Source organism: Phasianus colchicus, chromosome 16 (assembly GCF_987193195.1).
Source record: "Phasianus colchicus chromosome 16, bPhaCol1.hap1.1, whole genome shotgun sequence".
NCBI classification, from domain to species: domain Eukaryota; kingdom Metazoa; phylum Chordata; class Aves; order Galliformes; family Phasianidae; genus Phasianus; species Phasianus colchicus.
In genome coordinates this window covers 15,704,912-16,575,000 of record NC_143451.1, presented here as the reverse complement: position 1 = coordinate 16,575,000, position 870,089 = coordinate 15,704,912, and the positions used below count along the sequence as shown (strand labels likewise).

General features: G+C 39.7%; 16 protein-coding genes, 6 long non-coding RNA genes and 1 other non-coding gene across 99 annotated transcripts; 10 read left to right on the top strand and 13 right to left on the bottom strand.

Annotated features, from left to right (window-relative positions):
• Positions 1-3,326: 3,326 nt before the first annotated feature.
• Positions 3,327-7,580, bottom strand: LOC149915800 (uncharacterized). The gene is made up of 3 exons (XR_016471591.1): positions 6,350-7,580; positions 4,701-4,852; positions 3,327-3,609 (listed from the first exon to the last, which is right to left on the bottom strand). It is a non-coding gene; the product is annotated as an uncharacterized LOC149915800 (long non-coding RNA).
• Positions 7,581-13,007: 5,427 nt separating this feature from the next.
• LOC149915799 (uncharacterized) lies at positions 13,008-20,682 on the bottom strand. Of its 4 annotated transcripts, none has more exons than XR_016471592.1 (5): positions 19,695-20,682; positions 14,765-14,860; positions 14,105-14,175; positions 13,831-13,968; positions 13,008-13,274 (listed from the first exon to the last, which is right to left on the bottom strand). It is a non-coding gene; the product is annotated as an uncharacterized LOC149915799 (long non-coding RNA). The 4 variants fall into 4 exon arrangements; XR_016471595.1 differs by having other exon boundaries at positions 13,008-13,195; XR_016471594.1 differs by lacking the exon at positions 19,695-20,682 and adding an exon at positions 15,343-15,410.
• Positions 20,683-23,032: 2,350 nt separating this feature from the next.
• LOC149915798 (rho GTPase-activating protein 32-like) lies at positions 23,033-49,106 on the bottom strand. 12 transcript variants are annotated; one of them, XM_090151399.1, is made up of 26 exons: positions 48,958-49,106; positions 47,287-47,450; positions 46,980-47,207; positions 45,192-46,879; positions 43,410-45,092; positions 42,644-42,812; positions 41,910-42,029; positions 41,714-41,806; positions 39,878-40,050; positions 39,277-39,354; positions 38,538-38,615; positions 37,731-37,853; positions 37,538-37,615; positions 36,803-36,884; positions 35,956-36,099; positions 35,298-35,400; positions 34,609-34,741; positions 34,009-34,091; positions 33,550-33,657; positions 33,050-33,195; positions 32,348-32,549; positions 31,411-31,556; positions 30,028-31,220; positions 26,951-27,057; positions 25,962-26,053; positions 23,033-23,251 (listed from the first exon to the last, which is right to left on the bottom strand). In XM_090151399.1, the coding sequence occupies exons 7-23, from the start codon at positions 42,025-42,027 to the stop codon at positions 30,793-30,795; spliced, it is 2,316 nt and encodes a 771-aa protein (XP_090007525.1). In that variant the 5' UTR covers positions 42,028-42,029; positions 42,644-42,812; positions 43,410-45,092; positions 45,192-46,879; positions 46,980-47,207; positions 47,287-47,450; positions 48,958-49,106; the 3' UTR covers positions 23,033-23,251; positions 25,962-26,053; positions 26,951-27,057; positions 30,028-30,792. The 12 variants fall into 12 exon arrangements, with proteins under 12 accessions (XP_090007525.1, XP_090007522.1, XP_090007528.1 ...); XM_090151396.1 differs by having other exon boundaries at positions 46,980-47,192; XM_090151402.1 differs by having other exon boundaries at positions 46,980-47,177.
• A 73-nt stretch (positions 49,107-49,179) lies between these two features.
• On the bottom strand, positions 49,180-71,590 carry LOC149915797 (rho GTPase-activating protein 32-like). 10 transcript variants are annotated; one of them, XM_090151480.1, is made up of 27 exons: positions 71,276-71,590; positions 70,852-71,175; positions 70,248-70,545; positions 69,310-69,455; positions 67,910-69,119; positions 66,239-66,402; positions 65,932-66,159; positions 64,144-65,831; positions 62,362-64,044; positions 61,596-61,764; positions 60,860-60,979; positions 60,664-60,756; positions 58,828-59,000; positions 58,226-58,303; positions 57,487-57,564; positions 56,680-56,802; positions 56,487-56,564; positions 55,752-55,833; positions 54,905-55,048; positions 54,245-54,347; positions 53,556-53,688; positions 52,956-53,038; positions 52,497-52,604; positions 51,997-52,142; positions 51,295-51,496; positions 50,358-50,503; positions 49,180-50,167 (listed from the first exon to the last, which is right to left on the bottom strand). In XM_090151480.1, the coding sequence occupies exons 11-27, from the start codon at positions 60,975-60,977 to the stop codon at positions 49,740-49,742; spliced, it is 2,316 nt and encodes a 771-aa protein (XP_090007606.1). In that variant the 5' UTR covers positions 60,978-60,979; positions 61,596-61,764; positions 62,362-64,044; positions 64,144-65,831; positions 65,932-66,159; positions 66,239-66,402; positions 67,910-69,119; positions 69,310-69,455; positions 70,248-70,545; positions 70,852-71,175; positions 71,276-71,590; the 3' UTR covers positions 49,180-49,739. The 10 variants fall into 10 exon arrangements, with proteins under 10 accessions (XP_090007606.1, XP_090007604.1, XP_090007609.1 ...); XM_090151478.1 differs by having other exon boundaries at positions 65,932-66,144; XM_090151483.1 differs by having other exon boundaries at positions 65,508-65,831; positions 65,932-66,144.
• Positions 71,591-82,223: 10,633 nt separating this feature from the next.
• LOC149915796 (uncharacterized) lies at positions 82,224-85,543 on the bottom strand. Its single transcript, XR_016471596.1, has 4 exons — positions 84,926-85,543; positions 83,441-83,733; positions 82,747-82,842; positions 82,224-82,277 (listed from the first exon to the last, which is right to left on the bottom strand). It is a non-coding gene; the product is annotated as an uncharacterized LOC149915796 (long non-coding RNA).
• Positions 85,544-107,991: 22,448 nt separating this feature from the next.
• On the top strand, positions 107,992-136,245 carry PDXDC1 (pyridoxal dependent decarboxylase domain containing 1). 3 transcript variants are annotated; one of them, XM_090151806.1, is made up of 23 exons: positions 107,995-108,342; positions 114,781-114,857; positions 115,514-115,576; positions 116,222-116,305; positions 117,191-117,337; positions 119,103-119,292; positions 121,358-121,426; positions 121,883-121,961; positions 122,716-122,800; positions 123,629-123,677; positions 123,783-123,884; positions 124,010-124,135; positions 125,732-125,782; positions 126,915-126,978; positions 128,137-128,225; positions 128,931-129,036; positions 130,133-130,304; positions 130,904-131,022; positions 131,532-131,653; positions 132,327-132,419; positions 132,502-132,598; positions 133,367-133,471; positions 134,360-136,245. In XM_090151806.1, the coding sequence occupies exons 1-23, from the start codon at positions 108,322-108,324 to the stop codon at positions 134,620-134,622; spliced, it is 2,373 nt and encodes a 790-aa protein (XP_090007932.1). In that variant the 5' UTR covers positions 107,995-108,321; the 3' UTR covers positions 134,623-136,245. The 3 variants fall into 3 exon arrangements, with proteins under 3 accessions (XP_090007933.1, XP_090007932.1, XP_031462584.2); XM_031606724.2 differs by having other exon boundaries at positions 107,998-108,342; positions 114,784-114,857; XM_090151807.1 differs by lacking the exons at positions 132,502-132,598; positions 134,360-136,245 and having other exon boundaries at positions 107,992-108,342; positions 133,367-133,459.
• Positions 136,246-136,495: 250 nt separating this feature from the next.
• On the bottom strand, positions 136,496-144,464 carry NTAN1 (N-terminal asparagine amidase). 6 transcript variants are annotated; one of them, XM_031606730.2, is made up of 10 exons: positions 143,741-144,464; positions 142,297-142,399; positions 142,147-142,212; positions 141,431-141,539; positions 140,223-140,296; positions 138,860-138,913; positions 138,035-138,088; positions 137,641-137,738; positions 136,961-137,074; positions 136,496-136,803 (listed from the first exon to the last, which is right to left on the bottom strand). In XM_031606730.2, exons 1-10 carry the CDS (start codon positions 144,290-144,292, stop codon positions 136,624-136,626), a joined length of 1,404 nt encoding a protein of 467 aa, XP_031462590.2. In that variant the 5' UTR covers positions 144,293-144,464; the 3' UTR covers positions 136,496-136,623. The 6 variants fall into 6 exon arrangements, 4 of the variants coding, with proteins under 4 accessions (XP_031462590.2, XP_031462592.2, XP_031462594.2 ...); XM_031606732.2 differs by having other exon boundaries at positions 141,440-141,539; XR_016471784.1 differs by having other exon boundaries at positions 136,716-136,803; positions 136,961-137,090.
• Positions 144,465-145,860: 1,396 nt separating this feature from the next.
• On the bottom strand, positions 145,861-159,849 carry RRN3 (RNA polymerase I transcription factor RRN3). 3 transcript variants are annotated; one of them, XM_090151808.1, is made up of 17 exons: positions 159,446-159,849; positions 159,107-159,163; positions 157,963-158,052; positions 157,748-157,877; positions 157,220-157,279; positions 155,481-155,544; positions 154,948-155,017; positions 153,309-153,407; positions 152,811-152,906; positions 152,234-152,369; positions 151,184-151,314; positions 150,048-150,178; positions 149,290-149,474; positions 148,632-148,740; positions 148,034-148,186; positions 147,508-147,595; positions 145,861-146,208 (listed from the first exon to the last, which is right to left on the bottom strand). In XM_090151808.1, exons 1-17 carry the CDS (start codon positions 159,641-159,643, stop codon positions 146,050-146,052), a joined length of 1,956 nt encoding a protein of 651 aa, XP_090007934.1. In that variant the 5' UTR covers positions 159,644-159,849; the 3' UTR covers positions 145,861-146,049. The 3 variants fall into 3 exon arrangements, 2 of the variants coding, with proteins under 2 accessions (XP_090007934.1, XP_031462589.1); XM_031606729.2 differs by having other exon boundaries at positions 159,551-159,848; XR_016471783.1 differs by lacking the exons at positions 145,861-146,208; positions 147,508-147,595 and adding an exon at positions 148,293-148,376 and having other exon boundaries at positions 148,075-148,186; positions 159,446-159,786.
• Positions 159,850-162,240: 2,391 nt separating this feature from the next.
• LOC116237593 (transmembrane protein 238) lies at positions 162,241-166,163 on the bottom strand. Its single transcript, XM_031606887.2, has 2 exons — positions 165,474-166,163; positions 162,241-163,140 (listed from the first exon to the last, which is right to left on the bottom strand). Exons 1-2 carry the CDS (start codon positions 165,869-165,871, stop codon positions 163,131-163,133), a joined length of 408 nt encoding a protein of 135 aa, XP_031462747.2. The 5' UTR covers positions 165,872-166,163; the 3' UTR covers positions 162,241-163,130.
• RSL1D1 (ribosomal L1 domain containing 1) lies at positions 162,241-174,962 on the bottom strand. The gene is made up of 10 exons (XM_031606870.2): positions 173,855-174,962; positions 173,633-173,772; positions 173,278-173,416; positions 172,553-172,701; positions 172,323-172,424; positions 171,629-171,722; positions 171,412-171,540; positions 170,457-170,660; positions 166,163-169,092; positions 162,241-163,140 (listed from the first exon to the last, which is right to left on the bottom strand). The coding sequence occupies exons 1-9, from the start codon at positions 173,888-173,890 to the stop codon at positions 168,754-168,756; spliced, it is 1,332 nt and encodes a 443-aa protein (XP_031462730.2). The 5' UTR covers positions 173,891-174,962; the 3' UTR covers positions 162,241-163,140; positions 166,163-168,753.
• A 1,924-nt stretch (positions 174,963-176,886) lies between these two features.
• GSPT1 (G1 to S phase transition 1) lies at positions 176,887-204,352 on the bottom strand. The gene is made up of 15 exons (XM_031606869.2): positions 203,627-204,352; positions 193,356-193,403; positions 192,950-192,991; positions 191,990-192,217; positions 190,906-190,939; positions 189,350-189,427; positions 187,054-187,234; positions 186,551-186,705; positions 185,206-185,346; positions 184,351-184,444; positions 183,949-184,029; positions 182,276-182,449; positions 181,763-181,852; positions 181,372-181,540; positions 176,887-180,725 (listed from the first exon to the last, which is right to left on the bottom strand). Exons 1-15 carry the CDS (start codon positions 203,919-203,921, stop codon positions 180,673-180,675), a joined length of 1,863 nt encoding a protein of 620 aa, XP_031462729.1. The 5' UTR covers positions 203,922-204,352; the 3' UTR covers positions 176,887-180,672.
• Positions 204,352-211,504, top strand: LOC116237582 (uncharacterized). 4 transcript variants are annotated; one of them, XR_016471501.1, is made up of 5 exons: positions 204,547-205,375; positions 207,113-207,165; positions 208,558-208,669; positions 210,369-210,438; positions 211,340-211,504. It is a non-coding gene; the product is annotated as an uncharacterized LOC116237582 (long non-coding RNA). The 4 variants fall into 4 exon arrangements; XR_004168762.2 differs by lacking the exon at positions 207,113-207,165 and having other exon boundaries at positions 204,352-205,375; XR_004168763.2 differs by lacking the exon at positions 207,113-207,165 and having other exon boundaries at positions 210,369-210,555.
• Positions 211,505-212,596: 1,092 nt separating this feature from the next.
• Positions 212,597-291,159, top strand: SNX29 (sorting nexin 29). Of its 3 annotated transcripts, none has more exons than XM_031606888.2 (21): positions 212,597-212,799; positions 218,891-218,955; positions 219,749-219,801; positions 221,712-221,836; positions 226,318-226,498; positions 228,298-228,368; positions 229,199-229,447; positions 230,792-231,161; positions 231,986-232,104; positions 234,314-234,395; positions 234,813-234,895; positions 239,012-239,075; positions 240,326-240,454; positions 241,815-241,897; positions 249,984-250,090; positions 252,854-252,970; positions 254,042-254,097; positions 255,399-255,480; positions 259,334-259,474; positions 271,374-271,513; positions 287,743-291,159. In XM_031606888.2, the coding sequence occupies exons 1-21, from the start codon at positions 212,793-212,795 to the stop codon at positions 287,870-287,872; spliced, it is 2,454 nt and encodes an 817-aa protein (XP_031462748.2). In that variant the 5' UTR covers positions 212,597-212,792; the 3' UTR covers positions 287,873-291,159. The 3 variants fall into 3 exon arrangements, with proteins under 3 accessions (XP_031462748.2, XP_090007416.1, XP_090007417.1); XM_090151290.1 differs by lacking the exon at positions 287,743-291,159 and adding an exon at positions 284,373-284,449; XM_090151291.1 differs by lacking the exons at positions 271,374-271,513; positions 287,743-291,159 and adding an exon at positions 261,760-261,890 and having other exon boundaries at positions 212,599-212,799.
• LOC116237383 (uncharacterized) lies at positions 284,829-303,411 on the bottom strand. Of its 3 annotated transcripts, XR_016471574.1 has the most exons (8): positions 303,061-303,411; positions 302,091-302,151; positions 294,426-294,646; positions 292,848-293,077; positions 292,409-292,476; positions 289,339-289,466; positions 288,746-288,819; positions 284,829-284,915 (listed from the first exon to the last, which is right to left on the bottom strand). It is a non-coding gene; the product is annotated as an uncharacterized LOC116237383 (long non-coding RNA). The 3 variants fall into 3 exon arrangements; XR_004168718.2 differs by lacking the exon at positions 284,829-284,915 and having other exon boundaries at positions 288,748-288,819; positions 292,848-293,131; XR_016471573.1 differs by lacking the exon at positions 284,829-284,915 and having other exon boundaries at positions 288,748-288,819; positions 294,521-294,646.
• LOC149915795 (uncharacterized) lies at positions 302,735-384,427 on the top strand. 10 transcript variants are annotated; one of them, XR_016471569.1, is made up of 5 exons: positions 302,962-303,005; positions 366,406-366,495; positions 368,484-368,579; positions 379,738-379,903; positions 384,274-384,427. XR_016471569.1 is itself a non-coding variant. In XM_090151312.1 (4 exons), the coding sequence occupies exons 1-4, from the start codon at positions 302,965-302,967 to the stop codon at positions 384,302-384,304; spliced, it is 258 nt and encodes an 85-aa protein (XP_090007438.1). In that variant the 5' UTR covers positions 302,962-302,964; the 3' UTR covers positions 384,305-384,427. The 10 variants fall into 10 exon arrangements, 4 of the variants coding, with proteins under 4 accessions (XP_090007438.1, XP_090007437.1, XP_090007439.1 ...); XR_016471567.1 differs by having other exon boundaries at positions 379,738-380,228; XR_016471568.1 differs by lacking the exon at positions 384,274-384,427 and adding an exon at positions 380,096-384,263.
• Positions 319,117-365,907, bottom strand: CPPED1 (calcineurin like phosphoesterase domain containing 1). Its single transcript, XM_031606529.2, has 4 exons — positions 365,583-365,907; positions 357,511-357,729; positions 340,309-340,731; positions 319,117-327,694 (listed from the first exon to the last, which is right to left on the bottom strand). The coding sequence occupies exons 1-4, from the start codon at positions 365,644-365,646 to the stop codon at positions 327,462-327,464; spliced, it is 939 nt and encodes a 312-aa protein (XP_031462389.1). The 5' UTR covers positions 365,647-365,907; the 3' UTR covers positions 319,117-327,461.
• Positions 384,428-385,087: 660 nt separating the features above from the next.
• On the top strand, positions 385,088-542,761 carry SHISA9 (shisa family member 9). Of its 2 annotated transcripts, none has more exons than XM_090151299.1 (5): positions 385,088-385,553; positions 386,525-387,118; positions 394,038-394,165; positions 524,389-524,544; positions 542,365-542,761. In XM_090151299.1, exons 2-5 carry the CDS (start codon positions 386,595-386,597, stop codon positions 542,733-542,735), a joined length of 1,179 nt encoding a protein of 392 aa, XP_090007425.1. In that variant the 5' UTR covers positions 385,088-385,553; positions 386,525-386,594; the 3' UTR covers positions 542,736-542,761. The 2 variants fall into 2 exon arrangements, with proteins under 2 accessions (XP_090007425.1, XP_031462845.1); XM_031606985.2 differs by lacking the exon at positions 385,088-385,553 and adding an exon at positions 385,663-385,808.
• LOC116237657 (uncharacterized) lies at positions 429,275-737,303 on the bottom strand. 22 transcript variants are annotated; one of them, XR_016471546.1, is made up of 17 exons: positions 737,203-737,285; positions 678,005-678,164; positions 676,843-676,930; positions 662,371-662,525; positions 660,719-660,871; positions 653,487-653,575; positions 613,904-613,998; positions 608,428-608,616; positions 600,423-600,531; positions 600,146-600,322; positions 594,973-595,059; positions 590,894-591,001; positions 585,920-586,018; positions 584,542-584,648; positions 460,577-460,764; positions 454,444-454,525; positions 443,742-443,866 (listed from the first exon to the last, which is right to left on the bottom strand). XR_016471546.1 is itself a non-coding variant. In XM_090151307.1 (11 exons), exons 7-11 carry the CDS (start codon positions 600,464-600,466, stop codon positions 585,952-585,954), a joined length of 483 nt encoding a protein of 160 aa, XP_090007433.1. In that variant the 5' UTR covers positions 600,467-600,531; positions 608,428-608,616; positions 613,904-613,998; positions 653,487-653,575; positions 660,719-660,871; positions 662,371-662,525; positions 737,203-737,291; the 3' UTR covers positions 584,655-585,951. The 22 variants fall into 22 exon arrangements, 2 of the variants coding, with proteins under 2 accessions (XP_090007433.1, XP_090007434.1); XR_016471549.1 differs by lacking the exons at positions 676,843-676,930; positions 678,005-678,164 and adding an exon at positions 635,989-636,041 and having other exon boundaries at positions 737,203-737,291; XR_016471551.1 differs by lacking the exons at positions 676,843-676,930; positions 678,005-678,164 and adding an exon at positions 471,488-471,587 and having other exon boundaries at positions 737,203-737,291.
• LOC116237640 (uncharacterized) lies at positions 724,521-737,314 on the top strand. Its single transcript, XR_004168772.2, has 3 exons — positions 724,521-725,931; positions 730,264-730,419; positions 737,230-737,314. It is a non-coding gene; the product is annotated as an uncharacterized LOC116237640 (long non-coding RNA).
• Positions 737,315-746,948: 9,634 nt separating this feature from the next.
• On the top strand, positions 746,949-760,165 carry ERCC4 (ERCC excision repair 4, endonuclease catalytic subunit). Its single transcript, XM_031606961.2, has 11 exons — positions 746,949-747,168; positions 747,687-747,867; positions 750,537-750,732; positions 752,033-752,240; positions 753,158-753,338; positions 753,672-753,800; positions 754,377-754,487; positions 755,433-756,024; positions 756,249-756,341; positions 756,866-756,978; positions 757,370-760,165. The coding sequence occupies exons 1-11, from the start codon at positions 746,995-746,997 to the stop codon at positions 758,101-758,103; spliced, it is 2,712 nt and encodes a 903-aa protein (XP_031462821.2). The 5' UTR covers positions 746,949-746,994; the 3' UTR covers positions 758,104-760,165.
• Positions 760,166-768,221: 8,056 nt separating this feature from the next.
• MRTFB (myocardin related transcription factor B) lies at positions 768,222-839,657 on the top strand. Of its 5 annotated transcripts, none has more exons than XM_090151283.1 (17): positions 768,222-768,373; positions 769,909-769,961; positions 786,127-786,293; positions 806,231-806,296; positions 811,583-811,638; positions 812,199-812,274; positions 813,234-813,395; positions 813,790-813,971; positions 818,833-818,970; positions 820,407-820,654; positions 822,220-822,373; positions 824,523-825,548; positions 827,004-827,159; positions 829,763-829,921; positions 830,187-830,324; positions 832,269-832,329; positions 834,292-839,657. In XM_090151283.1, exons 3-17 carry the CDS (start codon positions 786,140-786,142, stop codon positions 834,828-834,830), a joined length of 3,315 nt encoding a protein of 1,104 aa, XP_090007409.1. In that variant the 5' UTR covers positions 768,222-768,373; positions 769,909-769,961; positions 786,127-786,139; the 3' UTR covers positions 834,831-839,657. The 5 variants fall into 5 exon arrangements, with proteins under 5 accessions (XP_090007409.1, XP_031462570.2, XP_090007412.1 ...); XM_031606710.2 differs by having other exon boundaries at positions 813,787-813,971; XM_090151286.1 differs by lacking the exon at positions 818,833-818,970.
• Positions 839,658-844,061: 4,404 nt separating this feature from the next.
• Positions 844,062-844,133, top strand: TRNAT-CGU (transfer RNA threonine (anticodon CGU)). The gene has a single exon. It is a non-coding gene; the product is annotated as a tRNA-Thr (tRNA).
• A 1,209-nt stretch (positions 844,134-845,342) lies between these two features.
• LOC149915794 (uncharacterized) lies at positions 845,343-849,312 on the top strand. Of its 3 annotated transcripts, none has more exons than XR_016471566.1 (3): positions 845,343-846,287; positions 847,017-847,288; positions 848,516-849,312. XR_016471566.1 is itself a non-coding variant. In XM_090151310.1 (2 exons), exons 1-2 carry the CDS (start codon positions 846,116-846,118, stop codon positions 847,187-847,189), a joined length of 345 nt encoding a protein of 114 aa, XP_090007436.1. In that variant the 5' UTR covers positions 845,343-846,115; the 3' UTR covers positions 847,190-849,312. The 3 variants fall into 3 exon arrangements, 1 of the variants encoding a protein (XP_090007436.1); XR_016471565.1 differs by having other exon boundaries at positions 848,108-849,312; XM_090151310.1 differs by having other exon boundaries at positions 847,017-849,312.
• The last annotated feature ends 20,777 nt before the right edge of the window (positions 849,313-870,089 follow it).

The window sequence follows — 870,089 nt, the reverse complement described above, 5'->3', positions numbered from 1 at the left end:
TACCTTGGGAAGTAGAACAGGGTTACCCATATTCATTACAATCTCTGAACTTCATTTATGAATGCTCTGCCTATCAACTCTGTATATGGCACAATGCTATTTCTAGGTGCAGCATCCATATGAGGCACAATACAGTTTACAGGCATAGCATTACAGATTGCATTGTGCCACATATTCAGTTTACAGGTGCAATATACACTTACTCCATTCAGTTTAACACACATGGTTTACATATGTCAGATTAACCACAGAAAGGTCACAGAGCCTCCATACCACATTAATGACATTACATTTTCAAAAACATTATATATTCCAATCCACCTCAAAAGCAGTTCATATCTCAGCCCATCCAAAAGGAAATGCAAGTCTCAGACTGGCCGGGAAGGAAGGCAAATTGCCTCCAACGTCCCTTGGGTGTTGCTTACAGGGTTGGGTTAGCCCTGCGGTAAAAACTAACAAAGCAAAGCTAACCCAACCCCGTAAGCAAGGCAAAGCTACAGCCAATTTGGTTGAGATTGATTGCACATGCTGAAATCAGCACAACTCTCATCACGGCCACAAAGGGGCGCAAGTCTCAAAGTGGCCGGGAAGGAACACAGCCTCCAGCGGCCCTTGGGCATTGGTTACGGGGTTGGGTTAGCCCTGCGGTAGAAACAAACAAAGCAAAGCTAACCCAACCCCGTAAGCAAGGCAAAGCTACAGCCAATTTGGTTGAGATTGATTGCACATGCTGAAATCAGCACAACTCTCATCACAGCCACAAAGGGGCGCAAGTCTCAAAGTGGCCGGGAAGGAACACAGCCTCCAGCGGCCCTTGGGCATTGGTTACGGGGTTGGGTTAGCCCTGCGGTAGAAACAAACAAAGCAAAGCTAACCCAACCCCGTAAGCAAGGCAAAGCTAAAGCCAATTTGGTTGAGATTGATTGCACATGCTGAAATCAGCACAACTCTCATCACGGCCACAAAGGGGCACGAGTCTCAAAGTGGCCAGGAAGGAACACAGCCTCCAGCGGCCCTTGGGCATTGGTTACGGGGTTGGGTTAGCCCTGCGGTAGAAACAAACAAAGCAAAGCTAACCCAACCCCGTAAGCAAGGCAAAGCTAAAGCCAATTTGGTTGAGATTAATCAACTGTACATGCTGAAATCAGCGCAACTCTCAAAATGGCCACAATGGGGCACGAGTCTCAGACTGGCCGGGAAGGAAGGCAAATGGCCTCCAACGGCCCTTGGGTGTTGCTTACAGGGTTGGGTTAGCCCTGCGGTAGAATCAAACAAAGCAAAGCTAACCCAACCCCGTAAGCAAGGCAAAGCTAAAGCCAATTTGGTTGATGCAAAATGACTGCAAAGCCAATTTGATTGATGCAAAAAGTCTGCAAAGCTAAAGCCAATTTGGTTGACATAAATGATGCACATACTGAAATCAGCGCAACTCTCAAAATGGCCACAAAGGGGCATGAGTCTTAAACTGGCTGGGAAGGAACACAAAATCACATGAGAAGGAAGGATTGGTTGGCATGGAAGTAGAAGGGCCCTAAGGAAGGGTGTGGGTGGGTTGGATTTGCTAGGCTGACGCCAATGGGGTGAACTATAATGAGAACAAGTACTGCATTCCACACATTGCCTGCAATGACCTTGAGCAGTGGTAGGGGCTTGTGGCAGAGTGAAAGGAAGACTATGGGAAGGGAAGAGACCAGGAGATATGAGTAACAGCTCAACTGAACTAAGCTGGTGGTGAGTGTGGGAGGCCTGGAAACAGCATGGCATCCCAGGGGGGAAGTCATCGACTGGAAGTGTCCAAGGCATCTTTGCCTGCAATACAGAGAGACACACTTTAGAAAGAGGAACGCCAAGACACAAACAGCGCTCACCATAAGACCACCCCCCACAAAATGTGCAAGCAAAAGACCACCCCAACAAATGGCTTAAGATTAAGGTTAGGAGTATTTAACAGGAAAGATGTAGGATTATTTTTAGTATTACTAAATACTAAAAGGTTACAGATAAGTTTAGTGCACCATTAGAGGGTAGGTTCAGGGTTAATTTGGACAGCTAGTATAGTTATCTATACAGTCATGCTTACAATTAGCACTACATTTGTTGTTCAGAGCTCATTAAGGTTGGGGTGAAGATATTACAGTTAGGGTTATTAGGATCATGCTCAGAGTGACTGTTAGGGAAAGCGTAGGCAAAGGCAAGAACACTGAAGCAAACACCAAAACAGAGTGCAAAGGTATAGACAGTACCCAAGAGAGGGCAACATCAAAGGCAAGGCTAAGTCATGGAAAACAACAAAGAAGGCCGCGTCAGAGGCCGGGCCCAAAGAGAAGGCCGCGTCAGAGGCCGGGCCCAAAGAGAAGGCCGCGTCAGAGGCCGGGCCCAAAGAGAAGGCCGCGTCAGAGGCCGGGCCCAAAGAGAAGGCCGCGTCAGAGGCCGGGCCCAAAGAGAAGGCCGCGTCAGAGGCCGGGCCCAAAGAGAAGGCCGCGTCAGAGGCCGGGCCCAAAGAGAAGGCCGCGTCAGAGGCCGGGCCCAAAGAGAAGGCCGCGTCAGAGGCCGGGCCCAAAGAGAAGGCCGCGTCAGAGGCCGGGCCCAAAGAGAAGGCCGCGTCAGAGGCCGGGCCCAAAGAGAAGGCCGCGTCAGAGGCCGGGCCCAAAGAGAAGGCCGCAGGGAATGCCAAACCAGCACAAGACTGAAGAGAAGGCCGCAGGGAATGCCAAACCAGCACAAGACTGAAGAGAAGGCCGCAGGGAATGCCAAACCAGCACAAGACTGAAGAGAAGGCCGCAGGGAATGCCAAACCAGCACAAGACTGAAGAGAAGGCCGCAGGGAATGCCAAACCAGCACAAGACTGAAGAGAAGGCCGCAGGGAATGCCAAACCAGCACAAGACTGAAGAGAAGGCCGCAGGGAATGCCAAACCAGCACAAGACTGAAGAGACCATTACATAGAACGCCAAAACAGAGGGCAGGGCCCAAGAAAACGCTGCCAGGAACGCCAAAACAGAGGGCAGGGCCCAAGAAAACGCTGCCAGGAACGCCAAAACAGAGGGCAGGGCCCAAGAAAACGCTGCCAGGAACGCCAAAACAGAGGGCAGGGCCCAAGAAAACACCGCCAGGAACGCCAAAACGGAGGGCAAAGCCCAAGAAAACGCTACCAGGAACACCAAAAGCGAGGGCAGGACCAAAGAAAACGCTACCAGGAACGCCAAAACAGAGGGCAGGGCCCAAGAAAACGCTACCAGGAGCACCAAAATGGAGGGCAGGGCCCAAGAAAACACCACCACAGACACCAAAACAGAGACCAAAGAGAATGCTGCAGGAGATAATCAGGCAAAGAGGAGAGGAAAGGGGAACACAGAAGGAAGAGAACGGACAGCCTGTAAGGCACGCTGAAATGCAGAAATGAACTCCGGGTACCCTACCTTGTGTCTTACTAAGTAATGGGTAAACATTGCCCTTACCTCTTGGGCAGATTATTACCGTCAGCAAAGTTGGCTTCCGGGGCATCGCAGGAAATGCAGATTTCTGTTCCTGGCTGTTCTCATGAAGAGCCACAGATTGCTCTGTGCAGTTGTTATGGCACTCAGGAGTGCCACAGCTCCCCGCTGCCACCTGTTGGACACAATACAGTAATGAAGGCACTATCCCACATATGCAAGGGCTGCACCCTGTGCACACAACTTATTAACAACAACAACTGTTAAACTAACTATGACTTCTTTTCTGCACTACGATTGGGATGAAGGTTAATTTGACAGAAAACAAGGGGTGTTATTTTTATTGCTGCATTTCGGGTTAGAGACATTTTTTTTTACATCAGGCTAAGGGTTAGGTTTACAGATGCATTGCAGGTTAATGTAATTATCATTAGAGTTCCCATTAAGCTAGGGGTTCAGGTCAAGATCAAAATTAACGCTGCCTCCCAGCCAATCCCAGAGAGCCAAAGGCAAAGGCGTGCCAAACTGCCAGGACAAGCAAAGGGAAATCTGAGGTAAAGGCAAAGCAAACAGCTAAGGCTAAGGGAAGGGCAAAAGCAAGGAGAATGCCCAATGAAAGGCTATGGTGAGGGCAAGGGCAAGGAGAGCACAGCAGGGAAGGCCAACGGCAAAGGCCAACAGAACACAGCAAGAAATGCCTAGGTGAGGGCTAAGAGAACATGGCAGGAAGTGCCAAAACAGGAAGCCAAGAGGATGTGGCAGGGAACTCCAGAACAAGTGGCCAGAGAGAACATGGCAAAGAAAGCCCATGCAGAAGGCCAAGAGAAGGTGGCTGGGTAGGCCAAAACAGGAGGCCAAGGAGAATGCCACAGGGAACGCCCAGGCAATGGCTATGAGATGGCAGGAAATGCTGAGGACAACAGCCAAGAGAACAAGGCAAGAAATGCCAAAACACGAGGCCAAGAGAACATGGCAAGAAACACCAAAACCAAATGCTGAAGAGAATGCAGCAAAGAAAGCTAAGTACAATGGCCACGACAATGGGGCACAGAACACCAAAACAGGACAGCAAGAAAATGCAGTAGAGAAGGTCTAGGGTAAAGAGAAGGAGAACACTGCAGTGAAAGGCCAGAGACAAATAGAATGTGGGAAGAAAAGGACAGGCAGCCTTTGGGGTACCCTAAAATGCAATAAAGAGCTCCGGGAGTGCTACATTGTACCACGCTACATAATGGGTAAACATTGGTGTGCGTACGCTGCCCTTACCTGCTGGGCAGACAATTACCAGTCAGCAAAGTCGGCTTCCAGGGCATCCCAGGAAAAGCGGATTTCTGTTCCAAGCTGTTCTTATGAGGAGCCACAGATCTCTCCGTGCAGTTTTTATGGTGCCCGGGAACACCGCACCTCTCCGCTGCCACCTGTTGGACACAATACAGTAATGAAGGCACTATCCCACATATGCAAGGGCTGCACCCTGTGCACACTGCTCTAATGATGTCACAAAGGAGCATTAGGGATAAAATTAATGCTATTTGTTGGTTTGAAGTCACAGTTAGTTTATTAGTTTAACAATTGCTTTCTGCACTACGATTGGGATGAAGGTTAATTTGACAGAAAACAAGGGGTGTTATTTTTATTGCTGCATTTCGGGTTAGAGACATTTTTTTTTACATCAGGCTAAGGGTTAGGTTTACAGATGCATTGCAGGTTACTGTAATTATCATTAGAGTTCCCATCAAGCTAGGGGTTCAGGTCAAGATCAAAATTAACACTGCCTCCCAGCCAATCCCAGAGAGCCAAAGGCAAAGGCGTGCCAAACTCCCAGGACAAGCAAAGGGAAATCTGAGGTAAAGGCAAAGCAAACAGCTAAGGCTAAGGGAAGGGCAAAAGCAAGGAAAATACCCAGTGATAAGCTATGGTGAGGGCAAGGAGAGCACAGCAGGGAAGGCCAACAGCAAAGGCCGAGAAAACACAGCAAGAAACACCAAAACAGAAGGCCAAGAGAACATGGCAAGAAATGCCTAGGCAAGAGCTAAGAGAACATGGCAAGAAATGCCAAAACAGGAGGCCGAGAGGACGTGGCAGGGAACACCAGGACAAGCGGCCAAAGAGAACATGGCAAAGAAAGCCGATACAGAAGGCCAAGAGAAGGTGGCTGGGTAGGCCAAAACAGGAGGCCAAGGAGAATGCCACAGGGAAGGGAACGCCAAACAGGACGCCGAGGAGGACATCACAGGGAACGCCCGGGCAAGGGCTATGAGATGGCAGGAAGTGCCGAGGACAACGGCCAAGAGAACATGGCAAGAAATACCAAAACAGAAGGCTAAGAGAACACAGCAGTAAATGCCTAGGCAAGGGCTAAGAGAACATGGCAGGAAGTGCCAAAACAGGAAGCCAAGAGGATGTGGCAGGGAACTCCAGAACAAGTGGCCAGAGAGAACATGGCAAAGAAAGCCCATGCAGAAGGCCAAGAGAAGGTGGCTGGGTAGGCCAAAACAGGAGGCCAAGGAGAATGCCACAGGGAACGCCCAGGCAATGGCTATGAGATGGCAGGAAATGCTGAGGACAACAGCCAAGAGAACAAGGCAAGAAATGCCAAAACACGAGGCCAAGAGAACATGGCAAGAAACACCAAAACCAAATGCTGAAGAGAATGCAGCAAAGAAAGCTAAGTACAATGGCCACGACAATGGGGCACAGAACACCAAAACAGGACAGCAAGAAAATGCAGTAGAGAAGGTCTAGGGTAAAGAGAAGGAGAACACTGCAGTGAAAGGCCAGAGACAAATAGAATGTGGGAAGAAAAGGACAGGCAGCCTTTGGGGTACCCTAAAATGCAATAAAGAGCTCCGGGAGTGCTACATTGTACCACGCTACATAATGGGTAAACATTGGTGTGCGTACGCTGCCCTTACCTGCTGGGCAGACAATTACCAGTCAGCAAAGTCGGCTTCCAGGGCATCCCAGGAAAAGCGGATTTCTGTTCCAAGCTGTTCTTATGAGGAGCCACAGATCTCTCCGTGCAGTTTTTACGGTGCCCGGGAACACCGCACCTCTCCGCTGCCACCTGTTGGACACAATACAGTAATGAAGGCACTATCCCACATATGCAAGGGCTGCACCCTGTGCACACTGCTCTAATGATGTCACAAAGGAGCATTAGGGATAAAATTAATGCTATTTGTTGGTTTGAAGTCACAGTTAGTTTATTAGTTTAACAATTGCTTTCTGCACTACGATTGGGATGAAGGTTAATTTGACAGAAAACAAGGGGTGTTATTTTTATTGCTGCATTTCGGGTTAGAGACATTTTTTTTTACATCAGGCTAAGGGTTAGGTTTACAGATGCATTGCAGGTTAATGTAATTATCATTAGAGTTCCCATTAAGCTAGGGGTTCAGGTCAAGATCAAAATTAACGCTGCCTCCCAGCCAATCCCAGAGAGCCAAAGGCAAAGGCGTGCCAAACTGCCAGGACAAGCAAAGGGAAATCTGAGGTAAAGGCAAAGCAAACAGCAAAGGCTAAGGGAAGGGCAAAAGCAAGGAGAATGCCCAATGAAAGGCTATGGTGAGGGCAAGGGCAAGGAGAGCACAGCAGGGAAGGCCAACGGCAAAGGCCAACAGAACACAGCAAGAAATGCCTAGGTGAGGGCTAAGAGCACACGGCAGGACGTGCCAAAACAGGAGGCCGAGAGGACGTGGCAGGGAACGCCAGAACAAGCGGCCAAAGAGAACATGGCAAAGGAAGCCAATGCATGAGGCCAAGAGAAGGTGGCTAGGTAGGCCAAAACAGGAGGCCAAGGAGAATGCCACAGGGAACGCCAAAACAGAAGGCAAAGGTATAGACAGCACCCAAGGGAAGGCAACATCAAAGACAAGGCAAAGTCATGGAGAACAACAAAGGGAAGGCCTCGCCAGAGGCCGGGCCTCAAGGGACAGCCTCGGGAATGCCAAAATGAAGGACAAGATCAAAGAGAATGCCGCAAGGAACACCAAAACAGCACAAGACTGATGAGACCATTGCACAGAACACCAAAACAGAGGGCAAAAACCAAGATAATGCCACAGGCAATGCCAAAACGGAGGGCAGGGCCCAATAGAACAATGCAGGGAACGCCAAAACGGAGGGCAAGGCTCAAGAGAACAATGCACGGAACGCCAAAACGGAGGGCAAGGCTCAAGAGAACAATGCACGGAACGCCAAAACGGAGGGCAAGGCCCAAGAAAACACCGCGAGAAACGCCAAAACGGAGGGCAGGGCCGAAGAAAACAATGGAGGAAATGCCAAAAACGGAGGGCAAGGCCCAAGAAAACACCGCCAGGAACGCCAAAATGGAGGGCAGGGCCCAAGAAAACACCGCCAGGAACGCCAAAATGGAGGGCAGGGCCCAAGAAAACACCGCCAGGAACGCCAAAACAGAGGGCAGGGCCCAAGAAAACAATGGAGGAAATGCCAAAACGGAGGGCAAGGCCCAAGAAAACACCGCCAGGAACGCCAAAATGGAGGGCAGGGCCCAAGAAAACACCGCCAGGAACGCCAAAATGGAGGGCAGGGCCCAAGAAAACACCGCCAGGAACGCCAAAACAGAGGGCAGGGCCCAAGAAAACACCGCCAGGAATGCCAAAACACTGGGCAAGGCACAAGAGAATGCCACCACAGACATCAGAACAGAGACCAAAGAGAATGCTGCAGGAAATAACTAGGCACAGAGGAGAGGCAAGGGGAACGCACAAGGAAGAGAACGGACAGCCTGTAAGGCACGCTGAAATGCAGAAATGAACTCCGGGTACCCTACCTTGTGTCTTACTAAGTAATGGGTAAACATTGCCCTTACCTCTTGGGCAGATTATTACCGTCAGCAAAGTTGGCTTCCGGGGCATCGCAGGAAATGCAGATTTCTGTTCCTGGCTGTTCTCATGAAGAGCCACAGATTGCTCTGTGCAGTTGTTATGGCACTCAGGAGTGCCACAGCTCCCCGCTGCCACCTGTTGGACACAATACAGTAATGAAGGCACTATCCCACATATGCAAGGGCTGCACCCTGTGCACACTGCTCTAATGATGTCACAAAGGAGCATTAGGGATAAAATTAATGCTATTTGTTGGCTTCAATTGTTAAACTAACTACAACTTCTTTTCTGCACTACGATTGGGATGAAGGTTAATTTGACAGAAAACAAGGGGTGTTATTTTTATTGCTGCATTTCGGATTAGAGACATTTTTTTTTTACATCAGGCTAAGGGTTAGGTTTACAGATGCATTGCAGGTTAATGTAATTATCATTAGAGTTCCCATTAAGCTAGGGGTTCAGGTCAAGATCAAAATTAACGCTGCCTCCCAGCCAATCCCAGAGAGCCAAAGGCAAAGGCGTGCCAAACTGCCAGGACAAGCAAAGGGAAATCTGAGGTAAAGGCAAAGCAAACAGCTAAGGCTAAGGGAAGGGCAAAAGCAAGGAAAATACCCAGTGATAAGCTATGGTGAGGGCAAGGAGAGCACAGCAGGGAAGGCCAACAGCAAAGGCCGAGAAAACACAGCAAGAAACACCAAAACAGAAGGCCAAGAGAACATGGCAAGAAATGCCTAGGCAAGAGCTAAGAGAACATGGCAAGAAATGCCAAAACAGGAGGCCGAGAGGACGTGGCAGGGAACACCAGGACAAGCGGCCAAAGAGAACATGGCAAAGAAAGCCGATACAGAAGGCCAAGAGAAGGTGGCTGGGTAGGCCAAAACAGGAGGCCAAGGAGAATGCCACAGGGAAGGGAACGCCAAACAGGACGCCGAGGAGGACATCACAGGGAACGCCCGGGCAAGGGCTATGAGATGGCAGGAAGTGCCGAGGACAACGGCCAAGAGAACATGGCAAGAAATACCAAAACAGAAGGCTAAGAGAACACAGCAGTAAATGCCTAGGCAAGGGCTAAGAGAACATGGCAGGAAGTGCCAAAACAGGAAGCCAAGAGGATGTGGCAGGGAACTCCAGAACAAGTGGCCAGAGAGAACATGGCAAAGAAAGCCCATGCAGAAGGCCAAGAGAAGGTGGCTGGGTAGGCCAAAACAGGAGGCCAAGGAGAATGCCACAGGGAACGCCCAGGCAATGGCTATGAGATGGCAGGAAATGCTGAGGACAACAGCCAAGAGAACAAGGCAAGAAATGCCAAAACACGAGGCCAAGAGAACATGGCAAGAAACACCAAAACCAAATGCTGAAGAGAATGCAGCAAAGAAAGCTAAGTACAATGGCCACGACAATGGGGCACAGAACACCAAAACAGGACAGCAAGAAAATGCAGTAGAGAAGGTCTAGGGTAAAGAGAAGGAGAACACTGCAGTGAAAGGCCAGAGACAAATAGAATGTGGGAAGAAAAGGACAGGCAGCCTTTGGGGTACCCTAAAATGCAATAAAGAGCTCCGGGAGTGCTACATTGTACCACGCTACATAATGGGTAAACATTGGTGTGCGTACGCTGCCCTTACCTGCTGGGCAGACAATTACCAGTCAGCAAAGTCGGCTTCCAGGGCATCCCAGGAAAAGCGGATTTCTGTTCCAAGCTGTTCTTATGAGGAGCCACAGATCTCTCCGTGCAGTTTTTATGGTGCCCGGGAACACCGCACCTCTCCGCTGCCACCTGTTGGACACAATACAGTAATGAAGGCACTATCCCACATATGCAAGGGCTGCACCCTGTGCACACTGCTCTAATGATGTCACAAAGGAGCATTAGGGATAAAATTAATGCTATTTGTTGGCTTGAATTGTTAAACTAACTACAACTTCTTTTCTGCACTACGATTGGGACGAAGGTTAATTTGACAGAAAACAAGGGGTGTTATTTTTATTGCTGCATTTCGGGTTAGAGACATTTTTTTTTTTTACATCAGGCTAAGGGTTAGGTTTACAGATGCATTGCAGGTTACTGTAATTATCATTAGAGTTCCCATCAAGCTAGGGGTTCAGGTCAAGATCAAAATTAACGCTGCCTCCCAGCCAATCCCAGAGAGCCAAAGGCAAAGGCGTGCCAAACTGCCAGGACAAGCAAAGGGAAATCTGAGGTAAAGGCAAAGCAAACAGCTAAGGCTAAGGGAAGGGCAAAAGCAAGGAAAATACCCAGTGAAAAGCTATGGTGAGGGCAAGGAGAGCACAGCAGGGAAGGCCAACAGCAAAGGCCGAGAAAACACAGCAAGAAACACCAAAACAGAAGGCCAAGAGAACATGGCAAGAAATGCCTAGTCAAGAGCTAAGAGAACATGGCAAGAAATGCCAAAACAGGAGGCCGAGAGGACGTGGCAGGGAACGCCAGGACAAGCGGCCAAAGAGAACATGGCAAAGAAAGCCGATACAGAAGGCCAAGAGAAGGTGGCTGGGTAGGCCAAAACAGGAGGCCAAGGAGAATGCCACAGGGAAGGGAACGCCAAACAGGACGCCGAGGAGGACATCACAGGGAACGCCCGGGCAAGGGCTACGAGATGGCAGGAAGTGCCAAGGACAACGGCCAAGAGAACATGGCAAGAAATACCAAAACAGAAGGCTAAGAGAACACAGCAGTAAATGCCTAGGCAAGGGCTAAGAGAACATGGCAGGAAGTGCCAAAACAGGAAGCCAAGAGGATGTGGCAGGGAACTCCAGAACAAGTGGCCAGAGAGAACATGGCAAAGAAAGCCCATGCAGAAGGCCAAGAGAAGGTGGCTGGGTAGGCCAAAACAGGAGGCCAAGGAGAATGCCACAGGGAACGCCAAAACAGGACACCGAGGAGGATGCCACAGGGAACGCCCAGGCAATGGCTATGAGATGGCAGGAAATGCTGAGGACAATGGCTAAGAGAACATGGCAAGAAACGCCAAAATTAAATGCTGAAGAGAATGCAGCAAAGAAAGCTAAGTACAATGGCCACGACAATGGGGCACAGAACACCAAAACAGGACAGCAAGAAAATGCAGTAGAGAAGGTCTAGGGTAAAGAGAAGGAGAACACTGCAGTGAAAGGCCAGAGACAAATAGAATGTGGGAAGAAAAGGACAGGCAGCCTTTGGGGTACCCTAAAATGCAATAAAGAGCTCCGGGAGTGCTACGTTGTACCATGCTACATAATGGGTAAACATTGTTGTGCATACGCTGCCCTTACCTGCTGGGCAGACAATTACCAGTCAGCAAAGTGGGATTCTGGGGCATTCCAGGAAATCCAGCTTTCCGTTTCTAGCTGTTCTCATGAAGATTCACACATCTCTCCATGCAGACGTTACAGCACCTGGGAGAACCACAGCTCCCAGTAATGCTGCACAGTAACGAAAGCACTACCCTGCATACATTGGGGGGCTGCACTCTGTGCATGATGCTGCTCACCAGCAGCACAGTAGCTGAGAACAACACACAAGAAAAGGCTCAAATACCCAATAACACTTTTGCTTCCATCTCCTCTGATACCTGCTCATTATATACAGCCCTCATCTTTGGCTGTGCAGGTGGGGATTGAGAAAGCAATGCCACCCCCACCAACAACCTCCCTGCCCCACACTGAGAGTCAAGATAGGGTTTGGGATCACCTGAGGAACCTGAACATCCAGGAGTCTATGGGTCCCAATGAAATGCATCCCAGAGTCACGACGGTATTCGCTGATGCAGTCAACAAGCCATTCTCAACGGTATTTGAGAAGTTGTGGCAGTCAGGTGAAATCCCTGGTGAGTAGAAAAAAGGCAACAGCACATCTGTTATTATGGATAAAAAGGATGACCCTGGGAACTATCAACATGTCAGTCTCACCTCTGTGCTGTGAATGATCGCAGAGCAGATCCTCCTGGAAGTGACTCCAAGGCACATGTTCCAGTGCATCACCACCCTGAGTGAAAAACTTCCTCCTAATATCCAACCTAAACCTCTCCTGTCTTAGTTTAAAACTACTCCCACTTGTCCTATCCTGATCCACCCTCATAAACAGCTGTTTCCCCTCCTGTTTATCCACTCCCTCAAGTACTGGAAGGCCACAATGAGGTCTCTCCAGAGCCTTCTCTTCTCCAGTCTAAACAAGCCCAGTTCCCTCAACCTTTCCTCATAGGAGAGGTGCTCCAGGCCTCTGATCATCTTAGTGCCCTCCTCTGGACCCACTCTGAGAGTTCCAAGTCCTTCCTGTGCTGGGGGCTCCAGGCCTGGACGCAGTTAAGCAGATGGTGCCTCATGAGAGCCGAGTAGAGGGGGAAAAGAAAAAAAGAAAAAAAAAAAATCACCTCCCTCTCTCTGCTGGCTGTTCTTCTTTTAATGCAGCCCAGGATATAGTTGTCTTTCCAGGATGCAAGTGCACACTGCTAGCTCATGTCCAGCTTCTTATCCACTGGGATCCACACGTCCTTCTCTTCAGGGCTGCTCTCAAGCGGTTCTTTGCCGAGTTTGTATAAACATCTGGGATTGCCTCTTCATCAGTGACATTGACAGTGGGGGTCAAGTGCACCCTAATGACACTGAGCTGTGGGGTGCAGTGACACACCAGAGGGATGGGACACCATCCAGAGAGACCTCAATAGGCTGAGTAGTGGGCACTCAGCAATGTACCTTCCCAGCCCAGAAAGCTAACTGGCTGCTGGGTTCCACCCAAAGATGCGTGGTCAGTAGGCAAAGGGAGATGATCCTGCCCCTCTGCCCTATGCTGGTGAGGCCTCACCTGGAGTGCTGTGTCTGGATTTGGATGGCTGCAGTGTAGGACACAGACATAGAGCTGTTGGAGTACATCCAGAGAATAGCCACAAATATGAACCGAGGGATGGAATGCCTTTCCTATGAAGAGAGAAAATTGGGGCTGTTCAGCCTGGAGAAGTGAAGGCTCTGAGGTGACCTGGTAACAGCCTTTCAATACCTAAAGGGAAAAATGAGAAAAAATTTAGGTTAGATATAAAGAAAATCTTGTGAGGGTGGTGACACAGTGTAACAGGTTACTCAGACACATGATGGATGCCTTGTCCCTTCCAAGGTGAGGCTGGGCCAGGTTCTGGGCAACCTGATCTAGCTGTATCACAGAGCCTCTCTGGACCAGTCCCAGTATTCAGCAGACCAGGGACCTCACTTCATCACACTGTTGGGAACCAGAGCTGTAGAGCTATTGAATGGGGGACAGGGGATGGAAGGAAGAGGGATGGGGGTTTGGGTGTCATAGAGATTAGGAAACTAATAGGATCTCCAGACAATTAGGATGGAGATATCTGGGGTGATGCTGAGTACAGTGGTCCAAAAGAGGACAATCCTTGGCCTTCTATAAAGATGAAGTCAGATCTGCTGTTCAAACAGAAAGGACTGTAGGATCCCAAGGTGGTCAGTCACAATGTGCTCTGAGAACAATGCCTGGGGATCCATTACCATTGACAAATTTGTAAGGGAGATATGGGAGAGAACCAGACAAAATAGGAACAGAATACCTGTTATCACTATGCTTGAGTGGTGCAGACCATATTAAGCACAGTGAGGATGAAGCAGATGGCCACTACGTTCTGGGAGTGTTCTTCAGGTCCTGGCCGAAGCACCTCACTCTATCATCAGCCGTGTAGTGCAGCAGGCTGGGAAAATAGACCCCATAGAGAAAGGTGAGCCGCCTGCAACCCATTTGATCCCTAAGTGAGCTTCCCACAGCCATTAGAAACCTGCCTGCATACAAGCTAGTGCACAAACACGGGGCTTGGAATGCTCTGTTACCTGCTCAGTAGATCTCAGAGTGCTTACACCCCTGATGAGACAAACTCCAGCAATCCCTAAACCCCATCAAGCTAAAAAAAAAAAAAAAAAAAAAAAGATCAGCTGATTTATTACATGTAAGGGTGCACAGAATGCCTTTAAACAACTTTGTATGCTTGGAAGCAGTGGATAACACTCTTAACTACAGTCGTGAAATAGGATGATAGAGGTGCACACAAACCATGTTTGGAGCCCCAGGTTGGAGATCATGCTATAAGAACCATGAAATGGTGAACAGAGATGGAACCAGAAGATAACAAGCTCAGAAAGATTTGCTTAAAAGACCTGGAGAATGAAGAACCTCTTTATGGAAAAGGATGTTAGCTCTGGGCATTCCCACAACAGCAATGCTCAGTCAGCTAACCAGCATTATCCTGAGGCTGATTGAAGCATTCCAGAAATGAGGGAGCAATGAAAGAAAGAAACACGTGTCAGTCCTTCAATCACCATATCAGAGAAAGGAAGATAACACCTTCATCTCCCTTAGAGAAGAAAAAAGGGCATTGTGATGACAAACATGCAAATACAGCTGCTCTAATCCAGTTTGGGGTCCCCCCAAAAAGGTGGAGCTCACAGCCCTGAAATAAAGAAGGAATTACATGCCCCGTTCCAAATACTCACCCCACTCTCCCAGGGAAGCTGCCGCCAGGATGCTGCACCTATGGCTGCCAGGCCTTAAATGTAGTCAGGATACCCCCAGAAGGGGATATCACAGCCCTGAAATAAAAAAAAAGAATAAGTTACCTCATTCCAAGGATGAACACTCAGCCCACACTGCCAAGGAAGCAGTCTCCAGGTAGAGATGCTGCCCTTGTGGCTTCCACCCCTTAAAATGTGGTCAGGATACTAGAGGAAAAAAAAAAAAAAAAAAGAGAGAAAGAGATTACAGCCCTGAAATAAAGAAACCACTTACCCCCTTCTCAAGAACCAACACTTGCCCATGCTCCACAGGAGACAGTCTACAGAGATAAACGCTGTCCTTACAGGTGCCAGCACTTAAATGTGGTCAGGATGCCCCCAAAATGGGGCTGAAATAAGAAGGAATCACTCGCCCTTTCTCAAGGACCAGACCTCCCCCCACACTCCCAAGGAGACAGTCGCCTAAGATAGATACCACGTTTAAGGCTGTCAGCCCTTAAGTCGGGGCGAGATCTACCAAAAAAAGGAGAGATGCAACCCTGAAATAAAGAAACACTCACTCTGTTCTAAGGGTTCACTCCATGCTCTAAAGGAAACATTCACCAGGTACAATAGCTGCTCATCCTGCTGTCAGACCTTAAGTACGGTCAGGAACCCCCCAGAAGGGGAGATTACAATCCAACAATGAAGAAAGAATCAGTTACCCTATTCCAACAACAATCACCCCACACCATAGAGAAAGCAGTCTCCATGGAAAGATGCTGCCCTTATGGTTTCCACCCCTTGAAAGTGGTCAAGATGCCAAAAAAAGGGAAAGATGGCAGCAACTTCAGTAAAGACAAGGCATGGCAGCAACTTCAGTAAAGACAAGGCATGGCAGCAACTTCAGTAAAGACAAGGCATGGCAGCAACTTCAGTAAAGACAAGGCATGGCAGCAACTTCAGTAAAGACAAGGCATGGCAGCAACTTCAGTAAAGACAAGGCATGGCAGCAACTTCAGTAAAGACAAGGCATGGCAGCAACTTCAGTAAAGACAAGGCATGGCAGCAACTTCAGTAAAGACAAGGCATGGCAGCAACTTCAGTAAAGACAAGGCATGGCAGCAACTTCAGTAAAGACAAGGCATGGCAGCAACTTCAGTAAAGACAAGGCATGGCAGCAACTTCAGTAAAGACAAGGCATGGCAGCAACTTCAGTAAAGACAAGGCATGGCAGCAACTTCAGTAAAGACAAGGCATGGCAGCAACTTCAGTAAAGACAAGGCATGGCAGCAACTTCAGTAAAGACAAGGCATGGCAGCAACTTCAGTAAAGACAAGGCATGGCAGCAACTTCAGTAAAGACAAGGCATGGCAGCAACTTCAGTAAAGACAAGGCATGGCAGCAACTTCAGTAAAGACAAGGCATGGCAGCAACTTCAGTAAAGACAAGGCATGGCAGCAACTTCAGTAAAGACAAGGCATGGCAGCAACTTCAGTAAAGACAAGGCATGGCAGCAACTTCAGTAAAGACAAGGCATGGCAGCAACTTCAGTAAAGACAAGGCATGGCAGCAACTTCAGTAAAGACAAGGCATGGCAGCAACTTCAGTAAAGACAAGGCATGGCAGCAACTTCAGTAAAGACAAGGCATGGCAGCAACTTCAGTAAAGACAAGGCATGGCAGCAACTTCAGTAAAGACAAGGCATGGCAGCAACTTCAGTAAAGACAAGGCATGGCAGCAACTTCAGTAAAGACAAGGCATGGCAGCAACTTCAGTAAAGACAAGGCATGGCAGCAACTTCAGTAAAGACAAGGCATGGCAGCAACTTCAGTAAAGACAAGGCATGGCAGCAACTTCAGTAAAGACAAGGCATGGCAGCAACTTCAGTAAAGACAAGGCATGGCAGCAACTTCAGTAAAGACAAGGCATGGCAGCAACTTCAGTAAAGACAAGGCATGGCAGCAACTTCAGTAAAGACAAGGCATGGCAGCAACTTCAGTAAAGACAAGGCATGGCAGCAACTTCAGTAAAGACAAGGCATGGCAGCAACTTCAGTAAAGACAAGGCATGGCAGCAACTTCAGTAAAGACAAGGCATGGCAGCAACTTCAGTAAAGACAAGGCATGGCAGCAACTTCAGTAAAGACAAGGCATGGCAGCAACTTCAGTAAAGACAAGGCATGGCAGCAACTTCAGTAAAGACAAGGCATGGCAGCAACTTCAGTAAAGACAAGGCATGGCAGCAACTTCAGTAAAGACAAGGCATGGCAGCAACTTCAGTAAAGACAAGGCATGGCAGCAACTTCAGTAAAGACAAGGCATGGCAGCAACTTCAGTAAAGACAAGGCATGGCAGCAACTTCAGTAAAGACAAGGCATGGCAGCAACTTCAGTAAAGACAAGGCATGGCAGCAACTTCAGTAAAGACAAGGCATGGCAGCAACTTCAGTAAAGACAAGGCATGGCAGCAACTTCAGTAAAGACAAGGCATGGCAGCAACTTCAGTAAAGACAAGGCATGGCAGCAACTTCAGTAAAGACAAGGCATGGCAGCAACTTCAGTAAAGACAAGGCATGGCAGCAACTTCAGTAAAGACAAGGCATGGCAGCAACTTCAGTAAAGACAAGGCATGGCAGCAACTTCAGTAAAGACAAGGCATGGCAGCAACTTCAGTAAAGACAAGGCATGGCAGCAACTTCAGTAAAGACAAGGCATGGCAGCAACTTCAGTAAAGACAAGGCATGGCAGCAACTTCAGTAAAGACAAGGCATGGCAGCAACTTCAGTAAAGACAAGGCATGGCAGCAACTTCAGTAAAGACAAGGCATGGCAGCAACTTCAGTAAAGACAAGGCATGGCAGCAACTTCAGTAAAGACAAGGCATGGCAGCAACTTCAGTAAAGACAAGGCATGGCAGCAACTTCAGTAAAGACAAGGCATGGCAGCAACTTCAGTAAAGACAAGGCATGGCAGCAACTTCAGTAAAGACAAGGCATGGCAGCAACTTCAGTAAAGACAAGGCATGGCAGCAACTTCAGTAAAGACAAGGCATGGCAGCAACTTCAGTAAAGACAAGGCATGGCAGCAACTTCAGTAAAGACAAGGCATGGCAGCAACTTCAGTAAAGACAAGGCATGGCAGCAACTTCAGTAAAGACAAGGCATGGCAGCAACTTCAGTAAAGACAAGGCATGGCAGCAACTTCAGTAAAGACAAGGCATGGCAGCAACTTCAGTAAAGACAAGGCATGGCAGCAACTTCAGTAAAGACAAGGCATGGCAGCAACTTCAGTAAAGACAAGGCATGGCAGCAACTTCAGTAAAGACAAGGCATGGCAGCAACTTCAGTAAAGACAAGGCATGGCAGCAACTTCAGTAAAGACAAGGCATGGCAGCAACTTCAGTAAAGACAAGGCATGGCAGCAACTTCAGTAAAGACAAGGCATGGCAGCAACTTCAGTAAAGACAAGGCATGGCAGCAACTTCAGTAAAGACAAGGCATGGCAGCAACTTCAGTAAAGACAAGGCATGGCAGCAACTTCAGTAAAGACAAGGCATGGCAGCAACTTCAGTAAAGACAAGGCATGGCAGCAACTTCAGTAAAGACAAGGCATGGCAGCAACTTCAGTAAAGACAAGGCATGGCAGCAACTTCAGTAAAGACAAGGCATGGCAGCAACTTCAGTAAAGACAAGGCATGGCAGCAACTTCAGTAAAGACAAGGCATGGCAGCAACTTCAGTAAAGACAAGGCATGGCAGCAACTTCAGTAAAGACAAGGCATGGCAGCAACTTCAGTAAAGACAAGGCATGGCAGCAACTTCAGTAAAGACAAGGCATGGCAGCAACTTCAGTAAAGACAAGGCATGGCAGCAACTTCAGTAAAGACAAGGCATGGCAGCAACTTCAGTAAAGACAAGGCATGGCAGCAACTTCAGTAAAGACAAGGCATGGCAGCAACTTCAGTAAAGACAAGGCATGGCAGCAACTTCAGTAAAGACAAGGCATGGCAGCAACTTCAGTAAAGACAAGGCATGGCAGCAACTTCAGTAAAGACAAGGCATGGCAGCAACTTCAGTAAAGACAAGGCATGGCAGCAACTTCAGTAAAGACAAGGCATGGCAGCAACTTCAGTAAAGACAAGGCATGGCAGCAACTTCAGTAAAGACAAGGCATGGCAGCAACTTCAGTAAAGACAAGGCATGGCAGCAACTTCAGTAAAGACAAGGCATGGCAGCAACTTCAGTAAAGACAAGGCATGGCAGCAACTTCAGTAAAGACAAGGCATGGCAGCAACTTCAGTAAAGACAAGGCATGGCAGCAACTTCAGTAAAGACAAGGCATGGCAGCAACTTCAGTAAAGACAAGGCATGGCAGCAACTTCAGTAAAGACAAGGCATGGCAGCAACTTCAGTAAAGACAAGGCATGGCAGCAACTTCAGTAAAGACAAGGCATGGCAGCAACTTCAGTAAAGACAAGGCATGGCAGCAACTTCAGTAAAGACAAGGCATGGCAGCAACTTCAGTAAAGACAAGGCATGGCAGCAACTTCAGTAAAGACAAGGCATGGCAGCAACTTCAGTAAAGACAAGGCATGGCAGCAACTTCAGTAAAGACAAGGCATGGCAGCAACTTCAGTAAAGACAAGGCATGGCAGCAACTTCAGTAAAGACAAGGCATGGCAGCAACTTCAGTAAAGACAAGGCATGGCAGCAACTTCAGTAAAGACAAGGCATGGCAGCAACTTCAGTAAAGACAAGGCATGGCAGCAACTTCAGTAAAGACAAGGCATGGCAGCAACTTCAGTAAAGACAAGGCATGGCAGCAACTTCAGTAAAGACAAGGCATGGCAGCAACTTCAGTAAAGACAAGGCATGGCAGCAACTTCAGTAAAAACAAGGCATGGCAGCAACTTCAGTAACACATGAATCACTCACCACTTTCCAAAGGTCTGCATTCACTCCCAAGGAGACAACCCCCAGGTAGAGATGCTGCCCTTACTGTTCCCAGCCCTTAAATGTGGTCAGGGAGGGGGTGGAGCCAAGGTCAGCCCTATCTGGTCCCATAGGTGAATTGCTTCCACCTGTGCTCACAGGGCTGGCTACACCCTTCACCAGGTGCTCAATCACTGCTTCTGGCTGTGAACTAACTGTTCCCATAAGGCCTGAAGCAAAAAAAAAAAAAAAAGACTAGTAACAAGCTGGTGATTGGATCTGCCTGTCTGGCAAGGGGAGTTTTATCAGTGGATGAGCAACAATGGCACGCATATTTTGATTCAACTCTGTCCTCAAAGGCAATTGGTAAAATTGCCTGACTTTCTAAAATTGGTGACTCTGCTGGTGACACTGGGGTGACACTGGGGTGACATTGGGCTAGGATGATGTGGGGGGGTGATGCTGAGGGGTGATGTTGGAATATCATGGGGGGACATCAGGGAGTGATGTTGGAGTGATATTGTTGGGGGGAATGTAGTGGAAACCCTAAGGTGTGGCTTGAAACAATAATTGAGAAGGGACAAACCAGAGGAGCTCAGGTGCACGAAACGCACCTGAGTGATGAAAGGGGTGGATCCTGGCTCCACCCCCTCCCAGGCCTCATTTAAGTGTTGTCAGCAGGAATGAGCAGCTTTTGCTGGAGGTCCCTGCTTGCTTGAGATCTTCTAAAGTTAAGCAGATTTTGTTCCTTGTTTTTGTGTTTATAGCTGCCGTGTTTAAGCAAGTCCTCACTCATTGCAACCTAGGACTTACTTTTTTGCTATTGTTGTTGCATTTTCCATCATGTTGTAGCATTACAGGAGATAATTATTGGTGGGGGTGATGTTGGGGTTTTTTTGAGTAGTATTGTTGGAGTGAAGCTGGGAGGTTACATTCCGATAAGACTAGGATGGTGTTGGAGTTTCACTGGGGGGTGACATAAGGGAGTGATATTGGGGTGACACTGTTGGGGTGACACTGGTGGGGGCACACTGGTGTGACACTGGGGTGAAACTGGGTTGAGGTTGTGCAGTGATGTTGTAGGGTGATGTTAGAGTATCTCTGGGGGATGAGATGAAGGAGTGACGTTGTTGGGGGGGTGACATTATTGAGGTGATGCTGGGAGGGAAGTGAGGGAGGAATCAGGAAATGACGTTGGGGTGATGTTGTTGGGGTGACAAGGGAGAGACGTTGGGTGGTGATGTTGGGGTATCACTTGGGGTAACATCAAGGAGTGACATCGTTGGGGTAACATTACTAGGAAGGATATTGGGCTATCCCTACCCTAAGAGGGGTTTCAACAGGGAGTGACGCTGCGGTGATGTTTGGAAGTGATAATGGGGAGTGCTGGTGGGGTGTGGCTGGGATTGACATCAGGAAGTGAAGCTGGGGGGGTGACACTGGAGTGAAATTGGGATGATACAGGGATGATATTAAGGGGTGACACTGGGGGTGATGTTGGGGTATCACTGGAGGAAGTGATGTTGGGTTGATGTCGGGGAATGAAGTTGTGGGTTGATGTTGGGATATTACTAGGGTTTAACATCAAGGAGTGATGTTTTGGGGGGATGTGGGGGTGACGCTGGGGTGATGTTAAGAGTGACGTTGGGGGAGACATTACTGGGGTGAAATTGTTGGGGTGACACTGGGTTTATTTTGGGGAATGACATTGAGAGGTAATGAGTATGACTGGAGGTGACATCAGGGGGTGATACTGGGGGAACGTTGTTGGGGTGATACAAGGAATGACACTGGGGTGGCACTGCTGTGACAGTGGGGTGATATTAGGGAGTAATGTTGGGGGGATGAGGTTGGGTTATTGCTGGGGGGGGGTTCAACAGGGGGGTGACACTGGGGTGATGTTGTAGTATTACTGGGGGCTAACATTGGGGATACTGGAGAATGTTTCTGGTGTGTCATTCTAGTGACAAGGGTGATGTTGGGGCTTTTCTGGAGGGAGTGACATCAGGGAGTGAATGCTGGGTGGTGATGTTGTTGGGGTGTTACGTTGGGGATCTAAAGGCCCCTGACTGAAGAATGATCCTGGAATTGAATAAGGTATTTTGGCAGTTTTAAGGGAGTTGATATTTGTGGCTGTGGCTGCAAATGTTTTGTGGAGAGTGCTATCCTTGGTATTTGGTCTTGTTCTTGCAAAGACTTGTTTCCCAAGTTGATGTTCCACTTGGGCTCTGTATCACACGCTGGCCGCATGGGTACAGCATGCAAGCGGAACAAACCCTACAGACCCTGGGGAGAATGAAAGCAGGAGAAAGCACGGAAGTGCACTTTGAAGTGGGGGATGCCGTGCTGGTGCTGCCAATCGAATCTACCGCTGGCATGTTCCTTCTCTCTCCTCTTCGGTGACTTGCCATCTCTCAAGGGTCAGATAGTAATAGCACACCTGCTTAGGGAGATTCTGCTTCCCACTTAATGGAATTATCTAACATTTCAGAGAGCGACACTGGAGGAAGTGACACTGTGGTTGTGGTGGAGTGATGTTGGGATATCAATAGGGTTGACATCAGCAAGTAGCACTGGGGTGACATCATTGGGGGTGATGTTGGAGTACCACTGGGATTTAACATGAATGACTGATGGTGGGGTGAGAGCGTTGGGGTGACACTGGGGGATGACAATGTTGGAGTGACACTGAGGGTTGATAGTGTGGTGATGTTGGAGGGTGACATTGTTGGGTTGATGCTGGTGGGTGATGTTGGGATGACAGAGGGGTGATATTAAGGAATTACGCTGGGGGAGTGATGCTGGAGCATCCTTGGGGGGTGACATTGGGGTGTTGGGGCTGATGTTTGGGGTGAAATAGGTAGGGTTTGGGAGTAGAGTTTGGGGGAAAATAGTAACGATTTGGGGCTGATACTTGGGATGAAATAATGAGGTTTTGGGAGCTCAATTTGGGGTGAATTAGCAAGGACTTGAACCTGGAGTTTGGCGTGAAATACTGATGGCTTGGGGCTGGAGTATGAGGTGAAATGGGCTTTGGAGCCTATTCGGATGGCAGTTTTCAATGTAAAAAACATGTTCTTTACAGTTTCCTTGCAGGAAGAGGATAAAGAAACTCTGCTTTCATGCAGGAGGGGATACAATATACCTTCAGCAGACTCCCACTATTGCTCAAGCCACCTCACTGAACTTTGACAGAAAGTTTCACTGCCTTAGAATGTGAAATTGTATCCATGTGTAGATATTTTAATTGCAGGCACAAACCTTGGAAAGGTGGGGGAAGTGGCAGCAGCACTAGATGACTCAGAAATTGAGATTCCACCTGCAAACTGTCAGGGACTAAGTAAAGAAGTAAAATTTTAATGCAGCAAAGACCAGCAAAATTGTGCAGACTTGACTGAACCAAAGTGAAGATATGTGAACTAGTGTGAACAGAAGTGAAGCCGTGCAAAATTTTACAAAACCATGTGAACTTCATGGAACCTCAGTGAAGACCAGTGATCCTGTAAAGTCTTCAGTGAACCAGGGCGGACTTCTGCAAAGCCCAGTGAAGACCCACAAACCTGTACAAAGATAACATGAATTTGCACAGACAATACAAGTAAACCAAGTGAAAACCCACAAAATTGGGCATCCTTCGGTTTATTTGGGTTTGGAATTCTGGCAATGCAACCCAACTGGATAAGTCCCTTGTAGACTGGTAGTATTTTCTTCACAAATAATGAAATCTGAATCAGTAGGACATTGTTCATGCCCTATTACCTGACTCTTACCTTCTCCTCCCCTGGTTTCTCATTGCCTGAGTACTTCAGGTTCACAAAAGATGAAAATTAAGAAAAAAAGAAAGAAAAGAAAATAAGGGGAAAAGAAAAAGAAAAAAGGGAAAAGGAAAGAGTAAAAAAAAGATGTAGAAAAAGAAATAGAAAAAGAATAATAAGAGGAAATAGAAAAGGAAATAATTAGAATTATAAAAAGAAAAATTATTAGAAAAAAAAAGAATTAGAACAGGAATAGGAAAAAGACAAAATAATTGGAATTAGGAAAATAAATAGAAAACGAATTGGAAATAAACTAGAAGAAGAATTGGGAAAGGTTGTGGAAAAAAACTGGAATTAGGAAAAAAAGAACTGAAATTAGAATTACAAAAAGATAAAGGAAAAGAAAACTAATTAAGGAAAACAATTAAGAATTAGAAAAAGATAAAAAGTAAAAGAATGAAAAAGAATTAGAAAGAGTAAGAAATAGAAAAGAAACAAGAAAAAGGAAAAGGGAATTCTAATTATAAAAATTATTAGAAATAGAAACAGAAAAAGAAAATAGAATTAGAAAATGAAAGAGAAAAATAATTAGAAAAAGAAAAATGAAGAATTAGGATTAGAATTGGAAAAAGAAAAAAAATGGAAAAAGAATTGGAAAAAGAACTAGAATTAGAAAATGAAAAAAGAGTGAAAAAATAAAAAAAAACATTGGAAAACGAGTGAGAAAAAGTCTAGAAAAAGATAAAAATAGAACTATGAAAAATAAAAGAATAAAAAAAGAAAAGAATTAGAAAAAATAGAATTAGAGAGAAAAACAAGAATATGGATAAGAAAATGAAAAGAAAAGGAATTGGACAAAAAAGAACTGAGAAAATAAATGGAAAATAAAATAGATGAAGAATTGGAAACAGAACTGGAAATGGAATCAAAACTGAAAAAAGAATTGGAAAATGAAAAAGAAGAGAAAGGAAACAAAAGCACTAGAGCAAGAGAAAGAATATGAAAAGGAATTAGAAAAAGAAAAACGAATGGATAAAGAAAAAGAATTAGAATGATAATTGGAAAAAGAACTGCAAAAACTGAAAATGCAAAAAGAAAAACCTGGAAACAAAAATAATTAGAAAAAGATTGAGAAAAATAAAATGAATTAGAAAAAGGAAAAATATAAAGAAAAAAATAGAAAAATATCAAGAATTACAATGAGAAGTAGAAAAAGATTTAGAATCAGAAAAAGAAAAGAAACTGATTCAGGAAAAGGACAGAAAACATCGAAAACAAATTTTAAAAAAGAATCAGAAAAGAATTAGAAAATGTAAAAGAAAAAATCTGAAATAGAGAAAATGAAAAGGATGTGGATTGGGGAAAAGATTTGGAATGGGGAAAAGAAAAAGAACTACAATTAGAAAAAGAGTTGGAGCTGGAAAAAAAATGAAATAGAAAAAAGAAAAAAAAGAGTTGGAAAAAGAATTAGAGAAAGAAAAAAACAAGGAGTAGAATAAGAATTAGAAAAAGAATTAGAGAAGTCATTAGAAAAGGAGAAAAGAAAATGAAAAAAGTATTAGAAAAAAAACAAAGTATTATAAAAAGAAAACGAAGAATTAAAGTTAGAATGAGAAGTGGTAAAAGGAAACGAAAAGGAATTGGAAAAAGAAAAACAATGAAAAAAAGGAAATTTAGAAAAAAAAACTAGACAAATAATTAGAATTAGACAAAGAAATAGGAAAAAAATGGAAAATTATCCAGAAAAAGAGAACGCAAGAACTACAATTAGAAAAAGAACTGGGATTCAAAAAAGAAAAAAAGGAAATAGAAAAAGGAAAAAGACTTGCAACAGGAAAAAGAAATAGGAAAAGAATTAGAAAAAAAAATAGAAAAACAAAATAGATTAGAAACAGGAAGAAAAAACAGATTTAGAAAGAGAAAAAGAGAGATTTAATAAAAGGAATGGAAAAATAATTGGTAAAGGAAAAAGAAATGGAATGAGAATTGGAATGGGAATTGTAATATGATGAAGAAAAAAATATGGAAAGGAATATGACAAAGAAAAGGAACATAATGAAGAAAAAGAAAGAAAATTGGAAACGGAAACAGAATTGGAAACAGAATTAGCAAAAGAAAGAATTAGAGGAATAGAAAAAGAATTCAAAACAAAAAAGAATTGGAAAAAGACTTGAGAAAAAAAATTAGAAAGAAAAATAAAAGGAAGTAGAAAAGGATATAAAAGAATTAGAAAATGAAAAGGAGAAAAAAGAAAAAGGTAAAAAGGAAAAGAAAGGGAAAAAACAAATTAGAAAATTATTCAGAAACAGCAATGAAAAAAATACAAGGAACTGGAAAAGGAATCAGAGAAAAGGAAAGCATTACAATTAGAAAGCGAATTAGAAAATGAAAATAAATTAGAAAAAGGGGGGGAAATAAAAAAAAAAAACACGAAAGAGAACTGGAAAAGAAGAAGTTAACTCTAGAAACCCCAAGTCATACACGGCCCTCACTGGAAGCCTGTTTTGGAGCCTACCTCTTCTTTTTGCATCTCACTTGGTCAAAGCAGAGCAGTCAGCATTTGGGTCGCTGTAGCTCCAATGAGGCACAGATTGACAACATGAAACACTAGAAAAGAGAAACAAGAAACACTGCATAACGGCAAGAAATGATATTAAACCCAAAAAGAAAAGAACAAACCCATGTTTGGTAGGAGTGGCAGAAGCCGCAGACATCCCATTGGTAACTGGGAGCCTAAGCCAGCTACTGTGGACGTGATGAGTGTTGGTCAAGCTAGAGTTGAACTCCATCAGGGTACGTTTGGACTTTGTGAGCCCTAGAAGACAAGGAGAGAGAAGGAACCAGGCGGCGGATGTGAGAGGCAGTGCCAGTGGAGCATCCCTTCAAGGGACACTTCTCCTGTCTCACCCAGGACAGCTTCTCTCCTGTTTTTTTTTTCTTCTCAGGGTCTGCATGCTTTGTTTTGTTGGCACACCGCATCTGCCTGGCCAGAGAGAGATATGGAGACCAAGTGGAACACTTGCTTGTAAGTGTATGGTGTGGAAGATGGTGTAAAATAAGAACATCTGGTGAACACAAAGTGAGCACGAGGGACAACCAATGCCATGAATATAGAACCTCTACAAGCATGGGAGTGGCCTCAGGGGTCAACATAGCTAGTCGGACAAAATAAGGAGTGCATCTTGGCATCCATCTATGGCTCTGGTTTCCTGCTGTAACCACCAAGAGCCTCAGTACTGTCCTCACACGGCTCAGAGGGCCACAGTTCTCCAATGCTACCTGTTGAACACAAGACAAGATCTTCTAATAAGGATGAAGGAATCACCCCTTCAAAGCATGTGGGCATGTCTAATACTGCAACCCAAAGAGATCAGGAAGGGCAATAGCATCTGGAGTCTCCAGTCCTGGAAGGAGAAAAGAAACCTCCACATGAGATACTAAACAACACGGGTTAGTAAGACTTAGGTGTCATTCTAGAAACCACAAGTCATACACAGCACTCACCCGAAGCCTGTTTTGGAGCCTACCTCTTCTTTTTGCATCTCACTTGGTCAGTGCATAGTAGTCTGTGTTTGGGTCATTGTAGCTCCAATGAGGAGTCAATTAACAGCCTGGAAAACAAAGGAAAGGAAGAGAAACACTCCATAATGGCAAGAAATGATACTGAACCCAAAAAGAAAAGAACAAACCCATGCTATTTGGGAGAGACAGAAGAGCTATTAGTACTGACAAACAACACAAGATGGGAGCAGAAACAACAACATAAAATACTCACGTTATTAGTTCTAATGCAGAAACAACATTCCATTCCTACATAAGTACACAAACACTGTGTAACTGCACAAAATGACCATGACCACTTTTGAGGAGCATGCTGCTCCATGAGAGCTCATGCAGTGGGAGAATGAGGAAAGGCTGAATCCAGGTCCATGATCTCTTTTGGTACCATGTGGGGTAGCTTCTGGAGACTGCAGGACTCTGGCATGACAAGCAGCCCACAGGCAGGAACAGGATAGCATCAAGATCTGCTAGCGAGGAAGAAAAGGAAATCCCTGAATCTTCTTTCTCCACAAGCATTTGGGATTCTTTCTTCTTTGCAGGAAAAAAAAAACCAACTCCATTGTGATTCAGTCCCAGCACAATTATTAGGTATATGGTATGTACCAAAACATTGCATATTGTTAGGACAAAAGCTGTGGCATAGTTAGTGAGAGGATCACAAGTAAAATTAACTAGATGTCACCAAGATTAAAATTCTCTTTGAAATTTGTTTGCATTGTCCCAAATCACCTTTCAAAATTCAGTGGGTAAAGCATTTCTTTTACCTTCCACAACTTAGAGCTAGGGAGACATTATTTGAATTATGGCAAGTGCATCTACAATTAACTGGTGGACTTTTTATATTAGTTCTTTCCCACTGAGATAATACACTAGATAATAACTGCTGATTTGTTCCCAGTGCTGATAGGGAAAACTGCAGGGGTGTAGCAATGCACATAGATCACTTGTTAATCTGACACCCTAGTTTTATTCTTTATCCTGCATCTCTCCGGAGTTGGGGGCAATCGGCCAGTGCTATCCTGGCCCCATTCATTTCCTGAATGCATTTAATCACTGTGTTTAACCATGGTTGAAAGGGTTAAGCCTCTGTTAGAATTAGAATTCAGTCCCATATGCCCAGTACAGCAAATATGGGCATGGCCCCATGAGCAGCCAGTGACTGTGATAAGGTCATCATAAGCAATTACAAAAATTAAACTGAAGAAGATTCCTGTCCAAAACAGTGACTAATGATACCATGGGGATCCCAGAGAAAGGAACAGAGCGAGAAGGGAACATGTGAGGCACAGAAATAGGATCAGCATTCATTAGCATTTGGAAAACAAGAGAGAACTTCCCGGTTCCAAAGGAACCAAGGTTAGAGGAAGCATAACTGGAAAAGAAAACAAAACAAACATGAAACTTCCTGGTCCCAAGTGAAGCAAAGTTAGAAGGTAGGTGAAATCCAGATAGCTAATTATGTACATTTCCTCCTGATCATCTTGAGCCTTTCAGATGTATTTGTTAAGAGTCTCCCTGAGGGTTAAAGGGACAGGACCAGTGTGGGGCAAATCAATCAACACTAGTTGTCCTGGGGAGTAATCATCCCAATAATCAGCTCTTTGAGTAAGGGACCACAGGGCACAGTGGTTGCCAGTGGTGGTCCCCAGTAACCCTCTGATTCCTTTTCAATCAACAGGATCTGATCTCCCACTGTTAGTGGCACTTTCCACACATACTGATTTCCTAGGTGTGTAACCAAAATCCTTCCTTTATTTGGCTAGTTCTGTAGCAGAATAGGGAGACCTTCTCGATACAAACATCAGAATACCCACTTTCAGTCTCTTCATATGCATGCCCAGTTTCTATCAGAAGGCAGACAAGGATCACCAGGTTTTCTGATTTGTCTTTGTAATTAATTCCTGCAAGGACTGAATAATTTGGGTTTCTGCCGTGTGCTGTTCATTGTGGATCTCTACGACAGCAGTAAGAGCAGCTCCTGGAACTGCACAAGTGATTGATTTTCCCTTTTCCTCCACCATACGAGTTTGCTTGTGGAGGGAATCTATATGATCCACAACTCCCTCTAAGTTGGGCCAATTATTCTGTGCCCAATTCATCTCCATGGGGGAGAATTTGGCACCATGCTTTTCTAAGAGGTCAAGGAGCGGATTCCTGCCCTCATTCCTTTTTTTTCTTAATTTCCTTTTTTTTTTTTTTTTTTAAATGATCATGACTCAAAATGAGGAGCAATCTCTTTGGGGGGGCAAACACATACTATCAAAGTCTCAACAATTTACTCCTTACACCCCCAAAGTGTACACACATACTCTCTTCTACCCATAGGACACTTGCTGCTACCACCTGGACACATTCAGGCCAACCTCGAGATACGGGGTCTAGTACTTTGGACAAATATGCAATAGGCTTTCTCTAAGATATTTATAAGCATTGTTGGAAATAGCCAAATAATTTTCCAGGACAGTATCTCTTATCTTTATATCTATCTTTATTTGTAATGGCGGGCCTCCTGCAAGCAGGAGAGCGCAGAGAAAACAGTGTTACATCTTTTATCCCCTACTGCCCGACCCTTATCTCTGTCTTCTCTGGCTCTTCATTGGCTGAGTACTGCAGGTTCACACTCTTTCGCAACGCTTCACTAATCGTACCAATACCAAATAAACACAAATCCTTACCACCCAACCACAAATATCTTAATTGGTCGACTGCCTTCTAACAACTGCTTTCTTAACAAACATCTGGTCGTAACTTTTGGATGTCTGCTTTACAACATAGACATAACCTCTTAACTGCTTCATTACCCCCCAGCATTTGTGCCCTTTGCACTGGGTCATTGTTCAGGTCATCCGTCTGTCCTTGCTTAGAGATAAGCTTGGAAGGAGGACAGAGGGCAGTATCTTGGAGCCTGCCTACGGCATCCTAACGTTCCCACAGAATGGGACAGTTCTGCTTTGTGTAAAGGCCCCGACTACTTGAGAGTTTGTTCAATGCACTTCACTTCTGCTGGCCTAATGAACAACCTTACAGTACGTTTCCCAGGTCAGAATACTATCTCTCGGTGCTGCCCGGACAGCTCCAGCTGCCGCCGCGCTGTCCTGCGGGGCGGCCCAGGCGGCAGGAGCGGCGCTCTGCGAGGAGAGCCGCGCCTCCGACAGCCGGCTCCCAACGCTCGCTCCCGCGCACGGCGGCTCGGCCAACGGCAGCCGGCGGAGCTACCGCGGACCAAGGAGACCCCGGGGGCGGGGCGGCGCCGCCGCTGCCCAATCAGAGGCAGGGGGCGGGGCAAGGGAGATGCTGCTCAAGGTGAGCTCCTCCTGCCGCAGCGTGATGACGACAGGTCTGCACGGCCAGCTCCTAGGTCGGGAGCCAGGAATGGACACGGCAGGAGGAGAGAGGCGTTAGGGAGCAGCCGAGGCTTCGAAATGCATCAAAAAGCCCTGAAAAGCATCACAAAGCCACAGCCAGGAAGCTCGGGATTATCACGAGCAGCATCCAGGATGCTAAACATCATTTGCTACCATACCAGATGGTAGCTGAGCTCTCGCTGCAGACGTCCCAAAGCCAGACAGAACGGGAACAAACCCAGAGCTCTGCTGCACGCACCCCACAGCCATCGCGTTGCAAGCTGGCGTGCCTTGCTCTTCGTTGCATTCGTCCCAGTCTCTGTGAATGAAGACTCGGAAGGCAGTCAAGGCGTTGATTGAGCACCAGCGTGCTTTTATTATTATGTAAAAGACAGGAGGGCGTGAGAGGTCCAGGGTAAAGATGGGACTCATCCTCTCTTGTCACGGAGAGAGTGGCTCAGAGCTCTCAGTGCTGCTGCCCGGTGCCTGGGGCTGGAGGCCTGATTCTAAGTCCCCCTCCAAGAGGCTCGGCTTCTCCTCAGCGACGCTGACCTGCTCCTGCGTGGAGGTGCTGCTGTCGGGGCACTCGGACTGTGCTTGGGCTGGGCTGCACTGCAAAGGCACTGGGTCACAGTCCAGGCTGGTGACTGTGGTGTCCAGCAGGCTCAGGTCAGCATCTTCAGCACAGCCGGGAGAAATGAGGGCGTGAACTTGGATGAGCTCCTTCTCTCCATCGCTGTTGCTATGTGGAAGGCTGTCATCTGAACCACAGTGACTCATGCTTCCTAAGAGCCCTCCATCGATGGAAGCACACAGCGCACCATCGCTACTTGCCCCGGCTCTTCTGGGTAGACAAGGGCTCGATTCACCTAGGAAGGATACACAGGGGTTAGTGTCAAACTTTCACAAGCTGAATTATGAAAGTGGCTCTTGATCAGGGGTGATCTGAAGATGCTAGGTATAGGTTGGAACGCTAGGAGGAGATACAAGTCCACTTGTATGGCATGAATTCTATGTCGCTGAAAAGCAAGGCTTTGAAAGCTGGATTCGCACCCTTACCTGCCAGCACCACGACTTCCGTCTCTGAGGGCTCCCTGGGACTGCGCTGCAGTCGGCGTTTGGCCACAGAGGATGGTTTCCGCAGGCTGAAGCAGGAACGCCAACTGCCAGCTGGTGATTCCTTCGTCTTGCTGGGTGGACGTTGTCTGGAGAGAGAAAACAGTGACTGGTGTGAGTCGTGCGTGGTGCGGGGTGAGGGAAGAGCTGCACTGAGCTCTTGCCAACAGTTGCTTGTTCCTGGCACCGCCTGGTTTCTGCTGAAGCACAGCTTAGAAACTCGCTCTCTTTCAAGCAGTTGAGGATGGTTCCACTCCTATAGCTCAGCCCTGAAGTCTTGCTGGCTAAATTCCCCTAAACTGTGTCAAGCAAGATGCAGAGCACGTGAGCAAAGGCTCCGCGGCTGTACAGGACAGCATCTAAGGGATGGCTCTTCTGGAGCCAGCAGGCGTAACTGCTTTCTGAGGAACCGTGCAGCCATAAAGGAAATTCAAAAGCACCTCTGACTCTGACATCAACACCTCGTCGGCCCCATCTCACCGCCAAGTTTAGTTTCTAGTGCCAGCAAGTCTGACCAACAGCTCTGCTTAGAGGAGAACCGGAACTGGTTTCAGGCATGTGGCCCCGACAGCTGGAAAACCCCAACGTTTCAAGGTAGAGCCAGCTCAGGCCAGGGTAGACGTCAGCATGGCTTTATACATCTCGTGACTGCGTGCCCAGCAAGGAAGGAATGGCAGCCTCGTGTGGCTAAACCGAATATGTTAGTTGAATCTCAGAGTCCAAAGGGAGCAGAGATTCACTGCAACAATTCACTTCAGGCACCGTTACTTTAATTTAGCTTCCACATGTTTTGGCGCAAGAAATAATGGGGGAAAAAAAAACAACAACACAACCCACCCAAACAATGATGATGGTTGCTGGAAAACAAAGTCCTCTTTACCTTTCAGATGGAAAGTTGATGATTGTGTGGAATTTCCCCTGTACAGCTGTGGGGCCTTCTTCCACTTCTATGTCCCTGCTCTGTGTCACAACGGAAGAGCTGCTGTGGCCTCGCCTCTGAGCCTGTGCCTCCTCCAGGGTGAGCAGCTTTGTGGCAGGAGAAGACACCCACGCAGACTTGGGCCCTGAGAGAGAACCGTGCCCTGTAAGGGAAAGCCACAGGTAAGAGCGAGGATCACAAAGCAGCACCACAGCCATCACAGTTCTGGGGGAGATGCTATAGTTTTCTCAGACCTGCTTATCTGAGCCACTAGAAGAAGAGGAGGTCAGAATAAGCATGTGGTCAGAGGAATGTTTATGGCAGAGGACAGAGTCATAATTAATAAGAGCAGCTCACTGTATCAAAATGGGCAAAGAAAAACCCTAGAAAGCGGGGGCAGGGAACTCAGAAAGCTTCACTGCCACACTTTCATCAAGCTTCACCTGCATGCAAAACATCGTAACGACAGTGACGTTTTTTTTCTCATTGTAAAGTTTGGACTTGGACATTCTCAGCATCCAGCAACAGGATGCCAGATTCTAATCTAAGCCCAGAAGTCTGCTGTCCCCTCGATAGAACAAGTGTATTTCAAAGATCTTGGAGAAGGCCTGGATTTGATCAAGGTGTCTGATCAAGATAAAGCTCATGGAGGAAGACACTCACCTGCTCCATCTGCCATGTCTGATCCGGATTTGGAGCAGAAGAGGACATCTGCGTGGTTGATGATGAATTCCACCACAGCCGACTGCGTCTGCAGTTCCATGCAGGCGGCTCTTCCGCTGGCGCAGGCAGACTCGTTCTGCTGTGATCTGTAGAAAAGGCAGATTTTAGCAGTCATTTATCCAAGATCCAAGTTTCCCCAAGTCTGGATTGTTGCAGCCAAAAGCTGTCAAATTGGGCTCCGGAGGCTTCTGCGGTGATGCCGCTGAAGAAATTCTCCTGGATGGTCAAGGACACACCAGTCCCATCTAAACAAGAGGGCAGAAATTGTCATCTAGAAATTGTGCCCGTGCGGTTGGAGAACAGCCCAGGCTCTTGCTCTGCCGTCAGCCACTTACTACAGTGTACAGGAGAAGAGCACATTCGACGGAGAAAAAGGTAGATTGCATTTTTTGCCGGAGAACAGATCCAAGCAGTGTGTTGAAATGGAGAAAGAAGTTTACCTTAAGAGGTTTGGAGCCCACACAATCGCTAAGTTCTTAGCGTGCATGTTTGTCACGGAACAGTTCCCGGCTAGACGAGCCAAGTGTCTTATCAGGTATTCCAGTGTCCTGGAAAATCAGAGAGGCAAATATTCAGCACCAATGAGCACGCGGTGCTGCGGTTCACAGAGCAAAGCCTCAATGCATGTTATTGCTACTGTCACTGAAGATGAAGTAGATCCAACTTGACTAAGTGCCACACTGTGGCACCAAGCCCCAGCACAGCACAGCTGCAGCCACCAGCTGCACCAACTGTGCCCCCGTGCCCAGGAACCGACCCAATAAATTAACCCCGTGTAGCCTTAAACTGCTTCAACATACGCAGGCATCATGTTGCCAGCATGAGACAAGCCTGGAATCACACCACTGCCCTCTGAAGTGCAGCATGGCTGAGCTCAACAGAGTGAGGGCAGCACTGACCTGTAGTGAGGAGCGGGCAGCTGCTGGATGACGTCCTGCATTCTGACCAGCTGCTCCTCATCTGTAGCGGCACCAACAGCCTCCTGGAATAGTGCAGAAAGGGACTGAGACACAAATCAGTCTAGATACCTGCCACAGGGTCGGGAACTATGGGGACAGCGTGCTGTTGGTCTGCGCCGAGACAGATTTTACGCCTTCCAGGAGGCATCTGGGGAACATAGCGGCACGCAGCTGGTGCCATCAAGGCCAAGGAGTCCAAGCAGCGGGCCGGTTTACAGCCTGATTGCGCAGCTCAGCTCCTCAAGCTTCAAGTGCACTTTGCTATCAATCCCACTCCCATTCTATAAATACTTGGGGAATAGAAAAACAAAACAAAAGAAAAAACAAAAAACATGAATTCTCTCAAGCTTTGTGAATATGGAAATAACCGCCTCCTGGGACCACCAAAAATGGCATCCATATGATGCATGATGTGGCAAAGACATACGAGTAAACCCCACGGGGCTAACAGAAAAAGGGCCTCAGAGCTGGGGCACTGCTGCAGCCATCTCCCAAGAGGCCCAGGGAAGAGGTAAAGGAAAGACGTTGCCTTGTGCTTACCGAGAACTTGTCATACAGCTGGTCGGTCAGCAGAGGGTTCGGGAGCTCCCTGAAGTACATTTTGCAGACGGAGCTCACGCTGTGAGTGTCACGGATGGTTAGCTCAGGAATCTGCTCAGACTCAAATTCTTGGCTGGAGAGAAGGACACAAAAACAGGCGGGGGGGTTGAGAAAGAGGAAAACAAGTCAAAAGCCACACCAAATATAATCAAGCATTGGAAGGGCTTCCCGATTAACAGGAGAAAATGAACACTCAGTCACCAGCACCACACGAGCCATGCTGGATGAGATGTTTCCAAAAGGAGACCTTTTCGTTTTGCTAAGGCATTTCCCGTGACTCTGACAACTGGCTGCCTAGTCTACAATCCTAAGCCAGGAGCCCGGAGCAGCAAGGAGGAGTGTGGGCTGCTCCAAAGGGCTCTGCAAACAGGAGGAAATGGGAATGAGAGCTGGCAGCGGTGACACCGCAGTCCCCCACAGCCTTCCAGTGCTCCGAAGGACAGAAGGAGAACTTCCTGCTCCAGCAAGTCTGCTGAACGCCCCGTGTTCCTATCAAACAGTGACAAGCCTGGCGCACCACTGCTGAGCGCACGCTGCCTGCACAGAGCTGCCCCACGGCGCAGGCCTCTGAGCACCCACAACAGGGCACGCGCCCCTACTGACCGCTGTGTCAGTCGCAGCACTCTTACCGCAGTCTCTGGATGTTGGACGCGACGCCGGACAGCCGGTATATCCCTTGCACTACGCCGTGCTGCTCAATGAACTCGGCGCAGCTCTGGAGGACCTGGGGGACTAAAGAACACGTGCCAGCGGTTACTTGAGCTCCTCATTCAAGTACTGGTTCAGGCTGTGCTCCTGTCAAATCTCATCCACTAAGCCCAGCCAGGCTACTGCTTAGTTCTTCCTTACAGAAGAAAGCTGTCCAAGACGAGGAAACTGGACAGACGTGTTCCTTGCATTCAAGAAGTGTAAGGACCTAGGAATCAGCCTGGAGAAAGTAATTCTGGGGAAGCCGGAGACACTGCAAGTCCCACCACAGCTCCCATGGGAATGAAAGGAGGTGGGAAATCTCATGTCCAGGAGAGCAGGGAAACATATGCAGGACACTCCTTGGCCAAAAGGCTTCCCTTCTTTTCAGGCTAGCGTGGGATTGGCTTACAGGCTTTGGTTTAAGCAAATACAAACGTGCTTGTCTCTTAAGAGCATTAGCCTCAGTTTATCTTTCAGCCATCAACTTCCATTACACGTTTCTCCACCGGTACCAACCTGCCCCTTTGCTAGATATGACCTCCCTTTCATCTTTAGATGCCCAACAGAGGAAGATCTCAGGAACGGGCCGTCCCTTACCATCGCGACCAGAGTGGAGAAGATGCTCTCCCAGGTCACAGCCAAACACCCTTTCCTTCTCCACCTCCCGCTCTTTCGGTTTCTTTGGGCGGGCCTTCACCAAGGAACGAAGGAAGGTGACGAGCTTGCCGCGTTTCTTTGGCACTGCACAACAGGAAGAAACCAGTTCATTTCAGGTTTGGCTCAGTTGGACAAGGCCGAGCATAACACATTCTACAGAGCACGTCAAAACGGGAAGAACATTAACAAGTACATAGAAAAACGGATTTTCTCCCATCCCTGCAGGAGGAGCCAAAGGCCAGGTTGGATGGGGCCCTGGGCAGTGGGGTCTAGTCTCACATTAGATGTGGAGGTTGGTTGGCAGCCCAGCCTGAGGCAGGGGGGTTGGAACTTGATGATCCTTGAGCTCCCTTCCATCCCAAGCCATACTAGGAGGATTCTATGATTTCCCCAAGTCCACTCATAAACACGGGAGGATCGGGCCAAATCTCTGCGCGTTCCGATGGAGTTTAATGCACTCCTCTTGCTTGGCTTGCTCAACTTGAGGATTAAGGATCCTCTTGAAAAGTCACGTTCCGATCAAGCATATCACTAGCACAACCAGGCCTCTAGCTGTCCACCAGGGACACTGGCTGTTCTCAACCTCGTACTGACTCGCAGAAGAACTGCCTTTGCCCTCCTTCATTCTCATTGCCTACAAAACACCAGCCATATGCCCCATGATATGCCTGAAGGATCATCAGCACAGACTATAACACGGGATGGATAAAGGAGATATTAAACACAGAACACACCCAAAAAGAGACGCCATTTTGCTTCCCTGCACCATCAAATGTAACATCTGTACCTGGCTTTGGCACTGAACTGAGGAGAGACTCCGGAATTTTTCCATTGATGAGCTCCACGCACTCACTTGGGAAAAATCCAACCTGTAACAAGAAAAAAAAGAGAGGTGCACTACTGAAGGCAGCATTTCTCAGGCCTGAACTGTTCAACCAAAAGCCACCTAACATTTTCCTCGGAACGTGCTTGCCTGACGCTCCGTAAGACTATCCAACAAAAAGTGGCCTGCATAAAAGTAATAATTATTCAACATTTGCAGCCAAAAGACCTACAAAACAAATAATTGCTTCTGTAGAAGATGTAGAAGAAGAAAGTTCTTGCTGACTGAGATGCAGCTGCAATAATCCCCAGCTCCGAGCTACCCAGCGTTCTGCAGCCAGCAGCAGCAACAAGCACGCGGAGGGTCTGTTACCCTACCTCAGCTGACAGGCAGTAACTTCCTAAAAGACACTAACTTCACGTTCTGCATGGGTGCAAGCAAAATACTCTGAGACACTGAAACACTGTCTTAGCTGCTGCATTTCCAAAGGTGGGGTTCAGTGGCCGTGACCTGATGCATATTGTGAAGGCTCTTGCTTCTAAGTGAGTTGAGGAGACAGTTTCCTACAAAGACCATCTCTGACACCGACACAGGGAAAATGTTTACATCCATGAGCCATCCTGTGCAGGCAGCGCAGCTCTTAGCCGAGATTCCCGACCTGACCGAAGTTGCTCTCTCAAGTCTGAAGCTTGTGCCTACCTGAAAGCCATGCTTGCCTCTCCACCAGGGGGTCAGCTCCTTTGGTGGCATATCAGTAACGCACACGATGTCTCCCACCTGCAAAAGACTGCAACCTCACCAAACATTCTGAAGGTATCTGAGAATATTCCTGATGCGTTCACACCTTATACTCTCCTGTACATGACAACTAGGAACGCCCTTAACTGCTTACCTCAAAGGAGAGTTCATCCGGTGCCTGGGCAACATATCTCTTAAGAACACGGGCAGCAGCAACAGCTGGAATATTTACAGGAGACTCCTCGTGGATCAGCAGGGGCTTCCCATTGTTCTCAGTCTGAAACAGAGAGCACAGGCCATGGTGAGGAGCTGAGGACAAACGAGGACAATTTCAGAGCAAGGAGCACATCTGCAGAGAAAGATCCTTATCATGAGTGCTTAACAAGAAACTGCAAGTCTAATAACAGCTGTTTCTCTTCCTGGTGTGCAGCAGTATGGCCAGGCAATGTAAAGATGCGTCTCTCTCTACCCAGACTAAGAGGACAAACACCCCAACCGAGAGGACTCCTGGAGTTTTATAAACTTGCCACGCTTGCAGTACTGTCTTGCCAAAGAGGAGCGTAAGAGTCTGCTTGCTTCCTGTAACCTATTGCTTGGAGACCTCAGCCATGGACTGGACACAGGAGCTGGTCCACTGACCCAATCCTTGGCTCACTACAAGTGCCTGCTTCCCTTAACTTACTGAATATGAGAACTTGGTCTTTGGGTGACAAAATCCAAGCAGGATGGGGAAAAAGCTTCTGCATGTTTATAACGCTCGATCTGATTCTGTCGGTACTATAACGTCCACGGCCATCTAGATGCTCGTAGCAAGGACATGAAGCTTTTCAGGCAGCTTTTCAGTGACACCGATAGAGCTGGAAGGATTCTCCCTCTCTTGAAAAGCAGGAGAGCTCATCTGCAGCTCACTCTGCCGGCTCAAGTCAGCAGAACAAAGACCAATCAGAGCTTCATACTCTACCTCCATTTGTGCCAGGTCAGGCCCACAGCTGATCTCGCTGCACGCGATGCCCATCACAGCAGGCACGACAAGCTGGAACTGAAAAGAAACACACTTCTATTTTCTCTGTTCACACACCACGGTATGGAGAGACTTCTTCAGAACTACCCTCAGTTACCCACTGGCATAGGCAGGTGTTCTAGAAACAACCACTTTGTTCAGTCACTTCAAACGAGACAGCCTATTACGCAGCAGTTTACCAAGTCGCTATCCCTCTGCTAGCAGATGGGGACTCCGGCACAAAGCAGCAGATGCGCTTGCTCAGAGCACTCCGACAGCACAGTAGCAGGGCAGTGAGAGGAGTCACTGCTGGGGGTGGATCTGCTCCCTAGCGCCCGGCTCCCACCAGTTCACCTCCAGCGCCGGCCGCAGCCTTCCACACGGATTTCCTCTGCTTGCATCTCTGCTGTGCTCCCCACAGCTGTCGTGCGCACACGCAGCCGAAGCACGCATGCTCATGGTCACGTTGTGCAGCCCTGCACAAACCGGGACTAGGACTCCTTGCCTAAGGGATTGGTTTCCTAAAGACTAGCTGGTCACAGCATCACAGACAGCATCCTTCTGAGGGCTGAGCTGGAGGGAAAGTGGAATAACTCTACACGTGACCAGTGTCCTGTCAAGGCTGGATGAGGCTGTGTTACTAAACACGGTGCGACGCAGGCTGCAAAACCACATGGGGGGGACAACGTGTGGCACATACCAGGCAAGAGATCAGAACAAGTTCCTTGAAGCCGCAGCCGTTTCTTGTCACTTTGCTCTGTTCTTCCGCGAGCAAAAGCTGCATCAAAGGAGAAGGCAGAGGGCGGGGAGAGGAGAGAGAAAGAGCTGATCAGTGAGCTTGCACAATTTAACAAAGAAGACAAGGAAAAAGCCCTGAGACAAATGCCACCTCTATGCTTTGGAATGTAGCTACTGAGTGAAAATTATGTCTGATGGTCAAGAGTAAGCAGCATGACACCACCAGCTCCGCCAGCCAGCAGCTTTCAACACCTCACTGTCCACCTGTCTATCTCACACTGTCTCAGCTTACCTACAAGATGCTGCACAAGACGGTGTGAAAACGAAGGTACTCAGTCGATGCACAAGTGCAACAAGCTAGCTACTCAGTCAGAGCTCAAGCGCTCCAATGAAGGGACGCAGCAGGCACTGCTCCTCCCCTCATTCTAGCTGCTTATGACATCACTAAGGGCCACCAGGCTGCTCCACCATGACAGACAAGGTGGGGAAGCAAGACCACGTCACAAGACCAGAAGATTCCAACACTCCAACATTCTAGAATCAGAGGGCGGTTGGAATTCTACCTCAGCCAAATCCTGGAGAAGCTGGCACGGGGTCATCATGACCAAAGCGCAGGACCCGGCGCTTGCTCTTGTTGAGCCTCGTACAACCGGCCTCAGGCCATCCTTCTGCAGGGCCTTCCTACCCTCGGGCAGATGGACACTTCCTCCCAGCAGCATACCTTGCAGTGCAGGGCCTACATAAAATCCACACTAGAGTCCTTTGTTTCATTCAAGAGCACGTTACAGCACGTATCTATTTCACCGTAAGGAAATCAAGGAAGAGACGGGAGAAACACAGAACTGCTACGAGACTGCTATATACATTTCTTTCCCAAGTGGATTTTTGCCTTTTTGCTTCCAGGATGACCTCATTTTGTTCTCCCCTTCTTGTGGGGAAGCTGCCTCCAGTTCCTGAGGTTCAGGAGACAGCATGAAACACGACACTAAGACAAACGCTTGTCGTGGGCGAGGGGTGGCTGTGCTTTGCCAGGCATACGGCGGGGCAGTAAGTGCCACACGGCAGCCCCAAGCCAAGCCCTGCATTCAGTCACTGTGGCCACAGCTGGTGCATCGCTGCCAGAACGTATCCCAGGATACAGGTGGACGCAGGCACTCCTGCTCCTTCTGCAAAGCCATCCTCTGCAGAGCCCATTAGGTGCTGCTCAGTGCTATGCCAACCAGGCTCCCGTTTACTGCAGCCCTGGGATAAACACGCGTGTACTCTTCTGTGCAGCAGTGAGCTCCAGGGATGAAGCACAGAGGGTAAGCCAACAGAATCTACTGCTGACTCCATCAGCTCCTTCTTCTACCAACCATGGGCAAACACTGTGAGACAGAACATAAGGGGAAAAGCACTTCTGCTCACACGCCTGCAATGGAATTCAAAACAGCTATTGCAAGAAGAGCTCGTAGGGTAAACCTAGCCTCAGAGACACAAACACACCAGGTTCCAGGAAATAGCATGGCACATTGTTGATGAAACGCTGCTTCGTTGCTTGGAGAGCACGCAGCATGCCGCTTTGACAGGCACAGCAGTGCTGCGACGTCCAAGCTGGGCACCAAAACCTCTCCAGCATCCCTGGCCAACGCTGCCAGGGAAATGCAACACCTGCATCCCTATCTGGCTTACGGCACACACACTGGGGGGCTGCCTTAGTCTCAGGTGGGAGGGATTTTTCTTCAGAGTATCTGGTATGATGCTATGTTTGGGTTCTAGGAGAAAAATCACACTGAGAACACCCTGATCTTTATAGTTTCTGACAAGCAAACTTGCACAGAGCCAAGGCCATTCTCAGCAAAGCTCTCAACAAGGAGCTGGGAGGGAACTGAATTAAGACAGCTAACGTAAACTGGCCAAAGGGATATTCCATACTATATGCCATCAAGTGGAAGGAGTTTTGAAGGGGATGAGAGTACATCTCACTCTCTTTTATTGCTTGGCGGCTAACTGGACAGTGGTTGGCGGGTGGTGAGCCATTGCTTGTACATCACTTGCAATACATTCATATATATATTCAGAACTACTTTTATCTCAAAAACATGAGTTTTACTTCTCTTTTTCCACCCAACACTCTCCCCCATCCCACGGGGAACAGGGGAGTGGGCAAAGGACTGCGTGGTGCTGAGCCACCCACCGGCTTCAACCACAACAGGGCCGCGGGGCAATGGGAGCAAGCACAGAAATAAAACACAGAAACTCGCTGTTCCTTGGGCTCGTGGCTGCCACAAAGCTCGTGTTTTAGTGATGCAGAGTACTGTATCTCCAGCTATTGTGCGTCTTGTTAACCACAAGCTCAGCTATGAGCTGTCACCACAAGCAAAAGATAAATGTAAACAAAGGCTTATATCCACACGTACCAATCTGGGTGTGAGCAATAAAAGCCCATTGGGCCATGGACAAGGCAGGCAGCACATAGGCAGGAAACAGGAAGGAGTTGAACTCCAGCTCTCCTACACAAAAGAAAGGGAGAGCACCACGGGAGGAGTTACGACACAGCTTCAGAGCTTACAGAGCCCTGAGATTTCCAAAGAACGGTGCCAGGGTAACTCTCACCATTCCCACGCAGGGGTCTTCCCAGACACTTCAGCTGCTGACTTCCACTTCCTCTGTCATGTGTAGAAAGTCCAGGTGACAAATGCTCATTTCGTCTGGGTAACGCTTCCATGGTCATGACTGAAAAAAAAAAAAAAAAGCAGCATGCAACCCCATAAAATGTACCTTTCTGCTCTTTCTGTCAGCACAACATCTAAGATGAGCATTACACGTCCCTGCTACTGATTGAAAATTCATCCAAGCCTATGTTCCACACAGCTTCATCTCAGTGCCAAAAAGAAACACGTAAACAGATGTTCAGAGGATTCTTTGTGCAGATAAAAGTGCAGGGTGCATATGTATTCTCTTCAGTAATAAATATTAGTTTAGAATCCAAAGGTAACTTTTCAAGAAGCAGTATGAAAGAAAGGTCAGTCAAAAGGAAATACGTGATTTTCATCTATTTTCATCTAAAAAATCCTTGCTAAACCTCTTCCCATCAAAAAGAAAGCATGCTGGGCATTCTTAGCAGCAGCTCAGAGGACATCTTGCACCACAAAATGCAGCACATGCTTTTTGCTCACAGGCCCCTCATGTCTCTAATTTGTGTCAGATTCACTCAAAATGACCACGTGGACCAGAACAGCCATTTGGTTCTGCTGAGGTAGGAACCCACTGCTGGGATGTCCCACAGTCCCGTTTCCCCGCTACTTCCAGCCCTGGGGGGAAAAGGAAGAGCAACTGACTTCACCTACCCAGACTTCTGCATGGTCTCACATCACACAGAGAAGCATGGTGGAGAGCTCTGGTGGCTGAAGAAATCAAGGTTGCCTCTAAGATCCTGCTTTAAATCCACATGACTTACTGCCCATAAGATGTGAAAGACAAGGTTAAGGTCCATCCAATCCCTGTGGATGTGGCTGCCTGCAAAGACAACAGTTGCCTGCTCTTCAGCAGGGTGATGCTCACCCAGCAAAGCACTCACCAGCACATGTCTTTCATAGAAACATAGAATTAGCAAGCTTGGAAAAGATCTCCAAGATCATCCGGTCCAACCATCCACCTTCCACCAACATTTCCCACTAAGCCACGTCCCTCACGACAACATCTAATGTTTCTTGAACACCTGCAGGGATGGTAACTCTATCACCTGTCTGGGCAGCCCGTTCCAGCGTCTGACCAGTCCTGTGGAGAAGTTTTTCTTAACATCCAACCTCAATCTCCCCTCATGCAACTTCAGGCCACTCCCTCCAGTCCTATTATCACTTACACAGGAGAGGAGGACAACGCCCACCTCAACACAACCTCTCTTCAGCTAGTTGTAGAGAGTGAGGAGGTCTTCCCTGCGCCTCCTCTTCTCCAGACTAAATAATCACAGTTCCCTCAGCCGCTCCCCATAAGACTTGTGCTCTAGATGCCCTGCAGCTTCACTGCTCTTCTCTGGACACATTTAAGGCTTTCACTGTCCTTCCTGTAGTGAGGCACCCAGAACTGAACAAAGTACTCAAGGTGAGGACTCACCAGTGCTGAGCACAGGAGGATGATCGCTTCCCTGCTCCTGCTGGCTCCAGTTCTTTGCATTGCACTTCCAATCTAAACCGTTCCTTCTGCGGTAGCGCTTGCATCCTCAGTTAGGGCTGGAGCTCAAGAGGTCAACACAACAGAAAGAACACAACGTGCAACTGGAAGACATGACTCAAAGCTCACAAGAGTCAACTCTCTGACCTTGGGCACAACTCACAAACCATGAGCCAGGCCTTGCCAACTTGGCAGATCTGAGCATGCCAGAGGGGATCAGATCACAAAGTGTCCATTTCAGTTGCAGCTTCATGTAGGAAAGAAAACCAGCTAACAGGCGTGAATGAATTCACTCACAAGCTGCACAATGAGTCTGTTCTTCATTAAAAAAACCACATGGATTCCTAATCCAAAAAGAGAATGGCAAGAGTTAATACCGATGGAAGAGGTTCCTGGTCCGAAGCCTCATCCTCTTACCCAACTTTCCTTGCCTCGTACTCTTCCCCAACTCCTGGGCGATGCCCACAGGCTTAAATTCAGACCTCAAATTCATAGGACTACTGTATAATCAATGAAAATTATATAAAGGAATTTTATATAATCAAATAATATTAAGATGTTATAATAATGAAATCAGCAAGAGAGTTAGGCACAGCAAGACAAAGAGAATAAATAGGATGCTTACCCGTGTCGTGGGCTCGCTCAGGAAAGACCAGTGGAGTGGATCTTCCGAAGAGAGAGAGATCCTTCCCCACTGGTAGATTGTATTATATTGTATTATTTTGCATTCCGATATCATAGTTAGTAAAATAAGTTTACCTCCATAGATTGTTGCCGCTGTTTTTTTCCTTTTCCCCCTTCCTTCCCATTTTGTGGGGCCAGGCCGAGGGTGGGGAGGGCAGGGGCCTACTGCCCCCTGTCACGGGCATAAACTGATCTAGTTAATTCCATGACACTCATCAAACCAGATTGTCTCAGTCGAAGGATGGTATGCTATCGCTCTCCACTTGCTCGGGTTGCCCTTGCTGGACCCATCTGTATACCAGGCATCTTCAGGGATAGGATATTTCCTCTCCTGAACGGGACTCTTCTCTGGTGGAGCGACCAGTGTTTCTTTTGGTGCATCACAATGATAGGTCACTGGGCCTAGGATCTTCTGAAGCTCTTCTTTTAAGGATGATGAAGACAGACTGCTCCTTTGGCTGAGGTAAGTGACCCATCATGCCACTGTTTGTGCTTGGGCCACCCCTGTCTTAGGAAGGTGGGTCAGATCTTTCACCCACCCCTGAATCTGCAGAGTGGTCTTCACTATAACTTCAGCCGTCTGGGTTATTGGCTCTACTGCCTGTAATGCTGAATAGGCAGCCAATAACTGTTTTTCAATCATATCATATCTTTCTTTTGCTCCATGCCAGACCTGAAACCAAAAACCAATGGGGGTCCGAACAGAACTCTGGCGTTGCCACAGGCCCCAACCAAAGCCATCTTGAGTAACGTGGACATCCAACTCAGCTGGGAGGGTAGGATCGAATATACCCAATGCCTGGGCTTGCAGTAAAATTAGGTCTCTCATCCCTGCTGAGAATTTGACCAGATCCGGGCCATCAAAGGCATCTTCATAAATCGCTTCCCTTACACCTAATTCACAGATGTAATTTTGAAGGTTTTCCATGGAGGACCACATCCCTGTATGTAAAGGAATATCAGATTGATTGGGCCATACCATACAGCAGGCCGCCATTAACCATTCTATTATAGAATGGTTTTCATCATTGTATTGATTACCTGCATATAATCTCTGTCTAAGAGCAGGATGGACGGTCATTGTGGCCAATTTGGCTATTTCCGGGCCATTCATCAGAACACTTTCTGCCCCAGAATCCCATAGTCCAAGCTGGCACACTTTCTCTAGCTTTCTGCTTAAATCGTTGGACTAAGTCCATCAGTTCTGTTGCTGTGTACGGTCGGGCTGTTACATGCAAGTGGGTTTGAACGGGGGGCCACTGATCAGGCGGCACCCCCGCCGATCTGTCCTGTACCTTTTTTGTTTTTTGAGTTATAACAGGACGGACTTCTAGTGCATCCGTCAAAATTGGAGATTCAAGGTCAGATTTAGATTGTTTATTTTCCTGATCAACACAGTCCGTTGATTCAGGAGCCTGGTCATTGTTTATTGAAATATTACAGACTTGACCTATTGGAAGATGTAGAATTGGGTTTTTTCCTGTTAATATGCCAAGTTCCTGTTCTAACTTTTCAATATGATCTTTTAAAAGTTCATTTTCGTTCACTAAAGTATTATTCCTTATTTCAGCATTATTTAAAGCATTTAAGAGTGGCCATGCCACTGTAGAAGCAGCTAATTGTCTTTCTCTTGTGACTAATGTATCATTGCCTAGTCCCTGAAAGTAATCTGCTAGGCGATATGGGGAAACATTTCCCACAACACGTAGAGGACCCCATTTTTCAATGATAGTTGACAATTCATAATAAGGGGATCCCGCAAATCCTGGCATCTGCCCTGGAATTATTTTATCTAGGGGGGTAGTGTCCTCCCCCTTGAACATTTACAGAAATTCCAAAGAAAGGACATAGTGTAAGTTTTAGTATATTCGGCTTGCCTGCCTGGCTCACCAAGTGTATAATCAATGAAAATTATATAAAGGAATTTTATATAATCAAACAATATTAAGATGTTATAATAATGAAATAAGCAAGAGAGTTAGGCACACCAAGACAAAGAGAATACATAGGATGCTTACACATGTCGTGGGCTCGCTCAGGAAAGACCAGTGGAGAGAATCTTCCAAAGAGAGAGAGAGATCCTACCCACTGGTAGTCAGCTCTTAAATGGGTCTAGGAGAGGTGGAGCCATGCTCCACCCCATCCTGCAGCACAGGTGAATTCCATTCACCTGTGCTCCCAGGGCTGACTCATTGCTCGCCTCAGGTGATAAATCAGAGGTTCAGGCCGTGACTCAGCAGTTCCCATACAGACTCCTTTCACAGGACTCAGTCAAAAAGGATGTCACACTTGTTCCACACACTCAAACTGACTGAGCAGTGGTATCACAGTCACTTAAAACACACAGAAGCATCCAAACCCAAGCATGCACATTCCCTCCTGTGTTACTAGTGCCCACAGCTCACCTTCACACCTCTGGGGATTTCTGGCGTTTTACACTGATGCAGCCTCACTATAGCTCCATGGGTGTCACACAAGGCCTGCAGGACCTCTTTCTCCACAAACCCCATCTGCAGGCACTGGTTCATAAGGCTCACCACCCACCCTCCTGAGCAAAAGCAAGCACTAAGAATGAGAGCAAAGTGCACTGGATTTGACCTGGCCTGGTCCCCAAGCCTCAGTCCTGCCAGACATACCCCGGTGCGTAGACTCATCCCCAACATCTGACTGGACATTGTCATTCTGCAAACGCCCCATCCCAGCAGCAAGGGATCAAAGCATTGGGACAGCTGAAACAAAAATGTCATGAAAGTTTCCTATTGGCACTGATCAAGAACACGTCTACCCCTGAGCAACAGGATGGGAGACAAACAGCAGAAGACAACCAACCTGCAGAACCCGCTCCGTTGGGGTTGGTCCAGATGTTTGTATGCTCCCTTCCATGGCCCAGGCCAAGCTTGCTGAGCTGCTCCTCCTTTGTGCAGGGGGAGAGCGGCGCAGATGCTACGTGGTGGCTATGCACAGCATGCCTTTGACTTGATTCTCCTCTCTCCATCTTCCAGTAGCAAGCAGCATTTCAAATCTCTCCTTGCAAAAAATCACCTAGGTAAAAAAGAACTGGCAATCTTGCTTTTAAAGTTTCCTTATTTATACAACTTGATGCTTTAAAGCACAAGCTCACCTAGCAATCACCTACCTTAGACAAGCCCAACCTGCAAGGAAAAGTTATTCTTCTGTGTCTGCAGACTTTGCACACATTTCCAGGTGCAGTAGTCAGCCCAGTTCTCAGCACAGCTTTACCAACCACAGAAACCCAGTTTACGCCCGCCGTGCTTTTCTCTCATCTGAAACGCTGCATTGCTGCAAGAAGCAATGAATAAAATCACAGAATCACAAAACTGGGGTTGCAAGGGAGCTCCAGAGATCACTGAGCCCAAGCCCCCTGCAAAACGGGCTCCCTAGAGTAGGCAGCACAGGAAGGGCGCCCAGGAGGGCCTGGAATATCTCCAGAGAAGGAGAATCCACAGCCTCCCTGGGCAGCCCGTTCCAGCGCTCCGTCATCCTCGCCGTGAAGAAGTTCCTTTGCATTTTGGTGCAGAACTTCCTGTGCTCCAGTTTATGGCCATTTCCCCTTCTTCTGTCACCACAGATCGCTGAAAAGATTGCAGCCGTGTCCTTTTGACTCCCACATCTAAGATATTTATAAGCGTTGTTGGAAATAGCCAAATAGTTTTCCAGGACGGTTCTCTGATCTTTGTATCTATCTTTATTCCCAATTGCAATGGCGGGCCTCCTGCAAGCAGGAGAGCGCAGAGAAAACAGTGTTACATCTTTTATCCCCTACTGCCCGACCCTTATCTCTTTCTCCCCGGCTCCTCACTGGCTGAGTACTGCAGGTTCACACTCTTTCGCAACGCTTCACTAATCGTACCAATACCAAGTAAACACAAATCCTTACCACCCAACCACAAATATCTTAATTGGTCGACTGCCTTCTAACAACTGCTTTCTTAACAAACATCTGGTCGTAACTTTTGGATGTCTGCTTTACAACATAGACATAACCTCTTAACTGCTTAATTACCCCCCAGCATTTGTGCCCTTTGCACTGGGTCATTGTTCAGGTCATCCGTCTGTCCTTGCTTAGAGATAAGCTTGGAAGGAGGACAGAGGGCAGTATCTTGGAGCCTGCCTACGGCATCCTAACGTTCCCACAGAGTGGGACAGTTCTGCTTTGTGTAAAGGCCCCGACTCCTTGAGAGTTTGTTCAGTGGACTTCACTTCTGCTGGCCTAATGAACAACCTTACAGTACGTTTCCCAGGTCAGAATACTATACCCACATTGTTTAGAACATTTAAAGTCTGTTGCAGCTTTGGGAGAAAGAATTGGTCACGTAATTCGGTAACTATGTCTCTAAAATATGTTACCTATAATGCATATGGTAATCTTCCTGTCCACGTCAGCTATTTCTAAGGATATGTGACAGCTTCATTCTTTAGATCAATTGCCCTTTTTCAATGTTCAGTGCAGAAACAACACTTTCACTTTCCACAGTATACGGTATTCTTACTTTGCACATCAGCTATTTCTAAGGACGTGCTACAGCTCACTTCTTTAGATCAACTGCCCCTTTCAATATCCAATGCAGAAACACCACTTTCACTTTCCACAGCATTTACCAGAACCACAGAACGGCAGGGGGGCTGAAAAGGACCACAACGATCATCCAGCTCCCCAGAACCCCCACACCCCCTCGCAGCCGCCTACAGCCTCAGATCTCGCTAGATCCCCCCCCGTCGCCTCCCTGCAGCTTCCTGGAGCCCCGCACGGCCCCCCTCCCCGTCCCGGGACCGTTCTCCCGCACACCTCCGGCACAGCTGTCCTCAGCACTCGCTCCCGTCGCGCCGCGGCTTCCCTCTCGGTGCTGCCCGGACAGCTCCGGCTGCCGCCGCGCTGTCCTGCGGGGCGGCCCAGGCGGCAGGAGCGGCGCTCTGCGAGGAGAGCCGCGCCTCCGACAGCCGGCTCCCAGCGCTCGCTCCCGCGCACGGCGGCTCGGCCAACGGCAGCCGGCGGAGCTACCGCGGACCAAGGAGACCCCGGGGGCGGGGCGGCGCCGCCGCTGCCCAATCAGAGGCAGGGGGCGGGGCAAGGGAGATGCTGCTCAAGGTGAGCTCCTCCTGCCGCAGCGTGATGACGACAGGTCTGCACGGCCAGCTCCTAGGTCGGGAGCCAGGAATGGACACGGCAGGAGGAGAGAGGCGTTAGGGAGCAGCCGAGGCTTCGAAATGCATCAAAAAGCCCTGAAAAGCATCACAAAGCCACAGCCAGGAAGCTCGGGATTATCACGAGCAGCATCCAGGATGCTAAACATCATTTGCTACCATACCAGATGGTAGCTGAGCTCTCGCTGCAGACGTCCCAAAGCCAGACAGAACGGGAACAAACCCAGAGCTCTGCTGCACGCACCCCACAGCCATCGCGTTGCAAGCTGGCGTGCCTTGCTCTTCGTTGCATTCGTCCCAGTCTCTGTGAATGAAGACTCGGAAGGCAGTCAAGGCGTTGATTGAGCACCAGCGTGCTTTTATTATTATGTAAAAGACAGGAGGGCGTGAGAGGTCCAGGGTAAAGATGGGACTCATCCTCTCTTGTCACGGAGAGAGTGGCTCAGAGCTCTCAGTGCTGCTGCCCGGTGCCTGGGGCTGGAGGCCTGATTCTAAGTCCCCCTCCAAGAGGCTCGGCTTCTCCTCAGCGACGCTGACCTGCTCCTGCGTGGAGGTGCTGCTGTCGGGGCACTCGGACTGTGCTTGGGCTGGGCTGCACTGCAAAGGCACTGGGTCACAGTCCAGGCTGGTGACTGTGGTGTCCAGCAGGCTCAGGTCAGCATCTTCAGCACAGCCGGGAGAAATGAGGGCGTGAACTTGGATGAGCTCCTTCTCTCCATCGCTGTTGTTATGTGGAAGGCTGTCATCTGAACCACAGTGACTCGTGCTTCCTAAGAGCCCTCCATCGATGGAAGCACACAGCGCACCATCGCTACTTGCCCCGGCTCTTCTGGGTAGACAAGGGCTCGATTCACCTAGGAAGGATACACAGGGGTTAGTGTCAAACTTTCACAAGCTGAATTATGAAAGTGGCTCTTGATCAGGGGTGATCTGAAGATGCTAGGTATAGGTTGGAACGCTAGGAGGAGATACAAGTCCACTTGTATGGCATGAATTCTATGTCGCTGAAAAGCAAGGCTTTGAAAGCTGGATTCGCACCCTTACCTGCCAGCACCACGACTTCCGTCTCTGAGGGCTCCCTGGGACTGCGCTGCAGTCGGCGTTTGGCCACAGAGGATGGTTTCCGCAGGCTGAAGCAGGAACGCCAACTGCCAGCTGGTGATTCCTTCATCTTGCTGGGTGGACGTTGTCTGGAGAGAGAAAACAGTGACTGGTGTGAGTCGTGCGTGGTGCGGGGTGAGGGAAGAGCTGCACTGAGCTCTTGCCAACAGTTGCTTGTTCCTGGCACCGCCTGGTTTCTGCTGAAGCACAGCTTAGAAACTCACTCTCTTTCAAGCAGTTGAGGATGGTTCCACTCCTATAGCTCAGCCCTGAAGTCTTGCTGGCTAAATTCCCCTAAACTGTGTCAAGCAAGATGCAGAGCACGTGAGCAAAGGCTCCGCGGCTGTACAGGACAGCATCTAAGGGATGGCTCTTCTGGAGCCAGCAGGCGTAACTGCTTTCTGAGGAACCGTGCAGCCATAAAGGAAATTCAAAAGCACCTCTGACTCTGACATCAACACCTCGTCGGCCCCATCTCACCGCCAAGTTTAGTTTCTAGTGCCAGCAGGTCTGACCAACAGCTCTGCTTAGAGGAGAACCGGAACTGGTTTCAGGCATGTGGCCCCGACAGCTGGAAAACCCCAACGTTTCAAGGTAGAGCCAGCTCAGGCCAGGGTAGACGTCAGCATGGCTTTATACATCTCGTGACTGCGTGCCCAGCAAGGAAGGAATGGCAGCCTCGTGTGGCTAAACCGAATATGTTAGTTGAATCTCAGAGTCCAAAGGGAGCAGAGATTCACTGCAACAATTCACTTCAGGCACCGTTACTTTAATTTAGCTTCCACATGTTTTGGCGCAAGAAATAATGGGGGAAAAAAAAACAACAACACAACCCACCCAAACAATGATGATGGTTGCTGGAAAACAAAGTCCTCTTTACCTTTCAGATGGAAAGTTGATGATTGTGTGGAATTTCCCCTGTACAGCTGTGGGGCCTTCTTCCACTTCTATGTCCCTGCTCTGTGTCACAACGGAAGAGCTGCTGTGGCCTCGCCTCTGAGCCTGTGCCTCCTCCAGGGTGAGCAGCTTTGTGGCAGGAGAAGACACCCACGCAGACTTGGGCCCTGAGAGAGAACCGTGCCCTGTAAGGGAAAGCCACAGGTAAGAGCGAGGATCACAAAGCAGCACCACAGCCATCACAGTTCTGGGGGAGATGCTATAGTTTTCTCAGACCTGCTTATCTGAGCCACTAGAAGAAGAGGAGGTCAGAATAAGCATGTGGTCAGAGGAATGTTTATGGCAGAGGACAGAGTCATAATTAATAAGAGCAGCTCACTGTATCAAAATGGGCAAAGAAAAACCCTAGAAAGCGGGGGCAGGGAACTCAGAAAGCTTCACTGCCACACTTTCATCAAGCTTCACCTGCATGCAAAACATCGTAACGACAGTGACGTTTTTTTTCTCATTGTAAAGTTTGGACTTGGACATTCTCAGCATCCAGCAACAGGATGCCAGATTCTAATCTAAGCCCAGAAGTCTGCTGTCCCCTCGATAGAACAAGTGTATTTCAAAGATCTTGGAGAAGGCCTGGATTTGATCAAGGTGTCTGATCAAGATAAAGCTCATGGAGGAAGACACTCACCTGCTCCATCTGCCATGTCTGATCCGGATTTGGAGCAGAAGAGGACATCTGCGTGGTTGATGATGAATTCCACCACAGCCGACTGCGTCTGCAGTTCCATGCAGGCGGCTCTTCCGCTGGCGCAGGCAGACTCGTTCTGCTGTGATCTGTAGAAAAGGCAGATTTTAGCAGTCATTTATCCAAGATCCAAGTTTCCCCAAGTCTGGATTGTTGCAGCCAAAAGCTGTCAAATTGGGCTCCGGAGGCTTCCGCGGTGATGCCGCTGAAGAAATTCTCCTGGATGGTCAAGGACACACCAGTCCCATCTAAACAAGAGGGCAGAAATTGTCATCTAGAAATTGTGCCCGTGCGGTTGGAGAACAGCCCAGGCTCTTGCTCTGCCGTCAGCCACTTACTACAGTGTACAGGAGAAGAGCACATTCGATGGAGAAAAAGGTAGATTGCATTTTTTGCCGGAGAACAGATCCAAGCAGTGTGTTGAAATGGAGAAAGAAGTTTACCTTAAGAGGTTTGGAGCCCACACAATCGCTAAGTTCTTAGCGTGCATGTTTGTCACGGAACAGTTCCCGGCTAGACGAGCCAAATGTCTTATCAGGTATTCCAGTGTCCTGGAAAATCAGAGAGGCAAATATTCAGCACCAATGAACACGCGGAGCTGCGGTTCACAGAGCAAAGCCTCAATGCATGTTATTGCTACTGTCACTGAAGATGAAGTAGATCCAACTTGACTAAGTGCCACACTGTGGCACCAAGCCCCAGCACAGCACAGCTGCAGCCACCAGCTGCACCAACTGTGCCCCCGTGCCCAGGAACCGACCCAATAAATTAACCCCGTGTAGCCTTAAACTGCTTCAACATACGCAGGCATCATGTTGCCAGCATGAGACAAGCCTGGAATCACACCACTGCCCTCTGAAGTGCAGCATGGCTGAGCTCAACAGAGTGAGGGCAGCACTGACCTGTAGTGAGGAGCGGGCAGCTGCTGGATGACGTCCTGCATTCTGACCAGCTGCTCCTCATCTGTAGCGGCACCAACAGCCTCCTGGAATAGTGCAGAAAGGGACTGAGACACAAATCAGGCTAGATACCTGCCACAGGGTCGGGAACTATGGGGACAGCGTGCTGTTGGTCTGCGCCGAGACAGATTTTACGCCTTCCAGGAGGCATCTGGGGAACATAGCGGCACGCAGCTGGTGCCATCAAGGCCAAGGAGTCCAAGCAGCGGGCCGGTTTACAGCCTGATTGCGCAGCTCAGCTCCTCAAGCTTCAAGTGCACTTTGCTATCAATCCCACTCCCATTCTATAAATACTTGGGGAATAGAAAAACAAAACAAAAGAAAAAACAAAAAACATGAATTCTCTCAAGCTTTGTGAATATGGAAATAACCGCCTCCTGGGACCACCGAAAATGGCATCCATATGATGCATGATGTGGCAAAGACATACGAGTAAACCCCACGGGGCTAACAGAAAAAGGGCCTCAGAGCTGGGGCACTGCTGCAGCCATCTCCCAAGAGGCCCAGGGAAGAGGTAAAGGAAAGACGTTGCCTTGTGCTTACCGAGAACTTGTCATACAGCTGGTCGGTCAGCAGAGGGTTCGGGAGCTCCCTGAAGTACATTTTGCAGACGGAGCTCACGCTGTGAGTGTTGCGGATGGTTAGCTCAGGAATCTGCTCAGACTCAAATTCTTGGCTGGAGAGAAGGACACAAAAACGGGCGGGGGGGTTGAGAAAGAGGAAAACAAGTCAAAAGCCACACCAAATATAATCAAGCATTGGAAGGGCTTCCCGATTAACAGGAGAAAATGAACACTCAGTCACCAGCACCACACGAGCCATGCTGGATGAGATGTTTCCAAAAGGAGACCTTTTCGTTTTGCTAAGGCATTTCCCGTGACTCTGACAACTGGCTGCCTAGTCTACAATCCTAAGCCAGGAGCCCGGAGCAGCAAGGAGGAGTGTGGGCTGCTCCAAAGGGCTCTGCAAACAGGAGGAAATGGGAATGAGAGCTGGCAGTGGTGACACCGCAGTCCCCCACAGCCTTCCAGTGCTCCGAAGGACAGAAGGAGAACTTCCTGCTCCAGCAAGTCTGCTGAACGCCCCGTGTTCCTATCAAACAGTGACAAGCCTGGCGCACCACTGCTGAGCGCACGCTGCCTGCACAGAGCTGCCCCACGGCGCAGGCCTCTGAGCACCCACAACAGGGCACGCGCCCCTACTGACCGCTGTGTCAGTCGCAGCACTCTTACCGCAGTCTCTGGATGTTGGACGCGACGCCGGACAGCCGGTATATCCCTTGCACTACGCCGTGCTGCTCAATGAACTCGGCGCAGCTCTGGAGGACCTGGGGGACTAAAGAACACGTGCCAGCGGTTACTTGAGCTCCTCATTCAAGTACTGGTTCAGGCTGTGCTCCTGTCAAATCTCATCCACTAAGCCCAGCCAGGCTACTGCTTAGTTCTTCCTTACAGAAGAAAGCTGTCCAAGACGAGGAAACTGGACAGACGTGTTCCTTGCATTCAAGAAGTGTAAGGACCTAGGAATCAGCCTGGAGAAAGTAATTCTGGGGAAGCCGGAGACACTGCAAGTCCCACCACAGCTCCCATGGGAATGAAAGGAGGTGGGAAATCTCATGTCCAGGAGAGCAGGGAAACATATGCAGGACACTCTCCTTGGCCAAAAGGCTTCCCTTCTTTTCAGGCTAGTGTGGGATTGGCTTACAGGCTTTGGTTTAAGCAAATACAAACGTGCTTGTCTCTTAAGAGCATTAGCCTCAGTTTATCTTTCAGCCATCAACTTCCATTACACGTTTCTCCACTGGTACCAACCTGCCCCTTTGCTAGATATGACCTCCCTTTCATCTTTAGATGCCCAACAGAGGAAGATCTCAGGAACGGGCTGTCCCTTACCATCGCGACCAGAGTGGAGAAGATGCTCTCCCAGGTCACAGCCAAACACCCTTTCCTTCTCCACCTCCCGCTCTTTCGGTTTCTTTGGGCGGGCCTTCACCAAGGAACGAAGGAAGGTGACGAGCTTGCCGCGTTTCTTTGGCACTGCACAACAGGAAGAAACCAGTTCATTTCAGGTTTGGCTCAGTTGGACAAGGCCGAGCATAACACATTCTACAGAGCACGTCAAAACGGGAAGAACATTAACAAGTACATAGAAAAACGGATTTTCTCCCATCCCTGCAGGAGGAGCCAAAGGCCAGGTTGGATGGGGCCCTGGGCAGTGGGGTCTAGTCTCACATTAGATGTGGAGGTTGGTTGGCAGCCCAGCCTGAGGCAGGGGGGTTGGAACTTGATGATCCTTGAGCTCCCTTCCATCCCAAGCCATACTAGGAGGATTCTATGATTTCCCCAAGTCCACTCATAAACACGGGAGGATCGGGCCAAATCTCTGCGCGTTCCGATGGAGTTTAATGCACTCCTCTTGCTTGGCTTGCTCAACTTGAGGATTAAGGATCCTCTTGAAAAGTCACGTTCCGATCAAGCATATCACTAGCACAACCAGGCCTCTAGCTGTCCACCAGGGACACTGGCTGTTCTCAACCTCGTACTGACTCGCAGAAGAACTGCCTTTGCCCTCCTTCATTCTCATTGCCTACAAAACACCAGCCATATGCCCCATGATATGCCTGAAGGATCATCAGCACAGACTATAACACGGGATGGATAAAGGAGGTATTAAACACAGAACACACCCAAGAAGAGATGCCATTTTGCTTCCCTGCACCATCAAATGTAACATCTGTACCTGGCTTTGGCACTGAACTGAGGAGAGACTCCGGAATTTTTCCATTGATGAGCTCCACGCACTCACTTGGGAAAAATCCAACCTGTAACAAGAAAAAAAAGAGAGGTGCACTACTGAAGGCAGCATTTCTCAGGCCTGAACTGTTCAACCAAAAGCCACCTAACATTTTCCTCGGAACGTGCTTGCCTGACGCTCCGTAAGACTATCCAACAAAAAGTGGCCTGCATAAAAGTAATAATTATTCAACATTTGCAGCCAAAAGACCTACAAAACAAATAATTGCTTCTGTAGAAGATGTAGAAGAAGAAAGTTCTTGCTGACTGAGATGCAGCTGCAATAATCCCCAGCTCCGAGCTACCCAGCGTTCTGCAGCCAGCAGCAGCAACAAGCACGCGGAGGGTCTGTTACCCTACCTCAGCTGACAGGCAGTAACTTCCTAAAAGACACTAACTTCACGTTCTGCATGGGTGCAAGCAAAATACTCTGAGACACTGAAACACTGTCTTAGCTGCTGCATTTCCAAAGGTGGGGTTCAGTGGCCGTGACCTGATGCATATTGTGAAGGCTCTTGCTTCTAAGTGAGTTGAGGAGACAGTTTCCTACAAAGACCATCTCTGACACCGACACAGGGAAAATGTTTACATCCATGAGCCATCCTGTGCAGGCAGCGCAGCTCTTAGCCGAGATTCCCGACCTGACCGAAGTTGCTCTCTCAAGTCTGAAGCTTGTGCCTACCTGAAAGCCATGCTTGCCTCTCCACCAGGGGGTCAGCTCCTTTGGTGGCATATCAGTAACGCACACGATGTCTCCCACCTGCAAAAGACTGCAACCTCACCAAACATTCTGAAGGTATCTGAGAATATTCCTGATGCGTTCACACCTTATACTCTCCTGTACATGACAACTAGGAACGCCCTTAACTGCTTACCTCAAAGGAGAGTTCATCCGGTGCCTGGGCAACATATCTCTTAAGAACACGGGCAGCAGCAACAGCTGGAATATTTACAGGAGACTCCTCGTGGATCAGCAGGGGCTTCCCATTGTTCTCAGTCTGAAACAGAGAGCACAGGCCATGGTGAGGAGCTGAGGACAAACGAGGACAATTTCAGAGCAAGGAGCACATCTGCAGAGAAAGATCCTTATCATGAGTGCTTAACAAGAAACTGCAAGTCTAATAACAGCTGTTTCTCTTCCTGGTGTGCAGCAGTATGGCCAGGCAATGTAAAGATGCGTCTCTCTCTACCCAGACTAAGAGGACAAACACCCCAACCGAGAGGACTCCTGGAGTTTTATAAACTTGCCACGCTTGCAGTACTGTCTTGCCAAAGAGGAGCGTAAGAGTCTGCTTGCTTCCTGTAACCTATTGCTTGGAGACCTCAGCCATGGACTGGACACAGGAGCTGGTCCACTGACCCAATCCTTGGCTCACTACAAGTGCCTGCTTCCCTTAACTTACTGAATATGAGAACTTGGTCTTTGGGTGACAAAATCCAAGCAGGATGGGGAAAAAGCTTCTGCATGTTTATAACGCTCGATCTGATTCTGTCGGTACTATAACGTCCACGGCCATCTAGATGCTCGTAGCAAGGACATGAAGCTTTTCAGGCAGCTTTTCAGTGACACCGATAGAGCTGGAAGGATTCTCCCTCTCTTGAAAAGCAGGAGAGCTCATCTGCAGCTCACTCTGCCGGCTCAAGTCAGCAGAACAAAGACCAATCAGAGCTTCATACTCTACCTCCATTTGTGCCAGGTCAGGCCCACAGCTGATCTCGCTGCACGCGATGCCCATCACAGCAGGCACGACAAGCTGGAACTGAAAAGAAACACACTTCTATTTTCTCTGTTCACACACCACGGTATGGAGAGACTTCTTCAGAACTACCCTCAGTTACCCACTGGCATAGGCAGGTGTTCTAGAAACAACCACTTTGTTCAGTCACTTCAAACGAGACAGCCTATTACGCAGCAGTTTACCAAGTCGCTATCCCTCTGCTAGCAGATGGGGACTCCGGCACAAAGCAGCAGATGCGCTTGCTCAGAGCACTCCGACAGCACAGTAGCAGGGCAGTGAGAGGAGTCACTGCTGGGGGTGGATCTGCTCCCTAGCGCCCGGCTCCCACCAGTTCACCTCCAGCGCCGGCCGCAGCCTTCCACACGGATTTCCTCTGCTTGCATCTCTGCTGTGCTCCCCACAGCTGTCGTGCGCACACGCAGCCGAAGCACGCATGCTCATGGTCACGTTGTGCAGCCCTGCACAAACCGGGACTAGGACTCCTTGCCTAAGGGATTGGTTTCCTAAAGACTAGCTGGTCACAGCATCACAGACAGCATCCTTCTGAGGGCTGAGCTGGAGGGAAAGTGGAATAACTCTACACGTGACCAGTGTCCTGTCAAGGCTGGATGAGGCTGTGTTACTAAACACGGTGCGACGCAGGCTGCAAAACCACATGGGGGGGACAACGTGTGGCACATACCAGGCAAGAGATCAGAACAAGTTCCTTGAAGCCGCAGCCGTTTCTTGTCACTTTGCTCTGTTCTTCCGCGAGCAAAAGCTGCATCAAAGGAGAAGGCAGAGGGCGGGGAGAGGAGAGAGAAAGAGCTGATCAGTGAGCTTGCACAATTTAACAAAGAAGACAAGGAAAAAGCCCTGAGACAAATGCCACCTCTATGCTTTGGAATGTAGCTACTGAGTGAAAATTATGTCTGATGGTCAAGAGTAAGCAGCATGACACTACCAGCTCCGCCAGCCAGCAGCTTTCAACACCTCACTGTCCACCTGTCTATCTCACACTGTCTCAGCTTACCTACAAGATGCTGCACAAAGACGGTGTGAAAACGAAGGTACTCAGTCGATGCACAAGTGCAACAAGCTAGCTACTCAGTCGGAGCTCAAGCGCTCCAATGAAGGGACGCAGCAGGCACTGCTCCTCCCCTCATTCTAGCTGCTTATGACATCACTAAGGGCCACCAGGCTGCTCCACCATGACAGACAAGGTGGGGAAGCAAGACCACGTCACAAGACCAGAAGATTCCAACACTCCAACATTCTAGAATCAGAGGGCGGTTGGAATTCTACCTCAGCCAAATCCTGGAGAAGCTGGCACGGGGTCATCATGACCAAAGCGCAGGACCCGGCGCTTGCTCTTGTTGAGCCTCGTACAACCGGCCTCAGGCCATCCTTCTGCAGGGCCTTCCTACCCTCGGGCAGATGGACACTTCCTCCCAGCAGCATACCTTGCAGTGCAGGGCCTACATAAAATCCACACTAGAGTCCTTTGTTTCATTCAAGAGCACGTTACAGCACGTATCTATTTCACCGTAAGGAAATCAAGGAAGAGACGGGAGAAACACAGAACTGCTACGAGACTGCTATATACATTTCTTTCCCAAGTGGATTTTTGCCTTTTTGCTTCCAGGATGACCTCATTTTGTTCTCCCCTTCTTGTGGGGAAGCTGCCTCCAGTTCCTGAGGTTCAGGAGACAGCATGAAACACGACACTAAGACAAACGCTTGTCGTGGGCGAGGGGTGGCTGTGCTTTGCCAGGCATACGGCGGGGCAGTAAGTGCCACACGGCAGCCCCAAGCCAAGCCCTGCATTCAGTCACTGTGGCCACAGCTGGTGCATCGCTGCCAGAACGTATCCCAGGATACAGGTGGACGCAGGCACTCCTGCTCCTTCTGCAAAGCCATCCTCTGCAGAGCCCATTAGGTGCTGCTCAGTGCTATGCCAACCAGGCTCCCGTTTACTGCAGCCCTGGGATAAACACGCGTGTACTCTTCTGTGCAGCAGTGAGCTCCAGGGATGAAGCACAGAGGGTAAGCCAACAGAATCTACTGCTGACTCCATCAGCTCCTTCTTCTACCAACCATGGGCAAACACTGTGAGACAGAACATAAGGGGAAAAGCACTTCTGCTCACACGCCTGCAATGGAATTCAAAACAGCTATTGCAAGAAGAGCTCGTAGGGTAAACCTAGCCTCAGAGACACAAACACACCAGGTTCCAGGAAATAGCATGGCACATTGTTGATGAAACGCTGCTTCATTGCTTGGAGAGCACGCAGCATGCCGCTTTGACAGGCACAGCAGTGCTGCGACGTCCAAGCTGGGCACCAAAACCTCTCCAGCATCCCTGGCCAACGCTGCCAGGGAAATGCAACACCTGCATCCCTATCTGGCTTACGGCACACACACTGGGGGGCTGCCTTAGTCTCAGGTGGGAGGGATTTTTCTTCAGAGTATCTGGTATGATGCTATGTTTGGGTTCTAGGAGAAAAATCACACTGAGAACACCCTGATCTTTATAGTTTCTGACAAGCAAACTTGCACAGAGCCAAGGCCATTCTCAGCAAAGCTCTCAACAAGGAGCTGGGAGGGAACTGAATTAAGACAGCTAACGTAAACTGGCCAAAGGGATATTCCATACTATATGCCATCAAGTGGAAGGAGTTTTGAAGGGGATGAGAGTACATCTCACTCTCTTTTATTGCTTGGCGGCTAACTGGACAGTGGTTGGCGGGTGGTGAGCCATTGCTTGTACATCACTTGCAATACATTCATATATATATTCAGAACTACTTTTATCTCAAAAACATGAGTTTTACTTCTCTTTTTCCACCCAACACTCTCCCCCATCCCACGGGGAACAGGGGAGTGGGCAAAGGACTGCGTGGTGCTGAGCCACCCACCGGCTTCAACCACAACAGGGCCGCGGGGCAATGGGAGCAAGCACAGAAATAAAACACAGAAACTCGCTGTTCCTTGGGCTCGTGGCTGCCACAAAGCTCGTGTTTTAGTGATGCAGAGTACTGTATCTCCAGCTATTGTGTGTCTTGTTAACCACAAGCTCAGCTATGAGCAGTCACCACAAGCAAAAGATAAACGTAAACAAAGGCTTATATCCACACGTACCAATCTGGGTGTGAGCAATAAAAGCCCATTGGGCCATGGACAAGGCAGGCAGCACATAGGCAGGAAACAGGAAGGAGTTGAACTCCAGCTCTCCTACACAAAAGAAAGGGAGAGCACCACGGGAGGAGTTACGACACAGCTTCAGAGCTTACAGAGCCCTGAGATTTCCAAAGAACGGTGCCAGGGTAACTCTCACCATTCCCACGCAGGGGTCTTCCCAGACACTTCAGCTGCTGACTTCCACTTCCTCTGTCATGTGTAGAAAGTCCAGGTGACAAATGCTCATTTCGTCTGGGTAACGCTTCCATGGTCATGACTGAAAAAAAAAAAAAAAAAAGCAGCATGCAACCCCATAAAATGTACCTTTCTGCTCTTTCTGTCAGCACGACATCTAAGATGAGCATTACACGTCCCTGCTACTGATTGAAAATTCATCCAAGCCTATGTTCCACACAGCTTCATCTCAGTGCCAAAAAGAAACACGTAAACAGATGTTCAGAGGATTCTTTGTGCAGATAAAAGTGCAGGGTGCATATGTATTCTCTTCAGTAATAAATATTAGTTTAGAATCCAAAGGTAACTTTTCAAGAAGCAGTATGAAAGAAAGGTCAGTCAAAAGGAAATACGTGATTTTCATCTATTTTCATCTAAAAAATCCTTGCTAAACCTCTTCCCATCAAAAAGAAAGCATGCTGGGCATTCTTAGCAGCAGCTCAGAGGACATCTTGCACCACAAAATGCAGCACATGCTTTTTGCTCACAGGCCCCTCATGTCTCTAATTTGTGTCAGATTCACTCAAAATGACCACGTGGACCAGAACAGCCATTTGGTTCTGCTGAGGTAGGAACCCACTGCTGGGATGTCCCACAGTCCCGTTTCCCCGCTACTTCCAGCCCTGGGGGGAAAAGGAAGAGCAACTGACTTCACCTACCCAGACTTCTGCATGGTCTCACATCACACAGAGAAGCATGGTGGAGAGCTCTGGTGGCTGAAGAAATCAAGGTTGCCTCTAAGATCCTGCTTTAAATCCACATGACTTACTGCCCATAAGATGTGAAAGACAAGGTTAAGGTCCATCCAATCCCTGTGGATGTGGCTGCCTGCAAAGACAACAGTTGCCTGCTCTTCAGCAGGGTGATGCTCACCCAGCAAAGCACTCACCAGCACATGTCTTTCATAGAAACATAGAATTAGCAAGCTTGGAAAAGATCTCCAAGATCATCCGGTCCAACCATCCACCTTCCACCAACATTTCCCACTAAGCCACGTCCCTCACGACAACATCTAATGTTTCTTGAACACCTGCAGGGATGGTAACTCTATCACCTGTCTGGGCAGCCCGTTCCAGCGTCTGACCAGTCCTGTGGAGAAGTTTTTCTTAACATCCAACCTCAATCTCCCCTCATGCAACTTCAGGCCACTCCCTCCAGTCCTATTATCACTTACACAGGAGAGGAGGACAACGCCCACCTCAACACAACCTCTCTTCAGCTAGTTGTAGAGAGTGAGGAGGTCTTCCCTGCGCCTCCTCTTCTCCAGACTAAATAATCACAGTTCCCTCAGCCGCTCCCCATAAGACTTGTGCTCTAGATGCCCTGCAGCTTCACTGCTCTTCTCTGGACACATTTAAGGCTTTCACTGTCCTTCCTGTAGTGAGGCACCCAGAACTGAACAAAGTACTCAAGGTGAGGACTCACCAGTGCTGAGCACAGGAGGATGATCGCTTCCCTGCTCCTGCTGGCTCCAGTTCTTTGCATTGCACTTCCAATCTAAACCGTTCCTTCTGCGGTAGCGCTTGCATCCTCAGTTAGGGCTGGAGCTCAAGAGGTCAACACAACAGAAAGAACACAACGTGCAACTGGAAGACATGACTCAAAGCTCACAAGAGTCAACTCTCTGACCTTGGGCACAACTCACAAACCATGAGCCAGGCCTTGCCAACTTGGCAGATCTGAGCATGCCAGAGGGGATCAGATCACAAAGTGTCCATTTCAGTTGCAGCTTCATGTAGGAAAGAAAACCAGCTAACAGGCGTGAATGAATTCACTCACAAGCTGCACAATGAGTCTGTTCTTCATTAAAAAAACCACATGGATTCCTAATCCAAAAAGAGAATGGCAAGAGTTAATACCGATGGAAGAGGTTCCTGGTCCGAAGCCTCATCCTCTTACCCAACTTTCCTTGCCTCGTACTCTTCCCCAACTCCTGGGCGATGCCCACAGGCTTAAATTCAGACCTCAAATTCATAGGACTACTGTATAATCAATGAAAATTATATAAAGGAATTTTATATAATCAAATAATATTAAGATGTTATAATAATGAAATCAGCAAGAGAGTTAGGCACAGCAAGACAAAGAGAATAAATAGGATGCTTACCCGTGTCGTGGGCTCGCTCAGGAAAGACCAGTGGAGTGGATCTTCCGAAGAGAGAGAGATCCTTCCCCACTGGTAGATTGTATTATATTGTATTATTTTGCATTCCGATATCATAGTTAGTAAAATAAGTTTACCTCCATAGATTGTTGCCGCTGTTTTTTTCCTTTTCCCCCTTCCTTCCCATTTTGTGGGGCCAGGCCGAGGGTGGGGAGGGCAGGGGCCTACTGCCCCCTGTCACGGGCATAAACTGATCTAGTTAATTCCATGACACTCATCAAACCAGATTGTCTCAGTCGAAGGATGGTATGCTATCGCTCTCCACTTGCTCGGGTTGCCCTTGCTGGACCCATCTGTATACCAGGCATCTTCAGGGATAGGATATTTCCTCTCCTGAACGGGACTCTTCTCTGGTGGAGCGACCAGTGTTTCTTTTGGTGCATCACAATGATAGGTCACTGGGCCTAGGATCTTCTGAAGCTCTTCTTTTAAGGATGATGAAGACAGACTGCTCCTTTGGCTGAGGTAAGTGACCCATCATGCCACTGTTTGTGCTTGGGCCACCCCTGTCTTAGGAAGGTGGGTCAGATCTTTCACCCACCCCTGAATCTGCAGAGTGGTCTTCACTATAACTTCAGCCGTCTGGGTTATTGGCTCTACTGCCTGTAATGCTGAATAGGCAGCCAATAACTGTTTTTCAATCATATCATATCTTTCTTTTGCTCCATGCCAGACCTGAAACCAAAAACCAATGGGGGTCCGAACAGAACTCTGGCGTTGCCACAGGCCCCAACCAAAGCCATCTTGAGTAACGTGGACATCCAACTCAGCTGGGAGGGTAGGATCGAATATACCCAATGCCTGGGCTTGCAGTAAAATTAGGTCTCTCATCCCTGCTGAGAATTTGACCAGATCCGGGCCATCAAAGGCATCTTCATAAATCGCTTCCCTTACACCTAATTCACAGATGTAATTTTGAAGGTTTTCCATGGAGGACCACATCCCTGTATGTAAAGGAATATCAGATTGATTGGGCCATACCATACAGCAGGCCGCCATTAACCATTCTATTATAGAATGGTTTTCATCATTGTATTGATTACCTGCATATAATCTCTGTCTAAGAGCAGGATGGACGGTCATTGTGGCCAATTTGGCTATTTCCGGGCCATTCATCAGAACACTTTCTGCCCCAGAATCCCATAGTCCAAGCTGGCACACTTTCTCTAGCTTTCTGCTTAAATCGTTGGACTAAGTCCATCAGTTCTGTTGCTGTGTACGGTCGGGCTGTTACATGCAAGTGGGTTTGAACGGGGGGCCACTGATCAGGCGGCACCCCCGCCGATCTGTCCTGTACCTTTTTTGTTTTTTGAGTTATAACAGGACGGACTTCTAGTGCATCCGTCAAAATTGGAGATTCAAGGTCAGATTTAGATTGTTTATTTTCCTGATCAACACAGTCCGTTGATTCAGGAGCCTGGTCATTGTTTATTGAAATATTACAGACTTGACCTATTGGAAGATGTAGAATTGGGTTTTTTCCTGTTAATATGCCAAGTTCCTGTTCTAACTTTTCAATATGATCTTTTAAAAGTTCATTTTCGTTCACTAAAGTATTATTCCTTATTTCAGCATTATTTAAAGCATTTAAGAGTGGCCATGCCACTGTAGAAGCAGCTAATTGTCTTTCTCTTGTGACTAATGTATCATTGCCTAGTCCCTGAAAGTAATCTGCTAGGCGATATGGGGAAACATTTCCCACAACACGTAGAGGACCCCATTTTTCAATGATAGTTGACAATTCATAATAAGGGGATCCCGCAAATCCTGGCATCTGCCCTGGAATTATTTTATCTAGGGGGGTAGTGTCCTCCCCCTTGAACATTTACAGAAATTCCAAAGAAAGGACATAGTGTAAGTTTTAGTATATTCGGCTTGCCTGCCTGGCTCACCAAGTGTATAATCAATGAAAATTATATAAAGGAATTTTATATAATCAAACAATATTAAGATGTTATAATAATGAAATAAGCAAGAGAGTTAGGCACACCAAGACAAAGAGAATACATAGGATGCTTACACATGTCGTGGGCTCGCTCAGGAAAGACCAGTGGAGAGAATCTTCCAAAGAGAGAGAGAGATCCTACCCACTGGTAGTCAGCTCTTAAATGGGTCTAGGAGAGGTGGAGCCATGCTCCACCCCATCCTGCAGCACAGGTGAATTCCATTCACCTGTGCTCCCAGGGCTGACTCATTGCTCGCCTCAGGTGATAAATCAGAGGTTCAGGCCGTGACTCAGCAGTTCCCATACAGACTCCTTTCACAGGACTCAGTCAAAAAGGATGTCACACTTGTTCCACACACTCAAACTGACTGAGCAGTGGTATCACAGTCACTTAAAACACACAGAAGCATCCAAACCCAAGCATGCACATTCCCTCCTGTGTTACTAGTGCCCACAGCTCACCTTCACACCTCTGGGGATTTCTGGCGTTTTACACTGATGCAGCCTCACTATAGCTCCATGGGTGTCACACAAGGCCTGCAGGACCTCTTTCTCCACAAACCCCATCTGCAGGCACTGGTTCATAAGGCTCACCACCCACCCTCCTGAGCAAAAGCAAGCACTAAGAATGAGAGCAAAGTGCACTGGATTTGACCTGGCCTGGTCCCCAAGCCTCAGTCCTGCCAGACATACCCCGGTGCGTAGACTCATCCCCAACATCTGACTGGACATTGTCATTCTGCAAACGCCCCATCCCAGCAGCAAGGGATCAAAGCATTGGGACAGCTGAAACAAAAATGTCATGAAAGTTTCCTATTGGCACTGATCAAGAACACGTCTACCCCTGAGCAACAGTATGGGAGACAAACAGCAGAAGACAACCAACCTGCAGAACCCGCTCCGTTGGGGTTGGTCCAGATGTTTGTATGCTCCCTTCCATGGCCCAGGCCAAGCTTGCTGAGCTGCTCCTCCTTTGTGCAGGGGGAGAGCGGCGCAGATGCTACGTGGTGGCTATGCACAGCATGCCTTTGACTTGATTCTCCTCTCTCCATCTTCCAGTAGCAAGCAGCATTTCAAATCTCTCCTTGCAAAAAATCACCTAGGTAAAAAAGAACTGGCAATCTTGCTTTTAAAGTTTCCTTATTTATACAACTTGATGCTTTAAAGCACAAGCTCACCTAGCAATCACCTACCTTAGACAAGCCCAACCTGCAAGGAAAAGTTATTCTTCTGTGTCTGCAGACTTTGCACACATTTCCAGGTGCAGTAGTCAGCCCAGTTCTCAGCACAGCTTTACCAACCACAGAAACCCAGTTTACGCCCGCCGTGCTTTTCTCTCATCTGAAACGCTGCATTGCTGCAAGAAGCAATGAATAAAATCACAGAATCACAAAACTGGGGTTGCAAGGGAGCTCCAGAGATCACTGAGCCCAAGCCCCCTGCAAAACGGGCTCCCTAGAGTAGGCAGCACAGGAAGGGCGCCCAGGAGGGCCTGGAATATCTCCAGAGAAGGAGAATCCACAGCCTCCCTGGGCAGCCCGTTCCAGCGCTCCGTCATCCTCGCCGTGAAGAAGTTCCTTTGCATTTTGGTGCAGAACTTCCTGTGCTCCAGTTTATGGCCATTTCCCCTTCTTCTGTCACCACAGATCGCTGAAAAGATTGCAGCCGTGTCCTTTTGACTCCCACATCTAAGATATTTATAAGCGTTGTTGGAAATAGCCAAATAGTTTTCCAGGACGGTTCTCTGATCTTTGTATCTATCTTTATTCCCAATTGCAATGGCGGGCCTCCTGCAAGCAGGAGAGCGCAGAGAAAACAGTGTTACATCTTTTATCCCCTACTGCCCGACCCTTATCTCTTTCTCCCCGGCTCCTCACTGGCTGAGTACTGCAGGTTCACACTCTTTCGCAACGCTTCACTAATCGTACCAATACCAAGTAAACACAAATCCTTACCACCCAACCACAAATATCTTAATTGGTCGACTGCCTTCTAACAACTGCTTTCTTAACAAACATCTGGTCGTAACTTTTGGATGTCTGCTTTACAACATAGACATAACCTCTTAACTGCTTCATTACCCCCCAGCATTTGTGCCCTTTGCACTGGATCATTGTTCAGGTCATCCGTCTGTCCTTGCTTAGAGATAAGCTTGGAAGGAGGACAGAGGGCAGTATCTTGGAGCCTGCCTACGGCATCCTAACGTTCCCACAGAGTGGGACAGTTCTGCTTTGTGTAAAGGCCCCGACTCCTTGAGAGTTTGTTCAGTGGACTTCACTTCTGCTGGCCTAATGAACAACCTTACAGTACGTTTCCCAGGTCAGAATACTATACCCACATTGTTTAGAACATTTAAAGTCTGTTGCAGCTTTGGGAGAAAGAATTGGTCACGTAATTCGGTAACTATGTCTCTAAAATATGTTACCTATAATGCATATGGTAATCTTCCTGTCCACGTCAGCTATTTCTAAGGATATGTGACAGCTTCATTCTTTAGATCAATTGCCCTTTTTCAATGTTCAGTGCAGAAACAACACTTTCACTTTCCACAGTATACGGTATTCTTACTTTGCACATCAGCTATTTCTAAGGACGTGCTACAGCTCACTTCTTTAGATCAACTGCCCCTTTCAATATCCAATGCAGAAACACCACTTTCACTTTCCACAGCATTTACCAGAACCACAGAACGGCAGGGGGGCTGAAAAGGACCACAACGATCATCCAGCTCCCCAGAACCCCCACACCCCCTCGCAGCCGCCTACAGCCTCAGATCTCGCTAGATCCCCCCCCGTCGCCTCCCTGCAGCTTCCTGGAGCCCCGCACGGCCCCCCTCCCCGTCCCGGGACCGTTCTCCCGCACACCTCCGGCACAGCTGTCCTCAGCACTCGCTCCCGTCGCGCCGCGGCTTCCCTCTCGGTGCTGCCCGGACAGCTCCGGCTGCCGCCGCGCTGTCCTGCGGGGCGGCCCAGGCGGCAGGAGCGGCGCTCTGCGAGGAGAGCCGCGCCTCCGACAGCCGGCTCCCAACGCTCGCTCCCGCGCACGGCGGCTCGGCCAACGGCAGCCGGCGGAGCTACCGCGGACCAAGGAGACCCCGGGGGCGGGGCGGCGCCGCCGCTGCCCAATCAGAGGCAGGGGGCGGGGCAAGGGAGATGCTGCTCAAGGTGAGCTCCTCCTGCCGCAGCGTGATGACGACAGGTCTGCACGGCCAGCTCCTAGGTCGGGAGCCAGGAATGGACACGGCAGGAGGAGAGAGGCGTTAGGGAGCAGCCGAGGCTTCGAAATGCATCAAAAAGCCCTGAAAAGCATCACAAAGCCACAGCCAGGAAGCTCGGGATTATCACGAGCAGCATCCAGGATGCTAAACATCATTTGCTACCATACCAGATGGTAGCTGAGCTCTCGCTGCAGACGTCCCAAAGCCAGACAGAACGGGAACAAACCCAGAGCTCTGCTGCGCGCACCCCACAGCCATCGCGTTGCAAGCTGGCGTGCCTTGCTCTTCGTTGCATTCGTCCCAGTCTCTGTGAATGAAGACTCGGAAGGCAGTCAAGGCATTGATTGAGCACCAGCGTGCTTTTATTATTATGTAAAAGACAGGAGGGCGTGAGAGGTCCAGGGTAAAGATGGGACTCATCCTCTCTTGTCACGGAGAGAGTGGCTCAGAGCTCTCAGTGCTGCTGCCCGGTGCCTGGGGCTGGAGGCCTGATTCTAAGTCCCCCTCCAAGAGGCTCGGCTTCTCCTCAGCGACGCTGACCTGCTCCTGCGTGGAGGTGCTGCTGTCGGGGCACTCGGACTGTGCTTGGGCTGGGCTGCACTGCAAAGGCACTGGGTCACAGTCCAGGCTGGTGACTGTGGTGTCCAGCAGGCTCAGGTCAGCATCTTCAGCACAGCCGGGAGAAATGAGGGCGTGAACTTGGATGAGCTCCTTCTCTCCATCGCTGTTGTTATGTGGAAGGCTGTCATCTGAACCACAGTGACTCGTGCTTCCTAAGAGCCCTCCATCGATGGAAGCACACAGCGCACCATCGCTACTTGCCCTGGCTCTTCTGGGTAGACAAGGGCTCGATTCACCTAGGAAGGATACACAGGGGTTAGTGTCAAACTTTCACAAGCTGAATTATGAAAGTGGCTCTTGATCAGGGGTGATCTGAAGATGCTAGGTATAGGTTGGAACGCTAGGAGGAGATACAAGTCCACTTGTATGGCATGAATTCTATGTCGCTGAAAAGCAAGGCTTTGAAAGCTGGATTCGCACCCTTACCTGCCAGCACCACGACTTCCGTCTCTGAGGGCTCCCTGGGACTGCGCTGCAGTCGGCGTTTGGCCACAGAGGATGGTTTCCGCAGGCTGAAGCAGGAACGCCAACTGCCAGCTGGTGATTCCTTCATCTTGCTGGGTGGACGTTGTCTGGAGAGAGAAAACAGTGACTGGTGTGAGTCGTGCGTGGTGCGGGGTGAGGGAAGAGCTGCACTGAGCTCTTGCCAACAGTTGCTTGTTCCTGGCACCGCCTGGTTTCTGCTGAAGCACAGCTTAGAAACTCGCTCTCTTTCAAGCAGTTGAGGATGGTTCCACTCCTATAGCTCAGCCCTGAAGTCTTGCTGGCTAAATTCCCCTAAACTGTGTCAAGCAAGATGCAGAGCACGTGAGCAAAGGCTCCGTGGCTGTACAGGACAGCATCTAAGGGATGGCTCTTCTGGAGCCGGCAGGCGTAACTGCTTTCTGAGGAACCGTGCAGCCATAAAGGAAATTCAAAAGCACCTCTGACTCTGACATCAACACCTCGTCGGCCCCATCTCACCGCCAAGTTTAGTTTCTAGTGCCAGCAGGTCTGACCAACAGCTCTGCTTAGAGGAGAACCGGAACTGGTTTCAGGCATGTGGCCCCGACAGCCGGAAAACCCCAACGTTTCAAGGTAGAGCCAGCTCAGGCCAGGGTAGACGTCAGCATGGTCTTATACATCTCGTGACTGCGTGCCCAGCAAGGAAGGAATGGCAGCCTCGTGTGGCTAAACCGAATATGTTAGTTGAATCTCAGAGTCCAAAGGGAGCAGAGATTCACTGCAACAATTCACTTCAGGCACCGTTACTTTAATTTAGCTTCCACATGTTTTGGCGCAAGAAATAATGGGGGAAAAAAAAAACAACAACACAACCCACCCAAACAATGATGACGGTTGCTGGAAAACAAAGTCCTCTTTACCTTTCAGATGGAAAATTGATGATCGTGTGGAATTTCCCCTGTACAGCTGTGGGGCCTTCTTCCACTTCTATGTCCCTGCTCTGTGTCACAACGGAAGAGCTGCTGTGGCCTCGCCTCTGAGCCTGTGCCAGACCTTGTCAACTTGGCTGATCTGAGCATGCCAGAGGGGATCGGATCAAAAAGTGTCCATTTCAATTGCAGCTTCATGTAGGAAAGAAAACCAGCTAAAAGGCGTGAATGAATTAATTCATAAGCTGCACAACGAGGCTATTCTTCATAAAAAGACCCACATGGATTCCTAATCCAAAAAGAGAACAACAAGAGTTAATACCGATGGAAGAGGTTCCTGGTCCAAAGCCTCATCCTCTTACCCAACTTTCCTTGCCTCGTACTCTTCCCCAACTCCTGGATGATGCCCACAGGCTTGAAGTCAGACCTCAAATTCATAGGACTCCTTTCACAGGACTCAGTCAAAGAGGATGTCACACTTGTTCCACACACTCAAACTGACTGAGCAGTGGTATCACAGTCACTTAAAACACACAGAAGCATCCAAACCCAAGCATGCACATTCCCTCTTGTGTTACTGGTGCCCACAGCTCACCTTCACACCTCTGGGGATTTCTGGCGTTTTACACTGATGCAGCCTCACTATAGCTCCATGGGTGTCACACAAGGCCTGCAGGACCTCTTTCTCCACAAACCCCATCTGCAGGCACTGGTTCATAAGGCTCACCACCCACCCTCCTGAGCAAAAGCAAGCACTAAGAATGAGAGCAAAGTGCACTGGATTTGACCTGGCCTGGTCCCCAAGCCTCAGTCCTGCCAGACATACCCCGGTGCGTAGACTCATCCCCAACATCTGACTGGACATTGTCATTCTGCAAACGCCCCATCCCAGCAGCAAGGGATCAAAGCATTGGGACAGCTGAAACAAAAATGTCATGAAAGTTTCCTATTAGCACTGATCAAGAACACGTCTACCCCTGAGCAACAGGATGGGAGACAAACAGCAGAAGACAACCAACCTGCAGAACCCGCTCCGTTGGGGTTGGTCCAGATGTTTGTATGCTCCCTTCCATGGCCCAGGCCAAGCTTGCTGAGCTGCTCCTCCTTTGTGCAGGGGGAGAGCGGCGCAGATGCTACGTGGTGGCTACGCACAGCATGCCGTTGACTTGATTCTCCTCTCTCCATCTTCCAGTAGCAAGCAGCATTTCAAATCTCTCCTTGCAAAAAATCACCTAGGTAAAAAAGAACTGGCAATCTTGCTTTTAAAGTTTCCTTATTTATACAACTTGATGCTTTAAAGCACAAGCTCACCTAGCAATCACCTACCTTAGACAAGCCCAACCTGCAAGGTATCTACAGCCTCCCTGCGCAGCCTCCTCCAGTGCTCCATCATCCTTACTATGAAGAAGTTCCTTTGGTGTTGGTGCGGAACTTCTTCTGTTCCACTTTATGGCCATATCCCCTACTTCTGTCCCCAGAGACCTCTAAAAAGTGGTTGGCCACGTCCTTTTGACTCCCACACTTAATATAATAAGTATTAATCAGATCCCCTTTTAGTCTTCTTTTCTCAAGGCTGAACAGACCCAGGTCACCCAGCCTTTCCACACTGAGGAGGTGCTCCCGGCCCTTTATCACCTTCATGGGCTACTGCTCGACTCTCTCCAGGAGAACCCTGTCATTTTTGTATCAGGGAACCCACAACTGGATGCAGTACTCCAGGTGAGGCCTGACCAGAGAGGAGCAAAAGGGGATGATCAGCTCCCTTGCTCTTTTTAATGCACCCCAGGATTCCATTGGCCTTCTTGGCTGCCAAGGCACACTGCTGACTCATGGCCAACCTGTCATCCACCAGGACACCCAGATTCTTCTCTGCAGAGCTCCTCTCCAGCATGTCACATCCCAGCCTGTACGGATACTTGTGGATATTCCTTCCCAGGTGCAAGACTCAACACTTGCTTTTGTTACAGCTCACCTGGTTTGATACTACCCAGCTCTCCAGCCTGTCCAGGTCTAGCAGCACAGCCTTTTGGTGTGCCAACCACTTCACCCGCTTCGTCTCATCAGTGTACTTACAAAGGGTGGACACTAACCCCCTCACCAATGGAGGTGACAAACATATTGAACAAGACCATGTGAGAAATACTCAAAAATTTCAGGTTAGGCAAGAAACTTAGTGATAGCAGCAAAATTTATTTGTTATTGCAATACTGGGCTCACATCCCCCATTAGCAAGGGAGAAACTGTGCACCAGTCAGCGAAATTCATTCCGTTCTATACTCTAAACCGAACGCAGGTAATGCTCTCCTGGCACTCGCTCACTGGTTGAGCATCTCAGGCTTGCAATCTCCCCGATGCTGTTGCTATGATACATTTCCAATGAGATCCATTACCAACCTGTTGTTTTTCGGTAAGTTTTGTACTTCTCCATGGAGATATGAGGGCCAGATTTCCAAGAGTTCTTAAGAAACTTATCCTTGGCTTCAAGAGAGGGCATCTCACCTCTCCCTCCCAAGTACATCAACCAAAACAACACTTCATACGTTGATACTCCCAAGTCTTTTCTGGGAGCGGTTCGTATTCTGAGAAGGGCTACAGGTAAACGCTTTGGCCATGGTCATTTGGTCTCTAAAATCCATTTTGACAAGCGCTTTGTCAGCATCTGACCGATCCATCCTACTTTCTCTGAAGAAGGAGGGTGCCGGTGAGTACGGAACTCCCGCTTGATTTCTAGAGTTCTCATTAGCTCCTGTAGGACTTGTGAAGTAAAGTGGTTTCCCTTATCTGAGACGATATTCTACGTGATCCCATATCTAGGGATCGCGCCCAGGTGTAGAGTCCTTAGCGCAGAAAAGACAGGGACCTGTTGGAGCACCCAGAGGACCAAGGGTAAATCCTGCCTGACCAATCTAGCGGCCGTCTGTGATGGTGTCACTGCATCAACAGCCAAGTGAAGAACCACTGATATCATCCACCTGGACTTCAGCAAGGCCTCTGACACAACATCCTTCTTTCCAAATTGGAAGGATACGGATTCGGTGAGCGGACCGTTCAATGGACAAAGAACCGGCTGCAGCATCGAGTCCAGGAGCCAACGGCTCCGTGTCTGGATGGTCATCGGTGATGAATGGCATCTCAAAGGGGTCCGTGCTGGGGCTGAGACTCTTCAGTATCTTCGTCAGTGGCATCACCAGCGGGATCGAGCGCACCCTCAGAAAATTTGCTGACGACACCAAGCTGTGGGGAGCAGTGACACGCCAGAGGGACGGGACGCCAACCACAGGGACCTCAACAGGCTCGAGCAGCGGGCACAGACAAACCTCATCAGCTTCAACAAATCCAGGTGCAGTGTCTTGCACCGGGGATAAGAGAACCCCCCACTACCGATACATGCTGGGGAATGAAAGGGCTGAGCCTAGGCCTGTCCTAAGACCTGGTGGACGGCAAGCTGTACACGAGCCAGCAAAGTGCCCTCCCAGCCCAGAAAACCAGCCACATTCCAGTCTGCACCAAAAGATGTGCGGTCAGCAGGTGAAAAGAAGTGATCCTGCCCCTCTGCTCTGTGCTGAAGAGGCCTCACCTGGAGTACTGTGTCCATATGAAGAGTCCTCAGTGCAGAAGAGACATGGACCCGTTGGAGCACATGCAGAGGATGGCCACAAGAAAAAAAAAAAAAGAACCGAAGGATCAAACGCCTCACCTGTGAGGACAGGCTGAGAGAGCTGGGGCTGTTCAGCCCGGAGAAGTGAAGGCTCCGAGGTGACCTGGTAACAGCCTTTTGATACCCAAAGGGGAGCTAAAGGAAAGAAGAAGGGAAAATTTAGGTTAGATATCAGGAAAATATCTTTCACAGCAAGGGACAAGGGGAAACATTTTAAGCTGGGGGAGGGAAGATTTAGGTTGGACGCCAGGGGGAAGTTCTTTACAGAGAGAGCGGTGAGGTGCTGGAACAGCTGCCCAGAGAGGCTGTGGATGCCCCGTCCATCCCTGGAGGTGTTCAAGGCCAGGTTGGATGGGGCCCTGGGCAGCCTGGTCTAGTATGAAATGGGGAGGTTGATGGCCCTGCACGTAGCAGGGGGGTTGGAGATTCACGATCCTCGAGGTCCCTTCCAACCCGGGACCTTCTGTGACTCTGCGCAGTGGACCAGGTTGCCCAGAGATGTGGTGGACGCCCTGTCCCTTCCAAGGTGACACGCAGGGCAACCTGATCTAGCTGTGAATGTCCCTGTTCATTGTGGGCGAGTTGGACTAGACCATCATAAATGGTCGCTTCCGACTCTAAGGAGTCTCTGGTATGATACCTGAAGCCATGTCCACAAAGAACATCGATGGCCTGGTGAGCAATCAGGGTAGGTGGGGAAGCCTGTGTGCTCAACAGCTCTGGGGAAACTCACCAAGTAGTCCAGTCAGGAAGATTCACATCAGCCATAGAGCCTCTCTGTGCCAGTGCCAGTATTCAGCACACCAGAGGTACTGCTTCATCACACTGGTGGGTCCCACAGCTGCAGAACTAGCTATTTAATGGGGGTCAGGGGATGGAAGGAAGAGGGGTGGGGAGATTGGCTATCATACAGACTAGGAAACTAACAGCATCCCCTGACAATTGGGATGGAGATACCTGGGGCGATCCAGATGAAGTGGTCCAGTAGAAGACAATCCTTTGTTTCCTATGAATACGAAGCCAGGTCTGCCATAAAAACAGAAAGAACCCTAGGACCCTGGGGTGGACAGCCACAGCGTGCTCTGAGAACTGTGCCCTGACATCTGTTACTACTGACAAATTTGTAAGGGAGGTCTAGGAGAGAACCAGACAAGACAGGAACAGAATACTCGTGTTCAGTATGCTCAAGTAGTGGAGACTGTATTACACTACGTGCGGATGAAGAAAACGGCCACTGGGGCTGGGGGTTTTCTTAAGCTCAGGTCCCAGCCCGATACATGCACCTCACCCTACTACTAGCCACGAAGCTTATTGGGCCCAGGGAGCAAGGCGAGCCCCTTGTGACCCCCATTCCATCTTTAAGTGAGCGTCCTACAGCCATCACAAAACCCACCTGCATACAAGCAATGCACGAACAAGGGATTCGCAGCATTTCATTATCCGCTGCACAGATTTCACAGTGCTTAAACCACTAAACAGAGGAGCCCCGAGAACCCTTAAACAACATCGTGCTGCAAAACAGAACGGGATCCAAAGAGACACGGAACATAGTTTAAATACGTGCCCTTAAACAATACTCAGCACGGGCGGAATTAATACGTGGCACAGGAGACACAGAGGGGACGTGGGCAGAGGACACAGGGAGGACACAGACACAGGCGGGACACGAGGTCACAGAGGGAACATGGAGGGGGATGCAGAGGGTACGCATCATGAAATGGATTGGGACAACGTGGTAGCAGACAAACCGAGTTTGGAGTCTCAGGTTGGAGATTAGGCAATGAGAATCATGAAAGAGGGAACAGAGACTTCACAAGAAGGTATTGAACTTAAGAAGAGTTACAGAGGAAACCTGGAGAACACAGGATCCCTTTACGGAAAAGCGCACTAGCTCCAGGCATTTCCAGAGTTGCAATGCTCAGTCAGCCAACCAGCATTACCTTGGGACTGACTGAAGCATTCCAGGAATGAGACAAGAGCAAAAGAAAGGAATGTATGTCAGCCCCTCCATTACCAGTTCGGAGAAAGGGAGATAACCCCTTCACTCCCTTAAGCAAAGAACTGAAAAGAAAATAAGAACAAGCATAGCAGACATAGCTGCTCCAGTCCAGCTTTGGATCCCCTCAGATCAGAGGGCAAAGATCAAAGCCCTACAGCATGGAACAAAAATCAGTTGCCTCTTTCCAGGAAAGAGCACTCACCCAACAGTCCACAGCAGGCAGTCTCCAGCAAAAGACGCTGCCTTGGGAGCTGCCAGCCCTTAAATGAGGTGAGGGAGGGGTGGAGCCAGGCTCAGCCCCACCTGGTCCCACAGCTGCATTGCTTCCACCTGTGCTTGCAGGGCTGCACCACCCCTCACCAGATGCTCCATCACTGCTTCAGGCTGTGGTCTCAAAGTTCCCATAACGTCATGAATAAAAAAAAAAAAAAAAAAAGTGAATTAGGTCTGCCTGTCTGGCAAGGGGAAGTTTATCACTGAATGAGCAAGGATGGCCCACATATTTTGATTCCAGTCAGATGTCCTCAAAGGCAACTGATAAAATTTCTCATAGGTAGGAGAGCACAGATTTTCATACTGATGCAGCAAGATGCTGAGAAGCTGCATGTGCAGCGAAAAGGCTGCGATTACGGTGTGAGTGGAGCGAGTGCTGTTTGCCAAACTGTCAGGGTCAGCTTATGGCTCCCCAGTGAGAAATGTGCATTACCTACTCACGCAGCGATTAAAGACCATCGTGAAAATATTTTACGATTTGGTGTCCTCAGTGGGTGAAGCTGGCACCTGCCTGTAAGGCACCGTGTAGCCATTGGGCTCCAACATCAATCCCAAACCCCAAAGAAGCAGGGAGGCTGCAGCGTGCGTACTTCGTGCAGCCCCTGCGCTCCTCGAGTCACAGATCACTGACGTACCGCAGGACCCATTTCTGCTGCGGCACGACGTGGGATTGCTGAAGTCACTGCAGATCTGGAGAACAGACAAAGCATCTCCAGAACGCACTCCCCGTACAACTTGCCCACATGCAGGGGGCACAAGCCCCATTTTGGGGGCAATGATCCCCACTTGTGGGGTGCTACCCTCACCCCACTGTCACAGCCATGCCCCGAGGACACCATCACCCCACTGCACATGGCCAGCAACGTCTCCCCGGACTCCATTCCCACAGGCATCCCTGTCCCTGTCCTCAAGCCGGCAACATCGGCATGGAGCAAAGCGGGGCAGGGGGCGTGGGAGGACTTGAGGGGACATGAGAGGGCACATGGGGACACAGGGACATGGGGGGACACGGAGGGACATGGGGTTGACGCGTGGGGTCAGAACTAGAGAGGCAAGAGGAGGTGGCACGTGGAGGTGACACAAGGAGGTGGCAGGCTGTGCCAGGAGTTTGAGCAGCACTGCGGGGCAGATGAGCAGTGCCAGCCCAACGTGGGGGTGATGGTGACACTCCAGGATGAGGAGCTGCTACTGTTTTTCAAGCAGGTAGGAGTTTGTTATCCATACATAATACTGCACTTGTTGTTTTCTTTTTTAAATCAGTGACAGTATGCGATCTGATCCAATGTCTTTGAAAAGTGTGGTTTCAGGATTGTCAGCTGAAACAGCAGCAGAACACAGGCCGTTGCCTGTGGGGGAAGGGACGGGGAAGGAAGTGAGGAAAGAAAGGAGGAAGCCTGAAAAAGGAATGAGGATGGCACGGGGCGAAGGAAGGGGGCGAGACATAGGGGAATGAAGGGAAAAGGACAGAATAGCGGTGGAGCAGCCTAAAAAGCAGCAACAAGCTCTGGGAGGACTGCAGAGTGCCAGATTCTGTATCGGGTGTGTATCTGTGTGTGTATGTTGTCATTACCTGCCTGGTTTGGGGTCGGGGCTGTTGTTGCTTCTGAGCTCCTGCAGAGGGAAGAGCTTGAGCAATCGGTGCCCATGCAGAACTACAGCATGGGGGAGCGCTTGGTAAGGACAGCCCTGCAGCCCTCAGCTGGACGAACTTCTTCCGTGTGTCCAGACTGTGAGCTGTGCAGCCGTACCTGGCTGCACCGCTCCAGCTCAGAGTCCGCTGCCTGAAGCTGCATCTTTGCTGCCTTCCCTCCTGCCCAGAGCCTCGAAGCTGCTCCCACAGTCCTCTGCCCACCCCCAACATGCCAGAGAAGACATCTGGCAGCGGGCTGGAGGAATCCCAGCACCCTGTTTTCCTTCTGCCCGCAGCTCTCTCCTCCTCTGCCACACAGGGCACCAGCCTGCAAAATGGGAATGGTCGGGAGGAAAGGGAGCACTGGCAGGAGCGACTGCTGCAGCTGGCCGGGGGGGTCTGCGTCCCCCGTGCCCTTGTGGGCTATCTGTCCAGCTGCAGGAGGACCAGAGAAGGGCAGATAAAAAGGTGCAGCTGAGCAAGCAGTGGACCTGCACAACTCTCTGGCCATCCTCCCGATGGCAGCTGTGACACATCGATTCTTTCCATGCAGCTGAATTCATGTTTTCCATCTGTAAACTTAAGTGGAGAACTGCAGGTTTTGTTAATCTTTGTGGAAATGATGTAACGGTCCCCAAGAATCTCAGAACTGCAACTTTGTCTCTGCCTGCGTAGACCTGCTAGGGCCTAAAACTACCCGTTTTATGGCATTAAAAAGAATAAAAAGCCAAAAATGAAACCTGGAGTTGAAGAAAGACCTTGGAAAAAAACACATTAAAATGTGAACAAGACAGAGGCTGAGCAAACGTTAATATAGCCCAGTGCTTTCTGCCAAAGTGCTTTATTTCGTTATCGTTAAATTTGCCGGGCAGTTACATTTCGGTATGTGAATATTTAGAAACAGTGCAATGGATGCTGGCAAAAACGAGTCTGTTTTCTTTTTTAACAGATATTCATAAGCACTTAGCACAGCTTTCCGGGGTCTGGAGTAGTTTCCCTTTGTTTTCTTCGTCTTTTCCCCCCGCTTGTAACTTCGCGCTCTTCCCCCGTCATCACAACGCGGAACGGATCGCCACGGCCTGCGCCGCGGGTCGCCGGCAATGCCGCCGGAGTTCTTCCCGCGGTCTCTGCTGCCACCTCGTGGCCAATGCGCGGAACTGCCGCTGCCCGCTGCTCAGGCCGGCAAGCTGTACAACGCATGCGCGTACAAACGCGGAAGTGGCGTTTTAACCGCTCTGCGCCGCTAATCCGCCGCTCTCTATGGTGATCAGTCCTCCAGGTAATAGCGAACACGCGCGCGTCAACTGAAAGATAGCAATTGTTTCGACAGACCACTGCGGGGACGGGCAAGCAGCCGATTCTCGGAGCGCCGGCTCAGCGATAATTTCCCCTTCTAATCCAGGATGCCCCTCGTCTATTTCCGCCGATTTATGCCCGAGCCCACCCGGGAACGGACCGGGTCGGCTCACGGCTGCCCCTCAGCGCCTCGTGGCACCCAACGTGCTTGCCGCCGCGGTGGAGGAGCAGACGTTTGGGGCTCCAGCCCCAGCCCTGCACCGCAGCGTTCCTGGAAAAGCAAGTCTCGCGAGAGCAACGCACACGGGCCAAGCTAGGCACCGCGCACGCGGCAGTCTCCGCACCGCACTACGCAGGCGCGGTTCTCGAGACAACAGCACGGAGTACGGACGCGCGATTCATGAGAAAGCACGACGCATGCGCCAGTGGTTTAAAAAAAAAAAAGAAGAAGAAGAAAAAAAAAAGCGCTACGCGCGCACTGGATTCTGTTCCGAACGGGGCATGCGCCGCACTCTGCCCGCCACGGCGCATGCGCGTGGCTGTGCCCCGCAATGCGCGTGTGCCACGTGCTCTGCGCGCGCGCCAGCCTCGACGCCGCAATACGCACGCTTTCCTCACGGCCGCAAAACGCACGCGCCGTCGTTTGCAGCGCCTTCAGTACGTTCTCGAAGCAGACCGGGGCATAAAACCGCCCGAGGAAACAGACGAGGAGCACTCTGGATCGGAAGAGAGAAAAGTGTCGCGGAGCCGGCGGTCCAAGTATTGACTGCTCACCTGCATCTCAGGGCTTCGAAGAAATGCGTGCGATTGGAAAGCTTGTGGCGCATGCGCACTACTTCCCGGGGGGACCGAGCACCACTTCCGCGTGCCTGCGCGCACGCGCCCTGCTGCCTGCGGCGACGTAGCGACGCTGCCGCAATTCTGCCGATTGACCGCGTGGGGGCACCAGAGACAGCTGAAACAACCTCGATGCAGTTCCCCCGATTGGCCACGAGGGGGCGCGAGAGATCGCGGAAACAACCGCGACGCACTTTTGCCGATCGGCCACGCGGTGGCACCAGAGACCGCGGAAATCACTTCGCCGCTAGGACTGCTGTGGGTCTGCACCAAGCCATCGCCAGCCCGTTCTCTCTTTTGATGGCAGAGGAAAAACACAGAAGGGAGAGGGGGGAAGGGAAGACGACAAAGACAACGAAGGAAATCTTCGACAAACCCACCAAACCTGCGCTCAGTGCGTAGGGGTACTTGTCAATAAACAAATAACCAGCAAATTGATGTTGTCAAGATTTTTATTACTCTATTTTTTGCAGCCAGCGTCCGAGGTAATGAAAAACCTCGTACGAAGCGGGCAGATGCGTGCAGCCAAGCCCTGGCTTGGAACGATTAACCACATTTGGTTTTGACACCACGTTTGTGAGAAACACTCAAAGCCAAAAAATTCAGGTTAGGCCAGGATCTCAGTGATAGCAGCAAAGTTTATTCGTCATTGCAATAACAGGCTCATGTCCCCTATTAGCGAGGGAGGGACTGTGCAACAGTCAGCGAAATTCATTCCGTTCTATACTCCAAACCCAACGCAGGTAACGCTCTCCTGGCATTCATTGGTTGAGCGTCTCAGGCTTACACTCTCCCCGATGCTGTTGCTATGATACATTTCCATATAAGGTCCATTACCAACCCGTTGTTCTTTCGTACGTTTTGTACTTCTCCATGGAGATACGAGGGCCATATTTCCAAGAGTGAGCACATGCGTTCTGTCCTGTGCTGGGCTCTCTTTCTCCAGCCCGCATCTTTGCCTTGTTTTGCACCTGGCTCACTTCTACCCCAGTCAGAACGCCCCCAATCTTGAACTTTCTACTCTGTTCAACAGCTTTCTTAGTGGAAGGAAAACAGCTATTTCACAAGAGGGTTATAAGTTCAGTGAAGGTCAATACTACGTACCGAAAACACTAAAAGCTTCTACTGCAAAAACACAACCTACCTTTCACAACCAGACCCAGAACCAACCCCCAAGGAGCGCCGCCACTCACAGCTCTCCACCCGCACTCTGCACCGCCGATCACCGCCCCCTGAGCTCAGCCAGTAAGCCAGTTCTCAGCCCACCTCGTTGTCCACTCATCTATCCCACGCTTCCTCAGCTTCATTTGCAGGATGTCGTGGGAGACTGTATCAAAAGCATTGCTGAAGTGAAGGCAGACGACATCCACTGCAGCAGCACCTGAAATGGTCCATCCCACTCGGGCTGAAGCTTTGATTCCTTACACGTGCGTGTTAGGACCCAGCCTCCAGCACAGAATGAGGGCACTAGAAATTCCAGAGGTGGAGCTCGAGACAGCAGTCCATGTCCCTTGAGGGATAACAGAGAAGCAGACAACCCGAGTATGTAGTTCTTAGGAAACTTATCCTTGGCTTCAAGAGAGGGCATCTCACCTCTCCCTCCCAAGTACATCAACCCAAACAACACTTCATACGGTGATACTCCCAAGTCTTTTCTGGGAGCGGTTCGTATTCTGAGAAGGGCTACAGGTAAACGCTTCGGCCATGGTCATTTGGTCTCTAAAATCCATTTTGACAAGCGCTTTGTCAGCATCTGACCGATCCATCCTACTTTCTCTGAAGAAGGAGGGTGCCGGTGAGTACGGAACTCCCGCTTGATTTCTAGAGTTCTCATTAGCTCCTGTAGGACCTGTGAAGTAAAGTGGTTTCCCTTATCTGAGACGATATTCTACGTGATCCCATATCTAGGGATCGCGCCCAGGTGTAGAGTCCTTAGCGCAGAAAAGACAGGGACCTGTTGGAGCACCCAGAGGACCAAGGGTAAATCCTGCCTGACCAATCTAGCGGCCGTCTGTGATGGTGTCACTGCATCAACAGCCAAGTGAAGAACCACTGATATCATCCACCTGGACTTCAGCAAGGCCTCTGACACAACATCCTTCTTTCCAAATTGGAAGGATACGGATTCGGTGAGCGGACCGTTCAATGGACAAAGAACCGGCTGCAGCATCGAGTCCAGGAGCCAACGGCTCCGTGTCTGGATGGCGATCGGTGATGAATGGCATCTCAAAGGGGTCCGTGCTGGGGCTGAGACTCTTCAATATCTTCATCAGTGGCATCACCAGCGGGATCGAGCGCACCCTCAGAAAATTTGCTGACGACACCAAGCTGTGAGGAGCAGTGACACGCCAGAGGGACGGGACGCCAACCGCAGGGATCTAGACAGGCTCAAGCAGCGGGCACAGACAAACCTCATCAGCTTCAACAAATCCAGGTGCAGTGTCTTGCACCTGGGACAAGAGAACCCCCCACTACCGATACATGCTGGGGGATGAAAGGGCTGAGCCTAGGCCTGTCCCAAAAGACCTGGTGGACGGCAAGCTGTACACGAGCCAGCAAAGTGCCCTCCCAGCCCAGAAAACCAGCCACATCCCGGTCTGCACCAAAAGATGTGCGGTCAGCAGGTGAAAAGAAGTGATCCTGCCCCTCTGCTCTGTGCTGAAGAGGCCTCACCTGGAGTACTGTGTCCATATGAAGGGCCCTCAGTGCAGAAGAGACATGGACCCGTTGGAGCACATGCAGAGGATGGCCACAAGAAAAAAAAAAAAAAAAAGAACCGAAGGATCAAACGCCTCACCTGTGAGGACAGGCTGAGAGAGCTGGGGCTGTTCAGCCCGGAGAAGTGAAGGCTCCGAGGTGACCTGGTAACAGCCTTTTGATACCCAAAGGGGAGCTAAAGGAAAGAAGAAGGGAAAATTTAGGTTAGATATCAGGAAAATATCTTTCACAGCAAGGGACAAGGGGAAACATTTTAAGCTGGGGGAGGGAAGATTTAGGTTGGACGCCAGGGGGAAGTTCTTTACAGAGAGAGCGGTGAGGTGCTGGAACAGCTGCCCAGAGAGGCTGTGGATGCCCCGTCCATCCCTGGAGGTGTTCAAGGCCAGGTTGGATGGGGCCCTGGGCAGCCTGGTCTAGTATGAAATGGGGAGGTTGATGGCCCTGCACGTAGCAGGGGGGTTGGAGATTCACGATCCTCGAGGTCCCTTCCAACCCGGGACCTTCTGTGACTCTGCGCAGTGGACCAGGTTGCCCAGAGATGTGGTGGACGCCCTGTCCCTTCCAAGGTGACACGCAGGGCAACCTGATCTAGCTGTGAATGTCCCTGTTCATTGTGGGCGAGTTGGACTAGACCATCATAAATGGTCGCTTCCGACTCTAAGGAGTCTCTGGTATGATACCTGAAGCCATGTCCACAAAGAACATCGATGGCCTGGTGAGCAATCAGGGTAGGTGGGGAAGCCTGTGTGCTCAACAGCTCTGGGGAAACTCACCAAGTAGTCCAGTCAGGAAGATTCACATCAGCCATAGAGCCTCTCTGTGCCAGTGCCAGTATTCAGCACACCAGAGGTACTGCTTCATCACACTGGTGGGTCCCACAGCTGCAGAACTAGCTATTTAATGGGGGTCAGGGGATGGAAGGAAGAGGGGTGGGGAGATTGGCTATCATACAGACTAGGAAACTAACAGCATCCCCTGACAATTGGGATGGAGATACCTGGGGCGATCCAGATGAAGTGGTCCAGTAGAAGACAATCCTTTGTTTCCTATGAATACGAAGCCAGGTCTGCCATAAAAACAGAAAGAACCCTAGGACCCTGGGGTGGACAGCCACAGCGTGCTCTGAGAACTGTGCCCTGACATCTGTTACTACTGACAAATTTGTAAGGGAGGTCTAGGAGAGAACCAGACAAGACAGGAACAGAATACTCATGTTCAGTATGCTCAAGTAGTGGAGACTGTATTACACTACGTGCGGATGAAGAAAACGGCCACTGGGGCTGGGGGTTTTCTTAAGCTCAGGTCCCAGCCCGATACATGCACCTCACCCTACTACCAGCCACGAAGCTTATTGGGACGGAAGCTTATTGGGCCCAGGGAGCAAGGCGAGCCCCTTGTGACCCCCATTCCATCTTTAAGTGAGCGTCCTACAGCCATCGCAAAACCCACCTGCATACAAGCAATGCACGAACAAGGGATTCGCAGCATTTCATTATCCGCTGCACAGATTTCACAGTGCTTAAACCACTAAACAGAGGAGCCCCGAGAACCCTTAAACAACATCGTGCTGCAAAACAGAACGGGATCCAAAGAGACACGGAACATAGTTTAAATACGTGCCCTTAAACAATACTCAGCACGGGCGGAATTAATACGTGGCACAGGAGACACAGAGGGGACGTGGGCAGAGGACACAGGGAGGACACAGACACAGGCGGGACACGAGGTCACAGAGGGAACATGGAGGGGGATGCAGAGGGTACGCATCATGAAATGGATTGGGACAACGTGGTAGCAGACAAACCGAGTTTGGAGTCTCAGGTTGGAGATTAGGCAATGAGAATCATGAAAGAGGGAACAGAGACTTCACAAGAAGGTATTGAACTTAAGAAGAGTTACAGAGGAAACCTGGAGAACACAGGATCCCTTTACGGAAAAGCGCACTAGCTCCAGGCATTTCCAGAGTTGCAATGCTCAGTCAGCCAACCAGCATTACCTTGGGACTGACTGAAGCGTTCCAGGAATGAGACAAGAGCAAAAGAAAGGAATGTATGTCAGCCCCTCCATTACCAGTTCGGAGAAAGGGAGATAACCCCTTCACTCCCTTAAGCAAAGAACTGAGAAGAAAAATAAGAACAAGCATAGCAGACATAGCTGCTCCAGTCCAGCTTTGGATCCCCTCAGATCAGAGGGCAAAGATCAAAGCCCTACAGCAGGGAACAAAAATCAGTTGCCTCTTTCCAGGAAAGAGCACTCACCCAACAGTCCACAGCAGGCAGTCTCCAGCAAAAGATGCTGCCTTGGGGGCTGCCAGCCCTTAAATGAGGTGAGGGAGGGGTGGAGCCAGGCTCAGCCCCACCTGGTCCCACAGCTGCATTGCTTCCACCTGTGCTTGCAGGGCTGCACCACCCCTCACCAGATGCTCCATCACTGCTTCAGGCTTCAGGTGCTTCAGGTGATCTCAAAGTTCCCATAACGTCATGAATAAAAAAAAAAAAAAAGTGAATTGGGTCTGCCTGTCTGGCAAGGGGAAGTTTATCACTAAATGAGCAAGGATGGCCCACATATTTTGATTCCAGTCAGATGTCCTCAAAGGCAACTGATAAAATTTCTAATAGATAGGAGAGCACAGATTTTCATACTGATGCAGCAAGATGCTGAGAAGCTGCATGTGCAGCGAAAAGGCTGCGATTACGGTGTGAGTGGAGCGAGTGCTGTTTGCCAAACTGCCAGGGTCAGCTTATGGCTCCCCAGTGAGAAATGTGCATTACCTACTCACGCAGCAATTAAAGACCATCGTGAAAATATTTTACGATTTGGTGTCCTCAGTGGGTGAAGCTGGCACCTGCCTGTAAGGCACCGTGTAGCCATTGGGCTCCAACATCAATCCCAGACCCCAAAGAAGTAGGGAGGCTGCAGCGTGCGTACTTCGTGCAGCCCCTGCGCTCCTCGAGTCACAGATCACTGACGTACCGCAGGACCCATTTCTGCTGCGGCACGACGTGGGATTGCTGAAGTCACTGCAGATCTGGAGAACAGACAAAGCATCTCCAGAACGCACTCCCCGTACAACTTGCCCACATGCAGGGGGCACAAGCCCCATTTTGGGGGCAATGATCCCCACTTGTGGGGTGCTACCCTCACCCCACTGTCACAGCCATGCCCCGAGGACACCATCACCCCACTGCGCATGGCCAGCAACGTCTCCCCGGACTCCACTCCCACAGGCATCCCCGTCCTTGTCCTCAAGCCGACAACATCGGCATGGAGCAAAGCGGGGCAGGGGGCGTGGGAGGACTTGAGGGGACATGAGAGGGCACATGGGGACACAGGGACATGGGGGGACACAGAGGGACATGGGGTTGACGCGTGGGGTCAGAACTAGAGAGGCAAGAGGAGGTGGCACGTGGAGGTGACACAAGGAGGTGGCAGGCTGTGCCAGGAGTTTGAGCAGCACTGCGGGGCAGATGAGCAGTGCCAGCCCAACGTGGGGGTGATGGTGACACTCCAGGATGAGGAGCTGCTACTGTTTTTCAAGCAGGTAGGAGTTTGTTATCCATACATAATACTGCACTTGTTGTTTTCTTTTTTAAATCAGTGACAGTATGCGATCTGATCCAATGTCTTTGAAAAGTGTGGTTTCAGGATTGTCAGCTGAAACAGCAGCAGAACACAGGCCGTTGCCTGTGGGGGAAGGGACGGGGAAGGAAGTGAGGAAAGAAAGGAGGAAGCCTGAAAAAGGAATGAGGATGGCACGGGGCGAAGGAAGGGGGCGAGACATAGGGGAATGAAGGGAAAAGGACAGAATAGCGGTGGAGCAGCCTAAAAAGCAGCAACAAGCTCTGGGAGGACTGCAGAGTGCCAGATTCTGTATCGGGTGTGTATCTGTGTGTGTATGTTGTCATTACCTGCCTGGTTTGGGGTCGGGGCTGTTGTTGCTTCTGAGCTCCTGCAGAGGGAAGAGCTTGAGCAATCGGTGCCCATGCAGAACTACAGCATGGGGGAGCGCTTGGTAAGGACAGCCCTGCAGCCCTCAGCTGGACGAACTTCTTCCGTGTGTCCAGACTGTGAGCTGTGCAGCCGTACCTGGCTGCACCGCTCCAGCTCAGAGTCCGCTGCCTGAAGCTGCATCTTTGCTGCCTTCCCTCCTGCCCAGAGCCTCGAAGCTGCTCCCACAGTCCTCTGCCCACCCCCAACATGCCAGAGAAGACATCTGGCAGCGGGCTGGAGGAATCCCAGCACCCTGTTTTCCTTCTGCCCGCAGCTCTCTCCTCCTCTGCCACACAGGGCACCAGCCTGCAAAATGGGAATGGTCGGGAGGAAAGGGAGCACTGGCAGGAGCGACTGCTGCAGCTGGCCGGGGGGGTCTGCGTCCCCCGTGCCCTTGTGGGCTATCTGTCCAGCTGCAGGAGGACCAGAGAAGGGCAGATAAAAAGGTGCAGCTGAGCAAGCAGTGGACCTGCACAACTCTCTGGCCATCCTCCCGATGGCAGCTGTGACACATCGATTCTTTCCATGCAGCTGAATTCATGTTTTCCATCTGTAAACTTAAGTGGAGAACTGCAGGTTTTGTTAATCTTTGTGGAAATGATGTAACGGTCCCCAAGAATCTCAGAACTGCAACTTTGTCTCTGCCTGCGTAGACCTGCTAGGGCCTAAAACTACCCATTTTATGGCATTAAAAAGAATAAAAAGCCAAAAATGAAACCTGGAGTTGAAGAAAGACCTTGGAAAAAAACACATTAAAATGTGAACAAGACAGAGGCTGAGCAAACGTTAATATAGCCCAGTGCTTTCTGCCAAAGTGCTTTATTTCGTTATCGTTAAATTTGCCGGGCAGTTACATTTCGGTATGTGAATATTTAGAAACAGTGCAATGGATGCTGGCAAAAACGAGTCTGTTTTCTTTTTTAACAGATATTCATAAGCACTTAGCACAGCTTTCCGGGGTCTGGAGTAGTTTCCCTTTGTTTTCTTCGTCTTTTCCCCCCGCTTGTAACTTCGCGCTCTTCCCCCGTCATCACAACGCAGAACGGATCGCCACGGCCTGCGCCGCGGGTCGCCGGCAATGCCGCCGGAGTTCTTCCCGCGGTCTCTGCTGCCACCTCGTGGCCAATGCGCGGAACTGCCGCTGCCTGCTGCTCAGGCCGGCAAGCGGTACAACGCATGCGCGTACAAACGCGGAAGTGGCGTTTTAACCGCTCTGCGCCGCTAATCCGCCGCTCTCTATGGTGATCAGTCCTCCAGGTAATAGCGAACACGCGCGCGTCAACTGAAAGATAGCAATTGTTTCGACAGACCACTGCGGGGACGGGCAAGCAGCCGATTCTTGGACCGCCGGCTCAGCGATAATTTCCCCTTCTAATCCAGGATGCCCCTCGTCTATTTCCGCCGATTTATGCCCGAGCCCACCCGGGAACGGACCGGGTCGGCTCACGGCTGCCCCTCAGCGCCTCGTGGCACCCAACGTGCTTGCCGCCGCGGTGGAGGAGCAGACGTTTGGGGCTCCAGCCCCAGCCCTGCACCGCAGCGTTCCTGGAAAAGCAAGTCTCGCGAGAGCAACGCACACGGGCCAAGCTAGGCACCGCGCACGCGGCAGTCTCCGCACCGCACTACGCAGGCGCGGTTCTCGAGACAACAGCACGGAGTACGGACGCGCGCACTGGATTCTGTTCCGAACGGGGCATGCGCCGCACTCTGCCCGCGACGGCGCATGCGCGTGGCTGTGCCCCGCAATGCGCGTGCCACGTGCTCTGCGCGCGCGCCAGCCTCGACGCCGCAATACGCACGCTTTCCTCACGGCCGCAAAACGCACGCGCCGTCGTTTGCAGCGCCTTCAGTACGTTCTCGAAGCAGACCGGGGCATAAAACCGCCCGAGGAAACAGACGAGGAGCATTCTGGATCGGAAGAGAGAAAAGTGTCGCGGAGCCGGCGGTCCAAGTATTGACTGCTCACCTGCATCTCAGGGCTTCGAAGAAATGCGTGCGATTGGAAAGCTTGTGGCGCATGCGCACTACTTCCCGGGGGACCGAGCACCACTTCCGCGTGCCTGCGCGCACGCGCCCTGCTGCCTGCGGCGACGTAGCGACGCTGCCGCAATTCTGCCGATTGACCGCGTGGGGGCACCAGAGACAGCTGAAACAACCTCGATGCAGTTCCCCCGATTGGCCACGAGGGGGCGCGAGAGATCGCGGAAACAACCGCGACGCACTTTTGCCGATCGGCCACGCGGTGGCACCAGAGACCGCGGAAATCACTTCGCCGCTAGGACTGCTGTGGGTCTGCACCAAGCCATCGCCAGCCCGTTCTCTCTTTTGATGGCAGAGGAAAAACACAGAAGGGAGAGGGGGGAAGGGAAGACGACAAAGACAACGAAGGAAATCTTCGACAAACCCACCAAACCTGCGCTCAGTGCGTAGGGGTACTTGTCAATAAACAAAAAACCAGCAAATTGATGTTGTCAAGATTTTTATTACTCTATTTTTTGCAGCCAGCGTCCGAGGTAATGAAAAACCTCGTACGAAGCGGGCAGATGCGTGCAGCCAAGCCATGGCTTGGAACGATTAACCACATTTGGTTTTGACACCACGTTTGTGAGAAACACTCAAAGCCAAAAAATTCAGGTTAGGCCAGGATCTCAGTGATAGCAGCAAAGTTTATTCGTCATTGCAATAACAGGCTCATGTCCCCTATTAGCGAGGGAGGGACTGTGCAACAGTCAGCGAAATTCATTCCGTTCTATACTCCAAACCCAACGCAGGTAACGCTCTCCTGGCATTCATTGGTTGAGCGTCTCAGGCTTACACTCTCCCCGATGCTGTTGCTATGATACATTTCCATATAAGGTCCATTACCAACCCGTTGTTCTTTCATACGTTTTGTACTTCTCCACGGAGATACGAGGGCCATATTTCCAAGAGTGAGCACATGCGTTCTGTCCTGTGCTGGGCTCTCTTTCTCCAGCCCGCATCTTTGCCTTGTTTTGCACCTGGCTCACTTCTACCCCAGTCAGAACGCCCCCAATCTTGAACTTTCTACTCTGTTCAACAGCTTTCTTAGTGGAAGGAAAACAGCTATTTCACAAGAGGGTTATAAGTTCAGTGAAGGTCAATACTACGTACCGAAAACACTAAAAGCTTCTACTGCAAAAACACAACCTACCTTTCACAACCAGACCCAGAACCAACCCCCAAGGAGCGCCGCCACTCACAGCTCTCCACCCGCACTCTGCACCGCCGATCACCGCCCCCTGAGCTCAGCCAGTAAGCCAGTTCTCAGCCCACCTCGTTGTCCACTCATCTATCCCACGCTTCCTCAGCTTCATTTGCAGGATGTCGTGGGAGACTGTATCAAAAGCATTGCTGAAGTGAAGGCAGACGACATCCACTGCAGCAGCACCTGAAATGGTCCATCCCACTCGGGCTGAAGCTTTGATTCCTTACACGTGCGTGTTAGGACCCAGCCTCCAGCACAGAATGAGGGCACTAGAAATTCCAGAGGTGGAGCTCGAGACAGCAGTCCATGTCCCTTGAGGGATAACAGAGAAGCAGACAACCCGAGTATGTAGTTCTTAGGAAACTTATCCTTGGCTTCAAGAGAGGGCATCTCACCTCTCCCTCCCAAGTACATCAACCCAAACAACACTTCATACGGTGATACTCCCAAGTCTTTTCTGGGAGCGGTTCGTATTCAGAGAAGGGCTACAGGTAAACGCTTTGGCCATGGTCATTTGGTCTCTAAAATCCATTTTGACAAGCGCTTTGTCAGCATCTGACCGATCCATCCTACTTTCCCTGAAGAAGGAGGGTGCCGGTGAGTACGGAACTCCCGCTTGATTTCTAGAGTTCTCATTAGCTCCTGTAGGACCTGTGAAGTAAAGTGGTTTCCCTTATCTGAGACGATATTCTACGTGATCCCATATCTAGGGATCGCGCCCAGGTGTAGAGTCCTTAGCGCAGAAAAGACAGGGACCTGTTGGAGCACCCAGAGGACCAAGGGTAAATCCTGCCTGACCGATCTAGCGGCCGTCTGTGATGGTGTCACTGCATCAACAGCCAAGTGAAGAACCACTGATATCATCCACCTGGACTTCAGCAAGGCCTCTGACACAACATCCTTCTTTCCAAATTGGAAGGATACGGATTCGGTGAGCGGACCGTTCAATGGACAAAGAACCGGCTGCAGCATCGAGTCCAGGAGCCAACGGCTCCATGTCTGGATGGTCATCGGTGATGAATGGCATCTCAAAGGGGTCCGTGCTGGGGCTGAGACTCTTCAGTATCTTCGTCAGTGGCATCACCAGCGGGATCGAGCGCACCCTCAGAAAATTTGCTGACGACACCAAGCTGTGGGGAGCAGTGACACGCCAGAGGGACGGGACGCCAACCGCAGGGATCTAGACAGGCTCAAGCAGCGGGCACAGACAAACCTCATCAGCTTCAACAAATCCAGGTGCAGTGTCTTGCACCTGGGACAAGAGAACCCCCCGCTACCGATACATGCTGGGGGATGAAAGGGCTGAGCCTAGGCCTGTCCCAAAAGACCTGGTGGACGGCAAGCTGTACACGAGCCAGCAAAGTGCCCTCCCAGCCCAGAAAACCAGCCACATCCCGGTCTGCACCAAAAGATGTGCGGTCAGCAGGTGAAAAGAAGTGATCCTGCCCCTCTGCTCTGTGCTGAAGAGGCCTCACCTGGAGTACTGTGTCCATATGAAGGGCCCTCAGTGCAGAAGAGACATGGACCCGTTGGAGCACATGCAGAGGATGGCCACAAGAAAAAAAAAAAAAAAAGAACCGAAGGATCAAACGCCTCACCTGTGAGGACAGGCTGAGAGAGCTGGGGCTGTTCAGCCCGGAGAAGTGAAGGCTCCGAGGTGACCTGGTAACAGCCTTTTGATACCCAAAGGGGAGCTAAAGGAAAGAAGAAGGGAAAATTTAGGTTAGATATCAGGAAAATATCTTTCACAGCAAGGGACAAGGGGAAACATTTTAAGCTGGGGGAGGGAAGATTTAGGTTGGACGCCAGGGGGAAGTTCTTTACAGAGAGAGCGGTGAGGTGCTGGAACAGCTGCCCAGAGAGGCTGTGGATGCCCCGTCCATCCCTGGAGGTGTTCAAGGCCAGGTTGGATGGGGCCCTGGGCAGCCTGGTCTAGTATGAAATGGGGAGGTTGATGGCCCTGCACGTAGCAGGGGGGTTGGAGATTCACGATCCTCGAGGTCCCTTCCAACCCGGGACCTTCTGTGACTCTGCGCAGTGGACCAGGTTGCCCAGAGATGTGGTGGACGCCCTGTCCCTTCCAAGGTGACACGCAGGGCAACCTGATCTAGCTGTGAATGTCCCTGTTCATTGTGGGCGAGTTGGACTAGACCATCATAAATGGTCGCTTCCGACTCTAAGGAGTCTCTGGTATGATACCTGAAGCCATGTCCACAAAGAACATCGATGGCCTGGTGAGCAATCAGGGTAGGTGGGGAAGCCTGTGTGCTCAACAGCTCTGGGGAAACTCACCAAGTAGTCCAGTCAGGAAGATTCACATCAGCCATAGAGCCTCTCTGTGCCAGTGCCAGTATTCAGCACACCAGAGGTACTGCTTCATCACACTGGTGGGTCCCACAGCTGCAGAACTAGCTATTTAATGGGGGTCAGGGGATGGAAGGAAGAGGGGTGGGGAGATTGGCTATCATACAGACTAGGAAACTAACAGCATCCCCTGACAATTGGGATGGAGATACCTGGGGCGATCCAGATGAAGTGGTCCAGTAGAAGACAATCCTTTGTTTCCTATGAATACGAAGCCAGGTCTGCCATAAAAACAGAAAGAACCCTAGGACCCTGGGGTGGACAGCCACAGCGTGCTCTGAGAACTGTGCCCTGACATCTGTTACTACTGACAAATTTGTAAGGGAGGTCTAGGAGAGAACCAGACAAGACAGGAACAGAATACTCATGTTCAGTATGCTCAAGTAGTGGAGACTGTATTACACTACGTGCGGATGAAGAAAACGGCCACTGGGGCCGGGGGTTTTCTTAAGCTCAGGTCCCAGCCCGATACATGCACCTCACCCTACTACTAGCCACGAAGCTTATTGGGACGGAAGCTTATTGGGCCCAGGGAGCAAGGCGAGCCCCTTGTGACCCCCATTCCATCTTTAAGTGAGCGTCCTACAGCCATCGCAAAACCCACCTGCATACAAGCAATGCACGAACAAGGGATTCGCAGCATTTCATTATCCGCTGCACAGATTTCACAGTGCTTAAACCACTAAACAGAGGAGCCCCGAGAACCCTTAAACAACATCGTGCTGCAAAACAGAACGGGATCCAAAGAGACACGGAACATAGTTTAAATACGTGCCCTTAAACAATACTCAGCACGGGCGGAATTAATACGTGGCACAGGAGACACAGAGGGGACGTGGGCAGAGGACACAGGGAGGACACAGACACAGGCGGGACACGAGGTCACAGAGGGAACATGGAGGGGGATGCAGAGGGTACGCATCATGAAATGGATTGGGACAACGTGGTAGCAGACAAACCGAGTTTGGAGTCTCAGGTTGGAGATTAGGCAATGAGAATCATGAAAGAGGGAACAGAGACTTCACAAGAAGGTATTGAACTTAAGAAGAGTTACAGAGGAAACCTGGAGAACACAGGATCCCTTTACGGAAAAGCGCACTAGCTCCAGGCATTTCCAGAGTTGCAATGCTCAGTCAGCCAACCAGCATTACCTTGGGACTGACTGAAGCGTTCCAGGAATGAGACAAGAGCAAAAGAAAGGAATGTATGTCAGCCCCTCCATTACCAGTTCGGAGAAAGGGAGATAACCCCTTCACTCCCTTAAGCAAAGAACTGAAAAGAAAAATAAGAACAAGCATAGCAGACATAGCTGCTCCAGTCCAGCTTTGGATCCCCTCAGATCAGAGGGCAAAGATCAAAGCCCTACAGCAGGGAACAAAAATCAGTTGCCTCTTTCCAGGAAAGAGCACTCACCCAACAGTCCACAGCAGGCAGTCTCCAGCAAAAGATGCTGCCTTGGGGGCTGCCAGCCCTTAAATGAGGTGAGGGAGGGGTGGAGCCAGGCTCAGCCCCACCTGGTCCCACAGCTGCATTGCTTCCACCTGTGCTTGCAGGGCTGCACCACCCCTCACCAGATGCTCCATCACTGCTTCAGGCTTCAGGTGCTTCAGGTGATCTCAAAGTTCCCATAACGTCATGAATAAAAAAAAAAAAAAAGTGAATTGGGTCTGCCTGTCTGGCAAGGGGAAGTTTATCACTAAATGAGCAAGGATGGCCCACATATTTTGATTCCAGTCAGATGTCCTCAAAGGCAACTGATAAAATTTCTAATAGATAGGAGAGCACAGATTTTCATACTGATGCAGCAAGATGCTGAGAAGCTGCATGTGCAGCGAAAAGGCTGCGATTACGGTGTGAGTGGAGCGAGTGCTGTTTGCCAAACTGCCAGGGTCAGCTTATGGCTCCCCAGTGAGAAATGTGCATTACCTACTCACGCAGCAATTAAAGACCATCGTGAAAATATTTTACGATTTGGTGTCCTCAGTGGGTGAAGCTGGCACCTGCCTGTAAGGCACCGTGTAGCCATTGGGCTCCAACATCAATCCCAAACCCCAAAGAAGTAGGGAGGCTGCAGCGTGCGTACTTCGTGCAGCCCCTGCGCTCCTCGAGTCACAGATCACTGACGTACCGCAGGACCCATTTCTGCTGCGGCACGACGTGGGATTGCTGAAGTCACTGCAGATCTGGAGAACAGACAAAGCATCTCCAGAACGCACTCCCCGTACAACTTGCCCACATGCAGGGGGCACAAGCCCCATTTTGGGGGCAATGATCCCCACTTGTGGGGTGCTACCCTCACCCCACTGTCACAGCCATGCCCCGAGGACACCATCACCCCACTGCGCATGGCCAGCAACGTCTCCCCGGACTCCACTCCCACAGGCATCCCCGTCCTTGTCCTCAAGCCGACAACATCGGCATGGAGCAAAGCGGGGCAGGGGGCGTGGGAGGACTTGAGGGGACATGAGAGGGCACATGGGGACACAGGGACATGGGGGGACACGGAGGGACATGGGGTTGACGCGTGGGGTCAGAACTAGAGAGGCAAGAGGAGGTGGCACGTGGAGGTGACACAAGGAGGTGGCAGGCTGTGCCAGGAGTTTGAGCAGCACTGCGGGGCAGATGAGCAGTGCCAGCCCAACGTGGGGGTGATGGTGACACTCCAGGATGAGGAGCTGCTACTGTTTTTCAAGCAGGTAGGAGTTTGTTATCCATACATAATACTGCACTTGTTGTTTTCTTTTTTAAATCAGTGACAGTATGCGATCTGATCCAATGTCTTTGAAAAGTGTGGTTTCAGGATTGTCAGCTGAAACAGCAGCAGAACACAGGCCGTTGCCTGTGGGGGAAGGGACGGGGAAGGAAGTGAGGAAAGAAAGGAGGAAGCCTGAAAAAGGAATGAGGATGGCACGGGGCGAAGGAAGGGGGCGAGACATAGGGGAATGAAGGGAAAAGGACAGAATAGCGGTGGAGCAGCCTAAAAAGCAGCAACAAGCTCTGGGAGGACTGCAGAGTGCCAGATTCTGTATCGGGTGTGTATCTGTGTGTGTATGTTGTCATTACCTGCCTGGTTTGGGGTCGGGGCTGTTGTCGCTTCTGAGCTCCTGCAGAGGGAAGAGCTTGAGCAATCGGTGCCCATGCAGAACTGCAGCATGGGGGAGCGCTTGGTAAGGACAGCCCTGCAGCCCTCAGCTGGACGAACTTCTTCCGTGTGTCCAGACTGTGAGCTGTGCAGCCGTGCCTGGCTGCACCGCTCCAGCTCAGAGTCCGCTGCCTGAAGCTGCATCTTTGCTGCCTTCCCTCCTGCCCAGAGCCTCGAAGCTGCTCCCACAGTCCTCTGCCCACCCCCAACATGCCAGAGAAGACATCTGGCAGCGGGCTGGAGGAATCCCAGCACCCTGTTTTCCTTCTGCCCGCAGCTCTCTCCTCCTCTGCCACACAGGGCACCAGCCTGCAAAATGGGAATGGTCGGGAGGAAAGGGAGCACTGGCAGGAGCGACTGCTGCAGCTGGCCGGGGGGGTCTGCGTCCCCCGTGCCCTTGTGGGCTATCTGTCCAGCTGCAGGAGGACCAGAGAAGGGCAGATAAAAAGGTGCAGCTGAGCAAGCAGTGGACCTGCACAACTCTCTGGCCATCCTCCCGATGGCAGCTGTGACACATCGATTCTTTCCATGCAGCTGAATTCATGTTTTCCATCTGTAAACTTAAGTGGAGAACTGCAGGTTTTGTTAATCTTTGTGGAAATGATGTAACGGTCCCCAAGAATCTCAGAACTGCAACTTTGTCTCTGCCTGCGTAGACCTGCTAGGGCCTAAAACTACCCGTTTTATGGCATTAAAAAGAATAAAAAGCCAAAAATGAAACCTGGAGTTGAAGAAAGACCTTGGAAAAAAACACATTAAAATGTGAACAAGACAGAGGCTGAGCAAACGTTAATATAGCCCAGTGCTTTCTGCCAAAGTGCTTTATTTCGTTATCGTTAAATTTGCCGGGCAGTTACATTTCGGTATGTGAATATTTAGAAACAGTGCAATGGATGCTGGCAAAAACGAGTCTGTTTTCTTTTTTAACAGATATTCATAAGCACTTAGCACAGCTTTCCGGGGTCTGGAGTAGTTTCCCTTTGTTTTCTTCGTCTTTTCCCCCCGCTTGTAACTTCGCGCTCTTCCCCCGTCATCACAACGCAGAACGGATCGCCACGGCCTGCGCCGCGGGTCGCCGGCAATGCCGCCGGAGTTCTTCCCGCGGTCTCTGCTGCCACCTCGTGGCCAATGCGCGGAACTGCCGCTGCCTGCTGCTCAGGCCGGCAAGCGGTACAACGCATGCGCGTACAAACGCGGAAGTGGCGTTTAAACCGCTCTGCGCCGCTAATCCGCCGCTCTCTGTGGTGATCAGTCCTCCAGGTAATAGCGAACACGCGCGCGTCAACTGAAAGATAGCAATTGTTTCGACAGACCACTGCGGGGACGGGCAAGCAGCCGATTCTCGGAGCGCCGGCTCAGCGATAATTTCCCCTTCCAATCCAGGATGCCCCTCGTCTATTTCCGCCGATTTATGCCCGAGCCCACCCGGGAACGGACCGGGTCGGCTCACGGCTGCCCCTCAGCGCCTCGTGGCACCCAACGTGCTTGCCGCCGCGGTGGAGGAGCAGACGTTTGGGGCTCCAGCCCCAGCCCTGCACCGCAGCGTTCCTGGAAAAGCAAGTCTCGCGAGAGCAACGCACACGGGCCAAGCTAGGCACCGCGCACGCGGCAGTCTCCGCACCGCACTACGCAGGCGCGGTTCTCGAGACAACAGCACGGAGTACGGACGCGCGATTCATGAGAAAGCACGACGCATGCGCCAGTGGTTTAAAAAAAAAAAAGAAGAAGAAGAAAAAAAAAAGCGCTACGCGCGCACTGGATTCTGTTCCGAACGGGGCATGCGCCGCACTCTGCCCGCGACGGCGCATGCGCGTGGCTGTGCCCCGCAATGCGCGTGTGCCACGTGCTCTGCGCGCGCGCCAGCCTCGACGCCGCAATACGCACGCTTTCCTCACGGCCGCAAAACGCACGCGCCGTCGTTTGCAGCGCCTTCAGTACGTTCTCGAAGCAGACCGGGGCATAAAACCGCCCGAGGAAACAGACGAGGAGCATTCTGGATCGGAAGAGAGAAAAGTGTCGCGGAGCCGGCGGTCCAAGTATTGACTGCTCACCTGCATCTCAGGGCTTCGAAGAAATGCGTGCGATTGGAAAGCTTGTGGCGCATGCGCACTACTTCCCGGGGGACCGAGCGCCACTTCCGCGTGCCTGCGCGCACGCGCCCTGCTGCCTGCGGCGACGTAGCGACGCTGCCGCAATTCTGCCGATTGACCGCGTGGGGGCACCAGAGACAGCTGAAACAACCTCGATGCAGTTCCCCCGATTGGCCACGAGGGGGCGCGAGAGATCGCGGAAACAACCGCGACGCACTTTTGCCGATCGGCCACGCGGTGGCACCAGAGACCGCGGAAATCACTTCGCCGCTAGGACTGCTGTGGGTCTGCACCAAGCCATCGCCAGCCCGTTCTCTCTTTTGATGGCAGAGGAAAAACACAGAAGGGAGAGGGGGGAAGGGAAGACGACAAAGACAACGAAGGAAATCTTCGACAAACCCACCAAACCTGCGCTCAGTGCGTAGGGGTACTTGTCAATAAACAAATAACCAGCAAATTGATGTTGTCAAGATTTTTATTACTCTATTTTTTGCAGCCAGCGTCCGAGGTAATGAAAAACCTCGTACGAAGCGGGCAGATGCGTGCAGCCAAGCCCTGGCTTGGAACGATTAACCACATTTGGTTTTGACACCACGTTTGTGAGAAACACTCAAAGCCAAAAAATTCAGGTTAGGCCAGGATCTCAGTGATAGCAGCAAAGTTTATTCGTCATTGTAATAACAGGCTCATGTCCCCTATTAGCGAGGGAGGGACTGTGCAACAGTCAGCGAAATTCATTCCGTTCTATACTCCAAACCCAACGCAGGTAACGCTCTCCTGGCATTCACTGGTTGAGCGTCTCAGGCTTACACTCTCCCCGATGCTGTTGCTATGATACATTTCCATATAAGGTCCATTACCAACCCGTTGTTCTTTCGTACGTTTTGTACTTCTCCACGGAGATACGAGGGCCATATTTCCAAGAGTGAGCACATGCGTTCTGTCCTGTGCTGGGCTCTCTTTCTCCAGCCCGCATCTTTGCCTTGTTTTGCACCTGGCTCACTTCTACCCCAGTCAGAACGCCCCCAATCTTGAACTTTCTACTCTGTTCAACAGCTTTCTTAGTGGAAGGAAAACAGCTATTTCACAAGAGGGTTATAAGTTCAGTGAAGGTCAATACTACGTACCGAAAACACTAAAAGCTTCTACTGCAAAAACACAACCTACCTTTCACAACCAGACCCAGAACCAACCCCCAAGGAGCGCCGCCACTCACAGCTCTCCACCCGCACTCTGCACCGCCGATCACCGCCCCCTGAGCTCAGCCAGTAAGCCAGTTCTCAGCCCACCTCGTTGTCCACTCATCTAACCCACGCTTCCTCAGCTTCATTTGCAGGATGTCGTGGGAGACTGTATCAAAAGCATTGCTGAAGTGAAGGCAGACGACATCCACTGCAGCAGCACCTGAAATGGTCCATCCCACTCGGGCTGAAGCTTTGATTCCTTACACGTGCGTGTTAGGACCCAGCCTCCAGCACAGAATGAGGGCACTAGAAATTCCAGAGGTGGAGCTCGAGACAGCAGTCCATGTCCCTTGAGGGATAACAGAGAAGCAGACAACCCGAGTATGTAGTTCTTAGGAAACTTATCCTTGGCTTCAAGAGAGGGCATCTCACCTCTCCCTCCCAAGTACATCAACCCAAACAACACTTCATACGGTGATACTCCCAAGTCTTTTCTGGGAGCGGTTCGTATTCAGAGAAGGGCTACAGGTAAACGCTTTGGCCATGGTCATTTGGTCTCTAAAATCCATTTTGACAAGCGCTTTGTCAGCATCTGACCGATCCATCCTACTTTCTCTGAAGAAGGAGGGTGCCGGTGAGTACGGAACTCCCGCTTGATTTCTAGAGTACTCATTAGCTCCTGTAGGACCTGTGAAGTAAAGTGGTTTCCCTTATCTGAGACGATATTCTACGTGATCCCATATCTAGGGATCGCGCCCAGGTGTAGAGTCCTTAGCGCAGAAAAGACAGGGACCTGTTGGAGCACCCAGAGGACCAAGGGTAAATCCTGCCTGACCGATCTAGCGGCCGTCTGTGATGGTGTCACTGCATCAACAGCCAAGTGAAGAACCACTGATATCATCCACCTGGACTTCAGCAAGGCCTCTGACACAACATCCTTCTTTCCAAATTGGAAGGATACAGATTCGGTGAGCGGACCGTTCAATGGACAAAGAACCGGCTGCAGCATCGAGTCCAGGAGCCAACGGCTCCGTGTCTGGATGGCGATCGGTGATGAATGGCATCTCAAAGGGGTCCGCGCTGGGGCTGAGACTCTTCAATATCTTCATCAGTGGCATCACCAGCGGGATCAAGTGCACCCTCAGAAAATTTGCTGACAACACCAAGCTGTGAGGAGCAGTGACACGCCAGAGGGGCAGGACGCCAACCGCAGGGATCTAGACAGGCTCAAGCAGCGGGCACAGACAAACCTCATCAGCTTCAACAAATCCAGGTGCAGTGTCTTGCACCTGGGACAAGAGAACCCCCCGCTACCGATACATGCTGGGGGATGAAAGAGCTGAGCATAGGCCTGTCCCAAAAGACCTGGTGGATGGCAAGCTGTACGTGAGCCAGCAAAGCGCCCTCCCAGCCCAGAAAACCAGCCACATCCCGGTCTGCACCAAAAGATGTGCGGTCAGCAGGTGAAAAGAAGTGATCCTGCCCCTCTGCTCTGTGCTGAAGAGGCCTCACCTGGAGTACTGTGTCCATATGAAGAGTCCTCAGTGCAGAAGAGACATGGACCCGTTGGAGCACATGCAGAGGATGGCCACAAGAAAAAAAAAAAAAGAACCAAAGGATCAAACACCTCACCTGTGAGGACAGGCTGAGAGAGCTGGGGCTGTTCAGCCCGGAGAAGTGAAGGCTCCGAGGTGACCTGGTAACAGCCTTTCGATACCCAAAGGGGAGCCTAAAGGAAAGAAGAAGGGAAAATTTAGGTTAGATATAAGGAAAATATCTTTCACAGCAAGGGACAAGGGGAAACGTTTTAAGTTGAGGGAGGGAAGATTTAGGTTGGACGCCAGGGGGAAGTTCTTTACAGAGAGAGTGGTGAGGTGCTGGAACAGCTGCCCAGAGAGGCTGTGGATGCCCCGTCCATCCCTGGAGGTGTTCAAGGCCAGGTTGGATGGGGCCCTGGGCAGCCTGGTCTAGTATGAAATGGGGAGGTTGATGGTCCTGCATGTAGCAGGGGGGTTGGAGATTCACGATCCTTGAGGTCCCTTCCAACCCAAGACATTCTGTGATTCTGTGCAGTGGACCAGGTTGCCCAGAGATGTGGTGGACGCCCTGTCCCTTCCAAGGTGACACGCAGGGCAACCTGATCTAGCTGTGAATATCCCTGTTCATTGTGGGCGAGTTGGACTAGACCATCATAAATGGTCACTTCCGAATCTAAGGAGTCTCTGGTATGATACCTGAAGCCATGTCCACAAAAGACATCGATGGCCTGGTGAGCAATCAGGGTAGGTGGGGAAGCCTGTGTGCTCAACAGCTCTGGGGAAACTCACCAAGTAGTCCAGTCAGGAAGATTCACATCAGCCATAGAGCCTCTCTGTGCCAGTGCCAGTATTCAGCACACCAGAGGTACTGCTTCATCACACTGGTGGGTCCCACAGCTGCAGAACTAGCTATTTAATGGTGGTCAGGAGATGGAAGGAAGAGGGGTGGGGAGATTGGCTATCATACAGACTAGGAAAGTAACATGCTCTGAGAACTATGCCCTGACATCTGTTACTACTGACAAATTTGTAAGGGAGGTCTAGGAGAGAACCAGACAAAACAGGATTAGAATACTCGTGTTCAGTATGCTCAAGTAGTGGAGACTGTATTACACTAAGCTAGGATGAAGAAAATGGCCACTGGGGCTGGGGGTTTTCTTAAGCTCAGGTCCCAGCCCGATACATGCACCTCACCCTATTACTAGTCACATAGCTTATTGGGCCAGAACAATAAACCCCAGGGAGCAAGGCGAGCCCCTTGTGACACCCATTCCATCTTTTAGTGAGCATCCCACAGCCATCACAAAACCCACCTGCATACAAGCGATGCATGAACAAGGGATTTGTGGCGTTCCATTATCCGCTCCACAGATTTCACAGTGCTTAAACCACTAACTAGAGGAGCCCCAGGAACCCTTAAACCCCATCGAGCTGCAAAATGGAATGGATCCAAAGACACAAGGAACATGATTTAAATACTCAGCATGGGCGGAATTAATAAGTGGCACAGGAGACACAGAGGGGACATGGGCAGAGGACACAGGGAGGACACAAAGACACAGGCGGGACACGAGGACACAGAGGGAACGCATCATGAAATGGATTGGGACAACGTGATAGCAGACAAACGAAGTTTGGAGTCTCAGGTTGGAGATTAGGCAATGAGAATCATGAAAGAGGGAACAGAGACTTCACAAGAAGGTACTGAACTTAAGAAGAGTTACAGAGGAAACCTGGAGAACACAGGATCCCTTTACGGAAAAGCGCATTAGCTCCAGGCATTTCCAGAGTTGCAATGCTCAGTCAGCCAACCAGCATTACCTTGGGACTGACTGAAGCATTCCAGAAATGAGACAAGAGCAAAAGAAAGGAATGTATGTCAGCCCCTCCGTTACCAGTTCGGAGAAAGGGAGATAACCCCTTCACTCCCTTAAGAAAAGAATTGAAAAGAAAAATAAGAACAAGCATAGCAGACATTGCTGCTCCAGTCTGTAGGAAATATCCAAATACTTTTCTAGGATGGTATCTCTGATAAAGCAGATTTTATTTGCAATTGCAATGGCGGGCCTCCTGCAAGCAGGAGAGCACACAGAAAACAGAGTTACCTCTTTTATTCCCTATTCCCCGACGCTTCTCTCTTACCCCCTGGCTCCTCATCGGCTGAGTACTTCAGGTTCACAATCTTCTCGACACTTCTCTAAACATGGAAACACTGGACAAACAAATTTTTGCTGCATAAGCATCAATCTGTAGTTAATTAACTTATTCCACATCTGATCGTTATTTTGTGGATACCTGCTTGTCCTCCTTTCTACAAAGAAAAGCTTGGGAGAGAGGCAGGGGAGTATCCTGGTGCCTGCCTTCACACCCCAACCTTCTCATGGAGTGAGACAGTCCAGCCTTGTGTAGAGGCCCTAACTTCTTTGATGTTTGCTAGATCTTTCTTTTGCTAAGAGTTTCTTATCGTAAGAGAACAGCTCTACAATGTTTTCTAATTCTTAGCACGCTAAACTCGCATTGTTTGGAACACTTAACAACTATTACAGTTTTGCAATAAGGAATTAATCACATATTTCAGTAATAATGTTTCTAAAACATGCCACTAACATATACAGTATTTTACTTCTTAGATCAACTATTTCTAAGGATAAGTTACAGAATACAAATGCATTATGTTCTACTTCTTCAAACCAATTGCTTTTTTTTAATATCAAATGCAGAAACAACACTCCATTCCCACAAGTCCAGCTTCAGATCCCCTCAGAAAGGGGAAGATCAAAGCCCTACAGCAGGGAACAAAAATCAGTTGCCTCTTTCCAGGAAAGAGCACTCACCCAACAGTCCACAGCAGGCAGTCTCCAGCAAAAGACGCTGCCTTGGGGGCTGCCAGCCCTTAAATGAGGTGAGGGAGGGGTGGAGCCAGGCTCAGCCCCACCTGGTCCCACAGCTGCATTGCTTCCACCTGTGCTTGCAGGGCTGCACCACCCCTCACCAGATGCTCCATCACTGCTTCAGGCTGTGATCTCAAAGTTCCCATAACGTCATGAATAAAAAAAAAAAAAAAGTGAATTGGGTCTGCCTGTCTGGCAAGGGGAAGTTTATCACTGAATGAGCAAGGATGGCCCACATATTTTGATTCCAGTCAGATGTCCTCAAAGGCAACTGATAAAATTTCTAATAGATAGGAGAGCACAGATTTTCATACTGATGCAGCAAGATGCTGAGAAGCTGCATGTGCAGCGAAAAGGCTGCGATTACGGTGTGAGTGGAGCGAGTGCTGTTTGCCAAACTGCCAGGGTCAGCTTATGGCTCCCCAGTGAGAAATGTGCATTACCTACTCACGCAGCAATTAAAGACCATCGTGAAAATATTTTACGATTTGGTGTCCTCAGTGGGTGAAGCTGGCACCTGCCTGTAAGGCACCGTGTAGCCATTGGGCTCCAACATCAATCCCAAACCCCAAAGAAGTAGGGAGGCTGCAGCGTGTGTACTTCGTGCAGCCCCTGCGCTCCTCGAGTCACAGATCACTGACGTACCGCAGGACCCATTTCTGCTGCGGCACGACGTGGGATTGCTGAAGTCACTGCAGATCTGGAGAACAGACAAAGCATCTCCAGAACGCACTCCCCATACAACTTGCCCACATGCAGGGGGCACAAGCCCCATTTTGGGGGCAATGATCCCCACTTGTGGGGTGCTACCCTCACCCCACTGTCACAGCCATGCCCCGAGGACACCATCACCCCACTGCGCATGGCCAGCAACGTCTCCCCGGACTCCACTCCCACAGGCATCCCCGTCCTTGTCCTCAAGCCGACAACATCGGCATGGAGCAAAGCGGGGCAGGGGGCGTGGGAGGACTTGAGGGGACATGAGAGGGCACATGGGGACACAGGGACATGGGGGGACACGGAGGGACATGGGGTTGACGCGTGGGGTCAGAACTAGAGAGGCAAGAGGAGGTGGCACGTGGAGGTGACACAAGGAGGTGGCAGGCTGTGCCAGGAGTTTGAGCAGCACTGCGGGGCAGATGAGCAGTGCCAGCCCAACGTGGGGGTGATGGTGACACTCCAGGATGAGGAGCTGCTACTGTTTTTCAAGCAGGTAGGAGTTTGTTATCCATACATAATACTGCACTTGTTGTTTTCTTTTTTAAATCAGTGACAGTATGCGATCTGATCCAATGTCTTTGAAAAGTGTGGTTTCAGGATTGTCAGCTGAAACAGCAGCAGAACACAGGCCGTTGCCTGTGGGGGAAGGGACGGGGAAGGAAGTGAGGAAAGAAAGGAGGAAGCCTGAAAAAGGAATGAGGATGGCACGGGGCGAAGGAAGGGGGCGAGACATAGGGGAATGAAGGGAAAAGGACAGAATAGCGGTGGAGCAGCCTAAAAAGCAGCAACAAGCTCTGGGAGGACTGCAGAGTGCCAGATTCTGTAGCGGGTGTGTATCTGTGTGTGTATGTTGTCATTACCTGCCTGGTTTGGGGTCGGGGTTGTTGTCACTTTTGAGCTTCTGCAGTGGGAAGAGCTTGAGCAATTGGTGCCCATGCAGAACTGCAGCATGGGGGAGCGCTTGGTAAGGACAGCCCTGCAGCCCTCAGCTGGACGAACTTCTCCCATGTGTCCAGACTGTGAGCTGTGCAGCCGTGCCTGGCTGCACTGCTCCAGCTCAGAGTCCGCTGCCTGAAGCTGCATCTTTGCTGCCTTCCCTCCTGCCCAGAGCCTCGAAGCTGCTCCCACAGTCCTCTGCCCACCCCCAACATGCCAGAGAAGACATCTGGCAGCAGGCTGGAGGAATCCCAGCACCCTGTTTTCCTTCTGCCCGCAGCTCTCTCCTCCTCTGCCACACAGGGCACCAGCCTGCAAAATGGGAATGGTCGGGAGGAAAGGGAGCACTGGCAGGAGCGACTGCTGCAGCTGGCCGGGGGGGTCTGCGTCCCCCGTGCCCTTGTGGGCTATCTGTCCAGCTGCAGGAGGACCAGAGAAGGGCAGATAAAAAGGTGCAGCTGAGCAAGCAGTGGACCTGCACAACTCTCTGGCCATCCTCCCGATGGCAGCTGTGACACATCGATTCTTTCCATGCAGCTGAATTCATGTTTTCCATCTGTAAACTTAAGTGGAGAACTGCAGGTTTTGTTAATCTTTGTGGAAATGATGTAACGGTCCCCAAGAATCTCAGAACTGCAACTTTGTCTCTGCCTGCGTAGACCTGCTAGGGCCTAAAACTACCCGTTTTATGGCATTAAAAAGAATAAAAAGCCAAAAATGAAACCTGGAGTTGAAGAAAGACCTTGGAAAAAAACACATTAAAATGTGAACAAGACAGAGGCTGAGCAAACGTTAATATAGCCCAGTGCTTTCTGCCAAAGTGCTTTATTTCGTTATCGTTAAATTTGCCGGGCAGTTACATTTCGGTATGTGAATATTTAGAAACAGTGCAATGGATGCTGGCAAAAACGAGTCTGTTTTCTTTTTTAACAGATATTCATAAGCACTTAGCACAGCTTTCCGGGGTCTGGAGTAGTTTCCCTTTGTTTTCTTCGTCTTTTCCCCCCGCTTGTAACTTCGCGCTCTTCCCCCGTCATCACAACGCAGAACGGATCGCCACGGCCTGCGCCGCGGGTCGCCGGCAATGCCGCCGGAGTTCTTCCCGCGGTCTCTGCTGCCACCTCGTGGCCAATGCGCGGAACTGCCGCTGCCTGCTGCTCAGGCCGGCAAGCGGTACAACGCATGCGCGTACAAACGCGGAAGTGGCGTTTAAACCGCTCTGCGCCGCTAATCCGCCGCTCTCTATGGTGATCAGTCCTCCAGGTAATAGCGAACACGCGCGCGTCAACTGAAAGATAGCAATTGTTTCGACAGACCACTGCGGGGACGGGCAAGCAGCCGATTCTTGGACCGCCGGCTCAGCGATAATTTCCCCTTCTAATCCAGGATGCAGAAACAACACTCCATTCCCACAATTCCCTACTCTTTTTCTTTTGAAGTGTTGATTTCTGCAATTCCTCCCTTTTTAAAGTACAATTCTAAAGACCTCTTCACTTTCCATTTCGTCTAATATCATCATTTTATCCGAGTACGGTGGTGGTTCCACTACTGTTTGCTTCAGCACCAATCCCCCCACGCAGGGGATAATACAGCAACCGATCTAATGCGTCAGACCCTGATCTGTACTGCGCCTGCGCCAAGCACTGGCTCTTAGTGCGCCTGCACTGGACTCTGGCCCGTACTGCGCCTGCGCCATGCACTGGCCCGTACTGCGCCTGCGCCACATTCAGTTCTGTACTGCGCCTGCGCGGAGCATTGTCCCGTACTGCGTCTGCACCAGACTCTGTCCGGTACTGCGCCTGCGCTCGACTGTCCGCTACTGCGCCTGCGCCAGGCACTGTCCCGTAGTGCGCCTGCGCCAGACACTGTCCCGTTTTGCGCCTGCGCCAGATTCAGTCTCGTACTGCGCCTGCGCCTGACACTGTCCCCTTCACTGCACTACGCATGCGCTGGGCCTTAAGGCCACTACCCATGCGTCTGTAATTGCTGAGCACTACGTATGCGCTGTTACCGACACCGCCGTACGCATGCGCTTATTTGACGCAGCGCTACGTTTGTTCCTATTTTGAAAGCGCGCTACGCATGCAACGCTGAACCAATAGGTGTTCCGCGACGCTCGCTTGTGCCGCTGGGAGCAGAAGCGGTCTGTTCCCGGTTTGGGCTCGAGAGTAAAACTGCCCGAGGAAATAGACAACGGACATCCTGCCTTGGAAGGGAGGAGAATTTCGCTGAGCCGGCGGTCCAAGGACTCAGTGCTCGCCCGCACATTAGTGGGTCGCAAAATGTTTACGGGCGCATGCGCACTGTTGCCTGGAGGACTAAGTATAATAAAGATTGATGGATTAGCTGCGCAGAGCGACGCGAACGTACGTCTGCCACTTCCGTGTGGCTGTACGCATGCGTCGTGCTGCCTGCGGTACAGGAAACGACCGCAGTTCCACGAATTGGCCACTCGGCGGCAGCAGAGACCGCAGAAAGAACAACCGATGCTGTTGACGCAGACCTGCAGTGCAGTGCTTAGTGATCCGTTCTCTCGTGATGACATGGGAAGAACACAAAGTTAAAAAAGGGAGAAAAAAAAAAAAAAAAAAAAAAAAGATGAAAAACAAGGAAAATTTCTCCAGATCCAGGAAGCTTGCGCTAAGTGCTTGTGAATATCAGTAAAAAATGATCGAATTGATGTTGTCATGTTTTGGTTTTGTTTTTTTTGCCAGCGTCTCTTACATTGTTTTCAAATATTCAAGCACTAAAATCTAACTGCCGAGCAAATTTAACGATAAGGAAATGAAGGCATTATTGCTGTGCCAGGGGAAGCAGCACAATCCGCCGCGCTGCAGCGCCGGCCATCGTCCACCGCCCGCCGCGGGCGTGACCTGGGGCGGTGTGTGCGGCGCGCCACCTTGCTTCCCGGGAAGGCGGCGCGGGCAAAAAGCGTGCTGCCCTCACCTCCCGTGGGGCCCTCACGGCCTGCAGAGCCCTCGGCTTATGAAAGGATTATTGGCAAAGGTGCACTGTGCGGAAAAGTTACTGAGATGACGTCGAGCTTTGCCGGTGGATCTGTGGTCTGATCGGGACCGTCAGTGCCCTTCGCACAGGACCGGCTGTGGAGCGCTCGGAGCACCCCCTGAAACTCCCGTCGTCCTGGCGGCCAGCCGGCTCAGTACTGAGGGCGGAGCTACGATAACGCCGCCCCGCCGAACGCAGTAACTCAACCAATCGCCGCTTTCGGGCCGCGCTCACTGCGCGTGCGCCCGAACTCGTCACGGCCCCGGCCCCTCGCCAAGAGCGTTCCACCAGCCGGAGAGGGGGAGAAGCCGCAGGGGTTGCTGTGCTCTCCCTAGTCCGCCGCACTGCGGTGGCAGCGCCGCCGCCTCAGCTCCCCCCCGCCTTGCCGCACCGGTGGTCTATGCCGCGCACGGGCAGCCGGCTGCGGGGCGTGCCGCCGTTCCCCAGGTGAGTGCGTTCGTCGTCCCTCCCGCCGTGGCGTCGTCAGCACTGCCAGCGTGGAGCTGGCCCGTGCCGAGGCGGCAATTTCCGGTGGGGAGGCGGCGTGCAGCGGAGGCTCCGCCGGCTATGGACGCGACTCTGGAGAAGGTCTGTGCGGGCGGCTGCCGAGGCCGGGCCGGGACGCCCGCGAGCGGCCGGGCGCTGAGGCGCGGTGGGCCTGCGAGGCGAGCGGCCCGGAGGGGCGAGCGGGCTGCGGCGGTCGCGTCGCTCGATGGGGCGGGAGCCGAGCGGACGGAGCCGGGGCCGGTGTTTGGCGGGAGCTTGGGCTTACGCTTAACGCCTGCTTTGTGTCGAGCGAGCCTGAGGAACTTGAAGCACCGGCGGAGCCCTGCTGCTGCTGTATTTTCTGGGAACGTTAAGCTTCAGCAGGAGAATAGTTGACTTCTTTTATTTCTCTCTTTTTTTTTTTTTTTAATTGTCATTTCATCCTGGAGCTGTTTGCAGCCCCAGGTTTGCTCTCCTGTTCCAGTGCACAAAGCAAATATTCTGTTACAGCGTAAGTCACTGACTAAACTTACACTGTAGTCACTGTGAATCAGTGAGAATCTATCGGTTACCCAGGATCTGTCACACTTGTGCTGGCTCTTACTGCACCTGCTGTGCTTCCTGCAAGGGAACGGGTTGCTCATGCTGTGACTGCTTGTGTGTGGCTCAGCACCGTTGTTGCTGTCTTTGAGACAGTGTTTATTTGAAATAAATTATTTCTTATGCAGTTGAGATCTTAATGTATCCCTTCCTCTTTACATCATTTACCAAGCATGCTTAGTCCTATGTAATCCTTGGAAGCAGCTAGACAAGTGTGAATAGGATGTGCTGTTGTAAGATGAGATGAGTGAAAAGGAAATTCAGAAAGCCTCTTCCTGATATAGTTAGTGAGTTGGTAGCAAAATATTTTGCTATTTTAAATGCAGATGAAAGATGCAGTACTTGAGACTTGGCTTTGGCAGGCTTTAAAAACTTCAGATCCTTACTGGCCCTAGCAAAAATCACACTGACTGCTGCTTATTCAAGAAAGCTTAATGAAGTAACATCTAACTGAGCATTTTACAGTTTAGAGTATGCTCTTTGTTATGCTTAAGTCCAATTGACTTTAAAGAAATGTTGATGCTTTACTGACAAATTTTTTAAAAGTTTTGTTGGACTAGGTCACTGTAAGCAAAGAAAATGCGATGCAAGAATTAAACGCTTAAATTTCTTAATGAAGCCCATGTTTTGGTTATTTGTATTGTTGATGGTGAGCTGTAGTTTGTAAACAGTGACGACTCTGAGAACTAACGTGCTTGATAGTCAGTATACGCAAATAAGTAGATATCCGTAAACTGATGCCATTTGTTTTACTTTTTTTTTTTTATCATGGCTTTTTTGTCTTCGGATGAGAAAAACTGTGGTCCTCTGTATAGTAAATATCATAGTACAATTATTGTCTTTTAGCCACTTAGCAGTTAGTACCCTCATGTGATAGCTGTTGATTGCTGTAATCACTAAAATCTGCATTTTATTTGTTCTTGTGCATGATATGTAAGAAGCATTCTTTCTAAATCAATTTGAAATTCATCCAGGTTGGAATATGTTTATACTTGAAAACTTGTGACCATTTACCTTGTGCCTGTTTAAGGAGTATCAAAATGCACCTGGGTGCCTTTTACTTGAACCACGGATTCTTTTCTTTTTATGAACTTAAACATACAGCTTACTGGAATATCACTGATAAGTACTTTATGCCTTGTATTAAAATTTGTCAATAAAGAAGGCATTTTGGTAGGATTACGTAACTAGCAGAAAGCTAGGGTGACATCAAATGACTACATTTATTAGTTTCATGCAGATTAAGTCTGTAAGTAGAATGTAAATTTCTTGAGAATTGAAAATATTCTGTGATAGGTTTGTGAGGAAAACTTGTAGACTCCAAAACACAGGTCTGCACATCAATGGTCTTTGATTTTGGAGATGAACTCTTTTATCAGCAGACATGGCTTTTTTTTTTCCTAGTATATGAACATTGTGTTTCATAAGAATTATTTTCTTAATGAAATTCAGAAATCTTCTTTGGGTGAACTTAAGATATAAATTTTTCTGGAAGCCTAAGTTAAACTTAAGAAATGTGAGTAGCAGCAGAACTCTTTTTGTTGTTGTTGTCACCATTTGTGTTGTGATTTGTGAGCAATCTTCTGAAGGATTTAAATATTTTAAGTTTCAAGTAAGGTGACTTCGGTTTAAAAAAAAAAAAAAAAAAGACAAATTCTTTACAACTTCTTGCTGTCTCCATGTAGTGGAAATGCTAAGTCGTAGCCTGAAACAATGATGGAGCACCTGGTGGGAAGGCAGGGCCAGCCAGGGGAGCTCAGGTGCATGCAATGCAATGCAGTCAGTTCCACTGAGTGACTGGAATGGTTGGGCCAGGATGCACCCCTTCCCAGCTCTCATTTAAGGGCTGGCAGCAGAGATGAGGGGATCTCCCAGGAGATTCCTACGTACCTGAAGACCTTGCAGGCCTTCCAAAGGTAAGCGGTTTCTTACTCTTATTTCTATACCCCCTGCTGTTTTGTCTGAGTGGATTCTCACTCGATGTGGCCTGGGACTTTGTTGCTCTGCTCTCTTGTTGCACTTTCCATCACATTCCACTCCACAGTGCTGCTTTTCTTAAACATGAAAAAAACAGGGTTTGTCGCTCAGCATGTGATTTCTGTCTCCTGTTACTGCATAAATTACCATGACATCCTTGTAACTTTATGGAAAACATAAGGCAGCAGATGTGCATGCAATTGTACTGTACATTAAGGAAGTGATAAAGTTCAAAAGAACAGAGCCTGTAAGCAGAAGCCTTGTGTTAATATGGTGCCATTTTCATTTGAGTCATAAAACGGCTACTTTTTTTGTTACCCGAGGTATTTCTTTGCCCGTGGAATAAATACGGTGCTCTTATAGGTAAAGAATACTGATTGTTCTTTGAGACTAATTTATAGTTGAGAACAGTATTTATTTTTTAGAAATAAAACTTTTTAATGGGCAAATGTAATAATGTAAGGAGGAAAAGGAGGCACATTTCTGATGAGAATACTGTGCTACATCTGTGGGTCTCTTTGCACACGTGTATTTATGTAGACTGTTTAAAAGCATTCCTTTCTGATGTTCCTTTTCTGTGTACAGAAAAGCCAGCAGACATTCAAAATAAAAGCTGTGAAACACTGGTATTCTCATTTTTTAAATTTATAATTAATGATCAGTTTTATCACAACTGGAGATAAGCACTTCCCCTGTTGCACAGTGACATGAGATGTGAAATACTAACATGATATCTAAAATATTTTACTGTTCAAAGTACTTAAAAATAATAAATTCAGAGCTACGGGATACAAAAGTGTAAGCACAAATCAGGCACTTCCCAAAATTAACTTTAGTGAATTAGATTTTTACATCTTAAAGGCAGTAAATAGTAAAAATCAGAATAAGCTGGTCAATGTCAGGATTTTGGAAGAATGGGAGGTAGAAGTGCTAGTGGATGCCTCCTTAGGGCGTGAAATACTGTTGCGTATTGTAATGCAAATGGAAGAAGGTTCGCCTTACTGTGATTAGTCAGATCCTGTTGATTCCAGGAAGGGGACTGAGTGCAGAATCTAAGACTTATGTAAACAGTTTCAGTTTCTGAGGTGCTTCTGCAAGTAGTGTCCCAGTTTTTTTTGTAGTTATTTCCCTGCCTGCATTTCTAATGCCTGGTCAGCAAAGGAAAAACATACTAAAAAGGCTTTCATATTAATGTACGAAGACAAACTTTCAGCAAATTTGTTGCTTCTTCAAATGTTTGTGTGTTTATCAATCACTGCTGTCCTTCTGTATTGTTCCTTTTCACTTCATTATAGAATTACCCTGATCTGATTGAATAAAATCTTATCTTCATGTCTTTCCTCCCCACTTTTTCTGTATCTTTTGCTCTGCTCCATAAGCCTGTAGACGTTTACAGTGTTTTCTCAAACAGTGGTGGCAGTGGATTTTGACGGTGTGTCTGGATGTGCTTACTAATGTTAGAGATTGGAACTACCACTGGTACTGGGAATCTAAAAAGTATCGGAGCTGAGAAGCACCGTTGCATTCGCTGGGTCACCCAGTCTACTACTTACTTCTGGATGCCTAAGGACACAAATTGAAAGCAGTCACGCCACTCCCCTGTCATTCAGTTCTGCAAAAATTATAGGCCTAAGCAATCACATAAATCATCTCAGACTTGACCAGAAAAAAAAAAGCAAAAATGCGTTTAACACAGTTAAGTTCATGGGATGAAGAAAAATTTAGGGCTGTGAAAATTTTGCTGTGCTGGGTGGAGGGTTGTCTTAGGACTTGGCAGAAGGAACCACAGAGATGAAAATAGTTTTGTTGGGATGATACAAGTGAAGGAGCAAACCCTGCAGGAGGTTAAAAAAATAAAAATAAAAAATTGATCTGGTTGAAGTGTGTTGGTGAAAGGAAGTGACCTGAGGTGGGTCTTTAGTGCACCCTCCTTTAAAATTGTATTTACGTTGTTGTCCAATGAAGCTTTTACTTCTTCCAAGAGGGGTTGTATAAGTACTCACATGGAGAAAAAAGGCATTGAGTAACAGAAGCAGGAGCTTATTGTGTAGGCATGCTTTTAACAACTGTAATCAAGAAGCTAGAAAAAAGACATACCTCATCATAAATAAACAAGCAGAGAAAAGCCTTGAGATTTATAGTTTTTGTCAGGGACAAAAAAAGATAAATAGCTAGAAGTCCTGCATAAACCAAAGCATGGTAAAGAAATCTGAGTTTCCTAGCATAATGCATGGGAAGTTGACCTGCAGTGTATTAGAAGTCATTAGGCATTTGAAAATACATTTAAATGAAAGTTAAGTCTAGTTATAAGGCCCTTCTCCGATAAGATTAATAATTGATTTAAAGTTACTAGAAGTAGGAGAAAAAATAGGTTTACTAAAGCATTTGGTTTAGCTTGTTTCCCATCTACTTCAGAAACTATTGTTGTGAAAATTCAACAGGGAAACCGAAATGAGGAAATGACAGGGAATGCTGGAGAACTGCCTTTTTACTTCTAAGTTTGCTAGTGCGGTCTTAAATTATGTCTTGCTTTTCGTAGGTGACTTTGAAAAAAGAAAAACAACTCTCAAATAATTACTACTCAAGTGTGTTTAAGTATTTCTTAGTTGAACTGGTAATCTAAACAGTAACATCTACAGCAACAACAAATAGCAAACTGACAGCCTATTCAAGGTTTCCCCTGAATTTACATCTGAATGCTGTGTGATCTAAAATCTGCCTTGGTGATATTTTTTAGTGTTGGCTTTCCCATACAGCTTTTCTAGAAGGTAACTGTCTTTTAAAGATAATAGTGTTGAGTTTATCTACTGATCTTGGTCTGTTTTTTGTTTTTTTTCATTGCTTTTTCTTGTTACTTATATGGCAGACGGGCTAGAGAGTTCTTTTTGGTTTCATTTGTTGTTTTTATGAGAATCTGTACGCTATGAGAGCTGACTGTCAGGGTGTAGCGTGCCTTCAAAGAATTGAATCAACTTAACTGAGAATATGGGAATGTCTTTTTCTGGAGACGTGAGTTCTCAGGTGAAATTAAAGGAGAATTTCTAAATCAGATTTGCCACTGAAAGACTTGTATTTAAGATACAATTCTGTTTTCTATTCTCTGTAGAAGGGTTATGGTGTTCCTTAGCACGTTTGTTTTTTAATAGGATGGCATGTGAGATTTTGTATTTAAGGGAATAACTGAGGTTTTATTCATAATGAAGAATGGTTAAGGAAAAAAATCATTCAGTAGGGCTAAAATGGCACATATTTAGTTTTTGTTGTTGTTAAAACGTTATAGCAAGGGCTTACTTGAACACCTTGTGTTTATTTTTTTTCCCGCTCCAATGCTTGCTCTTTCATTCTTCATCATAATCCAAAAGAGATAAGTAGAGATTCCAGAGGATTTTTGAAAAAGTTCTGACTCCTTGTGGTGTTACTGTAAAGTGGTTTATCAGGAAAGACTCAAGCTGAATTGTTAGAAAGTATGCATTCTTTAATAACAGCCCTGGATGCATGGGGGTTACTCTTTTCCTATCATGCATACCTTGCACAAAAAAGTTGTTAGTTTATATGCATTCAGAGGTCTTCCCAGAGCTACCTACGTATTCCACACAAAAAGTTCTGGAACCTCTCATATCTATTCAATGCAAAGTCTGGCAGATTGTCCCTTTCCTGTTCAATAGGAAGACACTGACCCTTCCTGTTATCTAAACAAACTATTAGGTTGTCCATTAAGGGACTTAACAAGCTGCAACTTGTATTGGAGACAAAATCTGTGGATAATAAAATCCACATCACAACCAATTTCTGTTTTGGATAAGTTATTTTAGGTTAATTTTCTGTGTTTTTAATTGTTGAATTTTCTATGTTCTGAATTTTCTATGTTGATACAACATATAATTTCTAAGCAAACATTACATGAGTTTGTAATGAGGATGTTGTGGGAACAGAAGGTAAATAATGTGCTGGTCTTTTCCTTAGCAGATGGTTGACCCTACTCTAGCAGAAATGGGAAAGAATCTGAATGAAGCCATGAAAATGCTAGAAGATAGTCAAAGGTACATACAGAGAACAACCACCACAAAACAATAGTATTTGTGCGCAAGTTCTAATTATAGATGATATTGTTATTAAGCAAGATGGAATTCATTTTTCTGGTATTTTAAGGTCATACTGTATTCTGAAGCTTACACCTACAAAAATTGCTTTTTCTCAAATAATAGGATTTTTTAAAATCTGCATATATATTGTTCTTGCTCTGTAATATTTAGGGCAAATCCAGAGCCTTTTTTCATGTATATTAAATAGTTACACAGTAACAGGAAAGTAACTTTTAATGTGTTAATATATGAGAGTTTAATGTTTTCTGTTAAAGAACTCAAGAAACAAAATGTAGTAGGTCTTTAACTCAGTTTTGGCTAAACTTCTTAGGGCACTGGAATAGTGTGGAGTCTCCTTCTCTGGAGGTATTCAAGACCCACTTGTGCCACCCTGCTGTGGGTAACTTGCTTTAGCAGGGGCTTGGTTGGATTGATGACCCACAGAGGTTCCTTCTGCTCCTTGCAGTTCTTTGACTGTTTCTTTTTTGGTCTCACCTGATTTATTAAACTGTTTTCAGTGAAATAGGTTGCAGACATATGAGTATGTATTTTTGTAAGTCAGGGTCAGCTACAAAACACAAAGTAAATACATAGTTTGTTCTTGTGTCTTTTAGAAAAGAGGAGGAAAATGAAAAGAAGTATGCACGGAAGGATATTCCTGGACCGCTGCAAGGCAGGTAGGCAACAAGTATTTTTTTGATAATGCTCTATAACCATTATAATAGGTATAATATATGTGACACCTCTGAAGGTTTACCAGTTCAGGTACTGCAACAACTTTTGTGACAGTTTCTGTAGTCATGAAGGTAGAAAGTTTACTTCTCCTAGGTAACTGAAGTCACCTGACTGAAGAACATTGGTGCATATAGCTATGATTCAGACTGAATGTTGATATACCTGTGCATAGAATAAAGATTCACTAGAACACACAGCTGGTAAATTAATAACTGAGACTAATAAGGTAGAAAACTTTACAGTAAAAAAAATTCAGTTTGGCACATCCATTGAAAAAACCATATGGAGCTTTTGTGCATATGACAGAAAAGATAATTGCATCTGAAAACTAAGACTTAAATTTTTTGTACTCTTCACTCTGGAAGAGAAAACATTTACTTTAGAAAACATTGCAAAATTTATTGAATTTTTTTTATGTATATAAACCAAATTTCTTTTGGATTGGAGCTACTGAATTTTTTTCTAGAAATGAAAAGCAGTTTGAAATATCTGTGTGTCTTAAATGACCTCCCTGCTAGACAGTGGTGCTAGCTTTGTTGTTGTTTTTAATGTTTGGTGTTTTTTGTTTTCCCTCACTGGTTTACCAGCGGCCAGGATATGGTGAGCATACTTCAGTTAGTTCAGAACCTAATGCATGGTGAAGAGGAAGAGGAGTCTTCACAGGCCTGTCGGTAAAGTCAATATGAATATTTGTATGAGAAAAATACCTGATTTATGCTATGTGATTATTACTGAACTTACACTTTAAAATGCTTAAGTGTATAAAATAGCATGCAAACATGTGACTTTTTAATGGCTACTTAATTACATTCTATAGTGAAGTAGTATAATATGCTGTTCTTGGCTTTCTTAAAATTACAAAGCCTTAAATGAGTTAGGGCTATTGTTAAACTGGATTGTAAAAGGCAATGGTTTCTGATTTGACAGCTCACTCAGCTTTTTCCTTTTTGAAAGTTGTATCAAGTCTGAAAGTCTTACATATCTTTGAATACCAGCAAGCTCTACAGGGAGAGATAGTAATTTTTTTTTAAGGTTTCCATTTTCCTAGATAATTGAAATTACACTAATTTATCTGTAGAATATTATTTGAAGTTAACAATTTAAAAACAGTTTAAAGAAGAAAAAACAAACAAAAAACAGAACTAATGAAAATTTGCCTCTATGTTCATAGGAACTATGTTCCTAATAAGTTTTCTGAGTTTTCTCAGCGTAAGGAGATAAAGGTATTTGTTTAATGAACATTCAAGTCACAGTGCAGATAAGGTGCTTAGTTCCAGCTGATTATAATAAACCTTCAATTAGCATAAGGGTTTTATTTGAATGGGTAAAAAAGAAGATGAGGTGTTATAAGCAGCTAAGGTAAGGGAAGTGTTGTCTGTACTAGCATCTCACTGTGTTAATGCACAACAGTGGGAAGGTGACTGGTATACTGTATTTCTCTCTGATAAATATTCCATGTTAACAAATTCTACCACTACAGCAAAAATACAAACACATAGTTACTGTAATATTCATAACTAGTATTTAATTGGCAACTTCTCTGTTGTGGCTTGCAGACTTCAAAATGTTGGTGAGCAGGGTCACATGGCTCTACTGGGACATAGTTTGGCTGCCTATATATCAATACTGGACAAGGAAAGACTGAGGAAGCTCACAACAAGGATCCTTTCTGATACTACTCTTTGGCTCTGCAGGCTTTTCAGGTGAGTTTCTTTGAAAAAGTTATGTATGACTAGGCAGTAGTAATTCTTTAATACAAATTCTTTGCTTTTTCAGCAAAAGAAGCCTCTCATGATCTTGCAACTAATCTTTGAAAGGTCTTAAAACGCAGAATCACAGAAAGGCCAGGGTTGAAGGGACTTCAAGGATCATGAATCTCCAACCCCCCTGCCACATGCAGGGCCACCAACCTCCACATTTAATACCGGACCAGGCTGCCTAGGGCTCCATCCAATCTGGCCTTGAACACCTCCAGGGACAGGGCATCCGCAGCCTCTCTGGGCAGCTGTCTCAGCACCTCACCACTCTCTTCTGTAAAGAACTTCCCCTGTCATCCAACCAGAATCTTCCCTCCTTCAACTTAAAACCATTTCCCCTTGTCCTGCTGTTACCTACCCTTTTAAAGAGTTGATTCCGCTCCTGTTTGTAGGCTCCCTTTAGGCACTGAAAGGCTGCAATGAGGTCACACCGCAGCCTTCTTTTCTCAAGGCTGAACAAGCCCACCTCCCTCAGCCTGTCTTCATAGGGGAGGTGCTTCAGTCCCCTGATTATCTTCGTGGCTCTCCTCTGGACCCTCTCCAACAGCTCCCTGTCTTTCTTGTACTGGGGGCTCCAGACCTGGACACAGTATTCCAGATGGGTCCTCATGAGGAGGTAGAGAGGGACAGTCACCTCCCTGTCCCTGCTGGCCACCCCCTTCTGATGGAGCTCAGGATACCATTTGCAAGAGCACAGTGCTGGCTCGTGTCAAGCTTTTCATCCATCAAGACCCCCAGGTCCTTCTCCACAGGGCTGCTCTCAAGGACAACCCAACTCTTTTTTTCAGATGCTGAATGGCAGGGCCTAGTTAGTAATATGATTGCCGTAAAAATCCTGTTATGATGGCTGTATGGCAGTTAAGGACCAAAGTACAGTTGCAGAATAAGTGGTTGATCGTTGAGTTGAATTCTTGTTTCTTGAGGCATATGTGTGTGAGGTCTGAGGTACTTTACACCTTTGAAAGATATATTCAGTAAACTTCTCCTTTACTGTTCCTGGATCTAGTTCATTTTTCTTGGTGTGGCAGGTAATACTACTAAAACTTAGAATACAGTGTAATCTTTGATAAATGCTTGTTTCGTCATACGACATAAATATAATGTTCCACAAGAGAAGAATAATGGAAATCATCTGTGTGGGGTTGTTAGAGTAGGAAGGGACTCACTGATTAGAAATTCCTTTTTTCTTCCTGAAGCATAAATAAATAAATAAAAATCCCATTTTGTTACTCATGATACTGTAGCTTTCAAAAAGTCATGCCAGTACTACTGACAAGTGTGTTACTGTAGTGTGTTGTGTGTGTGAGATGAAATGGTTAAAAAAAAAAAGCATTTGTGAACAAATGGCACTCTTAAGTTTTACAATACTACATATTTACTTGTTGCACCAAAAAATGCTAAAGGAAGGATCTCATATGTAAGTTGTTCATTAAATTTACATACCTATTGTTTCCACTGTTGCTGATGACAGTTGAGGGATTGTCCTCAACAGTCTTTGCCTTATCTTCTCTTTATTTTGCTTGTTTCTTACTAATCTCAGCCTGTCTCAACAAAATTTCAATTTCCTTATCCTGCTTGTATGGTAGTTGTACCTTTTGTCTTTTGTGAGCTCTTTCACTGATCAGTATTACTCTAGTTACTAAACTGGCTATTGGTTTGTGGGTGGGTTGTTGGTTGTTTTTTTTTTGGTCATACTTGGCTTTTCTTACAGGTATGAAAATGGGTCAGCTTATTATCATGAAGATGATCGTGAAGGTCTCCTAAAAATCTGTCGACTTGTTATTCACACATGCTATGAAGACTATACAGTAGAAGGATTTAATGTGCTATGTAATAAGCAGCCTGTTATATACATTAGTTCTGCAGCTAGAACAGGCTTGGGCCAAGCTCTCTGCAATCAGGTAAAGTAAATCAGGTGCGGCTCCAATAAAACTTAGCTATCTTCACGTTGTCTATTTGAAATCTAGATTTTAACTAATATATCCAGACTTCCTGCAAGAAACTGGTGCTTTTTACTGTCAACAGTCTTGTAAATTTGCTGGGACCAGTGAAAGTTTCCTCTAAATCTGTGTGTCTGCCTGGGATGTACATTGGAGCTTCTTCAAAATTGTTCCCAGTGCTACTCTGTTGAGTGAATGCATGTTTCCCCAGACAAGCTGAGCAGTCTCTGCAGTTCTCCTGTTTCTTCCACGCATTTGATAGCCATTGTCAGATTGGTATTTCATATGAGAAGATTACTCTCATCTGTGCATTGTCTTTCAATGAACATAATAGATTTTTGTACCTTTATTAAATTATTGTATGTTTCTGAGACTTACTGTCCCAGTTTGAAGAGTTAACGATGCAACACCCCTCTCTCCCCTTGAGAGAAAGGAAGGAAAGAAGAGGAAGAAACCTGATTGAGATAGGAGAAGCTGATTTAAAAAGGAATGAAGAGATAATGCAGAATGATTCAGAATAATAAATCAGATGAACCAAAAAATTAACTGACGGAGAGAGAAAATCAGGCTGAGTCTTTATCAACAGGCCCTCCATGGCTAGCCTCCCAAAAAAGATGAGAGAACTTTCCCCTAGTCTGAAATCGGAAGATCACGTCTCCCAGAGCTGAAACTCTTGTGAAGTATCTGAGGCTGCTAGAAAGCACAGCAGAAATGCACTCAACATTGTGCTTAAGCATCAGATAGCCTGCCATGTGATGTTATGATATGGAATACTGGTAAAACCAGGACACTTAACAATGATTTCTGTGCTTGTTAAAAGAGGGTATGAAGAGAGACATTTTGAACAGTGAAGTCTGGGTGTCAGAGTTCAATTTTGACTCTAGGAGAAGCATAACTTGAGCGATGGTAAAAACAGTAGCAATATTGAGGAGAGGAGAAAGGAGTTTCAGATGTGGCTATACTTTGATGTCAGTGGAATATCTGTAAGCTTGTAATACGAGAATACACTGTGTTAGCATTGCTTTAGTAATTCTGCTTTTCAAAATTATAAAACATAGGCAGAGGTCAACTTCAGTTATTAAAGATGTTGACTGCAGAGAAATAAAATTGGTACCAAAAAAGGAAGTAGACAAGAATAACTTGAAAATTAAGTGGTAAAGGTTATTGTCTTTTCAAGCAAAATGTTGCATGTAGTTATTGATTGAAATTGATGCAAATAATGCTGCTAAGAACTGGTATTTTGGGAACCTTTTGCTTCTGAATACGGACCAGAGACTGCTAATAACACTAGTGCCTCATCTCTTGGTGGTATGGTAATGTCCTTATCAGGTGATCACTGAACTTAAGTGATACTGTTTAAGCTTAGACTGTGATAAGCAGTGTATGTGGTTGTAAAACAATGGGAAGCACAACGGCAGCAGAGCAGCAAGGTCCTAGGCAAGCAGCAAGTGGGGATTTGCTCAAATGCAACGGCTGTGGGCAGAGAAATAAAGGAAAGAAGCTGCTTACATTCAGAAGGCCTCAGGTATGCAGGGGTCTCCAGCAAGATACCTTTGCTTCCAGTGACAACCCTTAGATGAAGTGTGGTCTTACATGCACCTGAGCTCCCCTGGATTGGCCCTGTCTTCCTACCAGGTGCTCAGTCACCACTTCAATCTGTGACTTAGCGTTTCCGCTACAGTACACAGAGTACACAATTGGAACTTTGATTACAATTGAGTAATCAGACATTAATTCCATTTCTGTGAAGTAAAAGTATCTAATTAGAAATGCTATATGCATTTCAAGTACTAAACAGATGTTGACTGTATGGGGCTGTGTTTTCAATTCTCCGTATGCTTTCTTTCCTCTGCTAATAATTTAATCATAAATTTTAGTAAGATCCTTTTCCAGGGTGTAATACCCAGATTTGTATTATAAGGTTTATTATTTTTTGTGTCACTAAATATGTATATTTCTGCAAACTTTTGAAATGATTCTTCTGAAGCATGTCTGAATTGCTCAATTTCCATCATTTTTATTGCAGCTAGGATTACCCCTCTCTTGCATGTGCCATGTGCCTTGTAACACTATGTTTGGATCTCAGCATCAAATGGTGAGTTTGTCTTCCCTAAGAATTTTTTTCATTAATAAGCTTTTTCCTAACAACTTTATTGATGTTCACTCAATTTTTCAGCCTCTTACTCTACCATAAACAAAATTTTCTAAAATACCAGCAGCTTGTGTGTTGGCCTTGTAATATGCTGAGTATTTTTTTTTGATACTTAGTAATACACATTTTAATCCAAAATTTCTAGAATACGCATAGTAGAAGGCATGCTTACAAAGTTCACTATGTATTTATGTTGTATTTTTCACAAAAGCTTTTTTGACCTTAATTTTTTTAACCTTTTGAGAAGAAATTGCAAGTCACAAATGAAGACATAGAGAACACCTTTCATAACTTTAGTATGTTGTCCCTTTTCACTCATAAAACACTTTTCAGTTCAGTAAAAACAAGTCTCTGTTGTTTGGTATACATACTTATATATCTTTTTCTTATTGGTAATAGGATGTTGCTTTGTTGGACAGATTGATTAAAGATGATGTTGAGTGTGGCAAACTGCCTTTGTTGCTTGTGGCTAATGCTGGTAAGTGCTGTGGAAAGACAATAACAAAAAAGCATACTATTTCATGAATATATATAAAATCCAAAATAAAGGTACATTGTCTTAAATAGTTTTGTAGCTGCAGGTCAAGAAATATCAGGAAGTATCTGAATGACAGTGCACTTATCTGTCCAGAGGAAGTTTTATTTACCTAATTCAAAATTGGATTGTACTGCTACAATTATGTCTACATCAGATGGTGCACTAATGCAACTAAAACTCATCTTAACGTGTGCAAATCTTGTTGAGAGTCAATTTCATATTACAAGTAATAATTTTTGATAGATGTGCCATCAACTTTACTTTTAAAATCTGCATTTTTCTCTTGTTAATTAAACAAAACTGCCCATAAAGAGGTGGCTTACTTGCTTTGGACTTAGAAACAAATATACATATCTAAGACATTAATCTTGACTTCCATTCTTCCAGTTGAAGTCATACCTTGAAAATATTAAATTAAAAAAAAAACTTTTCGTATGGGTGCCTAGGTAATTTAGTTTTCGGAGTATTTCTAACATGCACTGGCAAACAAAGCTAGCATCTTTAATTTTATCCAGAATAGCAATTGTTCATATGTCACAATGATATGAATATTGTGTAGTTGACTGTTTTTAAATATCTTCCTTCCTATTCTTGTTTGTGACTTTTCTGGCAACAGTACAAGAGGTCGTCTTATGTAGAGTCCTAATTTGCATGCTTACCCTTTGTTGTTGCATTTTTTTCCTTTCCAACAAAGGGACACCAGGTGCTGGGCACACAGATAAACTTGGACGGCTGAAGGAACTTTGTGAGCAGTATAAAATGTGGCTCCATGTAGAAGGGTATGAAACTTGAGATGTGTATTTATAAACTATATTCTTGTAAAAGTCCAGTCGATGGACAGCACGTAGCTTTATGGCTAACCAAAAAACTACCTTTACTTTTGCCATATTAAGAATTTAACGTGGTTGTAATTTTGTCATTGTATGAGATTGTTTTACGAATACAAGAATAATTAATTGGAGTGATTACTTCAGCATAGGTTATGGGTTACTTTTACTCAGAAGGCAATCTTATCTGCCCTTGCTTTGAAGAGCTTGAAATACAAACAAAAGAGAACTTTATTAGGTAATTAAGGGAAGACATTATACAGTGGTTATTGAGAATGAGGAAGGAGGTAGAAGTGTCATTACTTCAGTGAATGTTGTCAAGAAGGGTGTCACAAGTGCATTATGCAGCATAACTGGAAGAAAGTTTAAACCAAAAGGAAAAGAAATTGGAAGAACTCAGACAATGTTATTGAGCACTCCAGTGTTCTTATATTTTTTGAGCATGGAGTAGAGACTCAGTTTCTCTCAGTATTTCATTAAATAGCATCATATTTGTATGGCTCTGATTCTGAATTGCTGCTGAATTACAGATACAATTTTGGGGGAGATGATTTCCCTGAAGGTTGTCACATTTTTAGGATGAAACAGATCTTTGTTTTTGGGTTTAAAACCTTGGAATTCCAAATAGCAACACCTACTGCACAATTCATTAAAATTTGATTTATGTGTATGAACAAAAATGACCTCTCTTTTCACATTAACATGACGTATTTGAACTGAAGATTGAAACACTCTCTTAATACACACTTAATACGTGCTAATACTGCTTTATTTTTCTAGTGTGAATTTGGCAACTTTGGCTTTGGGTTATGTCTCCTCTTCTGTACTGGTATGTTCTACCATATCTAGAAACCTTATGACACTGTAGACTTTAAGGTCATGATCTAATAAAAATGCATACAGTTTATATTCTGCCTATTGTAATAAAATTTAGGCGGCCACAAAATGTGACAGCATGACTCTTACCCTGGGTTCCTGGCTGGGTCTGCCGGCTGTACCTGCAGTGACACTCTACAAACACGAGGATCCTTCTTTGGTACGTTCAGCTTTTCAGTCACCATTTTCAAGATGTTGAAACGTTAGTTGCAGTTGCCACTAATCTGGCAAAAACTGAGTAATTGAAAAAACGTTAATCACAGTTTTTTTTGTTTTCCTTTTTAGTCCTTAGCAGCTGGGCTGACATCAAGTCAGCCTGTAGAAAAACTTCGTGCCCTGCCACTGTGGCTCTCTTTGCAGTACTTAGGCCATGATGGAATTGTGGAGAGGATAAAGCATGCTTCACAACTAGTAAGCAGCAGCTTGTTAATACATTGATAATGGCCACTTGGCTTCTCTTTGTATGGCCTGGAGAATGTTCCTGAGTATCCTCATGATCTGATTTAACAATCTGAGCCTCTAAGCAGAAACAAAGTTCAATAAGCAGTACAAGTAATATCCAGATAGCTATAACAGAACACTGTTACACTCGGGAGTGTTTTAATAATAGATGTTAATACATATTTTTTATCATTGTGTTGTAGAGGAATCAGCTAGAAACATCATAGTTGTTGACAGCACAGCATATGTTAATATATATCATGTTATGAATAAGTAATGAAAGCAGAACAGCAGTGTTCAAGGGAAGGGTGTGCTGTTAGTTTGTGTATTTTGTTAGTTTTTATGTGTAAAATTCTTAATTCTTGTTCTTCCTAAAAACTGAGTAACCATCTGTCACTCTTCTATATTAAACATTCTGCCTGAAAACTGCTCAGAGAAAGACTTAATTTTCTTTCTCTATTTGGCATGATACCAATTCTTTCCAGTACTTGAAAAGAACATATAAACAGAACGGGGAACAAATGTGTACATGGGTTTATAGTGATAGGACAAGGGGAAATGGTTTTAAACTAAGATGAGAGGTTTTAGGTTAGATATTGGGAGGAAGTTTTTCACACAGAGGGTGGTGAGGCACTGGAACAGGTTGCCCAAGGAGGCTGTGGATGCCCCATCTCTGTAGGCATTCAAGGCCAGGCTGGATGTGGCTCTGGGCAGCCTGGGCTGCTGGTTGGTGACCCTGCACATAGCAGGGGGTTGAAATAAATGATCTTTGAGGTTCTTTTCAACCCAGGCCATCCCATGAATGCAAGTAACAGTAAATTTACAAAGCTTAACAAAAGAGAATCTCAACACATTTCTTCAAATACAATAGCAACTGCACTGTTTTCAAAGAAAGATCATTACTTAAGTAAAATATTTATAGTCCATTTTCTGACACATATTGTATTGCCTTGTTTATATACAAAAATTTGTAGCTTAAAAGTTTTTAAAGAAATTTAAGATTGAGAGAGGGACTAAACGGATGTGGGAAGTGGAAAGTTGCTGTAAAGGTTAGTGAAGAAACTATTGGCATGAAAGACCACAGTGACAAAAAATAATTAGTCATTAAGCTGTGTTGTTGGGTTTTTTTTTGTTTTTGTGGGATCTAAGAGTGATCTTAGCTTTTGTATTAGCCTGTTCATAGTTTAAAACCACACTGTAAGAATGTCTTTTTTGCTAACAAAAATAATTTAGAAAGCTATTATAAACAGATGCTGTTGTAGCAAAACAGTTAATTTTCTCACATCTACACACTGTGCTTTAGTTAGTTGACTGAGTTGTAGTATCCATAGAATTTTGTCAACAAACACACTAAGACAATGAGAAGCATTTTGTATTAGTTGTAACAGGAAAATGTTTTCTATCTCTAGTAAAACTGTTTAAATTTATAAAGAAGAACTGAATGGATCTCCCACATTTCATTGGCTTTTGTTTGCAAATAGAAATTATGCTGGTGACTTCTTAGTTTATCAGAATAATTTTCATGTTTTGTCTTTATTTTGTTTCCCTTCTGCTGTTCTCTTCTAGAGTCAAAGGTTGCTGGAAAACTTGAAAAACCTGGATTTCATTAAAACTTCGGTACAGTATGCATTTAATATTTTTGGTTGTGTATAGTTTAGTCTTTACCTGTTAAAAGATACAAATAACTTTTGACTCAAAAGACATTATCTAAAAATACTATTCCAATGTGGTAATTACTTTGAAGATGCTTGGAATCTTTTTTGGTTAAGTTCAAGTATTCAGTGAAATAATGTAGCTCATTTGTGTGTGACATCAAGATTGTACTTGTTCCTTCACTGTAAATGCTTGCATTCAGTGGAGCTGAAATCCAGAAATTGTCTCCAGACTTTAATTTTTGTTTAAAACACCTTTTGTATTTTCTTGGTAATACACTTATGAAACTGATAATAGGTTTATGAAATCATTTTTCTTAAAGCTCATAGATTCTGACTGCATCTTGTCCATGAGATAATGCTGTAAAACCTGGGAAATTACATGTAAAAGTTATCCTAGCTGACAGTCTTGTAACAGGATTCGTTTTGGAAATTACATCTAATGTACAAATTCCAAGTTCAGTTTCTGTGAGATGTTCTGTTTAACGCACTTTTTTTTTTTAGGATCATTCCAAGCAACAATAATCCTTCTATTGCAAAGGTGTTTTTTCTAGGAGTATTAGTGGCTTTGAGAGTTGAAGTTACTGTGGCACTTGCCCCTTCTGCCTGAATAAGCCTTGCATTTGTAGGACTGTGTCTTTAGTTGCTTACAGAGGTTGCCTAGTGCATCTCTCCTACCCAAAAATGAGAATCAGTTATCTTACTGTTATTCCTGATGGAACTTTCTTGATGTCCCACAATGATTCTGGTGTGATTTTAAAGAAAATTTTCTTTAAACATTAATATCTGAGAATACATAAGGCTAAATCAACATTCTTTACTAAAATACATCTGTTAGTGAATGTGCATGGTTCTCTTGCTTTATGATGATCAAAGTTTAGTTACGCATGTTGTAAATCATGATTTATTTTCCATTGTCTACTGAAATGCTTACTTGCATTCCTGAAGAGTTAACTTCTATTTCTGAGATAGTATGAACAACGTTAGTGCAGTCAGAACAAAATTATCTGCTTTGCTCAGCAGTCTAAAAAATTCTTCACTAGTAAATATTTAAAAAGAATATTTGAAAATACATTTAGCATTTTATTTTTGTTAAGGTTGAAGATGAACTGAGTTCACCAGTGGTGGTTTTCAAGTTCTTCCAGAAGTATTTAAATAGAGGTACATGATTTGCTGCTGGATTTTTTTCTTGGAGGTGATGCTGTATTTTCATTTCTTTGGGTTTTTTTAATAGATAAATTATTAGGTAAGTTATTACTTGGTAGATTATATATAGTGCACTTCTTATCTAACTTATCCTTAAAAAGGTATACTTTTATCTAGTGATAAAACCACACAACTTTTTTTTTTTTAGGTTCTGTATTTTCATAGTGGGTTATTTCTACTATCTTGACTGAAATTTGGACATGATTTTGATCATGAAAGCAGATTAATAATCATCTCCCATAAACTGCAAGCTATGTTTGAAGATACTGATGAGGGAAGATATTCCACTGTTTTTTCTTGAGGCTTCCCTGTTTCTTTTAAATGTTGAGTGGCTAGTTGCAAGAACTGCATTTCTCTCTTTTACTGCTGTTTTCTGTTGCATAGTTTTAAAAATAGCAGAATACCATTAGGAACAGGTCTCTAAATACTGTCGTGGGTACAGAAGCCACACTAAATATAGCTCGGCAGAGAACATCCTTGGATGTGCCCTCCCAAAAGAGAATTTTTATGTCCTCTTGGCTACAGCAGAGGATGTTGTGCTGTTTGTATACACACAAGCGGAGGGTGAGAAGATACCAGGTTGGGTGAGGCAACTGACTACTAGAAAACTTTACAGTTTTGCTGTGAGTGTTGATTTTAATACTGTAGGTTTTTTTGTGATTCACGTGGGGAAAGGTTTTCGTTTTTCATCTACTTAGTGGCATTACTTACAAAGGAAACCTATTCATTTTGGACCAGTAAAATGACTTGCTTCTTACATTGATGCATTTTGTTTGAACAGCTTTACGTAGGCAGAAGTCACCCACCTGAAATATAAGGATGTAAAATGTTTGGCTGCCTTTTCCATATTTTGTGTGTATAAAACAAAAATAAATTGTTAAAAATAAATTTTAAAATGTTAAAACTAAACATTACTGTATGCTATGACAACTAACCTCTAATATTTTTTTGTTTAATAATTCCTCATTAGTCTACTTCATGTTCAGTACATAGTTTAGATGTGTTATGTTACCTAGGAAATGTAATCATCTTTTGTCTAAATTTCAGGTTGTTTTTTTGTTTAATTAAGAAAATACAAATCCCCTTCTGTAATTCTTGTATTTTTGGATTCAGATCAAACACCACATGCTGCACAGACCTCAGCTATTCAGCACTGTGTAATAAGTAATGAAGGACACATTTATGACACTTTCAATCAGTGGGTAAGAATGATTTCCTTTTCCCTCTGGAAAAAGAATAAGTGAAAATTTAATTCTTCCAGGGGTTCATCAGTAATAATAAAGCTTTCAGTCGATAAGCTTAGTAATTATTCCTGATCTGATGTCCTCAGCAAAATCTGCTGGCCATTTTGGATTATAAAGAAAGATTTGCTCTGAAGCAGTTATTTTCATGCTTCTTTTTTTATTTTCCAAATGTAATTCTTACTAACGTTATTACTGCATCTTAAACATTTGGTAGTGTTTTGTTTCGCTTGGGCTTGGGTGAAAATGTGAAAACTTCAGAATTCTTTTCAGTTGTCAAAGTACTCCATTGACAGTGTTTGTTTAGTTTGAGTAGACAGGCTTTTTTTCCTAGCTTTTAGAATTATTTTGGGAAACTTGTGCTCACAGAGCTGAGCATGTAACTATTCTAGAACAGTTACATAATAATCATGGCATACTCAACAATTTTGCAGAAGTTTCAGACTTACAGCTTATGCTGAGGTTTTCATGACTTTAAGTATATGTCCAATCTCTTGTTACTGGCAAGCTGAAGTTTTTTGATGTTTTTTGTTTTTTACCGGAGGTGATTTTAACAAATACGGAAATCTGTTAAGCAAGTAGTTCCCCTGTACAAAGAGTCTAATTGGAGTCAGTGACTGTGAGGTCACATCTGTACATTCCTTTACCTGTGCCTTATCTCTTCAGCTAGGAGAGCAGTTGGCACAGCTGGTTCCTGCCAGTGGGATTGATGTGGTGGAATTGGAAGATGAAGGCACATGTGTGCGTTTCAGCCCATTAATGACTTCTGCAGGTAACATTCACACTACTCAGCCAGTTGTAAAAACTGGAATTTCCTATAAAATTGTACATCAGTCTCCTGGTATAAAATCATATATGTTCAAGAAACTTTACAGTATTGTCCTATTATGATAATTATTTATTTATTTTCAATAAATTATACTGGCTTTATCATTTCAGGTGTGTCTCTGTAGTGGGTGCATTAGAGATGGCTCAAATACTGTACGTGACCTCACTAAATGTGCAAAGACAGATTTTTATCAGTTATATTTGTAAACTTGTTAGGAAAAGCAAGGGAGATATGCACTGTTTCTGAGAGTTATACAAGAAATACAAAGGATAAATCATCCCAGCTTTTCCTTCTCTCAGCTGCTTATCATAAGGAAGAGATGCTTATTGTTTCTACACAGGTGATTCTGCACTGAAGTGGTGCTTGTGTTCAAAATACAACTAAGTAGACTAAATGTTTTCTAAACCTCTGGATTATTTTTGTAATTACTGATGTCAAAGAGAAACAAATCTGTGTTTTGGAAACTGCTGAGAATTTGCTTAAGGTAGCACCGAATACATAGTTTGTTTAGACTTAACAGCTGCATGGAGTAACTTAAAGAGAGCATTAGGATCAGGTGATGAACGGTAGCTGCTTCTAGCTTTTGTAGGGTGGTTTAGGCTATCAGAATGCATGATGTTGATGTGAGAGGATCCGTAGTGTACATGGGGAAACTAGATCTGTAGAACAAAATTGCTTGATGATGCTGTGATTTTTACAGTTTTAAAAGGAAACTACAGGAACTAATTTGTTATCCGTTTAGCTACGTTAAAAGGATTTTTTCTGATGGAGGCTACTGATGTAATGAAATAAGATACTGGCCTTATTAGTTTGTAATATAAGTAATTTTTCTTATTTTTGTGGAATGCTTAGATCAGATTGTTTTGATTTAACAGTGCATAGATAAATGAAAAAACTTCAGTACATACAGATCAAGGTATCTCAGTACTATCTGTAAATTATGATGAACTTAGAGTGGTTTATTTAGATTATTTGTTTAATTCAGACATCTATGCATGTCCATTCACTTTCATTGCATACTAATACATAGGCTCTTTAGTTTTAGGAACTGAAATACAAGATGTTGATCAGTTAGTAGACTGCTTAAAAATGAAGATACCAGTACTGACAAGTACACTGCAGCTGAGAGAGGAGTTTGAGCAAGAAGTGAGAAGAACAGTAGGCCTGTTGTATATTGAAGATCTCAGCTGGCCAGGATTAGGTATTGTAAGGTATATCTTTCAGTATTTTCTTCCTTTTGGGTGGATAGGCAAGCACATTATTGGAAAGGAATAAAGGATCTCTTTGGTAGTGATTTGGGTGTGTGTTGCTTGCGATTATCTGGCTTTGTCCCACTGAAGTGTTTAATTTAAAACAAAACATGCAAACAAGTTTTTTATATTGTTTAAGAAAAGGTGAATTGCTTTTTAAGCAAATTACAGCAGTATTTTTAATATGGGAGACAGCATATTGAATGTAGTGTGCAATGCTGCCTAATTATACTAAGCATAATATACATTCATATCCTTCACTTACATAGTGAATAAAGCCCTTTAAGTGTCTATTCCGGTCATCTGATACAGTCTACTGGGAAGGATTCTGTAAATTTGAAACACTGGAAATAATCAATATGTTACCTAGAAATCTGTTGTATTCAATTAGGTTTGCATTGGCCAGCCTCCCCCTTGCTCCCAACCCTAAATCTCATAATCTGTAAAGTTGTTTATAGCTTTTGGTTTGTAAAATATAGAATTTTGTAGAAACAAGCTAGATCTGTGAGTTTGTTTATGTACTCTAAAGTGAAATTACTATCTCCTGGCTTGATTTGAAGATACAACTATCACAGTGATGGGAAGAATGATGACAATCAAGAAAAAGAATTGGAAAAAATTAACACAGAACTTCTGAAAAAATTAAATGAACTGGAGTCGGATCTCACTTTTTCTTTGGGTAACTGCACTTTAAAAAAAAAAAAAAAAAAAAAGACTATTAGCTTCAGCGCAATCCTGGCTGCATTATGATCTTTCAGCAGGTCACACGTATATAGTTCATTAAAATGCAAAATTACACTGCTGTATATATTGTTAATTTATAATCAACATCTCTAACTGTTCCCCTCGCTCCCTATTTCAATTGATAAATGTTCAGCAAAGCTTGAACAAGTTGTACTGTTTTCACCTACATATGTGAAAACTAATGTATGAGCAACTAGACCTAAAAGGGTTTCTTGCCAGAAGGAATGAAAACTGCAGGAGCACCTCTCTGTAAACTGAAGCTTGTCAAGGAAATCTAGTGAAACGCAGTGTAACCTGTGCAGATTATTGCACTTAATTACTGAAGTGGGCATGTATTATGTGAATATTTAAGGCTTTCTAGATTTGTAAGCATGGGCATAGATAGAATGTATTGCGAACACTTTTCAATATATTACTAACACTTGATTCTCCCAATGCTCACAGGCCCAGAATTTGGAGGACAGAAGAACTGCATTTATATTGGCATGGTAACTGAGGATCTGGATGTGTCGGAGTTAGTTGAAACTATTGCAGCAACAGGCAGAGAAATTGAAGAAAATTCAAGAGTATGTGTTCATAAAATCAAAGAGCATTTCAGCATCTTTTGTTTTTCTGTACTACCCTCAGGGCAGTTTGTGGTGTTTGTTTTGGTTTGTGGTGGTGGTTGTTGTTTTTGTTTTGTTGTGGGTTGTTTGGTTGTGGTTTTTTTTGTTTTTTTTTTTTTTTTTCAAACCTGTTGTTCAATCCCTTTCTGCAAACAATATATCCCCGTGGTACATGGGGTTATTTAGTTTGCTCTGATGACCATCTTTTCCGTTTTTCATTTTGTTTTTATTAACATGCAGTCACAAACTGTTGGCATTTTGGAGGAAGCACCTGTCACCAAGGACTCTGATGTTAAAGCTCATATTAAATTATGCAAATTAGCATTTGTCTTGCACATAACAAAACCATGTCTTTGTTTTTTCATCTTTTGTTTCCCCAGTAAGCTGTTAGGCCTCTGCAGTGTAAAATGTGACTTTTGCCTTCTGGGTGTGTATATATGTAGTTTTAAAAATCCTATGGTCAGTCTGTATGTCTTCTAATTTACAGTAGTAATGAAAGAGTTCTCATAAAATGCAGGTTTAAATTAGAAAAAAAATCTGACTATTCAGTTTACATCCTCAAAGCCTGAATTAAAAATATAATTTCAACTACACATCATATACATAAGGATGATGTAATTTCTGTTTTCATTAGTTGTTGGAGAACATGACTGAAGTTGTTAGAAAAGGAATACAGGAAGCGCAACTTCAGCTTCAGAAAGCAAATGAAGAACGACTTCTTGAAGAGGTAAGGCTATGAAGTTATGTAACGGCTTGTCATGATGTGGCTACCTAGCTCATCAACCAGTCTTTAATTGTGGACTTCGCAGGGGCTGCTACGACAAATACCTGTAGTAGGTTCTGTGCTGAACTGGTTTTCTCCATTCCAAGCCTCACCAAAAGGAAGAACATTTAATTTAACAGCAGGTAGGACTCCCTGCATCTGCAGCCATGTTATGCTGTATTCTAAATGTTTCCAATTTTATACTGAAATTGCAACGCTTTCTTGTGCTGATTGAGTGACATAATGCACCCTTGGGATGTAAAGGAATATGCTCTTCACTACTTCTGTAACACTTCGATGAGATAATCTCATCCCTTGTATAGTTTACACCTTGTTCTTGCATATTGTATCATGCTAAAAAAAGCTTTATTATATATTGGCAATAGAGGAACAACTGCTGGCCAGACATGCTGTGGAAGTACCTATTCTTGGAACAAATGCTATGTGTATAAATAGATAAGCTAGTGGGGAAGACTTTCTGCTGCATTTGGGATCTTATTTTCAATGCACTGTTTTCAAAGTCCTTAGTGAAAAGAACAGTAAGACTTCCTTGGGAATGCTTATACCATTTATAACTAGACATGTTTTCAAAGTGCAGTGATTTGATGGCTTGCAGCTGGGGATGTCAAGCCTTGAAGAAAAGGGAAAACTGAATACTGGGTGTCTACCACTGTTGTGAAGTGAGTGTGAGAGGAACTTTATTCATCTTCTTAAGACTCAGCCACTTTGTCCCCAGTTACTCAGAAACCAGCTACAGTTGAGTGGCAGTTTCAGATTAACTGCAGACGTGCTGTTTCAGAAACCTGCATTAAAAACAAGATTGTTACATTTTTTATATATATATAAATACTGATGAAAAGAGAATTTGTCTATATTCAACTTGCAACTTGCTACTTCCTTTTGACTTGCAGGCTCACTAGAATCCACAGAATCTACGTATGTGTCAAAAGCCCAAGGTACAGGCACTACTCCACCACCAACTCCAACTTCCAGCCTCACAAAGCAAAGACATTCTGGTAAGTTTCTACTTTGTGATTTTATTCTAAAACTTGCTGAAACACCCTGGCCTCAGCACACATCTGACTTGCGTGACACTAGAGAACCTGCATGAATTTCCCTTCTGTCATAATACCTGGAATTAGATCTTAAGTCCTCCCTAAATAATAGGTACAGAATACTACCACAGTCAGTTTTCTAAGAGATTCTCCTAGGAATGTAAGATATTTTTTTTATCCTCCCCAAGGTGTGTGTGAAGTCTGGGGTCTTTCTCTGGAATAGTTGGTGGCAGCCTTGCCTGTCTTAGGAGGTTGGAACTAGGTGATCTTTAAGATCCCTTTCAACCCAAGTCATTCTATGAATAGTGAGAGTGAGTTTAAAAAAAACAAAAAGTAGGTTTAGTAGTTGTGTTTGAAATTAAAGCATAAGTAATATATTATTGTGTATTTGAGCACCTGTCTTTTACTACCTAATACTGTGTTGACAAAGCCGTTCTAGAGTGAAGAGCTATTAAATACATGGCGTTTTCTGTTTAGATATATTAGCAATTAATGTAGATTTGACTTACAGGGAAGCCATAGTTCTGCACCCCTTTTTAACTTCCGGCTGGCTTCTAGCCTGTGATTTTCAGTGAAACTCTACCTTAGTATGACTTCGGAATGGGCTTCTCAGCTGAATTTTAACAGTTTCTGTGTACACAGGATAAAATAACTGGCGCTTGTTGCCTTGCATACATATGTGTAAGTGGAAGCGAGTATTTATAAGGTTAGGGTACAGGTTAGCACCTGAATAAAATCTATTTCTTTGTAGTTGTAAAATTCAAATGCTTTCTTTGAAACTTACCTTCTGTATACTACATTTTACATTTGATGCCATCACTGGTACTGTACTCTTCAAACACTTTACAGGTCAGAAAATTTTTAAAAGGGGTTTCAGAAATTCTGATGCATTTAGTGAGACCAGTTCAGTCAGCCACTGTGATGATCTGGAAAAGATGGCTCAGAGACCCCCAACTCTGTCACCTGGCCAGGAGCAAAGACCACTGGAGACATTAAAAAGAGAGCTGCCCAAGGAGGTGTCACAGGCAACAAATAAAGATACTGAAGACATTCAAAGCAGCGAATCACCAAATGACTGCACAAATGTAGAAGAACAAGGAAATCAAAGATAAAAACTAGACTCTGGCTTTAAGACTGTCCGGATAAAACACATGCCTCATAGGACAGGATATTTTAATGATGCATTTAGAATGTGAACAGTGCCACATACTAGTACAGTAACATAAGTACTGTAACTTACTAACTGGGATTTTGTACACATACAAATTTTCCCCAAACAGGAAAGATTTGTCTTTCTGTACACTTAGTACAGTTGCTTTAATCCTGTACATGTTGGTGTCAACAAAGTTGCAGTGAGATTTATTAACTGCCTGACTGCTTGTAAACATTTGTCAAGAAAATAGGCAGTTACAGTTCCAATAAGACTTCAGGCTTGACGGTAGATACTAATTCAGCAGCCATGTGTAAGATTAAGAATACAGTTGCACCCAAGTATTGTAAATTGATCTTATGTGTATATTTTTAAGAAACTGCTGATTTTTTTTAAACATTTTTATATTGAATATTCAGTTTAGCCTCTTCAGTAAAACAGCTTAGTCATGCTAGTTCTACTTCTGCTTTTTTTTCTTTCAGCATTTTTACAAATAACATTGCCAAGCAGCTGTGGTGCAGTCAGCGTTAGGGATGAATGCCTGTGTGTGTATATACAAGTCACTGAACTGTATTTTGTCATCAAAATACATTTTTTTTTCTTATTCAGGTGAGGCCCTGAGTATAGGACTAAGTAAGTTACTGAGTTTTAAGCAGTTCAGAAAGAAATAGTGCCTCTGCATGCCTAAACGACTTCTTGATTCTACCACTAAAAAAGAATCACCAATACATTTTTTTCCTTTGCATGACACTGGTAACACATGTAGCATCATTAACTGGTCTTTTCTTGTTATGTATTTTTAAAGGTAGTTAGAGTAAAGCTTGGGGAAAAAAAAAGACCCACTATAGTTGTGCTGATTTCAACACTGACTTTTGAATAACTTTCCTAGGGCAGGAGTTGTACAGATTCAGTGAAAATATACAGTTTATTTACACTACAGTGCAAGTTCATAGCATCCAGGACTACTTAAAGCACAAGTTAAGCTTTGGATATGTCAAAAGCTACAATGTGCAGATCTTCCCCCCTGCCCTCACATGATTTAGTGTAGTTGCTTTTCTGCAAGTTTCCAAAGTCTCTTGTGGAAGCAACATCTTTTGGAAAGCTTGCTCTGCAACATGGTTTTTGGAGAAAATCTTTCAATCTACAGAGCTAGACACAGAATAGTTTGCTTTGTTCTTTTTTTCCAAAGGGTGTCAATTTAATGGCTATAATGGTGGCAGGATTAACTTTGATCTGAAAAATGAAGTTTTTTTTTTTTTTTAATAGTAATGTCACCTCATTTGACTTGCAGCATTTAGATCTTGTGGGTGAATTTTGCTCTTGGGGTAACTTATGTAAATCAGAGTGCAATTTTTCTGAAGTGCATAAACAGTTAAGTTGACTAGTCTTCCTCAGTGATTTCTTTGGTGCAATGAATAAGTTAATAAGAGTAATTCGTGGGGATTAAAGTTATCACCACAATGATTATTTTCTAATGTTTTTATATTTGGAATTGTTAAACCAGTAGTTTTGGTGGAATGAGCTTCATTCTTCAGCTCCTATCTGACTGTTTCAATAAAGAATCTTCAAATGATTATTCTAAAGATATATTTTTGAATGAAGTTCCTGTAGAAGTTCCAGTAGACTTTAAGCATAAGCAACTTTCTTTCACTTTGCATAGAAAAAGAGTTTCTCAAGTCCATGTTCATATGGTGACTTCTAGCCTCTGGGTTGCAACACTGCCATTTGTCTGTATTATAGCAGTCTGATCAGCACAGATAAACCACTGAAACAAAAAACAATTACTTCAAAGTAATCGAGGTTCCTACTTAAGTAATGCAGAAGAAACGTTACTTCTGTTGAAATATTTTATTTTGAAAAGCATAGGAACACTACTATCCATGACCAGCAGCATGCTTTTTACAACTTGCTGTTCTTCCGGCACTGCTATGCTTCCCTAGAGCAGCTGATGTTGGCTTCCAAGTTAGGCCTTGTCAGAACAAACCAGTTCCCACAACCCTTCTTCATTTTTTTTGTATATGCGAGGTTTTCTATCAGGAAACAGGGAATGAGATGGAAATGGATGTTCTTTTAAAAATGTTAATGTAGAACGAATGTGGGAAACAAAGTGGGGTGGCTCAGCCAAAGGCGATGTGGAAAGATTCTGAAAAACAAGATGACAGCAAGAGCTGCTTGAAATTCAGAACACAAAAGCTCTCAATTACTCTCACTTCTAATACAATTATTTTTTCCCCTTCCCTGCTGTTGGCAGAGGAGAGCTTTGACAGGCCATACCCATTCTGTTCTCAGCTAAAGAGTACCTGTAGAATCTGTTGATCATCTTGTTCTAACCAGAAATCCACATGTGGGAAAGGCCTCCAGAAATAAGGTCCAATGTGTAGTTGTTCAGTCTTTGCATCATAAATGTTTGTCAGCTGCAGTAACATAGAACTGTTTATAGGGAGCCTTAGAAGTTAGACAGCACTTAAGCAAATGAAAGAGAGAAATGATTTAAGCTGAAAAGCATTTGTACTGCTGTAATGCTATAATGTAATGGAAAGTACAGCAATAATAGTGGAGCGGCACAATCCTAGGCTTCAGCAAATGAGAACAAGAACAAATGCTGCAGCAGTGGATGCAGAAACAAAGGAAAACTGCTTACCTTTGGAAGGCCTTAGGTACACAGGAATCTCCAGAGAGATCCCCTGGCTTCCACTACCAGCCTTTAAATGAGGGCTGGGAAGGGGTGGATCCTGGCTCAACCCTTCTATCACTCAGTGCATTGCATTCCATTGCATGCACCTGAGTTCCCCTGGGCTGGCCCTGCCTTCCCACCAGGTGCTCCATCACTGCTTCAAGCCATGACTCAGCATTTCCACTACAGCTACTACCAATCTGTTTGGTTTTTTTTCCCCTATATTATGATAACTCACTGCCGCTAAGTGGTCTTCTAGCAACAATATCTGATTTGAAATTTCATTGCCCACTTATTTATACTCACTCTTGCTCCTGTTAAAACATGGGCTGAACGCAAATCCTCATCTGGCCCTTTTTCTGGAAAAGTTGCAGGGAAAATCTCTGCTGTTTTTACATTCACAGCTGGTGAGAAATTAGGTTTAAACTTAGAAACAATTTTAATTCTTACCAAACATTGCTTAAAACAGCCACCTCCACAACACTACTATTGTAACAGGAATTTTAGAAGCTGCCAAATACTATTCCTATTTCTCATTGCCCCAGGCCCCATTTTCTTAGAACTTCTGTTTTCTGCCACACCTCCAACAGCAGCACTCTACAACAGGTATTATGTAAACATTAAAGGCAGTGCATTTACTACTAGAATCTAAAAAAATATCCAGTTACAAAAAAAAAAAAACAATTCTATTTTAACTCACCTATTCCATAAATGATTGGAAAATGAATATCCTTCTCTTCTCTGTCATTTAGTTCTGTAAGAAAAAAAGTCAAATGTGTAGGGCATCAGATTTTTTTCTGTACAGAATTCATTCAGTTGTGCATTACCAGAGAAGAATTGAGCTAACGTTGCTTAAGAAGACTGGTGGAAAAACTAACAGACAAAATCAACACAGGATGAAGCCTAAAATGAATATGGAAAAGGCGATAAGGTCAACATTAACATGTTGGCACTTGGAGTAGAGCTCTCATATCACTATATTCAGCTCCAGCCATTCCATTTTCTGTGCAAGCCAGAATCGGCTTAAAAGTCCCAGGAAAAAAAAAGGCAAAACTGCTGTGATGTCAATTTTCAAAAATGCAAGTCACCAGTAACATTTAAATACAAAGGTTATATATGACTTGAATACAATACAAAGAAGAGGAAATAATTATTTATGTGACATCACATGTTACAAATTAACTGGAGGAGTCTATGAACAGTCTAACAACATCAAAGGTCATTAAGTTCCTTTCTCAATTGCCTCTCTAAATACTCAAAACTGTACCGAGGCAGGAAATGGCCTGGTAACATTCACAGGTCCTCCCCAATCTCAACTGAGAGAATCTTTGCTGAGCAGGCTGTTTGACATTAATACACTGTAAATAATTAAATTTAAACATACAAGCCAAGTGGGAGGACGTGTACCATTTATCATTACAGGACAGATTTAAAAGGCTATGAATGGAAATATCTGTACTTTGATTTCAGTAGCTAAAAGTTCTTCAAAAATAAAATAAAAAAACACAAGAGGACATTTTCTTACCTGTTACACAGAAAGTCACTAAATGAACATCATCTGGTTGGAGATCAAATGCTCCTACAGCAACAACAATAGCAGCAATATGTAAGACTGACTGGTGGCAAAGCAGGTGCTGTATATAGACGGGGGGGGGGGGAGGATTATCAGTGTTGCACGCTGCAGAATAGATGGGTAGAAAGTACCTAATACACTATTCATAGATAATGCAACAGAGCAAAGAGTATTTTTCAGGTTTGCTTCAAACCAGCTTTTAGAAAAATTAAAGCCAAGGCTCCTAAACATACCAGTAATTTACAGAGAGTAGCCATTTAAGATGTCAAAAACATGTTAAGAAGTTGTGCCACTTGCTCCTTTTACTGACATTGGTTTAAAGTAGCTCTGGCATCACATCAACTCTGCTTTAGTTAATTGCACATATTTAAGTACTTTCTTAAAATATTATATATATATATATATAGTGAGCAAACCCAGTCTTTCAGTATATATACTTCAGTTCTCCTTTTCCCCATCCCACACTTCAGGAAAAAAAAAGTTCACCTTTTTTCCTGAAGTTCTAATAGAAATAAAATGTTTTAAATTGTAACTGGATACATGAAAACCATGAAGCTGAAAAAACACATTAACCAAAAAATTTTGTGCTGAGCTCTCATGCAATATGTACCATACATAACAGGAATCACATCATAACATGTGAGAGGGCAAGAGGGGCACATCCCACATGACATTTGCCAGACCAAATTCCTCATCCCATAGCCGCCTCCCTCAATACACGCCCCTGTTTCTTCCCAGCTCCAGTGAGGTCAATGCCTCTCTACATTTGGGAAGTGCTTAGCATAAGCCAGGGCACTTGAAATATCTAAGATGGTACTTTATGTTTCCCAATTTGCTTGTAAAGTACCATAACCACTTCTCTATACAGATTTCATGTACAGAAATAACATCTTTCGTCAGGCAATTGCAAAAAAAATGAGATTTACCTCATCACATTAAGTTGAAAAAGGAGTAGTAACTGATCAAGACACCCCCCTGTACTGATTTGGACAGGTGACAACACCTGGGCAAGATCACACATCAGCTTGTCATCAGCAGAGCTAGGAATTAGGTCCAGCTGAACTGCACTCCCATTCTACCCCCTGCAATGCCTGTCAGGAACAAATGAGAAGTTCCTGCTCCACACCTGGCCACAGGCAAGCATCAGAAGTCCAACCCCTCCTCTTCAGCAAGTTTGTAAGTAGAGAAAACACCCTCCAAAATTAATCCCCACTTGTTCCTATTAAATGATGGTGCTCAGATTAGAAGCAGATTTTACCCAAATCCAGTCAGAACTATTTTTTTCTACACGAGAGTGGAAAAAATGTGAACTTACTAAGAAGCTGATTAGTAAGTTTTTGTGATAACTGCCTATCATCATTGAAACCTCCAACTAGGTGCACTTCCAGCCTAACAGAGATGGAATAACAGGAAACAGCAGTTAAGATGACATCCCAAAGTGAATACCTTTACAAAATAATCTCCAGCCCAAACTACAATGCAATCATTAGAGGAGTCTCGCTTGTTAATGGTTGTATGTGTAGCAAACTGTGGTTGGTAATTTTATTTTGAACACTTAGGGATCATTCAAGAAATAGTACAATATTAAAAAAAAAAAATTAAAAACACCTCAGCAAACATTACACACATGCATTTCTATCGAACCCCAAGGTATCTGTGATGGTCAGCATCTCAGTTTTGGACATAATTCAGTAACTACCTCTCAGTTCCCACAAAACAGTGAGCTGAATGTGAAGGAGTTTACTCCCATGGTCTCCAGAACTACTGTAGGCCATACAGCAGTGTTCTTCTCCGAGAAGCGTCTACATAAAGACAGGTGTTGTTTGTGAGCCTTTTGACCAAACAAAAAACAACAACAAAAACAACTACTGACAATACTGGTTTTGGGTGCAAGATCTCAGAAACAATAAAAAAGTGAGAGGAAGCATCATCAATCACCTAGCAAGGCCAATATTCATTTTTCAAAACTGGGCAAGGTAGATCATGAGTTCTAGAGACCACGTCTTCCAAGTTCATGGAGTTTTTGTTCTTATCAAACTACAGAGGCAAAAAAATCTCTACATTAAGGAAAAACCTTGCTAGCCAAAATCTGTTTCAGACTTTTTTTTTTTCGCCCCCCAGCATGGGTCCTTGAAAAATCCCAGACAGATTCTCAGATCTAAAAGGAATTCACAAGACCATCATTTCTCATGAAAAAAACAGAACAACTAAAAACAGTTATTTGGAAAGTTTAGCACATCTGAAATAAAAGTTACTGGGAAACAGTAAACACCAAACCACTCAATGGCATTTTTACAGAGCCGCTATTCAGAACAGAACCACGCTTTAGATCACTGATAGAAAATACCCACAAAAACATTATCAATAAAATAGTTATCATTTTCCATACGGCTCCTTACAGAAATATTTCTTGCACGGTTACCTTGTCTGAACCCCATAAAATCAGATAACAGTTCCACAACTTACAAACTGCAGTTACTTTTGTGAAAAACAGTATGTAACAATTAACAAAGCAAAGCTGACCTTCCATACCCTGTGGTGTTAGAGAAAGATTTTACTGAACTCATGATGAGCGACACCTCCGCTTCTGTGTCTGATCCATCACAGTGTGTCAAGCAGGTGGCTCCGCTGCCTAAGGAAGATGTGAAAAGACAGTGACACTGGTGGACACTGTTCACTACCATAATTCAGATCAACAACAGTGTGCACTACTACAGTAGTGCAAGAACGACACCCCACCTACTCACTTCTGTTAGTTCAGTAGCCTCTGGCGGAAGAGATGTGTTGACTGCACGAGACAATAACATCTGTGTGTGCCCCATTATAAAAATCAGCTAAACAATGACTGGTGCAAACACCTTCCTACTAAGGACCACCTTGCTGTCAGAAATACAGGAAGCCTTTTCCATCAATTCTACATGTGTTGTTATCGCCAAACCCTGCTGACCCAGCTGGCTGAACTCTCTGGCATTCACCCAGCCTGAGACGCTGCAAAGGTAGCCACTAAAGCAGATCAAGTTTACGATCTGTTCATTTAGCAAAGTGAACATGGAACTGGTATACTGAACAGACAAACTCTCTGAATTTACCACTCAGTTAAAGCACCTTGTAACTTTTTGAGATGTCAGTTTATATAAATGAAATTGCAGTTTATTTCATTAATGCAGCATAAACCAGTGATGATCCCAACTGTACTACTTCAGAGGTACAGGCTTTGTGAAGAACACCCATTAAGATACCTGTGTGTCGGAGCACAATTAGGTGACAGGTAGTTGCATCATCTGACCCAAGAATAGACACAGAACCTATTTTAAAGGAGAGAGATTGTGTATGAACTTTGCTGTTGTAATAATTACTCTAGCAGAAGAACTGCTTACATTCTTACATACCATCATTAGGGGTGGTCACTGCAAATTCTCTCTGCTGGACATACAGAAGCCCTTTGGGTTCCACAATTTGGGTAGGCTGACTTCTTAGAAGTTTTGCCTTTTCCTAAAGATAAATGATAATAAAGACTACAGAGGCTGAATTCTCAGGTGTATTTGTCACTTGATACAAACATCACAATCCAAAAAGCAAATGCTCCCAGGTTAGCGGCAAACATGGCATATTTTGTATTTTGGAGGATTCCAAATTTCTAGTTTTTCACCTTCCTGCCACAGATCAGTTAGCTGTTAAATCGCATCATTTCACACACACAGAATACTCTTTCCCTGCTTTATGGAAAGTAAATGGAGGAACAACAGGAAAGGACCAAGCTGACATCACACACTGCCAGAGCAGATCTTGGAATTTTACACAGCACAAAATCATACAGTTGTTAAGGTTGGAAGAGGCCTCTAAGATCATCCAGTCCAGCGGTCCACCTACCACTACCACTGGCCACTAAACCATGTCCCTACATACGTCTCAATATGTATATGTCCCATCTACATATTTCTTGAACACCACCTGGGACAGTGACTCCCCAGTCTCCCTGAGCAGCCTGTTCCCCTGCCCAACCACCCTTTCTAGGAATTCTGTCCTAACATCCAAAGTGAACCTTCCCGGTGCAACATGAGGCCATTCCCTCTCATCCTATCACTACCTGCCAGATTTCCTTCTTTGAAACGTGAAAGTTTCAGCCTCTTGTGGCCACGATCCATTATACTTATTAAGTACTAACAAAATGTAGCTATTAATCATCATGCCTAATTGATGGAAAACCGACCTCCTGGGTTCTGACTGCACTGCTGGCTGGTACCGTGTGCATTTCTATACCAGGGCTGAACTACTTTACTCAGTTTTTATCTGCACTGATTATTTTTTTTTTATTTTTTCCCCCTCTACAAGAACTCAGTTTCCACAAATCAGCACTTTCTTGTGAAAAACAGCTCTCCAACCAGCTCTGTTCGGCAGTTCCTAACCCACGAGCTGCCGTTCTGATTAAAACGCCTACATTCTTAGAACGAAGTTATCACCTCTCCGATGCCGCGTTCCCGACGTCCATCCCCAGCCGCCGTTCACCCCAGGCTCCCTCGACCCGAGGGCACCGACCGCCACCGCCGCCCCGCGCCAGGCTCCCGCCGCGGGGCCGCTACCGCCGCCCGCCTCCACGACGCGGACACGCTTCCTTTCAGCCACCTCGCGCCTCTTTCACGGGGCCGGGGCCGCGCGGAGCCGCCCCACACCAGCTACCTCCGCGGGCGCGGCCCGCCCCGAGCGCCGCAGCGCTCACGTCCGGCCGAGCGACACGGCGCCGCCGGGCCCGCCCGCCCCAAGGCGGCCCTCAGCGAGGCCGCCTCGGGGCGAGAGCGGACAGGCCCCGCGGCGACGGCACGGCCGCCTGCTCACCTCGAGGTGCGGGTGGGCGCGGATCACGCTTCCCGTGAGCCGAGTCAGATCAATCCGCTCCCCGTTAATCAGCAGCGGCATCGCGGAGAACGCCCAGGGCGGGAGGCGGCCGCTCCGCGCTTCCTCCTCAGGGCCGCGCTGGGCCAAGTCGGGCGCCGCCGCGCGGAGCGCTGGGAAATGGCGGCAGAAGCCGCTAAGGGCGGGGCGGCGGCGGCAAGCGGCGATCTGCGCTCGTTCCCGACGGCAGCGGATCGCTCGCGGTGCTTCTACAGCCCTTAACGCTCCGTAACCCCCTCCTCCTTCCCTTCCGTAGTTATTCAGGAACTGTAGGAAACCGTTTTGGAAATGTCTACCATCAGCTCTCCAATTTACAAATAAACCATCCCCCAGCTCTGTGAAGCCTTGGCCCAGAACAATGCCAAGTGGGAGAGGACAGCTCGAGCTAAGGGGACTCTCAACAGAGTGAGGAAAATAAACCACACGCTCTACTTTTCTAATCTCATTTTCACAAAATAAAGTTACAACAGATACTTTCTTCAAAAGATGCTTCATATTTCACAGGGAACCTCACCAGGTGAAGCGAATCTCCTCCTCTGAAGCAGCACTGCTCTCAGATAGAGCAGCACTTACAGAACAGTCCATGTGGCAAAACGCCAGGACCTTCTAGCACTGCTGGTTGCAGCCATACTAAGGCTAACAACATAGAAGAGTCATGGAACCACTAAGGAGCTCCTGCCTGATTTTTTTTTTTAAACAAGTCTCTTTAGCATACTAAAATTGACTCTGCCCCTCAGAACAGACAGTTCAATGCCTGCACATTTTTAATGTTACACTTCGTGTCAAATATCCTTTCTCCTTCCTCTCTCTCCCCCACCCAGTTTTAATGAGACATGGAAGCTCCCGCATCACGTACCTGATACTACACCTTGTTAAGTTTTATAGAGCCTCATTTTGTAAGTGACTGATTGTGTTGCTGAAGACATAAAACTGAAAGAGCAGAAAAAGGCAGCTTCCAGAAAGCATTTTCCTTGCCATGGTTGTGAGAAGGGTACTTCTGTGTCAGGAGAGAGACAATTATTTCAGATGGAAATTACTGTTTAGTGCACAGGAACAACAGTAAAGAGAATTAAAATTAAAAACAAAAGCTAAGTTTAAATTTATACAGTGATTAACAGATCCCACTAACAAATTTTGCAGCATCATCCCTGAAACTACTTTTCAGTCTGTCAGAACAAACATCCCAGCTCTGGATAAGCTATACTACAGAGAGATCCTCAGTTAAACACAAAGCATAGAATTGGCACTCTTTGCATCAGTCTTTATTGGTTCTGAATAAACGCACTGTCTTGAAAGCCTACAAGCTCAGACTAAAAAAGGGCAGATGAACTGAGTCCCACATGCATTAAATTTTCAACTATATGTTACACAAATAACATATTTTCCATTGTTTAGAATCAAGAAAGAGAATGTAATGGTGAAAAAAAAAAAAACAGAAATCTACAGAGAAACTCTTCACTGACAAACAAACAATACAATAACAGCAGAGACATCAATTCCTTTTTACAAGGGATGTGGGTTTGTTCGTTTATATTTTCAGCACTTACATATGAGCTTCAAATCCTGAAAATAAATACCTTCTCAGAGTGCTTCTCAAACACCTCAAATAAAACTATCTACAAATCATGCTTTCATCTACTCATTTTCAACACTTCCAACAATCACCACTTCACATATCAGAACTTTCATAGCTGGAAAAGCTGTGTGTCACCCACACGTTTAAGCAGCAATAACATTTACCATCTGAATACACTCACCACTACCAAGGGCCTTTATTAAGCACTGTTCTCCAAATAGGACAAGCTCAGATATGTGTAAGCAGAATCACTGTCAGAGGGGCTCCCCTATGATGAGATCACAACATTATTTGAAACCAACTAAAAAAGGTCAGCAGAGAACAGTTTAAATACTGATAATTGATTTCTGTGTGATCAGAAATCCATAATAAGAAAGATCAGAATTCCACCCAATATATAAAACCTCATAGAGAAACGTTAGTAAACAAAAGTCTGTAAAGGTCAAGGAAAACTATTAAAAAAAAACCTCATAAGTCATTAAAAACATTTCAATGTGAAATTTGTAAAATATTACTCTATTTATTCTCTACATTTTTCTAGCAGCATATGAATTTATCTCAATATATCCATAGAAAACTGATGATGAAGCATTTGCCAGTTCATAAAGTTGAGCTAAAGTCTCTTTGTGAGCAAAAAATAGCACGCGATTTTTTCTTCCACTTCTAGTTCTCCAGGTCAGTGTGGATATTGCACATGACAGCCTGAAGGAGAGCCAGTGCTGCTCACTGGGCTCCGGGTATTTGACTCATAAGAATTCGGAGTAATTTCAACCACACCCTCATTTTGAGGGGTTTCTCCTTTCAAAAAGTCATCATCTTCATCTTCAGGAGTATCCTGCATGAATTGAAAAGGATCAGTGACAGCAAAAATACATTCCAGGTCTCCATTAAGATTTTACAGAAGTAAAAACTGCTAAAACCAAAAAGGGTATTTCCAAAATAAATTCTGAAATTCATCAAATCTCCTATCAAAACACAAGAGTAAAATCAATAAACTTACCAGTTAACAAAAGGCACATACAAATCTACAACACCATATTTTTCCATGTTATCATAGAAAGGGAAGAAATGAAAAACTTAACATGAGCCAGTTGTGTGCTCTTGCAGCTTGGAAAGCAAATGCTATCCTGGGCTCCATCAGAAGAGGAATGGCCAGCAGGGACAGGGAGGCGACTGTCCCTGTCTACTCCGCCCTCATGAGGCCCCAGCTGGAGTACTGCATCCAGGTCTGGGGCCCCCAGTACAAGAAAGACAGGGTACTAGAGGAGGGCCACGAAGATCATCAGAGGGCTGGAGCACCTCCACTATAAAGACAGGCTGAGGGAGCTGGGCTTGTTCAGCCTGGACGAAAGAAGGCTGTGGGGTGACCTCATTGCAGCCTTTCAGTACCTAAAGGAAGCCTACAAATAGGAGGGGAGTAAACTCTTTGAAAGGATAGATAATGGCAGGAAAAGGGGAAATGGTTTTTAAGTTGAAGGAGGGAAGACTGAGGTTGGTTATCAGGGGGGAAGTTCTTTACCAAGAGAGTGGTGAGGTGCTGGAACAGACTGCCCAGAGCGGTTGTGGATACCCTGTCCCTGGAAGCATTCAAGGCGAGATTGGATGGGGCCCTGGGCAGCCTGGTCTAGTGTTAGATATGGAGGTTGATGGCCTCGCATACGGCAGGAGGTTAGAGCTTCACAATCCTTGAGGTCCCTTTGAACTCAAGCCATTCTACAGTTCTATGAAATACGCAGTTGAGCAAAACGTTGAAAAAGGATAGACATTCCGCAAGAAGGTAAACAAACTATGTAGAAGCAATGGAAGAATGTGGGATGTACTACAACTGTCATGATTAGTTAGGATGATAAGAGTATTATATGTACACTCATTGTGAAGCAACTATCTGCAAAGCGGATGGATCCCTGTGACAAGACTGCATATACACCACGTGGATGCTCAACAGTTGTTTTGTGTGTCCGTACGCATGCACTCTTCCATAGAGGGGCAAAGTAAGGTTGGATAAATTCTTGAAGTTTCCTAGCTGATTTCAGCCACTGTTTATCATGTTTTCTATGCTTACAGTCACTAGCTAACTAAGCAAATAAAAGCAGCTGACAGAGTAGCTATGGAACTGCATTTTATAACAGATTACCCTTTTAATTGGCTTCTTCAGATTCTCTAGATCTTCAGCACTCAGTTCTTCCCAAAACTGATAAAATGGATCAATGGTCTTCTTCGATCTGAAAGTGGAATCAAAAGACAGTGCGAGTTATTTTATTCAGTAAAAATAGTATGGATTAGATTTTAACAATACAATATAAAATGGTTGGAATTCTGATAGCCATCTTCAAGATTTCACAAACAGCTCTGTCCCTATATAATCCCCAATTAATTCCATGAAAGATTACTCTTTATCAGCTTCGCTGATAAACATAAATTAAAATTGTTTGTTTAAGGAGTTCTAATACAATTAGGACTTCTAATCCCTTGTTAGACATTTTCAACAACTATGGTATTTTTTCAAATTCTTTTCCAAATTTTTAAAAGATAATCACAGGTTAAGATACACAATATAAGAAGTACTAAAGCTCAGGAAAGAAAATCAGCTGAGTTTCTTACACATTTTAGCTTACTGTTTGCTACAAGACAAAAATGAACTGTTCATTTATGAACTATACCTTTTGAGCACATAGGGATCAAAGGGGAAGAAACTATCAAGCGGGTTAGTGCACATCTGCACAAAGTCACCCCCAGTGCTGCTCCGAACAACTGGTATAAACTGCCGATTGTTTCTCTCAATAATTGTGTAGCAGAACACCAGCTGGTATTTCCTTTGAAAGATAATAAGGGAAAGATAAGCATTTCTAGCACAAAGATTGCAAATGTTTCAGAAGACATTCAAATACAAAAGTTATTTTTAAATAACATCATTTCTACCTTCCATTTTGGAACTGGTATTAGGTGTTTCCAAGACAGCCACCAGGGGATGTACGTTAGAGTCTATTCTCTTTCTCTGCACTCCTGCAAGTTTTACTCCAATTAGAACTGGCACCAATACTTGAGCAGTGAAACAGTTTTACGGTATTGTAAGATTTAATTGAAACTGAACCAGAAACAAATTTATCCCACCTAGAACATGGGCAAAATTCTGTGTTCTCTTGGATAACAATAAATACTTTGTGTTATATATCTCAAGTTCTAAATAACTGCTGTTATTATACACACACATCCATAAACTGGTATCTAGATGAAACTGAAGTGAAAAAAAAAAGGTACCTTGTAATGGCAGCAAACAAGTTTACGACAGAAGGTATACATATCTTCAGAGGGTTTAGCTGACACATGACAATGCGCTCAAAATTTAAACTCTGCAGATATGACAGACCTTCGAAATAAGAACAATTATCAAATAAACCTATTATATAGAGGTTATACATTGTATAAGCTTAACTGAATTTTTAAGAATTTCCAGTCTTACCACCATGCACAAGATCACATAAGCAAATCCTACATCTCTCTATTACAGTAGTGATCTAGCCTACAGCTTGTCGAATAGAAAAGCTATTCCAATTTATGGCAGATTGCCACAGCTGGGAGACCCTTCCAAAGACACTACATTTACATGGGAACTGAGGACACAGAGACTTTATGGACTGTTATCAACTGAAGACCACATTAGTTCAACACAGCTGGAATTCAAACATGCTCAGCAAGCAACTGGGGCCAGAAATCTAAGTTAAAGACTTATCTGCACTGCTTTCAATGCTGAAGAAAAAGATTATTTAGGTTGGTAGCCCAGGTGTGTAAGCTATCTTACTCCATTTAGAGTACAATGTAAATCTGTCAAATACTTGACTGAATTAACCATCACAAAACAAATCCACAGTAAATCTCGCAAATGAATCCCAACACCTTTCAAACCTGTTATACTCACCTTTCCTTAAGTTTCCATCCAAAAGTTGCTTATGACGGAAAATAAACGTATAGAATGCTGCCTGACATGCAGAATAAAATGGCCCATGGAGAGCTACATCACAGTAAGCATTAGCCCCTGTATCCTGATTATCAATGTATTTATGCATCCAATTAACCAGCAGATCCAGGCACGCTTTTACTGTGCTATAATGGAGAAAAATAATGTGTAAAAATAGATTCTAAAATGGCATAGAAAAGATGTTAAACAAGTATTCAAAGATCTCAGTTACAAAACTGTAATTAAGAAAATTATCACTAGAAATAATAGATTATGTTATGAGCTTTCTCCTTTATATCAGCAGGAAACAAATCAACACATCAGTACTGAAAATCCCAGTGAAAGCACAAGATGCCAGGAGATGAATCCAAGAATGCACACTGCATGGACATATGCAACAAACAATATAAATGCTGAGCTATAAGCAATGTCCAACAAGTAATTCCAATATCAAATTAAATTCACTGAGCCCACACCTTTAACAGCATAAAAATACAGAATGCATAAATACAAAATATAAAGATTTTCATCCTTTTGCTGAAATATTTTCAACGTGTACAAAAAGAGTTGGACACTTGACTTCCCTGTCTCAGAATCCATACAGAATACTTAACATAGATCATTAAAAATATATTTCTGATTATCAGATATACTGAGTATCCATAACTCAGTCCGAAGTCAACATAACCTATCCATGCTCTTATATCAAAACAACATACACAACTGGAATAAATTTAGCTCTTGCTAAGAAGCTGCCAATGTAACTCCCAGCAGTTTGCCTGATCACCGAAGGATTATTCGGATCTTGCAGTTTTTTCCAGAGATGGTCTAAAAACGCCTCAGCCAATCCCTGGAATGAAGATACACAGAAAACATGAATTGTTATAGTAATGACAGTAATATATTCCTAATATTCAGTTCCAACAATTTCCATAGTCAAACCATAGAAGTCTTTAAAAACATTAACAAGATTAACAGGAAGCAACTGTTAACTGCCCTTGGAACAGAAGGGATAGGGGTTATCCAATGAAAATAGCAGGAAGTTGAACTTCGAGAAATACAAAAAGTGGTTCTTCATTGTAAACAGTTACATTCTGAGACTCGTTGGCACAGGAAGTTCACAATACCAAAAATTTATATCACTAAAAAAATTTAAAAAGCAATATGATATCTTCCCCTTGAATTTGCCCATCATGCAATGCTTCTGCAAAGGAATGTCACTTCTGTTCAGGAAGTTACTGAACTATTATTAGAAGCTGAGATGCTATTCTGACAAAACACCATAGTATACTTGCTGTACTCAAGTATTCTTTCCAATACATCTGCTATTCACTGTCAGAGGTCAAGGACAATGCTAAGTGGATCTCCAGCTAATCTTATGCCAAAAGTATGGATGTTTTTATTTTAGAATGTTAAAGAGAAAAGAAGGCATTTCGCCTAAGAGATGGGAAAATGGAAGGAGCTGAACAAACAGTAAATACAAATTCCAAACTGAAGAGCTAACAACACGGTCAGTTTTTTGATGCCGATCAAATTTGTAAGAGCACTATGCCTCAGGTTTAAAAGTCCAACTGACTTCTGCAGAAGACTTCTATTACAACATTCCTTCACAATGAGCTGGTTTTAAGCTACTTGATATTTATGATCAGCATGGGGAAGGCTGAAAATATAGTAGGATTTGAAAAAGGAATAACAGAAGGGAAGGAGAACAAGGATACTAATAAATCCTGATGTACAATCTTCAGAGGAAACACATAGTAATAGCAGAACTATAGGGAAAAAAGCAACTAACTTTTGTAGAAAAGCCGAAGTATAGACTTAAAGACACTTCATTTTAAGAACAGTTTCTACTCACCAATTTTAAGCTACAAATGTGAAATATGAAATACTGTACATGACAAGAAGCATGGGTTGGTAAAATGAGCTTGTCAAAAACAGAAACGAGATCCCGATACAAATCCTTTGTCTTGTTGATATCAAGCTTGCCTACACAACAACAAAAAGAAAACAAAAATGACTCATATCAGGTTTTTTCCTGCCCTCATGTTGTGAAAATGGTATTTCTATCTTTCTGAATCAGGAAGAAATATGTTTTAAAAAAAAAACAAAAACACCACTGCCAAGCTAACTTCTAAGTTTATCTGGCAACTAAAATAAAATGTTTGTAGTAAGACCTTCCAGAACTTCAATTATTCTTCATATAAACTAATGCAAAAAAGAAGTAAATCTGTGAATGTAAGCATGTGCAATACTGACAGACTGCAAAATTTGCAATAATGTGCTACTTCAGAAGAGGCAAAAGAAAACACTAAGAAATAAAACTGCCTCACTAATGTGATAAAGCAATTTTCTAAATATTCTGTTCTAAATAAGTCTAATATTCAGCCCCTTAATAAATGCCAGTGTAAAATTTGTGTTTCTAATAAATAAATAAATAAGTTTTTTTCCTTTAATACAAGTCCTTTACCAATTCCAGCTGGTTCTTCTAACCTACTTCTTGTGTTTATGATGTTCAAAGAATCCACAATTCTAATACTCAAAACAGTACAGCAGAAAGAACGATAAAATACTCTGGTTAATTAGAAAGTATTTCTGACCCCCTGAGAAATTTAGTACCACAATGAGAAAAGAAAACTATTTACTCTTATACCCTGACACATTACATTTTGGGTATGGTGCCATATTTATACAATCAAAATGTCTCCGACTGAAGATCAGGCTGTTAATGTCATAAACGAACCTTTGCACTTTCAGCCAATAAACAGTGGACAAAGCCAGGAATGTGCTAATAGCAGAACTCTACCACTAAAGGGTGAAGGCTCACTTTCTCCTGCTGCAATAGAGAATTCGTCTTACATTTTTCTTATTTGCTAGCAAAACAAGTTTATTGTTCCTGTATTCTTACCATCCACATGGCAAACGTCTTTAATATAGGCAAACAGAATGGTCATCAAAATATCCAGTCGCTCTGCAAGTGGATGGGCCATTCTCTCACTACTGGGAGAGACAACTTTGTCTTCTTTTCTTTCCTCATCTTCCTCCTGGTAGGTAAGATAGTGGTTACACAACCTTCATATACACTATGTCATAAATGATAACTTACTTACAATTATATAGAGAAAAATGAAACTACATCTGTATGTTCATCGTGAAGTTTTTGTTGTTGTTCTTAAAAGCAGTCCTATACAGCTCAGTCTAAGCAAATTTTTGTAAACTAAGTCAATTACAATTAATAAGCTTTACATACAGCTGCTTGTATTTTTTTCGTAAGGAAACTGATGTACTGTACATATTCTGGATATTTATATCATTAAATTCAGCACATGGAAAATACATTAATTTGTTTGTCAGCTACTCAGACTTGAAAATCTGTTCAATTTTTCCTGTTTACAGAGTAGCATCAACAAAGCAATAATGTATCATTACGCTTAAGTTTCAGAGCACCTCAAAGGTAAAAATTCTATTAAAAAAAAATAACCAACCATGTCAAAAAGTCCCTCCTCTGTAGATTTTTCCTCACTATCAGAGTTATTAGCAGCTTCTTCAGCATCTTCAATATCTTGCTGGGGCGTACTAACCTACAAACAAGAAATTAAGTTTTATATGACCATGACAGCAATATGAAACATTCCTGTTTAGAATCATACAATGGTCAGGGTTGGAATGGATCTTTAAGATCAACTAGTTCCAAGCCTCCTGCTATAGGCAGGGACACCTCCCTCTAGACCAGGTTGCTCAAAGTCCCTGAGATTTTTACTCCCCAACCCCCACCCCCACCCCACGATTTCTCCTCCATTCCATAAGGAAGTCAAGGGGTGTGAGCAAACTGCTATGTTGTGCTTAGCTGTCTGCCATGTTAAACCACAATAGCCCTATACTGATGATCATTAGTATGACTGGAATATAATTTTTGTTAAGCTTAATGCTGAAGAGTATTTTAACACCATTCTTCCTTGAAAGATGATACAGAACAAACTTACATCCAACTTTAACAGCTTTTCAACAATAAGTTCCAAAATCTGAAGTCTCAATGTTGGAAGGTACACTGTAACTCGTAGTAGGTTATGAACATAACATTCCTGTAACACAAAATTAAGAGATATCTATAAGAATGGTAACTGAAAGTTACATTCTTTGAAGGATTTTTACAAAATACATTTCCTAACTTGTCATTTAAAGAGATAGATACAGGTCAAAATTTTTTTTTTCCAAGTATCTCCAGCAGAATGACTATAAGTTATCAATTTCCATATGATTTTTTTTTTTTTTAATGTAAACTTTCCCAAGAAAATGAAAACAACAAGCATATTGTTCAGTATTTCTAAAATAATGTCTAGCAGCACTGTTTGAAGTGAGACTAAGAGATCTTCATTTCTAGTTACTATAATAGACAATTCTAAATTCCACAGGTAAGCATCCTTTGAATTATAATCAGAAAACCTCTAACAGATTAATAGACAAGTTCTGTAAGTGAACATGCACCCCCCCACACATCCATGCACAAATGACAAAAATGCAACGTTATAGAGTAAAAACAGTCAAGCTAATACATACAAGCAGGTGAATAGGCACATTTAAGAGCACCACTTTGTGCAGTCTCTTTGTAAGTATGTATTATAACACGACCTTTAATTACATGAGCATATACAATTTTTCAACAGGCCGTATTGCTCAGTGCATATAACGGACAGCACCAGTTTAATCAGAATCTACAAACTGAGAATATTCAGCAACAATGCATGGACCACATATCAATTATGCTCCACTTGAATCCCACCTTGAAAACACAGTTAATTTCTTCACAACATCCTTCTCACTGAAATGCTTAAAAAAAAAAATCCCTTAACATCTTTTGACTGATATCCACCTCATTTTGCAGATACAGATCTGATGCCCAAAGTTATTTAGATTTAAGAAAAAAATAAAAAGTTCTAGCAAGGTGTGCCAAAACTCAGTGGGAGAGGGAAGAAGTAGTTCTTGTTACGTTCAAAACAGCTCCAAAGCTCCAACTAACTTTAGCAGGTAGAGCAAGCAAATGACAATGTATCAAGTTGGAAAGAGTAAATATAAAGAACATACAAGAGCAGTAATCTTTCAAAGTTTCCAGCTTGCCTTCCACCACACAGGAGCATTGTAACAGAGATGTAATAAAACAACGTAGTACCCTACCCCTAACGGATTTCATCTACATCATCCATCTTTCTGTCTGCTTATCAAATTCCTTGTTCTTCCAAAGAATACTATCCAATTTTTACACTGAGACAGGTATCCCACATTCTTCTTACTATACAACTCTGAGACTTATCGTCAAAGAAGTCCATCTTGTGCATTGATTAAGAAAACAATCACGTGGAAAAAGATATGCAATTATCTCATTAAAGAGTTGCATAATGCTTATGCACGGGGAACTTACACATGTTCAGACAACCTTTCAATAAATAGGCACACATGGACATGTATGTTTCTATAGGTAAAGAATTCTTGTAAAAAAAACAAGATTTTTAAACAACATATTCAAAAATCTGCATAAAATACCACCAAGTCAATTGTTACACCATAGAGTGTTTTCCTATATTAAAAAGTGAGTGAACAAATAAATGTAATATTCACAATTCTTACCAGAGTTCTTTCTGATTTATTAATGAAAGGAAAATTTTCCACAAGTATTGGCATAAGAAACTGCAGTGTTCTGCATAGGGGGGGAGAAAAAAAAAATATTTAGGTTGTTATCATGAGAGCAAGCTCCAGCACTATAAAAACAGACTGGAATCAGTTTATTATCTCACAGTAATCTTATTTTAAGGTAAATAATTATATATAATTTGTTCTATTATTGCACAGATAATAAGCTTTTACTGTGGATTTGTTAAAAGCTACTTCAAGCGTGCTGCTATAAGCATGACTTTCCTTGTGTTTACTATTGTTATTAACAGGATTCTCAGCTGCTGATGTCAATTAACATTTCACGAGTGGATATAACATTCTATCAGTTACAGAATGTTAGGAAAAGTCACACAATTAAATTAAGTATTGTATTTCCAATATGGAGGGGAAAAAAAGATCTGTTTATTATCTTTATATCCAAGCTTAATATCTGTTAAAAAAAAAAAAAAAAAAAAAAAGCAAATGAAACCAAGGAATTAAATACTTACGAAGGAACATATTTTGCAACAGTCTGCAATGCTCTGTGACATGTATCAAAATTTTCAGAAAGGTCTAGAGAAAGAAGAAGGTGTTATTATCCATTTGGTTGCAGAAAGCTAACTCAGGAATCAATTAAAACAGTTCATGTCAATTAAACATTTTAAAGATCTCCAAGGAGACTGAATTTACTGGGATTTTGTTGTGTTTTTTTTCCCTTTTCTTTTCTTTTTTTTTTTTTGGCATTGTTTTTGATTTTAAGTTGAACTGCCCAACTACTAAAGTTACCGTGAAAATTAACTCCAAATACAATTCAAGTTATCCCAACAAACAAAGTCTTAATTTGCCACCATCACCAAAGCCAGATATTGTTGCCATACTGCTTACACTTGCCTAACTTGGCAACCCAAATTTACTCCCCCCCAAAAAAAAAAGTTAAAATCAGTGAGAAACTAGATAAAATCAAAAATTATGCCTTATTTAGCAAGAGTTAAAACAAAAACACAAATTATTAGGCTTTTCTAACAATAATGCGGTGAACTGCCTGGGAAATGGTTTTAAACTGGAAGAGAGCAGATTTAGACTAGCTATTAGGAAGAAGTTCTTGAGTGTGAGGGTAGTGAGACACTGAACAGGTAGCTGTATGGGAACTGCTGAGTCACGGCCTGAACCTCTGATTGATCACCTGAGGCGAGCAATGAGTCAGCCACGGGAGCACAGGTGAAAGCAATTCACCTGTGCTGCAGGAAGGGGTGGAGCCTGGCTCCACCTCTCCAAGACCCATTTAAGAGCTGACTACCACTGGGGAAGGATCTCTCTTCTAGAGATCCACTCTACTGGAGTTTCCTGAGCAAGTCCACAATATGGGTAAGCATCCTGTCTATTCTCTTGTCTTGCTTTGCCTAACTCTCTTGTTTATTTCATTATTATAACATCTTAATGTTATTTGATTATACAATATTCCTTGTTTATACACTATCTTAATGTTCTTTGATTATACACTAGCCCAGTGAGGTTGTGAATGCCCTCTTACTGGAAGCATTCAAGGGCCAGGCTGGATGGGCTTTGAGCAAGCTGGTCTTGAAGGAAGGAGCCCCTGCCTACAGCAGAGGGTTTAGAACTAGATGATCTTAAAGGTCCCTTCCAACCCAAACCATTCTATGATTTTTCTTTCCCTTTAAATCCTAACAGTGTCACAAGTGAACACCAGCAGAGTAGCTGCATCAACCCAAGCTGAAGAGAAGTTTATTACAGCATTCAAGATACAAAGGCACAGATAGCTAAATATCTTTTAAGAATTCAATTTGTCTAATCAATAAACAAATCATTTTCATTATTTATATCAACTGCACTTGAGTTTACTACAAGCAGACAACAACAAAAAGCCTTAAGAGTTTCCTAAATAAGCCAGTTTTATTGTGTAAGCAAAACGAAAACAGACAACTCCTCACCATCCTTTGGCTTTGAAACAAAGGACTAAGAATGTTCTCCTTAATGTTCAGCCTGAATCTTAAAAATACTGCAGCAACAAATACCAGTATTTTACAAGTAACAAGGATTGAGTTATAACACCATTGATTCAAGTATTAAAAAAATTCCTGACTTGGTAACTTAAGGATGTACTGCTTCCTGAAGCTTTATATTAACTCCTGTAAAGTAATTTTGCAAAAATAAAGCAACATGCGTTATATATTTCTTTAGTAGAAGTATTACAAAAGCATACGTAAGCCATATTTCCTTCTATACTCACTTTCTTCATCATCATCAGAATCTGAAATGTCCACATCATCTTCTCTGACGGTTATTCGAGCTACCAAAAATGAGATATTATTGGAATACTGTAAAAATTTGAGGTAACAATTCTAATACTTAATCAAAGTGCACTGGACAAAAGTCTTCAATGTGACTAAAACACCAAAATTATCCACAAGACTTTCTGAAATAACAGTCAAAAACTGCTTTAATCAGAGAACCAGGAGGTTCTTGAGAACATCTGACATATCATCATTAGAGCTTCTGATTTTCAGTAGTAACATTACACGGTTCTTTCCCTTCCTAAACTTCTTCAATAAACAGGCTCCGTTACAGTTTTAAGAACCCATTAGAATAGATCTTTTGAAGTCTAGGTATGTAAAATGGCCTGCATTGCAATTCAGTCATTCAAATTAAATTAATCAACAGAAAACAAACAATTAGATTGTGATGTATTATACAGAATTTATATGCGAAAAAATTATTTTGATAAACAAGTAAGAATATTAAGAGGAAAGTAACTTACGAGGAACAAACTGGGATACAATCATGCTCAGGCATGGCCTAAGATGGACAGTTTGTGCTGACACCAGATTGCCAAGAAAACCCAGATATTCTTCCACTACCTCTCGGCTTCTCCTCAGCCATGGTAGTTTCTGAAAGTAAGTAAAGAGCAAGGTGTCAAACAGATGTTTTGAGTACTACACTCTTCACCTCCCTATATAATAAATGAGTATTTACCAGTAAAATGCTGACCAGTTGCTCAAAGTCCTTGGTCAGATATGCAACAGAAGATCGAAATTCATGCAGCCAGTTAATGATCTGGGCATCCTTAATATAAGCAGGAAAAAAATAAAAGCCTATTTTAATAAACAATATGACCAAAAACAACAGGATTTTTTTGAATAGCAAAGCCCATAGAATCACAAGTCAAAGATTAAGACACTAAATTGAAATTATTTTCACACAATCATAGAAGGAATTTCTTGAACTCACACCCTCACCAATGAAAGTTCTTGAACGCAAGAATACACACTCACCAACCAGCAGCCTGTATGGGAAGTTTAAGTGACAAACTGAGCAAGGTATGCAAACCTCATTCACAAAGAATATATCTGTGGCACTTAGAATCCTACTTTCCTTTTGTATTTGCTCTTAGTTTAAGCAGAGGAACAGTCAAGTATTGAAGTAAGAACCAATTCCACAGAGAAATTTTTACATTGATTTTGCTCATACTCCCCAAAAGTTCTACTAAAAAAGATGTATTTTACAGAACGCTATTTAGAAAGAAAAGGAAATCCATATAACATTATCCTTCCTGCAGCACTCTTCTAACAACTGTGTGGCTTAATTAAAAGACCAAAAAAAAAAAGGGAAAAAAGATGCAAGAACACAGTGGATACTCACAGCTGTAAGGAACAGCCCTGAAACTACTCCTCTAACTGCTAGATACATATGAATCTTAATGCTTAATTAACTAAGTTCTCAGCGAGATTTGAAGGAGGCGGTAACTCACAACATAAAGGCACTGACAGTCAGCAGTTATGGTTTTATCTACATTAAGGAATCTGTAGAGACATGCACTACTGACCTAGAAAGGTGGTGTCTGGAAGAAAAATCTCACCAAAAAGCAGTCTCTCACCCTAAAGCAAAGTCAGTATGCATGAGACACCATTTATCAGGACTCTGCATATGAGATATGTGTCTGCTCATAAACAGACAATAGCTGCTTTTCATTACTTCTGACAGTTTCTATGAAGCAAAAAGCAATTATATGTTAACCGATGTTTAAAACAAAGGATTTGCTTTTAAGCACCAGAACGACTTGTGTGGTTACACTCAGACAGCTGAGTGTTAAACCATCAGCCCCATGCCAGCAACTTACCTTTATGTCAGGATCTGATAGCTGATGCTTTAACAGCTCGAAGTCAGTGGTTTCACCCTGGCACGGGGAAGAAAAATAAATGATGCTCGTTATTCTTCTAGAATAAAAAACAAACAAAAAAACATACATAAAGAAATAACAACAAAAAAACCCCACCACGTTTCATTAACATATCTGAACAACCTCAGAGCGTTTAATCACACCGCAAAGAAAGCGAGTGGCAAAGCACGAGGCAGCGGCAGCAGAACGCGCCCCCGAGAGGCCGAGCAGCCCCCCGCAGACATGTGCGTCCGCTCGTTAGCCGCTCCACGCAAGTTTCCACTCGCACGGCAGAATCACCTGGCACCAGCCCAGAGCCTCCGAGCGGCAGCGGTGGGTCAGCACGAGCTCTCGCCGGGACACGTCGCCCAGGCGGAGGGCCCCAGCCCCGTGCCGCGCACTCACCCGCTCGTACTTGAGCAGGATGTCCGTCAGCGTACCCCCGAACCGCACTGTCTTCCTGGGCGGGGAGCTAATGAACTCGTCCCCCGCCAGCATGGTCGCAGCCGCACGCGTGACGAAAAGCGAAGCCACCTCAGCCTCTGCAGCCCCCGCACCGCGCTCCACCTCGTCTCGCGGACGGCGGCGCGCTCTGCCGGCGGCCCAGGCGGCCCTCCGCGCCACGCCACCACACGGCGCACCCGGCAGAACAGCGCCCGTGTCCCACCGGAAGCGGGGACCGCTCCTCCCCTCGCACCATAGAGAGGCGAGGCTGGAAGGGCAGAAACAGCTCCGGCGGTGGTAGCGCGGGAGGACCGAGGCGGGTGCGGCGCTCCGTACTGAGGCGCGGTTGCTGCTACAGTGTAGGGCTTCCTCGGAAAGCAAAAGTCCAGATGTGACCGCAGTGTCACGCTAGAGCAGTCGTTTTACTGAGAGGGGAAAGCAAAGAAGCAAAATGCAGTGGAACCCTCACGATTCTAACAATGGAGTCACGCTGAAGAAGGGCTGAATGCCATCTGAACAAAACAGAATTTGACCCTGGGAAGCAAGCAGGCACCTGCCAGGACCGAGAGACAGTTAAATGTTCCAGAAATTTTTCATCTTTGCCATCGTTCTCCAAACATTCTCAACAAAATACCCCATCCACATTCCTGTCTCAGTGCAGGAACAGATGCTCCTCTCCCACTGCTGAGCACTGCATGCATGGATGGATGCAGTCCCGTTCCTCAGTGCTCTCCAACTGAATATGTTTAAGGATATAACCATAATTCAGAAGGAACTAAAAAACATTAAAACGTTCAATAACTTTCACAGAACACCCTGAAAAAGTACAAATGAAAACACATGTATTCCTTTATAGTTCTTCATAATGTTCAGAGTGTTCCCAACCTTCATCAGTTCAGCCAAACACTTCACTGTTCTGTAGCTCACACAGACCAGCTACAGCAATAAAATGACTGATCTCAGCCCTTCTCCAGCTATAGCACCCGCTGATCCTCTGGGTTGGCCACCTCTGCAACAAGTAGCTCCTCCTCAACAATTTTCCTCCCTAGAAAACCCATCAGTCCCATCAGAGATTGTTAGAAAATTCATTAGTAACTTCCATTTAGTTTCTCCATGGATAAGATGTTTCTATTGAAGTAAAATAAGCCATATATACAGTACCTATCTAAAGAGCCTAACAGCAAGCATTTAACCCTGCTATATGGTTATACGTTAGAGAGTTACATGATCCTTTACTAGTCACATAAAGGAAGTATCCTTTTGAGCTAGCATTAAGGCTTAGCCAGCTACAAAAGACTCATGTATAAGCAACACAAAGCTGAAACTTGGTTACAGGAACCCTTGCCTGTATTTGAACAGTGCAGAGACTGGCCTTTAGGTCTGAAGGAATCTAGACATAAAGCTGTGTTCATGCAATTACACACACTCCTATGTGTGTGCAAGTTATTTGTAATCAACAATGTAAATGTTCCTTGCATGGACTTTGTGCTGCACTGAGCTACAACTGACAAGGACACCAGGAAACTAAGATAACACTAAACATCTGTTAATGTTTAACTGCTAACAATCAAGTTGCCACCTTCTATTTAATATTAATCTTTGTTGTGCGGAATGCAAACAATAGGCAGCATGACAGAGTAACTATTTTATATTAAAAATAATAAACAAACAAACAACCCACATCATAGCTATGGCATTGCTCCACAGCAAGTACTTTTTACCTCTTTGTTTAGATATACATCATTAGTAACATCATGGTACTCCTCTGTGAAGAACACATAATCTTTATTTTTTGATGTGCCAGCTCCTATATTTAAAAATGAAATTGTACATATTGTTCATAATTGTAAACATTGGAATCTCATATAATTAGAGCGACACATCAGCAGCCAAATGACATTCTAACAACCATCCATCACAATCACTAAGTATCTGATACTGGATAGAAGATTCATTGTAACGTGCAGTAAATTTAAAGCCCTACTCAGTTTACTTTGATAATTATAACTGCAACACTAAATTAGAGAAAACTGTCATCAGAGCTAGTACACGAATGGCTGCACAAATTTTGGGTTAATTTATAGCTGCTACTCTACTCACTAGACATTTTACATCTCAAAACTCAGTTTAACAATTGAAGCTACAGATAAGTCAGGAAAAATAACTTTTCAGAACAGAAAAATGAAAAATTGTCTTGGAAAAGACATGAAACCACGATATGTAGGTTTTAGGGAGGAGGGTTTTGTTTGTTTTTTAATCAGACCACTGTAATAAAAATATGGTATCACATTGCAGTTCTCTAAAAGGAGGATACAGCTCTAATTCCTAACACCTGCATTTAGTAAAGAAATTATAGACTTCCACATCTAGTGTCTATGTGAACTTACCAAAAGACTGACAGCATTTGGAAAACAATTAAAGAAATAGAATACACGTAGAAGTTAGTCCAGTAATTTTCAAGAGAACATTGAAAGATATTTAATGGGCTCACAAGGAAATGCGGCCACAGTGTTCTGAGTAAACCCTCTTTTTTTCCTTGTATTCAATAAGGTACAGCATAAAAACAATGATGCTACCATAAATGCCAGTGGTGGTCTCAAACTCTTTGTGTTAGTGCAGAAGCAGAGGAACACAAAAATTTATCACATACATGAGTTTTAGGTAACATTAACTTTAATATTAATCTTTTATACGTGCTGCTTCTAATTTCAATTGCATCTACATATAAATTTGGTAGAATTTTGTAAAGCATCAGAGGGCTTTTTAGTCTACAGTTTCTTTAATGCTTCAGCATTAGAAAAAGTTATTGTATCATAACTGAATTCAAAAGCCTCCTCTTATCATATTACATTATATGTAACTATGAAGAAAGAATTGGAATGCCAGTCACTATTTTTACTTCTGTACTTATAAAACCTCAAATTCCAAGCTATTCCAAAATAATGATGAAACTTCATAAGAGTCACTGTAAATCTTGTATTTACACTATTAACAACTTCTGCATTCATAACTTTGCACCAGTAGTTTTTTTTTTTTTTACACAGGTATTTTAAAAGCACCCTTACAAATAAAAGTATTGCACTGACATCATATAAAATTCACAGTGAGTTTAACTTCCAGACCTTAGAAAAACAGTGCAAAAGCTTTTCACTGTGCAAGAGCTTTTTATCCAAACATTCCCAGGTCATTATGAAAGATACTTATGTATAACATGCTGCAGTTATTTTTTCTGTGAATTGGGTTGGTTTCCTTTTTAGTTCTCACTTCCTGGAAAATCAAATTTAAGTTTTGAAATGATAAAACAAACAAAACAACAATGAAACAAAACAAAACAAAACAAACAGATGTGATCCAGTCCAACACTGCAATAGGTGCATTTGGCAGAGATATAGGTCTATGCACCCACTTCATATAAAGTCCACTGTGATTGCAGAAATTATTCCATATGAAAGAATCTTACTGCACGGAATACGGATTTCTCCTTCCATAATGTGTAGCAGTTTCAATTCTTTTAGAGGCAACAACTTCAACAGGCTTGTCTTCAGCAGATCCTGCAGATCATAATACATTAAGAAATAGTTACTCCAAAGTAGTCTTAAAACAGCCATATAAAACTCTAAATCATACCTTGAAATCAGTCTTAAAAGTACTTTTCCGCATGTTTAACAGCCAGTTGGATCCCACACATGAAAATAAATAAATAAATAAATAAAAATTAAAAAAAAAAACATCAACAGCTCATCTCCAACAGTGACCAAGTGTGGATGTTAAAAGCATAAGATCATAGCATGCAAACATTACCTCTTCAAAATATTATCTCAAATTCCACTTACTGCCCCAGGTCTTGTCCAGATGGAACATAACATCTTCATGTCACTTCTGTTTTTCTTTGTAGCTTTTTGAGTCTGTAAATTCTTATCTGTCACTTTACACTACGTCAAACATGCAACAACTCTTTGATACGTGCTTTGTCATTGGAGGGGTAATAAACAATTGTTCCTTATGCATATTTTGATACCACTTATGACTGTGTAGATGGACTTGAATATTTTATGCTCTGCTTCTCCTTTCAGACTCAAGAACCCTACTCGTTATTCTTTCAGTATAACTCACTTCATACCTTGAGATTTCTCACCCTTCTCACCCATTTCTACTATATATCTTTTAGAAACAAAATCGAAACAGCATGTAGTATTTCACTTACCTTGAACAAGGAAAAAAAAAAAAAAACACACAGCAAAACTAGTAAGCACAAGAACCAAGTGACAAAAAATGCTTAAATGAGTTTCTATAAAGAACAATCTTCCTTAGTAAAGCAACAACAGTTCACTGCACTTCCCCTTAACATCCAGACTTCTTATACGTGTAATTTCAAGTTAATTGAACAGGAAGTTTTTGTAATAGCCAGTATAGTAAGTATAGAAAGTTTGACTTTTTTCTCCCTCCATACTTTCCTTCTTATGTAAATGTGCTATGCGCACAAATGGTTCAGGAATGTTTTCAAAGCTTCAGTGATTCTTCAAGTGATGTTTGAAGCTGGATTCTGACATTGCCTTTGCAGACTCAATAGTAGCCATATTCTTCAGATGACTGAGGTTCACAGTGACAAGTAGCTCAGCTATGAATTCCTTATGAGTTTTGAACTATCTGTTGTAACTCTGCCTCCAAGATAATATGCCAGCTGGCATTTCACTGGTTTTTTTTGTTTGTTTGTTTGTTTGTTTCTGTGTGCAACAAAAGGAGCGTTTTGTGTTGGTAGAGCATGAGCTTCCTTCCTCACAGGAGTTCTAATGGTAGTGCTTTATGCCTATTTGTTACCTCACATTTCAAGTTGTTGTCAACAGTTCAGCAGCAGTCAGGATCAGTTCAGGACTGCAGCCTTGGTATCCTGCCATATGTCAGATCTTCCAAGATTGAAATGCCAAATTCTTCATGCTCATGCATACTTCATTTCATAGAACTATAGAATCCTTAGAGTTGGAAAGGGACCTTTAAGGTCTTCTAGTCCAACTCCCCTGCAATGAACAAGGCTCAAGCTGCAATGCACAGCTCAATCAAGTTGCCCAGGGCTGATCCACCCTCACCTTAAAAGTCTGGGGGATCAACCACAACACTGGGCAACCTGTTCCAGTGCCTCACCATCCTACTTTCCTGTAAGAAAAAAGACTTTTTCCTTACAGCCAACTTAAATCTACCCTCTTTAAGCTTCAAGCCATTTCCCCCTGTTCTGTCACCGCAACATAGCTGCCAGGAGGATCTGCTCCATGATCTTTCCTAGCACAGAGATGAGACTGACAGGTCAGTAGTTCCCAGGGTTATTCTTTTTACCCTTCTTAAAAACAGGTGTGACGCTGTTTTTTTTTCCCCGGTCATCGGGGTCTTCACCTGATTGTTACAACTCCTCAAATATCACTGAGAGTGGCTTGGCAACTACATCAGCCAATTTCCTCAAGACTCTGTGATGCATTTCATAGGGACCCATAGACTTACGGATGTCCTTCGTGCTGGTCTGTTTGATTTTGAGACATCGTAGCCTGCTGTAGGGGGCCTGCTTTGTAGGGGGGTTGGGAGTCGATAATCTCTAGAGATCCCTTCCAACACCTACAATTCTTTGATTCTGTGTGTAAGCAAATTTTCAATTTCCATTATCGTTAGAATCAACTTTTTCTTTTTTTTCCTAATGGACCAATGGGATTAACATAACAAGTTTTTGCTATTGTTACTTTTCGTAAGTTCAGCACGAGGTGAGAGGATTTCCTGCGTTCCCAGACACGAATGACCGATTTTCCCCCAACCCAGCTTTATCACACAGCTCCCTCGGCCGTGCCCACCCCAGCAGGACACGCCTCGGTCCGGCCCCCCGCCGGCCGCCCCCCCCACTCGCCTGCTGCCGTCGGCGGGGCGGCGCGGCGGGCCGCGAGCGCGCTGCAGCTCCAGGTCGGCGGCGCGGCGGGAACGAGACGCGGTGCCGAGAACTGAAGAGAGGCGGAGGCTGAAGCCGTGCACCAAGCCCCGCAGCACGCTATCCCCGCGGCCCTTGGGCGGTGCCAGCCCCACGTCGTCGCGCAGCTCCTCTGGCGACACCTCCAGGTTGCCCGCGTACCAGAACACCCACCAGATGAGGCTGAGGAAGATGCCGATGCCGCCCGCGTAGATTAGCAAGTCAGCGAAGAACACGTCGGCGAACACCCCGGCCAGCAGTACCGCCAAACCCACCGCGTCGAAGGCCAGCGCCAGCCAGAAGGCGGCCACGCAGCGGCCCAGACCTCCGGGGGCCGCCATGGTGGGAGAACGACGGCGCCGCCGCCTCGAGCCGCCCGCACCTGAGGGGGAGGCCGAGGCCGCGCCCCCTCCGGCCGCACCTGTACTCTCGGGGCCCCGCCCCTCGCTGAACCGCCCGCGTCGCGCCCCGCCGCCGCTGAGGCGAGGCGGGAAGACGGCACCCTCGGGAGCGCGCCACAGACGTCGGGCGTTTCTCCCCGGCGTTGAGCGCTCGGCGCGGTGCCGGCCACACGTTCGCGGGGGCCCTTCGCCCAGATCGGGCTTCCGCCCCGTCAGGCCGCTGCCCCTCACCTGCCAAGGACCTCCCGTTGCGAGGTCTCCCGGGCATCGCTTCACTTAACGGCAGAATAGCTGGTGCAGGCGTTGGAGAAGATGGCCCGTAGCAGCTGTCAGCGTTCCGGAGTTGAAGCATCCCTTGCTGATTCCTGCCGTTTCCTGGTGCAGGTGAGCGTGCGGCACTACTGAGGGCGCTCCCACCTGGGCGGCACCAAGACGTGACCCGATGCGAGGGTTTTTGCCTTGGTTAGCCAAACGTGCTGGCACCTCTGCCCAGAAGGGACGCACTCCAAAGGAGGCTGGTGGGAGGGAGCTGTACCGTTCCAGACAGCCCTGTGTGAGTGATTAGGCAGCCTAGAGGGGATAGGATATTCACAACACAGTTATAAAATGTGACGGTCACATAGAGTACACATTTGAGGAGATTGCTTAGAAGGAGCAGTCAGAACACAGCTTCAGAGTAACAAGCAGGCAACAAGTAGTAAATGCAAGTACAGAGATGAACCTGATTTGTAAAAGGTGCAATGTGTGGTGTAGGTCACCTAATGAGAGTGAAGGATCCGGTACGCATCTTTCCACCTTCCAACACTCAAGCACAGTAACTACATACAAGCGTAGGCTTTCCTGCACACGCTCTCAGGAGACTTTTCTAACACTTGCTTAATAGCATGCAACCACTAGTAAGCACGAATACCAGACCGGGGGCAGACACACACACTTAAGAGCATGAGCAGCTTCTACATCTTCGTTACAACGATGCCACTGAGGATAACAGTGACGAAGAATGCAATTGGTTTACTGTAGTTAAGATCAGACACTCTGTTTCAATCATAGCACTTTGTTCACTTATCACTGCTCATCAGAGCCTGCCTGCGTTACCAACACTATTCAATAAAAGGTATCTGTAGAGAGACAAGATGAAATCAAAAGGAAAACAAGATTGAATTAGTTTCTCTTCTTACTAGGCCTCAGTAATAATGCTATTTCTTGCAACATCAAATAAAATACATGGTATTGAAATACAATCCAAAGCAAATAAGACAAAAGATGTAAGAGTTACTAAAATACTACAGAGATGTATACATTTATAGTGAATGAGTTCTAAAAAGCGTACTTAAGTCTCTGTCTTAGGTGAAAGCATGTACCTGTTAACAAGCACAATACATTGCTACCACTACACCACCTTTAATTTCTTTTTAGAAAGTGAAAAATGTATACAATAATTTGTACTACAAAGAACAAACAGTGTACTCTCTCTGCCTTTAGAATTTAATATATTTTTAATAGTGCAATTGATTACTGAAGTCTAGAACTTTCAATGAATAAATATTTGTTATTTTTGTCATTCTCCCTGGAAAAAAAGTTTCCTTAACAGAACAGTTGATTAAGGAAGGAACTACAATGATACATATGGTAAAGAACACTGTGTTGTGTCCCAACCAACAGATAGTGGTCTGATCCAGAATGCATGGTATTTCCCTAAACAGGGGTTCAATTTCAGTCTAACAGCATACAAGCTAAGTTACTACTCCATTTAACAGCTAGCAAGTAGCTACAAGGTGAAATGAAAAGACTAAGAACTGAAGTCTACCATATATTGATGTAGTTACAGAAACATTAAATGCAAATGCCCTTGCAATATATTTTATAGACATATAGATAACGCTCAAAACATATTTTAAGTGGAAAACATTGAAACAAATCAGTTTACTATTACTTCACTACTGTGGTGTCTAGAAACTTAAAATTGACCAGAGCTCTATTCCCCTTGATGTGCAAATATATTAGAAACAACCTCAGTAATTTTAAGCTTTGAAAAGTGAATCTAAGCAATGCAAAGAAATACAGTGGAGACAAAACTGATTATCTTTCGAGTCAAGTACATCCTTGTTATATGAGGCTTAGGGAAAAGCAGTAGTTTTGTCGTCTTAAATGTGAAGAACAGCATAGAGGAAACCGAAGTGGAACAGAACACTTTAACAGTATATAGGAATTACTGAGAAAGATTGAAAAATTGGTAGGAAATAGTAAAGAGAGACAAGCCAGAAGGTTTAAAGACATAGTAATTTAAGAAATTCATGTTTGTAGTTTAAAGGTAAGACTGTAGTAATGAAAATCACAAGCACTGACATTGCTACATGAATGCAGAGTTTAATGAACAAGGAAATCCCTGTGCATTAACTCTAAAACATACACAGAACGTGGAAGTCAGGTGGGAGGAAAAAGCTCATGTAAACTGTGGCTGTGCAGTAACAACAAAAATATAACTTCATGCTGTTCTGCAGCTGAACTTACGCATACAGCTAGACATCCTTCAAAAATAACGTTGCTCAAACACAACAAGCTCTAGAAACCAAAAGATTTAAATTGAAAGATACAGCTGCATCTTTTTTTTTTTTTAAAGATGGAAAAGATATAAGGTAGCAAATGCAGCTAATTAAAATAATGTGTTTATTTGTTCTTCCATTAGAAGGAAACACAAATTAATCATAAAGCCAGTGAGAAAAAGCTCCTAGGGTCAGTTTTACTTAAAAAGGCATTATTTTATATTCATGAAAAGACAGCATAGAATAACTACATAAAATGTTACGGTAGATAGACAACATTCATGATGACTGAGGCCTACACACTTTCTTGGCTGTTTGCTTGGGTGTTTTGGAAGATTTCTTGGATGACTGTGCTAGTTTGCCAGCTTTGTGTGTAGCAAAAGACTTTGCTTCAGGCTTTTTAGGAGTCTTTTCCAACTCTTTTATTTCTTCCTTTGCCACGCTGAGCTGCATGGGTTTTTTTTGTTTTGGTGACATCTGCAAGTCTGCCTGCTCTTCTATAACTTTCTGTTTTGAAGTTTCTGGAGCAAGAAATTGTTTCTTTCTCTTACCAAGTGTTGCTTTTGTTTTATTGACCAGATTGACACTTCTTTCTGGACTTTGACTTGGTTCCTCTTTCTGTAATTATGACATAAAAAAAAAAAAACACCAAGCAACATTACCCTTTCAAATGACAAACATTTTTACTGTTATTGAAGAGATTTAAAAGAGCCATTATAAGTGACAAATGCTTTCTAATGATTACACAATTCCTTAGCCCAAATGATTTACTCATGTATTTTGCCAGAAGTAGAAGGCAAAACACAGAATTAGATCTATGTTTATATAAAAACATAAAATATAAAAATAGTTACAAAGTAAATAAATGGAACAGATACAAGGATGTTCACCCTTCTGGCTAACCAAGTCACTAACTACTCTGCTGGCAGAGCTGAAATCACAGTAAGCTTGCTACATGTCTGGGCTTATTAGATTTGATAGACACAGCTTTTATTCAAAAGCCATATGCAGAGACTGACTGTGCTTTGTATGTGGTCCAGGCATAGTATTCTCTAGAGATATTCCCAAATGAGCATCATGAAAGAGAGTTGCTTTCAGAACAATTAATCCAACTCAACTTCAGCTGTAACCATCCCAGGGCTCTGGCAATCACATCACATGAACTGATCTAGGCCAGCTGCACAACAGCAGCTTGAAGCAAACTGATTTTTTTTTTTTTGTTCTGCTGTACATAATCATAGTAGCACAGACATCCGTTCAGACATCCCCGAATAGATACCTATTAAGGCTATGCTCCAATCACAAATATAAATTTAACTGAGTTGAATTTAGAAGCCTTACAGTTTTATTCATCCCTTGTCTTTCCACTGGGTATTTTTTAGGCACAAGTAATGCAAGTTTGGCTGCTTTGCAAGCATGTTAGCGATGTTCATTACCTCCAGTCTTCATTACCTCCAATATTCACAGCAGTACATATGTACACTGTTTCACTGCAAACTGCTCTCAGTGTATATCATGTGATCATTAATGTTGCACATAACTATTCTAGAGAAGGTGTTATTTGTTTTTCAAGTTCTTCACTACAATTAGATAATACAATAAATTATTATTATTATTATTTTTATAAGAAATTTGGAATTAATCAAATTAATTATTGATTTAATTTCTTAAAGGATGAAGCTCATCTTTAATCATTTTTAACATTCCTTCTGACTTCAGACCTGTTAGATAAGCTAAGCAAAATGGCTGATATTCAGGAAAAGATAGAAAGTGACAAACAGCAGCTTTCCTTTTACAAAGAAATAAAATCAAAAGCAAAGCACCCCCCCATTAACTCAGCTCTCACTTTCGTGTTTTGTTTTGTTTTAAGAAAATATAGTTCATTTGAAGTATGTTAAAACACACCATTCCTTTGGTGACAAATTATTTACATAGTTTAAAATATTTAGTTTTAATTGAAATGTTTAATAATAAACTATTACCTTTAGCTCAGTTAGGCTGGTTATTTGCATAGGCACCAGTTGTGGAATTTCTTCATCATCAGCATGTTCCTCTGGTTCTTGGACTACTTTTTCCTTTATCACAAGCTCTTGGGTAGCAGCAGCAGCCTTATTTTTAGTTGTCACTGTACTTTGTCTTGAATTCACCTTTTTAGCTGCCTTCTTTGGTTTCTTTTTCTTTTCCTTCTAGAATTAATTTGAAGTACTCAGACAAATCCCCATAACATCTCTAAACATATAACAATTGTTTTCATATGTCTAAAAGTAATGCAGTCTAGCAACAAATTGAAATGTTTTTCAATTGACCTAGGCTGGTCAACCATAAGTAAAATATGAAAAAAGATGTGTTACTTTCAGCATAGGGGAAAATTCATAAATAAATGATATTACTGTAAATATTAAAGTTTTCAAAATGTATATATGTGCTACCAATTTGTTTTAGAAACAGAGATGGAATAGACAGAACTCAAAATAAAGGAATAGCTATTGTTATTTTTTAATGTAGATGAAGTTCTCCCTACCCATTCTCTGCAAAATAAGATACAAATATCTAAGAGTGGGAATTATTTACATACCACAATGGACACAGTCTAAATCCATGTATATGTTAATGAATGTAGTTTCAGTAAGCATATATGAATAAACAAATATGAATTCAAGCAAAAGTTCTGAGAATCAATCTCAGTTGAGTCGACTAGAAACCAGCTTATTTCCAGTTTGGGTTATAACCTCTTGGGGGAGTTTCAGTGATTTATTGCTACTGTGTATTGGAAGTGCTCATAGTCAGGAGTACCTGACCCATTTGTAGCCATACTTGTCTTCAATCTACTGCTCAGATTTGTAAACCCAACACATTAGATCTATGCTGCATAAGAAGAAGCCAAAGAACTAGCGGCTCCAATATAGTTTTATGGAAAGTTTTATTTTTAATTGTTACCTCTCCTTGCTTTTTATTGATATTTGGCTCTTTATCAAGCTCATCTAAGTTGGAGATTCGTGCAGTAAAAATTGGAAGTGATACTGATTTAAGTGTCTTCAGGTGAAGAACTTTCACGTTTTTCCAATTCTGCAAACATAAAACAATGTATATTATATAAGTAGTATCATGTCTTCAGCTACATTGTTCATAATTAGATGCAATGAATCTGCAGTACCTTTGGTAACTTCTTAGCAATCACCTCAGCTGCTGCAAAGACATTGTCCAGTATCTCATCAACTTTCATTCCAGTGTGGCCTATACGTGCTGTACTGGAAGTAGAAAAGAGTAATATTTATAAGTGGGCAAGTAAAAACACTAAGTTATTTGTTCTTAAGTATACCTAAAAATGAAAAAAAGCCCACTTATCTGCAATTATCTTGGCCTTCAGACAGGATGGCTGACTACTAAAGAATTCTTCTGTAGTAAAAGTCTACACGTAGTAAAAGCTACACGTATTAACTTTTTTACATTATGAAATGCAACTCCTGCCTTATATTGCCAAGGTAGACTTATATTTAGATCATCTTAGATGCACAATGAATGAAAAAATTCTTGTACAATATTTTGGGAGGAGTTTTCAGCTAATTAAAAAATAATAATGATAATTACTGTTTAAGACCATACATGCTATTTGTCAGTGATAGTTGCCTAGAAATTCCTCAGCTATATAGAAAAAAAACAACTTTACAATACGACTTCTTAGTGAATAGAATTACGATTCTCTTTATACAACTTCAGGTTCAAGATGACCCATACCTAGACTGCTCACCCTTCACCCATTGTTCAAGTTAATGGGTGAAATAACTCAGAATTCCTACAGTTAAGGTATAATAGCTCTTCATGCACAGTATTAAGCTGTTCATACTTACTAACAGCACCCTTTGTTGGTAACCGGTAGTACAGTACCCTGAATATGCTTTTGGAGCTCCTTAGCAAGATTTTTTGCTTTCAAGTTCACAGATAAAGGTGCCCTAAAAAGAAAAAAAGTGAAGGGAACAAGAATTTAAAAAAAAAAAAAATCAAGCAAACTAGCAAACTTTCAGTAGAGCAATAAGATCCTTAAAAATAATTCAAAATGGATATACAGAATTTTACCAACTTTTTCTTTTCATAGAAGTGTTTTCCTAGATGCGAGGGCAAGAGCCTTCTGATTCGGTCATCAGACAGAAAGAGATCAAATCTGTTCAGGAGGCGACGCTTTGCTTCAAAAGGTTTATACTCTTTTTTGAGAGTTTTGTAGGAGATGACCTACAACAAAAAATAACAGCCTAGTTGAAAACACAGCACTGAATATTTCTTATAACTGCACATAATCAACTTGTCTTAACTAACAGTTATAGATGTTTTAGAACATTGAAGACAATCAATAGAAAAAGGACACACTGATTTTCAATTTTAAGAATCAGACAACACAGATCCCTGGCACAGTATCACCAGAACTAGAACACATAGCAACATCTAAACTTAGATAAATACAGGAATAGAAAATATTTTCCTGCTTTATTGTGAGTTGTATAAGTGATTCGATCCAGCTGCAAAGGACTTGAATATTCTGCATTGTAAGTAAAACTGAAAAAGTTCAAATCCAATACTTAGCATTTATCTAACAATTACACCTGAATGCTACAAATATAATTTTAAGTTATTCTGAATAAATTCTGTAGTTTGAAAAACGAACAGTTTGAATACTCAGAAAAATCTTCTGCGAGATTAACCTGGAACCACTGAATTTAGAATATTAAATAGCAGGAAAGAAATCAATTTCCCTTTTCGCTGTTACAAGAAAAACACAGTGATGCTGCGCTGCATCATTATCTCCCTTACCTGGCTAACACTCGTGATTCCATTCTGGGTTAGAAGTTTCCTGTAAAGACTTTCTGTCTGTTCTGCAGACAGATCTGGTTCGTCCTTTGTGAACAGGCACACCTCAGCCGTTTCTGCTCGAATGCCATGGGGCAGCGGTCTACAATAAGAACATGAGACGGAAGGGAGGCAAAAGCGTTTTGCAGAACTAGGCCTAAACTGCTGCGGGCGGGCAGCGCTCAGAGCCAGCCCGGGAGGCGCCAGGATGGGGCCGCGGCGCTCAGAGTCTCCAAGCCCGGAACCTGCACAGCGCTCTTTCCCTAGTCAAAGGACACGAGCACACCCGCAGCCTCCTGGCCAAAGGCACGTTTCTTACATTTTGATTACTTGCGCCACGCGTGGGATCTTCCAGACCGTCACCAGGAGATGCACACTCTCGTTCTCGTTAAGGAGCAGCGTGTCTCCCTTAGCCTTGCTTCTCGCGAAAGCCAGGAGAGCCTTCACCGCCTTCCTCACCTGCAACAACAGTAACAGCCAGAGTCGAGTCGAGCCGAGCCCAGCCCAGCCCAGTCCAGTCCAACCCGCCACCCCTCAGCACCTGCCCACGCTCCAGCTTCTGCTGCCCCTTCGCCATGGCTCCACCAGCACACGTGCAGCCGCCGCGCCTGCGCACCGCCTCTTTCCGGGCACGACTGCGGCCGGCCCGGCCCGCCCCTTCCGCAGGCAATGGCCTTCCGTCGCGCGGGGGCGGGGCGGGAGTGGGCGAAGTTCCTTCCGCTGCTGGTGTGAGTACTGGTGTCAGGGGTATGCTGCTCGTGGGTAGTCTTCAGACGGAGTACAAATCGTTATCTTTACTTCAGACCCCACTGCTCTGTTACTCCTAGATTGCCCTCTTGGTATATCTTTGAGGGTTGGTGGAACACTTGCTGCTCTCCAGTCCTTGGAACCTTTCTCAGTTTCCTTTCACAGCGTTAGAAGCTGTTGTCCTTGATGGCCCCAGATACCTTCAATTCTAGGTGAGCTTTTCTCCCGTGGCAATGCCTACATGCCTGAGCAACGTTTCTAGGTTCCTTCTTTGCAGCCTGTCTTCGGTTTTACCTGTAGTACTGTCCTTTTACACTGGAGTACAGCTATAAGGTCCCTATTTAGCCAAGCCAATCTCTTGATAGATTTTCTTGTTTTCCAGTGTGAGAAAGTGCTTCCATTACGATTTGAAGAGGTTGTCTTCACAGCTCTGCTGCCAGCTTTTCTGAGTACGTTTGCCTTTCAGATCTGCCTCCAATGAGACCCCACCTCCTCGTTGCCAAAATCTCCTTCCTAAAGTCCAGGGTCTGTTCTCTGCTACTCATCTTCCTCACACCTTTCATCATCTCAAATTCCACTATTTCCTTGTCACTGCAGCTGATTGATTATCACACATAAAACCACTTATTCCTTGTCTGTGAGCAGTAAAGGTAGAATTACTGCATCTCTGTTCCAGTTTAGAAATGTATTGACTAATTGGAAACAGCTTAGCTGTGAAATGCTTATGCCACCTAGTGGCTTTACTTATGGCATTATTCCTTCATGTATCAGCATAATTTTCTACACGTTCAGCGTGCTGGTACACAGAGAAAGGAATTAAAATACCCTAGTCAAAAAAAGCTCTTTTATGTAATAATGTTTTCATTATGCTGGTAGCATTCACAGTGGCTTCAAGGCTCCTCCAGCCTTGGTGACAACCTTTGGTAGCAGCGTCAGCGTTGCTTAGTTGCATCTTCATGGTTTGTAATGTCACAGGCATACAGAAAGTAGAAGATTGCACACTATTTGACTTAATATAAGTTGCTGTAGGTAAGTCATATACTGATTGATACTAGTGGAAAAAAATCCTTGAAAATGGAAGTTTCAACTTTCTAATGTGTGATTTTTGAACAAGTAACATAAATGGTTGCTGTGTAGTTGTTGTATGAAGTGTTAGAAAGTTATTGAAGAGTATGTAATCAGGCAGACATTCTTTTCATTCTTTTTAGCATTGCTAGGATTTATGCGTACTATGATGCTAGCAATGGTGTTTTATAATCTGATAATTATATTACCCTTTCTCCTATCTCTGCACAGGCCTTGCAATTTTTTTAGCTGATGTTTTAATAAAACATCAACATATTTTTGTGTGATGTTAAAATAAAACAGAAAAGATGACTCTTTGAAAATAAGCTAGACTTCTGTTGTAAGAGGTGAATGAAGTGTGCTTGAAGCCTGTCTGTACTAAGTCAACATAGCATTATTAAGATAAATTAAAGGGACTGTTATGTCACTATTATTTTGATTTACTATTATTAATGACACAAATTAAAAATTCTCACATTTCAGTCTCATCCAAACACATTTGTTTCCACAGCTTTTTAAGTCCGATGTGACTAAATTTCAGAAGATATAGTTTAACAAACTTAGTAGGACCATTTTCTCTTGAAAGGTGTTTAATATAGTTAATAGAGCTGTCAAGGAAAAATAAGTTAATCCCTGGATAAGAACAATTTTGCTTAGTACATGAGTTGCATGCAATGGGTATAAACTATGAAGGGCATACTTTCAGTTTGGCAAATTCACAGTTACTCATTGCTGTCCCTGCACACTAAACATGCTCTGTTGTAGCTGTCAGTTTAGGTCGCTGCTTACAAATGTGTGTATTTTTCTCTAAGTCGTGTCATGCTTATGTAAATGCCTTGATTTAAAATTACATACTTGCCAGCCATTCTACATTATTACTTAAAAGTTGCTAAATAAGACAGTATTTCTGTATAACCCTAATTTTATACTTTGTCCTGGCAAAAGGGATGTACAAGCAGCAATTATTTCTGCTGCTAACAGATCCTTGAGATTTAAGATTGTTCTTCTACTGTGCATTCCAGAAATTCCAATATCAGGCTTGTGTTCCTCCAGCTTATCAGATGGCAGATGTAAAAATCCTAGATCTCACTTTATAAAGTATACTTTTTGCAACAAAAGCAGCACAAAGAATACAGAAATTAAAAAACAAAAACAACAAAACAAACAAAAGAACAAGAACACTTTATAGAGACTTAAAAAGAAGATCCCTCTGCTACTTCTGGAGTACAAACAGTGTTTTTTAGATTGTGTTCTTCCGCGTAAGTTCAACTGCCAGCTAGATGGATGCTTACATGCCAAGTTATTAAAGAACTACTGTTTCAGGAGAACAGAGGGACCTGTCTTTGTGACACAAGCTGTACAAATTTTTTTGTTAAAATCCTTTGCCTATCATCAGTTCTACAGGCTTAACAAATGACAAGAACTTAGTCTCAAGTACATTCTTTTCATCCAACAGTTTGTCTGTCTTCTATTAGTCTTATTCAGAAGCATGTAGCCTTTTTTTGGTGTCTGTATAGTTAACTGAAGTGAGATGTAGAAAAATCCAACTTACATTGGAAGTTGAGACTTTGATGAAAGCCTAAGTGTTATTAGAAGTTACATATACGCACAACAGATTTCAATTTTGTTAACATAAATTTCCATTTTATATTAGGACTAGACTACTTTCTAACATTTCTTCTGAGGAAAAGAAAGATTTTGTTACAGTTGTAACATGTTAAAATAAACATGAGGAAATAAACAGGTCCACAATATAAAATCTTCAGTAGTAACTGCAGTTTTGTTAGTATATTTTTCTTTAGCAAGTCGTCTGTAGGGTATACAAAAACAGCAGAATAAATAAGAGCCTTTAAGTTTCAGTTCAGGAAGAAGACAGTCTTTTCTGGAGTACATTTCATCTGCTTTAACATCATCATTTAAACACTCTGCATTAAGAACAAAAAGACCAGAGTAATACAGAATCAAATACTTGGGACAATGGAAACAATCTTTTTTTTCCTTAAGTAATATTCATTAATAAACACTTACAAAAACACATTTCTCATAATTAAAAGTTTGTATGGACTGGTACCATAATTGGTCTAAACCAGAGATTCTTCATTGAGCAATCTTTGCTGGGCCTTTATGCCATGAAAAACATTTGTATAGGGGCATAAAGTTCACAATCAGCAAGCATCTCCGTGGATAAGCTTATTTAGAGCAGCCATTTTTCTTACAACACTATTATACCATCATCAGTAGCTCACTTTTAAGAATACAGTTTACTGCCAGAACAAGTGTCTCAGGAAATCAGTACCATCGTGTGTTTGTATATTAGTTCCCAACTGTCTGCAAAGATGACCAGTGTAACTGGAATGATTTCAGGTAGATGGGTGATGGCTATGCTAGTCAAGAGATTGCTGTGCTCAGCGCTTCATTTAGTGTCCTTTACTTCTTGGAAGATATAGAAACAACTAATTTTTGTATTGCAAATTAATTAGTACAGCTGTACACTTTAACATTTAATAATTGTTACATATATCAAGACTTTCATTTAAATGACATACAGGGTCTTAATTTACATTGTTGTTAGTTTTTGTAAGTTACATCATGGCTGTACATTGAAGCCATATCTGTACTATAAACTTTGGCCAATAATCAGGGAGAATAGCTGCAATCCTGATAAGTCCTGCACTGCACGGAAAGGTGCTGCTGTAAATGCAATTATACTGGGGGAAAAAAAACTGAAATCCTTCCTTCCTTCCTGCAGAAACTTCTTCACAGTTTTGCTGGTATAAGTTACAGCCCAGGACCCAGAAATACTCTGCTGGTATCATAGATAATAACAAAGCTGCAATGGCAGTCATCGTAGGGTTGCCTGTAGCTTCAGTTTTGTTTAACATTTAAACATTTAACAATTTAAACATTTTTTGTTTAATTTTTTTTTTTTTTTAGCATTGTGGGTGCAGTTCCTGATTTTTCTTTTTCCATCTTGAAAGCAGCATACCAGATTTTGATAAAAGGAAGTGCTCAAAACAGTAATTAAAAAAATAATAATAATTATATCAGGGAATCAGCAGCTAGCAATTATTTCAATCAAAGCTGCACTTTTCCGCCTTTCCTCTAGATCTAGCTGAACTCACTAATTGTAAAAAAAGAGTCTGTAAAATGTAGAATGGAGGTGTAGTGAAAAAAATCTGAATCTGTAATTATTCAAATATAATGTACTCTTATATCCTCTATTTAAAATGCAGGCAATTTTCGTAGATGTATACATTTTCATATCAATATGTTATAGAGTGTAAGTATTTTATTCTCAAGTATAAACTTAACAGCTTAGTAAATCTAATTGCAATGTGTAGATTCTGTTAATGAACTTGAAATAATTTAATTTCCCTTTCCAGGTGAGGTGATGTTAACTGCATTTATAGAAGTGGTAATCAAATGCTCCAGATGAGTTATGGAAGTGCTAAGAGATGCTATCTACTAGCATTTCAACCCACCAGATAATTTTTCATTTTGATAATAAATACTAACTCCAGCCCCAATATAGTAAAGTTTTACAAATCCTCATTGAGTTTACTGTAAAGAGAAAAATTCCACTGGAGCATCACAAAGTCTTGAAATGCATTTGAACAACAGTAAAAAAAAAAAAAGTTCTAGCAATTTAGGAATTGCATATTCTCCACTAATGGTAGTAAATTTTAAATTCACGAGCTTGCTTCAAGAAAGAAATACAAGACTTATAGAAATCTTAAATTAATCTAGAATAAAAACAAAAGTAATTTTCCTTGGCTTTTAATTTCTTCATTAGTTTAAGAAATAAGGAGTTATGGTTTTTGTTAAGTTAATGGGGGGGAAAAGGTACTTTTAAACTCTGATCTACAAAAAAAAAAAAGCCCAGAGATTTGCAGACATAATAAAATTTATTTCAATTCCATGCATTACGGTAGCTACAAGTGTACTCATATGAAACTGAAGGACAATAACTTCTTCTGTCCATACAATGTAGCTGTAAGTGAAATGAATGGGAATTCCACAGTTACAAAGAAACAAAACAAAAACAAAAAAAAAGAAAAAAACAATCAAAAAAACCCCCAAACCAAAAAACCCGAAAAGGGTAAATCTATTTCAGTTCTGAGTTCTGTAAATTCAGATACAGTCACTAAACTGTGAACTTTTTGGAGGAGGGGTGGGCTTGCCACAATTATACAACTGAAAGTGTTCAAGGCCTTCTGAAGAAGCTCTGACTATATTTTTTACTACTTCCTACTAGTACTCTGGAAGAAAAAAAGCCTTCATCCTGATTGTTAGAATCAGGATAGCAATTGTAGACAGTCCACTTTAAAAGTGCAGCTAAATAGGGTTTAATTCTGCAGCTCCTTCAAGTTGTACTGAGAGTAAGATTTATGCTGAACCAGTTTCACTTCTAATTTCCCAAGAAAAAAGTCACCTGTCCTTACACTGCTTTTCGATATTTCGAAAAGTTTACAGACTATGATTGATTCTGACCCTCCTATATTTCACTCTTAGGGATTTAAATAGTCTTTCTCCCTCAGAACTTTAAAACAGCAAGGATTATCCAGCCCTGTAAATTAAAGACAGGACAAACTGAATAAGTTACATAACTGGCACATTTTAATTGGCCCAGTTCTCCCACAAAATGCAGCTCTTACAAATATTAGTAGGCACTACTGCCACCAATTGTCGTTTTTGCAATTTCACTGATTTACCGGTTGTTGGAATTCTCTGCAGATAAGAATTTTAAAATCCTGGATTTTTATAAAGACAATATGTAGTTCTAGTCTGCAAAATTGACTGTGTCTAATAGTGATGTTAAGTCAACCTAAGTTTGCTGAAAATATTAATAAATGTAAAACTAATGAAAGTGCCACATTAGCACAAATGTTTTTAATTTTAAAGATGCACTAAGCAAAGGAAAGGGGCAAAATGAATTATTTAATTACAAACTTGGTCGAGTGCCTAATTGCCTCATTTAAAACTGTGCGTGTGGGGAGGCTGAGAAGTTTAGAAAAATCCAAGTAACCAAATATCTAGGTTACTGGACAGTTAAAAAGCTAATGCAACTGTCTGGATAAAAAACATTATTCAAAAGCAATTCAAATACTGAAAAAGATTTCAAATTGAATAGTTTTTATTAACATGGTAGTCATCTTTGTAACATGTGCACACACACTCGCACACTCTGAATTATCTGCCTGGAAAAAAAAAGAAAGTCTCTATATGTCAGGGGAAATTAAACATTAAAAATCCATTAGAATTTCATAATTATAGGCAATTATGTCCACATGACTACAAAGCTATTGCCGAATCTTTCCAAGGAAGCAGAATTTGGGAGAAAAAAAATTTTGGGGGGAAATTCAGTGGCATAGCAGAGCTCTCAATATGAGAAAGCTGACATAATGTGGACCTTTGCTGTGAAATTTGTCTTTGCAAAATATGGGGAGAAGTTTATCAATGGGCAGAAAATAAGAAGGCGGTGTGAAGTAGGCTTTTGCAGAGTCAATTTTCCTCACAGTATTACGCGGGGGTCATTGAGAAAAATGCTTAGTCCTTCTCTGGAACCAGTTTCAGAACTTTTCCAATTGCAATGGTCTTACCTAAACCAAGGAGACAAACACTACAGTTACATACACTGTGGAAAAAAATATGCACAATCTCTTAAGAACACAAAAGCTTTCCCCAGAAAGGCAGGCTATCCAGTGTACTAGAAATAATATAGATAATAGGTTTCTGTGTTGTATGATGAAAGCACTTGTATATTTTAAAAGTACAACAGAATAGTAAATACAAATAGTAAAACCTGTTGTTTTCATATTAGAGTATATGTTACAGATCGTGGAAAGTTTGCTGTGTTTGGTTGAGCAGAATGCAAAGCTGAATCCTTCTGCCAGACGTTTATTTCTTTTAAAGATAACAGTTGTATCTTCTTGGTCTCTCAGTAGAAATATTATGATATTTGTATCCTGGGTAGACATTCCAGGATGCATCAGGAGAACAGTGCTCATAGTTTTTCAAATTCAAATTGTCTCAACAGCGCACCTTTCTGTAAATTATTCCTCTAACATAAAACATACTAAGTTCTAGTAAGAACTTCAACCAACAACAGTTTTTATTTACTTTCTGCTGTTACACAGACACAGAAAGTAAACTAGATGTTGAAATTTCAACTAGATGTTGGCATTCTAATGCTTCACTGTCATGCACAATCTATTTGAAATAACTGTATTTTTGCAGCACTCTTACCCTCATCTCTTAAGGTAAAGCGACCCATCTGAGGGAAATCTTTGAATGTCTCAAGGCAGATAGTTCCTGCTGTCCTTAAACGGGCAATGCATACTTGATCTTGTTTCACAAAGCGAGGCCGTGTCTTACTTTTTTCTCCTGTTTTTTTGTCCACCAAGCAGATTAAGGCCTGTAAGAGAGGAAATAATATTTATTATTATTAATAGCTGTGAAAAGAAATAACCACTGCTTTAGCATTAAGACTTACTGCATAAAATAATCCATCTTCACTGACCACACTTTTCAGAAGATCCATGCTAACAGCTACACCCATTTTTAGAACTTTATTTTATTAGTCACTCTAGAGAACTCTTCCCCCCAGTACATTTACTAGATTCATATCACAACTTACTGTTATCTCAACTTCTTCAATACAGGTGTGGATGTGCAGCACAGCGTTGTAACCTGGGCAGATAATGGATTTGTGCTCAATTATCACTATCTGTAAGAAAAAAAAAGTTCATTTCTCCTTTTCTTCAACTCATAAGAGAGCAGAGAACAACTACATAAAGAACTATTAAAATGTAATTCAACACACAAGCATAACATCTTTGTTAGATGAAGACTTGGAGATAACTAAGTTGCTTCTAACTGAAGAATTGTTTTGACAAGATCTTGCTTTCTAGGTTATATGTGTATAAAACTTAACTGAGAAGTTACATTCAAAACAAACAACATTTTTTAAACTCAGACTGATGATGTCAGAATAGGTTTGTACGTTATTGTCAGTTAGTTTAAAGATATGATAACAAATGAGAAGTCTCAAATGAAACTTAAACTGCTAAAAATTAGGTTTGGTGGAACAGGCAAAATATTTTGATGCTTTTTACCCACTTACATGGCAATCAAATGTTAATTATTCTACCTGGGCATCAAACGTGCGTCCAGAATGACACAGGTTGTTGGAATCACAGAGAATAAATCCTGGCAGGATCTCTTCCTCTTCAATTCCCTTCAGTCTGATCTTTAAATTTTCACCTGGGGCTACTGAATCAGTTTCTACATCATCAGAAAGGATTCCAAGAACTTCCACGTTGTGCTTTAGGCAAAAAAATGCAGTTTTCCATTAAGAATATTTTAGTCTGGTACAAAATCACTTCAGTATAATAGGATTTCAATAAATAAACTCATTATCATTTAATTCCATTATATTCAGTTCTGTAAGCTTCAGAAAACAAAACATTTGAGTTATTAGAATTCAAAGCAGTGTTTTTATTCAAAAAGATTTCATTCCATATAATTCTATATCATATGTTCAATAGAAAGAAAGCAGAAAAAAAATACCCACTACGTCTCAAAGTAAAATTAGTTCAAGAATTTACTATGATATGAGAGGGACAATAAATGCATACTGTCAACTAAGGAGAATGCAACCTATATTGTTGTACAGAATCATTACATTCCAAATGAAATAGATGGAATATGAATGTGATCCATGAAATCCTTCAATATCAGAATTCTACAAGATCTATTTTTATCATCTTCTCCAAAAAACAGATGCATGAACGGTCTAAGAAATCAAAATTTATTTCCTTGATCTTTCTATATGCTGTAATGTCTCTTCGGATTTTGTATCTTTACTAGCCAACATAAAACATAGGAGCTTTTTCAGAAAAAGTTCCCGAAGCTTAGGTTAAATACTCATTAACTGCAAAAGCAATTAATAAAAGAAGAATGTCATTAAACACACTGGATATTTCCTGAATAAAAAATCCTGTAATAGTTTAGTTAAACACACTTAGAATTTCTTATCTTCTCCTACTCAACCCCAAAATAACAAGCAGTAGTTTTATAAAAAGCTGTTGTCTGTTAAGTGACCTTAAGAAAGCTTAAGTGATCTTAAGTAATCTTACAGAAGCTGACATACTTTGATTAAGAAATACGAGCTTTCAATTAGCTATTGTACATTTGAGCATCAAGACATTTTCTAGCAAACTACCTCAGTGTATAGAACTGGAAAAAATGCCAGGTTAAATCAAGATGACAAATAGTTAAGAGCAAAATTTCCTTTTTTTTTTTTTTTGTAAGAAGGGAAGGGAAGGGAGGTAAGTTTGGTAAGGGAAGCAAACAAAACCATTAGTTGAGTACACTATACTTGTCTTCTCTATCTCCCAAACTATATTTTCAAATTCTTCATTTTTATATTCTCTTTAGGGGAACACAGTGATTTCAAATAGCAATTTTACATTAAGTAACAGCAGCCTACCTACACAACCTACTCTTAACTAGAGCCATCCCTAGGTCTTTTGTGGGCCCTCTAATAAGTGCAACACAAAACACTTTAAGTAAACTGTTGGTTTGTAGCACAGTAATTTAATTTACAAAAAAGATATAGTGTGAGTTATGAACGCTAAGGAAATAAATGACATGCATACATGTATGCATATATACACCGAGGAATGTCAGTTGTTACTCGAGTCCTTAATTCTTCTCAACTGAATAGAAATTGTTCTGATTTAAAGTAGTAAATAAATATATTTAAGAATCAAGCTATTTTCAGAGTAGTAACATTTTCTAAATATCTAAACTTTACCATACCTTGTTTGGCATCATCACAAGCTGTTGTCCTTTGCAAATTGAACCTGATTCCAGTTTTCCAAGGACCACAGTGCCCATATCCTTCGTGAAAATAAATTATTTCATTAAAAATTAGAAACATTTTTTTCTCAAGAGTCTGCTTTATCATTTTTAGAAACGTTAATTACTTAACCCTATGGAGTTATAAACCACAGCAATACTTGATGTTTTGGAAACCGTTCTCGTGAAACGTTACAGATTAAGAGTCTTAATGTCAGTGACTTACTTCCCCTCTGTCATTATTCCACAGTTGGAAACTGAAACATATCAAAGACAAAACAATATCCTCTAGAAAAACAGTAGTCAATTTACTGCTTTCTGAAAATAAACCACTTGTCTTTTCAATCATCATTTTATTTGTACCTTATATTTATCCACAATTGGCAGCCTGATTGGTCCATCAGCTGAACGGTTGAAGTTTGGCAAGTTATCCAGATACGGAATAAATGGTAATCCACTAAAAGCAGAAGGCATTAGTTTTAATTATACAAGCACCCATCTATTTAAAAAAATACTCAGAGTGAATAAATGCAGTTTCACAAAGGGAAATATTTTCATATATTATTGTTGATCACTGTGTCCTCTAATAGATAGCTATATCCATCATAACATCCCATCATTAGTGTTCACGTTACCCAAGCTAGCACTTTATAGCTAGGAAGTGCACATAGTTATGTCATATTTTAGGTATATTTAACACATTATTCCCTTGACAATCTTGCTAGATACACTTACTGCGTTTTGAATATTCAAAACTCATCAGCTAGTTTCAAATATGATTTTTGTTAATGTTTTAACTGCTATGAAGAATACTGGAAAATATGACTTCTACTATTCCTACTTGTGGCTTGTCACTAATTCTAATATAGTTTCAAGCAAATTTCACATCAAAACAATCAGTCATCCTAGCAATGTGATCAATGCAGCATCACTGATAAACTGAAATGGTAGTAAGGCATTTAATTCCATAAAGGCAGAATTTAATAAATACTAATACTTTTACAGAATCTGCTAACTCCAATCTTCCATGGCTTTCATATTCAGTTAATTACATGGGCTCTGTGTTCTTCCTGCCACACTCATATTTCCTCAAGTACTTCAGCCAATAATCCTTGAATATAGCTGTAATATGCCAAGCTATACTTTCAACTTTCATTGTAGCATTTACTTCTATTGAAATGTAACTAATATGCAAGCCATTGAATTTAAGATACATACATATACCAAGGACAGAATTCGGACTGTTCTTTAAGGTTTGCTCCAGTGAGTCCTGAGCAGGGCATGAAATGAATATCTTTTTTGGGATTAAAGCCAACTTTCTTCAAAAATGGCACCAGTTTCTCTTTACATTCCTCGTATCTATTAAAATGAGCAGTACATCAAGATAAACTTGAATTTTTCAAACATGACATAATACCGTGCTTAACGACAACAAAATCAGCCTTATTTAAAATTCTCAGTAGTTATTTTGTAAGTAGCAAAATTAATAAATCTCAGTGGGCTAATTGCATTCTCTCCCCAATCTTTCAGTACAACTTATTTCTCTGCTCCATAAAATATAACTAGTTTTCTCCCATTGACCGATTAATGGATGGATAAACAGCAACATATGCTAGACAAGCTTTTAAGCAAGAGATATAGGCCAAGATACCAGGACAAAGTAGACAGCTACTGAGATCATTCTGCAGGGTTTCATGCTACTGATGGCTTTGTTTCTTCCCATATTCTATATCATGTCAAAAGACAACGCTGTTTCTCTCTATTATACTTGTTCCCTTTGGTTTCTGCTGAATTCAGTAATGTCAAAAATTCTAGGAAGGTTGGGGTACAACCAAGAGAGAACAACTGGCCTTGCCTTATTCAGTTAGTACACCAAAATGATGTTGTAAGGTTGCATAATCCCTCATAGCTTTTCTCAAAAACTTTCATGATTCTTGACAGCATGGCAAGTTCTTTGACAGCTATTCTTATTGCAGGAAAAACTGTAACCCATCACTACCAAAACATCTCTAGGGAAGGACTAAGTTTCACTTTTTAGCAACCAGCTTAAAGAAGCAAGACAAAAGCCTTAGAAAGACCTAAGTTTTGACACTCAAGAAAATTAAAGCTCTGTAATAACATTTAAGCATTAAGACAGAAAAAGACTCAACCCTTATTACTACATTAATTTAAGGATCAACTTTCTTGTTACAGTTACGTGGCCTGTACCATTGCAAGACTCCCCTCCTCCTTTTCAGAATGCAGTCATGATCACTTCATATATTATTTGCTCATTCAGATTAGCATATAAAACAAAAACTCTGGAGACTACAGGATAGATGAATAAAAGGTGAACTGGAAAATGTTTGTTCTCACCAAACCTAAGCTAGGAGCTTAACAGACACATGGCCAAGCAATCAAGAACTGACAAATTAAACTACATAAAGCAAAATAATTTCCTCTCTGGTTCAGTATGAAGTTTCAAGGTTTCCAGAAAAAAAACATACGACACAAAATAAGTTAAAAAATAGTTTACTTTGATATCTTTTGATGAAATTTTTATTTATTTTAATATTAAACTCACCTTTCGTTACTCCAGTTTACAGTTGGATCATCCATTTTATTAATAAGAACTATTAAATGTTTTACACCTGCTGTTTTTGCTAACATGGCATGTTCTCTCGTCTGTCCACCTTTTTCAAATCCAGTTTCAAACTCTCCTTTTCTTGCAGAAATAACCTAATTAAGAGTACATATTTTAATAATAAGCTCTACAGTTCTCTCAGTAGAACAACAGGCAATGGATAATATTACCTAATCCAAAATAACTTTGGTAGTCAAAATTGATAAAAGCTTGGAAAACATACTGATATAACCTTAATATTATCCATCAGTTTCTGCACTAATATATATAAAAACCACACAGCAATTGTGAACTATTTTAAAAAGCTCTTCAGTTACTCCAAAAGATACTTAAGATTTTTAAATTTTGGTCACGTAAGCCAACCAAATGAGTAAATAAAACAAGACAAAAGCATAATTCCACCGCACATCCAAAACTTCTAGAAGAGTCTAATTTGCCCTTACCAGCACTGCAAGATCAGCTTGAGAAGCTCCACCAATCATATTTGGAACAAAGCTCTTATGCCCAGGAGCATCTAGAATAGTGAAGTGTTTCTTCTCAGTTTCAAAGTAGGCACGACCTACTTCTACTGTTTTACCTTTGTCACGTTCTTCTTGGTTTGTGTCTAGGGCCCATGAAAGGTACCTACAAAAAATATTGGTTTTATATTAATTTTTACTTAAATTAAGTATGAACATTTGGTTATCATAAAATTTCTTTTTTCCTTAACAATTCTTAATCACATAAACACTACCAAACTAAAGCATTTTCAACACCAATAGTGACTTTTTTTTTGAATGTTGAGTTTTACTGCCCAGTGCTAGCTTTCCTACACATAAACCTGTGCAATTCTGAACAACAGTTTTCAATTCCTAAGTTCTCCAAGTATGATCTAACCTCAAATACTACAGCACTGAGCTTCCCTCAAGTTTGAAAAACAAACTTGTGTGGATCGAACACAAAACAATTCCTCTTTTGAACATAATTAACTGTTCTCATTTGCAAGTATTTTTTTGCTTCAAAATTAAGCAGAAGTTGGCTGAAATAGATGTTGGAGTTAAGGTTAGACAAATGAACTGAAGAATAAACTGTCAAAAAAAGATTTTTATTTCAGGCTTTATGAAAAAAATAAAAATCAATGAGCAGAAAATAGAGAATCCAAGTAATACTCAATAAGTAGTAATAATTTAACTGGCTGAAAAACACATTTTAAGTGTAAAAAAACATTTTAAGTGTTAACTGCAGTTTAGTTTAACTTCTCTATTGTCTGGACGATTTCTGAAAAGACAGTTGTTAACTCAGCTGAGCAGTAATCAAGAGATGAAACATCAGGGACTATGCAACTCAGACATTATGTTCAGCTCAAGGGAGTCAGATGATGCACTAAATATTGGGAATTACAGTTATACAGTCACACTCTTCCCTAAGTAGAAGCTAGTTTTTTGTTACTCACTGTAGCCTAGATAGTGAGCTAGATAGCATTTGGCTCGTAACAGTACACGAGATCTTATGCATTATAATCATGCTGTTGTAAACCATGGCTGGAAGATTTCAGCCAAGCTACAGGTCAAGTTTTTCTCAGCTTACAGAATTCAAACAGGAAACCAATGCATGGTAGCTGGATAACAAAGCTTCTTTTGCACTTTTGTTTTTAAGAAAGGAAATATGTCTCTGAAATTTGAACTGCACTAAAGCGTATTTATTTTTAAAATCATAAAGTAAAATTGTTTAAGTTTCAAGACTCTCAACATATAAAACAAAATCTTTCATAATGACAGATGTGCAGTATTTTCTGTTGTATATCAGGATGTACTTTAAGGAATAAAAATAGCGTTCAATTGCTACTCTCTAAAAAAAAAAAAAGAGAAAATCTGTGTCTAAGTTGTCCATCAATACTTAGGAATGTTCCTAAATATTCATTATCACAGCCAACTTGCAACAGGGGAAATTATGCTTGCTTGATACCCCTCTATCTCTCACATATAATATAGTTAATTCAGGTCAGTGCCCACTCCCAGAGAGTTCCATTTCTATTCACTTGCTAACAAAGTTTTTGGCTGCTGCTTTCCAACTCCCCATTTCCCCTGTGACAGCTAAAAATGAAAAGCTTCGAAATAAAATGAATTTTCCAGGAGCTGTTTGACAGAGAACACAGGCTGCCATATGTGCTCCATGTGCGTGTACAATAAAAAAACGAAGAAAACCACACTACAAATAAGACCCCTAAATCTATACATGACAGCATCGTCTTGCCTGTAGAAACTTAAGAACACTAGACCCCACATGCTCTCTCATTTTTCATACAAATAAATGTTAATGCCAGAACTATCCACTTGATCTCTTCTTATAACTCCTACACTGATCTCCATCTCCACACTCCTACAGCTTTGATCTTCATTGTTTAGATTCCTCTCTACTGTTTACAGGTGAAAGACACAAATTGAATAAACACAAGAGATGTTTGAGAAAAACATCTGCCTTGTATTCCTTTTACCAGATAACTAGGTGCTGTTTTAAGATTTAAAAAAAAGAGAAAAAGGGGAAAAAAAAAGCAGCAAAACCTGTTTCAATGTGAATTGCACTATTCAATATAGCCCCTGGATAAAGTAGTACTGTAAAAAAAACAAGTGGTTCCTCCCTTCCCAATCCAAACCCATTTCAGCAGGAAGCAAGTCCTATAGGAACAGAGATGAAAAACTCCCTCATTTTCATCACAATGCAAAGAAAACAGCAGACTATTATCTTCAATCAGTTTCATACCAGGTTTCTCTGTTTTTTTCTTTAGCTTCTCTTTCATATTTTTCAAGTGTTCTTTTATCAACCATTCCTGTCAAATACCTAAGAAAGGAGGGGAAAAAAAAGTAACTTTACATAAACAGGAATGTAGTTCCAAATAGTTAAATAGTTATACTATTCCTACAGATTATTTTGAAGAATTGGATCAATCTGATGTGAACAGCAGTAGATTTTTTTCTCCAGAAGAAGCCACACAATTATTTGTAGGAAGTACACCATCACTGCTTTATGGCAGATAAATATCTTTTGTAAGCCTACTTGTAAAATGTTCTGCAGTAACAAGTTTTGAAAAGAAACTACATCTGACATTTACATATCAGAGAAAGGAGAAACTAAGAAAAAGAATGAAGTGAATCATCTCCAAAATTTAAAAGGAAAATATTTTTTCTCGTTCTTTCTACACATAACAAGTAATCCATTATTTTAGCAGAGATCTTTCAGTTACCAAAACAGGTTGATGAAGACCATACAGTTTTAAAACATCACAACATCCAGCTTTTTCACTCACATATTTCCAACTTATCTTCTAATAATGGTAATCTGCTTAGTTTACAATGGAAAATCAGCAACAGTAAATAGGACATTAATGACAATCTTGGCACGCACCCTTTTCCTTCCCAGCCCCCTACAACAAAGTGATGTTCTGTAAAAATGAAAGACCACAGAAAAATTCCTACCAAAAAAATCTAACAAAACAAAACCCAACAAACTGTTCAGGAACTTAACACATTGGCAGGAGTGTTAAGAACAGAAATTTCCTTGTAGATCGAGAACAGACAATCAGATAATAAAATGCTAATTTGCTCTTCTATGAACTACAAGGTTAAATGCAGGATGAAGCTCCAACATTCCAATTTTGTCAAAACAAAACAAGATGAAAACGCCAAGACAAAGACCTCTCTCTTATGCTGAGAAAATTATTTTAAAATCCCAGGAATACTTTGCATCAGCAGGATAGCATTTATTTCTTCATGCACCACATTCCATATCTTGTTTTTAAACAAACCATAAGATCGAGCTGCATTTATTTACTTACATCCCATAAAGTATTGCATTTTCTAGGCACTATTTTTAAAATAGACTTTTAAAATTACCATTTTAATTTTACATTTTAAATCCAATTAAATCTGATTAAAATCAAATTAAATCAAGTTAAGCCTGCCAATGTTAACACAGGGAATAAGCACTTTTTCTTTTAATTCTCAAGAAAAGGACAAAGTTAACAAGCACAAATAATTTAAGAAGCAGAATGAAAAGTAGTCACACTCTAAAAAAAGCCACTGAGGGTCTTTTTCCCCCATTTAATAATGCATGCTTTTGCTGTTGTTTCCATAAATTGAAACTCTTAAGTTAGATCAGCTGAAATTAAAAAACCTTCACAGACAGTAAATAGTGATGCTTTATCATAAAAATATTAGTCTGATGATTAAATTCAGAAAGAACATAACTTATTTTACTTAATGCACTATAATTCACAAAACAGAACAGCAAATCTAAAAATTTCATTTGAGTTGCCTTACATTATTTGTCCTCCAATAGTTGACTTGCCAGCATCTTAAACAAAAAAACAAACATAAAAATGTTAAGTCATTCACAATTTAAAATAAAATCCAAGGGGAAAAAAGAAAGCAATTATGAACAAAGTAATCTAATTTGCTTCCAAAGATACAATTCCTAGATTTAATCCAAATGATTTTTTGAAACATCTCTCAGTTTCCCTTTTTCCCCCCCCCATGAGTTAACTGTCAATTCATTTACATTAAATTAAAAAAAAAAAATGCTTTAATTCATATCAACATAGCATCATTCGTGACTAAAGAAAACTCACAAAAGGGAACCAGCAAAAGCATGGGGGTAAACGTGTATAAAGCTCTTGTAAAACCACTTTCCTTGCTACCCTTCACTCTTTCACTAACTTCTAGAGGCTGCCCTTTATTTAAAATAGAGATGTACCTCTGACTACTGCCTCACTTTTGTGCAACTCTACTCTGAATTTACCTGAGGACTAAGTTACAGCACTCAATAGTCTAAGCGCTAAGAGATTATACATGTAAAAATATAGAACCCATGATTCAATAGTCCTTTTGTACTTTTGATATCACAAGATTTTTCTGGAGCTTGTTGAAACTATTCAATTGGGATGTTATGCTACAGGTTTTAGGCTTATATTAAGTTGATCTGTTGTTTATAGTTACATAATTTTTTATCTTCTGAAAAATAATTTCTAAATTTATTAACAATTATTAATAGTAAGAACCTCCTGAGAACATTTATAACAAACAGAAAAGAAGCACTGTTTTCTGATTCTGTCCTTTGAGTCACTATCACAGACTTGTAACTTTGGCACTCAGAAGAGCAAGTAGTTGAGAAATCACTAACACAGATGCCATCGTGTCCAAGAGAACATAGACAAGTCTATCCTTGCCACTCTTCCCCTGAAAAACCTGCTTTAAGTTTTCTTCCAAAACATCTTTATTAGGATCAATGCTCCTATTAACCTCAAGGAAGGATGAACATCTGTATCCCAAGAAAAAACAGAATTAATTTCTAATCTTCCCAGATAATACACAGTACAATACATTACTTCCCATCCTTACAACTTACCGACGTGCCCAATGAATACTACATTTACATGCTCTTTTTTAGGAGCACCTGGTGGCGCTACCACAGATTTCGGTTTTGGTATTTCCTCCTCCTCTTCCATCATTTCCTGAGTGCTTTCTTCTGAAGGTCCTGCATCCACTACTGGACCACTTCCCTGTTCTGCTTCACTTGTTTCTTCTTTATGTTCCCATGACTCTTCTGGGGACATCTCTGTCTCTCCATTTTCCACTAAAAATTAACCAAATAGATACACTCAAGCAGATCAAGAAACTAAAAGGAATGACTATTGAGAACAGCCCCTATCTTCAAGATGCAATTAAAAGATATCAATTATCAAGTCTGATAACATCTTTTTATGTTGAAAAGGCAGATGCTCATTTCTGAAATAGTTATTAATAGGAGCTTTTCCACAATCTTGTATGCTAACATCAGAAAACTGTTTCACAGGCAATTAAAAGATCTCTGTTTTAACAAAGCAAAAATCTTATGGGGAGAAAAATTATCTGAAAATCAACAGATATTCATGCTGGTCTGAATCCATAGAAAAATATGTTTAGAAAGAAAAAAAATTAAACCATTATATCCCTCCTTTTCTCAAAAGCCACAAAAATACACGGAGAAAGATACTTTTTTCATGTTCTGATTATTCAATATTATGAACATTTTTCATTAATTGCCATTTCGTATGTTGCATTTCATATGCAAAATGACTTCTGAATAAAACACTGCTGCTTTTTCAATGTAATACAACTGCATCTGTCAATGGATACTTGTGGTCAGTTATCTCTTTGCTAATCTAAGTATAAAGACTTGAATATTAGTAAGGACTAAGACACAAAGGCTCAGTAAAGTACTCTTCAATTTTGTTTGCAATGATTCAGAAAAAAAAACAACAACAACAAAACAGGTGTGGTTATTTTATAAACCTGTTATAGTGAAATGGAACAACTTCCATCTTACCAACAGATTCTGAAATTTCCATGTTAACAGCAGCATTTGAAGCTGGGGGAAAAAAGGAATCATTAAGTATATGTGTTTATCACAACAATATCAACAACATAGAATAATAAACTAATAAATGTGTAGTTCAGATGCTTGGGCAATTCCCTATGCTATTTAACACAACTTTATTCAATTTTAAAAGTTCTGCTTCATGCAACCTTTATGGCCTTCAAAAAACTAGTTGTACCTTAAGTAATGTGCAGAGCCTGCTCTAACACTGTAAACAATCATTGGTAACAGCAGTGATGACAAAGAGAATGAATTTTAGAAAAAGTTCATACATTCAAAAGTGAGATTCTTTGTAATATTCACATTGAGTTGTATTTAATGAAGCTGCACTGCGTTGTCAGAACATAAAAATTACCTTCATAAGAGGCCGTCTGCTCCTCTGGAGAAGTCTCTACAGGTAAACCTGTGTAGAAAAAAAGTTTATTAAAGTACACTGTTGTAACCAATTTCCACACTTTTATATTAAGGATCATTCTTTCAAGAAGTGTATTTAAAGACTACTTCCCCCCACCACCCAGCAGCACTAATTATAGTCTCCAGGCACAAATACTTCCAAAGAGTGCTCCTTCTAAGTTGTAAAAATATACCCGCTCAGAAAATAGTTCCCTATCCCTCAAAGATGCACTAAAATAAAATTTTATTTTGAAGGAAGAAATTTCTCTATTCACAGTATTATACCCCATCCACCTTTTTTGGGAACGCTTGCTGTTTTAACTGTTAGTATCTAACTGATGTTTAGAAACATGAAAACCAGCTTGACTGTACCCAACAAAATGTGTTAGCAGTGTCACAGTGTAGAGATAGGTTCTGCCAGCTTCACCCTATAAGCATACCTACAATACTGTTCTGCCTCCTAAACGTTCCTCCTAAGCATTGAGTATAAGACTGGAACAAGCCTAGGTAGAATAAATTATTAAGGTCTTCTGTAGAGTCACTAGATGATACATTCATACGCCTACTAAATGTGCCAGTCTTCATAAATACTCTAATACAGCCACATTACTTGGAGGGACTTCTCACCTCAAAGCCAGAGGTATGTTTTCTGGATAGATTGTTCAACCTTCTCATGCATTCAATCATGCCACTAAACGATATGCTAAGGTACAGCTAACTATTAAACATACGAAGAGTGATATGCCCACATTAACAGTGCTACCACCTGATGTTTTGGGACATCATTCCACACCATCAGGAGGTATTCTATAATTATCTCTAAAACATTAATCTGTTTAATTTACTTCTGGTATAAATTCAAAACTCTTTGAAGGAAAGAAAAAAACCATTTTTTACTTCAGCCACATGCCAAATACCAAATTCATACCCTCTATTTAACTGTTCCCATCAGCTTTCCTTCAGTTCCACATAAAAGCAGAGATCTTATGGCATTATTTGCTCTATATTCATAGTGGGACCTACAGTGAAAAAAAAATCCCTTTAATAGAACAAAAACATGCAGAAAAGGACCTGATTCTAAGCCTCTTTGCTTTAGCACTGTTTGTGCATTTGCTGCAGACTTCTATAAACTGGAGCAATGCTGAAAAGCTGAAAGAGATCCAGATGACAAAGCTTGCAGGCAGGGTGAATGTGGGTCAGAGCATAACACCCAGTGAGCAGCAGCACGGGCACAGCAACACAGAAGAAAGCATTCAGAGCAAGGTTCCCCACACTCCTGTATCATATTGTTTATGATCTACATGCCAGAGTCCCAGTGCCACAGGATCAAAGCTTTAAAAGAATGATTTGGCACAGTAAGTAAAAGCAGAAGAGTAGACATCTTGAGATTCTTTGCAAGAATTATTATTGCCATTTGAGAACCAGGAAAAATAAAAAATGTCCCACTTGAGCATGGTTAGCAGGTGGCACAGAATTTAAGTATGAACATAAGGCTAATTGTACACATGCAGAACTACTTTCAATACAATGTCATTTCAGCAAGCCTCTGATTTTACTCCCAAAGTTTTTCTCCACAGTAAAAAATTGTTACATGACAGTGTTTGTGTACTTGTTCACAAAGAGAAGATCTACAAGTAGTTTAAAAAGGATAGGAACAGAGTTCATTCTCTTGAGTAGCACTCCTGAAAGCATGTCCATCTGTTAATTTTCATAATCTAAGCAAACTAGAAAAATGAATATATTTTGTGTATGGATCCCATACAGCACTAACACCACACAGCACCAGGGACAAGACCTACTCTTCATTGCCAGAGCCACTGATTAAATTCTGGTCACTTTGATACACAAAGTAGCAGATGTTTTACAAGAAGACTCAGACTTACATAAGACATCTACTGCTCCTTCAAAGCAGGAAAGGAATACAAACTGCTCTCTCAGAGATCATCGTGAAGGAATCAAGTAAAATAGGACTAATCGATTTCAAAAAGAACAGGCATTAAGTGATGAAAAGAAACACCCTTCAGTAATTTCTTTCTTCTGCTAAAGAATTTCAGGTTAAGGCAGGTTATTCTAGGCACTGGTACATCGCAAACAAGATTAGAAAAGAGAAATACGAGTTTAAAGTTTCAGATTTGTCATTTGCTCTATGTGGAAATGACCAAATGCCCTGAAGTATACTTTAAGACAAATCACCCCCCATAGAAGGGATGCAGTTCTACTTCTTAAACAGCTGGGTTGGCACATTGCACTCTTCATCTTCGCATCAGCAGTATTGCATGTGTAACTACTGAGGCAAAGAAGAAGCTGAGCTGATCAAAAACTGAACTACCCCCAGACCCAGCAGCTTTTGGGTGCATCTGCTCTCCAAAGCAATTTATCAGCTGGTAAATGACCACTGCTGTTGCCACTACAGAGCAGACAGAATAGCTCTCTCAGTAACTCAGATCTTTAAGTTCTGAAACAGTCTAAGCAACATTTGGATCATGAGGGAGGGAGGGGACAGAGAATAATTTGGATCTAGTTGAAATAGGCTTACTACCTAGCAGTCAATGCTGGCTTACAGCATGAGCAGACAACCAAACCCCACACAGACCCTGCAGCAAGATGTTTTTGAACAAATTGCTCGTTTCCCCTGGGCAGTAAAAGACAATGTAACACAGTATCTTTAGAGATGAGGGAAGCTGAGGAAAGTTCCAAGCAGCCCTTTGAACTTACCCCAACCTCTCCAATACACTCAAGTAGATATGCAAAGTTTTAAATTTTTGCTTTTTCTGAAAGTCAGTGAAGTAACAACTTCTAAGGTTAATACAGTTCACTATTGTTATAAAAACATTCTATACAGCAAATGGAACACAAAATCTAACACTTCTTCATGGAGCTTAACAATTCTAGATTCTCACCTGTGAGCATAACTCAGATAGGATTCTCATCACATTGGTTAGATTCAAAATGCAGTTTGTGTGAAATGTGGCTTCAAAGTCATTACATGTCTTAAATGATATGAAATTATCAAATTAAGTAATACTTCAAATTCTTGGATTTATGCATGGCTAATAGCACTTAAGTTTTATGCAGCACCCTTTATACTCCATCCCTCCTCAAACTCTAAGTCAGGAACAACAGTTGCATTTCTTGTTCACCACGTTACAGGAGGTGAGCAGTTTATCTTTAGGCCTCTTGAAAAGACAAACTACTAAGGTTCTGATTAAATCAATGCTGAAAGTAAAAGTGTTGTAATCATCTACTGGCCGTCCAAAGTTGCATTTTGCATTTATCTACAGATAGACCATTAGACTTCATGTAATTCAGAGACTAGTCAGAATAAGGTAAAAAAAAAAAAAAAGGAAAAAAGTTTTAACAATATTCACTGAAGCAGTATGCATGATCCCAAAAATGAGTTAAAAATTGTACTATTTTAAAAACAGGATGATTTCTCTCTTTAAATACAGCTGATGACATCCAAAAAAAAAAACCTGCAAGAATTCACTTTGCCTACTTAATTCATATTGTATTCTATTACAGCTGATGCATTTGTTATGTACTACATCAAGTGGTGTACACGCAAGCATTTTTGTTGTACAGTAGTTAAAGTTGCACAAGCAGATCCAATAAAATTGTCATTCAACCTTTGAAAATATTTTTTAAATCTCTATCTAAACTAGGAAGCGAACAACACTGAGAATTTCTGCTTCCTATTTGCCAGAGTACAAAAATTAACTGATTGGTCTGTAAGGATATGCGGTGCTAAAGGGCATGATTTAGAGATGGGACATGGTAGGTCCAGTTGACAATGGGACTCACTTTGAAGATCTTTTCCAACATAGATGATTCTATGATTATAACTACTGTTCAAATACAGTCTTATAGGCAAATTTACGTGATAAGCAGTAATGACAGCTCCATCTTTATGTGAACTGGAATATTTACCAGAAGCACAGAATAAGCAAAAAGCTATCTCCACATAAGCAGATATTGTTCTGCAGTAACTGGCAAATCCTCAGAAGCAGTTAACTGAGCCACAGTGCAAACACTGATAGAATCTGCTATCATGGCTCAAAGAGAAGGTATAACTTTGCTTCCATGCATAGCAGAACTCGGCCCTCAGACTTCTCAGTCACAGAGAGAATTAAGAATCCAGGCTGGTACTTTCAATACAGGGTCAATTAAATGGTTTGTACAACAGAACAAAGAGAGTGGACAAACAAAGCAAATGCAGAAAAAAAAACCACAGAGACAAATTCAGTTTGAAAGAAGTCTTATCTACAAGTCTGAGACTAGACAGCAGTTTTGTTGTTGCCTAGAACAACAAGTTCCTTCCCAGGTATTCCTGGAAGGCTAGAGATAAGAAACGCACCCACCTTATTAATCCCATCACCTTTTGTACTTGTGATTTGAATACCTGATTCAATGTGTATTTACAAAATAGTCCTATCATCACAAAAACTTGAATTACACAAAAAAATGAATTACATTACAGATGTTTTTTTCCCAACTTAAAAAAAAAAAGTGTTACACCACAATAAAACTTAAAGGTCTTTAGTTCTAAAAAAAAAAAAAAAAAAAAAAAAGATATTCTAAGCACAAGTTCTAGAGCTAAATGAAATATTTCATATTCAATATTTTTAAATACACAGAAAGAAAAGATTTTCAGGAGTTTACTGTAGGTAATTCAGTCATTTTCTAAGTTCATTTAGATCTGAAATGACTTTCTTCTCTTCTCTGACTTGCTTCATATGGTAAGACCCAGCTTGAGGAAGAGAAAGTTTTGCCTAGCTTTCAAAATGAACCAATATAAGAGCAGTTTTAATGACTTAGTAATATTCATTTAAACATACCACTTGCTTTGTATTCATAGGATTTTATTACACACTAGCTTAGTAAAAGACCCACCTTTTTTCCTTCCTCAGTAGGGACACACACCTTAAGTTTATCTTATACAAAACCAACATGTTTCTTCGCAACTGAGTCTAAGATAGCTTATGGTGATTTTCAAGAAATACAGTGAAAAATAAGAGTTTCTTTACAGCCAAGTATCTGTGCTGAAACAATATATTGATTTCTCAGACAATCAGAAAAAAAATAATCAAGCTCTCAAACTACTTAACGTTTCCACTCTTTCATGAATATATCTCAAAATCTGTAGGAATAGAACAAAAACCCTGCATATCCCATGGATTTTTACCAAATTAAACTCAGGTCTTAAGATTTATGCATACAAATCACACATTTCAGTATTAAGTCACCTGTCCTAAGCTTTTGTACTGAAATTGTATCAACTTCACTTTCATACAAGCCTCTTCATCATACACATCACTGATCAAACACCGTCAGTTTTATTCCTTCACAACGAAATCGCCTTTTCATCTTAGCTTCAGACAACTACATGCATCTCTTGCTTGTATGTATTGCATCATAAAACTGGAGAAAACCACAAGATTTAGTAAAACTGTACTTCTACTAGAATGCAAAAATTATTCCAAATTATTTCTGTGCGCTCTCTGATAAAACAGCTAAGTTTTAAGATAACACGATGCCTTTCAATATGTTAAATCAGTAAGCTAGCTCAGGATTCCAGAGATATGGTCAGCAGACCGTGCACAGACTCCAGGACAGTTCATCTAATTCACAGCCTGGCTCCTAGCAGTTTGCCTTTTACTGGAGTCACACAAAGACCACAAGCCTGATGAGTTATTCCAACAGGAACAACACAGTGCTGGCTACCTGCCTGCAGACAACTCAGATGTGGACAACCAACACCAGAGTGGCACCCTAACTGCACCTCATATGTACACTATAGCTGGTAATCTTGCAAGGTAGTGCCAAGACATACAGCCTTTCTCCATGCTGTGAAAGAAGATATGCAGATCAGCCATCAAAAGTAGCTGATAAAGGACACCAATGCTCTAAAGACTTTTTTTTTTTTTTAATATATAACTTATACCATGTCTTAGTATTCACATGATAGCACTAAATTTCATTCATGTAAACAATTAAAGTTACAATTATGAGCTATGAACACTAGTGTCACCAGTTCCCTGTATGTGAGGAAATTATCATCATATGGCTACTTAGAAGCTGGTATGAGTAAGCCACATAAACTTGTAACCCATTTAATGCTAGCTCATGAACTATTAGATTTAAACCAAAAAAAAAAAACCAAAAAAACTCCTGGCTCCATACAGGACTTCCCAAAATCAAACCCTTATGTCTGAGAGCACTGTCCAAATGTTCCTTGAACTATGGCAGCTTTGTGCCGGGAGCACTGCCCTTGTTCCAGCACCTGACCACCTTCTCAGTGGGGATCCTCCTCCTAGAATACAGAATGGGGCAAAGCAAGACATCACCAATTTGGAAGTAATTCCACAGTACTCTGGAAATTACAGACTTCAGAATGGAAGCAGGAGATACTATAGGTCCTTCGTTTCTGGTTTTAAGAAGGAAAATAAAAAAAAGAAAAAAGTATGAATGTTCCAGCTAGTTACAGAGTAAATAAAAATGAGAGCAGGGAAAACCAAAACGATAGATGCTACTACGTATACACAGACTGAGAATGCCCAGCTGCTTGAACATAACTATTTCAAGAGTAACCTTTGCAAATCAATATTTACAGGTCTGAGGATAGTTCAAGCAAAATCAGCAGCGAAGAGCAGAAAAATGACGTGTAAAAAACTAACACAGTAAAGCCCATGCAAGGGAGCTGCAATAGGTTTTACCAGAAATCCCATATGCATTCAAGTACTATGACAAAAACATAACCATAATAATGTAAGTTGATGCTACATTTGCTGATGTTTCATTTGGATAAACTTTGTTTGGATTTCAGGTATGAGAAAATTAAAGTGTTAATAATTCAAGAGAGGAAAAAAAAAGTGTTGCAACTTTGTGTCTTAATACAGAAACAAACAAAAATGTAATAGCATTGATTTACAACATTAATAAAACATACTAAGAATAAGTCACAGAACAGCAAAGCTGCGAGGTGCATCTGTGATCAGGAACGTTTAGAGGCATTAGCACAATCATACTGTCATTTCAAGTATCATATGTTGGCTTAATTTAGTTGAGCTTGCTAGTCCAGCAAAAACTTTCCTAAAAGAAGCTTCCCCCTAGAAGCATAATTTGTTCTAGATGTTCTTCATGTGATTCATTGGAAGGCACTCTGTGCTATCTGTTGCAAAGAAAATTTGGAAGCCTCTATTTCTGATGGAACTCCCAGAAAGATTTTAAGCAAATGAGTTTTGACACAGTTTGATAAAAGCAGGTCCTCACAAATATAACATTTGAACATATTTTTAAAGATACGTTTCTTAGGTTCAGAAATTCAAACAATATACTCTTTTTGCTTATAATCAAACAGTAATTCTAAACTGATTCTTAAACTATCTGCAAGCAGAAATTAGCAGTAAGCACTAGCACACAATTTGCTATCAAAAGAAAGCAGAGAAAAAAAAACTAATTTGGAATCAGAAGCTCCATAACTTTTAGAAAAGCAGCATCTCATTCCCTGAATGGTTTTTCTCTGAACATTATTTCAGTACTCTAAACATACATAACAGGATTTTTAGATAAATTACTAAAAATATGAGTTACTGTGTGTAAAAAGAAACACAATGACATACAACTGCCAGATAAGTGAAATCAGTTCTGTGGAATTTCTCTATATCCAATACTAATACTGCACATTGATCTTGATCTACAACACCCTTTGAATTACAAAAGAAAGACAACATCTCAACACAACTCAATATCTCAGCAAGTGAAAGTTCTAAGGAGAAAAGAGTTACCAAAACTTAGGTTCAGGCCACTTAAGCTGACAAACAATTATCTAGATTCTTCTTAAGAGTTCAGATATGGGTCTTACTTAATTCAAAGAAGTATTTATACAGTCCTCAGTACAGGTAATAATTTTTTTTTTTTTAATCCCACAGGATAATAGAAAATGTATATCATGGAACACCTAATTGCCTACAGAAGCAAAAGCAAACTTGATTGCTGAAAAGTGACCTATGATTATACAGTGGTGGTGAATACGTTGTCCCAATTTCTTTCCAGAGCCAGCTCCACCTAGTTCTCCTACTCAGGAAAGTAGTAGTTGTCACTTTATACAAAACACCTCTCAGGACAAGACTGTCAATTACTTTAACAGAGTACAGCATACCTGAAAAAACAAAAACATAGCAAATAGAGTACTCCAGTTAAGAAAAAAACAAATTTATCTCATTTATTAATGAGAGTAGAGAAGAACAGCAGATTTTTGTCTACTTAACTTCAGGGACACTCAAGTCTAATTATAGAAAACTAAAATTATGAACCTCAAAGATGATACAGAAGCAAGTTGAATTCAAATCAGGTAGATCACAGCGCTATATAGAAAATGTACTCTTCAACTAAAATAAAAAGAAAAGCTATCTTGATCACTCCAGATGGCCAACAAGCTTTCAGTAAAGTCACCCTTAGTATCTGGAAAGACAGAAACTTACCATAAACTCTTTAGGTAGCAAAAGAGAGAAGAAAATTAAAGCATGAAGAAATCAATACAATGAACAGGTGAGGAAAAGTAGTTCAAATCCTATTAAAATGCTGGAAGTCTTAGGAAAAAAAAGCTTTACAGAGTGGCTGAAGGGAAAAAAAAAAAGTTCTCCTAACATTAAAAACTCCAAAAAAGTTTTCAGTCAAAGCACCGATTACAAAGTTAAAAAGACTTATATGCAAGGTTGGCTAAAAAAACACACAGAAATTAAATATTACTCAAAGTTGAATCACATGTTTAGAACAGCCTCAAACTTCCTACTCTACCTCTACAGTGAGCCTTACACACCAGTGAAACTTAACACATGTTTATTCTCAACAGGATCCAATAGTCTGTCCAAGGCACTTCTTCAAAGCGTATTTTAATGCATTGACATATTGTCTGCCCGCATAGAACATAAGCTACATTTCTCAATAAAGACCAGGAATGCCTAACAGCTGTAAAAAAACCCACAATCAGTGTTTTCTCTAAAACAGAAAAGGGGTTAACCTAATGTAAACTGTAAAGGATCATATGTGAAAGTTACAGATTTCAGCTATCAACATCAGCTAAGTGTAGACCCCAGTGAGTGCTAGACTCATGTACTAAATCAGCACGCAATGGATGACAAGCCATGATTAACACAAAATCATAAAACACACAGTTTAACAAGTAGCAGTTTTAGTGAAATAAGACTACTGCAATCAATATCTGAAATATGTGCTTATTCCAAACTGTATCAGGAAGGATACAGAAAGATTCTAGGGGAAAAAAAAAAAAAAAAAAACACAGGAAAGTGTTAAACCACCATACTCAAGCAGGTCACAAACTCCTTAGCTGTAAATGTGACACTAATATATTGCCACAAAAATAACCAGCATGTCTGATGTCTGGAAGAACCTTCAGTTTGGAGCTGGAAATTGAAAAGAAGCTCTCCTTAAATATCTCATGTGCAAAGTAAATCTAGTATTAACGCTGTCTGCAAAGCCCTTCAAAATTAAAAGCTAGGCAAATTACAAGTCCTTCCACTGACAGAGGCCAGACGGACAAACCTCCATTTCTTCCGAGCCGTTTATCAGCTTCATGTTAGACTAAAGTTAGCTACTCGATGTGATCTTCAGAAAGACATTTAAAATGTGCGTGAAGCACTGGTGGCAGAAGCAGTGCCATTTTCCCAGTAACACTACACATATTACCACCAAAATCATCAGTCACTGACTCTAGAGGCTGAGTGGCTCATTCTCCCCACAGGCGACCCTTCGCAAGCGAAGGCAGGCAGGACAGGGCACGGGGCCCCGCGTACAGAGCACAGCACCCGCACCAGGGCTCGGCCTCCCACAAGGTCCCCTCTGCTGTACTACCCTCCCCAAGGCCCCACAGCCTTTGGGGACAGGCGAGCGGCCGCCACCAGCCCCTCTCCAGCAGTACCATCGCCCCTCCGGCCAGACAGAGACGCGTGACGCCCCTCGCGAAGCCCCTCTCCAGCGCGAGGCTCTCTCGCGGGCGACACTCGCCCGCCCCCGGGCACTCCGGGCCTAGCGCTGCCTTCTAACCCCCGCCGGGCCGCGAGCCACCTCGCAAGCCAGCGCAGCGCAGCCCGGCTCCCTCACACTCCGGAGGCCCCGCGCAGCCCTTTCCTTCTTCCCCCGCACCGGGCCCGGCAGCCGTCGCCCCGCGCCGTTCCAACGCGGCCCCCATCCCGGCGCCCACCCCGTCCCGCTCACCATGGGGCGGCGGCAGGCCGGGCGGGGGCGACGGTGGCGGCAGGCCGGGCGCCGGTGCCCCTCTGAGGAAGGACGGCACGAACTCGGCAGCGTGCACGTTGGGCACGAAGGGCTTAGCGTTGACGTTCAGCTGCCGGCTGAACGCCGCCCCGAGCAGCTCCTGCTGGGCCTCGGCCTCCGCGGCCGGCGGGGCGGAACCCGGGCTGGCGCCGCTGCCCGTCTCGATGTCCGCCTGATCCCAGCAGTCAGGAGCCGAGTCGCTGCTGCTCCCGCTGCCGCTCCCGTTCGCCTCCATTTTGTGGCTGCCCCACAAGCCCCTGCGGCCCTGAAGCGTCTCCCAGCGTCCGGGGTAAGAGGGAAGCCGGCGGCAGCACCGACTCAGCACTCGCTCCGCCGATTCCGCGTGCACTCCGCCGCCTCGACGCGCTGCTTAGTATGGCCTCCCGCAGTTGCCGTACCCCCTTCTTCCGCCCTCCCGACCCGCCATTTCAGTAGTTCTTAGCTGCCCGGGGCCTCGCCCCGCAGTACGGACCAGAAGGGGTGCGGGAACTGCAATGCCCATCGTGCATTGCGCCACACCACCTCCCCGGAAGAGATGGGAAATGTAGTTATCTGCGTCTTCTGCGTGCTCAGAAACCACACTTCCCGTCAGTCTTGGCGCTCGCCTTTGGTTCGTGCGGTCTCCGCCTGCAGTTTCTGGGGAGATGGAAGGGGTAGTTGGCGCCAAGGCTTCGGCAGAGCCAGAGCTCTGTACGTGCCCTAGCAGCCCTGGCGCCAGCGTTCTCTCAGGAGGTGCTTGTGGCTGCTCCGCGGAACTCTGGGAAAGGCGGTTCGGAAATGCCGTGGGAAGTAGCAAGCTGCTCTGCTTCCCTTATGCCGCGTGGCGGGCGGTTAGGAGCGGCTCGGGCAGCGGTCACGCAGGGCGCTGCGTTGTAGGGGTGAGGAGCGAGTCCTGGGCGCTCCCAGGGGCTGCGTGCAGAGCAGCCGTCGGTCTGGCCAGGCTCTGCTTCTGTCTGAGCTCCGGCCCCGCAGACCTGACTTCTGGGGCAGGTGAAGGCACGTTTCAGTGACGGGATGCATTAGAAGTTGTGAATCTGACATTCTCATAGCAGACTGACTCAGTTATCTGTCATAAGAAAACTCCAGTTAAGCTGGATTAGCTGGGACGTGCCAGGTATTGAGACTTGTGACTGATAAGGTCTGATAAGAAGAACTGCTTTTATACAAAACAAGAAGAAAACCCAACCTACAACAACAAAAAAGGCACTCTAGAAGGAAGTATCTTTGAAAATGAAGGGAAGGTACAACAAGGGCAGGCTGCAGACTGTTAAAGTACTGAGGCTTAAAATTGAAGTGTGAGAATTTCAATTCAGTGCAAAATCCACTGCAGTTTTGGTTGGCACGAATTCTCCTGAGCAGTGTTTATGTAACTTAATCCTGACTGAAGAGCAAGGTGATTTCTGGCTGTACAGCAGCAGCACGTGTGCCCGTGAGAAGAAAAATTCTAACCCATGGGTAATGTAGGTGTTGATTCACAGCTGTGCTTCTGACATGTCATATCTAGGAACAATGCTGTAGTTCAGGACAGCACTTAGGAAAGCTAAAAATTCTCCATCAATACTGCAGATAATGCACTTTAAAATAAATAAATAAACAATATCATTCACAATTAGAGACTACACCTCTGCCCAGTGGAAGTCTTCAAGTACCACTAGCATACCATCACCAGGACTAGAGACCCTGTGAAAGGTAATCTGATTGCTCCCTGGTGCAGAGATCATTTGTAGTTCTCAGGCATAGATTGCCAGGGCTTCTGTTACTCATTGTGGAGTGTAATTAGGAAGATTCTAAATAGTACTGCAGTAACATAGGTGAGAGTTTAAGAAAACTACAAGCAAGTTTCTGAGCTGTCATTTCAGAAGAGAGCAAATCGGGGAAGAACCATACCAGTATCTGGTAAAGGATTTTTTTAAGACACTCAGTACTTCATTGCTTTTTTTTTTTTTAAAAAAAAAAAAAAGCCTTCACTTGAAGACTTGAAGGTGTAGAAATTGAGTTTCTGTTTGTTTGGTTTTTTTCTTTCTTTTTAGAGAACAACATGCAGTTCTATGAAGGGCAGGATGAGAAGTGGGAATGGTATGGTTTTCTCAGGAGATTAGAGGAAGCAGTTATAAGGAAAGCTAGAGAAGTAAGGAATACATTGTACAATTTTATTTTATTTCTTTCCTGCCTGCAAGGCTTTTATTAACTTTTGAAAGCATTGTTTGGCTTTAGCAAATTTCACAAGAGATGAAAGTTAACTAAGTTCCATCAGTTTTTGTGGAAAGAAACAGATGGATAAAGGAACAAGATTTACATTTGTAATTTCACTAAGCTGAGATAGAAATAAAATTCTTTTCCCTAGTGGTAACAACATTTGTAGCAAAAAAATAGGAGCTTATTTGTTACCTCTGTTGAATAAGAGATAAAAAATAGTGAGAACCAAGTGAATTCCACTGGGAACCAAGCAAAGTGAATTCTGCTGACACAGTGGCTTCTTATTGTATGCTTTTTCCATTGTTGCGAGCTTTTAATAAGTCAAGTTTATAGTGACTACAGTGCTGCACTGCAAGCTTGTGTTTTCTGTCTGAGCCTTGATAAAGCCTGCAAGTCAGGCAAAGCTTAACTGGAGGCAGGTGTTACTTTTTCAGAGTAATTAAGATTACTAGCACACGGAACATGTAGGCAGCAATTCTTATGAACACTTTGGCATTCGTTAAAAAGACTTTCTTAATGACAGCTCCCAAATACCAAGTTGTGCTATTTGTTCTCTTCCCTTAGCATTTTTTTTTTTTTTAAAGGAGGGTCACACATACAGAGGCATTCATGTATGTATTACCACTGTTTTCAAAGGAAAAGAATTACTTGTGGTGTCCAACATTCATTCCTTCCTTGTCTGATACTAGTTCCCTAGGTACTTGCTAAAATATGAGCAATTTGTCTACAGAGTTTCAGAAGGGATCAGACGTCCTTCAGAGTCTACAAACCTGTTTTGCAGGCTGTGTCACTCATAGGAATTATGTAAACTCAAACATTACATTTTTAACAGAGCTAGTAGTTTGTTTTTCCACTTAGGAACAGCTGATAAGCAAAACAGAACCTAAAAGGAATCATGAAAATTCCAGTGGCAAAATATATACTGGAATGTAAATGGTGATTGATATTCTCTTTAGGTTTTAAAACATGTGAAGTATTATAAAATCTTTCTTTGTTTAAATCTCTCTGCATTAAAATGCTTAGAATAAATGTGCTAGCTCTTCATTTAACAAATACTAAAAAAAAAATTTCTCAGCGAGAATCACCTATATATATGTGTATTCATCATCACGTCATAACTGGCTTACGTTATCAAAGTGCTCCTCATCCAAGGTTCTTACAAATACATCACACCCCATCAGATATACTGAAGGACAAATTTTTTTTTTTTTTTTTTTTTTTTTTTTCTAGAAGACTTCACGTAAGTTAACAGCTTCAAACAGTTAACTGCTCACAACTAACAGGTAAGGCCAAAACACAGCAGTCAAAGGGGGAAGGAGAGTGATTTTAGGGTACTGGCTAAATTGATTCAGTTTACATTAAGATCAGATCAACTCCTGAACTGTTGTAAAATGGGAAAGGAAAGCATTTGGCTGAGACTGGGAGGAGTACGAAAGGAACAACACCTCCCTTTCTGGTGTGGCAGCAAGCTGAAATGCAACTGACGCACTGTGACGCCATGCCCTGAAACTAAAAAGGTATTTAAATATGTACATTTAGTTATGCACTTAAATGTGCAGCCTGCTATTTAGAATTGCTTTGAAGTCATCTCAAATCTTTAAAAATAAAGCCAAAGGAACAAGTTATTTACCTAAGAAGAAGAAAAGACAAAATTTGCAAGCTAAATTACTAATATTAAAAGAGGAAGAACATAAGATGCAGTGTTTGGCTTTGGAACTGCCATTATAGAAACATAGCTGTTTATATGAAGCATATGTGAAAAGACAATCTCAAAAGGCATTCTGTAAATTAAATTGAGCATTATTTAAAAAAAGCAAGTGGAGTTAGATGCGTCAAAGTCTTTGTGGAAGATGTGGATTAAGGATGTATCTAAATTCAAGCGATACACTCCCCTTGAGGGAAAACTGCATAAGATTTTTTTTCCTCTAAGTAACTTTCATATATTCACTAGGCCTGGCACAGAATTGAAAATACTGAACTATCTTCAGTTTGATTAGGTGCCGGAAAACAATACTTCAAAACTCTACCAGATTTCTTTGCGGGTAGTCCCTGGAGATGTAGCTGCGAACTAGAGAAAACATAGCCACATTATGTTTTGGCATTATGACTTTTTCAAGATCTGAGTCTGTCCTAAGTTTTGCTGGTGTTCTTGAAAGAGTTAAATGAGCTACAAAGAAGCTTTTATGTTTGCACAAGAGCATGTATAATCCAGACTGAAGTATCTTGACCTGGAAATGTATTTTCAATGATTAGTTTGTTGTAACACTGCTATTTTTAACAAACACAGTTTCAGACCTATTACTCTCCCTCTGTTGGACACTCACATGGTGGCTGTATTTTGTTTTGTCTTACATGAAGTCTTTCTTTTAAGATGTTAGACTGGAAGAGCTATACATAAAATTCTTTTTTTGCCTTTCTTTATGTGGCACTGTAGCACCATAAATTCTCTTCCATAATCCAGTCATAGAATTGCACCAAGCTCACAAATCGGTAACCTCAATGCAATTCAGCAACTTAAGTCTTAGGCATTTCATTGTGGTTTGGTGAAGAGTACTTCTGATCTGTACTCCTCTTTTCAAAGCCTCTAATCTAGAGTTAAAGCCTTTCTTTTGAAATAGTTGAAGCACAAACTGGAGGTCTCACAAAGGGTATAAAATCCTTTGTTTTTACTTTAGGAAGGAAAACAACAAGAACAACAACAACAAAACAACAACAACAACAAAAACATAGAACAACCAGTTAAAGTACTGAAGTAGCTGGGAATAAATCTTGTTAAATACAGACCAGGTTTGTGTTCACCCGTTCTTACGCTTTCATCTTATGATTTTGTTACTTTGTTAGCAACATTATGATTAGGACTTCTGCTTCATCACAATAAATTTGCCTTTGTTGATGAGTTTGTTGGATGAGTTTGTGGAGAATAAACATTATGAACATAATAAGTTAATGAGCATAATATGTTTAGATTCTCTGGAAGCAACAAACTGAAACAAATTGAAGCATATTTTGGCTCTCCTGAGATGTATCTGAGAATCTCAGGGGCTGACATGCTGAGTTGACTGAACGACAATGGTAACTTTTAAGTATCAGTCCTTCAGAAGATTTTCTTCCACTGTTTATAAGTTGTGTTATTCTAGTGCAAATGAAATAATGGAGAAAATTTACAACTTTGATTACCATGAAATTTTCAGGTTTTTACCTTGATGTAGAAGTTTTAAGAAGTAGCTAGCATTGAAAGTGGGGCTTATGGTCTAATACAGATACACAAGGCAAGTCCCTAATATCAAGGAGTTCAGCTGCAGCAGATACAGTTTTTCGAGGCTGTTAGTAAAGAATGTGAGACAGTGAAAATCTTGATCTTAGTTCTGAAAATATTCATATACGGTGTTAATGCAGGGTGCTTAGAATGTTGCTTATTCACACCTTTTCTTATTGCATTGATTAAATGACATAGAGAGGTCCAGCTACCATGGCCACTATTGGGCTCTGTAGCATTTCTAGGCTAGATCTCCTGCAATATACAAGAGTTTTATTACATTTATGTTTCACATAGAAATTTTACATGCTATCTCCTGGGAAGTGGCAATAGAAAATTAGTTCAATGCAGGATTTTCATATGCGTCTTCCCCCACACCCCCCCGTTCTCAATTCTCCAAAATTTCACTTTCAGTCTGGTCCTTTCTTGAACCACATGACTCAACAGGAAGGCTTCACCAACCGGACACCTGTCAGACTCATACCCTTAATGACAGCATTCTAACAAGTATTAGTGTATTCCAACCTTCCTTGCACAATGCTTTATATATTGTCCTTAGTAGTTCCATAACTATTTTGGCACATGTAGAATATCAGACAAATAAAAAGATTATCTTCCTTCCCAGAGGGGAAGTTCTATTGTCATAGCTTTTATTTCCTATATACTTATTCTTTTCTGTAATGATTGCTATTTTAATTACTGCTTTTTAAGGAATATTTCTCCCTTAAGTTTTTCATTTTTTAATCTTCTTTAGAGATACTAGATGCATTATCACTCTTCAAAGCAGTGGCCTAATTAAAGTATGCTGTACCAAACAGGAAATATCCACAGTGCTCTTTATTTTGTACTGTGCTGGAAGAAAGTTAAAAAATCTTGTGCCTAAAAATAGCATTGTTCTTTGCTGAATGTAAAAGTTAACGAACACAACAAATTGTTTAATAGCCTCTTTATTATTTTTTTATTAACTGTGTGTACCCAATCCCTAGAACAGCTTATCTGCTTCCAGCCACAGAGTTAAAGCATGCAATTAACAAAAAGTGGATTTCTGAAAATAACTGTTTCAGATAATTTCAGTGCTTTTTTAGGAGATAATTGTCTGTTCCTTGAAGTTCAGTAATTTTTTTGAAGAAAAACTGATGTGCTTTTTTGTAGGTAAATTCATCTCACAAATCTTAAGGACTGTTGTACTGAGGCCACTTAAAAAGGACTTTTTTCTTTGGACTTTTTCAGCAAATATCTTTAGAGAATTAGAGAGGACTGAGACAAAGACTACAGTGCCTCTACTAAAAGACTGAAAACTGTAAGTCAGCTAGCTGTCTTAGTGAGTGGGGGAAAAAATTACATATACTACTCAGAAGATCTGTGTCAGCACAAAATGACCAGTGTAGGAGCACTCTACAGCCAGAAGAATTCCTCTGTGAGTCTTAGCTAATGTTGTTTGCGAAGGGAATGCAACAGCCTTTGCAGAAAACTTTCTCTTGTTAAGTACTATGTAATTGTGCCAACAGAATTTCTGAAGTACAGTCAGGCAAAAAAGCTGCCAGAAGCATTAGCAGAAAAACCCCAAAGCAGTCTCTAAACAAAACTTTGTTGAAGTAATTTTTGGTTACATAGACCTTAGGCTAATGGCCTGAAGGATGAATTTGGTCATCATACACGTAATTATTGACATAATAATGCTTTATTGAGTATATACAGAGATTTCATTTTGTTATCTTAATGGTGAAGCTTAAAATAAGTGCTTTAATTTAATTAATTTATTTATGTGTTTGTCCCAAATTGAATAGTGAAAGACAAAATTCTCCTTACTTTTTTTCAGCAACTAATTCCTGCCACCTAAGTATTACTAATTGAGCACATGTAATGACATGAAATTGGCACTGATAGGGATTTCTGGGAGTATTAGGCTTCTCCAGATGTCAAAATAAACCAGCAGTCAAATTTGAGTTCATGGCAGGAAATGCTTTAGCTGGACGTTCAGTGCTTGGTATGCCTACATTCTGCCAAGGAGACATGTAACTCTAGGTCTTATCGTAACAAAATATTATTGCATATAATTACATCTTAGAACTTTCCCTGCATCTTAAAACTTTCATTAAGACTAGGAACATAGTTGAAACATAATGAAACTTGGATCCTTAAAAACTGTATGTCTGATACAGTGTGACATATATACTATATTAACTTTTTTATAATTACAGACTCTTCTGTGGAGTGGAATGATATTCTGATGGCTAATACTGAAAGCAGTGTGCATACAGATGGAATTACACTCACTTCAAAGTGAAGCATTAATGTATTCAGTGGAAGAATGCACTTGTAGTGACTGCGGCTTGGTAAAACCTCAGTCTGGCTGTGAAACTCGACTTCTATTAGCAGCTACAGAAGAAGGAGCTGCTGTTCCAGTTACTGCAAAATCTTTTGATTACTGCAACTATATTCTGGGTGCTAGGTGCCTATGACAGTGGTACATTTTTACTGCATAATAATAAATCAATTATTCCAGTAAAGCTATTAATACTTGCAGTCAGTGGGGAAGGCTAGTGCATCCTCCTGTTATACTCTGCCTTGAACATTCACTGTTACATTATTTCTAATTCTAGTGTGTCTTTGGTCAAGTATTTCTATATTAGAAATTTATTTATTATTTAGAAACACCAATCCATTTATTGGAATTTTTAATTTCTGGAAGTCTCTGTGTAGAATGGCTCTTCCAGTGTCTTGAGATTCCATCTGCTTATGTGAGATATTTAAATAAATTTGAAATTATGTGTTTCACGATAAAAATCAGATCTTATGCTGAAAATTACTTCAGGCAGACACGAAGACTACATAGCATTCCCAGTCTTGTAAAGCGTAGTTGCAAATAAACCTCTGATGCTTGAAATAAGAACGGCGTATGTCTTTACACCGGACAGTACCTCCGGGTCACGCTGGAGCAGGCTGTGGTTCTGTGAAATGCCATACGTGTAATCACAATGTATTTCCTGATGGTGGAGAATTTAATTGCCAGCCACTTTTCAGAATGTGTTCTATAAAAAATTTGTAGCTGCATAGGTTTGGCCATCATACTCATAGCCAACAACTCTGAAATAGGTCTACAGCACTGTTACAGTTTTTATTATTATTGTATATTATATATATACCTATATATATATATAATATTGTATATTATTATATATACCTAGGAGCCCTTGACAAGAAGACTATGATCTGCTGCAATGCGGTAAGTGTACAGCACTGTGTAAGTAGTGAGACAGTGCCGAGAAGCGAGTGCACAAAATTTAAGAAAATGACTTCATTACGTTGATAGTGGAGGTTGCACGATTCCTGCACCGTTTTTGAAGCACGATCCTCTGCGGCACTGCAGCACGCTGTGACACCCGGCCTCAGCTCTGCCGCGTCCTGCCGCCGCGCGCTGCGCCTCTGGACCTTCGAGGGCTGCCGCCTCCTCACAGGAGGGCGGGAACGCAGCCGCTGCGGGGCGAAGGAGGCCCTGCGGGGCGGAGGCTGCCGGCGCGGAGCTGTGTTTACTTTCCGGGGCGGCGGGGCGGCTTTCCGGGGCGGTGCGTGTGCGGTGCTCGGCCCGGATTGGGGCTGCGCGGGCTGAGGGAGCGCGTCTGGTGGAGGCACGCTGCGAGCCCGGCGGCCACCATGAGTGGTGAGTGTGGGGCTCCTGTGGGGCCCGCTCCGCCGCGCGGGGTCTCTGAAGCCGCCGGGGCCGCGGCGCGCTTGGGCTGAGGTGGCCGCAGGGACCCCCGCCCGGCGAGGCGTGGACCTGCACCGAGGGCCGAGGCGTCTTTCCCTTCCCCGCGTTTGTGCAGTAGGGCTGGGGGCTGCGAGCGGGCACGATGTCTGACAGGCCACGCGGTGCGAGGTGCGGCTCCGTAGAGATGGTGTTGTGCCGCGCTGTGTCTCGCCCTCGGCGAGCTCAGGGCACGCGAGTGATGCTGATCTCCTAGGTTTCCACTGCCTTGGCTGTGCGAGGCCACAGAAAATAAATACTGAGAGAAAAGAAATGCTCAAGAATAACTTAATCTAACAAACGAAAAACTTCATCATGTAGAATTGATGAGACAGAGGAGAAACGTGATGGGCAGAAAAACTGGTTCATAAGAGTATTTAAGGTGTATCTGCGCCTTGAGTACGGTGTTCAGTTCTGAGCCCCTCACTACAAGAAGGACACCGAGGCCCTGCAGTGTGTCCAGAGAAGGGCGATTGAGCTGTGAAGGGCCTGGAACACAAGTCTTATGGGGAGCAGCTGAGCTAACTGGGATTGTTGAGGCTGGAGAAGAGGAGACTGGGGAGGCATTATTGCTCTCTGCATCTCCTTGAAAGGAGGTTTTAGCGAAGTGGGGGTCAGCCTCTTCTCCCAGATAACAAGATGACAGGAGGCAATGGACTTAGTTAAATTACGCAGGGGAGGTTCAGATTGGATATTAGGTAAAGTTTCTTCTCAGAGGGAATAGTAATACACTGGAACAGGCTGTGCAGGAAGGTGGTGGAGTCACCATCTGTGGAGGTGTTCAAGAAAAGGGAAGATGTGACATGGTGTAGTGGTTATGGTGGTGATGGTTGATGACTGGACTAGATGATTTCAGTGATCTCTTCCAACCTTATTGATTCTATTATGTCTGTTTGCCAAACTCAGATGTGACAAGGAGGCCTTGTTTGTGGGGGTATTCACTTGCAGCCCCAGTGTTCCTTACCTGACTTTTGTGTCCCTAAGAGTTGGAGAAATTTAAGCCACTTGACTAGGCCAGCATGAGTTGTTGATGAGTTGGAGGGAAGGATCCTGGTAGTCAACAGATATTTTGCTGTAAATATGACAAGATAACTGGTACCTCATATGTCTTGAAGCACATATTTATAAATGTTTTATTATTAGTTAGTTTGTTTTGCTAAAGAAGGAAGGTGCATCAAAGATACTTTTCATGGCTCTGTTTAAACAATAATAAATTCAATAATAGATTTATTTATACAACTTCGATAATAGGTATCTTCTCTAAACTTGAGTGTTGTCTTTTCTGTTATAGGTTTTTCTTCCATCTTGATTTAAGGTATGGGGAGATTGCTTGCCAAATGTGCTAGGAAAAAAATTGAAGAGCTAACTGGGATAACTAAATGCTGTACTTTTTAGGGTCAGCAGCCGTTACTCAAAATGAAACTGCAAATGAAAACATCTGTAGTTTTCTCTGTTTTATTATTGTGGTAGGCAGAAAATAAGAAATTCTCTTAGAAGAAGAGATGTTTTAAAAAAAAGTTTTGTGGAGAACTGTTAATTGGTGTTGTGAAAAATGCAAGTAACTGTCAAACCTTTCAAACTGTGGGGGAAAAAGATGTTTCTTAAATGCTTCAGGTCTAATTCTGAAGTCCTTAGGAGTCTGTTTTCTCATGAAAAGCCTCAGCCCTTCAGTTCAGGCTTGGAGTAGCCTTCTGCAAATCAGCCTTTGTGTAAATCAGAGCAAAGTCTTTCTAAGAGATGCATCTTTGGGAGCTCCATTTGAATTATGTTCTTTGACTCAAAGGCAAGGTGGCATCTTTTGTGGTGAAAAGCCTTATTTTATTAATATATATATACATTTAATAATGGATTTAGAATTAAAGGACAAAAAAATATTTAATTGCTTAAAAGAAAAAAAAAGTAATAATGTGACATTAAAGCTAGTAATCCAATTGCTTGGCTAATCTACCTGTGTGTAGCCCATGCCAAGACCTATATGAGTTTTCCATTTTGATTAGATGCCAAGCTAAAAAAAATGAATATTAATTTTGCCCTTTGTTAAATATCGATGTTACGAAATACTATGCAGGGTTTTTGTTGTTGGTGATGGTGGTGTTTTGTTTTTTTTTTTTCCTCAGAATAGCATAAATAGAAGAATTAAGGACAGAGGAATGTTTGTTTCCTTTATCTGAAATAAATGTAGCTAACAGTAACGTAACATAAGATTGTTATATGGGGAGGGAATAGCACCATGGTCTATGCTTATCTCCCTACCCAATTTTAGCCCTTAAAAGAGCTGCTCCTGGATATTTGACCTCCTTTCCTAACGGCTACCTCAATATATAACATGTATTTTTAGCTGTAGTATATTTCTAGTGGATGTGAAGGCCACTTCCTGTAGATTTTAGCATTACTTAATACTGCTAATTACTTACTACTGTTTCATTGGGCAGTGTTGAAAAAGCTGAACTTTAAAGGGAAATAATATGAGGTTACTAGATTTATGTACTTGTCAAAAATTAGGCATGTTTTGTGTCAGTTTTATGACAGTTTCACAGCACGTGAAAATAAGGCTTGTTGAGGATGAGGCAGTAGAGTTGTAGTGTAGTACTACAGGGTAGTGTGCAGGTCAGGTCTGGGTTGTCATCTGAACTGGTACTAGAGCAAGCAAAAGCAATTACAGCCTGAGCTTTTATGTACAGGACTTCAAGAGGTATGTAAGAGAATTCTGAATTTTTGTTTTTAATCTGTATTTTATAAATGATGAAGACAACCATACTTGCAAATAATTTGCTGGAAAACCTGTTCTCCTTAGTTGCATAATGAACATCTGCTTTGTGTGTAGATATTTCTGTTACAGAGGCAGGTGCAGCGCACCTGAGGCTATTTTGAACTTTTCGACTGAGTACTAGGAGATGAGAGGAGACTTTTGTTTTTGCTCTTTATACTTATGTTTTCACTTCTTTTTGTCTAGAGTTATGTATGAACTTCCTTTTTTAATCTTTTTTTCCTGTAGTATTCTAAATATAACACCGTTCCAAGTAATCCTTTTTTTGTTTGCCTTATGTTTTGTATTTGTACGCATTTTACTGGAGTTGGATTTTTGCTCTCCTTAATCTATCGGAGGGTATTTTGGTCACTTTGTAATGCACTTGTTATTTAAACAATATAGAACTGATCACACTTTATGTTTTTTTCTGAATATATGCGTTTGCTTAAAGACTTTCTGCGATCTTAACAATTTCCTAAATAGAACAGAATCTTTAATAGAGTTCGTAGAGACTCGTTTTTACCTTCCATCTACCTTGAGTCAGAATTAATTTCTAAAATTTTCAAAAAATTGTTGGTGTACTATATTTTCTAGGCTTATTACAAAGAATAAGAATCTATGCTTTGCTTAAAAAATGACACAATTTCTCAATTTCTAAAAAAAAATTAGACTGTGAAAATTATTTTTGTCTAGAATGAACTTGGTATGTTAGACATGGCAATAGTTGAGTTCTGCAGACTTGCACTGATCAAAAACCACAGCTGCCCTCAGTATGGATGTTATGTTACGTAGGGTACTAACCTTGTTAATAGTAAGGGTGACCTGAGCTAGCTATGGAAATTATTGGTGATAATAATGTGCTGTCATAATTGTTGCTAGTACAAATTTAAGTTCCGTAAGGACAAAATAGACATTACACTGCTCTGAATCTGTATAAACTTAAGGCCATTTGAGTCTTTTGGAACATTAGTTAGCACACTGATTATTTCATGTAGGTTTTCTGTATTCTGTGTTCAGATTCTGGTTTCTTGTTGCAAACCATTTCCATGTTATCAAATAGATACAAAAAGTGTCAGAAGAAACATCAGTTTAAAAACTAACATGGATTGCAGTTGTAAGACAAACTTAACCCACGTACTTAGTATTTTCATTTGAAAAGTTTTTCATGTTGGGAAATTACTAATTGCATGCATTTGTTGTAGTGTAGTCTAAAACTCAATATCAAGAAAAATGTTACATCGTGTCTGCTCTCCCACGTACATCGAAAGCATAAGGCTGTAGAGGAAATGACTTTGAAGCAGTACGGTGTATCTTCCATTTTGCTTATGTTTAGCACTGCTATTTATGGAAGGTTGTAGTAAAACTTGAGGTGTAATTGTTTTCCTTGTTTTACATTATGGGATTGATTATAAGCCAATAGATGAGTAGACGTATGTTGCTGGTTTTTGTCATTCGATGCTTGATATATCAAGTACAAGTTTGTGAAACTAATCTCTGATTTAGCACAGTGTAGAGTAGTAAGGTTTATATGAATTAAGCTTTATCTTCATAGTGGCATAATTGTTTGGAAGTTTGCATGGGAACTGCTGAATCCCAGCCTGAACCTCTGATTGATCACCTGAGGCGAGCAATGGGTCAGCCATGGGAGCACAGTGAAGGCAATTCACCTGTGCTGCAGGAAGGGCTGGAGCCTGGCTGCACCTCTCCTACACCTATTTAAGAGCTGACTACCAGTGGGGAAGGATCTCTTCTGGAGATCCACTCTGCTGGAGTTTCATAAGCAAGCCCAGGATACGGGTAAGTGTCCTATCTATTCTCTTTTTGTTATTATAACCTGCTTTGCCTAACTCTCTTGTTTATTTCATAATTATAACGTCTTAATATTCTTTGATTATACAGAGTTAGAATGCACTTAGTGCCAGGTCTGTCTCTAGTGTCATCTGCTAGTGTTGAGAGTTGTTTGCATCTTCAGCTGAGTTTGTGTATGTTATTTGACTAACAGAACCAAATCTCACACGTCACGTGTCTACACAGTGGGAAGCAATTCAGAATCTGAAGTGTGATTTCTTAAAAATCTCTGTGGGCGCTGTGAAGCTTAGCAGCTAAATTTACATGTTTTTCCTATTACTTTTTTAAACTCTGGCGTCATGTACATCACAGACATAGCTTTTCCATCCCTACTCCCCATCTCCCACATTTAAGATGCTTCCTCCTGCTGGGGTGGGAGTGAAGTGCTTTTAGTAGGGTTCTGAAAATAGAAAATTCTGGGTCGGCACCTTGCAGTGCTGGATGGTGAGAGGAAGGGTCCACTGTCTTTGATGTGCCTCTTTACTGGAGGGTTTAGTATGTAGTGATTGGAGAAGTTCACTCATGCAGAATTTTAATAATTGGCTTTCAGTCTATGCATACATTAGTTAAATTTTCTTTGGGAGAAAAAGGAGAAAAGAATTAACTACAGGCAGGTCAGAGATGGTTTTTTTTGAACCTAAGCTCTGAATGAAGAAATAATAAAGGTGATGTAGATTAATTAAACCACAAATTTTGCATATATTCATGTGAGTTTATAAAGCATGTTTAGACAAGCAAAGTAGTATGCTATTTACTGTTGAAATGGTGGAAAAGTTAAAGATTGTCTTGTATAGTTGCTTGTGTAGTAACAAACTGAATTTTATAGGTATTAATCAGGAAGAAGACTACACTGGAGGCTAAGTGTTAAGGGCTTTTTTTAACAACTGTTTGACAATAATTCCTCTCTTTCCTGTTTTCTCTTCTTTTCTTGTGCTCTAATGATATGCTATACTGGTAGTTGTCCCCATATGAGAATTTATGGGATTGCAGTGTTGACTGCGTCATACATGTAATTCAACAACAACGGCAAAATCTTTAATTTATTTCGAGCTTTGCAATATGGCCCCACAGGTAGCTGTGCTAAGACACCAGGAGCTGGCTATACTGCCTTTATGCTGTTACGTTATACTTGGTGCATCTACAGTATGCCCTGTATCGTGAAACCACTCTTATTAAAATAAGAATTTAGATTTTTTTTCAAATAGTACTTCTGCATATTAGCGAAAGATTACCTGAAACATCAAAATACAGACTTATACTACATCATTTTACTTAGAGAAAATTAATCTATAAATTTAATGGAATAACTGGCATATGAAGAACGTTTTTCACAGCACTAGTGTTGACCACAATATACTTCTCTTAAAATTTTATTTATTTTCAAATAATAGAATTTTGTTGAATTTTCAGGTTCACAAAACAATGACACGAAAAGGCAGTTTCTTCTAGAACGGTTATTGGATGCAGTCAAGCAGGTGAGAAATCCAATCAATATTTCTACACTATTCTCAATATTCTGTATTATCAGTATTGACAATGTTATTGCCTTTTTTTTTTTTTTTTTTTTTTTTTTTACTTTTTACCAGACAAAGAAGAAACCTTGTCTTTTGTACAATACTGCTGAATTTTTGTGTCTGCTAGCAGATAAGTGTTCTGCAGAGCTTCTTTAAAATTGTGTAGACAAGTTATATTTGTAGTACTTATTATATGTCTGAGATAAATTGTGTTCTGTGAGGGCTAAATTGGGTAGCATCATAAAGTATCAACATGGTGGGGTTTCAGTGAAGGGTAAATATGGGATTGATTGACTGATTAATTTTGTATCAACAGGAAGTTAAGCACAAAGAGTATAATAGATTTGATTCAACTTAAAAGAGCAGTAAAGGTAAAAGAATGCCTTGAATGTGAGCTAACCATATGTTTTACAGAGAATAATTCTTCTACAATTGTAGCACTGAGCTGAGTGGGAGCATTTTTTTGTTTCTATGGGTATACATTTAAAACTCAAAAATAGTAATTTTTACTTATTTTTTTTTTCTTCAGATACTGCAGGTATGGCGTTGTCTAGCAAGAATATGTGAACTGCTAGGGTAGTCTGTTAGTGGAATATGATGCTAAAAAGCGATTTTTGGTTGCAGAGTGTATTTTCTAGTAATCTATCTTGTACTGTTTTCTTTTTGTCGTGAACTTTCATTTCCTAAATGGAAATATTTCAGTGTATTTTGTGTCTTAGTGTAACAAAACATTCTAAAAGTCTCTTTGTTGCAGTGTCAAATACGGTTTGGAGGAAGAAAAGAAATAGCTTCGGATTCTGATAGCAGGTAAAGTAGTCCAAGAAATTCTTAATGTACTTAAATTATGCATCACAATTACCTAAAATATAGGGCCCAAAATACTTAATACACTCGAACTCCATTCCCCAAAACAAACAAACAAACAAAAACCCAAAACAAAACAGCAAAATAAAGAACTATGAAAAAAAAGCCAACTTCCAAATAAACACCTACCCTCTACCAGGATGTAGTACAGGTATTCTGTTTCACAGTTAAAAGGAAGTGGAAATTGCATTGATAGTTGTGTGTCTGAAATGTCAGTGTTTGGATTATTAGTGTTATATATTGATATTTGTGAGATAATTTTGAAAATGAAGATACTATGAGAGTTTAGATCAAAATCCAGTACAATCCACAGTTCTCAGCATTTTCTTCTCATAGCCTTTTTTTGTCTTTGAAGTTACAATTTCTTAGAGTTCTTTGTCTAGAAGTCTAGATTTCTCCATGTTTTTCTGTATTTATTTAACACACCTGTAGCCCACTACCTAGTAAATACTTTAGATGTGTGAGATGTATGTGCATGTATATTGGGCATTGCAGAATACTTGATTTTTTTTATTCCATTCTACTAGTGACTAAATTCTGTTAAAAGTGCTGCATGGTTTTCTTGCTTTTGTTCTCAGTGCATGTCATTTTTTTAATAATATGAACTCTTCCCCAGAATCTCATTTCTGTTCTGTTTTTTCAGAATTGAAAAGTCAAGTAGATTTTGGTTTTTTGAGCACGTGTCTGCTAGAATTTCCATTTTCAACAGCACTATGTTTAGCAAAAATCAGTCATACCTACTCAAAATTCTTCTTGAGAATTGTTTAAATCTTATTCTACTTTATTAGTATTGCAACGTAAAGTTTTCATAACATACATGTACTATGGAGCAATACAGGTTTAAAAGCTCTACTGCTCAGCAGATTAAGGTAGATATATGACTTCTGTTCTCTTTTAGTGCTCTTCCTAAGATCCACTGCTTTTTTGTATCCTTGAATGAAACACTGTTGTCTTGGAATCCTGAGGCAGAGTTCTGAGCCACCTCATTAGCTGTTCTTATTTGATTGCTTAATTTTAGTTCAAGTATCTTTTCTTCCTTTTTGAAAGCAGTTTTTGTAGCCAGGTGACAACTTTATTAAAACTTAAGTTTTAAGTATTGTTTATTCACTGCCAAAAATAAAATTTGGAGAAAATCAGTGCAAACTCTGTTGGAGATCTAATTTCCTTTATACCTTAGGCCTTATATTCTGTAGGTTACAATAGTAATCCCTGGTTTGGCAGACTGAGCTTTAAAACTACTCTTGTTAGTGTTACTACTTGTATGAAAACTGGTTTATTAAGTGTATTATTTAAAAAAAAAAGTCAGGAATGTAAAAAATATAATCATAAAGAACAACATTGCTGGAATGTTGTGCTTATTTTCCAATGCTTAAAGTTTCTGAGGGGCATTACAATGTTCATTTGTTTTCCTTGACTTGAATTATAATGTACTAATGCAAGCATCAAAATTGTTAACTAAGTGTATAAAACATTGTAGTATAATTTCAGAAAATAATTTATTGTATGTGTAGTATACTTATGAATATATAATTGCCTTGCATGAAAATTAGGTAATCCAAAGCTGAATTACTGTAGCTAAAAAACACTATAGCAGGTGCAGATAACTTTGTATCACTAATTCTCCTGAATGTAATTTGTGTTCTGGCTTTAATAGCCGTGATAAGACTGTGGGTTTGGCTATGTTGTATTGTTCTGCAAATAATAAGATTAATTCATGCAGAGGATCTTTCATTGTATGTAAAATAAAGGTTCTCCTTTACATTCTCTGCTTAGAGATTTGGAGTAAGCCTGCTCTAGAGAAATGTAGTTGATTGTTTTTTTTTCATGTGATTTGCGTAAAAATTTTGTTGCAGAGTCACTTGCTTGTGCGCTCAGTTTGAAGCTGTGTTACAACACGGTCTGAGGAGGAGCCGAGGATTAGCATTAACAGCAGCAGCAATCAAACAGGCAGCAGGTTTCTCTAGTAAAACTGAAACAGGTAATTCATTAATCATAACTATTCTTTTAAAGAAAAAAAAGAAAAAGTGCAAGGAAGTGGAATGATTTCAAATAGAAGTTTTGAGTGGTGAACCAAGCTGCAGACTGTAGAATAATTGGAATCTCATTAAGGGGTGAAAGTGGTTATTGCTTTCTTAATCTAGTATTTAACTTTCATACTAAGTTTCTGTAGGAGTTTTGGAATTTGAAAATGTGCACTTCCTGTAGTTCCATCATGGATAATATCATTGGCAAGTTTATTTTGACATCTGGTAGGAATGAATATTGTGCAGTTGTGCTGTTTATACTTGAGTAGTTTTATTATTAATGTTATTTTACTCTGTTCTTTAACTGTCATTTTCTTTAGCATTGGAATTATTTGACCTCTCAGTATTGATGCCATTTTAAAAGTGAAACTTCTGTTGCTTTTATTGGGTGGTCAGCCAGGGCAGTTGTTTTTTTATTACTTCTAAAAAAAAAAAAAAAGATTCCTTTATTTTTGTGCCTTCATTTTGAAGCTCACCTTGTTTTTTATCAAAAATATGTATAGATATTCATCATCACTAATTTTGTTGTGAAATTTGACTTAAAATTAATGTTCTATAATTTCTTAGCCAGTATTCACACCTTATGGTTAAGTATTTCTTTTTGAATTTGAAATACGTAATTCATGGTGGGGCTTTTTTGTTTGTTTTTAATACTCTATGTAACTATATGCTTTAATCTCCAAAGAAACCTTCCCATTACACCATACAGTTGCTTTTAATAGGTGTTACCTTAATGCTTTATGCATAAGTTGTTATAGTGTTGCCTTAAATTTCTCTTAACAGTGTCTCCTTTTGATGATAGGGTGAACTGATGGGTCTTTGTGTGCCGACTTTTCTTCTAATAGGTTAAAGCCTACAGGCTTAGCTTTCCTGAGGAACTAAAGTAGTTATGCTTTTAGAGAAATCTGCATTTCTTTTACTTAATAATGGGCAGATTCTACGTTACAAGTAAAACAACTCAGAGGTTTACCGAACCTTTACAGATTTTTTCATTTATTTTGTATGCTTTTATCCTCCTGTGTATCTCATCATTTATCTTTTTATTCTCTTGTTATAGTCTTCATTTATCTTCATAGTTTAAGTTTATGTGAGAATGAATGCTGTAGCTGATATCAAAAGGTGTTTGCATTCCCTGCACAACTTACTTTTAAACATATTAGGGCAGTATTGCTAAAAGATTCTAAATAGCTGAACTTTTCCATTACCTTTGCCTTATTAAAGATACTAGACTTACTGAAACCTTTCTGCTCGTGATACTTTTTTAGCACTTTTTTACTGCACAGATTCAGAGTTTCATAGGCTAATTAAGGTTTGAATCCTCCTCAGGAGGTCTGCAGACCAGCAAACATCTATGAAGTTAAGTGAGATTGTTTGGAGTGTTATCCATCAGGAAACTAGCATTTCCGATTGTGTAAATAATATTCTAACTTGATGCAGTCAAATAAGAAACTATTCTTTAATTGACTGAAATTGAAATGCACAATTGCTGAATGGTGTGAATTTTTTTTTCTTTTCTTTGTCTGAGAAGTTGATGAGCCTGGCTTCAAACTGATCTCTTTGCTGTCTGTGCTCTAAATTTTGGTCATTGTTGCTGATTAATGATTCATTGTGAAATGTTGTAGCTATTGGAACTGTGATAGGAGAAAAACTACATTGGATGTTTTCACAAAGTGATTAATATTTGGATGAGTTGCATTACAAGTTTGCCTATGGTAAAATAATACAAATTGTATTTTACTGAAATTAAAATAAACCGTGCATCTAAATAATATGTATAGGATTATTTGCTATGAAATTTACTATCAGCTGTTAGGACTTGAATTTTCATTTAATTCTACTTTTGAAAAGAATGTGTTCATTTGAAAATGCCACTTGCATCATCTTTTTTGAACAAGTATGTTATGGAAAGACTTTGGGTACATAGTGCCTCTACTTAATTTCCACTGAATAGATTTTGTTTAAAAACTGATTGTCAGAATCCTTGATACCTGTAAATAAATAGAATACCAAGAAACACTAAGTTTCAGTCCTGGCACAAGAGGAAACCTGCTTATTTTTTCTGTTTCTGTAATAATTTCACTTCCTTCTTTTGCATTGTTTTGACTTTTAGCAAGACAGAAAAACAAATTCTAATGTTAATATGAAAAAATAAAATCATTAGATCATTGTCCACTTGATACAAATCAACATTTTATCGTCTACTTTCTTTTTTGGGGTATATATATGTATTTGACTTTTAATGCAGAAGTCAAATAAGCTGTAGTCAAAGGGATATGATATAGGATGCTTTAACGCTCTGATATATTCTGTTGACTTCCTTACTGTTGTACATGTTAATCTGTCTGTTAAGTTCTAGTTCAGCCAAGTATACCCACAGTTTGCATGCCATGTGGTCTTGGGCAACCTGCTGTAGGTGATGCTGCTTAAGCAGTGTTTTGGGTGAGGTGACATCCAGAGGCCTCTTCCAAACTCAGTTTTTTTGTGATTGGCAGTTCTGTGTTTCCTGGATTTCACATTGTCTCATTTAGAACAATTCTGGGTTATTCTTGCATAGATATCAAATCTTATTAGCAAAACTTCTAGTAAATGAGTCTAACCTGTTTGTTCAGTTTTCAAAAACTGTGGCACTGTTGACAGTTTTACTAATCTAATGGCTTTCAGTAGAGATTAATAAATAAAATTGTACCCCCAAATTAGTGTATTTCACCAGAAATCATAACCTGTAGGAAAAACCTCTTTGAAGCCTGACTGCATGCTCTTTATATAGCAGAGAAAAAGGGGAATATCATGGATGACCTTTTCCTGATACTGCAACTACATTAAAATGATTTAGAAATGTGATAAGGAGTGATGGAATCTGTCCATTTTCTCTTTTGCATGTGAATTTTTTCAGTGTCTCCGAGGAAATTTTTTACCCTCCCATAAATGTCGTCTTTATGCTGCCTACATTGAGATTGTGATCAGAAGTCAGCATGATATTTAACGTGATAGTATCCCATTCACTCCTACATTAGAATTTTTCCTTTTTTGTTAACTTACTAAAGAAAAAGTTGAACAATGACCTTCATTAAACTGTCAAAAGGAATGTGTGCTTGTCTTCCGTTGCAGAGTGATGTTTTGAACTTTAAAAAGAATTCTTGGCTTTCTCATATATATTTTTTTTCTTAAAGGCCTGTCTACCCTAAATTCAGTTTCTTAATACATTGCTGACAATATAAATTTTCAGCTTTCAAATACTTAAGTAACTGTAAAAAAAAGTTTTATCAGTGTTTGGGGCAGTGCAAGGAAAGTATTTTTGTGGGAAGAGGTATTGTTGCATTTTATATTAAACACTTGACTTTATCCTCTGCATGTCTGCAAATTATGGATCTACCCATTCTTTTTCTACCTAGATTTTATCATTTCACAGAGAACAATAAAAAAAAGACTTCTAGAAGCATTTTTTTCTTTGCATAGCATATTCCCAGATGTGAATGTGTTTCTTGAGTGAAATACTAGTTTAAATATACTTTCCAACTTGAATATGATTATTTTAGAATGTAGGCTCAAATCCTTCAATGTATTTGGTGTCTTCAGTGAAGTGACAAGTTCTAAGTGCTTATATGACCTAAATTCTGTAGAAATAAATAATGTGTTTAACTGGAGGATTATATGTAGATAGTAAACGATTTACCTTTTTTCAAGTTGTAAAACAATCGGGGAACAATATATAAAATTGCATGATAAATTTATTTTGTTGGGATTTATTCAGTTGGGAATATTGGAGATAACTTATTGTGTGAATTAGTCTTCGTTTTGAAATAATATGTAATGAAACTTGTAAAGTAAGCTTTGATAGAAGAAAGTAAAATGTGTGGGTTGCTCATGAAGTAATGCCTCCTGTTTTGGCTCAAGGCATTAGAGATGGATGTTGGTGGGATGGCAGCAGAGGCTGAACCTTTCCACTACGTTTTGTTGCTGTGCAACAGATGGTAGTAGAGGGACAGTCTGACAAAATGGTGTCTGATATGGAGGTGTGTATGAATGGAGGGTGTGGAATGGAATTCCTCCATATGTGAAAAAATTGCACTCACTGACATTCATGGGGGTGTGTGAATGTGTTCACCATACAATAGATGTGAGCATAGTGAGACAGTAGGTGGTGCATTTCAGCAGTGATAACGACAACATGAAAGGACAGCAATGGTCCAGACAGCCATGTACAGCTGCCACAGCTTGAAATGAAGAGCATCGCAATTTGCTCATCTTTGTGAATCAGATAATGGTGGTTACTGTTGAAAAATAGTGTTTTGATAATTTGCTCTATCAAACAGTGTTATTGTACTCTTTGGATCTGTTGTAGTTTTCACTGAGATAAATAGGAGGCATTACTTTCCGAGCTACCATTGTAGATAAAACGAGCTTACTGTGGTGCTTTTGTTTTGTTTTTCTGCAGAGCCAGTGTTTTGGTACTATGTGAAAGAATTTCTGAATAAACATGAACTACAGCGCTTTTACTCTCTGAAGACAATTACTACAGATATTGGCAGAGGTCGGGCTTGGTTGCGCTGTGCATTGAATGAGCATTCCCTGGAAAGATATGTTCATATGCTACTTGCAGACAAGAATCGGCTTAGGTACTGTATTTGATGTCATTGTAATGCAGGAATTGTGCATGTATTGACAAATGAAATATTGAGACTGAAAAGTCATCAAAATACCAACAGAAAAACCCCACAAGAAATACAACTGTAATAATATGGAGTATTATTTCTATTCTAGTTATCCCACTTAACCTCACATGTCTTTATTTTGTTCATTTTTGAAATTTTGAGTCACTGAGATAGTGGCTTGTGCCCAAATCTATGAGTGACCTGAAACTGGCTTCACTCTTGCATGTGAGAATACACACTTCTATATTCATTTCCATCCACTTTCATGACTTTCTTTCCTGCTCTTTGAGCAGTTGTTCTCTATGATATCTTAAAACCATTATGAAAGAGACTTTGAGTGCCTCCCTCACTAATGAAATCACATAGTATTTCAGCCTTGATTTTGTTATTTCAGTAGTAGTTGCCAGTAGCCTGGTTGGAGATGCTTACCCTGTAATTTAAAAACTCTGCCAGTCAAGCAGTAGGTAGCTACTTCTGTAGGTTACTTGGAAATATTTTTTGAACTTTCTTTTACAGAATTACTACATGAATAATTTATTTTATTGTGAAAACATAAGATACTTTGGATGTGCAAAATACACAAAAATGTTCATTCTTGCCTGAGTCTTACCTTTCCTGCTATACATATTACAATCCTTTTTTTAAAAATCTATTCTAATTGTTGAGCTTGAGCTACTCAGTAAATTCAGTAAAAAAGCTGTATTTCCATTTGCATCAACTATTGAATATACTTTCAGAACTGATCTCTTTAGTACCTTTCAGTCTACTCCAGCTTTCTTGCAAGACAGATTTTGAAATGAAGTCGAATAGAGACAAAGCGAGATTTACAAGTTTTCAGATTTTTGTTGTCAGAGAGATTTGTGATTTGGATTACTTGGTCACTTGGTACTCTGATGCTTGTAACAGTGTATGTGCTGTAGCAAGACTGTCAGCACCCTGAGATTGTACGTGAACCTTGGTTTCCAAAAATGGTTATTGTAGAATACTTAAGATATGTTATCTGAATTCAAGTGAAATTTCCAGAATCAGTTTACATCCTAGACACTTATCTGTTTTGAAAACTTAAGTGAATCTATTATGTTTTATGTAGATTCTGTTCTATTCTATGTTCTATTCTGTTTAATGTAGATTGAGGTCTTTCTTGCTGTCTGTTTTTATGTTTTTTAAATATGAAACCTGATAGCTGAAATACAAGCATCCTGCTCTAAAAAGGACTGGATTTAGAGCAACTAACATTTTGTTCACTGTGAAGTTTCTTCTCCTTCCATCCGAATTCCTAGTTGACCCTAGCAATTTAGGGTAATTGATGTGGTTTCGGGTATTGAAACAGCTTGTCAAAGTTAATAAGATATTTAGGTTGTGTTCATGCATTTTCATGCTTTGTAAATGTCTGGTGACCATAAAGTCAACTGTAATTATTTTAAAACTTATCTATGTGGAATAACAGCAATAGACGTTGACAAACAATTGTGACTACATTTGCAGCACGAACCTCCTTCTCCTAAGTGTTTTTTACCCAATAAAAAGATATGGAGCTACAACCACAGATGAGATTCACTGAAATAGTATTTTATATTTTTCACCTAAAGAAATATGTGTTAATTTACTATGACTGTTTAGACAGTCTAAATATTTCAGAAGTTCAGGGAGTTACTGTGATGTATGTTTGATTTGTTGGTGTAGTCATGCTTATTTTTCAGAGTTCTGAAAGTGGAATGTATTGTAAGTGTTCAACTCAATATTCTTTTCTTTTCACGTAATAGTGTCTTCTATGAAGACTGGTCTTTTATGATGGATGAAGAACGTTCTAGTATGATCCCTACAATGGCAGCTGGTAACACCTCTCTTATACACTACTATTTTGGGAGAACTGTTTCATTTTGAGACATCATTTCTGTTTCAGTTGTAAGGATTTTCTCTGTTAGCTTCTGTGGAGAATATTCATCAGATACACATTCAGGGTAAACAGTAAAGGTATTATGCCAGTTTATGTTATGAATTGTCAAAGTACTGGGTCTAGCTTTTCTATAGGTTCCAGAGTGTTTCAGATGGATTTTATGACCCTTTGCTACTAAGGATAATTTTTTTCTTCCCCTAAAACTATCTTGATTTGAAGAAAAAATGGGTTGCTTTTGACCCAAAAAGAATAAGAGGTAGAATTTTTTTAGTCAGACCCAGAATGCAGATAAATGTGCTGGAAGAAAGAGTAAGACCTGGCAACATACAGTTTAATTTTCTGGGGTTGGGTCTCAGAAGCTGCGTGTTGTTACATTGTACATCATTTTTCTGAGATACATTATCACATGCTTCCCTATGCAAGATAGAATTCACAGGTTTTTATTCATGAAGTAAAGAATCCAACAAATTTTAAAGCTGCAGTGAAGATTTAAAAGTCTGTAAATAAACCAGTTCAGCTGCATATTACATACTCAAAAAGTACTGTGAACTGTATAAGTAAAGAGAATTTCAGAACTTAAACGCTTGAGTAGTATTTAGAAAGAGTGAATGATACGTGGAAGAGAGAGAATTCATGCACAGAGAATGGTAGGAAAATTTGGGGAAAAAATGTTTTACCTGTTAGTGTTGTTATATACCTAGGTTCTATTTCTGTAACTTCTATGTGAAGTGGGGTTTTGGTCTTAATTTTTTCCCTTTTATCTGAAGGTTTGAACTCCATTCTGTTTGCAATCAACATTGATAATAGGGATTTAAATGGACAAAGCAAATGCGCACCCACAGTGTCTGATCTGTTAAAGGAATCAACGCAAAATGTAACCTCATTATTGAAAGAATCCACTCAGGGTGTTAGCAGTCTTTTTAGAGAGATAACTGCATCCTCTGCTGTCTCCATTCTCATAAAACCTGATCAAGACACTGACCCGCTTCCTGTTCTCTCAAAGAATGTAAATGCTGGTAAGCATTTTTGCTATATTGATGTCATTCAAAAACTTATATTAATGTGTGTTTAATTAACTTTTTTTCAACTCAGTTTAATATACTTCTGTGGAAAAAAAAATCTAAAAAATGCATGTGCTGTGCTTACAAAACAGTTGAATGTGAAATTTTAGGTGTGATTGGCTCTTTTTTGTTTTTGAAACTACAGGTATGGATAATAGGAAGTTAATATTAATTTTAGCTTCCTTTTATCAATGCAAGAGGGAAGCTAGACTATCTTGTTGGTGCTGTAATTGTGACCTGAATTTCAACTTCTTACTCATAAGATTATGCCTTGCAGTGTCTGATGTAATGATTTTTCATTTTCAGTATCATTACTTTTGGCATTTCATTAGCCATCTAAACTGTTGTTATATACCAGATTAAAAAAATTTAGCTTGTAGTCTTCAAACAGCACCTAAATTTATAGTCTAATCTCCTATATGAAACAGGTAATTACCACGAATGAAAAATTACTCATAGCTCTTCCTGAACTTTAAATGTGTTAGTGTTGTAACCGCTTTGCAGGGCACCATCACTGACAAGGGCCCTATATTTTAATGCCTTGTAATTTAAAATTAATCAATTAAAATGTGATATTTATTATACATTAGAGTCTTCAGCAGTGTCTGTAGATGCTTTTGCACAGGGTCTGTGGTGATGGAACAGGAAATGGCTTGAACCTTAAAGAGGGTAGATTTAGGTTTAGGTATAAGGAAAAAGTCTTTTACAGTGTGGCACTGAAACAGGTTGCCCAGTGTTGTAGTTGATGTTCCATCCCTGGAGACTTTCAAAACAAGCCTGGTCTAGCTGTGCATGTCCCTGTTCCTTCCAGGGGAGTTGGACTAAGATGACCTCTAAAAGTCTCTTAAAACTCTAAGGACTCTATGATTGTCAGTTTCAAAAGCAATGAAGGAATATTTTATCATCTTTATCATCATTATTTTCCAGGAATATTTCATGTTTTTTTTCCTGTTGTTAGACGTACTCTGAAATACACACTTATTATAGGAGTAGGTGCCTGAAAGGCTTTTTCTCTTGAATTTCATTTTGTTGTTTGTTGAACTATTTTTTCCACTTCCAATTGAATACTATTATATGTGCACCTCAAAAATAATTTTTAAAATTTGAGTTATGTGAAGTACATAAAGCTAAGTTGATAGGTTTAAAGACTGGTATGCATGGAAAGAAAATGAAATGCTTCATTAAATAGATTCTTTCTTCTTTTATAAACTCATTCAGTACATGAGTTCTGTTAATGCAATACATCCTTTTTTCTTGTTTTTCTTTTTTAAAATATGTAAACCTTTATCTTGCTAATAGAATTGAAATATAAGAAAGATCGAAAAAAGAAGAAGAGGGTGACAAATATAATCTCATTTGATGAAGAAAATAATGAACTGAATGTGGGAGATGTCACAAAGACCCCTATTATGGGACAAAGTTCAGAGGAGAGTTTAGATAAATCTTCAGTTTTTATATTACCCTCATCTGAAACCAGTCACGAAAAAAATTCAAATGAGAATGAGAGTAACCACTCGTGGAAAAGTAATTCTGTTTTCATGAATGGAGAGTATGAATACCAGAAACTAGATGTGAAAAGTATTGATGATGAAGATGCAGATGAAGATGAACTATGTGGAAAAACATTAGGAAATAAAGGCACAGAAGCGGAAACTGAATCTTCTGAAAAGTAAGTAATGCTATTGAAGAAACCAGTGGTAATTTTTTCTCTTTTTTTCTTCTACATACGTGGTCACTGGCAAATCTGTATAACTAACAAAAATCCTGGTAGACTTCTTTTTTGTTCTTTGTTTAAACTATTTGGACTAGCTTGGGAATATTTTTCATTTATGTTTCACCTAAAATCAGAATCTTGAGATTTTGGATTTGTTCTCCATGAGATTCTCAGTTTCCAAAACTTTTGCAAAGCTGCAATTCTGACTTACTTGACATTTACTTATTCTTACTGTGATACCAGCTTTAGTTTGGCTTCACAGAAAACCCATATATTTTAAGCAGAGCCTGCTAGTATCAGAGTAATGTTAACCAAGACAAAATCATAAAACTGATAGTTTGGAATAGTCTGATCTTCAAATCATGGAGTTATGGAATAGTTTGGGTTGGAAGGGACATTAAAATCATTGAGCTTTGCCTCCCTGCTATGGGCAGGAGCACCTTCCACTGAACCACCTGTTGCAGTGTCTCATCATCATGGAAAAGACTTTCTTCCTAATGTCTAATCTAAAACTACCCTCTTTTAGTTTAAAAACCATTACCCTTTGTTCTGTCACTGCTCCCTGATGAAGAATCCCTCATCTTTTCTGTAAGCCCACTTTAAGTTCTGGAAGGTTGCTATAAGGAATTCATGTGTGTCTTCTGTGAATTTATGTACATCTGAACTAAGAAATTGGCATGGAGATTGAAATACAGGTTTTTCATGCAGTCACATCTCTGAAAGAAATATGAGCATTGTGGAAATCTTTGTGTAATATTTGTTTTTGTTTTTCTGTATAGGCCTCATGAAATAGTTACATGCAATTCTCAGATATGCAGTTGGACTCCTCTGCAAGTTTTGAATTATGACTCAGCTGTTCTGTTTCCTGTCAGTGCTGTTGACTCTTACTCCCGAACTGGTAAATATTTTAATTGTATGTAATGCCAACAAGCTTTGTAATGAAATTTCTAATATGAAGCAGTGGTTAAGAAGCATGGCATTGTACAAACTGGACAAGACGTTCAAATTTTTTTTTCTAGACCGTAGTCAAAGTTCTTCATTTCAGTAGTCTTATACATAGCTTATATCTAAGCTGGTTAGTTGAAGAGGATTTATCAGTGTGAAAATAGACCAGAGATCTATTGTCATTAAGCTATAGTCTTGTATGCGTGGTGTTTTGCTAATTATTTGAATGGTTGAATAGGAAGTGTCCTTATCCAAATGGTAGATGCCAGTAAGCTGGAAGAAGCTAAAAGTTTGTTTGGTAATTTAATTTGACCTTGAAGATCAGAGAAACTACTAAATATTGAATGTAATTCAATAGAAGCTATCTCTGTATAAACAGGATGAGGAGTGATTGGCTAGAAAATACTTATTTGGAAAAAGTTACAGCGGGTTAGAAGTCCATAATGAGTTAGTAGTGTTGTGCTTCTACACTGAAAGCACATTTCATGCTGAGATGCTTAAATGAAAGAGTCATTTGTAAGTTTATGCTCTGGTGGCCTCTGCACTTTTGGGTACTGCACTTAAAGAATGGTGTGGACCATATCTTGAAGACCAGATCTTGAAGAAAGCAATGAGAAGGGTAGAGGTATGGATAACAGCACTCACTGTGTTTTCAGTATCTGTTCTAGTGTCAGAAACCAAAAAACTTACTCAGAAATATATGGAGTTAATATTTGCTAGCTGTTTATACAATGTTGCCTTCTATAAAACTTTGAGTATGCATTCTCCTTTCAGAGACCAATAGTAACTTCCCAGTGGCATTCAGATAATCTATTTTGATGGTAAAATATGTCATGCTTTTTGGATATGCATCATTTGTTCTGAGAGTTTAAAGAGACCGTTAACTGAACAGCTGTGAAAGTGTGATTTTCTTGTGAATATTATGAGATAAAAATAACATGATTCATGAAGTAATGCTCTAGTGCCCTCTGCTGTATTCTAGTATTTGTACCTCTTAAGAGATGCCAGAGGCTCAGAAAAAAAAAGTTTCATCTTTTTCTAGTTTTCCTGCAAAAAAAAAAATATATATATATATAAATATTTCAAATATATAACATAGTGTTATTTGTTCAAATGAGTTTTCAGAGTCTGCTGTTATGCCTCAGGGATGTGTCAGGGCATATCGTATTTCCAGATGAGAGAGCCAGAGTCAAAAATCAGTTTCCTTGATGGAAAATGGAATATATAGTTAGGAACTTTAAAAACAACAACAACAACAAAAACCAAAAAAACCCCACTTTTCTTCTCCATAGTCATCCTGACATCACTTTGTTTCCCATCATTTTATTTTATTTTTTTTCAGACTTCCTGATTTTTATATTCTACACTAATACTTTTAGCTTGTGATTTCAGGATTATTTTGTGGTATCTTCATAAACTTTACACACTGAGGTGCAGAAACATACATATGTTTGTTTATTTATTCGTTTTTCTTAATACATGCCTAGGAGGAGGAGGATGGTGGTGTTTGTTTCCTTGCAAGTGACCTACCATCGTGGTAGGCCCAATGATGTATATGTTTTGATACTGAACGTTGTAGATCTGTGAACAGATGTGTATTATCCACGCTTTTCTGAGAAATACCTGACTTCTGATATTTGGTTCATAGGTGTGTGTACTAAATATCAAAAAAAAAAAAAAAAAAAAGTTGAAGAAAAGCCATGATACTCTGTTAGGAATGTATAAAGGAATGGCACCTTTACAAGGTTTCAGATACTGGGGACCAACTACACATTCCATTCCTGCAAGTCACAAAACGGATTTGTAATGAGTATCAGATGTCAGATGTTAATTAATCTCCTGGGACTTGTAAAAATAACTTCAATAAAGAATTTCTTCATAACTTTACTGCATCGTTATCGATGTTAAATATTGACATCTATACTATAATAAGTAGTTTTGCTATAGGAAAACTTTTCTAAACTGATGATTGTATTACAATCCTACCTGTGTTAAGGGTGAATATGCAGAAGGCACATTTGGAGAAGGTTTTTAAGCAGTTAAAATTCTTTAGTAAAGGTAAGTTATATCTGGATAAAAATGCAACTATTTTCTTTTTGGTTTTGTTTTTATTTTTAAAATACTGTTAATTTAAGAAAGCTTATGTATGCATTCTGCTTTAGATAAATTGGAGAATGGAGGTGGGCATGAAAATGTTGTTGGTGCAGTAGAACTGTTTCCAAGAAGATCTGATCTTTCCTACAGGTATGTGTCAAACATGTTGTTTTTTCTATCCTAACAACACAAAAAACCCACTACACCTGCAGCATATAGATAGCTGCCAGCTTACTATGGCTGTCTAAAAGATAGCCATTCAGCACTGGAAAACAAACTGTTTATTAGGCTAATCTTGGAAATATTTGGAAAGACAAAAGGTTTTATGTTGTTCGGGTATGTTAACCGTGCTCTTTGTGACTTGTTGATTTGAGCCTTTTTTGCCTGTGCTCTTAAATCAGACAAAACATATCTTAAACGAGAATTCAACATAAGGTAGTTGAATATGTGTTGTTTTATGTGCATGATTATGTTTTGAGTAATTGATGAGAATTCTAGTCTTTTTTCTTAGTTTTGAATTCAGGTTTTTATTTACATTTATTGATGACATTGTACTTTTGTAACTAGAGTGGAAGTCAGTCCTCCAGCTCAAGTGAATACTTTAAGCAATATATTGCCTTCAGCCACTGTGCCCGAATCCATGACAATTAGTAAGTACTTCCTTGATGGATCTAAATTAAAGGAATTAATTTTTCAAGTCCTGTAATTCTTTATTTCTATTTTCATTTCAGTAACATCTGTTTATAGAGGATTCATTTCTTATATGCTGGCGACAATGACTGCTTAAAATAGTTAATTTGGCAATATGAGGTTCATTGCTGATGCATACATTAGCCTCTCTTTCCACAGAACTGCTATAAATACCCTTATACTAGTTGTGGATTGTTAAAAGAATGGTAGTGATTTGATCAGTATCGTTAAATTTCTGCAAATTGCAAAAGTGCAAATGGTTGTTTGTGATATGATCTTATTTGTCCACCACATCCTTCTCTCCAAACTGGAGGGATGTGGATTTGATGGGTGGACCACTCAATGGATAAGAAACTGGTTGAAAGGCCGCAGACAGAGGGTGATCATCAATGGCTCTATGTCCAGGTGGAGGCTGGTAACGAGCGGCGTTCCCCAGGGATCTGTCTTGGGACCGGTGCTCTTTAACATCTTTATCAATGACATTGATGACGGAATTGAGTGCACCCTCAGCAAGTTTGCTGACGACACCAAGCTGAGTGGTGTGGTTGACACAGTTGAAGGACGGGATGCCATTCAGAGGGACCTCGAGAGGCTAGAAAGGTGGGCCCGGGTGAACCTGATGAGGTTCAACACAGCAAAGTGCAGAGTTTTGCACTTGGGCCGGAGGAATCCCAGGCATCCCTACAGACTGGAAGGAGAGGTCCTTGAGAGCAGCCCTGTGGAGAAGGACCTGGGGGTCTTGGTAGACGAAAAACTTAACATGAGCCAGCAGTGTGCCCTTGCGGCTCGGAAGGCAAATGGGATCCTGGGCTCCATCAGAAGAGGGGTGGCCAGCAGGGACAGAGAGGTGATTGTTCCCCTCTACTCTGCTCTTGTGAGGCCCCTTCTGGAATACTGCGTCCAGGTCTGGAGCCCCCAGTACAAGAAGGACAGGGAGCTGTTGGAGAGGGTCCAGAGGAGGGCCACAAAGATGATCAGGGGACTGGAGCACCTCCCCTATGAGGACAGGCTGAGGGAGCTGGGCTTGTTCAGCCTGGAGAAAAGAAGGCTGCGGGGTGACCTCATTGCAGCCTTTCAGTACATAAAGGGAGCCTACAAAGAGGAGGGGAATCATCTCTTTGAAAGGGTGAGTGACAGCAGGACAAGGGGAAATGGTTTTAAGCTGAGGGAAGGGAGATATAGGTTGGATGTCAGGGGGAAATTCTTTACGGAGAGAGTGGTGAGGTACTGGAACAGGCTGCCCAGGGAGGTTGTGGATGCCCCGTCCCTGGAGGTGTTCAAAGCCAGATTGGATGGGGCCCTGGGCAGTCTGGTCTAGCATTAGGTGGAATGGTGGTGGCCCTGCATGTGGCAGGGGGGTTGGAGATTCATGATCCTTGAGGTCCCTTCCAACCCTGGCAATTCTGTGATTCTGTGATTCTGTGATTTGGTGTGCTTTTTGTAAGGCCTAATGGGGCAAAAAAAACAGATCCAGAACTCCTTTTATACTCAGTATATGGTTTGAATATGGAAAATCTGTCCCGAACATAAATATGTGCTTTCTTAAATGGAAATTTTATTTGTGATTGAGGTCTTATTTTCAGTAGTGTTAAGAATTGTGCTCAATGGGATAAAGTAGCCTTTGCTGTAAGAAAGAGACTTGCAGAAGTACTGGCTGTCTATTTACCCCATCTTTAAACCTTCACATAAACTTGCAGAATGAATAATTAGTTCTTAAACTGTCCCACTGTTTAAATACATGCGCAAGAATAGTTTTATTTTTTCTCTCTGTACAGAAAGTTGTGTAAGTGAACTGGTGGATGTGGCTTTGTTCCTGAAGCTCTGGGTTATGTCTGTGTTTTTTTTTAATTATGCCCAAATTTTAAATGATAACTTTTAGGAATACAGAAGTGATCCAGGCAACGTTCACGTGTGAAATTGATTTATGAGTAATCAAAATGGGTGAACACTATGTTATTTTAATGCCATATTCTAATTTAATGTTGACATTGTAAAGGAGGTGGGCTATGCATTTTTATTGGGTTTTGTTTCATGTTTTAGTATAGATCTGCTTTAGTGAGCTTTAAGAAGCCAAAAAATCTTTTCTTGCAATGTGCTTTTTGAAGTGGGAATCTAGTTTGGGACTTTGAAGTCACATAGTTGAAGATGTATATATAGATGGAATTACTGTTGATAGTTACTGTGATGTTTTGATCAATGTATACTTGTGTTTGCTATTATTACAGTCTAATTCTTCTTTTCTAATTTGTTTTAGCTTTTTTTTTTTTTTTTTTTTTTTTTTTTCCAGTAGTAGAGTTTTAATGGGAAACTTTCTGCTTTTATTGCACTTCATTGATTCATTGCTTCATAGACACCAGCAGGGGCCACAGTTGGTCTCTTTTCAGTTGCGTAGATAGTACATGTGTGTAATTGAGACAACCATCAAATACAAGATAAATTCTGAGATGTTCAATTCTTGATATTTAGCAATTTCTAAATGAAATGAACCACAGTAACAGAAGAAGCATAGATGAAATCATTGTTTTTATTCTAGACAAGATTTTTAGGGAACAAACAGGAGAAACATGTCAATCTGTGAGGCCAGTGGAACTATTTGTAAATAATTTAATTATCGTTATAATAAAAATTCAACTGCCTGTTCTTACAAGTTAATGCTTTTCTGAGAGCTGTTTCCAAATATGTTGAACAAAATACTTTTTTCAAGTTTGTTGTTACTGGATGTGGATTTACCATACAGGAACAATTCAGTGCTATGACAAACCCAGACACTGAAGTTTTTTCTGTATTGCAATTAGTGGAAGTCTTATTAAATGGTGAAGCGTATAGCTTGGTTGCATAGAAACTAATTCTAACACAACAATAAAGAAAAATTGACTGCAGTTGTGCAGTGAACAAAGCTATGAGGTCTCCAACGACAAATTCTGAAGACAAAGCTTGAAATAAGTTGTTTTTTTTCTTCTTCTTTTCCTGTTTCCTTTCAGATTTGCTTGAATATACCTAGCCTTTTTTCTCACTCCTTCTGATATGCAGGATAAAAAAACAATGCAACAAAACAGATGTTATGAGAAACTGTGTATGTATTCAGGTGTTCTTTAGAAGCCATTCAAATCTTTAAAGGGCTGCTCTATTTTGTGGATTTGTACAAAATCTGAAAGTCAAAATCTCATTTAGGTTAGATGATTAAGCCGTAATATTTCTTTCTGTAGATTTATAGGAACTAGTAGTAGTACAGCTGTACAATTAGATTGTACTTTTATGATAGCAGCAGGATTCCAAGTGCATGGCTTTGAAATGACACTTTTCTTTATTCTGGTATCAATGTTAAACATAACTCAAAAGAATGCAAGTGAAATACTGACTTGTGTACAGGAAGATGATTCTTAAGTTATCCCCACACTGAAACAGAAGATCTCCCTTGAAATGGTAGTGCAGCTGGAGATGATATTTCTTACAAGTTCAAATAAATTGTCTTAACTTTTTTGTCTTGATATTAGGAGGTAAATTATTTTTGAAGTTATTTATAGGAAGTAAGGTTTCTCTAATAGGAAATAGAATTTGTGATTCTATCATCTTTAAAACAGACTGAGCTTGAGAAGAAATGCCATGAGAAAGCAATGATGTCACCTGTACTCTGGTCTCATTGTAATACTTAGGTGACTGTGTCAGGTTTTGTAGCAAAGAAATTGAGCAATTTCAAGAAGGTTAGCAAGTAATAATGTATTTCATTAATACAGTGAAAAGGTGCTGCATTATATCTTAAGATACCTCATTTGGCTGTGATTGTAACAGCCTCTACTGCAGATAAACTTGTGTTTATATTAAAACCAAATAGAGATTTGATTTGATCGGTACTTCTGATACTATGTTAAATAATAGTTTTCAAATGGTTGCTCAAATAGTGATGAGATCAAGAGAATTGTTAGATGTTTTGTTGAATAGCAAGTGATTTTGACATCATCCTAAGTGTGCTGCTGAAATAGCATCTCCACATACATGACTGTTAGATCTTAAATGTGCAAAAATGCACACAAATTGATTACCATTCCCCTTCCCCTTTTCCCCTTTTTCATCTTCAGATGAACTTCGTCAAGCTATTCTGGCCATGATGAATAGAAAGGATGAACTGGAAGAACAGAATAGGTAATTTTCTTTTTCCAGGCAAGAAGTGCTATATAATTTCAAAATTCTGTTGTCATTCAGTTTCTTTAATGTAGGATGTCCTTTATAAGCTGTGTGTAATCTATCATCTTTATGATGTAAATATTATTTTTATTCGAAAGGTAAGCTTAGTACTTCAGCATTCAACTGTGGAATCAATATTCAACTGTTCACAGTTTTTTTCCTTTGAATTCAGATCACATATAGGTATCTTTGAGAGGTTTTGCCAGTTGTAGGTTTTTGAAATCAATACTTATAGGCAAAAGAGTCTTAAGATGTCATAAGACTTTCTGAATGAGTTAAAGTTTATATTTATGCAAATATTCAAAGCTGTTTGTTTTTTTTTCCCCTTCCAATGTGGAAATAATATAGGACCATTGACAGTGTTACACTGGAAGTGGCTTTCATACATGAATGTCTGTATGTTCACTCTGGCCAAAATAACGATGTAAAATCGTTAAAAATATAAAAATAGTATGTTGTTCATTCAACATACTCACAAACCTAATGTACTTAATTTATTGAAATATATGGTTAAATAAATGAAAATAAAAATATATTGGAGATGTCCTTTGTTACTCTGTAGTAGGATTTTTGCAGTAATTTATGTTTTTTAATAGATGTTTTAATTAAATGTTGCTTTTAAGGTTGAGACTACTGATACGTTTTGCTGCCTCTTCGCCTCCTCACTCCCATAATTGCAAACTACTGCTCCGTTCAACGTAATGTGTTTTGTCTGAAGGACCAAGATGCTTTGGGTTTCACATGATGTTGACCCTTCTTAGCTCATCGAGGCTTTCACACAGAGGTGCATGACAGTGTCCTACCTGTCTCCTTCTGTGACTAATAAACAAATTTCTTTTAGATTATTTCTGGGAAGTAGGAGCTTTCATTGGAGCACAGAAACCAGGTTATAAGTCATTTTCTATTATAGTACATTTTTGAGTGTGTGGTAGTACAGTAGATATGGTAATAGATCGTGCATCTTTATGGGATTAATACAAATGTAATAATAAGCATTTACAACTGGTTTTGATTGGATACTTTTTCCTTGCAGCTTTTCATATCTTTATATAATCAAACTGGTTGAATTTTTTTTTTTACACTGAATAATGAAATTTTAGGGTGACATTACATTAATGGTATCATTTGAACAACCTACTCTGTGATTAGTAGAGTATCCTCTAATTAGTAACTTTAGTTTCCTAACAGATGCTGTTGCCATTTTCCAGATCCCTTAGAAATCTGCTTGATGGTGAGATGGAGCATTCTGCAGCACTGAGGCAGGAAATGGACAATTGGAGAAAGAAGGTAGCAGAACAGGAAGAGCGACATGCCACAAAAGTCCAAGCCTTGGCACGGTGAGAAACATTAAAACAGTCATAAAACTAATAGCAACAATTAGAAAGTAATTCTAAAATAGGAATGAGACTAATGGTAAGAAATAAAAGCTGCAAAAATAGTGGCTAGGTTGGGTGGTTAGATAATGAGTCTAGCAGTGCTGCTAAGGGATTTCAGAAGACAACGGGATAAAGTATCTGTGGTGTTTAATTGCGAGGCAGGAAGCATGTAAGTACTCCTTAGAATTTTTATATTCCGAATAATTTTCACACTGGGCATCATTTAAGAAATACTGAAAAAGAGTAATAATACAAAAAAAACCTACCGACCTCCAAAGACACACATGATTTAGTCCAATCCATTGTTTTCCAGTATTAACAAAATAAACCAGCAACAAACAGTCCTCATTATTTAAAAAAAACAAAACAAAACAAAACCAGTATCTTTTTCTCTTATTTTTGTTCCATTAGCAAATTGATGTCATACAGGTAGGCAGATTTATGGCAAAAAGCATGACTTTCTATGACGTTTTTCAACATTATAGTGTAATTTCTTAGGATGCAATTATTTTATATATACATAAAATATATATATATATAGTGCTATTATAAATTATTTACCTTTTCAGAATTGGGGGGGGAAAAAGAATTTCTGTTCTCCTGTGTTTTTGTTGATTGCTTACTGCAATCTAATATATGCTAACTGTCTTTGGGGTTTGTTATATTGGCTTGAGAGCACTGCTGTGAATAAATGTTAACATTTTTCAACCTCTCTGGGAACACTGGAACAGTTTGCCATCGTCCTTACCTTGAAGAAGTTCTTCTGCATGCATTCATGGAACTTCCTACAGCTGCCTAATTGTGGCTAATAATATATAAGCATCAAGGCAACTAAGTTGATTATTCTTTTGTTTTTGGAAGTTGCTAACAATGGCATAACCTGGAAAGCAATGTGATACTTAATTTAATTTTGGATTGCAAATCTTAATTATATTGCACACAACAGCAACTTAAGCATGTATATTGGGCCAACATATATAATGAGGTCCAGCAAATGTATTTGCATGTGCTTCTGAAGAGTTCTTTATTAATTAAATTCCCATAAATAAAAGTACACCTTTGTGTGTAAACTGTTTTTCAGTTTTCTGTAGTCTGTGTGTTATCTATCTAGAGTTTCATAGTTACTTATAAGTATACTAGAAAACAAATTTGCAGGTACTCTCTGTTGACATATTATTTAATGTGTAAATGTTTTGGTTTTTTATCTTGATGATAAGCTAAGTGAAACCCATTATCACGGTGGTATATTTGTTTCCTCTGAAATGGTCTTCTATTTTGAGAAAACAGTAATCTTTTCTTATGCTGTTCTTTTTATCAACAGAGAAAATGAAGTGCTAAAAGTGCAACTTAAGAAGTATGTAGGAGCTGTCCAGATGCTCAGAAGAGAAGGTCAAGCAGTGGAAGGTAAGGATAAAGGAAAAAAAAAAATCCATGCCCACGACTCTGCCATTGAGACAGAATTTATGGGAGGCATAATTAATAACCAAATGATGGAGGTTGCTCCCAGACTTGTATAAAGACCTACAGTGGAAGAATAGGTAGTGAATAGCCATAGGTCTTCTTTATATGCATCTGCATTTTTTTTTCTGATTGATCTTGAAATGAACTTCTGTGCATAACGGGCTACCCAGTCTGTTTGAGTCCAGATTGATAAGCAGCAGGTAAGGGAGCCTTCAGGAAAGCTGCAGAGGGACTTTTTATAAGGGCAGGTTGCGGCAGGACTAGGGTAAATGGCGTTAAATTTGAAGACGGTAAGTTTAGACTATGAGGGTGGTGAGACAGGTTGTCCAGTAAGGTTGTGAATGTCCCCTCACTGGAAGCATTCCGGGTTGTGCTGGATGGGACTTTGAGCAATGTGGTCTAGATGGAGGTGTCCCTTTCTGCAGCAGGGTGGGAGCGGGGGAGGACCAAGATGATCTTAAAGATCCCTTTCAGCCCAAACCATTCTATGATTGTATAGACCAAATATTTTTTTTGTTGTTGCTAAGGTGCATTGACTCTAATAAGTAGATAGTTTATATGAAAGATAACGAGTCAAGTAATTGACAGTGTTGCCTTTTTCTTCAGTGATCACTGGGGACAGAAGAGTCCCTGACAAAGTGACTTGGAATAGTAATTTTGAGTCATCTTCTGGTGGGACTGCCATCTACAGAAGATGTTTTGAGAGAGGAAGTAGGTGGCTCTTCAGAAACTGGCAATTTTTTTTTCTAATTGTCAGTGTGATGGTCATACAGATGACTATATAAACAAATACTACATAAATCGTGTTCCTAACGGCTTGTAACCACAGTTGTACTTTAAAAATTCCATTAATCTTTAAAAGGATTGTTGTTTGTAAGAATGGATTTTTACTTCTGATGCTGCTGTAATGTAGTGGTTTATATTAAGAATTGTTCACAAAGAACACCTCTTAAGCTTCTTCTAATAGCAGAAATTATCCTTCATTAAATACTGACAATTTCCTTGAGGAGTTCAGGAAAAAAAAATTAAAAATTCCTTGGCTAACTGTATTCTGCCTTGTTTAAACTGTGCAAATTAGTGAATGATAGGTTGAGTCAGATTTTCTTGAAGGGAGATGGAACACTACCAGCATTTCTAAGACTGAATATATGTATGCTTTATGTTCAAAGGATACTTAATCCACCCACAATAATTGCCTGTAATGTTTATTATTAGTGACCAGAATAAATTTGAGCTATGTCACTTGAGCATTGCTTAATTTGTATTACATTCTGAATTTCACATATTCTTTTTTTGTGTAACTGAGTTTTTTTTTCTGCCATTGGTGATTTATGTGAATTTGAGGCTTCTAACTCAGAAGAGTACTTACACATGTAAATAATGCCTGAGTACTAATATATTTAGACGAAAAAATACAAATACTGATTGCTGAAGTGCAATATAGTCAGCACAAGTTCTGCTTTGTGAGAAGTAGAAAACAGTGTGCATTTAATAGTGTGGACATAGAAAAGTGTTAAGAAGCTACTGTAAGAAACAAGTTATTTTTTGCTTTTGTGACCAGAGATCCTATATTAAGTCAGTCATCTGAATAAACAATAGTCTGAACAAAACACAAATATGAACAAACTTCATTAGACTAGTTAGAAACTTAGTGTGTTATGTTTTATTCAGAGATCATGATCACAGGACTTCTGAATCAGCTTTGTATCTTTAAAAATTGGTTATATTGAAAAAGGCTTACACACAGAGTTGGCAAATTGGATCCAAGCTGGAAAGCATCTTCTGGGACAGGTAAAACTTACTCTCTAATCTCCAGCTTCCTCTTCAAAATATTTGGCTTTTGGCAGTCACAATTTGAAGACTTCCAGAAGTTTTCATTGTTTGCCATCCAATGTGATAAATGCTCCTTCTTTTAATTGTGGCGGCAGAAAACAAGATTTTATTTGAGTATATGGAAACATTTTTACAGCACCAGAATTACATCTAGAAACTCAGTAAAATGGTAGCTCTGAAGCTTAATGAAGAAAGTACTTACATAAAGTATGTATCTTTATAATTACTGTTTCTCAGAGACAGCTATCTTGCACGCACTGCTTTGATCTTATACATAGTTTGAGAATCTCTCGCTTTAGTTTGGAACAATACATAAGTCCATTCTCTTTTGGCGATCTTTCTGTCCCATTTTATTTTATTTTCTTAAGGTTCAGTGGTTTCCTTGAACTCTTAGGCCTTATGCTGTATTCAGATTATTGCTGGACTACAGAAGGCATCTTTTAGTTGTTTTCTTCTGCTTTAATCACTCTTAAGTTGACCCTTGTTCCTTAATGAAGAAGTTGATTAAAAGGGCTTGTTGATTAGAATATGTGAATGTTTATGTTAAAAAAAAAAAATTGCCAACTAATAACAACAATGAAAGAACTCACACTGTCTTAAGAAGGTAGATGGATTTAAAAACTGCCATCTAGAAATAGCTAGATAGTAGGATTGTTATTTGTGAATGCAGATTTGCTATACTCTCCATCAAGAATGATGCATAGTAACTATTTTATCCAACATACTTACCTTGCAGTATCTCTTGCATTAATTCATCAGCTATTGCCTTTAATAATTAAGAATGTTTGCATTACTAGAAAGAGCTATTTGTACTTTCCAATACATACATCAATGTATAACTTAATTCAAATTTTTGAATTCTAATTATAGTATAAGTTGAAGTGACCATAACACTTGTCTTGTTCTTAATTAGTTTGTGTTTAATGGATAACAGTACCTTTGCAAGATCTGTTTTGTTGCTGTGTTCTTAGACTGTGACAATTTGTAACAATAGGATGAAGAAACTTCTGATTTCTCTGCTTTTGTCATTTAAGTTGTAACTCTTTTCTGTTTCTTATGTATTAGTCCATATACTCATAGGTTAAGTTTTTTTCCTTTAGCCTTACAGGGAAGTGGAGTTCTATTTGTTTAAACTTAAAAAATACTCAGCCATAATCTTTTCTGGAGTGTTAGGAAATTGTGCTCATCAGGGATAATTAAACTGTTTCATACATCTAATTTCAATACTACATTTTTATCATAATAAGTAATTTCAGTGATGATTTATCTTCCAAATGATATCAGAACTAAAGTCTTCCTATATATACTGCAGGTTTTAGAATGCTATATGTTTAGAATTTCTGTGAAACTATTCTGAAAGGCTCAATAATTTGAGCTTCTACAGTAATTATTTTTTTTTTTTACTACAAATAGAGACGAATCTACATAGTTATACAATAAATCAAATCAGATGCTATTGATGAAAGCTTTTAATAGTGTTTGGAAACTATTGAGTCATGGCCAGAACCACTGGTTGATCACCTGGGAAAGGACCCAGTCAGGCCTGGGAGCACAGGTAAAGGCAGTTCAGTCTTGCGACTGGGAGGGGTGCAGCCTGGCTTCACCTCTCTTAGATGCCATTTAAGGGCTGACTGCCACTGTGGAAGGATCTCTGGTTGGAGATGTCTCTGTTGTGGAGTCCCTTCTGTGAGCCTAGGTCTTTGGAGGTGGGTGAGCACCTTTACTTTTCCTTTGAAATACTCTGTCTGCGCTGGTCCCTTTGCTATTTCATTTATGTTTTGCCCTTCCACTGTGTTAATCTTTCCAGTTGTAGCAAATAAATTCCTAAAACTAAACAGAAGTCACCGTAATAGCTTCCCTTGAGATGACTTGCTGGATGTTCTCTTTTTCTAAAAAATATGTTTATAAATATAATTCCCAAACTTTAGAACTGTGTCTAGTTCAGAATAGCATACCAGCTTTCAAAGTGAGTGAAAATTACTGTAGACCAAACAGATTGATTATTGATATTTAAGCATTAAATTGTAATCTTGATTTCTCAGCCATCAGTAGGGTATAAATGTCTACCACTTTTTAAACCTGCTGAGATATAATAATTCTAGGTTCTGTTTATTTAAGGAGTCCTGTGTTGTGCTCGCTTATCCAAATAGACCCTTGAAGCTAATTGACTAACCTTCTTGAGAAGGTTTTGTAATATGCGGGTGTTAGGAGAAAAACCCCAAAATGCTTTAATCGCATCTGTGCCTTTTTTTTTTTAATGAAGGTTGTATATAGTTTTTTTTACTTTAGGAAAAATCAGTTTTAAAATCAAAGGTGATTTCTGAGAATAAAACACTATTGTAAACTATAATTAGAAACTTGTAGTATATAGCACATCTTTTTCAAGTTTTTAAAACAAAAGTCATTGGGTATCTTGTCCTTCTTATAGAAGAACATGTGGACTTGTTAATGATGGTAGCAGTTAATGGCCTGTGAGGTCTTTCTACCTTGTGGTGCAGGTAGCATAGCCTAGAATTTCTCATGTTGAAGTGCTTTAGTATGAAAAGCGCATATCCTGATCGCGTAAGTTAAATCTTCTTTTTATTTTCAATGCATGACTACTTTTTAAATGCTGTGAACAGAATAGCCTATTAAGATTTCACCACACAAAGTTGTTATTACTTTCTTAAATGATGACAGGAACAATGGGAGTTCTTTACTGCTAGTAGTTTGTTTCTGAAGTTTGCTAAATATGGAAGAAATATGAAGAGATCACTTTTTATCATTTAGTGAATTGATATGACAGAATCGTGGAAAATTTAGGTAATAAAGAAATTTCAAATTAAAAATTATAGTAACCTTAATTTCAAAAAGGGCACCAAGTAAATTGTCTAATAGTCTAAATTGGAAAATGTAGACAGCAGCTTGCAAAAATAATATTGTGTTTGCAAGAAAACAAGGAATAACATAGTTTGGAAAGCACAGGCTAATGAAGGAAAAAAATTAATCTTGAGTTATGCTATGCCATCTGGTGTCTTTCTTTCTTCATCTATCAAAAGCTGTTCACATTATCAGAGTTGTATTTTACGTGAGACCTTTTACTAAGTGTACTTATGCTGCATTAGTGTCAGAAACTTTAAAATAAGAAAGTAAAATGAAAAAAATATATACTTCTAATAATAATTGTTCTTTAGAAATCCTAGATGTTCTATTTGTGTGTCATGTTTTAGTGTGAGCAAGTGTTATAAACTTTCAGTTGGTTCAAACAATGAAATGACGTGTTACTGTACTGAGTAAATACTATCATTGTGTAGAAATAAGTATATTATTCCTTTTTGTCATGGAGGAAGGAGACAAAAGCACTGCACGCTTTCTTTGTAAGAGGAAGGCAGAAAGATATGTATTGATTGTTCAAATTACTATCTTATATCTATTTATAACGATAACAATGACTTAACAAGATTTGAAATGGCTAGATATTCTTGACTATTTGCTACATGGAGGGTAGGGGGTGCATGATGAATTTAAAATAAAATCTTAGTGAAGCTAGTATAGCTTAAGAATAATAAAAAATCACTTACTGAGGATCTGTTGGCAAGGTGCTACCATGTCACTGGTGCACCTCTGTGCACCGTGAGAAATGTCCCTACTCAAGAGGAGATTATGGGTGTGCAGCCAGCTGCTTGCAAGAACTGTCCGGGGGATTCTCAGACTGCTTGCTATTTATGGGGTAAGATGATTGACTGACTCAGTCATACAACTTAGAACTGCTTTTGTGGAACTGGGTGTCTAAGTGCTAGTAGTGAAACCCTGATTGTTATTACTGCCAAGGGCAAGGTCTTTTGCACCTCATTTTCCCCATGAGGCCTTGGGCATAACAACCAGGCTGGTTTGGGGGGGCTGGCAGGAGGGCAGGCAAGGACTGCACCATCACTCTTGTACATTTATAGACAATACCAGATGCTGGAACTAGAATATGTTTGTGTGTCTCTAGTGAACCAGACTTACTGTTAAAAATCTAAATCAGGGAGGTATCTATTAATGAGCAGTGCTTGAACAAATGAGTAACTTCAGTTTCAATCTGGATTAAATAGTAACCTGAAAGTAAAGCCAATTTAAAGCTTGTGAAATCAGATACTTATAAAGGACTGCTAGGTTCTTGTACAGTTTTGCATACTTTACATATAAAAGGTCACCATTTTGTCTCCTTCTTTAATTAAAAATTAATGAAGACATTCCTAGTAACCTTTATGAACCAATAAACATGTGTATTGGTAGAACCGCTTTCAGAAAGAGTCAAGCATTAATCATTGGAATTCTGATCATTACAGAAGGTTTTGATTTATTGTTAATAACTTCTGACTATTAAATAAAAGAAATATGAAAATCAAAGTAAACAATAAAAGAAAATACTGCCTTAAACTTCGAGCTACTTGAAAAATTTTAGTTTAGATTCTTATAGCTTTCTGATTATTTTTTTATATCAAAGCATAAAAGTGAAACATGACTATATGCAAAGCAGTCCAGATACTAAGTAAGTGAATTTGAGAGAACGAGCATGTTAACTGACTGTTCTAACAAATTTATCTGTGGAAAAGGTACTCTGTGATAAAATTAGGGTTCTCTCTGTGCTGGTAGTGGACAAATAAGGAAAACATAGCATATGATTAACAGTCATTTACTAGCCTTTGTGATTGTCACTGTTCTCAATAGCCACACGATTGCAGTTAGTAAATGTTGGTTTGAAGAAACCATGATAAATTAGAAGCTCTGTTATGAAGTAATGCACGCTTTTCTTTGGTAAAATTGATCTGAGCTTCTTATGCCTTTTCTTTCTTCTGTCTTTGCCTGTCATATTAGCTTTCTTGCTGCCTTTGGTTTTTGTTTACTTTGAGTAGAGTAAGTGTAAAAGTAGCTATGATAAAATGATATGTCATTGCTGTAGTCTCCTGTGTTTTTTTTGCAAGTGAGAGATGTAAAAACATAAAGGGAATACTGATTGTGCAGAGACAGCTTTTATCAATTTGTGAAAGTCTTACGCAGAATTGTTGTTTAAGAAAGATCTATAATCAAATTTTATGCTGATAGGAAATGCTGATCTTAGAAGTTTCTATTTGAAGAACTTCAAGCAAGATTTATAAGAATTGATCTTAAAATAGCTTTCAAAATTCACTTCAAATGCTAACTGACTTCTGAATATATATATATATATATACACACACACATATATATATATATACACGCATATATATTCTTATATATTCTTATTTGAAGCTGAAGTCATTTTCCAGGCTAGACAGTATTGAGATGAATTATGGTGTCTTCTACATACTTTATCATGATTTTTTGTGGAGTCTAGATTTTGGAAAATAATAAAAGCATTTATTAAACCTCTCTTCTGTTAGGACTTATTTAGTTTACATGTGCAGACTTGTTTCTTTCTGGAAATTCATGATCTGTGAACATGAGTTGAGTTGGAGTGTGTGTAATTTGGAGACTTACTTAGACCTTCAAGTGATCTTCAAATATGTAAGTGGTAGCTAGGAAGTGGAATAGAATAAAGCAGTTTTCATTCACTGTGGATGAGAAGTAATGGGCTTAAATGGCAGTGAAGCAAGTTTGATTAACTATCAAGAAAACCTTTTCTGAGAAGAATACTGGCATTCAAATAAATTGTGCACAGAAGCATGAAATCTCCTTTATTGAAGGTTTCTGAGAATAAATTAGACAACTAACTGTGGGGAATAAAATACAGCTGATTCTGCTGTATGCAAAGGGATGAAATGTCACGAAGTTTGAAATGTCATTTCTCAGCCCTGTTATCTGTAATTTCTATGAGGCATGAATAGTTCTGTGCAACTAATGTGAAATGATGTTTTGGGAGAGTAATTACAAAAAAGAAAAACAAAATATAAGCTTAGTTTTCAAAGGGCATTATTAGGAGCTGGAGTTGCTATCTATGTAGCTGTAGTTACAAAATAGCCAGATTCTTCTAGGTTTTATTTTTTTCCTGTGAAGATTAGAGAACTTGTCTAAACAGTGCATACAAGAAAGTTCCCTGCAGCATTTTTTTGCAGTATTTGTGATATTGTTTAATATTACAACCAATTTTGATACTTCTAAGAACTGTTTCTTTTAGAACTGCTACTTTGAAACAGTTTGTCATCAATGTTTATGTAATTTAATGTTTTTAATTTGAGGTATCTCTTTGTTTTAGTTTTGCCAAACATCTGGAGCACTGATGGTGAACTTAGTATTCCAGAGCAAAAGCAAGTAGAAAACAATGAGGAACTAGCCAGCTCTTATGAAAGAAAATTGATTGAGGTAAAGTACGCTGCACAACATCTGAGTGATAGTAATGATAACATAGCATTTGAAGCTGTGAATGTTTTCTATCTTTTGCTTTTTTACCCCCATTAGTCTAAAATAAAATTCTTATTTTTGCTCTAAAAATTAAAAGCTTAATTTTCAGACTTCTGTTGTTAAAATGCAAGTTTATTCTTTCAACTTCAAAGCTAATTTAAAGCAATTCACGTGATTGAAACAATAAAGATGTATGTTCATATTTTGTATTAAAGTTGATTGGTATAAAAATGTGATATTGCTTACAATAAAAAAAAAACATACTTGTTTAATTATGTTACCTTTCAACCTAACAGTGATTTCATGTGTCAATTCTGAACTGATTTGTTCTACTGCATTAAGAAATACTGCTTTTATGTAGATTTCTTAAGGTTGCAAGCAAACCTTAAGCAAATTTCTTAAGGTTATAATTGATGATGATGAAGTGGTCAGACAGTAGGTTTCAGGCATTGTATAAGCTACAGTACGTTGTTCACAAGCTTTATTGTATTATGAATTGAACTTTAAAGATTCCTGAGGGCATAATGAAATCTTTTTTTAAACATTCATACAGCTTTCTGATTGGATCTTTTCTGATTGTGTTTAATTTTCATAAAGCTTTACAGTGTAGCTTATGGAGTACTGTAGTATGGAAATTCTTGATGGAAGCTACCAGTTCAGTTGATGTTATCATGTTAGAAAAATTTCCTAATACAAGATTCAATTCTGTAAAGTAACATAAAATTCATTAATTGCAAAAAAAAAAAAAAAAAAAAAGTAAAAATAAAAAAGAGAGAAAGATTATGGATTCATCTTAAGTTTAAATAAAAATGACTTCCCAGATGGAAGTAATGGCATTTAATACCCAAATCTCCTATTAAATATTGAACATTTTTATAGAAATAAATCATAGAATCATAGAATGGTTTGGGTTGGAAAGGACCTTTTAAGATCATCTAGTTCCAACCCCCTTCCCTCTATACCATGTTGCTCAGAATCCCATCCAGCCTGGCCTTCAATGCTTCCAGGGCAAGAGCATCCACAACATCACTGGACAACCTGTTCCAGTGTCACACCACACTCAGAATTTCTTTCTAATATTTAGTCTAAATCTATCATCAAGTTTAAAGACATTTATCCTCATCCTGCTGCTACCTGCCTTTAAAAAAAGTCCTTCCCCAGCTTCCTTGTAGGCCCCCTTCAGGTACTGGAAGGCTACTATAAGGTCTCGTCAGAGCCTTCTCTTCTCCAGGCTGAAGAGCCCCAATTCTTTCAACCTGTCCTCGTGGAAGAGGTGCTCCAGCATTCTGTTCATCTCTGTGGCCCATCTCTGGACCTGCTCCAACAGCTTTGTGTCCTTCTTGTGTTGGGGCCCCAGAGATGTATGCAATACTCCTGGCTGTGTATCATGAGAGCAGAGCAGAAGGGCAGAATCACCTCCCTCGTCCTACTGGTCGCACTTGATGCAACCCAGGATACGTTTGACTTTCTGGGCTGCAGGTACATGTTGCTGGTTCATGTTGAATCTTTCATCAGTCGACATCTCCAAATCCTTCTTGGGGCTGCTCTCAAGCCGTTCTCTGCCCGACTTGTATTCGTGCTTTGGATTGCCCTGGCCCAGATGCAGGACCTTGCACTTAACCTTGTTGAACTGCATGAGGTTGGCAAGGGCCAACCCCTCTAGCCTGTCCAGGATCCTCTGAATAACATCCCTTTCCTCTAGCATATCAGCTGCAGTTTTAGTGAATATTAACATAAATCAGAGAGGAGCTTATTATATTCTTAAATATTCTTATATTCTTTTAAATACTATATTACTTCATATTAAATATTCTTAAATGCAACACCAGACACTTTGAATTGGAATGAGTGGTTAAGCTAGTTTGAAAAATAATTTACCCAGAATTATTGGAATTATTTTATTGCTTTATCTACATATTCAAAACTAGCTTGGATGCCTTCCTGAGCAACCTACTGTAGAGAAACCTGATTTAGCAGGGAACTTAATAATCCCCAGATGTTTCTTCCAACCCCTGCAATTCTGTTATTCTGTGATCTCAGCCTGGAAAGCCTGAGTGGAGTAATCTATCTCCAGAAGGAAAAGTATGAACTCTAAAGAGATTTGGCAAAAAAAAGTCCCTGTGCTATTGCTGAAGTAAAGGATTGAGGTTTATCCTATTCCACTCAGCTCCTATTAATGTTACCCTATAAACCTCTGTATTCTCCTAGTTTTGATGGCTCTTTGAGATGTTGCAAGAGTTGCTGTAACCTGAAAATTATGATGTTTAACTGTATTCCTACTGTAGTCCACTATGCCCACTACCAGGGCCAACCTGCCCACCCTGTTGCTGTTTTTTAACCTCTCCTCTTAAGTGCAGCTTTTCTTGTTACGCCTTAGGAGTGCTTATCTGGTATTTCGTCTATGATTCTGGCCCACATCAACATTCCCTTTTTATAGAGAATGTAGAAAGAAGTTTCCAAGTAAATTATAACAGTAGGATTTTCTAAATGGAGTCTTTTTTCTGTCTTGAAAATAATTCTACAAACTCTTCTTGGCTCATATTTCTTTTCTGTAAGGCTTATAAGCGCCATTGTCCATTCAAGACAAATCCCTTGCCAGATACATTGGGTATTGATAGATAATCTCAGAATTGAAGTTTTCATTCAACTTCATTGTCTAGTAGTTCTGAAAGGAGTAATTTTTTTCAATTTAGGACACATTTATCTCTGTATTATGTTTTTCAGGTGGCTGAAATGCATGGGGAATTGATCGAGTTTAATGAGAGGCTGCACCGTGCTCTAATGGCTAAAGAAGCTCTTGTGTCCCAGATGAGACAGGAGCTAATTGATTTGAGAGGGCCAGTAAGTGTTTGTTTATTAAGTAAGGAATATCATTCTTGACTTAGCTCAAAACTGTTACTGATGTTGAAGTAAAATCTGTATTAGCTTATCAGAAACAGCAACTGGTGAAACATCAACCAAGAGTACCTTATTTGGTATTTTTGATACTTTTGTTCTCTTCAACAGTATTGAATCTAAGGCAGATATGTTCAGAGAATAAAATTGCTTGAAGTATTCAAATATAAGGGTTTTAATTTTTTTAACTGAGCTTTCTTTGAAAGGTTAAACAACATTAAATAATTGATAGGTTTCAAAATATGAGGTCACCTATATCCATAAATCTACAGCGATCAGCAATTGCTGTTCTGAAGTTTTATAATGCACCTAGAGGCAATGAAATTTTCAGTATTATGCTCAGTCATTTAAAAAAAAAACTATGAAAATATGATATTTCTATTCTGTTTCTTTAGTCATTATGCTCACCTTCTTTTCCTCCCTTTAATTTAATGCCTCTCTTTGCATCATGAGCTAAAATCCCTTATTTGAGGGCTGATCCATAAGTAATACACATTTTATTATGTTAGCCCACAACATCAGAGGTGGATGTTAGTGAGATGGCAATAGAGGTTGAAAATTCCCATTTGCTGAGGACTTACCATATCAAAGTTTCTTACAAACTACATTTTAAAATGAAGATACTGATTATGAAATTTCAGTCAATTAAACAATGGATAGCGTCACTAATATTTTTTTTCTAATGTATTTTTCAGAAGACAGTGGCTATAATGGCCTCCTAACAGCTGAATTCAATTTACTCTCAATCTATTATATTTGTCTCTAAGATTCTAAATAAAAAATATTCCAAATGCCTTCCTTTTGCAAAGCCAGATTTGCTCATTCACAAAGTAATTACAACATAAAGACCTTGCAAGTGTGATATGTTTAAACTATTGTGGCATGATTGCTTATTTTTTTGTTTCTTAATAATAGTTTTTATTGGGATTTGCAACTTGAGTTGAATTTTAATTTTCTTATAATATTATATGTAGAAAGCATAATAATCAAAATGTGATTTCTGTTATGTAAATATAGGTCCCTGGAGATTTGAGTCAAACATCTGAAGATCAGAGTCTGTCAGACTTTGAAATGTAAGTTTCTAATATGCATGTTTTATGCATTTATGGGAAAGAAAAATAAGCAAGTGAATAGATTTAATTCCTTTACTATGTTATTTCAAAAAACTGAATTCTCAGATGTGATGCTTCTTTTTTTTTTAAAAAAAAAAAAAAGGAAAAAAAGAAAAGATTGTGGAGAGTTGTACAGTCCATGCCCTGGTATAGTGTTTAACAAAGTTAAACAAGAAGTTTAGATTCGTGAAGATCTTCTTGAAACGTTCATCCAGTGTCCTAGAACTTAATATTCTAAAATAGTACCAAGAAGTTATTGTTTTCTATTGTTTTGATTTTAATAGATGCTAGACTCATAGTGTGATGATCCTTCTTGTCTTCTCATCTCATTGCATACAAATAGCACTACAAAAAAAAACCCAGTAGGTCATCACCTATCAAAGTGGTGTGATTTTGAATGAATATAGCTTTCTATGAATAATGTAGCTGGTGTCTTTACAGTGTAGAAACCTGAAAATTAATTGTGAAGGGAGTGGATGAAAATGGCTTCTCTGTAACTATCCAATGCTCTTCTGTTTTTTTAATGAGCTCACATCTTTGCTGTTGAATGTTATGGACCAAAATTTTGATCTTGTTGAAATTTAATAATTAAATGTTGACTACATTGTTTAAAAAAAAAAAAAAAGCTTCAGTTTTTTTTTCCCAGTTATGTTAATTTTGGGGAACTGTGCTTCTTTGATCTGGGATGGTATTTTTTTCTGTGGTGTGGTGATATCTGGTGTGATGCTGGTTTTGGTTCTAGGAGAAAAACAGCACTGATAACACACCAGTGTTCATAGTTTCTGCTAAGCAGTGTTACATGAAGCGAAAGGCCCAGGGAGCTGGGAAGAAATGGAATTAGGACAACTGACTTGAACTGTCCAAAGGATTATTCTATACTATATAATATCATGTAGAAGGAGTTTTGAAGAGTGGGAGAAATTCATCTTGCTCTCTTCTACTGCTCTGGGGGCTAGTTGGGCATTTGTTAGGGGGTATTGAGCAATTGTGCATCACTTCTTGTATATATTCATATATGTGTGTGTGTGTATATATAGTCATAACTATTGTCATTTTCCTTTTTTCTGTCTTAGTAAATAGTTTTATCTCAACTCATGAGTTTTACTTTTTTTCTGTTCTCTTCCCTGTCTCACTGGGAAGGGGGGGGCTGAACAAATGACTATGGTGCTGATGGCTTAAACTATGACAGGAACTTTGCAATTTTAATGCATAAACATGTTTCTCTGTTTTCCTTGTTTAAAGTACTTCTCTTATCTACTCAGATCAAATCGAGCTCTTATTAATGTTTGGATTCCCTCAGTGTTTCTGCGTGGAAAAGCTGCTAATGCATTCCATGTTTATCAAGTAAGTAATTCTTTTTAACGTGGATGCTATAGGTAAAGTTTCTGACTGAAGTGGACAAAACATGTGCTACTCATACAGGGAATTTGATTCAGTGTTGAAATAATGGAAGAATGTATTCACCAAGCTATCAGGATGGAATGAACAGATGAGGACTGGGAGTAACAAATAAGATAAATGACTGAGCTCATTAATGAGAGTCCTTTTATTTATAATACAGTTTATTTTTGCTGCTTTATCATTTATTTCTCCAATGGCAGAAAATAAAAATGCAATTAATTCTTTGTATCAGCTGTGTGAGAAATCTGTTTGTAATACATCATTCTTGGTATCAGTATTGTAGCATGTTGATATTATTGAGATCATTTCCAATATATTTTGGAGTTCAAATTTTTCTGAGTTCTTGAGGAACCTTGGACATAAAAACTGACTGCTAATTGTGAGAAGTTGTTGTCAAATAAATAAAGGAAGCTGAAATGTGCCAGTTGGAACAGGTGAAGTTTGAGATTTGTTTTCAATAAGTGTAAATTTCAGATATGCTGTTTATGACTGTAGTTAAAGATACTGGGAACAATGCTTAGCCTGTTTAAAAATTAGATTTTATCTGTGAAACTCTTAAGTAGGATGTTAGAATCATAGAATTCTTAGAGTCGGAAGGGACATTGGAAGGTCATGTAATCCAGCTCTTCTGCATTGAACATGGACACCAAAACAAGATCAGATTGCCTAAGGCCTGATCCAGCCTTGCCTTGAAAATCTCCAGGGATGGGGCATCAACAGCAACACTAGGCAGCCTGTTCCAGTGCCTCACCACTCTCACTGTAAAAGACCTTTTCCTTATATCTAACATCAATCACCATCTTTAAGTTTGAACCCATTTCCCATTGTTCTATCACCACAGATTCTGCTAAACAGTTTGTAACCTTCTTTCCTGTAGCTCCCCTTTAGCTACTGATCAGGTCACCTTGCAGCCTTCTCCACACCCTGAGGTGTTGCTGCCAAATGTCACCAAAAAGCATGGACCTCAACCACTGCTTTCCCAAATGAAATTAATCTAAATATATTTGAATCATGAATTGATTTCTTTTTTGTTATTCAAAAGCTAAAGAGGTTTTCTTCATCTTCCCTCCTCTTCTGTGCTGTCTTGTCTACCTCTGCTGGTTAGAAATTACATATCTCTGGAGCATTCTTTCAGTTGATGTTGAGTAGAAGCCAGTGTCGGATTTGGTATTTCAGATTTATTACTGATGCACCAAAGAACTGTCCCTTTTAATTCATCAATATATATTTCTAGCAGAAAATTAAATACCAAATACTTACCATGTGGATTGGAAATGACCAAAAGAGGTGGATATGTCAAATAATGTGGAAAAGTATGAACTGATTGGTAGACTATCTGTCATCTCTCAACCTGGAGTTACAAATTATTCTTCTTAGCAGTATAATCTGGGTAGCTGTATCTCATCAAAATCAATACCAATTTTGCATTTGTACTTCTTAAATCAGGAGTGTATATATATATTTGTTTTTAATTTTATTGCAGATTTTAAAGCTTTTTCTGAAGGGCATTTCAAAACCTTTCCTTCTGTCATGTTAGTAATTCAGTATGTTTCAGATCTCATGTTCAAAATTTGTTTTCTATCCTTAAAAACAAAATGAACAACAAAAAAAGCAGATGTTATGAATGTAGATAGAATGTAGCTCCAGATTAATTGTTAATAAAAGTTTCAACCATCAGATTGTTTCTTTAATTTCTGTTAAAGATTAAGTTTTCCAGACAATCTCAGAAATAAAACTGTGCACTCCTATGGCAAGCAATGTTTTGTAATGAATCTTATTAGATGTGGAAATTTTAAGCAGACCTCTGTATTTGCAGGGTTGCATCACACTCCTGTATCAGAAATTAACTGGCAGCATTTAGTGGCTATAAATCTTAAGAATTTAAAGACAAAATCTAGAAACAGCTACATTTTGTGCTCAGAATGAAGTTACAGCTGCGAGAAGCAGAATAATAAGCACTTGCATCTTAGCACCATCTAGAATTTTCTTTGAAATTAACAAAAACCATCTACTTGTATCAGTAAGCTGTGGATGCTGAAACTGTTAGGTAGTGTATCATTTTAGTGAAAAAGAGAGATAAAATTGGTTGTGCACTTAATTGCATTTATGATGTTCCCTTCAAATTTTTTTTTCATTTGTTTTCTGAAATAGCACCATTTCACAGTAGTAGGTCAACGTCCAGGTAATGGCAGTATATAAATAGTAACTGCAATAAATAATGATAAAGAAACCTTGGCATTTGTGGCATAGAGCTTTTAAAGTTAAATAGGCATTTAGGGATTTCTTTCCTCTTGCACTGAGAATAGTCATCTGAAGATGGAGAGTCCTGCTGATGAGGTAGTTATGTGTAATGGAGTTCAATTTTGTCATTCTCTAGAGTAACACAAGGAAATTTACTTGTTAAGTGGGGGAAGATAAACTTCACTTTTTGGATCAGCATCTAAGAAATCTTGGGGAAGGTATCAGTCTATTTGGTAATTGGTGACAGGGTAAAGGAGGGTATAAAGGACATCAGAGAGGTGGAGATCCAATATTTTGGCACATGAATGAAATAAAACTTGGAAGAAGTTTTGGATCAGGAGTTGATGTTTCTGGAATAAAGAAAGCTTTCACAGGAGGGACATTTAAATGCAGGACTCAGTTATTGGCACTTCATGATCACAGGAGAATTTATAAACTGAAAGGTAGAGAAGGCTTAGAGTACAGTAGCAATCTTTCATATCGTGAAAGGCATGGAGAGATTTTTATCTCTTTCAATATATAAATTAGAGCATCTATTGAAATTACTCGGTTAGAAAACTTAGAAAAATTCTGACAGTGGTTTTCTCCCCAGCATAATTGGAATTTGAGACTTCTTACCTCCGAGTTTGCAAATAAATTCACATGGATCTAAAAAGTTATTGGGCTAATTAAATTGAAGAAAAATCAAGTAAAACACAGATGTTACTTTTTTTTATCAGGAGATCTCTTAAGTAGCTCTATTTTGGAAGATGGACAACATTTCTGGATATATATAGCTATATTTTGTGTTTATTCAAAAAAGAACACAAAATACAAAAATCTGAGAAATAAATTTGAGAATTCACCAGAGAATTTTCTGAACTGTGCAAATGTTGTGATCAGTATGCCTTGCGGAAGCTGACCAGCTGAAGAAACTTGAAGGTCATAATGTAGAATTAACCAAACATGAGTTGCTGTTGTAGTACTATGATAAGAAAGTCTAATGCAGACCTAAAATGGAAATAAGTATGATTAGTAAACCTTTCCTTCCACACCACAGACTCATGCTAACTTATCTTGCCTATAAGCTCACCTAAGTTTATCATCAATAAACATTCTTCTAATGTTTAAATTCCTCTGCAGCTCAACAGACTTCTTGTTTAATACTGACTGATTCATGTGTTTCCTCATATTTCTTTATGTGTTATGTACTTTAAATGGTCTTTCTGGGGGGAGTTCACAGTACCTGAATGCTCCTCCTCAAGCAGGGAGAAAAACTTTCATGGAAATGAAGCCTAAAAGTGGAGGAGAAGAGCAGTATCTGAAACTAGGAGTCTTTAGGGGTAAGGGGTGATGCAGTGGAAGTGCAGTTTGGGATCTGCTCTTCTGGCCAGATGTGCCTGTTGACCTCTAGTGTATATATGAGCCGGCATAGTGTTTTATAATGTTGGCATAGTGTTTCATCAAAGACAGAAATCTGAAGAAGAGAAGGAAAAAATGGATTGCAAGTTAAAATAGTTGAAAAATAGTCTAAGAATTGGGGAAAAAAATTTTCTTTCATGTCTATGTTTTGCAGGTTTATATAAGAATAAAGGATGATGAATGGAATGTTTACCGAAGATATGCAGAGTTCAGAAGCTTGCATCATAAATTACAGAATAAATACCACCAAGTGAGGACTTTTAACTTTCCACCAAAAAAAGCTATTGGAAATAAGGTAATTAAAATAATTCATAATATCAGTAAGAGTTCAGAAAGTAACCTTTCCTTTACACATGCAAAGAAGATGACTATCATTTTCCTTAAATGCACATTGACTATGGGTCAGAGAATTTCTGAACAATTTTTAAAACCTTACATTATCTTTATGGACAGCATAACTACTAGAGCTGTATTTTTAATTTTTTTTTAAAGGGAGAAAGGAAGGGAGGAAGGAGAATTTTTAGAATTCTATAACTTCCTGATATGTATTAGACAAGAAGCCAGGATGTCAGTGCATTATTATCTGTTTTAATGCTAATTTGATAGCATTCTGTCCTTAAACTGAAAAGAATAAAATGAGTTTCTGATTAAGAAAAAGTAGATGCAAATATTCTGGAGGCTCAATGTTACTTAAAAGCTTGGCTATTTATCTGTTGTAGCTACACTAATGTTACAGAGAGTAAAACTGTTCATCCTTTGAAGACCTTAAATGAGAGAAGGTTTTTCCGAAGTACATTATTCAATTCTTGATCACCAAAACTCTAAAATATTTAATAGTTTTAATAAAAGGCAAAAATCTTCAATATACATCCTGAAAGCTGATTTAAGTTATTCATCTTTACAGTGAATAAATAATCTGAAAACTAAATCTAACTATCACAAGTAAAATATGAGGTATTCAAATCATGCTTATAACTTTAAAACTTCTATACTATACCATTGGGTGCTGATTCTCTTTTTAAGTAGTTGCATATTGGCCACTTCAATAAATAAGGAAAGACTTCTTTTAAGCTCTCTTTATAGTCTTTCATCCTAATTACTTTATATACTAATTATTATTTCAGTTACACAATTGATAACTACAGAAGTAACAGTTGAGCAAGTCATTAAAGTTTTTGTATTGCTTTCAACGCGTTAGCTTTGGACAGAAATTCTCCCTTAATCATGTAATAACGCATAATCATTTTCGTCATATCAGGATTCAGTAGTAGTAACTATTTGCTGGGTGCCATCTGGTGCACTCCTGAAAGAGTGCTATGGTGAGATATTAACCAACTGTGTAATTGGTATTGATTAGTGATTACTTTTCTGGCTACTTGCTGTAAAGAGCATGGAAATTACAAAGTAATGCATTTACATCAGTTCCCCTCAGTTTATTATGGAAGCTTATTTCCATAGCCTTTTGTATAGGCAAATTTTTGTCCTAGCAGTAGATGTTTCTGTTCCATGTCACAGTAGATACCTCTGTATTATTCCTAAATGCAGTTTGGGCACTAAGATGAACTGTGTATCTGTGAAAGCTATCCAACAGATCCAGCAGAAATGGTATTATTTGGGACATACTACATTCTGAGATTGTGCAGTGGCCTTGAGATGGTCCTGCTTTCCATGGAAAAGCAAGTTGAAGTAACTGGAATGTATTAAGTTTCAGTGTAAAGTGAACTTATTCACTTGAGAATGTCTGTCAGTCTTGGAATTATGTAGAATTTCCAGTATAGGATGTGAGGTCTTACACCTTAAAAAGTGATAAACATTAGAAGAGAAGTACTCACTCTAGCTCTTTTTCTGCCCTACTTTAAAAAAAAATTTTCATGGGCATTGTTGCCTTGTTGCTTCTTCGATATGCTGTGAAATTTCAGTTGAAGTATTATTTTTCCTCTCTCATATGTTTGCTATACTATTTTTAATGGAATTTTAGCTGTCTTCCTTTATCTAGATTAATCAATATGATCTGAAATTAGTACCCAAAGAGTAGTTTTATAGCCAAATTCTACTAACAGGAACATCCCTCTGCAGTTTAGGTCAGTCTATGACTTTTGTGTCCTTTACAAGTCTTCAGTATTATTAGGTGCCAAAAGAGCACATTGATAAAATAGTCCTCTATCTGTAAATACATAAACATGGCTATTTCTTAAGTTTTGGACAGTGATGTTATGAGCTTTTGCAATCATCCAGTTTGTACTTGAATTATATTATTCAATGCATATCTTCAATACACTTGGCTTGGTACTGTGAGACTGGTGAAGGTGATGTACTTTAAATCAGTGGCATTGAAGGAGGCTTTTGCTGTAATCAACAGCTCCCTTGATACCTGCACTAAGTCTAAGGTGCGTAGGTATTTGTCTCAGATTTAGGGACCCTCCAGGACCTCAAGCAGACACTGTTCTGCGGAGTGATTCAGAGCTGTTACCTGAAGTTGCAAAATATGAGAGCACTGATGAGAAAACTTGGCAGGGGATAGTAATGTAGAAAAGACTGGAGAATTATAGGTTTTAATTCTTATTTTTTTGCTTATTGCAGTAGAAATCAAGAAGATCAGGTTCAAATGTGGAATTGCAGTTTTTGACAGAAAATGAGAAAAGGAGAATTTTGTCTAAAAGAGAACTTGAAGGAATGAGAAAATGAAGTACTTGTTAATAGTTGTCACCAAGTAGAAGGGAAACCTGAAATTAATTAACAATTGTAAAACAATAAAGAATCTAATATTCTTACTGTTTAATATATTTGTGCCTTTTACTGGTTTACCTTAAGATAGAATAATTTATCTTACAATTCATTTCCATGATCTTTCAACAAAATAGATATATAAGATTAGGAAGTAGCCTTAACACTTGAGGAAGCACAGAATACTGTTGTTATGATGTTACCAATTTGTCTAGAGTGAACAGTGAAGGTGAAAGAATACTGCTTTGGTCAAGTAACTTTTTATTCAGTTATGAAGTATGCATGTTTGCCTTTCAGCTTGTTAAAATTATCTTCACTGTCTCAATTTAATTTGCATGTTGCAAGTTAGAATTAACGTTGCTTTGAATCAAATCAAAACAGACAGTTACTGAAGTGAGTAAATTGGTAGGAAGTAATTAGCAAGAATGCGTGTAAAGCTTATATTTTCTTATTTATTTCAGTCTCCATACTGTGATGTTCTACTAATGACTGTTCAGTGCTGTTGCCAACTAATTGGCAAAATCTTTATAAGTAGTCCTTGCAAGAATAAATATTCTTCCTTCAGTTTATTCACATTTTGTGCAGAAACAAGAAACGGTTCGTTCTTTGCATGTGTAAGAAATGTCACAATGAAGTTACTCGTGTTTCTGTACATAACTTTTCTAAATTGTAAATAATTTTGATTAAGACTTACGATTTTTAACATTTTAATTGTTTTGTAATATATGTATTTGTAAAATATATTGGGTGTATGCTTGCAGTTTTTTAGTCCCACGATAGCAGTTTTTTTTTAACTGGTCCTTAGACAATGAAAGAAGAAATATATAAATAGCTTGGAAAGGAATGACTCAAAAATAATGTCGTACGGGAAAGTCTTAGGGAAGGAAGCCACTTTAGGCTTGGATGTTTTTGCATTCTGATTCAGCAAAGCACTTCAAGACATCCTAAAATTTAAGTACATTTGACTTGAATTGAAATCGGAAGTATTGGATATTTGTGTTTTTGTACTTTATGGGATTTAGTTTCTGTGGCCTACTATCCTTCATCAAATTAATTAGTCAAAGTCACACTGTTATAGTGAGCTGTGACTTAGAAAAGTGGAGAGGAAAAAAAGAAAAAGCAAAACTTCTAGCTAATGCCTTTGGGCCAGTACACTAAATAATACTTCTTAGAAGTAAGCTTTGATGTCCGATGTCTTTGAATAGAATTAGTAGAAAATTAGGACTCTTTGGTGTTTCAGAATTGGAACACATTTATCAAAGGGAGAAAGCTTTGGAAATATAAATCCTTAATTAGAAGTGAATAATTTGAAGTTGAGGATTGCTTTCATTAATGCTTACTTAATTTGCTATTGGGTGATGTAATATCTATGCCTGAATTCCACATTGTTCTTGATTTTTAAAGTGATTAGATCTTAATTTTCAGCCCTCTTAGTGAGCTCAACTAGTACACTGAGTTATTTTCATATATTCTCTTGCTTGTGGGTTTTGGAAAAATGATGAGTAATATAAATTTGACAGACATGCTTTTGCATTAGTTTGATTATAAAGAAATGAAAGGGGTCTGTTTCTACTGTGTTCAAACCAGGAAAGAATTCAAATTAATTTTATATATTTATCCATATATGTTAATTCTTTAAGAATATTAATGTGATATTCTATAACCATAAAAGAAATATTGCTCTTTGCATTTATCACGTTACTTTGTAAGTGGAAATCTCTGTTCACAAAGGCACTTAATTATGGAGATTAAGTTAATACAATCCAGTCCACAAATAGGTAATTTAATTGAAGTACCATACTGACGGAAGTAGAAAGAACTTCATCTTTGCCATTAGTATTCTTAAGCTTTCTGTGACTAGAAATTTTCTGTCACTACTATGTGTGCATTAAAGCAGGCTACAGAGTACTTCAGGTTTTGAGTCTTAGGTAAGTTGAAATCCAATGATGTATTTTATTTAAAACTGTGTAGGGCAGAAGCAGTTCTCGTTCCTAGTTTATAGGAGGTGATAAATGGCCATACTGTGTCAGACCAATGATCTGGTCCATCTAGCCAATTTCGCTGTCAGTGTCTGAAGTGGATTTCTGGATTTGTGCAGATCCTCTGAAGCGCTAACTGGAATAGATGCAATTGAGCTTTTATGTATACAGCACTTGGAAAAAGTTTGTTTTTTTCTTTTATTTTTTGGCTGTATCACTGTCTAAGAGAAGAGAAATCAGTAGGAAACCATTATTTTTTATATTACAGAAATTTTGTAGCAAATACTTTATTGTATTATTATAAAATATATTCTAATCTTACTTTGGTATATAGCTTTTTGGGGACTGCTGATTATAGAAGTACTTGGTGTAACTTAATTTTTCTTTAGAAGTGGAGAAAACTGAATATTTCAGATCATGCAAAATGCAGGATACCTTTTCTGAAAGAAAAATTTGGTACTCACTACTCCTTGTAAAATATCTTTACATGCAGGCATTATTAAAAAAAACAAACAGGCAATGAGAATCAATAATAGGCCCTATTAGAGGGTATCTAAATAAAATTTCTATTAAAGGAATCTAGTCTTTTGAATAGGAGATGAATTTTAATTGACATGTTTGTTATTGCTGCAACATAGGCTAATGAAAATGGGTCTCAATTTCATGAAATGTTTTGATAGCTTCTAAAAGCTCCCGAATAAAGAGTAGACTGATATATACTAAGGAGAAAATAGAAATAAAATTTCCCTGCTTGACAGGTGAGCAAAAATGTAAGCCCTAGGGGGGTAATGCTGTAGGCTGCAGTTTTGTATGTGTTTTTTAATGAACAGTTGATTCCTAACCAGTTGATAAATAGACAGGTAGTGAACATTTATGCTTTTAAATAATAAAATATTTAGATGAGCCTGGATTTTACTAGCATAGTGTTACCAATTGAATGTTTCTAGCCGTGGAATTAAGCACAGCACTGAAAACAGATTAGTTCTGGTTTTGTTCTTAAGCTTTCTCTTTTTTGTTACATTTTTTTCACATTAAACACTTTTTCTCAGTGTGGGTTTTGAAAAGGCTTATCCTTTTGGCTGGATGCAGGCTTGCTTGAAAATGCTAAGTAGCTTATGATTAAGGTTCCAGGCTTACACTGAAAAGGAATTCTAGCTGTTTTTATGGGGCTAGCAGAGTTCCCACTGTTCAAGTACGTTTCTACATATCTGTTAACATGCCTGTGCTTGCAGAAGATCTAATCAGCCTGTTACATATTCTAAGAAAGCATGAGTAAAACCTTAGTATGACCAGTTAGCTCATACAATGATATATAAACTACTCTCTTACTCAAAATAAAAAGTAAGTGTTCTTTCAAAAACTATCATTTTGTTGGGGGGGGGGGGGAGTGGGGAACTGACATTTTTGTGAGATATAGATAGAGCTTGCAACTGTTCTGGTGACCAAGTAGTCATCTCCATTGAAGCTGGGCTTTACTGGGCAGCTCTGTGCAATGTGGCAGGAGATGTCCCAAGTATCAAGCAATTAGAAATGCTAATGAAAGTGGTGCTGTCAAACTACTTATCTAAAAGGATTGCTTTCTTTCTCGGATCAGTAAAATGAAGCCGTGGGTAGAGTTGGAAATGAGTCAGCTATTTTGGTAAGAGAAATCCAGAGTAATGATTACCATCATGTAAAAGATCTTTCCTTAGTGAAAAAAGGATTTCTAAAGTGACACTTTTTTGATTTCTTTTCCCTTTGAGTTCCTGTTTGTTTCATTGAGCAAGAAATGTACAGAAAATCACACAGTGGGATAGTCACTTCTGGAAATTCCATGTATTCTATGCTCATGTTTTGTCATGTAATGCTAGTCTTTTTCTGCTGTACAGAAATTGGTTTTACAAGTAGGATGGAAATGTAACTTCAGTAATTTGAAGATGACTTATTTCGGCATAATAGTAATGAAATGATGAGAGTAGATCAGCAATTGATTTAGATCCCATTATAGCTCTGATTTAGTTCCCATTCTAGCTCTGAATTCCAACTTCGTTTAGAGGTGTACAACTTGTAAAGAAAAAGTGATATAACTTTTTAAGGGCTGATTAACCAAAGCGGTGCAAAATATTATGGTTCACCAAAATAATCTTATTTCTGCATGCAAGAGTTCTTCTATAATAGCACTGTTTGGTTTATTTAGGAAAGGATTCTAGATGTGATATTGCAGAGGCTGACACAGCTCTTGTTAAAGTCCCAAGCTATATTTACTTCTGAGTTGAGTTGAACCCTGAGCTGTGTGTTGTTTTTTTTATCCTTGCGCTAACAGTAGGTTAGTTAAATGATAAATGGTATTTAGAGCATCAGAAACGGGGCATTTTATATTGTTTGCAGAAGCAGCAAACCAGAATATGTTTTGTCTGTCCCTAAATCATGGCAGGTAACCATGGCAATCATACCATTTTCAACAGTTGATGGAAAATGTTTGAATCACCTTAAGTGAGCTTCCCACTAATAATGAACAATATCATTGTTTTGCCATCTGCTACATAATAGCAGTCTATTGAAAGACCAGCAGTTGTGTGAAATGATTTGAACTGTAAGCTGGAGTTAACTTAGCCTGTTATGAAGTATTGCACAACACAATAACGTTAAGTTTGGTACATCAGGCTCTGCTGCTTGTTTTTAAAGCTTAAAATCTCTTAACATCTTTTGACAGTTCTATAAGATTTCTATTGTATATTCTCATTCTTAGAAATTTGTAGTTTGGTACTAGTATCTTGTGGGCAGAAATTTTGCAAATTCTCAGTCAAAAACAATTTTATAAAATATTGTGGGTGATATAAATTTCAAATTAAATGAGAAGAATGATGTATTTTCCCAGATGTGCTTTGATGCATCTGCAATCTGAAGCACTTTTGGTTGTTAACTGAACTTTTGTGAACTGTTAGTGAAAAAATATATGCTGTTGAACTGTGGGCTAGGAAATAATTTGGGAGAGTAATTGTGCAGAACCCATAATAGTTTTGTTTTTTTTTTGTAAAATATGCCTGCAAATTGGAGTGTTTATGTGGGTGTGCTAGATCTCATTTAACAATTTGTGTGCAGTATGAATTTATATGAACTGATGGTAAACGTGACCAAGATGCCTATAGACTTATGTCAGAATGTCTGTATTTTTTGTATAAATGAGTCATTGCTAGTTGCTGGATGCTGTCACAGGTTGTAATTCAAGTGGCACTGAATATGTGAGGCTTTCTCTTCAGCCAGAACAGAGCTACCTTTCAGTCAGACTGTAAGTCAGATTCAGCATCTTTACAAAGAGCAGTAGTAACTGTCCATAGGATAGATGAGTGTGTGAAAAATTTGTCTGAACTGAAATCTCAGATCTTAAAATCAGAGCTCCTGTCTGCCTTGAACACCCTTTTGCACCATGTAGTTCTGTGGGTTTAAGGATTGGGCTCATCAAGAACAGACTAGGAGATGTTTTATGTGAAATAGTTAAATTTCTTCAAGTTTGGAGGGAATGTTCAGCTTCCCACCAGACACATTTAGCAGAACTGAAGAGCCAGTTCGCCTTGCATTTTGGTTTTACAATTAGCCAATTAGTTCCATTGTTGTTCGTAAGAAAATGCTTAAAAATGAGTGTTCCCAAAGTGGTTATGGAATGATCCAGTGTTCTACACTGAAATGAAGAAAGCTTATTATAAAATCACCTTTTTTTTGTAATAATTTCAAGTGATATATGGCTTGTGGTCTATAAACAGTTACAGCTCCTGAAGGTATAGGATCTAAATATGCATGAGGATGGTTCTAGTGCCATTTTTGGTATATACTTTTAGGGGAAAAAATAAATTCTGCAGTTACTCAAGTATTTATTTTTATAATCTGTTGACTCCTGTTAGTGATGTCTTTTTTGAAAATAAGCAACATGTGATAAAGGCAGGTAAAATTCATAAGACTTTTTTGCAATTAAAAAGATTTCTTGAGCTATTTATGAGACAAAGAAAAGGCTTTTCATAAGTGGTTAAATGGCTAGCTTGATGATTCAAGAAGTTCGTTCTTCTCCTTGTTAATGACAAGACCTACTAGTTATTCATCCTACCAATTCATTTTCTTCTGTATATTTCTCTTGAATTTCAGATCTTTTAGTAGTAACTGTACATATTCCTGAGAGCAGCTCTCTTTTTGAACCATGTTAGTAACATTGTCAGTGAGACAGTGCTTGCCTTTATTTAGTACTGGTACATGTATGTACTTTCCGGAAAATTTAATATTTAATCTGTGAAATGCTAGAGATTTTTGCAAGGGTAAATGTGTTTGTAATTTGAAAAAAAAACAAAAAAAAGACCTTGTCTCCAGATTACAGGCAGATTGGGCATGCACAACTCCATATATTGAATCCTAAAGAAAGATCTTTGTTATTTTTTGTGTAAATAGATATGCATGTTTTGACAGATAAAATTATGTACAATTGCTGAGGTTATCACAAAGTATTTTTACTTCACTAATAAGTCTGAAACAGCACCTTTCCTTTTAATTATTGCTTGTAAAAATATCCTTTGTTAGTAGGTATATGAAATACTAAATTGTCAAGTGTAGATAATTTGGTCCAGTGGGTTTTATTTACCAACTGCTTTATTTACAGGCTTGTGACAAGATCTCTTTGTACTGCCAGTTAGAGCAGTGACCATGACAAAGTAATTTCTGAGTAGCCAATCTGCTGTTATGAAACCTGTGATGACAAAGATGGACATGCATCTACATTGTTCTGACCCTAGATTACATTGCTATGGATCAGGAAAGTGGGCATGGTAAAGAAAGCTGTGGTAGGGATTGCTCAGTGCTTATTTTGGAGATTAAATTTAGATCAGGCTAAAAGCTTTTTAAACTGTGTTTCAAGGTTGAGTTTAGCTCCTGTGATTTTTTTCAGTATTTCACTTGAAGAAATGGCAGAAAAAAACCTAATTATGAGAACTGGTTAGATCAACTGTAAATAGTAAAAATGGATTCTCCAGGCATCTTCTAGCAGATTAACTAGAAGACTTTGTGCAGATATTATCTTAGTTAGTTACATGTCACGTTAACGTGAGCAATGAAAAATACCTGCATTTGGCATTTTGCTCCTTTGTTTATAACTGAGATAGTGGTCTTGCCTGTGAGAGGGAATGTACTTGTTTAAATACATGTACAGCAACCAGGTGGGATTAAAGAAAGCAGATTCTGCATATGAACAAATTTTAACGTAATTAAAATGATTTCCCCACAAATAATGTTTTTGAGGATTTGCGATCAAAAAGTCCTAAGAATTGAAGAACTGCTAATGATTTTATTACAAATAATTAAAAAATTTTGGGGGGCTTGGTAAAACAACATTGAGGGAAGTGATAAAAACAGAATCAAGAAAGTGCAGTGGGGGATGAGGCTGCTTCTCTGGAAGGGATCAAACCTGAGGCTGCCTCAGTGCTGGGTGCAGGCTTGCAGAGCAAAGTGATGCTCCTCTGTCTCTGTACTACACAACCTAGAGCAGGGGAAAGGATTACTCTATGTAGAAAATGTTCTCTCGGGCCAAGCATCAGTTGGTATTCCTGTGGTTATAGCTTTCAATACCAAAGTTGTTTCACAAAAGTTCTTTTTTTGAGATTGATGTGGGACATCCTGTGACGTGCTTTGCTGTCTTCTGCCTCGTGCAGCTGGCAGTAGCAAATCAGTGTCTCAACTGATGTATGTGGTGACTGAAATCCTTTGAGTGAATAGATAACAAGGCAAAGTTGCTCCTTGAGCTAGCCAGAGAACTAGTAGAACAGGAGAAATGAATATCTTGGTGAAAATTGACTCGATTTATTTATTCCTCACATTCTATTTATTTCTATTATGTGTCAGCACATGTAAAAATTTTTGCTTTAACATTTCCCAACAGCTTGTGTAGACTTCTGTTCTGCACTCTTGTCCAGACTTGATTAGTACTGCTGGGCGTGAGCAAGCTGTTGCTCTGTTCTGACCAAGCAGTGACTGTACTAGGTTGGGGTGCAGGGGTGTGACTGTGGAGTGGGTTGCATGAGGTATGAACAATTCAGAACTTTTCTACATGAAATATTTTCCAAGAGTTTTCAGGCTGCTTTAGTTTTTCATTATTCGGTAAGTCTTTTAATACTAGAAATATTTGCTGCATGACCTGTGGGGGACGTGCATGAGTGTAATAAACTTGCTGAAAAACAGAGTAATGTAAATGATGAAAAAGAAACAGTGAACTATATAACGTGGTTGTGGTAGTATTTGTTTGCTTTCATTTTTCTTACTTCTCTACTGATCTCGATTCTTCTGTGTGTTAACATAACTTTGGAATGTCAAATCAGGATTGGTCATTCAGTAGAAGTTCATGTCTAGAAAACAAGAAACAAGTGTATTTGTATATACTTTGGAATTTTGTGAACTTAAAGAAGCACTGTGTAGCATTTCAATGCCTGTAAAATGAACATCTGCAGCAATTACAATAACAGGCTTTTAAATATTCATCTGCAAACAAAGGTCAAGAGAAAATACATGTTGAAGGTGAAAATAAGCTTACGCTTTTTTAGAATGTCTTTGTTGCCAATATTTGTAAATATGCTTCAGTTAGCATGGTGGATTTTTATAACTCTGAATTTGAAGGTCTACTTTGGGAAATGCCATTCAGAATCTTTTCTCATTCTCTCTGTCTCATAAAAGTATTGCTGTGACTGCCAACTTCTAATGAGATACAAGAACAAAATGTTAGTAAGGGTTCCAGGAACTCTGCAGTGATTGTCCTGAATTCAAAGGAGCTTCCCTGCTTTGATGATGAATTAGTCTGTTTTTCTGAAGGAAGAAGTAATCTTCAAATCTGTATCCCCTGCGTGACTTGATCTTTTTAATATACTGAAATTCTCTGGTGGCATGTCAACTGTATTTACTGTGCTGTATTATTCAGTTGTCTTTTATTTTTGCAAGAAACAAAGAATGGTTTCAATCATATTTTTTACACAAATAATGCAGGCTGAACAGACTTTTTCTACAGAATGCTCTCCTTGTGGGAACTGCAGCTGTCCAATTATAATTTTGACTTTGTTCCTAAAGACCTTACTCTGACATTGACGCCAGGTGATCAGAATGTCTGCATTTTTGAGATGAAGCTTACTTGTTGCCCAATCCAGGCAGCATCTGATGATTTTTGCAGATCTTCTATTGGAAAAAGAATTTTGGTTCACAGAAGAGACATTCTGCCAAGGAAAGGAGTCAGTATCAGTGGATGTTTTTGTGACATGGGTTATTGCTAGGTTGGATGTGACTGTCTTTATTCAAGTGCAGAGTCAAGGTGTTTTTTCCTTGTTTTCATGTTTTTACAAATCACTAACGTATTTCTTTAAACGGAATATACATGGATCATCAAAAGATTAAATTGGATGCTTCTTTGAGCTATTATTATTGATACAGTAGAATTGGAAATTAAAAAATATATATATATTTTCACTACTTGCATTGTTTTGTTCCTATTTTTAGGATGCAAAATTTGTAGAAGAGCGCCGCAAACAGCTGCAAAATTACCTAAGGAATGTAATGAACAAAGTTATTCAAGTTGTGCCAGAATTCACAGCCAATCCCAAAAAAGAGACTCTAATTCAGCTGATGCCCTTTTTTGTGTAAGTATCTGTCAAGTATTCAAGAAAATACTTAGCCTTTTCATCACAACTTAAAATATACTGCCAACATCTCACAAATCTTCAAAACAGTGTTATTTGTTTTTTCTGATAGACAGCATCTGCTCAAATCATAAATGCTTCTGCTATACTTAAAGGAATATATGATGTATGTGCTAACTTTTCTTTATTTAATTTGTGGTTTTGAACAAAATCACTGTGTAAAGCTCTCAACGTGAAGAATATGTATTGATGCAGATTTTTCAGAGTTAGATGTTTTCAGTTTTTTTCTATTTGGGCTTTAAAATTTGTGTTTTAATTTGCTTTTGTGGGTTTTGTGTTTTTGTGTTCAGTTTTATTTTGAGGAATGAGGGTGTATTGCTGTTAGTGTGTACTTACCAAATTAAAAAGTCAAGCTCTTGAATTCTTTCTGGATGACTTTTGCAATCTGCTAATGTATGTTCTGACTTCACTGGTGTTAACTTTGAATGTGTCCAGAAATAATTTAACAGTCTTGGCTGCTGATAACCTGAAAGCAAATCTTTTGGCTATCAGTCACATTAGGATATCATTCGTTAAACCTTTGTTTTGCTATAAACATATGATTTAGAAATACTATAAAGAACTATGTAGAACACTTTAAAAACTGATACTGATGAAAACTTGCTTTTGCAAATGACATTAAGTTTTGCTAATAGATTTAGTACACAGCATACAGAAAATCTATTTATTCATAGTAAGGCATTGTAGTAAATTTGCTCTTCACAAGTCTGTACAGGCTGTGAATGGTTTCTGGGCCAGTTTGGCCCTGATCCACGACTAATGGGGCATGGGGACCCACGGACCCTCACTGTGGGGGAGGAGAAAGGGGTGAAAAGGGGAGAAAAGGCAGGGAGATGGGCCCGAAAACAAACCAGTGGCAATGAGCTAATGGAGAAAACTAATTTGCTAAATACGATATCAGAATGCGCAGTAACACAATATGATCCAATGTAATTGGAATTGAAGCTAAAAAATCAGAGAAAATGAGGGAGAGAGTATCCAAAAGCAAAGGCCTTACTCTTAAAGCTAAAGGTGAGACAGCTAGGGAGCATGCACTGCAGAGATGAGCAGCAGAAGGGACTGCCTTATGAACTGTGAGCAGTTTTATCTTTCCTCCTGAACAGAAAACGGAAATGGAGCAGTGAAAGGTGCCTGGAAAAAAAATCAACAATCCACAGAACTGGAGCATTATCTTTTTAAGTGACAGTGCTCTATATGATGTTATGAAGTGGAATACAACAAAAAAATCATACAACCATGACACAGACTTTGTGCCTCTGTGGTTAGGCTGATTCTCAAAATCAAGATCCATTTAAATTGAAAATGTTTCAGTGAAAGGGTGCATACTTAAGTGGATTACTTGCATGGTCTTATGCAGAAGAGTTTTACATTTACAAGTTCAAGCTTAATTTCAAGAAAGCTGTATTTATTAAAAGATGCATAGGTAAATGGAGGAATGCTAAGTTTTATTTTGTAGCTTTTGTATTTTAAGTTTTATCTGGATCTGAAGAAGTCAAGATCAATTTTAGGAGACACCTCAAGGTTGTCAGAAATGGCACAATGATGTCTGTAGAGTCAAATATCTCACCTTCTTATGAACTCTCTTTATAGAATCAGACTGAAGGCTATAAAGATGAAAATGATCTTGAACGCTTCTAGTCAATGGGCCCATGTATGAGCTTTTTGTTCAGTCATCTTAAAATTGTTTTTCATTCTGGCAAATTCAAAATACATTTGCAATTGAATTTTTAACTCAAATTCTTTTTCTTCCTGTCCCATTATCTTTCATTTTAAAATGATTCTATACAGTTCTGTGATGTAGTGAACTGATAATTCCGCATCAAATTCATTTAATATTCAGCTGTTTTACATGTGCAGCAGAAAAATAAATTGATTGATGTCTGAATAGATGTCAAACAGGTACTATTTAAGCTCCTATATTTTCTTTTGTTCATTCCACACAAACAAACAGTAAAGCAGAGTAACATGTTAATCCAGGTTAGATTTTCCTCCTCAACCTGTTCAACTTCAAGGTACAAGGTTTGTAATAAATTGTTTTTGGGTTTCAAATGTACACAGAGTAGCTCTAGGAGTTATTGTTAGCTTAGCATTTCAGGGGATCATAAAGATATTGACAAAATGAGTATTAATGTAAGATCAAAGTGAACAGTAATTTAAACCATTAGATAAGGAAATACAATGGCTACTCCTGTTAGAAATACTAATTTGAAGTTTTCGCTTGAATAGATGAAAAACAGTTTGTAGCAGCAGTTCATTACTTGGACTGCTATGGATCATTTACATATTTTAACCAAAATGATGATGTTTTGTGTGAGATGATAAACCATGAGATAATACAGTGCCAATGTAAAAAACAATAATGTTACTCTTTTTAAAAAAATCTATCTTTTGTAAGAGTATTTATTACTGTATCTTTTTATTTTGCTTTGAAAGGTGATACTTCAAGAATAGTGTATTTATAACTTGTAAGCCACTTATATTAGCAACAGGAAGGGAAAACCAATTTCTTCTCATTCTTCAATCCTCAATAGTGAATTTGCTTTCTTAGAATCAGCTCTGGGTATTTTTACATGTGTATTAAATACAACTTAGGTCTCATTTTTGTGCATAAAAATAAGTTCTAGGTATGGAGAACTGCACAAAAAAAATTCAGAATCGCTGAATTTAAATTGGAAGCCTGATTTAATGGGTTCTGTCTGTGATGCATGGATCAGTATTCTGCTGATACAAAGAAAAATATCTTAAATTCTTGGGATGAGATGAGTATGTATGGTTATTTTGTCAACAGCTTGCAAATACCAATATAATGTATTGCATTGATACTTGAGTGTCTTGGTTATTGCCATATCACAGGCTGCATTCAAGGGCACTACCTTTTCTTTTTGGAATTGTTTCTTTTGTCAATTTCATAATTCTCATTGAAGAAATGAATTATAGCAGGTTCTCAAATATTCCTTCATATCTTGACATGACAAAAAGATTCTGTTAACAAACGTCTGTGTATTATTTCTCTAGAGCTTTTTCTTAAATAATAGAAACAATAATTCATATAAGAATAGTGCCATTTAGTTGGCTTTGTTGCTTTGTCAATGCAAACGTCTATATTCACATTTTCAAAATTACTTTCGAAATATCCTGCCTATCAGTTAATATTTCATTCAATAGCTTCTCTCCACAGGATATAATTTATTATACAGCAGACACAGGCACTGTTTAAGGATGAACTTAAATCTCTTCACAGAAACGTTTGTGGAATAGTATTTTAAATAAGATCTTTGAATACATAGACGCTAATGTCTTCACATATAAAGATTATCAAAATGTATGATCTAACCCCGAAGTACTGCAAAACAATATCAATGAGATGTAAGGAAATTTTAAATGCAATTTTGAACAGATGAATTTTTCAAAAAGTGAGTCGATGATGGGAATCTGTAAAAGCTGTTGCACCTACATGTGGCTTCTAATAGCATAAATAATTGTTCATCTTATAGGTCCTAAACTATTTCCACTGGGCATATTTTCACTTGATTGCATCCTTTGAAGTGACAGCCTGTGTTACCAGCTTGGTACTGAGTTCAGTATCTCTTCAGCAAATCTCAGTTATGTTCTGTAACAGTAAGCGTGTACTTTGATAAAGAGGTATATCATTTACTCAAAGAAAGTGGGACTAGCATTTGCTTAAGTATGTGAATTTTAATTAGTAAAGCGCCTCCTAATACCTGAAACATGGTAATGAAGCTAATTTATTGCCATGTTAATTGATTGATCTACTCATAAAACCATGTAGACACATTATGCAGCATTTATCTTTCAGCAGAACTGTGTTGCCAAGTGCTGATGATTGTTGAAATAAAAATATCTTAGATATCTTAAAAAAAAAACAAAAAACAAAAAACAAAAAAAACGTCCATGGTAACACCTTTCACAAAGATTGAAACTTAACAGTCTGAATTTTCCGGGATTTCACGGATTATGTGAAATAGAACTTTGATCCTGGCTCTAATATATTGGAAACTAAAAACTTGAATAGCCATTGAAAAAGTCAATCAGGTCTTTGTCAGGTAGCGTTTGTTGCAAATCTGCTGTGCTTTTCCAGATGGTAAGTAACTGTTCCGCATCCTCTTAGTTGGTTTGGACTTAAGGTTTGCAAACTTACTTTTTTTTGTAATGTGTTGATAATGTGGTGAAATTAAGAGCGAATAAAATATGGTTCTTCCTCTCATGATAGCTTTTCTTGCTGTTAGGTACTTACATTTAAGTTATTCTATGTATCGTAGAAATAATGTATGTTTTTTGTAGGCATAATGTCCCAGTATGCTTCTATTTACACTGGTTAATATAATTAAATAACGACATGTAGAAACCAAATTTAATACAAGCAGGTGTCATTTTCATAGCATGTTAGGGTGCACAGCTCAGCATTTAGGTTCTTGTTTAATCTGAAAACAGTGCATAGAGACAGAGGAGCAGTTCTGTTAACTGCAGTGACTTTTCAAGCAAGAACTTTGAAGTGGGGTTTACAGCCTGCAGCAGAGTACTGAAATTGTCTTAAACTAGTAGCTTTCACAAAATTTATTTTGGATGACCGAACAAAAGATATCAAAGACTCAGCAGGTTTTCTGAATGAGATCAATGTGGTTGAAAACTTGAGTCAACAGGGAACTAAAGCCTATATTACAATAAAGAAAATGTGAAATTAGAGCAAACTGAAACATGAATTAGGTAAATGATTTGAAAGAGATGAGTTGATGGTACGTTTTTAATGCTGGAGTGAATTGTTTTAGATGGGGAGCTGTAGGAAAGGTTGACTTATGGACAACAGAGGTTTAGGCTTGTTTCTGCTAGATAGTATCAACTGAGCACAAGAGTTTGAGAGAAGCAGCAAGCATAATTACCAGCAAACAGAATAGATGGGAAAGTATTGGGCGATATGGTGTTGTGGCTGTTGATGTGAATTAATAAAGAAAATAAAACTGGAGAAGGTGGGGAATAAAGAATGAATGAGTAGAGTTAGAATAATGGAGGTGAGAGAGTTTGAAGCAGGTTGGAATGAATGGAGTGAATGTATGTTAGTAAAAAAGATGACAGTAGGAAAGAATGAAATGTTTTCTGCTTGTCTTTTGTGCACGTAGCAAACAAGCCGTTTCATGTCAGTAATGGCAATTTGCTCTTTTTTTATTGGAAATGGCAGTGGTATGAGGTTTAGGATAGACACAGACTTTTTACTATCTGTTATGTAAAAGGTATTTCATCTTTCGTTTGAAAATAAATGTGAGGGGGATAAAGATTCAGCTCCCCATAGGATCTTGGTATGCAGATGTCTGGTGAAGCAAATATTCTGCACTCAGTTGCTACCCCTTGTGCAGAGCGAGGAAGGAGTAACTGGTAGGAAAAGTTCAATTAGATCTGTTACACAGTGATGAATGAACATACAAGCTTATAAAATATTCATGTGTGGGGTGCAGATATGTTCACACTAAACTAAATCTAGATGACAATTTTATTATGATTTAAAGTAGAGATATTTCTGAATCAGGCTACTGTGCTTATTTTCCAAGCTTAAAGTATGAACTACATGGAAATCTAAAAGAAACTAAAACACTTGCCTAGGTAAGGTAATCAGCAGCTTTTCCAGATGCATTAATATGCTTGATTCTAACTGTATTTGTAACACTGATTCATCCTGGCAATCTGTTAGTCTTTTATCTGTGTGTACTGTTGAGTCTGTGCATGTTGTGTAGCTTGCTGGGCTTGCCCAAAGCTTTAGAATTTACCTGTCAACTCAGTTTACTAATCCCTCTTTGATAAATTAGATAGGTATATTCTCTGTTCAGCAGGCTCTAGAGTGGATTAATATGCTCTTTGTAATTTGTATTTATCTCCAAATATAAACCCGAATTAAATAAATAGGATTTCATTTATGTATAGAATGACAAGAGTTGCAAAAGATAACCATAAAAATAGTAAAAACACAATGCAATATGCAATAATACTTCCTATTAACTTCCTAGACTAATTGCTGTGGAATCATAGAATGGTTGTCAAATAATGATATTTGAAACTTTATATTTGAAAGATTGAGGTCTCTGCAGGGTTGGAAAAAAAAAATCTTCTCATAAGCCCATAGAACTTTTTTTTGAATAGCCAAGAAATCTTACCACACATTCCTTTCCTTCAAATGCAAATAATCAAAGTTCTGGATTTTTGTTTGTGTGTTCACAAACAGATGTACAGGATCGGTAGAGGCAGTTAAGTTTAATACTCATGGCCAAAACTTGCACATCCTTTGTGATTGGTTAGGTATTCATACAATATTGTAAAACAATTTCTGGCATAGTAACTTGAGTAGGATTCTTAAAATAAATAAATGCTCCAATAATATACCTAATATAAAATAAAATCCTTTCTCATATATATATATCCTAAATTCTCTAGTAAACAAGACTAGATGTGTCTGTGATAGCTTGACACTGTATTCCCTGGTTGTATTCACTGTATTCTGTCCACTGACGTTTACAGAGGAGGGGTGCACAGAACAATTAGCAACTCAAATAATGAATAGCTGAGGACATGCTAAAACTTTGGGAATATAAGCAAGTACAGATGAAAAGGTTTTTGCTCTGTGTTTAAGCGAATACTTTTATTTGATGTGAAGATAATTTTTTTTTCTCAGTAGATGTTTTTGGAATTACTCAGCAACCCAGAGTACTGAATTATCTCTATGGTGAACAAATACAAAGTGGTAAGACTGATGGTATGTGATTCATTACATGATTATTCTAGGCTGTTTCAAGTACATGACTTCTTTGTCAGTCTGCAAGTTTACAATTCTCAGGTATCTCTGATCCAGCTGAATAATGTTATTTTCACAGAATTTCCCCTTCCTGACACCATTTCCTGCCTGTTAAGTTACATTAGCCACTAGTTAGTACCATCTGATGATCAGACTTGTATATAGATAATTATAAACATGATCTATAGATGGCCATTTAATTGCCCAGCAGTAATAAGTGAAACAAGGTTATATGTATAATAATATAATCTATATAATTTTTCTATAATGGAATTGTGCATTTCATAGATTCCCTTAAAAAATCCTACTATATAGTTTATAATATTTATGTTTCTTCTGCACTTGAACTAGGTTAATCTATAATTATTTGCTAAGGTTCTCTTTATGGAGGTTATTTTAAGAAAATTGCCAACTTTAGACATTTACAGTCAAATATCAGCACATACAGGTGAAGACTGCATAACAACTAGTTCAGGTGATTTATTTTGGAGGGCTAATAGTGAAAGGAAACCATCTCCAGATCTCTTGCAGAAAATAAGTGTACCACCATGAATTGCTTTCAAAATTAATCACGTAAACATCTTGTTTTGTAAGAAGCCATCTGGTCAGTCAGATCCATCTGCAGATGCACACAGATTGCTGTGAGAGCTCTGGAATCCATTACCCTTAGTTACCTTTCCCAATTTCCACAACAGTGCCTTAATGCAAACCCCTTTTGATGACCTGTTATTCCACCATGTACAGCACTAGCTTGGGTGCTCCAAAATCTGATCTGTTTTTTTTTTGGAAAGGCAGAGTACTCGGGAAGCCCACAAAATTTTAAGAAAAATAAATTTTCTGAGATATGTTCTCCATAGAGCTGCAAACAGATTTTAGGTAGATAATATAGCATGAGGGCTCTTCATAGATGGGATTATGTATTTTGAAATTCTTATCACTTTTACTGATTTTTTTTAAATTAGAATTTGAAATGTACAATTAAAGAGAGGAGCATTTATTTAAATATACATTCACAGAATGAATAGAAATTTTTAAATGAAACTGGAACAAAAAGCCCTCACAGATAATCTCTCACTTATTAATGTATCTGGAAATTGCATATAATGCACCTCTGGATACTCTGGAAGATTCTTGAAGACTTACTGCTCTAACAGAGGCTGGGTTTATTTCTATTCCTTAATCTCTGTGCACTGAAAGGAACTGGGAGGCTTCTGACTGACTTTAACCAGTCTGTGTGGCAGAACGTGTTGCTTAAAACAGTGCTGGTCTGGCCTGTGTGACAAGAGCTAGGCAAAACTCATTCTGGAGGTCTATGAGAAGTCCCCGCTTAGAAAAATAATTCCATTAGCTATAACAATGATGTACAAACTAAAAGACTAAAAAGACAAAGTAATAAATTGAATTCATAACAGATAACTCCAGGGTCAAACAACAGCTCTGTTTTATGTTTGGAGCGTATGCTCAAAGAAAGCGTCTTGCTATTTTCAGCTTGAATTCTGTTAGAGAAGCTTCGTATTTGCCAACAAAGCACAGACCATCTGAAAATCTACTTTTTCCACTTTCACAGACAGTTTCAAGACTGTCTATGAAGGAGTGGAAGAAATCAGACACCAGTAAGTGTGTAGTTGATATTCAAAAGCAGGGCCCTTCACTGGGAAACATAATTTAGTGAATTCATCTTTCTAGGAACCAGAGTCTGAGTAAAATATCTTAACAAGTTATCTATATCCCATTACAGTAGGACGTTAGATCTGCGTTCCCTCTTCAGCACATAGATACCTATTGTCTCATCACCAGATTGTTTTTCTGATGTTCTGTTGAATTGAAATGTTATTTTCCCAAAGTATGTGGTGCTGAAAAATGATGAACGATTTGTTTAAGTCAGTGCATGCTTTTATTCCCTACAGGCAGGCACAGGAAGCATCAGTCAAACACTTTGTATTTTGTAGCTGGAAGATCTGGACCTTGTGCAGAAGTAATCAGTCACTCTAGATTAAGGAAAGGGGCCTTTTCATATTGGGTGGTTCTCTGTGACATTTGCAGACATTTTTTTTTGAGAGGTTGGCATTTACATATAGTTTTGGCATAGTGTGTTTATATAATCCATTTCTCATAAATATTACAAACTAAACTCCAAATATGAGTTTATAATGTTAAACCTCCTGAAATATTATCATCTCAGTTGATGAATTTGCTGAGGTGTAGTAGGCAGAGGGGTGAATAAGTATTGAAAAAATGCTGTTATTTAAATCAAAAAGCCTGTGTGTAAACATGCTCACATACGTAAAATGTACATAATTACTGTAGTAGCAGTTTTTTTTAAAACTGGTTTGACTTCAAAAAATTTTCCTCTTCATCTAATTGTTAGATTTGAAGTATTTCAAGAAAACAGAGTATTCTGTAAGGGATATAAAACCCAAGATTATGTTTAATTATTGTTTCAAAGAAAATATTTTGAAGAGAATTTGCTGAGAGATGGAAGTATAAGCTTTATTCCTTTCTCTTTGCACAGGAAGGAGTAATGAATACTTGAGAAAATGTGATTTAGAAAAACCTGTTTATATGTCTTGCATTGCAGTCTTCCATTGCTTATTCAGTCTTCTTTCTGTGTAACGCTGACTGTATTGGAAAAATGGATGCATCCATTCAAATAGACAAGGCAAATAATCTTCATGAGGGAGATGTCCTTATACTTGCATATGTACTTGGCTTTAAACCAGACCATTACTAGTTCATTTATGCTTAACTGCTTCACTTTTCAGAAGGAGGTGGGATATTTCTTTTCCTCATTTTGAAGTCATATTGAAAAATGTTTCAGCTGTCCTTCATGCAAAAACAGCATGAATTAGCCATAGGCCATCAGTGGAAATTCAAAACATCATGTGTTAACCTTTTTTCTTGGCTTTGTTAATCTTCCAGCTCTAAACAGGGCCCACTGAATTTTGTTGTATTTCAGATGCTATTCTTATGATGTATTTTATTATATTTTGCACTGCTGTGATGACAGCAGAATCCATGAATGGTTAGCAGAAGAATTCTGGAACAACTTGGTGTAGTTATTGTCCATTTGTGTATATACTTGTCTATACTAACCTGTCATATCACTTGTCCTCATTGAAATTTCAATAATGAAAGTACTTGTTGCTAATATTTTAGGAATATTCTTGAGTGCTTCAGAAGCCTCCAAATACTTTTTCTATAGGTATGAATTAGACCAAAATTAGATACAGATCATTTCAAAAATGCAAAATGACCTGAACTATTGAGATCTATGCAGAAATAACAGAAATAACTTCATAAAAAGAGTTCATCTGCTGCATGCTTGTTCCATGTGCTTTTTCAGTATGGCCCTTAACTAGGGACAGCATGACTGGATTGCTTGGCTTGAGTATGTCAGGCTACTCCTGTTTATAATTATGTAGTCAGAGTAGCTGCAGATTTCCAAGTTCTCATGCAGATCTGTTCTATAGTGAAATGGGTTTCTTCAATTTGTTCCTGCTAAAATAACATTTTATTCAAAAATTACTGGAGATATTTGTTTGAATATGGCTGATGTCACTGTCTCCAGGAGCATACCAGAGTAATTTTTCTTCATATAATTAATGACACAGTGCCTCAGCAATTGATTACGCTGGGGCACTGTGAAAATTTATTTTCAAATTTAAGTATAATGCAGTCACACGTAAGTGTTCAGTAAAGTTCTTGATATATGGGGAAAAAGAAGCAATAATGTGTGGGTCTGCAGAGATTGCTATTCTCCATAGAAAATGTTAGAAATCTGTGTCTCATAAACAGCTTGCATAAAATTGTTAATTTTGCAACTGCATAATGAGCAGAAGAATCTTTCTTATTAATCCATGTCTCAAATCTCTTCTGGAATTTGATTTGAAGCTGTAAGAACTCATACATTCTTTATAAGAGACTTAATTTATTAGTCTTACTACAGTTTCTGGGTAAGTCATAAGTATACAGAACCACCCTGAATGCCTTACTTCTCTTAAAGTCTTTCAGTAGAAGACTTCTAAAGATTAAGAAGACAAATCCCAAAGCACTAGCTGTTGAGAACAATTAGGCATGACCAAAGGAAAATTAAATGGGACTGGTTTACATTGTCAGGCAGAGTGAATATTTTATCATGTTTTCACTTCTACAAGGTGAGTCAAATACATCTAAATCCTAAGGACTGGTGAGGCCACACCTCGAGTACTAGGTTCAGTTTTGGGCCCCTCACTGCAAGTAAGATATGAAAGTCTTGGAGTGTGTCCAGAGAAGGGCAGCAAAGCTGGTGAAGGATTTGGAACGTCGACCTTATGTGAGGGAGCTGGGGATTATTCCTTCTGGAGAAGAGAAGGCTCAGGTGACCTTATTGCTTTCTAAAGCTACCTGAAGGGAGGCTTTAGTGAGCTTGGGGACAGCCTCTTCTGTTGTGCAACTAGTGGCAGGATAAGAGGGAATGGCCTTAAGTTGCACCAGGGGAGATTCAGACTGGGAATTACTATATGGGAATAATACTACTTTTCTGAAAGAGTGATCAGGTGCTGGAATGGACTGCCCAGGGAGATGGTAGAGTCACTAAGCCTGGAGGTGTTCAAGGAATGTTCAGATGTTGTGTTGAGGGACGTGGATTAGTGAACTACTGGTGATTGGTGGATGGTTGGACTGAATGGTCTTGTAGGTCTCTTCTAACCTTGGTGATTCTGTGACTCCAACAAATTCCTGTGCCCACGTTTATCAAGGCACAGGGCAGCTGTATGTCTAAAAGGAAGAAGTGCTTCATGTAGAGATTTTATTACTGCAGTCAAGTTGTTATATCGCCCATCTAGAGCATAGTCTTCTCATTGTATCAGCATAGCCTGTTGCTCTTTGGGCGTGTACAGTAACATTGCCAAGGGGAACCATAGGCATGTGCTGTACGTGTGTCTTAAGTCTTTCCTCCTGCTGCTTGCAAAATGAAACTGCTCCAAGATAAAATTCTCCATCATCTTGCTCCCTTCTAATACTAGAACTGATGTTTTTAATTTCTTGGTCAATCCAGACCTAATCTTTAACAGAGCTGTTGTTCAGTATTTAACCTGACGTTTTTGTTGTAGTAATATCTTCAGAAATTTCAATATCAAGTTGTGATGCAGGGAAATAATTTTACCCATGTTTTTATATCTCTTCTGATAATAGCTGACTATTTAAACTTCCAAACGCAGTCTTTTGTATTAATAAGTGTAGATCACTGTTTCTCATTAATAGTTAAATTTAATTTCTGCAAAGTTGGGAATGATGACAAGAATGTGCCTCCAATTTGTTTTATGCTTCAGCATGTGGAAAAAAGTATTAACCAGATTAGCAGGTGTTACTAAAGTATACAAAATTATTTGAAGTCACAATCTTAGTCACTGAACAGGTGTTACAACTGATTGTAATTGGCAGAAGGTGCTGAGATATGTTGTACTGGCAGATCAGAATTATTTCTCATTTGATTAATTAGAATGTCTTTAATATAGTATCGGCACAGAAACTTGAATTCCACAAGAAACTGTCAGCAGAAAGTTATGTGATTTATCTGCCTGCTAATGCCATTCTTCATGAGGTGCTTCAAATACTACTACAATTGTTACTGTTTCCAGAGATGCATTTCCATGTGAGATAAGCAGCTTGATCCTGAGCTTTACTGGGCTCCCTGGATGTGCTTATTACTACTAGACTCTGTTCTGATCTCAGACTGGTACAGAAGTAATTCCAATTCCATGTGTGTTACTTTATTTTTATAAGAAACTTCTCTCTCTACCATTATTCAAAAGAGTTGAAAATGAGATGGAAAATAAATTTCTTTATGTAAGTGCTTCTGATGCCATTTAAGAGAATACTGCTGTTCCATGTGCTATGCATGTAAAGAAAAACACAGAAAGCTGGGTTTACATTTTGATACATGTATAATTAAGACATCAATGAAAAGTCTGAAGAAACTAGAAGCTAATTAAAAAGGCAGTAATTTTAAGCTATTTTCTATAGATGCACCTCAGACAGAACTTGACACCTAGACAAAATCAGTGCAACAGGACTGGTATTCAAACAAATGTGAGGCAGATCAATCAGGAATGCTTGAATTCTAAACAATGACCTGGTGGGAAGAAGGAATTGATTCTCAGCTGGTTGCGTTTTTTCTTCAGACTGAGATAAGGTGAGAATGCAGAGAACTTGAGCCTTTAGTACTTATTCTATGGCTGAACAGGTTCATGCATGGCAAACAGGTTCTGGCATGACTGCTAGACTCAGCCTACAAAATTAAGCCCTTTTAGGACTTCAGTGGTTAAGAAGGTAACAGAACAAAAAGAATTGCATGCAGGTATGCTTATTTCTTCCTCCTCAATTCCAAATGCGATTGGCAAAAATAAATTCAAAACGAGTATTTCAATTTCATCTTCATCTGTATTTGCCAGAAGTACTGGCAGGATCACTTTAATGTGCTCATACTTCTGCCCAAGAGCTCACAGATTATCTGTCCATTGGTTTGAAAAGGTGTGTCACGTAGTGCCAGAGACTTGATCATTTGACCTGGTGGCCAGAAAGAGATTGTTAAATCCATTAACATTAGACAGAAATGGAAGAGTAGTCCTTACTTCCTAGTTTATTGCCATGGGTTCTGGGGGTGTGGTTGTTCATTCTTCTCCCAAATTTAGTAGTTAAATTTGCTGGTGTTATTTGAAATTCAGCATCTTAATTTCAAAGTAAAAAGCTAGAGCTGAAATAAGCAATAATTAAATGGCAAGTTCTTGCATCAGTTTTTGGAGTAGTGTGGAAGAGAAGGGGCTTAAGATGTATATTTAGTAATGTATGACTTTTTTTTTTTTAATACTCCAAACCTTTTTTCATCATCCAACCTGTTTCCACGCAAATGTTTCAGGCCAACAACAGCTGAAATTCATTTTAAGCTCCTGTTTGTCTTTCTGTATTGAATGCATCAAGATCTAATTCCTTGGTTATAACCTGCTTTATTTAAATCTAACATGACATAATGATTTGTCTTAGAATTTCCACTGTGATTAAAAAAAAAAAATTGCTTATACATTTAAGATAAATCAGCTGTAATTCTCTATTTCATAAATCTAGTTTGGAAGTAGTATCATTTAAGTTGCAAGAATTACTTGCAATTTTGTTTTTTATTTTACACACATCAGTGTTCATCCTAAGAATGTTATTATCTCAACTATTCCTGTCAAGACAGATTGGTATAAATGAATATCTGATCCTTTTAGAGGAACTTATTTTGCACTTTTTCACTTTTTCATTTTTTTCATTTTAATGATATTTTTTCTCCAGAAGGGAAAAGTGATTTTCCATTGGGTTGGCATTAATGTAATGCTGAGGACGTGCCAGCAGGAGGAGCTTGAGTATTAAAATGTTCATTCAGAAAAGTACATCACCAAGTTACAGTAATTGCACATAACACTGTGCTTTCTTCTGCAATACAAACTACTGTACAGACATAAAGTAGCTTCTGTTGGCCTGACAAAGCTAATGCGCTATCGGCAGCGTCTTGTTGGTAAATTAACCTAATTTAGTTTGAGAAAAGCCCAACCAGCCAAAAAAAATTATTCAGTTGTATCCTTGATATTTAAGAGCTGCTATATCTACACGTTACGAAATGTGTATATTAAACAAAAAAACCCCAACCCTCTGAAACTACTACCCCACGCTGTATTACAAACACTAGAGAATAAACACTGCATGGCAGTAGTTTTATAAATAATATAAAAGCACTGAATAATAATATTAATCTACTAAAAGAATGTTAATGAGCACAGCTGAAATTGAATTCACATGATCAGAGTTTTCTATAGCAAATTAGGAAGTAGTGTTGAGTTTCAAAATAGTGTATCACGGGACCATGGGGTTGGAAGTCCTATTGACCTTGGCAACCAAAAATTAGTAACATATGCTAAATTTTTAGAGATTTGATTTTGTTGAAAATATAGAATGAAAGATCTAGATTGTTATTCTTGTTATTAAAGGAGGATATATGCCACAGTTACTTCATGTGTTTTTTTTATGTAAACGACTCCCTGGTTGCCTAGGAAGACTCCTTTTCATGAACATAGTGAATTTTAATTCAGAGAAAACATCTAACTTACTATTGTAACTATTACTTTAGGCTGTTCTGCAAGGAAAGTTAGACAAGTGAAATACACTACCATTACAAATTGTTTTTTTTTCCTGTTAATGTTATCATCTAAATTGGACAATTTTTTTTCCGTACTGAATTACATTGTTCTTATTACTAAAGTAAATAACATCAAATGTGCACATTGTAGTTCCAAAGTTAATTGCTACCAATGATATCGCTACTCTCTCATGGAAGTGAATTTTCCATTTGATCCTTGGCCTTATTAATGTCTTTTGCCTTGCTATGATCTCTCCCATGAGGGTGTACAGAGTGCTTGAGTGGAGCCTGTGCATGCCTAGGCTTTTTCAGGGTTGTCTGAACTGTGAGGACAGTCGCTGCAGGAAAAGGGAACACAGGGTAATCTTTTTTAAAAGATCTGAATTTATTTAAAATGACAAGAAACCGCAGAAGAGTAGTTCCTCCCTTTTGGACTTATTAACTCACTCTGGAGATAAGTAATTTTTTTTTTTTTAATTTTAGAAGATTATAAAAATAAACTTTATATGCTGTGTAATTTTACGGCCTAGATGAGTTACAAAATGCAAAATTTATATATTAGTTTGTATTTAAGCAGCGTAATTAAAAACCATCTGAAGTCCTCTAAGAGAATGGCAAAAGTACAATGCTATCCCTTTATACTGTAGTTTTCCGAGGAGCGTATAGCCTCTGAATATCACCTAGGTAAGCTTGAATTTTATGTTACTGTTTGTTCTTGAGCTTAATGTACTTCTCAGAGTCTTTTCAAAAAGGCTCATTCATGTAAGGCTGTAGTCTGTTGTGGGTCAGAAGAGATGCAGGAATTCCCAGCAGGGATGTATTGCTACTTCATCGCATAATGATACATCCATCCACAATTAGAAGATTGTTAAGTAGAGTATCATCCAAGCTTATGTCTATTGTGCTTGTACTTCTATCACTTCAAAATGCTTATTTCACCATTTCCAAACTGCAGCTCAACGCTTTATCTTGTAATTTGCAACCTTTCATGAAGAATTGGAAGTTCTACCAGTTCTCATTACTGAAAGAGCCCATTTGTAAATTGAAGTGAGATACCTGTAGAAAAAATGCAGTTCTGTGTAGCTGAAGATGTGTGCTGTACTTCTCGGTCATGTGTCAGGCAGTCATAACATCTGCTTTTTTCATGTTCAAAATTATGACAGAATAATTTGTGTATAACTTATCAAAAACTAGTTACCACTGCCTTTATTTTCTTCCTAGTGATATTCCACCTTCTGGAGAAGCAGTAAGCAAAAACAGTTGCTTGAGAGTGACTACACGCTTCCCAAAACTGTCTCGCAGCCATCAAAGAGAGCCACGAAGTCTGGAACCTCAAAGCGGTGATCTTTGACCCTTTTTCTAATTCTGAGTACTGGCACTATGTACTTTAAGTTGCTCTGTGATTCCTTCCTAGCTTGTATTTATAATTTAAGCTCCTGAAGAGACTACAGCTGCATCAACTTAAATCCTGAAAAAGACATTCATTACTAAGGGTCATATCCTGACTAAGTTCTTTAGAAGTCAGTAATCACTTTCTCAGAAAGAATGAGGGCTCTTCACTAGGGCTATCACACTTGTAAGCATTTCCTTTGTTTTGTGAAGCTTCAGTGCACATATTCTCCTTTGTTCTGTTCAAGCAAATTCCTTGTTTATGTTGTTGTCTTCCTTTGCACATGTTCATTTTTCTGGTTCAGACATGAGTATTATGTCACAATAATTCTCCTTGAAAGAACAGCTATGTTTATCACTACTTTTTATGTCAGTAAAATGTGCTTAAAATGACCTCACTAATTTATAACCTTTTGTAAATAGGAAGAGTCGGAAAACTGTTTTGTGTTTTTTTTGTAAATTATTATTGGGTTTTTTAAAAACTTGACAAAGTAGATGACAAGGGGAAAATGGTACAGGTGGAAAAACAGCTTTTCTATGTTTCTAGCTTGGTATTTTCAATAGATTTCATTTGTAGCAAGTAATTCTTTAAAATCAGATATCATAATTTTCTAGTGAAATTTCACTCTTGATTTAAGGCTGGGTGCAATATTATTAATTCCTGCAAGCCACCACAAAATCAGCAGGGTACAAAATAGTGTTTTCAAGTCTTGGATTATATTTTGTTATTAGCTTGTCACTGTTGCTACAGAGCAGTCCCACATCATTAAGTGTGAATTTGGAATTAGCACTCTTCATTTGTAGAACACTTCACATAGTGATAATTAAGAATTACCTGTAACGAAAAGTGCCTGTTACCAATCATCTGTCACTGAACAGTATTCTGCTATGGTAATACTGTAAGAATAACTAAAAAAAAAAAAAAAAAAGAAAAAGAATTATTACAAGTGATGGAAGTTCAGACAAGGATTAACTGGAATCCAGTTCAGTATCCATTAGTTGCTCTGCTATAGGCAGTCAATTGTGTGTTAACTATTTTCTTCATTAAGTTTAAGCAGTGTACATCCAGATTTTCTGTCAGTTGTATTCTGGTTTTCCTTTGTGTAAGAACATCCTTGTTCTCTGAAGTTTTGTTTTTTAATAATGTTAATTTAAATTTGTGTATCTTGTCATTTTAGTATCTATTAATTTTATTCTCACATCAGTAGATACTGAAATCTAATGTTACCCTGCAGAAAAAAAAAAAGTCACGTTGATGATTAATAAGAGTCTTTACATCAATACTTTACAAACAGCAAGTAATGCCTGTGGGCTGGATCAAAATACAAAATCTGAAAGTGCAGCTTGGGAAATAGCCTTTTTTTTTTTTTTTTTTTTTTAATTAAAAGATGAATTACTGTTGGTGTTTTGTGTAACTGAAATACTTACTGAAGAAGGAAAAAAAGCCAGTAGCAAGTCAACCAAAACCTTTTCAAACTCTTCAGTTTGATGCAATGCTGGCAGGGTAAGCTTTGCCTTCATTGGAAGGGAAAAGCAGCTGTAATGGTGGTCTCACTCTGAAACAAATCTAAATTTACTTTTCTGAAAGCAGAGACTTGGTTAGTAGAAATACGACACACATCCATTAACAATGAATTGCAAGTAAATCTGAACGAAAGCATGATTTGGAATCCTTTGTAATGTATCTGTTCGTCCTTTGAAGCTGTTTTTGTTTTCAGGAAATAATTCACAAATTAAAGGACTTCTTGTTCAGAAAGTTGCAAATGGTAAGATAACTCAATTTGCACAATCCAAATTTAATTTTTTCTAGTTGCTAAGGAGGAATTTTTTTGTCTCCCATTTGACTCTTAAAATTATTCCTGTTCTAGTTCTTTTAATTTTTAATGTATTTAGATTACATAAAAATTCTGAACTTGTTTACTACGTACAATTTGTTCTTTATTAACTTCACCTGAATTGTCTGCTGCTAAGATTACAGCCTGCAAATAGTGTTTGTGATATGAGGTAGTGTAGTGGGTGCAGTACTAATCCATTTAAATACTCATCTGTGGCTTATCTGATCTCAGAAGATAATTTAATTAAGTCTTTCTTCACAAGTCAGATTTCCGCCTCGCTTGGATACTTTGGAAAGGCAATACTTGCATGACTGTAAAGAGATACCTGAGAACATGAATGCCCAAATTTTTAGTATCTCAGAACATTCTAAGATGCTCTGTCTTTTATAAAATTACAACTCTGTCATAAATCCTTTTTTTTTTTTTTATTCATCAAGAACAGGAATGACAGTTAACAAAAGATGACTTGCTGGCATTAAGAATTCCAATATATTGTTCATGTAAAATAGCTGCAACTGCAGCAAAGATTCTATCAACTGGGTGATTGTACCAGTTTCTCTTGTGTCACCTAATTCCATGTGTGTAATTGTCATTTCTGTAGCATATAGTTATCATTTTTTATATTTTTATAATAGCCGAGTGCTCTTAAATCCTTAGATCTAATCTGTGGCTGCTGCACAATGAGTTTATGGGTTCAACCAGGTCTTTCTGGCTGCTCTGGACATCTCTGTGAACACACAATACAGTCTCAGGCCAGTCTGATCCCAGCAGTTGTTCTTTCAAGCTTTAGGCTAAAGTGTGGTGTTTAGAAATTTGAAGTATCATTTCCATTTCATTCTCATTTTATCTTTAGATATACTAGGTTAGTAGGGCTGCTCATCTGCAACCTTTAGAGTCTATTCAAAATAAAATGGCATTACTTTTTAATTTTAATGCTGCTGTCCTGCCACTCACAAAAGGAACAATTTTCTAAGAAAATCAAGGGAGACAAGACATAGATGTTCTGTAAATGCGATCATCTATCAGTATTAATTCCTTAAATATTGACCGTGTGTTTTCAGAATTTCATTTATTTAGAGATTGTTAGTCACTGTAGAGAATGCAGTATACTGACCTTGCTTTTTCCATTAAATCAAGTTTTTCAAGAATAAAAATAAATTTCCAAGGTTTAAATGAGACAAGATATTGGTGTAGTTATAAAGTGTTACATTGATACATTCTTGAAGTCACATTCTTAAAAAGATTAATAAGCTCAAAGCCCATTACTTTTTGTTGGAATATATTGTTGATGTGGTAGCTGAAATCAAATTGTACTATCTTATAGAATCTGCTTTAAGTTTTAAGCCATCATGATTGAATTAATACAAGTACTTAAAGGACATAACGGTATTAAAGACCATTGGCTCAAAATTGTGATGTAATTGTGCTAAGGTGTATTTTTGTTAGAAAAATTGTTTTATTTTATAAAACAATGTGTATATTGGCATGTCTGTGTCAGCATGGTAACTGTTAAATTAATTTGTGAGAACCTGCTAACAAATGGAGTTGAGTGACTCAGAGCAGCAAGCTAATAAGTAAGACTCAGTGAGCTCCAACTGAACTAATGATACTGTTCATCAGGACATACTAATGATTTAAGAAGATGATGTTTTGTTAACAGAATCAGTTATTAATACTTTCCAATATGGATATAATTCTCTTTGTTTCAAAGCAGACAAGGATCACGGTTCTGCTGTAAGTTTGCCATTTCAAAGGTACAACCCTCACACTTCACAACACCCGTGATGTCAAAACATTTTTCATCCAGTGTCTAGTAATTCTGAGGACACATAATCTATACCTGTGGATAGAAATACAGTTATCTGCTTATAATGCCCAAGAGAAATCTGTGGAGCAGTTGCTTAAAAAGAATAGAAACTCAAGAAAGAAGTTTTTTCTCCTTTTCTGTATGTTAGGATATATTTCAGTCAATGTGTTGTATTACAACCTTGAATATTAATTTAATGGAATATTTAGCCCTTTTAGTAGTTTCTTAGTATTATGTATTGAAAGAATCATTTTAATGTATGAAATTACATATACAAATTATACAAATATCAGTTAACTTGCTTTCTGTTTCACATATTGAATAGAAGATGAAAAACTTGCTCCAACATTGTACATTTCATTTATTTCTTGCAGATATCTTACTCTGTACTAACTGTACTTTTATTGTCCAATTATAGATAACATCAGTTGTTTAAAAAAGCTCTTTTTAAAAGTAAGAGATACTTCTAATTAATGATAATGGCAAGCTTTTGTTTAATAATTGCATGAATTTAAACTAGAAAACACCACTGAAATGTTTAGAAGGGAATTTTCCAAATTTACAAATTGCTGCAAATATCAGGATTTTACAATATGTAGATATATCTTTGCACCATCTAAACAAATATATTGCACTGCCATGTAGGAGGAATCAGTTTGCTTAACAAGATTTGGAAGCTGATGTCTGTTGTCATTACAGAAGTTACTGTAGCAATTGTTCTCTTCAGCAGAGTGTCAACAATTTAGGACACTAAAAATCACAGGAATGCAAATTTGATTGAATATATAAATTCTGAAAGGCTGCATTTTCATTTTTCCTGAAAACTGAGATAAATATCTTGTGTATGGGACCAAACCTGCAAGAAAGTGAAGAAGCTTGATTTCCCTTTTGATTTGGAGGAGAAATCTTGGTGTTCCTGTTAAACTGTAAAAAGGATTGTATTAATTCTAAAGCATATATATGTACAGCACTCACTTAAGTATTAATAAACTGTAATACTATTTTAACTTGTTATGCTAATGTTTACATTAGAGAATTTTTAAGAAAATATGTATATATATAATTTTCTAAATATTTTCTTGCATTTTTTTAATATTCTGTGGTAATTTTGTTGTTATTTGGTTGAAATATACTACTTTATCAAGATGAAAATAAAAAATGTCTTTCAGAGCATGTTTACATCTTATTTGGCCTTTTCAGCTGTTTTGTAAACACTTCTGTGATTTGTTCATTTTTTCCTCAGAGTTTGTAGAATTATATACATATATTACTAATTTGTTGAAGTCTTATGTCACCTTATTAGAAGGAGTATTTATTGGCAGAGCAGGGGGTGCCTGTAGATGTCCTTGTTGATTGTAGGTGAGTTGGACTAGATGACCTTTAAATGTCTCTTCTAACTCAAATTATTCTGATTCTATTCCTGTGCTCTTTATTTTATTGAGAAATGATGCATTTGGCAATTCACAATGTCAGATGCTTCCATGTCACATGAAAACAAGCTGCTGGATTTGGCTGCTGCTTATTCCTGTGAAGGATAGCTTTAAATTAAAGTTGTGGTGTACATTTAATCAATTTCCACCTAACAAAAACAACATAGTGTTAGTTAATTCTTCTACTCACAAGACAGTTTGCTGATTAATTAAACTAAAAAATTTCAAGACAAAATTGCTACATGGAAATCTAATTAGTTGCATTCAAAAAAAAAAAATAATAATAAATAAAGACAACTCCAAACTGATGTTTTGACATCCAAATCTTTTAAAATCTTTGGTAGGGTATCTTTTAAGAGCCAGATAAACAGTGCTTTCTAAGAGCCAGATAAATAGTGCTTCAGCTGACTGTCACTATTACATTATTTAAATAAAAATATTTTTGTAGTTCATTTTATTCCTGGTGCTGTTTGCACACATTCAGTACACAATAAATGTTTGTTTTTCTCAATGTCTGAGTTCCAGGTCATCAACTTGGCATAAGATCAGCTTCTTTATAATAATTCCAACTTGCATATACCAGAGCTGTCAAATCCAAGGCCTTTCATTGGGAATTATTGTTTTGGTAAGATTTCACTTTTATATAATAGAGCTTTTTGTAAAAAATATATATATATATTTAATGGTTGGGATAACTCAGAAAGCAAAGAGTTAACCATGGTAATATTATCTGTAAGTGTGTGTGTGTGTGTGTGTGTGTGTGTGTGTGTGTGTGTGTGTATACATACATATATATATATATATATATATATATATATACACATACATATAAAATCTGCCTCCGTATTTTTCCAAGAGCTAATTCATCATGAATTAAGTCTTCGGTGTGTGTGTGAAGTTCAGTGACAGTTTCAACATTTCAATTTCCAGTAGGAAACTAATTTATGAATATTAAGGTTCCCAATTTCATGTGTTATGTAAGTTAAGAGTTAATAATATCTCATATTTTCATCAGAAATATGAATCTTGTCACCACTGATATACTCAAGCAAGTCTCTTTCTTGACTATAAGACCACATACTGTTGTGGTTTTATGATTTTTGTTATCAGTATTCCACATCATCACATCATGTAGTGCACTGGGAGTCTCAGAATAAATGTACTACAGCTCCCAAAAAACTTTGCTTTTCTGTTTCTCTATTTGCTCCCTGACAAATCAGAGTAAGAGCTTTCAGAAGTTTTCAGAAAGTCTCTCATTTTATTTCATTTATTAGCTCCAAACCCAATTAACTTGTGTTTCTGCTACTATAATTAGTAAATTAATACTCCTCTATCTGTTTGTTGCTGCTGGTTTTTTTTTTTTCTTTCCCTCTTCCCCTTTTTGGGCTGCTGAGCCTGCTGTTCCACTGTCATGGACACAGACAGGTGTAGAGATACACTTACACAAAAAAATCTGTATGTTCTTTGTACCATACTCTTTAAACTGCTGTGTTTCTCATATGGAAGCATTAGATACATGTTAATCCTGTGCAGCATACATTTTTAGCTATTCACTTGGATTTATCTTGAAGCAGCTCAAATTCTCCAGTAGGCTTTCGACAAACACAGTTTTGTCCATCCAGTGGTATGTGTAGCTTCAAGCAGTTGATAAGATGCAGTGAATGCTATAATTTCAAACAATATATTAGACATGATTAGCAGTTAAAGAAGCTGATATTTTTTAAGAGTTTTAAAAAAAAAGTATGAATTGGCAAATGATGCATCAGTATCTCTATAATTTTACTATATCAGAAAACACAATAATTGCATATCAGAAAAAAAGGGAAAACAAAAGAAAGCAAAAGGAGTGTAGAAATATATTTAAAAGAAAAAACAGTACTACGGTACTACATCAAACTGCCACCCTATGTTCCATGATGAGATGTAACAAAGTAAATAATGTATCTTTTAGGCATTCTGTTAAGCCATAGGGCCCTCTGGATATGTCAGTAATTAACAAATAACATCTGTTGTCAACTGCTGTACTTAATCAGCATGGGCAAAGTTTTCCTCTCTGCATGACAAGTAGAATATGATACTCTGCTTTTCCTTAGTAAATGAAAACTTCTTTGACCACATCACTTCATGCAAACCCCTGCTGATAAGTAATTAATGGAAAATATGGACAAGCAGAAACAGCAAAGTATAACTGGATTGGCAGTGCAGTACTGACTGAGAGTTTTCACTTATCTTATTTTCAGTCAGACATTTTTCCTGACTCCTTAATGCTGTAACGTATATACAGTTGGCACTGTCAGTGTAGGTGAGCAGTCACTTCAGCTATGCAGAGACGAATGATTAGCTAGTATGTCATTTAAAGGTACAAATCATATACATTAACTCAGATTTAGTGCTAAGTTTATGTCAACATAGTACCTGGCTTGGAAGACAAACTTCAGTACAATGCATCTTGAGTACTACTGCTAGTATGAGGTATCTTGAAAAAGGGTAATCTAAGACCCTGAGTATGTTTTTAACAGAATCAAGCCTCAGAGCTTCTCTCAGTTGCATTAGTGGAAATCATAAGAAGTTGTTCTATATATCTTCCCTGTTTCTGAATCCATTCTGCCCTGAGAAAACCACAAAAGACACCTTTGCTTTATATTCACTTCCTCACCAGACACCATTCTGTCAGATTGCCCCTCAACTGCTATCTGTCACACAGTAATAAAAGGTAATGAAATGTTGGTGGGACGATTTAGCCTACCAGTAGCTGCTTCTGCTGTCACGGACCAACATAGTAAAATATGAAGCTTTACTTTTGGAGCAGCCCTTGAATGTTGCTTCTCTGCACCTTTCAGTTCATTTAAGAAACACAATCAGGTATCCCACTTGAACCATGATCAAAGGTAAGCTTGCTGAGAATACTCACTTCAAGCCAGTCTTTACCCATAGACATCTATGACATCATTTGACCAACAGAGACTCCTTCAGTCTCAGACAAACACTGTAAATATCATTCTCTCCTGTTGCTTGTTAGTTCTTGAGGGAGTTGCATCTAGACTTCTGCTGCCTTGGCCATAAAAAGGGTGCTGAAGAGCTGCAATTGTCACTGAAGCCCACAGAGATGCATTTTTGGTTGCTAAATAGGGGGCACATAAAATGTGGAAAATATTGACTGATCTGACAATGTAATGCTATTTAAGAAACAGAAAATGTGCTAGATAATATATGCAGACATCTCTGTCAAGAAGCCTTATGTGGTTTCACACTCAGTTATGTGTGACCACCTTTGGTTACCATAGCAATTCTCTCTTAATTAGAAACTCACCCTCTGCTCGTGGTCTGTTCTTGTTAAAGCATGGAATTCTGCTGCACAAATAAAGTTTTCATTTATTTATATATTGACAGTGACTTTGCCAAATCAAGTAGTCCGTTTATTTGTCTCAAACACTGATTTCACTTTTAAAGTTCTTCAGTATGTCCTTGACCCACTTTTGGTCTGTGTATAACGAAGTGGTGTTGGAGGCATTAATAACTGAAACATCTATGCAATCAGTAGGGAGGAGGCAGCTGTCTCACAACCATCTGTGAAAGTATTCTGCTCATCCGTGGTCATAGATTAATTCTCTGTGAAATCTTCAGTTTGCATTCAGTTGTGAGCTGACTTTGAAACAGTTTCAAAAGAAAGACATCTCTGCCCATATAGAAGTATTTTATAATTTATGAAGTGCCTTCTTGAACAACTGCTGCATGTATTAAGGCCTGCTTCTGAAGCTGAACAACACTTGCTGATGTGAAGTAGAGAATATTTGTTTTCTCCCATTGCTTCTGCATGTTTTTACTTACTTTACTTTTAATTATATTTCTCTTTATCTTAAAGTATGAGATAAAAGCCTTTATTCACCATATTTTCTCCTCTTATTCTTATTTAGGTGGGGGATTAAGTGATCATCATGGCATAACTTAGCTGTCTATCAAAGTGAAACCACCACAGGGAGATGAGAACAAGTTCCCTGTAAAGTTTTAAGTCAATTCTGAAAGTTGGTCATGAGATCAGTGCTTTGGATACAAACTTAAGACAAAAGATTATGGTGTTAGGCACACACTTGTCATTTTGGGGAGATAGACTGACAGTTCTTGGAGACCAAGAACTGCGGAACAGCAGGTCTCTGAAGTTTAAGTGTAGAACCTCAAAATACAAATACCTCTTTCTATCATAAAACAAAATTCCCAAATTACATGCAAGAACACAAATAACTTATTTTGAGAGAACAAGACCAGAATAGAACACAACTCAGAAATGTAATCAGGCAGCATGTTGATAAGGCCAATGTAAGAACATGCTTAAAAGAATAGAATAGAAAAGTAAAGAAGAAAACAGAATGGATTCTTGAATTACAAGTTTGAGAAAAATTGTTTTTTAACTTTTGATCCACTTCCTCCAATTACTTTAAATATTCAGGGAGTCCAGTTCTTTAACCTGGAGTTCCTGGGCTGTAAGAAGTTCGGGATTGCCCTTTGGAACCTTAACATAAGATATGAGACAACTGAGAGAAAAAATATGAAATTTTCAGCTGAAAACAAAAAATTACCACATCTACTATCTTTCCTTCAGAGCACACAGTGACAGAAGCTAGCTTTAGTATTTATGTAATCTCATCAGTTAGGTTTGAGGACAATGTAGTGTGGATCAATTATTACTATATGCTATAAAACTCATGCAAATGCTAATACCATGTCTTACTAATATCTATAATGCTAATATCATACTGGGATAACAGTAGCAAGAGCAATTGTATCTCTTATCATTCAGTATATTGTACTTTGTCTCTAGATTCTATCCCTGTTCCATCCAAAAATCCCTCAACTTTTTAATTTAATGCTTTTCCCTACAGAGATCTGATACTGAAACTCAGATGCAGGATTTTGAACTGAAATGTAATTGGTATTTGTTTGGTAAATGACTGCCATAGGCAGAAATGCTGTTTTTAACCTAATCTGTTTGAAAACATTCCTCAAACAGTTAATAAATTGCTCTTAAGAAGGACAAGTGAATAGAGCAACAGGAACGTGCCTGTGTATTACTAATTATTTTATAATTACTAATTATGTATTACTATCACACTACAATCAATAACAATTGTTCTCAAGTCAGGTTATTACCTGGAGAAAAACAGCATATTTTAACCTAGTGTCACATAGTGGAGTCAAAAGCTTAGCTGCATACTAAAGAGAGCAGTTACCTTGTACACAGGTAAGTTTTCTAACATTCCCAATATAAAAGAAATGGCATGTTATATTGTATCTCTGTTGTACCAAGATTCTTGTTTTCCACAAGTCTTGACTTACTGAAATAGAATGAGTATGAGAGTCAAATTTTAGGGGGAGAAGTCTGAAAGCTGCGTAGTGTCCAATAGCCTGTTACAGAGAAGAACAATTATTCAACTTCTCTGTTCCTTATTGGCTCTGACTTTCACATCAGAGACCTAATGCTATCAGACTTCTCCTGTAGGAAGGAATTTTATGGAAAGTATCATGAATAACGTAGGTCATTCACACCTTCCTCTTTATTCATTAGGAACTTGTATCCCAATTTACCTTCTCTTACTCTAAAGGAAAAAGCAAATTTTCATGGATAGAGAGCAAGAAGACCCTGGCTTTGACCTCCTGAAAACTGAGATACTTAAGAGTAAGCTTGAACTTTACAGGAATATTCAGTTAGAATGGCAAGTGGGGAAGCCATAGTTGTTTCTCATATGATTTTCTCATTTGTTATCAGAAGCCTCTTAAGGGAAGATATGTTGAAGGACAGAAATAAAAGCAAACATCATTATGAGTCTATTTCCTGAAGTATAGAAGTCCTGTAGGTCCCGTAGTTCTTTTTCCTTCTACTATTTTACTAGCATTTTTAGGTATTACTAATGATTGTTCAGATTTATCTTCATTCTTATGGAAGCAAACATTTTTTAAACTTGTTTTATTTCTTTTTTTTATTTTTTATTTTTTTGGTAATGGACTTCTGCCTTACAAAGACACATTCAGGCTTCAAATGAAACCTGTGCAAGTATTTCTTCCTTCAGTAGGCAATCGGTGAAAAGGATTTCCAAGGAATTTCCAAGGATCCTTAGGAATCAGATCATGTTTCAAGTTTAACACACCTCACTTCTTTAAGGTGGTCATATGTTGCATTGCATGGCAGTAGACAAGAACAGCATAAAAAAGTAATTCAGTGAGAAACGTTGTTCATTCAGCAGTCATACTGTTTGAGCACAGTGGCCACTGGAATAAATTAAAGCAATTTACATAGGTACATAAAAGTCTAGTATGAGATTCCCATTTGTAAAGTGGTGCAATATATTACAGAGGATTTTTAGCATGAAAGAAAGGTTTTAGAAGCAAATCTGAAACATTTAAAGCTGACTGATTGTGCATAATGTTCCCCCCAAAAGAAGTCACCCAAGAAAACAAGGTAACTGGAAGTGCTATTGTAAAAAATATGTGTATATATTAAAACAGTATACAAATGGAAAGCCTATTGAGTACTTAGTTCAATATTTACAGAAGAGCTCATGATCCAGAACTACTTTCAATCAGTGGAACTATGTTTCATTGTCTCCCATTATTCTTCAAGTGATTTTTTTAAAAGATACACTAAATGCTTCAAAAAAAGATCTTACCCAAGTAGTGAATTCAGATATTATTCAGATTTTGAGTTGTACTTGAAAACTTTCATAAATTTCCTGAAGCTTCCCTTCAGTGTAAGAAATAAGTGTTCTTTCCCAAGGAGAACTATATTTATAAAAATAATAATAATAAAAAAAGAACCAGGAATTTCTACTTATGTTTCATGCATTTTTGTATTCTCCTTACGAACATATTTAACACAGTAATAGTTATTGACTGTGATTTCTAAAAATGAGCTCAATGGTTTATTGTATTGGTGAAATCCACATGTAATGGTTTCTGCCTGAGATTCTTGTATTTTCATACATACAAAAAGGCATTTTGTGCTTTTCATATTAAGCGAAGTAGTGTACTTAGTCTTGAGATGTTTTCAGAAATTGTAACAGATGCATTCAACATAAGCATAAATTCTGTAAGATTCAAACGCTTCACAAACATGTTGAAAAAAAAAATGCTAAAAATACTAGAAAAAGTATGCCTTTTCTAAAAAAAAACTTTTGATATATTGTGAAATGTGAATCAAATATGCATTTTCCTGTAAGATTTTGTGCTATATTAGGAATGCTATCTTCATGCCAATGAAGATTTGTTCTTTTTTTTTTCTTGTAAAGCAAATTTCTGTCTTTTTAAAATATTTTAATACAGTAAGTACTTGGAGAGACAACATCATGTAATTTTTGTATGCAAAGATATGGAGATTCCATATTTGTTTGGCCAGATCTTAGTTCCACTTGAGCTCCTAATTTTGTACCTCACTAAGACTACAAGGTTCTTAAGGTTGTGGGTTCCCCTCCCTCCCATGGAGGGAATCATTTAAGCTAAAATGGAACTGTAAGTTAATGTTTTCATATTTTCATCTTTTTTTTTCATGCATGTTCCTCTTCTAAGTTTTAGAATCATTTCAATTTGGGATTATCTGTGTGCTGAAGTAAAGCATCTGTTTCAAGAAGATAAGAGAGGCGCTCACAATGTTCACCTAGAACCACGGTAACCCTCCTTCCATCATACCTATTGAGTAAAATTTGGCCTCAGGTGCAATTTATTCATCTTACACAAAGACCAAGACAAGAGAAGACAGGTAGTAGCTATTACGGTCTTTATGGTAGTCACAGTAAACAGCAACATATTTGCCATTTATATTTGAGTTAAACATTAGTCACAAACCAAGAATACACCATGAAGTAACTGAAAAAGGTCCGTAGTAGTGCTCAGGACAGGAGAAGCATATTTGAATTACAGCTGGTCTGCATAAAAATAGAGAAAAGCAAAACTAGTAGAATTCAATCAGTCTGTTGTGTAAATTAAAATTGCCTTGAGAAAACTGTAACTATAAACTGAAACTATAATTTAGCAAAATTAATATTCATGTAATCCCGTCATCCTTTTTAAATGCTAAAATTAATATTGTTTGGGAAAATAAAATGTTAATCAATATCACACCTGTGAAAATTAGTACTACTTCCTACTCCCACAAGTAAGATCAGCCAAAGGCAGCACCTAAATCTTAATCATGGAACAAAAAACAAGAGCTCTGAGGGGAACCTGGAGTGGTTGCCTAGGAAACAACAACAACAACAAAAATCTATGAATACTGCTGTTAAAAAGCAGTCAAGGTTCACACAAGCAGTACAACTTTGCAAAGGGAAGATTCTGAGAATTTGAGTCTCTACTGAGAATTCTCACATAACAAACTTTTTGAAATACTACCAAATTACTAATGGGTGTGATTCAACAAGGAGCAAAAACTGCAGCACTCTAGATAAACTGAGCTAGTCATCACACCTTGCACACAAATTTTGCATTGTAATGAGTAGCTGATTTTATAACCCCGTCTTTCACATCAGTAAATAAATACTGACAAGAGTCTCACATTGACATATGTCAAACTATCAAATCTATGAGCAGGACATGTAAGAAAATATTGGGAGCAAGTAGTAATGTTCCCCTGTTGTAAGAGGTGGATGGGATGAGGTACTGACAAAACATAATCAAAACATTAATTTTTTCTTTAAAAAAAACAATCATGCACATCATAGTTTTCTGCAGAACAATTAGGAGTACCAGAGAACAGTGACACATTAAACCTTTTTAGCTCAGATCTCCTTGAGTCTTGTTTTAATCAGTGAATGGTTTTGCTTGTCAAAGGCAAATTGAAAGCTCATGAACAAAAACTGAATTTGCAAATTATCTAACTGCAGCATCCAAGAGTCAGCACTGAAGGATGAACTTAACAAATTACCCAAAGTAGCAGAAAGCATGGTGTTTGTTTTTTTTTTAATTTCTCTCCAACCTGTTTGCTGGATGGTATTATAGAAATTTGATGAACTGAAATCATTACTGGCATCTTTCCTATCATCTTTAGCAGTTAGGTGTTTGGGATCAAGGATATCAGTACCTGGAAAGAATCTTTATATTTTGACACTATGGTCAATAAACACTTACCTGTGTAATGTTACAGCTGCAGTGAGTGGTCTCTGAGCAGCAGGCACACGCGTTATCTTGGCTGTGCAGGAGGAAAGGCCATTATGATAAAGCACAATCAGCCACGCCAGCCTCCCTTGCATGTTTTCTGTCATCCTCCTGAGTTTCATCTCCTCCTAGAATATCTGTCAACCCACTGAGATGGGCATTCAGCAAAACTGAGATCTAAACAAAGCAACAGTCATAGAAACGTACCACCAATTCTACATCTAGATCCAAAACACAAGGCCACAATTTTCAGAGCTCCCATAGCACCTGTGCTGGACGAGCCCTGAGGCACTGCCCAGACACAGGCGGCATTTGGCTGCGTGCAGCTGGGGGCGCTCACAGGTGGGAGAGCTCCTTCCTGCCCGAGCTCTGCGGGCATCCCAGCCCTCATCAGATGTCTCAAGGAGGCTTACTGCCATTCGTCCACTGTCTTTTCTGGACAAGATCAAAGTTCTAGGCTTTGTTGATAAAGTTTTCTCTCTGCACAAAGCAGTGCCTCCTTCTTCGCAGCAGAGAAATTCTCCTCAGAAGGTCACCGCTGCTCACAGCTGCCACGCTGGCTGAGGATCAGATTTTACGCAGAACTTTGTCTTCATCGCTCTAAAACCTTTTCATACTTTCCTCCCACGAGCTCCTTTTTTTCTCTAACAAACTTCTCTAAATTAAAACTGCAGTGATTTTTTTTTTTTCTCCCTTCACGGTTTACTAGCTTCACTCCGTAGCAAACACCGCCATTTTCTGCACCTGGCCGCCCCCGTGTGGCCGCTTTAAGAACAAATGGCGCGCGGGCGGGAAGTGCCGCACCGGCAGGGGCGCGAGGCGGAGCGGGTGGCGGCGGCGGAGGCGGATGGCGGATGGCGGGCTGCTGCCTGAGCACCTCCAACGAAGGTAATCAGAGCTGCTTCTGAGGCTCCCTCCTCACAGGTGTCGTGACGGTACCTACGTTTCTCTCAGAATGGCCTGGTGTTGCCCCAGAGGTGCGTGATTTCCCGTCACAGGTGTTTCCAATGCAAGTGTTGGCTGTGCGTGGCTCAGTCACCCTGGGGTGTTGGTGGGGGTTTCTAGAACTGTCTGTCCTTCCAGAAGGTTCCTCAGTACTGCCTTCGTGTGGGGTGGACGCTTACCTCCTTCTACTGACGTCTGCTCTGAAGGACGTTAATAGCAATACTGAACTAACAACAAGGGAAAAAAGAACCCCACGGCTTTTCAGACCCCACACTTGTGTTACTGTGGGGTGCACCCCAGATGGGATAAAAGCTGCTTATGGACAAACGTGTTAGGGGGCAGCGAACCGGTGCTTGTTGGCATGTGGTGTGTCCTGTCCCAGAGTGCTGCCACTGGCCAGGGCAGACAGCTGCTGCTGGTAGCGTTTGGCTGTGGGAAATATCACCAGATGTTTAATGCCTGTCTGCTCAATGGGAAATGCTACTGGACTCTGTAGTGCTCAACCCTTTATGTTGCTTCCGTTGTGCTTGCCTTGCTTCTTTTAAACTTCCTTTACAGACTGAGGGAGAAAATAGTAATTTAAAAGACGAACAGGTGCCAAAATTTATCTTTTGCAAATACTCATTCAGTTTACAGTACATATCACTGAGGCAAGTAAAAAAAAAAAGTCACAAAAAGCCTAAACTATGATAGCACTGCTTTATCTGAGACCTGCACTTGGGACATGATCAGACATTTGAAATCCTGTTGCTGTCAACACAAGCACTAGCAAGGTAGGAAGTTTTGGATAAGATCTCCAGTTGAAAATGTCTTAGGGCAGCAAAGCTATCCTTTGTGCATAAGTCACGGAAAGCATGCTGCTACTGTTAACATCATCAGCCCATTTGCAAGAGCTTTGTTTCATTTCACAGAAGTCTGTAGCAAAATAATTGAATTAACTTCATTGGTTTTTAAGACAGTCACTACTGATTTCTACATACGTGTTGCTGCTACTGATAGGATCCATCAACAAACTTGGAAACCATGTAAAATTCTTGACTCTTCAAACGATGGTAGGAATCTTTGCTCTTTTGCTTTCTATTCTATTCAGCACATGAAGACTGGATACTTTTTTTGCCTCTGAGTTCTCTCTTGGTCTTGTATTTCAGCAGCACTCACCTGTCAAATAGATCATAGAATCATAGAATGGCCTTGGTTGAAAAGGACCACAACGATCATCTAGTTCCAACCCCCTGCTATGTGCAGGTCAGCAACCAGCAGCCCGGGCTGCCCAGAGCCACATCCAGCCTGGCCTTGAATGCCTGCAGGGGTGGGGGGCATCCACAACCTCTTTGGGCAACCTGTTCCAGTGCCTCACCACCCTCCGAGTGAAAAACTTCCTTCTAAAAAAAGATAACAGAGTTTGTAACTGTGTCTGATGTTTCCAGGCCTCACTAGGTATTTGATTTCTGGTGGAACAGAATTCAATTCAATCATCATTTTTAATACAACTTTAGGTAATAGCCCTTCTTAATTCTTAAGCCTATTACATGTATGTGCTAGCAGACTGCCTATCAGCTATGTTTTCATTTGTCGGTATAACACATTTACACATAATTATCCAGGTAAATACAACGGAACTAACTCTATTTCTGATAGAATAGAGAATATCGACTGGAGATGAATGTCTTTCCTGGAATTACACATGAGTGTGCATTAAGTTTACTGTCTTTTAAAATGAGCCCACATATACTGTGAGTAAGGAGAAAGTCAGTAGTAAGGAAAAGAATTTGTAAATATCATTTCCTAATTCTTCATTCTAAATGCTAAATCTCATTACCATTAAGGTCTCAAATAATACACTGTATTGTTATTCCTAAATTGTGATAGTGTATTTTTATTCAGGGCTTACATCACTTTGTAATGCATTATGGAAGATGTCATTCCTTTAAGAAATTTTGCTTTGCCAACAGCCTCTCATGCAAAGCCTGCTTTATTTACAGTGTCCATGTCATGAAAATAGAAAAGGTTGCAAATAAGTCACATCTCTACCTTCCCAATCCTATGTGAGAAAAGTGCTGTCTCATAATAGGAAATGATACAACTACTTAACCACATCATTTTTTGCAAAGCCCTGTAAGCAATTTTCCCCACCACTGTCATTTTGTTGAATACCTGTTTCTTTATTGGGAATAAAATATATATCAGATATAGGCAACTCTATGCTTGAGGGGAAAAAGGAAATTGGAGAGAAATATGACTGACTTTCTTTCACTGTGAAGGTTTTGATAACTGTCCTTGAAAAAAGGAACACAACTCCTCTGAACAGTCAATAGAAAATAATCTCTGTTCAAACCAAGAGAAAGCTACTTAATTTGTTCCCAGAACATGTCAGGGAACAGTGCTCTCCAGTGTATACAGTAATAGAACATCTTTCATAGCTTGTTATTTGTTGGTGGTCGCGGAACAAGATGCCATGTGTTTCAGATTTCTAGTGTATGTTAATAGCACTGATTATTTTTCTTTTTTAAAGAAACAGTAACAACAGAAAAAAAAACAAAAAAACAAACAAAAAAAAACACACCACAGACAAACACACAAGAACCCCTCACTGCTGTTTTAATCAGTAGCTGCATACTCCAAACCAGTAAGGTAACTATTGGCGGTTTACGTAAGAAGATAGTGTGGTGAGCACGTAGAGAAGTCAGATAAGGAAGAAAACCCTCAAAAAACTAAAAAACAAAAACAAGAGAAAAGAAATTGCACTTAGAAAAGATGCAGTGAGTACTGTATTAATCTGTTACTTTTAGATGTGGGAGGATAATTCTTACGTTATGATTCAGAGAGCAGAGATAGTCACAGGCGATAATTTTGTCAGTGAGTATTGATGAGTTGTATTTGTACACACTGGTTGCAAATGATCGAAAACATTATAGCTGTGTCTCTTGTGAAGTGTAGGTGTTTGCATTCCTGATTTTCACAGAACTGCAAAGGCTTGGAGGAAAACAGTCTATGTGCAGGCTTGTGTTGGGTGTGTGTGTGTGTGTGTATGTCTTTCTTTAGCAGAAGCAGGAGTCCTTGCCAAGCTGTTGGGTAATGAATGAACTTGATTGAAGTAGAGAATGTAAAATTTAAATAGGAGAAGAAGGGTAAAGCAGCATGTATTTCTTGAAGGTTAGCTGTAGGTAAGTTCAGAGATTCGAACACTGACTGCTGGGTTCTGGACATGTTTAATATGGGCTGTTATTGCATGCATTGCTGCTGTGTTCTTCTCTGTCTTCCTTTATAGTAACCCAGGACTGTATGCTTGTTTTCCTCCTAATTCTCCTGTGCTGAAGATAGAGGCTGTGCTCGTTTTGGTCATTTTTCCATCTGATTTCTCCTGTACCTAAATTAAATAGACAATGGGATGACTCTTCTGTAGAAGAAACAATTCCACTTGTCATCTCCACACTTCCTCTACATGGAAAACCCATTTCTCTGCCATTTATAGTACTTTTTTTTTTTAAACAAGTGAATTTAATTCTAGATATTAGATTTTCAAAACTGTGAACTGCAGAGTTGTATGCCTGCCATTAGCCCTATTTTCTTATTATTCAACAGTAAATAGAATCATAGAATGGCCTGGGTTGAAAAAGAACACAGTGCTCATCCAGTTCCAACCCCCTGCTATGTGCAGGGTCGCCAACCAGCAGCCCAGGCTGCCCAGAGCCACATCCAGCCTGGCCTTGAATGCTTCCAGGGATGGGGCATCCACAACCTCCTTGGGCAACCTGTTCCAGTGCCTCACCACCCTCTGGGTGAAAAACTTCCTCCTAATATCCAACCTAAACCTCCCCTGTCTCAGTTTAAGACCATTCCCCCTTGTCCTATCACTATCCACCCTCATAAACAGCCGTTCCTCCTCCTGTTTATATGTTCCCTTCAAGTACTGGAAGGCCACAATGAGGTTTCCCGAGAGCCTTTTCTTCTTCAAGCTAAACAAGCTCAGTTCCCTCAACCTTTCCTCATAGAAGAGGTGCTCCAGCCCTCTTAATGGCCCTCCTCTGGACTCATTTCAAGATCTCTGCATCTTTCTTGTGCTGGGGGCCTCAGGCCTGGAGGCAGTACTGCAGATTTGGCAGTAGAAGGGGGACAATCACCTCCCTCTCCCTGCTGGCCACACCTTTTTAAATGCAGCCCAGAACACAGTTGGCCTTCCGGGCTGTGAACGCACACTGCTGGCTGATGTCCAGGACCAGGTGGAACATTCTTGTCCACCAGGACCCCCAAGTCCTTCTCCACGGTGCTGACAGCAAACAGAATTTGTAAAAGGGAAATGTATGATGCAAATTCTCACTTCTGGGGAGATGGGAGAAAAAAGGTAAGAAACTAAAATACCTAGATGTAAATCCCTTCTTGTCCATCTAAATGTATTGTAATGTAAATCCCTTTCCATACTGGTTCTACAGCTTGTTATAAAACATCTTATTGCAACAGCTATATATCAGTGTTGATATTAATTGAAATTTCTAATCACAGAGTGGTGTTTTTGATGACAGCATGCTAGAGATGACAAGAAACAAGAAAGTGAAAATGGAAGGGAGAAGATGGGATTATGTGAAGGCAGACATTAAAGGTTGTGCTATAATCATAATTTTTTCCTTGTGAATGTAAAATTGTAACATCTCCAGTCTACAAAGATAACAAATCAGGTTTGCTTATTTATCTCTGTAGCAGTTATACTGTAAAATGTTTTTTTCCTATTCTCAGACTCATTAGTAACAAAAAAAATGTTGATGCGTTTAATACTTCAAGGCTGACTCTCTGTTCTTCTCAGAATGCTATAGGTTCAAAGAAGCTCCTGGCATGTCCTTAATATTATATTTTTAAACACTTGGCAAATTTATACATTTTACTTGGGATTTCTTTTGTCTTATCCTCAAGAAACTTCACTTTCTCTTGCAAATTCTTTTTAGGTGAAGTAACAGAAATTAGGTGTCTCCATCAAGGAATTTCTTTTCCTTTAAGAAAGTCTGAGGAGGATAATTTTTTATAGGCATTTCCCTAGGTCTTGTAAGCTATGTGGAAATCTGAGTGTGTCTGGTTATCCTTTGAGGATTGTGTTTCATGAGTTTGATTGTCCAAACTCCTTGCTGTTTGTGATTGACCTTTCAAACTTTGTATCTTTTTGTGTTGAAGCATACTGGGAAAATATTCCAGCAAGTTACATTCCTTTTTTTCAGCTTCAGTGCATGCTTGTTGGTAAATAAACGACACTGATTTGGTTGTGTGGATCCACTGCTTGAGGATAATGCCCTACAGTGCAGGATGGACTCATTCCTCAGTCCATTGAGTCCATCTGCTGTTGATGACCACACCAGTGTTAGTCAAAATGCAAAGAGCAGCATCTTGTTGGGTGGCTGTGAAATGGCATTGCTACAGTCTTTGTTTTCTATTAGTTCCATTGAGATATTGTTTTGTGATGCAGTGGAATTAGTATTTGAATGGAAGAATCTTACATTGCACAACTATGTCCTTGTGTTTTCCTTTGGCCATCTGCATGATGTCTCTCTATGCTACATGAATTCTTAGCAGAGAAATGGGTTCACTGTTCCCTGCATCACTGAAGTGCATTTTTCTGGAAAAAATTTTTAACGGGTAGCAGAATATGCCTCTAACAACTGTGTGAGCTCAGTGTGAAGACAGAGAGAAACTCCTTCCGCTCTAATCTTTCCATTACCTGCATTATTGATATTGAATCTTTTCTCCTTTGAATTGGAAAGGGACCGCCTGAATCTGCTAATTTGATGACATATTCTGATGGCTGCAAACAGGGTGAATGAGATTTGACTGAGGAGCATATGTGTGAAAGGCAATACAGTATAGTGCCTATTCTTTAGGAAGACTGCTTTATGATGCAATGAATTTCCAGTCAGTCACTGTTGATAAGTGTTGTTACAAGTGACCTAGAACTTTTGTTTGTTTGTTTTGTTCCTTTTTATAATCAAGCTGGCAGAAGTATTTGCTTTGATCAGTCATCTTTCTATTTTCTTCTTCCTTTACCCTCAGGTACCAGCTTTTATCATTTCCCACAGCTTCATGCGTACAAACACTACAAACAAGTAGTTAGGTGTCTGAGTCATCAGATACAGTTCCTCAGGGAGCCCTGCAGAAGAGAAGCAGATCCTGATTTTTGCTGCTGTTGCTGTGCTTATGTTAAAAATCCTGTGACACTGATCGGGCACTCATTTATAGGAAACAAATTCATAACCAGAAGAAGTAGTTCAGGAAAATCAGAATATTTGTAATGAGTCTTATGTGCAAGCTAAGCAAGAGATACATATAGCAGTAACTCTGGATTTTAAAGCAGAAGTGGGAAATAACTCCTGTCATTAACTACTACTAAATTTGCATATTTATTATATTATGCCAATTAAGAACAGGACTGTGAACAAACTTAATGTTATAACTGACAAGGGATTTTTTTCTGGCTGCTGCCTTATATAGAATCTTACTGCTGTGGCAATTGCTGGTTAGATGCTTTTCAGATGCTGTATTTTCAAACAGCTTATTCCTGGGAAGCATCCTCAAAGGCTTCTCTCCAGATTTGATGGCTCCTGTCATGAGAGAAATTACAGGTTTTGCATCCTTTTGTACTCATTGTACTTTGTATAAGAAAATGTTATCCAAAATGAGATAATGATGAAAGAAACATTTAATGAAAAATCCTTAAAATGTGCATAGACTATCCCTCTTATGATCTGCTGTTTGTGAAAATGACCTTTCAGACTTGTGATGTGTTTATGTTCCAGATGTTGTCAATTATTTTCATTGTCAATGAAAAATTATCTAGGAGCATAAAAATAAGTCAGTATCAACTCAAAGTAAAGTTTTATATATGTATAAAAATATATACTTATATATAACAGTTCATCTGTCAAGAAAGCATGAAGCTAAATAAAGCAACTAAAAGCATACTAATGGAGTTAAAACCAGATTTAACATCAATATCATATGGTCATCAGAATCTGGTGTCCCTTAGAGTTGTTCCCTGGAGCTTCTGGTATTAAGAAAGTGATAAGAGCCTTTAAACTGACCGAACCCCTCGGCTTGTAGTAATTTTGCAATAGCATTGACCTTATATTGCCCAGGGTGCTGGCATTGACGTAAAGGAATCATGTGGAGTCCAGGACAGAGAAAGAAAAGGTAATAAATTTGAGATTTTCCCAGCCTGAGTTGAAATTTACATGGAGGGATGTATTAGCTACAAATTTCAAATATTCCCAGTCTTTCTATTTGTGTGGCTGGGAGAAGCCTTCTGAAGTCCATGAATGCTTTGGTTACCCACTCACAGCAAAGAAATTTTCAAAGGCCAGCATCTCAGTCCACACTGTTAAACAGTGATTTGCCACATCATCCATATCGTGAAGAAAGTAAAGGCTTTTCAAGGCTCATGTTTGGATAGAAATACCAGTCTGTTCTTATTATCCTCTGATTGTAGTTTTCATATCGTGGCCTAATAGCCACCTGTCTCAGAGCTTGTTTAACTTACGATACTGTTGTTTTCTTACAAGGAGAGATCAGTTATTACCTCTTGCATTAATTGATTGGTTTTGGTGCTTAATACGTCATGTAGTTCCAAGACATGTGCACATGATGTTGCCTTCACAATCATCTTCAGGACCATCATCCTAGCCTGAGGCTCTTGAAAGCAGTGCTATCATTTACAAGAGCTTAGTGTGCCTGCGTTGCACTCTCCAGACAGACAAATTTTAAGTTAGTACTGAATATTACCACATGAATTCTCCAAAACAAGTTCTCACTTATAACTGGAAAAAAAATCAAAATTAATGGAATTGTAAAATACATGATTTTGAAATAATGTGTAGGTCTTCTCCCTGTTGTTTACTGGATTTTTTAACTTAGACAAATATAGTGTTTATTCTATGCAGAACTAAAAAACAACAAAAAACAAAAACAAGCTTTTAGTATGTGAAACATGCAGTATTCAGTATGACTGATAAGTGACAGAAAATAAACACAGATCTTAGTAGACAGAGACAAGCCTTTGCAGTTGCAGAGAGATATCCATGGAGTGCTGTGCGGGTCTGACTTGCACTGACACTAGGACGCTGTATTAGCAAATGTAGTCCATATATACGTTAATACTTACGTCTCTTTTTTTTATGTCCTGAGGCAAGAATATAGCTGGGAGAGCATTAAGGAATATATTGCCTTATAATAATAAGTAGCTTATTCATTGTTAGAAGAGTTTAATGAGAATAGCAGCAAGAAGATAAGTAATAAGATACTGAGATTACTCTTAAGCTTTATATAAGTTCTTAAGCTTTATATATTCATTTGCTGTTTGAATTCCTGGTAGTAAAAGTGAATTCATTGGAATTATATAGACAGTATTGACTCAGGGATCATTGTTTGTGAAACAGTGTAAAATGGAAAAGACAGAACATGACATTCAGATTTAAATGTAACAATCTCACAAATTCTTGTGCCACATATTTTGTCTTTAATGGGATGGTAAATATGTAATACTATGAAATGGAAATACTATGCAATGATGTATTGTGTTCTGGCTTGGCAAGAATAAGTTATTTTAGAATTTTATTTGTATTATGACTTGTACATCAAGTTGGTGCTGCTGTCAGTGCGGTAGATTTTGTATTTTATAACTTTGCACAGCAACTAATTATTGTTGAGGTAGTACTCCTGTGTTAGATTTGATTATATAGCTCAAGCTCCTTGACTTCTGAGTTTTTAAGTACAAATATTATAAAAGAAATAACCTGAGAAAGATGTACAAAAAGAAACATTTCGAAAGAATGTATAGTGTTGCGTAATTGGCTGGGAATGTGTTCCTCTTTCAGTAGAAATCTCAGGATACTGTTTGATTAGGCAGGAAGAAATTTTGATTAATATTCAGTTGATAAATATCTTCAAAGGGAAACCAGTTGACAGTATAAGATTATCTTGTAGGTATCTCTGGAGTTAAGGCTTGAGTAAAACAGCTATGGAATGTTTTATGCATCGTTCTGGGTTTCAGAAATAAGAAGTGGGAGGAAATCTAAAAATACAGTTAATAGTATCTAAAGAGAATACATGTATGATACACCTTGACAGAAAATCAAGCAGGTGAGAAATGTTTATTGAATAAGAAAATTATTGGGCATGAGAGTATCTTTCCTGCTCCTACTAAATTTGACATACTGTCCCTGAATGTTTGCAAGCAAACGTCTCAAGAATGCTGTATTTAAAAAAAAAAAAAAAGTAGGAATGAGTCAGGTCCCCAACATCATAATCCAATCAAGCGTTTTAAAGAATGTTCTTTTTTTAAAATGTATTTTGGAGGGGTTGTGAGCTTACATGTTGCATTCAAATGACCTTTGCAGGTTATTTTAGACTAATACTGTGATCAGAAACTTGAAAAGATAGAAGCTAGGATTCATACTGAATTATTACAAAGAAACATGTTAAAGAACAACCCCCCTTTCTCTAGCCCAGCAGAACAGCTTTTGGGCTGTCCATATTGGTCAGCGATGGCAGGAACTGAACTGATAGGTTTTTGTTTTGTGTTTGTTTGTTTTTCCTTCTGTAAGCTTATTCCTTAGGCTACTGTTGTTTCTTCCTGTAAATTATGGTAATTATCGCTGTACAAAGGCTAGAGGAACTGAAACCTTTGACTCTGTAGTAAGTGGTCCTGAGCGTTGAAACAAGAGAAAAGATAATACAATACTCAGTAGCAGGTCTCATGGCTGTAACCTCTCATCTTAGTTCGAGAACAGGAGGCACACAGCTCTGCAGGCTCTGCTCTTCCCACCTGCACCATGCTGAGCATTACTGACAAAGAAGGGAAGCTGCAATTGGCAGAGACTGCACTTTTCTACAGTAAAATTGTATCTACAAGAATGCAAACTTTCAAAAAAATGTTTGTTTTGTGTCTCTGGGAATGAAAATTACCTGGGGAAGAGTGTCAAATAACAAAGTCTTGGAACCTCAGCCTTAAAATGCGTTATTATTGGGGATTTTTAACATTATCTTGCATGTGGGCAAATACCCTAAAGAGAAGAGCGCCATTTTGCTGTGGCTGATTACTTCTCCTTTGAAAACCAAACAAGTAAGGAACAAATGAACAATTCTTCTCTACCCCCAAAACAGCCAATCAAACAACCAACAAAAATCTAACAAATACAACAAACAACAACAAAACCAAGTAAATGAACGTTTAAAAAAATAAATAAATAAAGAAACCTCCTTGGGCAACCTGTTCCAGTGTGTCACCACCCTCTGGGTGAAAAACTTCCTCCTAATATCCAACCTAAACCTCCCCTGTCTCGGTTTAAGACCATTCCCCCTTGTCCTATCACTATCCACCCTCATAAACAGCTGTTCCTCCTCCTGTTTATATGTTCCCTTCAAGTACTGGAAGGCCACAATGAGGTTTCCCCAGAGCCTTTTCTTCTTCAAGCTAAACAAGCTCAGTTCCCTCAGCACCTCATAGAAGAGGTGCTCCAGCCCTCTGATCATTTTATTGCCCTCCTCTGGACCTGCTCCAAGAGCTACACGATCTTCCTGTGCTGGGAAGTAGATTCTTACTAAATATCCTTGTCTCCATTTGCTGTAAAGGACTTAAAACTTTGTTGTCAAGTGGAACGAAATTATCAGAGTAAAATTTCAGGTCGTTGTAGATGTTGGGACTGCTGATATTTTTTTGTAATATTTTGTTCCCGTTTGCCAACGAGGCTTAAATACCAGTAAGCAAAAGGCTGCAAAATAACATGGCTACCAGTTTGGTGAGTCATTGCTTTTTCTCTGACAAAGTGGAACTGTCAGTGGAAATACGATCAGTGGGTGCCAAAATAAGATTTTATTTTTCATGAATATTTTATGCTGGGTGTCAGGGGAACAGGATGTTATGTGCATATTTCATCCTAAGTACATGTTTTGAGCAGGGTTTGGACAGATGACCTCCAGATGTCCCTTTCAAAATAGAATTTTCTGTGTTTTGATGTTTGATGAATGAACAAAGTGTGTCTGGATGTATGAAATGCCATGCAGAAGTGCATTAGCATTTAGTACTAGGCAATGTTCTGATGCCTCTAGAATACTTCTGATATGTTAGTAAGTAAATATCAGAACTATGTTCACAGAGGTCCAAAAAGAACCCACAGCAGCCACATTCTTTGATACAATGATAATTGATTATAATTGTATTAGGTTATGCTAACTTTCATTTGCTTGTTAATTCAGCCATTTCAGGAATCGGAGATCTGTTGTCACTTATCTTGGACAGGAATCTGCATCTGAGAGCCTGAAATTCTTAGGAATTTTATTTTTTCTAATGAAACTTTGCAAACCAAAATGACTGGCAAACCTTTAACTTAACTTGAGATGTGTATGCATATTAGTATTTAAAAAAATTACTAGTAATATGAAGAGCAGCATAACTAGCCACTATGTGACAGTTGTCTAGTTGGTGTGTGAACATGAAATCATGTCAGTAAGCTAAGGATACTTTTTTTTCTCCAGCACATAAATAAATAGAAGTATTATGTATACTTAGCCCTCTAATGTGATTAAGCCTCCACAGGATACCAGGATTTAATGCGTTGGATAGAAAGTTTAACATATAGTATTATGAAATCTTGAACTCATTGTAAAAATAGTACATGTATTTGATTTTTGTTTTTTAAAAAAGTATTGCTTTAAAAAGTTGTCAGGAAAGAGATTACGCAATGTGGAAGATTATGGAAGCATAATTAGTCTGGTGATCTAGCATATGTGTGTAGAATGTACCATTTATTATAGCATGTTTGAAACAAGTTAATTTGACTTTGTTAATCTTTGTTTTGTATAATTGTTACAGCAATGTAATCCAGATTGATTTTATTGTCCAAGCAGCCAAGAAAAGTTGTCATTATTCTAAAATTATAGTAGATCAAATCAGTGAGATAATATCTAAGTGGGACCTTGAAATGATATGGTAGCATCATTTTTCTAGAATCCAAAGTAGTCAGATTTCCCAGAAATTTTTAATTTAGTTGTAATCATAATTAGTGTTCAAATCAGATTAGAATTGAAGTTCCAGATTAACTGCATCCTTAGACAACTTCTTTTTTCCACATTTAGCTCAGATAAGACTACATACTAAGAGTTCTTCTATGTACAACAGGGAAAGCTATTTGAAGGCCATTGATTAGGTTCATCCTACTGGATGGTTGCCAAAATTACTTTTTCCTGAGTTCCTGCCCTATAATTGTCAGTCAACTTGGTAATACTGCAGGTCATCCTCTGTTCAAATAAAAACTAAAATGTCTGAAAATGGGTATTTGAAAGCAGAAATGTGCAAGTATTTTTTGATACGTTTAAATCTTTGTGCCAACATTGGCTGTTGAATGTGCCGTCTTTCTGACGCAGAACCATTTTCTTCCCTCTCCTTGCAATGTAAAAATAACTGACTTTTAAAGAATTGAAGATACTGTGCAGTAGGATTTAGTAAGCTGTAATCACAGACAAAGTAACTTTCAGTTAGTTACTTTAATTCCTATTCCTTTGCTTTGTGTGGCTGTTGTAGTTATTGACCATCTCAGAAAGCATTAGTTACTTGGATACTCTCCTGGTATTTACAATAGGCTCTGAGCTTGCAGCACCCTTTTAAGTGTGGCAGAGTCTGGCAGCTGTGTTAGGATGTGCAGTTCAGTAACTTAGCTTTTCAGACTATATACATTGTATACATGTTTCACTGTCGTCCTTCACATAGCCTTTTCCACAGAGAGTTCTGTTTTCACTGAAGCACTTCAATGTGAGAGCATCACAGCAACTGGTAGGGATAGCAGGCACTCAGCTGACTTTGAAAACCTGGTCAGTTATTTACTGGAACAGAATGAAAAAAACAACAAATGTTTTTCACAGGAACTTTAGAAATGGTTGTGGAATATTTGGCAAATCTGTTGTTTTTTCTTAAGAAACCCTCTTTTTCCATTGGTCCCCAAAATCATCCACTAGGTAGTCAATGCAGAGCACTACAGTGAGGGTGCTATGTTCGTGTGTTTGAGTAACAGTCTGAAAGACATCAAATTTTTGGCAATTTGACTGGTGAAATTGCTCCATTGTCTTTCCTAGAAACATATGTAAATCTTTTTTTCCTCTCTTCAGCCTTCCTTCAGAGTTGTGGAGAGACCAAAAGCACACTGGTTATTGGCACAAAAGTAAATGCTTAAAGCTACAAATTCTTACATCCACAATTGTGGTGAAAAATCGGTCTTCTTAAATAGGAGCAAATTGTGCAGGTCTCCCATATGATCAGGATGTACTCAGCAACAGAGAGTTGTTAATGTTTCCTGTAGCTTTTAAAATCTATGCCTCATTTTGACTGTGGATTCAGTACTTTGAACAAATGCTTTTGTTCTGCAACTCACTCAATCATACAAAATTCTTTAGTTGCATTATATTACCTAGAGTGGAAAGAAGTGTTTACTGAAAAATTGTTATCTGCTGGAACTGAATTATCAGATCTGCTTTTCTTGAGACAAACATATTGAAAAGAGCTTCAGAATGACTTTTACAGTGTGTAAGCTCACTGAAAAGTTAAGTCAGTACTAGTGTGGAGACTTTCAGCTGGCCTTTCTGTAAAGATCATGCAAAGTATGATAGCTGATAGAGACGTCACTGATACATTGTGCTGGATGGAACTATTTAGAGGGTCTCTGTGTCCTAGAATAGGTTTTAAAAAAAGAAGTACAAGAAGGAATTTTCCTTATGCTTTCTTCCTCCATGTGCTCACTTTTACAAATCTCCACAGCTTATAGGAAGATAAAGAGTACTGTGTGTTGTCAGGCAGTTCAGAAGACCGGAGATGTAGTTCACACTAAACTGTTAATTCTAACAGATGATCATCATGATTTACCCATTGACTTCAGCTGTGGAGCACTCTTGAGGGGTAGGGACCTCTTTTTCTTTCAGAACAGGTATTGTAAACCCATGAACCAAACTGACCAAGCTGTAGGATGGGCAGAGGGAAGAACACACATCTGTAGTGTGTTTGATGTCTCAGAGCAGTATTTTGTTGTTTTGCTCTAGGTTTCTCTTAAGCAGTTTCTTCCACTAAAAAGTGAAAAACATGCTGTTCAGAATGAAGTCAAAAGTGTGCGATGGGTGCAGCTCTCAACCTGAAGTGCACTTTCCTGGTTCTTTGTTAATATACAGTGTGATTTATACATAAAGGTGAAGGCAAGTTTTGATAATGAATTTACTGAATATGACGTGTTATAGGATCATTCACAGCTAAGTAGAGACTGTCAGAATTGTTCAACATTCAAAGACCTTTTGCAATCAAATAGAAGTTTAAAATGTTTCCCTTTGCACATAAGCTTGTATAGGTTGCATTTTCTGTGAACTTTTTGGATTATGAGTAATTTTGAAGGATTTTGAAGGATTGAAACTGTTCACTAGTTTTCTCCTGCTGTATTTCCTTTAGAATAAGTGCAGGAACCTTAAGAAAAAATTCAATGACAAAAATCAGTGTGCAGACACAATATCATGATTGGGTAAGGGAATGGTGGTAAATTTGCATTTCAGTTGATATTTTCCAGTATCTGGAAAAGGTTTCTTTGTTCAGATTATATATGTATGCGTGTGTGTAAATTAATAGGTACAAATACAGAACATAATAAAAAGTTATCCTTTTATCACTCTTCTGTAACTTGCTTAAGATAGTCTTGCTGTTCAACTGTTGCTCTCGATTCTGAGGCAGCCTTTGCTTATTCCACCTGTCACTGAAGAGATGAAAAGTTCAGAAGTTTGCAAAGGCCAAGGAAGCAATTTTAAAGTCCTGGAATTGCTGGCTTTTGCTTAGAACTGGGACATTCTGTTCTTTGAATGGCTACTGCTCTTAGTAAAAGCTAATTAGCCAAACAAGTATCCTAGATTTTGGCTAATGCTGGTAATCTCATCCATTAGATATGAGACTGGACATTAACTATAGGGTAAAGGGAGCAGTTGTTTTTCTGATGAGTTCTAGGTGAAAATGTTTGAATGAGTTAATTGATATCTCAAAATCCAAAATCTGTTTGAAGATTGTATTGTCCTCATTCTAAAGTGAATCAGTGTTACCCCATATGTAAGAAACTACAAAGAATTTATCCAACAATTTGTTTGACACATATTGTGAAAGGTGTTCAATAACATACACATAACATTTGATAAACCTTAGTTCTGAGTAATAATGGTCTAATTTACAACTAAGGTAAGGAAATTAAACTACTTCCACATATTTTGCTTGATACTAAATTTTAGATATTAAATTTTCTCAGTCGCTTTGTTTCTTTTATGCTGTGCTTAAGGAAATTTAATGTCCAGGAGCAGAGATGATGACAGACTCACATTTCTGAATACAACTCTTCCATACAGTTTGATACCAGGTCAAATAATCAAAATAGGATATTTTGAAGTATTACTAAAATTTTAATTTCCTCCTTCTTTGATGTCACTTAAAAAGTGGCTAACAATTCAGCACATCAAAATGTTTTTGAATAATATTTCTGAAGGCTTTTTAAGTCTTAATTTGACTGAAACTTGATATTACTTTGCAAAGGCTGTAAGCATATTCAAACTCATAAAGATTTTTTTTTTACTAAAAAGCTGTCTTTGATAAATGGTTATTTTTATCTAGACTTCTAAGTGCATTAAATTGCATTAGTCATGTCTTGTTAAGTACTCATCACTGAAATATTAGCCTCTCAGGGCTGAGGTGATAAAAAGGTGCAATGTACTTGGATACTCAGTCATATGTTACTGTCATGGTACCTGTTTTCAGGGAAGGTCTGTGAGGAAAAAAAAGTCTATCGATCTATCCTTTCTTTCTCTATTATTAAGCCTCCACATATGGGGACACATATGGCTGGACAGTTCCCCACCCTGTTTCTAGACAGAGACACTAATTTAAAATATTGGTATTGAATCTAAGTTGATGCCATTTATATCTGAATCCACAAACTGAGAACCTACTGGAAACTCAAGATGTTCCCTCTGTAGTTCTTCAGTGTGCCTTCCTGTAAGAGTTCCTATGCACAATTGGAGGCTCTTTTAAGTTCCTTCAATTGGAACACTGAACGCAATATATTTTTCTGATAGCCTTAAAGAAATGAGTCAAGGATGAGCATAAACACTGAAGAAACTCAGCTGAGTTTCTCTAGCAGAGAATTAAGGGATACTCATGGATGCAGTATGCACTTGCTAGTTTTTTATTACATTTAAAAGATGTGTATTTCAGGTGTATATTCCTCTTTTACCTTGACAATTTTTGCAAAAGGAGAGACTTCAAACTGTAGCTTCCCCACCTGGCAAACATTCATGCATTTTTAAAGAAAACAGATGACTTTGTTTAGATAAACTCTCCTGTGGCCTTGTAGAGTATCAGGTGGTTCACGTACAAGGCCAGAGAAGGATGCCTGGTGAATGCAGAAAAATTAAGATGCCATCTTTATTGTTAGTCATTTAATTACTCTTAAATTATAATTAGTTTAATTGCAACTATTTCCCCTAAATGCATACAGTAATTTTGACAAGTACGTGCTTCACTGTTCTAATACAGAAACTTCTTTCCATTTTTTTCTGCTAAGGCTCTGTCAGGCAATGTCCTAGTTATAAACAATATCTTCACTATGTTTAAGTCCCCAAGAGGACTGAATCTATACCACATTTAATTAAACTAGGATTGCTATTCAGCAGATCTTAGTGTAAAAGTGAGATTTCTAAGACCTGAGCCGCAGTTGGTGGCTTAAAGTGAAGTGACTTGCACCTTCTAACATTGTAGGAAATACTGAAATAATGCCCCTGGATCACACATCCTGGAGTTTGCATTGCCAACTCTCCTTTACAACTGAATCTTTGAATAGCAGCAAGTTTGTTTAGGAATAGCATGTCTTTGAATATCATTACAGGGATTGCATAATCAAATTCTGTAACAGTATCCTTCCTATGCTTGCAAAACAAAAGAACAGCAAAATTTTATCCTAATGAATATATGGATGGAAAGGACCTTAAATAATTTCTTATTCTTCTTTGCAATTAATTGAGACCACATCTTCTTATTATGTGTGTTACCAGTATCTTCACTGATGATCTGGATGATGGGATAGAGTGTACCATCAGTAGATTTGCAGATAACACCAAACTGGGAGGAAGTGTTGATCTGCATGAGGGTAGGAAGGCTTTACAGAGGGATCTGGATAAGCTGGATTGGTGGGCTAAGGCCAATGGTATGAAGTTCCTGAAAACCAAGTGCACTAGTTCAGGCTTGAAACTGAGCGGCTGGAAGACTGCATGCTGGAGAAGGATCTGGGAGCTCTAGTCAAGGCTGGCTGAACACAAGCCAGCAGTATGCTCAGTTGGCCATGCAACCAAGGGCATCCTGGCCTGGATCAGAAACAGTGCAGCCAGGAGGAGCAAGGAGGTGTTTGTGTACTCGGCTCTGATGTACACAACACCTGTTCTGTGCTGTATTCAGTTATTCCCTTCACGACAAGAAAGTTGTTGAGGCCCTGGAGTGTGTCCAAAGAAAGGCAACAAAGCTGTGAAAGGTCAGTCCGGAACACCACTCTTATGAGGAGCGGCAGAAAGAACTGGGATTGTTCTTCCAGTCTGGAGTTGAGGAGGCTCAGAGGAGACCTTATCACACTCTGCAGCTCCTTGAAAGGAGGTTGTAGCAAGGTGGGGGTCAGCCTCTTCTCCCATATAACTAGCACTAGAATGAGAGATTGTGCCAAGGAAAGTATTCTCAGAAAGAGTGGTGTGTTATTGGAAAGGCTGGTGGAGTCATTGTCTGTGGAGGTGTTCAAGAAAAGGGAAGATGTGGAACTGAGGGAAATGGTTTAGTGGGCATGGTGGTGATTTGTTGATGGTTGGACTACATGATCTTAGAGGTTTTTTCTAGCCTTTATTATTTTATGATTATAGCAGGTGCCTGTTTCCCTGAGGTCTTGAGATCTTCATTATCCATTGTTTTAACAGTCAACAAAAGACCAGAAACAGTAGCAATAAATGTAAGCACATAAATTTGTGTTGCTATAATGTTGTTTAAGAGTACAGAAATTTCATGGGTTATATTGTAGTTGCAGAGGAAGTTGTGTATTTATATTTAATTTCTAGGAACCCAACGGCAAAGCAAAGCAATTAAAATGTTGAAGACTTAAAAATAAATTCCAGAAGCTTCAAGTAAAATACCTTTAGCTGGTTAGTGGTACAATGCATCTTTAATGAGAAATAAATTAGGATTGCATTATTTCTTAGGAGGATAAGGGGAGCAATTAGATGTCTGCACTGATATTAGAGAGCTTAGAAATAATCTAACAGTGTGAGCTGGGAACTTTTATACCACCTAATGTACAGGTAAGAACAGTAGTGAAACAAATAGTTCTGTGAAAGTCCTTCGGGATAAACATTGTTGTAAGTGAAGTTTTGTCATAGTTCCATCACATTTTGGATATGTTTAGGTTCTTCCCTTTGGTATGTACACAAGTCTCACAGTTAATCTATTGCAACAGTGTACCAAATGAAAAGAATAGGAAAAAAATATTAATTTGACAGATCAGTGACATTTATGTTTGTAAATGAATTGAAGTTTGTCAATGCATTTAATGGCTGTGTTAAATTGCTATGCAGTGAAAAGGAACGCTGTTTTCTCAATTGGTCTATTTCAGTTTTCAAATTGGGTCACAGTAACAAATAGCATTCTCCCTCTTTTTCTCTTGTTCTCTTTTTACTCGCTTTCTTCAAAAAGTAACTATAGCAGAAATGCTGAGTCATGGCTTGAAGCAGTGATGGAGCACCTGGTGGGAAGGCAGGGCCAGCCCAGGGGAGCTCAGGTGCATGCAATGCAATGCGCTGAGTGATGGAAGGGTGGAACCAGGATTCCCCCCTTCCCAACTCTCATTTAAGGGCTGGACTGGAGGTGAGGGGATCTCATTGGAGATCCCTGTGTGCCTGAGGCCCTCTGAAGCAGTTTTTCTTCCTTTGTTTCTGCATCAATGGCTGCAGCCTTTGGGCTTGTTCTTGTTTGCTGCAGCCCAGGATTGTGCCACCCTGCTACTACTGCTGTATTTTCCATCACATTATAGCGTTAGTCATAGTTAGTAATTGAAACTAATTATTACTGTGTTGAAACAGTGCACTCTTAACATACTTTTCATAAAGAAGCTTTCATTTCATGCTTTTGTTTCAGAGCTCTGCTCCTTCCACTGTTTTTTTATGATGTTCTGTTGTAAAATTTTTTAAGGAGAACGTAAAAATCTGCAGTCTGAACAAAGTATCCTGAAATGTGCTGAGTAAGTACAGCAGTCCCTGTTGTTGGAAACTTATTTTTGGTAGTGAACCACTTCACTTTTACTGTAGTAAAATGAAATAAATTGGAATTATGCTTTATAGTCATCATATTCCTTAAAAACAACAACAAACAAATAATAGTAGGGAGAACAGCAGAACAGAAAAGCTCGTGGACTACTTTTCTCCAGGTGAATCTCATATCACTCTGACGATTAAAGTTTTGTAAAAAGTCATAACTGCTATCTTGTGAGTCAGAGTAGGCATGCCTTAGATTTTTATTTTGTTTTATTACTGATGTTTGTGCATACTTAAAAGGGCCCAATGGGATCTATGGAGCTGGGAGGAGGAAGTCTGCCCTGGTTTGTACACTGCGCATATTATGGCAGTGGGGGAACCTACCTTCAGGCTATATTAACCAGCCTTTATATAGTTGTTAATAGTGAAAATTAGTCAATATTGCATTGCTGTGAGTATTCATATCTTGATAAATGCTAAAGAGCAGCCACTTGCCAGCAGAGAACTAGCCAAATAGCCTTTGGAGTAGCTAGTGTCCCTCAGGAACAGCAGGGTGGGACTGCTGCCAACTTCCAGCCAAGTGGGCAGCCAGTAGCACATAAGGGGGTCTTTCCTGTTCTGTTTCACCTCCTTGCTGTGCCCTTATGTTCGTTGCTAGCCTTCCAGCTGCATGGAAGGGGAGGCCACAAAATGATAGCTCAGGTCCCAGGCTGTTGACTTCTATCTAGCCTTACTGCATAGAGTCTCACACATCCTATCTTGGATTTAAAACATAACTGTGGGATAAGCCCACAGGTGTGGGATTGCCTGAAGGGAGACAGTAGTATAGAATGTGGAGTCAGGAACTTTACAGACTGCATGTGCAGTATTTGTATCAGCTTCTCTTCTGCTCCTGTTGTGGTGGAGGCCAGCAATGTGACCTGCTGGGAGTGCTGACTGCTTTTTCCAGCTTGGTTTAAAAAAAAAAGAAAAAAAAAAATAGAAGAGTTGTCCTTATGCACTGTGTCCTGTTAATGCCCTCTTGGCTTCAGTGCTTGTAGTGTGCTGAATGAGCCATATTTGTCTATGGTAATATTAGCTTTGTCTGATGTGTATCTGAACACAAGTCATTGGTTTCCTAGCTGGTGGTCTGTTGGTCCCATTGTTGAGGATGTTCCTGGACAGGAAAGTTGCCATATTTAGGACTGGTGATTTTGTTTCTCTGAGCAGTATGAGATAGCTTTCTATGCACCTATGCTTTTTCTTATGTAGAATTGGGACAGAAAGACTTGCATATGCACAGATAATTCCATTACCTATTAATTTAACAAGACTATGCCTTTCTAAACAATGTTTGAGAAAGATAGGCATACATTTGGAAGAGGGATGTTTCAATTGCTTGCTACCCAACAGTGAAATAACAACGCTATCATTTTAACTAGGGTGAGGCTTTAGTGGGTCTCCTAGAGAAGAAAAAACTGATGATTAGTAGAAATGAACTAAAGTATCTGCATTTGACAAACTGCTAATGGAAGAAATTAATTCTAGAGAAACAAATGAAAATGTCAATTAAAAAAAAGTAATGCTCTGAATTAAAAAAAAAAAAAATTGAATAAAAGCTGGGTTTTTTTGCTTTCCTTTTAAAAGAAGTGCTATATATGTTTTTTTTTTTCTTTATTGCTTGAAAATTTTTTGTCTCTGCCTTTGTTTTGTGCTTTTTCTGCAATTTTTCTTTCTGAATCCATAGCACTGGAGCTGAATTTCAAGTAGACAGGAATTTAGTACTCTGTTCTAATGCTTTGTCTTTATTGTAAGTTTATTTTTCCAATTTTTTTTTTTTTTAATGGAGCATCTTCCAATGAAAATGTCTAAGAGCTCTGTGATTGCATTTATCAGCTTTGAATTTCCTAATCTTCAGCTGTCTTGAGTAATGAACACTTACATTTCTTGAGGCTGGGAAGAACAGAATTGGAAGGGGTGCAAACTACTACCAAGACATTGCTTTCTACTAAGGGGAAATCATCTTTATTGCTGAAACATAATCTAAAAAGCTTTTCCAAAACTAATCTGCAGGTCTTTCCTTGTTCAAGATGTGCTTGTTATAACTCTGCCGACTGTCCTTTCAGGATACCATTGGAACAAACTTAAGCATAGTGGATGTGGAAGCTGCTATGTCTTTGCTTGCCTCTGGGTGAAGAGAGTTGCAGTAACAGATTGACATTTTTCTCTTGCTGTTTGTTTTCTTACTTTTTAATAGATGGCTCATCTTTTGCTAAAGAATTTGATCTTCTGCAGGGTGTTAATTCTGCAGTGGTTCATGGCAATCAAACCACTGGCAGCCTAAACCACTCACCTCCTTGATTCCTAGCTGTGCATTCTGCAATCTATCGATGATGGCGGACATCATATATCAGGTTAGAACTGGAAGAGAAGGAAGTTCTTACAAACTGTAAAATATTATTGAATGGGAAATTCCCTTTTCACAGTTTTCTGGTGCAAACTGGTATTTCTACAGGTCAAGAATGTGTATCAGAAATAGATGATGCTAGCGTTTGGCAGGCAAGCTTTCTGATAAGTAAAGTATATGTAAGTATCTCCTATTGCTTTCAATGATATCACTGTGTTCAAATGGCAGTTGCAAAGCAGGATTAATGAGGGTGTTACAGAAAGCAGCTTATTCACAGCATTAGCATTAACTGAAACAATGACATGTTAGCCTTCAAAGTTTTGTGCAGTGACATACGTAGACAGAAGAACTGTGCATTCTTAAATGGTGAAATGCTTGGTTTTCGATGTTCTGTGCATTTGCTTATGATAGATACATCTCTAATTATATGCTCACAGCAGAATTAAAATTGCTACTGAAAACACTAGAAAACAAGTTGCAGTGCAGAGGTAAGAGAGCATTCACTGAAGCAAAGAACAGTGTGAGCATGGAACATTCAGTCTGCAAATTGAGATGGTAGAAGAGGCTTCGCTTCTATCACTCCCCATTCCCATCATAAAATGTCATTTTTCTTTTTATGAGACATCAGGCCTTTTCTTTCAAGAAAGATGCAGAAGAAGCATTTTCTTCAGTTTGTTGTGTACACTTAAACTGGCAAACCAAGAGGTCAGAGGTCATCTCAGCCTGTTAGCTGCCTTCAAGAAACTGGGATGAATTGTGGTCACCTGATGTATTTTTTTTTCCTTTGCCAACAGAAATGAATGAGAACTTGCTCTTTTTTTCATAAGCAGTTTGAACTTCAGTATCACCTTGCTTTAAAGCCAGTCATTTGCTGACTGAGAGTTACCATTATTTTTGGATCTGCAGTAAAGCTGATAGTGTCACTAACATCAAAAGATGTTTTCTTAAATGATAATTAGTGTCTCCATGGGTGGATTGTTTCATAATTTAACACAATATGAGTTATATTTCTCTACATAAATATGATGCATTCTGACCATGAAGACCTCTGCCATTTGTAATTAGTTAAGGCATCCATATTAAGTCATACTAAGAAAATTAATCTAAAAACACTTTTCATTTATGCAGGTAAAAATGCACATTCTAAATAAAGAAGTACTTGGGGTATAAAATATTTTTTAATTGAACTTCATATTTGTACTTGAGCAATATTTTTATGACAGAATGCTATGGAATTTCTTGCAACGTAATGACACTTAAGAAGTGGAAAAAATAATTTACAAATATGAATTAAAATGATGCTTATGCAAACATTTCCACTGTATATTAGTACACTGTAACCATGAAAATAAAATTACAGAGTTCTATAATACCACTACTGTTAATGTCTTCATAGTTGTGGAAAGACTTCCTCCTGAAGTTATGTTTCTAGGACCTATCTCCCAAGCTTCAGATATTCAGTTAAAATTACGTTTAATGAACAGGCATATGAAAAAAGCACTTCCTCCATTCAGCTTTACAGTACTGTGCCAAAGCAGGGAGCGTGTCCTTGCTTGGACTGTCTCAGGTCCCTCTGCTGAACTTCTTCAGCCTTAAAATGTAAACTGTCATGCTGAATAGCAAGTCTGTTCTTCCCTCTGCAAAACATAATATAGCATTATCTTGTTCTTGAAACCTTAATAACCTGTGATTACTAAATATAATCTAAGACTAAATGTTAATTTAAGTCAGTGGTTTCAAAGATATAAAAGTACACAAACTTTTTGTAAAATAATTTTTAACTATTAAAAAGCTAACTGCTTAACTTCCAGTGAAACTTCTTTCTGGGTGCTTAGCTAGCTTTAGATTTTTCACTTCCATTTCCCACATGTTCCCTTGAAAATGAACCTGTGAAAACATTAAACTAATCAAAAGCAGCTGGAGATTAAAAGCAAAATCATTTTCTTTCTTTTTGATTCAGACATTACCTATGCTTAGGTTGTTATCATGAGATGGTAGCTCATGTTTGGTACTGTCCACTTGCAGCTACAGCTGTTACACTGGTAAAAGAAAACAGTTCAAAATACTGCAGATATTTTTAAAATCTCATGAGCCCCCTCTCAAACAAAATGTTGTAACTAAACTTAATGAAATTGAGTCTTCAACACAGTATTTCACCTCCTGTGCTGTATTTAAATGGAGTCTATTATTTTCATTGACTCTTTGAGATTTGTTTCTCTAAAGTAAAAAAAAACAAAAAACAAAAAAACACTTTCTATTGTCTAGAGTGTAACTGAAGTGACTAAATTGATTTTTTTTTTTTCCCCTAATGTCATCTTACATATCAAATGAAAATAGTCTTCAGTTGAAGCATTACCTAGAATTACTACTTACACTCTTGCTATCTACTCTCACTTCCTATCTATTTAGAATATCTTATCTGTGAGGAAAGTATAACATCTCAGAACAGAGAAATGTTTTCAGTGATATGTTATTTTTCCATATTCCTTGTGGGCCTCATTTTACAAAAATATCCGTCAAGAACACTTTTTTTTGTTTTGTTATTTAGGATGATAACAAATGGAGAGCTGTTTGTGGCCATGGTGCACAAGCAAAGATTTGATTTCAAGTTGTGGAAACTTTTTGAAACTCTTCCTGTTTGTCTAACAAATATGGCAAAAAAATCACATAAACTACTTGAGTTAAAAGGGATTTGACGTAGCCTAATTTTGCTTAGCAAGCATATCCATCATATCTTTCTCCAAGCCTTGGCTGCTCAACTCATCCAAACTGTAGTATCTATGAACAATCTTTTCATCTGTGACAAGGACCACTCGAAGTCCGTGTTTATCTTCTCCCAGTTGACATCCTATTGCTGATGAAACCACCATTTCCAGTCCTCTGTAGCACCCTCCAGCATTCCTATGGTAATGTCCTGAAAACACAGCTTTAACGCCTGTTTAAAAAAAATAAAAAGCACATATTTAGTTAGCATTTGCAGTTCATATATAAAATGTATTTGTACTGAAAGGCACTGCTGAAGTTGTATTACACCACTACTGGAGTTGTAGGGAAAATTTGATAGTAAGTACAGGTGTCGTGATTACCTGCAGTACTTAGTGGTTCAAAATTCATGAAATGTAAAGGAAACCATTTAGCTTAACTTGCATTTTAAACAAATAACTAGTTAACAGCAATAAATTGTAGCCATAATAAACGATGAGTAAAAAGAATGTTATGCTCCACTAGCTTTGTTTAGGGTTATTAGATTCCCACCTCTTTATGCTTACAAGGTGTTTGTCATCTTGCTAACCCTTTTGGCTAGAAAGAAGGAATACGCCAGAGGAAATTGATTGATTTAAATTAGAAAAAAAAGTAATAACTGCCTGAAGAATTATGTCATGGAAATGCAAGCTGAAAGCTGTATTTGTTAATTAATATGAAGAAAATTCACTAAGGAGAACTGAAAGCTATTTATCCAAGGCTAGTGGCCTTTAAAAAAAAAAGAAAAAGTTGACAAAAAACATAGATGAGATAATTTTTGATCTTATTTTCAAAGATATTTAGGGTTTAAACAAAGAAACCTAATGTGCCATTCCATGCTTAACACAAAAGGTAACGTGCATTTTGTCCTGATCAAGTGCTAGTGCCAAGAATGAGTCATTCATGAGTTATTATAACTGTTAGTGACAAAAAAAAAAAAAAGCTAGGAACAACTGATTTTTGCCTTCAGACAAAGTAAATCCTGGAAGAGATTATAGGCAACGTAAAAGCAGAGAGCTGTGACTAGGATGACTGTTATAGCTTCACAAGGAAATCCTCATTTCCTCAGCAGAATACCTTCCACCTTTTTGCCCACAGTAGGCTTAGACTCAGTTCACCATCATTAAATCATAGGAAAGTAGGTGAACTTGTCTTAAGACAGTGGGCTACATCTGTCCTTTGCTTTCAGGGGAGATAGACAGTGATTTGAAGACTGATGTAAAATACATAAACGAGGATCAATCTATAGTTAAAAATTAAGCAGCTTGGAAAGCAAAATATAAATTATTCTGCTATGTGCTTGGTAAAAGCTACATGGGCTTTCATATTTCAAAAGCCAAACCTTACTCAGATAGCAAATGACTCAAGATGGAAATGAGAGTGAAGCAACCTTTACACTGAACAGTGGTGTGTGAAGGTCATTGCCAAGTGAAACTAATCTGTAATCCTGTTTATCAGTACTGATTCTTTGTTCTGTGTAACACCCACCTAGCTGGTGTGACAGTTACACTTGTAAGTCAGCATTATAACATGGAGAGCTTGCTCTTGGCTGCAGGAACCAAGCAAAACAGTCAATTTTTTTTTTCCTCCTTGAGAGAAATCCAATAAGAATATCTCAGAAAGTGACAGTGTGACATAACGGGTTCTTTGTAGAGATTGCATGCTTTCTATACTGCTTTTCATCTTTAGAATTACAATATAAGGATGTTTTAAAACTGACACTGAGAGCAAAGAGTTGTTTCTCAGCAGCTCCATGTTGCAGCTTATCGCAGTGACTGTCTAATATAACATCCTTAAGCAATCGAGGCAGAACAACACAGTGTTTCCTTCTCACTGTGTGCGTGTATCCAAGCCTTGGGGCTACACTTGCCTCCCCTCTAGGCCCCCACATTTCTTGCTGAAGGGTCAGGCAGCATGGGCCCAACCAAGAGCTGTTGTGGTGGGGTTGGGTATCCTGTCCAATACAGAAAGCAAAACTGAACTTTGTAGGAACATTATATATGACATCTTACTTGTTAGACTGAGACCTATCTTCCTTTGTCGCAGCAATGTTAAGAGCGAGCCAGCGTAGAGATGGCTGTAAAGGATCTATGGATATAGCATTTTCCTGTCCTTCAAGTACTCAACAAACAACCAGTATCTTCAGTAACATTCTAGACTCTACTCTCAGGCACGTAATTATCACAGGTTTGACAGGATCTTGGTCTTTACCTGCAGAGTTAAGCTGTGGTTTAGTCTCCAAAGATGGAACATCCAGGATCCAAATGTTTGGCTTGCTTGCATACTACACCAGCTAGATTTGTAAAATGTCTTTACTAGTTTCTTCTCGGTAACAGTGCTACTATGGTAATAAATTTTAATATTTTTCACTTTTCCAGCAGGTAAGCAAAACAACTTCAATCTTTGAAAAAGTTAGGAAAAAAAATAACATTCAAAAATCATAGCGAGATGCAAATTGTGTGTGACACTTTTAGTGAGAGAAAAAGTGCTTTGTAAGGGAAATAGGTACTCGTATTTTAATAGAAGCATCAGTGTGTAAAGTAACATCTTTCTACCATCCGTGGAATTTAACCTTTAGCACTAAAAGAAGACCAGAAGTCAAGACTTGTGTCATCACATGTAAACAAAACTCTAATCTACAGTTTTAGTGTAATTAGAAGGATTACAAATAAAAAGACAATGAAACAACTTCAGTTATACTATAAGAAAAAACAAATCTCCCATTGTCTGAGAATTCAGGAGATTTTTGAGGCACCTATCTTAGGCCCTTTAGCCAAAACCAGCAAGCAAAACCAAAACCAGGCAAAAAGTTTGGCCCATGAGTCGCACAGCTTTTTTCTTCTCTGACAAGTACTGCAGCTTCTCCCAGTTATGATTAGCATCTGCAACCTGCCTGCACCCAATAAAGTATTTTGGTAAAGAACTGAAATAGGAGCAATTAATAAATACTGCAAATGTGATTCCTCACCAACAGAGCATGTGATTTAAAAATTATTTTACCTCCTGTTGGCTATGTGAGGCAGACTGCCTTAAGCAAGCTGGTGTTTATGGACACTGTTCATTCAGATTCTCTATTTTAGCAGATATTTGTCATCCAGATCCTGATTCCATTGGATGGGTATTCAAATCTGAAATGCCTTTGTGGATTGAGGTGCTCTGGATCAGCCCCTGCTAGGATGAGTATTCACCTTAGATGAATTTTATTTCTCCCAGTGAAAACTGTTCCCAAACTTCAGTTTTCAGGTATTCTTTACTTTCAGTGTTAGAATTCATTCTTGTTACGGCTGTGTTAGAATCTGTTACATCTTGAACGAAGAAACAAACAGGTCACTGCTGTGTATTAATAGAAGTCTAACTGATGTTTTTTTGTTGTTGTTTGTTTGTTTAACTTCAATAGTATTTCTTTGTTCAGTCAACTGTATTCCCCTCACTTTTATTAGTAAGAATAGGAAAGAAATCTCAACAAATCAATGCAATAATACGGAGATGACAAGCAGGCAATTTACTTTGCTCTTGCTTTTGATCTTAAACATAAAAAGAATCTTAAGATCTGAGCATTCAAATTTAATTTATTCCTTTTAGATGTTTTTCTTAAGTACTACTGACAAGTTGCTAGCAATCCACCTTTGACCTCAGCACACATTCACACACAAAACTCCTGTTCTTCAAACCTTCTGAGAACAGAACAGTGTTTGTCCTGGCAGGCCTTGCTTTAGTAACCTGCTTTAAGATATGCTCAGGTCAGCTAAATGCAATCCAGAAGATCTACAAAGACCCTTCCCAATAAAAAAACAAACTACAAACAAACATCCACAAAACCAAGAAGTAGGGAGAGCACTGATTTGTTTTTCATTCTTGACTTCTGAAATAGCAGTTGGGAAAAGTTTTAATATAAAAGCAGTAGGAAATAGTAAAAAACCCACTGTGTAAATAAATGTCTGGAATGCTTCCCAAGCATTCATTATTTCATTTTTAGGAAATAAATGCTGATTTGAATTTAAATGTGAAGGGAGGTTTTACAGTACCTATTAGTCAAAAGAGCATTATCCATTACAGCAAGATGCTATTCTCACCTAGTAGATCATTCATTAAAAGAAAAAAGATTATGATCAGAATAAAGTAAATAACTGTGCAGACAGCGTTAAAAGGAAATCAAAAAATCCTGTGTATTATGTCTGTGATCATCACAGCCTGATGTTGGACTGCATGACAGTACAAGAACAGACTACCAGGGCAAAAAGGCCTGAGCTGACAAGTCATTTTTGATCAGAACAGGACTGAAAGTCAGGTCATATTCTGGATGGAGAGCTTCAGTGCAACACACCATGTCATGCTTTGTCTGCTCCAAAACCATACCTGGGTCATGCAAACATCTAAAAAATAGATATATACGAAGGTTAGGCCTGCACACAAAACCATAAGAACCATCTATCTGCAAAAATATTAATCTCTTTGTTAAAAAAAAAAAAGGAAAGATTTGAAATTCTGGAATTGATTCTGACCACTCTACAGCACCTCTGTCCCCGTGTAACCCAGAGCAAAATATTAGTCTGAAAGCAATGGAGTTCTTCCTGAAATGTTCTCCACCTACCAATACTAAAATATTCAGTAAAATTTGAAAGAGAACTAGCTATGCCATTGCCTTTAGCACGTTGTCAATATTACTTTCAACAAGAATCAGATGAGGAAAATGGTACATTACATTAAAGGAAACTACATGCTGGACATTGTGCAGAAAGCAGTTTGTTAGCAGGAGAAGGTCAGATTACTTTAAAGGATTTTCTAAGTGCAGCATCTCCTTTCCACCAGTTGTACTCTATCACTCTGATAAACCCTTTTGGAAAGAATTCTGCAGCACTAGGGAGAAGAGGTCAGCGTGATTTTGACATAATTGCACTGCCAAGAGAACAAAGGCATTTAGCTATGCCATGCATAATTCCTAGGAGAAAGAATATGTCCTGGTTACAGCTTATTGTCAAACTGCAGCACAGCAGTTCCAGACTTCCCTCCCTTCCTTGGTACTGCGCTGCTCCTGTATTCTGTGGCATAGACAAATGCTAGGAGGTGGAAGACTGGGCATAATTCCATTTTTTGCAGAAAGGGAACAGGACTGTGGCTCTCCTAACAGCATAACAGACAACCTTGTCTTCTGCAGCGACTCCTTTGACCAACCTTTCAGTTCAAGGAATAGTTAAATCATTATTGCATTTTATCAGACATACACTGGATAGCCCTTTCCTTCCCTGTTAAGGCAGGAGTGAGAGGAGAGAGCACTACTGTAGTACAGGACAAACCTGTTTTGAACCAGCAGCTTTGTGTGTGAGTGAGGGGATTGCCATCTAGGCCTTAGAGCAGGGCAATTTGGGATAACGTGACACTACAGCCCAGCAGAAGTGACAGTATGTGCAGGATGCACTTGCTTTCAAACACCCTGGTTTAAAAGAATAAAATCAAGTGTCATCTTCAGAAGATCTCACATAAAGCTTATTTTGTTTTGTCACAAGCATCAAGTGTCTTCCCACAAAGCAGTATTTCAGTAACAATGATTTGCTCTTTACTGGCAAGATTTCAGATACCAAGTCAAAAGTCTCCAGCTTCTGGTAGTCTGAGCTCTTGGAGTGGCAGAGTTCAACATCTTTAAGGAATAAACAAAGTAGAACAATGCGCATGGCAATATAAACAAGATCTGAAGTGACAGCACATGCTTGTTCACTATATGAATGTTTGGGTAATAAAGTGGGAAAAAAAAGATCTCTAGTACAACAGTAAGATTCTGTAAAGTGCATCTCTTTTCCCAACTTCTTGAAACACTGGATGCTTGTTAGTTTGACAATTCAAGAAATACGTATTGAGTGCCAATTTCAAAGGAAATCTGGATGTCTGGATGTGTTGTTTGCAGAGGTAAACAAATGGGGTAAAACAAGACTGAAAACAATGCTCACATTTACCTTGAAATACTTTTCATGAAGATACACACACCATGGAAACATTTTTTTCCTTACAAAACCTGGATATTGGGCTAGAATTCAGACCTGAAATAGTTAAAATCTCAGGGGTGTCTGAACCTAACTTCTGTAACACATTCCCATGGCGTGTTCCAAAAACCCCCTGAATTCAGAAGTTGTTTTCCAACTCTTTTTCCTAACATAAAAAAACTATTTTGAAGGAGGTTTCTGTGTCTCAGTGCAACTGGCTCAGCCTCAGTTGGAAATGAAACTGCTCAACCCAGCACTACGGACAGTGTAAAAATATAGGAAGAAAATTACCAATATAAAAATAAACCAAAGAAAAGCAAGCACATTTTCCAAATTAGGAAGAGAAAGCCTGGAGTAATCAGCATAGGCAATCAGTAGAATACTTTATTTAGACAGAGCCTTCAATTAAATAAATGCTTTTCTCAGCAAAAGCAAATGAGACTGTAAGAGAAGGCTAAATTAGTGGAATATGAATGACATAATAAATACGTAATGAGTTCAGCACAGACCTTTCTTCTCCTCCAAGGCACTCTGTAGAGATTTCTGGGGGAGAAAAAAAGGTCCGTCTGACTGGACAGATGGCCCAAATTATTACCCTTTAAGTGCTGGCTTATGAACAATTTTTACAATAACTCCAGACACAAACCAATATTCTCTGCATTTCATTTACAAATTCACGGCTTCAGTACAGACTACAGGTGAAGTTCAAAGCAAACAAAAGGAGGTATTTCTTCACATAGCACCAGCTGCAAAAGGGTATCTGCTTCCCACAGATTGCTGTGAAAGCTGAGTTATCAAAAAGCAACTGAACAAATAAAATCACTAACTAGCACTATGTTGATAATGTGATTTAGTAAGTGACAGAAAAATTGTTGAAGATTGGATGAGTACTTGGAAGAAATTTTATGTACTTCTATGCCCTGTACTCTGCCTAAGGACCTGAGAAGGAAAAGCACAAGAGTGGGCAACAGGGACCATCATTCTCATCTAATTATTCTGCTTTTTATGTTAGCTACTTAAGTTAAGTGGCAAAAGTCAGTTTAAAGGAGAATTATTCCTATTTAAAAAAATCACTAGCTTCCCTGATCAAACCAATCGTGGGCTGAAGAAAGAATACATATTAAGCAAAGTTGAACCTATGTGAATTTGCCCCCAAACTGCAGGAGCCAGATAGGAGCAGCAGTGGAGTCAAAATGGAAGCAAAAAGATGAAGAAGCAGTTCTGTAAGGAAATGAAACCAAACTCTCTGAAACACCTGAAACTTATCAGCACTCTTTGGTACCCTTCTGGAGTTTTTACAAGCAGCAAAACAAATCCAAGCAAAGACCTATTATATCCCAAGCTTTGGTAACAGACTTGAAGTGCATGCATATATCCACATGCTTCTACGTGTAGATATGTATTTTTAAAAGGTAGTGTTTCTGGCACATACCATTTAATTCACACGAATAAACTGATTTGAGCACTTCCCTGGAGCATCAGGCACAAACGGACTTTTCTTTATTCCTTCCCGTTGTAGCACACAGCAGTTTTTTAGACTGCTGAACAATGTGGATGGTTCAATAGTAATATCTGTTCTCAGAACAATTCTGCACTCCAAAATGAAGTCTTTTCAGCTTCCCTACAAGAGCACACATTAAGCACAGGCACTTTTTGCTGCACCTCTTTTCTCTCCCTTGGGCAAGTGGTGTATATCATTTTTTCAAGCCTCCAGTGCTATAAAGCAAGTGATAATATTTGGTACTCTTTTAAGGAAAATCTCTCCTGTAACATTAAATTGATTTTTATTTCATTGCTTCACAGCCCTCACATCACCCCATCTGCCAAGGAGGTAATACAGCAACAAACAAGACGTGAAGTAACAGTCACAGCTCTGTTAACAGGACTGTTCAGTGCTCGGGGAGTTCTCAGACTCTGCTCTACAAAAATCCTAATCCCACTAACAGACCTCTATGAGAAGGAAATATTCCATCTGGTAGTTAGGTGTCAGGGCATAAGCAGCCTTTTATTGTAACCCCTCCAGCCTTAAATAGCAACATTATGAAACTATTTTATGCAGCCTTTTAGAAGTTCTGTATTATTTACATTCTTCATCAGAGGTGTTCTCTGAATAATACAGAACAAAAATGTAGAATTACAGCTCTCAGCACGATGAGAATCTTAGTAGAAAACACTACATTGTTAGTAATTATGACCTTGGAAACTTGCAGGAAAACGTCCTTAAACTTGGTTTATCAACTAAAAAAATCCAGAGCTTGATGCAACTGGTGCAAGTGGGAGACAAATTTATTAACCACAGAATATACTGGGTTGGAAAGAAACCACCAGGGTCATCTAATCCATCCCCTGGCTCCACACAGGACCACCCAAATGCACCTCAAAATCCAGCAACTTAGAGCCATAACCATTGCCCTGGGGAGGCTGTTCCATTGCCTCTAGTGAAAAGCTTTTCCTGATACCCAGCTTGGCCCTCCCCTGACGCTGCTTCATAACATTTCCTTGGGGTCTCCTAGTCTGCAAAGTGTATCTATGACAAAAGTTTTCTAGAAAAGGCCCTTACCCGCACTCGTGTTTTCTGTGTAAGCAGATAAGAGGCAGCAAGCACAGCCAGAGGGTGGCTGCAGACCTGGGATGGCTACATAAGCCATTGTGGGTGCAATCTGTAGAAGGTCACTCTATGCTTTGGGTTAATCTTCGTGAATGGCTTATGTGGCCTATCAGTGGAATTTATTTATTGATTCTGTTACTTTCTCAATTTGAAAGTTAAGCTTTCTAAGATATCTGATAGAGACCGCAGACTGGCTTGCTGTGTGCTCTTAAGGATTGAAAAGAAGTTTTTACCAATCAAAACTACAGCCCAGAGGAGAAAACAAACTTCAAACATTCATTTATCTAAGAATAAATGTTATTTAGTCTCATTATGAATTATGCTAAATAAATGTTTTGCAGTATTTCCTTGCTGAATTTCTGAAAAAAAAAAAAAAAGGACAAGTCTGTATCTATCTATGTGTTATGTTGTCATACCTAGGGCATGGTCTTAAAAAACAATGTTCTTATGCAGATAAACATCAGATATCAAACATCAAATTTGGTCACTTTACCTGCACCATGAACACATAATTTCATTATAATAGTAATTCTAGATACTGAAGTTGAAATACGTAAATCTACGTTATCTTAAATACTGACAAAGTGACATATGAGCGAACACTAAGATTACTCACTTGGTGTATAGGCTTTACCAAAATCAAGGTCTCAGTGGCAAGAAGAAGAAAATATTACCCCCGTCTATTCTGATTACACAACAAAGAAAATAGAAAATACAGCATGTTGTCTGGTAACACTCCTCGCTTTAATTTGGTACTCAAATACATCTCAGCTGAGGATGTTCAGAAAGCTGCTTCTCCCTTTAATATCAGTCTTATGTTAAAAAAAAAAAATCTAAGAGGAGCATGAAGCTATTATGCTCTTTTAATGAGTAAAGAGTTACAAGTTACAGCATTTAGAATCACCACATATAATGAAAAAAGACATATAGTAAAGTTAGGTTGTTACTTTTTCCTGTATGTATGAATTCAAGTGTTTTCCACCACGTCTGAAAAATTACTTTGAAGACATTTAGCTGAATTTATAACTTTTCAATTAAAAAAGCTGGATGCTATGAGGATCTTCCTTCCATTATTTTATATGCATTATCTTGTGATTCTGAAACAAGACTCTTGCCCTTGATAGCCAACCTGTATTTATCATCTTGCTCTGAACCATGAATTCTTTTATCAGTTTTGTTGGTGGTAAAGGAGCTATCAACTTCAGTTTTATTCAGCCAAGATCTTAACCTTGTTTGTGGGTTGCTCTGAAAGTGATGCCTCCTAGTTATTTCCATGGAAACTACAGCATGCACAATGAGTCCAGTAACACTATTTGATACAGCAATTCTCACCTGCAAAACACTATTCTTCAACATAATACCACCATGACGTGTGCATTTTCATTATTGATGAACAAGAGCCTGCAGGCAGCACTTGTAAAAATCTGCACCAGTGACAGTGACTGCCACTGTTGAAACACTCACCTACACCCCCCTGGGCTCACAGCCACTGTGAACATTTATGAAGACAGAGCAACTATTGATGAGTCAGTGGGGGCCCTTTTTTCCACATGGAGGAATCCAGTTCCACCCTTTGCTCCACCCTCACTTCATGTCAGGCGCCATTCTGTCACAGTGCCCCTCTGCTGCCATCTGTCACACAGCAACAACGTGTCACGGAACGCTGGTGGGAAGGTTCAGCCTCTGCTGCCATCCCACCAACAGCTGCCTCTGATGTTGGGGGCTGATGTAATAAATCAGGAGGCATAACTTTCAGAGCAGCCCTCATATTTTACTTAATTTGGTAATTATTACTATGTTGTGTGACACGTACTAAGGATTTTCAGTGTCTCAGCAGTTATTCACATGCAACAGCTCTTTCAAAAATCGTCTGTAGATCAGCAAAAACACACATCTTTCTGGTCATAGAAAATGGCTGCAATGGGCTAATTAAACTACTCTTGGATGAGATATGTAAGAAAGAGTACTGCAGAAACTTGAAATTTTAACACCAATTTATCATATTCAAAGAAACAAGGCACACAGATCAGATTTTCAGCTAGACTAGTACCTGAATTCCCTTTTTTTCCCCCCCACAAAGCACACTTCTTTATAACATCACTATAAAATGCTTAAGAACTGAATATGCATTTCACATAGAAGAGTGGACCTCACCTCATTCAAAAACTGTTCACACAACCTTTGACAACTGGGGCTAAACATTTAGAGTTACAGAAATACATTTTCATCAATGTATTCTCAAATGACAAACTGTGCTCTCAGAGTAGATTTTCACTATCTCTGACATTGTTTTTTTCCAAGGACATTACTTGTTATAATGATTTGAAAAAAAATGAGATTAGAAAAATTATTTAGACATGCTGATTAGAAATATAGTTTAACTTTGTGTAGTAGTAATACATATTTACAAGTGCCAGATTTTCAATTTGTAAATATTTATCACAAGGACATGAATTTCTCTTTAATTACCTCAACTGTTAAAGACACTTCTAATGTGAGAATGTAATTCAGTACTTTGTACCAGATGTAGCCTGTACAGCTAGTCTTTTCTCTCTGCTTGCATTGAGGGGATACTTTAACCAAAAACATTCTGTAATGTGTAGTGGTCTTTTCTAACCACTTACATGAGATTTGGGCTCAAAATTTAAAACAATTGCTTCCTGAAGTTGCATACCTCTGAAGCCTCTGTGTAACACCACCATACTTCAAGTATTTGTTATTTCCCAAAAGACCCATTTGACTTAGTTTATGGAAACCCTGAAATCCTTAGATTGTCCTTCCTTCCCCATCTGTCCCTCTCACTTTCTCTCTGTGCGTGGTGGCTCTATGTTTGATACCATAAACTTAAAAGTATCAACACGAAGTCTTGATAACTGGGATAGCTCCAGGTCTGATCCTGTGTTATTAACAGCAGAAATACAGTGCGCACCCTATTAACAGTGTGTTCCCAAAGCCAACAAGCCCTAAAATATACACAATATATTGAATATATTTAAATGTTTCATAACTACATGCTGTTCTGCCAGAGTGGTTGGAAACACTGCAAGACAGCATCATGACAAGCAGCATAGGGAGAGGTGGAGAGTGCGAAAGCAGGAAGTGAAATACTTCTTGAAATAAAGACAACAATCTCCCTTTTTGTGTAATAAAACCAAAATCCTTAACAAAAATACTCGTGACCAAAAATGATTTCCTTATGATATCTTAATACAAAATATAAGGTATGCTCAGGATGTCTCCTTGTGGGAAAAAAAGCAATCTTCTAAGCCTCAAATCTTGAGATGTCAGTCTCGTGAAGAGCCCTCAGATATTTATGAATTTTGGCCCGACTGATTGGAAACAGGAGGATATTCAGAGCTTGGAAATTAGACTGGCTCTGGATGAGTTCTGGCTTAACAATTACATGGTAAATTAGGAACAATATCATATGCAATTGCCATTGTTTGGTAATCCAAATAACTTGTTCTTTTATAGATACAGAGAAAATGACACTGATGCAGTGATGACTGGCTGGCAGGAAATTTTGAGGGACTAGCACACTTCAGAAACATGAAAGCAATTAGCAGGAAACAGTTGGAACAGTGTGGAGATGTAGCTGCACAGTGTACCTGTCCCCATGGCATTGAAGTTTCATCACACAAAGCTAAGGGATTTGCTACAATATTCTCATTCAAAGCATGCTCTACCTGCCTTTTATCCCAGAATTGACCTCTATTAGGAGCAGATAAAAAAAAAAAGGGTGGATCTTAGCAAAGCAAGACTCTTTAGCACTGTATAAATCTGGATGATGCTATAAAATTGGCTCACTGAGAGAGAAAACAGCCTGCAAGGTAATTCTGAATTCTGCTTCTGTTTTATAGGGGAGAAAAAAAAAAAAAATCTGTACTTTTGTTATATGGCAACCTGATCTTCCACTCCTTAAGCAGAAAAAAAAAAAAAAAAATCAGGTTGTCTAGTATTTGCCAGTACTTGTAAATTGAAATCTGTGCTACTTCTTTTAAAAGTCTCTCACTCATTTTTCTTTTCACTCAAAGTTTTAAACTACTTTTGACAGATGCTAGGGTTTGGTCAATAATTTTGACCTAAGAGGAACAAGTCTTATAAACAGTACCCCAAACTTCTTGAAAACAGTACCATGCAAAATTTTTTTTTTTTCCTGGCACTGTAGCCACTAACAATTGGAAGCAAAAATTCATTCAGAGCAAGAAGAACTCAAGAAATTACCTGCTTTATGGAATTTCTCCATTATCTCTTGTCGAACTGATTTTTCCAAGTTGAAATAATCATGGTCTTCATCAGGCTCTCTCAGAAACAGAGGGATGTGCTGAAACACTATTACATGCTTGCATTTATGTTTTTTGGCAGCAGCCAGCTGCCCATTAAGCCATGTGTCCTGAGCTTGCTTTAACTCTGGGCATTTGGAAGAATCGAAGTACAACTGAGAATTCAGCACAAGAAAGAAAACACCTCCTACCCAAAAGCTGAAGTAGTCATCTCCCCAACTCTTGCAATAATTATCTATTGTTTCTCTTGTTGGAGTATTACCAATATCATGATTTCCACTGACAAATACCAACGGGATGTCCTGGTCAGTGTTCTGCAGAACGTTCTTTAGATCTTGCTCTTGGTCCTTTCTCCACTGAGTTCCTATTAAAAAAAACACCACAAAACCACGTTTCACTGTTCATGCTATCTTCTTCTACCTTCAGTGTCTGTTTTTGTTAATGGAAATACCATATACAGTAAGAAAATATTAAGTATAAGGTTTGTAATTATATAGAATAGGGAATATATATTCACTTTATATTTTCACACAGCCCCTTCCCTCCTGCTTTTTGCCCCTCTCCTTTATCAATTACTCAGCCATTCTCTGAAATTTTCATTAAGTAACACTCTGGAGAGGAACCAACAGATCACACAGCAGTACATGACCTCATATTCAATGTTTTGCATGAAAAGCTTTGGCGGGCCAATTCTTGTCATCTATAGTCTGAAAATCTGGTGAAAAAATGCAGCCACACTGGATGGTACGAGTCAGCTTTACACAAGGAAAGAAACAGGTTAAAATGTGGTTTATATTTTATGGTTGCACAAACAAATTTATTCATTTTTTCATTACAAGAACTACTTTAACAGCAAAAATGGAATTACTGTCTTGTGGTGACTTCTTATATGGCACAGCCATTTTCTAGTAAGCATGGCATTAATTTCAAAGAAAGGTAATTGTGTGCTTTACTAGTTTTTGTACCAATATACATATGCAGAGAATTACTACTGAGGTTTTCTGAAACTAGTCCTCTAAGCATGTTCACTGAACGTGCAATCACTAAACAAGTTTAGAAAGCTTTTAAAAAATATATTTTTAATGATGACATTTATTGGAGGTTTTCTAGAGTTACCTTTAAGCACAGAAGCCACTAATACTGCTGTTTCTTATTAATTAAATCTCACATATATGAAGTGTATTTTGTCCTAAAATACATACCATGCTTCTAACATGAGCCTGTTTCACAAAAAATAACTGAATTTGTTAATGAAGAAATTAGAGGAATTTTAGAGGAACTCTGACATCAGAATTACACATTTGCATACAAGTCCATATTCTAGTTTTATAACTCCATATATATATTATACACTGAAATGCACTGCAGGGGCTCCTGTCAAAAAATGTACCAGACAAAATACATTTTTATCCACACTTCTTCAAAATTCTTATGATTAATATTGAGAAATACTTACCCTTGGTAGCTGTTTTTAGTAAAGACTTCAATTCCTTTTCTATTCCCAATAGATAAACCTTGTACTTTATTGCTATTACTAGAATTACTAGAAGTTGACACTTAAAAAAAATACTGAAAAATAACACATCCATACATCTAAATGTAAAGACAAGTGTGAGATTTAATATGTGTTGTGTCAGTTCAATGGAAGGAAATCCATAGTGCTCATCTTTAACTTATGAACAGAATAGAAAGGTGGAGCAAAATCTCTGTGTAACTTAGAAATACTGGGTATATGGCATTTGGAACTAGAGGAAAACAGGTGGGTTTGTAGGATTTGTTAATGTACAAGGTGCATGGTGAGTTTGGGCCATCCTTTTCAAGAAATCCTTATTAGTTCCAGAAAACAAAATAACAGGGCAAGTAACATCTTGAGTTACTTGGAGGAGCTGGGTTAAAAAAAATAATAATAATAATTAAATCAGGTATTTGTTGCTGTCTGTGAGTCAGGAAGCCTGGTGAGAAAGCTGCTTGCCCTGCTTCTCCCCACCTTCCTATGTAAAGAACTGGAAATTTCAATCTGTAAATTCAAAAATATGTTCTGTGTGGGAGGGAGGCGGGGAAAAGATGAAGGGGAAGTCTTAATTAGGAGATGAGTAAACAGATTACACCATGCTAATCTACTTGCAGTCACTTTGGGAAATTTAGATAACAGTTTCAGAGTATAGAGACATATATGCATAAGCTGCAGAAATAATCTGTAGAATTGTGTACACATCTTCCCAGTGGTGAAATTCAAGCTCCAGAGGCTAGATTTGTTGACAGCAGGGCACTGGTTCCCTCATTTAATGCAATTTCTATAGCAACAGGGAGACACATTCAGTGTTTTATTGCAGAAAACAGATTGCTCAAAATGGGAAACAAGGTCTCTGTCCAAAGAGTCTAAGAAATCATACTATGTAAAGATTATTTTAGGACAGTTATATTCCAGCTTGACCTTTCCTTGGTGGAAGGTGAAAACAACTTCAAAATAAGATACCTACAGTGATTAAGGTAGGAAGAAGAAAAGCAGTGTCTCTATTGTCTTTGGGACAAGGCTAAATATTATTTAGTGGCTCCAATGATTATGAAGAACATTTTTATTTGCCAGGTATATTTCTTAAGAGGGTTGGCTAGAAGCAGATAAAAAAAAGTAATTTGGGAAGCATCAGGGTGGATGGAACTTATATTCATTTCTGTTCTGTTTATCCTGACATTATGTGCAGTAACATTTTTAAATCCCAAGCTACACTATGCTGTCTTCACGTTAGGTTCTGTAAATACAGTCTTGCCCTAAGAAAAGCAACTGAATGAATTAATAGCACATAAAGGCCAGTTTGGCTCGTAGGAAAAAGAAAAAAGTGAGAGCTGGTACAGCTGCCTACAGTTTTCCACAGCTTTCTGGCCTATCATTTTTGGAAGCTATGTGAGCAGGAGCACAAAGGTGTGCCACTGCAGAGGTGCTGACATCACATCTTCCTCCTGTAGGTTATATCACTACCTTAACGCTTCAAGTACTCTTCGATTCTGAGAGAACACTTCGATTACTTAAAGGAGTAAAGGCAACCTGCCTTCACTCACTGAAAAAGCAGATTTAAAGAAAGAATGCACTTTTAAAGTATTTGCTGAAGCTGGCTTTAGTCAGCATAAGCAGAATTCACAGATTATTCTGCCAAAGAAATAATCCTCTTGCTGTTAATCCACACTGCAGTCTACTTTGTTATTCCAGAGAGAGCCTCTACAGCAAAGTGTTGGATTTAGATTTTTTTAGACTCCCTAACTATAAAAAGAATTTGAAACAGTTTGCCCCCAAACCATAGCACTGCAATGTGTGCTGTCTGCAACTGTATCTGAGAAAACCCTTCACCTACACTGCCATCATCAGTTTTCCCCCTGAAGTATTTCAAAGTATTCAGTCAATTAATAATAGCACCCATTTATCTACTAATCTGAATTACGAGAGGAGAAGTTACACTGGCATTAGTAGGTGGCACCACCAGTTGTGTCTTGTGTCAGCACAAGGAAGTGAACCCAAAGTATTTCCCAGCACGAAGAGGCTGTCAGCCCTTGCCAGACAAACATGCGTGGCTGGAACCACTGCCACATCAGTCCGGCATTCCAATTCTGTTGTCTTCCAAAAGATGGAAATTCCAGTGAAGCAAATGGACTTTTTGTTTAACAATCAAAGCTATCACCATAAATTCATGGAGAAGATGACTGCCAGCCTAATACAAGGACGCTGCATTCCAGAGAACTTTCTCTCCAGTCATTTACAGAGAAGTCCCTTTCAGTCATCTGTGCGGCAAAAGCATCTACAGCACAGGGTGGAAGTGGTTCAGTGCAACAAGTGCTGCTTATGCTGTTGCTGCCTCTAAACCTCCTTTTTGGTCTGTTTTTTTCTCAGTACTATTTGCCTACCACTTTCGCAAATCTTGGCACAGACATTACTATGTCATGGTTTGCTACAGGAAAAACAACGTGGGTGCACATAACCAAATGTCTAGTAGCAAGTTTAACCTAACATGGCAAAAAAGATTCCTTACTGTGACTGAGTACGCATTCACATCCCCACTGACTGCCTGCCCTGCCCTAAGAACTCTCTGCCTCTGCAGGGCCTTGCTCAGCTGACAGCCAGTGCAGGCACTGTTAGGGTAAAGTTACCCAAGCTGACTACTGCCAGTTTACCAATCACTTGATTATGTAGTGTGAAAATTCCAGCTCCTGTCAAGGAATCTTCACCTTCTTGCCTCATGCCATTCTTGTACTTCCTGAATTCCTTTGAGAACTGATTGAGTTCCCAACCAGTATGGCCGAGAATCTTCCCCCAAAGAAGTGGTGCACCAACTGAATCTACCTTTGGAATTGGTGAGCCAGAGATGGCTCCAATGGAGAGAAGGGATGTAAGGTAGGGCAGGAAACCAATGGACAAGAGCAAGTGGAGGGCAACAGAACCTACAGATTTAGATTTCTTTTGCCTATGTATATCAACCATCAGTAGGACCTTGATTTTCCTCTATTTTATCTATTGAGAAGGGGAAAATTACTCTCTAAATTACATATGAAGAAAATGCGAAAAATGTAGCATAATCATATCCTGTATTTCTAAATTACTCACTCTCAGTTTTTCATCGTATCATACAAGTGTCCCAAACCTTAGAGGAGTTGCAAATGCATTCTTTTCGAAGGAAAATGCAGATTTTCACATAGAAAAAACAAGTTAAAAAGAAAGTTCTTTAACTATGAGCTTTTATGCAAGCAGAACCTTAAAAAGAACTAATATGACAACTGCAATCTGATTAACATCTAACCCAAGAGATGGATTATCAAAGAACAGATAAGAGATAAATTGCAGGTTAAAATACTACTCAAAATATTCAACAGAAATAGTAACTATATCTTATAGAACTAAAATGCAAAATGTCAAAACACCACCAATGAAAATGGAATTTACAAAAACATCTTTCCTTCTGTAACTTATAATGAAATTAGAACTGCTGTGATATCAGAAGACAGATAATTCTTGATGGAAACAACCGCGTGATTGCTATAAACAAACAAATGACAGGTCTGCGTACTCTTGCGCCTTGCAGTTCCTCTTTGTATCACTGCAGCACAGTTACCTCAGTCAGTTTATTTATTTCAGGCACTCTCCTGTTCTTGAAGTGTTGGTCCTTTTGTGGTTTTCATGACTCCTTTTACGTGACATTCAGAGGACGTCCCCTGGTTCCATTCCCATCTTTCTAGGGAAGACGGAAGGGGAGCCCAGGGCCATACTCACAGCATGCTCCTTTCGTGAGTACCTCCACAGAACCACTACCTCTATTCCACTGTGTGACAGTAGTTTTCTCTTCAAAATAGGATTGTTTTTCATCTCCATGGTCATTTTGGCTGTTAGCTCAAGTTTAGCAGGGCTACAGCTAAGCTCATATATCATCCCTCTCAGCAAGTCTCTGCTGATCTCAGTTACAGTCCCCCCCCATTGCTGTGCCTGCTACTTAAGCCAAAAGCCAAAGATATTCCCAACAAGACAGTATCATACAGGCCCCTCCTACAATAGACAGGGCCACTGGTTTAGGAACAAAAGAATTAGTAGGATACCCAGCTCAGTGGGTTTCTTGTTGCTAAGTCTATTCTCATAACTTGTTTTAAGCATAAACAGTGGTTTTTTTTCCCCCTCTCTAGAATCTGCCACAACAAAGCCATGCAATACACTGCATCATTCACACTGATTAAATGCAAGAGTAGGCTGATCAATGCTAATAAAACCAGCACAGATATGTTCTGAAATAGGTTTTCCTGGCTTAGCATGTGCTGTATTAGCTGAAATGTCCTCTCTCTCCTTCAGACATATGCATTTCTAATATTTCATTAACCCCAAAACATTAGTTTTACGATATGCAAAAAAACGTTTAATGTGAAGATGAAAATAATGTAAACATGACTGCATTCACTCATGCACAAACTGCCTGCTCAGTCTAACTTAATAAAGAACCCCATCTCATTAGTGTCCACAGAAAAGCAGGACTGAAATACCCATTTGTCTACAGCCATAAGCAACTGATGTTTTCAATGCATTTGAAACAAGTAATAATCTGTTCTGAGCCACATGAAGGGATCACAGTAAAGAATTTTCCTGCATGAAAACACAAATTTAAACTTTTGGCATTGAAACAGGAACGAGATTCAACTCCATTTTTTGCTAATAATTAAGAATTATTACATTAAAGCAATGACACCCCCCAGATGAATGAGGCAGCCTGTTAAGGGCTCAAATACACTTTGGGTTTCAGTGAACAGCATTCAATGTAATGATTGCAAATGCTGACATTTTTCTGAGTTTTAGCCATGCAGGTGTCCATTTAACAAGCTAATCTGTAGAGTTTACTGTCGAGCCTTCTGCTGTGAAAATAACTCCTATGCTTCATTTAAGCCCAGCTCTGCTCTTCTATCCTTTCTCATCGTAGTTCTTCAGAGCTGTCCCGTTGGGCATAGACCACTACTGCCTTTAGGTTTGTTCTGATGAAATCGTGATAAGCAGGGAAAAATACTGTAGTGTTACAGAAGTTGTAAGAACAAACAATAAAAACAAACAAAAGGTACAATTTTTTTTTCCAATAACTGTTCATTTTTAAGAGCCAAAGCAAGATTTTAATCTTTCACATTTTCTTCTGAAAGACTGATGATCTATGAAATTTTACAGCTTTCTGAGAATTTCACAATATTTAGAGTTTTGTATTGTGTAGATACAAACATGACTAATAAGCCTTTGAAGTGCTAGTTGCTTAAGTCCAATGAAATTGTCCTGTTAAACTAAGAAATGCTTGCAATAAGTATGTACAATTACACAAAAAGAAATGCACTTTTCCTGATGTCTAAGGTATTGTTTAGCCTTACAAAGACATCTTTGCTGTCAGAGCAAATGAATAATGAAAAGGCAGTTAATATCAGCCAGACTCAATGGCTTAAACAAATCATTTGTTCCTTAGAATTTGCTCTCTTAACCCAAATAATCCTTTGCTATTTTGTGACTTTGTTCCACATCCATGTTGGCTATGGAATGTTTGGAGAAGAGCTTACAAGAGAAGCAGGCAATGTGCCATGGGCAGAACAGCCACAAATGGAAACTGGATGCTTTGGACCAATTCCTACCTATTAAAACCATATTTCTTTGACTGTGAATTGGCTTTGCTAAGCTTGAGTCAAAATGATGTGGGCAAGATCTTCTGTCACTGACTTCCAAGGAAGAAGGAAGAAATGGAAGTGCGCCTTATAGAAAGCAATCATGTTGAAACTAGAAATTCAGACAGGGTGATCACAACTGGCAATACCTGAATTACTCAAAGCAGTGAATTCATGCAAATTAACCTATATGTATAGTTCGTGCAATTCCAAGGAAACGAAGGAGGCAACAAAGATTCAGAACACAAAGATACATTCACTGTACAACAGGCCAAATGAATAACTCCTTGTAGATGCCCATTCCATGTATGCATTCTCAAAGGTGCATAAGCTAAGTCAAAACTTTCAGGGCTGAGAAAGAAGCAAAAGGCATCATAACTGGAGAAATGATGTCTTTTACTGTAACAGAAGAAAAATCAATGTTTTCACATTGTATGAAATATATGTAATCAATCTAGTACAATGGAAAAATGCATGGCTTAAGACAGTTGTGTAATTAATCACATTTCAAAGATTTTCATTCAGAGAGTTGTGGCCAGCAAGTTTCCTTATGTGAGCTGTGGATTTGACTATACATTATGGTCTAAAATACAAATAAGTAGATACTTGCTCAAGATAAACACTTTAATCTGACAGCCCTTGCATGCTTGCAACATGAGACTAAAACACATCATCAAGCAGATATTCTCCATGCACAGAGAGCATCTCTTGCTTTCCTGCTCTTGGGCTGATTACAGCAAATTAAATTTCACACTAAGCAGCTCAGAGGCTTAGAATGCTCCTTTAGGTTTAACTAGAATCAGATAATTACTATAGATGTTTATTGATGCAACCACAGTGACATTTTATGAAATCGGTATTATTAAATGTTTGACAAATGCTGTGCTACACACCCGGTTTCCTAGACATAAGTAAGAATAGCATGCAGGTTTGGAAAAGAAAACAGATAAGAATCCTTTTGATTTGGCTCCATCGCACCCAATATATCAAAGTTTTTTTATAACTTTCAGCAGTAATAGAGATGGATGCAGCGAGTTAACTTAGTATATGCTACCTTACTGTCAGGAAACTATCAAACTTAAACACCACACATGGTATTTTAGGTGACTGCAGGAAAAAGAAAGCTCAACAGTAATCATTGACATATATATGATTTACTTAGCATTCAACAAATACAGTTTTTAACTATACCTAATTCAGTATAAACATCTCAACTCCACTGTTTCTACCTAGTACTTAATCTATGGCTTTTCTACTTTGTGCTCTGTTATAAACCTCCACTGACAAAGATTCAGGAATTGGGATTTAGATGACAGTGCTGCTGAAGCTGCATGTGCCAGAGCTGAACACAGCTGCCTCCTCCCCAGCTGCGCCAGGCTGATTAGAGCTTTAAAAAAAACAAAAAAAAAACAAGAAAAACTCGCTTTTGTTACTAAACCAAAGAGCCAGTTAAAAAAAAGTTGGGGCAGAGAGGTGACATGCTTGCAGTCATTTCTCAAAATTGGAACCATATTTTAAGCCTTATATCCATTGATTACCTTTTTTTAAAAAAGAATATCTGTTTGCTTGTATGCTTGTTACATGGACAAATCAAACATCAGCATTCATGCTCTTGCCTTCTACATGAGAGATTTTTTTATTTTTAAGAATTACTGTATTAGTTAAGATTAAACCTTTTAAAGTTATCTCCTTATACACATACTTTCCTCAACAACAGGAAACTTCCTGTTTCTTTGTTTTAATAAAACAGGTTATTTAATAGTAGTTTAGAAGCACTAATAAAAGCAGTTCACAGCTAGATTTACTGCTTTGAAGTCATTTTTTGAGAAAGACACTAAGCATTACCAGCCACTTTTTCCTTTGTAGGATGTCTTCCTAATTCATTCTAGCTATAAGTGCTGCCCTGAAAGTTATGCCTCCTATTTTATGTCAGCCCATGATGTCAGAGGCAGCTGTTGGTGGGATGGCAGCAGAGGCTGAACCTTCCCACCAACATTTCATAACATGTTGTTGCTGTGTGACAGATGACAGCAGAGGGACACTGACACAATGGCGCCTGACATGAAGTGAGGGTGGAGCAGAGGGTGGAACTGGATTCCTTCATGTAGAAAAAATAACCCCTGCGGGCATTCACTGATACTTATGAACACTTATGTAGAGCAAACAGTGGATGGCAGTGCAGTGAGGTACTGCGTGGTGTGTTCTAACAGTAAAGGGAGACAAGCCACATTCTAGTTAATAATGAAGATTTTTACTAACACAGCATGCAGGCTCTTATTCATCAGTAGTGAAAATGCACAGCTAATGGTGGTAACTATGTTGAAGTATAGTGTTTTGTAGCTGAGAATTTGCTCTATCAAATAGCATTACTGTGCTCTTTGTATCCGTAGTAGTTTCCATGGTAATAAGTAGGAGTCACTACTTTTGGAGAGACCTAAGAAGCTGTAACACTACAATGTGATGGACAGTAATAACGGGGTGGCAAAATCTTTGACTGCAGCAAATGAGGATAAACTCAAATGTAGGAGCTGTGAAGACAGAAAAAAAGGAAGAAAAACTGCTTACCTTCAAAAAGCCTCAAGTATACAGGGACCTCCAGAGAGATCCCTTTATCTCCACTGCCAGCCCTTAAATGACGTTTAGGAAGGGGTGCATCCTGGCTCCAATCCTTCTGTCACTCAGTGCATTGCATTGCATTGCATGCACCTGAGCTCCCCTAGGTTGGCTCTGCCTTCCCACCAGGTGCTCCATCACTGCTTCAAGCCATGACTCAGCATTTCTTCTACAATAGCATTAAGATCTTCTATAGGACCTGACATTTCTCTGTATTTTATTCAGTTCACAAATATATAAATGACAGCTTGTGTATTTGCATAGAGATTTCACCCTTGCATTCATATCACTTTTTGTGCACAAAAGCTACCAGAAGAGCTCCAAGTTTCCAACAGCTCTGTTATATGAACAAGATGGTTTGTATCTGATATAACAAAGGACAAGTGCAGAGCTTTGTGGTGCTTTTTTCCTAGAAGGGATGTCAAGCTGAATCAAGTGTATATCAACTGAAAATTGACAAGTTTATACACTAAATGCTTTCAGAATGTTTGGTAAAAAGGTGAAAAGATATTTGCATGCAAACAACTGCACACTTTTAAAAATATATGCTATGAAAGCTAATTTCTCCATGATGACCTCAGTATCAGTTTTAGTGGATCTAAACCAAAAGACAAGCGGAGCTGCTTGGGAGGCACTAGCTTCACCTCTTATTGAAGCCAAATATTCACTCATCTTTTCTAGTCAAGCCCAATACTGCTTTTGAAGGAAGAGAAGTTAAAATATTCACAACAGGGAGGTGCCCTTACTACTGAGAAATAAAATACTTTGATAAGGGCTGTTTACTATGGTACATGCTTTTCCTTTGAAAGATAAGAGCTTTCCTAGAGCTACCTTCTAAGTCAGAGGTTTGTAATTATTTGCTGCAGCCTGTGCTTTAAAAATTATTATATATGCAAACATGAGCTTTGGAAGAAGCTATATTCAGTTACTCAGTGTTCAAGAGAAGCAAAAGGCAGGAATATTCTGAACTGCAGCAGTTGCACACATCTGGGCCCTGGAAAGAGGCTCAAGTTAGTAATTCTCTCAGTGGAGGGAAGGCCTTAAATCTTTATAGTGATCATAACCAGAAATGAAGTCATACGGCTGTCTTTACAACACAGCCATCACCTCCGATGCTCCTCAGCTCTGAAGCTATTTTGCATGTAAATAACTCTCCAGCCTGCATGTCAGAGCTTGTAAGAAGTACTGACTGTATGAAAGCCAGTATGCCCAGCTCATCTTGTGTCCTGATCATCAAATTGTCAAGCAGAAACCAAATGGAGAAATGCTGATTTGAAAATCATGTCCCTTAATTGCTGCCTAAATTTGAACTCAGAATCCCAACATTTGGCACCTGCTCTTGGAAAACTTAGTGTATATCGTTGCCTCTATTATTATACAAAAATACTGTTTGTATGGAAGACAGGATTACAGACTGAAGCACATAATTTTGAGGACACATGTAGCTGGCAGTTTTACTTGCTTTTTGCATAAAGCTCATAGCATTGCCCAAAACTATAATTAGTCAAATTGAGTTGCTATGCAGTATGGCTTTACTGAGTTTTGGAGTGACAGAGAAGAAAAACGTGCAAGATTTGTGGGGAATAAACATGCACTGGAGATGCACACAGACTCCCCACACTGTGTGCAGGGGCAGGGAGCTTGCTGGCTGGCGAGAAGGTCCTAGAAGCACTGGGGACCCAGGAAGCAGTAGGTAGAAAAAGAGGAGCCAAAAACTCCAGTCCACACAGCGAATTTCCATCTAACAAGCTGATAGTAAGACTAGCAGGCCAGAACTGTAGCCCTCCTATGCCAGCATAAAGTACACTACCAGAAGGCTGGTGACCTGCTCATAGCCAGGGCAGCTGCTACTTGTCTGACCACAAAGTGGCAGCCACACCTTCCTATTCTACTGCATCATATTGAATTTTTAGTATTTATTCAATCAAGGATTTGAAATGCCAATCTGCATACACATGCATGGAAGAACACGTGTAAAGTATGTATGTTGACAAGTGAGAACAAGGACAGTGTTTATGCTACCAAGCAGCCAATTATTAAAAGAATATGACAAATCTGTCTGATGTTAAGGAAATGTTTTAAATAGTAGAAATACAAGAAATTCAGGAGACCTTATATTTGGCCTAGTTAAAGAAATTCATATTGTGATTATGATATCCACTAAAATACCATCCTTCCTCACAGACTTCTTTACTACATTATTGCAACCACTTGCAATAATATTGAGTATCTTTGGAAAACTGAAAGGATTCCCCAAACTTTGGGACAGGTTTGTAAGGACTAAATGAAGGTGTAGCACTTTCAGGGCCACTGCTGTGGTCCAGAACAGCACAAGGCAGTTCTAATCTGAGCAAATAAAAAAAACTCCTTGCAGCTTCCCTCCCTCCCCATGCTCTGCCTTGCACAGCTGGGGGGATACAACACAGGTAATTCAAAAGAGCTAAGACATATCATAAAAAAAAAAAACAACCAGAAGATGAAAAGCAGCTGAAATGAGCAACATCACTTAAATGTTTTATTATCTTTAAAGTAAATACAAATCTATGCAAAAAGCCCTGCAACAACAGGCCTCAGGAATAAGTATCCTGATATGATAACGCTAGAAAGATGGACAATTGCTGCTGAAGCTAATGAGAGAAATGGAAGTATAGGCGCATTAATGAAAAAGGAAGAAGTGCTATCATAATTTATTCTGGCATGTAAGAAGAACAGAGACGAAAAAATTCTTATATTGGAATTCAGCTTATTTTAAATACAATGGTTTCGTCTTCTGCCATCATTTACAAAGACGTCTAGATTGATTAGTTCTTAACAGAGGTATATAAAAAATGGAATAGATGGATTATTGAGAGAAAAGTCCTTTGTCATAGCAGATGCAAGGGATGTGGGCATTCTCTTCCTCCTTCCAATGTCTCAGCAAAGTGAATGAATTCTGAAATAGATGTACTCTGCTTCAGAGTACAACACACATGGCTTTTGGCTGCCAGATGCTGTTTTCACTGACATTACCAAGAGCAAAGTTTGCGTTACCAGAGACACATTTGTTTGAGAAATTTGTTATAAAGAACAGATTGAAATCCTTTAATTAAAGCATTTATTAATATAAAACAAAGATAGAGAAAAAAAAAATCTCACTACCTGGGCTTGATTGAAAAGGCTGGTGTTGGACTATTTAGCATATAGAGACCTAGGTAGGTCTCTACATTATTATATTATGCCTTCACTTAAAGAAATTAGTACAAGAATTCACACTGTAGTTCAAGAGCCATAATATTCAATTCTAGTGATTTTTATTTCTTCTAATTAGTGTATTCATACAAATGAATTAAAAGGTGCAATCACAAACATCAGTTGCTCCCGATCCATCATCACATTGCTAACAGATCTAGCTTAATCACATTCTACCAGTTTTTTTGATTACACAAATTATTAGTCAAGTCTCATTTCATTTAGTCTCTACATGGATACATTTTGTTCATCAGAGCTAAGTGAACTTTGCAGGAGACTTGCTGTCTTACTTGTTCTTTCACCCATATAATCAGAACAATTAATGAAAAATAATTAAACACCTGGTCTAAAATTTCATCCCCTGAAGGACTTCACAGGATAGAACTGGCATCTATCAACTCCCTGAGAAATCATTACAAAAATGCAGATTAAACAAGTTCCTCCAAAGGAATTCAGACATATAAAAACAGTACAGGTCTGCATGTTAAACTGAAACTGATATCTGCTGTCCAAGAGCGAGCCTGGGACAGCCTCTTAACACACGTACAAATGGGTCAAACAGGTCCTGGCCACTCACAAACACAGAAGTACTAGGGAGGATGTTAATCCCTGGCAGCCTTGGTTGCAGCAGCCATCAGAGTGGAATTTGTGATCCTGAAGGAAGGAAGGAAGGAAGGAAGCAAATCTGAAGCTTCAGGAGAGCAGACCAGCTTATTCATAGTGAATTGGTAGATGGGATCATGTGGGAGGTAGCTCTGAAAGGCAAGTTTGAGAGAGCTGACAGGTTTTCAGAGACAACCTCCTCCTAACAAGGATGGCCCATCCTGAGGGGAAGAAAAAAAAAGTCTAGACTATCAAGAGAGTGACGTGGCTAAATGGGGAACTCACATCTGAGTGCTGATGAAAAAAAAGACTGAGGTAAAGACAGGCTTGAAAGGAAGAACACTGATAAACTGCCTGGGCGTGCAGGGTTCTTGTTGTGAAAAATGAAGTTCAATGAGAGTTAAAACGAGCAAAGGATGTGGCTGGCTGATGTTACTGCAAAGCACTTCTCTGTTATCTTAGAAGAGTTATTCCATATAGATGGATGGACAGCTGGCTGAACTGTTTGGCACAAAATCTACTGGTTAATAGAAGAGCATAGGAAGGTTTCATAAGCCAAAACAGAAAGTTCCAACTTGATGAGACAAAACATGAAATAATTTTCCAGAGTTATAGAAGAATGCAGTGAAAGAAACACTGTACTCAATCAATTATATTTTGCAGATTACTGTTTTGCCATACTAAGTTATGGTACATTAACTTAATGAACACGAATGGCTTTAGAAGAAAGACTTTCATTATCATGGTGGCTAGGTATAACTTAAGTATCATGTTCAGAGAAATAATTTTTATAACAAAGTTGCAGTTTAAGGTATTGCTTAAAATTCTTGATTATGTACCAGAATATTAGCATTACCAGGAATAGATATCCTATTCTTGATTATGTAATCAAGATTATGTAGTCAAGAAAAACTTCTGAAAATAATATTCAGAATACAAACTACTTTTAATCAGCAGCTAAACACCAAGATACTGACACTGATTACTTCATTGCTCTAATGACATCTGTAATGGATTCCAAGTGTTGTACTTGATTGCTTCCCAGCTGATCAGGATTCTGTTCATCGCTTCTAGTTGCTGGCATTCTGAGATTTCTTGAAGTTCCTCTGCAAAGACTTCAAACTTGCTTTAGATGGAAAGCTACAGCATGTGCTTTAAAACAGTTGTTACATACTCAGTTCTCCAGTATAAAACATGGTAGGAAAGGAATGTTTGGGGTTTTTTGTTTTTTTTTTTTTCATTTTTTTATTTACAGGCAGTGGTTACAAAGCAATAAAATCCAAAGAACCTGATAGACATCAGCCAACAGATCATAAAATATAACTGAATCTCAGCTGACTGTAGCTTTATTTAATAAAGCATGCTGCAATAGTAACAAGGATACACTGCCATTAGCCCTGATTTTAATGTAGTTTTAATATAGCTGATATACACAAGTGATTTAAAAGGTAATTTGAGATACTGAATAAGATACATTTAAGCAAAATTCACAGTTGCTAAAATTAAACAAAAGCCTTATGTAATTTTTAATTGTTCCTACTTAAAAAAAAAAATCCTTCCTTTTGTTGAACTAACATGATAAGGGAGTTATTTTTAGAGAGACTCCTCTGTTGAAATAGCATGGAATAACTGAAGTACCATACAACTACAAACATGCAGTATGAAGGTCCAAACACTGCTGGCTAGAGCAGTGAAACTGTATTTGAGAGGCAATGTGTTTGAGAAATATGACATCTCAAGCACAGTATTAGTACCAGAAAGAGACTTGTCCTGTTTGATAATGGAATATGAGAGGTCTTTTGGCTCTCTTCTTTTTTTTTTTTTTTTTAATCTGAGCTATAACTGATGCATACTACATTTTCAAACTGCCCACAAGAGAATAAATTTAGGAAATCATTCCTCCCTGAGTAGGAAGTCATCCTGATTCGTAGAGTTTAGCATGTAATGTGGCAGAAAACTAGAGAAAACAACTGCAGTATTTCCAACTACTTCAGAAACCATCACTGTGAAGAACTTGGAAAGGTTTCATTTTTAACATCAGGAGATTTCCATTTGATTAAAAAAACAAAACACAGCAAATAAGTTCTTACAAAGCCAACAGTTTGGCTTCTTAATGCCAGTGTCTTGCAACGTCTTATAAATGAACAGCTATTAATAAGTCACACCAAAGAAACTGTCAGAACATACTTCAAGAAGAAGTTGTTAAAATGTAGTGGGGGCTGTCTCACTTTGAAATATATTTTCTCAGGTTTTTATTTAACCTTTTTTGTGATCTGATAGAGTTTCTATTCCAGAGACTGAGAAAAAAAGTAGGAGAAAATTCTCTGAAAAGCCTATTATTTCATTTCCAAAATGCACATCCACATAGTTTAAACTACTGTTTCACATTATTTTAAACACACAGATTCAGATTTACCTCTCTTAAATATTTTTTCTGTCACCCTTGAAGTACCACATTATATCTCTCTGCCATTTGGGCAAATAGTGACAGAATGCTAATGCCGAGACATCTCTGTGAAACAGAATGATTCACTTCTATCTCAGGCTCTCATCAGTTTGGACATAAAAACAAAGGGCTGACTGCAAAGTTGAGTTTATATCTTTACTAGCATAAGACACAACAAATCATTTGTGCAAAACTATAGTAATGAAGTAGGATAAGTATTGTTGGTTCAATTGTGTGAAAGATGCCTAGTACACTCAGATCTTGCTGTGCAGTTAAATGCCAGGAAGCACCATCTCAGGTAGAGCAAAATATGAAGGACTCCCATTTCTGCAAGCTCTCTTGTTGCATCACTGCACTGTCAACAGCATAGTTAAGGCTGTCTGCAGCTGTGCTTGTCAGGGCTAAGAAATCAAAGATGTTTTGCATAGATCTGCTTTTGAGACCACTTGTCAATTTGCAAGATTACTTCCATTCAAGAAGTATTATGAGTCTGTTTTAAAGTTACAACTGTCAAATTTTGGAACCCACCTTCCTATATCCTCTATTGTTCTTCCTGTGGCTATACACACAAAGACACTGATCTCTGCTTCCTACAGCAACATGACAGAATGCTACAGCTTGAATTTGCTGACTTTTAGCATTTTAAGAATTTAAATACTGAAGCAGTGCAACTTATTAAGCTTTAGAAAGAGCTTCACTCACTTTGGATACTCAAAAAGCTATAGCTACCTTTCTTTTTACTTAGCATTGTTTTTCCCAATGGCTAGAATCACTGTTTAGCTTATCAAAGCAATTTGTTTAGAAGAAAGAATTTTAATATGTCCTCTCGAGATGTTTATTTCTAAGTGCATTTCCTCAGGCCTAGCCCTAACCCTGACCCTAACAATCAAACAAACAGCTAACAGAAATGCCCCTCTGACATTAGAGATACATAAAATAAGATGAACAAATGAGAATACATCTCAAGAATAGTCTAAAAAAAAAATAATTATATTTTTTCCAAACACCAAAATAGTAGGATATGAAATGCTATGAAAGCGTATTGTGAAGTAAAGAAAATAGATTTATGATCCCACTCCACGCTTTTAATTGCCTTACCTGGCATTCCATGGATAAGATCTCCACACAACACAAAGAACTTGGGTTTAGGGTTTAGTTTGTTAATGGCCTGTACTGCTTGCTCTGTTAATTTGATTTCTTCTCCCCATTCATCATCTCCACTTTCTGTATTGCCAACTGCCCAAGATTTTATTAGTCCAAATTGAGGATCTGCTCCTTGGATGAAGTAGAAAGGTCCCTTCCATTGGTACTCATCACCTAAAAACAGCAAAAGAATTAAAAACCATAAATAAGTAAATACTGATTTTTCTTTACCTACATAAGTTAAGGCCACATTTAAGAAAGTATAGAATTCTGTATTCATTTCATGTATAGAACAAATACAAAGGCAGAAGTACAAAATTTTCTTCTAATGAGTAGCTGTAGTAAATGAAAGTATATTAATCTAATTACACAACGGTAATTGCAGACTAATTAGAGGAAAACTATGTAAAGAACTCAGTAAATACTGTTGGAAAATGCTAGATTACAACACAGCAGAAGCATATGACATTACATTTCACTCGATTCTTTTAAGATTCCCATAATTGCTCCTTTAGTTAACAAGCTAAAACATACACAACATACTTTACTCTTTACCATTTTCAGTAGGCAGTTAAACATTACTGAGTCAACTGCTTCTGTAACACATTCTCTAGAGTTCAGAGATGAAGCTACTGAATAGAACCAAAGTCAGCAAATGCAAACCCCAGCAACACTGAATTAGCAGCAAGAATGGAGAGAAGTTGTAACTTAAACTGTCAGATAGCTCCCAAAAACTATTAGGAAAAAAAAAAATTCAATTTGTAGAGTCAGTGTAGATGAAGGATACACTGGAGTTTGTTCTGCTGTCAGTTTTCTTGCATACTTCTTTCTTTGATACTACAACACCAAGTAATACAAAAGTGTGATACGTAATACTGGCTGCTACCAGCTATAAACATAAAATGTTACCCTGTTCCCTAAACTTACCTATCAACTCCGAATTAAAGTACAAACCAGTACACTGTGGTTTTTGTAGCTGTCTAAACATATTCATTTGCAACCCAAATATTTCAGAATGGACAACTGGATCTCTTTCCCACTTTTTACTCTTTTGAGTATGTCTAATTCGTATATTGTTTAAAACGTTTAGTTTTATTGATTTTGGTTTTTTTTTCAGTATTTCAATCATCAAAAAGTCATTGACTACATCAATGTATTTGAACCTGAAAAAAAAACCAATACAGCAAAATGTGTCAAATTAGAATATGGGAATACATTTTTGTATAATGTCAGTCTTACCTGAAACAGCTTGAGTCGATACTAGTTTTATCCTCACTAACAGTACATAAGCAAGCAGCATGCCTATCACATGGATTTACTTATGGTTTTCTTTTAAGTGGTCTAGAACTGGAGCTTCTTACATTGTAAGATGAGGGGTATGTTTTTGTCAAGGAAGGTAACACAGCAGGGGTTAGAATTCAGCTGCACTGTGAATATGGATGGGCAGGGATGGAGGAGAAGGAATGTGGGCAACTCCTTGTAGCATGCTGCTGCCTGTTGCTATGGCATCAGATGATTTTGCAAGTTTCTACATTTTAGTTAATGTAACATTTAAGTATCAAAATTACTTATCTGATAAAGTTGTGTGCTAATTCATACTGGCATTCCTTGTTATACATCATAATCCTGTTTTATAGATAGAACTTTCAGATTTTAATTCTGAAATGAACTTTTCCAATTACATAACTTATTCGGAGAAGCGAAATGATCTACCCATGAGTTTTAGTAGCAGCCTTATGGAACTGCTTCAATGGCACAAAGCAGTTTAGGTTTTTATTGTGTGTTTTGCATGAAAAAAATGAAAAATACAACTGTCATAAAAATCAGCTTGTGTGCTGCATCAAAGGCACTGTGCACAGAGAAGTTATCTTAAAGGTTTTGTAAGTGGAAAGTTATAAAGACATGACTTAAAAAAGCTGGCATGAGAAATCCTTTACAACCTATACAAAGGCTGGAAAGAGAAAATCTGACACAAGACCTTGTTGTGGAGAAGTGCTACAACCTCAAACTCATCAAATAGATGCTTAAGGAAAAAAAAGCTGAGATCTCTGAACAAAGTGACCAGACTCTTAACGTCTGTCCCTTTGAGACAGTAACTTGGGAGCAAGATCTACTTACTTTGCATTGATTAATCTGAAGCCAATAGTTTTTACAATAGTAAGCTAAATACAGATACATTTATCTATTTATTTTTACAGGAACCACTTAGAAAATAAAAGTAATATTTGTTTTGAAGGATGAAGTTTCACTTTCAGGCATATGGTTTCTCTCCTCTCCTGAGCCCCTGGGTGGCACAGCAGCTGGTGCAGCTGCAGCAGCCTGGGCAGTGGGATCAGACCTGGAGCCAGGTGATGAGGAGGTGCACCCATAGTGTCTGAGTAGAGAAAAGCAGCAAGCAGACACTGTGCTTTCAGGGAGCCTGCAGAGTGGGAACAAAACAAGTTGCAAGGCCAGAGCAGAGGCTATTCTAATATAAGCTTTGTGGAGTTTTTTCCTCCCCTGCCTTATATCTGTGCCAATACAGTAACTCTGTAGGTTGTAAGCACCTGAATGTTTCCAAGACTGAGCACAGATGCTCCTGTTTGAGTGGGTGGGTGATGGTCATGTGAGGAAGAGAGAGAGACGTGCATAGGAAAGATGAATTTGTAAAGAAGTTCAGTACACAGACAGAACCAAGAAGTGGAAGAAAAAAGGAGAAACAGAAGATGCAGGGGTGGAGGTGGAGAAGAGTGGGGAGAAAAGGAAAGAGATAGGATGTGAAAAGAGAAAAACTGAAAGCAATGCTACAATCCCTTGTGGGAAAGAAAGATAAAAAGGAATAAACTTAAGAAAATGAAGCGGGGGGGAACAGGAGAGAGAGAGGAATCAAGATGATATAAATAACATTTACTTAAAGAATTAGTTTAACTAACTGAGCTTTGTCAAATAATTTACTCAAAAGCTCTTCTTGCATTTTTTTTTTTTTATAATTTATCAACTAGTTACAAAAAATTACAGTGATGTTGAATGCATTTTCTGTATCATTTCCTTATTGCTTAATCACTCCAACTAGATACCCAATTAAAAAAAATAATCCTACCAGTATTCAAACCAAATTGAAACAGCTTATTTATCACATAGTATTTATCAATTTAGCTTAGTACATACTGACTTTCCCACATACAAAGAAATTCCCAGTAGAATTCATGCAAACAAAAGAATACATGGATGTCCACTTTACAGACATCCACTTATCACTTAAGTGCTTCTTTATCAAGAACATGGTTCATTTACTATGAAGTACTATGAATAAAAGAAGAATATCATAAAGAAAATTGTATTAATGCAACAGCAGCGGTGACAGTCAATTGCCAAGAAAAAAGTCCACCTTCTGAAACTGTTCTTATGCCTCAGTTTCAATAGCTTCCCACTCTTACTCCACTCCTATGCACGCCAGAGTACAGAGGATCAGTGCAACATATTTTTGGTTGCATAGGCTGAAAAATGATGCTAGCTTCTAATTTTATCTAACGATTAATTCTGTGAAGGGCCAAAGCAGTCGGCAGCAACATGCAGGAGAAAAGCTCGGTGGTGCATTGTGCTCACAAAGATTCCAACAGCCTAAATGGGACCTGAGTCAAACCTCACCATTTCTAGAAGAGAACAACTAACATCTCCATGTGCCTTTATTTCTTCCCTTTTTGCTCTTTGTAATTTATCTTCCCTTTTCTTCCCCCTTTCTCCAAGGATCACAAAGGCACATACAGGTCACAGCAAGCAGACTCGTGACAGTCCCACAGTACTGGTGGCATATCCAGTGCTTCCCTGGTGGGATTTTCAACAGCAGTGAGATGTACCTTTGAGGCTGGTTTTGTTTTTCCTCTAGACTCTACAACATTTCACAGAAATGAAGCATTTAGAAGTTATTCCTGCCTGCATCTGTAAGTGGACACTATGATACCAGAGGAGAATGGATGTAGGCACACAGCTTGTGCTTGTTCAGTATAACAAGGGCAGTGACAAATACAAAAAAAAACGGTCCTCATTTTCATGTTGGATTTGCCAGGGGACTTAATGTCACTTCTCTGAAAAATCACTGAAGCAACTGAAATGTGGGTTTTTGTCATGTTTAGAACCAAAGATTAAATACTTCTGTTTTGCGTTTCGCAACTTCTGAAACATTTTATTTTGGAAGATAAAGATGGCCCAAGTCCCGGTTCTGCTTTTAAATATGAAATAGCAGGTGTTCAGTACATGCTTTCTTGCTCTTAGTTGTCAGTCTATAAATTACGCCCATGATTTTTTTTCTAGACAAGATTGGATGAAAAGAATATCTTTGGTGTTGTAAAAAAGATATAGGCAGGAAACAAAATGCAATTTTTAATTAGTTTATTTATTTATTAAGTGAAGGCAGTATTTGTACATTACAAACAGAAGAAATGGCAAAAAAATCTTTATTGCAACTGTTTTGCAGTTTACCTTTAAGACAATTTGTTTTCATTCCCCTCAGTCCTGGCATGGCTTAAAAACCAATAAGGTAGTTGCCCCAAACCCTTAATAGTTCCTTGTTTACTATTAAAACATTATCAATAGTTATGGTTTCAAAAAACACCATTATTACTACTTGGATGTGCAAACAAAAGATTTCAATCTAATTTAGTGTTCATTCCTTTTAGCTAGGTTTTCCTGGTGTACCTTAGAGACTATCAAAAGGTGTGATAGTAGAATTCTGCTGACTGACCAAGGGGAATTATTCTCAAATAATTTAAACAATGCTACTATTTTTAAAATATAAACTTCTAAAATATCAAGGTAAGAAACGCCCCCTCAAACACAAACAATTTACGTATACTGAGGGCTAAATCCTAGTCATGCCCACCCCCAAATTTAATATATTTATATATATATTTATATTATAACATAAACTTACTGCAGAAAATAAACTAATTTCTTCAGCCCAAGACTATTGGTGTGAAGGGGGATGACTTGCATAATAACAAGGTGAGGTCACAGAAAGTTGCTCACAGCCCATACAGGATCTGCCTAATTCATATGAGAGTTGGAGACAGTATTAGGGATTAGAATGTGCCAGCTGGGAAGCTGTTCTTGATTTGTTCTGACCAGCAGAAAATCTCACTCAAAAATACTGCGTTGAAGAGCTCTAGAGTGGTAATTATAATATGCAGAGATCCATCCTTCACGTGAAAGCAATAAAAAAGAAACCAACTGCAGTTGTATTTATTTTCAAAGGAAAAGGAATTTTATATATAATCACAAAGCTTTTAAAAAGAGCAAAAGTCCTTAAAGGCAGTGTGGAAACTATTCAAAGACACTATCCCAGAGGTTCAGACCATATGCACAGCATTTTCTGAGGGGAACTTGAGAAGACAAAAAGAATCCAGCCTGACTAACCAGTAAGAATCAAGAACAACTGAAAAGCATATTAAAGCCCTTTTCAGAGGTATGATGAGAGGGTGGACTGCCAGACACTCATTTAGGCTAAAAAACATGCAAGATGCACCCAAAAAGACAAAACAAAGTTCTACAGCCATGTTCATTGCAGAAGAACCCAAGACCAGAATCCTTCCTCACAGACAGAACATGTTTGACTAGAATCATATCTGACATTATTTATTGTGATGATTTCACCTTTCTCACCAGCTCTGATCTGGTCATGACATTCATTTCCCATACACCCTACCAAGAATTTAGACACTGAAAGATTCTGAGGGCATTAGGAGATGCTCCCTCCTGCATCATGCAGTTGCCCTACAACTCTTTTCTCATACATACTGGATACCCTGCAAGAAATACAAATGGTATTTCCTCCACTTAAGGGGAGAAAAAAAAAAAAAAAAAAAAAAATCAACCCAACAATAGCTGATGGCACTATCACTAGTTTAACGTCTTTAAAAAAGTACTCAACATATTTTCACAGAAATTCTCTGTATGGCATGGTATTAGCATTAGAAGTTTGGGGACAGGTAGTGGAGAAGATGACAGAATTTACCCTAACATACACCCCTGTATATATTCAGTATAAGACCAACAAAACTAGTAGACATCTGAAGTGTCTTTTCTGCCTACGTGAAATTACAGAGAATATATTAAAAAAAAAAAAAAGAAAGCCAAAGAATACAGAGGTCTCTTTTCAATAAAGTGAAGAACTGATGTGTGCCTTGCTCCAACACTCTATCAGCTACATGGGTATTTTAGACCTATCTGAGCTTCTGGTTCACGAGTGATATATGAAAAGTGGATCAGAGCACATCTTGTATAAGCAGACTGAACAGATGACTAGTAGGGGATAGGGTGTGAAAACATGACTTTGCAGAAGAGCTTAGAAGAAAAAAAAAAAAAGAAATTAAGCCCTAAGGAGTGATCCTCAAATTGTGAAGGAAGTACTGTGCCAAGCTAAAGGAATGCTGGTAAATGTTTTGTGTGGTTATCTGACAAAAGGAATCATTCCTGGACAATTAATGAATTCTAAGATGGAGGGAAACACCATACACAAACTCAACAAAAAAGGATCAGATTCAATTGATTTTCATTCTAAATAACAAGAAACTTTGCCTCAGTTTTGTTAACCCTTGATTATGTTTTTTTAAACGCTTTGTCATTAAAAGGTTGTGTTGAACTTTAGTCTCTAAAGAAAGAACTAGATAAAACATTAACACAGAAACATTACACTCAGAGATGGTAGCTGGACTATGATAGCTAACACATGCTAAACAAGATTAAAAGCCAACAATAATTGACAAAAGTCTTAACATTACTTGAAGAACATCAAACAACAACAAGTCTTCAGAGGAAAGGGCACCTGGATGACTGATACCTAAAATCATATTTTTTCATCCATGTTTAGGGCAGTTTTCAAGAAATACTTGATACAGTTTTTTCTTAGAGATTTTTACTCTGTCTTTGAACACTCCTTTTATTACAGTGGATGTAACTAAATGGCTTGTCTGTTATTTGTCCCCTTAGTAAACACTACATATCCTGTTCCAAACCAACCAGACCACCCGCAATTATTAACAGGCTGCCAGAATGACTGAATATGTGTACTTCAGATGTTCAGAATTATTGACTTTTTATTTAGCAACAAGTAAATACTTCCAAACAATAGCTAAGAAAATTCCACAAAATTGCTGAGATTGAGTAGCCTTGCCCACCTCATCAAGCCAATACCACGTGTAATTTATAAACAACTGTATGGCAACAGAACACCTTCTACACTGAAAGTACTAGAGGACTGCTGAAGACAGAGCTTGTTACGTGCCTGAGGAGCCCAGGAGAAGATCAGAATCCCCATCCTTACAGAATTCTATGAGTAGTTGAGAAGCACGATGTGAATATCCACGTGTATTTGTTGGCCCATCCAAAAGAGCAGCAGCAGCAGGTGAGAGCCATCTCTGGCCTAGCAGCAGCCTCAATATTTAACTGGCCTACGAGGAGGTGAGTGTGGAACCACGCCTGCTGCCAGCCCAAGTGCGTTGCGGTGCCGTCCCAGCACCAGGCGAGGAACCAGCAGCGGTCCTCCACCCTGAAGGAGGCTGGAGCAGCCCGAGGAAACCAGAACCCACCTCTGTTAAGCAAGCAAAGTACAGGCATACAGCAGCGCAAACATAAAAGCACAGTACAACACGTGAGATGAGAGCGCGCTGCAGGTGCCGCCGGTTTTACAATTTGCGGAGCTCAAGTTCAGCAGCACTGACAAGTACTTGAAAAACAAACAAAAAAAACACTATTCGTTCTAGATCTGGCGTCAGACGTAGCTGGCCTCTTCCCCACGGCAGTGCAGCCGCTCTGCCCCCAGCGCTCAGCAGAGGCCCGGCTGCCGCGCACGGAGGCCGCCCGCCGACAGCCAGCGGAGCTCCCGCCATACGCCTCCGGGCGCCTCCGCACCCCGCCCCCTCCCCACGGTGAGCGCCCACCTGCCGCCGCCGCCTCGCTGCTCTCAGCTCCCCCCCGCGGCGCCCCCCGCCCGGCTGCGCGGCAGAGAACGGAGCCCGCCGGCACACGCAGCCCCCCGCTGGAGTTCCGCGTACCTTGGCGGAAGGCAGTCAGCGTCCTTCCCCGAGCTCTCTGGAACGCGTCCCCCACCGCCGCCATAACGCTCGTCCCCCAGAGCCGTCGCCTCGTCCCGGACCGCCGAGAGAGTGGCACCGCCTCCGCCGGGGGCGGCACCTGGGCGCGGGGGAGGATCCCGGGAAGGGGCGGGGGCCCTGCGGCGCGCGGCGCGGGAAGCGAGCGCCGAGGTGGTGGCTGGCGCCGCCATGTTGGACAGCGGCGGCTCTGGGCGGCGGGCGCCGGGCTGGCTCTGCTCAGCTCAGCGCTGCTGTGGCGTTTCGGTGGCAGCGAACAAACAAAACCCGCCGAAAACCTGCCTGATTTTCTTCGGCTTTTTCCTAACCTGCAAACTGAAGCCTAAAAGCATCAGGAATTTCCTGATCACCTCGAAGGGATGCTTTTCAGTTGAGGTTTCTACCGTCTTTGTCTCAATTTTGCTCTAAAAGTTGCACATAGAATCATTTTCCTGGCAGAATGCTCACAACCCCATTAATCTGCACCTCATGATATGCAGAGCTCAGTGCTGCTTTGTTCAGCATGTGAAATTACTGCAAGGCACTGGATGAGGTTGCTGTCACTGTCTGTAACTCCTGTGATAGGATCATTATTCCATGGGAGTATTATCCCTGAGTGAAAACTGTTTTGTTTCCAGTTTGATTCCAGTTTGTAAACTACTTGATGGTAACTAGATATGAAGCACTAAAGGAGGTCTTTCTATTAGGAAGTTTGTCAATTCCCCTCTTCATGAGGCGACATTTGGTATATTAAGCAAATACGTTGAAATGTGTTTGTCAATTGCAGGTGCAGTCTGTATAAATACCCCAACACCGTCATAGGAATAGGTGATTATGGTCTAATGCTGGAGCACCTCCTGCTAAGAGAAGCAATTGGGTGAGTGATCCAAAGAGATTTTTGACCTTTTCTGTTTCTTTTCAATTTTTTTCTTGCCTGCTTAATAGGGTTGAGCAGTCATATAGCAGATAATCTTTCAAGCTGGATGACTTCAACTAAACGCAGGATGAATTTTGAAAAGTTGAAATGCCATCAAGATCATACATAGAAGTGTAGTGAGAGCACTACTATTTTGTCAAGACAGCCTACTGCAGTTTTGTAGCACAAGGCCATGATTTTGACTGGCACACACAATTTTCTTTTTCTTGACATGGATGTGTTGTGAAAGGCAGCTGTTTTGCTTAAATCAAGGTATGCATGTCTGAAAGCAAAGTGAATCAGCCTTGGCAAAGATGTGGATGGTTACATCCATATGGACTCTAAAAAATTCTAGATTTTACACAAATCTCTGTAATTTCCCAGCTTTTTTTTTTTTTTTCTAGGCATGCATAGGGAGTTCTCTTCTACAATTCTGTTGTCCGTGCTGTATTTGATCTCTTTGCATGGCGGGTCATAGATGAGCCTCGGGATGCTCAGCTCTTTCTAGGTGATGAGTGTGGTGTGCATGTAGATTGCCTGTACTGCCTGCTCTTCAAATGGAATCCTCTGAAATTGCATCTGCATGAGTATTGTCCACTGTGATAAAGGTGCCATGAGAAATTTCCATTTTGTAATTTAAACACATTTTCTTGTGATTTTGCAGTCTGAATGCAGAAATGTTTTAACCTGCAGAAATAAAGGAACATTTGCATATAAATGTGAGAACTGAGGATGAAGGGTGTTTGTGCAGGAAGGGTATTTCTGCTCTCTTCTGCCTCCTTTACTTTGCCAAATTTGGAGTGCACAGTTTTGAAGCTAGGATCACGGACCAACTGCTATAATCATTTTACTATGACTAAATGGTTTAAAGTTACTACAGATCTACGTTAGTTAAATATTTTTGTGGACTTACTCCAGATGAGTCCCGGATAAAGCAGTTGAATTTTGTCATAGGTCCTGATTTGTTAAATGAAGTGTCATGAATATAATGGCACTGAATAAATAATTTTCAAAATACATATCTGGTCTTGTACAGTATAAATTTTAGTATAGTTTAGTATAGTCTTAATGATTTTCAAAAGTTTGTGTGAGCATATTGTGGAGAATGCACCATTCTGGAAAAACATACAATATGTTGAAAATAAGAAAAAAAGAGAAACGGGGTAGTGAAAAGGAAATGTTTGTGTAAGGTTTAGCTTAGTAATGGCCGTGATTAGAACAGGGCAGGTCTGAGGGGTCCAGATCTCCTAATACTTACTGCAGTACATATTAAATCACACTGCCAATTCAAACAGTTCTTAACTTAGAAGTTCTGAAAGAAAACCCACCAGCTGCAGAAAGTGCACCTTATTTCTTGTTGCAATTTAAAGTATGATTATATGCACTTTGAGAAGCCAAAATATAGTACCTATTAAACCATAATTAGTTCTTTTATTTACTATCTCTAATGACTAATTAATATGAAAAGCAACACGGTCAATACAGTGGTTGAAAGAAGAAATCCTTTATCTATCCTTAGCAAGTGATAACAAGATAAATTGGAAAAATGGAAGAATCCAAAAGGTGAAAAAGGCAAAATGGAGTTGATCTAGACATCGGAATTTAAATTACAAAGCACGAACAGATATGCAGATTTGAAAGTAGACCATTTTAATCTTATGCATAGAATAGAATGACTATGTGCCATCTGGAATGCAGAGAATCCAATGAAGGTTGGAGGTGTAAAGAACACACAGCAAATTTTCAACATCTGTTTTCACTGCTTGATACTATAATTTATATCAATTCCTCAAGGAATAAGTTAGAGAAAATAGGGGAATTAATAAAACCTGGTGATATAAAAGGTATCACATCATTGTATTTGTTTAGAGACAATATGGACATACGCAGGCTGAATAAATAAGGCATACAACGTATCAAGTCTATTTTCTGTTTCTCTCTTCTTCCAGTTCCCATAAATGCTGTAACAGGAAAGCATTCCTAGTAGATGTTATCTTTTGGAAGGCCTGGCAACTGACGCCCCTCCTGTTTTTCTCCCTCAACAGGTAACAACTGTTTAGTTTTGAAAACTTAAGAGTAGTAGCTTATACTAGCCCATTCTGTTTTCATCCTATTCCATTGCTAAGAGTAAAAGACTCCAGTGTGATATGGCAATATAAATAAATGTACTAAGCAAAGCCTAAAATGTTACAAAATATGATAAAATATGATAAAACTCAATGTCTGCCCTTTTGATACTCTGTATGGAAAAAAAAAAAGAGTAACTGACTCGGTATTAAAAAGGGTCTTATTAATATTTCACTTTGATATCGAACAGCTTTTCATTTTCAAAGGGTCCACAAAATAAGAAAAAAATGCTTAAAATGTTTTGCACAAAACAAACAGATTGGTTGACCAGGACTGATATTTTCTCACTAGGAAAGGAACAATGATGGCACTGAATTAAGAATTCACAATGTAATTGATTTTTATCTGACTCATTTAGTGTAGGCAGGCTCAATTTGTTCAAGAAACCTGTAATATATTCCTTGAGTCACTGTAACTGTGAGAAATATAAAAGTTGATGTAATAAGTTAAACACATTGTTTAACTCAGTTTGTTTTGCACACTGATTTCCTATTTCTGACACAGATACAGGTTTTGTCTAGGTAAGTGTTGCTTTTTGTAAGATTCTAGTAGATGTCTTACTCATTTTATGTGCTACCAAATGTTCAGAAGTTCTACTTTATTCAGGGTGCCTCTGATTTTGGATTTCCCTATCTTGAGATTGCATTTTCATGTACATACTACTCAATCAGTCACAGCTCTACTGAACAAGAGAGGTAGATTAGAAGAAACTCCTTGCATTAGTATATAATTTTGACACATTAAATTTCTGCTCTTGAAGGGCCATGGAAGTTTGAGTTGTAAGTTTGCACTGAAGCTGCTAGACACAGAAAAAAAGAAACACAGGAAGTCTGCAGGGCTACAGCTAAGTAACAAAATCAAGGCTTTAAGGGAAGTATCCTCCTCCAGGACTATGCAGAAAAGTTGAGAATGACTGCCAGCTCATACTGAACTATCTTAAGAACTTCCTGATTTAAATGTTCTCTGCACATGTTAAATTCTGTGTAGTGTATAATTTCTGATGATCGCTGAGATCTGTCCAGTCACATTTAGGGGGAAATTAAGCATATAAATACATACAAAAATACTATTCAGAGTATATTTTTATCTTCAGAGTACTACAAACTCCAGGTATTTATTGTTTGACTTGGTCTGAGAATAAAAATGAAATATGAGTGCTTTTAATTCACATTTAGATCTAAAACTTGGATTTGTTGGATTTCCTTTACTTTTAGACAAACAGGTTTTACACTAATGTATGAACAAAAGCAGCAGTCTGACAAAAGTAACACTATCTAGTTTGTGCATGATTTTCAGATTCCTTTCTCCTTTGCTGATGACATTTTATTAGAAAAAAATAACCCAGATGATCGTTAGCCACAGTTGCTATTTCTCAAAAAAAAAAAAAGAAAGAAAAAGCAGCAGCAGCAATCCTTCAAGTAATAACATTTATTAAGCAGTCAGAAAATTTAGATGTTTCTTTAACTAACCATGCAACAAGGATGTTCTTGTTTTACTGTTACACTAGTTAACTAAATTTTTTTTTCTTCTTTGAAGATCAACTGTTTAACTAAATATATTTTTGAGAAACATGTACATCACCAAACTGAACATAAAGAAACAACATCAGAATGCTCTGAGAAAAAATAAGTTGTCTTAGTGATTATAAAAAATCTGAGAAAAACAATCCACTGTCATGCCACTTTGAGAAGTTGTAGCTTCTACAGATTGCAGAGTGAGGTTTAGCTGTCCTTTTATGTGCAAGTGGAAACTAAGTTATACATTAAACATTCTTCTTGTTGACTAGCCTTCACAGCCTGTCACTACTGTCCCCTCAACATATAGGCTTACTAATAGATTGCAGATCAGCATTTGATAGAATTTTTACTGTCTTGGAGTCAGTAAAAAGGACTTCTGTCCTCTAAAATCTTCATAGAACTCTTACAACTGTATGTTCCTGTTTGCTCATGTTGTGTTCCAGATTTTACATGTGAAATCTTAAAATGTGAGATCTTAAAATTGACATTACCATCTGTGATGTCACTTGTATAGCAGTCACTGAATTTCATGAAACAGAATGACTAAGAAGCAGGCATCTATTTTGCCATAGTTTTTTATCAAATAAAATGTTTTTCCATAATTGAAGGTGGAAGTGAACAGAGAAGGATTAGGTATAGGAAAAGGCAATTATTCCTATTACAAACCTCTTAGCTTAATTTGTAGGAAATATGATTTTAAAATTAAATAGTACTTGATTGTTTTATGTTTCAGTGTGGGCTGTTTCAGCTGTGTCTAGCACTTCTGCTCCTCAGAACTTCAGGTCCTTTTTTTTCCCATTGTAGTAGATAAGCAGAAGTACCCATTTTTCAATAGTATTATCTCAGCAATAAATTACATTTTGCACTTCTCTCAGGTTCCTTGTCTAAAGATCTATTTATTTATTATTATTTTTCAGACCATAGGTAAAAAGAGATAAATATCAAATCTCAACATAGGTAGAGGCACACAGAGGCAGATCTGTGAATGAAGACATGCACCACAAAACTTTTATTTGCCAAATTAATAATCGATTAAGACAAGATTGTGCCTTCTTCCGTGCAAACAAAATCCACCTGTTTTGCAATAACCCTTCACTTCATACATGCTCCTCCTTCACTGTGTTTGTGAGGATTTTTTTCAAATTTCTTCCAGCTGTATTTATTCGTAACAACTAAGTCACTGGCAATGCTCTGCATATTCCCACTATGATGTTCTTTTAAATATTTTACCCTTCAGCACTTTTCACATATCTTTTACAAATACAACATAGTCCTGTGACTAAGTACAAAATGGCATACTTTATTTCTGATTGAAGAGTGGCTTTTCTGCTCTTTGAATTTCTGTTTCTTTTTAAATAGTGAGGAACAAAACTTTTGTTCTTGGAAATATTCATTGATCTTATCAGTATATTCTTACTTTTGCTGGAAGATGATCACAACAAAGATATTTCCCCTATCTAGCAGGCAAAATGAAGAAATTAACTTCAGTGCCTGCTCCAAATGACATGGAACCGTTAAAGATAGTTTTTGTATTTGCAAACATATATAGTAGAGAATGTAGAGAAGATACGTTGTCAATGGTTTACCTTGACAACTGGGCTGGTTCGGCCCAGTTCTGTGACCAGCTGATCCACTACTTTGTTCTTCAGACATAACCCTATAATCAGATAAACCAATGATCAATGATCATCAGAATTTTGGGGCTAAGTCAGTGTATTATCACTTAGTATCATGGCAATTCTACTAATAGATAAGAATTATATGACAAAGCATGGAAGAGTAAAGTCTTTCACTAAGCTAGTATGTTTCCATTAAAAAACAACTCCCATTAAATTCTTATAGCCTGCCTAAAACTAATCAGAAGTGATCAAGAAAAATACTTGAAGGATTTACATTTACTAATATTTTGGCATATATGTAGCCATAAACTGCGTTAATTCAGTACTGTGTTGTTGTCCAGAAAGGTAAACAAGAAGCTGAAGTTAAATCTTGATATACATACTGATAAAACAGACAATTTGGAAAATAAAGCTTAGGCTTGGAGCTAGAAGATCTTTAATGTTCTCTCCAATTCAAAACATTATATGACTCCATGATTCACTTAGAATTGTCACCTTTTATATTTATTTGAAAAAATTAGTTTCTGTGTGCCTTTGGACACAATCTCCTGGAAACAAAAAAACTATGAAGCCTAGTAATGTTTGCTTATGAGGCATGGTGGAATCATTGGATGCTGTTCAAGAGTGGGTCTGTGAGAAAATTACTTAATGCCAATCAGTAGAAGACTGAAGACCATTTGTCTATACAAACACACTCAACAAGCAGAGATGTTAAAGACTGCATCTAACCTTTGATGAGACCCATTTGACAAAAGTCTGTCTACAAACCTATGGTCTTAAACCTATGGGTGGTCTTCACAGAGTAAACTATGGGAATGAATAAAATGGGAGCATCCTAAAAATAGTGAAGCATGATTAAAATTTTTGTTGAACACAGTGGGAAGGATTCAACAACTATAACATTTGTTTAAATAATTAACTGTGCTGAATTTTTCATGGAAGAGCACAACATTCATATGGTATAATTATTACAGTGTGAAATGCATTTGAATTAGAACAAGATGTCACTGGGTAGGTAAATTCACAGTATCAGGAAATGTCCTCCCCAGGTTCTAGAAATTATGTGCTTAACATTCTCTTGCAGCACACAGTACAGGCTACTATTAATAATATATCCACAGCTGAACATAAAGTATGGAAGGAATATTTAAAATGTTTAATTATTCAAATGAAAGAATTAATTGACTGTGCTTTTTTTTTTTTTTCTTTTTTTTTTCCTGTTCTAAAATATTTCTAAACATTAGAAGAGCTCAGCATGATAGGAAGAGTATAATAAGTGCCTAGGAAGAAATAAAAAATAAAATAAATGGAAGCTTAGAACTTTCCTAATATAGACTGAGACTATAGCATACACTGTGTACAAGCAATCATTTGATGTTACCTACATAAATAAAAGAGATGATATATTTCTATTATTAGAGTCTCCTGAATGGAAAGAAATCAGATGAGAAAAATATGAGCTTATAATTCCTAGTAGAGTGGTGGTGCTTATTAACAACGTAGTAAAGACTCTCACAAAAATGGCAAGATTGCAGATTGGTATTGACCAATTAACTTTAATACCTAGAAAATATAATTGACCTTTTGCCTTTTAATTAAACCTGTATCACATGTGAATTCACAGTAAGGTAGGTGGTTATGCATGTGTCTCTTCCTTATAAATATTTTTTATGTTAATATCTTTTAGTGGATGAGAGAAATCTTTCTGGGCTTTGATCTTTGGTGTTTAGGCTTATACTAAAGGGATGGGGTGTCTCCTTACTCATATTTTACAATGAGTTCCATAAATCAAGATGTTTTCAATGAATGCTGTGACCTTTTGTGTTATCATAGGAATTATATTGTACTCCAGTGAAAACCTGAAGAAAAGCTTTGAATATGTACAAGTAATCAGCGATTGAAGAGCTGGTGGAGTATATCTAGTGTTGGTATAGTACTCGTATTTGTCCTACCACTTGAGATTTAAAGAGCAAAGTGAGGTCGAAATGATTCACATTTAGACTTTCTGTGACAACTGAAAGATGATATTCTGCTCACCAATGAACTTCTTTCTTCGTTTTCTATCTTTACTCATTTACTTATTAATCTGAAGTAGCTTCTTCATCTGTTATTAATGGTTTCTGTTAAGAAAATAAATACAATAGAAAGAAACAAGCAATAGTTTTTCTTATGCTGAGAAGATGAATATGGGATTCAGAGTCCAAATTAAAATTAAATAGAAAAAGGCACCTGCTTACCATCTTCTGCCAGATATTTAACTTCCATTGATGGGCACCATGTGAGACAAAGCACTTAATTACTGGTTGTCATGTTTTCCACTTAGTATGCAGACTTTTAGGTTTATTCTTCTGAGACATCTAACCCTCTATAAATCCTCCATGGAAGGAAACATGATTTAAAAACATCAGTAACTTTTTACCTTTGTGAGTTCTCAAGCAATTCTACATAGTCTAACCTGCTACCATGCCGATTGCTTCTTTGAAAAGTATTAAAGAATTCTGAGTTGTTTAGAATTTGCCAAGGCTGGACGTTTGACAAAATAACATTCAAGATTACCTAGATGGAAATCATCACATTCCATGTTAGAATAGGCTGATGAGAAAGCAACTACTCTGTTTACTTCCCAGAGATAATTTGCTCAAGAGCACATCATATTTAATTGAAACATCATACCAGACACTCTGAAGAAAACAGTTGCGTCCCAGCTGAAACTAAGACATTTACTTATGGTTTCAAGGTTTTCCATCTATATTCCACATCATAACATCATACAGTGCAATGGGAGTTAAAGAGTTAATGGTGCAGTTTCATGACTTGTCGCTGTATCTTCATGAGTTCCATTCTCGTGGATTTAGGAGAGAAGAATGAACTACGACTCTAAGAAGATTTCATTTTGTTGTTGTTTCTGTTTTCCATTTCTGTTTTCCGTTTGGAGGGAAAGCTAAAATGGACTGAGAGTCACAAGACAGCGTTTTTTTTTTTTTTCCCTGGCCACTTTGCCTACAGCATTAGAGTAAGGATTTTGGTTTTGGAAATCTCTCTTTTGCATTTTATTAGCTTCAATTTCAATAATACTATATTATCTCACATTCTGCTACTATATTTAGTAAACTGACTTTGGTTTTATTTCATTTGGCTCATTGCTGCTGTTTTCCTCTTCCAGGCATGTCTCTTTGCCTTTTCCATTTCTGCTCCCACCTACCCCACTCTCCAGGGCGCAGATCCTTGGGTCCCTTCACCCCCTCATCACAGAAACTGGACCAAACTGTGACAATTCATTGATTTTATCAAGGCTGAATGGGGCTTTGGGCAACTTGATCTGGTGGGAGATGTCTGTAAGTCTATAGCAGGGAGGTTGAAACTAGATGATCTTAAAGTTCCCTTCCAACCCAAACTATTCTATGATTCTGTAATTCTATGACTTTCAAGCAAGCTGCAGTCTAAGTTTAAGTATTAAATATTAAACATATAGCTATTTAACAAGGTATTTGCACAAGTCAGTACATCTTCATTCACCTAGCAGGAAGGACGAGGAATCAGTATGGAGAAGCAGCATAAAGTCTGTGCATAAATTCTGTCTGCCCTAAGCCTTCTTTTGAGAATCTATTTGTGGCTGAACTGACTTTTTTATTTGGCTGAATTTCTTTCCCAGTGCAGGTTTTGTAAGCCAGTGGTGCTAAGCTGTAAGGGGGATCCCCACAGTGCAGTTCAAGTCTTGACCACTGTACATAGTCTGTTCATGCACTTGATATGCTACAGTACTTAAAGTGCATCTATATCATAAATAAGGATGAGATGTCTGCTTAGGATGTCTGCTTGGATGCACTGACCTGAAAAAGCATCTGTTACCTTGCTGTCAGCCAGAAATAATGATATCATAAACAAACTAGTACTAAAATTTCCAGTTTTGGCTTCCAGAGCCAGAAGAAATCTGTGTAGTTCTGGTGTGCTTTGGTTTTGCCCTTCTACTCTTCACTGGGCACACATGAATGCTTTCTCTTTATATAATAGAGTGTTTTTTCTTATTTATTTATTTATTTATTTTTACTAAAAACCATTAGAAAATCCATGCTTTTCAAGCTTCTGCCAAGTTGGCTTAATTGGGCTCTTCAGATGAAAAAAACTAGCATAAGGCTACACTAGTAGTCTCAAAGCTCTGATTTTCACGCTTCAGCACTAATTTACTTGTGGATAAACTTTGGTTAATCACATTTCTGCAACTCAAGCAAATAAAGAACCAAATTCTCCCCAGTTGAAAAGAGTCCTGGTCTAATTTAAGTCCATCAGAATTCCATTCTCCCAGTATTTACTATTTTATGTAGCTTTTAAAGTATAATTGTTTTGGAGGCATCCAGGTGAAATACTTCAGCAGATAAAATCCACTAAAAATTAATTTTGCAATGGAAAATATTTTAGTCAACTCCTAGTATACTGTCTACCAGATTCATAAACCATGGATACTGATACTGACATCTGCTTTGCCTGCAACAGTAATTCTTTCACTTAACTCTTGAGAGTACCTTTGTCTACAGATCAAAGATCAGCATCTTGCCCATAGCCACTTAGTCTTTGACTTGCAGTGACCTTGCCAGCAAGGACACAAAGTAGTGCAAGATGCAATGGTATTCTTAGGCAATGCAGCTAATAAGATTTTGAGAACTTAAGTAATTGTGATTTCTATTTAAAAAAGAGTTGGGTAAATATCCTGCAAAAGATTTTGTGAAATGATGCCATTCCTATTTTTTTCACACTTTTCCTTCCTTGGAGAAAGACATTTGTAATATTGCTGCATTCTTACAGTATTTATTTAATCTTCTAGATTAAAAAAAACAAAACAAAACAAAACAAACCCGAAAAACTCCAAACTGCCATATTTGCATAGATCCCATGTAAATAGAAAAAGTGCAAGGTAGGAACACTTTCTCATTGAGCTACTGGACAATAAATCTCACTTGAATAAACATAATAAAGCCGTTCTATGCAAAACTTGACTAAGATGATTGAGCAGACAAGATTGGCATAAAAAAGGAGAACTCACATTTATTTATTAACCAGGTAGGGCTTTTGAGAAGTTTTTTGGTACACTGAAGAATCAAGAGAGTAAAGTGACATAGGGATGTTATTTCTGCAAAAATCGTACACCTCTCACAGTCTAGATGACATCAACAGTGAAGAAAGAAAGCATATGATTTTGCACATTCTGCAAGTAAATTCATAAAGACCAACAAGACTCAATGGATTTTTAGGGCAAAATCATAAACATTTGGTGAGCACCTTGATGTGTGCAGGAAGAGGGAGAAGCACCAGCTGGATCCATCATCTAACTTGGCAATATTGTTATGTTCATCACCATGGTACCTGAACACCTTTACAAGCTCTGAGAGTAGTCACAATTAAAGGATCGTAGAATCATAGGATTGTTTGTGTTGGAGGGCCCCCTTAAACGTCATCTAGTCCAAATCCCCTGCAGTGGTACAGGGACATCTACAGCCAAATCAGGTGGCTCAGAGCATGGTCCATCCTGACCTTGGATGTCTCTAAAGATGGGGCACCAACCACATCTCTGGTTGACCTGTGCCAGTGCCTCATCACTCTTACCATAAAAAGCTTCTTCCTTATATCTAATCTAAATCTCCCCTTTTTTCAGGTTAAAACCATTTCCTCTTGTCCTATCACAACAGCTTCTGCTAAAGAGTCTGTCCCCTTCTTTCATATAGCCCCACCCCCCTGGAATGCTGCTATTAGGTTGAACAGCTCCAGATCTCTCAGCCTGTCTCTGTAGAAGAGGTGTTCCATCCGTGGATCAATTTTATTGCCCTCTTCTGGATGTGCTCCAACAGCTCCATGTCCCTCCTGTACTGAGGACTCCAAATCTGGATGCATTGCTCCTGCTGAGCCCTCACCTGCACAGAGCAGAGGGGCAGGATCCCCTCCCTCAACTTGCTGGCCATGCTTCTTTTGCTTCTTTTGATGCAGACCAGGATAAGTTGGCTTTCGGGGCTGTGAGAGCACATTGCTGGCTCACGTCCAGCTTCCCATCCACCAGTCCTTTTCAGCAGAGCTGTGCTCTAAAGTTCCATCCCCCAGCCTGTATTGGTAGTGGGGGTTGCCTTGACCCACGTGCAAGACCTTGCACTAGGTTTTGTTGAACCACATGAAATTCAACTGGGCCCACTGCTCAAGCCTGTCTAGGTCTCTAGATATGGCATCCTCTTCCTCTAGGTTTCTGTTTGTATCTGACAAAGGATTTGTTAACCTCATTATTACTGTTGTGAAATAAGAAGGTGAAAATAATGAAATTTTCATTTTACTCTGAGGGAGCTGAGATTTGTAATTGTTCCAGTATCATAGGGAATTAACTCCACAGCTGTATGCCAGCTGCCAAGAAAATTTTACATGTGCATGGCAGAGAGACGAGTCTTCTCTTGTCCCTGTGGAGTGTAACTGTAGTGAAAGGTCATGAAGTCAGACAAAAGCAGCCTTCATTCTTACACTGGCAGGGCGCACAAGAATTGCTTAGGATAGATGTAGGCAGGAAGGTAGAGACAAGGATTGCTGATTTTATTGGCTTCCCTAGCAGTACAAACAGCTACCTTCAGCCTATGTGCTACAGAGCTGTCCTTATCACTGCCAGCAGACCATGCCTCCCTTGGGCTTCAATGCGCTGATGGACATAGAAACCAGAGCTCTATCTAAATACATTTTGTGCAGTGTATAGCTATCTGAACTGGTGCTTAAGGGTGCACTGTACGTAAAATACTCCTTAAATATTTCCATATTCCTTCTACATAATATGCATGAGAATCTGACCCTTATCTTTGTTATTTTTTTCTAACATTTTTCTGTGGCTTTTTTTCTTTTTAGATCCTTTAATGTTATTTTTTTTTCTTTCACTATGAATAACATGAACCTTATGCCAACTTTATAAAGTGATCCCATTGCAACCAAAGGAATTTTACATCCTATTAAAAACACCTAAATGAGAATAAATTTGAGGATCAAATCTTGATCCTCACAGTGAAATCTTCTCTCCTTTTAATGGTAATATTCCTTTTAACACTAAAAAGATTTTGTCCTCTGTGTAGAGCTATCAATAAGTAATTAATGACAACCAGCAGACGTAATACACTAAATATCTTTTGCAATAAGATGAAAAGACTGAAAACTGGATACAGATTCAGTCTTTGCATGGAGAGTCTATTTCTGGTCTTGCTATACAAATGTTTTTTTTTAACTTAAGCTAAACATCATGAGAGAAACAAGTGAGATAATTTGGTATTGTGAGATCTCTGCTCTTTTTCACTTATGGTCATTTTGTGTATTGAAATACTTGCAATGAAAAGTGATCTGGTTATTCAGCCATTGAAATAATCTGTTTCTTCATCACATTCTCAAGGCTCACTTCAACTGTTCTATTTTGCACAGAAATTACATGTGATTTCCTTTTTAAATTTAATATATATTTTTTTCCTTTTAAAGAACAATCACTATATTCACAGGGAGAATTCGTGAAACTGTAAAATCATATTTAATATTTCAAGGTGTATATAAATTATATGACTTTAAAGAGGCCAGCTTTCTGTCAGGTGTGTGGGAGTGAATGACAGACTAATTCCCACACACCCCCAAGAAAATTGAAAGTTGTCCTTTTACTAAGTATTCAGTTACAACCGGCCCTAAATACACACCATTTCCATATTATACAGATGTATAATTATTGCAGCTTCTTTACATTTTACTCCCATGTCATTTGCCTATACAAATATGCAGATGAAACAAACCATTCTGAAAACAGTACTCTGATGTGCCAGCATTTTGTATTAAAGTGTTCCACTTTATCTTCATCTCATATTCATGTGCTGGGGAGCAGATATCCTAAATGTGTTATTAAAATTAGATTATATTTAGCAGGTTTGAGATAATCTGCTGTTTTCTATCAGCTGTATAGAACCAAGGAATATCCTGAGTTGGAAGGGATCCACAAAGGACCACCCAAAATTCAAACCATACATCTGAGAGCAATATTGGAACGCTCCTTGAACTCTGGCAGCTTGGGGCTGTAACCAGTGCCCTGAAGAGCTTGTTCCAATGCCCAACCACCTTCTGGTAAAGAACCTTTTCCTTATTCAATCTGACCTTCACCTGACAAGATACTACTAATATCTGCTCTCATCATTGTCTTATACCACTTCAAGATTCCCTAATGTTTTCACATTACAGTTAAAATCCTTTAATTTGTACTGATGTCCATCAGCTGTGGGAAGAAAGTTTATTAAAAATGTTTTTTTTTTTTTACAGAGCACATTATTTACTTTAAGTAGTTACTTTTCAGTGAACTACTGACATGCAAAATGCAAAGAGGATTGGTGTCTTTTCCTTCAAGATATGTATAACACAATGCCTAGACAAATGTTCTAGACAGATACTCGAGGTAATTATAATATAATTGCACTACCTGAGTGCTAAGAAATATCAGTTACGAATCCCACAAACACTAGCACAATTGTCTCTAGAAAGAAAGCACATGAAACTGCATCTAGTTTTCCACCTTGAGATCTTCATGTCACTATGCCTGGTTGATAGATTATGCTGTCCCACTGGCTATCTGCCTGGAGGAAAGAGAAACAATTCCCCTTGGACTGAGCTTTAGTACTTCTCTTTACATTGGCTATCGTGTGGAGTCAAGAGCAGACAGTTATTACCATCTGCCTAAAAGCATGGCCTGAAACTTGTATGTGTATTTGTGCATGTCAACAGTTTTCCAATACATGTGCCTATGTTTAGTCACTGAATTCATTATTGGGTTTTCAAATATGTGACCAGATTTTCAGAAGTACTGACCACTCAGATATCCGGTGATTTTAGTGCAAGCTGTGGTTATTCAGAATCTCTGAGCAAAATCACCCAGTGCAGTTTTCATTTTAAGTCAATAGAAAGATGGGTGTTACATTTCATAGGTACTGGGTTGGACTGTACTCCTTGGCAACCACGTCTGAAACTCTCAGCCAGGCACTTGCATGGTAATCGTGTGAGTCTGATAGTCACATGAAAACTGCAGTGTCACATAATGAAAAAAAGAATCACAGAACTTCAACTGCTATTCCTTTATTGTATCCTTTATTTTATCTGTCTTACCACTTACTTGAAAATCCTGAGTGTCATAGCAGTTAACATCCTTTAAAAATGAGCCTGTCAGAGAAATTTTCTTTTCCTTCTTCACAAATATGAGAATTCCTACATCTATCTGTTATTATTACATATAAGATCCAAAATACTTGGATGAGCATGTTGTGACAGCTATCCATGGATAGCTGTCATTATAACTAAGGCTTATTATCAGGAAAACAAACTAAAAGGGTCTAATGTTCAGTAAGAACTTTTGATTTTCATTTCCTGCCCTAATACACTTTGGAAGACACATAAAATACAAGGTGAGTAAATTCCTTATAAATTATGTAATACAGAAACTTTACATTTCTGTGAAGAGCAAGTTACTCACCTCTGAGCTTTACAGCCCACTTTTAGCCCCTGAGAGTCAATAGTGCTAGAATTGACAGACTATAACTGATTGACTAATTGGACTTCATATACTGGCTTCCATCTGTAGAAGTTCCAGGCCTGGGGAAAGAACATTTTGGTCTACCTTCTAGACACTGCTGCGTAGCTCCTTCGCTGTTCTAATGTATGCCAGAATCTGACAGTAGAGGATTAAAAATTTTTCTCTGCTCTGTCCTCTTTTTTGCCTAAGCAAAAGCTTCTGTATACTAAGGCACAGTATACAGCCTATTATACTGCCTTTAACCTTGAAAATTTTCAATGCTATTTTAGTTCTGTTTAGAAAGGCTTTCTTTCTGCCTTGAAAAGTTGAACTCAAGGGGACAAAGGTAGCTTGGTTTTCATTTGGAAGGCTACAAAAGCAGGTCCACGTTTTTGATCCTCTGTAGCCCTTTTTTCTTTTTTTGGAAACAAGATATAAAGATTTTGCTGTTAAGAGTCTGGAATGATCTGCAGAGCTTTCTTTGCCAGCTGCAATAATCCTTAGACACTTGGTCAATCCTTCCAGATGTAAATTCTGTGGCAATCTAATTTAAAACAAGTAGAAACACACTTAGTTCACTAGTACTCGCAATATTGTTACAATTAAAAAACAACATCAATCTTGCCGAAGAGAGAAAATGACTGGCTGTTTTCCCTGTTCAAAATTAGAGGAGTAGCTGTGCAACAGGCAAATCCGAGGGCACAACTCATTTTTCAGCCACACTGCTGAAAGCCTCTAGTGACATTTTGGCACTTTTCCCTGATGTATACTAAAGACCTTTACAGTATACATGTTGCCTCTTCTACATTTAAAGTACTCCATTTGCCTTCTTAATTTATCTTTTTTTCTTTGTTTGTTTTCTGATTTAAACTACTTCCTTTGAGTTAAACTGAAGGTACAAGAACTGTCAGAATTTCATTAAATCCCTTCCAAACATAAACTCTGTAAATGTCCCCTCCCCCACCTCAACACATACAATTACTTTGGTTTTGGTTTTATAATAAAATGGTCGAGAAAAATACTTGGTGATAAAGGTAATCACTACATCATAGAATTGCAATAATCTGTTTTCCTCCTCAGTGAGTCATGAAAACAAATCATGATCTTTCATTCATGAGGCACCTCATGGCTTAGTAAATTCTCTTGCTAGTGATCCCTTTGCTGTATGCAAGCTGTATTTTAACGACTAACTAAAGAAGTACTCAATATGATGTGTAATGTTTGTAAGATGTTATAAGTTGCTATGAATTCAAGTAGCCTCCTTGTTAAATACATTTTGTTGCTTCTTCAACTCGTGTTGGCTAATGCGTATGTCTCATGTTACCTTATCACTCCACAGCAGACATATTCTAACATTTAAACATTTTAAAAACTAGTAATTGTAAGTATGCTGCCACTTGGCCTCATATAATTATCATCTGTTTTGTTTTCCAGCCATAATACATTTCATGTCTATACATCCAAGTATTCCATTGGAATACAAAATAAATACACAGGAAGCAGACGCTGACTGCTTAATTCCAGTTTCCACATGAAACTGCTTATCACAAAATACTCTTCATAGCAATACTGTCCGAGATCAGGCCGGTCTAGCTGCCATTTCTGACAGATATTCTTGATTATTGAGAGCCTGTTAATAGTGATTGAACTATATGACATTTCTCTGGAATTAATGATTGACTGGAAGACTCCAGTGGCTCAGTGCTTGGCAAAGGACCATTCTCTCTAGCAGGCAATTTTTCCCTAGGAAATACTCAGAGGTTGCATGAAGATTAGTATTATTTACAAAATGAAATAGTGAATTTTAAGCATGATCATTGCAATTGCTCTGTGTTTTAATTGTTCAGTATTCATCAGATTAATCTCCCCTTCAATGTTCAGATTAACATGTGTTATCTTTCTCTCTTAATTTTACTTTTTCAAAATCACTTATTTACATAAAAGCTTGCAAGAATCAGTTTTAATATTTCATACAGGTAAACACAAAACATAACATATACAACACACACATATCTGTGCAAAGTATGAAGGTGTAATGTGTTCGTATAACTTCCACTAAGAAATGACTATACAACAGTATATACATCCCCCCAAAAACCTATTTTCTAGATTAAAATTGTACAAGCAACATTGCCATTGATACACGTGTGAAAGATTCATTGAAAACAGAGAAGTATAAGAGGACTAATGTGCTTTGTAGAAGGTCTGTGCCTACAGGTAAGTACTTCACTTGGCTAAGTGGATATGTGCTTGAGTAAATACATGTTCTGTGGGTTGAAACTTCACGTTCTCAATTGTTCCAGAGGCAAAATACATTAGCTATGGAATTAAACTACAGAAAAAATAAGTAATTATTACTTACTTCAATGCAATGACAAAAGGGATGTCTTTGACAACAGACAGTCCTGATGCTATATTGTGAAATCTTTTGTGTTTCTCAGCTTCATAAAGACAACTGAAATCAAAGTTTATTTACAGTTTTAATTGAAAAAAAAGAAAACAACAAACCTTTAGAAAGTTGTACAATGACCCAATACATGCCCCAGTACTGTATGAAAAGCCTGTTTCTCTCAGTTTTAGTTTTGTTATTTCCGTTGTTACTCTCAATGATTATATATTTTTATCAGGCACATATTTTGACAACTGCACGCTAGGAAAGCATTATAACACACTGCAGCAGGCAAAAAAAAAAAAAAAAAAGGGGGCTCACACTCTAGTCAAGAATAAGTCTTGTTCACCCTTAAAATTCTGAGCCATAACATGGTGAAAATAACTTCGCTAATATTAGTAATAGGAACATAGGACGTAACTAGAGTAATTTATGATTTATTAGGTAATGTGATCCATGGGTTCTGAGTTCAATAGGTCTTATAGTGTCACAGGAAACACTGTTTTCCAAAGAGCTTTGAATAACTCTCCTTTTTTTTTTCTTCCCTAGTTCTGAGCTGTTTCCTAGGACATGCGTTTAGAGTCAGATCCCTGATCTCATGGAACTGAGTCCAGCAGATGTTAGATTCTAGCCTAAATACTTTGTTGCTGTTGCACAATGCTTATGGAAATCCCCAGGAACTTATTAAAACAAGGAACTCATATCACAAGCAGTCAGGGTTATTGGCCCACAGAATAAATCATTTTTGATGCTATTATTTCTGCACATGCATAGCACTAATCATGCAAAATATTTAAGCAGCTTTTAAGCAACCAGAAAAACTTGTATAATCTTATGTACCTGACAACACTGGCCTTTATATGTCTACAGATACAACAGTACGTACGATTCACTTTTGTGCAGTACCTTCAGCACAAATTGCATCACAAAGTGTTAAATAATAAATAACAGCAGAGTGAAGCATACACAAGAGAGGAATGATATGATTTCAGAGGAGACTTGAAAAGGGATGTTGATGAGGTGGAGGTTTTAAGAATTAAATATTAACAAAAAGGCTGGTTTGGCTGAGACCAATTGTTTTCCTCTGCTGAGGAATAAAGGGGCTCTGTGACCTGCAGGAAGGCTTACTGCCAGCCCGTTCGGTGGAATCATCACACTGTACTTGGAGTCTATTTTTAAGAGAAAGCGAAGGATCACAATTAGCTACCGACAGCCCTCTCCAGTTCCAAACGTCTGCTTTGTCCTCTGCCTCACCTCTCTGTTATTTCCTGCTTCACAAACCCTCACGAGCCCGGTTCCTGGAGAGCAGCAGCCACGCAGCCCCTCTCCCTGAGCTGAGGCCATCCAGACGCGTCCCTGAGGAGCGGGGAAGCTGTTGTAACCCCGGCCCACAGTGCTACATCTCGCCATAACGGGCTTGTTTCCTACATGTGGTGGCAGCATAGCATTCAGGATAATACCGCCGCTGTTTGTGCAGGTTGCTGCCAAGGCAGACGGTGGGGATGACGGAGTCAAGCGGCAGGGAACGGCTAGAAACTCTTTCCCAATGAGTTGGGAAATGCTCTGTTTTGGGGAAGTTATTTTAATTCAGCGTCTCGCGGGCAGCCGTACTGCGTCCCCAGAAGCCAGCCCGACCGACGTTGTAACGAGATTTCTAAATAACTGACGTGCAGGGGCAGCTCACGTTTAGCAGCCACACGCGTAGCCCCGCCGTGAGCCACGCAGCACGAGGAACGGCGCTACCTGAGGGCAGCGCGCGTCCACGCCGCGCTCAGCGCAGACACGGCCCCGCGCGCAGCGCCCTGCCAGGACCCGCCCGCCGCTCGCAGGTGAGCGAAGCTCCAGCTGCACCGCCACGCGCGCGCACAGCGCAGCGCTCCTCGCATCCTCGCACTCCGGCGCGCACCTGGGCCTGGAGCCCGCGCGCTGCAGGGGGGCGCGAGACCGCAGCCGCCCGGCGCCGCGCCGCCCCCCGCCCCGGCCGGCCGTTACCCCGGAGCGGCGCGCAGGACGGGGAGGAGGCGCTCCCGCGCTGTCGAAGACGCACCTGTGGGGAGCGCCCACCTAGGCGGGAAGTCTCTTATGTAAGGAGCCCGTGGCGGGGACGGGCGCCTCGGGGGGTTGCCGGCGCGAGTGAAGCCCCGCGGGGGAGGTGCGCGGGAACGGGCGACTGTGCAGAGCGGCGCCCGGGGAAAAGGGGCTGCGCTCCGTCCGCGGCTTCGGGCGTCCGCCGGCGCCTCGGTGCTCAGGCTGGGCCGGCCGGGCCGCCTCGCCCTCGCGCTCCCCCGCGGGGCAGCCCTTCCCCGCCGGCCGCATGCCGCTCCGACCGGCCGCGCTCTGCCCCTCGGCTCGCCCGGCTCCGGGCGGGGGGCTCTGCGGGCGCCGGCTGGGGGAGTCGCGCGAGGGGCCGTGCAGGGCTCGGCGGGGGAGCGGAAGGTGGGCGCCCAGGCGACCGCGATCGGCGCCAGGCGGCGCGAGGCGGCCCCGCTCCCATACGTCCCTCCCTGCAGCGCCCTCGCCCCGGCGCTCCCGCCCCACGCCCCTCTCCCAGCCCGCCGTTCTGCGCTGCCCCGCGCTGCCGCCGCACCTCCGCCCCCCTCACTCTTCCTCCTCCTCCCGCGTGCTGCCTCCCCGCGCTCCCCGCTCCACAAGTGCCGCGCGCTCGCTCGGCTCCTCGGGCGCAGGGAGGCGCGAGGCTGCGGCGCTGCTCGGGGCCCGGCCCGCGCGGGGCCGTCCGTAGTGCTGGAGGCGAACGCGGGCTGAGGCGCGCCCGGCCCTTGACCGAGCCCTTTATGTTCAGCTCCCGGCGCGGCGCAGCATCCAGCAACTCGAGCGGCGGCGGCGGCACTGAGCCGGGGCTGAGAGGCGGAATGGAAGGTTTCGTTCGGCTGCTCTTCGGTTACTTGGTGGCGGACTTGCTTACGCTGGTTTGTCGGGCTCAGGAGAAAGCCGGCCAGCAGCTGGGGAGCTTCGTGGTGCTCTCGGGAGGAAACCACTCCAGCCTCGGGGAACAACTAGACCCCTCCGAGCCCCCTCCCACCCCGGACTTCTGCAGGGGCTACTTCGATGTGATGGGGCAGTGGGACCCTCCCTTCAACTGCAGCTCGGGGGAGTTCATCTTCTGCTGCGGCACTTGTGGCTTCAGATTTTGCTGCAAGTTCAAGAAGACAAGGCTGGATCAAAGCACCTGCACGAACTACGAGACGCCGCTGTGGATGAACACTGGGAAGCCTCCTTCCCGCATAGATGACCCTCTGCACGACCCCACCAGGGATAAAACCAACCTCATCGTCTACATTATCTGTGGGGTTGTGGCAGTTATGGTGCTGGTGGGAATCTTCACCAAACTAGGGCTGGAAAAGGCGCACAGACCTCAGCGGGAGCACATGTCCAGGTAAGGTTGAGCGCCAGGGTGCAGGGTTCCTTCCCCCGTCACTCCTCTCCAAAAAAAAAAAAAAAAAAAAAGCCCACGAGTCCTAAACAATATGTCTACCCAGCCAGGCAGGCTCTATTCTCCTGCAAGGTAACTGAGACCAACTTCAGAGAGTAGGGCTTCTGTGGTTCCCCAAGCTGAGATTATCATAGTGCATGCATATTGAAGAATAATAGAAATAATAGGGGAGTGTGCACACAGAGTAGTCAGTTTTTATCTGCAGCACTGGACATTCTCACCAGTAATATCCAGCAAGTCTTCCCAGATACACTGTAATTGAATAGGAAAAGCAAAAATTCTGAAACCAGAAACAATGAATTATAGAAAGCCCAGTAGGTTCTCTCTTCCAACTGTTTTGAAGCCTGGAAAATGTTTTTAACTTCTCAACTGAAGATGTAAACAAATGTCATCTCACTCTCCCTTTCCAGCTGCAAAATGGTTTTGGCAGGACCTTCCCTACTCCCCCAGCCTTTGAAAGCGTGTGAGCTATTTGTAAAATATCTGAGCTGTGAAAATGAGCCAGGGTAGAAGGGAAGAGGGAGACAAAAAGGAAATGCTATTGTAGGATTTCTTAATGTTTTTTCAGTTACTGTTGAGAATTTAAACACGGAATATGAAGATTTTGTCATGCATAAATGTGTGTTATACTCTATATCGACTGTGTAATGGCTGAGTTACACCAAAGAGAACCTCCCCCACCTAGAGTTAGGCATGCTGTGTGCTCTCTACTCCAGATACAGGCTGCCTAGTGGTGGATAGGCAGGTGGGCAGCTCAGGACAGAGCCCAGTGTCTTAAACAACATATTCCAAACCAGGATTGTCACAGCAGTTCAAAATCAAGGCATAACACATGTGCCAAGTTTGCAGTCTGTCTGATTTTTTTTATGCTAATCCCAAGCACATGAAAGTAAAGCAGATGGGGGGGGGGGGGGGAGAAGGAGGAGGAGGGAAGGCATTAAATAAAGGGTATCTCTCCATTAAAGAGCCTAAATCAACTCCAGTGTCTTGGGCAACTTTAGAAATACAATACAATTAAAAGGATGCCTTCTACTGGGCATGCAGTGAGGCAGAAAGATTCCCCTTGCCCTGGTGATGATGTAGTTGACAATCTTTAAAGCTTAGATGAAAAGTCTTTTGAAATACAGCTCAAGAAATCAACTCAACACCTGGAGCCGTATCATGGCAGCTTATCATGGAATGTACGGAAAAAAGCCACCAAAAACTCCTGCAAAGGCATTATCTGTTCACTAACAGTTATTTGCTATTTATAAACTGGCTGATATGGATACTAATGAGAACAAAACATCACAAATTTTAGTCAACTCAATACTGTGTGTCAGTGGCAATTCTGCAAACTCAGTTTTCTTTGAGGAAGGTGTATTAATCCTTTAGACATTTTGAATATTCTGACTGCAAAACTAGACAATATGTGGATCCCAATTTATTTTTTAAAAAATACCCTTAAACTAAGGGGCTGAAGCTTGTTTTGAAAAGCTCTCGTATGCTTCAGTCTATTTCTGTGGTGTCTTTGTGCAGGCAGTAAGTCAAAGCTTGTAAAAAACAAAAAAAAAAAACAAAAAAAAAACCAAAAAAAAAAAAACAGGACAAAGCCAAGGTGTAGCCATCCCTGCTTATACCTGGCTTAAACAGATCCAACTTGTACTAACAGAAATACTTGCTGAAGAAGCTCTTTGTATTTGCTATCTAAAGTACAGGTGTTAAGTAGTCTGAAATGATATTCTCTCTTCTGATATTCTGGGAGACAGTATTACAAGGGACTAGAAAATATTCTGAAATCCCTGTCATGTGTGCATAAAGATTAGGTTTCTGAAGTGGTTCTTAGAAAGGTCATGTGTTATCCTAATTACTTAACATTGTCTGAGATCTTGTACCTTCCTCACCATGAAAACATTCAAATCAGGATTATAGCAACTTGGAAAGTCATGATCACATGGAAAAACAGTCACCCACTCACTGCACATAATAGCTAGTCATGTTCTGATGAAGCAGTACTATAGCTTTTTTTTTTTCCTCCCCAAAAGTTCTCACACTCCTATTACAGCTGTGTGGGGTGGGTCTAGTATAGCATTACTTGTAAAAGGAATTAATTTGTAAATCCTTTGGGCAATCTAAAAATCTGTTCATTGAGTGAAGAACTGAAGTAACTCTTTTATCCTCAAATGTGTGTTTAACTAAAACGTTCCATCCTCATTTGACACTACTAATACTCTGAAAAAGAAGTTGTAGTACTTAAGCAATAATTTATCTGTTTAAATAGTTAGTAGTACCAGCAATTAAAATAATGTCTGTATTTGTATTCACCTTCTTTTGTAATACTAATTTCTACAATTACAAAAAAAACCCACAACAAACCCAAATCAAAACTAGCACCCCTTATGTTTTTTTCTGTACCAAATCTTATTAATAAGCAAAAATGTAATGCATTGAGAGTGTTAGGTAGGCCAATTGAGAAGTGTAAGTGCTACTCCATTTTGGCTGGCGGCAAAAAACACACATACAGAGAATGATTTGATATCTGTTTCCTTAGCTAAGATTGTCTCCTTTCCCTTCCCTACCCACAGGTACAGGAAATAGTGGAATTCTCTCAATTCTTATGAACAAATTCACCTAAGTAAAGGCTAGTACTGCTTATCAGATAAGGCGATGGATGATGTAAACTGACTTTTTTTATAAGGGCTGATTTTTTTTTAAGTGAACAGGATACAACTGGTGTAAATTAATGTATTTCCATTTTTTTATTTACTATTTAGAAACAGATCTGCACATGAGGATAAGAATGTTGACTTGTAAATAGGGAGCAGGTCTGTGCCATACTTAGTAATTCCTTGCATCATTTCATCTTGAGGTCAGTGGATCTGCTGCTGAAGTAAGACACTCGTGTATGTTAGAACAGAGGAAACTTCACAGAGTTGGTGAGCTTAGTTTCTATTGCCTTTCATTATATTTTGTTTACTTCTATACCAAAACAAACCAAGAACACTATTCATTTCACTGAATTTTCCTGAAGTATTCCACAATGGAAGAACAGTGAGAAAATGTACTTAAACCCATAGCAAAAACAAACAAAAAACCCCACAACAAAACCCAGTGGACAAGGCTATTTAGCAAAAAGAAGTTGCTTCCTTTTCTTTTAAGAAAAAATGCCAAATATAAAACAATTTCTTTCTTTTGCTTTTAAATAAAACGTGGAACTTACTGTTGGCATGGAACTGTAAGTATGGAAGATGAAAGTGGAGAATTAAGTACGGTATTAACTCTGCATCATATATTTCCCTTTAGACATCATATGATAATACACTGTTTATATCATTTTCCCTTTTAAATTTGTTACTTGACATTAAAAGGAGATAAATGTTCCCTCAGCTAATGGTGTTCAGGAACCAAGAAGTAATAGTAGTGTCCAAGTAGAGTAACTCTTCCTTTACTTAAATGCCTTTTAGGAGAATAGGATGGTGTATGCTATCAGATATGGCAGAGGGATTGCGTGTGGCAGTATCATGCCTAAGAGGAAAAGAGAAGCAATCTGCCTCCTGAAGCAGACCTAGAAGCTCTGCTGCCTAGGAGGGCAGTGCGTGCTTGCTGCTTAAGACTTGCATCAATGGGACTTTCAGGCTTTGTAAGATGATGAATTCTCTCTTGAAAATGTGTAGAATAGGCAAAAGCTTTACTTCTTTTCCATGGAGGAGATCTTTCTGTAAACAAAACTACACCTTTGTCTTCTTCTCTAATCCTCATTGGAGAATGTGCAAACAAACCTAGAACTGAACAATATTTACACTCGTACTCCCTAGCTCCCATTGTTTTTTTTTGTTGTTGTTGTTGTTGTTTTTTCAGTGCTTCTGATAGCCTGTTAGCAGCTTTCTGAACATTACGAACCATCTGATCTCTTCTTTTGTCCTTCTCAATGTGCTAAGCTCCTAAGTCAAGTCTTTTGTTGATTATTTGGAAGGCATGTACCCGGGGCCAACAATAGTCTGACTTGCCAAAATGCTGAATCCTACAAAGAAATTATTTCCCTTATGGATTTAGACCCAGTTTTGGAGGCAAAATATAACAACTGACCTTTCATGAAATAACTTGTGTTTCAGCTTCTTCAGGCTTATAACCATAAGGGAAATGCCTGGCTCCACGTGCTTTCTAACATCTGAAAATAGTATTATATATACCCAAAGATAAATCTTATGGCAGAAGAAATCATGAAGTTTTGCAACAGTTGGATAGCCCTGGGCCATATTTAGGTAATGTTTTTCCACTTCTGTAAAACTGCAGACAATGTCAATATATCAATATATAGGACTTAGATATCACTACGTTTTACGTTTCCTTAAAAAATCATTATATATATAGCAATGGTGTGAATAAAGCCCCTCCACACATAAATATCACTTTATAGTAGGACCTACTTTGTATGATGATATTCAGGTGAGAAATGCACAGAGTCTGTTGGCCTATGCAGTATTTTTTGAAGCAAGCATCCGTTCAAGGATACTGCTTTGTACTCCATATGCACTAAACTCTATATGGGCAAATCTCTAGGAAAAAAAATGCAGGTAACTGCATTGCCTTTGTGCTTCAGTAACATGAGCTGCCACACATTTTTAACTCTCCCTGACATCAGTGGAAGATAAGAACAAGCCTTTTGTTATATGAGCTATTCTGCCCTGGGAAGACTGTATAACTTTGGCTAATACAGTACAAACATAGGTGCTGTGTCATTCAAAATCATTAAAAATAGAACTTGACGAGAAGTTCCTTTTTCCTTGACATATTTGCACAGCTAATTCCTTAAAACCTGGCTGAAAAAAAAGCCACACTAAAGCGGTCGAAAACTCAGCTGGCATTTTCACAGTCAGTCAGTAGTTAATCTGTTGTCATTTAAAGTCTATAGTTCACAATATTCAACATCATATTAAGGGCAATGAGGAAAACATTTCAGAAAACCTGTTCTTGTGAGGCTGGGAAATGCTACACTATGTATTATAGATTCACACAATTTTAACTCCCATGATGAAGTTAGGAACTTTGATTGGTGCTTCTTTCCTTTCCCAGAAATGTGTCCATCTGCCTCTGGAAAAAAAAAAAAAATGATTGACATCTTGATGTCAACCATTTTTTTAAAATAAATATTGCATGAATTGACTAGATATTGATAGTTTTGGTTCCTGTTATTCTAAACTGTCTTTTGCAATATAGTGCTTTCTTTTAGCATCTTTTTCTACATACCTTTGTGAGATCTCTCCTAGTGATTTTTTATTTTTCTGCTATGTAGGCCAGCTCTGCAATTTCTGCTGTATAAGCATTGCTTCAAATGGAAGCTTTGCTCTAATACCATTACAAGTGGAGGCACTGCTCTGATACTATTAATCATTTTGTTACTACCTTCTGACCTTTTACAGCATTAAGAGAATATTTTGTAACATGTTGATCACTGTAACTAATATTTAATAACATGATGCTAGCCCTAAACAGATGGAAACATCAGTACCATTCATCAATGTGCCTGCAATCTGAGAGCATGATTTATCTCAGAATTCCTCTCTGTATCTTAAATGAAACAGCTATTTAATATTTAAAAGTACAGTGCTCCTCGATCAAGAAACCATCATGCACTGGAAGCACAGCGCAGGAGCTAGATGATACTTGTTGTGACTTTCACCAGTGAACGTTTATATTTATTTACTTATTAGTTTATAAACCTGGGACACTGTATAATCTGGCAGAAAATTAAACTAAAGTAGGCGCAGTGCTCGGAAGATGCATTCGTTCCCTTCAAAAAGTAGCTCAAGGCATCTAAAAATTAACACCAGTAAGATAAATGGAGGATGCAAATAATGATCAGTGATGTACTGACTTGCATGGAGCTCCAAAGACACTGGTAAGACCCAGTGAGTGTTCCTGTTGCCAGAAGGAATGGTTTCTGCAGGTGGGCTGGTTATTTTTGGGGCACAGTGGTTCAGCAGGTTATTATGTGATGCATACCTAGGGGCTAATCCTGCTCCTAGTGAAATCAATGGTGAAACTCCTTGGCCCAGAGTCAGAGAGGGAGATATTGCCGTGCTGAGATTTTCAAAACTTAAAACATAGCAGGTACATGTGTGCATTCTTACCTACGTGAGTCACACTGGGCAGGTTGTTTGACAGTGGAGCCAGTCCATAAAAACTATGCAAATGTGGGATGAGCCACTGTGTCACACAAAATTACTGCCTGCAGTGCTGCAGAAAAACCCCCACGACCAGCTTCAGGTTGGGCCTGGCCATACTGTGAGGACTCCTCCTGCTTGCTCTCTGCTACTGTAAAGCTTTCATCCTTTTTCCAGTGATGTTACCATGCCAGCTTTGCTCTCTTGTAATGATGAGGTCACTCTTATAGAAGTGAGAAAAGATGTTTTCAGCTGCCTTTCTGAATGGAGAAAGCTTAAATCCCTGATTGTGGATGGTGCCGTGCCTACTGGATTGCTACAAGAAAATCAAAACCGTTCACCTTTGGTAACGTTTTTCATTGAAAATGGTTGAGGCCACTGCACTGTGTGGTGCTCTGTGCAGCTGCGTGTTTAAGAGTTGACTCTGACAGACCTGCTCAGTTTGACTGCAAAGGCACTGTCGTCGAGCACAGGAATGGATGAACTCTGCAAGTCTCAGCAAGCTTAAATCGTGTTTCCATAGAGCAAAGACAGCTGAAGAACTGAGTCTTAGTGAAGTCTCATGATGAATTTGAGTCCCTGATTTTGCTGTGAATAGGAATTGTTTCTCCAGTAGACATTACAATAGACTATCCCAAACAGAAACAACGCACCTGGACTATATTGCAAACAAAGAGATTTTGCAACAGGTTTATTCTGAAATTTTGTTTGTTTTTCAGGGCTCTTGCTGATGTGATGCGACCACAAGGTCCTTGTACAACAGATCATATGGAAAGAGATCTCAACATTGTAGTACACGTGCAACATTATGAAAACATGGAGACAAGACCTCCTCCAAATAATTTACGTAAGTTGCATTATAACTACATTAGTATCTGGAATGCTTGCACTAAAATGATTATTATGAAATGATATTGGTGGATGTCAAATGTGAATATGCAGTACACAGGTTCTGGCAAATTAGAAATAGTTTATCTCGGAATTAGAAATATTTAGATTTCCTGGTGCAAAAAGTGCAGTGCTTACAGAAGACTATTTTGATGGGAAAAAAATGAGTTAGTCTTTGTTTTTCACCTTGTTGCCTTGGTTGACTGTTTTGAATCTTTGTCTTTTTCTAACTGATGTTTTTATTAAGCTCATCAACCTATTCCTTATTCTGTGTTTTTTTAATACTAAAATAAAAATGGCTAAGCTTACAGCAAGATTTAACGAGATGTATCAGACATCTGTAACACCCAGAAAGAAAGTGGTCCCATTGGGGTATCACATACTGGTCATCTCATTATCATTGCCACTAGTAAAATAGTTAAATACATTCCTGAAGAGCATAAAGTTGTATGTAGTTTTCAATTTCCTCATTTTTTTTCTCTAATGGAAATTTGAGAGGAAAACTATTAGGTTTTAAATAATATTTTTGTTTTGTATTTGCTATTATTTATTTGTTGAAGATAAAGTAAAACTACACCTTGGAGCTTCAAAGGAAAATATGGTAACATTTCAAGGGCTTCTAGAACCCTAGGCACTTATTTCTCAGTCTTCTATTATTCTATAGTGCAGATCTTTGTTGTGCTTTGATGTGTTCCATTATGAACAGTTTGACTATAATTTTAATTTGCATATGTTTATGTATATTGTATCCTTCTATATTATATATATGTACAGATACACAGAAGTTACAGATTACATGTTTACAATTTCAAGTTCATTTAAAGAGGATCATTCAGGAAGGAATGGGTCATTAGACAGCAAATGGCTTTATTCTGTGCTGTAGAGCAATATAGTGGAGCATTCTGCTGTATGTGTACTTTTTCCTGCATTGGTATTTGGGTTCTGAAACATTTAAACTGTAGTATTATATTTTTCCTTATCTTTCTATAAATGGAGGAAGCAGAAAATTTGCTTATATTTGGACAAAGAATTAGTTTTGTTCAGAGCAGACAGTGCTGTTATTGAGAGATTTTATTGCTCCCTTCTTTTTGGGTGAACATCGTAAGAACAGGAAGAGAAAGAGAAGATTCATGTGCTAGGTGCACTCCTGGCATTTGTTTTGTGGTAAAGGCTCATGGTGATTTCTTACGCACATGGTTACAGGACAACAGGAGAGAATTAAAGCTGTGACCTCTCATAAAGATTCCATATATAGTGAAGTCTGACATCTAATCTGTCTGCACTACTCAAAGCAAAGTACTTCCTGGGCATGTGCAGCTCTACACTACTGAAGGGGAAATACATGCATACCACAGCATTGCATCCCTTAGTTGCATAAAAGCACAGTTTCTTATGAGGAACTTATGCTTCTCTCCCAATCAAAGGTGCTCTAACTGCTTTTTGCTCCTGTGGTTTGAGGAAGATATGCTCTCTTTCCTCTCTCTCTTTGCTCTGTGTATTTGTTCTTTGCCAATCTCTTCTGATCCTTCCTGTGATTGTGTTTTCAAGCAGGAAGATGCCAAATGCTAATGTCCCTTAAAACCCTTAGTTTCTGTCATATATGGAATGTATATTCAGAATCTCAGTTAAGGAAGGGAGCCAGAAAGTAAATACCTACTGTATTGATTGCATCTGGAATTTTGTAATCTTCATACTGAGGTTTTGCTTAAAACTTTCTATACTGCAATATATGACATACTACAGTGAGTATTTAAACTCTTTAAGTTAATTATATTTTTAATTAAGATTTAAGCATTTGTTCTATAAACTCTTGCACATGTGTCTTTCCACTAAGATGGGCATAATTACAACACCAAAGAAGCAAAGAAGATAAGTGTAATGGTACCTTAGGACCTTGACTCATGGCACCAGTCATCCATACCATATCAATCTCAGAATGTGTCCCTTTAGCACCCATTAAATATGACGCTCTTGCTTCACTGCAGTTTACCACTTAGAATCCCTACTGGTATATTGGAGCCATCTTAACACCCCTAGGTGGTGAAAAGGAGCCAGTCTTAGGACTGCTTCGGAAGCAGTTCAGGCATTCCTGCTATGAATGGAAACCTTGGGAAAAAAAGCAGCAAAGATGGTAGCTGTTTCAGTCTTCAGTCAAATTTATGGATGAAGTCAGTCAATTTTTTTGCATTCTTTAATTAATATTGCATACATTTGCTTGGTAGCTTTGTTTTTGTTTTTTTTTTTTTTTTTCGCCACTACGTTGCCTGATAAATTCATCAAAAATGTGACTAGAAGACCTTGTTGAATTGGTCTGTACATCAAATGTGATTAAAGTGTGTTGAGTGCACGTGCATCACAGTGCTGGAAAAGGCTTTAGAATGAAGAATTATTTAGAAAAATTTCCTTAGCCCACTATCTTAGCAATATGAAATTTTACGGCAGAGTTCTGAGGCACTGTAAGAATGCAGATATTGCTTATAAAAACTTTCTCAATTCAGCATTACCTACTTCTAGTGCTGGAAAAGTGACTTCTTGGGGTATTTTTAGAAGTAAATTAGCAAAGCTGAAGTACAGCTTTCACTGAACTTCTATTCCAGATCTTTACTTACACAGAGAAAATGAAGTACTACAAACTTATAGCATCAGACACTTTGATATATATATTTCAAGTTCTCTTTGCTAAGTTACCACTTTCTACCTACTAGCTATCTCAAATTGAAACATAAAAATTTGATACTAATGTACTTTTCACATTGGTCTGTAGATATGAAGAGGGCAGGAGTAATCTCCTAGGCAGTATGTACCATCTCCATATTGCATCTTTCACAATATTGAAGACAAAATGCTGAAGGCCCAACATTATTAAAATGTTCCAATAAATATTCATTTTCTCTACTGCCCTCTTGAAAAAACATCTTGCTGGTGCTGCCATCCCACACTGGAGGTGTCTCTTCGCCCCCTGCAAAGGGATGCTATGTCAAAATGACAAACTTTGCTTGATCTCTGACATTGAAAATGAGTGTGTTTTTGTCTTTGGACTGTTTATCACCAGAGAGCAAAGGTTTATAAGCACAGCTATTTGCCAAAAGCAATAGTGCAATGGAAGGCCAAAGTAAAATTTATTTTCAGCACCTTCCAGTCTGAGCAAGTATAGTTTGAGTTTCCTGTCTTTTCTTTTCTGGAACTCAGAAAAGAAAAGCCATACTGGGATCCTGGAAAAACAGAGATTTTCTTTTCTGTGCCCAGGTAAATCCAGACAACCTCAACCTTATTAGTGAAGGCTGCTTTGTCCTTAGTGGTTGTAAGTTGCTATAATTTTCTCCTGAAAATGTGCTTTATTTAGGATTACTTTTCTATTATTTTACATCATTTGAACACCTTAGAATGGAACAGTGTGTTGTAAACAAGCAGCAGTTACCTACCTAGAATTACCACATATTAAATACAATTTTTAAAAAAGCATTTGAGAGTTATATCAAAAACAAAACCAAAAGCAAATATTTCTACAGAATTTGAGATCAGTTTTGTTCATCTCTATTTAACTTTCACAGATCTTAACAGAGCAACAGTATTCAAGATTTTTTTTTTTTCCTACTTACTGTGTTAGAGGTCAGCAATTTATTAAACTTTGGATTATAAAACCAGTGCATCGGGATTTAGGAGCCTTTCTAGCTACATGCTTATTTCTGGAAGATGATTGCTGATATTATTTCTGATTCATATTTTATGATGGCAGAAAGAAACACTTATGTTAGAGCTGTCCACGATCACTTTTCCTAATGATCAGTAAAAGCTCAGTTACTACCTTGCACTAAGATATTTAAAGCATTCATGCAGAATCCAGAGATTGAGCTGACTTTAAAGGGAAGTCAGTTTGAGACTAAGGTGAAATTTTCAAGGTGAAATGCTAGCTTTTAGTCAGCTTGACATATATAGGTTATTTCTTCATTTTGAATTTAACACAAAATGTTGCACTATATCAAAATAGCCCATTTTAATACTAGCCAAGGATTTGCAGCACACATGATTAAAACAACTTTTCCTCTTCTTAAATATATGCAAGGGAATACTGTGTTTGCTGCTGTATTTGGTTGTCAGTTCTGGACGCTTGCTCATTACAAATGCTAATGCTGAAAACAAAGCTAAGATGTTTCTATAACTGATGCCTGATAAGGTAATTTTATTCTATTTTTTCTTTCTTTGTTTGCACTGGACAGTTAGAATATAAAGAGGCGAGTATTTTCCGAAGTTCTCACATATTGGAATAAACATTTTGTATCGTGTGATCCTTTGTATTTCCCATGGCTATAATATGAAGCTCAGCCTCTGTTTTCCTGTGAAACCATCACTAATTTGACACTGTGAAAATGCAGTCAGAATTTGCAAGAGTTTTTTTTGCAGTCTTTTTCATCCTTTGTGAATATACTTTTCTTGTTGTTTACTGCAGAGCTCTTTGGCAAACTAATTAACATAAAAATTTAAACATAAAATGATATAGACAAGTTTATGGTTCACTACTGCATTGTCTAGGCATAATTCCTGCTTTTGCTCCCTGGAAATAAGCATGCAGGCTTACTGAGAAACTGGTGAACTACTATCTTTGAAATGCAGAGCTCTTGGAGTACATAAAATACAAACTAATTTACTTACTTGTCTAGTTATGAAGAAGTAGACAATGTGCAGGTATTACGTAATAACAGACTTCTGTTAATAGGGGCTTCAAAACAGTATTAAAAAAGTTGCTCCAATGAATGGATGCAAAATGCAAAGGACTGAGCAGATAACTTCATGCTTTGCCTCATTGCTATCTAGGTTGCTTGATTACAGTAAAATGCTTTTTTAGACCTCATTATATACACAGGTCCAGCCCAGAGGAACTGGACTAATTCTACATAAGTATTAATTGACTGTTACCACCTCACTTAGAAGGATGAAGTACAGGTAGAAAAGCTGACCTCTAGAGACAAGGCTCCAGCCATGTCTTATGAGAGAAGAGATGGAGAACACTAAGTTTCCAGCCAAGAAAAAGCACTGTGACCAAAAGAGAAGTGAAGAAGTACTGCTGATGGAGTGTTCTGAGACAGTAAAGAATGAGGGAGAATAACATGGCCATTAATTGAACAATATACTTAGTTCACAAGAAACTACAATGCTGTGGCAAAGGAAAGGAACTGTAGTCAATAAGCATGGGGAATTTGTTTCCATTTGAAGCCTTAGTTTTCATTAGTATGCAAAAATTAATTTTACCGATTCATAACCTACCCAGGAAGCACCTTAACACTGTTCCAAAAAAAAAAAGTTGGATACTTTAGATAGTTGCTGACCTAAAAGCCAGTAGGCTCAGATTAGCCCTGGAAGAAGACTACTTACTGTTACATTTTGGACAAGGAAAAATTTGACTTTTAAATTACATAATTTACAAATGTAATAATCTAAGAAAAAGGCACAGCACTATCTTAAGCCATGTCAAAACAAATACTGTTTTGTTTTTTTTTTTTTTAAACGTAGTTGCTGATTGAGGTTAAAAACAGCATGCTCCTTTGTCACAACCGTCTTGAGACCACTTTTTAAACCACTTGAAATTAAGTTCTAGATACTGACATCATCAACTGATATTATGGTATCCAGTAGAACTTCAAAGCATTAGCAAATTGATGATAGAATTTGTGTTATTTTTTAATAGATTTTTAAAAAATCAATGAAACTACAGTGACCGTGATAAATATTACAGCTCCAAACCTCCCATGCTGGAAACACAATTTCCCATAGAACTTTCCACAGAAGTGTATCTTTAAATTCATTCCTTTTGCAATCCGCTCACTCACTGTTAAAGACAGTGATGTTTAATCTGTTTTGAATGGTTGTTTAGCCTCATAGTTATTAATATAAAAATGTTAGTAACTTACATTCAGATTTTAATTCAGATTCATGATGCTGATTTTTGAGAACCTTCTTGAAACACCAAAGAGTAATTAAATTCCTTCAATATCCAACCTAATAGTGAGAGCTTCTGAGTTTATTTAGGAAAGATATAACAGCAAGAAAAATGAAATATTTCATTAAGCATTGACTGTGGTACTTCAATTCATTGGGAAAAAAGGTTAATTTTGAAATTGTTAGTATATACTATACACAATAGCTTTTCATTAACAACTACATCTGTCTTCACCTAGATACATTTGCTAAGGCAAATAAAGACAATTGTTGGCATGAACAAGGACTGAGTATGCTGGGTCTATAATCCAGTACAACTTTGAACTTGAAGTTACTGCAGAAGTTCACTGGCTTTCTTCCTTATTTTAAAAGATTTCTTGGTTAGTATGGTTTCATTGGAAAAACCAGTAGGAATTTTGTGTACTTTTCTGCAGTTTTAGTCAGTGAGGTATGTTTTGAACAACAGTAGGTTCATAAACTTTGTTCAATTAACCATTTCCATTAGGACTCAACAGTGAAGTTTTTGCTGTCTTCATTTATTGTGCAATAAGAATAATTAGATTAGATTACTGTCTTGCATCCTATAATTTACTTTTAGTGAGCTTTTAATTCAGATAAGTTTGACATACTGTAATAAAAGTATTCATCACTGTAATACGTATTTGGGAGAAATACAGTTAATCACTGACATCCTTCAGTGGCAGTAATTAACATGGTTATAAAATTATAAAAATTTATAATGAATTTTAAAAGATTGAACGATTAATTTATAAACCAAAAACAGTCATAATACAAGAGTACTGCAGTAACAGACTATTACCTAGTTAGTTCTGAGTCACACAACAGCGAAGATGAAAAGTGCTTACGAAGGATGAGACTTATTTTGATGTAATCAGGTGCAGATTCGAGTACTTTGAAATGCTGCCCAATGGAACAGGGATGTATTTATCATCTAGCAGATGAAAAGTTCATTATTTAAATAGTTCGACTTTGGAAAATAGTTATGCTGTTTCTCTTGAATCCACTTTTACTTCTGTAGCATTATCATAAGTATTTAATAAGGATTTGGTTCCACAGGAAACTGTTATTAAGTATTGGTAAGCCAACACTCACCTGAAAACAAAGGCAATCCTTAGAAGAATAAACATCATGCACTGTTTTGGTGCTTTGCCATGTAAGTCTTACTTGTTAAGCGTTATTAGTGAAGTACTATTCACAGAATCACAGAATTGCCAGGGTTGGAAGGGACCTCCAGGATCATGAATCTCCAACCCCCCTGCCACACGCAGGGCCACCAACCATTCCACCTAATGCTAGACCAGACTGCCCAGGGCCCCATCCAATTTGGCCTTGAACACCTCCAGGGACGGGGCATCCACAGCCTCCCTGGGCAGCTGTTCCAGCACCTCACCGCTCTCTCCGTAACGAATTTCCCCCTGACGTCCAACCTAAATCTCCCTTCCCTCAACTTAAAACCATTTCCCCTTGTCCTGCTCTCACTCACTTTCAAAGAGTTGATTCCCCTCCTCTTTGTAGGCTCCCTTTAGGTCCTAAAAGGCTGCAATGAGGTCACCCCGCAGCCTTCTTTTCTCCAGGCTGAACAAGCCCAGCTCCTTCAGCCTGTCCTCATAGGGGAGGTGCTCCAGTCCCCTGATCATCTTCGTGGCCCTCCTCTGGACCCTCTCCAACAGCTCCCTGTCTTTCTTGTACTGGGGGCTCCACACTTGGACGCAGTATTCCAGATGGGGCCTCAAGAGCAGAGTGGAGGGGAACAATCACCTCTCTGTCCCTGCTGGCCACCCCTCTTTTGATGGAGCCCGGGATACCATTTGCCTTCTGAGCCACAAGGGCACTCTGCTGGCTCATATTCACATTACATCAATTTAGTATCTAAAATTGTATTTTGTTCTTGGATAGATAAGTTGAATAATACTGTTCTCAACATTGCATAATTTCCAGTGCAAAATATTCCCGTTTTTCACCTTAGCCATCAGCAAGGTCCATCATCAGTGCTTCATATCTGTTGCAATTTTTCTTGCAGGAATTCTTGATTTAAAAAACTGATACAGTAAAGAATGCCAAAGTAATAGGATTCATGTTTGGAAAACAACAACAAAAAATCAGTAATCAAAATACTAAAAAAAAAAGTAAATAAAAAGCACCTTTTGCTTTCACGGTCAGTTTGCCAACATCGTCACACAGACAAACTTCACTTGCCTTTTCTGTGCCAAAACAACATTGTTTTTAACTGTTGGCTTACTGGATCATCCTTCTAAAACTCCTAGCTCCCAACCTCATGTTTTGTGTCAAAAATCTTAGATTTATAACAAAAATCATAAAAACAGAAACCTATGTATCAATGGATTCATATCTATGCATTCAGGGGCAAGCATAAACTATTGTAAACTGATTTATCCACAGTTAAACAGACACTTTTATGAATGTTTTAAACTTTAACACTATTTTAGATTTTGAAATGCTGTTGTCAGATTATTTCTCTTCATTTTTTAATGCAGTCACACCAACTTTGCCAACCACAATCAGTAGTAATCAGTTGCAAAGAGTAGTGAAGGCCAGACAGGGCAAGCAGTGGAAACTAGGAAAGCATTCAGAGAAACCAGGAGGCTGGAAGTGGTTTCCAGGTAGATACACCTTCCAACTCAGGAGAGACTGGGAGGCTGTAGATGAGGAAAATGCCCATGCCCTTGGCACGGACAACAACAGAGCCATTCCTGCTTTTCTTCCATGCTCCTGCCCTTCAGCAGCAGAGCTGCTGCATCTGAACAGCCTCTGCCACCTCCAGGATGCAATCCAGGCCTGAAGGCTTTCTGCAGGTACTGAAATCTCAGTGCCTGAGCCCTGGCACAATTTAGGACTGCAGGTGGCAGCTTTCACTTACTGCAGATGCTCTGAAATTTCTCTGGGCACTATAAGAGCAGAGACCTGTGCACAGTGGGGGATTGTTTCATTCAGGTCTCTTCTCTCATAGAATAAACAAGTCCGTGTTTGGGAAGGACCACTGGTCAAAAGCAGACTCAATGGCCAGCAAGGTTTGGTCTATGTAAAATAATATGCTTCTCTGACTTTGCAGCAAATGGACATAAGTTCTTGAACATCCTCCCATTAAAAGGAACGAGGACTACTGACAGTAATTTTAATCAAGAGCTTGCAAAAGGAAACACCATTACTTTCAGCATCAACCAGGAGCTAAAATGGGGAAGACACTCATAATTTGTGTATCTGGCTCTTTCTTTCATACCCCTGAAGGTCCTAAAGGGACAAAGGCTGTGTTAGACACAAAGCAGTTCCTGCTGGGGACAGGGCTGAGGATCACGAATGGCATTGCTTCCTTAAGAGCTCTGCTCTACCTCATCAGATAACTACCTTCATACGGATTTTGCATTTATCATAACTCATCTTTTTCCATGGCCAAACCTCTCCCCCAATTCAATTAGAACAGTTTCAAGTTTATAGTCATAGCTCTGTAGCTGAATTGCCATTAAATACTTTACTTAGTTAGTTAGTTAAACTAACTCCTATAAAGATTTTTAAGCAACGTCATTTGCATTTATAATTCATTACTTCTTAGCCATCCCTTTAAAATTACTTTTCTTTTGTTCTTGCTTTTTCTCCTTGTTGTATATCAAAGAAATTAGGAAAAGAGGTCTGTGGAAAGGAAAAATTTCTCTCATAAAATAAATCTTAATTATTAAGATCTTGCTCTTCTGTTAAGAGCAAGATCTCTTCTATGGAAAAAGATCCATAGAAAAATCAGAAAAAGAAGTCAGCTTACACTCTGTAGGGTAAAACATTTGCAGAAGGCTTATTCATAGATGCTTAATTAAAATAAAGATTTCTTTAAGAGCTGTAATGAGCAGAACTCATGTAGATATCTCCTTACTCTCTAGTATCTGTTCAGGGATTACCTTGAGTCCACAAGTTTGTGCATCAAAGCACAAAACTAAAATTTTACTTCTGTGTCCAGCTTGTTATTCCTAGTCATCCCAAGCTATGATTGTGATGGCAGAATCCAGGGGTCAAGCTTGGATACTGTTTCTAGCAAAAACAGTAACAATTACCAGAAACTTTGGAATCTTGAATATTAAAATTTAAATTGTGCTTCTCTGCAGATGTTCGCATTTTAGCAGATAAATTTTATATACTTTTATTAGGAGGCTCTTTCCCTGACTTGTACATTATATTAATAATTTAGTGCACCCACCTAGGAGTTGCATAATGCCAATTCTTTTTCCAGCTGTGATTCTACACATCTTATAGAGGGGTATAAATAACTGTGTGCAAATGGATTAGCCCTATTTCCTCTCTGGGTAAGCAATTTATAATAAGAAAAAACAATGCTGCAGGACTCTTTTTAAGTGCACATAAATGACATGCTTTATAACATGATGATCTTGCACTGTCACTGTGTGGCATTTTAAAGCCACTGACATTTACTTAAGAAAATCTGGCTAGAAATATTTGGAAGCTACACCTTACTTCCTGTGTGACACCTTATCTCCGTTTCTGCAAATATCGTGACATAGATGAAGATCAACCCTGTAATCAGAGCCATGCAGCTAGAGCTATGCTGGAATCTGGTGATAAACTATCTATCCCATGCACAGAAATCTTCTTCATTCAGATTTTGTAATGATCAGATTTGCTCAAACTTTTTTTTTAGAAAAAAAATACGTGGTCTATGAAAACCTAGTCTCTATGCATTAGTGTTCTGTTTTGCTGGAACTGTTCCCTGGAATAACACTGGTGTTCATTCCTCCTCCACCCCCTTTTTTTTTAAAACCACCTCTCATGTAGTCTACAATGAGCAAGACTGCACACTAGCACCTCTTCATCTTAATAACTGATAAGCAGTAACTGAGGTTCCCCTGGTGTTTCTTGATTTTACCTGGACGAAGAGTAACATGCTCTGGCTTTCTACAGAACCATCTGTTCTTACATACTGATCAATCAGCAAACAGCAGAAAACGACAAACAACTACAGAGTTGGGGCAAATGGGTTAAAAGTTACTACAGGGAGTACCAGATAGACAAAAAATGGCATTAGCTGTGTTCTCTTTTAAGAGAAATAAAACTAGAGTTATTTACTGAGAGCAATAAAATGCTGCAGGGCATTGCTAGCATGAAATTTGGCTTCATAAATCAAATAAGTATTGAGATGCTGCTCTGAGAGCCTGCAATAGTCAAATAGATCCAGTTATCAAAAGTTGGGAATGCCAAATGAAAAAAAAACAAACAAGAAGTATAGAAGGATCTATGGCACAGCCCATCCCTCACTGATTAGTTTTCTATCAATCAGGATGATGCACACTTTGTAGGCTCTTCATTAATTGTATAAGAAAGTTTGAAGGGACTGGAGATGTATCCAAGGATCTATCTTATAGTAAACTCAGGCTCAAAACTTGGCAGATTTATTAATTGCTCATTATTATTGTTTTGACCTTACTTAATGCCGAGTATGCTAGAAAGTTCCAAGTGAAAAATCCAGACAATAGTTAATGCAGTTCAAAAGTAGTATTAACCCTTTTTTATGGCTGGCAATGCTCTTGGGGAAGATGATACTGCACAGTTTCAAGGATGGTAAAAAATCACACGTGTTCAGCTGACTATCATGATTACAGACAGAAGTCCTAATTGCATATTTTTCTGTCTGTATCTCTGTATTTAGAACATTTACTTTCATTGCAGATCTGTGGACTACAGAGTTTGAGATCAGTGCACCCTGGAAGTTGGGGAACTAGTTACTTTGAGAACATTTTTCTTAGACAATTACTGACAGGTTTTAACAATTTTGAAGGAATTAACAGGAGAGAAATAATTTTGTCTTATTTTTCACCCAAGTAAATTAAAACTAGAACATATGCATGTCATACTCTGAAATCAGAGATGTGCCTGAATTCTGGCAGCCACTATGTCATGATCAATACTCTATCATCTGAAGAATCCCTTTAAAATATTTTCACAGCAACTTACAGCCACAGATTTCACTAGATATGACCTGCATGAGAAAATTGTGAGTGGTATCCAGATCGTTTTCTGTCTTGCAGATTTGATAGCAGTTGCAGCTCCTGTTATTCTCACCAGCTTTCCTCTAAGATAGCACTGCATTCTTTCTTAGTATACAGGGTTGAAATGGGCACACACTTTCTCTTGCTTTGAAACAGTTCCTGACACCTCATCCATATAAAAGATGGTGACAGCTTACAGCTGATGAAGAGATGCATTTTACAAGAAAGATGTCAGAAAGCACACAGGATGAGTTCAACTGAAAATGCTTAAGAGACTGTTTTTTGGGGGAAAAGGATTCAGAATTACAGAACTAGGCAATGTGTACCTACATAGCTCACAAAACCTTCAGAGCAGAGAGCAAGCCAGCAGCACAGCCTTTCACTCCTTGGACCGACTATTTCTCATTGTAACAATTGTATTTATTTGTAAATGTTTGAAAAACAAACATATTTTAATTTTCTTTTTAAGCCACAGATAAGTAATATCAAAAGAGAATAAAACAAAAATGAGCCTGAAAATCAGCTCATTTTACAATGGTAAAAACAATTTAATGCTTTACTCAAGTGTGATTCAAAAGCAGTCCAGGCAAAATCTTTTTCTCCCCACCCTGTATCTCAGGGATGATATCATTGTTCCAGCTCAGTCTCTTTCACTTGATCTAATTCTCTTCTAGCAAAGCTTTTCTTGCATGTTTGTGATTCTGCATTTCTGTGCCTGACAGTAGTAATGAAGATATGCCACAGTTAGTGACAAGGCAAGTATTTTAGAAAAATTTCCACCAGAAGAGATGAAATGAAATACCAAATACTTGACATTAGTTTTTGGAAGTGATCACTAACTAGTAAATTTATGTCATGCTCTGTAACTTCAAGAAAAAAACCACAACAGTTATTTAAAGGTCACCATTAGTTAAGAAATAAAATAAAATGGGGAAAAGACTTAAAAATGCATGGGAAAAGATGTTGCTGTTAAAAAGATAAGGATCCATAAGGACAATATGGGAAAAGACAGCATGCATTTTTCTCCATTTCAGCACCCACAATAGCTGAAAAAATTGTTAAGCATTTTTAAAATCTTGAAGTTGTGCTACCTGGTGAGAATACCACATTTTTAAAAAACAATCAATTGTCTTTTCTTACATTCTTTAACAGTGAATGTCTGTATATATTCTATAATCAAATTTGATGTTTCTCTTCAGTCCCCATTCAATTTCCTGAGGTTAGGCCCTTACAGAGTACATATAAGATGCCACAGTATTCATAGCTGCATGCGCTACTATACAGATACGCCCATAGGTCACTTAATATGTAGCACAGAGTACATAATATTCTCAGTGCTCCAATGACGTGGAATCAAAAGGATAACTTGAGAGTAACTCAGTGCATTTTTTCCTCAGCTGCTTAAGCAATCCTCATTTTCCTATCCCTTCTGAGCATCACTTGGGAATGATTTTGTCCATTTGTTTATATATCTTTATATAAATCTAGTAACAAGAAGTGTCTTCTGAGAGATACATTTTCTAATATTATGCACTATCATGTTACTATCATAAAACTCCCTGAACTAACTTCTCATTACATATTCTGAAACAGGCAAATGTGTTTCAGCAGCAACATCATCTTTTGCCTATTACTTACGGTATTTTATAATTGTGGAAGTGATTGGAGCTACAGGTACAGAAGGGTCACAAAATTTGTATCTTCTTATCTTAGGAATTAATGCAAATAACATGTAATTTACAGTAGCATACTGATCTTGATTCAGAAGCACTGAAAGTCAGGTATTGTCTTTCATTGTCTTTGACAGTCTTTGAATTGCATCCACTGTGTTTTAGATAAATATGCTTGAGATGTAATAGTATAATTTGTATCAGTGTAATACTACAACAATTTCAGAAATTTAATACAATAAACACTATCATTGGTTATATAATCAAGGTATTCCCATCTAATAACCCAAGGATGCTTTTAACAATCTATTATATCACTTGTGCTAACATTATTACCTACTCTGGGTACACTGAAATGTAATTTAAAACAGCAACAACAGAGCGCTAGGGATAAGGAAATGCTGATCAAAACCTTAAGGATTTTTGGAGGTCACAAACACTGTAGCAGTATGTTGGGCTGGGAACTGCTGACTGAGGAGTGCTTCCCACTTCCCATCCAATTCCCAGTTACTAAAAAAAAAAAACAAAACACGCACCGCAAAAATTACACTTTGAAAAAGTTAAGAATCAGTACCAATTTGGATCTCCTTTCTGGAGGAGAATGGGAGATGTACAAGCTTTCTAGGATGCATCATACTTCAAATGAGAGTACTGAAATATTTAAAGAAAAAAGACAATGACTATGTATTAAATCATACTGAATAAATTAGTACACCTGGCAGTGATAGCTCAAAAGTCACATAAAAACCAAGTGCAACAAAGAATTCCTTCTACTGGTATGGACATCAGATCTGTAGAAATGATTAGTAAGAGAAACAACCAAGAGGCATCTGTTAAATAGAAAATAGAGCTTTTCACATCTGGATCCCCTGTTTAAATACAGGCATAGTACCAGTTCAGCAATGGCTAGTTTGTACGTCTGCAGCCTAAATTATCCACCACTAGATTTCTAATCCTTTGAGCATTAAATATTCTAGAAAGAAACGAGCCTGCCAGTGTTCTTAATGGTGTCAGTAACCTGCTCTCTTAAGCGGACAAGCTTGCTAAAAACAGAGATGAGAGTGTTCATGAGCAAATTTTTAATTTATGAACACATTTGGTCCTAAGGAATGAAAATAAAAGTCTCTTAAACACTAGAACGTTAAATTGAATTTTGGGTAGAATCATTACTTTGGGGAGCGAATTCTGGGATAGGCCGAAGAGTAGTAGGGCTGTCAAGTGCAATGGGAGCCGCTGCGCCCTCAGCTCTCTCACTGTTACAACATATTTAGGGTGTAACATATTTAGACTCAGTGGCGTACCAAAGTTCCCTTGCTGTGGGAGAAGGGAAAAGCAGATGGGCAAGACAGTGATCCACCAGCAAGGTGCTCAGATTGGTCAGCTTCCATCACCTCTAAGCTATAAAACGCAGCATGTAGGAGAGCTGCATCTTTATGAACTGGCTTCACAGTCATGAATAAACGAGTTTGCAGATAGATCTGTGATCTATAATAGAAGTCCTATAACTTTACCCAGCAGTTTCTGTCACCAGTATGTGGGCTGTGAAGACAAACTGCTGACTGACCCTTCTGTACTGAGAGTTGTATTTCTGGGACTTTTTTTCTTGGATGATGAATGCTTGTTTCATTTATCTTTACTTGCTTTGGTATCATACATTAATACAAACCAGAACCAGTAAAATATGCTGATAATCCTGAGAGTTCTGTTAATCCCTAAGTACTAATAGGAAAAGGGAAAATACTCATGGAAACAGTGTATATTGAAGATTCTGCTTTCATGTGAATGCAACTAACGCTATTCTCTGAAGCTAATAGCTCAAGTAATGATATGAGGAAACTCACAGACAGTGTGAGTGTGAAGGAGGGAGAGAGTGTTGTTTGCTCCATGTTCAATGGGCCTCGTGTAAGAAGCTGGTAGTTCCATCTATTTCTTAGACAGAAGTCTACAGTAGGAAATCCTGATTCTCCCTTCTGCTTGCTACATATCTGAAGTTCAGCAGTGAGACTAAAGGCTGAATTACAAGAGACAGGACTACGCTTTCAAAGCTATTTTGTTTTTTTATTCTATAGACAAATACATGCACATGAATTCCATCCGTTAACTCCTTGAATATCTCCGTGACTGATCAACACCCATGTTTTTCCTGAAGTATTCTGAGAATTATTCTGATAATTCTAGAACTCTGATCTTTTAACAGCATTCACAAACTGATACAAAGAGATTAATAGCATGTTTCTTGAGAGCAAATTAATGCTTTAGAGTTTTCAGTAGTTACCCTAATTTATAAATCATAGACTAGAAATAGAAGACACATAGTTCTAGTTAATTTTTAAAAAGAAATCAAGATGATTCCTACATACTGCTAGTTTATCTATAGCAAACATCTCATGTATGTGGCATAGCACAAACAGGTAGTGAATATGTGGTAGCTTGGTATGGCACAGTTTTTATTACCATTAACTTGAGGTGTCCAGTGATTTTTTTGCTTGCATAAATAATGCATTTCAAAAGCCATGTTGATAAAACCTGGCTCAGGCCATGACTTAGCACTTCCACTAAATCCACCCCTTCGTGGTGTGAACCAATGATTGAGCAGGTTGAAGGTAAGCCCTTTCCATTACAGTGATCCAATATGCTGCAGTGCTTTCCTACAATTTGCCCATTACAGTGTAGACAGACAAAATGTAAGAAATTGATGATTGGTTCACATTTGAGGTTCATCTTCCTTTGTGGGCCAGTACTCCATGGTTCTTCTGGTGGTACATAGTTGCTTGGACCAGGGAAGGTTCAGCTCATGGCAGCACACCTTATATAGACTACAGACAACAATGTCAGTCCCATTCCTGCTGAAGTAAAAGGCTTGGGGTGAGAGGAGGGCCAAGAGTTTGGTGTAAGTTACCAGAAGTTCCCATAATAGCAAAAGCTGCACAGTATTTTTTGGGAACTGAAGTGAGCACCAGAGATTGCAGTCCTTGAACAACAGGAGCAGGAAATTGTCATAGTTGTCCTTGTAACAGTAACCCCAGGTAATCATGGAACCCACAAGGAGCCATGATGGCTGGCGTTCCTTCAGGCTGCTGTACAGCACATTTTGACTGAAGAAAATAGGATGTAAACCAGGATGTAAACAAAAGACTCTCCAGATTTTCCTTTAGTTATGGTCAGCCCTTAAGAACAAGCTCTAAATGCTATGTGTAAAGTGCTACAGATTTCTGAGTCAACAAAAGCTAGTAGCAATCTTTTTTTTTTTAATTGCTATTTTTAATCTTAATACTTCAGTAAAACAATACAATTTAAAATAATTCTTAATGGAAAGTCTCTTTTCATATAAGACAACTGCAAGTGGTATTTGTGGTTTTTTTTCATGAGACAGTTTCTGACTCTCTAGTATTTTCTCTGTCTGGTGTCTAGATCTGTTCAGGTCTATCTTTTTTCTGTCTTCCAATCCTCCTTCCAGTGTCTACATGTGATCCCTTTGTGCATCTGGTATTACTGATCTAATTCAGGATTTATTTTTTTCTCCTCCATACTTTCAGGATGGAAAACACTTTTAACATAGTTGGAATGAGGGACCCGAGCATCATCCCTACTCTTAGTGCTGTAAATGCATACTATAAGAATGGTTTTAGTAGTAGCACTGACTGTCTCTAGTTTGATTGAAAGCTGCTATTCTTGATACATCTGTTTTCCTTGACTTCAGTCAACTTGGGATTGGGCCCTTTGAGAACAGATAAAAGCTAAAAAGATTGCAGTGCCAAAACTGTGTATAGTCAGTAGAGAAAGATGATCAAATTCATCATTATAATGCTCAGCAGTTTGTAAACTCATTAACATTTGCAGAGAACATGCTGTTCTACTTGTGACCTATAGATTCTGGAAAGCTCAGGAGAATTGCCACTCTGAGAAATGTTGATGGCAAAGATACGGGGGGGAAGTACGATGAAAACAAGTAGTCCCATTCCATAGCATGTATGGCAATAGTTAACACAAGCCACAGGAGGACTGTCTCCTCCCAAAACTTCCACATATCTGTCCAGAGCTCTTCCTTAAGTAAACACGTCGTATAGCCAACAGTTCATATGGGAACTTCAGCTGTTTCATATGGGTGCAAGTGCCCCACTCAGTAGGTGCCAGTGATGCCTATACTAACGAACTGTGCAGTATGAAGTAGGTCAAATTAGGAGAGCAATTAAACTAGAATGCAAAACTTTTGGTGTAAGGCCATGTTTATGTTGTGTTAAGAAAGCCATCCTTCCCATATTCTGAACCACTGATGCTTCTTCAAGCTCTTTCTGCAGAGCTAAGCAGAACTAAGCTTTTTGTGGCATAGAGGATGATGAGGGGGCAGTATGCCTTCCATCTGTAGCACACCCACAGGTTTGTTATTGCTCTTCTATTAACGGCATGACAGAATCATTAGCTGTGCAAATTATTTTCTTATGTAAGAAGAGTGTCATACTGTGATGGCACAGGGAGGAACAGTATCTCCAGGATCACTCCTGTATTGATGTCGGTACTGCCTCTACCTGCCAGGCCCTGCTGCTGCTGCTCACCCTGCCCTCACAAGGCTTCATAATCACCTAGTTCGCACTGTTCTGACATGAAAATTTAGTGTGTGGTGCAAACTGTCTTCTAGCAAATCCTGCACTTCTGTTGCTTTTTCCTACTTAGTTCCAGCTGTCTGAGAACCGAGACCTGACTGGTGTATTTGCCATACACCATGCTCTCCCATGCAACACACTACAATTACAACAATCCACTGAAGCTCCTTTGAGCATCCCTTTATACAAAAATACATGAAGATAAAACTATTAGAACTACACAAGCTGTGGAGCAGGCTCATTTTTCTTAAGAACTCAGTGACCCACATGTTTCAGGCACATCCCAGAGAGCCTGTAGTTCAGGTGAGATGTGTCTTCCTGTTCTGTGGGGCTGTGGTGTCACCAGGCATCTTCAGCAATATCTCTGGCTCAGTGTGCTCATTTCAGCCCCTGCCCATTCATCTTTTCCTGCCTCATTACTAAGGAGTATCAACTTCCTCCTTTCCAGCCATTACAACAGCATAGCTGCTTCATGGCTGTCTTCTGAAGAGCTGTTAGGACTTTAACATGACAGAAAAAAACTGTTTCTGTAGTTTAAATCAGATGACTTTCCCTTAACTTCTAAAGTTAAGAAAACAGGGCTGGAAAACACTGGGACAGATCGCTACAACATGGGGCTATGAGCAAACTGTTTTCTGGCATCCCTTCACTTGCAGCTGCAGGCAACTCATTTTCTGTAGACTAAGGTTTGTTTTCAACAATTCTGTGTCCTTCTGACAATGGAATATGAGAGAAATAAGCCTGCTAATCAGATCTGAGCCAGGAAGTGGGCACCCCTAAATTAATGGCTATTTTCTTAAGGACTTTTAATTCCTTTAAGGACCACTGATTTTCTTTCTTGTTGATTTCCCAATTGCTCAGAAGTACACCAAGGAAATCCATTCACATATTTCAGTGTACCAACAAACTTGCGTAGTGGTAAAATAATTGTGAATTAATCCTGTGTACGATCACATATGTATACAGACATACTAGATCAGGAAATTCACCCTAGAAGAGCTAATCAAAGGTTTTAATATGACTAGTTCATTTTGCGTTCATCTTTTCTCTTTGTCAGCTTAAAACAATTAATAAAAATTTAATCCTTCACTGTTTTAGTAATATGATGACTATTTCAGTCATAGCCAAACAAAATAGTATGCCTGCTTGCCCTTGCAGGAATTTTAAATAACTGTTTCAATTCCATGCCTTGAATAAAATGGTTTATTTCCTCAACAACATGAGGAACAAACAAGAGAAATGTGAGGCTTGTGCTGGCATTTTTCTCAATTTTCTGATGTTGTCTTAGAAATCTTTCCATACAAATAATTCTTTGTATGTGCATAAATTGTCTCCTGTGATGAGGTGTTCCTGAGTCTCTAAGAAGCTCTGTGAGGGAGGTGTGGGAGAGGCAGGGTTATAAAATCTAAACCAAGCTTGTGTTTTCTAACTGAAAACCATTAACCTTCATCGAATTGTCAACAGAAGTGAGGTATCATTCCAAAAAGCATAAAAGGAAGAATGGGAAACAATGTGGTGTTTCTTTCACAATCATTTTCATTTATGACCAGCAGAGTACCAGCAATGGTAATGCAAGCCCTGCCAGGGGCAGAGGGATCTATTCTCCAGGGTGACACTTTGCCATCAGAAGTTTTCACAGAGCACAGTGAAAATATGCAGATGTTCCCCTTGCCGTGGAGCCTCTGGACAAAAAGAACTTTTTACACTGTATAAGATGCAAACACAGTTCTTTAAAGATGTACGTCTGTTTTTTTGTCCTTTTTATCTCCCTTTTTTTTTCAGCAGCAAGGCAACCCTCAAAGGAACTGAGTGGTTACAGTGACCACACTGCACAAAGCATATATATCCAGCTTTTCTATAACAATTCTATCTGAATAAAAACAAAAGGCTCCGTTTCCCTTTTTCTGTCCTTTTTTTTCTTTCTTTTTTTCTGTCAAACATTTCTAATGACATTTTTATAGACGTGTGTAACTTCTGAACTTCTGTTATAACACCATTCATAGCATCACAACTGTCGCCATGGAACACACCAATCAGAGAGTACCTTCTTTCCGTGCAGCTGTTCTAACAGCAAATTTCAAAAGAATATAAATTTTAATTAATGGAAAAGATTTACAGCAGGACTTTCACTTAGAATCATCTGATGGATTAGAGAAAGCCCAGTAAGCCATTCATAACTTCTGCCAGGAACCAGACTAATTCAAGACCTAGAGAGCTGAAGACCTCTTCCTTTGTTCTGCACATTGTCAGACTACAAGATGAAGTACTATGACAAAAACAGAATTATAAACCTGCTGCATGTGCTGTCTGGAAAGCTGCCTGCAATTAAGATCTTTTGCCACCAACACTGACAATAAGATTGGGAATAGGAATATTGACCTTGAAATGAAGTCAAGTATAATTATCCTTCAGAATCAAAAACTCCTTGCCTTGAAAAGTTCTTGAATATTTGATGCTTTGTATATATATGTAGTTACTTGATGTTACTATTTGTATTAGTTCTATAAAAAATAACATCACTAAATATTGTACTATAATGTGTATACATAAATATATGTAAATCCCACTTAGGATTCAAAGATTAATTAGATTTCAGAGAAGTTACACACCCATGATCACAACATGAGAATTTTCAAACTGTAGAGTAGAGTAAGGATACGGCACTTGAAAATTACATTATAATTTGTCTGTCAGGACCAGCCTGACATTGAAATGCTCTTTAAGACTCAGACTAATCCATGAGAAAATTGTCCTGATGTAAGACTGAAGAAAGCATGCTTTTTGGGTTGTGCCAGGACAGTGTCACCATGCTAGAGTACTAGAGATTGCTGAGACAAAAAGAAGAAAAAAAGGAAAAAGGCATTACAGATAGCTAATCACTGCCACTGTGCTTCTGCACTCCCTTTTGAAAAGCTAGAACTCTTCCTAGAACTGTGAATACAAGGCTTTATCATTTGAGGTGTTCTTGATCTTCTTACTAAAGACAATCCATCTCCAACTCTCTCTTTTCCATGGATTGTCCTTGTTGCAGAAAATACTACTGATAAATACACAGCACTGCAATCCAGGCACATCAACTAGCTGAACAGACCGAGATCTTTAAGCGTCATGTAAGAGTTTAACAGTTTTGTACAGTAGGCGCCATAGAAGACAGACAGATGACCGAATGACTTAGAGGAAAAAGTCAGAAAGCTTGACTCAATTCGTAAAGTTTTATCACTGATTTCCTAGGTTCCAGTAATGTTTAGCGTGTAATCCTGTTAGTCAGCTCCCTTTCTCATGGTTCAGTAATTTAAAGTCTTTTATTATTTCTTCCTTGAATATGTGGGTTCGTGGGCACAGTGTCACATACTGTCCCAGTGCTCTAAGTGGCTGTGCTACTGCAGCTGGAGATGAGAAAGTAGGTGTGTGGTCAGCATATTCCCATGAATCTGTAACCCTGGCTGCCAGAAGATTCCACAGGACTTCTGTTTGCCAACTGTAATTAACTTTAAATCCGTTATCCTTTCACAAGGGAAAAAAACCCACAACTGTCCTAGGCTGGACCTAAGATACAGCTATATGAACAAATAATGTTTGTGTGTCACTGTGTCTCCTAGAAGAGGCACAGAAATATACTGATCTGTATTTCAGTGAGAAACAGAAATTCTAGTCTGGAGCTGAAGTCAATGAAATAGTCCTTTTCAGAGTGGGAAGAATTTTCTAATTCATAGAAAAAAGGTAAAATGACAATGCAGTAGCTATCTTGCATAATAATTGTGCATAATAATTATATAAGTTAATACAACTTAAAAAAATGCTGTATTCTTCAAACTTTCATGCACACACAGTGCACTACTATTAAACAATACTGAGAATCAAAATCTAGGATGTAAGGGAAGTTCAGAGATGTCCATTCCAACCCTGTGCTCAAACTAGGTCTAAATAGATGAGGTTGTGCAGGGCCACATCCAACTAAGTCTTGGATAGTTCAGTGAATTCTGTAACTCCATTGGGAAACCTGCTGGAGTATTTAACCACTTTTCTGCACATCAGCACGCTTACTGCTTGCACTGATGCATGGGAGCCCTTAGTGTATGTATGAACTCTCACTTTCTCTTGTAGAACTTCATGGAGTTTTGCTGAGCCCATTTTCTCAGCCTGCCCAAGGTGCCCCGAGTAGCAGCCGTGCCCTCCAGCACAATGAACATTCTCTTCAGCCCAGTGTGAGTCAGAAACTTGCAGCAGGTGTGCTTCATACCATGGGCAGTTCAGGCAGTTGTTCATGACATTCACCCACCTTATCTGCTTACTAATTTGGTGATGAGGAGACCATAGTAGACTGGGCCAAAGGCTGTTATAAAAATCAAACTATACAACATCCACTGTCTCTCTCTTTTCTACAGCACAGTATATCAAGGAGAACAGTGAGGCTGGTCAGGCATCACTTGTCCATTTGAAATTCCTGCTGGCTGCTCACAATCACTTTCTTGTCTTTCATGTGTTCAGAAATGGCTTTTACAGAGACTTGCTCCATAACCTCACCAAGGACCGTGGCAACGCTGATCATGAATTTTATTACAATAAATGGTGCCCTCTTGTATTCAGTATAAAAAAAAAGTCTGATACTGAATAAATTATTACAAAAATGCATACTAAGTTTTCAACAGAAATTCTGGCACTACAAGTCTGTGGTTTCAAATATGGGAATAAACTATAAGCCAGTTTGTAGTAAGAAACATCTCAAAGACTGAAGAGGGACGGAAGAAGCATGTCACCAAGTTCAAGAGATAGTCATGAGTCAGTTAATTTCACAAACTGCTATAATGGAGTTGTTTTGCTGCTACTGTGCAAAAATTATTGAGGTACTTTATTAAATGCAGATAAATAGCATCTCATTTCTTTTCTGAGGAAGTATAAATAAGAAACTCAGTTACTAAACACAACGTACACCACCGTTTGTCTTTGGGATTCATCCAACAGAGTGCTGAGCAAACACTTTCTTTGCCTTAACTGAATAAAATTCTAATTAGAGTAATTGAGCTTTGATAACTGCTATGTCATTAAATATAAACTGGCTTTAAACTAATTGTGTTTGCACTATACTATGATTTCCATTAATGAATGTATTAATGTTTATACTCTACAAACACCTTTGAAGTTGAACATTAAAATCTATGCTGCTTAATTTGAAATGAAATGTCCTGTGAGCACAAACCAGGCAGGGCACTACTGGTAATGGTCCTATGAAGGAATACGGTCCGCACCCTCACTGTCTGTGACAAACAGCAGGGTAAGGTGACTGTCAGCTCTTCAGACTTCTGTTCTGGAGGAGGGAGCTCTGTGTTGGTTTCTGTGATGTAAAGCAGAGCTTGTTGTGGATTTCTCTAATTTGGGCCAGCCGCTATCAATCCTGCAAAGTCTGTGATGCAGCCTTGCTAAACTGCTTGCTATAATTGTACTTCTTGTCCCAAAAGCCAAGAGCAGAATGTGACTTATGTATTTTAGATATTATGAAACAGCATCTCTCTGTAAGCTAGAACAATTGTACAGCAACTTTTCACCTGAAAAACAGATCTGCCTGTTTGCTCAGGGAATTCAACTTTACAGACAGATCTTCCTTTTGTACTCTTGGTCTTGCCTGATTTTGTTTCAGCTGCTATTAGCAGACAATAATTAACAAATAATCTTCAGAATTTTTAGTGTAGTTGGACTCATAAATGTCAAGTTTGTTTTGCTGTTGTACATATTTCGCATATCTTACCTCTATTCAATTTCCACTATAAAGCACAATACAAAGTGAAAAAAAAAAAGTACTAATCCTAACAATCTTATTCACTGGCATTTATGGCAGAAGGCAAAACAGGGAGAAATGAAAAAGGAAAAAAAAAACTTTAAAACTTTAACATATATACATATGAACATATATATATGTTACATATATGTGTGTGTGTGTGTGTGCTATTTTCTCATCATTACTACAGTAGGAAAATGGTGCACGTAATGCAAGGTAGAGTTCAAAGAGTATACAGTAATAAAAGTATTGGGAAAAAACTGAATTTATAATCTGCTGCTTTTCCATCCAAATCTATTTGCCTAAAACCTATTTTCAAGAGTTTACATCTATAATTTAAAGAAGAACAAAACAAAACAAAACAATTGATTAATTACATGCCAGCTGATCAATAATGTTTTTCATAACCACTAATTTTCTGATACAAACATGTTGAATATTCAGTGCTGTCACAGGTCTGGAATGGGAGGCAAGGGTAAAAAGATGACTTTTTATCCTAATAATTTTAAACTGCTGGAAATCTGAAACTTCATTTGTCAAAAGCACTAGCATATTTCTGATTTTGCATGCTATGGAGCAGATCTTGTTTCTGTCCTTAATAATTGCTGGTGTTCAATTCTGAGACAGTATTTCTGTTAAGCTTTCTGAGGTTATCCAAGTTTAAGTCACTGACTGACAGCAGACTGATATTTGGATTACTAGAAATTTTGAGTCCTTTTACCTAGGCATCCATTTTACATAACAGGTGTACTTGCACTGTGAACCTAGACCAAAAATAACTTCCCATACAAAATGAGCTTTATCTCCACACTATGGGTCAAAGTTGAACTTCTCCAGGGCTCAGTGCTTGCAGGGAGGCCACATATTTGTAACACGCACTTCACCCGCACAGTGTGACTAACCCTCAGTACTTCTCAGTTATGTGTTTTTGGTGGCTTTACAGTGAAGTTTAACTCATTCAAGTCACTGCATGATACGGTGTCCAAATGAGGGGCATCCACTCCCCCAGCTCCCTGCAATGAATGATGCATCACGCTTTAGGCATGCAGGTAGTCCTCCTGGAAATCTCAGGTGAAAGGCAGAGATGGAGGCACTGCATAGCGTGTCCAAGGCTCTTACAATATGCTGAACTCACGGTGCAACTTCTGTTCATGCCCCTGTTTTTATTTTACCATCATTAGACTTACTGTGTGACATCTCCTACTTGATTGCCAGAGATCTGAAAATCTTGGATGGTATAATTACTTTTTTCCTGCTTAGATGATATTTTTCAGCATCTCCAGGGAAACAGTGGTATAGGAGTTCTAAAATCTCCACGTGGACGTTAACATATAAAGCAGTGGAACTGTCCAGCCACCGAGCATTTAAAGAACGATGATTCAGATGTGCTCAGTGGTACAAGTGAATTCTTCATACCTAGTGAAAAGTCAGGTGGTCTCCACAGGAAGACTTTTCTAGAATTATGCTGTCCATTCCACTAGAAAACTTTGCATAATTGCATATTATTGACTCTTCTACGTAAATTCAAAACCATGTAAACAAAAGTAATACTGTACTTGAACAGGTTATTTTGATTTTTTTCTATGTGCAGCATCTGTTCTGAAGTGCTGTCTGTCTGCATCAATGCCCAGAAGTTTATTTTCAAATGAGTATCTGCATCTGCAAGTCAGAAGACAAGTGTGGCTTATTTAGTTTGCTGAAGTGCTGTATGGATGTCTCCTTAAGTGATCCTTCATGTGTTCTTCAGGTCTGCAAACAGCATAATCCTTGTTTTTAAAGAAATAACTCATGTATACTAGTTCCGGATAAAAATGTAATTTAACTGCAATCTGATGAAAAATATCAAGCCTGCTTCCCTATAGTATTAAATTTTCACCAGAACTGAGTTTAAGCTGCTATTAAAACAAGAATAGGAAAAAAAAAACCTGTGACAAGCATAGTTAATGCAACATAGATTTAATAATTTACAATTTTTTTTTTTTAAATCAGGACACCTGACAACAGAGGTGAATCTAGTTACTGCCGTTTGTGAACTGGTCACATCAGGGTGAGGATGCTTCAAATTTAGAAGGTGGAAGACCAAGAGAACAAAGCTAGGTGGGGTGGAAAATAACACTGTAAAAAGAACTTGAGAGGAGAGAGTACAGGACTTGAAAAGCTGTTCTGGTGCACATCAGCCATCCCATTGCATAACATACAAAAACACACAAAAAAATCTTTTTCTTCTGGAGTGTACAGCTGTCAGGTAGTTAGATAAACAAAATTCTTCACAAATAAAAATAAAAACTTGCCATTTTGAATGGTAGTACAAAAATGAGAAACATGAATGTTCTGTACAATGTTATACAAAGATTAAAGGTGACAAATATTTTCAAGTTCAACTAATTGTCTTAGGGTGAAAATCCTGAGCAGTAGTTTAAATGCTGAATAAAATGATTTGTGACAGAAATTTACTACAAAAGAAAAATTGAAGGAGGCATGTTTCCAGTGCAGGATGCATACAGTTGACATACTGTAAAATTAGTAAGTATTTAATCACCTTATTCATAACATACATACAGGCCTTGCGAGGAGCGGCTGAGGGAGCTGGGATTGTTCAGTCTGGAGGAGAGGAGGCTCAGGGGAGACCTCTGCTCTCTATAACTACCTGAAGGGAGGTTGTAGTGAGCTGGGGGTTGGCCTCTTCTCTCGTGTAACAGTGATAGAACTAGAGGGAATGGCTTCCAGCTGCACCAGGTGAGATTCAGGCTGGATGTTAGGAAATACTGCTTTTCTGAAAGAGTGGTCAGGTGCTGGCATGGGCTGCCCAGGGAGGTGGAGGAGTCACCGACCCTGGAAGTGTTCAAGGAACATTTGGATGTTGTGCTGAGGGGAGGGACATGGTGTAGTGAGTACTATTGGTGATGGGTGGATGGTTGAACTGGATGATCTTGAAGGTCTTTTCCAACCTTGGTGATTTTGTGATTCTGTGAACATATATGCAGTGAGCTTTCTGCAGTTTTCAGTCAGTGTCCCATTTGAATTCATTATTTCGAGCTAAATGTTTCAAAATTTGCAGACAGCTTTCATTGTGTGGTTTTCTATAGTCAGGCACAGTTCATCATCAGTGATTCCAATGGCTAAAGCACGACATCTGGAATATTTACCCCTTGGGGCTTTGCTCATGCTCACAACTTTTTGCCCATTTGTAAGGGAAGACAAATACACAACTTGTGGGAGCCTCAGCTCTTACTGAACAGTCATAATTTGATATTGATCAACATTACTGGTATAGGATTTGACCTCTTTCAGTTTAATGTTTCCAACACCCTTCTATCATCTATATTTTAGGATTATAGCTACTTCTATATATGCACTGCTATTTAGCACTAGAAGGTCTGCTAGTATCTCCTTCTGAATCTAATAGGTACAGCATTATGTTATCACCCAACAGCATGAGTTGGTAGACAAATTACTGCATAGCTTTTCAAAGTTCAGTTGAGGATAATTCAGGTGGGATTGCAAGCCAGATCTGCTGGTAAAAGTGAAGTTTCATCTGCCCTTCGGGCACTGCTCTTACCATGTGCATGCCTTTGGGAGGAAATGAGCATAGCAGATTAAAAAGAAAATAAAGTACCCACCCACAGATTTTCTTCCTTTTATAAAGTATGTCCATGACTGGGGGACTCAGATGTATTGTTTAGCAAATGTAACTATTTTTTCATATCAGCATTAAAAAGAAAAGCAAATTCAATCAAATTTGAGACATGCTAGAATATGATTTCAAGCAGACTGATTAAAGTTTCTCAGTCCAAATTATGATATATATAAATTATATAATATGAAATATTAATCTGCTGCTTTCAGACCAAAGAATCAATGCAAGTTTATTTTCATAGACAATAAATGAAAACAGCTTTATGTAGATTTAGGAAAGTTCTTGGATTTGTCAATTAGAACAACTAAAATCCCACTTCTTCAGAACAAGAACAAGAATATTCCGAACTACACACTCGGCTGATTTTAATTGAATTTTTTAATATAATCTATTTTTTAGCTTTCTTCTTTCAATACTGAATAAAAGCATAAATAATTTAATTAAAAATTAAATTAGGAGTAATCAATTTGTAACAGATTTATTAAAGGATATAATTCCTCTTGCACAATATTGAGTGGCTACAGTTCAGTCCATTTAAAAGACATTCCTACATTACTGTAGTAAGTGATTCTAGAAATAGGACTTGTTTTACTTCCCTCCTAAATTAACAGAAATGACATGCCCTGGCATTTTCTCTTCTTATCAACACATAAAGCTATAGGCATACAGCTCTGCCGGTGTCTTTCCCTGTGGTAGATTCTGAGTCAAGCATTGGACTTCTTGGTGCACACAGAAGATGCTTTCTGTGCTTTAGCTCTTAGACTTGCAGCCCATTTTTTGGCTTAGGAATAAACTTTTCTTTTATAATGCTCCTGGGCATTGAATAAAGGCTTCAGTCCTTGCTCTCTAGGACTTTAAGACTTGAAGTTATGTCCCAGATATATTGTGCTCTTTGTACTCTCCCTGGACAAACCTTGGAGCAGCAAGCATCACCCTGCCTGCAACTGCCTGCAAAGTGTAGCATAACTTCTCACAAAGAGATCAACAGAACTGAGTTCAAGTTTCTAAAACACATTTTATGATCCAGTAACTGAGAAACAGAACTCCAGTGTGGCTTGAAATGGTAGAGAAAGTGAGGCAGAACAATGCAGAGAAAACCAGCAACTAAGGAAGTCAAGACTTTTAAGTGCTGACAAGTCCCATAAACCTATGGCTACACTAGTAAGCTGTTTTGACATCAAATGGTATGGCAGGGCACGTAGCCACAGAGCTGTTTTCATATCTCAAATGGGGTGGCCCCAACCAAGCTGCTTTCAGAAAACATTTTGTCACCTATGCTATTACCTAAACATGTCCAGATCCATGGGACAGCACTGCTGTATCAGAGACTGTACAAACTGGGCAACTGTGTGCTACGCTGCAGCTTAGACAGAGGCTCCATTTAATTTACTGTTACTGTTTGAGAATGTGAAAGATTCACACTTAAGTAAAAAGGAGTTTCAGGCAGATACCAACCAATGCATGTTGGGTCAAATTATTCAGACTTGAGGACAGCACATCATTTCATCTTCCATTTTGGATCAGCTCGTGCTGCTACATTGCGAACACAAGGGAATTACATAGCTTCCACTACCCTCTGGGGCTGGCAATCACAAGAAATCAGAGACATGACGACTATGTTAAGCTTGTTTCCTCCAACCTGCTCCAGTCCCTGCTCTCCTCCTGTCTGTTTACTGCACCATGGCTTTCTGAAGGTCAGCCATCCAGTCTGGAGGGCACAATTTTTTTCCGATTAGGATTTAGCATTTAAATTGCTTTTATTTGTGAGGCAACATTTTTCCTTTTGATCTCTGATTATTAGCTATTCAAAAATGTCACAAATAGTAACCAGCAAAAAAATCTTTTCCTCTGTTTCTGCATACACACACAGTAATTTTTCTTTTCATATTGTTTTCTTGTAAACATACAGGTTGAGGTTACTGGTTCATTTGTTCAGGCAATTTTGCGGATCTCTCCATGACATTAGGGGAAAAATAACTCTTTCCAATTTGTTTGCTTTCCAATCAGCAAAACAGAGACAAAAAAGAGATAATGCAATGCTGCATTAGATTTGCAAGTAGTTTGAAGTCTTATCAGCATTAAATATCTTTTTTTTTCAAAGAGATTTAGAGAGTTCTCAAAGAAATATATAGAAGATTATAAATTTGAAGTAATAGTTTTAACAGGAGAGACAGCAGAGGCTGTATACCTCTGACAACCATAATTGTAATTATGAGCAAACAGTTCACTACTGTTGTCTTTAAAAACAGTCATTGCCTCTACATATCTTGATTAAAAGAAAAGGAATTTTGATACTCATTTATCAATTACATGGAAACACAGGATAACATCAGCTCCAAATTAGGAGTCCAGTTTAAGAGATGACAATACATTTTCCATTTAAGACCTTTAAGCCAATATAGGTTTAATGATAATACATAAAGAAGAAAACAGAATCGTGTGTAGGGTAAGAGCAAGAAGCAGTCTGAAAACCAACTGGGTCCTGAAATGAATGATATTCTCTCCTTCCTGACTTCCATTCACTGCAACATTTTCTTTGAACTTCTAAACATCAAAGAGATGAGCTTACAATTTAAAAAGAGGTGGCAGCCAGTACCTGTGCTTAATCTATAAGAGCAGCCTTACCTCCTTTGGGCAGAAGTCCCATTGAGCTCAAATTCAGTGTGAAAAAGACAAGTAGGTACTGTAAGAGCTTTTGCTTATACTAATCATCATAAGGTGTGTGCATGAGTAATTCCTAAAGGCAGGTTAAGAAGGAGCTAAAAACCTTCACTGCTGGCAGTGTGAACTTGCCAGCTGAGGACCAGCTCCAGCCAGGAGCTAGGCACTCCATGCACATTATCTGCTATGGCAAGTTCCTGGTTTACACACACACTCTTTCTCTTTTAAATATTTTAAAATAAAACATCAAGCCTTTTAATTTTTCTTTTTAAATGACACCGCATTTACAATGAAATAAATGAAAACTAATCCTGAGCTGGGAGATTTTGCCTCCCCCTGTATGATTTTCTGTATTTTCCATTCCTTTTCTAAATGGTCTTACTCTTTTTCACATATTTTTTCAAATAATAAAAACCAGCAACAACAGTGCACACTGAGCATTAACCCACAAACCAAGCAGCCAGAATTGTACCTCATAAAGCCACATTATCTGCTTCCAGGAAAAGGAAATGAATCAGCTAAATAGGGTTCATAAGGGTTCACTTGCTTTTGCTACATCTCTGTTGCTGTTTATAATTCTCAAAGACAAATAAAGAAAAAGGGTCTTTCCCTTTTTTCAGGGCTGCATATTTCAAACACAGTAACTGGAGTTTTAAGTTTTCCATGGTTGCTTTGGGCCCAATGGCCTGACTCCAATGCATACTTTTTATGTTATCCACGTGTTTAAAGCACCCAATTCAATGTAGACTTAAACAAGAAATCTTTGGCTAAGAAAGACTCATCCGATTTTGCAGCTACGGAATAAAACAGGTCTTACACCTGCCCCTTCTCTTCTGAGAGACAGAAAATTGCTGTCAGTGCATCAGGGCCTGACATGCATGGTGCAGATATGTAAATCCAGAAGGAGCTGGAGGTTTAAACTCCTTGCTGCAAAGTTATCCTAATGCACTTCCGCATGCTTTTGAGGTAGATCCCATAAACTACTCCTACTCTAATCTCTGTACATGAAAAAATGCCTTAAAAATACTATAGCACTGCTAGACCTCCCCTCATGTTTTAAAACAGTGTTTGAAAGGGATACAAAAGCTGTACTGTGAAGAAAAACTTCATTAGTTTTTGTTCTTGTTGTCTTGATATACTGATACAGAGTACACAGTTGATACACTGATATAGAGTATGCAGTTCCTGACTAAGCCTAGGCATTTCCATACCAGTGACACAGGACCTGGAGAAATCAAAACTAGGATGCTGAGACAGGTACTAAATTATCATGTTGCCACTTTATTTCAAGCTCTCCTGACACAGAGGTGTGAACTTAGAGAAGGTAAGTTACCGTGATGGGAACACATGAGAGGAAGGAAAAAAATTAAAACTGGGCTACTATAAGCTAAAACCCTTCAAAGTAGTGCAGTAAGACTGGGATTGAGTAGACTTGAACAGACATGCATTCCTCTCATTTGGAGGAGGATGCCAGGATTTAGATCGGATCATGGCTACAGTCTCTGCCATATGAAATCCAGTCTGGATCTTAAGAAACTCTGGGATTTAATCAGAAAATGCAATACTAAATCACATCTACAAGTCAAAGCTGGAGTAAAAAAACAGCTTTCACAGATCACCATCTGGTGATCTTCAACACATTTTTGGTCCTCTTATCCACCCAGGATCACACCTAGGTTTTAGCCAATTCTTTGCTGCTTCTGCTGATCCTGGAGTTGTTATTACTTTCAAAATCACTGTTTGTTTTCATCTACAACTAAGTTAAATAGTGACACACTGCCACAAAAATCCCATTATGCTCATCATAACAAGGATAGGTGGTGAAAGTTCTGCTGGAGATTTCATTCTGGTTCTTGCCTTTTTTTGGTCAGTTGGTGACAGTATGCAACTCTGAGAAAGGCTGTGGGCCTCAAGTGCTTCCAAAATTTTTGCCTCCCCTGGGCAAGGAGATATAGTTCGTCTTAATGGTTCCAGATGGTTTCTAGAGATTAGTATTGCTTAGCTACATTGTGTTGATGATCACTGTCAGAGCAGGCAAGCAGTAATTAATTGATTCCATCTGTGTCTACTTCTGGGCAGAAAGTAATTTCTAATGCCCACTCCTATGACGAAGCAGAGGTCAGATAGGTCATCGCCATTGGGATACCGGTATGTTGAGAGACTGTCTCTCTTTGTAAACACTAATACAGAAGATAAGCTATTGTAATGAACTTACTGTAGCTTGAAGTCTGAACACTGAATATGCAACCCAGCTACACTATAAAATTTTAAGCATTATTTCCTGATAAATTTCACCCAAATACAGAGACTGAAAATAGTGCCTTCTCTCCACTCCTGGTGGAAACATTAGGTCTTCCTGAGTTTGAAGTAACATACACTTTCTATGCATGAGGATATAAAGAAATATATTTAAGTGGAGTGGATTTAAAATATAATTTTGATTAAAAACAAACCAAACTAAAAAATGCTAAGATATTTTCAGAACCTATATTATATTGCCAATCAGAAGGACCTCAACAAACTCAGAAAGTGGGCCCATGTGAACCTAATGAGGTTCTATATAGCAAAGTGCAAGATTTTGCATTTGGGTTGGAGTAAACCCAGCTATATATACAGACTAGGAGAAGAACTCCTTGAGAGCAGCGCTGCAGAGAAGGACCTGGGGGTCCTGGTGGATGAAAAACTTAACATGAGCCAGCAGTGTGCACTTACAGCTTGGAAGGCCAATGGTATCCTGGGCTCAATCAGAAGAGGGGTGGCCAACAGGGAGGTGATTGTCTCCCTCCACTCTGCCCTCATGAGGCCCCATCTGCAGTACTGTGTCCAGGTCTGGGGCCCAGGTCTGGAGCACAGGAAGGATGTGGAGCTGTTGGAGAGGGTCCAGAAGAAGGCACTAAGATAGATGGTCAGAGGACTGGAGCACCTCTGCTACAAAGATAGGCTTTGGGAGTTGGGCTGGGCAGAACAAGCCCAGCCTGGAGAATAGAAGGAAGCGAGAAGACCTAATTGCAGCCTTACAGTATTTAAAAGGGGATTGTAAACAGGAGAGGAATCAACTTTTTACATGGGTAGACAGTGATAGGCCAAGGGGGAATGGTTTTAAGCTCAAGGAGGGAAGGTTTAGACTGGATACTGGGGAAGTTCTTTACACAGAAGATGAGGTGCTGGAACAGGCTGCTCAGAGAGACTGAGGATGCTCCATCCTTGGAGAGTTCAAGGAAGGCCAGGTTGGATGGGGCCCTGGGCAGCCTGGTCCAGTACCACATATGGAGGTTGGTGGTGCTACCTGTGGCAGGGGTTGGAACTTGATGATTCTTGGGGTCCCTTCCAACTCAAGCAATTCTGTGATTCTAAGATTCTATCATATTAACATCATATTAACACATGGTAATATATTTCCATTAAAAAAAGACTTTTCTTCCTTACAGATCCCAAATCTGCTCACTCGCAGGCTTTTCACACAACACCCAGGGTTAAATGCACAGCTAATTAACAGCAATGTTGAAATCTGGCACCACTTAGAATTCTCCTAGAGAAAAAATAAAAAACACCCTAGTATTTGCCTTAATATTGTAAGTGCTTTTTCCCTTCCTTTTGAACATCTGACAAATAAAATACTTGTGTAGTTTTAGTTGGAAGGTCACATCACCTCAGAGGAGAGAGGCACTTTCGATTAAGTTTTACATCTAAACCTGAACGGGAGAACCTCTGTCAGTGACTTATCTTAGGAAATCCTGAATGCAAGGTGCTACAATGAGTATGCTGAAGTTGTCTTTCATTATTATTTTTGGAATATCTGTTACTCTGATAGATTATTACAATTTCATATTCATGAAAGAACAATACACCTTTTTTTCTCACTCTGCCACAATGGTTCCAGTATTTAATATAAGTGAGGATCTTTCAGAGTTCAAAATTCAGAGACTGTTCAAAACTTTGTCTCAAACATCACCACACAAGGTCAGAGTTACAATCCCTATCATATAACATTCATGTTCTGGCAGTATTTTGAATCATTAGACTTATGTAAGCGTATTTATAGAAATTCTGTGAGAGCTCTCTGAAGTAGTATTTTCAGCAGTTGTCATCTTGGCTGTGGGAATTGGGAAGTCCACCACAGAGCCCTGTTCTTCAAACTGATTTACTTGTTAAGGGCAAGATTTGTCCTTACTTCTGTAAGGTAGTTTCTAAAATACAGAATGACACAGTTTTGATTCATTTCATTGTTTGCTTCTACAGATGCATCTCATGGCATCACAAAAGAAGCATTTAAAGGAGAAATGCACATTTTTTTTCTCTTTAGTGAGGGAAGTGTTTCCTCAGAGAAAAAAACCTGCAGGTTTTAGTACTGAGCACAGTCACTGGCCCCAGCCTGACAGGCAAATTTCTCCTTGTGCAGGTTTGCCATCACGGTTTAAGTGAGTCTTTCTGGATATTTTGTACATTTTGAATAGAAGCCTAACCAATTCTGTACGTGGATTCACTTGATCACAAACCTGTTAAGACCAGCCAGGTGGAAATCCAATACTTGAACAAAAGACTTACGCAAAAGCCAGCATTCTTTTTAGCTCATGCTACTGTTTGACACTATTCTGCAGTCCACGCATGAAACATGTGAATATAGTATTTCACTGCAGACCTAGGAATAACTGAAATAAACTTGCAAGTAATCTCTTCTGGCTATGGTGTAGTAACAGCTATCAGATTGAGCAGCACTTTGTATATCACCTTTTGTTTAACAGGTGAGTGCTGGATATATAAATAACTACACCACAAATGCATCACAAAGGATCTTTGGTGATTCACAGACAAAATGAGGAACATAATATGAGACAAGACAGGAGAGGAAACCGCCCACTTTTTGGCAGAACTATTTCCATTCCTCACACTACTCCAGAGCTGGTCCCAACAGTGTGAACATGACCAGAGACTGGACTGCTCGCTCTGCCTAAAAACCCAGCTCTGCTGAAGCTACTGAGAATTCTGCATCCTTCCTCTCAACGCCTTTTTTTTTTTAATAATAAAAAAAGAGCTACACTTTCAATGAAGGCTTTTGACGATTATTAATGAGCTGTTGATTAGAGAAAATTAACATATAGCAAGTTTGTGTTGAGTGCAATAACTCAGGTTTATCAATTTTTATCAAGAATAATAGTTTTTATCTACTTCTGAACCAGCAGGTACCACTCGTACATATGATACAAGTGACATATAAGTTTTTGTTAAACACATCGAAGACAACAGGAATTATCCCATTCTGTCAGTCATGCCTAGAACTCATAGAATCATAGAATAATTTAATGGTTTGGGTTGGAAAGGACCTTAGAAGATTGTATTATTCTAACCCCCCTACCATGAGAAAGGACATCTCCCACTACACCACGATACTCAAAACCTCATCCAGTCTGGCCTTTAAAACTGTGCAAAGCTAATTGGACAACTGTAATCCCATTGACATAAAAATTTCCACAAAATTAACAAAAGGCTAAATAATTTTTTTTAAGACTATCAAAATATCCTCAATAGCCAATGGCTTCTCTACTCACAGAATAATTTATAATTATTACAGAAATAAGCACTTTTTTTCTTATTGCTCTATTTTTTATAATGATTTGTAAAAGGAATCATCTTTCATTTCAGCCTCAAGGCTCATAATCACATGTAAGTTGATTTAGTTTAAATCCTTCATAACATAAGGTAGGTCTAAATGAAAAGATTATGGTACCACATTGAACAAGAAAGCAACGGAAAGCAGGTGTTTTTTAATAGTAGTAATAAAAATCAAATTCCATCTTTTAATTAGGGATTCTTATGGGTTGCTTCTAACTAATAGCACATTATTATTTGTATTACTTCAAAACCAGTAGGGATATAACGTTCTGTCACCTAAAACCATTAAAAACAATTATTAGAATCATTCCTTGCCATTGAGTGAACTTAATTTTCTGTGGTTAAGAATAGTTTTGACTGTAATTACTGGAGATGGCAATGTAGATAACTTAAAGGGCAAACTCCACCACCACCAGCAAGAAGTATAAAGAACTTAATCTAGAATTTCCAAATTGAAAGCAATTGTGGAAATAGTATCAAATCCATAATTTATTTATAACCATTAACATTTTAATTACAAAATAAGAGACATGGATACAGGTATTTTCCTTTTTTCTTTTCAACCTTTTTCTCAACCTTTTTTTTTTCCTGCTTTGGTCATGTTTTACAGCAACTCTCGACACTACAAGAAATATGTCTTTTAAAAACATACCTAAAACCTTACGCCGTTATCTGACACCTGATGTAAACATAGCCAGCTCGTTTAGCATAAGACTTCATCACTTGTTGAAACAATAGCTTGGTTGCTCTTTGCTAATTTAACTAGCGTTTAGAAATTGCAAGCTCCAAAAACATTTTAAACCATGCAAACAGAAGCAGGCTTTAGAAAGGCAGACATAGTCAATCAGATCCTGACAAAAGCAGGCCATCTAAATGCTACGTTTATTTAAATTCTTCACACTCTTTCTTTGACATGAAGGGAGAGCGTTCACATATCCTTCACAGTTCATAAATCTTACCAGGATGCAACAGCACATTAATCAGAACTAGTGAAAGTAATGCAGTCCACAGCTGACTTAATATTCAGAAGGCACTTCTCTGCATTTCTGTGCAGAAGGATGCTTAACCAGTAGAGTATTCTTAAAGGATCCTCCAAATAGGAATCCCCAACACTTGCCTAAACAAAAATGCAAAGAATCTTTTATCAAGGATTTCTTTGCTTAAGTAGTTTCATTGTTAAAACAAACAAACAAACTTTGGAAAATTCCCTGTTACATACTTACATTTAACTTGAGAGTTAATTTATAGCTTCAGTGAAATGTGAGAGATGACATGGAGACATCTGCTTACTGAATATCTTGAAATTAAACTAAAAAAAGAATATGAAAAAGGGTAATAGAAAACAGAGCATTGGTATAGCTTAACACAACTTCATAGTGTTTTCTGCAGTTAGTAGGTAAATTACCATATTCAAGTTTGGGAAGAATAATGGCAATAGGTTCTCTGGCTAGGCTTTCATCGTTCTGACTGATGACTAGAAATCACTCTCAGCTGCCACGCAACGAATTTCACTGACTGTGTGCTCATTGCTTTTTAGAAAAAATCTTTAAGAATTAGATTTTTAGAGTTACACATGATCAGTCATTGGCTTAATCACTGCTTTGCTGTTTTGTGGTTTCCTAGGCAGTAGATATCGCCCTTTAAACTTTTTAATTTTTAATGCAATTTTAATTCATAATCCAATGATATGTGTTTCTGTCATACAGTTATAATTGCAAACAGAAATTGTCCATACAGCAGATCTAGAATGTTTACATGAAGCAGCCAACAACACAGGAAGCTCTGAAATGCTTCTTTAGAACAAGTACAGTTTAAATATTAAGAGGCTTTAAGTAACATAATAATAACAATAATTTAGACTTCAAAGAAACAGTAAGCACACTTAATCCTTGCAGCACTGCACTCCAGTCTGGGTCTTACTTACTGTTTAAAGTATTTCTGCTCTCGTGTCCTTTCCCTTTGCAGCATATTTCCACTTTGCTGCATCATTCTTAGGAATCCCAACTGGTTTTGAGCACATCTTGATAACAGTCACTCTTCAAATTGTAATTTTCTATGTTAACTGCACATTTTCAGTGTATAAAAAAAAAAACTTCTTTGACTTTTCAGAAGAGCTAAATGTAGGTGTAGAACTCGGAATCCACTCAGAGTCAAGGACTGTGCTTCAGAATAGGTACTGCAGTTCTAATAACATGAAAGTAAGAATGAATACAAGAACACCTGCAATTTCTACATAGTATTTTCTATTTAGCAATTTTGTATTCATTGGATTATCAACTGATTATTACCTGGCAGCTGCAGTGCTAACACTCATCAACAAATTTGTCAGTTGGAAAATCACAGAATCACAGAATGGTTTCAGTTAGAAGGAACCCAACCCCCCTTCTAAAGGCAGATACCCCTCCCTCTGGACCAGCTTGCTCAAAGCCCACCCAGCCTGGCCTTGAATGCTTCCATGGAGGGGCATTCACAACCTCACCAGGCTACCTGTTCCAGTGTCACACCACCCTCACAGTCAAGAATTTCTTCCAAACATCTAGTCTAAATCTACCCTCGTCCAGTTAAAAAGCATTTACCCTTATCCAGTTGCTATCTGCCCTTATAAAAAGTCTCTTCCCAGCTTTCCTGTAGGCCCCCTTAGGTACTGGAAGGAAAAAATATTCTTGTTCTTTCTCTGTTATTGTGCCACTGGTGACAGCCAGAATTCCTTCTATAAGAATTCTATGAAGAAATATTTCTAAGGAATTTTTCTAAAGAGAAGGTGTTTCAGCCTTTCCTTAAGCTGAAAATGCTTAGATTTAAGCTAAAATGCCAAGACCCCACCGCTACAACAGCAGCTGAGGGGATGCTGCTCATAAGAGTCACACTTTCTCACATCCTATTAATAAGGTTACAGCATATGCTTCCTAAGGGGCTTGACAACTCTCTGATCTGCTTTACCTTACAGAAAAGTGGAGAATGAACCATGTGCTGATATGGGGGTGAGGGATAGAGGAGCTGTGTCAGCGCTATGACTACTCTGGGTTCCTACTCAAAGAGCCATGCTGTGCAAGGGTGGAGGGGGTATTGACCCCATTCCTTAGGCATTCCAATAAACAACTACATTTATTAAACAAACTGTAGATGAACACCAACCTGTAGTTTAATAATTCCATGGAAAACCACTGTGATTCATATGAATAAAACATGAATTGGCCATGCTCACTTTCCTTGAGCTCTTGCTTTGCATTCTTCCACCACAGTTGCACTATAGCGCTCCTTATACTTAAAGAATCTACAGGGGATAAGAAATAAGCACCTATTATTATGCCAAAGAGGCAAAGCAGCATAGTAGCAAAAAGTTTTGAATATCTATTAATTCTCAGAATCTTTGAATTCTCAGTAAAGTAAGTGTGAGCATAATGTAATTTGGTTAAATTAATGCTCACGTACTTCACTGTCTTCCCATTCTAGGTTGGCTAGGATTGGCTGAGTCTGATTTAAAACCATGGCGCCAGCTAGCTGCTGAGTGGAAAAGTGGTGGAAAGAGTTTTTTTGCAGGGGGTGTGCAGGTGGGTGCAGGAGTTTTCTCAGTTTCCAATTTATGGAAACAGTCAGAAAAGCAGCAAATAACATTCATCTCTGGCAGGTATGTTCTTACACGTGTTCTTTCATGCTTAAAGACTGCAATACCTTTTGATTACTGTGAGGTTACATCTGCTAAATGAAAACCTGTGAAATAACTCAGAAAGTTTTTGTAACATGAGAAACAAAGTTTGATTTTTTTTTCCACTCACAATCCAAGAAAAAAATTTCTCAGATTTAAGTTACTCCTTTGGCTTTCAAGCATCAAATACAGCCACATTCATTCTGATATTAGCTAGAGATAATAAATGCAAGCATACGATTTTAGGTATTAGGACACTAGGAACTGCTTGCCAGAGGTAAAATGGTTTACCTCAGACTGCAGAGAATTAAACTTCAGATTAAATTACTCACAAAAGAATCCTCAGGCTCCAACTCTGATTGTCCTTTGTGCTGTCTAAAGATTTATTCTAGAATGCAAATGAAAATTGGTCTCTGCTCATCTTTTTGCTAACAGATACTCTTTATTGTATCCTTCCTGGTTTTGTTTTTTTTGTTTTGTTTTGTTTTTTGTTTTTTGTTTTTTTTTTGTTGTTTGTTTTTTGTTTTGTTTGTTTTGCTTTTTTTTTTTATTTATTTATCTAAGCCAAAAGTTTGAAAAAGTGAAATAAAAAATCTCTTATTTTATAAACAGGAAGTATAAAATGTTTCTTTCCACCCACAAAGAATGGAATATGTCCACTGCAGCAAATCGTTTGACCGTGGTATCTTTATAGCTAATATGTACAAAGAACAGTGACAGAAGAAGGAAGAAGGGGAACAAAAAAGCTAACAAGTAGCTGCTGTTGCCCAGAAACAGGCTAACAAGCTACAGAAAGGGAAAATTATTAAAAAGAATACTCAAGTCAGATGTTTGAGTTTTTATCTTCTTGGGCTTTTTTATTTAGGGTGCAAAACGTTTTAGAAAATAAAACAATGATAAAGTTGCGTGGATTCAGGGAGCTGTTTGTCAGTGGTTGGTTTTCTGGGGGTTCTCATGTGGAACCGCCAACGTGGGTGGCTGTTACCCACGGCAGCAAACTGCTGGGAACTGTAAAACAGCCATAGCTTTCCTGCTTTCATTTCCTCTGCCAGAGCTCTGACAAACACACAGGGCTGCTACTACCACAAATCTGAACATTTTAAGGATGAACATTTTAAGGATGCTGCTGCCATCCTCCAGTCCTCAGCTGCGGCACTGCTGAGCAGCACGGCTCCCCAAGCTGGGTGCCCCGGCCTTCCCCTTCTCAGCTGTTCCTCGCCGTGACAGCCGCGCGTTGCCCTCTATCCTCGTCACTCAGGTGGCCACCTTCCACATCTTTAAGAAGGCTTTGGCTGGCTCTGGTCACACCTCTTTTTCTGTTTAAGTGCTACCCAAGGGCTAGAAGATGTAGAGTTCTGGGTTACTTTGCACAGGTTCTCTCTTACATCGGTATTTAAAAAAAGGCACTGATGGCATCTGATGACTAGAAAAATAGTTTATTTCTCTTTATCTTCAAGTTGCCTAATTTTTTGTCCTCTCAGAAATCCTGTATGAAGTGGAGCTGTAGATTCTGATTACTAGGGTCTCCTCTAAAAGTCACTGCATGGAAAGCTTCTGATTGCAGAAACTTTTGGATCTGACTGGCCAATAAACCTGAGGTTTTAGAAACAGCACACAGAATGCCCTTCCCTTCCAAAGGGAAAGGAATAAGGCCATGAGAAGGAGGCAGATAAGTTAGTCTGAATTTCCAGCTGGGAGCTGGCATGCAGACAGTCCACTTTACACCAATGTGGTGCTCAAAAGGAGAGTGGGCACCTCATTTAAATCTGCATCATGCTAGTAAAGGAACATAAGCTGGTTTTGAAATTGTTCTCCAGCAGTGTGGAGAAACACCAGAGACAGGAGTTTGGGATCCAGTTCAGAGCACAGGCCAAAGAAGGGGACATTTACAGCATCTTAGAGCAGTTCCCAGAAAAGGAGACAGCACCAGTGGGGCAGGAAGGTCTTAAAGGTATTAACAGCTGTATCTACTAAATCAGCCATCCAGCACAACCATTCCAGTTCCCTTTATAGTACTGACAGTATGAACAGACGTATTTCCTCCCGATGTTTTTCCAACACTAATTTCACAGAGCTAGGAAGTGGGAATGTGTCAGAGAATGGCTCTTCTTGTGTCCCACCATACTGGAGCATGACGGGGGGACCATCCCTCAGGGTCTTGGGAAGGAGAGAAGAGAATGCTGAAGACATGCAACATTTATGTTTGTATTTTTACTCTTTTCCATGTGATGACTCTGTATGTCTCATGGGAACTCCCAAGTGATGAGCCACAAATTCTGGTTGATGTCTGTTTAAACCCAGTTTGCTGTGCTCCTGTAGACTGTCTACTTCAAGCAAAGGCGGTGTATACAAAATATGATGTATTTACTGAAAATGTGCCTTTTTTCTTTGATGCTGCCTGTAATCACATAGCTAGGGAATAGTCTGATGTTTAGATTTTCAAGTATATGGTGGTTATGTTTAGCATATTTGTCATCTTTGCCCTTTCCTGTTGCACTACTTGTGGTCGTAAATTATGTTACAAAAAGAATGAGGACTGAGAGCAAGTCACAGCAGCCCTGAAACAAGAGGCCAAAAAACTAGTAAGGGACTTTTAGGTGGTAGCCATCTCCTCTGAGCCTCCTAGGAGTGATTTCAGATGGCTCTCTAAAACAGTTGCCACTCAGAAGAGAGTCTGGCTATTTCCCATGATGTTGAATGCCCAAAGGGATCTGGTGATGAGCCTAACACATCTTCTAACACATCTTCTTGGGAGTAAGGCTGGCCAGCTGCCACAGCTTCTCCCCTGTGCAGCCATACTTAGTCTCCTGCTCAAGAGAGCTGGCTTTGAGCCCATGGGATAAATTCTTCTCTTGCATATGGAAGCATAAATTCTGAGAGTCTTAGCTGGTTTCAAAGGAGGTATTCCAGATTTACACCAGTTTTCCTATGGTCAGAAGCCAAACTGAGGTCTAGAGAATAAAATAAATTCACACTTTTTGTCAGAATTTATAAGGTTCCTTTACAAAGCTTTCAAACAGGATTTATCCTCTGGTTAAAAATACATTTCAGTTGACTTCATCCTTGTCAGCTATTGAGCAACATCCCCAAAATCGTATTTTGCAGGATTTCTTTATTTATAAATGTTTATATATGTGAACAGTACCATGGAAATAATTTAAACTATAAATTTACTGTCAACTTATAAAAAAATTATTCTTGTTTCACTATTTTTCTTGAAAAATTTTAATAGAGTAGTTTGTATTCTTTTAGGTTAGACTACTAATGCAACTCTACAGTTGCAGATATGAGCTCCAAATATTGGCCTCCAGCAACTATGCACTGATGCAGTGGGATTCTGCTGCTAAGTGTCACTCTATGTTAATTTCTGAGCAGTATTTGTTTCCAAATTTTGTTTTTCAATACTTTAGTCATTAAGATTAGGGAAGTGTAATGATAAACATCGCTTAGGTGTTTTAGGTATTTTCTTTCATTTCCTGAAGAAAAATCCTTTTTTAGATATAAGCTATTCTGTGCTAGAGTTGACATCACCTATAACTCTGTTTGGACAGTATTTGGGAATTCTGGTCATTTCAGAAATACGCTATTGCATGTTAGTGGGTCTGTCCCTAAGGTCGCTTAACACTTCAACCACGTGAGCTGCATTTTCTGTGCTTTCTGCTTCAGGCTACAGAAAGTTTCAGATGGAGCACTTCAGCCTGGTAAAAACATTTCGTTTAGCTCAGTAAAACAAGTGGGGCATGGACACGGGAAGAGGCAATGGGCATGAAGTCAGAACCAAAGGGAAGAAAACTAATCTGAGATACAGATACTAGGAAGGGGAAAGACAGTTCGGGGAAAGAGGATGGAGCAAGGAATTATACTGACTGGTGAGGTCTGTGGAAAAGGGAATGATAGAACTGAAACACGTCTTGAAGACTGAACTGATAGAGACAGAATAGAATTGGATAAGGAAGCTGGAAGTGTTTCTTGTTGCCCTTCAGAACTGCGATCAGATTCAACTCTTGGTGGGCTTTGGCATTGCTAACCCCATCCTTGTAGGTTTGGACAGTACCTCTGTTTTCCTCCTGGGCCACTCATCTCTGCTTCCATGTCTTGCATGCATTTACTTTATGGCCAAGGTCAGTCAGGAGATCCTTCACCCATACAGGCCTCCCGCTGCTTTTCCATACTTTCCTGCTCATCAGGACGGACCACTCTCGAGCTTGGAGGAGGCAATCTCTGAAAATGACACAGAAGAGCTGCTGGAGAAGAAAACATCCTGAACATGAAATGCTGTCTCAGATTATAGTGTGCCATCACATTATAGCCTTGCATCTGTCAAATTTTTTTTGCTGTCCTCTCAGTAACTGAGGCAATTATAGACAGCATATTTTCACAACTATTCATTTCTTATTTTATGGATGTCTGTCCTGAACTTAGACTCTGATTGACAGAAATGCTGAGCACTATTTATTCCAACTGTGACAAATAACAATTTGTAATTTGAACATAAAAAGCTGTATTGTTCTAAACACCATGCTGAGAGCATCTCAGTACAGCACTTCCAAGTTTAGAGAAACTTCTGACCTTCATCTCTCTGTGCCTCAATTAAATACCATCCCTTATCTTGCAAGAGTTTGTGAAGTTAAATTAATTAGTCACTGTGAAGCCCTTAGAGACAGTTGTGAGTGATAAATGAGACAGAAAAGTCTGTGAGATAACTATTTCTCTTCTGAGATGCTTTGAACAGTGAGAAACAAATAAGATTAGTGCCACACACAGCATAAAAAGCATAACAGAAGGTGCTGGGCAGGTTTTTGTGAGACTGTTTACCCTTGGCACTGAAAGAGGCAAGTATCCTTCGTCAGACAATGAGAGACATCAATGCTGCAAGGAAAAATACATTTCATTAATATCATAGAACATATGTTCTATAGAATTACAGTACTGTAATCACTGCAGCTTTCCCAGGTATTTTGTTACATCCCTCTTCACAGAAACAGAGCTTGCTGTAAGTCTAAGTTAGCAGCTTAAGACATGAACACTCTCCCCTGGTATCTTTCATGGAAATCAGATTATTTAGTGCCAGATTTTCAAGTCTGCTCTTTCTAGAAGATGTGGTATACATTTATAATTCAACAACTGCCATTCATAAAGTATGAACTTTAAAACCAAGGATCTAATCCATGCAGTGAAAATTTTGCAGTGGTCAAACCCCAACTGTAACCATGGAGTTCCTGTGGCTTTACAGCACAGTGAAACTGAAGCAAATGGGATGAGTTGGTGAGCATAAAATTCTGGCACCTTTCAAACCCACCTAAACCTGTTTCTCTGACACTCTTCTGTGAGTTCTCTTCACAACTTGACTTCTCTTCAAGTTAGAAATCTGCTTCTGCTTTATCTGTGGCTGGTTTTTTGTGCTGTTTCTCTTTCCTCTGTGCTATTTATTTTGCAAATATGTTTTCCAAGAATAATCATATCTCCTCTCAGCTTTCTTTTGTTGAGCTAAATGAGATAAACTCTTAAAATGCCTCACATAAAATGGACTTCCTGTTCTCTTGGGAATATTCTTTCTGCATTTCCCGCACTTTGAACTCAGTGTTTCAATACAGCTGATCAGAACTGTAGTCTAGAGAATACAGTGACACTGGAATTTCCCAATGGCCATCTGGAAAACACTTTACTGGCACTTGAAACCCTGTACTACCTAGCAAAAGGCATCTGTGGCACACAAGGCTTTACAGATATCCTAAATTTAACATGCCCACATCTGGTATTCCAGCAGAGATGAGTTAGGCTGGGAGCAAAATTGATGGGAGCACAAACAATATGCACTGGAAGCTGGATCTAAAGTCTTCACTTCAGAGTCACAGCAATTCATTCTTTATTGCAAACAAACCAACAAACAAAAACAAACTAAAAACAACCCCAAAGCCAAAAAGAGTACAAAACCATATAATATAGAGGAATATTCTGTAATAAATAAATTCCTCTTAAATTATGATTACTGCCCTGTCAGACTATGAGCAAAATTGTAAAAATGAAATGAGCTTACAAGAAGCCAGTCCCATTTCCACCAAGTGCACCAGAGGGGTGAGGATGGGAGAAGTGGCCTTGCTGTGCCTGGGGCAGGAATGCTGCCGCCCAGCCATCCGCAGTGCCGGGGAAAACCGGGACGAGAAGCCGAGCGAGGCTCTGTGCTGAGGGCCGCAGGAGTAACTGCATCCTTCCTGTGCCACTCTGCAGTCGCCACCACAGGAAGTTTACACTTTTCCATGATGTCATTTACCCCACTGAAATCTGCTTCTCCAAACTGTGACGACTGCCCATTTTCACACAATTAAAGAAGGCCTTATCTAGCAGAAAAAAAGCAACATTTGCACTTGTGCTCACTCCCCTCTGCCTTCATCTGACAACTGGACCAAACACTTGGTGGTGGGACAAAGGGAATGAAAATGCAGTACTTGGAGGAGTCTGGAGCCTGTGCCTTCAAGTTTTAAATGTGACAGGATCAAAAATAATTTTTCATTTAATACAATAGGCATCTGGTTGACACGTTAGGTACTTTGCAGTCTGTAAGACATTGTTAAAAATGTAACCAGCCATGGAGGTTTCAGGAGGAATCAGTGTGTATGGCATGTTCCGGTGGATGACAGAAATAAATCCTTTACATACAATGTCAAAGGCAAAATTCTTCAGCCTACACAGTCACAATGAAAAGCAGGATGATCCTAGGTGAAAAGATATTTTTAAGTCTGTATTACTGTTAAGATTACACAATCACCCATTTGGCTTATGAAAACTGAAGGTACAGAGACGAGAAGACCAAGGAAAGGTCTTCACAGCTTCCCAGTTTATTACGGGCAGCAAAATGTTGTCTGAAAAGGCCATATGGGTAAGAGGACTAAAGAGCGGTGACGTTATCAGACCACGACGAGTATGGGGCATGAAATGCCCTGGATGTGTCTCTTAACAATTGCATGAAAAAAACACATCCTTTAACTCCTCTGTGGGGCTATTAAGAATTTTTATGAATATTTGCAGTGTTATTCCTGATAATCTGTTGTAGTTCTTCACAGCTACCTGAAGATCCCCCTTGTCGCTGCAGTTTTAACGTTGCCCTATTCTGAACAAAATCACACCAAAAAACACGCTAAAAGTAATGCTCTTCTCTCTTAAACGTGCTTGGAATTTCACTACCACGAACATTTTAGAAATTGCAATCTCTTATTACTATCTCTTATTTACACTGGGCTGAGGTACAGAAACGGAAATGAGAAAAGACAAAAATAAATGGCATCATCTTATCTTCAGAGCTGCCCCATGACTCTCCAACCCACACAGAAGACAGCTGGGAGAGCACAGCCAGCCCGAGCAGCTCCACAGCACAGCGCTCACAAACCTTCCATGGGGCAGCTGGGCTCTGAAAGAGAGAAGGCTGTGCTTTGCCTAAAGCAAGGCTGTTCCTTAAATGAAGTCAGCTTTAAGCTCGATCAGGAAACTCCAGCAAAACGGTTCGCTCGTAGGCGGGAAGACTGACGTTAGCACGGCGTTAGGGGCCACAGATGAAACAAACTGCCCCCAGAGGTTAGAAAGGCCTGGAAGCTTTGATGTAGCTGGAGCATGGCTCCTTTGTTTGTAAAAGGCTCCCCTGCGGAGTTTTTGTTTGGGTTGTTAAGATCTGTTTAACTCAAAGAGCTGACAATAAGCACTTGGGAGCAAAACCATCCCTTTGAAAGTCTTTGCTGCTCAACTGCACTGGCCAGCCCTGCCAATTTATAGCTTTGCTTGCTCTTACTGCTCCAAAGGCTGCTTAAGCAAACAATTAAGCTTTGCTGATCACTCAGGGCACCAGAGTGGCAAAATATGCACTTTTTGCATAGCCAAGAACATACTCAGAACAAAAAAGCTTTCTCTCCCCCTCTTTCTCGTGTCTTGTATTAGGCAGCTCAAGGTTTCAGGTTTTAGTAGTCAAGGGCAACCTACCCTCAGCAAGGACTGTACTTCTGGTGTGTGAGAACCCTGGACTGGGAAACATTAGTATTAAAGGAGGGTGTTGGTTTACGCGCAGTGTTCCTTCTGTAAGTCCATCCCTTCTGAATACCTGAGACAGTTCTGATTGCTGATCAAGGTTGCTGCACGCTCCCCCTGCACAGACAGATTTGTTAAGTGCTGCTCATTATTTCCAAAACAAACCAGTACAAACCTTGCCTCCTGCTCGCTGCATTGGCTGCCTGTCTCCTCCCATGACCTAAATGATGGGCACAACGACTTCCTCATCACCAGCTGCACTCTGTGCATTTAATTCTGAAGTAGCAGCAAAGTCTAAAGGCAGAGAATATTGATGTGCTGTTCCTACTTAACACAGCTTCGCAGTGTAAGACTTGGGTTGTACGTGCAAGCAGAAAACATTCTGCTCCAAGGTGTGTGCCGCAGTGCGATCATCAAAACTTATTAGATTGAGTGCACAGATCAGGAAGCTGTTGTGCTGGGTTTGGAGTAACAATATAGAATTAAGAGATGGTTCAGAAAGTTTAACATGTTGAAAAAAATGTTATTCCATTTTGGGGAATGATCGAAAAACCTGCTCTATCAGAGCACCTGATTTTATACGGAAAATATCTTTAAGAGAAAGAAAGGAAGCCAAACTTGAACAAGCTCATTGTCCACTTTTAAACTTAATATCTAGCAAATTCCATCTCTGACAGGTTTTAGACTTCTTTAGATGTCATCACTCCAGCCAGGTCTTACGGACTCACCTTCAAACTCTTCCCTGTTCCACTTGGCTCATGTTGCTGTGGGCAGAACACTGATGGACACAGCGTAGGGACGGAACATCTTGCTTTGGTACCAGTACCACATTTTTTTCTCTACAAACAGGATCACAAAGAAGTGATTGAGAATGATTCTCTAGTCCTTTGCATACATGCATCCAAGGGCCCTAAAATTTGTCCCACTGCTCAAGCTCCTGTACAGATTCCAGTTTACAGCATTTTTTTTTCTCTTGAGAGTTGAAGGATTTATTTCCACTGCAGAAGACAATGGGTAAAAAGTCACTATATAGTAGTTTTTTTTGTGAGAAAAAAAGGAGTTTTGCTTAATGCAATTATTTTATCCTGCCTTTATCTACCTAAAATGGCAGCACTTCATAGAACATTTGGAGAATGCAGGAGGTGTTTTGTGGGAAGTATTAATGAATAATTCACGAAGGATTAAAAATACTTTCTGGTTTTAATTCAGAATCTTTTTATTTTCCCTTGGTTTCCTTCCCTATTTATATTGACTATAAACAAGGAACTTGTTCTAAAATGGTTAGATGAATGGGGAATGAACTGCAGTGAAATAAGTTAAATAATTCCTAAAATAATTAGATAAATTCTAGACCCTGTATTCATACCTAAAAAAAAAAGATTGCTTAGATACTCAGATCATCCACACACTTTGCCACAGCTGCAAGGAATTTGTAGGTGGTGAATTATCTAAGAATCTGCCCATTTTTGGTGGCCTGAGACACTGTTGTTGCCTTGAGCTGTAGCTGAACCTTTCACTGAGATTGGAATCCTCTTTCAGCTTCAATCATCAAGTGTTCCTCTAAAACAGGGCTGTGGAGACTATAGGGAAATGGGTAGGGATGCAAGAACAGATATTACAGCTGGGATCAAATGTTGTTCTGAATCTTTATCAGGATTATCTTCAGCTGTAGTCCTGTAGACAAACTGAGAGGAGCACTTACAGTGCAGTTCTTCAGTGTGGATATCCTTACACACCCTTTTTACAATTATTTTTCCCAATTTACCTGAGCATTTTGAAGATTTCAAAAGACTTTACAGAAAGAAGGTAGCAAGAGAACAGGTAAAACACTGCAGCTCCATAAAGCCCCGACAAGGAGGATTCCAGTCCATTCTGAGTCACATTTACGTGGTACCAAAGTACAAGAAGGATGTTTGAGGGGATATTTCCAGAGGGGTTTCTCCTCTGGCTTTCTGGGGCTATACCTGTGTGTCTGACTCAGCATGGTCAGCTCTGCGATAAGCCAGCAAACACACCATCCTTTTTCTAACTTTCTTCTGTTAAAAACAAGTTGTAATTGGTCACAGCGTCTTGGTATTTTCATATAAAGCTGAAATCAAAAGAAACATTCTGCTTTTACTTCTAGTTCTTATTTCTCTGGTAACGTGATCTAAGGATCAGAACCTTGACTTCAGATACCTTTCAACCCCTAGATTTCAGAAAGGTTTCAGGGTTAGGATTATTTTTGCTTGTTTTCTTTTTCTCACTATAAATACGATGAGCAAAAGGATGTTGCCATGGAGACATTTCATAACGTAGTTAAAGGCACTTGTTACAGTTATGTGCCACAGAGTCATCCTCGTTTATGTCTGAATTATAAAGATGTGCAAATAATCACCACAAAAATATACACAGTCTATTACCTTTCTCAGATGTTTAAAATTCTCATTTAATTTTCAGATGAAACAAATTATTTGGCAGACACTGCATTATTTGAGACCTACACAGTTACAATGGAGGATAATAGCTTATTAAAACCAATACACTTTACACTTACATGAGGTGTCATCACGACCTGAAGTCCAGCTTTGCAGTATGCTGAACTAGAGACTACAAATGAAAATAACAGAGATCTTGTAATCCAATTTTTCCATGGCTACGCCATGTGCTTGTGGTGGACCTGCATAAAATTCAATGGATTTGCTTTGTGTGCTTTCTGCCTTCACAAAAGGCAGGGTTTTTCATGAACTACTGAAGTACAGGGCCACAAAGCCTTCTCTTAGGCAATCAGCAGCCTGGCATGTTAGCCAGGTCTGTGCTGCTTTGACAGCAGCCGAGGTGTTGCTGTCCTCCACCTGGCTTTCTCCCTGAGCACTGGAAGCTCACCTGCAGGCCATGTGCCCAGGCCCTGCTGGGGCTGCCCTGTCCCCTCAATGTGCTCAAGCAAACGAGTGCTTTTCAGCACTCGCTTTTCAGAACAGCAAGTTCTGCTTTTCCTTGAGTTGGAACTTGCAGGCTGTGTGCACTGCCTGCAAGGTTGAGAAATCCAGGGACTTATCTGGAACAGATAAGATGGGCCTGAGTGTGGAATATCTGCAAGAGCTCTTGAGCATGTAAGTCTCTGGCATACCTGCAGCACATCCATACTGCTGGTTTGTCAGGATGGAGCTAGAGGGCTTCCACCAGAGAGAATGAATTTTAGTCAATGTCTTTCTGAAACTAATGCTTTGAGTGGTCATAGTAAGGCTTTCTCACTGGCACCAGAAGGGAATATAATCAATCCTGAGCTTATCATTGCTAAAATAAAACTCTGTGCTGTTCTGAATCCAGTGGGGAAAGAGGAAGCCAAGGTCAAAATAGTACTTTTGGGCTGAATACAGTTGTAGTCTGAAGAGGGCTATGCAATTGCTTTCTTGCCAGCTGACTGGTAGTGTGCACCAACCAGAGTTACTGCAAATGATTAATTGCCTGAAATAAGTCCCCACTTTGAGGTAATGGATCCTATTATGTATCCACACCAGCTAGTGCAACAGCAGATGATGTCATTCCTTGCGTAGGCTCTTCCACCTTGAATAGTGTTTTATGTCAGATTGAGAGAGGGGTCACTGACAGCATTCCTTCAACCAGGACTAACTGCTGGCTCCACAGTTGCCTCAGAACACCAGAACACAGAGAAAGAAGCCCTGCAGTAGCCACAACCTTTTGTTGCCAGGCTCAGGGACTTCCCGAGCTCTAGGAGAACTGCGGTGATTTGATGTATGCTGACCCTCTGTATCAAACAAAAAAACAGGTGTGAGTGCACAAAAACACATCGTGTATTGTTGGCTACAGTTCATCTCTTATTACCAAATATTAAACGTATTGCAGACTGAGTATTTAGTAACAGTCTTCAACTAACATAGCTGAGAGCCAAATGTACAAAAAAATGACACACAAACCCTATTACTTTTCTGAATATACGAATATATCATTAAGAAATCTCAAATATATTTTGAAATATTGTCAGAACATCCACAGCTTCAGACATAACTTTTATCATGTCTTTTTAGTGACAACCGTGGAGTAGCAATCATTTTCACATAGCATAAAAAAGACAAATCCATAGCAGACGTGCATAATTGTTTGGTAAAAAAACTTGCACGTAATCCCAGTAAACTGTCTCGAACATTTGCTATCAAAATTTAGCACAGTGAACTCCGAGAAACAAAAGAGGTTCACATTAAATCTTGGCCAAGGTCAAGAGTACTATCTGATTACACACAGAGACCACAACAGAACAGCAACAGCCCTATAAAATTAAATAAAAAATGTAAGGAGTAAGGAAATATCATGATTTATAGCTGTGCATGGGATTTGTTGAGTGATATTTTCAGGTCCAAACACTTTTAGACCTTCCTGGTTATTTGCAGCCTAGGTTCGGTCTGAATACATTGAATTAGTTATACAGTGCTACAGCTAAAACACTAGCAGGCTGCACCACATTTTTTGAAAGTAACAGGAAAATATTTTAAAATGCCAACTGAATGCAGAGCTGCTGATTGAAAAGAAGAAGCAAATACAAATCAATACATAAATTTTAAAAAGGATGAAGTGACAACAGTGGCCACAAAGAAGAAAACTTAGTCAGCATGATAGAACTTTCCAAACATTCAGAACTTTGTATTTCATATGTAAGCCATACATATGTAAGCCATAACAGCTCACTCCTAGCTATGCTAAGCTATATTTGAAGTATTAAACCAAAGACACTTTGGAGTTAGAACAGAAATGATTAAAATGGATCTTCAAAGGTGCATTTGTGATATATTTTATCTAAGACGGTGAGTCTCAAGAAGGGTTGCTGTGATTTTTCTCAAAATTTTCCATGAGTACGTTTAGAAAGGGACTCTTCCATACAGCACAGAGCAGCAGTTCTGCAGTTTGAGGGTTGGTCGAGCCAGCCCTGGAGCCCACATGGCAGCAGGACACTGCTGGGCTGAGGCGATGCTGGGGCAGAGCACAGCTGGCCGTGCAGCTGGCCCAAAGGTCTGCTTGGTGTGCCAGTGACAACCTGCCTTTTACTCTCATTTACAAACTGCCTTCAAATTATGCCCTCTGAGTTCTGACTGTTGAAACCACTGAGGTATAGTCAAATTGAATTACAGGTTAGGATTTAAACAGGCTGTAATTTCAGTCTTCTATTTCCAACTTCCTACATAATCCTCTACATGTACTTGACAATGAGCCTTTGTCAAACTGACTGTGGCCCAGCTCCCCAGGAAGAGAAGGCAGGAGAAAACCCCTCAGCCTGCTGCACTGCTGGGCCCTGTGTTCCTCTCCTGCTCCCCTGGAGGACAGCGGTGTGAAACCCTGCCCACCTGCAACGGGTGCTCATGTCTCTTCTTCCTCTGCTGTGCAGGTACAGCAGATGTGTACAATGATGTGAAGACAAGAAATAGCCCAACAACAATTAGAAGAGCAAGAAGGAATATGTATTCTGCATTGCAAAATGTCAACCATATTTTAAGATTACTGTTTAAAAACTAATAACTTAAAAAATAGACAACTGAAATAAGCACATGGATGCATTCAAACACACACAGGAATAGACACAAAAGAGAAGCAGGTTACATATAAGGAATTAAGCCACTCCATCTCATGCAAACTTTTTTCAGTTGCACATTCTAAATTGAAAGCATGAGACACAGCGCGTTATGGCGGTACTTATGGGCACACTCACTATTCCCCCTGTGACATATCTGTGTTTTTGTACTCATAATTTCTACACACATGCACTACAGATGTGCCCTATGTTATTCCATTTTAGAAGTAAAGGAAAAGATCATCATGAAGGCATTTCCCTCTCAAATGCAACAGCAAAGACGAAAACACTACAATCTCAGCAGCCATCCATCTTGTGTGTTATTCAGCAGAAACGGCAATGCTTTTCAATGCTGCCTTTTCCTTCTCTTTTTTTACAATTTTTTTTTTCAATTTCCAAGTGCTTTAACAAGTGGGATTGCTGCACGGGTTTGGGCGCGGGCTCCATCCCGTGGTGCAGTGTGTTGCCATGGTGACGCCATGTGTGGTTGCCATGGGGACGGAGGCGGCTTGGCCCCGCTCTGGCTGACACCTGGGGCAGGGATGCGCATGCAGCGGGCACCCAACAGCAGATGGGCTTCTTCGTGGTGTGCCAGGAGTTCTGCTGAAAATTAAGTCGGTTCTTTGTCTGAAATGAGTTGTGTGCTAGTAGATTAATTCTGCAGAAGCAACAGAGCTCTGGTTGCAGGGAGACGGGAGGTGTAAGAGATCAACTGACTGGAAGTCATGTGAGGATTCAACACCAGTGCAGATTTCTGCACTGCAAGGCTTTCCCAATTCTAATGTGTTGACTGAAAGCAGGATTACAGTGGAAGGCTCCAAAAAGAACTGGGGCAGTGAGCAAAAAACATCTTGAAAAGCAGGTTGAAAGGCAACAGCACTAGCATGTAGACTGCACTGCAGCAAGACTTTGAAACAGAAAGGCTGTGGCACGTCGTCTGCCACTCCGCACGCAAGTACTAATCCGTGAGACAGCAATGCTCTCCCAGAGACTACCTCTCAAAGTATGCAATTTCGTTCAAAGCACCAAATATCTGAGAGCTTCAAGAAACCTCATCTCACCAGAACAGCTGCACAGAGAATCACACAATGCTTCCCTTGCCCTCAGGTTCCTCTTCTCCATGAGCAGCTCCATTTCTTCCGCTAACTTTTAGTGGATACTAAACTGTGGGCGGATGGTAAACTCTTGCAGAAGACATCACTAAACTAAATGCAATGAGCCTCTGAAATGGCTCAGGACTCGTAATTGCTCTGACAACACTTCTCCTGGTATTAGGATAAGTAATAACAACAGATTGAAAATGCTTTTGAGGAGAGAAAGGAAAAGAAATAACTGCTCCAAAAGACAGAAAATGAATGCTGCACTAACAGCCAGTGTTTTAGCTGTGAAAAACATTGTTATTACATAATTTTTCCTTCTTATCCAAACAGACTGTTTCAAACAAGAATCTGCATTGGCTGACAATCAATATTCACATCTCCAGCCTCGATTACAGGTGCTCCAAAGTACAGTGTTTAGATAACAATTCTTCCTAAGAGTTACAAAGAAATTCCACGGAACGATTGCAAGTCATTATCAACCCAGCATTTTGCTAGCCTTTCACAAACCCCACCAAAGCAAGCACTGGCACATCTGCACTCTGTTGGAGAAGCATTAGAGATTTTTTAATCCTTGCAAACACCTTCCCCAGTGGAATTTCTGGAACCTTCTTCATTGTATTTTTATCACCTTCACTTTGAATGCAAACTAGATGGTTTCCAAAGCACACAGAAAGGACTGTCCCTGTTTGAGACGCTTGTAACTGAAGGATCATTTCATCTGCTTTAGAGACACCAGCACTACAGAGTTTATAAACAACTTCTTTTTAATGTAATCCAATATAAATTAAGAGTCAAATTAATTTCCTGTGATTAGAAAGCACAGCACTACCACTGAATGTGTTTCTAAAGTTGGAACATTGTCCTTTTAGCATCCCTTATTTTGGCTTTGACAAGACAGCGCAGCTGATGTCCTTTGTGCAACATGACCCAGCCTCAAACTCTCGCACTGCCTTTAGCAATCAGCAGTGAAATAAATGTATACACATGACTCAGTATAACTGTGACTAGCATGCTAACCTCACTCATTCGTTCTGTCTATCGTAGTTATTTCTAGGGCACCACACTATCTGAATGCCAAAAATTGTCCTTGCCAGGAGCCGAACCCACACACGCTCGGTTTCTGAAGGAGTGCAATTTCTGGCACCAGAAAACCACTTCCGTTTAGGGAGCAGACAATTACTGTAAATGGAACAGTGACCTGCATGGTAGCTCCCAACCTGAAGTGGGCTCAACGCAAAATTCAGTAGCACTATTAAGGTTATTAGAGCTTATCCACATTTTTCAATTTTTTCTCCCACCCCCACAACTCATTTTTCCATTTTTGTATCAGAGATAAGAGCCAAAATAGCACGAAATACACTTTTCTTGTAGAACTAAAATCAATACAGGAAATCTGAGGAATAGTGGGCTCCAACTTTAAATCTTGCATTTAAATTGAGTCATTTTCTTGACATTTTTGAGATTCTCACCATAATTCTTCTTAGCAAATCTGAATTTTAAATTATACTCAGAATCCTAAGTTGTGTTACTTTGTGTATAGCAGACACAGGAAAACAAAAACCATGCTTAGCATTAAAAATAATTGGTACTTTATACAAATATTCCCCTAACTTCTGCTGTGTTCCTATTTTGAAGACAATGGAAGAGAGGGATGGAAAATGGGCATAGACTGTGCTCTTATAATTTAAGTATGTTCTAAAAAAAGCTATGTGTATGTCACTGCAGAGCAAGAGGACTTGGCTTCACAGACCTTGTCCACTCAAAGATGACTTTTTATTGCAGAGTTAATATAGTAAAGTCTTTATGCATTACAACATTACCGGAGAAAGGAAACTTGTAGCAGGGGAGCATCTATTTGTTTTCCAGCAGAAATAAAGCGTGCTTTGGGCATTTTTCCTGCTGGGCTCACTATTCAGTCAATCTGTAGCACATGCACACCTTTCCTAGCTTATGCAAAAGTAAGCGCTGTCCTAATTTTCACGTATAGCAATCATTAAGGAGGAAATCTTATGCAAATAAACTGGCATTTCATATATCCAATGTAGTAATGTCTCTGCTACACATATGGTATGACTATTTTAAAAATAAAAATATGCATTCTAAGATACAATGAAGAAAAGCTAGTAATTTTGTTCACAATTTAAAAACACTGAGCAACTCTGAATATCCATCTTGGCTGCAGGTTCTTTCTCTAGCCAGCAGAGTCCTTAAAGCCTTGATGTGGAACTGAAGGGTTTTCTGGGACAGTTATGTGAGAGTTCTAGAATGATGGCTTTGAAACCACCATAAATTTTGACCTGTGTTGCACGTGCATCTCGTTATTTTTTTAACCCTCCACATAAGTTCAGGTGGCACTGTTACAATCAAGTGGCAGCAACAGAAGGATTTATGAAATCACAGCTCTTATGTTTTGATAGAATTTTTGAGATTGATTATGGCAATTTTTACTTAATAATGCACAGAAGTAGTCTATGGAATCACAATCCAACTTGAGAGCTAATAATCAGTCACATGCGAACGTAAGAGGAAAAAAAGAGGTTTTTTGTATGCATTTTAATATACTGCCTGGTAACAATCTGCAGTTAACTTTCCTCAATAATGAGGAATGCCACACTGCTGTGTTGCCCGTGCACTGATACGGCACCTGTGTACAGCACTGTTTGCCCGCTGCACTGGGCTGCAGTAGGTCAGTGCCTGCACTGCGCAGCTCTGGGAAAGCTTACCCATAAATGCAGCTCACCAGGGCACAGGTTGTTCTTTATTAAAGTTGGCATGAGATCAAGTGCCAGGAAAACTGATGGGGTTACTTGTGCTGATTTCAGTGGGCTTTTCTGTAGGTCCCACAAGGAGAATCGGAATTGGCACAAATATAATTTACCTTCTTTTTTTACCATCATAATTTTTCTACCTTAAGTTGCCTTCTTTTTTAATGATATGCTATCAAAGCCTTAGAATTAAACATAATACTGTCCAATAACGAAAAAAAAAAAAACAAATTAGAAAGAGTAACTGAAGTTAAAAAGGGCAGTTGGAAGTTAATGTGTGAGCCTTCTTTGGTGGGGCACTGATGCCACGTGGGCCTGAGCTCGTTCCAGGGCCATCCCTGAGGTGTGACCCCAGCTGGCACAGCAGGGGAGACTGAAAGGGACAGCACTGGATGCCATCACTCTGCACTGACATTCAGGTTCATCATGTGTGCTTATAAAGGTCTGGATGCTGATCAAGAAAATATAATAAACAAACATCACTGTTATATCAAACACTGTATAAAGCAGCTCCAAACCCTACAAGAATGAGTGAAATTTCCTTGTATTCTTAAAGCAGTGTAAAATATTACATTGAATTTTACTTTGCTATGCTCAATAATGTAAAATATATGAATTTAAAAACTACGTGGTATTTTTCATATGTGCACACACCAGGATTACCTGGATACTCCAGGAGAGGCAGGTCAATGACATCAGACAATGATCCCACCCAGATTTTCAGGGAAACCTACTGATCAGATGTGGTTGCTCATAAAAATATTCAATTCAATGCAAGAGGCTGAATAGACAGTAGAGTGAAAATCAACAGGACACAATTACAGCATTAAAGAATATACATTATGCACCAGGTCCAATTCTCTTAACCATGATTATAAAGCAATCTGTAAAATAATGAGTAGTAAAGCAGCCAATATTTTTTTCAGCAGGGAAGCAATTGCTCCATGTGGTTCTGAGTGCCTTTCAGCACTTCTGCTCTATATGTTTAAAAATTCATTTTTAAGAATTGTACAGCTTCCTCTGTTCTTCAGCAATGGAGATTTCATGATGAGGACAATCACTGCTGATGGAACAATCTCAGCTATTACTTCAGCTCTTACTTCACAAATAGAAATTCACCAAGATTATTCTCTTCTTGCATGTCCATTGCAGAAATGCCAAGAAGACAGTTGTTTGACTTTCTGGAATTATGTTATCAATTTGCCTAAATTCAGTATAACTGTTGCAGACATTTTAATTACTGATAAACATGATGCAGGGAGTCAGAGAAAGACAGAAAAATGCAAGATGGTCAGAGAAGGGTAGAAAGGAAGATAATGATGCAAATGCTACTGGGAGGTAAAAAAGAAATCCAACAACACTGCTAAGGAAGATGCTTTCAGAGCAGAATACGTACAAGGAGGAATTAGCAACAGTCGCCTTAATTTGTTACTGCATTACTTTGGAGAGAATAGTTTTATACCAATTATGTCACTCTAAAAGCAGCTGGTTTTTTTTCAGAGGACCCACAGTATCCATCATTAGTTATTCTAGTTGATATTAGGTTGATTTATATACAGCAAATGACATAACAGTAAAGGGGAAAAAAAATCAAATCCCAAGAAATCCAAACTAAATGAACCTCCAACTGACCAAAGCACAGCTCTGGCCAAGGACAGACTGTCACACCAGGCAGACAGAAGAGATGGAGCAAAGCTGTGATGCTGCAAGAACTTGTCAGAGGCACAGCTTCAAAATGCAGCTGAGATCTGTAACTGCTAAGAGAGATGCAGGAGGTGGTCAGGTTGTGGGGGGAAATTGAACCCTTGTTCCTATTCCCTGCATGCCTGGTACTCTTCTGCAGCACGCGCCAACTGGGCTGATGCATCTTGCTGCTTTTACATCCCTGCAGCCTTCTGTATTGAAAAGAGGGACAGGTGTGGCTTCCCTCTTGCTTATCTACAGGAGAGGGGGAACCCTCTGCAGAGGGTAGACGCTGTGGCTCAGCAGCAGAGAGATCTGCGTGCTCCTCCTTGCTTAGATGGGAAGACATGAAGTGAGCACTGCTCATTCATGCGGTAGGTTTAGAACAACAGGTACAAGTGGAATGAGGGATTTGTTAACAGGAAAAGTGTTAGAAGGCTGTGATGTTAGCCAACATTTGATCAAACACTTCCACGTGCCCTGAGCCCAAGGGTGGCAGCCCAGCACTTCTGGACAGCATCCTTTCTAACTTTTGCACTCTAATAAGGAAATCCTTGATTAGTACAGAAAAATGCAAGGTGTAATTTGAGTGTGGCATTTCCATGCATGCTGACTGTATCAGGTTGCTTTTCTCCTCAGAGCAATGTCACTGTTCTTCCCTCAAATATACACTCTCCAAAAATAAGCACGAACTCAATGGTTAAGAATTGATTATGATTCCATTAGGAGCCAGCAATATCTGCGAGTCCTTCCTAATTTAAAGACAAATCAATTCTAAGTATATTAGTACTTCTAACACTTCCAAATTCTGAGTTAAATGCTGCACAAATTACAAAATCCTCAATTATTTTAATAAATCTTGTTTACAGATGACTGTGAAAATCAGTGAAAATGAATTCACTTAGACTAGTCTGCCTGCAGTGCTGACAGAAATAGAACAAATTTCTTTTTACTACAGTTTGGAAAATGGAGAAAAAAGCTGTAATTGAGTATAATCACAATATGCTAGCAGCACATGTTATTTTCTCACTATTAGAACCTGATATGTTTAAGTTTGAGAAAGGAATTACTTTCACAGGAAAGGTTTTTTTCCTTCCATTTGTTATGGAAAATAAACGTTGGATATGATTTTGGTAACATATTTTATTTTAGATTAAAAGATTTATGTTTTAAACACTGTTCTCTGTCTTATGGTATCAATATCTAAGACATTTACTGCACTAGATCATCTGTTGTAATCATTTGTTAATGGCTAGTTACCAAAATACAGGAAGATTCAGCCCAGTACAATGTGAAAAGCCGCCCTCTGTGCCATACAAACCAGTTAAAATGTTTGATCTTGCCTCTCTGGTACGAATCTAGCAGAAAGGCCAGGACGCCACTGAAGTGTGTAAAGAAATGTAGCATGTGGTCATGAGTTGTTAGCAACGCTCAGAAATGAACAGGCTCTCTAATTGGCTGTTGTATGTTGTCCTTATTTTTAACTGTCAGGATCCTACAGGAAAAATGATTCATTTCTATGCTCTCAGTAAACAAGCATGCCAGAGAGGATACTTACTCTTCATGGTCTTTGTAACTGAGTCTGAATCTTTGTGGGTGATTTTCTGATTTGGAGCCCACCACGCTCAGTTTCTCACTGCCTGCTGGAACAAAGTGCACTGGTTTGAGCAATGAGAGCAGTGCAGCAGCACGTTAAATGCTCATCATAAAGTAGAGGAACTGCTTTCCGTTTGAACTCATTACTGTTTCTCCCTCTGAAGCCCAGTTTAGCTGAAACATACTGTACATGACATAATACAGAGACAGTAAGAAAAATGTTGGACTACACGTATATCCATAAATGCGGCAACCAAACCCAAGAAAACTAAATTATATTAGTATTCTTTTCAACTTTCTTCCTGACATGTGTATTACCAGTGCACTTAGAAACCCAAACGATATCCAGGTTTTAAAAAAAGGGTAGAAAACAGATCTGCCTGACCAAAACTATAAGCACCACCTCTCCATTAAAAATCCATATAAATCTCAGGGTGTCTCAGGTAAGTGTGAGGGCAGGAAACAAAGCCTTCTGTTTATACTGACATTCATTAAGAAAATCCCTTTCAAATCTCCATCTCTCTTTTGGGAGATGCCCTTCCTGATTCACGTCTCAGGAAGGAGGATCTCCCAGGAACAGCCTTTGTCATTTCAGTCATGCTGACACTCTTACCGTACAAAGATTTAGAAGGCTGAATCTTTCAATTATTGTCCTCTGGTTTAAACTATTCAATTATTTCAAGTATTGACTTAGCAATTTCTTACTGACCTACTTCCTCCTGAAGCAGATCTGTTGCCAGCACTGCGTCTTTATCAGAAGAGCTCCTTTTGAGGGCTCAGTAAAAATGGTTATGAATATAGCTGGATTTTTTCAAAGTATTTGGAGATTACTTCAGTATACAGGACAGATCCTTTTCTTTCCAATATATGAAAACTGCAGTATCCAATTAATAGCTGACATATTATTGTACGTTGTAGGGCACAGCATATACACACAACTGATTCCTAATTACTGCACAGTGCTATTAACATTATGCTGCCCATGAAATATTACAATTCAAAGGCATTTTAAGACTCTATTTTTTTCTAGGCTTGGCACATCTGTTTTCTTTTGATTCCTGAAACCTGAACCCTGATCTGCAGAAGTGAGGGCTTTGGACATTTCCAGTTTTCCACCTTCAGGAAAAGGATTTGCATTCAAATGAAACAAAAAGAGGAACAGTCTATAATTAAGACACTGCACAAAGAGATTTGTTGATGAAATCTCCCGAAGCTGGTGATATTTTTAAAGGAGTATGTAGCCAAAGAGAGAGTTCACACATGCCAGAGCCTTTCCAGATAGGCATCTGGCAGGATGCTGCTGAATGGCCCAACCGCAACCACTGTGCTCAGCCAGGCTAACTCACACAGACAGAGGGTGAGAGTTAGCTTTAGGTCATGTGAGGCTAAAAAGACCCGCGCTGACCTGATAGCAGTGCTGTGAGAGCTGCCTCTAGTGTTACTATCACACTGAAAAGCTGGACTCCACCAATGTGAACAATATCCTGGTATTTATGATAGCAATGATAGATAGCAAGGGAAAGGAAAGTCAGGGCACCTTGAAATAAAGAGCACTGTACCAGAAAGTTCTGAAACTTGATGCAAAAAGTCTTTTGATTGAATAAAACTCCATCTCTGAGGAGAAAACTCCACAAGGTGTCTAGAGGTGGGAGGAACCCTTAAAACAAGCCGAAGTGACCAAAGTGGTACAGAAGACTGTTCCTTGAATATAGTATGTAAAAAATACTAGGACCATACAGTTAATTCTACCAGATCTCTAAAAAGAAGAGACTATTACTCTGAGAATTACATCTGTCCAGAAAAACTGTGGGACTCCACAGAAGGTGGAGTCACTATGGGGCTGCAGACACACGCACACACTGTGCTGTGAAAACACCACTCCAAGCAAAGACTGTGACAGTTAAGGAACAAAAAGGAATCTGAAACAACAACAAGAACGTTGATATTTAAGTGCTGATGTTTGATGATATGCTTTTTTTGCTAAGAGGACTGCTTTCTGCACTGTGCAGTATTGTGTCTGTGTGTGTCTTTGCTGCAAGTCTGTGACTGCTTTCTGTTGCATCAGTTAGAGGCTATTAAGCTGTCATAGTAGAAAGTCAGAGCATTATCTTTTAAAGAAGCAATTTTTTAACCATTATTCAGGTATTTTCCATCTCCCTGCTATCACCAGAAACACAGGATCCTGAGAAACATTGATTTCTTGCAAAATGGACCCGAGAAACTAATATGGCCTAATTATAATGACAGGCTATAAATTTTTGCAACAGTATTTTTCTGCTACTCATGATTACATAAGCTTGTTTGACTTTCTAACAGAGTCAGAATTGAAAAGAAATAGATGTTGTCAATTGCTTCTATCTGTAACTTCTGTCATACTGACCGAATTTCACAACGATGACTCCATCTGTGCACTGGGCCAGTGGTCCCTGGCAGATCATACTGTCCATGCCTACTGAACAAGAATTTGGTATTTTCTTTCCCAAATAAAATCCTTTAGACTTGCACAGTATCCATCTGTTAGAAGTTAAGACTTTTGAAATCCTGAAAAAATGTAACAGAAGAGTTTGCCAAAGGGACATGAGCAGCCAGGATTTGCACAGCCATACTGTAGCACATACAGGTGGGCAAATCTGTGCAGCACTGATAGAAACAGGGAAGACTGCAACCTACAGATTGTAGTCCCAGCTTTATCTTGCTATGAGACAAATGCCTTGTAAATACATGCAGATACAACTAGTAAGTAAAAAATACTTATTTTAATAGAAATATCTGAAGAAATTCATTAAACACTATTTGACAATTGTGAAATTGTGAATTGTGATGACCTTCTTGGTCATCAAGCAATATCACACGCAGAAAATCTCCATGTTTCAGTTAGATCAGATTTTCCTACTCCCAGACTACAATTTCCCAGTACAGTACCACACATTTATGTTTTTTTCCCTCTTCAAGACTTTGTAAGAAAATATTGCAGTTTTATAAGTTACATGTTTGCAGTTGGAGGAAATCATCTTTTGCACCTCCTGTATCCGAATTATCAGTGTTTCCCAAGAAACAGTATTATGGAACTCTATGAACTGTCTCCAGGATTCTTCAATCAGATTCAGTTACAAGCTCATTTTCTCTCTTCCTGTGCTATAAATGCAGATTATGACATGGCAGTTAGTGTGTTCTCTTGATCCAAACTTTAAAAGTTTTAAATCTAATTTATTTTTTCTGCTGAAGATGCATTAGCCAAAATAGCATAGGCATGTTATTTCGGTAGGACTAAAAAGAATAAAATGTGGAAACAAGTTCCCAGCTTTGTTATTCAGCTATCCTTGACTGTGCTCTGAATTCCCTTCATTTTATTTTATATAATAACTGATCTACAGAAAACTTGGATTCAGGCGAACATGGGAAAGCTGAGACACCAAAATTCACAGTCCCCTTTATACAGGGGGACAGGGCTTGGGCTTGTCCTGGCCATTACCCACCTGGGTAAACAACACACATGATATGATTTTCTTTGAGTGGTGTCTTCATAGTGTGCAGGAGAGGTAAAGAAGATCCGCAGTGGGGTGAGTATCCTACTGCTGAGAACAGGTCACACTTTAAATGGTTTAAGTCGCCCTCTGTCCTGGACACCAGCTAATTACCCTCGTGACCAGACTGCTATTTGTCATCTCCATCTACAGCAATCACTTTGTTCATGTTGGAACATGCTGAATACATCAACATTAAACAAGGCTGTAATTTTTCATCAGAAAGCATTTTCAATCAGTTGTTATTTGCAAATTACTGGTGGGTAACTTGGATATGGGAGAGTTAAGTCTGTTCTCATTTATTAAATGTATGGCAAAGAGAACAGAGAAATTTCTTTGATTACAAAAGCATACCTTCTCACAGAAGACCATTACCTACTCATCTAGATCTGGCTATCACTGTTAAGAAAGTAACTCTGAATGCTCCTCACTGAACAAAAATCTACTTCTATCAAAGTGCAGCAGAAAACACTGAGACAGTTTTTTTCCCTTAAATCCCTTCCTAATGCATGCTTACACTTGAATTATCCCACTTTTCAATTCGTTCAGCAGCTCTCACAGATACTACTTGTTAGTGGATTTATGGTAATCCCATACATTATTAAGAACTCAAGTATTATTCAGCAAATGAGACGTTAAGTATTGTGATATTTGGAATAATATAGTGCAGCATCTTTGAACATCCAGTCTGATCTTCCATGAAACTTTGTTTTTCCAGTTGATACTGGAGGAACTGTACACAGACATTATCTACATTTAGTTTGTATGAGGATAGTGCATACAACAACAGCACAGTGGCAATCCATCTACATAAGGTACACATGGATGATTAGGAGCACAGCCCTGTCCGTCCTGCACTGCGTTACTCAACTCATCAAAGGCATGAAAAGTTCATCCTACAGGCACCTTAAAGTCAAGCAGACCTTGCCTTTTATCTCTGTCCCTCCCTCTCACGTGGCACCTGTAGTTGAATAATACCATTCAGTTTCTTTGTGATATCTCATTGTGGAACATTTCTTAAAACATTATGAAGATCTTCTTAGCTAATAACTGAAGTTCTGCTTTCAGAGAGGAAGAAAATTATTTTACTCACAAACCACGGAGCTGAAGGTAACTTATCAGCTCGTGTAAATCAGTCATGCTCCATTAACTTCAGTGGAACTGGATCAAATTAGCCAAGTTGAGGACCAAACCCTTAATTATTTTCTCAGTAATGAACTCTGACCTTCTACCTTAAGGCCACCAGGTTGTTAAACAGCAGCTTTTCACAAGCAACTGGGATTTCACTCAGAGGAGCTTAGATATTAAATGCCAATTAAAATGTACACTGGGGATTCTCACTGTACATGTGAAACTTCCAGTGCAACATTCAGACTTTCCCTTCTTGCTTAGTTGAAAAGAATTTTTTTCCCTACCTGTATATTTTAAATGGGGTTGCCTCTTCAACCTTATTATTTCTAATTGAAAGTAACAGTTAAAAGAATTCTGATGTGCAGAGATTCAAGATATTCATCTACAAAGGCAAAAAGTGCTTTTGCCTAAATTTAAAATAAATTATTGTGGTCTTTTGGCTTTTCAGAATTAAATATCTCCTCCTATTCCTATTTCCTTAACAGAAATGGCAAAAGAATAAGTGATTCTCAAGGATTATACTTTAGATATATCGACTAGAAAAGCTCCTTGAGCTAGGGTTCTTATTTAGTCCATGAAAGTAGCCACCTGTTCTTCCAGGAGCAGTACAAATAGGGAACGTACTCTAAAAACAAGATAGTGCCACAACGCATTTTTAAACCACAGGCATAATTTATGTCACAGCAGGGTAGTGGGCAGTTGTTTCTTTTTGCAAAATCTGGGATTTTGTCTCTTTTCCTCTTGTCAAGGTAAAGACTATAAAATGCTCCTTAAAACCAACGGAATCCTTTCAAGATTTACATGGTAAATTTAAGTGGGGTCTGAGGAGATAGAACAAGGGGAAATGGCTTCAAGCTTGAAGAGGGTAGATTTAGGTTAAATATAAGGAAAAACTCTTTCACAGTAAGCGTAGGGAGGCACTGGGACAGGCTGCCCAGTGATGTGGCTGTTGTCCCATCCTCAGACACTTCCAAGGCGAGGCTGGATCAGGCCCTGGGCAAACCGACCCAGCTGTGGTGTCCCTGTGCATGGCAGGGGAGTTGGACCTTTAAAGGTCCCTTCCAATTCTAAGGATTCTGTGATTCTTGATGATACCAAGCTGATCAGCACGTCTCGCTTGTTAGCTCTCATGTTCCCATTTTCTCTGTGTGCTCTCCAGTTATTTAACTCTGACTTAAGAAGTTGAACAGATACTTCTATTGCAATTGGACACTATCATTCTAAGACGAAAGGAAAGCACAGGTGCGTTCAGGCCTGCACATGCCTTGTGTGTGGAAATAAGTATCTGGAAATACATGGGCATAGCAGCCCATGAAATAAATATAGCTCCAGAAAAGCCTGAATTAAAAAAAAAAAAAAAACGAAAAAAAAGAAAAAAAAAAGTAAATCCTGTTTTCTGAGTTTTAATAAATGTACCTATCATGGTGCCTCTGGTCTTACCTGTACAAAAGCAGTCTCAGTTAGTTATAAATGATCCATACCAGCTCCTGTTACAACACACATCACTGTGATTCAGCCAAGGTGAAAGGAACGGGCAGTACCAGGCGCTAGACAACACAGACAGGCTTTACATCACATTGTCAAGGTCAGTCCCTTTGGGTTCACTTCTGTCAGCTGTGATGCTGTGTCTACATGCGGAAAGATAAGAAGAAAAGCAAAAGAGAACTACTGAAATGGAGATGCAAATTTAAGCTCTCTCTGACACAGCCTTCAGTGGATACAGTGTGGATACTGTAATTCAGAAAGAAAGATGCTTTATTTGACCACAGAAAAATAGATTTACTTCAAGGCAGTTTCTGATGACAGTATTACAGAAAGGCAGATTTAAATAAATGTATGAACACTGTAGTAAATGAATTGGGTTTAATTTGGCTCCATGTGCCTGCCTAGACATGTTTTTAACTTACACCCTGCAGTGAACATGCAGAATGAAAGATCTTTCTAAATCTTTCTATGCATTTCTCAGACTTTGAGTAAGAGCAGGAAGAAGTGGTGGCAGTCCCATTCAGTGCCCAGTGACTAGAGCTGTGCATGGGGGACTCTGATTTTTAATAAAGCCTGTAATTTTGTACGTGAAACTCTGTGTTGCCCTTTGCACTAACCTAAGTCAGCATTTTACCTTTGCAATTAAATGTGGATTTGACCAATAACACAGAGACAGAGCCCTCAGATCACACAATACAGGAAGTTGCAGGAAAAAAATGCCAGAGTAACTGCAGCACTTCTGCTCTTTTGTGAGACAGGAATCGTTTGCCATGAGCACAACTGCGCGAGGAATCAGCGATGGTCTCACACTGCCTTCCGAACACGGCTTAAGTTCTATCATCTTGGCCACCTAATGGACTTCTGGCATTTTTAATAAACATATCTATGCTGCTTTCTTGCCAATGAGTGCATATTTGTGTAGGCACTCAGTAGCGCTACCAGGAGACTACAGAAAGCAGAAGCAAGACCTCGCAGGAGGCAGGAAGGCCACCTCAGCCTACCCTAAGGAATGGCAGCAAGCAGTGCCACCCAGCTGCAGCGGGGCACCGTCCCTCCCCAGCATGCTGGTGTGAAACCTACTGCTGTTCTGTAGTGCTCTAGAAACTGTGATTCATGCTGCGGACCTTGTGCAGGATACTTTAAGATGCAACAATGAAGTGCTGAGCTTTGCTAAACCTCAAAAGAGAAAGTATCCTGTGTTTAGTATGGGCTGAGAGTCTGCAGTCTGATCCCATTCAGGCTGTTTATATACTCACAGAAAAATACCCTTTATAAAGAAAACTCCCTTGACCTGCCTGTGTTCTCATTTACATTGATTTGAATGAGAAATAATGCTATTATGACTTAAATGCTGAATTCAGGGCAAGCGTGTGGAATATAACCTCCTTTTACTTCAACAAAAATGTTTAAGGCACATCAGAAGACAGGAGACTGAATCTTAATGTAGTACATTACACATTGGCAAGGCAAACCAGAGAGAAAAACAGAAGGAAAGGAATAAAGAGAATGATCCTTGTGGAAGCAAGGTCATTATATAAGATCAATGCCCATTTGGACAACTCACAAATGCTCCAATGCTCATATTGTAATTCATTTGAGTGATTTAAAAGACACTCTAAAATCAATACGTGAACATTCTGTTAATGCTTAAATGGATATAAGGAGTGTGCAAGCTGTTCTCAAGCATGTGACATGGCAAACAGGCAAAAATGTGCTTCACTAATGCCACCAGGTAGAGGCGGACGTCTATATACATGGCCTGTCTTGATTATGCTCTGGAAATGATTAAACCTGTCAAAGCTGAGATCAAGGAAAGGCTCAAAACTACATCACCTACTATTGAAGGGTATTAAATTACTGAGCAACGGAGTTCTTGGAATGGTTTTGTGTTAACTGCAAGGGAAACGTGCTATCATGTGAAAACTTGGGAGAAAAAGTAAAATTGCTCTGTGTATTCATTTCCCTTTGGCTACTTCCACCATTTACCACAACTGTGGTGACATGGGTTTTCTTCAGAGAAAGAAAGAAAACTCTCAACATGGCAACTTTCAGCAAGCTTATCTAAGTACAAAAAAAACCTTTTCTTGTCACATTTCCAGGTCTTTCCATAGAGTTATCAGTACAGCAACAATAACAGCACGCACCATGCAAGGATAGAAATATGTAACAGCAACTGTATGCTGAAAAATTTCAGATTTTCCTATCCAATCAGGCTGTGACATAGAAGCTCCCTACATTTGTAACAGAGGTACAACCACAGTATTTGTAGATATTTGGAACTTAATTTATAGTGTCAATCGCTATAGGTGCTGTTGATTCCTGTTTCAGCAAGCTCTGTGACTGTTTCATTGTACAACTGTACACATTAAAAATATTGAAATAGGACCATCAAAATGATTTTTTTTTTTTTTTTAACAGAAAGATAAATATGTTTGCCAGTCAGTACAGAGACCAAATTTAGCTTGGCTGTACCTATACTGATCCACAGAGAAGTCTAACTCAAATTGCAAAGATATTTTTTCTGAAGTTGCAATTCAGACATGCTGCATATAGTTCTTAGAATTAAATTGGGACAAGAAAAGCAAAGAATTATCAGTTTTGATTAAAATAAAACCAGTTATATTTTTAACTTCTGTGGTTAGTTCTACACTTAATTACCTACCGCATTAAAAGGACATCATATGCTATGTGTTCTACTGTGGAGTGAAATGCTCTTTTTTAAAGCAACAATTAAAAACAAAACAAAACAAAACAAACAAGAAACAGATCAGTTTCAGCCCATGTCAGAGGGCATGTATGCAAGTCAACAGCTGCCCTGAATGAGAAATGCTATTCATGTGTGTACAGTTAGTATCTGCAAGCATTTTTGCAACAGTGAGGGCTCAGAAGTCAGTAATGGGGAGGCTTTCACTGCACATCAAAAAACCCTGCACACAAGATTTGTTGCTGGCAGTGCTCTGAATGCAGGTTTTAGTAGATATTGTGATCACTGCTGGAAAGAAACAGACATCTGACAGTGAGTTTTGGACCCAAATTTTAAATGCAAATGTGTAAATATGCCAATTCCTTCAAGAAGCACATCTTTTGTACCTCCTGAAGAGCTGTATTTTAAGATTTCATTCACTTTCAAAAAGCACTGTTCCTTTTGGAGAAAGACAACTGTAAACATTGTTTAGTCTAGTAAAATGGCTGTTAAATACAGCAAGGCTGATTCACTTCTACCATCACTTCTGGCAGTCATTTACATCTCAAAGTGTGTATTATTACTCAGATCAGGTAATCTTCTACATCCACTTTACTTCACTCTAAAGAGTGGACCTGAGAACTATGCTCTTCTCTTGGGATTTCCTACTTCCTTTCAGTTGCAGTCTTCTACCATAATAAATTTTTTAACGTCATGAAACCTGCTCATTTGAAGAGGCCTTAAAAGAACATCATATTTTTTTATCCTAACCACAGCACCAGTAGAATTTAGCTTTAAATCAAGAGTACTTTTAGTATTCTGAAGGAACGGAATTTTTTTGTCTGTGATTATCTACCACACAAGACTTCATCATTCACAAAATGGAAACCAAATACTACAGATTTTCTGTCTTAGATAAACATTTTAAAGTATGATCAGGAAAAAAAAAAAAAAAAAAAAGACCACTTTATGCCCAGAAAATCTCCAGATAAAATGTCACAAGCATTTTGTTAAAAAAAGATTTCAGCATCCTCTAAGAGTAACCATTTAGTTGCACATGGAGAAGAACACAACACAGAGCAAAAGTTCTCTCTCTCATGCAAACGGATTGCCAAAAATACCTGATTCCACTCAAGGCTAACTGAGGAGCCTTACGATCCTAGGGGAAAGAAATACACGAAAATGAAATTGCACTGGTGTTTGCATTACATAGAATCACAGAATCACACAATGGCCTGGGTTGAAAAGCACCACAGTGATCATCTAGTTCCAACCCCCTGCCACAGGCAGGGCCACCAATCTCGAGGTCTGGTACTAGACCAGTTTCTTTATTTCCTGCCACTGGCTGCTGCCATTCTAGTGCCCTCTGCACCACCAAGGCTCTGTCCTGCTCACTGCTGTGCATCAGGAACTGAGACGGAACGCATTTCAGAATAGTGAGCATCAGCTACAGTTGCAGCCTGATTTGCTGTTAAAGAGCTCTATAGCTAATACGTGTTTTCTTACTGCATGACATCCTTGACTGTATAGCAAATGGCCTACACTGCTGCTCCTCTTATAAGCACATAGGTCAAAGACATTCACAGAATCATAGAATGGCCTGGGTTGAAAAGGACCACAGAGATCCTCTAGTCTCAACCCCCTGCTATGTGCAGGTCCCCAACCAGCAGCCCAGGCTGCCCAGAGCCACATCCAGCCTGGCCTTGAATGCCTGCAGGGATGGGGCATCCACAGCCTCCTTGGGCAACCTGTTCCAGTGCCTCACCACCCTCTGGGTGAAAAACTTCCTCCTAATATCCAACCTAAACCTCCCCTGTCCCAGTTCAAAACCATTCCCCCTTGTCCTATCACTGTTTACCCTCGTAAACAGTCATTGCCCCTCCTGTTTATATGTTCCCTTCAAGTACTGGAAGGCTGCAATCAGGTCTCCCCCAGAGCCTTCTCTTCTCCAAGCTAAACAAGCTCAGCTCCCTCAACCTTTCCTCATAGCAGAGGTGCTCCAGCCCTCTGATCATCTTATTGCCCTCCTCTGAGGAGACCACTTTTAAAAAAAAACAAAACACAACAAAAATTAATTGCCAAAGTAATGCAAATAATTAAACACTTGTGTTGCAAAAAATTCTCATGAGCACAGACTGGCTGTCAGCAGTGTGCACATATCATGAGTGCTTTCCTATCTCAGCACGAAGCTTCATTCTATTTTTCTCCTCCTTTTGTAGGCTTCTCTTTCTGGTCCCTGGAGGTATTGAATACAGCTCCACTCCATGGTCAACTTTCATGTGCACTGTATACTGCTTCTGCCAGATGATTAATGTTCACATTGTTAAAAGTAAATGCATTTCTCTAGCTCAAATTCTATACAAGACCATATTTTTAAGGATGGCAGTTCTAGTTATTTGCAGTTACTAAATGCATTCATCTTTATTTTAAATGACTGAAATTTAATCATAGTGCATGGTGGGGACTGAGAGATTTATTTACTTTGTTAGGCACGATTTATGACAGCCTTATTATGTGAAAGAAAATGACTGCAACTGAAGGTGAATTATTGTGCACAATTTAACCACATAACATCTTAAGCACCTGTAAAAATATACATGGCAGCTTTAAGGTTCTGATAGAAAGAAAGTTTAGATAGCCAATCAGCTGAGGAAAGTAATGGAAGTCTCTCTTGAAGCTCAAGCTAAACCTCTTTTTAGCTTTAAACCAATTCAAGGACTGTTTTTCCTCTTTCTCCATCTCAGATAACGTGGAAAGTTTCTACGTTTCTAAACATGACTTTAGGAAAGATATATTTTAGGATAAGTATTTCAAAAGAATCCCATGTCCTTGGTCACTGGAGCAAGCCAGCACTTCGGGACTGCAAAAATAGAGACATGTGAAGATTATTCCTGAGGCTACCTACTCTACACGTCAATGATTAAAGACAGTTCTGTTACCACTTGTTATTGAAAGACTGATAAAAGAGAAACTCAAAACTGCAGTGCAGTGACAGAGCGCAGTATAGAAGGCAAAGTGTGGGTAAGAACCAGCTGAAGCATCAGCACTTCCCAAGAGCAGTATCTGAATCACTGGGGAGAAAGGAAGTGGATTTTCAGCACAGTGACAATCTCCAACAGCTGGAGCAGATCACAGCGGGACGCTGGTGGCCCGTTATGCAACAGGAGAGAAGAGTGGTGCAATGCAGGCACTGCCTGGCTGGGCATTCCTAGGGGAAGTTGCAGTCACAGGAATTTCATGTTTCTTAGCATCTGCTGATAGAACTTCGTGTAGCCTTCTGGTTAGTTACCGATGAATTAATCAAGTTCTTTATAACTATTATTACCTTGTAAGAGTACTACAACTGCACTTTGAGTGAGAGCAGGTACTGCAGAAAGTCCAAGAATCTTCATTCCTCCCATCTGTAACATCCAGAAGCAATGCCCGTTCTCCTAACGAGCAGACAACAATCACAGATGCCAAGGACAGCTTGATGCAGTACACTGCACACTCCAAGGAATAGTACCACCTGCCTTTTCCTTCTTCCAAAGGGATTTTTATAACTTTGTTTCACTCTTACACAGTACGTTCCTAGCAATCTGCCATGTAAAGAAAATAGTACGGCATGCCTGTTTTTGCTTCTGCTCTTATTTACAGAAGGTGCTTTCAACTGCTGTAAGCCACCAGAAAGGCACAAAGATGAGCAAAACTGTTATTGATGCCTTAATTGTTCAATGACTTGGAAAGGACAGCAGAGGGAGTTTTATCATCTCAAAGTGTATTCATGCTGCCTCGTCCTCGCTGATACGTGCTTTATAGACTACCTCTCGTAAGGGTGAAGAAGTTTTGAAGAGAAGATTTTTTTGAAGAAAACAAATATGGAATACGGAAGTAAAAAAAGTAAAACAATATAATGTATGTGAAGTCTGCAAGTCAAGAGTACAGACTGCATACTGAATAATAAATAACTCAGCAGAGATCACAGTGTGTAAATAAGACAATTACGCAATTTTACCGATTAAGTTCTGGTCTACATCAAAATGAGAGTCATTATTTACAGCTGATATTGAACACTGATAATATTTATGGAACAACATGTTTAAAATGGACTGGAAGAAAACTATTTCCTTGTATAGAGCCAATCAGTCTTGGGTGCAAAGGTAATAACAGACCAAAATATTCTAACCTAGATAAATAAAATGCATTCACATTCTAGGACCCTACTATCTAAGTGGATTAATTACATTTTACAAATCCCAGGGAAATAAAATGGGAGCTGCAATCCGCACTTTTGGAAGTTGTATCATTTTTATCAAGGATACCTAAAATGTTATTTCTAAACTTTAAAGGCAGCTTCAGAAGTTGCATCTTGAAGGAATGCAGCTACTTTAGCCAAACAGCAAGTGACTATTAGGAAGTCACAATTTCTGGCCTCTCTGAAACACAAATCTCTTGTGAGTGCAAAGCTGTGACCTGGCAGTAAATACCTTACAATCTTACTGCTAAATAAGTAAGCATACAATGATGAGGTCTCAGATATTTATTGATTTGAATAATAGTCAGGTGTATCTTGATGACCCCTTTCAGAGTCCAGTCAAAAGATGAGGGCAGTAGCAAAACAAATACCAAGAAAAACTCACTGAATTCTTAAAGAGAGAGACAAAACGTGTCTTCCTCTTACAGTACGTTTAGATGATTAAAAAATGGTGTGAACGTGGGGAGATGATGGAGAACTGTGCCAGACATGGGGTTTCCATTTCAGCAGTAAATCAGTATTTCAGTATTTATTTTTAGTTAGTTTGGCACTGATACAAAAGTTCTGGTGATTTTAATGGAACAATGTTATGGACTAGTTAGAAAACAGCGCAAGCTGATTAATCAATCAGTACGAAGAATCAGCCAATCTTAAAGGCTTAAAAAGCACAGCTTGATGTTTGTCACGCTACATTGGCACTCCAATGTTGGCACTCCAATAGCCGTGCACCTTCATATGCCACTTCTGCCGGCCCGTCTTCACTTGGAGAAGATGCAGCACTGAATAGTTCCTACAGAACACGAAATAATGAAATGAAACTCTGAACCCTCCCTCTTATAATTTTGATAAGACAGTGGATTTTTCCTATTCCAAATTTTCTTTTCTTGTCAAAGCTAACTCTCTTCTGGAGATCTTCTGATTTGATTAAAAATTCATTTTTTCCACCAAATGTATTTTGAAGAAAAAATTCCAGTGGAGTCTGCAGTGAGGATACCAGAAAGATGTATGAAATTCACAGAAGACCAAGATTTATGCAGAGCACACTACATTTGCAGAAAATGTAAACGAACAGATGTCAGACTTACATTTCATCTTTCTATGATTTCATACAGTGGCAAAGACTAGAAATAAACTGGTACAAACAAACTATCCTGAAACATTAGAGAACACCTGCTTCAGAACTTCCTGAACTGTAATTGTGGTTCTGAGATGAACTAACTTGGAAGTTCAGAACCAGACAGTGGAGTCCTTTTTGTCCTATTCTGTCTATCCGAAATAGCCTGTCCATATGGCCAGAAGGAAAATGATTGCTTCAGCTGGGAAACTGCCACTTCTTTCTTCCTGTGGCTGGTGAAGGAGCACAGTAGAAAGACAAGAGGCATCTCCACAGTGTTGCTGTGGCCCATAGATTACAGCCTACCTCTAAAGAGATGCTGACAGAGCCTGCCAGTTGTAATAACCACCAGTTTTGCTGGCAGTAGCACTTCACTCAATCCATCTGTTTGTGCTATTATAAACTGCACTGGAATTTAGAAATTTATATTCTCAGTATCAAAAGGGGGCTGATTCCTCTTCCTTTTTTCTTCCAGATTTTTAATAGATGCAGTAGATTAGTAGATATTTAATAGTCACGTTAATAGCTGTCTTACTGAGATGTGTTATCATGTCTCCTTGTCAAGGAGCAGTACGGGAAATTTTCAGTACAGCAATATTTTTGGTGAGGGACACTTACAAAATAATAAAAAAAAATGTATCCCGATGGAAGCATTTACTTAAACATTTCTCGAATGGAGGAGGTATTGAGGAGGAAAATCCTTTTAGACTGCTCACAATTTAAGAGACTTCAAAAGGTAGTCTTTGAAGTTCAGAAAAGACCTTTGAAGTGTCCAAATAAGCAAAAATGAAAAAAGAAATTAGAGTGTTTAGCACAAAGTACTGAACTTCATTAAGTGCTTTTTTGTCAGTTAGAAAATACTGCTATTTTTGCATAGTGGAAGAAGAAATTAGGGCTATTCTGTTAATAAAGACTTTGAATATCTCTTGGTAGAACTTCTCAAGCTACCTAGGAGCTACAGACTAACATGCTTCTCCATTAGACTGGACATAACACTTTCCTCGTGAAATGTGTCTGACTGTTGGATAGGAATAATAATCCATGTCCTTAGAACGTGATACTGCCCTTGGGACAGAGCGCCTGCTCTCTGCTATCCTGTGGTCCCTTGCTGGCATTTGTTCCGACTGGGGCAGCGCCTGCCCCTGGCACAGACTTGGAACTATGAGCTGCATATGGTCATGCTCTGATAACAATGAAAGCCTGCACTGAGTTCACTCATTAGCACCCTGCTTAAGTGGGAGGTGTACTCAGAGATGCATTATGTTCTGCATTTTATTAAATACATCTTTTCTCTGTTTTGTAAGTGAACAGATTTAGGCTTAAAGACCTTCCTAGACTTTCAAGTAATGAACATAGTGAAGGAGCACTGACAGTATCTGAGATGGAAGCAGTGTACATTCAGTGTATGGATACAAAGAAAACAGGAGCTAACTTCTCCAAGAATAACAATGGAGTCAGCCATTGAGATAAGCCTGATCACAAAGATGCACTACCTGCACTCACATGGCTGGCAAATGCACCGTATGCCCCCAGTACAGCAGGGCTTCACTTTGCCTGGTAGAAGCTATGCTAAATGTGAAGTTTCAAGATCCAGCACTGATACGTTGCCTGCAGTAAACACAACATCCCCTGCAGAGGGCAGATAGCGCGGCATGCCCTTCTTCCTTGTCTATTTAGTCATGATGATGCACTATGGGGGAAGAGGCGAAACAATCTTCCTACAAGAAACCTTTAAAAACAGAACGTAATTTACATTGACAGTGTCTGTCTCTAACTCATTGGTAGCTATGAATACATAAGTAGCTGGTGAATTATTTTGAACTGCAAATCTTTCCCAACCTGTTTTTTCTGCCTGCTTGATAAATGCACTGAAGTTACGTGTTCAAGCTGCTTTGGGCAACTGCTTACATAGCTCCTAATTCCTCCTCCCTTCTGCAAGATGGGATGACTAAATGAGACACACATTGTGACGAAACTACTTCTATTAACAAAGAGAATGCTTTGATTGATGGTCCTCACATTGTATTGCTGCAGCACCTACACAGCCGTGGACTGGAGCTGTCACAAAGCTTGCCATCTAGGAATATAGAAGAGGAAACAGATGGATTCACAGAGTCCAACATAACAGTGAGACAGTGTTTGGTGAAAAGGAAGGGTCATAGCATATCAGCTGCATAATCACTCAAAACTTTCTGTCAACATATGGGAAAAGGCTTCAGGAAGGGATATGAAGGCAGACAACACTGTAGCTCTGTGAGTGCTGTTCAGAAGCATATGCAGATCAGAGTTAATAACAGAACCAAATCTCGTGAAGATCAGATACGCAAAGGTCTAGAAATTGAAGCTGGAAACTAAGATTTCAGAGCATCCAATCATCAGAGGCAAATATCCAGCCCTGACAGCTGAATTAAGGCACAAATCTATTAGGCTGTGCAGCACACAGTATGATTGCTTTTAGGCAACAGCCTACCACACAGGTCTTCACTATCACCCACTCTTAGGCATTTAGTCTTAACACGTTAAAGATAAAGAAGATGGTAGAACAAAAATACTGATTTTGGTAATGCTGGAGGATTTTTTATCATTTCAATGTTTTTCCATATATGCATTACTTTGGAAGAGGTCGTTCCATGAATATTTTTGTCAAAAATAAGCTAGTTTACCAAGTGAACGAGGGATATGGCTATGAATTACATGTGATATAAATTATGTATGTTATATAAATTAAGAGAATTAGAGCAAGAATTTCAGCTTGTGTAAACTGTTCCAGCTCCAGTGACTTCCCATATTATATGCTAATGGAGTATAGGTGACTTTAGACCTGCTGGACCTCACCTGTTGTATTCTAAATGTTTTGGAGGAGCCAGAAGTGGAAACGCTCAGCACTTGAATTTGGCCTGTGGCAACAAATGGGTATTCAGATTCTTCCAGGAACCTGGATCACAAAGAACACCATTTGAAGGACATGGATGATATGGTTTCAGTAATTGCCATCTAATTTCAATCTGCCTCTCTTCATTTAGTTCTTTTTTATTGCATTCCCCTTCCCCAGTCATTCCCATCCCTAGCCTCAGGGAATTTCATACTCTCTCCTTGGCTGGCCCCCTTTTAGTAAGGGCATGCCTTGTTACTTTATAACTCCTTAAGTGGTCCCCTGTCTTTGGGAGCATCTACTTTCCAAATCTGATCGCATCTACTGAGCCCAAAATAAGAATGCATCTGACAGGATTTGTTATGAAGATAAAAACACATAGTTGGACTGGTGACCAGTTGACTGCCAAATAGTCATTTCTCATGTCATCTAATGAAAAAAATTACATCTTCTGTGGAAAAACTAGCCTGTTGAGCCTATTAATCTTAATGCTCTTAAAAAGCTTTGCTTGCAGATGTCTTGATTCTTATGAAATACCAGATATACCTTTCATGTTATTACTTGGAATATTACAGTCAAGTTTGACTTGGATTTAAATTACCTGCAGTTTCATTATTGATTTTAATAACTGCAGTAACAGATTGTGCTATATTTTTTTGGTCAACCTATACATAATTTCATATATATTACACAATACGTAACAGTTTCACTGGAATTGCATTTCTTTTTATACAGCCAAATTATACAGCTCTGACTGCTCAGTTCCTTCAATTTTCCAGTCAGCTATACCTATTTCTTGATTTTCTGAGCTTGCTGAATCATTGCAATGAATGAGTCATGCTCAGCATTATTGCATTACATTGTCAGATGTGAGAAAATAAAAATAACGTCATTTATCATAAACAAAGATTTTAAAATTTATCATATACAAGCAAAGATTATCTATTTTCAGTAATATAGCTCTATATCTGAAACCATCACACACAAAAACGACTTTACTGACTAAAATAAGAGAGTTTATACTCTAACCAAATTATTGACAGCATTAATCCACCATTTATCATTACTGTAGCTTAGAAGCAATTCAGATCCCATGTATTTTATGGGAAAGTGAAGTTTCAATTTGGCATTCTAGGATACATTTTTTCCTGCTTGCACTGATTATGTCCTTCAGGTCACTCTACCTCTGGGAGGTGACTGACAGAACGCAGACAAGGAAGAGAAAGTTACTTGCCTATGTGTGTAGAAAGTTTGTAAGAGTATTTTACACAATTGGCATGCCTAAACTATGCCATTTCCTCGAGACTGAACAGAAAAAATAGTCCTTAAGTGAAATTAGTCTAGTACCAGACCTGGAGATCGATGGCCCTGCCTGTGGCAGGGGGTTGGAACTTGATGATCCTTGACGTCCCTTCCAACCCAAGCCATTCTATGATTCTGTGATTATAAAGATCTTAGTATGCACTGGATGGTTTCCCAGTATCTAATTCTTTCCTGTTTTGCTTATTATTGCTTATTACTTTTGGAAATTTTTAAGCTGTCCAGATGAACTTAAACTAGTTCTCTAGTTCATGTTAGAGTCCGGCTCTTGTACAGTGCAAAGATTCCACTGAAGATACACACACATCCATTTTTAAGAAAAAGGCAAAGGAAAAACACACTGCTTGTCTAGGCTGAAGCTGCCTCATTAAGAAGGTCCTGTGTCTTAGCAAACAGAGATTTTGTATTGTAGGAGGAACACTGGCTTACGTCAGACCTACCAGCCCCATCTTTGTTACGCAGCAGAAGTTTCCAGCCATCAGCACCTCTCGCATGCACAATCTTTGCTCACCCTCTCCACCACACAGGTGTGGGCATGGGACCGCCTGAGCCAGACTGCAGGACTTGGCTTCCGAAACCACCTCTCAGGCTGCTCTGCTGTGGTTCTGCTCTCTTGTCATTTAACAGTCTGCCACATTTCTCAAGGATGTGTAACACATGAGGGATATAAAGGACCAGAGAGATCCTTTAGGAACAAGAAAAAAGGTATCAGATGGCCAGACTCCTCGTCTTGAGGATTACTGGGGTGCAGAACTGAATGAGTAACTGTTTCCTTCCTCCACCTGCAGATTCTCTATTTAACTAGTTGACACTTTACTCAGTCTTCACCTGAAAAGTTAATGAATTGGAAACTCTGGAAAAACAGAAAGTACAACGTAGGACTGTATAACAGATTATCTTACATTATACTCATACTAGCTAGGATAAAGGGCACACTTCTGCATGCTTAGTTTAGCAGCCTTAGTACTATTTTAATATTTTTTCCTCTAACCTATTCTAAAACAAAAAATGTCTCATTAAATGATAATTACCAAAATAAAGATGGTAGTACAAACATGTATAAGGTAAGCCATCCTATATTTGTTATCTCAATCCATAGGTCTTTACCATGCCTAGATTAGCTTGAGATTTATCATATTACTAGATCATTCTCATCTTTTCACCATTTGACTTTCAAGCTTGCTCTGAACCAGAAGAGTGTTTTAGTCCTCACACTTATAAGAAGCATTTCCAAGAAAGACATTTAGTCATAGTCTTTTGTGCTGCCCAAAGTGACAGTTGTAACAGAAGTACTGATATGAGCAAGCTTCTCAGACTTTGACTAATGGCTGACTGCTGACTGCTCAGTTTGTGAAGTCTGAGCTGAGCTACAAACATACAAAAAGCTCTGCAGATATATGAATCAGAGCAAGAGCAATTAGTTTTTAAAAAATCAGAAGCTGTTAAAAATAAAATGTGATTTTTTTGAAGTTAATTGCTCAAAATTATTCATCTTCAGTCCTTGCCCTGTATTTAATCATGCATCAAACCATACATGCATCAATTTTCTTTGTGAAAATAGGCATTTCTGTCTAGCATCTTGATTTGCACGTGCCAGTTAAGGTTTGCATGCAGAGAATAGAAAATGTATGTGAACAGGTCTGGTTACAGCCTGTGACTTAAGCCAGAAATCAACAAAGTCAAACGTAAGAGTCGATAAGCAGCAGAAAAGTAAATACCAAAATATTCATGAAAAATACAGTAGTAAGAGGGAGGACAAACAAACAAGGAAACCATGTGATGTTTAAGTACAGAATGACAATGAAAATAGACACCTCATTGGCTAGGACAAAACTGCACCCTTTGCTAGACAGAAAAGCAATGGCTCGGGAATCTGTTTGCAGAACACAGACATAACACGAACTCAGAGTGGTGGAAGGCAAGGCAGACAGAGCAGTGGGTGGATGGGGCAAGAATAAGCTCAGGAAATTCAGCAAGGATGCAGGTGAGGGACTGCACCCATAGCCAAGCCTCCTGCAGAGCTCTGATGGAAGGGCTGGGGACAGCAGGCGGCTGCGCACACACTGGCAGCGTGTCCTTGCTTGAGAAGGCAGCAGAACCCAGTCTGTGTGAACACCCACCAGTGGGCAGAGAAGGATTTCCTCATTAAATCAGCACTCATCAGGCCACAGCTAGGACAGCAGCTGCTGAACATACAGAACACTTCCCTTTTATGGGAAATAAATTTGTTATTCTGAGAACAGACCACCACCAAAAAAAAAAAAAAAAAACACCAAAAAGCTCAAAAGCTGCAAAATATGAAAGTATTATTGGAGATGTGAACATTCGTCCCTCAAGATATTTTCCCACTTCAGCCTCCTCTCCCCTATGTTTCCACAGACTTTCAGACACTTCATGAAAATAATGAAAAAAAAAAAACACCTTATAAGTTCCATTTCAGACTGAAAACTCCTTTCTTTCTCGTTGCCCCAGGATATATTTGATTCCAATAAGCTACATGAAAAATCTCTTTGGTGTTTTCTGATACCCTCTCTGTCCTGACCAATTTCAAGACGCTCTGAGAACAGCAGTACAGCAAGAGGATATTCAGAGGCACCCTTGCATTCACGGAGCTGAGATGCAGCTGCAAACCAGCGAAGTTCAGATTGCTCCCATTAAGAGTATTTTTTGTTTAGCTTTATTCATACAAGGCTAAGATATCAAGAAAACAGGCACTGGCTGAGATGACGGCTGCGGCTGTCACGGCTGCTGGGCCGCCCCGCTCCCCTCCCCGCTCGGTGTCCGTCAGCGCTCACCAACGAATGTCAGCAGGGGACATTTTTCCGCATGGAGGAATTCAGCTCCAACCTCTGCTTCATACACACCTCCCTGTCAGACGCCGTTCTGCCAGAGCGCCATTTTTTAAAGAAGCAAACTCTGGTTTGGTTCAAATGATTTTCAAGGTGTTGTTCATTTCTGATCCAAAAGGACTGAAGTTGGATATAAAACACTTCATCTCTAGGACATGCTTCAAGGTCAAAAAATGAGCAGTAGCAGAAATAAAACTAAATGCGGGTCCTTCTACACGGACACAAGTTTCAACATTCATGCGCCGCAGAACTGCAGTCTATGTTTGGATGTAAAGAACTTTTTTTTTTTTTAAGTGCAGCCTTTTCATACACTGTGCTAGCTATGGTAAATTTATGACTGAGAACTGCTGATGAGCAGGCAATATATGCATGACTAGCAGGTCTTTCAGCTCCCTGCATCCTCAGCCCGAGGCCTGCACAAGTTCTTGGTGGGAGTTGCATCTTTTTGGGTTTCTCTTCACAATATCATCCCTGCACAGCCTCTTCCTAACTGAAGGAGTTAGTTTCATTGTCTTGCAGACAAATATTCTTTGCTACCACCTGCAGTTACCTTGAACACAGATAAGGAAAGCTGGCGTAAGAGTGGCATAAGAGTCAGGACAGTCACAGAATGTGCAAGCAGCAAATGCTAAGAATTTAATCCTTAACAAGCTTAACTTGGAACATGTAACATTTAAAAGTGTTATTTCCTTTCACTCAAAACACCACTTTATAAATCATTATTACTTTTTATAATTTCTTCAGATATAAAATATTAATGGGCATTTATTCACACAGCAGCTTTGCTCTGAGCACCTGCTCTCAGGTAAGGGATTATAGCATGGAAAAAAGGTTAATTCTCATTTATTAAGGCTGAGGTGATCTAAAAGTTAAAACAAGCACCTTTAAACTCCACACAGACTAAGGTTGTAGGGTTAAGATCATCACTAAGCTACAAACCTATTAAAAAACTGACTCTATTTACAGTGTTTCTGTGCTATTCCTTCTTTAAATCCACAACTGACTCCCTGTTCCCATACAACTTGGTTGCTGGCAAGCTCACCCTCATGCTAACTAACTACAGTGTGAGACAGTGAGCTATCTCATCACTGCTGCGTAAGAAGGAGAGCTAAATCTTCCCTGAAGAGGGCAAAAGGTCGCCACGTGGGCACATGCTTCCAGCTGAGCTAATTCAGATTTCTAAGCAGGAAGCAAAACTCATAAGGCAGGTCTACAGCTAGCAGTGTCCAAGGTAGATCACTGAGTGTAGGACTCGGAGATGTTAATGCACCAGGCAGGCAGACACTTGTGCATGCTGAAAATATGTGAAACCTTCCTACAAAATATTGCACCATTCACAGAGCTCTTTGGGAACACAAATACAATAACAATTAAAAAAATCCCTAAGTTCAAATGCAAAATCTACGTTGGAAGTATTTAAAAAAAAAAAAGAAAAGAAAAAGGAACTGTGATGAGTTTAACACAAAGAAAGAGCTGTGCATATAATTACACCGCATTATCACTAGGGAGCTGGAGTATAAGAAAAATAACCCGACCTTTCTTTTTTTCCTATTCTTTCAAGTTCACTTACCCCTAAGAGGCTTTCTGGTTTGAGAGAAATCCCTATTTTGACTTTTTATCCTAGAATGATGTTACTCTTCAAGGGGTTTATAGCGCTTCTGTGACATTCTATGATAAAATATTATGGGAAGAAATGAATTTTTAAGACAGAAGTAGAAAATTCCCAAGACTAGTTCCCTTCAGATACTGAGGAACTCCAAATTACAAGCAGCTCAACACTGAGAGGTAGGTATTATGATGAGGCTGTTGATACGGGACTTGGAAGACACATGTTTGATTCACAGCATAGACGCAGATCCCTGTACAGCTCAGTAGAAATTACCTAACATATTCAGACTCAGGACCCTATCTGATGGAAGTGAACAATCACACAAGCAAGATCAGAAACTCCAGTGAATACAACACAGTGCTTAGATAAGATGATGAGAATCAAGTATTTCCCTGGATACTTTAGCATTGATTTGGTAGCATTCCTTTCAAGCTAAGTATACAAATATTTCAAAATCTGATCTGGTACAGAAGAGGAGGCACTAAGCTGCTTTGGTGGCAGCCTTTTGTAAGAGCATGTGAAACTTTTATAATCTTGTCTCAGGGTATCAGAGGCACTGCAGACAGTGCTCCATATAAAACCACAGTACTGTATAAGAGATGAGAATGTTTTTGTAAGCGAAAGCAGCAGCCAGCCTCCAAGATGAGGTGAAAGACCCAGGAATCCACAATAAAACAGACTCAAAAGAAAGAGGTAACATCTATTTAGTCTTGAACAAGCGTGAGTTGAGTGAAAATACGATTTCTTACTCACTAAATGTGTACTGTGCAGAGCATAGTAAATGCTTTTCTAGTTTCTAAACGCCAGATTGAAAAGTTACAGCATTTAGAACAAAAATGCAGATGTTCAGGAAGAACTGGTGAGCTGCTTAATTCAGGGGCAATAAATTAACTCATGCTTATGCAAGAGGGGATGTTTAAAGAAGTACAGGTTAAAATAGGACTTGACACACAAAGGGATAAAAGTAACATGGAAATTAAGAAACAATGATGATGGACTCAGTGACCTTTGCAGTTCCAGTAATTACAGTTATTATGTTTCTAAGTTATGCAATTCTCTCATGTTTGTGGCTTGTATTCTATAAATAGGACTGATAGTGTTTAAGTAAATCAGGACTTGAACTATTTCTGGTTCTAAGCCAATAATTAAACTAACATAATTTCCCCAAACCAGCACTCCACATTCTCCCACGTCTGAACAAGGGAATGAGATACAGGCTGCCGAAAATTGAGACAGTCAGACATGAAGTTCCTACCTTGTGCTATAGTCTTCCCATTGTCTATACATGTTTCAGCAGGAGGGTAAATGAGTTGGTGCATTTATTACAGAACATATGGTTGCAAATGTGAAGTTTCAAAGATTAGTTAGGCCTCGAAAACCCATGGATGAGCCCCATAGGACTAATCCAAAGTATGAATATCTCAAAAAGCATACACTTTGGAATTGTTTTTTCCTTTTTTTTTATTTTTATTTTTAACCACTAGGATATACCTCTATAAAACTTTTGGTACTCTTTTTGTGTAATTCAGGCCTGAACAGAAATGCTGTTTCCACTCTCGCATGCTCTGGCATAGATGAGTTTCTTCTGGACAAGAGCCAGGACTGCAGTACAAGTACAGTGTCAGAAAATGAAGCTTTAGACTTTAGACTTCAGATTCTTAAGGGTATCTGGGCACCTGAATATCAAGCCAAAATTCTAGTGCAATTTTCCATCTCTGCAGGTGCTTAGATTCTTAGTCTGTCCCCTGATGACATTTTACTCCTACCAGTGATGCTATGACTACAGCATATAAGGGCACCTGAGGTCAAATAAAGCAGTTTCTCATATAAATGTGTGAAGAGAACCAAGTAGTTCAGCAGAAGCTTAAAATACTAGGAGAAAAACTTGTTTTCTTCTTAATTCTAGTCCAGTCATTTGTTGGAAAAATCCTTTCAGAAAGCCAGCTTTGTGGAGGCTGCCAGTCTCTGTTAATGTTTCTAACTTTTGTTGGAGGGCTGCAGGTGAAGAGCAGGACCGATGGCATGCTGTAGGGAAGGGCCAAGTCACTAAGGAAAGGCTGGAAAGGGCAGGCATGGGAGAAAGAAATTCAGAGATTTCATCTGAAGACAACCCACACTGGGGAGTGCCTCTTCTGCACAGTATGATTTCCAGACCCTCCCAGACCCCTTTCCAGACTAAGGGAAGTGACAGTCCAGAGAACATCTGTGTTGACAGAGCTTCATTTTAACGACGGATTTGGGGAACGAGGGTGCATTGAGATGGTTCAAGTAATAGAGATAAACCAGAATGAAGATTTTATGTCCTCTGTTTCTATGCAGTTTATAAGCATTTTGACTATTTCCAGACCCTGCGTCACCCATAAAGAAATTTTTTAAGTAGTAAATTTAAAATGCAAATAGCATGCTGTGTTATTATTACTATAAATAAATAAAATAAAAAACCATTAATTTCAGTAACAGCTTTCCATTTACAACCAACCATTCTGGAAGTCAGTATTCCAGGACTTCCTGCAGGAAAGTAGAGTCTTGTGTAGTCAGAGAGACTGGTAATTATTCAGTGTTACACATCAAACCGATTTCATCAGGTTTTCATCAGAATCCTTTAAGCAATAGAAAGATGTAAAGATAATCTATGGGGTAGTGTGAAGCATCAAAAAATGCAATCCTGAAAGCATGCGCTCATCTGAAGTATCTCAACTGACCGGGCAACGTCCTACAATAAATCTTACTTGAACACTGGTATGTGCTTCAAAATCCAGAAAGGTCAAATTCACCTACATGGTGAATCTGTCACAACATAATTCTTTATTTTGTTGGTTTTGGTTTATATATATGGCACAAGGAGTATTTCTTTTGCATATTTCTAAGAAATTTGTTTTGATAAAAGCTGAATGCAAAATCCATCGTAACAGAAAATCTGTACAGAAATTTCAAGCCAACAGACATAAAACAGCTATGATATTATTCAACTTCTACTGTCACAAGAGATATCATATGATTCCATACAGACTGGCTCCTTAGTTCAGCAGTGTTTACACTGCTGACACTTTAAAAGAAGAAGGTTGTACACTTCATACCATAGCATTTCCAAACTGACAGAAGCAATGATTTAAAAGAACTACTACAAATATTACAGCTGTCCAAAGACATTTCAGGTAGTGAAACATTAACACTGGGAGATCATTTATCTGCATAGTGCTTGACATTAACTTCTTTTGGCTGAAAAAAAACCCACACAAAACACGACAGCGTGGCCAGCAGGGCGAGGGAGGTGATCCTGCCCCTCTACTGTGTGCTGGCGAGGCCTCACCTGGAGTACTGCATCCAGACGTGGAGAGGAAACGGTCTGAAGCTCAAAGAAGGTAGACTTAGGTTAAATATAAGAAAAACTTTTACAGCGAGGGTGGGGAGGCACTGGTACAGGTTGCCCAGTGATGTTGTCCTGTCCCCAGAGGCTTCCAAGGTGAGGCTGGATCAGGCCTTGGTCAAACTGATCTAGCTGTAGTGTCCCTGTGCATGGCAGGGGAGATGGACTAGGTGGCCTTCAGAGATCCCTTCCAATTCTAAGGATTCTATCGTTTTATGACCCTTGAGATGTTTTTCTGCAAACTGAGAACAAGATTTTCCCAACAGCTCAGTTTCTTTGTACAGTTTTGAATAAATTAACTGGATACTAAGCATTCATTGAGGAGAAAGTAGGCTGATAGCAAAACAAGGCCAGAACCCTACCCCTAAAAGACCTTTTAGCCCGCATTAGCAAATGTTAGAGATTTCTTTAATGGAAAAAATATTTATATTGACACTGACACCTTCCCAAGTATCAACTTTTTTTAACTGATACTGTTTCTCTGAGTCAGGTTTGATTCAGATGCTGCTTTTTATATTCTAGATAAACTGTTCTGTACAGCTGCCACATGCTCCGTAATGAACATTAGGCTCTGATTTGCATATTTCACAAAACAAACAAACAAAACAAGCATAGTAAATGTCAGCAAAAACACAATTTGTCATGAATGAGATTTTTTTTTCATAGTTTCATTTTTTTGGGTAGCCCTGACTGTGAAGAGCATGAGAGAAAGAAGAAGCAAGAGTTAAAACAAAGGTAGCAGCACTTCTGAGAACAAAAGGCACAGCTGTGTTTGGGAAAACTAGGGTGCTGTTCAGACATTACTTATGTTTTCCAACTAAGCATTATACTGAGCATGAGAAGGCTCAAGTCATGTGCACACAGCAGGTACCATCTCACAAAACTCACAGGTCACTGGAAAAACTCATGAATACACAAGTGTGCTTTGCAATAGTTATTCCCCATGTTTTCCTTACTTCAATAGGACTTCTCTGGAATTCCTAATCACAGAAACAGATAAAATAATCTGTTGAAGCCTTTGTCTTTAGTAACATATTCTGCTGTTCTCTGAGAGTGCATTGATAGCAGGAGGAAAACAGCTGGGAATGCTCAAAGACTCCTGTGAAATGGATTTCATCAAGATTTCAGAATTGTTTTCCAGAATATTTGCTACCACTCTATACAGTTGTCAGAGTAGAGTCAGGATAGAGCAGAGGTTTGAGAATGCAGGAGTACATAAGGGGTTTAGGAACAGAAAGGGAAACATTACAGTAATTTTAGCATAGTAGTCCCCATGCAAGAAACAGATAATTAAAACGTATAAACCTTATAAACCTGTACTTTCTGAACCACATGGTCAGATTAGCTCCTTCTGTCTTCCTAGAGCTGCCACAAGAACTCAGAATCACAGAAGCATAGACTGCCCTGAGGCTGGCAGGGACCTCTGGATCCCTCTGGCCCACATCCAGGAGGCCTTTGGAGATCTCCAAGGAGGAGACCCCACAGCCTCTGGACAGCCTGTGCCAGGCTCACGCACCCACACAGCGCTGAAGTGAGCCCGGCTCCATTCTCTTTGCACACTGATCAGATTCCCTTGAGCTGCCTCGTCTCCAGGCTGAACAGCACCATCTCCTTCACAGGAATCCCTTCAGCACCTTCTGTTGTATCTTTTAAAGGATTTTAATAGTATCCAATAATATTTAGAAAATGACCTGATACGATTATGCTATTGAAACTCATAAATGGAAAGTATAACCAGGGCTTGTTCTGTACTGCATGCCGACAGCTGAACTTTAACTGAAAGTGACTTGAGCTAGTTCTGCTACTTGCAGAAGGAGCTTGCTGACCAGCAACACATGTACTTCTATGCTCTTTGAAGGATAGTTGGTGTTGCCATGAACTTTTCCTACCACAAAAAAGAATCTATTTCTGGGAGGATGTCAAAATGTTGCCATGTAATGAAGTGTTGAACTGATGGAACTTTTCTTGGAAATCTGCATCTTTCAACTATTTATCCAAACAAAGGACAAGTAAATTATTTGCAAAATCTCTGAAAAAGTCAATCCGATCAGAAATTTCAGAATTCTGTTTTTCCGTGGTAAACGACACATTTTAAAATGAGAAGCAAAGCTGTATTTGTCAAAATCTGTATGAGTGACTGCACTTAAAATGTGTAAAAAATGTGAAAATGTGGAGGCAATACAGTTAATGAACCATACAAAATCATTTGACAGATCTCAGTTACTGCTGTTTCTTCTAAAGAAAAAAAAAAGGTGTTGTCAGAACTCATATTCTTGAATAATAGTGGCATTTGTACAGATTTTCCTTTGCATTTCTCAAGCTGCCTTTTATTTTTAAACTTAATTTTACCGAAAAAATTCTCTTATCAAATTTCTAGGAATTATATTGAATTAGATAACACGGAGGAAGTCACTGAACAGAGGTTACTTCATGCAGTGTTATGCACCTCAAGCTATCTTATACGACTTGGATAAATATCTCCAGAACTGCAAGATAAACATCAAAGCAGCAAAAAGGTCGTGTCAGTTGCCTTTAAAATTAAGTACTAGCAAAGGCACTCAAAAACGTTTCTGAAAAGAACAGTGGAGCAAAACTAAAATGATGCCCAGATTGATTGAGAGCAATAGAGTGAGACCAATAGGAGCGTTCCTTTACAACATTCACTCATGAAATAGAAAGTGAATCTCATCTTTACAAAACTATTTGATACTGTACTTAATTTATAACATTTGCATTAGTGTTCTCACTGTACACTGCTCCTATAATGGACAAATGTTACAGTTCAACAATTACTCAGATTATTTTTTCTGGAACAGAAGTGGTTTTGTTGAACTTCATCACAAACAAGACAGCACTAAACTGCATGAATGAAAATGTTCATTAAAACTTCATGGAAACACTGCAAAAACCACAACAAATAGCCATGGAAATGTAACACAACAGAAAAAACTGCAAAGTCCACTAAATGCCAGTCCTGGGGGTTGTGTAAGTGATTCATGAAGAACCTGGAGTACAAGCATCACACATGAGGATGCTACTTGATACAACTGCCCTCTGGGAGTCTCTGAAGGTATTACAATAGATTTACTGGACCAATACACATTTCACAGTTACACTTATTTAATTTCTCAAGTGAGCCCTAGAAGAACATTCTTGTTTGAATAACAGAGACAACTTGGAGCTCTAAAAGCTTCTAAGAGTCATGCAGCAGGGAAAGATAGTTAAAATTTAGAATTTATAGTCAAAACAGTCATGTAGTCACTAACCAGATTTGACTGATAGATCATGAAACTACTGTATTCTGCTTTGGGTTCAGAACTTTTTTCTTTTAAATAGGTAGCATGTGCACGGGTCTGTTCTTATTCAGATACTTAGAGTCAAATAAAAATTCAGGTTGGAATGATCTCCAGAGATCTCTGATCTCTGTTCAAAGCAGTTCAATTGAAGTCCAGCTGCTCAGGTCCCTGTCTAGTCAAATTATGAGTGATGTCACAGAATCACACAGAATCACAGAATTGTAGGGCTTGGAAGGGACCTCCAGAGATCATCGGGTCCAACCTGCCTGCCAAAGCAGGTTCCCTACACCAGATCAGCAAATACATATCATTAGTGAAATCAACTAATCCTTCAGCAATTATCTGAGAAAATTCTTGGCTTCTACAGCAAGAGCTTATGCCTGCTTATATTGCAGCCACCTGTCACTTCCCAGAAATGTCAACAGTCACACAAACTCCAAAGCATGAGACTTTCTTCTAAAACTGTACAGGGACATAGAACAATCCAGCTGACCCATTCCACTGATTTGAATATTTCATCAGTACTGAGTGACCCTGTATGGCAGTACAGTGCTAACACCTGGATCCTGTCAGTACAGAATGTGCTGCTTATAATTTGGGATATACTCTCTCCCCCTATTTTCCTCTTTAAAAAGGAAGTATGATGTAAGTTAAGCTGAGGTTCAGAAATGCATATATTTTACTTAAAAACATTCATCTGTTCAAAATTCAAAATAAACTTTATGGGATACAACAGTTTTTGTTTTTTTTAAATAACATTTCTTCAAACTGTATATAATTCACTGAAGTATTCGTACAGCAAACAATGGTTAACCCTTGAAAACCTGTAGAAAAAGATTTTCACACAAAAAAAGGAAAAACAAAATTGAGGTATCACACCCAACACACACTCAAACACACTCACACACATCCACACACACAGGCTGCAGCAAAAGCAGAAAATTGTAGGCCCAAAAGGAAAATGATGACTGATTGTTCTATTCCAAAGTCCAGGTAGCTCAGGAAAAAACAAACAAACAAACCAAAACAACCCCCCAAGAGTCCTCTGAGTAACGAAACTACCTCAAAAAAATTCTCAAGTGCACTGGAGACCTGATCATTTAAACTTTCTGCAAAGCAGCTCCCTGCACCTAAGAAAAATGCAGCCCAAGGTGACTTGTGCAAATATAAGGAGTCAGGAATATTTCCTGCTGTTCCTTAAGTAGACATGAGGGGTGTCCATAGATTCCATTAGCCTTTGATCATGCAAGATACTGCTGGAGTGCTGTCTTCGCCTTGTCACGCAGATTTGGATCCGATGACTGACTCAATTTATGTAGGATATCTACTATTCCCATGTCTCATAGTTTATCTTGGCGTTCTTGTCCAAGCCTAGAGATCCCACAATCTCTCTGGGCATCCTGCTATACTAAATCCTGATCCTAATGGTAAAAGTTTTTTCTCCTAATCCAAATTGCTCATGTTCCAGCTTGTGCCCATCATCTCTTGATCCACTCTTGTCCTCTTCAGAAGAGAGTCAGGCTTCACCTTCTCTCCACTGTACGATCAGGGAGCTGAAGATCTCCTTAACCTTTTCTTCTTAAGGCTGAATAAACTCATTCCTTCAGGCTCTCCTCACAGCACGTGTTCTGTAGGCCCTGAAGACTTTGCTGGCCCTCCGCAGGACTCACTCCCAAATACGAACATCTTTCATGAACAGGAGAGGCCCAAAATAGACAAAGTACTTCAGCTGTACTTTAACAAGTATGAAAAATAGAGGAATAACCACTTTTAAAATCAGTTCAAGTCACTGCACCTGTCACAGATTTGCACGGAAGGCTTGTGCAGCCAGGTCCAGTGGCACCTACTGAACAAGTGGGTTGGTGAAACAACTGTAACACCTTGTGCCTGTAGTCAGAGAGCGACAGGACCACAGGAGACTCCACAAGAAGGAGGAAAAAGGCCTAAGTTCTGAAACAGACACCCCTCACAGGAAAAACTGAAAAGGCAGAGCTATAACTGTCTCTCAGCTTGGACCTTGGGTAGCCTTCATTTTCCTAAACACACGCATCTCCTATCATTTCAGACATCCTGTGGTGTCCTGCTCCTGGCAGAAAGACATAAGGCTTACAGGAGCCCTTTGCTTTCCAGAGAGGCTGCTGGAGGCCAGGCAGGAGACCCTCACTGGCAGAAATGGTGTCTCAAACGGCCATGTGAGGTTGGAGTCAGGATGGCTACAGACTCACCCACTGAGGAGAATTATGACATGTAGTACAGCTGTTCTGAGGCACGTCTTTCCTCTGGATGTTCACAGAGCATGAACCCCACGTTGAACACAGAGAGCCCATTACTTCAAATCCAGGCATAGAATAAGCAAGAAACTTACCAGCTGCATAAATGGCGGTAAAAAGCTGAACTCACAATTCCCTGGCTACAGCAAGCATCACAACTACTCAGTATGACAGCAGATGAAAAAGCAGAGGGATGAGACAATCCTTCTGTAGCTGTTAGCATCCTCTCTACTGCCCCAAAAGGGCCACGTGCCTACGTCAGCCTGGAACTTCAGTTATCACAGCTGATTCCACTACACCAACCCATACCTGCGCATCCTGCACGCTTTGACACTGCTTCAGAGTAATATCATGAAGATATAGCTTCTAAGTGCTTTTGGCAAGGTGCGCAAGGTGCAAGTTGCTACGGTTTAAATGACAGAAGTATTAGAACTGTGCTCTGAATATTTATTTATGTGCTCTATTTATAAGGAGAATCTTACTTCAGAGACCTTACAGCAATCTAAAAATAGTTTGTTCTATATATTTATTCTGTGCAACTTACTGCTTATGTTCAGTTTAACAGTTTACAAAGGATGACTAATACTGAATAGTTCATACAACAGGAAGTCTCACAGACAACACATTCCCCAGTGTGCTCCACCCGTTAAAAAGCTAAGCAATGAGTATAAACTCACAGATAACAAAAAACAAAGCTCTTTCCTTCACCTCTGACCACATTGCCATATCTGAGCAACTGCTAAATGAGCTGAGAATGGGATGCACATGTCACAAAGATGGTACACAAATACGAAAAAAGAAAAAGCACATATCATATTTATCTGATTATCTCACAAGGAACAATTTTACAAATATATCTCAAGGGAAGCAGATGCATTTTTAAAAGTGCTCATCCCTTTGGAGCAGTACTCACAATGATTATTTTTCAGTTTCATGAAAAAAAAAAAATTGAGCATTTTAAATTTCAGAGCTTCAGTCATTTTGAAAAAGATTTTCAATCAGCATAGTTCATTTCCTGAATATATTTTCAGGACAGTAAAGCAAACAGAAAGATGCATCACAGCACAGAAGACAGAAGTATCATCATTACAGCTTTCCACAATTAACAACGCAGCTCATATGGGCTTATATGGCTACAGCATTCCATCACATCTGGGAAGACACACTTTGTATTTTAAAGGCGCTCAATCCTGGAAAGCTCTATTGAAATGTCTGGGCGGACTTGACATTTGTTTTTTTAATTTAGTAAACATTCCTGCAGCAAGTCTCACAACAGTCAGTACCCTCCTCCAGAAGGGAACGGTCAGTATGCTGTAATTCTCAGTGAACAGGAAGCACTTCCTAAGCGTAGTTATCTGTTTAGGTGAAGTTGCAAACATTCTGGTGTCTCTTTCAGGACCACATTCAGACTCAATGTCTTTTTAAAAGAAAACACCCCTGAGGCCATGAAACCATCAGATAAAAGGCAAGGATCAATGAAACTCCTGGGAGGGGTTCACTTCAATTTCGAAGTTAATGAGTTTATTAAAAACTCTTCCATCTAAACAGATGTCTCTTTGAGGTTTTCAGTAATTACTGAGTCACATCATGTTGGCTTTTATAAAATGCTTGGGAAGGGACTTTAAAACTTCATTAATCTCCTGGTCCCATCTTGGCATACTACAGAAATGTCGAAGGGCTGCCAGTCCTCAGTGAAGCAGCGAACTCTGAAATTGCAGCAAGTTACACTTGCAGATCTTGCCCTTCATATTTTGTAACATGCTGGAACACAATCATAAAAATTCAGTCTGATAAACTGCTTTTAATCTAATAAATTATTTCCATTGTAATCCTTAAGGAAATTCAGGATAATACTGATTGAGCTGTTTTCCAGCTCAGAAGAACACCAGTCAGAAAGAAAGATGAGTTCTTGAGCTCAGACTCAAAGCTGAAACCAAGCTGCTATCAGAACAGCAGTGAAAAAACAGGGGGCATTAATCCTGGCTTTTCTTCTTATCTCAATTATTTGTTCCTGTTGTCAACACAATGCCTCCAGCACATTTAAGTGGTGCGTATGGAGAAGCACAAGGGTACAAATTGAGCAGAGTATCCCTTCTCCTTCCCCCTGCCCATTACGGAAGAATTACAACCAGCAGTATGTTTGTCTACTGTTTGTCTCCTGAACTGCTGGGCAAGGATGCGTTTCCTTTTTTTCCTTTCCTTCCAATTCAAATTTGAGATTCAGACAAGATACAGCCTTATGTTTGCAAATGCATACTGCATAAAAGCTCTGCAGCAGTTAGCAACAAAATACGTAAGTCTTCCTATTTGTAGCGCAACGTGCGCTTCTAAGACCTAGCATTTTTACCTTCTTTCATCCACATAAAATGGACATAGTCAACTTTTAGCTGTGAATGAATGATGGCCATCAGCAACAGGACAGATTAGGCTGCTATTCTCTAAACAGACGTACTTACAAACTCTGTTGACCCTTGATAAGGAAATGGTTTCTCTAAGTGACTTAGAGAACGCTTGATATACCTCTTGTGCTTATCAACACAATAAAGCTGCAACTGGCTTCCTAGAATCCAGTCGATTTCAGTGCAAGTGTCCAGCTGCTAGCTGTGGTCAACGAGGTCAAGCCCATCCTCCCCTTGCTTTGTTACAGTAGCTGTAAATCTTGCTAAACAGAGCTTGGGGAAATGCATTTTGTTGAACCTAAATAGTGGAAAGTTAGTCAAGCACATAATTCTTCCAAACTGTACGGTCACTGTCACAGCAGTAGTGCCACAGGAAATGCAAAGTGGTATCAGGCAAGGGAAGTGAAACAAATATTTTGAAATGCTCTCACCGAAAGTTAGAATGACTGCTGGCAGTAACTGCATTTATATGGAAAATGTACACAGACTATTATTTTTTTCTGCTTAAAGACCCTTTCATTTTCTTAGTAAACGTGGAATGCTTGTGGCTTCCCAGTAAACTGAGCAGTTCCCACTAGCATTTGATAATACTGACCTCCAACTCAGATCCCTTTTGCCAGTGACTGTTCAGTTAGCTGTCATTTTCCCTGCTGTCCGCTTGAGCCTGCACAATTATATTTAACATTAAGGAAGATGAACAGAGAAAGGGACATTGCAACCTTTGGTACACTATGACCAACTGAGATCCTTTGTTACATCTGCTTTTTTTTTTTCTGCAGAATTCCTCATTCAATTCTTTAAGCATTACACAGACAAATTACATCTGCAGAGTGAACTTGGAGCTCTTGGCTTCCTGCGCTCTTTTGTTTTCCAATTCATCTGTCTCAGAGATCTCTACCAGTGCCCGTCACCATAGTAACTGAGCACGTTTCACCAATTACATTTGGTGTATTATATAAAACTTAAGATACAGAAAGAAATCTATCAAAGATCTGTAGGAGGGTCTCAAAGATGATCAGCATCTGAAAGTCTGTTCTGCAGTGAGTTCAGCCCCCTGTGTGCCATGTCACTTCGCATTTGTCAGCCATGGGGATTTACGCAAGCCCAGCAGGCATGGTAAGGTGAGATCTGGAGACACAACTGCTGCAGCAGCTTAACCTGCTGGTGACTTGAAAGGCTAAGATCACAGATGAGAAGTGGACTAGGAGGCAGTAGCTGTACCAGAGCACAGAGTGGGCTGTGTACAGAAAAGTATCCTGAGAAGACATCAAGCCCCACTCGCTCTTGGAGACACTGTGGCATCCTGGCAGGAACAGAGCTGCAAGTGTTAAAAAGTGCACTGTTATGACTGCCTTCAGAAGGCAGGATTTTTGTGGAAAGCAGCTCCCTGGGAACTACTGCCACTGTTATGCTGCCACTGCTGCATTCAGTACAGAAAAGAATCTTAACCACTATCATACAGCACCACCTCCTCTTAACTAACTCGCCTTACTTATCATAAGCTCATTGTTGCCTCTACTGAAGCTATTCAGAAGTCATTCAGACCTGCTAAAACTTATACGCAGAAAGAAGGCAACAGAACGTGTTGGTGGTCTCCGCACCACAGGTTCAGTTTAGCAAGGTATTTAAGCACATGCTTGATTACACATGTAAATAACAGCACCAGCTTCAGGCAATTCAATGGAAAACGCCACAGGAGAGCCAGTTCCACTACCCATTCCAACCAGTCAAAAGCACGTGTCTGCTGAAAAATCGCAGCGTAACAATAGAACAAATACTAATGTGAATGTTAATTGCACAATCAGGCTCTGGGTATGCAAAAGCACTGCAGAGATGAGCAATTACATCTACATTACATCTACTCTCACAGGACCCTGATGCTGAACATAGGTGCTGCATTCCCACAACTTGCCAAAAGCTGTAGGAGTGACACAGCTGCTCGTATATTTCAGCTTAACAAAACAGATAATCTCAAGACTATTATTAAAAATTTGAAGTGGATGTAAAAGTGATCCTTAATTAATGAGAATGATTCAGTGTGCGCTTCTGTGGAATACCAGTCTATACTTACTTTTGATCCATAAGAAGAAAAATGTCAGGGCTGAGAAGTACATTGCTTAATTCTTATTTAGGGAATACTTAGAAAAATGATAAGAGGTTGACAGAAAAGTAAATTTCAGTAGGAATGCATGTCAACATTTTCTGCTCAGGCACACAAAGCTCCCCCAGGTATAGCACAATAAGTGCAGGAGAACCAAGTTCATGTGCTTCATGTCTTTCATTAGAAGAAGGTGATTCCTCAGATATTTTAACCTTTTCTGAAACTCCAGAAGTTTTGTATCACAGTAACTGTTTTGATATTTTTAATACCTTTCCTACATAGCCAATTTTCCCGAAGGCAGTATTGTCTGAGCAAAGAAAATGCTCCAAAAGCATTACATGATCTCAGAGAAAACTACAAAGATTTTCTGTTCATCTGTAATTCCCAACTAGTTACACTGAAGTTTTATTTCACAGGAAACAGCATCCACACAGTCAGCATTTACGTAATTCTATAGGCTAGAGTCTGCTCTCGTCTGAGTTCCTTATTTCTGTTGCATAAGCAGCTCTGGTTGAAAGAAGGTGGATTGAAAGAGTTAAATACGGAGGGAAGCAATGGCAGATAAGTGCAGAATCCCAATTACACCGACTAAAGAAAACTGTGACCATTAGACATACACGTGGAATTTGATAGGAAAGTAGTCAATGTAGGCATACACTAACTGTTTTTCAAAATAAAATAGCTTTAGCAGTTATATGTTTTGATCTTCCACATTAGTGAAAGAAGCAGATGTTCTAAGCAGCAAATTTTAAGAACCTGTCTCTGGGGAAAAAGGAACTTTAACTGTGTGTTTGTAAGTCATCCCAACACACAATAAAACAACCAGTCCTGGGTACCAAACACTCCTAGATCAGCATCCAACACCCAGTTTGTACTGGTGTGAAGAATATGCCAGACTCGGGGCAATGAATAGACCCCAGCATGTCCACATAGTGCACACTGCTCAGCAACACACAGAGCAAATGCAGCACTGGAAGAGTGACGGCTAAGATGCCTTTTCTGGTGACAGTAGTAAAAAGGGCTGAAGAGCTTCCACCACTACCCATGGGAGCCTTCCCTTGGTTCCTGGCAGGGAACTGAGCGCAAGTTCAGCACGAAGCTGAACTCAGTTGTTCTCAGCAGATGTGGAAGCTGGACTGGGAAAGGCAGGGCACGTGCAGCAGTGAGGTAATGCCATCCCCAGCATAACCAAGGACTGTGCTGATGAAAACCACTGAGGGCTCAGCTATGGCTGCCACTCTCCTCATCCTTCAGGGGGGAACTCAGGGGGTGCTGCATACAGTCCTGACAACTGCCTGTACAATGCCAGGGATGGGAAGAGGGAAGAGGTTTAGTATCAATAGTCAAAATTGTGCACCCTGATCCTTTTGGTTGCTTTTCAAAACGAGACGTAAGGAACTAGCTGGGGAGCTGCCTGTCCTTTCTTCTGCAAATGGAGAAGAAAGCTGAACCTCCTCCTTTTTTGTTTTCCCTGTATTTCTTGGTATCCAAACCATGGACGGGCCTGAGGAAAAGGGGTTTAAACTTAAATTGGACTTTACAGCAGAGCCCAACTGCAAATGACCATGAAAATAAATGTCTCTGAACACAGCATGCAGGCTTCAGGTACCTGCCTGGGCGCAGTGAGCCCCTAGCAGCAGGAGCTGGTGCTGCACGTGTTATGGTGGCATGTGGCATGGATGGCACCCAGCCCCATTCTGTGCAGCTGCCTCCTGTAGTCATCGAAGCACGTAAATCCAGTTTGTTCACAGACAGTGACTGAGCACAGTGTACTGCTCAAAAAAATCCTCTGACTTGCACTGCAAGTCAGATATCATATATTTGATGTGAAAATTGAGGAAGTATTGAATGCTAACAGCATCACTTTTCCAAATGCAACCAAATGTAAAATATTTTCAACAATTCAGTAGAAAATTCAGAACAATAGACATGGAGGTTTACAACACACCTGTATCTTCTCTGCTATTGCTACCTTAGAAGACCTTCTTAAAACTTTAGGTGCAGGGTATTGATTGGACTGAATTTTACTGCTCAGGAAACACTGACGCTGCCCTTTCATAACTATTCTTTTGTCCTCTGTGGTGAATCATTTGACACAGGTACACCTGGCAGATAAAATGCTGTCACAGGTGGGCTGGTGCTTAAACAGAACAAATGCTGACAAAAAGTCTGGGTGAGTGATTAGATTGAGTTTTAAGCTGTTACACCCATGAAAAGGATTTCAAAAAGATTTCCAAGTCAGAGGGGCTTATCAGTACCCCTGTTAAATCACAGTTTCTAAAGTGCATGTAAGTGCTGCTCAGAAATCTAGATTTACTTTTCCCTTCGTCTTGATTGAGTGGAGAATTGGTCCCTTCATTAGGCAGACAAATAACAGGATGGTTAAACTGCATTGAAGTGATATTTATATTGCCTTGTGTTTCATACGTCTGGACTACACTGGCCGTTCAATCAAGGCTTGACAGCACTACAAAGCAGAGAAGCTAAACAAAATCTGGTATTGTTCACAATTACACCAGAGGTTAGGCTGATTTCCTATGATCTTCCTTATCATATCAGCATTCTTATCACAAAAAAAAAAAGCCAATCTCATTAGATGCAGCCATATAAAAGACAAAAAAAAAAAAGCAAAAAAAAAGCAAAATGCTATTTATTTTTTACAATGAAAAAGACTCAACAGAACAAAATAAAACAATAATAATATGAAGGCTCAGTCCTGCAGGTATTTTCCATCTGCATGTATTGGGAAACAGTAAAGAAAACTATAAAATAACAGAAGTGAAGGACAGAAAGCACTGCTGAAAGGTGCAGATCTAACATGTGCCTTCTGATTCAACTCCTTCCCAAGGCCAAAACCAGGTCCTGAGTTAGTATGTCATCTACAGGTTAACTTTTGCCCACCTGCAGTACACTGCAGGGGTATGTCACTGATAAAGGTAGGGGTTTGGTTTCTTACACTAAAATGTGACTCATTAACACAGAGACAAAAACTGACAGAGGGCTGCTCTGACAAATAAGAGACCAGGGAAGATTAAGAGCACTGGACATAGGCTGTTGGGGCAAGAAGAATTGCAAGAAAATATACTGGAGATGTGAGCAGAATGTTACTTGATCTGTCTTCTTTTTACTGACATGAATTATAACATAAGTCAAAAGATGAACAGATGAGAACCTCCAACAATGCCAACATCAGAGCATCTGAAAACTCAACCAGGGAACCAGATAATTACACTCCTTGTGTGACAGCATGTTACATTTAACACACAGCTCTGGGTGAACAAGTGCAAAGAGCCAAGATGAATACAGTTAAAGAAATGCATGAGAAAATTGCCTTATCTATATTAACTCCTTACTTGCTCAGAAGAGATTTATTTCTCACCAAGCCCTTCCAAAGCCTACTTTTGTTCTTGGAACAGGTATAAGCAAGCAGTTACTTTCCCAGAAATTGATGTGAAACTGGAACATTTTGTTTCAGAAGTTCTGTGTAGGTTGAATAAACTTTCCTGAGTGAGGCTAAGGACCAGTATTAGCATTATTACCAGCTCTGAAGCTTCTGGTTGCTAAGATGCATTGATTTCTCTCAGGAAGCACACTGATTATCTGATATATCTTTCAGAAAAAAATAAGAATGTGAAACAGTCATTCTGAAATTAATAGAATCCTTCCAGTGGAGGAGTTTTGCATTTAGGTGGCACTGGCCCACTGCGAAAATGTCATCCTCAAATGGGAGCCAAAATCAAGTTTGGAGAAATTTGCCATCTCTGGCTCCTACAAAAATACAAGGAACTGGTAATTTGAATTGATTGTAAGCCTTCTGCTATCACTTATAACTATACTTGGCAATGAACAGCATTTGGGGAGCAGTTTGTACACATTCTGCATCACCACAATGAAATCTGTTAAGCAGGTGGAGCCTCTCTGATACTTCAACCTGAACATCCCTGTGACTGATACATACACTGCACCACTGCCCTGACTGCCTCTGCCACCACAGAGATCAGTAACAGCCCTCACTGGAAACCCTCCTCAGTCCTTCACAGCAGGTGGCATTTCGGTGGCTGAGGCACACCAAGAGAGGATGCTCATCCAGGTCACTGGCCAGGGGCTACCCAGCATCTTACAAATGAACACCTTCCCTTGACAGAAGATTTATCAAGTGAGGAACATTTTCAGAATTCAGATCATATAGACATATAAAACACAGGTTCTTTTTTTTTTTGCTGTAAATTTGTGTAGCTGAGCAAATGAGACAGAGGTCCAACAGGTCACATCTTGCTACCTGACATACCACAACAGGGCTATTAAGATTTCCCAGTTGACTTTACTGCTATATTTAACAAACTAAATAGAGAGAACGCTTGACTCAGATCTGAAGAGCGCCAGTGCATTACACACAAGACATCCATGCTAACAAATACAATTTATACCCTGGAACAACACAACAGGATTTTACATTTCACATGTAATTCTCACTACCACTGTAGTGCACTGTTTTTTCACATAAGGGGATTTAAGTAAATAATTAGGACAAAGCATCTCATGTATTTTCACCTCCACAGCTTCACCCATCCATTCCTGTATAGAAATCATCAGTAAGTGACTAGGAAGGTTACTAGGTTGCAAAGCTATTACATATTTTTAAGACATGGGTTTTTCACCTGTGCTGGTGGTAGAAAATATTCACCACGATGTAAGGCCAGTCAGCTGGGGCACTTCTTGCTTTTAGGTCTCAAGCATTCCCACATCCTTTCACTCATTGACACAAAGCAGCAGCCAGACTTAGGCAATTGAGTTACTTTCAAAAGCTCTTAGGTGGTTCAAGAGAAGAGAGGTTTTCTGAAGGAGTGCAGGTGGAGTTGCCTTAGGAATACATACACTATGACACAAAGGTGGCTCAATCCATGTATTTTTTAACATAGGACCTTTCATACGTAGCAAAGAGAAACTAGATAGGTAGATGTGTGTTACCTTCCGTCACAAAGAAAACAAATGTAAGATAATTCAATGAAAGAATAAGGAGGAGGAATATTCTTGCAAGTTTTTAAAACAGCCTGTTCCGAAACAGAATCAAATTGCTGTACACTTTAAACCTGATACGTTGAAGGACGTTGCCATCTTCCTGTGGTCTGTGAATAAGCACATACATAAAAGCCCAGGTCTTCTTTTTTACGTAAAAAGGCAGCAGCATAGTATCTAATGTTGAGTCTTAACCATACTTTGCCAGAAAAACAGAAGGAAAAAAGTACTGAGTTTGAACCTAAGGATATATTTTCCTTTACAGGACTTTTCTGTACATTCTCTGTCTTCTCATAGTCTGTTCTATCCCTGAAGGATAATGTATCGAACAAAAGAATAACAGAGAGAGTAATACCAATAAAGCAAGATGCACAGTTATTCAAACAGAGTGGCTGTCTCTGTTGAGATACTTGCTTTAATAAATTCTAGGAAATCTCTGATAAACAGATTATATGAAATTCAGTACATACTGTTGCCAAAAGAATATCAAATACTGACAGAGGAGCAGGTACTGGACAAATTCCAGTGTTTCTGAAATGTATTTTTCCTACAATTGATTCATATTTATTTGCACTTTGAGATGGCTGTCCCACTTACTGAGACACACGCCAAGCTCCATGAAATGCCTTTCCACCAAGTGTCAGTTTATATGCTGAAGTTCACCTCAGTTCACTGTGTCCCATCACAGACACAGTAATACATCCTCATGAAGGTTTTCTCAGCTTGCTGTACCATGCATGCCTGTATCTATCAGTTCTTACTGAAGGAGTATAAGGGCTGTGTACCATCATTGGAGAAAAGATATTTGTGTATTTCTCTTCCTGCAAAATAAAGGCTAATTATTTGAACATACATATATACTTAGAAACATAAGCCACATTTTTTTTCAGCATGTTGTTATGCTTCGGTAGCAACATTGCAGACTATAAGCAACATAAGAAAACAGGGCTGTCTTCCAGAGAACTTCCCCTTTTTACCTGGGCATGTGATGCAGTACACAGATACAGAGCTCTCTCTTCTTTTAGGTAACAAGAAGTTAGAATTCCACACTAATCCTCTTCTTAGATGGACTATTCCGAGATCAATTATCAATAAAGTCAAATTCTAGAGAGAATGTAGGCTTCACAGAGTATATATTAATTCAGGGGAAGAGGCTGGTCACACACTGACATACCAAACCACATAACCAAGATTATTTCTTATCTCAGATGAAGGAATGCTGGAACATACCAGCAGAATTCCCAAGAATACATCTTCTTGGTTTGGCTAGGAAAAAGTGATATACATGCTAATGATAAAAGCTTAAGAGCCTTTCCCTGTGGGAAATCTCATGGAACACTGCACCCATGTAGTCACCAGCCCACCAAGGAAAAATAATCAATTAGCATACCTTTTTCAGAATCAAGGATGTTGCTTTTCCCCTTACAACACCAGCTTAAAAAACCATCTCTTCTCAAGATAACACCCAAACAGCAACATGCATATGTGATTTCTCTTGGATGATATGATGGACAAAAGAACTGACAGAGAGCTTGCTGAAGCCGATACACGGGAATTAATATATATAATATATATATAGCTACACCTAAATGAGACAAGTGCTGTCCAGAATAAATGTGCGAGCAGAATTTAAAATTCCTTGGGCTGCTGCTCGATGAGAGTGGGAGAATACATGCCTCAGTGGTCAGCAGGCTCAGGTGGAAAACAAATTTCACACCATTTCATTAATTACAAACATGCTAATCCAAAACTTGCTCTCTAGCACCATGCTTAAAAGAAGGAAGCAGAAGTCAAACAGAACTATTCCTGATATTGGAGATGGGAGCATTAGACCCCGCTAGCTTAAGAAGAACCCTAGTAACAGCAGGAGTTTAGACAGAAAAGCTCCCTTTTGTGAGCCATTTTAGTAATTAAGAATATTTATTTCCCTGTATAATTTCTCACGAGGTTTCTTTCTTTTTTTGTTTTTGAATTTATGCAGTAGGCAATCTCCCCATGTCCTCCAAGCCTCAGCCTTTCACTGGTTATCGGCAGAGGGACTGGCAGCACAACAAATGATTTTAGGAACAGCTGAGCACAGGGCTGCACTTCCACCTGAACAGGCCTTCCTTCCTGTGAGAAGGAACCCATGCCATCTCTATCTCCAATAAGACAAGTGTCAGTGACAGGGGAGTCAGAGCATTCACTCAGGATCAAAGTTGATTCAGAACATCCATATCCATATGCTTTCACTGAAAATTAAGATGCACTCTAACATAGCTTGCTATCTTCCAACATTAGCAAATTATAGGTTTTGTGGAGGTACATTTTCAAAGTGAATTGTGCCTATGAGTGTCAATTATTTGCTAATGAGATGTGTAATTCTTAAGTACCGCTTCAAAAACAGACCCCATACAGTTTGAATGCATCCTTGTATTCCCTGTGGGTGAGGCAATATCCTTGTATCTTAGAACTGAGCTGAGAGAAAGAATCATGTTTTCTGTGAGAAAGCCTAAATCACCTATCAGCAGTAGGACAGTAGTGGCTGGTATGGGCAGAGAATGATGATGATACTGTGAGGCTGGAAACTTCTCAGAATCCTGCTTAATTGCAACAAGATGAGAATCTGACTGACATGAGACTGAGAAGAGGTAGAAGTGAATGTGTTGCTATTTATTCTTATATAGGACAGTTCTGAAATTAAGTAGTTGTACTCAGCTGGCAAAGTATGGCCAGAAAAATTATCAAAGAAAAAAAAAGGAAGGAGAGGAGAGAAGCAGAGGACAGGGAGAGAGAAAAGGAGAGACAAAGTAGAGGAAGACTGAAAGTAGAACTACCACAGTGGAAACAAAGACTTGAAATACAGGAGTATTAATGTGGAGATGCATGATCCCATAAAAGGCAACTGAAGGAAGCAAAAATAGAATCAAATAATAAAGTCACATTATTAAATAATGTGACAGTAATTATTTACTTGCTTATTGGCTAGGTGGGTTTGCATTGTAAATATAATTGTATATACAAATTGAACCATTTTGACTTCGTAATAAACAATAACATCTGAGAGCTGAATTTGGCTGCTATGCACTTCATTCAGTGTCTTCTCTTCTGATGTATCACTGTTGTTAGAACAGCATGCCCAAAAAGGTAATAATCACAGGAAAAAATGAGATGTCTAATAATTAACAGCAGAGATGTAATTACACAATGAGTCTGTTTCTTTAGAGAGACTAAAACGTCACTAGAAACAAAGGTTTTATAATAGGCCATTCAAACAAGTTAAATAACAGTGCTTAAAATGAAACTTCTGAAGATAAGCATTTGCAGGTGACTTTGTAACACTGGCTTGTGCAAAACCCTAAGCAGTTCCTGCTTCGGAACTTCTCTCCTGGAGATCTCCATTTTCTCTGGAGGTTATACTGGATTAGTTTTGCAGCACCATCAGAAGAGATTTGAGGAAGCGAGGATCAAATCTCGGCAGGTTTCAAGCTGTTTTGGGGATGAGGCCGAGATATCTAGAAGAATCTCTTTTGAATCACAGCCTCTTCTGAGATTTTGGTATGACCATCATCATATGTCAGTCTCATATGCATCTCCACTCAACACTGGTCTAGGGCACTGCAGCTCAGTGAAATAGAGCTGCTAGTCATCTCACCTCCATTAATACACATTACTCCAAGTCAGCCCACACAGCAGAATTAAGTAATGATACATTTTTAAAATGCATGAAAGGAAAGAAAAAAAATGAAGTTGTACTTGTTGTGAATTTGAAGGTGATAAATGCAGCAGACTGAAGTGCATATATTTATGCTCATTTTCCATTTGCTAACTGTTCTGATACACATAATTTACCCTGCAGAATTCACGCACACTTTTCATAAACAAATAACTATCTGTAGGGTTAGTTCTTTCCTAAGGGCTAATTTAGAGTTAAACTACTCTGAAAAGTTATCTTCGTAAATTGTAGCTAAGGTATGCTATTAAATGTCAGTTGCTGGGGTAAGCTGATTCCTACTGAATATTTATTAAGATTAATTTAACAAGGTGCACTGAAGGAATTATTGAACATTTGAAAAATGTTAATTGATACAATTACTAATAAATCATTCTGACAACAATAAAATCTCTCCCATTCTTCAGTAAGACCATGAATCTCATTATATTTTGCATATGAAACTATGACTGTTCTGTCAGACACACAGTGTTTTTCACACAGCTGTTTTTCAGCTACTGCACTCAAACAGAATGGTCTCATCGAGGGATGCCAGGTAGCATCAGTGTGTAAGTCTGGATCCAGGTAATGCACTGAGCAGCCCCTTCCCGCTGGCTGGCTGCCATTCTGTCTGCCTGGTATCCGGCTGCCCTCAAACTTCCTATTTATGTAACAGGGCAGCTGTGAAGGGCTGCAGAAGGAAGTGCCCCTGGAAATTAGTTTGACAAGTAACGACTTAGGAAACTCCAACATCAAGAGATGAAAAGTTATTTCCAAAGTCCATTGTCAGAGTAGGTTCTCAGTAATCATTCCATTTACACAGACTACTCAGCCATTTTGCCATCCACAAGCAACCCTCCAACACCTACAACAGCTTTTCACAAGAAAATACAACACCTGGGAGCTAGTTTTTTCACTTCACCTTATTCTTCCAGTATTGCTTTGTTTTTTATTCCATTCTTCACAAGTTGCTGTCACATTTGCTCATCCTTCCTCCCTATTTTCCTTCAAGTTCCTTCAAGTTCTGTAACATTATCAATGGGTGCAGTCCTCTGATTTTTCTGCTGGCCTTCCCTTGAAACACATTGTCCTAACATTTGCTTCTCTATTAGCCTATGCCCCTGAAAACACCAGCAACATGATTAATCAGCTACTGGTTTCTTTTCTCCTGCTCCCTTCATGGAAACATTTGGAAGACGATTCTCTGCTGCCCTGGTGACTCCACATCTTGGAGCAGGCAGCTCTGGTGTTTTTTCCTAGGGTAATTCATCATCTTGCTTCTACACACAGCTACTAACAAATCAATCAAGCTCCTACATTTGAATTTACTAGAGGCCTTGGATGGCAGGCTACTCTATTTCAGCCTGTACCAAGAAGAGACACATAACAAAAACAGAATTGTTCCCTCATTTTATTTGAATAGTAGCTATTTATTTTAGAACTGCGTGTAAATCAAGGAATGCTTAATAGAAGTAACATAGTCTCACTGGTGTAGAAATACTTAAATTTACCATTAAATTGAGGGAGAGGGAGATATAAAAATGAGTCCTTGGTGAAAGCAGGATGATAAACTTAGCAAAGATTGACTGCCTATAAACGTTGGTACAAGTAGTGAATATGAAGACTATCAGCTCATTGTAAGAATATGGAAAATAATGCTCTTTTAGGTGGGATGCCACTTGAAATGGCAGTTCTCCCCTGCCCCTGTTATCTATTTCTAAGGACCAAAAATATGTTCTCAGACAAACAAAGGAGCTTTTTGCTCTTCATGGGCATTTACAAAGCTGCTGGCAGAGCTGCACTTCCCTCTCTCCCGCAGCCATGGAGCTGCTCAGCCAGGCGGGCAGCGAGGCTCAGACATGCAATGAACCTGAAAAGGACCCGGCAGTCCCTCCTCAGGGGCCTCACAGAAGAGCTGCTCTGGCACCTGTGCAGCAAGGCCTCGTTATCCTCAATCTCGCTGCACAGATTTTCTGCCATTCTCCCGTTTTTATTCCTTCTAAAGAGAAGTGGAAGAAAGAAACTGCGCAAAATGCAGATCTACATCACTTCGATAGACATAATACTTGCTACTGTTATTCTGACCCCATTAAAATAACTCTCACACTCATGTTCTTGTGTACATTAGTTGAAGAAAAAACCCAGCTGGCTTCCTTCCCACTCAGACACCCAGTCTTTGCAACATGAAAAGAACTTGCTCTTGCAGACTGAGTCACCCCTTCGCAAGGCTGTGCCAGGGTATTTCCTCACCAGCGCCGTCCTGAGAGGGCACTGCTGCCATCACCATGCTTGTGGTGGAACAAAAGGGCCTGAGCAACTCCAGACCACTGAGAAGAAGCTGGCAATGCCCTGTGCTCTTCTGGCACATCCAGGCAGACAAACACAGCCGCTCGCAGCACACCGTGCACACAGAGCCCGGCTGCCACCCACACGGGACACAGCCAGCTGTTAGCTGAGAGGTGGTCCACGGGCCTACAAAGAAAAACCCAGTCTAAAGTGCTGAGAGCATTTAAACTGTGTGTAAACAAAACTCATCTGCCACACAAGCTATGTGCACATTCCATTCACAACAGAGAACCATGCCAACAGCGCATCATCTTCGGTGCACTGCTACAATAAGCAGAACAGGGCTGACCTTTGAAGTAGCCAGAGTGAAGCTCTGGAGACTCAGTGATATGTTCTCTTACAATTACTAGTCTACAAGGTCAGCAGCACACCCCCTATGGCTTCCTGCACAACCCCCGTTACCACTGCACTCTGTCCACAAAAAAGCAGTGGTACATCATCTCCAGAAAAGTGATGAAGTCTAATGACCTAATTATGCCTCTAATGAATTCCATAAGGGAATAAATTCTCTCAGCTACATACACATTTTTTGGAAAAGGACTGATGGTAAGTAAAACAAGAAAAATGTGTTTAGAAAGCCAGTTTCTAGTTGAAAATATTCTCCAAGACATCTTCTCTTGCTGATGAGCCATTATTTGTTTATAGCAACAATATGGGCCCTGAAGCATCCTCGCACACATTTTCAAGAACGTCTCTTCTGCCGTATTTGTTTCTTGAAGCCTGCTCACAGCAGACCTGGCTGCTAAGGCCACGTGGTTCCAGCCACTGGCTGCTGCCATTCTAGTGCCCTCTGCACCACCAAGGCTCTGTCCTGCTCACTGCTGTGCATCAGGAACTGAGACGGAACGCATTTCAGAATAGTGAGCATCAGCTACAGTTGGAGCCTGATTTGCTGTTAAAGAGCTCTACAGCTAATACGTGTTTTCTTACTGCATGACATCCTTGACTGTATAGCAAATGGCCTACACTGCTGCTCCTCTTATAAGCACATAGGTCAAAGACATTCACAGAATCATAGAATGGCCTGGGTTGAAAAGGACCACAGAGATCCTCTAGTCTCAACCCCCTGCTATGTGCAGGTCCCCAACCAGCAGCCCAGGCTGCCCAGAGCCACATCCAGCCTGGCCTTGAATGCCTGCAGGGATGGGGCATCCACAGCCTCCTTGGGCAACCTGTTCCAGTGCCTCACCACCCTCTGGGTGAAAAACTTCCTCCTAATATCCAACCTAAACCTCCCCTGTCTCAGTTCAAAACCATTCCCCCTTGTCCTATCACTGTTTGCAGCCGCTCCCCCTCCTGTTCATACGCTCCCTTCAAATATTGGAAGGCCGCAAGGAGGTCTCTCCAGAGCCTTCTCATCTCCTGGCTAAACAAACTCAGTTCCCTCAACCTTTCCTCATAGCAGAGGTGCTCCAGCCCTCTGATCATCTCAGTGCCCTCCTCTGGACCCACTCCAAGAGCTCCACGACCGTCCTGTGCTGGGGGCCCCAGGCCTGGACGCAGTGCTGCAGGTGGGGCCTCACAAGAGCCGAGTAGAGGGGGACAATCACACAATCACCTCCCTCTCCCTGCTGGCCATCCTTTTTTCTAATGCAGCCCAGAACACAGTTGGCCTTCCAGGCTGCAGGCATGCACTGCTGGCTGATGTCCAGCTTCTTGTCCACCAGGACCCCCAAGTCCTTCTCCACAGGGCTGCCCTCAAGGAGATCTTCTCCCAGTCTGTATAAATACCTGGGATTGCCTCAGCCCAAGTGCAGCACCTTGCCCTTGGCATTGTTGAACCTGATTGGGTTCTCATGGGCCCACTTCTCCAGCCTGTCCAGATCCCTCTGGATGGCTTTCCTTCCCTCCAGCGTATCAACTGCACCACTACATTCTTGTCCTTCACATCTGTATGTATGTGTGCAAGTAAGTAATAAATCTATTCCTTCCTCCTTCATCAACCAACCTGGCACAGCAGGGCTCCTGGAATGGAGACAGTGTCTGGTTTTGAATGTGTAAGTAACAATAACTGCCAAGATTACCTTGTTATTACCCTCATTATCTTAGTCATGTGCATTTTTTTTTTTTCAGGCAGCCTTTTGTTTGCCAGGAAGTATAAGTGAATGTGCATTTAAGAACTAAGGGAGTTGGGGTAGGAGATCAAGGCTGATCCTTATAAAAAAGAAACCTCTGCTCATGAAACAGACTAGTCATGATTATAAACATTTTTCAAACAACTCATTCCCACATAAAGGCTGAAGTAGTAAAGGTCAGCAGAATGGAGAATTATTTCCTATTAAAACTTTGGCTGCTAAAGGATGCTTCTCCAGTGCAATTAGACTGTGCTACTTAATGCGTATGGGTTTTTTTCTGCTTATTATTTGTAGGAAGAATACCCTTATGTTCTGCACTTTGCTGTTGTTTTGGAGATGGTAGCTCCAACACTGAGAAATTCTGCATAGATAGTACTGCTCAGTAATGAATTCCTCCTGTTGTTTACTAGCAGGGGGAAAGACAGCAAGCAATTACAACTAAAAGGAATAAAGTAACTGGAGCAGATTATGTTTTGCACTTGGAAAGGTGATGAGATTTCAGAAATCTCTTTACTTCTGGCTTGAAAAGCTACATATTTCGGCACTGTCTGCCAAGGGCCAGTCTAGCACCAAGCTCTGGCTGTCCCACAGCTCGCTGGCCACAGTGCAGCTGTGGGGCTGGGCATTGAGTGCCAAGGAGATGCCAGCTCAGAGCCAAACGCTCAGTGCCTTACTGATACGCCAGTAGCGCTGCACGGAGCTGAGCTCCCACCCAGCATCTGTGCTGTGAAGCAGAGGGGCTGCAGAGCCAGCTTAGAGTTTTTGCTGCCCATCAGCTCCCTGGGCAGGCAGCTGAGGGCCTCTGCAGATTAGATGATGAGACTGAGAGAAATTCCAAAACCTGCCCATTTTTCATTAGCTTTTGGTTAAAGCCAAGTTGCCCCTGGGTAATGCTTTGATCTTCACAAATCAGCGTTCTCCAGCCAAAGCATTTGTGAACAGCTTTAGCTAAGGCTCCAAATCACAAGTTCCATAAAAGCTGGATGCCTGTCTCCATCAGACTCCTTCAAAAATCCACTCTTTTGAGAACATCATGTTCTTGGGACTCAGGCCTGATGCTGCACTTTCAGGATTAAAGCCCAATGGATTTCACATAGAGAACAAGCAAGAGAGAAACAACAACATTTCTTAAGAGTCTCATCAAATAGCCTGCTTCTAAAGAGTCAGAACAAGGCAAAAACATTAAATTTACAGGAATTTGAAATATTTGCATTCTTAGGCTTTATTTTATCCTTTCTGAAGAAAGAAAAAAAATGCTAAGGTGTTATGCTAGTTAAGAGTGGGGAAAAACCATGAATAATAAATATCATTAATGCCACCAGCAATTAGACTTGAATTGTTCACATGTTTTCTTGTGGCAGTATCAGTGAGAAGAAAAAATAAGCATAAACATGAACTCACATCTGAATCTGATGAATTTTTATACGGTTAGAACTAGTACTCAGTATTTTACTCACATGAAGATCAATGAATTATATTTAGCTGATATGTAATACTGTTCTAATTGCACTTGGTTTGGAAATAAGAACAACTACGTAGGCTACACCAACAGCAATGCATCCTGATTACTTCCATGGGAACTGCAACAGAAACAAAGAGCACAACACCACTATTTGATAGCTACAAAACACTGTTCTTCAACACAGCTACCACCACGAGCCACGCATTTTCACCAGCAAAGAAAACAGCCTGCATGCTGCGCTCCTACAAACCCGCACCAGCAGCAGTAATCTCTGCTGCTACTGCCACTGCTGAAACATTCACAAGCGTTGATGAAAGTCAGTGGGGGCCATTTTCTCCGCAAGGAGGAATCCAGTTCCACCCTTTGTTCCACCCTCACTTCATGTCAGGCGCCATTCTGTCACAGTGCCCCTCTGCTGCCATCTGTCACACAGCAACAACGTGTCACAGAACGCTGGTGGGAAGGTTCAGCCTCTGCTGCCATCCCACCAACAGCTGCCTCCGACATCATGGGCTGACATCACAAAATAGGAGGCATTACTTTTGGAGCAGCCCTCATAATTGGAGACTTATCAGTGTGGAGCCACAGGAGCTTCAAGTTTTACTGCCATGCTTCAGGTCTTTGTACAGGGCTCAGTTAATTTTATGTACTGTTTTGGAAAATAAAAGTAAATTCAGAATTTAAGAAAGCATAGGTTGTATTCCTTTGCATTTTCTCAGAATTATTACCATTCATTACCATTTTTATTTTGGGCTCTTTTTAAAATAAATAAATAAAAATAAATAAAAAACCCAACCATACTCCACATCAGATTTCTGAGAGGGTGGCTGACCTCCCCAGGCAATAACGTATTTTACATTACTCTTGCCAGGCTATATGCTTTCATTTCTATGTATGTTTTAAATTCCTTTTATAGCTGTAGAAATGATACTGATAGCTGTGTTCCATGAAAACACAGACATCCTACAGATAAGCCTATACATGAGCATTATGCTCCAGCACAGAAAACAAGCTACCAGGACAGGGAGCCTGCAGTCCAGTGGCTGCACCAAGGGCCAAAGCTGCTTTGTATGGCCACAAATTCCACAGGTATGACTCAGGAAAGCTTACGCTTTTTCTAGAGTAAATACATCAGGCTTTGTTCCTAAAAAACAAAGCATCCATAGTTCATTCCAAATTGCTTTCATAAGGCACCATTCTCTTCACATCAAAGAATAAGCCATCACAGCAGGAAAAGCAAAATCTGACTTCAGTGTCCATAGTCTTCAACCCTATGTTCTGCCGACAGCACCGGTCTTGTGTAAAACCCATGGCTTTGTCAAAATGGCAGTTTCCTATGAGCCAGGTATGCTCACAGTTACTGGCTATGATGTATCAAGACATTTAAACATGCTTAGTACTATACAGCTACAAATACAGGAGTGGGTGGTTGTTTGGCTCACATATAACTGGTGCTAATGTATGGCAATTGCAGATATTTTACATCTTTAGCACATCTCTCAATCTGTTTTTTGGGAAACAATCATAATAATAACATACAGAATAAATATAATGATTCAGATTATTAACACGTACTGTTACTTACATTTATATGGCTGTCACTGCGTACTAATGATATTGGCACTGATACTGCTTAATCGAACTTTAGAAATAAGAGTGAACTGAATCTAATCAAAGGAGGATAAATAATAAGAACATACTACATGATTTTTTTCCCCAGAGCCTCATGGAAATCTGGGCAACTCCACTGCATAATCAGCATGTGTAGCTGATGGCTGAACTACAAATCACCGAATGCTGAAATAATACTTGCAGGTAGTACTAATGAAACTTGTGAACTTTTGTTTGTTTGCTTTCTAAACCTACTGCATATAACTGGAAGTATCCACCGCTTGGGTATGACTGAGGGTCCTCATCCAGGAAGCACTTCACACAAATGCATCAGATAGACAAAAAGCAGCTGAGCACCTAAAGCTGTCCCATACGGAAAATAAAATACCATGGGTGGAAGAAGGGGCCCTCCCCGCCTGCAGCCAGGCAGGATTTCCCAAGAGGGAATTGTCACCACGCCCCAAATGGCCGCACGTGGTGCCCAACCCGGCTGGGACTGCCGGGCTGAGCAGCAGCACAGACTCCCTGCCACAAACCTGCACTCTGACTCAGCAAACTGCCAGGAGCTGAGGCTTTACAGGTTCACATCTAAAATGCAAAAGCACTGCTTTCTCTCCTCTTGAACCCTCCTGTTACCTTGCCATCCACTTGATTACATCAGTGCCTCAACGTCACGACTCCCCAGGCAGACTGGTGCACAAGGAAAAAAACCATCAGCAACCTTGCTACTAGCAAAACAATTCACCTGTCACAAAACCACAGCACCACTTTCATCTTCACATAAAAACCTCATACTTTAATATCCCAAGGCATTGTGCATATGGCCTACTTGCTAAATCAATGCTTCTAAAAAATAGATACTTCTTTCACTATTTTTTTCCCCCTCAATTTCAGGCTTAAGTGACACTGTCTTTAGTTAAACAAAATCTCTCAAGCCTCTGCTTTAAATACATAGCAACACTACATACAAGGATGAATAGGAGCAAGTGCTGTTGTCTACAGAAACCTTGCTATGTTAGTGACAATAGTCAATATTCAAAACAAAAAGATATTTACATACATCTACAAGACAGGGTGCCTGCAACATCACAACCGTCCTCCACCTTTATCACAGGGAAGGTCAAGTTCTTTCACTAATCTTTACTCAAGGAGACTGATCCATGTAAAATAACAAATCACAGAAATGCTCTTTGTGCCTCTTTGTGAAAAGGAACAGCCACAGGACGAAAAAATAAAACGTAACAGAAAAATTCCATTCTCTTCTTCCTGAATTTCAAAGATGAGAGACAGAAAAGTCCTACTATGTTTTTCAGCTCTGCCAAAGTGAAGGAGTTTCATAATTGACAGTTAAGCATCTTCATCTGCCTTCTGGGTCCATCTTGGAAAAGTGAAAGATCTGACAATTTATTTCAGTAAATGCAATAACTGCTGGCATACAGAGGAAGCATTCTTATGGTATTTGTTCATGGTACAGCTCTCCCCATCTTATTCTGATTGCAGGCAAATCACAGAATTTTGCTGTGGCTTGGAAACACATCCAAGTTTATTCCAAGTATAGTTTGCAAATATTTAATTTGAACAATAAAAAAAATATGGAGGGAATACAGACACACTTCTGGTTTCTAGATTCTGCGTGGCTATTACAACATTAACATCCATAACATTCAGGGAACTACACACAGTGTATATCAACTTTTCTTTTTTCTTCTGATGTTTTTGTTTGTTTGTTTTCCTCCTGAAAGATTCAGGATTAATGAGCATTTAGCAAACCCAAAATAAGTGAGACGTATTGCTCAAGCAAAAAATAAAATACTGTTCTAATGGCCCATCCCGTGTCTGGGGAAACATGCTCTCTCTTAATCTGTCGCTTTATCTAAATTTAAGAGCAAACAGAACTTAACAAAAGCCAAACTCTGTTAAAGATATTTTTTCTCCTTTTCCTGACATGAATTCCTATAAGCACTATAGAATCTAACAAAGCTTTACTGGTTCTTTGCGAATACTAAGTTCACTCATGGTGACAGCTAAGATTCCATTCTTCCAGACCAGTGCAATTAGCATGTGCCAGCTGCAGCAAAATCTGTAAAGACCAATTACTCAAACTGAAAGAGAAATTGCTGTATTGTAACAATTCTCTCTCTGCAAATACAGAAATTGGGAGCAGAAGGATACGAAGTATCAGGTTTCCAAAAAGTACACCAGTGGGGATTCAGCTGAGCTGTCAACGCTGCCAGTCTTTTACACCACAAGCACACAAGGCAGCAGCAGCACAGTCCCAGACTGCAAGACCACCATCACTAACTTAAGGTCTCTTTGTCTTCTCCTTGGAATGGGAGAGAGAGAAGCAAGTTACTTTACTTAACCAGTTAAGCAAAGGGATCACTACGGAATCACCCACGGGTGAAATATGACAGTTGTTTAATAGGTAATGGAAATACTACATAGAGATTAGAACACGATCCCCAAATCCATAATTAAGAGACCGAAGGGAGGATTAGATTATTGCTATGTGATTTACCTTTAATTATACTAGACAGGAACCATTAGGCACAGTATTTCTGGCTGTACGTGTATAATATAGGAAATTTTTCCTTAAGTGGTACTGATTAAGTTGGAGGTAAACCATAATAAACGTAAAGGGAACAGAGCATATTGAGTTTCTGTGGGAAGTCTGAGTTATCACCCATTAGTAAAAGCAGATATTATTTACAGTAACAACTGTGAGAAGCGATGGTTTTGAAGGAATTAATACATGGACATAGCCTTTGGTCACAGAGCAAATTTACAGGCATCCAAATACCAGAGCTTCCAGCAGGCTCCCCTTGGGGAAGGGACAGTGCCCTTTCCTAGTTGGTAAATTCTTCAAACATCAGGAATAAATAAGACTGTATGGGAAAGTTTTCATAATCTGTGAAATGCTGCAAAAGCTCATTGCCTCAGTCAGCCATGCACGGAGCTTCTTGCTCAGGAGCAAAGTCTTCCAGGCAGCTAGCAGCCCTGGAGACGACAGCCTGACCCCACGCACAGCTCCCTTTGACTGTGCTGTACCTACGATTTATTCCAGCTCTTCCAGAGGCTGTTCATTTAAGCTCTCCTAAATGAAAAGCCACAGAAAAGTGGGGCCTTGAGTACCTGGCCAGACTTGACACTAAGGAAGAGAAGGTGAGATCTTGGCTTCGACAAGTTTTAGAGCAAATCATAACTGAAGGAAGTATAGGAAGGCTGCTGCCAGATCAGTTCTGTTACCAATGAGAAAAGGACAGCATACAAATCAGACGTGCCTGTGCTTGCAAGGAATCCATAAAGCCTTGTTCTTGGAAGACATTCTGAGAAAGCTAAAGAGGCAGTCTGCAATTCATTAAAAATAATGTATGCAGAGTAATAGGCCATAGCTAGGAATGTCTGAGAACAGAAGAATCAATTTTACTTTTTCTTTTGGGCCTCTACTTCATTTTTAAGAAGAACTGCACTGTGTGAAAGACTAATGGTTGACAACAGTCTAGACAATATGGAGAAAAAAAATGACAAAAGAGGTCATATTGAAAAGAGACATAAATTGCATCCCCCATTAAGCTGTTAAGTCTACCTTCTGACATTATGCAAGTAGCACTGGGCAGGCACTCAGAATCAGTCCTGGGTGCTGTTCCAATGCCAGAAGGTATCTGAGCTCAACAGCACTGTTAATTAGCACCGTCACTGAATGAATGGTCCCAGCCCTCTTTTCATCACTTTAGAACAGGTAATTGTGGCTATTAAAGGATCTTACATTTGATCTCATGGCACCATAACAAATTGGTGAAACCCAGCATGCTGCATTCCTGTTATATGGGTGAGGGAAACAGTCCAGGTTTGAGAAGTTTCTCTTATTCGTGAAACATCCAGCTTACCTTCAGAAAGGTAAGGGTCTGCAAGATAACAGCTCCTTATTTGGATTTTAAATTAAAAAGCAAAGGAAAATCCTTAAGCCAGAAACATCAGTCATTAGAACATTGCCTCATTCAGGAACGGTAACACTGCATGAATACAGATACTGGAAAGAACAGTTACGTATCAGACTCAAAATAGCGTCCCAGTGATTTAATGAAAGACAGAGCCAAAGCTCAGGGAACTGTCATGGGATAATAATCACTTCACTCCACAGCATCAGGGCAAACACGACCCACCTTTGGTCGCAAGAGACTGAGAAATAATTTAAATTTAACAGCTCATTTTTATTCAGTGGCTTTTGTGAAAAGGGTTGTTGATCTCAGTCACTTTCCAGTGACAACATTACAAAACACAGCTCTCAAAGAGAAACTAATAAGAAGCCTCATCAGGAAGGTCAGAAGGGATGAAGGGGATGAGATGTTCTCAGTAAGGTATGGCACTTCAGCCTGAGGTTAGGGCACACTGGCAATGAGGAGTACAAACAAACACACCAACACAAGCACTGCAGATATAAAAGGTGCCATGACTAATTCATCAGCACTGCATTTGTAAATTAAACAGAGATGAGGTATCACTATGGAAGAATTACTGCTATTCAGTTTCTAAGTACCGGCTATTCAATTTCTAAACACTGGCCTAATTACATGAAAGCAGGTGTTCCTAAACGTTCTGAATTTGCCCAGTTTTACAATTGTTGAACATTTCTAGTTTCACTTCAGCGCTGATCAAAACCATACCCAAGTAAGATAATTTTCAGAACATCAGATCCTCGCGTTCATAGTTCTCAACTTACAAGTTCTACAATGCAGCCATTTTAAAGATTAAGAGAGATTAATGAACGGTAATAAAATAGAGGCCACAAAAGGAACTGTCTAGGAGCTAAGACAATTACTTCTATTTTTTGTAAATTCTGAATAAAAGCAAAGAAGTTGTTCAACAAGGCATTTATTGAGGTCACTTTCTTTGATAACTATTGTAGCAACTGGACCGATCATTATGATGGGAAAGGTGTTACAACAGAGGCATAACAACAGGAGGATCAGCACAATAAAAAGGTGCAATAAAGAAAGGAATGAAAGAAGATTGCTCACCTGTATCAGAAGGTCCGAGGTTCACAGGGGAAAGCTACACGAGGAGGGACCTCCAGGCAGAGATCCCAGCCCAGTGCCGGTCAGCCCTTAAATGAGGTCTAACAGCTGCAGCCAGGCTGCACCCCTTCCAACCGCGCAGCTGAATTGCTCTCACCTGTGTTCCTGGAGCTGACCCGGTCCTTTCCCAGGTGATCAATCAGTGGTTCAGGCCATGACTCAACAGTTACCATACAATGATTCACACTGTGGATGTTTCTATTATAATCAGAAGAGTTCAACACCTTTTATTTTCAACTGACTTGGCAGAAATTAGATGGGAATATTCATAGAATCATAAGTTTGGGAAAGACCTCCAAGATCATCCAGTTCAAGTCTACCTACCGCTAGTATTTCCCCACTAAACCACATCCTATAGCTCAATCTCTAAATGGTTCTGGAACATTTCCAGGGATGGTGACTCCACCACCTCCCTGGGCAGCCTGTTCCAATACCTCACCGCTCTTTCTAAGAATAAATATTTCCTAATATCCACCCTAAACCTCCTCTTGTGCAACATAATGCCATTCTCTCTTGTCCTATCACTACTTATGCAGGAGAAGAGGCTGAGCCCCACCTCACCACCAACTCCTTTCAAGGAGGTGCAGAGAGCAATAATGCCTCCCGAGTCTCCTCTACTCCAGCCTCAACAATCCCAGTTAGCTCAGCTGCTCCCCATAAGACTTGTGTTCCAGGCCCTTCACAGCTCAATAGCCCTTCTCTGGACACACTGCAGGGCCTCGGTGTCCTTCTTGTAGTGAGGGGCTCAGAACTGAACACCGTACTCAAGGTGCAGCCTCATCAGAGTTCATCCTTCTGTTTCTCTTGGCATGCTCTAGAAGGGTAACATATGCCTATAAATTTGCCTTCTCAAAGGAGAATCCTAGAAGCAAGTACAGTGGAGAAAAGAAAGTGATCAGCAAACTCACCTGGTGCGACCATTCTGGACACAGCTGCATCAGGGACGTATCCCCATTCCTGCAGCTTCAGGGTTGTTCAGCGCTGCCATTCTTTGGCAGAAACAAAAAGATATACTGTATATACATTTGCTTCCCTGCGTGGTACATAGAAATAGAAGTATAACTGGCTCCTGAAATGCAGCCATGAGAAGGAACGAGGCAAAAGGATAAGTAAAGCTCCTGTATGACTTTAATGAGAACAAGCACTGGGTCCTGCACTTCAGTCACAACAACCTCATACATCACAACAGGCCTGGGGCAGAGTGACTGGAAAGCTGTACAGACAAAAAGGATCTGGGGGTGTTGGCCAGCAGCGTGCTCAGGTAGCCAAGAAAGCCAATGGCATCCTGTCTTGAGTCAAAAGTAGTGCAGCCAGCAGGAGCAGGGAAGCGATCACCCTTCTGTACTCAGGTCTGGTGAGTCTGCACCTCGAGTGCTGTGCTCAGTTTTGGGCCCCTCACTACAGGAAAGAAATTGAGGCCTGGCAGCTTGTCCAGAGAGGGGCAACAGAGCTGTGAAGTACAAGTATTAAGGAGAGAGGCTGAAGGAATTGAGATTGTTCGGTCTGGAGGAGTGTCAGAGGAGACATTATTGCTCTCTGCAACTCCCTGAAAGGAAGCTGTAGCGAGGTGGGGTTTGGCCTCTTCTCCCAGGCAGCTAGTGATAGGATGACAGGTAATGGTCCTAAGCTGCACCAGAGGAGGTTCAGGTTGGACGTCAGGAAAAATTTATTCTCAGAAAGAGTGGTGAGATACTGGAACAGGCAGCCCAGGGAGGTGGTGGAGTCACCATACCAGGCATTCAAAAAAGGATAGATGTGGGACCAAGGGACATGGTTTAGTGGGCACAGTGGTAACGGGCTGATGGTTAGATCATCATCTTAGTCACCTTTTCCAACTTTAATGACTATGATACTATGATACTAAAATGTCTAGGATAGAATGAGGGACCCAGAAGGCTTCCCTGTCCACCCTTCCAGCGTTAGCAGCCAGGAAGTAGGAGAAGGCTGTGCCCTTCTGCACATGCCTGCAATGATGGAGAGTGCTGGGCTGGGGTGTGTTGGTGCTTGAAGCTTGTTCTGAGGCAGGCTGAGCAACAGATCTTGGATATGCTGACAGGGAGAAGAGGATTGCCAGCCCCTTTTCACTTCTTGTCTTGCCTTTTTGGCTACAGCCATGATCCTGAAGAGACTGCAGAGCCATCTCTAGCTGAGATGGCTGCTCCTGAGCCCAGTAGGCCATCCCAACAGTGAAGCCAGAAGTTGTTTAGGAGCCAGTGCTCTTCTGCCTGGCTCAGGGTCCCTGCTTGGCCAGGCAGGGACCTCACTCGGTGCCAGCAACACTTCTGGACACTGGGACAGAGCAGGGGATGAGCACAGCTCCAAAGCCAGTTATCTTCGCTCTCCAGACATTAAGTAGAGACCAAAGAGTTAGGCTGAATGTATTTTCACAGATTCTGGCACGAGATTGTACAGACAACTGCAGTGAGGATGTCTTCCAGGGAAAGCAGCACTGACAGCTGTAAACGTGAAGAGAAAATATGGCTGAAGATGTCACAGCATCAAGTGCTGTGCAGACTGTAGGGAGAAGGGGGACATAGAAAACATATAACCTAAGGTAATGTAGAACAGAAATAAGCAATAAAGAAGCAAAGGCTCTGAGAAAAACCTAGCAACACAGCACAGAAAGAAATGCAGATTTACCTCTGGCATGGCAGGATGAAACAGGATGGTGTATAAGACATTATGCAGCAAGACCCCTGAGACACCAATCCAACAAAATGGTCCCAGCTGTAGCACTTGCAACACTGATAACAACAACGTTTATGTACACACACGCACAAAGGAAACATTTAGTACATCTATGGCTCACAGCACAAGCGTTCACACTAGCTCACATGCTCAGTCTTATGTGACTAATCCATTCTGACTTCCATCCCTGGATAGGTGAAAGCTTTTTCTAGCTTTCCCTTCATGTCAGCTTCGCACCTTTAAGATTGTTCTTGATAAAGTAACTTGCCTATGATAATGCAGCCTTTTTTGCCTTATTCTCAGATGGGCAGAGCGACCTGTGCCTCGCCTACTGGAGTTATCTTGATAACTGATTTCAGCGAAGTTTGGATAAAAATATTTGCATTTTGGAAAAAATTGTTAATGAGATGAATAACACCCATCTACATTCAGGGAGCTGAAATCTTTTAAAAGCCATGGAAGTTTGCTTCTTGAAAGCACTAGGATTTTCCCGTATTTAAACATACTTCCATCTTTGCTCCTTTAGCACTCCACAAAAGGCTGCTGAAATGCAGAAATAGAAGTAGGTCACCGTTATGCTGCACGTCAGTGTACGTGCGTGGACATTACTGATGGCAGAAATTACAGAAGAAGAGGTTCTTAAAATGATAGCAGGGCTCAGACAGCAGCTATCACAATTGCCTTTTAAGTCTAATGGTTAGAAATAAAAGGGGAACATTACTGAAATACTAAAAGGGAAATAACATTCCTGTTGATAAAGGACTGCCTATGTCTTAGTTACGGAAATATTTTCTTTTTCCTCTCTTTCTTCCACTCCCATACCTACTGTGTGCTTCCTTCAATAGATCTGAATTTTCATTATCAGAAGACAGGATCAAATACTGGGAAGGCAGAGGAAGTCACTTAGCAGACTTCTGTAAGATTCTTAAGTTAATTTAAAATGCTAAAATTAAATAAATGGCATCTAATAATATGATGTTCATTTCCTTTCAAAATTGCCATTTAAAATAAAATTTAAAAACTAAGAATAAGCCCCTTTCATAATATAAATACATGGGTGATCATTTGAGGAAGGAATATAGTTTAAAAAAAAAAAAAGTCAGATATTGCACTTCTAGCTGAAATCTGAAACGTCACCAACAGCTATTCCATTTGCGAGTAATGAGGAAGTTAAAACCAGAGAAAATTAAGACCAGAAGTAACTGGTCTATGAGCAGTGTCAAGTACACAGCAAGAGTTAGAACCAAGACAATCAGCCACACATTGGTGACAAGGCAGTGATTAAGAAGACCTGTAAATTCTGTAAGTCAACAATGCGTGCCTCTTCTTAAATCACAGAGTTTTCCAAGTATGTTTTCTCTCTGATGAGAATTTCAAGCTCTGTAAACAGGATTGAACTTTCAGACCATCTATCTGCAAGGTATGACGATAACCAATTTCCTATGCTGCATGGTTGGAAGTGATTTACTTGAAAGAAAATGAGTTGGACACTAACCAGATTTCTATTTACCCTTACATACTTAGACTACTCTGCATGCATTATTATATTTTAGGTTTCACTTCACAGGCCTAAAGCAAATGAGATGGGATAGGCTGCCCAGGGAGGTTGTGGAGTCTCCTTCTCTGGAGATATTTGAGAGCCGCCTGGACGCCTACTTGTGCAACCTGGTGTAGGGAACCTGCTTTGGCAGGGGGTTGGACTCGATGATCTCTGGAGGTCCCTTCCAACCCCCGCCATTCTGTGATTCCGCGATAAAAATAAGAGAGAAGGAAAAGATGTATCAGATTTATCCCCCAAACACAGCGTATTCTTTTTCAAAATAAGCCATTTGTCTGATCTTCTCTCTTTTTTTTTCCCTTAAAACTCTTGTGCATATATTTGGATAAAACAAAATTATTTAAATAGGAAATAATTTGAATCTAGCAATTATAGAAATAGCACCATGAACACTATTGTAAAGCAGCCAAATGTTTAACTATTATTCTATGAGGTTTGTTCCAAAAGTAATGCCTCCTATTTTGTGATGTCAGCCCATGATGTCAGAAGCAGCTGTTGGTGGGATGGCAGCAGAGGCTGAACCTTCCCACTAACAAAACACCACAATGTTTTCCTCCTGAACTGGGGAGCACACTGTCTTCCATCTACAGAATTTGCCTTTACTCTTAGGACTATCCTCAGGTATGCTGAAGAGGCCTTGTACTTTTTGACAGTAACCACTTAGAGCCCCCATCCCGCCATCTGACTTTCATTAAACCCAAAACAAGAAAAAGGAAGATTATATGTTATGCTATTTATATATATGCTGGTTAAACCAGTCTCATGTCACAGTACTCCACTGGCAACTGGCAATGCCTACAAACTCAGACAATAACATGCTTTAGCATGAAATTAATTGCAGACAGCATGGAGAAAAGGGTGACTGGGGCTCGGACTCGATGATCTCTAGAGGTCCCTTCCACCCCTACAATTCTGTGATTCCGTGAACATTCCATGACATGTTGTTGCTGTGTGGCCCACACTGTGCCGGTAGGTTGCAGAACCCCTCATGAGAGGCATTTTAAAAATAAGGAATTCCTGAGAGGAATATGGGATAAAAATGATAATCTTTTGAGGAGTTAGTCATTTTTATTTCCTATAATGCTACGCAACAGGATAACATGCGTCCCACTCAGTAATCGGTACATTTTGGTCCCCGTCAATCTAAAAGGTAATGAATTACAGCTATTTCTCTAAGAACAGGACTTCAGAGTGCTCTCTGTGAGTTTTTATTTGCTTAACAGTGACTAACAAAATAAAAATGGCACCAACATTAATAAGACTTGCACACGGGCATCAGGGAAGAAGATATAACAGGATACTGTAGCTTTGCAGCAGCACAGTGATGCATTTTCATCTCTAGAGAGATTCAAAGACTGAACTAAATTATTACTATAAAGGAAAAAGCACACTCTTCTCCGCTTCCGGGTCTGATATGTAAGGATGCCACTGGTATAAATATATGCCACTGGGATAAATTCAGGTGAGATGCAGACTTCAGTTTCTCAAACCCCACCTTAGCTGGATTATCAGATACTGAAATTAACCCCAGAGTGCTGAGCAGCTTCCTCAAATATTCGCTTCATCTCCACCTTAAACTTTAACTCTTCAATTGCTTTTGCCAGTGAACAGTGTGAAACACCTGCAGGCAATTTGCTACCTGCAAGCTACAGGGCTGGGAACCAGTAAGCTAGTAAGCTTACGCATAAATAACAAATACATAATAGCCAGTACATGTTTGTTTTTAATTTATATTGTCTAATCCTCCCCTTCTAAACTGTTAATACATTAGGACAGCCAATAAACAATCTAGCGGAATGCCCCAACTAAGGGAATTTTTAATACATTCAGCTACATGAGAAGTTAGACTTGCTGGTGGTCCAGCAGTCATTACGGCAAGAGAACGCAACAAACACAGAAGGCAGAAAAACATTTAGAAGAAATACCAAATATTATAATGTCACCTTTTCTTCAATAAAAATATGATTATGTTTGAAAGAAAAGTAATTTAAATTAAAGTGATAAACTAGCAAAACAAAGGAGCTGAGCTGGTTGGTACATCTTAGCAGACTTTATGAGAAGGTACAGAACAATTTCATTTGCAGAACAACCGATACCTCACCGGAAGGTGTTAAAGAACATTTTTTCTAGGCAAAAAAAAAAAACAAAAAACAAAAACAAAAAACAAACAAACAAACAAAAAAACACCAAAAAACTGTTCTGTAAGTCAAATTTGCTTAATTTATTTTTTCTTAATTTGCATGGCTAAGAGTATTTGCAGTGCTCAAAATGTAGGTAACTGGCGGGTTTAATCAATTTCTCAACTCTGCTACTTGAGGCAAAAGAAGATGAAGAAAATCAGAAACGTGGGTGGGAGAGAGAACACAGCACTGCTCCTCATCCTCCCACAACTTGAGCATTAGAAATTGATATGAAAGCATGGTCCTGGTATCTCATGAGTTCACCTGCTTATTGCTTCCTTAAAGTTTATAATCCTCTGCTCGTGAAGGCACAATGGGTTGCTCTAGAATAATATTAAAATGTCACAAATCCTATCAGATGACTGTAAGTCTCAGGTTGTAACTGTGAAGGGAAAGCACACCTTTACAGGATACAAAAATAACCTTCATAAAAAGAGGCAGTGTGTCACATAATAAAGGTCTACATGGAAAACCAACCTCAGAGCGCAGTGCTTTTGCAATGCAAGAGCTCAGAAAATATTATAAGAGCGTGAGTGCCACAGTACAGCACTGAGGACAAGAGAAATGAAAAACGGGAATGAGGCTTCCAGCCAGTGATATCCTGCTCCCCCTCCTTGGGTGGAAATAAAACTGCCAACCAATTTCACAGAACTCTGTCCCTACACACTTGGAGTCTGATCAGAAACCAGGAGCCCAAACCTGAAACGTAATAAAGTCCCCATCTCCTAAATCACTGTGTTTACAGAAAACGTGGCACCTCACAGCAGTGGGATACTTTGGTTGCCAGCTCTTGGATTAACTGATACACAGAGATACAGTTGTCTCTTTTCCCATTTGTAACCTGTCACTGGCATGATATTTTTATATACATAAATAATTCCACAGATTTAAACATTAAGTGGCACCAGCACATTCAGTAGAAAAGGGGACCTTTCATAGGGACATTATGTATGCTGGACTTAGGTCCCTCGCTGGACTCAGACTGCCACAGCCCTTCTAAATTTCTTTCATGTTTCAACTACTCCAAAATTTGCTATTCAAAGAAAAATGTCTGACAGTTACATAGGTAAGAGTCTGAAGGATGTACACAGAAAAATAAAGAGATGGAGACTTGCACTGTAAAATCAGTGCTGTCCTCATTTGCACTGAAGATAAAAGCACTGAAAATTAAAAGCCCATCTGTTTTCGAGTGTGTGTTGATAGCATTGCCTGCATCTGACAGCAGTACAGCATTGCACCAGAAGGAAATGGCAGTTTTGCCACTTATAAGCTAGGCAAGTGTATTGTTCGAGTGACAACAGCACTCTGACTGCAGGGCTTACTGAAATGTCTCTGCAGCTTACCTCTCCTGGCAGGAGAAAGTCTGCCTCGTAAGTTACAGACAGAGGGCAGAACATTGTGGATTTTGTGACCTGGCTCCTTGACCTTCTTTCCTGCGTCTGAACGAGCGAGAGATAAAGGATTAGCTAAAGAGCTAAGAGACATTATGCCATCCCATCTCTTGCCAGTTTTCAGCTTGAATCAATAGGCCTTTCTGGGGTCAGTCAGCATTACAACCCTGCTGACTCACAAATGCTTGCAGCAGGGGTTACCCTTCACTTCTTTATGCTACACGCTGTCAGCACAGTCCACAACACCATTTTCATAAGGAGTTTAACACCTTTTTGAATCTGACAGCGCACATGAAGATGTACCTGGGCTCAGCATTTTTCTATTTTGGTGAAAAATACTCTTATCTTCAAAAATCTGCTGGGGATATCCACATGTGTAACAGTATGCAACCACTACCATGGGACACAGCAAAAGATCAAAGACTCTAAGCATGTAGAAAATGAATAACAAACATCACTAGACATCAGGAAGCTGGGCGACATTCAGTGGCACATAGGAGAGTAAAGAGCATTAACATGTAGCATGGGGCTACTCCTACAATTGCTAGATAGGACACACAAAGGCAAAAGACAGTATGTTTGATGACAGGCATTTACACTGTAGACTGTTACTTCTATTAAATAGAAACATTTTTTTGCTGGATGAAATGCCATCCTCCTCATCTCAGATCTTTTATGTGATGGTGATTAGACAGGGAAGTTGCCTGTGTTAGAAGAATGTTCTTATGATAAAGTGCATAGACAGCAAACTGGCTAACAGAAAATGTCACAAAAAGTATATGTTGCCTCAGAACTATCATGCTTAGAAAAAATATGGCTATTCACATGACTTGTGCATCACTGATCAGAAAAAAAAGAGCCTGTCTACTGTACGGAACAGAGACAGACTTGCTGATACAAATAGATGCACAGAAACACAACTCCACGTGAGAAAATGAAGGTAGAATTTCATCTCAAAAGCTTCACTGCAAGGCAGAAAGTGGCCAAGAAACGTTATCCATAATGATCAAAGCTTGTCAGGTGAAGAAGGGCTGAAAGGAGCAAAAATATTTACTTTAGGAAAGGAGAAATAATTGAAAAGCAGAAAAAAAAGTATATAAAGTAATGAGTGGTACAGAAGCTGGATTTGGAGGATCTCTTCTTGCTAAAAGACAAAATCAGTCAAATTGCAAGGCAGAGAAATTAGGACTTGATGATTGCAATGCTTTTCAACTCTGGACTTCTACCTGACTGCAAAATCTTTTCCTTAGATTGTAGCTAATTTACCATGAGCTGAAATACCATCTTATGTCTTTGTGGAGAACTGGATCATGAAGATTTACAGCAGTTAAGAAAAAGTGGATTTTAGAAGAATTTAAAGGAGCGTTGTTTTGGGCTGTAGTTTGTACTGCTGTATTTGGGCATTACCTGCACTCCTGCTTTTGGAAGGGATAAGCACACACCTTCCAGAGACTACGATACTGGGGGCTCATGCACCTTCAGACATCTGGTACTGGACAGAGAGTGGCTACTGAAACTAATAAGGTCAGAAATAATATGTATATATCTACATTTCCACAGACAATGCATTATCTAATGGTAGACAGCCTGACTTTGAGGTATCTACTGCAGAACATACCTCTTACTGCTCCTGCATTTATGATCTGGACATGAATAAAAACATCCTTTAAATATACAACTAATGTAAATCTGGAGGAAGAAGTAAATAATCTAAATAAAAAGGCAATGAAAATGGTAAGTCAAGAACTATGAAGAGAGAGGATAAATACACATTTGTTCAGCTGTAAGAAAATGCACACACACACAAAAAGTGTATCTGCCCTGGTACAGATAAGGGATGCAAGAGTAAGTACTGAGGTGCTGAGCTTCACCCCAGCAGGAGACTCTGTTCCATTAAAATAGTCTTATTATCCAGAAAGGAGTCGGCCTCACACGTGCACATTTACAGGCAAAGTCGAGATTTTAAAGTCCCACAGCTTTGTTAGTATCTGGGATTCAGCAGCAAACAGCACCCACACTTTTAATTGGTGAGGCTTGTAGGATTGTGAGCACTGACCTCATACGGATGCAATACTGGATGAGCTGGTTTTTACAATGAAGTACAATACACTCAAGAGCAAACAGAAAAATACGCATGTTGATACAGTGCAGTTTTTGAGAGGATGGGAGCAGATTTTTCCTGGTAATCTCTAATTGCTCAGGTCTACCCTGTTTTCACAACTGTTATTTTCAACGTTAGGTAGTTCAGGGCATATATTTTTGTCTCAAGTATCTGCAAATCTTCAGCTATTGTAACATTTTGCTTTGAGTTCTCCTTTTTTTTTTTTTTTCCACCTTGTGTGAGTGGTAGATTGTGTTTCTGCAGTGGAAATTTCCAGTATTTCTGTATGTGGTGTAGGATAAGTTGTTTTTCACAAAGACAGCAGCTGAACAGAGGAGAGACTGGGGTGTTTCAACCTGCACAGAATTGGCACAGGCATTAGGTAAGGTAATTAGGTACGGTAGGGGAGAGCCTAGCATAGGACAGAATGAGTGTGCTAATTTCGGAAAAACTGTCCTCCTGTCACCATAAAAAGTACAGAACATACCTAAAAACAATAGGTTGGTAGCAGACATTGTATGGAAATGTAACATAGCAACAGCGTAGGGAAGACTGCGAACCAGAGACACTCAACCAATGAGTGCCAGGAGGACCCAGTGGCTGTGTTGGACCCAGGCTATATAATGGAATGGATTTCGCTGATTAGATGAGCAATTTCTCCCTTTCAGTAGGGGGTGTGCTACCATTACTGCAGCAATGAATAAACTGCTCTTCACAGAGATCTTTGCCTGATTAGAAATTTTTGATCTTGAGAGTGTTTCTCACACTTATGATCAGTGAAGACTGAAGACATGTATGATTCAGATTTAAGCAGGTGTATATATCAAGGTACTAAGACTTTCCTTTAGGCCCTGGGAATCAAGTCCATTGAGAATCTCTCACAAATAGGAATCTTTCTTCAATATATTCACTGTGCCGCAGTTTGGCCTTTTGCTCAATTTACTTTGTGCAAATGGTCATTCGAATGAGTAATCTGAAGTGTGCTTTCTACATGGAGACTTCGTCTCGTGTAAGCAGCTGGATGCAAATGAGTGGCAACATGTAGTCTGTGCAGCAGAGAAAGCATGACTGTCAATAATTTTATTGAAATTCTTAATTTAGAAGAGTTCTGGGCTTTTAATCAGAACAGAAGTCAAAGACAATCTGGAAATGAATGACATTTTTTTAGCTTTCTCTTAAAACTCAAACAGAACAAAATCCCAGAAAAATGAATCCTAGTAAAAATGCTTCACAATAGCTGGAAGAAAATAAAGTACACCTAATTCAGTTTCCCCAGCACATTTCTGGGGTAACTTTCTTCATTACCTTTAGAAAGGTGACTGAATAGAAGTGGTAAGAGACAGAAGACAGAAAAGCAATCCTGGTTAACTACACCTTATTTACACTACTTTCCCAAATCCTCCACAGTTGCAAGTCACTTTGGCAGTGAGAGCAGAAATCCTGGTGCACACAATTCTTTTAACACAGTGAAATCATGACATTTTGACAGACTGAACAGTACGACCGCCCTCAAGGGAACTTCATGGTAGTGGTATCAGCAAAGTGCTGATTTAGATCTACTCAGAACAAAATGAGGGAACGTAGTGCTTAAAGGCTACCACTTTCCTTATATTAAAGGTAATGGCCTCCACCTTCTGAGTTGCCATTACAGCCATGCCATCACTCTTCCTCAAAACCAGAGAGCCATCTGAAGGACACCTAGTCTGGACAGAGTGGTCAGCTGTATTAATTATCCAAACTGTATTCTCAACTATAAAGGACTGTTGAGCAATGACTATCGGGCAAGTGATGGCATAAGGCAGTAACTGGCTTCTGGTTTTATATATGACTTCTAGAGAAAAAGTTACCTTGATGTGAAACTGCAATACCTACTGCCAAGGAAAAGGGAAAAACATAAGGATGTAGTGTGAGCTTTGAAGAAATTCCCTAACGATAGTCATGAGCCAGAACTGCACATTCAGCACTGTAACCATGTCTACAGCACAGAACATAATGCTGTGCAAATAACCAAGTTCATCCAGGTATTAAAAGCAATACAACCATGTATACACAGCAGCCTGCTGGAGTCAATTTAAAGTAGCTTGGCTATTTAACTGCACAGAGGGATACTAGTGCTCGGTATTAAAGCAATCTTGGGATAAATTAGACATTTTGGTTTATACACTGAAGTTGTAATGTTTGTTTTAGTGTTCAATTGTTTTGAAAACTTTGTAGTTCAAAAATCTTCTTTATACAAAAGTTAGCATGTACTACTACAATCATTCATCAGCCTTTAGTCATGATATTAACTGCCTGAACCACAGATTTGCTGTACCCTAACTTCCACTTTGTAGTAAGTAGTGTTCTCTTGCATTGAATCTCACAACATAACCTATTTAATCTACAGTGGATAACAATATTAGAATCTTACGCTTATCTGTCTTTTTTTTAATGCTTGTCGATTTTCTTTATTAATACAGATCCACCACAGATGAATAACGTTATGCCAACATCCCCCCTCCTTCCTCAGATGGCACATCAACACTCATATCCCAGCTTGGGACAGATCACAAACCCATACGAGCAACAGCCCCCAGGCAAAGAGCTTAACAAGTACGCCTCCCTAAAGGCAGTTGGTAAGTCAGTAACATCATGCATGACTTCTGCTATCCCACAGCACACTGCATTTTCTGCTGTCAGCTGACATTCTGCTTCAGATTTAAAAATGAAGTCTTGCTCTTTTTGACCACTTCATCACAGAATTTGTCCTTTTTCATATCATGTTAGTTGGAAACGTATAAAAAATTAACAGGGAAACTACAGTTAGAAAATTGTATATAAGAATTGGTGATCGTACGCATATGTCTAAATATTCATTAAAAAAAATGCCATAACCTTCACTATTTTCAGTAGGTTTCACCTACACTGTATGGTGTTCAGCTCCAGTTCTATCTGCCCTCAACATGCCCATGCGCACACTTCAGTAGGTATTTTCTGCATCTATCCGTGCAAATAAGAACAGTATCAGATATGTTGCAGATTTACAGCACATTAAGACACCTGCTGAGTACTTGGCAGAGGAGACAAACTTGAATGCTTCAGAAGTAACAGCTTTCATCGCATGTTCTGCAGAATGTGCATTCATAGATCACCAGAGGAACAGGCCTTACAATGCCCAATGACTAGTGTATCACAAGGGTCCTAACAAAGATCCTGGTGTTAGCTTTTCTTCTGCTACTGGTTATTGTTATCCAGTATTATTTAATAGAATGAGGGGATAACTTCAAATAAACAGTTACGGAGAGGAAAGAGGACAATGGTAGATAACCACAGGAACATAACTTTCACCTCAGAAGCATAAATTTCTTGTATTTTTCTGGAGCTGCAAATACTGGCTGCACATCATGCAATTACAGAAAGCCTTTCTCAACTTACATGTTGAGATTCTGATGGACCACAATTAATGAAGAACTCCTGGGGCAAGGTTTCCACCAAACAGATTTCCACTAACCCTTGCTCAGCTTACACATATGTATGGTAAAATCATTCCTCCATGAATTCAGATTAACATCACACTTGCCTATTTCCAGACAGAGCCATTTGTCTCTGTAAAAACAACAACACAACAACAACAACAACAAAACACCAAAGAAACAAAACCCAGCAGAACAGCGATTTTCAGCTTTTCAATTACAGACTGACATTCCTATCTTCAAACTTCAGGAAAGCAGAGCTCTAACAAAAAGTACATCTAAGTCCCATCTCAAATACTTTCGTTTTGCTTTAGGTTTTAAATACAGACAGAGTAGCTTTTTATTTCTTCTTCAGCAGGTGGCACTGTATAACGATGTGGCAGTTATCACAGATGTACGCACTGACATCAGGTTTCTACTTCAGATACCAGCCTGGGTCAATTCACCAAAACTAAAAGGTGCTTAATCATAACAAACCAGAACTTAAACATTCAAAAGAAACTTCTCTCAACTGCCCAAGAGCCACTAAATGTTCGTTGTTTTTTTCTTAATTATTACATGAAAACTTAGGTAATTCTTAGGTGTCTGAGTACATCTTTTTAAAGCAGCTACATTATAACCACTACACTTAAATCAAGCTTGAAAGATCGCACATTTCTGCTCCAGAATCATATAATGCCTCTCAGAATCTTAATCTAAATTAAACGTACTTTTAAAGGGACGTTTTCTGCCAGGAGGATGTCACCATCTTCCCATGCTTTAACCCTATCAATTCCCATCTCCCGTCTCATTTTTCTTCCTGCAGATGTAGTGGTCTCAGACCTAGTTAGACAAGCTTTTGATTCCAGTGAATTTTCACAGGAAATATAAAAAAATCACTGCATTGTTATCCACTCTTATCAGCAGAAAACACTGGAGATGTTTGAACTTCTACATTCAGAATTCTTTCCTGGCCTTACACAACCAGTTCAAGACACTCAGCATTTAACTGCTTCTAGACTTTCAAGGCCAGGGCGGCTTCCAGACTCACATCATGAGCACCTGTCAAGATCACAAAGCAGTTTTCCCAAGGTCCCAGCCAAGCCAGGGCTTGGGATCATGCAGACACCAAGCTGACCACACCACACATTGCAGAATTCATTCCAGCTTTATCAGACCTCTGAGAGAAAACAGTAACTGTTTTCTCCCTTATCAGGCTCACCACTACAAATATAACCTGACTGCAACTCAACTTTTCAACAAATGAACACAGACTGAGTTCACTGCTGCCTGGTATTCGTGTCAGAGGGCCGTGACATTCTTCACACAATGCCATTTAGAGTCAGATTTACTGAATCATGTAGCAGGTTAATGAGCCCATAAATTTACGTTTATAGATAGCAGCTAGAGGGTACATTCAGTTGCCACAACAGAAATTTAATAAAGGATACGTTCTGTATCTCTCCTTGCATTTGAGGAAAATCACATTCACTTAAGTGCCTCTCAATCTGCACAATCCCATTGTTCAATTATAGTCCAGCATGCTTAATTATCTTTTTTAAGGAGGAGGTGGGTGGCAACAGAAGCATTCCTATCGCCTTCTAGCAACTGGAATTGTACTATATTAATATCACCCATCATAATGTGGCCACAACTGGTAAGAAGTTTAGATAACTGAAAAAGTGATGTTTTACCAGAGGCAGCATTAAATTAACTTCCACACAGTTGCTTTCTTCTGAACTACAGATGTCCTAAAAATTTGGCTGTAAAACTTCTGAAGTGAGCCACTTATGACTGGCTCCTGTGAAAATTCAGATCATGGAAGTAATACATCAGAGTACTCTTGGTTCTGGATCCCGTTCAGGATCAGCATTAAACTCAGTATCTAAAGCTCAAATGTTCCTGAAAACACGACACAGCAGTGCCACTGGTATTAATTTACATCATGTTACTGAAGGAGAATAACCAATACCTTGGAGGTCAAGCCAAGTTGACTCCTAAGAAGCTATTTATAAGCTACATCCTATACTCCAAATCTTACAGCTTAGCAGGGTGCAACACAATGTGTGCATTGCAGAGTGGTTGATTCAGCACAACAGGGGAAAAGAGAGCTGAAAAGGTCAATATGGATTCTTTTTCTTCAAGAAGTAAAATGCTTTTATGTGAGCCACTTCAAACTACACACCCAAATCCTTACACTCTCTATACAAGAGAATATCTTCCTCAATTTGAAGATATGAATTTACTTGTTGCAGCTTCCAGAATTCCTTAAGTACTGACCAGCGACCACTGGTCAAATTTACCTTTTCCTCTTAGCATCTGCTAGCATTTACATCTCTGAATAACAGAAGTACATTCTATGCCTGTTTTATATTCTCAGATGAGTGCTTTAAGAACAACAAGGTAATAGTGAGCTGAGATTTATTCGTTGATTTCCTCACCGCAGCAGAATTTCTCACTCCTTCTACCTTAACACACACACCACCAGGGAGCAATCAGCAGAAAGCAGAGAGCCCTTGTAAATGAGACACAGCAACATGCATTTCCTGAAAGAACAGATAAGAGACCCATCTCCTTGCATCCTTAGCCTATCTGTCTGATTTGCTCTTGCACTCCGTTAATCCATGAGCTGTCCCTTTTTCAGCTAGAGAATTGTTTTTCACTTGTGCTCAACTTCTCCCATAAAGGAATGTCAGAGATTTTATCTGAGGGAAAAGGGTTATCAAGTTCTTACTTAAGCCTTAATCTTACTTAAGATTAGTTCCATCAGAAGTGGTCACTGTTTGGATATTTCAATACTTTGCTCACCTGAGATGACGTGATCCTGGTTTCCTTCAGTGCTTTGCAGTATTTGACTGTTTGTATTAAAACTGACAAAAGCGTTCTTTTCTGCACAAATTATTCTTATTTCCAGTTCATTAACCATGTTTTTACTCTATGCTTAAACGGTTATTGTTCACTTAAGCAATCCAGACATGCCTAATGCTACAAGTGGATGGAGGTCTTGTATATAAACACCCCCGTGAAACTCAAACCCCAGGGCATACAATGTTAGCTCATCACAAATTCATATAGACCTCATTTGGATATTCATTCTGAAAGCATGTACAGTTCAACTTCAAGCTCCATTCTGCTAAACTGTAAGAGCTGGAATCCACCTGGCAGCTTAGTATCAGTTTCTGAGATCTCAGACCGGCCTCACTATCCCATAGTACTAATCATACCTGTTCAGTCACATAGCCAGGCTCACTAACAGTTAATTTTCTTTCCCAAGTTTCACAGAGCACAAAGTGATCCAATTGTTTTACAGTCTCTTGCAAAAATAATACCCCAAATCCAACATTTTAAGCTCCAAAGGACTGGGAGAAAAGATCACTTGGTTGCTGGAGTGATGCATGTAAAAATGGAGAAAATAAATATTTCTGTAATATGATTTTTTATTTCTTTTATAAACTTCCTTTTTTCTCTCTCTTACCCACACATGCATACACAAACCTCTGAGGAACTGACTGGGCATGACTTAACAGGAAATGATCAGTTTAAATTTTTGCCAAAGGATATGCAATGGACAGAATTCCTACCTGAAATTCAAACTGATAAAACTGTCAGTGATGCTGGGAGCTGTAGTCTCCTGTGGGATTAAATCAGATGTAACTGATTGAATACAGTGAAACTGAAGGAGAATATAATTAGGAGCAGTCTCACCATCACATATCAGAGCATACAGCTCATAGCATTTTTTGAAGCTTCACAGTTCTCTGATCCTAAAGGGAAATTAGACAGTGCCCTAGCTCTGCTTGCAGCTGCAAAACTCTGACGTGAGATTCTGCAAGTATGATACTGAAAGAGTAAATATATACTGTTTAGGTCACTGCTACTATTGTAGATAGTATTGCAACTACAAGTCCAAGCAAACAGCTCCCTCAAAAAGCTGAAGAATATGAGAAAATTGTCCAGTTTGTTTGCTCTTCACATCTACGCATACAAAGGAAATCACCGTAAGTTTAAATTTAAGGTGCTGCCTTTAAACCATCCTCCTATCTAGAGGGAAATACGGCGATTCCATCTAAAGCTTCCAACCTTCAATGTCTACCAAAATGACTGTAACTCAGTGCAGATACAGGATATCTTAGGAGAACAGACATGACTTCACAGCTGCCCGTTAGAAGCTGATAGCCGTCTCACTAGAAGAAGAGATTCTGTATCATTCTGTATAGGTTGTTCTGCTGTTTAAGGGGCCTTTATAGAAAGACAGGGAGAGCTGGAAAGAAACACCATAACTGGAAAAGTGACAAGATGCGACAGGGAATTGTACACAGATTCACAGAATCTGACGCAGATGATTTTTAGAAAAAGCAGAGTTACAGAATGGTAGGACAAAGTATGTTTGTGTTACTTTACTTTCCCTATTACCAAACACAATTGTTTCACTGACAGGTGAATACTCACGTTCCTTTGGAAGGCTTAAAAAGGAAATGCTTTCATTTTGGAAAGAGATCTTCAGCTACTAATACTGTACAAAAATGGCTTAAAAAATCTGAGACATGGAAGCAGCTCTCTGGATTTAACACCTCTAAAACAGAGAAGTACAGATTAATGCATCGTTTGTCATATCTAGAGGGTTAATGAGTTATTTTTGGTGTCTCACACACAATGCTAGACTAAACAATCTGCTTGATTCTGCACTAGAGCTATCTCAAGGAAGTACGACATAAAAGTCTGATATCTATCCTCTACCATTATTCACTCGACCAAGTGCAGCCAGCAAATTGGAAGCTTTTGGGTATTCCTATGCTAAGGAGGTCTTCCATACTTTAATCCTTGCTTCTCCTTAAAAAGCAGCACCCAATTGTAAGCCTCACTTCACTGCCTGTCTGCTAGCATTGTTTGCTCACCATTCCATTTCCTGTGAAGGGTGAGTATCAGCGAAGAGTGAGTTATTCCACCAGTGGCTTTCTGCTGAGATCCTCCCAGACTTCATATACAGACTGCCATGTACAGGCTTTTTCTTGCTTTCACTAAATGATCCATTTTTCTTTCTCTTACTCGTTTCTGATAATCATAAGCGCTCTGACATAATGTTAACAAACAAACAAACAAAACAACAAAAACCAGTACGAACCATACTTGGGGATTCTTGATCAAAGTATTCCCCTATTTCCTATAAGCACACTCATTCCTACTTCCAGTGAGATAGCCATATTTTAATGAAAATAAATACATTGCTTAAGCAAGCCCTCAGTAACTTGAGCAAGTTCAACTGCACTGATGACATACTTTCCCATACTTTTCCTTATAGAAATAACATTTTACCATAAAATCTACCAGGCTGGGGAATTCTGCCGTAAGTAATCAGACATGAAAACAGCCATAGCCCATGCCCTCCTTTCGCAAATAAACGGAGCTGTCAAAAGGTAACCCTTCAGGGATAAACTGCTCTTAGCAGAAGCAGCACCTCTGCTGCTGAGAGCAAACTGCAAGCAGAACATTTAGAAGAAGCAGTTTCAAAACTAAAAAAAGATGCTTTAAACATTTTCATTTCTGTTGTCTCATTTTTTTTTTTTTTGAGACTTCAGCAATAAACTGAGTTTGAGAAAACGGAAATGAGTTCTGTCATTCTCTTCTATTTAGTTCTGGCTTCTTTTTCACTTGTTAGGCTGGACTTATGCCTACTGAACTTTTTTGTTTTGTCTGAGTTTGATCAACTACTCTATTTTATGGGGGAGAAAAGAACACTTATTAGGATATATTTTATGTCCAAATCTGTGTCTTCAACTTGAAGCAAATTTTGTTCTTGAAGGAGGTATTTTTTCCATCCATGTTCTTTACAATGGAGAAAGTCTTCTCTTTTTCTTGTTACCAGCATATATTCTGAAACACTGGATGTTAAACCCTCACCAATAAAGTCATAAAAAACTCAGATTACAGACACCACTCTACAATCTGCTTGTAGTTACGTATCAGGGAGAGTTCAAACTCCTCCACTAAAAAATAGGTTGGTTTTCTGGAAACTAGTTGGATTTTAAAATCCCTAGTATGTGAAAATTGACTGATTTGAAAGGAGGACAGCTGACCTACTCAACAGTGTTAGTCACTTAGCTTTTGTAATGTCTTTTGCTAGTTTCCAAGTTTTCTGCGAAGACTGCAATCTTTAGAGTCAACAACATAAAAATAACCAACTTTATTTCCATCTACTGCGATCACTGATGGCCACAGGAAGGAAATGAGTAAATCTAAATCAAGCATGGCTTATTCAGATCTATTTCCATTAAATTTTTTACATGTTATAAGAGGAATGAGTGAAGTGAAACCTTACACTCAGGCTATATCACTATATAAAAGTGAAGCAATAAAAATCAGAGCTCAGCTCAAGCAAAGACCAAGTCTACGAATGTTAAGCAATTTCAATTACAATCCTTCTTAAACATCCCTCTCAATAACAGTTTTACTTTGCTGTATAAACATACAGACATGGGAGCATTCTTGTCATTCTGCAACACAAACCTATTATTACAGTGATTAGCTAAGAGTAGAGGTTGATCACAAAGAATACCAAACCAGTACTTGCAGATAAACTGCAATATTGTGGGATCCCAGTTGTCATCTAGATTTTTGCAGTTCCAGTCCCAAAGTGCACACACCAGTTGTGCTGGCTGTTCTCAACACTCCCATACTGCTAGCTGTGCAAAACCCAGGTCATTTAAGATACCATTTTTGCAATGTGTGTTTCAAACAGTTGTTCATAAAGTGCCACTCAGATGCTGGTTCCCAGTTGCCAAATGATCAGAATTCTAATTTTACTGCTGATCCAAACCCACGCACAGATGGTTTTTCAAACAATTATCAGGGCCCCACAGAATCTGTCACAAGTTCATCATTATTTTTTTAAAATACCTGAAGCACATGGAAGGTGTTCTATGCCCAGTGCGTGGCAGTCGGATGCAAATGATCTCAGAGAGTCAGAGTTAGTTGAATTCTGGAAAAATTCTTGAAGAGAATTTTCTATAATTAAATTAAAAGCTTGTTTATTAGAGGCTCTTGAGAGCTACTTTTATTTACTCAATAGTCTTTTGTGTTGACATTATTCAAATAGCCTATGATCTTCACAAAGTTACGAAGCTACCTTTACAGATTTTTGACAAGAACATCTGTACAGATTTGGCTTGGTAACTACGAGCAGATACGAGGATTACTTGGCTGCAAACTAAGTTTAAGTACAGAATTATTATTATTACTATTTATTCCAACTAAATTCAAGAACTCAAGCAAGAGAAAATTTAACAGTCTTCTGCTTTGTACACAGATATATGTCAATGGCAGTCACGTAATGTTCTTCAGAATTACGCATGAATACCAGCTGAGACTAGTAAGGCAACTGACAGAAATGAAGTTTTTATTAAAAATGAAATATAAATAGCACCAGTTATCTGTCTGCTATTTTGGTTCCGCATAGAATGTTCTAAAGACAGTAAATGAGTTTAATAAAGAAATCACACAGATAAAAGCCACAGAGATCACTGCTGAACTCCTACACATTCACATGGTAATAACAAAAGGCTGGAGGCAGAGGAGGAGGAAGCACAATAACATGATTTGTAATGTGCACAGTTCATTTCTCCAGAAGTCCTTACCCTGCTGCCTTATTTGAAGAAGGACAAGAGGAGGAAAAGAGAAGCAGAAAACAAGAATAATCTCTCTGCTCTACTAACTACAGTACTACAGCATGAATAAAAAACCCCAGATATCAGTCTGTCACATCCTAAACATAAAATTAAGTGCAATTGGTAATTTTTATATTGAAAATTTTGCAAAGCTGTCTATGCTCTGTAAGGTGCTTTCTCTGCAAGGGACCCACTGCAGCACAGGAGGTCAAACTGCAGTGCCGTGCTGCTGATTCTCATTTCCAAAGTGACGACTGCTTGTAACTCCTGGCAAAAAAGGTACAGGTGGGAGCTGAACACTCTGATATGCAGAAGCCTTGTGTGTGTGTGCACTATTAAATGCTCAGGGAAGAGAGCTTCATTACTGATTTTTTCTTGACTGTCAGCCACAAATGTTTTTGCCCTACATGAAGACAACTCAGGTTCTGCTCAGCACAGGCATTAGTTCCGCTCTGCCTTTGGGTTTACCCAAGCTGTGTGAAAAGCTTTTGAAACTGCAAGTCTAACTAGGGTTCAGAGCAATTGCTAGTGAACCCTATTTCTTTTCAGTTTTCAGTTTGACACACATCTCCGCTCTGACAAAAGTTCTGGACACCACTGGCAATTCTTCACTGGGCTTTCATAATAAAGGAAGGAGAGAAGAAAGGGAGGAGGAAAAGCAGAAATGAATGTGTGCAAGTGAAGCAATGGAATTACTTCACAGTTTTTTTGCTACTGCTTAATATTCCACACCTGAAAAGAATTACTTCTAGAAAAATAATAAAAAAGATAACATTTTCTATTGAAACAATTTATGCCATGTCTATTTTTTTTTTTTTTAACTGGCTTCAATCCAAAATGATTGCTGAAAACTCTTTAAAATTTCTGTTAGTTAAAAAACAAATCAAATTGAAGTAATTCTGGCAAAAAAAAAAATAGTTATTACATTACTGGGAGTTTTTCACTTAACCACTGCAATTCAAAGAGCCTGCAAGCCTCACCCTGTAGTTAGAAATAATGGTGTAAATCCAGTGTGCTGCCAGCTAATAGATAGAAAAAACGCAGTTCTAGTTCAGCACCAAACCCACATATTAATTATGTACTCTGAGACCCAAACAGGGTTTATGTGCCCTTATGCAGCTTTCTACATCACAACTAGGAATACGTGTAGCTAATTCAGACTCCTGATAAAGAGTTATAATCACAAGCATACTAAAAAGAAATAAAAATGAAATTCAGTGCACAGAAGAACTGCTAACACTGATGTAGAAGAAAGAAAGTAGACGCCTGCTAAGAACAGCTGCTACAAAAAAATGTGGACAGGAAGACAGCAGCTCTTTCTGTCAATATTAAAAAAGATAAAAATTGACACCTTAAACAAAAACAAACATGCATTTTCACACTGCAGAGCACTGTAAATCGCTCTGTGATGTGACCCACATAACACACAGCCCGCAGTCTCCAGGAACGCCCACTTGCTTTGCAGTCCACTCCCAGGAGCAAGGCTGCATGAGGACTGCCTCGATTACTGCACTGCAATAGTACAGCCTGCTACTGCATGACTGCATTGTTTTTCTGCAAATGTACAACAAAGCAGAGCTCCTGGAACAGTTAGGCAGCCCTGTCCTTAAATAAACGTAAGATCCTCACCAGTCAAGCAATTTCATATTACTGTTGCTGTATAAATGCACTGCTGCACAACTTTTGACATAATCAGACTTTTCCTAATTGATTTGCTTGAGAGGCATTAAAAGTTACTCAGTAAAAAAGCAAGCAAGATGACTGAAGAGGTGGAAGAAGCATTTTAAACAAATCTCCTGAGTGTTAACCTCTGGCTTGGGACAGCATTTTTAGAAAGCATCCCAAACTCTCCTTTACGATAATCAGTTTATGCTGCAGTCACGCTTTATTCAGAAGTTAAGCATGACAGCATGACTCCTCAGATAGTTCCTATTTCAAAAGGCAAGTACTCTGACCACATATAAGGTTTCCAGCAAAACTCTGATGGACTAACATGCCTAACTGAGATAAAATGAAATGAATAGTCCACAGTAGAACTTTTCATATTTATGTGCCATTGTAGATGCTATAAAGGAACATGAACTTAGTGGCCAGTAGGAAAAAATAATGAAAACTCAGATTTACAGTTGCAGGTCACTGGCTCATATTTTCAAAGTAAAACTGAGAGATTTAAATACACAATTCTCCTAGACTTCATTTACAACCTCATCCACTGGTTTAAGCATAGAGCTGGCAGTCATATTTCTTCTCAAGTTTATAATTCACTGCATGATACTAAGAATGCAACTTAACGTTTTGGTGCTTGAGTTTAAAAGCTAAATCACTACAGGGTATGTGTAGCATGATCTTCATCTGTGTGCATGCAACAGATTTCTGGTCTCCTGAAGACATCTACAATTGTAGCATAAATTTAATATGATGCAACCACCTTTTGTTTCCACATTGACACAATCTATTCATTCCAGTAAATCAGAAAAGCTTTGTTTTTCTTACACTGATTAGATACGAGTATTCTGCATTACACTGGTTTCTACATTAGATAAAACGTGTGTGCAAGTGCCTGAAATATTTTGATCAAAAGCAAAACATGGTATCAATGCAACACTCTGAACTGAACTGAACTACAAATACCACAGTTTAATAGCAGCCACGTATACAAAGTCCAACTGGAAAAGTTGTTTTACAGGTCCAGAGAGCAACCTGCATAATCTTACACATTAAATAAATGTTTGAAAGAAGAGAAATAAAAAATAAAAACAGACTCAGCAGTGCAGTGCTGCTTGGCACGCTGTGAGAAGACTGGGGTTTCTGCTCATGCATATGAGCTACTGTTCTGTTCCAGGCAAAAGGAAGTCTGTACGTGAGGTTCCACACACGGTGCCTGAGGAGTCAATCGAATTCTGCCTCAGCATTCCAGCCAGGCAGCAGCCTTTGCTGCCTGCAGCGGATAAAGAGAACACTGCTGAGACTGGAGGCTCTATTTACCAAGCATAATTATATTCCTATTCTAAACCATTCCTAATGCGTTTCAAAACCCAGAAATATTCTGTTCTCTTCAGCCCTTCAGAAACTGTCATAAAAGTTACTGAAAGAAGAAATTTGGGGCCTAAATATTTATGTTTCATGTCTCATGTCATGAAAATCGAATTTTATTCCACCGGGAAAACAAATGCAGCCTTGTGTCTGGAGATGGACAAGCTCATTTCAAACAGTATCTGCAGAAGAAAGGGTTGATATGCTAAGCCTTTTTGTGCTTGGCCTCTCTCCAGGTCACTATAAGGAACAAGTAAATAGATAAGGTGACAAAGGGAACAAAGAGAGGAATAATACAGAGCCACAAAAAGTAGGTTCTACCAAAACCGTAATTAATTTAATGGTGCATTACGTATTTTCCTCCACCTCTATCATTGTTGGGGAATAAAAAAAGAGAGATAATCCACAGATACAACATATTATCATTGTCCTCAGGACTTTCTAAATAAAGCCAAACCAGGGTTAGATATTCTGATGGAAAGAAAGGAAAATACCAGGACAGAAATCAATGCATTGCAGCCTACAGGCCTACTTCTGTGTTCTCAGAGCTTGACAGAAAAACACAACAAAAATTATTTCAAATAACTTTGCCCTTTCTTATATTTCAGCGGCATTTAAAATTATTCCATCTTACATACAGCCACTGCAGTGCCCATGGAAGAAGAGCTTGCGACCAGCCATGGCATAGCTATCTTCTTTCCTCTTGCCAGAGTCATCATGATAAGAACATGATTATGTCTCCCTCCAACATCTGTACTGTCAGTCCCACTGAACACTCTCATTCAAAAAGCATATTGTTAATTGATTTACTCGGTGGAATATACTTTTCAGTTAACATGTTAGATCAAACTCATACCTGAGTACAGTTCATATGAGCTAGTCTTTTCCCTCACCAAAGAAACCAACTTCAGCTAACACACAAATGCCGCTTCTTTGATTTCCACATGAACTTCCACTAAAACTCTCACGAAGAGTTATTTCATAGCTTAGAACCTCTGAACATATTGTTTTAGATGCCAGCTTAGAAAAGAAATGAAGAAGCAATCACACAGACAGGATCAACAACACCAACACCAAAGGCAGCATGGTAGTATTTCCCTGGGCAAAATTCTCGTGTCTCCCAACAAGGACTCACTATCTTTTCGTCTTTCGTTGACTTTTCAGTTTCATTCTTTAGAGAGAAGAGTGTGAAGTTCCAATCGCTTCAGGTCGCTACACTAAAAGCTAAGCAAAGTCATGGCTGTAGAAGCACTATCTTGTTATAAACTGTTAAATTTTAGATACTGATAGCTTTTACTGTTGCATGTCTACAAACAGGCAGTTAGTGTATTTTAGCTGTTAAATTCTGTAACACTGTAGCCATTTCATTGCTGTCATTAGCTTGCTTGACTTATCTCCAGCTCTAAATTTGAAATAGTTTCTCCCTAATAAACCCTTGTGTTTCACAAAGCAGATCTTAAAATACGGTCAGATAGCAAGCAACTCTGTGAAACCTGTGCTGAGAAACAGATCTGTTTTTGTTTTCCAGCTGACTACAAGCTCTCACTGGGACTTCTTTTTTTTTCCTCGATGTCTTTAGAGCTTCTCTAAGGGCTGACCACTTTGCAGACTCCCCTCTCTCACTTCAGAGCTTCCTTCCCATACCTAGGTGCACACTTTCAGAAAAGCTATAGGACATAACTGTCTTTCAGGATTCTACAACACCCTCTACTATAGGTGTAAAGATGTGGTCCAAGGATTCTGAGATCAACAAAGATGACAGATGAGGAAAAGAGTAAAAAAATACTGCTTCAGAATTACCTAAAACATCCTTATTTAGCTTTACTTTCCAAAGAGAAGTGCTTGTAATTGCAATGTTTTACAAGAAAGAGAAAGCATCACATTAATGCACGTTTCACACAATTCTTCACATCATGAGTGCTTACAGGGCCACCTCCATGAGTAATTAACATGGGATGCAGAGTAACATTACACAGCTCTAGGGCCACCTCTCAGCACAGAGAATGTACACTCAAATAAGCACACTGAGAAATCCTGGCCCTATCACAGCAACATTTTCATCCGTTTTATTTAGAGAATAAGCAACTCACTGGTTTATATACTTCCATTATATAATTATGGATTACAAAGAAATGTGTGAAACTTCCAAGATTCGTTACGGCTGGTCACTAGAGAAAGAACAAAGCTTGACTCTTCTTGGCAAATTTAGACAGAACAGTGAAACTTGAATTAAAAAAATCACCATCAAAAACCCACTCCTTTTTGGTCTCATTTGTGATAGGCTAAATTCACAGAAATTTTCATAGGCATTCCCAAGACTTCCCTACCACAAGCAGCTCAGTAGCCATCCCCTTTCTGAACCAAAATGAATGCAAAAACTAAGGCAGAGGTCTGCATCTGCAGGGTCCCAACCTGAGAAATACCATCAATACTGTAATACTCAAGATCATGCTGAAACACAGAGCCGTAGCCACTTCCTTTTGGGCATCGCTGCCTTTACATTAGAGTCAGCCAAGGTGTGACCCACCCGCAGATGACAGACTCACTGCTGTCCTACTCTTACAACTCAGTGAGATTTCCCTATCCAGCAAGGAGCAGCCCAGCTCCTGCTAGTACTCCTAGCCCAGCTAGTCCCCACCCAGATTTACATCCTGAAGAAGTTGTGCTTTGAGGCAGAAGAGAATTCAAGATTATCTATTTAGAAAGACGAAAGAAGAGAAAGCATCTCTTTAGCCTAATAGGGCACTCAGCTGGGAGGAAGGAGTCCTGCTCCTGATCCTTATGCTGCTTCTATATTTTATCGGTTATCCATTTCCTGCACAGCAGGAACAAAAGGCACAGCTCTCCCCCATCCCAAGCATATCCTTTAAAATGCATTTTGGCTTGGAAAACTTTCACATTCCAATTTTTTATTTTTTTTTTCCAAGATGAACAGTTAGAACAGTAACTAAAGTTGTGGTTGTGTTACCTTAAGGGAGTAAAAACCCTACAGAAATACTGTAACAGAGAACATTTGTATAATCAGCTGCCAGGACTGGAGAGAGGGAACACTAAGGATAATGCTCAGAATTAGAATCCTTATTTTACGATTGTTCATTTGGCAATTTTGCAATTCTAATTCTTTATTCCTGTGGCAAACATGACAGTGATATCTTTAAATCCTATTTTTATGATTTATCTACAGAAGCCAATGCAAAAGGCACTTCTATAGTGGCCTTTCATCTGAAAACTCCTTATACTCTGAAAATAGAAATTAATCTTCCCAACACTTAACTACTTCTTCCAGAGCATTAACAGTATATTTTACAGGTGGTGAAGCCAAGGCAGAAGAGCGTTGAGTCAAATACTCAAAGTGACATAATAAACCTAACCTGGTACTGCAAAATGTCTCTGCATGGTTGAAGTCCACATAATATTTCTTGGAGACAGTAAAGAAGAAAAATGAACCTCTTGAGACTCACAGTTGAGTTGTCATCAGAATACTATATGTTTTTCTTGATAAAACACTTGCTACATAAATATGCTCGATATTACAAATCTGAATTTTTCCTAGTTTGAAAATTAGATTCAACAAAACTGTTTCTGTACTGCATTAGCACCAGGTTACGTTGGGGCATAACACAGCAGTATTGTAAAACTCGTAATTCCAGTCAGTATGCAAAAATCAGAACTCTTTCTAGTCTAGTCAAGGCCCTTTTGCACAATTAACAACTTGGTGTCAGCAATGCTTTTTTTTTTTTTAATTGCAGCAATCTAATTTTGCTGCATGTGCCTATGTGTAAGGGTGTGTGTGTCCATGCTGAAAGAAGCCTATTGTAAACAGGTCAAAGTATGAGATAAAAAGCCCAGCTTTCAGTATTAGCATTTAATTTCTAGGCATACGTACGAAATTCTCAGGCCTCAAAAGCATTATCTGATCAGGACAGGCAGAAACAGCAGCTCTCCCGTACTCTGAGTGCCATACAACATGCATCAGACTGTCATCCTTCTGAACAGGAACCATTATTCACCTTGTAATCGATCACTGTTTATGTCACACAAATTGCTGCAGTGTAACTAAGATGAAATTAAAAGCACAAACATGAAATTTTGCTTTCTAGTTACATGACATTAGATTAGTTTTTAATTTTTCCATGCAAATCAAACAAATTTTAATATGAAACAGACATATATATATATATATTAGGTGGTGGACATAACTAACTAGGCTGAATTTAAGTTACATAAGCTAGTGTGACTTTTCATATGCAGAAAAGGTCTAAGTCATAGGGTATAGAAGCCCACACCCCTACCCTTCTGCCTTTCTGATGCAAACATTCACACAAATGAACAGTTGTCTGGATATTCACGGTGCATTTCCTGCAACTATTTTTCTGGATAATTGCTTGACAGCAGAAACACTAATGGGAAGTCAGTAGTATAAAGTGTGTTTCCTTCCCGTTTTTATTCAACTGATATATAATACATTTAGTAGCATTTAATGGATTTTAACTACTTAAATACAATAATCCAATATCAGAACCAGAAAAAATTCTTTGCAATTACACATCTTGTACTGAGATTAGACTAAATGATTATCCATGTTCTGTGAGTTGTTTAAAATTGCAGACACCTGTATCCTAAGAAAAGCATTCACTCACCAATTAAAAAAGAGACAGATGAAGATAGGTAAAGCATGCAAAGCCTAATTTTACAGCACAGACAAGAGCAATTTCAGTTCTTCTAGGAGGAAACATCTCCTTAATGACAAAATTAAGGATTTAAGATCAAAGCCCAGTCTTATAGTCATTACACAAAAAAAATGTAGTCAGGTGATAAACTGCAACTGCTGCTGGTAATATTCCTTCCCCTTGAGATATAAGAAAAGGAGGATATAGAACTAAAGTCTGATCTTGAAGATTAATTCAGTGATCATGGGAATTTCACCACCTTGTATTAGAATCCAGACCAGAGCTAGAGAAACAAATAATCTTTAGTGCCAGAGAAGCCCCCTAGCAATACTCAGGAGGGAGAAAAAGAGGGGTAATACACAAAACCGAGTGCAGGGAATTAAAATTCTTCTCATTATGAAGGCAAGTGCTGAGCTGTATAGACAGAAATGTACAAAACAGAGAACCATCAAGGCAAATGAAGGGAGCTAGCTGTAGTGCAGCGAAAGTGAAATCTCAGCTGACAATATCATATATCCAAAGCACAATACAATACTGATGACTAACACACCACTGCGTTAGTTCATCTATGTATTTGGCCCTGTATTAGATTAAAATCTAGATTTTGAAGAGAATAAATAAACGTTCCTTATACAAACAAACTCTTAAGAAAAAAGATATTAAGTTCCCTTTAAGCTCGTGATACTCAGAGATGCTGGACTGCAATACTAGGCCTTAGCTTCCTGAGTATGATTCATATTTCAAAGCAAGACAAATAAATGCCAGAGCAACAACAATCAAATCTGAGCAAAAACACATACTGGAAGACATGTGTTCAGGAAATTACAGAGGGCAAAATCCTAATCTGAGAACAGCATTTGTTGACAGGGCTATTGCTGTGCATCATAGCGACACTGGGCCCAGAAAATTACGTCAGGAGTCTAAGGTTTTCCTTTTCTGTAAAATCACAGTATAAAACCTAACCTTCAGGAGCCCAAAGTATTTGCAGTCCCATGAAACATGAGCATACCTCCAGCCATTTAGAAGAACTGACCCTGTTCTGCATTCCGCCCCGAGGCATTACTCAACAGAAGTGGTCCACCTCATACTGCAGGGCCTTACAACTGGCCTGGTTAAATGCCCACATCACACCTTGCAGTTAAAGGATGTGCTCTGATGCAACAGGGCATCCCAATACATTCCCGTATTTCAGAGAAAGCCCATACAGTTCTGAACAATTCCAAAGCCTCATATGCTCTGAGAGGAGCAGCAGAGTGATCAACCGAACAGCATACGACTGTCTATACCCTCTGTTCATCCAAAATGAATTACAGAAACCCTTCTAAAAGTGCCTTTTATGCAGAAGCAGTATACATGAAGTAAAATGCACGGGGCATGTCCCCTCAATAATAAATATCAGCATAACCTGAGTGATTTGAGCAGGGACAGCTCACGCTAAACAACACATATACATGGAGCCTAGCATAATGACACCCACAAATATGCTATAGAGAGAAAATCAGGGGTAGGGAGTGGAATGGATTTCTTCTACTGATGCAATGTAACTGCATCTGCTCCACAGATGATCTGTCATAAACTGCTTATCAATTCTTTTCTGCCCAACTGATTTTTTGTTCCCTCCCCCTTTTAAATCCAAACAGCTGACAAAGTCAACGATGACTTCTACACCAAACGCCGACATCTTGCAGAACTGGCTGCCAAGGGGAGCCTTCCACTGCACCCGGTGCGCATAGAGGAAGACAGAGCATACACAATCGACAGTGGCCTAACCAAACAGAACGGGCAGAAATCCAAAATGGCAAAGATACACACGCACCCATTAGGCTACAATTCCCATTACAAGACCTGGGATCCAAACGACCAGTCTCTTAGACGGCAAGCATATGCAAACAAGGGGAAATACAGTATGGGAGACCCAACATTAAGTGACCCACTGACAACTCGGAGTCAGAATTATTTGGGCCCACAGCCATACTTCATAACCAACAGCAAGACAGAAGTAACTGTTTGAGCTTTTCTTTTCCTGTTTTTTGTTTGTTTTTTTTTTTTTGTAAAGAAATCCTTTAAAAAACACATACAAATATAACACACAAACACTCAACTAAAAGGCAAAAAATAAATTTTAAAACAAAAAGGAAAAAACAAAACAAAACAACAACAAAAAAGACAAAAACAAAAACAAAACCCACAGTGGAATGAAGAAAGCAAGCAAGGAAGGAAGGAAAGAAAGAAGGAAGGAAGCTCCACCTGGACATTCTTGGTATCCAGCTAACTTGACCGAAGAGTGAGTTAATACCATTCAGCAATACACACTGAAGGTTGAATTATAAACTCCATTTGTATTTCACAATGGAACACAAACCCTTGTGACTAAATTTTTTTTACTTGAAACTAAAATCCATGATGAGAAGTAGCACAATCTAGAGAAATTTTATGTCTGCTTAACATTTACTCTATGTACCTGCCTTGAGACAGAGGAAGAAGAGAAAACAATACACTGTAATATATTATTTCAGTGAAGAATTTTGTATAAAACCTATTAACAATCACTAGACCCATGAAAAGACCAAACATCTTGGTACAACTCCTAACATCAGTTATCATACTTTCATCCCATTCTATAGAAAGTGCAAAAAATATTTATACAGTAAGAAAGACTCTTTCATGTGGAATTTATGAAGACGGTTACATTTTAGAGCATATACAACCTTTCCGGCTGACAGTATAGAATTCCGAGGGATAATAACAATCAGCAGGAGATTTTGTTTCAGTTTACTTGCTTTGAAATTTTTTGGGATCCTTCAAAATAAGAAGAGACACTTCATGCGACACAGACAGCTGCTGGGGGAATAAGGGCATCAAAACATTCCCTCTCAGTCCTCCTGTTTTCAGGCAGATGGTAACAATTCTCACTTCGAAGACAGTCAGGACTTTTTCTTCACCTATATGTTTTGCCTATCTTCAACTGCTTCAGACTGAAAATAAGCGTGGGTGGTGCCTTTACTGTATTACTATTGTTCAATGACAGTCTTGTTTCTTCAAGTGACCCCTTTGTCCCTTTATGCTATTTCCTCATGTTTTGCTAAGGATGACAAGGGCTCTGCCCTGCTCAGCCCCCTCTGTTTGTCCTGAAGGGAAGCTGGACTACATCTCCAAGCAGCAGTCGCAGTCAGGCTGCACTATTTAGTTAGGCCCCTCCATTTTCCTAGTTTAAACTTTTCTCCTTTAGTCTGTCATTTTGTATTTGCTTTTAGCCATGGTAGTTCTTTCTTTGTAGTTCAATTAAATGTTATATGGTATACTGTCTCTATTGTTTAGCTCTCTATAGTGGTGTTCCCCCTCGGTGGACTATCTAATGCAAGAGTCTATTGGACTAGCCTCAAACATCAAAGAGGTTTGGGTTTAAACTCATCAACTGGATTCATGGTCTCAGCTGAGGCTCTGATGAGATGGATGCCTTGTTTATATGAGTAAAACCACTCTCTAATTGGTCTCTGGTAGCAGCCTCACAGCACCAGGCCTGTAAGGCTTCTGCAAATCCCCAATAAGGTAAGCAGAACTGGGATGGTAGGCAGCATGCTCAGTTTTTCACTTAAATTCCTGCCCTTCCCCCTGACCTGAATCCTAACGAGCTATCTTACTACAGCTGAATTCTCAGTAGCTGTCAGTTATTCCTGAGATAAGTTGTGGAAGGGTATGCAGGGAGGAGTGAGAACTGTTATGTTGTAATAAGAATGTGAAGTGGCATTTCTTACTGTACTCAAGTGACTGGCAGCATTTCTTTTTAGCCCGAAGGATGCAAAGGCTACGAATGTGAAATACAGTTAAATGGAAAAATCACTTTTTCTAACCTATGTTGAGATTGACATGTGTTCTGAGAGCATCAGCATCTCTCCATAAGTGTTCTGCTAAACTGTATCATCATCTATTTTAAGACTATCAGAATTGGACAAAACCCAGGGGACAAATACTTTGCACACAACCCAGACTCTCTATTATCTTACTTTTATTCTTTTAATCTCTATTGCCTTCACAACTGGCTGACTTAATTTGACCCTTTATGGAATGTTCCCGTTAATCCATTTGCTTTAGATAACACTTTACAGCTGCACTGTAATTCACAGAGGTTTCGTGTAACTTAAGCATATTTTATGTGGAAATATTTTAGTAACTGTATGTTCTGTAAGCAAACCTGTGTTAATACTTGTTAACTACAGAGTTTATGATACCAATAATACTTCCTACAATAAAAATGTTTGTTTGTTTTTTTAAGAATGTTTATTTGTAAACATATGTATTCACTATATTAATATGAATTTCTTACCTGGCAATAAAACTGATTCTATGTGAATCCAATATGCTGGCTCATTTGTTAGCTTTTGCCATTGGATCAATTTTTGATTATTAACTGAGTTTCTGGATCTTCTCACTGCAGCCAACAGCATTCACCTCAGCAAAAATGAAGGTGTGACTGCCATTGGTAATCTGGTGAACAAGGTTCTTTGGGAAGTACACACATACTGTATATGTTATGTAAGTGCAAAGAATGTTACACTCAGGGTAACAATACATATAATGCATGCACGCCTTGCAAAGGTCCACGTGCCCTATAAAAATCCAAGCTCGCGCACTTTATCAAAAAATTAGTTTTGAGGAAAGAAAAAAAGGTAAAGATGCACAGGGCCAGATTTTGTTCCTCACGACTACAAGGGAAATTTGCAGTAAGCTTCAACTGCATCCCAGGACTAAAACTACCCTGCAAGTACAGATGAAACACTGGTGTATATTGCTTCAATTTTTTTTAGTATGTTCGCTACCAAGAAACCTGTATGCAACATCTGTGTACCAAGCCAGCTGGGACAGAAAGACCATTTATAGGCTCTCATTACTGTTCATGGCTCATAAACCTGACCACGAACGGAATCTCAGACAAGGAGTGTGCTGGCAACAACTGTTTGCTTTGTTACAATGACGTTGGGTGAGTTTCAGCAGGAGAAACAAGGAATCAGCTTCCTTTCAGCTTTCTCTCCTTGAACTGCCAGAGGGCATTTTCAAATATGTTCAAGTATTCCTCTGTCCACTTCTTTTGTTTCCTCTGTCATACTCACCCCAGTGCACTGCTTCTCTCCTATGTACCCTATCCTTTCAAGTGACCTTCCCACTAAATCATAATAGTCTCTTGGACAAAACAAAAGGCATCTTCTCTGGCTCCACCCTCTGAGAGCTTGCTTCCCTCCACAAGCCTGTGTCACATTCATTTGTCTATCTTCATTTGCAGACGCTCAGTTTAAGTTAGTAAGTTCTCCACTATTCTCTCACTTGTATTCCAGGGCTTGTTCTTACTGTTGCTTGTATAATGCTGATCCTATTCAACTAAGTTTCCTGGGGCATACCTGTTAATTTCTAAACAGTCTGCAGTACTTTTGGTAACTATAGAATTTCATAATGCTTGGTAGTGAGGTCTCCACTAGTAGCAATATCCAGTCATCTTCAATAAAACCTCACTGAAAATAAGTAGTGCTTATCCCATAGACAACCACAGATCTCACTGATTTCTCACAGCTTCAGCTATCTTTGACTTCCCACATCATCCTCTAAGTAACCAACTGAAATCAGGTTTCCAACCTCTCATTTCTCTGTTCCTATCACAGAATCACTAAGGTTGGAAAAGACCTATAAGATCATCCAGTCCAACCATCCACCTATGACCAATGGTTCTCGCTAAACCATATCCCTCAACACAACATCCAAACGTTCCTTGAACACCTCCAGGGAAGGGGATTCCACCACCTCCCTGGGCAGCCCATTCCAGTGCCTGACCACCCTTTCAGAGAAGTAGTATTTCCTAATATCCAGCCTGATAATATCCTCACTTTCTCCAGCTCAATACCCTGATGTTTGTTTTTTCCTCATGCATTAGCCTGAACCTTTTGTCACCACGAACAAGAACTGCATTGGGTTTCCTTCAGTATTTCTTCTGTAAGTCTCCCTGATATTAACTGAGTCTCATTATACCCAATAATGCATGTCATCAAGAAATGAAGGTGTTCCATATACAAAGTTATCAGGTCTCATAACATTCCACATTGTAGCTGCAAATGTTTCAGACTCACTACACAAACAGATCTAGGAAAAGATTCATGCTTTGTTCTAATTTTATAGAATGATTAATGAGTCTGGAGTACTAAATAAACAACCCTACTCCAAAAATCCATTTTACATAAAATCCCGTGCACTTCATTTAAGCCCGGTCTCCACATTTAAAATACATTAAGGATTCCAGTGATAAATATAGTCTTTAATGTAATTATATCATCTAGTGCTGAGGGCAGAGTTTAGTGAGAACCACTGGGGATAGGTGGATGGCTGGACTGGATCATCTTGTAGGTCTCTTCCAACCCTGGTGATTCTACAACTCTATTTTGCATGGATAATTTTATTTTGATAAAAACCGTTAACAGGAGAAAGCATTATTATATGAGTTTATATCATATCAAGTACTATCCATTTCTGACAATGTGATAATAGGATGAGTATCCTCTTACTAAAAAGTGGGTATTACTATTTTTGTGAGTGGGAAAGCTGTATTATTGAGTCTATAGATTACATATGACTTTAGATAATTTTGTCAGCTATTTCAGTATAATAATATTATTAGCTGTGCAGGTGACATGCTAGCTTGGATCTGAAAGCTATTTTCAGCCACAGACAACTGAATGAAAGCCCTATTCATATAAAGTTATAAAACTTGCTCTACGGATTGTTTTTAAAATACTACCATATGGTCCATAAGAAATTGCTTACAGGATACATTTAAGTCCTAATTACAATAATAATAATATTGTATCAGTTCAATATCAAAGTCCCAAAGGAGTAAAATTCCTATTAACACTGTTGGCTATATGAAATATTAGAAAGTACTCAGAAAATTCCTAGGAATTAATCCTCTAGAAACAAGACTGATTTGTAAGAACAAAACCTGAGGTTTTCTAATTGTAGATAAAATCATGGGTTTACCAGCAGTTTTGCACAAAGTTTATAATATAACATATAATGACATTACTGCACAACTAATCTGCAGGTCATTCACAACACTGTCCCAATTTAGAAGAAGTGAACTACATTCACACCATATTCCTAGTAGGTTCAGACCACACTGTCCACCTGAAGAGATGAACAAGATGATTCTTCATGTCACACTCTGCAGTTCCTACTACAGGTAGTCCATAGAAGAGCACAGAAGTCTTATCGGATGGCTCAGGATACAAACGCAATCTCCAATGTCTACCCATAGCATAAATAGCATAAGCAACATTTTCTTGAGAATAGGCTTAACTTACATTTCACAAAGAAGAGATAAAGAAAGAGACTGCACAGTGTTAGTTTACCAAAGGCAGTTCGGATTGTTACTCACAGGGCACATCTCTTGTTGCACTTATGCTCTGCTCTACTAAACTGCACAACCAGTTCAGCTGGCTCTCCTGCTATACGTTGTGTAGGACTATGTTTCAGGAGCAAAATGGCAGATGAGCGTGACCAATGAGGGGATATAAATTTCAATGTTTTATGCTAAAACACAATATCAATTCATGTGAAAAATGTAGTGTAATAGCACGGTAATCTCAGCCTATGGATTGGGGGGAGGCAGGTGAGGGGGTGGAAGTCAGTAAATGCTATTACAGCTAGAAGCCCAAGGGAAATTTTTCTGTGTAAACATCAACATACAGCTCTAATTTGAAAAGTGGTTGTAAAAAACAATTCTTGGAACTCACACCTTATGTTTTAGAGAATCCCAGACTTGAATTTGCTCATTCTGCAAGTAAGATATGTCCTTATACCTGCCAAATTCAATCCAGAATACATGCCTTAAACCAAGACTTTACTCCCCCCATCCAGCTGCACTAATGAAGGTGAGGACCAAATCAGATGTTTATATCCTGTATCTGCAAAAGCTGCCAGCAGACAAGAACAGCTGACAAGGCATAGTAGTAAATGCTTCCATAAAAGATGCACCATAATTATTTTACACATATCACTCAATTCTGCTGGCTTTGTCAGGTTACCAAAACATAAGAGATATATTTACCACTAGTGCCCACAAATCACACTACTTTACGCTGGAAGGAAATCAAACCCAGACCTAGCTCTCAGGCTTTTTTCTATGTCATTAATTGTCAAATAAACATTACCCGAACAGTCTAGGGCTCCCTGAAAAAGGCCTTCTCCATCCTAGGAGCCCACTCTTCCAGCAAGCTAATGGTACTGCTTCTAAAGTAAGGTTTTCAATTCATTTTTCATTCTCCAAGTTTGGGCTCTCATATGAGAAGCAGAAGCTAAGAATTCATGCTTACTTGAAGCTGAAATAGGTCAAGAATTTCAATCTATAAAAGCTCTGCTTCACACAAGTGGGAAGAGTGAGCCACTACCTGTACCTAAGTGCATGAGGCAACGTCATGCTTCATTCATGCTCCTTCACTGATACGTGAAGAGCGTCTTTATATCTATCTTTCTCTGTAGATAACTTGAGGACAATTTTGCATTCCCAAACTGCTAACATTTTATAAAATAGATATTATTTTTCTTTAGTAAAGGTAGAAGAATTATTTGTCTATTCAGGGCTTTAGCTCTATGCTGTTAAACACATAGCTGCACCTTGTCTGTTTAAGTTAACACTAGCTTCCTTTGCTTAGCCAATTTACTTGCATTTAAATTATGATACATCCCTGCCTGCTAATAGGAGTTGATACTTCACTGTCAGAGTACATCATCCAAACCTGCATGCCAAGTGTTGTGTGCATCCCTAGGAATAAATAGGGCTGGGAGCACACCAGGCTTTCAGCAGTGACAATATCCAATTGAGAGAGTACATCAGGCAGTGCTGCTGCATGGTCTGAGGTTCAGCTGCAACCAGGACTGAAAAACAGAATGAATAACTAGCCTTCCAAGTGGTCACTGGCAGGATTATTTTGTGAAGGAAACAACTCTTACCAAGCAGCGGGTGCACCAGTGAAGTCAGTAATGTTGACTGAGCACAATGACCTTCTTTTGTTGGTCTTACTTTCACTCTCCAGTACCTAGGCTCACACTAACATCTTGCTCACAGTCATTATTATGTGAGAAACCTTTGCCAATCTGAGTACCTGTAATACCCCAAAGAAACTGGTCCCCAAGGGAAAGAGCACCTTACCTGTAAGTGTTACATTAAGCAAAAGAAGTATAAAGTCTCATCACTGTGATCTTTCTCCCCACCACCTGCGAAGAGGAACTAGGTTTCGCTTTGTCCCTAACAGTTCCTTACAAGTTAGGGAGAAAGTTGAAGGATGCCTATCTTTCTGTCTAAAGATTTCAGGTTTCCAAGGCAGTGTTGAACTTCAGTAGGGTTTTTTCAGACATGCTCTGCAGGGGTAGTATTGACTTCCGAGCACAGAGACTTCCTGTTGACTCCCTCACACACTATGAATGAAGAAAATCATGCAACTGAAAGACAGACTGGCACTACATCAGTACTGCCTTTACCACATGCCATATGAATTTCACAGGAATCTTCTACTCTTGTTAATTACACAATTAAAAAAATACCTCAAAGCCCCAAAATACAACAGCTCACTCTAAACCTGCCCACTCAGACCTCCCACAGTTCTTATGGATCTGGTCTACATGGCTGAAGTAGCTAATGATGTGTCCTATTAAGTGATTTCAGTGGCTACCTCTCACTACCCATTTCAAGAGGTCAAGAGAACTGTGCAGTATTTTTAAAACTGATATTCCCTGCAACACTTCTACAGTCTTCCTGAGCATCCCCCATCACACTTAACACCTTCCTTGACCTCTCAACTTCTGTATGTATCTATGTAGTAGTGTTTGCATTTATCAAAGATGAATACTGATTTGGAAAAAAACACCTAACTGCCTAGCTGTACTTTAGGGTTCTTGTATCATTTTGAAGACTACAGAATGAGTTGAGTTGAAATGGACCTTTAAAGATCATCTAAGCTGCCAGGGCACACTGCTGACTCAGATTCAAGTTGCCATCAATCAGAACCCAAGATCTCTTTCTATGGGGCTGGAACAGAATTTGGCACTTGCTCTTGTCCAGCTACATGCATCTGGTGACTGGCTAGCCCTCACATTTGACAAGGCCCCTCTACCTTGAGGGAGTCAACAGTTCCTCCAATTTAGTATTGTCCTCAGACTTAGCGTACACTTGAGTCCTGCATCCAGAAACCATCTCCAGATCAATCCTTTCCTTCACAGATTAAGCATCTGATCTTGCAGAGAGAGGTGTGATTTAAAATACTATAAATAAAACGCAAAAACTTAACTTAAATATATTGAATTTTGATGCCCAGTTCAAAATTATTTCCATGTGATTTGCCATCTAGCTTCAAAGAAACTCCTGCCTGTCATAGAGTTAACTAGATCAATTTATGCCCGTGACAGGGGGCAGTAGGCCCCTGCCCTCCCCACCCCCCGCCTGGCCCCACAAAATGGGAAGGAAGGAAGGGGGGGGGGAAAAAAAAGTGGCAACAATCTATGGAGGTAAACTTATTTTACTAACTATGATATCAGAATGCAAGATAACACAATATAATACAATCTAATTGAAATTGAGACTAATAAATCAAATAAGATAATGAGAGAGAGTTCCCGAGACCGAGTCAAACCTGAAAAGCTTGGAACGGCTGGGAAAGCACCTCCAGCACCCACTGCCAGGCAGTAAGAGACCGCCCCACCTGGAAGGGTCAGATCCCATGACTTCCATAATGTATAGGGACAGGTACATAGAATTAGAGCATTAACACTTTAATTCCAGTACGTGATGTTTTGATGTGGAATACTGAAAATCAAAAAAACATAAAACCATGAGACTGCCTTAGAAGTTCTTTCACTTCTAGGTAAAATTTGGTGGCCTACCTGTTAAGATATTTTTTGAGTTGTACACAAAATTAGATTGCCACATTAAATACTGGAACTCTACATTCTGTTTCACTGTGCACAATTTATTTTATGATTAATTTACTAGATAAGATATTATTGTTCACAGACAATAGATGAGTATACAGCTAAATGAGTATTCAGCAGGAAAGCCCTATTTTATCCTCCCCAGATTAATTCATACGCACAGTTATTTCTACGGTTGCACTTCCATGTTAAATTGGTCACGGAAAATTTTATTATATTGAACTCTCCAATATGCACTACAAAATCTATTCTGCCATTTTAAACTTTTTCATAACAAAAGTTTGCAGAAGTATTCTTTCTGTGTGAAGTGACAGTGAACAGGTGGAACAAAGAGAATGCTGCACTTAAATGAAGAGGTGGTATTAAGTCTCTACCAGCCCTAATCCTATTCCCCACATCTATACATAATTACTAGAGTAATTACTGTATAACAACACTTTCTCATCACAAAGTACTGCACTGACTTTGGGTTTTAATTGGTTTTTGTTTCACTGTTAGATTAAGTTTTTGCCTATATCACAATGGCCATAGTCTCATCAACCAACAGAAAACTAAGGAAAAAAGATTATCAAAAATGCCCACTGTATCAAGACAAAGGCTACAAAATTGAAGAGGTGACTAAGGCTGAAACAAGGAAATTATATAGAAATGATATTGCCGCCTGTAGAAGTTAAAAACTATGGAGCTTTTATACCATCTGTTAATTTCCCCTTTGCTTGCTGCATAAGGGAACCACATGAGATACACCATAATAAACAGATTTTTTCCTGTTGGAGATCATAAGTCTCCAGAACCTGTGGCATATATGTTCACTTACACTCAAGCTGTTAATATATAAAAGTGAGAAGGGAACCAGTATTTTTATCAATGTGGAATAGCAGCTGAGACAGACAACACAACCTCCGCAGAGGGACACGTCCATATGCTGCACAATAATGAATGCCAAGAAATAATACAGTACAGGGGCTTCTCCTCGACAATTCTATTCTGTCATTTTAAACACAGGTAAAAAATCTTTGTCCATGAAGATTCTTCAAAAACTGACATAGCATGGTATGTTAGGAAAAAAACATTTGAAAAGACCACACACAACATTATTTCCCAGGCCATTTCTATTACATTGTTATGATGAACCCTATCTCTCTTGCCAGAGCTGCATTCCAAGCCTTACCACTCATATTCTATATTTTTGATCTTTTCTGTTGCTTAGTAAAGGTTTTTGAATTTGCTGCAATTCAAGCCCTGAAGCATGGATGGGAATAAAAAGCATTTTATCTCCAAGCATCCTATTCCAGATTATAGTTTCTACTAATAATCTGCACAGTCTCTCAAGCTGTGTAACATGCCTGTTTCGTTGTGAAGATTAATTTGCATACATACAGAATCCCAATACGCCTTGTGTATATTCCTGTACATAGAGCTTGAAGCCGTGGTGCCCTCTGCTCTCATCTGCATTTATTTCCTTTCAGCAAGGAGGAATATTTGCCAGACAGCTGTTTCATAGGTTTCTCGTCCAAAATCTCAGCAACGCAAGTAATGGCTGACATACACAAACACTGCTGCTGACATTGGTCCACTGATATTTTAAAAACATGGAAGATCATTATTATTATTTTTTTTAAGATATCACATAGTCTGCAACAAACGAATCACACTAATTTACATGGCATCATAAAGGTGCTTGCACTACTTGTGCTTTCGAAACAGTCTCTTGCAAAGATCTTACACTGGAATTAGAATTACCGAACAGGCAAGAACTAGCACTGACTGAGATTCCAACCTGCCTGATTTACATAAGAAAGTCAGCAGTTGCAACAAGGATGCGAGCAGCTTTCAGCTAGGCCTCTCCTCCCACAATTCTTTTAGTATCTGCGTTTTGACCACTTATCTCAATGGACTTCAGCATCATCCTAATAGGAGAAGGCAGATGCTCTGATAGTGACAGTGCCATTTAGACAAGAGCACTTGTGAGAACAGGGCAAGTGTGAAGTCAAGGGGGATCAAAACGTTGACAAGAAAACTGACCTCAGAAGCACAGAGATGGATCTCTTTGTAATGGCTTTGAACTCACTTCATGGGGGTACATACATGATTCCAGGAAAGAAAAGAAAGCACAATCTCAGCTCAGAAGTAAGAGAAAAAAGAACAGGAAAGACTGAGCAGGAATAGAAGGAGATTTCACATTACGTTAAGATCCTACATTTTACTCTCTAGCACCTCTGTGCAGTGTTTCCCAAACCACTTTTCCTTTCTTATCTTGCCTAGACTGGACTACTACAAAATGGGTGCCAACTCCAATATTCAAGTAATAGCTACCAAGCAAATGTGAATGTGGTATTGAATAAGATTTTCCAGGAGTTAAGTACAAATGAGTATTTTCACTTGTAACTCAGAGGACAGACAACAGGATACAATTGCAGAATGCAACAACTTGGGACTGTAAGTGCTCTGTAAGATGTGACTGAAGTTCAGAGGGTGTACAGCACAAGGACGTGAAGAACAGACAAGGTGGGAAATGAAGGGATAGGAAGCTTTTCTATAGAACGATTTTTGGGTTACCATGTCACAGAGAAGATGAACAGCAGAGTTCTTCTGATTTCTGTGCGTTAGCTGGAACACTATCCAGAAATTTATGAATCAACTCCAGCAATGAGAAATAGCAATGTTCAGAAGATTAGAAATTACCAAGGGAGAAAAAAAAAACAAGGATAAAATAAACCTTTATTACTTCAGGGAACATTTCCTCTTTTTATTTGAGGGACAACTTTGGAGACAAATGATTACATCTACACGGAGAGGAGCTGAAAAGAGAATAATAATATACTCCGTTGGAGGAAGAAGAAAAAGTAGTTGGCCTACAGATGATTTAGTTAAGTAGTAGAAGAAAAATCTATTGAATGGCATGGACTGACAAGTAGTGAAATGGACTATATATAGAGGCTGTGGAGTTTCCAGCATTGAATGATTTTAAAGAAACATTGAACTGATTCTGTCAAGAATGATTTAGATATCATTGAATTCATCTTGAAGAAGAAAGATGGACTAGATGATCTTTGAAAGTCCATTACAACTCCTCTAATATTTTTCCTTCAATGCCCACAGCAAACACGGGACACCAAGTCTGTTCCCATAGGAATAGTTTTCTCTCACATTTATTTTACCAGGAAGCAGCAGATGAAAGCTGTAATTAGTAATATAAGGGTACCAGAGGTTTACCCAAAATTTGTTGTTGTTACACTGCAACTGCAAATTGGTGCATAATGTTCTCATGACACAGTATCTAAAAGTGCATACACTCAGGCACACTAAAATGTCTGGAAACAGAGACACTGGAGGCACAGACAATAACACGCTAACTGCGTTATTAGCTATTACTGATACAAACATCTGACCGTAGTTCTTCCATTCCAAGTCTCTACCTGGCAGTCAAAGCCTCTAAGAGGCCAAAATCCTGAGCTCTCATGCAACAAGCCTTTTCCAGATGATGTGGTCTCCGAGGTAAGGAAAGAAGCCACCAAGGTACAAAACTAGGTTTCCAATAACCATAGGTTTCGGCCCCACATTTGAAGAGGACTAGCTATCTCGCTTATGATGCATCAGTTCCTTTTTGTGGTTTTAGTTTATTTGTGGTATTATTTAAAAGTGGGGATAAAAATAATTAGTCTATAATTTCACTATTCCCTGGGACAAGCAGTCTAGCCCATACTATTTAAGAGAGAAAGGAAAAGGATATATCCTCATTTGCTCCCAGCAGAATTCATACACAAACTCTGGTCAGTCCCTGAGAAGCACGCACACAGTTAAAGCCACAACCAGATAAATGCACTGAGAATCTAGGCAACGATATCACAGCGACCAAAAGTAGGCCATGAGATGGACAAATGGGCTGTCAGTACTCCCTGCAGTCATTTGCTGGCCCCTGGCACCAAGATGAAACCATAATGTTTTGTAATTACAGATAAAAGAGATTTTACAGAAGAGATCTCCTAAAAACCCAAACATTCTGAGAACAACAACAACAAAAAAGGCCAGCAACTTGTCCGCATGTTCATTCTTCAGACTCGAGAGCAACCATCAAGACAATTTTTTCATTAGCAGCTGTGCAGAGCTCAGTTCTAGATTCATGTGAAGTCATGAGTGAAATCATGAATCCCATACAAAAAGAAAAATATGGAAAGAGGAGTATTTGAAAATAATATAGCCAGACTGTAACAAAGACAAAACCACAAAACCCTCAAGCTTTGGCATGCAGAAATTACGCAAAAACAATTGCCACAAACAAAAGATACTTTTCAATCATACCCAAAGGCCTTAAATGGGAAGCCTTGTGCCTTTGACAGCACAGAGGATGATCTCATCTACAGAATCAAAGACTCCTCTGGGAAAGATTATAGGGTTTCAAGAGAAGAATTAAGGAAGCCTTATGCATGGTCACATACATAATATAAGAACAGCTTTAAACTGTATTAGAGGATATGTTGTCATGTCTCAACATAAAGGTCAAGACATAAAAAATGTGGCCTAGAGTTTTTTTCTCTGTCCTCCTAAGCCAACATCATAATGCATATGATCAATACTGATCAGTACTCTTAATAATTCCTAGTAATTACCACAGTAACAACTGTTACAACGTTGTCAGTAACACGTTTGAAACAACTAGTCTGGATTTTGTTCGTTGTCCGTATGCAGTCACACAGAACTCACACTGTGCATTAATCCTGCACAGACTTCCTTCCTTGGGCTGGTGTTGCAGTAGTGCTGATCTGTGGGTCACTGGCCCTTGGCTGCAACATAAGCATTTATTAAAATCAGTGTGAGATTGACAAGAGCGACTTCTTTCCTCTTTTGGGAAACTCCACCAATTGAAGCTACTGCTATTACTCACTACCTAAAAAAGCACTATAAAATGAAGTTGAATTATTTCAACAGTACAGATGTGCATGTAAAATGTATAGCCCACAGTCATATAGCACACTTGCATACTTTTTGTTGATGAGGTAGAAAAACAGCTTAAAAATCTAATTGCCAGCATTTGCAAGAGAAAAAAAAAGTTAATCCTTTTTCAGTCAGTTCACCATTAGGTAATGAGAAACACATTTAAGAAAATCAAATTAGCAGTAGTTGTGATTATTTTCATTTGATCCCTCACAGCCTTTCCTAGAAAGTTGAAACAAAATGTACTGAATCCTTTGTAGGACGTAATGTTTCCTCCCAGCATTTTGTTTTAAATGCAAAATACCTTGGCTTAAGTAATAAAAACTACAGACATGACTGAAAACATGCATCCGAAAAAAATAATCATTACTTAGTGTAGAGTTTCACATAAGTTTTGGCCATTAATTTTGTTTTTTAAATTCTGCTGTCAATGATTCTTTGATGTTATTTTGCTTTACAGTTGCTGTTTGTATGAAAACCTTTGAATTTGGTTTTGTAAAACATTATCAGCTTCTTTTATTCTAATTTGTACAGTTGGGAATCCATCTCCCTATACTGTATGAGAAACTCCTACATACATTAAAAAAAAAAAGTACTATTTTTTTTGTTTTGTTTTGTATTATTTTATCACTCCTAGGCAACCATAGTCCAGAGCTGGCTGCATACAATTTTATACAAAATATTGAAAGCACCTCCACAAGTTACCCTGCTAACTTAGAGATAGAGTCTTGTGCAAGTTACACTACAGATTTGGTCACTTAACATTTATAAATGCAAATGTAGAACAGTTATTCAGTTATTTCACAGGGAAACTGCTGATATTTGCTGAGTAATGCTAGCAATCATAATTTAGAGTTTATATGCATAAGCTTGATTCTTGAAGAGAAACAGAGTGCTAGAAGAAGCATAAATTGGATTAAAATTTTAAAAATCATTCTAAGCTGTAAACAAAATTAGCAAAATGCTTCACCACTGATGCCAGCAGAATCAATTTAGAGGTATTTATTTCAAGGAAAGGAAGCATCATGCACCAACCTAATTCTTATAGATACTTCCCTACTGACCTCCAGAAGGATTAGCTCACACCTAGTGACATTCACTCCGAGAGGTATTTAAGTGCATGCCTTACATCTGACAGTAATCTGATAGTTAAGGGCAGAGGCTCTGTACTTAAAGCTAAACATGTTCCTAAGCATCTTACAGCACTGAGCTCTAGCTGAGAAAATACCTTTATGAAACATGTGGAGTTATTTAAATCAAAAGGATAGCTTCTGAGCTTGCTGGATTACTTAATCCAATACAACAAAACTGCTGTTTCCATGCTGAGCTCTTTCTGGTAGAATTAGTTCGTCCAATATTCACTTCTGTAGCAATGCGCCTGTGTTAGAGTAACTGTTCTAACCCCAACGAAAAGAAGGTCTTTCTGTAGTCTACCACATGATGCATGATGTTGTATTAACTTTTTATTTACGTAAGCATTAAAGTAACACTTAGTAGCAAATCCTTGCTTGCACATTCAGTTATTTTCATTTCTACACTCTTCAATTCCCTTCTCCAGTGGGCACACTCTTTTCGGCAAATGAAACAGTCATAGAACAATGAAAGACTTGTCAGTGTTAATAGATTATCTCATTTAGAATAAAGATGCCATTCAATGAACATTCTGAATAGAAAAAGTGCAAGGAAAAGGGAGAGCAAGAGTGTAGCTGCAAAAAAAGGGGGGGGTACACCAAAGAGCCTTTGTCAAAACTCTATTTTAACAGCTGTATTCCGTAAGTTTTCTGAACAAAACTGGTCACTGGTAACAAGCAGCACCATGCACAGCAGGGATTGAAAGGCCTGGGCAATTCGAGGTCCTGGGATCACTTAGAAGACCCTTATAATTTTCCTAATTTGTTGATATATGGTTCCTGTTTGTGTATAATGGTCAATCTTAATGAATTTTTCTTTTCACCAGCAGCCTCTTAATCTAAACAAGCCAATTCTCAAACTGCAAGTACACATACATGCACTTCTTTACGGGGGTGAAGTTGTTATTATTATAGCATTCATCAGAAGAAGAACCAGCACTATCACTGCAGCTAAACGCATCCAAAATGACCCGGCTCTTCATTCGCTGTAACACCGCACGGTATGGCGTACATTGCTTTAAAAACGATGTTTTAAAAGAACTGAAGAAGTTGGAATTTCTTTTTTCTTTTTTCATTTTTATGACTACAAAACAGAAACAAAAGCTATATTCTGATCCTGGTCAGAGCCTCCTCAATTTACATTCCTATAAAGGAAACCTAAAATTTCACTTTGTTGTTGTCACTGCTCATTGGTCGTGACTAATAACATAATCAGCCCATTCTGACAGTCCCCTAAAAATGACTCATAGCCTTCTACCTTGTCTGTGAGTTTTTGTACGCAAGCTTCCTCCTGATTTCACTATTTGCTCTGTTTTTCAGAGGAAAGGTTGACTTTAATAAAATGTTTTCATATCCATACATTATACCTTGCTGAGCTCTTCGCAATTTCTTCTCACCATACTATCTTTTTGTAAGTGACTTTATGCAGCTTGCCTGCTCTCTACAGCTTTGTTAGCACAAGCAGAATATACATCATTGGATGTAACAGCATCTACAGTTTTAATGGAAAGCTGCAACGAAGACAGATATTTCACAAATGTCTAGAAAGATGGATAGCAAGTCAGAAAGAATTTAAGGGAAAAAAATAGACAATATCAATCTCCATAATATAATCCCCTGTCAAGAAACAAGTGCAAACAGCAATATTATTCATGGTTACACCACCATATATTCACTCACCAGATTTGAATGAAGTTCCCATAAGTATAAACGCAGAGACAAAGATAAAAGAAGCAGCTGAAGCTAGTAACTAGAACACTTAAAGAAAAATAAACTGAGATACACCTCCTCTTTTTGTGTGAATGGGAACAATTATTAAATCAACAATTAAATCTATAACACCAGCAGAAGTGCTGAAATAGGGATGAATCAAGGCAGAATGGAAATCCACAAGTCTTCCAATTATGTTTGACCAATTCACCTCAGTTTTGACACGCAGTTATTGCCAATGTGACCTTAGTCCTCTTTTAAATACAGTTTTGAAATTTCTTCAAATTGTATCAGAAGAACTGGTGATTTTTTAGGAAGACAGATGACTGCAAATCTGTATCTCTCTGTGCCAAGGGAAATTTCAAACCTGGGTCACTTGTATTAAAAGGAATCAAGGAGGCCTGTTAAATGATCAGTATGCTGATGGTTGGACTGGATGATCTTAGAGGTCTTTTCCAACCTTGGTGATTCTATGATTACTAATAGAAAACTGTACTGAGGAACAATAGAATTTAACCTGTCATTGTCAGAGTGCTCACAGAGTCACAGGATGTGAGGGATTGGAAGGGACCTCGAAAGATCACCTAGTCCAGTCCCTCTGCAGGGCAGGCACACCAGCATCAGGTCACACCGAATGCATCCGGGAGGGTTTGGAATGTCTCCAGAGTGACAACCACAATGCTGCCCCAAGTGACAGCAGCCCCAAGTGACAGCAACGTTCAGCATGTAATTCCCTGGTTCCAAAAACAAAGCATTAGAATTATGCCTAAAACTTTTCAGAAATTAGCTGCAGAAAATGGCAAAACAGATGATACACCTGAACTGTAGTCCTCTGCCACATCAGAACTTCATCCACTACACTCGCAAGACAGGAAGAGACCAGCAAAGAAACTGATGGGGGTGGCCAGCAGGGACAGGGAGGTGATTGTCCCCCTCTACTCTGCTCTTGTGAGAACCCATCTGCAGTACTGTGTCCAGGTCTGGAGCCCCAGTACAAGAAAGACAGAGAACTGTTGGAGAGGGTCCACAGGAGAGCCACAAAGATGATCAGGGGACTGGAGCAACTCCCCTACAAAGGGAGACTGAGGGAGCTGGGCTTGTTCAGCATGGAGAAAAGAAGGCTGCGGTGTGACCTCATTGCAGCATTTCAGTACCTAAAGGGAGCCTACAAACAGGAGTCATCTCTTTGAAAGGGTTGATAACTGCAGGACTAGGGAAAACGTTTTAAGTTGAGGGAGGGAAGATTTAGGTTGGATGTCAGGGGGAAGTTCTTTACAGAGAGACTGGTGAGGTACTGGAACAGCTGCCCAGGGAGGTTGTGGATGCCCCGTCCATCCCTGGAGGTGTTCAAGGCCAGATTGGATGAGGAACTGAGCAGCCTGGGTTGGTATTAAATGTGGAGGTTTGGTGGCCCTGCATGTGGCAGGGGGGTTGGAGATTTATGATCCTTGAGGTCCCTTCAACCCTGGCCTTTCTGTGATTCTGTAATGTGAAACAACCGAAATCTGCCCAGAGTGGCTTGAAACAAGAAAGCAACCTCCTCTCTGGTTGCCAGGACAGACCTAGAACAGCAAAAACAAATGAGTATTCAAAGACAGATGTGGCAAGCTTACCATCAGTGAAAACAAATAGGAAAAAGACAGTGCCTTTCTTCACTCAAAATGAGCATCTCCTTCTGGCACAGGCAGCTGCAGCCTGGATTGCTCCAGACAAATAGAGGCTGTTTTCTTCTAATGTGGATATTGGGACTGTGTTAGCAACAAATGATATCTATAAAGGCTAAGCTGAAGGAGCAGGAAGGAAATTTTCCTCCATCTTGGGAAAACCATACTAGACACTGCAGCTGTAGCTTTTTTTTTCTTGATAAATGCACAAGTGGCACCAGCTTCTGACAAAGTAGTGCTCATATGGAACCATCTCCATGTCCACGCTTAGCAACTAAACAAGGTATACATTTCACAGAGTAAATGAGCTCATGAGCATCTAGACTTCTTCCAACCTTTCTGAAATACAAACAAACTCTAGAAAGTAAAGACTCTAAAAGCTTTAATTTACAGCAGAATGTATATTAAGCTCAACTTCAAAATTTTGTTTTTCAGGTTCTTTTAATTTCTAACTGTTCTTGTCTCCTCATTAGTACAAAAATGTGCACTTACTCTCACTGTACACCATTAACTGTCAATTAAAATGACATTTCCTATTATTCTTATTAGATGTGGCCTACTGTAATGACAATGTGCAATTATTTACAATTTCTAAGATGCTCTTTGAATATAGTGATCAAGATAAAGGAAGCTCAATACATTTTTACATTAATAATTGCAGGAATTATTCAGAATAATTCAGACCCAACATGCTAACCTTTGCATCAAGTCAAAACAATCTAAGATGGTCCAAAAAAAGATTAAAAGGAACTGAGAGCAATCTTACTGAGCAAAGCCTCAGTTCGGGGATTTCAATGCTTTCAAAACTACATTCAAAGCAAGAAATTTTATGGCAGAACAGATTTCCAAACTTAGTTTTCAAATGCTGAGGTTCATTTTAATTGTATTCACTCAAATGCTAAATCCTGGACAAACACTGTCAAAAAGATTACATCAAATGAGGCATAAAGATTTCAACAAAACACCTGTGCCATCTACGCACTGAAATGTCTGAATGAATACATCTTGAATAATTTTTATTCTTTATATTTTCATAATTTATATTATTAAAAATTAAAGACTGCAGACGTTTAAAGAAGCAGATAAGCCTGAAGAAGTCAACAGAAAGACAGGGTCAAAAGAGGATTAGTATTTAGATTAGAATATTATAGTATCTCACAGAACTCTCACAATGATCAGAGAAACTCAGAAGTAGGAGCAGTTTTGGGAAGAGTAGAACAGGCAAAGCATACTCACCTCATACTCATCTCATACTCCCCTGGCTTCTAACATTTCACAGCTCAGGATCTGAGGTGTAAGGTTCAATATTTCTACTTAATAATTCTCAATGTATTTTTTTTTATTCTGTTCCTCAGACACTTCATACACATTAACTTTTAGGACCCTCAACAACCTGAAGAAAACCATTCCGTCTATTTATATGGCATGAAGAATAAGCCAATTTTTGTTTGTTTTTGCATCTGTATCCCTCAAGTTTCATTGATGTCCTCTGAACATTTGGAAAAATCATCTGGACGTAGGCTGAGATGGAATTGTGAACACAGAATTAACTATTCCATATAGCACTTTCCATCCATTCATTTCATGTTTTACTCTTCTACATTTGATGCTTAAGTGAAAACGTGTATTTTAAAATATAATTTAATTAAAAAAATACGAGTTTAAAAAAAAAAAAGCACAGAAACAATGGCACAGAAATATTGAAGAAATCTATTTAAAAAATGAAACAGCTTGGAATACAAATCCTACTATTCTTAGTAGATCCCAGTCTGTAGTTTTTCCAGTCATGATACACAGACATCTAAGTGGCTCTGGGCTGCCTCCACAGCCTCAGGGATAGTAAACTGAGTAAAGCAAGTCTTTCATTATTAGTTTTAGATCTGTTACATACAGGTGCACTTCTCCTAGTAAATCTAGCCTGCAATTTGGAAAATGAAAATAACTAGCCTGATAAACATATTTCAGTCAAACCAGAGTGGACAACTGTGTAGAGGACGTAGTCACTGAAATTACAGAATTGCAGAGGCTAGTGAGAGCTATCACACATCATTGTTTTCATGTAATATGTAAAAGCGCAAGCATTTTTTACTTGGAAACTGACACGATGCTTTCCCTCTCACAGAGAAGGCTCTAAAATGGATCTCCCCCAATGGCAGAAAGGTGAAATTTTTCTCCACCTATGATGCTGTTGCAGTAAGTTTTCATTCAGTCATCCCTTAGACAGGACTTTTTGAGAACTGATATGAGCTTAAATTTCAAAGCAAGGCAGCCAGAGCAAGAGAAACAAGCTTGAGGCTAAAGATATTACAGTAACATTGGTTACCTTCCTTAATTTCACCCTTAAGAACAGAATCAACTGGCTCTTGGAAGAATTTTTTTTCCAAAGAGGCACTGACATAAGCAAAAGAAAAAACAACTATATCAGTCAATACAATGTAAGTTAATTAGCACTAAAGAGCTTCAGAATGTCAAACTTGAAACAATTAAGATAAATTTTATCCCCTTTCATTACAAAAAAAAACAAAAAACAAAAAAGCCTCAAATGGGTTTGGGAGTTTGGCAGTCATTCTGTAACTGTCAGCCAAGTCATCAGGCATACGATGCTACTTTAATAATGGATAAGTGACAACAGATTTAAAGTCAGCATGTATGTAACCTAGGGACACAGAAGCATTAATTAAATCAGTAAAGGCAGGCAGAAGCCCAAGAGGAAAAGCTGAAAAAGAATTTGGGAAGCACTGATAAGGCATGATTTTCTCTCTCCACAGCATGTGCCTACAGCAATTCAGCCCCTAAGATGCAAGCAAGCTGTGAAACGAGCTATCAGAACACTTGTCAATCATTGGACAAGTTGTATCATGGTCAAAAGGTACTTCTAAGGCCTGCAGGAACATAATGGAATGAATACATGATGCAGGATTATCAGTGACTAAGCAACCGCAATTTTGATTACTGCAGCAAAGAGGCTTAAACAGAAGGGGAGAGTGATAATGGATAAGTGAAGGATTATAATTCTTACTCTTTTCATTTCAAAGCCTTTTCTTGTTTCAATTGCATTTGCTAATTTTTATGTTATTGGAGACTGCATTATGGGAGAAGGAAGAAAAATTGTTAATTGAAGTTAAGTCAGGTGATATTCTTATTTTCAAATTCAGGCCTTGGAAAGCTACATAGGCAGACAGGGGGATGCTCTTATCCCTGGAGATGTCTGGCATCTGAGAAGAAGTGAAAGAGAATGAGAAAGTAATAAGTTACATTAACAAGAATCTGATTTGTTAAATGAATGCAACATTCTTGAAAGGATCAACACTGAATGTGCAACACAAAAATCACTCAGTTCTTTAGAACTGATATGGAACAAAGAGCTTACGGCATGGAGTATCCTAGTAGTCAAAGATTTTTCTTTAGAAGAAGAAATCCTTTAGACTTTTCATATTCAGAACCTGACCGATGATTACAATTTCTTGAAAACTCTTGAATTACATTCTCTACCTCTCCCATTCTTAATTTAAACTGAATTCTTAGTGAATCTGATGGTAATTTACAATCTGGAGAGTATTTGTAAGCTTGGTTTTTGAAGATGTGGAGTAAAGTATAATGCGTACATTGGCAATGCGTTAGCAGAACTACAATTGCCTGAACTCCTGGGTAAACTGCAGGTATTTCCTGTCCAGTCCTAACAGCTGAGCACAGGAGGGGCAGCAGCACTGCAGTCTCCTGGAAGGTCAGCACAAGTACTGCACCTCACTTTTAAGTCCAGAAGGTTTCCAAAGGGGTGTAACTTGCTTTAGAACATGCTCTCACACTTATTTTTCCTACAGATCTCCTGTGATCTGTGACCAAGGCCTAGTGGAAAGAACTACTCAGAACGGCCTATTTATCCACCTCTAAAACAATTCCCATAGTGAACCCTACTTGGGTGCATTTTAAATGACAGATATTTTCCATTCCTTTCTCCACATATTAACACGAGCCAGAAGAGGGTATTTTTTCATATAACTCTCCGCCTGAAGAAGTTCTGTGTGTCAGTTATTGAAATTATTCATTTCTTGCATTTTGTGCTACCTCCCCACCAAACAACCCAAAGTGAAATTAGCACAAAAATGGTGTTTGAAAAAGATATTTCAAATTCCTCGTAATGCACAGAAAACCCACCTGACTCAAGAAATTCACGTAGTTCAGCTTCAAAGCAGAGTTTAAGAGAGAAGTCTTCTGATCCGTACAATTCTTTTATTAGTAAAGAATTTACCTAAGATGAAACTACATCAAAACAATTCCAAGTGCTAATTCCATTCCGCATATGAAGCTGCTCCACCTTCATAAACACAAATAATGAAAAGAGAAACACTGAAAATCACGTGAAAAGGTTCAGTACTCTTACTGCGGATTAATCAATCACCTGGCAAGCATGCAATGAACAACCATGGAAATCTCCAAAGTGTAATAATGGGTAGATAAACAAGATAATACAATTTTGCTCGTTCTGCTGCCACAGCTTGCAAGCAGTCATTTATTCTGGTGATGACAGACATCACTCTCTGGCCATCACCACTACTTAAATAGCTATCCTTCCTATTCCATTTTTTCCCCCAAATATAGATGTGTGCGAAGACAGAACGAAATAATTAAGGTACAGGAAACTAGATCTACGTAATAATTTCAAAAGCAAAATGAAGTCGCCTGAGACATTAATGTAATGCCCTTGGAAAACAAAGTCTGCTTCTGCTAGGAAGAGAAGAGCAAAAGTGTATGAGGTGATGCGTCTTTGACCATAATGTTGTCATCTAAACTTGATTCCTTTCCTAGCTCCTAAAATTGCTAGGAAAGTGCCGAATGCACAAACAAATGGGAATAGTTTATGAATAGAATGTTTATCATTAATTACCTATCTACAGATTCTCATAGGTTGCAGTACAGCTTGTTTTAACATTAGGATTGATGTTATCATTTTATTGCCTAAGCAATGATAAAAGGCACATTCAAATTACAAATGTTTGTTGTTGGCTGAGTGTTTAAAAAGGAGTATTTTCATGTATTCTGAAATACATGAAAAGGTTTTCCTTGTACAACAGTTCTCTAATAACAGAATTGTCTCTGTTTACTTATGCATTTCTTTGGTATCTGATGCAACTCTGAGGAATTTTGCAGCTTAAGACATTACTGCTCCAAACTGTCAATGTCAGCCATTCCACAGACATCCCTTTCAACAGCAGTTTAAAAGAAGATGCCAATCTGTCAGCTGAAGAAGTTAAGAAAGAATCACAGAACACCCCAAGTTGCAAGGGACCCATAAGGAATACTGAGTCCAACTCCTGGCTCCACACAGGATCACCTCAAAGTCAGATCATGTGTGTCTGAGAGTTTTCCAGATGCTTCTTGAACTCTGGCAACTCAGTGCCACGATCACTTCCCTGGGGAGTCTGTTCCATGTCTACCACCTCTCAGTGAAGAACCTTCCTGACACCCAACCTGGCCCAGCCCCGCAGCACAGCTCCCTGCAGCTCCCTCAGGCCCTGCTGCTGTCAACAGAGAGCAGAAATCAGTGCCGTCCCTCTGCTCACTGTGAGGAACTGTAGGCCATGAGGCCTCCCCTCAGCCTCCTATGCTCTGGGCAGAACAAACCCAGGGATATCCGATGCCCCTCAAACACCTTCCCCTCCAGACCCTCTGCAGCCCTCCTGTGGACACTCTCTAATAGTCCTTGTTGTACCGCAGCACCAAAAGCTGCATACAGTACCTGTTCTGGCAATTCCCTCACGGACATGTTAACCAGTGTCTCAAAAGATGGTGATATAATGCCAGGAAATGCTGCAGCAGCAACAATGATCAGAAGTTTTATGCATCCCTAGCATAAATCTTATCACAACAGGGATTTTATGTGTTTTCGCTTTGCTACAGCAAGATATTAGGACAATTAGTACTCCCGTTGAAGTTAATGTGACTATACATACACTTCAAATGGTATTTGCCTAAGTATCTGGACACATTAGGTTTTAATCTCTTATAGAGATGCATTTTTTAAGCAATTCATGTAAAAAATGCTAGAATATACCAACACAAAGTCCCTCTGGGAGACCGCATTAACTAAAACATTTGCATAGTTGACTTGGTCTCTGTTTCTAATGAGGCTTCCTAACTAAACAGATAATAAAAGGATATAAGCCCTGACACCTCCAGATAAAAAATAATTAGTCTCCAGACAGAAAGCACTATTCTCCTGAGAGCTGACTATCCGATGGCTCACAACAGGTTACTCGTACTTCATGGCAAGTATAGCTGCAGTGGGCAGGCAGATAACATGTCTGAACTTCTACAGAAGCTCCTGCATTTTGTTTCTTAAAGAAGCACATATTTAATAAGTGTCCATGCGTCTTCAATTTTGGACTCGTAACTCATCGAAGAAATTAATCTTTGGGGGTCTTCAGATGGCTGGAAGACAGAAGGTTTGTCTACATACAACTATAAATATCACCCTTCATTAACTTTGTACATTTCTCCCCAGGGCAGAAATGTATACAACAACAGTGCTAGCTAAGAAGCTACTGAAGACACTCCTGCAATGTCAGCAAAAACTGAGCACTAGGACGGGGACCTCTCCCACACACTATTCCCTTCTGCAAGGGAATATATTCCTGTAGTTGGTATGATACCAATAGTTCCTAAGACATTAATTTGACGTTTATTATTACCCCACAGCCACAGCAGCAATAATTAATTCTGAAGGAAGCAGTGCCTAAGGATCTGTAAAACAACGCTGAGATACCACTAATCTGACATACAGATACACGCATATATTCAAAATATGGCAATCTGCAATCTGCATCCAAAAATGCAGAACCGATAAATTAAAGCATACCTAAATTTACCCCAATTTTGAAAGAAGCAAAATGTAAACATACTATAAAAGCATAGATTAGCATGTCTAATTCCACATAAATTAGAATATATATCAAAATGTAAAACTGTAATTAAAAGAATGAAGAGGGAATATTAATATGAATTATACACTTTAATGCAGAATGACACAAAACTCTAAACCTTGTTTTCAAAATAGTAAATGAGGAAAAAAAAAATCAGGGAAAAGATTGGTAATAAGTAGTTAAAGTAATCATACAAAAACTACTCATAGTTTCTAAAACCCATTAGGCATCTTCCATTATTGCCAGGCACAGGGAAGGTTTCTTCCTTCACACCTTACAGAATAGAAATAAACAGAATTCTTTTTTGCAAATACTGCCAAATAGATTACTCCTCTGGCTAAAGATAGAAACTGCAACCTCATACTACCCATTTCTCCCTTCCTAATTAAAGCACCTGGAGAACTTCCATTTCTATTAGAGAAAACAGATTTCAGTTTCAAGTTAGAAGTGCAGATATCACACTATTTCTTCATGCCTTATTTTTGTGGCTGGATTTCCATTTCAGTTTACAGGATATTAAAATATTTTCATGTTCTAGGATATGTTGGTCACGAACTGTCTAAAACAATCAGAAATTAAATACTAAGATTTTTTTTTTCCTGGATACTAATGCAGAAGATGTACCGTCTGTAGAAGAATCATCAGCTTCTGTCCAGAAATAATAAAATATTTTTACTTTGAGAAGTGATCTATACACTTGTTTCCAGGGTAAAATTGTTTTTCATTTCACACAATTCCAGCCCCTAAATCCCCCACTTATACGATGCCACCTTGCCTCTGAGGTTGTTATCTATGAAACGAGTAGCAAAAGCATCAGTTGTACGTACTGTGTTGACAAGTGCAGGAGAGAAAAGTTTTATACTTCCTCTACTGTTTTCTCCTGTTTTCTACTTACTTCAGTTTTTCTTCTTTGCTCATTGTTTTTAATCAAAATTTTCAACTATGACACATAGTCAGCAATTCCCATAGTAATTAATCTCTCTGCAACAGGCCAAAATTCCTTTTTTTGTATCACATCAGTTTTCACATTGCTGAGCAGAGCAAACACATTTGATCATTCCCTACTTGACTCCATTAACTGTGCCCTCATTTCATCTCTGGGACAGAGATGATTTTCTACAGTAGCGTCTGCCATGACGTTATGCTTTGACTTCAGGAGAAAAATACTGTTGATAACACATGGATGTTTTAGCTGTTGCTGAGCAGTGCTGCACAGAGACAGGAACATTTCAGTTTCTCAGCTTCTTGTACTGCCCTGGCAGTGAGAGGGCTGAGAGAGCATGAAAGCCTGAATGGACAGAACCTAAACTATCCTATCAACAGGATACTGCAAATCACAGGACACCAAGCAAAAAACAAACAAACAAAAAACCAACCACATAAAAAAACAGTGAGAACAATTCCTGGGAAAATCCACTGCCTGGGAACTAGTTGGGCAATCATATCCTGGGTTGCAATAAGAGAAGTTGTTCTGGAAACAACTTTAAAGAGAAAAATGATTACTTTGCTATATAAAACATCTGTGTTCTTTTTGACCCACTAAGGTAATAATTCTTGGTGAAGCTCACTTCTATTATTTTTTAATTTGTTCCTAGTAAATATTCCTAGCAATAAAACAATACATCAGACTTCCAGATGATTTAAAGATAAAAACTAGCTATACTTCATCATTTAAATCAACGACAACCAAGGCACTGCTCTTCAAAAGGAGCCAATCTAAACAGCAACCTGACAGGCATTTCTTCCAACACAGTATGGACGTGGCTAGATTTCAAAGCCCAGAAATGAGATAACAGGTCTTAGGCATCAGACCATTTTGGGTCGAGTGTCCTAACATGCTAGCAGTTAACTCTTCAAGAGCTAGTTTAAGGTCACGTGGAAGCTGTAAGTGAAATGAGTGTGTCACCCACAGTTTAGTGTCTAGGTTGCTATAGGTGCAGAGTGGTGCAGAGAGGTGACCACCTCAGTAAAAAAGCCTGCAGGATCAAAGCAGCGCCTTCAGCCTAAGACCAATGAACTTCTTTCATAGAAGACTTGAATCAAACTTTGATCCAGAAGTAAATCATTAAGTCACTGTCTTCCAGTGGCACTGCTGCTCCTAAATTACCACAGATGGATCACAATTTAGGCTGGAAGGTGCCTATTGGGAGACTATCTAGACTAGTTTCCTACTTGAGACCTCTACCAATCCCTCCTTCTGAACTTTTTAAAGCATATACAATAAACACACAAAAATACTTCATTAATGTATGTTGTAAATCAATTTAGGGAGATTAAATTCAAGTACATTTTGCTCCAAGTTAAGGGGAAAAAAAACAACAAAGTGCCACTGCAAGCAAGGGAAAACTTGAAATTCAACAAGTAAACATGGAGTATGAAGCATCAGCTTTAAGGCCATACTGGCTTTTCTGTTAGCAGCATAAGTGCACCTAGGAGTTAACACAGAAAATTAAAATGAAATAAATACACTATCTAGTGAACTAACATATGTGGGTAAAGTAACATCTGCCACTTTGTTTATAACAACAGTGTCAAATTTTAGATATGCCAGCATTCATGTGCATGTTCTGATTGAAGTTGAAGAATGTGCTTTTATTTGCTCAATAGAAAATGGAAGATTTTACATATGGCACAGCAGGGTAATGTCAGATCTCAGTGTACTAGAAAAGAAAGGTAGAATTTTCTTCTAGCAAAGAGACAGCCCTTTTCAGAATGGCTGTTAATTGCTTACTACAAAACAGCAGTTTTAATTGATGTGGTTGGGGAACAGAGAAAGAATGTATTTTTGAAGTTGTGACCTACTTTCTATTTCTAAACAAAATTCTAACCATGGAGTAATTAGTAAATTGCACTATATGAGGATTAACCCTGAGAGATAATGTGACTCAGCTGCTCTCTTTGTGTCTTTGTGCCTAACAAAGAAAAAATCCCGGTGTTTTCCAAACCTATTCAGGTCTGCTCCTAGAGAACATTGGGGAAATTCCCTAATTCTTCCTAAGCATCACCTTCAACTTCACAGAAAGCCCTGGGAGTGAAGAATTCCAATTTATGAGTTCCCCTTGTCAAGCAGAAAGATTCTATGCCAAAGCCTTGTTTTGTTTTGTTTTTTTTTTAAGTACAGCAAAAATATGAAGCCTATAGCATGAAAGGGTACCCTTGAAAGAAACTACAAATTGATCTAATGCCTCGTGTCTTCTGTAACTATGTAAACTGTTTGCAAGTAATTATTTGCTGTAATGGATAACAAGTGTTGAAAGCTTATTACAATCCGATTAAACATTTAATAAGAAACTACATCTAATCTTCCTTGTTGTTTGTAAAACTCAACGGTTCACACTGAGATGTACTTTTAGTTCACATTTAGTCCAAGAAAGTTGCTAAAATAATGGAAACAAAACTCTGAAAGCCAATAAAAACATTATTTCCATCTCACTTGTTTGCATTCTTTTAAGATAAATCCTGCCTCAGAAGACTGCTGATGTGGAGTAATTCATTTTGGTTTAAGCAGTTTTCATACTATTTCAACTGCATTCACCTGTGAGACTTCTTGTTCCCCAAAAACAACACACAAAAAAATCCCATTTTCATCTGACTTCAGATAGATAATATTTCTTATGCTTGTTTTCTATGAGGATTAAAAACTGCGTGTTATTGTCTCTGAACAAATAATCGAGATCAATTTATGGTAACAGCACACAGTAAACGCTCCAAAACAAACAGCAAAAGTAGTGAAAACTGCAGTTAAATAAACAACGTTATTACGAAGAAAAATTTGGAAACTGATAAACAGAATTTAACTTGAGAACTGGAATATCAGAAATGTGAGAGCTGTTTGTACAGTGAACTGCTGAGAATAATGACTGATACCATTGTGAAAAATATGAACTTCATAGTATCCCACAGGCAATCCTCAGCTCTTCCTGAAGCTCATTCTGCAGAGCATCCTACTGGTGAAGCAAGATCTTCACAATTCTCAGTGATCTGTTGCACATTCATTTAGTGGTACAAAAGGAAAATTTCTGCACTCCAGGGGTGATGAATGAGAACTATTTCCACTAAAAGGTTGCTCCCAGAGTCATGCAGCCTGGGGGCTCTGGCATTCCCATTTACCAAAAGTCATCCTGATGATTTTTTCTGGAGTGCAAATAGTATGTTGTGCCTACTGCCTGAGTGCTGAAAGCAACGTGCATTAAAGAAGGACCAAAACTCTCAATTCCGCTTACCGTGTCTCACAGGCAGAATCCCACTTTTATGTGGAGAGATCTCAGCATCAGTGTAAAATGGTTTTTGCTTAGAGAATCGGGGAGAGCAAAGTAGCAGACTGAGCCACAACTGCCAAGACCACTGTATAAAGCAAAAAAACAACTCTCTGATGGCAAAACTACTGTTTAGGAAGTTTCTCACATCAGCCCTGAATATTATCTGGAATAGGCAATCACCACTCTTCAACCATATTCTCATTTCTTGGGAGCTTGACCCTCCACTCCTTCTCTGACAGCCTGTTCAAATCAATAATAAAAATGGTCCCAAGATCTCAGTCACTGATATTTTGGTACACTTCAGTTCAGTTTCTTCAGAAGATGTAGTAATCAGTGGCATTTTCAGTAACACATAATATAAATCTTTTTGATAAGAAGTACACCTATGAAAACATTACCCAAATTATTTCAAATATGCTAACTGCTAAATTACATGCGTTCCTTCATATCTTCTAGCTTGCTCATATACTTTCAGGTATGGGAACTCCTTTAATATGAAAGTATATTTACTTTCATAATGCTTACAATTACTAAATATTTCATATTTTTCATAATATTGCGCCAGAAGAAAGTATTGATAACAGTTCACAGATAAATGACTTCCAGTTTACATTCTGTGAGCCCAATCCTACTTCTTGAAGGGTCCTTCATTAAAGGACATAATGGAAACTAATCTGTAACCAGAATAGATTAGAGATGCATTTTGGGATAAGAATCAGTGCTTTTGGGCATGCTGAGGTTGGAGCAAAGGTAGAATGCAATGAACCAGAACATCTACAGCTAGATCTGGTTGCTCAGAACACTCACCCAGCCTGACCTTGAACATCTCCAAGGATGGGGTATCTGCCACATCTCTAGCAACCTGTGCCAGTGCTTCACCATTCTTATAACTAATGACCCTATGACCAAGGCACTGTACAAGAAAAAGATATTTGCCAAGATCTTTCAGTTGCTGAGAAAAACACTGCACTAAGTGCATCTGACCAACAAAAGCCAACATGTGTCCAATAGGTAAAAGTCTTTAAGAGCCTCTTCACAAAACTGGTTTAGTCACAAGCTTCAGTATCTTCGTAAGAAAACTGTTCAACCTTTCTCAAGAATGTGACAACCAATGAAAAAAGCACCAACCAGCGAGATCCCACAGATGGAATCCACTAATTCCAAAGAAAGCATTCTCACCATATACTTTGTCACACTGTAATATTTTATTTTCTTGGTTACTACCATATAGGGGTTAAAAATTGTATTTAACAGCAATTTTCTTCCTTATATTTCCCTTTCATCTAGCTTTTAGTAATTAAGCCCACAAACTTTTCCTTTTTTTACTTAAAGATCTCAGAATGACTAACATATTTCATGTGACTGTCTTCAACAATATCCAAATGACTTCAGTGACCCACAGCTGGCTAGCCACACATGTATTTTGACTGTAACATGGCAGAAATACAAAGTAGCTGTTGTGAGTCAGGGGTCTTGCACAAAAATTATTGTCAGACTCCCTCCAATGACCATTTCAAAAGAGGAAAAATACCTAATCTCTGCTGTGAGTATTCAAGTTGCTTTCTTCTGAATGACAGGTTGATACTGCAAAGAATTATTCTTGCACAGCTCTCAGGAAACTTGCAAGTATGCAATGGACAGCTGTAATGAATGGCACTGTGTAACACGTACTGCCTTACAGAACCCCTACATAATCTGACACTATAACTATAGATTCAACACTGAAGTTTATTCCATCAAAACAATACTTATGAAATTTTAGGAAATGAGCACACTGCAAACAAAACAAAAAATGAAAACAAAACAAAACACCCACCAATAACCCATACACAATTTGCGTGCACAAACTCCCAAGGAATTAATCTTATTGCTACTGAGAATTACTTTCTTTCATCTACCCTAAAAGCCATCAGGGAACTGCTTCACACTGGGAGCTTCTATAATGCAGTATAGTTTTCTTTCCCGATCTGAATACGTAATTTTTTTTAAAAAGTAGTGGAGGCTTCTACATGACAGCAACACGAAGAGTTACATCCAAAGTTATATATTTCCTGTTGTTGACTCTTAGCTCTGGGTGTCAATTTCAACGATTTCTCTGCCATGCATAAAATTGTTACGTATTAATTCATTCAGATGATTTAAAGTATTCACCAGATAGAGGTCTTCAACTGAAAATTTATGAGGTGCCAGGTGAGTACTATTAGTGCTGTACGAGACTATTTGGTAGAGACGTGGGACATGAAAATCTAGGAAAGTGACACACCTTTCTAATTAGAATTGCTAACATTTGACATTTTTATTCCCAAGAAAACTGATTTATTATAGATCCACTTCATTTTGGGGAAAACCTAACGCTAGAAATTCTAATTCAAAGGTAGATTTCTCCAAACACACTGTAGTACAGTTTCTGATCACTTACATAAAACATATATAAATGAAATGCACAAACCCTGTATATCTAAAACTGACTGAGCACCAGAAAAACTGGTCTCCATTCCCCTTCTGATTCTTCACTTTCCACCTGGGACTCTGAAAAGCACTTCTTAAGCAGTCCTTTTAGAACAAAACCAGTAGTTAGAAGAAAAGTATCAATCTTACTACTCAGAGTGATACCAGTGACCAGTACTTGAGCATTTTATAAAAATAAAAAATATGAGATAAGAATTAAGACAGATGACACACATGCCCTTTAAAATTTTTAGAGCTGAGCACAGTGAACAGAGCTGCTTTTACAACTGTGCAAAACCATCATTAAGCACTGATCAGACAGACACGAGATTTTGTTTATCTCAGATATGTATTTTCCTACACCACGGTTCAGACAGTCAATGCTGTTATTTATGGAGAACATAAATGCTTCTGCAAAACAAACAGTGAAAGCAGCTTGTAATGGGCACCAAAGGGACTTCTACTTTCAGCTCTTTGTAACAGCTGCTTGAATAATTAGATTCCAGCACTCAGAAGGCTGAGATTTACTGACTGTGAGAAGCAGTTATGCCCCAAGTGAAGCAAACAACATAAGCAGCTCCAGCCTAAAGACTATCTCAAAGATACTGACTGCCTTCATGAGGTATCAATATGCCAAATTCTGCCTGCACTTGATGCTCAGGTGAATCTTCTGTTGGAGTGGGTTTAGAGTATGCACAGAGAGTGGTGATGGGGAAGGATGATCTGAAGCTTCTGGAACATAACTCACCTTGAACATAATTTACAGAAAATCTTCAAGGAAACAACACAGCAAGAAAGATACAGAAAAAAAAAAAAAAAAAAAAAAAGGCAAAAAAAACCAACCTAGAAGATAATAATAAAACAGAACTAGAAGAATCTTTCAGAATCAGAGGCAAAGAACTAGCCTAGAGGTTCCTTTCACGCTGCCTTTAAATCCAACTTATTGTTGAATATCCCATTAAGAACAGCTGCACAATAGCTGCACACGCATTTCCTATGTATGTAATCTGGGCAAAGACACTTGCAAAGATAATCCATATTATTTATTCTCTTAGCAATTGTTGCCACTTGAAGCTGTTGTTAAGTGACTTTCTGTATTAAGAAGGAAAATTCTCCCATGGTTTCCCAAGGAGAAAAATAGTCTTCAGACATTTGGCACACAGAAATTTGCACCTGCTTTGATGCAGGTGAGACTAGCACAAGTAACAGCACCACAACATAGGATGGAATCTGCTCAGACCACATGCCAATCATACGGCCTAACCATGCAGCTGATTTACCTGTACGCTGCATCACTGTGGCTATTTCCAAACTGTTCATTTCTGAAGAGCTGCAGAAAGCTGTTACAAAACTAAAGCTTTCTAGAAAGCCTTCCTAGACACCACAAATATATATGAAAATCTGCTGAAAGCAACTGGAAGGTGATGGCGATAACAACAGAAAAACAAACGACATAATTTGTGTCATTTTTCACACTGATATTCTGAGATGCCATTTCAAAAGGGTTTATCTTGGGCATAAAGACACATGCTACAGGCCTGGCATAATTATTTAGGATTACTCAGCCACAAATGTTACCTTTAACTGGTTTGTCAGTTGTTACGCACATTCTGACAATCATGCTCAAGAAATGAAGTCTAGGAAGACCTGCACATGTATTTTCTTATAGTGCTGCATATTCACTATTCAAACACAAATCTGAAGAGCAGCTTTTCAGATTTTTATGCTAGTCAAGACATGAAAGAGAAGTGACAAATGCTCATTTGTGAAACACTGATCTTTTGGTTTACTCACCTGGGTTTACTATCGGAAACCTGCAAAGGTACCAGGGTTTAGATAGAGAGAAAATGATATGAAGCACTCAATCATTATCAGTACTTTGTTAACATGCTACGATGTCATAAAAAAATATATACCTCTTGCACATGTTTGTCCTTGACTGCTAATCTAAACTTAGTTTGGATATTCCAAGTCATTTGGAATTTACAAGACTGTAGATGTCACTCATTTAAAAGCATTTTCAGACACTCTTGAGACAAAAATCAAAATTGTTCTGAAGTTTTTCATTGGAGAATTATATCTTTCTGTGATGTCAGAAAGAATTAACACCAACAGACTGCAAAATCCCCTGCTTTGCTACAAAAACACCATTGCCCTGCAGCTGCCAAGTTATGCCCACCCTCTGTGGGCATTTCTTCTGCCCCACTAGCTGGAAGTACAACAGGAAGCCAGTATGTGTTCTGTGCAGCACTGAGCTGTATCTCAGGACATCTAGGACTACTGAATACCAAATAAAAATTACTGATTTGTTCTGCAACAAAGTTAGACAACAAAGTTAGACATTTAACAAAGTTAGAGTTAATGTAAATTTACGTAAGAACAAACACTAGGCTACTTAAGAATTTTAAATTGATAATATAATTTCCAAGGGCACAGCAATGAAGCACCACTGCTTGGAAATAAACACTAATACTGTAGTATTCTTGGCTCTGTGTAGTCACCTCAGCTATCACAAAATAGCACACTACGGTCAGTACAGCTGCATCCAATCACATTTCCTAAGCCAGTCTGATGAATTTAAGAACAAGTACATCAGAGAGAATGACAACAAAAAAACCTAGAAAAATAAATTACATTTACAATCAAGAACCTACTTTTATTGTTCAGACTTGAAGTACCAAGGATGAGAATTTCAGTGAAGCTTTAAAAAACCACACATGCAAATCCTAACGCAGTTTGTTGTCCACACTCCTCTTGACTCCAGTGCCATGGCCATGTGCAACCTGTTCTGCTCCGAGATCTGCACTGCTGTCCCCAGAATGCTCCTCATATTGCTGGCCTTTCAGCACCGATTATTTAACCAATTACTTCAGTTTTAAATACTGCAGCAATGCCTAATCACTATGATTAAGAGATACACATATTGAGAATAATTCATGTATACTAATTCCTGTATTTAAAATGAAGTGAATAAACTTATATTTTAAGCACACTGGCCCCTAATACACGTTAGAAATGATGTATTAATTGTAGTTGCTTTGGATACCTTTCAAAACAAAATAAAACCTGGCTGAAAACATTCCTACTCTACTTCATTTAAAGCAACGAAACCAAACACCTCATTCAAAAAATACTTTAATTTTTTTTAATAAAGAAGTTTACCATATTTGAGAATGACTACACAAATTTTAAGTATCCTAACATGCAAGGACAAATTTTGCTCCAGATTTTAGAACACACAAACGTTATGTCTGTGTATCACCTGTTACCTTGAAACATGACTATTCATTAATGTGAAATTTCACCATTTCCTGTATCATAATATTCAATAGTCAATGCAAAACAAACAAAAAAACAAAAACCCACCAATACTATTTCCAGGTGACAGATGTTCATAACAGTTGAACTATCACAAGGTACCTTTGGGTTGGCAGACTACATAAAAATACTTGTTTAGATTTGCAAACAGCTTGGAAAAAACCTCTTCAAATGCGACTTAAAATAAGAAGGTCCTTCCAGCTAAAGTTTTTAGAAAATAGAATTTAAAAAAAAAAAAAAAAAAAAATCACCCTATGAATCTCAGCTCAGTTTAATTGAAATTAAAATGCTTACTTGAGAATCAATTTTGGGTTGCTCTTCCTCACTATTCACTACCTGCCACGAGTTTCTTTTTTTATGAACCTTTCAGTCATAGCAAGTAAGAGGTCCTAGTGATACCAAAAAGAAAATACGTTGAGCATTTGATTATTTATGGTAATGAAACCTTATTATATTCTGCTAACATCACTAATAAAAATCAAGACAAAAGTATCCCAGAGGATACTCAAAACATGTCATATCAAATAAAATTTAACATAAAAACTACCATTCTGCTTTCTAAGCATAGAATAATTTCACAACAGAAATGAAAATTATTTCAAAGGAGAATGCTAGCACAAGAAGCCTAAGCTAGAGAACGTAAGACTCACAGATTAAGCAAGACTGAGAAATGTAATACGGATGATAGAGCATCTCTGGGGTTTTCACTGAAAAGGAGCATAAGGAACATACAGAAAAATCAGTGTCAGATTAACATCTAGGTACGATTGGACCACTGCATATACTCTGTATTTTTCAATACTGTTTCATCATACTGTGTCCATGAGGTACCTTCCAAATAATAATTATCAAAGAATTAACTGAGCAGAAAGAACTGAGGAGAAAGACATTCAGGAACTCCTGTCAGTATAAGTCAATGACTGAATCTGGCACATCACTCTTAATGATTTTAATGGAGAACAGGCAAGATTTCCAGTTAGTCTGCATTAAGAAGAGATCTGCAGATTTCAAAGGCTAGCAGCACATCCTACCTAGGAAAAAAAATCCAAACAGAAAGAATACCTCCCCCAACAGTCCTGTTTACAATTGTGTCTCAAAGGAGAAAAAAAGTGCTTCACTAAAAAGCAATCAAGAAAAACAGTTTCCTATTCACAAGAGCTAATTATGTTTACTAAAAAAATAAATCAGAAATGACTTTCAGCAAAATGCAAATATAGCAGAGAGAGATAAATAAAACCCAGTAGACTTGCTTGATACAATTTTGCAATCACAGCTTTCAGAAGCAGCACTGAAAAAGAATAGAGAGAAAGCTGCTTTTCAATAACACAGAAATCATATTACAACTAGCCAGCCAACAGAAGCAGAAAATGGGTAACAAGAGGAGGGTGACGGAGTCATAGTGATAAAAGACAAAAAGACCGCAGAAAACACTGATGCAAACAATTATTGGTAAACAACAGATAAAAAACAGCTGAAGGTAATAACTTAGGCTATAAAATGGCTGATAAAGCAGCCCTGCAACAGTCTAATCATCTGCAGTCCCAGGAGTCCCCTTTTTTGTGAAGGGGCAAATTACTCATTGTTTTCATAGAGCAGTAAATTTTGTGCATAATTGTGAGGCGATACACAAGATGCATCCCTCAGGAATGCAGAATATTTACAAGTAACTGAGAAATGGACACTCAAAATGGAATCATAACACAGTTTGAATGGAAAAACTCCCACAGGGAGATTCTTGCAGAGTGGGACTTCCTCATTGTTTGACTCCTCCAGGCATTCCAAACAGCTTCACTTTTATTGGGCCCCAGGCTGGTGATTTCTGATTATTTCACTTCACCTAGATGTGAAGAGGGCTATCACTATATAACAAAATAAGCCTCCCACAGCTAATTGTGGGCATGCAAACATCAGTAAAGGATTGTCAGATATTTGAGCATTTTAACTTACATCCACCCCTGAAGGGAAAGCAAGTATCAAATTTTACAGATAACCAGCTTCCACTGATACAGCTGACCAAATAAACCCCTCAGAGCCCATCTAAGGAGCACATAGATATAGATAAAAGAGCATGGCTGAAGCCCAGAAGAAAATGTCACTACAATACTATTAAAAACATTCTCTTATGCATTTGTCTTCCCTGCATTTAAGCGAAACTCAAGATCTGCTCTGAAAATGCCTCCTATTTTGTGATGTCAGCCCATGATGTCAGAGGCAGCTGTTGGTGGGATGGCAGCAGAGGCTGAACCTTCCCACCAGCGTTCCGTGACACGTTGTTGCTGTGTGACAGATGGCAGCAGAGGGGCACTGTGACAGAATGGCGCCTGACATGAAGTGAGGGTGGAGCAAAGGGTGGAACTGGATTCCTCCTTGTGGAAAAAATTTCATCCATTGACATTCATTGATGCTTGTGAGTGTTTACAGAGACCAAACAGTGGGTGTGAGCTCAGTGAGGCTGTGGGTGGTGCATTTCAGCAGTGGGTCACCTCACCTACTGCAGATTTTCATGAACACGACACACAGGCTCACTGCTGGTGAAAATGCGCAGCTAAAGGTGGTGAGCGTGTTGAAGAATAATGTTTTGTAGCTGCAAATTTGCCAAATAGTGCTACTGTGCTCTCTGGATCTGTTGTAGTTTCCATGGAGGTAAATGGGAGGCATTATTTTCAAAATGATCTGCAGACAGTGGGCCAATAATAAATCGAACAATGCAGCCTCAGAACACAGACAGATGATAAATCTGTTGGAAAGATACTGGGCAAAATAAAATAATTGAACATCATTCTTTGTATAATTAATTTGTTATTAACTGACGTTATTTGCACCTTTCCTCTCAAATTTCTGTCAAGCTTTTTTCAATCACAGTTTCTAATTTGCCTGAAGCCTTGTGAAGCAGCAGCCTGTGCAATAACACAGGGCAAAGCTCCTCCTTCTAACTTCCCAAAGCTCCCTGCTGTTATGTTCTAAATGACTCCTTTTTGCACAGACTCATTCCTCTTTTTTATATAGGTGTTAGAAGTAGAGCCTTTACACTGAAAGACTTTTGTCATCTATATATACAAAACAAAAAAACTGAAGCAAGTGTCAAGGAAAAATCAGAATTCAGATCTTTGAGACAGAATTCTTGTTCTGGCAATAAAGAAAAACATACCTGCACACTACCGTTAACAACAACAACAAAAAATAATGCATCCTCTCTGAACATTCAGTACTAAAACTGTCCCAGATTCTGACAAACAGCTTGCAATTAATAAACAGGAACAGAACAGGAATCCCATCTCTAAACCTCTCTGTTGGGTGCAATATCTGCACACATGTTGATAGGACAGTTCCTTTAACTTTGGTGATTATACTGTAATTGTTTATAATTCTTTCATTCAAAAATTTGTGGAACAGCAATGTTTAATGTACTTTGGCAAAACATATTAAGCATGGCAGAAGACTCAGAGCTATGCAATGGTTCATCATGGGGAACTTGACAAAATTCAGCTTGGGTTATCTCAAAACCGAAATTGACAATCATTCCCTGCCTTCTACTTCCCTAGCTCTACATACATTCCAAGGCAAGCCATGCAAAGCACAACTAGGTGACACTAGGTAATTTTTAGGGACTCAGTAATCAATCAGTCAACATGACCAACAACAGTAACAAAAACAAAAAAGCAACACAATACATGTACACTGAGACCTCATTTGAGGGTTTCAAAATCATTCTTACCACTACATTTCTGATCTGAAAACTGTATATTATATCAAGATGTTGAACAGTTATGCTTGATGGAAAGAACATGGGGTGGGGGTTAGCTTTAAAGCTACATGAAGCATCACTTGGTTATTAGAAGATTTCTGAAGCACAACAGCAGCAGAATTTCCTTCTGTTGAATTATTTTGATCAATGGAAAAATTTGGACATGCTATCTATTGTTCTACAAGGAAAAAAATATTTTTCTGCAGCTTGCTGTGTGCAATTCAGTGTTCTTTGTCACCTTGTGGGTTTTAGGGGTTTTTTTCGTTTGTTTGGATTTTTCCACAAGATGCCTGCCAATTTTGTGGTAGCAGATCTCCTGCAGAAACCGCAAATGGAAAAAGATCTGTAACCTAGGAAGCTTTTTTACACTTGTGCTTGTCAGGCTCTGACTATACAAGAATCAGCTGAAAGAACACTTTCAACTCTCGAATTCCGAAAGCAATTTGAAAACTGTGCAGATACCAAGTCTGAACCTGCTGAGCTTCACTCTTCATGTTTTAAGTCACAGAGGTCCCCCTGTGCAAAGGCAGAAACTTGCCCCACTTGCATATTTTTTCAAAAGCTGCCTAACAGCATTTTCATTGTGCACCCATCATTCAATTAGAGGAATTATTTTTCTGTCCCTCTAATTAACCACAATTTACTAGTTCAGTTGAATTTATAGTGTTTTTCACAGGCTCTTGAGAACTGAAGATCTGAATGTTGCTGTTGCCACATATCAATTGGCCTTAGTTACAGTTGAGTTGTGGCTTGTTTCATTTTGTGAAATATCAGGGGTACCATTAGGATGAGAGGTATGCAACAGCCATTCCAACAGCCTTTGGAACTGGGTTCTGCCACAATATTTAAATCTTCAATGCATATATACTTACATATATATATACATATACATATATATATATATATGCATGCATACGCTTGTTTTATTAAACTTTTCCACATAGTCAAGCATTTAAAGGCATAATTCAAACTTAGAATTACCAGAGCTAGGTGATAAATAAATCCTGTATTTGTAAAACACACAGTTTCTTTTTGATGTCTTATATTCACAGCTTTAAAGAGACGTGCAGCAAAACAGGCCACATATAGAACAACTTATAACCAAGCCACATAAGCATTGGATGCATACATTTTTTACCCTCCTCTAGAACAAGCAGGTTTCTTACTGATATAGCCCTCGTGTATGCCCAAGCCCTCTCTTGAGTTTGCATCTTTTTGTATAGCAACACTGTACAAGAGAATAACTAAAGCAAAACAATAATGGGACTTGAAATAGCTTAAATCACAGTGGAAGTTTAAAGAGTCTGCAGAGGGACCGAATCCCTTTTCTACAGCCATTTGCTCTGAGGGAGGAGGGGGGCCAACAAGTTATACACTATTATATAGTATTTAAATTCCTTTTGTAGTTGTAGTACACCTGCTTACAAGATTATTCTTCAACTCCATGTAAGTGTCTATGCAGGATTTCTCCTCAATGCGGAGTGCAGTCCTTCCCAAATGCTGTAAGGAAAACTTTCACCTCCTCAGTTGCTTGCAAAGTTTAAAGTATGCTAACATTTCCCAGGTAATAAGTCAGCAAAACCATACTGCTGACTTCTTATAAAAAGTCAACCTAAAACAAACTTCGACATTTATTCTCATCAAGTGTTTCACAGCAGTTAAAAAGTCAGATTTTAATCATGAGGATAGTGCTGAGAAGATCGCAGAGTTGCTAAAAAAGTTCTTGAATGCTTTCTTAGGCATAGGTCCAAATAACTTAAGCATTTAATTCCTACTGATCTTAACATAACTCAGGCACCTCTTTTCCTTCACAAATCTGAGACTTCAATTCTTAAGGCCTTTTACTCACGGTGAAAACACACAGCCTATCAGTTGCTAAGCAAGTTCACTCTGGGTCATATTTATGTCAACTTTCATATGGGCAATGCTAGCAACAAGAACAGCTATCATTTTCACATAGCTTGGGGCTTGAAACAAGCTCCCACTTATACAGGAGTAAATTCAGGGTAATTCCATTTACTTCATTTGATTGGATCTGGCCTCTTGTCTCTGACATTGCCTGTGGTAAAAATAAACTGTGTAGCGTAGCTTTTCCCCTCCAAAATAAGACTGCATTTTTAGAATGCTCGCTAAAAAGAATTTAAGTTTTTATGCCATTTACAGAGGTTGCTGGCCTGTCTATATGGATATTTAAGCACAAGCAATCCAGATTACTTTCATGAAGTAAGGAGGGAAAGTTCTGCAGGACACAGGGCTCCCTACAGAATCCCCCCCCCCCCCCCCCCAATGAACACATTTATTCCCTGCATCAGGAAAAAAAAATCAAATGAAATAAAGGAAGTCTAAACACACAACAACTGTAGTTATGTAATCGCAGACCATATTGACAAGGGCAGAAAGAGCTGTGCTAAGGCTTAGTACTCCAGTAGTTTAGAGAAAAAGTCCAATATCTAAACATCTTTCCTAACATGATGAATCATTCTTACTTTTCCATTATTATTTGTTCTGACACAACTATTCCCAATGGCAACATGCCCAGCAGGAACAGGTGTACAGCTGGTCCTGTACCAGGTTACCACTGTCAGCCAAAAAAGGAAGCCAATCTTTATCACTTACAAATTACCATCCATCATCTCTTTAGCAGGGATTCAAAGCTGGTGTATCTTTTGTCATCACTCTTGAGAATTTTGCTTTTTGCAGTATACAAATAATCCATGATAACTTACTTACAGTCCCCTGTGATAATTATTCTTCCTTCTGAAAATTACAGCAACTGGAGTCCTCTGCACCACGGTGCATACTGCATATGCCAAGAAATCAAAGTGTGTCATCACTGTTGATAGAAGGATAAATATAGTTGAAGTCAGATTAATATTTCCAAGATTACTCATTTCTACTTCAAAAGGAGAAGCAAAGATTATGTTCAAAATGACAGCTACCCATCTGGGACTAAAAAAGTCATCATATGGATGCCTTTTTTCTAATTACAGTTAGATTTCTGGATTTAAAAGTAGAGATCTGCTAATTCAAAAATATACTTCCTCCCTCACTCAGGCAGTGCTTTGGTGCTGGTTAATCAACTTAGAGCATTAGGAGCACATCACTTTGCTTTGACTTAAAGTATGAAAAAAAGCACATTCTTAACCTAATACATAATAACCTTATATAGTCCTATTAGATGAAATTTCTTATAATATGATTAAAATAATAGGCCAGAAAAATCTTTAAAATCCATCAGCTTGATACCTCCCTTGACAGAGGTCATGAGATTTTCTTATATGAATTCCTACCATATCTGTATCTGAACTACAAGATGCACTCCTGAAAAACATCCCAATTAGATGAAAAAAATGTTACAATAATATAATTATCATTCAAGGTAGGTTGTAATATCAGCAATCAATTTACATAAATGATTACCTATGTATTCCTACTGCTGTGCAAGTTAATTCCTTTCCACGACAAGATTAATTTTTGTTGTATTTTGTCTACTGGATTAACTGATTAATCCTCTACCAAACTACTGATGGGGTGTATGTATTTATGGACCCTATCACCTTTTGCCTTTGCTTTGATACACTGATAGAGTAGGCTTCTCGACCTTGGGAGAAGTTTTTTATACTTGAACTTATGTAGGAAAAAACAAGCCTCCTCTGAATTCTGCAGCATTTTGCTTTCTTCAGGAACTGTAAACACTACACAATATTCCAGCAGCAATTATAACTGTTTAACTGGCAAGGCTGCACAGCCTTTTCATGCCTGCTTAGCATTTTATAGCATTTATATGCAGACTGTGTTAACCTTTCTATCATCATGGAAGAAATTAACTTCAATCCATAAAGGTAGCTGATGTGAAGAAAACCGTGTTCTTTACCAATAGGGACAAACGCGCTTTTCTAGAAGGCCATCCAAAGCATTCAAGCTGTGCTTGTGACCTCTGACAGAATTTTTTTCAATTTTTTTTTTAATAAATCATTTTTATTTTTTTAAATCCTAGATGTGACCCTTATTCCATCACGAAGCTGGCTTAACATAAGATCTTTTCCTCCAACTATACCACACTATTTAACCATAAGAGCTCCATCCCCCTACCTGGAGCCTTACCTCCAATCACAAACACCTCAGCAGCTCATACTTCATACGCACTGTGAGACCTGGAAGCTCAGCCACACGTAAAAGCCTTCTGTGCACCGCAGCAGCACCCTGCAATGAATACGTCCATGGCCACACAACACATAACACCCCGCTCCCTATTAGCTTGAGATTTTTCTCGTGAATTTTTCCATACTTGCTTTCAGGAAGTAAAACTACAACATTTAACAGAATTCTTCAGATAGGCCAAGCAATCAATACTTTCCTAGAAGAAAGAGCAACCAGATATTAAAATAAAATAAAATAAAATAAAGTATTGGAGCCTTACAAAGGACAAACTAAAATTCAGCTTCATATTCAGTCTAGCATCCATCCCATAGACACAAACAATACTTCTCGACAAAAACTGCAGATCCAGACAAAGCCCCAAAACCTGAGTGCTCTGTGGCAAGGAGGCTGTCTGAGCCCGGGCTGTCCGAGCACGCGGCCGTCTGTCCGAGCACGCGGCCGTCTGTCCGAGCACGCGGCCGTCTGTCCGAGCACGCGGCCGTCTGTCCGAGCACCCGGCTGGCGCACGCACTGCCCGGCCATCTTAGCTCTCAAGGCCCCACTGCGGCCATTTTCCTCAGAAACGGCCTTGGCCGTTCTCTTTCCCGAGGCCGTGAAAGAAAAAAACATAACATAATGGTTCTGCTCTATCTCTCTATTAATTCTAGCTTCAATGTAGCTCTTTAGTAGGTCCTCAGCCATTTTAAATGCTTCTAAAAGCAGCCCTTGCTGCTCAGCACCATGCACAGTACACAGCTCAGCAGCAGACTAGCCCCCTCCAAACCCACAGCCAGGCAGACACCAAGACGCCTTCTCTGACCTCCTTCCCACAGCTCCTACGAGCCGGACCCATTTCCCAAGCCGCCGTGTCCCTCGGGCTCGGCCCGTCCCCGCGGTGCCGTTCCCGCCCTGCCCGCGCAGCCCTCACTCCCTCCAGCCGGCGCTGCTCGCAGTTTTCTAGCAGTTTCTTTGGAGCGCTCACTGCCACTTGCAGCGCCCCCCCCCCACCCCCCCCCTTTTTTTTTCCTTCCTCGCTAAACCTCGGGGAGGGGCAGGAAAAGGAACGTGGGTAGAGTAACACAGGGCATTTCAGTATCTCGTTCCGAATCTGGTTTGGGAATTGAGGTGTGGCACAGAAAGGCTGAGTTTGCTGAGGATGTCTTCTTTTGCACTCAGTTGGAGGACTGTTAGAACGAGCAAAGAAATTCACACAGTGTTCCTACTAAAAAAGCACCTTCACTTATCCCTTTATGCTGCTCTCCCCCCTCACATTAGGGAAAAAGGAGGAAGAAAGCCCATAGAATAATTAGAAGAGCAACAAAAAAAAAATTTTGTCTCTCTGCTCATAAAGGCATTGGCACCGATGAAGTTAAGGGACTGGAACGATCAAGCTGTTCATCTGCAGCAAATATGAAACACAATGAATCATTAAAGCTCCAAAGAAAAAAAAAGATATATTTGAAAATGAACAATAGCGTATGCTCATGCTTCCTTAAAATTAGCTTCAGGCCGCTTGTTTGCATCCCATGATAATACCATGCATGAAATAAAGTGAAGTTTCTATACTGTAAATTTCCTCTAGGAAAGAGTTTAAAAGTACTGAACGAAATGAGCACTGCCAGTGAGAAAATGCATCTGAGGTTCTGCTCTGCCTGACCTGCCAGTAATGCAGCAGCTTCCACGCACTGAATAGGACATCCACTGATTTAAACAGAGAACTTCCTTATGTAGTGAACATGTAATGTGAATTTAGGTCCTACTGATAGAATGCTGTCTTTCTAATTAGATTATAGAATGCTTAGAGCTGGAAGGCACCTTAACAGTCCTTTGATTCCAGTCTCCTTTCCCTAGACCAAGGTGTCCAAAGCCCCATCCAACCTGGCCTTGAGCACTTCAAGGAATCGGTCGTTGACAACTCTGCCAGGCCACCTGTTCAGTGCTTCACCACCCTCCAAGAATTTCTTCCTTACATCTGATCTAAACCTCTCCTTTTAGTTTGAAGACATCACACCTTGTAATGAAGATATGTTAGTAAAAAGGCACTTAAAGACAAATGCAACAGCAGGGTGTGGGGGGGGAAGAGTATATGCATATATATTATATGCATACATACAAAATCTTAAGCATAGACAAAGCATGCATTCTGATCTGTTGACCCAAATTAAACTAATTAACAGAGATACACCCTATTAGGCATACAAAACCATTATGATAGAGACAGTGCTATTGTATACATCTACACCTAAGGCAAAAATGTTTACAAGAAACTACAAAATGAAATTGATGAAATTGTCCATGTGTAACAGAATTCCTGGACTGAATGTCAGAATCCCAGCCAAGATGAAAATCAATATACTTTACCTGAAAAAATTTAAAGCCACTCATGAATTCATGACATTCATGCTTTGCCTTAGCACAGACTTACAAATAGCAAAGTTGTCTGAATACATAACCTGAACAACAAACTTATTTTCTTTCATAAAACTTTAACTGGTAAGGGTGCCCTACATTCAACTTGCCACTGAAATTGATTTCTTAAAAGAATGTACAGCACTATGCAATGTGCTATGTATCATCCATATGAAGCACCACCTCTAACCTGTATTGTAACGGTGATTTTGGTAATAGTCTTTTCTGATATATATTTTTTAAATTCAGTATTAAATAAAATAAAGAAAGGGGAAGAGCCCTGCCTGCATAGAAAAGTACTTGTTGCTATAAATAAGATTTTGAAAAGCTTTACAAGATTTTTCTCTTCTTTTTCTTAGTAGGACATTCTTCCTCTAGGCAATATTCTAAAGTTTTATGATTGTACTAAATAAGGGAATTCTTATATAACATCATATATGTCCATTGTGTTTTGCAGACCTGCAAAGTCACAGATTGGAAAATAATGCACTGTTTAACAGAATGGCTGAACAACAGGGAGTATCCGTCAAGGATTCTGATCTTACTCACAGGAAAGAAAAAAAAATCAGGGCAAGCTGGCAGCTCAGCAGCTTCATTTACAGTGTGAGGACTGGGCTGATACTGATTACCAGTGGGTGGCCTAAGACCTGTCCCTTGTGTAGGGCCAACACAAGCAGAGCTGCTGATTAGGTGATAAAGGCTTCAATGCAGCACTGAGGTGGCAGTGTGTTAACTCCAGCAACCACAGGAAATATCAGATGTCAGCAAGCATAAGGTGCTTGTAGGAGGGCTGGCAAATGAAGGCCTCTCATTAATCTCTTACAGATGAATGATGCCTTTGCTGCATCTTACACAGGTATTAAGGAGCCAGCTTGTCTTATGTTATTATCTAGAGTACAAGAACTTGCACTGAGAGCAGAAAAGCTGCCACTGGAGGTGCACTCCCCTTGCTTCCCAGTGGAATATCTTCTCTAAGACAGCTAGAGGAGAGGAGGAAACTTCACAGAGGGAATCTGTTTATTCTATACAGTAACCTAGAATTTCAGAGTTCAGATAAGTATTCAACCCAGCTTCTAAAAAGAATATACCTTCTAGTCTTCACAAGTACTGATTAAGCTTTTAAGAACTGTAAGTGTCTTAATTGTGTATTTTATTTTTTCACATGCAGATGTATTATTATGACAATTAACAACAGATTTCTAACTTCAAACCATGACTACACATGGCAATTTCTCCTAAGAGTGGATTCCAAACAATCAACAAACATCCACTGAAGAACAACTTCCAGAGTAAGCTATTGTGAAGGTTGAGTCACGAGATCAGAAAGATGAAAAAAATGTTGGGGAATATAACGTGCATTATGATAGTTGCTTTCGTCTGAACTTTATGATAATGTATACAACACTCAAAAGGTGGCCTCAGTAACAATAGCATTATAATGGAATAGACTTTGAAAAATCTACTGCGTATAGTAGATTTTTCCTGGTTATACCAGGAATCCCTGGTTATACCAGGGAACCAAAAAATACTCAAGAATGCCACAATTTGATGCCTTCTGTTTTCTTTGTTTTCACCTTTCACTGCCACTAATTTACATGAATGGAAATGCAACTGGATCAGCAAATAATTATCAAATCCTCAGAAGTAATTATACTCTGATACATTTTTTGAGATGCATACAAAAATTGGCCATGTTATGAAGTATAAAAAATGCATTCAAAATGAATCCTACAGTTTATTCTGAAGTACGGTCCACAATATAAACTTTGAATAAAATGCTGTAAAATGCTATGCATTTACCTTTACTGAGTTTAGAACATTTGATTGCTGCTGAATTATTGCCAATATTGGATTTCGTGTAAGGTCACATAATAGAAAGTTTTCATAATGCAGCAGTTCCAAATGGCTGGAAAAGCTTTATCTAGTGTCCAGTGGCACTACTATGCTACAAGATGTTGTTACACAGAGAAATAGTCTGACCTAGAAAAAAATGATGTTTAATATAGCATTTTGTTACAGCTGTGTATGCAGTATGCCACTAAGAGCTTCTGACCTTTCCTCATTATTTAGAAATATAACCCAAGTGTGGATTTCTATAAGGTGCACAGAGGGCAAGTTCAGTGCAGATTTGTAGGCTACGAGACCAGTAGCTGTTGGTTAGAAGGCACATTTTTTGTTCATTTACTTAAAACGCACTTCCAAACCTTAGTTCAGTCAAACTTAATGAAACGCTAAGGCTACCATTCAAACAGTACATCTTGTAGTCTGGACTATAAGAAGCATCCATTGTTCTGACATCCAGTCACAACTGTAATTTAATAAACAGTCATTTTAATGAAGCATTATTCTTCACTGGTACGTGATTCCTGCACGATAGCCTCAGGTATGGAAGTCAAAGGCTGCCAAAAAACGATAAAGCGCAATGACTGTGCTTTAATACATGATCTTTCAAGCTTCCCTTGGAAATTTAATCAGTTTTGATGCTCCAAATAAACATGTGACTTAACAAGTGCTTGTGCCACTACTCACGTGTATTTAAGCATGTCACATTCCTGTAATTTCTTCTTCCATTTGAGCCCTCTTGAGAAGACAGAAAAAATGGAGAACATAGGAATTCCCCGATATGTCTTATAGTTCCTATGGGATGAGGACAAAAAAAAACAACCATGTACTTTAAAATCAAGAAAGCTGTAGTTTAAAGTCTCTTCTATCTCTTGCTACTACTATACAACAGACCAAGATGAGAAGCACAGTAAACAGGAGGTCATAGTTCCCTTATTTAAGCAATACAGCAATGCAGAAACAATCAAGGAACCAAGAAGTTGGTGATAGAATTGTCCTGTATGTTGTCAGTAGCTTTTTCTCGTAAGATATATTAACAAAAAAAAATAAAATACTTTTCTAGCAGATGGAGAGAAAGGACAGGCACGGTACATTCTCTTCTTAAGGAACGTTCTCTTACAAAGGTGGTTTGACAGATAGGTTTAAGTTAATATATATTACACATTCCTATTGCTTTTAGTAAGGGTAACCTGTTAGCGCAGGATGATGTAACCTACATGACAAGAAGTTTAAAAACTGAGGAAAGATGAAAAAAGATGCAAAATGAAAGAACTGCAGTATGTGCAAGTTACGCTGTTATTCCTACCACCTTTGTCCTCCAGCTTTCGTAGGTTAGAAGTGAAACATGATCTGTGTATAAGTGTGAATATATAATGGAGCCATAGGCAGCAACAGGAGGAGCAATGCAATTGGACAAGTATTTGAAGGATACTTCAAAGGGTTTTACTCTAGAGAAGAAAACTTGATACATTTTTTATCAGATTCTTTTTTTTCCTTCTGGGGTGCACTTGCTAACAATATTCCTTGAAAAAATATTGTACCTTCTTTTCTGTGCATTGAGAAAACTCAGGAGATCAGCAATCTTATATTATTTTTTATTACTAACTGTAAGAAAGTAAATCAATATTGCATTCAAAATTCCAATAGAAATCATTATACAAACTATTTCATTTTCTAATTTTCTTTAATAAATCATTATATTATATTTGGCTGGTTTTTATCTGCTACCTTTAACACAAAACTAGTTGGAAGACCTCCAACTAGATTCCAAATCCACGTTCAGAATGCATACCCACCAGGTTTAAAACAAAACATTTTCCTCATTATATATAAATTACATTTATCAGATGAAACTTCCAGGTTACACAGCTTCATGTTACAGAATTTCAATTAAAATTCTGAACAAAAGGCTTTCCAAATGCATGTCTGCAAATTCCTCCCCATGATGTATGTAGGATTCCAGCAAGGGAGTGCAAAGGCAGATGAAAATGCATTTTCATGAAAAATTCTGGAGCCTTTGCTGCCATAAGCAGAAACTGTTTAATGGGCAGGATCACAAGATGTATGCATTCAGGTTATATACTTATCACGTTAATAGTACAGCTCGTGTCCAAAAATTAAGGGCATAGTGAGTGATGAAAGTCCTGTTACAGGCATCACATGAACTTCTAGATGTGTAACCTCAGAAAGCAGGAAAGAGGTGGGCAAAGAACATTCAACATCATCTTGCTGCATTACAACTTGCTCCATGCCCTATGATTGCAAAACTTTAAGCTTCTACAGCTCTTTATAAACTCAATAATAATGTTGCGAAAACCCCTGTAACTACATTATTTCAATGTTTTTGTCCCAGTATATTGCTGCATGAGAAAACCAATAACTAGAAGCACTTTTCCTTCTACCCCGCATGTCATTCTCTGATACCAGGTCTCATCTTCCTCACTCTACTCTCCTCTTGGCACTTTAAATCTCTTGTCTCTTTGGGGAACCTTTTCTTCCTCTTCTCCTAACAGCCTCTGTAGCTGTATAACACCTTCCTTGTTTCTTTTCATGTGTTTGTTCTCTCAGACAGCTCTCAAAGAAAAGGGCAAGGTAAATAACAATCATAGATTCAAGGCTCCTTTACAGAGAGGCATGAGAACTAGAGATACACACACTTCTGTAATAATGGGACAAGTGTGTCCTGGTTGTAGTTCTACTGGAACCTCTAATTTTGAACTAGACCCACAAAATATAAGCTTGAGAAGATATTTCAGTAATAATTAAGTGTAAAAAATTAAGGATTTTATGAAATAATAATTATTCAATAAAACTCATGCACAAATTATAACATGGTTCAAATTGCCCTAAAGGATCTCTTCCAAAATAAATAAAACCTCAGAATTATATTCCCATATCTAGCTCTGCAAAAATGAAAATCTAACCTCTCTCATTAGTTTACTAAGTAGCCTTTTCTCATTTGCAGTGTCTCAGGAGCCTATGAAACGTGGAATCATGTTTACTTTCAGAAGCCAACACACAAAACAATTACATGAGCTTAGCCTGATCAGTTAATCTGGTGTTTTGTAGTGTCTTCAGTTTCAAACATTAATAGTTCAATGTTCTGTTCTCCAGCATATATTCACAAAAACTCCCATGAACTTGAAAGTCCTTACTAATTACCCTAAAGATATCCATACCATCTAGCTCTGTGATTCACCTCTGTTACTCCTATACGGCCAGTCTTTGTTGAACACCACAACCATTTTGATTTTATCCAGCCCCTCCTCTTTCTCTCCCTGAGAGAATTCAAACCACTGATGTGTTCACTTCAGAAAATAATAATTCTGATGAAGAAAAACAGCTTCCTGAATTGCAGGGTACGAAAGTTCTCCTGACAGAACATATATCCTTTTCCAAAAGACGTAGGTACAAGTTCAAGGTGACCCACTTACTTCAGGGCATATTTTACCCAGTTGATGGGGCTTCTGTAGTGCAATCACAACATCAACTGTTTATATAATCAAAACATAACCCTTCAACCCAAATAATGTGTTATTTTGTGAAACACTAACAAGAGAGCATCATCTGTCCTAAGGGTGAAATAAAGCAAGTGTAAAATTCACACCACATACTCTGGCTGATTTGTACACCTGATCTGGTCTATTATTCTTCATCCCAATGAATCTACAGCACTGAGATTAGAAACGTACTAACCATCCCCCATTAAAGCTGTTGCGTAGCTTTGAAGAAAACTGTATTGATAGTTTTGTGATGAACTTGAAATAGGCAAGATAACAGTATGGTTCTAACTACAGCAGGCTCTTACAAAACAGTGCCTTCTAGAAAAGTACTGCTGATGTCTGGGCTGGTTTATTTAAAACAAGATCAGTTGCAAGCTATTTGTAATTAGTTGTGCACTGTAAAAATTGAAACAGATTAAACTAAGAAAACGCACTGACTTGATGTCTTTAGTTTCTTCTTTAACAGAAAAATGAACAATCCCATGAACTTCAAAATAGCTAGGCAAAAGGAAAAGAAAAGCAAAAACAGTGAGGTGAAAATTTACCTAAAAGAAAATCACATTATTTCAACATTGCTTTCTATCTTGGAAAGATTTTAATGTGAGCAAACCCACTTTCTGATCGACAGATTCCTTATATTACATCCAGATCTCTTTTGTGGTCCTCAGAGATGCAAGTGGAAACAGTGAAAGTGAAAAATATGTCAGTCCTTTTAATATATTAGGAAGTTGAAAATGATGAGGCAATACTTCCTTTTTATCCTGACTTGAAGCTTAATTTAGTGATTATACACTCAAATGACATTTATCTTTCAAACCTGTACTTCTGTGAGAAAAGAAAGTACAAAACTTAGTTTTCACAGAGCAACAATGATGTCAACAAAAAGAGTGACGGCAAATACACAAGATTTTCAAACCACAGCATTGAAGACTTCTTTGAGAAAAGAAAGCATATATTAAAGGTGGTGTTTGTATGTTTATCTGACAGCTGAATCTTTCTTGATTCGAGATTCAATTTTCACAAGTTGGTGTTGTGCTATTTAGTCTTCCTGAGCATTCTGTAAAACTTCTCTGCTGTCCTGGTCCTCATACTCAGATGACCTGAGCTAAACCATTAAATATACCATTGTAGTTAACAGTTTAATAATATGCTTGTTTCTGATATTGTTCCCATGAAAAAAATTCCTGGACTTTTTTTATTTGGAAGATGTCATAATAATGCAGTATTCAGAAAATATCAACATTATTAAATCAATGAAATTACCTTAAATTCTTGAAATGAGAATCACCACATGAACATGTAAACTCATCTCCAATTTGCCTTCTGATGTAAGAATCTGAGGTGGATGTCCTGGAGGCAGCCAGAAGGTGAGAAGTTAGTAGAAACAACAGAATGCTTGGAAAACTCAGTGCAGTTGGGGCAGTACTTACAAGTCAGCTTCTTGCTAAACTATAGAATCATAGAATCATTAAAGCTGGAAAAGATCTCTAAGATCTGCTCAGGGAGGCTGTGGAGTCTCCTTCTCTGGAGATATTCGAGAGCCGCCTGGATGCCTACTTGTGCGACCTGCTGTAGGGAACCTGCTTTGGCAGGGGTTGGACTCGATGATCTCTGGAGGTCCCTTCCAACCCCTGCGATTCTGTGATTCTACGATCTAGTCTGACTGTCCACCTACCACAAATATTGGCACATTAAACCATACCCCTAAGTACAATCTCTGCGCTTTGCTTAAGCACCTCCAGGGATGGTGACTCCACCACTTCCCTGGGCAACCTGTTCCAAACAACTCTAGCCATTTTTTAATATGTATATTTTTATGCGCGTCATGATAAAGTAGTCCTAGATTAATTCAGGATGTCCTTCCTTAGATGAAGTAGAAGCATAGGAACCTAGATGAAATTATATATAACAAAGTATTTATCATCCTTTACTATACTTCTTGATTATCATACTATTGTATTTTATAGTGACAAAACAGTTTCATGAATTAGATCATAAGTCTGTGTTTTTTAAAGAATGGAACTGAAGCCCAAGCTTGTTTACTGAATTATTAATATCATTCACACAACTTCTAAGTCCTTACTAGATTTGGAACGTTATTTTTATCATTCACAATATTCTAAAATTAAAACAGACGCTCTTCAACAATCTGTCAGTAGAGTCTGTGACGTTCAAATAATATGAAGTTCCTATCTTAAACATGTTCCTAAACTGCTGGATCAGGTCTTAATACCAGCATTACCAGGCAACATGTCTACAACATCAAATATAACTTTTATCCTCTGTGAATGCTTCGCATAGTCTGATTTACAGTTTCTGGTCTCCCCCATTAATTACTCACTGTAATTACATGTATATTTGTGCACCATATAGTTTAGCAAAATTTATTTCTGTTCCCAGCTTTCTTAGGCTAAAGCTAAATCTACTATGAAAATTAAAGTTTATGAACAAATGCTCATCTGGAAAGATTTGGGGTGAACAGTTAATCCAAGGGCTTTGTTTGCAATGCATTTCATCATGTTGGAAGGCGATTTCTGTTTCTCAAAGACTTTATCTTCACTGAACCTGTTCAGTGCCAATACCAATCGTTTAAAAAGATTCCCGGTCATGTCACAGTCACTAAACATACATCCCCACACTCCTACACAGGTCAAATCCCACCTATCATGGCTGTTTTATCTGTACTGCACAAGGAAGAGCCTCTGCTCTTGTACAAGGCTTCTTCTTTTTATTTTTTCAATACATATTATCGATGTGGAACTACAATAAAAGGAAGTTATGACTGGTGAAAAAGCCAGAGACTGAGTGTACAAGATGTCCTCAAATGCATCAGTTGAAATTTTCTTTTTTTTACTGGGAAACAAACAAACAAACAAACTTGGCTGTCTCAAATCTGCTTCATTTCAGAATATTTCATAATTGGAATTTAGTGTTATTCTCTTGCCCCTATTATTCTGCATCCTACAAATAAACTGAAAGCGTGATTATTTACAAGGTTCTTCTCAGTTCCTGTCTACTGCACTAGTCACAAGATTTGTTTTAAAGTCTTATCAATAAGCACTCATATTTCTGATTTTACTTATGCGAGGTGTACTGGATACAAGATGTGGCTTATTTTTAAGACAGTTTTTCCCACTGACTGTAATTGTTATATATTTTAAAGCTATTTGCAAAAGTATAGGACCTCCATTTGCTATAAAAGGGTGCAAGCTTTTCCCAAATCAGTAACTAAATTATGAAACAAAATAAAATGGGATTCCACATGGCTACATTAAATCCAGATTTCTTTTCTTGCTGCCCGCAAAAACAACTGTAAGCCTTCCTCCACTATTCTGCTAATGGCTTAATGGCACCACACAACGGATTTGCTTTAAAAAAAATAATACAGTTTCTCTGCTCTTTTAAAAAATTTATCAGACTATTTTCAAAACTTAGAAATCATGGCAAAAAATTATGTCTCATTCATTTTCTGCTTAAATGAAAATTAAAAATGCTATAGAAGACTGGAGTTTAATTTTTTAACTTAGAAACAAAAATCACTACACTTTTAAAAAAATGAGTTTTTAAGAGTCTGCAAACTGCCTACTGTGCCCAGGAAGTTGTGCTTTCTATTGTGTATGTCTATATCAATATAATGACAGCACCATGCTTCAGATCAACTGGATACTAATTACAGATTTACCTGATAGACTGGAATGGCTCCCAAGGAGCTGTTGCACTCTATTTAGCAAATAAGTGATTATCCTAACAGCTACATAAGGACTTGTAAGACTTGTAATGCTAAATAATCTCATCTGGATACCATTTTGTAATACTTTTTTTTTTTTTTTTAAGTTTTTATGAACTTGCAGTAATGCCTTGTAAATATGCAGCTGGACTGCTGCAGATACCTGGAGCTGCAGACACCAGGGATTTCCCTGAACTCAAGAAGTCCGCTTGCAGCCCTTGCAGCTCCCCAAATGACTGATCTTATGCCTCTTTTGGCACTGTGAAATGCAAGAATTTTTCATGTCATGCATTCTTTGAAGTTATGAAGCATAATATTAGACAAAAAACAATCATTCTTCAAATAAACCACTGTGATAAATTGAGAAGTAAAATGGCTAAGAAGTAAAATGGCTAAGAAGGTTCAAAAAAGGTGTGTGGAAAAAATGAACATGTGGAATAAAGCCAGCATGTCTTTAACATACAGATCTGGATTCAAGTAATCTAAAGTATTCATTTACTAGAAGTATGAGGATGGGTTGATTGAATAATTGCTTACAGACTGTAAATATTTTCTACTGATTTTTCAAATCATTGAAGCAGTTCAGGCTCAGATAGAACCCACAGAATTTATTCTAACTCCTACTATACAGCATAAGCAATCCCACTGCTTCACTGTGGGAAGGTGTTACTCAATGTAAACACGGTATCAGATTGTGAGCTGTAATTATTGTTTACACAAACTTGAAAAGCCTTAGAGAAAGACTAAAGAAGACAATTTTTAATGATCCCTCTCCACAGAGGTCATTAATTTGTGTCATGACCTGCTACTTCAAATGTAATCAGTGAAATGTAAGGAATGTTTTACAATCAATATAATTGCCTCTCTAAAAGTAGTAGTAATAATGAATACTCCTACAGTTGAGGCTTGTTAACTCAGTATGGAATATATGATCCTTTCTTCACTTTAAAGTAGGGAAATTATACTAAGCCAGCATCAAGAAGAATTAAACACTTGCTTACACTCATTACGTGTTCTGTTTCAAAAGCATGTGGAATAAAGCATAGTAGCATCAATTGATCCCATCTGATCTGGAAAATCAACACTTATAGTTCCTATTATGACTCATCATTCCCTTGCTCTGTCACTTAAAACAAAGATGTTTTGCTGTTTTTTCATTGTTCTTGTCTTTCAGGTTTTCAGTTCTGGATAATAAAATGTAAATCACTAAAAACCCTGAATAATTTGAAATCTGAAATATGTATTCTGAGCAAATAAATGAAAATTTAACTGAAGTAAATCAAAACACACTATAAAATACACATCCATTTATAAATATTGTATTCAGATTACACCGTGGACTGATTCTCATCATTTACCTAGGCTGCATTATATCTTGCTCTGCAGGAAAATTCAAGATTTGTGTTTAAATGATTTACACTGCATCCAAGCTCATAGCAAAATGCATTGTGTTCTGCTGGATCCATATTACAACACCATATACTGGGAAGAAAAAGGAAGAAAGCTGATGAACCCTGAAGTTGTCAAAGAATTTTCATAGACGTATGATATTTTTTACTTCTTTCCTGACGTAGTAATCGTGGAAAAAAGACATCTGCAAGTGATTATTAGTCTATAGCTTTTCATTGCAGAATAGACTTTGAGTTCAGTATACTTAGTATCTTGTCCCTTCCTGATGAGATTTATTTGACAGAACTAATTTGAAAAAGAGATAATAATCAGTGTCAGTAATTTAAGCACGCTCTTATTTTCCCCAGATACTTCTGGTGCTTGTTGCACTGATTCTTGGCTTCTGTATTAAAAATGATCAGTAAAATGTACAAATATACATATGACATGGGCATCCATACTGCAGACCAAAGACAAGACATTCAAGACAAAAATAAGATAAGCCCAAATATATCCATTTCTGCTAGGAAAATTCCTTGATCCCATGGTTGCCCTGTAGCAAGAACAACGGTTCTGCATAGTAATTTCTTTAGAATTATATATTTTGCATTTATCTTGTGGTTTTATTTATTTACTTTTTATAGGACGTAGGTCTGTATTAAAATTCAAGTTTTGAAGGTTCAGATCTTTCTGATTTTCTTACAATCATACCAAAAGCCTTGGCGATAGCTCAAGAAGTGATCAGTAGGATGCTCCAGTTTCTCATCATTGCATGTTGCTTTACACTCAGATATACACACATGCATACTAAAGCCTTACACCTTCCGTAACAGAAAATAACATTACAGTAACTCCTACAATCTGATGCAATGTAAAAGGATTATCCGCTCAATCTATTCACCCAGTGCTTCCACAGATGCTAATTCAAATCAATATCTGTACTTAATAACAAGCTGAAAAATGCATGGCTGTTAAGAACAAGGTAAAAATGTAAAACACTATGCGCTTTTGAAGCCTATTTTCAGTAAACAAAGGCTTCTCTGTTTCTGGAGGAAAAAATAAAGTAGAACACATTATATCTTAGTACTATAAAAGCTTAAAAATGGGATTTGCTTAGGAATCCAAGGAAATCAGGCACCTCCTCCTTTAAGCTCATTTGAAAATGCATTATCTTCAGAAGTGCTTACACAGTAAGCTGGAGAGAGGCTGGCTGAAAGGATCCCATCAGGATCCCACAACCCTGAGGTCATGTGAATTGTACCTAGCTAGAGCTTTGAAGTCATGTAGGCAATGTGTTTGCTGCAAAAATGGCACACGTACCTCAGCGTGCCTAAACAGCTGAATGCGCAGTCAGATGGGGTGTTCTCAATTCTGTCAAGCTGAGAAGATTCACAATGGGGATTAACCACGTACTTCTGTGACCAAAAGCCAGGTGCTGCCAACAGTGGACTTTCTGTCAGGACACCCCAGCTGAGCACGCCTGGGCGCTTCCAGATCCTGTGGGAAACGTGAGCAGCAACAGCAGAAAGCCAATGGCACTGGGAGGAACTGCAGCAGGGCTGATGAAGCAGGAGATAAGAAAGCTGTAACTGTGTACCTTTCAGTGTTCCTGTTGATAGAAAGTAGAGCTGAGGATGGCATTTCCACAGTTTTTTACTGCTGGGAAAAGCTGTCCCAAGGACCAGCTGGTTCACATTCATTGAAAACTGGGGAAAAAAAATAAAAGAAAAAAAATTAAAAAAAGAGGATATGAGCAAGATAAAAATCGTACACAGTGCTCTGTGAGAGATCCTTCTATCTAAATCTTATTTCTAGTGATACGATTATTATAGTTCTTTCCTGACAGCATTCCTTCAGTGTTAGAATTTGAAAAAAAACACTCTGATTTCTTTCCTTGTAACCAAATATACTAAACACAAATTCTTACTAAGACACAGTATCATTAGCAAATGGACATGGAGTCAGGCTTTCAAAAGCTGTAGTTTGGAAGAGGCACAGTAGTTACAACTGATACAGTTCTGTTGAAAAAATAGAAGTGGGTGAAACCTCTGAGTAATTCGAATTGATTTGTGTGCTGATGATACTGTTAAGTAAAGGTTTATGAACAGTGATTGAATTTTTTTTATACAGCTCCAAAGCTACTCACTGTTGCTCTCAAAGTCTGAGTAGCTTTTTCTAAATATGTGTGGATGGAGAGATGAATTTTTCAATACACAATCTGCATTTTAGCATTAAAGAAAATAGCTAAAATGTGTATAATACAGTGCAGGAACTACATATACTTTCAAAACTGCAGAATTGCATTGAGCATATAAAGTAATTGCTCTTATATTAAAAGTTGAACTCTTCTGCAAAACACTTGATCCCTAATGAAATGAGTTCAATAAATAGATATATCCCATGGCATGCATAAAACAGGGAAGTCAAGCACAAAGAACCTTCTTTCATGCATCAGTTTTGATTGTCCTACTTTGCTGTGTCAGGAACTGCAGCAAGAGCTCAAGAGTTAAAGCTTTTTGATACTATAATAAACCAAACAAAGCCCAGTTGCATATTTTAGGATTTATTTTATGCCACATCTATACAGTGAGCAAAATTGGGAGTTTTCAGCAACTACTATGAACAGTTTCCAGAGATGATGCTTTCCTCGTGGAAGGATTCTCACTAGTGTAAAAAAACCATATTTGATAGCCAGCTCCAGCAACCAGGCTGGCCAACAGAATTAGTGCACATTCTGTCAGCATATTTCCTCCCTCCAGCTTTACTTCTCCAATCTTTTTCAATATTGTTAAAATGAGCAATCATTTGTGATTCAGACTCCCAGAAAAGGCAGAAATCAACATACCCCAATGATGGGTAAATTATTAATGCAATCCTGCCAATCACACAGAGCTCAGTGCTTTTAAAAATGGAATGAGATCATCTGCTCAGTTATTTTAAATGAGATTTGTCTTTATTAGGGGGCATTATGTATATGCCTTGCTTTCAGAAAACCATTTTCTTCAAAAAAGGATTATTGCACAGTCACTTCTTGTGAAATACCATGCAAGCTCTACACTGAGATACCAAATCAATTTTTTGTTTCAGGAAATAATTATATGTAATGGGTATTTTCTTTCATAGATAGACTGATTCTGTTGAATATAAAAGCTTCTACTGTTCTCTGTTATTCTTATTCAGAACATCTCTGCTTTGAGTTGGTCCTGACCTGTACCACTCTATAAACATATCTAGCCAGATCCGGTGTCTGTGGCATACCACTTGTTTTGCTGCAATAGCTTCAGCAGTCTGTAATAGAAAAGTTTGCAAGAGTAATTGTGCAATGCAAAATTATGTACAAAAATACTGTATGATGTTCAAGTATAGCTGGGCCATATAGCTGTCTTCTAAAACATCAAGGCAGCAAATTTTTTCTAGTATACAAAAACAATACAACAATAATAGTAATAATAATAATAACAACAACAATACAGTTGAAGGCAGAAGATATTCAAAGGATTTAAGTATAAAGGAGAATTCTGAGGAATCCAGAAGCTGCTCAAGGTTGAGATTTTCATTGAAGGTTCTCTCTGACAAATGCAGTTCATGTTAGACTTCGGGCTCTGTCCTGCAATGGCCTGGACTGGAGGTGGTACAGAGTGGAAGACAGGAGACAACTTTATTGTCCCATCTCGTGAGAAGGCTGTGAAATTGTCTTTGCACCCCCCGACTCCATATGACATATTCAGACTATTCAGTCATCATACTGCAGTGTCTAGGTGCCTTTAAAACACTGAACACAAAGAACCTGCAACCAAACTCAAGATGCAAAAGGAAAAAAATGCCATAATATCCCTATTCCCTTGAGTATGCCGGACTAGCAAGGTGGAATCTGATCTACATTATATTCAGATCGTTTGAGAGTTTAAATACTGACATCACAAGGAGAAAAACACTGATTCAGAGTGTACACAAGTACTCTTCCCATGTAATGAAACTTAAATATTTTCTTAGCAAAAACATTAGTAGAAAACTCTAGCACAAGCTTAACTGCCTTATTTTACCTAGGCCAAAAAGGAACACTCTTTCCAAGACCCTTGCTTGCCTTCATTAAGCAGCAGATATTTTTACCTGTTGTGTTGATAGAAACAGTGGTCTTTAAAGCACTGAGCTGCCAAAATACTGCATTGGGATTTTGCTGTGTTATTTTATATATTTCAGCTCTATATTACAAGTACTGACAATCATCATATTGAACACATCTTCTATGATATGGAAAGCTGTCTGATTCTTGTGGTCGTATGCCATGGTGTCATTTAACATCATGTATTCCCATCTGTGAATTCTCTTTCTGGCATTTGGCTTGTACTTTATTTCTCTCATCTAAAAGTCTGGCAATAGTTTCTCACTATTATTCTGATAGCAGTATGGGTCAAACTCATTCCACTGTGAACGTGCATTTATGCATTTGTACTTGGAGAGAGTGATTGATTGCTATCAGGCAGAAGTGACTTCTCCTGTTAGATTTCCAGCACATTATTCTGTGGTTAATCAGCTTTACTGGACATCACTCAAACCTAGCAGACATGACTCTAATGGATAGAGCTACTTGTCTGATGTCTGTTTTGTCACTGATGTGGCTAGAGTGCTCCCAAAAGTTACTAAGAAAAAAAAAGAAAAAAGAAGTGGAGTATTTATGTAGCAGAGCAAGTAATAGGAAGCCAAAAAAGTAGCTGTGCTTATATATCTGTGTGTATATCTCTGTTTTTAAATATAAAGTTGGTGGATTTGTTCAGTATGAACTAATCACAGGACCATCTGCCCTTGTCTAATCAGGAAAGATTAATGCAAAATAGTACTTGGGATTTTTTGTATATCCTGGGGGAGGCAAAAGACCATTAATTATTTAGATATTTAAACGCTTAACAGTTCTAGAAGACATGCATCATAATCAATCTTCACCAAAAACATCACAGAAATTTGCATCGTGGCTTTGCCTTTCAGTCTGAATCAGAACAGTCAGTGCTGAAGTGAACACTGCCGTGAAGAGAAGATGGAAGATCGCTCTCTCCCAAAAGGAGCTTAAAATTCGGTCATATTAATTTCAAAGATTGGAATTCTTCTTGTTTAATTAAAAACCATAAATCCATTCAGTTTTAGATCCAATATCAAAGACTGCAGCTTGAAATATCCCAAGATTACTTTTCCACTCTGGCTTATATCCAAGATTGGCCCTAGAATTACCAGATATTTGACAACTAGCAGATTGAAATTTCCAACTCATAGAAATTAGATATATGGTTGGATTCATCAGGTTATAGAGATCTAAGTATAAGGATATTTATTCAACTATAATTTTTAGCAATTTTGCATCCAATTCCACTGGAACATAACTTTATTTTACAGATCCAAACAGTCCAGACACAAATTTCTTTAACAAAAGGTCAATTACTTTGTTGTTGTTTACGATTGCATTACATTTGATGTTTTAATTACCATGCAAACAAACTTCTATTGTGTATTTCCCAGTAGCAGGTAAATCTGCTGCCTGCACAGTTCCTCATTCTCCTCATTCATTGGCTTCAGTGATGCTATTTGTTTCAGCAGGATTTGGCTTCAGAAAGCTTGCCTGTCATTTGACAATAAAAGTAAAGCGTGTAACACTCGGCCAAATTCTGTTCATCACATTGAGTTTTACAAGGATCAACAAGACCGTCTAAATTAGTTCAGTTTTACTTCTGGTGATTATAGAACTTCTAAGAAAGCAGCCTTCAAGACTACCTCCACAATTTTCCTGATCTTCCTTTCACTAATGAAATAGAAATATGTTTGCAATAAATATAGCACAAAGTTCCAGAGAATCCTGGCAGGTGAGCCAGTTTCAGGAAGTGCAATACATAGCTATTTTTGTTTTCTCAATTTTTTTCCCAATCAGCCAGATTGTTAAAGAGGTGAAATTGATTAATGCTAGTTTCTAGAAATAGAATCAAAAATTGAGCTTAGACTGGGAAATACCAGAGCATGTCTCTGACCTAACGTCAGCTGACTATCTTCTGACAATACTATCTTCAAGTCTGCCCCCAGCTTGGAGGGTTTTTTGGGATTCATCAAATCTTTGTTCCACTAAATTAATGATATGGAGAATTGTAGAGAAATTGTGCATTATTCTATGGACTCACAATTCAGCAGGTAGCGTTTTTACAGCATCTTACACATTTAATGTTTGCACGTGTATGTGTTCATGTATGTACATGCACAGAATACCTTCCACAGTTTTATATGGAACTTTCTTGTAATGTGAACAGACAAGCCATGATGAGCTGCAGCTTTAAGTATTCCTTGTAAGCAAACATAGCACAGAAATTTGGTGAGGAAGATATGGGATTTCAGTAGAGTTGAGAATTCTAAGATCAGGAATCTAAATGCGGTATTAAAAAACACAGCAGTTCATCAGTAGAGATATTATATGGCACTAGAAGCGTAGAAGAAATACGAAGCTAAACTTAGAAGTCAAAAGGACCCATAAAGGAGAAATAAGGAAAATACTGTGGTTATTACTGAGTGTCTCACAAAGGCAGTGATCACCTTTAGAATGTGCATAGCCATGCTATCTTATACAAGTTAGAAAAATGGAGCACTGAACAGGAGAATTTTACATTGCATAAACCTCTATAAAGGGGCTAAGCAAAACATCACAGTGCTGACTTCATCCCATTAGGAATGTTGGGAAATCATGCTCGCACTCTATTTATCAATTTGCCCGTCCCTGCTTATGCTGTAACAGCAGTTCTGCAGAACTTAATTAACTGGTACCTGTACAGTACTGCAAAGATAGTATCAAAGGAGCTAAGCAAGTGCAAACTTTTTTAATATCAAGAGCTGGTCCTTGGAAAGATAACAAGTTTTGCTGCTCTTATAGAAATGGGTTAGGCATCTAAAACAAAACAGTGAATTGAAAAGAAACTCAAAACCTGTAGTCTTAATTGGGGTCTGTAAGGAAAAAGAAAAAGAAAGAAAGAAAGAAAGAAGAAAACAACAACTGAAAAAGTGACCCATGAAAAACTGTAGCATTGTTCCTCTATGTTGTACTAAATACCTCTCGGGTGCAACTAAAATACAGAGCAGGAGAAATAGCAAATCCTATAAATAAAATACAAAGGACAGAAAGTCTTTGAACTAGAAAGGCAATACCCTCCACATGGTTAACAGGAAACTCAGAAACCCTTTTATATGGTGGTGAATAAGATGCCCCAGAGGACACAAACTTGCTGTGAAGCAAGTCGGATCCAGCCCTTCAGGATAATGCTGACATTGTAAGAGGTGGGGCAAGTCCTTTCTGCTCTGATCTTCAGCAGGCTCTGATCCTCACGGGGAAGGAGACCATTGCAGGAGAATATCTAGTAAACATGTAAGAGGATATCAACATCACGCTTCTACAGAAGAAATGTACTCTCCCTGTAATACTGTTGCAGCCAGTGACAAGATATATATGTAGACTCCTAGAAAAATATGCTGTTAGGCAGCTACACTCTATAATGCAGAATCACTGTGCCAGGTTCAGATGCAGCCCTTAATGACTTTCTGACAAAACTTTGGTTGTAGCTTCAGCACCAAGCAAACATGCCCTTTCAAATTGCCACTTTATTTTTAACATCTCCATCTCAAACTACTTGTAGTACGTGCTGCTCTTACACATTTTTTCCTACATATACATTCACATAATCCCAGAAACAACAACCAGTTCTAATAATATTAATACAACATCTAATAACCATTGAGCACTTCCAAACCAGTTGTCCATCACATATTTTTCCCTTACTTATAAGAATTCATCAAGCACAGGAGCAGAAGCTATTTTTGCAGGCCCATGTGTGAGTTATCAGAGCACATCTAAGGATGGTACAGAGGAAGTGTATTATTGAGTTTGACATATTTCATAAGCCTGTCAAGCGATTTGGTCCCCACATTTATATCAGCATCTCCAGAAAGCTTCTTACGTCAGAGATGATAAAGATACTTTAATAGCTCTATGCCTGTTTGTTCCTGAGGTTTCTCTGAGTTTATCGCAAGACCAGAAAAACAGGAGAAAAACCTCCCACAGTGAAGGAAAGCTCTCAGATGGTGTGGCAATGCTGCCAACAAAGGATCACTTCGACAGAGCCTTTTCAAGTGTTTATCTTTGTTATATACTCTGTGTTTTCAGTCTGCACTCTGCACAATCTCACCTGCTATAACTGATACATTCACTCCCTCATTACCCCTAAACTTACACAGACAGGGACCGCAGTCCTGGGAGACTGTGTGCTAAACTGCTGCCCTTGAATATTGCACAGAAGAGCCAGTTCCATAACTTGCAGGTTACAAATTGTCTATGCTAAAAAATATGTACTGCAAGCACAAAAGTATGAACAAGGAATATCTCAACCTAATATTCAAAGTCTCTGCAGTTCCAGTACCTCTAGGGCTAAAGCTTTTTTCATGTCTGTCAGACATAAAGACTGCTATTGAGTAATCCCAGGTACTTGTAAGAGCATACTACAAATCTGTCTCAAGGTGTGTCTTGAAATAAAAGGCAATAAAGTTGTAATAAACACTTTTTTAATGTTCCTAATACATTTTAGGACGCTGAATGATAACATTTACCTTAGAGGTACAGGCATTATCTTGTGGACAAACTATAGTGTCTTACAAGACCCCTGGCCTAGTTGTTTCACACAGTTTTTAATAACATTTGCTCCTATAAAAGACAGGCCTACGAAGCTCTAATAGTTACAATCATAAAATATTGGCACAGATACACACCAGCCCCTTCAAAATATTCAGATCAGCCCCTCTACATCTGATGTTCACTGTATGTGAGTATCAGCACCATTTTTAAATGATGCTGGGTTACCATTAAGGCCTCCAAGTAAGAATCTAATGCTTGAACTTGAAAAAAAATCACATCCATAGGTTGTACTCACATATGAAATTAATTAGGTTTGGGTTTTAAAGAGAAAGCTCAAAAAACAAATTGTGATTAAAGAGTTTTAATCACTAGGGCCCTGTAGTGTAGGATGGCCATTAATGATGTACCAGCATGTACTCAGTAGTAGATAAAATGTATGTGAAGCTACAGAACATCCATGGGAGCACTTCCTTCCACACACACAACCTACCTCACACAGCAGTGCAGACAGCATTGGATGATCTGTAAAGGTAATACCACAGCTTGCAAGTTCTCCTGTTTCAATAAAAAAAATGAGCTACTTCTAGATCACATCTTCCACTGTCTGTTCAGCTATATGCTAGCATCTGACATCACTAAATGCCTGGCCATCCTTAACACAACGTCAGGCTGCTTCTCAGTCATTCAACGACAGAGATTTTTTTCTCTCAAACTATTCTCTTTCTCCTGATCTAGCTCTTGATTTAGTCATTGGCAATCCTGCCCGCAGCAGATGGACTGGAACCAGATGATTCTCAGATCCTTTCCAACACAAGCCATTCCATGATTCTGTGTTCATCCCACCTAAGAAATTACTACTCCCTATTTCCTGCTGGTGAACTGCAGTGAAAAAAGTCTGTGATTAAACTGGAGATGTAGCCCAAGGCTTGGTTCACAGTGCAAGGTCCATCCTTACCTGCTTTTTTTCTGCCATAGGGAGGACAGCACATAGGAGTACTTCACTTCTGAGAAGAACTGCAGAGGGCTGCTCTCATAGCATCCTACAGTAAGGTTTTTCCACAGTTCTGTCATCTTCTAAATCATGCACATACACCGAATATTTTGTGAGTCTTCTGCACCAGGAAGAATTTGCAGTCACCTAGCACTGCATTAATAAAGAAATAAAATTATTTCATCTATTCAAAATAGTGCTAGTGTCTTAATCCTACATTTAAACACCACTGTTCAAAGCATCAACTAATTGTAAGTGCAGACTATATAGTTGAATTGCATCACATGTACCCACAACCACACACAAATAATCAAGATGAAAGGAAACAAATGAAAACAACATATAATTCAGCAGAGTCTTAGATGGAAGTGGAGTATAGTATAACAGCAATACACTTTGGTACAGGTAAGTCCCACTGAAATCAGGGATGCACTTTATAATCAGCATGTAGTATAAAACCTACCCGGAGGCAAACTGACAGCATATTGCATAGTGTTCAGAGGAAAAATACAGGGGTTGCTACTGAATTTCTGAGTTGGAGGTTTTATCTACACCAAAGCTGGGATTCAGATGCAATGCTAGAATAAGAATAGGATGATTTATCCAGTATCCAAACCTCTTCCCAATAAGTTTAACTGAAAAACTCCCATCCATTTAAATGCATTGCAGCAAGATGGATTCTTAGTCTTTGGTTTTGTCATGTTTTGTTAGCTTTCATGTCTATTACTTACAAATTATTTTCAACCCTATCAATTATGCTAAAGGTACTGCATTAATTTGTGGTGGTCCAAGAGGCAATTCAGCCTGTTTTAACAAGTGTATTATGAATTAGGTATTATTATCAAGTCAAATTTCTTTTGGAGGATAAAAAAAGCTGTGTATTTTAAGAGATGAAGGAAGACAAAGAAGTTTATTATCTTTTGCAGAAAACAAGTAGTGGTATAGATTGGTACATCTCTCCTTTGTTCTGGAAAACAGTTCCTATCCATTAAATGTTGCACTTCAATAGTTATGCCCTGCTACCCACATAAGTTTCTCACCAAAGCCTGACTTCTGTATGTGCATGAAATATTTCTGAGTCCCAGAAGATTGCTGCAACATTTGGTACAGCCAAACATCTTGCTTAATTCATTATCCACTATTTAAAATTTTGTTAGAATTCCAAGTGTGAAGAATAAAAAAAAGTAGGATAAAGAAGTTAACCAATCACCCACTATCATCAACAACATAAATAAATCAGAAAGCCCATATGTTTAAATTCTGGAATCCTAATTACGTGATGAAAAATTTGCACATAACAGAAATAGCACAAAACCCAGTTTTAGTCTATCAAAAGCATAATAGGGCCACACTTCCAGTCTGTAACTGAAATCAACAGCAATGCCTGTAACAACATGTGTTTATATGAATATGCAGCTTTATCAGTTAGGATAATAAACATCCCCTCCTGATGCTCCTATACACTGTAACACACCCCTGGAAATGCAGGTCAGAGATAGACAAAAAGCTCAAAGATCCAGTCCCTGACCAAACCCTTCAATCCGCGCAGTGAAGCATGTCTTATTCCTTTTCCAACTCTTAACTGAAATAATCAGGAGAAAATTCAATAAGTGTCACAGAATGGCCCAGGTTGAAGGGACCTCAAGGATCGTGAATCTGCAAACCCCCCCTGCCACTGGCAGGACCAGCAACCCCCACATTTAATACTAGATGTATTCTAGTATTTTAATACTATGAGCATTTTCCATAGGTCCTTGTACTTCTGGACTCAGGAACAGAACTGACTGAAAGCTGATTTCAGTATTTCAACCTGGAGAGGAGGATGGCATTCTTCATTAGTCAAGTCTCCTTTGACAAATCTTTTGAAGTCTGCACGAAGAACAAAGCAGCTTTGTAGCTTTGGCAACCCAGCTTTAATTTTATTTCTTCAGCAATGAAATAGGAAAGAACAACTTGCTTTTTCTTTTAACAGATCTGACTGACTTAAAGTTACGAACCTGATTTTAGTTGCAGAAGGATATTTAGCAGGTACTGCAGGAGTCTAAGAAGACCAAGCCTACAGTGGCACACCAAAAGATCTGCTTCAGGCACTGGGAAGACGAAGAAGTCTGTGGGATACGTCATCTACCTAGTGGTTACAGCAGAAGTTCCACCAAATAAATGAGTTGTGGTAGCCAAACAATTAGGCACTTCTGTCAGGTAGTTCTCAGAACACAAAACTACAAAATTTGCTCAGTGGAAAAGTAAGATTGTAATAATCAACTGATTATACAGCATGGAGATTTCATATGTTGAAAATAGAATCTAGATTTTGTTGTTATCCAAAAAGGCTGGCTAAAATTATTGACATAGAGTTAATAGTGTCTCAAAGTCAGAGGCTGTACGTTGGAAAAACAAGGGAATATAGGATGTTAGGAACTTTGGGTTAGAAAGCTGCCTTTGAATTCCTAAAATTGCAGTAAGAAGAAATATATAATGTGATTAGAAAGCAATAAACAAAGCCTATTTGCTTAGGAAGCTATATGTTTCCTACATGGAGGAACGTTTAAAATTATTTCTCTGTTCTCTATTACCATTCCTAATGGTAAAATGATGAATAAACCTAATGAAAAACATGTTCCATGCAAGTAAAGAATATGCTTGGCTACAGCTTCACTTTTGTTTAACTCTAGAAATATTGCTAATTAAATGTTCCTCTATCTTAAAATACTGCATCTGGTATGGTAGCTCTCCTCCTGGTAGTCTAACCACCTTCTATAGATGAAAACCTCCAGGAAGGAAAATCAGCTTTATTCTACTTAACAGTATCCCAGCTAGCCGTTACTGACCAGTTATAAACGTACCTGAGTGATGGGAAAAGTATGTAATGTCTTTAAATGTTGCCGGAAGCTACAAAATAGGCCTAAAGCACAGTGAAAATAGCTCACACAAGCAGCATTCAATCTTTTCAATACTTCCCTGTTCACAAGATGTGGCTGCCTCTGTTTATACATCATTTGAGTGTGCAAACTCACAAACACTGTGTACACTGGATGAAAGGCACTTTGTCTTCTGTTACGTATGCACTAGGAAACAGCCCAATAGCACACTCAGATTTCTTTCTCTGCAAACAAGTTCTGTAGAAACGACAGCCATCCTGACAATGGACAGACCCATTGTAAGAGGTATAACCGGTCTGGTCAATCTTCCACAAAGAAGGGAAAGAAACAGCTGATCAGAGAGGGAGAGAACAAAGGACGAACATGAATCTGCAGTGCACCCTTGGGGTAAGGACATCTCACTACACAGTTCACAGGAGCGCAGGCAGCAGGTCAAACGAACCGAGTGCTCCCTTTTATTTAGCACGTGGGAGATCTCAGCTGGAGCACTGCCTCCAACTGCCAGTACAGAAGAAGTCACACAGGTACTGGAGCCAGCTAGGAGTGCATAGCACACATAGACAGGGAAGGCAGCACTAGGGTCTGCTCAGAGACTAGCAAAAGGACAGACAGTGGTGAGACACAGCAGTTATGAGACAACCACAACTGGATATACTTAAAAAGAGTGTTCAAAGTGAGGGCAGTCAGCCGTTGGCACACACCTTTGAGGTACTTAAAAATTCTCAGAATGAGACTCAAAGCAACCTGATCGAGCTCTGAAGTTTGCCCTGCCCTGCTCTAAGCAGATAACCTTCTAAAGTCCCTGTCAATCTAAATTGTTCTGTATTACTAGTTCAGATATAAACACGATCCTTCCACAACACCATAGATAAGAGAATATCCCCTCAGCTACTAATAAAACAAAACAAACATGGCAGAAAGAATGTACTCGTATCCAATTTATATCTGTGGCTTTCCTGTACAATAACAAAAGATATCTCCACTGTCCTGTGCTCTAGTTATACTTCATCAGTTTCTCAGTAGTAGGCACTGTGAAGGCTGAAAAGGTTGTATTCTAAAATCAGTGATTTTGCAGTGATTCCAAAAGATTTTTTTAAAGGAATTATCGAATAGTTTAGTAAGTATGCAAATAACAACTTCAACTCAGCCGCAAGAGTACAGTCGATCTCTGGTTCACCCAACTTGATTGCTCCTTGACATCCTTGTTGTTGTATAGTTGCTTTCAAAGTCAGCGTGTCCTTAGATCATGGCAGCAAGAGAAGTCAATCAACAAGATTCCGCTTTCCAGTAAAGGGAGAGGTGAGGAGCAATATGCAGCCTGCAACAGCCAGCGTTTGTACAATCCGTGTCCCCAAGAAATCAGTGAACACTGGATGGGGGTTCCAAAGTTCCCTTTTGCCAGATATGTTTTGGCTTTATGTCTGTTTCGTTCTCATCACGTACACAAAGGGATTCAGAGCATCAGCAACTTCGAATCTGAGTCTTTCCAACAGACAGAGCTACTCTTCTTGGAGAAAACATACTGAATGTAATTGAACTCTTTGAATGTATACGCACAGCTTGGAAATCCAGAAAGTAAATAAGCACATGAAATAATTAAGCAAGGAGAGGAGCAGCAGTTTGACGTGTGAGCAAGTTCCTTACTAAGCAGCACAAACTTAAGTTCTTCTGAATGTCCGGAATTCTATTTGAATTGAACAGCCCTGACCTGAACGCCCTTGTATGAATACCTAGGAGTCAAGAAGGAGAATATTATGCATAGCTTGAGAATGCTGTGGAACTGTAACACAACTTGTCTGAACCATGGATTTTTGAAAGTCGAGAATGCTCCTAACAGACCCTGAAACATTTTTTTTTTTGCTGTGAGGAATTGTTTGCTTACTCAAGAATAAAGTAATTTAAAATGAAATCACATAGACAGCATCATAAATACTGTATACAAGTAGGCAAATCAAAAGTTGGCAAATACTTCTTGCTCCGATCACGTCCCAGCAGGACTTACCTTTTGACTTTGCAGGGAACAGCAAAATACTAAAATACTAATCAGATCTATGTATTCATGGCTAAAATAACCCAGAGACTAACCATTTTTTTAACATTGTTTTCCTAACACTGATATAACTGGTGGAGGTGAGAAGAATTTAGTCAGCTCTAAGTATCCGGGTTACCTTAGGCTAAATCAACACTGATTCAGATCAGCAGAAATACATCACCGCCTGTGCTGGATTCTGAGCACATCTGAATGAAAGCAGAGCCCACACAGCAGCACCTGGGGGCCTGGCACAGCCAACTGCCCGCCAGGCAGGGCCTGCTGCTCCCTGGAAGCCGACCCCAGCTCTGCCACGGGCTCACTGGCTGAGCTTGGCTCCTGGTGAGGCTGCCCTGCCTGTGGGAGGGAGAGGCTGGTGTCATCTCGGGCTCCAGCCTTCCAGTTATTGCAGCAGTGACTGTAGAAATAGAGGGAATCTTGGCAAGTAAAATACTTATGAGTGTATTATCCGTCCATGTCATGTTTTTGTCCGGTTTTAACAAGCAATTACAGCAGAAAACGGGTTGGTTACCTGCACTGGAGAGCCCGGCGGGTTGGAGTTAGCAAAGGGGTTTCTCCTCCCAATAGATCGATAGCCTGCAGTGTGGGGGCCTCCCAGAATTAGAACTTAATTGCAAGTTAAAAAAAAAAAAAAAGCAGAAATTAAGTTTGATTCTGATATTCATAGAAATACAAGAACGCTACAGTTATGTGCGCCAAGCATGACTGTGGTGAAATATTGGCTTATTTACATTTTACCACTATCCGTACTCTGGTAACTGGAAAGTGAATACAACGGTGATGCAGCACCTTCCTGTCAGTAAACTAGGGAGCATTATTAAAACAAGTATTAATAAAGATCTGCTAAAAGATTGTTTATGCTTGATGGCAACTTTTACGTGTTTCAAGTTTGATGATGATCAGCTATAAAGTTTTCATTTATCCTAACAGTATTTTTTGAATCAACAATAAGCTGAGTAGCTTGGAAAGCATTTTGAAGGGAGAGATCCCCACTCTAGTGGCCAACAGCTTTGCAGGTGAGCTCAGGGAGGACTTCACCTCCTGTTGCAAGGCGGTTTCCTCTGATCACGGGCAAGACAGAACTGGGACTCACGTGTGAGGTAACCAAGTGTCCAGATTGTATTTTTTTCGTCCTTTCCAAACAGCCTATTAGACAAGGAAGCACACAGGGCAGGTCCCACTCTGCTGCACAAAGGCAATGACCCCGTTTGCCGCTGCTCTGGGGCTGTTATTCTGCAGTACCTTATTTCTTGTGCAGACACTGGTTTTACTTGAACAAATGGCACAAACAACCACAGTGTCTCTAAGGAAAAGTCAACTCCTCTTGCCCTGAAGCTATTCCTATCTTTTGAGCATCTCTTCCCATCACCTTATTTTATCTTATCTGCTTTTGGCTTCACATCATGCTAGAACTGTGCTACGTAACCAATCCTTCAACTAGCAACAACCATTCAGCTGTAATGCTTCAACAAAATTAGAAAGAGCTGCTTAATTTTGGGAATGTACTCCACACCCAGTTACACAGGTGCTGCACCTCACCTTGCCTCTGCACAGCTCCCATCACCGCAATGCAGAAAGTCTTACTTGGACTGCTGGTGTACAGACCCAAATACTGCAACATCAGCCCGTCAGATGACATTAGTTCAAAGGAAGAAGACAAGGAATAAACTGACATTTTCCACATAATAAATAGCTTATCATTAGCATTATAGAAAGTGTTGTGACAAATTTAATTTTGGAACTATTGACAAGAGCCTGGAAGTTAATCTTTAATGATGAACTTTTTAGAGCTGCCTTTAAAAAAGAAAGTCTCCACTCTTGCTCTGATTTCATGTTTTGAATTTATTGGCATAGAAGTTAAAATTCCAACCTGATCTTCAATCTTCACCCTAAGGCTTTTCATATCCACTTTGTGCTGCTCAGACTTTACAGCTGCTTTCATTACCATCATGGAAAACCACTACTCAAATCCTTCTACACACGGACATCATTGTATTCCAAGACAGCCAAGGCTTTGAAATGCATTTAGCTATGTTTTAAAGTAAACACAGTATACTGTAAACTACAGAATTCAATTTTGTTTGAAAGTAGGCTGGCATTTTTGAGTAGAGAAATATTGAGTTTGTGGGCAAAAGAGATTAAAATAGAAGGATTTGTTAACACTCCTCCTCAGTTACATCCTCACTACCTTTCTTTTAATCATCCTTTCTAATCCAGCAAACTTAGTAGCCTCTTGGTTTCCATAAGCTCTTATCAGACCGCCTCAGTTAATACAGATGGAAAGCACTGTCTGCCATCAGCTGTAAGGCTTGGCTGTGACCTGCTCTCAGCTCTTCTAAGGGGTGTTCCTAACCTTTCATATTCCTCAGCTCTTAATAACAGTCTTCCATACATTCCACTCCAGGGCACTTGCCAGAAGCTCTTTTTGCTGAGCACACTCAGCTCTGCAGGAAGGCCCATATGCCCACCTCCCCCCGGGCCGTTCTCACTGCCGGGCAGGACAGGGCAGTCCTCCTCTGATCCCTCTATGCACTACAGCATAAAACACAAAACAGATACACCATATTTCTATCACACAAAATCAAGCATTATATATAGAAAAATGTAACAAGTGCTTAAATACATTCTCGAACAGAGTCATCCCCAGTCAGATCTGAAGTCTACAAGATCTTCACCTTTTGCAGTAGGGCTGACACCAGCAGCCTGGAGGAGAGGTTAGAAGCCAACATCGCGAGTCTCTTGTGCAGAAGCAATGTCTGCTGCCACCAGAATTGAGATTCTACTTAGGCTTCACCTTGACAGAAATTTTATTCAGCTCTCATTTTATTAGAGTGATTTGAATACTAATTTCCACATGAAGACGCGATCAAGAATTCACCACTAAGAGGTTACTCACCAGTCTACGATTAAGTTTTCTTTTCAAACTAGGTTTATTAGCCCTAACCCTAGATCTGCAGGTCACAGCTATGGGACTTAAAATAGTAACACAGTTGTACCCAAGCACTCTGAGTTTAAGATATTTTCCATGAATTCCTGAAATCCAGCACTAAGTATCTCTGCCATTTATACAGTAATTTAGCAACTCATCTACTTGATACTTTATTCTGCCTCCTTCCCCCATTTTTAACTCCTGAATAAGAGCTAACTAATAATTCTCATAAATTTGTAGGGTATGGAAACACTGTCCACCTCTTGCTGTAACAGGCTCCATAGAAAAGTTAACTTGACCAATGACAGCAAGCCATTGTTGGAAACATAATTAAAACTCAGGAATTCTTAGCTATAAAAGCATTAATAAAATTGGTTTGTTGGATAATGCCTAAAGCAAAAGAGGAAGAAAGCTCATTTTGGATCTTGCCAGCTCAACATTTAAGTTAAACTCAAAACAAATATCTGAACACTAAAAAATAAAAATATTCTCAGAGCCAACTGAGATTAAGAAATGGTTTAAAGATAACACAGCTGCAGAGAACCTAGGTTTTTGAGCACATTTGAAATTTGAAATTAATTGATAGATCAAATCAGTATTTCTCTGATATTTCAGAAAGCAACATCGACTTATAACATTTTTCCAAAGGCAGAAGAGGCACGTTTAGAAAAAGGTTAGTATCTGGAATGCATTTTCTGGTTTTCAAAAACAGACCACAACCAACAAGAATTCACTCGCTGTAACTTTACAAACCCATAATTCTTTGCCTCTGTACAAAAGCTCAGTGCACCTACTTGATGTAAACCTCAGTATTTACAAGGTTCTACAGGATCAAAATCAATTGCTTATGTTCATATTCTGACTCGTGAAAATCTTAGAAGTCAAAAGCTGCTTTCTTCACACTCTCAGTGTGAAGATGAATCAAGATGAATAACTGCTGGCATTTTGATGGTATCAACATGCACACACTTGTATATAATACTTTCCTCCTCTTCACAAATGTTTTTGGGACACTGTAGTTTTAAATAACCGAGTCTCCAAGGAAAAAAAAGACAAATATAAAGAGCATAGATATACTCTATTGTTTTGCTAAATCTACAGATGTTGATTAGATACTGCAAAGGTCTAATTGTATTCCATTGGGTGCAGTGAAAGAAACCCCTGAATAATTCCTTACCTGATTGCCAAGTTCTCAAGGAGTGGACTATGAGAACTATTGCATAATAATCCAATACAAACAAAATACATTCATTTTGCAAACATCAACATCTATTTGCTTGTTAGAGTTTACAGCAGTACTGCATGCTAGACCAAGAAACATCTGCATGCCTGTTCCAGGGGACTGTGCATGAACAAAGTCCCAGTCAACTTCCCATGCTCTCAGTGTGTTCTCGTGTGCAGAGGGCATCTCACAAGATGACTGGCAAGACAGTAGATATTTATTTGCTTCCAGCAATACTCTCATTTTCACTTTTCTAATCATTAGAAATATGTATGTGCATAAGACAATGTTGATATGTCTAAAATAGTTGAAATTAGAAAGCTTACTAGAAGCTCAGTTATGCTTCTTATGTCATAATGCAAGAAAAAGGCACAGGCAGTAGAAAATAAACAGGAATAGAAGGCTGTGTTTTAATTTCAGAGCTCACTAGTAGATAAAGAACATACCATTAATAAGAATTTTAGAAACATAGTGACATGCAAGTAAATTTCAAGTACTATTAATATCTATCACTACATATGTAGGACCAATTATTGTTAAAGATAATAAGTCTCATGATCATTTATCTTCTTGAATCCCACCAAAGAGTAGAAATCCTTCATGCATTGCTTTTAATTTTTGCCAATTTACAGAACAAAAAGTGTCCCTTGGACAGAAGTAGGCTCCTTCATCACTTCTTTCTTTCAAAAGGAAACAGAAGAGTTACTGAAAATGTTTTCTAGTAAATGGCACCACTTCAACACTTCAGTGCGGGGCTGAACAGCTTTCTAAATTTCACTGCACTGTGGTTGTCCTCCTCTCAGTGTAATGCATCAATTTTGAGCCCCTTGTGACAAAGACTATTTAAGAGTGAAAAGAAGCATCACTCACAAGCTTTCCCCTTCCTGACTTTCTTCAATTCCCACTCCTTAGCAGTTTTCTTCTTTAACATGATGGAATCCCTTTCCAATCACCATCTAGTGGACATAAAGTAAATGATTTCGAGAGGCTTGTAACAGAATATAAACATGGTTTTAAAACCACAAGATTCTTATCTAAGCTTTTAAAACTATAGAGGCCTTTCAAAACTTTACCACTGGCTCCTCTTAACCTACTGATGGTATCTGCAAAGACACTTAAGTCCAGACAAGTATGGAATGGTTATCACAGCAGATACAATGAGAACATCAGGGTAGCATTGTAATTGCCAGCTTAATGGATGGATCTAAAATTACGCACAATGTTTGTCATGGTTTTATCATTTCTGGTTATCAGTATTCCCAGCATTCCACACCATAACACCATGCAGTGCACTGGGAGTTAAAGAGTTAATGCTCCAGTCCCATGGAATCAAATCAAAGAACAGATCCTCAAATCAAGTATCTCTGGTTCTTGTTAGCTGAAAGTTTCATTACAGGCATCAGGTGAAAGAGTAAAAGCCTAACGGTCTTCAATTCTCTAGAAAAATAGAATCTCTATTCATTAATTTCTGAGTTACTAGAGTTCACTGGGAGGCAAGAAACAAATCTAGTGAAATATGGATGTTTCAACATTTTTCCTTCCTCACTAAGAAAAATATTCAATATTTTCAGGCAGAGCTTAGGAGACTTAGCCTCCTCAAACATCACATCATGCTATTCACCTCTTACTGCGTCTTGCACTGAGTTCTCTCTTACTGCAGATGTTTAACATTATTTACCCAAAGTCATCCTTGTACATTATGATTCAGTGTACCAAATATTCATTCCTTTTGCCACAAGTAATTTGAAATTTGACTGAAATTTCCGACTGAAATTTATGATCTCACATTTTCCCCCATGATTCATAAGAAATGATATTTATAAACAATTGGATAATTGCTCCTTTGTATCAGCCCCTAAAATAATATACAGAGCTTCGTACAACAGCAATTAAAGAAAACATGAGTTCTGACACCAGTCTTATTTTTATAATTGCAAGGGAAAATGTGAAACTCAGATGGGCCTTGTTAGTACTAACTGCACTCCTACTGACTCCAATTTGTTTTGTTCTATTAATTTATCATCTCACATTTGGAATCATTTTATAGTCTGCTAGGAAAAGGTCTCAGAAGCATAAAGCAGTGAGATAACAGAATGAAGATGTAGCTAACTGTGATATTTCAGAGCATTTTGAGTACTATTTGTGGATACACTATTATTCTAAATGCAACCCTGCAGCTTTTTATGTCTGCAGCATATACAACATTGTTTAGTGTTACCAAATCTGACAGTCTGAGCGGCAAAAATCAGTGAACCACATCCATGTGGGCTTGCAACCCTAACTACAGTTCTATCTGGAGAAGACCTTGTAATTTGTTCACCTGTAACTGACATATCTTTGCATTGATAAGGACGGCTTTCTCAAGTCTGTCCAAGTCAATCCTTGAACAGTTCATGCAGGAAAATAAAAAAAATATCAGGACTGTACAAAATGGTGAAGGTTCTTGCTGAAGCTGTAATTTAGATTTTATACTTTGCTTGCTTATGAGAATAGGAATATATTTAGTGAAGATGCATCACAATGCTTTATTATTTAGACAGAACCACGTTCAACTTCTGGAGACCTTTAGTCTGCTTGACTGATTTCAGGATCCTCGGAATTAATGGCTTTTCTTCCATACCAAAAATGAATGTGTTGCTTCATCTTTTCTTATTGTACCTACTCAGAAATCCTGCCAGCTACCAGTAGACAAGGACCAGATGAGGGACACTGTGATATATGGATAGTTCTTTCCTAGATGATAAACAAGCAGTAGATAGGAACACGAAGAATGTGTATCTACCTGTAATCAGTGAGAGCCACATAGTTTCCATGCTTAATTTCCTTCATGAATTTCTGCAGCACTAAAAAATGCCAAGACTTACAAACTCATTGTATCTTACTGTTCAAAGCTATAAGAGGCAGTAACGAACCCACAAAGTGAGCTGAACTCATTTTCCAGGGTTTTTTTTCCAGATAATTGTCATCAGTGGTCGTCAAAGGCAACTCACTGAATGGCAGAAGTCCTCTGAATAAGTAAAGTAACATCACCTTCCACACAAAACCTGAAGGCTCTGTGATGCTAGAGGTAGTGCACTGGGAAGACATACCTGTTTTTTAGTTAGATTCCAAGCATGATGCATCAGCCTTTTTGTTACACTGCAATTGGAACTGCCACACTCTTTTAGTTTCCTATTTCATTAGCTACAGTTTTTTGCTTTTATTTCTCAGCAATGTTATTAACACATTTAAGTGCAGCGGATGTTAAAGTAGACTGTATGTCTCTGCACAGAGCTAGGCTGAAATATGAATCACACATACAGTAATTTGCCTTCATTTTTTGTAGACAATGTTATCAGTCTCCAAATGTAAACATATTCTTGTATTACAATACACAGAGACTCTGAAAACTAGTTTACTTGACAGCAGTCTTGACACTGTTATGAAAATTACTGCATACATTTTTCACCCCACAATCACAATGAGAGGTGGGGTCTGTGGTAACTGTTTCGAGGAAAGCCAGTTCCCCAAAGGTGAAACCTGACAGAAAGCAAAGACCCAGAAAACATAAGAAATTAAAAATCATTTTTAGCATAAATAAAAAATTCCAAGTTTCTTTGAAGTGTTTAAAAATCAATGCAGGATTTCATTCTTTGAAGGAATGCCAATGAACGTAACATTCAGAGAAAGCCAACGCACAATATCGATTAGTACCAGCATCCAGCTTCAGCTCAGAAATACCAAAATGACCACGAATACCTTCGAGTGGGACAAAATACTCAGCAGTGCCTGGAGACAACTAAGATGTGTGGATGAATCCTGTCATGATTTTAGGACATGAGCAAAGTTTTGTCCTTTCACGTCACACAGCTCTCCACTGGCAATCTCTCACCACTGATCACGGGTAAGTTCCCTTCAGACTCTAGGTAAGTGGCACAATTGCATTTCACCCTACTCTGAGTGAAGTAAGATGAAGCCCATCTTTGCCAAGGCATTGCTGTGATCATAAATGGGGCTTGAGTCACTCTGATCAGTCGTGGCTGAGGTGGTTATGTCTGGACATGGCATGTTCTTGAAGATCTTTCCTGTAAGCCTCATGGAATTGCCATGGCAATGTTCTCCACTTATAGATCACCTCTAAATATCTAACGTACCTATAATCTTTAGAAATAGAAATAATTATATGCCAGCCACTATAATACAGCTGTTGTAAATAAAGTGTTTACATGGGTATAGGGACATTGCAGATATTTAGAAAAGTCTGTTATGAAAGACAAGAAAATAAGCCTGTTCCAGTTTGTCAGAATGTGTAATTCAGTTCATGTAGAAATCTTGTTCATCAGTAATTACAGAAGGAGATGAGAGTCTCTCTCAATTAAGATCAGGCAGAAAATGCTTTCATTTAATGTGTCCTGAGAAGTTTCACATCAAAAATAATTAAACAAAGACATAAAAGTTTTCAAATGTCTTAAATATATTACCTCCTTTGAAATTTAGAAAAGCTTCAAAGAAATGTCAAGTTCTGGCATGCTGTGGAAAGAGCACTTGTGTTCAAAAACAACAAGGCTTTTTTCCTTACTTTTTTACATATATTTGATTGAGCCACTCTGAAAATAATAACTGAAAAAGTAATTCAAATTCAGACACTATCTGCTGGATAACACTTTTAGCTCAACAGAAAGAATTATTAGGAATAAGCCTATGACAAAGTCTAGATTTGGAACATGACACAAAGGAGTTTATGTCAGGCCTTTTTGATTGTTAAGTCTTCTCTTCCTGGTTATTGATACTTCCTTTCAACTCCCACGTATGTCATACAGCAGTAATACAGTAACATCATCTCTGAGAAAGTTTAGCAACTGTGCCCCTGTGCTAGCAAGTTTGTTTTCATTTTTAAGGTTTTAAAATTTTCTATGGAAGGCAAGAATGTACTTTTTACATTTTGCATTATTCTCACGTTTTTACAGTCTCCAACTATTCCTTCTGACTCTGGTATCCAGTCTTCAGGGTCGACTCTCACCCATCAACTAATCCATTATACATTTGCTAATCTGTTTTATCCAAAGATCAGTAGAAAGAAAAGGCAGGCATTGATTTCTTTCTACAACTTCAAAAATATCTTCTTGAAACTTGGTTACACAGCAACATTCTGAGCCATAGCCCCCAGCCTTCCCTATGAATTTTCCAAGTGTTTATATGAATTCATTCTGAATGCAGTCTGTTATTGTACTCACTCAGTGGGTTACTGCATGTGATATGGATTGGCAATGCACTGTTGTCAACTCATTTGAAATCAATAAATTATTGTTCATGATGAGTATGCTGTTTTGGACTGAGAGCACAACGAAGCAAGAAGAAAGGCTTAGTGGAAAGCAAATAATAACACAGAATAAAAATGGAGAACTATATTAGTCATGGACTGAAGACAAAAGAACAGAAAAGACAGACACACATTAAAGACAAACATTGATCAAAGACAGAACAGGAACTGCAGCCAAAGAAGGATCTGTGATCAAAACCTGATGGAAAGGAGCGTGGTGAGAGATGCAAAAAAGAAAGAGAAGAAAAATCCCAGCCTCAGTGCTTTGGGATATCCTCTCTGCTTCTGATTCTCCACCAATCTGCAATCCAGACATGTTTAAGAAATATATAAATTTCTTGACACCTCCTAGGAATAAGTGGGTTTTTTGGATATCTTATCATTAACTCTCCCTTTTCCACTTTGCTGCAAAGTTCATCTTCCCCAAACAATTTTCAACTTGCTCTATAGTTACAACAAAATAGATCACATTTCCATCACACATAAAAAATTCAAGAAAACTCACATATTCTCTCTTAAATGCTGAACACTGTCACCAGACTATTTCTGCATAACTTGTGCTGCAAATAAGCCTTAATCACTCGTTTCTGAGTTACCATCAGGTAACTGCTATACACAGCCTGTCTGGTTGAGGCCTGAGTACCTGCTCCCCATCAGAACAGCATTAAGATTACTATAGCAGTTTTGGGGGAAAAAAAGAAGAAGAAAAAAAGAGAGAACACGGAAAAGCTGAGTTTTGTTCCCAAGGAAATGAGCTGACCCCAGCAGAGAAGAGTAGGCATAACGTATGGATAGAAATAGGGTTACATCGTAGGTGCAAGTCCCTGGGGTAATGGGCGCTCTGAGAACTGCTAATTACTTTTGATTTTCACTGAGTTTGTGAGCACTGAACACTGGGCAAGTTATTGCTGACAGCTCTTAAGACCGCTCTTGCTATGAAATTCCCAAATGTTACTCTCACATTTGGTTTCCAAAGCAACTTTACATAGTAATGTTCTGTAGCAGATCACTTTGGTGTGACAATATCTAATTGTCTTCCGGTATCTTAATACTGCTGGGTGATGGGAAAGCTACGGTTGGATGTAATAGTGAGTAAGCAAATCCATTTTGCTGTAAAAGAGGAAATTTTCCACTTTGTTTCAGCAAGTACTTTCCAAACAAAAATAAAATAATCTACTCCTATGGTTTTTGCAGGATTTGCCTGCTAACCTTTAATCATACTTGGTCAAATAATTCTAAGATTAGAATACCCTCAAAATGTTACTCATGAAACAGGTCAGTTAAAGCAGCCACACGGCTCTTCAAATATTTTAGGAAATCTGAAGCACTGCCACAAGCCTAATTTTAGTTGCTCAAAACCACTGGATGCCCAAAAAGGAGAAACACGACTTTGTGCAGGTTCACTGAATAACTGCCTGTGCCTAAAGAGCTCACAAGAAACCATTTTCTTGGGAGGACATCTTGTGGTTGGTATTCCACATTATAGGCAATAAGCCATGTCATAAAACTTGGCTGCAAAGAGGTAACTAGAACATCAGTAGTGTTAAAATCCTCTCTTACGGCAAATGCATGTCTTCTTTCCAGGTTTAGTCCCTGTTTATCAAAATGGGAATGGAATCAGGACCTGCATTTGCAAATAAAAACTATATTTGAATGCTCAGTATTTTTGTGAGATGACTTTTTCCTATGGTAGCGCTAAAAATATTCTGTGATTTGCTGAATATTTTAAACCTTCATTATTGGAATGAATGGCTTGTGTATTAAGTACGACATTGGCTTCTACTGGACAAATAAAGAGCTGTTAATACCACACCACTGATGAGCTTTATATTTTTTCTGAATGTTTGGGAGATGCTACTGTAGCATCTGTTCAAGGGCATGTGCTTCTAGCAGGCAGACAGCAAATATCTTTCCAAGGTGACCAACCAGCCATCCTGTACCATCCTATGAAGATTATCATAGTTATGTGATGTTTCTGGAATAATGCTGACACAATGCACTGCTAAGTAAATGATGTTTGCAAAAGCAGCATCGCTTTCTACCAGTTTGACACTGCACAAGTTAAGTTTGCTGCTTTTCATTAGAATGTTACAATGCAAAGCTGCTAGGATAACTAGGAAATTCAGTAGACCTAGCGGACAGAACATTTTAAAGCTTCAGGCTTCAGCAGCTAGGAAAGAAGAACAGCAAATAATCCATAGAGTCGTTTCCCGCGGGGCTGACTCGGTTCTGTCACCATCTTGATGGCAGCTATGTGAAAGTACAGTGCTTCCCACTTTATTTCAGTACATCTCCAGTGTCTGTACTTGACATCTCTAAGCAGCTCACAGAGCTTAATATACTTCAGAAGAACTTAGAATTCCATTCTTCCTTTATCCCAAATGCTTTTATGCTGCGTTGTCTAGTAATGGCAAACATGAGGATGTTATTACCTCAGACAAATTTGTTTGTATCATTTCTTGATCACAAATGATATCAAAAACAGAAAATATTTGCCTTTATAAATCAAAACTTCTATAACTATCCTAGCGATGGGCAACAGTACATTAGAATCTCGAGCCAGTAATGAAAGATGAATTAATCAGTTTGTGATTTAATCAGTGCACTCCGTTAATTAGAAATGAAACAGAAATCAAGAGGAAAATGAAATACAAAAATAGCACATACAGGACCAATCCTGCTTCCGTTATTCACTATGGCATTCCCATTTGGATTCAATGGGGCTTGCTGCAGGAGTGGGGTAAGCAGGATTTGATCTCACATATATCATCTCTAATCAAAAATATTCAGATATTCCTGCATGTAGCGCATTTTCATGTATTCTCACTAAGGAGAAAAATAACTCCAAGTCAAAGGAATAATGTTAACATTTTCTAATGAATCCAGAATAGTTGTGAAAGTCACTTTTTGGAAATGCTTTCAGTTGGGCTGCCTCATTAATCTCTTTCAGCACAGAACTTGTGTTTCAGTTGTGGATAGTACTCAGGCTCCCGGGTACCTGAAAGCACAACAGTCACTCCACTGCAAATACTCTGCACAGACCCAAATTCTGTGTTCCCAGCTCTGGAAAGGATGCCATGCAGAAAGCAGAAAGAAATACCATCTTGCCATCAGGGCACTGGCCCAGCACCTGAGCAGTTCAAGTCCCCCAGGTACTGCCTGTGGGCAAGCTGTACAGGCTTTCCAGGTTAAATTCCACACTGCACTTTAACAGTACATCCCTGACAAGGATTATATTAGCAGATTAACTAACAACAAAGGAATGAAGTTCACATTCATACCTTTGATAATGATTCTCCTACCAATGGCTTCACATAACCTTTTTGTGCTTTAACTTAAGCCTACTCCATTTCCTCCTCACGTTTTGCTAGGAGAAGCAGTACTCAAAGGGAAAGCAATGCATTTGGGCTTTCCTCAGCTGATGCAGTAGGGACTGCTCCAGATGAAGCAATTTAAACTGCCAGATTTTCCCATAGTAACAGCATTTGCTTTATCTTTCACATGGTTTCAGGATCTGGAGTATTCCATGTTGTTTCACCTTCCTTTTCTCCCCCAGTCCTATGTGAAGTACTGGTTTGCATACCTTGCAACTGGCTCCTGGCTTTAACATCGAGATCTGCAGACATGAGTACATTTTGCTAAACACATCTGGCACCATTTAAAAGTAATCAATTAACATGAAATAGAGAATGGCAAATCTCTACAGATAAAATGAATCCCAGCAATAGCCAGCATTTCATTGTGCCCTAGAAGCCATCAGCTGCACCTGCATGCAGGGCACACAAGGAAGCAACCCTTGCTAGTGGATCCCCACATCAGTTTCTTAAATCCAGGACATCAGCACACTTTCTGACGATAATAATCCTCTACTGCACACAGCAAATAGTAACACAGAATTGTAACAAATAGACAAGGTTGAACAAAACCCACAAAATCTTCACTTCAAACTCCTTTTTGAAAGTTATAATCTGAACTGAGCTTTTCCCATTCCTAACATAAGTGGCATATATTTACACATGTATAAATTAGGTGTGTGTGTGTGTGTGTATCTTGCCACAAGAATATGCTACGTGCAACTAAATCCTTGGTAATAAATGGTTCTTTGGTCTGCAGGTGATGCACCATAAGTGATTGCTCCTGTAGGTAGTAATCATGTAGTGCATCTGCTAGAATTCTAAATTCCTCTGGGATGACTGGATTTTATTAAGAAGAAGCAATCAAGTAAAAGAGAGTTAGAGGGTAATGGCTTCTTGGTTTCAGTTTTTGTGTTTATTTTCATTTTTATAAGCTAAACAATATTAGAAAGTTGCCAATCGGAAATGAATGCCTTTCACTCAAAGACATACCTTCCTGATGACTGAGCAGCTGTCGAAAAGATGCGACAGATGTCCATGGGCCCAGATGTTTTCAGAACATCCTCCGGGCCCATGGCATATTCACAGTTAAGGTGAAGACAATGACTTTTTTCCCCCACTCCCACCAGAAATAGATGGAACTCTTGTGCACATAGAAACTGTCTGCACATGTGCAGAACCACATTCAGTCCTACTTCAGGGACTGAAATAACACTACCATATTAAAATAAAAGCCCAAGAGCTAGTTACTGTTATTACTCAGACAACTTATGGATTCTATTTGGAATTTAAAGCTATGCATTTGTAAGGCCATCAGCTCCCTGAGGGCAAATTTGTCTTAGACCACAGGTGAAAATGGAAAAGTACGTTTAGGTTTCAATAAAAGACTTACAAATTTCTTGCAATCCTTTAACTTCTTCTTACCAATATTTTTCATTTCTAAAATGTCTGTAATGGAAAAAAAGCCACCCAAAAGGAAAAGCAAGCAGAATTAATTTCAATTTGATATTTAATAGTGGTACTCCAATTCTTTTCTTGTTTTTCTCAAGAAAATTGAGTTAAGCAAAAGGCCCAACTCAGCCATTTCAATTTTATTATGTCCCAGATTTTAGAAAAATGAGGCAGAAGACTGATGGCTTATTTTGCTATTTATGACTGCATCAAAATCCTAATGGGGTAATTTAATGCTACTGATTTCAAGAGTTATACTAAATCCACTTGCTTACAGAACCTATTCCAACTTGAAATAACATTAATATTACAGTGAGATAAAAAGGATCCAGTTCACATTAATGGGAGGTTTTTGAAAAGGAAGAGAAAGTTTCCGAGTGAAAATTGTTTTGTGAGAAGGTAGAACAGTAATATGGTGAAGCATATATAAAGATAAACAACATTTAAATTATCTCAAATTCAGCACTTTTCAGCACTGCTTATCTACACTGATTTATCCAGCTATACTAATACAGTAACCACAGCCATCACTGCAACTTTGTCCCTCTTATCATCAGTTTCTTTGGGAAAATGTTTCTCTAAGGCCCAAATTAAGTTAGCAACCTAGAAGTGATTATCCTAGGTCTTTTTGGAAAAAAATGAGACATTCCTGACAACATTTTCAACACCACAGGGACACTACAGTCCTCTGAAAAAACAGCATGTAGGTTCCAAATCACTTGGGTGCATTTGAAACGTGTAAGGCATAAGAATAAAGACTGATGGAAAAACAAGAAACAAATCAGAATGCAGCCAGTGGCTCCCACTGGATTCCTTCTTTAAGAACAAATTGACAACAACTTACAGCTAGTTTTAGTGAATTTTTACTAGTTTTCTAATTTTCCCATCTTAACTTCAAAATCACAGTGGATGGGGCCCTGGAGATATGGAGGTTGGTAGCCATGCCTGTGGCAGAGGAGTTGGAACTTGATGATTCTTGGGGTCCTTCCAACTCAAGCCATTCTATGATTCTATGATCTAAAGCATTAAAAAAAAAACACCTTTTTTTTTTTTTTTTTTTTTTTTCCAAAGGGAAACTGCTTATCTTTTTCTGTACCTACACACAGGAATAGTCACAAATGTAAAAGAGAGAAAGCTAACTTGTGTTTTTAATCTTTAGGCAGACATCAGCCTGCTCTACCGAATCTGTGTACCTCTGGATTCTGCTGACTTCCCTTATTAGCTAAGATCGTTCTTCAGTGTAAACAAATGCTGTTCCATGGTTAATGTAACGTTCACACCAATGCCTGATGCATGAACATGGATTTAATATCTCCAAAATCTGGAAGCATTCAGATTGGATGGATTTAGGTCATCTGTATTAAAAATACACCTACTTCTGCAGAACAGACATTTGAATAACATGCACAGCTGTGTCCTGCAGGATGTTAATTAACATGGCAAAGTCCCATGAAAGAGAAAATTGCCCAATTATTTAAAAGTATTTTGAATTTAGTGTATTTCCTTTCTTTTGCAATAACCACCATAAGTCACGTCCAGCAAAACCTGAAACTGTTGTTTGAAGTGGGATCAATTCTAAAACCATTCCAGCAGTACAGCATATTCAGGACATTTCTGAAGGAATGGGAGGAGGAAAGATCCTATATGAAAGAGAAAATATTCTCTCTCTGAACTTCAAGCATGAGTGAAATGAAAAAGAAACAAAAATTTAAATTAACTTTTTAAAATTTATAATGTATTTGGAACAGCAGACTTAAAAGCCAGCACTAAGTGATGAAGGGGGTAAGCTGACATTACCTTTTTAGATGTGTAATAGCTTTTGAAATTCAAGTTGGAAGGATCAGAAGGGAAAAACAACAAAACGCAGCAAGAGGGTGGGTCAGTTAAAAACACAGGAGAGCATTATCGAATTAGTGATGGCATCTATGCACTCTTCCCTTCTTGGAAGCACTCTTTTTTTTTTTTTTTTAAATCAGATTAGGGTCATTTCTGACTCTTTCAAGCATAAGGGAGTGTGATATTTATTTATTAGGTGCATTCATTTCTGACCGATTAACTTTCTGAAGATTAGCTGCCAGCAATTTCTGAAATGGCCACCATTAGGTAAATGAGCTCACAGCGTGCTGCAGTTCGCGCTGCTCTGAAGAATTTACTCGTCTCAGCTAAGAGAAGGATTACAGAAGATATTATGGACAAAACAGCAGAAAGTTCTAGAGTGTCTCCAAAAAACTTCACCCAAAAACTGATTCTACTATTTTCAAAATATTTTATAAATAGAATATAAAGAAGATTGGAGAGACCTGAACTGCACTAGAAAGTATCTAACAAGGCAGTACAGAGCGATTCCAGAGGGGTTTCTGTAGAAATAGCATGGCAACTCTTACAGCTTTTATTCTTTGTATTGCCACATTTCACCTTTTTACAGTGCTCACAGAGAAAGAATGCTGATGCATCCAGTAAGAAAACTGCACTTTGGGGAGATCTTACAGTATGACTTATAAATTTTTCTTCAGAAAGCAGTCACAATTAAAAACAGCCTGAGCCAAAAATATGCAAACTAGGGCATTCAAATGAAATTCTAATCATAAGCCGTCCTAAAGAAAAGTGGCAGAAATTATGATTTCTCACAGAAATTCTAGTTCCCGGTTTCAGAAGATATGGGACAATTAAACAGGTGCTGAAGGAAACAAGACTTCCCATTTGAGGCTGATGAAATGCTAATAGGAGCAGAGGAAAACCTGTGTAAATTCTTGTAGGTAGGTGGCTACAGGTGAAGTTAAAAAGCTGAGCAGCTGTCAGAGATCAGCTACGACAATCCTCAGGTCAGTAAAAGTGGTCGTTATGTTAAACATGCTGTTAACAATATACTTTCTATTTTGTGTTTCTGATATTTGAAAGGATTTTCGATAAATCCCTCAAGCGAAGCTGGGGGCTTGCTTGTCCTATACACTGGGACTCCTACAGTGTTGCACACACCATGAAAACTCAGGATACCCAAAGGCTTCCAGCATTCTCATTCTACAAGAATGGTTAATACAGGCATTGCATCAAAGAAGTGTTTTCCATTAAACCACCCTGTTATTCAACCAGGCAGTGAGTGAAGCACAAACACAAGCAAGTGTGCAAGAAGCCGTGCCAAGCATCTTGTACCAACATGCTTTCCTATTAGCCAGTGTTCCACTGAAGAAAGTCAAAAACCCAGACTCGAAGGGATTTATGAACTGCCAACTTTAATTCAACAGTAGTTAAGTAACTCCCACCTTCATCCTGTTCATATGCAAGTTGCTTTTTCCCTAGAGCTACTTGCATTCAGTGTTCACTAAATACAACAACAGCTTACAACAGAGGTCCATTTAAATACAGGACAATAAATATATTAACTTCTGTTAAGAGGATGATGTTCTACCCACAGTTCTCGTTCCACTACGCACAGGCACCATATTAAGCTAGAATGGAAACCTGGCAATATGTTTTTAGAGAAAACTTTTTTCCAGAAATATAATCTCAACCCCTATTTTATTATGCACAAAACTTTTGGTTCTTCTTACATAAAACCCATCACACTGTACATGTCAACATACAGTGACTCAGTTCACGGGTAGGTGGAATATGTGACAGGTAAAATTTGTTAATGGAAAACTTAATGAGAGTATCAAAGAAAATACATATTAGCATTAGGAAGGACTGAAATATTTTTTTAAACGGTTACTGAAAAACCAAGCAACATATTTAAATATGAGATGAAGAGTGAAGAAGAGAGCATCAAACATTACTTAACCATAGAAACATATGATGTAACTGGTCTCACTTACAGAGGTTTAACACAGGAATATTGTGGCTGCCTTAAGCTATACCCTGCTACAATGCTTCAGGCTGCTATAAATAAGCTTTGTTAAAGTTCTTGGATTGGAAGATAAAATGAACAGAGAGCTTAATCTTGCGAGAAACCGTGGTTAAACATTATAATTACTGAGACCAGCTATTTTAATATTGTGTTAATTTTAATGACCTTATTCATCAAAAGACTTATGAAATGGATGACTAAAGTTAAATGTATTCTGCTTAAACAACAAAGGATTTCAGGGACTCATGGCTCATGTTTAAAACTCAACACAGAAAGTAATCTGACTCATAACTCACTGCTCTGTAATGTTAGAAATCTAGGGAGATACTAAAAATTGTTAAGCAACGTTAGGGAGAGCAAACGATTTAATTAAACTAGTGTGTAATCCTTTTAAGGAATTCAAAGCTAGATCAGTGGGACTATACTGAGAAATTTGATTGGTTTCCTTTACTACCTCTCTTCCCTATTTCGAGTTGTAATACCACTACATCAAAAATTAATCACTTTAATTATCCACATGCCAAATTCTTGTCAAGAATCTCATTATCTCATGTCTAAAGCATTGCAATATCTTGTTCTCTAGTCTGGCTGCAGCCATTCTGATTGCTGCTGCACAAACAAGTCACCTACCAGCAATATAGTGACTTGGGAATGGAAGAACTGCCATTTCTGGTTGGAATGACTATAACTGCTCTCTTGGAAGATCAGTCGGAGTCATTCAGCAATTGCCATTTGTAGTCTGTAGGCTTGAAGAAAACGTGCTAATCCTTTAACATCCTTTGGATGGAAGGAAGCAGATGGCAGGCAGATATACAAATTGAAAATCAATTTCAAAGCTTCCTGACAAAGAAGATGATGGCAGTACTATGCTAGCTGAATGTCACAGAAGAATGGATTTAATTTTAAGATTTCTTCTACATTACTACAGACCAAACCACAGCATACTGAAGACAAGGCACAGGACCAGATAAGCCTCCAGGTCCTTGTGAAGTCAGAATATCTCTAGGTGAGACACCAATAGTTGAAGAAAAAAGCAACCAGCAGAAATATTTCCTTGCGTTCTTATAGCACACTAAGACATGTCAGTTTTCACCAACTGTTCACACTGATCTTGGTGTTTTCTACGACTTAGTTCCCCTTAGAAGCTCTACAAGCTACACCTATTTTGCCACACATAGACCCGTCACTCCAATAGCCAGACTTGTAGAAGAGCTTCTCAGCATCCTCCTGTGTTGAATCTAACAGAAATGCACTTTAGTTAAATGTTCAGTAACTGTTTATAAGCATTTTTTAAAGTTGTGAGATAACAGAAAACAAGAAAACCCTGCAGATCAGTAAGTGCTAACAATGCCTGATGAAGAATGTTTCTAGCCCCAGAACTGGGAGGGAGGGGGAGGGAGAGTTTCTATGATACTTAGATGAAATATGGAACTACAGAGATGAAAATACAAATGGAGGGCACTCTCTTTTTCCATAATTATTGCACTGGATCACAGAATTAAAGTCATCAAGTAGGAAAGATCCCGTACAGATTTCCAGAGATATTGCATGTTCTGACTAATTGTTTCAGCCTGGAGTAGCTGATTAGTGTAATTAATCTAAATTTCTGATTACCCAAAGGAAGATGTTCTTGGATGCAAAGGTGAGATGAAATGATTGAGTCTTCAAGAGGCTGACATGCAATAGCAAGTAAATAAGAGTATTTGAGAGTCTTGTTTGCTTGTCTCTCTGCCTTTTTTTTTAAAAAAAAAGGACCGAGGGGAATCAGGATGCAATAAGCCCAGACCTGTGCTGAGAGTACAATACTGAATGTTGTTGAAGTTTGACTAGCTCCTGACAAAAGATCTCTGCTAGTAACCTGTAATTCAGTACAGCAAACACGTCCCAGTTGTTCTGTCATGTCACTGAAAGAATATTTTAAAAGCTCCAGATAAGGAGCTAATGGATACATTTAGAAATTTTTTCTGACAGTCACCCAGCTGATGAGTACCCAGCATCTAGCTTGTCAGGATAGCTCTGCAAGGCCTTGCTGCCCGCGAGGGAGTCAACAGCTACCCCTTTATTTAGTGTCTGCAAACTCAGTATGCATTGGAGTCCTGCATTTAGATGCCTTATAAAACAGTAAAGAAAACTGGCCCTAAATTTGAATACCATTACCGTCTGACTACCTCCCTGATGTAGGTCCACCCTCATATTATGTACTTGTCTATCTGTATGCTGGACATTTTGGAAATTCTTAGAGACAATACTGAAAAGTTTTCTGAAATTAAAAATTAAAAAAAAATCACATCTATTGGCTTCTCTTGGTCAACCTTGTCATAAAAGGAAATTAAATTAGTTAAGCAGGACTTTTCCCTTATAAACTCTTAAGTTGGCTACAATTTGAGAAAGACAAGAACATTTACATAAATTCAAATGACAATGTGAGACTTTTTTTTTAAAGACTACATATAAATTACTTATCTAAAAAACATTTTAATGAATGCTAATTGAGAGAAAGCTATAGTAGTAGAATCCCCACAAGTGGCTATCTTCTTTTTGTTGTCAGTGCTGGTACTGATGATGAAATTTGCCTATTCCTAGCACTGCAGGAGGCTCATCAGCTACAGACTGAACTTACAATTGTGTTTCCATAAAAGCCATCATACAGTCACAGCCAAAAAAGCAAAAATTGCCATACTGCACCGTGCCTAGATCACAGTGGAAAAGCTAGATTTCAAGGGCCTTCAAATGCCCTTTAACTACTGTTACTAACTGTATGAGATGTTTATGTTCTTACTACCCTGGTCCTTTCAAACACAGCATTTTTAATCAAAGAGCATTTTGGCATTTTTTTGCCATTTTTAAAAACATTTTCAAGTTATCGTGCATGAACTTCCAGATAATGAAAATTAGGTTTCATGCTACTGGAACGAACGAAGGAAAAAGCAAAAAAAGGCACCACACAACAGTTTTGTGCCAATCTGATCAGAGCAAGGAATGCAATTGAAATATACGTGAAATAAAGTGGTAAAAACTTTCTAAAACATGCCTTCTCTTTGCCTTGGGAAAGAAGGACACAGTTTGCAAACGCACGTTAAGGGCTGTCTGTCCTTGAGCTGGGAGGCCTGTGAGCTTTCAAACACCTGCTTGACTCTCTGCATCCAGTTTATTTAGCTATTCTGTGCTGGAAAGGCTACGTTTGGCTTCCTGAGTATTATGCTAAACAAAAGGGTGACAAGTGTGGGCTGGAGGAAGGCTTGCCCTGTCATGTGCTGCCAGGGGCTGGTTCAGTTTTGAAAGGCTCACAAGACCGTAGCATTTTATATGTTAAATGGAGTTGCTTTATTTTAGATCCTAAGAAGAGCTTAAATCAGAAGATGACATTTCTCTAGGCCAGTGCACTAACCTTCAAAGTACTGGCTTTCTGAACTCAAGCACTATTTTCTTAAGGCTGAGATGTGCACACCTTTGGGTTCATCCAGAGCTGAAGTCCAACAAATTTACTGCTGTCAGTCAAGCAGAGCCACACACAGCCATTGACTTCCACAGGAAATGAACTCTCCTAAAATTCCCAAGAAAATACAGGAGGCCAGACGGAGTTCACACATACTGACTGCAAAGGGGACACCCTGTGGGGGCTTCCAGTTCCACAGTGCAAGCTGCTTTCTTGGCTCACAATGAGTTCAGGTGCAGGAGAGATATTTTCTAAATAGATCATTTCTCAATACTTCTTTTTAGTGAACACCATTATTTATACCATGTAGGTGCTGGTCCACAGAAAGAAATCAGGCTGGAAAATGGGATCAGCTAAGATTAGGCAGCATGGTGGTAATGGGAGAGCTGTGCTCTTCATATGAATTTTACTTTAATTTCAGTTAAGAGTTCACCTTTCTCTCTGCTATGCCGATTAGGCACTAGAGTATTAGAAATATCACATTCTAAGCTAGAAAAGCAATTCCATTTTCAAAAGCTAGAACACTTGAGCTAATTAGAGCGGCACAGATACTTTGATCAGAGATAAATTAATGCTTTGTATGATATTCTCCTCTTAGTTAACTTCTCTCAGTATTGCCTTCTAATTTCACATAGACACAAAAAAGATGAAGCTTTTTTTTCTGATCAGCTTGCTGTGAATTTAATAATAGTTTGCTAAGTGTTTGGCTTTATAAGAGTATACTATGTTTTTTTCCTCATTAACAACCTTATTTATATCACAACTTATTATAACATTGCATTGGAATACACAGCAGGAGAGCAATAAATGGAATGGGTATTTTATGCTTCGTTCCACATTTGTTATTACTTTCTCACTGCAGCAGGGATGGTAGGGATCACAGCTCTGGTACAGGCATGATAAGTAGTACTAGTGATTGTCTGCAGCCAGTCAATACTCATGCTCCAGCTCCTAATTCTATTAGGTTTAGCTGCACATTCTTGTACCCAAGGAAGCCTTCTTGCTGTGTAAGCTCTGGGGCTTCTTCAGCATTCGTATGTTGTGCACTTTAATGTACTTACTCAGTTTTCCAAGCCTTTTCCCCTTTGCATCATCCAGTCATAAAGGCCAGGGCCTACAAAAGAAATTATCTAAGAAACACTGAGGAATTTCTTAGAAAAGAGAAAAAGTAAACGAAGAAAGTAAATGAATCAAACTGTTCTCCAAAACTGTCTTTGATTATATTTGTCTATATTGTCTTTTCTGGTGCTGAGAAAAAAAAAGAAAAGCACAAGAAAATACATGTAACAGATTAGAAACATAGCAAAAAGCTTCAGAACTGTTCCTTTGTTCCATTTGCACAGTTAGCCAGCTGTCAGTCTATCACAGCACCTTGATTCATATTACTGACATTCTCATTTCCATCAATAAATTCTCACTGAATACCAAGAAAAACAGTCTTAATTTCAATGATACATTATTTGAAATGTACAGTAGTTCTGTAATTTGACATGTACAGACAGTTCATGAGCAGCAGTTGTCTCGGGCAGCTGCAAGTAGGCTACAGTAGTATGAGACAGCAAGGAGGAATAGCAGAGACCCAGGTCCCAACTCTCAACAGATGTTTAAGATTGCTAGTAATTTTGATTCACATTCACCACTGTGTCTACCAAACTTCAGTTATTCACATTCTATAAATTTGCAGTACTTCCTCTCACACTTCCTGTTTCTCCATGTTGTCAGAACCATGACCGTTACTTATTTTTCCTTGGCTGGCAGTGGGATTGTTGGATTTTCTTTACCTGGCATGCTAATGTGTAGAACTACTAGCTAGCTTTTCCAATGGAGGCAAAGACTTGATTTCACTGTGACACACAACATTTTTCTGTGCAGCTGAGTAGGAAGGATTGCAGCAAGGATGCAACAGTTCAGGAAAATTGACTGTGTTGTAAGTAAAACAGTCACCAGCACACCCCAGCTATTATTTTCTCAGGATTTCATAAAGCAGCTTGCTATAATTTTCATCGCTATTCCTTTAGCACCAAGTAGTCTAGCCTGTCCAATCCAGGGTTCTGAAGGAGCTGGCTGAGGTGGTTGCCGAGCCGCTCTCCATCATATTTGAGAAGTCGTGGCTGTCAGGTGAGGTCCCGGATGACTGGAGGAAGGGTCACGTCACTCCCATTTACAAGAAAGGGAGCAAGGAGGACCCCGGGAACTACAGGCCGGTGAGTCTCACCTCTGTGCCTGGGAAGATCATGGAACAGATCATCCTGGATGACATGCTTGATCACATGAGGAAAGGGCGTGTGATCCGTGACAGCCAGCACGGCTTCACCAGAGGAAGGTCATGCTTGACCAATCTGGTGGCCTTTTATGATGGAGTGACGGCATCAGTGGACAAGGGAAAGGCGACCGATGTCATTTACCTGGACTTGAGCAACGCCTTTGACATGGTCCCCCACCACATCCTTCTCTCCAAAATGGAGGGATGTGGATTTGATGGGTGGACCACTCGATGGATAAGAAACTGGTTGAAAGGCCGCAGACAGAGGGTGGTCATCAATGGCTCCATGTCCAGGTGGAGGCTGGTAACGAGCGGCGTCCCCCAGGGGTCTGTCTTGGGACCGGTGCTCTGTAACATCTTTATCAATGACGGAATCGAGTGCACCCTCAGCAAGTTTGCTGACAACACCAAGCTGAGTGGTGTGGTTGACACAGTTGAAGGAAGGGATGCCATTCAGAGGGACCTCAAGAGGCTGGAAAGGTGGGCTGGGTGAACCTGATGAGGTTCAACACGGCAAAGTGCAGAGTTTTGCATTGGGCCGGAGGAATCCCAAGCATCCCTACAGACTGGAAGGAGAGGTCCTTGAGAGCAGCCCTGTGGAGAAGGACCTGGGGGTCTTGGTAGACAAAAAACTTAACATGAGCCAGCAGTGTGCCCTTGTGGCTTGGAAGGCAAATGGGATCCTGGGCTCCATCAGAAGAGGGGGGGCCAGCAGGGACAGAGAGGTGATTGTTCCCCTCTACTCTGCTCTTGTGAGGCCCCATCTGGAAGACTGCGTCCAGGTCTGGAGCCCCCAGTACAAGAAAGACAGGGAGCTGTTGGAGAGGGTCCAGAGGAGGGCCACGAAGATGATCAGGGGACTGGAGCACCTCCCCTATGAGGACAGGCTGAAAAAGCTGGGCTTGTTCAGCCTGGAGAAAAGAAGGCTGCAGGGTGACCTCATTGCAGCCTTTCAGTACCTAAAGGGAGCCTACAAAGAGGAGGGGAATCAACTCTTTGAAAGTGAGTGAGAGCAGGACAAGGGGAAATGGTTTTAAGCTGAGGGAAGGGAGATATAGGTTGGACGTCAGGGGGAAATTCTTTACGGAGAGAGTGGTGAGGTACTGGAACAGCTGCCCAAAGAGGTTGTGGATGCCCCGTCCCTGGAGGTGTTCAAGGCCAGATTGGATGGGGCCCTGGGCAGTCTGGTCTAGCATTAGGTGGAATGGTTGGTGGCCCTGCGTGTGGCAGGGGGGTTGGAGATTCATGATCCTTAAGGTCCCTTCCAACCCTGGCAATTCTGTGATTCTGTGTTTTCTGTGGCTACAGCCACAGACTGCCCGAGGCTGGCAGAGACCTCTGGATCCCTCTGGCCCAAGCCCTGCCCCAGTGGGGCCACCCAGAGCAGGGTGCCCAGGCCCACATCCAGGAGGCCTTTGGAGATCTCCAAGGAGGAGACCCCACAGCCCCCCAGCCTGTGCCAGGGCTCCAGCACCCACACAGCACTGAAGTGCTGCTTGATGGTCAGAGGGAACCTCCTGTGCTCCAGTCTGCAATCAGTGCTTTTGGTCCTGGCACTGGGCACTACTGAAAGGATCATGGCTCCATCCTCTTTGCACCCACCCTTCAGGTGTTTATGGTCATCAGTGAGAACCCCATAAGCCTCCTCTTCTCCAGGATGAGCATCATCAGCCCTCCCACCCTCCCCTACATGAGAAGTTTTCCAGTGCCTTCTGCATCTTGATGACCCTTGGTTACATTCTCTCCAGTATGGTCACGTCTCTCTTGTACTGAGGAGCCAGACCTGGCCATAGAACTCCAGGTTTTGGCCAGTTATGTGCTCATCTAGATGCAAATGCAAATTTGTAGTAAATAATAGAGAAAAGCTTGTGAATATTAAACCTATTCGTGTTACACATGGGTGGTATTTCTAAAGAACTACAAAAGTATTGAATGTCTACCCACAGCATATTTGGCTTCATATTTCAGCTTCCCACATTCAAAGGTGTCCAGTAGCAGTACTGCAGTATGGAATCCACACAAACACTACTTTTCCACTCTCTTATCTGCTTTCTTGCAACTTTCTACAAGATAGTTCTTCACTGAGAACTACACTGCCTGTTAACCTGAATTCACAAGACGTCGTGGGCTTCCGGAAGCAGTAGCTCAATTAAAATTCACAACATTCAGCCTGGTTTCTAACCCTAGAGATTTCAAGTCCTGAGCAGTTGCTATTTTGCTGTAGTTAAACACACTTGACAGGCTGTAGCACAGCCTTAGTCAGTGGCAGTGAGCAGTAATGCAAGAATGTGATGCAAAAATCATTTTCTTTCCTTCTGTCAGGCACACTAATAATCTCCTTCCAGTTGTGTCACAGTGCTATGGGTTGCCTTTCAAAGCCTACTGTGCCACAACAGTAAACAAAACAAACACACACAGCTCATACGGAGCTCCCCAGAGCAGAGCCACTCTTCCCCCTGCCTACAGGAAAGCTGTGAGAGGGACCCAGCAGGGCTCTTTGCACCAGCTAAGGTGTTGCAAATTCAAGTCATGCCTGGAATACAGGAATATTTATACATCAAAGCAGCTTTCTCTCCGGTTACACATAAAAGATAAGCATGGAGAAGTAGTACTGAGTCCTTCCGCTCACTTAAAAAGTTATTGTATATAATATTCACATGCTACAAATAAGAAAGTATATATACATAAAGAGGTATTGCTAACGAACAACACAAAGTTCAACAAAGCCTGTTCTGCACAGTATTTATCACTGGGATTTCTTTGTAACTCATGGCAGAGCAGATGTCCATGCTCAAAATTTGTGCGCAGTCAGCTGCACGCATAAGGGAGCTCCCTACACTGTGTTCATCTCCCTGGTGGATTAACATTGGGATCATAAGAGAAAACTGAAATATAAAAGAGCATTTCAACCTTTAAGTAGTATCTTGAATAAAATCCTCGTCACATTAGGACATACCCATTGATATTTTCACATTGATAAAATTCACAACTCTATCCTTAAAGACTACTGCAATTTCTAAGATATAAATACACGTACTTGAAACAAGAAAAAAAATCCCTTTGGATTAAGATTTCCTAAACATATTTGCTGTTCTCCATTCACTTGCTGATGCCATGCTAAATCAGATGAACAGATACATTTTATATGGTAAGAATATAAATTTTATATGGTAAGAATATAAATTTTATGGTAAGAATGTAACAGAATTCTTCTCCACTTAATTATGTTACTACTGATGGCAGATGCTTGCCCCCATCCCACTAGTTTTCTTTCTCTCTAATATGGTGTCCTTTAGTTGGCCAGTAGCAGCAAAAAGCAAATATCCAGCAAGGTCATTAAAAAAAAAAAAAAAAAAGAAAAGGTTATACTGCAGGGATAATCCAATTTAAAACATGAGTTGTCTCACATGTAATTAAACGCGTGATGAACATAACCTGCACCATCCATATAAATGTCAGTGTTTGCCTAGAGGACTGACTATGGGGGATGAACATGGAGTGAAGGAATTAAAGACTGCATCTCATTCTGTAGAGTCTGCTTTTCTTTCAGTCATATAGCAGACCTCCTTGTACGTGTTACACGGTAAGCAGCAAAAGTGAATTTAAAAAGAGGGTGCACAGGTCAGATTTGGATTGAGACTTACTTCAACCAATCAAGAATTTCACTGTCATCCTCTTTAAAGAATACGTGATTTGCTTCTCAGTAGGAAGAGCAATAGATTTACTTGTTTCTTTCAACAGTAAGTGAAATTAGTAAATTATCGAATTGCATACAGTGAAGAAAAGATTTTCACAAAAATACATGTGAGTGAAGTTCCTGGTCTGTCGTGGTTTCATGAAGGCATTTTGTGAAGGCGTGGCTAAGCCCAGTTACTGGATTCAGCATACATAGCACTTTTCAGCTGAGGTTACATTTGTTTCCTAAATGGTAGAGTTGGTAAGTGTAATGAGCATCTCGGTACGTAATACTTGCTTACCAACTGCTAATGTGTTCACTTCCTGCTCCGCTTTTCAGACTTCTAATGTCAACAAAAGGGAAAGCAGATCTCGCATTGAATTCAGGGACAGCAGTCCTTTAGCAGGCTGCATTCATCACTTCTCTGTCTCTCACCACGCTTTTTCCCTGAGATAAAACCAGCAGTAGGGAAATTAGGTTGGATGTCAGGGGGAAATCTTTCATTGAGAGAGTGGTGAGGTGCTGGAACAGGCTGCAGAAGTGCCATTCCTGGAGGAATTAAATTTTGTCTTCACTTTTCCCGTCTGCTTATTGCAGAGCAACGCACTCGCTGCAGCTAGAATTTATGAACAAGTAGAAATTATCTGATAACGAGTTTACTACAATTTGACTGTTAACGCAGATATACCTTTTGACTGGTATTTAATTTATCACAATATTTAGAGACAGAAATGCACCACAAGCCATAATTTTATAGTTTCTTAGAAGATTGGCTTTTCATTTCAATTATCGCAGAGTTTTTCCTTGAAATGATTGCTTACCAGAATGGTTTAAAGTACTCCGGATTTGGTCAAATATTGGCTTTTTAAAAGTCAACAATTTCTGCTGTAAACAACCATGTAAAGACTCCTCAAATTGCATGTATAATTTTAACTTATCTATCACACAGCAGATAATAGTTCCCTTCTGATCAAGAAACCTTTGCACAGTGGCAGGCTTTTTATTCTTGATTATAATTGCTGAGCCTCCACATTTTCCTGATCTTGCACACTGTATTCTTGCACTTTCATTCTATTTCTATCACAGCTTTCAATAACATTCTTTTTAATATTCTATTACTTCTCCAAATTGATGTCAGCTTCGAATCTGAGTTACAAGCAAATTAATTAGCACATCTGTACTTGTTAGGCCAAGATCACAAGAAAAGTTTATTGAGACTTCTAAATGCATTATTTCAGTACTCCATCCTTCACTACAAACCATCATTACATATTGTTTACTCGTTTCTACTGACCTCAAAGTTATCGCAGAGATGTGCACAGATCATTAGTTCTGCACCTGAATTAATTTTCTATTCAGCACTGTCCTCATGAAATCCAGACTGACTAAATTATTTCTCAGTTTTCTTCTCATAAATAATAACAGATGATCACCTGATCTATCCACATTCCAATTTCTATTATTTTCTGTAAAGAAAAAAGTTCTAGGAGCTTACATCAGACTAAGAGTAAAGTCAGGAGCTCACAATGCCTGGCTTGCCTTCCTACACTCTAAAGTCTTCAGAACTTCATCTTTTACAACACAAAAATCTACCCCTCTAATATATCAATTTAATACGAGTGGACTTTAACCAGTGATTTCCTGCCCTATTGTGTTTTTCACAGCTATTCTATAGTTCACAGAATCACAGAAACACCAAAGTTGGAGAAGACCTACGAGATCATCCAGTCCAACCACCCACCTATACCAATAGTTGTGGACCTCTGTAACGTTTGTGTTGTTAACTAAAGGAATGTCTACAGTACAGAGACTCTCACAGATTCAGTGATTGCTTTATTAAGAAACGTGCCACCTACCCTACATCACAATATCCAGACACTATTAACGTGAGCAAATTTTTTTCTTCAGCTTGCATTTGGGAAATTAGAATTTTCAGTAAAGGACATAATCTCAATAGTATAAATCTTCCCCTCCCTTGCGGTCATTCTATCACATTATAAAGTACTATAACTACAAAAGAACTAATGCTATTAAAACATTGTGTCTCTGAGAAAAAACTGATCACATCCCAGAATACTCTTCTAGCGACAAAGATGTTTCGTCATGGTCTATTCTTATAATGAGAGCACAAAATAGAACAGCCTCTGTGCTAGCTCTCTTAGGCAGCGTAACATGATGGGAGCTTGTTATTAGCACTATAAATACTAATTTCAAGAGCACAAGAATCTGGTTATGAATATAGGTGCTTTGGGTTTCATTCCCAGCATTTGGAGTGCTCATATCTGCATGCCCATATCTTGCATTACCCAAGAATAGCAGAGATGAAGAAACGCGTGATTTTTCATTCTAGCCATGCAGGGATAAACAATGCCAGGCAATCAACGCATCTGAGTACTCAGCATCATTTCTCAACACACTAAACACGTTTCCTCCTTTCAAGCATGACTTCCCTCTGAATCCTTGATGGGCACAGCACAGTTGTGCTGTCAGCTCACAAAGCACTCTAATCCCACAGCACAAAGCTGTTGTGTGCTCTAGAAAACTTAGCGGAGCCATTTCTTGTCATTATTAAACGTGGGCTTATATGGCTTCAGGGAATAAAACTGATAAACACATGACAATAAAGAGGGAATGCTGCTTTCAAATGAAGTGTCCTAACATCCACATTATCTTCTAAATAATTTATATGTTTTTATATACTTATGAACAGAGAAATAATTTACAAAAAATGAAAGGAATAGATAACGTAATTGAATGTAATGATCATTTTGTCTGTTTTTTGTTTTTTTTTCTTTCCTCTTCCTTCTCTTGCCTGTTTGCTTGCAGGTTTTGTGTTTCGTTTGTGTTTTTTTCTCCCCCCTTCCTAAAGAAAGCTATATAATTCAAGCTATATATTTCAAACAACATTCATAGAACACATCTTAATTTTATTAACCAAAACAGGTTTTGAATTATACAGACCTATTAATCGTTACAAAGCCATCCCATTTCTTACTATTTCTTATTTACTGAGTAAACTTGTCCAAGACAGCAGCTACTAAAGATAATACACAGCTCTTCTCAGAACGCTGCTAAATCACCCTGCTACTCAGAAGTTTCTCAAATTAACCATGAAATCAAATTCTAAATAATAGAAGAACTTAACAAATGACAGATTATTGTAACATCATCTGCCCAAACAGCTTTTCTAAGTAACACAAGCCCAGAGTAGCAAGAAGGCTAGAAATTATTTAAATAATTGGACTTACTTTGTTGGCCTTTTTTCTTGCTCTATTCCTTAGGAGCCATACTCCATTGGAAACTCATTACATTACATTTTGTTTCCAGGAATATCTGGAGACTGTGATATTCAGAAGCTAATTCAAACATTTCCTGATTTTGGAATTCACCATTAAAAGGGCAGAGCATTTTAATAGCAAACAGCATGATGACCTGTCCCTTAGCCATAACATTAACACATAGGTGCTTAAATGCAGTAGCCTGAAAAGTAAACACTAGGCATAAAAAAGCATAAAACATCCATGACATTACTCGTATGTCTTTGGTTCATTTTTTTTTCTTTCCATTTTCAATTAAGGAGAGATCTGTAGTTCTAATGACTGGGTTTATATTTATTCTTACCTTTAAGTCATGAAAATAGAAGGATGTATTTTGTTATATCACAAACAAAAGGGGTTGTTTGATGCACAGAAATACCATTTCAGACCTGAATTTCTGAGCAGTAAAGATAAATTCATCATCTAAACTAAAAAGAAAAACAGGACTTCTGCGACCTACAAGCTAGACACCTCCTCCTCTCTAATGGCAGAATAAAATGAAAAATAATATTCAGGAATTTAGGCTTTTCTTCAAAAGTTTTTTTGGACTTTGTGCAGACCACAAAATACACTTCTCTTTACAATTAAAATAATCTTTTCAAGATGCTTTCATTCCAGTTTAAGCATTTCATTTTATTGCACTGTCCTGAGACATCTTAAGTTGATTCAGTGATAAACTGAACTTCCCCAATTGTGGCTCACTGATTTATGGGAATACTGATATTAAAAGCTTGCAATTTCAAATGTAAATATCGGTTTCTCAAGATTTGCAAATGCAGAGACTGATAACTTGTGTGACTACTAAAAACACATCATCAGAAACTACTCCTCTTCAGGCATTCTCATTTTATGAAAGATATTCTAATTTCTCAAAGGCTTTAACAGAACCAACCAGACTTTGTTCTTCAAGTTGCACAAAAGAAACTATTCAGTGAAGACTTATGGGGAAAAGACGGGGCAGGAATTAGAGTGCTATTTTAGAATAAGCTCACCCTGAGATCTCAGCAGTGGCCCCTGAAACATAATCAGTCTTCCTCAAGCTTTGCTGGAAGTACGCAGCTACTGGTGGCAGAAATCATTTCCAATTTCAGCCATTTTTGAAAGCACCAAACACAACCTCTTTTGAAAATCAAGTCTTGAATGTTTGACTTCAGCAGGAAGTTATGACTGAAGTTAATCTTTACCACCATACATTGTTTTTAAGTGAGTGCAGCAGTCTGTTTTAGATGTGACCGTTTGTTTTCTTTCTATCTCTTAGTAAATTTCAAGTCACAGTTAAAACTGTGATGCACAGGAAAATATCGTGACTTTTTTTGAAGAGCTTAAGAGCAAAAGTTTCGTCAGACAGATTTATGTCACCACTTGTCTCACTCTCCTATGTCCTTTGTACTCCGATCTACATTAGCAAGCACGTATAAGGCTCTAAATAAGGCAACAAGTTACAAAAGACAGACAACAAATCAAAGCAAAGCAAAGAATTTATGCCATTAGAGCAAGAGCACAAAGGCTGTCTGGATTTGAATTGGAAGTTTTCCTATACTGCAACCAATTGCACTCTCAACAGAGGAGCGTTCTCATCTAGAGCAAGAGAATCCTCTTTCTCAAATCTTTCACCTGAAGTTTGATCAAAGTACAAAGCATAGGACCAGTAACCTCAGGTGGAAAAGCAAATTATTCTTGTCCCAGGGGAACTATGGAGAGCTGACTCTATCTTTAAATCCTAAATGCAACTTCGGATGCAATTCTTCCTCTAGAGAGATTAAGAGATGTAAGCGTAAGGTAACAAACTATACTGTTTGATGTATTGCCAGAAGATGCTAAGATGCTACGATAATCAAGGTTGAAGGGACATGAATAGAATTTGTTCCTGCAAATTAATGTCTTGCTATCATGTAGCACTTGTGAGACTAGAAAACAACTGAAGCCAGAACTAAACAGGGCAACGTGTAATTTTTAAAGATCAGGCCCTAATGTTCCCTTTAAGCCTGTACCAGCATTTCAAAACAGGCCTTTGAATAAAACTGAATCTTGTAAAAGGATGGGCAAATGGCATGTGGATATCACAAGGTCTATCAACCTCCAGCATTTCAATGCATTTCTCATGATTTCCAGGCTTGATGTTTGCCTGTTGGGCATGAGTTAACTCTGCTTTCAGCAACATAATCCAACATGTACCCTTCCAGTTACAACTGCAAAAACACAAAAATAAAAGCAACAGAAAGGTACACTGACAGAAAGATTGGGTTATCTAAGTGCTGTAGGGTGGGTGTATATCTTCTTTATAATAACACTTCTAAATATAGTCAGTCTACCCTGCCTTCTGAACTGAAATAAAAAAATGCATTTGTAGTTTCAGATACCCTTAAATATATTGGATTTTAGACATATCTTCTGCAATAACACTGTCAAAACATACTGCAAATCTTTCAGAAGTTTAACTTTTGGCAGAGAACTACTTTTGAATAAAGCACCGCATGCTCACCTTCAGGATTTGCTCCGTTATACTGCGAGCTACTATCACTAAAACTAACTGCTGCAACAAAAAACAAACAGTGTCAAATGCCTGAGATTAAAAAGAAATGTCTCCTACAATGGAAATGAGAGAAATTTTCATTAACATGAAACAGAGGTCTATGTTGTGGACGTATCTGTCTACAGAATGAGGAAGAAAGAATGCCAACATATAGAAATCTGTTTTTGCCAGGTGGGACAAAACAATGCAGTATCCAAGCCTTACCAGAGGCCTAACGGAGCCTGCCTCCTAATTGAAAAGCCCTGGCTTCCTGCTTTACCTCCTTCCCATCCTGCATTCAAATTGTTTTAAGACCTTGCAACACAACCTCTGTTCTCAGATCCTGGTTTCCCTTGGAAGAAAACTGAGTACGCAGATAGGGATCGAGTTCCTCAGCACTGCAGCATATCTCAGCCTTGCTGAGACAGCCAAGGAGGAGGAGTGCATTTCACAATGCAGTCAGTGCCCCTGGAACTGGGGATGCACTGAGTTGCACCAAAGTCAACAGGACGCAGCAGGAACCCATCAATGTGCTGGGAATGTGACCTGCTTCTCAGGCAGCATTACCTTTTCTGTGTCCAACTGAGGAACAAGATACCCACTGACAAGCAAAGATGCACTGCCACTCAACAAATGGTGGCACTGAGTGTATTGCTGAAGACTCCTAGTTCTGTGGGTTGCATTTAGACTCCTATGAAACTCCAGAAACTCCTATGAGATCAGCTCCCATTTTTCTACTGTGTCTGTCTTCTGGCAAGTGACTGCAACATTTGTACTACTTATTTAATTTCATTATCAACTACACCAGATACTATTTAATACTTCTAGACTCAAGAGTCACCACAAAAAAAAGAATTCCCCTTTGTAGCTTTGCAATACATTCTACTCACTTGAAATAAATCAGGGACTAATTACTAAATTTCAAGAAGGTGGGTATTTTCAACACTAATTTTGCATGAAAACAAAAAAATTTTGAACACTTCAAATGTTTTTTCTGCCCTTTTTTTTTTTTTCCTCTCCAGATTTTTTTTAAAGTAGGAAAGGATATTATTCCTCATTTTCTTTTTTACTTTTTTAAAAAAATTTTTTTTTTAAATTCTTCTTCATATCTATAGCCTTTTCTTTCTCTTTCAGTGAAAGCTCCTCAAGTGATCCTTGCTCCAGCTGTACAAAGCATCTGTAAAATATTGACCAACTGGCAGCTTTTATAATGAATTCTAGGGTATGACACAACCTGAAGGACATCTGTGAGTTCTCCAACCAAATACTTAATAATTTATACATTCTCTTGAATCCTTTACCTTGAATATCATCCTGAAACTTTCCCCATTTGAAAAGTTGCAGATTTATTCTTTTTCTTGAATTTAAATCATTTTCCCATCTCCTTTTTCTATCTTCTCCTCAGAAAGTGAAAAAATGAAAACGCTAAGCATACTCTCTTTCATTCCTTCCCACTGTGTTAGCAGTGACATTTGTCTCCACATGTATATCGAGTTAAATTTGAAAGGTGCAAACGTACATACAAAGTTACATGAAATCTACAGATTTGTTGTGTCTGAACTTATACCTTTGTCATCTCAGAAGGGGTTAAAACCTACACTGCCTGTGACATAAAAGTGTAGCATGTCATTATTATTGGAATAGTAATGCATGCGTTGTCAGTTCTTCAGCAAACATCTAATGGTTACCTATAAACCTTATATCAAGCTGAAGGAATTTTATGTATCAACCATTTTCCAGCAGTAATAAACCAGCTGTTGTGCATTATTATTTATACGAATTTTATAATTAATTTTAAATTAGGTGATTAAATAGTGGTATAATTCACTTAGACATTAAGAGCATAATATTTCATTTGGGGTTCCAACTGTTTATGTGGAATTACATTAGCTGGAATTTAGGTCATTACTGTGTGAAAGTCAGTTAATGACAGAAAACAAACATAAGGCTTTGTGTTTGTAAGTCAGGAGACTAATAACATTTTGGAGATGACAATCTTCAGGAAATAAGATTAAGTTGGTATCTGTATCCTCCCTGATGTTGCTTCTGAAAAACAAAGTCAAAAAACGTTTGATTTTCCATTGTCATTCACCTAGAGATGCACACTGGTCTTTCTGTGCTTTCACAGTACAGGTACTGTAGGTCAGAGTGGTGAGACAATAATTTCACCCTAGCAAAAAGGCTGAAACTCTAGTTGATTTCCGAAGTTGTGGGTCTTATTTTACTTCCTCCCTCACCCCACTCCCTCTCCCCCTACTTTCCCAAAAAAAGGCAGGGAGGAGTTTCCAAGGTTCTAATAAATTCTCCCTTACACCCACTCTTATTTGGCTGATTAAACAAGTGGTAGATTTTCTAGTGACTTAACTCAAGCAGAGAAAAATACACGCTTTTTCAAATAAAACCAGGAAACACTGACTTAATCTTTAAGAGTGGTTCATGAACATTTTTTCAAATATTGAACTACTGTATCACTGGCAGCAACGTGCTGTGAAGTACTAACTACAAACATTCATCACTTCGTGATTCTATGAGGCTTACGTCCTTCCACATTTCTTCCCACACAGCCTCACTCCCAGACACTTGCATTTGTATGTGAAAGCATCATGTGTGGAGTGGGCTGTCTCTACCTACCTGGAAATCCTAGTGCTCACACTGATTTATATAGTGCTACACTGATTTATATCATGCTACGCTGAAACATTGTTGTTATTGCTAATAAGCAACTACATAAGAAACTACATCTGTACACACCTTCAACATTGCTGAGATTTATAAGGCAGAATAGCAACAGCTTTTGCACACTTTAACAAACTGTTCTGACAAATGATTAATTTCGAACTGATAGTCGCCAGTCATCCTCCAGTAGGTAACAAGAGCACGTACAGAGTTTACCTGTTGGTATACGCTAGAGATGCATCACAACATAAGCCTTTATAGCAAACCCTTATGGAACTGGACATAGTAACAATCCCATTGCTGGAGATCCTATTCCCCAGTCCTCACAGCTGGGGGATCACAACCACCTGTAGTTTAACTTGTCTGTCCTCTGTAAAAAAAAGGCAGTTGCATTGTCTTCTGCCTCTGCAGCTCCTGCTTTTACTCAGCACTCATTTCTATCCAGGAAAGTGACTTCTGTCATTCTAAGAAGCATAGCAGAATTGGAATAGTTTATATTTGCATCATCTTTGTCACTACACAAACAGTGGTCCCACTGGATGTGGAAATTCCTGGTGATTACTAAGCTTCACACATCAGCCATAAGCACATCAAGGGAAGTGCCACTTTATCCACGTGACTAGAGGATTCCAGAATCACAGTCTCACCCTGTTTATATTTAAGCTGTCTTATCTTCTGTGTTTTGTTTTTCATCATTTTAAAATTAGCTCTGGTAAAATTTATGAGTACCTTGAATGGAATCACAGGTGTATTTTGGTTTGATTACTGGTCTTTCAAATAACTCTGAAGAACTGCATATCATGCCATGAGGGGGAAAAAAAAAAAGAATATATATATATACACACATATATAGATAATATATATATATATATATCCTGCAGTAGCAGTGAAAGTTTCTTTTTTTTTTTAACCATGGAATACAGAACACTCAACTGCACATTTGAGCAAACACATAGAGGTATGCACACATGATATTGCAGCCTAAGAAAACATTCAAAGCACAGCTTCACAATATTTAAAAGACAGACTTGCCCTCCTCCAGAAGCTTTATTTTTACTTTTATTAGAGATGCAGAAGGTACTTAGTGACTCTTGATACACACCTGAATAGCAGGAGTTGGACCTAAGTCAGTACTGTAATATAAAAACTTAAATACAGATTTATGGATAACATGAATAAGAGAAGCAATAAAGTAAATTTTACAAAAGGAAGTGCAAACATTTTCTTTCCATAAGTAGGTGGCAGCTAGGAAAGCCTATTCTAAAATAACTCTTCTAAACACCCAGATCCCTTTCCTTGGGGATGTCCTGAACCTTCCAACTTTAGATATGTATATACACCTACTTACATGTATGTACATTAATCTACAGACATATGCTATAGATTACACACACTGGCAGAATTTCTTCATTTATTCAGCCTTGTGACTTTGGCTTATTTGTTCTGAGCTCTGAAAATAATGCTGTTTTTCCTGCCTGCTTCTCAGCCATCAAAGATTAATTAAATTCTTTTCTTGAGCAGACAGAACAATGTCATTTTGGGCATGAAATAGTAAATAGCTTTGAGCCATTTCCAAATTCATCAACATAATGTGCTAATATGCAAAAATATTTATTCCAATTTCCTGAATCAATGATAATGATAAAAGCTATTACTTCTGCAAAGAGTTATGGTGCTTTCATAATGGGGTGTTGTTACCAAATAATTTGTTTGGCAGACCATCCCATACACTTCAAAGAAGAATAAATTTCGTTCTTGAAATAAATAGAGATTATTTCCCATTCTTATGGAAGGCTGTTCATTTTTCTTTCCCTGTATACCACATATGTCTTTTAAAAATATTCTTTTTTCTGCTGTCAGACTGTTTTCTTTTCTTTTACCCTCCAGTCAGGGGGCTTTACCTTATAGCTTCCCATCATAATCTCATGCAATAGACTTCTGATGCCGAAATGAATTTAAATTCATGAGAAGCATGCATTCCTCATTCAAACGAATCATTGTTCTTGAGGAAAATCTTGCATGCAGGTAGTTCAGATGACAAGTCTAATTGCACTTAGTTTTTTGTAAATGCCTTTAATTTCAATTAGATTATTCTACTGATCAATAATTTTTCTATACAGTACCACATTACTTAAAACTGCAGCAATGCAACTTGATGTCTACAGGTCACTTCTACATCATCTGAAACTCTGAATTGTATGGTACATCACACCACAGTACCATCTGCTTTCTCACACCCCTTGCAATGGCAGCAATGTGAGATAGGCATTATCCAAGCAGAACTTCCTACAGAGGGAATTTGTTTAGCGATTATTTTGCTTTTACAGAGGAACTTTCCACATAAAGTAGCAAATAATTAGTTTAATCCTTCCAATTTCTATAAAGGGCTTTAGGATTTTACAGATTAGACATCAGCAATAGTTTTGTGTCTATTTACAACAGTTCTCACCTTACACAGGTACTTAACTCAAGCAGAAAAGAAGAAAACATCCACACGATGTTCAGTCCTGGGCTCCCTCACACAGCTCTCACCCCTGCTTCCAGCACCTTGGTACATCTCTTCCCTTATTACCATTCCAACCCCAAAGCAACTGCAGATACTGCTGTACAGTTAACAAAGGTTTGGCCAAGGGCCTTTTTTCCTTGATAACCAATACTCTAACTTTCTAATCCTTCCACAGTTCTCTACCACTAAGCCCCTTCAGGTGACAACGTCACCTGAATGTACACACACGTATTCAAGCATATAGAAAACCTGTTATGTTTTTGTCAAAAACGTTTTGAATTAGCACAACACTTCAAAAGATCTAATTATAACTGCTTAGGGTTTTGATTATCATTTTCTTTCAAATACTTATTTCATTATAGGACCAATTTGACTAGCTCTCCAGCAGGAGACTTGAAATCAGCTATTATCATCTTCCATTTCAGTAATCAAGTCACCAGTGAGGTTCTTGATCAATTGTCAATCCGTGCATCTTCATTAGAGTCCACTTGCTGTTCCCACAAAAGCACAGGCACAAAGCAGTCAGAAAAATATACTTACCTTCTTAATCTACAGAGTAGATAGTACTCAACACAAAGGGCTTTGTAGAGGATGCAGTCTGAATGGAAAGCAAAGGCTTATTTAAGATTAAACCAGAGGTGCCATCTAAAACAGTCCTGTAAAATACACAGCCTCTTCCTCCCCAGGCTCATTTTCCTGGATTTTGCCTTTTTACAAAATGTCCTCAGAGGACCATATGATACTTTTTCTTCTACATTTCATTGTTATTTAGCTTTCTGTTTTTCTCCCATGTCCTTCAGACTCTACAACCTTTGACATTGTGACAATGGACTTTTACAGATACAGGAAAAATCTGAAACTATTACAAGCCTTTCAGATGCTCTTAAAAGCTAAAAAAAAAATTCAAGAGGATGCCTGGCACACGAAACCAATTGAACAGGAGGCCCAAACAGCTGATCTTTCAAAACAAATTTCATATACTCAACTGTTCCAGCTCTCCTCCTCCCCACTTAGCTAGCCCATGCCAGCTCCCAACTGCACAGTGCGGATGGAGTCAGTGTGTTCTGGGGTCAGTGTGCTGTCATGAAACTGGGCAGGCATTGAATTCCCCAGCACAGCTTTTCAAGCAGATATTTGGAGCAGATATTTGTTAGTGATTGTACCACGCTTTAATGGAGTAAATTAAACCATGTTTGCATTCAATTTCTGCCACAGAGATTAAGGTTTGGAATTAACTTTGTTCCCTAAAGCTCAGGTCCATTTTAGTAGTTGGTGCCAACGTGATCTAGGAGTAACCAAATGTAGAAGGGTCAGAATCATAACTGGAAACTCTCGTCCTGAAATCCAACACTTCATATGAGAGAGTGAGTGTGTGAGCAAACACGTGTTTGGTTTTCAATTATTAGTTTTACATTTCGGTTTTCTGCTATGAAAATATGCCATTGACAAAAATAGTTTTTTTCAAGATTTTATCTTCAAATTTGTTCTAAGAACTAAAAGGCATCACCAACAGTTTGCTGGCTTGTTCTATTATTGCAGGCTTCAGTGTGATAGATACCATCTCTATAGTGCCAGACAGCTGAACAGGAACTAAAACAGTGCAACATACCAGTGTGCATGGCAGGAATCACCCTCTGTTCTCTAATGGACGCATACTTCTGGAAGTCGGAAATTTTGCCAAGACGAGAGATTTCCTTTCTGCAAAACAAACAAGCAAACAGCTAAATAAAAGCAGCAGTTCTCTCTCATTTTCCTCAGTATTCAAAGCAAGGAAAATTGGACTTGAAATTTCCCATTTCAATCTATGGTTACAAGTAGAATATGTAGGGCTTCACAGCGTTGTAACTGGTTTAACTGATATCACAGAAAAGAAGCCCATATTCTAGAGGAGGTGGGAAAGGATCGGATGAGGAAAATCAAACATGAACGACCCTTTGTCCTTTACAGTATTTACTCCCAACCAGCCTGTTTTTAAATGAGTGAACTCTATTCATATTTGCAGGAATAAATAAGAACCAAAGCTACTTCCTGAGTAGCAGTGATTCAACACAAAACTAGGTGTCAAATCTGCCTACCAGACTTGGTTGTTAACCTCTGCAGCCAGTACACAGGATGACAGATAATATCTCAAGATCAAAACCTCACTAGGTTCAGTGTGTCCATTTTATACCATCTCTGAACATCCGCCTTGCACAGCTGCAGAGATCAGCCTCTCTTGTGGATAACAAGGGAGCTATACACATAAGTGTAAAGACTTCTGTAACATCCACATCAGCCTACACTGAAAATTGGAAGTAGATTAAATGCTTCAAAACAAGAAGTTATGATGAAATTCAACATCCGGTAGAAAAATAATATTATTCAAGGTTGAAGTGCTTTGTATTCCAGTCTGAGAAGGCCAGAGCCCTTTTTCAGTCTGATCCATTATAATGCACTACGCATTTATGCTGAGTAAGGCTGACTTTGCCCTACCCCATTAATATCCACTCTATCCCATTAATATCAATTTGAGTAAGCACAGCTGAGAACTGCATATACTTTTCAAGTCTGGAGTCACAAATCATTCCCATTTGTTCCAAAAAGGCAAAACTTACAAGTCTTTCCAGACACAAGGTAAATGATGTGTTTGATAGACACAGACTGATACTGAAAATCACCTGTTTCTGGTCAAAGCAGGTATGGGAGAATTCTTTTTCTGAATATCTAGATTTACTGGTGGCAAAAGTAAAGTATGTTCACTGATAATACATTTTTATATTAGTACTTAGCATTGCTACTGGATTGCAATTAATGCAAAATTTAATTACTGTTATCATATTGTCACAAAAATCTCCTGGCTTTTTATACTTCTTAGGCAAACTCCAAAAAGCAACTTATTTAAATGGAAGATGGTAACATATCACAAGATCTATGCATCTTATTAATCTGGCTGACAATTTTGCACTTTGAATACTGGCCATTAAGAATGGATGCAAGCAGGGATTATTCAGTAATTCTGCAGAAAGCAAAACCAGCCATACAAGAAGGTAGAGATGATACAACAGAATAATAGAATGGCTTGGGAAGGGACCTCAAAGATGATCCCCGTTAGATACTGAAAGGCCTCTCTCAGGTCACTTTGCAGCCTTCTCTTCTCCAGGCTGAACAGCCCCAGCTCTCTCAGCCTGTCCTTATAGGAGAGGTGTTCCATCCCTGGCATCATTTTTGTGGCCCTTCTATGGACACGCTCCAACAGCTCCATGTCTCTCCTGTATTAAGGACTCCATATCTTTACTTTAAGTGAAGCCTCACCTGCACAGAATAAAGGGGTAGGATCACCTTCCTCGCCCTGCTGGCCACACTGCTTTTGATGCAGCTCAGGATACTTGGCTTTCTGGGCTGCAAGGGCACATTGCTGGCTCATGTCCAGCTTACCATCCACCATTACCCCTAGGTCTGTTACAGCAGGGCTACACTCAATCCTTTCATCCCCCAGCTTGTATTAGCAGTGGGGGTTGCCTTGACCCAGGTGCAAGATCTTGCATTTGGATTTGTTGAACCTCATGAGATTCACTTGGGCCACTGCTCAAGCCTGTCTATGCCTCTCTGGATACATCACCGCACCCCACAGCTTGCTGTCAGATTGTAATCTAGAACAGAATTATATGCAGGCTTTGCAGACTTCATTCCACTTTGTCTGTTTTTTAAGATGTTTAAACATCCCGTGTTATCTATTAGAGGATATTTACAATGGCACCTCATGACATTATTATGGAAAAATTATATCTTCAAGCAAATACCTATGTAACTGTAATTTGGGAAGCACAAATATTTGTGCAATGTTCTTATTCAAACATCTCATGAAATCTGAAATGGCTTTAGTAAAAGTCAGTCAGGTGGTAACAGAACAGGCTTTGTTCCTCTATGTCTTATTTTGAAATAATACTCTAAATATATTGTGGATTATATTTTTACTCATACCATATTTATTGTTTCAGGAAGATAAGGTGATAAATAATTGCATCATTATCAAGAGAAAATAACAGGAAAACAGGCAAAAGAATGTCTCATTTTATCTGTAAAAGGTTCATCAAAAGCCTATAGCAACACTAGGCAAGAGGAATAATCTGTATTCTTACAGATGTTTTTCTTTGTGCAGAGGCCAATGAAGCCTTTATCAATTAGTGTTGTAGCAAAAAATTCAAAGAACTCAGATCTTCCTTTACTTATGAAAAAAAATGTCTACAGTAATACTGTAATAGGAACGTGTGCTAAGCTGGCGTCATTAGGATGAAAATAGAACCAGCTTCTAGAATAACGTTCTTGTATTTACAACACGGAGCGTTGCAGTCTCTTACTCTAGAAGAATACTCTTGTACCGACAGCACAGTAAGAATATAACTCAATCCATACAGACATCAAGGCAGAGACAGATGTTTAAGAGCACAATGAAATGAAAGGCCCTTTCATTGGGGTACAAAGAAATTGGTTTTCAGAACACAGATTTGAGAACTGTTAGTCAATTATTTTAAAAGTTTATCAAACAACCTTTCTCACCAAAGGTGCAAACAAACACACCCATTAAATCAATAGGCTCATCTGGGGTACAATCAGGATGCCGGTTCACTCATCGCCTAAGTAAAAAGTGAACAAGCACTTTTTTGTGTGTGTGTTTACTTTGTGCATGTGATATTGCAGTGTTTAAACTGCAGAAGTTTTCCTCGTAGCCTGCTATTGGTATTTTTTTCTTACTTTTCTTCAGCATTCCACAAGTATGAAAGCAGGGCTCCAACATGCAAACGCTCTGCAAGACTGAGTGAAATGAAATCCCTTTCTGGTAAAAAAAAATTCATGGTCTAAAAAGAAAAGATGGGAGCCAGAAGAAAAACCATGACTAGAGGGCTAGGAACTAAGAAACATTTATCTATGATATTAATTAGCTTCATGGCTCTGTTTTGCTTTTAACTTACTACTGGGTAATTGTTGCAGTTTTCCTATGAATTAAGCATTACTAATTTGATTCATTAGTGATTGCACAGAGAAATAACCTTTTTGCTCAAATTTGACAAAAAAACTCAATGGCATAATTCAAAATTTTGAATTCCTATCAAAGGAGAATTCTTGACTTCAAACAGAGGTCTGGTAGTTTCACATTTATTGGGAAAAAAAAGCATCTCTTCATACTCACTAGCACATATAATTCCAATCTCAGCAGTATCTGTAGGGTTTGTATGCTGCTGTGCTTTGGCAACTTGTGAAGACAAGAATCATCTTTGCAGTTTTTCAAGGTTTTCTGGAATCCAGTGTTCCTCCCCCTTGGTTCACACACAATCCCTTCTGTAGCCAGCTAAATACCATGGCCAGTGCAGTCTCAAAGGCCAACAGTTCTCACCCCCACCAAATCAAAGAGAATTCATGCACTGAAACTGGCATTTCACTCACAGTTAACAGTGCAACACGTCTCCTTTGGCTTTGCTGTTTCGTTACTGTAGGAATAGACCTGCACGTTGGAGTTCATGTGCTGGATAGCTCTGGCGGGCATCCGGAGGGCCCACAGCCCCGCGCAGCAGATGAGCACTCACAAGCAGGGATAACAGCACTTTCCAAATCACAAGAGATACTTTTTACTTCAAAGGAACTGGATCCAAGAGCCAAGCCATTACTGCATGTCCTAAAATTCACGTTACTCTTAGATTGATTTTCAGCTACAGCTCTTCCCTTTATTCACCAAAACTCAAAAACTTTTTAAATGAAATTCCTAGCAAACTGTAGTTAAGTTCCACACCCCTCCTACAGGTTATAATTACTCCTTGTACATAAAATACACACAAGAATTATTATGTACACGTACATAATGCATTTTGAGATGTCTTAAAGATCCATTCTATTCAAATACCTACTGAAAGCTGTGCATGGGACGAAGCACGGCAAGGTTATCTGCCAGCTATCACACCTCCTGCTTTGCACTTAACTAGTTTCATTCGCTCCATTTGTGCACACAAAGCAACAATGTATTATTAGTCTTTCCACATTCCCTATCTAACAGTAAAATCTAATCCTAAAAAGACTGAGTTATTAGAGCTTGGCATTTGCTGTGATTGCTCTCCTCACAACGGAAGAGGCAATCAGAGGAAGAATTTATGTCCTGTAATTCAATGAATGAATGTGCTTCTCCAGTAATTTCTTTAGTAATTACTTGTGCAAAGTATGTGTTTCTGTAATTGAAATTCTACAGTGTACTATCATTTATTAAAATAGATTATTTATTATGGCATTTTCCATCTTCATTTCATTACTTTCCTTCAATACAATGCTTTCATAGTCACATTTTTAATTCATGTTATTGGTCTGGAGATGCTGAAAGTTGCAGTGTAACTTATAAGCATTCAAACAGAAAAACATGTTATTAAGTGGGAACATAACAGGAGGAGAGGACAAAGTAAGGCACTGATGAGAAGATGCATTTCTCCAGAAATTCCATTATCCACTTTCAGCAAAGCAGTCGGTAAGTAAAACAGCAAAATATTCTAACATCCCCTACTTTACATAGTCATTCAACTGTAAAGATCACGTTAATGACCTTAATTAGCATTCCTACCCTCTAACAAGTATTCCTGAGGGGGTAGTAAAAAGAAACACAATATCTTCAGGGAAAAGCTGCAAAGGAAATCCTGAAGCACCCATTTCTTCATTTATTTCCTCACCAGAAAGAACTAAAGACATCTTTATTAGTCATACAAACACTTTTCCTGAGCAAATAATTAGTCACGTATCAAAGACCTTTTAAAATTGTTTCTGCAAATGGGGCTGGAAGGAAGACAAGAGATTAGACTACTAATCAGTCTCTTTGTGGAAAAGCTAAATTTTATAAGTTAATGTATTAGGGTATCAACCTGAAATTAAATGCAGAAATTAATGCAAATTCTCAACAGGCAGAATACAATCAAACTTTTAGCAACAGCCACGGTGAAGAGTGCCTGAGTGTGCAGACCACTGTGCTCCCCCTGCTGCACTGCCTGCAGCAGACTAGGTAAGCACAATTCCAGCAAGCAGTGCAATGGGAAGCAAGGGCTGGTGGCTACTGGGAGGGAGAAATCAGGGGAAGAGATGAAAAGAAGACAGAAAATAGCTAACTAGTCACTTGCTGCTGTAAGAGGAACATTAAAAAAAAAAAACATTCGGAGGAAAGAGGTGATACCTCCCAGGGCCTTGTGGAAATGCTGCTGGCTGCTGAATCTTGCAGCAGCAAAGCACAAACTCTGTGGTTTGCTCATCTCTCTGCAGTGGAATGGAGGAGAGAATCAGAGTGCTAAAGCAAGAAAATTCATGGGTCAAGACAAAAACAGCATAAGAAGTGAAGGAAAAAAGCTATGCCAAAACAATCAGTCACTCACCACCTCCCACCAGCAGACCAATACTCAGGCTATAAGCAATGGCTCCCTTGGAAGGACCAAACCCTCCACACTTACTGACAAGCATGATGTTACATGTGGGAATCAAATGTTGTTTCTGCATTAGAATTGGATAATATTTTTATTTCATGAACTCTGTTGTCATAGTTCCTTTTGGGAGTCCTTCTACTTAACTTGGGGAAGAACTCTGATAGTTTACATCGCTTATCTTCTAGACAAACCTTCCCAGGAATGCACGCTCTGTATATAGGTGTATATATGTATATTTTGTCACACACATTGCAAGAAGATCCTGAACGAGATCAAACCAGAGAACAAAGCATGGTATGCCGAGGAAGCCCTGAAGAGACATCTGAAGGCCTGGCATCATCCCCCCCCCCCCCCCCCCCCGGTGCTCTTTGTTTAACGAAGACTTCAGAGACAATCACCATATCAATACAAGAAGAGCACCGAGACATCTTGGAAACAACAGGATGGCTACACCAGATAACACACGAATCAACAAACGTCAACTGATAAGATTGTGAACCTGGAGTACCCAGCCAATGGGGAAACAGGGCAGGGGGATGGATAAAGGGAAAAACAGGGTATAAAGACTGTCATCTTGTGTCCATAGGTGCGCTCCTGCTTGCGGGACGCCCGCCATTGCAATCGCGAATAAAATCTGCTTTATCAGAGATACCGTCCTGACAAAAATTATTTGGATGTTTCCAACATTACATGACTTTGAACATTCTTTCAGCCAATTCAGATGAGTTGTCCCATGCATGTACACTCTCCATGTCTCACCACCTCCCAGCATACTCGCTGTGAGGGGGAGAAAGAGAAACAGAAAGCTCTGACACTGTGCAATCAATGATCAGCATCAACTAAAATATCAGTGGGTTAACAACACTGCTCCAGTCAGAAACCCAGAGCATAGCACCATACTTCCCCTGGCCAGGCCCAGCACAGCAGCATCCTGCACTCACCTTGCAGGGCTCCTACTCCTGCCTTCCTCCAGCCTGAGAAAGGCTGCCAAAGAGCCAGGAGAAGGAGAGTATGACTTCACTCAGAGTAGACAACTGAGTTTTGGAATGAGTAACGTTGTACTCATAAAAAGGAAAGAGTATCTTAAAGGTTATGTTTTCTGCTGTTTCAGCAGTTCTAGGTCATCTGAAAAGACTGCTAAAAGCAGTTGAAACAAGAGAGCATTGCTCGGTTTTAGAGCAAAGTTCCAGTGACTTAGGGTTGTAACTCTGAGGCATTAACTATTTAACAGACTCCATCTATCATGCCTGCATAACAGTTTGAAGACATCTTTTAAATAGCACTTCATTACAAATATTTCAGACCTAAGAAAATAAAGACATATTTTTATGAAGAGTCCTCCTATTTTCAGTTTTATATCCCATTGTATCAAATCCTGACAACTGTGATAAAGGCTTAGCTAAAGAATACTACCTCTTACCCATTTTCAAATGCAAATGACTTCTGTAATTGCAAGTGAGTCATTTTTCCTCTGACATGACCTGCTCTGTGAAAATCAATATCTTATTATCCAAGCCATAAGGTGAAGCAATTCTGGATCAGAAAACACAGTGAGTCTCTCCTTCTTGCTTGTCTGTAATGATACAAATGCAGTGAACCTTCAGTCAGTGGGAGTTTTGCCCATCAACTTAATTTAAAGTTATTTAACAGCACGGTGTGCTTCATTCAGAGGAGGCATAAATTTAAATAATCCAAACTGCCGATAATGAAGATATCCTGTTCTGATAGATTATGTCAAAATCATGTGAACATTCTGCTTTTTCTCAGTCACAGCTGGAATAACTTACTGCACAGGTGCTTCCGTGGCAAACAGTGCCCTAAGCCACAACTTTGTCATCTGAAACAAGACTTTACTGGCAAGGTGTTTTAAAGAACAAGAACCAGCGGCAATTGTCCTGTGTATTTTATTCCTTTTTCAAGGAATTTTAGACTTGATATTATCTCCTTATGAGCAAGTTGAATATATGGCAATGGATGCCAGCACTTTTTAGTCACTTTTCTTAATATTTCACAATCAAAATGAATTGAACACATTGAAACAAATTAGCTCTTTTAACAGATGTTAGATTCTGCATATACAGGACCTGGACAGGCTGGAGAAGTGGGCCCATGAGAACCCAATCAGGTTCAACAATGCCAAGGGCAAGGTGCTGCACTTGGGCTGAGGCAATCCCAGGTATTTATACAGACTGGGAGAAGATCTCCTTGAGGGCAGCCCTGTGGAGAAGGACTTGGGGGTCCTGGTGGACAAGAAGCTGGACATCAGCCAGCAGTGCATGCCTGCAGCCTGGAAGGCCAACTGTGTTCTGGGCTGCATTAGAAAAAAGGATGGCCAGCAGGGAGAGGGAGGTGATTGTGTGATTGTCCCCCTCTACTCGGCTCTTGTGAGGCCCCACCTGCAGCACTGCGTCCAGGCCTGGGGCCCCCAGCACAGGACGGTCGTGGAGCTCTTGGAGTGGGTCCAGAGGAGGGCACTGAGATGATCAGAGGGCTGGAGCACCTCTGCTATGAGGAAAGGTTGAGGGAACTGAGTTTGTTTAGCCAGGAGATGAGAAGGCTCTGGAGAGACCTCCTTGCGGCCTTCCAATATTTGAAGGGAGCGTATGAACAGGAGGGGGAGCGGCTGCAAACAGTGATAGGACAAGGGGGAATGGTTTTGAACTGAGACAGGGGAGGTTTAGGTTGGATATTAGGAGGAAGTTTTTCACCCAGAGGGTGGTGAGGCACTGGAACAGGTTGCCCAAGGAGGCTGTGGATGCCCCATCCCTGCAGGCATTCAAGGCCAGGCTGGATGTGGCTCTGGGCAGCCTGGGCTGCTGGTTGGTGACCTGCACATAGCAGGGAGTTGAGACTAGAGGATCTCTGTGGTCCTTTTCAACCCAGGCCATTCTATGATTCTGTGACCAAACATGATGTAGAGTAATAGATGAAAACAACCCTGCATACCATATACTTTTACATGGAACAAGGTGCCCAAGAGGTAGGCTTCTTTAAGCACTTCTGAATATTACTTTTTCTGCCAAGAGCCACCTCCATTTTCTGCCCTTCAGTAATTTCACTGAGGCAACTCACGTTCGAAAGAGTGAAGTGTTAGGACTGCATTTGCTCTCCTGTGCATCCCAGTTGTTCACCTAGCACTTTTCCATGTCCACACTTCTCAGCGCTGTCTTACTTTGCAGATAGGATACTTAATTGCAGAATTAGTATTTTCAGCATGCCCCTTTCACCTTGGGAAGTAACAACGCATAATTAATACAGGAAATTCAGTTATTACAGGATATGTACTCTAAATAGCTTTAGATGATTAAATCAGGACCTAAAGAGAAAACCTCACAAAAATATTTTTTGCTTCAACAAAATCCATAACACTCCTTTTGCCAGTCAAAAGGTGTTTTATATAAAAGCTGAACGACAGCATTAGACAAATTGGGTATTCTGAACCCTCTTTGTGTGGATCACAGCTATACAGAAGGTACGTGTATGCCTGCTATATGCTAACTTTTCTGTCACAATAACCAAAGGTCATTGAAGCACTAATGTGTTCAGTTAATGTGATTAAGCAAGTACTAACAGTTCACAGAGCAGTCTGTACATATTATCTTTAGAAGTTGGGTCCAACCAACCATTAAACAAACCAACAGCTTCCTTTTGAAGTTCATTTGTTCATTCCTCAAATTATATTTAAAAAAGAAACAATTAGTATCTATCATTTACTGGGAATTCCTGAGAATATCTGGGATGTTTTTTAAGTATCTGGATTTTAATTTCAAATGCCTGTTTTCTTAACCTCAAATTATTAAAGCATATGGAAACAGAAGGGGAATTTAATTAAAAACATAGCAGATTCACCTCTTCTGAAAACCATTCTAATTTTTTTTTATTATTAGTTAGGGTTTTTCTGCTGCTAAATTGTCTCCCCCTGGATGGAACAGGAAAAGAGTCTGGACCAAGCAGATGGTTGGTTCTACAGTTGGTTTGAGTTCATCTGACAAAAGTCAGCATCGTGATGGACTACATGACTGCTGCTTGCCTACAAGCATGCTTGGACTTGATCTTAAGGTCTTTTCAAATCTGTTGATTCTCTGATTTTGTGATCTGATTCAAAGACTTGCTTTGAATTCTTCTGTTAATTTGGTCTTTAGGAAGACTTCAGGAACACAAAGAAAATTGAAATAGAAGGTTTGAGTAAATCGACTAGTTAGTTCTCAAACAGAAAATAAGAGAAAAATCAATCCAGATGAAGACAGGTAGATTTCCTGCAGTCCGTATCATCCTGCAATTCACTCTTGCAAGTTCTGTCAGATGTCACTGATTTCAGATCAGTCCAAATTATCAAACATCCTACTTTTCCTTCCAAGCACACTGGATCTGTTCCATGCAAATAAACTGCTCTGTGGTCTCTTCTGTATTCCATTTGGAACAAGAAACCTTTTACTGCATAACAAGGAATCAAAGAAGTTGACCCTCTCCATTAATAGTAAAAATGAAATGCTCTTTCTAGAAAGAAAAACAATCTAAGCCTTTCTAAATTTAACTCTCTTCATTTCAGCATAGAGCTTCTGCCTCTATTATAAAGTTCCTTCCTGAATGAACTCTCACTGTGCCTTTTAAAAATCAATAAATGCAGTTACCTTTTCTCAGGGCTTCATATACTGATTTTTCAAAAAGAACTAGAAGTTTTACAAAAAAATCGCAGATTCATCAAAGCCATGACAGCAATTGGAAAAAAAAAACCTTAATTTTTAAAAATCAACTGATTTATGAAGCAACAAATGGAGACATGCAGAAATGCACAGTTACTAAATGAAGCATCACCTTGTCCTAGCTACCTACTTTTGCAAACTTGAGTCTAGTTATTTTCTGGTACTAAGAAATATTTCCTCCGGTTGGATAACCAAGAGTCAAGATCTCAGCATGCATATGGTTGGATTCTTCTCAGTGAGAAGGCCTGTTAATGTCACCAGTGCAATCAGGGTCACCCAGCATGTTTGGAACTTGGAGGCAAAGAATGACACTGCGTTTCTTCTAAGCAGTATTTACAAAAGGCTGTCACTTCTGTTTCACTGGTGGTTGTGTGCTCAGCTGACTGGAATGTACTTTGTTCTTTTGTAATGCAAACTTTGTAAACTAACAATGAGAAGCAAACATGCACTTCATGTCTCACACCACATTGCTCCCTGATTTGTTATCTCCTTCGTATAAAATAAGTCTGAGTGAAAACACGGATTGCAAGGAAATTATCTGTGTCTATATCAAATGATAGCAACCACATTGTGAATTAAAACTAAGATTCCAGAGAAAACAAATAATGCAAGAAGAGTCTTTTTCCTCCCTCTGGTGCAATAAAGGTAATGCAGAAATATATAGTGTTTGTAGTCCATTGTTAAAGTGAGATTGGTGTAGCCAAATAGTAAACTGCCAGTTATCAGAAACATGTTTATCTCCAACTGAAGCATTTAGGATGATGTCCAGAGCTATAGCAGCACAAGGACAGGCAATCGGTTGTGACAACCCAAAAGGCTTTACGATTTAATCTAATTTCCATCGCCTTCATCTTTTTAGAAAAAGCAGAGAAATGAACTGGAGTGGCACCATATTATTAAACAAAACAACCATTTAAATCAGCACATCACAAGGTCCTCAAACAGCCTGAGACTTTGACCTGCATAACTGAGAGAATTCACAACATATGTTATGTGGAGAAGTACAAATATTCCTAGCTTTGCTTAAGTCTCTCTGTAGGCTATTCGTGGTTCTATAGCTATTTTAGTTATGAAAGCCTCTATAGCACATAGCTGGATATCCACGGATGATGGCAATTGAAGGGGAAGGAGAAAGAGGTCAAAACATTATTTTCTTTTCTAGCTGAAAGAACTCTTTTCAGGTAGATGCTGATGTTGAGTAGAAGAGATGGTTTCATGTGAACTTCAGGCAAAGCCATACCCATATTTTCTACTGCTTGTGAATTCACTGAAACCTGATGGAAAAAGAGCCCTAGAACAGACACTGAGGAGCAGCATGTACTCTCAGCTAACTTCTTGCAGAATTAACACCAATTCTTCATTCTGTGTGCCATCTCCATGAATAACTCATCAAGCTTCATAACTATGCAAATCTATTACATCTCATTAGCTTATTTTGAGAACACTATTAATAATAGAAGGTATCATAAAAAATAAATAGAAATAAAATTTATTAAATACCAGTTAAAAATTCCAGGCAGAGTCCATTGGGATGTATTTTCTGCTTGGTACCTAAACTTCCATTGATGCTAACAATATTAAATATTAAGTGATCTGAGTGAGCATGAAAGAAAAAACAGGTAAACTTGAGTAGATTTAAGTACTTTAAGAATCTGGCAAAAGTTAAATCAGAAATGGGTAGTTGGCCACTTTCAGTTAGTATTTCTTCCATGCCTAGATGGTAATTTTGCGTCCCTGTCTTTCTACATTACATTTCTGGTGAAATACACCTTCACCAGAATGCACTGGTTTGTTTCTTTACCTCATTAGAGGTTAAAAATGGTAAAACTGAGGTGAGATAAGAACTAGGCATTTCAGTAATAAAACTTACATTTTTGTAGTTTCAATTTTGGATGGCAAAGGTTCTCCCTAATAGTCCTAACAGGACTTTTTTTTTCATCAAGGCTTTCAAAAAAATAAAAATAAAAAAGCACTTCAAGCACAGCTACATCAGCTATCTCTTTTATAGACACAGGAATTGCATTTCTGATGAGTTAAGTGTTAAGAATCATTTGAAATGGTGTAGGAACATATTTCTACTTATAAATCAATGCAGAACAGTTATTTTATCTGGGTATTCCAGGCAAAAAATAATGAACAGGAAAACAAGAGAAGAATATAAGCATGCTTTACTTAAGATGGCACCGTCCTGACAGGGGGTTTGTTTCTTCTAAACGGAGACAACAGTTTACCTTAATACTATTGTTGCATCTTTGTTTTATGCAATCTCTTCTGCTTAACAAAGCCACTGTATTTCCAGAGTAAACTACACTGGCGATCAGTGGGAAACAACTTAAAGCCACATCGAAATGAAATACATTGCATACCAGTCTAACTCCTCAGAAATTCCAAGTCCTACAGGTTTCTATTAATCACCCAGCTTATTTCATCCTTTCAGAAGAAATCAGAAAGCTCCTCAGAAAGTACATTTTAGCTAAGCATAGTTCATAATTTACTGAGAAAGCAACTTTCTTTCCCTTATTTCTTTCCTACTGTTAAGCAACTTCTCAAATATGAAATATTAACAAATTCAAAATGAAAAAGCAACCCACACCAAATGCATGTTGGTGTGACAGCTGCCAATGTGGATAAATGAGCCAACACGCTCCAAAACGCCGTAAGGAGCTTCATCTACAGTTTATGCACAACAGGCTCTGATTCTGCTGCACAATTCAGAGCTCAGATTATCTGACCTTCAGTGAACCATTTGTTACCCTGCAAAATCCCAGTAAAGAAACACCTCACTCCTCATGACCTGCAGAGGTTGCTCTCTTCCTCACACTGGCTAGTAGTAATTTGTTGTTCTGCACACCATGGCATGACAAGGTGGCAGCAGTTCCTAGGGCACCAGTCACATTCAGAGACTCTTCTTATTGGTTTTAGTATGGTTTTGACAAAATCTTACAAGGAACGGTGTTCCATATATACAACCATATCAGGTAATTCAAAATAGAAATTATTCTCTACTGAATTCCACAACAATGTATGTTACATACTTCTCGGATTATTTTTTAACCACAATTACCCTTTGGACCATTTTCATTTCAGTGTTCTTTCTAATGAATTCACTTCATAATTAATAAAAAACGTATGTTTGCTTCCTTTACAAAGGAAAAACACAAAATCCGTTGACTTTGTTTTAATACTGAGCCCAGAAAACTTTCACGAATGACTTAGTGAAATTTAAGACTATCAGAACAACACTCCAACTAAATACGTTATATTTGTTCTGCAGTCAACAATGTCACATTGTCACAGCTACATTCGCCATTGGCTCTAGATGAAATAATACCACATCTGGTATATTTTGGGTATATTTCAGCCAGTGTTTACGAAGAGCTATGTTCAGAAGTCATGCCACCCAGGAAATCAGTATGAATGATTATATTTAGATGGTCAGTCAGGGAGCATTCGTCTAAAAAAAAAAAATAACGTCACTAGATTGCTCCACCCTCAGGTTCCTCTGTGATTTGAAGAGAACAATATAGATTTAATAGATATTGGTTGTATGTTTCTAACTGGAAAAGTTCTCTATTAAAAGCGATTGCTTCACATTTCTGCCTAAGTCTGCCTGGGCAACCACCTCAGCCAGCTCCTTTAGGACCCTGGGATACATGCCATCCGGCCCCATAGAATTGTATACATTCAGTCTCATGAGGCGGCCTCAGACTTGCTCTGCCCCTATAGCAGGGGGGTATTTACTCCCTCAGTTCCCACCTAGAGGGATGCAAGGACATGAGAAATACAAGAATCTTGGCTGCCAGTGAAGACTGAGGCAAAGAACTCTTTCAGTACTTCAGCCTTCTCCATATCTGTAGTAGCCAGTTCTCCTTTCCCATTTACCGAAGGAGGTACTCTCTCTCTTTGGCCTCCCTCTTCTGGCCAATGTACCCATACAATCCTCCTTGTTGTTTTTAACATCCCTCACCAACTTCAGTTCCATCTGTGCCTTGGCTTTCCCAATCCCCTCTCTGCAAGTCCTGACAGTATCCTGTATTCTCCCCAGCTGATACACCCTTGTTTCCAGCGCTGGCACAATGCCTTTCTCCTCCCTCATTCTGCCCAGCAGGTCTTCGCCAAGCCATGCCGGTTTCCTGCTGCCCCTGCCTGCTTTCTTGTTCGGAGGGACGGAGAGCTCTTGTGCTCCCAGAAAGGCATCCTTAGACAGCAGCCAGCTTTGCTCTGCTCCTTTGTCTCTAAGGACAGCTTCCCAGGAGATTTCATCCAATAATTCCTTGAACAGTCTGAAGTTCGCTCTCCCAAAGTTCAGGGTCCTGACCCCACTCTTCTCCAGGCTCACATTCCTTGAGATCACAAACTCAACCACCAGGGCATGGTCACTGCAGCCTAGGCTCACTCCCCTCTTAACACCTAATCCTAGTGGAAAGACTTCTTCACATGTAATTTTAGAAATAAAAGCAGCAATCTTCTACTTATCATCATTTACTCATTGTTTCACTATGGCTCTAACATGTTTGATGCCACTGTTTTGGGTTGGTTTTTGTGTGTATGTGTGATTTTTTTTTTTTTGCAGATGCTTTTAAAACATAAATAATTTGATAATTCTGCTTTACACTCAGCAATATAAAAATCACACTAAATCACATGAAAGCAATAAAACACATTTTCATGTCAACTACCCATCTGGAGGCCCCTTTTTACTTCTGCTACTTTTTTCTAGAAAAATCATACACCGAGGCATACTGCTGGAAACTCTCCGGCTTATTCTCAGTGCAATTTCCACTGCCTTTTTTTCAACCCACTGATTTTCCCTGTGCTCTCTCTTCCATGCCTGATTTTAAAGGATGCAGTGTGATTTGGAGCAGCTCAGAAACCCATCGTATGACTACATCAGAGGCAATAGTAGAACCATCAGGATTTGTCATCCTGTTTTCTGTTTGCAAAGTGCCTGTCACAGATTGAATCAGCGAGACTGAATGGATCATATAATTGCTTTCTATTACAGAATGCTGTTCAAAAGAAGTCTTCAGCACTCGGAGTAAGACACACAGCTCGCCTAAGCTGACAGCTAGGAAGTCCAGTGTCCAGATGGACACCTCATCTTCAACTTCACCCCACAATGTACTGTTTCCATGTAGTGCAATCAACAAGGATAGACCTCCTAATCAATCTCACTATCCAACTAGAATTCCCATCCACATTATCTTTTTTTGCTTCCAACTTCACTGTCAGAATCACAGTCTTATTATTTCAACATTACTTGCCATTTGCTGAATTCCCCGAGGCTGTTAAAGTATGTCCTCAAAACTTCTCAACTGTAGTTTCAAGTCCTCAACTAAGAATACCACTGGGATGAGACCGCACCAAGACATTTAACTTAGCATTTAAAGCATTCCATTGTTTCAGGCAGTCTGTTTTTCTTGTGATTCATGCATTGCTACAAAAATAGATTATCTTCAAATAATGGCCAAGCTTTCTTCTCATCAGCACAGCCTAGACAGAGAGGAACTGATTCATACCCGTGACTCTTGGAACATCCACTCGCCACAGATATGGGGAAACCCAGCCTTAAAGGAGCTGGTTTGCTTGGGAACTGTGTGTGTGAAGCTGGTTTACCCATCACAAGAGATATTACTGCAATAAGCTTAATGTGTTAGTCATGAAAATCCCATACTACAGGGATGAGACAGTGCAAATATTAAGATGGGTAACTTCTTTACTTCTAAGACAAATAGAGCGATATTAGCTTTTCATGACAAATTTTGGCAAAAAAAGAAGAAATCTTACTGCTATGAAAGCAAGCTGAAAGCACGCTACATGTGAATATCCACTGTTTTACCAACTAAGACATCCTAATTAGATCTCTCACAAGAGAAGTAAACCTTTTACAATGTAGCACCTGACTTAATTTGCTGTTGATATTTTAAACCAAAATGTAAACCATCTACATATAAGCATAGATGGTGCACAGTATATTTGATAAACCTTCTCCCCATACCCCTAAGAATTGTTTACTCTCTGCTCACCCACATCTCCAGAATGAAGAAAGTTCAAGAGATTCACAAGTGCAGCGGAGGAGAGAGAACTACCAGGAAGTAAACAGGAATAATTTGCTAGAAGAGAGAAAGCCATTTCTGTACCAATGGAAATAATCCTAAATGCCTGTCAGTGTTAGAAAGGCTGTTAAAACTGTAAATATTATCCTAATAACTGGTAGCTGCAGTTCTGGGAAAGAGTGGCAGGATGTTCCACGATTGATGAGGACACTGGGCAACATAAAGTTAAGAGCTCATTGGGGCTGAAACACACACATCTACCAAGCATTGCTAAGGCTTATAACAAGGGCAGGAAGAAGAAAAAACCTTCACATCTTCTTAAAACTAGTAATTCATTCCAGTGAATTCATGTCCAGTTTATGAGGTTGAGTTAGACTAAGTAAGACTGGAGGCAACAAGGCAAGCTTTTGCTAAAAGCTTTTTCTCTGAAAGCTTTCTCTTACTATTAATTTCCCAAAATGACAGCACTAGCATGCAAGTTGCTAATGCTGGTGTTTGGTAGCGCTTGTGCACACCTCAAATCAAATAAGTATCCTTTTCTCTCTTACACTGCTTCAATTATTTCCAAAAGATAAACATAATATATCCCTTTTCTTAGAAGTGCAAATTATCTTTGCACAGTTCCAAGAACAGATACGGTTGGATACTCAGATCTGTGGAACCAGTTTGGCAGTAGTAAAAATGTCCACATGAACCAAGGTCAGAGAGTAATTACCTGCTTAAATTGTGAAAAAATATTCTTTCTTAATTCACTGTTATGATGATAAAAACAAGGAAGCTCTAAAAGATTTTCTTTGGGGGGAAAAAAAAACAACCCTTGACAATCCCAATCACGTATTGTTATCTCAATTGCATACTTGCACAAGAGGACATGAATATGTAACTGCAGAAGTTTGGGGAAAAAAAAACTAAATAATAAACCATATTTATTTCACATGCTTACTACCTTCTTACTGTTTTATTTGTTAAGGAATCATGCTCACTATTTCACGTCATAGCAAATATCTGCAACATTATCCATTAGAAGGTGGTCACAGGAATAAACATCCTTTCAGGACACCTGGTTCCAAAGCATGACTTAGTTGCTTATGTTTTTAAAAATACATATTCAAACTACTTTAGATTCAATTTAATTTTTAAACAGCGCTATCTTCTCCTTACATACTCAAATATAAGATCCTGTGTGAGACAAGGGTAAAAGCAAAGCAAACTGTCATCAAACAGAATACCAGATGTTCAGGAAAATAGAAATCATAGAGTGGCAGGAGGAACAAAAGAGGCAACAGTTGGCAATGATATTCCTCCTTTCTCATTATCCTCCATTTGCTTTCAATTTAAAGTAGCAATTATTCAGCATAATTGGCTGTCCTTTACCTTACTGCTTCTTCAAAGATGGTGCATATCACAATAGCATGGCACTGATTTGCATCAACTGAGAGTTATCTTTCAACCAGCTATCAAAAGAAAAAGCTACTTCTGTTTAGAGAGCTGTTATATGGCAGCACAAGAGCAAAATGAGTCACTGTCTCTAGCCAGCAACATCACTGTAAACAATCTTCAACTTGTGGAGAGAGGATTCAAGCAAAACAACCAATACTGCTCTGTTCAATTCTCTTCTCTTCTGTTACTTTTCACAAGAGCATTAATCTTGTAAAATCACTTACGTGACTGGGTTACTGTGTGGAGGAAACACACATCCTGCCCAACCAAACAGGTTAGCTCCTATGATAACATACTAGAAACATATTGGGTTTTAGTGTTGGTTTTCTTTCTGATTCACTGGCCAGTAAAGACCCTTAAACAGAAGCATCAGTAGAGAAACTATTTCAGTTACTCAACTATATGTATTTAATTTATTTGAAAATAAATATGTTCATGCACACAGATAGCCTCTAAGGCTAGAATGAATGGCAAGAGGTGTTAGTCAGCTGCGGTTGCTGATGATCCAGAAAATCCCTCTGAAACTTGTTTAAAACCGTTGATCAATTCCTTTTACTTAATAGCAATACAGAGACTCAACAGATTGTCTTTCCTGGTAAGATTATTTGACTTTTTAAAGAATAACATTGAAAATATTCAAAGTTTGCTACTTCTGTGCTACCTCATTCCTCCACAGGCAATTAACAGCTAGCGGTTACATGCTATCTACTTTGGTGCCAGCATTTTCAGAGTCTAATGTTATCTAGTAACAGGAATGAGGTCAGAAAACTAGTTCAGATACATTACTTCCCAGTATATTTTCTTGATCCTTAGAACTTACTGATGCCAATTAGCAAAGTACTAATGAACCTCTACCTATATTAAATGGCTGCTGCAGTTCCTGAAACAAGCCAATTACAAGCCTAACTCTCTAAGAAAAAAGTGAATTGGATCATGATATGCATCCTGGTTAATGAGGAGTATTTAATGCATTTCTTCTGGAAGAGTGCTCAAGTGGGTCACAACCAAATAATTACATCGGCACTTTATGGGGACTGATCTTCAGAGTGCTGATATGCTGGCTTATAACCAACCTGGCTCATACAGCCAGCTCAGCGCATAGGGCACCGCTCCGTGTTTCACAAGAGGGTTCTGCAAACTGCTGACTGACTGCTAGGGACTTTGTGTGACTGTATTTGGCACTAGTGAACTCAAGATCAAACTGTGCAGAAGCCTTCCAGCAATACTGGGTTTTACCTTCATGGAATCACAGTATGGTTTCGGCTGAAAGCTTCCTCTCTAAGTCATCCAGCCTAACCCCCGACCAAGGCAAAGCTCACTGCAAAGCTAGCTCTGGTTGCTCACTCTCTGAATACCTGCAGGATTTCCACAGTCGACCTGGGCAGCCTGGTTGCAGTGCTTAACTGCTCGCATTTCTCTCATGCCTGCTTACCTAGATGAAGGTTATGCAATTTGCTCTTCTACTCTTTGATTCTTTTGTAGCATTTTTTCCCGGTATTTATTTCTTTTGCATCAAATGAAATGTCAGAACTACTCTGAAATCTTCAGCTTTTCCAGTGGTATCTTAAATATTCCAATATCAAACAAATTAAATGAAACCATCATACACATTTTCTAGTACCTTTCCAGTCAATTAACGGCCATTCTCTAGTTCAGTGTAAGTCACTACTCAAACCTGTTTAGTAAACCTAGGGAACATTTTAAAATGTTGCTTATTTCTGTGTCCAGTGCACAGAACCAGCCAGGTGCTTCCCCGTATTATTTCTTACCAATGCCAGCTCAGATAATAGAAGAAATGAAACAAACAAACAAACATACAATGCATTCATGTAATTCTTTGTCTCAAAACATATGACATCACAGAACTACCTTCACTTTTAGAATTTTCCATGAAAAAAATGAGAAGTTGTATTCTCATTTGGAAAACCTTTTGTCACAATTACCAATGGACTTAAAAGTTGCACTGCTGCTTTTCAGAATTACAGTTCAGCACTTACGATAGGAGAGATGTTCTAAACGCTACTTTTAATTATAGAATTGGAAAGACAATTTGCTAAATGAGCAATATGTGAACATCCTTAAATATGCAGTGACTAACCAGGAATTGTGATGCAGAACGTGGAGTCCTGTTCTCTTCCTTCATCTGCCAGAGATGGTGACCTTCACAAGTCATAAGCATTCTGAAAATTAGGTCCCAATAAAGACCATGGAATACTTATTCTGAGGATATGTTGGGTAACATTTATACAACATTCAGATTTCCATAAATCTGGGTTTATATTAATAACAAAACTACAGAAGAAAACATTAATAAGAGGCAGACCAGGAAAATTCAAACCACTTAGAGATATTTCCATTTAGGTATTGAATCATCATATCTACCTTACATTGTCCTAATGCACTGGATAAAAAAAGTCAGTGTTTCTTTTTCATCATAGGGAAAAGAGTTCCTTTCACCCATTATTGAAATATACTGATCCACACACATGGATGCCAGCGGTAACCCCAAGGAGATGTGTTCCTATTTCAATCTGTTCATAATTTCATTAGCATAATTTCATTAGCATTTATCTGTTCATAATTTCATTATCTGTTCATATAATTTCGTTATAATCAAAGTATATCGCATCTGATGCAAAACTAAGAATGCTGTCATTTTGTTGGTCCCACAAAAGAGTGGTCATTTTTCCTCCCGCTCTCTTCACTTGATAATCAGCTTATCAATTGCTGTGAAAAGCAAGAAGCAGTTATCGCGAAACCCTACAGCTTCAGCAAATATTGACAGTAAAAGATTATAGAAGATATGTATGGTGTTTGTTTTGACGGTACTTCAAAGCTATATCAGGTACATTCAAGAACATTAGTGCCATTTTCAGACATCTCAATGATGCTTTGATTTAGTGAATTCCCTTACGAGAATAATGGAGCCCAAAGCAGGAATTTATTAAAGGATGAAGCTGTACCAGGAATAGAAAAAAATCAAGTCCTGCAGTGCTAGGACTTTCATCACTAATCTTTATACCTCAAGATTTCAAAGTTTGATCTGTAAGATTACTATAAAACAATGACTTCCAGCTAGACCATAAGCCTGACAGAAGTTTGTAGCATGAACGAAGAACCATACTAGGCGGAAAATTCCACTAATTAATTCAGTCTCATTTTAATATTCATTATCTCTACAAATGTAGAAAGGCCAATAATTGCCCATTCCACTTGAAGTCTGGAAGCCATTTCCTACTGAAATATTTCCCTTTTCCTCTAATATATATAGTTAAATTTTATAGCAGTCTCATATGTATGAATTCTGGTCACTGTCAAAAAACAGCCAGATCCCATTTCAGCATGGAGTATTCTCAGGATGCAAAACTCTGCTCATATAATGGCTTTAAAATGTGACTGGAGCATACAATTAATGTATTTTGGCTGATACTTTCTTATATAAGAGACTAACTTTCCTTGAGCTATGGACAAGACAGACTCAGAGAACTTTCTTTCATTATGAGTATTCTCCACAGGACAAATCTCTAGCGAAGGGCCTCTGCAAAAGAAATACAAACATGAATTTATCTTTGCACTTGAAAGGCTGAAGCTCTTTTCCACAAGCACACTGAGGGTATAAATAAAATCTGTTAAGGAAAGTTATGAAATAAGGATCAAGATGATCCTTTACTTTCAATTCTTTTTATGCTTTTCATTAAAAAGAGAAATTCTGTAGCATAGAGACATAAAGGCAAGAAAGTCAGGGGAAAAAAAAAAGCACACTGCCCCTCGAACCAAAACTTTAAGAATTAAGAAAGAGCAATGTAAACTGACACATCATGGCAAGCAATTGCTTTTCTCTTTCCCATAATATTCACCTTAATTATTCCTCCTGACATGAGTCAGAAAAAAAAGGTGCCAACATCCCTAGCTGATCCATAGTAGGTTTATGCAGCATAGCTTAGATCAGCAATGGCCAGTCTTTTCCTAATGGGATGACCTCAATTGTTTGCTGGCTTCCCTTCCTCTCCAGTCAGTGATGATCAGAACACGGTACAGCACACAGTACTTAACGAGGAGTTTCAGTGACCTAAAGAGTTTGGCTATGAACAGGTTATGTTGGCGTCAAACCTCTTAGGCAGCGCTTTACAAAAACCTACGCTGGATCCTGTTCAGCATCCAAGAACTTTCTTTGGGATCAAATATAGGATTTTGGTGAGAACTTTGAAAAATTTCCACAATATATCACTAATAGAGCAATTAACCAGTAATGGAATGCAAGATTATAACAAGATTAGATTTCAGGAAAGTCCATGATATGTCTAGCTGTTCAGCAGTTCACAGGAAGACATCACATATAACCAAGTTACAGCACACTCTGCTCAACTTCCTAAGCGTATGTCGAGTGTGACAGGCTAATAGAAGCTTCAGAAGAGAGAATTCTTTGATAAGAGTGGAACTGAACACCTACTTCCTTACAAGCAATTAAATTAATAAATCTCTACAGACACTGTATACATTTCAGTGTAGCTTTAAAACGCTAATGAACAGAAGAGTCCTTACATTTCCCACAGGTTATTTCTCCTGGTTTCCTGTTTCTTATTTGACTGGCTGCAGCAACCATAAGGTTAAAACATTATTATGAATCAAGAACGCATTATCAGTTCCATAGTTGCAGTTAATCCAGAGCAAGTCGGAGTAATAACTTGCCTAGATAATTAGATCAATTGTTAAGGTTATTCAATTGAGTAAATGTGAGACAATTCTTTAAAAGTACTCTCTAGTACACTTACTGGTAGATGAGGCATGAAAGACTTCTTGACAGCAAATACATTTCATTCAGCGTATAAAACATTAGCTGAGTACCAAGCCTCTCTTTTCTGACCACTCAGGGACCAGGATTAGCTTAAAGTAGCAGTGATTACTCCGACAGCAGAGTTAAACACATAATGAGACCTTCCCACTGCTTCTTGTGAGACACTACAGGCGTATTTCAGGACTTTGTACACTGAGAACTGCTGGAATTGCTTTCTGGACCACCAAATTGTGCCCAGAAGAATCTGTTTTTCGAGAGAATGCTGACAAGTACAGAGTGAGATTGTCATTTTTAAATTCTTCCTTTAACCTATATAAATATGATGTCATGGTGAGCAATTACTTTCAGAAGAGGACTAAGTGTTAAAGACAAGTCATCATACAGACTGACTGTAGAGAGAGGAGCAGCAGAGATGCCCTCAGATCACAGAAAGTCTCTTTCCTTTGTACAGTTCTTCAGCCTGGCACACAGCAGCACTGAGTCACCCCAAAGGCCCTCCTGCCTTCTGCATTTCCCCACAGTGCTCCTCCCTCCTGCAGGCATCTCCTACCTGCTCTGCTCTCAGCAAGTGTCCAGCAACAGGATACACAATAAATTCTGTTCGCCAGTTTAAGAACCACGATATAAGAGATCTCATCCTGGATAGAAAGATAGTGGAGAACGATAAAAATGAGATGTTATAGATTAAGAGCATCTCCTCTAGGTCCACTTAGCCTGAGTTTAATGTAGGAACCTTCAAGTAAAGGCAAGTATGTAGAGGTGGCTACACATGTAAACATGTGTGTATATGTTTCAGAGGAAGTTCAAAACATGAAAAGAAGCCCAAACCATCTGCTCAGTGGAGACAGACCTCTATGCTTAATGATTTCACATTAATAATATACTTTGATGGAAATATTCTTCCATTAAACTAAGCTGTTATTTTCCATGTTATAGCCTATGCTTTGCCTGATATTTATAGATACATCAAACATTATTTCAATGATGTGCGGGTCTGTTTATTCATAACACCCATTTATGTTCAAGAGAGCTCATTTCTATAATTATTTGACAGAGAGAACTGAATAAAGGAAGACATTTTCTTTCCAGGTGAAAAAGTCTCAGTCATCCCCGGGGTAGCGTAATTCACATCAGAGAAGACAACACAGACTTACAGCATAAGTATTTAGGACAGGTTTTTTGTCATGTATTTTTCATGAGTTTCTTCATTGTTTTACAAAATAAAACCTAGTACAGTCACATACACGTTTCCTATTCTAATCATGGTGTGACGAATTTTTTCCTGAAAATAATTGTTTTTGTATAAGCAGCATAGAAGAGCTACTCTCTAAAATATGAAAGCATAAGGATAGCCTGATTCAGTCAAGAAGTTGCCTGCAGAAGAATTGCCAAAAACTTTCTCCTACTTTTGTTAAAAATGACTTGAAGAGAAATTACTATGGGCCTGCATTGAAGAACACAGAAGTAGTTCTTCCCATTCCTGGATGGAAATCTCTCTTCTGAGAGAAGAGAGATTTCTTCTTTGCAGAGAGGGTGCAGATTTCACAGACCTATGTGGCAACAGTATTATCATTTTGTATTTATCAAATACAAAATGCAGAAATATTTAAAAGCCAATAAAGGAAGCACTTCTACAAAGTTCTGCTATTTGAGATGAAAATATTATTTATTCTCTTCTGATTATTTTGGTAGCATTAATTTTGTCCTACCACATTTCTGCGTCTTCCAGCTCAGAGCATGGTTCCTTGTACTCCTTTCTTCATCACCCAGCTCCAAAAAGTCATCTCACACAACAAAAACCATTCCAACTGTCACCCTTCCTTAGAGTAAATTTCACAGCGCTGCCAAAAAATACCTGAAAGTTTCGTGCACCTAAGATACATGTGTAAAAAACAGTTAAATCAGGGGACTGAAATAATTACATTAATAAAAGCCTTTGTACTGTTGGCATAATTATCTATAAAATAATCTGTTAGACTTGGAAACACATGAAATACAGTGTAATTTTTTAGCTTAAAGCTTTATCATACTAGAACTACGCAAATCAATAATTATCACATTAAATAGGCTTATATTCTAGTTTTCTCAGCAGTGACTTCTCCTTCGGGAGAAAAATATTTTATCAAGATTAAACAGAAAATGGTTCCTTTCCTGTGAGTATTACTTTGATGCCATGTCAAAACATCTGTTTCATGTGACTCAATTTTTCATTCCCAAAGCCCTGCTTTCCCCATCACTTACATACAAACGAAGGCAACAGAATAGTTTAAAGTGATAGACTGCAGTTCTTAAATTGTGACTACACACCATATAGCAGAAAAGGTTTTTTTTCCCCAGAAAGAAACAAACAGAGACTTGTAGCTTCAGAGCAGTGCACGTCCTTCACATTACAATGTTCATTTAATAGAAAACACAATAAGTGCATCAGCACAGATAACTTGGCTTTATTTGTGAAGATTATCAAGATTTGAAGAGTTTGTATGATAACATAAAATGAATGAACATAACATAATAAGTATCACTACTTCTGGAATCTTGTCTAAGAATGTTTTTATTTTTAAAGGTGACTGCAGAAGAGAAGCCAATGAATGCATGCATTTTCTCAATTCAAGTTTATTTAAATCTGTTTTGATGTTTCTTGAAAACAGGATCGTGGCATGTCTCCTTCTCTTACCATGACAAAATCTATAGCTCAGGGAGGAATATATTGCTTCCACACATTTTAATATCTTTAGCGTATGTTTCTGCTGAACATTTCTATAAGCTGTGCAATACTGCTATCCTCATTTTAGAAAGCCATAAAAGGAAAAACAAATTTTATCCAAGTCCATGGAAGACAGGAAAGTGCCACAGTTATCTCTAGATGCACCTGTCTTTGATGGGGGACAACAGGCCCACCAGCCCAAAACAGTGGCAGGGAAAAGGAACAAAGAGGAAAGAAAAAAAAAACAACAACAAAAAACCAACAACAGTGATCTGAGGAGGAAAGTTAATTTACTATTTATAATAGCAGAAGTACAAGTTAATTGAGACTGAAGCTAATAAATGAAATAAAATGAGAGAGTTTCTGAAAACTGAGGTTCTCAATCTGATCTGCCAAGGAGCAAAGAGAGCTGGGCTTGTGACTTCCAGTCAGTTTCACCTTTCCTACTGACTGGAAAACAGAAATAGAACAGCAAAGTTTTTTGGGAGCTGTAGTGTATTTCTTCTCTTCTGAGACTCCCACTATTCCACTACATGATGTGATGTGGAATACTGATAACAAAAATCATAAAACCATGACAGTATGACAACAGTAAATTCTAATATCCAGGGAATGTGAACATACTTTTTGTCAAAGAACCAAATTTAGACTCAATGTTCAAATTGCTCTATTCACAGTTCGGTGCTAAGAATAAGAATTAAGCATAAAAAAACCCCTATGCTGATCTAGCATAGGTTTATAGAATCACAGAATCACTAAGGTTGGAAAAGACCCACATCATCATCCAGCCCAACCATTCACCCATCACCAATGGTTCTCACTAAACCGTGCCCCTCAACACAACATCCAAACGTTCCTTGAACACCTCCAGGGTCGGTGACTCCACCACCACCCTGGGCAGCCCATTCCAGCACCCAACCACCCTTTCAGAGAAGTAGTATTTCCTAACGTCCATGTACAAACCTTGAGGCTTTGATTTTTAGTATCAGTCTTCAAGGAATAGAAAACAAATAATTCATAGTTTAAAAAAAAAAAATCCTTCACCTTTGTTTGACGTATGAGTTTTATCAAAACCCAGGGTTTTACTTTTTATCATCATTTCTTCAATATTTTTCTCTCTTCTGCACTGCTCCTGACATCAGGGAATAAGGCAACAACTAAAACACTATGGCACAGCATTACAAACTGACTATTTTACCCCACTGAGATGAATATTTCCAAACTCCAACCTAGTTTTTACAAGAATAGCACAGTAGGTTATTTCCAGCTTCTGGAATGGTGGGTAATATGGGTGTTATGATGAATGGACATTTTCCTGCATATTCATCAGAAGACTTCTGAGAGAGGAAAATGTTATCTACTAATTTCAATTCTGATTCCAGAGAATATTAGCAGTCACTGTTTCTGAACACCTGCTTTTAAATTAAAAGAATTTAAAGTTTATGCTGAAAAATATATGCATAGGTCGATAAATTCTAAGATAAATGCTCTGCCTACAGCTCAACAAGTAGACTAAATGTGTACAGAGTGGTGGAGCAAGCTTTCTCATACTGCTTTGCCTAAAAAAACTTCTCCTAAGCTAGAGGAGTGAGCCATTCATAAGTGTGGCAGTGATTTACATTTGGTACCCATCTGATCTCAACCTGGGCTGTGCACCTGCAAGTCAGGACACTATCAAGCACCAGTTACCATCTGCCAGTTGTGTGTTGCACAATAGTACACGTAGCAGTGGTTCATCTTTAAGTAGGGAGGATAAAGGCTCAACATAAGTGCTAGCAGGGCTAAGGAAGCCGAAATGAGCTCATTTCTAATGAAAAAAGCCCCTAAATACTAAGCCTTGGGAGTCTGTAGAGGAGAAGAAAAAAAGAAAAAAAAAATTAAGTGAAGAAGCTCTGCTTCATTCAGCACACACACAATAAAACTCTATAAGCACATTGTCTTCTGAGCCCCAGTAAAACAGTGGCACAGTTGCCACAACTGGTAAGTCTCTATTCATTTTAATAACTGGAAGAGAGAACTGATAACGAGTTAGGAAAAAGACAAAAGTGTCAAAACAGTGAGTTTACAAAACTCAAATTTCGTTTTGTTTCTATTTAAGATGCTTAGAAGCACGTACAGCTCTTGCTAAGTAATAATTGAGTATCACAGCAATCAGCAAACTGAATAGTTAATAGGAATTAAAAAGAGGAGCTGCTACTCCTACAGAGGAGAGATCAGAGTGTTTCCTTTCAAATACACCTTCTCCTTCACAAAGCGTGAGAAGTAAAACAAACGGAAACCTGATAAATAAGTTTATGCCAGATATCATTAAGCAGTGATATCTGCTGACCACAAACAAAATCATAGACAAAAGCGTGGTAGAAAATACAAGCCATTTTGGTGCACAAGAAGCAAACGAGCAGTGTACAGCTCTGTGCTCGGGCATAACTCATCCAATAGCTGAGCTGAAATACAAAGTTTTCCCAGTTATTCCAAAAGGGAATCATCATGGTATTTTTCTGTTCGCATCTTCTATCATACTTTCACAAGGCTGGAACAACTGTGGTCTGTGTAGACATGCTTTAAATCAACTTTAATCTGTCTTTAGTAGTATAAGTGACATAATTTCTATTGCCTTAAAATTAGTAAAGATGCAAAACCTGTCCAGACAGGTGGGGATACGTGGCTGGTCAACCTTCAGCATGAAGCTTAGTCAGTGTTCCCCCTACTTATGCTGCAGTTAGCCAAGATATATGCATATAACCAGCAGTCAGTACAGAGAAGAAATTGCTGGCTGAAAAGAGTAAATGTAGAGGTGAACACAGAAATGGCTAAATACTTCTTAATATCTTTGTTATATCAACATTTAGAGGCTTATTTGGCAAAACAACACAGGCTGGAGATGCTGCCAATAGGTAATAGTGTAGAAGATGGGAAGTGAGATAACAAGCAGCAGCATACCCCTTCTCTCAGAAAACTTACAGTAAATATGCACATAAGAAATCAGAGAGCCTGTATTTTGTTTCTCATTTCTATTTTTTGCCCTCTTTTTAGAGATATATTCTTGTCTATGAAGATGATGTCTGAGATAATCTGATTCGCCTTTAAGCTACTGCTGTTCAGACATAAGGCACTCTTAAGAATCCGTCATTTTCTACATCTTCTCCCTACATTTATTTTCTCTTCCATCTGTAACAGTCAGTAAATGCAGCAGCTGTCTGCAATCCATCTAATCTGAAGCACAGACATTTCACTCCAAAATAAGCAGTGCATGTGTTTTGAAAAATAAGTCATGTAATATTCTACATTATTTAAAAGCTTTCATCATTCTTTGAAGGCTACTGTAAACAGTAGCTGCAGGGGAGTTCATTTAAATATATTCACTTTGAACTGCAAATCGCATGTGGTAGAAAACAGAATGACACATACAATTTTACCTTTTTTCCCCACTAACCGTTGTTTACAAATGTTATAAAATCTATTCTAAATTCAAGAGTATTTCAGGTTTTAGGTAGTTAATAATCAGTGTTCAAATGAGGCTCATAACACTTGGAGGGCTTTGAGGGGAAGTAAGAGGCACTCAAAATGCACTAACACCGCCACTTCTGACCGAAATACACAAATTCACAAGAAAGTAGCCCCTGGGATCAGGATCTGTGCCCAATAACACAGCAAGGAGGAAGGCATGGAATATCCCTGGCAGCTCAATGCTCCCGATTTCCTTCTGCACCAAAAATATAAGCTTTGGAAAAAGCCAGCAGCAGTTGAGCCAGCCATGCCAGCGAGCTCACTTTTGAGCTCCCAGACATATCACAGTCATTTCATCCCTTGCTGTATGTGAGCATTTTGGGAAGCACAATGTGGGATGAGTTTAGCACGAGATGATGACTGCGTACCACCACTGGAGCTCTCTGGTACAGCACAGGAACAGTAAAACACAAAGAACTTCTGTGATGGATGCTCCAAGCACAACTCAGAAAACATTTATAGAATAAAATAATACTTTCTAATAATAAACTACCTAATAATTCTATGATCCAAGGGGGAAAGTGATAATGCTTTATATATCTTACCAACTTCCAGAACTCCGATCTTATTGTTAACAGCATCACCACAGCAATAAAGCAAGGTCACCACTCTGAAAATGCATGCTAGTGATTTACTAAGATTAATTCCACTTGCTACTGGCAAAAGCACTTCCTGATGTTTCATATGTAAATTTCACTAACCAGCACATAGTAATTGCACATGAAAGTTAAACACTACTCTCCAGTTCTTGGATTAAACAACATACCACCATATACTGATACTTATTCATACACCACCCTAAAAAGGAAAAGTTACCACTACTACTAGCTAAGGAAATATTTTCTTGGTGGAAAGATGAGTGGAGAAGAAAAAACACAAAAAAACTTTTTTCTCCACATAAAGTGTAACACTCCAACATAAGTAACCTAATTTCTTGAAAATCTCAGCTGTGCATTTAATCAAAGAATGCACAGGAGCAAGCTGTGGACTTGATAAGCATGCACACTGCATCACACCTTGTGGATCTGCGCATGCTGGGAAACACAGTCCTGAAACTGCTAACAATTAGAATTGCATCAATACTGATTTTAACAAACATTCTGGCAACAAGCACTTCAGTAATGTCACTAAATCAAAACTCTGTGCAAATAATTAGTTTGTATGCATCAATAATCACACCACTGTGCCAGTTTCTTTCTTTCTTTTTTTTTTTTTTTTTGCCAAACAGAAAGTGGCAGTACTGGTTAGACAAATTAAAAACTATTAGTGCAATAAATGGCTTTCACTGTAGATCCCAGACATGATTATCACATTAAGTTTGGAGCTTTTTGTTTGGTTGGTTGCTTTCAGTAGCTCACTCCTTAATTGATGCACAGAGCAGCAGCAATAACCCTAAAGATCTGGTATGTTTATTACTTGGCTGTATTGGCACCCTGACTGCACAGCACAAACAGGGCAGGACGCAGCCTGTCACTACCCCCAGTCCAGCTGCAGCCCAGTCACGGCTGTGCCCACACCCATGCACTGTACTTATTTTTGTCCAATAAAACAAATGCCAAATATTCAACATTTTCATCTCCTGTTCTCTGGAGAGCTTTTACTTGCCATACCTCTATTCTTCAGGCAGCAGCCTACAGAATTTGTCTCATATTCATAGGAAAAGGAAAGAATGTTTTCCTAATAACATTGTACTTTTTTTCTTCCTCCAAAATACAGCATTCCTGCAAACATATCTTCCCTTTAGTTCCCAATAGCTTTTTCACTCTAATAAATGTGAAGAAAGGTGGTAAATATGACAGGAGGATCACAAAATGGCAGAATGTGATGGAGAGCTCAGAACAGACAACGAGAAAGCTACTTATTCAAATAGAATAACTAATTTGTCTCCCACCCAAATTGACAGCAGGAAGGTTTTCACACACTTGCTCAACAGAAGGGGCAGGAGAGAAAGCCATACCATTCCTTGACATCACCACTGTGAGGGCCAGCATAGCATAAACATGCTGGGCAGGTCCTGAAGTTGAAGCAATTGCAAGCAGCTCACTTTACCCAAAGAATTGCTTAGAGAAGTCCTGCCTGTGACCCCTGCAGCACAATTACCAAATAAGCAGGTGTGTTTGTATAAACCAGAGATCCATACTAAGAGCATCAGGAAATACTAGGCCAATTTGAATGTATATCTGTAGCCCACTACAAGAACAGCTAAAATGGGCCAAAAATTTTCAGATCCTTGATAAACCAGGCTAAAATACGTATTTCAAAATAGGCCTTTTCAAATCTATCATACAGAAATAAGAACAAACTTGCCTGTCTAGAGTGTATCATATAAAACTAATTTGATAGATCTTCAAAAGAAAGTCAGGGTGAGAGCAGGATGTGTTGCTCAGTTGTCTGCCAGCCTTTCCTGCTTTCTTTTTGTTTTCAAGGTTTTCATTCTGGTGTAGAGCAAGGCTGCTACCAGTCAATTCAGCTGATCCCAGGCACCCATCTGTCTTAGCAGATTTCAGTACAAGTTTGCCAGCTGTAGTTACTGAGATAACCTTGAAGCATGAACTGAGTAAAAGTGATCTGAGTATCGTGACAGCTGCCTATGTACTTGTTGGATCTCAAATAATAATTCTGAGAAATGTGACCTGTGCTAATACTTTAACTATTTAATAATATCAAAATTATTAATTATGTACATGTGCATCAAAACATGAACAAGGAGATTAAACAACAATCTGAGGAAGATCTGAAATTCATGCCTTCATCAAAGCATTACATAGCCTGCAGAGGTTAGCAGGGCATTTGGGCACAACCCAAAACAGCTGCTGAATTTAAGACATGACACAAAGGAAAAGCATCAACTAAAATGTGTGAGAATATTTACATTTCTATCCTGTGGAGTAACTTCTAACGAGTTAATAGTGAATGGACACAGGATCTTGCACAGCTATGGATATGGTTGCAATCTTTCGTCTTATTTTCCTCCCCTGGTTTACCCACTACTTCACAGTTTTTCACTTATTTCCTTGTTTTTCTCAAATCTGGGAACCATTACCAAGATCAAGAACAAATGCCTCAAAGTGTTAGCCAATAATACATAAAACATTTTGTATGTTAAAGTTATTACTTACAAACATTTATTACTAACATTATAAAGCAATACCAGTAAGTTATACAAAGCAAATAATGAAGCTTCAACATCTGTAATGGGAGAGATTTCATCTTCAGCATTTCGGTAAATTTTTCATTTCTTGCAAATGCTGAATTTCAATCCCTGAGCAAAATAATTGGAATAACTACTCTTGCCTTCCAATGAGAATTTCTCTCTTTCACATGCTTCATTATGTCTATAGGAACAATAACACTATTTAATCTAATTTTACTTGTAATATATTTTCAAAAATATATTTTATATTTTTGTTTTATATAGTTTTATACCACTCCAGTTCATTCAAAATATCGGCACTATAAGCACGGTGAAGAATTATTAGCAAGTGATCAAAAACCAAAGAAATTCAACTCAGATTATTCAGTTGTACAGCTGACTGTTTGCATTGCTCAGACAGCATTCCTTTTTGCAGAGCAGAGAATTTCACGGGGCAAAATTAGTGCCAAATGGTAGAAAATTACATTACTTAAGAATGAAGACATAAAGGCGCACTCACAACTGATCAAATACTAACAGTTGCTTGCACTTTTTCCCTTTACAATTTGTCTTTCCTCATGAAGGTTCCCCACCACAATTCAATACTAAAAGTCTACAACCTTTTTTCAGCTAAATTTAAGTCATTTTTCATCTTTTCTACTCCTTTTTTGCATGCTCTCTGCCCAGCATACAGTGAAAATACTAATGCAGTAGATTTTAAACAAGAAGAAACAGATTAGGCAATTCCTAGCAACCTACCCATCTGCCTCTGCTTGTTCATCAGGCAGAACTGTAATGACACAAACTCGTTTCTCGTCCTCTATCCCAAGCACCACCCAGGCTTTACACGGCAATCTTAGCTACCACCAGAAGCAGTCTTTGTTTCCAAACTGGAAATGACCTCATAATGTATGCCATGTTCCCAATGAGACACAGAGATTAGAGCCCAGGTGGATCATCCATTTCATGGATCTTAGCACAGAATCCCACATAGTTAATGCTTTAGCACAGGGAAAAGCTGAAATGTAGCTATATTACTAAAACATACAGACAAGTTCAGAATGAAACGATCAAGCCCTTGAATAACTAACTACAGCCACAAAGAACTGAGTGAAGAGTACATTCAAGTCCCTTTGTATGAAGTAAAGCTATCTGAATGACAACCAATTGTTTTCTGAATACCTCTGTTGGCCCAATATATTAACAGAGGTTTTTAAAAAATCTCTTTTAAGGCTAAGGTGCTAGTTTTCCTTTGTAACCCATAATACAGAGACACAAAAAAGTTTTAAGGAGTAAGAAGGACTGCAAGGTCCCACATGTTGACTGGAGGGACTGATCACAGGAGATGTAAAAATCGTGGGCAGACTAATAAAACAAACTTGGAAAGACTCAGAGCTGATCTTCTCAAGTGCAGAAGAACAAGAAGTATTTGCAAGCTGAATCTCATACACTTAAGATGGAAATACTAAAGCTTCTGCTGAAATATGTAACAGAAAACGGAAAAATAATGTTTACCAAGGGATCCTAACACTTCCCAACTTGATGAATAGTCAGTAGTAGGAAGTTCATATATTAAGACAAAATTACACTTGAACAGTCTTCTGGCGTTCTGTACTTGGTATGGTACTCAGTCCATCCTTAGTTATTATAGTTATTTTCTAATCCCAACACCTGCTCTCCCACCGCAATAAAATCATAGAACTGCTTAGGTTACGAAAGACCTTAAAGATCATCAAGTCCAACCTCAGTGTAACCATACTCCCCTACCTCTAACAACCCTCTGCTAAATCATGGCCCTGAGCACCACATCCAAACAGATTTTAAACACATCCAGGGATGGTGACTCAACACCTCCCTAGGCAGCCCATTGCAGGGCCTAACAACCTTTCTGTAAGGAAGTGTTTTCTGATATCCAACCTAAACTTACCCTGGCAGTGAAGAGATGTGGAGCTGATTTTTCAGTGCACATGACTTTCCAAAAACAGAATCCAATGACATAAATGACGAGATTGCCAGCTAATTGTTAAAATTTCCAAAACATAAACATCAATCAAGCTCTTATTCCAACCACAAATTATTTACATGAGGAATGAGATCCTCTGCAAGAATTGCCTATGCTTACTTCTCTTAAACATGCATCATCTACTATATTTGTATTTTCATATCTGATATCCATTTGGCCTACATTCTCAGCACCTCCTTTTTCAAGCTTTATTTCTATTATGCACAAGATTGTTCACCCTCAGAACTCAATTAATGACTTAAAAAGCAGGAAAGCAATAAAAATTTCTACTCAAGCACAAACTGTAAATGGAACTGGAATGTTATTAACTCATTTAGAGAAACATAAGGCAGATGAACATCAAATTTCAGAAAGTGAAGTCTCACATGAACATAGTAAAATAGACAACACTGCAAAGCACAGCAAAGGTTCTGAATTTTTCACTGCAGGGAACGGAGGGTAAACAAGATTTCTCCTACATGTTTGCAATGGATAAGAACATTTATTAAAATTATGAAGAGTAATATCTCATAAACAAGAGATCAAATTAGGATTTTCAGATGAAGTTACAGAAGCCAGATTAACACTTAAGAATAAATAACCACAGCCTGGAAAAGTAGGCTGTAGATGGCAAGAATCGCTCTAAAATAGGAGTTAGCTGGAGGGTCTGAAAAGCTTTTTGTAGAGCTCCCCTGCTTCTGACACTACTCTGTCTGCTGCTCTCAGATGTTAATTCTTTGCCTCCTCTGACTTCCTGATTTCTTGCCAGCATCCTTCAACACTTCAGCCGTTCTCCCCAGTACCAGTGCTCTTCCTGAGCTCTCTGCAGGCAATGCTATCTTGCTTTTCCCATTTCTACTACCTTCTCTGAACTAGTGTTCTAGCTTATTTCACTGTTTCTCCTCCCCAGATCCAAAAATTCTCTTCCAATCCAGTCCCCTTTGAGCTCCTGTACCCGTTTGTCAGCCTCTCTCTTAGCTCCCCTGTTTTCATTTTTCTTTCAACTCCCACAGTCTTTCTGAATTTCCCTTTATCTGCTGTTACCCCACTTTATTCAGGGCTTTCTTCTTTATTACACCTACTTCTTCCTGCAGTACTTCATTCCATCACAGCAGGAGAATTCACTTTGGATTCTGCACACACAATATTGTAATTAGACAATTATTTCTCCTTCCTGTCTTCAGTCTTTTACTTCTCTGCTTATTAGTTTTCTCTTAACAATTTGCCACATTTATTTGGTTGAGGCAAAAAAAAGGCGTGATCAGAAAACTAATCAAACTAGTCATATAACATGAAAAAAATGAGGGAAAGATTTTGGAAAAATAAGGAAGAAAACTTCAGTTTGAAAAAAAAAAAAGGTTGTGTTTTGTGTATCATTCATGACACCAGTGACAAAGGCCTGGAATAGATGGTGAAAAACAATCCAGTACAAGTTCTGCATTAAGAAAAGCAGAATGTTGACAATCTGACAGATATAAATCTATTCTTAAAAAAGGAGATTTTACAACCTCTGTAGTTAGCCTGTCAAAGTGCTCTACTACTTATATTCATTAAACTTCCCTAATAACGTACAATATATAGATAATTATAATAAGACCTTGACTCTCAGTATCACATCGGTTTCACAGTTAAGTTCATCAATTTTGTTGTTGTTTGGCTTTTGATTGTTTCAATCAATTTCATTTTTCCAAAGTTTTATCAGGTTTTGGAAAACTCTACTTCTAATCCACTCAGATTACATTTACGAAGAATAAGAACACACATATAGGCAGTGGAGGATTGTATCACTGCCCATCTCATGATAAACCCCTGCCACTTTGCACTGGTCTTGTTTAGGGAGATTGTGTCTGCTTTTCTCCAGCATGGACCCAGAGGTAACTTCTGGTCCTTGCAGCTTTGGGTTAGCATTGCGTTGGCTGCAGAGCAACATAAAACCAGGCAATATGCATCCCTCATAAGGGATGTTAAGAAACATGCATCCCAGCACCAGTGGCTAACCACATTGCTGCATTCTGGCGCTTCTGTGCTGTCTCCTGTCTGCAGCAGCAGCACCAGCAACATCCTTCCTACTGATCTATCTGCAGACATCCATGTTCATGGCAGGGAAGTTGGACTAGATGACCTTTAAAGGTCCTTTTCAACTCAAAGGATACTCTATGGATGTGACTCTATGACTACTTCTGCTTGCCTGATCGAGGTGTCAAGTTATGAAGAGCCACATTATCCTCTCCTCCCCTCTCCTCCAGTTTTAATAAACCCACCTCCTCATTTAACTTTTCTTCACAGGTCGTCATTTCAAAAGTGCTTCTGTACTTTTTGCTCTCTGAAATTTGTCAGTATCTTTGACATCATTGGACATCAGTGTGCTTCCCAAAGCTGAACATTATTTCTGCCTCGTTAGCACTAAATAGCACAGATTAATTACCTCCTGTTTCTCACATACAACACACTTGCAGCTTCAGGATAGAAACAGCCTCAGTCCCTCAAAGCTGGCACACAGTCTGTTTGCAACACACTCCACTCTGGGATCTGTGCTGCCACGTGCTGTAAGGCCAACAAACAGCATGGTGTGTTTGTGCTGGGTGTTTTTGCTTCCTTAATAAATTACACTGCATCTCTACGGAATTCTGCAACATTAACTGTCATGTTGCATACAAGCTGTACATGAGTACGATGGAAGGAAATCAATGGAAGAGTTGGTGAGTGGATAAAATCAAATTATTCACAAATCTCACAGTGACTTAAGTCACAAAACATCTTATACATTCAATAATACACTTTTGTGAAGTTCAGAAACTGGCGCAGCTTATAAATAGAAATTCAGAAAATTCTTCTGAAAAGACTTCTAAGAATAGCTTATAACTTTGCATACTCAACTTCAAGCACTTGCAGCAACTACTTTCCAGAAGTTTTCAGATTTGAACCTAAGTAATGGGAAGTTAATCATCTGATCTCATCCCAGTATTTTCCTCCGTAAGAAGGAATTAAAAAAAGAAATAGCCAGTTAATTGAAATAAAAAAAAAATATTTTAGATGAAAGACAGAGCATGTACAAACACATTTTTATTCTCTTCAAGCTTCATAAAGATACAATGCAATGTATCCAAAACAAGCTTCCGAGAAAAGAAGCATATATGAAAACAGACTGTCAAAGGTAGAACAGAGCCTAGCTGAAGTGATACAGCTCTAATCCGCTTTGAAGTGTCCAAAGCTTGTTTAGGGAGTGAAAATAATTTATAGGATGCCAGCATAGCTAAAGAATCAGAACTTCCATTTCTTTATAGTAAGTCTATGGCATATTTGGGTGCTTTGCTCTGCCTTGCTCCTGCCAAACATGCACATTTATGAAAGCTCATGTCAGAACACAGCAGAGGCTCTAATCCTTGAAATACTTTGGTTTTTTCTGCCATGAACCTCAAATCTCATTATCATTACTGATGACCCAATACAATTACTGACCAAAAAAAGAGCAGCATCTCCTGCCTTCATCTAGAAGTATGGCATTTAAAATCAGTAATTAACAGTTACTAAGCCTGTCTGACAGACTTTCATCAATATTGTCAGGACTTGTTGCAGAGTTTCGATCTAGATAATGGGGAGATAACAGGACAGAAAAGGAAGAAGCAGACAGCACTAGTTATATGGCCCATAAGTAAATTGCAGCACAAACGACTGTGGCTCTACCCAAAAAGCTGAGACACAATTAAGTTACACCAAATCAAATCAGCATCAACCACAAGACAATAACCTACTCCAAATGCAACATGATTCAGCTACATGCTAAGACACTCCAAAACATGTTTCTAACAATATCCCCATACATCTTTCTGCAGGAAATGCGTCACACAAGTTATCTGTCTCAGTTCCAAAAGCAGATATTTAAGCCCATCCTCCTCTCTTATTTCCCCCTTTTCTGCTAGCATGATATACAAGAGCCAAATTAATGCCTCCTACTTTATTATGTCAGCCCACAGCATCAGAGGTGGATGTCGGTGGCTTTAAAATTAAAAAATTAGAACGTGCAAAACAGAGGTCTGTTGATAGTCCCAGCACTGAAGGACACACAGCAGGAAAAGATGCACAGAATCTCCAGCAGAAGTTTTCAACTCTAGCAAGTGTAATAATATTTTATTCAAAAATTATCAAATTTCTACTCATTGATAACTGATGACCACTATGATTATTAAAACTATTTTAGAGCAAATATGCATTCAAAACATGCCAGTAACGGCAAATAAAAAGACAACTTTATCAGAGTGATTTGTTTGAAGATTTAGTGCAAGTATTACTTTGTCTTTTTAATAAATACTCATGTATATTAAACAAATTGATATGAATATACTTAGAATACTTTTATATTCTTTCAGAATATATTTTTTAATGTGCTGACAAAAATGTTCAGTCTTTGCAGAATTCTTCATGACTTCCTTTTCAAGGACAATCTAAAACATTCATTTCCTTCTTCATTTCCAGTTTTTTGACTTTCTGAAACAGCTCTACAGAAAAACAAAAAATGCAAAGTTCATGGATGCTTCTGATGTTTGTGATGCTCAGCTGTGGAAATGGCAATTATTCTTTATGGAAAAAATATACAATGAATAGATAAAATATTCTCACATACACTTCAGAGACGAGCAGAGATTCAGTAATATAAAGGAAGTAGCAATAAAGATTCAATTTGTCAGATGAAGTAAAAATAGCTGTGCTGAGACTTAAAAAAAGAAGTGCTAAAAAAAAATCTGACTACTTTTCACATACAACTTAATTGCTCTCAAAACTGGGTGCTGTGTTTGTTTGTTTGTTTTTAAATATCTAAATATGGTAACAGAGGTCTATTTTTAAAGATCAATTCCAACGTCTTCCTGACAGCCCCAGAGCTGCTACTCACAAAAATCGTGAGGCTTTGTCTTCTTCCTCAAGATAAAGAACCCAGCTGAAGATCATGCAAGTTTTCCCTACTTAAGCATTTTCATCTCAGAAGTTCCAACTATCTTTTATCCATAGCATAGTCAACATGGCCAGACTGCTATTGTGCTTTTTCTTATTCTACAGCATTGATATCAGGTATTTTTAACACGATTTCCTGAATCGCGGTACCTACAAGTACCAAATACATATACACATAAAATGTGTGAGTGCACACGAAGTACTGAGCAGTATGTCTTTTAATATCCTTTTTCAGACAGAAGTATAAGTTAAGTTCCACTGGGTGTGCATAAACAAAAAGCAAAAAGAAAACATTTCCTCTAAAAAATTTAATGCTTTATTGAAAATGGTTCCAGAAGAACATTCTGAAAATTACTCACAACTTTGAATTCCTGCCCTGGTTTCAAGTGGGAGAGAAATTAATTTTTATTTTATTTTTTTCCAGCATCTCTTGTGATGCCGAAAGGGGTCAGAACCAGGACAGCTGATGGGATATTCCATACGATATGACATCAAGCAAAAAGAAAAAACAAACTTTGAAAACTGTGGGGAGTTGGCTGGGGGGACAGCTGCTGCTTGGGGACTGCTTGGACATCAGTCAGTGGGTGGTGAGCAACTGCTTTTTGCATCACCTGTTTTGTATTAATAAAGAGATATACATATGTATATGAATACACACACAAGTCTCTGAAAGTAATGCTTCCTGTGTGTTTCCTTGGAATTAACAACAAAGAGCACATCACCACTATTTGAAAGAGCATAATCTCTCAGCTATGAAGCACTGTTTTCCATCATTAGCCATCACCATGAGCCATGCATCTCTGCCAACGATGAACAGCCTGCATGCCGCACTCCTACAATCCTGCACCAGCAGAGTCACTGCTGCCACTGCTGACGTGCACCGGCCACCTTCACAAAGCCGACACCTGCTGTTCAGTCTTCAGAAACACTCACAAGCATCAATGAACGTCAATGCACGAAATTTTTTCCACAAGGAGGAACCCAGTTCCACCCTTTGCTCCACCCTCACTTCATGTCAGGCGCCATTCTGTCACAGTGCCCCTCTGCTGCCATCTGTCACACAGCAACAACGTGTCACGGAACGCTGGTGGGAAGGTTCAGCCTCTGCTGCCATCCCACCAACAGCTGCCTCTGACATCATGGGCCAACATTATAAAGCAGGAGGCAACTGGTCCTATGCTTTTTCAGAAGTAACTGAAAAATGTGACACCAGTTCTCATTGAACAGGTGCCCACATATCAAAACAACTTCTTGTACAGTAACTGATAGTTTTACTGACAATCTTGGAGGGGGGAAAAGGGGAATGCTAGGGAAAGCCATGGTGAATTCCAGTGAATTAAATTGTGTTCAATTTTCTCCCTAGAATTTATAGAGGTAGAATCAGTAATAACACTTTTTAGTGTTAGTGTGGATGCTACTCAAGTTGTGCATTTCTCTTTAAAAGATGATTTTCTTTAAATTCCCAGGGTAGCTTGCATGAGCACATGAAGCTCACGTTGAATAAAAACCACAATCAGATGAATACTAATGACTGCAAGAACTACTGTACCAGTGCCATTTCTCACACCCAATTTTCACTCAATGTGCATTAAAAAGTCACTGTCACCTCTCAGCAACAGTGTAATGAATCATCATCAGGATTTACAGTAAATTTCACAATGCGGCAATCAAAAGACACTCGAATATTCTACTGAGTATTTAAAAGGCTGCAGAAACATAACCTTTATAATTGTTGTGAAAACATTTCATCAGTAACGGACAGGGCACTGATAACATTACAAAGTGCAGAATGCGTTACTGCTAGGGAATGCGTGCTTCCAAAAAGCCAACAAAATAATTCTGAGACTCAGCATTCCTCAGGCAGATATCAATCATACAAGAATCAAAACTGATTACGCCCCAGTAACAATGCTCGAAGTATTAGCACTACCTCTAAATGCAACTCAGCATGTAGTCCCTTTACTTCATAGCTCAAAATGTCCAAAATGCATTTGGAAATATTCAGTGAATGTAAGAGGAACTCTTTATCCAATCTGCATGCTAATCTGAAATGCTCGGGGGTGCAGGTAGGTAGGCAAAAGCTGTTAGAGTTTATTGTTTGAAAAACCCAGAACAATCAAAAGGCAGCAATACTGACAAGGAGAGAAACGTAGCCACTCATCTACCGCATCTCTGCACCCTTTTGACTACTGGGGCTCTACAGCTGGCACAGACCCACGAGCATAGTTCCACTGTAGTATCTGTATGTACCAATACAGGAAAGTACAGAAAGTGCCTTATTCCCAGCACCCCAGTCACTGTCATAGAACCACACACACACATAAAAAAAAATAAAAATTAACAAAAAATAAAAATCAAGTTGAAAGTGATTCCAGGAAATAAAAGAGCACTCTAATGCAGTTCAGCGACATAAGAGTCTCCCCTGGGCTCTCATTTTTCTTTTCACTGATATTAATGTATTTTTAACTTAGGTTTCACAGAACTGCACATCAGGATAACAATGAGTAATTTAGCTATGGTATTCTGCCAGGAGAAAACCCTGAGTATGGTTTTGAATCTTACTTTATTATTGTTTATTCTACCACTGTGTTAGGTTCACTTAATGACAAGCCTGCCAGTATAGAGACCCACTGATAGTACAGATGTACCACACAAATCTAACAGCAAGGTCCTGTGGTGACATGGCAACCTCTGCCATGCTTATGATCAGCAAAAAAAACCCATCAATATCCTCAGTGAAATGTGAAGAGAACAAACTCAGACTAGAAAATTAAGTTTCCTACCATTGGGTATTTCCTAGAAAGTAACTTACCTGGGACTGATTTTGCAAGCAAATTCCATGATATTGACCAATTCTTGTTGTTTGTTTTTTTTTTGTTTTTTTTTGTTTTTTTTTTTTTAACTTTTCTATGAATTGTTTGTAATTTTATTGCTTTCATCACTGAAGTCCACTTAAAAGCATATTGCCTGGGTATATTGCATTCAATTAATCACAAAGCTTGCTTTTGTCAAGTAATTGATTCACTATACATACGAGGCCATATTCCCCATAGTGAGAAGCAACTATGACTATGCACACTAGAATACACTCAGAATTTTGAGAAAAGAAAAACAAATCATAAGGACAGCAGCAGCTTCTCACTGGTGCTGGTGCTTTGAGCCAGCAGAGCCCAAAGCTGTCACGTTCAGGATGCTGAAGTCTCAGTCTCGTGACTTTCTGCAGGTTTTTCAGTGCCCTCTGTTGTTACGTTCCACCCAAAAGGGGAGCAAAGGAGTGACCAGATTTGCTCAAGAAAACAGCACTTAAAGATTTAGGAAATACATGGATTTCACTAGCTAACTGCTGCTCACTACTGCAGCACATGTCACTCTCACTCCTTGCTGAAGGAACTTCGTTCTCTCTTCATGAAGACTGCAAGCTGGCAATAGATTTGCAGTGAAATATTTTATAAGTGGAAAACAAACATTTACAAGCAATTTTCTCACAAAGAACATCATCAATTGAACAATTTTGAAATTGTTTCTCTTTGTTGGACAGTGATTAATTTTTCTGCCCGGCCCTGCAACTGTAGCTTTCACCATGACAAAAATCATTACACAATAAATGTTTGGGTGACTTCCAAAATCCATTATTTCCTTGCCTCCATCGCTACTTAATTCCTCAAGAAAATGTGTGGCTTCAGCTGCCTGAGACATCTGAACTAAGAGCTACATCATACTGTTAGTCTGGACAATTTATTAAAATACCAATAACAATGCACAAACACCAGAAAACAGACTTCTTTCCTATCCTTTTACAAATTACAGAATGCATATAAAATACAGGTATGCTTTCAAAGTGCATTCAGTAAGTTACACCTACAATTTAAAAGAAATGAGGTTTAGCACTGAAAAATTACATGCCCCACACACTCTTGAGGATGTACAACACTAAGTTCTCATTAAAAATGAATCAGAATCCAGCATTTAGAGTCCTTTTCTATGAAGATGGGCAACTCTTCACCGAAACATTACTAGCTTTGGTAAAATTACGTACTTGAGCAGGGATTTTGGCTCCCAGCTTTGTGTTCTCATCTTGCTTTTGCAAAATCAGTCAAACACCAAGCATAATGAGTACTTTTTGCAAATATATCCCTAAGAACGTGAGGATTTATGAGTTACGTGTTTGGGAACTCCATGGTCTCCTACTTTAAAAAAAAAAAAGCTCTCCTGCTGTTAAAAGCTTAATCCTATATAAAAGAAGTCATTACATTGTAATGCTGGGCTCTGGTGTCAGCTACACGATGAGAAATAAAGGCAATCAAAACAACTAAGAAAACAAAGCTCAGGAAGAATGAAAAAGGGAAGGAGACGGTAAAAAGCTACAGCCATTATAGATGCCTATCTATTCCATAGAGACTGAACTGTTATATTAAGATTTACTAGAGCCACAATCCACATTAACTTCATACCTAGCATGAATCCATCATCTACTGTGTAACAATACAAATGAACACACGTATACACGCCATGCACAGTGATACAAAATGCATCATAAAAATCTCCAGCCACACTTCTAATCGTGGACAATCCCCTTAGCACGTACAGTGTGTCACCTCCATAGCTCAGCAACAGCTTGGGTCTGACCCAGCCACCCAGTGTTCTGCCTCAGACAACGCCAAGCTGGGAGGGTGTGTTGATTTGCCAAAGGGGAGAAGGGCACTGCAGAGGGACCTGGACAGACTGGATCGATGGGCCAAGGTTAACGGCATGAGTTTCAATAGGGCCAAGTGTCAGGTCCTGCATTTTGGTCACAACAACCCCAGGCAACCCTACAGGCTTGGGGAGGTGTGGCTGGAAAGCTGCCTGATAGAAAGGAACCTTGGTGTTCTGATGGACAGTTGGCTGAACATGAGCCAGCAGTGTGCCCTGGTGGCCAAGAAGGCCAATGGCATCCTGGCTTGTATCAGGAATGGTGTGGGGAGCAGGACAGCAGGACCAGGGAATTCATCCTGCCCCTGTACTCAGCCTTGGTGAGGCCTTGCCTTGAGTACTGTGTTCAGTTTTGGGCACCTCAGTACAAAAAGGATGTGGAGGTACTGGAGCAGGTCCAGAGAAGGGCAGTGAGGCTAGTGAAGGGCTTGGAAAATCAGCCTTATAAGGAGAGGCTGAGAGAGCTGGGGCTGTTTAGTCTGGGGAAGAGGCGGCTGAGGGAAGACCTTATTATTCTCTTCCAGTACCTGAAAGGTGAGAGCAGGCTAGGTCTCTGCTCACTGGTGACAGGTGACAAGATGAGGGGAAACGGCCTCAAGTTGCGCCAAGGTAAGTTTAGGTTAGATGGTAGGAAACACTTCTTTACAGAAAGGGTGGTTAAACACTGGAATAGGCTCCCCAGAGAGGTGGTTGAGTCACCGTCCCTGGATGTGTTTAAGAGCCATTTGGATGTGGTGCTCGGAGATATGATTTAGCAGAGGGTTGTTAGAGTACTATGGTTACGCTGCCGTTGGACTTGATGATCCTTGAGGTCCCTTCCAACCTGAGTAATTCTATGATTCTCACGGCCTTTCCTCAAAAGTAAGAGTGCCAGTCATGCTGCAGAACAAAAGGAAACACTGGACCAAATGAAGTCAGAGATAAACAGCTTTTCTTGGTCTCTTGGTTCAGGGAAGCTAATATACAAAAGATATGCTTTCAGCCAAGCTCTTTATTTAATGCAAGAAATTCCATGTTGCTTTACAAACAGCAGCAGTCAGTTTCACAGCTGTAGAAAATTAAATTGATCACATCTCTTAGTGAGCAGTACACATGATTTATGTTGTAATATAAAGATTAAGTCCCTTTCTTGTTTAATTAGGATTTGTCTTGAAAAGCGATTGATAAACCTGTCAACTTACTGCTGTTGATTATACACTTGAAGGACTAGTTGGATAATTTAACGTAACGCTATTTAATTATATTTTCAAGAATTTGCAGTGATTCAGTTTGAAGTTATGCTAGGGACGTGGTAGAAAAAGGACTGGTCTACCCTAACAGTAGGTTGAAGGAAGAAAGAGTATTTTCTTTCCCACAAAATGAAAAGTAAAAGAACAAACACCTTCTTGAGAGCATGCCAGAACACGATGGAGCCCCTTGAACTGAAACACCTTTATGGCATTCCTTGCAAGCCCATTATATATAACTGTTTTATTAAAGTTAAGTAGCATGTTTTCTTACTTTGAGCATTTATTTCAAAACTTTAAAATCAACTCTTCAGCTCAGTCCTAGATATTACCTATCAAAATGTTAAGTTACACTTGAAGCAATTATAGTACTTTTGACACCTTTATGTAGCACACATGTTTAAGTCATATTTTCCTGATTTTTCCTTCATAAGTTTTAAAGCATTAAAGAAACAGTAATCTGCCAACCCAAAACTTAATTCGAACACTGTACAAAATCACAAATTAAATTAGGCTCCCAGCCTAAGTACTCTTCTGAATGGCCTCTCACCTCCAGGTTTGACTAACGACATTGCCTCAGAACAAAGCACAACATCACCAGCCTGCCTGGCAACTGCTTACTGTAACTGTCCATTAGTGGCAGCATCCAATGAGTTCCAATAATAATGTTCAATTGAAAAATATTCTTGGAAATCATTCCGTACACACTGATCAGTAGATACCCTGCTAGCCCCTTACTATTTCAAGAACCTGAAGAACTCATTACGTATTTAAAGAATGAAGCTGTCAGTCTTCCCATTAGTATATCACAAAAAGAAAAGCTCCTCTTGAAGGTGCAAGCACTTCACACTAATATAAGTGGATCTTCCAGAAACACTCAAATACGAAATACCCAATCTTCATGTAAGGGAAAGTTGGTATTCCTTTTCATATCTGGTGTTATCACTGTCAAGGCCCCTCCAAACCCCTCCCTCTCTTCTATAAAGGGCCCCTCATGGCCATTTTCTCTTTTTCTCATCCTCAAGTTCCCACACCACTTTCATATTAAGCTGCTAAAACACTGTGATGGCAAAAATCTGTAGCCTTTACAGCCCTGGAATCTCTGTCATAAAGGCACAATTCATGCAGTAAGCTATAGCCCAATTTCTCTATGCTGCTTTAACAGAGGCAAACAGATGAACCAGTAAAGGCTGCAGCATTAGTCCTTCAAGAGCAGTTGCCATACCTTCCAGAACTGCTATTCCCAATGTCAGTGCTCAACAGATCATTCCCATAAACGTACAGGGAACTCTGGAACCTTTTGGTAAATACTAAACTACAAAGACCGCAGGACATCTTCTAGTCTACGTAAACAAGCATGTCTATTTTGTTCTTTTTATTTCAACTCCCAACATAGGAATTTCTTGGCCTGAGTTTTCAGCAATGAGTCTTGGTAGATTTCTCAGCATCCCTTTCTCAGTATTTGGGACCTAAATAAAGAACCTGAGTTCCTTGCCAATGTTTTTCAAGTGCTGAATATGCCTGCCTTGTCTTCTACAGTTTTTTCTTCGATGACCACTCAGCTAGGGGTGGCAGTGTAGATCACTTCACATTGGAGGCCAGCTGTTTTCAGTTCTTTATTTTCAAAATTATCGAGCTCTACAGAAGTCAGTTGCAGATCCTGTACTAATGTTTTCTCAAATGTACTGGACAGCATGACTAGAAGCAAAGAATCTCCAAAATATGGGTTCAATTTACAAAATATGAAATTGTAAGCAAAAAAAAAATCATTTTTATTCTCAAGATGTTTACTGAATTGTTTTTGACCATGATTACAGGTGCTTCATGATCTTTAACAAGCATTGTCGGACAGAGACAGAAAAACACTAAGATTTTTTCTCCTTGAGCATGGTGAAGTTTAGCAAAGAACAAGTGACACACAGTTGCAGAAGCGCCAAATACCAGTAAACGCAAAAGACAGGAGGCGCCTGGAAAAATATTAGAACCCAGAAGTAGGCTAGCATTTAACTGAATTTCCATAGACAGCTTTTTTCACTTGTAAATCTGAAGACATTAGACCAGATTTCTGGAGATTGCCAAGTCAAGTTATCAGCAGAAACAAAATTACTCCCTAGTGACATATAAGATTAAGAGATCAGATAAAGAGCTTCCCCCATAACTGCTTCCTGAAGTAATTTCCAAACAAAAATCCACATATGGTGCGTTTTTATTACTAGTACAGGAAATATGCATCAAAAAAACTTAAAATGATCTCCTCTTAGGCAGATTCCTTATTAAAGCATCAGTGGGAGATTTTCTGTTATTCCCCCTTTCCCCCAACAAACATTTGTTCCTTCCATTGCTATTAAAAGCATTATTACAGAGCATAGAAAGAGGAAGTGTTGTTTTTTTGTTTTTTTTTTTTTATTTACTTCATTTAAAAGAAATGTATGGAAAAGGAAACTATATGATGAATTCTAAGTACTTTGATCACCCTTACAAATTCAGGGAGTGGCAAAAGAATCCCTGATAAACAAATGGGACAAAAGTAGTTTTTCTGGTCAGCTGTCATCCTGGAATGGAAGCTTTATCAACTCAGTATACGTAACGTGCCTGGGCAGGACAATGTCTCCCATTCATTGCATGACTGAAACTGTCTTCAGCAGAGCTACTTTTGCTTTACAGGGAAGTGTAAACAGGAACATCTGTTGATCTTATCTCATGTTCCACTATGAATTCTGCTTATTGCTGACTGTGGGCAAATGTTAATCATCTCTCACAGACTTCAGTCAAATGACTTCCCCTGTAAGACTGCTTTCAAGTTTTTCTTCATATTCTTCCTAGCATATTCATCTCCTCCATTTTCTGCCTTGAAAATTTTGGAATCACTATAAGGATAGCCCTGGAGCAAAGACAAGTGAAATGAAGTTCAAATCCCCCTACTGCAACTGTCTTACGGCCAGCTCAGGCATTTCCTGATTCCCACACAGGAATGCAGCATGGACAAGCAGGCTTCAGCTGTATAAATCTACTTTAATCACAAACCTGCTGCAAAAAGCACGGCTCCCAGCCATCACCACCCTCCTCTGCTCCACAACCCTCCTCATCCTGTAGCTACAACCCTACCAATCTACCCTTCCATGACACATCCTACATTTCCCTTCAAGTATTTCTCTTCACACACAGCTATTCTGGGATACTGTTCTTAACTGCCGAAGTATACAGAAAACTTATTATGTCAATTATATCAAACTTAGAGTTCATCAAACATAACCCAATTTACACCAAGATCTAAATCATTCACAGGACTAGAAGGGTTGGAACGAATCTCCTGATCATTTAGTCCAACCTTCTGCACTAAAAGCAGGCTTCCTACAGTATGTTGCACAGGAAGGCGTCCAGGTGGGTTTTGACCATCTCCATAGGAGACTCCACAACCTCTGGACAGCCTGTTCTAGTGTTCTGTCACTCGCAAAATAAAGAAGTGCTTTCTCACATTCATGTGGAACTTCCCACGTTCCTGTTTGTTCCTGTTTCCCCTTGTCCCGAGAGGTGCAAAGAACCTGGCTTCATCCATTTGGAATCTCACTCTACTCTTCTCCAGGTTGAAGAACCCAGGTCTCAGCCTTTCTTCATGAGATGCTCCAGCCCCCTCGTTACCTTTGCAGCCCTCTTCCAGACACTCTCCAGTAGTTCCCTATCTTTCTTGAACTGTGGCACCATGGCACCCTGCTAGCTCATGACATATCTATTGACCACCAGGACATCTAGGTTTCTGCTCAGTGCTCCTTTCCAGTAGGTCGGGCCCCTAAAGTGACAAGACTACCTAAACATGAGCTAACTTATCATCTTTCTACTATTTTTATGAAAGTGGTGCAAAATAAATGAATAAATTACAGATTTTTGTTCCATAGTTACTCCGTAGAGAAAATAACAGGCATTTCTAGCAACATACAAAGAACGAGGCATAGAAGACAAATGTTGTCTATATGAAACATTCTGCAGCTGTAGCCATTTAAACAAAAATTTGTAGAAGTCCATGTGATGCATAAAACTTTCAGAGCTCTACTTCTCAAAATGACAGGAAGATACATAAAAAAGGTTACTCAAAGCATTCTCCCTCCAAACTGGAAAGATAACACACAAAAGATGTCAGTTAATGATCCTCTCTGTGTTACCTACACAAGTTAAGGCTGACATCAGCTGACACTGAGGGATTATACTTCAGAAGGAACTGTACCTGTACTTGCTCAGCTTTGATTTGTTGCTATGGTGGATACTCTGAGAAGTCATGCAAAGATTTAAAGCCAAGTTTACGCAGTCTGCAACTGGAGAGTGAGCAACCACATTGCCAGCACCTGCTTCCCTTAGAGCAGGAGTGCTGTAAAGGCAAGGGTTCTGCCACTGCTTGGACTGAGCTACTCACATTTGTCCCCACACCCTCTACACTGGCGTGGAACATTTAGTACAAAAACTAAAAAATATTGTTCTTCTTTCCTCCCTACACCAGCAGGTCTCAGTAGCTCTAGTAAATCAAATTAATCAATTACAATAGTCATATTAGAGTCACTGATGAATATAAAAGTAACATCCATCATTTTCCTAATACGTTTGAGATGCTGTTATAAATAGGAAGATTTTATTCTTAAAGTCAGTGGTTGCTAATGCATCAATAGCAATGTGAAATCTGAAAAATTATGTGGTTTCAACTCTAAGTAAAGAGAAGATCTATATTATCTATATCATCAAACAATCTTCTACTTAGTATCTATCTTGCACATAATTAAGGCTACTAAAGATTTGCATAACCTTTAATGACAGCCTGCTCTCATTCATTATTTGCCTCCAATTTTCAGCATAGATCACCACATACTGTCTGTCCCTTTGGATAAATAATGAAGTAGTTTTTACCCCTATTATCCTTAAAGTTTTTTTCTGGACAACAATCTGAGCATAAGAAGGTCAGAAAAGCAAGAACAATTTCTAAGGTTGTTCAATAAATAAACAAATACATAAACAGAAAGATTGATCATGGGAAAGTCCAGCAAATGTTGCAGTCTTTGTAGTCTCTGGTTTGACCAGAAAACACAAACTTGCCATCTTCCATCATCTGTGAAATTCTTACTGTTAACCTGAGAGAATGTATGATAGAACGTGAGAACATTGGCTTGCAAGTACTCAAGAAGAAAAATCACTTGTTTAATTACAAACAATTCTTTTTCTTTCTCAGTCTAAAACTTACTTGCTTCTAACTAATAAATACAAGTTGTTGTATGCTATTAGAACAGAAACCTGGAGGTATTGTTAGTGAGACTCTGGATGTTAAATACTTACTGCAATTTTTCATAGGTGATTAGAATGAAAAGCAGGTGGTGTATGAACATAAAACAAAAGCAGATGAACAGTTGCTATTTAATGATGACTAAAGTTGCCTAATAATGAATTCGTGTTAAGTTATAGTCAGGATAGTAATTGATTCCTTTCAGGTTCTTCCCTGAAGACTCTATTTATCAAATGCAACATCTCCATACTTCTTGGCAACACTGCTTGTGGCATAAAGATTTTCCTTCAAGTTCAGCATGGGGAAGCTAATCAATTGCTTTACAAATACTCATGGCTAGTATTCCATCTTCAAGTTTTTAATGAATCAAATGCTAACCAGTATGACCTTCACATTATATGAGCATCATCAATACTAAAACAAGTTATGAAATCAGCACTCACTTTGCTTCAATACAAAGCCAAAAATATAAAAACAACTCTAGAAATTGTCTGTAAATGAAACACGCTTATGCTTAAAACATGGTGGTTATTACAGTAGAACGATGACTACTATAGGTTTTGCCCAAGGATGTTGTGGATGCCCCATCCCTGGAGGTCTTCAAGGCCAGGTTGGATGGGGTCCTGGGCAGCCTGGTCTGGTATTAAATGGGGAGGTTGGTGGCCCTGCATGTGGCAGGGGGGTTGGAGATTCATCATCCTTGAGGTCCCTTCCAACCCTGGCCATTCTGTGATTGTGTGACCCTGCACATCCCTGCATATAGCAGGGGGGTTGGAACTAGATGATCATTGTGTTCCTTTTCAACCCAGGCTATTCTATGATTCTGTTATTGATTCTATGATTCAAGCTGTTGCTGAAGTTAAAAAAAGAATGTGTACTGCAGTACGTCAAAAAAAAAAACCTCTTCTTTTTCCCTTTGTAAGGGAATCTTTACTACAGTTTTTCTTGCATTTATTGGAAAAATAAACAATGTCTAAAACCTATTCCCCTAACTACACTGTAGAGTATTTTGTGTGTGAAAAGAACCAGGCAGTACTTCAAGCCCTGAAGTCCTAAGAACTGTTAGTTTCAAGCAGTGCATTTAGAATATACTACGAGTCACTAGACTGCAACTTGAGGACTACATTTGTTTTTTGGATGATCCTGGGCAAGTCACACAGCAAGAGGGTGACTGATCTGAGTAAAGAGACATGCTGATGTTGTACAGCTTTGGGAAATTGAGCTGGGATGCCTGCGTGAACTGCCTGGTGCGAGGGACCCAGATTGGCCCATTCAGAGCAGAAGGGGAATTCGCAATGGCCACACGCAATGCACACGCAAGACAATCTGAACAGGCTCTGAATTGTTGTATGCTTCAGCAGGAAACCTCAGCTCTACACTTCTTTTTGACATGGTTAGTAAGACAAGGTTACTCTCAGATTGAATCTACACAGATTTCACCTAACCTTAAAAAGAAGCAACGTACATTTAGCAAAAATAATTAAGACTTAAAGTCAAGAAAATAAGGTTTTACTAGGTTTATCTTTTCCCCTAGCTCATTCTTCCCTGGGCAAAGGAGAGTTTTTTTGAACAGTGAAATCTGGCAGTTAACCTTTGTTTCAGGGAGTAATACAGGGGGAAAATTCTATTAGGACAGAATGAGGAAAAGTGAAAAGAGATGGCCTCACATCATCATATATCTGCTTCTGCATAGAAGAACACCAGAGTTTTTTGGGTTACTCCAAAATGAGGAGTGGTTCTAAACAACCTAGTCAACCTAGAATAGCTTAGACTGCTGCAAACCTTTCCCTGTAATCACCTCATATAGGAAAATAATCTATTATGGATTAGGTAACATAAATCCTGTTTCCAGAAAGGCTTCATACACTGCTTCACCTTCCATAACACAATAACAAAGCAAAATAACATTGCTTTCTGTAGTTATCAGAGGAGGACTGACAGAAGCATACAAAACAAAAAGGTTGAAATAAACAATAAAGATCAACCTTGGAGAGTTCAATATGAGCAATGTTCCTAAAACTTACAATTAGTAGGTATCAGGACTCTAAGATTCAGATTTATCATTAGTTTGACTGCTAACACTTTCTGCCACGCTGAATCCTCCAATACATGTTAGTTTGGGTAAGTCTGCAAGGCCTACTTCTCCATCCCCGGGCTGCTGCTGAACCCTCATCTATTCAGATGTTCTCCCTGGAGGGTGACAGCACAACACGTTCTCATGTTTTCAAAACTCTGCCTGAGCTTTTACTCACAGCCACCACCATGCAGCTGGCCCCACATTTCACAGAATCACAGAATGGCGGGGGTTGGAAGGGACCTCCAGAGATCATCGAGTCCAACCCCCTGCCAAAGCAGGTTCCCTACACCAGGTTGCACAAGTAGGCGTCCAGGTGGCCCTCGAATATCTCCAGAGAAGGAGATTCCACAACCTCCCTGAGCAGCCTGTTCCATTTGGCCCAACCTCCAGGGTCCCTACTCATCTGACCAAAACACTGTACATATGCTTGCCTTTACATTTAATCCCATGAAGATCCACTTGAAAAGCAGCAGTTACAATACACTACAACAGCTTTGGCCCTGCTTTTCATCAGATCTCTGCTACACATTGACAAAAACAGTTCAATTGCCTGAGTTTGTTTTTAAAGATTTGCCTAGGTGTTATAGGCAAGTTACAATGTTAGCAGCATGATAGTGTCCCGGTGAACAGTAAGATATTAATACCTGAGCACTGTAGCATTGGCCATCACTACAGAAAAGTGATATTTAAGTTTTACTGTATTCTTTCTCTCCTCAGGTAGCCTATGAAATGGAAAAAATTTGGTATTATATTTTGTCCTGGGGTACAGAAAGAGGGAATGTAATCAAAATACACCAACTTATTTTACTAAAGTAAACTGGAATTCTCTGAAGCCTTGAAGTTCATAGAAGGATACAGTTACAAACTCCTGTAAATTTTAAAATATATATATTCTAGAATAAGCTCTGCTTTATTACTTCCTGGCTTCCAGTGCAGTTACTGCTCTTGAATATCATTCTTAATACACCTTGAGGCAGAAGTGAAGTCAGCTGATTCCCCTGAGTTCTTGAGACAAACACCATTTGGGGAATGAGAATAAATAGCTCTGAGAATCTTGAATTATTGAAAGACTTCTTCCCAGCTTGTTTTCCCTCTTCTGAGTTTTCTGCTGGTTGGTTAAAGACCCTTCTTGCCCTTAGTCCACAAAAACAGGTCAATGCCTCCTCCTTAGTGCAAGCCAACACAGAGAAAGGAGATGCCACACAAAGATGAGGAATGGCACTGGACAAACCCCACCTCCTCCTCACAGAACGTGGGACATGGGACAAGCTGTCACCACCAGAATTCTCCAGGAAAGGGATTCTCAAAACTGCACTGGACCTGTGGAGTACACTAAAAGTCAATCAGGACCAAGCATTTCCAAACTCTATCACGAAACTTAGAATATGCAGCAGCTTGTGAGGTGGCATTTATTTTTATAAACTCACCACTTTGAGGAAAAAGCCTGCAAGAAGTTGGTTAGGGATGTCATTGCTATCAACACAGGTGGAGAGTAAGGGCAACTAGTTAAGCGAAGTTTTTTCTCTCTCTCATGCAACTCCTCACACTACTGATTTTCACTGTGCTGAAAAGGAGGATGAGGCCTTGCCTAAAATAATAATACTGTAGAAAAGCTTGAATAGAAAACTGATTATAGGTCAGATCCTGAAGATGATGACAACAGGAACAAAAGAGCAATGACATATTGTTACCATGAAGATCACAGATATTATTTTGCTCATTAATTGCTCATTACAACTCATTAAAGTAGCTATTGCTTCAAATTGTGCCAGTGCCCCCTGGAGAAAGGAGCATAGAGGAGAACTGTGATTCTGTAAGTGTAAGAATGAGAAGTATTTTAACAATTTAAACAGTAGTGCTCCGTGTTAGGCTTGGCTGAGTCCTTGGTTGGAGGGCACTTGGAAGAATTTTAATTAAGTAACACTTCAAAACTTTGGTCTTATCAAGCAGAACAGTATAATTCTTTAAAAGGATAGTCAAAAAGCACTTTGCAAACATCAGTGATTTAGGCCTCAGCACAACTTTGGAATTAAAGGAGCATTATCACCTCTCTAACAAGAAGGCATGTTTTCTGAATCATAAATTAGCACTCCTGTTGCTGCTCATTACAAAACTTACTGTTATTCAACTGACAAAAAAATTGGTCCCAACTTATCTCACTGGCTTCCAAGCAAAAGTGTGCAATATGCAAAAGCTAACTCCAGGGAAAGAGAGGCACAGTGAGCACAAGGAATACATACACTAGTAGCAACCAGCCTCGTTGTGACTGAGGAAGAGGGAGGACACGGGGAATGAATCATTGACAATAAGTAACCAGCCTCCAGCTGACAGACAATAAAGGTGTTTAAACAAGATGATAAAGCCAAGGAAGAGAGAAAATACACAATTTCTTTATTATAATCCAGAATTGCTTTATTGCATGATTTTGTTTCAGTTAATGATTTCCAGTTATGCTATCATATATTTGAGGAAAAACTTCACTATCCTTGAATCTTATGCAATAACAAGTTGATCCCAGAGCAATGTGATGCATGTGCAATCCCTTTCCTTCAGGAAAAATAAACCATTAATAAGCTGATCTAAAAAGGTCTCAGACTGCCTCTATCTGCAGTGAGTTTAGGCCTTATTTAAACTAAAAATCAAATTTCAAATAACTTTCAGTCCTGAGAGTCTTAAAAACAGAGCAACAATAATTCACTGGATTATATGGGACCATGCTCACCTCTGTCACATGGCAGGAAGTAGAAACTCACACAGCACAAACTAAATCATGCAACTGTAGCTAATAGCCACGGACAAAGCAAGTCACTAATATATGCATGGCAAGTACACATTTTAAATACACCTGAGAAAAAGTTAGAGAAATACCCAAGTAATTCCTAACACACAAGAGAACCACCATGTTTCTTTTTATCTTCCCTCTTCAGTCCTCCCTCTTACATATTTTTCTGTAAGTTTGAAAAACACAATATAGTATTGAAAAATACAGTTTGCTTTTGGAGAGGTTTTTTTTTGTTTTTGTTTTTGTTTTATTTGGCTGGTTGGTTTTTAATCTGTTTAAGACCTATGTCCTTATATGCAGCACCTACATTCATACTGGCATGTGTCCTCAGACCTAAGGCTAAATGCAGAGATAGATCGAAGGAACACATAACACGTTGCAGCCCTAGAGCTTAACATTAGAAGTGACAAAGTAAAAATCAAACAGATTACATTTGCGCAGCCTAAAAAAAAAAATATGCATCAAGTGGGTCATGTTTTCTTAGATTACCCATCTGTGGACTGTAGTTCAGCAATTTGTACACCAGGCAAGTGATAATTCATCACATCAGTAGGTAATAACCCAAATATGAGCACATAAACGCAGCACAGAAGGAGATTGTCTGAAACCAGAGGGAACAAGCAAATAGCTAGCAGTGTACATCATATGTACCCCAGCCCCCTGCAACAAGTTGTACTTTACCAAAGCAGACACGTTCACCTTAAAGCAGTGGCAAGCACTCATATGATATTTACTAAGCTCTGAAGTTTCCCGGAAACAGTAAAAGCAACAATGAGGCTCAGCATGAAGGGCTGACTCGCAAGCCAAGTTAGTGAGTATCAAGAGTAAGCAAGCAATCCTGCATTTTGCTCCTCAAATGATAAATATGGCATATGAAAACCAGTTCATGCAAGGAGGATCCACATAGTTCCCAGAACTAATCTGTTAATTCCAGAATTGCCCAAGTTTAGAGCTACCAGGAGCGAGGGGGAACACCCCCCTCCATGGTCACAGCAACAGAGCTGCACATCCTCCCACCCATAGCGGGCTATAGGACACCTTCCCTGACCTCACCCAGCCCTACTCTGGCATATCCAAATTCACATTTGTTGACTATAAAATGGAAATGCATCACAGCATTCAAGCAGCCTTTAATAGGTTGCTTTCTAGCTTTGGTTTTTGAACTTCTCTCTCCTCAGTTTCCAGAATCTGTGCCAGAGCTGCTGAGAGGCATCTAGTTGCTAATGCTGCACGTTAACTGTCACAACTCTTCAGTTTAAGTGGGAAAGGTCTGGAGAAGCCTGAAAGCCCAAATCCTTCTATATTAGCGCTGGCAAAAGCATGGGTGCATGCAAATCACCTTTAATAGCACCTCTAACTATAATTGAAGCTACAATTACTTTTTTTTTTTAATACAGAAAATACACTTTCAAGTATCATATCAATTATAAACAACAGCACTTGTACCACATACCTTCATATTATCTTACACTTTTCCTATTAAATCTAATGAATTTCTGAGATGGACTACAAAGCACAGGATTAGGGTCACACTCTGATCTGAATTTGACTTCTCCAAGAGGCACTTAGATCTGGTATAGCATTACATATATCCTAAACTCTGAGCATTTGTTGTTTAAATTCTAAAGCTTATAGCAAGCAAACTGAAATGTACAGATATCCACCTTTTGCAGTAGCATTACATAAAAGAGTGAGACCAGCCCAGGGAGGCAGGTGGCCCTCCAACAACATGGAATTATATTTATACCCATTACTGCCATGGAGAAAAGTACAAGTGAATCACCAATCACCAGAGGAATTTATAGCAGGAAAACACCTGCCTTCCCACCTGTTTCTTTGAGTTCCTTTGTGCAATTAAAATGCAAGCTTTGTTTTAAATAGCTAGATGTTAAAATCCTCACATAAGTAACGATGTGTTAAGTAGGAAATAACTGAAAATTGAAGCAGACCCTCAAGTTCTGAAATACATTTTTCTTATCCAAACTTAAGGTTACTTTAAATCCTGACATCCTTAAGTTATTCCGTAATTCCATGTGGTTGTTCAAAATGAAAGAACAAACTTCGGGTGACCTTCACCAGATTTGTTTTTAAAAGGGTAGATCTGTGTAATTTTAGAGTATGAGAAATACTGGTAAATTTGGAATCTACTTCACATGCAATCAAAGGAGAACATACAGGCAGCACAACATAGTCACTACTTTTACTTTCTAATTAATCTCACCACTATCATGAATTTTATCTTACTTAAACCATTAGCTGTTCAGCTATAAAAATGACAAAGCTGCATCTTTTTTAATGCAGGGTACACAGAACAGAAACTGTATTTGGCACACTTAATTTGCATTAAGAGATTAGCTCTTCCTGCTTGTGAATTATCTCCTCCATATGCAGAAAGCAGAGAAAGGAAAATATCAAAGACAAATACATAATCCCATAGCAAGTGTTGCAACTGGTCAAACAGCACCCCACATTTATTTTCTCTAACTGTAAACTAGACAACATTTACTAACCTGTGTTAAATTGCTCTATGAAGACTGCTGGTAAGCAGGGATCATTTCACATAATACAGAGATAAAACTCTAGGGTAAAACAAAGCAGCTGTTTAATGAAGCACAGCAATACAACATAACATGATTTTACTTCAGGAGCAAGCCTAGGGGAAAAAAAAGACTTTTCTTCCTTGTGAAAAAAATGTAATCAGTCAAGGAGTTTCTGGGGTTTAGGCCAAGATTCTGGTCCTAATCGTTGCACTACTGCAGAAAAAAGCCAGGCTTTCTGTATTTGTGGGGTTGGGTTTTTACCTGAAATACAACAATTCCAGCAAGCATTTCCCCATACGCTTGCACTTTACTAGGCCATGGCTTGCTGACAACTCTAGAGGAAAAATTCCTCCAAATATGTGATTTTTAGTACAATTTAGCTATTCCTACTCTTGTGATCTGGATTATACTAGCCTGCTTTAACAAGCTTACAGCAAAATAGCTCAAGGTTACATGGCTCCTTGCACTGCATTAGTTTCAGATTCATTACCAACACGGAAAAGGAAGTTAAATACAACAGATGACTGGGAAATAGTTTCCAAATAAAATGCTTTAATGTAATAGAATAACAGTATTATTTGAATCACAATCTGTTGATAAAATCCTCAAAGAACTCCCCAAAAGACTTCTAGCAAGGACATTTATCCCAGAGCTGATCTTACCCCAAGAGGAGTGGTCTCGAATAAGCTACTTGTCCAGGCAATTTACTCTCCAGTACTGTATCCTGTATTTCCAAGTACCCATATGTCAGAGCAGTCATTCATATGCTAAAGAAGAAAGAAAATGCCTGCTAGGTTATCTATTCTGTCTATTAGAAGGTCCAAGATTCTACCCACTAACATCACAAATCAGTTTGTATTTCTAAAAAACTGAAATTCTTGAAGAGTTTCACTACCAAAGAAAATACGCCAATATGAATAACCTGAGTGACGGGTGACTAATGTAGACACAGTGGTTTCTAAGGGACAAAGCAGTGACATTCAGTGACTGACCTTACTGCAGCACTTGGATTCTAAGCAGTAAAGAATTCTGGAAAAGTTTTTAGTGCTTTCTAACACAGATAAGCGTTTAAAGTCTCTTCAATTGTAACGTTTCATCAAAGCAAACATCAAGGTACAAAAGCTAAGAGGATAAAGAAAAAGAAAACAAATTTAACAGTACCACTTTTTAAAACAATACTCAGAACAATGCCAGTTTGTTCTTGAACTTTATAGTCTTAGGTCTAGTCAAAGGAATAATCTATTTGTCTTCTGTAAATCAGAAATTTAGCTCATCACAGCACTGCCCCAGCTTATAGATAAAACATTAGTTCACTCCAGCTATGCATACTTCACCAAATAACTTCACACCACAGTGCAAAGTCAGGAGGTTAAAGCAGCTAGTGAAGAATTTCGTGTATCTATCATTATACTTTAAGTACATGATACATTATATGTACATTATATATTGTTATTATTACTATATTTTTGTATTATTATTATATATTATTATGCAATGCTCAAAAGCTTTACTTGAAATTAAATTTAGTCTCATCCTCTGGGCTGAAGCTCCCCATCACAACTGTGATTCAGAGCTGCCCAAGCAGCTAGCCCTTGGTTTGGACTCTTGGTTCTCCATTAGGTGTCAAAGAAGAGCTGCTATGCAGCCGGAACAGTATTTCGTGTTTCATCTCTTTCACAATGAATCTAGTACAAGTATACCACTGCTCTGCAAGCCAACATGCAGTAAGCGCTGGAGAAATTCCAGAAAAAGTGATATTTCACTACTAGGAGAAAGCATTTTTACCCAACTCACATATTGAGTACTTTTTACTACTAGCTAATCACACTCTCATTTTATCCCATATATATATAAAAACACTTTATATACACAAAAAGTTGTTTGCTCAAAATAAAATATCTGCCTTGTATGTAAAGTGTTCCACAGCACATCACTTACTGATTAGGAAATCAGTACCTTGAATACTAAGACTTCACATTACCCTTCTCATGGGCCCTGACACATCAAATACGAATCAGAAAGATATTGTGATCACACATCTTTTTTCTTTCAGTAACAAATAAGCTCTACACCTTTATTTGCCCTTCTCTATTTCTAATTATGATCTTGTGTTAACCAATATAGATATCCCAGTCTAATTTAAAAAAAAAATGTAGAGGCTATTCTCAGTATCCTTTCTGTTTAAATTAAAGGTCTGAAGTAGTCCATGTGTAATTTCTTTCCACGATTCTTCAATATTTACTTATCACCAAAGAAGTGTCTGCACTTAAGACAATAATAAATGAATAATGCAGTTCAAAGCTTTCTCATGGTATTCCAAGACAAGCATAACTGAAGAACAGCAATAGTCCTAGATTTGAAGAAGCTTGTTAATCTCTGTTTTCATTTTTCTCATTAAAAGAAAAAGATAAAAAAACAAAAACAGGAAACAGTGAGTTCCTCAAGCCCTACCACAGAATTTAGCCACCCAACTACTACTGAAGCTAAATAAAGGTAATTACTTGCCCAAATACTTTACCTCCCAAATTACCATGCATAAACCTTGAGCTCAACCGCAGCACTTCACTCAGCAAACCAGAACAACTGATCTCAAAGGTCTCATACACAAAGCCCTCAATAGTCCTTCACCACTCAGCTACGTAATAAAAGCCTTCACTTCTCTGTTGTAGATGAGCTACCAGCAGCAGCAGGTTTGGCTTAGCTACTGGGCTTTCATAATTTAAACACACTCAGCCTGCCCGTAAACAATTTACCAGCAATATAAATAAGTGATGGCAGACAGGCTAAGCCTGGCTGAGGCTTCAGGAAAGTGACTGATGAATTGCGCCCTTCAGGTGAGGAGAGGCAGCCAATACAAATGATGCTTTTGAAACATTTGTGTGCTGCTGCTGCTTTGTAAGCTACAGATTAGTTCAGGAGGAGCTGTCTCACTGTGGACCTGATAGTGGTGACATAATGCAGGAAGAACGATCTCTTTGCACAGGAGGTAATGTCACTTTCTGTCACTACAGCACTGCTTCAAGATTAAAAAAGTGAATTATAGACAGTACAGCTCAAACAGCAAGAAAATCTAAGACAATCCATACCCCGTAAGGCATTACAGCTCTGAGCTCCTCAGCAGTTACCAAGGCCCCCGTGTGACTACACAAACGTTCACAGCCTGCAGTATGCACCACTGCTGACCTCTGTGTTTTGCTTTGGATAAGCCAGTACCACTTCTCCAACTGGGAAGTAAAACTTTATCATTAGATGCTGCTGTTAGATTTACTGTCAACTTTCTCTCGGCATCCAGGAAACACTCCTGGACAGCTGCTAATCCATCTTTCAAATTTAAAGCCTGAGTTACTACATCACAGTGTCAGCAAAAAGCTGATTTCCATAAATTCATCCATTCCTCATGGGAAGTCCTGAGAATTCTTGCTGCGTTTACTCACAGTGGCTGCTTAAACCCAGGCAAAAATCCTTTGCAAAAGTCACAAAGGAACTCTGCAACTCAGGGAAAAACAAAAAGCAAGCTCATTCTCAGCCTCATTTGACAGGAACAGTCATTTATACAAAGAAGATACAGTCAGAATTATCCATGCTTTTAAACCAAACTAAATAAAAGGAATGACATGCTGGGAGAGGGAGGCAGTATCGTGCTCAAGGTGTTTGGAAGACATATTCTAGCAAAATACACTACAACAGCTTGGTTTTATCTTTCACCAAAATACTCTGGTTTATGACTCAGTTTTTCCCTCCATATGGGCTGCGAGAATGGGGGCAGATCATAGAAAATACAAGTGAAGGAACCTCACAGGAGAAATGCATCATAATCAGGGAAAAAAAATATTTGAGCTTGGATTCTCGCCTCCATACAAACATAGTTCATTCTCAACAAGCACAGATTCAGTTGTAGAAACTGCTCTTTTGTTCCTGCCAAACACTCAAACAAAAACTCACTGGGGAAATTTTTAACTAGCGCTCTCCACACACACACTGCAAAGCTTCCATCCCCATTTGCTAAAGACATAAAATGCATCTGGAAAACAGCTGTACTTCTGCCTCAGCTGGTACTGCTGTAACCATTTCTCTGTCCTCTCATAGGAAGGAGAGAGAGTTCACACACACAATGCTAAGACTATTAGCATAAAATAAAGGAACCAAAGAGACTGAAATCCTTTGTTATCATAAAATCGTTCAATTACTACAACTTCACTGAGGTTTTTTTCCAATTTAAAACTGACGATGAGACAGAGCAAAATAATGCAACATGCCAGGGTGAATACAACAGAATGCCTCTCACTAAGAGCAGCATGCAGCAAGACCAGCATGCAGTATCATCAGGAACGAAGACCAGGTGACGAGGTAACCGATCTCATATCATGAAATGGCTTGGAAGGGCCCCAAGGACCATCAAGTTCCAACCCCCTGCTACACACAGGGCCACCAATCTCCAGGTCTGGTACTAGACCAGGCTGCCCAGGGCCCCATCTAACACGGCCTTGAACACCTCCAGGGATGGAGCACCCACCACCTCTCTGGGCAGCTGTTCCAGCACCTCACCACACATAGTAAAGAACTTTCCCCACGTGGCAAGCTCAGATAGAGAAGAAACTCTTATAGCATCTGAATATTGAAAAGAGAAGCGAAGAGAAACTCAGAACTGCATGCTCTGTATAAGGAAATGTTTGTATAGAAGAATGAGAAATGTGATCAAACCTTGGTCAGAACCAAGCTATATCCTGCATCTCAGAGACAGAACTTTTTTGTTGTTGTTGTTGCTATGAGAAAAAGTAAAGTTTAAATAAACAAAAAAGAAAACAGCTCTACACACATTGAACGTAACACACACATTAATGTTGATATTTCCTTTAACACGCATTTATCCCACACTTTTTCTTTGGCTAGCTCACTCTAAACTAAGTATTTAGTCATTGAAGTTAAAAAGCTGAATGCAATAATTATATTAACAAGTTTGATTGAAGCAGACATAATCATATGTAAGGAGTTATAATCCAGGGACTGCGCAACACAAAGGACAGAGGGAATTTGTTTGACATGACAATTTTCTGTTATTGTTTTGGGATTACAAAACAAACCTGCAGCTAAATTAATTGTGGCGCAACTGTTAAGGTTGTGTCAGCACTTTTCTTTGTAAATCTCTTTTTCAATGGACTTCCTACAAAACAAAGTTTTTCAAGGACTGAAACTTGGAATGAAAGACTGCATTATCTTTAGAGACTTTAAAGAACAGATTCAGTTTGACTTAATGGAAGGGGGGAAAAAAGATTGCTAGTTTGGGATATATAGCTTTCCACTGCCGATTTTACCAGCACCATGTTTATCCTCAATTAATAAAATGTTCAAGTCAAGCACTGGAATGCAATTCAATCCCCACTTTGCTGTCAGAAATCTTCTCCATTTAACTGACCAGCACTACCAAATTATGTTTGCATAGGAAAAACAAACACTTCCTACTGGAGAGAATAAAATGACAAATTAATATAATTTGAGATTTTCTTCTAATCTTCAGTAACTATAGTGATTCACCCCTATATTAAAGAAGCATTTATTCCGCAGCATATTCTATTGCAATAGGGAATCCTATAATCAGAACATTATTCATAACAAATGCAGATGAATTTTCAATTTGTCATAGTACTGATCCACCAACATCCAGAGACACCTGGATGGTGGAATCTGAGTCCCTACTCCTTGTACAGGAATTCTATTTAGAGCCATCAACATTGGGAACTCATTGAACAAATGCTATTGAGAAATACAGCAAGGATTTGTATGTCGAGATTTCATTTTAAAATAGGAGAAAAAAACAAACTCGAAACTGATGTTTGAAATACATGCTGTACACACAAAGTAGCAAGTCTGGGATGACCTGTGCAAATGCAGATGTTTTAAGGATAGTTTGATATGGTTTTATGATTTTTGGTTATCGGTATTCCACATTATGACATCATGTGGGGCACTGGGAGTTTAACTGTTAATGCTCAAATTCTGGGTACTTGTCCAGAAGAGAAGAACTACATTCCCAGGGGACTTTGTGGTCACAGAGAGGAGATACAATTCCTGGCAAGGTCACCTGATGTACTCTTCACCATTGGCTCTTTTTCGTCCGCTCTCCTCCCATCTCCCTGCTGCTCAACCAGACTGCACATCTCACCTCAGGGTTATGGTGAGCCTATCCACCTCTTGGACATTCTCTCATTATATGTTTATTAGCTTCAATTTCAATTATATTGTATTATAGTGTGTTATCTTGCATTCCAATACTGTATTTAGTAGATTAGTTTGTTTCTCCTCAGATCGTTACTGCTGTTTTTAATTATTTTGGGGTCCCCTGTTCCCTTTCTCCAGAGGCGCAGATTTTGCAAAATCCCTCCATCCTGCTGGTCACGGAACTGGGCCGAACCAGCCCGTAAACCATTGACAATATATAAGGCTACAACGGACAGGATTCCTGATGACTACCTACATAGTTTTTGGTGTTTTGTCTTTTTTTTGTTTTAAATCATCTACCTCTCCAAGCTACTCTGAGTAGTTGCAATTTTGCAGTTTTGTTCTCAAAGCCTGCCTATAAGAGACTGTCCTCAAAAGAAGCCATTTTTATATAACAAAAATGGGAGGGGGGAAATGCAGCCCTTGTATGGCATATCAGAGGTTGTCAAGGAAAACCATAAACACTAGTGCGTTCCAAGAGCATATAGGTATTAAATATTGTAAAAACTCACTCCTAGGAAATATGAAATAGTTCACCTCCAAATCATTTTTAATGTCATAAATGAAAATGAAGGCTTTGCTTCGGTATCCTGGAGCAGCAGGATGGGCAGACAGCCTGGAGCTGAGCATGACTAGGTAGGCACAGGTAGCATCCTTGCTGACAGGACACAACCCCACAGTATCCGAGCAAGAGAAGCAGAGCTGGTCAGAAATAGCAGCCAAGGCAAGGCACACCCCAGCAACTGTCACCCATCCATACACAATTGCATTCAATTCTGGAAATAAAGACAGTGGGTTAACATCATGATCAGTGCGGTAAATGACCCAGGGGAGTATGAGGAGATGGAGGTTAAAAGCAGCTCCCAAGGGAAAATGAGGTTTTCAGAAGTTCCAGAGTGCTCCATTTACAGCAGTCTGATCCCATGTCACACAGCTACACTACATGAAATCTGGCTTTGAGTAGAGGCAGCCAAACCTTTAGGATAGGGGAAGGGGCTGCACTTAGGGCTTGACACCTACTAACTGAGAACAGATGCATTACAAAATCCTGAATTTGGCAGCACCAAGTTATATCCAAAGGATTGACTATTAAATCTATGTGCCTAATTCTTAATTAGCTTAAGATTTCATCTACTGAGAAATTTTGAAGTTCAGCAGCCAAAATATTACAGAGCAACAGATAAGGTGCAGTAAGAGCTATGGAGCCACAAGCACTGAGGCTATGAAGACCAAGAAACCCTGATTTCCACAGGTAAAATTTAAGATATTATCAGAATTTCCTGGTTTGATATGGTGCTTCAAGGACACACATTTACAATGGAGAAAGTTTATATGTATATTTTTGCATGCATATATATCCCCTACACATATGGGCTATATATAGCACACAGTTATCACTTTCTTCTCTAGCCTTAACTTTTTAACTCTGAAATTCCTCTTGCCTCATAGCTTGTATTTTTCAGCTATGTGCATAGCAAAATGTTCTGCTGACACAGGATATCAGTGTGGTATCCTTGTTGCTGTCTTGAATATTAAACATTAGCCTGCCATAGAACAGGTGCGAGGACTACAGACAGTTCTGAGTAGCATGTTTGCCCTGCCACTGTCTCTACAGGTAGACACTAAAACACCATTCCTGATATACAGTGGATGTTTATTACTACATATTGTTTTAATTCAGTATCTAATGGGCAAAGTTATTCCTTTTAAAGAATACTAAGTCTGCTCTGGCCCAGTTTCAATTGAAATTGAAGTTACAGTTGTTCCCTCTCCGCTCTGCTTATGTTGCAAAACAAACAGTTCATCCTGGTAATTGAAGTTGGTGCAAAAGGATACTGAAATGGTATTTCACACATTGTCAAGAAGTGAGATACAGATGTTCTCCACTCACAGTTAAATTTGTCAGTTGTGGCAGAGAGAGGGAACACTGTGCTGCACTCTGCCTTCAGATCACTGCTCTGAAGAAAATATTTCTCATTTTCCTTACGTAGCAGTCTCACAAAACTTTACTCACACTAGAGGAATTAATCCTTTCCTACCTACATTAAAAAGTCACTAACTCAGTGCTACTAAGATGTAATTGAAGTAACATTTGTGATCTACCCAAACTACTTCAGGGCACTGCAGCAAGAAGTTTTAGGCCATTAACAAGCTTGCAGCTACATGTAATAGGAGCATGGGTTTAAATAAAAACCACTTTCAAGTGGTTAATCAAGGAATGATTAATCACTGCTGTTCTCACCTTCATTTGTGCTCTCTTAGAGAAAGTTGCCAACCTTTTTGCCAACAGTAATGGTGAGTTGCATGCAACTGTACCTGATGATCTTAAAATTCATTAACTAGCAAGGCCATATTTTATTTCAAAGGGCAGGATGGAGTTCGCATCTCATTCATTTCCCTAAGGATCTAATTATAATCTGTCCTCAACATATAGGAGATCTTGCTGTCATATATGTCACAAGGAATTGTTTAGATACTGTAGATGTTCTTCCAAATTCTTAACACAGAACTGCTTGAGCTATTCTAAGTTTCCAGTAGAACTTGGTGCTAGCCTCTGCTGCGCACTCAGACACTTGCTGCTCAAGGAAACCAGCAGCCACTCACCACTATAAAAACAAAGCTGTAACAGAAAACTAGTAACTGTACTGATGGAGAAAGAAGAACATAGTAAAGATTATGTAACTCTTAATAAATGAAAAATAAATAAAGATGTTAACTCACTGATCTTGTTTACTCTTCCTTAGCTCCAGAACAGCAACCAATTCTTCTTTTCTTTCCCCCCATGTACCTGGAACCCAGCAGTTTCAATGCAACAAAAGTAAGACTAGGATACACAAAAACCTACTTTCTAAAAGATAGAACTCCTTCCTGTCTTGCACCAGCCTAGGCGTAGTGGAAAGAAGAAAAGGCTCCAACTTAGACACTGCCATTTGCTTTCAGAATGGAGTTACATGCTAGTCATAACAAGATATGAAAAAAGTTTTGCTTAGCAGCACTTCTAGAAAGATTATACAGAGAGTGAGTGGGAAAAAAGAAACAGTTCATTTAAGCCTGGGAAAACGACACTCAGAAATTACCCTCAGAAGTAGAAGATTTTGCCTCAAGTCTGTACCAGACCTAGAAGCTCAACTGCCACAAAACTGCAGTTTGCCTTCAAAAAACATGCACACAGTGAATACTAAATGCAGCTTTGGAAAGTAACAGAGCAGCTGCCAGGTATTGAGTAGCTACAACAAGGCTTAGATTACCTCTTTGTAGCTCTTGGAAGTCTCAGCTTGCTTAGGCTACACTCTGATTCATAGGATTTGCCCCCCAAAGGCAAATTTAATAAAAAAAGGTGGGGAGGAGAAGGGATAGAAAAAGAAGAAACAGAAAGAAAAATAAGCTATTTGACTGGCTTCAAAGCTCTTCTAAATTGGATGATACAGGGTGCATCAAGCAGTAAAATAGCTTCCATAGCAACACATACTCTCCCTGCTTATTTATTTCTAGGGCATCTGTCAGTGACTCTGCTCCCTGAACACAGTTGCAGGGAGTGAAGGTTGCTTGCAGACTTGTAAACAGCCACCTACGTTATTTTAGAACTGCATCTGCACTATTGTCAGAATGTACCTTGGGAAGGCAGGAAGCAGAAAACTGCTGTTCCAAACTGATTATAATACAGATTTATGTTTCCCAGCATTTCCCAAACAAAGACTTCAGTACGGTCTACAAATAGCCGACAAGACACCCTGCAACAACTCAGTATTATAGGCTAAACTTCCTGAAGCCAGAAATTATACAAGACCACACAGGTTAGCTATACAGATCACATTTCCATGTCTAAGTAGAAGACAAGTCTCTCCTCACACGGAAACAATCTTAAATATTTCCAAACTCCTTCCATCATCTGCTTTTCCTGAATGCATGTCAGATGCTTTTAATTATTAAGCTACATCCAAATTGTAACAAACTAACAACAGAACTTGAAGTACAACAAATGCACCAATCCACAAAAACCTATGCCAATATAATGCTTCAGTTAATATATAGCATTTAGCCTTCAATTGGATTTTCTTGTGCTAACTTGTCTACGAGTTATACAGTGTAAGTAGCTCTCTTGATTTTCATCACCCTGGAAACACCACTATGCAGAGGAAAACGAGTCCCAGGAATATAACTATGGATTTACTGCTTATAATACAATAAATTTTTAACTTAGAATATTCTATTTCATGTTCCTAAGGAATTTTCCAGGCAAGTGAGAAAAATATTTCTCATTTTCTTTCAATTCTATATCTGAATATTAGCAATTGACAGTGATTTTGAAGATTACAAGCTCAGAGAGGAAATAAATACAGTCTGGTGGGCATGTACCATTTTCCTCAGCATCAGAACTCAGGACCCGTGGAAAGAAAAAAAAGACTGACCACATTTGTGTGAAAAATGATTTTGATATTAAAAATCTACACCTAATAGGAAAAGTTGCTTATTTTGTTAATGTCTGAAAGACACAGTGGAAAAATAAACACCCATTACTAGTGCTACAGAATGCTCCAAGACACAGCAGCACTTCCAGAAATCTAATACTACTTACTTCACAAAAAACATACCTGCTGTCCTCCTGCCATTTAGCGTTCTGCTAAAATAGGCAGACTGAGAAGCTATAATATAACTTGTTTGGTCTGGGTTTTTTGGTAAACAATCAAAAGAGTCATCAAGAGCATACATCATGTGCACAATCAGTAATTTAAATGTTACTATCTTCTGGTTATTTTGTAGTCCACCACTGCTGACAGCACAGGGCAGTCATAGCAGAAAGGTGGCTCCCATACACCTCTTAACAAAGCTGCAGTCTGTCTTAGTCTCTTTATAGCCCACATTACATACTGAGGTCAGAAAGCAGCCATTTCTTATTTTTCCCAATAAATAATGAGCACTTATTGTTTGTTTACATGACTGTACACTTGAATTTAATGCATATGTAGTGGCTAATTGGTTTTGATAGTTTTTTCATAAAATAAATCTTTAAAAATAGAAAAACATACTACAAACAGATCACCTACTCACACTGACATTAATCACCTACAGATATGTTACCTTCAGCTATTGCTGTATTATCTCACATACATCAGAAGTTACTATTCCAGCAACTTGGCTGCATTCAACTACCTAAAGTATAACCAAAGCATTGTATTTCTCAACAAAAGTACATTTCATTAAATATTTCCATTAAGAATTTTAGGACCATAGAAAAGCTCTCATGAATGGTGGAGAAGTGGTGAATACATTCTACAGTAAATTGCAGTGCACAAATTAAGCCTGCTCTCATTTAAACATTTATTGAAGGCTCCATTTTATTGAACACTATCCTCATGAGAGGAGAAAACATTGTTTCAGCATTCAAAAGACAATGGTATCAGATAAAAGAAATGTCTTTAATAAAGTCACGCACAGCATCTTTCTGTAATCAGTTACCAGACCAAAGCCAAGATAAAGTATAAGTGCAATACATTGATGTAAAACATCTAGCACAAAAACCCTAAGTGCTGTAGAAAGAATACCTGCACTCCTTTATTTCTGCTGAAAGCCACAACTGAAACACACACTTACACAACCACGGACTGAAGTCCCAGTGCAAGCTCAGATCAGCACATACAAACAGGAAGCATTTGCTATTCTGTCTGCAGTGAATACTCAGTACATATACAACTGCAAAGATTAAACATCAAGGAACAAAAACAGCAGTGGAGTAGCAAAGCACAAAAAGCTAAAATATACTTCAAACTGTACTTTCACAGCATTGTTTCAGGAACATTTGTAGCCCACTTTGATTTGGAGACATCGTATGTACAGGAACAGAATAGAACAAGGGACAAGATTTAAAGGAGAAAAACCAAACAAAGAACAAGTTACATCCATTAATGATTCAGGTCACCTGGAGGCAGCAGACAATGTCAATAGCCACAGAACTGTCAAGCAAACAATGAAACTCAAAAAGATCAGCCTTAAAGAAGCTGACAGCAATTTTATCTTACCAAATAGTAAATATAAAGGTTTTCTTCCTACAGATAACTGAGATAGATGAAGGCACACATCTGGAACTAAAGATATTTTGATTTGGAAACAAAGCAGGACAGGAAACAATGAAAGGAAGACAGCCATTTTCATCATGCTTTCTCCAAGACTAGGTTCTTTTATTATTTTGAGTAAGCTATCCAGAAATAACCAGCACTTCTCAGTAATCTAATAGAAATACCTGAAAGGGCTCTGACGCTCATGAAGTACTCTGCACTCTAAGTAAACACCTAGTTTTTATATTTTTATATTTTGTCCATTTCCAGGCATTCTAAAGCTTAACTACTTCCAGGCGTAAACACACTCGGGGGATAACACCATGACATCTATCATGTTACCTCATCGTTTCTCAAATGGCACTGAACACAAAGCACTGCCACAAAAACATGGCTACACAACTACAAAGCCCAACTGTCTATGATGTAACAGCCTATGATGATTGCACTTTGTGTAATTACAGCTGTTTCAGCTGTAGTTGTACAGACAGCAGAATATTTGTATGTGCCATGAGAGCAGACAGAACCTTCAAGCAAAGTAAAGAAAAACACAATATGTAAAAAAAATCTTCAGATCAATATGTTGGAAATTCATTTTACAGAAGAAAGTGTTTAAGCATTAGGGAAGAAAGAAAACTAAAAGGAATCTTTGCCCTACTGTGGAACATTGGATCTGAATTCTTTTTCATTTTTAATATCCACAGCAAAAAAAAAAAAAAAAACTTAAGACCAAGACGCAGAAGACTAAAAAGTCAATCCGAAATGAGCAGAAGACTTCAGCACTGATCAAAAACCAAAGTGTATAATCAATGAATATAAATTATAATTACGAAATAAACAAGAGAGTTTGGCTAAGCAGGTTATAACAACAAAAAGAGAATAGACAGAATGCTTACCCATGTCCTGGGCTCGCTGCAAAACTCCAGAGGAGGGATCTCCAGAAGAAATCTTCCCTACTGGTAGTCAGCTCTTAAATGGGTGTAGGAGAGGTGCAGCCAGGCTCCACCCTTTCCGGCAGCACAGGTGAATTGCCTTCACCTGTGCTCCTGTGGCTGACTCATTGCTCACCTCAGGTGATCAATCAGAGGTTCAGGCCATGATTCAGCAGTTCCCATACACAAAGAAAACCTGCAGTTTCTTGTGATGCTGATTTAATACTTCACTACTGCACTGTTATGCTTTGGTGCTATTGAGTGATTGGAGATAACAAAAACAGTCTTTGGTATCCGCATCCTGTTGTTACACATTGTAAGAAGAAAGAACACAGCTGATCATTAGAAGTTTTATAAAAAAGATCTGTGGTCACCAGATGTGCAGCTGAAAAGGGAAGAGGTATCAGTTCTGAAAACTATATTCTAGGTAAAAAGACAAAACTATGCATAAGCAAAAGAAACCAAATAGAAAAAGATTGCCTCCTCTGCCAAACTTGGAAAGAGATGGGGAGGGAGGCAAAAATGCAGGAACATTTTTTGAAAAATTTAAATGTGTGGGTTTTTTTTATTAACATCATGCAAATCATTATAAAGACTCAGGTTTCCTATTCTCCCCTCTCTTGATTAAAAAAACATAATTGGAAGTGTGTGGAATCAAAATGATCCTGGCTGGTAACATTCTTCAGCTTGACAATAAGCATTTAATGCAAGCAACCATAGTATGCATTTGCTGCTCACTGATACATAAAAGCTCCCAGCAAAACAACGAGATAAGTCATAAAGTTTACATTTTTGTCATTTTTTGTTAATGAGCAATAAACAAGATCTACAGTGGTCTCCATTAGGTTGTTACAACATTCAAGTGGCTGTAAATGCATGTTATGATGTGGAATACCGATAACAAAAATCATAAAACCACAACAGTGCCCCACTCTCATTGTCACCACTGCTGAAATGCACCACTCACAGCCTCACTGCACTGACACCCACTGTTCAGTCTCCATAAATGTTCACAAGCACTGATAAGTGTCAGTGGGGGCCCTTTTTTCCACATGGAGGAATCCAGTTCCACCCTTTGCTCCACCCTCCCCCCTCACTTCCATGTCAGGCGCCATTCTGTCACAGTGCCCCTCTGCTGCCATCTGTCACACAGCAACAACTTGTCACGGAACGCTGGTGGGAAGGTTCGGCCTCTGCTGCCATCCCACCAACAGCTGCCTCTGACATCATGGGCTGACATCACAAAATAGGAGGCATTTTCAGAGCAGCCCTCATATTCTTTCTTTGTCAGCTTCTAAATACTCCCAGTTACCACAGGGAAAAAAGGATCTCAAATGGCCCTCCCATCTGAACTGCAAAACCAATGACTTCTGAGTTGTGCCAGAATTCAAGGATGAGAACTTGAAGATTTACTAAGGGAGAAGGTAGAAACACAGTTTCACCAACTGGAAAGAGAGGAAAAATACTTTTGAACAAGTGCAGCTTCAGAATAGGGTTTAAAGAAAAAGAACCTGACTTACACATGTATTCTTCAGAATCAGAAGGGAATACACTTGAAATATTTCCAGGTATCTTTTGTGTAACCTTTTTTTTTTCCTGACAGTATAATTTCAAATGCTTATACAGACACAAATAATTTGAAGAAGTGGTTTGAATATGATCAGAGAAAAGGCCTTCAGCATGAAGACAACAGATAAATAAGTTTTATTCAAATTTGGACTTGAATATCCCCAGGCTCAAGGAAATGAGAGGCGAAGAAATGCTCTGTAATAAGCAAGGGAAATTCTACCCACTCAGCCCCACTCTGTGTGCCCACTCAGGCGCTCCTCTAGGAGCTGCACAGTTCTCCTGCTCAAAGCCTCTCACCAGCTCTGCTCCACCTCGCTGTCAGGGTGAGATCGCTGTCTCTTCTCCCTTCCCGTTAGCAGCACACAGCAGTCTGGCCAAGCCATCCTACCTACTCCTCTCACATTTGCTCACCAACTTCAGTTGGCCCTCTTCATAGACCAAGAGATAACCAGTTGCATAAAATAAGGCAAATAAATTGTTATTGCATAGTAATTAGATAAATTATACTATAAAACACTTCCAACAGCCACAGGCTTGAAGGAGGATTTTCCGTTGGTGAAAGAAGGTCTTTACTATCACAGCTTAAAACAAAGAGCTATGGCAAGGATCTGAATGAAAATCCAAATCCTCAGTGGTTTAATTTTTTTCCTGTAAATGTTTGGAATGTTGAAGAAAAAAAAAAAATCAAAGAAAAACATTTACATGCCTCAAACATTTTTAAAAAATTAACATGGTCTAATGAGCACTATTTACTATATAATATTTTCACATTATGTAAATATGTGCAAATTCCCCTTGCAGCATCTATGTGGGGACACAATATAAAAGACTGATCCATCAAAATGCGTATCACAGATCAGAGGCAGAGTTACCCGTATTAAGGTGCTGTGAATTACCTACAGCAGAAGAGAAAGTACTTTCTTCCAGACAGTAAGCTCTGGAGCGTTCTCCACACAGCACCACCACCTACAGAATCATTCCAGCAAGGGGAACCAAACTCCACTCATTTTTCCAATGATAAAAGATGTTATTCTGACTAAATGCAGATCCTGTAAAGTTAATGAGAAGTTATGAACAAACAAGCTCCATTTTTTTCTTTTAAAAGATAGATAAAGCAAATACTCCTATGTAGGAGTTCCATTTTCATTAGCGAAGACTTCACTCACCATTTATGTTCTGAACTATCTGAAGATGTGCAGAGGCTGTTGTGAACTGCAGCCAGCCAGATCAGAGTCAGAAAAGAGCAAAGGACAAACTGCTCGCTGTCTAACAGATGGAGTGATTAACCACGCCAGAGGAATCCAGTAAAAGCTAAGTGAGAATTGCTAGCAGGAGCATGGTTTGCAAGAGCATTTAATGGGAAACTTGGCCTTTCTGGCCTTTCTTGTATTTGTAAATTGATATTTTACAGTACTTCCTTTCTCTTGCTTGTTATGGCTTCTATGTCTACTACTTCAAATCCTTGTCTTACTGATGCAAACTTAAAACAATGTGCTCATTTCTGAACTATTCGGAAATGAAAAGTCCTCAAGGTTCTGAGCAAAAGTTCAAAACGATATTTAATATTTTAATAATTGAGCTCTAAAAATTTAACTCAGTCTCACATTAATGTCCGTCAAGACCTTCTTGATTTGTCTGACTTATTTTCCTGGTCTACTGCAGCTCCTGCTAGTTTCAACCTAGAGGAATGGAGATTAAATGCCCCAGGCATCTAATAAAACTGTCCTAAAATTGTTAACTGAACAAACACAATATGAAGATCCACAAATAGTGTTTTGTGTATGCGTTGTTGCAAGCAAGAGGCATAGTCTTAGAACGATTAAACTTACAAAAAAAAAAAAAAAGAGCAACTGCCTAGAGTACAACCGACAACTTATCTCAACATTTTTTAGCCAAGCAGACAATATTCAAAAATTCAACAATTTTCCAGATCATACCAGATGATCAAATTGGGTTTTCTGTGAAATTATATTCAGGAAAGCGTACTACAATAGAAGTCAAAGAAAGTTATGAAGAACAGTAGCTAGCTTCAATCTGCCTTCTTGAATATGCATCCCTCCTACTACAAGCTGGCAAGTGAACTTTTCTCCCAGTGAACATATTCATGTTTCTCAATGCAGTGTTTTCCTGGAATAGCTCAGTACACATCAAGATATGGGACATTGGCAGAGTGGAAAAAGTTCAGAGGAATTCCAAAGCATCTTGAATTTTGTTAAAAATAGTGACAGTTTAGATTCCTGGAACTGGTCCTGCTAATGATGGGGGAAATGGCAGCATGCAATCCACTTCTTATTTCTCAAAAATAATCTACCATGGCATAAAGAGTTCTCCTTTATCAGAGCAGACAGTACAACAATTTCATCCCTTAAAACAGCATTAGCAGGGAATCAAGAGTAGATTTAGGCTCCCAGTGTGAGGTTTCCTAGTTGCTTTGGCAGTTTACTACCCAATCCTAATTGCTCCATTTATACTATTAAGCTATTATATAACACTTAGTCATAAATATTTACTACCAGTATCATGTGGTATAACCAACATTCCCTCTCTTTCTTGTTTTTTTTTTTTTTTTTTTAAGAAAATGTTTTATTTTCAAAAAGACGACATTATAACTGAGAAAAATAATGATCATAGTAAGAAGTAACCAGTTATGTGCTTCTGTTAGCAAATAACCTAAAACCAGCAAAGATACTTGACAGATTGACTTTCAAAACCAGAGGTTAAAAGGTATGGAAGAAGATAGATTGACATACAGTCAACTGAAAAATCTTTTTTTTCCCCCTCCTTTGCTGGACCCAAATATCTTTTGGTAAAAATGTATCCAACTAAAGTACTTTTAATTTTCAGTACTCACTTTCACTTCCTTCTATTCTATACAGACCATTATTTCTTCTATTTTTCAATTGGATCTCTGAGGCTAAGCCCTTGTCTTCCCATAAAAACCAAGATAAAATACAGACAGGAAGGAGAGAAGATGCAATTAATTCATGTTGAGTGAACAGGCAAACAGGAACTGCTGGAAAGAGATCACCCCCTCAAAAAGTCATATATTATTTGATGACAATTAATTATACTTTTCAAAACATCTATGTTCCAGCACTCTGAACAGCAGACAAGAGCATTCCATTTCAAAGAAAGGAGAATATAGCAACACTCACTCTGTAAGAATACATGAGAGAAAGCACATCTATGAATCATAACAGAAAGCTGCCTAGCCCTGCAGCAGATTCTTCCAGCCAACCAGATATACACAGCATAGAGCATGAAGGATTTTTGCATTTACTCAAGCTGAAAAATTCATGAGCCTGCAATATTAACACGATGCCACATAGATTCCCAGTGACAGAGCCCTGGTACTCAGCCAGGGCATTCCATTTCCAGCTGATATCACATTACAGCTCAATTGTATTTAGACATCATTTGGGGCACATTAGGGCTCAATAACTAAGTTGATCAAGTATTCATTGTATGGTAAAATGTATTTCACAGCTATGTTTTGGGGAAGAAGATGGATTTCGTATACCACATGGCTTCTGGACAATTTCTATTAAGTGTATGAGCAGAGTAACTCCTAGAAAACAACGCTGGGATGGGAAGTGCAAGGGGCGAAGCTATCTTCTGGGCCTCAACCAGCAGAACAGGAATGCTTGAGTTCTCAGGTGGTAAACACACAAGAATATTTGAGTGGGGAGATCTTAGGATGGCTTTTCATCCGTTACTCTGCAAAGTCCGTTCCTGGGAGGGGGGGGGGTCAATACTAGAAAAGCCAGACCTGAGCAAAATTCCTCCCTCTAAAAGAGAGGAATCCAGGGCTCCAACATGCATACAATTAAAACTGCCAGTTTCTTTCTTGCTCCATTCTCCCTTTTCTCTCTAATAGTTAACTATTAACCACCCAGAAATTCTTTTAATAATAAGTGATGAGAGAAGATATCAGACCTCTCTACCCATTGGGCAGAATGTTGTCAATCAAGCATGCTGCATCTTCAAATATAAACCCACACTGAATAAAACAGCAAGATGCACACTTCACACAAAAACTTGCTACAAGTTCTGCTAGAGGTGACCTTCAAAAATCACTGACCCTTTGTGTCACAGTATTTATTCTGAAGTAATGCTACTTTTGGAGTAAGAGTGTTTGAGGCATTTCTCTCTTCATTCACAGTGGCCAGAGGCATCCATGGGCAGCCTACTTGGAGCCCAGCAGAAAGTACTCAGACACTTTTTTTTTAAGGTGGAATCTGGGTGCACATTACATCTTATTTTGGCTTGCTTTTACACTGAGTTACTACAGAATAACTGCTTCACATGATTTTATTCCTCTTGTTTTTCAGAAATAATCGAGGTATTAACATGCTGAAATAGAAAAGAGAAGCTGAAATATAACCCCACACAAGCACATGCAGTCACCCTGCTGGATAGTCAATGGCAGACCAAAGTTCTGCTGCTGTTGAAACAGTCTCAAGATGATTTCATTGAAAGAAAAAGAGGTTGGTGTTTTATTGATCAAAAAGTTCTCAATTTTCCAGACAAGAAATCCTAAAAGTAAAGAAATTGTGCATCTGAGTCCCATGATAAAAACATTGATTTATAATGCATTTATAGGTAAATGAGATAGCTACTTCATTCCAGTTAAATAAACTGTTATGTTTCAACACAGTGTCTGCCTTCCTTGCCTGATAGCTGGCAAGATAGATGCAAAGTAGTAGTGTGGATATTTTTCTTAGCCCAATTATCATTTCTGACATCTCCTTCTCCATGAACTTCAAGCTCAGTAGATCAAGAATTCAAACTCAGCTCCTGTTAAGCTCATGGGTGCTCCCAAGTTTGGGCGCCAGGGTGCAACAAAACCTAGAGCAACTATTTTGGTCTCTGCTTAGTGGATACATAATTACTAGCAATAAGCACATGCATCTTTCCATCCTTCTCAGATAGCAACCTTTCACGCTTTATTATCACTTATTAAAGTCTCCTGCTGGCTTGATTGAAGTGTGTAGGCTGCACCACACTTACCTGCAAATAAAGAAACAAATGAAGGTGCTTTAAGTTACTTCAGAAGCTCTCTCTGTTATTACATGCCTCCTTTTCATATTATGCATTCCACACTTTGCTTTTGTGTTTCAGTTACAATGTTGTTTCTTGGTGACATAAAAGTAAAGCTTGACTATTACTGCCCACCCTTTTCTTTTTGTGCTTTCCCTCACGGGATGCAATTTAGCACACATTACTGACTTGAATTCTTCTGAAAATCTTAAAAGTATGTCTCAGCCAAGCAGGTTCTTACACTTCCTACCAGTGGATAGAGGAATTTTCATCTTTTCATATAATTTTGTTACAGAATATACATAATCCTATCTTTCTCAAGCGAGAGTATGAAGCTAATTCTCTGTATAGCTGGAGTACTGCACATAGCCAAAATCTCTTTCCTACCACAGCACTCTTTCTTACAACTTCTTCAAAACCAAGATTGTTCTTACAAACTAGAAGCTGTTAAGCAGGGAAAACAAAACACCAAGTGGTTCATTTCATCTCCTATCAATTAAGAATGCATGCATGTGGGATTTCAATCTTACCTAGCACCTGCAACATTTGACTTCTTTTAAAGAAGTCTGCTTTCCCTGTATTCAGGGATGCATAATCAAAGAAAAGACAAACCCAATAAGATACAGTAATGTCTTACTCTACAACAGAGGTTTCACCCATAGACCGCCAATTCAGTGCCTACACCATCTTCCTACCCCACCTAACAACGTTCATAAAAGCATTTGCTTTCTTTAGTTATATTTTAAAGCTACGAGCTGGGTCAGTTCATTATATCAAAAAGCATATTACAGCTTCAGAAGATGTAAAAACATAGCTGTCATCTGCTGCCACTGGCTATCTCCTTCAACTTTTCTCTTACCCTAAGATATTTGTCTCAGGAAAAAAGTTTGTGGACAATCAACACTCCACTGTTGCCATTGCTGGAATTTTAATTTTTTCCAAAAGTGGCTGGATAAGCCACTAAAGAGAGTCTGCTTTACAACCTGGGTTTTAACCTTCAGAAGGTTCTCCAGTAGTGAATGTCATCAGATATCAGATCATCCTTCTCCAAGAACTCAAATGTAAGCACATAAACCCAAAATGACAACTCTCCACACTGTGACTTGCAACGTAGTAAGTTCTGCACATTAAGTTACTCACATGAATTTCTGAGAGCTTCAATTAAATGCAGGTTTCTGAATTCTGATTGCCTACTTGGAAAACTAGAAAACTTTTTTCCATGCCAGCTACACAAGGAAACAAATTACACAGATGTACTGCCAGCCTGTCAGTTCTCACCCCTTCTTTCATAACTTTTGAATGAATTGGCTAATTTTGATCAAATTTGACAAAAGGACCTGGTCTCAAAGATACCAAGTTCCAAGTTTCCATGAGAACTGACAGATGAGTAGGAAAAAAAGACTGACATGAGCCTTCTCAGTGAGGAAAATATTGCTGTGTAAGCTCAGCAATTATCTGTAATGCTTAGATACCAACAAGCTGATCAGTGCGTAAGTATCAGCCACACAATCCACTTGCACGTAACTCAGAAGCAACCACAAGTCTTCTGCTTCTCACCAGCAAGGAAATGGAGGAGTGGGCTGGATATACATTGAGGAATCAGTGGAGAAGCTGGGTTTTAGCAATGAGACGGAAATGAAAGGAACTGTAGCTTGAGTGGACGTAATTGAATTGGGAACCAGGCTTACATTTATTAACTGTAATCAGATCTTTTTTATCTTTTTTTTTTTTTTAAGAGTTTGCAAAGTGTTGATAAATAATCATGCGCTATAATCCAAAGCATTACAAAACACAAGAAAAGATCAGAGAATGTCAGATGCAGCATGATTTGACAATGTTGCAAACAAGTTGCTAGTTAATTCAAGTAGGCCAGCATTACAGTGCTCTTGAATCTTCTTGCACAACCATGTGCTTTTTAGCTATGTCTACGTCAGTTCTATCAGTAATTGTACAGTTGACACCTGGGTTGTTAGGGACATATCCCAGATTATTAGCACCTCAGTAAGTGAACCTTTAAATAAGAGATTCTTGGTATATTCTGGAAATACTCTCGCCTTTCCAGGCTTTGTTTGGGCAACCATCTCAGCCAAGAAAACAATTGACTCTCAATCCTGTCACTTCAGGCACTCACTTTCGGTTATTTTTCTACTATGGCTCCTTGATCTTTTTCAGATACTGTTCTCAAAGACACGGTTCCTTTCTGTTGATGAATTACTACATTTACATCTGCTCAGATTAATAAACACTCCAGAACTGAAGGTCCATCACCACTACTGAGAATATTTTGCTTGAATTATCATTCAGGCAATCATACCCCTCCCTCTTGCAGATGTTACAGAGCATAAAAGATAAGAAATAATTCCAAAGAAATCTGCATTGCAGTCATCAGAGTAAATAAAGGATAACTGACAGGACACTGCACACCAGGCAAATTACTGTGCTCTTTATAGAGAAAGGTAATGGATTTCTTTTCCTAAAATAGTTTCTCTCCTAGATCCAGAGGCTTTTATGTTAAATTCAATATTTTTAGCTCCCAAACAACCATCCTGAGTTAAATTGCAGCAGTTTATTACCATCAGAGTAAGAAAGCAATAATAGATCACTGTGATTCTTCTGTCCTTGTTATAGGAATCGAAGAGTCATTTACTAACAGAGGCAACTGACGTACCTCCAAAAGCAGAAATCACACAGCTCCATCTTGTGGAAAATAGGACTCCCTTTGTTCAAGTCCTACAGATGACTTCTGTCTTTATTATTGCTTTAGTTTTAGATATGTTTATCTACAAGGTTTTTTTCCCCAATGTAGATATTTTTCATTTAATGAGTAAACTATACAATTTCATCAAGAACAGGAGCAATCTGCCTAACATCTTCATTTATACTTACACTTAATTTTATCTGCCTGTAAGATTTTCCCAAACAGGTTCATACTTCAGCAGCTCATCTTCATAAAATTAGGTGCAACTTAATTTCCTTTATGTCCTCCCTGTATTCTATGAAGGGTCAAACCCTTTGCAGAAGTATCCTCTCCGAGCATACCCATAGATTACCACTACTTTTAGGCTACTTGTAATACTCAGCAGGAAGCATTTATAATCCAATTTAGGTAGAAAGAAAGTGCAAGGAAGCAAAATGTGTCTCAATTCATGTAAATCAACACAGAATTCAAATATCAATGTCAATAAAGTAACCCAAGTCATAACTCTCACCTTAGACAAACAAGATCAAGAAAAATGTCTCTACAGACATGGTTAAAGATTCTGGAGACAGCTGTGGCACCAATCCTGCCCCTTTGCTGTCCTCCCATTGTCCTTCTGGGGAGGGACAGTACATCCAAAGTAACCATGTTACCATACATGCTCCACAAATGGAATTATATTACAGACTGTGCTTAGAAACACAAAAGGTCTTCCTTCACCCTTCCTTGAAAAGATTTGTGTTGCAGGGAGAGAGACCTTTAAAGCCCTCAAAAAAGTCAAGTTTATAGCTATCCTTCTTATCCCACTTCTCTGACAATTATCGTACCACTTACTATGGAAGGAAAATACCTAATTTAAGATAATGTAGTTAATGCAAACTAAGAGTTTTAGACTGAGAAAGAAACCTAGGAATTCCAACATTTTTGAACAGTAAGGGCTTCTCTTCACAGGGGTGATTATTTACCCTCAGTTGTATCACTCTACTCTTTTGTCATTGAGGAAGTATTTCATGGGAACTAATAGAAAAGTAAGCTTCAAACAAAACAAAAAATACTCAAATATTTACTCTGCCATACACACTCATTTCCTTCATAGACCACATTTAGGACAATTATTTACCAGGCTTTGCTTTCCTATTTTGTTCACTGTTTCATACATACAGCGACCTGGTCACCACTATCATATTTTTAAGGAACAGCAGAGAAACAGTTTTAACAGAACCCAAATGTTGTAAAATTCTCTACTTAATATCAACAAGTCTCGAACATAAGTTCATAGCTTGTCTGTAGTTTTAGGACTGAAAATAATTGCTACATAAGGGTTGATCAAGGTGGAAATGAAAAATCATAAGGCACTTGTATAGTGATTATACACAGTGTTCTACTTTTTTTTTCATTTTTTCCTGTGTAACATTCATAAGCAAGGTATTTTAGAATAGATTTATCAGAGGTCTACAAACTGAGATTCATCATGAAAAAGTTCCTTGGTTTGCGGCACATAACTCATTGTAGAGCCTTTGCAGCTTATTAGGACATATGGAAAAATGCATTGTATTTGGAGAAGAATTTATTTTTCCTAAGTTGCAGTCTAACATAGCATTTCTCCATCAGATTATCCCCGCCCACATTCACTGATGCTCTCTGAAAAAACAGTGAGTAATATGACTCATGGGACTAGCTGCAGATGACTCTGGGAACGTATTTCCCATTAATTTACAATTGAAATGCATAAGTGGTCACAAATGACCACAAACATTCCCTCAAGTCTTCTAATTTAATTAAAAGGATAAATGATCACAAGCATTTTCATCTTTCTTTAATTTGTTTTAAATTAATTTCCAGTCTGAGAGCCAGAAGTCCTAAGAGAAGAAGGAATTGTAGACAGGAACTTTTGCTGATGATCAGATATACCAGATCTGTAAGAAAAGCATCCACAATCCAATTCAGAAGTTTGTAATAAGCTCCATTTGAACAGAATGGATTGTTTTTCAGTCACATTTTGTATCCCCACAACAAAGCAAACATTTTGACATATGCATACAAAAACGCAGGCACAAAAAAGCTGTTTCAAATACAAACCTGTGATAACCAAACCAACTGCTTATTAAAGTACCATTTTGGACTAAAGCAATCCAAAGTAGTCTGAATCTACACAAATAGGCAAAGAAATGCAATAGTGAAGAAGTCTTCTAAAAATTACCAAGTCTGTATTTCTAGCAACTTGCCAAGACCTCCAGAAAACAACAAAAAAAAACCACACACACACACACACACACACACAAAAAAAAAAAAAAAAACAAAAAAAACCACAAAACAAACAAAAAAAAAACCCACAAAACAAAACAGAAGGACATCTTGATTTGTTTCCCACAAAGCCCCTACTGAGGATGGGTCATCATCACCACACCTCGCCAAACTCACCCTCCATACTGAAACATTTTGGCATTCCTCCGATCTGGTAGAAGTCAAAACAGTCACTCTCTAGGTATGATTGACAGGAAAAACACCTCATCTCTTCCACTAACATTTTCTTATTGTATGAAATTTCATGAGTATCAACTTGACTTCTTACTCAATTTTGTAGTGGTTTTTGTTTCTCTAAGAATTATTACTCTGAAACACCAGAAACCAAAATCAACAGAAAGAATGAAGAAAAGGAACTAAAGGAAAGGATTTGCCAAGGTTCATACCCCACCCCACCAGCATCCGTCACTGCTGACAGATAAGGGCTACTTCTGAACCTAGTTGAACACATTACTTCATCCTCTTTATCCAATCAGTCTTCAAATCGCATTCCAGAATCTGCCAGCAGGGCTGCCAATTAGTGTCAATCATGGCAGGCTTTTCTGTGATCTGGACACCTTTTCAAGAGAAATTGGATTGAGTATATCAATCTACTTTACATCTGACCCTAAAGAACTTGTGTTACTACCAAGAATAGCCAGGTTGAAATAGTAATCTATAGATATGAAAAATGCATTCCCATGCTCTAAAAGAAACTATATTGTGGAATTCATAGTTGAAAAGCCCAAGTACTTCGAGTAATTCCAAGAAAGTGCTAAGAGAAAAGATAAAGTAATTTATTCAACAGTGCTACAATTATTTCATTCCTCAAAAGTGAGTGATTAACTATTATGTTAATTAGGATAAATACTAAGAAAGTATTAAAGCAATATTACAAGAGAAATCAACAACATTACAACTAAGTATTACAACTCTTACAAAAATACTTTGTATGCAATGCAGAGTTTTCCTACAGTGTTTAGAAAGCAATTATGCAGTGGTTACTGCTATTATTCTGGCACGTTTAATCAGTTGTAACCCTATGAATGCTCAATATTTCAGTGCATGCCATTAAAATTAAATCAATCAAATTATAATCAAATTATTTCAAAACACAGCATTAGAAATAATTCAGTATTTCCTGTTTTAGCATGAAACAAATATATATGATTAAATATTAATAAGGAAGGTCATTCTAGTTTAGAAAAAAAAAAAAAACAACAAACCTGTATGTATAGTAAAAACATACCTGAATCTGCTGTCATCATTTCTCTAGTCCTTTTCCAATACACGTGCTCGGATAAGGCACTGAAACTGCCATCCTGAATTCCCTTATAACCTCACCAGGAGCTTTGGCTGCAAGAGATATCAAACATTAGACTGAAGACTGGGAGAATTCAAAAGCCAAATGCCCAGAAGCCATGGCAGGTAACCAGTTTTAATATAAAGGCTCTTGTTTTATTATGTACACATATTAATATGATTCTTTGGATCCTAAAGTACTTCAATCAACATTTAAGAGTTTTTAAAAACTTCATAATATATCCCTTCTATAGGATTATGAACTTTTGCAAGTGGGCTCATGAAGTAATGTTTCAAAGACTAAAAAGGTAGATGAAGCATGTTTTCCAGATCTCTTTGAAAGTATTTTAAAATTAGAGCCCTGCCCAGCACACAATGCCACATTCAAAGCAGTAGCATTCAGTGAATTTTAGCTTTATCTTCTCTTTCTTACTCTTCTCCCCTCTCTCCCTAGCATGGCTACCGTTTTATCAAAAAACAAGTAATAAGTCCTTCAATTAAATAAAACTAAATTCAGGCTAAAAACAACCAACCAACCCTACACATAACAGAGACTCAGTTACTTTAACACGGTTTACTAAGCAACAATAAGACAACAATAAACACACACAGATTGCAGTTGAGCCTCCTTGGCAGTTTTGTGATGACCCATTCTGAGGTCTCATTTCCTTCATTTGAAGTGTTCTCAATTTACTTTAGTGTATTTCTACCACAGAAGGGTATTCATAAGTAGTTCAGAATCTCCTCCATGTTTCCTTGCAGCAGTCTATCTGCTGATCACAACCGCTCCTGTCACTTGACACCTTTCTGAGTTGCACTTTTGATACAGAGTTCTTAAATAAAAACAGTGAAAGCAGTACATATATATCCACTGTTCCAAACTTCTGATGAACTAGTGTTTCCCTTTAAGGCATGTAATTTTCATAATGAACATCATCCCAAATATCATTGCAGAAGTACACTGCGTATCAAACACCATTCACTTTTCTTTTTTCAGGTACATCCTCTTAGAGTCTCATTAAGCAAAAGGCAACAAACACCTGGATTTATTGAAGGTTTACACTAATGAGCTGCAAAGTTGTTTGTATAAATTCCTTTTTTAAAAAGCCATAAGTTGGTGACTATCTGCCAATTCTGCCCATCCATATTTGTGCAATTAGGATTTCTTTTTTAATTGGCTATATGGTACATTCTCATTTATTGTAGACTCACAGCTCTATTTTAGACCCATGGGAGTATAAACGAATTTGCTTAACAGATATTTGATTTTAGAGAAATCAGGTCATTGTAGGAGGAGCAAAATTACACCTCCAGTTAACTTGTATCCATCGTAGGTACTTTATCAGCTAACTACTTCGTTTTGAATTTTCTACCTTCTGTTTACGAGAGTCTTCTAAACCACAGCAACCAAACATCACCCCACACACCAAGGTCAGGAAGCACCTGCTATCTGCACTGCTGGCAGTGAGAAGCCCAGCCAGGCATGAGCAAAGCAGCACATTTGTTGAGCAAAGCACAGTGCAAGTGTTACACTGGTGCTATCCTGATGACTGGAAGGCAAACAATAACCACTCTCATATAACTCATTGGTTTTGTATTCATCCACTTTTTTTGTTTGTTTTTGTACTTTTAACGCACTTTTCCCACCACATATGCAAAGTGACAGACTGCTAACCTTGCAGATAATTGCACCATATGATCATAACATGTTTTAACAGCAATTGTCAGATGTAAAGCCACATTTGTCACACCACCAAGCCACTGCCTGCACTTTCAGAGCAAAAAATGCCCAAACACAAAGCAAGCTACCATTAAACACGCTCGTCTACCAAGATAATGTTTGGTTTTAAAGTTAAAAGTTTGATTATCAAACACAAGAATTGTAACATCAGTATAGCACAGATGTTGACTTCACTTTGCAGAATTCAGCAAGGCTTCTACATATGGGGTTGCTGAAGCAATCACAGGAAATACGCCAGAGAGGCAGACTGGGAAGAGAGCATGATTTCCTGGGATGACAGAGGGGAACACACAAAAACAGAGAGCTGAAGAGCAGGAGGCAGCAACAGAAAATCTGAAAGCACGAATCATATCACAAGATTTCTAGAAGCAGGTATCTTTCTGCATAGAACGCATTTCTGTCTCACACCCAGCTACAGCTATCTATATTGAAGCCTCTCTCCCTCAAAAAAAAAAAAAAAAAAAAAAAAGCAAGAAACGTATGCCTCCATTCAAGTTTTTTAAAAAAGAAAGACAATTAGTTTGTTCTTGCACCAGTACTGGGGTCAGTTTTCTATTTCATCTTCCATCCTGTTTCTGGGTCTGAAAAAAACCAAAAAAACAGAAAAAAAAACCAGGGTTCTTCTCTTCCTCCAGAGGCCACCTCAGATATGCTCAGGCTCTGTGACCAGAGCTCTGTAGTTCTGCCTCTCCCATGTCACACTTCAGTTTCTGTTTTAAACTGTACTTTCATAAACATTCCTTTAATCCACACCCCTTTAATATTACCTTTACTTTTGTGGACTTATATTTAGAATACTGCTCACTTTTCTGTCTAGGTATGGTTTAAGTCTTAAATACCATAAGGTTTGTGATTTAATGCAATTCTTCATTAACATACAAAGATTACATCTGTACAGCAATGTACTTGTTTTCCTAGCAGGAAAATAGTGAAACAAACAGTGTGTTACATTTTCAAGAAAAGATTAAAAGTCAGATGAGGTCTTTGAGCACTGCTACATAAGACATCTTATCTGACTAACCTACAACCTCCCCAGGAAAGCATACATCAGTATAAAATAAAGCACATGAAGTTTGAAAGTGACTCAAAGGACTCTTGGAGCTCAGGAAAGGCATTATATTATTATTCTAGTCTAAATAAGGAGCCAGCTTCAGTCCTAACTGCAAACTGATTGCTGCTGCTTTGTAATTAGAGATTTTCTACAGGCACTAAAAAAAACGTCTCCTCTTGTAACATGATGGAAAGCACAGCAACTGACAGCAGAGCAGCAAGGTCCTAGGCTGCAGCAAATGAGGATCTGCTCTAATGCTGTGGGCACAGAAATAAAGGACAAAACTTGCGTACTTTTAGAAGGCCTCAGGCATGCAGGAATTTCAAGTGAGATCCCCTCACTTCCACTGCTAGCCCTTAAATGAGGGCTGAGAAGGGGTGGATCCTGGTTCTATCCTTCCATCACTCAGTGCACTGCATTGCATGCACCTGAGCTGGGCTGGCCCTGCCTTCCCATCAGGTGCTCCATCACTTTGTCAGGCCATAACTTAGCACTCCCACTAAACTTCTCTACTTCAAATTGAATATAAAACATCATTAAAAATAAAACAGATCACACATTCATAATACTATACAACTAAGAAATCCGAGAGGTAATTGGATACATATCTAACTTTTTGGACAGATTTATTGAAAGTAAGGAGCATGAAAGATATATTGATTTGAAATGAAAGCAAAGATGTAGATTCCAATTTTGATTCTGTACTGCACAACAAATCCCAGGAAACGCGTTCGAGTTTATTGATGCTCAGGAGATGTTCCAGGCACTAAGAACTACAAAAGAAAGTTAGTTTTCTAGACATATTTCTCAGAAATACCATTCATTCAAAGTAGGATATAAAAGCCAATAATTACTGAACTAGAGAGGAGAGGCAGTACTGAAATCTCCAAACTCTTTCCCTTGCAATATGATGCTGACAGGAGGTAGCACTATTTCTCACTTTAAACTGCCCAAAATAAAAATGTTCCAAGGAAATAGTGACATCGTACTGCACAGCATTTATACCTTATGCTTCCAATTGGACACTATATTTTTCTTCCTTATAAGCAATTAACCATCCTTTTTCCCTCACTACAATAGGTCAGCTATGCAGATGGCCATTTAAATTAGTTACAAGGCCAGCTGTACTTGGCAGAGTGGAAGCAGAGATGTGCCTTTTCCTTTGTTTGGAAAAAAAATCTCTTTTCCTAGAAAAGTGATCTAAATGAATGTGACCTGGTAGTTCTGCTGTACTAAAGAACTCAGGAAGAAGATGCGCATCTTTGAACTGAACATTCAGTTCTTCTATCAAACATAGCAGAACAGCCACAACCACCAGATTTCATCTCTGTGTTAAAACGAAAGCTCTGCCATGGTTTTAACCCATTCAACAACATATTCCAAACTCCTGATTTCTAACCTTAACATGGATACGTCATTCATCTTGGAGAATATCTATCCAAGGACTGACTGCTTCACTGGCAGGGCTCTAGCAAAGCACTGTGTTCTAAAGGTGAACAGCTGAATCATTAGTTCCTTCTTTTGTTAAGGCCAAAGTAGTTAAGTTGTAGACATACTGCTATCAACTGAACAGCTTAAGGCTTCTGAGTGCATATAATCATGTCCCTTAGAAATACATGATAGCGTTGAATATACGCAGTGCATTAATGTACTTAATCTGTCACTGTTATATATTGCTACAATAAAGAAATCTCAACTTATTTCATGACTCTAACACCTATAAACTATTGAAGTGGAATGTTTTACACAGTCATCACATATGCTACTTCTCTAAGATGCATATGTGAAGAAAACAGTCTAAATCAAGATTGTTCAGGGTACTTATTTCAAACTATACACACCATTATGCTTTTCAATTTAGCTTTGCAACTGTGGATAAAAAAATACTGTGGAAATCATTAACAGCTGAAGTTTAATTCTGAGTTCACTTAAGACAAAGTGAAGAAACATAACTGCTGTTCTCGTGGGGCACTTACAGCTAGGAGGGGAATCAACGTGATGCAGTCGCTAAATCCGGGGTCTCGCAGTCTGCGCAAAGGTAATCCAGGATGAGAACTTAACTTACCCTTACTAATATTCCCTATCCATCAGCCCACAGCCAGATCAAATCTTTAATCAGAGCTCATTTTTAACTCAGCAAAACCATGTCATGATTAACTTTCACAATAGCTTCATTGGAAAAGAATAATTAGATTTTTCTTTATAGGAGAAATATTTTTTCATCTGTAAAGAGTGTTCTGTATGCAGACTGCTGGAGAAAAATCTATTGCAATCGATCACAAAAGGTGCCCACCTGAGAACTAAGTGTTCCAAGAACACGAACCAATGTGCCTATAAGACAACTTCTAATCTCCCAAACATGAAACACTTCTTTCGATTTTGAATGCTATTTTATACTAACAGATACATATCAGAATTTCTATTTTTGCTGCTGTTTTTCTCAGAAAGGAAATTCCTATGTATTTAAGTCTGTATGTATAAATTGGGAAACTGGGCAGTAAACCTGTGCATTAATTCAGGCACTTTTGCTTCAAAAAACTTGTACTTTAATTGTAAGCTTCAACAGCTTGCTACTTGTATAAAAGTTCGGAAAGGAACAAAAATGCCAACATTAATAATGTGACACAAATATTAATCTCTCAATGTTCATCAGTTAATGAGTTCAAGGACTGACTGGTAAACTTAACTAGAGAAAACACCTCAAAACACACACAGGATTTGAGATCAATAAATATAGTCCATTTTACTTATGATGAAGTTAGCTCTGTGGGAAATTGAGAAATGCAAGAATACGTGGGCAATTTCTGTGAAATCTGCCCTTGTCTTATTAAGCGGATGGCAGAACTGAGGCTTCCAACACCCCACAGGTGGGGCAGGTTTCTCTCACCAAGCTGATGCTGTTGGTCAGGCCGCTGCCCGCACAAGGGGTAAGGCCAGGCGCACTGAGCAATCCGCAGTGCGGGCAGTCTCAGCACATTTTCACAGCTGAAGATACTGAGCTATTCTTAAACACAATGACAGGATGGAAGACATAATCACACGTTTGAGAATTTACCTAAATATTGGTTTTCTTCTCACAAGGAGTCTTCCTCAACTCTGGACATTATAAGTAACAAAAGTTTATTAATACATTGCACAAGAACTGTTACTAGTTCTCAGACCAGAGTGTTGTCACTACACACACAAATAGATTAATAACTTACTTATGGCTTCTTCTGTCTTTCTCTTCTTTAGTAACGATTAATAAGTTGACAAAATTAGAATTTTAAAAAACAACTGACTGCCAAAAAGCATATCTTATGTCAGTTTGTCTTCATTTTTTCATTATATTCATAACAACCAAAACAAGCAATAAGCCTACTTCTGATTATTTGTTCTCTGGCACCACTGTACAATTAATCTGCCTCTCGCATAGCATCAACGTGATGAATAAAATTGGTGAGTTAATGCATTTTGTAAATGTGTAAGTAAATGGCATTCTTGGGAGTAACAGACTCTGCCAATCTCATGTGATTCATTGGCTTGAAAGTAGCTTACACTTTGTATGTTTTTGTCATTTGATGTGGAATTAACCTCTGACAGTTACTCATAATGTTCATCGCATATATATAAACGAGTTCCAATTTTTTAAAAATAAATATAAGTCCTCATTGGTAAATACAGAGCTATATTAGCAAGCATTCCTCTCAGTATGTTTCTTCTGACCTGTTCTTCCCAACTTGAAAATTATACATCACTTCTAATTCTTACCATGTGTAATCCTGTTCCTGTACTTCTTTCTTGTGTACTTAGGATTTTTTTTTCTTAATATTACTTCAGTGTTTAACACACACACAGAAAAAGACATAGAAATGAAATGTAAGAGTTTAGGTCTAATTTCTGCTCTTCTAAGATAACCCTGACAAATGACAGCCCTCTACTGGTTAATAAATATATTAGTAGAAAAAAATAAATCTCACTGTATTTAGTCAAAGTAAATATAGATAGATAGATAGGTAGATAACAGACAGAAATAACCCAGCTAATGAAATGTAATGAAATGCTTGCATTATTTTATATATATATATTTATTTATTTATTTATTTTACTGCTTAGAAAACATTGTTTCTAATACAGGTAGGCAGTAGCAGGTCAAGGATATGGCTGGTTCCTAAATTACATAGACTTCTCTAGAGAATACTGTAATTCCTCAAAGAAGCACCCTTTCATAAAACATTAAAAAAACAGTGATGAATGTTAATGATAACTGTCACGTTATTGTGTAAGCGTTTGGTTTGGGCAGTAAAATCATGGAATATCCTAAGACAGAAGAGACCCACGAGAAATAGGTCCAGCTCCTGATTTGAGTCGTGGAAGCCACAAGAACGAAATGCCATACAAGAAAAATACTATTTTTCTGATACTGTCCCTAAGTGAGCTCTGAATGCTTATTAGCAGCCAACTAAAAACAAGAACCAATGGGTGGTACTTAGCACAGTAACTGACAATGTGATCCAGTTTACAAACTCAAAATTGCTCGGGTATCTGCATAAAAATTCAGAAATAATGTAAGCGTATGAGAAAACTAAAAAATACTTTCAATATTTTTGTTATTTCTACCAGCTGATCCCCATTTTAGATATTTTTATGCTTTGCAAAGTACTTGTACTGCATGTTACAAAGAAAATGATTTATAAAATAATTTGAAATTTTCCTACATTAAATTAAAACCAAGTGGCAGATTTTAAACTAACACATGGTAGAGTGCATGGCCATTAGCAATGTTCACCCAACCCATAAGGAGCAGAGGAACATGTTAGAGGCTGGGCGCTCCGTTTTTCCTTATGTTGGAAATATCAAAATAATTTTCTAGGACGGTTTCTCTGATAAAGCAAATTTTATTCGCAATTGCAATAGCGGGCCTCCTGCAAGCAGGAGAGCGCAGAGAAAACAGTGTTCCATCTTTTATCCCCTACTGCCCGACTGCTGAGTACTGCAGGTTCACACTCTTTCCCAACGCCTCACTAATCATACAAATACCAAGTAAACACAAATCCTTACCACCCAAACACAAATATGTTAATTGGTTAATTGCCTTCTAACAATTGCTTTCTTAACAAACATTTGGTCGTAACTTTTGGATGTCTGTTTTACAACATAAACATAAACATAGCCTCTTAATTGTTTAATTACCCCCCTAACATTTGTGCCCCTTTTACACTGGGTCATTGTTCTGGTCATCCGTCTGTCCTTGCACAGAGATAATCTTGGAAGGAGGATAGAGGCGAGTATCTTGGAGCCTGCCTACGGCATCCTGACGTTCCCACAGAGTGGGGCAGTTCTGCCTGACTCCTTGAAAGTTTGTTCAATGTACTTCACTTCTGCTGGTCTAATGAACAACCTTACAGTACGTTTCCTACTTCAGAATACTATACCCACATTGTTTAGAACATTTAAAATCTATTGCAGCTTTGTGAGAAAGAATTCGTTAGGTAATTCGGTAACTGTTTCTAAAATATGTTACTAATATGTATATGGTATTCTTCCTTTCCACATCAGCTATTTCTAAGGATATGTTATAGCTTAATTCTTTAGATCAGTTGCCCTTTTTTAATGTTCAATGCAGAAACAACACTTTCACTTTCCACACTTACCCACATTACGGGGAAAAAAGGCAACTACCTACATGCGAACATTGAAGCAAAACAGCCAATATTTACGGGATTGCATCAGGCAGCTGACTCAAGGAACCTGATAAGGGCGCTTTATCAGAAGAACCAGTAAGGCTGGAAGGGACCGCCGGGATCCCTCAGCACCACGGCGCCAGAGGAAACGGATCCGAACGGCCAACCCGAGCGTCCCGGCACGGCTTGCAGCCAGAGCTCGTCCTACCGCTGTTACCGCGAGCAGAGGCCACCCGACCTCAGCACGGCCTCCTTTCAGGCGCTTGTAGGCAGTGCCTCATCTCCTACAGATTTAACGAGCCCCCCCAGAGCCTCGCAGCCCGCGTCCTCTCCGGACGCTCCAGGCCTCGGTGGCGCCCCGCTCATGGCAGCGAGGGCGCAGAGCCGAGCGGCGCTGAGTGCGGGCGGCCGGTGCCGGCAGCGGGACGCCTGGGCCGGGTTGGTCAGCCGGGCAGCCTGCTGGCTCACGGTCAGCAGGACAACAACCAAGTGCTGGGGAATACAGAGGGACTTAACAGCCCTCACACGGAACAGAGACTGGGAGCGCGTCCCGCTCGGCAGGAGGGCGGCAGGCGGCCCGCCATCACCCCGCTGAGCCTCACAGCGCTTCCTGCCAGAGGCCCAGAAAGTTCTGTGACTTTAACGTAGGCTGGAGGCAAGTTTCTGTCCTTCACCAACCTGAATTCTGGGGTGCTTCTGAGGAGTTCCCTTACTTTGCAGCCGACCGGGCAGCGGCTCTGAAGTCCCTCAGCACTACGGAGCCCTTCCCGCGCCAGGCCGAGCGGCCGGCAGCGCGCTGAGGTACGGCTCCGTGCGCGGGAGCGCGCTGAGGTACGGCTCCGTGCGCGGGAGCGCGAGCCGGGTTTCAGTCCGCCTCTGTTGTTTAACAAGCGTAAACTAAACATAAATAATTCGTATTACAAACTCAAACGACTCCCGGGGCTCACATTTGTAGTCAGTACACCGACCTCACTGTGAGAGAAAGCAGCGGGGCTCAGCTCACCTCACTGGGGGCGGTTTGAGGACAGCTGAGTCCCTGCCCACCTCATTTTCCACACCGGGGCTCTCGGGGTCCTCCTACCCGGGTCGAACAGGGCCGGGTGCGGGGCACCGGCGCCGGCAAGGTCCTCACACCGTCGCCCCTCGCGAGGCGGCCGCGCTCCAGGCGGGAGGACCGCGCGCTCCTGCCGGCAGGGGGCGCCGCCGAGCGCCGCTCGCCTCGCAGCTCCGGGCGCGGGCGCTCGACTCGCGCGCAGGCGCCGTCGCAACGGTCGCGGGGCGGCGATGGCGGCGCTGCTGGAGCACGAGAGCCAGATCTTCCTGGACCTGTTCCATCAGGACGGGCTCGTGGTCTGCGCCCGCGGGCTCGGCATCGATCGCTTGCTGCTGCGCTTCCTCCGCCTTTACTGCGAGCCCGCCAGCCTGGTGCTGGTGCTGAACACGAGTCCCGCCGAGGAGGTGAGCGCAATTCCGCGCGTTCCAGGGAGCGGGGCGGGGCGGGGCGGGGGGGCGGCGGGGCGCGGAGCGGGCCGGAACCGGCCGCGGCTGCGGGCTTTGAAGCGAAGTTCGACGCGATGGCCGCCCTGCCTTTGGCAGCGGGCGCTCCCTTTCCGACTCTCCGTCTGTAAGGCGGTATCAAAACCGCCTGTGCTCTTTAGAAGTGCCATAAGTGCTGTAACAACGCGGCGGAGAACTGGGTGCTAAAAACTCCGAACGCCGACGTGCCGCGGGTCACGTTTATTTACGTCCTGGGTGTCTGCTACTGCAAGTGTGCCGGGCTGTGGGTCACCCGAACAGGCTGGTGCTTAAGCTCGATAGCTGCAAGAAACGGAATCACAGCTCTCTTTAGGTAGCATCTCACGCTGCCATGTTTTCAGTTGGTTTGGGGCCTTTTTTCCAAATAAATGGAACGTGTGTAACTAAGGTTCTCTTCACGTCTGTAATGAAGTTTTGTGTTCTCACCGTGCCTGCTGCAGGAGTATTTCATTGACCAGCTGCGGTCGGACGGAGTTGTGCACCTTCCTCGGCGCGTCACCAACGAGATCCCCAGCAGCACCCGCTACGAGTTCTACACGCACGGCGGGGTTCTCTTTGCAACCAGCAGAATCCTCGTGGTCGACTTCCTTACCAACAGAATTCCTGCAAACCTCATCACTGGTAAGAGCTTACTGAAAGAAATGGATGACTGTTCTGTTGAAAAATACGTTAAGCTTAACTCTGTATAGAGTCCTACTAATGGTGTTGAGGTTAAAGAATTATTTCTTTAAAACGGCTTCGGTGAAAGGCACAAATATGTAGTTCCTTCCTTTTTTCTTTTAATGGTCATCATAGAATCACAGGGGCTGGAGGGGACTTCAAGAGATTGTGGAGTCCAATCCCCTGCTAAAGCAGGGCCTTGCAAGAGGTCGCACTTGTTTGCTTTGTTTAGTCACACAACACTCACATTGCTTTTAGATAGTGGATAACGCATCTGTATGGATTTTGATATCAGTAACCACTTGGAAAACAATCACCGGTTAAATTGCCATTGACGTAAGAAACATAAGCATTCACACTGCCTGCATTGCTTCCCAAGTAGAATAATTGTCTGTGCCTGTTGAAATAGCATCTCGAATACTCAGAACGCAGCCTGTGATTGAAACTGATGGCTAGTGTGTATGGTTGATAAGCATGCAGTTTTGTGCTTTAATGAATTCCTCATGACAACTTTTCTCATCAAGTAAAATAACAATACCTAACTAATGTTCCTCTTGTAACACTTAGATGCTTTCTAATATGAAATAACAATGTTCTAAAGATCTTTAGAAATACCTTGTGACCTTCTATTGTTGTATAGAACTTGTGCATGCTAGTTCTCCCATGTTCTGTTCCCCTTCTTTCCCTGCTTGTTTTTATATTCTTGTGTAAGGTGGAAGCCCTCTTAAAGCCCACAGAGCTAGTAAAACAGGTATTAAGAGCCAGGGATATAGGAATATTTCAGTGTTACGTAAATGTTAACATCTTAATAATGGCTGAATATCGAATGCTCAGATTTATGTAAGTTTTTGCTTCAGAAACTCTCTTTTGTTTTAGTCAGTGTATGAGAAGTTCTAATCTGTGAAACTTTTTAAATGGCTTTCATGCTACAGTCAAAGGACACCACACTCAGTTCTGTTATTTCTAGGTTAAAAAAAAGTAAAGTTTTGAGACACCCTACTTTGGGTTTGTGTGGATGAAAAGAAAAAACACATTAGAGACTTAAAAAACCAAAAACCTCCTGACCTGAAATGACCTGTGGATGCCCCATCCCTGGAGGTCTTCAAGGCCAGGTTGGATGGGGTCCTGGGCAGCCTGGTCTGGTATTAAATGGGGAGGTTGGTGGCTCTGTATGTGGCAGGGGGGTTGGAGATACATCATCTTTGAGGTCCCTTCCAACCCTGGCCATTCTGTGATTCTGTGACCTAGAGTTGTCGTACTCCTCGTGGTGCCACCAGAGGTCAGTGTGACAGCAGCTTTGGCTGAAACGTGCTTCTGTTAGATACATGCCGCCTGTATGTCAGACACTGCAAAATCAGCAGAAATTTGTTTCTTGGGCAACTAACGTAGGAAAAAAAAACACAGTAAAGTGTTTCAAAGTGTTAGAGATGTGGCATGTCAAAATGAATGAAGAAAGTCGTTATAAAAGTTAGATTCATTTTAAGCCCCTCAGTTTACTGAGGCATGCAATGAAAGCTTTACTGTTTGATGTCTTTAGCTTCCATTTTAGGAATGTTTATTATTCCAGTGGAAGCTGTGAACAGATAAAAAATATCAGGTAGGCCTCTCCTCACTGGAGGAGAGTGGGAAAAACATGGCATGCTGTAAGTCTTGGGTTTAACAAGTCTTGTCTGAGTGAAATGTAAATCCCAAAAGTATTTGCCTCAAAGACTTAAGGCAGTTTCACTATTGTTTCATTTCTCTGTACTAAAATGCATATGATAGTTTTTTCCCAATGCTCATAGCCGTGAATAAAGATGCTGGCCTAGCCAGTTAGCTGAAAATCCTTTCTGTCCACAGTTCTGAATATCAATATCAGAAGGATGGGAAATAGCACAGAAAATGTTTTCAGAAGTTCTTTAGGATAGTTCAAGTTTTTTGATAATCAAAGAAACATATTCAACAAGTCTATGATTACAGAACTTCTGTAATAAAAGAGTTCAGATATCAAACTTGCTCTGTGGTGATACTGTGTTACATCTTGCATTCAGTCTTCCTCCCTTTAGACGTCCCAAGTCCAAGTTTTGCTTAAAGAATGAAGCACCATGGAAGCTACTGAAGTCCTGCTACTCAAGCGCAGGATTTTTTTGCTCTGTAACTGGGAGGCTCTGTGGTACTGAAATCGAGCAGTTGCTAGGTTTCAGGAGAGGGACTGACTTTTTACACAGGCAAGTAGTGATAGGGCAAAGGGGAACAGCTTTAAACTGAAAGAGGAGAGATTTAGGTTACATGTCAGGGGGAAATTTTCAGTCAGAGGGTGGTGAGCTGCTGGCGCAGGCTGCCCAAAGAAGCCATGGATGCCCCAGCCCTGGAGGTGTTTGAGGCCAGATGGGATGGGCCCTGGGCAGCCTGAGCTGGTGGGGGGCAGCCCTGCCCATGGCCAGGGGGCTGGACTTCAGTGATCTTTGAGGTCCTTTCTAACCCAAGCTATTTTATGAACGCCTGTAGGTTTGTTTGACATCATTTTAGAAGAAACAACTGAAATTGTACTTTAACAAAAGCAGAAGAGTAAGACAAACTTGGGGAAAAATATATAACATATTCAGTCTTTCTTTACTACTTTTTAACTTGAAAACCATTTATTTTCCCAGGTGTTTTGGTATACAAAGCACATAGAATCATTGAGTCTTGTCAGGAATCATTTATATTGCGACTTTATCGCCAAAAAAACAAGGAAGGCTTCATTAAAGCTTTTACAGATAATGCGGTTGCATTTAACACTGGTTTTTGCCAAGTGGAAAGAGTGATGAGAAATCTTTTTGTCAGGAAACTTTACCTGTGGCCAAGGTAAGGTACCCCTTTACTACACTGAACTTAAAATTACTGTGATTTGTGACTTCTAACAAAATGAATTTTATGTAGTCACACTGCTAATCTGTATTCTGTATTTGTATACAGAAGCTCATTTCACTCACTTATTAACTGAAGTTATTTTAAAGATGCTAAATTTTTCAAGGTATTTTTGAGAATAGACTCAAGTTAAATCTATAAGAAGCAGAACCTTATGGTATAACCATCCTTCAAGCCAGTAGAAATCATAGTAGATAGTGATATTCATAATAGTTTAAGAAAAGTGTAATTTGTTAAAGATCATCTTGAAGCCATGAAGTAACAGGAATACTGTCCTGCAATTCTGCCATGCACGGGAGGATTTGTTTCCAATCGTGAAGAAGCTCCATGATTATCTCTGTGTTTTATTGGTTTGTGTTTAATCAGTTGTTGGGGTTTTTTTGTAATCTTCTCTATGCATATGTCATCTATGAGGAATATTTCTTGATAACTGTTAGAAACTAAGTCGCCAAGCCTGTGGCATGCATTAAGGCGCAGAAGGTGCAGAAGCACGGAGTTGGTCAGTTCAGCTGATCACCCATCAGTGCTCTTGCCCTGGGCAGGGGGTATGCATAACTGCTCCAGTCTAGAATGTGTTTCACTCCACCTCATGTTCTCACACTCTGCACTGTAAACTCAAAATTTTAAGTTTTCCTTTTAGCATTACAGAGAAATAGAAATGGACATAGGAAAGGTTGAACACAAACTCTAAATTTTCTACCTTGGCTTCTGAACTATGGAGCAACCTGAGGGTGGTGGTGTTCTTCTGTTGTCTTCTGTTAAAATCAGCTAGCACCCACATAGCAATGGCTTCATTGTTACAACACAGCCCTTATAGCCAAGGGCCTGCTGCTTATTATTCAAAGCTAAGGCTATCACAGTGTTTGCCAGTGGATCCATGTGATTCCAAAGGGTTTATGAGACCATTACAGTTTCCTCTTTACGAGATCTTTTGTTTTTACTTCAGGATTTGATACCTGCAATAATGATGTGGAATCTAGAGCAGTAATTCTCCAGGGATCAGTCACAGTGCTATAGGCTCATTTGCTGAGGACGAAAACAGTCGTAGTTGGGGAATCATCAGGTGGTTTTATGAGACCATTCATTAAGACTGTAGTCGTTGCCTCTGTACAGTTATGATTTGCATTTAGCTTGTTTACATTTAAATCAATTATAACTTTTGTTTGTACAAACGTTTTTGAATTATGGTGTCAAGCAAAATATTTGTGTAAATATTAATAAGCTTTTTTCCTTGTAGATTTCATATAGCAGTGAACTCATTTTTAGAGAAGCATAAACCTGAAGTGGTGGAAATACATGTGTCCATGACTCCTAGTATGCTTGCTATCCAGACCTCAATCCTGGATATTTTGAATGCATGTCTGAGAGAACTGAAACGTTATAATCCAGCTCTTGAAGTAGAAGATCTGTCTTTAGAAAATGCTCTTGGTAAAGCTTTCGACAAGGTAATCATTTTGATTGTTTTGCTACGTCTTGTAAAGTGATTCCTTTTAGATCTTTGAACAGTTTGGTGTGCAAACAAAAGCACTGTAAAATAATTAAATTACCACCAAGTGATGTTACAGTTTGCCAGTAGGATTTTTGGTGAATTGGCATGATTGTTCTTACTTCATTTCGCAAGTTCCTACATCAAAAAATTCTGATTGATGGTATAATAATAGAGGTAGGTATGCCGTATTCTTACCTTCTTTCCCTGCCCAATTTTTCTCTTGAATTTCCTACCAGCATTTTCTATTTTCTTTATTAGACGAAACATGGTATGTAACAGATAACATACATGTGCATGGCTGTTGTATTTTTAACCACCGTATATGTGAATTAACTGCGTGTGTGATGGTGTTACTGGCAGGTCTGCAATGATTGGCTTACTTATGTATACTTTCTGTAGGGTAAAATCATGCATTTCAACATTTGCCTATTAACTGTAATCTGGTTTTGACATGAAATGTTCTGTACTTTAGAAAATCTGGAGACGTTTCTGCATTGTATTCATCTTATGTTAAAAATTAAATGACGTTACAATGACTTGTACTTTGCCTGAATGAACAATCTTAAATACTAAGGGCAGAGGCCAGTAAAATATATATTTATGCATATGTATATAAAATATTAAATTCTATATATGAATACATATACTTATATTTATATTACCAAATTTTTAATACGGGAAAGAAAATATGTACTGAACACATTAAATTATATATAACTGCTAATTGTTAAATTGCCTAAGGTTTTTGAATTTTTGAATTTTTTATGTTAAAAAAATCTATATTACAAGTGTTTGGTTTTTTTAAAAGGCGTTCCTATCTTGATTAGTATAGTAGATATTTGATGTCTTGATCTTTCCAATTTATATTTCTAGACAATACGTCACTATTTAGATCCTCTCTGGCATCAACTCGGAGCTAAGACAAAATCTTTGGTCCAGGATTTGAAGATTCTGCGTACTTTGCTACAGTATCTAACTCAGTATGATTGTGTCACTTTCCTTAATCTTCTGGAGTCACTGAAAGCAAGTGAAAAAGCTTTTGGTGAGAATTCAGGTAAGCACTGAATACAAGTTAATGCATGAAATAGTGAGATGCTGATTCTTTTAATCAACATTCCTAAACATACGAAGGTATCTAATTAGGTTTTATATAACTAGCCATAAGGACGTAGGTTTTTATTGACACATAATGCTTTCATCTGCCCACAGAACTGCTGTTACTTAACAGTGTGAGATTTGTATCGTATTTCTGCCTTTTATTAAGCTAGTAGTTACTTAGTGAGCAGGTAGTGCAGGTTGTACAGGTAATCCAGATAAGAGATGTGGGCTTTTATTAGAAAGGTCTGGAGCATGTACGTTTCATATGTCATTTTCCTTTTCTCTTTAGGTTGGCTGTTTCTTGATTCCAGTACTTCCATGTTTGTAAATGCTCGAGCCAGAGTTTATCGCATTGCAGATGAGAAACTGAATCAGAAAAGCAAAGTCTCTGAAAACAGAGATGTAAAGAAGGAAAATGGTACTCATCATTCCTAATTTTAAATTTGAGAGCATCACATGGTTTTGAACAGTGTGCATATTCTTACTTGTGCTGTGGTTCAATACGTGGGTCTTATACAGCTCTAGACCTCAGTCAGCTATGTAAGATATCAAGGCATAATCTTTGCTCAAACAGTAAAAAAAACCAGAAAGATTCCTTTTCACCTTACTCACCTAATCATTAGGAGAACTTGTATGGGATTGTTCTTGATTTGTATAAGTATTTAATTTGATCTTATTCATTTCATATGAAGGGATAAGAAGCTGCCAGTATTTTAATTTAGAATACATAGATACATATTCAAGAATTTCAGAATTGAAGGACAAGTGAATACTTCAACTTTTTGTTTCATTAAAGCATTTTTCCCTATTTTTAAATGTTAGTAATCTTAATGAGTATTCTTGAGCCCCATCAGTATAACAAGTTGCATATGTAGGCTATTGATAATTGTGCTTGCCAACAGCTATCACGCTATGACATTGAACCATTTATTTAAAGTTCTGAAGAATATTTTGGCTTGTAAGAGCTGCTGTGTTCAATTGTACTTTGTTTCAGAACTGAAAAGGGAATTGGTTCTAGAAAGTAACCCAAAATGGGAAGCTTTGAGAGAGGTACTGAATGAGATTGAAAATGAGAATAAGAACAGTGAAGACCTCAGTGGTCCAGGTGAGAGGATATGAAATTATTTTAATAATTTTAAATATAGTAACTTGTGGGCTTAAAACAAAGTGTTTATGTAAAAGTATTTGGTTTTAAAACTACTATAAAAACTTTACACATTAAAATGTGACCTTTCCCAGAATAGAATCAAACCAAAAGCTGAAGGCGGCCACCAATGGTTTGTGTTTGTGCTCCCATTTGATGGAACCAGACGACTTCTCTACCACTGTAACCTAGGCCTTGCACCTAATCTCCGTGTTATAACAATTCCGTAGTTGTCTCGCTGTTACCTCTTACCCAGTGTGTTTCTAACTCCTTTTCTGCTTTTCCTGTTACAGGATTTTTTTTATCCCCTCAAATTTCACTAAGTTTTATTTTAGGAAATTGTGAGGGTAAAAAAGTGCTCTTTTCTCCCACCCACAGTGTTCTGACTGTGGATAAGAACTGGCTCTCTCACCTAGTGCTGTAGGAGTTTATCTGAGTCAGCTAGCAGAGAATTGTTATTTAGGGCCCACAACTGTCAGTAATACTGTGGGAAACATGTATTTTTTAGAATCCCTGACGAAGATGACAGAGGCTGAAAACTAGAGCAGTTCCAATTAAGTAGTCTTATTCTGCATGAAAAAAGAATTTTATTTTTTTTAATATAAAAGTTGTCTGCTTCAGTATATAGTATATCTGCTTTCTTTCAAACGATTAAAAGAAAAGAACTGATTTAGATGGTGTGAGAATAAGGAATGCTGAACTTCCATTAACCTTCCCTGATCTAGTTTGCTACAAAACATGGTGTAATTCAGACTTCCACAACTGTGACCACCAAGTGTAAAGGCATTTGGCAGGCACGCTTCTAGGATCATCAAAAATACTTTATTTGCTCAAGATGTCTTGTGGCTGGATAAAAGGATTTACAGTGTAACAGATTACAAACATGATGTTGTTTCTTGACTGCAGGGCAAATTCTTATTTGTGCCAGTGATGACCGAGCTTGTGCACAGCTCAGGGAATATATAACTGATGGGGCAGAAGCCTTTTTAATGAGACTGTATAATAAAACACTTGGAAAGGATGAGAAAGCTGGAGAAGTGTGGATTAAGGACAGAAAAGTGGTCAAGTCCAAAGGAAATGCCAGACCAGACACGGGACCTCAAGCCAAAAAAGCCAAACTCCCTACATCTTCAAAACAAAACAAACACAAAAAGCAGCGTGACCAAACTATAGTCCAAATGATAGGGAAAATTGAGGAGGAAAACAGAGAGGAGTTGGATGTGGAAGATAACAAAGAATTAAATGGAAGTCAAGAAGGCAGTATTGAAGAGACCATTCCTGAAGATTTCCCTGTGAACTTACCCTCAGATTCTTACTATGGTATTTTCAAAAACCCGCTCACAATTATTCATCCGCTGCAGGGCTGCAGTGATCCCTATGCTCTCACTCGGGTGCTGCATGAAGTAGAACCAAGATATGTTGTACTGTATGATGCAGAACTAACTTTTGTTCGGCAGCTGGAAATCTACAAGGCAAGCAGACCTGGGAAGCCTCTGAGGCAAGTTGACTTGGTGCTAATCAAGAATGTAGTTGATCAAATTTTTATCTTAAAAGAAAAATAAAATCTATTGCACGCTTCTGGCAATCCACTCTGGTTGAATCCCAAAGTTTCAATAAGAGTAGATGATGTTGGTAAAAGAGGGAAAATGGGATATAAATTTTTCAGGCAGTTACTGCTACTAATCTTAAATATGTCATCTTTTTTTTCCTCCAAACCTGTAGAGTTTATTTCCTCATCTATGGAAGCTCAACAGAAGAGCAACGCTATCTCACAGCCCTGAGAAAAGAGAAGGAGGCCTTTGAAAAACTAATTCGGTAACAATTAGCTTATTGTCTACATTATTAATTTTTCACATCGTTTCCTTACGTGCTTGTATTTTAAATGGTGAAGTTTTAAACTGTGAGAAGGCTCTAAATAAGCTACTGGTATTTTTACTTAACTGACTATGAATTTCATATTGGAAACTTTTTTTGTCTGTAGGTCACACATCTTGTAAGATATTTCTAAGGTTTTCATAACTTAAGTAGTATTCAGGAATAAAACAATAATTTTCTTGGACATTGTCTTCTCATCAGCTTATACTTCTAGTTCTACTAATTAGTTCTTTTGTTTCATATGCTCTAAAAAGTTCTAAAAATAAAAAGACACTTGGAAGTGCTAAAAATTGAGAATAAAAGTCTAGAATCTAGCCCAAATAGTCAGGATTACATTTCTTGTCAGGTTTTCAATTAGCATTCAACTCTATGTAATTCTGCATCTTGCTGAACAATATTAATGTATTTTAATGTAGTGACGTTTAACTGCAGTTTTTAGTGATTCTTGGTTTATGGATCCTTAGAGAAAGGGCCAGTATGGTTGTTCCTGAAGAAAGAGAAGGAAGAGATGAGACAAACCTAGACCTAGTAAGAGATGTTAAGCCTGCCTCTGCTTCCACTGATACACGCAAAGCAGGTGAGCAGTTCCTGAAGTTAAGCTGTGAAAAAGGCCTGTGACCTTCTGTGGTTGAATGTCGTCCAAAACACGTGGGTGGGTGACTGAGGCACACCAGTTCTGCAGTCCTGATGGGGAACAAATAGTGTCTGCCCTAGTCCATCTCTCAGTCTTGTCTGTGAAATAACAATGAATTGTTTTCCTTTGAAAAGAAACTATAGCTTAATTACTATTTTACCATCAAGAGGAGATGACATTTGGACTATTTCTGGACAGCCTGTTGATTATGAGACCAGCATTGCCTGTAGTGAGTGGAGAGAAATAAAAACAGCGCTTCCATTATGGAATGCGCTTCAGAGAAGGTAGAGTTGGAGGTCATGAGTACAGGTTAACTATTTGTTCTGCTCTTTAGGTGGACAGGCACAGAAGACTGCTCAACAGACCATAATAGTGGACATGCGGGAATTTCGCAGTGAGCTTCCATCGCTGATTCATCGTCGTGGCATTGACATTGAGCCTGTTACTTTGGAAGTTGGAGATTACATTTTAACTCCAGACATCTGTGTAGAGCGAAAAAGTATCAGCGATCTCATTGGTTCCTTAAATAATGGAAGACTGTATACGCAATGCATTTCTATGTCACGTTACTATAAGCGACCAATTCTTCTGATTGAATTTGATCCTAACAAACCTTTCTCCTTGATTCCACAAGGCTCCCTACGCCAGGAGATTTCCAGTAGTGATGTTACTTCTAAACTGACCCTTCTCACACTCCATTTCCCCAAGTTACGGATCCTGTGGTGCCCCTCACCACACGCTACTGCTGAACTCTTTGAAGAGTTAAAACAAAACCGTCCACAGCCTGATGCAGAAACTGCAATGGCAGTCACAGCAGATTCTGAAACTCTTCCTGAGTCAGACAAGTATAACCCTGGTCCTCAGGACTTTCTATTAAAAATGCCAGGTGTTAATGCAAAAAACTGCCATGCCTTAATGAACCATGTGAAAAGCATTGCTGAGCTGGTGACACTGTCAAAGGATAAACTCTGTGAAATTTTGGGTAATGCTGCCAATGCCACACAACTCTTTGACTTCATTCACATGACCTACAAGGAGGCAATATCTAAAGAAAAAAACAAAAGATGACTAATGGGACTGACCAGCATATGTTGTAGATAAGCTTTTTTTGCACAGTACTGTGGCAAAGTACACGAAATATTGTAAGAAATGCCCTCTAAGATAAGCAGCTGTTTCCTGCTAATGCTGTTCCATCAGGTTTAATATCTGAGCTAGTTATTACTGAAGGCAGGTTTCATGAGGAAAATTTTTAATACAGAAATGCAAATGATTTTTATTTCTATAGCACTTTAACAAATTTTATAATAACATTGAGTGAACTAAATTCTTCATCAAACCCATTAAAGTTAAATGCTAAGTCTTACTGATAGAGATGTTTCCTTTTGAAAGGTATGTCTTGTTAAAGCTAAAAGCTCTTTCATCTCATTTACTTGAAAGTAAAATATAGGTTTACCATTGGGACTATTCTTTTAGGACAGAGGTGTCTTCTCTCATATAAAGCGATGGCTTTCTAGGTAAGGCTTTCCAAAAGTATTAGCAGTTTTTCAATATTGTTTTCTTTCCATATCCTTTTGCACTTGTATTTTTATGTCTGAAGTAGAACATCTGTCAGTGAATGCAGTAAAGCTGGTGTCACCTGGAAGATATCTTAGCATTCGGTGCAGCATAAAACAGAGAGGAAACAGGATTATTTTGATAGTTTGTGAATGTTTACATTATTAAAAACCACTTGGCTTTGATGTGACAGCAGTGCAGCAAACTGCAATTGCCAAAAAGACTGATCATTACCAGTCTCTCATTACATGCTAATGTATTCACATTAGCTGTTTACAAACTTTATTATCTGTAAAGACTTGCGTATGTATATTTTAAAATTTTAATGACAGATTTATGTTCTCTCATAATTAAACAAGAAGTTATTAGTTTTCTGTTCGGGCTCAGTAAAGACCATATGTGCAATTTCAGATTTAATGTTTGCTGTGCATTTGAAAAATAAGTTACTAACTTGTTAATTTACAGTCTGAGCTGTGAGATTTTGAAAATGATCAATTTTTTCTGCAGATGCAGATTTCACCAATAAGAAGATCCATAACAAAATTAGAATTCATTAATTTAAAAAATAAATTATTCTAACCGTACATACCTCTTGCTTCTGATTTCCCTGTACTGAGATCAGAACATTTTTGGTTTTAGTGTGTAGCTAAGATTAGGATTTCTATTGCTGGATGTGCTGCTTTTTTCCACTTAGTATAAAAGTCCTTCCATGAGGCATTTGCTTATTCAGAGCAATAGGGCCAGAAATGTTCTGGATAGAGATGCCTGAACAGTGGTGCTAGGATACCAGAAAGCTGAATGACAAATACAATTGTCCTGGATGTGTGTCTTAAGGAACTTGGCTCAAAAAAAAGGGGATTAGAACAACCTTTGGAAACACATACTGTTTGTGCGTTTGCTTCATTAAGATATGAAACAAACTGGGATTTTTGCTGTTTTTCGACAGACTGACAGTACTGACACGCAGGGTTCCACGTCAGCTTTGTCGGTACTTTTTTTCCTTAGGTTTGTGGAAGGTGAAAATAAAGGCTATGTGAAGATGTTGTAAAGCCTTTGCTGCATTATATGCTAGATCAAAGTCAGTCATGCAGTGCAATCAAATAATATATATATATATTATTTACTCAATGTTGTTTTGAGTGGAATTTTTGTAACTATTTTCTATTGCAGTTTTTTTCTTTAATATACACTGCAGTTATTGTTGTATGGCTTTCCTTCTTTTGTCTGGATATCTTTATGAGGTTTGGTTGCAGTCTAGGTTATAATAATCTCTGAATGAGTGTTAGTAGTTTGTCCTTCTGAAGCAGTAGTAACTATTAAGAAAGGTGGGAGATGTCTCATGTCATGAAACCACCTGAAGTTAGAGTAACAAAGCCAAGGAGTCATACTGCACCTACATGCAGCCAAAAAAAAAAACGTGGGAAAATGATGAAAATTCTTTGGATGCATTCTCTGACCTTGCAGTGTTCTTTAGCTTTCTTTCGCCAAAAGTAATGAATTTTGTGTATCTTGTCATTGCTTGACTCTTAATTATGTGCTTTTTTATTTAAAAATAAAAGTCAATATGTGAAATTGATAGCTTTTATATGCTTTTTGGATGAGACCAAGTTACCAAATTGCTTGTTTCTACACTTTGTCCCAGGCTTTGCTTGCTTGATGTTTCTTCTAGAGTAACAACAAAACCAGAATCTCTTTGTAACAAAGGCAGCTTGTATTGGCAAAGGTTATTTTGCACAGGATAGGCTACATTGTAGTTCTGTGTCTAAGTTATCTCCATACCATTCCCAGTAGTGGTGACAGTTGCAATTCTTAGCTACAAAAGCCAAGGAAGCATCTTACTTGTGCCTGTTCCCTAACCAAAGCAAACAAAATCTTCAAAATGATTTTTTCTGTATGAGCATTTCTAGTGCCAGCTATATTAACTGCTTTCAAATCTATGAATATGAGCCAGTTGCAGAGAAACCCACACTGCTTGTAAAACATGCAGCCATACCGTAGAGAAGTACAAAAGCTTGAATGAGGGCTTTTTGTGACTGAGACTTTCATTTTCGATGACAATAGAACCACAAATAATTTTCAAAAATACTTCTCTTGACTTTTCTTTTAGTCATTTAGTATTCCACTTCTGTGACTGGAGAACAGAATCCAAACGCAAGTTATACCAAAAAATAGTTATAAACAAATACATAATTTTTGTGCCAAACAGCATAAGGCAGTACTGAGGATTGTTATAGAACAGTGTCCTGTGTTGGCTTCCCAATTGACAGTTCTTATTTCAAGCAATTATTTATAAACAGACCTAAAACAACAAAGACCAGTAACATACTACGCTCCAACATCCGCTCAAATTTTCTTTAATGACCGAACCCCTCTACCTCGCTCTTCTACTTGCCAAGGTACACTTTGTCTTTGCTTCATCTTTAAAATCAGTGAAAATTAAAAGTTGGAAAAAAGAATCAGAAAAAAAACAGCAATCACTTGCATTAAACTATTACCTGATTCTAACTGCCAACATGTACTTTTTTACAGATGCATTCTGAAGTGTCAATCCACTTTTTTTTTTTTTAAACTGACAGAATATTGCACTCTACTTAAGGCTTGCAGTCTGAGATGAGAGAGATTCCCCTTACAGAATGGACACGCATTCAGATCACCTCCAGCTATACCACAACAACAGAAATCTTGGCATCCTTCAGGAGTCCTGCCATCCAAATAAAAAACAGCTAGAAACTTTTGAAGACTGTTCTGCTGCAAATCTCAGTGTGTCGTGTGCTGATCTACAAAAAAAGCCTTTTGAGATATTTCAACCATTGCCTTGATTACACTTCTTATAACTGAAAGAATTGTATTGCACATCACCCACTGACAAATCATAACCAGGATTTTTTTTTTACTAATATTTTCTTCACATGAACATTTGAACACATTTGAATTTGTGATCTTAATCTTTTCCACAATGTATTATTAACATTAAAATGTGATAATTTTTTTCTTTCTTGGCCCCATTGGCTTCTTAGGGATTCCTGCCATATTTCAGGTGGCTTAAATACCACATGTGTTCTTACCCCAAGCAGAGAAAATTCAATTCACGTCCACCAGGAATCTCTAATTTTCCTTTACTCGTTAGCAACCACAAATGCATTTGCACATGTACACACATGTATGCACAGTGTCTGCCATGCTGAGGAATAGGATCCTGTACATCTTTAATGTCTGTCTCTGAAAATGACCCTGAAAAAAGTAAGCTAAGCCCATCCTGTTTCTATATATAAAACTGTTTAATTGGTGCACCAAGAATAAATAAGGAGGTAATTCTGAAAATCATTCCCAGAACAGTCAGCAAGAATTGTTCCTACAACTCAGTTACCTCCCCTCCTTTGTTTTTTGGGTGGGTTTTTGTTTCTTGTTTTTTGAAGTGGTTTCATTGTCTGAAGATGCACAGCCTTTTATCTAAATGCAAGCTCAGGAACTGTCACTATTTCAAGAACAAAGCATTCTGCACCGAAGTGGATTTTGGGGGTGTTTGTTTACTGAAGATAGAAATTGTTAAAAGCTTTAATCCAAAACCTGAATGTTGGACTCTAACCAGACTGGGGGGAGCGCACTCAGTCAGTTAGGGAAGACAATCATCAAATTTTTTCAAAGGAAATGAACAGGAACTTTCCAGCTTCCTAACTGTCCCAAACCAAGAATAGTTAATAAGTAATATTTATTAAAAATTTTTCAACCTGGAGTACAAGTAATTTCCTATAGAAAATCAAACCTAGAAAGAAAAGCAACCTTGTGCTCTTCGAACTCATGCAAAAAGACACAAAAAGTCAAAATAGGTGATCAGGCTGTGACAAGTCACAGAGGGGGAGTTGAGGCATCGAGTTGGTGAATGGTGCTCACTGAGACTGAAGTATGAGCTTAATGAATGGCCACATATAGAATCGCAGAATGGCTTGGGTTGGAAGGGACCCCAGGGATCACCATGTTCCAATCCCCCTGCCACAGGCAGGCAGCCACCACTAGATCAAGCACTACACCAGGCTGCCCAGGGCCCCATCCAACCTGGCCTTCCTTGAACACCTCCAAGGACGGAGCATCCCCAGCCACTCTGGGCAGCCTGTTCCAGCACCTCACCTTCTGTGTAAAGAACTTCCCCAGTATCCAGTCTAAACCTTCCCTCCTTGAGCTTAAAACCATTCCCCCTTGGCCTATCACTGTCTACCCATGTAAAAAGTTGATTCTCCTCCTGTAAGTCCAGTTCCTTCAGCCTATCTTCATAGGAGAGGTGCTCCAGCCCTCTGATCATCTTGATGACCCTCCTCTGGACTCCCTTCAGCAGCTCCGCACACATTTATGCCTTGGTCCATAAGGAGAAATACGCATTATGTGCAGCATTATGGGAGAGAGAGCTGAAATCTGAGCTGGAGCTCTCCAGCTGAATCACAGCTGCAGCAGCACAAGTATTGCTGATGATAAAACTAGGTTGCACAACTCAACCAGCCACATAGTTCTCATCCCAAGAGAAAAGGGACATGAAAAGGATGGTGCTTAAAAGGTAGGAGGAAGAACATGAATAATTACTTTTCAGGGAGTGCAAGCGATCACCATCAGATTTCCCCCATTTGTTGCTAAGCAGCATACTTTAGTCACAAGCTCTGACTTACAAAATGAACCGCAGCCTCCCCACGTTTTGCTATTTTTACATTTTGAACTGTTCTTTTTCCAAGCTTTCATTATAACAAATAAAAATGCTTTAACAAAATAAGATGTCCAAGAGATATTTGAACCCCTGGGGAAAAAGTCTTCATTGCTACCTGGGATGAGCAGGTCATGGACTCTCCAGTCTCCAACAAGGAATTAAGGAGACCCTTCATCTCCTACTTAATATAGTAAGTGCTTCTTGCTTCTCGGGACAGAGCTTTACATGACAAACAGAACTCACACGATGTAAAAGGTGAGAATATCATACAGTTAGTTCTCTAAATTCATCATCAGTTTTCAATTTGCACGAACAAATCCCAGGATTCTTCCTCTGGTGGTGGTGAATTAATTGTATTAATTCTCTCAATGTGTATTAAGGATGTTTTCCCAGTGAACAGATGCATTTGGTGCTCTGGGCATCCTAACAGAAATTAAAATTAAATCAACTCTGTGCGAGAAGTTCTCATGTAATGAGCCATAAGCAGCCGTAAGTGCTCCAAGACTACACACCAAACGTCCGCACAGCAGAAATGCTCTTGTCAAATGCTTTGGTGCACTACCAGGAACTTCAGCAAATTCTGGTTCTCAAAGAGCGAGGGAAGCAATTGATAAGGAGTTCAGAATCTTTCATAAACTGTAACCCATTAAGAAACCACATTTAGCTCTCCTATTTCTGCAGCTTAAGCACATTGCACTTGCAACTCAGTTAAACAAAGCAGCGGTCACTTTAAATTCTGAATTTACCATCAGCTCCATCATCTTTGATATTCAAAAAATGACCAAATTTTGAAGTAAGGTAACGCTGGGAGTCCTGTGGACTATGTGATGTGGAGCAGAAGGTGCTTTCTGAAAAGGAGAAGAATGTATTCAGTAGTTTCAGCAGGGCTTTTCCTGTATTTCTAAAGAAAGGACAGAACATTTTTGCAAGGCCTGTTAAACTGGCATCATGGTGGTAAATAATATTCCTTCTATCTAGTCCCTTTGCTGGATATCAGTAAAGGACACAGTAAGCATTACCATCAGATGCTTTTCATTGTTTGTTGTCATTGGCAAGAAGACTGAACAGAAATTCTGGAGTCCCCTGTGGAAATACAGAATCTACCACCAGCTCACATCTTGGAGGATACAAAGTGCTTAAAATGATTAAAGTGCAGAGATAATAGTTTTTTGCTAACGTATCTCCCAGCTAGAGACCTACCCAAAGAAATGGGAACTAATCTCTTTGGACAGAGAAAATAAGGTAAGCACCTCTGCAGTGTTAATAGAAAGCTTCCCTCATTTGGACATGATCAAAATTCCCTACAAGCAACTTCTGCAGCCATATCCTGCAAAGAACTTCTCTCAGGCTTTACTTGGCTTCCTTTGTGGACTATGCATACTCCATATATGTGCTGGAAAAAATGGAATTACTTTCTGACAAAAATACCTGCAGCAATGAAGAAGCATTATAAAATACTCTTCTCACTAAATGGATCCTAATCACACATAATTAAAATTCTTACAGGCTAATCATTCAATAAGCCTTAATTGTGAGACAAAAAAACTCATACAAGGTGTACTAGTTGGAACCTGAGCAGGAAAAAGAAAAGAAAGAAGTAGTTCACTGGTGTTCCTGGGTAAGGGCAGATTTACAGAAATATTCTGAAATGCATTTTTTTTTATCCCATGCACAGAAATGTGTTATATGAACATACTGTTTCCCGTACTTCCATGAAGATATATTTCCAACATGTTCTACAGTTTATCTAAAGAAGACTGAACAGATTCAAGATGGTGATTAAAAAAATAAAGAAAAATTTTATGGTAAGTATAACTCATCTCTGTAAAGTGGTGCAAAGGTATGACACACTTCATCTGAGAGGGTGCTAATTGTGGTTGGCAAGGAAACTCATGAATGAAAGCTTGTCTCTAGGGCTGCACAAGTTTGGCTACAATTTAAACAAAGAACTTCAGTTATTTGTGCTAGAAGTTTCAAACGCTTGCTAGAGAAGGACGCTACAAATGAGCATTGCAATGCCTGCAGATAGGGATAATGAAAAATAAACAGCATTACCTGAATATACACACCAACTTCTTTAAAATTATTTGCTAAAATTTACTAGTAGTGCAAATGGGATTCTGCTGAGTGCAATTCCTCCCCAGACATGTGTGTGATTCCTTGATGTAGAGTGTTACCAAACACTCACCTATCAGAAAAACAGAGTAGAACACCTGCTGAATGCAGGCAGGTCGAGACAGCACGGTTCTATGAGCAACTACTCCACCCCTGTTTGTCGCACTTGTTTCTGTTGCAAGTAAGGAACACGGAGTTCAGTGTTACTCTTGGAGGCAAATGCCAAGTTCTGGGACTGAACTTTCCTGCAGCGAGAAGGAAGTGTCACAGATGTTTGTGCCCGAGACAGGAAAGGTGGTGCTCAAAGTCAAGAGCTATTGTGATGAGTTGGACAATTTCCACTGAGATTGTATGGGAGATACCATGTTCAAGAAGTTATTTGATTCTTTAAATGCATCCTCCTTTCCATGCATTGGCTAGTGTCCAAACACCTTCGAGAAATGAGCATCAGTTGTGTTTAATGTGAACCTTTTAAGACATCTTCTTTTCTGATACTTCCTTTCTTCGTGTTTTTAGCACTGCACAGTATTGCTTACCATGTAAAACCCAGTAACTGCACACTATCAACCACATCTTTACCATTCTAATACATTAATTACTGATGCTTTACTGCTTGCACGTGCTGAAATAAATATAGAATAATCTAAGCTGCATGCAACACCAGAAAGACTTTGCACATCTTGCACAAGTACATGCTTGTTTCTATATATTATGTGCATTATCTGTAATGAGGTAAAGCATTTTTGAACCAATTACGTAACCTCTGTTTTTATACACCAGGCAGAAATATGGATAAATGCTGCTATCACCTGAAATCACAGATAATCTTTTTTTTCATCTGATTTTGCAGTGCAGACTGAACTTTGTCTACTTCACCTCTCCATAGCAAATGGATTGCTTGTGCTTGTTTTGAGGAAAACAGAAAAAAAATATATTTTTTATGAACTGACACCAACTTGAGTAAGATGAAAACAGCAAATATTCCTATCATTCAATGTATTTGAAGGGGAAAAAAGACATAACCTAATCTCCTTGGCATAATTATCTGACAGCTCATCTTCAGCACCAATCACACTCAAAATTCTTCACTAGAATTTAAATACATTGGTTGCCCTCATTACTTTCGGTTTTTTGTGCACCAATGAATATATATGTGGAGATTTTGTTGTTGTTTAATTCTTAGTTTTCATAGAACTCTCTAGACTAACTTTTTACTCCCAAAACATTAAACGATATGAATTTTAAAGGGGAAAAATCAAATATTTAGTCATTTTGATGGATGATGTAGGCATGGTCATTGCGATGACTTGGTGGAGCTTCCTTGATTTGTCCCTAGAAACTGAATGCAAAAGACAGATGGATCCACGTTCAGTTGAATCCTTGCTTTGCACTGAAACTCAAACAATAAGAATCAGTTTGCAAATGTAATTCATTAATAACTACAAATTTCTGGCTGTGGGAAAAGTGTCTTTTCATGGAAAAAGTTCCTTGAGCTAAAGGAACTGCAGAGGTTTTTTAAGGTGTGTGCCTTCCTGCCTCCCTGTAACACAAATCTCTGATACTTTTCTTGCCACCTTTGTTAATGACAACAGCTGTTTGGTCACATGTAATAATTTGTTCTGAGTTTAGAGTATCATTTCCCTCATCACGAGAACGTGCTGTTTGGGCACAGTAGTTACCTGCTGAGCTCGTATGTTCCTCATTTTTCTGCGTCAGCTTTCAAAGTTCAGGATCTTCTTCAACAAATAAAATGGCAAAGCAGGATTAAGATCATAATGCCTGTGCCAGATATCTCTGCTAGAAAAGGGGAAATTTAGAAGTAGATTGGTTCTATTCAATTTCACCTTGTTTTATAATCCTAATTTATTCAGTGGCACACATTACACTGCATACATGGCAGTTGTTGCCTGCACTGCCAGTTCTAACAGCAGACTCGCATCTGAACTGTTTCATTCAGAGGCTGACAGAAGTGAACCTGAAGTGAACCACAGGTTTTACTGAGATCTTTAACAGTGCACTGTTGCTCCCAGGCCATTGCTGGTGTTAGTTTGTTGTTGAAATTGGTTAAAATCTGATTAAGTAATAATTAAAATTAAGTAACTCTAATTTAGAGGAACGTCTAAGTTACGTGTTCTAGTTTAACGGCCAGAACAAACCACCTCCTTCCAACCCAGCAATTCAAACAAGCCACGTTTGAAATGTCAAAGCATTTGTCTGCAATGGAGTACACCAGAGTGCTGAAAGTCGTACGAAGTCCCAGAACTTGTCGTGTACGTGCGTGCTTTGTTTGGAGGCACCAAAAGCCGCGCCAGAGCCGGGGCTCAAATCGGGCTGGGGTTCCACGAGGCCTCCGCCTCCCTGCGAACACACAGACAGACACACAGACAGACAGACACGCAGACACACACATAGACGGACACACACACACACACACACACACACACAAACACACACATACACGCGCGCGCGCGCGCGCACAGTCCGGCAGCTCAGCCCTCAGCCCCGCGCCAAGCAGCGCAGAGCGGAGCGGAGCTGCCGATCACGGCCCCGCAGGGCCCCGCGCTCCGCGCAGCCGAAGGAACGCCTCGTTCCCGGGCGGGCCGCGGCTCCACCGCTTTTCCCGAGCGGCGCCGCTCCCCTCCCGCCGGGCCTCGCCCTCACCTCGGGCCCCCGACGGAGCGCCGCCCCGCGCGGCCTCACCTCGCGGCGCCGCGGCGTCCCGCCTCGGGGCGGAGCTCCGGAGTCGGGCGGGGCGGGGCGACGCGCCGAGCTTCGGCCGGGCTCCGTGAGAGGGCGCGCGGCGCCCGGAAGCGGCGGCCCCGACGGCCGGCCCTTCCCGCCCCGCACGCGTGAGGCGGCCGCGCGGCGTCAGCGCGCGCCTCCCCGCCCCCGCCCGAGGGCCAACCGCCGGGGCGCGCGCCCGGGGGCGGTCTCGGAGCTCGCGAGAGGACATCATGTCCGCGGCGGCGGCGGGCGAGGGTGAGCGAGGGCGGGGAGGGGGCGCGCGTGAGAGAGCGGGCGGGGGGCGCGCGGTGCCGCCGGGCCTCTCCGCGCCTCGGGCGCCGGCTGGCGGAAAGGCCGCGGGCCGGGCGCCGAGGGGAAGCGCGAAGGGCGGCGGCGCAGCCCGGCCCCGCGGCGGGCCGCCCGCTCTCCCGGGCCGGAGCCGTCCCGAAGGGGCTGAGGCCCGCGGCCCGGCGCCGGCCGCGCTGCCGCGGGCCCCGAGCGGAGCGCCGTCCTCCCGCCGGCGGAGGGCGGCGTCCCCTCGGCGCGGCTCCTCCGCGCCGCTCGGCGCCCGCCCCGCCCCTCCCGCAGGTGGCCGCCCGGCCCTCGGCGCGCCCTGCGGCGGTGCCCCGCGCTGCCCGTGCGGGACGGGCGCGGACTCGCTCGCTTTGTCTCCGGCGTAGGACGGAGAAGCTGATGGGTGAGCAGCCGGGCCCGGGCCGCGCTTCGGGCTGAAAGGCATCCGCAGGGCCCGGCCTTCGCAACGAGCGCGTTAAACGAAAGCTTTTCCCTCTCGGAGCGCCGAGCGCCACCCCAGTCCGCTCCTGCGGTCCTTTCCCTCACCCGTACGGAAGCCCTCGTACCGGGGCGTGCCGAGGCGTTTGCAGCAGTCCTGAAATAAGATTTGAAGTTCGCAGGGGAAAGCTACACGAGGAGGGACCTCCAGTGCCGGTCAGCCCTTAAATGAGGTCTAACAGCTGCAGCCAGGCTGCACCCCTTCCAACCGCGCAGCTGAATTGCTCTCACCTGTGTTCCTGGAGCTGACCCGGTCCTTTCCCAGGTGATCGATCAGCGGTTCAGGCTGGGACTCAGCAGATCCCATACACCAGCCTTCAAGATGATTGTGATTTTTGAGCTTCCCTAAATATGGTACACAGTAGGTTTCTGCTGGCATAATTATATGTGTGTACATACATACACGTGTATGTGCATTCTGTAACGTGCTAATAAATGATGATTGAACAGATGTTTAATTCCCATAGCATAAAGCCAAAACATGAATGTTATCAGTTCCCTTTTTCTTTAGAGAGATTCATTTGCCTTGATGTCTGGAGATAAAGTATGTTTCTGTTAATAGATGAAGTTACAGTGAATAAGTATAACGAGCAGTTAAACTTGGAAGCGTAAGGACATTCCAGCTGTAAAGGATTCTGCAAATAGGACTTGAAGGAGCTAGAACTTGTTCGTGTATTGCGGTTGGGTTGGAAGGGGTGGGTGGTGCATCTCTGGCTCTATTACCTTTGCCAGAGGCAACTGGAAAAGCAAATAACTGGTGTGCTAGAATTTGAGCCACTATGTGAAAGGTGCTGAAGAATGAAATCAGAACACAGTGAAAGTAGTTTACCTTAAGGACTTTTAACACAGGAACTTTAACATAAGTGTAGGAGCTGAGAAAAAAAGACTCCCATTGTTAATGTTTTAAATTTTTGAGTGAGATGGTATATGTAACTTTTAAGACAATCTTTGTGATGTCTTTTGTGATCTTTGTTTTTCTTATCTTTTCCATTTACCAGAAATGTGCTGAAAGCAGACACTACAAGAGAACACTCTAAGAGAAGGATCCAAGGTAAGTGCTGCATCTTAAAACTACTGCAATTTCTTTAATACAGGTTTTTTAATTAATGAAACTGTGGTATGAAACTTGTGTTATTTTGTTTTTTTAAATGAGCCATGTATTACATATATTAGCTACTATTATATATATACACACACACCACATATAGGATTATTTTATAATCCTGGTGAAGTTGATGGTTTTTCATATAATTTTTTTTTTCCTCATGCAAATAAAGAATTTGGGGATACAGTTAAATCATGTATTCTCTTTTTTTGAGGACTGTCATGCTTACAAGCCTTTGCAGATTTTGGAAGAGTTTCTAAATGTTAGCAGCATTTTGTTTATATTTAACAGTTATTTGATAGTGACTCAGGTTACTTTACTAGCAGAGCATGTCACAGCACAGCACTTCCAGACTGCCACCGTACCAGTGTGTTGTGATTAAATAGATCCTGTTATAGATGAAGATGGGAAGCTGCCTTCTCAGATGGAGTAACAGAGAATGTTGTGGTAGGATTGTACTTCAGTGTTAAGACGACTAAACAGCTTAGTAAAATAAGTTGTACAATCAAAGAATGTACAGATGTTATAATTATGGAACATACTAGAGAGTTTGGCTAAGCAAGCTATTATACAAAAGAGAATAGACAGAATGCTTACCTGGGCTCGCTGCAAAACTCCAAACAAGAGATCTCCAGAGGAAATCTTCCCCACTGGTAGTCAGCTCTTAAATAGGTGTAGGAGAGGTGCAGCCAGGCTCCACCCCTTCCTGCAGCACAGGTGAATTGCCTTCACTGTGCTCCCATGGCTGACTCACTGCTCGCCTCAGGTGATCAATCAGAGGTTCAGGCCGTGATTCAAGCCTCCTTGATCCTCCTTTCTAAGATAAAACAGAGCATTATTCCACCTCTACTGAAAAAGCTAGACAAATTTTATGGCTAAGAACTGCTCAAGAGGCTGCAAGGAGAGCAACAAGTACAAAATCTTCTGGATATGTGCAGAAAGTAGTATATATCTGGAGCACTGATGTATTCCAACAAATCTGTTTGCAGCCTAAGCCAAACTGGAATTTACCACTGGAGTATCCCAGCCAGCCAGTGGAATGTAGTGAGAATAATCACAACTGCAGTCTGACTTAAAAAGCAAAGACAATTTCCAGAGTTTAGTAAGAATTTTTAATTATGGCTCTAGGAGTGTGGTGGTCTGCCTTTATGCTAACTTGCCATTTGTGTAACCACACTGAATGACGGGGTACGTTTGACTTTCCTAGTGTGTAAATGCTATCAAGATACTTCATGGAATCACATTTCTCCCCTGGTTTTAAAATGCAGTGAAAGCTACCAATAATGGACTCGGGAATATTCAACGTATTATTTCTCTATGCTTCACCTAATCACTTGTGAAAGCCTGTTGCTTCATTTGATGGAAGAGAACCCGAGATGTGACTTGGCTGGCTTCTAGAGGGTTTTGAATTGGATGGTGCTATCTCCTGCCTTGCCTGTACTTTTTTTTTTTTTTTTTTTTTTTGGACAAGTTAACCAGCTTCTGAGAGAAATATCTCAACTGATTTTGTAACCATACTCCTAAGTTTGATGTTTAGTAGAGAAGTCCTAGTCAGACAGAACTCTGATTGGCAGCAGCTGTCTGGGCAGTCAGAAATATTCACTCTGGACTGGCCATATAGGACACCTTATATGTCCTGTCACTTGTCTGGCAAGGGTGGCAAGTGAGGCACAGTTGGGAAACTGGACTTACTGGAAGCTTGGACTGTTAACAAATTACTAGTTTTCAGAGAGAGAAACCTCATTTGATAAGCACTTAGCTCTAAAATCACTAGTAAATGAATAAATGAACTAATAAAATAAAATTAAAATACTATTTCAGTTTTTGTTGTGTAATTTCAAATCACTTTTAATCTTATTTAACTGTTCTATCAGAAAAGGCAAGTGTAGCATTAGAAATGAATAATTCATGACCTTAGTAAATAGGAAGGTACTGAATGAAAATGTAGTCATGGTCCATTTGAATATTGTAGAACTGCACTAGTGAAAATATGGAAGTCGCTCCAAAAGTAAGACCTCCTAATTATTTCAATGGAAGCCACAGCTGACACAAAGGGCACAATACCATGACTTGAGAGAGCAAATTCTCAGCTACAAAACACTATTTTTCAACATAGTCATCAGTATTAGTTATGCTTTTTTGCCAGTGATAAACAAGAGCCTGCAAGCCATGCTTGTAAAAACCTGTGTGCCCATCTGGAACATGACTAGTCTTTCACATCTCTATTGCCCCTGCTGAAATGCACCACCTACTGCCTCACTGTACTAACAGCTGCTGTTTGGTTTCCATAAATGTTCACAAATGCTGATGAATGTCAGTGGGGGCCATTTTTTTCACATGAGCGAATTCAGTTCCACCCTTTGCTCCACCCTCACTTCATGTCAGGCGCCATTCTGTCACAGTGCCCCTCTGCTGCCATCTGTCACACAGCAACAACATCACAGAACGCTGGTGGGAAGGTTCAGCCTCTGCTGCCATCCCACCAACAGCTGCCTCTGATGTTGTGGGCTGACATCATAAAATAGGAGGCATTACTTTCGGAGCAGACCTTGTATTAATTTGTCTCTTTCTAATCACGGTGTAGTAGTTTGCAATTCTACTCCATACTGAGGGTAAATATGAACAGTCCTCTCTTTTTTGTAGTTGCACTGCACTTCGTTCTGTGCTGATTAATAATAATGCTTTCTAGGCTTATTAGTCATAGGATTGCTCAGATTGAAAAAGGCCGCCAAGGTCATCAAGTCCAACCTCAGTGTAACCATACTTCCCTACCTCTAACAGCCCTCTGCTAAATCACATCCCTGAACACCACATCCAAACAGATTTTTAGCACATTCCTGGGCAGCCCATTGCAGGGTTTAACAACCTTTCTGTAAAGAAGTGTTTCCTGATACCCAACCTAAACTTACCCTGGCACAACGTGAGGCCGTTTCCCCTCGTCCTGTCACCAGTGAGAAGAGACCAGCCCTGCTCTCACTGCAGTCACCTTTCAGATATTGGAAGAGAGCAGTAAGGTCTCCCCTCAGCCTCCTTTTCCCCAGGCCAAACAGCCCCAGTTCCTTCACTCTCTCCTCACAGGTCATATTCTCCAAGCCCTTCACCAGCCTTATTGCCCTTCTTTGGACCTGCTCCAGCACCTCCATGTGCTTTCTGTACTGAGGTGCCCAAAACTGAACACAGTACTCGAGGTGAGGTCTCACCAGTGCTGAGCACAGGGGGAATCATGTTTCATGTTAACCAAAATACAGGCTTAGGTAACAGAGAACAGCCTGATACGCTATTCTTCTGAAAGCAATGGGGATTGTTCTCATGTATAATTGAAGTGCTGAACTTAATGCTGAGTGCTTTAGGCCCATGGAGGCAAGAACTCAGGTAAGTTGCCAGGGCTTCTTGCTTTTCCAGCATGAAGCTGGGAGCAAGACATTTTCCTTTGTTTCTGTCGTGGTAAATACAATGCTAGGTCGCTTCATGTCCTGGTCTATCTGCAACCCTTGATTCTTACAGGGAATATGTCTGCTACTCTTTTAGCAACATGTCTGAAAAGATCAACAATTAGAAGTAAGCCTGTTTGCAAATCAACATTTCACCTTTTCATCATCAAATAAATGTTTCATCTTTGCATCTGTGAATGACATTTTTCTGTGCTGCATCAAGCATAGTGAGCTTGACTTCCTGACATTGATTCTTTAGTGGTTTTTATCATCTTAGGAGCCTGAATTCCTTAATAGTCACTTCAGAACAAAAGTTTTTCAAATTTTTCTTTTGTGATAGAGATTGACAGCTGCTGTAAAATTGCACTGAGGCTGTCTGAGCCACCACCACAAAAATCTTCCATATCCTGAATCTCTAAGGCAAATTCACATTACAGAATATATTAAATTGTGTTCAGATTATTGCTATTAAATCCAGATGTTAATATAATAGTTGTCCACTTGTGTGATAAGCTGAATCTCTCTGATTGTTTATTCCATATTTTAAGATCTTATACTTGGATACTTGGCTAAAGCTGTTAATTAAATGTTTGAAAACTGGTTTTAAATCTGGGCATGATGCCAAAAGCAACAGAGAGAGAGAGGAGTCATAGTTGAGCTCGTTTTTGATCTTCACACCAAACAGTGAAACGCTAATGAACCAAACGTGGAAAAAAAGATGGCAGGCTCTGTGTTTTTTCTTCCTTTATCCAAATGTGAATTTGCAAGGTAACCAGCCATAATCTGTCGTCACGAAAAAGGTGGACAGTGGCATTTTTATTGTTGGAAGGCTAGGAAACAGTTGCTGAAAACTTGATTAAAAATTCTAGAGACATTAAAGTCAGTTTGCCAGACAATCCTTATATAAATGAAAAAGAGATCATAAAAAATTCAAAAGCAGAGAAACTTGTGAAAATAGAGTTCCAGGTGGTATATTCCACTGAAGTCCAGTTCATGCCCTTAAAGGCTCTTACATCTCACAAAGTGATGACTTTCAGTATTTCCTATCCACAGAGAGACACCAGCACACAGGCAGGGAGGCATGGGCATTGCTGGCTCTATCTTTTATTTTGCTCCCATTTCATAGAATATGAAAATGTGTTGTTTGATGAGGTCCTAATCCTGCAAAGCTTTAAGCATTCATCTATGACATCACGCTCATTGCACAAAGTTAAACACATGCTTGATGCTTTTCAGGATTTAGAAACAGATGTTAGTACAGCTTTAGGAAAGCAGTGGCTGTGACTTAGCATAAGCAAGGAAATCTATAAATTGACGAGTGCTCAGAGTAGTACTCTAGAATTATGGCCTTACAAAGTGTTCGTACTTAAATTAATCTATGTGGACGTGCTGTGTCACAGTAATCTCACTTTGTTTTAAAGCACTGCGTAAGTTGTACACGTTAGCAGTATTTTTGTATGTAGTGAATGAGCAGTCTTTCTCCATGTATTTGATTCTTGCATGTAAGTCACTTTGTAAGTGTGAAAGCAAAGCAGAATTTGTGCGTTTTTTGCTAATCTTTCTTCAGTGATAATACAGTGAAAGAGGGACTTGGAATGTGTGTGTTTTGAACATGGAGCTTTCTGAATATGCCAAAATTACTGTACAGAAATTAATGAATCTTTATAATTATGTTTGTCTTGAATTGTATCATTTGTGTATTACTTAGATTTACTTAGACGAATAAATCTCTTTAATTATTTCAGAGCATTTGGGTATTCATTATGATATCATATTATTTGGTAGGAAATACTTCCATAGCTTGTTTTTCAGGGCTCTTTCTTAAAAATAATAATAATAATCTTAAAAAACACATCCATGAGAAATATAACTTAAACCAGATTATCAGAAGGAATGCCCTCGTGGTGTGACACAAGGGATGAATGTGATAACAATACTCACTATCATGAAATAGTGAGAAATTGGTCCTAAAGCAAAGCCAAGCAGTAAGAAGTGGGTTTGGGCCTTGCTTTTACTTCTGCAAAAAAGTCCAGTGTTTCTGGAGTTCAGCTGATACATTTTAGGTGAATACTGAATATAGTTACAACATCACACAACTATGTGACATCATGGGAATGACTGAAAACTGTTTTGTAGGTTAATGTATCACATGCTGCAATTTCATCAGGGGTTTCTGTTCAGCAAAAGGATTTTAATAACCTATTTGTAGTGGTAACGGTCACCTTGTTTCAGGTAAATAATTAATGACAAGTCATTACTTACTGCTCAGTCTTGGTTGTTTCTGAATTTGTATGGGTTATTTACATTAATTCTTCTTTGCATCTGTGTCAGTTTAGCAGCAGTTATACTGTGAGCTGCAAATGCTGTCAGTTTATAAAAGTGAGCAAATGCAGTCAGTTCGTGCAACATGTAAACCACCCATGTGGCTACAGGAATTAAAAATCTTCCAATATGAAACAAGCTTCAGAGAATCGCTCTACATCTGTAGATGGTTTCAGCCATCTTTCTCTGCTTTTGTGAATAATGCAGTGTAACTGGTGATTTCTCCTGCACACGGATCAGCCTGGTGAGACAAGCTGAGCTGTTCTGGCTGCGGCAGATCTGAGTTGAGTGGTTAATGACTCCCTCCTTCCTCTGCCAGATGTTCCACCCTTCCTCAATTTTACCAGCTTAACCATTTATTTGACTGCTTTCTTACCAGGTCCTGTAAAACAGGCCTGGTTTTAAAAAGTCATTTGCACAGAACTGGAAAAACAGGAAGGTGGACTCTGGGAAGTGTTGAAATGTTGGTGGTAACAATCTACAGCAGTCAGCAGCACATCTTTCTCCGCACTGAGAACGTTCTGAGCAGAAGCAGATGTGGGCAAGACAGGGAGAAACTAGAAATCTGAAAACGAGGATGGATAAAGCGCTGTACAATACGTACCATTCTTTTTTTTCTTTTCAGACTAAAACAGACTGATTAACATTTCTAAATTTACTGTTTCTTAAATATTTTGGGCAGTAGCGGGGCCAGAATGTAGTCCAAAAGATGAAGTTCTGTAGCAGTAAGTGGATGTAGTCAAGAGACTCACCATCTAGATGTTATGGCAGATTGGGAACATCTCTTTGAGGCAACAGTCAAGGGAAGAAAAGATACAACAGGAAAAGTACATGGAGAACATTTGATGGGTAAAGTGAAAGTTGGGATAGGGACAGTAGGAGAAGTGATTTCCTGATACATGGCAGATGGAAAAAACTAGTGAATGTGGGAAGAGGAATTGAGAAGGAAAGGGAGTATTGAAACAATCCACAGAAGCCAAGAACTGCGATCTGTTGCCAGAAAAGAAATAATGGAATTAAAATTTGAAGAAAAACCTGGGCTATGGAAATAATATCTTAATAAATAATAGTTAGTGGATATGTTGTTTTGATCAGATTATCAGTAATTTTCTAACAGGGTCTCTAAAAAAAATAGAGTATAGTATAGTGTAGGGTCTGGGATTTTTTTTGTTTGCTTTTGCAAAAATATCTTTTAATGGAATTCAAAAATATGTCTTTGAGGAAGGAGAGGCATTAGATTTTTCAGCTTTTTTTTTTTTACTGATTTATTAATGATTAAGCACTTGGTGTGTTTCGGTGTTGGTGAACTGCTTTAGCCAGTGTTTAGAAACACTTTGATAAATGAACTTCAGTGACTGTTAGATGATAGAAATGTCTCAGCTATCAGAAGGAATGCTAAAGTAATTGCATTTTTATTGTGCTGTTGAAGAACAAAATGTCTAATATACAAATAAAATGTAAATTACTATGTAGGAGAGAAATTACAGCTTGAAATGTTTTCAGACTTAGGAGCTGGTAAGCTGTGTGTTACTCTAGTTCTGATGTGTTTTTGCAGTGCTTCATAAGAGCTTTTTCTGCATTATGCAGAAGGATATTAGAAAATAATATTTAGAAATGTTTCAGCCTGTGCTGTAAGGGTTTTTCTGGCTGTCCCAGCAGTCCAGGCAAGGTCATAGTAAACCAGAAGTAGGACGGTGGAAATCATCTGACCGACCGGTGACTCTGTCAGTCGGCACAGTTGCAGCTGGTGGTTATAACAGAAGCAACCATGTTTGGTGACTGTTATCAGACCTACCTGGTCAACGGTTGGAGTTTAAATTATTTTAACATTTGAAGCAGATGTTCCAGCTGGTTAAACAGCTCTTACTAAGGGTTATCCCTTTCGTTTTTTAAGAATAAGGCGTTGTTGCACTTCTATGTTAAAATCCATTAGCAGTGTTTTCCTTGTAATGTAGAAATACTGTGTTCTTTACCATGAAGAGCAGTTTACAAACTATCTTTTACTCACATCATATGAGTTACATGAATTCCTGAGTTATTACTTTCACTACAACTGCATAAATATTTTCCATAAGATCTCTGAAAATGTTCAGTCTTAACTGAATGAATGAAATTGTTGCAGTCAGGCTTTCTCAGTTTTTGGACTGCACCTTTGCAGTCTTTGAATACGAGAGGCTTTTTTCTCTGTATTTATTAACTTTCTGTTGAGCAGGTCTTAAGTTTTTACGTATTTCTGAAGGCCGCTATGTTTCTTTCCGTACCAGCTTATTCTTGGATGCTGCCAGTTCTGAGTAAGGGGAGGACTCTTCTTTTTCATTTAATATGGAGGGACATGAGAATAGTGATTGTTTTACAAGGAGAAGGTTTAGTGACTTTTTTCATTTGAAATTGTAATTAGAGATAATACTAAAAAATAGCAGATATAAGGATGTTAAAGCTGTTAAGTTTAGCAATCGATGCCGAACTCTACAGCAAACAATTCTACAGTTGGTCTCTCTTATTTATTTTTTATCAAGCAGCTTTGTAGAGAATGAAATATTGAAACATACAATAGTTTAACAGATAAGACTTCTTTGAAAGTGGCTTTAGGCAACTTAAACTCTCCTGACCTAAAGTTTCTGCACTATTGGACTTTAGCTAATTTCAGTATGGAAAATGGAATTCCAGTTCATGTTCGTCTTGGAGTTCATGAGAAATTGTGAGGGCATGGGCTGTGGATTACAGCACTGAACTGTTTAGAACATCAGAGTCTTCAGGCACCCTACTAATAACATACTTCTTCTGGTTATTTTAGAGTATGGATGTTGATCCAGGGATTAAGTTGGATTTACTTATTATCTTTGTTGTGTACTCATAAAAAAGCAATAAGTGATATCCCTTCCTGAGGTCTTGCTTTGTTAGCTGGGATGCTGGTGAGCATCTTAGAAGCATTCTTGATCTGAGAAGTAAAAAGGTTGGATTTTCTTCTGCAAAGAGTATTGTTTTGTTTTTGAAGCCAAAATATTCTCTTTGCGATATATATCTTCATGCTTAATTTCCAGTGTTCAGGAAGTTGGGATATGTGAGAGCTTTTTGTTTTGCTGTTTATTTTTTACCTTAAGCTTAAACATTTGGATTTAAGCATTCTCTTATTATTACTGTATCTGTGAAAAAAAGTATAGCAGTTCTTGGGAAGATGCTTTGGGGTGTAAATCTATTATGGATGATATAACTGCATTCACATTCTGACCTTTTGTCACTACTATATAAAAAGTCAGGTCACTGCATACTGCATGGGGTGTGAGCAGTAGAACTACTGTTCAAACGCCGACTTTGGTTCACTGTCACCAAATATAATACAACAGTGTACTCTTAGCTTCTGGGTCAGGTGACATAATTTGCTCTTTGACTCTGCTGTATTAGATGCAATTTGGAGAAGAAGAATTTGAGTGAAGACTGAGGTGGAAAGAGATTGTCTTTCTGAAGCCGTGAACCTAAACATGACAGCTGGTATATAAATGATGAAACCTGGGTGCTCTTTTCCTTTAAATGGCTTCTTAAAGTTTGCAGTGGACTTGGTAATGCCCTCATTAATACTTCTAAGCCAATCAAAGTCATATTTGCCCAGTTCCAATAGCAGCTTTGGCTAACTGGAATAAGTAGTGTGAGAATTGTATTGACTGTAGAATTCATTTTGACTCTAGGATAATGACAAGGACAGCAGAGAATAATTTAGTGAAGTTAGGAGAGTGCTGAAAGTTTGTGCCAATGCCTCTTGGCATTCATATCCACACAGCCTGCATGTGATGAATCCATGCACACAGTGCACGCAGATAACCAGCCAGTGGGGAGCTACAGGGAAGTCTTCAAAGTCTTGCAGTTGTAGATCGTCAAAGGGTTTGGTCTCATTAAGACAAACATCAAACTAACATCATAAAACTTCCACCACCTCCTGTAGTGATCTTTGGTGGTACTTCTGTTGTTACCTCAGGCACCGTAAACAAAATTGTTAGAAAACAGATGAATCATTGAACTTCTAAGTTGGAAATGTTAATCTAGGTCTCCATTTTATTTCTAGTTGAAAGAAACAACGTAGAGGAGATTAAACACTTCTAGGAACTTTGCAAAGTAAAACCAGTCATTTGGGACATATATATCATCTGCCATGCTTTTTGCGGGGACTACAGAGTGCTAAATGAGAGAACAGAAAGGAGAATTTTAGATGTTAGCATAAATCATATGAAGAAAGTATGATTAATAACTGCTGCTTAGGAATTTCAGAACAGTGAATTTTTAATTTATACATTTATCTATCACTTTCTAAATTTTTCTTTTGTTCCACTAATGGGTTAAATGGTACAAGTTTTAGTTTCAGAAATTAAGAACAAGCTGGCTGGTTGCTGTGGGAGCTAATTGAGTGTACTGTTTGCGTTGCTCATATCTGAAAGTAGCTGTGCTGGCACAAGTCAGCAGGCAACAAAAGTTCTGTGAAAAAGAATTTCTAAACTGTCTTGGGGTTATGAATAGGGACTACTTAACTGGGTACCACCTGCCTGCGTGCGCTGAGTTGCAGTTCAGATATACTCATCCTGATATTTGCAAGATATCTTATATTGAAGTTGCTAGTAAGCTTAATTGTGCTACATTATTTTGAATTCATACATAATTAGTATTTAGTTTATTACTGAACATGAATAGTAATTGAATTTTGTCCTGTAATAGCTGACTGTATTTTTTAAAAGGTTACATCTTTGGTACTCCACATACAATGTTTTGTTAACCCTTTTAATGGTGTCTAGAAAAAAAGAGAAGCAAAGTGTTTCTTTTTCAAGACAATTCATTTTACAGAAATCATTCTGTAACGCTCAATTATGCTCATGAAGGAAGGTAGAAAGTTAGCATGTTTCACAGGAAACAGTCCTGCAGTTCCTTCCTCTTTGACCTGAATCCTAATGCTTTCCTTGCTTTGTTCTGTTCAAGGGCTTGGTTTACAGGCACTGAAATAAACAGAATAGCACCTGCAGCTTAGTCATGAATGGGAACATCTTGAAGTAGCAAAGCAAACAAATGAAATCATGGAGAAGTTATACCTTATCTGAAATGCCTTGGGTGTTCTACCAATACTCATTTTTAAAACTGAGCAACATTTCGGCTATTGAAGAAGCCTGAACTTGTTAAAGATTATGGACAAAGTTGTTGATAAAAGTTAATTTCTCTACTGTCAAAGCTCCTGTTAAAAAGCTTCTAAGATACGATGGCACTGAAATATCTAGCAGCTCTATGATATGTTAGTATTACTAACTGTTTAACCTTGACTCTGGACTTAAGCTATCAAGTGCCTTAATAATACCAAAATGAACATTTATGCTTTGATTTGTTTAGGTGGTCAACTTCAACACCATTTATGTTTCCCTGCCATAGGAAATCATGGACACGAGTGGCTCTAAAAGCACTGCATGCTGCTACTCCAGCACACTATCCCAGATAAAAATCATTAATGCTCACTGGTCAAACTGAAGTGATGTTTGAAAGTGTGCCTGACCTCTGAAAGCTTATTACTGTTCCAGAGATCGCTGTCCCCACTGCAGGTTTTTGAGGCATTGACAAGGAGATCCAAGAGCTTCGTGCACAGGACTTGCATAGGCTGGTCGGCTCACCTGCTGGATGTGGTGCTTGAGCTATATTAAGAGCATCTTTGAAGTGTTTCCTGACACATCACAAAATAAATAAATAAATAAATAAATAAATAAAATTTGCAATTCTAGTATTCTTTCCATTGATGATTCTGGTGTTTTACAAACTGATAGCTATATCATTCAAATTTTCTGAGTTTTACAAGTTTAGAAACTGAAACCTACGTGATTTGCCATCATGATACTATAATAAATTATGTACTGTAGCCTGGCATCCCTGATGTCTAATCTGGTGTGACAAGAATTTTATATGACAGTATAGTGAAACTATGGTAAGATCAGCCATTTGACTTGGCCTGTGTGAATGCAGTGTGATTCTGGAGGTTTTTTTCCAGCAGATTTTGTACATATCAAACCGGCTTAACTGCCTAAGTATGCTACCAGTTTCACTGGTTACGCTGAATAGAATACCAGCTCTGGTGTTCCAAGTGGCAGAGAGGTATGCATTCTCCCCTTTCTGAGGTTTTTCTAAGGAAATATCTCTTAGAGATAAAATGATTTTTAAAAAAAGAAGCATTTGTCTTCAGCAGTTAAGAAAGATAGCAACCACCTACAATCTGTGAGGACACTTACATAAGAGTCGTTTACTGTACAGTAGTTCTTTCCCCGTACTGGCATACTGCTTCTGAGTACTTGTCAGACAAATATGAACTGATGCCTTGCCTGCAGTGTTGGTGCATGTTTTGATAATCTACTCTGAAGGTTAAATAGGAAAATAATTTTGTTCTATTACTCTTACCTGTTTTGCCTGATTGCGTGTAAAAAAACCCTCTAAACTTGAAATCCTTTTCAACAGTTGCAGAGGAGTGGTTTTATTTTAATTACTACAAATAAAATGGTATTATATTTAAAAAACTTTGTAAGTAGAAAGGGAATGGCAGTTCATACAACTTTCTAACCTTCAGGTGTGTTAGTTTGAAGGAGTGCTAGCCTCTGAAGAAATATCCATTGATTTCTGTTTGTCAAATTAGCTCTGTATAAAATGATGCTTTCCCAGATGACACAGAATTATGTAGAATATTTTTACTTAGAATATTAAGATTTCCATTTAACAATACGGATGTTTTAGTGGAGTATTTTTACTATATATATTTCTACTGTTGTGTTTGAATTATGTCACTGATACGCTTCCGTGCCTTGGCCTGCTTAAAATCAAGGGCCACATAGGTAACGGTTAGCAGCTGTAAATGCAGATGGCAAATATGAAGTAATTCTTTGTAATTCTTTAGGACTGAGTAGGTTTTAAAGGGATGAGAAAGAAGAAGCAAATGTATTTTCTTTAACTGTAATTAAACAGTGCTACGATTGTACTATGGCACACAGAATTCTAAATCAGATCACAGTTTCTCACATGATGACTGAATAAAGTATTCAGTGTACAGTGTTTGATCTCAAAGTAAGCAAATGTTTTCTCCTATTTTTTGTATTTCAATTACTGCTCACCAGTCAATTGTATTACAAGTGCTGGAATGTGTTTTGGCTTTTGAAAACTGAAGGTAGATGAGAGATGTCCTGCATAACTGATCTGGTTTCACAGTGAAGTAAGTTGCTGGTCGTAACTTCCAGCTGATGCCAAACAAGTTGTATGCATCTCCTCTAGCAGTTAAAATGAGTGTGCTGGAAACCAGTGGTGGTTTATCACCTCATAGATCAATCAGTGTACAAGAGACATTGGTTACATAGAAGTCTCTTCCTAGTTCTTTTAAGTTTCATAATTACTTTGTCAGTCAGTAAGGAAAGCCCCGTTGCCTAAGACAAATTGTTAATTTTGTGAAGGTTGCGTTTAGGTGTTTTTCTTTTTAAGAAGTTGAACAGCTGATTTTGCCTTAGATTTTAGTGGAACAAGAATGAAGTGTTAGATGCATTGCTTGTATTTTATTGCAAGTCTACAATTTGTCATCTTTTTGCTATGCTTTCAGTGTTCCGTTCACTGATTCAGCAGGCACAGATCTGAGCCAAGTTTTGATGATGTAGGTCATGGACTTTTTTATATTGATACATGAGACGTCTAGGATTAGATGATCCTTTGAGAAAATAGCTGGATGCCTAACAGCCAACAGGTAAAATGTCTTCCAGCATCCTTTCAAAAAGAAAGAGGAAAGAGGACCTTCTGCATGTAGTAGCTGTGTGTAACAACCTTACCCAGTTCCATCAGCCTTCACAGACAGCTTCTGGAGGAAATAACAGGAATAACTTTTTGGCATCTACTGTGGTGCTTCAGTGTACACCTACCTGGCATGCCACAGCCTGTTCCCAATTTTCTTCATAGAGTCCCATTGCTATGAAGCTCTATGAACAAATAAATAGCAGATGTCGCTGTAAATTCATATAGTTATTTATGAACACATTTCTTTCTAGTGGTTAAAATGGTGTACAATTCTTGAAAAGGTTTCTCAAAAGAAATGTAAGACAAAGAATTTGTTTTGCAGAGAATTGGAAACTTTCAGATTAGGGTTAGAGCTCTGAACTTTGTTTTAGAGGCTTCCTGATAACCTGGCCAATTTGGATACTGTGTGAAAGCATCGTAACAAGTGGGATTTCAGATCTGCGGAGAGCAGCATTGTCCTGCGTTACAGCAGAGCCGCAGGACAGAGCAGTCACAGGTAGCAGCAGCACGGGACGTTGTTTTTGAAGAGAGGGGATGCAGGGGGAGAATTCTGAGTGAAGTTCCCCGGAGATGATGCACACTGCCAGCTCTGTTGACTTTCAGAACTTAGCGAGACAAGTTACCAAGCAGCAGGTAGCTGCTCTGAGCTGGGAGCTGGGCTGGATAACCTCCACAAGGTCCCTCTGAGTTCAGTTTAGTCAGATTCAAGCTGTTTTTTTTGTGTGAGAAATCAGTCTGGTTTGAGTTGCTATGCAGTACTATGAGTAATGTCATTTAATGCAATCTGTAATCGGTACTTGCCTTTCTCTTGGTTGAAGCTGGACAGCCGAGCCACATTTACACACAGTTCTGAAACCAAGATGAACAAATAGACAATGAATTAATTTGCCTCAGTTTTTTAGGACTGGTAAAATTTAAATTGATTTAAATTAAAGCAAGGTATTTTGTTACCTCTCGTGGAAAACAGTTTAGTCAAAAGCTAACATGCAGCTTAATAAATGTGAAAGCTTTCTACATGACAGTGTTTCTGTTAATTTTTATATGGAGTTAAATTTGTGAGCACAGCTAATGTGGTTGGATCTCTTTGGAAAGTGATTCCAAGGTGTAAGTCACAGCCAGTAAACTGGGGATAAAATGCTGTGATTACAAGCAGATAAGCAACTAAATTTTCACTAAAATTCTGCTCTGAAAAGAATTGCACGGTTAGTAATGAACTTAATTTGTGTGGGTGAGTGGGAGTTTGAGCAGAGCATAATGTCAGTAAAACAAATGAGAGCTACGTAAATTGTGCTTCCAGAAGCTAAGAACAAAGAAAAAATTGTGTAACACTGAGTTAATGTGTCTTAATTTAATGTGAAAGCACCAATTGGTAACTATGGAAAATAACAAAAAATATGCACTTCACCATCATAATTGTTCTACTGTAGTATCAATCAAGCAGCGCTGGCTTACGTTTCTTACTTTTAAATTGGTGCTTTCAGCAGCATGATTCCTCTATCCCTTTCTATAGTGTAGGCCATTCTTTGATGGTCACTGAACATTCTGTCATCTTTAAATGTCAGGTAACACATGAGATGCTCTGCTGTGGTCTCTGAACCACATGTTGTGTGCAGATGGTCACTAAATACACACTGCAGCATAGAAGCATTTATATTCAGCATACCAAAAGTCTGAACTTTAAATACAGGCAACAGCAGTGTTTCCTAAGAAAAAATGATTAAAAATAATGAAACAGTTTAACATTAGGACATTGATTTTGTTTAATGGTTCTCCATGAATTGTTATTTCATATCGATCATGTTTCCAGGAATCTGAGGGTGAACTGTATTGAAGTCCATAGTGATTTTATTCAGGTTTCAGTGAAAGAAGCTCTCTGAGCTTTGAAGAGCTTGTACCATGCTTCTGTATTCCTCACTGCGAACCAAGTACCACATGAATGATAGAAAGTAAAGAAATAAGGAATGGGGATGTTTACTTCATTCTAGAGAGGACCTTTACAATGAGTGGCTAGTGTGAAATAGAATTAATTTGAAAAATTTCATGGCAACAAACTTTCTGTGTTGGAGATTAACTAATCCTTGTGTGGTTCTGTGGCAGAATCAAGTCCTGAATCAATACCAAAGTTGATTATTAATGCTGAGAAAAGTTTTGCAGTGTTTCAAAAAAATTAGAAGCTATTTGTATGTTGCCATACACTCATTCAGTATTTGCTAATAGAAGCTTCTGGGAAAAAAAAGAACATTTGACTGATGACCCTGTGTCACCTGCTGGAACAGGAGCTTGGGGACATCCATGTTAAGGGCTAATAACGTAATTTTTCTGTAAAAGCCAGCGGAAAAACTTCTCTGAAGTGTTAAATTGCTTGCAAATACATCGCTTTAGTGCATTTTTCTTAAATCTGTGCTGGTTGTGGAAAAGTATTAGATGATGTAAATATAATTTAAAAGCTGAATCCTCTGTGTCGAGGAACCGACCAAAGCTGGCAGTAACATGTCTACATTATATTTCTTTTTTTCTTTCTTTATTAGTTTTATCAGCTTTTGTGTGATTAAAAGATTGCTTGCTTTCCCTCTCTCCAGAGGACTGAACACAATGGATCACGTGGGGACAGCAGATGCTGAGGACGACCCTGGATCCCTGCCACGTCTCGCCCCCAGCCCTCACAGCGAAGCGGTCGCACACGAGTTTAAGGAGCTGTCCCTGCAGCCCAGCCAGTGCTTGCCTCCTCTCACTGAGCGCAAGAATGGTGAGTGCAACAGGAGCTGTTCTCCCTTTGCTCTGTTGTTTTCTCTGGGAATAATGATCTTTGTTTGTTTTCTTCAAATAACATTGACCGTTCTCACTTGCCTTTCCCAAACCACATTTTGTGGAGTTAAAGTGCCCATAGTGTTTGCTTGTTATGGAATCTGTCTGGAACAGTTTCACCCGTCATGGCGGATGGAAGCCTGACCTTAAAACTCCAACAGGAAAACTTTGCTGAGGCACAGAGAATGGAGGCGTTATAAATAATTTTTAAGCAATAGATAATGTGCAAGATAAGTAGTAATTACCTATTTTTGAAAGTAGTTTTATTGTTATTAGACCAAAAAAAGGAATAATTAAGAACGGATTTTTCTGTAAAAATAATACTGAGTTGAAGTTTCGCATTGTATCCTAGAAAGTTTAATTCACCACATAGTTTATGGAAGAACAATGAAAGAAAATAAGATCTGCGTTTCAGAAGCCTTTCCAATACCTCTCGTTGTTGATGTTGGCATGGCAACTGAAAAAAAACGTGCTTCCTCTGTTACAATAAGCATTGGGAAGAAATCTGAATCCAAATGTAGACTGTAAATCCAAATGTAAGACTGAATCCAAATGTAGGCTCATTTTTATTGGAAAGAAGGCAGGAACCCTTGTTTGTGGTGTTTGTTTTCTCAGGCTAATATCTTAAAATAATAAAGATTTGATTTTTTTAATATTAACTGTGAATATTGGGAACATTGAAAGTATGTAAATGCAGTATTTGAATTTGAGCGTTTTTTTTAATGAGCACTAATAGCAGTAAGCTATTAATGAATTCAGTTGCAACGGTATAAGCATTATTACATAAGAAGGCAGCTATCTGAGTATCTCTGCTTTAAAGCAGAAAATATTATGTCTTCTTACTCGGCTGTGTATCTCACATAGCTAGGGATGTGTCCATGTCACAGCACTGTTTCAGAAGCACAGCACGGGGTCTGTAATTTCACACAGGAGGCATCAAGTCCCACGGTGCTTTGCTTGCATCCCCCAGAATCATACTGAATTCCAAGCGAGAGAAACGGAATGATGGGAAAACATGGCAGGGGAGAGACATAGGCTTAGCTTTTTTGAATATGGAATGAATACCACTTTGAATACTTGGGCTTGTATTTTACAATTGCTTCCTTATTTTTGTCCGTATATGTAGATCCTGATACAGAGAATACTGTGTTTGCTGGTATATTAATAAACTATTTTAAACCAAGGGATCTGCAACTTACTTACTAGTACTTTGTCTCTATATCCTTAAGAATTCTGTAATGTAGAAAAAAGATCTGTAACTTTTTGTCATTTAATATTTGATATTAAATGGATAATCTATATGATTCAGGGACGTACTTTGAATCTAAAGTCAAACTTCACGCATCTGAAGGCTGCTACCAACTTCATATTCGTGAAATTAAACTGCAGAAATCCCTTTTGAGATGGCCAACTTCTACAGTTCTTTTTGTAAGCAATCTTGCTGAGTATGTAAAGCATATATTTATCCTGTTCATGTAATGTCTTTGTTCCATTATTATTCTGCTTTTATGAATACAGAAAAATTGTCAAACAAGCAAAGAAATAAGTTGTGATTTCATTTTAGTATTTCATTTTTAGTTCTTCTGTATCAGATGATTGTTTCTTTTCTTAGGCATTCCTCCTGTAACTTGAAAATACTCTTGTACTTTAATAAATTAGGAAAATAATTTGTAGGTAAGTTTTGTATTAACGTCAAATACAAGCTGTTAATTATTTATTTTCCAAGGAAATGTCAGCAGCAAGAGATTGTAATGCTTAAGGACCCTGGCTTCTTGGAATAGCAGATTTTCATAAATAAGGGGAAGAAGGGAGGGATTAATGATTTGCAAAATTGCCTTTCATTCCTCTGTGTCAGTTCTCTACGCCAGTTGGTTTAAGAACAGTTACCCTTCATTATTTATCATAATTCCTCTTATTTAGTAAAACAACTTTGTGTGTATCAGGCCTCCCACAAAGATTTTTATGTCTTCTATGAGGACATTCAATTGTAGGAAGCTCACGTAATGGGCCATGGCCTCACATCATTTAGGTCCTTTTATAAGACTAAGTCATTTGTTGTTTCCAAGGCAGTTATTAGCACAATCCTACCAATTTTAAAAACAAAAATAGAACTGCGGAAAAGATTGAGAGTTCATATTATTGGAGAATTGTTTTAGAGGAACAAAGTCTCGTAGACATGGTAAAGAAGCATTTGATGGACACCAATACCATTTTCTACTCTTTTTTTTTTGCTATTTCTCATATTAATGAAATGTCCTGCCATAGAGAACACTCTTCCAGTAGTACTTAAATAACTTCTGAGTGTCCTGAAGAGGAGCATCCCATTATGTCTCCTGCTGTTACGGCAAAGAAAGAGCTGACTGTCTCTGACTTTATACTGACTGGCTGTTGTTCCTGGAAGCAGTGGCCATTTTGTGTTCCTGTTATTTTCCTGAAGCAACAAGAAGAGCTGTGGGCACTGTGATCTTCCAGAGCACCGAAACTATTGCTCACCCATAATGTCAGGTTGTAGTCATTTGGGTTAATGGGAAAATTTGAGCTACGTTTTTCTAGAAGTTGTGAAAGTCAAAGTTAAAAAGAGCACAAGTAAAATTTGAATTTGATTTATTGATATTTAAGAAGCTTTAAAAATTAGTATCTGTTCTAACTTTTTACCAGGACTGAATTTCTTCTGGGGTATTTTAACAAGTCAGTATTTTACGAAGTCTAAGTATGAAAGACTTCCGTATACAAAAGTACAATGGCGTTCCGTTGAAAAACATAGAATATTTAAGGTTTTCTGTTGAATATTTTCATGCAGGAAGCATTATATTTCCTGCGAGCTTCAGTAGAGATTCTTTAAACTTTCTGTTTACTTCTATGAGACTCTTGGATGCAGTCCAGTAGAAGGCTGAATTATTCTAGTATTGTCTGCATAGTGTTCAGCTTTTATAAGTCAGGAGAGAAACTGCATTTCAAGCTTTGTTGTTAACAGGACAAATGTGGAAGGCTTATGGTTTGGTTTTACGTGGAGATAATTCACAGCAGGGTAAGAGAAACATGCAGCGAATTTGCAGGCACATGCCTATAGTTGGAGGTGTTATTACTGAACTCTTTTTTTTTACGCTTCCCTTCCTTTGCCCCCAGAGATCTCAGTCATACAGCAAATCTGGCATAAGAGTTCAGGTGAGCACTGCTCAGTATTCTTCGGTGCAAAGTATCATGGTACAAATTAACCTGCACTGAAACTGGTGTTCTTTGAGTTGACAAAGGAACACTTAGATGTGCTGGCAACTCTGCTGAAGAGATTGTAACTTCCAGTTGAGGATCAGTGACAAGTAGTTTGAGGGAAACAGCACTTTAAGCTTTTCCACCTAATTACTAGGTGCAAGTGTTTATTCTGTGAATAAAGACTAAAAGGCAATTTATTTGAGGAGTGAGAGAAAGAGAAAAGCAGCAAAATATTCTCATCCAAAATATTCTTTCCAATGTTATCCCGTCAAGAAAGTATGAAACAGAAATACTAACCAGTTAACATTTCATAGTATAATTGCAGGAAAATTAATAGGAATTTTCAAATTGATTTGCAAGATAAGGCTTAATTGTAGGGCTGAAATACTTCAGCTGAGTCATCTGTAAAGCAAACACTTCAGTTATTTGGGTTAAAAAACCAAACTGTATAGAACATTATATGAACTTGTGTGTAGTAGCTTCTGAGTGTGTCTATTTGTGTGTTGTAACAAAGAATCATCTTTCTGGGACATCATATGGTGGTCTTCTGGACGGTCACAATTTTAAGGTTTCCCTTTTTCTTTTGACCAGCTGTTTTCAGGCTGACAGCCATGCACGGTTCTGAATTACTAACAAAATGTCTTTGAGTTTCTCATTAGTCTGCATCTGCTTCTGGATAATTAGCAAATACATGCTCTGCACTGATTGTGAAGCTAATTGCAATGAATTATCATGCCTTTTCTCTGGAGGCCAACTGTTGCTCAGCTTTCTAAAAGCAGCCAAAGCTACCTTTTCATTGGTTCTACTTTTCAAAGACAGTTCTGGTAGTCTGACAGCAACCACTGTTGTATAGTCCAGGTCTCTCAGGTGAGCAATTGGACTGCTCACGTAAATAAGGATTGGGAAGCAGACTGTCATAGTCTTAAAAGCTCCTGAAGAATACTTGTTCGTGTACACTTCACCTGTACTTGAATCTGGAAAGCCTTCTCTGTGTCAAGCTGCTGTATGCTTAGGCAGGATGGTGGCTGGGGGAGGAAAAATGTGACACAGATGAGTCTCTTGTTTGGGAGCAAGAGGAAGAAAGCTGATGACTAGGTGTTGTTTAGCTGGATGGCCGTGGAGGAAGAATGACAGAAGTAGTAGGCACCATGGCACAGCTGAAGTACTTGTCAGAACAATATGCTGCTCACACGCTGTACCGCACTTTCACAAGCCTGTGTCTGAGAGCCAGGATGTGGCAAAGAGAGGGAAGGACAGGCTGTCTGCTGCTGACAGCAGGAGGGTGGATGGGGATGATGCTGTGTGCTGCCTTCCAACCTGCTATTTCAGAGCCAGAGGGTGGGAAGGGATTGCACATGCAGATACCGTCAAAAAAAAAGCCCAGTACCGCAAGAGCAAAGCTTTCTGCGTGCTGAATTTCTTATTTCCCAGCACTGATAAGCATGCCATTTTAACTGTTAGAGGTAGAGGTGGAGGGTCTCACCGTCACAAGCTATGCAGTCCTAGTCTCTGTAGAGGGAGAAGTTCCTAGCTTCTGGATTTTACAGTGCCAGCAGTTCTGAACCATTTCACCTGGTTCTGTGACTATGACAGGGTGGAGGGACCTGTGCCCAGGGAAAGGAGGGTAGGGAAAAGACAGGGAGATGGACCTAAAAACAAAACAGCGGCAGCGAGCTAAGGGAGAAAACTAATTTACCAAATATGATACCAGAATGTGAGATAGCACAATATAATACAGTATAATTGGAATTGAGGCTAATAATTGAGGCTACTAGTTTTTGAAGGACAGTAAGTTACTGTTGTGCAGTCGTTATCCACAGGTGAGAGCTTGGTTATACTCCTGTACTAAAATGTGTGTGTAATTGGATGGATCCCATGCAGGCCATTGACTGTCCTTTACCACTTTGTAGGGCTGCTTCAGCAATTTGTTTTGGTTGTAAATCACATTGGATCGTGCGTGTGCACATGCTCTATCTTCTGCATTGCTCCTCAGTTTTGCCGCATGTTGCTAACTGGCATCTGCTTCTCAGAGCAGGTCAGACTCAGAGAGAAAACAGAGTTCTGGGACAATTAACATCTTTAAGTAAAAGACAAGAGTGTAAAACCATATTAGAAGAAATTAGTCAGAAGAAATCAGTGCTGCATAAGAACAGTGACATTCAGGAACCAAAGCCTTTAGGTATTCAGGGTCGGATGAGAATGACAGCTTCCTGTGGGACCTCTGCAGGGCTTGGGGAAATTGTGATTACTATGAAGTTCGAAAAATTAAATAAATAAATAAAAAATAAAAACCAATCCAAACGGTGGATGTTGAATACTGCTAAAGGGGATGCAGGTGGTACTCAGAACAACTGAATGAAGTCTATATCACACTTAACCTAATTATATGGTTTAGATGAACTTAAAGCACCAGGGGTTTGTGGTGTGGTTTTTTTCACATCTAGAAGAGTCATGTGTGCATTTCTTATCTTATACTTATCTTCTACTTCTTACTTTTCCAATCCTTCATTATGCAGAACGGGTAACATACATTCTTGACATAGCTTAATTCTAAACAAATTCTTAATCCTCTGTGCACTTAACAGATTTTGAGCTGCAAATTTTATACTAAGGAATCCAGTGAAATTTCACATATTCTCTGTGTGTTCATCTACATCAATTTTTCCCACTTTTTTGAGATCTCTTAATTTTTTTTCTCTCCTAATAGTACAGAGCAGGTTACTGTTCATAGAATTATAGAATTTAATTTCTTGAGACAGCTGGGAGAGACAAAAGTAGAGGGAAGAAAGTAGTGAGAAGACTTGAGAACAGCAAATGGAAAAAAGTTTGGATTAAAGTAAAAAGCAGGAACAGAAAATAAAGTGTATTCTAAAAGACAGAGCTAGATAGAGTAATATACAAGTTTTATACATACACACTAGAAGTGTACATATTTAGTATAGTGTACAGGTGGTGTGTGCAGTGTGTACTCTGTACAAGTATCCACAAGTGTAGTGTAAGTTAGAAGTGAAGACTGGTTGTCTGCAGAGGTTGTGGAAGTGCTGAAAGCCCTGCTGGGCACAGCTGAGCTCCCTGCTCCACCTGGCCATGCTGGAGTGCAGACGTTGAACTAAAGGATCTCAAGATGTCAGCGAGTCTGTGAGTTGGCCCTTCTTTAAGTTTTAGTAGGCCATGGAACATCCAGTGTGAATATTCTACTAAATAATCCTTCCTAAGAACACACAGAATGTTGTAATTAAAACATAGCTGTTTGTGTTTATTTTTGTGTGTTTGTTTTTAGAAATGGCATCAATAGAAAAAACAAATGTCTTTGTGACCCTAATAAAATCTGAATGTTATCTGTTTGGAGAGAGCAAAATGAGTAGGTGCTGATTTCCCAGTAAGTCTGTCTTTGTCATTGGTAGTGCCAGTTCCCACAATCCTAACATTCCCAGGGCATCAGTCAGTGTCTACAAGGAACAATTTTCAAATGTTAAAGCATGTGAAAAGACGTACAGGCCAAAACTCAGAGCTCTCTAGGGACTGTGACCTCTTAGATGGAATATATTTTCACAGGCTACATGAAAGAATTCCAGCAGGGTCATTCCATTTGGTAAACTTCTAAACAAACGTTCTGTCATTTTAGTTTGATTTATAGATTTTCTTTTTAATTATCTGCTTATTGTGAAGAGATTAGGATGAGAGACGTGACCTCTGACGGACTCAATTTAAGGCATCTGGTATATATGAAGAAATTCTGTTACAGGGATTGGCAATTGACTGATTACAGAAGATACGGAAAGTATGTTTTCTTTTAAAGAAATCTCTTGATCAAACTGTCTGATTCTGACATCTCTTTTCCTGGAATTCCGTGTGGATAACTACATGCATAGCTAGAAATGAATGTTAACTTCCAGTGTGTAATTATTATGAATTGCTAGAATCAAATCCTAGCAGCCCATGTTATTCTTGAAATGTTAGTGTGTGATACAGCTGCTACAAGTAGTGCTGTACAAGGGAAAACTGGTGATGTTCTGTAGTTACTATGTGAATCTTTTGAAATCACAGGTGGCATCACCTGGTGAATGCCTGAATGTTGTTATTCAAAATCTTATATATATATAAATATATAATATATACAAAAATATATTATATATAATATTATTATATATTTATTATATATTAATATATTATTATATTAATATTATGCGTTATTATTATTATTATTATTATTATTTATTTTATATATATATAAAATTTTGAATAACAACATTCAGGCATATATATATATATATATATATATATATATATGCAGTTGAATGCATATTTTTTGCTTATATACCTTTATATTTTTATTTCTTTAGGTATATATATATGGTAAGGTAGAATGGTAGGGTGTCTTTCATTTACACTGTGAACAGTGCCAGCATACATGCCCTCCTGTATGGCATTCACTGGGAGAAGAGAAGTAGGACATGCAGACTTACACATTTGAAATGACCTTGAAAAAACTTGTCTTTTTTTTTATGGCAAGAGCAACTGAGGGAAGTGGTGATCCTAATTTGGATTTTGGTTTTTGTTACCACAGTAGGGTAGGATATTAGCAGTATTCCAAAAATTGTCAAATTTTTCATTTCACTTTTGGAAAAAAAAAATAGAAGGAAATATTTGATGTTTTATGCCCAAAAGAATGCGAAGACAAAAAGCTGAAGTCTGTTAGAATCTTATGGCTGTATTTAAGATGAGCCGACATTCACCTCTGTTTGATGAATGTCGTATGTGTGCAAAGCAAAGAACTTGCGCACTGGTATAAAAAAAAAAGTCTTGCTTTGTTTCTACCTAACAAAGCAGGATAAAAATCTGTTCTAAGTTGGAATTTTGTAAAAACAAACAGAAAAACCCTCAATTACAGCTCAAGTTAACACATTTTTTCAGAGAAGTATAACAGGTATTGTTTACATGAATATTTTAGTCTGTGTACTCAGAGCACTGTTTTCCTGTTTGAAGAAGTCACTGCACAGATGAAGAACTGAATTGACCTAGCACAGTGTGAAGAACGCAGGCATTACAGGAGTGCCCATAGATGTAGGTTGTGTTGTCCTGTGCCCGGCGGCGGTGAGCTGAGCGCGGCTGCCAGGTGGGGCCGGCCGGCCCTCGGCACGGGGTGGCGGGTCGAGGTGGTGATGGCAGCACGTAGGGAGATCCTAAGGGGCAAAGCCATGTTTCCCTATTGCACAGTTCTAAAATTCTACATCAGGGTCTGTTGTTGCACGTAGACTTGTTCCTACCCCATGCCGGGAGAGGAAACAGTTTTTGTGAGGGGAGGTGTCCTTTATAATTTCAGAGTGAAGGACTTAAAATACCAGGGAGGGATGTGGAAAGTTTCTGTAACAGCAGGGGATTTAGGCCAAAGGGAAGGGAATGGCGGCTACTTAAAATTGCATATAGCTTATTTCTTCGAAGTACAAAAAATATGCAGTGATCTTCTTTTGCCTTATGGCATGTGGCAGATCATTTGAGGGGGATCCCTTTCCCCAGAACCTTCCTGATTGACACTGAAGCTGATGACTCACATAAGATAAATGTAAAGTGCTGGAGAGAATGGCAGATCAGGAGCCGTGGGAGGAAATGCTCCTGAAACTGCTGGGAATAACAAGAATTGTAATTAATCAAAAAGTAAAATTAAAAAATGCTCGTTTATCAGATATTGACAAGAAGCTCTCCTGTACTGGAAGGAAATGTGTGGAAGCCATGAAACGCTCTTCTCACTTATTTCTGCCAGCTAAAGCCTCTGAAACAGGGCTGGGGGTGGGGGAACGTTTCTCGACATTTTTTTCAAATGCCAACAGGCAGCTTTGTTGTCTGATGAAAATTAGTAAGTAATGAACGTGCCAGTTGGGCAAAGACAAAGTATTGCTGCTGCCTGCAGCAGTGTGCAGAGCAGTGGGGGAAGGGGAAAGGGGAGAGTCCTCAGCGGTGGTTTGTCTTAGGTATCAGCAAATGCTGCTCCTTCAGCAACTGCTGGATTTATTTTTAACTGCTTGACTCATTCTTTGTCAGATGATTGACCGTCAAGCTGCATACTGAAACACGACTGTGCAGAAGAAGCAGGCACAGCTAAAGGAAAAGGGGGAGTGGTTTTCTGGGAAAAGAGGCGGGATTTGAGAGTTCAGCTTCACGGGCTCTGTGCTGTCATTTGAGTGAGTTACAGGCTCCAAAGCAGGCTGAGCGTCTCACAGGTCACCGTAGGCAGTGAAGGATGATGGCTGCTTTTGGCTGCAAAGAGATGTGACTGCTCTTTCTTAGGAGAAAGAAACTGGAAGCAGTGTTCGGGACAGCAGTGTACTGCTCGCTGACAAATTAATATTTTTTTCCTGTGCTGGATGTTGCCAGTCTAAAGGATTCTCACCATGATCGATAGCTGCAAGAAGCAGCAACAGGGCTTTTCTGAGATTTTACCTGCTGGAGATGTTAAGCCACTGAAGGAGAAGGAATGCCTTGAGGTGAACAGCCAGAGAAGTCTCAAGGAAGGTCAGTCTCTTACTGATTGGGGGACAGAAAATTCAGAAGAACCGTGCATTCTCATTTCACAAGTATTTCTGGGGTCGTACGGTATGTCGAAGAGTATCTTTGCACAACAAATTAGGTATTGTTTTCCCTCTAAAAGCTGAATTCAGAATTTACTTGTTAAATAATGATCATCATAGCTTGACAGAAATTGTACCGCGAAGAAAAATGAACGATCGCTCTCTTCAGAGTAATATGTAGTTCTGAATTCATGAAGAACTCTGAAATTTTCTATAAATATTGCACAAAACTACCAAATTGCCACTATTGAAATGAATATAATGAAATGGATATCATGAAATTTGATGCTGCTGATAACAAAAAAACACAGACCATTAGTTCTGTATGTGCATTGCTAACTTATTGCCAACACTGGTATCCTCAGCTACTGTCTTTTTCTAGAATACCCTTCTTTTCCCCATCCTTAAATTAGATTAGGGCCTGATTTTCAGATGTCTGCTTTTGAAATTGATTCATATCTCCTTAAATGATTGTTATTACATTGTACATTAAATTAACACAACCCACAAGCATCGGTCTGTAAAATATGTATAGCTTGAGGAAATTTGGAGCTTTATTTAAAGCTAACAAATGCTGCTATACTGAATTAATTTCAAGTAGTATTTGCTGGGCTGTGGCTATAGCACTGCTGAGGCATGGAAGTTGTCTCCTCATTCCTTCTAGCAGGAGATATTCTTGTAGCTGGCCTGCATTAAAGGGGACTGGGAAGAGACCGCCTGAGGTCAGCTGGCAGCCCTGCACAGCAACTTAGCTGGTGCGTGATAACTTTCCAGGCGCTCTGCAGTTCAAGACTCAGGCTCAAACTTCATAATCAATCAGAAACAAGCTCTATTTTGTAGCAGACAAAGCTCCTTCTTCCCTTTTAGAGCACTCAGCCGTGGCTTTTGCTCCAGGTATCACTGGGCTCTCTGGTGATACAGAGATTTCTTCTTGGTTCATATGACAAGATTTATTTCTTCCTTTCCCATTCCCACATGAGATGCTTTTCTCAGAATTTAAATGCTGGGTTTGCTTTTGTGTTTAATTTGGATTTTAATAACATTTGAAATAGCAAAAACATGTAAGGTTTCTTACAGAATTCAGTAACTGGCAGTTTTTTTAAACAAGGAAGAAAAGCCACCGTGTTACTAAGAAATAAGTTTGGGCTACAAAAAAATACTCGTTTTTATATACCAAAGATCTTGTGGTTTGTTGTGGTTTTTTGTAGTGCTGCTTCCTTTCCTCCTGATGGAAAGACAGTGATTGAAGAGAGAAGGCAAACAGTGGCTTCCTTCTCATAGTGTTTGCCTTGAGAACTCAAACAGGTCCACTTGAACCTGAGGGAATACAGGATTCCTTCTTCCAGGATCTCTTCTTTCTAAAGCTTAGCAAAAGCAAGCAATTTCTTTGTTACGTATGTAGAACAAATTATTGAAAACATAGTAAATCTGTTATGCAGTGAAGATCTGCTATCTTCACCTTTTCTGTTTATAATATAAACATGTAGCTTAGGTATTTTTCAGATTTTCCCTTTCATGTTCAGATACTTTTCAACACCATGTCTGAACGATTAAAGCCAAAAAGATTAAAATTCGTTTAGCAATCCACAATGAAGTATGTAGAAATCTGTGTAATTCAGAAGGTGACACAGCCTTTGCTTCCTAATCTGTTTTGTGTAATTTTAATAAATCTAAAACTGATACTTTGCTTATTTCAGGAATAAATTCTGTTGGGTGCAGTCCTTTTTTAACTTGCTTCTTTACAAGGAAGAAGAGCTTGGTGGAGACACAAATCCTAATGCTGACTTCAGCAAATGAATATTAAAGGCACAGGAAGGCTGGGTTACGGGGATGATTTTATTTTCTTCGCATAGGCTAGTGACTACTCAGTAAAATATATATTGTGCTATCCTATAGTTACTTATTATCAGTTCTGTGAAAATATTTCTTAGTTTTACACATTTTATCAAAATTGCCTTTATATGAGCTAAGAACAAAAATAGTTAGTCCCTGAGGCTCACTGTGCAAAGGTAGCTAAGCAGCTTTTTCAGAAATTCTCGAAGCATTGTCATCTAATACCAAGCGAACAGACAGTACATTTAGAAAATTAAGTGAAAAGCCTTGGATGAAATAAGGACATCTTTGTGCTTGTTAGTTAGTAAGAAAGAGTCGATGTGATCAACAGTGAGTATTTTAGGAATGTGTTTTGGCTATGTTTGTAAATGAGCAGTGAATTTGGGCAGTTTTGCTTTGTTCCTCAGGTTGTTCCAGTACAGAAATTACTGAGCGTGTTCAAGAATGTACAGCTCTGCAGGGAAGTTCCTGAAGGGATTATAAAATTGGTGGAAGAAATGAATGTGGTGCTATCTTTCATGTATTAATCCGAGCTTCAGAGTTAGCAGTTACCTGCCAGTTACTGTAAGGAAACAAAGCTGACCAGGAAAGAATGTTTTTCCTCCCTCTCTCCTCTTAAAGCATAATTAATTTCCTGGGTTCATATTGCTTTTTTTATTTTATTGTCTTGTGAGGAACTGCAAACTGGGAAATCCTAGAAACAGAATACGGGGCAGAATGAGAGAAGCACAGGCACTGCTCAGGTGCTTGCTGGAAATATCTTCATGCTGTCTGGTTAATGAATTACCAGATTTAGGCAGGACTGGTTACTTCCCTCCACCCATGCAGTTAAATCAATACTGCATGAGAACTGTTTATTTAGCAGATTTCTGCAGTTGCTTGCATGTTGAGTGTTGGTCATACTCTGGACTTCTACTGCTCTCCTGCGGTGGCATAAATTCTTGAGGATTCTGTTGGCATTTATTTAAAAAAAAAATTTTATATATAGTGTATATTTATGTAAGTATATTTTAAGTATTTATATATAGTGCCCCTCATCAGTGGCAGCTTATCAGGTATGTTTCTTAAAACGCAGATAAGAAAATGCTGAAAAACAGTATACCGTTTGTTATAGTTAATAAAAGGAAGCACTTTGAATGCAGTATACTGATCCTGTGAGGCTATATTACTGTCCTTAACTTTATCTACCATAAATGGTCTCGTTAATGACAGTGGGATAATTGTATGTCTTACAATTAAACCAACACACTACAGATTTTTCTTCTTCAGTATAGCACTTAAACAGAGAATAAGTACGTGGTAGTGCTATTATAATAGCCACATGCTTAAATACCTTGATAAACCAAGGTCACAGTGCAGTAATTATATATTATCTGCATACAATTGGGGGATACACTGGCTATCCAGGAGCTCTAAGAAAACTTGCTATGCAAGTTTTGTCATGCCAAGATTTTCCAAAGCTTTCAAAGAAAGTAAGGCCTAAGGCCACTGCTGCCAAAAAATAAGTGTCATCTCATTCAGCCTTGTGCTGTTTGCTGCCATCTTCTTTCTCATGCTGGCATTAGTGATTATGCAGTCCTGAATTAAGCTGGATCAATGAGTTTGTATCACTGAAGGCTATTTCAGTAGTCTTGGATTTCCCAGGTCAGAGTACTGACCTGTCAGGCTACATCTTTGCTGGTGTTGCTGCAAGTGGAGCAGCTGTGGTTGGAGAGAGGAAGAGACCATTACCTCTTCATTGGCATTTTTCAGTCTTAGATCAAATTAAGTCATGAAACCACACTGAAGCCACTGTCTGTTTTGTTGCAGTGCTGGAGGTTTCTTTTCCTTTAACAAAGCATCCAGCAGTGCATGTATGTGCTTCCAGTCTTTCTAAGGCAGTGACTTTGTTGTCATCCACTGAGCAAGCCCCTGCAGAAGTTATGTTATTGTCTACATAGCAGAACTGACAGAATGCCATTGCTTCCATCCCAGGTTGCACCAGCCATCTTAAACATATATTCACCTTCCTCGTTTTAGGTTAATGTGTAATCTTGTGACCTGGATGATTGGCCTGGGTACACATTTTGTTTGCTGCTTCTGCTGTGCACAGGAAGACTGTGTAGAATGGAGGTATTAACTTTCCAAGAGGGCTTGGCTGGAAATTGTCTGTCATCAGTCAATTATTACGCTCCAGACTTATCACAAAGCAAGTCTGTAGCTGATGGAGAGTTTGAACCCATTAGTCTCCTGACAGTGTGTTTCTGAGCTGATAGTAATAATGGAGGAAATACAAATCCATTTTAAAAAAACGTTAATAGACAGTACTAAGGAGAGGGTTATTGCAGATTTAGAGTATGTAATTACTGCTCATATACTTACTGTGTGCAATTTTACAAAATGTTTTTGTTTTTTTAGATTTTATACCCGAGATGGTAATCTGTGTTGTTGGTTGGTTTTTTTTTGTTGTTGTTTTTTTTTGTTTGTTTTTGATTTGAAAGATTTTGAAGGAATTGTAAAAATACAGGTCTTGCTTTTAACATATGCATATATATATTCATCCCAGCAGACCTTCCAGTAATTTTAGAGGCTTCTGCATGTTCTGACTTGTTTCTAAGCAACGTGTTCCATAGCAATAGGAAAAGATACAGACTGTTCCTTTTCCTACTCATTTAAGCTTCTCAACTGATACTGCTGTGCTTCATTTTCTTTGTTTTTAATGATCACACTTCACTATCCTTCTGATCTAGCTTTTCTTTTCCTACTTTCAGTATGATAATGTTACTTCTGGAAACAGCTATGTGTACAGTATTACTGCTTACACACAAAAGCTTAAATCACAATGCTGTAGGATTTCCCTCCAGAATTTGGAAAAGATGGTTTGAAACAGCCCTCAGTAGTCTCTGCTGCTGTCATTTGTAAGACCAAATGATGGTACAACCGAGTATCTGCTAAAACGAGTATGCATAAGAGACAGTTTTACTTTTCCTACATTGTGTTGGATATATTCCTAGCAGAAAATTCACATACAAAATAATAGAAAAAAATACATAAAAATCTGCAAGAAAAGGCAAGGGATTTTTTTGTAGAAATAGACTTTTGGTTTTTAAATGACACTTTGGCATATGTGAAAGTTCTAGCTTTAGGTGGTGTCAGATTTCTTTAGTGACTGATTAATTATTTCTATTTGAAAATTAAAATTATTTAACAGGTTGCATCATCTTCAGGCTGGGAGGTCAGTACATTGACTGCTGATGCATTTTATCTTTAGCCTGCTGAACAAGTTAGAATCACTTCCAACAAATCATATACAGCTAATATTCTCACAGCTTTTTCCTCACCATCCTTCTTTCTTAGGCATGCCATATAAATGAAAAGAGCACCACGTCACCAAATTTCCGAGTTTGGACGCACAGAAATGAGTAAAGCTGTGTACGAAGTAGTTACTGTATTTGCTATTACCATAGATTGCTTGTGAAGGCCACCTGCCATCTGTTAAAACACTCTCCTACTTTACTGCCACCCTGCTGTTCACACACCTGTATTAATCCTGGTGCTATAATGAGTCATAAATTACTTCTGATGAGGACTGTATTTCGCTGTGCAGCACAGAACTGTCTTCTGCAGCAGTGCCTCACTGCAACCAGAACGTGCTGTTAACATCTACTGCTCTGTGCATCAAGCCCAGTATGTCAGAGACTGCCTGCGTAAAGGCTGTTTTAAATAGAGGCTTTCTGTGTAATAGATTTTAATTTAAAGGAAACAACCCTGTTTCCAGCACTGTCTGTTTCCATGGCAGCCAGCCTAGCAGCCCACACCGGAGTTCCTACCGCTCTTGGAAATTTCCAAGGGAGAATGCTGGAATGTTGAAGATGGCATTTTCCCATTTTTTCTTGCAATTTTAACACAAATAGCTCATTTCCACTAGAGGAAGTAGTGAGTTGATTACATAAGGAACTTTTTTTTTTTTTTGTTAATCAATACATTATTCTTCTTGCTGTCAGTTGAAATAACTGTATGCTGATTAATGAACACCTCAGTGATTCAGTCTATTGCATTTCTATCCTTGTTGAATGTCAACTATTTGAATACTTTCATTGCACCTTCTCTAAAAAGACAAAATTTCAATTTGAATTGGAAATAACAGGATATAAAATGGTATTAGATGAGGAACCAGTGCTAGAATTACTTCACACAGTATGTGTTCTGGCTTTTTTTTCAAGACAAGAAGCAGTGGTGAAAGCTTGCCAGTCATACAGATAGCATTGTTCCTGCCAGACAACTATTTATTTTTGGCCTCCTTGCATTCCAGTTCTTGGGATTACATCGTACTGCTTTGAGACACCTTTTCCATAGGATACAAATTACACATTTGTAACAAAGTGATGGCTGAAAATCACTTGCTCAACTTGGCTAGTAACTGTACTCGAAGTCATTTAATAGCACACTTTATTTTTACTTGTTCAGAAAGTAATTGGGGAAAACATAGAAATTGTGGAATCTCTTAGCCTGGTGCTAAAGTGTTAAACTTAAAAATCATACACTGACTTGAAAATAAAAAAGAATACAGCCTCCACCAGGTCAAAACGGGAGTCTGACTGACCTCTCTGTGCGTGGTTTTTATTCAGAAGCAGTTGGGAGATAATTCTTTAGAGTGGCAGTGGTGTGAAAGGGACATTCCTGTCAGATAATTTAAAGTGCAAAATGTTTGTGCTTTTAGCAACTGCATTTGCTCAGTGGTGTCAACATAGCTCTTCTTTTGTACATAGATCTTTAAATATCTATTTAAATATGAGAAATGATATTAGTAAAGTTTGCAGTGTATTAACATATTTAAATCTTTGTCGGTTCTGGGCCTTAAATTTGGAGATCCATCTTCTACAATTTTTGATGTTATGTATGTTAACTACCTGATTTTAAAAGCATAAGAGTGAGAAGCAATCAGGCAACAAGCTGAATAGATTCACCCAGAAGAGAACGATTTGTTCAACACCATGTTTGAACAAGATGTACCCGGAGGAACTTTGTTTTATAGTGCCTTATTTCTCTTCAATTCTCCCTGCCCTGGATTTCACCATTTTGTATGGAGATGGTTATTAAAAAAAAAGAAAGAAAAAAAAAAAAAGAAGAAAAAAAAAAGAAAAAAAGAGATATATATATAGAGACAGAGAACAAATAATACAGTATAATAAATTAATATAATGCCTTGATAGATTTCAGATTATTTATAAGCTGTGTTTTCCGGTCTTATCCATCTTCCTGTCTTATTAGATTTACTTTATATGTTAGTGACTGCTGCAGAAATCTTTTGCTGAGTGGATTTCTGCTTCTATATATAATCAGTAAAGTCAGTTTTAGATTTATTTACATTAGATTTAAATTAACCTAAAAAACTACTGAATAGTTTCTCCCTGAAATAAATTTTGAATTCTTTGCTAAAATTGCAACCTGAGCTCCATTCTCATATATTTCATTCTTGTCTTTGAATATAATTTAATCACATCTTCCTTATTAAAACCTTTTAATTTAGTTTCTATGACTCCCATTTTCCATATCTTTCTGGTTGTTCCAGCTTTTTGTGAGTCCCCATTTCCTTTCTAGCTTTTTATAAAATAAATTCTTAGTTCCCTTCCTTCATACTCACTACAGGTCCACCTTCGGTATAATGATACAATTCTGTATATATCTGCTAAGTTGTAGGGCTGAGTCTCTGTGACTACAGTGACATAATAAAGGTCCTTACTGCCTGCATCCTGACCATCTGCTCTGACACACAGACCTGTAAGCTGACTTTTGTCCAGATGGAGCTATCCAAGTCATGTACCGCGAGTTGCCATTTCCTCCTTAGAAACATCTCAGCTTCTTTATTTTTGTCTCCATGTGACTAAAGGCATCTTAAACCCTTATGTCTTTCAGTGATGTATAAATATTACATTTTTTCCTGGTTTGTTTGCTTTGGAAAAGCAAAAACAATTTTCAGCTTTTCATCCCTTAGAACTAATATATTTCTTTTAAATTTGCAGCAACTTCTGTTGGACACTTTATTTTCTTTAGTCACACATTTAAGTGATCAACTGTTAAACAACAACAGCAAAAACTGGATGCCAAACTTTTTTTTCCTTCTTAATTTTTCATACAACTTTATTTACCCTCCTCACTTTGATCAAATCAGAATCATCAATGACTACCTTCTGGTTGCACCTTCGAGTTATCTTTTCTTCAGTGTTCTCCCTTCAGTGCTTCCCTGTTAGTCAGGCTGTCCTTCCCTGGCTATGTAACGTGTAGGTTCTTGATATTTACTTAGTAAATGAATGTTCTGTGTCATTTATATCTCTTTTTTTCTGTGCTCTGGTAGAGATGCACATGGCTCAACTTCAGAAGCACCATATCTAATTTGCTTTGTGATGTCCACCATAGTTTGGCTGATGATGGGTAGACGTGTAGTGTTACAAGACACAATAAGTATTTGTTACACATTTTTGCTAAGAAATGCTAAAACTTCACATGTATGCACATACATTTTATGTTCAGCTACACACCTATTGCTTTTCTTATCCTTCTGCTGCAGTGCATTACTGCTGTCTTCTCAGACTTTCACATTGCTGAGGATACAGATGAGTTTTTACTCCTTACCACAAAGCTTAAGCCAAGAATCTGATCATGACTGAAGCCACAAATCATGGATAGAATACACTCATAAATTATATAGCAGAGTTTCCCATCATCTATATTTGGAATTAATTTTTGTTAAATAATTTGTTTAAACTGTTCGGAAAACAAGAGGTAAGATACCTACGTACTTAGGTTTATTTTCTGCTGAACAGATTTACTTTGTCTCTCTGCCATTTCCTTTATCAATTCCATCAATCACACTCATGGCCAAGCAACATTCATTTCAAGAACCGACAGAAATTCTATCAACCACAAATACATGTAGCACTTCCTGGGATATGTGTTTGCACTGTTGATGCTTAGGTGGTGTGGGCTGTGTTTTTGTTTGTTTGCTTGTTTGTTTTTCAGAAGAGTCTCAGCAGTTGCATACACCTCAAGCAAACTTCTTAACACATACTTTGAAGAGATACAGAGGAAAATAGAGTAGAAGTATTGAAGCAGTTATTTAGCTTGCTTGTATTGCTAAACTGCAGTGTGAGGCCTCTCTGATTTTTTTTCTCCCACAAACTTGCCAATGAAAAATGAAAATGCAGTAACCATTAAATGCTGAGGTGAGAGGATGTTTAGGCTGCCCAGTCCAACCAAATGACCTAGCAGTAAGCATCAGTGTTAGTGTAGTAGAATGCCAAATGCCAAATAGAAGTTTGCTCCCTTTCATACGAAGATGGAAAAGTCTTTGTCTGAGAATCATGTCAGTGTCTGGATCTGGGGAAGGCAGCTCTAGGTCTGCTGCTGTTCCATGTTCTCACATCTCTGTTCTTTGTAATTCCTGTGTAACAACACAAATTCTTGTGTAACAATATTGTAAACTCTGAATAGAACTGCTGTGGCACAGCCCTGAAATGTTTGTATTTAAATTCTCGGTGTTTGAGTCACATAAGAAAATAACGTCCTTGTTGTCAGCATTGGCCTCGCTATTGCCGGTAGTAGTGCTTAAGCCAGAGGAGTATCCTTCCTGTACTGCAGAACAGGAAATAAGCTGGTTCCTTTTAAATTCTGAAAACAATGAAGTTTGTCCTTTGCCTAATTTTTAGAAATTACATCCATTTTGATGTTCTGGACAATGTATTACTTTGTTTTGCTTCCTTGTGAAATACAATGGAAACAGCATGTCATAATCATACATCCATAATAAACTATTAAGGCAGAATTTGAGAATGTAAGTATTACAAATTTAGTGTATTTTTTCTTGACCAAGCATCCTGACCACTGCTCAAATAAAAGATGAAATTCCACATTAGGTCAACAGCTGTACATATCTAAGAAACAGTGAAGCACTATGATAAAACAGGTATAAGGGAAAATTAACTATTAAAAAAACACTTTTTTTTTCTAGAGGGGAAGTATGAGTTCTTTACGATATATATTTGAAGCAGTCCTTTTATCAGATGTGACCAATTAACAGCAAAATCCATTGTAAATAAGGATTTAGATTGCTGCAAATTATGTTCCTAGCAGTTGAGCCTTAATGGTGCTTGTCTTAGAGGTTACTTTAGGGTCCAAATGTATATAGCAAAAATATTTCTAAAATTGAAGTATTTGGCGTCTTTGAAAGTTTGAACTGAAGTTTTAAGAGGGATATGATGCTTACATTTGAATGGTTGTTTTCTTTTGTCAGTACTTCAGCTGAGGCTACAACAAAGACGGACACGTGAACAGCTGGTGGACCAGGGCATCATGCCACGTAAGACTTGCTTTACTTCTAGTGATTTTTATTACTATAATGTATTAATTATGAACTCATATATAAAATAATGAAGATCAGGACTTCTCTAAAATCATTAAAAATAGCTCCATTATTTGAAAGGACTGGTGGAATCCTTATGGTAATCTAAATGAGCAAGAAGTAAATTCATCACGCTAACCTAATGTTTCAGTTAAAATAGCCACTGTGATGAAACTGCAAACTTTTTACACGAGTAAATAGTGATAGGACAAAGGGAAACAGTTTTAAAGTAAAGGAGGAGAGATTTAGATGGGACGTCAAGTGGAAGTTCTTTACAGAGAGAGTGGTGAGGTGCTGGAACAGAGCTCCGTCCCTGGAGATGTTCAAGGCCAGGTTGGATTTGGCCTTGGGCAGCCTGGTCTTGTGCTTGACGTAACTGTTGGCAGGAGGATTAGAACTTGATGATCTTTGAGGTCTCTTCCAACCCAAGCCATTCTATGATTCCATGAAATAAATCAAAGTTTATAAATGACTGAACGCCGATATCAAAGCCGGCAGTATTTTAAGAGTAGGATGATAAGTGTTGCCGGACCAAACCAAAGGACACACAGAAGTTATAACTAGGGCATCAACAGGCAAGTCTTCTGTGTTAAATCTTGCATGATCATGGCTGTGATGTTACAGGACATGACTTTGGCTGGGCATTGTGCACTGGGTGATACTCAAAAGCTTTTGTGCCAAGCTTCTTCCCATCACTGCATATGAATACATTTCCAGGAATATGCCAAGAGGCTTTGTTTGTTCTGGGGTTGATTTTGTTTTTTAGAAGACTACTGTTTTTTTTTACTAGTTGCCAAAAGTTCCTGATCCTTTTGTCATATCTGGCAAGCACCCAAGCTGGTGTAAGAGTTTGGTATTCTTCTCTTCCAGATTGGATTATATACTGGTAGACAGTGAATGCCTTTAATGCCATCTTTTGAAGCATTGAGATGCTGCAGATCAGCTGTAGTGCAAAGTGTCTTGCTAAGGCAGCAGTGTCCTCAAGATCATAAATTTATTTATAAATGCATGAATTTATTTATGCTATCAGGATTCTGTAATGCTGAGCTCCCAACTCAGCCGTCCTGCTGTACCTGCCATTCTTCCTTGAAAGCTGTGCAAGAAGTTAGTAAATCATGAAGTTAGTAAATCATTTTTATCTTTAACTGTCCTACAACTGGAATCTAACTGCAGTTTATAGTGTCTGAACTCCCAGCATTTTGTTTTGAAAGTAAGTAATTGACATGCTTCATGCAAATGCACTTTATTGCCAGTCTGTTTCCCTTTATTGATTTCAATGTGTTAGAGATTATGGTTGTTTCAGCAGCACTATAACACTTGAAATCAATCTAGGAATCACAAGCGGGTCCTCCTGAATAAAGAAATTTAGTGTCCTAGAAATCAACTGGAACTAACCCTTCCCTTTGATATATTTTGTTTTTATCACACTTGCGTTCCCAGTTACTGATTTTTTCTTTAATTTTTATTTAATTCTTAAATTTATTTAATTCTTAAATTTAAAAATTTACATTCTTAAATTTTTATTTAATCTATTCTGATTGTTTTCTATTATGTCTTCTACCTGGCCTCAGAATGAGAGGTACACAAAAAGAACATAGAAAATACACCAGTGAATAGTGTGGGTTGAGACTGTACTCCAGATAATAGCACCAAGCTGTAGAAGACTTTCAGCTGTGCAAAGTGATTTTCTTGTAAAGCATTAGTATACATATGTTACAACTAGCTCAGTGTGCACTGGTGAATTGTAGCTTTAAAAATTCTAGCCTGAAAGCACAGTGTCTCAAAGCTAATCTCTTGCTGACAGTTTCCGAATACTCATCAGGCTTTGAATTGCCTTGCTAAAGCATCTTTGCTTTGTAAGGTCTATAGTGTTGATTATCGTTACCAACAGAATATGTTTCTTTTTGAGTTAAACCTGATGTAGAACCTCTTTTTCAAGAGCTTCTACATTGAGAAAAAGTCATTCAAGTTTTTGTTTTGTGGTATGTTGTCTCTGTTAAATGTGTGGCAAAATCCCTTCCTTTTAACAGTAAGTCTGTACTTGATACTATTTCTAGCCAACTAGCAGCTCTTCTCCTTGGTTTAGTGGCTAACAATGAGAACTTTTGTACACTCCAATGAGAACTATATCCTGTCATCTAATTCATATTGCAGAATGTATATTACTATATGTCATACTTCTATACTGCCTTAGTGTATATATAATGTGGATACATTATTAGATGGATAGATGCACACTATATATACAGCCAACCAAGTGCCAAACTTGCAAGTTTTTCAAGCCTCGCATGAGATGTAAGCAGAGCTTGGTTTCCATAATCACCTGCTTCATGGTGGAAGCTTGCTGGCATTCTCCTGTACAGGCATAAGAGCTGTGCCGAGGCCTGTCGTTTCTACCCCTGAAGACTTCTCATGTGGTCTGTCCAGAGATAAATTGTTCAGACAGTTTCATGTGATGATTGTTTCTTTTCTTCTTCCCTGGCTGTTTCACAAAGTTCAAGAACTCCTAGGCCCATACAGTTGCCACAGAGGCTCCTAGTAGAGGCAGTGGATATTCATCTGTCATCAGAGAAGTTATCTCCAGCTCTTCATTGTGAGAAGTCTTGCTTGCACTTGATAATGTACTTTATGATATAGCAGGCATGCATCTTCTCTTGTGACTAGTATAGCAATAGTGCTATCTTTTTTCACTGGGGTGACAAAAAGAATTCAGTTCTGTCAGTGTGCACCATGATAAGGAGAATTGGATTTCAGAGACGTACCGGTTGGATTGGCCTCTTCTTTCTTCCGTTTTCAGTTCTGGTAAAAATAGTTTTCACACTCAGTAACCAAGGGGCAGCTGTCCACCAACATACACAAAATACAGCTAGCTCATTTAGCTCATGAAGGTTAACTCATTGTGGAGCTTACCAAAGGAGTGATGACTCCTGAAAAATTCTTCCTATTGAAAGAAATACATGAGGCCAGCATGCTGGGAGATCAAAGGAGACTGTAATGATTTCTAGCAATGAGTGGCAAGATCTCTGCTTTAATCAGGACTGTCTACTTCTGGATGTAGAACATGCTTGTCTTGTGCATTCCATCACAAAGGAGTACAGGGCTATACTCAGCAGTAGGAGAACAGAGCTATTTTATACCCATCCAGTTTGTTCTGCTCTGATCAGGACAGAGAAATCTACAATTGCTTGCACCCCAAATAATCCTTGACAAAGGATCAAAAGATTGACAGCCTCTGAAGAAAAATGGGGACCTTCCTATTGGTCTTCCTTCAGTTTCATCTAGAGAATTATCAGGCTTTTTTCTCCAGTTAAAAATTCAGTTTACCACTTTTTTAGATTTTCCCCAAATAACAGCCTCTACTGTACCTTACAGTTAATAATTAAGTCATAAAAACCTGTCATATTATATGCCCCTGTTTAAGACCAAGAACTGTGGTGAGACTTGAATCACAGTATGTGGTGGAATACATTAGAAAATAAGTACTTCCGGCTTCCTGCTCACTTTCATCCTTGATGGTAGTTCTTATGGTTGCTATTAATTCTGCTTCAAGAGAAGGAGAAATTTATAAATTTATGACTCATTGCAGTTAACGTCCTCCAGACTCTGTCCTAAGACAATGTTGGTGTTGCACTGTAACCAGGAAATAAGCCTGCCAACTTTCTTCTCGAAGCCTCCTGTTTTTTAGGGCAGGCTATATACTTCACACTCTCAGTGTCAGGACATCTTTCTAAATCTTTCACTGGCCCAGATTCTTTTAGAACTGTTTGTGCTCACTGCTAAGAAATCCAGGGTTAGGGTTTCTGCTCATGGGCTGTTCGCACTTCCAGCTGTCCCAGCACAGAACACTCAGAATGCACTATTGATGCCATGTTTCACTGACCAGAACGAATCACTGTTCACATGAAGGACACTGAAATCCTCCACCCAGAGGGAGGGTTTTATTGCTTATTTATTTACTGCTCCCCACTTGCTATAACATACGCTTACCCATTTAGAAAAAGATCATTTGCTGTAACTGATAACTCCCTGCCTCCCCAGCTTTCTCCTTTCCCTCCAGGTTCTTGCATATACAGCCCTGTGTTGAGAGCAATTCAATACCAGGATGTGCACTCCAACTTTTTTGCTAAGCAGCAAGAAGAGTGAGAGTTTGCCTTCTGTGGATGATATTACTCATGAGTGAGCTTTCTTCGTCTCTGTGGTAGATTTCTGCACTGCAAAGAAGCTGTGGATTTAAATCACTGCAAGGAAGAGTCGAACTTGTAGATGACTATATCTTGCCTGGAAACATCTCCCTGAAAGTTTTTGAAAGACAGTACAGATGGCTGTCATCAGCAGTGTCTGCCGAAGTGGATTGTGTGTTTGTGACAGAGAAAAGCTATGTGATCCCTGGTGGTCTTTTCCAGCTGTACTATTCCCTTGATTTACCTTTTTTTTTTATGAAGTACAGCTGGACTTTCTGCTGTTGTTGCATGATTTTCACACTAGGCAAATAGGCTTTCTAATATTAACGGTCTCCTTGAATATTGCTTTGAATTGATACATAATGTAGGATCATCCTATTTTCTTATCTGAACACATGAGGCTTATACAAAATTCTTGAAAAATCAGCATAAATATTTATTAAAGGACAATTCATCTCTTTCTCATAACAGCAAGGGTACCATAGGTACAAATGAAGAGTAATGTAGAATCATAGAATAGGGTCATAGAATCACCAAGGTTGGAAAAGAATTCCAAGATTATCCAGTCCAACTGCCCACCTACCACCAGTCTCTCCCTGTAAACCATGTCCCCCAGTACAGCATCTAAATGTTTCTGCAACGCCTGCAGTGACTCCACCACCTCCCTGGGCAGCCCATTGCAGCACCTGGCCACTCTCTTGGAGAAGTGAGCACTCTTTCAAAGAATAGCGGAATAAATGAAAGTATTTTGGCATTTTATGTCCTATCTCATAAATTTTCTGCTGTGGAACAGTTTTAGTTAACAGTCTCTTAGTCTACTTAGTGAAAAAGTTAATTGTTACACAGTGATATCTGTTAAAATCATATATTCCATGTATTCTGTGTTAAGTAGAAATTAAAAGAAATAGAAATTAATAGAGTTGGCATGAGTCAAGTGTAAGCCTGGTCAGATGCAAACACTGCTTATTAACATAGCATTAAACAACCAGACACATATGGTGATGAGGGTATTTCTTTTGCTAATCACTTCTTATCTACTTAGCTTTTACTTTTCCCTTCACAGCTTTGAAAAGTCCCGCTGCATTCCACGAGCAGATAAAGAGCCTGGAGCGAGCCAGGGTAAATCACTTCGTGTAAACTTGCCATTAACATCTGACAATGGACAGTCAGTTGTATATGATATTCAATTTTCTATTTGAAAAAAAAATCTGACCAGTGCAGTAATAATATGGGCTTGTATCTTAAAAGAATCTTTTACAATAATATGTTGGCATCAAATCTAAGGAAGTTTCTTAATCCTTCCTAAATCAAGCACATATGTGGGATTAACTATGGTCATATTGCAACACATACCCCACTGTAGTCTAAGGAAAAGATTAAATTATGCTTGTGTTATATTTCTGTAGCAAATATCTAATCTGTACTACTGTAATTTAGCGTGGCACAAAGGGATCAACTCCAGAAACATTCCAAATTTGTTTGGGAAGACAGAAATTCATTAATACAGCTTGACTGAAAAACAAAAACAAAGCAAAGCAGAACCCTCTCTGGTAGCCCTGTTGTAACAGTGACCTGCTGTTCTGAATGCAACTGCAAATATTCATTGTTGGACATCAGTGAATTACTTTCTGCTTTTTCAAATAAATACCAGCTAATGATAATTCTTCATTTCTTTAAAGACTGAAAATTTTTTGAAGCACAAGATTCGCAGCAGACCGGATCGGTCTGAGCTCGTCAGAATGCACATCCTTGAAGGTATGTATGTACTTTTAAGCAGAAGGAGCTACTGTTATGCACTCAGCTGTCTAACTGAATTGGGCTTTGATGTGAATTACTTCTAAATGCCTCCATGTTTCTCTGTTTCTACAGTCTTTCATACATACAGGTGTGGCAGTTAAAGTATTCTTAACTTTGTGCATTTGTTGGCAAGTGCATATTGCTTTTAGTCCCTAGTGGTAATTATGCCATGGTGTACATACATATAAATATTACTTCAATTTCTACTCATTACCCTAAAACAATTGACAATTCTGGACATTTTTCCTCCCCCAAAACCCCTTCTACCTTGCCATGTTATTTTGCTTGTTGCTCAGATCATCTGAAACAGAAACCTGTTTTATGAATGAGTCTGTATTACTGTGGTTCATCATAATCTTAGCAGCTGCAGAAATTACCAAATAACCATAATCCAAGTCAGTTTAATGTTCATTAGTTTCTAAACATGCGTTTGGTCTGGATAGATAAAGTACCAGAGAGGAGTCTCTATGTTGATAAACCGTCTCCATATTGACAAAATATCTCCAGATTTTCCTGAAATACAATTTTGAAAATTTTCTGTTTGAAAAATCAGTTATCAGTTAAACCTTTACCATATCATACACTGGTAAATATTAAAGCAGCAAATGCTATCTTTAGATTTTAATTGGAATTGGCTGTTTTATATTCCTTGCTTTATTCTCGGACATTATAAAAATGTTTACAAAACTATTACTGCTCTTAAAAAATAGATTATATGTATTTATTTTACTTTTTAGAAAGCATAAGCATGGAGACAGAAAATATCTTTTCATATTATCTTAATACTAGTTTGAGAGTTTTCCAAATAATACTTATATGCTTTTGATGTAAACAGAATGGTTAGATGAGACAATGCTAGTTGTAATGAAACTGGAGAGAAAGATTGAATAGAATATTTAAATCAATATATATTTTAGAGACCTTTGCAGAGCCTTCGTTGCAAGCCACTCAGATGAAACTGAAGAGAGCACGCTTGGCAGATGATCTGAACGAGAAGATTGCGCAGAGGCCTGGCCCTATGGAACTCGTACAAAAAAATATTCTGCCTGTAGATTCCAGTGTAAAAGAGGCAATTATAGGCAAGTAGAAGAGCTACAGCATATATCAAGTCTTAAGATTAAAGTTCACCAGAAAAAAACATACTTTACTAGTTCTTATTCTTTCAACTTCTGACGCCTAAGTTGTGTCATCATTTAACCGAATATAGTTACCCAGTCTTTGTTCAAAGCCAAGCTAGAAATACATAGACCATAAATACTCCATCTGAAAATATTTGTTTCTTAATAATATCATCTACATGGCTATCATTGTATCAAAAATGCAATAAAATACTTAACATAGAATATGTTCAGACTGACCTGAAAAGTGGTCAGTTTCTAGCAGCTACCTAATTCTGCCACCAGTGAGTGTTTAAATTTAATTTGTGTAACTAAAAAGAATTATTTGCTTGTTCCTTTATAAACATTCTAGCAGTTGGACAAGAGAATTACCCTCAAGCTTTGGATGACTATTCATTTGATGAAGACAGCAGTGATGCTTTATCACCAGATCAGCCAGCCAGCCAAGAATCCCAAGGTTCAGCTGCTTCCCCTGGTGAACCAAAAACAAGTGACTCACCATCACCAATAACACCAAATGCTACTACTTCAACACAGGTACAGTTCTAAAACACTGAAGCAAAATCTCCACAGTATATTTTTGGAACTATAGAAATGGGGCATAGTTTCACATGAAATCAGTATCTTTGCTGTTGCAAAGAGTCAGCTGGGACTCCACTTTCTGTTAAGAATTATAGACTGGAGTCCTTGCTTGGCTGTTGGTGGTGATGAAATTCACATAGCCATAGATTCACTGAAATTCATTATGGCCAGTAGAAAAACTGCTGTTTCCCAAGAAATTGTTCAGAAGGTCACATCCACAGTTTGCTGTGGCTGTTACTGATTACTTAATGTCTATCTTCATTCTGGGCAAGTTGTTTACTCTTATCTGGATTTCTGCTGGTTCTCCTACGACTCTTTTGGTTTGGCAGAGAAAGACACAAATTAAAGGCTTCAGTGGAGGAAAAGGCAGCAAAGCTGTTATATGTTTTTTGACAGTGATTTGTTAAACAATCATCAGAGCCCACAAACGAGCCACGTTTTTATGCTTGTCCTTCTATTAAGTGTGCTTGTGGAAAATGCTTTTATTTATGTATTTAAACTGCCAGAGGATTTATAGCAAAGCCAGGGCTCTGCATACAGGAACTACACTGCACTTTTTAAAATAAGGCAAACCAAAAGGTAAGACAGAACTGAATATTGAGTTCTTACTTTATAAAGTAATGTACAATTAAACAGCTATACATGAGATTAATATTGCCTGTTTTCCCAAGATGTTTCCAATTCTTTTAATGGCCACAGACAACTTGATACTGTCCTTTATTTACTTACTAATGCAGTAATTCAAAAAGTATTGCAAAGTTCACGCTGAAAAAACAATGCCAGACACAGCGTACTGCACATCTGTTCTATTTCATTGTTCACTAACTTAAAAATAAGACATTAATTGAGTTTCGTATCAAATGAATGTAATTTGTACTGAAGAAACTGAAAACAAACCACATGAAATTAGATTCCTAAGAGATAGATTCCAAATGGAGAGCTAAATAAAAATACTCAGAGCAATACATGCCAAAAGCTTTTCAAGTAGGAAGCATAAGATACATGATTGCGCCAACAAAACAACTGAGCGCTTGAAGCTGACTGGAAAGGCACTTCAAAAGAACTTCAATCCTCTGCTTATGGATTTGATAATGCAATAAAGCCACTTCTTTGTACAGACCTAAAATGCAAAGCTGCTCCTCTGCAGAATAAAACTGATGCTTACTTTATTGTTTCTTATGAAATAAAGAAAATGAGCCAGCATGTCTCTGCAGGCTCTGTCTGGGAAATTGATCATTCTTCTAATTTCCTCTGACAAATTTTGCATTTTATTGCAACAGAAAGTACAAAGAATATTTGGAAAACAATAAAGTGCAGCCAGTGTTCTTTTCAAAGCTTCCTCCTCCACACATTTTCAAGCCTCACAGAAAGTAACATAACTTTGGGAACCTTCAGCTCATGTTTAAGCTCATGATGACCCAAAACTTGATTTCACTTGATGTATTTGCATCTGGTAGGGATGAGGTGCTTTACCACAACAATTCTGACGGTGCTAAACAGTTAACATCAGAACAATTATCTTCAAAAAACAGCTGAATTCTGTTTGATGAGAAAGAATTGAATAACTATTTTCATAATATATTCAGTACAGCTTGTTGACCTGCTAAATGCTTATTTGCTTTTAGAAGAAAAGGTTCAGAAATGATATCATTTGGCACTAGCAGTAAAATTGGCAAGTCTGTAAAAAGTTTTGTATTTCATATAGTTAAAGTCCTTTGTAGTTCAAGATAATTAAAGTAAGGAAAAAGTTATACGCTATGGGAAGGAGATCGTTTAACACCATGAGTTTCAAGCAACAGAATTTAAGAGATTGTTTTCTGAAAGATACTGACTTTTCCATTTTAAACTGTTGTGTTCTCTTCATGCAACTGTTCCTGTGAAGGCTTGCTAAGCAGTTTGAATTTGTGTTATTTTGTCATGGTGTTTAAGTTCAAAAAGGATCAAAATGACAAATTATGAAAGTTATGTAATGAATAAGCTGAAATAGCAAATATTTTCAATTATTTTTATTGAGACTTTATAAAAAGGAAATTTAAGAATGCTGACAATCATGAGGTGTATGATTGATACTTTGTTTAGAAGACCAACTGGGTGCTTTTTTAAATAGTACTGCTATACCTTGAATAGTCTTTTTAAACTTGACAGAAAAAGTGGTACAATGTGATGAGTTACAGCATCCACACACCTTTCTTAAAGGAATAGTCCTTATAAAGACTCCTGCCATTTCTTATCCAAGTCCAGCAAATAACATATCTTTAGCCTGCTTCTCACACAGGACAGACACAGTGCAGTGTTTCATTGACCGAGCATGACATACTAAATCTTACCATTCAGTAAAGCAGTATCAGAAGCTTTCCTGTGGATGGCTGTGCTACGTTTCTTTTCACCCAGTAGCAATGAAACAGGTGGTTTCTTCCAAATACACTGCACTGTATGTGGAATTCTCTGAGGTTCAGTAACATAAATTTTGAAATAATATAAAATCAGACATCCCAGCAGTGTGCCTTTAAGAAAGGAGGGCAAAAAGTCTCAGAAAATAGAAGTTCCTTACAGAGTAAAAACTGCCAGGAGTTTGGCTGATCAAGATCTTGGAAAATATTATTTATCTAAAAAACTGAAAAGGAAAAAAAGGATCAAAACCACTATCCAGTTTAAATAGCTTATGAAAGCTAGGTAGCCTATTCACAGCTTTCAGCACAGAAAGAGTGGACATGACAGAGTTGAGCTCAATGAAATTTTATTATGTTAGAAAACATTTTGGAATTTTCTGGCAGGAATCATGGTGGCAGGAAAATAATAATTTAAAAAAAATCCTACGTCTTTATGGCATTTGGTACATTTATAGATGAAATGATGCACACAGTGCTTGTAGCAGCAAGGGAACAAACTCAGGGAAGTGCAGGCTACTGAATTATACCTACTCAGTAACATCATAGTGGTTGCACCTCCTTAGCAAATGCTATTGAAGATTATTTCTTCAAATTATGTGGCTGTGTTAATACTGTGTGCTCATGAAAAAAATAGGTTAATTTTCCTAGGTTGATGTTTGACCTTCATGAAAGGCTTTTCTGAGAGCAGTAATTTGTAGGGTAAGATTTTCTTGGTGTGCATAAGATTCTGACTTCACACAGAAAACCGTGAAGGCCTCAACTCAGTAAATAACTCTTTTTTCTAAATATGGTGGTTTTCTTTAACTTCAGTCAGCTGCTTCAAGTCTAGGTGCAGTGGATGCAGGGTCAGATTTTACGGTGGCATTGTGAGCGTTGCTTCAAGCAGATCAGTAACAAACAGTGGTAAACCTGAAAACAATTGGTAACAGCACATTCCGTTCTTTCTTGAGCTATCTTTAACCTCTCTCTCCTTTTATTTAAAATTAGTAAAATCATAGAATTAATAAAATCTCCACTTATTTCTATATTAAAAAATTTCAGGAACTTTTAATGTTCTTAAAATCTGTAACTGTGGTTGTAGAAGCCTTCATGTATGAAAGCTTGGTAGCTGTACCAAGGAGGGAACTCGACAGAAGGTTTTCCTGTAGCCCTTGCCTTACAGAAAAAATTTCTGTTTTCATTACACTGCTAGGAACAAAGGTACTCCAGTGACAGCTGGCAGTTCTTGAAGAATTTTGCAATTATAATGTTAAGAACTATGTAGATTGCTCCAAAAGTAATGCCTCCTATTTATTTCCATGGAAATTACAAATAATACGAAGAGCACAATAGCACTATTTGATAGGACAGATTCTCAGCTACACCGTTTTTCAATGTAGTCACCACCATTAGTTACACATTTTTGCCAGTGATGAACAAGAGCTCTTCATTTTGTGATGTGACTCTGTACATGGCCATCTGGAAAGTGGTTTGTCTTTCACTGCTGAAATGCACCACTGTGCTGACATCGAGCGTTTGGTCTCCAGCAGTATTCACAAGTGCTGATGAATGTCAGTGGGAGCCACTTTCTCCACATGGAAGAATTGAGTTCCACCCTTTGCTCCACCCACACTTCCATGTCAGGCACCATTCTGTCAGTGCCCCTCTGCTGCCATCTGTCACACAGCAACAATGTTGTGGGCCAACACTGTTGTAATGCTAGTAGGAGGCATTACTTTTGGAGCAGCTGTCTTATGTTAGAAGTAGTTTTGGTAAAATGTTCCTGACTTGAGTGGATTAGGTTACTTCTGAATGTCCTTCCAAATTTTGCTTTTTTTTAATGGATTTATCAGAATGACAGGGTAGGAACTTTGAACCAGAAAAAAAAAAAAAAATTCAGGATACTCCCTTTCTGTTTATTTTTTTTTCACGTTTGTTGAAGGAGAGAAGACCTCTGCAAAGCAGGCCACAGTGTGAGCGTTATGTGTACAGCACCCTTTCTGAGGGCTTCTTTTATGTTTTATAAATACTTTATGTTTATCATTCTTTTTCCTTGCATAAATGTCAACAATACTAAGTAAAGAACTGTTGTTGTAAAAATATTATATACTATTAAAAAATGATATTAAAATCAATTACTGTTTTGTCTTAGTGAGACTAGAAGTAATTCCTGTATGAGTAAAAACAGATTTTTGATACATTTAGATGCAGTAATTAAAATACAAACTGAGAAGTCAAGGTAAGAAATCAGTTTCTTAATTGCTGTATTTGAAGTGTGCCAAAATGTGTGTTTATAGCACCCTTGTGTACATGGAGGAGTCCTATTTTTGTCATTTCTTCTAAAACTGTTTTGTGAACTGTCTTAACTGCTTCACATATTTTTGATTATTCAGATGCTGTGGATGTTTTTAATGTTTCTTTTTTTCCTTATATTTTTTTAATACTAGTATCCACCTTTAACCTCTCCAGTTCCTGAATTCCTTAAAACTCCTCCCACAATCGAACACGTTTCACGTTCTACTGCTACAGCCAGCATGACCACAAGTACTGTGACTGCAGCAAAGCCTGGGCCAACATTAGTAAAGGTAGATATCTGAAACAGTGGCATCTGAAAACAGTTCTTAATCTGTTTTGTTTTTCTGTGGCTACATTCAATGCAGGAATACATTAATAATGTTACAGTATCTGTAACCAATAACAACCGCTTACAGTGTTCAGAACACACTTTGCTGTTGACTGAAGGCTTTGGTGCACTGAGCTCAGTCGTTAACACTTGTAAGGGCTGGCTGATTATTTCAGGAGGTTCTTATGGTGTAGTTGAATAAAGTATTGAAGCAGAGTGATGCACTACATTGTTACTGAATTTTTTTAAAATACATAAAGAAATAATATTAGATTTTTGCAATATTTTCTTTTTTCTACTAAAGAAATTAATTTGCTGATCTAGCTTTATATGGGGAATAATTTAATAGGAATGGAGGCAAATGCATTCATAATCTACCTGTAGCCAAACTAGTGAACAGCATTCCTCCTTTTTCACAAATATTTTTGTAGCTCATTTATCGTATGAGAATAAAGCAGTTAAGTTACTGTATCCTTATATTTGAAGATCAGAAAAGCACACGTAGTTCTGTCTTCAACACTGCCTTATCCAGCAGCCTGGAAGACTTACAGTACAGTGTGAGAAAGGTTTGTGTTGGAAAATGTCTGAAACATTTCAGCTCTGTAGTGATTTCATATTTGCAGACTTCTACCTAAATACATGAAAATAATTTTCAGAGGAAGACCTCTAGTGTAAATTTGGCTACATCTAGTGAAACTTCATACCAACTTACCTCACAGGACCTTAGTGACAAATTCAGATATTCCCCCCAAACAAACTACTTGTGTAGTAGTTGTGCATGGATCAACACGGGATTTCTGCTTTGATGCTTTCTGTATGACTAGGTAACTGCCTTCAACTTTTCATTCAAAATAATTTTGAAGATCTTGTAATGGAAGAGCATTTTACCATATGTACAGATATTGCTGATAAAAGCAGTGCTGAAAGCTCCATTAAGGTAATTCTGGACTTGATAGGATGGTCTGTCTGTGATTTTTATCTAGATCTGTAAGTACTTCTGACCTGTAGGTGTTTACAGATGGTGTTTAAGTTATTATCTTTCGCATGTATGAAGTGTAAGTGACTGTGAACTTCGCTCCTTCAGAAGAATGTCTCTTTATAATGACAGGTGATGGCTAGCAGAATCCTTTTGCTTCATTTGTACCATGTACTAGCAAAATATTCACAAATTATAGTTTCTGATGGCCCCTTTTTGTACGCAAGTATAAAATAGTTATAGTATGTTACCTTTTCAAGGATGATGACCAGTCATTCTGAGTGGGATTGCAGGGACAATTGTATTCAGCAGCTCTCTTTGCAGTAAATGCACTGATGTGTACGTTATCTTTGTATCTTGCATAACTGCTCATAAATGCAATGTCTTTTATAGTTGTTTCAATGTTTTCCATCCATAATTAGCAAAGCCACCCAAAGAACCCAAATGATAAGCATCGGAGTAAGAAATGTAAGGAACCTAAACCAAGGGTGAAAAAATTGAAGTATCATCAATATATTCCACCTGATCAGAAAGGTGAGAAGAACGAGCCACAGATGGACTCAAACTATGCTCGTCTGCTACAACAGCAGCAACTGTTTTTGCAGCTGCAGATCCTGAGCCAACAGCAACAACACTACAACTACCAGACAATTCTGCCTGCACCGCTGAAGTATGTGAAGCTTTGTGTGTGTTTTCTAAGTGTCTTTTAGAGGCATATATGCATCAGTTGTAGACTTTGTGCCTTAGAAATGTTTTTCAGATGTTAGAGACACACGGAAACTGAGAAAACATAAATCGCAACATGGGTTAGTGTGGGTTTTATTTAACCTCAACAAAGTGGTGAGATAGGTCTCAAAATACTTCTGAAGTCTGAAAAGCTTATAACAAGTCCTATTTACTTTCAGTTTGACGTGGAAGTAGAATCTTCTACCTGTCAGATGCATTTTTTCCAACCAGAGGCATATATGAAACTCAAAACATGTATATGTGAAAGCAAGAAAGTTTTGTCACCATTTGCACTCAAATATAATTGAGGTAGGCAGGGCAGAAGAGAAACACACAGACGGCAGCTTTTACAAAGATGTGTGCTGTTCTGCTGTTTTTGTTGTCCTTTTACGTCTGTTCAACTCCTGCCATTTTCAAGTTTAAAAAAAGTCTTTTTAATTATGTAAAATGGGTATGTTTATACCCTCATCTCTAGTGCTTATGTGAATCTTCAGCACTTCTAACAATGACAAGTGTACTTTGTTTTATAGATAGAAGCAGTCAGTAAAATAACTCTTTAAGAGAGCTGCCAGCAGCGTTTAGCAGAACGAGGAGCTGGCTGACTGCAGAGTTTCATTCTCACCATCTAAAACCATCATTCTTTTCCTAGAAGTGCTTGCAGTGTAACGTGCCACAGTCACACAACCTTAAATTCAAGTGGCTTTCAACATTTGTTTTTTGTTGTTGTTGTTGTTTTTTAATGAGCTTTCACCAAGTTTTCTTTCCTCCGCAAATGAGAATGGAAAAGTAAAAGGATACCATCTGTGGTTATATTTATAATTACCATGTATCCTAACATTTAGACTAGAGATGTTTCTGCTTGCTTACCCACGCTTCTTATGTTCTGTTTTCTGACATTTCAGAAATGTTTCTTCCTAAATCACTTGAATGAAATAAAGAGCTAATTTATGGTACCTAGTCTAAATGGTGGCATTTTAAAGTTTTTTAACAATTATTTTGAGATCATGATATGAGATCCTTCTTTATGAGAGTACCACTGACTCAAAGCACATCATCATCAGAGTAAACTGCCTTCCCTTTGTTCCTTACTGGATGTGGATGTTGGATTTGCATGTAGGGTTGATACATAGATTTCACCGTTATGGGGTTTTTTTCTGACATCTAACAGGAAAGTAATTGTGTGCCCTAGTTAATGATGAATTGGTATAAACTATTTCTGCACTCTACAATATCCCTAAGGGATAATATGACAATAATAAAAACTATGAAGCATAAATATGTAAGCTTAATGACAAATAAAATATCAATATAGTATTCTCTGTATGTTTTCTTCTCTGTGCTGTATTTTAATGTCACATTACATATATATTTTTAAAAAATCACTCTTCGTTAAGTTTATAGAATCACAGCTTCTTGACTGAAAAGAACATAAAATATATGTATTATATTTTACATGTGTTGTATATTTAGCACTCACGTTATTGTCCTCATTTTTCTCATCTCTTGAAGGCCACTGAGTGACAAGCAGAATAACAATGGGAACATGCCACTAAATGCTTTGAACAACAACACACCAACATCAGCTGCAAACTCAACAAGACAGAACAGTAATGTTCCTAGCCGGAAACCAGGACCTCTGCCTTCAAGCTTAGATGACTTGAAGGTAACAGAGAGAGATTTTTCCACTCCTAAACATCAGGAGAGTTCATAAAATGCAAACAGTTACTATCAAGAATAAGTCTAAATATTATTTACCAACAAAAAGCGTATTTTTCTTTTAACTGTTTAGTGTAGAGTAGTAGGATTTTATACACAGCTCTTCTGGACTTAAAATATTTGTTTTGTCCTTATAAGCATGTGTTATAACAGTGATATTTATTTCCTGAAGATTGGAAGAGGAAAAGAATTTCACACATTGTACAAGTATACAGTTTGTACCTTTTATAAACTGTGAGGTGTATTCGTGTGGAATACTGACAGATTTTAATACTGGAACAGCAATTGCTTCACGATAATTTTAGTATTTCATTGAAGAGGTTTAGTTAAGGAATAGAATTAAAACATGTCCTACTAATGGCAATTACTAGCTAATTACTTATTTAGAGAGGCCAGTGCTCTGCACAGAAATAACACCACTAAGGAGATTTCATCATCAGAGTTCAGCACATCATCTGAAAACAAATACTAAATTTCATAAAAGCTACAAACTCTAAACTCTTTTTAAATTCTAATGTGAATGTATGTCATATGATTCTTCCTTCAGAAGAACATTAACAGGAATTAAAACTATCAAGGACCTAATGAAAATGAATCTGAAGAGGCTTGTGGGGGTTTAGGTCAAGATACTTTTCAGTAGCAGGACACAGGAACAAGACTCAAGCACAAGAGTGGGGACATCTAGTGGGCAGTTGATTTGTTTCTCTACCTTTACCAAGGTGTTGGGTTTTTGATAGGGGAGTGTTTTTTGAACTTGAAAGAGGAGAAGATGTCTTTCTGAAGACGGGATTCTCAGGACAGTAATGTACTTGCATATGTTAAAGCTAATCATTTCGTATGAAATAAGTCTACATGACACAATTCAAACTACAGTGTTTGTAATAACTTTTTGAAACTTTTAAGTTATGAACTGTCAATTTACTAAGACACTTCAGTTAATATCTGAAGTTTTCCTTTGTAGTAATTAAAGTGCTTCTCTTACTTTTTCTGCATAAGGTATTCACACTAATGTGACAACATTAGCTGTACCTGCTGGTGATGTTTTCAACACCGAATCATCTACATTGGTTCTGATGAGAATTTAGAAAAGTGCTGTTGAAAATCTTGAAATGTTACACTTGCTTAAGTCTGCAAGGGATACCAGATGGGAATGGTCTGGGGCAGAGAGGAAGGGCTGATTATCTTTGTTAGGAAGACAGTTAGTTAAAACTGCTGTGGTTCTTAGAAATTTGCAGTGTGTGTGGATTTCCATGATTTCTTGTCATTTACTAATCGTGAAGACTTATACTTGAAAATTCTACACCAGCAAAGTACTAAAGTACGATTAGATGGGTTGCACATATCCCATAAACGCCAATGACTGTTCTTTTGTAACTGATAATCTGCAGCACATAATTAATTTACACTCATCACATTTGCACTCTTCTTTGTCAGTAAGCATGCTGGAAAATTGAGGACACTTTTTTTAGCAAAAGTTAGATCAATTTTGACTGCTTATACTTTTTATACTTGCGAAGGAAATCCAAATGGCACATAGCTGTAACTTTTCAATTAATAATTAGAAAAAGAGTCTTCTGTTTTTGATGTGTCTATTGAATCATCTAAATGACCTGATAAATTTCTGATAAAACACATCTGTCTGTCTTGGACATAACAACGGGTGCAGCATGCCAGTAGTCAGAGCTTTTATTTGTACTGCTGCCACATTCTACAGCTTTTCTTCAGAAGATTTTACCCCACAATTGAAGTTGTACTTTCAGTTTCAAATTTTTAGTAGGTATGAAAATTAATTATAACTCCACAATTATTCATTGTGCAGCAGCTGAACACTACGAAGTCTTTGGCCATTTAACCAGTGAAAGAAAGTTGCTGTTAATGGAAAGGTACTCATAGATTGTGCGTGCTTGCATGCTGTTAGAACCCAGAGAAGAAAATAACTAGTGAGTATGTAGAAAGATATTTTTTCTTACTGAAATGTAACGAGATAAAATGTATATTTATTTTTTGTTTCAAAAAAAATTATTTCAAAAAAATTTTTTTTTAAAGTGTGGGGTTTTTTTTTTGTTTGTTTACTATCAGACTTTACTTTATCTCAGGTGGCAGAGCTTAAAATGGAGTTGAAGTTGAGAGGATTACCTGTGTCTGGAACAAAAACAGATCTTATTGAGCGTCTGAAACCCTACCAAGATCTTAATAACAATGGAGTCACTACTTGCAGCTCTGTTACAGTCACTACTTCTACTGGAGCCACAGGTAACACAGGGGAAATGGCTGTGGCATTTCCTGTTGCAACACTAAATAAAACAGTGGCTAATACAATATCCAGCTTTCCTCTGGAAAAAACAGCTACTGGACCTGGCTGCAAAGCAATAAATACTGAGAACATTAGCTCTCCTTTGCCTATATCTCCCTCCCCTTCAGAACAATCTAATCTGAGCACAGATGATACTGGTATGGCAGATACTTTCACAGAAATGATGACCATGGTGTCACCATCTCAGTTCTTAAGTACTTCACCACTAAGAACAAATACAAGTGATGATAATCAGAATCGTAGTAGTGGAAAAATCTCAAGCATGGAATTTGACGTAGCAGAAAAGGACCGCAAGCTTCAAGAAAAAGAAAAACAGATTGAAGAGCTCAAAAGGAAACTGGAACAAGAGCAGAAACTTGTGGAAGTACTGAAAATGCAACTTGAGGTGGAAAAAAGGGGGCAGCAGCAACAGTCTCAGACTTCTGGTAACTCAGCTGCTTTGGAACAGAAGCAATTCAGTGCTGCTGTCAAAGATGAAAATGCTCTTACTGATTGCTCAAGCACAAGTCAATCTGTATCTGTAGCTAGTCATCCTTTAGGACAACCAGTATACACCACTGGACAGAATCCAGTTGCCAAAAAGGCAGTTATCATCAAGCAGGAGATACCTGTGGCCAAAGCTGACCCTCAGAGTGCGATTTCTCAATTTTATGTTAATCCACAGAGGCAACCACAAACTGCAGTTGTTGCCCAACCTCAAGCTTTACTGACTACACAAGGAACTGCACAGCTGCTCCTTCCACTATCTATCCAGGGACCGAATTCTACCACTTCAGTGCAGCTACCAGTTGGAAATATAAAGCTACAGGTATGGATGTTTCCATTTTTCACCATAAAAACAAGTCAATATTTGCTTAACTTAATGTAGATTAATAAATGTTTTGTTTATAAGCTTAACTGGTAAAAATCAGGCTTGTTTTTGCTTTAGAGAAAAGTGTAGAAACTCTTTTAAGAGCCAACTTGCTTATAACTTCTAGGAATTGTTTTCTCTGTGATCTTAGAAACAGTTTTGACTTCCCAGGCTCTTTCTTGTGAACAGTAGTTGTTTTACTATGTATTCCTTCTGTGCACAGTTGTTTTAGATATATAGAACCAAATAACAAGTTCCACCTCTGTAGCTCAAAAAAACCCCCAACCAGACAAACAAAACAAAAAACCAAAAAAAGCTCACATCAGCCTAAAATCCAGCATTTTATTTCAAGGTATACCCGCTTTAAAAATATGTATTCAGACTTCATTGTGTTCTGGTGGCTTATTACATTTAAAAATATGAACACTAGGTTGCAGCACTCCAGGGGAGTTATAAAAAGAAACCATGTTTACGCAAATAATATTTCCAGGCTGATTATAAGGTCATATCACTGTGAATAAATGCAGCATTAAGCAGAATAGGATGTAGAGCTGCAAGAGAAATCTGACCAGGCTGAATATAGTCTTGATCTGTGGTAGAATTAAACATATACTTCCCAGGGCACTGCTATTGCTTGCTAGCTGGATGAAATCACCTACCACTCTCATGGTTACAAAGCCAGCAAAGCACTGTTTCAGTTCCAGTGTGTGCTTGATGTTATGGCATATTATGGGTTTGGGCTTTGGTGCCAGTACGTGTGCAGTCATATTTAGTAGCCCTAATGAGGACTGTGAAGTTGTGATGGGATTGGCCTACAATCTGCAGTGCAAGAGCTACCCCTGGTAGCTACCCATGCACACAGATCTTTGTCTAAATTGTTCTGAATCCTAATAGAATTCTGTAAAAACCTCAAGCAGCTTCTTCTGGTATTTCACTTCATTGATACTGCAGGACGTTTTCTTAACATCCAACTCAAATTATCTTTCCTGGGGTTAGATGCAACTTGCTAGTTTAAAAACTACAGTGATATTCTTAAAACAGCTTTTTTTACGTGCTAGAAATCTTGTCGTGTTGTTACATCAGTTTTGTCTTCAAGGTTACTAAAATCCAGTTTTTTTCATCTCTTACTGGTCATGCTCTCTTTATCTTCTACTATTTTCATTGCTCTCTACTGGGCCCTCTCCAGTTTGTGTTCACTGTTCTTAAACTACAGTGCCAAAATAAATGGCACTGTACAGCTGGAGCCTACCAGTACCAGAGAGAATAAAATTATTCTTTCCTGTTCATGGCTCACATTGATAACTCTTAGAATACATGCTATAGCTATTGTGCGTAACCTATGCAACAGATTTTTACATAGTGTAATTTACTGTGAAATACGAATAATGTAAATATTTTATCTTCATCTTTTAGGCTCAATCACAAGCTGGAATACAGACCCCATCACAAATACCTGCTCCTATTCCTTCCTCTGGCCTGGTCCAGACAGCAGCTAAGACGCATACTCCACAATCAAAACAAAACACCATCACGCAGCATGCACTTGGTCAGACCCAACAAATCAGAAAGGTTTGTGGATAGCAGTGAGCATTAAGAGATGTACTATCATGTATTCTAATTCTAGGCAGCACTTTCACAAGCTTTTGTGTGTCATATGTGTCATATACAAGTTCTTAACATCTGTACATCTTTGTTTTGGATATATGAGCTAGTAACTCCTTCTCTTTCCAACATTTTAGTCCATGCAGGACTATTTTTCAGCTGCAAATAAGCATGGAAGGCTAAAGACTGTTTTTTTTTTGTCTTAATGGTACTCTTATAACACACACTCCATTCTTTCTCATGCCTGGCACAAGTGGTATACCAGCTATTCCAGTCAATTTCTCCTGTTTGCCACCATCTCAAAATGGAAGATTCTTGTAGGCATTTCTTCAGAGAAAGCTTTTACGTATGGCTACAGATATTCATGCATTTCTGGGAGTTCCTTTCAGTGCTCCCACTTTCCTTGATTCATCCTTACTGATGAAGAAAGCTATAGACTCAAAATACTAGGAACAGCAGTTCCAAAGAGTCAAAACCATACCACACCCTGGATAATTCTCTTACTGAGGAATACGAGGAATGATGCAGAGATCCTCTTCCTCTGTACACAAAACTGTCAGTTCTGAAATTTCTCATTCCAAAACAGATGTGCATCAGCACTGGGTGCACAACCCAGTCATGTTCACTCAGTGACTGGTAACAGCACTAACCACTCACAAGAAAGGGCTTTCTTCTCCTTTGAGCCTCATCCAGAAGCTAAGAGATTGGTTTTGCTTCTTTATCAGTGCTGTGTTCTCTAACGTTCCAGTGACTTAGGAAAACAAGGTTTTCCAGTGTGCCCCATGGAAAGGATAATTTAGAAATAATTAATATTTCAAAATGAAAGGATAATTTTGGTAAGTTAGGTAACTGCCAATCTCTCTCTAGACAGCTCACTAGAGTAAAGGGAAACATGACTAAATGAGCATCGTCACTCTCCAAATTGCCTGTTCAAGATGTTTAACTTGATGGGCATTAAGGTTATCCTACTGAAGCCAAAACTGCTGGAATTTGCTATGGGGCTAATCTTGTCTTGTTAATTGGATAGCTCCCATACAGAAATTTTCCAGTCATCCTTAGGCATGTATTCACGCCAGAAGTTTGCAGTTTGCTTCCTTACCTGTCGAGGACTTCCCAGAAATGACGGCAGGAGATAACCTTCACTCAGTGCCCTGGCACTGAGCAGCCTGTTCTTACCCCATCTGGTTTTCTCGCACATCTACTGCCATTTTTACATAAGAAAACTGCCAGTGCAATTACATTTCTTTTTTTTAACATCAGAATGTAAAACACTAATGCAGTACAGTAGGTCAGAACAGCCTTCATGAATTCAGCATTAGTTCTACCTGTCTCCTGTTTGCATTCATGAGCCTTAGATATTTCAACAGGCATACTGAGCCATTACAGCTAGTGAACTGTCAGTAATGCTGTTTATTAATGCTTTTTAGTGAAGTTAGCCTTCCTAATAATGATCATCTCCATTAATAGTAGTTTTCCAGAACTAGTTTCTCTTGAATCCTTCCAGACTTTCTCAGGGAGCTCAGATTTATATGCAAACCAGCTGATGATTGCATCTACTTTCTGCTACACTCTTTGCATACCACCTCCCAAATGGCCCATGTTCTTCAATTCATTCATTAACAAGGAAACATATCCACAGCTGTTCAGCTTAGCTGTAGACAGCTGGAAAATACAGCAGTTTTCACACAGATGATCCATATGGCTAACAAACTGCATTAATCCCTCTCACAGCAGACCACTTATGGTGTTAAAACTCTACTCCACAAAGCTTATCCTAGCTTTATCTCTATCCCTTACCTAAGATTTTCTCTCACTTTTGTCATTAAAGTATCTGTGTGATGCTGAATTAAAAAGAGCAGCCTTATGCACTCAGATTACCTCATACAAAAGGGCTGGAGGGCATGTTCTGTGAGGAGAGGCTGAGATTGTCCAGTTTGGAGAAGAGGAGGCTGAGAGGTGACACTCATTGGTCTCCACAACTTCCTGAGGAGGGGAAGCGCAGAGAGAAGCACTGCTCTCCTCTCCCTGTGAACCAGTGACAGAACATGAGGGAATGGCACAGAGTAGCACCTGGGGAAGTTCAGACTGGACAGAAGGAGAAATGTGCAGGCAATGAGGCAGGTTTCCAAGAGAGAGAGGTGGTCAATGCCCCATCCTGACAGTGTTCAAGAGACATTTAGGTAATGCCAGAAATTAGTTCATTTTATTGACTGCCCACTCGATAGGGAAATTACACATACTGTGTAATTAAACTGTTCCATACTCTTGAACGTATTTAAGAAAAATTAAATTATACGGTATCACGCTTCTTGGAGAGTTGCAAGGAAATATCTTATTTATCTGGAGTGAATGAAAGCATGTCCTCGCACAGAGTTTCTTTCAAAGTGTATTAGCTTTAGCTTTCCAAATTAATCCATCAGAGCGAAAAACAGGTACAAGTAACATTCCCTTAACAGGAAATTTAAGCAAGTACTTAAAAAAAAAAGGTTTTAAACGTTTTAATGTCATTTACCCAGTTGGAGTAATTTAAAAAACTGAAATATTAAGACTGATATCTTAAACCTTTACAGGTTTTTCCAACTACCACTTCAACTACAGTGTTTTCCTACCAGACTGCACCAGTTACAACACCTTCACAATCTTTTATTAACAAAACATCAAACTCTAACATTCACAGTGGTAATAATCAGACTCCTTCTGTGCAGAATGGACCTGTTCCTTCTAATAAGGTAAGAGTAGCCCAACAGTACTTCATAAAGTTCTGTTTTATTTAATTGTTCTTAAATAACAGGTGGCTATATTGCAGTTCACTCGAGAAAGAAGTGCATATGTGTATATTTGTGTGAGAAAAGCTTGATTTTATTCCTCTGACTGTACTGTTGTTATTTGTAAATGCATAGGTTGGTATGACAGAACAAGATAATCTGTGGACCTTGATGTATTTCAATTACATTAAAATGTGTTGTTTAGTCATTATTTTGTTACTTCACACAGCCTGGCTCCCCGTCTCAAGCCCAGTCTTATATTGTTCAGCAGTCCCTCTTCAACAGCACAGTATCCAAGACAAAAGACCCTCCCCGTTATGAAGAGGCCATAAAACAGACCCGCAATATTCAGACATCTCACCGTGAGGTAGTTATTTTTACTTGTTCAGTCCTTGAGTGACATTCTACATTTTTTAGAACTATAAAAGTCATTGCTTAGTGTAGTTTTTTCTTTTGTGTTAAGATTTTCTAATGTACTCCATTAATATTTCCTAACTGCAGGACTCCTCTTGTTCGTTTTGATTAAATTAACAGACACATAACTAGATTCACCAGCTGGTGAAACAAACAGTTGGGATAATGCTGCTGTTTCTGCTTAACAATAACTGCAATTGTTTCAGACTGAAAGTAAGTGTCTTGATTCTTTCCAAAGTAAGGAAACTTGAGGAAAATGCGTGCGTTTATGTGCATATAGGCAAACATACGTATACTTGAGCACACATTTCCTTGAAAGGAGGCTCTATTTGGTGAGCTTGATGAATAATCCAGCAGACTGTACTGTTGATTTATTATATATTCTTCATACTGGAAGGAAGTTGTAAACAAATCTAATGAGCACTTCCAATTTCATGTGTTCTAGAACCATCCCAAAAGAGACAACTCTGACTTAGCACTGAGTGCTGTGTTTGTGGAGGCAAACACTCAGAAGCAGAGTATCTAACTGCATTTCTTATGTTCTTGGCATGTCTAAGACATGCTCACAATGAAGGCACCTATGACATCAGACATTGGAATGCCATTACCCCCATTACTAGAAGCAAGTGTGGCAATCTTAAGCAGCACTTAGATGCTTAGATGCTTTAAGTTCTTTACTATGAGAGTGGTGAGGTGCTGGAACAGCTGTCCAGAGAGGCTGTGGATGCCCCATCCATCCCTGGAGATGTTCAAGGCCAGGTTGGATGGGGCCCTGGGCAGCCTGGGCTGGTATTAAATGGGGAGGTTGGTGGCCCTGCATGTGCAGGGGGTTGGAGATTCATGATCCTTGAGGATTCCAACCCTGGCCATTCTGTGATTCTGTGCTGGCAGTTGAATTCCACCCTCACTTCTGAAAAAGATGTTTTGTGTAAACATAGAAACTTTGTTGTAAAATAATCCCCCCACATCTTCCTCTGACTTCTCCATGTGTTTCCCTCATCTCATTGGTTAACATGTGTCATTAATGTCCAACTAATGGTAAAATAAAATGAAGATACACATGCCAGGCGTTCTATATATAGGTTTTACTTGTTTTTTTCTTCCAACAATTGTTAAAGCAAGCCAAAGCTCTAAATTGTTTGGGCCTTCTCATGTTCCATAACGTTAACATGGTAATTGAACTAAGCTTGATAAGTGACCACATCACTACCAGCCAGCAGAGCATCTTCCAGCTGGCCCTTTTTCAGATCCCACGTTTCCTGAAGACAAACTGCTTTCACTCTCTGGAGTATAACCAATGTTTTAAAGCACAGCTTTGGTTCTGAGACCTTCAAACAAGTCTCTACTTTGCCTAAGCTAGAGAGTGTCTGTGGGGCTTTGTTTGTCTTTTGCTTAAGGTTCAGGCATTCAGGAGAGTGTTTAAAACAGGTAAACAAAGAGTTAATTAACACTTTCTCTCCACTCTTAAAAAGAAAAACATGAATCTACAACCAGTAAATATATATATATATTTGTAGATATATATTTATACACATCTTGTGTGGTGACTATTCACAAGTTCTCTCAGAAAGCAGGGAGTACAGCCTTGTAGTCCAGCTGCTCTTCCAAGTATTTTCCTGCTGCAGAGGTATAGCTTATCTCCTTATCCCCATTTTTTCAAGAAATCTCTCTTTCTTTTCATATATTTTTTTCCCAATCTTTTGGACTCAAACCAATGGGACAGATTATAGATGTCCCTCCAAACTCTTATTTTCTAGATAGACAATTTTGTTTGAAGAATTTTAGCCCTGATTATAGGTTAGTACCTTGGTACTATTCAGAGAAGCAAGGATCTCAATCAGCTTAGCTCCATGTAACACTACATGAAAAAGAATAACACTTTTCTCACGTATCACAGATTTCCAGCGCACACAGTCAGCAGATGGATGATCTTTTTGATATTCTCATCAAAAGTGGAGGTAAGCCAAGAAAACTTTATGTGATGTAGAGAATTAAAGCTGATAATAAAAACAACATTGTAATCAAATTGAAAGAATTCTTCCAAGGACAGGAAATATCTAATCTGGATGAAGCTAGTACTTCTGAAGGTATGTATTAATTACATCTTAGAGAACACAATTACCAAAACACAGTCACTCAGTCAACCAGCTGTGGAACTTCTCTGCTTGCAAATTATCTCAGGCAGACCTTTGCTACAATCCACACAGCATTCAAATGATTAAAATAACACCTTAGTTTAGCTCAGACATATTTTATCAAAATTGAAAAACTTGCACAAATTCATGATATATTGAAATAGTACCATAAATAGAATAAGAGATGAAATATGAGGATCTTAACATTTCATTAAATACAACCGTCTGTTATCAGCTCTAAGGATCAAAGATACATTGCTGGGAAAGGTATGTATGAACTATATGGAGATATTAATGACAATATCATTGAAGTAAGTTGAAGTTGAAGTAAGACAGCAAGGAAGTGAGATAACTAAACCAATATACAAAGTAGCTTTGCAGTAAAAGCAGGATGCTTTCAAGCATAAAGCTTTGTAGACTGAGAAGCCATTACAATACTGGCGGACATTTTGGTGCCGAGCAATTCAATTCAGTGTCTTGTACTGCTGTCTTATAATGATCTTGACAGCAATGGATATCAGGACATAAATGACCGATTTTAGCCATACTCTAAATATGCAAGTATTTTATCTTCTTCAAAAGAAATTGCAGTGTCAACTGAAGAAAATGGAGAAGACAGTGATAGTATAAGACAAGTGACTTGTGCAGTGAGCAATTCATACTACATTCACAATTGCTTTCAGTGCTTTTGTTAGAACATTTCATTGATAGACCAGAGGAGCCCTGCTTCTGAAACAACAGATGTATGAAACATGAGGGTGCTTATTGAAATATTTGCTCCAAATGTTACATTACTAAGTCTAATTGATCTTCAGGGTAACAACGGGTCTGCGCTTGCCATGAGAAAAGCAAAATCATATTCTGATCATCTTTATGAAAAAGGAAATAAGTATTCAGGGCTCTTACATTTACATAAGCATGTTCTGCACTGAAAAATGCTTAGTTTATTTGTGTACTTTAAAAGAATGAGAGGGCTCGTTTCCCAACAGTTTTGATTTAATAGTTGCCCTTACACAGATCTTATAAATGTGCTTTATGCTTGGAAAAGTGGTGCAAAATATCGGGCATATTTTTTCTGTCAGAAACATCATCAGTGCTGGGGGATTTATTTGCATATTCTGGTCTACACCTTATCTTATTTTTGGACTCCATTCACACAGAAGAATTTCTGGAATTTATTTGCTGTATTTCCTTTTACTGTTACTGTCACTAATTTACACAGTCCTTTTGACAGAGTAATTTTAAATTTTAAAATCAGTTATAAAATTGTCCTAATGGCATTAATTGATCTCATAGACTAGTTCGTCAAGGGCGACATGGGAGTCAGCAGGCATGAACTGAAAATTGGTTCAGGTGCTCTTTCCTCAGGGAGAGAATGCATTGGTTCCATAATTATTCTAGTTAATTGGAAGAGTTTTATATTTGATATAAATGAAACTATTTCTAAAACTACAAACTATAAAAACAAAATATATATAAAACTATAAATTATAAATTGTGAAGGAGGTAAAGATGAGATCTAGAAAACTGTTCCTTTTCATTTTGATAAAACTATTCTTATAACTGGAGTATTATTGAAAGCAGAACTCTGGGATTTAACATATTTTGTTGTTCAGAGTATCTGATATACATAGTCTGATGTATGTCTTACTCCATTGAAGTTCATTGTAGGCACATCTTCAGAGTAAGCGGGCAGAAAAGGAGTACTTGTAAGCCTGAAGACATGTCACTGTCTTTTCTGAACTCAGGTTTGTTGTTTGTTTTGTTTTATTGTTATTATTACAGAGATTTCCCTTCCGATAAAGGAAGAACCATCTCCCATTTCTAAAATGAGACCAGTAACAGCCAACATCACCACGATGCCAGTAAATACAGTGATATCTCGTCCACCACCACAGATCCAAATGGCTCCTCCTCCTGTGTCCTTAGAACCAACAACCAGCTTGTCTATAAGTCTGGAAAACCAACTTGAAGCCCTCCTGGATGGAACTTTACCTTCAGGTAATGAAATTCCTCAATTGACAAGCGGTAACGAGGACAGAGAGTCGTTTTCTTTAATTGAAGACCTCCAGAATGATCTGCTTAATCACTCCAGCATTTTAGATCACTCCCATTCACCCATGGAAACGTCTGACCCCCAGTTTACCACTAATAGTTCTTGTCTATCTCTTGACCTTCCTGACACAAATTTAGACAATATGGAATGGCTAGACATTACAATGCCCAGCTCCTCATCTGGACTCACTCCTCTCAATTCTGCTGCCCCCAGCGTGTTTTCCACTGACTTTCTAGATACGCAAGACCTACAGTTGCACTGGGATTAAGCTGTAGCCAATAAGAAAATGACCTGGAAATCTCTTTTTACTGTAGAGATTCTATTACACTATTCTGATTGCAGTTAAAATAAATTACAATAGAAATGTCTGTAAGAATAAATGCTTGAAAGTAATTCCTTATTGATGTTCTAGTTTACAACAGTGAATTACTCCATGCTCATGCCATTAATGCAGATCAGGGTTCTCTGCAGGCTGTATTTCACAAATCAAGAAAAGATGATTGTACTTAGTGTTTCAAAGCACGACAAGGGAAATGCATCCCAAATATATAAGAAAGAAGTTATGTTTCTGATTTTGTAATGCTTAAATGAACAACACAGCGTGGCTCATCTTAGAGAAGAAAACATAGGAGAGATTTCAACCGTCTATATTGACACAGCGAGCAAATGTTGTTTGAGAGAGGTTGAGATATCACTGCACTTCATTGTTCCTGTGGATAGCCTGAGCCAGGTTCAAATTGAATTGTGAGGGCAAAGGCAAGTAGAAACACTGGCTGGTTCAGTGAAGTTTCATAAATCTAGACTCTTAATTTGTTCGAGTTGTTTTTATATTTTGGTTTGTGGCTTTTAAAACTCTTCCCCATTCTTAAATCATGAGGGAAGAATTTAACTGCATCCAAAGGGATATTAAGCGTAACTGCAAGAAATCCACTGTAGCGAGGCCAAGTAATATTGAGAACACTGAATTTTCTATTACAATGCTCTGGATTTAATAGCTAGGTTTTAATGTGTATATCAGACAGTTATTTGTATACTCTTTTAAACTTTGTATAGATTATTTTTGTGAACAGAGGGGAACAGTGCTCTGAAGAAATTACCGTAATGAAAGTAGTATCTTAATTTGTCATTGAGGATATTTTTAGTTCAGTGAATACAGTATCTCAGCATCTTAGAACATTTTGAGGAAGCAGAAAAGTTTAAATGATGCTGTTATGCTCTATGGTCCTGCAAACATCTATGCAGGAGCAGTCCCAGTGCCCCTAGCTAAAGGTATTTATAGGATCGAGCTGAGTTGCAGGGGACAATACTGACAGGACAGTGATCATTTCCTAAAAAATACTTTTAGCTCTTGAACAACTCTGTCTACCACTACACGACATCAGGGAATGTAAACAGGCTCAGTAAAAATTCTGAATAGTACACACAGAAAACTATAAAAGGCAAATGATCAGGATATACTGTTTTGTGGTGAGAAGGTATATCTCATACGGACAGATAACAACAGAATTAAACTCTTACTGCACAAGAACAGCGCATGAAAATTTTTAAAGCCATGAGCTGTGTCTCAGAGTCTGTTATGTAAAGTCAGGAAAAGCAAACAAAAAAATGCTATAGCACTAAGGAAAATACTTGGAAATTCTACAGTAGTGTTTCCCGTGATAGCTGTTAAATGTTGTTATGGATGAGGCAGGCTGATAAACAAAATTGGAATTTTTCCATATTAGTGTGTTTCTAAATTAAGACAAAAGAAAGCAGTCCCTTTCAGTGCAGTGGAAAGGTGATACGTTTTCTAGTCTGAAAACTGATCTTATTTCAGAACTCCTTCCTCCACCAACCTTCAAAAACAAAATTTGTTGGAACTAAATTAAAAATGGTATGAAGCTTAAGTAGCAAAATAAAAAGTACCTATTAACCACTTAGCAACCTGAATCACATTTAAAAATTAAAAGAAATAATCATGTTAATATCAAACCAAATACTCTTGTCATAAAATGTTGTAGAATTATCTGTAAATTCCATGTTTCCAGATATCAAGTGCAGAATTCCATTGGCTTCAGGTGAAATACTGGATTATATTATTGATTTGGGGTTTAAACTGGCATCATATCAGCTACCAGCACTTTAGATCATTATCTACTTTCAGTAGTTTTACAGGTCAGGGTTTACTTAATCTGAAATAGAGAACAGAAGATCTATCTATCAATATTTTCACAACAGAAGCTGAAAGACATAACTCTTTATTCTTTCTTGCTGTGCCTCCTGTACTCGAGTACAACGTCATGTGCGGACTGTCTGCCTTAACTTTTGATGCTCTACGACTCTTTTAAATAACACTGAGTACATTCAGTTTTTGCATTCCTTTTCATCGTATTATCTTGGGAGCTGATACTCTGAGATACAAAGTGCCCTCACTGTTACTGGAACAAGAATTAAAGACTCTTGGTCTGATAGGAACAACTCTGAATGGAATTTATGTAGTCCTACAGAACCGTCAGCGTAGTGTGTGGTACATCACATACTGAACCACATACAAGTGGTTACAATTACCCCTTCTTGACCCTGCCTTCTGATTAAATAAGAGGCAATTAAATTAATTGTTAGAGAATAAATTATCCTAGAATGACTGTACTGTCATTTTTGATATGCATGTAAATATGCTTAAACTGGCAAAATCATCTTGCTACAAAACTATCCTCATTGGCAGTGTAGAATGTTAATTACTCCGTAGGAATCTATGTGCAGAAATAAACCCAAACAGCTGAGATGTGTTGTTTGCAGTACAGTATGGCTTTCTGCTCTAGAAGTCTATTTGGGGAAAAAAAAATAAAAATAAAAAAAAAAGTTAAGGGATCATTTTAGTTTTCAAAGTACAGATATTCTGGTGTGGGGGATGTGTGATTACTTTTTTTGTACATTTGAGGGTTATATGTATTACAACCTTATATATGATGGATTGCTACAGCCATTGTACTGAAATGTGATATATTTGCCACCATTATATACACAGGTTATGGCAGAAATAGATTTTGCTTAGATTTGTGCGTGTGCATGTTTTGCATTGTAATTTTTCTGACACAGATACAACGCATCTTAGAAATTTAATCATGACTGTGCAGTTTGACTGTACAGAACTGAATATTTCTCAATAGGAGAACAGTTGCAGAGGAAAGCACTGGCAGTAAATTTGCCATATAATGGCTGCAGTATGCTAACAGAACACATCCTGTTAAACCCGCTGTTACTAAATTCTTACAAAGAAAATCAGAATACTGTTTTAACAGTGTGAAATTCAAAAGTTGGTGTTTACAATCCTAGACATGGAAGGAGCTCAGGTATGTTTTACAGGGCTGGTATTTATCAAAAGGAGTCACATCCTGCATGTAGTAACCTGTATTTGTTAATGCACTTGTAGTGCCATACAGCATTACTTAAGACAAGTAAGTTTACAGGCAAAATTTTATTCAGTGTTACAAACAGTTAGGAAATCACTGTCGTAAACTTAGCAGTTCTATCTTTAAAAAAAACCAACAGTTTATCCAATTGCTCTTTACAGAATTGTAGCTTCTGATCTAGTGAGAGCCTTGCAAAACCAGACCATTAAAAAGCTGAGGCCACGTTAGAAGCAAACACAGTTTGATACAGAAATTTCTTTTCAAGGCATCTCTAAATTGACTAGCAGGAGTTACCTTCAAGGAAGCAAATAATCAAACCAGAAGTTTCAATATTAAACTTCTCTGTTACATAATCTTAAACATTCTGATGCCTGAAAAGTGTAGGCACCACAGTTGGGAACCAAGCACAAGCTGCTGCTGAACTGCTCTCAAGGCAGAGAAAATGCAGTCAAAAAATATAATTAACTGGAAGGACATTATGTAATGAAAACACAGTAAAGCTCGCTGATGTATACAGTTATTTGGATGGCATCTTCAGTGCATTATAAGTTTAAAGCAAATTCCATTAAAACTGGAAAAAAATATTCTTCCACTTATATCTACTGAATATTTTGTTAAATCTTTTTTTTATTGTGGCCTATTAAATTGCTTTCTGACGTTTTCTAGGCCATAATAGAGTTTTTCTTTTGAGAGAGATGTGGAATTGAGTTGCACATGGTATATATGTGGCCAATAAAGAGCATCCATTAAAACCTGAACCTGAAATAATCTCAAGTATTCCTTCTATTGTGATGAATAACATGCAGAAAAGAGACACCTGTGTCATTCTGTAGTGACTGAATATATGGACTTCTAGGTTAAGAGTGCATAAATGCATATGTAGAATTCTAGCCAAAAAAAAAAGCTATTCAAGCTACGAGAGTGAAATCTCAATAAAAAGCAGGGAATGGTTAACAACTATACAATCACACTATTTTTATAACAAGTACAGTTCAGATATTCAAAAACAGCCTAAAATAAATCATAGTTATATAAAAATTTAAAAAGGAACCAAAGCATTGCCATTTATATTGCCAAAGAAGGCACTTTGTACTTTGAAGTATAGGAAAGTAAATCCCCAAAAGCATTACCCATACTTTTTTAAAATTAAGGATGTAGATATTTTCAAAGCAGATTTTGATGTTTAAGAGTACAGATTTGTTTTTGTTGTTTGAGAACTTTGTATTAAGTAATAGCACAGGCTTTTTTCCAGATAGAATTTTTTCCACAGTACTGCTTGCAGTAGAAATGACGCTAACCCTAGTAGGTGTTGCTCTTCTTATTTTCATAGTCATAATTATGTCTTAGCATCTCATTTGGTGAAAAGAAGAAGACGGATACCTCTTCCTAGGGCCCTCTTCATTTAAGCACTACTTTACTAAATGCAAATTATGGCAATCAGGGCGTCAGTTTATGTTTTGCCTTTCTATAAGAAACCATGATGCCTTTGTATTTGTTGTTTGCAGTCCTAAAATCAATTCCATATGTTTGAATGCCATATGTTTTGCACATTGTACTGTATATATGTAAGGCATATTGTATTTTTATATGTGTAGTACATTTATCAGATATTTTGTACATAGTGGCAATATTGTAGCTACTGAGGAAATGTTTGATATTTCAGCATTTTTGCTAAGTGTCTCAAATAAAAAGAAAAAAGAAAACTGTTGTTTTGTTTTACTTATTAAAAATGAAAAATGCACTTAATAACAAACTAAAATTTTGGATTGTATGAATCAGAAATATTTGGGCAATGTTATCAAGTACCTTTCCTACAAAAAGGAACGAGAATGATACAAAGATACTTAGACAAACTCCAAAAGAATGGTGGTTTTTCTTCAGAATCAGAGAGAACAGAACATCCTTAATAATGAAGAACTCCTGAACTCCCAACGTTTAGGTTTATTGGGTTTTGTTAGTTTAATTCCTTTGCTTTTATTCACATCTCAAGAAAACATAGGCTAAGAACCCTGACCTTTTATATAGCTCATGAACCCTGCAGACCTGACTTCATAATGGAATCTTTTTTTCTTTATGTGCAGCTGCTAACGTTCACCATACCCCAAAACTCATCTACCCCCTGGTTCATTAAAAAACAAGCAAGTTCAGAAGACAAATCTATCCTATACATTCATGATTTTCCTAAGTTCTTTGAGGGTTTTCAAAATGTGCTGGATTGTTGGGTTTCAGATTTGCATTTTGTATTCTGCTCAGCTTGTTTTGGAGCAAACACCTCCATGCACCTCTTCAGGAGAAAGAACTATGAGCTGTTCAGTATGCAGAAGATTCTTTCTGTCATAAAGCTGCTTCTTTTAAGTGTTTACTATGATACTTTCTCACATGGAGGCAATCTCCATACTTGATCACCAACCATTTTCTCATTAAAGTCTGTGCAACGCTGATGACCTCACAATTTGGAAAAGTATTACAAAATCAAATTATTATTTAAACACCCATAAAACTGAACAGTATGCCCTGTAAATTTCCTAAAATACTTTTTCTGTATGAATTTAATCCATTATAAAAGTTTGTAGGCTATATATGTGCTATAAACTTACCTTCAGATACCACTGTCCAAACACAGAGGAAAACCACCGCAGCACTTTTTCACTACACATTTGTACATTACAGCATTTATAGTCAGAACGTACCAGTAATGTATCTCTCATTGGGTCCCAACTTGCAATTCCGTGTTTTAATAATTTTACAAAGACCTAAAAATAAACATGTACTTCTCCATATGGGAATTGCTGAGTCACTGCCCTAAGCAATGATTGAGCACCTGAGGAAGGGACACAGCCAGCCCTGGGAGCACAGGTGGCAGCAATTCCAAAAACCTGGCTCCAGCCCTCCCTACCCTCATTAAAGGGCTGGCTGCTATGAGGGAAAGGTTTCCACCTAGAGATCCCTCCTTGTGGAGTATTTAGTGAGCCCCAGGCCTTGGGCCAGGTAAGCAAATCTTTCTTGAACTGGGTGGTGACCAGCAGCCTTTTTTGGTAATTCAGAACTGGTTCTCTGCTATCACCTTTCCCTACACCTTCCAACTGTGTTCATGTTAACATTATTGGGTAAACACCAAGACAAGGCCAGATAAAGCTTGAGATGATGCTAAATGAACTTTTCTACAAGCTATAAACCCTGGTTTTCAATAAGAACTCTACAATTTAACAATGCTCTAAAAGCAGCTATCCATCACATGCATCTCTATAAATGCTATCTACTCCTGCCTATTAGCTGATTGTCTATTACACAACTGTTGCTAAGGAGTGTTGGATTTCTTAGAACATTTGTACCATCTGAAGTCAGACTTTTTGATAGCAGTGAAGTCCCTCACGTTTCCCCATCCCCTGCAATACACTCTGCAGCCCCACTAAGAACTTTCTGAAAGAGAATCAAAGAAGCAAACTAGAGGAAAACTAAACACCCACAAGGTTTGAGGTCTTTTTTTTCCTCTGCTTATCTATAAACTACCTGATGATGCGTCTCCAGTCTCCTCTGCAGAACAAGGACTGCTGCTCCATTCTGCCATAGCACCACCTCCAAGAAATCTGCGTTGATTAAAAGTGAAGAGTGAATGCTCTCTCATAAAGCTAGGACAAAGTCTCAGCACCACTAACTGACAGCTGAGGAGCATACCAGCAACCCTGCAGCATCTTTGCAAATACAGTTACACAATTACACACGTTCTTTATGAATACGTATCTCATCAAGAGTTGGGATGATTTTTAGAAAGGTCTAGTCTTGCATATTAAAACATAACAAAGACTTCTCTTAAGGCAGCAACACCTCCAACTCAAGAATGACACTTAGGAAGGAAAAAAAATGCCAATTTTCTCCTTTTGGCAAAGTCCCTGACATTATCTTTTCAGTGCCAGAATCTAGAAGACTTTCCTTTAGTAAATTTGGGTAGTTTGAAAAGCAGGTTTTGTCAGAAAAGCACACAACATAATGAAGATCTGGGATAAAGAATGAGGGCTTTTAGAAAGAGCTCAAACAAAGGTAATGATCACTGTAAAACACACTCTCAAAACTAAAGAGTGATTCAAGCTTTTTTTTCCTGTTCTAATGAGGTAGCCACAATTAAGGAAACATTACATGATAGTCATCACTGAAGGGATTCTATATCAAAATCTTCAGAAATGCTACAACAGCGTATTGAGAGAAGCCCTTCCAAACATATATTACCACACAAACATAACCAGAAACCATTTCCAGGAGAAGCCTTCCAAAATTAATCAGAATATTCTCTACCATAAAGATATCACTGACAAACCAAGGTTACTGACAACAAAGACTGTAGTAAGTAGCCAAGTAATTTCACCTTAATTCCTTGTAGTTATAAACTACTACATGAAAAATTCAGTTAAAAAAAAAAAAAAAAAGAGTCAGAAGTCATATAATACGGCAGCAGGACTGAGGAATCAGAAATTGCTTATCTGACAGATCCAAAGCATGTACAAGTCCTCCCCATTAATCCCTGATGGAGTGGGTCTGTCTCAGCAATCCCCCTTAAGGTCATTCTGATAACATCTCTAGGATGTCTTTTTCACAGTCCCCTGCCAAAGACAATGAAGTGCCCAGGGAAGCCAGGAGGTGAAGCACTGACACAGGAACGCTGTCAGTGCTCTGCTCCCAAGGACTATCTACTCATACAAACAGAGATCTTGCTAGGTTGCTTACAGCCTGGTTTGAGTCAAGGGTAAGAAATACATGGCCAGCATCTTGCACTAACTCCCTTCATAATTGCCAGGGTGCTCTCAGCAATGCTGTCACTCATTCCAGAGTGAGACAGGAGATGAAATCTATGCCTGTCTGTACATCCTGCCACCACTGAAAGGCTGCCCACAATGGAGAGGTCCCAGAATAACATTTGGGATCCAGGTTAACCACATTGAGGACCAGTCAACATCCCAGACTCAACTCCTGCTTTACTCTATTCACCAGATTTCTGAGCAGCTCATCCAGCTTTTCATCCCAGGTAAAAATGCAGCAACAGCACGGGACACGTCTGGGGTTTTGGAAGCTCTACCATCTTGGCCATCTTTAAAGAAGCCATCTAAAGGAAAGAGAGCAGGAACGGTCTTTAAACCCAAACAAGTATTTCTTCTTAATCTGCTCAGAAGCTCTTCATGATTTCATCTTGAGCGTGCAGGGAAATGGGACATTTACAAAAGAATTTCAGCATTAGAAGTTGCTTTGCAGTTAAACACTATTTCTGATGCCATCTGAGTAAGTTTTCAAAAGCGCAGTGTATCCGAAGCGATGTAACACACATGAATTCCGGCTATCATTGAAACACTCCTCTGGCTTCCTCCTGCCACGAGATCACAACTCTGTCACAAAGTTAGGAAAACACCAATAAATCAAACATAGAGAGGAGCTGCTCAGGAACCGTGACAACAAATTGCAACCGGCACATACGGCACATAAAAGAAAACGTTCTAACAAGGCAGGAGACCGGACACGGCAGCGAACAGCCCAACCGACCTCTCCGTCAGCAGCTACGGTAACCGCTCCTGCCGGGCCGCTGTCACAGAAGCAGCCGGCCCGGGGCCGCGTGGGACGGACCGCACTTCTGCTCCCGGCTCGGCCCGCCGAGCTGCAGCCACGGCACCACCGGGACGGGAGCTGCGGGCTGCCGCGTGGGGCTGCGAGCAGCACAGCGGGCGTACGGATCAGCCGGCCGGCTTGGGGCCGCTCAGGCACCCGCGGGGCTGCAAGAACAGCCCGAGGCTCCGGGACGGCCAAGCGCGGGACATTCGGCGTCTGGCGTGTAATTACCGCAGTGTCTGCGCTCCCGCTCCGTTCCTGGGAGGACGCACGTTTTCTTCCCGCTTTCTCTTCCTCCTCCCGGAGCCGTTCCTCCGTCCCAGGGAAGACCGCTGCACTCGCGGCTCCGAACGCACGAGGGCCACCTCTCGGCGGAACGCGCGGCGGCACGGCGCCGCCTGAGGGAGCAACGGCCGCGCGCGCGCCCAACGGCCGCAGGTGCTGACGCGCGCGCACGGCGAGACGCGGAGCGGCGGGAGCGGCGCCAGCGATAGAACGGCGTCGGAGGCGTTAGCGCGGGCGCGGTGGCCAAGTGGTAAGGCGTCGGTCTCGTAAACCGAAGATCACGGGTTCGAACCCCGTCCGTGCCTCGGCGGGTCCGCGCCGGAGGGAACTTCTGTGGTGGTCCTTTTTAGGGGACGGCGGAGCCGCCGAGAGCGGGACGAACGGAACCGTCAGCAGCGCCGCGGCGGCCGGGCCGGCTGAGCCCGGGGTGCTGCGGGTGGTCGCGGCGGTAAGGGCTCACGCGCACGTTCGTCCTCGCAGCGCCGTCCGGAATCGCAGCCGCGCGGGGAGCGGGCTGCGCTGCGGGGTTTTGTGAGTCTGCCCCGCGCTGGGGGTCCCGGCGGTACCGAGCCGTGCTCTGGCTTAAAGAAAGGCAGGGGCCGTTCATTTTGTCTTTGGCTTTTTTTTCTTTGAGCAAGTTTACTGTCAGGAAAACGATCGGACCGGACGAGCGACTCCCGCTCGTTGCACCGCCGGTTCTCACGGAGGCACAGGGATGCGCCGCGGCGCTCCGCGCTCCCCTGGGGAAGAAGGACGGAGAACGGGAAGCGTGAATTTGGGGCGGTTTCAGCACGCAGAGCGAGCGGGATCGCAGCCCGGGCCGCTCCGCTCCGCGCTGCCGTCTGCCGGCTCGAACGGCTCCAGGACACGAAGCGCGGGGCGGCCGCGGGGTTCTCAGAGCGAAACCGGAGAATCCGAGCGGAGGAGCCGCCCCGGGCAGCGCTCGGGCTGTGCCGATTCCCCACAGAACAGCACGTGCCCGTAACGGGCTTGATTAAATGAGTTTATCAAATACGAAGCAAAGCCGGAGGCCGGAGTTCTTGTTGCGTTTGGAACGGGGGCGGACGGCGTTTTGCCCGTCACGGTGACACGGACGGAACGAGGAGCTCACGTGGCCGAGGGGAATTTCATTACGGCAGGTCAGGCTGTGAGAGTTGCACGAATCGCAATCCATTACCTCTCCACAAAAGCCAGCTACTGTGTCTTCTTGTCTAAATAACGCTTTGTTAGAAAAGCATTGAGATCTTTACAGAATTACAATTAGCAGCGTGCAGCGGCACGTTTGCGCTTCGCAAGCATTAATTACGCTTCTGCTTCCTACGAAGCGTTGGCGCAGCTTTCTGCTGGCCGCCCGACGGGAGTAAAGCACTGCTGCGGAGCCCGGCCGGGAGCGGAGCGGTGCCGCTTATCGCCCCTCAGCAAAAGCCGACACGGGACGGCCCGTGTGCGAGTCGTGCGCGCAGCCACGGCAGGAAGGATTGGCGCAGCGCGGCTGGACGGGCGGAACCGGCCGGCGGGGAGAGCGGCCCCGCGGAGCTGCCGTGCCCGTCCGCCCCGTCCGCCGCTTCGTGCGCTGTGTGCGCGGGGCGGACACGCCAAAGTCAGCACGGGCGAGAGACGCCCGTGAACGCGGGTAGAAATGAGGACGGGGGTTTCTGATTAGCTCGCTGCCCCTATAAAGCTCCTAGATCTTATCGGAGAAATGCGAGTTACGTGTTTTACCGTTCTTCCTTTTTGAACCATTATCCGATCAAAGAAGCACGAAAAGCGCTTGATATTTTTTCTCCTGCGCTGGGAGCCCTCTGCAGGAAGCGAAGCTGAATGTCACAAATCTGCCCTTCCTGACGTCTCCCGAATTTCTAGGAATGCCCCTTCCCCGTTACTATATTTGGAGGTAGTTCCTAAGGAAAAAAAAGCCATTTTCAGACGGTCGCGGCCCCAGCGGGGTGCGGGAGGGCGGTGCGGGGCGGCGCAGCCTTTGTGGCAGCGGTGCGGGAAGGAGCGGAGCGGAGCCTTTGTGGCAGCGGGCGGTGCGGCTGCTCCGCTCATTTCCAGGTGCCGGATTTTTTTTTTCCCCTCCTGCACTTTATTCTTTTTTAAAGGAAAAGGAGCTTAGGGAAAAAAAAAAAAAAAAAGAAAAAAGAAAAAAGAAAAAAGAAAAAAGAAAAAAGAAAAAAGAAAAAAAAGAAGGAAAACATAAAGAAACCTTCTGGATTTTTTTTTCTCCGCTTCCCCCGCTCCCCCTCCCCTCGATGTGGCCTCTTGTTTGGCTCGTGGCGTGACCGTGATGAAGAAATGTTTCTGGGCGCCTGGCAGGGTGCTCCTTCTATGTCATGAGTCAGGATTTTGCCAACGGAAGGAGTCCGCGCAGCGAGCACCGGGGGCCGCCGCTCTCCGGACCGGGAAGCCGCCAGGGGATCCCCGCTCCGCCCCGGGGAACCGCCGGGCACCGGCACGCGGTGAGTCGCGCCTGCGGCCCCGCAGCCCGCAGGTGGGGCCGCTCCGCAGCGCCGTGAGCCGCGCTCCGCCGCGGGTGGGGCCGTTCCGCTCCGCTCCTCTTCCCTCCGCGCGGGGCCGCGCAGCCCCGGCCGCCTCCGTCTCTCCCTCCCCGCCGGCGCCGCTTCCCGCAGCCCCGCGCCCACGTGCCGCAGGCCGTGCAGGGGCCGCCGGCGGGCGGGAGGCCGCAGGGCGCTGCGCTGCGCTGCGGTGCCCAAGGGGCGCGGCCCCGCGGGAGCCACAGGTGTGCGCCCGGCGCGGGGCGGCCATCGCGGCGGGTCGCGGCCGTAGGGCGTGCGGGTGAGCTGATGTCTGCGGCGGCCCTCGGACAAGCCTGGCGTCGCGAGGAGAAACGAGTCCGTCGTTGCCGTTGCTGCAGGCCCGCGTTTAACCGCATCGCTTAGTCGGAATGTCCGCAATCTACTTCGCGTTTTTCTTTCGAGATGCGTTTGCTGAGCACGCAGTCCAGCTGGCGCAGCATTCCTTGGCTCCGGATTTGGATTTCCAAAAGTAGCATAAACGTAGTAGTGGCTTTTCAAGCACCGTAATTCGTTTCTTTAACATATCTGACAGCATTTACCTACTTCGGCCGCCAACTGTAAACTATAATGCTTTTAAACTCGGTATTTATTTAGAATTACTGTAGGAATTATAAACGGAGGATTTAGAAAATACGTTCCCTTTGTGTGCAGAGCTCTCCTCATCCCTTAAAGAAGTTCTGGAGGAATGCAGTGCTGAGAGCAGTGCGATGCAGACGCAGCTGAGCAGCAGCGAACGGCCGCACTCAGCTCGAGTGAACACTGTGCAGGGCTGTGCCTGTAAGGAGCAGGAGTCACAGCAGACACCTGCAATGGTTCCACTTTAGTTTGTGATACAGAAGAACAGATAGACAAGCTGATCCTTTGGAAAGATGTGAATAGATACTTTGGGTGCTGAGTCTGGTGAATCTGCTGCTCTGGGTGAGGTCAGTGCGACTTCATGGGCGCTTACAGAAAGTCCTGCTTAACTAAACAAACAAGTCCTGATGTGTGAATAAGACTGCATAGTATCTGTTAGCAATTCCTGCCGTCCAGAAAGCAGTGTGTGCGTTGTCACTTGGATACAAGTCTCATTTATCTGTTCACAGATTAGCTACTTGTAAGCAGCAATTCTCTCAATTAATTGGGCATATCTTACAAAGATACCTGACTTACAAATTGAATCTCAGAAGGCTGTGGTTCCAGAGTCGGGGTTTTGGGGGCGAGATGAGCTTATGTTTTATCCAACTGGCCCACAAAGTCCCGCTTTTGGTGGTCACTTTGTTCTACAAAAGAAACCAATGTGTTCTGGTCTTACAGTGGACACTAAACTTAGCACTGAGCTACTGCTGCACTCAGTAATGGGCTACTGCACACTTAAATACACAGCAGTACTGGAACTCACACATTCCAGCAGCACCTCTGCTCTGCTGCTCATGGAGTTTTTCTTGAAGGCTCTTCAATCAAAGCACATCTTTTTGTACTATTTCCGTGAGGTGTGCTCACATTTTGTCAAACAAACAGCTAGATTTGATTTTTTTCAGGTAGATCCTATCCTGTTCTCTACTGTTGATAAAGGAAATGCACATGTACTCATTCAAGCGCAGTTAACACAGTTATGAAGGTGTATGACCATGTAAGTGGCTGCTGAATGCTCTTCAAGAACACAGTGATAGTTCTGTAGGCCTTTCTCACTCAAAATTGTTCATCACCTTCTTTCCCACCGCTAAGCCTACGTAATGAGCTCCTGTTTCTCTCATGTACAGTAAGATGTTTCTACTGTGATGGATGGTGAGGGTGGTCCCAGCACCGCTGCTCCTGGAGCGTCCCGCAGTGCCCAGCATCTGCAGTGGGACAGCTGGGTTTGTTTGAAAAGCAAGAAGGAATGTAGAGAAGATGAAAAGAAGGCAGTATGTTTGGAATCAAAATTCATTTTCTTGAGATAAAAACTGTCACAAATTATTGAAAAGATGATATTTAGAAAGATCAACTCCAATTATTTATCGCATTCATTATCTATACAACTGAAAGCCTTACTAGCCGTTTTCTATGTAAAATAAATTAAAAATTCATTTTTAGAATGACTTTTCAGCATTTTGAAGCAAAGCTTTAAAAAACAGCTTATGCGCAGTGAAGCAGGAGAGGGTTATCCAGCGTCTTCTGTCTGTTCACAGAATCACAGAATCGTAGGGGTTGGAAGGGACCTCCAGAGATCATCCAGTCCAACCCCCTGCCAAAGCAGGAATGTGTGGACACGTTACTGACAGCAGCGAGATCAGAGCCGGGTGGCATGGCTGGGGGATTGCTCTGCAGCCTGGGTTCTGAAGCAGGGCCTCAGCATCTGACATTCTCTGACCACGCGTTACCACAAAAGAGTTTTGTGACTGCCCTCCAGTACGGCCACTGGGAAGGAGAGGGTGGCAGTGACCAGAGTCTGGGACCCGGCTCCAAGCCATTCCTTAGTCCAGGCTGAGGTCAGTCGTCCCCCCTGTGAGGCAGTCTGGAGTTCTTCCAGGGCAGGAAGGCAGGCAGCCGTGCTGTGATTGCTGGCTTGTGCCTTGCTCTTCCCTCGCCCTTCTGACTGTACACATCAGCACTGCTCGCCTGCGCAAGGCCTGCTCCACACACCGGAAGAGAATCTGTTCAAATGCATCTCACAGAGGTATCATCACCTTTTTTTGTCTTGGAAATCGTATCTGCTGGTTATGAAGGGAAAAAAAACCCAGTCATATTTAAAAAAAAATTAAATATTGGAGGAAAAACATTGCTCTGATGTGGAAGCTGCACCTGTGGTGGAAGAAGTGGTATGAAAGCGGTTTTATTACGTGCATAAAGCTGCTTCAGAACGGGCAGCTCCAGAGTACAGCGTTCTGGTGAAATGGAGGATTGTAAGTGAGTGTAAGTCACCGCTTGCCCTGTTCTCAGTGCAAATTAGTTAATAATTCATTGCAGTGTAATATGCTTTTTTTCCCAAGAGATGCAAACATTTAGGGAATTTGGTAAAAGCACAGGCATGGCAGAAAGAACAAAGAATTGGCTTTGCTGCCTTTGTTGCAGCACCAGCAGCCAGGATGCTCCTCGGTGCGCTGGGTGCACAGGTGGCTCTCTGGTTTTTTTTCAGGGCTTTTCTGCAAGATGCACAAAGTAAATAAAGACAATAGAAATAGAAATAAAAGCACAGCTGTTACTGAGGTAAATTTCTTTGTGAGCTACCAAATGTGGCTGCGTGCTGGGGCTGCTGTAAGAAGGTTCCCATGGATCTCTCAGCCCCGCTTGGGATCAGGGCCCTTCTATGATCAGCGTCGTTTTTTGCATTGGAATCACGTTTCTCCACAGACTCCAGAGCATTAAAAGATATATTTTTGTTTTCCTCTTTGGAGCATATCTGTTCCTAGCTGAACTCAGAAGAAATCTTAGAAACGTTGCATCGGTGCTGTGTGATTTCAGAAAATACTAAATGCCCGTAGATATGTGTTATTACCTTTAAACAGAGTTATTTCCATCTTTACAAGCAGTACTGCTGTAATATTCTCATTTAGTTGTTAGCGGAAGAGGCTGCAATTCACAGAGCCAAAATAGTTTTAATAGATTCATGGCCTTTCCTTACAAGCTGATATAATGCAGGAGCCACACATCCACGTCTGAAAGTGATGGTTTTGTAGGCCAGGAGAAATAAAGACAAAATGTGTTCTGTCATCTACAGCAGGACACATGTACATGTTTTTTGGAAAGGGTGAGAAAAGATGCTGCAGGATGTTCCAGGACTGGCCCACAAGGGTCAGTAATAGAATGTAGTGATTTTACAGCTGGGATATTTCTATTTGTTATCTACTGACTCTGTTGGAAACAAAAGTCTGTACAGTCATCAGAACATTAGTTTTTACTTTGTTGTTGCTGCTGTCCGTGTCAAAGTTTTCTTTTGTAACAAAAGGCCTATTTGAAAGCAGGCAGAGCAGCACACAGCCCTGGCAGCAGGCACATGGGTGCTGCTGGAAGCCACAGGAGCTGCATCAACACCAAATTCAGGCATCATCACAGTAATGTTTCTGGAACATGGGGACAGGAACAAAGAAAGACCAAATGGATTATACAGCACGACGTATTAAATAACATATGAGGAATTGGTTGCTTTTGTTTGTTTTTTTTTCTACAATGTTATATTCTATATGTTATGCTCAATGGATCCATTGAAGAACGTGCCTGCTAGGAGATAGTTACTGTGTGTAGTAGTGGTAGTAGTTAGTTACTTGAAAAGAGACTTTCTGTTAGGGTTGTCAGTTGAGTAGGCACAACAGTGCCAGTGTGCTGCTTTGCTATGAGATTTGTAAATAAGCAACATGCAGCCTTTACCAAGGGGGGATTCCCCTTTTTGTTTGTACTCTGAGCAGACGTTCTCTGTGTATGGGAAACTGCCCACATGACTGTACATAAAACATTTTGAAATGCTTTGAAACAAAACATAACAGTTGAATATGATTTTATTATGTGTTCCCTTTTCCTACAAATCTAACTTTGCACCGTCACTTGAAGCAAATACTTAAAAAACAGAGATGCAGGTCAACATTTATGTTGATTATTCTGCTTTATTTTGAAATTCTGGATAGATGAAAGAACAAAAATAGCCCTATAATTCTGTGCAGTTCCTCTTTCTAGCTGTCCAGTACTTTCAGTGTTTCCAAAGGAACTTCATCACAATTCACTCTGGTGGATGGACAGAACCATGTAATGCAGCCCAGGTGCATGAGCTAGGGATTGTTTGGAAAACTACTGTTTTACTGAAATCCTGAAGTATTGTTGGAAAAGTGTTTTAACTAAAAAAAAAATTGCTTTATAGTTTCATTCTCAATGTTCCACAGAAGTCACCACTTCCTGCATGGCTCTTTACCGCAGGGAAAATGAGGGACTTTTGGGGGCAGATGTGTTTCCATTACACTATCATAATGCCCCTAAAAATCCTTATTGCTCTTGCAGTATTCTTCTGTGTTGCTGGGCCTGGTGTGAACTACTCGAAGACCTAGCTTCTAAATACAGCTTCTCTCTAAAAACACTTTAAAAGAGCCAACTGATTTTCTTTTATTTACCTTATTTTCGGTTGTGTTTAATGTTGCTTAAAATATAATGGCAAGATATGCCACTGCCTGTTGATGAATGAACGTCATTAAGTCATAAACGCAAGGGACATGCTGATAACTGCACGGTGCTCATGAAAAGGAACATATTTTGGCATAAGAGCAAGAGCTGCACTCTTGGTGCAATGAGTGTGTTTTTAACTTAAGAATTCAGTATGTGTGTCTGAAAACTGACACAGATTTTGCGCAGATTTGAAGGAATTTGTTATAGTGGACCTCACTCAGAATGCTAACTGCTGGTAGGAGCATACTTCAGGCTATTTTTCAAATAAAAAGATCTGCCCAGTATTTTTAGTTAAATGCACGCACCCTCCAATATTCAAACCACACCCCCAGACTCCCCAAATAAAGAAATTTCTCAAGTGTTTCTCATTTTTCCAGCAGGAAGATCTTATGGGTCAGGTCGTATCCTGTAGGTCACAAGGGGAGCTAGCTGTTACAACCCCAAGCCCTTGGTGCTCAGATAGATGCTGCAGTAAGAAAACCACTGTCTCAAATCACTGAATGAGCTCTGTCGCCCAGGACTGTACTCACAGACATGCTCAAAGCATGTTTACGTATCCATTCCAACATGGAAAAGCATTTCAGATGTGTGTCCGGCAGAAAGCAGTAGAAAAGCTAGACATTCTATTAATTCTAGATGTTCCTATCACTACCTCAGTGTTTCTGTTTGACTTGTTGATCACAGAGAGATTCCTGGCACCTTCTAATGTGAATGAAAGGTGCTGGCTTGAGGCTTATGCAGCCCTGAAAATGACCAAAATCACTTATAAAGTATTAGATAACTGAATTATTAATGTTATGAATAAAGGGGTTTGTTCAGTAAACTTTTAATTTCCAAGTGATGCTCCCAAAGACTCTGCACTTATGTGTTAAAAACGTGTGAGGCTGCACAGATTCTGTCATGTTCTGCAGTATTAAACATCTGCGGAGGGATCACTCCCAGAGCTATAATTTTTATCACCTTTATATAAAGAGACTAAATGAGAAAAGACTGGAATTCTAATTACTTTTTAAGAGTCTTCTGGGGGATTGTACTTGTGACAGTACTATATGAGAGCAGTGCAATAGGTTTGAGCATTAAAGCTGATATGATTTTGCATTTGCCCTATGTTGTATTCTCATATGACACATAAACTTTAAAGAATATCAGAAAAGATGTGTTTTTTAACATAAGCCATCTTTCCTTCAACTGCTTGGAGATGCAGCCTGTAGATTGCAACAGCTGATTCTTACAGACACACCTACTTAGAGTCAGAGTCTTAGGCTGTAGCAAAATTAAGCTTTTCCCTGGTGTGCCTATGTAAAACGTGTTTATCACGTTACGCCGCTGTCGAGAAAAATATTTCTTTACAGCTATCAGTCCTGAGCATAAATTTAAGGAGGGGAATCAAATTAAAAAGGTTTGTGATATATCCTTAAAGATTCAAATTCAAGTACTTGCTTCAAATTGTATATTTTAACTGCTTATATGATTTGGTTAGAAGTAGCATGTGACAAAAAGCTCAGGACCTGGTACAGCCCCAGAGGAAGGACTGCAGAACCCACCTGCAGACTGCCTGCTGAAACAGCAGCACCTTGCTGATAGGCTGCAGTACAAAATACTTTGTCAGTGGTCGTTTTGCTGCGTGGTTGTTTTTTTAAGTATGAGCAAAGTGAACATTTCCCTCAGACTCTTCAGGATCTTGGTCTCTTTCAATTATAGGAGTTGTTAACAAGGACCAATGGATTCATCACACTGATCTGAATATTAGAACAGCAGAAAGTAGGTAGTAGTTTTCAAATAGCACTTCCACAGTGGAAAATATATTAAATGTTTGTTATGTGGCAAGAAATGAGTAATACGAGAATACTTTCATTCTTTTACAGAATGGAAGAGCACTACCAGCATTTTAGGTTTTTTTGATCCATTGTTTTTTTTGACTACCAGCAGCCTCAAAATAGATAAACAGAAATAGCAGAAAAAGACACACAGTTCTTAAGTGGGCAGCCTATACAAAGCAGAACAATCCTCTGATTTTTGTGTTCAGTCTGGCCGTTATCATCTCAGTTGCAGTAGTGTCTCTACCATTACTGTACTGATTACTGCAACGCTACTCAGAATACAGCAGCAGACCCAGTTCTGTACTGAATTGTGGCGGTATCAATTCTGCTTCAGTGGATGCAGAGGGGACACCCAGCACCCGAGGGCATGTGGCCACGTCAGTGATGGATGCAGAGCTTTAGCACAGGAAGCACTGCTGCACCTGCATCGCAAAAGAGCTTGGAAGAGCCAAGGTATGTCATGTAGGCCTGGCATGTTCCAGGAGGTGCCAGAGGCCTTCAGTGGGACAAGGCAAGGTGAGCTGCTGCATGCACTTGGCTGGGCACAGCGAGGATTGCAGCCAGCAGCTCCCTGCAGAACGCTGATTCCTGCCATTCGGGGCCACGGCTCAGGGCAAGTCTGTCAGGCCTTAACCATAATATCTTCCCATACCAGCTTTATTCCTGTCTCCTCCTTTGCTGATTGCCCTGTTAATAAACAGAAACTTCCAAGAATTTAAAAAAAAAAAAAAAAACCCACAAGGTAGCTGTGTCAAGGCACTCCTGCAGACAGGAGACAGCCGCAGCTGCAATGTCCTGATAACATACCTTGTGCCAGCATCCCACTACGGAATGCATGCGTGAAAAAGCCACACCAATTAGTGAATTCAGGCTTCTTGATTTTCTCCAAAAGCAGGGCACTCACTGCAGTGTCCTGAAACGCAAATGCTCATACAGTGCAGGGGGGAATGAATGCATGCCCTTGCCAGGACTGTGCAATGCCTTGGCACTGCAGCAAGTGCTCTGTGGACGTGGTGGGGGCTGGAGGGCAGCAGCCCAGCGTTACTGCTGTTTGGTGGGTCTGGCTATGTTGACTTTTTATCAGAAGCGGCCTGCAAGGAAGCAAGAAATGGAGAGCTGCTGCACTGTTTCTGCTTGCCTGTCTCCCTAAGAAAACGTCCTTGGTCAGCGTTAATTCTGCTCCATATGTAACAATACCTGTAACAGCAAGTTTATCTTATTTTAAAAGTTAACTTTTCCAGTGCAGCACAATAACGGATAGCATTAACATTAACAGGTATCCCAAGGATGTATTCTCACTTCTTTTTATCAATGTCACAGCAAAGAGGAAAGAGTACTTCCCTGTTTCACCTACGAAACACTGAACACCACTTCTGTTTTTCACACTAGCACATCTAAATGCAGTAGGGGATTGGGACTTTGTTCTCTCATTCTGCAGAATGCTGACGTACGTGTTTGGCATTCAGGTGTTGGAAAAACTGGAAAGAACAAAAAATAATTTGAATATCTTTTGGAACATTTTTCTTTTTTTTCTTTTTACTTCAAGCTATAACTATTCATTAGCAATCTTTAGCATTAGAGTTTAGAAAACATGCTTGTTCATATAAAAAAAAACACATGGGAATGAAAAACAGAACAGCACTGGAGTCCCATTAGGCTGCAGGCCACTGCCAGGGTCTTTTTGCAGAAGCTTTCTGTTCTGCTGCTTGCTTTGAGTGGGGCAAAAAGATAAACATTTTCTTGTTGCAAACACTGCCATACGGGACAACTTGATAAGCAGTATCAAGAGGTGTGCCAGGGGTTTATTAGTTCACTTGAACAGGATGGAAATGTGAGGAAAAGTTTTGTGCAGCTGAAAAATGGAAAATAATCGGTCAGTGCCCAAATTGATCTGCTGAAAAAAGACATTTTCTGTCCTTAGTAACAGGAGCTTTCACTGCTGTAGACACTTTATCTGTTATCCTCAATGAATCTGCCTGCTTTGCACGCCCTGCACCACTATGGCTGCAGTATGTGTTTGCAACACATAATATAAATTCTATACTGGTACGCATAAGCAACTGTGCCACACGTGATACAGTAAACAGAATTTCACTAGTGACTTCACTTGATGAAAAATAAGCATTTTCTGCTGTTTGTCTTTTCACTTTGTGGACACTGTGGCCACATTTCCATGTGTTTGCCTTTTCTATGGAAAATTAGGCAGTGTGTATTTGGATGTGGCACAAAAGGTGCTGCGCTGCGTTCTGCTGCACGCCTCCGTCCAGCGCTCCCTAAGATCTTTCCTGCCTGTTTTTGTTCTGAAACAGACTGTGTTTGCATTGACATTGTCACTAATTCTGGATTTGAACTAAAATTAGCAAAAAATATATTGTTAGAGATCCTGCCTTACATATCCCAAATATCACTTTCCATTACATTCTCATAACTGCACACAGCATGATAGAACAAGCAGAAACAAAGAGATAACACACAGTGATGCATTGCGCACGGGGCTGCTGGCAGAAATTTGAGGTGAGCGGATTAATTATGAATAATAAAAGCGCAAAGAAAAAGGGCTTCTTCCTGCATCACAGGAGAACTGTTATCCTTCCAACTAATGGCATTTTTGTGTATTTCACTGAAAAGCTATTTAACAAAATGGTTACTTTTTTTTTTTCCTTACAAAAGTAACGAAATACTGTTTTTGCAGTCCTTTTCCCCACCAAGACAGGCTTTGAAGCACCACTGGCATTTACAATATGCCAACTTTTATGGCTCTAGAGAAATAACAATCCAATGGAGAAAAGTGTGACATATTTTGCCTGGAAAATGTTGTTACACTGACAAAGAAATATGAAGAACTTATATTCTGTCCCACATTATGGGGTAAAAGCAAAAAGAAAACGAGGACAGAGAGGTGAAATATGTACTTCTGCAAGATGGTCAGTAAACAGAGGTAAAATAATTATTTGCAAGACTTCAGTGATTCCTAGATGCCTGGAGGAGGACAAGAATTGGACTTTTTTCAGGATTTGACGATTACTTGGCACTGTGGAATGTAGATGCTTTTGCCCATTTGTATGAGAACCATGTCCTGTGCCTTGGTTTCCCACTGAGAAGCTCACAAGTGAACACATAGGAAGTCTTCCAGGACTTACTTCCTCCTGTGTTTGCACACATACAGGAGACGCATGTGCGGGATTTATATCAGAAGGAATAAAAAGGTGTCACTCTTCCAGCACCTGAGCATTGCTGAGAGTGTCATACGTGTATGGGTATTTGGGGAAAATAAACACGCTCCTGTCTGTCTTGAAGGAAATACAGCAGAGGCTTTTTTTTCCATTCTCACCATTCTCAAACACTGAATAGCATTTAGCTGTAAGTCAGAAATTGTCTGTGTGCAGGTGCTTGGCTTCACTGAAAACATACAATTTTCTTGATGGCTTAACTGTTCACATTATTAATATCAGTCTACTAGAGGTAGCTCTGTCTGACTTTTTTTTATATACTTGTAATGAGAAGAAATTAGCAGCCTGGCTGCCTACAAAGGTAGCAGTGTTTGTAAAAACAACAGAAGAACAGCAGCACTGCAGGGCACAGACTGCCATACACTGTTTCTGCTGTCTTATGACAACAATCTTGTAACTTCAGCTTTGTGTTGCAGAAACTACGGCTGTCCTGGCAGCATCCCATCCTTTTTTCACCAAGGGGGGCAAAATGAGTGTCCAGGATGCATCTCTAAAGGTCTGCTTTCACTTCTTACCAACGCATGGTGCACTGCTGAAATTGAAGAAAAATCTTGAAAGATTTAAACTGTAATTTGCGAAACTGTTTAAAGCATTGTATGGAAATTGACTTTCGTACTGCAATTTGTCTACTTTTTCTCCAAACATCACAAAAGAGAATTAAAATTTAAATGCACTGCTATGCTTTGCAGAAGATTAAAAATTACTGTTATTTGAGCAGTTTCTAGCAGCAGTGATGGAAATTGCTTTACGTACTGCAATGATTTATACTTTTTCATTGTATAATTTGTTTTATTCCCACTGCAACTCAACAGGATTACAAAGGCACGTATGAATAAATATAAACTTGAGATGTTGCAACTGAGTGCAGGAGCATAATGATAGTAATTCTTCCCCACAGATCAAGGAGCTTTAAATGTACATTTTCCTCAGCAGAACAGTTGGATGTTATTGAAATGACTACTGTGCCTACAGTACAGCATCATTCCCTCATCACGGATTTGCCCAGCACATAAACCAATGCAAAGTACTGCCCCAAAAGGAGTTTGCTGTTACCTGCCTATGCAGCTCCCACAAAAGCTGCTGCTGAAAATTCTCTCCTATCAGATGTTTCTGCACTGTGAATGCTAAGGAAATGCTAGGGAATTTGACTGCATGATTTTTGAAGAAACCAACAGGATCATCAGATTTACACAATGATTACAGTTCTGCTTGCTAACATTGATCCTCCCTTCAAAGGAAATGAATGCAGAACAAGACTGGAGTTATAATGTACCAATAATGTTCTGCTTTTCTGAAAAAGTAATGATAGCTGGTGCTCTTGTATCTATTTCCTTGTCATCTTAAGTAGTTAAAACTCTAAAATAAGAATAAAGAGAGATGACAGAGGTGGCAAGGCACCTAGATGTGAATCTAAATATAACCAAGGTTGTTTATATCAGTGAGCGCGACCAAAGGAAATGCGTTTATGCAGCTTTCTTGGTTGGGGAGTCAGTCTGCAATGCTCCCATGTATTGTATCCTTTACTGTTCTTATTTCAAAGGTCATTTTTGCAAGATTCTAAACAAATAAATCAAAAGCTAAATTATTATCTCAGTAGCAGAAATGGAGAAGCTATAATATTGAGGCTGACTGACTCTGTCAAGTAGATGTTTATTATTAGAAATAGGATTAGATTTCATGTCATCACTCCAAATCTTGTACCCAGTCTTCTTACACTGGCGACCTACCACAATGTAATACATGTTAATGTGATCATTTTGAAGTGATTAATACCCAGGGAGGAGCTATTTCCTGAATTGCCAGGTGAATGACTGAACACTTCCTAAGTATCGCTCAAGACATTGAAGACAAAATATCTGTCGCTGTTTGTTACAGTTCATATTTTTGCTGCTTCTCAGACACGCTGTGATTCATCTCTGAGGAATACTTCATATACTGTAATTTATTTTTCTATCACGACACTCACAGTTTGCCAAAACAGCAATTTCCCTTGTGCTGTCTGAGCATTGCTAGCTCTTCAATCAAACGTATGCTGTCTGTTTCCATCCCTGCTCTCTGTCTCAATATTATTTTTGCAAAGATAAGAAAATCCCATTTTTACCATTGGAGAGCCAGGCTGCTTAGGTCACAAGATTCTCTTGGCTTAATCCTTCAGTATGAATCATGAACTTCCCTAGGAAGTACTGGCATTCTTCAGATGATCAAGCCAGCTTACGAAGGCTTCCAGAGCTTTCCGCATTAATGATCACCATGTTAAAGCACCAAAAGCAGTACCTGATTAAGAATTAAACTGTTTATTCTTACTTTTCCCATTTCCTCTGTTTCTTACTCTTACGTGGCTTCGAAGTGTAAACAGCTGTGATGCAACTCATGTGAAAAGAAGTAATATGAAAGAGAAAATATGATGAAAAAGATAAGTTAGACAAAAATGTGTGTGTGAAATACAAGAAACAGAGTTACACGTTCTGCAGTACATGGCTCAGAAATAAACTGTATATGTCCACATGGTTCCAGTTAACTAAAAGCATTTCTCTCACATTTAATATCAGAAATGTTGGAGGTAGCCAAACACCTGTTCACAGATGATTTACAACCCCTGCTGAAAAAAAAAAACATGCGCTATTGGGACATCACAGTAAATGCCATATAATTCTATAGGTGTTATGTGAAGATAAAATTAAGACACCCCCAAAAGTATTTCTTGAGATGTGAAAGTGGAAACAGAATATTCATTCCAGATGCAGAACACAGACAATTGCTGAGATAAGACTAGACTCTAGTAAGCTCATAACCCTGGAAACATGAAGGTCCCGGGCAATTCAGGACAGGTGTTATATTCCTGCACCTCATTCAACTACTAGATCTGATGAAAGGAGACCAAACTTGAACCTATTCACTTTGACTACCAATGAGATTTGTGTAACTATTACCAGGAACAGTACTTCTGCATAAAGATGGAGTAAACTATTTGAACAGCAATCCTTTCTTGCATTATTTCCAGATTTGGTGAAAAACGTTATTAAGACTAATAAATACATTATAGAGTCATGCAAACTTTAAACTGAATTTTTGGGCTATTGCTATGACAAGCATTAAGAGAAGTTTAAAGGTTTCCAGAAGCCATACTAGCCAGCTGTTAACTCTTGTCCTTTTCCTCAGTGACTGACTCTTTTTTGCCTTGTTCTTAAGGAAGTGTATGATGTGGAAAATGCCTGCTTAACAATTCAGACAAAAAAAAGCAACCAGATGCTAACAGTTTGTGTTCACAAGACACAGCAGAATGTCTTACCCTAATAACCACTGCCCTTAATTTTGATTTGCAGACTTCAAAATATGAATTCAAGTATTTCACTTCAGCAGGAGGGCAAAATTAAATCCTCAGGCAAAGTATTTATGCACAGCATACAAGTTCAGCAGTGGTGATGATGCAAGTTTAACATTTATCTCTTTAAATTGTTTCCTTTCCTTCTATGTGTTGATGATTTTCATTTAGCTACCTTTTTCACGACTGGATAATGTATACCTCTAACTAGAATTCTTACCAAATCTGCCTCCCTACAAATTTAAAGAGCAACAAAGTTAATTGTCTGTTCAGGACAAAGAACTCAGCATGTTATTTTTGTGTATCATTAGGAAAAAAATGATAGAGGAAGTGAACCAGGGGAACAGAAAAACAAAATAAGAAGTGAAATCCAAGTTTCTAATGCAAAGATGTAATGCCAATAAACTGTTCCAAAGAAACTGATGAGCTGCCAGCTTTTCTACCTGTCGCCAAGAAAACATCGCTGTGTTCACTGATCCTATCAATAAACTGGGTATGTTCTGAAACAACTCCTTCTGAGTGGTGCCAGCTTCTGTGAATGGGGAGGGAGTTTTGCACCACTAGAAAGCTGGTTCTACGCAAAAAAGCAGGTATGGGGCAAGCTTGGTTAACTCACGTACACAAACTCTGTAAAGAAAACTAAATTAACAGTTGAAAAGAAAAACCTTGTTGCCTACAGATTGTTGGCAGGAAGCACAGGACTGTAATTTGCATCTCTCAAAATAGCAATTTGCAGGGCAAAAAGTCTTAATGGCTGTTTTTTAATACCCTCTAATATCAGGTTTGTACTCTTGCTGACTTGTTTTCTTTAGAAAAATAAAAGACTAGTGTTTTATAATATCTTCTTGCTAGATTTTTAAATCTAAGAGCAGAACACCAACAAACTTCTCCCACATCATACCTTGTTCAGCCCTCAGACACTAAGATTCAGTACAGGCTGTCTATTCTATTCACCTCCACAACAGTGCTCTGATATCTCCTACTTTCTTTTCTGCCAAACTTTCACATTTCATGTTATAGCAGAAATGCTGAGTTGTGGCCTGAAGCAGTGATGGAGCACCTGGTGGGAAGGCAGGGCCAGCCCAGAGAGCTCAGGTGCATGCAATGCAATGCACTGAGTGATGGAAGGGTGGGACCAGGATCCCCCCCCTTCCCAGCCCTCACTTACAGGCTGGCAGTGGAGGTGAGGGGATCTCACTGGAGATCCCTGTGTGCCTGAGGCCCTCTGAAGGTAAGCAGTTTTTCTTTCTTTGTTTCTGCATCCATGGCTGTAGCCTTTGGGCTTGTTCTTCTTTGCTGCAGCCCAGGATTGTGCCACCCTGCTACTACTGCTGTACTTTCCATCACATTATAGCATTACAACGGTTAAGGAAGAACTAGCTTTACTTCATCAAATCCCAGTTTTGTGCTCCAGCTGGCTGTGCTAAACATGCAGTGGTCCTCTCAGATGCGAGGTCTTACAGTCCTTATTATACCACAAAAGGTCTGGATCACCTCATAAAACTACAGGAGAGCCCTTGTTTCCAAGATACTTACTAATTTTCAGCCAAGGAAATTTGGAATCCCAACAGATGACTCTGAAGTTTTCGCTTTACTCTCAGTAGCTCCCTTACTTGTTTTGTATGCATCCTAAATAGCTTCCTGCCAAACCACTCAAAGACATCACTGTAAAGACTGAACTACTGCTGTAGGCTCCGTTCTGCTCATCCTTAGATTCAGAGCTCACCAAATCAATGCTGAGCAACTTCCCAATGATGCCGTCCCTTTTCTATAGTGACCTCTGTGGCTGTGCAGTCTTGTTAACACTGGGAATTTCAGATTCATTGCAGTGCCTTTGGGACAGAGAGGGGCCTGAGGGAATGAAAGCTGTTGCATTTCTTTTGGAGTTAAGAGTAGAAGCTTTTTGTACCAGAAGTATTCTGTCACTGTCAATAGCATCTACAGCAGAGGGCATGACTTTCAGCCATCGAGTGGCTCCAAGCCAGAAAGAGAGCTCAGGCTGTTTTAAGCTAAATTCTGAAAAGTTATTCATTCTGAACAGAACTTTCTGATGATAGTATGAGACTTTAAGATGACTACACCCCAAATTTACGTGCCAGTATGTAAAGTGATGGGGGATGCTGTGTAGTCTGTGAATCAGTTGAATAGATTGCATGAGTTAGAACAGGGAGGAAATGTTATTCAACTCTTCATAAAGACTTCTTTTAGTCTTCTCACATTGAAGAATATGAGAATTGAATAGTCCAGAAGAGCATTTCTGTTCCTCTTGGGTCCTTTCCCACATACAGTAACAGCAGAACGTGTAGGCTTACTGCTGACGGCTCATTTTGGAGTGAGCATCTGAACATACCTGGCATGCATGCTCCACTTTTTTCTTCTGTTTAGGCTTGTTTAGCTAACAAATATCAGATTGGAGTCATTCACCAGACAGAAAACTCTGCTACTAACCTAACTCTAAAACAGATTTGGAAGCTGGGCCAATCCACTCTTGCTTTCCTGGCTTGATGTTCTTCTGCTCTTTATTGCTAGTGCACAAGTGGCTACTTTCAATGAATATGTCCAGGTGGCAAATTAATGATCATCGCTGCTCTTCCTGATACTGACTGATTAATTCTCATACTTCAGAGCCAAGCTTTGGTTTCTTGACAGTTTGTTTAACGGGGAATGAGCAGTTCTCTGTTGGTACTGATTCATTCCTGATCACCTCTTATTTCTCAAGCTGTCAGTTTGGACTCCAAATGCAACTCTACAGATTCTCACTACTGAGTAGCTTCGCTTGTATAGACTAAAGAGCAAATAAATTATCCATGGTTTTATGTTTCATTACCTAATCCACCACTTTCTTGTTAAATAGGCAGAAAAGTAGCAGTTGTAATCTCCAACCAACATGGCAAGATTTTCCATGTTGCACTTAGGATAGTATTTATTTTGAAGTAGTCTGAATATGACAGTGGACATAAATACTAACATTATGTAGTACTCAAGTCCTGAAAGTCTTCTGAACCTGAATGTTTCTTTGCCTTCTAAGCTATGTGGGTTAGTTTAGACAACAGACTGATTTGCTTCAGAGCACGGTGAACTACAGGGTACAAAACAGCTTGTGAAACAGCTTATTTTCCTGAAAATCACAAGTGCCTGAGAATCCCCATGCTGAGTTCATGAAGGTGTGAAACTCTCCCTGCTGCTCTGAGATCCAGACAGAAAAAAAGTGTCTAAATTACTTTTCTAATACGCAAACAGTAGATTGCTGAGAAAGACAAGAGCGTTCATGATGGCTCCAGACTTCTTTGTATTACTGGGAGTAAACATCAGCTGTGCTTTTGTGAACAGTAAGTCAGTATTTCTCCGTAAGCATTCCTGATTAAAAAACACGTCTTCATTTTACTGTATTTTTACTTTTTTTGACCTTTCCTATCTGGGACAACATATTTGTTCTTGGTGAGCGTTCCAAGGACGATGGCTTTCTTTCTTTCTCACAATTCTTGTGTGACTAGGAGAAATTCTTTAGGAATGAATAGAAGCTTTTTGGCCTATAAAACTTGTCCTTTTTTGGTTCTGACTTTCTCACATGATGTCACACAGTTATTTTTCTGAACGATTTCAACGTGTTTGCCTCAACAAGTCTTCTATGTTATTATTATTACACTTCTCGTCTTTTTAAAAAGAAAACTCCACTCTTTCATTTTAAAGAACATTGTTGTTTCCCCTCCACCTTCTCTCATTTTGGTTCTCCATTATATCTGGAAGATGCATCATCAGGAATATATAAGGTGATACACACCACCTATTCTGTAAAAAACAGTTTTGTGTCTCCTGCTACAATTTTTTATTCACTGCTCTGGCAATATGAAGTTATGGCAGATAATCAGCAGGCCTCGTGCACAACTTGAGTTGTATAGTTTTCCAAGCTGTTGTTATTACCACTATCTCTCTGTTCCATTGCAATATGATTATGAAAGCGTGACTATGATTGGTACAACTGTATCAGTGGGAATTTTAAAAAGTGATTCCCCAAAAGAAATGATATTTCCGAAAGGCAAAGTATCAAAACAAATGGAATTCTGAAAGAAATAAAGCTTTCTCTGAAAGATTTTTTGCTAAGAAAAATGACAGATAACAAGGAATTATCTGGCTTCAGAAATAAAAGGGACAAACTCCACATTGCTGAAATTAAATTTTGGATTGCTAAAATGGAATTTGGCAATCCGGAGTTTGGAACGATAATTTCAGATAGCAAACCTGATTTTTCAGTTTGGGAGATTTGCAGAGTCCCATTGACAGCTCAAGGTCCTTAAACCAACATAAACATGAGAAACTAGCATGTTTTATAAGTCTCTTAATAGCAGGTGGAAAGGCTCAGTATCTGCAAATTCTTTACAGCTCTTTACAGTTAACTGCTACTTACATCAAAGAAAGGCAACCTTTTACACACTGTACTCCTTCCCTACCAGCCACATCTACAGTTTGCGTCCATAATTATTCATGCTATTTCCTAAGAACAAAACTGGAGCAGAAAAAACCCTATGGTTCACTGCTGAGCGTGTGAAATTAAAGAGCTGCCTATTCGCTAAATTTTAACATCCAGAGCTGTGAACTGCCACGACCACAAAGCCAGCATTCCATGGGTTCTGTAGTCTCGTTACGGGCCAGGAGCTGCCAGCAGAGAGGGCAGCTACATGCAGTGAACCCTAACCAGCTTGCCAGGTAATTCACCTACTTGGGCTCTACATCTGTGGTCAAACACTTCAGAAACAGCTGTAATAACATCTCAAAACAATTTTTTTTTCTACTTGTTTCTTACTATCCTCAAGTTCAAGCAAGTGAGATGGACAGATGTCCCAAGCCAGGGGGGTTAAGCTGAATAACCTTCAAAAACAGTCAGCGATATATAGCTGAATTTCCTGCACCAAAAGGTCTACTTTGAAAAGGACTTAAAATTTAGTCACATTAAGGAGACAGAGCATACCCCAAAGCTCTGTGAGGCAGGTATGCATCCAACCTGGGCAGAGAACAGCTAGAAGAGTAATTAAGCAATGGAATTCCCAAACATTTTGCTAGTAGCAAGTAGCATTCAGAGATCCTACCAGGAATTATGTCTGAAGGGGTTAAAACTTGGTTAAATAGGTAGATCTTTCACAGAAATAACAAAAAGCACATGCTCAACAGGAAGGCCAATTTCCTGTCAACACCAAATCTCCATTCCAGGCCTTTAGGTTATTCTCAGTATTTCAAAGAAGAAAAAAAAATTCCACACCTTTGTTTATTAAGAGTGTAGAATGCTGGTCTCTGGCTTTACTGAAGATAAATATCAATTCACTACATTTGCACTATGAATACAAAAGGTTTCTGCTCTAAGTTCTTTTCTTTTTTAATAGTTAATGTATTATTAACGTAAATCATTCCACAAACCAAGAATTGGTCAAAGTTTATTTTCTAGGTTTCATGGTTTCTTAAACAAAGGTATCTTAAAAACTTAAGTACCTAGCAGAAATGGCATTGGCATTCATCGAGGCCCGTGATTATTTGGCTTTCACAGCCTAAGAGGCTTTACTTTCTATGCTTGTTTTGTTTAAAGAATTACTGCCATACTCAGAATTAGCTGAACTGTCCCAGGCCACCACACCTGGATGTTGGGCGCAGCAACATAATTTCTAGGAATGTTTATTTAGAATATTTAGATGTTTGGATCAACTGCCAACACATTTAATCCTGCAATCTAAAGATTCAAATTTATTTCACTCTCAGTAATATTCTTCATATACAAGAAATATATTACATGTTACAGGATTACAGGTGGATATACTCAAATGTCCACTGATGTAGCACTAGATGATTTTAAATCAACTCTCAGTGATTTTTATTTCTAATGCTCTTTTGTACATCTGTTGGCATCCTTCACTTTCTGAAACCTGGTCAATCATTTGATGCCTGAGAATTTTTTAACTGTAGGAGGTTTTAGCTGATGAGTTCATATGTCCATCAGTCTGGAAAAATGTAAGTACAGCAACTTTATTTGAAAATTGTCAACTCAACAGTGAAAGAGCACTTTGTTGATGGAGCTAAATTAAATTCACGTAAATAATGATTTTTTTTTTAATGTGATAAAGCCTTAGTATCAGAGTAATAATCTGAGATACATAACTATTACTTCCTCATTACAGATGGAGAAGCTGGAGATGCAGACAGGTTAAAGTGAGTTGCCCAATGTCACAATTAAAATCAGTGGCTAACCTGACAGGGACAGGAGTCAGATTATCTAATGCTGTCTCCTACCGGGAAAAAGAACAGAATTATCTGCCTCATAAATAACAGAACAGCTCAGAGGCGTTTTCTGTTTTGCCAACATTGTGAATAAATGCTGGCAGTGTAAATGTGTGGAATTTGGCATAGAGCCTCCTTCCTTACAATGTATCATTCATCCTCCCTTTTAGCTTTTCATTGCCTGTTCCATTTAGGTGGCTATTAAAGGGAAGAAAAACAGAGCAAAATAAAATAATACATTTATACTACACTAATGAAACATACAAGTCAAGAGGAGTATTCTCTTCTAACTTTGCAGGAGTAGAAATTGTCTACAGCATCGGTCAGGTTAAGGACTACAGCTGGTCCATCCCACAGATACATGAAAACCTTTAAATTCTTGTTTTTATTTGTCAGGAGAATGTGGAGTTCTCTGTGATATGATTTTATGGAAAACTGAAAAAAAGAACCATAAATGGAAGTGCCAGTAAAATTACTGGAGCAATGTGCTGCGTCAAGCTGTGAAAAATAGGAATTACTGTAGGGCTTCCCTCGTAACGCCATAAATCTCTCCAGGTTCACTGGAATCTGCAGCTGAGTACTTTATTAAATTCATGTTCACTAAAAACATTGAACCCACGTGGGTTTGGGTGGCTGAGCTTCACTCTATGCAGTGACCAAACCTTCATAAATCAATGTTCTGAGATATACCCTAGAAGGTTGTATAAATACTAAGTGGAAGAATTTTATCTGTCAGGAAGAAAGTATGTTTGGACTCTCTGACTTTCATAAAAATTAAGTCTAAACTAAAGAAAATATTAGTTTGACTTACATGAGCTTTGTTACAGCAATATAAAAATGAAAGGAGATTAAATCCAACATAGCTAAGTGTAAGTACCCCAGGGAAAAAAGTCCTTCTCTGATATTGGACTGATTTTCATAAGTAGAAAACATCCTCACAACATTCCATCACCACTGGGAGAAAAATCAGTAAATAAGCAATCATGTTTGGCCACGAGATCTCTACCAATCCCATCATTCAGATCTTCGTATGCACTATCTATGAACTGCGACAATTTTCAGAAGACACCACTTTTATTAATGTGTCCCATCCATAGCTACACGCATATCCTTCCAGTAGCCAAAGAAGACTTCTGACCTGTGAGGATGAGATTGTGTTGGAAGAACTAAAAACAATGTGAAGTTCAGTAGGGAATCCCTCAAATGCTATTGCATGCTATTACATTTGAAAATATAATCACAACCTGTGGAAATATAGATGAACTACGTGAGAAGAAAAGTCATTATTGACGTTCACTATGAGATATGGTATACACGTGTGTAAAAAAACAGCTCAAAATGCTTGCAGATTCCCACTAACTACCATGCCACACACTTCATTGCAGAGTGGAATACAGACAAATCAATCTATGCGAAATTACTGTAGTTTCAGACAAATGATTTCTAACAGCTTTTCAGCTTCCAAGCTAAGGAATCTGTAATGTACAAGGGGATACGTGCAGCCACCTGAGCTCCCAGGCATACATTTGTAGCTCCAGTCAGCTCCGTGCTTCAAAACAACTCCTTCAGAGCACGGAAGGTGCGAGGCAGCCGGGACAGCTGCTGGCACTGAGCGCGAGCTGGATCCAGAGCAGAGCATGAACTGGCACGGCTGAGCACAGTAAGTGCCAAGCAGATTTACAGTGATTTAAACAGGGCTCCAACTACAGGAAATGGGGGGGAGAGGGGGAGAGAGTTTGGAAACCTTGTTTTTGAACATGGTATGATATTATTTAATCACTATGCCATTACTTTTTTCTAATGAAATATAAGTAAAGAACTCTGTATCTTCAACTCAGCTATGTAAGCTTCATATTCTTTAGTTTGGATCTTTGGAATTTTATAAGGGTTCTTAAGTGTCTGCTTTAGTTTTATTATTAAGCAGATACTGTGTATCTATGATTATGGATGCTTTCACTTATTTATATTAGCCATTTCTTCCATTCCAGTTTCCAGTACTGATTTCAGTTACCTAAAAGCCAGTCAGAGCTCGCTAAGATGGATCCACTCACCCAGAGGGATCAGTGGCATAGCTTGGATTTCCTCTTAGGATCATTCATGCTGGTTCATTTTCCACAGGAGAAGACTGGAATATGGCAGCACCATATCAGTTTGTCACCTTGCACTGCAAGGTTTGAAAACTGTGTGTAATGCTTTTTTATTTCCAATGTGGATAGAAGTCAGTAACGCTCTTCTAAACAATGGGGTAAGCACTTATGCCCATTAGTTCACAGCATACAGAGCAAGAGCAGCAGCGGAAAAAATGCAAAAGCTAATGAGAGCACAGCAGTTTTTTCTCATCTGCTAACACTTCTGTATTTACACATCACCACAGTAAACTTTTTCACCTTTCTGTTTTTCCTAGGGTAGACAATGTAAAGTTTTAATGCAGTTTGTGTCTCTGTAGACAAAACTGGAAAGCTGTTATGTCATACACAAGTCTAAATATCTAAATGACAATCTAGTTTAGCATTAAAAAAAAAAGAAAGTTTTGTGAGTGTGAAGTCACTCTGGTAGCACTTGTCTTGCTTCAAGCACCAGGTGAGGCTCAACCTCCTGCTGGCTCTGCCTACAGATTTCTGCCGCTTGCCCAGTCAGACCAAAACCATCACTGACTGTTTGCTTTCCAGCAGCCCTGACACGCCAAGCTTTGGCCTTGTTCTTCCTGCCGCTATCAGACATTCATGCAAGAGCAGTCATCAAATACATTTAGAGATAGACAAGCAGTTTTGTGGGTGTTTTTAGAACAGGCCTTGCAATACAACCAGGCCTACAGAAAATGGTCTGGAATGAGACATTCAGGCATTGAAGTGATGCCTCTCTGTCCAAAATCTGGTAACACTGAGCAATTATTTCAATGGAAAAAGCAAACACAACATGGAGAGCCTTAAGAGCATGTATAGAAAATTCCAGCTGTCTCAAAACATGCAAGCTGCAAACCTCGTAGGACTGCTTGGTAAGAAAATATTGCTCTTCTTCACAAGCTACAGTGAAAAGACTAAATCAGGTGCTCAGATTCTCACTGCAAATGTGAGTGGCTCTAAGTCTGACCACAAGGACAACACCAAAACAGCAGCTGTGATCGTGCTCCACTGTGTGTTACAGCTTCTTGTGCCCCAGCCGGGTGCTCCACAGCCACGGGCAGCATTAATGTGGTATCAACAAAACATGAAAACACCTTTATCCTTCATTCTCTGATCTAATTTCACTTTCAGTGTTGAGAATTCCTGAGCATAACTGAACACTCCCTATATGAAGTCTTATTTGCACAACTATTTTTAGTTTTATTTAGGGAATATTAAATGTACACAGGTACACTATTACAGCTAACCAATTCTTCACTGCTACTGCTATCTTTGTGTATTTTTAACATTTTATTAAATAAAACAATTGCTAAAAAGAAAACAAGAGGCCCTTCAGCCTTCAAGTCAGGAAGTTTTCTCTATGTAAACTTGAGAAAACTACAAATTTCGTCAGTATATTGTTGTCCTTCAAGCTGTTATACCATATACACAAAAAGAAATCAGCCACATTTCTCAATTCAGCCTCAAAGGCTGATTTCAAAGTAATCACCTTGAAAACAGTTGTCTTGTCAATCATTTGATGGGTTGTAAGCAGATCATAAATTAGGATGAAATACTAGCCACAGTGGCAACCTCCAAATTTTCACATTCAATTACATTCTAACAGCAATCAGATCACACAGGGTGATTCTAGTCATAAACCAGGAAATTGCTTGCAAAAACATACAGAGACATTTTAAAGAAATGATTTTAACAATGGGGAAGTCTAACTTTTTCTTTTCATTAAACGTTTTCTGCATCATATTTATGAATAAATCATTCCATATGACTTCGTTTTGAGCTGTGACCTACCCATGATCTGCTGTAACGTTCATGGCTGTTTATTTTTAAAAAAATTTCACACGCATCTATTAAAGCAA

Excerpts from the sequence above, each read along its gene's own strand:
- LOC149915798 (XM_090151399.1), bottom strand. The coding sequence starts at position 42,027 with ATGACCATGGAAGCGTTACCCAGACGAAATGAGCATTTGTCACCTGGA. Across the intron at positions 34,092-34,608 it reads AGCTGTATGACAAGTTCTCG|GAGGCTGTTGGTGCCGCTAC; the intron begins GTAAGCACAAGG and ends GCACTATTCCAG. Across the intron at positions 33,658-34,008 it reads CTGCCCGCTCCTCACTACAG|GACACTGGAATACCTGATAA; the intron begins GTCAGTGCTGCC and ends CTGATTTTCCAG.
- LOC149915797 (XM_090151480.1), bottom strand. The coding sequence starts at position 60,977 with ATGACCATGGAAGCGTTACCCAGACGAAATGAGCATTTGTCACCTGGA. Across the intron at positions 56,565-56,679 it reads CGGATGAACTCTCCTTTGAG|GTGGGAGACATCGTGTGCGT; the intron begins GTAAGCAGTTAA and ends AGTCTTTTGCAG. Across the intron at positions 55,049-55,751 it reads CAGTTCAGTGCCAAAGCCAG|TGCCAAAGAAACGCGGCAAG; the intron begins GTACAGATGTTA and ends CCTGTTGTGCAG.
- PDXDC1 (XM_090151806.1), top strand. The coding sequence starts at position 108,322 with ATGGACGCGACTCTGGAGAAG. Across the intron at positions 121,427-121,882 it reads TTGGATCTCAGCATCAAATG|GATGTTGCTTTGTTGGACAG; the intron begins GTGAGTTTGTCT and ends TATTGGTAATAG. Across the intron at positions 129,037-130,132 it reads CCCATTAATGACTTCTGCAG|TTTTAGGAACTGAAATACAA; the intron begins GTAACATTCACA and ends TAGGCTCTTTAG.
- NTAN1 (XM_031606730.2), bottom strand. The coding sequence starts at position 144,292 with ATGAAGCATCTTTTGAAGAAAGTATCTGTTGTAACTTTATTTTGTGAA. Across the intron at positions 142,400-143,740 it reads GCGCCCACCCGCACCTCGAG|GAAAAGGCAAAACTTCTAAG; the intron begins GTGAGCAGGCGG and ends ATTTATCTTTAG. Across the intron at positions 137,075-137,640 it reads ATGTTTTAACAGGAGCAAGA|CTGACAAACATTTATGATGC; the intron begins GTGAGTATAAAT and ends ATGTTACTGCAG.
- RRN3 (XM_090151808.1), bottom strand. The coding sequence starts at position 159,643 with ATGCTGGCGGGGGACGAGTTCATTAGCTCCCCGCCCAGGAAGACAGTG. Across the intron at positions 157,280-157,747 it reads TGTATCCCAGTTTGTTCCTC|CTCGAATAACCGTCAGAGAA; the intron begins GTAAGTTACTTT and ends CATTTTTGGTAG. Across the intron at positions 155,545-157,219 it reads TTCTGATGATGATGAAGAAA|ACCTTTCTGAAAATTTTGAT; the intron begins GTGAGTATAGAA and ends TTCTTTCTCTAG.
- LOC116237593 (XM_031606887.2), bottom strand. The coding sequence starts at position 165,871 with ATGGCGGCCCCCGGAGGTCTGGGCCGCTGCGTGGCCGCCTTCTGGCTG.
- RSL1D1 (XM_031606870.2), bottom strand. The coding sequence starts at position 173,890 with ATGGCGAAGGGGCAGCAGAAGCTGGAGCGTGGGCAG. Across the intron at positions 173,773-173,854 it reads AGAAGCTGGAGCGTGGGCAG|GTGAGGAAGGCGGTGAAGGC; the intron begins GTGCTGAGGGGT and ends CTGTTGTTGCAG. Across the intron at positions 172,702-173,277 it reads GAATCACGAGTGTTAGCCAG|GTCATCTCCTACAAAACTCT; the intron begins GTAAGGGAGATA and ends TTTTTGTTGTAG.
- GSPT1 (XM_031606869.2), bottom strand. The coding sequence starts at position 203,921 with ATGGAGGCGAACGGGAGCGGCAGCGGGAGCAGCAGCGACTCGGCTCCT. Across the intron at positions 190,940-191,989 it reads AGTATTCATTGGGCACGTCG|ATGCTGGCAAGTCAACTATT; the intron begins GTAAGTTGTAAG and ends TTTTTGTTTAAG. Across the intron at positions 184,445-185,205 it reads GAATTCTGTCCTTGGTATAT|TGGATTACCATTTATTCCGT; the intron begins GTATGTATCTTA and ends TTCTGCTTTTAG.
- SNX29 (XM_031606888.2), top strand. Across the intron at positions 234,396-234,812 it reads AGATCTGATCTTTCCTACAG|AGTGGAAGTCAGTCCTCCAG; the intron begins GTATGTGTCAAA and ends TTTTGTAACTAG. Across the intron at positions 254,098-255,398 it reads AGTCTGTCAGACTTTGAAAT|ATCAAATCGAGCTCTTATTA; the intron begins GTAAGTTTCTAA and ends TTATCTACTCAG.
- LOC149915795 (XM_090151311.1), top strand. The coding sequence starts at position 302,965 with ATGGCGGATGGCGGGCTGCTGCCTGAGCACCTCCAACGAAG. Across the intron at positions 366,496-368,483 it reads CTGCTAAGAGAAGCAATTGG|TTCCCATAAATGCTGTAACA; the intron begins GTGAGTGATCCA and ends CTCTTCTTCCAG. Across the intron at positions 368,580-379,737 it reads CTGTTTTTCTCCCTCAACAG|CTGTATAGAACCAAGGAATA; the intron begins GTAACAACTGTT and ends GTTTTCTATCAG.
- CPPED1 (XM_031606529.2), bottom strand. The coding sequence starts at position 365,646 with ATGGCGGCGGTGGGGGACGCGTTCCAGAGAGCTCGGGGAAGGACGCTG. Across the intron at positions 357,730-365,582 it reads GCTGACTGCCTTCCGCCAAG|GTGATGAGTACCAATGGAAG; the intron begins GTACGCGGAACT and ends TGCTGTTTTTAG. Across the intron at positions 340,732-357,510 it reads TCTTATCCATGGAATGCCAG|GAACTCAGTGGAGAAAGGAC; the intron begins GTAAGGCAATTA and ends TTTTTTTAATAG.
- SHISA9 (XM_090151299.1), top strand. The coding sequence starts at position 386,595 with ATGGAAGGTTTCGTTCGGCTGCTCTTCGGTTACTTGGTGGCGGACTTG. Across the intron at positions 387,119-394,037 it reads CAGCGGGAGCACATGTCCAG|GGCTCTTGCTGATGTGATGC; the intron begins GTAAGGTTGAGC and ends TTTGTTTTTCAG. Across the intron at positions 524,545-542,364 it reads CGCCTCCCTAAAGGCAGTTG|CTGACAAAGTCAACGATGAC; the intron begins GTAAGTCAGTAA and ends AAATCCAAACAG.
- LOC116237657 (XM_090151307.1), bottom strand. The coding sequence starts at position 600,466 with ATGCCATCCTCAGCTCTACTTTCTATCAACAGGAACACTGAAAG. Across the intron at positions 595,060-600,145 it reads AGCTGTTTAGGCACGCTGAG|GACATCCACCTCAGATTCTT; the intron begins GTACGTGTGCCA and ends GGCTGCCTCCAG. Across the intron at positions 591,002-594,972 it reads TCTCATTTCAAGAATTTAAG|GAACTATAAGACATATCGGG; the intron begins GTAATTTCATTG and ends CTCATCCCATAG.
- ERCC4 (XM_031606961.2), top strand. The coding sequence starts at position 746,995 with ATGGCGGCGCTGCTGGAGCACGAGAGCCAGATCTTCCTGGACCTGTTC. Across the intron at positions 753,339-753,671 it reads AGCTTTTGGTGAGAATTCAG|GTTGGCTGTTTCTTGATTCC; the intron begins GTAAGCACTGAA and ends TTTTCTCTTTAG. Across the intron at positions 753,801-754,376 it reads AGATGTAAAGAAGGAAAATG|AACTGAAAAGGGAATTGGTT; the intron begins GTACTCATCATT and ends ACTTTGTTTCAG.
- MRTFB (XM_031606710.2), top strand. The coding sequence starts at position 786,140 with ATGGATCACGTGGGGACAGCAGATGCTGAGGACGACCCTGGATCCCTG. Across the intron at positions 813,972-818,832 it reads ATGCTACTACTTCAACACAG|TATCCACCTTTAACCTCTCC; the intron begins GTACAGTTCTAA and ends TTTTAATACTAG. Across the intron at positions 830,325-832,268 it reads TTCAGACATCTCACCGTGAG|ATTTCCAGCGCACACAGTCA; the intron begins GTAGTTATTTTT and ends CACGTATCACAG.
- LOC149915794 (XM_090151310.1), top strand. The coding sequence starts at position 846,116 with ATGAAGAAATGTTTCTGGGCGCCTGGCAGGGTGCTCCTTCTATGTCAT. Across the intron at positions 846,288-847,016 it reads CCGCCGGGCACCGGCACGCG|AGCTCTCCTCATCCCTTAAA; the intron begins GTGAGTCGCGCC and ends CTTTGTGTGCAG.